Source organism: Mytilus galloprovincialis, chromosome 5 (genome assembly GCF_965363235.1).
Source record: "Mytilus galloprovincialis chromosome 5, xbMytGall1.hap1.1, whole genome shotgun sequence".
NCBI lineage: Eukaryota > Metazoa > Mollusca > Bivalvia > Mytilida > Mytilidae > Mytilus > Mytilus galloprovincialis.
In genome coordinates, this window is record NC_134842.1 from 24,927,643 (window position 1) to 26,081,075 (window position 1,153,433).

General features: G+C 32.2%; 28 protein-coding genes and 14 long non-coding RNA genes across 65 annotated transcripts; 16 read left to right on the plus strand and 26 right to left on the minus strand.

Moving 5' to 3' along the window:
• Nucleotides 1-112,784: 112,784 nt before the first annotated feature.
• LOC143075462 (uncharacterized) lies at nt 112,785-113,969 on the plus strand. The gene is made up of 2 exons (XR_012978321.1): nt 112,785-112,907; nt 113,607-113,969. It is a non-coding gene; the product is annotated as an uncharacterized LOC143075462 (long non-coding RNA).
• Nucleotides 113,970-122,512: 8,543 nt separating this feature from the next.
• Nucleotides 122,513-126,224, minus strand: LOC143075461 (collagen alpha-1(VIII) chain-like). 2 transcript variants are annotated; one of them, XM_076250872.1, is made up of 2 exons: nt 125,828-126,224; nt 122,513-122,994 (listed from the first exon to the last, which is right to left on the minus strand). In XM_076250872.1, the coding sequence occupies exons 1-2, from the start codon at nt 126,207-126,209 to the stop codon at nt 122,546-122,548; spliced, it is 831 nt and encodes a 276-aa protein (XP_076106987.1). In that variant the 5' UTR covers nt 126,210-126,224; the 3' UTR covers nt 122,513-122,545. The 2 variants fall into 2 exon arrangements, with proteins under 2 accessions (XP_076106987.1, XP_076106988.1); XM_076250873.1 differs by having other exon boundaries at nt 122,513-123,006; nt 125,828-126,197.
• Nucleotides 126,225-131,230: 5,006 nt separating this feature from the next.
• On the minus strand, nt 131,231-138,120 carry LOC143077035 (cerebellin-3-like). Its single transcript, XM_076252922.1, has 2 exons — nt 137,922-138,120; nt 131,231-131,685 (listed from the first exon to the last, which is right to left on the minus strand). The coding sequence occupies exons 1-2, from the start codon at nt 138,118-138,120 to the stop codon at nt 131,231-131,233; spliced, it is 654 nt and encodes a 217-aa protein (XP_076109037.1).
• A 1,522-nt stretch (nt 138,121-139,642) lies between these two features.
• On the minus strand, nt 139,643-147,933 carry LOC143077036 (putative amine oxidase [copper-containing]). The gene is made up of 4 exons (XM_076252923.1): nt 147,929-147,933; nt 142,931-143,259; nt 141,477-142,477; nt 139,643-140,028 (listed from the first exon to the last, which is right to left on the minus strand). Exons 1-4 carry the CDS (start codon nt 147,931-147,933, stop codon nt 139,669-139,671), a joined length of 1,695 nt encoding a protein of 564 aa, XP_076109038.1. The 3' UTR covers nt 139,643-139,668.
• Nucleotides 147,934-156,462: 8,529 nt separating this feature from the next.
• On the minus strand, nt 156,463-158,977 carry LOC143075463 (uncharacterized). The gene is made up of 2 exons (XR_012978322.1): nt 157,047-158,977; nt 156,463-156,794 (listed from the first exon to the last, which is right to left on the minus strand). It is a non-coding gene; the product is annotated as an uncharacterized LOC143075463 (long non-coding RNA).
• An 11,686-nt stretch (nt 158,978-170,663) lies between these two features.
• Nucleotides 170,664-191,605, plus strand: LOC143075464 (fructosamine-3-kinase-like). 4 transcript variants are annotated; one of them, XM_076250875.1, is made up of 9 exons: nt 170,664-170,769; nt 171,495-171,662; nt 183,409-183,492; nt 184,170-184,270; nt 186,881-187,040; nt 187,182-187,232; nt 187,658-187,799; nt 190,424-190,598; nt 191,309-191,604. In XM_076250875.1, exons 2-9 carry the CDS (start codon nt 171,507-171,509, stop codon nt 191,382-191,384), a joined length of 945 nt encoding a protein of 314 aa, XP_076106990.1. In that variant the 5' UTR covers nt 170,664-170,769; nt 171,495-171,506; the 3' UTR covers nt 191,385-191,604. The 4 variants fall into 4 exon arrangements, with proteins under 4 accessions (XP_076106990.1, XP_076106991.1, XP_076106992.1 ...); XM_076250876.1 differs by having other exon boundaries at nt 170,746-170,854; nt 191,309-191,605; XM_076250877.1 differs by having other exon boundaries at nt 170,746-170,822; nt 191,309-191,605.
• Nucleotides 191,606-195,768: 4,163 nt separating this feature from the next.
• LOC143075465 (small integral membrane protein 14-like) lies at nt 195,769-206,034 on the minus strand. Its single transcript, XM_076250879.1, has 5 exons — nt 205,922-206,034; nt 201,672-201,745; nt 197,088-197,136; nt 196,391-196,536; nt 195,769-195,904 (listed from the first exon to the last, which is right to left on the minus strand). Exons 2-5 carry the CDS (start codon nt 201,738-201,740, stop codon nt 195,866-195,868), a joined length of 303 nt encoding a protein of 100 aa, XP_076106994.1. The 5' UTR covers nt 201,741-201,745; nt 205,922-206,034; the 3' UTR covers nt 195,769-195,865.
• Nucleotides 206,035-211,229: 5,195 nt separating this feature from the next.
• LOC143075466 (toll-like receptor 2) lies at nt 211,230-213,519 on the minus strand. The gene has a single exon (XM_076250880.1). The coding sequence runs from the start codon at nt 213,499-213,501 to the stop codon at nt 211,363-211,365; it is 2,139 nt and encodes a 712-aa protein (XP_076106995.1). The 5' UTR covers nt 213,502-213,519; the 3' UTR covers nt 211,230-211,362.
• A 2,509-nt stretch (nt 213,520-216,028) lies between these two features.
• LOC143075472 (bleomycin hydrolase-like) lies at nt 216,029-247,721 on the minus strand. The gene is made up of 11 exons (XM_076250888.1): nt 247,580-247,721; nt 229,914-230,068; nt 229,193-229,342; nt 228,280-228,510; nt 226,862-226,954; nt 222,610-222,765; nt 221,371-221,529; nt 220,083-220,150; nt 219,371-219,491; nt 218,600-218,666; nt 216,029-216,960 (listed from the first exon to the last, which is right to left on the minus strand). Exons 1-11 carry the CDS (start codon nt 247,593-247,595, stop codon nt 216,812-216,814), a joined length of 1,365 nt encoding a protein of 454 aa, XP_076107003.1. The 5' UTR covers nt 247,596-247,721; the 3' UTR covers nt 216,029-216,811.
• Nucleotides 233,968-659,140, plus strand: LOC143075473 (uncharacterized). 2 transcript variants are annotated; one of them, XR_012978326.1, is made up of 4 exons: nt 233,968-234,374; nt 239,239-239,318; nt 239,875-242,941; nt 658,682-659,140. It is a non-coding gene; the product is annotated as an uncharacterized LOC143075473 (long non-coding RNA). The 2 variants fall into 2 exon arrangements; XR_012978325.1 differs by lacking the exon at nt 658,682-659,140 and having other exon boundaries at nt 233,974-234,374; nt 239,875-245,710.
• LOC143075470 (uncharacterized) lies at nt 235,758-247,130 on the minus strand. Its single transcript, XM_076250885.1, has 4 exons — nt 247,002-247,130; nt 240,625-240,730; nt 239,807-240,089; nt 235,758-238,930 (listed from the first exon to the last, which is right to left on the minus strand). Exons 1-4 carry the CDS (start codon nt 247,038-247,040, stop codon nt 237,673-237,675), a joined length of 1,686 nt encoding a protein of 561 aa, XP_076107000.1. The 5' UTR covers nt 247,041-247,130; the 3' UTR covers nt 235,758-237,672.
• Nucleotides 247,870-301,076, plus strand: LOC143075471 (inactive peptidyl-prolyl cis-trans isomerase FKBP6-like). Of its 2 annotated transcripts, none has more exons than XM_076250886.1 (14): nt 247,870-247,991; nt 274,061-274,160; nt 279,538-279,750; nt 280,580-280,669; nt 282,103-282,234; nt 284,270-284,340; nt 285,537-285,596; nt 286,565-286,624; nt 288,845-289,042; nt 289,906-290,015; nt 290,589-290,668; nt 297,006-297,099; nt 297,994-298,120; nt 298,734-301,076. In XM_076250886.1, exons 1-14 carry the CDS (start codon nt 247,980-247,982, stop codon nt 298,788-298,790), a joined length of 1,404 nt encoding a protein of 467 aa, XP_076107001.1. In that variant the 5' UTR covers nt 247,870-247,979; the 3' UTR covers nt 298,791-301,076. The 2 variants fall into 2 exon arrangements, with proteins under 2 accessions (XP_076107001.1, XP_076107002.1); XM_076250887.1 differs by lacking the exon at nt 247,870-247,991 and adding an exon at nt 273,447-273,578.
• Nucleotides 254,271-260,177, plus strand: LOC143075467 (uncharacterized). Its single transcript, XM_076250882.1, has 8 exons — nt 254,271-254,397; nt 254,997-255,047; nt 255,624-255,721; nt 256,033-256,134; nt 256,727-257,005; nt 257,593-257,662; nt 257,994-258,036; nt 258,462-260,177. The coding sequence occupies exons 2-8, from the start codon at nt 255,018-255,020 to the stop codon at nt 258,761-258,763; spliced, it is 924 nt and encodes a 307-aa protein (XP_076106997.1). The 5' UTR covers nt 254,271-254,397; nt 254,997-255,017; the 3' UTR covers nt 258,764-260,177.
• Nucleotides 307,361-322,936, plus strand: LOC143076878 (uncharacterized). The gene is made up of 5 exons (XM_076252766.1): nt 307,361-308,303; nt 313,460-314,243; nt 320,440-320,554; nt 321,749-322,054; nt 322,787-322,936. Exons 1-5 carry the CDS (start codon nt 307,382-307,384, stop codon nt 322,934-322,936), a joined length of 2,277 nt encoding a protein of 758 aa, XP_076108881.1. The 5' UTR covers nt 307,361-307,381.
• Nucleotides 336,095-340,925, minus strand: LOC143074412 (uncharacterized). The gene is made up of 4 exons (XR_012977841.1): nt 340,855-340,925; nt 339,250-339,321; nt 338,137-338,211; nt 336,095-336,181 (listed from the first exon to the last, which is right to left on the minus strand). It is a non-coding gene; the product is annotated as an uncharacterized LOC143074412 (long non-coding RNA).
• Nucleotides 342,759-346,650, minus strand: LOC143074413 (uncharacterized). The gene is made up of 3 exons (XR_012977842.1): nt 346,548-346,650; nt 343,793-343,864; nt 342,759-342,830 (listed from the first exon to the last, which is right to left on the minus strand). It is a non-coding gene; the product is annotated as an uncharacterized LOC143074413 (long non-coding RNA).
• Nucleotides 405,588-409,928, minus strand: LOC143074414 (uncharacterized). The gene is made up of 3 exons (XR_012977843.1): nt 409,857-409,928; nt 406,926-406,997; nt 405,588-405,659 (listed from the first exon to the last, which is right to left on the minus strand). It is a non-coding gene; the product is annotated as an uncharacterized LOC143074414 (long non-coding RNA).
• On the minus strand, nt 448,953-501,815 carry LOC143074416 (uncharacterized). Of its 2 annotated transcripts, none has more exons than XR_012977845.1 (5): nt 501,751-501,815; nt 500,717-500,788; nt 498,999-499,070; nt 450,145-450,216; nt 448,953-449,027 (listed from the first exon to the last, which is right to left on the minus strand). It is a non-coding gene; the product is annotated as an uncharacterized LOC143074416 (long non-coding RNA). The 2 variants fall into 2 exon arrangements; XR_012977846.1 differs by lacking the exons at nt 498,999-499,070; nt 500,717-500,788; nt 501,751-501,815 and adding exons at nt 453,382-453,453; nt 455,504-455,575; nt 456,483-456,554.
• LOC143076880 (uncharacterized) lies at nt 459,221-466,917 on the minus strand. Its single transcript, XM_076252768.1, has 5 exons — nt 466,847-466,917; nt 463,903-463,974; nt 462,571-462,642; nt 461,897-461,968; nt 459,221-459,296 (listed from the first exon to the last, which is right to left on the minus strand). Exons 1-5 carry the CDS (start codon nt 466,915-466,917, stop codon nt 459,221-459,223), a joined length of 363 nt encoding a protein of 120 aa, XP_076108883.1.
• Nucleotides 482,788-484,824, minus strand: LOC143074415 (uncharacterized). Its single transcript, XR_012977844.1, has 2 exons — nt 484,579-484,824; nt 482,788-482,946 (listed from the first exon to the last, which is right to left on the minus strand). It is a non-coding gene; the product is annotated as an uncharacterized LOC143074415 (long non-coding RNA).
• LOC143075468 (uncharacterized) lies at nt 538,622-542,319 on the minus strand. Of its 2 annotated transcripts, none has more exons than XR_012978323.1 (3): nt 542,186-542,319; nt 541,065-541,278; nt 538,622-539,301 (listed from the first exon to the last, which is right to left on the minus strand). It is a non-coding gene; the product is annotated as an uncharacterized LOC143075468 (long non-coding RNA). The 2 variants fall into 2 exon arrangements; XR_012978324.1 differs by lacking the exon at nt 542,186-542,319 and adding an exon at nt 541,900-542,144.
• LOC143076883 (uncharacterized) lies at nt 577,229-594,474 on the plus strand. Its single transcript, XM_076252770.1, has 6 exons — nt 577,229-577,827; nt 582,316-582,455; nt 583,803-583,899; nt 590,801-590,965; nt 591,496-591,582; nt 594,422-594,474. Exons 1-6 carry the CDS (start codon nt 577,248-577,250, stop codon nt 594,472-594,474), a joined length of 1,122 nt encoding a protein of 373 aa, XP_076108885.1. The 5' UTR covers nt 577,229-577,247.
• Nucleotides 633,807-655,719, plus strand: LOC143075469 (beta-1,3-galactosyl-O-glycosyl-glycoprotein beta-1,6-N-acetylglucosaminyltransferase 3-like). 2 transcript variants are annotated; one of them, XM_076250883.1, is made up of 2 exons: nt 633,807-633,887; nt 653,804-655,719. In XM_076250883.1, the coding sequence occupies exon 2, from the start codon at nt 654,054-654,056 to the stop codon at nt 655,584-655,586; it is 1,533 nt and encodes a 510-aa protein (XP_076106998.1). In that variant the 5' UTR covers nt 633,807-633,887; nt 653,804-654,053; the 3' UTR covers nt 655,587-655,719. The 2 variants fall into 2 exon arrangements, with proteins under 2 accessions (XP_076106998.1, XP_076106999.1); XM_076250884.1 differs by lacking the exon at nt 633,807-633,887 and adding an exon at nt 648,571-648,668.
• Nucleotides 659,141-681,710: 22,570 nt separating the features above from the next.
• LOC143075474 (beta-1,3-galactosyltransferase 1-like) lies at nt 681,711-689,689 on the plus strand. 6 transcript variants are annotated; one of them, XM_076250891.1, is made up of 2 exons: nt 681,711-682,100; nt 688,107-689,689. In XM_076250891.1, the coding sequence occupies exon 2, from the start codon at nt 688,126-688,128 to the stop codon at nt 689,215-689,217; it is 1,092 nt and encodes a 363-aa protein (XP_076107006.1). In that variant the 5' UTR covers nt 681,711-682,100; nt 688,107-688,125; the 3' UTR covers nt 689,218-689,689. The 6 variants fall into 6 exon arrangements, with proteins under 6 accessions (XP_076107006.1, XP_076107008.1, XP_076107007.1 ...); XM_076250893.1 differs by having other exon boundaries at nt 681,711-682,000; XM_076250892.1 differs by lacking the exon at nt 681,711-682,100 and adding an exon at nt 682,350-682,427.
• A 20,868-nt stretch (nt 689,690-710,557) lies between these two features.
• On the minus strand, nt 710,558-720,257 carry LOC143075486 (uncharacterized). The gene is made up of 4 exons (XM_076250919.1): nt 720,122-720,257; nt 714,850-715,523; nt 713,907-714,058; nt 710,558-713,295 (listed from the first exon to the last, which is right to left on the minus strand). The coding sequence occupies exons 1-4, from the start codon at nt 720,188-720,190 to the stop codon at nt 713,132-713,134; spliced, it is 1,059 nt and encodes a 352-aa protein (XP_076107034.1). The 5' UTR covers nt 720,191-720,257; the 3' UTR covers nt 710,558-713,131.
• Nucleotides 710,558-1,102,471, minus strand: LOC143075489 (uncharacterized). The gene is made up of 2 exons (XR_012978330.1): nt 1,100,190-1,102,471; nt 710,558-711,650 (listed from the first exon to the last, which is right to left on the minus strand). It is a non-coding gene; the product is annotated as an uncharacterized LOC143075489 (long non-coding RNA).
• On the plus strand, nt 720,294-736,243 carry LOC143075485 (uncharacterized). The gene is made up of 10 exons (XM_076250918.1): nt 720,294-720,312; nt 722,152-722,392; nt 723,572-723,675; nt 724,085-724,230; nt 725,806-725,921; nt 727,862-728,009; nt 728,929-729,077; nt 730,509-730,640; nt 731,171-731,408; nt 732,396-736,243. The coding sequence occupies exons 2-10, from the start codon at nt 722,155-722,157 to the stop codon at nt 732,529-732,531; spliced, it is 1,407 nt and encodes a 468-aa protein (XP_076107033.1). The 5' UTR covers nt 720,294-720,312; nt 722,152-722,154; the 3' UTR covers nt 732,532-736,243.
• On the minus strand, nt 737,283-741,081 carry LOC143075484 (sedoheptulokinase-like). The gene is made up of 5 exons (XM_076250917.1): nt 741,039-741,081; nt 739,575-740,287; nt 739,200-739,375; nt 738,234-738,434; nt 737,283-737,813 (listed from the first exon to the last, which is right to left on the minus strand). Exons 2-5 carry the CDS (start codon nt 740,234-740,236, stop codon nt 737,401-737,403), a joined length of 1,452 nt encoding a protein of 483 aa, XP_076107032.1. The 5' UTR covers nt 740,237-740,287; nt 741,039-741,081; the 3' UTR covers nt 737,283-737,400.
• LOC143075475 (uncharacterized) lies at nt 745,321-748,812 on the minus strand. Its single transcript, XR_012978327.1, has 2 exons — nt 748,587-748,812; nt 745,321-745,864 (listed from the first exon to the last, which is right to left on the minus strand). It is a non-coding gene; the product is annotated as an uncharacterized LOC143075475 (long non-coding RNA).
• LOC143075476 (RING-type E3 ubiquitin-protein ligase PPIL2-like) lies at nt 752,690-757,340 on the minus strand. The gene has a single exon (XM_076250898.1). The coding sequence runs from the start codon at nt 757,298-757,300 to the stop codon at nt 755,747-755,749; it is 1,554 nt and encodes a 517-aa protein (XP_076107013.1). The 5' UTR covers nt 757,301-757,340; the 3' UTR covers nt 752,690-755,746.
• Nucleotides 769,875-781,880, plus strand: LOC143075477 (caspase-3-like). The gene is made up of 7 exons (XM_076250899.1): nt 769,875-769,957; nt 772,704-772,816; nt 775,265-775,345; nt 778,112-778,401; nt 779,039-779,256; nt 780,533-780,653; nt 781,642-781,880. Exons 2-7 carry the CDS (start codon nt 772,722-772,724, stop codon nt 781,836-781,838), a joined length of 1,002 nt encoding a protein of 333 aa, XP_076107014.1. The 5' UTR covers nt 769,875-769,957; nt 772,704-772,721; the 3' UTR covers nt 781,839-781,880.
• On the plus strand, nt 792,067-810,928 carry LOC143075478 (uncharacterized). 2 transcript variants are annotated; one of them, XM_076250900.1, is made up of 7 exons: nt 792,067-792,226; nt 795,145-795,254; nt 795,898-795,984; nt 799,330-799,619; nt 801,396-801,610; nt 805,011-805,143; nt 809,696-810,928. In XM_076250900.1, exons 2-7 carry the CDS (start codon nt 795,229-795,231, stop codon nt 809,893-809,895), a joined length of 951 nt encoding a protein of 316 aa, XP_076107015.1. In that variant the 5' UTR covers nt 792,067-792,226; nt 795,145-795,228; the 3' UTR covers nt 809,896-810,928. The 2 variants fall into 2 exon arrangements, with proteins under 2 accessions (XP_076107015.1, XP_076107016.1); XM_076250901.1 differs by lacking the exon at nt 792,067-792,226 and adding an exon at nt 793,376-793,628.
• LOC143075479 (caspase-3-like) lies at nt 817,804-829,339 on the minus strand. Of its 7 annotated transcripts, XM_076250902.1 has the most exons (8): nt 828,695-828,812; nt 827,276-827,445; nt 826,391-826,519; nt 825,966-826,025; nt 824,656-824,939; nt 823,388-823,605; nt 819,433-819,553; nt 817,804-818,754 (listed from the first exon to the last, which is right to left on the minus strand). In XM_076250902.1, the coding sequence occupies exons 2-8, from the start codon at nt 827,398-827,400 to the stop codon at nt 818,570-818,572; spliced, it is 1,122 nt and encodes a 373-aa protein (XP_076107017.1). In that variant the 5' UTR covers nt 827,401-827,445; nt 828,695-828,812; the 3' UTR covers nt 817,804-818,569. The 7 variants fall into 7 exon arrangements, with proteins under 7 accessions (XP_076107017.1, XP_076107023.1, XP_076107021.1 ...); XM_076250908.1 differs by lacking the exons at nt 827,276-827,445; nt 828,695-828,812 and adding an exon at nt 829,219-829,339 and having other exon boundaries at nt 826,391-826,504; XM_076250906.1 differs by lacking the exons at nt 827,276-827,445; nt 828,695-828,812 and adding an exon at nt 829,219-829,318.
• On the plus strand, nt 870,890-876,207 carry LOC143074417 (perlucin-like protein). Its single transcript, XM_076249885.1, has 5 exons — nt 870,890-870,993; nt 871,542-871,627; nt 872,847-872,928; nt 874,260-874,473; nt 875,988-876,207. Exons 1-5 carry the CDS (start codon nt 870,954-870,956, stop codon nt 876,115-876,117), a joined length of 552 nt encoding a protein of 183 aa, XP_076106000.1. The 5' UTR covers nt 870,890-870,953; the 3' UTR covers nt 876,118-876,207.
• LOC143075480 (uncharacterized) lies at nt 988,667-990,986 on the minus strand. Its single transcript, XM_076250910.1, has one exon. The coding sequence runs from the start codon at nt 990,983-990,985 to the stop codon at nt 989,150-989,152; it is 1,836 nt and encodes a 611-aa protein (XP_076107025.1). The 5' UTR covers nt 990,986; the 3' UTR covers nt 988,667-989,149.
• LOC143075487 (uncharacterized) lies at nt 1,002,416-1,008,284 on the minus strand. Its single transcript, XR_012978328.1, has 3 exons — nt 1,008,115-1,008,284; nt 1,006,458-1,006,523; nt 1,002,416-1,005,046 (listed from the first exon to the last, which is right to left on the minus strand). It is a non-coding gene; the product is annotated as an uncharacterized LOC143075487 (long non-coding RNA).
• LOC143075481 (uncharacterized) lies at nt 1,012,916-1,017,519 on the minus strand. 3 transcript variants are annotated; one of them, XM_076250912.1, is made up of 4 exons: nt 1,017,386-1,017,405; nt 1,016,822-1,016,912; nt 1,016,143-1,016,210; nt 1,012,916-1,015,456 (listed from the first exon to the last, which is right to left on the minus strand). In XM_076250912.1, exons 3-4 carry the CDS (start codon nt 1,016,143-1,016,145, stop codon nt 1,013,717-1,013,719), a joined length of 1,743 nt encoding a protein of 580 aa, XP_076107027.1. In that variant the 5' UTR covers nt 1,016,146-1,016,210; nt 1,016,822-1,016,912; nt 1,017,386-1,017,405; the 3' UTR covers nt 1,012,916-1,013,716. The 3 variants fall into 3 exon arrangements, with proteins under 3 accessions (XP_076107027.1, XP_076107026.1, XP_076107028.1); XM_076250911.1 differs by lacking the exon at nt 1,016,822-1,016,912 and having other exon boundaries at nt 1,017,386-1,017,519; XM_076250913.1 differs by lacking the exons at nt 1,016,143-1,016,210; nt 1,016,822-1,016,912 and having other exon boundaries at nt 1,017,386-1,017,514.
• Nucleotides 1,025,722-1,030,791, plus strand: LOC143075482 (acid sphingomyelinase-like phosphodiesterase 3b). Its single transcript, XM_076250914.1, has 6 exons — nt 1,025,722-1,025,859; nt 1,026,411-1,026,603; nt 1,027,145-1,027,389; nt 1,028,671-1,028,840; nt 1,029,548-1,029,722; nt 1,030,288-1,030,791. Exons 1-6 carry the CDS (start codon nt 1,025,796-1,025,798, stop codon nt 1,030,764-1,030,766), a joined length of 1,326 nt encoding a protein of 441 aa, XP_076107029.1. The 5' UTR covers nt 1,025,722-1,025,795; the 3' UTR covers nt 1,030,767-1,030,791.
• LOC143075488 (uncharacterized) lies at nt 1,056,316-1,062,124 on the minus strand. The gene is made up of 2 exons (XR_012978329.1): nt 1,061,995-1,062,124; nt 1,056,316-1,056,797 (listed from the first exon to the last, which is right to left on the minus strand). It is a non-coding gene; the product is annotated as an uncharacterized LOC143075488 (long non-coding RNA).
• LOC143075483 (stromelysin-1-like) lies at nt 1,062,193-1,087,986 on the plus strand. Its single transcript, XM_076250915.1, has 9 exons — nt 1,062,193-1,062,594; nt 1,069,355-1,069,617; nt 1,075,403-1,075,584; nt 1,076,100-1,076,198; nt 1,078,308-1,078,466; nt 1,078,865-1,079,061; nt 1,080,718-1,080,862; nt 1,081,814-1,082,086; nt 1,083,372-1,087,986. Exons 1-9 carry the CDS (start codon nt 1,062,349-1,062,351, stop codon nt 1,083,611-1,083,613), a joined length of 1,806 nt encoding a protein of 601 aa, XP_076107030.1. The 5' UTR covers nt 1,062,193-1,062,348; the 3' UTR covers nt 1,083,614-1,087,986.
• A 3,448-nt stretch (nt 1,102,472-1,105,919) lies between the features above and the next one.
• On the plus strand, nt 1,105,920-1,108,422 carry LOC143074418 (uncharacterized). The gene is made up of 2 exons (XR_012977847.1): nt 1,105,920-1,106,016; nt 1,108,253-1,108,422. It is a non-coding gene; the product is annotated as an uncharacterized LOC143074418 (long non-coding RNA).
• A 4,695-nt stretch (nt 1,108,423-1,113,117) lies between these two features.
• Nucleotides 1,113,118-1,124,407, minus strand: LOC143075490 (short-chain specific acyl-CoA dehydrogenase, mitochondrial-like). Its single transcript, XM_076250920.1, has 12 exons — nt 1,124,328-1,124,407; nt 1,123,113-1,123,258; nt 1,122,059-1,122,208; nt 1,121,005-1,121,116; nt 1,120,331-1,120,446; nt 1,119,880-1,119,915; nt 1,119,016-1,119,186; nt 1,118,312-1,118,368; nt 1,117,116-1,117,196; nt 1,115,981-1,116,076; nt 1,113,903-1,113,959; nt 1,113,118-1,113,317 (listed from the first exon to the last, which is right to left on the minus strand). Exons 1-12 carry the CDS (start codon nt 1,124,383-1,124,385, stop codon nt 1,113,162-1,113,164), a joined length of 1,236 nt encoding a protein of 411 aa, XP_076107035.1. The 5' UTR covers nt 1,124,386-1,124,407; the 3' UTR covers nt 1,113,118-1,113,161.
• Nucleotides 1,124,408-1,153,433: the final 29,026 nt, after the last annotated feature.

Here is a 1,153,433-nt window from a genome sequence, read left to right on the forward strand (position 1 = left end):
GCATCTTTCGTCTTATCTCGGTGATGACTCTTTCTTCAAAATGGAATTCCTAGCTCTTAACGGTTCAATCATATAAAGGACCAAAAAATAGAACACATTGAAGGATTTTCCGGTAATTACTTATTTGTGCACACAATTTGAATAAAGAGAATGAAAGATATTATAATATTGACAGGAAAGATAGATTATGTATTTAATGTAACACAAGTTCCATTTAAGACGAATTTCATTTTTCATTGGAATCTAATAAATATGCTGACATTAGGGAAAAATGTATCAAAACAATATTATTGGAGACCCCCATCTACTTATAAATTGATACAATTATTATCTGTACAAAATATTAAATATTAAACAATCTTGATAAATACTTAAAATTAACTGAGAAACATTAGCTGAGAAACTACGCTGCTTACTTAAACATTTCTATGATTTTCATACTCTGCGCTATACTCAAAATTGTATTGTATAAGAGTGATTTAATGTAATTAAATGTAGTTAACATCTTAGGCCGTGTTCCCATTGACCTAAACTCGGTGTTCACTGGTGGTAAGCGGATGGTCGTAACTAAAAGTTACGACCATCCGGAGATGGGAGACAACTCTAGGGATAAGTTTTTCTTTTCCGATTTTCGTGCAGTAAAAGGTTCATTGGAACCAAACCGCTTGTGTCATATACACTTATCGTGAGTGCGTTGATATTGAAACCAAATTTGATAGATAAAATCATTCCAATTATCGTAAAATAGTCATTCAAAAATTCGAGCATGATGGTCGTAACTTTAAATGTGGGATGGTCGTAACTTCAACTATTATTATAGTATTTTTGATGATGGTCGTAACCGACACAAGATGGTCGTAACTTTGAAAGATGACCGTAACTTGAGAATTTAGACAAACTTTTATTTATGTATTTTAAAAGTAAAAGTAATATACTCAGTTGTCATATATGATTTGCTGCAAACAATATCCTTTGTTACTCAGATAATGGTATGCAGAAATTAAGGAAATTAAGCTAGAGAATTATTAAACATACACAGTTCTAATGTATTCCAGTGAAAACTAATCAACTCGCATTAAGCCAAAAAGTATGTTTGGGTTGTGTTTTAATATATTTTTTTACTGTACGTTAAGACATTAAATTAAAAAATGCACGTGTATTCCGTCATATTTGTTTTTTATTTTATTTTATTTACGACTTTTTTTTTATCTGCAATCATGTCGGCAGATGAAATTATTAAACGTACAATTCTGAACAATTATCTTTAACTTTTAATCAGCTCTTGCAGTTCTTATAAACTATTGGCCTTCAAATATTCGGCTTTTAGTCGTTCATGAGGAAATTAAATCCACAAATGAGACTTCGGAGTCCTGCAGGGTTGAGTTCAATATCATAGCAGCTACGTAGTGCTACGTAGATTTTGACTATTGAATGTGTAGCTATAGACTAGTTGCTACATATATATTGATAGCAGCTACGTAGCCGCTACGATATTGAATTCAACCCTGGATCTTTTAACGTGTTATCTTTTTTTTTTATCGATTTACATAACGATTATATATTGCGGTTTATCATATACTTAGACTAAATAACATATGATTTTTACCGTATGATAATAGCATTAAATTAAAGTATTTTCCATATTTTTCGAATTGGTGCTCAGCGGGCTGATATGAAAAGTTTATCACATGCTTCGATTGTTATCACATGCCTTTCCGTAACGTTATCACATGGCATTCCGGTGATACTCGGCAAATTCCGGAAAATACACCTCAATGCTACGTTTTCAGTGAAAAACATTACAAAGTAGTGTACAAACCAATTATTTGAATACTGGAAAGTATATTGTGTAAAATAATTAAATTAAATAAAAAAAAATTAAAAAAAATTAAATAAATGCATTTTTTAAGTTTTTCAGAAACATAATTTAGAAAGTTACTTTAAAAAAGTTGACTTTTCCAAACAATTTTCATTATGTATATTGTTGAATTATTTTTTTTGTCGATTCGTCCATAATAAAATGTGTGGTTTTTTTTTCTGTTGAGGCATATGATAGAAAGATTTCATATTGAATGTATCAAATTTTGGGTCCTACGTCAGTGAACTTTTTACTCTTTCAACATCTTTTCGGGAACCACGTAGAATGATCAATATATGAATCTGTTATTTTTCTCTACTGTTGAAGCATATGATAAAAAGATCATAACATGTCATTTTTCATATCGCATGTATTATCAGCCCTCGGTCAATATCAGCCCTCGAGCCATGCGGCTCTTGGGCTGATATTGAACCTAGGGCTGATAATACATGCGATATGAAAAATGCCATGTAATAATCTGATAATATCATTGATATTAGTTCTAAGTATTGGTACGGAAAGAAAACTGAATCCATGGTGCCGCAATGAACATTGTATTAACCTCGAAAGTAGGACTATTGTTGATATAAATTTTACACTACTACACGCGCTTAATTTAAGAGTAAAATAAAAAAAAAAACTAGTTTGTAGCCAGGCATAAGCTTGTAGCCAGGATACTATTACAAGGACTTAGGTAGAACTAAGTACTGCGGCAACTATCACATACAAACCCCGGTATGCAGGTTAAAAATTATATGTATGTTATATGTTCATATTGTATGAATGACTACAAGCTACTCATGGACTTCGTCATTGGACATAACTGTGCACCTTATTATCAGCTTGATTTCACCAAACAACAATATGACTTCTAAAAATCCAGGCTAAAAATAAAGCGTAGGTACGGACCGGCGGGTATGGTATAGTCTCGATAACAACCTTCATAACCTATCAATATTTTTAGCTTATTGACTCCTTACTAATGCTCTTTCGACTTAATGCACCAATCTTAAATTGTAGATTTATAAAAAAAAAACCTAGTAGGTACATCCTCAAAAAGTATCTTTTCAATAGATGCAAAATCTAAAGAAGAAAAAAACAATAACAGGAAACTGTTATTTCATGTGATGTCCATTTTATTAAAAACATGTTCTTGGATTAATTTGCACTTCTCATAAGTGCAAATTGGAACCACACTTTTTTTTGTCGTAGAATCATCAAATTTGGCAATAATGTACCTCTGGGGATAAATAACACAATACAAAAAAAAAATTGGTGTGGCTCGCCCGGTTCGGCAACTGGAGTGAAAATAGTGACAAAATCCTGTAGGATATTTTTTTTTCTCCCATAGGATTTTTAAAAATCCTACAGGATTTTGAGAAATCCTATAGGATAAAGTCATAATCCCATAGGATATTTTTTATATCCTACAGGATATTTAAATCCTAAGGGATCCCTTAGGAGAATAAAAATATCCTATAGGATATAGTTTCGCCCTTAGGATTAAAAAAAATCCCTTAGGAAAAATAAAAGCATTTCCTATAGGATATTTTTTATCCTACAGGATATTAGTCTAATAAAATAATCCCATGGGATTAAAAATATCCGATAGGATTAATAAATATCCTAAGGGATTTCATAACAGAAAAAATATCCTGTGGGATAAAAAAGAATCCTAAGGGTAATAAATAAATCCTAAGGGTAATAAATAAATCCTAAGGGAGATTAAAAATCCTATGGGAGATCAAAGCAACTCATAAGGGAGAAAAAAATCCTATGGGAGAAAGAAATATCCTATAGGAGAAATAAATATCCTATAGGAGAAACAAATATCATATGGGAGAATGAAATATCTTAGAGAAAAATCTATTTGTGAACTCAACCAAAGAACAGAGAATAGTTTTATATGTTTTTGTAGTAGGTAAGGATATTATTTTATTGGAGCAGACCAAATATTCCCAGATATTATTGTTTAAGAATTGTTAATTTTTCTACCAATGACACAAATTACCGATAAGTGTACTTCAAACATGGAGCTTGCATTGAGTTACTGCTACTGGTCCGTTTGTTATTTTATGTTTACTATTGCCATTTGCGTAGTTTCTTCTGTTACCTATTTCTACATTTGACTCTGGCTTCTTTTAAATCGAGTTTTCTCTTGTTTAATGCATTGTGGTTGTTTATTCCTCATTTGCTAAAGGAATAGGGGCCGGTTGAGATATCAAAAGTCATGAGTATACATCCATCGCCTGTCTCAAAGCAGAAACCTTTATCCTTTGGTAATCTCATGTGCTTTTTTTCAATTTAAGTTCAAAAGTGCATTTTAGTGTTTAGTGTAGCAACCATTTCTCTGAACTATTATTCATTATTGTTTAGTGACCAAAAGAGGCCCGCCTCCATGTGCGGAATTTTCTTTCTGCATAGAGGACTCATCATTTTGAACTCATCAGAGTTCCTGTACTCAACCGACTTGTTGGGTACTGAGACATGACTGTGACACCATCTGAACAAAAACTGTGAATAAAATCAGAAGCAATTTTAAAACAACACATGGTGTTGGGGCTAAGAATACCACCAGCTTTTCATTGAAAGTAATGACAAGACAGAAACATGCGTCCAACGGGTATATCCAATACACTACAATTACTTAAACAACTTTGAAAATCGTACATAAGTGTTTTTTATTTTTTTATCTAGTATAGCTTGCTTTCCGTGAAGATATTTTTATTGTGGAGATGCCTGGATAGATTTGCCAGTAACCATACTTCTTCTATTGTGTCCTCAATATGCATGTAGTATTTGCAACTGAACATTTACATTAACTTTCACCAATAAATTCTTCAACAAAATTGATAATAACTGAAATTTTATGGAACTAAACACTAGATGTAACTAAAGACAGTATTGTTCACCTAGGTCTATGTGCATCTCTGACAACAGACACATCAACACGTTAGGCTAGAATATCACGGTACGTCTAAACACTGCTAAGGACTCCTTAGTGCACTAAGGACTATACAATGCCACTAAGGACTAGAAGGAGTGCTGTTGTGTGTATTATTTTTACATATTATGTTAGAGATTGATATTTCATGCATAAATTTCAAATTTTATAGAAAAATAATCATAAATAAACAAGATATTCAACATTATTTAGGCACGTGCCCGTTTTTCTTTAATATGCCGAAAATCAATGAACCGTTTGACACGTGCCAAATGACAAAACAATTCATTAAACAATCATAATCTTTTTATTTTAGGTAATAAACAATTGTATCTAAAAAAATGTATGCTTAATATTTATAATTAAATGTGTTGTTCTTATGAAAAATGATTACAGAACAAATAATTTTGTTTTTGTTTTACTTCTTTCCCGACAACGTTATTTGCCACAGGTGCACGACTTTGATGTGCGCCTACTAAATGACTAATAAGTTAGAGTGTGGTCAGCTTGTTATGTAAGAGATATGAAGACAAAATAAATATATATATTGATAAGTGTTTTATTTTAATTTCGACAAAGATGCGTGTATATATACAAATGGTTTCACTAAAACAATACGATGGAATTGAGAGAGAGAAAATTATGTGTCGTTCTTGGGGTTTATCCAAACCACTAGTTTTCAACCAGCTTGATATTTGTTTACAAAGGCTTCATACGGTACTTATTTGTTTGTATATTTCGACATTTTATTATTCTTCTAAAAGTAAAAGAAGTTAAAAAAATCATTTCCCGATTTTAAGTCAGATTAAGTTTCATTTTCAAATATATAAAAGAGACAAATGTTTTAAAAATGTTCCACAGTTTTTAGTACAGTATTCACGAATTTTTTTCAGTATGTGTAAATTTAGAGCTAAAGATATAATTCTGACAGAGAAAGAGAATGCTTCGTATGAATGCCTTGAAAATATGCCTTTACCACATGATGTGTAAATAATTATTTTTTGTAAAGCAATATAATCAGAATATTTAAACCTAAATATATCACGCGAAAAAAAGAAAAAGCCGACAGAAATATTTTCAACTATAATTTCTTTAAATCTACTTTTCTTAAAGAAGAACAAGTATCACAGGCACTTGTCTCAGAAAAGGTATATAGGAATTTTTTTTCTGAGACAAATGCCTGTGGCAAGTATGTCAGAAGGAAATCCGATTTGTATTGTTTTTAACAAATTGTCTGCTTAACATATCGTACGAAATAATTTATGAAATAATGACTATGTGCTATGCGCTTTACTCACTGTTGAAGGCCCGAAATATATTACTCAAACGGGTCATATATGAACTTAGTGTGTTGCATGTAGTAAAAATGCATTATCTTATTGGTTTCGTTTTGTCCAGTTATACATTTCTTAAAATGTCTTCATATATGAAAATAAATTTTGAACAGTGCACCATAAGAAACAAACTAAAGTGTTCCAGCTCCAAACCAGTCTATTGTTCAAACGCATGTCCGTCGTCGCCTGTCACCACATTAAAGCACGCTTGCAAGAAAAAATAAACAGAATAGAGATACGGGTACAAAACACATTATAGATAATGTGTCCGACCACCTGAAAAATAAAATTGGTTCAAGAGACAAAGAACGCTACGAAATATTAGATTAATTTTTCGGTACTACCGGGCTTATCACAGCCCAATAACAAGATGAATTTAATGAAAACGCAAGAAGCATCTGCCGGTTATCCAAACTTCAACACGTACTTTAAAAAAAATATATATAAATGTGAATTAAATATCTATAAAAATTTGTATTTCAGTCACTTTTTAATATGAACATCAAATAAAAATCCGACATTAGATATATTTCTCTGGTGACAAATTTATTATTTACAAGAAATATACACTTGAGAAAATACTTCTTCATTCAGATTTTTTTGTTAATAAAATTTCAACAACAATTCATTTATTAGTATCCAACTTTACCAAAAGGATTCCCGTGTAATCAATTAATATGTAATTTGACACGTGTCAAACGGTTCATGGATTTTCGGCATATCAAAGAAAAACAGGCACGTGTCTAAATAATGTTGAATATCTCCTTAATTTATTATTATTTTTCTATAAAATTTGAAATTTATGCATTAAATATCAATTTCTACCGTAATATGAAAAGAAATTGCATGTAACAGCTCTCCATCTAGTTCTTAGTGGCATGTTATCAGTCCTTAGTGCACTAAGGACTCCTTAGCAGTGTTTAGACACACCCAGAATATCATTCGTAACTAAAACTTTAAAAAAAAATCATTATTGCTGATAATTTCAGAGATTAAAAGGACAAATCATTTTGCTTTTGTTTTATTTCTCTTCCTATAAATATTTTCGTGTGCATGGCTTTGATGGGCGCCAACTCTTAAATTAGAATATGGTGAGCTTGTTAAAATGTTTATACATGTATTAAAAAGTTTTATCAAGAAAATGTAATAGAAATGTCGACAATAACAAACTGAGATATTCTATGCTGAAAATAGATATAAATATAATTAGTGGTATGAGTGCTAATATTACAGTTGATTTGGCAAAGGAGAAAAATGTTCGTATCCATCAAAAATTTTAAAACTTTACACACTCTGTGTTCTCTTTGATTTTATTTTTTTTATAAAAACCTATCTCCATTTCCAAGTTGTGGTCCCTTACGCGGAATTTTGTTGAAATTTGAAGACTATTAAAAATTTAATAGGTCAAAGAATAGCCTTCAACATTTGAGGCTTTTTATAGCCAAGGCTGCGTTTAGTTTAAACATATTTTATTTAAAAATTGAATAGGTCAAAGAACAGGATCCTTGGAAATTAGAAAATTTGCAATTAGAGGCCGCAAGAATAGTAACAGGTCTACTAATATTTACAAAACCCGAAACTTTATATTCTGAGGTTGCCTGGGAATCTCTTTTTGAAAGAATAAGGATGTAGTCGTAATTGCGTGTCGATATCTTGTCAATCGTACTGTTGTTTTATTCGACTAACTAACTTTATACGGAAAATTTTTGCATTTTTTTAAATTACCATGGTCTGTTGTTTTTAAACTGTTAATATTGGAATTAAGTAAAGAGTCAAAGTTGAAATCATGAATAAGTGTTCCGTGAAAATTGTTTTCGAAAATATAATTTGTTCATAATTCTTTTAAGTAATAAACTTTTTTCAAATAAATTCTGATCTTCCCTCATCTGATCACCAGCATGGCTTAAGGTATTACTTCCAAAGGTATTGTAAGGGGTGTGAGGTGACACTTCCAGGTATTCAAGCGATTTCCTGTCGGACTTGCAAGTTCATGCATCGTTTCACTTCTGCAGGTAATATTCAGTGTACACGGCCGATAACTTATAACTTTCCATTTTGAACTATCAGATGTATAATATACAACTCTGTCTTACTTGTCATAACTAAACTCATACGCTTGTTTATAAATAACATTTCTGGTGTAAAATAAAAATATAAATAATACCCAAAAAATAAGATTTGATGAAATTACAATCTATTTAAATATTTTTTCCAAGGTTGACTTTGGGAAAATGTAATTATATACTCGATGTCAATAGTGAAGGACAGATTGGAACATACCAGAAATATTGATTTAAAAAAATGTACGCACTTGTCGATGATTCGTCTATACGACTGGGTAGAAAGTTACGGAACTATAGCACAATTTAAAATATATACATGTATACATTAAACATATTAAGAAAAAAACATATATTTTGAATAAATTGGGGTAAAAGTTTTGTAAATAGACTAGTCCACGTATGCCAACAGTATGTAATCATCGAATGTCGATAGACTATTGTATACCAAAAGAAGAAGACGAAGAAGAAGAAGAAGAGAACCAATTTGATTTAGATACAGGTTGATGTTTAACTTGCTTTGGTTCATCGAAGTTGTGGACATAGTAAAATCACGGATTTATATTGACGTTACGCACGGTATTGGTGCCACTTAGCGTTACACGACGTTCCTAATAAAACAACGATTTTGACGTTGTTCCAAAAAATGTACGCACTTGTCGACGATTCGTTTATACGACTGGGTAGAAAGTTACGGAACAAGACTGAAAAATACGGAACAAGACGGAACAAGACTGAAAGTTATAGAACAAGACGGAACAAGACTGAAAAAGTTTCAAACGTTGACCTCATATTTTACTCATGTAAAAATGCCGCTTAAAGTACAGAGAATTTCGATGTTGCTTCTTTATATGTTTTTATTTTTTTCAAGCGGGTGCAAATGCAAAATTCCATTTAATTAAAATAATTTTTAATATTTGAAAAGAATTGTCTGCAACAGTAACACAAAATAACAATTTGATGTCTTGTAAAATGATTTAAATATATAAAAAAGATGTGGTATGATTGCCAATGAGACCACATTTCACAAGAGACCAAATTGTCACAAAAATAAACAACTATAGGTCACTGTACGGCCTTCAACAATGAGCAAAGTCCATACCGCATAGTCTGTTTTACAAGGCCCCGAAATGACAATGTAAAACAATTCAGTCGAGAAAACTAACTGCCTCATTCATGTTACAAAATGAACGAAAAAGTCTGTTTTGTATATTTTTTTACTTTTTTTTTTTTTATCTTCGAAATGTTTTAAAACTTTCAAATGTGAGGCTCTTATTTTATCAACACTTTAATTCTTGGACTATTATACTAACGTTAATATAATAGTCCCAGAATTTTATTTTTTATTTTTCTTAAACAGTGACTTATATATTGTAGGCAAATAATTAAGAAAATTCAGGTTATCAAGGAATTTTCACATTTTGTACATAAATCAGGCCGTTAGTTTTCTCGTTTGAATTGTTTTTACATTTATCATTTCGGGTCTTTTATAAATGACTACAAGGTTAGGGTTTTGCTCATTGTTGATTGCATATAGAAATAAGATTGTTATGTATGCCACTGGACGAACACTAATTGTGAATATTTTTAAAGTTCCAAATTAATTACGGGATTTATTTTCTTTCTCGATATTCAATAACAGAAAAAAAAAAATTGCTTGTCCGCTAAATAGGGATTTTCTTGTTAAACATCGTTAAAAAGATGTGTGTCTAAGGTGAACGCCACAATAACCCTGTAATACTAGTACGAGAGTATAGCATGTAAACATTCCTTCTTAATGATATGGTTGTTTTGGAAATCTTTTCTTACAACTCATGTCGGCGCTAACATGTCCTTTAGTAGTTATTTTTTTTTTCCAAAAGTCCAATTTCACGTTTCCGCATTTTCGTGCATTACTTTTCCGAAATAAGTAGCGGCGTTTTTACGTTTCCGCAAATTGGTATTACTTTTCCAGAAAAAAGAAATTACTATTCCGGAAAAAATTTAATTAAGGTATACCTGTTGATTGAAATAATAAAAAATAAATATTTATTAAGTTAAAGGTCATCATAACAAAGTCTACAGTAGTACATATACATTCACCGTTTACTAGTTTTGTATTTTGGTCAAGAAAGAAGTCCATCTTTTCCTTTTCATATTTCTGAACGTTTTTTTTTTTAAAGTTAGAGTTATCATCTTTATGCAAAATTGAATGATTTCGTATACTAGTAGTATTACGTTTTCTGTGTCTCTTAGATTTTTTAAGAATACATTTTCGAATGCTTAAACATGATAAAGAAAGCACGTCAACTGTTGGACTCGTGAAAATATTTTTCAACTTTTTAAAGCTTCATCTGTGCATGGAAGTATTATATTGACTACTTCCATGATCTGTGTGATCGAAATTGTCGAAAGATTCTTATGACAATTTTAATAAAAAGTGATGCAAGTACAAGGGACCAGACGATATGATATAATGGGCACTAGGGAATGAATTATAGAAGTAAACTATTTCAAAATAAATAATTCAATATTTTATATTAATAACATCTTTAAGAATTACAAAATTTAATGTTTTATCGACACATGCCACGTTCAATATTGATTGCAATCTGTGTAATCGATTGAAATTCATGATCATTCAACCATGGACCGCTAATCACGCACGTGTGTACAAACAGTTTGACTATGAATATGTTTTTTCGGCGACTGTTTTTTCGTCATGTGTTTGGTATTTCAATTGGTTTATAAAACAAATTATGGATATCAATAGGTCAATCGGGAAAAAAAATATTCCATTTATCATAAAAAGCTTCACAAGTTCCAAGAAATGGTTTGACACGAAATAAAGATATGTATCTGCTTTTAAGCTATTCTATAAAATATATATGTTCCAGACCATATGAGTATTTGGACCGTACGCGTACGGTCCGGACCGTATACGTATACTCGTACGGTCCGACCATACGCGTACGGTCGGACCGTATGAGTATACGCGTACGGTCCAGCTAACCAGACATGTTTTGAGATCATATGGGTTAAAAACAAATATTTATCAAAATCTTTATTTTTAGTTATACAAATTGTTATTATTACAAATAGATGGATGAAGTGAATAAGCGAACAATTGACATTAAATATTTGTTTAATTGTATATCTGAATCCTATTTTGTTACTCTGGCCCAAGGTGACACTAGTCTTGCTACCACAAGGAACGTCATTTTTTTTTACATTAACATGTTTTGTTCATGCATGTTCCTTTGCATATGCATGTTTTTGTAAAGTTCCTAAATATTCTATGACAATTATCCTCCCACATTTAATATGTTTACTTCCGATAACTTCAATTTCAATGAGCATACTGGGCTGCAATTAATGAATTACTGACATGCTAAATACAGATTAAATAAGCGTGTTTTTTTTAAATAGTTAAAATATTAAGTTTTTATTTCAATTATTATTGAAGTTTTTATATTAATTTGAGATATAAGTTATGTTGATCTGTTATATACATTTGTATCTAATAAACTTGACCAACTTCTTAATATTAGTCAGACCGTACGCGTACGGTCCGACCGTATACGTTTTTTGAAAAAGTACGCATACGGTCCAGACCGTACGCGTACGGTCCAAATACTCATACGGTCTGGAACATATATATTATAACGTTACTTAAAACTGCGAAAAAAAACCTGAACCATTTGTCGATAAAAAACGGACGAACGAAATTGTAAAAAATATATATTATCTTTAAATTTTTTTAGTATATTTATTCTAGTTTATAAATCAAAGGTTGATCACCAGCAGTATGTGTGCCTTACTAGTTTATAATGTCGTGGACTGTGATGTATGCTGCCAATTCGAGACGTATTTGCTAACGGTTCATTAAAAAAGAGGGTCAGGATGGGGTCGATGAATAGTGAATAATGGGTTAAAAGTGCCGAATAAAGGAAAATAAATAATGACTACAGAAACATAGAGAAAAAGATAAGAAATAGAGAATGACGAAGTGCTTATATATATATAAAGAACACAGAAAAAGACTGAACAATTATAGAATTAAGGACCCCCGTACAGGTCCTCATACAATTGACACATCTTATTTTCACACCTAGCAGTTTCTTGGTATATACACATAGTGGTCAGCGTACATCTGCAATGTTCAATTAGGTGTGAAATTTTAATCTGGTAATTGAGATTAAATATAAAAGATGAATATAATGATTATTTCATTATAGTGCCGCAAATTGGTCTTACAGTTAAAACAAAGATCGATAGCCAGCCTTCATAAAATTACGAGACACTAAATTTACAATAAAATTAATTAAAATATATACAATTATGAATTAGTTACAACAAGGATTTGTATAAGATAAATACGTTTATTGCAATAAGCACAATTATGCTATAGCACATTTAAATTACAACATTATCATGTGTAAGCAACATGAAATTTATATTAATACATAGGTATACAAAACTGCAGAGAACATAATTAACAATATGAACATTTTGTTAATGAAAAAGACAATTAGATTCATATATATAACTAAGTTAATATGAAAGTTCTGAGTTTCCAACTTTCACGCAAAAAACACATCAAATTGTAAATAACAGTTTTTGTTTGAACTTGTAGTAGTGAATACAGTTTGTTGATATTTGGCCATGTATGATAATGTTTTGAGAAGTATTTAAGTCTATACTGTCTATATGCTGGACAAACCATAATAAAATGATATTCGTTCTCTATACATTGCATAGTACAACATTTACAAATTCTATCCTCCCTTCGTTGTTTTATGTAACGACCAGTTTCCATATTTAGTTTTAATACACCAAATCTTAATAAAGACAACATTTTAACATTGATATTTTTCAATATATATTGTTCCATCTTAAAACCTGTTTTTATCACTTTGTACAATATTAATTTTTCAGAGCTCTCTACAGACTCACGCCAGCTCTGATAAAATTGATCTAACAGACGTTCATTCAAAATATCAAAGTTTACATTAACATTCTCTTGTGCATACCATAAATAATTAAATCCAAGTTGAAAAAGTAAATTACGAACATTTGTGGCCCAATTTTCTTTACCACTATTACAGTCAGCAACTAGAACTTGATATATTTCATATACAATATCTGGTTTCTTGTTTATAATATTAACCCAGTATTTCAACAACTTTTGTTTCCTAGTAACATACATAGGTAAATGACCAAGATCGCCAATAATACAACAGACAGGCGTGTTTTTGGGTACTTTTAAAACAAATCTACAAAATTTATTATGTACAGTTTCGATTTCTTTTGCATGATGAAAACCCCATACTTCAGAGGCGTAGTTTAAAATAGACATAACTAGACTGTCAAACATAGCACATTGCTGTTCTGGTGAAATATAAGTAGATCTTAATGAGTTTAACAATGCTGCAAGCGCTCTACTTCCCTGTCCCGCTAGACGTTTTTGAGTTTGTTGAAATTTACCGTTGTAATGTAGAAGAACTCCAAGGTATACATAGTGATCGACTACTTTTAGTTCCGTATTGTCATAATGCCATGAATGGTTTACTTTTTGCCATCCTTTACGAAAAACTACAACTTCTGTTTTATCCTTATTAACCCCAATTTTCCATTTTGTACAGTAGACGAATAATTTATCTAAAAGAAACTGTAGAGCTTCCGGTGTTTTTCCAAATAGCACAGTGTCATCAGCGAATAACAACAAATATATCAAATATCCATTAAGGCTTATGTAATCACTACTTCTATTATCATTCATACGTAGATCATCAGCAATGTCATTTATAAAAAATATGAAAAGTAGAGGAGACAAGGGTTCACCTTGTTTTACACCAATATTATTACAAAAAACATCTGAAAGTAATCCATCGCATTTAACGCGAATGTTCACAGTTGCATATACTGACTGCACCATGGAAACAAACTTGCTACTAATTCCACTATTGAAAAGCTTATACCAAAGTATGCGACGGTCGACATTGTCAAAAGCTTTACAAAAGTCCACGAATGCTGAATACAGTTTTTCCTTTTGCGACAAGGTTGTTGATATTATTCCATGAAGAATAAAAACAGCGTCGACAGTTGATTTTTGGCGACGAAATCCAAATTGGTTTGCTAAAAGAATCTCATTATCTTCGGCCCAACAAAGTAAACGATTATTCAAAATTGAAGTAAAGATCTTTGAAAATACACTAATCAATATAATTGGCCTATAGTTATTAGGGTTTGTAAGATCCCCTTTCTTTGGTATAGGTATAGCAATTCCTTCTATCCAATTATCGGGGTATATACTAAATTCAAAAAGTTTATTAAACAAAACTGTTAAAAATGTTGAAAAAAGTTGAGAATCTAATAAAAACATTTCTCCACTGATTTCATCTGTTCCTGTACTTTTACCACGCTTTAGTTTTTTAATAGCAGATTCAATTTCAGATTCAGTAAATTCGTTATCTAAATCGTCTATGTGAAGATCTTCCGAACGAATGTTGTCTATTAACGTTTTAACTTCTTCTGATAAATCACCAGGTTCCGCACCAAGAAAGTTTTTAAAATGTTCAAAAATGTCTTTTGCATCGGCCGCGCATCTAGATCGACCCTTAGGTCTAACTTTTGACCAGAATTCTCTAGGATTCACTTTAGCCAATCGACTTAGCTCCTGTCCACGTACACGTTTATATCGTGTTTTCGCTTTTCGTTTAACTTTGTTGTATTCGTTTCTTGTTGACACGTATAATTGTCTATTGGGATTGCTTGGGTAGCGCTGAAAACGGTTCCGTGCTTGGTGAAATTCACTTCTAAACAGTTTACATGAGTGATCGAACCAATCATTTGTACTAAGTTTATGTTTACTTAAATGTTTTTTAACAGATGTTTTACCAAAAACATTAAGCGCGCATTTAAATATAACATCGGTGATCACATTTACGGCGTTGTTCGCACTTTCATTGTCATTTATGTTGTTTACTAGTTCCAACAGATCAGTTTGTTTCTCCCGTAATGCTTGCGTGTAATCGCTAACTTTCTCATTATCCCACTTTATATATGTATAATGGTTTGAAGAATGTTCCTCATTATACGTTCGATTAGTCTGAATTTCATAAAATAAAGGCGAATGGTCAGAAAATTCATTATGTTCCAGAACTTTAAAATTCTCAACCAATTTATAATCACATGGACAAGTTAACAGATAATCATTCACACTTCTTCCGTTTGAAGTACAAAATGTAAATTGACCAGCCAGATCGTTTCGTAGTCTACCATTACATATAGTTAAACCCGTGTTATGACACATTTGGACAAGCTTTCGACCAAACTTATTTACTGTTGTATCCTTTGAACATCTTGGAGGAGTAATGGGATTTTCATCATGCACTACACTACTAACATATCTATCTAAATTATCAAAACCTAGCCAATCATCTAGTAACCCAACTCTACTATTAAAATCACCACAAACAAGTATACTTCCTTTTTCTCTATACTCAAAAACAATATTTTCTATTAATTCAAAAAAGTCACAGTCATTTACATTATAATATGAGGACTTCTCATGGGGTATGTACACAAAACATATGTAAATATCAGTATCATTATGAAAAAAATCCTTTTTTAACTTTATCAATAAAATACCATTTTCAATTTCCTTGACTATTTCAATACCTTTCATAATATATGGTTTACAGTAAAAACATATTCCACCCTCGTTTCTGACCCCTATATTATTACATCTACCAAATGACGATAGATTTTCAAAATTATTTAAGTGTGGCTTATTACTGCCCTTTAACCATGATTCACAAAGAAATAATAAATCATAATCATTAACAAAATTTAAAAAGTCATTGTCATCGATACAAGAAATAATACCATGAATGTTCCAACTTAAACACTTGATATTTCGAGAACGCTCTCTGCGTGTATCCTATGGACCAACATATTCTTTACCTGCTACGAACAGTTTGTCTCTCACAAAATATGCCTTAATATTGTTTTCTTTAAGTGCTCTAAGTTTCGGCAGTAGATTTTTTCTTCTTTTCAAAATTTCAACTGGCAATTGTTCGGATATACCAAAATTCGTGTCTTTAAGATTAACAGCGCTTTTACGGACTTCTTGTTTCTGAAAATAGTTTGAAAACTTCACCAATAACGGGCGGATTCTGTCCCCCTCTTTTCCAATTCTGGAAGCATTTTTTATGTTTATTTTCCTCTCATTTTCTACTATATTCAAATTTTCTTTGAAAAAAATATGCAAGTTATTAACACAGTCTTCACCTTCCACCTCAGGTATATTATAAAAAACAAGATTGTTTTTCATTTCTTTCATCTGTATGTCAATCATAAGTTCTTCTTTCATTTTAACGCTTTCGTCCTTCACCTTTTTTCTAGTCAGGTCCATTTCGTTCTTTTGTTCAGATATTTGTTTATTGAAACGTTTTACATTTTCTGATTGTGAATTGATTTGATCATTTACTTCTTTGATTTTAGTGTCAAGTTCTAATATTTTTTTTCTCTGATCATCGAAGCAATCACTGAAATGTTGAGTAGCATGTTCAACCTCCCCCAATCTCTGACTTAAAATCTGTGTTTCATATTCAACTTTAGTCACTTTACTATTCATATTATTCACAATGGATTCAATGTTGTCAAGTTTATTCAGCCTACTGTCAATGTTTTCCATTTTCAAAAATAAATCGTCAACCCACGGAGGTTTCTGTGCCATACTAGTTGGTGACATTCGTTGCATAGTTGACTGATAGAATGAGTTTGGAGTTGAACAATATTGCGGTTGAATTTGTTGCATTGTTTGTGATGGGGCGACATATTGTAACTGCTGGTTCATCGGGTAAAACAAGCTATGATCTTGCACCATTTGCGATGAATGTGGATGACCAGTGTTTTGTTTGTTTACATCTGACATAACGGGTGTGTTGGGTGTACTCGATTTGTTCAATTTACCTTCAATGTTACTTTCAATGTTTTTCACTTCATTACTCTTACTTTTTGGCTTTTTGGTTTTCTCCTTGTCGTCTTTTTAATGTCCGATTCACTTAATGTATTATCACTGCTCACATTTTTACGTTTTCCGCTCATATTAGTTCATAGTTCTTAAATTTACATTGGATCTTTCACAAACACCTCTGTCCGCCATGTCGCTTACACACACATCTTTATCAATGAAATCCAGGATTTGTTTAGTAAATCTTTGATGAAATTAAAATAATATCCACATTTGATATAAGCAGAGACATATAATACATATGTATTATATGTCCCTGATATAAGTAACAAAATAAACGAATAAAATCTTATTAAAATGCTAATATTCTGATGATGGATATTATAATAAAATTGTCAATTGAAATTATCTTTGCAAAAGAAAATAAAGGTATATAAACTTGAGATTTTATTTGAAACACATCACAGTAACCTTTATGTAAGAAACAAATATGCACAAAGAAAGACAAAAATAATACTGAAGATATATTGTTTGTAAATCATAATTTCATAAAAACTGTTTTCTTCTAATAAAAAAACTATTTATTGTACGAGCTAAAAACTTTTGTTTGTATTTACAGTTCATATGAGCAATACATCTTTTCTCTGTGTTCATTCTGTCAAAGTTAATATGTTCACGTGATGTTTTAAAAAGTTCATATCGGAAGTCTGTATATAAAAGACAGACCATTAAAACATGTATTTCGTTTTCCACACAGTTCGAACTACAAAATTTACAAAGTCTATCATTAAATGGTATCTGCGGTATGGAATATCGTTCCGTCTTAACGGCTAGCAAAGTTATGATTTCGCAGAAAAAAATATGAAGATGTTAAATAAAATTATTTAAACCTTTCTCACAGACTTTTTCCCAACGTGTACACTTTGATTACATTTTTGTGACTTTCGTCCTACTTATAAAAACATGTGCACTAAGAACAAAATTGTACACTAATGACCTGATGGAAAGATACTATCACAACGGATATGGCATCTAGCAAAAGACTTTGTAAAAAATCATAAAATCAAATTTTATAATTATGTCATTTTTAATTAGAAAGTTATCTAATATTTTCTCGACACGTGCTTCAATCGGTTGATTGCCACCTTTAGTGTAATCAGTAGAAATTCATGTTCTCTCAACCCTGTCCCGTTTATAATCCGCTTGTATATACCGATTTTAACATGTATATGGTATTTCAAATTGTTCTCTTGGTTTTTTTTCGTTTGTTTGTTTCTGCCGTGTTTATTCTGTCTGGTAAATTTTTTACTTCTAAGGTAATAGCGTCTTCTCAAATATTTTCAGTTTTTGGAAATGTTTATCCTTTTTTTTTTTTTTTTTTAAATACAAATAATTGTAAACACTTCACGGAAAGGTGAGGTTTAATACTTGGTTGCTTAACGTCCAGTGGCCTATACTTCACTTTTTTTTCTGATGTCAGAAACCATGCCTCACCGCAAGGTTTTTAAAAGGATAGAACACAGGCAAATGCAAAAAGATTCTAATGACTATCTTTGCTGCCTAGGTCTCTATATAATGATTTATGTTTTATGGGATACTAAACTCCTGTTCTACAAAAACAAATATATTCAGTTTAAGTGAGGTTTTAGTCTGATCTAAGTTCTGATGTGATTTACTGAGAATGTTTCGCTTATTTATAAGAGGCAGTACCAAACATGTTTATCTTTAACATGTGGTCAGGTTAAATACATATAGGGTTAAACACTTTCCTCGACAAGTTTAGGAGAGGAACATATTTAGGGTACGAACTTGTTTACAAATGCATTACAAGTATAGATATGTGTAATTTGATGTTCAGGCCCCGGCTAAACACATTTTTAGACTGTAAATATGACTTATTTATTTCTTACAGCTACTTCAATTTCAACGTTTGTGGATAGGTGTTTCATTGACAGCCATACCACATCTCCTTTTGCTTATTTTTGTTGTATATATTTTTTTTTCATTTTCCTTGTCTTTTAAAAAATATTCCATTATAAATTTTATTTGATGCCGAAAATAAGAATACGAAGAGTTATTTGTTAAATGCTATAACTAAGCGAAGTAAAACAACCATTAATAATTGTGTATAAGAGCATCATATATATTTATAAAAAAAAATCAAATACAAGCAGACATACCATTTGTGACACCAATTTCATTTATTTCCAAATCTTAAAATCTTATATTTCCACAGTTGTCCAGTTCTTTAGCGTCTCTTAATAATGACAGAACGGGCTTTAGAGTTATATGATTAAGTTAACTAAGGCCGTGTTCACACCAAACGCCGTGTAGAGTAAACATGTTTACAATTAGTTTAGTGTAGTGTACACTGGTTTCACATTACATTTGTTCACATCTATACACCTTGTTTAGCTACCTGTACATAAGATGTGTTCCCACTTGTAAACTATATGTCATTTAAATGTTCATTACGTAGAACTGAATTCAAAATTTTTGGACAATTTTTCTAGCGGTTGGGGAATAACCATTTGTCTTCAAAAGGGGGTGGGGTGGAAATGGAAATATTCCGTTCCCCAATTTGATAAAAAAAAAAAGTGGTCATACACATGATAATTTTTTTTTTATTCTGAATCAAGAGTTTCCCCATACATTATAGTGTTAAATATTGAAAAAAAAAGTATTTGATCACCAGCATCGAAAAAAAAGGAATAAAAACGTACGCGCGAAACAAAATCTGACTCAGATAAAAAAAAAATAACCCTCCCCCTTTTTTTAAGTTAAGTGGTTGCTACTTTATGAAAGCCATTTTTATTATTTGTAGTAGTTTGAATATACTAGAGATGTCTCGATTACGCATTAGAAAACGTTAGCTGCAGCAGCGTGCTTACAGCCGAAAAAAAGGATTGAGATATTAGGGATCACTACATTTTTATCTTTTCTGTTTGTTTCAAATGGTATTTCTTCTCCAAGTAGTATTTGGAAAAGGAATAGGGTAACGTTTTTTTAAATTTATTCTAAGTGTTATTTAATGGATCTGAGATACTAGACAAACGTATCATTTACCTCACACTTTTTTTAGTCATGCATTTATACGTGAATCGTTGTTTGAGTAAAGACCAGTGGCGAATATTTCTGTGTACGCCAAGTCGATTCGGGAAGACCTTTTCAAATGAATTAGGCAGCAACTATTTACTTCATTTTTTGGGGAGGGGAAAGGGGAGCGGGGGGAGGGGGGTAGGGGGCGTGGGCTATTGAATTTTTTCAGGACAAATTTTGGTGACAAGTTGAAATCAATTTTAGCATTATATATAGTGGCAGCTGAGGGTGAAAAAAAAATAAAAATTCAGGGCCAAAAATTGAAAACATTTTTGGTTTCCAAAACAAAATCCATAGCTCACCACCCCCACCCCCTTGCCTTTATGTTTTATACTCAACTATAATAGCCCCCCCCCCCCCCCCCCCCGAAAAATCAATTGGTTGCTGCCTTATGGGTTCGGCAATGATGCTGCTTTGAGTCTTGATAAAGAACGTTAATTTTTTTTAACAAAAAAAAATCTGTAAAATTTAGACAATAATTTCTGTAAAGAACTATGTACTAATAATTATCAAAAATATCAATTTTACTCAAAAATAGTTTCCTCCTTAAATATATATACACGGTTAAACTAATGTCCTAAATGCCTAGTTTTGTGTACACTTAACCTACACAAGGCCTACATTGACTATCGACTGTGTGTAGATAAAACATGATTTAAACTACATGTAAACATTGAGTTTTATCAATGGGAACGCAATTGTGTTTAGTTTACGTGTGAGTTACACTAACACAACACCGAATTTAGGTCAATGTGAACACGGCCTAAATTATTTAGTTCTCCCATGCACATTGTGAATTATATTTCTTACATCACTGCTTATTACATTATACAATAAAATGGTATTCATCTTCAATTGTTGAATAAATATGAATTGTTAAAAAAAAAGCATTGACATCAGTTTTAAAGTTATCGTTCATAGAAGACAGTTATGATTTATATTCTCTTTTAAAAACGTAATATAGTATTTACCCCTTGGAGTTTTTCTATATTACTTCTGTAATCGAATTTGAAGAACCCCACGGACGCCACATACTCTCATATGTCTCTCAAGGTATAATGATAGTCTGTAAACTCTAGTGTTGTAAATAAGGAAATGAAATCGCAAAAGCTTTATTTCTCACTTTGTATCTCAAAATTGGCTTCTTTAAATAAACAAAGAAGCTTACATAGCAATTTCCTTAGAAACAAAATAAAACAAAGGCAAAGTAAACACAAAAATTTTGAATTGTGGTTCCATTTTGCAGGCTTTCCCTGAATCGTTTATTCCTTCTATAGTTCCTGAGTGGAATAAACCTGATACAAAACATTGCAGTGTCAACTCTATATCTAAATTTGAGAAAGAATTGAAAACAAAAACCAATATCTTTTGGTAGGAAATTAAATATTAATTTTTAACGCAATTGCGATGCTCCGCTTTATTCTAAAACTATGAAATTTTTCCAGCTTATATTACAAATGACCTGTTTTGCAAATGTGTGTCAGATATTGTGGATCGGTACGTCTAAATAACAACACAGGACTTCCTGTACGAATAGGGACATAAAAAGTATACCCAAGGCAAGTTATAGATATAGGAAGATGTGGTGTGAGTGTGAGATATAGGAAGATGTGGTATAGATATGCATTCGGCACTTTATTTATTTCAAAAAATATTCGTGTATTGAAAAATTTGTGTAAATTAATTAGAAATATCAATATAGACGTATGTTCTCCAGGTTGATCCCCAATCTCTCATTCTTGTTGCTCGTTTTGTGCAAACTTGTCATGCGCAAAATCTGTATGTTATTATATGTAAAAATATCGTTCCTTGTACCATTAAACTTGGTTTTATAAGAAATAAAGAATCTTGATAGAAAATTTAATTTTTGATCTTATACTTTTTGTTTTGATAAAATCAATTCAATATTTGAGAAGCTATTTACAAAAAACGTTAAATACACTTTTCGTTTTGTTTCAACTTTATAATGAAACTCGTCCTCAATTTCACCTAATTTTACATAAAGTATATATAATAAATAAAATGTTCTCTTTAACTATTTTGCCATCTACCAATTTCAATAGACATTTTTTTAATTGTGTTCAAAGTTCTAAATCTACAAAAGAATAACTATTTTTGTAACATTGAATACCAAAGAAAGCTTCGCAAGTTAAACTGTTTTTTGGCATAATTGTTTTTATTCCCCCTTTTCTGAAACTCCTGATAGAATAGAACATCACAAAACAGCTTACACATGCACATTTGTTTAAAAAAATATTTTTCGCCATTAAAACTCATTCTTGTCCCGTATGACATTTCCTGAACGAGTGAAAATCTGAAATAATTATTTTATTAAGCTTATATCTTTATTGCGGTAGCCTATTATTGAAAAAGGGTATAATTTTAAATTTCATGAAGTAAGATTCATACCACCAGAGACATTCAATATACTAGTAAACAAAAGAAACGACACAAGGCAATACATTAATCATATAAAATAAAATTAGATACAAAAGCTTTGCTCATTGTGGGAAGCCGTAAGGTGAACTACATGTATAGTTGTTAATTTCTATGTCATTCGTCTCTTTGGCAATCATACCACATCTTCTTTTTTTTATATAAATTTGCGTTCATCAGCTTCATGTGGACCTTGGTGGAAAGCAATAGTTTGAAGTTGTCTCATTCACAATCGAACCACATCTACTTTTTATTCTGTCCAAAACCGGGAATGATAGCTGCAATAGGCAACGATTAAAAAACAACAGCATAAAGCATCGTAGTGGCCATCTTAGTCTGTTAACTAATTTTCACGTTGGTAGGAATAGGGGGGGGGGCTTTACTTTTTCAGCAAGGTTAAGTCGAAAGTCGAGCTGATGAAGTCAAGAGTGGACAATATTTCTGTGCTCAAGTCTACCCTTTGGGTTCGAAAAAAGGGATTAAGAGTAAATATTGATGAGACAACAACCCAACAACGCAGACAATCAAGATATTGAAAGGTTTTTTTACAGTCTTTTGGGTTTTTTTTTTTATTATAGAGAGATCCCTATACACCTTATCAAGCCAAACAAAAACGTTCCATGCATAAATAAAGTAAGGAGCTAATTTCATATTACCTGCCATTAAAAATATCACAAAAGGCACATACATATTTTGTGAAAAGTTTAACCATACCATTTTTATAATATCAATTCGTGGAAATCAAACCAAGTACATGAAATAGAAATCAGTACAAGGAAAATACTTCTCTATTTATTAACGATTTAGTAGATATATAATGAACGTTGAATATGCCTTATATCCAGACCTGTCCAGAGACAAATTCAAGTTCCAAATGTTATACTGAATATGAACCCTGTTCTAGACTGATAGTGTCGAGAAAGATTTTTAACGTGCTAGTTCACAAGGTAACACTCCGCATTTGGACATCATTTAGCCACTCGAGCATACCAGTCTTTTTTTACAGATATATCATGTAATGGCGGAGAGGTGTAATTAAATTATTAATTCCACTTGCTTAGCGGAGGAACAGCAATTTTAAATGTTGACGTATTTGGATTGACCAGGCCGGGATTTGAACCCATGATTTCCCGCACTAAGTGCAAAAACATAACCAAGAGAAATCTGAAATATAGTATCATACCAAAAAAACTAAAGTGCTATAAATAATCCAATCTAAAAGAACTCTCCCTTTTATTTAAGCCATCAAAATGCATTTAACCAGTTGATATTATTAAAAACTGTACTTGAAAAACGATGGTCGATTTAAGCATAGATTTCATGCACGGAAGACTTCTGCACATTTGGTACTCTTGCATAATTAATTGAGGCAGCTCTGTTTTTTATTCAATATATCCTCATTTTGCATTACCATTCCAAGTTCCATGTCCATTCTCTCAGTCGACCTTTTATATTTGCTATGAAAAGCCTACCTATTGTGTTCTCGTTATGAACATACATGTAATATTTGCCACAGGACGTAAAACAAACAACATTTATTAAACAGACTCATTAATAATTAATATCATGAAAACCATATACGAAGGCAAGATTTGCACAATCCTATAAAGAAATATTTCCATGTATCCGTTTCGATAATTATTGAAACTATAACGACCCTTTTCAGGGTTGCGTTCAATATCGTAGCAGCTACGTAGTGCGACGTAAATTTATGACTATTGAACGAGAAGCTAGCTTAGCTGCTATTAATATCTATGTAGCAGCTAGGCTAGCCACCCGTTCAAAAGTCATAAATCTACATAGCTCTATATAGCCGATAAGATATTGAACACAACCCAAGGTCGTGTTCAATATCGTAGCGGTTACGTAGATGGGTCGAGTTCAATATCGTAGCAGCTACGAAGTGCTACGTAGATTTTGACTATTGAATGTGTAGCTATAGACTAGTTGTTACATAAATATTGATAGCAGCTACGTAGCCGCTACGTAGCTGCTACGATATTGAACCCAACCCTTGGACGCGTTCAATATCGTAGCAGCTACGTAGTGCTACGTAGATATTGACTATTGAACGTGTAGCTATAGACTAGTTATTACTTAGATTTTGATAGCAGCTACATAGTCGCTACGTAGCTGCTACGATATTGAACTGATCCCTGGTATCAATATCTATGTAGCAGCTAGGCTAAATACAAAGGTTGAGTTCAATATCGTAGTAGCTACGTAGTGATCAATATCTATGTAGCAACAATTGTTAACGTTTGTAAGATACCAACAAAACTGACGAATCCATCTTAGATGACAAAACGTATCAAAATTTAATCCTATGGGAGAAAAAATAATCCTATAGGACAAAGTTAATCCTAAGGGAAAACAAAATATCTTACAGGACAAAATTTATCCTAAGGGAGAGAAAAAAATCCGGTAGGAGAAAAAAATATCCCATGGGAGAAAAAACATCCCACAGGACAAAATAAATCCCTTAGGAGAAAAAAATATCCTAAGGGACATTAGTTTCTGTCAAAAAGTCTTTCATGATAATCCTATAGGATAAAAAAAATCCTATCGGATTTAACACTTTTTTTGAAAATCCTACAGGATTTTAAATCCCATAGGATATTAATTTAATCCCATAGGAGATAAATTTTCCTATAGGATAAATAAATCCGATAGGATTTATATATCCCATAGGATATTTAAAATATCCTACGGGATTATGACTTTATCCTATAGGATTTCTCAAAATCCTGTAGGATTTTTAAAAATCCTATGGGAGAAAAAAATATCCTGCAGGATTTTGTCACTGTTTTCGCTCTAGTTGCCGAACCGGGCGAGCCATATCAAATTTATTTTTGTATTGTGTTATTTATCCCCAGAGGTACATTATTGCCAAATTTGATGATTCTACGACAAAAAAAAAGTGTGGTTCCAATTTGCACTTATGAGAAGTGCAAATTAATCCAAGAACATGTTTAAAAATGGCTTTTGTTAAAATCATTTATTTTGTAATTAAACAATGATTTGATACATTTCGTGCTTTTTATTTCTAACTAAGAATTATCATAACCAGAGCTGTATTTCTTGTTTTAAAACGAATTCTCCACTTTTTTAGAAATTTACATTGTTAATGAATTTAACCGCTTACATTAATTCAACTATTTGCCTCTTGGTTAATTTTATACATTATATTTTCATTATATATGACTGTTCATTTCGTTTTGTATTGTTTCGTTCGATTCGTTCGATTCGTTCCAATTTCCTTCCGTTTCGCACTTTACAGGCACCTCTCTCTTCAACCCTTTTAAAGTCCCTTTGATAAACTTTACAGGACACGTTATTAAAGTTTGTTATAGAATTTTTGAAAAACCATGTTATCCGAAAAAAATTACATTAATGTAAACATTCATGACATGTGTCAATTCTATCCCAAGTTAGTCAATTAAAACAGAAAAAGACGTAGAAATATCTGATTTTTTGGTATTTGAGCAAGTGTAATATCATTTGTTCCCCGGACTAATGTTATACTGACCAGAAACTTTAAAAAAAAAAATTACGACACTACAAACAAAAAGTCAATAATTTGCATGAGTTCTACAGTTTTAAAGAAAGTAAGACAACATTTAAATATGAGGGAAAATACAAAAATTATGTTATCTTGTGTTTTAGAAATTGAAATTTTAGTTAAGTTAAGTAAATTTAAGCTAAGTTAAGTTATTGTTAAATAATTTATTATTATATAAATCAACCGTCCATGCACGGTATTCGAACCGTTGCCCGGTTTGATTGCATTGATATCAGCATCGGAAGCGAGAGCCTTATCCCCACTGATATCGGAGTTAACATTGACAATTGGCAAATCAAAACATTTAAACTGTACTCTGAAAATGATTGAAATATATGAAATAATTCATTAAAAATCTTAATAAAATTAAAGGGGGCTCAGCACTTAAAGGTGCGTATAGCTCACAGCTTTAGGATATAAGGTAAAATAAATGTCTTCTACCAATAAGTATGCACACATTTTAGAATTTCGTAAATTTTTCGGTTTTGTACCTTGTCGCATGGACTGGCTCATATTATTCATATAACAAAAGACACGTTTAAAACTCTTGACCCTCCTTGTTTGGTCCAAAACATTTTATTTAAAAATTTGGAATTTTAAATCAAACTTTAATCAAAATTCCCCAAAAACTAATATTTGAAAACTTTTTAAAATTTTGAATTGATAAGTGTTACACGGATTGAAGTTGATTTATTTTACGTTGTATGTAAAAATAAAAAAATAATCTTCAGAAATACATCATATAAGATATACATATAAAAAAAGACACGTTTAATATATCAAAGGTACCAGGATTATAATTTAGTACGCCAGACGCGCGTTTCGTCTACATAAGACTCATCAGTGACGCTCATATCAAAATATTTATAAAGCCAAACAAGTACAAAGTTGAAGAGCAACTCTTGACTTGCCTTATTCGGTCGTTTTTAAAACAGAGTTACGACCATCACAAATTTACGTTACGACCATCCTCAACATTTTTGTTTTTATAGTTACGACCATCATGCTCGAATTTTTGAATGACTATTTTACGAAAATTGAAATGTTTTAATGCATCAAATTTGGTTTCAATATCACCGAACTGCCGAATAGTATATATGAGACAAGCGGTTTGGCTCAAATGCACCTTTTACTGCACGAAAATCGGAAAAGAAAAACTTATACCTAGAGTTGTCTCCCATCTCCGGATGGTCGTAATTTTTAGTTACGACCATCCGCTTACCACCAGTGGGTGTTGTGTAAGTGTAACTCACACGTAAACTAAACAAAATTACGTTCCCATTGATAAAACTCAATGTTTACATGTAGTGTAAATCATGTTTTGTCTACATGCAGTCGATACTCGATGTAGGCCTTGTGTAGATTCAGTGTACATAAAACTAGGCATTTAAAACATTAGTTTCACCGTGCATATTTAAAGAAGAAACGATTTTTGAATAAAATTGATATTTATAGCAATTATTATAATAACAGTTCTTTACAGAAATATTTGTCTAAACTTGATATATTTATTTGTTTTGTTTAGAAATAAAACTTAACGTAGCTTTATTAAGCCCTTATCAAGACTCAAAGCAGCATCATTGCCGAACACATAATTCATTTGAAAATTAAGGTATTTCCGAATAAACTTGACTTAATACACAGAAATATTTGCCACGGGTCTTTACTCAAACAACGATTCACTCATAAATGCATTACTTAGGGACGACATCAAAAGTTCAATGAAGGATAAAAAACTTAATTCAAATAGTTTTTTCACTGACCCCCCTACCCCCCTATTAACTTAATTTGGGAAAAATTGATTGACCCATATGGATATATGTAAAAATCAATGTCGGATAACCAAATCTTGCAGCAGTTCAACCCCCCACCCCCAAACTATTTGAATTAAGTTTTTTTATCTTACATTGATCTTTTGATGTCGTCCCTTAAAAAGTGTGAGGTAAATGTATTGTTTGTGCAGTATCTCGGATCCGTGAAATTACACTTAAAAAGTAAAAAAAAAAAAAACCATACCCCCCCCCCCCCCAAACCCCCTTTGCCAAATACTTCTTGGAGAAGAGTACCATTTGAACAAACAGAAAAGATAGAAATCTAGTGATCCCTAATATATCAATCCTTCTTCTTCGTCTGTAAGCACGCTGTTGCAGCCTACGTTTTCTAATGCTTAATCGAGACATCTTTAGTATCCTTAAACTACTGCAAATCATCAAAATGGCTTTCATAAAGAAGCAACCACTTAACTTCAAAAAAGGGGGGTATTTTTTTTATTTATCTGAGTCAGAATTATTTCCGCGCAAACGTTTTACGGGTTTGTTTGTTTTTTTGTTTTTTTTTATTTGATGCTGGTAATCAAATTTTTTTTTCTTCAACATTTAACACTACTAGAACACACCCGTGATATCACGGGGCAGTGACTGAATTCAAGTATATAACTATGCGCAAGCCTTATTTTAGTATTAGTATTGTCATCTGATAAAGTCATGCCGATTATAAGATACACAGTTTTTCTCTGCTTTCAAGTCTTTCTGTTTGAACCCGTCGAACTGAAACAATATTATTAATTATTTGGAAAACAAAAGGTCATGGAATGGAGTATTTTTTAATCAAAAGTATTGTCCTATATAAGTTATAAATAAAGTTGAATTCATTGCTTCGCTGTTTTACGTCATGCCCACTAATAAATTGAAAACTGTACCTATACGCCTTATTTTTAGTCCAGATTTTTAGTATTCGTATTGTTATCTTAGAAAGTCTTACGGATTAAAATACTACAATAGGTAACAATTTGACAATTTAGTAGTGTCAACCCTGTGGTTATGACCCGTGTATATAGCATATTGATCCTGAATACAACGTTTGGTGGTGCGCCTGTCAGATGCGGAACGTACAGATAAGGTAATAGGTAACAGGTGAATATACTATTGGTATCGGTAGCGGACTCGACCCGGAACTTCTTAATTATTGGCAATATTAATTACGTGGAAAACAAAAGGGCCTGGAGTGGTGTAATTTTTAATCTACACCTTTGTACTATATTAGTTATATATAAAGTTGAATTCTGTGATTCGTCGTTTTTACGTGATGACGGCTGACAAATTGGACCTCGTAATATGTGTGGGGAAACTCTTGATTCAGAATATTTTTTTATCATCTATAGAACCAGAATTGTTTTCTTTATCCAATTGGGGTTTGGAATATTTCCATCCCCCCTATTCAGAGTCAAATGGTCGTTCCGTTACTGCTAGAAAAGTTGTCCGAAAACTTTTCATTCGATTCTACGTAATGGAACATGACATAGAGTTTACAAGTGTGAACGAATCTTATGTACAGGTAATTAAACAAGGTGTATAGATGTGAACAAATTTAATGTGAAACCAATGGCCAGTACGTTAAACTAAATGTAAACAAGTTTACTGTACATGGAGTTTGGTGTGTACACGGCCTTATTGTTATATGTCTGTTTAGGTGATATGGTGCATGTTTAATTAGACATGTTACGAAAAGGTATATTCACGTCGCTGAGGGATTGACAAATTACACTTTAAATGTGGGGACTGTGTCAAAACACAAAAACGATTAACTGTGTATGCATTGAATATTATCTAAAAACTGCATTGATCCTTTTGAGGCAATTCCGTATGGAACGAATATTCAATAACAGAAATATAAGAAATAAATGAATAGACCTTGCAAATAATCTAAGTATTATAATCTGTTTTATACCTACTCGTGAATATATATGTAACGGTCATTTTTATATAGTTATGAAAGGAAACAAAGGAGTGTATGTATTTTGATCCAGTTGTTTGCCACCTAAATTTTTATATAACGGGGTATGTTTATTTTAAAACACCTAAATCCCGATTATTATACAATTTCATCTTGAAACATGTTGCATTATAGTTTTAGAAAATTTACTCCCGGTCAAATTGCTTCCAAGGCATGTATTTCCTTCCAACTTTGTCTTAATGTAAACAGTTTCAGCTCAATTTGTTTTTTCTTAATAAGGGGATTATGATAGATTGATTGTTGGTTTCTTAGCATCCAGTGGCAAATATTTCATGCATGTTCAAAACGATAAGAAGTTTGTGATACAAGAAATGTTAGGCGTAATTGGACATAGTATACACGAGCATATCCCAGGACGACAACATAAACTTTCTCCAACCAACCGTCAAATGATGATAATTTTGTGGTTGAGAAGCTATCTTTGCTATGTAATGCTGTCTTTACTCTTTGACGTTTTTGTTCATGCTGTCAGTGCACAAATAAATGCCTTGATTCCAATTCTTTGGAAAATATATGCCCCCAATATTTATTGGCTAACCGAAGAAAGTTGGCGCCAACTTCGCGATGGGTCACACAGTGGCAAACATTACCCACAGCGTTAGCTGCAATCGACAGAACCTATCATGCCATTTGCAGATCACAGAAAGAGCCCCAAGAACAAATACTCCGGTCACAGACACATACATTGCATTCATACAAAAGTGATTGTGGATAACAGAAATCATATATGATTTCTTCGAAGTGTTTTACTAGGACACCAAATAATGCCCAACATAATAATCTATTGCCTTTTTATTGTACAAGAATTTTGTTTTCGCCCCTCGTTGTCCCATACAGACGCCATCAACAAAGAGCTAAACCACGAGCAGAAAGAAGAAAATGTAAAAAAAAAAAAATTTGAGTATATCAGAGTAGCGGGTATATTAAAAGTCGAACACGTTATACGGCGCTTGGAGATACTCAAGAGAGAAAAAACAGACCGTAGAGCTGTGTGCGGGATTAGTGGAGCGACAGATTAAACTTGTTAAGGATCTGTAATACAACAATAGAAACTACTATCTAAATGGCTTACTATATGTATATATTATCAATATAGAATAGAATAAACTTGTAAAACTCGCAGTCCCCCCTTTTCTAATCAACCCACTCCTGCACGTGTACACCTTTCATGTCTTGTGATGGCCAGCAATGATATCACAAAAGCAATTGTCATATATGATGTTACATAATGATGTTCTAGATAAATTCATCATTATACAAAACATCTATACGTTTGTTCATATCTTCCAACCTTTTATTAGTTGAAGATTGTTCATTTCTCATGTCAGTAAGCATATTAATAATCACATTATTATTGCTATCTGATGTACTAGCCGACACCTCGTGTCCCTTGTTTACCAGAGTCTTTCCTTTAGCGTCCTTGTTATTAACCTTTGGACCGCTACCTGTACTACTTTTACTGACAATAGGTTTTGAGCATTTTCTTTTAGCGGGACCTTTAGCGGGACCTTTACCCTTCCCTTCATATGCTATTTCATCTTCGTCCAACCTTAATAAGTCATCTTCAAAAGAAGCTTTAGGAGTTTTATCTCCTTTCTCCTTATGCAGCATGGCGTCCGCCATCTTTGTCAAGTAATAAAATAATCTCGTTTCACAAACGAAATAATTATAAGATTTTTACTTGCGTAAAAAATCTTTTTATAAAGACATATACTTTTATACAATATAAATAAAATATATGTACAAGTCAATCACATTGACTTAATATATCTTTAAAGAAATCTTAGTTAGAGGTTGCGCATCGAGACAAACCACGTCCGCTCAATAGCAAAGTTAGCAACACATTGAGGTTGCAGTTGCGCAGTACTATCTCATCTAATACCGGAAGTGTTATGACGTAATAGAATGTGATTTGAATTAACCAAGACGCACAGGATTTAAAATTTACCTGTTTAAATCTATAATCAATGTTTTGACACTATCCCCAAATTTAAAGTCTAATTTGTCAACCTCAGCGTCGAGAATATACCTTTTCGTAACATGTCTAATAATTTGACAAACTTTAAAACTGTATATAATCCTATAAGCTGTACTTGCTTTTGAATAAAGTATTATTATTCATCTTGATGAGTACAAAAAAGAAGGCCCAGGCTATTATTTATTAAAAAGGATGTCAAAGTCACTTACTGCATATACATTTTTATTCCGTAGTGGTGGGTGTGTATGTCCTTGGATGTCTTTTTGCAACTGTTGTAATGGGTTTTCAACAGATTTGTCGTAGCTCTGACTTATAAGTTTTGAAAGGGTTTGCTTTTACTCATAATTTCAATAAAAAAAAATTCAAATATGTATACATGTCTCCTATAATAGATAAATAGATAATGACAATAGATGTTACCAGCGACAGTCATAATATAGAAGAAGGGATTAAAGGGATCATCGTTCCATGAGATTTTAGAAGCATGGACTTCCGTCCTATTGTGGTGTCGGACTATTTGACTCACTATCTAATAGGGTTTCGGACTATTGTGGATGTTAGACTAGTAGACTATCAGAATAAAGCTGCTCACCCTGTTTGAATTATTGTAATTTGTATATGTACTTTAACAGTTCCAAATGTATATCCTTTGAATAAAGTAATTTGGCGGGTTTAGCATTGATCACCAGATTAACGTATTCTAGTTCTTTTTGTTCCAATCTATTTTCATAGATGGCCACCAGGAGCTATTCTTGAATCTGATAAGCCTGAGAAGGTTGCGTACCTATATATTTCGAAATTGCTTACGACGGCTATCTTGGAAGTTTGATTTTGCTGTGCTTCGTTCAAGGGACAAGTATTTGGAACGGTTACAGAACATGTACGATCACAGTAATTGGAACTAAAAGAAATCTCTGAAGGCCATCAAATTAGAAATACATAATACAATAGATCGCCAAGATAAAGAAATCACGTAATATCGCCTTTCAAAGATTTAGGACACCCAAAGACGAATATAGAGCAATATTCAATATGCTCATTGAAAAAAATCATGAAAAATCGTTTCCGATTTGTGCATTTTTTAAAGTAAATGTTCATATTTTAGGCATTATAGAAGACTTGAAACTTTTTTTTTACTGTATTTTAAAAAAATACAAAGAATCCACAATCAATAACAGGAAATAATTTTAAAAATTGGACTGTCACAAACCGCAGCTTACTACCTCCTCCGTTGTATTCGTACTAAAGTTGATTTGATCTGACCCTAGCTAAACACATTACCTTGCATAATGTATTATAGTTCATGGTGAACCTCTTTTTACAGACCTTTATTACCATTCATGTATCTCTAATAAAATGTCCTTCATGTACAAGATATTGTTATTAGAAATGAACCGTTATGAAAAAGCGTTACCAAATTAAGTGTCTCGTGCAACAAATGTAGTTAAAGGCAACCTAAATTTTGTATGAATCTTCGTAATTCCGTTATTATCTGAGACAATGGATTAGTGGGAAACCAACATATCGGTTTGGGAGACCGAGATAACAGATTAGTTATCAGAGAGAACAGATTAGTAAACTGATAAAACAGATTGTTATATCATGATAACAGATTATAAATCCGAGATGACTGATTGTTTCTTCTAGATAATGAATTGAGAAACCGAGACAATGGATTAGTTATTCAAAATCACGAATGATTAAATCATGTGAATTGAAATAACTGATTGGGAAACTGATATAACGGACGGTTGGGAAACCCAGATCAGAGATAAGTTTTATTTTGTAAACGTTTCTTAATGGCTTCCATATCAATTAGAGTAGGATTAAACGAGAGAAACATTTATGATCCGAAATAAAGATAGCAGGAAAATATATTATACAAAAAACGGACGAAGTTTAAAACGTTAGCTACTGTCCGTTATTTGTATTATTTGGTATTCAAATACACCACCAGTTCGACATTTCAACTTTTTTGTAAAACACAAATTTCGTTAGTATAAAATAAATTCTGAAAAAAATCCTGACATTGATAGTCATATTCAAAATTATAGATCATGAAGAAAAATAAGTGAAGTAAGAAATCTTTTTTGACTCTTACAGATCATCGTTAATTACCGTTGTCTTTACATTTGGGTCCTTAGAATCTTAGTACAAAGATTAAGATTCTAAGTTTATCAACCCTTATAATTAATTAAACAGAAACAAAAATACTGTTTTGGAAACATGACCCCATTAGAAAGCCATAACAGACATTTTCAAATCGTTTATATATATGTTAAGAAAATGACTCTATAATCTAAAAATAATCCGAGTAACATCTTATCTTTGCCATTTACTGAGGACTTACAGAATAACTCTGGTAAAAAAGCCTTCTTTAGGATGTAAAAATCAAAATTAAAAACAATCTTGCACTTAAAATTGATTCTAAAAGTCAAAAGAACATTGATTAAGGAACAAATAAAAGAGCTTACATATTGACAGGTTATGGGGCTCCTTGTCGTGATATTTAATCATTTAAGGTGGTACCTAACACTACAGGGAGAAACAAAAATTCAACTGTTCATCAACTCCTAGAAATATATAATTGCATATTAAACTCCTTGGAAAAAAAAGGTATAAACTGTTTTGTATTTTGTGACTTCTCTAAAGCTTTCGACAAAGTTTGGCATAGGGGTCTTATATGTAAAATGAAAGCGTATGGTGTTGACGGAAACGTATTGAATTGGTTTCAGGGTTATCTACACGACAGAAAACAGAGAGTAGTATTAAATAACTCGTCTTCTTCCTTCTGTAATGTCTCAGCTGGTGTTCCCCAGGGATCAGTTCTGGGCCCTCTTCTCTTTGTCTTATATATTAATGATATTGCTGATAAGCTTACTTCACTGTGTCGGCTATTTGCTGACGACACATCATTCAATTATTCTGGTAACGACGGAGAACAGATTAAATCTGTTATCGATCGCGACTTGAAAGAGCTGGATGTTTGGTCTTCTAAATGGCTTATGTCATTTAACCCAGATAAAACCGAAATTATGATATTTTCAAATATTGAGACTCCAGACCTTAGCTTTTCCTTAAATGGTAAAAATATACCTTTAAGTACATCTCATAAGCACCTGGGAGTTAATTTCAGTAGTGACGCAAAATGGAACAATCATATTGAAAGTATCATTACAAGTGTAAAGAAACACTTAAATGTTCTACGTAAACTTAAATACCGATTATCTCGAAATAATTTAGAAAAACTATACTTAGTTTTTATTTCGACCCATTTTTGAATATGCCACGGAAGTGTGGGATAATTGTGGAATAGGCTACTCACATAAATTAGAAAATTTGCAATCAGAGGCCGCAAGAATAGTAACAGGTCTACCAATATTTACAAAAACTGAAACTTTATATTCTGAGGTTGGCTGGGAATCTCTTTTTGAAAGAAGAAGGAGAAGAAAATTACAGATGTTTTATAACATGAACCAAAAGCATGCACCAGAATATTTATGTAATCTTGTACTCCCTTGTGTACAAAGTACAACCAACTACCCGTTGCGAAATGGTCATGATATTATTGTTCCATTTTGTAGACTTTCCCTTACTACTGAATCGTTTATTCCCTCTACTATACGTGAATGGAATAAACTTGATCCAAAAATTCGCAGTGTCGACTCTATTTCTAAATTTAAGAAAGAATTAAAAAACGATAGTCTATTATGTAAAATTGAAACGTTTTATTTGTACGGCCCAAGGAAATTAAATATAATCTTAACGCAATTGCGATGTTCCGCTTCATTCTTAAACAATGACCTATTTAGAGCTAATATTATAAATGATCCTTCTTGCCATTGTGGGTCCGATATTGAGGATGTCTACCATTACTTCTTCGTTTGCCCAAAATACACATTATGTAGAAAAACCTTATTCCATAACCTTAACTGGCTATCTGAAAACTTTGTTTTAGATACAAAACTATTAATTTGCGGACACTTGGAACTTTCGAACGAACAAAATATTCAAATTTTCAAACATGTTCAAAATTTCATAAAAAGGTCAAACAGATTTCCTATACCTTGATAGAGCGTTATTATTACTGACAAGGAACGTCATCATTGTTATCAATTCACAAGTCATCGTCACAGAATTATACGACTTTTCAAACTTTCTTTTTCTCTTTTTACTTTCTATCCTCTTTGTTCACCTATCAAAGCTAGTATTATATTGCATAAATTGTTTGTTTTATATGCATGTCCATTATATTATACTATTATTGTAACTTTATATTGTATTATGGAGAAGACTTCATAAGTATGATTTACTTGTGTCTAATCCATTTTGCTTTAATTCAGCAAATAAAATATGTTTAAACTAAATCTACAAAATCCAATCATGTACACGACATATAATACATGTATATTCATACATGTATATTTATATATTGGGAATTTATTTTTGTTTCCAAACAGAATTATAAGGTTATGTATAAGTTCACTGCACAAGTGTAAATTGTCTTCCTAAAGACCAGCAAAAATAAATGGCACAAGTTCACGTAGTCACAAAAAAATTCGTATAATTTACGTTATCGAACAAAAAATCAGAAATACGGAATATTATATGTGAATGGTTAGGAAATCCGTTTCCCCTACATGTTTCAAAAGTCAAAGAAAATTGTTTTCCCTGATACAAACGTTTTAAGAACCAGCTTTGTGTAACCTATAGACAAATTTGACTGGATATAAGGAACTGTTAATATGTTTACTCTGATTTGAAATTATCTTTTAGAACTTTTTTTAGTAATTGAGAAAAGAGGGACGAAAGATACCAAAGGGACAGTCAAACTCATAAATCTAAAACAAACTGACAACGCCATGGCTAAAAATGAAAAAAAACAACAGAAAAACAATAGTACACATGACACAACATAGAAAACTAAAGAATACACAACACAAACCTATGTTGTTTATGGGTAATAGGTGAAATGTTGCATGATCCCTCAAAATGACAGCAAGCGCAGTTTTCCGGACGATTTTCATTTGTACAGTGCTAAAAACTGTCAGGTCCTAGCCATGGTATATTTTGGAGAATTTTTTTTTACTGATTTTTACTGAATAAATGGTTGGTACAAATTTTTTGAAATTTTTATATTTTTGTTAAAGGGTCAAAGTTAATACTTTGTCAAATTTTTAGGAAAATTGAACGAGCCAAATTAATTTTAGTTCAGGTGTTGGGTACCACCTTAAAAATGGCAGAAAAGGCTGACTCGCACTTTAAATTTACTTTATATATGCAATGGTATTATTTGAGTCTCAAATCGAAAGAAAACAAAATTTTAATGTAGAATCTGCTTAAATCTCGGAAATTGAACTTTTATGAGCTATTGAACTCTTACAGGAAAAGGAAAAAAGGGTGTTATGTGGCAAAATACTTTACCCTGTATCTTAAGAAAAAAAAACAATGAATCCGAACATCTGATAAAAAAATTCTAAACCTGAAAGGGCTACATCATCAAGTATGTCTTACCATGAAGAGAACGGATATCTAAAAAAAAACATGTATGTGAAGGACTCCATCAATTTTTATTTGTTTTTAACATTTACATGGCATTGCATCCATTGCTATACAATTTAAGAACATGCAAACATTTTGTACAACCTCTTTTAGATCTTTAAGTCTTCCTTAAAATATATAATTTATTCAATTTGACTACTGTCGAACTTTATATATCCTAATTAAACAAGTTGTACATGTATCTCTTTCAGAAGAAACATGGGGACCACAAAGTGTAATCTCGTTGGAAACGGAATGTGTTTCCTTTGTGACACCTCTCACATATGTTACCTAACTGGAAATTTAAAAAAATGACTTTTGAAGAAAAAATAAAAGGAATTGGTGCGATGTTGGGTTTTTTTTTCGTGTTTCGGCTAAATATATTTTTACCACGACCTAGTGTTGTAAGTGCCACATCCCCTACACGTTAAAACCCGTAACCGAACGAACGGGCATTCCTGATAGAGTAATATTTTGAATGACCCCACTGAGTTGTACATATAACAAGCTAAGAAAAGTTTTGCGTAGAATTAGGAATAAATATTTGAAACACTGTTTTAGAAAGCTTTCAATGTTTAATCCAGGACAAACATATTGGACACTGTTTATAAAGACATACAGGATAAAATAAGAAACACGTACTATATATAACATGAGACAATGCTACAGGACTAGTTCCGGAAAGTGACATTCAGGTACAAAAAAAAAAATGTAACAGATAAACAAATTTGCCGGAAATCGTTTGAGCACCTTAAATATAAATTTGAGGACAATCGCTCGTATAAAGGTGCCTATAAGCTCGGTTGGTTATGTATCTACCAATGAAGTGAGTAAATCCCGTCATACGTACAATCACATACAAAACCAGTCGATTCTTAGAAAAGAAAGTTACTCGTTATTTGTGAAAAATTTGGTATGATACTAGTATACGTTGTAGACATATTTCAATATAAAGGTTTGATTGTACCTCATTGAATTCGCCATCGTGCATTTGCCTTAGTGTATAGACGTTAAGCACGTTATTGCGTCAATACCGTGAAATCAAACAGTACACACTAATTAACAGCTTTTTATATCAAAACAGTTAAGCTATATAAAATTTATATCAATAGATGAGACAGGTAATTACTATTCCGAAAAAATCAAAAGATAGTTTTATAATAATTTACAAAAGTCTAAAATAAGGACAAACATATTGACAAAACGTAAAAAACATGCGTGTCAGACGTAACAGACTATAGGCATAATAACTTTTACAGGGGTGTTTGTTCTCTTCGAAACAGTGTTAATTCCGCGAAATTTCGTATGAATGATATGTTTCATATATAAAGTATTACAACATAACTAAATATGCGTTGACGTAACTGCCAAAGCTATTTTTTGACAAAAATAAATAGTTTTTACCATGGTCAGATTTAGGAAAATGAAAAAGTATCAAAATGTATAGGTTTTTAAAATATAAAATTATATAAAATTTCATTTTTATAAACTATGCTCACAAAAGAAATTAGATAGGACATGTTAAAACCGAATTTACACAGCACTCACACCACAAATAAAAATGCAACGGCTTCTGGCAAATGTCTTCAATTAAACTATCATTTGCGACGTTATTTATTAAAAATTTCAATTTGTTGCATGCAAAATAGTTTTTTTCCGTAATTGTACTTTAACTCTACAAAACAGCATACTTTTTAATAATTTGCGTAGTCAAAACGACTTCGTTTTCATACAAATCCAATGTCTAACAAGTTTGTCCACTTATTTTATATAGACTTTTATCTTACCAAAATACATAAAACGTTATTTATTAAAAATTTCAATTTGTTGCATGCAAAATAGTGCTTTTCCGTAATTGTACTTTAACTCTACAAAACAGCATACTTTTTAATAATTTGCGTAGTCAAAACGACTTCGTTTTCATACAAATCCAATGTCTAGCAAGTTTGTCCAATTATTTTATATAGACTTTTATCTTACCAAAATACATAAATTGTGTCGTTATTTCCGGTGGGAAATATTTCATGCATATTCAGTGCAACCAAACATGCATTTAGAAGTATCTATATTGATAAGCAAAAAAAAAAAACAACTTGATTGCCAACGAAATAGAAAAAATATCCTCAATAATCGGCGTAAAACGTTAAATTTTGACGTTACCAATTGAGACGCAATATCGTGCGTAACGTCATTGTATACGGTACCCCAAATCGTAAGAAGTCTTATGGTGCTCTAATAGTGTATTGGTCGTATACTATTTCCTTTCCAGCACCTGTTTTCTCATTTCGGATTTTCAATGTGTCTCCGATGATATTCAAGATTAAATTAGTTTTTGCAATTACTGTATTAGATGGAAAATCGTGTACTCTTAAAGCCAATTTGTTGTCCACGTAAATAACTATTCGTTCAGCATTGTAATCTTTAGCGTATTCGAAAACTGAGGTCCTCAGGTGTTGTAGAATAAGTGCCTGCACACAACGTTTCGATTCACACATGCTCTGTACGAGTGTATGAATGTGCTCGGCAGCCTACAAATTAAATTAAATTATTATATTATTCATGTAAAATGATTTGCTTTTACATTCGATTAAGTTGACGATGTGCTGTGTACAGTAGTTTTCAAAGAGAACATCTCATTTTTACAATACTAATAATTTTGTTTTTGTTTCTTCTTTTTTTGAGGGGGGATACAAAACACTACTTGAAATCAAATTAAAAAAACAACACATACGTTTTAACTCGGCTGACTACTAAAGTAAAAAACGTTAAAATTCTAGTTCGAAGTTGACCTAGGTAGTATATCATTGATAAACCATCTTTATTGGGTGGCTTACATGTAGGTATGTTCGTTCAATATTATTAGTTACATAGTGTGCTAGTGACCCATATATACCGTATTACGTCACTAGCACACTATGTAACGAATTTATCTTACCGACTATCTTAACGTGTGAAATTAAGACTAGTGATTCTCAAAACGAGCAAGTCTTCAATACTGTTAGCACTAAGAAAATACTTCCATTAATCCTACAAAAACAGATGCCAACAATAACGATTGTAAGGTTTAAATGTGTTTTATGAATTTGTTTCAATCTGAATCATCAATTTCTTCGTCTGTTGGAACTTTTAAGATTTTTTCTCAGTACCGTTTTGTTTTTTACAAAGGGACAAACCGTGTATTAAATAAGCCCCGCCCCCTTCTTACCTAATAAGGAATATAAAGGGACGTAACTCCACTACTAACCGTGTATGAGATAAACCCCGCCTCCCTACTAACCTAATATCAAATATACACGGTTTGCACGCGGACGCTTTTAACCAATCATATTCCTGGAAATGTATAGGAGGTAAGATAAACTATTATACAAATGCACCAAAACAAATAAGAACAAATGACAATCTATAAATCAATACAGAAATAATAACTAAACATGTAATATGAAAGTGTCGCCATTGATTATTTTATGGACATAATTATTATCGACATCATCAGGGCGCCTCGATTGCCAATTGGTCTGAGTTTAGTCGAACTACTGTATCACTAGCCTGTCAAAAACTGAGGTTGTGAGTTGGAATCCTGCACGGGGCAGGTGCACTGGACTCCAATCTTACTTGACTAAGATTGTAAATTTCCTACCGAAGATCTGGACACTCCATTAATAGAAAAACCAAAGACTGGACCGTTAAACGTGATGGGGTCTGTAAAATTTACGAAGGAATGATTTCAACTTCACTGCTTGACAATCTGGGTTTCATAGCTTCCTTATGAGCAGCAAAAATCTATCAAGGAAATCATGATAGAAAATACAAGCCCTATAATATTGTATCAACTGTGAGATATAAACTCCGTATGCAGGCACTTCTTGAATATTGCTACATAGAATTGTAAATTTCACAATTAGGAAATTGAAATAATCTCTTTTAATGTAAATTTTCAAAATCCATTAACAGGTTAATGCGATAGTGATATCGTGGTCCTAGAAACTCATAAGAATAAACTATATTTTCCCCTCGTTTTCGTCTGTCCGTCTCTCATTTTATAAGCCTATAATAGAGTGCCCTTTGTCCAAAAAGTCGTCTAGTTAACGAGCTTAAGTTTACGGATAACTCACGGCTAACATACCCGTAGCCAGGGGGGGTTCGGGGGGTTCGGACGAACCCCCCCCCCCCCCCCCCCCCCCCCTTGAAAACTATTAAGCACTGTTAAAGTCGATGTTCTGTTCGAATTGTGACTGTTAAAGTCGAGTTTGTGAGTCAAACGAACCCCCCTTTGGAAATTCCTGGCTACGGGCCTGGCTAACTTTTGTTTGCAAATTATAGAAAAATCATTATATTTGAAGAAAACAAATTAATTGTCGTAGTAAGTTCCCACGATTTTCTAAATTTCATGTTTTTACAGGGTACCCCCAGATCCCGTATTGTACGGGATATCATCCCGTATTGTACGGGATATCTTTAACATGAAAAATAAAGTTACGCTCTTTGTAGGTGGTTAGAATAGTTCTTATACTATAGTTTATACATTAAATATATGATATATATAACAAAATTGGAAAGTATTTAAATGGTTTTGCTATAACTATTTCTGCATTGAAGTAAGAATAAAATTTTACCCTAAATTAACCACATTTTCAGCGAAAGCAAAATTATGACGTGTATCATCACGATAATTTTTGCTCTGATTAAAGCAATAAGACGCGGTTCATGTGTGTGCCAAATTTCATGTGTGAAATAAAAGCAGTTTTGAAGAAATAAGCTATTTAAAACACAAATTAAGTCAACATTTTGGCATTGATAAAACACGGATTTTCCCGTGACATAATCATTTTGTTGCTTACACTATAAGGTCATTAATAAGGACAGTTGACACTCATTACATTTCTCATTTTGCTTGTGTGGATGATTTATTTGTTTTGAATTGCCAGTTAACTTTGTAAATTATTATTTTCTTCGGACGAATATGTTTGGTTTCTGTTTTTCGATACTTAAACCATTTTGTTGAATAGATATCCTGTTATAATTGTAGTATTATAACCAAATCGGTCGGTTTAAGCTTTGACCTCTGATACGAATTTTAGAAAATCGTGACCACTGTAGACAACGACGACATCAATATTTCGATGAGGCTTGTTCTCCTCTTTCCAATGATGTCAAATACAGCCGTGTGTTATTCCGTTAACCAAAATCGATAAAATTTGTTGACTGGGCACCCTACTATTAATTGGTTCCCCCTCTATATGTTTGTGAACACAGGTGTTATTTCAATAGTAGAATTGTAGAGTAAAAGATGGGCGAAAGATACCAGAGGGACAGTCAAACGCATAGATCGAAAATAAACTGACAATGTCATGGGTAAAAATGAAAAAGACAAACAGACAAATAATAGTACACATGACACAACATAGAAAACTAAAGACTGAGCAACAAGAACCCCGTCAAAAACCTTAGGATGATCTTAAGTGCTCCGGAAGGGTAAGCAGATCCTGCTCCACATGTGGCACCTGTCGTGTTGCTAATGTTATTACAAACCCGGTAAATAGTCTAATTCGGTAGGTCACATTCAAGAAAAGGGAAGGGGATTGTAGTTACAACGTAAGGAACATATCCGATATCATCTGTGAAACGGTTATTCCATAACGGTCAACCAACTCGTGATGGCGTCCCTAAAAATTTTTGAAGGGGATGATTTTAACTTTACCATTTGGAACTTTGGGTTTAATAGCTTCCTTGTGAGAAGCAATCCTCTATCAAGTAAATCATGATAGGAAATACAAGCACGGGAATATCGTATCAATTGGGAGATATATACTCCGTATGCAGGCGCTGCTGGCATGTTGCTACTTAGAAATGGAAAGTTCACAATTGGGAAGCTGAATTCATCTCTTTTGTCGTAAAGTTTTGTTTTGAACGGACCCTCATTGTCAATTTCTAGATGTAAGTAAAGATATGAGGCCGACTTAACTGTTTCTGTTGTATCCTTTATCTCTAGTTCGATGGGATAGATGCGTTCATCATAGTCGCCAAATTTAGAATTATTTAGTGAAAGAATATCATCTATATAGCGGAAAGTAAAGTTGAGGGATATTGCTAACTTTTTATCTTTCTTCCTAAGACGTTCCTGTAAAATTGCTCATTCATTAACCAATAAAATAAACACAAACTACTAACCTCGATCGCTTGCACATCCAACACGGCACTTCTAATTCTTTCGTCACAACTAATAAAGCAAAAATAAAAACAGTTGTTAATGTAAATTACCACAGTACGTTTTGGAGAGCCTTGGGGTCCCAAGGAATAACTGGACCAGTAAGACAAAGATTAGTATGAAAAGTTGGGAGACAGGACGAGGACGCTTCTGGTTTGGTATGGAGGAAGAAAGAAGAGCAGTGGAAGAGCTAGCTGGTTCCTGGCTGATCAACTCAGTCGGCGCACCACCTGGAGAAAAAGATTGTCTTTAACAGCGCCGACACATTCGAGGAGAGTGGATCCACCTGATTATTGAACCAGCTGAGCAGCGGAAACACTGCATTTAAGGTATTTTGATACACTGTTAAATTAACATTAAAAACGTTAAAACGGTTGTACTATTAAAGGATAACAGAAATATACTATAGAATTAAACATGTGTTACTATAGGATTTTGATATTTTAACTAAGCCGATTAAATCACGAATTGAATAAAGGTCCGAAAACTTTTTTGTGAAAATTGTCAGCAGCGCAGTTTAGACATCAACAACATTTAAAATGTTTTTAATCCTATAGTTTATTTTTGTATACCTTAATTCACATTCGAAACACAAGAAATTTTTTATCAACATATTGTTCTCTTGTTCAGTACTATCAACCGTAAAAATCCCAGTTATTATAATGTAACTAGGTAATGAGCCGTCATATTGACTTGCTGAAATCAATAAATGTTCGATCGATACAATAAAAGAGAAATCAAAACAGCATATACCTTTACGTATAATTATAGAATACGAATTGGAAGCGTAGAGGTAACAGTATAATCTGCAGCTTGTGAGTTTTCATTTGTATGACGTCATGTCTTTCCAGGACGTTGATTATTGCGCTAAGAACTAGGCCCAAAATTCCCAAAATTGGATCACTAGGTAGAAGAATTCGAGTTTTGGTCATAAAAAGTCTCTAATTAAACATTTAGAATAAGCTCTGGATTATAAAAAAGCTGATTACTGATTGGTCACCTCTTCTACAGGTCACCAATCAAAACCCACGATTCGTGTAGATTTTTTATCGTGTTAGGAATTCTGGCCCGCGAAAGTAGGAGAGATCTTTTACGGGGAGGGACTGAAATATTTGGGTTATTGAACCGACTACTTTAACTAATTCAGAAAAAAAAACGCTTCGATGAGCCATGCTACCTTTAAGAAGAGATAACATATCATGACTCATACATACTGATATGAAAATGACAATCAGGTTCTTAACTTGTGTAAAGCACTTAAAAATTTGGCGTGGTAAAAGTATTAATTCACTATTTTACCTCCCCATGTACCTTGCGTAAATGGAATAAAACATTCAGGGGACGATGGAGAGTCATGTTACTATTGGAAAACTAAATAAATATTTGTCAATTAGTCAGCGAAAAGCAAATAACTTTAAAAGCGGTTTTGTGGATTTAGATAAAAATATTTTCGTAACGGTTTTACGATATGAATAACATTACGATGGATGGCATATAATAGGAAACGTTCATGTAACGATTCGGGGCAATGAGCTTGAACATTATACTTCTAGTAGAAATCATAAAGGTTATCAGTTGTCTTCTCACATTTCACAGTAACATGCCTGCTAGTTAAATAGGTTTCTTATAGCTCATGCATAACACTTTATAATATGGAAAAACATTCAATACGAATGAAATGAACCACACATACTAATATTCATTTACATACTAAGAAATAATGCTGAACCAGCTTTTAAAATTGAGAATGGAAACGGTGAATGCGTCAAAGTGACAACGATCCGACTCAAGTCAAAATCAACCAATGGGTCTTTGACAAAGCAGGAAAATTCCGCGTCCGGCAGCGGGCTTCGGCTTGTCCCTAAACAATTATGTATACACGTTCAGTGAAAATGGACATAAAACTAAACTCCCAAAAGATATAAATAAACCAACATTTAAAAAAGTATGTAAGACTAACAAAGGCCAGAGGTTCTTGACTTTGGACAGGCGCAGAAATTAATGCAGCGACGTTAATATAAAAAAGAAGATGTGGTTTGATTGCCAATGAGACAACTATTCACAAGAGACCAAAATGACACAGACATTAACAACTATAGGTCACCGTACGGCCTTCAACAATGAGCAAAGCCCATATCGCATAGTCAGCTATAAAAGGCCCCGATAAGACAATGTAAAACAATTCAAACGAGAAAACTAACGGCCTTATTTATGTAAAAAAATGAACGAAAAACAAATATGTAACACATAAACAAACGACAACCACTGAATATACAGGCTCCTGACATGTTATGTGTGATCTCGACCCTCCCCTTTACCTCTAGCCAATGTAGAAAAGCAAACACATAGCACTACGCACAGTAAAACTCAGTTAAAAAGAAGTCCAAGTCTAATTTTAGAATTGGTAACAGAAGAAACTAAAAAAACATAATTTAACATAGGACTACGATCAGTTACTGACATGCCATTTTTTAACGTAGTTAAAGTAAACAAAAATACCGATTTGACTGTTCAATAACTCGAACTTTGTTATGAGAGTAAACTCCAAACATAATAAACGTACTAATAAAATAACTGATGGTCATCATTCATTCTTTTCTTGCAGTTGTGGTCTGTTATCTATTTCTTGAATGAAGAGATATTTATCGTTCCACACTACAAGGAGTATCGAACAAAAAAGTGATACGACAAATGGGTTAATTTAATCGGCTTATCCTGCATCAACAGACTATATTACGGCAATTTCATTTGTTATTTAGTAGGGTCAATATAACTTTCAAAGGTTAAGACGATGAATATTTTTATCCATGGCAGAGGAGATATGTGATTTTTTCACTAATTTATATTAAAAAAATAAATCAAATTTTTCAGCTCACATTGTTCTTTTTGTCCAAATTTATTGCATTCTGAAGCGTAAAAAAGTCTTAAAATGTCTGATGAAAAAAGTTTGACGCCGGAACAAGACATATGACGTCATACTAGAATGTGCAAAAGACTATATAAGTGATTTGAGGAAATTTTTATTTGACACAATGAGAAATAGGTTTAATTACTCGTTTGTATTGGATATCGCTTTATAACAACTGTTGTTGCTTAATTTGAATAGTAACTATTAACTCGACTAATGCTCGTTCATTATAATTTTGAAATAAGATAACTCGAGTTAATATCAAGCAAAATTCAATAAATACTCGTTAATCTTATAATTAACTACATATTACGTCTAACGGGATGACAGTATATCATTTATTAAATATTAATTTGTTTTTTTTTTATTCATTTTAGACACTTACAGTTTTTGTTGCATGTTACGTTTTTCTACAGTTGCATTGAGGTGTTCTTCAAAACATATCAATCTCTCAACAGAGGCTTCTAATTGATTTCTGTGTAGGAAAATAAAATCATGAACATTAAATAAAGTACAATAAAGAGTTAAAGCCAACCAGTTATCACTTATGTTATATACTAGTATGAACAATAAAATGCGAGCTTCATTTCGTAGCTATATCATTGTCAGTCAGACTTTACGATATAAAAATCCAGCATTGGCAGGTTTCTTAATTGGATAAAATACGTGAACATACAGCTTGGAGAAAATAGACAATAAATATATCAGTCGGTTGGCGTTAATTTAATGATAAAATTTAAAGCATGTAACACTAAACTTGGTGTGACCACGTTTTCTCCACATCTACTTAATAATTCCGAATGGGATGAGTTTTGTAACGGTGAACGAATGACGGCATGTTTTAGGTCAATGAGCTAGAACATCATAGAAAAACTCACTAAGTTTATTAATGTTCCATTCACATGTCATGTAAACAAGATAGCTACAAAAAATCAGTTAACTGAACTGTTCATATACAATGTATAATTCCCGCATTATAGTTTAAAGGAAGTAAACAGTGCGATGTGAATAAAATTAAACCGTCATTTAAATAAATCCTCTATTCTAATATTTTTTTGCATAAGTTGATACTGATATAATTTTGAGGACAATTTTATGTACATGTGCTTCTTTAAATTGTCCTCAGGTCAGGAATATATCGATTTTACTTTTAAAATACTGTAAAAGTACTTTTATTGGTTGGGTACCAATTTTCGTGGTTTTAATGGATGACTTTATCCACGAACTAAAGTGTACAACAAAATATAACAACTGTTGTCAACAACAAGACATGGAAAGATCCCCATGTAGGTTTGACTACATGGATATGGGCATGCCATATAATATAGAGAATACTTTGACTATCGACATATGCACCGTGCATGTAGTATTATACCCATTTAATCTTTAAAAAGCCTAAACTGTACGATTTTTAATATATAAGTTCTAATGAAAAATTATTTTGAACACTGAAAGTAAGATTTCCTGTGATGATATGCTATATGATGAAGTGTTCATTTTATAACCTCCTTATCCCACGACGGGTGACAAATGTGGAGCACGATCTGCTTACCCTTCCGGAGCATCTGAGATCACCGCCAGTTTTTGGTGGGGTTCGTGTTGCTGTACCCCTATTTGTGATACCTTTACCTATTGTGTCTGTTTGTTTTGTTCACACATCGTTGTCAATATAATGGAATTTGATGCTGCTGTCATACAAGTGAGAGGTTTATCTAGCTTCAAAAGCAGGTTTAATCCACCTTGTTTTACATAAGAAAATGCCTGTACCAAGTCGGGAATATGACAGTTGTTATCCATTCGTTTGATGTGTTTGAGCTTTTGATTTTGCAATTTGACTATGTACTTTTCGTTTTGAATTTTCATCTGAGTTCAGTATTTTTATGAACTTACACTTTCTCATACGCAAAATAATAATTTCATATTGGGCATGCTTTTGCACGATTTGAATTATTTTTACAATTCAAGGTACATGTATAGTATTGTTTATGTACAGTTTTCTATGAGTGACATGTTTACGACTCAAATAACACCTTTGATTGTCTTTAATTTGTTGATCACTCGATCTCAAGTTAATAAGTGTCATCCCTTCTGATTACAATTGTGCAACAATTCAATTGTTTACTTTGCAATTTCCTTCCATCAAGACAATTTGTATGCATAGTAATCAGCTTATCTCCGAACGCACTCATTTTATTTTAAATTTGTTGACTGTTGTCAGTTTTTAAGATGAACAAGTGAGTGAAAATGAACACCCTATTTTGCAATGTCCACAAATCATTATAACATAACATAATAGTATGGTTATTATATCTAATCTTCGTTTCTGATGGCTTCAATTTTTCACTCAATTTGTTTTTTCTTCAGAAAACTACAATTCACGAATTTAAAACACACAAACATGTAACGTTTGGTCATACCACAAAAATAAAGTACTTTAACTTAATCATGATAGTAAACTTCAAATCAACAAAACATGCATAAAAAACTCGGATCAAATTCAACGTTAATTATCATAAAATAATTCTTTATCTGCATCTAAGGTCTAGTGTTACAGTTTAACAAACTTTTACTTTTCTATTTCTGTCTTTATTTTATACACTTACATACTTGTATGGAGGTTTTCTTCAAAACATCTCATCCATGTAAAAGAAGCCTCTAGTTGATTTCTGTGTAGGAAAATAAAATTATTACATTAAAGAAAATACAATAAAAAGTTAACCACAATTATCCTCATGTATGTGATAGCTGCAGAATGTAGTGCGAGACGAAATACACCAAGTGATAGAATTTGAAATACTAAAACGTACGGGATTATATATTTTCATTACGGCTTTCTCTTGGCATTCAAATGTCACTTTCGGTCAATGGCATCTTAGCACTTGAATTGCACCTTCTGATGAACGTTATTGCAATAAATCTGCTGTGCGCATGCTTTATATTTTGTCTACCAAATTCACGTCACATCAACTACACCTATCGTTGCTCCAAACCAACATACATTTAAAAAAAAATAGGGTGCAGTCAGGTGAGATTAAAAAAAAATCTGAACTTTCAAAATGGTACTGGAAACCAGAAGAGCATTAGGTTAGAAACAAATAAGCTTAAAATATTGATAGGTCATGAATTTCCCTTTCGAGATATTTGATTTTTTAAACATTGCGGGAAAAAGCTGACTCGGATTTTTACCTTACATTTAGCAAATCGTAAGAAAAGAAATCTAAAATCTGCTAAAAATATTTAATGACCTTATGTGAATCATTGAAGTCGTTTGTAAAAAGTAAAATTGGTGAAATGGGGCAAATATTGAACCCTGTATCGTAGGAAAAAAACCAAGGAAGCCGAATATCTGAACAAAGTTCCTAAACCTGAAATGACTACATCCTTAAGTATGTTCTTCCATGAAGGCAAATCATATTTTCAAAAAACATGTATGTGATGGACTCCATCAATTTTCTATGAAAACTTTTATTATCCTACAAGTATATTCTTTACATCATATCATTTTGATATACCGGTATCTTTTCAACGGTAAACTTAATTTACTTGTCGCGTCTAAAGAAATATCTTTTTGATGCATGCGTGCATTCTTTTAAGGTAGCACAATACAAAGATTTTATAACTCCAACTCCCAAGTTTTAAAATGCTGTAACTTTCTTAATAATGCTTGAAAATTTATAAAAGTGGTAGATTTGGATAGCTAACAGATTACTCTTTCAAATAAATGCAATGTTAGTATTATGCAACAATTATGTAACCAATTATAATGTTAACTGTGTCTAAAATATTTTTCACCAAATTTCCACTTTCAAATGAAATTAGCTTCTGCAGAGGTATCCCTAGAGGGTTGATTTTATTATATGTTGTTCCTATAGCCATTATCTACAAAAGGGTGTCTCAGATTTCAGATAGAATGTATAGAACAAATTTTACACCTAATTGAACATTATCTTCTTTTATGTGGTTAGGATGTTTACACTAATTAGAGATTTATGAGAGAATGGAACACCATAGAGACAATCTGAGACACCCTTTTGAAGCCCATGATGTGTTGATTAAGATTCCGTTAAAATTTTCCGTATAGTTTAAGAGATGATAGAGCTAAATTCATTCAAGTGAACTTACCCAGATTTTGCCACTAATTACATAATAATTGATTACATAATGATTGCATAATAAAAATATTGCATTCATTTAAAAGATTAATCTTTTATCTATCTATATATACCTCTTTTATTATTTTCTATGCATTCATAAGAAAGTTACAGCATTTCAAAGGTTAGTGATTGGAAGTAAAAAAATCTTTGTATTGTGCTACCTTAATCGGCATTATGTTTATAACTTACAATCTATTCTGCAAATTATTGATTTCTTGTTTCAATTCCGCATGTTCTTTATACACCTGATGACTGACAAATTCTGTTGGTTTATTCCTTATACGTGAACTGCAAAGATAAAAAGTGTTATGTAGTTGAAAACGTTTTTTTGTTGTTCAAATTTAACTGCATTGTGTGTCCATACAACACCACGTCCTGCATGATAGCGCTTTTATACTTCCACAGTCATGCAATTATTATTTGTATTTTGACTTTTGTGCAAATTACACAATTTGCACAAAAAGTGTTTGTACAAATATGTTTTCTTGAATTCACTTATAACATCTACAATAATTTATAGTTTGGATCTTGTTATAAAAATAGCATTGATGCAAACCAAAGATTTTTATTCAATGGCCACACAATAAACCTTTTTGTTTTTTACAAAATACAAAAATATTTCTGTAGCATGTGTTTAAACATGTGAGTGAGTTATGACATCGGGAAATGAACAACATCGTTTGCATTTTACATTTACTTTTGCTCCCCCTTTTGCATTTACATGAAAGAAAACCCTGACCACCAGATTTTTCAAGCTTTTTATCTGCTTTACGTATCGAAAGTCGAAGTTTAGAAACCGTTACTGCGAATAACGATGTGTCTTTAACAGCTTCAATTTGATTCTCGACAAATATCCTGTTACAATTTCTACAGCAGTTCCAATGCAGTACCCAAATTCTTCAGTTTCAATGATTGCACGTAAGATATTTCGAGGATCGGGCAAATTCTAATCATTTTTGTTTCGTTTTCATGGTTAGATATTCGGCTTGGGTCTGTTGGCCAGTCAGCAAACAGTTCCTTTTGCGTATGATTGGCGTTTCAACGTCAGTGTCATCCTAATTGTCACTGGGGCAATTAAACATCTATTATATTTTTAAAATTGTCACTAGGGTCATTTTTTATAATTCTATTTGAATTATCACTGGGGCCAATTTCTATAATACTATCAGAATTGTCACTGAGGGTATGTCAAGGACGTCTCGTCTTTTTTCGAAAACAAAGTTCATCGGAAGGTACCAAGACCTTGTTGATAAATATTCCGTATCAACTTCACAAATAATACAGGATGTTCTTGAAGTATAGATTCTGCGTCCTGACGTTGTTTATAATCTTAACTACGTGTTATATTGTTCTTATATTTGTCTTTGTTTAATTATGAATATTACTTTTACTGTTTGGTCTGTTTTATGCGATATCCATTTGACGTGGCTCAGTACTAATACATCCCGTCAATGTGTTTGTATTATCTTTCATTTTTGCTGGTGTGTTTTGTATATGCGACTTTTTGTGTTTCTTTGTTTCTTATAATGTGACTCTGTTCTTTTAAAGATCCCGGCATTATGTTATTGTTCTATTATATGTCATTATGTTATTGTTCTGTTATAAATTTGATAATACTTTGAACGACAAACAACAAAATTATTTCATTCACGTAGTAGTATTAACCATATATGGATTCTTAAAATTTCAAAAGAACTGTTAGATAATTTTTAATCTCGGTCTGTATCTGTAACTAGTTCTAACATAACTTTTGATTTTATAACCCTGCATACCACCATTCTCCATGTGAAATTATAATTGTTTTGAATAGACATTGAACGACAAAATTTCTTTTTTGTGACGTTTGCATTTTCTGACGCCCAACACGCGAAACAAGGAATGTGTTTTTTAATTTGATAGATGATTTCTGTGTTTTTTGTATATGTTTGTTTGTCTTGAGATTGTAAAACAGTGATGACTGCTGTAACCTTATTTTGATTATTTTACCGATTATGTCTGTCTTGTTCACGCATCGTTGTAAAAATAACGGAAATTGATGCGACTGTCATAAAAATGAGAGGTTTAGCGCTATAAAACCAGGTTCAATCCACCATTTTCTACATTTGAAAATACCTGTACCAAGTCAGGAATATGACAGTTGTTGTCCATTCGTTTGATGTGTTTTATCCTTTGATTTTGTCATTTGATTAGGGACTTTCCGTTTTGAATTTTCCTCGGAGTTCAGTATTTTTGTGATTTTACTTTTTTCTATATTAATATCAGAGTTGTCACTGAGGAAAAATTTCAATTATATTATCAGAATTGTCACTTGGGAAATAATTCTATTATATAATGTCCTGTACCAAGAAAGGAATATGGCAATGTTATCAAATAGTCCGTTTCTATGTATGTTGGTGTTTGTTTTTGTAGCAGTTCAGTGTTTCTGTTGTTCCGTTGTTTTCCTCTTACAGTTGATGTGTTTCCCTCAGTTTTGGTTTGTGACCCGGATTTGTTTCAGATTAATGACTATATTGAACAGCAGTATACTACTATTGCCTGTATTCATACTATCAGAATTGTCACTGAGGCCAATTTTTATCATTCTATCAGAATTGTCACTTGGGCCAATTTCTGTTTTACTATCAGAATTAATTGGCATGCATGTTTCAATTACATTTCTTGTCTCCATCTAGGTATTTTCGTATTTTATAAATAAGGTTTATTATGTGGCCATTGAATTGTTCTACAGTTTGTATCAATGCTTTTTATAACAAAATTCATACTATCAATTATTGTACAAGTTATTTGTTAATTTAAGTCGAACTGTGTACAAATTGTTATTTGTACAGGCAAAATACAAATATAATTTGAACAGTTTGTTTGTACAAATCATAATTTGAACAAAGTAATTACTTCACACAACATGTATGTATCATATAACAGAGAAAACTGGTGTGAGTGTATAATATATACGTAAAAAGCAATAAAAGTATTCATTAAGTCTATATGAACTATTCCTGAAAAAAAAATAAGACTATTTTATAGGATTAAACACATTTTTTCTAGAGGTTATTGATGTGTAAACCGGGGCGATTAACTAACAAACTGAATAAAAGTCCGATTTTATGTTGAGTTTGTGAGTAAGAGCCCCGGTTTACACATCAATAACCTCTAGAAAAAATGTGTTTAATCCTTATAATTCTTCAGCCAAACATTTTTTTTGTTGATGGCTACTATATATATTTACAATCAAAAGCACAATGGCAAGTCGTAACTAAGGAGTACGCCGCCATCTTGACTTTCTAAAAACCATAAATGTCCGATAAATACAACGGAATCTTAAATGAAATAGCACCTACCTCAAAAACTTCATTTTAATTAAATAATATCCGAATTTGAAGCGTACACGTAACGAAATAATCTTTCCCTTGAAAATTTCCATTCGTATGACGTCGTGTTTTGCCATGACGTAAATTCGCCAAATCCTTCATGAAATTTCGCGGAGTTTTATTAAATTTATTTTTTGTACATTTTCGAAGCTTTAGTGCAATACATTTATTTCTTTTTTTTTGTCATATATGCACTAGAATAGTCACAACTGTTATGCAATTGTTTTTTAATCTCAATTTGCTGAAAATCCCGGGATCACTGCAAGCTTGTGTATCGCGCATGAATAGATTACAAAAGTAGTTTCGGAAACATGGTTTATCGAAGTGTAAACTTAGAGAAAAATTCTAATTGACCAATCTAATTCAAGTATTTATAGATATGCAAATCATATAAGAATTATTTACCATTGACACCAAATATTTCTTTTTTTTCAATGAATATATTATATTAGGTATTGAAGAACTAAGATCGGAGTATGTAAGTTTATATTATTTATGTAGACAAAAGAATTTATTTACACTATCTTTCTGTTAACTCTCCATTTTTTCGTATTAAGATTTCATAGCGCTTCTTATAAGGTATATGTCTTCCAGTTGATACGATATTCCAGAGCTCGTGTTTGTCATCTCATGAAGTCCTTGATTAAGGGTTGTTAATGTAAATACAGCTATAGAACGAATGAAAGAAATGAACCAATTCCTTCCAAAGTTTTATGGACGCCCTCATAATTTACATGACCTTTTAATATTGAATATATGTCATAGATAACTAAAGATATATTCACTATTTGCCGTAGGAACAATACTGTTCTTATTTCCGATATTGTGACATTGCCGAATTTTTTTATTTGCAACGAGTCACCAGAAGAGCAACTGTTCATCCTTCCAGCTCACATGAATGTATTTTAATTCATATATTTTGTTAATGTTGTTCAATCTTTAACTTTCTGTGCAGAGTTGTTATTATGTCTATTGTTGTCCTTTATTCGATATTTTGGTGTCCACAGTATTGTCTGATTTTCTCCAATGTTAGGTTTTTGATTACCCCGAAGGTATCTTTCTTCTTTTTTTTTTTTTTTTTGCACTAGGGTCGTGACACTTCTTGGTACACAAAAAGGTATTAATTAAATACCAAACTAGAAGGAAAATTTCAAAAAAGCGAAGTCCATAAAACCTAACAAAATCAAACGTTACACTATATCAACCAACAGAGCAAATGGAAAACAACTGTCATGTTCCTGACTTGTTAATAACAAGTTGTTACAGGCGTTTTATGCAGTAATTGGTTGCTTAAACCTGGTTTTATAACTTTTAAACCTCCCATTCTTAAGTCAGTTGTCTATAGTTCCGTTATATTGACAATATTGGGTGAGCAATCCAAGCTGATTTAATTGATAAATGTGACAATAATTGGGATACAGTAGCCAAAACTATGTAAAAATACATCACAGACATACAAAATAACTAACAAAATTTCAATAAATATACAAATGATTCTGACAACGACACCACCAAAATAAGTTGTTGTAGTTGATAGTACATAACAATATATCAAATATATCTGACAAAGACGCCGACAAAAACAGTTTTTGTATTTAAACAAGAATGTGTCAAAAATACACGGATGCCCAACTCGCACTATCATTTTCTATTTTCAGTGGACCGTGAAATTGGGGCAAAAGTCTAATTTGGCATTAAAATTAGAAAGATCATATCATAGGGAACATGACTTTTACCAAAAACTTTAACCTGAAGCGGGACAGACGGACGAACGAACGAACAGAAGGACGAACGGACGGGTGAACGAACGGACACACAGACCGGAAATCATAATGCCCTTAGGTAGGGCATGAAGATAGTACATACAGTATATAAAACATAATGCCATACTAGTATATACTTTCCCGAAAAACAAATTTAGTAAAGAATGCATACGAGGGCCTAATGATTCGACTTGAACATCTGGACCAAGCTGCATCAGATGGATGTACAAATACAATGCCACATCAAGAGTTATACGTCTAAAAGGATCATAATAGTACACATATAAATAAATGGAAAACAATAAAGTAAATTAGATACACAAATTCATTACAGACCGGTGTCCTAGCACTCCCGTGGTGTTGGATTGGGGATTTATCCTTGGTGGTGGGTTTTACATGTTAGTGACACATTTTCATTAATCCTATTGGGGAGTGTTCATCGATACCACTGTACCATCGTAGATTTCGAGAGTGGCTCCTAATAACGGAGGTATCAATCCGAACAAACCGTCTTTATTTGTGTATAGTACGCACTTGTTTTACCCCAAAAAGCGGTTAGTATAGGAGGTGCGTTTTATACACAACTATAGACAGGGTTTTTATTATTTATTTTTTTTATCTTTTTTTCTATTAATAGTGTTTTTTTTCTTCAGTATTGTATATGTTCAAGACGTTTTTTATTGCATTTCTTTTTTTGTAATTTAAAAAGACAAGGAGTTTATTTTCCTACTTTATTGAAACACAACTTCTGGTGTGACATCCTGCATAAGTGCGCTTAAAATGTAATGAAGGATTAAATATGGGTGTGTAGCAATTGAATTATCATGTCAACTTTTGATAGGTGTTCAAGGTAATAACATCAGGCAGTGCTCTAAACCAACATGAACAATGAAAAGAAAATATCGGATTAAAGGGTCATTAAATTTTAAATACTAATCAACTTTGAAAATGTTTTAGTTCTACTTTCTTTTTTTCCCTAACCTTGTAATTATCTTTTTTTATATAATATTTGTGCAACAGATTGGACAAGCTAAGACAAACATCGATTTCAAAAGGAATCTTTAATTTTTTAACTTTACTTTTTAAATTAATAAATGATAATAACATGACAAAAGCCCTTCCATTAAATTATTTGTGATTTCAAATTTATTTGATTGAACAATCATTCTTATTATTTTTATCTTTCAATAGACTTAAATGAAGATCAAATACATGGTTTAATTGTTTCCTATGAAAGTCTATTTTACAGTAAACTAGAATTAAAAAAAATACTTTTTTTTTTTTAATTTGAATTTTCTTTTTTACACTTTATTTTATTCTTTTGCATGTTTTTTTTTAATTTTTTCATTTTATTTACTTTACTTTTTTCATTTCATTTTTTCTTCTACTTTTTGCATTTGATCTAAAAAAAAATATTATTTTCACGATTTTATAGAGTTGAAAAGGGGTATCATGTATTATACACAACTGCATACTATACACGGCTAAAAACAGGGGTACCTTACCTAGAATCAATAATCCAAAATGTCAGGCGTTGTAACGGTTTATTCGAGCTGCAACTACAACAAAAATATTATAAAGTATATACGAATAGTTCTTTCGATGTATTATAAAATTGCTCATATGATAATACTTACTGTTTTTCATCTTTCATTTCATTATGCTCCTGAAAGAAAGGGAAATTCGTAAAAATAAAATAGAAAAAAAATATATATATTCCACCATTGGTGCTGCCTTTTTTTTTAAAGGAAGCTCACATACGATAAGTCTCTATTGAATAGTTGGATGGATTGTCTAATCAGAAAAGATCAAAGACAACAACTAACATTGCAATTTCTAACCCGCATTCTATGGAAGTTACATATTAGGCAAATACATGTTCCATATCGGTAGTTACATTGGAATGCTCTGTCAAACATTGTTGAGCGTCAATGTTAAGGTATACAGTTTTGAAAATTGATAGCTTAAACAATCTAAATTATACGTTAAAAGGCGTTCCTTTTCTCTCCTTGTCAATTTTACAGCCCGTAACAGAGAAGTGATCGAATTGATGTTTCTTTACCGTCAAAATTAGCTACGTTATCGACAAACTTAATTGAGTAATGATCGAACTATTGGTACTTTAACGTTAAAAATATTGACAATGCTGACAAACTTTCATGTGTCGATAATCAAGTTTATTACCGATAATATTGAAAATAAGTCTAATAATATGAAACATATGTTTCCTTTACAATTTTACCCAAAACTAAAAGAAATATACTGGTAAACAATTAAAAGGGTGCTTGATAGGAATGAAGTCCTTTATTTTTTCGGACTGCAATGTGTACCGTATGTGTGATGGATTTGAATTCAATCAATAACTTTGAAAGGTTTTCTCATATGTATACACAAAAGGGAGGACTGGTATTTGTACTTCTGTTAGAATATGTCTTCGTCCGTTTCACATGACAAACTTTTTTTCTAGTACAGTTTAAACGGGAAAATTTTGTTGAGAATTTTTTTTAATATGACAAAATAACGAGCAAAACTATTTCTTGCACACAGAGAATATTTTTTTTAGTAAAAGTCAGTAAAAAAAAATTCTCCAAAATATACCATGGCCAGGACCTGACAGTTTGTAGCAGTGTACAAATGAAAATCAACTGGAAAACTGCGCTTGCTGTCATTTTGAGGGATCATGCAATATTTCACCTATTACCCATAAACAACATTGGTTCTCAATTACTAAAAAAAGTTCTAAAAGATAATTTCAAATCAGAGTAAACATATTAACTTCCTTATATCCAGTCGAATTTGTCTATTAGTTACACAAAACTGGTTCTTAAAACGTTTGTATCAGGGAAAACATTTTTCTTTGACTTTTAAAACATGTATGGGAAACGGATTTCCTAACCATTCACATATAATATTCCGTATTTCTGATTTTTTGTTCGATAACGTAAATTATACGACTTTTTTTATGACTACGTGAACTTGTGCAAATTATTTTTGCTGGTCTTTAGGAAGACAATTTACAATTGTGCAGTGAACGGAGGCAATTATACATAACCTTATAATTCTGTTTGGAAACAAAAATAAATTCCCAATATATAAATATACATGTATGAATATACATGTATTATATGTCGTGTACATGATTGGATTTTGTAGATATAACTACCGCACAGAAAAAGTATCATGGATTTCGAGGCTTTCATATTCAAGGTTTTGAATTCTACCCTTGTTGAAAACCTGTGGAGACCTCTACAGTTCCTTAAAACATCAATTATTTTTTTTTGTAAATTGAGTGTCGTCTCCCTGAACATGCTAACACTTAAGTCATATCTTTTCATTTTCATATTTTTTTCCTGTTTGTCTCTGTTGTCTTGATTGTTGGAACGATTAGTGGTATCTAACAATATTTATGGAAGCTTTCTGAGAATTATGAATATTTCTTCTCTGTCAGATATGGATTATTACCAATGATAAAATGAAATGCCGTACATCATATCTTATAGAGGTTTAAATTTCAAATATTCGTCAATTATTTAACTTAAGATATAGAACAATTTTGCTTCAACATTTCAAATGTTAAAGGGTACATTTGTATTTTCTACTTCGATTTGAAGGAAATTTATTTCAGTTTTTTCTGTGACAAAATAAACAGATAGGTATGAAAAAGAAAAGATATGGGGTATTTTGTATCACACGAAAGAAAAACTATTACAGTGTTGAATCCCATAAATATTCACAGTGCAAGCAGTATATAATATCTACATTGAGCATATGTTCGATTGAATAATGGTTTCCTCGTAACAAATGATAGAAATGTCGGAGATCCCGTATTTGATCCTTTACCGTTAAAATGAAAATGCCAATGACAGAGGTTGATTATAAAAAATGTTTTACTGTGTTAAAAAAACTTCGACTTAAACAATGTACACTTACATGTTGGACATGAAATATTTTGTCGATGAAGAAAATTAAATTATGTCACTTCTGAAATAAGTTTGTGGATAACGTAACTTATTCTGACGGTAAAGAAACGCGAATTCGATCACTACTGTGTTACGGACTGTATATAGATTCTACCTTTGCAACTATCACGATACAACAAACTCGACTATCATGAGACATTTATGTTGCTCTTAAGTTGGTATATCAAATATAAATTCGTTACTGTACTTATATTTATAACTATGTACTTACCGATGAATACTGCTGTCCATGCCTGACTGAACAGGCTCGTCTTCGTGTATAATGATCATCGTATATGATGCTCAACATATCACTTTTCTTTAAAATCTAGTAAAATACAAATTAATAAGTAAACGTTTTGTTGAAACCTCTTTTAGAAACCACAAGTTCAGGCCCAGTCAGAAAGAAAATTATTTATTATTGTATTATAACAAGGCATTTTTAAAGCGCATTCTATTACACTACAATTGCTCTTAGCTCTTTACACGTTAAAGAAATATCCACAAATTCGTACATACACGAAACGAATCAAAGTAAACAATACGTTTAAAAGCATAAAATACAAGAAGTGGTAACATATTTTCATCAAATTAGTACCTATGCATAGCTGTAACTTTGTCAATAAGTCAAATGAAAGCTTACAGACTTGAAATCACTGACCAATGTTGAAAGTTTCTTTTTAGCAAAATAAAGAAAGAAATTATGATAGGAGGGCCCTATTGTTCAGATCAGAATACTTGTTTTTGTACTATTTAATTCCCAGGAACTAGTGCTCTCTAATGAAGAACAAGTCATGATCAGGATAACTTAAAGTATAATGTTGACATCAAATAACTGCCACTTTATTTGAATTTAAGACAAAGTCGCCATAAATGCTTTAAATTTCAGAATTTAACATTGAAAGCAATTGGGCTATGAATTAAGAGTTTATCTTTTAATTATTTTAACATACATGTACATTAATATCTATCATTGCTAAACATTACTTTATCATTCAAATACAAATATTACATACTTATTAAGTAAATGTATTGCATCTGACATCTTGCATTGGTAGCTTGAACACGTATTTTCACGTTACTAAAATATCTGCATTAACTATTTGAGCCATGGCAGCTACATTGGTTGGTTGATTGGCGGGGGAAATTAAGGCCCATTCATTTCACATTTGGTTTTGAATTGATCTTTTGCTTTCACAGAAACAACTACTAAATGACAGCCAGACCGATAATGGTTAACTTTTTATACATTGTGGCTAGGATGGAGAGTTGGCTCATTGGCACTCATACCACATCTTCTCATTTATATTAATTTTGAAAACTAGCCGGGCGGGGCGGGAATATAAAAGAAGGGCGAAAGATACCAGAGGGACACTCAAACTTATAGATCGAAAATAAACTGACAACGTCATGGCTAATAAAGAAAAAGACAAACAGACAAATGATAGTACTCAAGACACAACATATAAAACTTAAGACTAAGCAACACGAACCCAACAAAACCTGGGGTGATCTCAGGTGCTCCGGGAGGGTAAGAAAATCCTGCTTCCACATGTGGCACCCGTCGTGTTGCTCATGTTATTACACATCCGATAAATAGTCTAATTCTGAAGGTCACATTCGTATAACTTAAAGATTCAGGGAACCCATGAAAACGTAATCAAATTGAAATCTCATACATGTACTAACTTCAGGTGTATGTGTAATTACCTTTCGATCGTGGAGCCTTTGCACAAGGTCAGCAGCATGAATTGATAACTGGTTTCTGTCAGTTTTGTTCTCTTTGATCTTAGAATCCACTACATGATAAAAAATGTCGAGTTCTTCTCTCACATAAAATAAATTCACTTCGACGTTGTGTGGACTTGGTTTTGTAGATTTGGGTCTTATTTTAACTTCTGTATTATTCGTGTGATTTGCTGTACGCTTTTGTGAATTCATGATGTTGTCTATATAGTTGTCTTCTTATATTTAACCACTTCTAAAAATCAATTTAATTAAAAAAATGCATAAAATTGTATCATGAATTTCAACATAATGTTTAGGTTAATTAAAAGGTCCTCGCCGCGATAGATTACCTGATTACTGTGTGCTGATGTAGCATAACGCAATCATCAATTACTCAATCAACATAACCCCATGCCATGCTCAATTGCTTATCGCCAGTCAGTAACCTATCAGCGGTTGTCTATAGATATTCTTTTTTTTTGGGGGGGGGGAGGGGACAATAAGAGAATCTGGTATTGATGGCAGATTATGGCTAGTCACCCTCCGTTAAATATTTTTTAGACTCTTGCCGATTTAGAGTTTGACATATTGCATATTTTTTTTTCTATTTTTGAAGACTTATATTGACTGGTCTTCATCTACTTTTTTTTACGACAGAACCGAGATTCCTACATGTAAAAGCTTGTTCGCGTTCAAAAAAGGAATTAGTGAAACATTTCTTATTAACTTTTGACATAATTAGAATAAGGTAATTAAATGATATAAAATGCAATATGTTGTGACTTCTGGGGAAATTTTACTCTTCTATAATTGTTTTTTTTGCAGACATTAAATGGTAACTGCTTTTTTACAATTCAATGAAGAAAAGACTAAGCAAAATTGCACTGCATTGTTTTTTTGTTTTTTTTTGGATTTGAAACATGTGTATTAAACGTGGAGCGGTATAAAAGATAGATGGTCTGAACTACTACTTGTAGCAAGGAGATAATGTCAATGTGCGTCATAACGTTACGAGTCGGGGGGAAAGGTGGGACCTCCACTCCAAGTGGTCTTACTTCGAGGCTCGTTTGTGTTACAGTGAAATCTATGGTCATTTTGTCTATTAGCCTCAAATATGTGTCCTTTTCTAAAATATATGTCCTGTGATGTCATGACGGTAAAATATTTGACTTTTTGTTTATTCCAATATGTGTCCGTTTTATAAGGTAGAATTTCAATCATGTGAAGACGCTTGGGACAGGCAATCATTATAAAAAAGAAGATATCATGTGGTATGATTGCCAATGAGACAACTCTCCAAATGACACAGAAATTAACAACTATAGGTCACCGTACTTGGGACTGGCATATACATATAGAACGTGGCGGGATTAAACATGTCGAAAGACCGGTAAACAAACATACATAAAAGAGACTAAACAAAACAGCTAATTCGTTTAAGAACAACTTCCTGTAAGGGAGATCCGGTAATTTACAGAAGAAGAAGAAGTACGATAACTAAAGGCCACTTTTTAGGGCCTTTGAATTCGAAAATTAAAAGTATTATTAATCTTTCAAATCCCATCAATAATATTTACATAAGATATTAGTCGGACATCAGTTGTTTTAATTGTGTGTTAAATATTGGCATTACGGCTTCAAACTTCTTACATTTATAGCAAAACGAAAAATTAACTGCCAAAATATACAGTTTGAGATCTTGTCATTAATATTCAGATATGAGCATGAGTTTTACCCAGAAAAATCTTTGCTACAAATTGAGTTTTATAAAGATGTTAGAGTATGTAAAATATATGTTCAGTAAAGCTCTTGTTTATATATATATATTGACCAAAAACTATGCATAAAATGGCAAATTACGACATGACACAACAAACTCCAAGGAAATTATCGGGATACAATATAAGATTAAGAACATGTGGTATGATTGCCAATGAGACAACTCTTCCCATGAGATCAAATGACAAAGAAATTAAAACAATTATAGGTAGGGACTCTGTTTGAACGTCACGTTAAAAAAACTATATCTGCCGCAATGCATTTTTTGCATTTGCAACGTTTTTGTGACTGCAAATAAAACAACTTTTCCCTCACTGTTTAAAAAAAATAAAAATAGCTTGAGAAACTACGGTATCTGCGCTTTTAATTTCAGTAATAATCTTATATTTCAACGTGTACATAAGCTTGCAGCAAAACTTTGAACTATGATAAGAGTTGCCGTAAACGTCAATTTTCAGCTATCGAGACAGACAAATGCAAACCCTTTCCGTTCCTCGCGCTATTTATAGAAAGGTAAACAGGGGTCTCATTGGGGGGTTCCGATCCCGGATCCCGCTTACTGTTTTGTCGGATTCCCGTATCCCGCTTACACTATGTAACAAAGACAATTCTCATTTTTTTGTCATTTCCTGGGTCCCGCAAGACCTCATTTCCCGTTTTCACGACACAATAATTTGACTTTCACGTGTCACGCTTACAAAATAAAGGCAACAGTAGTATACCGCTGTTCAAAACTCATAAATCTATGGACAAAAAACAAAATTGGGGTAACAAACTAAAACTGAGAGAAACGCATTAAATATAAGAGGAGAACAACGACACAACTGTTACATTAAAACGGACTAAGCATTAGACAAAATCCGATGAGAATAACAAATATAACATCAAAACAAAATACATAAATTTGGGATAGAAAAGTACCGTGACACGTCTTATAGTAATGTGAATTCACACTCAAATATAAGAGAAAACAAACGACACAACGGAAACACAACGTTAAAATGTTACACACACAGAAACGAACTATAATATAACAATGGCCATTTTCCTGACTTGGTACAGGAAATTTTTAAAGATAAAAATGGTGGGTTGAACTTGGTTTTGTGGCATGCCAAACCTCGCACTTTTATGGCAATGTTAAATATAACATTGAAATGACAACATAAAATTACAGGACTACAATACAAATAAATAGGAGAACGTATTAGACAAAGAAACACATGATTAATAGATAACAAAAGGCATCAGGTTTAAAATTCAATATGCCAAAAACGCGCCTCGTCCACACAAGACTCACCAGTGACGCCCAGATATAAAAGATCGAAAGTGAAACTAGAGGCTCTAAAGAGCCTGTGTCGCTCACCTTGGTCTATGTGAATATTAAACAAAGGACGCAGATGGATTCATGACAAAATTGTGTTTTGGGGATGGTGATGTGTTTGTAAATCTTACTTTACTGAACATTCTTGCTGCTTACAATTATCTCTATCTATAATGAACTTGGCCCAGTAGTTTCAGAGAAGATTTTTGTAAAAGATAACTAAGATTTACGAAAAATGGTTCAAAATTGACTATAAAGGGCAATAACTCCTAAAGGGGTCAACTGACTTATTTGTAAATCTTACTTTGCTGAACATTATTGCTGTTTACAGTTCATCTCTATATATATCTATAATAATATTCAAGATAATAACCAAAAACAGCAAAATTTCCTTAAAATTACCAATTCAGGGGCAGCAACCCAACAACAGGTCGTCCGATTCATCTGAAAATTTCAGGGCAGATAGATCTTGACCTGATAAACCATTTTTCCCCAATGTCAGATTTGCTCTAAATGCTTTGGTTTTTGAGTTATAAGTCAAAAACTGAATTTTACCCCTATGTTCTATTTTTAGCCGTGGTGGCCATCTTGGTTGGTTGACCGGGTCACACCACACATTTTTTTAACTAGATACCCTAATGATGATTGTGGCCAGTTTGGTTTAATTTGGCCCAGTGGTTTCAGAGGAGAAGATTTTTGGAATAGATTACTAAGATTTACGAAAAATGGTTAAAAATTGACTATAAAGGGAAATAACTCCTAAAGGGGTCAACAGACCATTTCAGTCATGTTGACTTATTTGTAAATCTTATAATTACTTTGCTGAACATTATTGCTGTTTACAGTTTATCTCTATCTATAATAATATTCAAGATAAATAACCAAAAACAGCAAAATTTCCTTAAAATTACCAATTCAGGGGCAGCAACCCATCAACAGGTTGTCCGATTCATCTGTAAATTTCAGGGCAGATAGATCTTGACCTGATAATCAATTTTACTTCATGTCAGATTTGCTCTAAATGCTTTGGTTTTTGAGTTATAAGCCAAAAACTGAATTTTACCCCTATGTTCTATTTATAGCTGTGGCGGCCATCTTGGTTGGTTGGCAGGGTCACGCCACACATTTTTTTAAACTAGATACCCCAATTGTGATTGTGGCCAAGTTTGGTTTAATTTGGCCCAGTAGTTTCAGAGAAGAAGATTTTTGTAAAAGATTACTAAGATTTACGAAAAATGGTTAAAAATTGACTATAAAGGGCAATAACTCCTAAAGGGGTCAACTGACCATTTCAGTCATGCTGACTTATTTGTAAATCTTACTTTGCTGAACATTATTGCTGTTTACAGTTTATCTCTACTAAGTATCTATAATAATATTCAAGATAATAACCAAAAACAGCAAAATTTCCTTAAAATTACCAATTCAGGGGCAGCAACCCATCGACGGGTTGTCCGATTCATCTGAAAATTGCAGGGCAGATTGATCTTGACCTGATAAACAATTTTACCCCATGTCAGATTTGCTCTAAATGCTTTGGTTTTTGAGTTATAGGCCAAAAACTGCATTTTACCCCTATGTTCTATTTTTAGCCATGGCGGCCATCTTGGTTGGTTGGCCGGGTCACGCCACACATTTTTTAAACTAGATACCCCAATGATGATTGTGGCCAAGTTTGGTTTAATTTGGCCCAGTAGTTTCAGAGGAGAAGATTTTTGTAAAAGTTAACGACGACGGACGACGACGACGGACGACGGACGACGGACGCAAAGTGATGGGAAAAGCTCACTTGGCCCTTCGGGCCAGGTGAGCTAAAAAAGTATAAAGGTTGTACAGCACTGATGATCAAAAGTTGAAAAAGGTTGTGTCAATTTATGCTATATGCAAACAGTAAATTTTATCAAATGAATATAAAAGATATACATAATGAAACTGAATTATTAACTAATTACAGAAAACAAAACCCGAATACATAATGCAAAGACCAACACAGAAAAATAGACACACCCGACTTAGTCCACATGGTGACCCAGGCCTCAACGCAAAAAATCATAAAAATGACGTCACATACGAAGTGGTGAAAAGGCACAAAAATTACGTCACATTTGAATTTCTGAAACATCACAAAAATGACTTCACATTTGAAATAAAATTGAGAATGGAAATGGGGAATGTGTCAAAGAGACAACAACCTGACCAAATAAAAAACAACAGCAGAGGGTCACCAACAGGTCTTCAATGTAGCGAGAAATTACCGAAAAACTATATCTCAAAATCGGCAACCCGCGTCACGCTTAGACCCCAATAGAGCTTTCTTACAAATTGACGAAAGGTACGTACGCTGGACGATCATACGTAAGACTCGTTTTAGGGATCCTTTATTTTGACACATTAAATTTTAAATTAAAGCCATGGAACTATTACTCTACATGCATCGACACTTATTAAATAAGATTTTTCTTGAGATATATAGGATTTCGGGACGTTTGAAAGGCGGCTACAGGCTACAATACAATACCACCAGGTGGAAAGAGATAACTCTTTAAAATATCCTAAATACAGGGTAGTCAGAAGAAAAAAATGCCCCTCAAAACAAAACAAAAAATGTGTTTCAACCCCCCTTCCCCCACTCTTCAAAATAACATTACCTTTTTTAACATTTAAGATATTACAAAATCTGTTTTTTCTAGATTTATTTCACATACCTTTTTCAAAACATTGAAGCATCATTGTTTTGCAAATCTCGAAATTCCACGTTGACAATTTACTGATAGTGTACTATAAAAATTTTAAAAAATGTGAATCTTGCCGTTAAATTTAGACTTATGTACGTACTTCAATAACGCCATTTAAATTTTAATCGTGAAACTCGTGCTTAAACTATTCCCGCGAAAATGTGTGTACTCGTGGTTTACGTAAGTAACGTATCGGACGTACATTGTAAGTGTATTAGACTCTATTTTTCTTTGTTTTCTTATATTAAAAGCGTGTATTACTTTCGATATGCTTATTTTTGAAAGATAAATTCGATTTAGAAAAGCATTCTCTTTTACCGGAAAAAACAAAAGACTCTAAATTGTTATTGTGGAAATGAAATACGCGCTCCCTTTACGTTCGTTCGTACCTTTCGTCAATTTGTAAGAAAGCTCTTATGAGACCCACTAAACAGACAACAAAAATTCACACACAAATGCAGAAATAAACCAGGAATCTAATTTTGTAAGTATCTCGTGTAAAAGTGTAGAAGAAGGTAGGAAATTATTGATATTAACCACATTTTTTTAGTTTTTTAGCCAAAAAAAGTGTTATTTCTAAAAATAACCGGAGGATCCATACTTTTCCAAAATTTAGAATATTTTCTCCGTAAAATCATGTCGGATATGTGTTGATCTGTAAGTTCTGCATGTATGGATAAGGCGCGATCCTGGTAAAGATGGTATGTTTCGTCTAAGAAAAGGAGGATAAAAATAGCCGTGAACGTTCACGGCGTTACACACAAGCTAGTCCAAATAATTATGACGTCTGGCAAGGCTATTTTATTTTTTTTTCTGGGACGCCTTCCTACAACCGTCGTAGGAAGGCGTCCCAGAAAAAAAATTAAAATAGCCTTGCCAGAACCGTCGTAGGAAGGCGTCCCAGAAAAAAATTAAAATAGCCTTGCCAGACGTCATAATTATTTGGACTACACATGCACACGAAATATTTTCTCATTGGATTCAGTTCAGATCTGATCATAAACAATAAAATCGGCGCTCCGTAGACAAATGGTAGAAGTGTTTTCCTAGTTTACAAGTTTGATATCGGTGTTTAACAATTATTTTTATTTGATATTGTGTTTCAATTTCATCGTCAAACAAGAATAAGACTATAGTAATTTACTCTTCACACTGATTATCACTCGAGGATAATATTATCGAAAGAATTTCTGTTGTTTTGTAATTTAGATATGGGTTAATTCCCTTTCCAGGTAAAACTATTTGAGGCACTATGCAGGATAATAAATAAAAAAAGCTTCATTCAGAGTCGTCAGGACAAATAAGCTATATAGTTCCATATATCTTTTAACTGACATTATATGATACCCTATGAACTGCATTATGTAATTCAAATGACAGAAGGATGTAATATTTATATTATTTGCTAGGCAAATCAGAGAAAATTATATAAGTATGTAAATTGTCAAATAACAATTAAGTAGTATTTTTTTTATTATTTTTTTCTTGTTTGTAATTGATATGTACTTAAGGGCCCTTTAATTATTAATAGAATGATTTTATTTGTAGTTCAAAAAATATTATTTATAAAAAAGAAGATGTGGTATGGTTGCCAAAGAGACAACTCTCCACAGTGAATTAAGAGACAAAATGACACAGAAATTAACAACTATAGGTCACTGTACAGCCCTCAACAATGAGCAAAGCCCATACCGCATAGTAAGCTATAAAAGTCCCCGAAATGACAATGTAGTTTAAACAATTCAAACAATAAAACTATAACGACCTAATTAATGTACAAAAAACGAACAAAAACAAACATGTAACACATAAACAAACGACAACCACTGAATTACAGGCTCCTGACTTGGGACAGGCACATACATACAGAATGTGGCGGGGTTAAATGGCACAGAAATTAACAACTATAGTATAGGTCACCATACGGCCTTCAAAACTGAGCAAGCTTTTTTGAGCGAATTAACAAAATTTAAAAAAAAAATGGATCAAAATAATCGATCATATGAATTTTGGTGATAACAATATTAATTCATAGCTTTAGTGTGTTTAAAAAGTTATATATAAGAATTTGATAGCAGTGACCAATCCCTACATTAATAAGTCAAAAGTGTTCATGGTCAACTGCATTTTTGTATGCATAAATTTGGCATTAGGTAAAAAGGAAGCATCATGTTTTATTCGTATATATAGTATTTGATCTACTTTTTATGTATTCTTTATTTCATCATAATACATAAATAAATATTACAGTCACGATTAAATATGTCGAAATAAACTTCTTGATATTAAAGGAGTAGGTCCGGTAAGGGCCGATTTTGGCCTCAAATTTCAGGTTCATCTAACGAAATATTTTGGACACTTTTTAAACACTTAAGTGTCTATTTCAATTGATTCAATTAGTTTTTGTGAAAGATTTTAACTGATTAAGTCATAAAAACGCTCCGATTCAAACTTAAATATGAAAAATCTATCAAATATGCAATAAATCGTCATTTTTCAGATGGTTTTTGTCAAAAATGAAAGTGGCCGCATCCGTGTTCATCCTTAACCTTTATACATGTTATGTATTATCATCAAATACAACTTACATTTCAATATTATGAATGAACAAGAATGCGGCCACTTTCATTTAAGACGGAAACCGTCTAAAATTTAACTAAATTGCTAAAATTGTGAAGATTTAAGTAATTTAGCATGACTTAATGATGTTAGTACCCGATAAATGTGCATTGTATTGTCAAAAACAACCCATATTTGTGTAGCAGAAGCATTCCACATTCCAATAAATAGCTTAAAGATTACATTTTCACAATTTTGTAAAACTGCTATATTTTTTGGGCCAAAAAGGGGTCTTACTGAACCTACTCCTTTATACTAAACTGTTTAAAATTATACATTAACACGAAAAGCAAAACTCTAGTGCAATCATAAAGAACTTTCAAAAGCAGACATAATGCATAAATAAAAAGTACACATAGAATCAACATGACAAAACATAACTTACTAGTATCTGTATCACCTACGAATATGTAGAAAACCAAAATCACGTTACATGTAAGATGATCCTACTATGATATATAATAAACTTCGTAAATAATCTAATTGCCTGCAGTACAAATATTAAAATTTCTGATCTACGAATGACTAAACAAGTTTGTGCAGTAGACGAATCCGGGTTAAAATTAATATATCATATTGCATTGTTAAAAGATTGGCGGATTGGTTTTATTTTGAGTTGTTTTACTAGCTACTTACAGTTTGGTTGAATTGAAATGATACATGTAAAAAAAATGAATACAACTTAATAGCAATGTCAAACAATAAAATTACACTTAAAACTGGAATGAGTCCATAATGTGGACATACATCTACCAATAGCATGATTACCAGAGATAAAAATTTTCATTATTGAAAAATAAAAAAACAAATATTTTACTCCGAATTTTCTTTAAAAATGTGCAATTTTGATAAATTTTAACAACTTAAGAGAATAATAAACTTTTGATACACGTAAGTAACTAATTTATAATTCAGATGATTTCCTGTCATTTTCAATAAACCGTACGAGAAAAAGTGAAGAGATACAAAATAATAGGAGGAGTTATCTAAAGGGAAAATACGTAATGACTGAAAAATAGTTTCTGCGGTCTGCACATAGTGCCTTTGCCAAAATCTGTCAATGCAATAAACGAATGTTTTATAGTAATTCAAAACACACAATATCTACAGTCACGTGCGTATTGCCAAAATCGAAGCAAAAGATTAGAGTTTTTGCATGTACTTCTGATATTGATATGTGAATTATATTCGGAACACAATTAAAACAAAAGCTCACACCTGATTGTAAGTTCTTAGTACAATTTGGGTACAATTAAAAATAGTGAAGGTTATGTGTAAAGCGACATTTTTTAGCTCTAAAAGACTTTTCATTGAACAGGGCTTCTGCTTATTTATTCTAATATTTTTACATCAAACATAGAAAGTATACATATCTATTTTTTTTATTACATCCGGTTAAAATAAAATTGTTAGTATATACATGTTTCCATCATAGGTACAAAAGGAAACAATTTGCCAAATTTATGTAATTTAGATTTCAGATAAGTTTCGTGTTTACTAGACGATGTGGCCTAAATATGTCAGATCTATGACTATAGTTCTCACTATTGAACTATTTGAAGTCAACATTAAAAGTACTAATGATTTTACATATTCTATTTGATGAAATAAAAAAGAACGTACGTAAAATTTGTGGGACAATCGGGAATATGTTTGTGGAACAATTGGGAAGTTTAAATGTGAGACAATTGGGAATTGTTTTGATGGTGGTTAATTTGTTTTTATAGTGTGTAGCCAGTTAATTACAGTTTACTGATTAATGTAGCTTAAAACACCAAGACATGCCATAAATGCATCAACAAACCCTTGCCATGTTTTGTTTGGATTACAAATGTTAAAAAAAGTAAATTATTTTTCAAGAAACGAGAGAAATATTGCAAAATATAGTTTAACTATATCCATACTTTCAATTATGATTTAACCAAATTAGTAATCTCAGCCAATTTACAGTAATGTCTTTATCATTAACGATTTCAATTTAATGAGATACATTTAAACCATTTAAAAGGGAAAACTATTATCCCTTTGTGAATGAAAATGTTATTTTGACAAAAGTAACAATACATTTTTAAGTAGAAAGTGTGAGACGTTTTATGTGCATCCTTTTATGGCTTGCTGTTCGGTATGGGTCAAGGCTCCATGTTGAATGCCGTACTTTGAATCATAATGGTTTACTTTTTACAAATTGTGACTTGGATGGAGAGTTGTCTTATTGGAACTCATACCACATCTTCTTATATCTATTCTTTACTTGTTTTGGTAAATATGAAAAGAAAGAACAAGAATGCAAAATTGGTTTTCATTATAAAACGAAGTAAAAATTAATCATGAACAAAACTTAAATCTATAAACTATTTGGACATAATCTTTCTATGTATTGAATATGAAAAAACACGTTGGTTTGATCATTCGTACATACTATAGAGGGAACATTCTATGCATTGAAACGTGCGTCTGGCGCAAATACAAAATTTCAATCCTGACAATGGGCAAAAACCAATACCACATTGAACATAAGCGACAAAGGCCCCGAAATTAAAAATGTAAAAGAGTTTTAACGAGAATCTTAACGGCCTGATTTAAGTACAAAACCATAAACGAAAAACAAATATGATATGCAGAAAGAAAAAAAACGACAAGCACTAAACTACAGGCTCCTGACTTCGGACAGGCACACACACAATGTTGCGTGGTTAAACATGTTTGCTGGCGCCAATCCCTCCCCGTTACGTGGGCTAGTGGTGTAACATTACGAGATAAGAACAAACTATAAAAATGTCGTAAGGGTTCCATGGAACCCAGTGTCCCGCCTACTACTGCTGTTGTCTATGTTTTCAGTGTTAATGGGGAATGCACATAATAAATTTACTGATCCAGGATGGTTTATGAATCTAATAAATGTTTTAAAGACTTGAACTGCAGACTGCATGCAATGTTAAGTGGAAGAAAAACTAAATCCATTTATAAGTAATATACTGAAAAACAGTAAATATTTTTTTGTACAAAATTTCCTTCTAGATACTATACTTTGATCATAAACAAGATTCTGTCCAAGTTTGATACAACTCCAGGATAATTTAAGAAAGTTATTAAAATTTCAAAAAAATTAACCATCGAGTGAATATTTGTGGACGCCGCCGACGACGGAATGAAGGATCGCTATGTCTCGCTTTTGCGACAAAAGCCGCAGGCCCGAAAAAAAACAGTTGAAAAGACCACATCCAGTATTTGCCTGTCCCAAGTCAGAAACCTGTAATTCAGTGGTTATCGTTTGTTACAGTGTTACATATTTGTTTTTCGTTTGTTATTTTGTACATAAATCAGGCCTTCAGTTTTCTCGTTTGAATTGTTTTACATTTCGACAGTTAAATTTTAAACATTTGAAACGCTCGGCGAGCCTCGCGTTTTATATTTGAAAATTTAACTGTCTCGAGTGGATAAAAATATCGTTTTATACTCGATGCAGTGGTAGAATCAATATATATTCAATTAATAATCAGAAATTATTAGTTTATGACAAAAGATCCCCCCCCCCCCCCCCCATGAACTTTATGAAATCTAATGAAAATAACGGTACTTTTTAATACTGCTCTTTTTCTAAAAGTTATAGCGGCCTCTGTACGATACAAGAGCTCACAACTCAAAACAATTTCAAAACGTCAGTGTTCTCAATAAATGTCGATGGCGCAATAAACATGCATTGAAAGACACAAAATCTAGGGTTACAAGTATATCACGAAATTGCAGAACTTAAAGATCAATGATTTCTAATTAAAAATACTTATTATTTGAATGTTAATGAAACAATACACACATTCACCACATCTTCTTATTTTTATATTTTTTTTATATTAAGATAACCATGGGAATTATGTATTTTAAAATAAGTGAGATATAATGGTAAATATACGTTACCTTTGTTGTTAATAAAATTGAGAATGGAAATGGGGAATGTGTCAAAGAGACAACTACCCGACCAAAGAACAGACAACAGCCGAAGGCACCAGTGGGTCTTCAATGCAGCGAAAAACTTCCGCACCCGGAGTCATGCTTCAGCTGGCCCCTAAACAAAAATGTATACTAGTTCAGTGATAACGGACGTCAAAATGAGGAGTTCACTCCGAAATATACACAAGAAACTAAAATTAAAAATCATACTTTTTATACGACCCCAACAAATTTTTGGGATCGTGTAATTGTATGATGTCGTCGTCTGCGTCGTCGTCGTCCGAAGACACATTGGTTTCCGGAAAATAACTTTTGTTAAAGTGAATAGATCTTCAGAAGGTTCAATAACACAAAAGACAGGTTGGGATTGATTTTGGGGACGAAGGTCCCAACCGATTAGGAATTAGGGCCCCAAAAGGGGCCAAAAACAAGCATTTTTCTAGTTTCAGGAAAATAACTTGTGTAGAAGTATTTCAATTACTCTGAAATTATACCGCAATATACAAAACCACAAGTAGAAGGTTTGGATTCATTTTACGGGTTATGGGGCCAAAGTTTAGGAATTAAGGGCCAAAAAGGGGTCAAACAAGCATTTTTCTAGTTTCAAGACAATAACTTGTGTGTAATTGTATGGGTCTCTCTGAAATTGTACCACAATGTACCATATAACAAAGGGGAGGCTGGGATTAAGTTTTGGGTTAATTGCCCAAAATATGTAGGAATTAGGGGCCAAAAAAGGGCCAAAAAGAAGCATGTTTCTAGTTTCCAAACAATCATGACAATAACTTGTGTTTAAGTGTATGGATCTCTCTTAAATTGTATTACAAGGTTCAACACTACAAAGGAAAGCATGGGATTGAGTTTAAGGGTTATTGCTCCAAGGGGGTTTCAAAAAGTTGGGTGTGTGGGGGGGGGGGGGTTTAGCATTTTTTGAAGGACTTTCTTTTTTTTTCAAAATTTTTCAAATTTCGAATTTTGAAAAGTTTCAAGAAATGTCCAATTGCACAGTATTGCATGTATTGTGCAATAAATTTGTTAGATCTTTGACCACATTAATTATGTGAGAAAAACCTATATTATGTCAAAAATTTTATCACAATCCAAATTCAGACAGAATAAAGCTTGAATATTGTGACCAAATTTGCCCCAACTGTTCAGGGTTCAACCACTGCATGGGGTCGTATAAAGTTGCGCCCTGCAGAGCACCTGGTTGTTAATTAAGATTGTTTCAAAATTTGAAAAATAAGAGTCGTGCAAATTTGTCATATTACCAACGCTAACCAAATGCATACTACTTTTTAATCCTTCCAGCATTAGATTGGTTTTGACCGATCATTCATTTAATTGATTTGAAATTTTAACACTTATTCACATTTTCAAAGCGGATTTTTTTTCATAGATTGTCCCATTCTAATTGCTGTCAGACACTAACTGCTATAACTTCACATCAATAATACATTTAAAACATGTAAAAGGCCACCTGCAGCAAAAAGAATGCTCATTTTAAAGTAAAATTTATATATGATTGCTTGTATCTGAAGGATTAATAACATTGAGAAATCAACATACTATTTAAAAATAAAAATATCAAATTTGCTTTAGAAAAAAATATCAAATTTTAATCTACAAGTACACGGCCGACACTCGGCTAACCGAGAGATTGGTCAGTTAATCTATATTGAGTATGCGGCTATATGGGCGATTGGTCTGTTAATCGGGTTGGCTATACGTCTGTTAAGAGTAAAACGCACAATTTAATGTTAAACTCTATCAAATATGCAGATTTTTAGGATATTATAAGAATCAAATCAAAAAAAGAAAAGTGTCTGACAAAATGATATCTATCATAGAACATTTTCCACCTTTAAAAACATTTCATAGTATGCGCAGTGTTCAGTAAAAGTAAAAGGCGTCCCGCAAGTATGTAGTATTTATGATTACACGCATAGCAAATTTTTTAATAAAAGGCGAAACAAACAATTTTAGATATCATTTAAAAGATACAAAATACTACTTTGGTTCTTAAATATAAATTGACATTACTAAATATTTCATAATTGTAATATAACGTGAGTAACACCACGTTTTAGTGAAAATTATGGGAATAAAGTCTGTTAATGGGTTGGACAATTGAAATTGTGTCAGTTAAGAGTTATTTAGCCACGAAAATAGTTTTTCTACCTTTATATTTTCCCATTGAAAAAGTTAAGAATGAGATGTTCTTGAGTTAAAAAAATGATAATACGGTGCATCACTATCCTTCCAGTAAAAGCATTTTTATTTTGACTTTCTTTGCATTTTATTGAAGAGTGTGTCACTTCAATATAGCGTGATCTGGGTTGGCCGCTGGAATATGCATGAATTTATTATTAACAATTTCAATCAGCCTTAATTTTTGTGTCTGCTCAAAGTAACATGCTCTCAAATGCGACTGAACGTGTCTTTCTAATACAACACAGGGTACATATTATACAATTATTGTCTTTTGATGAGGTAAATATGGGGTATTATTGACTTTTGAAAAACTGATATTCACTGAGGCCGACGGCATAAGTGAATATCAGTTTTTCAAAAGTCAATAAAACCCCATATTTACCGAAACAAAAGACAGTAATTGTTTTATTCCATATTCCGAGAAAAGAAAATGTATTTAATGACAAACATATAAAAAAAACACATTTTACACGAAACATTTTACCATAACGTTGCATGTAAAAGCGCGTGACGTTTAGCGCGGTGAATAACACTTTCTCAGGTGAATATGCTTTTTTATTCAATATCCAATTCATATAGAGAAACCTACTAAAATAATTCCAATATGGAATAAAACGTGTTATCGTTCTCATATGCACATGCTATTTGTCACTGGACGTTTAATCCTAATTCGTCAGCATCATCTTTTCTTCTATTACTTAATCATCTGTGGTTTACAACTCATTCTAAAGAAGTAAATGGAAAGGAGCGAATGCAGCTACATTTGGTTGTATTAAGTTTTAATTCATTTTATTCCATTTGGTTCCTTTTCTACATATGTGCAGAGGAGAACTGCAGTTGTCCACATGTAAACTTCAAGCATTTGTCACCAATATGAGTACATCGCAATCCGTTACTGTTTCAACACCCAGGGGGGGGGTCATGTCTTTATTCTTAAACAATTATTGTTTTTTCTCTTTTTTTAGCAATCCATCACTCTCTACTGTCCTTATCTTTTATTTATATTCTGTATCTCCATCCAGATTCTCGTGTATACCATGATGGTCCGGATTGGGGGTGTTGTTTATTTCTGTATTCTTTAAATTGTTATGTTACTTTTCTCTACATTTTATTTATCTTACTCATTATTCTTTCTCTATGCTTTATATTAAGCCATCCAATATATTTTACTTACTGATGTTTAGTTACATTACGACGTTAATCTCTGATTTATATAATGGTTACCAATGTACATGACAAATTGGTGTCATGCATGACAATTAAACAGAATCCACATGATATATATAGGCGACCATTCTCGGATAAAATCAATTTTACTTTAATTTAACACTTTTTGAAACCATTTTTATCAATTTTCAATATCCATTGCCTAAATTGTTAATTGTTCATGTGCTTTGTTTCCATATATTTTATATTCCATTGCTCATGTTTTGTTTCCGTATATATTTTATGTTCCATTGCTCAAGTGTTGTTTCCGTATATTTTAGCCGCTCGTCTTGAGCCTACCAAATTAACACACAATAAAGTAATAAAATTACACTTTTATTGTCATTCATAACTCTTAACAGACCAATTAACAGACCGGGTTTTATACATCCGACCCATTAACAGACCAGGTTTTAAATCAAGATTGATTTATGTCACCAAAATACAGATTTTCGTGCAGATTTTTCACACAATGATATCAATTTGGTTAACACACCTAATGCCTGTCTTTTTTCGATGTTCAAAATATTGCATGCAAGTAAATTCAACTCAAGTGTCATTTTGTGTACATTTTGTGTGTGTAAAATGTGTATACATTTATTGATGAGTAACTTGCCTTTTCATTTTATAGATCGTATATAGAAGCTAGAAAAATAATAATTACACCACTGGATTCAGTACATTGAATAGTTTTGTTAGACATAAATATTTTTTATGATAAACATATATTTAAAAGGTTATATAATGAAACATGCTGAGTTTTCAATGATTTTCTCGATAACACCTGATTAACAGACTTTAGCCAACCCGATTAACAGACCAACCGCCGATATAGCCGCATACTCAATATAGATTAACCGACCAATCTCTCGGTTAGCCGAGTGTCGGCCGTGAAGTAGTTTCTTTATTTTTCAAACAGGATATGTAAACTCATTAGGTAATTCAATGTCGATTAAAGAAACATAATATTAACTAATTTGTTTACATATCCTGTTTAACAATGTTTGAAGAATATTGAAAGTATTTAATTGCGAATGTTGGGGGTAAACATTAAGTTATATATATTGCATTGCTATATAATTATATTCAAGGAGCTTACTTGTTTGAAGAATAAAGATCATTATATTTGTAGATATTTTTTCTATAGGACATTCTTTGAACAAATTATAAAGTGAAAATATTGACTAATTTATACGGATGTTGTCAAGCCATAACATGAAATATAAATTGCAAAGAAACCTGTTGCTTTTGCATTTCATATAGAATCCTCATGTCCTGGTGACAAAACTGTGACAGAACGGTATAAATACGCACTTTATGTTTTCTGTGAAAAACCACGTATGGGGTATATCCCAGTCTTTAAACAGGTCGAAAAAAGGGAACTAACATTTACAATACATTCAATTTGGAGATTTATATGCAACCCTTGCATCAACGTGGATTGTTTGATAACATGTACGATGACCTATAGTTGTTAATGTCTGTGTCATTTTGGTCTCTTGTGAAGAGTTGTCTCATTGCAAGCATACCACATGTTCTATTTTATAATAAATACAATTTTACTTAATATATCAGAATAGTCAAAATAATCTCTAAAACCGGGACTTTTACATTAAATTTATATATTACCAACTGAAATATATTACTATTCAATAAAAGTTATATAGTAGCTTTCAATAATTATTATAAGAATATTAAATGTGTATACTTGTTTGGCTGGAATATTAGCCTTATGATTATTTAATGAACGTCGATCATCAGATTCCGTGCCATATGAAAATTGTATTTGACGGGTTTTGGGGGTCTTGTACTTGAGACACATTGAAACCAATCGTTGATGAACAGCTGCTCTTGCATTAAAAATTAACTCTGGGGCAGAATTGTTGGGACCACTGAAAACTACGAGAGCTCTCGGATCAATGAAAAATGAAAAAAAAATGTGTATGTATTACGTTGAAAATAAAACATATACCAGATACTCATATGCGTATACCAGAAACGTTACAGGTATTTTCTAATCTAAGATATCTGGTATTCATCTATTAAATTTTACTAGTTTAGACCAATTGCTACCAATGATTGACAGGAAATAAAAGTGTTCAATTTCGGTATGTTTAAAAAGCTCAACAAATCCAAAAATCATATCAGTATTAGTTTGATTTAAATGATCCATTATTTAAATGATTTGATGTTTCAAATTTTAAATGCAAGGACTGAAATTTAACGAATAAAATTGTAACAAAACGCTATTCGAGAAGATGGCCGCTAACCTATCAAAAGCATGTATATTTAAAATAACTGGATTTGATTTATAAATACATTAAATAACAATATTTTAAAATTTTGAATTGAATTTTCTTCTTATGTTTTCCTAGCCATTTCAATTTCTGAAAAAGTGTTTCTGCCATTTCTGCACACAAATAGTGCATTTAAAAGGACACCTTCAGTATAAACAACACTTCCCTTTTACAGTCAAATTGGATCTAATTTTAAATGATTCTGTACAATATATATACAGTATGTGCATATACATGATATTTAGTGATATTTAATCATTTACATATCCTGCTTCTTTGTTTTATATCAAATTCTCTGAAAAGATTTTTTTTCGAGTGATAGGAAATTGAAACCAAGTTTTGAAATTGGTTTCAAGCCACACGATGACATATGGATACAAAGAAAACTGTTAATTTCAATAAGGCAGCCTCGTATTTCAATTTTGAATTAATATATGTTTATCAAATATGTCTTCGACCATGTTAATTTTTAAACCCATATTCATACACGTTTGATATTTTAATGAGAAAATGCATGCATTGTAGTATAAATAGCAATATCATAAAACTTGATAAACATTAAATGTGTACAGTACGCTGAAAATTGTATCAGTAAAAGATATTTCAAAGTTAATTATACAAACAAAACAAAGTAGTGTACGATATATGATACTTTGTCTGACGTTAAACCGCCGGCCACTGTACATGTGAAATAATCGGTTTTACATTGAGAACGGATTTTTAAAAAGAAGATCTGTACTTTTCCCGGCCAGAATTACCTTTAACTGAACAACCCATATTTTAGTCCGTACTTGCATCTCATATATTCCAATGAACATGAAATTAAGGATACTTCTGATACAAGAACGACTGCTTCATACCTTGATTTTTTTCCTCAATATTGACACAGAAGGACAACTTCACACTAAAATCTATGACAAACGGGATGATTTCAACTTCCCAATTATTAATTTCTCATTTCTCAGCAGTAACATACCCTCTCAATTGATACGTTATGCACGTGCAAGTTCACACAAAACTAACTTCGTTTATAGGGGTATGCTCCTTACGCAGACATTGCTCCAACAGAGTTATGAGGAGGAAAGATTAAAAATGACACTCCGTAAAGTTTACGGACACCATCACGAATTGGTTGATCTATACCATGTGTCTGTGTCTAAACTAACTAAATTAAATGACATTTTACCACGTGTTAGATTGTGGTTTAACATCTATGTCGTCTGTCTGCTAAATACTGAACTTGACCTATTCCCGAATATGACTGTTATACCAAGTGTGAATTTGTATTGCTATACGATCGCGCGACGTGTCTCAGTATTTTGTACATCCGACATCCAACATTCATGTACTTATTTTTTTATGTTTATTTTATGGTTTAGGATGAATAATGTGCTTTGCCTTATCCTTTGTTGTCCACATAATTATAAAATTGCCTTTTAATACCATCATTATCATATTCTCAAATATGACTGTTAAACCGAGTTTGACTTTGGAATGCTATACGAAATGTCTCGGTATTTTGTACGTCCATCATTCATGTGTTCATTTTTGATGTTTCTATTATGTTTTCGGTTGAATAATTTGTTATGTCTTACGATTGTAGTCCAAATAATCATAAAATTGCCTTTCGATAACATCATTATCATGAATATTCTGTGGACAAGTATTGTGAAAATAATTGTATAAAGTTCTAGATTGCATGTTAGTTACATGTACGTAAGTGCGTCACTGTTTTTGATATCTTGTGGTGTTATGTTCGTTAATATTCTACGTTTTGAATGTTTTGTCGACAATTATATTATTTGTTTGTGCTTTTTTCTGTTATGAATGTTCTTGCCTGTGTTTATGCTGTATTACTGTCACATAGTGTTTTAGCGATATTTCTTAACATTGTCATAAAGCGGGAGGTTTGACATGCCATTAAAAACAAAGGTTCAACCCACCATTTTCCAATTCAGGAATATGGCAGTTGTTATCAAATAGTTCGTGTCTATGTGTGTCGGCGATTGTTTGTTTTGCACTTCGGTGTTCCTGTTGTTTCTTTGTTTTCTTCTTATAGTGGAAGTGTTTCTCTCGGTTTTGGTTTGTAACCCGGATTTGTTTTCTCTCAATCGATTTATGAATTGAACACTGGTATACTACTGTTGCCTTTATTTAACTTCTTGAATTATTCAAAATTCTGTGATATTAATGAGCATTTGAAAGTAAGTTTATGTTATATCAATTGAACGTTTGGATCATTGAAGTCAGCTTAAGTAAAACATTTTCTATAACATCGAACTTGATGTACTGATAACTTAAATCTTGTAAACATCTTGACTAAAATGAGGAAAACGACAATTAGGATCAGTTTAAAATAAAAACGATGATTTCAGCCTATCCAATTATGAACTTTCTATTTCTCTGCAGCAACAAGTAAAATCACAAAAATACTGAACTCCGAGGAAAATTAAAAAAGGAAAGACCTTAATCAAATGGCAATATCAAAAGCTCAAACACATCAAACGAATTGATAGCAACTGTCATATTCCTGACTTGTTTTAGATGGAATGTGTTCGTTGTTGTTCTGCAGTTTGCATGTTGCGTCGACTATTATACTATTTGTTTGTGCGTTTCTCTGTGTTGAATTTTCTTGCGTGTGTGTGTTCTGTATTTCTGTCACGTAGTGTTGTCATTTTAGCAATATTTTTTAACATTGTCATAAAGCGGGAGGTTTGGCTAGTCATTAAACCAAGTTCAATAAACCATATTTTCTTAAATGTCCTGTACCAAGTCAAGAATTCGGCAGTTGTTATCAAATAGGTAATTTCTATGTATGTTGGCGTTAGTTTTTTGTTGCACTTCAGTGTTCCTGTTGTTCCTTTGTTTTCCTCTTATAGCTGCTGTGTTTCCCTCGGTTTTAGTTTGTAATCCGGATTTGTTTTCTTTGAATCGATTTATGACTTTTGAACACCGGTCTACTTCTGTTGCCTTTATTTACATACTGGATCCGCTCCTTGGAATAAGATATGTATTACACGTCCAGCAGGAACCTCGACTCTTCTAATGTCTAAATGTCTGTGTCATTTTGGTCTTTTGTGAATAGTTGTCTCATTGGAAATCATGCCACATCTTCTTTTTTATATCTTCTAGAGTACCAGACTCCCCCCGTCTTTAGTTCTTATTTGTGGTGTCCAAAACTTCAAAACATATATATATTTGTATTCACATCGTTAGTTTGCCTCACAAAATAATATCACATATAGTTTAAGTCCTCTGGAGTTCTCACCAGAAAGGTGACTCAATTTCAAGGTTATTGGACTGTAATAAACAAATACTGCATTTGTAAAAGATGATTAAACAAATTATTTATTTAATGTAACAATTGAAGTTTATATTTTTCTGGTAAACGAGAGATAACCCATTTTGAAACATGCTAAATCGTCTATAAGAAACGCATTATGATAACAATTATATTCTTGTTCACCTCTTTACTTACATGAAGTATATCTTATATCATGTAGGTTGTATCGCTTATTAGAGATTTCCAATTAAATGACAATACTCGACATAACCAGCCTATCTGACCGTATCTTGACCTACTAAAGTGAAGGACGGCAGAGGGGACTATAGACTGCATGAGTTTTGGGCTCGTTGAATATACATACTTGATTGGGATAGATGTTATTTAAAAATTAGCACAAACTGCTACTTTACATATTTGTTATTAAATTATGGGTGATTTCTTAGACAACAACCTTTTAAGGGAATATTAAGTTCAGTTACCGGTAATCAAATGCACCGATCATTATACTTCATCATTTCACATGACCCATATATTTATCTCTAAGACGATGAATTTTTAAAGCTACCAGATCATAATTAAGTTTGGAAAAATAAAAATAATGGAATCTGAAACGAGATGATATTCTCAACTTTTTATTTGAAAGTTATAATTTTAAACAACAGTTTCAAACACTTCGAACAGTAAAAGGTGTACACGACTTGCTTCTTCTTCTTTTATTTAATTTCAAGACTGAAAGGTAAAATTCAGATCCTTGATGCATCTATCTTTCTGATAGTACTTTGTCACTTTTCAGTAGAATTTTATCAAATTGAATTTATGAGGACGTATCTTCTGGAACAAATATGATTACACTTTCCTGAATCATTTTTTTTTATCATGTCTTTAATTATATGATGCATGGATTATAAGAAGAGCCTGTACAAACGTATGCGCAATTCAACGTCATTGCTCTTAACTTGTTTTTCTAAAATGTTTATCGTTTATTTTTTACAAAAACGTATGTATGAAAAACGGACATGAAAGGGATATTTGCTTAAAGTTTTGTTACGTGGGATGATTATTTTAGTTTAACGATCAACTTATGATAGCAAAGGAAGATCATATTTACTGGTCTGTGCATCCATCTGTTCTTCCGTTCTGTTCTTAATACAAGACATTTAAAATTAAATACCAAATAAAAGTTTGAGCCAGATTAAGTGGTTCACTGAACATGGAAATATGATCATGCGAAAAGGCACGGTGTCTTAAGGCCAATCATTCTTGTTGCAAATGTTTTGATTAATACACGTACATGTATAATTATGTATCTTCCATATTCAAATTTGTCTCCTTTGTCGCACGCTCGCTTTGACAGTATTAAACTCCTCAAAGGAGATCGGGGGATATATTCATTATTGGTCTTGTTCCGATCGGCAGTTTAACCTTTGCAAAAGTTGAGAGTCCGTTTTATTGTGCGGTATGTACAAGTACGCAGTCCCGTACGGTCAGAGTGGGGACGTTTAATCAGATGCATCTTGCAGAGAGAATGTCTAGCTCTCTGCACTTTAATCATGCATTAAATATTTGCCACTAGACGTTAAGCAACCAATTATCAATCATTCGACAGTATCGTAACTTCAATTTTATTTCTGTCGAGGCAAATGATCTGAAAGCCTTGCTTGGTTTAGAACGTCAATGCAAATAGGAAGTGGGAGGTTAATTGAAAATTCGAATCGAAAAATATGTGTATGTGATCATACTTTTGATAGGTTACACACTGGTAAAATGATCCTGTCTATAAAAAATCCAGATATGTGCAATATCATCCCAAAATAACATTTCTAGTACGAATTAAATAAATAAATGTTAATGAAACTGCTGTTTAAAGGTTTATATCTCTGTATTCAGGTCCTGATCAAAACAAAAATAATTGACATGATTTTAATAAAATGTGTGGCCTCCTCTATAATGCTTTTGTACAAATTTGTGGATACTTAGTTTAAGATCCACAATGTCTTTTACTTTTTTACGTTTATATTTTGTCAAAAGGTATGGATAGTAATAATTGGTTGAACTTTGAAGTCTTGCTGATATATTCCAAGTTAGAAGAGTACTACATGAAATGTAGGTATGCCAAGTGTCTGTTGAAAACTTTGTCCATCATAAGTACCAAGTTCACGCGTCATATCAGTTTCACGGTTATGACCTCTTGTTTGAATCAGTTTTTTGCGAGGTAAACTTTGTCTTTTACTTTAACAGATATTTGCATCTACCTTGTTAATTTTATGAAGTTTTCAATACGTTAATAATGAGAAATGAGTAGGTAAAGAGTAAAGCAGTCAACGTTTTGAACAGTCCTCACTATATACGTTACACTATGTTCTACATGTTATATAATTCTCTTTATCGGTAATTTGTGCTTTTTTCCTTTGATGTGTACTCCCTGATAATGCCAGGATCAGTGGACTGGTCGTGATATAAAAATGATTGGATCAGTTTGCAATTGACATGCGTGAGTGTACCGCGTAAGGATCTACTTTCCCCTTTGATTCATAAAATGCTTCTGCAAAAAGTATAACTATGACTATGACCCTTGTAGCCTTAATGGGACAAAATGGTTATGATAACCATTATATACAATGACCCGTTGGTTTTAGATGCAGGCTAAGTCGTTCAATGACTTCTTGTCTCTTTCACGGTCTTGACAAACTTAATATTTAAGAAGTTAACCTGTGTTAGGAGTTCCTACTGCTAATCAAAAAATCTTCACCAGAATGTTCAGATTACATTTTTGTTTGACATTTTTTTCCATATCAGCACAACTTTTAATTGTTGATATTAAACTTACTAGGTTAAATTTCAACCTGAATAATTTGTACTTCATATCTATGTAATTTGGTTTTCATTTCCGTTGTTTATTAGCACACGCCGATTAAACTATCAGAAAACCCGAGAAGGACATTATAGGATTAAAGGCTATAAAGAGGTAGCTCATCTGCTTTAGAAGGTGTTCTGTACGAGTTTTAAAGGAACTATGACTTCTAGTTTTTTAACAAGATTTCTTCGGACAGAAAGTCAAAATATATAAATTGAAATATTTAATGTTGTCAAATACAAAATTAAGATGTAAGAAGATCTATTGACAAACAGAGAATCCAGGCAATATAAAGAGACAAAGGAAACAAATAAAAAAATTCTAAACGATAAATTCGTCGATTAGAAAAATAAATTTAACATCCATTAAAATTTTCATTGAGCAAGATAACGCGATTGTATGCTGAAAGAAAGATAACTCTGATGTAATTAAAGTATAAGTTTTATACAAATTTTTACCTTTAAATGTATGTAATAACCAAAATGTTTTGAAATTTAAAGAATTGATGAGTACATCAGATTTATTTACACTTACTGGAATAGCAAAAGTGTTATTAAAACCTTTTAATACATGTGCTTAATCATGTTACTATAATTTGTACTTCCTGTCAAAAACCTGTATTAATTATATATACTATTATTGCACCTTTGTTTACCATGTTGTTCTAATGTAAATATGTTCACCCTTTTAATGTTTGTTAAAAAATGTTGTACTTATATACCCCATGTGGGGGCTTTAGTGAAATAAAATATCTTATGTCTTACAAAGTATAAAAAGTATAATGTTATGTATAAAGTCGATTCAATCTTTTAATGTCGCTTGGTCCTAAACAATTTTTTCTCACATATTGTCACTAAACTAGAACGTAACTAAAGGATGACAAATTGTAGGATATTTTTTTCCCGGTAAAATTGCTTTACACTAATGTATTCCACTGACGTAATTCAAATCATGATCATGTTGTTTGTAACTATTTCAAAGAGACGACTTTACTAAAACGATCATGGTCCCTTTGCTCTAACTCTTTCGTAGAAGCAGCAAAACTTTCAATGGGAACAATGCTTAGAAAAACACGGCATGGACAACCGTTTCAAGTGGTAGATACATACTCTATTCGCAGACGTTACAGGAAGTTTTTTTTCGTCTTTTGCAATTGTCTTGTTTTCAATGGTTGTGCGATACAGCAACACCAACCAAATAGATTAACATTTCAGTTAACTGTATAAAAGAATATATAATACCTTGTTAATTATTGCACCACAAATAGGGTCCACCACACTGACGGTTAAAATCTATTTTCCACTTCAAGAAATGTCAAAAACTGGACCATTCTATGTATACCTTATGATTATGCCATCAAAGTATAGATTACGCAAATTTGTAATGCGGACCAAATAATTGTCACTATTTAAGGAAAGTGTGATATGTCGTTTTCAAATGCTCAATTATTCATTGCTTTATTTTAAGATAATCCATGTTCGTAACTGTACTATCATGTTTTTAAGGTTTGTTGTCGTATGTGTCTCGGTATAGCTTCTGTAAGTAAAAGACAATTACTGAACAACAAGTTGATATAAATAAATTTGGTGTTTTTGTTGTCTTCTAGATTGGTTATAGGTATTACTTATATTTTCAATGTTGTCAATTTTCATGGCGACACACCCACTCTGACGTTGTGTATTCATACGCCAACAAGTGTGTACGTTGCTATTGCTAATATAAATAATATAAAAAGTTCTTTGAGCCTTATCTTTGATAGAAATTTATTTATAATGAATTGCAATAATTTATTTTGAATATGTTGAACCATAAAATTAATTTTTGACTCTTCACATTTAACATAATCAATGAGATCAAAAATAAATTTAACACTATTTATGATATGTTTGTTCGAAGAAATTTAAAGGATTTGCCTTCAACAGAAACTTTTAGAATTAAACCCAACAGTTAACAGGCGAAGATGTAAAAGACATAATCTGTTATTAAAAGATTTACCTACTCGGGACAAAAAAAACTCATTATCTCATATGTATATATTTCTTAATTTTTGCAGTACTTCCTTAGTTATTACTTTTAAGACTAGACCGATTTGATATTAATGAGAAATGTAACTTTATCTAATAGGACACAAACAAAAACAAGTAACCAAACATTTAAACACATTATGTTCAGAAACATAGTCAATAAAGGCAACAGTAGTATACCGCTGTTTGCAATTCATAAATCGATTGAGAAAAAAAAACAAAAACCGGGTTAAAATTACAACTGAGGAAAACACAAGTATAAGAGAATTAAGACACAACAGAAACACAACACTAAAATGTAACACACACAGAAACGAACTTTAATATAACAGTGGCCATTTTCCTGACTTGGCACAGGACATTTTAAGAAAAAAATGGTGGGTTGAACATGGTTTTGTTGCTAGCCAAACCGCCGGATTTTATGGCAATGTTAAGTATAACACTAAAATGAGAACATTAAATGACAGAACTACAATACAAATAAATGGAAGAACGGATAGGACAGATAAATACACAAAAAAAACAAATAACGAACACTCAAAGAAACAAACTTTACGATAACAATTGCCATTTTCCTGACTTAGTACAGGACATTTTTTCAGATAAAAATTGTGAGATGAACCTGGTTTTGTGGCTAGCCAAACCTCCCGCCTTTAAGGTATTTAATACAAAAATATTCCCACAAAATTAATGACAATACAATCTAATATCCTTTGTAAATTATAAAATCATATTATATTGGAATCACACAGCATTTATGCTTTTTCGGTTTAATACTTTGCATTTACCCAACAACATTAGATAGTGTCACTGTGCGTTTCCTAATTAACGTCATTTTCTGTTACACTTAATTGTAGCAATATCTGACGTTGCGTAAAAGGCGACTACACTACTAAGAATTATATCACATGTTTACTGTACATTTCTACCCTCTTGTAAATCAGTACTGAAAGGTTACGTGATAAAAGTGTACTGTTCTACTTTTAAAAAATTCAATACTGTAGTTTTATTACTGTATAATTGGATTTTACCAGATAAAAAAGGAAGTCTTTTTAAACTGTACATTACAAATATGAAAAGAAAAGAAGAATTTAGCTGCCAAAATCAAAGTCTTAACTTTTTTATTCGAGCGTCACTGATGAGTCTTTTGTAGACAACATGCGCGTATGACGCAAATATAAAATGTCAATCCTAGTAGCAATGATGATTTTATTTATAACACTGGATCGATGACACTGCTGGTGGAGGTTTTACTCCCCGAGGGTATCACTAGCCCAGTAGTCAGCACTTATGTGCTGACATAAATTATCATTGGTATGGTCATAATTTATTAACTGTTTAGAAATATTCAGGCTTTTTTTACCTCAGAAAAAAGTAAAATCACAAAAATACTGAATTCAGAGGAAAATTAAAAAAGGAAAGTCCTTAATCAAATGACAACATTGACAGTTCAAACATATCAAACGAATGGATAGCAACTGTCATATTCCTGACTTGGTACAGGCATTTTCGTATGTAGAAATGGTGGATTAACCTGGTTTTAAAGGTATTCTAATCTCTCACTTGTATGACAGTCGCATCAAATTCCATTATACACTCTAAAAATTGTGTTTAGAGCCTAAACACTTTCCTAAACACATTTATGAAATCGATTTTTGACATGTTTTAAATCTAAACATGTTTAATATTTAAGGTGCTAACAGCCTAAACGTGTCAAGCTTTAAAGTGCTTAGACTGTAAACATGTTTAACTGTAAAGTGTTAAGACCAGAAACGTGATTAGCTGAAAAGTGCTTAGACTGTTGACATATTTAGCTGTGAAGTGTTTTATCTGGAAACACGTTTATCTGTGAAGTGTTTTATCTGGAAACACGTTTATCTGTGAAGTGTTTTGAATGTAAACATGTTTAAAACCATAAAGGGTCATGACGAAACATATTTATCATTTTAGTGCGGGAAGCCGTTACTTCATTCGACCTAATTTAACTAGTTTTCCGGATTTCTAGACTGCCAAACTCTTATGATAGATCTCAAGATAACAGGTTTCCATACCTAGCTTTAAAAACAAAATTACAACATGTAAAACAAAGGAATCTATTTTATCATTTATTTCTAGTTAATCAAAGAACACAATCAAACAAAAATTCATAACAAGATACATGTACAGAATATTGTCAATGAACTCTCCTACTTCTTAATCCCTTCCAACAAAATAATTTGAAACTGTCATATTTTCTTTTTATTGGACTGAACTTCTCCTTTCGTAGTACCCAACTGCTGGTCACTGGCCTGGAATATAGAAAAACATTGATAAGCAACTTACTAAGTAGAAGAAATTTTAAAATATAAGTATAAGAACTACATCACCAAAAAGTAAAAGCAGGATTTGTGATCCAGATAACTATGTTTAGACCAAAGTACATGTATTATAAAAGCATAAATTTACTGAGTGATGTATCAATCGTTATATACTCTTTAATATATAACTATACTTTGTTCAAATATATATTGGCATTTTAAAAATGAAATACACTTCTGATTTTTACCTGGCAACATATTTGTCACTGTTCTTATCTCCTCTTGTAGCTTGTCAAGACAGATGATGATTTCCTCTGCACTTTTCTATCAATCTAAAATTAAATAACACATGCAAATAAAATTATAAGAAAAGCAAAACCTCTTGTATCTATTGAATTAAACAAGCATACTTCTTATATTTTGAAGTGCTGATTCTCCATCTCGGAAGTGCACATGAAAACAATGAACTCGAAATGGCGCTGGATTTGCAAATGATGCACGTCATCCTGGTGAGAATCTGTAGATTCCGCTACCATTCCTGTTACATTATATAATCTGTCGAGGAGTGCCGAACAAAAGTTATCCTCAAAAACTCCTTTTCCAAGCACATTAATTAAATATAAGCGAAAACTTGCATGAGGGACGTCTACTATCACTCATTCTTCCTGAGAACAACTAGAGAGTGGAACAAACTCCTAGAATCAGTAGAGGAGTCCGGATCACTAGAGGACTTCAGGGCCAGATTGAACACCATCCCCTGGACCCAACCACATCTTAAATAGACAGCAGGAGAACCAGTGTATATAGTTGTAATTTAGCATATTTTATTGTAAATATCATCCAGTTTTTCCTGAACTTTTACTTTTGGCCAGAGAGGAGTATCCTCCTGTCTGTTTGAGATGCGCCAGAGTCAATTACACTTTAATAGAGTTAAACTCGTAACAGGGAAGAAGGAGAAGAAGAGATCATTTAACAACTCTTAATATCTTTACACAATATAGTTTGAACACTTAAAGCTCCTTCAAGCTATCCAAGGTTTCGTGAAATGGTAACCCCACCCCCTTTTTTCTCCTGCAGTGGCCATACGGTAGTGTACTTGTAAATAATGCTTATAATTGTCAATAATCATTTACAATTGGCAGTAAAAATTAAAAGACAGTATAATCATAACTCCTTACCTTTCTGAAACAGCCAAGTTACGGTCATTTATGGTCAGCAGTAAACAGCGTGGCCTTTGACTTCGTGTTCTTTGTTTTGTCCTCCCGCTCAAAAATTATCTCGTGATATGAATGCCGTCTTCGGCCTAAATGTGTTGTAATTCTAAACGCGTTTAGGAAAGTTTCTAAATATTGAAAGTGCATAGAATCTAAACACGTTTAGATTCATATACTTGACAAAGTAGTTAAACATGTTTAGCACAGCAACACGTTTATTGCGAAGTGCTAAGAGCCAAAACATGTTTATAGCGAAGTGCTGAGAGCGAAAACATGTTTATTTTCTATGTTTAGATATTACACACTTTCCTTAGCACATAATTCTTAGAACACGTTTAAATTCTAAGCACAATTTGTACAGTGTATAGGGAAAAGATTACCGTAGCTGTATTTGGCTAAAATTTTAGGAATTTTCGGTCCTCTATGCTCTTCAACTTGGTACTTTATTTTACCTTTATAACACTTTTCGATTCGAGCGTCGCTAGTAAGTCTTTTTTAGACGAAACGCGCGTCTGGTGCAAATATAAACTCTAAATCCTGGTATTTATGATAATACCGGTATATTCTTTGTTCATTTGCAGTAACCCAAATAGTTGCTTTATAAATAATATAGTTTCACAGTAAACAAATTTAAAGCTGTTTGATGATATCACTTTTTATTAGAATCTTGCACATATTGCCCTTTTAACAGTAGATGTATTGTGAACACGATCAAAGTTTGTACAAATAATAAAAAAATTATAATTTGTTTAGGGTTTAAGTACAAATTATATATCACCAAGTGATAACAGTTTATCTTCTAAAATGTATAAGTTTAGTGTCTTCAAATCAAATTCATAAACTTCAACCTAATATTAATTCAATGCTATTCATTTTGTGTTCAAACTAGAAATAAGGATACCTGAATAGTTTAAATAACATGTATTATTAAATGCATGCTTTCAAATGTAATTATAAAATAATATCAAAAAGGATTGTAAATTAAACTGGATACAATTTGTTTTAAAATGAGAACTTGAAAATCGTAGTGTCATCGTATCGTGAAACACATGCAAAATTGAGATCGAAGATAAGACATCTAATTAGGTGACCTAAAGCTAGAACGAACAATGCGATAAGTTGGGAAGAGCTTCGAGAACACGACTTATGACACCACCCCAGATCATTTAATTACCATTAGTATATTAGTATATATTGATGATGTTCATTCCATCAACAATCCAAACTTTTCTGATTAGGTTTCTATTATACCCCACAGAACTAGAAATTAAAGAAACAATTGAAACAGCTTCCCCTGTCTTATTTTTAAACTTATGTATCGAATTTGACATACGCGATTCACACTGTGTATCATCGCCACCAGAAATTGGGTACTAACAAAGCGGAGAGAAATAGAAAAAAAAGTAAACAAGTTAAGGAATTCATTCAATTTAAAACATTTCCACTCATTTGATGAGGGCCAGTCTTACTTGTATTAATTATATAATTTTAATTGGCACACTATCACATTAAAATTGACTAAGAAATATTATACATAATAATCTTGAAAATGTACTACAATGAGAATTTGGACGAATACACTCCTTCTCACTACCCTCTATCTACTCCTTTAGGTTTAAAACAAACAGCCTTAGCAACAGTCTTTCATTATTTTTTTCCCCTGTAAATAAAAAGATTGATTGAATTTGGTGAAACTAAAAAAGAAATGCAATCTTATATTCAAAGAGAAACAGGAAAAATAATTCGAAACTCAATTCACGATTTATTTCTCCTAAATTCAATGAAAACAAAGTATTTCAGTCTTAACTTTTCTTTTTACAAATTAATCATTTCAGAAATTTAAAAAAAATAAACAATGTATTTAACCCAGCACATACTTTATGTGTCTGTCTGAAGTCTTGATCCTGTAGGTCGGTGGTTGTCGTTGGTTCATCTCTATCATATTTGTTGTTTTTCATAAACTGTTTTGTTGTGAGTTAGGCCGCTAGTGTTCTTGTTGAATCCTTCCACCTTTTTCATGTCGGGGCTTTTTATAGCTGACTAAAAGGTACGAGTTTTCGTTTTTGAAGGCCGTACAAGAGCATATAATTGCTTACATACACTGTATTTGATCCTGATGGATAGTTTTCTTATAAATTGCTATCATACCGCATCTCCACTGTTTATATTTAAAAGAAACCCAGCACCAACAAAAGATGAATGGTCGTTTTTTTTTTATTGAACTTACAAAATTTCACCCTAACAACAAATAAGACAACAGTCATAATAACGATATATGAATGTATTTAGGATAATATGGTTGAAAAAACCTTTTTGTACAAAGTCGAATAGCGGTACGCAACAACGACTTCTAAACGGAATTAACGGCATATATTATATATTATTTGATATGTAGTTTATTTTGTATATACTTGTAAGCCTGTAAAGCTTTGATATCGACGAAATCGTCACTTGATATTATCTAAACATAGATTAATTTCAGCTTAAAATTACAATATATTGCAAGACGCCGTATAGAAAAAAAGTTGTTATTTTGCAATTCGCCGTGCAGACGTTACGCACGATATTGCGTCTCAAATGGTAACGTCAAATTTTTACGTTTTACGGCGATTACTGATTATTGGGGATAGTTTTTTATTTCGCTTGTAATTTTTGTTTTGCACATCAATATGGATACTTCTTAATGTTTGGTTGCACTAAATATACATGAAATATTTCCCACTGGAAGTCACGTAAGTAATAAACAACAAAATACATCGTATTTGGGTTATTCATATAAGTCTATATGAAAAGAGAAGATATATACAATATGATAAGTGTCAATGAGACAACTCTCTACCAGAGACCAATTGACATAAATCGTAATAAAATGCAATGTTCATTTAGATCCAAAAAGGAAGAAGATTTCTTTTGCTTTAATTTAAAAAGTGTTTTCGGGAATTAAAAGTTAAACGGGTCTTGCTTATAAAATTCACTTTACTTTCTTTAATAACGGAACAATAAGATTAAGAAATGAAACGATTATCAGAAAATAGGTTAATTATATTAATCTCATATGTTTACAAGCTTTGTAAGATATGGAGAGGTATAAAGCCACGCTTCAGACCCAATTGTATTTTCACTTTCAAGTTCTATACATATGAATCTTATTGCACAAAAATAAAAAAAAAATCACAGTTATGCGCTTCCCTAATTTGAAAAATTAGATTTTTTATCCTCTCGTAAAACACAACTTTTTCACAACTGAAGAGCCTCATCTAAACGAACTTCCCAAGTAATCGGATTTTTTTTATACTTTGTGGTCTTGTTGATAGTATTTGACTATCAAGAAAATTATATCTGAGGAAATATATACAGATGATCCACCATAAATAGCGTCCCGAATTGACAACGTTGAAAACGTATGAAAATCGTCAAGTGGACAAACTTGCAAGACATTTCATTTCATTTAAAACCTAGTCGTTTTGACTACTAAAATTAACAAAAAGTATGTAGCTGTTCTGTATAGTTTAAGTACAATTACGGAAAAGCACTATTTAGCATGCAACAAATCTAAATTTTCAATAAATAACGTCGCAAATGACAGTTTATTTGTTCAAAGCGGCGAAATCCGACATTGGACATCTTGCAAGACATTTGCCAGAAGCCGTTGCATTTTTATATGTAATGTGAGTGCCGCAAAAATTTGATTTTGATATGGTCTATCTATGTACTTTTGTGAGCATAATTTCAAAACAAAATCTCATATAAACCTATATTTTAAAACCTATGAATTTTGATAACTTAACATATTCCTAAATCTGACCATAATGAACACTATTTGTTTTTGCCAAACAAATGGCCTTGGTCGTTACAGGAACGCATATTCAGTAATATTGTAATACTTTATATATAAAGCATTTCATTCATTCGAATTTTCGTGGATATAACACTGTTTTGAAGAACACAAACACCCCTTCTAAAGTTATTATGCGTATAGTCTGTTACGTCTGACACGCATATTTTTGACGTTTTGTCAATATGTTGTCCTTATTTTAGACTAATGTAAAATATGTTATTCAAATTGTAGTTTTTTTCGGAATAGTATGTACCTGTCATGTCTATTGATATAAATTTCATATACCTTAACTGTAATGATTTTATAGAAAAAGCTGTGTATTATTATGTACTGGTTGATTACATGGTATTGACGCAATAACGTGCTTAACGTCACAACGTCCTGTAATTCGCCGTACAATAAACAAACAATGTTTTTGTTCATATTCTTTATTAAACATTTTTTTTTGGCAACAAATTTTAGTAAATATATGATGCCACACTATAATAATTTAAAAACGTGTAAGGAAAAATAATGAAAAACATTTGAATATCTTGACGATAGGGCGACAGAGGACGATCGACCTCAAATTTTCCGGTACTAAGTGGCAAGTTTTGGAGTATTTCACAAAATCTTGTCTTAATTTGGTACTTATCGGACTAATAATTTAAAGAATTATACATCAGAAAATCATTTCTTAAGCGGCACCCTCATCAAATGGGTGGAAATACTTTAAATTGAATGAATTCTTAACTTGTTTACTTTTTTTCTATTTCCCTCCGCTTCGTTAGTACCCAATTTCCGGTGGCGATGATACACAGTGATTCAGTACCAGAATCTACGAGACGATTTAAATTTGAAATTATCTTTTTCGCAACCTTAGTAGAAATATATCACCTTCACCTGCATATTGGAAATACATTTCCCAAATTATTCGGTAATCATAATGTAAGCTTACCGCTGCTACTTAGACTTTGTAAAACTTCACAAGTGTCTCAGCAAAAAAAGTTGACGAACCAGGAGTATGTCAAAGAACTTTTTTTTCTAAAATATAGTTGATCTGAAGGTACCGTATCAACTTCCCAAATAATACATGCTGGTCTTGAAGTATAGGTTCTAGGTACTGACGTTATTTATCATTTCAATAATAACGTGTTATAATATTCTTTTATTAGTCTTTGTGAATATTACTTTTAACATAATATCCATTTGACGTGGTTTGGAACTTAAAAATCCCGTTATTGTGTTCTTGTGCTATGGTAAATTTTCATATTCTTGTCGTTCATTGGTAATGTGTTTTGTTTATATGTCTTTTTTTGTGTTTCTTTGTTGACATATTTGTTTTGTTTAGAATTATATCACAACTTTAATTGCTGTATCCCTATATTTGATATTTGTAACTATTATGTCTGTTTGTTTTGATCACACATCGTTGTCAATATAATGAATTTTGATGCGACTCCTCTTAAGGGTCTTAAGTGTGTCTATACCGTTAGTCTATGCATAATGTCAATACCATCATTTTGATGATAAAACAATGGAACTACTACGCCTTATCGCGAAAATATTAATAGATAGAGGGAGTATGTACACATAAAAGATTCAATCAAAATCGAAAGTCGTTTCAAACAAACCATCAAAGTCATAGCAAAAGACGAAAAACGACGAGAATTTGTTTTTCCGTTGAAACAACGAAAAATCACGGGAAAAAACACTATTTAATGACTTTTCATATAAAAATCTGTTCTCCCCTGAAAACAATAAGAAGCCACTAATCAATAGATCCTAGAATAAGGTAAAATAAGTAGTCAAAACGAAGTAGATCCATCAGAATCACGATATATAACGTGCACCTCTTTTATAGCAAGCGACCGATAACAGCACACAGCAATCCTTTTGTATAAAATTGGTGTGCATGTTTGAATGGGAACAAAAGCTTTACTTACTTCGTTTTACGACTTACTGTATACGTGACTGGTACAATTCTTCGTATATAAAAGTCAGAAGAAGTTCAGGATAAAATATCATCAAAATCCGTTAATATGCAGCTAGATTAAAACATTCGAAGAAAACCACATGCTAAATTAAAAAAGGAATAATATTCTGAGATAAATTTAATAAACGGATGTTCAACTAAATGAAACAAAAAAAAAAAATAAACAACACAAGACGAACGGGTCACAAAAAGTCCAAAAGGAGTGAGACAGTTGCTTTCGAAAGAGCTATCGTCTACTGCAATATGAATGCCTGTTATGAATGCAAAAACCACCATGCAAATCCACTATCATCAACATACAACACTTAAAATCATTATTGTCACACAATGACACAATTGTCTTCCATAAAAATCGCTCAACATGAACACAAGCTAAGGACCTTGTTGAAATTGGTAAATAAATAAAATTTTGACTGGAAATTATTTTTTCATTTCTTTTTCAAGGATCATAAGTTTTTTTTTTATTTCAGAGTTTTAAGCCTCTGAAACTGTAAAAAAATACAGTTCTTTTACAGGTTTTAAAAAACAAGGAATCCATTACGACCATGTATATTGCGAAAACCATAGTTCAGCACACCATTTTAAAAGGAATGATTGAATTTTTAAATGGTTTTAATCCGTGTAGTTACCGAAGTATTCTTCGTATTGCTTCTGTTATCTTAGTTTTTGAAAGAAACAGGGCCTCGATGACTAACTGGTCTAAGTAGTAAAAAACTGTATCACTAGTCTTTAAACTCTTAGGTTGTGATTTCGAATACGGCACGTGACAGATTGTTTGTTTTCGATCTAAATGATAATCAGTGTTTCTGTCTGCCGATGGTCGTTGGTTCTCTACTATTTCCTGCATCTATTTGAACTGTCGGGCAGAAATAAACAAATAAAGCTGAATGTGGTGTTAAACACCAATCAAAATCATTCATTTATAGAAATAACTTTATTTTTCACACTCAATCAGTTAACACACTGTTTTCATAATTTTTCTAGATACACTATTTTAGCTCGTGTTCATTTAGCTTATATTAGTTTTTATTTTCGAACTATTTCATATGCAACTATTTAGATAATTATAGTTCAACATCAACCCGTGAAATATATAAAAATGGTTGTTTGTTCAAAGTTTTGTCGTTTTAAGTTAAAAAAAAAAAAAAAAACCAACACAATAGCTTCAATCATAAGTGCCCACTTTATTACAAATTAAAGCTCTGCTATTTTCCATCCCGCAAATGAACTTTTTAAGTTAACGTCGCTATACACGTCCCCATGTGGTTGATAAGTGGAACTGGATCTAACAAAAACGATATCTCCAACGTTCATATCAATGACAGCTATTGGAGTTGTAGCACTAAACGTGTCAGTTCTCATCTGTGTATAACTCTGAGCAATTACTTCACTGTTCCTGAAGATATTTACTGCCATGCTGCCGCCTCGACTTGGGAAGAGAGTGAAAGTGAAAACGTATATTCCACTTGTTGGAGCTGTAAATGTCCCCGAATGTTTGTTATAACCGGTTCCAACGTTTAAGATCACATGATCAAATACTATTGGATGGTGCTTTCCAATATTTTGTTCGCTTGTTGACAGCTGCACATAAAATGCTACAGAGGAAGGTAGTACAGGTACAGAATCTGTTAGTAGTCGGCTGACTGAAATTAAAATAACATTTTGATAGATCTCAACAAACATCAAAAAGGAAATATGAAGCAATCTAAATACGCATCAATACTCGGAATGAGATATTTTTCTAAAGTTAATACAAAACAAAAATAAAGAGAAGTGGTATGATTGCCAATGAGACAACTATCCACCGAAGTTCAGTGGAAGTGGATCCAAGTAGTTATATAGTAGTGAATCGTAGTGAACTACAGGCTCCTCACTTGGGACATGCACATACATAATATGGCGGGGTTAAACATGCTTGTGGGTGCTCCACTCTCCCCTAATCTAGGGAAGTGGTGCTACAGAAAAAAACATAGAATAAAGAACACAAAACAACTGAAAAAGGGCTTTAAACTCATCAGATCGATAGAAGCAGAAACCATTTATTAACAAAACAGACCGGACGTGGTAGGGTATTTATGTATTCCAAAGAGTACCCATGCATAGTTACTGACAGCTAGTTCAAAGTTAAAGCAAACAAATGAAAAAATCATGTATCTAATTGGACTAAAATATATATGTGGATATATACATATATCGGTACACATATAAACATCCATTGAATTTAATGCAGTGAGAGAAACACATGACCTTGTGCAACGCCAAAGTATAGGTTTCGACAAATTGTAGTTCCATGAAAGTTCATATGTGTATAACAATACTATTTAGTATGGTTTTAGTCTACTGAAATCGGAATCAATATATACAATCCGAAACGTCACTACAGAAACGGAAATAGCGAAAGAGTTGGGATATATAAACACCGTGAGACGGTACCGTCAGCGTTCCCCCAAAAAAGTAAAATTAGCAATAGGGAAGGAAAATTGTCTTCTGTAGAAAATGTGTGTGTAGAGTTTTTCCTTTAAAAAATGAAATAAGTAAATCTATGAAAGTAAGGTTATTGCTGTTAATGTTTGATTTATTCAAAGTAATTTCCTTTTGGGTAAATTCAGCAGTACATTTAGATAATTCTATTTGATGAAGCATGTGTAAGAGGAATAAGCAGTCAGTTAATTTGATACGTTCTTTCACTTGCAATCTTAGCCTTACTGTGTTTGCGATGTTATGTGTAAGTATTCTTCTTTTTCTCATTTGATTGATTATCCACACATTTGTTTTGTAATTATGCTTTAATAATTCAATTTAGGATGTAACGCGTCTTCTGATTGGCTGACGTCATCAACGTTTTTTCATGATTTACGCCGGTTTAAAAAGGAATTTAGAATCAAATTATAAGAAATAACTGTAAAATTTTGTCAGTCTATTCGAAACAACATAAATAATGTGGTGCACACTGTTGAATAACCCGATACGCGCGTTATTCAGTGTGCACCACATTTTTGTATGTTATTTCTCCATAGACAGTTGTTCCTTAAATACAGAACGTCTATTCGACCTCTATGCAGAAAGGTTGAGGGACGAAATCATACTGAAGTGAAGGGAGACGGTTTGAAACAGAAGTACCGAGACACTGTTAAATGCAAAAGATTCGTGAGAAGGTTTCTTGAAGAAGTTACGGTTTTATGCAGAAGTTTCTAGGGATGGTTTTAAAGTTACTTAGACTTTAAAGTAGGGATGTAATCTAGGTAAAGATTTACGAATCGAATTCTTTTTTATTTTTTTCTTAAAATGGCAACAAAATTCCAACAAGAAACTGATTAGTCGAGTATCATTTTGGTAATCAGTATCCGGTACTACAGAGCGATACTCGAATACTAGAGTACTCGTTGACATCCCTACTTTAAACAAATATTTTACATTTTAAGGTCGAGATGAAATTGTAATTTAAGAATAAATCGAATAATTTGAATTTAATCATTAAAAACATATATCTTGTTGGACTCGAGATCCTCTTCCTGTCGACTTGTCTGTTTATTTGTTTTGAACATATTTCAAAAAAGGAGATTTCATGACGAATGAATACATTTTAGATCTAAGATTTGAATATATACATTCATTCCGAAAACAATGCTGTTCAAAAGTCATAAATCGATTGAGAGAAAAACAGCTCCAGGTTACAAATTTAAACCGAGGGAAACATATCAACTATAAGATGAAAACACTTGGACAACAGAAACTCCAAAGTTCAACAAAACAAACGCCAATATACATAGAAACGGACTATTTGATAATAAAATTGAGAATGGAAATGGGGAATGTGTCAAAGAGACAACAACCCGACCAAATAAAAAACAACAGCAGAGGGTCACTAACAGGTCTTCAATGTAGCGAGAAATTCCCGCACCCGGAGGCGTCCTTCAGCTGGCCCCTAAACAAATATATACTAGTCCAGTGATAATGAACGCCATACTAATTTCCAAATTATACACAAGAAACTAAAATTAAAATAATACAAGACTAACAAAGGCCAGAGGCTCCTGACTTGGGACAGGCGCAAAAATGCGGCGAGGTTAAACATGTTTGTGGGATCTCAACCCTCCCCCTATACCTCTAACCAATGTAGAAAAGCAAACGCATAACAATACCTGCCATATTCTTGACTTGATACAGGGTATTTTAAGAAACACTTTGTGGGTTGAACCTTGTTTTATGACTAGGAAAATCTCCTTATAAGGCAATTTTAAAAACAATATTGCTAAAAGAAATCACTCAGTGATAGGGATACATTACAAACAAACCCAAGAACAGTCAGTACAGAAAAAAGCATAAATAAATTATATAATAGTATATTAGTAACGTGTCAACCACAGAATAACAACGAACATCTTTCATTAACGAGAGCACAGGACTCCACAAAAAGTGCCATATTGAGAGATTATCATTTATCATTTATTTTCATTTATTTGATAAAAGGAAATCAAAAACAAAGCACGCGAAAAAAAGACAACACCATGATCATATTGTTATTGTTATCAAAAACAACATGAACAGCCCTCAGAAACGAACAATCACAGCGTCTAAATGTATGCATAACTTACCCCTAGGTTTGTCATCTAAATTATTGTCAATACCAGTATATCCTTTGGCATCTTGTGGAGAATCGGTCACATTTAAGTCCACTTTACCTCCGTTTTTAGTTTCCAAATTATTTTTGTTAGTTTGAAAAGCACCAATTTGAATTTCTTTATTATGTTTATTCACTTCCTGCAAATTTGTGACCATTTCGTTCAGTCTGTTTATTTCTATTTGCTGAATTTTAACCGTTCCTCTCAGACCTGCTATTTCAATCCCTTGAGCTTCAATTGTTTTCTCAATGAGAAGAATTTTGGAATGTACATCGCTGTTTTCTGAAATCGCAAACACACATGTCACGAAAACCTGTGCAAATATTAAGCAGAGGACGTTCAAATCCATGATGTCTATATCAATCGAATTCTACACAATATCTAGACGATAAAAATATTATCTTTGACATAGTTATGAACATTATATAACAATGGTTTAGCGTTATCTTTTAAAATCATACTTCTAATTCACAATCAATTTGTCTTTGTGTACTACATTGTACGAAGAAATAACAAATCAGAATACCAAAATTGACCGATTTGTAGAACAGAACTTAACAAATGATGAACTAGTTCGTTTTTTCATTTGGATGCCCCATGAAATGTTCAACCAATTAACTCCAAAAATGATTTTAATCTACTGGGTTTTCATTTCATGGAATAATTGAAAAAAAAACCAGAAAAAGGCGATTATTTTCTCACGATATTTTCTTCTATATCTTAAGGTATAAGCCACAAAATCTTGTCGCTTTGATTTTGCCATTTGACTAGGGACTTTCCGTTTTGAATTTTCCTCGCAGTTCAGTATTTTTGTAGTTTTACTTTTTCGCTAGTAACTTTACACACAAACAAATCATATCGATTCAACCAATTTGTTATGGTGAGAGTCAAGAATGCTGATATTAATCGTTCTTCTTCATGACTCTGTTAAGATAGTTTCATGTGATTACATCCTAAAAAAGCACATAACTGTATGAAGATGGAGACTATCTCTCTGTACAATTGTTTGAAAAAAAAGAAAATTCGATTAATAGTTAACATTTAATTTATTGACCTTGAATAGCTATAATCACAGATAGACACCATCTTTATCTCGGAAATGTTATAGAGCGCAGAACTATGACTTTGTTGAACACTCGCAAAAAGAGTGTATGGATAGAATGTTGTCTGTGCACGATTTTTGCGTCAGTAATTTCAATATGCAACACAGATTAAATTTGTTTCAAATATCAAGTAATCTAGGATCAAATGCAATTCAATTAATGAAAACATGCATATTTCAAATAAAAACTAGAAGTCCAACAGATCATATTTTTTATAGTGAATAGTTGTGGTTGCAAAATGACTCTTGGTCCGCATAATGATCATCATTTTTTCAAAAATACTATCTTCATCGTAGGAAGAGTTCGGTTTTTCCGAATTTACCAGCTCACACATAATACTTTTTTTAATAATTTTATTTGGAAAGATTGAAATTCCTTTTTTTTAATGTATACCAGCTTTGGTAAGTGTTTGGTATGACTGTAAATTTTGACTTCTGTTCTCGTACTATGAACAACAAAATTATTTATTTTGTAAAAAATATTATCGTACTCCATGACTTTATACCTTAAAACAAAATTATTTGTATTTACCTGTGTACCGTATTTTATTTGGCGGTATTTTGTCCAAGGTTATGATATTATTTAACATCTCACCCCTTATTTTATTATTATCATTTTGTATTTACATTGTGTCATAGATCACATTTATTCGTGTATGCTCACTTTTGTTAATAGGTCTTTTGATTGAGTCAAGCCATTTCAATTAATATTTCATAGTGTGTCTTTCTATGTTGTGATGTAACAGTATTGTTTTCGGTAAAGGGTGAAGGTTGGTATCCATTAAAACGTTTTAACCCACTTCATTTGTTTGCACTTGTCCCTAGTCCGGAACCTGATGTTCAGTGTTTTTCTACCAGAAAATATACTGAAGGTGATATTATCGAAATGCTGGACTTTTTGATCGACACTATATTTGATGAGTTAGGAGGATTGATATTTCAACAGACAGTCGGTAATCCAGTGGTTTACTATTTACGTCGTCTGGTCTTGTAAGTACTACACGTGACCTATTCCTGAATATGACTTTTTTGCTGAGTGTGAGGTCGTATTGCTATAAGACGTGATTCTGTATTTGTTTATCCAGCGTTCATGTTTTTAGTTCTGATGTTTATTTGTAATTCTGATCGAATATTGTTTTAAGTCTTATCGTTTGTAGTTGTTATTGATTTTTTTTTCATAACCTATCCGTTTGTTAAAGTAAAGACAACCAATCACCCAGATTTTAGTTTTAAGCAACTAGGTGCACATGATTTATTTGTTTTACACAGATTTATTTGGAAAATAGGCCGACATAGTAAAATAATAAAGTTTGTGGCACAATTACTTACAATTCTATATCAATACTTTTGTAAATGTTACCAAGATACAACAAATAATATAATTACAACCTTAATCTTGATTATCATTTTTTTTAAATTTATCTGTGACGTCACTTTTTGTGGCGTTGATACATTCGTGTGTCATAGTTCGTAATTCTATTACAAGTGTGCTATTTTGTGTACTGTCCTAAATTAGTTTTAAGCATCTTTTGTTATTTTGTGGTTCATATATCGAAATGTACTATTGTATTATCTATTTGTGTGTTTTTCTGTCCTGAGAGTTCTGCATTTATTTGTGTTGCATTTCTGTTATGTAATAAAATTGAAAATTGAAATAGGGAATGTATCAAAGAGAAAACAACCCGACCAAAGAGCAGGTGAAGGCAGCAAATGGGTCTTCAATGCAGCGAGAAACTCCCGCACACGGAGACGTTCTTTAGCTGGCCCCTAAACAAAAATGTTTACAAGTTCATGGAAAATGCACGTCATATTAAACTCCGAAATAAACATAAGAAACAAAAATTAAAAATCATACAAGACTAACAAAGGCCAGTAAAACTCAAAAAATGTCCGCGTCCGATGTCAGTATAGGTAACGAAGGAAACTTAACAAAATGACAATGATACATTAATTAACAAAGGACTACTAGCAGTTACTGACATGCCAGCTCAAGACCTCAATTAAACTGATTGAAAGATTATGTCTTCATCATATGAATATCAAGCTCAATCCCTCCCGTTAAGGGTTAAGTATTATACCATCATAAAATATGAGAAGAACATACATAACCCGTATTATGCCAATAACTGGTTTTAGAATAATTGTGTTTATTTCCGATGCAAAGACCCTATAAGTGAATCAATATTGAAGCCAAACTATGCAATCAGGTAAAAATGTTAACAAAACTTTACGACCAAAGAGATGATTTAAGCTGTCCAATTGTGAACTTTCCATTTCTAAGTAGCAACCTTCCAGCAGCACCTGCATACGGGGTATATAGCTCCCAATTGATACGATATTCCCGTGCTTTCATTTCCTATCATGATTTTCTTGATAGAGAGTTGCTGCTCACAAGGAAGTAAGAATTCCAAATGGTGAAGCTGAAATCATCCTTCCGTAAATTTTACGGACGCCATCAAGAGTTGGTTGACCATTATGGAATAACCGTTTCACAAATGATATCGGATATGTTCCTTACGTCGTTACTACAATCCCCTTCACTTTCACGAATGTGACCTACCGAATTAGACTATTTACCGGATTTGGTATAAATAAAGCAACACGACGGTTGCCACATGTGTAGCAGGATCTGCTTACCCTTCCGGAACACCTGAGACCACCCCGAGTATTTGTTGGGATTCGTATTGCTTATTCTTTAGTTTTATATGTTGTGTCATGTGTTCTATTGTTTGTCTGTTTGTCTTCTTTCATTTTTAACTACGCGTTGTCAGTTTATTTTCGATTTATGAGTTTGACTGTCCCTCTGGTATCTTTCGTCCCCCTTTGTTATTTAGCGGTATATTTAACAATGCCATAAAGCGCGAGGTTTTACTAGTCAAAAACCAGGTTCAACCCACTATTTGTGTTCAATGGGACCAAGTCAAAATTATCGAAGTTGTGATCTTAAACTTCGTTTCTATGTATGTTGCATTCGTCATTGGTCTTTTGTTGCACTATAGTGTTTTTGTTGTTTCGTTGTTTTCATCTTGTAGTTAAGTCTGTAAACCGAATTTGTTTCGTTTCAATCGACTTATGACTTTTGAACAGCGGTATACTACTGTTGCCTTTATTTGTCATCTGTTGACGTGGTTCATAAGTGTTTCTCGTTTTTTTTAATATATATTAGACCGTTGTTTTCATGTTTGAATGATTTTACACTTTTTAATTTGGGGGCCCTAAATAGCTTGCTAAAGACCGTACTTTGAACTATAATGATTAATTTTTACAACTTGGGGTGACTTGACATTGGCCATCATACCCCGTCTTCTTATATCTATCAAAGAAATGATTATGCAATATCAACTAGTGAAATATGAGTTAATCGTTTGTAGTATAAAAAAGAACCATAAAGCCGTAAGCATTTTTTACTTCTTTATAAAAGAAAATCACGAGCCTGCTATTTTCCATCCAGCAAATGAACTTTTTACGTTAACATCGCTATATACCCCATTTGATGGATTAGTGGAACTGGTTCTAACAAATGCAGTATCTCCAACATTAATATCAATTACAGCTACAGGGGTTGTTGCACTAAACATGTCATTTCTCATCTGTGTATAAATCTGTGAAATCACTTCACTATTCTTGAATGTATTCACTGACATGGCGCCACCTCGATTTGGAAAGAGCGTGAAGGTAAACATATATATTCCCCATTACCCAGAGCAGTTTCATGCGAATATTAGTAATCAAAGGTACCATAATTATTATATAGTACGCCAGACAAAAGCGTTTCGTCTACATAAGACTCATCAGTGACGCTCATATCAAAATATTTTTAAAGCAAAACAAGTACAAAGTTGAATAGCTTTGATGATCCAAAATTCCAAAAAAGTTGTGCCAAATACAGCCAATATAATCTATCCCTGGGATAAGAAAATCCTTAGTTTTTCGAAAAATTGAAAGTTTTGTAAAATTTATAAAAATGACCACATTTTTGATATTCTTGTCAACACCGAAGTGTTGACTACTGGGCTGCTGATACCCTCGGGGACGAAACGTCCACCAAACAAGTACAAAGTTGAAAACATTGATGATTCAAAATTGAAAAAACGTTGTGCCAAATACGGGTAAGGTAATCTATATAATCTATAATACCACATTTGAATCATCATAATCACAAAAAGACGTTGTCTTTATCTTGTTTATCTTTAAGTGTCCACAACATCAATACAAGGACTTTGTTAAACACTCTCAAATGTGTGCACGGATAGGAATTGTATGTACAAGACTTTATTCTTCATTTTTTTAATATGCAAAAAAGTATATAATGTTTCAAATATCAGCTTAAAATCGTAATAACACTTTGACGTTTAAACAACAGCAATTTAGGAACTTGTAGCGTGCATGGATTGAATATGCATTTTTAATTATTTATTTTTTTACCATATGCAACAAGACTAAATCTGTTTCAAATATCACCTACGCAATCGTCAAATGCAGTTCTTTTAATGACAACATGTATGTATTGTTATGCGTTTACTTTTCTACATTGGTTAGAGGTATAGGGGGAGGGTTGAGATCTCACAAACATGTTTAACCCCGCCGCATTTTTGCGCCTGTCCCAAGTCAGGAGCCTCTGGCCTTTGTTAGTCTTGTATTATTTTAATTTTAGTTTCTTGTGTACAATTTGGAAATTAGTATGGCGTTCATTATCACTGGACTAGTATATATTTGTTTAGGGGCCAGCTGAGGGACGCCTCCGGGTGCGGGAATTCCTCGCTAAATTGAAGACCTGTTGGTGACCCTCTGCTGTTGTTTTTTGTTTGGTAGGGTTGTTGTCTCTTTGGCACATTCCCCATTTCCATTCTCAATTTTATTCAAATTACAATTTTCAACAGATCATATTTGCAAATGAATGATTGTGGTTTCAAAATGACTCTGAATCCTTTAAATGACCTAAGCATCGTTTTTTTCCCTTTATCATAGGAAGTGTCTAATTTTTCCTAATCTCCGGCATTCAAACTTTTTTTTAAATTATGTTTTTATTATAAGATTTTGATTCGTGTTAATATAGTCCGAATACATATCCGATTTTTAAAATTTGCATATCTAATGCAACTTTGAAGAAAATGCATTACCAAACCTCGAACAAAGACAGCTAACTCGTTCATATTTTCAAGGAAAAAGGAAGTAACAAATAAGGTCTATTCTATTGTAACTACTTTTACATAAACATTACAAGTCTGCTATTTTCCATCCAGCAAAGGAACTTTTTACGTTAACATCACTAAAAACATCTCCATGTGGTTGATAAGTGGAACTGGTTCTAACATGAGCGATATCTCCAACATTCATATCAACGACAGGTACTGGTGTTGTTGCACTAAACATACCAGATCCCATCTCTGTATAAACCTGAGCAATAACTTCACTGTTCTTGAAAATATTCACTGCCATCCAGCTACCTCGATTTGGATAGAGAGTGAAGGTGAAAACGTATATTCCACTTTTAGGAGCTGTAAAAGTCCCCGAATGTTTGTTATATCCATTACCAACATTTAAGTTCACATGATCAAATACTATTGGATGGTGCTTTCCCACATTTGTTTCACTTGTAGTAAGCTGGGCGTAAAATGCAACAGAAGAGGATTGTACAGGAACATTTTCTGTCAAAAGTCGGCTTACTGAAAATAAATAGATACAGAAAATGAATACTCAGTGTTTAAAAAGTAAATAATATACATCAGTCTTATGCGTCTTACTTTCTTATCCCTTTGTTGCATGATTTATGACTTTCGAACAGCGGTATACTATTGCTGCCTTTATTTTGCACCCAATTACTCGCAGGCAAAATTTTGATTTCAATATATGCAGTCTACCCCGGGGTATTGATTGTAACGATGCCACTTGGTTTTTTAGTTAACGTTTTTATCGGAATTTAATTAGTTTTAAAAGTCTGAATTGATATCTTGACAAAAACATTATGAATACATGACAAAAAATTAGAATATTAAACACGGCGCTGTTTTGTCGTTATATAACTTGAATAAAGGTCTATTACTTATATAAAATGTCTACTTTATTCGGGTTTTTTTTTCAAGAACAAAAGTGCTCTCGAAGTGACTACAAATATTAGATTTACCTCTTGGTTGTTCCTCCTCAATCTCATCATCATGTTCTGAGTCCCCTAGCGACAAACTTTGGACATATAATTCAGGCTCACTTCCGTTGTCATATGATGTGCTGTCATGTATTGTCTGGACAGATCCAATATTAATTTCTTTGTTTACTGTTTGCAGATTTGTTATGATAGCATTGAGTCTTTCAATTTCTGTTTGCTGATTCTTAACCGTGTCTTTTAAATGAGAGATTTCAATACCTTGCTCTTTCATCGTTTTGTGAATTTGTAAAATTTCAGAATATAGATCGATATTTTCCGATTTGGCTATAGCTAAAATTACAAATGCTTCTGCAAACAGTAAAACTAAAACGTTTGTAGCCATATTGTATGTTGTGATGGAAAATTTCACACACACTGTTTCCTGATAAGGAAAATTCGTGACATTGTCGAACGTGTTATCGAATCATCAACAGGCTAGATTTTATTGTAGAATCTTTATAGTTTTTTTCTTTGGAAACATTTGATATGAATTAACAAGAGTGTCTACTTCTAGCAGTGCTATCAAAAAAAAAAGGAAACACGCTGAAAAAAAATTGAATATGATGCAAATATTTATGCATATTCAGGTATTTTAAAATATGAATTAATTTATCATTTCATATACATTTATGTAGAAAAGAAATGTTTTGTAACACATGTATTTCAGAGAAAAAAAACTATTTCTGAAGAAAATCACCTATTATATGATTTTATTTCACCCACAGTGGTTTGGATATCAGACTATTAAAGTCTAAAACTTCACTCTTGCACTTTCTGTTATATAATCAGATTTGTATAATGTGTTTCCAGAAGTACGTTTTTCCAAAAGAAACAATTGGTTGCACCTAACAGAAAATAAAGAAAAACAGCAACGACTAAGACCTATCTTGACTTCCTAAAAGAAAATATGTGGTGGGATTGAACCAGTTTTTGAAATGGCAGCTGTTACCTATTTGCCTGTCAAAACAGTATATTGTAAAACTACAACACACTGGCGAAACCCTTTGCAACCAATTGCAAAAAGCGAACGCTGACTTTGAAAGGGAAATTAAAAACAAAAATTAGACAAAGCACTCCAAACGGGTTTCAATAAGTTTGATTATGAAATCAAACTCGACAGTATCTATGTTTTAGAGCTCGATAAGTATTCACAATTTTCAGATCAACGACAGAAAGTAACATTTGTATGTTTTAAGTGAGTCCATCACGCCCAAAGCTGGGAGTATCATGAGAATATATACAATGTAGGTAAATTGGGAGACGAGTATAATGTTTACCGATTTTGGGAGATGAGTCTAATGTTTACAGATTTTGGAGACGAGGCTAATATTTACCGATTTGGGAGTTTACATATTGTTTCCAAATTTTCTCATGTAAGATTTAATTTGTGTATATTTATTCAACAGTCTTTAAAATCTAAACACTGATTTCAATCCACCTATTCAGAAAATTATTACACAACATCAACTCGTAAAATAAGAACGTTAAGTTGTTTAATTTGTTGTATCAAGTAAATAAACATAAGGCTTTAAATATTTGTGATCTTTAAAAACAATTACAAATCTGCTATTTTCCATCCAGCAAATGAACTTTTGACGTTAACATTACTAAATACATCCCCGTGCGGTTGATAAGTGGACCTTGTTCTCACAAAAGCGATATCTCCAACATTCATATCAATGACAGCAACTGGGGTTGATGCACTGAAAATGCCAGTTTTCATCTCTGTATAAACCTGAGCAATTACTTCACTGTTCTTGAAAATATTCACTGCCATGCTGCCGCCTCGATTCGGATAGAGAGTGAAGGTGAAAACGTAGATTCCACTTTTAGGAGCTGTAAATGTCCCAGAATGTTTGTTATATCCATTACAAACATTTAAGGTCACATGATCAAAGTCTATTAGATGATGCTTTCCCACATTTGTTTTCACTTGTAGTAAGCTGGGCGTAAAATACAACTGAGGAAGATTGTACAGGACCATTTTCTGTCAAAAGTCGTCTTACAGAAAATTTATTAAAGTAATGTATTAATTACGAATATACACAAGAAAAAGAACAAAACTCACACATAAAAACAGTCCTGACACACTGTCACATCTAACATATAGCTAGTCAACAAAAGGAACGATACAAGGCAATATAATTTCCATATATGATGATAAAAAATACACTGTACCAAGGTCAATGATTGACGAATTAGTCTGACATATCAAAGTTTATAAAAAAGTGTTAATTTCACAACTATTGATTTATGACAAACACGAAAAACATCCCAGGAATTTATGATATTTCAAAAATCGTAATTTCACCACATTATTTTTTTTAAATCGATATTAGAACTTACAACTTTAAACTTAAACATGGTCTACTGAAAATTTTGAATGCGTCTGCAGATATTTGAAAACTGAATTGTCACCTTCAACATTAAGTAGATGTGTGCCAATGAGACAACTCTCCATCCAAATCATAATTTATTAAAATAAACCATTATAAGTGAAGATACGGTCTTCAACACGGAGCCTTGAATCACACCAAACAGCAAGCTATCAAGGACCCCCCAAACGTGCTTTTGAAAAACCATGCAAACGGAAAATCCAACCGTCTAATTTATATAAAAAAAACAAGAATGTGTCCCCAGTGCACGAATGCCCCACTCGCACTATCAATTTCTATGTTCAGTGGACCGTGTAATTGGGATAAAAACTCTAATTTGGCATTAAAATTATATAGATCATATCATAAGGAACATGTGTACTAAGTAACATATAAACAATTGTTCACAAAACACAACACAGAAAACTAAAGACAGGTGGTCCAGAGGTGTAAGCAACTCCAGATCCACATGTTGCAGCCATCGTGTTGCTTTTGTTATTTCAAACCCGTATATGATTTTTATGTAAAAAATTCCAAACGTCTTAATTTAAGTTAATTGTTTTTATTTCTGTGCACCATAGGAGTAACGAACATGTTCTCCTATGATCATTATTTCCCGAAAGTTTCATTTAAATGATGTCACTAAGTTTGAAGTTCGCGGTTACATCGAAATTATATCGGGTTCCAAATCTATGAATTGTTATAGCGGGATTTTCAAAGGTTGTGATTAAATGACGAAAATTTTAGAAATAGCAATTAACAGTTTAAGACAAAGCGATGTGTTTTTGTTTTATAACTTGAACATTGTTAAGTTACAAACACAAATCTCTTCTCATAATGTTTTGTTTTTTTGGAGCGAATACAAATATTAGATTTACCTCTTGGTTTTTCCTTCTCAATCTCATCATGATGTCCTTCGTCCCCTGCTGGCAAACTTTTCACATGTTTTTCCGGTTTACTTCCGTTATTATATAACATGCTATCATGATCAGTTTGGATAGCTCTAACATTCATTTCTTTGTTTACTGTTTGCAGATGTGTTATGATAGCATTAAGTCTTTCCATTTCTGTTTGCTGATTCTTAACCGTGTCTTTTAAATGAGATATTTCAATTCCTTGCGCTTTCATTTCAATTCCTTGCGCTTTCATTACAATTCCTTGCGAGTTCATCGTTTTGTGAATTTGCAAAATTTCAGAATATAAATCGATATTTTCCGATTTGGTTAAAGCTACATTACAGTGCGTGAACCGGTGACAAAGTATTATCGCCCCTGTAAACAGGGGGCTCTTCTGACTAGAGGTAATCGGTAAAGAACAGCGGAAAATGGTGTACATTGTTTACGAGCTTGAAATGAGCTAACACAGACGAACTGAGACGTGTCAACGTAATGTGAATATGATAATGCACCAGGTAAATTATTAATTGTTAAGTTTATCACATCATCGTATCTTCATATGATAGGTAAATAAGTGAATTTTCGATTTTAAGTGTTGTCAGGGTTCAAACCTGGAATCATGCCAACCTTTCATTATTTTTTTTAATACTAACCTATAGTCGGAACATCTTGATTTTCTCCCAATTTGTAAAGTTAATTATGCTGCTTGACATATATTTTTTTTGGGAAAAAAAATTGATATGTAGTCAAATGTGCAAATGTGGCAGTTTTTAATATTTGTTGCTATGTGAAATAAAGGGAAGTAAATTAAAGTAAAAGAAGGCGCGCTTTTTCAAATAGTAAACAATTTAATTCAGATGCATAGTATTTTGTCAAATGATAAAGAATATCGTAGAAATTCATCTAATTTATAAAAGATATACAACATGACATACTGAAATCTGAAAAGGGGTAAAACCACCATACCTTGAACAAATTCAGTTAAAAAAAGGGGGTGGTGTGGTAAAATGCTACGAAATTTAGATTTTATTTATTTTTTGTCGACAGCCAAAAGATTATTTGACATGTAACTAACTACTTTTTCAATTTCATTGTAAAGTAAAATTGGCTTTTTTTGGGGTCTCTGTTTATTGTGGTCTGATGTTTTCAGGTTCTCTTTGGATTGCCAAATAATATTATAATCATCTAATTGAATGTTCAAATTATTTTTGCAGCGATGGTGTGTATGGAAGGAAGACTGTCATAAAACCCAACAGTTCCGGATGGCCCTTTAAATAATTGCTTAACATCAATAGCGATGTAAGATTCAAGTGTTTGATTTAGCACAAGTTTAGCCAGGTTTTCCTTGTAATTGTGGCAGAAAAACCACTAGACAGTGTCATGCATTGAAAGGATATCAAACGGATATTTTATGGAATGATTCTCGTACATATAAAATCATATGCATAGGAATGTGGAGCTAGTGTCTATCATGCAGCAATTTTTAATTTCCAATATAAACTCTGAAAAGACAAGAGCATAGAAATGTATACCAATGAGAAACATTCTTTGTGAATAAAATCATTCCAAAACTTAAATGTGTCATTAGTTTTGCATTATTTATCAGTAGAGATAATCAGATTCCAGTAAGATTGTCCAACTGATGGTTTTTGTTTGTAATCGTTTTTGTAAATCTTAGTTGTTTTGACAGTCCGGGCTGTGCATGTTGCCCGGCTGACCCTTTCAGTGTGAGACAATATTTTGTTTATGATAAACAAAATCACTGATTCAAGACTGGAGCGGACCCCTTTTAGGCAGTTAGTGCGAATCCTTTAGGTTTAAACCATTACATGCAATACGGGGGGAGGGGGAAGATTTTTTTTTACCGAGTCAAACATTTTTCCTAATTATAATACATTGAGATTTAATATATACTTTGCTATATGTAGTGTGTATATTAAAGTATTGCCAACAAAATTCATCAAATTTGGGATCATAATATTGTTTAAGAAAAACCCTTACCCCCTCTTCATCATAAAAGTTCATAATCTTCTGTAGCACACGTGCATGGTTAATTCGGATCACATATTTTCTATTCCGATGTTATAAGAATTCGAAGGTTCATATCATTTACAATATCATTCAAAAAATTTCTGGGATTTTTTTTTACTATCAACGTTGAACCTCGAGGTTACATTGTAGTAAAAATAAATCCAATAAAAACGTTGAATGTAAATGATATGCACCTTTAAATCTTATATTGTAGGACTCATGTTGTTCAAACATAATGTGTTGATCAATCATGTTATGATGATTTTGATAAACTTCACATTAGGTAATCTTTCACGTATATTGATTACATTATATCGAGTTGTCCCAACGATATACTTGTCGGTGTGCTTGATCATACGAATTTACCGACATTGATATAGACAAAATGACACAACTTTGAAAAATTCTTGTGACGAAACTACATTTCGGAACACGTTAAAAATTGGATACCCAGAAAGCTACATTATTAAGGTTTGATATATATTTTTTTCAAAAAAAAAAGAAAAATATGCAGTCAAATCTGGCAGTTTTTTACACACCCCTATGTTGAACAATAGGTTGTTCAATTAACAGCATGTTTGGCAATTAGAAAATCATATATTAACACATTTAGCTTTAACATATACTTAATTTATAGTGGTTGTATAAAAGTTATATAATGGTTTTGTGTTTTAAGAGATATTCATCCCTATGCATATCGGGTTTTATGCGTAAATTGTCTCTCCTGTTCTTAGACCTTTTCTATCTCTTTCATAAGAAGAGTGACTTTTCTATTGTTCTAGTGTCACTGGAAATCCCACTGCATTAACAAGTGCTTTTTCAAACAGTAAATATAGGACATGTGTAGCCATATTTAATGTGTTGATTGAGCATATAAAATCCACACAAATGTACACTGTTTCCCTGATAAGGATAATTCGTGACATTGTCGTACTTATTATATAATCATTAACAGGCCAGAGTTTGTAAATACGATTGATGTGGTTCATAAGTGTTTCTCGTTTTTTATATAGATTGGACAGTTGGTTTTCCAGTTTAAATGGTTTTACACTAAAATTTGTAGGGTCTTTAAAGCTTGCTGTTCAGTGTGAGCCAATGATCCGTGTTGAAGACCGTACCTTGACCTATAGTGGTTTAATTTTATAAATTGTGACTTGGATGGAGGGTTGTCGCATTGGCACTCATACCACATATTGCTATATCTATGGTTTCAACAAATATGTACAAGTTATTTTATTCTATTTTTTTTTACCATATGCAACAAAGAATAAATCGGTTTTAAATATCAGCTTATCACTCGTCAAATGCAGTTCTTTTTTCATGACACCACGTATGTTTCAAATAACAATTTTCAACAGATGATATTTGGAAATGAATGATTGTGGTTTTAAAATTACTCTGAATCCGTATGATTACCAAAACATACCTTTGTGTTTACTGTTTCCATTTTCATAGGAAGAGTCCAGTGTAGACGAAACGCGCGTTTGGCGTAATATAGTGTTTCCTTTTTCATAGGAGGTGTCTTATAACTCCTGATTCTCTGGATTACACACTGTGTCAAATTACGTTTTTTTTTAATTCTAATTAGTGTTCATATAGTCCGAATTTTTATCCGATTTTTTATTTTTTTATTTCTAATACAACTATGAAGAACACTATAATGCAACACACACCCGTGAAAAAGGAAAGCTAAGTCATGCATATTTTCTAGTTAAATAGAAATAAGAAATAAGACCTATTTTGTTGTTACTACTTTTACATAAAAATTACAAGTCTGCTACTTTCCATCCGGCAAATGAGCTTTTCACGTTGTTGTCACTATATACATCCTTTAGTGTTTGATAAGTGGAGCTAGTTCTAACAAAGGCGATATCTCCAACGTTTATATCAATGACAGTTCCTGGGGTTGTTCCACTAAACGTGTCAGTTCTCATCCCTGTAAAACTCCGAGAAATAGCCTCGCTTTTCTTAAAGAAACTCATTACCATTTTTCAACCTCGATAAGGGAAGAGAAGAAAACGGAAAACAGAAAATTCCACTTTTAGGGGCTGTTAATGTCCTCAAATGTTTGTTATAACCGTTTCTAACGTTTAAGATCACATGGTCAAATACCATTGGATGATGCTCTCCGATATTCTGTTCGCTTATTCACAGTGTAGATACTATTCTGTACGCTATCCGGAAGTCGCGATTTTCGAAGCGATGATTTCCAATTGGCTAACAGGACGGTTTTGCCTACGGTGACTTTTCTCAACATTTGTTTACTCCTATATCTATAAAGTGCTTTGAACATCTTAAAGGTATGCATATCATCATAAATAGGAGTCACTGTAACAAAAACATGCATTAGAATATAAAATATACGTGTGCATCACACCAACTTGATAGAAAAAAGTGAAATCGATGGACAATTTTGCTCTCGTAGTACAAAGCAAATTATCTTTTATTGCAAATATTTGCATCATTTTACAGTTAACTATATACTGTTTCAATATTCCTATCGTATTTAGGTAGAATATTCGTATTTCCCATAAAAAAATATGTTTTCCTTGAGGATCCAAAAATAAATTACTGTACGATCAGTCTAAAACTGACTGTATTCTAGAAGCGATTTCAGATTTTTTGACTGTATGACCAGTCGTGATTTTGAAGAAAAAAACAACGGCAATTTAAAGGTATATACGTGTCTATGTGATATTATGATTTGTCCAGGGAACTATAACGTGTAATTTCTTTCACCAGACAATACAAATATATTTCTGATGATTTATGTAGACGGCAAAAAAAGATGTATTTTTGTTCCGTCAGTCTTATTTAAAATCAAATGCCTAAAAAGCAATACATGATTCGCATGTGGACCTTGTAATAGTGTATCGTTGCAGTTATCTGTTTAGCTATTACATTTTTAATAATTGGTTTAGGAGGTGTTGGAAATACCTAATGAGTGCCCCCATATAATGCAACGTTAAAGTCCGTATCTTATTTAAAGTTTAGAAAAGTTACGTATAGTAAATGGGTACCACCCAATAAGGTAGTGGAGAAGTCCTTATCACGGAAAGAGAACAGTGATTTTTCGAAAAATCCAAATGAGAGGTGCACAATTGAATTAAATGATAAAGATTCTGAAAAGATTCATTACGTTATGACAAGTGTCTGAAGGAAGTTGTGGATATAAAATAGGTACGCCCAATATAAGACTTTGGCAAAGTCCGTTTTTTAGATATAGAAACATCAAAAATATGTTTACCAAAAATTCGAAATAGAAGGTCCATAATGAATTAATTCATTTAAAATGGAGCAATTTCAGAAAACTTTCATAATTGGTTTAGGAGGTAATGGAAATACCTGATGGGTGCCCCCATATAATGTAATGTTAAAGTGCGTATCATATATAAAGAAACCCATAAAAGATTTTTAGCAAAATTCTAAATAGACGGTGCACAATACAGTAAATGATAAGGAATCCGAGAAAGATTAATTAATAGTTATATCAGTGACGGATCAAAAAGAGGGGATCCGGCGGTTTGAAACCCTTTTTTAACTACCAATACATTTGTATGGGAACATATATTTGGAATCCCCTTTTCTCCTAGATTGGACCCATTTCCATTTAAAATGGCTGGAACCCCCAATGTATATTAAGTGGTTTATGAGGAGATGCGCTTACAAATCGACGAAACATATTGTACCGGTCCAATTGGCAAACGCCGGGAAAGACGGACTTCATTATCACTATAAACCCCCGCTTTACAAAGTGGTGTACAATTGAGTGTCAAAGAGATAGCTCTGCATCCAAAACAAAGTGAAGGAACTGTGATCAATTATAGGCTACAGGACGGCCTCGAATGTGTCTAAATACAAGCATTTTTATATAATAATTAAATCTGTGTGTTTTTGCAAATTTAAGTATAACGGAGGACATTTCTGAAACTTATATATACAACAAACCTTCCTCTTATTTTAGCAACATTTAAACATCCTTACACTTAATGTAGCAAGTCGAGTACACCTTATCAAGCTAAAACATGTTTCATAAGTTTTCAGGATGTGAATTTATTGAAATATATTTGTGTTATTTAGAAAAATGCCACCTTCTAATCTATCGTAAATAACTTTGAAATCACCACTAGAATACAGTGAAATAAAGACTGATCATACAGTTTCAAAATATACAAGCGAGACTGATCGTACAGTGAGAAATTCAAACAAGTGTAATTTTCTTATTTTTGGCTTCAAGGATCTGGTTGAAACTTTTACCACAACTTGAAATATACTTCATTGAGTTAAGTAAGTCTGGTTTTTACGTTAATTTGAACACTAAGAGAGTAAAAAGATTGCGTATAGGGTAACCGACTGATTTTCCTAAGTGATGCACTTGAAAATCTCTTGATTAAGGCAAAGATACGAATAAAGAATGTGCTGAATTTAACTCTAACCCATTTGAGAATATCGATGTCAGTTGAATTAATCATTAAGCAATGTACAGATGATCAACTTACCGTTTAATTCAGTATATCCATCAAATTTAAAATGTGATCCTAAAAGTTCTCGCTTCGAAAATCGCGACTTCCGGATAGCGTACAGAATAGTATCTACACTGTGTTATTGAAAGCTTGGCATAAAATGCGACAGAGGAAGGTTGTACAGGTATCGGTTCTGTGAGTAATCGGCTTAATGAAATTGTAAAGACGACCTTAACAGTCAGATAAATCGTCTAATTCATGTTAAATTTGTAACCTTTTAGAATAAGTGTATGTAAAGGATTGAGAAGTTTAATATGATTTTATATTTATTTCTGGGCTTTGGCAAACAACATCACCGTAAAAATAAAGATGTGTTTTGTCCCAGAGAGTATCATCATCCCATTATTCGCTTTTGACATGAATAACAATTATATTGTGTTTTTTTTTTATAAATTAACTGATTACAAACGTATGAATTATTTGAACTACTGAGGATTCCTATGGTTAGATTATCTAAGCAGTATTTGGCACAACCTTTTGGAATATTTGGTACTCAATGCTCTTCATCTTTATCCTTTTTTTATCTTTCTAACTATTTTGATTTTTGTGTCACAGATGAGTCTCATGCGTCTGGCGTATCAAATTATTAGCCTGGTGCCTTTGATAACTAATTATTCCGTTCGAAAAATAATATTTACAGATACATCAAAACTCGCCAACAAAATCTTTATGTCTGTGGAAGAATTTATTCAAGGTTTAGAGTAATTTGTTAACGAAATGCACGAATTAATAATTTTCCAGTAATATATAGATTATCTAAAACGTCATTACAGATCCGAGTTATCGAACGAGTTTGAATGTATAAACAACCTACAAATGTGTCAAACCATAGTCATACAAAATCGTCCCTTCTTTCGTAAATCTTTTGAAGAGGCGGGAAGATGCAGAAGATTCGAGAAATGATTTCTTAAAGATCAGTTGAGACACGATTTCATGGTCATGTTTATGAATTTACTGGTTGCAAAAGTATGAATTATTCTAAATACTAAGAATTTTCTTATCCAAGGCAGATAACCTTAGCCTAAGTTTGGCACAATGTTTTTCGAATTTTGGATCACCAATGCTCTTCGTCTTTGTTTTTTTGTTCTTTACTATTTTGACATGAGCGTCGCTGATGAGTTTGACGTATTATATTTTAAGTCTAGTACCTTAGATAACTTTTAGCATGTCGAAATGTTCTATTATATTGTTTATTTGTATATTTTTCTGTCCTGAATGTTCTTCTATTTATTTTTACTGTAGTCCTGTTTATATTTAACATTGCCATAAAAGCGCTAACCACAAAACCATATTCAACTCACCAGTTTTTCTTAAAAATGGCCTGTACCAAGTAAAGAAAATGACATTTGTCATCTTATAGTTCGTTTCTGTGTGTGTTGCATTTTCGTTTGGTTTTTTGTTGCACTACAGGGTTTCTTTTGTTTAGTTGTTTTCCTCTGATAGTTTATGTATTTCCCTCAGTCTTAGTATGAAACCCGGATTTGTTACCTCTTCATCGATTTATGACTTTCGAACAGCGGTATGCTACGGTTGCCTTTTTTCATGCAGAAGTGTGGTTCAGTAGTGAATTGACGTTTTATAGATATTTGATATTCTTAGGGTCAAGACGGAATTGTAATTGCAAAATAAAACTCGAATCTATTTGAAAAAAAAAATCTTTTCGAACTGGAGTTCCTCATTTTCGCCTGTATCTTTGTTTGTATGAACATATTTCAACAAGGGATATCATTACGATTGAAAATATCTAGGGTTTGCATCTAAAATGTCATTACGATAAAGAAATAATTATCTTTCAAGAGAAAATGATGTATGTGTTCAACGTATCCTGCTGTTGGAATTTGAAATAAAGTAAGTACAAGTAAGGCAAAGACTATTTTACTATTATTACTATCTTTATTTTACATCCCAGCTGTTTTAGATTAGACGAAAACCCGTCTACAATTCATAAAATCGAGTTTAGAACGCCACACAACCATATAGTATACTTTATATATTACTATATGATGTATCCCCTTTATGACCCCCGAACACGATGAGTAGATATCAAACAATGTCAACTCGCCCCATTTGCCAATCGGCCCACACTATATCGCCTTTTTGTGCTGACATGAATTATCATTGATATGGTTATATTTATAAATTAACTGTTTACAAAATTTTAAATGTTTGAAATACTAAGGCTTTTCTACCTCAGGAATAGATTACCTTAGCTGGATTTGGCAAAACTTTTAGGAATTTTGGTCTTCAATGCTCTTCAACTTCGTACTTTATTTGGCCTTTTTAACTTTTTTGGATTCGAGCGTAACTGATGAGGCTTTTGTAGACGAAACGCGCGTCTGGCGTATGTACAAAATTTAGTCCTGGTATCTATGATGAGTTTATTCGCCACTTTATAGAAAAATCGCCCCACTCTTGTTTACCGACTCTTCCCACTTTTGAGAAAGTGTAAAATCAAATTGAACAATTAGTCTGACAACTCACTTATTAACGAAAAAGGTTTAAACCCAACTGAATAAAGGTCTGCCAACTCGCCCCAATTATAAAAAGATCTTGCTTCCTTTAAGTATGTTAAATTACTGTTAGATCGTATTCAGTCATCCTGGTGTAGTGGTATGTGTCGTGGCTTGATATTCTTAAGGTCTTGAGTTCGAATCCATGCATATATACTGGATTTTTTCTACGTGAGTCTTTTCCGTATAATTAATTATAAGTTTTATAGTGGATTTGACATTCCCGCCAAAATGTTACAGAACAAAGGAAAGCATGCATAACAAAGAAACTCAAACTGGAGTGATCTGGTAGGGGTGCTCAGATCATCCCTGTTAGAACCAAGGAGCTGGGATGTAATTGTAATAAATTGTTTGTAATTATACTGGCCTTTAGGGCGTCCTTGATTGACAATATAAATATTGTATTGTATTGTATTGTAATATTGTATATGAAAATATTTTCTTTTTATTTGTTAACCTTAACATACAAGATTATATTACGTAAGTCGTTTTAATCACACAAAGACACCCTCTGTATCTTGGATGTTACTTCGATCGCAATACAAGACACTTGTTGAATACTATCAAAATGAGTATGGATAGAAATTTGTATGTACACAATTTTTTCTTCATTTTTTCAATATGCAACAAAGATTGCTTCAAATATCAGTTTATCAAAGGTCAAATGCAGTTCGTTTGATGAAAACAAGTATATTTCAAATATCATAGTTCAACAGATCATTTGTTAAATGAATGATTGGGGTTTCAAAATGACTTTTAATCTGAAGCATCAAATTTTTGATAATGTTTTCTTCAAAATGACTACTAATCCGTATAGTGACCGAAGCATCATTTTTTTAATCGTTTTCTTTATCATAGGAAGTGTCTTATCTTTGAGGATTCACCAGCTAACACACTACACTGTTTTATTTTGTAAGATTTCAATTCCAGTCAATATCCGTTTTTATTGAAATAAAACTATTTCTAATGCATTTATGAAGATAATGAGTATACAACATCAACTCGTTAAATATGAAAGCTAACTTGTTTGTAGTTTCAAGTAAAAAAACATAAAGCTTTAAGCATTTGTGACTACTTTATAAGAAAAAATCACGAGTCTGCTATTTTCCATCCAGCAAATGAAGTTTTGACGTTAACATCACTAAATACATCCCCATGTGGTTGATGAATGGAACTGGTTCTAACAAATGCAGTATCTCCAACATTCATATCAACGACAGCTACTGGGGTTGTTCCACTTAACGTGTCAGTTCTCATCTCTGTATAAACCTGAGCAATTACTTCACTGTTCTTGAAAATATTCACTGCCATGTTGCTACCTCGATTCAGAAAGAGAGTGAAGGTGAAAACATATATTCCGCTTACAGGTGCAGTGAAAGCCCCCGTATGTTTGTTATATCCATAACCAACATTCAAGGTCACGTGATCAAATACTATTGGATGATGCTTTCCAACATTTGCTTCTCTTGAAGTAAGCTGGGCATAAAATGCAACGGCGGAAGGTTGTACAGGTACATCGGTTGTTAGAAGTCGACTTACTGAAAATAAATCTAAAATATGTGATAATTACCAATATATGAAAGAAAAGCAACACGATTAACGGAAAAAAGTCTCGACAAACTTGAATATACATTAACGGACGCATTAAAAGGGGCTTGTCATTGCAAGATAGAATTTTATTTTTGTTCCGATCTGTCTGTTTTATGGGTGTAATTCAACTGATAGAAACAAATCGGGATATAGTTAACTGGGCTGATAGCTATTTGCTTACATGCAACGACTCTTTACGGCAATAAATACTAAAACTACAAAAATACTGAACTCCGAGGAAAATTCAAAACGAAAAGTCCCTAATCAAATGGCAAATTCAAATGACAAAACACATCAAACGAAAGAACAGCAACTGTCATATTCCTGACATAGTACATGAATGTTTTTAATGTAGAAAATGGTGTATTGAACCTGGTTTTGCGAAAATTTAGCTCTAATTTACTGCACAGGAGAAACATTAACGAGTTTACTCTACGCAAGTAATAATAAATGGACGACTGTTAATCTATTATGGTCTATAAATGTGGATGCCACATCCCATAATTAGGAATTTTATTATCCAGTAGGAAAACTTCTAAAAAGTATATCCCTTCCAAATAGAAATATTTAAATGTTTAAAACTCTTTAAAGGATGCTATCAACGTCCAAGAAAACGTTGTAATGAAATTTATTCTATTTATTTTAGAGAAAATAACAAAAGTTTGATGTTACTCATTTTCTAGTTGAAGTTGCTAAGAAAGGGCTATGAATCAATCAAATTATGAAAATCAAGAAATTTTACGGTCGCCATCATGAGCTGATTGGCAATTATGACAAAAGTGTGTCAGGAATCATATCTGATATTCTTCCTCAGTCATAATAACCTTCTATCATTACCGAACTGAACAAATAAATAAAACGACGGGTGCCGTATACGGTTCAGGAAATGCTTACCCTTCCGGAGCACCTGATTTCACTTCCAGTTTTTAGCGGAGTTCGTGTTGTTTCTTATTATTTATAACTGTTGATGTAAATGTCCTTTGATTTTTTTGAGTCTTTGTTTACTCCTTGGTTTTTATTGTTATTGTCTTTCTAGATATTGTTGCAATGAGAGAAATAAACCGTCCTAATATCAATTCGTTTTTGTTATAGTTGTATATCATTAGATTTGAACGTAAATGATCAATTTTTATAAATGTTAAAGAAGATAACATTAAAATAGACTACTATTCGTAAATTTGCAAAATTCAAAAGGAAGTTATCGATTATTTATATTTAATCAAGAATACAGACCACGTGATAAAATAAAAATGACTTAATATTATAGCTATTCAGGAAAATTTTAAAACATTTTCACGAATATTCATCTTATTTCCTGTTAAACCTAATGGAGGTTTATTGAGTACATTTATGCAAGAAAGTGTGCAGCTACAGCCAAAATGTTCGAAAGTACAGTTACATTGAAGCTTTTTGACAATCAGTTAATTTAATTTCTTCTCAGCTATAGCATTTAATGTGGACTCAGCATGGTTCGAATAAAAAAGTGCGTCCAGCTATTCGACGGGGCATATTATTTTCTAAATTGTCTAAATGATATCCACTAACATACATAAAGCACCGCTGGATGAAATGTAGTGGCCAGGCAAGCAAGTTGAACTTGGATTTACCCCTATATAAATATATGGCAGTCAAAGGAACTGTGAGGTCAACAACCATTAGTTTACAGGATGATTTGTTTTAGCTTTCGCTAATTTAGGGACTTTCCGTTTTGAATTTTCCTCGGAGTTCAGTATGTTTGTGATTTTCCTTTTTTTAAATATATTTTAGATATAGATGATAAATCTTCAGTATTTAAAATGTTAAATTTATTATCCCCGTGTTGCACCCAATAACCCGCAAACAGAATTTTAATTTCGATTAATGCATTCTTCCCCAGAGTATTGATTCTTAGTAGCGCTGTCACTTAGATTTTTTAGTTGACGTTTTCATTGGAATTCAATTGGGTTTAAAATTATGAATTGATATCGCGCAAAAACAATATGAATAAATGACAAAAAATAAGAATATAAGACACAGCGCTGTTTCGATGTTTATATACATTTAATATTGTTCAATTACTAACAAGAAATCTCTGCTCTATGAGGATTATGTGTTCACTACATGACAGCCCATGGATGGTGTAAAAGAGTGACGAAAGATATAAGAGGGACAGTCACACTCATAAATCCACAATAAACTGACAACGCCATGGCTAAAAATGAAAAGGACAAACAGACAAACAATCGTACACATAACACATTATAGAAAACTAAAGAATAAACAACACGAACCCCACCAAAAACTAGGGGTGATCTCAGGTGCTCCGGAAGGGTTAGCAGATCCTGCTCCATATGGGGCACCCGTCGTGTAAACTTCCCGAAATTAACGTGTATGTTGTAATGGTGTAAGGCATATGGTGCTATTGTAGAAGGTATATAATTCTATGGCGTATGAGGGTAAAGGGAATGGTGTAATGGTGTAACGTGCGATCGGGAATGGTGTGAATGAATGGTGCACGTCATTTTAAACTATACAAAATATATACAAAACTGATTTTTAATTGATTACATTAATTTACAGTATTGTGATCAAAATTATTTCTTTAAAATAAATAAACAATTTTGTAGTCGCATGCTTTCTTTAAAATTAAATTGCGTGATGGTGTAATGTGTAAGGTGTGTGGTGCGAATGTGTAACGTGTATGGCATTATGTTGTACGGTGAATTTGATTATGTAATGGTGTATTGTGTAAGTGGGAAGTTTACACCATCCAAGAACTTTGACTACATATATTAGGTTTACCTCTTGGTTTATCCTCCTCAATCTCATCAGGATGTCCTTCGTCCCCTTGTGGCAAATTTTGCACATGTAGTTCAGGCTTACTTCCGTTGTCAAATAACATGCTGTCATGATCAGTTTGGATAGCTCCAACATTAATTTCTGTGTTTGCAGTTTGCAGATTTGTTATAATAGCATTTAGTCTTTCAATTTCTGTTTGCTGATTCTTAACCGTGTCTTTTAAATGAGATATTTTAATTCCTTGCGCTTTAATTTCAATTCCTTGGATTTTCATCGTTTTGTGAATTTTCAAAATTTCAGAATATAGATCGATATTTTCTGATTTGGCTAAAGCTACAATAACAAATGCTACTGCAAACAGTAAAACTAGGACATGTGTAGCCATATTGTATATGTTGTTTGATAATATAATCTACACACACTGTTTCCCTGATAAGGGAAATCCGTGGCATTGTCGTACTTATTATCTAATAATCAATAGACCAGAGTTAAATGCAGAATGGTTATAGTTTCGATACAAATTGACAAGTTTTTCTTCTGATAATAACGCTACGGTAAAAAAAAAAACGAAATACGTCGCATAAACCTTAATATGAAGCAAATATTTATGCATATTCAGGTCTTTAATATAATGATTTGAATATTTCATATGCATTCATGTAGTAAAGGTCCCTTGTGAATTAAATTTTAAATGTATAAAACTTCACTCTTTAGATTTCTGTTGTGATACATTCGTATTAAATTTGTAGAGATTGTTCTCAGAATTCCTTATATCAGAAAGATGTGATAGTTGCACCTAAAACAATTAAGAGAAAGAACATCGAAGAAAACATGTTTAAGATATGTTGACTTGTCATACATGCCATACGACCAAAATATAGGGACATTTAACCGTTGTTTTGTGCGCACAACACTCAGCTGTTAGCCTGTCTATATCATACGTCGTCAAACTTCAACACGCAATAAAAACCCGTACAACCAATTCACCGTTTCAACTTCTAATTTATTCTGGGTTTTATTTTCAAAAGCATACAGTTTAACGGTTTTATTATTTTAAAACGTCCTTTTCAATGGAATTTCAATCAATGACGTAACACTCTTTTCATTTTGGGAAACGAACAACGAGAATACCTGTAGTCCTTTAGATCCCCCCCCCAAAAAAACCGAATTGCGATAGGACAAACACTGAAAAGTAGTAAAATTAAAACCTAAGATACAGCGTTTTAGTAAATGCTGGTCCTAATAATAATGGTTTATTTTTTTAAATTGTTATTTGGATGGAGAGTTGTCTCATTGGCACTCACACCACCTCTTCCTATATCTAAAATCAAAAACAACACTTCAAACAGGATTAAGTTAAAATTGTCAATATCTATGTTTGAGAGTTCGGATATTAACATTAAATGTTCAGACCACCAACAGTAAGTAACATGTTTATATAATAAGTGAGTCCTTCATATCTAAAACTGTTGAAAGGAAATTTCTCGAATTTGATTATTTTATTTTTATTCCTTTAAGTTATATAACTGTAAGAAAATTTGTAATTTATTCGAAAGGACTTGTTGTGTGTAATCGACTTTATGTTTACACTATACTGACCTCATATACAATAGTGTGCTCCTTTGCCATTAACTGCTCCAATGAAATTTTACGGAGTTAAGATTACAAAATGACATTCCGTCATTTTATTTACACCATCACAAATTGATTGGTCTATACGATGTGTCTGTGTCAAAACTAACTAATGACATTTTTACCACGTCTTAGATTGTATTTTGAAGTCTATGTCGTTCGTCTGCTAAGCACCGCACGAGACTTATTTCCGAGTATATTTGTTATAATTTGTATAACTGTACAACATGATTCGGTATTTTGTACATCCAACTTTCATTTATTTATTTTTGATGTTTTTGTTAAGGTTATGGTTTCGGTTGAATAATGTTTTATGTGGTATCGTTTGTTGTCAAAATAACATTTATTCGGGCGTCATTGACGATGTTGTTTTGAAGGCGAAAGGAGTGTCTGGCTCAAATACAAAATGTCAATGGTAGTATATATTATGAGTTTACTTTCAAAGTTCATGAATTTTTCAAAGCTTTAATGACGCCATCATTATTTTGTTGCCCTGTATTGAATATCAGTAAATGACATGTTAAGTGTTGGTGTGATATGTTCTGAATAATACAGAATGTAAGACAACCGGGAAATTTTTTGTGACAAAGAACAACAAATTAAGTATTTCTCGCTGCATTGAAGACCTATTGTGGTTTTTTTCTATGGTCGGGATGTTGTCTCTTTGACACATTCCCCAGTTCCATTCTCAATTTTATTTCTATTTGTGAATATCTCAGCTTTGATTGACGTATCTGTTGGAAAACCGTCCGTTTTCTTATTTTCTTATTTCCCCTAGTATCCTATAATACTAACGTTTCAGAAAACCCACTGATTGTTTTCTTGTCGTTAATTAACATTAATTGCTTACCTTTTACCATAATGCCTGAATGAAAAGATTAATTTTAAATGATGAAATTGACATGCTCAAAAGCAAAGATATCAAAAGGATGAACAAACCTCATTAATCAAAGCGGGATCAACATACAAAATGAAAACGACGAAAAGAAAAACAACAAATTACATTAAAAAAAAAGACTAAGCAACATTAACCCTGCAAAATCCAAAGTGATCTTAGGTGCTCCAGAAAAAAAATAGCAAAATGATGACGACACAGGGCAAGAAAGGTAAGTAGATGATGATTATAGCTTGGACTGTTTAATGCATGCACTTATAATTAAAACATTACTAAATAAATGATGACTTAGTCTAGTAATTCTAGTAATTAAGTTTGCATACACGTTCAATTGTTCAACCAATTCATTCCCACAAATTATTTTAAGTTACAAGTTTTATATTCATATCTAAAAAAAATGAGTATATTCTACCTTGTTTATTTTTAAGATCTCAGAAGCATGCCGCTAGTGATTGAAGACAAAACATATGAATTGCCGATTTCAGTCATTCTGTTAATGCAGTTTCATGCGAAAACATCGAAAAAAAGGACAAATTTGTATGAAAATTGAGACCACCTTTCATTCTCCATTTTTTTCTATATGCAATAAAGTTTAAATATGTTTCAAATATGAGCTTATCAAGCGTCAAATACAACTCTTTATCTGAAAACATGGATGTTTCAAATAACATAGATCAGCAGATCAGTTTAGAAATAATTGAGGAGTCTTAATACATACAAGATTGACCGAAGCATCACACTATCGATAGTGTTTCTTTATTCTGTTTATCGTAGGAAGAGTCATATTTTACTTGCTCATCAGTTTACATTGTTATTTTATTCTATTTTGTAAGATTGTATATCGTGTATTTTAGTATAAATTCGTTTTTTAAAACATATTTGTAATGCCAGCGTCACACTGTCCCGATTTTTACGCCGATGGCAACACGATTATGGAAATTTTCAAAATCGGGACTGCTCGTATCCAGATCGGGCTATTCGTAGTGCCATCTTTAACCATCGTAGAACCATTGGCCACTTTTTCTAGCCTTCGAGGACATGTTAAAAAATCCCCGAAGGTGCGTCCGATGTTGAGGGTTCGTATTGAGTTCGTATCACCATCCTCACCATCGTAATGTCACCGGGAATGCATCTTTGAACATCGTATTGCATTCGTGTTTCCATCGTTTCCATCGGGCAGCTTTGACATTACGATGTCTACACGAATGAATCACGAAGCTACCCGAAGGTCTTAAGATGGCAACACGACTTCGCGAAGACCTCGTAATCCCGTCATGTTGCCTTCGAATAAAAGAACGAAGGCGACAAGATGGAACTACGACGGCAATAAATCCAGCTAAATGTAAGTGAATGTTCGCGCTAATGTCATGCGCGATATGCACTGGTCAGTCTAATACGACAGTTAAGAAAGACGTTCACAAAACATGGAGCTCATATTATATGATTCTATGAGAACAAAAAAGGCGACAGCGTTGTTTCTATTAATTCAAATGGAACAAGAAGAGCAGCTATTACAGGCTCAGGATTTACTTTTACACGTAAAATATTATTTTTTGTCAATTTTTCATATCAAGTAACATAATGAAAATCATAAACGCGCCTCATACACCAACACTGCAGGTACACGTATATAGGGAAACCAACTTTTTCTTCATTATTCTGATTTTGTATGTCTCGTCTGAGTTGTTGTCACACGAATGTTTACTCCATAACCATTGATGTCATATTTTGCCGCATTTGTTGCTTTACCCACATCCTTCCTTTTGTCTATATTATTATGATATTCTCCTGGAAAGTGCTCTTTTATAAAAAAAAAAAAAGGGGATCAACGAACCCATTACCTTACCTTTAAGATAGATCAGTAAACATGGACATAATCATGGGTGATTATTCAGACTAGTGCACACATTTTACAGTTCAAACAAGGCAATGCCGAGCGTGGCATCCCCTCGTATGTAACATATTGGGGACAAATATGGACACTATATTTGTATATGACACATGCAGAAAATGGTAAGTTGAATATGCATATTTGATACATAAACTATTTTTTAGAAATCAACCAAAACAATCAGTAACTGGAAATACCTTTAATGTTGTCTTAAGAACCAGCAGGTAAAAAAATGAGCAACCAATTTCCTGTGTATTATGCTATTTCAAGGAGAAAAAACAAGTCCATCTGCATGACCTTCACCTTTGGCCTTGAACGTAAAAAATGTCAGATTATTACAAGCAGGAACAATATACCAAATGTGGTTAAAATCTTTTGAAGCATATTGGTTTTAGAGTGTCCACAAGGGTGATATTGCCTTGTATTACAACTGCCACTGTGACCTTGACCTTTGAACTTTAAAGTCAATAGCGCTTACGATATTCTTAACAAGTAACACCATACCAAGTTTTGAGCATTTTGGTTCTAGAGTACACGACGTCTTCTAGACATCGTATGGACATCGCGACATCATCGTAATCCATCGTGTAGCCTTCGTAATCCATCGTGTAGCCTTCGTAATCCTTCGTGTAGCCTTCGTGATCTATCGTGTAAGCTTCGGCTGAGATATGAAGAAAAAATAGCCGTCTTCGTTTAACCGTCGCATGTGCATCTTTTGCTATCGTATATACTTCGTTATTCATCGTACTTGCTTCGGTCACTTTTTGGTATTTTAACGAGATCGGGACCAACTTCGTACGAACTTACAATTTTCGCATTCGGGTGTCCATCGTATATAAAAATCGGGACAGTGTGACGCGGGCATAATGCAACTTTGAAGATAAAGATTACACAACATAAAACGTTGAAATAAGAAAGATAATTTGATCATATTTTCAAGTTAAACACCAATAAAGCTCCATTGTGTTGTGAAAACTTTATGCAAATATCAATTTGCAACAGCTATTTTCCATCCAGCAAATGAACTTTTGACGTTAACATCACTAAGTACATCCCCATGTGGATGGTGGATGGAACTGGTTCTAACAAATGCAGCATCTCCAACATTCATATCAACGACAGCTACTGGGGTTGTTCCACTGAGCATGCCAGATGTCATCTCTATAAAACTCTGAGAAATTACTTCACTGTTCTTGAAGATATTCACTGCTATGGAGCTATATCGATTTGGATAGAGAGTGAAGGTGAAAACATATATTCCACTTACAGGGGCGATAAAAGTTCCCGAATATTTGTTATATCCTTTACCAATATTTAAAATCACGTGATCAAATACTATTGGATGATGCATTCCAACATTTGTTTCTATTGTAGTTAGCTGGGCATAAAAAGCAACGGTTGAAGGTTGTACAAATATATCTGCCTGTGGTATAAGTCGGATAACTGAAAATGAATTAAAATGTTGTACTAATTACCGATATACAAAAGATAAGCAGCACGTCTCACGCATAAAATCACTTCCAACACATTGAATATAACTTTACGGACGCTTTAAAAAGGACTTGCCATACAAACAAGAATACTATAAAAAAGAAAAAAATAACGATCTCTCTGTTTCCCGGATATTATTCAACTGAACGACACATATCGGGAAATATTCACCTGAACTGAGGAATTTTTCATTTACAAGAATTTTCTCTTTTTCTGCAATTCATAAAAAATTACACTCTTATTTACTGCAAAGGAATAACATTAACGAGTTCGTCTATGATAGATGAACGAACAGTTTACTCTACTCCGTCAAATGTAAATGGACGTCTGTTAATCTATTATGGTCTTTAAATGTGGACGCCACATCCCATAAAGCTGACTAGGATTTTAACATAGTAGGAAAACTTATGATCAAAGTATTTTCCATCAAGATTTCAATACATTGTATTTAAATGGTTAAAACTCTTTAAGGATTCTATCAACTTTCAAGAAAACGTTATAATGAAATTTATTTATTTTATTAAAAATAACAGAAAATGATAATAATTGCTAATAAATTTTCTGATTATTGTTGTTTTTCGATGTTTTTTTCAAACGTTCCTATCTCATTTTTTTCATTGATGTAAATCATAAGACCACCGAACATGTACGTAACTGATAAACAAAACATGCAAGTAAGAGAAAACAACATCAGAATAGAATGCTATTTGTAATTTTGGAAGTTTCAAACTGAGGTTATAGAGTAGGTATATCTAATCGAAAACAAAGAACATGTGTTATAATCAAAATAACTTAATCTTAGTTATTTATGGAAACGTCAAAACAATTGACGAATACTCTTCTCATTTTGTATTGAATCTATTGAAGGTATATCAAGTACAGTTATCCAAGGAGATAATATACAGCCACCGCAAAAACATGAGTACTTCTTAGATATAGTTTTCAATATGGCAGGGATAGGAATACGATAACGTGTCCAGTTATTCGAGGGTGTAAATAAATAAATATAAGAAGATTTGGTATGAGTGCAAATGAGACAACTCTCCATCCGAGTCACAATTTATAAAAGTGAACCATTATAGGTCAAAGTACGGTCTTCATAACGTACCCTAGGCTATCAACAAACAGAAAGCGATTAAATGCTCCAAAATTACTAGTGTAAAACTATTCAAACGAGAAAACATACGGTCTTATCTATAGAAAACGAGAAACGAACCACATCTACAAACTACAACTACTGAACATCACATTCCAGACTAAGGACAGTTGCAAACAATTGCAGCAGGTTTAAAAGTTTTAATGGTACACCTTTATCTGAAACAATAGTGTTACATCACAATATAGAAAGTCACATAGTTGATATACGTATTCAACATTTTAAAGAACATTTTACTCTTTTAGGTGTAATACCACCAAACCATGGTACGTCACATTCGGTTGTATACGAAAATAGGTAGTAAAAAATATTCCCTTGAATTTGACAGTTGTAGGTAATTAATCCTACATTTTATTGCAGTAAAAGATTTCTGTGTCATAAACATATGTCTTGTGTATTTCAAAGCACCATTATTTTTTCATTTGGGATTTCTATAGAATATTTTGTAATCTTGAGGTTACATGGTGACTAAACCTTGTACACACTAGAACACACCCGCGAAATCGCGGGTATATACAGCTTGTAGACTGTTGTAGGATGATTTTTTGTAAAAGATATTATGTATGGAGAATTTCATAAAATATATCAAAAGCCCTCTCTCTTTTTCCAAAGTCCGATATTTGTTTCCTTTCTGTTAAATTCAATTATTTCGTGTGTCTGGCCTCAGACCACAATTATTCTTCTCCTTTGCTACAATGCTTCTTTTGGTAAAAGTCAAATCAAATTAACAATTTGCACCGTTTTAAACATGAAATAAATGTAACTGCTTCTATATAGACCATTATTAGTCTAATAAAATATGCTTCTAGGACAATCCATCAGTGTTTTCTTTTTCTTTTGAGAGCCTTATTAACATGCCAATGGTAGGATATGAATCATGTATAAATGACTAAGGCTAATTTGAGGGGTGGTCGGACGGGTCATGATCCCGAAATCCCGGGCTAAAAAACATGAAATCCCGAGATGTAGAATTTAAAGAAATGCATATCTCGAAATCCAGAAATAGAAAAATATATTCCCGGATCCCGCAAGGATCAATCCCCAAATCCCGAGCTTAAAAACACCCGATCCCGACGCCCCGAAAAAGGTCCTGTCTATACTTCTAATCTCTACCTTACTTTCACTATTTTCCCTTTCAACAATAAATTGTTATGCCCCATTTATGGGCTTTATGTTTTCTAGTCTGTTCGTTCGTTCGTTCGTCCGTCCGTTTCTGTCCCGCTTCAGGTTAAAGTTTTTGGTCGAGGTAGTTTTAGATGAAGTTGAGCATGTTTTACTTATTTTAATATATATTCAAGTGGTATGACCCCTTAAATAGTAAAAATTTCAAAGAAAACAGTAGACAGAATCAGGGCCGACTTTCTATACTAACATACTGACATACTAAGATAAAAAGTCCCTGACAGAATACAGACAGTCTCTATATATTAAAGTAGTATAATTGTAGTTTACATGTAGATAAACGCGAAAAATAATTGTCTTCTCTAAGGAGGTATAATAGTTGTGGTTCTTGCGATCTAAACACCATTAAGTACTATGAAACGCGAACAATAATTGTCCTCTCTAAGGAGATATAATAGTTGTGATTCTTGCGATCTAAACACCATGATATTGAGAACGCTCTGAATGGCTTATTTTTTTCTCCATTTTTGTTATCCATCATACGATTGGTTGTACTTGTGTCAAATGTTTTACTTATTTTAATATATATACAACTGGTTTGACCCCTTAAATAGTAAACATTTCAAAGAAAACAGTAGACAGAATACAGAGAGTCTCTATATATTAAAGTAGTAAAATCGTAGTTTGCATGTAGATAAACGCGAAAAATAATTGTCCTCTATAAGGAGGTATAATAGTAGTGGTTCTTGCGATCTAAACACCATGATATGGAGAACGCTCTGATTGGATTATTTATTTTTCATTTTTTGTTATCTATCATACGATTGGTTGTATTTGTGCATCTTTAAAACCGGAAGTCTTGTCTATGACTAAAAGTCAGTCCGATGATGGAATCATATCCGGACTCCCTTTTTGTCGTTTTTCTCCCAAAATAACTCAATCTGAATAATCATAAGAATGGATGACAAATGCGACTATGCATGTTACCTATAGGACACAGAGGCATGATGATTGATTTATTGTGGAAGGAAGAGAAGCGACATCCAAAATGAGGTCTTCTCGTTTAATAGTATAGATATAAAATAAGGGGAGAAATTTGATTGGTTAATTTCCAGTGATGGTTATTTTCTTATATGCAATGAAATGTTATGTGAATTTTTTTTCTATAGTACTGGACAGGATAAAACTTTACTCATGCCAAGTATTTCTTTATTTGAAACAAAGATTTAACAAAGACTAAAAGGGGAAAATCAATAGTGGTATTACGCCTAACAATAACCACAAGAAACCTATTTCTCGTATCAAACATAAACTAACAGAACTAGCCAAGGAATTTGTTTTTGTCCCGGCCGATAAAGCTGCTAATAAGATTATTATTGTTTGATGTAAATTTTACATTGAGGTTCTGAAAAAGGAAATCACCAATTCACCAACATATCAACTGACTCCGTTTTCAGAAAACGACATTTGTAACAAACGTAAACTTTTACCTACCGCTTTACAAGCAGAACCAAATACAATGAAAGTCCCTACTATGTATTGGCTTCCAAAGCTACACAAGACACCTTACAAAAATATATTTATTTCATCTTCACGCCATTGTTCCACTACTAAATTGTCTATTCTTCTTACCAGTACACTTGGTACAATCAAAAACCTGATAATAAATTGTTCAAATAAGGCCTTCGAAAATAGTGGAATTAATTACTTTTGGAGTGTTAAGAACTCGTTGGAAGTACTTGATAGATTGTATGCTTATATTGGTGATTTTGAATTTGTTCAAAGTTTTGATTTGTCTACCCTATATACCACATTGCCTCACATTCTCATTAAAAAAAATTCACACACCTTATTAAATGGGCATTTAAAAAGTCAGAATGTGAATATATACGTTCAAACTCTTTTAGGTCATTTTAGAAGCAATAAACAAAAGAACTATGTCAATTGGACATGCTTTGATACTATATCTGTCCTTGAATTTTTACTAGATAACATTTTTGTTCGCTTTGGAGATTCCGTATATCGTCAGGTTATCGGAATTCCAATGGGGACTAACTGTGCACCACTTATTGCGGACCTTTTTTGTATTGCTATGAGTTACAATTTATGACAAAAATCATCAAAGACCCATCGAAACAACATCTGATACACAAATTTAATAATACTTTTAGATATTTGGATGATATTTTGGCTCTCAATAATGACGACTTCGGTATGTATACTAAAGAAATTTATCCTGTTGAACTTAAATTAAATAAAGCTAATACTAACAATGATCACTGCCCTTTCCTCGATCTTGATGTCTATATCATTAACTGAAAGCTTTATACTAAAACTTGTAATAAAAGAGATGATTTTTCATTTCCTATCGTTAATTATCCATTTTTATAGGGTGACGTTCCCTTGTCACCATCTTACGGTGTTTATATATCTCAACTTGTACGATTCGTTCGTGTATGCAACAACATTAACTAAATTTTATCATCGGTATAAGGACATCATTTGTAAATAAAGCTCATCATGCAGACTTCTTATACGTACAGGTATTTCACATCCAATCTTTTATGGAAATATTCTTATAAAGCGCAAACATGTCAGTATTCACCTCAGAAGCTAACAAAACCTTTAAATAGACTTATTAAGAAGGGATATAGTTACGATACTGTTGTCAGGTCATTAAAGATTGCATATTTTGGCGTTATTATTGATTTACTTTTCTACATTGGCTAGAGGTATAGGGGAGGGTTGAGATCTCATAAACATGTTTAACCCCGCCGCATTTTTGCCCCTGTCCCAAGTCAGGAGCCTCTGGCCTTTGTTAGTTTTATATTATTTTTAATTTTAGTTTCTTGGGTACAGTTTTGAGTTTAGTATGACGTTCATAATCACTGAACTAGTATATAGCTGAAGGACGCCTCTGGGTGCGGGAATTTCTCGCTGCATTGAAGACCTGTTGGTGACCTTCTGTTGTTGTCTGTTCTATGGTCGGGTTATTGTCTCTTTGACGAATTCCCCATTTCCATTCTCAATTTTACTCTATAAGATATAAATTGAAATGGATTAACTCAACCAAAAGTTGTAGCAACACAAATAAACATACACTGAGCGAATAAATTTGATCTATGATACAATGTAAATAATGTAAAGTTAATAAAAATAAGGGATGAAAACTTAATGTAAAAGTATAACACAGCTTTGAAATGTTAAACAACTTCATAAAAACATCAACTGTGAAAATATTCCGCCATTTGCAATAAAATTATACAATAAATTATAGGTAAATGAAAATAAAGGTATACTTCTTTTTCTTCTGTCTGTATAACCTACCGTTTATGAACACCAAGATATGTCTTGTCTATCAATAAAACGATTCTAAAACTTGGTATATGTGGGGTGAATATTAACAATAAAACTATAAAATTGGTGCTCGACAAAACTTCGTGTTCTTAATGTACAGGTGCCGGAAGTTAGATGTATAAAAGGAGAAAGGAAATAATTCCCTTTTAAATTGACCTGCCCTCAATGCTATTTACTTATTTATAGCATTAATAAAGGACATTGCCTGTTCAAACGGGCAAGTTGAAATTGGGTTAGGCTTGCCCAATATAAAATATATCGCAAACCAAAGAAATGTAGGGCCGACACCCATTATTTCAAAGAAATGGTGAGTTATTTGCACTTTCGCTAGTTCAAAGTTCACTTTAAATAGAGAACATAAATCTTTAGTATCTCAACTGTTTGATCATTCTAATTGATATTGTTATGAGTGTCATTTGAACTTTGAGTCATGCATTCTTTCCCGGGGTATTTATTTTAACGCTTTAACTTAGTTTTTAGTTTCTACTCTACATGTGGGTTTTTTTTTCAAGAACAAAAATAATGACGAGGTGACTACAAATATTACATTTACCTCTTGGTCTTTCTTTCTCAATTTCATCATGATGTCCTTCGTCCCCTAATTGCACACTTTCAGGTTTACTTCCGTTGTCATATGTATTGCTGTTATGATCAGTCTGGATAGCTCCAACATACATGTCTGTGTTTACTGTTTGCAGATTTGTTATAATAGCATTTAGTCTTTCAATTTCTGTTTGCTGCTTCTTAACCATTTCTTTTAAATGAGAGATTTCATACCCTTGCGCTTTCATTTCAATTCCTTGCGCTTTCATGGTTTTGTAAATTTGTAAAATTTCAGAATAAAGATCGACCTTTTCTGATTTGGCTAAAGCTACAATCACAAATGCTTCTGCAAACAGTATAACTTTGACCCTAGTAGCCATATTGTATAAGTTGATTGTTATGTAATCCACACACACTGTAAGCTTGATAAGGAACATTTGTGACATTGTCGTACTTATTATATAATATTCAACTAGCCAGAGTTAACTGCCGAATTGTTATACTTTCTTCTTTGGTAGTATTCGATATAACTTAACTAGAGTGTTACTGCTTACAACGTTATGCTAAAAACCAAAACACGCCACAAAAACCTGAATATGATGCAAATATTTATGTATATTCAGCTATTAATATAATTATTTGAATATTTCATATACATTTATGTACTATATATATTGATAAGTAACACATGTAGCACCTGATATCAACCCCAGTTTTTGGTGGGGTTCGTGTTGCTTAGTCTTTATTTTTTTTTTTCATGTTGTGTCTTGTGTACTATCAACTGATTTCTCTGTTTGTGTTTTTAATTTTTAGCCATGACGTTGTAAGTTTATTTACGATCTATGAGTTTGACTGTCTCTTTGGTATCTTTCGCCGTTTTGCCAATGTGTTTACTTTATCGTGTTTCATGGATGACTAGTGTGTGGTAATTGTTTTAAGTCATGGTGTTGTATATTTATGTAGCTATCATCGATCGTTTTTAAAATGCCTATTTGTATCTTCTTCCTTATTTAGACAAAAAATACTGGTGTCTGGTATTTGTTTTAATAATTGAGCAGTGTGTATACGTATTTCTTTTTGCTTTTTTACTTGCTCTTGTGTATCGTCTTCATTATCAAGACTGCATTTTTGGGGTGTTTAATTTTGTTTGTTACATTTCATATCTAAGGACTGAATATTTATATTTGGTTAATAAAAAGGACGAACGGAAATATGCCTTACCAAATCTTCCAATTGAAAATATTCAAGCGTGTATATTAAACTTTACTATTCACAATATATCCATATGCTAAATATCACACAATACTGAAGTGTGTGGTGTTAACGTTTATTTGCCAAACATATGCTGATGAACGTTTCGTCCCCGATGGTATCACAAGACCAGTAGTCAGCACTTTGATGTTGCCATAACATTAATTCTATGGTCATTTTTATAAATTAACTGTTTGCAAAAGTACGTATCATTCGACCTACTAAGGATTTTCTTATCCATGGCATAGATTGCTTTAGCCGTATTTGTCACAGCTTTTGGGAATTTTGGCCTCAGTGCTCATCAACTTTATCATGTTTATACTTGTTTGTCTTTCTAGCAATTTTGATCTGAGCGTCACTGATGAGTCTTAAGTAGCCGAAACACGCGTGTGGCGTATCAAAATATAAGCACGGTACCTTTGATAACTATTAATTTTCCATGTAATCTTTGTTTTATTACAACATGTTAATTTGTTTATATGTCAATACAGATTATTATGTATTAATTATTGCCAACGAAATTCCTGGAAAACATGTGATTTTACTCTATTATTTTTCTCAGAATCCAAACATTCCACAACAAGGCAAGGATTTCTCTTCATCAATTGTTCATAGTTATATTTCGGTGGTATACAATTAATGTCATCAACTACACCGTAACGTTCTACTTTTAACGACTTCGTTTTGCCTTCGATGTCTATCGGGTCTATTCTTATTGCGTTACGAGATGCCATAGCTGGATTCTCATCAAAGTAATTGAATGGTAGCAAGAAAAAGCTGAGACTTTCACCCGTAGTATGAGTGACTGGTAGGTCTTCTTTAACTGGTATATGGTAAAATCCCATTGTTAGCCATGCTACGATGTCCTGTAAATTATAACATTATCTTCATAATTAAGGTTATACATTGGATGACTTTCATTTATCTTAAACTTTACATTTGTTTAAATCAGAATATATCTATGAATTTTGCAATATTTTGATCAACTTTTAAAATCTGATTGCTAAATTGTGCTTTGTTTATTTTGTATTCGTTAATTTAATTTGGATAAATCATGAAAATAGAGTCCACGCTTCGTTTACACCTCTTACAACCTTAATCTGAGTTCTTCTAAAACAACTATAAAAAAGTTTGTGTCATACAAGTCTGATGTAAAATAGGTGAATATAAAACCAGGTTTAATCCGCCGTTTTCTACAAAAGGAAATGCATCTTCCAACATGTCCAAGTCAGGAATACGACAATTCTTTTCTATCAACTTTGTGTGTTTGAGCTTTTAATTTTGAAATTTGATAAAGGACTTTACGTTTTGAATTTTCCATGTAGTATTTTTGTCTTTTCCCATTTTAGTAAGTAATATAGATGAACATTATCAAAAAGGTTGCAAAATGAGAAAATCACATAATAAACATTTAAGAAAATTGGTTTTTTTTCTTTTCTGTCAAACATTTTCAGTCTACCTATGAAAATAATGTTTAACATGTGACTCATTCTGGTCAAATCAAATCCGTTTAAATATAGCTTTGATAAATATTTAATAAAATGTATAAGATCATGATGAGCAGAAGTACAGTCGCGTGCTGTGACGTATATACGGGTCACTTATCATAAACAAGTTTGACTTTTTGTCACATTAGAAATGTTGGTTTAAATATACAAAATATTGATATCAACATATAACTGTTTCGTTTATTCGGCGTTCAACATGCCATGATAAGACAAATATAACATATAACTTGGTCATTGTTATACTGCAGAGCAATACAATTAATGACATTACCTACACCGTAATGTTCATCAATCACCGACTTCGTTTTTTCATCGTCAATAAGGTCACCTTATTTGAATAACCAGGCCAAGCCAATTTACGTTGATTTCTTTAAAAGTTTACACGACATGTTGATATTTTGCTATTATTATAGTTCACGTTAAAATGCCATATTTCGATTGGCTAATACGAGTGTTTTCTCCGGGTAACAATCTGCTCTATCACCCTTTCAGATATGTGCTATTTTTATATTATACTATTCGCATTATTTTAATATGACCAATTAAAATGTATTCATTGTCAATGAAATCCTAATACGAATTGCGGTTTTGTTATTGTCTTATTAGTAAAATTATAGCTAATTCTTCAGTTTTTTTTGGGAAAATATTAATCATTTGTTTTCGCCTAAAAAGAGACATCACTTATTTCTCTAAAACTTGTACATTTGATTTCATTACCCAAAACGTATGACGAAAAATATTGAACATTAAAAATAAAGAAACGACATGTGGTCTTTCATTTTTATAAACAATTAACGATCGTTTACCTTGTCAACAATATTTTCATCATCGTCAATAAAATCCTGAAATCTTACTATAGGCTCGTCTGGCTTATTAGTTTGGTAAATGGAACTGCTTCCCGGCTCATTATCCTTTCTTCTGGTAACAGCAACTTGATAGCGTGACCAGGTAATTCCTGGTTCGTACCTTGTTCCTGGCGGGTATATATTATATGTCATACCTTTATTCACTATTCTATAACCGGGTGTGTTGCCGAATTTATCTTTTATATAATTATTTGATATCACAAGGTTTTTAGGTTGCTTAAAGTTGTGTTTATATGCTGCCTCCTTCTCAGTTTCCTTCAATTTTCGTGCAAATTTCAATTGTTGAATATTTGAATCTGAATATGTATATGAAGGACTTGAAACGGCATCATTTTCAATATCAATAGTTTCAAATCTGTTGTATTTTCCTTTTATGTCCATGTCTACTTTGAAATGAAATAAATGTTGATGAATCAAGCCCATTAAATGTTTACTTATTTCAAAACCGTATGGATTTTTACGTCCATGATATGCTGCTATTATTACACCTGAAACAGTGACCTTAACCTCTATTCCACCAGTGGGATAAAATATAAAATCTATAATGTAATCATAGTTGAAGACGGTGATGATAGTTCGGACAGTTAATACGACACTAACCATACCCTCGTAAAATCTATGAGACGAAGTCGAAGAATACCCATGATGACGTCTTAATGGAAGTCCCGTGTTAAGTTCAAAAACACAGAACGCTCGCGAATTATAAACTGGAATTTCGGAGCTTCCGTCTAAAAAGTATGTACTCATATATGTTGCATCATTTGGACAGTCAACCCCATGCATTAAATATTTTGCTCTCAAGCCCAGCAAAAATCTTGAATCGAAAAACCTAAAATTTTGTTCCGTTGGTTTGTATCCAGAATAAAAAGAGGCTAATTCTTGTAGACTTATTTCATATACTATACGCTGACCTTGGAATCTTATATCAAATAATCGTGGTCCTGTAATTATTGACATACCTATATCAAATTCCCAAAACATGTACGTTACTTTCCTTCCTCTGATGTTGTATCTTTTTCCATCAGGAGAAATTTGTGAAGGATTACGTAATGGATTCGAAAAGGGTGGTTTTCCCCTTCGTTTCATAGTAAGTGGAATATTCATCGATTCTCTTGGAAAAGGTATTTTATTAAAAAAGAGTTTATTTCTTCTGTAAAAATTTCTCACTTTGTTCCATGTTTCAAAAATTCTTCCATAAAACCAAATTTTCAAGATCTTAAAATTTTCAAAACGGGTTTCTACATAAACTTCAAAATCTATTGGTCTTAAAATGCTATATTCAAAGTTTTGATAAAAAGTGTACCAATAAAAACGTTTTTCGTCCAACTTTGTAATCGGAACTTGAACACTGATTGCCACATCTATACATTTATTATGACAGTTAATAAATGTACCGCCGTATAAATCATGAAGTGCCTTCCCGAATTCTTTGTTTATTCTTTCCTTCAGTTTTTGGGAAATATTTTCAATAGATGTAATCGGTCTTTGAAAGAATGGAATTGGTTGTGGTCGATAAGGAACCAGTCGATAACCGTTAGGAAACGGAAGTGGTCCAACAACTATTTCAAGAACATTTGGTTTAGAATCTCCTCCTCTGATTAAGATCACGTGAGCTTCTCTTGGTGGTTTTGTAAATCCATTATCTATATAATTCAACACTGCCTCTTTGGGTGGCAAATAAAGTTCTGCTAAGTAAATGTAATTACTCCTGATTGTCGCATTACTGAATTTTGTAAGATTAAGTTCTTTATTTGAGTACAAATAGTAAAGTAGACCCTTCATTTCTTTCCTAGTGAGGTCGTTGAAAACAGATGGATAATTCAGCTCATTCGTATTAATTCTACCATATGGATGCTTATTATTTCTTCCACATATTCCTACAGATTTGTTTCCTGAAAAAATAATATTATAACCAGATGCAATCATGAGTATTCGTATTTGAAGAATTCAACATTGACATGATTTTAGTAAACAATCTACCAGTATATTTTATCACAATCATCTGCAAGATAAATTGCAAATATAAACCATAAGTATATTCTGTACCAAAAGGCAATGAATTCGAACAAATCATGTCAAAACTTGCTCGACAATCTACCACAAAACTTATGATAATTCAATATGAATTAAAGGGACACACACAAATATATACAATTTGGCATAATCTAATAGCTAAAAAGAGTCAAAAAATACGATGGACTTAATTTCCATTCTCAATTTTATTAGATATTATCGATTAACAGATGACAAAAAGTACATACAAGAGAAGTTATCGCAAGAACAAATATGGTCATATTAAACGTTTAACAGAACAAATTGATGGTGTATGAATGATCACCAATTAGACAATGTTAGACAACTATATACCAGAATCCAAATAATGTTAATGGACGCAACTGGTAGTACACTAACATGCAGTGTTGTAAAAAACAAGAGAATCAAAGAAGCCAGATTATTTAATTTCACTTTCAGATATATTGATGATGTTCATTCGTATTAATTCTACCATATGGATGCTTACTATTTCTTCCACAGATTCCTACAGATTTGTTTCCTGTAAAAAAATATACTTATATTATAACGGGTGCAATCATGAAATATTAGCAATTGACAATTCCAACATTAAAACAATTTTAGAAAACGATTTATAGTTTTTGTTTCAAATTAATGTACAAGAGAAAATGTATACAAATAATATCAACGATTATTAACATGATTTAACATTCGAATGCAATATGTTTATTTATAATTATGGTAATAGTAACGTCATTACATTGCGTGTGTAACTATATATCATCAGAAGCATGTTGATCAACGCCACTTCACTATCCTATTCAATAAATGGCGGAAACGTTTTATGAGTGTTGTAAGCTTTGGTACCCAGATAGAACCATAGACCTACTGCAAAATAAACTGGCATATGTATGCAGAATTCAAGTCACACGTTCTGTACAAATTAAACAATACCTTACAAACTCGACCACTAATGTCACTGGCATTATGAAATTTGAAAAAAAACATGGTCACTTTATAAATAACAACAAAAACATTTGTTGTTCTTCTTAAAGTGAATAAAGTGGACTTTCCAATAACAAATGATGCTTTCGTAAGATCGATAAATTGTAAAATGATATGTGTATTTCAATACACTTACCATAATGCTATGGCGATATATATGTTTAAAAGGACAATTCATTTAAGAAAGAGTAAAAACTAATTCTTCGTACCTCATAACTTGTTTATGATAATTTTCATCATGTCTTTAACAGAGGTTTGTACTGGATACCCTACATATTTTTTTCATAATCTGATGGATAAAAAGGGTAAAATAATCACGATGGACTTTAATATTACCGATTAACAGATGGTAAAAAGTACACAGCGGAGAAGTAATCGCCAGAAAAAATATAGTCGTATAAAAAAAAAAATTACAAAAAGAAAATAAGAGATGCGGTATGATTGCTCACCAATGGGCAACTATATACCAGAATCCAATTATTATAGATGGAAGCACCTGGTAGTACACTAAAGTGCGGTGTTACATATTTAGACAAAAGAGAAGAGACAACAAATTGACATGATATGATTTATAAATGTGCTGCAAAAAATCAAAATACAAACGTTCGGAAAACAAAAGCAAATACTCGACTTGAATAATTTCTAATATGCTTTAAAAAAAAATCACTGAAACCCGAACAACCGGAAATTACTGCAGGATGAAGGTCTCTCTATAACGGGATTGAGCCGTCAGAATATCTTTTTTCTTTATTTGTGTTTTGACATGGAAATGCTTTATGTAGGTAGATTTATCATGCAATTTTAAAACCTCCAGTTAACCTTTTTGCACCTGACGCGATCAATTTTACATAAACACCTCTTTAAAGATAAAACAATAAATTGTTACGCTATGTTAAGTCTTTCAATTTACATGATTAATTATCATATTTATTAACTGCGATAAGTGTATTACTGTTTGATAGTTCGTTTGCATTCAATTAAAAATTGTCCGGTATATGTTCAGACTGTGCTTCAGTTAGTATTTACCTGTACAAAACAACAAAATTATGATTTACGTGAAAGCTACTGAACAGTAATTGATTGACTGCCACCTTATTTCTGAACAGTGCTGAATTTACTACATATGAATATCTCAATTATAACCTTATCTCTAAATTCCAGACGAATTTGGGTTCAAACTTTACAGAGGATGATAAAATCAACGTTATTTTTAAATAGTTTAATACATTTTCCAGTGTTACTATAACTACATTACGTAACTGCATCGTAAGATTGATATTTAATCATATGATACTCACTTCTCAATAATACAGGTTTAATGTAAAGCTGTGGTTTTAAACACTTTCCGTCATTCCTCTTACTAGGCTAGAAAATAACACACATGCATTATTGCTTTAATCTGTGTCACGTCATATCAGTTGCTGATATTGGAGTAAAAGTGAAGCATTAAATTCATACATGCGTATTTTCTCTCTTACAGTTACGTAAAATTTGTTACGGATTTAAAGATAAATGTATGTAAAATGAAAGTATATTTTCATTATATTTTTGGAAAAAAACTAAAGACATATATTTGAAGTTTTATATCCTTTTTTTAAAAGTCATTTATGATATACAGTCAACTACAACAGATTTTTGTTTGATTCTTTGTTATAGTTTTTGTACATTTGAATTTTGAATTCAATGGTTTTTTTTTTATAAAAATGAGGAGATGTTTGATAGATTGCCAAGGAGACAACTGTTGAAACGAAAACAAGTGGAAAATTTTATGGTCTTTCCGTATCTTATTTACATTTGAGTTTTGAATTGGTGTTAATGCTTTACTTATGATATCAAAAATGTAACTGTTTCTTTGAATAAAATTACGACTAGATATGTTGATGTTTTCTTTCCGAATTACATTTTGCCATTAATATGAATTTTACCTTGCTTCTATATGTACGTCCATAAACTGTTTTTCTTTGATAAGCCTCTGATATCTCAATTAATAACACACAAAGTACAATAAACGACCAACCATTACCATTTGGTGGTCTGAAATAAACGATTGCGACGAAGTTTTTGTTTGTGTGAAGAAAGTATAAACACGTGTATATCTAAATTAGAGCATTTAATTATAATTCCATATCTTGAAGGAATATACATAAACTTTGGCAGCAAAATAGGTCAGTAAGTGGTTGATTTTCAGACAATATACATCTTTTACTAAATTACTTAAAAAGGGATATGTCGACTTCTAAACATTTCATACATGAAAAGAATTGCACATATTTGTGGCGAAGCAATATTTGCATGAGGAGAACGGTTTTTTTTCAAAATGTGCAAGGGAACTTATTGTCTTGCTTGACACAAAGTACAAAATAAGCATTTCATGCTTACATTTCTAGAAAATATCAATAAATGTTACCTACAATTAGTATCTATACAAAATCTTATAAGTTTAATCTAACCATGTCTCCGATGTTTAAAAGTCATAAATCGATTGGGAGTAAACAAATTCGGTTTCAAACTAAAACCGAGGGAAACACAACAACTTTAGAGGAATGCAAAGGAAAAACAGAAACACCGAAGTGCAACAAAAGCAAACGCAAATGCAAGATACATAGAAAAAAGTAAAATCACAAAACACGACCTATTTGATAACAACTGTCATACTCTTGACTTAGTACAAGACATTTGAAGAAAAAAATTGTGTGTTAAACCTTGTGTTATAACCCTCATAATAACTGAAGTCATTGGTGAAGATTTACAAAAGTCATTGTTGGAAATTTACTAAAGTCATTGTTGGAAATTTACTAAAGTCATTGTTGGAAATTTTCGTCCCCGTTTTGCATTATACATATTACAAAATTGTTTAATCATAGTATGTCATTCAGAAAATGCATGTACAAAGTCGTAAAATATGTTTTCCATTTATTTCGCTGTTTTATAAAGTTTCAATTTTGATTTTTGTCAGTTTTCATGGATTCCCCCTTGTTGAATATACTTTGGAGTTTGGTATTTATTTTTTTTTACTTTTGTTTTGCTTTAAATTTAAGTGAAGAATTTCTGACTGGTATTATGCATATTAATAAGCCATTATTACTCAAAACAAGTTTAATAAGGGGAGGGAGTGGTTGTTAATGAAGGTAACAGCAGATTACAGATGTTAAAATCTCGTTAAACGTTTGTCATGTTTGTGAAGAAACTATTCAAAGGGGCAAAAAATGGTGAGCCATTTTAATACTGAAAACTGTGAATAGATTGAGGTCGCAAGTCCATATCTCAATAATCCGTAAGAACAAGGATTAAAATCAATTTTACTTTAGCTAGTTTTCTAGTTTCAAATATTAATATAATTATCTTATGACTAACCTTAAAATTTTTTAACTTACCTCATTGTGTTGTATACGATAACTCTCTAGTTATAATAAGAAATTTGTATGTGAAAATATATATTATTTTTTATTTATATCTATATACTGAAAAAAATAAACAACTCGTACAAATAAGATGGATTGACTTCATTAAATTGATTTACCATACCGAAGTCCTAACAAGACAGTATTGATTTACACAAGGACGGATACGCTCTATTTAATGAGATTACATAAGCACATGAATTAATTGCAATAGAAACCTAATTGTATGAAAAAGAGGGACGAAAGATACCAGAGGGACAGTCAAACTCATAGAATGATAATAAACTATGAACTATACGAAGAAGATATTTAATGTTTTTCGCCGTTGAATAAAATTCAAACTGGGCAATCACTTCACAGTCAGGTGAAAGATGCATTTTACAGATACATCCTTTATTCTTAGATCCCTCGACGAGTTCAAGCTGCAGATAGAAATATGTACTAATACAGTAAAGCTTGGTTTGTAGCTGTCCTTATACATCTTAACAACCCACAATTGAATCATTAATTCATTAAATTTAGGTGATGAAAAGAACAGAAACCAATATTCAATATCATAACTTAAATGTATATAAAATATTTTTATAATTACATGTAACATTTCGTTAAGAGTCCGGTTTTTACCTTAACATTACTATGTGGTTACGATTAAAACTCAGTTTATATTTAGATTTCCGACAAGATGGCTGCAAGTACAAATGAAGATACAAAAACCAACAAAAAGCATATGAGTATGCTTTTGTTCAGCGAATATATTCAACCAATAATATCAGATATTTATCTTTTTGTTACCAAGTTTAAAACAAATCTTAGCTGATACAAACCACTGAAAAGATAATTTGAAAGACTTATCATCTTTTTTTTTTGGTAATTCACAGTACGAATGTTGTCACTATCAAATCAGGAGTTGCTTCCGTATCCAGAGTTGACCGTGTTAAAGGTCGGGTTTGTGCTGCCCAGACATTAGTTTGATGAGGTCTACTTGTTGTTTTTAAAAAAATAATTAGAAGGCGTGGTATAATTGCCAATTAAACAGCTATCCATCAGAGAACACATGCCATAGAAGTTAAAAATTAGTACTGCCTTCAATAATGACTAAAATCCATACAGCTTTGTAAGACATGACAAATGTAAACAATTTAATCGAAACAAATAACATGGACGGAATGTCAGGAACAAACTAGATCTTTTCACATTGATTTCCGTTATTCAGCTGAAAGCATGCATATTAACAGCTTCTAAAGGTGTGGAAATGTTCAACAGGCGTGATCATTCTATGTAATAAACTCATTTTGACTTACAAATCAAATTCAAGAATAAATGTTCACAACCATTTCTCCTATACAAAATGCATTTTTTTTCCAGATACATCTAGTTATTTAACAGTAATGTATGCATGGGAAAGTTTCAAAAATACACTTTGTAATCAACATAATAAAAATGTCTTTTTGTGTAGAATTCTATTCACATTCATCTCCTTTCGATGTAAATTGGTTTGTTTTGAAAAAAAAACTTTGACACGACATGATGTAAAACATATACGTTTTTGCATACGAACTTTTATTTTATGACGTCTTACCGATTTTTATATAACTAGAAGGTTGAAAAAAAGTGAATGTCTTTTTGTGTAGAAATCTATCCGCATTCATCTCAACCTACATGGTTTGTTTTGATAAAAAAAAACTTTGACACGATATGATGAAACACATATACATTTTTGCATACGAATTTTTATTTTATGATGATCTTAACGTCTTACCGATTTTTATATAACTAGAATGGTTGGAAAAAGAATGTCAAAACTATGATTTATTACATATAATAAACATTGTTTATATCTATGTTTAACAAGTAACTTAAGTTAAGGACATTCACGTCATTTTGGTGCACTATTTCGGTATCTCAGTCCAGAAGATAATATCTATATAAAAGTAACGAACCATTTAATTCTAGGGAAAATATAAGGGGGGGTCCTTAAATAATATTCTGAACCCCAGTTTCATGATGAAAAAAAATATTTTTTTGTCAAGCAGATGAGAGGAGATGACAAAAAAAAATGTTTTGAATCAAAATTTAAAAATAATTCAATTGATAGAGTCGAAAAAAAATAAAAATGGTCGCGTTTTGATGACTCAGACGAAAACACCATACCCCCCCCCCCCCCCCCCACACACACACATAGACACGTTTCAAGTTAAATTATACCTAAACACCAATGCGATAGAAGAATACAATCGAGCATCAACCGGTTCATAAATATCAAGAAAACTCCGTTGCTGACATTTATTTGCAAATTAATAGTTTTTTTTTCTTACATAATATGAGCTATTAATGTATGATTTACATTTTGCATCAAAATCGGGGTTTTAGATTAATATGCATTTAAAAAGTTAGGTCTGAAATCGTATTTCAGAACAGACAGCATAGAACTGTACAACACTGAGGTTGTGAGTTCCAATCCCGCAAGATGCATATGAACTCGATTTTGATCTTAATTGACTGTGACTGTCAGTTTTCCGAACGAAGATCGATGGTTCCCCTAAACATCCCAGATTCGTCTATCAAAATAAACGATCGAACAATCGTATTGAAAGTGGCATTTAACACCAATCAACCAATCAACCTCTGACTGTTAATGACGTACTTATGCTGAATCCATTTGATGTTGAATATGTACTAATTAATATTTTAGTCATAGATGCATGATTTTGTATTAGTTAATATTGGGTTTGAAATTTCTGTCAGATATTGTGAGTACTTTTTGTCTTTTTGTTGCGGGATGTAAAGATACGCTGCCATGACGTCTTTGGTTTCGTTAGATGTTTTCTACTTTGTATCGTTCTGTTGATAACTGATTTTCATAGTATAATCTCATGTTGTACTGTTAAACCACTGTCGCAGATTAGGGGAGGGTTTCAGACCATTTTTCGAGTAATTGGTATCAACTTTTATTTGCCAATATAAAAGAGATAAGCTGTGTCTGTCATGGTTAAAATGTGAATAAAAAGTACTTTTTTGTAATTGAACTGTATTATATGCAAAAAAAGTACCTGAAAACTCCAAGGTACATGTACATTTAAAAAAAGTCCATCAAGATTACAATATCTCTTGTACGATTTTGAAAACAAGATCAGGCTAATAACAAGGCTGCCCTCGCACCAGCAAAGATGAAAGGGGTTAATATAAGATGTTTCCCAATCCACATTTGGTTTATCCTGGTCTCATGGTTATCTAAAACTTCAACTTGTATACCGGTGTACGGATAACATGAAACTATATATAGAAAGGTATACAGAAAACGGCGGTTTTATCCAAATTCCACTGTTTGTGAAGTAAAAAAAAAACATAAGTTGAAGAATAAATGGTAAAATAGATATTCGTACATTGTAGAAAAACATAAAATTCATTTACACTTGTTACAAAATAGTTGGAGTAACCTCTGCGTATTTTTGTGCTACGTAAATCGCTATATTAAGATTGAGAACAACCTAAGACAATGTAATTATTTCAAAATTACATATGAGTGAAATTGTCATTATGTACCTTGAGAGATTTGTGTATTTACTTAAGTTGACATAAAAAAAACTTATAGCATAACGTTTTTTGACAGCATGTAGTTTTTAATTGTATTTATACATAGTATAGTAGAACATATATTCGTAAATATGGGTAGGAATCTGTTCTTGTTAATGTCCTGAAATTTGTAGTTGAAATATGGAAAAAAATATATTACAAAAATACCGAAATTCAAAGGAAATTCAAACAGGATGGTCCCTTCTAGTTTGGCAAAATCAAAAGGTCTAACACATTTAACGAAGGAAAAACAACTGTCACATTCCTGGCTTTGTACAAGCATTTCTTAATAAAGAAAATGGTGGAATTAATCTGGCTTAATAGCTAGCTAAACCTCTAATTTAATCATATTGATAACAAGGTGTTAGCAAAATAAACAGACGTTATGGGTAAAGACGTCAACAATTTGAGTACAGCAGTCAAAATTATAATATAAATCTTTATAAAAAAAATAACTGTTTCAACAAAGACACACATAATACGCTATAGGCAAAGTACACATACAAAAATGAAAGACAAGAATTCAAATTTGACAATAAAAAAACACAATTGCGGGATGTATATATAAGTACCGGTCAACGTGATAACTATATGCAGTCAAACCTGTGTAATCCGACCGGCTATGGAACTATGAAAAAGGGCTCGTTTGGACAGTTGGTCTGTTTATTCCAATTTCCGATTTGTCATTAAGTTAATGAATCGTGACGTCAGATATTTTGCATGTAAAAGTTCTGTTTCGTGGTAAATTGTAAACCGATATATACAAATACTGTAATAATCTATTTATTAAAAGTTTTGTCATGATTTGTGTGAAAATATTGTATCATGAACACTACAAGCTTGCCTTGTCTTTTCACCATCTAACTTAACTTTATCGTTGTTTTGTTTTTTCGTATTCATTTGCAATTGACATTTCAGTATTTGGTTATCCCCTGAATTCCACCTAAAAATATTTTAACCTTGGTTTTCGTATCCTCAGTTGTCAAATCGACCTCGGAAATAAACTCATCGGAGACAACAGGATTTAAACTTTGTATTTACGCTAGACGCGCAGTTTGTCTACAAAAGATTCATCAGTGGCGGTCAAATAAAAATGAATAAAAAAATGCAAAATAAAGTACGAAGTATCAGTGTCAGAGTCATCAGTTTAACTTTCAATTTCAGTCTATTGAATGTATTTACATCAGTGTCCTCGTGTTGCTTGAAATGTTTAACAAGGGTTTTGTTTTACTTCCATCGTTTAATTCCTGCGTAAAGATAGCAAATTTAAAATCAAAAAAATTATCATACAAAATTTGAACGTGATCGAAACATTGTTGTACGTTGTACGATTCCCTTACACTCGACTAGGAATTGTCGTCATCTGGATGTTCTTCATTATTAGGGTCATTTGTTTTGAGATTCATAAGAGGGAATTCCGCATTTCGAAACACGATGTAAATTTCTTTCTCCGCAAGATAAAAAATTTATCATAGTTTCAACGTAAATTCTATCCGTGATAAATTCTGTATTTCTTTTAGTTTCTTTTATTAAAAACTAAATAACGATACAAAAATAAATCTCACTTCTGTAATTTCACGGTTAAAACACCTTGCTAATTGATTTCCCTGGAAAACCATCTTGTATAAACAATAATGTTTTGATTGTATATCGATCAAAACTGTTATCATGTTTTAATTAGGCGTTTTAATTTTCAGGATGTTTTGTCATGACGTTTATACACCTAAATATATCGTGATATTTTGTAGAATGTAATAAAAGTTATCAGTGCTTTACAAATAGGGTAGAATGTGTTTTTGTTTGATAGCTATTTGTTTGTAATCCCTCCGTCATTTAGTTAGCAAGCAAGCTGCATTTCGTATGGTGCGTCGATGCCTATCAGACGCACTTATTGTTGAAAAGAATCATTGTTCTGTTCAAGGAGAGCATATATATCATGTGTCGAACAGTCAATTTCATGAATGTGATCTACCGAATTAGACTATTTACCGGATTTGTAATAAAATTAGCAACACGACGTGTGCCACATGTGGAGCAGGATCTGCTTACCCTTCCGGAGCACCTGAGATCAACCCTAGTTTTTGGTAGAGGTCGTGTTACTTATTCTTTAATTTTCTGTGTTATGTCATGTGTGCTATTGTTTGTCTGTTTGTCTTTTTCATTTTTAGCCATGGCGTTTTCAGTTTATTCTCGATCTATGAGTTTGACTGTCCCTCTGGTATCTTTCGTCCCTCTTTTACATGTCAGAACTGTTATTTCTGGCTTGTTGTTGTATGAATCTGATTCACTGCATTTGTCCTCAGAAATTGTGTCAATGAGGACGGAGGTCAAGTTAAAGTAAATGGGCTTTGTCACAGATTCTGATTAAAGTTTAACTCGTTAAACATAAACTGACATTCAAACAATGAATGCATGTTTATCTTTTATGTTCAGTATTACTGATTGATTCTTTAAAAAAAGAGGTAAACAATTGTATAGAAAGCCCATAATATTTGCGAATTTTCTTAAAAATAAATATAAAACTTATGTTTTTGATACATACATTTCCGTTTTAATGCTCATAATAGTGTCGAAGACTTCGTTTTACATTAACCTATATCTTACCAAGTTGGAAGTTGTTGGTTTTAAGACAAATATAAAAACATTTTTCACCGATTTTAAGCTTTTTGTACAATTGTTCAACTATTTTCAAAGATATTCAATCAGTAATATTTCTCTTACTAAAAGAGACAAATGCATTATTTTTTCGATTTTCAATAAAGGTTCAATGAGCCAAAGCTGTTTGTCACTATTTACCATATTCTGTGATATAAAATTGAGAAAGGAAATGGGGAATGTGTCAAAGCGACAACAACCCGACCATAGAGCAGACAACAGCCGAAGGCCAGCATTGGGTCTTCAATGTAGCGAGAAACTCACGCACCCTTAGCGTCCTTCAGCTGGCCCCTAAAAAATGTGTATACTAGTACAGTGATAATGGACGTCATACTAAACTCCGAATTATACACAAGAAACTAAAATTAAAAATCATACAAGACTAGCAAAGGCCAGAGGCTCCTGACTTGGGAGAGGTGCAAAATTGCGGAGAGGTTAAACATGTTTATGAGATCTCAACCCTCCCCCTATACCCCTAGCCAATGTACAAAGGTAAACGCATAACAATACACACATTACAATTCGGTTCAAGAGAAGTCCGAGTCCGATGTCAGAAGATGTAACAAAAGAAAATAGATAAAATGACAATAATACATAAATAATAACAGACTACTAGCAGTTAACTGACATGCCAGCTCCAGACCTCAATAAAACTGATTGAAAGATTATGTCTTCATCATATGAAAATCATGCACAATCCCTCCCGTTAGGGGTTTAGTATCATACTATCATAAAATATATGAGAAGAACATAACCCATGTCATGCCAACGACTGTTTTTTAAATAAATGTGTTTAGTTCCGATGCAAAGACCCTACAAGTGAATCAATATTAAAGCCAAAATATGCAATCGTTAATGACCTGACAATAGTATCGTAACTTTATCCCTTCTTAATAAGTCTGTTTAAAGGTTTTATACTTTTGAGGTGAATACTGACATGTTTGTGCTTTGTAAAGAATATTACCATAAAAGATTGGATTTGAAATACCTGAACGTATAAGATGTCTGCATGTTGGGTTATATTTACGAATGATTTCCTTATACCGATGATAAAATTTAGTGAATGTGTTGACTAGTTTGTGATATCGAAAACCCTGGTGTAATAATTTTTCAGTAATACATAATTTTTGCTCGCTAAAATATAGACTATTAACTGTTTCCGTACCTTAAACGTACTTATCGGAAGAAAAAATCATAGCAGTTACCTTTTTCGTTCTTTATTTGTATTAGGTTTATTTATAGAACTACCATGAATGTGTGTATCTCGGTTTGTGTCTGCCCCTCGTGCGACAGACTCATTATGTGCCTCTTAATTCTAATGCATGTGTTCCTTGTGTTTGGATTTTGAATAACCAATAACTCTCTTTAAGCTAGATATGTCTGCCAATGTCTAGACATACCTTTGTGTCGATTCTGCTTGTCAGTGACTTTGCATGACCTTTTGATGAAGTATATAGAAGTAGCTATTCCGCATTATTGCAAAACAAGTTGATGAAAATCCTTTTTAAGGAATGCTTTTCAGACTGCGCTAGTCAGTTGTTTGATGAAAACATATGCACGTGAAACATGAATCTTTCATTTTGATTGACATAGCGAATTGAAACTTCATGTTCCAAGCAGATATAGAAATGAGTTTTTGAGTGCAGTTTACTATGTGAAATAGTCCTTTATCAGAGGGTTTTTATTTTATATTCTTCTCTACTACATGACAAGCTGTAATTGGTAATCTTTTTGGAATAAAGGGTTCCTCGTTGCTCTTAAATTCGACCTGTTAAACGCCGAGCGTTGCAAATGAGTCTTAAGTAGACCAAACGTGCTCATGACGTGCAATTGAAATTTTGGTATACTAGTATGGGATGATTTTATTATCTGTATTAAGTGTTATGTAGACTGTTATTTTTTTCCCTGTCATTTTATTTTCTTGTAGTAGCCATTATCTTGTCTGAGTCTAATTGACTTATAAGATCTAATTGTCTTTTTCGTATTTTACTTCTACGTTTTGCATATTATTTTTTAATAATGACGTTCACTTTCACATATGAACACAATACTGTGGATTCATTATTATTCGTGGGATACCAATGTTTGTGGATTTCGTGGGTAAAGGTGTACCACAAAATTAATTTGTTCAACGAATGACAAATTTTTCTAAAGGCTTGTATGAAGACGTCGGTGAAACACGAAATTAAATGTCCACGAACATTCAAGTTTTCCATCATCCACGAAAATTGGTATCCACGAAAAGAAATGAATCAACAGTACGTGTCGTTTGAAAAAAATATGTTTTTATTTATTTATTTGGCTACAAACATTGCACTACAAGACATGGATCGTCCATAATCACCTTGTCATTGTAATTCTTTGGAGGTATACATGAACAAGCGTTTGCTTTTCGTACACCATAGCGTTCAACCTTCACTGACTTTGTTTCACCTTTAACATCTATAGGGTCAATTCTAATTGCATTTCGAGATGACATTGCTGGATTTTCATCAAAATAATTAAATGGTAGTAAGAAAAAGCTTTGTACTGTTCCAGGTGTATGCGTCATTGGTAGGTCTTCTTTTGTAGGAATATGATAAAACCCCATTGTAATCCATGCCACGATGTCCTGTGAAAAGAAAGTTATAGTCATAATTATAGTCATCTTTAGCACAAATATGTAATCTTCATAATTGTCCAAATTTATTAATATTTTTTCTGTTGAAAGTATTTGTTAATCAATTAATTGTAAAAAAAGTGCTTATAGCGAATTTAAAAAAGTAATTTTATATTAAAAAAAAAACCAAAAAAAAATTAAAAAAAACCCAACTGTGTCTTAAAATACTGAGCATGTTTAAATTACTTTTTATGTGATTTTTACCTGATCAACAATGTTTTCATCGTCGTCTATGAAATCCTGAAACCTTACTATAGGTTGTTCTGGATTGGTGTGCTGGTAGATAGAACTGCTTACCGGTTCGCTTTCTTTTCGTTTGGTTATAGCAACTTGATAGTTTGACCAACTGATTCCTAGTTCGTTTCCCGTTCCTGGCGGTCGTATATTATGTGTCAATCCTGTATTCAATATCCTATATCCGGGTGTGTTGCCGAATCTATCTTTTATATCATTGTTTGATATCACTAGAAGTTTGGGTTGCTGAAAGTTGTGTTTATATGCTGCCTGCTTCTCAGTAGCCTTCAATTTTCTTGCAAATTTAATTTGATGAATTTTTGAATTTGGGTTTTCATTACTAGCAACGACATCATTTTCAATATCAAGAGTTTCAAATCTGTTATTCCTTCCTTTTATATCCATGTCAACTTTAAAGTGATATAAATGTTGATGAATTAGACCCATTAAATTTTCACTGATTTCAAAACTGTACGGATTTTGTCCTCCATGATATGTTGCTATTATAACGCCCGAAGCACTGACCTTCACTTCTATTCCACCAGTCTGGTAAAACACATAATCTATAATGTAGTCATAGTTACCAGCAGTTATAATGGTTCGGACAGTTAAAACGACGCTAACCATTCCCTCGTAAAATCTGTGGGAGGACTCCGAGTGGTGACGTCTCAGCGGCATTGCAGTGTTAAGTTCGAATACACAAAATGAACGTGCATTATAAATTGGGATGTCTGACCCTCTGTCTATAAAGTATGAACCGATGTATGTTGCATCAATGGGACAGTCTACGCCAGGTTCTAAATACTTTGATTGCAAGCCTAGCAATAGTCTAACATCAAAGAAATTAAAGTAATGTTCCATTGGTTTATATCCTGAATAAAACGATGTTAACTCTTGTATACTAATTTCATATGCTATACGTTGACCTTTGAATTGTATATCAAAAAGACGTGGTCCAGTAAATATTGACATACTTATATCAAATTTCCAAAACATGTATTTCACTTGTCTCCCCTTGATGTTGTACCGTTTTCCATCTGGTGAAATCTGTGACGGGTTTCGTAATGGTTTAGAGAACGGTGGTTGTCCCCTTCTTCGCATACTTAATGAAATATTATCAGATTCTTCAGGGAAACGTATTTTCTTAATTCTTTGTTTATTACGCATGTAAAAATCTCTCACTTGCTTCCAATTTTGAAAAAGTCTTCCATTAAACCAAATTTTTAAGATTTTGAACATTTTAAAATTGATTTCTACATATACCGAAAAATCAACTGGTCTCAAAAGTTTATGTTCCGAGTTTTGATTAAAACTGTACCAGGCAAAGCTTTTTTCATCATTCTTTGATATCGGAACTTCAGCAAAAAGACCCACATCTAAGCATGTTTTCCCACAGTTGATCAGGTTACCTCCGTATAATTCATAAAGTGGTCTTCCGAATTCTTTGTCTATGTATTCTTTCAGATTTTGAGAAATGCTTTCAATTGATGTAAAAGGTCTTTGAAAAAATGGTATTGGTTGTCGTCGATACGGATACAGTCGGTGCCCGTTAGGAAACGGAAGTGGTCCAACAACTATTTCAAGAACATTTGGTTTAGGATCTCCACCTCTTATTAAGACAACATGAGCCTCTCGTGGTGGTTTACTATAACCATCATCTATATAGTTCAACACTGCTGCTTTAGATGGCATAAACATTTCTGCTAGGTAAAGATAGTTACTCCTTATAGTCGCATTTCTAAATCTGGTGAGATTTAGTTCTTTACTTGAATACAAATAGTCAAGTAACCCTTTCATTTCTTTCCTTGTGAGGTCACTAAATACAGATGGATACCTTAGTTCATTCGTGTTAATTCTACCATAAGGGTTCTCACTATTTCTTCCACAGACTCCAATAGATTTATTTGCTGAAAAAATAGTACTTATAATAAGTAAATAGTTATCAAAGGTACTAGGATTAAAAGAGGGACAAAAGATACCAGAGGGACAGTCAAACTCATAAATCTAAAATTAAACTGACAACGCCATGGCTAAAAATGAAGAAGACAAACAGACAAACAATAGTACACATGACACAACATAGAAAACTAAAGAATAAACAACACGAAAACCACCAAAAACTAGGGGTGATCTCAGGTGCTCCGGAAGGGAAAGCAGATCTTCACAGACGTCACCGCTACTTTGCTAACATTTTCTTATGACAATTACAAGGAATGAATTTTAAACAAACCATGTAAACTATATTTAAAGGTTGTCAATGTTATAATTTCAAAAGGGTAAGAACGACATTTTACAAATAGAAGGGCAAATATCTTGATTGTTATCTTACTTTTAGTCATAGATTTTTTTTCTGTATCAAGTTTGGCTTCAGAGGAGGTTATCCAGCCTGACTAAGAAATGTTCGTCAAGTCTGCAATATACAGGTGACAAAAAAAATGTAAAGACTAAAGTGATTCAAAATCGAAATTCCTTAGACTTTGTAGAATCGAAAAAGCTATGATAAATTAAACTTTCCGTAAACCTAAATGTTGAATTGATTTTTTTTAAATTATCACAACGTTTTTATATACGATTGTGAACTGATTTCGTCTATTCACGAACACTGAATAAAATAACTCAAAAGTATGTGGTCAGTTCCTAGAAAGACCATGACAATTTGTGATTGTGTTGCACACTTATAATCATAATTTTGAGACCTATACATATAATTACTTCCAAACTACAGGCTTTGTGTTGGCTCATATGACGCCTACATACCATCATATCTATAACAAAAACAGGAGTAAATAATCTCTATGAAATAAATCCTGATGATGTTGCTTATAGTTACATAATACATATGCATGATTATGTAAGATCGGCTATACTTACTATTTATAAACATAGATGAAGACACTATGTTTGCACAATTTTCTCTATTCGTCGTCCCAGCCTAGAAGGTACATATATATGTATTATTAGTCATTTATGGTCGAGGTAGAATCAATCAATGGTGCATTATGCAATTAAAATATACAACAATAAAATATAAAACAAGTATTTACTCCAAAACTTTCACAATTAAATTTTATAAGATGACATGGAAGAAAAGAGATTTGGAGTATACGTCAATGATTTAGCTCTAAAACGACGCAAACACATAGACATTCAGAGGTCAACAGACGGCATTGAGCAACAGAGCTCAACAGACGACATTGAGCAACAGAGGTCAACATACGACATTGAGCAACAGAGGTCAACATACGGCATTGAGCAACAGAGGTCAACAGACGACATTGAGCAACAGAGGTCAACAGACGACATTGAGCAACAGAGGGCAACAGACGACATTGAGCAACAGAGGGCAACAGACGACATTGAGCAACAGAGGTCAACAGACGACATTGAGCAACAGAGGTCAACAGACGGCATTGAGCAACAGAGGTCAACAAACGACATTGAGCAACAAACAAGTTTCAGTATATTGTGCTCAAACTTATATTCACCTTACCAGGACATTTAACTGAAGCTGCTAGAAATTTAAGTTTTTGACATCAAGATATCTGTTGGTCTTGTTATTGATGTCTCTTTTATGCATAAACTAAATTTCTGCATATATTAAAAGTACCTTCACTATACTTCACAAATTATTATCCTATTTTATCAGATCTATATTTGGACTCGCGTGCTCCGTCGAATAAGCATAAAGAAATCAGAGATACATATTTAAGTTAGATTCATTATATAATAGGAAATCAGTATAACTTCGTCATGTTTTGAGGGTAGGGTTAACTTCTTTTGATTTCAATTGAAAATACTTACGTTGGTTTGCACAGTACGACTGTACACATTTTTTCTTCTTCGTTTAGCCTCAGAATTCTCACTCAGAAGGCAAAACAGTACTATAATTGACCAAACACCAATACCATTAATTTGTCTGCAATAAACAGTTACATTGACCTTAACAGTTAGTTTATGACTGTTCTGATTATATCTCTTTGTTAGTGTTATTATTTATTGTCTTAATTCCATAAGATTATTCACAAAATAAGCAATAAATAAGTCAAAAAGCACCAATAAGCGGTGTCTAATAATGTTTGTTGACAAAAAAGTTAGATTACAGATCTGTAAGACGACTTTTGAGATTCTAATGCAATTATTTTGTATCCATGGTTCTGATTGGATGACAGTAAGCGTAAAATTCTCTATCTCCTTGTCTGTCAGTTGGAAAGCAAGTCCTTGGAAACGTCCGTTGTCGTCAAGCTTTATCAGCAACAATAGCAGGGGGAATTAATTAGGTGGCGCTACAGTCGTCCGTAACGTCAAAAAGTCCGCCAAATCAATCGGCCAAAAGATTGACGTTTAAAGTACGTGACTCTATTGTTGCTGATAAACTTGGGGTCAAACCGTGACCTGCTTTCCAACTGTGTAACTAAGGAATTTTATTACATCCTGAAGCGGCACAGAATCCAGAAAACGCCCGGTGTTTATGTTTGACGCCGGAAGCATACCAATGACGTCACCTAGTGTAGGGACCAAAGAAGATAACATCTTTTCGCGGAATTTTCTTTAATGAACGTTTAAAAGACTGAAATAATGATTGAAATTCAATTATGAACTCGATTTTATTACTACATTAAAATATGTAGTACAAAAAGCCACCTTTTTAAAAATCTTATGAAATCCTTGTTTAAAAGAGGGACGAACGATAACAGAGGGACAGTCAAACTTATAAATCGAAAATAAATTGACAACGCCTGGCTAAAAATGAAAGAAGACAAACAGACAAACAATAGAACACATGACACCACGTAGAAATTTAAAGAATAAGCAACACGAACCTCCCAAATATTAGGGGTGATTTCAGGTGCTCCGGAAGGGTAAGCAGATCCTGCTCCACATGTGGCACCAGTCGTGTTACTTATGTTATTACAAATCCGGTAAATAGTCTATCACTTAGGTAGCACTCCACAGTTAGAAAATAAAATTAAAAATGAGCCACAAAATGTTTTATCATCTCCTATTCCTGGATTTCTAATACATTAACCTAACTGTTTGTGTTGTACATGTGCATATGTATGTAATCAGTATATTCCATAGATTTTATTTTCAAAAGTTAAAAGAGTGAAAATAAATTCCTTTTATGTGTATCCATGGCAACATTCTGCATTTATTTACTATAAAATATTGCAAAAAGGGGGGTGGATATGTCACATATCCCCCCAAAATTTGGATCAAACTAGAATGTCAATGCCTTTGAGTAATACCTTTTTAGAAACTGTTTTCATAAATCTTCCTAATGATCAAATAAAAAATGGGTGTCTTTCGCCTCATTTTTTCGTAAAATCCAATCACAAAGTTCGTGCGATAAAAAGTTGGAAAAAAACATTACAATAATTGTCGGACCAATGTATGGTAGGGACATGCAAATACGGACTGTCATACAGAAAACAGCCTATATTACATACATTACATACTCTTGATGTTCATATAAACCCAATACAAAGGCTATTTTAATACTCAGCTATCCAAAAATGAATTTTATTGCACACTAGCTCTCATATTTGAAAAATCCACAGGGGCCAAAATGCGAAACTACACACCTAACTGTGGAGTGCTACCTTAACTATTATACATATTTGTTTAGTGGTCAGCTGAAGGACGCCTCCGGGTATAGGAATTTCTCGCTGCATTTAAAACCTGTTGGTGACCTTCTGCTGTTGTCTGCTCTATGGTCGGGCTGTTGTTTCTTTGACACATTCCCCATTTCCATTCTCAATTTTAATTCGGCAGGTCACATTTATGAAAGGGAAGGGGGTTGTAGTTACGACGTAAGAAACATATCCGATATAATTTGTGAAACGGTGATTCCATAACGGTCAACCAACTCGTGGTGGCGTCCGTAAAATTTACGATGGGGTGATTTCAACTTCACCATTTGGAACTCTTGGTTTAATAGCTACCTTGTGAGCAGCAACCCTCTATCAAGAAAATCATGATAGGAAATGCAAGCACGGGAATATCGTATAAATCGGGAGATATATATCCCGTATTTATAAAGATTACAATATTAAATTATTGAAACCCAAGAGATAAGCATTAAACTGATTTGATACGACTTTAAAGAAATCAAATTGCCTCAATTGAACAATAACGATGCAAATGGCGGCCGCATGAATTCCACTTTTGCATTTTTGAAACATATGGTTAAACTTTGATCAGTTAAAATAAGGAGCACATGAGATCGCCGTCGGTTCGTTTTGCTAAGTCTTTAATTTCTATGTTGAATTTGTATACTTTTGTTGTCTTTTGGTCTTTTTCTTCTTTTTTTTTTGCCATGGTGTTGTCCGTTTCATTTTCAACCGGATTTTTGTGACATAAATGTCGGTTATTGATTTGGGGATGTACGGCGGGCGGGCGGGCGGGCGGCAATCAAATGTTGTCCGTGCATTAACTCATGAACCGTTCAACCAAAGCTTTTAAAATTTTAATATGTTATTACTGACAACTATACGAAGGTCAAGTTCAATAATGGCGATTTTGACTTTTACCGTTCAGGAGTTATGGTTCTTGAAAGATTAAAAAATGGAGTTTCCAGTCGTGTCCGTGCATTTACGCATGAACTGTTCTATCAAAGCTTCCCAAATTTTAATATGTTGTTACTAATGACAGAATGGAGGTCAAGTTCAATAATGACGAATTTGACTTCTACCGTTCAGGAGTTATGGTTCTTGAAAGATTGAAAAATGGAGTTTCCAGTCGTGTCCGTGCATTTATGCATGAACTGTTCTACCAAAGCTTTTGAAATTTTAATATGTTGTTACTGATGATAAAATAGAGGTCAAGTTCAATAATGACGATTTTGACTTTTATCGTTCAGGAGTTATGGTTCTTGAAAGATCGTAAAATGGCGTTTCCATTCACGTTGTTGCATTTATAGCTCATGAACCATTCAATCTAAGCTTTTCAAATTTTAATATGTTGATACTGATGACAAAATGGAGGTCAAATTTGATATTGACGATTTTCACTTTCACCATTCATCAGTAATGGCTCTTGTGATATTGCCAGGACACAAATAAATGTTAATAAATCCGGTTTGCTGTCGTTGTGACAGCCTCTTGTTTACTTATGAGTTTCAATGATCTTTTGGTATATATATTGCCTCTCTTTTAAAATGTAAATATAATGTTTGTAACTCCATAAATGCTCACGCAACACCGAAGTACTGTCAAAAAAGTCCTTTTGACAGAAAAAGTTGAACATCTTTTAAAAACGAAGCCTCAAGGACACATAGAAATGTGTTTAGTTTCTAGTTTGAAATATTTTACGACTTTTAAAAGTTTTACCTCATGATGTTATTCCAAAAACTCCATCAAAAACTCCATCTGTTATATACAATCTTTATACATAGATATATCGTTGTTCGTATTTATAGTAACGAAACATGATAAATAGATATTATGAAAAATAATTAAACAGTTTCCAAGAAAATTGCACATTTCTTTTTTTTTCAGAATTTTTTTTAACATAACGACCAGAATAAATTATAATGAATAGCTACAAAATCATTCACCACAAAAATATGATATGATTTATTTTGCAGCAATATTTTGAAGTAGGCATATCATATTCAAAATTCTCCCAATAATTTTTTCTATTGAATGAGAGGGACTTAACGTGTAAAAAGTAACATCACAAAAACATTAACTCCTAGGAATGTTCAAATAGAAAGTCCCTAATCAAATGGCAAATTCAAGTGCGCAAATACTGAATCATTTAACAAATTTTATATAAGTCATTTTATGCTTAAATAGATCAGTGTCACCAATAACAGGTGAAATTCTAGCCCGCTAAAAAAAAGTTGGGGCATTCCACAGGGATGTTCATTAAGTTCTAAACTGTTCTTATAAGCTGTGAAAATTTAACAGGTGGAATAAGGAAACACGATGCATATCAAAAGAGTTGAAATTCTAATTAGAAAACTCATAGTTCCAAATTCTAATATGACGTACTAATATCGTTAACCAGTTTAACCACAATATATCTACTTTTAGCGCAAACGCAGTATTACACAAAAACGACTGTTCCGCTGTTACGACCAACTTATTTATACTGCCAGATATTCTCAATTTTCGACTTCAAAATCCCCAGTTTACGATAGAAAATCAAAACAAAACATCGAACCGAATTTATATTTTATACACTAGCAAATTATACAAAATTGTGTTTTACCCTAAAATCAAAGTAACTGTTACTCTTTCCAATAATATAATGGAAACATTCATAAAAAAAAGGTTAGCCAATATAAATTCGGTTCGACCTTCTGTTTTGATTTTCTAGTGTTAAATAATTTATAAAGTTTTTGATATAAATCTTACCTCATGATGTTATAAAACACAAGTTCTAAACTATCTTATGCATCATACAATTGTTTTATTTTATATTAACAAAATGACAAATGGTGTTAATGATTGATTGCTGTAGTGTTAAACGTCCAGCGCCGAAATAAATGCATATTCGGAGCAATAACATGTTTATGTAATATGAATACCAACCTTGCTAGGTATTTGACCGACACGCTTAGTCTGATTTTTTTGCTAGGTATTTGACCGACACGCTGAGTCTGATTTTTTTGCTAAGTATTTGACCGACACGCTGAGTCTGATTTTTTTGCTAAGTATTTGACCGACACGCTAAGTGATTTTTTTGCTAAGTATTTGACCGACACGCTGAGTCTGATTTTTTAATAGTGTTTTTTCACAAACTGTCAGCTTGAACACATGCTACATGGAGAAGACGCATTATTCTGACACATAGCCGACCTGTCTTTGCTCCTAATCCTTAATGTCGAGTGCCAAGCGAAAAAGTAGAAAATATCAATTTAAATCTTAGGTTTGATCTGCTCGAGTTTTATACCCACCGCTTCCTGCACTCGATGCGAACGCGCTACCAAGAGACCACCAACACGGTAAAATGATAAATGTTGTGTACAATTAAGATGGATTGGCTTCATGAATATTCACATACATACTAAATTTTCTACTTTAAAATCGTATCACAACATTGAAATTAACTGACATAAACACAAAGTTACATGTTAGTCTAAACGCCATATAATTAAATGTCGAGTTGACCCGAAGACCTCCACTTGCCATATATAAGCGATATAGACATAAATTTTATTTTTTTATTTATGTTTTATTTCTTTGTGTTTTAACACCATTTTAGACTATTTCGTTGCGGCCAGTTTTTATTAGTGGAGGAAGGCGGAGTGCCCGGAGAAAACCACCGACCTTCGATAGGAAAACTGACAATCCTACTGCTAGTCAATTATGATTGGAGTCGAGTGCACCCGCAAGAGCGGGGTTCGAACTTACAACCTCAGTAATAACTGGATAGTGATAACAGTAGTAACTTCTTTGACAACTTGGCCACCGAGGCCCTCAAAACATAAAGAAAGATATAAATAGATAGCAGACTCGTGCATTTGGATTTTTCTAGGTCTGTTTAATTTAATATTAAAGATTAAAAATATATGTTAATCATCGTTTTTACCTGTATAAGAAGGATTTGTTTGTGGATTGAATCAGACAATCAAATGATTTACCATTGTTTCACTTTCAATATTGACATTATTTTTCTTCGGATAATTGAACACTCACAATGCATGCTATATCCATCTCTAGCCAAGGGGTTAAATCGAAGTTCGCATGAATACAGATTCTATGAGGTGCTTGCAAGTGAATAATTCATCATCAATGTTTCTTAGCTTATTTTGACAAAATGAACTATACTGGCTACTAAAAGCGATATATTAAAAACTATTTTACTTTCATTAAAATGATTGAACAAAAAATATATATATATTTTATATTTTTATATATCTCCGACGTAGCTAGTGCCCCTTTAATTATAAAAAAGAAGATGTGGTATGATTGCCAATGAGAGAACCAAAATGACACAGACATTAACAACTATAGGTCACCGTACGGCCTTCAACAACGAGCAAAGCCCATACCGCATAGTCAGCTATAAAAGGCCCCGATATGACAATGTTAAACAATTCAAACGAGAAACCTAACGGCGTTATTTATATATTAAAAAAAAATGAACGAAAAACAAATATGCAACACATAAACAAACGACAACCTCTGAATTACAGGCTCCTGACTTGGAACAGGCACATACCAAATAATGTGGCGGGGTTAAACATGTAAGCGGGATCCCAACCCTCCCCCTAACCTTTGACAGTGGTATAACAGTACAACATAAGAGCGAACTATAAAAATCAATTGAAAAAGGCTAAACTAATCAGATGGACAAAAATACAATTGGACGTGGCCGGGTACTTGTACATCCCAACAACAAAAAGACACTAGGAACAGATCTGAGAGTACTCGCAGTTATCTGACAGCTAGTTCAAAGCCACTAACAACTAATAAAAAAATCATGCATCTAAGAATGTATTTACAGTTTAAGTACTAATTTTTACATAAAATACTCATAAATCCCGAAATGTACGGAAGCGTATTAGCGCCGCACATTTTTTTTTTTTTTATTTTTCTTCCTAGATATAACCTTTGCGTTCAACGCAAACCTTTGCGATATAACCTTTGCGTTAAACGCAAACATTTGCGTTTAACGCAAACCTTTTGCGTTATAACGCAAACCTTTGCGATATAACGCAAACCTTTGCGTTATAACGCAAACATTTGTTTTATCTTATTTCTTATTTAAGATTCAAAGGAAACAGTAGTTATTAATGGAGGAGGCTGTACATATTAAAATTTATCACTTTTGTAGTCATTGTAAAGTAAAATGCTTGAATAATTAGATCATATCAATGACTAATAATGAGCAGAATAATATAAGAAGATGTGGTATGAGCGCGAATAAGAAAACTCTCCATCTAAGTCACTATTCGTAAAAGTAAACCATCGTAGGCCGAATTACGATCTTCAACACGGAGCATTGGCTCGCACTGAACAACAAACTATAAAGGTCCCCAAAAACGATATCCATGTTACTACTTTTATATATATTACAAAGAAAATTGAGTATATTGAGGTTATTTCTAAGAAAAAAATCAACCATGCTAATATAGCTATAACCGAATATAAATATACTTCCAAAGTAATCTCTCGTTTGAGAACTGTGTAAAGTAGGTTAGATTCAAACAAGCTACCCTTTGGCAATAAATGTATAGAATGAAGATGTTTTATTAATAAAATTATGTTCTCTCTATTCAAATTGCTACCCAAGCATCTTAAAAATACTTCATTATATTGAAATGAAAATTCAATGACTTTCTATCAAAGAATCTTGATCATATTCTGAGATTTAAAAAAAATGTTTCCTTATTAATAATTCATTTTAAAGCAGAAAGATCATTTTGTCAATTTGACTACGAGGTTTTACAATTGTATGACATTATTTTTGATCTTTCAATTTAAATATGACTATATACTAAACTATATCTATTTTCTTGTTAAATTATATACTTTTCTGATGCACAAATCAGTCTTAATATATGTATAATTGCACTTCAAGTATTCCATTATTCCTATGCATATTTATTATAATGATTTGGCCTTGTATGTATTTTTCTTTTTTTATCTGCTAGTAAATCACATCCGAATTGAATGACAGACGGACATACATGTACAAAACTTAATGAATAATTGAAATCAAAATATTTGCGTTTGCGTTATATCGCAAATGTTTGCGTTGTAACGCAAAGGTTTGCGTTATATCGCATTATTACATTGGTTGCAATGAATTACATTGATTTCACAGTTAGATAAAAACCGATAATTTCACATGTGAAATAAACGTGGTTATTTCACTCTCTGACGTCATACAACAATAGGCGTTGTGAAGACGTCGATAACGTCGGATCAAAACAAATTGTCAATGCGTAGGAAAAAGATATAGTTCCTTACATTTTCTACATTAATTTCATAAAAAAAGCCATTTGCCAATGTAATAAAAAGAATAACTAAGCGCCGTATTTGAATATAAAAAATTAGACAACTTGTGACCGAACGCCGCTATGGATTAAACTCGTGCTGCGCACTCGTTTAATCCATGCGTCGTTCGGTCACGCGTTGTCTTATTTTTGATATTCAAATACGGCGATTAGTTATACTATAATAAAAGGTTTGTGTTGTACTGGTGTAACGCAAAGGTTTGCGTTATAACGCAAACATAGGAAGAAAAATTAAAAAAAAAATGTGTGGCGCTAATACGCCTCCGTACTTATGTTTTAAACTATCGACTTTTAATTATCGTTACTTAAGTTAACCCTGTAATGACATAAATTTGTTTTTTAAACAAATGTTAAGGTTTTCAAAATCGAGGGGTGTCTCGATTGATCAAACGAAAGACTGACCGATAGGCGCAAATGAAAGCTTTGTTTCTGTTCAAATGAAGAAAAAAAAAGGAGATATCTCTAAAATTGACGCTAATAACAAATGCCCCAACTCTCGTATTCACTTGTAGATTATCTTTGAAAACCTGGACGCATTATGTCATCGTGATTAAGCCATCGATTATTCATATTTTTATGGCTTAATTAAAGGTGGTGTAGATTTTCTAAAGACAAACATGCATTTTGTCAAGTTCGAGTAAAAACAAACCACATATGTATGAATAGGCCTATACATTATTTGTATTTACAAGAACAAGAATTTCTTCAATCAATGTTGTTTTATTTTAATTTCTGTATTCTACATACATGACATAGTGACTACATATGACATTGTATGATACCAACTTTAATCCTCAAATAAAAAAAACTTACAACAAAGAGCATGAGAACACCATAGTCAATTCATAAATGATTTTTAAAAAGCAGAAAAAAATATCGTATTTGTATTCATATGATTTAAATACATTTTTAATGGTCATTCATAAAATAGAAATGACTGATTTTGAGACACCGTCAAGTTTTTTATGACAAACATGTTAATTTAATTTTTCGTGTCCAAATATAATTTGACATTTTTCAGTTGACCAATGAAACATTAACCCTCTTGCTGCCGACCGTTTTTCAAGGTTGCATTTCATCAATCTCCGTACAGCGCTCGTTTCCTTTCCGTATACTTAGTACACTACAATACAATGACATATTTAGTGTAGTGATACGTAGTAAGTACGGAACGGATGTGAGCTCTGCGCCGGAGATTGGCATTTCATATGCCGGAAAATACGACAGCTCAACGTCTGTGACGTAACATGCCAAACAACGACGTCATTCGATATATGACGTCACGACAAAATGACCATTACATTTGGGACCAATTGGAGAAAAACATAACCCTGTTTATTCTTCTGTATTTTAATTGAAAGAGATACAGCATTGATAAGAAGCTTGCATAAATTTATCCATGGACATATGTGTCCCTCCGGCACTGCCGGTTTGGACATATGTGTCCCTCCGGCAGCAAGAGGGTTAATCACTAATCGTATGTGCATAACGCCCCTCTCTACCCCCAACCTCCTATTCCACTTTAAAAAAAAAGTTCGTACGATTTAATTGCCGACTTAAAACTTTTAACTTTTACCCGGAAAGAATATCCGATACTGCGTTAAAATTACATATTTCCCGCTATTTTGGTTTTCGGTTCTTTTTGGATTTATCATTGATTTAACAGCTGTTTTCAGATTAGGCCCCAAAACAATCAACAACATTGTCATTGTAGGATGCAAGGTTAATATGTCACTTGTGCTACATAAAACTAAAAGCAATCAACAGATTAAGAAGTATACACTACTAGAACACATCCACAACATTGGTGATTTGCAATTGAATTGAGTCAATTTCAATTTATCACTGTTTATCTGTTTATATTAACAGATTAATTTATATGTCTATTTCAGATAAACTGTTTTCACATAAACTTGCAACAGGCTGTTTAACTGTCTGCTACGAGAAGAGCTGAATAACAGCAGGGAGTCCATTTTAATTGTCTCAAAGTAAATGAGTTGGACAGTTTTCTCTGTTTTCAATGCCAGTAGCTTATTAATTTCTGAAACCTGTGTTCTTTCTTAGGTAATTAGTAAGATACAAATCCTTGGTTTCTTACTATCTGAATTTGTCATGTAAATACACTGAAATATTGAATGGTTTGAACTTGTACATATAAGCCCTGTCTACAGTCATGACAGTATAGTAGCTAGAGGGTCGACTCCATCCTGACTTGGCTTTCTTCTCTGTTAGTCCATCCACCTGTTTGTTTGTTCGTTAGTATATATATATATCTAGCTTCAGGTTTACTTATGTGTTTTCGTAAGGTAGTTGACGATGAAGTATTAGAAATACTATATAGCAATCTTAAATGTTTATTTTACTCAGTCTAACTAACTCGATAAGTTTATGAATTGAACTGTCATCAACTTGAACTGTAAATTAAAACCGCTATTGTATATTTACAGATCTGAACTGTTATGTCTGACAAAGAACTTAAGGGGGTTATAGAACAAGAACTACAAACCAAAGTAAATATCCAGGGCAGTCATGGTGGTGGATGTATTAATGAAGCAGTTACCATAACAACAGATAATGGAGACAGGATATTTGTTAAAATAAATAAAAAGTCAGAGGTAACTTATTTGAAATTTTGAATTCCTAGCTATTATTATCATTATTATGTGATATAGATCCTGTGCATTATTATGATAAAAAATACTATCTTCTTTAACGCCAGTTTATCACATGTCTATTGGATACAACTGTTGTGTACTATTTTCCTACCAACCATCAATGAATTGTATTAATAGGAATTCAAATACAAATTTCGTTACATCACGAAATATAATTTTTATTACATCATGCATCTACTTTATCTGCTAATTAGATAAGGCCAATTAAAATTAATTGATAAATTTTCATCCCCGCCCGCCCCTCCATGCCCTCTTAAATCGTCCCACCCCGATTTTTTTTATTTTGCAAAATTTACGATTTCCGGATTTTGTTCATTTTGTACCGGTGTCATATGGTATTTTGAACCCCATGGTAAAATGACCCCGGGGTCAAAATACCGCTATGGTAAATTGAACCCCCCCATGGTAAATTGAACCCCCCCTGTATGGAAAATTGAACCCCCATGGTAAATTGAACCCCCCTGTTTTTTTAATTCTAGATGATTAATAAAACATTTAACATTATATAAAAGCTAATCAAATATTAAAAATCATTAATACAAGAAGGGGAGGTCAATTTTCAATGATTGGTTAAAAGAAAAATATTTGCTTGGTATAAGTGCTCTGAAGTCTTAACCAACAAAATTTCAATCAAAAAACTTCTGAAAGCATTATAACTAGACCATGTAGCTTGGACACTTTAATTTTTTGAAATTTGTAATATTTATATAGAATGGTAGACTTAAGTTTTGATTCTCCATGGTAAAAAAAGGGGGAGGGGGTCAAATTACCATGGCTCAGTTAATCTAAAAAGTAAAATTTTCAAAACATCTTTTCAAGCTACTAAAATAAATACAAACTTCTTATTGGAGTATAATAAATATGGAAAGGAGCTAGATATTTTAGCATTAAAGGTCTTTAGATGTATAGTAGGGGGCTCAATATACCATGGTAGGGGGGTCAAAATAACATGCCATGGCAAAGTAAAATTTTCGAAACATCTTTTCCAGCATGGTAAATACATTCAAACTACTATTTGGAGTATTATAACTATGTCAAGGAGTTAAAATAGATTGAATTTTTGAAATTCAAGGTCTTCAGTAGGGGGTTCAATATACTGCAGGGGGGTCAAAATACCATGGCTAAGTAAAATTTTCAAAATATCTTTTCCAGCATATTTAATACATACAAACTACTTATTGGGGTATTATAACTATGTTAAGGAGTTAGAATAGCTAGAATTTTTTTAATTTAAGGTCTATATATAGTAGGGGGTTCAATATACCGCAGGGGGGTCAAAATACCATGGCAAAGTAAAATTTTCAAAATATCTTTTCCAGCATATTTAATACATACAAACTACGTATTGGAGTATAATAACTATGTAAAGAAGCTAGAATAGATTGAGTTTTTGAAATTCAAGGTCTATAGTAGGGGGTTCAATGTACCGCAGGGGGGTCAAAATACCATGGCAAAGTAAAATTTTCAAAATATCTTTTCCAGCATTTCTAATACACACAAACTACTTATTGGAGTATTATAACTATGTTGAGGAGCTAGAATAGATTAAATTTTTGTGAAATTCATGGTCTATAGTAGGGGGTTCAATATACCCCAGGGGGGTCAAAATACCATGGCTAAGTAAAATTTTCAAAATATCTTTTCCAGTATGTTTAATACATACAAACTATTTATTTGGGTATTATAACTATGTTAAGGAGTTAGAATAGCTAGAATTTTTGAAATTCAAGGTCTATAGTAGGGGGTTCAATATACCGCAGGGGGGTCAAAATACCATGGCTAAGTAAAATTTTCAAAATATCTTTTCCAGTATGTTAAATACATACAAACTACTTATTGGAGTATTATAACTATGTAAAGGAGTTAGAATAGATTGAATTTTTGAAATTCAAGGTCTTGAGTAGGGGGTTCAATATACCGCAGGGGGGTCAAAACCATGGCAAAGTAAAATTTTAAAAATATCTTTTCCAGCATATTTAATACATACAAACTACGTATTGGAGTATAATAACTATGTAAAGAAGCTAGAATAGATTGAGTTTTTGAAATTCAAGGTCTATAGTAGGGGGTTCAATATACCGCAGGGGGGTCAAAATACCATGGCAAAGTAAAATTTTCAAAATATCTTTTCCAGCATTTCTAATACACACAAACTACTTATTGGAGTATTATAACTATGTTGAGGAGCTAGAATAGATTAAATTTTTGTGAAATTCATGGTCTATAGTAGGGGGTTCAATATACCCCAGGGGGGTCAAAATACCATGGCTAAGTAAAATTTTCAAAATATCTTTTCCAGTATGTTTAATACATACAAACTATTTATTTGGGTATTATAACTATGTTAAGGAGTTAGAATAGCTAGAATTTTTGAAATTCAAGGTCTATAGTAGGGGGTTCAATATACCGCAGGGGGGTCAAAATACCATGGCTAAGTAAAATTTTCAAAATATCTTTTCCAGTATGTTAAATACATACAAACTACTTATTGGAGTATTATAACTATGTAAAGGAGTTAGAATAGATTGAATTTTTGAAATTCAAGGTCTTGAGTAGGGGGTTCAATATACCGCAGGGGGGTCAAAACCATGGCAAAGTAAAATTTTAAAAATATCTTTTCCAGCATATTTAATACATACAAACTACGTATTGGAGTATAATAACTATGTAAAGAAGCTAGAATAGATTGAGTTTTTGAAATTCAAGGTCTATAGTAGGGGGTTCAATATACCGCAGGGGGGTCAAAATACCATGGCAAAGTAAAATTTTCAAAATATCTTTTCCAGCATTTCTAATACACATAAACTACTTATTGGAGTATTATAACTATGTTGAGGAGCTAGAATAGATTAAATTTTTGTGAAATTCATGGTCTATAGTAGGGGGTTCAATATACCGCAGGGGGGTCAAAATACTTTGGCTAAGTAAAATTTTCAAAATATCTTTTCCAGTATGTTTAATACATACAAACTATTTATTTGGGTATTATAACTATGATAAGGAGTTAGAATAGCTAGAATTTTTGAAATTCAAGGTCTATGGTAGGGGGTTCAATATACCGCAGGGGGGTCAAAATACCATGGCTAAGTAAAATTTTCAAAATATCTTTTCCAGTATGTTAAATACATACAAACTACTTATTGGAGTATTATAACTATGTAAAGGAGTTAGAATAGATTGAATTTTTGAAATTCAAGGTCTTGAGTAGGGGGTTCAATATACCGCAGGGGGGTCAAAATACCATGGCGAAGTGAAATTTTCAAAATATCTTTTCCAGTATGTTTAATTCATACAAACTACTTATTGGAGTATTGCAACTATGTTAAGGAGTTAGAATAGCTAGAATTTTTGAAATTCAAGGTCTTGAGTAGGGGGTTCAATATACCGCAGGGGGTCAAAATACCATGGCTAAGTAAAATTTTCAAAATATCTTTTCCAGTATGTTTAATACATACAAACTACTTATTGGAGTATTATAACTATGTTAAGGAGTTAGAATAGATTGCATTTTTTAAATTAAAGGTCTATAGTAGGGGGTTCAATATACCGCAGGGGGGCAAAATACCATGGCTAAGTAAAATTTTAAAATATCTTTTCCAGTATGTTAAATACATACAAACTACTAATTGAAATAGTGTTACTATGTTAAGGAGTCAGAATAGATTGAATTTTTCAAATTCAAGGTCTTGAGTAGGGGGTTCAATATACCGCAGGGGGGTCAAAATACCATGGCTAAGTAAATTTTCAAAATATCTTTTCCAGTATGTTAAATACATACAAACTACTTATTGGAGTATTATAACTATGTTAAGGAGTTAGAATAGATTGAATTTTTGAAATTCAAGGTCTATAGTAGGGGGTTCAATATACCGCAGGGGGGTCAAAATACCATGGCTAAGAAAAATTTTCAAAATATCTTTTCCAGTATGTTAAATACATACAAACTACTTATTGGAGTATTATAACTATGTTAAGGAGTTAGAAAAGATTGAATTTTTGAAATTCAAGGTCTTGAGTAGGGGGTTCAATATACCGAGGGGGGCAAAATACCATGGCTAAGTAAAATTTTAAAATATCTTTTCCAGTATGTTAAATACATACAAACTACTAATTGAAATATTGTAACTATGTTAAGGAGTTAGAATAGATTGAATTTTTGAAATTCAAGGTCTTGAGTAGGGGGTTCAATATACCGCAGGGGGGTCAAAATACCATGGCTAAGTAAAATTTTCAAAATATCTTTTCCAGTATGATAAATACATACAAACTACTTATTGGAGTATTATAACTATGTTAAGGAGTTAGAAAAGATTGAATTTTTGAAATTCAAGGTCTTGAGTAGGGGGTTCAGTATACCGCAGGGGGGTCAAAATACCATGGCTAAGTAAAATTTTCAAAATATCTTTTCCAGTATGTTAACTCCATACAAACTACTAATTGAAATATTATAACTATGTTAAGGAGTTAGAATAGCTAGAATTTTTGAAATTCAAGGTTTTTGGTAGGGGGTTCAATATACCGCAGGGGGTCAAAATACCATGGCTAAGTAAAATTTTCAAAATATCTTTTCCAGCATATTTAATACATACAAACTACTTATTGGAGTTCAATTACTATGTTGTGCATTAAGAATAGCTGGAATTTTTAAAATTGAAGGTCTATGGTAGGGGGTTTGTATGTATTAAACATGTCTGAAAAGAAATTTTGAAAATTTTACCTTGCCATCTTATTTTGACCCCCTGCGGTATATTGAACCCCTACAATAGACCTTGAATTTCAGATATTCTAGCTAATTCTAACTCCTTAACATAGTTATAATACTCCAATAAGTAGTTTGTATGTATTTAACATACTGGAAAAGATATTTTGAAAATTTTACTAAGCCATGGTATTTTGACCCCCCTGTGGTATATTGAACCCCCTACTATAGACCTTGAATTTCAAAAATTCTAGCTATTCTAACTCCTTAACATAGTTATAATACTCCAATTAGTAGTTTGTATGTATTAATTATGCTGGAAAAGATATTTTGAAAATTTTACTTTGCCATGGTATTTTGACCCCTCTGCGGTATATTGAACCCCCTACTATAGACCTTGAATTTCAAAAATTCTAGCTATTCTAACTCCTTAACATAGTTATAATAACCCAATAAGTAGTTTGTATGTATTAAATATGCTGGAAAAGATATTTTGAAAATTTTACTAAGCCATGGTATTTTGACCCCCCTGCGGTATATTGAACCCCCTACTATAGACCTTGAATTTCAAAAATTCAATCTATTCTAGCTCCTTAACATAGTTATAATAATCCACTAAGTAGTTTGTATGTATTAGATATGCTGGAAAAGATATTTTGAAAATTTTACTTTGCCAAGGTATTTTGACCCCCCTGCGGTATATTGAACCCCCTACTATAGACCTTGAATTTCAAAAATTCAATCTATTCTAGCTCCTTAACCTAGTTATTGTACCCAAATAAGTAGTTTGTATGTATTAAATATGCTGGAAAAGATATTTTCCAAATTTTACTTAGCCATGGTATTTTGACCCCCCTGCGGTATATTGAACCCCCTACTATAGACCTTGAATTTCAAAAATACTAGCTATTCTAACTCCTTAATATAGTTATAATACTCCAATTAGTAGTTTGTATGTATTAGATATGCTGGAAAAGATATTTTGAAAATTTTACTTTGCCATGGTATTTCGACCCCTCTGCACTATATTGAACCCCCTACTATAGACCTTGAATTTCAAAAATTCTAGCTATTCTAACTCCTTAACATAGTTATAATAACCCAATAAGTAGTTTGTATGTATTAAATATGCTGGAAAATATATTTTGAAAATTTTACTTTGACATGGTATTTTGACCCCCCTGCGGTATATTGAACCCCCTACTATAGACCTTGAATTTCAAACATTCAATCTATTCTAACTCCTTTACATAGTTATAATAATCCAATAAGTAGTTTGTATGTATTAGATATGCTGGAAAATATATTTTGAAAATTTTACTTAGCCATGGTATTTTGACCCCCCTGCGGTATATTGAACCCCCTACTATAGACCTTGAATTTCAAAAATTCAATCTATTCTAGCTCCTTAACATAGTTATAATACTCCAATAAGTAGTTTGTATGTATTAGATATGCTGGAAAAGATATTTTAAAAATTTTACTTTGCCATGGTATTTTGACCCCCTGCGGTATAATGAACCCCCTACTATAGACCTTGAATTTCAAAAATTCAATCTATTCTAGCTCCTTAACCTAGTTATAGTACCCAAATAAGTAGTTTGTATCTATTAAATATGCTGGAAAAGATATTTTGAAAATTTTACTTTGCCATGGTATTTTGACCCCCCTGCGGTATATTGAACCCCCTACTATAGACCTTGAATTTCAAAAATTCAATTTATTCTAGCTCCTTAACCTAGTTATTGTACCCAAATAAGTAGTTTGTATGTATTAAATATGCTGGAAAAGATATTTTCCAAATTTTACTTAGCCATGGTATTTTGACCCCCCTGCAGTATATTGAACCCCCTACTATAGACCTTGAATTTCAAAAATTCTAGCTATTCTAACTCCTTAATATAGTTATAATACTCCAATTAGTAGTTTGTATGTATTAGATATGCTGGAAAAGATATTTTGAAAATTTTAATTTGCCATGGTATTTCGACCCCTCTGCGGTATATTGAACCCCCTACTATAGACCTTGAATTTCAAAAATTCTAGCTATTCTAACTCCTTAACATAGTTATAATAACCCAATAAGTAGTTTGTATGTATTAAATATGCTGGAAAAGATATTTTGAAAATTTTACTTTGACATGGTATTTTGACCCCCCTGCGGTATATTGAACCCCCTACTATAGACCTTGAATTTCAAAAATTCAATCTATTCTAACTCCTTTACATAGTTATAATAATCCAATAAGTAGTTTGTATGTATTAGATATGCTGGAAAATATATTTTGAAAATTTTACTTAGCCATGGTATTTTGACCCCCCTGCGGTATATTGAACCCCCTACTATAGACCTTGAATTTCAAAAATTCTATCTATTCTAGCTCCTTAACATAGTTATAATACTCCAATAAGTAGTTTGTATGTATTAGATATGCTGGAAAAGATATTTTAAAAATTTTACTTTGCCATGGTATTTTGACCCCCTGCGGTATAATGAACCCCCTACTATAGACCTTGAATTTCAAAAATTCAATCTATTCTAGCTCCTTAACCTAGTTATAGTACCCAAATAAGTAGTTTGTATCTATTAAATATGCTGGAAAAGATATTTTGAAAATTTTACTTTGCCATGGTATTTTGACCCCCCCTGCGGTATATTAAACCCCCTACTATAGACCTTGAATTTCAAAAATTCAATCTATTCTAGCTCCTTAACCTAGTTATTGTACCCAAATAAGTAGTTTGTATGTATTAAATATGCTGGAAAAGATATTTTCCAAATTTTACTTAGCCATGGTATTTTGACCCCCCTGTGGTATATTGAACCCCCTACTATAGACCTTGAATTTCAAAAATTCTAGCTATTCTAACTCCTTAATATAGTTATAATACTCCAATTAGTAGTTTGTATGTATTAGATATGCTGGAAAAGATATTTTGAAAATTTTACTTTGCCATGGTATTTCGACCCCTCTGCGGTATATTGAACCCCCTACTATAGACCTTGAATTTCAAAAATTCTAGCTATTCTAACTCCTTAACAAAGTTATAATACTCCAATAAGTAGTTTGTATGTATTAAATATGCTGGAAAATATATTTTGAAAATTTTACTTTGACATGGTATTTTGACCCCCCTGCGGTATATTGAACCCCCTACTATAGACCTTGAATTTCAAAAATTCAATCTATTCTAACTCCTTTACATAGTTATAATAATCCAATAAGTAGTTTGTATGTATTAGATATGCTGGAAAATATATTTTGAAAATTTTACTTAGCCATGGTATTTTGACCCCCCTGCGGTATATTGAACCCCCTACTATAGACCTTGAATTTCAAAAATTCAATCTATTCTAGCTCCTTAACATAGTTATAATACTCCAATAAGTAGTTTGTATGTATTAGATATGCTGGAAAAGATATTTTAAAAATTTTACTTTGCCATGGTATTTTGACCCCCTGCGGTATAATGAACCCCCTACTATAGACCTTGAATTTCAAAAATTCAATCTATTCTAGCTCCTTAACCTAGTTATAGTACCCAAATAAGTAGTTTGTATCTATTAAATATGCTGAAAAAAATATTTTGAAAATTTTACTTTGCCATGGTATTTTGACCCCCCTGCGGTATATTGAACCCCCTACTATAGACCTTGAATTTCAAAAATTCAATCTATTCTAGCTCCTTAACCTAGTTATTGTACCCAAATAAGTAGTTTGTATGTATTAAATATGCTGGAAAAGATATTTTCCAAATTTTACTGAGCCATGGTATTTTGACCCCCCTGCGGTATATTGAACCCCCTACTATAGACCTTGAATTTCAAAAATTCTAGCTATTCTAACTCCTTAATATAGTTATAATACTCCAATTAGTAGTTTGTATGTATTAGATATGCTGGAAAAGATATTTTGAAAATTTTACTTTGCCATGGTATTTCGACCCCTCTGCGGTATATTGAACCCCCAACTATAGACCTTGAATTTCAAAAATTCTAGCTATTCTAACTCCTTAACATAGTTATAATAACCCAATAAGTAGTTTGTATGTATTAAATATGCTGGAAAATATATTTTGAAAATTTTACTTTGACATGGTATTTTGACCCCCCTGCGGTATATTGAACCCCCTACTATAGACCTTGAATTTCAAAAATTCAATCTATTCTAACTCCTTTACATAGTTATAATAATCCAATAAGTAGTTTGTATGTATTAGATATGCTGGAAAATATATTTTGAAAATTTTACTTAGCCATGGTATTTTGACCCCCCTGCAGTATATTGAACCCCCTACTATAGACCTTGAATTTCAAAAATTCAATCTATTCTAGCTCCTTAACATAGTTATAATACTCCAATAAGTAGTTTGTATGTATTAGATATGCTGGAAAAGATATTTTAAAAATTTTACTTTGCCATGGTATTTTGACCCCCCTGCGGTATATTGAACCCCCTACTAATTAGACCTTGATTTTCAAAAATTCTAGCTATTCTAACTCCTTAACATAGTTTTAATACCCCAATAAGTAGTTTGTATGTATTAAATATGCTGGAAAATATATTTTGAAAATTTTACTTAGCCATGGTATTTTGACCCCCCTGCGGTATATTGAACACCCTACTATAGACCTTGAATTTCAAAAATTCCAGCTATTCTAACTCCTTAATGTAGTTATAATAATCCAATAAGTAGTTTGTATGTATTAGATATGCTGGAAAAGATATTTTGAAAATTTTACTTTGCCATGGTATTTTGACCCCCCTGCAGTATATTGAACCCCCTACTATAGACCTTGAATTTCAAAAACTCAATCTATTCTAGCTTCTTTACATAGTTATTATACTCCAATACGTAGTTTGTATGTATTTAATATGCTGGAAAAGATATTTTGAAAATTTTACTTAGCCATGGTATTTTGACCCCCTGCGGTATATTGAACCCCCTACTATAGACCTTGATTTTCAAAAATTCTAGCTATTCTAACTCCTTAACATAGTTTTAATACCCCAATAAGTAGTTTGTATGTATTAAATATGCTGGAAAATATATTTTGAAAATTTTACTTAGCCATGGTATTTTGACCCCCCTGCGGTATATTGAACCCCCTACCATAGACCTCAAATTAAAAAAAATTATAGCCAATAATTTGTAAATTAAATTATCTGCAATATTATTTATCAAAAACAGGGGGGTTCAATATACCGCAAGGGGGTTCAAAATACCATATGTGAAAAATGACCCCGGGGTCAAAATACCATGCGGTATAATGACCCCGGGGTCATTTTACCGCATGGTAATTTGACCCCGGGTTCAATTTTTTGGGGGTTCAAAATACCATATGACACCGGTAACCGTCAATAATTTCATTTCATTCGAACTTCCTGTTTAGAAAATTTCGGTTTTCATATTTCTTGTTTCGAGTACTTTAAAACGAATATGTTGACAAAATCTGCTGCTCAATGATGACAGTTTCGTCTACGGAGAATATAGAAAGATTACCAGAAGGGCATGAAAAATCGGGTTACGAGTATTAAATACGCTGTGTCAAACGCAAATTGCAGTATGTCACAAATTGGAAATTTCTTTCATCAGAAAATTGTGGATTTATTTAATAATACATTGACTTTGTGTAAGCAAATTTGGGCTGTGAATGATTTCCAAAGTGCAAGAATTGTGGAACAAATTGGTAGAAAAAAAAGAGTTCAAAAAGTCGGCAAACATACACATTGTGTACTAGAAAACCCTTAGATTTACCTATGGCTATTGTTTTTGTTTAAAAACACAAAATACCATTTATAATGTAATTATATATGCGTCACTTCTTGCAAAACTTGAGAATCTTAAAAGCGCCAACTTTACTATTCCTGGCAACACTTGTTTGAGTGTTCATTTCATTCATAATACTTGTGCTGCATACCATTGCATTTGCATAAGTTTATGGGGACTACAAACCATCGCTTAGAGAGCAAAATAAATTTGGAGTTGGTAGTAAAATGAATAGAGAATTTCTCCATGGTTTTACTGTTTGCTGAAAATATGTTTCTAAAGTAGCAATTGCATGTAGAACAGTCCGCGTTGCAAATCAGAGATGTTTATTCAAGAATTATGTATGATTCTTTATACACGTTTAAACATTTACATGGTATAAGCTAAATTTTGTAATTATAACACTTGCATATATATGAAGTTCACGCCACAAGAAGGTTTCAAATTGAATAAAATTTAAAAAATAAAATCCTCCCACCCGCCCCATTTTTTCAAAACTTTGGATGAAAATCTACTAATTAATTTTAGTTGGCCTAACTGTCTAGTTATTGTACCATCAGTTATGGTATATACAGTGTAACCTGCCTAATCCGACACCTGAGTATTCTAACATCCTTCTTTAACCGACACATTTTTATGGTCCCAAAATATACCTATCCTTTTAGAACAAACCTGAGTATTCTGACACCCTGCTTAATCTGAATTTTTTTTTCTGGTCCACCAGTGTGTCAGATTAGGAAAGTTACAATGTATGTCATAGGAACTAAACTTTGTTACTAAAAACTTTTACAGCAGATTTCAGTCAGTATGTAGCTAATGGTAATATCTTTGGTTAGCTTGCTTGTTAGCTGAACCGTGAAGTCATTGTTAGGTAAGGTAAACTTCCTTCCTTTAATAGTAGACTAGCCCAACAGATAAAAAATATATCTCTCTGTAGGACTAAGCTACTTTAAAAGGAGGGTAGTATACCTTACCTTACAATGACTTCACGGTTCAGCTAACAAGCAAGCTAACCAAAGATATTACCATTAGCTACATACTGACTGAAATCTACTGTAATATAAGTATAAAAAAAGTCTTTTTTCTCATAAATCCAAAATGAAAAAAAAAAATCAGGCCAAAAAAAAGTTGAAACTTAGATCCATGAAAAAGAAATAAAGAAATAGTTGGAAAATCTATTTTTTATGCTCCCTAATTTGACTTTTTATCTTGTAGGCAAGAGCCATGTTTGATGGAGAGTTAATAAGTTTAGATGTTCTACATGCAATGGATGTTGTCAGAGTGCCAAAGCCAATCAAAGTAATATTTATTGACAGTATATTTAAACAATTATGTATCAAGGTTTAAGTAAATGAGTATCACAATGACCTTCAATGGATACTTTGTAGTAATCACTTTGGGTTTATATGAGGGTTTATAAGTCATACGTGCAGTAACTCCTTTTATTGAAAGTTTTCAATTTTATTGGAATCAAAAGGTCAAAACATCTTTCTGTGTCATACAGAAATTCAAGTAACTTGCTTTAGAAAATGTCCATAATTTAATAATTGAATAAGGAAAATAAATTCAATAAAATTGAGAATGGAAATGGGGAATGTGCCAAAGAGACAACAACCCGACCATAGAAAAAAACAACAGCAGAAGGTCACCAACAGGTCTTCAATGTAGCGAGAAATTCCTGCACCCGGAGGCGTCCTTCAACTGGCCCCTAAACAAATATATACTAGTTCAGTAATAATGAACGCCATACTAATTTCCAAATTGTACACAAGAAACTAAAATTAAAATAATACAAGACTAACAAAGGCCAGAGGCTCCTGACTTGGGACAGGCGCAAAAATGCGGCAGGGTTAAACATGTTTGTGAGATCTCAACCCTCCCCCTTATCAAACATTGATAATGCATTATTTCTTTTTTTGTATCTTTCCCACAAACATTTATGCAGTTTATAGAAAATCAACACATACTGATTACAGGTGATTGATTTACCTAGTGGTGGAGCTGCATTTCTTATGGAATGTTTAGAAATTCATGGAATGTCAAAATATTCAGCTAAACTGGGTGAACAATTAGCCAGGTATATTTTATTAATTTCCCAAGTCAAACTGAACTGCTATTGTTAGCTGTTTTTTAGCTGTTATTTGCCAGTTCTTAATATTTTTAGCAGTCCTTTACTGTTCTAAGCATTCAATCTAATAGCAGTTTGAAAAACTGCCACATTTCACCATTTCTTAGCATTCGGCTTAGCATTCGTCTTAGCATTCATCTTAGCATTCGACTTAGCATTCGTCTTAGCATTCATCTTAGCATTCCTCTTAGCAGTCAGGACAACAGTTATGACAGCAGTTTGATAGCAGTTGACCTATTAATCTTTGTTATAAAAATGCTTGGATCTGGCTATGTTTTCAGCTTGAAGTTAAACATTTATTTGAAGATAATTTGATCATTTTCAAATGTGCATTTTGGCTCCATGTTGTGTGGAAATACTTGCTAGTGAAAAACTGTATTTTTGTCATTTATAAGCTTAATTTTGGATGAATTGAATACTTTTACACACCTGCAGTACAGTAAGTTGAAAGTTACAGTTAATGCTTGTGTATATTCTGACATAACTTTGTTGGGGGAAACAGAAATCATACAGAAAGCCCACAAAAAGGGGGGATAGTTGTTTACTTAAATAGAATATCTGATGTTGACAGGATTGTATTAGAATACTAGCATATATATAATATACTTACAGTTCAAGATGTTATTTGAAAAAAATAGATATGATTATTTTAATCTATTATTTTGTTAAAAAAACAAATCTAATCATATTCGAGAGTTGAAAAAAGGGGGAGGGAATTCATAGGTAAACCTATACTGCAAATAGCTGATTGGTTAAAATTGTCCAAACAATCAATTTAATGAAATTAATTTATAATATATAATTTTACTTTAGTTTGTTTCAGAAAAAAGAAACATAATATATATTACATGTATCAAGAATTTATTTGTTTAAAATTTCAAAAGAGAAAGAGGATATCACTGTTGACTTTTGGTCCACATTTAATAGAATAAAAACAGTACATTTGGCATGTTTGGTAATAAAATAATGATAACAATGAAATAACTTCTTATTTGAAAATCACTTAGTCAATAGCTCTTAAATAAGTTGCTTTTTTAAAAGTTTTGATAATTAAAGTGCATTTTTAATTGTTACTATATCATTACAGCCACTTATATAATTAATAAAGGGTCTAAGACCAGCTAAAGTAAGTGCTACTCTTTTTTTTTTTTACATTTCCTTAAAATTAAGTCTGTTATTAGATTGTATAGTTACTGCTCTAATTACAAATATAAGTTTAAGTACAACTTTTTGAAATTTCACATAAGACTTACAGTAAAATATTAGAATTTTAATAATTTTTGCTTTCATATCTTGTACACTGTATATTGATTACCAGTATTCATGTGTCGCCTTTGTATTACTATTGCAACTTTTGGCAGATCTGATAGCATTCCACAGCAGTTATTAACAGTTTATAAAACCATATTAGGATGTAAAACTTAGCAGTTGGCATGAATATTCATTATTGACAGCTGTTATTATAGCAGTTCTCATGAATATTCATTATTTGATAGCTGTTATTATAGCAGTTCTCATGAATATTCAGATCTCATTTAAATTTTTCGTTAAAAATAACTGCCAAAGAACTGTGAAGGCTAAATAAACTGCTAAGAAACAGCTATGGAATGCTATAGGAATGCCTTTATGCAAATTAATCATTGCCTTATATTTGGTAACTGTGAATGCTAATAAACTGCCAAATAACTGCTGTCAAGTGGGAACTGTGAATGCTAACTAACTGCTAAAGAACTGCAGTTCACTTTGACTTGGGAATACCACCAATCTACAAGGATCTAATTGGTTTTCAAATCCATTCACAGAGTGGGTTTTGAATTGCAGTGCTCTTTGGCATCTTTTTTTTTTATTAAGCCATGCTGGATCTATGTGATCACCCTGGTTTAAATGGAAAAGTTTGCAAAATTCTCCATCTTTTGGCAATGGAACAGAATTTTTACAGTGAGATTTTGGAAATGAAGATAACAAATAAACTGTTGGAATAATGGTCATAAAAAATGTCAAACTAGCTAGAAAAATATGAAAACTACCGGTAACATTAAATGTGGTAGACTTATAACGAAAAAAAAATCTTAATAAGACAACTATGGGACATGCACCTCAAAACAAATAAACAAAGGGAGACAATGAAAATAACATTGAAATAATACTGAGAATGGAAACAGGTAATGTGTCAAAGAGACAACAACCTGATCAAACAGCCAAACGCTACCAATCGTTCGTCAACACAGCATGAAAATTCTGCACCCCAAGACGTGAAGTTGCAAATATAGGAGTGCATTACAAAACACATGATGCAGTATGAGCAAAAACCTAAATGAATAACAATAACTAAACGAGGGCTACTTAACTGATAAAAGGACTTGAATTTTTGCAGTTAACATTTTTATACAGCAGTGGTCACATGCTAGTCCTATGGTTCTGCAGAATCAATTCTGATCTTTTTTTAAATATACACATAATGCTTTCTGTTTTTCACAGACAGTGATACTGATTGTAGTACAATGTATTATAAATATAAAAAGTTGATTTCGATGTACAGGGATAATGTTTTATTTTAAGGTTACATTTACTGAATGCAGAATTGGCAGAAAAAGCAAAAAATGAGGAGAAATTTGTTGGTCGAAGTCACTACTATAAATATGTTGATAAATTTGGATTTTATACAGATACATGTTGTGGCTTTTTGAAACAAGACAATACTTGGAAAGATACATGGCTAGTAAGTATTAATAATAGATTCTTACATTGAGACCAGTGAATTATCAGATTTATCTAATCGAGATAGTTAGATTATCAATTTTAAAGTCCAAGCATTGAATCCATGAGTAACATTATCATGATTTTTATTTTTATTTCCCAGGAGTTATATGCAAGGAAGATAGATTTACAAATGGAATTGTTGAATAAGAATGTAAGTAAAGATAATAGTATAATAGTATCATGAGTATACTACAGTTTTCTCAATTTGATAACATATCGCTTATATATAATTAGTAGCTTATTTCCTATTCATTTAATGTAAAAGAACATTTGTTATTTGCATACCCCGGAAAGTGTCATTTCAGTTAAATGCATATAAAAAAAATACTAAGTTCACAATATTTTAAATTCAGAACATTGTAAAAAATTTGGTACATTATATCACATTAATATTTCATAGTCCTGAAGCTGTATTGAATTGGCCACTGGACATCAAACAGCCATCTGCAATCATGCCTCATTTAATTTAAGTCTTGAGAAACATAGAAAATGATGATGTAAGTGGGGCATGCCTATAGTGTCAGCCTGTACAATGAACACATTCGTTTTACTTATATATTTATATGTTTGTTTCAGTATAGAAATAAAGAAGCCAGAGAACTGTGGTCACAGCTAGTACCCAAACTACCCAATTTTTTTGAAGGATTGGAAATAAAACCAGCATTATTACATGGTGATCTGTGGGGAGGAAATGTAGGAGAAACATCTACAGAACCAGGTTAGTATTTAGAAATCAGGGGTTTGTGTTGTTTATTCTTTAGTTTTCTATATTGTGTCATGTGTACTATTGTTTTTCTGTTTGTCTTTTTCATTTTTAGCCATGGTGTTGTCAGTTTGTTTTAGATTTATGAGTTTGACTGTCCCTTTGGTATCTTTCATCCCTCTTTTAATATAATTGTGATGATATTTTGTTATTAACTCAAAGTTTTCTTTTTACAAATTGACTGATATTCTAAAAAAAACTTCTTACTTTTAAAAAAGAAAAATGGCAATATTAAAATGAACACAAGTACAAGGATGTAAGCAACTAAATGTCATTGTATGACCTTCAACAATGAGAACACCCCAACTGTTCAGTAAGCTAAAACAAAACAGCACCAGCATTACAAATGAAAAACAATTGAAAAGAGAAAAACGATGGCCTACTTTATACTTAAAATTAAAAAATAAACTGTTTAGTTATTCTTTTTCCCTGAGGTAAAATGCTGGTTAATGTCTAATATCTTGAAAACCATAATAGGGCTTAAATTAAAATATTGTTTGTTTGCCCTTTACCGACCGACCCTATCGGTCTCACTAATTAGCGACAACAAGAATTTTAGCGACAACAAGCGTCAACAAGCGACAAGAAGCGACAACAAGAATTATTTTAGCGACAACAAGCGACAAGAAACTATTTAGCGACAAGAAAACATTTTTTTTTAATTAAAATTAATTATTGCAATAAATATTAAAAGAATATGCAAAAGAAAATAATTTTAGCGACAAGAAAGTTAAAATTGATAGAAAAAAATGAAACATTATTTACATAATATTTTATCATCTATTATGAATAACAGCCAGTATTACGTTTAATTATTGTATTATGAGATTACTTTCTTTGTGTTTTAGAGCATATTATTTATCTTATAACTTGTTTTTTAAAACTCTGTTCGTGCAATATATATTAAGCTCGCAAAATGAATTATTTGTGCATCATTGTCCTGAAAATATTGACACAAATTGTAAAATACAAAGAACTGAAATCAACTGAACAGGAGGAAAAGAAAATTGAAATGTGAATGTTCACAATCTCTTTCTTCCTCACAAATGTTTCATTTCTTCGACGGTCTATCAATATATATATATAATAAAACATTTTAATTAGACATATCTGCTCATATATTTAAAAAAAAACATTAAATACAAATTTCTAATAATCTAATAAAAAAAAAATGTTTTCTTGTCGCTAAATAGTCTTCTTGTCGCTTGTTGTCGCTAAAATAATTCTTGTTGTCGCTTCTTGTCGCTTGTTGACGCTTGTTGTCGCTTCTTGACGCTTGTTGTCGCTAATTAGTGAGACCCGACCCTATCAATTCGTTCCGCCTGAAAATCTTTTATTTGTATTTACCAGCAAGATTTTATTTTATTTTATTTTTTCGTTCCTACCAAAAATCTTATATTTGTATTTCCCGCTCAAAACTTTTTTACCGGAATCCTCGGGTTTTATCTTTACGTATAAGGTCCAGTCCGTTTGGTATCACCTGAGCGTTTGACATGAACACTTGCATTTGAAGTTTCAAAGCATTTGTTTGAAATCGATGTTGAACGCTTTCTGAAATCATGATATGAAGTACGTTACTCTGTACCTTTAAACTTAAAGAGCAGGGTTCATTTACAAAAAAGTTCGTTTGATACAAAAGTATTTACGTGTGTACAAACTAATTTGTAAACGGACGTTGTATTCTATGTAGGGATGGCCTTTTGTGATCCGCATATCAGAATGATTATGTTAACGATGCCGCTAAATTATTTATATCTGACATGAACCAAAAGTGACAAAACCCTGTAAAGTGGAGAATATCTGGCAGTAAAATCGCCAAGTTTTCCATACAGATCATTTATAAATGTGATGCAAAATACGTGACAATTGAGTTTTAAGTCTTATAGCATTTTTATTGGAGAAAAAGGCACACACGAAATTTGTAACACTCTAGGGACTTTTTCTACTAGTAATTTATGTCTGCCCGGACATTATCTTACCAGTACAAATTTATCTCTTATATATTTTTTTTTCAAAACTAATAGTCCCAGCGGAAAACTTATTTGCAAAAACAAACGGATAAAAAAATGACATTATGCAGATTTTGTATCTATAAAATAAAATATTTTACCTACCTGCCTACCCATGACAAATAATATACCGAGCCAAGTTATTTTTTGGGGGAAAAAAATAAAATATTTTACCTACCTGTAACCTACCCTGTTTCAAAACATAGGGTCGGAAAAGGGCAAACAAACAATATTTTAATTTAGGCCTAGATATAAAAAAACCTGATGGGAATTAAATACTCCGACTGTCAAGATCTGTATCTTCTGCTCTCCTTGACATTGTTTTCATGATTCATTGATGTATTAAATTTTACTGATGCCTCACTGAGTAGTTTGATGATAATCTCAAGGACTTTGAACATATAATTCAAGCATTATTGTGAGGACATAACAATTTAACAGAAATTGTCCATAGGAGACTTGTTATGAAACATGCATGAAATATTTGCCACTTGATTTAAAGCAAAGAATATTAATCAATAAGACATCCAAACATATGTTTGTCTCTTTATTAATCTTTTTATTTTGTAGTAATCTTTGATCCAGCCAGTTATTATGGTCATTCAGAATTTGATTTGTCTATATCAAAGATGTTTGGAGGTTTTAGTTCATCCTTCTTTGACAGTTATCACAAGTTAATCCCCCAAGCAGAAGGATTTAGAAAGAGAGTTGATCTGTACAAATTGTTCCATTATTTAAATCATTGGTAAGTTTAAGTTATCAGAATTGAACTAAATATATATATTGGGTATACAAAACATTATATAAATAACACATAGCTGAGAGGGTGATAGAGCTGATTTTAACCACGAGAAAACATTGTCAACTGCGGCAAGCAGTGGAATTTTATCTTGAAGTATTTTCTTTGACGTCATGTACATAACAATGTTATGGGTATTTGAAAAATCAACAAAAGTGAAGCAAGTCGTGTTATTTTTTTTTTAATTTTTAGTCAAATAATAAAATCTAAGCCAAAACGTAGAACATTGCCTTAAATTCTTAATTTAAATTCCATTTATTGTCCATAAAATTATCATTTTTTGATTGGTCTGCATGAGAGGTTTAAAAAATTGTCTCTTGCTTAGCATCTGATTGAGTAAATTATCTCCCTCATATTAGCCAATCAAAATCTGGCATTTGAACGTGAAGTATGATAAATAGTTTTAACTCTCATGTTTGGAAACATATCTGAAAGACTAGATTTAATGATTTTTGGCAGGAAATATTATTTTATATGCAAGATAAAGAGAAATTGTAAAAAGAAAAAGCAATTAAAATGTATAATTAAGTCAACATGGACCAATTTTCAATAAAATCTGTATAGGAGTTATTATTCTTGAAAGTCTAATTTGCATTTTTTTTTTTCTTTAACAAACTAAAATAGATAGTGGTAAATTCTATTTATTTTTGTTTCAGGAACCATTTTGGAAGTGGTTATGAAGGATCCAGCTTATCAACATTAAGAACAGTGCTTCAATATGTTTACCCCTGAATCAGTGGTGAAAAGCCATCAACTTATTACATTAAGCTTGCCATAGGTGCTTTTTTTTTAAATTTGTTATGCAAAATAAGCTGGCTCTACAAGTGTGATAGATTCAAAAATATTGAGATGAGATATATATGTTGAATATCAAATAAGATGATTTTATATCTGCATTTAAACTGATGATCTTTTACATTTGAAATTTGTACCACTTGAAGTTTATTGTTTTATTTATTTATACTAATTTGGGTTAGCAAATATCAGCTCTAACCAGAAGCAAATGCTTACCATGAGACATATCAATAGTTAGAATAGGCAGGTCAAGAATATTGCAGGGTTAAACATGTTTGTTAGAGCTTAACTCTCCCCTTATCTGGGACAGTGGTGTAACAACTTAAATAAGAACATACTCAAATGGTACCAATCTACTATCTGAGAGCTAGTTCAAAGCCAATACATGTACCAACTAATTGATATATGATATATATCATGGTTTCCCAAAATTGTGGCTTGTTTTCAATAAACATGTAAATTATTGTATTTACTTAGAAGAATTAATTTCAATTAACACAGTGTAAAATTATTCTTTTTATAGCTTTATGAAATTAGCTTTTTTTGTTTTTATATATATCTGAAACATTGTTATTAACTGTTAAACTATTTAGCTTCATATTGTTTTAATTATATTTATATGCAATTGTATTTTTTACATTAAAATAAATGTGACATGATTGATGTTTGTAATTTCTTTAATCAAGGAAGCTATTAAACCAAAAGTTCCAAATGGTGAAGTTACAATCATCACTTCGTAAATTTTATGGATGCCATCACGTGATGGTTGCCTGTTATTGAATATCTGTTTCACAGAAAATATCGGATATGTTTCTTATGTCCTGACTACAATCCTGTTCTTTTTCATGAATGTGACCTACAGAATTAAACTATTTACCGGGTTTCTAATAAAGTGAGAAACATAAGTGACACTTGTGGAGCAGGATCTGCTTACCCTTCTGGAGCACCTGAGATCACATCCCATTTTTGGTGAGGTTCATGTTGCTAAATCTTTAGTTTTCTATGTTGTAACTTGTGAATTATTGTTTGTCTGTCTTTTTCTTTTTTGGGCCATGGTGTTTTCAGTATGTTTCGATCTATGAGTTTGAATATCCCTCAGATATCTTTCACACCACGTTAAGTAAAATTTGAACACTTGATTATGCAATATTAAAAAAGAAAATGTGGTATGATTCCCAATGAGAATACTATCCACAAGAGACCAAAAATGACATAGACATTAAACAACTATAGGTCACTGTACGGCCTTCAACAATGAGCAAAGCATACCTCATAGCTATAAAAGGCCCCGGAATTGAAAACTGTGAAAAACTAACAGCCTGCTGATATTCATAAATATTAGGTTTCAATACCAATACTAAAAGTACGGGATAAAATATGGTGTGGGTACTTTAATTCAGTCACAGACCCGAAGGTTTGTTCTAGTTCCATTAGTTCAATTAAATAAAAACAAATATATATTTTTTTCCCACATCCATTTTATTGATGACATGAGAATCAGAAATCTATAATATCACAGAGTATGAAAATATTATGGAAAAAATATACATTCCAAACATCACCATCTTTTCTATTTATTCTCTTAAAACAATTCCTGTGCAGCTGTCTACAACTTAACATATTAAAATAACATCCAAACTTCAACAGGGACTAATTAATTTTCTTGCAACTAGTCAGTTAAATCTAATGTAGAGCTTCTGGCAATCAACAAATTTCACCTGTGAAATTTTTCTTTAAACATTTATATTTTAAACAGCTCTTCAACAGATTGAAGCAGACTAAGTAACATTAGAAATTAGTTATCCCTTCATGAATTTAGTTGTTATTCTACTGTATACATTGTCACAAAGAACATAATCCAATGTCTTCTCAATAGCATACAAAGGATGGCAGCTAAAAACCTCTTTTATGTGCTTATTTCTTCAATTTTGCTTTTGGAAAGAGATATCCAGACAAATTCATAGTTTGCTGTATGCCCATCAAAATACACTTACAATAATTACTTTCAAGGGTTGATGTTTTATGCTTTACACCACATTAGCCAAAAAAATACTATATCAGGCAAAGTACTTTCAAAGGGAGGTAATCTGACCCTTTTATGATGAACTCTCTATAAAGTCAAAATAAACAAAAATGCAAAATTTGTGTACTTTGACCCACTTCCGTTGTTACTAGCATTTAACAATTAAAATAACAATGACAATATTATAGGGTTATACATTAAGGGTATTCTAATAAAACACAAGGTTTCCAGAAAAAAAAACTTAAAAAAAAGAGAATCTTACAATTTACATAAGATGGGTCACTTAAAATTTCATTTTTCACAGTGAAAGCTGGTGATTGTGAGTGATTCAAATTCAAATTACTAATTTGTGTATTTGAGATTTTATATGGCAGGGTTTTAACAAGTAAATCTAAAATATACACCAATAGCATTGTATCACTGTTTCCACTAGACATCAGCAAGGTTTACTTGTGTGAACTGTAAAAGCTTGCCATGTACTGTTTTTGCCTATTGAGTGAACTTTTGATATAGCAGTTTATCAGAGTCTACTCTTCACTTTACAAGTTTTAATGAAAAACCCTTAAAGTTTTTCTCTATTATGTCAAAGACGTTCAATGGATGGTTTACCATGAATGTAATGTATAAGCTTTAAACTAAAATAGCAACAATGTAATAAAACAATGATTCAACATAAACCAATATAAATCGTGAAATCATGATACAATGGCAAAGAATAACAAATAATAATGGAAAAAAAGTTATACTTATATATTTAGCAGTTCTAAATGTTTTTACAAGGGTAATATATTTTAACATTACAAAAAGATTGGATGCTTTAACAGAAATACATGACTAGATAATTAATTTTGAAATTCTTCGAATTCTGTCGATTTTTCTGTTGTAGACAAGTACTAATTTAAACTAGCAGTACAAAATGCATAACACAACATTTGAAAAACAAAATTACCATAATTATATTCAAAAAATAATTCTGCCTTATTCATTTTCATAATTTTAACAAAAACTTATGATTGAATTTTGCTACAAGAAAAACTTGAAAGACAAATGTTTCTAAAATGACAACATCAAACATAAAAGAAATACACTTTATGATAAAAGCCCTCATGGATGAACAACCACAAATGCATAGGAAAAATAAAATAACAAGCAACAATAACAAATATAATACTTTGTTACAATATCTTAATTTGAATGAACAACTTCACTAAATGGTCACTCTAAAGACAAACTGTGGACTTACACAAAGCACTGGTTGATACCCACAGTTATTGTGAAATTGGTGGATAGTTTTCCACTAAAAAATACGCAATTAAAATATATACCAGGTTTATTGATCCAAAACCAAGTAGGGCTCTGAATACCTAGGGGCAATCAATGAAAAGTTTTAAGCAATGGAAAAGTAAATTCTGGATCTGATTCCCAGTGGAATTATTCTCTGCTTAAATCAGATCCACATTTTACTCCCTTATGTTGCAAATATTTCACTAATTGCTCCTTGGGATTCACATGTCTCCACAGAATTAGACTCAGGGTAACCGGTTTGAGATAATGAACAACAATCTCAATATCATTACTAATTAAAACAAAGTATTACATGTACAATGATATAACAACAATATCAACAAAAAGATTCCTAAGGCTAAGGTTATTTAGACATTTAGTTGTGTTAGTCTCGGTTTATAAATAAATGATGACAAATACAGGTCTTCTGGGTAATAACTCTGCATAAAAGAAAATCCCTGTCTGTCTTAATGGGAAATAGAAATGAGACACAAAATATGAGTTTAAACTAAGGTAGATGTATGGTATAGGTCTATGAAACAGCAAACCCAACAAAAAGACATTAAGAGGTGTACCCTTAGTTTATTTATATTTTTGAGAAAAGGTTTTGATACCTTTATAAGAGTCACTATGTTTAGAAAATTTTTCCAGTTATCAAATACTTAATAAAAGCTCCAGCACTTTTCATGCTTTGGATTTGTTTCTATATTTAGATACAGGAATTACAACAAGCTATAATGGTAACAGTTATAAAATAAGATATTGTTTATTTTGTGCAGTATTTAAAAGTGATTGGCACAGAATGCACTAGACATGCTAGATATTTAAGTCAAAAATAGATCACATAATTATATATAAATATTTATGAACTTAATCTTCTTCATATCCTGCTTTGGTTATTCTGGTTAAGCTTTATCTTTTTATTTATAAGTTAACCTGTTTATATCAAAAAAGAATTTAAAAGAGTTAATATATAAAAACTAACAGTCTTGAGGAAAAAAAGTCAAGATTAGCTTTCATAATATAAGTAGAAAATTTTAATATTGTATTCCGTGATCACAGTAGAATGTCCTTTGCACTGGTCCGTGGAGATTTTATGATCCTTGACTATCTATGAAACTGATGGGCCTGGAGGAGGAGGGCTAGAGTCCTGAAATAGAAATCAACAATAAATCTGATTATATTGTATTATGACTGATCTTTTAACATGTTTAAGAAACATATGAAGGAAAACAAAAACCTCAAGTCTGTACGAGATGGTCATGGTATCTCTGAAAAGGATCAGTGAAGTAAAAGTTTGCAATTTGGACTTTTTTACAGGGTACATTGTTAGCATTTTGTTTGATCTTTTTTTGTGTTTTTTTTTAATCGGGATATTATTTATATAAATTTTTGATACATCATACAGGTAATTGTAATTGGACAAGTAGAAATTAAAAACAGCAATAATAAGACCTCAACCGTTCTTTTTCATGTGTTGTAAGCAACTTTTAGACGGTCATGAATTGATATAAATTGTTCTTTCTTTTTTATGCTTTTTAAAAGTGAAATCAGGCTTTTTATGGCACGATTGATATTTTTTTTTGAAGAAACTTGAGACTTTCTGGTTTATATATAATGATATTTGATAACTTACGTTATTCCTCTCTGGTTTCATATCACCCGTCTGCCTGAGACTTCTGGGACGGAGGAGATATAAAGCTGTAGCCACAACCATCCATCCCATCATCATTAACATCATTGTACTGAACCCTCCATCAGGGGCACTGTCTGCTCCTGGCACTACAAGATAGAAATAGGATGAGGTATAATTACTAATGAGACAGCTATCTATTGGAAATCAAATGATATGGAAGTGAGCAACTATAGGACAATACATGTAATTGAGGCAACAAAAAATACCAATACAAATAACAATTAATCTTTGTTCTAAAAAAAAATGGACAAGAAAACTGTATTACAGTTTTGTGTAAGTGCTAAGGACTTTACATTAAATCAGATTGAGAAGGTTAGGACAGAATTTTTTATTTTCAGGTGAGGGTTATTATTCTCTCATACATCATTTTCGTGGAAAAGTCCTTATGATTTAAAATTTATCCATTATTTATCTATAATTCATAAATCATTTTAGTTTTATTAGCAGTATAAGTAAAGTATTTGACAAATACAATTATTAAATAGTTTTATTCAAAACTTATAATCAATGAATTACATATTTAGATAAATACAGTAAATATGCCTGACCAATTCAAGTACCAGGTTTGTATAACAATTTTTTTCTTTCCCTTCTACAGATGTATCACCTGTATCAGTCAGTACATGTATCTACTTACATTCCGTCACACATTCATTATCTGTACAGTAGGACTGTGTGTTTCTTAACTGAAAAATACAAGAAGTGTTAAGAAACTGAAATTGACAAGAATTTAATAAATAATTATGTAAAAATACATCTAAGGAATGACCGTAATATTTTTTCTGTCTATGAAGAAATAACATAAAAAATTTGGTGCACACTGAATAAGGCACGTAGCGGGTTATTAAACAGTATGACCATTTTTTATGTTATTTCGAATAGACAGAAAAAATATTACAGTTATTTCTTATAATTTAATTCTAAATTCCATTTTAAACCATAAAAAAACATGAAAAAATGCTGATGACATCATGGTCACATGACTAACTTATGTCTATGGGCTGATAACAAAATAACGTCAGCCAATCAGAAGACATGTTACATCCAAAATTAAATTATATTTGGATCATATACATTGTAAACTACATGCAATGTACATGTATCTCAGTTTAGAGTGCCCAATTACGGTAGAAAAAAAAAAAAAAAAAACAAATCGGGAAAATTTCCCGAATTTTTCATTGTACTAATGAACTCAAAATCGTTAACTTTTTTTTATGTCATGTTTTGAAATCCTGGACCGGCGCAGAAATCTACAATGTACTTCCTTTTTCCGGTCTCGTTTGAATGAAACTTTTAGTATTTAATATATATTTATCGGTCTAGTATAAAATAGGAAGGAACGCAATACCAATTTCATTTTTAATAATTGTTTGATATGAAATAAACGTTACCTGATGAAAGCGTTTCTTTGTTTACATTGAACATGACGTCATACCTAAAATAACGTCACAACTAAAATCCCTAACAACAGAACCAAAATCGGAAACGTTACGGTATTTCCGTTTCTTTTAATTTAAACATGTTTGAATTGAAACCAGGTGCTCCGCAGGGCGCAGCTTTATACGACCGCAGAGGTCGAACCCTGAACAGTTGGGGCAAGTATGGACAAAACATTCAAGCATGATAGAGCTCTGAATTTGGATTGTGATCAAATTTTTGACATTACATGGTTTTTTTTACACAAAACAAATGCCAAGATTTTACAAATCAATTAAAGATTTCTTCTTCAAACTTTTTAAATCTAAAATTAAATAGTTGACACAGCATAGGTTTCTGACACAGAATGAATGTGGTCTAATGAACTTAAAAGGTTTTTTTTGCCTTTGAGCAAATCACTATGCTGTTGAATATTAATCCTCTCAAAAAAATGTTTGAAGAAATTTTCTTTTTATTTATGAAATCTGAAATGAGAAAAATTTAACCCCCCCCCTTTTTTTTCACATCCCCGTTTCCCTTTTTCAAAACTGATATCAATTCAAATTTCTAATGGAGTTTGCAACAATAACTACTCATTTAAATACATCATAAAATATTAAGATGTAAAAAAACTGCTTGTTATCACTGAATGGTAAAGATTATTTAAATTTATCAGTTGGTAGTAAAAATTGTATATACATTGTATATTGTATATAACAAAGATTTAAGTTGATTCTGGACAAAGAAAGATAACTCCAATTAAAAAATATTCTTGCTATTGCACAATATTGTGCAATAGGATATTTCTTGCTTACAATTCTGGACAAAGAAAGATAACTCTAATTAAAAAAAAATTTGCTATTTCACAATATTGTGCAATTAGATATTTCTTGCCATTGCACAATACTGTGCAATTGAAAAGACTTGCTATTGCACAATACTTAATATAATAATTTTAGATCCTGATTTGGACCAACTTGAAAACTGGGCCCATAATCAAAAATCTAAGTACATGTTTAGATTCAGCATATCAAAGAGGCCCAAGAATTCAATTTTTGTTAAAATCAAACTTAGTTTAATTTTGGACCCTTTGGACTTTAATGTAGAATTTGAAATTTGAAAACAGGACCAAAAATGAAGAATCTACATACACGGTTAGATTTGGCATATCAAAGAACCCCAAGGATTTAATTTTTGATGAAATCAAACAAAGTTTAATTTTGGACCCTTTGGACCTTAATGTAGACCAATTTGAAAACTGGACCAAAAAACTTCAATAATCAAGAATCTAAGTACATTTTTAGATTCAACATATCAAAGAACCCAACCGATTCATTTTTTGTCAAAATCAAACTAAGTTTAATTTTGGACCCTTTGGACCTTAATGTAGACCAATTTGAAAACGGGACCAAAAGTTGAGAATCTACATATACAGTTAGATTCGGCATATCAAAGAACCCCAATTATTCAATTTTGATGAAATCAAACAAAGTTTAATTTTGGACCCTTTGGGCCCCTTTTTCCTAAACTGTTGGGACCAAAACTCCCAAAATCAATACCAACCTTCCTTTTATGGTCATAAGCCTTGTGTTTAAATTTCATAGATTTGTATTTACTTATACTAACATTATAGTGCGAAAACCAAGAAAAATGCTTATTTGGGTCCCTTTTTGGCCCTTAATTCCTAAACAGTTGGGTTCTAAACTCCCAAAATCAATACCAACCTTCCTTTTGTGGTCATAAACATTGTGTTTAAATTTCATAGATTTCTATTTACTTAACCTAAGGTTATTGTGCAAAAACCAAGAAAAATGCTTATTTGGGCCCTTTATTGGCCCCTTATTCCTAAACTATTGAAACCAAAACTCCCAAAATCAATCCCAATCTTTCTTTTGTGGTCATAAACCTTGTGTCAAAATTTCATAGATTTCTATTAACTTAAACTAAAGTTATGGTGCGAAAACCAAGAAAATGCTTATTTGGGCCCTTTTTGGCCCCTTATTCCTAAAATGTTGGGACCAAAACTCCCAAAATCAATACCAACCTTCCTTTTATGGTCATAAACCTTGTGTTAAAATTTCATAGATTTCTATTCAGTTTTACTAAAGTTAGAGTGCGAAAACTAAAAGTATTCGGACGCCGGACGACGACGACGACGACGACGACGACGACGACGACGACGACGACGACGACGCCGACGCCAACGTGATAGCAATATACGACGAAAATTTTTTCAAAATTTGCGGTCGTATAATAAAAACTAATTTATACAAACTTCGTCCCCATTCACAGGTTATGCCTGCCTCATATTATTTGAAAACAAGTTTATAACTTGGTTTGCTGTAGAAATGCTGTATACATGGCATTCTTTGATACATCATTTTTAAAATTTCCATCATGTCCATTAAATGAATATTCTAACAAATTATATTTTCTGAATGTCTATTATTTAATTTAATATGTTATTTTGTATTATTCATGTTATTTGTCTAAACACTTGACTTTGATCTGCTGTTTCGAACTTTTACATGTATATTGTATAAAACTCATTAATCACTATGAAACATATGCCATTTTGTATACATATATGTATGCACTTCAAACCAAAGGTGTTATTAAATTATTACTATTGATTATTATATTACGTTTAACTATGAGTATCATATTAACAAAATGCTATAGTTATTCATATTTATATTTATTGCCATGACTGTAAATATTTATACGAATTGATTGCCTATATTCCTAATTTTTTTACTGGAATAAGCATGGTAAGACAACAAGTGACAATTACCATCTTAAGCACATAACATTGCAGTCATTCATGTAAATCTGTATTTATTTTTTCAAAATGAAATTGTTTGTAGTATTGGTTTAATCAATTTACAAGTATAAAGGTTATAATACATTGCAAAAAGGCAAATTTGAACATCTTGTATAATGTATGTAATAATATTATATGTTCAACTTGTTTTAACAATAACAAGTGAAACTGCGAGCTACTGCTCACTGATGATACCCCCGCCGCAAGTGGATAATATTAATAGTGTAAAAATATGCAAGTGTTCGGTAAACAGGAAGTTGTCGAGTGATGAATCTGAAAACGCATCACACGGTATAGCTGACTTATATAAATCCTGAAACCAAATTTCAGAAATCCTTGTATTGTAGTTCCTGAGAAAAATGTGACGAAAATTTTCAACTTGGCTATCATGTGTAAAATCATACAAGTGTTCTGTAAACAGGAAGTTGTCAAGTGATCAATCTGAAAACGCATCACACGGTATAGCTGACTTAGATAAACCCTGAAACCAAATTTCAGAAATCCTTGTATTGTAGTTCCTGAAACATATTCATGGGACGGACGGACTGACTGACGGAAGGACAGACAGAGGTAAAACAGTATACCCCCCCTTTTTTAAAGCGGGATATAAAAAGTCAAATTTTAATATCTCTTGTACATGTTGTATAATGTACAAATATTTGCTAAAATCATGATATTTTTTTTTAATTTAAATAATTAGTTTAATAATTCAAACTGTAAAAAGACAACATTCTGTTTAGGACAAGGAACTTCTTTTATTGTGGTAAACATGTAAAGGATTTGCCTTGACGTAACCAGGATCCTGCGGTCTTTTCATAATTATGGATTTAAGATGTTTTAAAACCACGAAGACAGCTGCAGCATACTTAAGTATCCATTCTGATAACCCTACCAGCATGTACAGCCATAACATTTTGGTTCACTTTTTATTTTTTAATTTCAATTTTGTTATATAATATACATGTAAATTAATGTACAAACCATATTTATGAGTCTTTGCATGGCATTCTCATGGTTCCATATACACTCACAGGGATCAAAGTCAGCCATCTTATCTGTAATTAAATGATACAATCATTATTTAAATTAGAACATAACATATTGTGTTCAAAAACTATTCTAGCGGCTATTTATATGTATCAGTGTGTATGGCAAAAAAATCAAAGAGAATCGGACATTAAGAACTGGGGACACTGTTCTGTTACAATGTTACTAATCTTTTGTGTGTTTTTTTGTTGTTGTTGTTCATTCATCGATATCAAACATGCCAAACTTTACATTATTTTTAACCTCTAAAATATTACAAACTTCCTTTTCTAGTCTACACTGTACACGTACATGATGTTAATATGATTTCCAATTTTAAATCTATAAATAATTTAGTGATAATGAAATCAATACCATGATTTATAAAACTAGTTTTAGTTAAGCAATTTTATAATTTTAAGTAAAATTGTGAAATTTGCTATTAGATTTGCATTTTTCAATATATTATGATTAGTACTAATCCTTACATGCCTTATCATGCTTATTGGCTATTGAAAAATGAAAGTTAATAAACAATTTATCAGGAAGAAATTTTAAAATTTCAAAGCAGGATTTTTTAATCACATTTCTATTGTCATGATCACAAAGCAGTAAATATATTGAATAACACTAAAAGATTAAGTTCAACTAAAACATCAATCCTCCATGTCCTCATTTTTTTTCCGATAAACTTTTGAAAACAGCATACTATTAGAACAATACTTCTTTCTCTGCCTTACACGTTTCTCTTTCCATTAGAAGCCTTTGTATATATTGATTCCAGCTGGGTGATGATGATGATATTTGTATTGGATTTGACTTTATTGTTTATTTATGAATTCTTTATGAGAATGTTCATATTTTAGGTTTAATTATATTGCAAGGATCATACATATATACTATATTTTCCTGAATTATTGATTGAAAAATTGCTTCTATTTAAAAACAAGTTGAAATAGAGGTACAAATGTAATACATTGTATCAAAATAAAACAAGAACTAAATTACAGAAATCGCTTAAATTTAACAATTATTTAGTTTGTGTACAGCTTATTTGAAAACAATAATAAACTAGATGTGTCAAAGCGACCCGAATGGCCCTGTCCCAAAAAGTTGAAAAATCTGCAATTTCAATATAAACACATGTGGACACAAACATGATGGAAGTCTCACATATAAAAAATCAGCTCAAAATTTGGAGGGGAATAGAGAAAAAATCCATATAACTGTGATTTTCAATAATTTATCAAAGTCCAAAGCCCATAATTTCGGCAAAAATTAAAGAACCTTAGTGAGCACGCTCACATACCCCACGTCCCCACATTGTCATTGGAGAAATTAATTAAGTATAAGAAAAAAAAATTGTATAAGAAAAAATATTGAATAATAATTTCCTGTCAATATACATAGTATGTCCTTATTATCTACAAAGTTTCATGAAATTCTGTTGTGTGGTTTGAGAGGAGTTGCGATGACAAACTGTTGCAGTAGTACATTAAAGTAAATAAGTTCAAAGGGGCGTAACTCCTAGAAAAAAAATTGAATCGCAATTTCCCGTCGATATGCACAACTACATAGTATGTCCTTATTATCTGAAAAGGTTTCGTGAAATTCTGTTTTGTGGTTTGAGAGGAGTTGCGATGACAAACTGTTGCAGTAGTACATTAAAGTAAATAAGTTCAAAGGGGCGTAACTCCTAGAAAAAAAATTGAATCGCAATTTCCCGTCGATATGCACAACTACATAGTATGTCCTTATTATCTGAAAAGGTTTCGTGAAATTCTGTTTTGTGGTTTGAGAGGAGTTGCGATGACAAACTGTTGCAGTAGTACATTAAAGTAAATAAGTTCAAAGGGGCGTAACTCCTAGAAAAAAAATTAAATCGCAATTTCCCGTCGATATGCACAACTACATAGTATGTCCTTATTATCTGAAAAGGTTTCGTGAAATTCTGTTGTGTGGTTTGAGAGGAGTTGCGATGACAAACTGTTGCAGTAGTACATTAAAGTAAATAAGTTCAAAGGGGCGTAACTCCTAGAAAAAAAATTGAATCGCAATTTCCCGTCGATATGCACAACTACATAGTATGTCCTTATTATCTGAAAAGGTTTCGTGAAATTCTGTTTTGTGGTTTGAGAGGAGTTGCGATGACAAACTGTTGCAGTAGTACATTAAAGTAAATAAGTTCAAAGGGGCGTAACTCCTAGAAAAAAAATTGAATCGCAATTTCCCGTCGATATGCACAACTACATAGTATGTCCTTATTATCTGAAAAGGTTTCGTGAAATTCTGTTGTGTGGTTTGAGAGGAGTTGCGATGACAAGAAACAGGACTGACGGACTGACGGACGGACGGACGGACAGACTGACGGACGGACTGACGGGTCAAAAACATTATACCCTGCGCAACTTCGTTGCGTGGGGTATAATTAGTGGAGCAGAACGAAACTTAAACTTGATCTGTAACTCATCATGGTTAACTCACATATCAAAAATCAGACCAATATCTGAAAGCGTTTAGAAAAAAAGTCCCTATACATGTAGTATAACTGTGATTTTCAACAATTTCTCAAAGTCCAAAGCCCGTAATTTCAACAAAAATTAGTGGAGCGGAACGAAACTTAACCTTGATCTGTAACTTATCATAATAGTTACTTCACATACCAAAATTCAGCCCCATATCTGAAGGGGTTTAGAAAAAAAGTCTGTATAACTGTGATTTTCAACAACTTCTCAAAGTCCAAAGCTCGTAATTTCGGCAAAAATTAGTGGAGCAGAACGAAACTTAAACTTGATCTGTAACTCATCATGGTTAACTCACATACCAAAAATCAGCCCAATATCTGAAGGCATTTAGAAAAAAACTCTGTATAATGGTTTGTTGCGGAATGACGGAATTTCGGACAAGGGTAAAATTATATGGCATTGACAACTTTGTTGCGGGGCCATAAAAATATAGGTCACCGATGAGTTAAAAAAGATATTTCAATTTTAATGCCAAAAAATGGCATTTTTTGCACAAAAAGGGAGATAATTTGAAGCTTTTTCAATGATATAAACATTATGATATAAAACTTTGAAAAATATTTACCTTGACCCTCTGAAATTTTTTTAATTTTTTTAAATAACTTGAACCAAATACTTTCTCAGAAAAAATAGGTTGGATACATGATGAATATATATTATACAGTTTAATTAACAAACACTAAATTTTGATCATTGACAAGCTTATTATTTTCTTAACGCTACATCGTGATTAAAACATATAGCTGATTTTACAGAGTTATCTCCCTGTAGTGTTAGGTACAAAGTGTTTTACAAAACAAGTACAAAACTTTTGGTAGTTGATGCTGCAAATAATCAATACGGGTTCATGACTTCTGCCTTCCAACTGAGTTTAAGTCCTACACAATTTCCAAAATTGCAAGAAACTAAGTGGGAACCCAAAGGAGAGCTTGTGACCATTCTTGACTAAGGGGGAGCAATGTAGGCTTGGCATCAGAATTGTTACAAATGACAATTAATGAAAATATAATGTTATTCTACATGTTGTATAACATGTACACTGTCACTGTGACTGTATATTGAAATAAATAAAATAAGCAATATATCGATCAGCCTAGTCATGGAAATGTAGGAATGACATGTTTTCAATCAGGCCACGCCGTAGACGCGGGATTTGGCGTGGTGAAATTTCCTCCGGTGAAATTTCCTCCAGCATTTAAATTTTCATCCAATTGCAAGGAGATCCCTGTCTACATAATTACTGGAATCTGACACAGTGGTTCCTGTAAAATTTTGACGTCATAATACAAAATACCTGATGACTTAATGGAAAAGTGATTAGTTCAAGCAGTACAGATTATCAAAAAGTGATAAGGTGTATTACCAAACAAACAAGTGCCCTGTCCAAGATTGGCAAGAATCTGACACTCAATATAAACAAGATCTCAAATCAGTGACGACTAGGTTGAAGTCCGCTTTTAATGTTTTTATTTCTGGAAATCAAAGTGAATTCTCAATTTTTGTAATGCAGACAGATACATGTACGTGGTCTGACTATGTAACAGTTGGTAAACAAACACTATTTCATCATCGCAACTTTCAGTTTAGATCTGGTAAATAAATTTGACATGCAAAATGATTTTTAAACTGTGGATACACTACGAAAGTTGCATAGGACCTATTTTAAGCAAAAATACGTACATTTCTACTGTAACAGTTGAATTTTTGAAAAGGGAAGAGGTTCTAGCCTGCCAGATGATACTGCCAAAGGTGTTTACTTGTCAACTTCCGGTTATACCAAAACAAAAGACACGTCAGTTTAGAACAAATCCCCGGATGAAAAAAAGTTTAGCAGCGCGAATTTTCAAAAGAAAGAAAATATCTGTAAGGCATTTGATTATGATAAAGTCTTTTTAAAGAGGCAATAAATCATGTTTAAACGAACCAAAATAATTGATAAGAACAATAAAATCCTTTTTGTATCATGTAAAGATTTACCACATAGAGTGGGGTGCTCATGTTCGCCATATCTTTCCATGGTTTCTACAGTTTATGTTCAGGTCTATATGTTTTTGAAGTATACTGATATTTCTACACGAAGATAACTTCAAATGCAAAATATTCTTAAGCTTGAAAACTTGTTTGTTTGAAAATAATCATCTGAAAAATTAGATTAAAGGGTGTTTGAAATTGCCTGATGTTTTGTCTATGGGGGACACATATTCGCCATTTTTATACATCCTCTTAAATCCAAATAAGTGCAGCTTTAAATAATATTTTTTAAATCAATTTCATTATAGACGGCAATAGCAGACATTTCATTGGTGTACAAAACTAAAATTTCGGGCGCTCACTCAAAGAATTACTAAGAAATACTTCTTTGAAATCGGGTTTTTTATTCAGGAAATTGGCTGAAAATCGTTGTCCATTTTTCGGTTCTATGCAGTAAGTGACGCAATTTTGTTGTAGTTTAAAATTAAAAGTAATCATATTTGTTATAAAAAATTAATTCACCGGCATATTTCTTTCATTTCAGCCATCCTTTGAAGTTTTTACACCTGAAAATCATAAAACGGCGAAATTGTGTCCCCGGCGAATATGTGCACCCCACTCTACTGGTTTTACCAACTATTTTCAATCACACTGTTCCGTGACAGGGCAATGGATGTGACTTTAATGGTTTAGCGTCACCATCACTAACGATCTGACATGGAATTCACATATGAATAACATCACAAATAAAGCAAACAAATGCATAACTGAGATAATTTAAAAGAAATGTAAAAAACCAACAGCATAAAAACAAAAGAACTTGCCTACACTAAAGGCAACATTAGTATACCGCTGTTCAAAAGTCATATATATATGAGGGGAGGACAGGGGTAAGGGAGAAAGGGAGAAAGGGGGTAGGAGAAAGGAGAAAAGGGGATGGAGAAAGGAGAGGAAGGCTGGGAGAAAGGAGAAAAAGTTGGAGAAAGGAGAAAAAATAAAATATCTCCCCTTTTAAATTTTTTTCTAATATTTCAAGAAAAAATATCTCAAAAGGAAATGTTTTATTCTAATGGGAGAAAGGAGAAAGGGGGTAGGACAAAGGTGAAGAGGGGTGGGAGAAGGGAGAAGGGTACCCCCGTCCCCCCTTCATATATAGAATAACCATGCATACATTGTCTCGAAATATCAATGTTATTTGTACAAGGCTTAGAAACAGGTAGAATTGATTGATATTTTGAGACAATGTATGGTTATTCTTTATATGCTGCAACTCTTATAACTGTTTTAAATGAAGCTTTCGGTGGCCGGGTGTTACCTTTCCACGTCAGTTTTAATCTAGCGTCGTACTACAGTACATTATATATAAGGCATGGGCATCCAAACAACATTTTCCAAAAGACCAAAAAGGTGAAAAGGTATATTTAAACAAAACGCATTTGACTAACATGCAGGTCGAACAACTGATGTTCTTTAACCCTGCTGACTGCCATTGGCGATTGCCAAATAAAATTGATCACGAGATGTAACAAAATGGATCTTAATATATATATACATATATATATTTATAACAAGTCAAAAAGGGTACAACATCACCATTAAATAACTATAAAATGAACACATATAGATATTTCGGATAACAGATATCCTTCTTCAATAATAGCACGATGTCAAATGAATCATGTCAATAAAATTAATTCAAACTGAGAAACTTTTTCTAAATCTTGAAATTTATACAATTTAAGTGAACACCACAGACGCTGATAAAATTTTTAAATTTCCAAACACGGCGCAAAGATTACAAAGATATGCCAAATGAAAATAGTTATTTTCGATGTGAACTGGCACAACTTTAAATTTGACAGTTTAGATGTTATAACTGCATTGAGGGCAGTCCTCAAACAAAAAAATCAAACATGTCCTAACCGATCCAAGTTTGTATAATATTCAAACTTGACAACGGTAGGGCAACCTAACTCATTTACTGTACTTTGACCATAAGGTTGAAATACTCCAGACCTCTGATTGCATGGTCCAAAATTCTAACGGGACTGGAAACACTGATGAATTTCGATGTCTATTTGTAGCAGTAAAGACTCAACTTAAAGTTGCATGTACAGTATACTATTGTGTGATTTTATTCTTTTGAATCGAAGCGCTCTAGGTGTAGGTAAATATTTGCAGTTCCCATAAAATAAAGTATTAAATTGACGTAAAAAACGGAGCAAACAAAATTAGTGACATGCTTAAACAATTTACAATAACGTATTTAGATAGTTTTGGATGAATTTAAATGATGATTTACTTAAATATCTCATATGTATAAAAAAAAATCGCTTATACCACATTTTAGCATTTTTTTCTGAGAATGGATACTAGTACATTTTTGGACTTGTTATGTACATTACACACACAAAGAACAAGATTTTTTTTAATGCGACAAAACGTTACATGTAACTGTTAGAAAAAATACATTGTGGTCTCGGGCTAGAACATCAACTCCTATGAAGAGTTTATTATTAAGGCAATGTTGATTTATTTGTAGCTCTTGTCGACCAGGTGATCATATTTCATATTTTCAATTTCACTCTTTTAAGTTTCTAAAAAAAACAAGTAGGACTAAAATTGTCATAAAAGAGTAATTTCTCTCTAGAGGTTGACTAAAACATTTTGTCATTTTATCTTATTTACAAATATGATTATATATCTTTGCCTGCTGCTCATTTTGGTGTGTACATTTTCTGTCTATAAAATATAGTTTTCTTGATGAAAAAACTTATAAAAATAGGTTAAAATCATTATTCAAGGGCAATAGTTCCAATGAAAAGTTTACTGTCATTTTTATCAGTTACACTTTCCCTTTTAGAATAGTTATCAAGATAAAAGTCAACACTGTCATAAACAGTTGTAACAATGCATTAAAGGTAATAATTCGTATCAGGAGTCGTCTAACAGCTAAGTAAAAAATGGTTAAAATTGTTAAATTAACCAAAAGATTTTTTTTTACCCCGATGCTAAATATTATTTGGTAGAAAGTTAAATAACAAAAATACCGAACTCCGAAGAAAATTAAAAACGGAAAGTCAATTATCAAATGGCAAAATCAGAAGCTCAAACAAAAAGAATGGATAAACAACTGTCAAATGACTTGGTACTATGTCGTTGTGGAGTCTTTTGTAGATGAAACGCTCTTTTGGCCTACAAAGTACTTGTAATACTGTTGATTACACAAATCACTTATCTTGCTATTTTGTCATCATCAACATAGCGAAACAATGCAGTTATAAAGGGTAATTCCAGCTTTTTTAAAATATTTTTTCTTCTTCTATATGAAGTGGGAGGGGGGGGGGGGGGGGGTGTTCTTATGGGATTGTTTACTAAAAACAAACGAAACAAATATGTTGTCATTCACGAAATATGTATTATGTCAGTTACAGAGAATTTTTAGTTTGAAACCGAGTTTTATTTTTCAAAATGTATGAGTTATCCGTCCACAAATGGACATATTGGTAACTCTTGTAGTTAGAACACTTGTGTTAAGGTTAGAAAAGTCTTTGATTTTTAGAATATCAACATGTGATTCACACATACTGCCCCATAGAGTAGAAAGTTTCACAAAACTCCATAAGCCTGGCTTTAATTGCTGATAAAATTGAAGGTAATAATGAAGGTTGCGTGCAGCATTTGGAAAAACCAAAAATATATATTTGAGTGTAAGGACACTTATGCAATCTAGGTGCCTAATACAGTGAGGGATTTCACGTTTCATCTTTGGTTGAATTTTCCTATGAACATGGTAAAGACCTATGACTTTTCAGGATTTCCTCTTATGTAAGTGTCGTGAGGATATATTTTGTTGAGTTTCAAAGAGAATTAAATTACTCAATTCCATTATCAAGTAGATTATGTAATGTCATTTACAGACAAATACAATGATGTGCTGGGCTTTACATGCGGGGTCACAACAAATGTGTTTTCGTAGAACATGTGCATATCAATATTTACGTCTTTAAAGACCGATGAAGTATTCATTAAACCTTTCCCTTTCACAATTGTAATTTGTATCATGCAACAACATGAGAGCCTTAAATCATTAAGAAGGAGCATATATATGTCTTATTTTTTTTGTATTTATTCCATTACATCGTATAAACATCTAAAGAGTCGATCGTTATTTTCGAATTGTTTCCAATAGATTGTTTTTTTAAGTTCAAGATATATACAGAGCGTTTGTAAAACAAATTTTGCAGAGAAATGTTTCGATCCGTACTTTATTATTATATGAATAAGGAACTTGCACTTGATCGAATACACTTGAAATCTTCACTATGGAAATCCTGGAATAAGTGTTTCTAATTAAAATACAAGTGGTAATTGTTTATATGTATAAGAGATGATAGGTAGTGACTGATCTTTAATGTATGGAGGTGCTTTCAAATGTAATGATTAATGAAGAAGGATATTGCCAAAGTTGATGGCATCGCGACCTTTAATTTGTTGACAAAAAGGGTTTTAGGAAAACTCTTATCTTCGTATCAGGAACTAAATAACACTATGTTCTCCTGGTATTTTTTCTTTAACTATAAAAGAAATTCCTATATAAGAACAGTTGTCGAATGAATTAATATTCAACCTAAGATGTGGTGATTACAACACATTAACTGTTCATGAAGCCCCCGACAATAAAACTGAAAATGGAAACAGGGAATGTGGTAAAGATACAACAACCAAACCAAAGAGATAAAAACAACCCAAAGCCACCAATGGGTTTTCAACACAGCGAAAAATCGAGCGCATGGAGGCGGGATTTCAGCTGTCCCCTAAACAAAATATGTACTAGTTCAGATAAAATGGATTGTTTTTGCCACGATGTTGTCAGCAATGTTTTACTTGCAAGTTTTGATCATCCCCTGGGTATCTTTTCTTTGCTTTTTTTAACGATGAATAGTTACAAATTGGGTAATTATTATAGTTTACGTAGTCCAATATATAAGGATGTCAACAACGACAAAATCGCATTAACTTTTATTTTTGTGTAAAGCTACAAATGTACAATAATGATTGAAAAAAAAAGTTTCAACTAGAGTTCACATAAACTCAAACATGTTCTATTCTAAAAACAAATTGCTTTGTTAGCGTCATTTATAGCTGTCTCACAAAATGGCCGCTGGTGGTAACATCAAAGACTTGTTAATACCATTAATTATTGCATTCCAAAACATACGTTCACCTACACCTTTTGTAAATATTAAATGTGGAGTTGTGTTTAGAAGTGTTCTGAGTCCACTTGTCATGTGTTTTGAGTCAATTTGGTGATACATTATTAAAACTAATGCATTCGTGCCATGATGACGTCTTCTTTCTAGGGCCAAGTTTACTTCCCATTGACACCATTCACTTTTGGCGAAATCATTGGACATAACAACGATAATTTTCCAACTTTTGTTCATAAATTTCTCAATATTATTTATGATTGGTTCTCCAACTTCGAAATCTCGGTGGTGGATACAAATCTTCAATCCTTTGTCCTCCAATCTTTTTATCAAGTCATCATGAACCCATTGTCGATCGGAATCGCAATATACGACAAAAGCGTCAAAATCGAAATCGTCGCATGACGTTAGTTTCAAATAACCTTTATTGATACGGTGATGAACACGGGCAAAATAAAGTAAATTCTTCAAGTTGATGTGACATCTATACAATATTAGCGCTAAGAAAAACACAAATATCAAAACTGAGCAAACAGCAATTATAATAATGGATGTAAAATAACTAATTTCACATTCTGCGTCAGTTGGTCTATAACTCGAAAGTGACGAATGTCTTAGATTCTCCGGATATGCACAAGAGTAATATGTAGGCCAATTTGGCATCTTTTTGGTAATGTTGGTTGATCGCAACCTATCTAAAAACCATCTTTGATCACATGTACACCAAAAAGGATTGTTTGAAATTTCAAATTTTTCGAGTTTATTTAACAACATTGTTGGAAATGACGTCCTGTTTATAATGTGAATTTGATTTCCATCCAAATGCAATATTCGTAAGTTCGTCATATTTTTAAATGTTGATGGATCCCATCTTGCTATTTTGTTGCCAATAAGAAATAACTTTTGCAAATAAGGCATACTTTGAAATAGTCCTTCAGGTATCGTTGCAATTCCCGTAGTTGCAATGTTTAATGTTCTTAACTGTTTCAACGGATAAAACATCGCAAGAGTATGTTGCTGTTTATGAGGCAAGTAATTGTTACTCAAATCCAATTTTTCCAAATTGTATGTGTTAACAAAAAGGCCCCGGAAATAATTCAAATCGTTGACGTGATCAAAGCGAAAACCGTTATGGCTTAGTTCTAAAGTGCGGAGGGAAGAACTGTTAAAAGTCTTTTGTCGAATATTTTTCATTCGTGGAATATGAGTAATAGATAATCTAATCAGACCGGGCAAAAGAGAAAAACTATTTTTCTTCAGCTCTTTCATTCTATTTCCGTCGAGAATTAAACTTTGAAGACTAATTAAGCATTTAAATGATGATGGCAAGATAAGTCTTATTGCATTGTCTGCAAGTATTAGTTTTTTTAACTCCGGAGTCAGACTATGTTTGCCTGAATCGTCACAAAAATTTGGTATTTCGAAGATATTATTACCGGTCAAGTCGATTGATTCCACCTTTATCCTTCCGTCTACCTTGAAATATGCTACAGAGCACTCTACGCAAAAAAACTTTTTCAATCCAATAAGTGGTTTAAATATTGAAGCATTCAGTATCTCAAAATGATTTTCATTTAGGGATAATACGGACAACTTAGCTCCACTTAAATCATTAAGTAAATTACCCGGTAATGAAGTCCAACGGTTACTCTCTAAAATCAATTCGTTGAAGAATGATACGTTCAAACTACCCAATGATGATTTAAAATTTAATACATCTAACTGACTTTCAAATGAAACTTCAAAAGTCTGCAAATATCTAAGATCTGAAAACGCATCGTTTGATATCGCCTGAATAGTATTGTTCATCTTAAATGCTAATCGAATGATTTTGTTCGATGATATATTTTGAAACGTTTGTCTTTTGATATATGGTAAATAACTTAATCTGATTTCCAAAGCCAATACAGATTCCTTTAAACTAGGAATATAATGTAATTTTCTGCATTTTGCGACACTATTCATTTTATAGTATTGGCATGTGTTGTCAACCTTTCGATAATTGTCATAGCTTTCTGTACGAAGGATGAATATATTACATACATAAAAGAACATCAGAGCAAATCTCTTCATATCCATCACTAAAAAACAAAACAGTTGTGCAACGATCACTTTATCACAGTTATATGATTGTAGTGATTATATTTCCTTATTGTGATGCATGTTTTCAAGTTTGTAATTGATTATAATTAACAATATATGTTCGATTCCGGTCACATTTATTGTTTAAATGTTCAAATAAATTATTGAGGCCAAAAGGATATCAAGAACAATAACACCAATTGTTCGGCTTTTTTTTATCGTGTGTGTTCCCTTTATTTCAAGGGCATGCATATTATCAATAAAATATTATTATTATTATTTTTATTATATTGTCAAATTGAAGTTTTGCTTAATCTACTGCGGATATATTCTTTCGACCGGTTTACCGCGATCTGATTTATCCTTTCAATGAGCCCAAACATCATTTTCTTTTATTAAAAGAAACAGCTAGTATGCCGTAACATCAGTTAAATCTGATGCTTCAAATGTTTTAAAAAGTTACTGACTGGAACAATAGAAGACTGAGATAGAAGATTGTACTAATATCCGCGAGAGGTTGTACATTGCATTAATATTCGTATATCAATTAATTCCTGTAAACATATTCGGCAGCTATTATTCCCAAAATTGTAATTTTTGAATCAATTGGTATCGACACTACCACTCGATTTCAGCAACAAAAAGGTATGTCAACCATAAAAGATAAACGAAAGATACAAGAAGGGACAATTCAAATTTGTAATTCAAAAATAAACTCACAAACCAATGATTAAAAAAGAAGAAAACAAACATACAAGCAACAGTACACAAAACACAATATAGAAAACTTTAAAATGAGGAACACGATTCTCAACATAAACTCACTTTTGGGGGAAAGGGGACGGGATAGTTGATACAATTGGACATATCTGTTGTCATCTGTGAAACAGATAATCCATAACGGTCAACCAACTAGTGATGGCGTCTGTAAAATTTACGAAAGGATGATTTCAACTTCACCACTGCTTTGCAAAATCACGTGAGTTAAGCTTTTTCAGCTTATTTTTTTTTGTCGGTTCATTCGTTGTACTGTTACACTGCTCTCCAAGGTTAGGGGGTGGGTTGGTGTTTTAAACATGTTTACTCCTGCAACATTCTTTAAAGAAAACAATGTCCCTCATCTTAACTTTTTCCCTGACGAAACTAGTAAACTCTTAATTTCATCCACAATGTTTTTCAATATAAATGTGACAGCTTACACTATAAATTTATTACTTTGGGTATTTGGTTAATAGTGAAAAAAACGGTAAAACAAGCATGCTTTGCAGACGAGCAACTGATCAGTATACTAGAGTTTGTTGTTGTTGAATTTAGAGGTAGACTTTTTCTAACAAATTGTCGGCATCCTATGGGAAGGAACTGTGCGCCTCTCCTTATTTCTATGATTTGGTGTTCCTTCAGACACATGTCAAAAACAAGAAAATCAAAGAAGCTGATCATTTAGTTTCATATTTAGATATATTGATGAACTTCTTCCAATAAAAAATCTAAAATTTTCTGATCGACTGGGTTCCATAAATGTATCCTCCAGAACGAGAAATTTAAGATATAACAGGCACAGTATCCTCTGCCTCATTTTTAGACTTGATACCTTGAATTTGACATAACATGAGTTTAATTTTGAAATAATAAATTTTCCATACCTTAGCAGCAAAAAAATAACATCACCTGCATATGGTATATACAATTCCCAACTTATTTGGTATTCAAGAGCTTGCAGTTGCTACTCAGACTTTATGAAGCGTCACCAGTATCTGAGCAAAAAGTTGATGAGCCAAGGATATGCCAAAAACATCTGATCCTTTTTATAAAAATGTTCATTTTAAGATACCAGGACTTTGTTGATAAATATTCTGTATCAATTAACAAAAAATACAAGCTGTTTTGAAGTATAGATTCTATGTACTGATGTTGATAATAATCTTAAGTAGGTATCCCATTGTTTTTGTCCTTACTAGTATATATTTTTAACCTTTCCTGTTAAGTTCATTTTTGATTATATACATATGACGTGGCTCGGTACTTATACATCCTGCCATTGTGTTATGGTCAATTTTGAATTCTTGTCTTTCATTTTTGCTTATGTTCTTAGTCTATACGCCATTTTGTGATTCTTAATTAAAACAGTTATTTGTCGTATAAGTGATTAAGATTATATTATAACATTGACAGCTGTACCCAAATGTTTGACGTTTCTACATTTAATGTCTGTTTTTTTTGCTCACATATAGTAAGAATTCAATATTAATGTGACTGTCATACAAGTGAGAGGTTTGGCCAGCTATAAAACCATGTTTAATCCACCATTTTCTACATAAGGCGATGCCTGTCAGGAATACAACAATTGTTTTTCATTTCCATAGATGTGTTTGAGCTTTTGACTCTGCCATTTTAAAGACGACTTTCCGTTTTGAATTTTTGCTTGCAGTTCGGTATTTTTGTTATTTCACTTTTCACTTATTGCATTTGAAGCTGGTATAATAGAGGATAAGAGAATGTGTTTCTGCAATCTAAATAAAACATCTTTGAAGAGAACACTGATTGTCTAATTTATTATATGTTTAAGCCATGTTTTACAGAGTATTATATCAAATGCTGAAAAAAATGTCCCTATTACTATTTAAACTTCAACCAATTATGCAACACAGTATGTGTGTTTGTCATTTTCAAATAAATTAATTATTTTAATCACAAGTACACCCATATATATAATTTATCAAAATTGCACTACCATTAATTGTATGTGTAACATATATACATTGTATATAAATAATTTAAGTTATTCATACAAAACAGTTACAGTAGCAGCTTGTAATTGATCTTCCAAAATCAGAAATAAAATTTTGTATATCACATTATAAGAATTCCAATTTTTTAGCACTTGGATATAGTAATAAATGTTCTCCTCCATTATAAAACTCTGAATATAATTACACCCTGAGCATATCTAAATAAATATCACAACACCAGCATACTCTGACCTCATGACTAGGATTCAGTAGTTCTCAATTATACTATTGTGTTATGGAAATACATTTAAAAGTAAATGTTGATAGATTATTTGAATATATATTTTCTCACAAAAACCCTTTCCTAAACAAAAGTAATTTTAAAGTGAATAGCTGATTTATCAGAGAAGAGTCAATCATTAAGATAACAAAAAATTTAAGAACTGTGGTCCTCTTGAAATTTTCTTGGAAAGTTCATTGTGAAAATGAGACAGTACAAATTCATCATTCATTAGAGTAAAAGAAGTCTACAACACTATTTACTACTGGAATATTATCATCTAAATGTTAATGTATCATTAAGCTAGTGCTCCCATGGGATCCCAGGCAGGTAGAACAACTGGTGTTTGTTTAAGTACGTCTAGCATATCTGATGTTAGATATTTCTTATCTACCACAACTTCATAGACAAACTCAGAGAACCAGTTATCTGACATTGCTATGTAGCCTGAAAAACAGAAAAACAAGATTATTATAAACAAACAAACTTAAAAAGTGGTTAAAAGGTTATATAATTTGTTTGTAAAGAAATAGTTAATTAACACTCACTAGACATAAAAGGTAAAATACCAATTCTTCAAAAGACAGAACAATAAAAGAGAGAAATATAGATTCCTACACTGCAACAAGTGTATTACGATATTTCTCCACTCGTTAAATAACTAAAATTTAACTGTCGAGAGTGGAAAAATATCGTAATACACAAGTTATAGTGTCGGAATCTGTTTCTCTAATGATTTTTATCCTTCTTTTTCAAAGATTTTCAGAAACCTGTGTTCTTAATATGCAACGACATCAGGCATTGCCGCCTTTTTTCATGGCGTCACAATAGGAAAATTCAGAAGAAAACAAAACATTTACATAATCAAATTCCGACTAATCATTTGCTGAGAACAGATTTTTCTCGCACCGGTCAGGAAAGGTGAAAATAGCACAAAAATTAGAGAAAATGGTGGCTCAAACAACATAGTGAAGAGCTGTCCAGTTCACATACAATGTCATAACTGTTTGACTTTGAAGCAGTATACAAATTATTGTAATTATTGTAATGGTAAACTGTTATGTCTGTTAAAATATTATTTTTTTTTAAATTCAAATGTAAAGGTGTTCATTCAATTGCTTTAATACTAGGAATATGCATATCTATTGTCTTCATGAAAACATTTAAACTTGGTATACCCATTATAAATTCTTGTCTCTAACAGCTCAAATGATGACTTGTATGATTCTGATTATTATTGACAGATTATTTCTTAGGGTAAATAAGTATTTTTCATTCATTTTAATTGAAGGAAATGTGGCTACAAAGCATAATGATTATAAAAACAAGAATGTGTCCCTAGTACACAGATGCCTCATCCGCAATATCATTTTCTATGGGCAGTGGACGTGAAAATGTGTTGGGATGTATAAGTACCCGGCCACGTCCACTTGTATTTTTGTCCATCTGATGAGTTAAGCCTTTTTCAACTGATTTTTATAGTTCGTTCTTATATTGTACTGTTACACCACTGTCCCAGGTTAGGGGGAGGGTTGGGATCCCGCTAACATGTTTAACCCCGCAACATTATTTATGTATGTGCCTGTCCCAAGTCAGGAGCCTGTAATTCAGTGGTTGTCGTTTGTTTATGTGTTACATATTTGTTTTTCGTTAATTTTTTTACAAAAATAAGGCCATTAGTTTTCTCGTTTGATTTGTTTTACATTGTCATATCGGGGCCTTTTATAGCTGACTATGCAGTATGGGCTTTGCTCATTGTTGAAGGCCGTAGGGTGACCTATAGTTGTTAATGTCTGTGTTATTTTGGTCTTTTGTGGATAGTTGTCTCATTGGCAATCATACCACATCTTCTTTTTTATATAATCTCTATTTTGGCTTTAAAAATAGAAAGATAATATCATAGGGAACATGTTTACTAAGTTTCAAGTTGATTGGACTTCAACTTTATTAAAAACTACCTTGACCAAAAACTTTAACCTGAAGCAGGACAGACGGTCAAACGGATGAACGAATGAACAAACAGATGCACAGACCAGAAAACATAATGCCCATAAATGGGGCATAAAAATATGACAACACACTGTACCTTTATCTCCATCAGTATCACCCCAGGAATTTTCTACTCTCCACCTGGTAGCTTTGCTATCGGAACCCTGCAAAACATAAAGATGACTTAGATTCTAAATTATATTTTACGCTAATAGCTGGCAAATCATTTATATATACATGTATGTCCATATATAGAGTTCATCCTAAGATTTCAGTAAAACATACAATTGGCCTTTGGCTGTTATCTGCTCTATGGTCGGGTTGTTGTCTCTTTGACAAATTCCCCATTTCCATTCTCAATTTAATTATCCTACAGAATTTCATAAAGGAGTAAAATCATATTTAAGATTAATTCAAATGAATATGAATTTAAAATATCCACTTATTGACCTCAGATTTTATAACCCTTTGTTCTTATATGACAAATTTATATTGGTTTCAATAATAACATTTGCCAGAAGTAGGTCCTATATTCTGTGTTTAAGGGGAAAACAATTTCCAATCGTTGAACTCATAAAAATGGTAATCTAAAATAAACATTACTAATGTCTTTAATCAAATTAACCTTTGGGGATAACATTTTCCCAAAATGAGCTTTCTTGCTATTCAAATTATGTAGTTTTTTGCACATACTGCTTGGCCAATTGCATAGTTTTTGAGCAAATACATTGGAAAAATTTTACTAGCTATAAAAAAAAATCATAGAAAGGTGACTCAACAAAAAATATTGCTTTCTGCTGTCTGCTTGGCATTTTATATTTATGTTAGATATAGAAAAATCTTAATTTAGCTAGAAAATATATCAAACCTCTTCAACTTGTGCAGCAGTAAGGGTCATTGCATGAGTCATCAAAGATTCTCCATAGATCAGTCTGTCTGCTTTAGACATGCCTAGCATGTTGGTACCAAAAACTAAGTCTAAATCTAATCTGTAATAAAAAGTTAATTCTCCTTATTTCATGTTATTTAGAAATACTTTATAATAAATCATTGAAGGGTATCTGTTTCATTCATAATCATTGTCATGCAGTATAATTCAAGAAATTAGTTTTCTCTACTGAATTGTATCACGTTTTCTGAAAGGATAAAACCACTTGTTCAAGGCTTCATATGATAATTGATGCGTATTGTTGTGTGTTTGTTTTTTCTATATTGGCTAGAGATATAGGTGGAGGTTTGAGATCTCAAAAAACACATTTAACCAACTGTATTTTTTTGCGCCAGTCCCAAGTCAGGAGCCTCTGGCCGTTGTTAGTCTTGTATGATTTTTAATGAAATTTTTTGAGTATATTTCGGATGTTAGTATGAAGTCCATTATCCCTGAAATAGCATACATTTTGTTCAGGGGCCAGCTGAAGCAGGCCTCTGGGTATGGGAGTTTTCCGCTGCATTGAAGACCCATTGGTTCCCTTTGGCTGTTGTCTGCTCTTTGGTCGAGTTGTTGTCTCTTTGGCATATTTCCCATTTCTATTCTCAATTTTAACTTCAAGCATTTCTTAAGTTATTGAAATTCAACTTACACATCTAAATCTAGTAAGCCTGCTTGTCTATAAAAGCATTTACCTACATCACATCCAAACCATACAGCCTACAAATAACAATAAAAGAAAATTCAGTTGTAAATTTTACTTTTGGAACTATTACCATGTTACGGTTGAAACATTTATGAAAATTAGAAAACTGCGAGCTACTGCTCACTGATGATACCCCCGCCGCAAGTGGATAATATTAATAGTGTAAAAATGTGCAAGTGTTCCGTAAACAGGAAGTTGTCGAGTGATGAATCTGAAAACGCATCACACGGTATAGCTGATTTATATAAATCCTGAAACCAAATTTCAGAAATCCTTGTATTGTAGTTCCTGAGAAAAATGTGACGAAAATTTTCAACTTGGCTATCATGTGTAAAATCATACAAGTGTTCAGTAAACAGGAAGTTGTCAAGTGATCAATCTGAAAACGCATCACACAGTATAGCTGACTTAGATAAACTCTGAAACCAAATTTCAGAAATCCTTGTATTGTAGTTCCTGAGAAAAATGCGACGAAAAATATTCATGGGACGGACGGACTGACTGAAGGACAGACAGAGGTAAAACAGTATACCCCCCTTTTTTAAAGCAGGGGTATAATTAAACTGATTATTAACAAAAATACAAATGTAATTCAGTATATATGCACGTAAAATATGCAATTTTGACAACTGTTGTACTTTTCATGTGCAAATATCTTTTTCATGTGTCTTCTGATTGTTTGCATCCTCCTTTCTATCTTATTGATGTAAATTTCATATCTTCTTTTTTCTTATCTACATTCAAATATAAATAATGCCATATAAGTGAGTCTACTAAATCAATAAGTATTTTGTTTTCATAAAATTTTGTTTACCTTACTTTATTTCATATTTCAAAATTGTAAAAATGTTATAACATATTCCATCATATTCATTTAATGTTAAATCCAAGCATAAAAAGAAAAGAAAAAAATCTAAAGGTGCATAAGAATCCTGCATTGAAAAGTTGATACAGTTATAGACTCCAAAGATCAGAATGTATGGATACTGATAAGCACAACATTATACAAACAACCCTGATAAACATGATAAATGTTTTATACATTTCTGTTAAAGTTATATTTATGAATTAAAGGAATCTATTTATGCATAAATTTGCATTTATACAATATTTCATTAAAAACCATCAACACAGTAGTTCTTTGATAATATTATAATTTTCGATAATGAATGGCTACATTAAACAGGACCAAATCAACTATATAGTTTGAATATTTATTTAACACATAAAATACCTCATCATCTTTGAGAGAAGCTATAGTGACCTTCTTTAAAACTTCAATTGGTTGATTAATATATAGTACTGGTCGTCCACCAGTCATATTTCCTAGGTAGTCTACTGTATACAGTTTGCCGTAGGAATGGTTTGGACGAGGATCATTCACTAGACACACCTAGCAACAAATAATAATGTTAATTCAAAAATGATATACATTTGAACATTATTTCACCTACTATTTACATACTTTACACAGGCAAAAGGAGAAGGTTCACGAAGGGTTAAAATTGGCCCTGATTTTTTTATGTTTTTTAAATCGGGCCAACAAATTAAAAATTTCACATAGAAATACTTGTGATAATACTATTAAGACAAAAATAAACATAATTAGTATTAAAAGGTCAATTTTGGTACTTTTTTCCCATAATTTTAATTGTTTTTGGCATAATTAACCTTGGCCTCCATCTACGATCCATAAAGTTTTTATATTGATGAAATCTATATCAAAATTGGAATCTTTTGGTTACAACACATTTTGGATTGTAGGTGGCGGCCAAGGTGTTTTTAAAGCTTTTAGGTCTGAAAAATGCACAAAATCATCATATTTTGACAAAATGTCCCAAATGGGCTTACTTTGGAGAGTATTATGTACTTTTATGAAAAGAACTGATATATTTAGCATTTAGACTTTTGAAGTAGACCCATTTACGAACCAAATTGAGACCTTTTTGGTGTTTTATGATAAGTTGATATTTAAGGCCATTTTGTGCCATAAGTGAACCTTGTCCTTTGCTTCCTTGAATTTCAAATGAATCTCGCATGAAATTCACGTGAAATTTGTGTGAGATTATCCTCAAACAAGCTTTAATAAACATTTTAATGTGAATTTCACTTTAATAAAAAAAATGATATATTGCATGATTTTAAATTATTTTAATTGAATTACTTTATTTTGACAATTTATGACAACTTAATATGTGATTTTCATGTGAAATTCATATGAACAAACTTAAATTGTGATTTTCATATGAAATTCATATGAACAAACTTAATATGTGATTTTCATATGAAATTCATATGAACAAACTTAATATGTGATTTTCATATGAAATTCATATGAACAAACTTAATATGTGATTTTCATATGAAATTCATATGAGTTTCACACAAGATTCATGAAAACTCACAGGAACTGATCACACACAGCCAAATGGACAATGCACATAGAGTAAATACATTACAGTAGAACCTTTACCTTATCCTCCATATTATAGATTGGTTTGATGTATTGTCGGTAGAAATCGACTGGTTTGATTGGTCCAATTTTGAAATAATTCTTTTCTAAGTCATAGAATTCCCAGGTGAAGGTCTCTAATGGTGTCCCTAAACATGTGGCTGCTATTCTGTATATCTGCAAACATATATATATATATATAAAATTGAGAATGGAAATGGGGAATGTGTCAAAGAGACAACAACCCGACCAAATAAAAAACAACAGCAGAGGGTCACCAACAGGTCTTCAATGTAGCGAGAAATTCCCGCACTCGGAGGCGTCCTTCAGCTGGCCCCTAAACAAATATATACTAGTCCAGTGATAATGAACACCATACTAATTTCCAAATTGTACACAAGAAACTAAAATTAAAATAATACAAGACTAACAAAGGCCATAGGCTCCTGACTTGGGACAGGCGCAAAAATGCGGCGGGGTTAAACATGTTTGTGAGATCTCAACCCTCCCCCTATACCTCTAACCAATGTAGTAAAGTAAACTCATAACAATACGCACATTTAAATTCAGTTCAAGAGAAATCCGAGTCAGATGTCAGAAGATGTAACCAAAGAAAATAAACAAAATGACAATAATACATAAATAACAACAGACTACTAGCAGTTAACTGACATGCCAGCTCCAGACTTCAATTAAACTGACTGAAAGATTATGATTTCATCATATGAACATCAGGCACAATCCTTCCCGTTAGGGGTTTAGTATCATACCATCATAACATATATGAGAAGAACATAACCCGTGTCATGCCAACAACTGTTTTTAGAATAAATGTGTTTAGTTCCGATACAAAGACCTTATCAGTGACTCAATATTAACGCCAAAATATGCAATCTTTAATGACTTGACAACAGTATCGTAATTATATCCCTTCTTAATAAGTCTATTCAAAGGTTTTGTAAGTTTCTGAGGTGAATACTGACACCTTTGTGCTTTATAAAGAATATTACCATAAAAAATTGGATGTGAAATACCTGAACGTATTAGAAGTCTGCATGTTGAGCTATATTTACGAATGATGTCTTTATACCGATGATAAAATTTAGTAAATGTTTTGACTAGTTTGTGATATCGAAAACCCTGGTGTAATAATTTTTCAGTAATACATAAATTTCTCTCGTTAAAATCGAAAACATTGTTACATACACGAGCGAATCGTACAAGTTGAGATATATAAACACCGTAAGATGGTGACAAGGGAACGTCACCATCTAAAAACGGATAATTAACGATAGGAAATGAAAAATCATCCCTTTTATCATAAATTTTAGTATTCAGCTTTCCATTAGTGATATAGATATCAAGATCGAGAAAAGGGCAGTGGTCATTGTTAGTATTAGCTTTATTTAAAGTAAGTTCAACAGGATAAATTTCATTAATATACATACTGAAGTCGTCATTATTGAGAGCCAAAATATCATCCAAATATCTAAAAGTATTATTAAATTTGTTTATCAGATGTTGTTTCGATGGGTCTTTGCTTATTTTTGTCATAAATTGTAACTCATAACAATACAAAAACAGGTCCGCAATAAGTGGTGCACAGTTAGTCCCCATTGGAATTCCGATAATCTGACGATATACGGAATCTCCAAAGCGAACAAAAATGTTATCTAGTAAAAATTCAAGGGCATATATAGTATCAAAGCATGTCCAATTAACATAGTTTTTTTGTTTATTGATACTAAAAAATGACCTAAAAGAGTTTGAACATATATATTCACATTTTGATTTTTTGAATGCCCATTTAATTAGGTGTGTGAATTTTTTCTTAATGAGAATGTGAGGCAATGTGGTATACAGGGTAGAAAAATCAAAACTTTGAACAGATTCAAAATCACCAATATAAGCATGCAATTTATCAAGTACTTCCAACGAGTTCTTGACACTCCAAAAGTAATTTATTCCACTATTTTCGAAGGCCTTATTTGAACAATTTATTATAAGGTTTTTAATTGTACCAAGTGTGCTGGTAAGAAGAATAGACAATTTAGTAGTTGAACAATGGCTTGAAGACGAAATAAATCTGTATTTGTAAGGGGTTTTGTGTAGCTTCAGAAGCCAATACATAGTTGGGACTTTCATTGTATTTGGCTCTGCTTGTAAAGCGGTGGCTAAAAGTTTATGTTTGTTACAGATTTCGTTTTCTGAAAATGGAGTCAGTTGGAATGTTGGCGAATTGGTGATTTCCTTTTTCAAAACCTCAATGTAAAATTTACGTCAAACAATAATAATATTATTAGCAGCTTTATCTGCCGGGACAAAAACAAATTCCTTGGCTAGTTCTTTTAGTTTATGTTTGATACGAGAAATAGGTTTATTGTGGTTATTGTTTATAGTAAAATGTTCTTTAAAATGTTGAATACGTACATCAACTATCTTTATATCATATCGCGTAGCAAAACAAATATTAATTTATTTTTGTTTTAGTTCAATGTTAATGGATTACTATAAGGGATTTTAATCACTTAACTAACTATAGCTGTTAGGCCAGAACTTCATGCATTATATTCAAAATTAAACATATTATTTTCAAAAAATATATTTCTATATGATCAAAAATAGAAGGTAAAACTCTACTAATTCTTTTACCTGGGTTGCGTTCAATATCGTAGCAGCTACATAGTGCTACATAGATTTTGACTGTTGAACATGTAGTTATAGACTAGCTGCTACATAGATATTGATAGCAGCTACATAGCCTCTACGATATTGAACTCAGCCCCGTTCAGCTCTCTCTTACCTATTCAATCATTCCATGTTTTTTTTTTATGTATCAGCTCTCTCATTCTGTTTTTTCTTTTTTGTTCTTTCATCTGCTGTCATTTTTTGTGTGTTTTTTTATTTAACAGCTGTCTCATTCCTATTCCATTATATTGGGAATTTCTTCTATACCTTAACTGTTCAATAATTGTGTTTTTTCTCATTACTGTGGATTTATCCATTTTTGTGGATATCTTACGGTGTTTATATATCTCAACTTGTACGATTCGCTCGTGTATGTAACAATGTTTTCGATTTTAACGAGAGAAATTTATGTATTACTGAAAAATTATTACACCAGGGTTTTCGATATCACAAACTAGTCAAAACATTTACTAAATTTTATCATCGGTATAAAGACATCATTCGTAAATATAGCTCAACATGCAGACTTCTAATACGTTCAGGTATTTCACATCCAATTTTTTATGGTAATATTCTTTATAAAGCACAAAGGTGTCAGTATTCACCTCAGAAACTTACAAAACCTTTGAATAGACTTATTAAGAAGGGATATAATTACGATACTGTTGTCAAGTCATTAAAGATTGCATATTTTGGCGTTAATATTGAGTCACTGATAAGGTCTTTGCGTCGGAACTAAACACATTTATTCTAAAAACAGTTGTTGGCATGACACGGGTTATGTTCTTCTCATATATGTTATGATGGTATGATACTAAACCCCTAACGGGAAGGATTGTGCCTGATGTTCATATGATGAAATCATAATCTTTCAGTCAGTTTAATTGAAGTCTGGAGCTGGCATGTCAGTTAACTGCTAGTAGTCTGTTGTTATTTATGTATTATTGTCATTTTGTTTATTTTCTTTGGTTACATCTTCTGACATCAGACTCGGATTTCTCTTGAACTGAATTTAAATGTGCGTATTGTTATGAGTTTACTTTACTACATTGGTTAGAGGTATAGGGGGAGGGTTGAGATCTCACAAACATGTTTAACCCCGCCGCATTTTTGCGCCTGTCCCAAGTCAGGAGCCTCTGGCCTTTGTTAGTCTTGTATTATTTTAATTTTAGTTTCTTGTGTACAATTTGGAAATTAGTATGGCGTTTATTATCACTGGACTAGTATATATTTGTTTAGGGGCCAGCTGAAGGACGCCTCCGGGTGCGGGAATTTCTCGCTACATTGAAGACCTGTTGGTGACCCTCTGCTGTTGTTGTTTTTTATTTGGTCGGGTTGTTGTCTCTTTGACACATTCCCCATTTCCATTCTCAATTTTATCAATTTTCTTGAGTTTGGGAAACACTTTCATTTCTGTTGATTTTCGATTTTGTGCTTTATCCATTTTCTGTATATCAATCCTATAGTAAATTTGTAATCCGTTGGTCATTTGAATTCAATGTTCATCTGTACTCACGTGCACAAAATCCACGAAAATTTGTAGCCAACGAATACCAAGGAATTGACAGTATCATCTCTGTCTTACCTGTTCCATCATCCTGGTTTTTTCTGCTTGTACCTTTGCTTCTGATGCCCCATCTTTAACCATAGTTTGTAGACAGTTACAGAACTCTCTCATCTATAATATTACAAGGAAATACTTGCGTCAGAAATATACAATTCATTACAAAATAATAAATAAAATAAATAAACTGCTGACACATAGATATGTCTTGCAAGAATACAATGAACATGTTATTTTGATAGTAAAAATTCAAAAGTTGAAATTAACATAGCAATATTTCAACATGTAAATTATGCAAAATATTCAAAAGCAATGAACCATTACTGCAGGTACAGGGCCAAATAATTTCTGTTTACAACTGCATACCAAATATCATTGACTCATCATAAGTGGTGCCCCTTAAACTGACTTGAGGAGGCTCGAGGGTACAAAAAATTTAGTAAACATTTGAACATTTTTTTTTTTCATTACAAATTTTAATTATTAAATTATTAGTTGTTACTCTATGATATATATGGCTCAACAATTAACTGAAAAATCAATTCGTTTAGGCCCCAGATGACTTTTAAAATGTTTATATCATTGAAAAAGCTCCAAATTATCTCCCTTTGGTGAAAAATGCATTTTTTTTGCATTAAAATTGAAATATCTTTTTCAACTTATCGTTGACCTATATTTTTATTATTATTTTCAAATAAGCTAAAATGAAACTATTATTTAAACAGAAAAAGAGTAAATTAACAAAAATGAATGCTTCTATCCAAGGCAAATTGTGAGCTTAAATGAACGTTGACCAATTGAACCCATATTTTTATTTTATTTTTCTATTAATTATAGGATAAAGTTTATGTAGAGAAAAAATAGTGAAATCCTATATTTAAATTTTTTTTTAATACAAATTTAATACATCACAACTAAGTGGGCAAGTTAAAAAAATCAAGTTTTTTTTCTACTAGCAAAAGTTGTGTAAGTAAATTGCTTGCAGAATTTAGTTTGTTAACATCGTTTGGTGGAAACAACTGATTAATTTATATCAGCAGTTACTGAAAATAAAGAATTTTTGCAAAGTTTTTATTATTGTGATGGGAATGGTTTTGCAAAAAATAAATACTAATATTAATAATTTTGATAGCATTGTTGTAGTAACAATTCCTGAAGTTGCAATAATTAGTCACCCATTTCTGTACATTGCTCAAGAATAAGAATTTATACATGCAAAATCTAAATTCACAAATATACCAAACTCTTGAGAAAATTTCAAAACAGAAAGTCCCTTATCAAATGGCATAATAAAAAGCGCACAACACATCAAAGGAATGGATAACAAATGTCATATTCCTGACTTGGTACAGGCATTTTCTACATTTACAGCAATCATTTTGAAAACAACCCAAATAATGTAAAATGTCAGTATTAATACACAATCCAACACAACTTACTTTATTATTAATGAGCCTGTTGAACTTGACAGAAGCTTCAGCACTCTGTGCATCAGGACAGCAGGTTTTGGGTACGATACCATACTTCTCTATCAGATTTATCATCATATCCCACTGGCCTCCATCTTCAGCAGGGTTAAATAATAGGTGGTGAACCAAACGGCCCTCAGCTGTCTCCCCTTTACCAGCACACTGTACGTAACACTGCAGATTGTAGTTAGCTCTCTCAACCTTCAAGTAATAATTTTTAACGGATATTTAGTGACTAACAATATTTGAAAAATTTAAACTGCAAAATGTCTTTCTTAATTTCAAATATTATGTCTGTTGAAGGAATAAAATGAAACAACAACAAGTATTATCAATGATTTTATAAACTGATAAACAGGTGTCCAAATTTTTAGACATGTACCATCTTGTGTATTTGGCAACTAAGCCCACTGTGCATTTGTGCCTTAATTTGTGGTGCAAGAATTTTAAAGTTTTATCATTATATAATCCACATGCCTGATATGCATTCAAATGTTACTTGACACAAACCTAATGTATCTATAAACATCAAATTGGAAGTTCTACAACTATAATTCTGACACTAACATGACTAAACTTATGAATAACAACTTCACGGAAGACAACAGGTTTGTTTTTTTTTAACTGGACTCAATCCAAGCCCCTTAATTCAAATTTCTTGATAATTAATTCAGACATTTATAAAATGTTCAGAATACACACACAAATAAAAATGTTTCGTCTTTCAAAATCAGGACAATTTCTTTCAATAACTTGAACATGATTTTACATATCTTTACATTTTTGGCCCAGTATTTTTCAAGTTGTAGTTATTTAAATGTATTTGCAATACAAGAAAATCTATAAAGTGAAATAAATCTACAGGTTTTACAACATAGATTACCTTGTCCCAGAAGAAGAGGTAATTCTGGCTAAACTCAAGATTTTCAACTTTAAACTGGCTCATACATTTGCTTCTTATAACATTTAAACAGGCAAATATCCAACATCTTCCTGAGCTCTTCTGGTTGGTCATTGGCTTGCCCTCAGATACCTGCAAAAGAAATATATATACTGTGGAAATTGAAGGTTCATACACAAAAGTTTTCTATTTATAACCCTATCCATAAAAGCAATTCAAATGACATTTTTAGTTTAATTCCAACAGAACTCTGTATACCACTGTATTCCATTTGATATTCCATTTAGCAAACAAAGTGCAACATCCTTGGCTTAAATAAATGGGGAATGGGTCCATGGGACACAGATGATGCCCCCACTTGCATATACTTTTATAAAGGGACATAACTCAAGAACTGTAAAAGTGACGCTACCAAAATTCAAACTTGGTCTATGTTAAGCATTGCGTATAAGCATGATAAGTTTCATTAAATTTGGTTGATGCAAACTAAAGTAAGAGTATGGAAACAAAAAATTCAGCAGTTTTTCCATTTGTAAAGGGGCATAACTCTAGAATTTTATATATGTATGTTATGCATGTTGAAGACCGTATTTTTTACCTATAATGTTTCACTTTTAAAAAATTGTGACTTGGATGGAGAGTTCTCATTTGCACTCATACAACATTTTTTAATATTTCTATTTATACTTTTATACATGTATACCTTGCAGTTGTATACATGAGGGGTGGTATGTATAACATCTGGATTTTTACACACATCCCATAAATCTTGTTTAGAGCATACATTCCTGGCAAGTCTATTTTTCGGATCAGACAGAAATGACTGCTTGTACTGCTTTACAGCCTCATTCTGAATACCTGAAAATTAGCAAATTACACAAAGTATTAAAAGAGCTATTTAGCATAAACATTCATACAACAATCATGACAATTTGAGAATTTAAATATGTTAAACAATCTTATTACATGTACAGTCATGACAATAAAAGATGTTTTTGTTAATAATGACCAGTCCAGGTTAGTGAAGTCTTGTATGGTTGTAACCACTCTGAATGCACTTACACTAGTACATGTATGAAAAAGTTTGTTTGGTGTACATGGTGTAGCTTAACTACAAATTTACTTACATTATATCATTAATTGTAACTATTGTCAAGATTGTAAGTCTGGAATCATAATACAATGTATATCATTTAAATCATTTATATAATATTTACATACATTTGTAACATGATGTATATTTTTACCCATTATTCTCTTCTGTTCAGTATTTACTGCTGGATATGAAGCAACTAAAAATCAATCAATATTTTTAGTTGATCCCATCCACATTCAGATATAAAACCGTATTTCTTAAATCTGAAATTGTTTATAAAGCATTGGTACCACTAACTATCTTGGAAAATATTTGTACTGGTCTGGATTAATTTACAACATTTACAATGTCCAGTGGCAAATATTTCATGTTTGTTCAGGACATTCCCTTGACTTTGAATCAAACACAGCTAAAGAAGGAGGATAAAGTACATTTTATGGTAGTTAGAAAAGATACATTGTACACAGAACTTAAAATGCACATGATGCTAGTTAGACAAAAATAAAATGATAAATAATCATGATAATGAAAATATCAGTATGAAAACGTTAGATAGTGAATATATAACGCGGAGGCATATATTATAGGAATACACATGATGCATGTTTGTAATGACTGATACTGACAGTTTTGACAACAATACTAAAAGAAGGCTTTTTAACATGTTTAATATGTTGAATTTACATATTTTTTACTTGTTTTTCATCATTGTTCATCTATAAATTCAAATGAAGGTTATAACTAACTTTCGACATGTATGTAATCAAATCAAACAATAGATACATGTGCATGCCAACTCATCAAAACAATAAATATCAAATAAATGTTTTCTTACCAAAAACTGTTTAAGATCATAAGAAAAAGATGCCAAATATTTTTGAAAACATGTACATGTAAATGTGTGCCGCAGTGGCGGATCCAGGGGGGGGTTCCGGGGGTGCGCACCCCCCCTTTATTTTTGCCGATCAATGCATTTGTATCGGGACATATGTTTTGCACCCCCCCTTTGCCCTGGGTGCCCTGGGTTAGCACCCCCCCTTTCGAAAATTCCTGCATCCGCCCCTGTGCCGCTCACTGAAATCACTGTTAGGGTATTTGCCCTCATAGATGTATTCACACTTTTGTGTATATTTTTTTGTAGTCCAAGTAATTATGAAGTCTGGCAAGGCTATTTCATTTTTTTCTTGGTGTGCCAAAACGAAAAAAATAGCCTTTCCAGACGTAATAATGATTTGGACTAAAAAAAAATTGGCAGTGTCTGCACGTACTTGCATGCGGTATGAATAGTCAAAATGCTGTCCGTAGGCTATGCGTACCCGTATCAGGTTTCATGATAAAATGGCATCTGATCGGGAATGAAACGTGAAATATTTGCGGAACTTGTGGCAATTAGTAAATAAATTGATTTTGAAAAAATACTCAGAAGTTTTATAAATATCTATAAATAGGTAATTGAACAGTTTTTCTCAGTTAATAATAAATATTCTTAAAATGGAAAAGAGTGATATATACATGTGGGGAAGACATTTCAAAGTTACACATGTATCATGAATTGAAACAATAATTTGTTCAAAATAGGGACTTTCTAGTCTATTAGTATAGAAAGTCCCTGTTCAAAACTATAGCTATCAGTCGATTAGTTTTATAAAATTGTATACAAGAAACTCAGAGTCAATTGCAGAAGACCTCGAATTAAAGTTTAAAAGAATTTTTTTCCCTGTAGTCACGGTGGCAAAAAAATCCAAATAAATTCAACAGGAAAGGCCTAATACAAGGATAGTAAACCATTCATGATATAAAGGATATGTCTACTTTCAGTACTTTTCAAATGGAATGTCCTTTCCACTTTAAACTTGGCGTGACAAAAGATGGACAAAAATTGGTTTAATTTGACATTTTTATTTTCTTCTTTTATTTTTATATAGACATCCAAGCTTTAATTTTAGTAGTTTAAGATGTTTTAAAATCTTAGTTTCTGTTTTACATTTTACTAAAAGACTATTTTTAAATCTCATATCAAAAGTTTAATTCTTTAAAATTGCATTTACATTTTACATGTTATATGATAGCATGCATGAATAGTATTAATTTTTATCATGTTTTTTCTACTACAGGGACTGTACAGTTTCATTTTCCATCAGTGTGCATTTAATTTCAATGGTTATTATGTCATTATCTAATAAATACAATTTGAAAATATTATTTTTCATACTCCCCGGTCGTTTTACACAAAATCCCCATATTATCAATAATTTCCTTTATATTTCACATTATCGTCATATGTTTTTGTATGATCCATATTTCATCGTTTTCAATTTCACACGCATATATTGTTTTCTATATTTGGAAAAACAACAACACTATAACTTAACATCTTTAAAACATATATTAAAAGTTGTTTTAAAAGACGCTAGAACAAATTTAATAAAACTGACCAGATAAGCCTTTTTTATTTAATGCCAAAAGAAATACCACATTAGAATATATGTTGAGCAATATTCTGAGGGGTTACATGAAGTATAGCTATATTGTCTGCCTGCCCGACATCGGATCTTCAAGACATATATGACTGTCATGTGTTTTTTAAATCATTTTTATTACAAACAAGCGTTAAAATTATCATGGTTCTTATATAACATGGCTGTCATGGCTGTTCAAAATCCATTTATTCAATACTTTATTGACAATTATTTTTATACATCCTTGATCATTGTTGATACACGGATATGAAAACTGTCTTGTTTTAAAAAAAAATAATGTCCTTTGTAGAAACCAAGTGTCAATCGAAAATAAATAAAAATGTAACAATTTCAGCACACAAAACACCAACCTAAAACTATTTACTATTCATTTCTAGTACTGAAAAGTATTGAATAACCTTTATTATTATTCAAGCCATCACCAGAACCACGACTTTTGAAAAAACTAAGTTCTGGATTATATAGTCATTTCCTGTCCATGAACTGAGCCATTTTTTAATTCATACCAAAACATATGACGCCGTATTTTTTACATATATAAAAAAAAATGGGGGCTTTGAATATATTGTGATTTTACCACAGGTTGGTCCTTTATGCAAAATATTTTACCCTGAGCGATGGCAATTCTTTGAAGCACATAAGAAAATCGCAAAGTAAATGGAAACGGTTAAAAATTGTAGTATTAAGCCTTGGCAAAAAAACTAGATACATTGTACCTAAATTCATTCGATAGGAAATGCTTTTCAAATTTGAGTAAACACCTGAATAAAAACTCAACAGTGAAAAACGTAAGCAGTGAAAATTGTTATTAGAACGAAACACATCACATGATGATACATTTCCAATCTGATGGCATTTTATTATAAAAGCGGATGTGGGTACGCATAGCCTACGCATTGCAATTTTACTATTCATACCCGCATGAGGGTACGCGTAGCCTACGCATCACAATTTGACTATTTGTACCCACATGCAGGTATTCGTAGCCTACGCATAGCAATTTGACTATTTGTACCAACATTTGAGAACGCTCAGACACTGCCTTTTCTTTTTTTGTATTTTCACAGGAATCAGAAGTTCTATCAATTAAATTCTGTAAACAACTAATAAAGTCGACTATCAATAGAGGTTCTACGAGAAGCTCTATTGATCAGTTGCTAGTCGACTTTATTATATATAGTCGCCGTCACGTAAAATTGGCACCATGATTTTTGTCGAAATTTTTAAAAATATTAGTCGCATTCACTCGAGACGATGTTTTTCAAATAGCGGAATAAAAATCCATTCCAAATATCCACTACTGTCCTACCTTTTATTGTGTTTGCACTGTATAATCCTGACCTTCACATTTTTCAAGATTATTTACATGTCCAATCCGCCATCTTCGTTTCTATGAGGATCCTCTATTTACATAACATTCGTTACTTTCCGGCAATTTCCGTGTCATTGATGTGATACAGTTTCGCGCGCTTTTTACATGTAAACAATAACACGAGTTGTGTAATCGACTAGACAGATATGTTACCTGAATATGACCCGGAGAATGGACAGAATCGTGTTTAACACGACGAAAGAATAAAATATAAAGGTAATGTATTAGAAAACAAACAGAAAAAAAGCCTTGAAATTGCAGTAGGAGTCGGAATGGGAAGGGGTTGAAAAGTAGGATAATCTGGGAAAATGGCAATTTTACTGATTTTCATTTTAAAAAAAATAATGAAATATGCACAGAAAAAATTGATGATACCTGTGTGAAATATCTGTTGAGCTGTTTTCTGGTTAAAAAAAACCCAGAAATTGATTGTATAAATGGAGCCTTCAAGTTCATGAAAATAGTAGATGATACAGAAACAATAGAAACACACATCATGTTTCATTATATCTTGTTAACATCAATTTGTGTAAGGGAGCTACCATTTGATTTTTATGGGGGGGGGGGGGGGGGGCTAGGATAAAATTTGAGTTTTGAGTAAATAAAAACCTGGATGGCACACTTGCAAAAAAAGAAGTCAGGACGACAATTTAGGTTAAAAAAAAAGGCAGGACCGAACAGAGTGAAAAATAAAAAGGCAGGATAGAGATAACAGCTAAAAAAAAATGCAGGACAAAATTTTTCAAACCTAGCCACACGACACTTTTTAGAATTTGTAGAATCATTAATATAATGTTGTTTATATATATATGCGATGTTAAGCAGCAGTTTATGGACAGTACACGTTCTGTTGTGATATAGTACCGACAACAAGCTGTTACATGCCCCGCTGCTTAAGTTACCAGTTTTTCAAAAAGTGGCTTAATCATATATCGGAACGGCACAATAATGCAAACAGATGACATGCAAGATAGTCGAAGAGATTTACAACAGACATTCACACCTGTGTGTCATTATACTGCATTGTCAGTTACAAATGTATAAAAGGCCCTGACATGAGAAAGTGTAAAACATGCAAACGATAAATCTATGGACCTTATTAATGTACAAACCAACAAACACAAAACACATATATCTTATACATGTACCTGTAATTTATGAGCCTTGAAGTTAGGGAATTCAAATATAAAAACAAGCATTTCGGAGAGTACTGCATGGCCATCATGCAAATACATTGTCCCCTACGTATACTGGTTAAGAATTCATTGTTCTGAAACATAATTCTGACTTGACCTATAACTTGTCATGGTGTAAACTATATACATGTATCAAATATAAAGTTAATATATTCCAGCATGGCGAAGATAAATGTGGAAAAATGATTATTTAATTTTATAAGTCCAAGGACCATAACTCTGCACACATTCATCAGACTGGAATATATATCAAACTTATTCTGTAACTTGCCATGATTAACATGATTAAATTATATACCAAATATAAAATCAATATTTTCAAGCATGAAGAAAAAAGTGTGGAAAACTGATTTGCCTGACTGACGGAAGGACAGACAGACACAGGCTGAGTGCAAAACTAAGTCCCCTTCGATTTCCTTGGAAGGGAACTAATTATTCTACTCTATACAGCAACAAAATAACTCACTAAGTTCCATGATACTCTTGACTTTGAGGATACACAAAGATAATAAAGTAGGGTGGTTGATTTGATATGCTGTACGTGCATGTTTTTTTGGCCATTTCTGTTGCAAATGTATAAAACGTACTCAGCTTACAACTTTGATGACTGAATACTGAATGTGGTCATCTTATAATGCTGATTTCAAGAGTTGCCTGTAATTGACATATTGTCATTTGTTGTTGGGATGTACAAGTACCAGATCATGTCCACTTGTATTTTTGTCCATCTGATGAATTGGGCCTTTTTCAACTGCTTTTCATAGTTTATTCCTATGTTGTCCTGGTATACCACTGACTGTCCCAGGTTAGGGGGGATCCCGCTTACAAGTTTAACCCCGCCACATTATGTATGTATGTGCTTGTCCCAAGTCGGATTAGTTCAGTACATTTTTTTTTTTTACATTTTGTAGTTGTCGTTTGTTTATGCGTTACATATTTGTTTTTCTTTTATTTTTTGTAATTTTTACTTAAATTAGGCTGTTAGTTTTCTCTTTGAAATGTTTATCATCGTCATTTCAGGGCCGACCATGCTGTATGGGCTTTGTTCATTGTTGAAGTCTGTATGGTGACCTATTGTTATCAATTTCTGTGTCATTTTGGTCTCTTGTGAAGAGTTGTCTCATTTGGAATCATACCACATCTTCCTTTTTTATATATTGTTACGCCATCCATATATTTTTATATTGTTAAAAGACTGAATGTTAACTTTTTAAAGCAGACTTGAGAGTAAAGCTAACACCAATCAATTTTTGATATTCTTTATGTTGAGTTTCTGTTTCATTCATATACATATATATATATATATATATGTAATATATATTATATATATATATTACATCAACTACATGATAAAATGTGCATGTGCTTTTTTATACATTGATATTGGAGAACAGATGTAACAACATGAACATTAACAACTTAACCAACATTAAACATTAAAATTCAATAACATTTTATAAACACAGTTAAAAATAGATATCTTTAACATAAACATGATAATGAACTGCATGTATTTACAAAATGTACAATCAGAATAAATATATATCACAGTTGTTGGAACTAAATATCACAGTTGTTGGAATTAACGGTATATCACAGTTGTTGGAATTAACGGTATATCACAGTTGTTAAAAATAATATATATCACATGTTGAAACTATCACAAATGTTGATTTAATGAATAATACAGGATGGGTTAATAGCAATCACTCAACTAACTGTCCAGAAACTGTTATCAAAGAATCAGTAACTGAAGATTAAACAAAGGTATGTTGAGAAAGGCATCCTGATCTGTAAAGAAATGCAGACAGTTCCCATGTACAAAGCTGTATCAGTTCTGAAACTGCCAGTAAAATAGTTGCATGTACATGTACCAACACTTTCTTTAAAATAAATGATTGGAAACAACTTTTTGACAGTAAATAAGTTTTAAAGTGCAAGTGTAGGGAGGAAACATTTTTTTGCGGTAATTCAAATTAAAAATATTCTATTTTCCCACTGTCCACAACTAATCACAGATCAACTAAGGCAGTTATAGCCATCCAGTTTTTATTTTTTTTAAATTTTAATTGATGGCATTTTTTTTAGTTTTAAAAAATTTCCAGTATTATAGATACATGAGATAGGAAATCACTTTTATAGAAAAGATGGGAGTTTTTCTGTTTATCATATTTCTTACCATGCTTTGAATATTAAATTTTTTTTTACATTGCTATAAGTACAATGTATGTTTGAATAACCTACATTTAAAAATATCTTTAATAAATAAAAATTATGGGGTGTTCATGTTACTATTTTACTGGCATGAAAGAAAGACATCACTGTTCCATCTCTTCCAGTGGCGAATTCAGTGGTTCACTGAGGTTCCGGTGATTAAAAATGGAGAAGCAGCGAAGGCAGACATTCTTCGCAAGAGCAGGTTTTGTGCAACACCTGTTGTGTACCCACTGATCACAAGCATCACACTGAAACCAGGATATATACTTGTCCTTTTGAATAGGCTTGGGTGGTTCAATGCTACCACAGGTATTGCACAAAATCTCATCAGCATCATTGATGGTATCAGAGACGGTGTCCTCAAAGTCATTGTCATTTTCAACGTCATCCCCCTCCTCCTCCCCCTCTGAAAACATGTAAGGAATTGTCCTTTGGCTGTCTTGGCTGTCATCGTCCGTCATGTCAATCACCACTGGATTGACGTCTTCGTCTCTGATGCCATCAAGTTTCCTGAGCTTTTCCTCAAACTCCCTTTCCACGTGAGTCTCAAATTTAGCCCAGCGCTCCGCATCGATATGGGACTTGGCCTCCTCAAAAAGCTTGATAATGTCTTTTTTCTTGCAACTAGAATTAAATCTAGCTACATAGCCTTTCAAGTAAGACCAAACCATTTCGATGGGATTGAGCTCACAATGATAAGGAGGTGTGCGTAAAATCTCATGGCCATTAGCTGATGCAAGGTCATCTATTATATACCTAGGTTGAGGCTTTTTTTGCTTCACTAAATCAAGCAGCTCGGCCTTTTTCATTTTCTTATCATACTGTACAATGTTCTTCTCCAGCCATGCCGAGATCTCTGACTTGTTGCTGTTAGTGTTTGGTACCCTTGAGTCAGGATCTAAGTGGCTGTGATACGGAGCATTGTCCATTATGATTACAGACCGAGGAGGCAGTTTAGGGAGAAGTGTATCTCTGAACCACTCTGTAAAGTGCTCCTTATTCATCTCGTCATGATAATCAGAGCTGTTAGTTTTCGACTCAAATATAAGACCACATCCGGGGATTAGGCCTTGTTGAGAGGAGCCAACATCTAAGATTATCAATCTAGTACCCTTGCCAGAAGGTACTTTCCGATGGGTACCTTTACAGTGTGGCTCAAAGACAGACATGGACGTGCTGGGAACATCCAGCCAGTCACCCTTTACTACATGATTAGTGTTCAACCAAGTCTCATCCAGATATACAATATGACGCCCTTGCTGCCTAAACTTACGTATCTTACGAAGATATGCCATTCTCAAGAGAACGATGTCCTCCCTCTCCGACACAAATCTTCGGCTTGACGCATTCTTGTAGAACCTGAAAAAAATAATCATATAAATATAAACATTCACAAAATTTGCATAACATTTAAGGGTTACACTAAAACATACATGTAACATGGGGCGCACAGAACATACTTTTAAATCTCAAGTAAAGATGGGTGTCAATAATATTCTATATATTTGTCAGTTTAAGAGGTTACCACATTCTGATAGAGACTTCTGCAGGTTTATGTTTAAATGGAACATATTACAATTTTTAAGTGATTAATGCATTAGATTTTATTTCACATATGTTTAATAATTTGTAGCTATAAATTTTAATATTGCTTTATTTATTTTCAGAAAATTTTGCTGATGACTACAGAGCAAATAAATATTTCCAAGATGATGTCTTTCAATACTAAAATGTGTATTTAATGCAGGTAAATATTTCATTACTTCAAGTTATATAAGTGTTTCAAATTTTGGAATCAACGATTTTTATGTTGTTCGTGTTGTATTTAGACACCTCTAACAAGAAATTTGTTTGCATGCTCATGTACAGAAATAGAGGTTTTTATGCAACGCAACCATAGGTTTGAATTAGGCTGTCAGTTTTCACGTTTGAATTGTTTTACAACAATTGTGATGTTGTGATGAGCCTTTTATAGCTGAGTATGGGCTTTGCTCATTGATGAAGGCCTTACAGTGACCTATAGTTGTTAATTTTTGTGTCATTCTGGTCTTTTGTGGAGAGTTGTCTCTTTGACAATCATACCACATCTTCCTTTTTATATTTGAAAGTTTTTTTTCAATTTAGACTTGTGTGTATATAAAATTTATAATTTAAGCATGTAAAAAGAGAAGATTTAAGATACATGTTCTACTAAACAATGGATTAAGTCCAAACATAATGAATGAAATTAATTACCGAAACCCCAGTAAACGCACTGTTCTCGACACTGTTGACATGGAAACGTCAATGTCTTTCTTTTTCAGAGCTTGCTGCAGACTTGGCATGGTCACTGACTGGGATTTCTTGTGCAGATCATAGATGGTCCTTCTCACCACACCTTTGTCGAAATCATCCAACTTCTGGTTCTTCTTAACAGTTTTCTGGACAGCAGCCTTATGAACTGCCTTCACCACATCCTGCACAGCATCATCACTGGCATCTGTATTGACATATCGCCTTAAAGTTGTTGGTTTAATTCCTGAAATTTCAATTGTCCATGTATTTCTGCATATAACATAAAAATGATAGAAAAAACTTGTATATAATTGTATAGAGTGTATTCAAAGTGATTGGGGGGCATTTATTTATCTTCTTGTTTACATAATTACATAATCATAAAAAAATGTTGTTTGACTTACATAACTTGACAATATATTTCAATTTCTTATCCCCACTTAAAAAAATTATACATTTGCCCCAATTACATTTTCTGAAATTTATCATTTTAATATACACGTAATTCATTTAAAATTGCTATATTCAGTGTAGGTGGGAGGATAGGAATGGAATTTATTTCCAATTGTACACCTGACCCTTGCATCATTTTCATGTTCAATTGTTGATGTGTATTTACAGTGAGCTGTTATACCTGTAGATGTTGCTGTTGATGCCTTGACCTCAAGATCCCAATGATTCAGGTCTCAAACAAAGTTTGTCTGCTTTGAAATCATAATTGTTGATTTTTTTTGCAAATAATTTTATTTCTTAAGATTTTTTTTTTAAGTTAATTTTACCTGTTGCCTTCACTAATCTTTTAATTGGATCCTGTATTGCCCATGGCTTATTTCTCTCCTTTTCTGTTACAAAAAACTTGAAAATTTTCCTCAATAGCTCTTTTGTCTGGAAAAAAAAACAAAACATGTACATATGACCAAAGGGAGGTAATCCATAGTAAGAATGGGATGTGATTTTTCTACTTAAGATTCTTGGTAGTTCCAATTTTCAAAATGCAGATGCTTTGTTAAAAATGACAGTGTACAAAGATTACAATATGTAGTTATGTATATAATGTTTTGTTATTGTGGAATGATTTTTGTATAAATTTTTTTCATTAACCAATTTTTATTTTTTTTTTATAATTGCAAGATACTGACATGTTGTATGGCTTTCTTAATCAACAGTTATCATTTATACATTATTGTTGTATAGTAGAATAATCTATATAGAAGTTTTTGTTCTAATGTAGCTGTGAAATTGATTTAAGGTACTACATGTGTAGAAAAATTTAATTATTACATTGGTTGCAATGAATTACATTGATTTCCCAGTTAGATAAAAACCGATAATTTCACATGTGAAATAAACGTGGTTATTTCACTCTCTGACGTCATACAACAATAGGCGTTGTCAAGACTTCGATAACGTCGGATCAAATTAAATTGTCAATGCGTAGGAAAAAGATATAGTTCCTTACATTTTCTACATTAATTTCATAAAAAAAAAGCCATTTGCCAATGTAATAAAAAGAATAACTAATCGACGTATTTGAATATCAAAAATAAGACAACTTGTGACCGAACGCCGCTATGGATTAAACTTGTGCTGAGCACTCGTTTAATCCATGCATCGTTTGGTCAGGCGTTGTCTTATTTTTGATATTCAAATACGGCGATTAGTTATACTATAAAAAATTTGAAAGATTTCTAATTTGTTTTAAGCACTTCTTGGTAATATTTATATTTTTCTTTTGTTGTAATTTTGTGAGTATATTAATAATTGTATTATTCTGGTAGCTGTTAATACTTTCATTACCATCAGTCATATTAGGCGGTCAGGATAATAACTTGTATTTCAATTGCTCTAAAGTTGACCACAATGTTTAAAACAACAAGTAGAATATTTGGATTCATTTTAGGGGTTATAAGGCCAAAGTTTAGGTATAGAGGGCCAAAAACAAGCATTTTTATAGTTTCCAGACAACAATTTGTGTGTTATGGTATGGATCTCTCTTAAATTGTACCTAAATGTTCTATATAACAAAGGAGAGGCTAAGATGGAGTTTTTGGTTAATTGCTTGAAGTATGTTGGAATTAGGGGCCAAAAAAGGCCCAAAAAGAAGCATGTTGCCAGTGTCCAGACAGTAACTTGTGTTTAACATGTACAAATCTCTCTGAAATTGCAGAGGCGGATTTAGGGAGGGGCCCCCCCTTTTTGGGAAAAAATTTGGTTGCTTATATAGGGAATCACTGAAACGTGACTGGAGTGGGCCCCCTCTTAGGTCAGTCAGTGGGCCCCCACTTATGAAAATTTCTGGATCCGCCACTGAATTGTACTTAACAAGATCCCATACTGCATAGGAAAGGATGGGATTGAGTTTTCAGGTTTTTACTCCAAGACAGTTTCAATAAGTTGGAGGGGGTGGGGGGGGGGGGATCTGCTTATGCCAGTTTTTAAATTTAAACTGATATTGTATGGATTCTTAACACTGCATATTAATAATAGAATGAAATTCAAAACAGTGTAGCTGTGGCCATTGATTGACACATTAAAATCATCCATTGACTGGGACAATTTACGTGAACGTTTGTCTGTAACAACCACTGTTCACGACGTACCTATGATAGACATTTAAACTGTGGGGTCACCAAAGGTTTCTTAACGCCTTTAATTATAAAATAATTCGAAAAATTAATCAGGAATAACCTTTGTGTTTTGATTTATATAATTGATGTAAATCAAAATATCGTGTTATTTCTGATTAATTTTTCGAATAATTTTATTTAGGTGTTGAGAACCTTTGGTGACCCCATAGTTTAAGTGTCTTTAAAAAGTACATAGTGAGCATTGGTCGTTACATACAAACGTTCACCTAAATTGTCCCAGTCAATGGATGATTTTAATGTGTCAATCAATGGCCACAGCTACACTGTTTTGAATTTCATTCTATTAACATAAATGGTTGTAGGTGGGAATCTAGAGCTTGAAACTCCCCTCAAACACTTGAATATAAAGGAGAATAAATGTTGTTTTGTTTTGTTATTTCTTTGGAGAAGTATTCAATTTCTGACTATTGTTGCAGAAACTTGACACAGGGATAGTTATATGGGGGTGGTACTAGCTAATTTCTTAAAAGCTTTATACTTAAGAAGGTAGAATCCCTGGATCTGTCATACTTTGTATATAGAATATAGATGCCTTATGTTATTGAGTTTCAGTATGTCACATGTCCATTGACCTTGACCTCATTTTTATGGTTCAGTGACTGATTGACTACTTGAAAAATATATAGTATTCTTAATTTCTGTCTTAATATGAGTAAAATGATAACTTTGTTTGGTATGTAATTATACCTTATATAACATTGTTAGATTTTGATTGGTTGATAGCCAGTATATTTTTCTCATATATTCTAATATTTTCTTCATTTCAAACGAATTTGCCATTTCGGATATTCCTCTTTTACCCTTACAAGCGTCTTCCCCCAAAAGTTATTAAGAACATTTTTAACTTTATCATATTTACTTAAAGAAACATGGTTAAGCACTATTTAATAATTGAGTTAAACCGAATACTTTTACAACAAAAATGTCAGATATAAAGTGGAAAAAAAGACTACACAAATGAATGATTTAATGATGAAATAACAATGACGTTTAAACATACATGTAGATCCCATGGCATTACAAGAAGACATCACTAACTTGTATATAAGTACATGTATAATTCCTGTGTTACTACAATTTCCCTTCTCTGTACAGACAGTTTCAATCAAAATTTATTCAGTGTAATTAAACAGATATAAAATGTTATCATATACTTAGACTAAATAACATATGATTTTTACCATATGATAATAGCATTAAATTAAAGTATTTTCCATATTTTTCGAATTGGTGCTTAGCGGGCTGATATGAAAAGTTTATCACATGCTTCGATTGTTATCACATGCCTTTCCGTAACGTTATCACATGGCATTCCGGTGATACTCGGCAAATTCCGGAAAATACACCTCAATGCTAGGTTTTCAGTGAAAAACATTACAAAGTAGTGTACAAAACAATTATATGAATACTGGAAAGTATATTGTGTAAAATAATTTAATTTAATTTTAAAACAAAAACAAAATATTAAATAAATGCATTTTTTAAGTTTTTCTGAAACATAATTTAGAAAGTTACTTTAAAAAAGTTGACTTTTCCAAACAATGTTCATTATGTATATTAATTGTTGAATTATTTTTTTTGTCGATTCGTCTATATTAAAATCTGGGTTTTTTTTCTCTGTTGAGGCATATGATGGAAAGATTTCATATTGAATGTATCAAATTTTGGGTCCGACGTCCGTGAACTTTTTATTCTTTCAACTTCTTTTCGGGAACCACGTAGAAGGATCAATATATGAATCTGTTATTTTTCTCTACTGTTGAAGCATATGATAAAAAGAACATAACATGTCATTTTTCATATCGCATGTATTATCAGCCCTCGGTCAATATCAGCCCTCGAGCCATGCGGCTCTTGGGCTGATATTGAACCTAGGGCTGATAATACATGCGATATGAAAAATGCCATGTAATAATCTGATATTATTGAAGGATATTTGATATCTGTTCAAAATTACAGCCTTGGACTTTGATAAATTTTAGAAAATCACAGCTATGCAGAATTTTTCTAAACACTTTCAGATATTGTGCTGATTTTTGGTATGTGAGTTTACCATGACGAGTTGCACATCAAGTTTAGTTTGACTCCCCTGATTTTTGCCAAAGTTAAGAGTTAATGACTTTGAAAATTGTTGAAAATCACACTTATGCAGACTTTTTTTCTATACCCCTTCAGATTTTGAGCTGATTTTTGATATGTGAGACAATATAATGTTTGTGTCCACATGTGTTATTGAAATTGCAGATTTTTCAATTTTTTGAGACAGGGCCATTCGTAATGTTTTGACAAATCTAGTTGTGACATGTATTTTTATTTATATACTGCAGCTGTCCTATTTGAGCAGTCAAATTGCATTGACTGTATATTCATATGTGATATACAGTCACTGACCGTATATCACCTTGTTTATGACGTTGACAATGCGTTTCCGTAGAGTTTTATTTATGACGTCAATAAAACATACAGGTTCGCGGAAATTTTACGTCGTCCGCTTCAAATTAAAAAATGATGGTTTTTACCCTAAATACTTCATTTAGAACACTTATAAGAAATGCAGTATATAAAGAATAACCATACATTGTCTCGAAATATCAATTGGTTATTTGTACTCGGCTCGAAACAGGTAGAAATGCTCGGCACAGCCTCGCTTTCTACCTGTTTCTAAGCCTTGTACAAATAACATTGATACTTCGAGACTATGTATGGTTATTCTATATGTATTCATCTAACGAATTCAGCCTTTTTTTCATGATTTAAAAGTTTGTTCTTATATTGTACTGATACACCTCTGTCCAATGTCAGGGAAGGGTTGGGACCCCACTTTAGTACAAGTTTAACAGTGCCACATTCTGTATGTATGTGCCTGTTATTCAGTGGTTGTTGTTTGTTGCTGTGTAAGATATTTGTTTTTTTCATTGCTTTGTTTCTAAATGGATTAGCAAAAATGATTAGAATTAAGTTTTCTGGTTTGAATTATTTTACAATTGTCATTTCAGAACATTTATGTTTGACTATGGGGTATGGGCTTGGCTCATTGTTGAAGGCAGAACAGTGGCATATAATTGTTAAATTTATATAGTATAACAGATTACTATAATCATGGTAATTTGAATTTAATTGACTTTTTTAAAGGTGACCATGAAGCAAGAATTATTAAAATTAGAGGCCTGTTTCCTATAAATACTATATGAAATTGAATATTAAAATTTAAGAGGTGTGTTATGTTTATTTCTTACAAAGGTATTCCGATTACAAATTTGATGATGAAAAAAAATTGTTAAGCCGAGAAAAAAATTCGGAATCCAGAATGAGATTTCCCAATACCTATAGTTTTCAATTCAGAAAATAATGATTAAAATAATTTGATTGTCACTAAAAAGAATGTTCCTGAAAAGAAATTCTAATGCCAAATAAAAAAGTATGTGTGGTTCCAGTTACATTTGAAAAAAAAGTTTGGGTAGGTAGGTAGGGATTTTTTTTTATTTTATGTTTTTTTTTACATTGAGTCTATGGGAGCAACATTATGACTTTAACAGTGCTTAATGAAAAATGACAATAAAATCTTTAGGGTAGGCTATTTTTAAGCCGAAAAAGTAGGGACAGTAGAGTTACTGAAACCACACATATATTTTTATTTGGCCTAACTAAGACGAAAAACTAACTTTTGAATTGTTTTACATTGTCTTATCGGGCAATTTTATAGCTGACCATACGGTATGGGCTTTGCTCATTGTTGAAGGCCGTACGGTGACCTATAGTTGTTAATGTCTGTGACATTTTGGTCTCTTGTGGACAGTTGTCTCATTGCCAATCATACCACATCTTCTTTTTTATAAATCCCTACTCAGTGTAACCAGAAAAAGTAACTGTTGTGCTTGGTGCAATTGGGCTGTTTTTAGCTCTTTAATCGGGTTGTTGTCTCTTTCAGTTTCACACATTCTCTGTATCATTCCCAATTTTATGACAATTTACTTTTGTGTCATTGATGTTAATGATCTGTGAAGTATGATTTCTCAAGAGGTTGTGGGTTTGTTCTCATTTTGATTTTACTGCATACTTGAAAAATTAAATTTGCAGCTTATAAATTTGATGACATTTTGTCGAACAGCAATAATTTGGACTAATGCTTAGGGTTCAAGACTGGACATTGTATCAGATAAACGTATGTGTATAAGGTAGGTTTAAACATTTCAAGTTCTGATTGATAGACATAGCTATAGGCATAGGTAAAGGAACAGAGATTTCGGAACTTGAGTACTGTCAAGCACTTTTTTGCCAAGTTTTGGCACAAGTTGGAGAAGAAAACCTGCACCATTTGTGCTACTCTACTATGCATTTAAACTCTTATAGTGGTTCAGTTCTATATATATATGGATTGTCGACCTTAGGATACAAGCAAGTGTCTGTGCTATGAAAAGTTCCTTTGCAGATTATTCGTCTGCATTTTTTATTTGTTTTGTGTTTAAATTTCGTTTTTCTTTTTATTTCCTTTGTTTACAAGTATTTACCTGTAGGTTTCTGACTACATTTTTGTTTTTAGGTGGCATTTTTAGTTTGAAATAATTATGGTACGATAAATTCAGTAATATATTATGTTTGCGTAAATGTTCTTCTTTGTTTATGGTCGTCTATCGTCTGCTATAAAATATTTCTCTTGACTTACCTTAAAATTGATGAAAAGATCCGAGTGGCTCCGAGAAATATGCAAATTAACTGTACGTGAAACTCCACAGCAACACTTCCGGTAATAACAATGTCGGATTCCACCATTGAAAATGATCTTGGATAATGTGAAGGTCAGGATTATACAGTGCAAACACAATAAAAGGTAGGACAGTAGTGGATATTTGGAATGGATTTTTATTCCGCTATTTGAAAAACATCGTCTCGAGTGAATGCGACTAATATTTTAAAAAATTTCGACAAAAATCATGGTGCCAATTTTACGTGACGGCGACTAATATATAATATTATTTACAGAACGAAAATTTTTGCTGAATTTGCTCTAAACAGTTTATTTTATTGAAAAGAAATGGTCGAATCAATGTTTCTAATAGATGTTTTCTTTTAAATTCGAGTGTATTACCTGGAACGCTACTCATTTTTCACTTTTTGCAATATGTCCTGTCACTTAGTAGACGCTTCTGTCACTTTGGTACTTGGGCAGATTGTGATTTTTAGTCGCCCAAACACCACAAAGCAAAATGGGCATAAAACGAAAATGTCTTACTAACCATTTAAATATTTTTCCATGTACATAAATTATAACCAGATTTTAAATGTTTGAAATAATTTTTCTAAAAGAGTGGGTTCACAATCCTATAACTTTTATAAAGCAGTACGTTTCTTGTCATGTCTGTTTTTTTGGTAATCAGCCACACCTCTATTTTCATTTTGAGATTGCTTGTCGACAATTTTTCAGTTTGCTATTTACAGCTTAAAGGCTTTGATATCATTGACTTAAGAAAGACAGCTTTGAGAATACAATGAACCCAAATGTAAGAATCAAATGGTCAATGCTTTACCTCACAATTTTCATAAAGAGTAATGACTAAAGCTAAAAAGCTAAAACATGTGCTGATGAGGTTTCATTAATTTCTGTCTCCACAGGGGGTCTCATTGGGGGGGGTTCCAATTCCGGATCCCGCTTACTGTTTTGTCAGATTCCCGTATCCCGCTTACACTATGTACGTAAGCAATTCTAATTTTTTTGTCATTTCCCGGGTCCCGCAAGACCTCATTTCCTGTTTTCACGACACAATAATTTGACTTTCACGTTTCACGCTTACGAAAAATCGTCAATCCCGCGTCACGCTTAGACCCCAATGAGACCCACTCCACAGGCACAGGATCTTGAGACTGTTAGAGCCTGTTGGAACCACTACTTTTCTAGATATCTTTTTTAATTTCAATTAGTTTAATTCTTTTTCTGTTTTTCATAAGTATAAGTAACCAGAATTTACTGGATTTTGCCTTTGATCATCTATAATATTAAACGAGAAGTGTTGCTTCTTCTCCTTCCACAATATATCAATCATCATGCCTCTGTTTTCTGTAGGTAACATGCATAGTTGCGTTTGTCATCCATTCTTATGATTATTTAGATTGAGTTATTTTGGGAGAAAAAAACCCGGATATTGTTTCCGTCATCAATCTGATTTTTGTCATATATCTTTCGGTTTTAAACATGAACTAGAACAACCAATTGTATGATAGATAACAAAAGTGAAAAATGAATAAGCCAATTAGAGCGTTCTCCATATCATGGTTATTAGATCGCAAGAACCACAACTATTATACCTCCTTAGAGACAATTATTTTTCGTGCTTATTCACATGTAAAGACAGTGATGCCTATGAAAAGTTGCGTATAAAATTTATTAAAGAAATCTTGGGAGTACACTGTAAGCAGTCAGACACATACAAGTCTAAACATGTTTTGACTCAAACAAGTCAAAAAGTGTAAAAATCGTAAAGTCAAGTTTTGACTTGTTCACGTCGTTTTCCGTTTTGTGGTATATTTTCATAAACCGTGTTTTTTTTTAATTTACTGCCTTATGATGCGACCTACGATCACACGGTTTTTTACGGGACTTCATACTACCTGACGCCATTGTTAGAAAAGAACTGAAACGTGAAAGTCAGTGAGTACAGTATTGATTTTTATCATTTTAGGGGCAAAAGTAGGGTTATTTAGGCACGTTTTTGAACTGATCCACAGTTGTTCCCCGATTTTTTAGGTTGCTAAACACATTTTTTACAAATGAAGGGATATCAAGTAAACAATATTTTGTCAGTGCTATCAAGGCGCGTGACTTCTAAATTGGTACGCATGCCTTTTGAAGTGACCTACCCGAAAACAACATTCGACTTCTATAGGTCAATAAGGCCAGAATTTTTTAATTTGTTGGTTTACGGATCCACCGACCCGATTTTGCCGATTCCTAGAATAAAAATAAAATTGACTTTTCATGCTTTTTCATTCCCGCCGACCCAAACAAATACATTATCCCTGAAAAATAATTAAATGATTCTTTTTTTATGAAATGAAATGCATGAATCACTAACAAAATTGATAACACTCTCTGTTGTGAAAAAATAAAACTTCCAGTTTACGTTTCTAAAAATAGACAAATCAATTATAACTGACCTTGAAATGTCGTTTACGCAAATAATTTTGCGGAACGAAATCTGTGTTTAAAACCCATTACACAATAAGTTCGTTTCCCTTATTTGTCATCAGTCTGTAAGATGCATAATCTCATAGAAATAGACTTGTCCAAATGTGGACAGGTGGAAAGCACCTTGGAAGTAAAAGTTCTGAATATCAACAAGTCATTTAGAATTTTCTTGTTTCATGGATAATAAAAAAAAAAATATCGTCCATTTGGATAAAAAACGGGAATGCATGACACTAGATTATAAACCCGATATTCTCGTTTTTTCCGTGGACGAGTCTATTACGTTTTTGACACGTGTGTTGAAACTTATTTTCGTACGACGTTTTTTACATTTTTTTCTTTATCAGTTTTCGTTTTTGAAGATCATTTCTCACCAAGTTTTCTGGAATTGATTAAGAGCTACGCGAATTTGTTTTTCTTGTTTGTGAAAAGACGATTTAATTTCGTCTTTGTCTGTGAACACCCCCCTTTTTTACGGCAAATCATTAGACAATGTCATGCGATATTTATGACAGCTGAGCAAGAATATTTCATCGAACTAACATTTGAAATGATGACAAAATAGCATAAAAAACATTTTGTTAGAATGGTGAAATGTATATTTATTTTGCATTTTTTTTCTGTCTTGAAAGATTTTTTTTTTTCTTTTTTTTCCCGACCGACCGACCGTACTTTTTCATGGGGAAAATCCGTAAACCAACAAATTAAAAAACCGTGGCCTAAGTGTTGTCTCTGTTATTTATTTGTAATTTCGGGAGACAACTCGTGATGTCTTCGGCAATTATATTGTTATTACCCGTATTACCGTATATTTTCTGAAACAAATTCCAAACGATACTGTGTGTTATGATAAACATTAAATAATGCAATGTTTGAGAATTATGATTTTTTTCTTCTTGATAGAAAGAAGGGAGGGAGTTTATTTTCTAAAATTGTCAAATGAATATAACTTGAAAACTAAAAGTGATAAACACACACAATCTTCAGAAATTATCACATAACAATAAAACAAATCAATTGAGAGTGAGTCCATGGGAGTCATCCCCACCCCCTTGAATTTGATAATATATGCTTTTATCTTGTAAACGGTCCAGATCCCCACCCCTTAACTATATATTTTCTTGAATGGGACGACAAATCAAATTCAAAGAAATTATAGGGAAATCCCTGGGGGGTCACCACAACCTGTTTTCGATTTGAGAATATGATATTATCCTATAAACGGACCAGATCCCCACCCCTAAACCATATATATTCTTGTAGCGGACAATTAAACATATCAAATCAAATAAAAAGGAAGTCTCTTGGGGGTCACCCCCACCCTGTTCAATTTGAAAATCTGATATTAACTTGTTAAAGGTCCTGATCCCCACCCCTAAACCATACATTTTATTTTAGGGGACAATACAACAAATGGAATGAATTAAAAGGGAAGACCGTAGGGGGTCATCCCACCCCCTCTTGTTTGAGAACTTGTTAACAGTTCAGATCTCCACCCCTAAACCATATATATTCTTGAATGGGATGATTAAACAAATCAAATGAAATTAAATTAAAGATTTTTCTAAATTAGCCCTGACAAAGAGGATTCATCTTTTAAAAACTGAATTTTTAGGCCTTCCAGTTCTACCTGAGCATTGCAGTTTTCGTCATCCAGTTGCAGTCACCCCATCTGAAAAACAGAAGTTTCAAAGCACCAATAGCATGACAGTTAAACAACTGCAGCACGAAATTGAAAAACTTTTAGACCGGATTGAAGATAAATTTCAGTTAGATTATCATAAGGAATTGTATCAGCAGGAAGTTAAAACAAAAAGGAAAGCAAAGCTGGTACATTTCTTAAATAAGCTCAAGGTTGTAATGGATGCCCAAGAAACCCATAGTATGGATCTTGCCACATTACTTGCTGAATAGGTACCTTTGACTTTATAAAGCATGACCCTATTATAAAATTCTTGTGCATGTATTTTAATGCTTGAATACATTGTACCGATGGTACCTATGCATGTTCTATTTATAACTAATAACTGTTTGCCATATTGAATTATACTCCTATTGACCATCATGATCATGATCATGCATATAATGAACAGAGTTCACGATCACCGCCTGGTTTTAAAAAAAACAAACATATATCATATCTACTTAACATATGCTTAACTTGTCCTTATAAATATAAACATGTACTGTATTTGACCCAATAACCACCCCATGCATTGCATTTTCTAGAATGGAGTGTTTCAGAACATTGAAACATTGCATTTTCTAACATGGAGTGTTTCAGAACATTGAAACATTGCATTTTCTAGAATGGAGTGTTTCACAACATTGAAACTCCCAAGTCAGAGTGTCTGCTTTTAAACTAGTACTGTGGCAAATGAAAAATCACATGAATTTCAATCTTTTCAATTATTTTTTTCCCTTAAACTTGAAGCTACAGCAATCTAAAGTAAAAAAAAATCTATTTTGAAAATGACAGGTTAAATGTGCAATTTATGAAAAAAATGTGTTTAAAAGGGGGGGGTGTATTAGGCCAAAAACAGTACTAAAAAACATTGTACTTAACTATATTTTCTGTGTTGGACATGCCATTATAACATGTGTGTTGATTAAAATATGATTTTTCTTTGTTTTAGAAATTGACCTCATCAGCATGGACATATTTTGCATGCTTGTGATTGTGTTGATGATATGTGTGCTTATTTGTATAATGGAGAGGAGGTGCAAACTCAATTTAGAGACACGAGCATATCTTCAGAGAAAATGCCGTATTAAATTGAGAGCAAGGTATTTGTAGAACAAGAAGAAAAAAAAACATGTAGCAAATTTGGCCAAATCATCATGACTTAAACTATATGATATAAAGTCTTAAAATTAAACCCAACAGTGTTTGAATAAGATACATGTATTATCAGTCTAAAGTTAAGACAACATTCAAACAAACAAGGGTGTTGGATGAGAAACCTTTTTTTATATGTGTGTGCATGCAAAACAAATTTCTTGCATAGGTGCATGTTGTTTGAGCATATGCATGATACATGATATGCATGTAAGTTTAAAATGAAAATCTTGATTAATTTATCATGCATGTTTTGAATTTCTAAACCATGTTAACTGTTATGACAAAGGAACATTTTTTACAGCTTTTTATGGCTAAATTTCAGTGATATATAGTGTATTTCTTATCATTATGCCAAAAAAGTTGACATAGAAATAAAATTTCTAACTCATAAGCCAGAGACAAACTGATAAAACCATTGGAAAACCAAGACAGGCAATGTTTCTCCATAAGTTACCCAACCAAATACTTGAAATACATAAAATGATGAATTAAGATTCATCATAGCAAGTACATGCCAACTTTGTTAAATAAAATGTGAAAAAAATTCACTTACCATGCCTACCTGCAGAACCAAGGGTATTGATTTGTAAACTTATACATGTAATAAATGTAATGTCATAATAAAAAAGAAAAAGAATATTCATTGTGATCTTTGAAAATTATAGCAAATTTAAATGATGTTGCCCTTCTAAAACTTAAATATATTTTGAAGTTAATACACAGCTTCTAATACATATTGATACTTGTATATCTTCTTGTAGCTACAGAGGACAACAGCACTAATTATAATGACGTAAGAACTGTACATAGAAAACTGAAACCAGGAACTTTGAAAACATACATAAATTTAGAGGAGGAAAGGAACTGTAGAATTAAAGCATTAAAGAAATCTAAAAGTAGGGTGATGAACAAGCTGAAACAACTAGCTGTGAAACTTGAAAGGGAACAAACCTATGAACCTTTGGACACTTTATTTTTAATTAGGAAAAAAGGGTAAAAAATCATGCAATCGTATGGATATGGGGAATTGAAAAGCAGATTCATGGAGGGATTGCCATTGACCGATGAGGTACCATATGGCAAGAGGAGGAAGAAGCCAGCAATGCCAGTGGTCCAGAAAGATGCTGTAATAGAGCTCCTTACACCAGGAAAGGACAACTTCAGTTTTGGTGTAGGGAGCGGCAGGACACTGGCTGAGCAACAAAAAAGCCAACTGGAGAACCTCCAAATTGCCATTAATTCTCCGGATGTCAATGTGTAAGTATCATTCAGAGATTTATACAACTAAAGTCCACTCAAACTGAAAACAAATCTGCTTATCAGATATTATTTCTATTTATTTGTGATCAAATATAGTAACTTATTATTAAGCCCAGTAAGTTCAGAGTATAAGATTTTTCTACATGTTAAAATATGATAGTTACTTATTATTAAGCCCAGTAAGTTCAGAGTATAAGATTTTTCTACATGTTAAAATATGATAGTTACTTATTATTAAGCCCAGTAAGTTCAGAGTATAAGATTTGTTTACATGTTAAGATATGACATCAGATGCCAAGTGATGAGATAATAAATAATTATATTTTACTCCACCAAACATGCCAAAAGAATACTTTTACGAAGTTTGTTGAATACATTGCAGTATCAAATGTTCTGATAAGAGTTTGTTTTATTGGCATGAATGTGATTTATATTTTTCCAGACAAGTCCTCCATGAATCACCATCCCCCCATCAACCACAACAGATTGAACCACCACAACAGATTGAACAACAACAGACACAACAGATTGAACCACAACAGCATGAACATGATGAACAGCATTTAGCACAGCAAAGAAAAACAGCCAGGAAAAGGCTGTACGAAGAATCTTTTAAACAGAGGTAAAAACTCTCATAAAAACATCTCTTTAGGTGTAAAACCATTAATTCAGAGCCCCTTTGCTTTCTATGTTAAACTCAAGTTAATTTTGAGTATTTATGGCTGCTTTGTATTAGGCTTGAATGATGTAGCAGTCATTTCACATGTTTCATGTCAAAACTATAACTTATCCTGACTTGTGCTGAAAAATTCGACATACATTTAATTAATGTGCCAATAAGTGTTTCTTTACCTTTAAAATAAGGACTAAATGTAGAAATATCTAAGGATTTTAAATTGATAAGTTGTACATAATAAAATAAGCTGAAATTATTGATAGGATATATAGCTCCTTTTCACATTTCAAGATGTTGAATTTTAAAAAATGTCAGAAAATGCTGACTCAGACTTTAACCTTATATATTAATAATACATGGTGATGGGTATCAGAGTAACTTTTCACATTATAATTCTCAATTACAATTGTCTGGGTGGCGGGTTCTGACAAAAACTGCCTTCCAATCCCCCGGCCCACCCCAAATACATTTTTCTCTGGAAAAGCCCTAATGTAATAAGTACATGAATGTTGGGGTCTGAATTAAATTAAGATTTTACTTTGTAGGAAACCAACCACTAAAGCTATATGTATCCCTTCCAGGACGCTACCAACCAGGTAACATATCTCTATATCACTAGAAACATTACATTTATACAACAATTACGCAATCTACATTATAAGGAAGGCAATTAAAAAAGAAAAAGATAAGCAAAAAAGTGAAAGAGTCAATGTGCATTCATATTTGGTCTACTAAAAGTATATTACTTTTATCATGTTTATCATATAATATTATCAAAATATCTAAAAGCAGATGACGTCATGTAATGAATATCAGGATATTGTAAAACGTTTTGAAACAAAAGATATCTGTGATAATTTATTTGAAGTCAAATCTTCAAATACATTATAATGTCATTAAGTTGTCAAACAAGCAAAAAAGTAAATTAAATAACAAATAAATTGTTGATATTGTCAAGAGACAGTATGATATCTAATATAAGGTTCAACAATTCTTGTGTAAAAATTCTTTTCAGAAACTTAAAGACACAACTCAAAACTTGAATGTTTCATGAGTTTGAAAATTTGAAAACAAAACATTACTTGAACCTGCCACTATTTAATTTCTGCATTGTTCTGTTGCCAAAAATTATCATAATTTAGAAATTTCATATACATTAAATTTATTTACAGGGGTGCTTCTCGTGGCGGCCACAAGTCAGAAAGGGTAAAATCGGAAGAGGTAATGGAAGAGGAGGAAAGGGACGAGGTGGTAGAAAGAAGGGCACTTAGTAAGCACATAATATCTTCTTAAATTTATATAATACATTCTTACACTGAAACTCGTCTAAAAAAAAACCATGGTAACTTTTGTCACCTATGAATTAAAGATGTATTTAGTGGAAATTATAAAAAATGGAGGATTTGAAATTCATACTTGAAATCAGTAATACACTAGAGTCCAAACATCTGGCAAATAATTACAAAACCTTAACTTTAAACATCCTTAAGACATTTCACTTGAATGGTTTATTAAGTTGTATTATGTTTTCATCAATTCATTTTAAATGACCAAAATTATACAATTTCTTATTTTTTACAGCATCCAAAGTAGCAGTACTGAGAGTAGCATGAGTAGTGAAAGGGACAATGATAAGACCACTATAAGCAGTCATGACAGTGACCATAGTCCTGTTATAAACAAGTATGTAGCAGTATTTGGCTTCAGTTTCATGAGATATATGTGTAATATACACCTGCTTTTAAAAAAAGGGGGGTTGTAAACTGTTTTACCTCTGTCTATCCATCTATCTGTCGTTCCGTCAGTCCGTTCTTCCCATGAACATGATGAATATTTTTGTCACATTTTTCTCAAGAACTACAATACATGGATTGCTGAAATTTGGTTTCAGGGCTCATATAAGTCTGCTTTACCGTTTGATGTATTTTCAGATTCATTACAAGTCAACTTCCTGTTTACCAAACACTTGTATGATTTTACTCATGATAGTTGAAAATGTTCGTACCATTTTTCTCGGGAACTAATTAAAAGGTTGCAAATATCCACTCCTACAAGTCGATAAGTTATCAAAATTGGTTAACTTCAAGACCCAAACATATTTATGAAAAGGTCATGCATCTAAATCTTATAACTAGTTTCAGTGGAACTGCAACAACTATTTTCGACTTCTGTAATAGATCTTTTTTGTCTTCATGGTCTTTAACATGTCAAATTTTAACATGATGTTCTTTAATATTTGTCACAAGTTATGAATGTAACTGTTTTCTCTTGTCAGAGTTAACAGACAAAAGGATAAGAAAGCAAAAGATCAAGAGATGGTAGAGACAGAAAAACATCAAGAGAAAGAGAAGGAGGAGAAAGCAAAAGATCAAGAGATGGTAGAGAAAGAAAAAGATCAAGAGAAAGAGAAGGAGGAGAAAGAAAAAGACCAAGAGAAAGAGAAGGAGGAGAAAGAAAAAGACCAAGAGAAAGTAGAAAAAGATGTTACTGAAGAGAAAGCTATTTTGCAAGAAGAAGAAGAAACACATTACGAAGAAGTTCTACCTGATGACAGGTTTGTGACAAATATGAAGAAAATAAATATTAATAATCAATGAGATAAAACTTTCAGTAACATGAACATATTTTATATTTGAACAATTAGGTGAAAACGATATTCAATAAGCAAAAATAATGAACTCAAAGAAAAGTTTTAATTGGAAATAAAATTGAGAAAGGAAATGGTGAATATGTCAAAGTCTGCATTATTCAAATGAAACAAAATAGAATGATTAAACACATCAATGTATGGAAAGCAACTGACATATTCTTTATTTTGTACAGACATTTCTTTGCTCATAATGGTGGATTAAACCTAGCCAAATCTTTTAGTTGACAAAAGTCTAGTAGCACACAATTATATTAGCAGATTGTAGGCCAAACAAACAAAAAATATAATTATAAATGACATTACAACCAAAATTGAACTTAACAGTAAGGATAAGAAATATACAGACAACTTAAACAACACTATTACAGGTACAATTTCGAATATATTTTTACATCACATTCTCAATTTTCAAGAAGTGATAAAACAAAAACCACTTATTTGTCTCACCAATAAACTTGAGAAATTTGTTTAACTTTATTTTATTTTTTTAGCTTTTCATATGCCGCTACACTTACAGAAGAATTGGGAAATCCCATTGTTCAGGATCTTTTGCAGCTGAAGGTAATAAATCTACTAAAATTTTCGCTGTATAATGCTTATATCAACAGATTAAACTTTTTTCTACTCCTCTGGCGATGAAGTTGAAGGGGACTTTGGGTTTGCACTCTGTCCATCTGTCAATCCAACAGATCAGTTTTTCACACTTCTTTTCTTCATGTTTGAAGATATGGATTTGATATTTAATGTATCATTTTATCATGAAACCTCTATGGTGTTCCAAAAAAGGACTTTGACTAAAAAATGAACACACTATGTATGTCAATTACATAATTTTATTTTATCCTTCCAAGAAAGGAAAAATTGACTTTTATTGTTTTGCTTTCTTTTTTAGATGAATACTGAGGAAGGAATTTTGGAATTTGACATGAGTAAAGGTAAGGAAAACTAGACAATAACCAACAACAGACATGCTGAACCAAAACAATGTAAATTATTATAATATCATATTAATTATACAATAGTACTTGTATAATGACACAAAATTAGAACTTATACTACAAAATGGTAAATGTTCTATCCATTAATTTGATTAAGTTTTCTTGATGCACACCAGTGTCGTAAAAAAGAGATATATACATCATACTTTTAATCATCAAAAGTCTTTGAAAGTGTAGAAGATAATAAAATTTTGTTTATCATATTCTGAATTTAATTACATATAGTTTGTTTGTGGTAGTAGGAGGACCAGACATTTGTATACTGTGAATTATTTTATTTTGGTAAAAAAATAGTCATTTTTTCTAGCCTTTTAGGGTTAGCATAGTCAACATATATTTATAATTATTCAATTACTTTTCAGAAGATGATATCAAAATTGGGCACTATGTGGCTGTGGCCTATGAGAGCGAATGGTTCGCTGGCCTTGTTACAGAAAAGTTGAATGACACCTTCAAGATAAACTTTCTAAAAAAAATTTCAACAGGAAATGACTACAAATGGCCATCAAAGGAGGACACATCTTGTGTGAGAAGAGAATTTATATTCGATACAAACGTAGAATTAACTACAAAAGACTCATATGGCCGGATTTGGCACATCAAACAATATAAAGAAATTCAGGAAAAATTTCTTTCTTTTTGCCAAAATTTTTTTATTGATTGATGTCCCTACATGTTACTGACTAAGAGATTTGAAGGCTTATGGAAGTACTTATGCATAAAGATTTACTTATTATGTAAAAAATTATCCCTTTCTCAATATGTTATCAAGTGTATACATTATAAATTTTTTAAAAGCACAACAAAATTCTGATCTCAAACAATGATTTAATATAATTAACTTTTAGAAATAACTGTAATATTTTTTCTGTCTATTCAAAATAAAATAAATAATCAATAGTGTATGAAAGAATGAACTATAGCTGATAGTGATTAGCATGATCTGACCTCCATAAGCCTTGAAATTTCAACACAAGTCAAATATTACAACTTTTATTCAGAAATGTACTTTAATGTATATGTTCATGCTGTTGTTGTTCAGGTGTTACAAGGTTCAATGTCAACACAAGTCAAATGTTACAATTGTTATTCCGAAATGTACTTTAATGTATATATGTTCATGCTGTTGTTGTTCAAGTGTTACAAGGTTCAATGTCAACACAAGTCAAATGTTACAATTGTTATTCCGAAATGTACTTTAATGTATATGTTCATGCTGTTGTTGTTCAAGTGTTACTAGGTTCAATGTCAACACAAGTCAAATGTTACAACTTTTATTCAGAAATGTACTTTAATGTATATGTTCATGCTGTTGTTGTTCAAGTATTGCAACAATGAACACAGTTTTCCAATTTCAAGTCTTTCTCTTCATCATGTTTATGCTTAAAACCTGGAAATTTCATTGAAGTGCTGGTTAAATATTTTATGTTAGTGCTTCACCTTCAGAACAACACTTTAGTGCTTTTTAACATTGAATATAACATTTAGTGCTAATATAATTGGAATAATCTGTAATGCATATCACAGGACTACAAAGCTACATACTGGTTCTTTGTTTTATTTTAGATATTTTTTAAGTAATGCCTTTATTAAACAGAATTAAGATTTGATGTTTTGTCTAAGACTTTTTTAAATTACTTTGACACAATTTGACTGAATTTTTTTGTTAACATATTTTTATACTCAGGTTTTTGTCATTTGTCAGTACTTGTATTCATGATATTATGATTTTGTCTTTGTTGATGTCTATTTTATTTTATAGTTTCTGATCCAAAACCTTGCTCAACTGTTTCATGTATTTCATGTATCATATTTGTCATTTAGCTGTTTGATTATGTATGTCATTTAAAATACTTGTTCTTCCTGGTTTCAGTTTTCTTTTGAAAATGTATATAAATATTATGAAAGTTTTTATTTTATGCATGTTATGTAGTTTATTTTAGCAGTGTTAGATTACTGCATTGTAATATAATTTGTTTTCATCAAGTTATTTAAACAGGTCAAATGTGGTCAGTCTGTTGCACTCAAAATAAAAAAAGTCAAGAGTTTATTTTAACTTTGAAAATCCATTATTAATCATACATGTCAAGTGACATGATATTCGCGTGTAATACACGCCTTTTCAACTGTTTACACGCGAGGATTTTGTCACATGGCGTGCACACGCTTTTTACCACTTTACACGGGATTACACGCTTTTTCGTTCTTTTCATTTTTTGGCCGTTAGTGATATCGCTATTCTCGGGTTTTTTCCTTATTCGGCGATAAATACCGAAAAATTCGAAGTAATTGTTTGGCTGCCGTAAATTTGTTTATTTTTCTATATGAATAAACAGTAAAAGGTAAGTAGTTTGTGATTAGTTTTAACGATTTTGTGACTTTCTTTCAAATTCACTCTATAGGGGAAATGTGCACAGAAAGAGGGGGTACTTATAAAGTGAGAAACGGAATCGAAACGAAACGAAACGAAATACAACGAAACGCAACGAAATACAACGAAACGAAACGAAATATAACGAAACGAAACGAAATGAAAAAATGAAGAAACGAAACGAAACGAAATGGACGAAATAGGCCTATATATAATATATCTTTTACATTGTTATAGGAGGTTAGGATTTTGATTTTAAAAAGGTAATTAATTTTTTTTTTATTCCAAGTTCCGAGTCCAAGTTAAGGGGGCTACCATTTGATTTTTTTTTGGGGGGGGGGAGAGGGAGAGGGCTATGATGAAATTAAAAAAAATCCTGCAGGACAGGGATTTGAGTATAAAAAAGGCAAGACAGGATTGTTTAGTAAAAAAGAAGGCAGGATGAGCAACGGGATAAATTTATATAAAAAAGGCAGGACAGAGATTACAACTAAATAAAATGCAGGACAAAAAATGTCATCCTAGCCCATAAAAATCAAATGGTATCTCCCTAAGTTTGAATTGGCCAAGTTGTATTTGACAAGAAATTAAAAATGTGAAATGCTAACGGCTGACGAGTAGCCATTACGAAAACTAAATTGAACTGAAAAAGAGATCTGAGGTGAACGTCCTGTGTTTGAACCTCCCGTTTTACCAAACATGAATTTGAATGAAGATATAAATTTGGAATGTTTTTCTCCTGGGTTGGAGACCCCTTCAATCTTTTGAAAATGACTGGATCCGCTGCTGACGTCGATGAGAAAGAAAATCAACATACCTAGATGGTCAGAAAGAGTCCACCATGTTTTAAGTGATTAACAAATATCTACATCGTGTTGCAAGCTGATTATCTCAATATAGATATATTGAAACATCTTACTGACAGCAATTCGGACTTGTGTGTAGGTTAAATCAATATCTTTGGTTAAGTTGCTTTCAAACTGAACCATGAAATCATTACTTTTGAGTGTAGTTACTTTTGAAAGTAGTTTAGTCCGACATATAGACAAAGTTCTGTTCATCAGACTAGACTACTCTAAAGGGCGGGTGGATTCGTTTGAATTGTTTTACATTTATCATTTCGGGCTTTTTATAGCTGACTATGCGGTATGGTCTTTGCTCATTGTTGAAGGCCGTACGGTGACCTTTAGTTGTTAATAACTGTGTCATTTGGTCTCTCATTGGCAATCTCACCACATCTCTTTTGTATGTACAAAATCATTCCTTTCCCTGAAATCTAGTAGAACAATTGCTTAAAGTATCTCTGAAACAAACTCAGTGACATGACAAAAATTGGACTTTGACCAATGAACCATGAAAATATGGTCAAGGTCAGATGACATTTTTTAAACGGCAATTTTCATCTTATTAGCATCATATAAACCAAATTATTGATAAAGTACACCCCTTATAATGAACTATAGAAATGGGGTCCAAGTCAGATGATACCTGTAAGTTGAATACACCAAATATAGTGCACCTACTGCTTAAAATATAGGCGATATGGATTTGACCACGAAAACTTAACACTGTCCGACGTGCATGCAGATTTTACAAGATACTTAATTGTGTATATTTTGTATGCACCTGTCCTGGATTATTCAGGAGCCTGTTGTTCATGTGGTTGTTGTAGTTCATATGTGTTTTCTGTTTCTCGTTTTGTATATATTATATTGTGTCGCGTATCATACATATTTTGGAGTGTTGTCTTTGTTTAAATCGCGTCTTTTTCATAGAGTTAATATTTTATAGCGTCTTTTTATGTTATAATGTTTAACTTCTGTCTCAGGTTAGGTTGAAGGTTGGTGAGCCTGTTAAACTGTTTAAACCAGATGCATATTCAATACTACTGTCAGGAACCTGTTGTTCAGTGGTTGGTGTGATTCATAGGTGTTTCTCGTTTTCTATATTTTGATTTACTTGTTTAAAGTTTGTATTCAATGGCAATTTTGGGGACTTTATATATAGCTTGCTGTTTAGTGTTAGCAAAGACTCTGTGTTCAAGTCGATACTCATTGAACTGTTAACTTAAAATGCATTGCGACTTGGATAGAGAGTTGTCTCATTGGCACTCAAACCACATCTTAATTATAGCGTTGGTTTCCTTAAACGTTTAAATAGTTTTACATTGGTCATTTTTTACCCTTTATATCTTGTTCGGTGATTGTTCATGAGTTCGTATTGAAAGGCCGTACTCTAACCTATAATTGCTAAGTTAAACTACACTGTGGCTTGTATGGAGTTGTCTCATTCGCACTCATACAACATTTTCTTATTTATACTACAAAAATGTGAACCTTTTTTCATGAAAATGAGGCCCAAGACATTTTTCAGGCGACAGACGGAAAGTTCGTAACACGAGGCATCTATATACAAAGTATGAAGCATCTATGTCTTTTTACTTTTGAAAAATTAAACAAATCGCATGCAAGACAAAAACTATGATAAATTTTAACCTGTTATCAATTAAATTTTGCGATGACAAATTTTGATGTACAAGATGTGCAAATTGCGTCGATTTGCGACTCGTCAGTTGTGCTCAAGATCTACAATGTTGAAAAATAAAATTATAATCCCAAACTTTGAAGAGGATAGTCAAAAATGACAAAATTACCACAAAAGATAAAGCCTAACCCATCTGAGTACTGATCTATGTGGATGTCTTATTGAATACTTTACATTCTAAGGACTCAACAATACAGAAACAGAATATTGAACACGAACACAAAAAATACGGCCACATCTGTTTTTATTGGTTTTTGTTATTATTGTGCTGTTTTATTGACGTTTTTATCCACGTCTCGTTTATTCATTTGTTTTTGATTAAACCTTAAACATATCAATCAGAACTGATGCTCGGGAATATGAGAATATAATATGTTTGCATGGGCATCCATCGTACCAATATACATGTATATGTTCAATGACATCTGATTTACCACAGTCTCAGTTATATTATCACTTCTTTTTAAAATGAAGTCGAGTCAATAAATGGTCATTATAAAATACTTTTATTAGGATAATCTTTAATAATACTCAAATCTGTTTGGTTAAACAAAGTTATTCTCTGCACATTCAACAAACTAAGTTAAAAGGCAAAACCATTTTGGAGACCATATACTTTTGATTTAACATAAGGGTCAGATTCATTTCGTTGTATTTCGTTTCTTTATTTTCCATTTCGTTTCGTTTCGTTTCTTCATTTTTTTCATTTCGTTTCGTTTCGTTATATTTCGTTGCGTTTCGTTGTATTTCGTTTCGTTTCGTTATATTTCGTTTCGTTTTGTTTCGATTCCGTTTCTCACTTTATAAGTACCCCAGAAAGAGGTCACTTTCAGGGCCTGTACCGTCGTCTAAAGTGCCGATTGTTAAGCCAAAACGATGTGTACGGCAAGATTCAAGATTTATAAATTATATTTTGGAGTTCGAGTTTAAATGATCGAGTGACAAGTAACGCATAATTTGTGCATTCTATGTTGCAATGATAAAAAAAAACAATACATGTGAGAGGAGAAATACAATGTGGCTATTTGAATAAGCATTAAACATGTTTATCTAACGGAAATCAAATTTATAAAACATTTTTCTTTTTCAATTTCAGTTTCAGTTTCAAAATCTAGCCAACACGGCAACATATTTCTACAGGCCATGGGGATAAAAAATATCACAGAACTGTTGGATCAGCTCTCATAGTACCAGCTTTCTTCTGATAAACTACCCAGTTTTAACCAGGCAATAGCAATGGGAGCAATGGCAGAGATAATAGATGACATTTTACATTGCCAAATTTTACATTGCCAAAATAAACAACCATTATGACATTCTTTCAAATCTTGATGAAGCTAATTCAGTCAAATATCAATTCCTACTGTGGGAGAGCCTTTTCAATTACAAAGAAATTGACACTGAATTCTGATCAGAACTTGACTATGTTACATTTGTATTGTGTGCTGTTATCAAATAAATGTAACTAAACTTGAAACTGGCAGTTGTTTTGAATATGTGCCTAGTGGTGGTGCTTTAAAAGCAACATAACAGACCACTGTTTAATACAATAAAAGTTCACAGTAGAATATATATTGTTTTTTTATATTCACAAATTTGTATGAACAAGTCCGCATCTACGTCACGCGTTTTCACACGCTTTTTAACATATCATGTCATGACATGATTTCCCATTGTCAGAGGTTGACATGTATGTTATAAATAAGAAATAAGTGAAAATTGAGTTATCTACATATATTCCAAAAATTAAAACGAAAGACATGAAAAGAGTAGAAAATATAAAAAACCTTATTCAATCAAGTGTTTTCATCCAGTTAATGAAACACAAACATGGCAAATAGACCTATTAAAACAAGTCTTAATATTTCTGGACAATGCCAAGGAATCCCACTTTTTCCTTTGTTTTTCTTTTGATTTTATTGAAACATAAAAATAAATTTATATTAATCATCCTTTTGATTCGGAAAAAAATATGGAAATTTATGAGCACTGACTGACTGACTAATTTTTGTTTGTATTGTATTCCATCTGTTACAGATAACACAAGGTAGCACTGCAGTCAGACTTTTATGACTTCAACAAACAGACTATAACATTTATTTCTCCTAAACCACTTCATGGAATTTTATATTCTTTATTTCATTTATTGTTCGTTCTTAGTCTGTTGATAATTGTAGGGTTGGTATGATCAATTAAAGATACAGTTCATATACTACCAACAAAAAGTGGTCTACTGAGTTCGATAAAAACAGCACATTGCATTTTGGAAGGTGGCAAAAGTTAGATTTTATACATTTCATTGACCATGCACAAGCTATAAAACTGGGTCTCATATTTTTTGGGTATACATGATATATACCACCAATTAGAAGATGTATTTATTCAAGTGCTTGGTGCTGTTAAAAAAATTATACATCCCCTGGTGATTTGTCTAGAATAAGGATTGTGGCTGGTGTAAGGTTAAAATACATATTATTTTCCCTTAGTAGGAACATTTGTTGTATTAAAATGTCATTATTTATTTACTCCCTGTTATATCATCATAATGAATTAAGGATATTTACAACATGCACAAATAGAGAAATACTTTAAAAAGTAATGTGTTAAATAAAATCACTAAAATTTGTCTGTAGTGCTACCTTAACAAGGTTACTATAACTTGTTAAAATATGTTTAGACTAGTATAATGCATAATTGTTCTGATTCTTTATCAAGATTTTTATGCCCCATTTATGGGCATTATGTTTTCTGGTCTGTGCGTCCGTTCGTCCGTCCGTGCGTCTGTCCGTTCGTCTGTTCGTTGGTCCGTCTGTCCCGCCTCAGGTTAAAGTTTTTGGTGGTTATTTAACTACCTGAAAAAAAATTTAGGGCAAAAAACAACCAGGTAAAATCTACAGGTAGTTAAATGACCACCTATTGATAATCTCTCACAAAACCTATTGTACAGTTTAAATGGACAAATTGTGTTGACAATTTTTTATCCAGGTAACACTGTAGGTATTATAATACCCCAAAGGTGATCGGTTAGGCACAGTAAATAAATGCACACAATAATTTCTGAATTAACCATTAACAGTAAACAGATCTGCCAACTTTTATGATTTATTTGGGATGACCCCCATGAGAACAGTCATACATCCATGCACAAGAAAGTGAAAATTTCATATCTTCTCTCAATTATAAAAGGGTAAAGAAGGGCTATAAATCTGTCATTTCATACTGATAAGGCGACTGATAATATTACTTAACAAACAGATGCTTTAAACAAAAAAGTGTTAAACTTTCAAAGTTTAACAATTTGCACAGGGACCTGTGGGGTTGACCCCCCTTTTTTCCCTTTTTTTTTTTTAATATTTTAGAAATATTCTTTGATGTTGTTTATTCTGACTTTCAAGATCTATTTGAAAATTAATTATTTTTATATATGGTTTTAAAATATTCTATTCTTGCAATTTATTGAAAAAATTAAATTTTGTAAAAAAAATCAAAATCACATATATAATGAAAAAAAAAAATTTCTTGATTGGTATTGTGTATTATTATCACATCTTGCAAAAATTGTCACCTTTAAATTGAGAGAGAAACCATGTGGTATCTGTGAACTAACATATAATATAATTGATGTGACAGTTTAATTTGAAAATATGGTGTTTTCTTAGTGGTGTAGGAGATAAGTTCAATTTTTATTCAACATCATTTTGATGCAAATTCTTGGGCTTAGATCGTAGACTGAGAAGGTGTTAAATTTTGAAATTCAGTATTATAATAAATTATAATAAGCTAAGCAACTCATAACAGGTATTCAAGTAAGTTAAAGGGGTATTTAAGCACAGATATATATGCATAATATACATTGTACTTAAACAGGTTATAACAGCCTATTATCATTGATTATTTAAAGTTGGAATTAATTAAATTTATTTAAAAAAATTATAATTATATAACTGTGCTTAAATACCCCCTTGAACATGTTTAACTTACTTGTTGGTCCATTGTTTTTTTTAAATATTTTTATTTTTTAAAATTTCGCATTTTACATTGCATGTATTGGTTTAATCATGTTTTTTTTTTATATTAATATTAAAGTTATTAATATTAAAATTAAGGGTAGCAATCTTACAACACCAGTTAACTTAATTTTTTTTTTCTTCAAAATTCATATTTTAATAAGTTTCAATTGTTAATGATTACGAGGCTGATAAATGTGCTTCAGGACATTTTAGACACATTTATAGAAATTATTTGTTTTGAAATGTAAATAGACTTTCACTAAGAACTTCATCTTAATCCTTTCTTCACAATTAAGCACAGGTATATACGTATGTATCATCCATGCAAGGGGGGATTCATGTATGTTTCAGGATTCTTTTATAATCTTTTGTTGTGACACCTCAAATCATACAATCTCATCATTCCAGATAAATAATTGCCAATAAGGGAGCTACTATTTGATTTTTATGGGGGGGCTAGGATGAAAAATTTTGTCCTGCATTTTTTTTTAGTTGTAATCTCAGTCCTGCTTTTTTATTTTTCACTCTATTCGGTCCTGCCTTTTTTTTTATTAGTTTATCCTGACTTTTTTTTTGCAAAGTGTCTCATCCTGCCTTTTTTTTAACTCAAAACTCCTGTCCTGCCTATTTTTTTCAAATTTCATCCTAGCCCCCCCCCCCCCCCCCCCATAAAAATCAAATGGTAGCTCCCTAATGTTCTTATGTCATGTATGTCAATTAAATATATACTTACATGTTATTGATAAATATTTCAGCCAGAGGGTACTTGATCTGGACACTAATGACAATAGGTTATCTTAATAACCTGTTGATATTAAAGTAATCTCAGTTTTATAGCTATAAATACGTTACCATCATAAATTCTGAGTGTAACCCCAATTGCGTCATAGGTCAGATGGAAAATCCCAACTAAAAATAAACGTACTCTCACTGGTCCGGACATATACCCCTGTTTGCCCATATTCTACCATTCAATTTCCATCTGCGACATCGGTCACACGTGCACATCAAGTTTTACAGATTCAACAGAGAAGTGTTTAGTTTTTTGAATAGCTTAATTGCTTTTCATATATATTGTGTATTTTATTGGAAATATATTCCCTTGTTTTGTTTAAATTTCTAAACAAATTATTTGTGTTTTTGACTAAAGTAAAATTTATTATGGACTTTAATTTGAATAGTCCGTATGTAAGTATTCCTGGTTCGGACTATCTCTTAGATGGGTCACTACCTTTAAGTCCCCCCCAAACTACCAGTACATTGACCGGAGTTTCGACAACGGTGTCTGGTATTGCTACCTATCCGACCCTTTCACAAGGTTCGGCCATGCATTTTGGGGGGGTACCTACGTCAACTTCGGTGACTCATACTTTATCTAGGTCTGTTAATTCAGCGGGTACTATTAGTTCTGTCCCAGGTACAGCTATGGGCTTGAACTTGCCAGGTTCTAGACCCCCATTATCCTATTGTGGGTATATGCTTCCCAACACGGGCACACAACCTTTACCCTCATGGTCTCAGCCACCTTGGCCACAGTCTTACCCTTATGGTGGGTTTATGCCAAACCAACCTGGTTTTTGGCCTTATAGGGACAATTTCTATGGTCCCCCTTCTGGGGTAGCTACTGCACCACCTTTAGCTCCTGCTCTACCCGTAGCAGTATCTTTGACTTCTGCAGTAGCTCCTTCTACCACCGTACCTGACTCTCAAGCTTCTAGTTCTTCTCATGGTACTCAGGTTTCTGATCATGCATCACCTTTGGATGGTTTACAGAAGTTACTTTTAGACTTTGGTGAGTCTTTCAAGGCTGAATTTAGTACTCTATCCAGTCGTATGACTCTACTGGAAAATAGAGTTTCTTCTCATCAACCTTCTCCAGCTAAGTCTGTAGAATGTGATGAGAGGGAGGATGACGAGCTTTCTGTTTCCCCTGGGAGTCATGAAAGGGCTTTCCTCACTGATGAGGATGTTGAAAGTTCTTCTTCTCCCAAGGTATCGAAGACGGCCCCTGAGCCTTCTTCTAAGTCAGCTCAACAACCTCCCACCAAGGAGACTGAGGATCCTCCTTCCTTGAAGGATCTTAGGGATAAGGTGTATACCTTGATGAGGGATGAAGCACATATCCCTTTTCTCTCTCCTTCCAAGCCGAAGAAACCTTCTTCAACTTTTGAAGCTTCCTGTGGTATTTCTCAGGATACTGTGACTTCTCACAATTCTTTTCCTGAATCTGGCCATATGACTTTTGCTTTACAATTTATTAATGAAGGTATCGCTAATTCTGCTAGTGAAAAGGTTGCTAATAACAATATCTCAGGATTTGGAATGTCATCCTTTTCTGATCAGGTTAAGTACAAGGATTTTGATATCTTTGATTCTTCACTGGGTAGACTTGTTCCCAGTTGTGACAAATCTATGTCATCTTTATTGGGAAAAAAGCCAGTAGATGGTCTTCGTCTCACTCAACCTGTTTGGTCAAAGACTGAGAATCTCCTTCGTAGTGCTTCTCAAGTTCTTGGCACAGCCGAACATTTTCTAGCTGCAACCGGACATTTGCTTAACAGCGAAGATTCGGTTGTTCCAGCAGAAGTACGATCCTTCTTACTTCAACTGGATAAAGCTTTAGGTTCATCTCAGTTGCTTTTAATGGGTTCTATTGCTAATTGCACCCTATCTAAAAGAGCAGAGTTTCTTGAAAACATTTCTATCGCTGAGCCTTTGAAAGATTCTTTACTGAAATCTCCACTCTCTGACAAGATGTTTGGTTTACCCTTACAGCGGGTTCAAGAGGAACTCAGCAAAAACCCTCCTCCAGTTAAAGTTAGTGTACAAGTTACTAATGGCAAGAGGTCGGTTAATGCTACATCTAGTTCTAATAGTACTTCTGCTTCAGGTGGTCCTCCTTCTTCTGCTAAGAAAAGGAAGAATAACTACGGCAAACCGCAGAACAAACCCAATAACTCAGGAAAAAGCTCAGGTAAGCCTTCTGGTGGTTTTAAGGGTTCCAAGAAACCTGGGTCTAGTACCTAGGTTCTTGCCCCCTCGTACGTTATTGACAGCTTCCCCAGGGGAAAATTTACAACAAGTTCCTCAAAAATCAATACCAGTAGGGGGGAGGTTAAGTTTTTTCCTAAATCAGTGGAAGAAAATTACCTCAGACTGTTATGTGCTGTCAATAATTCGAGGGGGATTAACACTTCAGTTCAAGAACCCACCTCCTCTATCTGCAGTTCCAATAAGTTTGTCTCATACACAAGACCCAGTCAAGTGTCAACTTCTATCAGTAGAAGTGGACACTATGTTACAAAAAGCTGCAATAGAGGAGGTGTCGATCTTAACTCTGTCTCCGGGATTTTATTCCCGTCTTTTTCTGGTTCCAAAGAAGACTGGAGGAATGAGGCCAGTCATAGACCTATCTATTCTGAACAAATTTCTTATTGTTCCCCACTTCAAAATGGAAACAAACAGATCCATCAGGGCTTCAATCCTTCCAGGAATGTGGACTACTTCTCTGGATCTTTCAGACGCGTATTTCCACATTCCCATTTCCAAAACTTACAGGAAATACCTTCGCTTCGTTTGGAACAACAAAGTTTTCCAGTTCAAGGCTCTCCCTTTTGGCCTGTCTACAGCCCCTTTGGCTTTTACCAAAATCATGCAGGCAGCTATAGCTCACCTACATTCCCTGTCTATTCAGATTCATTCCTATCTGGACGATTCCCTTCTCAAGGAATTTTGCCCAATCAAATTGAGGGTTCAGACAGACTTGGTCATCAATTGTTTTCTGTCCCTAGGCTTCCTTATCGCTTGGAAAAAGTCAGAGATAATTCCGTCTCAAGACTTTGTTTTCCTGGGAGAACATTTCCTAACAAGTGTAGGCCTAGTCCTCCCACCAGAGGAGAAATTTACAAAACTATGTCAGAAAATACATTTATTCCTGACGGTTCAATCAGTCACAGCACGTCAATTCTTGCAACTTCTGGGTCTATTGAACTCTCTGGCAGATGTAATTCCATTGGGACGACTTCACATTCGTCCGCTTCAGTTTTATCTGCACAAGTTATGGATTGCAGCTTCACAAGAATGGGAAGCATTGATTCCAATCACTCAGCCTTTATTTCCACACCTTCAATGGTGGTTAGTACGGGAAAATGTAATGAGGGGCCTATGTCTGTCCCCTCAAGTTCCCAGTCTAACATTATTCACAGATGCCTCCACCCTCGGTTGGGGAGCATATCTGGAGGGGCTTACAATCTCGGGAGTCTGGAGTCCAGATCTTTTGGAAGAGCATATCAATGTATTGGAAATGAAAGCAGTTCTGTTTGCACTGAATCATTTCCAAATGTCTCTAAAGAATCAGTCTGTCATTCTGGCCACGGACAACACAACAGTTGTAGCTTATCTCAAGAATCAGGGAGGAACTCATTCACCTTCTCTTTATCAGATAGCCAGAGACATTCTCCTTCTGTGTTTTCAACTCCAGGTTCATCTAGTGGTGAGACATATTGCGGGGCACCTCAATATTCTAGCCGACACTCTATCCAGATCCCTTGCTCCAGTAAACACGGAGTGGGAACTACTTCAAGTAGTTTTCAAAGCTGTGACTCTTCATTGGGGGTCACCTCAGATAGATCTGTTTGCGACCAGTCTCAATCACAAACTTCTAACATTTGTGTCTCCGGTTCCAGATCCAAAATCTTTTGCGGTAGACGCAATGAGCCTATCTTGGAAAGGAATGTTCGGGTATGCCTTCCCTCCTTTCAGGTTTCTCTCCCCAGTACTTCAGAAAATAGCAGGGGAAAATTGCAAGATCATAGTTATTGCTCCAGCATGGCCAAAACAGTCTTGGTTTCCAGACCTTCTGCGCCTATCATGTGCTTGTCCTCTGGTTCTACCTCTGAGACCAGACCTTCTGTCTCAAATCAAGGGCAAGGTTCTTTATCAAAATCCAGAAAAACTTCATCTACACGCCTGGCTTCTCTCAGGGTTAGCCTCAGAAAGAGAGGTTTTTCTGAAGGAGCAACCAAGCATCTCACAAAGTCTGTCAGAGACTCCACTAGCATTGTCTATGATGCAAAATGGTCAATCTTCTCAGATTGGTGTAGTGAGCGGGAAATTGATCCTTTCCAAGTCACTGTACAACAATTAGCAGACTTTCTAGTTTTTCTTTTTGAATCCAAAGGATTATGTCCCTCTACTATTAAGGGATATAGATCAGCTATCTCAAGAACTATTCATATTTCTGGTGGCCCAGATTTTGGAATCAATGAGCATATTTCTCTTTTGGTTCGTAGTTTTAGTCTTGATAGACCAAGACAAAAAACTTTAGTTCCTAAGTGGGACCTTGGACTAGTTTTATCCTTTTTAAAACTTCCTCCTTTTGAACCAGCAGAAACAATAGATTTAAGGTTTCTTTCCTATAAATGCTGTTTTCTTTTAGCTTTGGCTTCTGGACGGAGAAGGAGTGAAATCCATGCCTTCTCTATTTCTGATGCTTGCCTTCGATTTAACAGGGATAAATCTTCTGTTACTCTTTTAACGGATCCTGCTTTTTTGGCAAAGAATCAGATTCCAGATAAGGGTGCAGAACCAGTTGTGATTCCTGCACTCCCTAGCGATTCTATTTCTGTACTTTTATGTCCAGTAAGAATCCTATCTATTTATCTGGAAAGAACGTGTAGTTTACGTTCTGTTTCTAACTCAAGACTCTTTATTCCTATTAAAAAAGGAATCTCAGATCTTTCTGTTAAAACTATTTCTACTTGGATATGCAAATGCATATCTTTAGCTTATGGTTCTTCTAAGGCAGAACTTTTAAATAGTTTTAATGTTAAAGCTCATGATGTTAGGGGTATCTCTACATCCTGGGCTCTGTTTAACAGTGCATCTTTAGAAGAGGTACTGTCTGCAGGTTTCTGGAGAAATGAGAACTCTTTTATATCTCACTACCTCCAATCTATGGCTACTTTTGCCGAAAGTTTATACTCTCTTGGACCTATAGTTTCAGCACAAAGATTGAACTTTCCTCCTGTTTCTTCTGTTACAGGGGATTCAGCTTTACGTTAGATTCTGTTACTCAGAATTTATGATGGTAACGTATTTATAGCTATAAAATATTCAAATTTTAAAGTAAATTTGGATTTTATTAGATAAATACTTACCATCATAAATTATAGGTCCCACCCACCTCCCCTTCATCCCCTTTCCTTATGTTTCTGTCTTGAGGAAATTGAATGGAAGAATATGGGCAAACAGGGGTATATGTCCGGACCAGTGAGAGTACGTTTATTTTTAGTTGGGATTTTCCATCTGACCTATGACGCAATTGGGGTTACACTCAGAATTTATGATGGTAAGTATTTATCTAATAAAATCCAAATTTACTTTAAAATTTGAATATTTTAGTTCCCATCAATTTATTGATATATATATATATTAGCAGTTAAAGGTCATAGCAGAATTGTCAGTCTACATTCACAGATTTTGTTCATTTTTGACTTGTTTAGTGGACTTTTAGAGTAATTACTTCTTATTATTAGAGGATCATGGTTTTCGGGGTATGTGGAGTTTTAAATTATTTTCACATTTCTTATTGGAAACATTTGCTTGAATGCATTTCACAATTACATGTAACAGGCTTTTTTTTAAACTTGGAATAATTTTTAATTTTGGAATTTGCATATAATTTCTTGTGCTTGAGATTACTTTACTATAAACAGAGTGTATATATATTATTGTATGAACAATACAACTACCCAAAATACTGTAAATCCTTAAACATGTTAAACAATAATTGATTATTTTGAAATCACCATCATTATCAATTCACAGGCTTAAAGTCTCTTTTAAAAAGCTGTCTGGTTCATTTTGTAGTCAGCCAGGATGTACATGATGTAATTAAATTTCGAAATGCTAACTTATAAAGGAGAGAATCTTGTTATTTAATTGAAATTTGAAATTCAGGTACATTTAATTATGTGTAAAAAAAGATGGATTTATTTATTTCTATTTTGATAATTATTTTTACATTGATTTTCAGATGAGTGACGAAGCAACAGTTTGCCTGAAGGAAAAGGATATTCAGAAGTTACGAGAGTCAGAAGGAGGTGTAGAGTTTGAAGTGGATGAATACCAAAACGGTAACTTACAAATATATAATATACAAATGTAGTTCTTAATAAATATCGTGTAGTTCTTAATAAATATCTTACATGATTCTAAATATTAATGTAGAGATAAAACATGTAAAAAGGATACTGTTTACAATTCCTGTTAAGATTCCAAGTGTTTCATTTACTCTCATATAGTAAGTTACGTGCTTGTAATAACTTAAGCCTTGTTGTTACAGCTTAGTTTGCCCTTAAAAGCCTTGTCTCATTGATTTACCATGGTTGATCAAAATTGTATTAATGGAATTAGAAAATTAATTATCAAGGTAATATATTTAGTTATTGCGCAAAGTTTTAAGAATTCCCAAGTGGTCATTAAAAATAAAAATATTTATGATACATTTCACTGATAATAAACATATGTTATTACAGATTCTAATATGACGTTCTTCTTTAGCTTTGGGTACAAAGCCATGTTCTAATTCGAATAGAACATGGGCTGCACGTGATTGACGTCACAATTGAAATTGCAATGTCAGATGAATTTTGAAGGACTTTGAACAAAGCCAGAGATCAAAATGGACATTTTTGTTGGTTTTGCTCGCTACGAAATTAAATAAAAACATTCTAAAAGTAAGTTTAAATGTTTCTGTTCTTTTTTATTGATAAACTGTTGATTTTTCTATAACGTTTTTGTTCATCAAATCAAAATGGCGACATTTCAAGCGTCTACTATAGGTCCGCTTCGAAGTACAAAAGTTCAAAATATTCCTATTAGAACTGGGTAGGCATTATATTTGTAAACATTTAATACCTCGCTAACGCTCGGTATTAAGATATTAACAAATTTAATGCCTACCCATGTTAAAATGAGCATAGAGCATGGCATGAAAGAATTATTTCTTAATTAAGGAAAAAAGGAGTAGACAACTCATGAAAGTGTCTGTAATAACACATGCATGTTATTTTTCTCTGATAACTTATTTAAGGTGAGAGGTACGTAAATGAACGCCTCTGGCGGAAAACGGGAAAATCGGCGTTTGTTGCTATGGGAGTTATCTCCCGTACACCAGAATAAATATTTTCAAGATGTCAGAATATATTCCGCTTCGTCGGAATAATCGGTCAATATGGTGGAAGAGTATTGAATGCATCTCATCAAAATATAGCTAAAATTGAAGAATGTAAAATGAAATATCTTGTAACAGTTAAACAGTGCTTTCCTCCCATGAAAATGAAAGAAACTTGGCATGTCGTGATGGCCGAAGAGCGACTGAGTTGGGTTTACTAATACTAGCTGGCCAACTTAAAGCTTGCATTCAAATTATGTTTCTACAAATCTGTTTAAAGTACAAAGAATGGGTCTCGGAACTATTTTGTTTATACCTTGGAGAAACTGTCCATACATGAACTTACAATACGACGGTAATCGGCAAAGACTGATGACTTAAAAAATTGGGAATGTTGTCGTTGATATGTGACGTACAAAATGTATAGTAAATATCATAAACTCTGACAGAAATAAATTAAAGCTTACACTATATATTGTCATTTTATTTATTGAAATTCCATAGCAAACTTTGTCACGGACTTTAATACATTCAGTCATTTGCATTCAATATGTTCAAGAAATAAATTTTCCCAAACTGACAACTGTCAACGTGAATGAAAACTGCTAGGACGTATTCAATCCTTGACACACACAAAAAAGAGGTTAATACTAATTATTTTAAATTTGATATTCCTGTTTTAACTGATATAACCATTTTCTAAAATAAATATAAACATAAATCTTTCTTTACAGTGCTTTCTTTCACGTCCGCAATATGGTCTATAAATAGAATTTGAAAATGAAAGTACTTGTGCTATTTTAAAACAAATAATTTATAGTAAAACAAATATTGAAAGCAAAAGAGTTAAATTGCTTTCTGTGTGACATGAAATTTTTAAAATATAATTTCGGAGTTACTGCAGACGGGTAAGCAAGAGAGAGTGATAATAAACTTGAACGATAATCCAAATGTGTAATGACCTGTAATGGTGATGGGGCAAGTTCCGCATGAACAAACGGGAACTGTCTTTCAAAATGAACGAAAATTTAAAGAAATGAATACACTTTTCAGTCAATATGTAATGAATTGAAAGGAACATTGTGAATTACAAGCTTCCTGCATTAAAAAGCGGCAAGGGAAAAATATAGATCCGCTGATTGAAAATTACGGCTTTACCTCCACTTCAAAAATAAAATAATTAGCAAAGTATATATTATACTGAAGATGTAGAAATTTCTGCTAGCACCAATCAATTTATTTTAAATTGCGCAAAATTTCGGAAATACATTTATTTCGATTTCAGTTGATACTGTTTATATACATGTGCAAATGCTGCTTTAAAAATTTAGAATAAGAGTTTTTACTTTTGCTTTACGTATTTCTTCTCAATTTCGCAAAACTTGCAAAAAAAATCTAAAGTACGAACAGGAATATAATTGTTGGCATAAATTACGAGGTCCATAATGCTGTTGGCGATTTCCAATCTCTGCAACATCCAATGCATACGTTAAAATCCCTCGAAGACGGTTCTTCAAAATCACACACAGCTAGCTTTTCTATTCAGTACACTGTTAGCTTGATCATTACAGCTCACAAAATGAAGACTGGATACATTTATCTGAACGCCATATAAAGTGTGTTCAAAGTCTATGTTGAACAATTTAAAACAACACATAGCTGAGTGGGGGATGGAGCAGATTTGTATCCCGAGAAATTATTTTCAACCGCGGCGAAGCCGAATAACCAAAAAAAAAAGATAATTAATTTGGAATTTATATACATTTGTTTTTACATTTTACATCTATGCACTGTCCGCACTATAATAATGGAACAAAACCAACGATGGAGAAAAAAGTAGGAATAATATGCAACAAACTTTGAAATATTCTTTTTGTTGGTCTTTTGCCTATATTTTACATTTATCCCACATCTCCTTTCGTGTCATATTTAACACACTACTTAAGTTTGCAAATGACCAGTACTATTTGGATCGAAGTATGTGTTCATGTTTATATATATCACGGTAATGTTCTCGTGTCATTGAACCATAATTTTATATGTTTTATATGCATGACCTCCTGCAACTATCGGAGGATTAAAAGTTAAATATTGTGCACACGCCGTAGAGGAGGGGACATTACTTTTAACACTTGTTTGTCTGTCCGTCCGTCGTACCGTCCAAAATTGGTTTCGGTTCTCTAACTTTAGTTTGCCTCAACCAAATGTTAGAAGACTTATACACAATACTGATTACCAAAAAAAAAAAGAATCACAGATCTAGTTTAAATTTTGATGGTGTCACTTTTAAAGTTTTTTTTTAGAAATATCACTCTATAGCATCATATGCAAGCGGGCGCATCATTTGTGTCCCATGGACACATTTCCCCATTTATTTACCATTGTTGGTCCTTTGGCTGTTTTTCGTTTTTTTCACATGACATTGTCAGACATGTTTTCGGCTTATAAGTTTCAATTTCCCGTTGCGCGGTATATTTCGCCTCCACTGATATTGTGAAGTAGAAAAGTTGTGGTCATATATGTGAACATTGAATGTATATCGTCACTCGGAAAATCTATTTTAATGATAGATCTTTTATCGTTTCTGTTTAATAAGTTTATAAACATATGTCCTTAAACATTGTGTTTTTAATTATTCCAGAAATACGTTATAATTACTTAGGACCTCGTATAATCACTGAAAAAACAATAATAGGTTATCAATCCCTTTTCCAGGCAGGATAATATGCTCTATAGCGCATTTAAATAGCAAAACAAACTATAATGAGGCAGTCGCTGTCTTTACAATTCTGCTGAAATAGCCTTGACGTTGCGTAATCCTTTCGGCGACGTCATGATTTTTCTCTCTTTTCCCGTCAACAACACCCTTTCAACGGCTTTTATATGAAAAAGGAGTTCAGTAACCCCATGAAAATTATATATCAAAAGAAAGGAAAATAATACCTCAAAAACATTTGATTTTTATAGAAAAATCGTAGGATTGGTTTAAACTGCAGAATAAATAAAGATTGAAATTTCTTATTTTTGGTTCAAATTTGACGTAAAGTTTATGTACTTTATGTTGTTTCATTACCATTTTCAAATGCCTGGAACTGGGAAATTAGATCGGTGACCAACTTAATTTTTTCGATTTTTCATTATCTTTTGATAAGTTCTACGTGCATACAATTTCTTTTAAAAATCCCAGATCAAGCCATTTACGTACCTGTTACCTTAAGTTAGACCCTTGACTGTCAGTGTGACCCATTTCGTAAAAATCTGGTGATCACAATACGCATGGATGTCCTTAAAATAAACTATTATCTGAATTTACATGTTAAACACGTGCTCAATTCCCGTTCTTTTTTGTTGATTTTTTGTCGATTGTTGACAAACAGGTGACAATCGTTAAAATTCAGCTTCAAAACACGAACTTTAATTACCTGCCATATTTTCACAACAACACTGTCCGATTGGAAAAAAAATTGACGATTACATGTATACGAAATTTCACGAAAAAAATTATAAATTCGTGCACAGAAGACTAAGTTTATGATGCTTGTATGTATTGGTTCAAGAATTAGAAGAACATAATTTTTCACCGGTCACTCGTTTCTTAGACTTTAAGCAATAATAAAAACAAAAATGCAAATTTCATAATTGCAGTTTGTCTTTTTGGTTCCAACCTACTAACATAACTTATATACTTAAAACTCACTTATACAATTCTGGAAAAATTGAATGTAAAATTAATCAGATTATTTAATTAAAAAAGTGTGTTTTTAAAAATAAACACACTTTTTTCACATTTGCTATACACTACATTGATGATTGTGTTGAACTAAATACAGAACATGACAGAAAGGAAAATACAAACCCTGCTGTAAAACAAATTATATATTTAAGTCAGATTTAGGAATTTTGAAATCACAATTTTGAGTTTGAAATCAGATTTTGGTGAGTCACTAAATGTACACAAAGTGTTATATCATACTGTGAGTGACATTATTTGTAGTGTAAAGGGTGTATATGGATGTGCTGATTATCAGGTTGTCTGCATATTGCTATCATAAAATATCAGCTGCTAAACACAGTAAAGAAGCTTTTTGTCGAGTGATCGTAACAAATAGTTTTAAAAGGCTTCATATTGTGCCAAGCAGTTGATATTTTACGATATCAATATGTACAGAAAAACGGACAATCAATTTATCGGGTTGTATTTGCCCATTTTGCATGATAGAAACTAATGATTTCTTTAAAACAGGAAATATTGTTATTACATTTTAAAACCTCAATAGTAAAGACCATTATCAGTAAAGTTTAACCTTCAAAAGTATGCATTGACATTTTCACTACAGGTGATGAGGAAGAAGAAGAAGCATTCCCACCAGAGGACATTCTGAACAATGTCTATATACCTGATGAAGAGGATGAAGATGATGATGATGAGTTATCTCCCTTTCAAAAGTTGGCAAAGAAAATGGAGGATATTTCTGGTGATGGGGGAGTTAAAAAGAGAGTTTTACACCCAGGAGGAGGAAGTATAGTCCCTGAAGGAGCAATTGTTAGGGGTAAGAAATATTGAAATCTTTATTTTAGACTTTTTAATTATTTGTATAATTGCAAATTCAACAATTTTCCATAAGAAACAGAAAGGGTAAGTATGCTATCAACAAGTATTCACTGTACAGTACTCAACAATAAGGAAAAGTCATAACACAAAATCTGACTGGATAGATGAAATATGAAACAATTTAAAAGAGAAAATTAACGGCTTGATTTATGCTAAAGCTTTAACTGAAAAATGAAAATGGCACACAGCAACAAATGAGAGGACATTGGTGTAACAGCATACCATTCAACACTTGTTCACATTATAAAAATAAGTTTGAAAATGCTTGAATTGTCAAATTGTTACTAACTATGCCAAGTACTTTTGGAAGAAATAATTTGCTTTTAATGAATTGGATGTACTTATAAACAATTTGGTTTATCATGTTTATTTTGGCATGAATAAAGATTTTCACAATATAATTAGTGAATTTCTAGGGTTAAACATGCTCACAAGGTTTTATGTTTCCGTTTTTTATGTCCTATTTATGGGCATTATGTGTTCTGGTCTGTGCGTCTGTCCGTTTGTCTGTCTGTCCATTCGTCGGTTTGTCCCTCTTCAGGTTAAAGTTTTTGGATGAGGTAGTTTTTGATGAAGTTGAAGTCCAATCAACTTGAAACTTAGTACACATGTTCCCTATCGTAATCATTATCAAAAATCATATATTATGTATATATGTTTTATCTGTTTGATTTACTATAAGCAGTGTTGGGCTGGACATTTGTCTCAACAATTTTGAATAATCTCAAATCAAACATTATAACCAAGAGATTCTAACTTTATTTCAGTTCATTATAATGCCTTCCTGGAGTATGCTGATGAGCCATATGATTCGACAAGGTTGAGGAATGCACCAGAAAGATACAAACTTGGACAAAGTAAGATACTTGATAACACTTATCATTTGCTTATGTTGTATAATTTCTGTGACTACATCCTTCAATAATTTGTGCGATAGATAATTCAGCTGATCTGTAAAAGTTTCATCTCCATGCCTTACTGTGTGACAACGCTAGACAAAAACTGGGGACGATAGGTAACACCCGGCCATGGAAAACTTCATTTTTGTAGAGCCTATGTGGTGGAGTGGTCTAGCACGTAGGTCATAGTGCATATATGTACTATGATTTTTGCTTTGTTAAAATTGTAATTGATTTAAAAATTATGGCACTGTTTTTCTATTCTGATGATTAACAGAAAGAGTTAATGCAATAGAGCTTAAAAATGAATTGAGAGATTAACTCCATGATCCTGGTGCATAATGTCATGTCAAACAAAACATGAGACAATACATTTAAGGAATGACTGTAATATTTTTTCTGTTTATGAAGAAATAACATAAAAAATGTGGTGCACACTGAATAACGTGCGTAGTGGGTTATTTAACAATTTTTTCATAGTGTTTGGAATTTTTAAAATCAGACCATGATATTGGATAAAGTTGTTGGTTTGTAATTTTTCTAGAAATTGCTCAAATATACAAACAGTCATATTTTCATTTGCCACCGTAGATATAATATGGGAAATCATCCATAGAAGAAAAGTTCAAATTTTACAAAATTTCACAGACAGAAATCTCAGTATTAGATTTTTCAACAGAAAAGCATAGTAAACATCCTTCTAGGAAGAATATTAACATCTTTTAGAAATCTTAATCAGATTTTCTTTCTGAAGATGTAAAACCCTTTCACCCCCATACTGTATACTAGTCTATAAAGTCTACTAGTAACAACTGCTTCTAGTCAACACTGGGACAGCGGTGTTATAGTGTAACATAAGAACAAACTATATGAATAAGTTGAAAAGGGCTTATATCATCAGATCAAATCAAACAGAAATACACAGATCAGACTTAATTGGCAGGGTACTTACACATCCCAACAACAAAAATACACTAAGTAAAGATCTGAGAGTACTCACAGTTACTGACAGCTAATCAATATCAACTAATGAAATAATCAATGTTGATGATGCTTGTCAGACTGAAATATCAACCATTACACATCCAACATCTTATGGATTAAGTGTAAAGATGTAAATTTTTATTGTGATTTTCTCGCTGTATTGAAGGCCCATTTGTGGCCTTCAGCTGTTTTCTGCTCTTTGTTTTGGTTGTCCTTTTAACACATTCCCCATTTCCATTCTTAATTTTGATAACAGTCAGAGAAAAAAATGACCTTACACAATGCCAATGTACAGGTATCAACAGATTGTAGAGCCGTGGATGAATTATTTTTTGATTTAACTATGAACCTAAATAAACTTTAGGTGAATTATTTGTGAGTTAAGATGAAATTTTATTGTATTATAGATCAGCTACTTCCAGGATTAGAGATTTGCATTAGAACCATGAAGAAGGGAGAATTAGCACAACTGCTGGTTTCACCAGACTATGCATATGGTAAACTTGGTGTAGAACCCAGAATTCCTGGAAATTCAACAGGTAATGTGATATAGACATGAGTTCTCAAAATCTTTTTATCTCTGGTGGTCCCTGAAAACATTTACTGGTCCTCACTACTATGTCTATTGTGAAATACTAAAATTGTGTCTGTCATTTGCAAAAAGTTATGGTCAAAGCCTTTGAACAACCACTTTTTGAGTACTCTGACAGATGCATATTCATGTATATCATGTATATAGCATGGAATACTGAGAATTGAATGAACACTTATTTGATGTATAAAGATGATTTTTTTTTAGATTTCACCACTACAACAAGTGTGTTGCAATATTCTCCCTCTAGACAGTTAAATTTTAATATTTAAGTGTGAGTATTGCTGAGCTTTTAAGATAATTATAATTTCCACAATTGAGAGTTGAGAAATATTGTAAAATACGAGTTATTGTGTTAGAATCTTTTTAACAATTTTTATATCTTCCTTTTCGAAGATTTTTCAGAAAGTTGTGTTCTTTATACTTGAAGTCATCAGGCACGGTCATCTTTTTTCATGACGTCACAGTAGAAAATTTCAGAAGAAAGCAAGAAAATTTGAAGTTATAATTTAGTTTGACCAATTATTTGCTGGGAATAAATATTTCACTAGTGAGGAGACATATTTTTCTCACACCAATCAAGAAATGTGAAAATGGCAATAAAATTAGAGAAGTGATATTGAGCTTTAGTAAAAGTGAATAATTTTGTGCAGAAAACAATACATTAGTCATCAGAAATGCTCTAGAACAATGCATTCTCTTACCCTCGTGTGGCAAGGTGGCTCCAGAACAATGCATTCTCTTACCCTCGTGTGGCAAGGTGGCTCCAGAACGATGCATTCTCTTACCCTCGTGTGGCAGGGTGGCTCCAGAACAATGCATTCTCTTACCCTCCTGTGGCAGGGTGGCTCCAGAACAATGCATTCTCTTACCCTCGTGTGGCAGGGTGGCTCCAGAACAATGCATTCTCTTACCCTCGTGTGGCAAGGTGGCTCCAGAACAATGCATTCTCTTACCCTCGTGTGGCAAGGTGGCTCCAGAACAATGCATTCTCTTACCCTCGTGTGGCAAGGTGGCTCCAGAACAATGCATTCTCTTACCCTCGTGTGGCAGGGTGGCTCCAGAACAATGCATTCTCTTACCCTCGTGTGGCAGAGTGGCTCCAGAACAATGCATTCTCTTACCCTCGTGTGGCAGGGTGGCTCCAGAACAATGCATTCTCTTACCCTCGTGTGGCAGGGTGGCTCCAGAACAATGCATTCTCTTACCCTCGTGTGGGAGGGTGGCTCCAGAACAATGCATTCTCTTACCCTTGTGTGGCAAGGTGGCTCCAGAACAATGCATTCTCTTACCCTCGTGTGGCAGGGTGGCTCCAGAACAATGCATTCTCTTACCCTCGTGTGGCAAGGTGGCTCCAGAACAATGCATTCTCTTACCCTCGTGTGGCAGGGTGGCTCCAGAACAATGCATTCTCCTACCCTCGTGTGGCAGGGTGGCTCCAGAACAATGCATTCTCTTACCCTCATGTGGCAGGGTGGCTCCAGAACATTGCATTCTCTTACCCTCGTGTGGCTCCAGAACAATGCATTCTCTTACCCTCGTGTGGTAAGGTGTGTTTGACTCAATTTAAGGTTGACAAGGATTCACAGTTTTCTTGTTGAATGTAGGTACGGCAGCTATCTTCACTAATAAAAAAACAACCACTTGATATGACCAAAGTAGCAGAACAAACAAAAAGTGGCATTAAAGAAAAAGACAAGCACAAATTCCTATATAATTTTGAATGAGGCATGATTCACAGTCACTGCAGAAAATGTAGTTGATTGTAAAATACCATAGCAACACAATGAAGTTGGCAAAATTTATTTTTTAGTACAATCACAAAACATGTTAACTTTGAAACTGTAACCAATTTACAAGGCTTATTTTGCTACTTATTCAAAAGGTTATATATGATGTTTCATTTCTTGTGAACGACAACACTGACATGTTATTTTACCATTTTTTACCTGTATTGTTTACACATTTGTTGTTATTTTTAGTGATGTTCAAGTTGGAGCTGATGAATTTCGTTGAGCATGCAGGTATAGAAGATTATGACATGATGGCAAAGGTAGGATAGTCTTTAAAAGATGTAACATGTTGTTGGTTGTAGATTAATCTTTATTTTAATCTAGGTGGATCCTATATAGAGTAATCTGTTTTAAAATACAGAAAACATTTCTAATAAAAAATAGGATCAGTGTGTTAACAGTTAAAGCACCTTCTTTATTTTTTGTCTCATCTTGATGAAGTCAAAAAGGGAGACATATGGATGGTTTTTCCAGCGTCGGCGTTGGCATCAACACTGTATTAGTTTGTGTTTAGGTCTAGTTTACGGTGGTAGGGCAATGATATTTGGTATGCAGTTGTATAAGCATGAGCACATCTCATTTCCATGGAGATTATTTGGCCATGCCCCCTCAGTCATGGTCTATTGAATTCGAAACTTTTGCTTAGTTTATATGTATTAGTATGTGATTAGATAAACTGCTAATGTTAAGTCAGTGATATTTGGTATGGAAGTTATTAGCATTTGCAAGTCTTATTTCCATGGAGATTATTAAGCCCCAACCCCTCATCATGGTTCATTAACTTTGAAACTTTTACATTGTTTACAAGTTAATGTTTGTGTTCATTTTTTGTTTGTGTTGAGGGCTCACTGTGACTTTGAAATGGAGAACTGCAATAAAAACACTGTTCCTATAAATTTGGTTGAGGTTTTTGTCAATTTTGCAAAATAATTTTATCATGTTAATGTTATAAATAGATCCACCATATACTTAATTCTATGATATTTTAGACATATACTGAAAATTAAGATTTTGTCACAATCAAACCATCTAACTTTTACATCAGCTCAATATAGAACTATGGTAAGTTGGTTTGCACTGATAAGGTACATGTGAACCTTCTCTACAATAAACGTATTTACACTTTTGGTATTTAGCTGTATCTTGCCTCAGAATGACCTTAGATCGACTCCGAATCACCTTTTGACGTCAAGCAACAATCACTTTTAAATTGTGACGTCAAATATATTAAATTATGATGTCAAAGTTTACGGGAACCTGTGTGATTTTACGTAATGGCGGACAAATTTGCATACAAGTGTAAATACGTCTATTGGATACTTGATCTTGAGGCATTTTAACCAAACTTCTAAGTTAAATTTATCTTTAGAATCTTAGGATATGCAACTAATATAGGATTCTTGATGATCATGACAATATACCACTGAAATAAAAATTCTATGTTTGTTTGTTGCAGGAAGAGAGGGATAAGATAGAATTCTCAGACATTCTAAAGTTTGTTGAGGTTGAAAGACAGGTAAGGAAATGTGGCACTCTAGCAGAAGACACTTATATACATAAGTTTGTTCATGGGTTTCATTGAATATTTCATGAGGAGAAAACAATTTGATTTGATATAAACTTTAAAACCAATTACTGCATTAATTGATATATCATTTTTTTTAAATCTCTTGAATAAAGTAGCTTAGGTTTTAAATTTAAATGTATCTACCAAAATTAAGATATGCATGCTTATTTATTTAGGTTTTATTATTTTGTTCAGTTGTTCACTGTAGCATAAATCATAAATCTACTGTTTGTTATATTTATGTTGGGGCTTTTTGTAAGTTATGATGTAAAATCTTCAATTCTCTATTCTTTAATATTTCTCTCTATATTTCTCTATTCTCGATTTAGAATAATAATGTTTTTCATTAGAAAGGTTTTCAGTCATTGACTCATACTATTCATGATCCAGCTAAATTTAAGGTAAAATTTCTTTCTTATTCTCTATTATCTATTTTAATTACAAATTTTCTTTATTCTTTATACTTTGGTCCTTTTATCTCTGTTTTGTAAAGCCTGTGGGAACCTTTAATAATGCATTTATATTTGTTAAAAGGAAATTTGAATAGAAGCTGTAGCATGTTCAGTTAGATTATTCTCTGTACCTACAAAACAAATCTCATATAAAATTGCTTCTCTGTATTTCTAAGCAGCAATGTATTAAAGTTTTATAATGTTTTATGTATGGTAATTAAATTTTTATTCAAAACAAAGGATTACTGTGGATTCATTATTATTTGTTGGATACCAACCACGAAATTAAATGTTCAACGAATGAAAAATGTTCTAAAGGCTTATATAAAGACTTCGGCAAAACCATGAAAATAAATGTCCACACATATGCCAGTTTTCCTTCATCCACAAAAATTGGTGCCCACAAAAATAAACGAATCCACAGTAGTATGAATATCAGCCAATTATATCAAATTTTCATTTCAGCTTGGATTACAAGTGTATAAAGAACGGGCATTCCATAAGGCCTTTGGCCATTATAAAAAGGTACAGTATTTTTATACCCCACCTACGATAGTAGAGGGGCATTATGTTTTCTGGTCTGTACGCCTGTTTGTCCGTCCCTTTGTCCGTACCTCCCTTCGTCCCGCTTCAGGTTTTCAGGTTAAAGTTTTTGGTTTAGGTAGTTTTTGATGAATTTGAATTCCAATCAACTTGAAACTTAGTACACATGTTCCTTATGATATGATCTTTCTAATTAAAATGCCAAATTAAGAGTTTTGACCCCAATTTCACGGTCCACTGAACATGGAAAATGATAGTGCGAGTTGGGCATCCGTGTACTGGGGACACATTCTTGTTTCATTTATTATTTACAGTGAAAGTGTTGTTTCAGATATATTTGATATTTAATTCTGTATACATATTTGTTAAAAGAGGATTGACAACAGCCAGGGGCTATGTGTATGGGTCTCCTCTGATATATAAGCTTTTAAGATTTTGTAAATTGTGTCGGTTTCATTTAACATTTCTAATAAATATCATATTAACATGCTCTACAAGCTAGGCAGGAAGAAGTCTCAAGAAGCCCAGACTTCTGACATTATTAAATTCTTTCCTCACATATCGGACTCATGTCTGATATTTTGAAATGTTTTTGAAATGGACCATCTTTTGAATTGAATATACTCCATTTTGCCCATGCAATTACATTCAGAAAATACTTTATTTAAGCAGTTATAACAAATCCATGTATGCCTGATGAGTCCAGTACACCAATCAGTAGTTGTTTTTCATGAATGAGTAATAATTACACCAGTTGAAACAGATCAATCTGTGTTCACAAGGTCATTAAATACGGCGCGGGACGTTTGCACTTTTTCATAGGACATTTGTGCTTTTTATTTTGGACACTTGCGCTTTAAATCATAGGACATTTGCACTTTTTAAAAAAGGACATTTCCGCTTTTTACATAGGACTTTTGCGCTTTTGCAATATTTGATTGTTATGACTACCCTCCCCTTTTATCAGGGCTTGTGACCGGCAGGTTTAACCTTGAAGAGTTAAAGTCATATTGTTCTTTATGATAAAAAGTTAAAAAAAAGATAGTTTCATACATGTAGCACATTTCAAAGCACTTTGATATATGTTTTAAAGTATATATAAAGCTAAAAGTAAACATTCTAAAGACATAAAAACAGGTAAAGTCATCACATGTTGGTTAAGCTTGATAACAGAAGCCCAAGGAGTGAACAAATTTAGCTATTGTTATCTGTTCAGACTGGTATTTCGCCCTCATTTCAAATAAATAATCAAGTTTCTCTTTCTCAATTCTTCACTAGGGTGCTGTTCATCAATATAACGAATCTTAATGTAATTCACCGACTGATTGTCAATGATACTCTTCAAAACGATAAAAATAAAGCAGGATGAGTCGAGTACAACTGTTCAATATAGTGGGCATTGAAGGTTTCTGGTCCATTTGTTGTACTAATAACAAATATAAGTTAAATTCATTAACGTGATGATTACTTCTCATTAAAATTACAGGTAGACGACTATAGGTAAAAAGCGCAAATGTCTGGTCAAATTAATACAGGTGAATCAAAATTAAAAGCGCAAATGTCCATAGTATTTGAAGCGCAAATGTCCTATCGTTTTACAGGTAAAAAAGCGCAAACATCCTGTGCCCATTAAATAATCAGTTCTTACTTTGATGTAATAACAATAGCATTGTGATACAGGAAATGTACTGGAAAGTGCTAATATTCAAAAGTTTTATATGTGAATAAAGTTTTGCTAATTCCATATGTCTTGACATTGTTGCTCTGTGATAGGTTCTCTGCATAAACTTTCCAAAAAAAACATTGACGACATAAACATTTTACCTATATTTTTAGGCAGCAATGATGCTTGAAAATAAGAACATTTTACCTATATTGTTAGACAGCAATGATGCTGAAAAAAAGAACATTTTACCTATATTTTGAGGCAGCCATGATGCTTGAAAATAAGAACATTTCACCAATATTGTTAGGCAGCAATGATGCTGAAAAAAAGAACATTTTACATTTATTGTAAGGCAGCAATGATGCTTGAAAATAAGAACATTTCACCAATATTGTTAGGCAGCAATGATGCTGGAAAATAAGAACATTTAACCTATATTGTTAGACAGCAATGATGCTGGAAAATAAGTTCATTTTACCTTAAATGTTAGGCAGCAATGATGCTGGTAAATAAGAACAGTTTGCCTCTTTTTGTAGGCAGCAATGATGCTAGAATCCAGGCATGTAAAAGATGAGGAGGAGGAGAAAGTTCACAGGGGGAAGTTGTTTACTCTGTATTCTAACATGGCTGTGTGTGCTTCAAAACAAAATAAATTCAACCTAGTGATGACATACTGCAACAAGGGGAGAGAAATAGAACCAAACAATGTTAAACTCCTCTTCCTTCAAGGAAAGGTTAGTAAAGAAACAAGGGGAGATAAATAGAACCAAATAATGTTAAACTTCTCTTCCTTCAAGGAAAGGTTAGTAAAGAAACAAGGGGAGATAAATAGAACCAAATAATGTTAAACTTCTCTTCCTTCAAGGAAAGGTTAGTAAAGCAACAAGGGGAGAGACATAGAACCAAATAATGTTAAACTTCTCTTCCTTCAAGGAAAGGTTAGTGAAGGTAGCATGTAAAGTCAAGCAACAGTGAATTTCAAAGCAAGAACTTGAACCAAATAAAGGTGCAAAATTTGAACAAAAAGAACAATTTATTTCTCATTTGCCATTTACAATAAGTAAGCTTCAGCGTGTAATGGGCATATGTTGTAACCCTATATATTTATACCCTCACTCTGAAGGGGAGTCTTAGGGGACAGTCAACCTGATAACTATGAAAGATGAGGGCTAAGGACTTAACGTGTCAGGCTTCAAAAGGTCATTTTCCGCTACAGTAAGTGACAAATTGGTTAAATTTTACTGTGATTGGTCAAAATATTCTTATCATGATTTTAATTTTAGAAAAAGTTTGACATGAATTGGATTAAATTAGTTGATTTTTATTGTCTGCAAGAAAGTGTTCATCTTATGATCATGCACCAAAAATAACCTACTGTAAATGTCATAATAAAATTGGCAATAATTTTTACCAGTATTTGTCATGACGGTACCCCTATCATGACCCTCAAACATAATTGCTAAAAAAAGGGGGGAATAAGACAGTGATAAAAAGATGGTTAGGTAACCTCTGGTGTGTTTCTCCATTTTATTGTTTTGTTAGGCAACTTTTGCATTGACATGTACCAATGAATCTACTTTATTGAAATTACTTTCAGGCACACAGAAGGAGCTCCCACTTTGAAGTAGCACGAGACATGTTGAAGAGGGCCCAGAGAATGAACCCAAATAACACAGAAATAAACAAAGAGCTCCAGGAATTGGACAAGTAATAAGCATAACCAAATGAATAAGTCGATTGTTATTGCTTACATGAGTTTTTTCAGAAATTAAAAGAAAAATACATGATTTTGATGAATAAGAAGTAATATTAATTCTGTTTGAAAAATAAAATTCGACTTACATACATAATGTACCGATATATCATTGTATATATAAAAAAACTAGGTTCTGTGTTAAATCAATAGGCAATGGTTAATGGTTGCTCAATCAAAAATTACACTCATGGGGGTGAGAGGGGGAGGGGGTTTGCTTGAAAGGAGATTTTTAAGACTTTGACCATCCATAAAATACAATCTTTTCATTTTGCATATTATGATACTTACAAAATTTTTAGGAATATGCAGTAGAATAGATACCACAAATATGATTTGTCCTATATATGTCAAACTTCTTGTATATGAAGACATCAGCAAAACTGTAATAAATTTCATCAAAGTCAGCTAGTAAGGACTATAGTAAAAAAAAAAATAATGCATAAAAATAAATTGTGATAAAAGTAGTTAATTAAGTTAGATAGATTTGAATTGCTTGTTTAAAATAGAAAATTTACATTTTTTAGAGATATCAAAAAGTTTAGTTTGGTAGAAAAGGACATGTACCAAAAGATGTTCTCTAAACCTACAGGACAGTCAGCTGAAGGTCAGTCACTTAGCTATGATACACAGAAACTGTCTAAAGTACACAAAAACTGTCTACAGTACACAGAAACTGTCTACAGTACACAGAAACTATCTAAAGTACACAGAAACTGTCTAAAGTACACAGAAACTGTCTAAAGTACACAGTGAATCACAAGAAAAGACAATGAATTCATATCCCAGTCATTTTGTACGAAGAGAAACTTTTCTCATCTGCAAGTTGCATTGATAGTCATTGATCAGAAATGCACTTCAGCGTCACACTTTTACACATCAGCTGGACCATTATGGTTAGAACTCCTATATCACTTGGAAGTTCTATATATATGTTTTCCTTTTGCAGATATTTTCAAATCGTCAAGCATTACCAGTAACATGAATTGGAAAACACTTTTAAACATGTCATGCATGTGCATGCACCATAAAATAACAGAATGCTGACAGGAATGTACCATTAAAAAGCAATCATCAACACATCAAATAAAACAGTTTGGCCGTATCTTAAATTTTAACACTGATATAGAAATGAAGTGAATTGTTCATTCAGTTTTGTCTAAGAAATTGATTCATCTTCATTTGTTGTATTCTATTAAACACGTTCTCATCTAAAATTAGAAATTCTCATTAACGGTAATTTGTCAAAATTCGTACTCAAATAGGTCGAATTATTGCTCATTAGACAAACTTATGCAAAAAAGAGAAAAATAAAAGAAAAAACACATTTTTCTTTTATCAAGCACTTGGAAATCGTGAATCTGGTATATTTAACACCTGGTGTATGCTAAACTGAATTGTAATAAATTAACTTGCATTTCTCAGGCCTGTATGCCAGCATACGTACCTGGTGTATGCTAATGTCTACATTTAATTAATACATTGTATTTCTCAGGTATGTATGCTAGCATACGAACCTGGTGTATGCAGAACGGCAAATATTGAATCAGATGTTGTATTTCACAGGTCTGTATGATAGCATACGAACCTGGGTGTTTAAAAAAATCCTTTACGTCAGTATAGTTGTGGTTTTACTTTATTACCGATTTCGATTTTTTTTTAAAACTAAAAGCCTACCACTGACCTATTTTCTCCCGATAGGTAACGTGTTAAACAGAAAAGCGTTAATTTGCAAGGCAAACCGGTAAAGCGTTTACTGTTGTAAATCTATAAATGAAAACCAATTCTCAAGTTCCATGACTTTGATCGCTGTATTGTCATGACAGTTATCTGTTTTGTTTGCAAATTAAAATTACGGAAAAGTGAGGCGATGTACAAGGTTCCAAGTTCGAAGTTGTTGATAAAATTTTAAATGACGTCAGGGACCTTCTGATATATTTATGGTAAGTAAACCTTATAGCTGTTTTTGTACATTTTTCACGATTTCATTTAAGATCATTTAACACCCTCATTTTTAGAAGTCGGCTTGAACATGTACACATGTAAGATTATTGATTATACGTTTTTCTTGTTTTCTCAAGAGGTTTGTCCACTTCAATCAATTTCATGCTAGACGTTGTGGTGGCAAAATTTACTGCTGTTTTTAAATCAAATGCCCCCGCCCGCCCCCCCCCCCCCCCCCCCCAAAAAAAAAAAAAACAAAACAAAAAAACTTGCAAGACGTCATAAGCTATTTTGACTAATCCCTCTTTAAAGTATTTAAACAAAAAAATGAATGGGAAATATGATTATGTGTTACTGTGCATCCATAGTGATGTCTCCTTACATTAGTTACAGAGGTAGAATCTAAGGGGGTGCTATGCCAGTGCTTTGTGGGAAAACTTTAGTTGATTTATTGAGGGAAACAGTACTGAAGCGTCCATCTCTAAGGAAGTCATGCAGTGCCCTTTTTTTTTTAAGATACTTCAGATACTTAGTTGTTACAAAGCCCCTTAGAGTGGGGTGCTCATTTTCGCCATATCTTTCCATGTTTTCTTCAGTTTATGTTCAGGTCTTTTTGTTTTTGAAGTGAACTGATATTTCTATATGAAGATAACTTCAAATGCAAATTATTCTTAGCTTGAAAACGTGTTTGTTTTGAGAAATATCATCTGAAAAGTGTGATTAAAGGGTGTTTGAAATTTCCTGATTTTTTGTCAATGGGGGACACATATTCGCCGTTTTTACACATCTGTTTAAAACTAAATAACTGCAGCTTTAAACAATATTTATCAAATAAATATCATTATAGATGAATAGCAGACATTTGAAAGGTGTAAATAACTGAATGTAGGGCACTCAGTCAAAGAATTACTAAGAAATATAAGGAACCCTAATTAGTTTATATAAACTTTAAAATCAGTAATTGTGATAATGTAACGCTAAACGGGTCTTTGTTCTGTGTATTTTGGACAGTCATTATTTTGGATATATGACTATGTATCTGGGATCTAATCCTTCTTGCCCGTTTACATAAGGAAATAGCTATTTTCACCATATATATATACATATATGCTCACTACCGTCTTATATACTACTGACGAAGTCTGTTTAATGTTCACATGTTTAATCATATAAAAGTACATGTTTATATGATATATTTAAAAGGTTCACAGCCCAGGTTCACAGTTATAAATTCCAATACAAAACGTTACTTAGTTCCAACTCTATAAAACAACATGTTACTTCATTATAATCTATATCGCAACTTAATTGTTACTTCAAGCTACTACACCAATATAAGTGACCAATGCAAAAAGTTTCTTACAAAATCGTGCTATGAACCGCTGTCCTTAAATTAGATTAAACCTTGCTTTGATAAACGTCCAAATGTTATTGCATTTCTACTGTGCAACTCATGTACCGTATAAACTGTCACATTTAATAATCAAGATGAAAGATCATTCTACAGATTAAGTATATTGACCATCAAATCTTTGATGTAGTTGACCACGCCACATCTATGTTAAATTTGTGAAGTGTATAATATTCACTCGCATATATATGTATATAATATGTAGTTTCCATTTCTCGTTTCAGCATTTTTCAAACATTGGCTATACCTTTCATGTAACTATTTATGTGTTGCTTATGAATTTAATTGTAACACTTCTTAGTGACTGGATAGGTTAAACCAATGCCTTCCTAGAAAACTATGACACCAATGAACAACACCAGACTTTTTGCTGTTCCTGCTAATAATGTATGCATGGCTTCACTAGAAAAGGCATCAATTCTTTGGCTTTCCTGGTTGTAGGATTTGTTTTTAGAACTCCAGTGTATACACAATTGTTACCATAGTATATAGTTGGTTGACCGTTATGGAATAACCGTTTCACAGATGATATCGGATATGTTTCTTACGTCGTAACAACAATCCCCTTCCCTTTTTATGAATGTGACTTACCGAATAAAGCTAGTTACCAGGTTTGTAAAAACATGAGCAACCCGACGGTGCCACTGTTGGACATGTGGAGCAGTATCTGCTTACCCTTCTGGAGCACCTGAGATCATCCCCAGTTTTTGGTTAGGGTTCGTGTTGCTCAGACTTTCTTTGTTTTCTATGCTGGCTCTTGTGTACTTTAATTTGTATATTTCATGCCATGGTGTTGTCAGTTTATTTTCGATTTATGAGTTTGACTGTTCCTCTGGTATCTTTCGCCCCTCTTGAAATCTATAACTTAGAGAATGATGAAAAATTATAGTTTTGCAATTTAAAATATGAATTAAATATAAGGCTGGTTAGAATGTGAACCATTCAGCTTGCTAAATATCTAATAAGTGCCACCAAATATGCAGACATTTAAGACTGGAGGCAAACCATACACAATTACACAAGCTTACTGAACACCAGCTTGGTTTGACAATAATAGAATGTACTAGAACACACCCGTGATATCGCGGGTCCGTGACTGAATTAAAGTATATAACTATGCGCAAGCCTTATCTTAGTATTAGTACTGTGATCTGATAAAGTCATGCCGATTATAAGATACACAATTTTCTCTGCTTTCAAGTCTTTCTGTTTGAACCCGTCGAACTGGAACTTATCAATTATTGGTAATATTAAATATTTGGAAAACAAAAGGTCCTGGAATGGAGTATTTTTTAATCAACAGCATTGTCCTATATTAGTTATAAATAAAGTTGAATTCTTTGATTCGCTGTTTTACGTCATGCCCGCTAACAAATTGAAACTTATTTTTAGTCCAGATTTTTAGTATTCGTATTGTTATCTTAGAAAGTCTTACGGATTAAAATACTACAATAGGTAACAATTTGACAATTTAGTAGTGTCAACCCTGTGATTATATCCCGTTTATATAGCATATTAATCCTGAATACACCGTTTGGTGGTGCGCCTGTCAGATGCGGAACGTACAGATAAGGTAATAGGTAACAGGTGATTATACTATTGGTATCGGTATCGGACTCGACCCGGAACTTCCTAATTATTGGCGATATTAATTACGTGAAAAACAAAAGGGCCTGGAGTGGTGTAATTTTTAATCTACACCTTTGTACTATATTAGTTGTATATAAAGTTGAATTCTTTGATTCGTCGTTTTTACGTGATGACGGCTGACAAATTGGACCTCGTAATTTTAGTATTATAGATGTAAAACTGCAATTCAATAAAACATAGATTGATATACAAGCAATTAAAGCTTGTATGTATCCATGTAAGAAAAATAAATTTTCACCGTACACCAGTGTTGTATGCAAGAATACCGTGAACTGAAAATGTCAAATGTGCAAACTTTTATGTTCCAATGTGCATAGGATTATATGTTGGTATGCCGACAATCAAACCCATGAATTCCATTGTTTTACAAGAGTTTATTGAAAAGCGGGTTGGTATACAGGAATAAACCACTGAGTGTTGCAGTTAAGAATTAAGAGCTTTCTTCCAAATTCAAATGAAGTTGAAGGCTATACATAAGTAATTCCTTACATCCATGTAATTCGACCTTTGATGGAGATGCATTTCTTTCACAATCATACACATCTCCTTATTTTTTAAGGGAGGTATGCAAACATAAGTAAATAAGAAATGTTAATACTCAGTGAATGCTTAGCATTCAGGCATACAGACTTGCCAATACAAACATGAATCCAGAATAAAATTTTAGAATCCATGCAAGTATACAAGTACCTAGCAGAAAAAAGCCAAAATAAATAACAATTTCGGTCTACATATCCCAGGTTCGTATGCAGGCATACATACCTTAACTATGCCAAAATAATTATATTGAAGGTTCTAAATACACCAGATTTGTATGCAGGAATACAGACCTGACAAATACTTATATACGCAGAAAGTGAGAGTTTACTTAACATACACCAGGTCGGTATGCTAGCATACAGACCTGACAAATACTAGTATATGCATCGAGTGAGAGTTTAACATACATCAGGTCGGTATGCTAGGATACAGACCTGACAAATACTAGGATGTACATAGAGTGAGAGTTTAGCATTAACCAGGTCGGTATGCTAGCATACAGACCTGACAAATACTAGTATATGCAAAGAGTGAGAGTAGAGCATTAACCAGGTCGGTATGCTAGCATACAGACCTGACAAATACTAGTATATGCATAGAGTGAGAGTTTAGCATTAACCAGGTCGGTATGCTGGCATACAGACCTGACAAATTCTAGTATACACATAGAGTGAGGTTTTAGCATACACCAGGTTAGTATGCAGGCATACAGACCTGACAAATACAAGTAAGAGAAAAAAGACTTAATTTAGCATACATTTCATTGAAACATCTGAAATAAAGATGGGTAAATGCTATGGTATGTATATATTTAAAAAATGACATAAAAGTATAACAAAAATGCAGAATGAGTATCTTTTTAAGGTTTATTTACTTGCACTATTTCCTTGGTGTTAAAATAGTTCATTCTAGCATCCTATGAAAAAGATTTATGATAAAATAATGAAATTTTGGATTCGCATTTACGAAGAAAGATCACAAATCTTGCCAAAAGATGACAAACAAATATTATTAATGCTATACAGTGACTTTTTAACGCGAAATATATCAATCATCCCAAATGGTGTAGCCTTTTCACACAAAAATGAGTTAAGTGGCATATGAGAATTTCTAATTTTAGATGAGAACGTGTTATTAACTCTTTAGAGCCTTTAGGTTAATGTTAAAGACTCTTGGTTTCCTCTAAATGTCAATTTACTATATCTAGTATTGTTTTGTTGCTGATTCATTGAATTCTGCCAACATCAGGTTTTATTTTCAGAAATTTTCGCAACATCACACATTTTCTTAGGTTGCAACTGCAATATATATTTTTCACTCTTATTCTTTTTAAAGAAGATTATATTTTAGAATTGATTCATTAAGATGAAGTACATTTTGAAATATTATACAATTTTAGAAAAAGAGAAGGAGAACTTGAAAGCAAAGAAGAAGTTAGAGAAAAATTTGAATGTTACAGATGATTTTCAGAAGATGGTTGAAGAAAAACTACTGTAAGTTTCATCTTAAATGTTATTATTGCATCACTTTATAATCTGGAGAAAAAGTTTATGAGATATTGTGTGTCTTAAGGTGATACCCAACACCTTCACTAAAATTAATTTGGATCGTTTGATTTTAATAAAATTTTGACAAAGTATTTACTGTGACCCTTTTTCAAAAATATGAAAATTTAAAAAAAATTGAACTAACCATTTTATCAGAAAAATTACACAGATTATATAGCAGTTTGACAAACACCAGTTTTGATCATTGAGAAGCTTGATATTCCCTTAACAACACAACGTAATTAAAATGTTAAGCCTATTTTACAGAGTTATCTCCCTGTAGTGTTAGGTACCACCTTAAAAGAATTATTTATCATAATTTGCATACCTGTAGTAACTGTTAAGTACAATTTACAGAGACCTATCAAGTGTTAAAACACATTCATTATATCCATTGTTTAACTGTCAGTATGTCTATCCTCCTGTCTGTGCGTAATGTCCCATGCAATTTTCAGGTCATTTTTCTCAGAAAATAGAAAACATTTTCCTGAAATTTGTTCTACCGCATTAGGTCAGCATGTTCTGTAGTGTGATATGGTTTCACTTTACTACAAATCAAAGCTTCCTAAATTTTGAATGTATGGATCTTAATACAGACTATTTCAGGAAATTAAAAAGCATTCAAAGTAGTAACACTATTTATGTTGTTTGTGTAAGTATTAAAGACAGTTCCTTTACTTTTTGTGTGTGTGTTTTTTTGTTGTTGTTGTTTCTGCTTTGCATGCATTGACTATGTGTCATGAATAGATACCCTGTATCCTTTGTTTTTCTATTAGAATTCAGAATTTTACTTTTTTACTTTTTGCAACTTCTCTGGTATACATTTTTTTTTTATCGTAGTGAGTTCATTAAAGATGATCTGCAAGATGACATGCCATTCCCAGCCTTCAACTTGTCAGTTGGGGAGATAGCATGTATTATGGAAAAATGTGAGAATCTTGGTTTAATCGCTAAACAGATTGGTTCAGTAAGTATAAACATATTGGTGCTATAAGTTAATTTATTCAAAAAACAAATACAAATTTGAAAGATGATGCAATTTTAAATTCTGTCAAATATAATATTGTTGTTTTACATGTGCTTAGTTGCTAAAATATTTCAATGATATTAAGAATGGAAAAAATGAGTTTGTCACAAAGACCAGAACAAGACCAAAGAGCCAAAAACAGCCCAAGGCCTCCACATGTCTTCAACACATCGAGGAAAATTCCATACCATGTGTCAGTGCTTAGCTGACCCTAAACAAAAATTTGTAATAGTTTAGTGTAAATGGACGTCACACTAAACTCCAAAACATAAATGAACTAAAATTAAAAATGAATATGGCCTTCAACAATGAGCAAAACCCATACTGCATAGTACGCATTCATTCTATCAACTGCACCTTTTGTAATTCATTTCCAATCATTGAAAAATATTTATAAAATCATTCTGTTCAAGTGTCTACCAGAAATACTTTTTGAGAGAGAGAAAAACCATACAGTAGGACATGGGTGAATTAGAAAATATAGTAAATTCCCTGCTGCGTACCTAGGTATGGAAATGAAAATGGCTTTAATCATGTGATGTATATATTATAGGGTCAAAATTACAGACTTAAGATAACAAAGATAAAGAAAGAGGAAACAGCAAAGTGAATTAACTAGTCATGTGATTACACATGTTTGAATGTTAATGTCCAGTTACCATTATATTCAATGTGATTGTTGAATGACTGTTATGTGTAAAATAATATGAGTTACTTCAAAAAGGGAAAAACCCAATAGTGAATTTACCATGCAGTATTAATCAAACTGTAGTAGAAGTATAGTGTATAAATGAGATTAAAAAAAGGTGTCGCAGTATGTGATGGAGTGAAATGAAGAATGCAGAAACAGAATAATGATACAAACTTGATTCATCATTAAAGGCTGTTCCATAAAATATGATGTCCCCCCAAGGGATGGCACTTATTTTAATCACCACCACCCATAGAAATAAAAGTAGATTAGAACAAGACTCCCTTTGCATTTTGCTATTTCAAATACAACTACCCATATTAAATTTTTAAAAATTGCCTTCCCTGGGGGGACATAGTATTTTCTGCAACAGCCTTAAGAAGAATTGACTGTAAACATTATGAAAAAATATTGTAAAGCTACTCAATGTATACTTAAAAGCAATAGTTAAATGAAAAAATTACAGAAACAGAATAGAGAATGTTATTTCCTGTATGACATAGCGTACTGTAACTATTGGCAGACAGGACAGACGCTAATATATGTTCACCTGAGATTTAACGGTTGTTTAATGTTCTCTGACTGAAATACAGTCTTTTTTGTATTTTTGTTGTCATGGTTTTTATAATTGATAATTTCAACAAATTTTAGTCACAGTTTATGAAAGTTATGATTAACCGATAACTGAATTTTGTATTTTTAGAAATTCAAGGATGCAATGTACAGTTTTGTACTTGTGTTTTATAAACTAATTTCTAAAATGTTTAAGCAAGTATAAGCTTTCTTCTGTCAATTTTAGTTCTAAATTTGTAAGACATGGTTTTCATACTTTAGAATAAATTTAATTTCTAATGATTTGCATCATTTACCAATTTTTAAGTACAAAACATTCAATTTTCATCAACCCGTCCACTTTTATGTAAATATGTATATTGTATATAGAATCATTTTTGAAATGAAAAACTTATAAAAATGAAAGTAGTTTATAATTTCAAAGAAACTGTATTAAGTTGGATATTTTACTAGGCAAGTAAAATTTCTAATCCTATTTTTATTATTGTACATGTATGTTCATAGTATTTTTTCAAACAACATGAAAGTTAATTGGAATAAATGTCTTTTATGTTTTGATTTTACAATTTTAAAAAGGAAATGTAAGAAGTTTTGATAAATATGAAGTAAACTTCTTTTTTCTCAAAATAATTGAGCATGCTTGTGTATTGCTATGAGGCTTCTGTATTTTATACTAAAATATCAGACCTGTAGTTTAAGGATTGACAGTGAACACCATTTTAAGCATGATTGCACAAACAGTTCAGATCTGTCACTAGAGGAATGATCATGTTTGCCCAGAGAAGAGGAATCATTTTTTTGTGCAATGAACTCATTTTATAGTTTTCAAAGTAGAACCTGTGAACTTTTTCAATTAACATTTCCATTTTTAATGATTTTGCTTCATTTATTTCAAATCTATTAAAATAAAGTTCTCTTTTTGAAAATCTAAATGTATATCTTTCATCACTAATATAAAAAAAATATTACCTTTTTATGTACCGTACCAAATAATAGTGTCACTTATATTTTAAAATTAAAAACCACAAGTAATTTTGAGTCTTTAACCAATTGAAGAGAGACATATGTGACATGATACCCCCATTTACTGTGTTCCTAACATTACTTTTGTAATTCACATGTTATATAATGCACCAATGTATTACTTCTATAGCGTAGCCTCACTTTATAAACCACATGTTTAATTAAGCACCAATGTATGATACATATAGCAGAAATAGTGTTTAAAATTTTTGTAAATATACAAATACTGGAAGTTTTCTATACCATTTGAGGTATTTTCAAATATCCAATTTTGAGATGAACTTTAGAAACAATTTACCTTGATTCACTGGTACTTTGTGAATATTTAAAAAAAGTTCTGATATAGTATTTCTTTGATTAATAACATTTAAATTTATATCACAAGTTATATCAGTTTCTTATTTTTTTGTGTACAACCATTTTCTTTCAAACTTTACAGTAACTGTACTGAGAATGTTTATGACATTTTACTAGCTGTTATAGTGTATATTTTCAAGTCTCATGGGCAAAAGTAGCTGCTTATAAATCAGGGATGTTTTTATTTTTTTTGTGTTTTTGAATTTTTTTTCATAACCTTTTATAGTTTTTTCTATAAATGATAAAACCAGATTCCAATGTTTGTTTTTAATTTGCCTGATTGTGATATCTCCTAAGTAAATTGATATTTATGCCCCATTTATAATGCCCCATATATCGGCATTATGTTTTCTTGTCTGTGCTTCCGTTTCGTTCAACCGTTTGTCCGTTTGTCCATTTTTTCTTTCCTCTGTGCCACTTCAAGTTAAAGTTTTTGGTCGAGGTAGTTTTTGATAAAAATGAAGTCTAATCAACTTAAAACTTGGTACACATGTTCCCTATGTTATGATCTTTCAATTTTTATTGCCAAATTAGAGATTTTACTCCATTTTCACAGTCCACTGAACATAGAAAATAATAGTGCGGATGGGGCATCCATGTACTATGGACACATTCTTGTTTGTTTACAATTTGATGGGTATTTTTGATTCCTGAGACAACAAGAATTGTTTATAATGTAAATGATTGTCACAGCAGGGGCATAAACTAGCTAATTAAAAGCTTTATATTTTAGAAGGATCTTTCATACTTTGTATCTTTGTCTTATGTAACCATGTTTCCATCTGTCATATGGCCATCCTCTTTAATCAATAGGTCAACTGTATTTGGTGTATGGAATCATTGTAGGGTGTATATGTTTGTCTCACAGGTATCATCTGTCCTTGAACTCATTTTTATGGTTCATTGGTTAATGTTAAGTTTTAATGAGTAAGTTTGCTTCTTTGATACTATATATGCAATAGGTCAACTATATTAAAAGCATGTAATGATTGTAAGGAGTACATAAATGTCTGGCAGGATTCATTTGGCTTTGGCCTTATTTTCATGGTTCATTTATCAATGTTAAGTTTTCCTGGTTTAATTTGTTTCTTCTGTGTGCAAAAGGTCAACCATATTTAAAGCATATTGGTGTAATGGAATGATGGTAAGATGAACATGTATTTCCAGTTTAATTTACCTGACCTCGACCTCATTTTCTTGGATCATGTTAAGTTTAATTTATGTAATAGCTGTAGTATAGCTTTATATTGAGGACTATCAATATGATACCAATGGTTATGAAAGAAGGTGAGACATTTCAGTGTATGTTCTAGTGTTCTTATTTCATATTAATTTCAAATTTTATTTTCATTTTTATGCCCCACCTACGATAGTAAAGGAGCATTATGTTTTCTGGTCTGTTCGTCCCTTTGTCTGTCCATCTGTTCGTTGTACCGTACGTCCGTTCGTCCGTCTCGCTTCAGGTTAAAGTTTATGGTCAAGGTATTTTTTGATGAAGTTGAAGTCCAATCAACTTGAAACTTAGTACACATGTTCCTTATGATATGATCCTTCTAATTTTAATGCCAAATAAGAGTTTTGATCCCAATTTCACGGTCCACTGAACATAGAAAATGATAGTGTGAGTGGGGCATCCATGTACTGGGGACACATTCTTGTTTGGTATAAGATTAAAGCAAGTTATAGATTTTGCATGTAGGTAGGAGAAATCTCAGATGAATTTATCCTTGAAGCCCTCAGTAGTGATGCTTTTGGTTCCGGTAATTTGTTCTAATCTTTTATTGTTTGCCATATATACATGACTTTACCTGTCTTTGTATGAGAATTTGTTAAAATGTCAACATCTATAAGTCATTGACTTTTATTTTTTTAAATCTAGTGATGTTGTAAAACAAATAAAGTTAAAATATCTTCCTCAGTAACAATTTACAAAAAAATGTACTACAGTGCAACAACATTTGATATTTGAATTCTTAATAGATTCTGACAATAATATTGTAGATGAACTTGTTTAAATGTTTTTAACTGCACTTGTTCTATTTGAGCAGTCAAAGTGTTGACTATATTTCTATGTCGTATACAGACTGACCTGATATCACTTTTCGTCATGAATATTCAATAGTAGAGCTGAAAGTATACTAGTATTTAAATATTCATGACGACCTCTTCAAGACTCATCATTGTAAAGTTGATATGTCAAGTCAATGCACTATTATTGACAATATATATATATATGTTCTACTGGTATTGCATATGTCTTATTGATGTTACAGGTTTATTCTCCCTCTGACAATCAACTTACTTGACACCCAAGAGGTCAGTTGAAGTCATATGAAGTAACATGTGATTGTTCATCAATATTTGCCATATGGATCTGGAAGTTGAAGGATTTTTATAAAGTAAAACCACAAAAATACTGAACTTCTAGGAAAATTCAAACGGATAGTCCCTATTCAAATGGCAAATCAAAAGTTCAAACTCATTACTTCAAGCAAATGGATGACAACTGTCGTATCCCTGGCTTGATACATGCATTTTCTTGTCTTACAGCTAGCCAAAAACAAAACCCTTAATTGCATCACAGTTGCATCAAATTCCACTAAGTTGAAAACGGTGTGTGATCAAAACAAACAGACAGAACAAGTAAACATGTCTAAAATAGGGGTACAGCACTTATCAGTATGTTAAAATCGAAATCCCTTTAAAAACAAGTAAATAAATTTTAGATAACAAAGAAGCACACAGACAAAGCACACAAGCAAAAATAAAAGACACGAATATAAAATTTTACAATAGCACAAGGTATTAGTCTATGATGAGGTCCGTTTAAGGAGAATCACTAGTGGTAGGTGTGCAGATGCATAAGCATTGACACATCTCAATTCTAGAGAAATTATTTGGCTTCTCTCACTTAGTCATGGTCCTTCGACTTCGTTGCATAAAAGGTTGTCATTATACCCATGTTATTTTTTTTTCTATGCCGGTAAATTTTCCCTTGGGAATATGGTCCACAGTAAATAATCCTTACAGGTCTACAGTGTGTGTAATTTGTATGCTAATAGATATTATTGCTCAGTTCCAGATTTACAACATAGTACACTGATATAAGAGGGGGTCATCCTTGAAAAATCATTAGCATCAGGTAACTGAATTGATGGTTACCAGTTCCACCTTTATTTAATTTCCATGTTCACTTACTTCCATAAGTTTATTTCTATGTTTATGATTATATTATCCACAAGAGTCCATATAAATTCTCAGATTAAACAAAATAATAGAAGTTAGATATTTACCTATACATCAGTTCAGAAAATAATAACCCTTCAACATTATACTGTGGCACATCAATGTTTATAAAGAATTGTTTGACAATCATAACTCACATAGGAACCAGCTTTAATCTTTTTTGTGCTGTCTTATTCCTGAATTCATAACAAACTAATTTTATACAGGAGCCTCACAGGACGAAGTAAAAGAAGCTATCATTGTTCGTTAATTTCACACTTTGCTTAAATACAGGTAGGCGATTTCCTTTTACTAAATAATTAAGTTTCGTGATTATGTAAAACGCATCTATCCAATCAAATTCTACATAGAGAAACCACTCTGAAATCTGCTTCACATCTTGACCTATATTCTTAAATTTGATATGTAGGTAGGTTGCAAACAAAACTTTATGACAAAAGGGATAATTTGAGCGTCCCAATTATGATTATTTATATGTAGCAACATTCCAACAACGCGCCTGCATATGTTGTTGACGATAGTAAGTCAGTAATAGTCTTTTGAAAACACCGTTAATTTTGACCTGAAGGACATTAAGGTAACTTCTAATGAACAAAGACCGCGAACAGGTCTTAACTGACCGCAAGCCAAGTGTCCGAACAGTATGTAATTTCCACAGTGGATAGTCTGAAAATTGAACGAAAGACCGAAAATTACATAATAATTTATTTTTGATCTGTTTAGAACATTTCTGGTCAAAGTTACCATTGCTGCAGACCGAAATGCATCCAATAGTGATATGGGTCATTTTCAAAAAATGTCGAATTTTGAAATTGAAAAAATTATTAAAAGTTACTTTTTCAAACAACCCTCTACATAAGCAAATCAAAACAAACAGTACTTTAAGAACAACATATTAAAAGATGCAATCTTAATGATGTCATACAAAAATATGTTGAAACATTTTTTGATCGGTGGTACATTATTTTGTCTATCCTGTTACCATTTTCAAAAGAAATTTTGGGTTATTAAGAAAAGGTTTAGATAAAATGTTAAGCTTGTTTTACGTAGACAATTAGATGGTTTTCAAGAGAATAAACTTCTATATATATTCATTCTGTAATATAATAGATTATTTGCCAATTTAACAGGTTGTACTGAAAAATGCCTCTAAAAATTGGTTTTCAAAGGTTGTAAAAATTACCACCAGTAATGCAAGTCTAAGATAGCAATTTATATTGTTCGGCATTTTTTCACCCTTTCAAATAAACCCAACATCAAGTAAATCCCTCATAAGTTAGTTTACTTTTCTCTATATTTCATTGGTAACAGGAATGTACGTTTCTGATATATTACTATATAAAAGTCTATCCTGTTACCTTTTTGTCTATCCTGTTACCGATATCAGTATTAATTGCACCTGCGAATGCTTAATTGGGAAGATTAATACGTTATAACCTTAAGATGACTTCAAACAACGAAATATTTCATTCGTTTTGCACCTATATGTTAAGATAAAAAAATTAACGACGTTTTTGTCTACAATTGTCTATCCTGTTACTGTAACCATAGCAACCATAGTAACAGGATAGACATAACAGGATAGACAAATTTCTTCGTTTTTGATTGCTGTTGTGAAATAACTACTCCCTTTGGTGAAGTGATTATGTTTTTCTATTGTGAATTTGGTTTCCAACACGTTATTGCACTTTTTACAAGTATACTGTTGGTGTATTTAATCAAAATTGGTGGTAACAGCATAGACATGAAAAAAAGTACGCTATATTTTTTTCACTAAATGTCTTGAAATTTCTTTTCTCTACACTTTCGTTCAAGAAACGAGGCGTTTTAAATGTAAAGATTACTTTGCACTTTTGAGATCAACACTGACTGATTCAATATTCATAGGGAGAATAATTTCACGGCTGATTTAAGTAGCGGTAACAGGAAAGACATGAACCTCCTGTACGCAGATTCAATTTAGTTTGTAGATAATATGTTACATACAATGATAAAGAAGCTACGATTTTTCGTTAGAGTAATATTAAACGTTCTTAAAAAGTCCCTTTTGCAGATATCAAGGCGATCAGAAAATCGCAAAAAAATCATTTGAAATGTGTTTTTCTGACACTGTACGCAGACAAATACCCCCCAAATGGGTCTTAAATGCAGTTTAATCTTATCAAAATAGATGTAAGGTGTGTTTAATATTAATGTTCTGAATCACAAATCCGACAAGCTTTCATTTAAACCATTACAACTGAAATTTCCATTAGAAATAAAAAAGTTAGCATGGGTGTACTGAAAATTCGACATTTTTTGAAAACGACCCATATGGTCTTGAAAATAAGGTCAATATCATGTATAATTTCATAATATATAGGTATAGGTATGTTAGAAGGATCGTAACTGTCTTTTTCTCGTTAAAAAGCATTATGATACTAGTATTCTAAAACTTAAAAGCCATTTGTCAAACCAAGGATTTGTATAGTAAGGCTATACAAATCCTTGATAAAACTTATACCTGACAATATGGGGAAAATAAATTCAATATTTCTCTTTATCAGCACGTTATCAGTTTAAAGAAGTATTTAAAATATCAGCTACATTTATGTTTTTCAATTTATACAGTATCGATTGTATTACAATTCTAAATCAAATTATTTCAAACAGTAGTAAAACTTAATTTTACGTGTCACGGTCTCCTTTTTTGAGAAAATCTAAGTTTGTTCCTTTGAAATTGATAGTCCAATGTAAAAGATGTGCATTTTTATTGGATGAATTAGACATGAAAGACTTCATTTAACTTATTCAAAAATTAGTTTCTTACCTGAAATATTGATTACCTAATAGGAAACATTCCCTAAATAAATTTAAAAAAATGATTGGAATGTAACATTTAATCTACAGACGTGTAAAGCTAGTACCTGTTGTCAATTATTTCTAGTGTTTATAACATTAAAATGAGAGAGACGTAAACAGGGACATGTACTAAGTGTCGATCACTTAGATGTTTATCAACTCTTTTCTAATGGGAATCGAATCGAATAATAAAATACTGTTAAAATACTGCAGGTTTCTTTACGGATTTTGAATATAACCTATGTTGTTTAAATTTATACATATACACGGTTTGTGCTCTATTAATACCAAGTGATAAAAGTATTTGAAGTTAAAAATACAAAATCAATACTGTGTGCACGAAAGACCGGCCCTTTGATATTGATATCAGTCGATTTGTCTTTCTACGTAACTCTTTATCATGTTTACATAGGTGGTAGATCTTTATAAACGAATTTATTGGTGTTTTTGTATGCTGAGTGACTTTAAGAATGGCAGACACAGAAGACATCGTAAATGAGGACAAACTTTACAATTACTTATCAGTTCTTCTTGGGTTGCGATATATTGTTTATGGCTTACAAGATTTTGTAACGGAGAAACTTCGATTTAAGCATATGGAAATTAGTCAGAAATGTACACTGGGACGTTGTCAATCTAACATGCCTAACTGTAGTAGAAAGTTTGGTAAATCTTTTGTCAAATGGTGCGATACTTGTAAACACTGGAAATTAGAGTTGCACCGCCTGAATAGATACTCGACACACTGGGATAACATTAAATGGAATAAAATTGACAGCATTGACTTTCCACAGTCGTTTGAAGAAATGGGTAAAGTTTTTGTTAAAGACTTGTATCCATTTAGACGCGGTGTGTTGAAGGACTTTAGCGCTTTACTGTCTCTAATTAGAAATGCGATCTTATTTAATATTAATAGCCAAACAATAGACGAAATGTTGCGAATTCGTAATTCATATTGTGCACATAACTATTCTGCTGAGCTACATGAACAAGATAAGAATATTTGCCTGGACGTTTTCATACGATTTTTGAAGATACCAGAAATAAATTTCACAAAAAGTGGAAAGAATGCTTTGCATTGCATCGAGACTCTTCGGCTATGTCCAGGACTACCCAATAATATTCTCCAAACACAAGAAGGACGTCTTGCCCTTATTGACATCTGTAATGAAATTCATAATGGTAGCATTGATCGAAATATAATATATTTAGAAGGTAAATTGGAGGAAAGATTACAACAAGTGACAGGTCTTCTAAATAAGAATAAAAAACATTTTTCTTGTCTTCGCCCGTCACCAAAAACATTGAAGCTGCTGTTCATGCCAGTGTATTTTTTCATATGTTTATCTTATTGGTATGTTTCCAATCCATCAGTAAAAGAGAGTCCTAAAGGTATGTAGGAGGAGTTGATAATGTAGAAATGTGGAAGTCAATATAAGAATAGTGTATGCGTCATTCATATTTTATTGAAACTGGTTTAAATTAGAGTTGTCAAATCATACAGTTTTCCCTAACCGGTTACTCGAATAATCGTTCGACCGATTAAACGGTTAACCGTTAGTGAAAGTTGGTGTTTGACGGGCTTATCTGTTGCAACCTTCAAATGTAAGTTTTTATAATACGTTGAATTTTGTCCTTTGGCATTATAAGGCTTGGCTGTGAGGGTTCCTGGCGAAGTCTGTATTTAATAATACAATACTGCGTAACTACTATGGCGTTTGTTATAACTTCAGATTGAAAAATTTAAACTTCTTGATCTCGTCGAATAGAAAATTTCTGAAAACTCGAAGCATCAAGTATACATTGATTACATATTCGTTTATTAGCATTTAGCAATTTTGAAGGTTGCATTTCGTATTTATAAAGTATGACAAAGCCTTGCACGATGTGGAGGTTGCACACAAAGATGTAGGTGTACGCAATATTAGATTAAAAATAAAATAGTGAAGGAAATCGTGAAATTAATCGGAAATATGTCGACAAAAGCTTATGTTTGTAATGTTCATGGAACCCGACTTAAAACAATTTTTTCTATTATATTCAATACAAGATAACTGATTTCACATTACTATAAAAAATACTTTTACGAATTATGTTTACTTAAGAACTGTCCCAAACTGTCGTTTTATTGTATCCTTGAATTCAATTTTATTATTAATATTATACAGGCCATAATTCTGTTCTGAAAAAGTACTAGATAGATTGCAAAAGCAATAATACTAGGTAAAAGAAATTTCTGTAAAGAGACTATATTTTGGCTTTAACGTCATAAATTACGATTGTCTGTGTAAATCTCCTTTCGACATAGCTTATACATGTAATTCATATGGTCTCAATTGCAGTAATCTCATTTTTTTTCCTTATAGCATATTTAAACAACTACCTAACTTAAATTTGCTTATTACCATCAGAGGGCCCACTATGTTTTCGTTCATGAAAATAATTAAAGAGACTTATCAAATTTCTTAAGTAATCTAAATACAGTAGATGTTCGCGCACATGTCTTTATTCTTATCTGACTACTACTGATACAACTGTTACGACACTCGTTAGTGATAAAGTTCGTATATCAAAAACATTTCCGAGATAAAATATAAAGCACCATTTTTTATTTGATGTTTCTCTAAATAATTTTGAAACTTTAGGTTACATGATTACAAATGCTATTTACCGGATTTGTTCGTGTTGTTTATTCTTTAGTTTTCTATGTTGTGTCATGTGTACTATTGTTTGTCTGTTTGTCCTTTTCATTTTTAGCCATGGAGTTGTCAGTTTATTTTCGATTTATGAGTTAGACTGTCCCTCTGGTATCTTTCATCCCTCTTTTGTAAAATGGAAAAAAAGTATGAACATTTAATTTTAACCATATCCTATACTTCCACCATTCATTTGTCAAATGGAATAGTTCTTCTGAAAAGAATCAAAACGCTTATGTTTGCTTTCTGAGAAATAGCGCTGTGAATTAAACGATTGAGGTAGTATATAATTTAGTTTTTCTGTTGAACAGCGTCATTCAAGGTGAATATATTGAATAATGTTCAGTCTTAATATGTTTGTTATCACCGAATTTACATGTCATATGATTTTATCATCTATTTCGTGCCCATTATAAGACAACAACAGCACTTTTGGCGTATGAAAATGATAACAAGTAAACAGAGTTCATTTACATAAACAGTAGCGATTTTAATAGAAAAAAATCAAAATAGAATCACTAAATTATGCATTATTCATTAATCACTAGAACACACCCGCGAAATCGCGGGCATATACAGCTTGTTAACTGTTGTAGGATGATTTTTTGTAAAAGATAGTATGACCGGAGAATTTCATATAAGGTATCAAAAAGCCCTCTCCCTTTTTTTCCAAAGTCCGTTATGTGTTTCCTTTCTGTTAAATTCAATTATTTTTCGTGTTTCTGGCCTTATACCACAATCATTCTTCCCCTTTGCTACAATGCATTTTTTGGTAAAAGTCAAATTAAATTAAAAAAAATTTGCACCGCTTCAAACATGAAATAAATGAAACTGCTTATAGACCATTATTATTTTCAACAATACATTGTTATGCCCCATTCATGGGAACTATGTTTTGTAGTCTGTTCGTCCGTCCGTCTGTGCCGCTTCAGGTTAAAGTTTTTGTCGAGGTAGTTGTTGATGAAGTTGAAGTCCAACCAACTCGAAACTTCGTAAATATGTTCCCTATTTCAATGCCAAATTAGAGATTTTACCCCTTTTCACGGTCCAATAATCATAGTAAATGATAGTGCCGATGTGGCATCCGTATACTTTGGACACATTCTTGTTTCCACATGTTTTACTTATTTCAATATATATGCAACTGGTATGACCCCTTAGATGTATACTATGGACACATTCTTGTTTCCACATGTTTTACTTATTTCAATACATGTTTTACTTATTTCAATACATGTTTTACTTATTTCAATATATATGCAACTGGTATGACCCCTTAGATGTATACTATGGACACATTCTTGTTTCCACATGTTTTACTTATTTCAATATATATGCAACTGGTATGACCCCTTAGATGTATACTATGGACACATTCTTGTTTCCACATGTTTTACTTATTTCAATATATATGCAACTGGTATGACCCCTTAGATGTATACTATGGACACATTCTTGTTTCCACATGTTTTACTTATTTCAATATATATGCAACTGGTATGACCCCTTAGATGTATACTATGGACACATTCTTGTTTCCACATGTTTTACTTATTTCAATATATATGCAACTGGTATATATGACCCCTTAGATAGTAAATATTTCAGAAAAAAGTAGACATAATACAGAGAGTCTATGTATATTATAGTAGAATAATCGTAGTTTACTGGTGGATAAACGCGAAAACATAATTGTCCTAAGGAGGTATAATAGTTGTGATTCTTGCGATTTAAAAACCATGATATGGAGAACGCTCTGATTGGCTTATTTATTTTTCATTTTTGTAATCTATCATACGATTTGTTGTTCATGTGCATGTTTAAAACCGGAAGTCTTATCTATGACTAAAAGTCAGTCTGATAACGGACACTATATCCGGACACCTATTTTGTCGTTTTTCTCCCAAAATCACTTAATCTAAATAATCATAAGAATGGATGACAAATGCGACTATGCATGTTACCTAAAGAACACAGATGCACGATGATTCATTTATTGTTGAAGGAAGAGAAGCGACACACAAAATGAGGTCTTCTAGTTTAATAGTATAGATAATATAGGCTATGCCTGTGTCATGCCTGGGTCGTTGCTTACACTTGGGACAACATATTGTGAATGACAAAAATGATTGTGTTTATTTTCACACGGCCTGGGTCGTTGCTTACACTTGGGACAACGAAAATGGCTTGCATGAATCTTAAATAAAACATGATAATATAGGCTATGCCTGTGTCGCTATTTACGTGACGATAAGTGATTGACAAAAATGATTGTGTTTATTTTCACACGGCCTGGGTCGTTGCTTACACTTGGGACAACATAAAATTGAGAATGGAAATGGGGAATGTGCCAAAGAGACAACAACCCGACCATAGAAAAAAACAACAGCAGAAGGTCACCAACAGGTCTTCAATGTAGCGAGAAATTCCTGCACCCGGAGGCGTCCTTCAACATATAACGATTGTGAATGACAAAAATGATTGTGTGTGTTTATTTTCACACGGCCTGGGTCGTTGCTTACACTTGGGACAACGTAAATTGCTTGCATGAATCTTAAATAAAACATGATAATATAGGCTATGCCTGTGTCGTTATTTACGTGACGATAAGTGAATGACAAAAATGATTTTGTTTATTTTCACACGGCCTGGGTCGTTGCTTACAGTTGGGACAACTTTCTTATATAACGATTCAGGCAATGAATCTTAAATAAAACATGATAATATAGGATATGTAATGTAAATTTACCAAACTTCTGGAAATATAAACGGAAGAGGAAGTTGTCTATGAATAAAAGCCGGGGTGATGACGGACACATATCCGGACTTCTTTTTTTCCGTTTTTCTCCCAAAATAACCGAAACTGAATAATCATAAGAATGGATGACAAATGCGACTATGCATGGTGCCTATAGGACATACAGTCACAATGATCAATTTATTATGGAAGGAGGAGAAGCGACACCCAAAATGAGGTCTTCTCGTTTAATAGTATAGATTTCATTTTGGTTGTATGATTGAAATAACAAGTTCGATTTGGAACCCTTACTTAAAAATAGCAAAAAGGTTTCATCATCTTTGATTCGGACTGGGACGCAAAAATTAAAACATAAAAATACCGGTCTCAGGTGTCAAAAAGCAAACGCTCATATACATCAAAGGAATGGGTAACCACTGTCATATTCCTGACTTGGGACAGACATTTTTTATGTAGAACTATGAAATTATGAAATGTTAAAAATGAAAATAAAAAGTATCCAGTTCATTTGATTTATTTTTATGCAACGTATGTTTTAAATTGATTAAATCATTTTTAAATACTCCCATGAAAAAATCCGCTTTCAAACGAAATGAAATATATTTAAATTCTCCTTAGCGCTGTTCATCCGAATTTACAGTATTTCTATTCTAAAATCAGTAGGGTATAAACAAGACAAACACAGAAATAGGATTAGTTGCTTGCAGTAACATTTTTTTTATCTTGCGATATAATATTTCATTTGCCTTTATTGTACATATTTCTTCGATTCAAACAACATATAAATACCTTTTATATACATATCATTAACTGTTTATATACAAATGTCACCAACTTCGATTCAACGTATCTGCGAGCACCTTCGATTCTTATACATTTAAATGCCAAACTTAAACACATACCATCAAACTTTATTAATAGTACGTACTGCTGCAGAACCAGTATCATAACTTGTTATTCTATTTCCCATCTATATATAATTACTAAAAATAGCAAACGAAAACAAAAACCCTATTTCAAACGAAATGAAATATAAATGTGCTTTCTTTTTGCATGGAAATTTAATGTCATATTCAACCGTTTCTTAATTTCAGGGTGTTTAAGCATGCAATTCAGAAATGATTGGAATATTGATAGTTTAGTTGATTTTAACTTTTACGTTGAAAATCTACACAACCAGAGTACAGTCAGCAGGGATTGGTTATTTGATAAAATTTATGAAGAACTTGCGACATCTGAAAAAGGTATTATTCTTACAGCTGAAATGGGTTATGGAAAATCATCGATAGTTTCAAATATGGTTTGTGCCGATAAGTCCTCAGATTGGTATGGTATACGAAAGAATGTTTTAGCATATCATTTCTGCAGATATGACTCAATTCGGTCCACAAATGCAGGACATTTTATTCTTAATATTGCTAGTGCAATTGTTGACAGATATCCCGAGCTGGGAAATTCAATTCTGTCCGATGATTCTGCAAGTGACATATTGTTTGGATTAAGATGTTCAGAGGACCCAATACCGTGTCTGGAAAAAGCAATCCTCAATCCATTGCAAAATAAATGGAAAAACTACCAGTTCTTAATTGTAATTGATGCCTTAGATGAATGCGATAGTGCTGACAAAAACAATATTTTACAATTGCTTTTTAAACAAATAGACAATTTTCCTCAAAATGTCAAGTTTATACTTACTTCAAGAAATATTGAACAGGTTTTGAGCAAATTCAAAGGTTTAAATGGTATTGAATTAAGCAGTTTTAGAAACGAAAATGAAAATGACGTTACAGAATATATTAGAAAAAATATTCGTCTTACACATCAACAAATGAATCTCCTCACAAAGATTTCTAGAGGAAATTTCCTCCATGTTAAACTGTATTTGCAATCTTGTAACAAATCTGGAAACTACGACTTCAAAAATATTCCATCTTCTTTGGAAAACATTTATCAGATGAATTTGGAAAGAGCGTTTGATATTGAACCTAGATTATTTGAGGAATTAATGCCAATATTTGAGGTTTTGTGTACAATGACCAAGCCTATGACAGAGGAACAAATTTTTGAAGTTGCAAACATTTCGCCAGCAAACAGAAGAAAGACAGAACGCGTGATTGGAAATGAACTTGGACATTTTCTCATTTTTAGTGATGGAAACTTATCCTTTTTACACAAATCTATTGCTGATTTTCTTACGTGTAAGTCGAGAAAACACTTACGATTTTATGTAAATAAGGAAAATGGACATACATTATTTGGTGCATATTTTTTTAAATCACCTAATATTTCTGAATCTGATACAGTTGACTTTGTTTATCATGTAGCAATGTCCGGAAATGACGAATGGAAGAATGTGTTAATAGACAACTATGCCAAACACATGTTAAGTGGCACAAAACTAACATTTTATTTGCAACAAGTTGTAAGGGATTTCAATTCATATACAACTACAAATCTTTTGTTGAAAATGACCAATATGAAGCATATAAATGATAAAGACGAAAGAAATATGTCAGCCGCTTTTATAGCTGCATCCAATGGGAATGAGCATGCACTGCGGTGCTTGTTAGATAATGGAGCTGATCCATATTCCAAGGTATATTTTTCTTATAAGATGAACCCCATATTTGTGAAAGATATAGTACATAAATGCAAATATATTCATTTCTGTGGGTATACCATACTCCATATTGCAAGTCAAAATGGACATATTCGAATTGTGCAAATGTTGACTGAACATTATTTCGAATTAATGTTTATAAGAAATGATATGGATCTTACTGCATTTGAATTAGCGGTCGAAAACGGGCACACTGACATTGCAGCATATATGCTTCTTAAAGAAAAATCGTTGGCAAGTTTACTTTCATTGTATCATGCAGCTGATAATGGACATTCAAATATAATAAAACTGTTGCTTCAGTATGGTGTGAAGGATATATGTTTAGTTTGTAGTGGTACTTTTAACTGGATTCCAAACTCTCATGGTAGAAGGCAGCAAGATCATAGAATCGTAGTGGTTTATGCAAATCTAACCATAGAAAAAAATTACAGTTTTGATGACAACTGGTATTCGATAACATGTGATACTTCATTAAATGTTGCAGTAAGGAATGGTCATGCCAAAAAAGTAGAATTGTTATTAGCTATAAAAAAACACATGGAATTGTACTGCGTATCATGGAAAAACACCTATATTTATTATGACTGCAGTGCAGTATAATCAAACGAATATATTCAGACATTTGCTCAAATTTAAATTTGATTTAACGACAAAATGTAGAAATGAGTTGTACTCAAATGAGCACGATATGCACCGTATGGGTAGTTCAGAACAAATGCGTTTATCACGAGAAAGCTGCGCGGAAGGCATCTCAATAATACATTTATTAGTAGTGCACTGGAATTATGAAATGCTTTTTCTACTTAAATCGAATGTTCTGGTAAACTGGGAAGAAAAAGACGATGACGAATCAACGCCGTTACATTATGCATTTTGTTACAGCAATTATATGTTCATATTTATTGCGATCGAACTAAATTTGAATTTTACAGCCTGATCTAAAAATTGTTCCACACCATTTCAGTCTGCTGCATTATGTAAATCATTAACTCTGAAAGAATTTATGTTGTTAGATACAAAATATAAACTCACTATTCCTGACGTGAAAGACAACAATGGCCTAAGCATTCTTCAATATGGTTCACTCTTAACATACAATTATGACCTTGACTACAATGAATGTGGTATGAATATTCGAGGAGATTTTTCCACTATATTCATGTAGCTTTAGAGTCAAAGCATAATCTTTTGAAAATCGAAATATACGGGAGGAACTTTCTACACTATTCAGCGAAAAACGGGAACTATTTTTCATTAAATATGATATTAAATAGTAAGTTATCACAGGAGGAAATAAAAATTCTTCTTTATCAAAAAGATATTTTTAGACAAACGCCAGTGGATGAGCTTTTTACTTCTATGCCTAATCGAGAGATGTTTGAACCATTTAAACTACCGATAAACTGTAAAATTTCCTCAATTTTCTATACCACTTGCGAAACAAATTTACCTAAATTATGACACCTCATGAAACATTCTTTCATATATTGACCGTATATCTAAAGAAAGAAAAGTTACTTAATCATTGGAATATAACAAATTATCTTATAGTATCAATGCACAAGAGACGACTGTATCCCTTACTTATTTTGAAAGTGTATGCAGAAGACGAATTTCAGAACGCACTTTTGATGATTCCGGAAATACATATCTCAATTGCCGAAATCGATGGCCCATATATTGTTGAAATCGTACTTAATTGTAAAAATGCAATGCAGTGTAATGAGAATGTAAGTCCAGTGCATAAAATTATACAAAATGACCGAGGAAAATTCTGGTGGTATTCTGATAAAAACTTTCTTAGCTTCTTCGATAATTTTTCAGCTAGAAACCTTGATATTTGTGTTGATAATGAAGGTTACAATGTACTGCAAAGGGCTGCAATGGGTGGAAATATGGTAGCTGTTCAGTACCTAATAGATAAAGGTATGAATGTTACGGTTTTGTCAAGAAATGGTGACAATTTGTTGTATTTAGCCATTGTTAGAACTCCTGTTTCAAAATACAGTTTCGTCCCTTTATACTACCACAACAGTACACGTGTCTATATTCGGCAATATATTTTGGCAACTGAAAATGTAACGCAAGATTATATGATACAAGATCAAGAGAACGGTACCGTTGATTTTGCAGATACATTAGACTACATTTTGAATGTTCTATCTAATTTATTAAACACACAATTGGCAATGCTAAGGAACCATGTGTGTCCATCACGCAAAGAAAAGTTAGGATTAATTCATCTTGCAGCGTCAAAAGGTTTTCTTCAATTTCTGAAGACATGTAAACACCTATTTGGAATCAGTATTTTGACCTGTCGAGATTCTAATAACATAACCCCATATTTCCTGGCACATATATATAATCAAGATCATGTAACAAAATGGATGGACAGTCTTAGAGTACAAATGGTTTTACCGTCACCGGAAGTTGAAAGTTTTTTACTTTATAATATCGTTGACAACTATAAGATCCGTAAGCGATTACATTGGTCATGTAGATTGCATTACAGTTATAAATATATACAAGTGTTCAGACTTGTTTATAAAAGATGTTCAGAAAACGATGAACAGTACGTTGTCCTAAAAAAATCCGTACCTCTCACAAATGTGGAGGCATTATTTGATACTGTCAATTATGAATATGAACCATCTTCTGAAAGGCGAATCCAAAACTTATTTACAGAACTTTAAATCATGTTTAAAACAGTTTGACATAACTTGTTCGAACAAAGTATCAATTTTGCTAATAGGTATGAAAAATTATTAACAATTGTTAAAATACTTTGAAAGACGCCTAAGGTATACAGTTGCATTTGGACTAAACGATCAAATACCAATTTTTCAGAATTTATTTAAAAGCCGCAGTATTCGACCAAATTATTTCGAGTCACTCTCCTTTTTTGTGTTATTTGAGGACCAGTACAGATATTTGGAATTACTTTCTGTAAGAAGTGACATTCATTCATTGTGGATAGACAGTTGTGTTGACAAGGTAAAAACAAATGGTGTTGATTTAAAAACAATATCTCGAGCTTTCTATGAAGAATTGTCACGAGATGTGGTTTTAAATATTTCAAAAATGGTACAGACCTTCCAAAAAGACCTACATGATAATATTTTATATAGAAAATCATTCCGTCGAAAATGATGCACAACAAAATGTATACTCACGATTTAGTTGAAAATGACACTAACATTTACCTTGCAATGTTATGTTCTTCTTGAAATGATATTTTGACCCTAAAAACTTTCAAACATTGCTTGCACAGTGGCTACCAAATGTAACTCATAAACCAAGTCTGGAATATGGCATTTTTATCTACAGCCCTTTTCTATGTTTGGTTGTGTTTGCTTTTGTTGCAGTTCAGTGTTTCTGTTGTTTCGGTGCTTTCATCTTACAGTTGTTGTATTTCCCTTGGGTTTAGGTTAGGATTTGTTTATACATTGGGTCGATTAGTTTTGAAAGTAATTGCTTATATTCAATTACAATTACACAATCCTCAATTGAATAACACATTCCATTTCACTTTCCAATTACTTGCAAATGTAATTAATTACTTCAGTTATTTTTTAAATGATTTTTTAGATAAAATATTGAAGACATGCATATATCCTATGATATGTACATCAGTATAATACAGTGCTTTAGAGTAATGAAAAAAAAAAATCTTTTGCGAGCGACCTTTTTAAATTTTAGCCAGTGTCAAAGACGAATAATAGTTATAAATCAGGTGGTGTGTGTTACAGAAAAAAAACCATCTATACATCTGAATCGCACATAATACTTGGCTTTCAGGAATAGTTAAAACTACAGGTCTGGTGTGATTAAATGCTAAAAATGATAAAAAGCTTTATTCAATATTTTGAAAATATTAAATTTTGTTGTAATAATTACCTATTGAAATTTCATACTTTAATGTATTGTAATGAAAATAATACAAAAGGAAGCCCTAATTTTTATATTTTGAAAAGATTGTTAATTTTATGAAAAGTATTTTCTTAAAGAAATTTTTAATTTACATGATTGAGAAAGCCTTACTTTTTTAAATATACTTTAGTTTTAATCACAATTTATTGGTTTAGAAAACATGTACTTATTGAATATTTATCTCTTTCTAATTGTCTTTTAAAAACCTTTTTATAAAACAACATAACTGCTGTAAAACAGTAAAATTATAGTTTACAATAAAACAAATAGCCAGAGTTTATATGTGTGATCATGTTAATCAATGTCCAACACTATCTACATATATATGAAAATACAGGTAGGTATTACCAAGCTAGTTAGTGTATAAGACAGTGACTATCCAATGGTTTCGTTTATCAGATTATGATATGTTTCTATAATCTTTATTTTTCTTCTTTATTTTTGTGTGTTTTCATTAAAAATAAAGCATCCCCCAGTGTTTTGCAATTACATAGAGTATATTGTGTAGGCTTTGCTCTTCAGCTAACATCATGAAGTAAAGGTCGTGACTTATCATCATTTTTTTGTTGTTGAAAATTCAAGTTCAATCTTTCTGATTCAACATTCAAATGTAATTGCGTTGTTATTGAAATGTTATTGTCAATTACAGACAATATTTCCTATGTAATTCATCACTTTCAATTACTTGTAATTGAAAAATGCTCAATTACACTTTACATTCAATTGCTTGAGAAATTGTTATTAATTGCAGTGAAATACAATTACATGTTTCAATTTCCCTATGTCTGATAATGCAATTTATCACCAAACTGGGTAGATGCCACTTATTGAGCGTGACCATGTTGATCTTCACCCCCTTTCGGAGCAGCTGATTTTCCCCCTGTTTTAGGGTAGGTATTGAACAATCTTCAGTTTTCTTTGAAGGGTTTTCGTCGTATTCCTTTTCGGTACGGTCTGTTTTTTCTGTTATTTTTTGTCTTTTTGGTATCATTTGCCTCATTGATGTTTGCATAGTATATCAGCACTCATTTCATCAAGGCATTAGACATCAGGGGCCGGTTGTTCAACTTGTCGTTAACTTAACGGTAGCGTTAGCCTTAACGTGTCGTTAAAAAGTTTATCGTGGCGTTACTTAACGGAAGGTTAAAAAGCTGTTGTTCAAGTTGATTTAACGGTAGCGTTAGCTAACGTGACCGTTAACAAATCTTAACCTGTCGTTAAATTTTAACTATGGTTTAGAGGCTATTTTAGTTACCCATAATTCAGATTTTCTGAACTTCCCCCATAAACAAATATGGCCGACTTGCCTTCTGCTAGTGCATGCAATCAGTCTAATGTTAAGAAAACAAGGGAAAGAAAGCCAAATTTTTCGGAAACAGAGATAAATCTTCTCCAAGATGAGGTAGAAAAAAATTATGCAGTCATTAATGACAAATTTGGAAGTTCTTTGACAAATAAAAGAAAAACAGCAGTCTGGGGAAGAATTTCAATGATGGTGTCTTCTCTTGGTGTTGCCCATAGGTCAGCCAAGGAGTGTAAAGATAAATGGGGCAACACCAAGAAAGAGGCAAAGAAGATCTTTTCTGTCAACAAGAGAGACCAGGGGAAAACAGGTGGTGGACCACAGGCTAAGCCAGTGAGTGTGGCAGTGAACAGAACCATAGATCTGTGCAAGGACTCTGCTTCCTTCAAGGGCATAGGAGGTGTAGAAAGCTGCATCACTGGTATGTAATATTTTGTCTTATCAATTTAAAGTTTCTGTAGATCTTTCTCTGGAAATTTCTAAACAGTTGTGCTTTTAATATGCCCTAGTTGAAGGAACAATATCGATGTAGAGGCAAAAATTGATGTCCGCCGATATCACTATGGACCCAAATTATCGTTGAAAACTGTTGAAATAAAGTTTTTCCTTGTTCATGTGCTAAATTGTCACCCAAATACTTTCTATACAAGGATATGTTCATAGTTATTCATATTTTTGAAAGGTATTTAACCAATATTTATTTCTTAAATGATCAAATCGTCTGCATCGCCTTCGATGTTTATGCACTTAAATGTACTAAATAATGACCTTGCCCTCACAATCAGTGACAATGTAAACATTACAAATTCCGCATGTTATGAAATATAATTATACCTTTATGAAACGTTATTCAATCTTATTTGCGTTTTCCCTGTCAATATGCGAATAAAGAAAAGGTTTTAACCCTATCATTTCTTGTGAATCTACATCACTGTCCCATGCTGATATGCGAGAATTCTGAACAGGTGCTCTCCTCAATTTGTTAATGGCGCTCAATTAAAATATGTTATCTCGGCCCGAATGAATATCGTACCATAGAAATGTTCGTCCCTATATCCTGTCTTTGCTAGAATTTTACAACTTAAAAAAACCCAACTACAATACGAAGTTTATCCTGATTAACACGTTCTTACAAGATGTTTTAAAGGGAATAAACCTGAATGTTTACCTCTATGTATTATGAGGGTTATCAAAAGTTAAAAAAAAAAATAATACTAATATACAACCTGTCGCCCTCTGGCATGGCGTGACAATATCTCAACTACATTTCACTTCATATGTGATGTCCCCTCATATAACTATTGTTCAAACCAATTGATAAAATATCAAATATATATAATAAATAGAAAAAGTAGTTTAAAAAAATGAAAATATGTAAGAATAATATTTGCGACACAAACAAAAAAGGGGGGTCTACTCAAAAACGTATGATGATCTATGATCTAATTTTTAAAAGGTTTACCCCCCTATCGATTTTTTGAAACTGAAACTTTTGCGTATTAATTGGCTTACAACATTAAATTTAAGAGCTATTTTGTCTTTGTTTTAGCTGGTGCAACTGAGGCTAGATTGTCTGAAGATGATTCTGAAATGGCCTGTACAGGGTCCCAGGATTTATTTCAGTCAGCTATGGAATGCCAATCTGAGTCCTCACTACAACCTCCAACACCTCCTTCACCTCAGTCGCCATCAGTTCTCTCAGGGTTTATTGGTAACCGGGCAGTACCAATTGTGGTAAACCTACCTGTGAACAATGAATCCCGTGCCGTCCCTACAGCTGCTACAGTGACAAAGAAGAGAAAAGCCACAGCAGGAGATGTTCATGAGCTTCAGGTGAATATATAACAGTGAACCATGTCCGGTAGTATAATGTGTCCTTAGTACTTTGTTGGCAATACATGTATAGCTCTTTTTTGAATATATGTACTGGTAGTAATATTAAACATTGATTGTTAAATTATACTTTCATTAACATCAAGGGACAAATGTTTCATTCATATTCAGGACAATTTTCCAATTTATATACTGTCTACACATATACAATTTAGTGCACTCCCACAGAGTGTCACACTGGGATCGAAGACTTACATTCACCCTGTTTGTCCGCTCCTCCCAATTAACCGAACAAATTCAGATTTGGTCAGCAGATGAGTTATGACATGTGAGCACTTTCATATTAGTCAGATGTTGCTTGATGCTGATACATGAACGCTGAGTATCCTTTTAAATAAGTCTTTTTAATTGACACAGACAAAGTAATGTTCTCTAAAATGGCGTCCAAGCAAACAATCAAAAAGAAGATTACCAATGGATACCTTTATTGCAAAATACGACCTTTCTATACATATTTTTGGAGTATTTGGCCCTTTCCTCTAAATGAAGTTTCGAAATTTTTTGTCACATGGTTACAATATCCCACATCTATATATACCATTTTTCTATGTTGATCGGTTTTCTTGAAATACATTGTAGTCATTCAGCTGTACAGGAGTAATTATCTTACAAATTAGTCATGTACAATTGTTGATTAATTCATATCATTAATATTTCTGTTTTTTTCAACAGGTTGTGTATTTTAGGGGTGAAATTGAAAAACAGAAGAAGGAGATGAAAAAGCTGGACTTGCAAATAGAACTGCTGGAGAGAATCAAGGCAAATGAATACCAGCCAATGTCGCTGTCACAGTGTCTAGAGGCTCTTGGTACTACCAACTAATATTATTTGTTATCTTCTCATGTTATATTGATTAAAAGTTATTTTCAAAAGAGAAAAAAAATGATTACAATGTATATATTTCCCATTATTATACATGTTGTATATTTGAATGAATTAGAATCCCGCTAACATGTTTAACCCTGCCACATTATTTATGTATGTGCCTGTCCCAAGTCAGGAGCCTGTAATTCAGTGGTTGTCATTTGTTTATGTGTTACATATTTGTTTTTCGTTCATTTTTTACATAAATGAGGCCGTTAGTTTTCTCGTTTGAATTGTTTTCCATTGTCTTATTGGGGCCTTTTATAGCTGACTATGCGGTATGGGCTTTGCTCATTGTTGGAGGCCGTACGGTGATCTATAGTTGTTAATGTTTGTGTCATTTTGGTTTTATGTGGATAGTTGTCTGATTGGCAATCATACCACATCTTCTTTTTTATATAAAGGAGGTCTTAACTATTAACCTCAACGATCTACATGTATATAACAGTTATCAATAAAACTTCCCGAAATTATTGAACAACACAGAACAGAATCAAGCACCTGTTTTTATATCATGTTGAACTTGGTAGGGAAAATGTTCGCCAATTTCTTTTCTGAATATCGAATACGTTTGTAATTGAAGTGGTGTGTAAAATGGGAACCAAATAGTTCTGACAAAAAAAATAGAAACTGTAATTGATCTGAGACATGAAAAGCATCTTAAGTCTGCCTGTGTCACTTGTGTAAAGAGTTTGACTTCATGAGCAATAATTGAATCTTTTACTTTAAAACGTAAACACTTATCGAATAAAGTTTCAATGTTATTAAATATGGTAACAAGAAAATGCTTAAATCAAACTATTTTGCACTTTGGTGAATAGTTGTTTCACTGACAAACACCCCATGTCTCCTTATTTTGAACATCATCAAAATAAAACATTGTTACCATTAAGACCATGGTGTAATAAAACTGGTCTTCAATAAATTAGGATCATGTGTCTATGAAAAAGTAAGAAAGCATATTAAAGTGTTAATAATATGTATTTCATTGGTTAAAAAATAATCTGGCAACATGTTCTCTCGTGTTTCTTCCATCTTGCACTCCTAGAAAGGCTGGAACTTGCACGGGCTGATCAAGTCGAACACCAGCACCGTCGTCATTCACCAACGGTTCATTTCTGGACAAGGCGATGTTATGCAACACTGCACATGCACCAAAAATTCTGCATACTTTTTCTGGTTTCATTCGGACCTTAAATATGAAAAAGTATATGCTCATTTCAGTTTCAAGTTATTAGAGCAACTAGTAGTAAATGAAAAGGTGTCAGGCATGCAGAAATAGTTATCCTTTTTTATATGTCTTGACATATAGATAATATGCAAAAGTCATTTAAAATACCTTTATTCAATGTTTTGACATTATAGTTCATTCTTTGCACTTAGATAACTGTTCTAGAAAATTGATGGCGGTGATACCAAATGCATGTTCAAAATTCTAAATTGAAGACAAATTTACAACACTAGACAAAGATCCTTAAGGACAGCCTTTTGTTGATCAAGGCGGGCCTTTTTTCCAAATTTATATATTCGGGTTGCTGTCTCACTGACGTTTAACAAACATCTCTCAGTCATTTTTGTGTAACCATTTCATGGATTTTGTTCTTTATTTATGTATGAATTGCAATGTCAAATCTGTATTTAATATAAATATACCTCAGAATGAAGGACATGAAACCGTCTTTTCAAAATACCAAAAGTCCTCTCTATAACGGATCTAGTACTGGCATGGCATCCGTTGAACCTTTGCTGGTGTCTCTCTGTTGGATTGGCATATGGAGTAAGCAGGTAAGGGCGACAAGCATATCCACTGTCCCCAAGAATAACACCATCTATCAATCCCCTGTGATTTGTCTGGAGGTGATTAGACAAAGTTGATGTGTTGAATATGTGGGAGTCGTGAGTGGAGCCTGGCCAGTTTGCAAATATATTGGTAAACCTGCCTGTAAATATAAATTCAGTGTTTTAAAAAAAAGAAAAAAGACAATTTAAAAAATATAGCAGATTGTTTAATTATGCAAGTACATTAGGAACTTATCATTATTTATCTGGGAGGGGGCTTGTCAAAAGACAGGGGGGGGGGGGTAATTGTTTTCCTGTATGTGGAATAGGGGGGTTCAAATTTTATTGTAAATTCAAACAGAGGTAAATAATGATAAGTCCCCAATATTTTTTGCACAAAGAAATAAGTAGTTTGAACATCATTTATCATGGTACCGGTTTTATTTATTTTAAGATCCCTTTCAGTTAATTTATAACTCTCATTCCCTCAAAATCTGTATTTTTTAGTCTAAAAAAACAAATATTTGGCATGTTAATATTTTGACATGTTTAATAGTAGGGGGGGGGGGTCACATTTTTTTAAATGTTTTTTTTCCGGGGGGATCAAATAAAAATAGTGAAATATTATGGGGGGGGATCATGAAAATTTTATATGTTTGAATTCAAAATTACCAGCCCCCTCCCAGGTAAATAATGATAATTAAGTCCCTAATAACGCACCTGCTAAAAAAGAAGTCACACAAAGTACCACACAGTTATTCCTCAACAAACTTCATTACTGACATTTTTTTAAAACAAGAAAATTCGGATATAAACAAACATAAAGCTATTACTATATGATTAAAAAAAGAGAATTTGAAATCACAAAGAGTGAAAGAAATCAGTGCAAATCACACGGTATCATAGACAAGTCATATTAATTTAACTAGAGTTATGCCGCTTTGTACCGTGATTTGAAGTTCTTTGTCATATACTGCAAATAAAAAATACAATGTTGCACAGCTAAAAGGTCCCACAAATTGAAGAGTAGTTCATGTTTTACCTTTCTGTGTTGACAAGATGAATAAAATGGAAACCTTAAATCTTTTTCAAGTGTTATAAAGACCAGACTAAATGTAATCGAGCCTCCGAAATTTGGGTCGAAACAGAAGGACCCAGTTGTCTCTATTGATAATGTCAAGGTAATTTTAAAGGGAGAGAACAATTTAAAAAGATGAACAACGACGAAACAGGGAATGACAAAATACAGATTAAAATACCTTCAAAATCACAGACAGCTTGCACATTTATGCTGTGGTACCCCTTTCTGTTTACATAGGATGGTTCATCATCTGATGGTGCCTGTATTCTCACATGTGTGCAGTCAATGCACCCCAAAACATTCGGAAAGTTGCTTTGCCTGTAAAACCCACATTTTATCCTGTTGATCGAATCCACATCTGTAGGCCAACTCACAAAATCGTCCTTAATGTCAATCAAGGCATCTGTCACATCATTTACAACACGAGAAACTGTTCCTTTGTCATACCCCAGTGTATCTCCAATAACTTGCAAGAATGAGCCGGATGCATAGAAACGCAGTGCAATACATACTTGCTGTTCAACAGTCAGTGCTGTTGCTTTATTAGTTGGCCTCCTGAGTCTGTCTTGTAGAAGATTACAAAGGTAAGCAATTGAGTCCTTGCCAAATCTATACCTCCTTCTAAGTTCATCATCATTTAAATTTGTTAAATGTGAAATAGTTCCTCTAAAAACTCTGTCCTTTCTGGGTCTCAGTGGTGGCATTAACAAAGCAGCCATTTTCTAATTATACCTTGGTTAAATGGTTTAACGCTGCTACCTACCATCGTTAAATTTCACCCAAGTTAAGAACATTATAACGGAGCGTTAAAACTAACTATGAGATGAACAACAGGATTAACGAGACGTTAAATTTTAACGATACGTTAGCAAAATTTAACGGAGCGTTAGTGCTAACGACAAGTTGAACAACCGGCCCCAGGGATAATATCCTAAACCGACAGTTACACTGGAAAATATGCAACAAGCATCCATTTGACAGGGTTGTATGATATCAAATATTGAAATATTTCATCTTATAGAATGGAATATATATATCCAACTTTCTCCAGCATAGTTGACCGTGGATATATTTGGCTATCATTTTAATTCATGTTCGTCATAAAGCTCCCCAAATAACTCGGTTCTTATATATCATTGCCTTGCAAATATTCGGTTTTAAGAGTTCCTGATGAAAGTAAATACAGAGAGCGGTTCAGACGCATGCAGTTAAATCAGTGATGATATCATTTTACAGAATATTGTCGAAATATGCTGCTGGCGGACATTCTGTCCTCGAGGATTGCTTTGAATTGGTTAAATCAGATATTTTCCGTAAGGTATTCATCGGAACACACTAACTAAGTTCTACATGGTTACACGTAACTACAAAGGAACTTAGCAACCCGGAAGACGTGCTAATCAGTATCTTCTTTCTATTGTTGTCTATCGTAGTTATCTAGTGTATATAATGGATAATATAATGACCTCCATGAAAAATAAAATCAGCAGCAAAAAGGTTTCCTCTTAGCAGATACTTGACACCGACCTAGTTATAATAGACGGTTATAACAGAAATGCCGAACTCTTGTCATTCATATAAATTGATTTATATCTTTTTTATTCTCAACAAAATACATGCAATTTTGAGAACTCAGTTAAAAGAAAAACCTATCGGGTTCGTAATAACATGATCAACACGACGGGTGCCACATGGATCAGGATCTGCTTACCATTATGACGGACCTGAGATCACCCCCAGTTGTTGGTGGGGTTCGTGTTGCTAAGTCTTTAGTTTCATATGTTGTGTCCTGTGTCATATTTACATGTAGCATATACTGGTTGCTTTTTTTTACAATATTATATAATAACTCAAAACCAAGATGTCATCCTATGCTTTTATTGCTGTTGAAGGGTTTAAGACATCATCGTCAAAGAACTTTTTTTCGTCAATAATTTTTCTTTTAAAAACATCTTTAACAAACATGAATAAGGTTTTATCCGACAGGCATACCGCACTTTGACCTATATTGGTTTACTTCTATAAATTGTGACATTGATGCAATGCATTTGGATGCGTCTTTATCCACTATCGTCTAAACGGATATTCATTTGAAATAGTTGTTATATACATGTATGAGACACACTTATAATAAATTTATACAAGGGAACATAAAAGGAGGATCAAAGAGACAGCAATCTGTCAACATATTCAAAGGTTTTGTCTACACTGTTGCATTATATCAAAACAATGAACGCTTCAAAATATTAAATGCGTCATGAAAATGTACGTGGATAACGATTCCTCTGACGATTCAGTAACAGTTGCTGATGCAATTCTGAACTACCATCATCGGTACGTGATTAATTATATGTTCATGAATTGGTGCAAAAACATTTACAAAACAATTTTAAATGAAAATAGTGGAATCAATTACTTTTGGAGTGTCAAAAATTCGTTTGAAGTAATTGATAAATTACATGCTCTATGATAATTTCGAATCTGTTCAAAATTTTGGTTTTCTACCCAATAAACCACTTTTGTCTCATATTCTTATTTAATTATTAGATCAATTTTAATAACTTAACAATTAATCCACCAATCCAGAGGTTTTCACATGGTCGTCAACTATAACTAACAGTACTTTCTTAAAAATGTGTTTGTATCTCGTTATGTTTTACCTTTCCTTTTGATACTTAGATTTTCTGTCTTATCCCCAGACAATGCTTTACAATTTTACACAATAGTCGTTCCATTTTCAAAACTTCAACCATAATTACACTAGATCGCAAATAAAATATGTAGATGCAAAGCCTAGGCATAAATGGACTGAAACAGTAGTTTTCGTGTTTTCTTATCTCAAAACTTCCTTAAAAATATGCAAATCAAGGAAAAATAAAAACTTTGTTATAAGTATATGAATTTATATAACAACAACGAAATTGCAAATGTCTTTAATTTGTTTTAGTTGTACATAGTTTTGTTGATAATTTCCAGTAAATGATCGTTCGGTCATCATAGCCATTGAAACAGCTCACATCAATATGTTATCCAACTATGACGGCTTGTAGAACACAAATATAAATAAGAATTGTAGCTGAAACAAAATATAAATATTCAATTATGAAGAATGATATTATAATAACTGAATACCTGGTGCAAACAAAATGGATAAAATAAATACACAGTATGCTAAATAAAACCGTATCTTCATCTCAATGTGTCTATTTTTATGTGATGTTTATGTATACTTTTTTGTACCACATGTATGATTATTAGAACCTTATAAACTATTTATACTGTTATATAGTTTCATTCATGAATGATTTTGTTAACTGATAAATCGGACAGTAACGTGTTGTAGTGTTTTGTAACTATGTGTTTATTGTAGTGTGCATAGCCTCCCTACTATTCTCAGTTGTCCAAGGCTTCTCGTCCAATCATGTAATGACACAACAATTTAGCAATTTTACTTCCAGTGTCGAGTGAAAAGTTACAGGAATCGTTTACATCCTTAAACTTTACATGTACCTGTTCGGACATATAAAACCTTTGTGAAAGCAAATGATTATAGTCCAAGGAATTGTTTAAATCTTCATGCTTTACATGTACCTGTATCGGACGTATACAATCTTTGTGACGGATTAGAGATCATAGTCCAAAGTGTATTATCTCCCGTCTAATAAAAGATCAACTGAAAACGGAATGGTCAATTTCAAATGCAGTGAACGTTTGTTTGATTGGACCAAAGTGGTCTACATAGTTGAATTACTATACCAAAGGCTGGTCAATACTGTGGCTATGAACTCAAATGCCTCAAGTGGCAGGTGTTCTCGACTCCATTTTCAGTTGACTTGGATTGTCAGTTTTCCTATCGAAGGTCGGTTGTTCTCTCAGCTTCCTTTACCAATAAAAACTGACCGTCACAAAATAGCAAACGAGTGATGAAAGTGGTTTTTAAACTCCAATCAATCAAGCAACCAATGATAGGACCTATTCTTAACATATTTTCGTATTAAGATTTTCCGTTCATGTAGATATCTTTTCCTCACATAGCTCTCACGTGTTAAGGTACTTACACATCGACGGCTTTCAACGGTTTTTGGTATGAGCGTTCCTGATGAAAGTAACCTCAGAAACCGCACGGACTCTAAAAAATTATCCTTTCTTTCATTTCTTTTCAATAAAGTTGTCTTAGGTATATGACCTAAACTTTGAAAAATCAATGCAACGTTTTTGTCGACCATTTTCATAAATACATTCTTAGCTGCTCAATAACCCCGATGACATAAAATATTTTTATCAAGAATTCTTAAAAAAACATTCATGAATGAAACTGCTGATCAAAAAGACAGTTATGATTCCAAAAGTTATTTCCCATATTAGTCAAGGTCTATCTCCCTCAGGAAAAGCATGCCTTATGTGCCTAGGTCGGAAGTCTGCAATTGTTTTAATTTTTTTATGAATAAGCTAACATATTGTTACACGCCTCTGGAAAACTACAGATTTTTCAACCCTTTAAACTGCTCACAGCAATTTCTGCTCTCTTTATTCATAAAAGTGTATAGACTTAACCCTACATTTTATTATTCAAAACCAAAATAATACTTATCCCTTACTCCTCATCTTCAAAGCCGAACTTATAGAGTAATATGGCAAATCTGTTTCCAACTGTTGACCTGCAGACTGATAAGTTGAGGTAGGTACAGTCACACTAGGTGTTTTCTGCAAAATCAGAGATGAACTTGTCGAAGTACTCTTGGTTTCAACAGGCCGGATGAGTGTCCATAAAGGACATGTACAATTAGGCTGAGGCGTATACCCAATAGATACAAATTCTCCATATGTATCTAAAAGAATGAATTAAGACTAATTATTAAATTTTTATTTCATACAATTTGAATATTTTAAATTTTAAAGTACTTTTGTCGATTTATACATGCATGTGTTTCGAAGGCCTATATTTTGTATCTGCATGGTTTCACGTCAAATTATCCTAGAATAACGTATATGAAATGTTTTCACACTTAAACTGCTACGCACAATGACATTTTTTTCCAGATTATTCCTTATTACGCAAATTCATGTTGTACACGTAATATGCACAAAGTACTTAAGATCTAAAAATAACTCTCCTTTTTTTTTACCAAGATGCCTGATTTTTTTATTATTGGCTCTGAACTAGCTGTCAGTAACTGCAAGTACTCTCACATTTGTACTCAGTGTTTTTTGTTGTTGTGAGAATGTATAATTACCCTGCCACGTCCGTTCTGTGTTTTTGTTAGATGCATTTCTGCTTTGTATCGATATGATGAGTTAAGTACTTTTGAACTGATTTTTAAAGTTTGTTCATATATTGCACTGTTACACCACTGTCCTACGTAAGGAGAGGATTGGCGGCTTCAAGCTAGCTTAACCCCGCCACACGTATACTCTGCATAAAAAAAACCGCATAATGGATTTGTAAGAATTTCAATATTTGTATTTTGAATGGAAATTTGACAATTTCTTATAAAGGTATTCTCTCAAAACGTGTTTGATTGAGAAGAGGACAGTACATTCCTACGATATTGAAGAATAACAGTCACTTGATCACAATTATAGTTACTTCCAGTGCCATTACAGTTAGTATCGTGTATGACCACCTCTCGCTGCTAAGACTGCTACGCATCTCATCAGCATGGATGCTATCAATGTTTTAATGTTGTTGCGAGGATTTACTCGCCATTGCTGTTGCAACATTTGTCGGAGCTGATCAAGGGTCTGAGACAGGGGCCGATGTTGGCGCAAACGTTTATCCAGCTGGTCCCACAAATACTCAATAGGATTCAAGTCCGGTAATTTGGAAGGCCAAGGAAGCACATCGTAGGTATTCTGCTCAAGGGAGTCAATTGTTAAAAGCACATTGTGAGGCCTAGCATTGTCCTGCTGGAATAACTCACTCTGTCGGTCAAGAACATACACAAGGTGAGGCTAGAGCATTTTTTCTCTTTTCGTACCTTTTAGCCGTTCAATTACTCGGAACATGTAACAATTCAGTTTTACCGTCATTAGAAATCGCTTCCCACAATTTGAAACTTCCTCCAACGAAGCTGTCTACTTCATGAACACACGAGGAAGCAAATCGTTCATTTACGCACCGGTAGACACGAGTTCTTCTATCATGTTTTTGAAGCATAAAGCGGGACTTATCCCTGAATATGATTTTGTGAAAGTTGCGGAATGTCCACCCTCTCAATCTGTTGCACCATCGGACTCGGCATCAAAACGGGTCCAAAATACGGCCTCCTGGGTCTATCTAACGCCATGTTGTCGCAGTCGGTTACTGACTTTGAAAGCTGATTTTTGCTGGTATCCCAATTGCACTGGTTGTTCCGGCAACGGTTTGATTCCATAGATGGAATACCGGATGTTGCAATATTACCAAGGAGTCGTTAGGCGAGATCGTCCACTCCGATGTCGTCTTTAGTACAGTCTGCTAGAATATGTTCCAAAGTTGCGATATTGTGCTCTGATTAACATTTTTAGTTCTTGCTACTTCACGTTGGACACTCCGGCCTTGAGACAGCCGATGACGATATTTCGATAAGCAGGATCCAACCTTGGCACTGCAACGTTTTGCCCTTTTGATGAATTAAATCTTCAAACTTGGTAATTATATGCGCATAAGTGTAACAGTTAAAATGACCACAAATTTCTCGCGAAAAAGATCATATGCACTTTTGGCGAGACACAACTTTCCTGTGACAGAGAGCCACATCAAAAGAATGTTAATTTAAGTAGATAACGCACTTGTAAAAATTCGAAGATGCACTTGACTGTTTCATTTTACCATTTGATATATATGTATTGCAATTTGAAAAATTCATCTGAGCTATGTGTTTTATTTTAAACAGTATTTTTTACCAAGTTATATGGTTCTCAACTGACCCCCTACGGATCCATAGAGGATTTTATTCACCCTCTTTGGATCCGTAAGGGTCAGTAGTTAACCGTATAACGAATTTATCACACGCTGGACTTTTTCTGCTGCGTTTTGTTGAAAAACAAACAATGAAACGCAACAACATTAGTGGAAGACGTTAACACGTCATGAACTCCCTATGAAATCTACTAACCCCCTACGGTCTCATAAGGGGTCACCACGTGACGGCGCTAAACCAATCACAACGTGATATGTTACCAGCAGTGCGATAAAATTATGTGCTTGTCTTAAGTCAGGAGCCTGTAATTGAGTGGTGGTTGTTGATTGTTTCTGTTTTGCATCTATTGCTTTGTATTAAGTGTTCTTGTGTTGTGCTGTTCCACCACTGTCCCAGGTTAGGGACGGGTTTATCGCCATCTAACTAGTGTAAAACCGCCACATTCTGTATGTGCATGTCCAAAGCCAAGAGCCTGTAATTTAGTGGTTGTCGTTTGTTGCTATATATAAAATTTGTTTTTCGTCCAAAATTTTTGTACATATATCAGGCTGTTAGTTTTCTCGTGTGAATTGTTTTGCATTTGTCATTTATAGATGACTATGCGGAATGGGTTTTGCTCATTGCTGAAAGCTGTACTATGACGTTTATGTCATTGTGTCTCTAGTGGAGAGTTGTCTCATTGCAAATTATATCACATCTTCTTATTTTGATATTACAAAAATAGTTTACTCTAGATGTCCTTCGTTGCTTTCTTATGAGCATGTTAGGTAATGGGTTCTCAATATATTCTTTGATTTTTGTTTTCCTTATTTTTTGGTTATAGAAACAATGTCTTAAAGCCTTTAACACTGCTCCCAGTTAAACATTATACATATATGTATATCCGTTTAACAATAGAATACTAGAATAATGCAATCATATATGAAACACAATAGATTATTTTTTTTGTGAATAAACATGTATTGCTTAGACAATATTTAGACACCTATGCCTGATCAAAGCCAGGAATCTCGTCAGCTATTTCTTATGCTATTCTTATTTAAATTTTTATTTGTTATTCGGAGATCTTGGTATTTATAGGTGGTTTTCGGTTAATTTATGGACAATTGTCAAAGTCTCCAGACGATTTAAAGCTTAATATTGTAAAGTCAACTTGCCATAGTTGCTAAATATCTAGGCTTATTTGATTCGAATGGTTACTGTCACATCAAACCACATGCCTCAACTTCAACAATGTATGTTCTGGACATGTGTCTGACCCTTGTAGATCCATGACTTGTATGTTTTGTTTCAATTTGAAGTTTACCGTATGTGGGTCCTTTTTCTAAAGTATAGCGCACGGTATTTTGCCAAATTCTGGCTTTAAGACATATATGGTAAAAAAAGAAGAAGCAGTTTGATGATTCATATTTTATGGGTTAATACTTTGAAAAAAGAAAAACGTGTCACATAGGTGAGGAAATTGAAAAGTTTGATTTTTAAACGACTTAAATCGTATATGAATAGAGTTATTGCTTTGATAATTATTTTAGTTCATAGAGTCATTGGACCTAGGTCTTAATTATCATTTAAGAGGCACCTGAGTTCATTCTTAGCTTTTGGTGGAGTTCATGTTACTGATCAGTCTTTAGTTTTCTCTTTTGTATTTTGTGTACTGTTGTTTGTCTGTGTGTTATTTTTCTTTTTAGCCATGGCGTTTTCAGATTATTTTCGACTTATAAGTTTAAATGTCCCTTTGGTATATTTTTCGCCTCTATTTTAGAACATGTTAATCATTAAACCAATTTTATGATTAAAAGGAAGCTAATGAAAACTGGCTTGTAGATGTCAAAATTTGAGATTCTGTTATCTTGATACTAGTAATTGATTTATAATTTGGCGGGAAATGATCTCTTTAAAGTTTTACATTTAACATCAAAATTTTTACACATTTAACATTGGCACCTTTTTTTTATTCCAAAAACTATATAAAAAAAAACAAGTGTTTTATAAGATTTTCAAATAGGCTTCCTAAACTATATATTTCGGGACCTTTTATAGCTGACTATGCTGTATTGGCTTTGCTCATTGTTGAAGGGCGTACGGTGACCTATAGTTGTTAATTTCTGTTTCATTTGATCTCTTGTGGAGATTTGTTTCAAAGGCAATCATACCATATCTTCTCATTTTATACGTTATAAAGTTCTGAAGAGAAAATTAGGGGTAAGCGTGCAAACATTGTATTGGCACTATATTGATAATATTGATAAGAGTAGAGTCCGAATCAAGTCGAGAACAAGAGAAGCGAACATCCTTAAATTTAAACTCTACATTTTGTTGCTAGATTCATACGTGACGCAAACAAGTCATCGTGCCTATAAAATATCACACAAGAACCGCAAAACAAGTAACCAACTTTTCGTTGCTAGTTAGACAGTTTAAGTTCCAGTAATAGATTCAAAGTTAAATTTAGTTACTCTTTCAACGAGACTTGGATTTGGAGATCTCTGACAACACAGGCGAAAGATATCAAGGGACATTTATAAATAAGCTGACAATGCCATGGCTTAACAATAAAAAGACCAACCGACAAACAACAATACACCAACCACAACATAGAAAACAAAAGACTGAGCAACACGAACCCCACCAAAAAATTGGGATGCTATCAGGTGCTCCGGAAGGGTAACATATCCTGCTCCACATGTGGCACCCGTCGTGTTGCTCATGTTAGTACAACAATGTTTCCAACATTATTTTCTATTATACAATTTTCAAGGAAAACTGTGAATTTCTGAAGATCACTGCAAGACTTGTGGTTGGTAATTATAAATTAATGAAACGTATGGAGTTTATTACTGTTATATTTCTATCTATGTATGATTATTATAGAATACCTTTTTCTCTGTCATATACACAACCTCTAACTATGTGTTAACATAATACATTTCCGGATTACAATAATATTTATTTGAAGGTATCTTTGATGAGTTGCTTTAATGAAATCATTTAAAAAAATGTTAGCACGATCAACACTTTAAACCTCAGTTAAATTACAAAAGAAGCATTCCTTTCTCATAGTTACATTTCTATGCTAATAAGATCATGACAAAAGATTTTATCGTTTTTTTCTCTTATTTACATGTGCACTTTTGTGGAAACACGTGTCATCACAAATCTAACATTTCATTTTGATATGAAGGTTAATTTTTGATTGATTTTTGTTAGCCAATCAAACTAACAGATTCTCGTGAAACATACATGTAATATAATTTATATATATATAACTTGATACTTAGCATAGTCATAATACCTGGACAGGGCACCGCACCCATCTCGACATCCAGACGTACCATGGTAGAACGACAAGAAAATGTTGTTACATATTTATGTAGGTAGTCTTTAACCGTATGCCATAATGTCAAATTTAAACAATAACACTGAACACATCCCTGGCAATTTCTGTTTGTAGAAAAAACAGTAATTTTTTAAAGTAATAAATGAGTTATAGTTGCAATAAAATTAAGTTTTCAACCCTCCAAAACAAAAATTAACATTATAAAGATTTCAGATGAACAACATCTTTTTATGAACTGTTCACTTGCTTTGTCTATTTACGAAATTTTGCGCTTACAAATCGGGATGTTAAGCTACCAAAAATAAATCAATAGTCTTTTGCGAATAGTGATTTTGTGTCTAGATTTGATATAGTATATCCTTCATATCATCTTGCATGGTTTAAAGTTGTCTGTTGAGTGTTTTTGGTTGACGAAAGTTTTGTCTCAATCTTACCCTACGAAAGGATTTTCATGTTTCTTTGTTTGCTTTACTGTTAGTTTCGAATTGAATTATCCACAATCCTTTTGTTGTTTGGACTGAATTCTGTATCAAAATTTAACCATATTAAACTTCAACTTGAAACGAAAAAGTTCAAAGATAATTTGGCTTTTCATTGTATTTACCCTTTTGAGTTTTGTGCGCAAATATGGCAGTTTTTTTCATTTGTACTGTTGTCTGTTACAGACATTTGATTATATGGACTGCCCTTTTTTCAATTTGCCTCAGAGTTCAGTATTTTTGTAATACTTTATTCCTGTATCTTTTTGTCAGACAAACATAGGTCTCGATTTTTCTTCGTTCAGAAATGTTCCAGGAACATGTGTCTTGTTCAACGTAATTGATTTCCTATATTTACGTAACCCAAATTACTAACGTTATACTAGTAAACAAAATGGTATAATTAGTGTTTTCTTAATGTTTAATGTTTACTACTACCATAAACCAATATGTCTTCGCGACAGTTTTACTTTTGCAACTTTAACAAATTTGTTTACATTTTATCTTCCCTTGAAAAAAAAATGCTAAAAAAACTAATCAGAAAATTGCGAAGTGTACAGTATCTTATCGGCGCTGGGATTCCATAATGTCGTATATGACTTTTCGGCTAAAAATACTTTTTGACACCAATTTTCTGGGCGGGAGGAAATCTTTCGTATTACAAAATAGCATACAGTTAAACCAATCAAAACGTTTGAAAGAAGACATATTACAAAATTACCAATGTCAGTTGTTTATAAAATAAAGTTTGCTTCCAAAATGTTGTATGAAAACTTGAAAATCGTTGTATAATGGCTTTGGGAATAAAATAATTGTACATTTCTTTAATTCTGTGAAAATAAATTATATTCTCGGATAATCCAAAAATGTAAATTTTTTTATTTCACTGCTATTTACCAAAATGTTCAAGTTCATATATGACATTGTGGAAGCATGCATTTTGTCAGAATTTTCAAGGCCTGTTTGTGAGATATTTTTTTCTTGAATTTTATTTGTAATTTACAACGTTTTTGAAGCCCAGCGACGTTATGTATGTTCAAGACGGTGAAAAATACAATACATAAGAAAGTTCTGCTTAAGGTGGACCAGAATGAACAGTAAGAAGGTTAAACAGACATTTAAAATAAGGCATGTTTGTTTAATGCCACGACCAACACAATTGATGCCACATTTTGAACAGAATTTGTTTACCCTTTAAATATATATAAACCAGTATACATTATAATGTGTCATATATTTTAGTATCGATTGTAGCATGAAGTTTTAGTTGTTGAGTAAGTGCTCAATTGAATAGTCCTGTGAACTGTACCAATCGTGTCCTATCCTGATTGTGACATATTTAATGATGTGGATTCGCATAACGGGTGATGCAGTCATAAAACAGGATACGCTTATCATGGTGACGCAGCCGGTCACTCTCCTATTGTAGGATTTTCTAAGTTTTTGATTTTATAATGATTTGTAACAGCTTAATAGATAGGTTTGTGATATTTAAACATCAGTAAACAAATGTTGCCTCCCGAGAGAGAGATATGAAGATCGAGATCGAGAGAAATATGAGAAATTGTATTTTTACTCACAGTTTAATCAATGGATTCAAGAGTTTGTTCATAAGATCCGTTGGTATACTGCTAATTGGATTATGTGACAAGTTACTGAAATAAAATGATGAATGATATTTTGTTAATTTGATTTGGAGGAGTTTGTAATTAGTAAAACATTTGAATGAGTGGTTCACCTGTACCCACAAAATCCACAAAAAAATGGTATCCCGTGAATAATTATTAATCCATATTATTGTTGTTTTGTTAGTAATTGCGCTGAATGAATGGTACATTAGAATTTGCTTCGTTTTTGATAAGTAATAATGTTATTTCTGAATGACCAAACTCGAAGCATGTATAAATTACAAACAAAAGAGAAATGTGTAACTCATCATCACGAATTACTGTTATAATGAGATCCTTCTTATGTTACTACGACATTTCAATGTTTACTGGCATTTCAAGACAGTAACCAAGGATATGATTGAGTGAAAGGAAATTTAAAGTGGAACATGTAATGTAGATATCGATATAAAAGTGGTACGTGTATGCATCCTTATATTTTTTATGATAATTGTTTTGTTGCATAAAGAAAATTACCAGAGAAAACTTTGCACATTTTGACCCGTCTCTTTTGGAAATCAGCAGACAACACAACTTTACACAAATATTTATTCAAAACATTTACACGTAGTTACATAGTAACATAGTACCACCCATTGTCGATCACTTATGTCAATTCACGTGCACAATACGATTGTTGTTGGCAGTGTATCTTTCGGCTAATGAAATGGGACGTTACAAAATATAGCTGTGTAGTACGCAGGGATTTAATCAATGAATTACAAAACGCTAAACCTAGTTGCATTTCACTACTCTTTGGAAAGCAGGACGTGCATAGCAAATGGTTTCTATTTGCCAACGTGAATATCATTAAATTATCATCCAATCTTCGAACAAACATAGACCAACTAGGAGCAAGGTTTCAAATCATCCTGGTGCTTTCTATGCAACCTGGTTTCACAAGGTTTATTATATTTACCTGATATTCATTTACTTCGGTAAATTATGTTACATTTGATTCTTATTGTAATTGACAAAAAAGTAAGTGTTATCCCAAATAACTTAAAAATCATATAGTTTACTTACATTTCCTCAAGAAACGTATTTTTGTCGAAAAACCCATCTGGAATTGACGTGATCCGGTTGTTGTCCAGGAATCTAGAAATATAAACAATATGGTATGAATATTCACTTAGTTCCGCACTTCAGAATGCGACAAAATAAATGATGCATCAATTCATCAATTATTACGAGAATAGAATGTGCAACCATAGACATCAACGGCAATGAAAACTGCATTGTTAATTCACATTTTATTCAGTCTAATATTTCAAACTATTCTATGTAAGTTTGCATTAAACAATCAACATCATGCATTCTGTAGAATTCGGGAACTGGAAACATTATTATTAAATTAATTAACTTATAAAATGGTAAAAATTCTTTGTATTCCCTTCAGCAGCTCGGTGAATATGATGGATATTTTCAATTTTAAACCTCGGTGAATACGCAAACTTACATGGTCAAAGCCATTATACATACCCTTATCCTTATAACGTTTCCCTAAATTACTTGCAGATATTATTTGGGTTCCAGTCCATTAAAGACTTTCTGACTATCAAGACAATACTCCTCATCATAAATAAATGAAAACTAAAATCAAAGATTATATAAAAAAGAAGATATGGTAGGATTGCCAATGAGACAACTCTTCACAAGAGACCAAATGACACAGACATTAACAACTATAGATCACCGTAAGGCCTTCAACAATCAGTATGCAACAATCATATCATTTACATGTAACACACTTATAGCCAACAAAAAAAATCAGCTTTTTCGGTTCTTATAACATGCGTTTAAGTATTTGGCTTTCAGCATTCTTGAAAGTAAATCCAGAAAAGCACTTCCTTTGCATTGATTTTAACTGGCGTTATTGAGCTGATGATACCTTCGAGGACTGATAGTCCGAAGCGGTTTTCATCTGGAAGACACAAAGCCGAATTTTTAAAAGCCAAAGATTTAGAAGAACCCAAACAGTTGAAGCGCTACATTACAAAAAAGACATTAAAACAAAAGCAAAATTCATCGAAGGTCAACCTTGACCGCGGAAGTTGAAACCTTTGTTTCATTATAGTTTTTAAATATATAAACGGCAAACCTTTGATGAATTTGGCTATATTTTAATATAATTTTATATATATGTTGTGTACATGTTATAATTATGTACAGGTTCAATTGTTATTTAGAAAAAGATAATAACTTGTACAAATCATTATAAACCTTGGCCTATTTGACCCCTATAAACAAATAATACAAATAATTTATGACTTAGACCGAAAGGGATAAACTTTCAACATAGGTGTACTTTTTTGTAGTACAAATATATGAGCAAAATTTCTAGAAAAGTCAAAACTATTAATATAATTGTAACTATATTGTTGAACAAATTCAAGCAATGAATATCGTCATACTGCCTCTGTAATGTCTTCCCTATCATCACAGGCTGATTAACCATGTAAAAAAAAATTAAGGTAACAAACTAACTGGAATCTTACGACCGAGAGATTCGACAGGGTAAGTGTCTCTTGCTATGCATCAATTAATTCTGAAATTAGTTCTTTACATGCATTTTACACATCGTCATTTATTGTATTACATTATTATAAGTTATGGATATATGTAACTTACAATTTCTTCAATTTACTATTTCTAGATAGTAAATTCTCAGGTAAACGGTCTATGCGATTGGCAGACAATTCTCTACAAAAAACATAATTATTATATTCAAAATAGGAAATGATGCACAGGCAGAGTTAAAACATAGTATGATGTGATTAACATTGATATTTTGAAGGCGAATACTTTTGTTTACATCTGAGGTTTAACAACTGATGAAATATTTATATGTTGGTAGCAAAGTGATGGCATATGACTATACCAAAATTAATCTCTGCTTTGCGGAAAATAGCTATCAGGTTCCCAAGGAAAATATGATTGACAATGTTATGTTTACGGAAAGACATTTTCAGACCTTTGGTAGCAATCTTAGAAATCTAATAACACAAATCTCACATTTATTCGTACTTTAGCGCGAATAAATAGACAAAACGTTAAAGGTCCAATATCTTTAAACAACTCTAAATACACCTATTTTTAAATCAATGTATCTTTATAAATTTCAGCTAGTCCATTTCAGCCTGTTTAGTGGGATGGTCTTTTTTACCACCTTTTATATCTTGATCTTGGTTGATAAACTTATATTATAAAAGATAATGGTAGATTTGTCTGCAATCATTCATATTAGCAAGATTAATGTCGCTTATACACATCGCTCATGTTAGTTGTTATATTTCGGACACAAATTCAAGCTCTAATTGCCCTAAGCTGAAGTTGAAACAATTCAATAATGAATACCCCTTTTCAGTATGAAAAGAACTAATAAAATATGAATAATAAAAATAAATAAGGGAATAATGAGAAAATGCGGGATCATTGACAATCATACTACATGAATTTATAAACTATGTAATTGGCGGCAAAACAAATATTAAGGTGAAGCACAGAGAACATGCAAATTAATATGAATAATAAAACAAATTAGGAAAAAAGTGGAAACGGAATCATTCCCACTCATTCTACAAGTATTTCTATACTATGCACTTAGCGGCAAAACAAATATTAAGGTTAAAGACAGAGAAAACATTGTCCAAAGGAAAAGGCGAGAAGACAAAAAGACGAAATTGTACGCAACATTAGGCAAAAATTTAAAGATTACCCAACACAAACCCACTTAATCAAGCTAATGTATGACCTCTGTTCAAAAGGTCATAGGTTATCAATTCCTGATCCATTAATTATACATTTTATGCTATTACTGATATTATCCGGTGACCGCTCTATTACAGACATTACCAATAACCGTTAATTTTATACATTTCATTCGCCCGAAGGTCTGTTTTCGATTTTAAGACATGCTCTTCTTAGTAGTAATATTTTTGAAAATCCTAATATATTACCACTAGCATATATACGGGGCGCCCAATGGGACTTTTGTGGTTTATTTAACTGTCAAGAGTGGATAAATATCGTATTGCACGATCTTAGGTGGTAGAATCTGTTTCTCTAATGAAGTTTAGACGATGTGCAGAAAATCATAATTCTTCTTTTGGAATAATCTACAAAAAGATGTGTTCTTTCTATGTGACGTCATCAGACATGGTTGTTTTTTTAATGACGCCACAATGGGAATTTCAGAGGAAAAACAGAAAATTAGACGTCATAATCGAATTTTGACCAATGCCAATGGCAAACTGTGATCAAACGAACCACACGTGGATTAAATCAAAATAATCAACAGGTCAGAGAAAGTATAAATCGAGTAAGAATTAGAGAAATCAAGAATTTGTATAGTCTTACTATACATATCCTTGGAGAAATGTATATCAAAATATCAATAAACTGCCTTGTTGTAGCTGATTCTATATATATTAAATTCCTATAGAATTTATGATCACGCGTGTAATGCATACCAGTACAAATGACACTTTAAAATAAATGACCAATTTATGACTGCTACACTTATATCAACTTACAAAATATTTAAATCCTCATTTTGGTGCAGTAATGTTTCTGGTACACTCTCAATTTCGTTGTTATTGATGTATCTGCAAAATATAAATTCGTCAATTATTATCAAAGCTGTTTTTTTTATGTCGTGTGAAATTTGTGTTTATGAATAATTACATATATAGTCAAAAACGAGATAAAGGAGCTACCATTTGATTTTTAGAGGGCATCTGTGCTAGGATGAAATTTGAGAAAAGGCAGGACAGGAGTTTTGAGTAAAAAACAGGCAGGATGAGCAACTTAGCAAAAAAAGGAGGATGACAATTTATGTAAAAAAAAAGTCAGAATAAACTAATAAAAAAAGCAGGTCCGAAAAAAGTGAAAATAAAAAGGAAGAACAAAGATTACAACTATAAAAAAGATACAGGACATTTTCCTCCTAGCACCCCCCCCCCCCTAAAATCAGATGGTAGCTCACTAATGTATGTTGATCGATAATTGCTTACAATAGTTTTGCACTACTTTTTAATTTTTTAATAGTCTTTTTATTGTTAATATTTTCTCTTTTTAGTTTCAAAATGAATATTTAACTAATAAAGTTTCATTCGAAACGCTTTTCTAGATTATCCTCACCAGGAACGCTTAGACGTAAACAACTGAAAGTCAATCATACAAATGATGCATAAATAGACAGAAATAGTTTGGGCTATATGACCAAAACGGACAGAAAAAGTTGACAAATTTATCTTTGACCAATCAGCCTGAATGAGTCAAAAATTAAACTTTAGTTTAAAATAATTTCCAGATTTTTAAATTGGTTCCTGATGAAGGTAACTACAGAAAAGCACTTTGGGCTCATGTGTTGTTTTCACTTTTAACAATACATTTTTTTCTCAATCAAGACAATGTGGTCCCTACGAACATAAAAAACAGTGTGTCAGAACCAAAATACTGAATACTGAGCTTATAGTTCACCTTCACAGTGGTGTTGGTCCAGTGCTGGAAAATGCAAATTACAGTTACAATGAGTTATGAAATAGATAACACACGTTTAACTCACATCTTTGTTAATTTTCCATTGTTTGAAAATAAATCTCCAGGTAAATGCCGTATTTGATTTTCAGCAAATGATCTGAAGATATAAAATATTAAAAAAGATTGGGTACAATTGCCAATGAGACAACTATCCATCATAGTTCAAATGAAGTGGATGTCAGCAATTATATGCAACCACACGGTCTGCAACAATGAGGGAAAAAAAACATACTCTATAATCGACTATTGTAGGCCCCAGGATTAAAAAAAATGTGAACTTGAACAATTTAATCGAGAAAACGCTTGGCCTTATTTATAACAAAACAGTTTACGAAAAATGAATATGGCAGACATAAACCAACGACAACCACTGTTCTACAGTCTCTTGATTTTGGACAGGCATAAGAAACGTGCCAGGGTTAAACATGTTTTTGAGCGCGTGACCCTACACCAAATCTCGGTCAGTGGCGTAACAGCACAGTCAACATAAATACAAACTGTTAAAATTAGCATAAATTGGCTCAACTAAAGCAATCGTTTCGAAGAACAAAAACAACTTGTAACATATAAAATACAGACATAAAGCATCGAATATTTAAATATTTTATTATATTTAATGAATGGCTATTATCTATTTTGAATTTATTGAACCATAAAACTAATTTTTGACTCTTCACATTGAATAATCCGCAAAGCGGATTATGTAAAATGTGAAGAGTCAAAAATTAGTTTTATGGTTCAATAAAATCAAAATAAATTATTGCCATTCATTATAAATAAATTTCTATCAAAAATAAGGCTCAAAGAACGTTTTATATTATTTATATTAACAATAACAACGTACACACATGTTGGCGTATGAATACACAACGTCAGAGTGGGCGTGTCGCCATTAAAATTGACAACATTGAAAATAAAACTAATAATTTTAACCAATAAGAAGACAATAAAAACACCAAATTTATTTATATGATGATAATCTTTAATAATAAATTATTTCGAAGGACCAATTAGTTTACTTGGATCGTATATAAATTTAAAGGCTTCATAAACAAAATCATCGTAATAAGAAAGAAGTGATATCCCGTATTTTTATAAGAACTCTACAGGTTACAAACTTTCTTACCAAATCTTTCTTTCTTTAAAAAATTTTGAAAAGGTTTTTTTAATTTGTGGTTAAGAAATCCCTGACAAAATAATTTATACATGTATTACGTTCCTTGGAATATCAAACATGACTAAAGACATGGGCGAAGCGAACAAGTTGTGAAATATACACACCGATAAGGGGCTAAAGGATCATAACCACCCAAAAAGGGAGAATAACAATCTGAAAAGAAAAATCATCTCTGACTTAAAGAAGTTAATTTTTCAAACATTCTGTCTGAGCAGAGTGTATTTTTATTTTTATATATATTACCCCAGACATCATTCTTAGAAATCTTGCATGTTATGGTAAGCAAATGTTTCTGCATACTTTTGAAAACCGTCCGACTAAGATAATGTATTGCTGTTTAGGACGTCCCGTAACTAACATTATATTTTAGACATTTGCAACCGTGCAGAAATGTTTACATTTTATGTTTGATGTTCACTAACAAAAGTCCTTTCAAATGTTACTTTCTGAATAGTTCCTTAAAGTTATCAAACAAATATTGTTTTTGTATTCATAATTTTTTTTTTTAAATGACTCATCCGCATTTCTACCTTACAAAAGTTACAGCTGTGTTTGATTACCCAGGGACTAGAATGTATTACAAATTGGTTCCCTGCTCGACTATTAGATTGGGTCAGGATGCCAGGTTAATTTTAAATGACATTTGGAAGCTTATCGTATACAAGAATCATATTAGAAATGATGTCATACTAACACCTTCATATAATTGAACTTGAAACGACAGTCGAAAGATACCAAAAAGGAGCATTCAAACTCAAAATAAAATTCAAAGGTCGAGAACAAACTCACAATACTATATGGCAAAACAAAACCGACGAAAAGACAAACAACAGTATGCAAAACACAATATGCACGATTAAGGTGGCTCTGGACTATTCGACTGCGCATAATTTCACGCATGAGTCACAAAAGTATTTGTCGTAAATTCGATATAATTTGTTTTTGAAATATTTTGATTGATTAGAAATGTTGAATCATTGTAGTTATGTGACTTATAGAATATTTTCGTTATTATCCGTATTTGTTAAAAGGAAAAATGACATTTCACCCATTTTCACCATTTTCCCGGCAAAATTTGGGTTTTGAGGCAAAATATTTTTTTTCCTTATCGGTGACCTATGTTTTTTATTAGATCATTCTTTGAAGCTATATTTAAGCTTTTTAAATTACAGTTTTGGACCAAGTGTCATAGAACTTTTTTTGAGATTCTGATAAAATATGTCAACAAATCTTTTTTTCCTATCATTTCATTGAAAAATGGTCCCTTTTACATACCTGTTTAAAGGTAAAATTTTGAGCTTAAACGGATCGTGACCCTCTATTTTTTTTCGATCAATTTGATTCACTTTCTGTAAAGAATAAAATAACAAAAAATACGTCATTTCTGATAGAAACTTCGAATAGGCCCGAGCCACTTTAAATTACACGATAACAAAACATACGGTAGAATAATAAAGTGTTTGTTTTGCAAGACAATTTCTTTTTAAGTATGGATAGTCAGTAGGACACCAGCAATTGTAAAACAAAACAAAATATAAGTTTGAATAGATAAAAAATGGGATATTTTTTTTACAGATATTAATAGTACAATTTTTTAACTTACACTTCACGGAGAAGGTTGTTGTTGTCAAGAAAACCAATTGGAATATGCACAATCCGGTTTTGAGAAAGTAATCTGTAAATATCCAATCACAGTTGATATTTCTTTAAACGAAAAATAAAGACGTTCACATGTATCACAATACCGTCATCAGCTCAGTATTTACTGCTTTGGTACTGATTTGATTAGTAAAATACCTCTCTTAAGCTCGTACATAACACTACAGGGAGATAACTCTGTAAAAACTAGCTGAACGTTGCTTAGTAAGGAAATATTAAGCTTCTCAATGATCAAAATTTGTGTTTGTTAAACTGCTATATATCAAATGAAATTTTTCCGATAGAGTGTGTGGTGTCAAAGTAACTATTTTGTAAAAATTGTATGAAAATTAAACGAGCCGAATTAACTTCACTCCAGATGTTTGATACCACCTTAAATTATCTGTTGACAAAGTATTAAGAAAGTAATGTTCCAACGCTCTCATGCAATGCTAGCCTGATAATTTTATATAATTGGCTGTTCTTTTTTGTCCCTGTTGGTCAAACAACTTTTTGCAAATTTATGTTCAATAAATATCGGGCTTTCCAAGTTTTGGAATTGAGCGTTCCTAATGAAGGTAAACCCAGAAAAGAGCCTCGAACGCCTGTTTCTAACAAGTGTTGTTTTCAAATTTGATCATATCGTATTAATACCTATATTGTTTGTAGTAATTATTTTTTTCATCTCCTTTATAGTTAAGTGTTAACTCATTTATCCATTTTTATCTTATTTTTGTCAGTAGGTATCAAGATACGTATTTTTCATTATCACTTGGTGAAATGAAATTTTGTTGAACGGTTTCATTTATTACTATTGGTTATGACTTTCTCATACAAAGACGGTATTCACATATTTTTCATTATATTATTATATTGTGTGGTGTATCATGCAAATGTAGAATGTTTACAGATTGTAACATAATTACTTTTGTGTTTACACTATCATTGGCTGGATTCTGTTTCCGGTCTAACGGTTTACGCGGATAATACATTCAACTAATACAAAATACTGATCATCCAGGACTCGAGCACGGGACCTCTGTGTTACAAGGAAGCGTTTTGAACGACTGAGCTAAAGAAGTACTCATGTAGCTCAACCGCTTACGGCTGACTAGTACCTTTTAATGAAAGTGAAGAAATCCCGTCACACTTCCCTCACCTCAAGAGTCATCATACTATTGTGACTCTCATACACATTTCCTAACAAGAAATCCTCTATAACCACCGTGTGTTTTCCATTTAGGCGCCAAATGTAACAGGACTAATCTAACATTCAAGTAAAAGTAACGTTTTCTGGATAACTTTTTAGTTAATGTTAGCGCAGCCATAATATAACCAAACTGAATAAAGGCAACAGTAGTATACCGCTGTTCAAAAGTCATAAATCGGTTGAGAGAAAACAAATCCGGGTTACAAACTGAAACCGATGGAAACGAATTAACTATAAGAGGAAAACAACGAAACAACAGAACACTGAAGTGCAACAAAAACAAACGACAATGTCATATACATAGGAACGAACTATAGAAAACAACTGCCATATTTCTGACTTGGTACAGAACATTTTAAGAAAAAAGGTGGATTGAACCCGGTTTTGTGGCTAGCAAACCTCTACGCTTTATAAGATAAAGATAAGATAAAGATATTTTATTTCCTAATCATAGGGCTCATAACAAGCATGTAATTACATAAAGTAAAAATAAAAAGCCTTTCTCTCCCACTCGCATACACTCACACATACAACTATCGTTCTGATAGTATCGTTTATGACAATGTTAAATATACCGCTAAAATGATAACATTACATGACGGGAACACAGCACAAAAAAATGCAAGAGCATCCAAGACAGAGAAATACATAAGTAAATAATATAATAGTACATTTCAACATGTTAACCACAGAATAACAACGAATAACTATAATTAATTGAGGACAGTACACAAAAACAGCTTAACGCAGGTTTTATGTACTGTTTATGTTATACGAAGACCAGTTCTGCCCTTCTAGTCTTCGTATTTTATATACAGTACACACACCCTTGGTGTATTTCTACAAAATTGAAATTTGACTTTTTGTTTAAAAAAAAAAACAATTTTGCTGAACATCTTTGTGTACAGGTATTATAACAAAAAGTGAGATATAGGTTAATATACTATTGATTTATTTTTAATATAAAAAAATCAATTTTTGTATGCCTCTGTCTAAGGCAACGGAGACATTATTTGTTACCCTTAACTTTCCTATGTTCTGTCCGTCCGTCTGTCCCGTTTTCATTCCCGCACTCTAACTAAAGTTTTCTTTATCCAAATTTATGAAACTCATACACAATGCTTAGAACCAAAACTAGCAGACAGGATTCGAATTTTGGCAGTGAGTCACTTACCATTCCAGAGTTATGTCCCTTTTAAACTTTTTAAATATGCAAAGCTTGAGTGGTGGGCATTCGTGTCCCCAGACACATTCTTCTTTTATTGTTATACCATGTTTTTGATTGGGAGAGTTGGTAGGGAGGGTGGTTGTCTTTAAAAACTCAGTTGTTGTTAAAAAAAATACAAATTTTGAATAACCTTATTTGTTCAACGTTCGAGGTTTTCAGTCGACAGTTTATATCAAAAGATGTAATATAATCAACTTACAGTTTGGATAACTTTTCATTTTTAGCGACCAATTCCGGTGGCAAATATTCTATTTGATTGCCCATAAGTCCTCTGAAATGAAATGTGTTGAGTGTTTAAAATTATTTGAAAATAAAAAAAGGTATAAAAAAACCAAATATTTTAATTTCTCATAAATAGCTACGCAATTTACAAACTGTATGATGACACACAACATTCCACAATTAAAGTATAACGTGCCTATCATAACGTGCATAATAAAATTATGTAAAACAAAAAGAACATCACCAGTAATCTAAATCAAAAGCGAGTCTGACTAGAACGTTCGTATGTCGGTTTTTGAAGTGAAATATTTGGATCGCCGTTAGACAAACAAATGCAAAAGGAATTTGCTACACATTTTTCTATTAGGCAAATACAGAGGTCAAAGGTTCGAACACGATCATATACCAAAATGATGCCAACTATTGATCCGACTTGAACAAATGGTGTTTCAATGTTCACGTTTATCTACAATTGTCACTATTCGTGATAGCTGCAATCTGATATGGACTGTATTTCAATATGTAATAGTCTAGCACTGTAGGTCTTTCAGAGATTAAAGTTGACACTAGGTACAAACGATATAAAAAACCTTGCTAAGATATCGAATTCAGGCCATGAATCACACAATAATATAAATGATTTACTTACAATACTTCCAGGTTAGAACTGCTATGAAATGTGCTGTTTGGTATACAGTCAATTTTGTTATAATTGATGAACCTGTAAATAGGAAGTAATTTTTATTCAATACTTAAATTACTTTATAGATCTGAAATTCTTTTTCATAATTAAAACATTTACAATGTTTTTCATAGATTATCTTACTTTGATATTCATCAACGAATATTGTTTTTATACCAGTAAGGGACACCAAGACATACTTGACCTATTTGCATGCGAATGTAATCCTATTATATTGAGAGTATGTTTTTCAATACAAAATCGCTCGTCTCCTCCGGGACTCAAACCCGGGACCTCTGTGTTACTCGGCAGCGCGTTAAGTTCTTCTTATCTCGACCGTGTACGGCTGACTAAGTATCTGCTAATGAAGGGAAGCAGTCACACTCCCCCCCCACTTCAAGAATCATCATATCATATATTATGACTCTCACAACACATACCCTAGCTAGAATTCCTCTTTGAATACCGAGGGTTTTTGTTTAATTGGGTGCCAAATGAGTTTTATTTTGCCCTGGTATATTCCTTGATCCTACAAAAATGTTGACGTCATAAAACAAAATATCTGATGCCACAATGGAAAAGTGATTGTTGTTGACGTCAAAAGTTCAAGCGGCCGGGTCAGCCGGAATTAGCGATAAGGTGTATTGTTTTTATTATTTCCGAATTGGTTTAAATGTATATTATGTTATTATGCTAATATTATTATAGTAATTTGTATCCACACAACCTCTATTAGATATTATTTTAATTTTTATGAACTAACACTTATTCAAATTTCTACCAGAATCATCCAATAATTAGCAGGAAAATTACATGTTTTATATAACCATGGCTCTGAGTGCTGATTCAATGCTGATAAGAAAAATTAAATCCTCGTTTATATTTACATGTTTTTTTTTATAGACATATTGAATTTCTATCTAGTAGGGAATTTGGTTATGAGTGTTTTTTTTCAGCTCATGTACTGATAATAACAACAAAATGTATATCTTCGTTTATTTTTTCGAGTAAATTTAGACAGGTACTAAAATGTGATATTCTTTTAATTAGGGAATTGTTATGACTGTTTTTCTCTCTGTACCGATGATAACAAGACAATGTAAATCTTTACACATTTTTTCGTGTACATTCCGTGTGCCTCGAACTTATGGTGTTATTTCTATTTAGTTGTAGTCGGTTTTTATCCATCACCCTTCCATTGATAACTCTACTTTTTTAGTAAAAACATATTTTTTTTTACTTATATATATTGATCACAACTACTTTAACAATACCAGTTGGTATTCTTTACTGCACAATTACTCACAAGTATTTCAGTTGAGAATTCTTTTCAAAGGTATCTGGATCCACAGTTGTAATCTGATTATAACTAACAGATCTACAAAATACACGACCAACTGTTTGAAATGAGGTACCCTTTCTTTATTTGTACTAGATATACGGACAGTTTATAAACAGCACACTTCACACATTTTGTCAGAGATTATTGACTTTTTTACTGAACCATTTAGCCAGTATATATGCTAAATGCAAAACCAAAGAATTTGTATGTCAAAGTAAACACTCATCATTTACCTCTTGAATAAAAATGTGTTAAATGATGTTACTTTTTCGGTTTAAAAATTGTTTTTTGGTTTAAACTGTTTTTTTTTCTTTTCAAAACTACGAAAAATAACAAGTATTTTAGAGACTGGTCATTTACCTGAAAGGAAACCTTGTTTTTTTCATATTATTATTTTTTAAGTCCCCCTCCTTGAAGAATAAAAAACATAAATTAAGACCTCTCTTCCCAACCATAAAAGTTTCAACCCCAACTCTCAAATATTTGTCAATACTTTTATTTTTTACATAAAAAATACATGCATACAGCTTTTACTTACATAGTGATTAAGCAATATGATATTGTGTCAGTAGTAGATTAGTAATTTGGATTACAGGCAGATCCTGAATCAATAGAAAAGGTGGGGCGTAATTTTCGACATTGGTATATGCAAAGAGTAGTCATTTATTACTTGATTCAATTTTAGCACATTGTTCTTATTCTTGTCTAAAGAAACTAGTATTGTTTACTTATCTAGAGTTATACCTCGTCTCTCAAATTTAAATATATACCAGCTTTAATAAGTGTTTAGTGTGACTATAAGTTTTCACTTATATTTCTCGTAATATGAACAACAAAATTATTTATTTTGTATAAAATATTTTCGTTCTCCAATTATACTGTCTTACAACAAAATTATTTTCTTTTACCTGTGTACATTATTCTATTTGGCGGGAAGGTTATTTGTTCAAAGTAATGGTCGACTTTCTGAAATTATTTTAACAACTCACAGCGGTATACTACTGTTGTCTTTATTAGTCACCCCTTATTTTATTTGTTTTGACTGAAATAAATACTCAGATATTCGGGATCCCCTAGTTTTATCCATAAAGTGCCACGAAAATGTTTTACTTAGTAACCGCAACTTTTCTTTTCATTGTTTCTTTGTACATATAGTTTAAAAAGCCATTTAAAAAAAAATATATTAGGAATGTTTGGTCCGCAATGGTTTTCAACTTCGTACTTTATTTGGTCTTTTTAACTTTGCTTTATTCGAGCGTCACTGATGAGTCTTTTGTAAACGAAACGTGCGTCTGACGCAAATACAAAATTTTAATTAAGTATATCTCAAAAACAAGGACACGGACCTATATTTGTTTCTGCTTTTTAAGTTCCTTTATTTATAAACTATAAATTTATAACATACTTTTAAAAAGCTTATTATTCTGAAACAGAACATCGAACATCCTTAAACTAATGCCATCTTTATGCTCAGTTATGGATTCTACCATTAATCATGGAGGAAATATTTTATTTTTGCATTTTCGATATTAATTATACGACATAAAATGTTCACTTAGTAATAGGATGAAGTAATAAAATTAACGTAAGAACTAAGTTATTGTAGATAATGATTCACAAGAATCTTACTTATAAAACACGATGCTTCACATAGAGCCAACAGGATACACTTTTAGAAAATGCGCTTTTAGCGATTTGTCCAGTTCCTATTTGGATACGTTTTCAGATTTCATGTTATATTTCTAGTTAACAACTTATAATATTTTTCTTTCTTTCCAACCAATTCCTATGGGTGAAGGTTGCCTACTCCATCAGAACTTAAAAAGATCTAATGTGTTATTTGAAATTTACATTCAGATTCCACTAAGTAGAGTGCTGCAACAAGTGTGTTATGATATTTCTCTACTCGAGAGTTCAGTTTCAATATTAAAAGCGCAGGGCTGGCCGAGCTGTTTAAATAATTCAAATTTAACTGTTGAGAGTGGAGAAATGTCGTAATACACTAGTTATGATGATGGAATCTGTTTCTCTAATGATTTTTATCCTTCCCTTTATGCTCGGAGTTCAGTATTTTTGTGATTTTACTTTTTCTAAGATTTGCAAAAAGTTGTGTTCTTTCTTTTTAGCGTCATCAGACATCGCCTTTCTCATGACGTAAGTCACACTAGGAAATTCAGAAGAAACCAAGAAAATTTGACGTCATAATTAAATTTCGGCCAATCATTTGCCGAGAACTGATAGTTCACTAGTGAGGAGAAATATTTCTCTCACACCGATCAAGAAATGTGAAAATAGCACAAAAATTAGAGAATATGGTTTTCTCTACTGCTTTGAGTATATATTCACATCCAATTTTTTATGGAAATATTCTTTATAAAGCACAAAGGTGTCAGTATTCACCTCAGAAACTTACAAAACCTTTGAATAGACTTATTAAGAAGGGATATAATTACGATACTGTTGTCAAGTCATTAAAGATTGCATATTTTGGCGTTATTATTGAGTCACTGATAAGGTCTTTGCATCGGAACTAAACACATTTATTCTAAAAAGAGTTATTGGCATGACACGGGTTATGTTCTTCTCATATATGTTATGATGGTATGATACTAAACCCCTAACGGGAAGGATTGTGCCTGATGTTCATATGATGAAATCATAATCTGTCAGTCAGTTTAATTGAAGTCTGGAGCTGGCATGTCAGTTAACTGCTAGTAGTCTGTTGTTATTTATGTTTTATTGTCATTTTGTTTATTTTCTTTGGTTACATCTTCTGACATCAGACTCGGACTTCTCTTGAACTGAATTTTAATGTGCGTATTGTTATGCGTTTACTTTTCTACATTGGTTAGAGGTATAGGGGGAAGGTTGAGATCTCACAAACATGTTTAACCCCGCCGCATTTTTGCGCCTGTCCCAAGTCAGGAGCCTCTGGCCTTTGGTAGTCTTGTATTATTTTAATTTTAGTTTCTTGTGTACAATTTGGAAATTAGTATGGCGTTCATTATCACTGGACTAGTATATATTTGTTTAGGGGCCAGCTGAGGGACGCCTCCGGGTGCGGGAATTTCTCGCTACATTGAAGACCTGTTGGTGACCCTCTGCTGTTGTTTTTTATTTGGTCGGGTTGTTGTCTCTTTGACACATTCCCCATTTCCATTCTCAATTTTAATCATTGGTTCCAATGCTAAATGTATCACAATAAAACTGTGCCGTTATGCAATCAACAATCAATATATTTCAACACATTTGCAATTTTTATTTCAGAAACACCTACTTTAACATATTGTTTTAACAGGTGCTTTGATGGTATAAGCCTTTTTGTGTTATTACTTAATAATAATACATATTAAAAATATGTTCTGTAATTTATTTAAAACTACATGTACTTACAATCGCTTCAGATTAGTTATATTTTTGAAATCGCTGCTTGATAAATATCCAATCAGGTTATGCTGTAGCATGCTGAATAAAAAAAAATATACCTGTTTTTTTGCTCAATTTATGTTACCTGATAATGGAAATGACAATTTTATCAATTCCAATTTGTATATGTAACTATAATGAAAGAAGCACGTGATAGATTACGTGCGTCTGAGGAGCTTTGTTTTTACATGTTTTATTTACCTTCACCGGGAATGCTAAACTCTAAACATTTTAAAGCCAGAGATGTGTAAATAGGCTAAAATTTTAGGAGCTTCATATCCAAAAATTATATAAAAATAATTGCCAAATTCATTTAAAGTCAATTTTGTCTTAGAAATTGACGGTTTAATTTCTAAACAATTTTGTTATTCATGAACGGGGAATCTGAATTAAATCAGTACATGTTTCAAATCATGACACTACGACATACTGAATATTTAGCTGATGATAAAATATATAAACAATAGGATTCCCCTTTTTTCATTCAGGTAGACGGCATTGTGTATATATTTTGCGCTTGTCTTATTTCAGGTGTTTGCAAAACTATATAATATACGATCACTTATCGCGGTAGCCCATGTTTTGGCTTTATTTTGTTTTCAATTAGCGGTAATACACAAATTAGTATGGTAGCGATTCATATCATATGGATTTAAGATTTTTAATACAGAAGCTTTAATATTTGAATATTGACGCCATGCAGTAGCTATATCAGTTTCTTATATACCCTGCGAGTTAACTAATGCAAGGGAATGTGAACTATCCCTCTAATGGTGTTAGTCTTATAAACAATAAAAAAAGCTAACCTCGCCAAGCTTTTCTCCTGTTTCGAATAGATTACAAATATTTGTAATGTTTTCTGTACTGTAAGCTTTTAGTTTTCACCCCGCAATTAGATAGAGATTATTTAATATCAAGTTTTGTATTTTTTATAGAAATACAAAACAAAAAGCATGTACGTGAAAAGTAAAATCACAAAAATACTGAACTTAGAGGAAAATCAATTCGGAAAGTCCATAATCACATGGCAAAATCAAATAACAAAACGCATCAAAAACGAATGGACAAGAACCGTCATATTCCTGACTTGGTACAGGCATTTCCAAATGTAGAAAAATAGTGGATTAAACCTGGTTTTATAGCGCTAACCCTCTCACTTTGATGACAGTCTCATCAAATTCCGTTATATTTACATTGATGCGTTAACTAAACAGACACAATAAATAAAATAGTCAAATATGGGTACATCAGTCATCATCGTATAACAATTTTAAAAGGAACAATTTAACAGAACACAAAAACATCTATCTACAAACACATTGATTGATTTGTGTGTCTGACGTCAGAAAATTTTATACGTCACATAGATTTGTCGTTCAATGTGCATACAAACAATTTTAAAATTTACATAGGCAATATAGCATATAGTTAGCATATAGGATTAAAAAATCAAAAGTATGTAAGAATAAATTTCAGAAATAGACCGAGATTGAAAATAGTCCTAAAGTTATATATAGAATTTATAAGAATCCACAAATAGTTAATTCCACTACGCGATTGAATGATTTTGACGTTTATGGTTCAACGTATTTTGTAATTCATTATAGAAATATATCATAATGACATAAAATAGAACAATATCTTACTGGCGGGATTTTTTAAAGTACAGAGTCACGTTATAAGAACCAAAGAAATACAAAAGTGGCATATACAAAACACGCCACCAAAAAAAGAAAGACAATATAAATACATTGACGATGTGTATAAGTACAGAGCCACGTCAAACGGATATCACATAAAACCATTCAACAGTAAAAGTAATATTAATAATAAATCAAAGACAAATGAAAGGACTATAAAACACGTTAACAAGATGATAAACAACATCAGTACGCAGAATCTATACATCAAGACCATCGTGTATTATTTGTGAAGTTGATACGGAACATTTTTCAGCAAGGTCTTGGTACCTTCCGATGAACTTTTAAATCAAAGGGCGAGACGTTCTTTGGCATACCTCTGGATCATCAACTTTCTACTCAGACACTGATGACGTTTTACAAAGTCTGAGTAGTAGCTGCAAGCTCTTGAATATCGAATAAGTTGGGAAATATATATCCCATATGCAGGTGAAGTTGGTATATTGCTACTAAGGTGGGGAAAATTTATAATTTCAAAATTAAAATCGTCTCGTTTGTCATAGATTCTGGTACTGAGATGACTGTATAAGGGCACTAAAGTGGCATGTGACGTACATTGTAATTTGAATGATGTCGTTAGCTCAAAATTAAAGCAGGATACACGAGGAATATTATTACAAATAACGCATACTAACATGGCTGATTGCCGTAATTTGTGTTTATTTTTATCATTAACAAATGTGATATTTCACATGTTGCAGATATTTATTTCTTACATCTTTTGTGTATTGACTGGGAATCCATCGTTCACCTCTGTCCAATTTAGCATCTTACAGTCATAAATATATCCATCTATTTCATCTGTGCACGTGCAGTTAACTAAACCGTCCTTAACACCCCCACATGAATAACTGGCTCTCACCAAGAGTAACACAGATACCAACGTTAGCATCATACATGTATTGACTGCTTTAAAAATACCACAAAAGACGAAAATTAGTTATTACATAATATTTAAAATGAAAATGCTCCTCCCTACCTTTGAAAGTCAATGTCCCTTTTAATTCATACTATTAATGACTAACCCTTGATAAATGGTGAATTGATGATATTATTATACCTTCTTGCAGAAAACTAGTATGGCCATCAATTATACAACAATAAAATACTAAAATTTTTTATCTATACTTAAATAAGGTTCAGGAAAAAATATCAATAGTTTAACTGAAAACTTTTGCAGATTTAAAAGACACTATTTGTCCTAAGTACTTTTTCATTGGGTCTAGAACCTCATCATTTTATTTATTCAGCTTTATTCTATCTGACTCATTGTTTTCGAGCGCCATGATAGGATTCAAATCGTGATCAATGCCTTTTTAATTGTATTACATAGAAAGCGTTTTTATATCAATTACTTAATTTGATAATAAATCCTGTATCGTGACAGTCCACATCATCTTTTGGGTAGTTATATACTATGTATATTAGTTGACATTAACGCATGTGTATCATATGGTTCTTTTTCACTTCCGGCTCTTAATTGCCATCAGTTATTGTTCAATCTGGTTTTCTAACGACCTATTCTTAGATCTAGAGTTGTTGACTTGTGCAAATATAAACAAAATTGAAAAAATGTAAGGATGTTCTTATCACAAGCATAAAACCCCAGCCGTATTTGGCATAACCTTTTTCAACTTTTGATCCTCAGTGCTGTACAACATTGTACTTTTTTTTTACTTTCGAACTTTTATATCTGGTCGTCACTGGTAAGTCTTGTGGACGAGGCGCGTTTTTGGCGTATTGAATTTTAAACCTGATGCCTTTTGTTATCTATTATTCATGTGTTTCTTTGCATAATACGTTCTCCTATTTGTTTGTATTTTAGTCCTGTAATATTATGTTGTCATTTTAATGTTATATTTAACATTGCCATTAAAGTGCGAGGTTTGGCATGCCACAAAACCAGGTTCAACCAACCTTTTTGTCCTTTAACAATGTCCTGTACCAAGTAAGGAATATGGCCATTGTTATATTATAGTTCGTTTCTGTGTGTATTAAATTTTAACGTTGTGTTTCCGTTGTGTCGTTTATTTTCTCTTATTTGTTTGTGTAAATTCACATTACTATGAGACGTGTCACAGTACTTATCTATCCCAAATTCATGTATTTGGTTTTGATGTTATATTTGTTATTCTCATAGGATTTTGTCTAGTGCTTAGTCCGTTTCTGTGTGTGTTACATTTTAATGTTGTGTCGTTGTTCTACTCTAATATTTAATGCGTTTTCCTCAGTTTTAGTTTTTTGTCCATGGATTTATGAGTTTTGAACAGCGGTATACTACTGTTGCCTTTATTCATCGCATACTTCTTAAATGATACTTTGTACAGAAAAAACATGGATTTTGATTTGATGGAAGATGTTTAGTATCCTCTTTTTCAAATAGATACATTTTTCGTGAGTAGACTGGTCACGTCTTATGGTAGTTCGAGGGCTTGACATATACACACCCGTGTCTGTTTATAAAGATCGTGTTTTTTTCGGTGCTGTTTGACGATGTAAAGCGGCACTCAAAGCGCCGCTTCTGTGTACCTTTTGATTTGGCATGCGCGTACAGTGATTTTGTGTTGTGAATTGATACACCATATCTATCAGTGACCATTTGTTTCCATTACATTAAAAAATATGTTTTCTTGCTCTGTGTATATCATTAAATGTTTTCCTGTTCTTGAGGTGAATACCTTTATATAATTATACATCTTTGACGTATTCATTTTTGTATTTATTTATTTTATGTGTGCTGTGTTATTTTCTCGCTTCCGGTTAGAAAATGCCTGTACCAAGTCAGGAATATGACAGTTGTTGTCCATTCGTTTGATGTGTTTTATCATTTGATTTTGCCATTTCATTAGGGATTTTCCGTTTTGTTTCCTCGGAGCTCAGTATTTTTGTGATTTTACTTTTTAGATTGTTTATTGATATTGTTTCGCAGTCTACATAAATTGTGTATCCTATTTATACTTTATCGCCTAACATATACTTAATGTGCTCCATTGTTGTGTTTACGGGTATTGTTTCTGTAATTTATAGTATAATTGTTTGAAATGTAATGATAAAATTATTAAGATTTCTCTGCCTGATATATTTTATAATTTGTTAATATGTTCAATACACAGATGAGTCGTGATAAGCATTCACAATCCATTCAAACAAATGCTAGAAGCTGTCTTGAACTTTCAGTGAGGTCTCAGTTTTGCCCCATTTTTAAAAATTGATTCGACTTGAGATGAAGAACAGTAATAAAAGAGCATTTTATTGTTTTTTTATCAAGTGCGTTCAATGCTTCTATATCATGTATTAATACACAATATCCTTTCTTTTTCATTGGTTAATATATGTATCATAATTTGGAAGGATTCTGTTTTATTGACGTCTCCCTTCATCTCCGTTTGGATACCGCCTCTGTAGTCTCTCGGTAAGGTGTTCGTCTCAATTGCGGGAGGTCGTGGGTTTGAACCCCGGCCGGGTCAAACTGAACACTTGAAAATTGGTATTTGCTGCTTCTCCACCAAGCACACGGCATAAATGAGTAAGAGCATAGACTGCATGGTAAGCTCGGAGATAGAACAATGTGTCCGGGTAAGGTGACATGCCTTCCTGTGGACTGTTACCTTGTGAGCTAGCACGTTAAAAATCCGTCTTAGCGTGTCGGTCTAGCACAAAGCAGGGTAAATATTCATATTATATTTACCTGCTCTCGACCTAAATGTGCATATTAATTTGCCACAGGACGTTAGGCAGCCATCCATCATCATTATCATCATCATCTCCATTCATTCTCATTTTCTTGTTAAAGTATAAATCTCATAATCTCGTATAGACTAATATTCGAACAATTGTTTGTATCGATTGTGTAACCTCAGCTTAATCCTAAAATGTTTTCACAGTATTTCTGTATATCATATAACAGACCATTACTGGTCATTTAAATGCATTCCAATTACATTTTATACAATTTGAAAACATTTTGGAATTCATTTGAATCAATGAGATAAAGATGACAAATTAACGGTCTGAAATTAAATTATTAATTTGCAGAATCATTGGCAATCATAAAATAACAAAAATACCGAACTCCGAGGAATATTCAAAACAGAAAGTTCCTAATCAAAGGGCAAATTCAAAAACTCAAACACATCAAACGAATGGATAACAACTGTCATATTCCTGACTTGGTACAGGCATCTAAATCTGGTTTTATAGCTAGCTAAACCTTTTACTGGTATGACAGTCGCATAAAATTCCATTTTATTGACAACGATGTGTGAACAAAACAAACAGAAATAATAGGTAAATTTTTTTGTGTAATAATCTTAATATCTATTAAACAAACAAATATGTTAACAAAGAAACACAAAAAGGAATATAGACACGCACATAAGTAAAAATGAAAAACAAGAATACAAAAAAATCACCATAGCGCAACAACACAATGACGGGATGTATAAGTACTGAAACACGTGAAATGGATATTACATAAAAAAGGATTAAACAGTAAAAGTAATATTCAGAGAGACAAATAAAAGAATACTATAACACGTTAACAAGATGTAAAACAACGACACAGTAATCTATACTTCAAGACCATCGTGTATTATTTGTGAAGTTGATACGGAATATTTATCAACAAGGTCTTGGAACCTTCCGATGAACTTTAAAAAAAAAAGGGATGAGACGTTCTTAGACATATATCATATATTCTTGTACTGAGATAACCGGGTATGTTAAATTCGAGATAAAAGTCTAAAAATGAGGCAGATGAAGCCGTGTCTGTTTTATTTCAATATCTACTTCTGGAGGATATATTAATAGAACCCAATCAGAAAAGTTTTGATTGTTAATTGAAAAAACATCATCATTATATTTAAATGTGAAATTAAATGATCTGGCTTCTTTTGATCTTTTTGTTTTTGAAAATATTTCGTGAATAGTTAACATTTTTTGTTTGTTTCTGTAACAATATTCAATAGTAGCGCATACGATGATATTGTCGGATTATGGTTTTACTTTAGTGGTAAGTATTAGTGACAGGTCAGAGCAACGAAAACCTGCTAATGAGATGTACAAATGAACTCTAAACTGCTAGTAACAAATGGAATCCGTCAGTATTGATGTTTTTTTTCAAAATAACACATATTCATCCCTTGTCCAATGTTATAGTAATCAAATCTTTATAATGTATTTTATTAATTTAAACACACAAAATGAAAACTTAATTAATTGGATATATTTACATTTACAATGTATGTTTAGTCTGATATTCATGTATATATGTTCCGGACCATATAAGTATAATATACTCTTGTAGTTATTAACCGCCCGGATAATATGAGTACTTAGACCATATAGGTATTGTAAGTATATAGAACGACGTGTATTTATTCATCGTGTGACTATGTACTTGTTCATATCTAGAACTTTTTATTTTCTTTCAGTTAAGGCCAAATGTGTGGTGCTTATTAATGAAATAAAAGATAATGGGAAAATTATGTTCTAATAAATGCAATAAGAGATTAAAAACCAATTCTTCAGAGAACAATTGAAGGTCTTTCCACCTCGATAATAAGAATGAAATTAAAAAAAAAACGATGTTAGAAAATATCACTCCTTGTTGATGTCATTTGGTTCTTCAAATTTATATAAAAAAATATGATTAATAGGTTTATGCAGAAGACTTAATTGTTTTATTTTGAACAGAAAATAATTTTTAGCAAAGGTCAAAATCAAGAACGTCAAATTGACCTTTGACCTTGACCTTAATTTCAAGGTCATTGATCTCAAATCAAAATACCCCAGGTCAATCATTGGTATGGTTGTGGAGAAATACTGATTTCAAATACATAAGGGTAGAAAACTCCTATATGGGTTAACCAAAACACTTTGACTGAAATAGGTTGAAGTTGCGCCTTATTGTAAACAGTTATTTGGCAAACACATCATATCATTCACTGTCACAGTTTCTGTGGAATAACGATAACAAACCAAATTCAAAATTTAGAACATGACCTTGACCTTTGACCTTAGCCTCAATTTCCTTCAAATGGACCAAGGACTTCATAACAAAAGACTGTAGGCCTCTACGACTTATAACGTATGAATTTATCCAACAAATCGCCTATCAAAGGGAAATAACTCCCATAAGATATCTTCCGATCACTCAAGTCAAAATAAACCAAATCATTCTCAAGAAAAGACGAACAAATTGGTGCAAACAGTTTGCTAAAATCTTTTTCGGTTTTAGAGATATAGCGATAAGAAGAAAAAGGGGACGCGGGGAGATAACTCCTATAAGAATACGTGTTCGGTCACACAGGGTGAGTTTTGAAACCCCCATTACTGTTCAACATCATTGGCCAAAAAACCAATTCGATATGTTACAAAATAGCATCTCAGACGGCAGAAAAAAAAATAATCAGAAAGAAAAACAAAAGGTCTTTCCACATTTTTTTGAGCTAATCAATAAAATAAAAGATAACTGTTTTTGTTATAAAGACAATCTGAGTTACTTACGTTGATGCGTGAGTTTGGATTTCATTTGAAAATAACTGATAAATAATTTCCTTATCGTCGACTTCAACCACTACATACATGAAACTGTTTTAGATCATTGTAAACCGATTCTGGTGAGATTTAAAACTTGTGAAAACGTTGCCTTTAATGTGTTTACTGTCTATCACTACAAAAAACGATTAATTATACTATTTTGGTGTCATTTATATTACTTTAGGAGTATAGACACCCTTCATAGGCGCGGACACACCCATCATGAACAGGGGTGAAACCTTCAGATAATATTAAAAAAATATAAAGGGGTGTTCCTTCTTCCAGAAAAAAAACCTGGATCTGCTATTGCTGCACAAGATATGCACAAAGATAACAACTACAGAGGATTTTGGGATATAACATTTCAACATATCAAGCAAGATCTGGACATGCTCCTGATATTTTTTTTAAAAAGTTGAATGTCAGAAAATACCTGTATACAATATTCGAATTCTAGATATAATTATGTTCAAAACATATACTACAGTAAAAATACATTACTTGACAATTTTATTTATAGATCGTTTGTATAAAAATAATCGGTATTTCATACCTTGTATAGACAAGGCACCGCCGATCAATTGGAAACCAAAATAATAGCATCAGAATGTAACATGCAATCATACAGTTTCTGCTACAAATTTAAAATTTATCTGACTAAAACGATCTCAAAATTATAAGGAACTACCAATGGTTTCCTTTTTTATAAGTCTGTGAATCTTGTTTGTATATTTTATGGAATAGGTTTGCCGTTGATGACTGATCTCTAATAATCTCTGTTAATTAAAAACACGCCTCACCAGATTCTGAAGATTTACAGCTAGGCTTATTTTGGATACAATTGCTTATCGTTAAAGACCCCGTGTTGACCTCTAGAAGTTTGTGTTGTTTGTTTAGTTCAGTTGATGTCTTATTGACCTAAACCAATAGCCTTTCAGTCATGTATGTTGTAAATAAATCAAATGAAAATAACAAAAGAATTGAATACTATCCACTATCAATATAACAGATTTTGTAATTCGTTATTACGCATTAAATTCGTTATAACGAATTGTATAATTGGTTATAACAGATTATATTCGTGATAACAAATTGTGTAATTAGTTATAATTACAGTTTTTTTTGTAATTTGTGATTTCGGATTATACATGTTATAATTCATGATCACAGATTTTTAACTCACCTGACCCACAGGGTTAAAAGTGAGCTTGTCTCCTCACTTTGCGCCCGTCGCTGTTCATTAATTTTTACAATACCGATTTAGTTTTAACGATTTCTTTTTGCAAAATTAGCAAAAGGGATTGGACACTTAATTAGGGATATTGTTTTTTTTATTCACTACTTTCTATTTAAAGTATTTTAAACCGCGGCGATTTTCTTCGGGTATATCGCCTAGTAATATATTTTACACATAGACAACATAAGTAGTTTCGCCAACATGCTTTATCGAATTGTAAAACCTAGGAAATAAATCTAACAGACCAATCGCATTCAAGTATCTGTTGAGATGCTAATAATTCAAGAATTATTTGATAATGGCCGGCGAAAACCTTACAAGAGTGCATGTAAATCATAATCAAACGACAGATATAAAGAAGAAGAAAAAGAACATAATGTGCAAAAGTAGATTAGGTTAGCCTGAAGTGAAGTGAAGTGATAGAAATAAATAAGGGTATCTATAAAGAATTGTGCGATGACCAACATGGCCAAAATAAGACACAATGGTAGAACAGGATCAATTGCAGCTCTCAGCCATGTGGAATTTTGTGTATAAAAAAAATTGTAAAAAAAAACGTCAATGAAGGGAAAATGTTCCTATAAATAGTAATCTAACAATTTTTATGTAAAAAGACAGTACATAAATCTTGGGATTCTAAGCAATTATCTATCTATACCGGTTTTCAAATTAAAATTAAAAAAAAATCAATTTTACCAATGTGTTCTATCTAAGGCCGTATCTTTGTTTTTAAGCTGGCGGACTTATATTCGATTTTTCCCACTCCTTATATCTTGTGTTTGTTTTTAATTCACATGCATTCCGATTATGTTTCATCATTATCAAATAATTGTTATATTATTAGCATATAAAAAAATACTTGAATGAGATTGTTTTTTTAGATTCCCCCCCCCCCCCCCCATAGGTTTACACTTCGATAAACCTTTTTGTCGAAACTACTTTATTTGCCTCTGTGTAAATGTATCCATGCGCTCAAAAAAGACTTGAAGGCCGTACTTTGACCTATAAAGGTTTACTTTTACAAATTTTGACTTGGATGGAGAGTTGTCTCATTGGCACTCATACCACATCTTCTTATATCTATTTAAATAAAAACAAGAGACTATCAGAGAGACAGCAAACCGGATTTTCCTGCAGAGGTTGAACCATGAACAGTTGAGCAAGTATGGACACAACATTTAAGCTTAAAACAGCTCTGAATTTGGATTGTGATTGAATAATTTAAAAATAATTCATATATTATGGTCTATTAATGCCTGATGACGTCACATATAAAGCACACAAGTTTCTGAAAATCTTTGAAAAAGAAGGAAAACAGATTCCTACACTATAACTCGTGTATTACGATATTTCTCCACTCTCGACAGTTAAGTTTTAGTTATTTAAAGAGCTCGGCAAGCCTCGCGCTTTAAATAATAAAATTTAATTGTCTCGAGTGGAGAAATATCGTAATACACTTGTTGCAGTGTAGGAATCTGTTTCTCTTATGATTTTTATCCTTCTTTTTCAAGGATTTTCAGAAACTTGTGTGCCGCTTTATATGTGACTTCATCAGGCATTGTCGCCTTTTTTCATGACGTCACAATAGGAAAATTCAGAAGAAAACAAAACATTTAGACGTCATAATCAAATTTCGACTGATCATTTGCCGAGAACAGATTTTTCACTAGTGAGGAGAAATATTTGTCTCTCACCGGTCAGGAAATGTAAAAATAGCACAAAAATTAGAGAATGTGCATTCTTGTGTTTCTTTACTTAGCTTGTTTGTTGACATACTTTAAAAACGGTGTAAGCCTACTATCAAGCCTCTCTTTGTTATCGAGCTATACACAATGTACATTGTAGGAATCATATTCATCAGCAATATCATTTCTGAAGCAACATATTAACTGATTTATTAGAAATAGCAATTGAGATGGTTTGACAATTAGAGTTAGGACTAATGACATAATATGACTGTGTCCCCCATGCAGCTCTCATTCATTGGTTTAGTTATATATGCTTTTCTGCACTGCCGAAGATTTTTTAGGTGTCAAGAATGGGAAATAAATTAACACCTGCATAAAGATGTACCTTTGTAAAAATCTATTTATTTAATTCAAATAAAATGACTTTAATTACTTGAATAGATTGCCAAACTAAATTTAGCTTCGATTTAGGCTGTAACAGTTATTGACTACATTTAATTTAAACGCAGCAAATTTAATTATTTTTACAAGACGATTATTCAGTATTGTAGTCAATTTTACAGATGAGTGTTACAATTGAATACTTCCCCCTAAAGAGATATGTTTGAAAGGCAATTAGTAAAGGTAAAATACGAAGTTTTCACAACATAAAAAAAAAATCTGGATTTAGTTCAAAATGTTGTCTATATAATTAATGCCGTTGCATTTACAAATTTATAAAACACATGTGAATAAGAATTTAAAATACATATGTAAATATTGAACATTATTGTTAAACCAAACATAATGTCCCTTTGGACTTGACATAATTCAGAGTATTTCCAACAATAACAACAATGCTTAATTCTCTAAATAACGAAATGAAAAATAAAACAAAATTACAGAGAACGACATGCAAAATAGACATACAAATAGCTCATATACATCCATTTTATTTGAAAAATTGGTGGGTAGTAGTAGTCTTGATCTTTGTCAATCTTACCACATCTCCTTATTATTACATAGCATGAGAGAGATGAGCTACCATTTGTGTAGAAAGCAGTGGCGTATCCAGGGGGAGGTCCGGGGGTTGGAACCCCCCTTTGTTTGGATGATCAATGCATTTGAATGGGGACATGTAGTTGGAACCCCCTTTGTCCTGGGTTTGGACCCCCCTTTTTAAAATGGCTGGATCCGCCCCTGAGTAAGGGATACGATATGAAAACATCATGGCTCGCTTATCATTTTGATTAGTTTATACTGCTTTTTTGACGAGAATTGGAACAAAAACATAACAAGAGCACAGAGGCCATGTAAAACCTGTGGAGTCCCAGATGATAAATCACATTTCCTTTTGTATTGTGACAATTACATAGCATTGCGTACAACTTTATTTGCTTATTTATTTGTTTGAAAGAAAATGTACTATTATTTTAACATACTATTGCGTCTAGTAGACTAAAACAGATTATAAACCCCACCCCTAACTTGACTTGTTTGTCACATAGGAGTCATCATTGAGCATTCTTTAGAACTAGTGAGCGTGCAAAAAACAGCGTGATATTTTTTCTCTATATATGCATGTTTACTAGCAAAGTGAAACTCGACTAGAGCGCTCTATAGTCGGATTTCTCCTTGAAAGTAAACATGCATATTTAGAGTAAATATAAAAAAAGAAGATGAGGTATGATCGCCAATGAGACAACTGTCCACAAGAAAACCAAAATGACACAGAAATTAACCGTACGGCCTTTAACAATGAACAAAGCCCATACCGCTTGGTCAGCTATAAAAGGCCCCGAAATGCCAAAGTAAAACAATTCAAACGAGAAAACTAACGGCCTTATTTAAATAAAAAAATGAAAAATCGGTTGACTGGTAAATATATAGTACAAACAAGTGATATATATTGAAAAATCTAGAATTTATGATAATAAGGGGGAGGGACGGTCGGGGTTCATACCAGGATCATGTCATCAAGCACATACATGTATGCGTAAGTTACTAGTAATAAATACTTACAAGAAATGCTTACATATCTTCCTCAATGATTGCGGAATACAAGATTACGTACGCATTATTAAAACTAGTTATTCAAATGTTTGTAAATGTTTACAATGTTTTAATTATAATATCACGGTGCATATCTATACATGCAAATTAAAAAGAACAAACGATTTTGTAATTATAATACGAAGATAAACGTATTCAAATATAAAATTTACAATTAAAAATGGATATAATCGAGTATATATACTGCAAAAATTAAACTAATACATCTATTATACAAAGTAATACTATTAAACATCGACAAAATCGAGTGAAGTCAACGTATATTATTGCATATTTGTAAATCTAGATAAAATCATTTCGAAAATGTGTTTTTAAAATTAGATCTGTCTTACCCTTGTGACTGACTGTTGGTGTTTATTATTTTCAGTTCGGTGCGTATCGATCTGCATGGTATAACTCTGCATGTTAATATGGAAAGTCATCCTGGCTTGACATTGATAACACTTAAAATGTAAACTACCGGTCATGCCAGGTGAGGTGAGCGTCAGAATACAACCTGTCCGAATATAACATGAAAAATGTCGCTTTTAAAAGAATAAAAGTAGAGCCTACCAAAGAGGTACAATCACAAAAAATACTGAACTCCGAAGAAAATTCAAGCGGAAAGAACCTAATAATAGCAAAATCAAAAGCTCAAACACAGCAATTGAAAGAACAACAACTGTCATATTCTTGGTACAGGCATTTTCTTATGTAGAAAATGGTGGATTGAACCTTGCAACACCGAATATCTCTGTTATTTATATTAAGTCTTGCAAACAATACGCTATTGTACATATCTGTCATCATATACATGTTTATGGAAATAAATTACAAAACAACTATTACCAATCGATGAATTAATATTCAAATTAATTCTATTTCCTCATCATTAGAGAGGTTATATGTTGGAATGCGCATTTGGTGTATTACGAAATGCTTAATATTAACACTTTCAAGAGTCGATACCTCTGCTGAGGACAATTTTTTCCAGAGGGTATCACCACCCACTAGCTCAGTAATTTGGTACTGGCATGATATAAAATTGAGAATGGGAATGGGTAAAGCTAGGTTCACACTGCCGATCAGACCAACTCGATCAATCTCGATCAAGAAAAATTAAGCGATCGGTAAACTGGTCTGTGTCAATCGACAAGAATGTTCGGGGTGGTCGACCTTAGTCGTCGTCGATCTGACTTTCTACCCGAGAGTTTTTGACATGTCAAAAACATTCGAGTAAGGATCAAGAAGCCAGTCACTCGAGAAGAGGTCGAGAATTCGTCGAGTAGCGGTCGAATTCATCGGGAAAGGATCATGTAGAGATCGAGTTTGGTCGGAATACAAATAGTTTACCGATCAGTACTCGATCATTTCGATCTTTACTCGACTAATATCCGATGATTTCCCGATCAACGACAGCCTGTACGATATGTGATCAAGATGAACTCGACCAATGCCTGATGGCTGCATGATAATTGCGACTTCTATATTTTTCTCATCCGAGACCAACTCGACCAATACCCGATCTCTACGCGACCACATTCGACCACTCTTCGATCTCTACTCGGCCATATTCGAGTATACATGACTGCTACACGATTCTCTAAAAATGTGCGCAGCTTTGATTAACTCTCATACCTTTGGTTCTGCAAGAAAATATATTGTCACTATCATTTTTAACTGTACACAAATTCCTTCCTGTACAGTACGCGTCTGTAATTTTGCAAAGAGGTGTAAAATTTTAAAAGAGAGAATACAGATACCAAAGGAACAATCAAACTCAAAGGTCAAACCGACACAGTCATAGCAAAAACGAAAGCCGACGACATTACACACAGAAGTGAACATAACACAACATAAAAAATAAAAGCATATGCAACACGAAACCCAATAAAACCTGAGATGATCTCAGGTATTTCGGAAGGGAAGAAGATTCTGCATTTTTGCCCAAGAGGATTTTTCAAAATATGAAAGTACTTGTGCATTACAATTCATTATTAGACAGCTGATGACTAATTTACCCTTCAAAAATAAAAAAAGAAGATGTGGTATGATTGCCAATGAGACAACTGTCCACAAGAGACCAAAATGACATAGACATTAACAACTATAGGTCATCGTACGGCCTTCAACAATGAGCAAAGCCCATACCGCATATTCAGCTATAAAAGTCCCCGATAAAACAATGTAAAACAATTCAAACGAGAAAACTAACGGCCTTATTTATATAAAAAAAGAACGAAAAACAAATATGTAACACATAAACAAACGACAACCACTGAATTACAGGCTCCTTCAAAGTTTGTTTTTAAGAACACCAATATTATACTTTAGCTGTTTAATGGGCTATTTTTGTTTGACTGTCCGTATTTTCCGTATGTCCTGATATTTTTGTAGTATAAAAATAAGAAAAGAAAAGGTGGTATAATTGCCAAAGAGACAACTCTCCACAGGACACCAAACGACACAGAAATTAGCAACTATATGCCACCGTACGGTCGAATGTATACAAACACTTTTTGCATATGCTTTTTGATACAATTTTATTAAACAAATGAGACAAAAGACAAATTATTTATGACATTCTATTGCTGTTTAGTGTTATATACTCCAAAATACTTTGATGAATCAAGGATTAATTAGGTATAGTAAGATACCCTTTTGGTGCAACTAAGTTGGAATACCCTGAATAATCCCCCATGTAGTTTAATTTTGATTTATTTTTAATAAACGTTTAAGTACTTGTTTTTCACTTGGAATATAAGTCGAAGTTACTGAGAAACAGCATTTAGTTTTTTGTCGTTCGCAAAACTGCCAGTAAAATTTGCTTTACTAAATAAAATAGGTGTTTTGTAGGCAGTTTTAAAATGTGACCATGTGCCTCTTTTGGACCCCACAATTCATCTTTTGGGTTTGTGTGGCTAAAACAAAGGTGGGTGCTTTCGTTTAACCTTATTCATTTTTTAGGACATCCAAAAAATAATCAAATTTGAGTGTTGAATTTTATAATTTTTTATCAAAAATAAATATTTGTGTTAACTCCTTCCGGAAAAGAAAAAAAATGTTTATATCTATATTATGCATATTAATGATTTCTATAGAAAATGGACACATGATAGATACATTTTTTTTTATTATTCCTGGAATAGATAATAATTTTCTTTTAATCATTGAGAAATATTTATTTTGTGTTAAAATAATTTACTTCATGATTTTGATGAAGTAAATCCATTTTAATTCATCTTTTTTGTTCATCAAAATGATGATTTTCATTTTCATCTATGAACAAACTTATTAAATTGTAGTGGCATGGTCGGTCAAATGATAAGTTGTATGGCTAATTACAGGTACAGCAGTAATTTTTTATTTGACAGTTGCGTGTACTCTGGGGTGTGGAATACCTTAATTTTTGGAGGAACATCCTGTCCATGTGTAATTCTTAATATATATTCTAACAGATGACATTACACAAATTTTTCTTCTGTTAAATAAATGATTTGTATATCATCATAATTTGCTATTTATGTAAACCACATTTTGGTACAAAAATTATTTACCATATAAACATAGAATATTATGAAATATGTCTACAGTATGATTCGTTTTAATCATTTAATTTATAAGATTTAGGAATCAAAATTTGTAATTATTTAAAAACCTTATTTTAAATTGTTTTATATTAGCACATCCACATTTAAATCATTTTATACATTAGATTTCATAGCCATATTTACATTTGTAAAAATATTTATATACCCAAATTTATAATTATTTTACGTGCCAAATTATTTTTGTTATGAGACGTAACTTGAAACAACAGTATATTATATAAAGAGAAATAAAGATTAAAGTTATATCATGAATATTGGTCATGATTTATAAAACTCATAACTGTCAAGTAAATTTAAGACACAATTCGAAATGTTCAGAATATGTTAAGCAATATTGAGAAAAATAAGAATGTCGAGAACATGTCGAGAAATTTTAAGACAGTATTCCAATGTTAAGACCAAATTCAGAATATAAAGAATATGTCAAGTAAATTTCATACTAATTTGATATAAATGAGAATTTGTCAAGAAAAGTTAAGACACAAGCCATACTTTTGGAGAATGTCGAGTAAAAGTTCATGCAAATTAAGACAAAAACTGGTCTTTTCAGACTTTTAGACTTTTGTAGTGAATGCTTCAGACCTGAAAAGTTAAAATCAGACATCCTAAAAACTTTGACACGCAAATCACACGTAGTCGTTCATTTCAAAATTCAATGCATTTGGCAATGTCAAGTGACCGTCTTTATTTTCGATCTCTTTAAAGTTAATCAACTCCTGGTATGAAAAAGAAATCGAATGACTGATTTTAAATACCAACAATTGTATTTAAACATATTCATTTACGTTTTACGTTCTAAAATTAACCTGTTATTATAATAATATACGAAAGAGATTTACATTTAACAAATATTAAGTCAATTACGTGTGCATGACGGGTATGGTTTTGTAAATAGATCTAGGTCAACATCAAACCGGTCGAATTTGTGAAGGCCCAATGTGTGTTATTACTCTGTAAATCGTGATTAACGAAGCTATTTCGAACTTAATCTGATTCGAATTGACATTTGAAATGGCACATATTGGAGAAATAGTAAATAAGGAAAAACTAGACAACTATATATCGGTTCTTCTTGGTTTAAGATTTATGGTAAATGGATTACAAAATTTTGTGAAGAGTAGACTTGACCTAAAGAAATTGGAAATCCAACAGAAATGTACAACTGGATTTTGTCAACTAAACTGTAGTAGAAAGTTTGGTAAATCTTTCATCAAATGGTGTGAAACTTGTAAATACTGGAAATCAGAGTTACAGCCTCTAAATAGTTATTCGACACACTGGGATCAAATTAAATGGAATAAAATCGACAGCATAGATTTCCCACAGTCGATTGAAGAAATTGCAAACGTTTTCGTCAGAGACTTTCATGCAGTTCGGCAAGGAGTGTTGAGTGACTTTAATGCTTTGATGTCGCTCATTAGAAACTCAACATTATTTAACATTAGCATTACAGAAATAGACGATATTTTACGAATTCGTAACTCTTATTGTGCTCACAACTATTCAGCCGAACTGCACGAACCAGAAAGGAATATTTGTTTAAACGTATTCGTACAATTTCTAAAAAATCCAGAGATAAATTGCACTGAGAGTGGAAAGGACGCGTTGCATTGCATCGAGATTCTTCGGTTGTCAAACGGATTACCCGAACGTTTTCTCCAACAGCCAGAAGGACGTCTTGTACTTTTTGACGTCCTAAATGAACTTCATAATGATGAAATGGATCAAGCTATTACAGTTTCAGATGGAACATTGGAGAAAAGGTTACAAGAAATAACGAGAATTCTGAAAAAGAGGAGAAGATATACTCTTTATCTTGGAATGTCACCAAAAACAATGAAGCTGATTGTAAGACAATTAGTATTTTTCATTTGTATGACTTATTGGTATTTTACTAATTTATCATCGAAAGAGAGAACTGAAGGTATGTAGTAGAATTGAAAAAAAAATATGAAGCAACATTAAACGATCACTTTTTTTAAAATAAATAAATGAAAGAAAGGGTTTCTGGCTAAAAACAAAAAAAGTACTGAAAAAAGTAAAAGCACAAAAATGCAATACAAACACCTCAGACACATCAAACTAATGGATCGCAACTGTCATATTCCTGATTCGGTAAAATGATATAGTTTAAGAATTTTGTAGGTGTCTGTATAGAAAATTAAAACAAAATCATAAATACAATGATTTGAATTAAGATTGAAACAACGTAATGCATTGACTCAGTTATAAAAACTTTCCACGGATTTTTGAGTCTTTGTTTCAAAATCTCTAACAAATTCGTTACATTTTATTTCAAAAGTATATTATTTGGAACAGCGGTATACAACTGTTATTTATTATTTATTACTGATGACTATCTTTTGGTTGTTTTATAAACTATGGAGTTCACTTATTGTCGAATTCTCTTATTCCATATATCAGACAACCCAATTAATCTCGTTTCTTTGTTGCATTTGAAAATAAATGCTCCTATCTAGTTTTTTTTACTGTAATTTCAGGGTGTTTAAGCATGCGATTTAAAGACGACTGGAATCTTGATAGCTTCGTTGATTTCAACTTTTATGTTGAAAATCTACACAACCAAAGTATTGTGAGTAGAAGATGGTTGATTAGTAAAATACTGGAAGAACTGGCGACATCTGAAAAGGGTATAATTCTTACTGCAAAAATGGGATATGGAAAATCATCGATTGTATCAAATATCGTTTGCGCTGAACATACCTCAGATTGGTTTGCCATACGAAAACATGTTTTAGCATATCACTTCTGCCGATATGACTCAATCCGATCAAAAAACCCTGCTTATCTCATTCGTAATATTGCTAGTGCAATTGTCAACCGTTATCCAGAGCTAGGCAATTTAATTTTGTCTGATGATATTGCACATGGAATTTTGTATGGATTAAGGTGTGAAATAGATCCTATATCGTGCTTAGAAATAGCGATCCTGAACCCTTTGCGTAATAAATGGAAAAATTACCAATTTGTTATTGTAATTGATGCCTTAGACGAATGTACCAGTGGAAACAAACATGATATTTTACAGTTGCTTTTCACAGAGCTAGATAGTTTTCCACCAAACATAAAGTTTATATTTACTTCAAGAAATATTGAAGAAGTCGTGAGCAAATTTAAATACATGAATTCAATTCAATTGGATACGTTTATCAACGCAAATATAAATGATACCGCACAATACATTCGACAAACAAGTCTTCTAACAGAGGCACAAATTCAACTCCTGACAAGTGTTGCTAAAGGAAATTTCCTCCACGTTAAGTACTATCTTCAATCCTGTCAAAAATTTAATGACTGCGATTTTACATATATGCCATCTTCATTGGAAAAAAATTATCGGATGAATTTTGAGAGAGCTTTTGAGGGTAAATATAGTCTATATGAAAAATTGAGACCAATAGTTGAGGTTTTATGTACTATGACCAAACCAATGACGGAGGATGAAATTTTTGAAGTTGCAAACATTTCATCAGAAAATAGAAGAAATATGGAACGCGTGATTGGTAATGAGCTTGGGCATTTTCTCGTATATACAAGTGGCTATATGTCATTTTTACACAAGTCTATTGCTGATTTTCTGACATGCATATCGGGAAAACATTTATGGTTTTATGTTCATAGGGAGCATGGACACAAATTGTTTGGAGCATATCTTTTAAAATCATTCAATATTACTAAAACTGATATAGTGGAAGTTGTTTATCATGTAGCCATGTCAGAGAATCTCGATCTGCAGAGTATATTAGTACTGAAATATGAGCAACAAATTCAAAAAGATACAAAACTACATATTTCATATAATTCTCAAAAACATGACGAAGCAGTCAAATATTTCAATTACTATTACTCTATACATATCTTTTTTAATAAAAGGCGCAGAAGAGACATGGATTCAGGCATACGACTGAAACATGTCGGTCGCTTTTATAAGCGCCGAAAATGACAATGACTATGTACCCAATGACTGAAGTTTGTTTTCTTTGAGTGAAAAGTTACGAATATAGCAATTGTATTTACTTTAATTTGTGCGTGAAATGCAAAATATAAAAATATATTTAGCTTGAATTTGTTCCTTGTGGATGACCGATAAATCAGAATAAAACTTGATACTTTATGAACGCATTATCACAAAAAATCAGATCATTATGTTACGAAGTTATCTTCTGTCATATGTCTTTTGTACAGGATCTCATTTTAATGGTTCAGCGACTGCCTGAAATGTTTTTTTTTGTCATGTAAATTGCTCACGTATGAATGAAAGGACTCCTATATTTTCTATATGGTTGCATTGCAACGTTTACATATTTTTCACGACAGGGTTCACCTGACCCAAGCCTCATTTTGGTAGTCAAATTTATTATCTCAGATACTATGAACAATAGTTCAACTTTATTTGGGTTTATAATTGGGGTCACCATATTAAGTGTGATTGACTGTACATATCTATCAGTCTATCAGGTTTCATATGACATTGAACTTATTTTCAATGTCCATTGGTCAAAGTTTTTTTCAGTTTATTATCATGAGCAAGTACATCAAGCAATACGGTCGGACTTTCATTAGCTTAATCAGACTCTGAGGTGGGTATTACGACAAGAAAACCTTATATACCGCAAAATCAAATTACAAAGCTTTGCAGGATTTTCATATTCTTTTTTTTGTCTATCACACTAAAGTGGCTTTTTCTTTTCTGATAGAATCTGGTTTTAATTTGTAACGTGAAATATAACTGACAACCGAACGTGACCTATTGCCGTTTGCGAAGTGTGAATTAGCATTACTCTAAGACATGTATCGGTAATTGTTATCCAGCGTTCATATATGTAGGTATAAAGGTGTCTAACCGTTTGTCGTTGTTATGTTTTTCTCTATTCGTATTCAAATTAAAGGAAACATCAACAGCCAGTTCATTTGTTTGATTTATGTATAAAGCAACTATGTGCACAATATTTATTTGTTTTACAGTTTGATTAGGAGGAAATGCCGATATAGTTAGATAGTGTAGTAAGTTGCACACTTACTAATATAATTCTATATCAATATTCTTGTATTTTTTATAAAATACATCAAATAAAATAATTATAAACCTTTTTTTCGATTTATTCAATTTTTAGACTGTTTACCTGGCACGTCAATTTTTGTGGCATTGATACATTCGCGTGATACACAATTCGTAATTCTATTATGCTGTTTTTGTGTATTGACTTAAATTAATTTTAGGTATTCGTTGTTATTCTGTGATTATCATATCGAAATGTACTAAGTGTTTTTGTTTTATTTGTACTGTATTCCTGTCATGTCATCAATTAAGAAGTATATTTAACATTGCCATAAACCGCGAGGTTTGGCTAGCCACAAACACAGGATCAACCCACCATTTTTCTTAAAATGTCCTGTATTTAGGCAGGAATATTGCAGTTGCTATCCAATATTTCGTATCTATATATGTTTCATTCTCGTTTGGTTTTTGTTGCACTTCAATATTCTGTTGATTAATACCTCTTAAAGTGGACGTGTTTCCTTCGGTTTTAGTTTGTATTTATCCGGATTTGTTTTCTCTCAATCGATTTAAGGCTTTTTGAACAGCGGTATACTACTGTGCCTGTGATGATTTGTTCAATATACAGATGAGTCGTGGTCATGATCGACAATCCACTCAAATCGGTGCTAGGAGCTGTCTTGAGCTTTCAGTGAGGTGAAAGTTTTGCTCTTTTTTAAGAATGGAATCGACTAGAGATGACGAGCAGTAATCAAAGAGCTGTTTATTGTTTTTTTCATCATGCGAGTTAATCGCATTTAGTATCATGTATTGATACACATTTACCTCTCTCTTCCATTGATTATTATATATGTTTGATGCGGGAGTTTTATTGATTTATTGACGTCACCCCTAATCTTAATTCGTTATCATTTATGGATCAACCAATGACTTAAAAAAGGGAGTTTGGTTTTAACCTTAAAACATCCTATATAAAATGTTTGCAAACAAATTTGTGTGGCCCAAATGAAAAAACATACCACCGTTCATCCCACATTTTGAAGTTAAATGGTTTCTTCTTTATCTAGTAAAAGTAGAAATCTCATTATCTCGTATTAACTCATATTCCAACAGTTGTATGTATCGATCTTTTACACCTCAGCTTGATTCTAAAATTGATTTCACAGTATTTCTGTTTATCATATAAAAGTCGTATTTATGACATTACTGGTAATTTAAATGCTTTATAATTACATTTTAGACAATATGAGCACATTTTGGAATTTATTTGAATCACTGAGATAACGATTACAAATTAACGGTCTGAAATCAAATTAGAAAAATCGTCATTTTTTTTATTAACTCGCAGAACCAGTTTCTCATATGCAATCATAAAAAGTAAAATAACAAAAATACCGAACTCCGAGGATAAATCAAATCAGAAAGTTCCTAATCAAAGGGCTAATTCAAAAACTCAAACACATTAAACGAATGAATAACAATTGTTATTTTCCTGACTTGGTACAGGCAATTTTAAATGTAGAAAATGGTGGATTAAACCTTGTTTTACATGTTTTATAGCGCTTAATCTCTCACTTTGTTGACAGTCTCATTAAATTCCGTTATATTTACAAGGATGCGTGAACTAAATAGACATAATAGATAAAATAGTCCAAATATGGGTAAATATGGGTACAGCAGCAGTCATCATCGTGTAACAATTTCAAAAGGAACAACTTAACAGAACACAAAAACATCTATCTACAAACACATTCCTTGATTTGCGTGTCAGACGTAAGAAAATTTTATACGTCACATATTTTTGTCGTTCAATGTTTATACAAACAATTTTAAAATTTCACATGAACAATGGTAGCTTACAGGGTTAAAAAATAAAAAGTATGTTAGAATAAAATTCAGAAATAGACCGAGATTTAAAAGAGTCCAAAAGTATATAGAATTTATAAGAATCATCATCAATATATTTAACTGTGAAAATAAATGTTCTGGCTTCTTTGATCTTCTTGTTTTGGAAAATATTTCGTCAATAGTTAACATTGATATTTTGTTTCTATCACAATGTTTACGACTAGGGGATACGATGATATTGGCGGATTATGGTAAAACTTAGATGGCAAGTATAAGAGACAGACCAGAACAACGATAATATGATAATGAGATGTAAAAAATGAACTCTCAACTGCTAGTAACAAATTGGATCAGTCAGTAGTGATCTTTTTCTCTCAAAATAATAAATATTCATCTATTGTCTAATGTTAAAGTAATCAAAACTTTATAAGTTATTTTTTTAATTTAAAAAAAAAAATTACAACTTAAATAATTGGATATATTTACAAATATAGTTCATCTTTAGCCTGATATTCTTGTAAATATGTTCCGGAACATATGCGTTTTTACTCTCGTTGTCATTAATCATCCTGATAATATGAGTACTTAGACCGTATAGATATTGTAAAAGAGGGACGAAAGATACCAAAGGGACAGTCAAACTCATAAATCTAAAACAAACTGACAACGCCATGGCTAAAAATGAAAAAGACAAACAGAAAAACTATAGTACACATGACACAACATAGAAAACTAAAGAATAAACAACACGAACCCCACCAAAAACTAAGGGCGATCTCAGGTGCTCCGGAAGGGTAAGCAGATCCTGCTCCACATGTGGCACCCGTCGTGTTGCTTATGTGATTACAAATCCGGTAAATAGTCTAATTCGGTAGGTCACATTCATGAAAGGGAAGGGGATTGTAGTTACGACGTAAGGAACATATCCGAAATCATTTGTGAAACGGTTATTCCATAACGGTCAACCAACTCGTGATGGCGTCCGTAAAATTTACGAAGGGATGATTTCAACTTTACCATTTGGAACTCTTGGTTTAATAGCTTCCTTGTGAGCAGTAACCCTCTATCAAGAAAATCATGATAGGAAATGCAAGCACGGGAATATCGTATCAATTGGGAGATATATACCCCGTATGCAGGTGCTGCTGGAATGTTGCTACTTAGAAATGGAAAGTTCACAATTGGAAAGCTGAAATCATCTCTTTTGTCGTGAAGTTTTGTTTTCAACCGACCCTCATTGTCAATTTCATGATGTTTCAGTGCTGCCTCACAGGGAGGTAACCTGACTAAACTTGCATCTTTACTGGTGGCAAGCTTGAGGTGCATTGGATAATTACTATGATGGAATGGTTTTAAAGAGATATTTGTGATAATAAAGCTTTGAAATTAACTCAAGCAAGGGCTTCATTTTGGCAATTTTACCGAAACTCTAAAAACACACCGAAATAGTCGTGCGTTTCCTTCAAAGTCTTGTACTTGTAGACAGTTTTTTTACCTACTCCAAACAGAGACAGTTATGTCGCATCCGGTTAGTGCATGTATAGCAGGCAATAGTTTACAAATTGTTGGGGAAAGACAGACACATAGTTAGTGAATGGGGGGGGGGGCTAATGTTCCTCACATGTACCCACAACTCGCTCGTATGTGTCATATATTAATAGAAGTGAACGCACAGAACAATCACATCTGTATTAGAGGTCCGTATAATTGTTCCTCCACTATTTCCCATTTCTCTAAACAGGGTTTCAAAGTTTAAGACATCGAGTATTGACCTCCTCTTGAGTGCTTAACAAATTACGACAGCCATTAATAAAATTAACGGTACTAATTTTCTTGCACCAGATGCGCATTTCGACAACACATGTCTCTTCAGTGATGCTCGTGGCCAAAATATTTGAAATCCAAAGCTTATATAAAAGATGCAGAGCTATAATCCAAAAGGTCCAAAAAGTATAGCCAAATCCGTGAAAGGAATCAGAGCTTTGCATGAGGGAGATACATTCCTTAATTTATAATAATTTCTAATATTTTGTATCAGCAAATTTTAATAACACAAAAAAATCCGTATGTTCATGCCAGTACCGAAGTACTGGCTACTGGGCTGGTGATACCCTCGGGGACTTATAGTCCACCAGCAGAGGCATCGACCCAGTGGTAGTAATAAAATTAACGGCACCAACAGTGCTGGTATAATTTGACAATTTCGGAATTTACAAACGTTCTGGTTATGCAAAGCTCACATCAGGTGGAATCATAGGGGATTTGTGAAAGTTTTGTAGTAAGGAATAATCTGATACACTTTAATAGAAGCTATAGTCTTTGTGCGGTTTACGACTTGATAGAGTTGTTCATGACGTAGCGGTCAAAAACATCTGCTACTGTTTCCGCTATAGAAATTCGTTGGGACATATTTTTTAATAGTCAGCTGCAATGTCACCAAATGTTTTAAGTTACCGTTCTAAACATCAATACATTGATCCAATGCCTTACCAACTGTAAGTTATGAGTGATGGTACAAAGGAAGGTACGGAAAGTGCTCGAGGAACTTCAGATTCTAATTACTTCAACAAATAAGACTTACATGGTTTTCTCATGGTGCCGTCATCTTGAAAAAGGGAAATTGGAATAGGACCTACAGGGTGCGACAGCACATGTTCTATGATACATCACCTCTATATTTTGCCAAAATCAGTGCACTTCTAAATACAAGTTATGGATGAATGTGACCTAAAAGTATTTCCCCCGATTTATATTTGAGGTTTGTTTTTGTGGTCATGTTTTCAACGTTTTTAGTTTTGACTTTAATATTGGACTATAAAAACTCCTTGAAGGACCTATAGAAAGTGAACTAGTGATACAATGTTCAATCCTTCCTCTACAGCTGTGAGCAAAGAATCTCGAATATCTCTTGTAGCATGCCTTTTCTAGAAGAGATATTGATAAGACATGGAGGATGGGATTCAACATCAAAGGGATCAGTCATGGATAATTCAGATGGATCACAATAGCAATAACATGTTCTTCGTCTCTCTTCATTGCTGTTGGTCTTGTTTCCTCTTGTGAATTTGCATTATTTGCAGCAATTCCAGCCATTTTCAGCGTTACACGACTAAGAGGTTCTAGGAAATGTCTTGTAAGGGTCACATCCCAGTATTTGAATGTAAGTGATACTGCCCTCATTGCTTATATGTATTTATAAGAGGCTGTATATGTGCTTCGAATAGCTTCGTCATATGATCGTTATGACTTGTGTTTGGCTTGAATTGCTTAATACGTGCTTCTGAGATAAATGAATATAATATTATTGATTAATAAAGGTATGAAATATCATATAAATATTAATTAATGTACATTTTGCGTTAAAAATGATGAAATTGAATTGAAACGTACTCTATTCAATGCAAAATATTGGTAGTGTCATTTCTTTACATAAACTTTTTAATAACGGATTAATTTTGCTAAACTTTATTTGGAATCGTTAAATAAGGTGTAACAACAATTTTGTAATAACAGAAATCACCACACGGACGTTATTTTACAATGTAGACCTTAAAATTTTTCTAAGTCGATTTTTCGTTTAAGTTAACTTACGTACTTCAAAGCCCATTTTACAAAAATTGCACCGTACGATTTTTTGACGACAAGTCAAAATGTTAAGTTTAATATTTGATCTACCAATACTGTGATTTATAGCCGTATAGTCCGAATGACGATTAAACTCCTTAAATAAGCGACTTTTCTTTACTCGGTCACCGTACTATAGGTATTACCAAGCTAGTTAAGGTATAAGACAGTGACTATCCAATGGTTTCGTTTATCAAATAATGGTATGTTTCTATAATCTTTATTTTTTTCCTTTACAATTACAGAGTATACTGTGTAGGCTTTGCTCTTCAGCTAACATCATGAACTAAAGGTCGTGGCTTATCATCATTTTTTGTTGTTGAAAATTCAAGATCAATCTTTCTGATCCAACATTCAAATGTAATTGCGTTCTAAGACTTATTGAAATGTTATTGTCAATTACAGACAATATTTGCTATGTTATTCATCACTTTCAATTACTTGTAATTGAAAAAATGCTCAATTACACTTTACATTCAATTACTTGAGAAATTGTTATTAATTGCAGTGAAATACAATTACATATTTCAATTTCCCCATGTCTGAAAATGCAATTTATCACCAAAATGGGTAGATGCCACTTATTGAGCGTGACCATGTTGATCTCCACCCCCTTTCGGAGCAGCTGATTTTCCCCCCTGTTTTAGGGTAGTTATTGATAAATCTTCAGTTTTCTTTGAAGGGTTTTCGTCGTATTCCTTTTCGGTACTGTCTGTTTTTTCTGTTATTTTTTGTCTTTTTGATATCATAGTATATCAGCACTCATTTCATCAAGGCATTAGACATCAGGGATAAAATCCTAAACCGACAGTTACACTGGAAAATATGCAACAATCATCCATTTGACAGGGTTGTATGATATCAAATATTGAAATATTTCTTCTAATAGAATGGAATATATATATCCAACTTTCTGCAGCAAAGTTGACCGTAGATATATTTGGATTTCATTTTAAGTTTATTTTCGTCATAAAGCACCCCAAATAACTCGGTTCTTATATATCATTGCCTTGTAAATATTCGGTTTTAAGAGTTCCTGATGAAAGTCAATACAGAGAGCGGTTCAGACGCATGCAGTTTAATCAGTGATGTTATCATTTTACAGAATATCGTCGAATATGCTGCTGGCGGACATTCTGTCCTCGACGATTGCTTTGAATTGGTTAAATCAGATATTTTCCGTAAGATATTCATCGGAACACACTAACTGAGTTCTACATGGTAACACGTAACTATAAAGGAACTAAGCAACACGGAAGACGTGCTAATCAGTATCTTCTTTATATTGTTGTCTATCGTAGTTATCAAGGGTATATAATGGATAATATAATGACCTCCATAAAAAATAAAATCAGCAGTAAAAGGGTTTCATCTTAGCAGATACTTGACACCGACCTAGTTATAATAGACCGTTATAACAGAAATGCCGAACTCTTGTCATTCATATAAATTGATTGTCTTTTTTTATTCTAACAAAAATACATGCAATTTTGAGAACTCAGTTAAAAGAAACACCTGTTGGGTTTGTAATAACATGATCAACAGGACGGGTGCCACATATGAATCAGAATATGCTTACCCTTATGACGCACCTGAGATCACCCCCAGTTGTTGGTGGGGTTCGTGTTGCTAAGTCTTTAGTTTTATATGTTGTGTCCTGTGTCATGTTTACATGTAGCATATACTGGTTGCTTTTTTTTACAATATTATATAATAACTTAAAACCAAGATGTCATCCTATGCTTTTATTGCTGTTGAAGAGTTTAAGACATCATCGCCAAAGAACTTTTTTTCGTCAATAATTTTTCCTTCAAAATTATTTTAACAAATATGAATAAGGTTTTATCCGACAGGCATACCGCACTTTGACCTATAATGGTTTACTTTTATAAATTGTGACATTGATGCAATGCATTTGGATGCGTCTTTATCTACTATCGTCTAAACGGATATTCATTTGAAAGAGTTGTTATTTACATGTATGAGACACACTTATAATAAACTTATACAGGAGAAAATAAAAGGAGGATCAAAGAGACAGGAGTCTGTCAACATACTCAAAGGTTTTGTCTACACTGTTGTATTATATCAAGACAATGAATGCTTCAAAATATTAAATACGTCATGAAAATGTACGTGGATAACGATTCCTCTGACGATTCAGTAACAGTTGCTGATGCAGTTCTGAACTACCATCATCGGTACGTGATTGATTATGAGCATTGCATATGTTCATGAGTTGGTGCAAAAACATTTACATAACAATTTTAAATGAAAATAAAGGAATCGATACTTTTGGAGTGTCAAAATTTCGTTGGAAGTAATTGATAAATTGCATGCTCTATGATAATTTCAAATCTGTTCAAAATTTTGGTTTTCTACCCCATAAACCACTTGTGTCTCCTAATCTTATTAAATTAGTCCAACAATCCTGAGGTTTTTACATGGTCGTCAACTATGATTAACATTACTTTCTTAAGAACGTGTTTGTATATCTCTATGTTTTACTTTTTCTTTTGATTCTGATATTTTCTGTCTTTTCCCCAGAAAATGCTTTACAATTTTACACAGTAGTCGTACCATTTTCTAAACGTCAACCATAACTACACTAGATCTCAAATAAAATATTTAGATGCAAAGCTTTGGCATAAATGGACTGAAACAGTAGTTTTCAGGTTTTCTAATCTCAAAACTTCCTTAAGAATATGCAAATCAAGGAAAAATAAAAACTTTGTTATAAGTATATGAATTTATATAACAACAACGAAATTGCAAATGTCTTTAATTTGTTTTAGTTGTACATAGTTTTGTTGATAATTTCCAGTAAATGATCGTTCGGTCATCATAGCCATTGTAACAGCTCCCATCAATATGTTATCCAACTATGACGGCTTGTAGAACACAAATATAAATAAGAATTGTAGCTGAAACAAAATATAAATATTCAATTGTGAAGAATGATATTATAATAATTATAACTGAATACCTGGTGCAAACAAAATGGATAAAGTAAATACACTGTATGCTAAATAAAGCCATGTCTTCATCTCAATGTGTCTATTTTTATGTGGTGATTATGTATACTTTTTTATACCACATGTATGCTTATTAGTACCTTATAAACTATTTATACTGTTATATAGTTTCAAATATTTTATTGTTTAAAATGGCAAATACTGTTTTATGAATTTAGACTAAGTACGTGTATGCCATTCCGTCCTATATACACAACTTACAGTTGTGTATAAATGAAAATAATTTGACCAGTGCTAGCTATGATAATTATCATGAATTAATTTTTAAACTGCTACATCTGACAGTAACGTGTTTTAGTGTTTGGAACTATGAGTTTATTGTAGTGTGCATAACCTGTCCACTATTCTCAGTTGTCTACGGCTGAAAACGTGTTTTAGTCCAATCATGTAATGAATGATAACAATTAAACAATTGGACTTTCTGTGTCGAGTGAAAAAATTCAAGAATTGTTTACATCTTCATTCTTACATATACCTGTTCGGACGTTTAAAACCGTTGTGACAGGCAAGAGATTAAAGTCCCAGGATGTCTTTTGATCTTCATGCTTTACGTGTACCTGTATCGGACGTATACAACCTTTGTGACGGATTAGAGATTATAGTCCAAAGTGAATTGTCTCCCACTTATCAAAAACTAAAATGGTCAAGTTCAAATGCAGTGAACGTTTGTTTGATAAGACCAAAGTGGTCTAAACAGTCGAACCACTATACCAGAGGCTGGTCAACACTGTGGTTGTGAGCTCAAATGTCGCACGTGGCAGGTGTGCTTGATTCCGATCTTAATTGACTTGAATTTTCAGTTTTCCTACCGAAGGTCGGTGGTTCTCTCTGGTTCCTCCACGTGAGAAATAGCAAACAAGTGTTGAAAGTGATGCTAACTCCAATCACTCAAGCAACCAATGCTAGGACCGATACTTCAATATTTTCGTATTTAGAATATCCGTTCATGTAGATCTCTTTTTCTCACATAGCTCTTACGTGTTTAGGTACTTATACATCGATGGCTTTCAACGTTTCTTTTGGTATGAGCGTTCCTGATGAAAGTAAACCCAGAAAAACGCACGGGACTCCATTTCATTTCTTTTCAATTAAGTAGTCTTAGGTATATGACCAAAACTATGAAATATCAATGGAACGTTTTTGGCGATCATTTTCACAAATACATTCCAAGCTTCTTAATAACCCCGATGATATGAACTACATGTAGTTTTCACACAACTTCTTAAAAAGCATTCATGAAACTGCTTATTACAAACACAGTCATGATTCCAAAAGTTATTTCCTATATTAGTCAAGGTCTATCTCCCTAAGGAAAAGCATGTCTAATGTGCCTCGGTCGGAAGTCTGTAATTGTTTTTATTTTATGTTTATGACAAGCTGACATATTGTTACACGCCACTATAAAACTACAGATTTTTCAACCCTTTAAAACTGCTCTAAGCAACTTTTGCTCTCTTTATTCCTAAAAGTGTTTCGACTTAACCCTACATTTTATTTTTCAAAACCGAAAAAATACTTTACCCTTACCTCTCATTTTCAAAGCCGAACTTATAGAGTAGTCGGTTTCCAAATTTTGACCTGTAGACTGATAAGTCGAGGTAGGTACAGTCACACTTGGTGTTTTCTGCAAAATCGGAGATGAACTTGTCGAAGTACTCTTGGTTTCAATAGTCGGGATGAGTGTCAATAGAAGACAGTTACAATTAGGCTGAGGCGTATACCCAATAGATACAAATTCTCCATAAGTATCTAAAAGAATGCATTTAGACTAATTATTAAAATTTGATTTCATACAATTGAATATTTCAACTTAAAAGTACTTTTGTTGATTTATACATGCATGTGCTTCAAAAGCCTATAGTTTGTTTTATTCACACTAGTATCTGCATGGTTTCACGTCAAATAATCCTAACAAATAACGTATATGTAATTGTATCACACTTTATACTGCTACGCACAATGACAATTTTTTCCAGATTATTCCTTATAATGAAAATTCATGTTGTACAAGTAATATCCACAAAGTACTAAAGATCTAAAAATAACTTTCTTTTTTACCGAGATGCATGATTTTTTTATTAGTTGTTTTTGGGTTTGAACTAGCTGTCAGTAACTGCAAGTACTCTCACATTTGTACTAGGTGCCTTTTGTTGTTGTTGTGGGAATGTATAATTACCCTGCCACGTCCGTTCTGCGTTTTTGTTAGATGTATATCTACTTTGTATCGATCTGATGATGAGTTAAGCCCTTTTCAACTGATTTTTAAAGTGTGTTCTTATGTTGTACTGTTACACCACTCTCCCACGCTAGGAGATGGTTGGCGCCATCAAACAAGCTTAACACCGCCCCACGTATAATCTGCTTGAATAGAAACGCACAATGGATTTTAAAGAATTTTAATACATGTATCTTTAAAGGAAATTTTATAATTTCTTATAAAGGTATTCACTCAAATTTGTATGTTATAAAGTTCTGAGGAGAAAAGTAGGGGTAAGCGGGCAACCATCTTATTGGCACTTTGTTCATAAAATTAGAAGCGTCTGAATGAGGTCGAGAACAGGAAAAGCGACAATCCTTAAATCTAAACTCTACATTTTGTTTCTAAATTCATACGTGACGTTAACTGGTCATCGTACCTATACAATGTCACACAATAACCACCAGACAAGTAATCCACTTTTCGTTGCTTTTTAGACAGTTTAAATTCAAGTTAAAGGTTCAAAGTTTTATTTTAATTACTCTTTCAACAAAACAAGACAGGCGAAAGATACTAAGGGACATTGATGAATAAGCTGACAATGCCATGACTAAAAAATAAAATGACCAACAGACAAACAACATTTCATAAACCACAACATAGAAAACAAAAGACTGAGCAACACGAACACCAACACAAACTGGGGATCATCTCAGGTGCTCTGGAAGGGTAAGCAGATCCTGCTTCACATGTGGCAACCATCGTGTTGCTCAGGTAAGTACAACAGTGTTTCAAACATTAGTTTTTGTAAGACAATTTTCAAGGAAAACTGTGAATTCCTGAAGATCACTGCAAGACTTGTGGTTGTTAATTTAAAATTAATGAAACGTTTTGAGTTAGCATTTATTACTGTCATATTTCTTTTTTGGTATGATTATTATTTTTCTCTGTCATATAAACAACCTCCAACTATGTGTACAATAGTATATATTTGAAGGCATCTTTGATGAGTTGCTTTAAGACAAAGTATTTAAGAAATGATTACTTCCGTATAATTACCGCGCTTCATTCAAAACATGTTTGCACGATCAACACTTTTACATCCCAATTAAGTTACAAACGATGCATTCATTTCTCATAATTCATTTCTATGCTAATAAGATCATGAAAAAAGTTTTTAACAATTTTTCTTTTATTTACATGTGAACTTTTGTGGAAATACGTGTCACAAATGTAACATTTCATTTTGATATGAGGGTTAATTTTTGAATGAGGTGGGATATATAATGGTGTCAAAGGTTGTATGCTCAATAATTGGTGGATTTCTGAAACCTATAGCATTTTTCGTGGTATTAGACAAGGGTGTCCCTTGAGTTCGATTATTTTTGTTATAGCTGTAGAGATTCTGGCATGTAGAATAAGACAAGATACAGGTATTAAAGGATTTCAAATCAAACTTGATTCTAAAACACATAGTCTTAAAATTGCACAACTTGCAGATGATACTACACTTTTTCTAAAATCAAAACAAGAAATAAGCCTGGCATTAAATTTATTTGAAGAACTTGGAACTTTTTCTGGTCTAAAACTTAATAAATCAAAAACTGAAGGAATATGGCTAGGTAAATCAAAACATTCTAAAGATAAATATGAAAACATTAGTTGGAATAAAAGCCCCATTAAAAGTTTAGGTGTATATTTTGGAACTAATAAAGATGAATGCAATAAATTAAACACAGAAAATATTTTTGATGAAGTCAGAAAAAGCAATTTCAAATTGGAAGAAAAGAAAGCTTACAATGATTGGACGAATAACAGTAATAACACAATTAGTTATACCAAACATAACCTTTTTAGCATCAGTAACCAATTTATCGAGAGACTTTCTAACACAATTTAAAAAACTAATATTTAACTGTATATGGCAAAACAAAAATAAGAAAATAAAGAGATCTACTCTATGTAATGATTATCAGGAAGGAGGTTTAAAAATGATTGATATAGATAGTTATATAACATAAATTTATATATATTGGGTTAAAAGGTAAACAACAAAAGAATTTTCAAATTGGAAGGTTATACCTTTATATTACTTTAACAAATTTGGAGCTAACTTCGCTCTATTTAACACGAACCCTGAAAATATATATGACATACCAAATTTTAAAAAATCGATGCCAGAATTTTATTTAGAAATATTAAAAAATTGGTTTAAAGTACATAATAGTTCCAAGTTAGCAAGGGGTTAAATTTCAAAAGTGTAAGACAGCAATTTATGTGGAATAATCAATCAGTTAAATTAATGGTAAAAGTCTTGTTTTTTTCAAACTGGATAGAAAGCGATATTTTTTTTAATTTTATTTAAATGATATCATAGATAAACAAGGTAATATCTCCCAAAAAAGTAATCTTAAATAAATTAAAAGAGAAATCAAACTGGATAGCAGAACTTTCTAAACTAAAATCTGCAATCAAAAAGGAATGGAAAATCATGTTAAAATCAAATCAATTAATTTCAACTAAAGTTCAAATAGACAGATATCTTTACTTAGAAGCAAAAAACAAAGCCAAATCAATTTGCATTAAAAAATTAAAAGCTAAAGATATATATAATTATATCAAAGGTATAGAAAGTGACACACCTATTGGCTTTATACAATGGAAAAAATATTCAATCTAAATTCCTCAAATCATATACATGATATATTAAACTTTACATTTCATCAGTTAAATAATAACAAATTAAAAATGTTTAGGTGGAAATTGATCAATTATATATTACCATGTAAGCAACTGCTTTATCAATGGAAAATAATGAAGGATAATCAATGTCATATATGTCACCAAGTAGACAATTATAATAACTTTTTTAAAGAGTGTGATTTGTTACAAGTATTTTGGATTAAAGTTGGGTTACTACTAGATAAAATAAAAATAGGTACATATATTTTATAAATGCAAAATTTAATATATTGGATACAAAATCCATGCCAGTTCATATTTTCATATTAATGTGTTGTTAACAATTGTTTTATTTGCTATTCACAAAAGTAATTATACATCAGAGTTAAAGCACAAGTACATAGATGTATATAGTGTTTTTAAATTAGAATTCTTAGAATGGTATGAAAATAGTATACTCTTAAAAAAAATGTAGTAAATGTTTGAAAGATACATTTAAATATATCTAATTAACCGCAATGTAATTCAATAGGAGAGGTGTGCAAGTACTCATGGTTGAGTAGTTGTGTGACAGGGAGTGTGTGTGTGCATGTTTTGTGACATAGTTTTTGTGTAGGTATATGTGTGTGATTCTGTTTATGTGAAAGTTGAAAAATTATACTCGTAGAGCAATATTATGTTTTTCATTTATGTTTTATGTATACTGTTTCTCTGTTTACACGAAACGATTGGCAATACTTTATACAAAGTACCAACAAAAACTCATTCTTTATCATTGTTTTTGATCAGGTTAACTAACCTTCAGAAGGTCATTAATGATTGATATATACTCATATAATGCTTCAAGTTTTCAGTATTCTGTAGCGCGGACAAGTTATCGTTAAAGAAAACAAAACAGTTATTTCCTTAAATTTAAAACTTACCAAATAAGTTAAGGATATTCAAACATACAAAAATTAATAAAATACACGTGTTCGAGATACATAATAAACATTTATATCACGTAATATAAAATTAGAATAAGTAGGAAAACGTAAACAGAGAGAACGTATGTTTTCCGGATTTGTTGCTATGCAAATTTTGTAAACTATATATAGATTGTAGTATTCTATTAACCACTTTTGAAACTTATAATAAGTTTATCTTGTGAATCCCCTGGTTCATTTGATAATTCACACACAGGGATAAACCTATTTGGGATAGTTGTACCTTTTAGGATATTTGTTAACAACCAATTGTGCAATAAACTTAATAATTATTAAAAAAAACCATTTTGAATGGCGCGGGATTTTAATTAGCCAATCAAACTAACGAATATTCGTGAAACATACATGTTTCTATGTTGTGATATTACACTGTTGTTTCAGATAAGGGTGAATAATGGTACCTATTAAAACGTTTAAACCTGCTGCATTTGTTTGCACCTGTCCTAAGCCAGGAACCTGATGTTCAGTGGTTGTAGCTTGTCGATTTTATTCATAAGTGTTTCTCGTTTTTTATATAGACTAGACCGTTTGTTTTCCGTTTGAATGTTTTACACTAGTCATTGTTGGGGCCTTTTATAGCTTGCTGTTCGGTGTGATCCAAGGTCCTGTGTTAAAGACCGTACTTTGACCTATAATGGTTTACTTTTATAAATTGTGATTTGGATGGACAATTGTTTCGTTGGCACTCAAACCACATCTTCTTATATCTATGTAATATCATTCATATATGAGCCAGTCCATGCGAAAAGGTACAAAAACGAAAATTTTACGAAATTCTAAAAAGTGTGCATAATTATTGGTAGTAGTATTGTGATTTATAAAACACATTTACTTTTCCTCATATCCTTAAGCTGTGAGCTACACGCACCTGCAAGTGTTGAGACCCCCCTTAAGTTTTATCAAGAGTTATAATGAAATATTTCATATATTTCAATCATTTTCAAAGTACAGTTTAAATGGCTTGATTTGCCAATTGATAACGTTAACCCCGGTAGCAGTGGGGATAAGGCTCTCGCTTACGATGTTGATATCAATGCAATCAGACCGGGCAACGGTTCGTATCCCGTGCAACGACGGTTGAAGTATATACTATTAAATAACTTAACTTAACTTAACTTAAATTTCAATTTCTAAAACACTAGAGGTCATAGTTTTTGTATTTTCCCTCATGTTTTATTGTTGTCTTACTTTCCTTAAACCAGTAAAACGGAAGAAAATTATTGACTTTTGTCTCTAGTGTCGTAAATTTTAAGTTCCCGGCTTCCAGTCATAAAACTTTCGAGCATGATTTTTGTAATCAGACTCGAAAATCAACCAATCAAATTACTGGATTTCATGTTTCGAGCATGATTTTTGTGCTCCAAACACTGAGCAAAGTTTTATGCCTTCAACCCCTGGTCGGTATAGCATTAGTCCGGGAAACAAATGATTTTACACTTGCTCAAATACCAAAAATTCAGATATTTCTACATCTTTTGCTGTTTTAATTGACAAATTCGGGATAGAATTGACAATCTTATGAATGTTTACATTAATGTATTTTTTTCGGATAAAATCGTCTTTCAAAAATATTATTACAAACTTAGGCAACGTGTCCTGTAAAGTTTGTCAAAAGGAATTTTTGTACCTTTTCGCATGGACTGGCTCATATATAACTTGATACTGGTGACAACTTATAAATGATGTTTTAGGATAGTCATAATACCTTGACAGGGCTTCGCAACCATCTCGACATCCAGGCGTACCATGGTAGAACGACAAGTAAAGATAGTTACATATTTATGTAGGTAGTCTTTAACCGTATGCCATAATCTTAACGCTAAACAATCACATTGAACACAGCCCTCGCAATTTCTGTTTGTAAAAAAGAAAAGTAATATTTAAAAAGAAACAAATGAGTTATTTAGTTAAATATTAAAATTAAGTTTTCAACCCTCCGAAACAAAAATTAACATTATAAAGATTTCAGATAAACAACATCTTTTTATGAACTGTTTACTTGCTTTGGCTATTCAAGAAATTTTACGTTTACAAATCGGGATGTTCAACTAACTAAAATAAATCAATAGTCCTTTGCGAATAGTGATTTTGTGTCTAGATTTGATATATTATATCCTTCATATCATCTTGCATGGTTTAAAGTTTGCTGTTGAGTGTTTTTGGTTGACAAAATCTTACCCTACGAAAGGTTTTTCATGCATCTTTGTTTGCTTTACTGCTCGTTTCGAATTGAATTATTCACAATCCTTTTGTTGTTTGGACTGAATTTTGTATCAAAATGTAACTGTATTAAACTTCAACTTGAAACCAAAAAGTTCAAAGATAATGTGGCTTTTCTATGTATTTACCCTTTCGATTTTTGTGCGCAAATATGGCAGTTGTTTTTCATTTGAAGAAATACAATACATAAGAAAGTTCTGCTAAAGGTGGACCAGAATGAACAGTAAGAAGGTTTAACAGAGCTTTAAAAAAGGCATGTTTGTTTAATGCCACGACCAACACGATTGCTGCCACATTTTGAACAAAATGTGTTTACCCTTTAAATATATATAAACCAGTATACATTATAATGTGTCATATATTTTAGTATCGATTGTAGCATGAAGTTTTAGTTGTTGAGTAAGTGCTCAATTGAATAGTCCTGTGAACTGTACTAATAGTGTCCTATCCCGATTGTGACATATTTAATGATGTGGATTCGCATAACGGGTGATGCAGTCATAAAACAGGAGACGCTTATCACGGTTACACAGCCTGTCTCTCTCCTATTGTAGGATTTCCTTAGTTTTTGATTTTATAATGATGTGTAACAGCTTAATAGATAGGTTTGTGATATTTAAACATCAGTAAACAAATGTTGCCTCCCGAGAGAGAGAGATATGAAGATCGAGATCGAGAGAAATATGAAAAATTGTATTTTTACTCACAGTTTAATCAATGGATTCAAGAGGTTGTTCATAAGATTCGTTGGTATACTGCTAATTGGATTATGGGACAAGTTACTGAAATAAAATGATGAATGATATTTTGTTAATTTGATTTGAAGGAGTTTGTAATTAGCAGAACATTTGAATGAGTGGTTCACCTGTACCCACAAAATCCACAAAAAATGATATCCCATGAACAATTATTAATCCATAGTGTTGTTGTTTTGTTAGTAATTGCGGTGAATGAATGGTACATTAGAATTTGCTTCGTTTGTGATAAGTAATAATGTTATTTCTAAATGACTAAACTCGAAGCATGTATAGATTACAAAAAAAAGAGAAATATGTAACTCATTATAACAAATTACTGTTATAATGAGATTTTTCATATGTTACTACGACATTTCACATTTTACTGGCATGTCAAGACAATAACCCAGGATATGATTGTATCCCCTCAGAGTGAAAGGAAATACAAAGTGGAACCTGCATATATCGATATAAAAGTGGTACGTGTATGTATCCTTATACTTTTTAAGATAATTGTTTTGTTGCATAAAAAAAATTACCAGAGAAAACTTCACACATTTCGCAACTATAAACAAATATTTATTCAAAACATTTAAACGTAGTTACATAGTACCACCCATTGTCGATCACTTATGTCAATTTACGTGCACAATACGATTGTTGTTGGCATTGTATTTGTCGGCGAATGAAATGGGACGTTACAAACTATAGCTGTGTAGTACGCAAGGATTTAATCAATGAATTACAAAACGCTAAACCTGGTTGCATTTCACTTCTCTTTTACCAAGTTTATGAAAATGTTATTGATGAATCAGGTGTTCTAAAATTGGAAAGCAGGACGTGCATAACAAATGGCTTCTCTATGCCAACGTGAATAACATTAAATTATTATCCAATCGTCGAACAAACATAGACCAACTAGGAGCAAGGTTTCAAATCATCCTGGTGCTTTCTATGTAACCTGGTTTCACAAGGCTTATTATATTTACCTAATATTCATTTACTACGGTAAATTATGTTACATTTGATTCTTAATGAACTTGCAAAAAAAAGTCAGTGTTATCCCAAATAACTTAACAATCATATAGTTAACTTACATTTCCTCAAGAAACGTATTTTTGTCGAAAAACCCATCTGGAATTGACGTGATCCGGTTGTTGTCCAGGAATCTAGAAATATGAACTGTATTGTATGAATATTCAACTTAGTTCCGCACTTCAGAATGCGACAAAATAAATGATGCATCAATTCATCAATTATTACGAGAATAGGACTAACAAACAGATGTGCAACCATAGACATCAACAGCAATGAAAACTGCATTGTTAATTCAAATTTCATTTAGTCTAATATTTCAAACAATTCTATGTAAGTTTGCATTAAAAAATCAACATCATGCACTCTGTAGAATTCGGGAACTGGAAACATTGTAATTACATTACAATTCTATAAAAATGCTTTGTAGTTCCTCTTGCTGCTCGGTGAATAAGAAGGGTTTAAAAACATCTAAACCTTGGTGAATACGCAACCATACATGGTCATAGTCATTATACATACCATTATCTTTATTATGTTTCCCTAAATGATATGCTGATAATATTTGGATTCCAACCCATTACATACTCTCAGACAATTTAGACAATACTCCTCATCATAAATAAATGAAAACTAAAATCAAAGATTATATAAAAAAGAAGATGTGGTAGGATTGCCAATGAGATAACTCTTCACAAGAGACCAAATGGCACAGACATTAACAACTATAGATCACCGTAAGGCCTTCGACAATCAGTCTGTAACAATCATATCATTTACATGTAACACACTTATAGCCAACAAAAAAAATCAGCTTTTTCGGTTCTTATAACATGCGTTCAAGTATTCGGCTTTCAGCATTCTTGAAAGTAAATCCAGAAAAGCACTTCCTTTGCATTGATTTTAACTGGCGTTATTGCGCAGATGATACCTTCGAGGACTGATAGTCCGAAGCGGTTTTCTGAATTGACTTTCATCAGGAAGGCTCAAAGCCGAATTTTTAAAAGCCAAAGATTTATAAGAACCCAAACAGTTGAAGCGCTACATTACAAAAAAGACATTAAAACAAAAGCAAAATTCATCGAAGGTCAACCTTGACCGCGGAAGTTGAAACCTTTGTTTCATTATAGTTTTTAAATATATAAACGGCAAACCTTTGATGAATGAATTTGGCTATATTTTAATATAATTTTATATATATGTTGTGTACATGTTATAATTATGTACAGGTTCAATTGTTATTTAGAAAAAGATAATAACTTGTACAAATCATTATAAACCTTGGCCTATTTGACCCCTATAAACAAATAATACAAATAATTTATGACTTAGACCGAAAGGGTTAAACTTTCAACATAGGTGTACTTTTTTGTATTACAAATATATGAGCAAAATTTCTAGAAAAGTCAAAACTATTAACATAATTGTAACTATATTGTTGAATAAATTCAAGCAATGAATATCGTCATACTGCCTCTGTAATGTCTTCCCTATCATCACAGGCTGATTTACCATGTAAAAAAATTAAGGTAACAAACTAACTGGAATCTTACGACCGAGAGATTCGACAGGGTAAGTGTCTCTTGCTATGCATCAATTAATTCTGAAATTAGTTCTTTACATGCATTTTACACATCCTCATTTATTGTATTACATTATTATAAGTTATGGATATATGTAACTTACAATTTCTTCAATTTACTATTTCTAGATAGTAAATTCTCGGGTAAACGGTCTATGCGATTGGCAGACAATTCTCTACAAAAAACATGTTATATTCAAAATAGGAAATGATGCACAGGCAGAGTTAAAACATAGTACGATGTGATTAACATTGATATTTTGAAGGCGAATACTTTTGTTTACATCTGAGGTTTAACAACTGATGAAATATTTATATGTTGGTAGCAAAGTGATGGCATATGACTATACCAAAATTAATCTTTGCTTTGCGGAAAATAGCTATCAGGTTCCCAAGGAAAAAATGATTGACAATGTTATGTTTACGGAAAGACATTTTCAGACCTTTGGTAGCAATCTTAGAAATCTAATAACACAAATCTCACATTTATTCGTACTTTAGCGCGAATAAATAGACAAAACGTTAAAGGTCCAATATCTTTAAACAACTCTAAATACACCTATTTTTAAATCAATGTATCTTTATAAATTTCAGCTAGTCCATTTCAGCCTGTTTAGTGGGATGGTCTTTTTTACCACCTTTTATATCTTGATCTTGGTTGATAAACTTATATTATAAAAGATAATGGTAGATTTGTCTGCAATCATTCATATTAGCAAGATTAATGTCGCTTATACACATCGCTCATGTTAGTTGTTATATTTCGGACACAAATTCAAGCTCTAATTGCCCTAAGCTGAAGTTGAAACAATTCAATAATGAATACCCCTTTTCAGTATGAAAAGAACTAATAAAATATGAATAATAAAAATAAATAGAATAATGAGAAAATGCGGGATCATTGACAATCATACTACATGAATTTATAAACTATGTAATTGGCGGCAAAACAAATATTAAGGTGAAGCACAGAGAACATGCAAATTAATATGAATAATAAAACAAATTAGGAAAAAAGTGGAAACGGAATCATTCCCACTCATACTACAAGTATTTCTATACTATGCACTTAGCGGCAAAACAAATATTAAGGTTAAAGACAGAGAAAACATTGTCCAAAGGAAAAGGCGAGAAGACAAAAAGACGAAATTGTACGCAACATTAGGCAAAAATTTAAAGATTACCCAACACAAACCCACTTAATCAACCTAATGTATGACCTCTGTTCAAAAGGTCATCGGTTATCAATTCCTGATCCATTAATTATACATTTTATGCTATTACTGATATTATCCGGTGACCGCTCTATTACAGACATCACCAATAACCGTTAATTTTATACATTTCATTCGCCCGAAGGTCTGTTTTCGATTTTAAGACATGCTCTTCTTAGTAGTAATATTTTTGAAAATCCTAATATATTACCACTAGCATATATACAATGGGACTTTTTGTGGCTTATTTAACTGTCAAGAGTGGATAAATATCGTATTGCACGATCTTAGGTGGTAGAATCTGTTTCTCTAATGAAGTTTAGACGATGTGCAGAAAATCATAATTCTTCTTTTGGAATAATCTACAAAAAGATGTGTTCTTTCTATGTGACGTCATCAGACATGGTTGTTTTTTTAATGACGCCACAATGGGAATTTCAGAGGAAAAACAGAAAATTAGACGTCATAATCGAATTTTGACCAATGCCAATGGCAAACTGTGATCAAACGAACCACACGTGGATTAAATCAAAATAATCAACAGGTCAGAGAAAGTATAAATCGAGTAAGAATTAGAGAAATCAAGAATTTGTATAGTCTTACTATACATATCCTTGGAGAAATGTATATCAAAATATCAATAAACTGCCTTGTTGTAGCTGATTCTATATATATTAAATTCCTATAGAATTAATGATCACGCGTGTAATGCATACCAGTACAAATGACACTTTAAAATAAATGACCAATTTATGACTGCTACACTTATATCAACTTACAAAATATTTAAATCCTCATTTTGGTGCAGTAATGTTTCTGGTACACTCTCAATTTCGTTGTTATTGATGTATCTGCAAAATATAAATTCGTCAATTATTATCAAAGCTGTTTTTTTTATGTCGTGTGAAATTTGTGTTTATGAATAATTACATATATAGTCAAAAACGAGATAAAGGAGCTACCATTTGATTTTTAGAGGGCATCTGTGCTAGGATGAAATTTGAGAAAAGGCAGGACAGGAGTTTTGAGTAAAAAACAGGCAGGATGAGCAACTTAGCAAAAAAAGGAGGATGACAATTTATGTAAAAAAAAGTCAGAATAAACTAATAAAAAAGGCAGGTCCGAAAAAAGTGAAAATAAAAAGGAAGAACAAAGATTAAAACTATAAAAAAGATACAGTACATTTTCCTCCTAGCACCCCCCTAAAATCAGATGGTAGCTCACTAATGTATGTTGATCAATAATTGCTTACAATAGTTTTGCACTACTTTTTAATTTTTTAATAGTCTTTTTATTTTTAATATTTTCTCTTTTTAGTTTCAAAATGAATATTTAACTAATAAAGTTTCATTCGAAACGCTTTTCTAGATTATCCTCACCAGGAACGCTTAGACGTAAACAACTGAAAGTCAATCATACAAATGATGCATAAATAGACAGAAATAGTTTGGGCTATATGACCAAAACGGACAGAAAAAGTTGACAAATTTATCTTTGACCAATCAGCCTGAATGAGTCAAAAATTAAACTTTAGTTTAAAATAATTTCCAGATTTTTAAATTTGTTCCTGATGAAGGTAACTACAGAAAAGCACTTTGGGCTCATGTGTTGTTTTTACTTTTAACAATACATTTTTTTCTCAATCAAGACAATGTGGTCCCTACGAACATAAAAAAACAGTGTGTCAGAACCAAAGTACTGAATACTGAGCTTATAGTTCACCTTCACAGTGGTGTTGGTCCAGTGCTGGAAAATGCAAATTACAGTTACAATGAGTTATGAAATAGATAACACACGTTTAACTCACATCTCTGTTAATTTTCCATTGTTTGAAAATAAATCTCCAGGTAAATGCCGTATTTGATTTTCAGCAAATGATCTGAAGATATAAAATATTAAAAAAGATTGGGTACAATTGCCAATGAGACAACTATCCATCATAGTTCAAATGAAGTGGATGTCAGCAATTATATGCAACCACACGGTCTGCAACAATGAGAAAAAAAAACCATACTCTATAGTCGACTATTGTAGGCCCCAGGATTAAAAAAAATGTGAACTTGAACAATTTAATCGAGAAAACGCTTGGCCTTATTTATAACAAAACAGTTTACGAAAAATGAATATGGCAGACATAAACCAACGACAACCACTGTTCTACAGTCTCTTGATTTTGGACAGGCATAAGAAACGTGCCAGGGTTAAACATGTTTTTGAGCGAGTGACCCTACACCAAATCTCGGACAGTGGCGTAACAGCACAGTCAACATAAATACAAACTGTTAAAATTAGCATAAATTGGCTCAACTAAAGCAATCGTTTCGAAGAACAAAAACAACTTGTAACATATAAATTACAGACACAAAGCATCGAATATTTAAATATTTTACTATATTTAATGAATGGCTATTTTCTATTTTGAATTTATTGAACCATAAAACTAATTTTTGACTCTTCACATTGAATAATCCGCGAAGCGGATTATGTAAAATGTGAAGAGTCAAAAATTAGTTTTATGGTTCAATAAAATCAAAATAAATTATTGCCATTCATTATAAATAAATTTCTATCAAAAATAAGGCTCAAAGAACGTTTTATATTATTTATATTACCAATAACAACGTACACACATGTTGGCGTATGAATACACAACGTAAGAGTGGGTGTGTCGCCATTAAAATTGACAACATTGAAAATAAAACTAATAATTTTAACCAATAAGAAGACAATAAAAACACCAAATTTATTTATATGATGATAATCTTTAATAATAAATTATTTCGAAGGGCCAATTAGTTTACTTGGATCGTATATAAATTTAAAGGCTTCATAAACAAAATCATCGTAATAAGAAAGAAGTGATATCCCGTATTTTTATAAGAACTCTACAGGTTACAAACTTTCTTACCAAATCTTTCTTTCTTTAAATAATTTTGAAAAGGTTTTTTTAATTTGTGGTTAAGAAATCCCTGACAAAATAATTTATACATGTATTACGTTCCTTGGAATATCAAACATGACTAAAGACATGGACGAAGCGAACAAGTTGTGAAATATACACACCGATAAGGAGCTAAAGGATCATAACCACCCAAAAAGGGAGAAGTAACAATCTGAAAAGAAAAATCATCTCTGACTTAAAGAAGTTAATTTTTCAAACATTCTGTCTGAGCAGAGTGTATTTTTATTTTTATATATATTACCCAGACATCATTCTTAGAAATCTTGCATGTTATGGTAAGCAAATGTTTCTGCATACTTTTGAAAACCGTCCGACTAAGATAATGTATTGCTGTTTAGGACGTCCCGTAACTAACATTATATTTTAGACATTTGCAACCGTGAAGAAATATTTACATTTTATGTTTGATGTTCACTAACAAAAGTCCTTTCAAATGTTACTTTCTGAATAGTTCCTTAAAGTTATCAAACAAATATTGTATTTGTATTCATAATTTTTTTTTTAAATGACTCATCCGCATTTCTACCTTACAAAAGTTACAGCTGTGTTTGATTACCCAGGGACTAGAATGTATTACAAATTGGTTCCCTGCTCGACTATTAGATTGGGTCAGGATGCCAGATTAATTTTCAATGACATTTGGAAGCTTATCGTATACAAGAATCATATTAGAAATGATGTCATACTAACACCTTCATATAATTGAACTTGAAACGACAGTCGAAAGATACCAAAAAGGAGCATTCAAACTCAAAATAAAATTCGAAGGTCGAGAACAAACTCACAATACTATATGGCAAAACAAAACCGACGAAAAGACAAACAACAGTATGCAAAACACAATATGCACGATTAAGGTGGCTCTGGACTATTCGACTGTGCATAATTTCACGCATGAGTCGCAAAAGTATTTGTCGTAAATTCGATATAATTTGTTTTTGAAATATTTTGATTGATTAGAAATGTTGAATCATTGTAGTTATGTGACTTATAGAATATTTTCGTTATTATCCGTATTTGTTAAAAGGAAAAATGACATTTCACCCATTTTCACCATTTTCCCGTCAAAATTTGGGTTTTGAGGCAAAATATTTTTTTTCCTTATCGGTGACCTATGTTTTCTATTAGATCATTCTTTGAAGCTATATTTAAGCTTTTTAAATTACAGTTTTGGACCAAGTGTCATAGAACTTTTTTTGAGATTCTGATAAAATATGTCAACAAATCTATTTTTCCTATCATTTCATTGAAAAATGGTCCCTTTTACATACCTGTTTAAAAGTTAAAATTTTGAGCTTAAATGGATCGTGACCCTCTATTTTTTTTCGATTAATTTGATTCACTTTCTGTAAAGAATAAAATAACAAAAAATACGTCATTTCTGATAGAAACTTCGAATAGGCCCGAGCCACTTTAAATTACACGATAAGAAAACATACGGTAGAATGATAAAGTGTTTGTTTTGCAAGACAATTTCTTTGTAAGTATGGATAGTCAGTAGGACACCAGCAATTGTAAAACAAAACAAAATATAAGTTTGAATAGATAAAAAGTGGGATATTTTTTTTACAGATATTAATAGTACAATTTTTTAACTTACACTTCACGGAGAAGGTTGTTGTTGTCAAGAAAACCAATTGGAATATGCACAATCCGGTTTTGAGAAAGTAATCTGTAAATATCCAATCACAGTTGATATTTTTTTAAACGAAAAATAAAGACGTTCACATGTATCACAATACCGTCATCAGCTCAGTATTTACTGCTTTGGTACTGATTTGATTAGTAAAATACCTCTCTTAAGCTCGTACATAACACTACAGGGAGATAACTCTGTAAAAACTAGCTGAACGTTTCTTAGTAAGGAAATATTAAGCTTCTCAATGATCAAAATTTGTGTTTGTTAAACTGCTATATATCAAATGAAATTTTTCCGATAGAGTGTGTGGTGTCAAAGTAACTATTTTGTAAAAATTGTATGAAAATTAAACGAGCCGAATTAACTTCACTCCAGACGTTTGATACCACCTTAAATTATCTGTTGACAAAGTATTAAGAAAGTAATTTTCCAACGCTCTCATGCAATGCTAGCCTGATAATTTTATATAATTGGCTGTTCTTTTTTGTCCCTGTTGGTCAAACAACTTTTTGCAAATTTATGTTCAATAAATATCGGGCTTTCCAAGTTTTGGAATTGAGCGTTCCTAATGAAGGTAAACCCAGAAAAGAGCCTCGAACGCCTGTTTCTAACAAGTGTTGTTTTCAAATTTGATCATATCGTATTAATACCTATTGTTTGTAGGAATTATTTTTTTCATCTCCTTTATAGTTAAGTGTTAACTCATTTATCCATTTTTATCTTTTTTTTTGTCAGTAGGTATCAAGATACGTATTTTTCATTATCACTTGGTGAAATGAAATTTTGTTGAACGGTTTCATTTATTACTATTGGTTATGACTTTCCCATACAAAGACGGTATTCACATATTTTTCATTATATTATTATATTGTGTGGTGTATCATGCAAATGTAGAATGTTTACAGATAGTTTGTAACATAATTACTTTTGTGTTTACACTATCATTGGCTGGATTCTGTTTCCGGTCTAACGGTTTACGCGGATAATACATTCAACTAATACAAAATACTGATCATCCAGGACTCGAGCACGGGACCTCTGTGTTACAAGGAAGCGTTTTGAACGACTGAGCTAAAGTAGTACTCATGTAGCTCAACCGCTTACGGCTGACTAGTACCTTTTAATGAAAGTGAAGAAATCCCGTCACACTTCCCTCACCTCAAGAGTCATCATACTATTGTGACTCTCATACACATTTCCTAACAAGAAATCCTCTATAACCACCGTATTTTTTCCAGTTAGGCGCCAAATGTAACAGGACTAATCTAACATTCAAGTAAAAGTAACGTTTTCTGGATAACTTTTTAGTTAATGTTAGCGCAGCCATAATATAACCAGACTGAATAAAGGCAACAGTAGTATACCGCTGTTCAAAAGTCATAAATCGATTGAGAGAAAACAAATCCGGGTTACAAACTGAAACCGATGGAAACGAATTAACTATAAGAGGAAAACAACGAAACAACAGCACTCTGAAGTGCAACAAAAACAAACGACAATGTCATATACATAGGAACGAACTATAGAAAACAACTGCCATATTTCTGACTTGGTACAGGACATTTTAAGAAAAATGGTGGATTGAACCCGGTTTTGTGGCTAGCAAACCTCTACGCTTTATAAGATAAAGATAAGATGAAGATATTTTATTTCCTAATCATAGGGCTAATAACAAGCATGTAATTACATAAAGTAAAAATAAAAAGCCTTTCTCTCCCACTCGCATACACTCACACATACAACTATCGTTCTGATAGTATCGTTTATGACAATGTTAAATATACCGCTAAAATGATAACATTACATGACGGGAACACAGCACAAAAAAATGCAAGAGCATCCAAGACAGAGAAATACATAAGTAAATAATATAATAGTACATTTCAACATGTTAACCACAGAATAACAACGAATAACTATAATTAATTGAGGACAGTACACAAAAACAGCTTAACGCAGGTTTTATGTACTGTTTATGTTATACGAAGACCAGTTCTGCCCTTCTAGTCTTCGTATTTTATATACAGTACATACACCCGTGGTGTATTTCTACAAAATTGAAATTTGACTTTTTGTTTTAAAAAAAACAATTTTGCTGAACATCTTTGTGTACAGGTATTATAACAAAAAGTGAGATATTGGTTAATATACTATTGATTTATTTTTAATATAAAAAAATCAATTTTTGTATGCCTCTGTCTAAGGCAACGGAGACATTATTTGTTACCCTTAACTTTCCTATGTTCTGTCCGTCCGTCTGTCCCGTTTTCATTCCCTCACTCTAACTAAAGTTTTCTTTATCCAAATTTATGAAACTCATACACAATGCTTAGAACCAAAACTAGCAGACAGGATTCGAATTTTGGCAGGGAGTCACTTACCATTCCAGAGTTATGTCCCTTTTAAACTTTTTAAATATGCAAAGCTTGAGTGAGGGCATTCGTGTCCCCATACACATTCTTCTTTTATTGTTATACCATGTTTTTGATTGGGAGAGTTGGTAGGGAGGGTGGTTGTCTTTAAAAACTCAGTTGTTGTTAAAAAAAATACAAATTTTGAATAACCTTATTTGTTCAACGTTCGAGGTTTTCAGTCGACAGTTTATATCAAAAGATGTAATATAATCAACTTACAGTTTGGATAACTTTTCATTTTTAGCGACCAATTCCGGTGGCAAATGTTGTATTTGATTGCCCATAAGTCCTCTGAAATGAAATGTGTTGAGTGTTTAAAATTACTTAAAAATTAAAAAAGGTATAAAAAAACAAAATATTTTAATTTCTCATAAATAGCTACGCAATTTACAAACTGTATGATGACACACAACATTCCACAATTAAAGTTTAACGTGCCTATCATAACGTGCATAATAAAATTATGTAAAACAAAAAAGAACATCACCAGTAATCTAAATCAAAAGCGAGTCTGACTAGAACGTTCGTATGTCGGTTTTTGAAGTGAAATATTTGGATCGCCGTTAGACAAACAAATGCAAAAGGAATTTGCTACACATTTTTCTATTAGGCAAATACAAAGGTCAAAGGTTCGAACACGATCATATACCAAAATGATGCCAACTATTGATCCGACTTGAACAAATGGTGTTTCAATGTTCACGTTTATCTACAATTGTCACTATTCGTGATAGCTGCAATCTGATATGGACTGTATTTCAATATGTAATAGTCTAGCACTGTAGGTCTTTCAGAGATTAAAGTTGACACTAGGTACAAACGATATAAAAAAACCTTGCTAAGATATCGAATTCAGGCCATGAATCACACAATAATATAAATGATTTACTTACAATACTTCCAGGTTAGAACTGCTATGAAATGTGCTGTTTGGTATACAGTCAATTTTGTTATAATTGATGAACCTGTAAATAGGAAGTAATTTTTATTCAATACTTAAATTACTTTATAGATCTGAAATTCTTTTTCATAATTAAAACATTTCCAATGTTTTTCATAGATTATCTTACTTTGATATTCATCAACGAATATTGTTTTTATACCAGTAAGGGACACCAAGACATACTTGACCTATTTGCATGCGAATGTAATCCTATTATATTGAGAGTATGTTTTTCAATACAAAATCGCTCGTCTCCTCCGGGACTCAAACCCGGGACCTCTGTGTTACTCGGCAGCGCGTTAAGTTCTTCTTATCTCGACCGTGTACGGCTGACTAAGTATCTGCTAATGAAGGGAAGCAGTCACACTCCCCCCACTTCAAGAATCATCATATCATATATTATGACTCTCACAACACATACCCTAGCTAGAATTCCTCTTTGACTACCGAGGGTTTTTGTTTAATTGGGTGCCAAATGAGTTTTATTTTGCCCTGGTATATTCCTTGATCCTACAAAAATGTTGACGTCATAAAACAAAATATCTGATGCCACAATGGAAAAGTGATTGTTGTTGACGTCAAAAGTTCAAGCGGCCGGGTCAGCCGGGATTAGCGATAAGTTGTATTGTTTTTATTATTTCCGAATTGGTTTAAATGTAAATTATGTTATTATGCTAATATTATTATAGTAATTTGTATCAACACAACCTCTATTAGATATTCTTTTAATTTTTATGAACTAACACTTATTCAAATTTCTACCAGAATCATCCAATAATTAGCAGGAAAATTACATGTTTTATATAACCATGGCTCTGAGTGCTGATTCAATGCTGATAAGAAAAATTAAATCCTCGTTTATATTTACATGTTTTTTTTATAGACAAATTTAATTTCTATCTAGTAGGGAATTTGGTTATGAGTGGTTTTTTTCAGCTCATGTACTGATAATAACAACAAAATGTATATCTTCGTTTATTTTTTCGGGTAAATTTAGACAGGTACTAAAATGTGATATTCTTTTAATTAGGGAATTGTTATGACTGTTTTTCCCTCTGTATACCGATGATAACAAGACAATGTAAATCTTTACAAATTTTTTCGTGTACATTCCGTGTGCCTCGAACTTATGGTGTTATTTCTATTTAGTTGTAGTCGGTTTTTATCCATCACCCTTCCATTGATAACTCTACTTTTTGAGTAAAAACATATTTTTTTTTACTTATATATATTGATCACAACTACTTTAACAATACCAGTTGGTATTCTTTACTGCACAATTACTCACAAGTATTTCAGTTGAGAATTCTTTTCAAAGGTATCTGGATCCACAGTTGTAATCTGATTATAACTAACAGATCTACAAAATACACGACCAACTGTTTGAAATGAGGTACCCTTTCTTTATTTGTACTAGATATACGGACAGTTTATAAACAGCACACTTCACACATTTTGTCAGAGATAATTGACTTTTTAACTGAACCATTTAGCCAGTATATATGCTAAATGGAAAACCAAAGAATTTGTATGTCAAAGTAAACACTCATCATTTACCTCTTGAATAAAAATGTGTTAAATAATGTTACTTTTTCGGTTTAAAAATTGCTTTTTGGTTTAACTGTTTTTTTTTCTTTTCAAAACTACGAAAAATAACAAGTATTTTAGAGACTGGTCATTTACCTGAAAGGAAACCTTATTTTTCATATTATTATTTTTTAAGTCCCCCTCCTTGAAGAATAAAAAAAACCCATAAATTAAGACCTCTCTTCCCAACCATGAAAGTTTCAACCTCAACTCTCAAATATTTGTCTATACTTTTATTTTTTACATAAAAAAAACATGCATACAGCTTTTACTTACATTGTGATTAAGCAATATGATATTGTGTCAGTAGTAGATTAGTAATTTGGATTACAGGCAGATCCTGAATCAATAGAAAAGGTGGGGCGTAATTTTCGACATTGGTATATGCAAAGAGTAGCGAAACGAAAAAAACAAAATCCGTCGATATTTTTCTCAAAATCATATAAATCATGAGAATACGATTTGATTTCTTGTGATCACAGTGGGAGTACGCCATTTTCACCCCTGTATCTGCCATTGTCAAGTGGGGAAGTTGAAGGTGATGTGAGGGAACAATATTTTGGATATGGCTGTTATGGTCTCATTGTCATTTATTACTTGATTCAATTTTAGCACATTGTTCTTATTCTTGTCTAAAGAAACTAGTATTGTTTACTTATTTAGAGTTATACCTCGTCTCTCTAATTTAAATATATACCAGCTTTAATAAGTGTTTAGTGTGACTATAAATTTTCACTTATATTTCTCGTAATATGAACAACAAAATTATTTATTTTGTATAAACTATTTCCGTTCTCCAATTATACTGTCTTACAACAAAATTATTTTCTTTTACCTGTGTACATTATTCTATTTGGCGGGAAGGTTATTTGTTCAAAGTAATGGTTGACTTTCTGAAATTATTTTAACAACTCACAGCGGTATACTATGTTGTCTTTATTATTCACCCCTTATTTTATTGATTTTGTATTTACATTGTGTCATAGATTAAATGTATTCGTTCAGTATATGCTCACTAGTATTAACATGTCTTTTGATTGAGTTAAAAATGCTCTTATATCTATTGGCTCCCAGATATGAGATTAAAGATGTTCGCTACTCTTGTTTTGACTGAAATAAATTCTCAGATATTTTGGATCCCCCAGTTTTATCCATAAAGTGCCAAGAAAATGTTTTATTTGGTAACCGCAACTTTTCTTTTCATTGTTTTTTTGTACATATAGTTTAAAAAGCCATTTAACAATTTTTTTTTTAGGAATGTTTGGTCCGCAATGGTCTTTAATTTCGTACTTTATTTGGTCTTTTTAACTTTGCTTTATTCGAGCGTCACTGATGAGTCTTTTGTAAACGAAACGCGTGTCTGACGCAAATACAAAATTTTAATTAAGTATATCTCAAAAACAAGGACACGGACCTATAATTGTTTCTGCTTTTTAAGTTCCTTTATTTATAAACTATAAATTTATAACATACTTTTAAAAAGCTTATTATTCTGAAACAGAACATCGAACATTTTTAAACTAATGCCATCTTTATGCTCAGTTATGGATTCTACCATTAATCATGCAGGAAATATTTTATTTTTGCATTTTCGATATTAATTATACGACATAAAATGTTCACTTAGTAATAGGATGAAGTAATAAAATTAACGTAAGAACTAAGTTATTGTAGATAATGATTCACAAGAGTCTTACTTATAAAACACGATGATTCACATAGAGCCAAACAGGATACACTTTTAGAAAATGCGCTTTTAGCGATTTGTCCAGTTCCTATTTGGATACGTTTTCAGATTTCATGTTATATTTCTAGTTAACAACTTATAATATTTTTCTTTCTTTCCAACCAATTCCTATGGGTGAAGGTTGCCTACTCCATCAGAACTTAAAAAGATCTAATGTGTTATTTGAAATTTACATTCAGATTCCACTAAGTAGAGTGCTGCAACAAGTGTGTTATGATATTTCTCTACTCGAGAGTTCAATTTCAATATTAAAAGCGCGGGGCTGGCCGAGCTGTTTAAATAATTCAAATTTAACTGTTGAGAGTGGAGAAATGTCGTAATACACTAGTTATAATGATGGAATCTGTTTCTCTAATGATTTTTATCCTTCCCTTTATGCTCGGAGTTCAGTATTTTTGTGATTTTACTTTTTCTAAGATTTGCAAAAAGTTGTGTTCTTTCTATTTAGCGTCATCAAACATCGCCTTTCTCATGACGTAAGTCACACTAGGAAATTCAGAAGAAACCAAGAAAATTTGACGTCATAATTAAATTTCGGCCAATCATTTGCCGAGAACTGATAGTTCACTAGTGAGGAGAAATATTTCTCTCACACCGATCAAGAAATGTGAAAATAGCACAAAAATTAGAGAATATGATTTTCTCTACTGCTTTGAGTAGATAATCATTGGTTCCAATGCCAAATGTATCACAATAAAACTGTGCCGTTATGCAATCAACAATCAATATATTTCAACACATTTGCAATTTTTATTTCAGAAACACCTACTTTAACATATTGTTTTAACAGGTGCTTTGATGGTATAAGCCTTTTTGTGTTATTACTTAATAATAATACATATCAAAAATATGTTCTGTAATTTATTTAAAACTACATGTACTTACAATCGCCTCAGATTAGTTATATTTTTGAAATCGCTGCTTGATAAATATCCAATCAGGTTATGCTGTAGCATGCTGAATAAAAAAAAAATATACCTGTTTTTTTGCTCAATTTATTTTACCTGATAATGGAAATGACAATGTTATCAATTCCAATTTGCATATGTAACTATAATGAAATAAGCACGTGATAGATAACGTGCGTCTGAAGAGCTTTGTTTTTACATGTTGTATTTCCCTTCACCGGGAATGCTAAACTCTAAACATTTTAAAGCCAGAGATGTGTAAATAGGCTAAAATTTTAGGAGCTTCGTATCCAAAAATGATATAAAAATAATTGCCAAATTCATTTAAAGTCAATTTTGCCGTAGAAATTGACGGTTTAATTTCTAAACAATTTTGTTATTCATGAACGGGGAATCTGAATTAAATCAGTACATGTTTCAAATCATGACACTACGACATACTGAATATTTAGCTGATGATAAAATATATAAACAATAGGATTCCCCTTTTTTCATTCAGGTAGACGGCATTGTGTATATATTTTGTGCTGGTCTTATTTCAGGTGTTTGCCAAACTATATAATTTACGATCACTTATCGCGGTAGCCCATGTTTTGGCTTTATTTTGTTTTCAATTAGCGGTAAAACACAAATTAGTATGGTAGCGATTCATATCATATGGATTTAAGATTTTTAATACAGAAGATTTAATATTTGAAGATTGACGCCATGCAGTAGCTATATCAGTTTCTTATATACCCTGCGAGTTAACTAATGCAAGGGAATGTGAACTATCCCTCTAATGGTGTTATGTCTTATAAACAATAAGAAAAGCTAACCTCGCCAAGCTTTTCTCCTGTTTCGAATAGATTACAAATAATTGTAATGTTTTCTGTACTGTAAGCGTTTAGTTTTCACCCCGCAATTAGATAGAGATTATTTAATATCAAGTTTTGTATTTTTTATAGAAATACAAAACAAAAAGCATGTACGTGAAAAGTAAAATCACAAAAATACTGAACTTAGAGAAAAATCAATTCGGAAAGTCCATAATCGCATGGCAAAATCAAATAACAAAACGCATCAAAAACGAATGGACAAGAACCGTCGTATTCCTGACTTGGTACAGGCATTTTCAAATGTAGAAAAAATAGTGGATTAAACCTGGTTTATAGCGCTAACCCGCTCACTTTGATGACAGTCTCATCAAATTCCGTTATATTTACATTGATGCGTTAACTAAACAGATACAATAAATAAAATAGTCAAAATATGGGTACATCAGTCATCATCGTATAACAATTTTAAAAGGAACAATTTAACAGAACACAAAAACATCTATCTACAAACACATTCATTGATTTGTGTGTCTGACGTTAGAAAATTGTATACGTCACATAGATTTGTCGTTCAATGTGCATACAAACACTTTTAAAATTTACATAGGCAATATAGCATATAGTTAGCATATAGGATTAAAAAATCAAAAATATGTAAGAATAAATTTCAGAAATAGACCGAGATTGAAAATAGTCCTAAAGTTATATATAGAATTTATAAGAATCCACAAATAGTTAATTCCACTACGCGATTGAATGATTTTGACGTTTATGGTTCAACGTATTTTGTAATTCATTATAGAAATATATCATAATGACATAAAATAGATCAATATCTTACTGGCGGGATTTTTTAAAGTACAGAGTCACGTTATAAGAACCAAAGAAATACAAAAGTGGCATATACAAAACAAGCCACCAAAAAAAGAAAGACAATATAAATACATTGACGATGTGTATAAGTACAGAGCCACGTCAAACGGATATCACATAAAACCATTCAACAGTAAAAGTAATATTAATAATAAATCAAAGACAAATGAAAGGACTATAAAATACGTTAACAAGATGATAAACAACATCAGTACGCAGAATCTATACATCAAGACCATCGTGTATTATTAGTGAAGTTGATACGGAACATTTTTCAGCAAGGTCTTGGTACCTTCCGATGAACTTTAAAAAAAAAAAGGGCGAGACGTTCTTTGGCATACCTCTGGATCATCAACTTTCTACTCAGACACTGATGACGTTTTACAAAGTCTGAGTAGGAGCTGCAAGCTGTTGAATATCGAATAAGTTGGGAAATATATATCCCATATGCAGGTGAAGTTGGTATATTGCTACTAAGGTGGGGAAAATTTATAATTTCAAAATTAAAATCGTCTCGTTTGTCATAGATTCTGGTACTGAGATGACTGTGTAAGGGCACTAAAGTGGCATGTGACGTACATTGTAATTTGAATGATATCGTTAGCTCAAAATTAAAGCAGGATACACGAGGAATATTATTACAAATAACGCATACTAACATGGCTGATTGCCGTAATTTGTGTTTATTTTTATCATTAACAAATGTGATATTTTCACATGTTGCAGATATTTATTTCTTACATCTTTTGTGTATTGACTGGGAATCCATCGTTCACCTCTGTCCAATTTAGCATCTTACAGTCATAAATATATCCATCTATTTCATCTGTGCACGTGCAGTTAACTAAACCGTCCTTAACACCCCCACATGAATAACTGGCTCTCACCAAGAGTAACACCGATACCAACGTTAGCATCATATATGTATTGACTGCTTTAAAAATACCACAAAAGACAAAAATTAGTTATTACATAATATTTAAAATGAAAATGCTCCTCCCTACATTTGAAAGTCAATGTCCCTTTTAATTCATACTATTAATGACTAACCCTTGATAAATGGTGAATTGATGATATTATTATACCTTCTTGCAGAAAACTAGTATGGCCATCAATTATACAACAATGAAATACTAAATTTTTTTATCTATACTTAAATAAGGTTCAGGAAAAAATATCGATAGTTTAACTGAAAACTTTTGCAGATTTAAAAGACACTATTTGTCCTAAGTACTTTTTCATTGGGTCTAGAACCTCATCATTTTATTTATTCAGCTTTATTCTATCTGACTCATTGTTTTCGAGCGCCATGATAGGATTCAAATCGTGATCAATGCCTTTTTAATTGTATTACATAGAAAGCGTTTTTATATCAATTACTTAATTTGATAATAAATCCTGTATCGTGACAGTCCACATCATCTTTTGGGTAGTTATATACTATGTATATTAGTTGACATTAACGCATGTGTATCATATGGTTCTTTTTCACTTCCGGCTCTTAATTGACATCAGTTATTGTTCAATCTGGTTTTCTAACGACCTATTCTTAGATCTAGAGTTGTTGACTTGTGCAAATATAAACAAAATTGAAAAAATGTAAGGATGTTCTTATCACAAGCATAAAACCCCAGCCGTATTTGGCATAACCTTTTTCAACTTTTGATCCTCAGTGCTGTACAACATTGTACTTTTTTTGACTTTCGAACTTTTATATCTTGTCGTCACTGGTAAGTCTTGTGGACGAGGCGCGTTTTTGGCGTATTGAATTTTAAACCTGATGCCTTTTGTTCTCTATTATTCATGTGTTTCTTTGCATAATACGTTCTCCAATTTATTTGTATTTTAGTCCTGTAATATGATGTTGTCATTTTAATGTTATATTTAACATTGCCATTAAAGTGCAAGGTTTGGCATGCCACAAAACCAGGTTCAACCCACCTTTTTGTCCTTTAACAATGTCCTGTACCAAGTAAGGAATATGGCCATTGTTATATTATAGTTCGTTTCTGTGTGTATTAAATTTTAACGTTGTGTTTCCGTTGTGTCGTTTATTTTCTCTTATTTTTTGTGTAAATTCACATTACTATGAGACGTGTCACAGTACTTATCTATCCCAAATTCATGTATTTGGTTTTGATGTTATATTTGTTATTCTCATAGGATTTTGTCTAGTGCGTAGTCCGTTTCTGTGTGTGCTACATTTTAATGTTGTGTCGTTGTTCTACTCTAATATTTAATGCGTTTCCTCAGTTTTAGTTTTTTGTCCATGGATTTATGAGTTTTGAACAGCGGTATACTACTGTTGCCTTTATTCATCGCATACTTCTTGATACTTTGTACAGAAAAAACATGGATTTTGATTTGATGGAAGATGTTTAGTATCCTCTTTTTCAAATAGATACATTTTTCGTGAGTAGACTGGTCACGTCTTATGGTAGTTCGAGGGCTTGACATATATACACACCCGTGTCTGTTTATAAAGATCGTGTTTTTTTTCGGTGATGTTTGACGATGTAAAGCGGCACTCAAAGCGCCGCGTCTGTGTACCTTTTGATTTGGCATGCGCGTACAGTGATTTTGTGTTGTGAATTGATACACCATATCTATCAGTGACCATTTGTTTCCATTACATTAAAAAATATGTTTTCTTGCTCTGTGTATATCATTAAATGTTTTCCTGTTCTTGAGGTGAATACCTTTATATAATTATACATCTTTGACGTATTCATTTTTGTATTAATTTATTTTATGTGTGCTGTGTTATTTTCTCGCTTCCGGTTAGAAAATGCCTGTACCAAGTCAGGAATATGACAGTTGTTGTCCATTCGTTTGATGTGTTTTATCATTTGATTTTGCCATTTCATTAGGGATTTTCCGTTTTGTTTCCTCGGAGCTCAGTATTTTTGTGATTTTACTTTTTAGATTGTTTATTGATATTGTTTCGCAGTCTACATGAATTGTGTATCCTATTTATACTTTATCGCCTAACATATACTTAATGTGCTCCATTGTTGTGTTTACGGGTATTGTTTCTGTAATTTATAGTATAATTGTTTGAAATGTAATGATAAAATTATTAAGATTTATCTGCCTGATATATTTTATAATTTGTTAATATGTTCAATACACAGATGAGTCGTGATCAGCATTCACAATCCATTCAAACCAATGCTAGAAGCTGTCTTGAACTTTCAGTGAGGTCTCAGTTTTGCCCCATTTTTAAAAAATGATTCGACTTGAGATGAAGAACAGTAATAAAAGAGCATTTTATTGTTTTTTTATCAAGTGCGTTCAATGCTTCTATATCATGTATTAATACACAATATCCTTTCTTTTTCATTGGTTAATATATGTATCATAATTTGGAAGGATTCTGTTTTATTGACGTCTCCCTTCACATCCGTTTGGATACCGCCTCTGTAGTCTCTCGGTAACGTGTTCGTCTCAATTGCGGGAGGTCGTGGGTTTGAACCCCGGCCGGGTCAAACTGAAGACTTGAAAATTGGTATTTGCTGCTTCTCCGCCAAGCACACGGCATAAATGAGTAAGAGCATAGACTGCATGGTAAGCTCGGAGATAGAATAATGTGTCCGGGTAAGGTGACATGCCTTCCTGTGGACTGTTACCTTGTGAGCTAGCACGTTAAAAATCCGGCTTAGCGTGTCTGTCTAGCACAAAGCAAAGTAAATATTCATATTATATTAACCTGCTCTCGACCTACAGTTGGGTGCAGACCAAGCATTACATGTAGACGGGCCGAAAAAGTTAACGCGGCGTTTACTCGCGTGCACTTCAGGTAAACGCCGCGTTAACTGTGCGTTAACTCCGAAATTTCAGTAGACATAAAAAGTAAACGGGCGTTTACTTTCGCGTTTACCTTCGCGTTAACGCAAAATCGGCGTGTTTTCTAATTTTGTAAAGAGTAAACGTAAGTTTACTTTCGCGTGCACTTCCGCGTTAACGTGAAAAGGGCGCTTCTTCTAATTTAGACAAAAGTAAACGCACGTTTACTGTTTTTAGTAAACGCGCGTTAACGCAAAATGTCTTTGTAACCTCGAAACACTTAATGACCTTAAATATCCAAGGATAAAGTACAGCAAATGACCAGCTGTTCATTTTCGATTGACATATTGAGGATTACAGTTAATTAATACTGTTATTACACCTCTTTATTAATTGAAATTAATAATAATGAATTTCTTTTTTCTGCAAACATAAACAATTCAAGCATGTCTTTTAATCTTAATCAAATAATTAAAGCCACCATAATAAATTCATCAACAAAATCCAGTAGTTTTCACATCTTCGACTGTCTGAATAAGGTTGACTCGTATGATAAAATTATTTGACCTCATTAACCGAAACTGACCATAGTTGCCCTTCTTCAAGTAAATCTATATAGCTGCACAGTAAATCAATTATATTTATAGATCAGGCGGAACTGTATAATACAAATAACAGCAATATTGGAAAAAAATGACAAAAAGGTTCTCATCAATTTATAGTGCCAGACTTTCAGCATGTCCTCTTGATATTGAAAATATTGAATCGTATAATATACGAAGTTTACATACTTTAGACTGACTCGTATAACAAAAATATTTGTCCGCCTCAACTAAAACTGTTATATTTGCAATTTATTATGTAAATTTAAATAGCCGCATAGTTAATCAGTTATATTTTTATATCAGAATGGGTTTTATAATACAAATAACAACACTATGTAAAAACAAATGACTTAAAGTTTTGGTTTGATCAACTAATAGTGCCAGCATGTCCTATTTTTGTTCAAAAATATTGAATCCTAAACAAATATCAGATGTGTTCATACCTCAGACTGACTCGTATAACAAAATCATTCGTCCGCATCAACCAAAACTGACCATATTTGCACTTAATTATGTAAATCTTAGTAGCTGCATAGTAAAATCAGTTATATTTTATTTCAGGATGGGTTGTATAATACAAATAACAGCAATATTGGAAATAAATGACTTAAAATTTTGTTTCGCATCAATTTATAGTGTTAGCATGTCCTATTTTTATTCAAACTATTGAATTGTAAACAAATATCAGAAGTTTTTTATACCTCAGACTGACTCGTATAACAAAATTATTTGTCTGCGTCCACAAAAACTGACCATTTTTGCATTTATTATTAAAATCTTGATAGCAGCATAGTAATTCAGTTATATTTTTATATCAGCATTGGTTGTATAATGAAATCACAGCAATATTGGAAAAAAATGACTAAAAATTTTGGTTCGCATCAATTTATAGTGCCAGCTTGTCCTATTTTTATTCAAAATATTGAATCGTAAACAGATATCAGAAGTTTTCATACCTCAGACTGACTCGTATAACAAAATTATTCGTCGACGTCAACCAAAACTAACAATATTTGCAATTTATTATGTAAATCTAAATAGCCACATAGTAAATCAATGATGTGTTTATATCAGCATGGGTTGTATAATACAAATAACAGCAATATTGGAAAAAAAAATATTCAAAATTTTGATTGGCATCAATTTATAAAAACACGAAATCCCGAGGTCCCGAGTTTAAATAAATCTAAATCCCGGCATCCAGAAATTCGTAAAATACTTCCAGGATCTCGAAATGGTCAATCCCTAAATATTTTATTGATGTTCGAATCGAACATATTTTTTGTACGTCCTAAATATCATTTATCATCGTTTTTGATAAGTGTGTCTAAATTGAAGATATAGTACAAAGTACAAAAGTCATAATTATACCACACTATTAATATCCAATGCAATACACTGTACAATTGCGTTTCAACATTTTTCCGAACAGGAGCTGAAATCATGAAAATCCATGTGAATTACAATTAAAATAATTTATTAAATGCATCAAGCTAGGAATTCGAAGAGACGTTTAAAAATGGGGAACGAAGCAACGTAAACGATGATGTTTATATCCCATCATATACAAATATTTTCCCGATGAGTTGGATAACCTTTCTGTCGGTCTCGATATTTGTACATGTAACTTTTGAAAAGAACATCTGCTAATCAGTAAAGTTATAGGAACTATTTTTAAAAAAATTAATAAAATTAATATTTCGAATTAAAATTAAGTGTTTTTGAATTGTTCTGGTTTTAAACACATAAATATACGTTGAATATTAAGATAAAAGTCGTTTTAATAAAATAAATGTTCAAATGAACATGAAGTTTATTTCTTAATTGACACAATCAGTTAAAGCGAAAAGTAAACGCATGTTTACTTCCAAGTGCATGTAAAAATACATTAATGAAATCTGTAATAAACGTCCGTTTACTTTTAAATGCACGTAAAAATAAATTTGTGAAATCTGAAGTAAACGCCCGTTTACTACTGACTAAACGGACACAGAGTAAACGCCCGTTTACTCGGCTAGACATTAGAAATTTCCATTTCGACCGCGTTAACTTAATTGTAGTAAACGCGCGTTTACTAGTAAACGCGAAAACTGAAGTTAACTAACGAAATATGTGCACGCGGCGTTAACTTACGTTTACTTTATGTAATGCTTGGTCTGCACCCAACTGTAAATGTGCATATTAATTTGCCACAGGACGTTAGGCAGCCATCCATCATCATTATCATCATCATCTCCATCCGGGTAAGGTGACATGCCTTCCTGTGGACTATTACCTTGTGAGCTAGTACGTTAACAATCCGGCTTAGCGTGTCTGTCTAGCACAAAGCAGGCTAAATATTCATATTATATTAACCTGCTCTCGACCTGAATGTGCATATTAATTTGCCAAAGGATGTTAGGCAGTTATCCATCATCATTATCATCAGCATCTCCATTCGTTCTCATTTCTTGTTAAAGTATAAATCTCATAATCTCGTATAGACTAATATTCGAACAATTGTTTGTATCGATTGTTTATACCTCAGCTTAATCCTAAAATGTTTTCACAGTATTTCTGTATATCATATAACAGACCAATACTGGTCATTTAAATGCATTCCAATTACATTTTAAACAATTTGAAAACATTTTGAAATTCATTTGAATCAATGAGATAACGATGACATATTAACGGTCTGAAATCAAATTAGAAAAATCGTCTTTTTTTTTTTTTTATTAATTTGCAGAACCAGTTTCTCATTGGCAATCATAAAATAACAAAAATACCGAACTCCGAGGAAAATTCAAAACAGAAAGTTCCTAATCAAAGGGCGAATTCAAAAACTCAAACACATCAAACGAATGGATAACAACTGTCATATTCCTGACTTGGTACAGGCATTTTAAACCTGGTTTTATAGCTAGCTAAACCTCTTACTGGTATGACAGTCGCATAAAATTCCATTTTATTGACAACGATGTGTGAACAAAACAAACAGAAATAATAGGTAAAAAAGGCAACATTGTGTAATAATATTAATATCTATTAAACAAACAAATATGTTAACAAAGAAACACAAAAAGGAATATAGACACGCACATAAGAAAAATGAAAAACAAGAATACACAAAAATCACCATAGCGCAACAAAACAATGACGGAATGTATAAGTACTGAAACACGTGAAATGGATATTACCAAAAAATGGATTAAACAGTAAAAGTAATATTCAGAGAGACAAATAAAAGAATACTACAACACGTTAACAAGATGTTAAACAACGACACAGTAATCTATACTTCAATCCATCGTGTATTTTTTGTGAAGTTGATATGGAATATTTATCAACAAAGTCTTGGAACCTTCCGATGAACTTTAAAAAAAAGAAGGGATGAGACGTTCTTTGACCGGAAAAATAAAGATAGCACATTTTTTTTCATTACTAGTCCCAAGTCATGAGTCTGTAATTCAGTGGTTGTCGGTCGATCATGTCTATCACATATGTTTTTCATAAACTACATTCTTATAAATTATGCCGTTAGTTTTCATGTTAATTTTACATTTTTTTTTATGTCGGGGCATTCTTTAGCTGACTTTACAGTAAAGGCTTTTCTCATTATTTGGCTGATTCCTGCTCCTAACGAGTTTTCGATAACTCCATAGTATCTATCCATTTTTGCACATAAACTAAAGTTTTTAATAGCTAATAATGCACAAAAAAACTTTAACATGCAGAATGTTTTTTTAAGCCAATTTTACAATTCGGGTCAGTAAATTAGTTGTCACTGTAGACTTATTTACCAACGTAGACTTTTTCGTTGTTTAATTAATTTGTTTTTAAAGAAGTAAGAAAACCAAAGCAAGCATCAAGTTCAAGACTTAGTATATATGTGTCCCTCCAAATCTAAAAGAGCATTTGTTTTAAATATTTATTTATTGTTGGGCACAAGAACTAAAACCAATTTTCTAACAGTTTTGTTTGTATTGCTTTTAATGATCATTTGTTGATGTTGGTTTATTTTCACTTCTGTTTCATACTATGATTCTTTTTTTTTTTATCTTTTCAATAAAGGTGTCATACCACCAATTAAAGGCCCTATCTGTTCAACCAAATTTTGCAATTTTCACAGCTTTCGAAATATTTTTCCTTAAGTTTAACTTCATAGAAACCAGCTATATCCTGAATTGTACATGTATCCGCTTTCTACATGCCAATTTTCACCATACCTTTAAAGCCTTCTAACAAAATAACTGACCTTCAAACAGAGGTACTCCAAAAATAACCCCTGGTTTTCTGGAAATCTTAAATTAGTATACTATGGAGCGCATTAATCCTCATTTTTTAATGCAAACTCTTAGACAAGTAAATTTTGGCTCAAAATGGTCTAGATATATTTCTCTTTCACCAAAAGTTTCATTTCTGCCAATTTGTTGGTTAGTTTAAGTAAACAAGGACATCAAAAGCACTATTTTGTGTCAGAGTAGGGCTTCTTTTTGTTAATTCTAAAATTTGATAGCGCTATCATGCCGTCAAATCAATTACGACGTCGAATGACGTCAAATAAAATATGACTTAATGATGACGTTTTATGGAAAAGATAGGTAAAAAGAAAACAACAACAAAAATAATAACCACATGATGAATAAAATATATAAAATGATTCAATAATTCAAAGAAAGGTGGGTTTTTTCAGAAATATTACGAAAGGAAAAAAATAATCTTTTTTTTTTTACACAAACCAGCAGTTAGCCAGGGGAGCCAGCCTCGCGCTTTAAATAATAAAATTTAACTGTCTCGAGTGGAGAAATATCGTTATACACTTGTTGCAGTGTAGGAATCTGTTTCTCTTATGATTTTTATCCTTCTTTTTCAAAGATTTTCAGAAACTTGTGTGCTTTATATGAGACGTCATCAGGCATTGTCGCCTTTTTTCATGACGTCACAATTGGAAAATTCAGAAGAAAACAAAACATTTAGACGTCATAATCAAATTTCGACTAATTATTTGCCGAGAACAGATTTTTCACTTGTGAGGAGAAATATTTGTCTCACACCGGTCAGGAAATGTGAAAATAGCACAAAAATTAGAGAATGTGCGTTCTTGTGTTTCTTTACTTAGCTTGTTTGTTGACATACTTTAAAAACGGTGTAAGTCCTACTATCAAGCCTCTCTTTGTGATCGAGCTATAAACAATGTACATTGTAGGAATCATATTTCATCAGCAGTATCATTTCTGAAGCAACATATTAACTGATTTATTAGAAATAGCAATTGAGATGGTTTGACAATTAGAGTTAGGACTAATGACATAATATGACTGTGTCCCCCATGCAGCTCTCATTCATTGGTTTAGTTATATATGCTTTTCTGCACTGCCGAAGATTTTTTAGGTGTCAAGAATGGGAAATAAATTAACACCTGCATAAAGATGTAAAGTTGTAAAAAATATATTTATTTAATTCAAATAAAATGACTTTAATTACTTGAATAGATTGCCAAACAAAATTTAGCTTCGATTTAGGCTGTAACAGTTATTGACTACATTTGATTTAAACGCAGCAAATTTAATTATTTTTACAATACGATTATTCAGTATTGTAGTCATTTTTACAGATGAGTGTTACAATTGAATACTTCCCCCTAAAGAGATATGTTTGAAAGGCAATTAGTAAATGTAAAATACGAAGTTTTCACAACATAAAAAAAAATCTTGATTTAGTTCAAAATGTTGTCTATATAATTAATGCCGTTGAATTTACAAATTTATAAAACACATGTGAATAAGAATTTAAAATACATATGTAAATATTGAACATTATTGTTAAACCAAACATAATGTCCCTTTGGACTTGACATAATTCAGAGTATTTCCAACAATAACAACATTGCTTTATTCTCTAAATAACGAAATGAAAACAAAAACTAAGTTACAGAAAACGACATGCAAAATAGACATACAAATAGCTCATATACATCCATTTTATTTGAAAAATTGGTGGGTAGTAGTCTTGATCTTTGGCAATCTTACCACATCTCTTTATTATTACATAGCATGAGAGAGATGAGCTACCATTTGTGTAGAAAGCAGTGGCGTATCCAGGGGGAGGTCCGGGGGTTAGAACCCCCCTTTGTTTGGATGATCAATGCATTTGAATGGGGACATGTAGTTGGAACCTTCCTTTATCCTGGATTTGGACCCCCTTTTTAAAATGGCTGGATCCGCCCCTGAGTAAGGGATACGATATGAAAACATCATGGCTCGCTTATCATTTTGATTAGTTTATACTGCTTTTTTGGCGAGAATTGGAACAAAAACATAACAAGAGCACAGAGGCAATGTAAAACCTGTGGAGTCCCAGATGATAAATCACATTTCCTTTTGTATTGTGACAATTACATAGCATTGCGTACAACTGTATTTGCTTATTTATTTGTTTGAAAGAAAATGTACTATTATTTTAACATACTGCTGCGTCTAGTAGACTAAAACAGATTATAAACCCCACCCCTAATTTGACTTGTTTGTCACATAGGAGTAATCATCGAGCATTCTTTAGAACTATTGAGTGTGCAAAAAACAGCGTCATATTTTTTCTCTAAATATGCATGTTTACTAGCAAAGTGAAACTCGACTAGAGCGCTCTATAGTCGGGTTTCTCCTTGAAAGTAAACATGCATATTTAGAGTAAATATAAAAAAGAAGATGCGGTATGATTGCCAATGAGACAACTGTCCACAAGAAAACCAAAATGACACAGAAATTAACCCTACGGCCTTCAACAATGAACAAAGCCCATACCGATTGGTCAGCTATAAAAGGCCCCGAAATGCCAAAGTAAAACTATTCAAACGAGAAAACTAACGGACTTATTTAAATAAAAAAATGAAAAATCGGTTTATTGGTATATATAGTACAAATAAGTGATATATATAGCAAAATCTAGAATTGATGATAATAAGGGGGAGGGACGGTCGGGGTTCATACCAGGATCATGTCATCAAGCACATATGCGTAAGTTACTAGTAATAAATACTTACAAGAAATGCTTAAATGTCTTCCTCAATGATTGCGGAATACAAGATTACGTACGCATTATTAAAACTAGTTATTCAAATGTTTGTAAATGTTTAAAAGGTTTTAATTATAATATCACGGTGCATATCTATACATGCAAATTAAAAAGAACAAACGATTTTGTAATTATAATACGAAGATAAACGTACACAAATATAAAACTTACAATTAAAAATGGATATAATCGAGTATATATACTGCAAAAATTAAACTAATACATCTATTATACAAAGTAATACTATTAAAAATCGACAAAATCGAGTGACGTCAACGTATTTTATTGCATATTTGTAAATCTAGATAAAATTATTAGATCTGTTTTACCTTTGTGACTGACTGTTGGTGTTTATTATTTTCAGTTCGGTGCGTATCGATCTGCATGGTATAACTCTGCATGTAAATATGGCAAAGTCATCCTGGCTTGACATTGATAGCACTTAAAAGGTGAACTACCGTTCATGCCAGGTGAGGTGAGCGTCAGAATACAACCTGTCCGAATATAACATGAAAAATGACGCTTTTAAAAGAATAAAAGTAGAGCCTACCAAAGAGGTACAATCACAAAAAATACTGAACTCCGAAGAAAATTCAAGCGGAAAGAACCTAATAATAGCAAAATCAAAAGCTCAAACACAGCAATTGAAAGAACAACAACTGTCATATTCTTGGTACAGGCATTTTCTTATGTAGAAAATGGTGGATTTAACCTTGCAACACCGAATATCTCTGTTATTTATATTAAGTCTTGCAAACAATACGCTATTGTACATATCTGTCATCATATACATGTTTATGGAAATAAATTACAAAACAACTATTACCAATCGATGAATTAATATTCAAATTAGTTTTATTTCCTCATCATTAGAGAGGTTATATGTCGGAATGCGCATTTGGTGTATTACGAAATGCTTAATATTAACACTTTCAAGAGTCGATACCTCTGCTGAGGACAATTTTTTCCAGTGGGTATCACAACCCACTAGCTCAGTAATTTGGTACTGGCATGATATAAAATTGAGAATGGGAATGGGTAAAGCTAGGTTCACACTGCCGATCAGACCAACTCGATCAATCTCGATCAAGAAAAATTAAGCGATCGGGAAACTGGTCTGTGTCAATCGACAACTTCGGAATGTTCGGGGTTGTCGACCTTAGTCGTCGTCGATCCGACTTTCTACCCGAGAGTTTTTGACATGTCAAAAACATTCGAGTAAGGATCGAGAAGCCAGTCACTCGAGAAGAGGTCGAGAATTCGTCGAGTAGCGGTCGAATTCATCGGGAAAGGATCATGTAGAGATCGAGTTTGGTCGGAATACAAATAGTTTACCGATCAGTACTCGATCATTTCGATCTTTACTCGACTAATATCCGATGATTTCCCGATCAACGACAGCCTGTACGATATGTGATCAAGATGAACTCGACCAATGCCTGATGGCTGCATGATCATTGCGACTTCTATATTTTTCACATCCGAGACCAACTCGACCAATACCCGATCTCTACGCGACCACATTCGACCACTCTTCGATCTCTACTCGGCCATATTCGAGTATACATGACTGCTACACGATTCTCTAAAAATGTGTGCAGCTCTGATTAACTCTCATACCTTTGGTTCTGCAAGAAAATATATTGTCACTATCATTTTTAACTGTACACAAATTCCTTCCTGTACAGTACGCGTCTGTAATTTTGCAAAGAGGTGTAAAATTTTAAAAGAGAGAATACATATACCAACGGATCAATCAAACTCAAAGGTCAAACCGACACAGTCATAGCAAAAACGAAAGCCGATGAGATTACACACAGAAGTGAACATAACACAACATAAAAAAATAAAAGCAATATGCAAATCAAGAAAAAATAAAAACTTTGTTATAAGTATATGAATTTATATAACAACAACGGAATTGCAAATGTCTTTAATTTGTTTTAGTTGTACATAATTTTGTTGATAATTTCCAGTAAATGATCGTTCGGTCATCATATCCATTTAAACAGCTCACATCAATATGTTATCCAACTATGACGGCTTGTAGAACACAAATATGAATAAGAATTGTAGCTGAAACAAAATATAAATATTCAATTATGAAGAATGATATTATAATAACTGAATACATTTTACCTGGTGCAAACAAAATGGATAAAGTAAATACACAGTATGCTAAATAAAGCCGTATCTTCATCTCAATGTGTCTATTTTTATGTACTTTTTTTGTATCACATGTATGCTTATTAGTACCTTATAAACTATTTATACTGTTATATAGTTTACACATATTTTATTGTTTAAAATTGCAAATACTGTTTTATGAATATAGAATAAGTACGTGTATGCCATTCCGTACTATATACACAACTTACAATTGTGTATAAATGAAAATAATTTGACCAGTGCTAGCTATGATAATTATCATGAATTAATTTTTTCATAACAGTAACGTGTTTAAGTGTTTGGAACTATGCGTTTATTGTAGTGTGCATAACCTGTCCACTATTCTCGGTTGTCTACGGCTGAAAACGTGTTTTAGTCCAATCATGTAATGAATGATAACAATTAAACAATTGGACTTTCTGTGTCGAGTAAAAAAATTCAAGAATTGTTTACATCTTCATTCTTACATATACCTGTTCGGACGTTTAAAACCGTTGTGACAGGCAAGAGATTAAAGTCCCAGGATGTATTTTGATCTCCATGCTTTACATGTACCTGTATCGGACGTATACAACCTTTGTGACGGATTAGAGATTATAGTCCAAAGTGAATTGTCTCCCACTTATCAAAAAATAAAACGGTCAAGTTCAAATGTAGTGAACGTTTGTTTGATAAGACCAAAGTGGTCTAAACAGTCGAACCACTATACCAGAGGCTGGTCAACACTGTGGTTGTGAGCTCAAATGTCGCACGTGGCAGGTGTGCTTGATTCCGATCTTAATTGACTTGAATTGTCAGTTTTCCTACCGAAGGTCGGTGATTCTCTCCGCTTCCTCCACGTGAGAAATAGCAAACAAGTGTTGAAAGTGATGCTAACTCTAATCAATCAAGCAACCAATGATGGAACCGATACTTAAATATTTTCGTATTTAGAATATTCGTTCATGTATATCTCTTTTTCTCACCTAGATCTTACGTGTTAAGGTACTTATACATCGATGGCTTTCAACGTTTTTTTCGGTATGAGATTCCTGATGAAAGTAAACCCAGAAAAACATTTATCAATTTTTTTCATTTCTTTTCAATAAAATACGGTTAGGTATATGACCAAAACTATGAAATATCAATGGAACGTTTTGGCGAACATTTTCCGATGATATGAACTAGTTTTCACACAACTTCTTAAAAAGCATTCATGAAACTGCTTATCACAAACACAGTAATGATTCCAAAAGTTATTTCCTATATTAGTCAAGGTCTATCTCCCTAAGGAAAAGCATGTCTAATGTACCTCAGTCGGAAGTCTCTAATTGTTTTTATTTTATGTTTATGACAAGATGACACATTGTTACACGCCACTATAAAACTACAGGTTTTTCAACCCTTTAAAACTGCTCCAAGCAACTGCTGCTTTCTTTATTCCTAAAAGTGTTTCGACTTAACCCTACATTTTTTTTTTCAAAACCGAAATTATACTTTACCCTCACCTCTCATTTTCAAAGCCGAACTTTTAGAGTAGTTTGCCAAGTCGGTTTCCAAATTTTGACCTGTAGACTGATAAGTCGAGGTAGGTACAGTCACACTTGGTGTTTTCTGCAAAATCGGAGATGAACTTGTCGAAGTACTCTTGGTTTCAACAGTCGGGATGAGTGTCAATAGAAGACAGTTACAATTAGGCTGAGGCGTATATCCAATAGATACAAATTCTCCATAAGTATCTAAAAGAATGCATTAAGACTAATTATTAAAATTTGATTTCATACAATTGAATATTTCAACTTAAAAGTACTTTTGTTGATTTATACATTCATGTGCTTCAACAGCCTATATTTTGTTTTATTCACACTTGTATCTGCATGGTTTCACGTCAAATAATCCTAACAAATAACGTATATGTAATTGTATCACACTTTATACTGCTACGCACAATGACAATTTTTTCCAGATTATTCCTTATAATGAAAATTCATGTTGTACAAGTAATATCCACAAAGTACTTTTACCATGGCAACCACTCGTATTTTCCCACTCATATTTATTTTTTGAGCAGTATTCAGTAACTGCTTCTTTTAGGCCATTTATAGATAAAATCTGAAATCCTCATAAATCACATGTATATGGCACCCTGCCTGGTTCTTACAAAGAGCTGTACTTAAGATCTAAAAATAACTTTCTTTTTTACCGAGATGCATGATTTTTTTATTAGTTGTTATTGGTTTTGAACTAGCTGTCAGTAACTGCAAGTACTCTCACATTTGTACTAGGTGCCTTTTGTTGTTGTTGTGGGAATGTATAATTACCCTGCCACGTCCGTTCTGCGTTTTTGTTAGATGTATATCTACTTTGTATCGATCTGATGATGAGTTAAGCCCTTTTCAACTGATTTTTAAAGTGTGTTCTTATGTTGTACTGTTACACCACTCTCCCATGTTAAGAGATGGTTGGCGCCTTCAAACAAGCTTAACACCGCCCCACGTATAATCTGCTTGAATAGAAACGCACAATGGATTTTAAAGAATTTTAATACATGTATCTTTAAAGGAAATTTTATAATTTCTTATAAAGGTATTCACTCAAATTTGTATGTTATAAAGTTCTGAGGAGAAAAGTAGGGGTAAGCGGACAACCATCTTATTGGCACTTTGTTCATAAAATTAGAAGCGTCTGAATGAGGTCGAGAACAAGAAAAGCGAACATCCTTAAATCTAAACTCTACATTTTGTTTCTAAATTCATACGTGACGTTAACTGGTCATCGTACCTATACAATGTCACACAAGAACCATAACACAAGTAATCCACTTTTCGTTGCTTTTTAGACAGTTTAAATTGAAGTAATAGGTTCAAAGTTTTATTTTAGTTACTCTTTCAACAAAACAAGACAGGCGAAAGATACTAAGGGACATTGATGAATAAGCTGACAATGCCATGACTAAACAATAAAATGACCAACAGACAAACAACAGTACATAAACCACAAAATAGAAAACAAAAGACTGAGCAACACGAACACCAACAAAAACTGGGGATCATCTCAGGTGCTCTGGAAGGGTAAGCACAACAGTTTCAAACATTAGTTTTTGTAAGACAATTTTCAAGGAAAACTGTGAATTCCTGACGATCACTGCAAGACTTGTGGTTGTTAATTTAAAATTAATGAAACGTTTTGAGATATCATTTATTACTGTTATATTTCTTGTTTGGTATGATTATTATATGATTTGAGGAATTTAGATTGAATATTTTTTTCCATTTTATAAAGCCAATAGGTGTGTCACTTTATATATCTTTAGCTTTTAATTCTTTAATGCAAATTGATTTGGCTTTGTATTTTGCTGTTAAGTAAAGCTTTTTGTCTATTTGAACTTTAGTTGAAATTGATTGATTTGATTTTAACATGATTTTCCATTCCTTTTTGATTGCAGATTTTAGTTTAGAAAGTTCTGCTATCCAGTTTGATTTCTCTTTCAATTTATTTAAGATAACTTGTTACGGAGATATTACCTTGTTTATCTATGATATCATTAATAACAAAAAATGTCACTTTCTATCCAATTTGGAAAAACAAGACTTTTACCATTTAATTTAACTGATTGATTACCCCACATAAATTGCTGTCTTACACTTTTGAAATTTAACCCCTTGCTTATCTTGGAACTATTATGTACTTTATACCAACTTTTTGATATTTCTACATAAAATTCTGGCATAGATTTTTTTAAATTTGGTATGTCGTATATATTTTCAGGGTTCATGTTTAATAGAGCGAAGTTAGCTCCAAATTTGTTAACGTAATATAAAGGTATAACCTTCCAATTTGAAAATTCTTGTGTTGTTAACCTTTTAACCCAATATATATGAATTGATGTTATATAACTATCTATATCAATCATTTTTAAACCTCCTTCCTGATAATCATTAAATAGAGTAGATCTCTTGATTTTCTCATTTTTGTTTTGCCATATATAGTTAAATATTAGTTTTTTAAATTGTGTTAGAAAGTCTCTCGATAAATTGGTTACTAATGCTAAAAAGGTTATGTTTGGTATAATTGATGTTATATTAATATGTTGTTAACAATTGTTTTATTTGCTATTTACAAAAGTAATTATGCATCAGAATTAAAACACAAGTACATAGATGTATACAGTGTTTTTAAATTAGAATTCTTAGAATGATATGAAAATAGTATACTCTTAGAAAGAAAATGTAGTAAATTTTTTAAAGATACATTTAAATATATCTAATTAACCGCAATGTAATTCAATAGGAGGTGTGTGCAAGTAATCATGGTTGAGTAGTTGTGTGACAGGGAGTGTGTGTGTGCAAGTTTTGTGACCTAGGTTTTGTGTAGGTATATGTGTGTGTCTCTGTTTATGTGAAAGTTGAAAAATTATACTCGTAGAGCAATATTATGTTTTTCATTTATGTTTTATGTATACCGTATCTGTGTTTACACGAAACGATTGGCAATACTGTATACCAACAAAAACTCATTCTTTATCCATGTTTGTGATCAGGTTAACTTACCATCAGAAGATCATTAATGATTGATATATACTCATATAATACTTCAAGTTTTCAGTATTCTGTAGCGCGGACAAGTTATCATTAAAGAAAACAAAACAGTTATTTCGTTAAATCTAAAACTTACCAAATAAGTTAAAAATATTCCAACATACAAAAATGAATAAAATACACGTGTTCGAGATACACAATAAACATTTATACCACGTGATATACAATTAAAATAAGTAGAAAAACATGAGAGATAACGTATGTTTTCAGGATTTGTTGCTATGCAAATTTCGTAAACTAGATATATATTGTAATATTCTATTAACCACTTTTGAAACTTATAATAAGTTTATCTTATGTATCCTCTGATTCATTTGATAATTCACACACAGGGATAAACCTATTTGGGATAGTTGTACCTTTTAGGGTATTTGTTAACAACCAATTGTGCAATAAACTGAAGAATTATAAAAAAAACATTTTTTGAATGACGCGGGATTTTAATTAGCCAATCAAACTAACAAATATTCGTGAAACATACATGTTTTTATGTTGTGATGTTACACTGTTGTTTCAGATAAGGGTGAAGAATGGTACCTTTTAAAACGTTTAAACCTGCTGCATTTGTTTGCACCTGTCCTAAGACAGGAACCTGATGTTCAGTGGTTGTCGCTTGTCGAGCTTATTCATAAGTGTTTCGAGTTTTTTATATAGATTAGACTGTTTGTTTTCCCTTTGAATGTTTTACACTAGTCATTGTTGGGGCCTTTTATAACTTGCTGTTCGGTGTGATCCAAGGTCCCGTGTTAAAGACCGTACTTTGACCTATAATGGTTTACTTTTACAAACTGTGATTTAGATGGACAGTTGTTTCGTTGGCACTCATACCACATCTTCTTATATCTATGTAATATAATTAATATATATAACTTGGTACTGGTGACAACTTATAAATGATGTTTTAGGATAGTCATAATACCTGGACAGAGTTTCGCACCCATCTCGACATCCAGGCGTACCATGGTAGAACGACAAGTAAAGATAGTTACATATTTATGTAGGTAGTCTTTAACCGTATTCCATAATCTTAACGTTAAACAATCACATTGAAAACAGCCCTCGCAATTTCTGTTTGTAAAAAAGAAAAGTAATATTTATAAAGTAATAAATGAGTTATTTAGTTAAATAATAAAATTAAGTTTTCAACCCTCCGAAACAAAAATTAACATTATAAAGATTTCAGATGAACAACATCTTTTTATGAACTGTTCACTTGCTTTGGCTATTCAAGAAATTTCGCGCTTACAAATCGGGATGTTAAGCTAACTAAAATAAATCAATATTCCTTTGCGAATATTGATTTTGTGTCTAGATTTGATAGTAAATCCTTCATATCATCTTGCATGGTTTAAAGTTTTCTGTTGAGTGTTTTTGGTTGACGAAAGTTTTGTCTCAATCTTACCCTACGAAAGGTTTTTCATGCATCTTTGTTTGCTTTACTGCTCGTTTCGAATTGAATTATCCACAATCCTTTTGTTGTTTGGACTGAATTCTGTATCAAAATTTAACTATATTAAACTTCAACTTGAAACGAAAAAGTTCAAAGATAATGTGGCTTTTCTATGTATTTACCCTTTCGATTTTTTTGCGCAAATATTGCAGTTGTTTTTCATTTGTTCTGTTGACTGATAACGTATGATTATATGGACTTCCCCTTTTTCAATTTGCCTCAGAGTTCAGTAACTTTGTAATACTTTATTTGTGTATCTTTTTGTCAGAAAAACATAGGACTCGATTTTACTTCGTTCAGAAACGTTCCAGGAACATGTGTCTTGTTCACCGTAATTGATTTCCTATATTTACGAAACCCATGTTACTCCCGTTATACTAGTAAACAAAATGGTATAATTAGTGTTTTCTTAATGTTTAATGTTTATAACTACTTATAAGCAGTAAGTTCTGCTTAAGGTGGACCAGAATGAACAGTAAGAAGGTTTAACAGACATTTAAAATAAGGCATGTTTGTTTAATGCTACGACTAACACGATTGCTGCCACATTTTGAACAAAATTTGTTTACCTTTTAAATATATATAAACCAGTATACATTATAATGTGTCATATATTTTAGTATCGATTGTAGCATGAAGTTTTAGTTGTTGAGTAAGTGCTCAATTGAATAGTCCTGTGAACTGTACTAATCGTGTCCTATCCCGATTGTGACATATTTAATGATGTGGATTCGCATAACGGGTGATGCAGTCATAAAACAGGAGACGCTTATCACGGTTACGCAACCGGTCTCTCTCCTATTGTAGGATTTCCTTAGTTTTTGATTTTATAATGATGTGTAACAGCTTAATATATACACTAGTAACCCGAATTTAACTTGAACGGACAAAAACGTGTTAACGCTATTTAAATGAGATTGATCGTTATTTGATAAAGATTGACAAAAATTAAAAATTATATTTAATTCATATCAATTCATATCAATTCATTTTAACGCCAGTCAAATAGATTTCTCTGCGGTGAATCAATTGAAATCAAGTTGCTGGTTAGTTGCGTTAAACTAATAGGCCACGCCCCCGTTAAACTATTTCAAACATGCATTAATTCGTTTTAAACATGGTTTTACAGGTAAATCACCCAAGCAAAACGACCTCGATGTATTTATCGTTTTTTGTTTCAAACTTTAAATGCGTATAGTCTTATTAAAGTCACATGCTTCACAATTTAAAACGTTGAAACGAATGAATAATACACGTATCATGTTCATATGTAAGGAATTAAAATAAAAACATTAAAATATATATGCACACGCGGTTTAAAAATGCAAAACTTGTGAATCTGTTGAAAAAAAAAATAGTTAAATATATAACATGATGGTTTTCTATATTGTACTCGTATTCAAATGTAGACACGGAAAACTATGTACACAAAAATTATTTATTGTGTACATAATTTAAATCGATGTATTTCATATTTTCGGCATTGACTGTAAAAAGTGCTTAAGTCCTTTATGAGTAAAATACAGAATTAAAAATAACTCTACCTTTTTTTATATTTCTTTATTTTAGAGGTAAGCTTCTGGCCAAGTGTCACTGATTCTGTCGCAAATCATTTACTTCAATAACCAATCAATTGTATTCTGAAAGAAGTTGATTTGTTTTCTGTACGAATACATGAAATATTTCTCACTGAACGTTATGTTTGCAATCGATGTTCAAATACAAATCTACAGTATCTATATGAAAGAGACTTAATAATATATTTTTTTTATTATTATTCTACACATGCATATTTGAAGGATCGAAATAATCAGTTCTACAAATGGGTGTTATTTTTAAAGACTTGAAACTTTACAATTATCAAGTGAATCCATGAAATTTTTATCGACGCACCAAACTTTCATCGTGCATAGCTCATTTTCCGATTTAACGATCTTCTTACTTGTTCATTGCATTCTAAAATTAAAATCCTTCACAAATTGCAAAAACTTGTATTCTCCGGCTAGACTGCGCAAAAGATAAATCTTGCTTTGTTTGTGTATACACAATGTTTTGAAGGCCGATATCCAGTTTGGCTAAAAAAGAATTAATTTGCACCACAAGTTAATTACGCGAATTCTTTTTTTGCACAACTTTATCATAAAAACTGCAACATTCATTAGCGCCGATAAAACAATCATTTAATTGCGCAAATATTATAGACTTCTTTTCAAATGTTTCTTCTTAGTGCACTGAGGAGGTCCTTTTAGGTATTTTCATGTAGGTACAGAAATCGCAAACTGAAAGGGCCTCCTTAGTGAACTTAGACTGACAAAAAAAGTGCACTATGGACCTGATGGAAAGATAGAATTGACACAAAAAAAACATAGCATACGGAAGGAGAAGTACATAATTTTGAATTTTAGTAATTAATTATAAAGTTATTCAACAGTTGAAGTAGGTATTCTAATGTTACATGTACGTGTAAATAGGTTAATAGTTTCGAGATAAATAGGACACAATTAATAAAATTGAGAATGGAAATGGGGAATGTGTCAAGTTTCATTTATTGGCGCAATACATATAATAAAAAAAAGAGATGAGCGCGATTCAAAACTTTACAATATGACAAGTTACACCTAACCGTTTTGACAAATCAGTAAATTCTTCGCCCGGGGATATACACCTGCCAGTAATCTACCTTCAGTAACTTTACAATACCCAGCCGTGTCATTTCCGTATATTGTACATGTAGATAGCAAGTGTGATACATGTATATACACCAGAAATACCCATTCAAGTGATTTTTAATTTCAGAAGAACTCCATATCGGGTACATAAACATAAAATTACAATAGTATGAAAAAATGTATTAATAAGTTCAAATGTTGTTTTGGTAAATGCACCTAGGTATGTATTTGTAAACTTATGTTAATTCGTTATTTCATGTCTCTTTCTTTTTTTTTTTGCTTCAATTAATTTTTTGTATCTTATAGACTTATTCGTAAATCGAAAAAACTCACAAATCTGAATATAATCATATGGCAATGAACATGTTGAATGATTTCTCTAACTCAAAACTAGTTATACATGTACATGTAGATGCCTCTGAAATTATATTTTTCTCGTTGGGTTGCTTGTTCATTAATTGACGTTTACGATATATTCTAATGTTCAGTATTTGTGAAAACCGCTCATTTATCAATTTTACAAGAAATATTATAATACTTGTAAGTCATGAACATTGAAGTTTAACTTTCTATCATTTTTTCGTATACGCACAAACATACAATAAAATGAAACACTTTAAATCGGTTTAAATTATGCAATGCATTTTGAAAATATAGTTTTGAAAAACCGGATATTTTTGATTCATACTTTTTCTATCCCTTTTCTTAAAAATTAGGACACGTGTCACTGGTTAATATAGAATACAATTAACGGTACCAATTTTCTTGTACTAGATGCGCATTTCGAAAATACATGTCTCTTCAGTGATGATCGAGGCCAAAATATATGAAATCAAAAGCAAATTTAATATAAAAGACGAAGAGCTATAATCCAAAAGGTCCAAAAGTATAGCCAAATTCGTGACAGGAATACTAGTGAACCATGAATAATCCCAAACAACAAATTTGTGATTCAATTTGGTTTGTCACACTTGCTTATATTATCAATATTATGTATTGTTTTCGGCTGAGACGACTACATGTATAAAATTTATAGTAGCCTCAGTTTTCGGCAATATTGAAACAAATTGGATATCCTTTGAATTGCTTCTTAAGTTATTTTAATATATAAACTGAGCCAAAAAAGTTTAGCAACAAAATTGTGAAATTTTGTTTTATTACAAAATTATAAAATTTAAACATATAACTTTAATAACACAAAAATGGAATTATGATATGTCAGAAGCAACATGAATGTTTATCACTCACATTAATTAGGATTTTCTTTGTATGGAGCGCGGGAGGGTCAAAATGCTTAAATGAGTATAGTGTTTCTCAAAATCAATTTCTCAGCCATGCCCTTAGTGCACCAATGAAGGATTGACAGGAACACCAGCAACTTCCCTTAGTCAATGCAGTACTTTTTAGCCGAAAAAAACTTGTCACGTGTTGACGTAAAGCGAAGGAAGCGCTCCTCCCTTGACGATAGTTTTTTCTTGTCTACGAGATATCGACCTATCCTATGCAGTTGTAATTTGTCGATATCTGTTTGTTAGTCTCTGAACTGTTGCCTAGTGCACATTAAATCGAGCCATGATGTCAACAACCCTCATTCCGGCATCAACCGTTTCAAGACCTTTCTGACTGTCATTTTCGGGGTGGCCTGGTTGACGTCCCAAGCAAAATTTCAACGGTGTTTGCGTTTTTCTTACCAATGGTGTGTTTCTGAACGTTAGTGAAAAAGAATTTTTTAATATCGTTTTAAAATAACAGGTACAGAAGGTAAAACATCATTGACACGTGCAAAGCTGAAATGGCGCGAAATCAATCAGCAGTAAAAAAGTACGACTGTTACAGGTAAAACTAAGGATTATATCAATGATGTTTAAATATTTTTTTCCAAAAACAACAAAAAAAAAATTATAAAAAAAAAGTGTTGCTAAACCTTTTTGGCTCAGTATATATACGGAAAAACAAGGTGGATATTTAATCATCGGCTCTCGTGAAGTTTTCTTGTAGGTTAAAAGAAGGGGACAGTATACCTCTAAGTAATAAAACTTTAAGATTTGTATTCTTTAAATTGTATAACGTCTTAGTCTGGCTTTCTCTTCAATTTTTAGATTATATTCAGAATCACGTTTTTATGCCAGATCTTTTATCATTTGTTAAATCAAAGACATGTAGTAGATGTATTTTTTTTTTAGACCAAAAAAACTATCATACGGTATTCCACATGTACGGTGAATTAAATTATTGACAAGCATACCATATCTTCTTATATTCATTCGTTATTTGATGAAGATCTTCAACAAGCCTTAAAGGGATAATTCGCGATTTTTCACTTTAAATAAATGATTTTGAAAATGAACTTTACACTTTTTAATTCTAAATAATTATGTTTATCCAGAGACATATAATTGTATTATATGTCTCTGGAACAAGCATGTGCATACAATAATGCATGTATGTATACGCATGAGTTTCTCGCTACATTAAAGACCCGTAATTTAGGCCTTCTATTGTGACAGATATTTGACATACAAATTTTCATGTCCAGTATTGTGACAGATATTTGACATACAAATTTTCATGTCCAGTTTTTAGTTCAAGTAAACTTCACGTTGGTCAAACTAACTTTATTTGGTCAAATAACTTTCTGATAGAACAAATACTACTTAAATCTTTGTTTGAAAGTAAAAGATGAACAAACAAGTCATAAACTTCGGACAATGGTTGACATGGTCAACTTACGTCAATAATTTAACTTTGATAAACTATAGGGCACAAACTAGTACCAAAGTCATTAAGTGATTGCTATATAAGTAGAAATTCTGCTTTGAGACGTCAAAGTTTGAATTTTGAAACTTATAGGTGTCAGTCGATCCCGGCCTGCCTCTACATCGGCAACTACGCCCGGCCTGTCTCTACAGCGACAGCAATGCCATACACCATCATAGGCATTGTTCCCAGCTAGTTTCCCCACTAAGATGTTCCCAGCTAGTTTCCCCCATCATGGATAGATTCAAAGATTAACTCTCACAGATGTAGTTCGTCTGTCGAGTCCAAAAGAACATCAAGCAGACCATGTTTCAGTACCCGAATATTCAACCTAATAAAATTATAAGTATAATTTTGTTATAATACTTGGTGGAGGCCCGTTAATAAATGTTGGACGCCAAACATCGACACCTATCATAACAGCATGCCAGAAACTAAGACAGTGTTTCGACAATTCAAACCGGAATATTTACAGTTGAACATTATTTTTGTACTGTTCGGACTATTTAATTCTATATATTTCCAGTAAATGATTTATTTGTGAATAATCAGAATACACCATTGAACAATGACACAAGCTGAATATCAAAGAACTGTTACATATTATTATAAAAGAAGAACTTTTATCAACATCAGTGACATTAATATTAAATTTATATTGTTGTGTATTTTCATTGTAAACATATATTTTCAAGAAACTGTGAGTACATAAAAAGCTTATTTCTAAAATATAAATTTTTAATTTAAAATTTTCAGCTATGAAACAAAATGTTCATTTTCATTTCACAAATCTTATTGCGTTTCATGTCTTAAAATTTTAAGAAAAACTTTACTAAAAGACTGTTTTAATAAGTTATAAAATTATGCTTTTCATAAAGTGTTGTAAAATTTTATTCATTTAAATCATCCATTGAATAATTTTTCAGAATGATGTTAATTAGAACTGAATGTTTGTATTTCAAACGCATGTCAATATTAATATTTGCAATCAGTCGTCTTTAAGATTAGGTTCACTTCATTAAGGGTTACATAACGTAAATATCCTTGTTTGTGAGTTACCTATTAGGAACAAGTTAGTCAAATTCTTGTTGCCGTTTACTGTACATTTTGGAAAATCTAATACCGGTACAGAGTTATAATAATTCAATATATACATATATAGGCAAGCATAATGCTCAGGCTACCTGAATAGCAGGGACGCCACAATTAATAGATATAATGGGTTACCTCACAAGAAGGAACGCCATACACAATATGCGCATGGGTCACCTCAGGAGCAGGGACGCCACAATCAATTGACAAAATGGGTTACCTCAAGAGTAGGAACGCCATCAAAATGATAAGACAGTAACTTAGAGACTGATAAAAGCAAAATCAAATTCTGTTTAAGATTATTCAAGTTTTTCATAATTCATATATTTTTGCAACATTTTGTTTAAACACTTTGCATATATTTCTAATTACATTTCATCAACTGTAAAAATTAACGTTCATTTGTAAGCATGTGAGTAACAAACTTTAAAGAACAACGATTTATAATTAATACTTAATAGAATTTTATCATCATAACATCAATTAAATTATAAAACAAATAAAAGATAAAAACACCAATTAAATAGTATGATTAAGGAATCTAAATAATGAAAAAAAAAGAAAGAGAGAAAAAAAAAAAAAATACTAAAATTAAGTTCAAGTTTTTTCCCCGTTTAAAATAAAAAAGTAAATACTGTATGTTTATGCATCCATTGGTTTTTCATCATTTAATTGCTTGTCTTCTATATTGTTTTGAGGTTTAAATATGGATATTGATTATTTACTTACACTAATAATTAAAAGTTATAAATCCATTTTCAAATTAATATAGTAAACATAAAAATACACAATTTCTTTAAAATTTTCTTTATTATTTATTTTATTTTGGAGTCCAAAATTTCTAAGGAGAGTGATGTATTGTGACAGATATTTGACATACAAATTTTCATGTCCAGTTTTTAGTTCAAGTAAACTTCACGTTGGTCAAACTAACTTTATTTGGTCAAATAACTTTCTGATAGAACAAATACTACTTAAATCTTTGTTTGAAAGTAAAAGATGAACAAACAAGTCATAAACTTCGGACAATGGTTGACATGGTCAACTTACGTCAATAATTTAACTTTGATAAACTATAGGGCACAAACTAGTACCAAAGTCATTAAGTGATTGCTATATAAGTAGAAATTCTGCTTTGAGACGTCAAAGTTTGAATTTTGAAACTTATAGGTGTCAGTCGATCCCGGCCTGCCTCTACATCGGCAACTACGCCCGGCCTGTCTCTACAGCGACAGCAATGCCATACACCATCATAGGCATTGTTCCCAGCTAGTTTCCCCACTAAGATGTTCCCAGCTAGTTTCCCCCATCATGGAAAGATTCCAAGACCAACCCTCACAGAGTCATTCGTCTGTTGAGAGTTTGGGTCTTTAAAGAACAACTAATACTGCAGACCAACATACTACATAAAACAACGATACGAATTCTACACAATAATTGTTATAATACTTCCTCTTTTGTCTGCTCTATAGTCGGGTTTTTGTCTCTTTTACACATTCCTCATTTTCATTCTCAATTTTTGTAATATACAACGGTATATTGTTCCTGTATCAAATACCATGTACATGTACATATATGAGGCTATGAAAGTAAGTTTACAGAAATAAAGATGATAGTGGAATAAGCACTTTAAATTACAGAATAAAGAGATTAAAATATAAAGAATAGATTAAATGATTCATGATTGCTTAACGCCCAGTTACAAATATTACACTCTACCCCTCCATCTTTTTGTCCATCCTATTTAAAATGATTCTTATAGGAAGGTCTGAATTGGGGGGGGGGGGGGGGGGGGGGCTGTTTTTCTGTAAACATTTAATTTTCACCCCTTTTTTTCTAATCTTCAAAAAATAAGTCTATTCTTTAAAAGTAATTTTTTACGCATTATTCTCTAATTTTTCCCCAGTTTTCTTTAATCTTTAAAAAAAAAGTAAAAATCATTCTTTTAAATGAATGAGAACGGTGATTTCCAAACAACAGCAAGGCTTTCATTTGTTACTCAACAATGACGTGTTGGTGTGTATTGTTCTGCATGATTTAAGTGCTAGTTCTATGAAGTAACAAGTCCAAGTTTTCATCAGTTCTTTCCAGTGATTTTGACTACACATAAGAAGATGCCAATGAGACAACTCTTCGAAGAGACCAAATTACACAGAAATTAACAACTATAGGTCACTGTACGGCATGCAACAATGTGCTAAAGCCAACCGCATAGTCAGATATAAACAGGGGCGGATTCAGGCTTTTTGAAAGAGGGGCTGTAGTTTTGAAACGAGGGGAGCGAGGCGAAATTTTTTTTTGCCCCTTTTTAGGACTTAAAACATAAAATAAGTGAAATATGCACTTTTTAAACGGTTCCTGGCGTGTGGCATGCATATTTTGTAGTTGCTGGTAAGGTGTAAGGGTTGGACATTTTAGATGCTGCATCTTCCTATTAATTCACGAAGTCTAGTCTGATTAATCATTTTAAAAAAAAGTCCAAGCAAAAGGGGAGGTGTACGCCCTCTACGCCCCCTCTGGATCCGCCACTGAATTTAAAGCCCGAGTAGAAGTATCGGAAACCAGTTCATATTGACTGAATCCTATAGTCTGTTACCACGAAACCAAAAAAGGTTTACCAAGTTTGTTTTCACTTTTATCATATTTTTACAATGATAACTTTGATAATTCTCTTTAAATTTTAAGAAGAGAAAATTCTGTTACCAGATAATGTTTAGCATTTTCTTTTATTAATCATTCAATAAAATTCAGGTATCTTTTAGCGTTTTCTTTTATTGATCATCCAATGTTCATTATATTTTTAGACCACGCATTTCTCTAATCTTTATTTTTTATGCCCATTATTCTCTAATCTTCATTTTTCAGGGGCATTATTCTCTAATCATTGAACCCCATCCAAACCCTCTTTTTTTATTATGTTGTACATGTACTGTTATACCACTGATCGAGACTAGGGTGAGATTAGGGAGCCCGCTAACAATTTTAACCTCGCCACATTATTTATGTATGCGCCTGTCCCAAGTCAGGAGCCTGCAATTCAGTAGTTGTCGTTTCTTTATGTTTTACATATTTATTTTTCATTCATTTTTTTTTGTTATATAAATAAGGCGGTTCGTTTTCTTGTTTGAATTGTTTTTACATTGTCATATCAGGGCCTTTTATAGCTGACCATGCGGTATGGGCATTACTCATTGTTGAAGGCCGTACGGTGATCTATATTTGTTAATGTCTCTGTCATTTTGGTCTCTTGTGGACTGTTGTCTAATTGGAAATCATACCACATCTTCTTTTTTATATTCCTGTCCTTTTAAAATGCTCATTATAGACATATAATAATACATTAGGCTTAACATTTCAATTTATAAATATCAAATAGCGAAAAAATTATATATTTATTCAATAACGACAATGTTGCTGCAATAGATGCCAAAAACATCAACAATATTTTATTGAAAAGAAACGGCATTTTATTTCACTTGTTCTTAAATAAAAAGATGTTTCATTTCATTTGTTATATACGGACACTGTAAATTTTGAATGTAAATGATTAAAAATTTGTTTATATTTATATATTGTGTCTTATACGCGTCTCATTTATCTTTTTAAAGATTGATGCACACAATGCAAATGTTTAAATGTTTTGTTTAGTTCTGTGATTCTCATTTTATGTTTGTATGTGGTGAGACTTTAAAAAATAATAATAATGATAAAATATTGAATCTAAAAATATTCAGAAACTATTAACTTTTCTTAAATTTATACTTGAGTCAGACAATTAAAACCAGCAGTGTCAAACATGTTTAACACTCAGCGGGCATTCGATATCATTGACATACTATATAGCACTAATCGCAATATGTATACATGTACATATATTTTGGGCATCTTATCAGTAATCTCTCTATTGAAGATGTTGAAATATATGTATTATAATTATTCGCTTATTAGGCAAATTCATATTCTACAAAGATATTTTCAATCATTTTAGTTTTGATAAATACCATTACAAATAACTTATTTTGTCTAGTTTCCTGTGTGAGGATATTTGATTGATAAAATTCAATAAACAATTTAAGGTTGTCGGGTAAATGTGGATTACGGATTAAGATGTTAGATGTCAAACTTGAATTAACAAACTAAGGTGAATTTAACCCGAATATGTAGTTTCTCTTCAACAGTGTTTTAATTCCAATTTCCTTATTTTCATTTAAACTAAATTAATTAGAATGAAAGAATTAAAGATTCGAAACTAAAGATAGTCACAATTAAAAATATGTATTTTGAAAAAAAGACAAAAACCGCCAGATCATATCTGATTTAAGTCCAGGGTCCGTATATGCATCTTCTGACTTCAGACTCAGACTTCTCTTGAACTGAATCTTAATGTGCGTATTGTTATGCGTTTACTTTTCTACATTGGCTAGAGGTATAGGGGGAGGTTGAGATCATAAACATGTTTGCGCCTGTTCCAAGTCAGGAGTCTCTGGCCTTTGTTAGTCTTGTATTATTTTAATTTTGGTTTCTTGTGTACAATTTGAAAATTAGTATGGCGTTCATTATTACTGGACTATATATATTTATATATAGTATATATTTGTTAAGGAGCCAACTGAAGGACGCCTCCGGGTGCGGGAATTTCTCGCTACATTGAAGACCTGTTGGTGACCTTCTGCTCAGTGTTGGTTTTTTTCTTTGGTCGGGTTGTTGTCTCTTTGACACATTCCTCATTTTCCATTCTCAATTTTACAATGGTACGTAAATTAAGATTTTATTCGAAAAGACGGATTTTTCTACATGTTCTACATGTACCAAAAAAAATGTACAACTATTGAATATTGTAAATGTTTAATGATGATACATGTCCAGATCTAGATCGAACTGCTTTGCTTCGTCGAAAGTACGAATATAGAAAAATCACAGATTTATATTACAACTAGAAAGTCCTCGAACAGTTGAAGAAATCATCAGAATTTGTATATTGTTAGTTATTTTGTACATGTATAACTATAATGCGAACCCGAAGTTGTGAAATCGCAGCTAAGCGTACTTTGGAAAAGCGACGGTTCTATGAAAACCTATTGTCAAGTTCAAGTTCTGTTTCGACATCATTGTAATATATGTCACTGAACGTTAAAATTCAATCCTTTATTTCGTCTTCGTCTTCGTCAAATAGTGCTGTTGGTTTCTTTTTATTACGCATTATTACATACTAGTATACATGAATACACCACAAGTTATTCCTATGTAATCTCATTTAGATATTTAGTAGTTTAAACATATTTCATTGTTCTAAACAAATGGATTAGAAATTTAGTGCATGCAAAGTAAATTTTAAAGATGACAATGATTGCAATATCTGTGTGAATCTACTTCTCAATCACGCTTCATAAAGATATTACAGAATATTCAAGATTTACAACTTTTCGTGAATATGATTGCCAATGGAATAAACCATGCAGCAGATTTCAAAATAACCATATTAATTTGTGTCTGAATTATAACAACTGAAACTGTAATTCTGCTGTAGTGCACCTTTAGAACTTGTATTTCAGATAATTTGACCACGTGACAAGAAATTATACAATAAACATTGGTCACGCACGATAGGTTCTGATGTAAGACACGTACCGTTACAATACCCAGTTTACACGCATCAGCGCACACAGGTTTCTCGAATGGGGCAGTTGATTGGAGGAAAGTTACCAAAAACCACGCCTACCTTTACCTATTATCCAATCAAACGCCTTTGACATAAACATAAATAATACATGAGTAATATTACAGAGATTTTGAAAAAAGTTGAGACTCTAAATTCTAACTTAAAATTATAAATTTATGCTCGTAATGCATTTTCGGAATTTACAATAAATGTTATACATACTTTCACCTATCTAGTGAGGAAAAAATAGAAATTAAAAAAAATTGCAATTTACAACTATTTCGAATTATAGTGCACAGCAAGGACGTATATTTGTTTTCCGTCCTTGTGCACAGTTTGTGATAAATGGGTGTCAAAATGTATTAAACAGAAACCCAAAGACCAGTTTCAAGAAGAATTCTTTGCTTTTATGCAGAATCGCATAAAACATAATGCTGTCATATTTTCAAAAAGAATTATCAATTAGAAAACTCCTTTTTACATTTCTAAATTCATATATTACGCAGATATAGATGTTGTAGTTGCCGATTGAGTCCAGAAGGTGTCAGGATTTACACAGAGAAGACAGAATATGTCGTCTCTGTGACACAAACAACATTGATGATGAGTACCATTACATTATGAATTGTAGAACATATAAACTATAGAAAAAGAAGGAAATGTTTAAGGAACTACTGTTAGTCAAACCCTTATATCTTTAAAGCTGATCAACAGTTAAACTCATCAAATATTGTAATATTAGAAAAACTATGTAAAAGTTATAAATGTGAAAGTCAGTCCTCCAAGCTAATTTAATTGTATCGTTTACACATGCATGTACTAATTTTACCTTATAGTTGATAACTAGTAATTGAAGTTTTATGAGAAATAAAGTATTCGTATTCCTTTAAACATGTAAACCATAAATTGCAGTACACGAAGACAGCCTACGGGTAAAGTACAAGTGAATATATCACAAAAAGATTATATTTAATCCTCATCCGTACGCGTCCTTGTAAATGCCGAAAACTCTGGATTTTCTTTGAAAATTACCTGAGAGGTTATAAAAGATCTAGAAAAGACCAAAAATGAATTGAAATAAAAGATTTTTGTGTAGACGAGTTACAACATTGCATAAGCATGATTAGGAAATTTGAACAAAAAAAGTTCGTGCTCATCTTTGTAGTGGCGAAAAACACGCATATCGAGTTACGTAGACGAAAAAGAATAATTACATTCATAATAATTATGATGTAAATTCACGAAATTAAAAGGTTATAATTAGAAAACAATCTAAAACACGATTCGTCATTCCCCATGTATAATTATAGATTAAAACAAAATTATAATTTTAATTCTGAAATTCAAAAGGCATGTTTCTGATACGTGACAGTTCAGCGAACACTATTACATGAAATGCACGATGATATTGACCGAAAACAAAGGTGAAAGATTCAAATTGTAAAATCATTCGCTGAACGGTAGAATTTCTATCAATCATTCAACGATATAAAAAGACTTTTGAGTGTAAAAGTATGATAGAAATACTTTTAATTTATTGAAATGCCTGTTATATTGTTCCAGTCATTGGTTACTAGTGCATGATTGTCAGTCCATTTCGATATTTCATAGCACTTTTACAAATTCTGAAAAAAAAGAAAAGAAAAAACTAATATTCCCATGGGAAAAATATATCTTCCCATGAGAAGAAAATTGTCCCGCAAAGTGTTCAACTCCCACAAAAGGGAATCTAACCAACTAAGAAATGCATAATCATCTGTAGATTGATTTTTATATATGAAACGATGTGTATTGATTTTACTTGGTTCAATGTTCAGTGGCAAGTATTTTATATATGCGCAGGTCCTGAGACAGATAATCAAATTATCAGATTGCGGGATGACGGACAGGAAGACTCCAAACGTAACAGTGTGAACTAGCTGTCAGAAACTTAAGAACTCTCGTTGAAGACCCTCTAGCGACTATAAAGATGAACAGGAATAAAAACGCTGACCATTGATAATTTGTATTTTTGTTAAGCTCTGACTTTGTGTTCGATTAGGTCCCGTGTATGTTTACCCCATATTCCTTTATTTTCTATAAAGGCGTCTGTCTTGACAGTAAGTTGACACGACTTAATCATGTTAATACTAGTTAAACCCTTAAATGTAAGACACCAGATGGAAATACTCAAAAAGGAGAGCCAGTTTGGTTCTCTTTAATGTTAGAGTTCAAATCTTCATGAAGAAACGACTATATGTTTTCTGTATTCAGCATAGAATAATATCTTCTAAACTATATTTTTTCGCACAATGTCTGGATATTGGTGGACATGCATTATTGCGAAACCAGACATTTACAAATGAAAATTAACACTTAGACTATAGACATTTAGTAGGGAAGTAAATGAACAAAAGACAAGTAATTCAGAAACATAAAATTGAGAATGGAAATAGGGAATGCATGGATAACGCAAAATTAAGCAGGGGCGACATCGGAGTAATGGGAGTTTGCTTCTTGCAAGACATTCGCCGTGAAAACAATTTGATATGAAGACAAGCCTTTGTACTGTGACTTTGTTTTAAAATTTCAAACATGAGGCTGTTACGGCCCTGGTCAATGTTTTTAAGCAATACATAGTTTCCTTTCATTTTGTTGTTGGCTTTCTGAAATAAATGTTTACATATTATAGACTATCATGATCCTTTTTTTTCAATTTTAGTTAAACACTATGTCTGATTTGCTTTTTCAGAAACTTTAGCATGTTTAAATGTCTTTTTCTTTTTCTTCATCTTTTTGAAACCCTAGTTTTGTATTACCACTGACCAGTTCAGTAAAAAAACAGCTGCTTCATGTTTGTATAAATGTGTTTGTAACCTTTCTAACATGCTATTATTTTCCGTTATTTTTTATTCCGTGTCTATAGATAGTCTTGATCGGAGAGTCAAGATTTATTTTGTCTGTTGGTTGCTTGGCTAGCGTAAGCTAATCGATTTACCTCACATTTTGAAGTTGGATGGAGATTGTTTTTAAATAAATGCCGTACCTTTGTACTTTGGTTTCCTGTCGGTTTTTTCTCAATTTTAAATTGGGAAGTTTTATCATTTGTTTTGCATGATTATTAATTTTGACTTGCAAATGAACAATTAATAAATCTAGTCCCATGTGTGCTAGCGAAATGTCTTTAGTGTAATCTCGGAGTGTAATTTTTATTTCAACTTTTACGTTTGCTTCAGCACAACCTAAAACACGAAAACTTTCATTTTCTTGTAAGAATGAGATTCGTTACTTCAAACAAAAATCGCTTTTATCTTTTTTTTTTTTTTTGCAGTAAAAGACCGGTTTCTTAAAAAAAACTTTCATACAATCTACTAAACGAAGTATAAGCTTCGGGAAGGTCAAGGATTATAACATATTTTTCGTAATTTTGCAAAAATCGAAAATTTACGGTAATTTATGGTCGAATTGAAGCTTAATACCTACCAAAAAATCTCAATGAGCGAAAAGACTTTCATTTTAGTCATCTCTGGTGTATTTATAATGGCTTGGTTTGAAGCGAGAACAGACGAACTATGCTTACTAGTGTTGCATAAAAAAACATGAGGATATGGTTTGTCCTTTATGAATCTATATTGCAAATTTGACTCATATAAGGATAATGTTTGTCTCATAGAAAAATCGGTAGTTTTAACAGATAATTTATTTTTCGATTTTTATCGGATATAGTAGTTATTTGGAAAAATACAAACCGTATAATTAATTATTAAAGTTTCGTATGCATCATAAATCAACCGGCTCCGGCAACTTTTGACTTGTTCTAATATCAATAGTAATGATTTTCAGCGGAGAAAAAGATAGATATTTTGGTCGTGGTTGAAAGAATCGTAAAAGTGTTATTTTTCTAAATTCTGTTTGTTTAATCGGACAAAGTAGAGTCTTAATTTGATTTTTTTTTGCCGAACTGGACTCTATAATGTGTATTGAATTGAAAGTTTGCAAACGTTCCGACCAATGAAATTCATTTTAATATGTAACGCGAACTTCAACGAGAGCACCTAGATGAAATATTTTATCTATACTACAATCAGTTTTAACTTAGAAATTTCCGCTCAAATATATAGGAAATAAAATTATATGAAAACAACAATGCAGAATGTTTCTTTTCCATTTTTTTTTAACAATGTTTATGTTCATTTCAATTTGGTAAGTAGACTTATATTTAATGCCCAAAACGTAAATATATGTTCTCTTTTAAAACATTAAAAAACGTGAGAGTATGCCGATAAATAGCCAGTCTAGGTCGTTAAACTTAAATCAACTTACCCATCGTTATCGCAGACTAAAATTTATCTCATATATATATGTTCATTTATGACAAGTACGTCAGGGTGCATGACAGCACAATAATCTTTTTACAGAATGGTAAGAACAATATTTTTGTTTGATATTTGCTTCTCTTCCACAATTAACGCCCGATTTGGCCAGTGACCGGTATTACAATTTAACAAAGTTTTAAAAGTTCAGTGGGCTGCTACTTCATTTATAATTTTGGGTATGACTTTCTGTTTATCATATTCAACATACGTCAACATTGTCTTCATCAATTTTATTATTCAATTCATCAAAACCTTGTTTTTCATTACAAGCTTTTCCGTATATCAATATACGGCAAGAGAATGAATATTTGTTGCTTACCGGAAATATAAGATACATCGATTTAAATTATGTACACAATAAATAATTGCTGTGTAGTTTCCATGTCTTCATTTGATTTACGAGTACAATATAGTAAACATAAAAAGAGAAAAGAGAAACGGTAAATATACAGGAATACATAAAGTTTCGTAAATAGTTGCAAAGGACCACATGTTACTTACATGCCATGAGGTTTCATAGCATTCAGAAATTTTTGAAACGCACATATATATGTGCGATAAAGATCTAGTGCATTTGAGCAAATTAAATTTATGTTATCCATCTAACTATTTTATTTTCAACAGATTCCCTAGTTTGACATTTTTAAACCACGCGTGCATATATATTTTAATGTTTTTATTTAAATGCCTTATATATGAAAATGTCACGTGTATTATACGTTCGTTTAATTAAATTGTGGAGCATGTGACTTAATAAGACTACGCATTTAAAGTTTGAAACAAAAAACGATAGATACATCGAGGTCGTTTTGCTTGGGTGATTTACCTGTAAAAAGCTCGGGTCTCATCCATGTTTAAAACGAATTAATGGATGTTTGAAATAGTTTAACGGGGGCGTGGCCTATTAGTTTAACGCAACTAACCAGCAACTTGATTTCAATTGATTCACCGCAGAGAAATCTATTTGACTGGCGTTAAAATGAATTGATATGAATTGATATGAATTAAATATAATTTTTAATTTTTGTCAATCTTTATCAATAAACGATCAATCTCATTTAAATAGCGTTAACACGTTTTTGTCCGTTCAAGTTAAATTCGGGTTACTAGTGATAGGTTTGTGATATTTAAACATCAGTAAACAAATGTTGCCTCCCGAGAGAGAGATATGAAGATCGAGAGAAAAATAAAAAATTGTATTTTTACTCACAGTTTAATCAATGGATTCAAGAGTTTGTTCATAAGATTCGTTGGTATACTGCTAATTGGATTATGTGACAAGTTACTGAAATAAAATGATGAATGATATTTTGTTAATTTGATTTGGAGGAGTCGGTAATTAGTAAAACATTTGAATGAGTGGTTCACATATAGCCACAAAATCCACAAAAAAATGATATCCCATGAACAATTATTAATCCATAGTATTGTTGTTTTGTTAGTTATTGCGGTGAATGAATGATACATTAGAATTTGCTTCGTTTGTGATAAGGAATAATGTTATGTCTGAATGACCAAACTAGAAGCATGTATAGATTCATCATCATCATCATCATCATCATCATCATCATCATCATCATCATCATCATCATCACGAAATACTGTTAAAATGAGATCCTTCTTACGTACTACGACATTTCAAGTTTTACTGGCATGTCAAGACAATAACCCAGTATAATCCGATATGATTGTATCCCCTCAGAGTGAAAGTAAATTAAAAGTGGAACATGTAATGTAGATATCGATATAAAAGTGGTACGGGTATGGATCCTTATATTTTTTTATGATTATTGTTTTGTTGCATAAAGAAAATTACCAGAGATAACTTTGCACATTTTGACCCGTCTCTTTGGAAATCAGCAGACAACACAACTTTACACAAATATTTATTCAAAACATTTACACGTAGATACATAGTACCACCCATTGTTGATCACTTATGTCAATTCACGTGCACAATACGATTGTTGTTGGCATTGTATCTTTCGGCTAATGAAATGGGACGTTACAAACTATAGCTGTGTAGTACGCAAGGATTTAATCAATGAATTACAAAACGCCAAACCTGGTTGCATTTCACTACTCTTTAACCAAGTTTATGAAAATGTTATTGATGAATCAGGTGTTCTAAAATTAGAAACCAGGACGTGCATAGCAAATGGTTTCTATTTGCCAACGTGAATATCATTAAATTATCATCCAATCTTCGAACAAACATAGACCAACTAGGAGCAAGGTTTCAAATCATCCTGGTGCTTTGTATGTAACCTGGTATCCCAAGGTTTATTATATTTACCTAATATTCATTTACTACGGTAAATTATGTTAAATTTTATTCTTAATGTACTTGAAAAAAAGTCAGTGTTATCCCAAATAACTTAAAAATCATATAGTTAACTTACATTTCCTCAAGAAACGTATTTTTGTCGAAAAACCCATCTGGAATTGACGTGATCCGGTTGTTGTCCAGGAATCTAGAAATATCAACTGTATTGTATGAATATTCAACTTAGTTCCGCACTTCAGAATGCGACAAAATAATTGATGCATCAATTCATCAATTATTACGAGAATAGGACTGACAAACAGATGTGCGACCATCAACAGCAATGAAAACTGTATTGTTAATTCACATTTTATTCAGTCTAATATTTCAAACAATTCTATGTGAGTTTGCATTAAAAAAAATCAACATCATGCACTCTGTAGAATTCGGAAACTGGAAACATTGTAATTACATTACTTATTAAATTCTATAAAAATGCTTTGTAGTTCCTCTTGCTGCTCGGTGAATAAGAAGGATTTAAAAAAATCTAAACCTTTGTGAATACGCAACCATACATGTTCATAGATATAGGAAGATGTGGTGTGAGTGCCAATGAGACAACTCTCCATACAAATAACAATTTAAAAAGTAAACCATTATAGGTTAAAGTACGGCCTTCAACACGGAGCCTTAGCTCACACCGAACAACAAGCTATAAAGGGCCCCAAAATTACTAGTGTAAAACCATTCAAACGGGAAAACCAACGGTCTAATCTATATTAACAAAACGAGAAACGAGAAACACGTATATATTACATAAACAAACATACCCTTATCTTTATAATGTTTCCCTAAATGATATGCTGATAATGTTTGGGTTCCAACCCATTACATAGTCTCAGAATATTTAGACAATACTCCTCATCATAAATAAATGAAAACTAAAATCAAAGATTATATAAAAGAGAAGATGTGGTAGGATTGCCAATGAAACAACTCTTCACAAGAGACCAAATGACACAGACATTAACAACTATAGATCATCGTAAAGCCCTCAACAATCAGTCTGTAACAATCATATCATTTAGATGTAACACACTTATAGCCAACAACAAAAAATCAGCTTTTTCGGTTCTTATAACATGCGTTCAAGTATTCGGCTTTCAGCATTCTTGAAAGTAAATCAAGAAAAGCACTTCCTTTGCATTGATTTTAACTAGACACTATGTGTTATTGACCAGATGATACCTTCGAGGACTGATAGTCCGAAGCGGTTTTCTGAATTGACTTTCATCCGGAAGGCTCAAAGCCGAATTTTTAAAAGCCAAAGATTTATAAGAACCCAAACAGTTGAAGCGCTACATTACAAAAAAGACATTAAAACAATAGAAAAATTCATCAAAGGTCAACTTTGACCGAGGACGTTGAAAACTTTGTTTCATTATAGTTTTTAAATTAATAACGGTAAACCTTTGATGAATTTGGCTATATTTTTATATAATTAAGTCTCCCAAATAAAGTTTGGAGACTTATTGTTTTTGCTCAGTTCTTATTATTTTTATTCTTCTTCTTCTTTTTCTTTTTCTTCCGCCACATTAAAAATGAACTTGTCCGCAGCGTTTCTCCAAAACCCCTGGTCAGATTAACTTAGCATTCATAGAATGTTAGACTAATATGTCTAGGTGAGCCATCGATATTTCGATTGTGCATTGGGGTATATTAAGGGGTATTTTGGGGGCAGAAATAAGGGAGGGGTTTACTATATAGAACCCTATGGGATTTTATTTTCTAAAATTTTCAAATGAATATAACTTGAATACTGTTAGTGATAGATACATGTAGTCTTCAGAAATGATTAAAGGACAATAAAACAAATCAAATGAAATATAGGGGGAGTCCCTGAGGGATCATCCCCACCCCCTTCAATTTGAAAATATGCTTTTATCTTGTAAACGGTCCAGATCCCCACCCTTTAACCTCATATATTCTTGAATGGGACGATAAAACAAATCAAATGAAATTAAAGGGAAGTCCCCGGGGGTCCTCCCCACCCCGTTCAATTTGAAAATGTGCTATTATCTTGTAAACGCTCCAGATCCCTACCCCGAAACCATATATATTCTTGATGGGGACAATAAAACAAATAAAATGAAATAAAAGGGAAGTCCTGAGGGGGGTCACCCCACCCCCTCTTGTTTGAAAACTTGTAAACGGTGAATATCCCAACCCCATAACCATATGTATTCTTGTAGGGGACAATAAAACAAATGAATGATATAAAAGGGAAGTCCCGAGGGGGTCACCCCAACCCCTCTTGTTTGAAAACTTGTAAACGGTCAACAACCCCACCCCGAAACCATATATAATCTTGTATGGGACAACAAGGCTAATCAAATGAAATTAAAGGGAAGTTCCTGGGGGTCGCCCCCACCCTGTGCAATTTGAGAATGTGCTATTATCTTGTAAACGGTCCAGATCCCCACCCCTAAACCATATATATTCTGGTAGGGGACAATAAAACAAAAGAAATGATATAAAAGGGAAGTCCCGAGGGGGTCATCCCAGCCCTTCTTGTTTGAAAACTTGTAAACGGTCCAGATCCCCACCCCTAAACCATATATATTCTTGTATGGGACAATAAAACAAATCAAATGAAATGTAGGTAAAGTCCCTGGGGGTCATCACCACCCTCTTCTGTTTGAATACTTGTAAATAGTGGAGATCCCCACTCGTAAGCCATATATATTCTTGTATGGGACAAAAATCAAATCAAATGAACATGAGACCATATGAATGGCGAGTTATGGGAGCTTTGTTTGGGAGACTTCGTAACAGCATCCTGTTACAATTACTTCTTGTTATATATATATATATGTCGTGTACATATGCATGTAATTATTATGTACAGGTTATTACTGTTCAATTTTATTGAGAAAAAGATAATAACTTGTACAAATCATTATTTTACCTTGGCCTATTTGATCCCTTTAAACAAATAATACAAATAATTTATGACTAGACCGAAAAGGATAAACTTTCAACATAGGTGTACTTTTTGTATTACAAATATATGAGCAAAATTTCAAGAAGTCAAAACTATTAATATAATTGTAACTATATTGTTGAACAAATTCAAGCAATGAATATCGTCAATACTGCTTCTGTAATGTCTTCCCTATCATCACAGGCTGGTTAACCATGTAAAAAAATTAAGGTAACAAACTAACGGGAATCTTACGACCGAGAGATTCGACAGGGTAAGCGTCTCTTGCTATGCATCAATCAATTCTGAAACTATTTCTTTACATGCATTTTACACATCTTCATTTATTGTAAGTTACATTATTATAAGTTATGGATATATGTGACTTACAATTTCTTCAATTTACTATTTCTAGATAGTAAATTCTCGGGTAAACGGTCTATGCGATTGTCAGACAATTCTCTACAAAAAAACATGTTTTAATTCAAAATAGGAAATGATGCACAGGCAGAGTTAAAACATAGTACGATGTGGTTAACATTGATATTTTGAAGGCGAATATTTTTGTTTACATCTGAGGTTTAACAACTGATGAAATATTTATATGTTGGTAGCAAAGTGATGGCATATGACTATACCAAAATTAATCTCTGCTTTGCGGAAAATAGCTATCAGGTTCCCAAGGAAAAAACGATTGACAATGTTATGTTTACGGAAAGACATTTTCAGACCTTTGGTAGCAATCTTAGAAATCTAACAGCACAAATCTCACATTTATTCGTATTTTAGCGCGAATAAATAGACAAAACGTGTGTGTTTAAGGTCCAATATCTTTCAACAACTCTAAATACACCTATTTTTAAATCATGTATCTTTATCAATTTCAGCTAGTCTATTTCAGCCTGTTTAGTGGGATGGTCTTTTTTACCATCTTTTATATCTTGATCTTGGTTGATAAACTTATATTATAAAAGATAATGGTAGATTTGTCTGCAATCATTCATATTAGCAAGGTTAATGTCGCTTATACACATCGCTCATGTTAGTTGTTATATTTCGGACACAAATTCAAGCTCTAATTGCCCTAAGCTGAAGTTGAAACAATTCAATAATGAATACCCCTTTTCAGTATGAAAAGAACTAATAAAATATGAATAATAAAAATAGATAAGGGAATAATGAGAAAATGTGGGATCATTGACAATCATACTACATGAATTTATAAACTATGTAATTGGCGGCAAAACAAATATTAAGGTGAAGCACAGAGAACATGCAAATTAATATGAATAATAAAACAAATTAGGAAAAAAGTGGAAACGGAATCATTCCCAATCATACTACAAGTATTTCTATACTATGCACTTAGCGGTAAAACAAATATTAAGGTTAAAGACAGAGAAAACATTGTCCAAAGGAAAAGGCGAGAAGACAAAAAGACGAAATTGTACGCAACATTAGGCAAACATTTAAAGATTACCCAACACAAACCCACTAAATCAAGCTAATGTATGACCTCTGTTCAAAAGGTCATCGGTTATCAATTCCTGATCCATTAATTATACATTTTATGCTATTACTGATATTATTCGGTGACCGCTCTTTTACAGACATCACCAATAACCGTTAATTTTATACATTTCATTCGCCCGAAGGTCTGTTTTCGATTTTCAGACATGCTCTTCTTAGTAGTAATATTTTTGAAAATCCTAATATATTACCACAGACTAGCATATATACGGGGCGCCCAATGGGACTCTTGTGGTTTATCTAACTGTTGAGAGTGGATAAATATCGTATTGCACGATATTAGGTGGTAGAAGCTGTTTCTCTAATGAAGTTTAGACGATGTGCAGAAAATTATAATTCTTCTTTTGGAATAATCTACAAAAAGATGTGTTCTTTCTATGTGATGTCATCAGACATGGTTGCTTTTTTTAATGACGCCACATGTACAATGGAAATTGCAGAGGAAAAACAGAAAATTAGACCTCATAATCGAATTTTGACCAATGCCAATGGCAAACTGTGATCAAACGAACCACACGTGGATTAAATCAAAATAATCAACAGGTCAGAAAAGTATAAATCGAGTAAGAGTTAGAGAAATCAAGAATTTGTATAGTCTTACTACACATATCCTTGGAGAAATGTATATCAAAATATCAATAAACTGCCTTGTTGTAGCTGATCCTATATTATCAAATTCCTATGGAATTAATGATCACGCGTGTAATATTTTGTTTATATAGATTAGACCGTTGGTTTTCCCGTTTGAATGGTTTTACACTAGTAATTTTGGGGCCCTTTATAGCTTGTTGTTCGGTGTGAGCTAAGGCTCCGTGTTGAAGGCCGTACTTTAACCTATAATGGTTTACTTTTTAAATTGTTATTTGTATGGAGAGTTGTCTCATTGGCACTCACACCACATCTTCCTATATCTATATAACAGTACAAATGATACTTTAAAATAAATGACCAATATATGACTGCTACACTGATATCAACTTACAAAATATTTAAATCATCATTTTGGTGCAGTAATGTTTCTGGTATACTCTCAATTTCGTTGTTATTGATGTATCTGCAAAATATCAATTCGTCAATTATTATCAAAGCTGTTTTTTTATGTCGTGTGAAATTTGTGTTTATGAATAATTACATATATAGTCAAAAACGAGATAAAGGAGCTACCATTTGATTTTTAGAGGGCATCTGTGCTAGGAACTTAGCAAAAAAACAAAAACCAGGAGGATGACAATTTATGTTAAAAAAAATCAGAATAAACTAATAAAAAAGGCAGGTCCGAAAAGAGTGAAAATTAAAAGGCAGAACAAAGATTACAACTATAAAAAAAGATACAGGACATTTTCCTCCAAGCACCCCCCCCCCTAAAATCAGATGGTAGCTCACTAATGTATGTTGATCGATAATTGCGTACAATAGTTTTTCATTACTTTTATGCAACTTTTAATTTTTTAATAGTCTTTTTATTGTTAATATTTTCTCTTTTTAGTTTCAAAATGAATATTTAACTTATAAATTTCTAGATTATCCTCACCAGGAACGCTTAGACGTAAACAACTGAAAGTCAATCATACAAATAATGCATAAATAGACAGAAACAGTTTGGGCTATATGACCAAAACGGACAGAAAAAGTTGACAAATTTATCTTTGACCAATCAGCCTGAATGAGTCAAAAATTAAACTTTAGTTTAAAATAATTTCCAGATTTTTAAATTGGTTCCTGATGAAGGTAACTACAGAAAAGCACTTTGGCCTAATGTGTTGTTTTCACTTTTAACAATACATTTTTTTCTCAATCAAGACAATGTGGTCCCTACGAACATAAAAAAAAACAGTGTGTCAGAACCAAAATACTGAATACTGAGCTTATAGTTCACCTTCACAGTGGTGTTGGTCCAGTGCTGGAAAATGCAAATTACAGTTACAATGAGTTATGAAATAGATAACACACGTTTAACTCACATCTTTGTTAATTTTCCATTGTTTGAAAATAAATCTCCAGGTAAATGCCGTATTTGATTTTCAGCAAATGATCTGAAGATATAAAATATTAAAAAAGATTGGGTACAATTGCCAATGAGACAACTATCCATCATAGTTCAAATGAAGTGGATGTCAGCAATTATATGCAACCACACGGTCTGCAACAATGAGAAAAAAAAAACATACTCTATAGTCGACTATTGTAGGCCCCAGGATTAAAAAAAATGTGAACTTGAACAATTAAATCGAGAAAACGCTTGGCCTTATTTATAACAAAACAGTTTACGAAAAATGAATATGGCAGACATAAACCAACGACAACCACTGTTCTACAGTCTCTTGATTTTGGACAGGCATAAGAAACGTGCCAGAGTTAAACATGTTTTTGAGCGCGTGACCCTACACCAAATCTCGGACAGTGGCGTAACAGCACAGTCAACATAAATACAAACTGTTAAAATTAGCATAAATTGGCTCATTTAAAGCAATCGTTTCGAAGAACAAAAACAACTTGTAACATATAAAAGACAGACGCAAAGCATCGAATATTTAAATATTTTACTATATTTAATGAATGGCTATTATCTATTTTGAATTTATTGAACCATAAAACTAATTTTTGACTCTTCACATTGAATAATCCGCGAAGCGGATTATGTAAAATGTGAAGATTCAAAAATTAGTTTTATGGTTCAATAAAATCAAAATAAATTATTGCCATTCATTATAAATAAATTTCTATCAAAAATAAGGCTCAAAGAACGTTTTATATTATTTATATTAACAATAACAACGTACACACATATTGGCGTATGAATACACAACGTCAGAGTGGGCGTGTCGCCATTAAAATTGACAACATTGAAAATAAAACTAATAATTTTAACCAATAAGAAGACAATAAAAACACCAAATTTATTTATATGATGATAATCTTTAAAAATAAATTATTTCGAAGGACCAATTAGTTTACTTGGATCGTATATCAATTTAAAGGCTTCATAAACAAAATCATCGTAATAAGAAAGAAGTGATATCCCGTATTTTTATAAGAACTCTACAGGTTACAAACTTTCTTACCAAATCTTTCTTTCTTTAAATAATTTTGAAAAGGTTTTTTTAATTTGTGGTTAAGAAATCCCTGACAAAATAATTTATACATGTATTACGTTCCTTGGAATATCAAACATGACTAAAGACATGGGCGAAGCGAACAAGTTGTGAAATATACACACCGATAAGGGGCTAAAGGATCATAACCACCCAAAAAGGGAGAAGTAACAATCTGAAAAGAAAAATCATCTCTGACTTAAAGAAGTTAATTTTTCAAACATTCTGTCTAAGCAGAGTGTATTTTTATTTTTATATATATTACCCAGACATCATTCTTAGAAATCTTGCATGTTATGGTAAGCAAATGTTTCTGCATACGTTTGAAAACCGTCCGACTAAGATAATGTATTGCTGTTTAGGACGTCCCGTAACTAACATTATATTTTAAACATTTGCAACCGTGAAGAAATGTTTACATTTTATGTTTGATGTTCACTAACAAAAGTCCTTTCAAATGTTACTTTCTGAATAGTTCCTTAAAGTTATCAAACAAATATTGTATTTGTATTCATAATTTTTTTTTTAAATGACTCTACATTACAAAAGTTACAGCTGTGTTTGATTACCCAGGGACTAGAATGTATTACAAATTGGTTTCCTGCTCGAATATTAGATTGGGTCAGGATGCCAGGTTAATTTTAAATGACATTTGGAAGCTTATCGTATACAAGAATCATATTAGAAATGATGTCATACTAACACCTTCATATAATTGAACTTGAAACGACAGTCGAAAGATACCAAAAAGGAGCATTCAAACTCAAAATAAAATTCAAAGGTCGAGAACAAACTCACAATACTATATGGCAAAACAAAACCGACGAAAAAACAAACAACAGTATGCAAAACACAATATGCACGATTAAGGTGGCTCTGGACTATTCGACTGCGCATAATTTCACGTATGAGTCACAAAAGTATTTGTCGTAAATTCGATATAATTTGTTTTTGAAATATTTTGATTGATTAGAAATGTTGAATCATTGTAGTTATGTGACTTATAGAATATTTTCGTTATTATCCGTATTTGTTAAAAGGAAAAATGACATTTCATCCATTTTCACCATTTTCCCGTCAAAATTTGGGTTTTGAGGCAAAATATTTTTTTTCCTTATCGGTGACCTATGTTTTCTATTAGATCATTCTTTGAAGCTATATTTAAGCTTTTTAAATTACAGTTTTGGACCAAGTGTCATAGAACTTTTTTTGAGATTCTGATAAAATATGTCAACAAATCTATTTTTCCTATCATTTCATTGAAAAATGGTCCCTTTTACATACCTGTTTAAAAGTAAAATTTTGAGCTTAAATGGATCGTGACCCTCTATTTTTTTTGATCAATTTGATTCACTTTCTGTAAAGAATAAAATAACAAAAAATACGTCATTTCTGATAGAAACTTCGAATAGGCCCGAGCCACTTTAAATTACACGATAACAAAACATACGGTAGAATAATAAAGTGTTTGTTTTGCAAGACAATTTCTTTGTAAGTATGGATAGTCAGTAGGACACCAGCAATTGTAAAACAAAACAAAATATAAGTTTGAATAGATAAAAAATGGGATATTTTTTTTACAGATATTAATAGTACAATTTTTTAACTTACACTTCACGGAGAAGGTTGTTGTTTTCAAGAAAACCAATTGGAATATGCACAATCCGGTTTTGAGAAAGTAATCTGTAAATATCCAATCACAGTTGATATTTCTTTAAACGAAAAATAAAGACGTTCACATGTATCACAATACCGTCATCAGCTCAGTATTTACTGCTTTGGTACTGATTTGATTATTAAAATACCTCTCTTAAGCTCGTACATAACACTACAGGGAGATAACTCTGTAAAAACTAGCTGAACGTTTCTTAGTAAGGAAATATTAAGCTTCTCAATGATCAAAATTTGTGTTTGTTAAATTGCTATATATCAAATGAAATTTTTCCGATAGAGTGTGTGGTGTCAAAGTAACTATTTTGTAAAAATTGTATGAAAATTAAACGAGCCGAATTAACTTCACTCCAGATGTTTGATACCACCTTAAATTATCTGTTGACAAAGTATTAAGAAAGTAATGTTCCAACGCTCTCATGCAATGCTAGCCTGATAATTTTATATAATTGGCTGTTCTTTTTTGTCCCTGTTGGTCAAACAACTTTTTGCAAATTTATGTTCAATAAATATCGGGCTTTCCAAGTTTTGGAATTGAGCGTTCCTAATGAAGGTAAACCCAGAAAAGAGCCTCGAACGCCTGTTTCTAACAAGTGTTGTTTTCAAATTTGATCATATCGTATTAATACCTATATTGTTTGTAGTAATTATTTTTTTCATCTCCTTTATAGTTAAGTGTTAACTCATTTATCCATTTTTATCTTTTTTTTGTCAGTAGGTATCAAGATACGTATTTTTCATTATCACTTGGTGAAATGAAATTTTGTTGAACGGTTTCATTTATTACTATTGGTTATGACTTTCTCATACAAAGACGGTATTCACATATTTTTCATTATATTATTATATTGTGTGGTGTATCATGCAAATGTAGAATGTTTACAGATAGTTTGTAACATAATTACTTTTGTGTTTACACTATCATTGGCTGGATTCTGTTTCCGGTCTAACGGTTTACGCGGATAATGCATTCAACTAATACAAAATACTGATCATCCAGGACTCGAGCACGGGACCTCTGTGTTACAAGGAAGCGTTTTGAACGACTGAGCTAAAGAAGTACTCATGTAGCTCAACCGCTTACGGCTGACTAGTACCTTTTAATGAAAGTGAAGAAATCCCGTCACACTTCCCTCACCTCAAGAGTCATCATACTATTGTGACTCTCATACACATTTCCTAACAAGATATCCTCTATAACCACCGTGTGTTTTCCAGTTAGGCGCCACATGTAACAGGACTAATCTAACATTCAAGTAAAAGTAACGTTTTCTGGATAACTTTTTAGTTAATGTTAGCGCAGCCATAATATAACCAAACTGAATAAAGGCAACAGTAGTATACCGCTGTTCAAAAGTCATAAATCGATTGAGAGAAAACAAATCCGGGTTACAAACTGAAACCGATGGAAACGAATTAACTATAAGAGGAAAACAACGAAACAACAGAACACTGAAGTGCAACAAAAACAAACGACAATGGCATATACATAGGAACGAACTATAGAAAACAACTGCCATATTTCTGACTTGGTACAGGACATTTTAAGAAAAATGGTGGATTGAACCCGGTTTTGTGGCTAGCAAACCTCTACGCTTTATAAGATAAAGATAAGATAAAGATATTTTATTTCCTAATCATAGGGCTCATAACAAGCATGTAATTACATAAAGTAAAAATAAAAAGCCTTTCTCTCCCACTCGCATACACTCACACATACAACTATCGTTCTGATAGTATCGTTTATGACAATGTTAAATATACCGCTAAAATAATAACATTACATGACGGGAACACAGCACAAAAAAATGCAAGAGCATCCAAGACAGAGAAATACATAAGTAAATAATATAATAGTACATTTCAACATGTTAACCACAGAATAACAACGAATAACTAATTAATTGAGGACAGTACACAAAAACAGCTTAACGCAGGTTTTATGTACTGTTTATGTTATACGAAGACCAGTTCTGCCCTTCTAGTCTTCGTATTTTATATACAGTACATACACCCTTGGTGTATTTCTACAAAATTGAAATTTGACTTTTTGTTTTAAAAAAAAACAATTTTGCTGAACATCTTTGTGTACAGGTATTATAACAAAAAGTGAGATATAGGTTAATATACTATTGATTTATTTTTAATATAAAAAAATCAATTTTTGTATGCCTCTGTCTAAGGCAACGGAGACATTATTTGTTACCCTTAACTTTCCTATGTTCTGTCCGTCCGTCTGTCCCGTTTTCATTCCCGCACTCTAACTAAAGTTTTCTTTATCCAAATTTATGAAACTCATACACAATGCTTAGAACCAAAAGTAGCAGACAGGATTCGAATTTTGGCAGTGAGTCACTTACCATTCCAGAGTTATGTCCCTTTTAAACTTTTTAAATATACAAAGCTTGAGTGAGGACATTCGTGTCCCCAGACACATTCTTCTTTTATTGTTATACCATGTTTTTGATTGGGAGAGTTGGTAGGGAGGGTGGTTGTCTTTAAAAACTCAGTTGCTGTTAAAAAAAATAAAAATTTTGAATAACCTTATTTGTTCAACGTTCGAGGTTTTCAGTCGACAGTTTATATCAAAAGATGTAATATAATCAACTTACAGTTTGGATAACTTTTCATTTTTAGCGACCAATTCCGGTGGCAAATGTTCTATTTGATTGCCCATAAGTCCTCTGAAATGAAATGTGTTGAGTGTTTAAAATTACTTAAAAATTAAAAAAGGTATAAAAAAACAAAATATTTTAATTTCTCATAAATAGCTACGCAATTTACAAACTGTATGATGACACACAACATTCCACAATTAAAGTATAACGTGCCTATCATAACGTGCATAATAAAATTATGTAAAACAAAAAGAACATCACCAGTAATCTAAATCAAAAGCGAGTCTGACTAGAACGTTCGTATGTCGGTTTTTGAAGTGAAATATTTGGATCGCCGTTAGACAAACAAATGCAAAAGGAATTTGCTACACATTTTTCTATTAGGCAAATACAAAGGTCAAAGGTTCGAACACGATCATATACCAAAATGATGCCAACTATTCATCCGACTTGAACAAATGGTGTTTCAATGTTCACGTTTATCTACAATTGTCACTATTCGTGATAGCTGCAATCTGATATGGACTGTATTTCAATATGTAATAGTCTAGCACTGTAGGTCTTTCAGAGATTAAAGTTGACACTAGGTACAAACGATATAAAAAAAACCTTGCTAAGATATCGAATTCAGGCCATGAATCACACAATAATATAAATGATTTACTTACAATACTTCCAGGTTAGAACTGCTATGAAATGTGCTGTTTGGTATACAGTCAATTTTGTTATAATTGATGAACCTGTAAATAGGAAGTAATTTTTATTCAATACTTAAATTACTTTATAGATCTGAAATTCTTTTTCATAATTAAAACATTTCCAATGTTTTTCATAGATTATCTTACTTTGATATTCATCAACGAATATTGTTTTTATACCAGTAAGGGACACCAAGACATACTTGACCTATTTGCATGCGAATGTAATCCTATTATATTGAGAGTATGTTTTTCAATACAAAATCGCTCGTCTCCTCCGGGACTCAAACCCGGGACCTCTGTGTTACTCGGCAGTGCGTTAAGTTCTTCTTATCTCGACCGTGTACGGCTGACTAAGTATCTGCTAATGAAGGAAAGCAGTCACACTCCCCCCACTTCAAGAATCATCATATCATATATTATGACTCTCACAACACATACCCTAGCTAGAATTCCTCTTTAACTACCGAGGGTTTTTGTTTAATTGGGTGCCAAATGAGTTTTATTTTGCCCTGGTATATTCCTTGATCCTACAAAAATGTTGACGTCATAAAACAAAATATCTGATGCCACAATGGAAAAGTGATTGTTGTTGACGTCAAAAGTTCAAGCGGCCGGGTCAGCCGGGATTAGCGATAAGTTGTATTGTTTTTATTATTTCCGAATTGGTTTAAATGTATATTATGTTATTATGCTAATATTATTATAGTATTTTGTATCTACACAACCTCTATTAGATTATTTTAATTTTTATGAACTAACACTTATTCAAATTTCTACCAGAATCATCCAATAATTAGCAGGAAAATTACATGTTTTATATAACCATGGCTCTGAGTGCTGATTCAATGCTGATAAGAAAAATTAAATCCTCGTTTATATTTACATGTTTTTTTTATAGAAATATTGAATTTCTATCTAGTAGGGAATTTGGTTATGAGTGTTTTTTTTGCAGCTCATGTACTGATACAACAAAATGTAAATCTTTGTTTATTTTTTCGGTGTAAATTTAGACAGATACTAAAATGTGATATTCTTTTAATTAGGGAATTGTTATGACTGTTTTTCCCTCTGTACCGATGATAACAAGACAATGTAAATCTTTACACATTTTTTCGTGTACATTCCGTATGCCTCGAACTTATGGTGTTATTTCTATTTAGTTGTAGTCGGTTTTTATCCATCACCCTTCCATTGATAACTCTACTTTTTGAGTAGAAACATGTTTTTATTTACTTGTATATATTGATCACAACTACTTTAACAATACCAGTTGGTATTCTTTACTGCACAATTACTCACAAGTATTTCAGTTGAGAATTCTTTTCAAAGGTATCTGGATCCACAGTTGTAATCTGATTATAACTAACAGATCTATAAAATAAACGACCAACTGTTTGAAATGAGGTACCGTTTCTTTATTTGTACTATATATACGGACAGTTTATAAACAGCACACTTCACACATTTTGTCAGAGATTATTGACTTTTTAACTGAACCATTTAGCCAATATATATGCTAAATGCAGAACCAAAGAATTTTTATGTCAAAGTAAACTCATCATTTACCTCTTGAATAAAAATGTGTTTAATGATGTTAATTTTTCGGTTTAAAAATGTTTTTTTTTGGTTTAAACTGGTTTTTTTTTCTCTTCAAAACTACGAAAAATAACAAGTATTTTAGGGACTGGTCATTTACCTGAAGGGAAACCTTGTTTTTATCATATTATTATTTTTTAAAGTCCCCCTCCTTGAAGAATAAAAAAACATAAATTAAGACATCTCTTCCCAACCATGAAAGTTTCAACCCCAACTCTCAAATATTTGTCAATACTTTTATTTTTTACATAAAAAATACATGCATACAGCTTTTACTTACATTGTGATTAATCAATATGATATTGCGTCAGTAGTAGATTAGTAATTTAGATTACAGGCAGATCCTGAATCAATAGAAAAGGTGGGGCGTAATTTTCGACATTGGTATATGCAAAGAGTAGCGAAACGAAAAAAAAAAAAAAAAATCCGTCGATATTTTTCTCAAAATCATATAAATCATGAGAATACGATTTAATTTCTTGTGATCACAGTGGGAGTACGCCATTTTCACCCCTGTATCTGCCATTGTCAAGTGGGGAAGTTGAAGGTGATGTGAGGGAACAATATTTTGGATATGGCTGTTATGGTCTCATTGTCATTTATTACTTGATTCAATTTTAGCACATTGTTCTTATTCTTGTCTAAAGAAACTAGTATTGTTTACTTATTTAGAGTTATACCTCGTCTCTCTAATTTAAATATATACCAGCTTTAATAAGTGTTTAGTGTGACTATAAATTTTCACTTATATTTCTCGTAATATGAACAAAAAAATTATTTATTTTGTATAAACTATTTCCGTTCTCCAATTATACTGTCTTACAACAAAATTATTTTCTTTTACCTGTGTACATTATTCTATTTGGCGGGAAGGTTATTTGTTCAAAGTAATGGTTGACTTTCTGAAATTATTTTAACAACTCACAGCGGTATACTACTGTTGTCTTTATTATTCACCCCTTATTTTATTGATTTTGTATTTACATTGTGTCATAGATTAAATGTATTCGTTCAGTATATGCTCACTAGTATTAACATGTCTTTTGATTGAGTTAAAAATGCTCTTATATCTATTGGCTCCCAGATATGAGATTAAAGATGTTCGCTAATCTTGTTTTGACTGAAATAAATTCTCAGATATTTGGGATCCCCCAGTTTTATCCATAAAGTGCCAAGAAAATGTTTTACTTGGTAACCGCAACTTTTCTTTTCATTGTTTTTTGTACATATATTTTAAAAAGCCATTTAAAAATATTTTTTTTTAGGAATGTTTGGTCCGCAATGGTATTCAATTTCGTACTTTATTTGGTCTTTTTAACTTTGCTTTATTCGAGCGTCACTGATGAGTCTTTAATTTGTAAACAAAACGCGTGTCTGACGCAAATACAAAATTTTAATTAAGTATGTCTCAAAAACAAGGACACGGACCTATAATTGTTTCTGCTTTTTAAGTTTCTTTATTTATAAACTATAAATTTATAACATACTTTTAAAAAGATTATTATTCTGAAACAGAACATCGAACATTTTTAAACTAATGCCATCTTTATGCTCAGTTATGGATTCTACCATTAATCATGCAGGATATATTTTATTTTTGCATTTTCGATATTAATTATACGACATAAAATGTTCACTTAGTAATAGGATGAAGTAATAAAATTAACGTAAGAACTAAGTTATTGTAGATAATGATTCACAAGAGTCTTACTTATAAAACACGATGATTCACATAGAGCCAAACAGGATACACTTTTAGAAAATGCGCTTTTAGCGATTTGTCCAGTTCCTATTTGGATACGTTTTCAGATTTCATGTTATATTTCTAGTTAACAACTTATAATATTTTTCTTTCTTTCCAACCAATTCCTATGGGTGAAGGTTGCCTACTCCATCAGAACTTAAAAAGATCTAATGTGTTATTTGAAATTTACATTCAGATTCCACTAAGTAGAGTGCTGCAACAAGTGTGTTATGATATTTCTCTACTCGAGAGTTCAATTTCAATATTAAAAGCGCGGGGCTGGCCGAGCTGTTTAAATAAATCAAATTTAACTGTTGAGAGTTGAGAAATGTCGTTATACACTAGTTATAATGATGGAATCTGTTTCTCTAAGGATTTTTTATCCTTCCCTTTATGCTCGGAGTTCAGTATTTTTGTGATTTTACTTTTTCTAAGATTTGCAAAACGTTGTGTTCTTTCTATTTAGCGTCATCAGACATCGCGTTTTTCATGACGTAAGTCACACTAGGAAATTCAGAAGAAACCAAGAAAATTTGACGTCATAATTAAATTTCGGCCAATCATTTGCCGAGAACTGATAGTTCACTAATGAGGAGAAATATTTCTCTCACACCGATCAAGAAATGTGAAAATAGCACAAAAATTAGAGAACATGATTTTCTCTACTGCTTTGATTAGATAATCATTGGTTCCAATGCTAAATGTATCACAATAAAACTGTGCCGTTATGCAATCAACAATCAATATATTTCAACACATTTGCAATTTTTATTTCAGAAACACCTACTTAAACATATTGTTTTAACAGGTTCTTTGATGGTATAAGCCTTTTTGTGTTATTACTTAATAATAATACATATTAAAAATATGTTCTGTAATTTATTTAAAACTACATGTACTTACAATCGCCTCAGATTAGTTATATTTTTGAAATCGCTGCTTGATAAATATCCAATCAGGTTATGCTGTAGCATGCTGAATAAAAAAAAAATATACCTGTTTTTTTGCTCAATTTATTTTACCTGATAATGGAAATGACAATGTTATCAATACCAATTTGCATATGTAACTATAATGAAATAAGCACGTGATAGATAACGTGCGTCTGAAGAGCTTTGTTTTTACATGTTTTATTTACCTTCACCGGGAATTTTAAACTCTAAACATTTTAAAGCCAAAGATGTGTAAATAGGCTAAAATTTTAGGAGCTTCGTATCCAAAAATGCTATAAAAATAATTGCCAAATTCATTTAAGTCAATTTTGCCTTAGAAATTGACGGTTTAATTTCTAAACAATTTTGTTATTCATGAACGGGGAATCTGAATTAAATCAGTACATGTTTCAAATCATGACACTACGACATACTGAATATTTAGCTGATGATAAAATATATAAACAATAGGATTCCCCTTTTTTCATTCAGGTAGACGGCATTGTGTATATATTTTGCGCTTGTCTTATTTCAGGTGTTTGCCAAACTATATAATTTACGATCACTTATCGCGGTAGCCCATGTTTTGACTTTATTTTGTTTTCAATTAGCGGTAATACACAAATTAGTATGGTAGCGATTCATATCATATGGATTTAAGATTTTTAATACAGAAGATTTAATATTTGAAGATTGACGCCTTGCAGTAGCTGTATCAGTTTCTTATATACCCTACGAGTTAACTAATGCAAGGGAATGTGAACTATCCCTCTAATGGTGTTAGTCTTATAAACAATAAGAAAAGCTAACCTAGCCAAGCTTTTCTGCTGTTTCGAATAGATTACAAATAATTGTAATGTTTTCTGTACTGTAAGCGTTTAGTTTTCACCCCGCAATTAGAAATAGAAATACAAAACAAAAAGCATGTACGTGAAAAGTAAAATCACAAAAATACTGAACTTAGAGGAAAATCAATTCGGAAAGTCCATAATCACATGGCAAAATCAAATAACAAAACGCATCAAAAACGAGTGGACAAGAACCGTCATATTCCTAACTTGGTACAGGCGTTTTCAAATGTAAAAAAAATAGTGGATTAAACCTGGTTTTATAGCGCTAACCCGCTCACTTTGATGACAGTCTCATCAAATTCCGTTATATTTACATTGATGCGTTAACTAAACAGATACAATAAATAAAATAGTCAAAATATGGGTACATCAGTCATCATCGTATAAGAATTTTAAAAGGAACAATTTAACAGAACACAAAAACATCTATCTACAAACACATTCATTGATTTGTGTGTCTGACGTCAGAAAATTGTATACGTCACATAGATTTGTCGTTCAATGTGCATACAAACAATTTTAAAATTTACATAGGCAATATAGCATATAGTTAGCATATAGTATTAAAAAATCAAAAATATGTAAGAATTAATTTCAGAAATAGACCGAGATTGAAAATAGTCCTAAAGTTATATATAGAATTTATAAGAATCCACAAATAGTTAATTCCACTACGCGATTGAATGATTTTGACGTTTATGGTTCAACGTATTTTGTAATTCATTATAGAAATATATCATAATGACATAAAATAGAACAATATCTTACTGGCGGGATTTTTTAAAGTACAGAGTCACGTTATAAGAACCAAAGAAATACAAAAGTGGCATATACAAAACACGCCACCAAAAAAAGAAAGACAATATAAATACATTGACGATGTGTATAAGTACAGAGCCACGTCAAACGGATATTACATAAAACCATTCAACAGTAAAAGTAATATTAATAATAAATCAAAGACAAATGAAAGGACTATAAAACACGTTAACAAGATGATAAACAACATCAGTACGCAGAATCTATAAATCAAGACCATCGTGTATTATTTGTGAAGTTGATACGGTACATTTTTCAGCAAGGTCTTGGTACCTTCCGATGAACTTTTAAAAAAAAGGGCGAGACGTTCTTTGGCATACCTCTGGATCATCAACTTTCTACTCAGACACTGATGACGTTTTACAAAGTCTGAGTAGGAGCTGCAAGCTCTTGAATATCGAATAAGTTGGGAAATATATATCCCATATGCAGGTGAAGTTGGTATATTGCTACTAAGGTGGGGAAAATTTATAATTTCAAAATTAAAATCGTCTCGTTTGTCATAGATTCTGGTACTGAGATGACTGTGTAAGGGCACTAAAGTGGCATGTGACGTACATTGTAATTTGAATGATATCGTTAGCTCAAAATTAAAGCAGGATACACGAGGAATATTATTACAAATAACGCATACTAACATGGCTGATTGCCGTAATTTGTGTTTATTTTTATCATTAACAAATGTGATATTTTCACATGTTGCAGATATTTATTTCTTACATCTTTTGTGTATTGACTGGGAATCCATCGTTCACCTCTGTCCAATTTAGCATCTTACAGTCATAAATATATCCATCTATTTCATCTGTGCACGTGCAGTTAACTAAACCGTCCTTAACACCCCCACATGAATAACTGGCTCTCACCAAGAGTAACACCGATACCAACGTTAGCATCATACATGTATTGACTGCTTTAAAAATACCACAAAAGACGAAAATTAGTTATTACATAATATTTAAAATGAAAATGCTCCTCCCTACCTTTGAAAGTCAATGTCCCTTTTAATTCATACTATTAATGACTAACCCTTGATAAATGGTGAATTGATGATATTATTATACCTTCTTGCAGAAAACTAGTATGGCCATCAATTATACAACAATAAAATACTAAAAAAATTTATCTATACTTAAATAAGGTTCAGGAAAAAATATCAATAGTTTAACATGTTTAACTGAAAACTTTTGCAGATTTAAAAGACACTATTTGTCCTAAGTACTTTTTCATTGGGTCTAGAACCTCATCATTTTATTTATTCAGCTTTATTCTATCTGACTCATTGTTTTCGAGCGCCATGATAGGATTCAAATCATGATCAATGCCTTTTTAATTGTATTACATAGAAAGCGTTTTTATATCAATTACTTAATTTGATAATAAATCCTGTATCGTGACAGTCCACATCATCTTTTGGGTAGTTATATACTATGTATATTAGTTGACATTAACGCATGTGTATCATATGGTTCTTTTTCACTTCCGGCTCTTAATTGACATCAGTTATTGTTCAATCTGGTTTTCTAACGACCTATTCTTAGATCTAGAGTTGTTGACAATATAAACAAAATTGAAAAAAATGTAAGGATGTTCTTATCACAAGCATAAAACCCCAGCCGTATTTGGCATAACCTTTTTCAACTTTTGATCCTCAGTGCTGTACAACATTGTACTTTTTTTGACTTTCGAACTTTTATATCTGGTCGTCACTGGTAAGTCTTGTGGACGAGGCGCGTTTTTGGCGTATTGAATTTTAAACCTGATGCCTTTTGTTATCTATTATTCATGTGTTTCTTTGCATAATACGTTCTCCTATTTATTTGTATTTTAGTCCTGTAATATTATGTTGTCATTTTAATGTTATATTTAACATTGCCATTAAAGTGCGAGGTTTGGCATGCCACAAAACCAGGTTCAACCCACCTTTTTGTCCTTTAACAATGTCCTATACCAAGTAAGGAATATGGCCATTGTTATATTATAGTTCGTTTCTGTGTGTATTAAATTTTAACGTTGTGTTCCGTTGTGTCGTTTATTTTCTCTTATTTTTTTGTGTAAATTCACATTACTATGAGACGTGTCACAGTACTTATCTATCCCAAATTCATGTATTTGGTTTTGATGTTATATTTGTTATTCTCATAGGATTTTATCTAGTGCTTAGTCCGTTTCTGTGTGTGTTACATTTTAATGTTGTGTCGTTGTTCTACTCTAATATTTAATGCGTTTTCCTCAGTTTTAGTTTTTTGTCCATGGATTTATGAGTTTTGAACAGCGGTATACTACTGCTGCCTTTATTCATCGCATACTTCTTAAATGATACTTTGTACAGAAAAAACATGGATTTTGATTTGATGGAAGATGTTTAGTATCCTCTTTTCAAATAGAACATTTTTCGTGAGTAGACTGGTCACGTCTTATGGTAGTTCGAGGGCTTGACATATACACACCCGTGTCTGTTTATAATGATCGTGTTTTTTTCGGTGCTGTTTGACGATGTAAAGCGGCACTCAAAGCGCCGCTTCTGTGTACCTTTTGATTTGGCATGCGCGTACAGTGATTTTGTGTTGTGAATTGATACACCATATCTATCAGTGACCATTTGTTTCCATTACATTAAAAAATATGTTTTCTTGCTCTGTGTATATCATTAAATGTTTTCCTGTTCTTGAGGTGAATACCTTTATATAATTATACATCTTTGACGTATTCATTTTTGTATTAATTTATTTTATGTGTGCTGTGTTATTTTCTCGCTTCCGGTTAGAAAATGCCTGTACCAAGTCAGGAATATGACAGTTGTTGTCCATTCGTTTGATGTGTTTTATCATTTGATTTTGCCATTTCATTAGGGATTTTCCGTTTTGTTTCCTCGGAGCTCAGTATTTTTGTGATTTTACTTTTTAGATTGTTTATTGATATTGTTTCGCAGTCTACATGAATTGTGTATCCTATTTATACTTTATCGCCTAACATATACTTAATGTGCTCCATTGTTGTGTTTACGGGTATTGTTTCTGTAATTTATAGAATAACTGTTTGAAATGTAATGATAAAATTATTAAGAATTTTCTGCCTGATATATTTTATAATTTGTTAATATGTTCAATACACAGATGAGTCGTGATTAGCATTCACAATCCATTCAAACCAATGCTAGAAGCTGTCTTGAACTTTCAGTGAGGTCTCAGTTTTGCCCCATTTTTAAAAATTGATTCGACTTGAGATGAAGAACAGTAATAAAAGAGCATTTTATTGTTTTTTTTTATCAAGTGCGTTCAATGTTTCTATATCATGTATTAATACACAATATCCTTTCTTTTTCATTGGTGAATATATGTATCATAATTTGGAAGGATTCTGTTTTATTGACGTCTCCCTTCATCTCCGTTTGGATACCGCCTCTGTAGTCTCTCGGTAACGTGTTCGTCTCAATTGCGGGAGGTCGTGGGTTTGAACCCCGGCCGGGTCAAACTGAAGACTTGAAAATTGGTATTTGCTGCTTCTCCGCCAAGCACACGGCATAAATGAGTAAGAGCATAGACTGCATGGTAAGCTCGGAGATAGAATAATGTGTCCGGGTAAGGTGACATGCCTTCCTGTGGACTGTTACCTTGTGAGCTAGCACGTTAACAATCCGGCTTAGCGTGTCTGTCTAGCACAAAGCAGGCTAAATATTCATATTATATTAACCTGCTCTCGACCTAAATGTGCATATTAATTTGCCACAGGACGTAAGGCAGCCATCCATCATCATTATCATCATCATCTCCACTCGTTCTCATTTTCTTGTTAAAGTATAAATCTCATAATCTCGTATAGATTAATACATGTATTCGAACAATTGTTTGTATCGATTGTTTATACCTCAGCTTAATCCTAAAATGTTTTCACAGTATTTCTGTATATCATATAACAGACCATTACTGGTCATTTAAATGCATTCCAATTACATTTGATACAATTTGAAAACATTTTGGAATTCATTTGAATCAATGAGATAAAGATGACAAATTAACGGTCTGAAATTAAATTATTAATTTGCAGAACCATTGGCAATCATAAAATAACAAAAATACCGAACTCCGAGGAATATTCAAAACAGAAAGTTCCTAATCAAAGGGCAAATTCAAAAACTCAAACACATTAAACGAATGGATAACAACTGTCATATTCCTGACTTGGTACAGGCATTTTAAATCTGGTTTTATATATAGCTAGCTAAACCTTTTACTGGTATGACAGTCGCATAAAATTCCATTTTATTGACAACGATGTGTGAACAAAACAAACAGAAATAATAGGTAAATTTGTTTGTGTAATAATCTTAATATCTATTAAACAAACAAATATGTTAACAAAGAAACACAAAAAGGAATATAGACACGCACATAAGTAAAAATGAAAAACAAGAATACAAAATAATCACCATAGCGCAACAACACAATGACGGTATGTATAAGTACTGAAACACGTGAAATGGATATCACATAAAAAAGGATTAAACAGTAAAAGTAATATTCAGAAGACAAATAAAAGAATACTATAACACGTTAACAAGATGTAAAACAACGACACAGTAATCTATACTTCAAGACCATCGTGTATTATTTGTGAAGTTGATACGGAATATTTATCAACAAGGTCTTGGAACCTTCCGATGAACTTTAAAAAAAAGGGACGAGACGTTCTTTGACATATATCATATATTCTTGTACTGAGATAACCGGGTATGTTAAATTCGAGATAAAAGTCTAAAAATGAGGCAGATGAAGCCGTGTCTGTTTTATTTCAATATCTACTTCTGGAGGATATATTAATAGAACCCAATCAGAAAAGTTTTGATTGTTAATTGAAAAATCATCATCATTATATTTAAATGTGAAATTAAATGATCTGGCTTCTTTTGATCTTTTTGTTTTTGAAAATATTTCGTGAATAGTTAACATTTTTTGTTTGTTTCTGTAACAATATTCAATAGTAGCGCATACGATGATATTGTCGGATTATGGTTTTACTTTAGTGGTAAGTATTAGTGACAGGTCAGAGCAACGAAAACCTGCTAATGAGATGTACAAATGAACTCTAAACTGCTAGTAACAAATGGAATCCGTCAGTATTGATATTTTGTTCAAAATAACACATATTCATCCCTTGTCCAATGTTATAGTAATCAAATCTTAATAATGTATTTTATTAATTTAAACACACAAAATGAAAACTTAATTAATTGGATATATTTACATTTACAATGTATGTTTAGTCTGATATTCATGTATATATGTTCCGGACCATATGAGTATAATATACTCTTGTAGTTATTAACCGTCCGGATAATATGAGTACTTAGACCATATCGGTATTGTAAGTATATAGAACGACGTGTATTTATTCATCGTGTGACTATGTACTTGTTTATATCTAGAACTTTTTATTTTCTTTCAGTTAAGGCCAAATGTGTGTTGCTTATTAATGAAATAAAAGATAATGGGAAAACCAATTCTTCAGAGAACAATTGAAGGTCTTTCCAGCTCGATAATAAGAATGAAATTTAAAAAAAACGATGTTAGAAAATATCACTCCTTGTTGATGTCATTTGGTTCTTCAAATTTATATACAAAAATATGATTAATAGGTATATGCAGAAGACTTAATTGTTTTTTGAACAGAAAATAATTTTTAGCAAAGGTCAAAATCAAGAACGTCAAATTGACCTTTGACCTTGACCTTAATTTCAAGGTCATTGATCTCAAATCAAAAGACCCCAGGTCAATCATTGGTATGGTTGTGGAGAAATACTGATTTCAAATACATAAGGGGAGAAAACTCCTATATGGGTTAACCAAAACACTTTGACTGAAATAGGTTGAAGTTGCGCCTTATTGTAAACAGTTATTTGGCAAACATATCATATCATTTACTGTCACAGTTTCAGTGGAATAACGATAACAAACCAAATTCAAAATTTAGAACATGACCTTGACCTTTGACCTTAGCCTCAATTTCCTTCAAATGGAACAAGGACTTCATACGACTCTACGACTTATAACGTATGAATTTATCCAACAAATCGCCTATCTTAAATTTTCAAAGGGAAATAACTCCCATAAGATGTCTTCCGATCACTCAAGTCAAAATAAACCAAATCATTCTCAAGAAAAGACGAACAAATTGGTGCAAACAGTTTGCTAAAATCTTTTTCGGTTTTAGAGATATAGCGATAACAAGAAAAAGGGGACGCGGGGAGATAACTCCTATAAGAATACGTGTTCGGTTTTGAAACCCCCATTACTGTTCAACATCATTGGCCAAAAAACCAATTCGATATGTTACAAAATAGCATCTCAGACGGCAGAAAAAAAAAAGGTCTTTCCACATTTTTGTGAGCTAATCAATAAAATAAAAGATAACTGTTTTTGTTATAAAGACAATCTGAGTTACTTACGTTGATGCGTGAGTTTGGATTTCATTTGAAAATAACTGATAAATAATTTCCTTATCGTCGACTTCAACCACTACATACATGAAACTGTTTTAGATCATTGTAAACCGATTCTGGTGAGATTTAAAACTTGTGAAAACGTTGCCTTTAATGTGTTTACTGTCTATCACTACAAAAAACGATTAATTATATTATTTTGGTGTCAGTAATATTACTTTAGGAGTATAGACACCCTTCATAGGCGCGGACACATCCATCATGAACAGGGGTGAAACCTTCAGATAATATTAAAAAAATATAAAGGGGTGTTCCTTCATCCAGAATAAAAACCTGGATCTGCTAATGCTGCACAAGATATGCACAAAGATAACATCTACAGAGGATTTTGGGATATAACATTTCAACATATCAAGCAAGATCTGGACATGCTCCTGATATTTTTTTAAAAAGTTGAATGTCAGAAAATACCTGTATACAATATTCGAATTCTAGATATAATTAAAAACCAATTGTTCAGAGAACAATTGAAGGTCTTTCCATTGAAAACAATGTATTTTAATATGAAAGTTGTAAAATTAAGTTTAAATTGTCATTTCAATCGTCAACTGATAGGTTATTGTACGCTGATTCCAGAAATATATGGTTTCTATACAATATTTTTTTAAATAAGGGAGATAATTTGTTACTTCCGGTTTGAAAAATGTTACTTCCGATAATATTTGAATATTTAATTGACACTGATTCCAAAATGATCTGGTTCTATATACTTTTTTTATTAATAAAGTACAAAAAATAGCTACTTCCGGTTTACACAAGGTCACTTCCGGTATTTTTTTTCAAGGTTAAATGGTTTGATACCTTTTGCCAAAAGTCTCATGGCTATATCATGTATACATATGAGCTGAAAGCAAAGGTCAAAAACTAGAACGTCAAATTAATCTATGACCTTGAGATCAATTTCAAGGTCATGAACCAAGGACCTCAAATCAAAAGACCATAGGTCTTAATAATATTTGGTTAATCAGTTATATCACCAAACGCGTATTTTTAGATACAAGAGGGGAGAAAACTCACTTTTACGTTTAACGTACTCTTGCAATCAAAATTTATGTGTTACGACATGTCGCAAATAACAATTTAGAAAAAATAATATGTCGATATCCTATACGGTTTCTGGAAATTAGTGGAAATAAGCCAAATTAAAAAATTAGAATATGACCTTGACCTTTGACCTTGACCTAATTTTTATTTTTTTGGACCAAGGACCTCAAATCAAAAGATCCTTGGTCTCTAACACTTATGGTTTTCAAGATAGAAATGCATATCACTTATATCAAATGCATAAGGGGAAATAACTCTCATATGGAGCGTTCATATCACTTCGGTCAAAATAGGACAAATCATGCGAAGGATATAACGAGCAATTTTGTAAAATAAATTTGTCATAATATTTTACGGTTGCGAAGGAGATGCGCTAACAAGGAAAACAGTGTTTGGGGAGATAACTCCTACAAAGAAAAGTATTCGTTTACGCAGGGTAAATTTCAAAAGCGCATAAACTGTTTGATATCACATACCAAATATCTAAGCGACATATTGCGAAACAAATGTTTATCGCAAGAAGAAAATTAGGCGGAAGAAAAAAAAAAAAAAAAAATAATCAGAAGAAAAACAATAGGTCTTTCCACAGAAAAGTGGAAAGACCTAATTATGTTTAAAACATATACTACAGTAAAAATACATTACTTGACAATTTTATTTATAGATCGTTTGTATAAAAATAATCGGTATTTCATACCTTGTATAGACAAGGCACCGCCGATCAATTGGAAACCAAAATAATAGCATCAGAATGTAACATGCAATCATACAGTTTCTGCTACAAATTTAAAATTTATCTGACTAAAACGATCTCAAAATTATAAGGAACTTCGCCAATGGTTTCCTTTTTTATAAGTCTGTGAATCTTGTTTGTATATTTTAAGGAATAGGTTTGCCGTTGATGACTGATCTCTAATAATCTCTGTTAATTAAAAGCACGCCTCACCAGATTCTGAAGATTTACAGCTAGGCTTATTTTGGATACAATTGCTTATCGTTAAAGACCCCGTGTTGACCTCTAGAAGTTTGTGTTGTTTGTTAAGTTCAGTTGATGTCTTATTGACCTAAACCAATAGCCTTTCAGTCATGTATGTTGTAAATAAATCAAATGAAAATAACAAAAGAATTGAATACTATCCACTATCGTTATAACAGATTTTGTAATTCGTTATTACGCATTAAATTCGTTATCACAATTTTTTGTAATTTGTGATAACGAATTAAAATCGTTATAACGAATTGTATAATTGGTTATAACAGATTATATTCGTGATAACAAATTGTGTAATTAGTTATAATTACAGTTTTTTTTTTGTAATTTGTGATTTCGGATTATACATGTTATAATTCATGATAACAGATTTTTAGCTCACCTGACCCACAGGGTTAAAAGTGAGCTTGTCTCCTCACTTTGCGCCCGTCGCTGTTCATTAATTTTTACAATACCGATTTAGTTTTAACGATTTCTATTTGCAAAATTAGCAAAAGGGATTGGACACTTAATTAGGGATATTGTTTTTTTTTATTCACTACTTTCTATTTAAAGTATTTTAAACCGCGGCGATTTTCTTCGGGTATATCGCCTAGTAATATATTTTACACATAGACAACATAAGTAGTTTCGCCAACATGCTTTATCGAATTGTAAAACCTAGGAAATAAATCTAACAGACCAATCGCATTCAAGTATCTGTTGAGATGCTAATAATTCAAGAATTATTTGATAATGGCCGGCGAAAACCTTACAAGAGTGCGTGCAAATCATAATCAAACGACAGATATAAAGAAGAAAAAAAAGAACATAATGTGCAAAAGTAGATTAGGTTAGCCTGAAGTGAAGTGAAGTGATAGAAATAAATAAGGGTATCTATAAAGAATTGTGCGATGAGCCCGCCTGCGGAACAGCATGACCAACATGGCCAAAATAAGACACAATGGTAGAACAGGATCAATTGCAGCTCTCAGCCATGTGGAATTTTGTGTATAAAAAAAATTGTAAAAAAAAAACGTCAATGAAGGAAAAATATCCTATAAATAGTAATCTTACAATTTTTATGTAAAAAGACAGTACATAAATCTTGGGATTCTAAGCAATTATCTATCTATACCGGTTTTCAAATTAAAATTAAAAAAAACAATTTTACCAATGTGTTCTATCTAAGGCCGTATCGGCAATGTTTTTAAGCTGGCGGACTTATATTCGATTTTTCCCCCTCCTTATATCTTGTGTTTGTTTTTAATTCACATGCATTCCGATTATGTTTCATCATTATCAAATAATTGTTATATTATTAGCATATAAAAAAATACTTGAATGAGATTGTTTTTTTAGATTCCCCCCCCCCCCCTAGGTTTACACTTCGATAAACCTTTTTGTCGAAACTACTTTATTTGCCTCTGTGTAAATGTATCCATGCGCTCAAAAAAGACTTGAAGGCCGTACTTTGACCTATAAAGGTTTACTTTTACAAATTTTGACTTGGATGGAGAGTTGTCTCATTGGCACTCATACCACATCTTCTTATATCTATTTAAATAAAAACAAGAGACTGTCAGAGAGACAGCAAACCGGATTTTCCTGCAGAGGTTGAACCATGAACAGTTGAGCAAGTATGGACACAACATTTAAGCTTAAAACAGCTCTGAATTTGGATTGTGATTGAATAATTTAAAAATAATTCATATATTATGGTCTATTAATGCCTGATGACGTCACATATAAAGCACACAAGTTTCGGAAAGTCTTTGAAAAAGAAGGAGAAACAGATTCCTACACTATAACTCGTGTATTACGATATTTCTCCACTCTCGACAGTTAAGTTTTAGTTATTTAAAGAGCTCGGCAAGCCTCGCGCTTTAAATAATAAAATTTAATTGTCTCGAGTGGAGAAATATCGTAATACACTTGTTGCAGTGTAGGAATCTGTTTCTCTTATGATTTTTATCCTTCTTTTTCAAGGATTTTCAGAAACTTGTGTGCCGCTTTATATGTGACGTCATCAGGCATTGTCGCCTTTTTTCATGACGTCACAATAGGAAAATTCAGAAGAAAACAAAACATTTAGACGTCGTAATCAAATTTCGACTAATCATTTGCCGAGAACAGATTTTTCACTAGTGAGGAGAAATATTTGTCTCTCACCGGTCAGGAAATGTAAAAATAGCACAAAAATTAGAGAATGTGCATTCTTGTGTTTCTTTACTTAGCTTGTTTGTTGACATACTTTAAAAACGGTGTAAGCCTACTATCAAGCCTCTCTTTGTTATCGAGCTATACACAATGTACATTGTAGGAATCATATTCATCAGCAATATCATTTCTGAAGCAACATATTAACTGATTTATTAGAAATAGCAATTGAGATGGTTTGACAATTAGAGTTAGGACTAATGACATAATATGAATGTGTCCCCCATGCAGCTCTCATTCATTGGTTTAGTTATATATGCTTTTCTGCACTGCCGAAGATTTTTTAGGTGTCAAGAATGGGAAATAAATTAACACCTGCATAAAGATGTACCTTTGTAAAATATATTTATTTAATTCAAATAAAATGACTTTAATTACTTGAATAGATTGCCAAACTAAATTTAGCTTCGATTTAGGCTGTAACAGTTATTGACTACATTTGATTTAAACGCAGCAAATTTAATTATTTTTACAAGACGATTATTCAGTATTGTAGTCAATTTTACAGATGAGTGTTACAATTGAATACTTCCCCCTAAAGAGCTATGTTTGAAAGGCAATTAGTAAAGGTAAAATACGAAGTTTTCACAACATAAAAAAAATCTGGATTTAGTTCAAAATGTTGTCTATATAATTAATGCCGTTGCATTTACAAGTTTATAAAACACATGTGAATAAGAATTTAAAATACATATGTAAATATTGAACATTATTGTTAAACCAAACATAATGTCCCTTTGGACTTGACATAATTCAGAGTATTTCCAACAATAACAACAATGCTTTATTCTCTAAATAACGAAATGAAAAAACAAAAAAAAGTTACAGAGAACGACATGCAAAATAGACATACAAATAGCTCATATACATCCATTTTATTTGAAAAATTGGTGGGTAGTAGTAGTCTTGATCTTTGTCAATCTTACCACATCTCCTTATTATTACATAGCATGAGAGAGATGAGCTACCATTTGTGTAGAAAGCAGTGGCGTATCCAGGGGGAGGTCCGGGGGTTGGAACCCCCCTTTGTTTGGATGATCAATGCATTTGAATGGGGACATGTAGTTGGAACCCCCCTTTGTCCTGGGTCTGGACCCCCCTTTTTAAAATGGCTGGATCCGCCCCTGAGTAAGGGATACGATATGAAAACGTCATGGCTCGCTTATCATTTTGATTAGTTTTTACTGCTTTTTTGACGAGAATTGGAACAAAAACATAATAAGCGGCCTTTAACAATGAACAAAGCCCATACCGCTTGGTCAGCTATAAAAGGCCCCGAAATGCCAAAGTAAAACAATTCAAACGAGAAAACTAACGGCCTTATTTAAATAAAAAAAATGAAAAATCGGTTGACTGGTATATATATAGTACAAATAAGTGATATATATTGAAAAATCTAGAATTTATGATAATAAGGGGGAGGGACGGTCGGGGTTCATACCAAGATCATGTCATCAAGCACATACATGTATGCGTAAGTTACTAGTAATAAATACTTACAAGAAATGCTTACATATCTTCCTCAATGATTGTGGAATACAAGATTACGTACGCATTATTAAAACTAGTTATTCAAATGTTTGTAAATGTTTAAAATGTTTTAATTATAATATCACGGTGCATATCTATACATGCAAATTAAAAAGAACAAACGATTTTGTAATTATAATACGAAGATAAACGTACACAAATATAAAACTTATAATTAAAAATGGATATAATCGAGTATATATACTGCAAAAATTAAACTAATACATCTATTATACAAAGTAATACTATTAAAAATCGACAAAATCGAGTGAAGTCAACGTATATTATTGCATATTTGTAAATCTAGATAAAATTATTAGATCTGTCTTACCTTTGTGACTGACTGTTGGTGTTTATTATTTTCAGTTCGGTGCGTATCGATCTGCATGGTATAACTTTGCATGTTTTAATATGGCAAAGTCATCCTGGCTTGACATTGATAGCACTTAAATGGTAAACTACCGGTCATGCCAGGTGAGGTGAGCGTCAGAATACAACCTGTCCGAATATAACATGAAAAATGTCGCTTTTAAAAGAATAAAGGTAGAGCCTACCAAAGAGGTACAATCACAAAAAATACTGAACTCCGAAGAAAATTCAAGCGGAAAGAACCTAATAATAGCAAAATCAAAAGCTCAAACACAGCAATTGAAAGAACAACAACTGTCATATTCTTGGTACAGGCATTTTCTTATGTAGAAAATGGTGGATTGAACCTTGCAACACCGAATATCTCTGTTATTTATATTAAGTCTTGCAAACAATACGCTATTGTACATATCTGTCATCATATACATGTTTATGGAAATAAATTACAAAACAACTATTACCAATCGATGAATTAATATTCAAATTAATTTTATTTCCTCATCATTAGAGAGGTTATATGTCGGAATGCGCATTTGGTGTATTACGAAATGCTTAATATTAACACTTTCAAGAGTCGATACCTCTGCTGAGGACAATTTTTTCCAGAGGGTATCACCACCCACTAGCTCAGTAATTTGGTACTGGCATGATATAAAATTGAGAATGGCAATGGGTAAAGCTAGGTACACACTGCCGATCAGACCAACTCGATCAATCTCAAACAAGAAAAATTAAGCGATCGGGAAACTGGTCTTTGTCAATCGACAACTTCGAAATGTTCGGGGTGGTCGACCTTAGTCGTCGTCGATCCGACTTTCTACCCAAGAGTTTTTGACATGTCAAAAACATTCGAGTAAGGATCGAGAAGCCAGTCACTCGAGTAGCGGACGAATTCATCGGGAAAGGATCATGTAGAGATCGAGTTTGGTCGGAGTACAAATAGTTTACCGATCAGTACTCGATCATTTCGATCTTTACTCGACTAATATCCTATGATTTCTCGATCAACGACAGCCTGTACGATATGTGATCAAGTTGAACATGATCATTGCGACTTCTATATTTTTCTCATCCGAGACCAACTCGACCAATACCCGATCTCTACGCGACCACATTCGACCACTCTTCGATCTCTACTCGGCCATATTCGAGTATACATGACTGCTACACGATTCTCTAAAAATGTGTGCAGCTCTGATTAACTATCATACCTTTGGTTCTGCAAGAAAATATATTGTCACTATCATTTTTAACTGTACACAAATTCCTTCCTTACTTTAACCTATAATGGTTTACTTTTTAAATTGTTATTTGTATGGAGAGTTGTCTCATTGGCACTCACACCACATCTTCCTATATCTACAAATTCCTTCCTGTACAGTACGCGTCTGTAATTTTGCAAAGAGGTGTAAAATTTTAAAAGAGAGAATACAGATACCAAAGGAACAATCAAACTCAAAGGTCAAACCGACACAGTCAAAACAAAAACGAAAGCCGACCAGATTACACACAGAAGTGAACATAACACAACATAAAAAAATAAAAGCAATATGCAAATCAAGGAAAAATAAAAACTTTGTTATAAGTATATGAATTTATATAACAACAACTGAATTGCAAATGTCTTTAATTTGTTTTAGTTGTACATAGTTTTGTTGATAATTTCCAGTAAATGATCGTTCGGTCATCATATCCATTGAAACAGCTCACATCAATATGTTATCCAACTATGACGGCTTGTAGAACACAAATATGAATAAGAATTGTAGCTGAAACAAAATATAAATATTCAATTATGAATAATGATATTATAATAACTGAGTACCTGGTGCAAACAAAATGGATAAAGTAAATACACAGTATGCTAAATAAAGCCGTATCTTCATCTCAATGTGTCTATTTTTATGTGGTGATTATGTATACTTTTTTTGTACCACATGTATGCTTATTAGTACCTTATAAACTATTTATACTGTTATATAGTTTACACATATTTTATTGTTTAAAATGGCAAATACTGTTTTATGAATATAGACTAAGTACGTGTATGACATTCCGTACTATATACACAACTTACAGTTGTGTATAAATGAAAATAATTTGACCAGTGCTAGCTATGATAATTATCATGAATGAATTTTTTCATAACAGTAACGTGTTTAAGTGTTTGGAACTATGCGTTTATTGTAGTGTGCATAACCTGTCCACTATTCTCAGTTGTCTACGGCTGAAAACGTGTTTTAGTCCAATCATGTAATGAATGATAACAATTAAACAATTGGACTTTCTGTGTCGAGTGAAAAAAATCAAGAATTGTTTACATCTTCATTCTTACATATACCTGTTCGGACGTTTAAAACCGTTGTGACAGGCAAGAGATTAAAGTCCCAGGATGTCTTTTGATCTTCATGCTTTACGTGTACCTGTATCGGACGTATACAACCTTTGTGACGGATTAGAGATTATAGTCAAAAGTGAATTATCTCCCACTTATCAAAAAATAAAATGGTCAAGTTCAAATGCAGTGAACGTTTGTTTGATAAGACCAAAGTGGTCTAAACAGTCGAACCACTATACCAGAGGCTGGTCAACACTGTGGTTGTGAGCTCAAATGTCGCACGTGGCAGGTGTGTTTGATTCCGATCTTAATTGACTTGAATTTTCAGTTTTCCTACCGAAGGTCGGTGGTTCTCTCTGGTTCCTCCACGTGAGAAATAGCAAACAAGTGTTGAAAGTGATGCTAACTTCAATCACTCAAGCAACCAATGCTAGGACCGATACTTAAATATTTTCGTATTTAGAATATCCGTTCATGTAGATCTCTTTTTCTCACATAGCTCTTACGTGTTTAAGTTCTTATACATCGATGGCTTTCAACGTGTCTTTTGGTATGAGCGTTCCTGATGAAAGTAAACCCAGAAAAACGCACGGGACTCCACACATTTATCATTTTTTTCATTTCTTTTCAATTAAGTAGTCTTAGGTATATAACCAAAACTTTGAAATATCAATGGAACGTTTTTGTCGATTATTTTTACAAATACATTCTAAGCTTCTTAATAACCACGATGATATAAACTAGTTTTCACACAACTTCTTAAAAAGTATTCATGAAACTGCTTATTACAAACATAGTAATGATTCCAAAAGTTATTTCCTATATTAGTCAAGGTCTATCTCCCTAAGGAAAAGCATGCCTAATGTGCCTCGGTCGGAAGTCTGTAATTGTTTTTATTTTATGTTTATGACAAGCTGACATATTGTTACACGCCACTATAAAACTACAAATTTTTAACCCTTTAAAACTGCTCTAAGCAATTTCTGCTTTCTTTATTCCTAAAAGTGTTTCGACTTAACCCTACATTTTATTTTTCAAAACAGAAATAATACTTTACCCTTACCTCTCATTTTCAAAGCCGAACTTATAGAGTAGTTTGCCAAATCGGTTTCCAAATTTTGACCTGTAGACTGATAAGTCGAGGTAGGTACAGTCACACTTGGTGTTTTCTGCAAAATCGGAGATGAACTTGTCGAAGTAGTCTTGGTTTCAACAGTCGGGATGAGTGTCAATAGAAGACAGTTACAATTAGGCTGAGGCGTATACCCAATAGATACAAATTCTCCATAAGTATCTAAAAGAATGCATTAAGACTAATTATTAAAATTTGATTTCATACAATTGAATATTTCAACTTAAAAGTACTTTTGTTGATTTATACATGCATGTGCTTCAAAAGCCTATATTTTGTTTTATTCACACTTGTATCTGCATGGTTTCACGTCAAATAATCCTAACAAATAACGTATATGTAATTGTATCACACTTTATACTGCTACGCACAATGACAATTTTTTCCAGATTATTCCTTATAATGAAAATTCATGTTGTACAAGTAATATCCACAAAGTACTAAAGATCTAAAAATAACTTTCTTTTTTACCGAGATGCATGATTTTTTTATTAGTTGTTTTTGGTTTTGAACTAGCTGTCAGTAACTGCAAGTACTCTCACATTTGTACTAGGTGCCTTTTGTTGTTGTTGTGGGAATGTATAATTACCCTGCCACGTCCGTTCTGCGTTTTTGTTAGATGTATATCTACTTTGTATCGATCTGATGATGAGTTAAGCCCTTTTCAACTGATTTTTAAAGTGTGTTCTTATGTTGTACTGTTACACCACTCTCCCACGCTAGGAGATGGTTGGCGCCATCAAACAAGCTTAACACCGCCCCACGTATAATCTGCTTGAATAGAAACGCACAATGGATTTTGAAGAATTTTAATACATGTATCTTTAAAGGAAATTTTATAATTTCTTATAAAGGTATTCACTCAAATGTGTATGTTATAAAGTTATGAGGAGAAAAGTAGGGGTAAGCGGGCAACCATCTTATTGGCACTTTGTTCATAAAATTAGAAGCGTCTGAATGAGGTCGAGAACAAGAAAAGCGACAATCCTTAAATCTAAACTCTACATTTTGTTTCTAAATTCATACGTGACGTTAACTGGTCATCGTACCTATACAATGTCACACAATAACCACCAGACGAGTAATCCACTTTTCGTTGCTTTTTAGACAGTTTAAATTCAAGTTAAAGGTTCAAATTTTTATTTTAATTACTCTTTCAACAAAACAAGACAGGCGAAAGATACTAAGGGACATTGATGAATAAGCTGACAATGCCATGACTAAAAAATAAAATGACCAACAGACAAACAACATTTCATAAACCACAACATAGAAAACAAAAGACTGAGCAACACGAACACCAACAAAATCTGGGGATCATCTCAGGTGCTCTGGAAGGGTAAGCAGATCCTGCTTCACATGTGGCAACCATCGTGTTGCTCAGGTAAGTACAACAGTGTTTCAAACATTAGTTTTTGTAAGACAATTTTCAAGGAAAACTGTGAATTCCTGAAGATCACTGCGGTTGTTAATTTAAAATTAATGAAACGTTTTGAGTTATCATTTATTACTGTTATATTTCTTGTTTGTTATGATTATTATATGATTTGAGGAATTTAGATTGAATATATTTTTCCATTTTATAAAGCCAATAGGTGTGTCACTTTATATACCTTTTATATAATTATATATATCTTTAGCTTTTAATTCTTTAATGCAAATTGATTTGGCTTTGTATTTTGCTTCTAAGTAAAGATTTCTGTCTATTTGAACTTTAGTTGAAATTGATTGATTTGATTTTAACATGATTTTCCATTCCTTTTTTATTGCAAATTTTAGTTTAGAAAGTTCTGCTATCCAGTCTGATTTCTTTTTCAATTTATTTAAGATTACTTGTTACGGAGATATTACCTTGTTTATCTATGATATCATTAATAAAAAAAAAAAACTTTCTATCTAGTTTGGAAAAACAAGACTTTTACCATTTAATTTAACTGATTGATTACCCCACATAAATTGCTGTCTTACACTTTTGAAATTTAACCCCATGCTTATCTTGGAACTATTATGTACTTTATACCAACTTTTTGATATTTCTAAATAAAATTCTGGCATAGATTTTTTAAAATTTGGTATGTCGTATATATTTTCAGGGTTCATGTTAAATAGAGCGAAGTTAGCTCCAAATTTGTTTACGTAATATAAATTCAGTTACCCTCCCTAACAAATAAGCTTATTTAAGTACAATGTCAGCCATATTGGATTTTAACCGAAAGTGGGGTTTCTGAAGACATCTAATCTATTTAATTTATCCAAAAGTAGTAAAAAACAAAGGTCTGTACCAAATATTATGATAGTAGCATGATAATAACACATTTTTACACGCTAGCCTTCGATATTGGGCTGATTTAAGTATGACGTCCGCCATTTTGGATTTTACCGGAAGTGAGACATTTTTTTCAAATGCCTCCCTATCTGAAATAAAAGAGTAATAGTTGAGGAAGGTATATGCCAAATTTCATGCTTGTAACAGGATATGCACAATTCGTCTGAAATATGCTTGTAGCCGCCGGACTAAAAGGTATAACCTTCCAATTCGAAAATTCTTCTGTTGTTAACCTTTTAACCCAATATATATGAATTGATGTTATACAACTATCTATATCTATCATTTTTAAAACTCCTTCCTGATAATCATTAAATAGAGTAGATCTCTTGATTTTCTCATTTGTGTTTTGCCATATATAGTTAAATATTAGTGTTTTAAATTGTATTAGAAAGTCTCTCGATAAATTGGTTACTAATGCTAAAAAGGTTATGTTTGGTATAATTGATGTTATATTAAGATGTTGTTAACAATTGTTTTATTTGCTATTTACAAAAGTAATTATGCATCAGAGTAAAAACACAAGTACATAGATGTATAAAGAGTTCTTAAATTAGAATTCTTAGAATGGTATGAAAATAGTATACTCTTCGAAAGAAAATGTAGTAAATTTTTTAAAGATACATTTAAATATATCTAATTAACCGCAATGTAATTCAATAGGAGGTGTGTGCAAGTAATCACGGTTGAGTAGTTGTGTGACAGGGAGTGTGTGTGTGCATGTTTTGTGACCTAGTTTTTGTGTAGGTATATGTGTGTGTATCTGTTTATGATAAAGTTGAAAAATTATACTCGTAGAGCAATATTATGTTTTTCATTTATGTTTTATGTTTTATGTATACTGTATCTCTGTTTACACGAAACGATTGGCAATACTGTATACCAACAAAAACTCATTCTTTATCCATGTTTTTGATCAGGTTAACTTACCATCAGAAGATCATTAATGATTGATATATACTCATATAATGCTTCAAGTTTTCAGTATTCTGTAGAGCGGACAAGTTATCATTAAAGAAAACAAAACAGTTATTTCGTTAAATCTAAAACTTACCAAATAAGTTAAGAATATTCCAACATACAAAAATGAGTAAATTACACGTGTTCGAGATACACAATAAACATTTATACCACGTGATATACAATTAAAATAAGTGGGAAAACATAAACAGAGAGAACGTATGTTTTCAGGATTTGTTGCTATGCAAATTTCGTAAACTATATATAGATTGTAATATTCTATTAACCACTTTTGAAACTTATAATAAGTTTATCTTGTGAATCCCCTGGTTCATTTGATAATTCACACACAGGGATAAACCTATTTGGGATAGTTGTACCTTTTAGGGTATTTGTTAACAACCAATTGTGCAATATACTGAAGAATTATAAAAAAAAACATGTTTTGAATGACGCGGGATTTTAATTAGCCAATCAAACTAACGAATATTCGTGAAACATACATGTTTCTATGTTGTGATGTTACAATGTTGTTTCAGATAAGGATGAAGAATGGTACCTTTTAAAACGTTTAAACCTGCTGCATTTGTTTCCACCTGTCCTAAGCCAGGAACCTGATGTTCAGTGGTTGTCGCTTGTCGAGGTTATTCATAAGTGTTTCGAGTTTTTTATATAGATTAGACTGTTTGTTTTCCTTTTGAATGTTTTACACTAGTCATTGTTGGGGCCTTTTATAGCTTGCTGTTCGGTGTGATCCAAGGTCCCGTGTTAAAGACCGTACTTTGACCTATAATGGTTTACTTTTACAAACTGTGATTTGGATGGATAGTTGTTTCGTTGGCACCCATACCACATCTTCTTATATATCTATATAATATAATTCACATATATAACTTGATACTGGTGAAAACTTATAAATGATGTTTTAGGATAGTTATAATACCTGGACAGAGTTTCGCACCCATCTCGACATCCAGGCGTACCATGGTAGAACGACAAGTAAAGATAGTGACATATTTATGTAGGTAGTCTTTAACCGTTTGCCATAATCTTAACGTTAAACAATCACATTGAACACAGCCCTCGCAATTTCTGTTTGTAAAAAAGAAAAGTAATATTTATAAAGTAATAAATGAGTTATTTAGTTAAATAATAAAATTAAGTTTTCAACCCTCCGAAACAAAAATTAACATTATAAAGATTTCAGATGAACAACATCTTTTTAGGAACTGTTCACTTGCTTTGGCTATTCAAGAAATTTTGCGCTTACAAATCGGGATGTTAAGCTAACTAAAATAAATCAATAGTCCTTTGCGAATAGTGATTTTGTGTCTAGATTTTATAGTATATCCTTCATATCATCTTGCATGGTTTAAAGTTTTCTGTTGAGTGTTTTTGGTTGACGAAAGTTTTGTCTCAATCTTACCCTACGAAAGGTTTTCCATGCATCTTTATTTGCTTTTCTGCTCGTTTCGAATTGAACTATCCACAATCCTTTTGTTGTTTGGACTGAATTCTGTATCAAAATTTAACTATATTAAACTTCAACTTGAAACGAAAAAGTTCAAAGATAATGTGGCTTTTCTATGTATTTACCCTTTCGATTTTTGTGCGCAAATATGGCAGTTGTTTTTCATTTGTTCTGTTGACTGATAACGTATGATTATATGGACTTCCCCTTTTTCAATTTGCCTCAGAGTGCAGTAACTTTGTAATACTTTATTCCTGTATCTTTTTGTCAGAAAAACATAGGACTCGATTTTACTTCGTTCAGAAACGTTCGAGGAACATGTGTCTTGTTCACCATAATTGATTTCCTATATTTACGTAACCCATGTTACTCCCGTTATACTAGTAAACAAAATGGTATAATTAGTGTTTTCTTAATGTTTAATGTTTATAACTACAATAAACCAATCTATCTTCGTGACAGTTTTACTTTTGTTAACTTTTATCTTCCCTTGAATAAATGCAAAAAAAATAATCAGAAAATTGCGAAAATAAATCGCCGCGAAGTGTACAGTATCTTATGTATGTTCAAGACGGTGGAAAATTAAGAAATACAATACATAAGAAAGTTCTGCTTAAGGTGAACCAGAATGAACAGTAAGAAGGTTTAACAGAGCTTTAAAATAAGGCATGTTTGTTTAATGCCACGACCAACACGATTGCTGCCACATTTTGAACAAAATTTGTTTACCCTTTAAATATATATAAACCAGTATACATAATAATGTGTCATATATTTTAGTATCGATTGTAGCATGAAGTTTTAGTTGTTGAGTAAGTGCTCAATTGAATAGTCCTGTGAACTGTACCAATCGTGTCCTATCCCGATTGTGACATATTTAATGATGTGGATTCGCATAACGGGTGATGCAGTCATAACACAGGAGACGCTTATTATGGTGACGCAGCCGGTCACTTTCCTATTGTAGGATTTCCTTAGTTTTTGTTTTTATAATGATGTGTAACAGCAGTAAACAAAGGTTGCCTCCCGAGAGAGAGATATGAAGATCGAGATCGAGAGAAATATGAAAAATTGTATTTTTACTCACAGTTTAATCAATGGATTCAAGAGTTTGTTCATAAGATTCGTTGGTATACTGCTAATTGGATTATGTGACAAGTTACTGAAATAAAATGATGAATGATATTTTGTTAATTTGATTTGAAGGAGTTTGTAATTAGCAGAACATTTGAATGAGTGGTTCATCTGTACCCACAAAATCCACAAAAAATGGTATCACATGAATAATTATTAATCCATAGTATTGTTGTTTTGTTAGTAATTGCGGAGAATGAATGATACATTAGAATTTGCTTCGTTTGTGATAAGTAATAATGTTATGACTGAATGACCAAACTCGAAGCATGTATAGATTCATCATCATCATCACGAAATACTGTTAAAATGAGATCCTTCTTACGTACTACGACATTTCAAGTTTTACTGGCATGTCAAGACAATAACCCAGGATATGATTGTATCCCCTCAGAGTGAAAGGAAATTAAAAGTGGAACATGTAATGTAGATATCGATATAAAAGTGGTACGTGTATGTATCCTTATATTTTTTTATGATTATTGTTTTGTTGCATAAAGAAAATTACCAGAGATAACTTTGCACATTTTGACCCGTCTCTTTGGAAATCAGCAGACAACACAATTTTACACAAATATTTATTCAAAACATTTACAAGTAGATACATAGTACCACCCATTGTTGATCGTTTATGTCAATTCATGTGTACAATACGATTGTTGTTGGCATTGTATCTTTCGGCTAATGAAATGGGACGTTACAAAATATACCTGTGTAGTACGCAAGGATTTAATTAATGAATTACAAAACGCTAAACCTGGTTGCATTTCACTACTCTTCGGAAAGTAGGACACGCATAACAAATAGCTTCTATTTGCCAACGTGAATATCATTAAATTATTATCCAATCGTCAAACAAACATAGACCAACTAGGAGCAAAGTTTCAAATCATCCTGGTGCTTTGTATGTAACCTGGTTTCACAAGGTTTATTATATTTACCTAATATTCATGTTACATTTGATTCTTATTGTAATTGACAAAAAGTAAGTGTTATCCCAAATAACTTCAAAATTATATAGTTAACTTACATTTCTTCAAGAAATGTATTTTTGTCGAAAAACCCATCTGGAATTGACGTGATCCGGTTGTTGTCGAGGAATCTAGAAATATCAACAGTATTGTATGAATATGCGACAAAATAAATGATGCATCAATTCATCAATTATTACGAGAATAGGACTGACAAACAGATGTGCAACCATAGACATCAACAGCAATGAAAACTGTATTGTTTTAAATTCACATCTTATTCAGTCTAATATTTCAAACAATTCTATGTAAGTTTGCCTTAAACATGTTAAAAAAAATCAACATCGTGCACTCTGTAGAACTCGGGAACTGGAAACATTGTAATTACATTTACTTATTAAATTCTATAAAAATGCTTTGTAGTTCTTCTTGCTGCTCGGTGAATAAGAAGGATTTTAAAAAATCTAAACCTTGGTGAATACGCAACCATACATGGTCATAGTCATTATACATACCCTTATCTTTATTATGTTTCCCTAAATGATATGCTGATAATATTTGGGTTCCAACCTATTATTACTCTCAGACTATTTAGACAATACTCCTCATCATAGATAAATGAAAACTAAAATCAAAGATTATATAAAGAAGAAGACGTGGTAGGATTGCCAATGAGATAATTCTTCACAAGAGACCAAATGGCACAGACATTAACAACTATAGATCACCGTAAGGCCTTCAATAATCAGTCTGTATCAATCATATCATTTACATGCAACACACTTAAAGCCAACAAAATAATTCAGCTTTTGCGGTTCTTATAACATATGTTCAAGTATTCGGCTTTCAACATTCTTGAAAGTAAATCAAGAAAAGCACTTCCTTTGCATGGATTTTAACTGGCGTTTTTGAGCTGATGATACCTTCGAGGACTGATAGTCCAAAAGCGTTTTTCTGAATTGACTTTCATCCGGAAGGCTCAAAGCCGAATTTTTACAAGCCAAACATTTTTAAGAACCGAACAAGTTGAAGCGCTACATTACAAAAAAGACCTTTTAAAAACAATATAAAATTTATCGAAGGTCAACGTTGACCGAGGACGTTGAAACCTTTGTCTCATTATAGTTTTTAAATTTATAACGGTAAACCTTTGATGAATTTGGCTATATTTGTATATAATTTTACATATATATATATATATTTCACAGTAGATGAATCGCACTTGCTTGCCCTACCTCCGAAACAAATATATTGTTGTCACCGCAGACAAAATTCCAAACAGAATATGTTTGATAAATGGATTACATATTGACATATCATTTGAAAACCCCACCAGTACACCGACGACCCTAACGAAGCAGGAAGTCCTGACCTATTGTGAGAGAGATTTATGATCAATTAGAATATTAATTAAAACTGAAGAACTAGATCTTTGAGAAAACAACCAATGGTTCGTACAAAATTTCACTTAGACGCGGACCATCAAGATTTTGAATTATTTTATTGACAACATATTTGTAAAATTCAGAGCACGCGTATTTATAACAGACTATTCACATGTCTATGAGAACAGCTCTGTCTCTCTTCTTGTTGACTTGTTTGTTTATCCTTATGAGGCAGATTTCAAAGAGGTGCGTTGGAAGAAAAGAAAAACAAAGCTGGTGATGTTATTATTCTCATGTTAAGCTATACAGGCGATGTCCTTTCACTATGGAATTTAAAATTGTGTGACTATGCTGACGGTAACTGTTAAATAAACTTAAAATATAATATGACAGCATTCCAGCGCAGTCTGCTTTATATCATTACTGACGTACATTACAAAGTTACAATGAGGGTTAGTTGAAAACTTTACGAAAAAAAGATTACAAATCTATTTGCAAAGTTTTCCTTTCTGGGTAACATCATTCCAAGAGCGCTTACATATGAATTACAAATGTACTAGCTGATATTTTACTATAGGATAAGTGTTTTGATTTTAAACATATTTTATTCCTTTAGATATGAAAAGGATTGAGCAACAGGCACAGCCTATAAAAGCTCTCTCCATATTACATGTACAAGGTATGAATCAAATGTTGACAAATGTATTTAAAATAATACAATATAGTAAAAAATGCATGCTACTTATGAGCACACACAAGCAAATATATATTTACAGTGTTAATTACTAAATGTAAAGTATATTTAAGTATGTAGGCAATTTATCCTAATTTATTCAAGTACCTCGAGGCATGTATTATAAGTCATTAGAAATATATATATATAAGGTTTGAAAAGAGGGTCAAAAGATACCAAAGGGACAGTCAAACTCATAAATCTAAAACAAACTGACAACGCCATGGCTAAAAATGAAAAAGACATACAGAAAAACAATAGTACACATGACACAACATAGAAAACTAAAGAATAAACAAAGTGAAAGAGACACTTAGCTTACTTAGTGGAAAAAAAATGAATTGTTGACGGAAAAAGGAAAGAAATGAAAAAATAAATACATAAGGAAATAAATAAATAAATAAATAATTTAATAAATACATAAATAAATAACAATAAACACTAAATAAATACATTAATAAATAACTATAAACACTAAATAAAACAAAAATTAAGAAAATTTCAAACAAAACGGTGAGTGTCACTGATATATGTTTGAACAGATTTAAAAACAGCAATATTCATATTATATGAAAATAATCTGTTTCCAAAAAGTAATCAATCAATATCTATTTCAATATTATCAACAATGAGGTAAATAGAATCCAGTAAAATCTATCTAACATCATTTTACTTAGGGCAAATAAAAAAGAAAAGATTAATATCCTCAACAGGGTGATTACAATGTGCACAAATAGTGTTTTCTGATAAGAACTGATTAAACAAGTGAGATTTTAGTATGCTAGCATTATTTCTGAGTTGACAATGACTTATTTTTATGTTTCCTTATCCCACAATTGAAAGGTTTTAATATTTCCTCAGTTTTATAAAACTTGTCCAATCCATTTCTAAATATACACAAACTTAGGGAATTTTCTTTATTTAAAGGAAGACTAATCTAAAGTCTTATGGTGGAAGGAATGAAACTATTAAAGTAAAAGCTAAGTTTAGTAGAAGAAGGGTGAAAAGTATTATTTTCATTCCTTGAAGTATGAGGGGTTTGACTAGAAAATATGGCTGGACTAACTCATAAAAGTATTCAGATGTCATTCCATTTAATATTTTATAAAACATAATAAGCTTATGTTTATTTCGTCTTTTCTCCAGAGTTTCAAATTCTAATTCAATATAAAGTTTTTGTCTAGAGGAATTTCGTCGTAGTCCAGTAATTATTCTAGCAGCTTCTATTTGAATATTGGCAAGAAGCTCAGACTCGTGCTGTGAGCAATTTCCCCAAACAACGTTACCATACTCTAACAAAGGTCTAATAAAATCATAATAAACACATATAAGTGAATTCCTGTCTAATAAATGTTTAACTTGTCGAATAAAATTGGGAAAGGAAATGGGGAATGTGTCAAAGCTACAACAACCCGACCATAGAGCAGACAACAGCCGAAGGCCACCAATGGGTCTCCCGCACCCGGAGGCATCCTTCAGCTGGCCCCTTAAAAAATATGTATACTAGTTCAGTGATAATGGACGTAATACAAAACTCCGAATTATACACAAGAAACTAAAATTAAAAATCATACAAGACTAACAAAGGCCAGAGGCTCCTGACATGGAACAGGCGCAAAATTGCGGCGGGGTTAAACATGTTTATAAGATCTCAACCCTTCCCCATACATTTAGCCAATGTAGAAAAGAAAACGCCTAACAAAATTAAAATTCAGTTCAAGAGAAGTCCGAGTCCGATGTCAAAAGATGAAAAAATAAACAAAATGACAATAATACACAAATAACAACAGACTACTAGCAGTTAACTGACATCCCAGCTCCAGACCTCAATTTAACTCATTGAAAGATTATGTTTTCATCATATGAATGTCAGGCAAAATACATCCCGTTTGGGGTTCAGTATCATACTATCATAAAATACATAAGAAGAACATAACCCGTGTCATGCCAACAACTGTTTCTTTTTAAATAAATGTGTTTAGTTCCGATGCAAAGACCCTATAAGTGAATCAATATTAAAGCCAAAATATGCAATCTTAAATGACCTGCCAACAGTATCGTAACTATACTCCTTCGTATAAGTCTGTTTAAAGGTTTTGTAAGCTTTTGCGGTGAATACTGACATTTTTGTGTTTTGTAACGATTATTCCCATAAAAGATTGGATGTGAAATACCTGAACGTATAAGATGTCTGCATGTTGAGTTATATTTACGAATTATTTCCTTATACCGATGATAAAATTTAGTAAATGTTGTGACTAGTTTGTGATATCGAAAACCCTGGTGTAATAATTTTTCAGTAATACACAAGTTTCTCTCGCTTATATCTAATACGTTGTTACATATACGAGCGAATCGTACAAGTTGAGATATATAATTACCATAAGATGGTGACAAGGGAACATCACCATCTAAAATATAATTAACTGTAGGAAATGAAAAATCATCTCTTTTATCATAAATATTTGTATTAAGCTTCCCGTTAATGATATAGATATCAGGATCGGGGAAAGGGCAGTGGTCATTGCTAGTATTAGCTTTATTTAAAGTAAGTTCAACAGGATAAATTTCTTTAGTATACATACTGAAGTCGTCATTATTGAGAGCCAATATATTATCCAAATATCAAAACGTATTGTTAAATGTTGTATCAAATGTTGTTTCGATGGGTCTTTGCTAGTTTTAATCATAAATTGTAACTCATAACAATACAAAAACAGGTCCGCAATTAATGGTGCACAGTTAGTCCCCATTGGAATTCCAATAACTTGACGATATACAGAATCTCCAAAACGAACAAAAATGTTATCAAGTAAAAATTCAAGCGCAGACATAATATCAAAGCATGACCACTTGACATAGTTCTTTTGTTTATTGAGTCTAAAAAATCACCTAAAAGAGTTTGAACATATGTACTCATGTTCTGACTTTTCAAATGCCCAGTTAATTAGGGATGTGAATTTTTTCTTAATAAGAATATGAGGCAAAATGGTATATAGGGTAGAAAAATAAAAACTTTGAACAGATTCAAAATCACCAATATATGCATGCAATTTATCAAGTACTTTCAATGAGTTTTTGACACTCCAAAAGTAATTATTTCAACTATTTTCAAAGGCCTTATTTCAACAATGATTATCAGGTTTTTTTTATTGTACCAAGTGTACTAGTAAGTAGAATAGACAATTAAGTAGTGGAACAATGGCTTGAAAATGAAATAAATCTATATTTGTAAGGTTTTTTGTGTAGCTTCGGAAGCCTGTACATAGTTGGGGACTTTCATTGTATTTGGTTCTGCTTGTAAAGACGTACACTACAAACTCCTCAGAGTCTGAATTTTTGATGTCTGAATTTTTATATAATAATTTTTATTTTTACATATTGTAAAATTAAATTCTTTCATTTCACAGCAATAAATCAAACTACCTAATTAACTTGAATTTTGTAAGATCAATATTTAATTTAGTTAGATGGGCTGATTTACACCAGTCAAAACTAAACTTGAAGGTCAAGACTAGTCGAGACAGGTCGAGACTGGTTGAGACTGAGTCGAGACTAGTCGAGACAGGTCGAGACTAGTCAAGACAGGTCGAGACCATTTCAGACTACACAAAGATAATCAAGTACTGAATCAGACTAATTAAGTAAAGTCGAGACCTAGTCGAGTACACTTAAGTACAGTTAAGTACAGTCGAGACAATGTCGAGACTAGTCGAGTAAAATATGTGCTCGATTTTACTGGTCGAGCACAAAAACTGGTCAATTCAGACTCAGAGTTTGTAGTGGTAGCTAAAAGTTTGTGTTTGTTACAGATGTCGTTTACTGAAAATGAAGTCATTTGGAATGTTGGTGAATTTATGACTTCCTTTTGCAGAACCTCAATATAAAATTTACGTCAAACAATAATGATATTATTAGCAGCTTGTAGTCGGGACAAAAACAAATTCCTTGGCTAGTGTTTTTAGTTTATTTTTGATACGCGAAATAAAATAGGGTTTTTATGGTTGTTGTTAAGAGTAAAATGTTCTTTAAAATGTTGTATATAAATATCAACTATCTTCATTACTGAATTAAAACAAGAGTCCAAAGATTTTTTGTCAGCTTGTTCACGTTTTACTCATTTCAAACAGTAAGTACGGAGTGAGTCGTGGGTGATATTACGACACTCAATCCAATTAATAATTGACGGGGGACGATATTTAGGTCCTTTACCGAGGAATGATATTAACTCTCGGTCACAAACGATGTTAGGGTCTCCTGTTATGACAATGGAAATGGGGCCATAAGTGTATTAGGAATTACTGCAATTACATGACATAGGTGTATTTTCACTGATATATTAAAATACGAAGCACAGATAAACGAGAACGTGTTTTTTTAATAAATATTATCAATATGTGTGTTCCAAGAAGCAAATCAAGAGGTCTCATCTGCAAAAAGTTTAACATCATTAACAATGTCCTTTACTATATCAGTTATATAAATGAGAAATAGAAAGGGTCACAAAACTTATCCCTGAGGGACACCTGCATGTAGGTTTAGTGTTTTCTATCGTGATAGAAAGTTACTGCTGATAATTGTTTCCAATAGAAAAGTTGAAATAATTCATTCAACTGTTTTACGGACGCAATTATGATTAAAGTGACAGTTAAATAATATATATAGCACAGTTGTTCACGAATTTGTTCCAATTGTCGTAAACACAGTATACTCTTATTGTTCCTCGATTCGGACATTTAAAAATGCACCTTATCACCGTATTACTACTTGCCATATATTAAACGATGGATACCCATTTGTATTTTTTAAAACAAAAAGAACGATTGAAGTTAAAAAGTGGACATTTTAATAATTAAGTAAAAGACAAATTACATATAGGTACAATAGAGGACGGATTTGTGGTTACGACAACTGGAAAATATAAATGGGTATTTATGATACAGATATTTCATATCGGTCACACAAGTCATGATGGTGTGCGTTAAAATTTCGAAGGAAGGACTAACATTTTACCACTTGAAACCCTAGGTAAACAGCTTACCCTATCAAAGTAAATCATGATGGGGAATGCTAACTCAGTAACAGCTTTTCAACTGAGAAATATAATTGTAACTATATCATGTATATTGTTGAAAAAATTCAAGCAATGAAAATCGTCAATACTGCCTCTGCAATGTCTTCCCTATCATCACAGGCTGATTAACCATGTAAAACAATTAAGGTAACAAACTAACAAATGAAGGAATCTTACGACAGAGAAAAAGTCTCTTGCTATGCTTCAATTAATTCTGAAATTATTTCTTAACATGCATTTTACACATCCTCATTTATTGTATTACATTGTTATAAGTTATAGATATATGTAACTTACAATTTCCTCAATTTACTATTTTGAGATAGTAAATTCTCGGGTAAACGGTCTATGCGATTGTCAGACAATTCTCTACAAAAACAAAATGTTTTAATTCACAATAGGAAATGATGCACAGGCAGAGTTAAAACATAGTACGATGTGATTAACATTGATATTTTGAAGGCGAATACCTTTGTTTACATCTGAGGTTTAACTCCTGATGGAATATTTATATGTTGGTAGCAAAGTGATGGCATATGACTATTTCAAAATTAAACTCTTTTTTGCGAAAAATAGCTATAAGGTTCCCAAGGAAAAGAAATGATTGACAATGTTATGTTTACGGAAAGACACTGTCAGTCAGACCTTTTGCAGCAATCTTAGAAATCTAACAGCACAAATCTCACATTTATTCGTATTTTAGCGTGAATAAGTATTAAGGTCTGATATCTTTAAACACCTGTCATTACAAAATTCAATTTTGTGTCACAAAAGTCAATTTTGTCAACACAAAAAATAAACACAAAATTGAATTTTGTCTACAATAACGAATTTTGTCATTCATTGCAAAATTCAATTTTGTGTAGACAAAATTGACTTTTGTAACAAAAATGATTTTTGTGACACAGTTTTGTATTCAAATAAGTCAACAGAATCCAAACTAAACTATTAAATTTGCACACAATCTTCAAATTTGGTAACAAAAGTAAATTCTGGTTTAACTAACTTTTGTCCACTGAAAGATATATTTGTATGACAAAATTTTAATTTGTAGTATGCTACAAATTTTGTTAAACTGAACTCATTTTTGTTGAACAAAACTCACTTTTGTCCGTACAAATTGAATTTCGAGTACAAAACAACAAGAGTCCCATTCGGCGCCCCATAATACAAGCATGAAAAATGATCATAAGCGAGCACGGTTTCGACTTTCAGAAAAAGAAGAGTAATTAAACGTTGTTACTCTGCTTCTGGTTTTTGTCAACTATCAACTACATGTATGTACTTTATTATTTGAATTATTACAACATAAAAATTATGCTATATTTTCTATGTCAACACGGAGAGGTTGTGAGTTTGAATCTCACATGGACGGGGTAAGTGCACTATACTCCAATCTTAATTGACTACGATTGCCAGTTTTCCTGGCAAGATCGGTGGTTCTCTCCGGCCACCTCCACAAACTGACCGTCAAGAAATAACATAGTAATTGTGAAAGTGGCGTTAAACACCAACGAATCAATCAATATATTATTTACTTACTAAGATGAGTATAACTTACATATGTATATACATATAGATTCTACCACTGCACCAAGTGTGATACGATATTTAACTGTCGAGAGTGGATAAATATCGTATTGCACGATATTTGGTGGTAGAATCGGTGGTAGTGACGTCATCAGGCATGGTTGTTTTTTTGTCATGACGCCACAATGGGAATTTCAGAGGAAAGAAAGAAAATTAGACGTCATAATCAAATTTTGACTAATGGCAAACTGTGATCAAACGAACCACACGTTGATTAAATCAAAATAATCAACAGGTCAGAGAAAGTATGAATCGAGTAAGAATTAGAGAAATGTATATAAAAAATTAACAAACTGCCTTGTTGTACCTGATCCTACATTATCAAATTCCTATGGAATAATGATCACGTGTGATATGCAAAAAAGTCCAAATGACACTTTAAAATAAATGACCAATATATGACTGCTACACTGATATCAACTTACAAAATAATTAAAACATCATTTTTGTACAGTAATGTTTCTGGTATACTCTCAATTTCGTTGTTATTGATGTATCTGCAAAATACAAATTCGTCAATTATTAATAAAGCTGTTTTTTATGTCGTGTGAAATTTGTGTTTATGAATAATTACATATAGTCCCAAACGAGGTAAAGGAGCTACCATTTGATTTTTAGAGGGCGTGTGTGCTATGATGAAATTTGAGAAAAGGCAGGACAAGATCTAGAGTTTTGAGTAAAAAAACAGGCAGGATGAGCAACTTCATAAAACCCAGGAGGATGACAATTTATGTAAAAAAGTCAGAATAAACTAATAAAAAAGGCAGGTTCGAAAAGAGTGAAAATTAAAAGGCAGAGCAAAGATTACAACTATATCAAAAGATACAGGATATTTTCCACCTAGCACCTAGCACCTCCCTAAAAATCAAATGGTAGCTCCCTAATGTATGTTGATCGATAATTACTTAAATTAGTTCACTACTTTTATGCAACTTTTAATTTTTTATAGTCTTTTTATTGTTAATATTTTCTCTTTTTAGTTTCAAAATGAATATTTAACTTGTAAAGTTTCATTCGAAACGCTTTTCTAGATTATCCTCACCAGGAACGCTTAGACGTAAACAATTGAAAGTCAATCATACAGATGATGCATAAATAGACAGAAACGGTTTGGGCTATATGACTAAAATGGACAGAAAAAGTTGTCAAATTTATTTATGACCAATCAGCCTGAATGAGTTAAAAATTAAACCTTAGTTAAAAATAATTTTCAGATTTTTAAATTGGTTCCTGATGAAGGTAACTACAGAAAAGCACTTTGGACGCATGTGTTGTTTTCACTTTTAACAATACATTTTTATCTCAAACAAGACAATTTGGTCCATACGAACATAAAAGACAGTGTGTCAGAACTGAAATACTGACTACTTAGCTGATAGATCACCATCACAGTGGTGTTGGACCAGTGCTGGAAAATACAAATTACAGTTATGAAATAGATAACACACGTTTAACTCACATCTTGGTTAATTTTCCATTGTTTGAAAATAAGTCATCAGGTAAATGCCGTATTTGATTTTCAGCAAATGATCTGAAGATATAAAATATTAAAAAAGATTGGGTACAATTGCCAATGAGACAACTATCCATCATAGTTCAAATGAAGTGGATGTAAGCAATTATATGCAACCACACGGTCTGCAACAATGAGAAAAAAAAAACATACTCTATAGTCGACTATTGTAGGCCCCAGGATTAAAAAAAAATGTGAACTTGAACAATTTAATCGAGAAAACGCTTGGCCTTATTTATAACAAAACAGTTTACAAAAAATTAATATGGCAGACATAAACCAACGACAACCACTGTTCTACAGTCTCTTGATTTTGGACAGGCATAAGAAACGTGCCAGGGTTAAACATGTTTTTGAGCGCGTGACCCTACACCAAATCACGGACAGTGGCGTAACAGCACAACATAAAAACAAACTGTAAAAATTAGCATAAATTGGCTCAATTAAAAAAATCGTTTCGAAGAACAAAAACAACTTCTAACATATAAAAATACAGACACAAAGCATCAAATACTTAAATATTTTACTATATATGATGATAATCTTTAATAATATATTATTTCGAAGGACCAATTAGTTTACTTGGATCGTATATAAATTTAAAGGCTTCATAAACAAAATCATCGTAAAAAGAAGGAAGTGATATCCCGTATTTTTATAAGAACTCTACAGGTTACAGATAAACTTTCTTACTAAATCTTTTTATCTTTAAATAATTTGGAAAAGTCATGCTGTCAGTATCAAGGATCATCATCAATTTCACGGTTCAGTGAAGCTTCAATAAATAAATCATATACAGTTTAGATTAAGAAACGTACCGTATTCCGGTATGAAATTGTACTCTGTAGAACTGCTGTTATGTACGTAATAAATACAACTAACTTTATAGATATTCTTATTGAATATTTTTCCCTAAATATTTAATGACTAATTTAAGGGATACTTAATCGAAGCTGTAGATTGTGTAAACTGTTAACAGCAAAAGTGCAATAAAACTTTTGGTTTTTAAGGCAAAATATTTTTTTTCCTTATCGGTGACCTATGTTTTCTATTTGCTCATTCTTTGAAGCTATATTTAAGCTTTTTAAATTACAGTTTTGGACCAAGTGTCACAGAACTTTTTTTGAGATTCTGATAAAATATGTCAACATCTCTATTTCTTTGAAGAATGGTCCCTTTTACATACCTGTTTAAAAGTAAAATTTTGAACTTTAATGGTTCGTGACCCTCTATTTTTTTCGATCAATTTGATTGACTTTGAATGACACGATACCAAAACATACGGTAGAATAATAAAGTATTTGTTTTGCAAGACAATTTCTTTGTAAGTATTTCACTCTAATTCTTGATAGTGTCTTCAAACCAGTAAATTAAATAATTAGGATACGCGTCAGTAGGACAAAGCAATTGTAAAACAAAACAAAATATAAGTTTGAATAGATAAAAAATGGGATATTTTCTTTACAGATATTAATAGTACAATTTTTTAACTTACACTTCTCGAAGAAGGTGGTTGTTGTCAAGAAAACAAATTGAAATATGCACAATCCGGTTTTGAGAAAGTAATCTGTAAATATCCAATCACAGTTGATATTTCTTTAAACGAAAAGTAAAGACGTTCACATGTATCACAATACCGTCATCAGCTCAGTAATTACTACTTTGGTACTGATTTGATTAGTAAAATACCTCTCTTAAGCTGGTACATAACACTACAGGGAGATAACTCTGTAAAAACTAGCTGTACGTTTCTTAGTAAGGAAATCTCAATGATCAAAACTTGTGTTTGTTTAACTGCTATAAATCCAATGAAATTTTTCCGATAGAGTGTGTGGTGTCAAAGTAACTATTTTGTCAAAATTGTATGAAAATTAAACGAGCCGAATTAACTTCACTCCAGATGTTTGGTACCACCTTAAATTATTTGTTGACAAATTATTAAGAAAGTAATGTTCCAAAGCTCTCATGCAATGCTAGCCTGATAATTTTATATAATTGGCTGTTCTTTTTTGTCCCTGTCGGTCAAACAACTTTTCGCAAATTTATGTTCTATAAATACCGGACTTTCCAAGTTTTAGAATTGAGCGTTCCTAATGAAGGTAAATCCAGAAAAGAGCCTCGAACGCCTGTTTCTTCCTCTTCAACTTTGTACTTGTTTGGCTTTATAAATATTTTGATTTGAGCGTCACTAATGAGTCTTATGTACACGAAACGCGCGTCTGGCGTACTAAATTATAATCCTGGTACCTTTGATAACTATCTAACCAGTGTTGTTTTCAAATTTGATCATATCGTATTAATACCTATATTGTTTGTAGTAATTATTTTTTTCATCTACTTTTAAGTGTTAACTCATTTATCCATTCTTTATCTTTTTTTTTGTCAGTAGGTATCAAGTTACGTATTTTTCATTATCACTTGGTGAAATGCCTGCCTACCTTCCCACTGTCTCAACCTTTGGGTAGGGTTTAGGCAAACCAAAATATTTTTAAGTGTGGCCTGACTTGTACCTTTTAATGAAAGTGAAGCAATCTCGTCACACTTCCCTCACCTCAAGAGTCATCATACTATTGTGACTCTCATACCCATTCCCTAACAATAAATCCTCTATAACCACCGTGTGTTTTCCAGTTAGGCGCCAAATGTAACAGGACTAATCTAACATTCAAGTAAAAGTAACGTTATCTGGATAACTAATTAGTTAATGTTAGCGCAGCCATGAAATAACCAAACTAAATAAAGGCAACAGTAGTATACCGCTGTTCAAAAGTCATGAATCGATTGAGAGAAAACAGATCCGGGTTACAAACTGAAACCGATGGAAACGCATTAACTATAAGAGGAAAACAACGAAACAACAGAACACTGAAGTGAAACAAAAAACAAACGACAATGTCTCATACATAGAAACGAACTATAGAAAACAACTATCATATTTCTGACTTGGTACAGGACATTTTAAGAAAAAAATGGTGGATTGAACCTGGTTTTGTGGCTAGCAAACCTCTACGCTTTATGACAATGTTAAATATAACGCTAAAATGACATTGTTAAATATACCGCTAAAATGACAACATTACATGACGGGAACACAGCACACAAAAAATGCAAGAGCATCCAAGAGAGAGAAATACATAAATGAATAATATAATAGTACATTTCGACATGTTAACCACAGAATAACAACGAATAACCATAACTAATTGAGGACAGTACACAAAAACAGCTTAAGGTGGTATGGGTGTCTTTCGCCATCTTGGATTGTAAAAAACAGAGAATCTAAGATCCATATTTTCTATCAACTTAGTAAATTTGATATAGGAATGCAGTTATTTAATGTGAATTTCATTTAAAAGTACAAATTTATAAGAATGTAACTTTTATTATATTAATAATTTTTAAAATGTTGATTATATTTAGTTGTTTCAAAATATTTTCAAATTGGCATTTTAAGGGGAAGTAACTCTAAAACAGTGCATTTTCTGAAGGAATATACATGGAATTTTCCTATTTTGTCTTTAAGCCGGAAAAAACGTACGGTGACCCTAACTTTTCATTTGATATTCTCAAAGCATTGTCTGAAAGCTATCTTTTCCTCATTTATTTTACAATTCTATCATTTTGTTATGTTTCTATTCACAAAATTCCTGTATAATCCATACAAAATGTGTCATTTTATCACAACCTGTAACTTGAGAAAATGCGCGGTGACCTATCATTTTTATAATATTTTTGAACATGTATCAATAGATATTACATGTTGGCAAAGTATGAACAAATTCTATCATTTTTATTTTAGACTCCCATACCACCTTAACGCAGGTTTTATGTACTGTTAATGTTATACGAAAACCAGTTCTGCCCTTCTAGTCTTCGTATTTTATCTACAGTACATAAACACTTGGTGTATTTTTACAAAATTGAAATTTGACTTTTTGTTTAAAACATAAGATTTTGCTAGACATCTTTGTTTACAGGTATTATAACAAAAAGTGAGATATAGGTGAATATACTATTGATTTATTTTTAATATAAAAAAAAATCGATTTGTGTATGCCTCTGTCGAAGGCAACGGAGACATTATTTGTGACCCTTAACTTTCCTATGTTCTGTCCGTCCGTCTGTCCCGTTTTCATTCCCGCACTCTAACTTAAGTTTTCTTTATCAAAATTTATGAAACTCATACACAAGGCTTAGAACCAAAACTAGCAGACAGCGTTCGAATTTGGACAGTGAGTCACTTACCATTCTAGAGTTATGTCCCTTTTAATCTTTTTAAAATTGCAAAGCTTGAGTGCATTCGTGTCCCCAGACACATTCTTCTTTTATTGTTATACCATTGTTTTTGATTGGGAGAGTTGGGAGGGAGGGTGGTTGTCTTTGAAAACTCAGCTGTTGTTAAAAATAATTACAAATTTTGAAAAACCTTATTTGTTCAACGTTCGAGGTTTTCAGTCGATAGTTTATATCAAAAGACGTAATACTTACAGTTTGGATAACTTTTCATTTTTAGCGACCAATTCCGGTGGCAAATGTTCTATTTGATTGCCCATAAGTTCTCTGAAATGAAATGTGTTTAGTGTTTAAAATTACTTAAAAATGAAAAAAATGGTATAAACAAACAAAATATTTTTATTTCTCATAAATAGCTACGCAATTTACAAACTGTATGATGACACACAACATTCCACAATTAAAGTATAGCGTGCCTATCATAACGTGCAGAACAAAATCCTGTAAAAAAAAAGAACATCACCAGTAATCTAAATCAAAAGCGAGTCTGACTAAGACGTTCATATGTCGGTTTTAGAAGTGAAATATTTGGATCGCCGTTAGACAAACAAATGCAAAAGGAATTTGCTACGCATTTTTCTATTAGGCAAACACAAAGGTCAAAGGTTCGAACACGATCAGATACCAAAATGATGCCAACTTTTGATCCGATTTTTAATATGGTGTTTCATTGTTCTATTTTTTCTACAATTGTCACTATTATTTATAGTTGCAATCTGATATGGACTGTATTTCAATATGTAATAGTCTAGCACTTTCAGAGATTAAAGTTGACACTAGGTACAAACGATATAAAAAACCTTGCTGTGATATCGAATTCAGGCCATGAATCACACAATAATATAAATGATTTACTTACAATACTTCCAGGTTAGGATTGCTATGAAATGTGCTGTTTGGTATACCGTAAATTTTGTTATAATTGATGTACCTGTAAATAGAAAATATTTTTTAATCAATACTTAAATTACTTTATAGATCTGAAATATTTTTTCATAATTCATAAAATTTCCAATGTTTTTCATAGAATATCTTACTTTGATATTTATCAACGAATATTGTTTTTATACCAGTAAGGTACACCAAGACATACTTGACCTATTTGCATGCAAATGTAACCGGGAAGCATGATTTTCATTATAAAATCGCTTGTCCCCTCCGGGACTCGAACCCGGGGCCTATGTGTTACTAGGTAGCGCGTTAAGTTCTTCTTGGCTCGACAGCTTACGGCTGACTAAGTATCTGCTAATGAAGGGAGGCAGTCACACTCCCCCACTTCAAGAGTCATCATGTAATATTATGACTCTCACAACACATACCCTATCTAGAATTCCTCTTAAACTACCGTGGGTTTTTGTTTAATTGGATGCCAAATGTTTTTTTATTTTGCCCGGGTATATTCCTTGATCCTACAAGTAATTGTTTTTATTATTTCCGAATTGGTATAAATGTACAATGTATATTATGTTATTATGCTAACATTATTATTGTGATTTGTATCAACACAACCTGTATTAGATACTATTTCAACTTTTATGAACTAACACATATTCAAATTTCTACCAGAATCATTCAATGATTAGCAGAAAAATTCCATGTTTATATAACCATGGCTCTGAGTGCTGATTCAATGCTGATAAGAAGAAAATTTAAATCCTCGTTTATATTTACATGTTTATCTAGACATATTGAATTTCTATCTAGTAGGGAATTAGGTTATGAGTGGGTCTTTTTTTAGTTCATGTACTGATGATAACAAGAAAATGTAAATCTTCGTTTTTTTTTCGGGTAAATTTAGACAGATACTAAAATGTGATATTCTTTTAATTAGGGAATTGTTATGACTGTTTTCCCTCTGTACCGATGATAACAAGACAATGTAAATCTTTAAACATTTTTTTTTGTACATTCCGTGTGCCTCGAACTGATGGTGTTATTTCTATTTAGTTGCAGTCGGTTTTTATCCATCACCTTCCTTTGATAACTACTTTTTGGGTAGAAACATAATTTTTTTTACTTATATGTATTGATCACAACTACTTTAACAATACCAGTTGGTATTCTTTACTGCACAATTACTCACAAGTATTTCAGTTGAGAATTCTTTTCAAAGGTATCTGGATCCACTGTTGTAATCTGATTATAACTGACAGATCTATAAAAATACATGACCAAATGCAACTGTTAAACGCAGTACATTCCAACTTTAATATTATTGAAATGAGGTACCCTTCTACATTTGTACTCATCCTTTACCTCTTGAAAAAAAATGTGTTTAATGATGTTCATTTTTCTGTTTAAAAATAACATTTTTGTTTAAACTTTGGTTTTTCTCCCTTAAAAACTACGAAAAATAACAAGTATTTTAAGGACTGGTCATTTACCTGAAAGGAAACCTTTTTTTTCAAATTATTATTTTTTAAGTCTCTCACCTTGAAGAATAAAAAAACATAAATTAAGACCTCTCTTCCCAACCATGAAAATTTCAACCCCAACTCTCAAATATTTGTCAATACTGTTATTTTTTACATAAAGAATACATGCATAAAGCTTTTACTTACATTGTGATTAACTAATATGATATTGTGTCAGTAGTAGATAAGTAATTTAGATTACAGGTAGATCCTGAATTAATAGAAAAGGTGGGGCGTAATTCTTTACATTGGTATATTCAAAGAGTAGCGAAACGAAAAAAAAAATCCATCGATGTTTTTTCTCAAAATCATATAAATCAAGAGAATACGATTTTATTTCACAGGGGGAGTACGCAATTTACACCCCTTTATATGCCATTGTCAAGTGGGGATGTTGAAGGTGATGTGAGGGAACACTATTTTGGATATGGCTGTTATGGTCTCATTGTCATTTATTACTTGATTCAATTTTAGCACATTGTTCTTCTTCTTGTCTAAAGAATCTAGTATTGTTTACTTATTTAGGATTATATCTCGTCTCTCTATTTTAAATATATAACAGCTTTGATAAGTGTTGAGTATGTCTATAAATTTTGTATTTACATTGTGTCATAGATCAAATGTATTCGTTCAGTGTATGTTCACTAGTATTAACTTGTCTTTTGATTGAGTTAAGCCATTTCAATTGATAATTTATAGTGTGTCTTTCTATGTTGTGATTTTACACTATTGTTTCGGGTAAGAGTGAGTGTTAGTACCTATTAAAACGTTTAAACCCGCTGCATTTGTTTGCACCTGTCCTAAGTCAGGAACCTGATGTTTAGTAGTTGTCGTTTGTTGATGTGGTTCATAAGTGCTTCTCGTTTTTTATATAAATTAGACCGTTGGTTTTCCCGTTTGAATGGTTGTACACTAGTCATTTTTGGGACCCTGTATAGCTTGCTGTTCGGTGTGAGCAAAGGCTCTGTGTTGACGACCGTATTTTGACCTATTATGTTATATCTAGTAAATAAGAATTTCCCGGAAAAAAAACATGTTGAAACTAAGGATTTTGGATCTTAATAATTGAACCAAGCGGAGCGATGCTAAATAAATTGATGTCTTTCGTACAATTTTTTTGGTTTTGTTTTTATTATAAGGGGTGTTTGTAGCTTAAGACTACATCCCCAGGTGAAAATAAAACAAATTCAAGCAAAGACATGAAGTTAAAAATGCTCTTATATCTAATGGCTCCCAGATATGATATTACAGATGTTCGCTACTCTTGTTTTAACTGAAATAAATTCTCAGATTTTCGGGATCCCCTAGTTTTATCCATAAAGTGCAAGGAAAATGTTTTAATTGGTAACCCCAACTTTTCTTTTCATTATGTTTTGTACATATAGTTTAAAAAGCCATTTGAAAAAAAAAAAGTATTAAATGCTTGCTATTTTTTCATAGATTTTAAAAGAAAAAAGGTGCAAATGTTAAATGTATGAAGAGATTACCTTAGCTGTATTTGGCAAAACATTTAGGAATGTTTGGTCCGCAATGGTCTTCAACTTCGTACTTTTTTTGGTCTTTTAACTTTGTTTTATTCGAGCGTCACTGATGAGTCTTTTGTAAACGAAACGCACGTCTGACGCAAATACTTAATTTCAGTCCTGGTATATATGACTAGTTTATTTCCCGCCAAATTTCAATTAAGTATATCTCAAGAACAAGGACACGGACCTTTCATTTTTTCTGCTTTTGAAGTTCCTTTATTTATAAACTATGAATTTATAACATACTTTTAAAAAGCTTATTATTCCGAAACAGAACATCGAACATTCTTATCTATATGCTCAGTCACGAATTCTACCATTAATCATGCAGGAAATATTTTTGTTCTGCATTTTCGATATGAATTATACGAGATAAAATGTTCACTTAGTAATAGGATGAAATAATAAAATTAACCTAAGAACTAAGTTATTGTAGATAATGATTCACTAGAGTCTTACTGAAAAAACACGATGCTTCACATAGAGCCAAACTATTTTCACTTTTAGAAGATGCGCTTTTAGCGATTTGTCCAGTTCTTATTTGGATACGTTTTCAGATTTCATGTTATATTTCTAGTTAACAACTTATAATATTTTCTTTCTTTCCAACCAATTCCTATGGGTGAAGATTGCCTACTCCATCAGAACTTAAAAAGATCTAATGTGTTATTTGTAATTTACATTAAGATTCCACTATCTTCAGAGTATAAACTCATCATAGATACCAGGACTAAATTTTGTATATACGCCAGACGCGCGTTTCGTCTACAAAAAAGTAATTAGTGACGCTCGAATCGCTAGAGTGCTGCAAACAGTGTGTTACGATATTTCCCTACTCGAGATAGTTCAATTTCAATATTAAAAGCGCGGGGCTGGCCGGGCTGTTTAAATAATTCAAATTTAACTGTTGAGAGTGGAGAAATGTCTTAATACACGAGTTATAACGATGGAATCTGTTTATCTAATGATTTTTATCTTTCCTTTTATGCTCGGAGTTCAGTATTTTTGTGATTTTAATTTTTCTAAGATTTGCAAAAAGTTGTGTTCTTTCTATTTGGCGTCATCAGACATGGTCGCCTTTTTCATGGCGTAAGTTACACTAGGAAATTCAGAAGAAACCAAGAAAATTTGACGTCATAATTAAATTTCGGCCAATCATTTGCCGAGAACGGATAGTTCACTAGTGAGGAGAAATATTTCTCTCACTCCGATCAAGAAATGTGAAAATAACACAAAAATTATAGTCGCCGTCAGCTGAAATTCGTAGCGGTTATCGGTAAAAATAATCTAAACTATCAATCGCGTTCACTTGAGATACAGTTTTTCAGATTCCATTCATAAATCGCCAAAAGAAAAACCACTACTGACCTACAGTACTTGCAACCTTAGGCGTTACTGTTTGACGTGAACTTGACTGATCGGTGAATGATCGGTGACGGATGTTTGACTGATCGATGAGTGATCGGTGATCGGTGACCCATAGGATCCGTCAGATAAGTCAAATAACCTATGTGAGAGTTACCCTGACAACTGTCACCGACCGATCAGTAAATTAAATTTATGCACGGATCGGACGGATACGTATATATTTAAAATTCGTATGTAAACCGAACTCCACAGTGTTTACAATCGATGAACGCGGACCTCTACGAAGACACCTTAATTTACACGTTATAATTTGTAATAAAATTAGTTGCAATACAAAAGTAAAAAATAGTTTAACAGAATAAGATGCTTAGAGCGTTAAATTGTTTGTGTTGATTAATATTTTCGTATTAAATATTATAAACATCAGAGACATATAATACATAATTGCATTATATGACTCTGTTAACATGAACTTATTTCTACGAAAATGGTTATTGTTGACCGCCATTGGATTTTGGAACTTTTAATAGTTTCGAATAGGTTGTTTTTTTCATGAAATTAAAAGAATGTCAAAAAAATGATATTTAAAGTTTGTTCCCATTGTTTAGAATTACCAAAATTAATATTCTTTTTATCAAATATTGTACTATTTTATTTGCAATCAGTTATTTTTACCATCTTGAGACAAGACTTCTAATTAGAATTGACATATAATGAGAATTAAAATACTTAACTTTTATTTTTGTGGAAAAAGAATGCAGTTATTGATTTATTTTGATGCAAATTATTAACTGTCATATGGTTTCAGTACTTTTTGTACATCAGGATTGGCTGTTCTTCATAAAACATGCTTACTTTAAGGAAACAGATATTGAATTTTTGTACGCGTTACATAAAATGCAAATATTGTTTCATTTTACTGAAAATTATTGACTGCCATTGGATTTTGTACTTTTTATAGTTTAGAATAGTTTTTTTGTTCATAAATTTAAAGGAATGTCAGAGAAATCATACTAAAAGTTTGTTCGCATTGTTTAAAATATTCAAAATTATTCTTCTTTTTATCAAAAATGATACTATTTTATTTGAAATCTGAGTTATTTTTACCATCTTGATACAAGTCTTCTAATCAGAATTCAGATATAATGTGAATTAAAATACTTAAACTTTTATTTTTGTGGAATAAGAATGTAGTTATTGATTTATTTTGATGTATATAATTAACTGTCATCTGATTTCAGTACTTTTTGTACATAATGATTGGCTGTTCTTCATAAAATAATCTTACTTTAAGGAAAAAGATATTAAATTTGTGTACGCGTTGCCTAAAATGCAAATATTTCTTCATTTTACTGAAAATTATTGACCGCCATTGGATTTTTGTACTTTTTAGAGTTGAGAATAGTTTTTTTTCATAAAATTAAAATTATATCAGAAAAATCATACTAAAATTTTGTTCGCATTGTTTAAAATAATCAAAATTATTCTTCTTTTTATCAAAAATGATACTATTTTATTTGAAATCAGTTATTTTTACCATCTTGAGACAAGTCTTCTAATTAGAATTGAGATAAAATGAGAATTAAAATACTTAAACTTTTATTTTTTTGGAATAAGAATGCAGTTATTGATTTATTTTGATACAAATTATTAACCGTCATATGATTTCAGTACTTTTTGTACATCAGGATTGGCTGTTCTTCATAAAACATGCTTACTTCAAGGAAAAAGATATTAAATTTTTGTACGCGTTACCTAAAATGCAAATATTGTTTCATTTTACTGAAAATTATTGACCGCCATTGGATTTTGTACTTTTTATAGTTTAAAATAGGTTTTTTGTTCATGAAATTAAAGGAATGTCAGAGAAATCATACTAAAATTTTGTTCGCATTGTTTAAAATAATCAAAATTATTCTTCTTTTTATCAAAAATGATACTTTTTTATTTGAAATCAGTTATTTTTACCATCTTGAGATAAATCTTCTTATCAGAATTCAAATAAAATGAGAATTAAAATACTTAAACTTTTATTTTTGTGGAATAAGAATGTTATTATTGATTTATTTTGATACAAGTTATTAACCGTCATATGATTTCAGTATTTTTTGTACATCAGGATTGGCTGTTCTTCATAAAATATGCTTACTTCAAGGTAAAAGATTTTAAATTTTTGTACGCGTTACCTAAAATGCAAATATTTCTTCATTTTACTGAAAATTATTCACCGACATTGGACTTTGTACTTTTTATAGTTTAAAATAGCTTTTTTTCATAAATTTAAAATTATATCAGAAAAATCATACAAAAATTTTGTTCGCATTGTTTAAAATAATGAAAATCATTCTTCTTTTTATCAAAAATGATACTATTTTATTTGAAATCAGTTACTTTTACCATCTTGAGACAAGTCTTCTAATTCGAATTGAGATAAAATGAGAATTAAAATACTTAAACTTTTAATTTTGTGGAATAAGAATGCAGTTATTGATTTATTTTGATACAAGTTATTAACCGTCATATGATTTCAGTACTTTTTGTACATCAGGATTGGTTGTTCTTCATAAAATATGCTTACTTTTAGGACAAACATATAAAATTTTTGTACTCGTTTCCTAAAATGCAAATATTGTTTCATTTTACTGAAAATTATTGACTGCCATTGGATTTTTATACTTTTTATAGTTTAAAATAGTTTTTTTTCATAAAATTAAAATAATATCAGAAAAATCATACTAAAATTTTGTTCGCATTGTTTAAAATAATCAAAATTATTCTTCTTTTTATCAAAAATGATACTATTTTATTTGAAATCAGTTATTTTTACCATCTTGAGACAAGTCTTCTAATTAGAATTGAGATAAAATGAGAATTAAAATACTTAAACTTTTATTTTTGTGGAATAAGAATGCAGTTATTGATTTATTTTGATACAAATTATTAACCGTCATATGATTTCAGTACTTTTTGTACATCAGGATTGGCTGTTCTTCATAAAATATGCTTACTTCAAGGAAAAAGATATTAAATTTTTGTACGCGTTACCTAAAATGCAAATATTTCTTCATTTTACTGAAAATTATTGACCGCCATTGGACTTTGTACTTTTTATAGTTTAGAATAGGTTTTTTGTCCATAAAATTAAAGGAATGTCAGAGAAATCATACTAAATTTTGTTCGCATTGTTTAAAATAATCAAAATTATTCTTCTTTTTATCAAAAATGAAACTTTTTTATTTGAAATCAGTTATTTTTACCATCTTGAGATAAATCTTCTTATCAGAATTCAAATAAAATGAGAATTCAAATACTTAAACTTTTATTTTTGTGGAATACATTGATTTATTTTGATACAAATTATTAACCGTCATATGATTTCAGTACTTTTTGTACATCAGGATTGGTTGTTCTTCATAAAATATGCTTACTTTTAGGAAAAAGATATAAAATTTTTGTACTCGTTTCCTAAAATGCAAATATTGTTTCATTTTACTGAAAATTATTGACTGCCATTGGATTTTTATACTTTTTATAGTAGAGAATAGTTTTTTTTCATAAAATTAAAATAATATCAGAAAAATCATACTAAAATTTTGTTCGCATTGTTTAAAATAATCAAAATTATTCTTCTTTTTATCAAAAATGATACTATTTTATTTGAAATCAGTTATTTTTACCATCTTGAGACAAGTCTTCTAATTAGAATTGAGATAAAATGAGAATTAAAATACTTAAACTTTTATTTTTGTGGAATAAGAATGCAGTTATTGATTTATTTTGATACAAATTATTAACCGTCATATGATTTCAGTACTTTTTGTACATCAGGATTGGCTGTTCTTCATAAAATATGCTTACTTCAAGGAAAAAGATATTAAATTTTTGTACGCGTTACCTAAAATGCAAATATCGTTTCATTTTACTGAAAATTATTGACCGCCATTGGATTTTGTACTTTTTATAGTTTAGAATAGGTTTTTTGTTCATAAAATTAAAGGAATGTCAGAGAAATCATACTAAATTTTGTTCGCATTGTTTAAAATAATCAAAATTATTCTTCTTTTTATCAAAAATGATACTTTTTTATTTGAAATCAGTTATTTTTACCATCTTGAGATAAATCTTCTTATCAGAATTCAAATAAAATGAGAATTAAAATACTTAAACTTTTATTTTTGTGGAATAAGAATGTTATTATTGATTTATTTTGATACAAGTTATTAACCGTCATATGATTTCAGTACTTTTTGTACATCAGGATTGGCTGTTCTTCATAAAATATGCTTACTTCAAGGAAAAAGATATTAAATTTTTGTACACGTTACCTAAAATGCAAATATTTCTTCATTTTACTGAAAATTATTCACCGCCATTGGACTTTGTACTTTTTATAGTTTAAAATAGCTTTTTTTCATAAATTTAAAATTATATCAGAAAAATCATACAAAAATTTTGTTCGCATTGTTTAAAATAATGAAAATTATTCTTCTTTTTATCAAAAATGATACTATTTTATTTGAAATCAGTTACTTTTACCATCTTGAGACAAGTCTTCTAATTAGAATTGAGATAAAATGAGAATTAAAATACTTAAACTTTTATTTTTGTGGAATAAGAATGCAGTTATTGATTTATTTTGATACAAGTTATTAACCGTCATATGATTTCAGTACTTTTTGTACATCAGGATTGGCTGTTCTTCATAAAACATGCTTACTTCAAGGAAAAAGATATTAAATTTTTGTACGCGTTACCTAAAATGCAAATATTGTTTCATTTTACTGAAAATTATTGACCGCCATTGGATTTTGTACTTTTTATAGTTTAAAATAGGTTTTTTGTTCATAAAATTAAAGGAATGTCAGAGAAATCATACTAAAATTTTGTTCGCATTGTTTAAAATAATCAAAATTATTCTTCTTTTTATCAAAAATGATACTATTTTATTTGAAATCAGTTATTTTTACCATCTTGAGATAAATCTTCTTATCAGAATTCAAATAAAATGAGAATTAAAATACTTAAACTTTTATTTTTGTGGAATAAGAATGTTATTATTGATTTATTTTGATACAAGTTATTAACCGTCATATGATTTCAGTACTTTTTGTACATCAGGATTGGCTGTTCTTCATAAAACATGCTTACTTCAAGGAAAAAGATATTATACTTTTGTATACATTACCTAAAATGCAAATATTTCTTCATTTTACTGAAAATTATTGACCGCCATTGGATTTTGTACTTTTTATAGTTTAAAATATTTTTTTTGTTCATAAAATTAAAGGAATGTCAGAGAAATCATACTAAAATTTTGTTCGCATTTTTTAAAATAATCAAAATTATTCTTCTTTTTATCAAAAATGATACTATTTTATTTGAAATCAGTTATTTTTACCATCTTGAGACAAGTCTTCTAATTAGAATTCAGATATAATGAGAATTAAAATACTTAAACTTTTATTTTTGTGGAATAAGAATGCAGTTATAGATTTATTTTGATACAAATTATTAACCGTCATATAATTTCAGTACTTTTTGTAAATCAGGATTGGCTATTCTTCATAAAATATGCTTACTTTTAGGAAAAAGATATAAAATTTTTGTACGCAATTCCTAAAATGCAAATATTGTTTCATTTTACTGAAAATTATTGACCGCCATTGAATTTTTGTACTTTTTATAGTTTAAAATAGTTTTTTTTCATAAATTTAAAATGATATCAGAAAAATCATACTAAAATTTTGTTTGCATTGTTTAAAATAATCAAAATTATTCTTCTTTTTATCAAAAATGATACTATTTTATTTGAAATCAGTAATTTTTTCCCTTCTTGAGACAAGTCTTCTAATTCAAATTGAGATAAAATGAGAATTAAAATACTTAAACTTTTATTTTTGGGGAATAAGAATGCAGTTATTGATTTATTTTGATACAAATTATTAACCGTCATATGATTTCAGTACTTTTTGTACATCAGGATTGGCTGTTCTTCATAAAACATGCTTACTTCAAGGAAAAAGATATTAAATTTTTGTACACGTTACCTAAAATGCAAATATTTCTTCATTTTACTGAAAATTATTGACCGCCATTGGATTTTGTACTTTTTATAGTTTAAAATAGTTTTTTTGTTCATAAAATTAAAGGAATGTCAGAGAAATCATACTAAAATTTTGTTCGCATTGTTTAAAATAATCAAAATTATTCTTCTTTTTATTAAAAATGATACTATTTTATTTGAAATCAGTTATTTTTACCATCTTGAGACAAGTCTTCTTATTAGAATTGAGATATAATGAGAATTAAAATACTTAAACTTTTATTTTTGCTGAATAAGAATGTAGTTATTGATTTATTTTGATACAAATTATTAACCGTCATATGATTTCAGTACTTTTTGTACATCAGGATTGGCTGTTCTTCATAACACATGCTTACTTTAAGGAAAAAGATATTAAATTTTTGTACGCGTTACCTAAAATGCAAATATTTCTTCATTTTACTGAAAATTATTGACCGCCATTGGATTTTGTACTTTTTATAGTTTAAAATAGTTTTTTTGTTCATAAAATTAAAGGAATGTCAGAGAAATCATACTAAAATTTTATTGGCATTGTTTAAAATGACCAAAATTATTCTTCTTTTTATTAAAGATGATACTATTTTATTTGAAATCAGTTATTTTACCATCTTAAGTCTGCTAATTAGAATTGAGATGTAATGAGACTTAAAATACTTTAAAAAAATGATTGCATTACTTTTTGTCCATCAGTTCTTCATAAATTATGTTTACTTTAAGGAAAGAGATATTATTTTTTGTACGTGTTGGCAAAAATGCAAATATTTCTTCTCATATTGGAAAATATTGTAATTTCAATTGCAATCAGTTGTTATAAATGATTTTCATATGTTTTTTGTAGAAAATGTGAATTATTCAAGAATAAATCTGCTTATTTCTTTCTTTTTAAGGAATATATTTATGTTTACTACCATTGGATTTTTGTACTTTTATTGTTTAGGAGTAGTTATCTTTTTTATTAAAAAAAGACGATCAGAAAAATATAATGTAATGTTGTTTGCATTGTTTAAAATTATTTCTATTTCTTGTTAAAAAATATAGCAGCTATTTTTGTAATTTTTTATTTTAAATGCTTCGATTGGGACGAGAATATAGAAAGTCCGTGATTATGATAAGGTTGTTTTTGAGAATTTTATGATGATAAGGATACAAAAATTTAAAATATCGAAAAAAATAGACTACATTTTTCAATAACTGATTCTTTCATTTTGTTTTTCCCGAGAATATTTGGAAAATAATAAAATAAAAATCGCGATGTAGACACCGTTTTAGAACTCGCCGGTTTTGAAAATATATAACTTAAATAAAACGAAAAAGACCATTCTTCAATGATGATATTTTAATTTAGGTTTTATCTGTACATTTCTTTTCATTTCAATTCATAAAACTTTGCTAAATAATTAATAAACAAAATGTATCATTGAACGTTCGATTTTCCAGAGTCGCCATTTTAATTAAATTAAACGAAACTAAGATTCCGTAATTTGTATTAGTTTATCATGTGACGTATTAAAGTTCAATCCGTCATCAAGGTCGATCGGTACTATCCGTCCGATCAGTCCGATCAGTCAATTACTTTAACTATAAGTCTGACGGATTGCTGACGTGAGTTTGACGCGAACTTGACTGATCGGTGACTGATCGATGACCGCTGACTGATCGCTGAAATAGTAACGCCTAAGGTTGCAAGTACTGTACCTTTTAAGTGATTGTACTGTGATAATCCTGACCTTCACATTTCCAAGACGATTTTGAATGGTGGAATCCATCATTGTTTTTACCGGAAGTGTTTCCGTGGAGTTCAATTTCATAAAATTTGCATAAAGCGCGGGAAACCTTATCACATCAATGAAAAGAACATTTCAGGAAACTGGTAAGTGACGAATGTCATATGTAAACAAATGATCCTCATAGAAACGGAGATGGCGGAATTACAATGGAAAACATTCTGGAAAATGTGAAGGTCAGGATTATTACAGTATGATCACTTAAAAGGTAGGTCAGTAGTGGTTTTTCTTGCGATTTATGAATGGAATGTGAAAAACTATATCTCGAGTGAACGCGATTGACAGTTTAGATTATTTTTACCAATAACCGCTACGAATTTCAGCTGACGGCGACTATAGAGAATATGATTTTTTTCTGCTGCTTTGATTCTATAATTATGGTCCAATGCTTAATGTATCACAATAAAACTGTGCCGTTACGCAATCAACAATCAATATATTTCAACACATTTGCAATTTTTATTTCAGAAACACCTACTTTAAAATATTGTTTTCACAGGTGATTTGATGGTATAAGCCTTTTTGTGTTGATATGCGTGACTTATTTCTTAATAATAATACATATTAAAAATATGTTTTGTAATTTATTTAAAACTGCATGTACTCACAATCGCCTCAGATCAGTTATATTTTTGAAATCACTGCTTGATAAATATTCAATCAGGTTATGCTGCAGCATGCTGAATAAAAAAATGTACCTGTTTCATTGCTCAATTTATATTTTGATAACGTTATCAAATCCAATTTGTATATATGTAACCATAATGAAATAAACACGTGATAAATTATGTGGGTCTGAAGAGCTTTTTTACATGTTTTATTTACCTTCATCAGGAATGCTAAATTTTAAACATTTCAAAGCCAGAGATGTCTAAATAGGCTAAAATTTTAGGAGATTCGTATCCAAAAATGATATAACAATAATAGCCAAATTCATTAAAAGTCAATTTTGCCTTAGAAATTGACGGTTTAATTTCTAAACAATTTTGTTATTCATGAACGGGGAATTTGAATTAAATCAGTACATGTTTTAAATCATGCCACTACGACATACTGAATATTTAGCTGATGATAAAATATATAAACAAAAGGATTTCCACTTTTTAATTCAGGTAGACGGCATTGTGTATATATGTGTTGCTTGTCTTATTTCATGTGTTTGCCAAACTATATAATAAATGATCACTTATCGCGGTAGCCCATGTTTTGGCTTTATTTTGTTTTCGATTAGCGGTAATACACAGATTAGTATGGTAGCGTTGCATAACATATGGATTTAAGATTTTTAATACAGAACCTTTAATATTTGAAGATTGACGCCATGCAGTAGCTATATCAGTTTCTTATATAAACTAATGCAAGGGAATGTGAACTTTCTCTCTAATGGTGTAGTCTTATAAACAATAAGAAAAGCTAACCTCGCCAAGCTTTTCTCCTGTTTCGAAGAGAATACAAGTAATTGTAATGTTTTCGGTACTGTAAGCTTTTAGTTTTCATCCCGCAATTAGATAGAAATTATTTAATATCCAGTTTTGTATTTTTTGATAGAAATACCAAAAAAAAGCATGTACGTGAAAAGGGCACTACAGCGGTATGTGACGTACATTGTTATTTGAATGATATCGTTAGCTCAAAATTAAAGCAGGATACAGGAGGAATATTTGTACAAATATCGCATAGTAACATGGCTGATTGCAGTAATTTGTGTTTATTTTTATCATTAACAAATCTGGTATTTTCACATTTTGCAGATATTTATTTCTTACATCTTTTGTGTATCGACTGGAAATCCATCGTTCACCTCTGTCCAATTTAGCGTCTTACAGTCATAAATATATCCATCTAATGCATCTGTGCACGTGCAGTTAACTAAAATTTCCTTTACACACCCACAGGAATAACTGGCTCTCACCAACAGTAAAACCAATACCAACGTTAGCAACATACGTGTATTGACTGCTTCAAAAATACCTCAAACGACGAAAATTAGTTATTACATAATATTCAAAATGAAAATGCTCCTGCCTATCTTGAAGAGTTAATGTCCCTTTTAATTCAAACTATTACTGACTAACCCTTAATGAGAAATGGTAATGATACCATTTAGTGTAACAGAAAAATAACGTTAAATTAGAAACGCGTACTTTCAAGTTTTTCCTGCTTTCCTTGCTGGGTAAATGCAAAATGTAACACACAAGTAGAAATGCCGAGAGATTCCATTCCAGTATGATTTTATAATTTACATAGGATATTAAATTTTACTTCTAGTAATTATGTGTATTTTTTGGGTGAATATTGCTGCATTATATAAACAACCCAAGTATGATTTTATTCAAGGAGTGGAACAAGAGACAATCAAATGGCTTATAGTTATGACACTGAAGTTTTCTTAACTTTTTGATCGTCTTATAGATGTGTATTTTTGTAATATGTACATCATTTCGTTTTGCTAAAAGTAGGACATGTAGATTGCGTGGAGGAAGGAACCCGTGAATGCAGTTCATGTCGTCCCATATTACGCTTGTGGCGACGTCAAATATTGTTAACGAACAACCTTGCAAGACATTTTCATTAATCTTTACTTTTTATAGATAACCCTGTAATCTTTATACAATTTGGTGTAACAGCTTCAACTTTTAAAGTACTTTCTATTGGTATAGTAACCAAAGCCAAAATATAATCTGCACGAAATCAAATCACTGTTTTTTTGGCCGTAAAAGTTATATGTAGGCATGAAAGATCAACTCGGACATTTCCGCAAGACATCATCATCATCATCATCATCATCATCATCATCATCATCATCATCATCATCATCATCATCATCATCATCATCATCATCATCATCATCATCATCATCATCATCATCATCATCATCATCATCATCATCATCATCATCATCATCATCATCATCATCATCATCATCATCATCATCATCATCATCATCATCATCATCATCAAAAAGTGGCATGGTTTGTGAAACAGCTGTATTAACAAGTGCAACTTTAACGGTCTAAATTAAACTAAGAAAACCGTCTATTTCTTGTCAATTTGCAGAACCAGTTTCTCATTGGCAATCATGAAATATTTCCTGAATACTTAACATTCATAGCACAATATTTACGAATAGCGCATACGATGATGTTGGCAGATTATTAGTATTAGAGACAGATAAGTACAACGAGAACATGCCAATGAGATGTAAAAATGAACTCTAAACTGCTAGTAACAAACGGAATCTGTCAGTATTGATATTTTTCAAAATTAAACAATGTCATCCCTTTTCTAATGATATAGTAATCATATCCATTTTTTAATTTAAAAAAAAACAACCTTAAATTAATTGGAAATATTTACAATTGCAATGTATGTTTAGCCTTATATTCATGAATATAGAATCGTTTTCATAACTGTGTAGACCAGAGCATTTTATGGCGGGCTCTAATTTCCCATTGACTGGATTGAATTAGGTGAACAATGATCTGTAACGCCCACTTATCACGTGGCACATTTTATAGACATTTAAACTGTTGGGTTAGCAAAGGTTTTCAACGCCTAAATTTAATAATTCAAAAAACTAGTACAGGAATAACCTTTTTGTTTTGATTAATATTGACTACTTAAACGTTCTTAACTTGCGTTTTTGTTAGGTTTTGATAAATATTTGTTTTTAATATCGCACGTTCTTTAAAAATAAAAATAATTCTTTACTTGCTTTAAAAGTTACAATAAAATTAACGGTACCAATTTTCTTGCACCAGATGCGCATTTCGACAATACATGTCTCTTCAGTGATGCTCGTGGCCAAAATATTTGAAATCCAAAGCTTATATAAAAGATGAAGAGCTATAATCAAAAAGGTCCAAAAAAGTATAGCCAAATCCGTGAAAGGAATCAGAGCTTTGCATGAGGGAGATACATTCCTTAATTTATAATAATTTCTATCATTTTGTAACAGTAAATGTTAATAACACAAAAAAAATCCGTATTTTCCTGCCAGTACCGAAGTACTGGCTACTGGGGTGGTGATACCCTCGGGGACTAATAGTCCACCAGCAGAGGCATCGACCCAGTGGTAGTTATAAAATATATGTGTTGGCTATTATCTTTTTCGGACTAAAGTTTAACCCGTTGTGGTTGTCTATTTTTTTCATTTAGTATCTTTTAAAATTATCTTGGGTAAAATTTTATTTTAGAAGGAATGCATGATCATTTTTCAGTAGTTGTGCCATGATTACAAAACATTGACAATAAAATTAAAAAAACGGGCAACATTTATTCTTCAACAATAAAATACGTTACAAGAAAATAAGTTGTGTAAGTAAAAGACCCAAATTCGTGAGATGCAAGAATGAAATATCGACGAGTGCTTCAATTTAGTTTATCACACACTATCTTTGGTCAAAGAGACAAAAAAAGTATTACACACACGCGTAACAGTTTTCCCTCTTTACATAAAAGCATCATACAACATGTACAAACAGAAAAGTCGTTTAATTAATTAGGTATACATATAGATATATACATTACTAAACCCCTAACGGGAAGGATTGTGCCTGATGTTCATATGATGAAATAAGAATCTTTCAGTAAGTTTAGTTGAAGTCTGGAGCTGGCATGTCAGTTAACTGCTAGTAGTCTGTTGTTATTTATGTATTATTGTCATTTTGTTTATTTTCTTTGGTTACATCTTCTGACATCAGACTCGGATTTCTCTTGAACTGAATTTTAATGTGCGTATTGTTATGCGTTTACTACATTGGTTAGAGGTATAGGGGGAGGGTTGAGATCTCACAAACATGTTTAACCCCGCCACATTTTTGCGCCTGTCCCAAGTCAGGAGCCTCTGGCCTTTGTTAGTCTTGTATTATTTTAATTTTAGTTTCTTGTGTACAATTTGGAAATTAGTATGGCGTTCATTATCACTGGACTAGTATATATTTGTTTAGGGGCCAGCTGAAGGACGCCTCCGTGTGCGGGAATTTCTCACCTGTTGGTGACCCTCTGCTGTTGTCTTTTATTTGGGCGGGTTGTTGTCTCTTTGACACATTCCCCATTTCCATTCTCAATTTTATAAATAGAAGCAATTGAGTTGTGTTGTACTGGAATGTTCAAAGCAAACTAATAATATGAGTTTTCTGTATGACTGAATGATTCAAACGATGATCCATGTGAAACATATCCAGTTAAAAAAAACATCGTCCGGATCTTTTCACAAACAAATATTATGCATTGAATTGGTAGGTTACGAGTTCTTTAATGATCACAACGTGGGAGCATTTTTTTTTCTTAAGATATTTTGTGAATACACCCCATCGACTTTTTTTTTATAATGAAAACCCAGTGGTGTACATGTATTTTTCGATTATTTAATGATATTAGATCTGAAAATTTATTATTCTCTAAAATGAAAATGTTGTGTGTGCTGATATAAAGAATATTTAAAAAAATTCATTTAAAGTTTTGAGAAAAGAGTTTTATTTTATGCATCGAAATATGTAACGAGTGATTATTTAAATTCCCACTGGAAGGCATCTGATAGACTGAGTGAGCATAGAACCATTGTTATCGATAGCTGATGACAAACAAGTTAAATAAAATTCTTTTCGTTATAAGGCTTAACGAATACCGTTATGCGTAGTAATTTGCACGGGTGGATTCACCCGTGCATACCTAAGCGGGAATTAATTCATTCGACGGTTTGCATTCAATCAGTCTACACGTTTAATTCAATTGCTGTTAAGCCTGTTTGACTTTTATTTTGTTTTTTTGTTTAAAAAACACTTGTTGTTCTATAGGTACTGTCTTTCACGCGTATATTAAGATTATTCTTATAGACTTGTACAATTCAATAGATGCACATGTATACTGTCCAAAGTTACAGTATTTAATCAATTTCTCTTTTCATTCATTTAAATGTAGTTGCGAATTGTTTCTAATTTTTGTAATTATATTTTGTAGATTGTTCAGGCTGTTGATCATACTTCTAGTGAAGAGAATGTGATAAGGACCGTTTCTGGCATAACACCTGCCATTCTAATTTTTTTCCCACATGTTATTATGTTACGAATGTATTATTAAAAGACTGGATGCTGCAAACCTACATCCCATAGTATATTTGTGTTTTGTGTTATTAAGCCTTGTATAGAAAAGAAATGCTTTATGTTCGGTTGAACCCGTGCAAAAGAACATAAAGGTACAGATAAATGATTCAGTATTATTACCAACAAAAGTATTACGGTTGTCCAACTGTTATGGGAATGATTCTATGTTCCGGACCATATGAGTATATTATATACTCGTTTAGTTATCAACCGCCCGAATAGTTGAGTACTTAGACAAATACACTCAACATCAATTACAACTTTATTTTGAATTAGGATTAAACAATCTGATTATGTAGTAGCCCTTTTGTGGTTTATACAACGTTGTCTTTTATTCATGAGCATCCCCACTCTTCAACACTTTGTACATTTGATACCAATGACCGTTTGTCCAGCCTTTTTAAATTGATGACAACCGTATTTGGAACCGTTCAACGTCATATGGGGACACTTTACATTGATTCAAAATCAAATCTATTAAGTTTAAAATAACTTTCAGTAGGAACTCCAAATAAACTACTTTTTCCATTTCATTTCAAAACAAGCAATGCATTTTCAAGACATTTAGACAAACATTTTTTTTTAAATGCATCCTCTTCCAATAAAAGGAAAAAATCTCAAATACTATGAGTGTCAAAGATATTCTGGAGTCCTTTTACGAAATCCATTGATTTCATTTAAAAAGACAGAAGAGTGATCAGTAGTTGTATGACTATATATGTCATATATGATTCTCTTTTGCATTTCACACACTATTCTTCAATGTTAACCTTTACTAAAAACTCACGATGTCGGCTTTTATGAACAAAAATGTGAGAGACAAAAAAAAAAACAATGTCCTCTGTATTTATTTTTTAACTTGCAAGCTAATTTAAATATCTAAAATTTTGCATCGCTAACCAAATTTAATTATCATGGTGAATCGGCAATAATTATATGCACTTTCGAACTTATTCTTTAAATAAAGAAAGTCTGTGGTGTAATTAACATAGAGATTAATACATGGCCTTTTCCATATCAGCCTGGGTATCATCCCGAGACCCCCATATCAGCCCGAGACGGACGTTAGCTTTTAATTCGTATTAACAAAAACGTATTTCTAATGCGAATTGACTAATTCGAATTAGTTAATTCGAATCAATTCGAATTAAAAAAGAAGAGTGTGTGAACGCGATAAGCGAATTCGATTCGTATTCGATTTGAATTCAATTCGAATTAAATGTCCGTGTGAACGAGGCATAATTTAGTGGTTGTCATTCGTTGCTGTGTATCATATTTGTTACTCGTTTGTTGTTTTGTGCATAGTTTAGGCTTTTGTTTTTTCGTTTGGAATGCTTTACATTTTCTAATGTCTGGGTTTTTATGGTTTGCTTATTGCGGTATGGGTTTTGCTTATTAATGAAGGCCATACGATGACCTATAGTTGCTATAACATCTACGTTTTTTCTTATGGATATTTTTACGATGAATTCAAACGATATGAACCTACGAAGTCTTATATTTTAGGACTAGGGGTGGAGTGAAATTTTGTTATAAAACAATAAAATATACATAATTGAGTTTGAATCAAGTTGAAATGACAGCAAATTTCTACATAGATAATATTTTTATTCAAATGATAAAAACATTGTACCTCGAACCCTTTAATTATCTTAAATCATCATTTCTCTGAAGACCCTACATTGTTTAAGTCGTTGTGACTTTATCTACCAGCAATATATGTCCACAAAACAAAGCTTCGGGTACACGAGAAGACATTCATACTTCAAGGCGGTTCACATTTTCTTTATTCTGAGCTAGAGCTAGTTTCACTACAAAAGTCAAAAAGTCTGAAAAGACCAGTTTTTGTCTGAATTTGCATGAATTTTTACTTGACATTCTTAATTTGTCTGCATAATTTAAAAAAATTCTTGACATAGTATTAGTTTATCTAAAAAGGTTCTTGATTTTTCTTGACAAGTGTCTTGACAGTCTTAACATTGTCTTAAAATTTCTCGACACTTCCTGTATCATCTGATAAGAGTCTTGATTAGTCTCGACCAATTCTTGACTGTCTTAAATTTGTCTCGATCTGTCTTGACATATTCTTGACATTCTTAATAATGTCTGAATATGTCTTGACATATTCTTGACATTCTAAATAATGTCTGAATATGTCTTGACACATTCTTGGCAGTATTAAATATGTCTTGACACTATCTCAACAGTATAAATTTCACCTAAACAGTTTATGAAATCTTTTGGGTTTGTGTGGCTAAAAAAAGAGGAGGGGGCTTTTGAGTTGGTCAAAGAATTTGTTCTCATCTTGATTCAAACTCTATTTTTTTAGAACAACCCAAAAACATTTTTTATTCATATTTGGGTGTTGAATTTTATAATTTTTTATCAACAAAAATTTGTGATAACTCCTTCCTGAAAAGAAAAAAAATGTTTAGATCTATATTATGTATGTATATTTGAGACCAATGAAATCATTGATTAAAAGTTATAAAATTCAACACTCAAATTTGAATAAAAAATAGAAATCATTGATGGGACTCATTATGAATACTTTTTTATTATTATTCCTGGAGTAGATAATAATTTTCTTTTAATCTTTGGAATGTTTATGGAAAGTCAACTGAGAAGTTGTATGGCTGATTACAGGTAAATCACTAATTTCTATTTGACAGTTGCGTGTATTCTGGGGTGTGTTATGCCTTAATTTCATGGGGAACATCCTGTTCATGTATAATACTTAATATATATTCCAACAGATGCCATTCCACAAATTTATATATTGGTCATGATTTGTAAAACTCAGATCTGTCAAGTTAATTTAAGACACAATTCAAAATGTTCAGAATATGTCAAGCCAAACTGAGAAAGAATAAGAATGTCGAGAATATGTCGAGAAATTTCAAGACAGTATTCAAAAATCAAGAATTTGTCAAGAAATTTTAAGACTATATTCAGAATGTCAAGAATATGTCGAGTAAATTTCATACAAATTTGATATAAATGAGAATTTGTCAAGAAAAATTAAGACACGAGTCATACTTTTGGAGAATGTCAAGTAAAAGTTCATGCAAATCAAGACAAAAACTGGTCTTTTCAGACTTTTTGACTTTTGTAGTGTTTCGACCTGGGCGTCTTATTTTTAAAATAACTCGTTGATGAACTTATCACTAAACAGTACTTGCAAAATCCTCGTTCCCGTGAAAATTAAGAGTTGTTTAAATTTCAAATTTCATCAAGGTCTCTTCTGTAGAACTGTCTGACGGGCTTCAAAGTCGACAGGATAAGAAGTCAATTTATTCAGGTTAAATTAAGTTCTGTGGTACAATAGATAGCATTATCATCCCTTTAACGTAAGACAGTCCGTGCGTGATCCATGACATACGATATTTTATTTATGCATTTCATTGACTATTTTCTAGCAAAATCCAGACTATACTATATCAATTAACGTGTCTGAAAACTAATTAGTGTATGACTTTAATCTCCTAAAATTTGAATAAACTGAACTCTTGAACAGATCTTTTCGGGACGTCGGGTTGGGCCTATACTGTTTTGTGAATTCGGGGTTTACACTTGTTGGGACTCTGGAATCAATGATTAATTTTTCGGGATTTCGGTATTCAGATTTTGTTTATTTTCTCTCGGAAATTCGGGGTGACACCCCTCTTACCTACTCCTCTCTCACTCTCATCAGCAGGCACTGTTGAGGAAAAAAGGAAAATCCTCCTGTATGAGAATTCGAATTTGTTAAATACTTGTATATCTTATAAAATCACAAAACCTGGGACCTGCAGATTTTTTGAATTTCTTTATGTGGAATGTCTACAAAAAGGGGGCGTATACGACTTCCCAAACTTAATCTACAATTCATGTTCGAATTCAAATTAGGGAACTATATTATTACATGTCTAGATGTTATACGAAATGTAAATTAATATGTGTAATAACAATGATAATTGTAATGATTTTATGGTTCTGGTCCCGCCTGGAATTAAATGTATGTGACTTATATAAAATGAAGAAATAATGTATGTGTAGCTCTATAATAATAACATCTGTCTGAACTTTTAATATTTCATTTCAATGTATAAAAAATGTTTTTCTGTTACAAATCACGATGTATAATTGTTTTATGTGTACATGTCATGCTGCCCATCAAGGGCCCTTGATTGGAATAATAGATATTTATATTCTTATTCTTATTCTTGCTCGTTATTCAACACTTTTAATACTGAAACAACCAGAGATATCAATATTTTTTTTCAAATATCGAATACAGGTTCCCAACTAAATGTCTGAATATATCTTGAATATTTTCCTTTGTATTGACAGCTACCTGAAGGTTGTCCATAGTAGCTTGTTATCCTGGCCTACTGCTCTACAATAGACGAAGTATTGGACATTCAACTATTGATGCTATTTTTGTTTTACATGGTATAATTGTACATATTCTTCAACAAAAAACTAAACTATACTGCGCTTTCGTTTACTTTCGAAAATTGTTCGATAAATTAAGCAGGAGAATTTTGATTTATAAATTACTTCGCAGTGGAGTCAGCAGTTAATTTGTGGCCATAATTAAATCAATTTATACGTCTGTGCGTCTTCGAGAAAGATCTGGTGGACTTCTTTCTGATGCCCTTGACAATTTGTTAGGAGTGAAACAAGGCAAACCTTTATCTCCTTTATTATTCCTCTATTTTATTAACGATATTATTGAAGATATAACTGTTACAGATAATGAAGATGTAGTGAACCTGAACGGTCTTTTAAATTATTTGATACTTTTTGCAGACGACACTGTCTTATTTGCCAAATCTGCCAAACTTCTTCAACAGCTACTTGACAAACTATCCAAATACTGTAGAAAATGGAACATAGAAGTTAACACTGATAAAACTAACATAGTTGTGTTTAGAAATGGATGGCAGTCTGGTCTGTAAACAATCATTTCATGTATAATAATCAAGAACTTCAAATCGTAAATTCATACGTTTACCTTGGAATGTTGCTGCACTTTAACGGGAAATTCTTACACACGCAAAAGCGACTATCCTAACAAGGATCAAGAGCTCTCTCATCACTCTTAAAATGTTTAGATAATATTTACATTTCTACAAAGCAACAATGTCTTCTGTATGACAGTATGGTTGGATCGGTACTGAACTATTCTTCCGAAATATGGGGTTTTCACCGTGCCAACGACATAGAGATTATTCATAACCGTTTTTGTAGGTTTGTTTTAAAGTTAGGTAAACGTGCTCCTATTAGTTTTCTTTGTGGCGAGCTTGGTCATCTACCTATGTATGTTTTGAGAAAACAATTAATCTTAAAATATTGGTTACGTATTGTTATATATGAACAAGCTTTTGTATATGATGTATATTAAATTTTGCATGACGATGCAAATCATGGTAAAATTAATTGGGCATCTGATGTGCATGATTTTTTATTTAGTCTTGGAATGAACCATATTTAGATTGATCAGAATAATATTGATATATCGTTTGATGTTATAAAGACACGCATTAAAGACCAATATCTACAAAAATGGTCAGCAGATATATGTGACTGTGAGAAATTATGTGTGAATAGAAGTATAAAGTTTGATTTTTGTCTTGAGAATTATTTTAGCTACATTAATAATATTAACATTCTTACAAAACTACGAAGTGGTACATTGAAACTTAATGTTGAAGTTGGTCGCTTCTCTGATATACCAAGAGAAATGCGTCTTTGTGTATGTTGTAATATGCAATGTGTTGAGATAAATTCCATTTTGTATTGGTATGTCCAGCATATAGGGCAATTAGAATATTGTTTTTGCCATGCTATTATTGTTCATGGCCTACTATTTTTAAACTATCTTGTTTGTTGAAAGCTAATTCTAGATCTCTTACAATTAAGCTCTGTAACTATTTGAAGAGTGCATTGAAAGCTAGATATGATATTATTGGTTAGCTACAACATGTATGTTATTATTTTATTGTTCTATGTTACCAGTCTTTTGTCAAATTATAATGTATATATTATGTATTGCCATAGCATGTTATATTATATGCTTTTGCAAATAAATTATTCATTCATTCTTTCTATTAGTTTGGGTCAGGACGTCAGGCTAAGGTCATATGACCTCAGTTTAATATAGGCGTTGCAATCCATCATTTATTTTCAAATCAACTGTACTTTATGGTAAAGATTGGCGTACGTACGGGCGCTGAATGGGACTCTTGTGATTTTGTACTCGAAATTCAATTTTGTACGGACAAAAGTGAGTTTTGTTCAACAAAAATGAGTTCAGTTTAACAAAATGTGTAGAATACTAAAATAATACAAAATTATCTTTTAGTGGACAAAAGTTACTTTTGTCATGACAAAATTCATTTTTGTAACACAGACTTTACTTTTGTTACCTAATTTGAAAATTGGGCAACAAACGTCAATTTTGTAGGCAAATTTGTTTAGTTTGGATTCTGTGAACTAATTTGCATACAAAATCGACTTTTGTGAGACAAAATTGACTTTTGTGAGACAAAATTGACAAAATTGTCTCACAAAATTTAATTTTGTCTCTGAAAAGTAAATTTTGTCTCACACAATTGACTTTCGTTTTTTAATTTCCATATCAGATAACAAAAGTCAATTGTGTATGCAAATAAGTTTATATTTGCATACCTTTTTGACAAAATTGACTTTTGTCATGACTAAAATGAATTGTGTCTACAAAAATGAATTTTGTCTACAAAAGTGAATTTTGTCATCACAAAATTGAAGTTTTCATAAAACAAGTCTGTATCACATAGTTTTGTAAGACAAAAATGATTTTGTTATGACAGAATTGAATTTTGTATAAAACCACAAGAGTCCTATTCGGCGCCCCGTAGTACGAGTGTAGTCGAAACAATGTAATTTTTATGACATTGTAATAGTGTTAGGACACAGTTACATCAACATCAAAAGGTAATGTACTTCATTGTGGGGAAGTCGCGGACTACTGGTTCAAAATAAAATTGATTTCGACAAGTTGCTTTGTAACCGCTGTCATAATGTTGGATGTAGACATTGAAAGTATTTAGAATGACGTGTATTTATTCATCGCGTTAATGTGTACATGTTCATCCCAAAATGTCAAAATATGATTTATGACTACATCTAGATTTTTTTTATTTTCTTTCAGTTAAGGTTAAATGTGAGCTTATTAATGAAATAAAAGATGATGGAAAAATTATGTTCTAATATAATGGAAAAATTCTGAGCCAATCAATAAAATAAAATCTTACTGATTTTTTTATAAAGAAAATCTGAGTTACTTACGTTCATGAGTGAGTTTGAGTTTCATTTGAAAATAACTGATAAATAATTTTCTTATCGTCGACTTCAACCACTACATACATGAAACTGTTTTAGATCAGATCATTGTAAACCGATTCTGGTGAGATTCAAAACTTGTGAAAACGTTGCCTTCAATGTGTTTACTGTCTATCACTACAAAAGCAATTGATCATATTTCTTTGGGGTCAGACACCGTTCACAGGCGCGGATCCAGCCATCATGAAAAGGGTAGTTTCCACCATGAAGCGGTCAGATAATTCTTATATTATTAGCATGTCAACAAATATTTGAAATTGATTGGTCTGTTAGATTTTCTTTCCTAGGTTTTACAATTCGATTAACCATGTTGGCGAAACTACTTATGTTGCCTCTGTGTAAAATATATTAATGGGCGATAAACACGCAGGAAATCGCCAGTCTAAAATACTTTAGATAGAAAATAATGAATAAAAATGTATCGGTTACGAATTTTGAGTATTTAACACATCGCAAAGCGATGGGGGCATTAAGTCAAGCCCTTGTCTGTCAGTCCAGTCCATCCGTCGCTTACGTTCCCAAAATAGGTTTCAGTTCTTTAACTTTATAGTTTTCCTCAACGAAATGTTAAACATTTATACACTATGATTATTACCAAAAAAACACAGATCAAATTTGAAAATGAATTGCGTCACTTTCACCGTTCTTGAGTTATGCCCTTTATTAACGAACATGGTGCTAAATCTGTCTGTCCGTTCTCTACATTTAGTTTGCCTCAACCAAATGTTATTAAATATGTTAAACTACTGTGTTTATTTACACGAAACACATTTAAGTTGGAAATTGGGTGGCATCCCTTTTACCGTTTTTGAGTTATACCCTTTTATAAAATCCAAAAACAATATCCCTCATTAAGAGTCAAATCACTTTTGCTAATTTTACAAATAAAATTCGTTAAAACTAAATTGGTTGTAGCCAAGTTTGTTTAACTGAAGTGAAGAAGTTTTAAAAAAATGAACAGCAACGGTCGCAAACTGAGGAGACAAGCTCACTTAACCTTGTGGATCAGGTTAGCCAAAAATCTGGGATAATGAATTTTAATCCGAAATCACAAATTACAAAAAAAACTGTGATAACTAATTCCACAATTTGCAATCACGTTATAACCAATTATACAATTCGTTATAACGATTTTAATTCGTTATCACAAATTACAAAAAAATGTGATCACAAATTGAATTCGTAATAACGAATTACAAAATCTGTTTTAACGATTTTCACCAATTCTTTACCACAAATGTAATTTTTTATAACGAATTATACAATTCTTGATAACGATTTGAATTCGTAATTTCGAATTCAAATTATATTTTTGGAAGGTCCTAAATGGACTTCCGTAGTACGATGCAACAGTCAATGCCCGAAGTTGTCTTATTAAGATCATCATTGTACTTGTATCTTCAGAAAAAAAGCAAGGACTAATTCTATTTTCGTGAATAATAAGTGAAAAAATGTAAAGAAGCTTACAGGAACTTTGTATTATAACATGTTCAAATTCTTGGTTCTTCCCGTTCGTTTAAAAAAATAGTACCCCACAAAAAATACGGAAAAAAGCATAGACACATACATATATAAAAGAAAATGAATCCCGTCATTTTTCCATTTGTCTTGATTGGTATTTTAAGCCATCTTCAGTATTGATGTGCTATTTCGTAGCGGTCAGTTTTCATTTTTTTTTAAGGAAGCCGCAGATTGCCCGGAGGGAACAACCTACTTTCGTAGGGGAAACTGACAATGCTAGTCAGTTAAGATTTAAGAGTCGAGCACACCTGCCACGTGCAGAATTCTAACTCCGCGGTGTTGACTAGCTAGTAAAACAGTAGTTCGACTACTTTTTCTTAGCTCTTGAACTACTTAGATAACTCGGCCACCGATGCCCTTATTTGGATTGCAGACTAGAGTCAATTTGAAGATGGGTCTAAATTTTTCAACCTGAGCATGTCGTATTTAAAACAAATATCACAATCAAAGACTATTATGGAATCTTGAAATGTTACCATTATCATGAGCATGTGCTTAGTGTGTTTCCTGTCGATCACGCTTGTTTTCGGTTAATGTTTTGACATTTACCACGCAGTTGTTTTTTCGTTAATTATCCTTTACATTTTGTCATATCAGGGACTTTTATAGTTGAATTCATCAGTACGAGTTTTGCTCATTGTTAAAGGGTATACGATTACCTATAGTTGGTTTACACCGATTCAGGTGGACCCTGTTGAAGAGTTGTCTTATTCGCAATCATACCAAATCTCCTTATTTTATATATATTACTTCAAGGGGTTAACACTAAATAGTTCTACACCGTATCGATACTGTTTGGGGTTGAACATGGTCATGTCCATGATTTTCGCAGATTGTTTGAAGGGAATTTGATGTTTTTACTGTTTTGCATTTAAGGAAGAATATGTCTTTTACTAGTTAAGCTTTTAAATGGCTTTCATTTATTGGATTGGTCACAATCATTTATTGGATTGGTCACAAAGATGTTCAACTCCGCCACATTCTTTTAGAACTTGCCTAAAGCCAGTTGGAACCTGTATCCGTTGTCCACGTTCGTTGCTGTCTGCTTTGATATATGTGTGTTGTTTCATTATTGTTGCAATAAAATCAGGTCAATAGAATTATTTTCAATTGTTTCACATTACATTATGTTGGGCCCTTCGTAGTTTACTATTCGTGATTGGTTTTGCTCATTGTCACAGGCAGTACCGTTATTTTTAATAGTTTACATCAATATCGTTGGCCGATACGTGATTGTCTATTTGACTGGCAAACATATCACATATCCGCATTTCGTTATGGATAAAACAGCAGCTTTCAATTTAGAAAGAAGAGTCAGTTCATTTTGATTATAGAGCTCTTTTCAACATATTTACACAACCTTGGCTTTCAAACATTTAGGTTGGAGTGTTCCTAATTGATGTCAATCAAGAAAATCCCCGCAGACGCACTTAATTGATTTTCTTATACTAGTTTTCCTCAAGAGCATTTGCTGATTTTTATACACAAATAATATCAAAGGAAGCCCATACATGATATTGGTTTTGTTGTTGCCAAGAATTAACAATATATGTCAAAGAAAGAAATCTACAGAAATTTTACAAAAAACTACTGCCGCTAGGATTTGACAGACAACTGACAGTTATTACTCACTTTTTGAATTGGTAATGGATGTGATGTGGTGAAACCTTAGCTTGTGTTGTTCCCTTTATTATTTCAAATGGTTTTCTCACTGCGAACTTAAGTAAGTAGATCGCGCTGAAGTACGTCCATTATTCAATTTTCATTATTTAAAATTCAATAATGAATAATGAAATAGTGCATTAATCATTAATCAACGTTAAGTGATGAATAATGTTTTATTTCATTAATTATTCAAGTTGAAAAGTGAATCATGAAATAAAATCGAATATTTTTTTACTTTGACACTTTATGCCTTTTTTCTGATTTCGTCATTTTGGTGTTATTTAACAAATATTTAAAAGTGATATAAGAAAAAAAATCAAAACCCTCTTTGAGATGTTTATCTTCATTTATTTATTTAGTTTCGAAGGATAAACTATTGGATTTCCCTTAAAAAATCCTAGGTTTCATGTATGGACGACCTGAATATAAAAAAATATATGAAAATTAAAATACTATACATTGTTTTTTTTTATATTTTCACTAGCCTTTGAAATGTTGCTATCAATAGTCAATCGTTTAAGTAGTGGAATGGAATCACAACGAGATGTCATGTTTTCGAGGTACCATTTTGTTCAACAAATGTCGACATGTGAAGAAAAAAAAATCGTGCATTTTCATTTTTCTATTGTTTATCAAATCTTGAAGGTAACCAAGGATAAATATTATATTCTATGAGACTGTGTTCATTTATTTCTAATTTTGATAATATAAGTTATATGGTTCGCTACTGACCCCCTACGGATCCATAGAGGGTTAGTAAAATCCATAGGGGGTGAGGCCGGAGGTCGAAATGCCTATGGATGTTATTTACCCTCTATGGTCCGTAAGGGGTCAGTAGTTAAACGTATAACCAATTCATCGCACGCTGGACTTTTTCTGTTGTGTTTGTTGAAAAATAAACAATGAAGCACAACAACATTAAAAGATGACGTCACCATTAACAGTAGACGTGACGTCATATAATGAATACGATCATAATAAAAGATTCGATGTATGTAAAAGCAAAGAATTATTTTAAACAGATTTTTTTTAAATCCACAAAAACAACAGAGAATGTCACAAATTCTTATGTGTAAAAGCAAATAATACTGTTTTCGCAGATGACGATGGCTATATTCGTATCATCATAAACAAAATCCTGTTCTTTTTTCTTCGAATGTGACCTACCGATTTCAACTTTTCACTGGGTTTGGATCCTCAATGCTCTTCAACTTTGTAGTAGTTTGGCTTTATTAATATTTTGATATGAGAGGCACTGATGAGTCTTATATAGACGAAACGCGAGTCTGGCGTACTAATTATAATCCTGGTACCTTTGATAAATATTTGTACTTAAATAATGAAAACGACACTGCCATATTTGGAGTAGGATTTGTGGTTCGCGTCTATAGTATTTCTTTGTTGAGCTTTTTGTACTGTTCTTTGTTTTTTCGCTGTGTTTTATATTTTGCAATCACATCATCAATTTATTTACGAACAACCCTTTGTTTTTTTCCCACTCTTTTATTGGTAAATAGTCATTTTGAAACCAGGTTTGATCTTTGTTTGTGCTATATTTGTTTTTATTATATTAATTATACTGTGGGTTTGATAGAATTTCTTTTGCATGTTCTAATAAATATTTATGTCGGTGCTTTGCTTTTGCGCCAATTGGCATTTCATTTGCGCCAAAAGAATGCTTCATTTGCGTCACAAACCATATTTCATTTGCGCCAAAATAAAACATTTCATTTGCGTCAATAATACAGGTAAATACAGGTAAAAAGTATATATTTGTTTTCAAATGAGACTTTTCTTAATAACTTTAAAACACAATTTCTGATTGCATAAAACATATGCCTCCGAAATCAGTCATTGTAACCATGTAACCATAAAAAAAAACCCACTATACACGGATATGTTCTTCAAAATAAGAGAGTTTTCATGATAATTCTGATAGTTCTGTTATAGATTAGTTGACCATAAAACTTAAAAGAAAGCAATATACACAGGAGTAAAAACAAAGGTTTGTTCTGAAACAATACTTGTAAACAACGGCTCAGATGTACTGATGTACACTGGATAACATATATGGGTGGTCATAAAAAATACAAACCTATTAATACTTTGTAAAAACAAGAAGACGTGGTTTGATTTTCAATGAGTCTTCAAAAATAAGAAAAACCCATACCGTATAGTCGGCTTGAAACAGTCCCAACATGACAAATATGGAGCAATCCAATTGAGAAAAATAACGGCCTGTTTGTCTCAAAATTAACAATGTCCATCTAGACACCTCAAATATATGATCACTATATAGTTATAAACCTAATCGACACTCAGTTTTATGTTAGAAATGAGTATGAACTTACTCAGTTACCTAGGGGAAAGGAATACTCCAATAAAATCGTATTCACGATGTAGCAATGCATATTTAAAACTTTTCACCTATATGATACCTGTAAAATGGCGCAAATGAAATATTACCTTGTGTCGCAAATAAAAGATTGGATTATTAAACAATTGCGCAAAATCAATGCTCTCATTTATGTATGAGACCTCATTATGTGTAATCTAAGGATGATTTAATGTTGACATATCTTTACATAATGCCGTTTATGAATCAGAAACATCTTACTCTTCGTTGTACACCCTGTTTTAGTAGGGTCCGCTTTAGGAGAGTGTCACGCTCTCATTAAGAAAAATACTATTTTATTTTATTTGTTTAATTAATATTATATCTAGGCCATATATTACAAACCGTAGACAAGAAAATATAAAATGGATAATTGCTGATGTGCAGTTTTACCATGTCATTATATTTTAAAAAGGGAGTAGTGGAATCAAATACTAGACAAGGTTAACAAATCTCAACTGTATGCATTTCAATTGTAAAAGATAAAATAAGGTGACAATTGTTCACATATAAGTAACGACATGTACCAGCCATGCGAATTCCGATTCATTAAAAACGCAAAATATGGAATCGGACGCAACCGGTAAATTTGTAAACTATATAGACACTGACATTCACATAACTATTGAAACCAGTCATGTGTTGCCATTTGAAGCATAGTAACATATGATAAAAGGCACAGGATGAAAATACATTCGACAGACTTTAATCGTAGAATTGATTGAAAATGAAGATACAAACTGATTACGTTAGCCAAAATTTTGGTATAATCAAATGTGATTTATAATAACAGCAAACATTTTTTTATGAATGAGAGAGATTATACATCAGATGTAGAAATGGTGAATTATTCTAGCACTCTTTTTTTTGTATTGGGTCAATAGTCAATTTCCTAGATTGAAATCTTAAGGATTATTTTCCTTTGTATCCATTAGAACTTGAAAGAATTCCAGCACGTTCGTACTCTCCTTCATCTGAAAATATACAATGTATACTGAATACAAAAAAAAACAATCAAAATATATAATCTGGACTCAACATGTAATACACGTAGGACACAGTTCTGTTATAATTTACGTGACCATTCAATCTAAAAGATGTATGTTCTAAACAAATGCCTATACCAAGTTAGGAATGTGAAAGTTGTTATTCATTTGTTTGATGTGATTGATCTTTTGGTTTGGTCATTTGATTACGGAATTTCAGTAGTGAAATTTACTTGGAGTTCGGTATTTGTGTTAAATACCTTTTACCTTTTGAATTTACACATCCTAAATTTTAATGCAATTCATACATTAGGATAGGTCCATTTACAAAACAATTTAAAAATTGCACTGTTTATGACATTAATTAGAATTCAATTGTGATTCTTTTTTTACTGTCTGCATTCATCATAATACTTTATAATGTTTATAGTGTATTTTTAAGAGCCTTTAAGCATAGCAACTGATTATATATTAGGGGAGGGAATTAGGGTCCACTAACTATGAAATCAATGGCAGTGGTGTCCCGCTATTAGGTTAATATTTCAAGCTTGAATCTATATGATAAGGATAAGAAATTGAAATGAATATATGAAAATGTTGTTGATTATCTTTAATAAAACTAAACGAAAAATATACGACGGAATATTTATTATGTATAACATTTCAAATTTCAGAGCATGGAAGGGTACCGGGTTTCTCTTTTACCCATTCCCTTCTCCAAATAATAGGAGTGACCCCGAGTATAAAATGATAGAGGACCATCACAGATTATATTCAGCTTTCAATATCTGCTCATAATACCTTTTTTGCTGTTGTCTGTAGTACCAAATATTATTGTGGTACAAGGTACATTTTTTTAATTGATTTACATTAAGAAGCATAATATTAAAAAAAGTTACCAGTACTTTATCTGTATACATGTATACCCTTATTATTGACAGCAGTAGGGCTAAACGTATTTGACCGTACTCATCCGGCATATACAAACAATTTGTTATTCCAATTTTTGTTACTGCGTTACATATTGCCATTTATTATATGAAATAAATGATAGTTAAGTGATAACGTTATTTGGAAAATGTCTGTATTAATGGTCTTCAAACGATCCGCGAGCAACTTGAAGCTTTGCAAAAAAATATGTGTGCTAGACATTTTTTTTTAACTATTGTGTTGATTGAAAGTTTAATTCACTATCTATGATGTGGTTGCCGTTTATTGAAGTGGTTTATACGTGCTGCTTTTTAAAATAAATTAGGTCGTTGGTTTTTCTATATATAGGCCTATTATAGCTTGCTGTTCGGTGTGAGCAAAGGCGTTGTGTTGAAGAACGTACTTTGACCTATAATGGTTTACTTTTATGAATTGTGACTTTGATGGAGAGTTGTCTCATTAGCACTTATACCACACCTTTCTATATCTTTGACAATTAGCAGTACAGTTTTTTTTTTCTCAATAATTGATTTGTTTGTATTTGTAAAAGGGCGAATAAGATACCAAAGGGTCAAATACAAATCGTGCGTCTAAAATAACTAGAAAACACCATGTTAAAAAGAGAAAAAAAGATTTAGTGATGATCACCAAAGAGTCCAAAAAGCACTACATGCAAATAACACTTAACATTAGGTCTTCAAATAAACCTGTTTCGTTCGCTCTGACACTAAGGAATAGGAAGACAAAGTGAAAGACTTGCATTCATTCAAGAAAACATACATCAACGTTCAGAACATGAACCAAAATAATAAAATAACTACCCATTTTTCATTTGTTCCACGTCTAACACATCTGCATCTATTCTTTGGTCTTCTTCCATAGTTAATGCAAAGACCTCCAGATTTATAGCATCCATAATCAGCACATCCTCCCCATCCAATACTGGCACATCCTACTCCTTCCACCATATGGTTTCCAACATGTTCCAATACAATAATGGTCATCAATACAAACAGGAATGATTTCATTGTAACTCTGTGAACATAAACACTAAAATCAGGGATTTTAAATGATTGTTTGAAAGAAAATAACAATGAGTGGACATATACTCAATCAACAATTTCATTCAATAGAAGGGAATAAATATATATAAAATGATAAGAAACTGTTCCTCAGCTTGATATGATATGAAGATCTTTAACAACGGTATATGGTGGCGTATTTTGATACCTGATAAAAAGGTATATAAGACAACATTTCAAACCTAAAATGATTCCTTTGGTGTCTCAAATGTATTTTTTATGAACATGAAATAATGTATCAAAATTGTTTAACATAATTGTCTAGCCCTTCATGGTGTTGTGATACACATAAATGAATAGCAGTAAGACTTATTCATAATAAATGTTTTCGGAAATCCTTTGGTTAACTTTTAGAATTAAACACATTCAGTTGATAACATGGATATCTTTCTATTTGTTCTATAGTATTGTTTTTTACCTGATGTTGCAAAAGGAGATATACATTATCTTTAAAAATGTAGAATTTGTCTAGTACGTTTAATTTTTACAACTTTGTTACATTTAACTGTATGAGCCCATGATTCAATTTACTGGAATATAATTACTGAATATTTAGTAAGTATAATGTAATCACGTGAGGACGCGGTATATCGATGTTAGATCATTCCGACGGCCGATGATCTTACACTGACAAAGTCCTAGTGAGATACTTTTTTACATCCGTGTTCTTCTTTACTTTTTAAAATAAAACATTTACGCTTCACAAAATCTTATTCAGAATGCTATATAATAATCATAATACAATTTCGATAAAAGCTTAGTTCGTCTGTTTGTGCGATGATGAAATTAACATACAAAAATAAGGATCAAATTTAAAAAAATGATGTTTAATCATTTAATGATGTTAAAAAAAAACTCACCTTAGATCTTTATATGTGAAACGATTATGTTACGATACCGCTAAGCAATAGTCATCCCGGCAATGACACAATACCTTTCCTGTTTACTTGTAATTTGTCGGTGATTATACCATCCCTCGGACAAAACTGGTCGGATGAAGTTATTAGTAATACATCCTTTAGACGACACATTTACAACTAGTTATTATACAATCTGACCTTCAAGGAGACACTTTTTACAACGTGTACAATGCATATGGGATATAATTAACACTAAATATCATTCAAAAATCAATTAACTTTTCAGACAAAAAGAATATATATATTATGTTATCTAAATTAAAAATCAAATTGTTGGGAACAATCGTTAAGTAGTGGAATTAAATAAGCACGAGATGTCATGCGTTTGTGGTACTATCTTGTTAAACACATGTCGACATGTGAAAATTAAAAATAAGGCTCGTGCATTTTCATTGCTTTAATTATCACCCCGTATAATCCCGATACAGATGAAACCGGACGTTGACGCGTTCGATCGAACACACCGTGCACCACTGAGTTCAGACAGTAAAGAATTAATACTTTTAAAGAAAATCCAATATCTATTCTTCGGATTTTTTGCTCCAATATTTTCTTTGCCATTATACTCATTACTTACTAAAAGGTTTTTCAAATATGTGACATTTTTATATACAAACTTCAAAAAAAGCACGACGATATCGATGACAAATCGTGCTTGGTATTTTTAAATATTCAAAACTTAATATTTCTCGTGTCTCATAGTTTTTAAAACAAACATTTTTGAAAATTTCATAATTTAAATTAACAAACTTATAAAGATTGTAGGTTTATGTTGTATCTAGAAACAGAAAAATACACGTTTTAAAGTGTCTTAATTTTCATGTCGTGTACGCTTCGTTGTCATAACAAATTTTTTTTTACTGTATGCTTCGTTGCGACAATATTGCATTTGTCAATTAAGTTTGCATGTATTAAATATGCTTTGATATGATTTTAACCAATATACTGTACATGTTTAAAAAAATTATTTACCACCAGAACATGCTGACAGCAACCCACAATATCCGTTGTATTGTTGAAACACGCTTTATTTTGTACATGTACAAAAAATACTTATGTATACGAAAGTGTAAATTGGTAGAAAATACAATAACTCTACAGATGCAAATAAGGCTGAGTATACAGATACAAACGTACGATTTCTAATGATAGCATTTTTAAAAGTGTTTACCATACGACATTCAATATACGGTTAGGGGAGGGTTGGGTGCCCGCTAATAGGTTTAATCTCGCGCCATATTCTGTATGTGCCTCTCCGAAGCAAGGAGCGTGTAATTCAGTGGTTATTAATTTTTTTTTTTTTACTTTTTTGTGAATAAATTAGGCCGTTAGTTTTCTCGTTTGAATTGTTTTACATTTGTCATTTCGATGTGTTTAATAGGTAACTATGCGGTTTGGGCTTTGCTCATTGTTGAAGGCCGTATAGTGACCTATAGTTGTTAATGTTTGTGTCGTTTGGTCTCCTGTAAAGAGTTATCTCAATACCACATCTTCTTTTTTATATAGACAGCAATCAAAAACAATCAATGGATTATAGGCTTTTGACCTGAATCTCAGAGTTTGGTCCAAGGGGTCGTTGATTACAATAGAGTTACATTATGGCTACAGAATATGTGTATACAATGAACATGTGATAAGTAAATTTACAGTTTTATTTATGTGGAGATATAAAGATGAAGAGATAATTCTGAATATTAACTGGTTTGCTTTCTTCGATTATGTTTTTATTTTTATTTTTAAGTTATAAAGATTATGCTTAATTTCCTCGACCATTACAGTCTCTCTACTGTGGTGCCAAAATCTAACTGCTTGGTCATTTTGGTTATCATAAGCACCTTAAAGTCTATACCCACCCATATGCATTTCATCCAAATTGTAGCTTATTTCGGAGAAGACCAAAGGGACCATAATTATATTCCCCAGTTACCCTTGGAGTCATCGGTAAATTAAGTGGTTGAGCAAAGCATCAATCATCTAACTTACCTTAGACATTTGCTTTGTTTTTTCTTTCACGTCTTAATAGTTGTCAATAAAAAAAGAAAGTTGATATTGAACAATTGCTGGACCCCTTTATTTGTTAATGACATGCCTACATAATGGCTGATTGTTGTTTGCTTAACGTTCACTTGCAAATACATACTACATGTAGGTCCTGGAAGGAGGCCCTCCGGAATTACGTTAGGAAAATTTGGACTGCCACTGGATAAAATGAGATATATAAGGACACATATGTTGCCTTGAAAATGGCCATTTATGGACCCCTCATAAAGTATTTGCAGCGGTTCGCACAGTGTAGTTAGTGTGGGGTTCTCTCAACAGGAGCCATTGGATCTTATAATCCAATTCGGACTAGACGTGACTGCGTACTTTTATATCCCACACAGCTAAAAGGGTGATCAACTTTGGCCAGGTTTTACTGCCGGTCGGAAAAAGGCCAAAGTGACCATATCTACTAATATATTTCTCAGTCACACTTTACCAAATTCTTTCATATATAAAACAAAATTTGCCTTCAATGTAGAAAGTTTTGCTGTACCTGTTTAATCAAAACATCACTTAACATTATTACAATATATGCACATTTTTGAGAACTCATAAGATCATACATTCTTTCCATACTGTTTACTTATATTTGGCATTGCACAAGTCCATGCGTTTTATTACGATTTAATCTAAATCCGTTTGATATTTACTGACTGAGACATTAGTGACATGATTTACCTCTTAGTTGTAATTCGCTATGAAATAACTATCAGTTAGTACAAATACTCCTTTGTCGATAATTTTTGTAAATTGTGTTTGTGCCTTGTACCGACATTTTGAGTTGAGCCAATTGCAACTGTGCAGTTTTTTTTTCATGTTGTGCTGTTACACCAGTAATATTTTTGTTCCTTAATAAATAATTCTAAAGTTATAAGTATATAACCGTTACTTTTCTCGTTTTAAATTTTTCACATTTTTTTTTATATCGGGGCCTTTTATAGCCGACTTCACGGTATAGGTTTTCCTCATTGTTGAAAGTTGTACATTGGACTATAATAATTGCTTTATACACCCACTTCATTTAAACTTCAGTGAAAAGTTGTCTCACTGGCCATCACAGCACAACTACAAAGTTTTATATTTAAAAAAAACTAATCAAAAGACAAAAACGGTTGGAATGCCATCTAAGGCATTCAGCAAACTAAATTCGCTGCGTTCGTCTAGGCTAATTTGAACCAACATCGGCATTTGAAAGAGCCTCAAATTATGAAAAAGTAAGAGTCATTAAAGTTTTATTGGCTGTACTATACTTTTTGAATCTTTATTTCTTCTGGGATATATTTATTTACAGTTTACTTCATCTGGAATAACGTTGAAAATCCCAATTTTGAATAAAAACATTCATATCAGATGTGCGCTGGTTAAAACTACTTTGACTAAGTTAATAATAAAATATTTACAATAAAATACAGAAAAAGGGTCGCCGATGCCATCTTAAATACCGTAAGAAGAAAGTGATTTGTGACGGTTTTTGTTAACGAACTGTACAATGATTATTTAAAAACGCACAACGAACTCGATACATTGGGTGAAACGAACAATACAGTAAGAGAAAACTTATTTAGTATGATATTGCGTTTATTGTAAGTTCTAGATAACATTTTAAGTCACGTAGTAATTCAACATATAGTTATTTATTATTGCTTCAGGTATTAATACGCAAAGGTGTATGTACGAAAAGATATTCAACATTGTTTATCTCATAAAACGTATGAAATTGCACCATGTCTGTGCGTTTTGCATCTAGAAATTCTATCAAACGTGCTATGCAATATCTAAAACTTACATCAACTGTATGATTTAATAAATAAACTCACATTGCCATATTTATATATACTCAAATAAGTTCTAGAGAGGCATTCGAAATTGTTGTCATCTGAAATGTTGTCCTGATTATCGCTTCGAACGCGTCAACGTCCGGATTCGTTTGTATCGGGGTTATACGGGGTGATTATTATCAAATTTTTTTGTTAAAGGCAACAGTGGTAATACCAATTAATCGATTGAGAAAAAAGTCCAAGTTACAGACTTACACTGCGGAAAACCGAGGATCAATACTCTAAACTATTACACTGGGTCCATATATTTTTATAATTTTTAATTTTGAAAACATTGTATACATCAATCATATCTTGTCAATTTACTAATAGAATTATACAAATCGACAACTGTAATAATGTATACTAAAATTCACAGAGCAGCCGCTGGGTCTACAACTACAAACAGAAATCATGAGAAACATAACCATGTGACAATGCATGAGTTATTATTGGAAACATACCGCGAGTCGTTTTGATTATCTTTTGGGATCGTGCTCGATAAATCAATCATTATTTTCGAGAAAGGTGTTTTCTTTTGGGCATTTGATTGAAATTGAGGCTGATTAAATAAGATTTTTATTTCTTTATGTTTTATATTTTCGATTTGAGATTTAAAAACGATAAATCAAAGTATTTTGTTTTAAAATGAGTACGATCATAATTCATTAATCGATGTATTTAAAAAGATTTGAATTATATCATATAGAAATATGTTTTAAAACCCACGATAACAGCCTCAACTGGAGCAAATGAGGCGTGTTAGACAACTTATACTGTATGGATATATTCTAATTGTCGTATTCGAAATCCCATCTTCTTTTTCATTGAATGTGTCCGTCTGATTTTGTCTTGTCGACGGGTTTATATCTAATTGAGCAACACTACGGCTGCCACATGCGGAGTAGGATCTGCTTATTCCTTGAAAAAAATCTGAGATTTACCCCAATTTTTAATGGAGCTCGTGTCTGTAGTTTTCAATGTTGTGTTTTAGTACTGTTGGTTGTCATGTCGTTGTTTTCATATTTCGCAATGACGTTTAGACAAACAAAATGTAAAACGGATAATGCTGATGTTCAGTTTGTCCATTTCATTTTTTAATTTCTTAAGTATGTACTTCCCCTGCACTATTTCATTTGATTTAATTCATAGTTGTTCCTATATTACATTCCCCAGTACCTTACACCTCCTCTACCCTTTTCACGAAAATGACCAACCGAAAAAGACTATTTTCCGGATTTGTAATAATATGAGCAACACGACGGGTGCCATAGCAATTGTATATATTTTAATCGAAAGAGGTAAATGAAGGTGACAGTTGTTTACATGTTTGCATGCAAGCATAATACTAGCTATGTGAATTCACACGAAAACTCTTGGATAGAACACAACCGGTAAAATTACACTTCATTCGACTATACTGGTATCTTAGGTCCGATTTTGCAAAAGCTCAAAAGTGATTTGGGACACCGTCACAGCGTATCGGTAAACTTACTCAGTCATCAAAGTAACCATCATGAGATTGTTTCCATATTGATAACGTAATAACTGTATCGTTTGAAATTCCCAGTATAGACTTTTTGTTGAGTGAGTGCAACGAACAAGTTCATATTATGTCGAGCAGTTGTGTTTTACAATATAGCAATATGCAGACAACCAGATATTCGATTTTTTGGGTTGAATTTGTGTCCAGTGCATGATAGCAACAAGTACATTCATTGTGGTGGCCAATTGGCGGAGGAAGCCGCAGTAACCATAGAAAACACCGACATTTGCAAGATAACTGAAAATATAATCCAGGGTAACAGGACATCAATTAATCGGAGAGTAAATTAAAGAATTTATCACCATACATCTTTTGTAAAAAAGGTTGCATTTGTTCAATATGAATTCTTCTAAAATAAATCAGCCAAAACAAAACACTTTTGTCTTCATTTCCAATAATCAGAGAACAGGCTACGTTAAATTGAAAGATGTAGTCATTTTTACAATTGAGAACAGGTAACATAGTTAAAACATATTTATTTACAGTGGATTGGAAAACAAGTTTTGCAACTCATATTAATCCCTTTCCACTTTGCAGGTTCGAGTGCTGCCTTGTAGCGGCATTAGCCTACTCTTTTTCGAAATCTACAAGGAGGTGTTTAACGTGCAAGAGATATGACTCTCTCTTAACACGGGTCAGCCATTTATCGTCCCCTTCCGACGGACTATCATCGTGTCCTCAAGACCATACTCGCAAATTTTTGCAATAGACTCGATGCGATAAAGAGCTGATACAAGTTATATAGACACTTTAGTGTTGTTAAAGACATGTTCTTGTTGAGTTACCTTTTTGTCTTGTTTCGTTAATGTATATCGAACATCTTATTAAATTCTGTTTAATCAATGCAATTGGAATTTTGGAAGAGGTATTATTCTTTCGGCGGAAATGGGTTATGGAAAATCATCGATTGTTTCAAATATAGTTTGTGCTGAACAGACCTCAGCGTGGTATGCTATAAAACAAAAGGTGTTGACATATCACTTCTGCAGATATGACTCAATTAGTTCTACTAAACCTGCATTTTTTATTCGTCATATAGCTAGTGCCATTGTCAACAGATATCCAGAGTTAGGCAATTTCATCTTGTCTGACGATATTGCAAATGAGATGTTGTATGGGCTAAGATGTTCAGAAGACCCCATTTCATGTTTAGAAATTCTAATTCTCAAGCCTTTGTGAAATAGGTGGAACAATTATCAGTTCGTAATTATAATTGATGCCTTGGATGAATGTACCAGTGGAGACAACAATGATATTTTGCAGCTTCTGTTTAAACATTATTTCCCACCGAACATCAAGTTTATAATTACATCAAGACATATTGAGCAGGTTTTGAGCAAATTCAAAGATTTTAATGTCATTCAATTAAGCACTTTCAACATTGAAAATAAAAATGATATTATACAATACATCAGACGAACAAGTGGTCTTACAGAATCGGAAATAAATCTCCTGACACAAGTTTCTAGAGGGAATTTCCTCTTTATGAAGCTTTACTTACACTCATGTAAACAGTCTAATAACTGTGATTTTCAAAACATACCAGATTCATATTTTTGAAGTTGCAAACATTTCATCAGAAAATAGAAGAAAGATTGAAAGTATGATTGGCAATGAACTTGGACATTTTCTCAATTTTACGGAAGGATATTTGTACTTTTTACACAAATCCATTGTCGATTTTCTAACATTTAGCTCGCGAAAGCATGAGCGTTTTTTTTGTTCATAAGGAAACAGGGCACGCATTAATTGGAACATATCTGTTGAAATTAAAAATTTCTGAAATTGATATAGCAGACGCTGTTTATCATGTAGCAATGTCCAAAAATGACGAGCTGCAGAGCATATTACTACTAACCTAACTAATCTAACTCTCTTTCATCTTGTAACAATATTAAAACATTTGACTTTTCTACTCTTTACACAAGTATTCCACATTCCAAACTAAAAGACAAATTGAAAGAGTTGGTATTACTTTGCTTCATAAAAAAGAATGGCCAACGTAGATACAAGTATCTTGTAATAGGGAGGGATAAATCATGCTTTGTTCAGAATTGCTCTGATTCAAACAAAAAATTCTCTGAAACCGATATTATCAAGATGCTTGATTTCTTGATTGACAACATATTTGTAACGTTCGGAGGACGTGTTTTTCAACAGACTGTCGGCATCCCAATGGGAAATAATTGTGCCCCTCTACTTGCCGACTTGTTTCTTTATTATTATGAGGCTGGCTTCATGCAGGAACTTCTTAGGAAGAAAGATTAGAAGTTAACAATATCCTTTAACTCTACTTTCCGCTATATAGATGACGTTCTTTCACTAAACAATTCAAAATTTGGTGACTATGTGGAACGCATCTATCCCATCGAATTGGAGATAAAGGATACTACAGATACAGTTAAGTCGGCTTCATATCTTGACTTACATCTAGAAATTGACAATGAGGGTCGGTTGAAAACAAAACTTTACGACAAAAGAGATGATTTCAGCTTTCCAATTGTGAACTTTCCATTTCTAAGTAGCAACATTCCAGCAGCACCTGCATACGGGGTATATATATCCCAATTGATACGATATTCCCATGCTTGCATTTCCTATCATGATTTTCTTGATAGAGGGTTACTGCTCACAAGGAAGCTATTAAACCAAGAGTTCTAAATGGTGAAGTTGAAATTATCCCTTCTTAAATTTTACGGACGCCATCACGAGTTGGTTGACAGTTATGGAATAACCGTTTCACAAATGATATCGGATATGTTCCTTACGTCGTAACTACAATCCCCTTCCCTTTCATGAATGTGACCTACCGAATTAGACTATTTACCGGATTTGTAATCACATAAGCAACACGACGGGTGCCACATGTGGAGCAGGATCTGCTTACCCTTCCGGAGCACCTGAGATCACCCTTAGTTTTTGGTGGGGTTCGTGTTGTTTATTCTTTAGTTTTCTATGTTGTGTCATGTGTACTATTGTTTTTCTGTTTGTCTTTTTTCATTTTTAGCCATGGCGTTGTCAGTTTGTTTTAGATTTATGAGTTTGACTGTCCCTTTGTATCTTTCGTCCCTCTTCTATAGTCAACAAGTTAAGAAAGATACGAAATTAAATATTTTATCATATTTCCACAAAGCAATAAGGGATTTTAATTCATACGATACAACAAATCTCTTTTTAGTTATGATAACCAATAATATTATAAATGATACAAATGACAGACACATGTCAGCCGCTTTTATAGCCGCATCTCATGGGAATGAACATGCTCTAAAGTGCTTGTTGGATAATGGATCTGATCCATATTTCAAAGTTACATTTCCATTTATAATTAGTAAAGACCAACGGTTACTGACAGATTTGGTTCATGGATGCAAGTACATTTATTTTTGTGGGTATAATATTCTACATATCGCAAGTCAAAATGGACACTTTCAGATCGTAAAAATGTTGGTTGAACGGTTTCAAGACTTACTTTTTCAAAGAAATGCTATGAATCTAACTGCTTTTGATTTAGCAGTCGAAAATGGTCACATTAAAAATGCAAAATATTTGTTTGACAGAAGTAAGTCGTTTGCAAACGTACTTGCATTGCACCATGCAGCCCAAAACGGACATCTACATATAGTGGACCTGTTGTTGCAGTATGGGCTGAAGGATACTTGTTTACAATGCAATGACTCCCTTAACTGTGTTGCAAGCTCACATGGTAGACAACAGCAACATAAAGATTTCGTATATTCTAATTCAACTAATTCGGAATATTATAGTTTTTATGACGATTGGTATTTGATAACTTGTGATACAGCACTAAATGCTGCCGTAAGAAATGGTCATTTGAAAGTTGTAGAATTGCTATTGAATGAAACTACAAACTCGTTGAAATGTACTACTTTTGATGGCAAAAATCCTATAATGACTGTGGTGTAATATAGCCAAACTGCTATTTTTAGACATTTGGTAAATTTAAACGTTAACATGGTTAATTTATCCTCAAAATGTACAAAAGAATTGAACCCAAATATTCGATTGCACCATCTGAGTGTATTAGAACAAGACCGCTTAAAACTGGAAAGTTGCACGGATGGCATATCAATAATTCATTTACTGGCAGTGCACTGGAACTATGATATATTTGTCTTGCTTAATTCACACGGTCCAATACATTTTGAAGAAAGAGACCAGCATCAATAAACACCATTACATTATGCATTTTGTCGAGGTAGTTCCGGAAATAGCTGACATTTTTCAATCTTACGGCATACATGTTTTCAAACGTGTTCTCACTGATAAAAGTGCTGCCATATCTAACGGATAAACATATTTCATTGCATAAAATTCTCAAACATGTTAAATTAAACAACGTCTATTCAAGAAAGTAACCTAGATAACTGTAGCATTGTAGTATTTAACACACTATACAAATCGTATTGGAATGAAAAGAAAAGTTCATAAATGACAACATGAGTGTTACAGAATTTATAACTAGAAATAGTAGAAATAAGTGAGACCGAACCATTGGCAGATCTTCTGAACTAAAAGCTGTTGTTGTTTCTCACAATTATCAAAGCAGCTTATGTGTGGTTTCAATTAAAAATATCTGAAATAATGATAATGCTGTTCTACATTTGTATGTCATTGTGGAGGTCATGACAGTGTTGTTTTTCGATATATATATATTATTGTATGAATTGTCTTATGTCTTGTTATTATCAGAAATTCTATTTTTTACACTAATACATTCAAAACTGCATAAATACAGCCGCAAATGTTTCATTTGATATCTAAAGGTTTGCAAAATAAAGGTCATAAAGGTTTATGTAATAGTTATGCACCGAGGAATAGGTGTGTCTGAAAATAAGCCGGAGTTTACAGGAATATTAAATGAAAAAGAACTAATATTAAAACATGATTAATAGGATTTTTTCAATGAAACCCCACTAGTAAACTTACTTTGACAATCTTCATTTACACAGTGTACAAGCGGACAGTGACACAAAACGGAAGTTGCTGATCTGTCCGACGGCGATCGGCTCGTTGTTTTTCAAAAAAATATAGAATATCAACACAAAGTGTCCCATAATGGATTGTTCAGCAGCTCAAGGTAAGTGAATAACTACAATGATGTATTTTTGACCATTTAAAGCTTATTTTATGCTTTTAGCATCAACCGTCTTTTTAAAATAACTCCTGATCATGAAGAGGGGTCAAAATTTTGCGATTTTTCGAGTCATAAATCTTAACAAAACTCCGAAAATTCAAACATTTTCAAGATTTTTAATCGATACATAGTTGAATAATCATATTCCGCATACACACACAAAAGTTTGGTTCATTTTTTTTTATTATATTGTCACAATTGAATCTTTTCTATTCAAAGTGTACTGTCCGCCTCGTTGCCACCGTATGTTTTCATTTTCCATATATAATCATAGACAGTATCTGTGTTGAATAAAGTTTAAATGTGGATAAATTGCATGTTTCAATCTTACTTTTGCTTAAGATATCGATCATGAATATGACCAACGAATCGGACAGTATGAAAACATACGGTGGCAACGAGGCGGACAGTACACTTTGAATAGAAAAGATTCAATTGTGACAATATAATAAAAAAAAATGAACCAAACTTTTGTGTGTGTATGCGGAATATGATTATTCAACTATGTATCGATTAAAAATCTTGAAAATGTTTGAATTTTCGGAGTTTTGTTAAGATTTATGACTCGAAAAATCGCAAAATTTTGACCCCTCTTCATGATCAGGAGTTATTTTAAAAAGACGGTTGATGCTAAAAGCATAAAATAAGCTTTAAATGGTCAAAAATACATCATTGTAGTTATTCACTTACCTTGAGCTGCTGAACAATCCATTATGGGACACTTTGTGTTGATATTCTATATTTTTTTGAAAAACAACGAGCCGATCGCCGTCGGACAGATCAGCAACTTCCGTTTTGTGTCACTGTCCGCTTGTACACTGTGATTTAAACTTTGACAAATGCGTAGATCTTAAATTGACGTTTTGCATATTACCGTTAAATCCATGCGCTAATATGGATCAGCAGCTCACGGTTATCCGTAACATGCATTCCTATAACAAAAAAACATCATGATCCTTGTATGCAGTGCGCAATATAGACGGGTATATGACGAATTACATTTTGAGTCCGGCGTTGGATTATGCAAAAGAGACTGAATTACACAATATTTATTACCCAAAGTACTTACATGTATCAGTTTAACAGTTTAATAAAGTAAATTTATTTTACATGTCAAGATTTTATTAAAAAAAAATGCCCCCTTCTGCTCATCTTTAAAAAATCATATTCAAACATACTGAGGGATAGGTGTGTCTGGATTATCGTGTTAAGCACAACGTTTTGGAATTTTAGGTCATCGGTGCTCTTCACCTTTGTACTTTTTTCGGCTTTCTTTACTATTTCGATCTGGGCTTCGCTGATGGGTCTTATGTAGACGAAGCGTGCGTATGCTGTATTTTATTGTAGACCTGGTACCTTTGATAACAATTAGCATGTCGAAATGTCCTATTGTAATGTTTATTTTTGTATTTATCTGTCCTTAATGTTCTTGCATTTATTTGTACTGTAGTCCTTTCATGTTATGTTATCATTTTAGTGTTATATTTAACAATGTCATTAAAGCGAGAGGTTTGGCTAGCCCTAAAACCAGGTTCAACCCACCATTTGTAATTCAAATGTCCTGTAACAATGCAAGTCCGGAAAATGACAGTTGTTATCTTATAATTCGGTTCTGTGTGTGTTGCATTGTCGTTTTGGTCTTTAGTTGCCTTTCAGTGTTTATGTTGTTTCGTTGTTCTCTGATAGTTGATGTGTTTACCTCAGTTTTGGTTTGTTACCCGGATTTCCTTTCTTTCAATCGATTTTTGACTTTCGAACAGCGGTATACTTCTGTTGTCCTTATTTAGAAGCCGACGACTGAACACGCTTTACATGTAAAAATACAGATTGCCTAGGCTACGAGAAACTCCATAGTTTTGGGGCAAACCAAAAAGGGGTGTCCGCGGGTTTGAACCCCTTTTTTACGATCAATGCTTTTGAATAGGGAAATATGGCTTGACACCCCCCCCCCCTTGATGTAGGTTGGCAACACCTTTTAAAAATGGCTTGATCCGCCCTAGGGTGCCATCATTGGTCTTTACCAATCCAGAGATTAAAACTCATTTAATTAATATAACTTGGTTCAAAATGAAAACTACATAAATTATTATTCACGTGACAGTTCATTACATGTATGTTCTTTACAACATTGCCTAATGGTATGAAAATTGAAGCTTACATCATTTTTAAACAGAGTAAAAACAAAGACTTTGGGATCGCATGATCGAGTCCGGAGCTTCGATAGGGTAACCTATGCATTCATCAGCCGCCATTGCAACGATAATGTTTGAAATTTAACCTTGAAATTGCCGTGATGAAAATGATTTAACCGATTTTATTTTTACAATCAGAATCATAATTTTGAAAGGATAAAAAGTCTTAGATAACACATGGTTCACCTGTCTGCTGAAGATGGCAAAAATACCAAACTCCAAAGAAAATTTAAATCCGGAATTCCATTATCAAATGACTAAATCAAAAGTTCAAACACAACAAAATTCGGACTTGGTACAGGTATTTCCTTATGCAGAAAACGTTGGATTAAACCTGGTAATATAGCTATCTAATCCCCTTACTTGTATGATAGTCAAATAGAATTCCAGTAGATTGACAACTATGTTTGAGGATTTCAAGAGGACATAATAGTAAATTGAGAAATATAGGGGTACACCAGTCAACATTGTGTTTTGAACAAATATATCAACAACAAAAAATAAAATAAAAAGGACACATTAACAAAGCACAAAGCGAAAACGAAAGACAAGAATACAAATAAATACCACAACACAACTACTCATTGGCGGGATGCATGCATTTTTTTTTATTTATTTACGTTTTTATTATTGTCTGTTTCAACTGTTATTCATGAAAGCGATATAGTTGGTCATACATTGCATTAAAGTAACTGTTATCAATACAGTCATATATTTAATACAGTTCTCGAAAGATGTGAAGAAGCATCATGTTGTGTTGAGAGGCCCTCCTTTTTTTCTGCTTTAACAGGAACACTGATTGTTGCAATTTATAGTTATGCATTCAGGAGGTATGATAAGGCCATTTCTAAGTGTAAATATTTACTAACTATAAATAACTCTTTTAGTGAATTGAATTCAATGTCTCACAGTCATAAATAACAGAGTATATAGTCAATTCTCGTGTATTTTTCATATAATTCGCCGAAAGGTTGAATTATTTCTTTACAAATTCCGAACAACAGGCTTTCATGAAAGCACCAATCTTTACATTTCAGTAAAAATTTCTAGTGTTACAACAACTAAAGACAAAAAAGGATGTTAGATACAAAATGAGAAAAAATCATAACATATATCATAAAGTAAGTATCATCGTCAGATCGATGTCCTAATCTCCAAAAACAATTCTCTGTAAAATCGTCTCATAATCATACGTTGGACACAGATATGTTGTTAGATGATATTTGGACATTCATTAGAATCCTTAGAATTCTTTGATAAACATGCGTCTAGATCTGGTATTGTAGATAAGTTGTTATATACAATCTGGCGGCTGACTTTATCTCGAAGTAATGATCGTGTATATTTTTCTTCAAATTTGTAGACAATTAATTTCGACATGACACATTACTGAATTTCAAATATACATCAGCCTTTTCTATACTGTAAAATCCCATTTATCCACATAAGGTGTGATGTCTAATTCAAGATTTGAGCCAAGTTCCTTATACGTTTCCCTCAGTTTTAGTTTGTTACCCCGATTTTGTTTTTGTCCATGGATTTATGAGTTTGAACAGCGGTATACTACTGTTGCCTTTATTTAAACCCCATTTAGTTAAGACACGTTCATTTGTGATTTCTACTGAAACTAAGGCCAGTTCGGTTAATTTTGCTGAACAAAACACTCATTCGCATGATATTTATTGTTTTTATAGCGATTCACGCTTACCTAGTTTCAAAACTACACCTGAAAGGAATCAACTTTGATTGCCATCTTTTACCTTTTCTACCCCTAAGGGAAAGGTTTTCTTTGTCGGGTTATTCAGGTTTTTTTTCTTTTTGAATAACGTTCAACTTCCTTTTTCGATTTGACCTACTAACTGTTTTGATCTGAACACCGCTGATGAGTCCGACATATTGCACCTACGATATACACCTGATTTTTTTTTAATTATTTATTATTATTAAATTTTCATTCCAAGCTTGGGTAGTAAGATGTAGAATATCACAGCTGTAATTCATTCGTTTTACTTGTTTGAGTTTTTGATTTTTCCATTTGAATCCAATTTAAATTTTCCTCGGACTTCGGTATTTTTGCTATTTTACTTTTTACTCGGATTGAACCGACGTCCGAGTGACTTCAACGAGTTTTTCTAGTGTGATTTTTCTTAAGCTTTGAGTGAATATTATGAAACAAAACTACTTTTAGATTAGACGCGACACAAACACTTGAACTAAATATGCAAGATAGCACAATTGATGTCATTCTACAAAAAAATCAACGACTTCTACTATATCTGCATCCTGCGAGATTATAGTAATCGCAAATCAGGTAAAACAATTTAGCGTTTAATTGAAACGAGTGAAATTTGATTGCCACATAATCGTTTTTTGACGAGTATATGTTATCGTTTTTCAATAAATTACAGATATAAAATTAACCAAATCCTTCCCTTTTATTCATACTTTCTGGTACTTCCTAGACGTTTTAAATGTTGTAATCGAATACGCCGGATCAATGTAATAGGACGAACTTTTGACAAATGCAAGGATATTATGCATCATTTATGATTTACACATATTTAGTCGAACAAACACTACACAATCAACCGGATATTTTACTACAATTATATCAAATGAATTCTAAAAATAAAACAATATGACTGATTTGCAAATTTTATTACTGCAAATATCTTTTTAATCAGGAAGTATTTCCAACGCTTGTAATATATAAACTCACGTCAAAAACTTAATTCATCATTTGAGTAAACACATAATGACAGAGGATCTTCACGGTGAAGATTTTCATAATATAATATGAATATAATAACATATCACAATTTCACTTAGACTAAAACGAGGTTTGTAGTATAATTGCAGCTTACAACGTTTATTTCATGAGACTTGACTACAGTTACTTGTACTCTCTTCTAACTTTTCATAATTATATGAGTAAAAGATATTGTACATTACACCTGTTTGAAAAGATTAATTAGATCCTTACATTTAAAAGATGTTTTGAATAAACCCATGCCATAACATAAACAATAGTTTTAACCACCTTGTAAATATGAATTTGCATTGTCTACGGGAAAAAAACAAAGTAAAGTTGATACCCTAAATTTATCAAATGGTCATGTGATTGCCAATTTAGTCCGTTTTTGGGGTAAAAACACAAGTTTCACAGTTTGTTTACATTGAGTTTGGATTGAAACTTTGATATCGTACGAGGGTCTGCCATTGCCTTTTCAAAAATGGATATTTAAAATTACCGAAAAATGTGAATAGGGTAAGAATATTAAAATATGCGCATTAATGATTAAGATACAGAAGTTCTTAGGGCAAGACTTTGCTTAAAACAACATTCCTTTGACCAATGTGCATATATAGAATATGATAAGAAAACACCCCATTGACAATTCTTATAACAGGGATGAAAACAGCGTGACATGATTTTTATAATATTTTCATATATTTATAAATGTCTAAAATTTGTTAATGATATGTGTGCACCTGAAATGAAAATAACATAAACAATTGCTGTTGATATCATATTGAGCCCCAAACAATTATATAAATATTTTGATAACAATGTGACCGGAAATAAAAACTAATGTTTTCATCTAATTAACAATGAAGCGAAATTATAAACTTTGATAAGGAAATATTAACACTGCTTTTATATATTTGTCATAATGTTATCGTTGCATAAGTAATTTGTTATTTTGAAGTGAAGGATATGAAGATGTTTGTTCTTAATGTGTTTTATGTTTGCATTGGATATATGTGTGTGTATCTTACTGAAAGCTATGAAAAGTGTCCAAAAGTTGCCATTAAGTGCAACTATGTTTATAATAACAAAGTGACATGTAGAAATCTGCATTATATTCCAATCATAAAAGGATTTGTTTTGACTCTGGAACTAAGATGTTGTTATTTACCGCATATTACGAGACAGACCTTTCAAAACATTTCATCAAACAAAATCATTCACTTGGCATTTAAGAAATATAATTCTGTACAGACAATAACAACTGATGCGTTTAAAGATCTGAAATATTTGCAAATATTAGAAATTTCATGGGAAAAACAATTTGATGTTTTACATTTCAAATCATCATTGAAAAGTTTAAACGTATCACTATTGAAAGAATTGTATTTTGAACGTAACAATTGGAACTCACTACGGGAGAGTTTGTTTGCCAACTTAGCCGGATTTAAATTGTCAATTATGTCATTAAGTGAAAATAATTTTGAAATATTTAATGCCTCCATATTTACACCCATATCTGGATTGAGGACGTTCGTTTGCAGAAAATGCTCTATTACAGATGTAAATGCTAACGGGTTGAAGACAGTGAAAGCAATTGACTTGACTAGTAATAATATTATTAAAATACCAAATTTTTGTGATGCAACAGAAAAGCATAGTCTCGCACCAGTGTTGAAAGATTTGACACTTTCAGAAAATGCAATTAGATTCATATTACCAATTTCATTTAAATGCTTACAAAGTCTCGAAACTTTATTTCTCGATGGTAACATAATGACAGAGTTGACGACAAATGGATTTTCTATGTTGTCAAGTCTGATTAGATTATCTATTAACTATATTCCACGACTTAAAAAAATTCGAATGAAGGCTTTTAATAATACGTCGCTTCGCATTTTACAATTTAGACAAAATGGTTTTCGATTCGATAACGAAAATTCATACCATTTCCGGGATCTGTTTATTAACACAACAAACTTGCGAAAACTGGATTTAAGTAAAAATTACTTGCCTCATAAAAAACAGCATTTACTGCGGATTCTTTCCCCGTTGAAAAAGTTGCACCAATTACATATGGAAACTACTGGACTAGCAGAAATTCCAGAAGGACTATTACAAAACATGCCTTTTTTACAAGAATTAATTCTAATTGGCAACAAAATAGCTCGATGGAATCCATCAACATTTGCAAATATGACCAGTTTACGAAACTTGCATTTGGATGGAAATTTAATTAACATTATAAACAAAACATCATTTCCAACAATGTTGTTAAATAAAATCGAAGTATTTGAAATTTCAAACAATCCGTTTTGGTGTACATGTGATCAAAGATGGTTTTTGGACACGTTGCGGTCAACCAATATTACGAAAAAGATACGTAACTGGCCTAAATTTTACTCTTGTGCATATCCTAAGAATTTAAAGAACTCGTTACTTGATAGTTATAGACCAACGGAGGCAGAATGCGGAATCAATTATTTTACATCCATTATTATAATATCTGTTTGCTCAGTTTTAATGTTTGTATTTTTCTTAGCGCTAATATTGTATAGATGTCACATCAACTTGAAAAATTTGCTTTATTTTGCCCGTGTTCATCACCGTATTAAAAACGGTTATTTAAAACTATCGTCCTGCGACGATTTCGAATTTGACGCTTTTGTCGTTTATTGTGAATCTGATCGACAGTGGGTACATAATGAATTGATAAAAAGATTGGAAGATAATGAACTGAAAATTTGTATCCACCATCGAGATTTCCAAATTGGAGAACCAATTATAAATAATATTGAGAAATTCATGAACAAAAGTTGGAAAATTATCGTTGTTATGTCCAATGATTTTGCAAAAAGTGAATGGTGTCTATGGGAAGTGAACTTAGCCCTAGAGCGAAGACGTCGCCAAGGCAAGGATGCGTTAGTTTTAATAATGTATCGTCACATTGACTCTAATCACATGACAAGTGAACTAAGAACTCTTCTAAACACAACTCCACATTTAATATTTACAGAGGGTTTCGGTGAACATATGTTCTGGAACGCTGTCGTAAACGGTATTAATAAGTCTTTGATGTTACCACCAACGGCCATTTTATGAAATAGCTAAAAGTGTTATTTGAATATTAATATTTCAAATCGACTATTGTATGTTTTATATCAATTTTAGTTAACACTTTCTGCTTTTTATTTTTATTATAGCTTTACATAATGAATTTTTTGTGATTTTTGCGTTGTTAATATTAATATATATATATATAGTATTATAATTATTTAAAGTTGTTTAAATGTTCAGTGCTAAATTTTCAACTGGAAAAAATATCTATGCGTCGAAAATATGTATGAGTATCTTTGATGAGTTTATTTTCCCAAGATCGTGGTTAACGTGACGTCACGATACTGAAATCCGTGGTCTTTTTTCAACTTTATATCTGTCTTACCTCATGTCTGTAATACTATACTATCTGTGGTTGTATTTGTCAAAGCGTTACAATCGACATGGACACAGAACCAACAAAGAAAAAAGAAAAAGATACAAACTTCAGATCGTAGAATAATCAAAATATTTGTTTTACCGTTTTACCGTCAATGCCGCCGAAACCTTTTTTAACGCACCTCTCTTTCTCTAGAAAAAATGTTTTTGCTTTAATAAAAAGTAGAATCACAAAAATATTGAACTCTTAGGAAAATAGAAAAAGAAAAGTTCCTAATCAATTGGCAACATTAAAAGCTCAAACACATCAAACGAACGGGTAACAACTGGTATATTCATGATGTGGAACAGGCATTTTCTTTTGTAGAAACTTGGAATTAAACTGATTAAAAAGCTACATGTAACTTAACTTCGCACTTTTATGAAAGCTGCATTAAATTCCATCATATTGACAAACGATCTGTGGACAACACAAATGTCAAAAAGAAGGTTACAACAGTCAGCAGTGTGTTATAATCTTAATCACTATAAACACAAACACATATGTAACAAAGAAGTACAAAAAGGCATATAGACCAATTATTTAGCGAACATTAAAGACAAGAGTACACGAATTTACCATAGTACAATAACACAATAACGGAATGTATAAGTACAGAGCCACGTCATATATGTATCAAAGAAAGTTGGTTTTTTTTTGGATAATTTGTTCTAACATTTCTATTTCGTTAACTATATCAACAAATTCAATGAATTGAAAAATGAAAAAAAATGGATTAAAAAGCTAAAAAGGTGAGAGAATGTAAACTCATGTTAACCTAATAATGCAACACGCATCTACTAAATGCGACTATGATATTTGTATTGAGTCTTTCACACAAATATTTCCTTAATGACCCTTTGATCATTTGACGTCCACCAATAGGAGAACTGGATATGTTACCATACGCTGGCACTTCATTCATTTGTATACAGAGATAATGCAAAACCACAAAATTAAATATGCAGATAAATGAAATTTTTCAACAATCCACGAAAATTGATACCAACGAAAATAATGAATCCACAGTATTCATAAAGTAAAATCACAAAATTACTGAACTCCCAGGAAATTCAAAACGGAAAGTCCCTAATCAAATGGCAAACTCAAAAGCGAAAACACATCAGTCGAATGGATTACAATTTTGACTTTGTACACGTATTTTCCTATGTAGAAAATGGTGGTTTGAACAAAGTATTATAGCTAGCTAAACGTCTCACTTGTATAAAACAAAGTATTATAGCTAGCTAAACGTCTCACTTGTATAACAGTCGAATCACATTGCATTACATTGACAACGATGCATGAACAAAGCAAACAGATATAATAGGTAAAAATGTCAATAAAACAGCAGACAACAATATCTATAATCCTCATCACTAAACAAATAAACATCATACAAACGTGTAACAAGAAAGCACAAAATGGCTTACAGAACAAGCATATTACTAAAAATTAAAGACAAGAGTACACAAATTTAATATAGTATGATAACATAATAAAGGGATGTATATGTGCAGAGCAACGTTATTTAAATACCGAAGAATCATAAAAAAGCATATATATGGAAAGCCGGAACTGTCTTATAGTGTAAATATTTAATGTGTTTTGTCTCTTTGCATTTACGCCATGTCATTTCTTCCTAATTTTATGTGCAGGAGCCTTTATTTTCTGACACTGCACCTGTGTTATGAATTCATTGTTAGGTCAAAAAATCGTATGATATGTAATTGATAAACTTTTTTGTTTGCAATAGGCATTACATTATGCTGTAACTGCTATATATTATGTGCATACCTCTAAGCTTTATGATCAACCACCTTTACATTCTTTCACATTTTCTCTATGTTGTGTCTATTCTTCCTATAAGAAAGTCCGGTAATAACTGTGTCTTGCACAAATGTGATTGTTATGCCGAATTTTCTAAACGTTTTCTTTTGACACATCTTTGTTCTATGATGTTATAGTCTAACGGCTTTATATTGTGTTGATATATATGTATCTCCAGTGAAAAACATAATACATCGTGGTATAGTTCATATGTGTTTTGCCGAACAATTGCCGAATACATTATGTTCAAACACCTAATACATAATGTGCAAACACTTATAACGTTATGTGCAAACACCCTTTACGCTATGTGCAAATATACAGTCGACTCTCGTTATCTCGAAGTAAGCCGGACCAGAAAATTATTTCGAGATACACGTAGTTCGACTCAAACAAAAACCGGAAGTTTGACAGAACAAGGGACACAACTCTTGCTTGGTTTGGTAAAGCTAAAATAAATCCGGGTGAATATGGGAAGGGGATTTATAATCTGGTATCAGATCGACGTATTTATATGTCATGGTCTTTCATTATTATAATAACATCATTTTTACTTATTCAATTGTTTCAGTTACAATTGTTCCCTACGGCTTGTATCCGAGAGAGTAATTTCCAATCGACAGTTTCGTTATTCAGGTTGTTTATAGTTGACAAAATTTTTATTCTCGGTTACAAAAGATTTTAGAAAATATTGATTTCTCTTCATTTTGTTTTATCTCACTCTTTCTTTTCGAAAGAAAATACAACAAGATTAAAGACGCCGATGGAGTATGTTTGAGCTGATCATCAACGGAAGTCATAATCCTTACTTTATACACACCAAAGCTTATTAGTGTAAATTACAATTAATTGTTTTGTAAACAATTTGAATACTTTTTCATGAACATTAACAATGTAGGACTTATCATTTATAAAAATTCTATAAAAGATAGTCTTAGGTAAACACTCGTGGAAATAGCAAGTCATATTTCAATACAGTGGTATGTGACTGGAAATTTAATTACACGTGTATTGTCAGATTAACTCTTCAATCCATTTAAATGCCGGAGGTCATGTTTTGATATACGGTGTATTAGTTCGAGATAAATAATAAAGTTTGAATGCTTTTGATAACCTAGGGATCGTACATTTAGTTCGACTCAACCAAAATTTCGACTCATCCAATTTCGACTCATCAGGAGTCGAATTACATATATTTATATGGTACAAAGTTCGGGACCACGTGAAAACTTCGACTCATCCGAAATTTCGAGTCAACCGAGTTCGAGGCAATATTTAACGGAAGCTGTCAAAACAAGTTGAATGTATATTTTAGAATGATGACATATTGATCCAAAAGATTTACTAATTCGTGGCCACGATTAACATGTCCATGGTCACGACTTACCTGTCCGTGGCTTCATGAAACCAAATTTAGATATTTGTATAGAGATGTATATATGCGAGTTTTGGCAGGAATGGCTATGTTGACGTATGTGTGTTCGGTATATATATACAACTCGTCTAAACATCAACCAAACAATGTTAGATCTGTAAATTTGCGAAAGCAAATTTTCTGTTTTTCACTCGCCGGGATTCGAACCCATGCTAAAAAGATATCGTGACACCAAATCGCCTGCACCGTAACCAGCGCGCTTGACCACACGACCACCTGGGCCGGTTACAGTGCAGGCGATTTGGTGTCACGATATCCCAGTAACAAGGGTCCGAATCCTGGCGAGGGACAACAAAAAAATTGCAAAAGCAATTTTACAGATCTAACATTGTTGACTTGATGTTTAGACGAGTTGTATATATATGATGTACATATCCATGTATCACCATCACTGCTGGTGATCCGATGGATTAATCTGTTGTAGAGTTGTCACTGGTTTAGACGTACTTATAAATATAATTATTTTCTGTGACTGTATCTTGCTATAATTTGTAGGATCCTTTACTATAGATAATTGAGCAGATCTGAAACAATAATAAATCCATGCCTTATATATTATATACTGTATTACGACGCTAGATTAAAACTGACGAGGAAAGGTAACACCCGGCCACCGAAAGCTTTATTATTGTGAAGCCAATGTGGTCGTGTGGTCTAGCGCACCGGATAGAGTGCAGGCAATTTGATGTCACGATATCTCAGTAGTATAGGTTCGAATCCCGGCGAGGGAAGAACAAAAACTTTGCGAAAACAAATTTACAGATCTAACATTGTTGGTTTGATGTTTAGACAAGTTGTATATATATATTAATATATTGATCATCTCCAGGCAACATCTTTCTAACTCGTGACCAAGACTTTAGAAGTAAGTCGTGGCAACGGACAAGTAAGTGGTGGCCACGGACAAGTAAGTCGTGGCCACGGACAAGTAAGTCGTGGCCACGGACAAGTAATTAGTTGCCACGGACAAGTAAATCGTGGCCACGGACAATAAAGTTGTGACAACGGACAAGTAATTCGTGACCACGACAAGTACGTCGTGGCTACGGACAAGTAATTCGTGGCCACGGACAAATAAGTCATGGCCACGGACAAGTACGTCGTGTCACGGACAAATAAGTCAAGGCCATGGCAAGTAAGTCGTAGCAACTAATTGGTAAGTCGTTGCCTCGAATTAGTAAATCTAGGTCACCGACAAGTAAGTCGTGGCCAATGACAAATAAGTCGTGGCCACGGACAAATAAGTCGTGGTCAAGGACAAGTTATTGGTGGCAACGGAAAAGTAATTAGTGGCCACGGACATGTAAATCTTGACTACGGACAAATAAGACGGCCACGACTTAAGTGGCCCCATACAACATTATTTTACAAATAATTCTGATTTATATCAGATAATTAAATTATTGAATGTATCTTGTATTTATATTTAACCCCTTTTTATGCACCACTTATGGGCATTAAGTTTTCTACATGTGCCTCCGTTCGTTCGTTCGTTTGTCCGTCCGTCCGTTCCTTTTTTTCCCGTCTGTCCCGTTTCAGTTTAAAGTGTTTGATCAAGGTAGTTTTTGGTGAAGTTGAAGTCCAATCAACCTCAAACTTAGTACACATGATCCTTATGCTATGATCTTTATCTAATGTAATGCCCAAAAAAAAAAAGTTTATTTCAATTTCACGGTTCATTGAACATAGAAAATGATAGTGCGAAGTGGACATCGGTGAACTATGGACACATTCTTGTTTATATAATGTTAGTTTTAAGTTACAAATAATCTATCAATGTTTACACGTTTTTTTTAAACAATAACTAATATTGAATATCTATTAGTTGATATTTCATATTTTTATGCTCCTCAGGGGCATTAACAAACAATACATATTGGTTCTGATGAACAAAAAAACAAAACAAACAAAAGTCTTTGACTTAATTATTGTAGCATTACCTGTTCAAAGTATGAAAGCAGATGATGTGATGTATTTTCATGTACTATAATTAACATGTATCGTGCTATTTTAAAACACGATTTTACAAAAATTTACGGGAATATGACCCAATCTCTTTTTCCTAAATCTCTGTTAGTTGTTAAAAAGTTGTAAATTGAAGGGGACGGGCCATCTGACCCCCCCCCCCCCCGAGATCCCCAGGACAGCCACCCGTCTCAACAGGCTTTGTCAGCGACAGAGGATATAGTAAGTTTTATGAACATTATTCAGAATTATATACACGACTGTAATATGCAAAACAAACAAATATAAAATATAAAACATTTTGCAGGATTCCTTAGCTGCTACATGAATTGTGCGAGACGTCATTGCATTTATAGCATCATAGTATTTTCAATAATGATACACAATGTACAGTGCATCATAAACCTATTTGGCTGGCTAAAAATTACTTGTATATATGAATGTAATTGTTTGTTATTATTCAGGTTGCACATTAATATTATAATATTCATTCATTCATTCATTCATTCATAAAGCATTAAACTGGTACCCGTTTCTCGCTAAAACAGCCTACATGGGGTAATAACAAACCATTTTGACACCTGTTATATTTCTAGTTCAAGGTTGAAGTCGGGGGGACAAGGAGAACTTTGAACTAGCGAGTACTTTAATCTCAGATCTGTACTTGGTGAGTATTTTTCGTGGAGACGTACAAGTTCCCGGTCTCGTCCACTCTATGTTTTTGTAAGATATATTTCTATATGTATTCAAGTCATGAGTCAAGTCTTTTTCCACTTATTTTTATATTTTTTGTTTTTATGTTGTACTGTTACACCACTTTTCCATGTTAAGGACAGGGTTTGGCTCCCATAAAATTGTTACAACCCGAGACATGCTGTGTGTACCTGTCCCAAGTCAGGAATCCGTAATTCAGTGGTTGTCGTTTGTTGTTGTGTTACTTATTTGCTTTCAGTTTGGTTCATAAATAAGGCCGCTATTTTTTTTTTAGCTTTGCTCTTTGGCGAAGGCCGTACATTGACCTATCAATTTTAATTTCTGCGTCATTTGGTCTCTTGTAAACGTAATCGGTGTTTGCACATAACATAATTGATGTTGCACATAACGAAATAGATGTTTGGACATTATGTTATATGCATTTGAACATAACGTAACAGGTGTTTGCACATAATGTAATAGATATTTGCACATAACGTAATAGGTGTTTGCACATAATGAAATAGGTTTTATGCATAACGTAATATGTTTTTGCACATAAAGTTATAGGTGTTTGCATAAAATGTATCAGTTGTTTGCACTTAACGTTATAAGTGTTTGTACATAATGTATAAGGTGTTGGGACATAATGTAAAAGTCAATTGCACATAATGTAAAAGGCATTTGCACATAACGTAATGAATGCTAACAGAGAGTATCAATTGTTCGGCAAAACACATGTGAACTATACCATAATGTATTATGTGTTTCACTGGAGATACATATGTATAAACACAACATAAATGCGTAAGACTATAATTTCATGAGGTTTTCATAGAATAAAAATGTATCAAAAGAAAATGTTTAGAACATTCGGCATAACAATCACATTTGTGACAGGACGCAGTAATTACCTGACTTTCTTATAGGAAGAATAGACACAACATAAAAAAAATGTGAAAGAATGTAAAGGTGATTGATCATAAAGCTTAGAGGTATGCACATAATATATAGTACTTACAGCATAATGTAATGCCTATTGCACACAACAAAGGTTATCAATAACATATTATACGATTGTATGACCTAACAATGAATTCATTTGACATAACACAGGGGTGCAGTTTCAGAAAATAGAGGATCCTGCACATATTAACACAAAACACTTTAAATATTTACACTATAAGACAGTTCCGGCGTTCCATACATATAGACAAAGTACACAGCTAAAATGAAAAACAAGAATACGAGAACATTAAAACATTAATGACAGAATGTACATGTACAAGTTTCTTAAGACCAATAAAAACAAAAAAATATGTATATGTGATTCTAATTAGTTGTTACTGATTTAGAAATATTACATGTGGATTGAACTCAGATTTGTTCTGTTAGGAAAGGAGGACGCTATTCCATGTTTCAAGTCTTTTTTTTTAAATAACTACTTTGTTATAACGGAACAATTGACCAGTAATGTGTTCTTCGTTTATTCTATGAATGAGAGATTGTGTATATCAACCCGTCATCAGACAACAAATAACTTAACTGTGTAAGCTATTAACTTGTTTCTTTCCCTTGATTTAAGTTTATTTAGATATGAGTATTCCTTTTTCGCACTCGATTTGACTACTTTTTACAACTGTATTACAATGTATTATCGATGCCATTTTATCACCATTATGACTAACAGAAAGTTAAAGAGACAAACAAAAAAGGAAATTTCCGTACGAATGCCCATCTGTAGCCACTGACAAAGACCCAGATGTGTAGTAAGGCGAATTCAATCAAGCATATAAAATGCGAGGGGATCGATGATTTCGATGACTCTGTTTTCTATAAAGGTTTTAAGTTGCTTCCTTGAAGATATCCAGTGTAAAATAATTTGACTCACGCTCCATAGTACACACTTTTTAACGTTCTGTAAACGTGACATTATATGTGAAGTTAACCGTCTTCCAACTAATGCTGCCGTAAGTTGTGGTATATTCAACTTGAAGTGGTGCCACTCGATTTTTAGCCATGACAAAGTTAGATTCTTCCCCCTTTTACTAAGTACGCACGAGCGCCGTACGCTTCTGCACTTGGATCGGTGAATACATGTAAGGTAGGTTCATCGGTAGTGTCCTTATCTTCAAAGTAACGTCTCGAAAATTCAATCTCTGTGCATTTTTTCAAGTCTTAATCGATATAATGCAACTGTGGTCTAATTTCATCAGTTATCTGTTCGTCCCACCCTAGTTTCTGTGTCCATAAATCCTGCAATAGTATCTTGCCACGCACTGTAACTAGGCTTAGAATTCCAAGAGGGTCGTAGATTTTTGACGATCTTCAGAGTATTTCTCGTTTCGTGATTTGATAATCTGGTAGCATAGACAATGGTTTGAATCCAAAACTAACACGGTCATCCTTGGTGTTCCATCGTAATCATAAAACTTTAATACAGTTATCCCCATCGTTAACGTTTTGAGATGTAGCTAAATCGTTAAGTGCTGTACAATTCGATGCCAATGAGCGTGAGTTGAATCCTCCTTCGGTCATCAGTGCTTTTGACTCTTCATAAAACTTCAATAGTTCAGTTGTGTTGTCGAAGCCTGCAATTATGTTGTCTACGTATAATCCATATAGATGTGTTTCAGATGTGTGACTAGACTGTTCACGTAAATGCTTTAATAAGGTCGCATTCAATATAAAAGGTGAACATGTTGCGCCGAATATGATAGCTTTAGAGCGGTAAGTAATCAACTCTGATGTAGGGTCTGTTGAGTCCTTTAGCCAGAAAAATCTCTTCATATCTCTGTCTTTCTCGTCTAACGTAATTTGAAGAAACGCCTTCTCTATATCGGTGACAACATCATTTCTATTTTCTCTAAATCGCATCAAAAGTGTTGATATGTCATTTAAGATCGGGGGTTCTATGCGCAAACAATCATTCAGACTAGGCGTGTCGTTTGATCGACAACAGCTACAGTCATAAACAATACGGATGGGGGTCGTCGCTGAATTTTTCTTGACTGAATGGGGAGTGACATAATGCGCATGTTTTGTGCTTGTTGTTGGGTTGTCTATGCGTTCAATAAAACCTCTCTTTTCCTGGTCGTTTATAATCTCACCATATTTTCTAAGTAAAAACGGATCGTTGCTGAGTCTTCGTACTACATTTTCTGTTCTTCGTCTAGCTATGTCGATGTTGGACGGAAGTTGTTTATGGTCGTCTTTCCATGGCAGTTTTGCTGTGTATTTACAAATATTGGCTTCGTACGATATATTTGTAGATATGAAGTTTTCCAAATATTCTGCGTTTGATTTCTCCTTATTCTGAGGCGTTATTCCTAATGACTCGATTTTCCATAAGTTTTCTAAATCATCTTCTTTATGTCCAATTAAAATGTTCATCATTGAAGTAGTTCCTTCTGTTGATCTCTGTGTCGAGCCGGATAGAAAATAACCTTTTCCTGACTTTACTGCAGTTGGATCGTTGCCTCGTATTATCTTATCTTCAATGAAATCCCAATAATGGTCAGCGCCTATCAATAAATTTACGGAGAACAGGTCATGTCCTGTAAGCGGGTGTGCCAATTTTAATCCGCGCAAGTATGGTAAGTTAGTTGTCTCGGTAGAATGTATCCGTATTGGTGACGCTATTTCAGGAACAATGAGTATATTTAGCTGTATGCGGCTTCCGTCTTCCGTTAGTACAAATATGTCAGCGGTTTTCAAATGGCGTACTGATTCTTTACCTCCTCCAAATTAAGAAATAGATATGGCTTCTGTTCCTTTTGGTTTAAGTTCTAGTTGCTCCGCTATACTATCTGTAATGAACTAGCGCTGAGTCCCTTCATCGAACAGTATGTTTGCGTCCATACTGACTTGCGCGTTCGAGTGTTCCTTAGCTATCGCGGTCTTGAGAAGTACTTGTGAATATGTGGTACAGTACATTGCAAATGCGGTTTTGGCTATATCTTGCTGTACTGATGAAGCGGGTATATTATCATTATTGTTGTAATTCGGAATACTGTTGCTAGAAAACGAAGACTGACTTGTATTTAAACAAAAACTGGTATGATGTTTTCGTCCACATTGTTTACAAGTTCCTTTAGACTTACTTACAATCTGTAATTCTGTGGTTCCCAAGACAACTAAAACAAGCTTTCGTTGGTTTAAGGATGTCTAGACGGGCTTTTTGGTCAACAATTTTCATACATGTATTAGGGCTATGAGACTCACCGCAATAAATACATGTTTTCCGCTACCTCACTTTTCTGTGGCTTTCTGTTGTTGTTGTTATTTTTTTGCGTCAGTTTTAGCAAGGTATACTGTGCTATGCAATGTTTCATCTGATTCTAGATTAACTCTTTGTTCGGTTTCTAATATACTTATCTCTTTAAATAAGTGTTGTCTGAGTTCATCAAGCGACCACTGTTTTAAACCATGTTCACGGGTAATATTATCCTTAATTCTACTAGGTAATTTGTTGAGCATAATAGGTATAAGTAATGTACCATATGATTCCTGACTTTGACCGAGTGATTCTTATGAGCGTTTCTGACTTGTTATAAAATCTGCGGCATGATTGTACTGTACTATCGGGTGCGGGTAGATCTAACAAAGTCTGCATGTACGTGTGCGGTTTTTTTTTAGTCTGTCCAAATCGCTGGTGTAATTAATCTATTGCTTTACTGTACTTTAAATTTGTAAGTGTAAAACCCGAAACTGTAGTCAAAGCCGTGTTTTAAAGTAGCGATTTTAAATAGTTGAATTTCTGGGCGTCTGATAATGAGGGATTACTATGAATTGCTGTGTCGTAACATTCCCAGACTGCTTGTCAATTAAGAATGTTGCCGTCGAATTTAGAAAGTTCTAACTTTGGTAATTTGTGAAATTGGTTGTTGCTGTTTGACAGATGAGGAGAGTACATGAGTTGCATGAATTGAACGATGCTGTTTGGTTTCTATTGACATCAAAACTCTGAGCTAAAGGGTTAAGTGAACTATCTGTTACTTTGAGTGAATAGCTAGTACGGGCGGTTGGTTCTAGAAATTCACGCATCTTGTGTATTTTCGTCTCTAAAGTTATAGTATACTCATCTGAATCAGAAATCTCCGCTTCAAGTTCCTCTTCCGATAAAATGAGTATTCAAGTCTGACAAATATCTGTGCTTATCAATGATCAAATCCAAAATGGTTGAAAGTTCATCTCTGTCATATTCTTCGTTATATTTCACATCGTCAAATCTCCGCAAAACCTTGTGCAAATGGTGTTTCTATAATAAAACACGTCGTAATTCAGAAGAAAACTGTCATTTTATTTGTTTCTATTAACTTTTAAAATTTGTGTTACTATAATAAACATTACGGTAAGCATATACCGCCTTCTTTAACAAAGAGCTTCGATTCTTGAGAATCTAAATCTGTCAATGGTAATGCTGAGAAAAGTCAAAAAGGACTATTTTCCCGCCAAACTTTCAATGGTTAATATCTCGAAAACAAACTCATCGACCAATATTTTTTTTTTTGGCTCTTTTGGTTATTTTAATACTTCCCTATCAATATATACTAGTGTTATAAAAAGCTTATCATTTTAAAATTGAGAAGCGACCTTCTTTAACTATCTTTTAAGAGCAAATATGAAATACAGACCGTATAAATACAACTCGATCAAATTAGTAAAATAAATTCATAATGGAAATATAATTGATGGATTTAATCAGTAATATGTCGACAATTTGAAAATCGTGTCTAAATTCTTTTTTTATCAAACACCTTTCAGATAACTGTATTAAAAAGTTAAAACTAGTATTTTGACTTCTAAATAATGTCTAAAATAATGTTACATATAGGTAGATTTATCTAATTATAGAACAAGGAACATGGAAGTGAATTTAATTATTAATTATCCGTTTTTAGATGGTGACGTTCCCTTGTCACCATCTTACGGTGTTTATATATCTCAACTTGTACGATTCGCTCGTGCATGTAATAATGTTTTAGATTTTAACGAAAGAAATTTATGTATTACTGAAAAATTATCACACCAGGGTTTTCGATATCACAAACTAGTCAAAACATTTACTAAATTTTATCATCGGTATAAAGACATCATTCGTAAATATAGCTCAACCTGCAGACTTCTAATACGTTCAGGTATTTCACATCCAATTTTTTATGGAAATATTCTTTATAAAGCACGAAGGTGTCAGTATTCACCTCAGAAACTTACAAAACCTTTGAATAGACTTATTAAGAAGGGATATAATTACGATACTGTTGTCAAGTCATTAAAGATTGCATATTTTGGCGTTAATATTGAGTCACTGATAAGGTCTTTGCATCGGAACTAAACACATTTATTCTAAAAACAGTTTTTGGCATGACACGGGTTATGTTCTTCTCATATATGTTATGATGGTATGATACTAAACCCCTAACGGGAAGGATTGTGCCTGATGTTCATATGATGAAATCATAATCTTTCAGTCAGTTTAATTGAAGTCTGGAGCTGGCATGTCAGTTAATTGCTAGTAGTCTGTTGTTATTTATGTATTATTGTCATTTTGTTTATTTTCTTTGGTTATATCTTCCGACATCAGACTCGGACTTCTCTTGAACTGAATTTTAATGTGCGTATTGTTATGCGTTTACCTTTCTACATTGGCTAGAGGTATAGGGGGAGGGTTGAGATCTCACAAACATGTTTAACCCCGACGCATTTTTGCGCCTGTCCCAAGTCAGGAGCCTCTGGCCTTTGTTAGTCTTGTATCATTTTAATTTTAGTTTCTTGTGTACAATTTGGAAATTAGTATGGCGTTCATTATCACTGGACTAGTATATATTTGAATAGGGGCCAGCTGAAGGACGCCTCCGGGTGCGGGAATTTCTCGCTACATTGAAGACCTGTTGGTGACCCTCTGCTGTTGTTTTTTATTTGGTCGGGTTGTTGTCTCTTTGACACATTCCCCATTTCCATTCTCAATTTTATTAAACATTTCCAAAAAAAAAGTTAAATGAACACACATTTAGTGAAATTTTAATTTGCCGATGACAAAATCGAAAGTTGTGGCAATATAAACTATATTCAAATATCTTATAACAAAACTGGTAAGATATCCTTTACTAATACGTTTATTTGAAGGTTTTGTGAGCTTACACGGATCACATCATGATTTCCGCGCTTTAAATACAATGTTACCGTAAAATTAAGGATATGAAATACCGCTTTTAATACGTTTTTTATGTGCACAGATACATTTACTAATTTAATCTTCGTATCTATGAAAGAATTTAATTAAATGTTTAAGTAATTTAATATAATAAAACATCTGACTCAGTTATTGACCAGTTATGCATTGATAACGTTCGTTAAAAGTTTCGACATCTATACACACACAACGACATAACGCACTAGTTGGGATATATAAACAACGTTCAGTGGAGCCAAAGGAACATCGCCTTCTAAGAAAGGGAAAAGTAACAATACAGAATGACGACGCAAACAGTTTCATCAAAAAATAAATCAGACAAAGAAACTCTTAAGACATACCGTAAAGTGTGAGTAACTTAATTTGATATGCAGGCTACACGCTAGTCAATGTCAAACATCTACCGTAAAGTGTGACTAACTTAATTTGATATGCAGGCTACACGCTAGTCAATGTCAAACATCTACCGTAAAGTGTGAGTAACTTAATTTGATATGCACGCTACACACTAGTCAATGTCAAACATCTACCGTAAAGTGTGAGTAACTTAATTTGATATGCAGGCTACACGCTAGTCAATGTCAAACATCTACCGTAAAGTGTGAGTAACTTTATTTAATATGCAGGCTACACACTAGTCAATGTCAAACATCTACCGTAAAGTGTGATTAACTTAATTTGATATGCAGGCTACACGCTAGTCAATGTCAAACATCTACCGTAAAGTGTGATTAACTTAATTTGATATGCAGGCTACACGCTAGTCAATGTCAAACATCTACCGTAAAGTGTGAGTAACTTAATTTGATATGCAGGCTACACGCTAGTCAATGTCAAACATCTACCGTAAAGTGTGAGTAACTTAATTTAATATGCAGGCTACACACTAGTCAATGTCAAACATCTACCGTAAAGTGTGAGTAACTTAATTTGATATGCACGCTACACGCTAGTCGATGTCAAACATCTACCGTACAGTGTGAGTAACTTAATTTGATATGCACGCTACACGCTAGTCAATGTCAAACATCTACCGTAAAGTGTGAGTAACTTAATTTGATATGCACGCTACACACTAGTCGATGTCAAACTTCTTCAATGTAAGTTGAGCACATGGACCAACATGATTATTCAAATCATGGAATAAAGAAATAATTGAAATGTCATGTTACAGAAAGAGTCATGGAATCAACCGATTTACAAAGTATGTACTGCAATTTCATTTTGAATAGGTTTACTTAATGTGGTACCTAAAATCTTCACTAAAATCTATTTGGCTTGTTTAATTTTCAATTATTGTTTGACAAAATGTTTACTTTGTCCATGTAACAAAAATATAAAAAATTAAATAACTTGAACTACACAAATTATCGGAAAATTTTCGATGGACAAATAGCCGTTTGACTTACACCAATTTTGATCATTGAAAAGCAAAATGTTTCCGGAACAACAGAACGTAATTAAAACGTTCTGCTGAATTTTACAGTTATCTCCATGTGATGCTATGTATCAACTTGATCAATTATTGCATTACATACCACGAAAAGGTTTATGTTTATTCATAATGATTACATGTGTACTTCTACTCATTAATTATAGCTGCACAATATGAGCCAAAATTAGAAATGTATACATTCCCCATTTCCATTCTCAATTTTATATATTTCAAAATGTTCAAACTACCACAAAAAGGAAGCCATAAACATTCTTACATAGCACATGAAACACCGTCATAACGTTTTGCTAACCATTCCGATCATAGTAAACTTTAAAAAAATATTTTTCACAAAGAAGTATTATTGTATAAGTGTGTTATAGTATTGCACATATTTATTTGTGTCAATTTTTAAAGAATAACAAAAATTTGATGCCAGATATTTTTTTGGCGTTGATCTTTTAACACAACGTCACAGAAAAAACTCTATGAATAAAGCTATTTCAATTTTCAAAGTTTGTCACATTACATTTAGCTATAGTCGAAAAGTCAATATTTTCTTTACTCTTCATAGGGATTTTTTTTAAATAACGAAACACTTAATCTCTTTGGTTTTTTCAATATGTGTTTGCATAGTTGTTTACTCGTATTGATGTTTATGTATATAAGTGGGGTGAAAGATACCAGAGGGACAATCAAACTCATGGATTGAAAAAAACTGACAACGCCATGGCTAAAAAAGAAAAAAAAACAAACAGACAAATAATACCGTATATCTGGTTATTTTCGCAGGGTATACATTTTCGCTTATTTTCGCAGATAGAATGAAATCGCCGAAATAAATTCCGCCAATTTAAAAGGACACATGCAAAGGTATTGATTAAAGTTTTGAATCTGCCAAAATAATAACCGCCAAAATTTTTCCGTATACCTTTTTCAATGAAAATAGCGAAATTTTGCACCCGCGAAAATAACCCGTTATACGGTAGTACACAACACACAACATAGAAACATAAGAACTTAGCCACATGAACCCCACCAAAAACTGGGGACGATCTCAAATGCTCCAGAAAGGTATATAATATATATATATATATATTATTTTATATTTTGAGTTATTCAGAAGGACCTACGGAGATGAGTTTTGTAACAACACATGTTACCCTCCTTAAATAAAGTAGGTTGTATTTTTATCATAATCTTTTTATTCCAAACATTCACGAAAGAGGAGAGGGAAATTTAAATAAATAGTTTATTCTTCCGACTCATAATTACGATGAAACATAAACATTATTCGAATCATCTAAAACTGTGAAAGTAAACATTCTATTGAAAAAGCCAGCTGGCTTTAATTAAGCTATGATACACGAAGAACAAGGTAATTGGAATACTTACAAAAATATTTGAGAAGATATGTAAGTATAAAAATGAAAAAGTGGTAGTGCTATTATAACAGTCACACACGCTACATGCAATATAACCAAGAAGAAATAATAATGTTAACAATTTTGATTTATGGATTCACATTGTGTGTGCTGGTATCATCGGACACACCAAATTCTAGTGATGATGTGGAGGTTCAGTTACTTGATAATCAAAATGCTCCATTAGTAGCGACCCTTGACATGTCAAAAGCAAACAAACGTGTTAAGCAGTTCGTAAGTGATACAATTGAAGCAAAAATGAAAAATATAGAAGACACTGTGAAATCTAAGCAGTTTGTAAGTGATGCACTTGAAGAAAAAATTAAAACTATAGAAGACACTGTGAAATCTAAGCAGTTTGTAAGTGATGCACTTGAAGAAAAAATTAAAACTATAGAAGACACTGTGAAATCTAAGCAGTTTGTAAGTGATGCACTTGAAGCAAAAATGAAAACTATAGAAGACACTGTGAAATCTAAGCAGTTTTTAAGTAATGCAGTTGAAGCAAAAATGAAAGATCTGGAAGTGAATTTGCAATCACAAATGGCTTATTTTGAAAGAAATTTGACCGATCAGCTAACTGAATATATTAATGAACTAGCTGGCAAGATAGATGGAGAAAATGGTAAGATTTACAAATTTATTGATGAGGTTCTTTTCCTACAGGTTTTTCAATTGCATTTGTTTTTAAATTGATCGACATTCACTGGACACAACAATCCTAATCATATATATATATGACACACTTAGAGCAAGATCTGCTTACCCTTCCGGAACACCTGAGATCACACCCAGAGTATTGTGGGGTTCGTTTGCTTAGTCTTTAATTTCTATGTTTTGTCTTTGTACTATTATTTGTCTGTCCAAACATTAGGAATCAGAATGGTTAATACATTAACACTAAAATATTTAACATACAGTCCTTGCAATCAAATCCAAGTATCTTGCAGACTTCTTTACCAGTGTAAAGTATAATGTATAAAGGTAAATCATAAGTAGATAATTTTTGAGACAGAATTTTCTTATTCTTTGCAAAAATAATGATTTTACTATGCTATTTTCAAAAATATATTAAAAAGTATAAGTCTCCGTGCTATTTTTAAAGCTATGAGTCGTAAAAAATTGCCTAAATTTGGTAAGATTATTCATGAAAGAACACATTTGCGCGCCTAAAAAAATCTATAAGATAGAATTTTGAAACAATTTGTGAGAAGATAGGTTTTACAATATGTTTAAAGAAACTAAACAGAAAAATTGATGTCACCGAGTTTGTTCTTGATACAAGTAAAATTGATATTTTTTTTTACTAGAAGAGTTATCTCTACTTAAATTGCTCGTTAACGAAAAAATGATTCGAATAACAAAAACAATATTTTCGTTTAGATATTTTGAATAATACAACAAATCACCAAGTTTTCTTTATATTAAACAGTGTAACCATTAAATTGCAAATCGGTCTCCAATTTTGCAGATTTTGGTTAATAACTAGACCTGTTCCAAGGTTTAACGAACAGTCTATTTATACAATATTAAAAACATAACATTTTTATGGCAGTGGCTCCGATTTGAAAAATATTTTTTTAAGGAAACTTTTTATGCACAATTAGGATAGATGTCCTTTTTGTTCGTCCTGTCATACTGGACATTCAATTTTGCTTAAAGTACACTGCACTCATTTAATTAGGCATGCACTCTGTTTTTGTTAGATGTATGATATTTGTATCCATCTGATGAGTTAAGCCTTTTTCAACTGTTTTTATAGTTCGTATGAATTGTTTTACATTGCCTTTGTCATTTCGGGGCATTTTATATGTGACTATTCGGTATGGGCTTTGCATATTGCTGAAGGCCGTACGGTGACCTATAGTTGTTAATTTCTGTGTCATTTCTTCTTCTTCATGTTCTTCCAAGAAAGGAACCGAATTCATACTGAATGTGTATGGTCCCGCGAAAACTTAGCGCATTGCTAGGCAAGGCAGCAAGTCCTCTCAGAATTATATACATTTAAAACGTTCGCCAAATTACTATTAAAATTATATGCACTCTATGCTGTTCACTGCCTTCCAGAGCCTGCTTTCAAAGCAGCTCTGAAACCCTCCATCTAGTCGGCTGATGTTGTTTTAGCTGGAAGTTGATTCCAATCCCTGATCGTCTTTGGGAAGAATGACTGTTCATAGGTGTCAGTTTTTGTTCTTTCTTGGTAAAAGCGGCCTATACCTCTGGTCCGGCTGTCATTGGGTATTAGATATTGTTGTCTATCTATATCAATAAGCCCATGCTGGATTTTAAATAGCATACATAGTCTGTTGGTTTTTTCTACGTTCTTCAGGCTTTCCCATTGTAATTTAACCATGTGTGTTACATAGCCAGGTGTTCGGTCTGAGTAGTTATTATGAACAAATCTTGCTGCTCTTTCCTGAACTTGTTGCAATGATTTAATCTTTTTTTGGCTCGATGGATCCCAAACTGTGCAGGCATATTCCACTGAAGGTATATATTTTTTTGTCTCTTGTGGAGAGTTCTCTCATTGCAATCATACCACATCTTATTATTTTTATACATACGTTAATTTCTGTTGAAATTGAAAGTTCGAAAATGTAAAACAACAGATTTGATATTAAACAAACTTGATTTTTAAATGATACGCCGGTTTTGGAATACGTTGAAACGTGAAACGTGAAACGAGTTCAATCATGATTATCAAATTCATGAAAATTCGTGAAAACCAGACAAAACTTTAATTATAATCTATAGTCTATGGTGCAATAAAATATTATAAGATAAATAAAAAAATATTTTACGCATGGATGCATAGAAATCTAGCTATTGACAGCATTTATTTTATGAATTTTGAATACTGCAATATATATATCTGCAAATTTTGCAAAAGTGCAAAAAAAAAAAGAACCATGTGCTATGTTCAAGTATTGTTGATCTGCAGTGGGAGCACCTTTCCGGTGCCAGACAAAAAATCACCAAAAAACAAGGCACTGGTTTTGTAACGCTCGTAAAGTAGTTTGAGGTTGTTGGGTGTTACTTTAAGTTTCAGAACTACTAGGATTTTTTTTTAAATTTTAATCAGAATGTCGATTTTTTTATATGGGTTCGTATGCTTCGTTCATGTGTATTATATATTGTTTTTAAAGAATGATTTTTTTTACACTTCCATTCAAAAAAAAGTACTAGTATCAATTCTAATATTTTACATTTTAAAAATGTTTTAAAAAGACTTGTTTTCGGAGACTGTATAGAATATCAATTTTAATATACACATTTTGTATAAATGTTTAAAGTCTTAAGAAGACATAGTTCCATAAAGATTTCTTATTGAAGTGCATGTTTCTATATTTTTTGTCTATTCTTAATTTCTATACTTCTATGTTTATCATAATTAAGACCGGCAAAATAGCAAAACTCGCTTTAAAAATATCATTCATGATATCGACTATGTGTTAGCAACAACTTTTCAAAAAGCCCCGTTTTACATGACAATCATATGGTTTAAATTGTTTATCTATATCCGCCCGAGATAAACTAAAGAGAATTGATTATGTAGTGTCACCGTTGTATGATATACTGTTTTGGCAATAATGCCATTACGCCAGCATGTTTCTGGAAATTATTTTCAATCGCCAAAGATGATATTTCTGCACATAAACTTCCTCAAAGTTCTTAACAGCTTCGAGGACTTGAAGGCCCTTGTTCCTTCTTTATCAAACATGTCGATTTGGTTATTTGCAAGCATTCTTTCAAATTTCGTTCTCAATTTTCTCCCATAAATTTCAAACACTGGGTCTCGAAATTTTCACAACATTTATTATTTTGCTTTATTAAACATAAACATAAACACAAAAACAGATGACACTTAACGACTTCACAGGTAAACGGGAAAGCGGCGGGCGTCCTAATAAACACCGAATATTGAAGTGTACCATATAATATGACTTTGCCCCAGTTTATCCAAATCTCGCATATTCTCGCATGGATTTTAATTCAACGCTTGACCCACTCAGAATTCTAGGTCGCAAACAAGCTTTCCCTGAACTAGAGTATAACATTTTGAAAAAATCTTCTTTATAATTAGGGGGTCACCGTTCGGCCTTAAACAATGAGCAAATCCCGTCTTGAACAGTAAACTATTAAAGGCACCCAAATGAAAATGAGAAATATAACGGCTTAATTAATGTATAAAAATGAACGTGAAACAAATATGTTATCCAGTAACAATCCACAACCACTGCATTAAATGCTCCTGATTTCGAATATATACATGGATGCAGCATGTGGGGAGATTAAACATGTTAACGGGATCCCAACAATCTCCTAAAACATGTCTGTGAGCGTGTAACCTTTAATTAACCTGGGGTAATTTAATCGGAAAAGTGATGTACCAACACAACATAAGAAATGGTTGGAAATTGTTTAACTCGCTAGACTTATCATGCTACTAGATAGAATTCGTTTCTAGCTTAGGACGAGTATGTTTTTGTAAGAAAATATATTTCCGGTCCGCAAAATGTTTAACTGACACAGGAGAGGACTAATAAATGTAGAACAAAAATTATATTACAATAAGTATTTCATATTAATTTTGGTAACACAAATTATCTGATTTATCGAATGTATGAAGCAAGTCCTAATATAAATTTAATTTGAATTACCGTTTTGACTGGTTTGTTAAGTATTGTGTAGACGAATCGCTCGTCTGACGTCCAAAGTTCAATACTTGTATTTATCATGGGATTAATGTTAAACTGTAAGTTTTTGTATTTAATGAAACCCGAAGTTTGATTTCTTAAAAAAGCGTCAGATTTTGAGCTGTGCATTTGAACATTTTAGTATAGGTTTTTAAATACATATAAATGACATATTATCATAACCTGGATCACTCTGCGATGAAATCAAATATTAAAGTAAATATTAATGATACTGAAATTCTGACAACTGTATACCCGATGTAATCCTAGATTTAATTTTACAGGGCTACTTTCGTTACACGTCTATATCGACAGTGCTATTTTTTTCCAACTTTTAACATTTATTATAATATAGTTTGGGGGTTAGTAAATATAATTCTAATAAAAAAAAAGTACATATGTGTTTATTTCCACAGAGAAGTCCATCAAACGTCCTCTTGACTGTAAAGATGTGAAAACAAAAAAAGGAAACGGAATCTACAAGATATATCCAAATCATTCAGAATTTGGATTTGACGTCTACTGTGATTATGAGATTGACAACGGCGGCTGGACGGTAATTAATCTTGTTGAGAGTTTATTCGAGTTCACTCAACATATACATTTATGACACTTAAAGCTATTCCGAAATTGATACGGATGTTAAAATAACCACTAGATATATATTTTAAGTAATAAACTGATACAATTTAACTAATTTCTGAAAGCAACAAACGAGGAAAGGAGATAGTTTTCAAAGTAACATCAATTAGCGTTTGTTTGTATGTATGATACATGGAATTATTTAGCGTTTATTTGTTATGAAATGAATAGAACAACTTTTTTTAAAAGAAATAGAAACGATTTTTATCCTCCTAACCAACTTATATAAACACTTCAATTATTGTGTGTATGCTATCGCTACTTTATTTATTGTGCGTCTTGCTACATAATTATGTAATTTTTGATGTATAATAAATTGTTATCATTTTGTTTCACAATACGTGTGCCTTTGTTGTAATACATTGTACTGTCTTGTTTAATAAGAGCGCGTCATCCTTAACATTCAGCTCATTTGCCAATTCTCATTTTGACATGATAACACGATTAGGAAGAAGGGTTACTATGTATGTCATGAGTGGCAGAGCGGAGCGGCAAGAATATGTCACAATTTCAAGATTCATAAAAAAAGTTCGAAAATTTCAGATGAATTATATGACACGGTTTCATATTATATTATAAATTTTCAAACAACTGTCAGATGTGAAAGTTTGTTTTACAAATGTACTTTAATCCAGAATCGCAAATGCATTAGAATTTTGTCAAATATTTTTATTTCTCCATTGAATATCAAAATCATGATCGCTGTCCACATTATGATATATAAAAAAAAACCATCTAAATACGTACACGTGTCTCGTGTTAAAGACACAGTGGATAAATATAAAAGGATGAAAATTTGACAAAAAGTTGACTTTTTTGTTAACTTGCAACACTGTTTTGTTTTTTTTTATTTTTTCGGAAGTTGATTCTACATTACAAATTCTAGTAGGTAAATTAAAACATTTAACAAGATTAGCCGTCGAATGAATGAAATCATTGTTGTAAATTTATTCAGTGAGCATACAAAGTAGCAATTACTCAAAGCTGTGTGCACCCTTTGTATTATGTTCCCTTTGATAACAGAAATCGCATAACGCAAATTACATCTATTAGATGCATATTGCAAAATTCATTATTAAAGTGGCAAAAACACTAGTTTTCACCAAATCAAATTATGCTTCTTCAATCTGCCCTATCTTACTTACAGTTTCATTCCACTGAGAACAGTTTTAATACACGCATTTTCTCAAGTATATATATTTATCTACATAACATTAAAAAGACAATTTTAATGTTTATTTTTTATGAAATGTTTTGTCAGGTGTTTCAGAGAAGAATAAACGGGAAGACAGATTTTTACAGAGGATGGGAAGCCTATGAAAATGGATTTGGAGATCTAGAGGCGGAATTTTGGTTAGGTAGATATGTTTTAAAACTTATAATATTAGTCATGTCAAATCATTATCCTCCAAAAATTAGTGATTGAATTTCGGTGTGCCGGAGACGAAGCTGTCCATGAATTACATAAACTTAATTAAAATTTTATTTACTAGTGTAAATTAAGCTTGAATCCTAAGCAAGAAGTAACGACATATTAAGATCTCATAATCTCTTGTTGTTTTTTTAATAAAATGTTCTCATTCAATGTTGATTATTCAAATAATCCGTCGAAAGGTTAAGCATGTCGTCCTCTCTTTCGAATGTCACCAGTATTTCTTTCGGTATAATGTGTCTAATGTTAATACAGTATTTGCCCATTACAGGTATTTCCTTATGATTGTAGTTTAAATGTATGTTTGATTTGCTTGCTTTATTCGTAAAATTGTTTATTCAAAAATAATTATATTGCTTAAACAAATCATAAAAACAAAGGAACCCAGCCAACCACACATTCGAACTAAAAGCGTTATGAACAATGATGAACATAGCTCTAATGACTTTTTATGAGTATGGGATGTACATTAAGACCAAATCCGAAAAACTTTGATTTTTTGGTGACATGGTGTGGCTCACCTGTGCAAGATGTATCTATTTAATGATCACGTGTCATAGGAAATAATACATTATATCCAACAAACAGATCTGAATGTGTACAATTTACTTGAGAATATAGAATTGACTGTATTAGCTTTACATGCCGACCTTGACTAAAAAAGTATGCATATATAATCAATCCTTATGACTGCATACATTTTGATTTAGAGTAGGTTGAATCAAGACATTATATAATAAAAATTAACCAATTGTATTGTGTGAAAAGGTTTCTGTAGACATTCATAAAATATTTTGTATCTTCTTGTTTGAAGAGTAATTCAGGGAAAGTTACTCCTGCTTATTAAGATTTGAGAATTATCTTTTCCTGAGAGAACGATTAAGTATTTATTAAAAAAAAAGAAAGAGCACTCATGTTAATATCAATATTCTATTTGAAACAATACAAATAACAAGAATTTTGAAATATACACCTCCAATTAACTTGGTATCTTGATTTATCAATGGTTGAACACATATTAAAATAAATCAGTTTAGCCATATCGGGGAAAGTATGGATCGTAAATACTTTAAGCTTACAAAACACGATTTAATTGTACTCCCAATACACAAGGAATGTCACACTTTTCGTTGATAGGTTATTGACAAAGCTTTTATACATTTTTCTAAATATAATTATTACATATGTCATAACCATACTTAGTCATGACAACAAGCATAATTTCCTTTTTTAATCTCTAAAAGCGATATACATTTAATTAATTCTCACGAAAATCAACCAAAAGATCCAAATTATGCAATATCAAAACGTTATGTAATTTTATTATCTTGCTTTAATTTAAAATAATTAGACGAACAACAGAAGCCATGATTTGTTTTCCTCTGCTTATTTCCTCTGGAAATTGCCACAGGGGTTTGAGAACTGTGAAAGGTGGGCAAATAATGCAGTTCACTGTTAATTACAATCGTTATATTATGAGGGTGACAAGTCTTGCTAGAAGTCGTATAGAAAGACTTAAAACATAACAACTGGACTGATAATTGACTTTAATGCTAGTTCCTTTGATCTGCTACAGGTGATCTGAGCAAAATCACCCCTACGAAGTCACCCTAGCCTGAGTTTCATTGTTCTGCAATCTTTCATTTGTTAGGTTATATTTTGGTGAGAATATCAAATGCACAATAAAGCTTAGATGTATTTATCCTTAAAGGACTTACTATCAAAATGCATGTTAATAAATCCAGTGTTTGTGCTGGAAATAGACCTCAAGACCTTAAGCACATCAACCCACAAATCATAGCCCTACACCAATTCGACTGGATATAAACTATTTGTAAGTTTAATATATTTAAACTTAATGTCCTGAGGTCATAAAGGGTTTATGCTAATATATAACGTGTATTATATAGTTGTGTGGCGTTTTTTTCTCTAATCTAGGGATGTTCAATAGTTATACCATTCGGACTTCATGTATCAATGTAAGATTATCCTCTGTCCTCTAGCCTTTTTGGTGATCTTACACTGACACACCGCATCCTCATTGGATTACTTTTACATAATTAATTGTTGTAATTAAATCTAATCTTAACCAGTTCGTTAAGTTGCGCTCTGTGTACTTTTAAGTATTCACTCAAACCTGATTGCAACATAATAGAAAGATAGAAAAAAAACAATAATACCCCTTATCATCATAGTACCTATATACACAACAACAGCACATTTTCACGTTTTCCAGTCCTTATCAAATGTCAACATGAAATAAACTCACTAAAAATGTACTCACTTGTTTAACTTACCTTGCTGATAAATTTTTCATGAATTTTTTCATAAAAATTGATGATAAGAAATTCACGGAATTCCTATAGCAAATTGATCCTGACTTAAATTTTCTAAATTGAATTGTTGCATAATTCTCATGTATGGGCCTTTTGAAGCCGACTAAATGGTATGCGTTTGTCATATTGTTGAACGCATTACGGTTGCCTATAAGCTATAATAGCTTGCATCCACGTATTTGCAACTCTGGTTTTCTTATTGACAGCCATACCATATCTCCTTATTAGCTCACCTGGCCTTAAACAGGCCTATTATTTTGAAAATTGTTATAAAGAGAAAAATCTGTCAAGGTCAAACATGTTCAAAATGTTAAGCTCTACCAATTGTTCATCAACTTCAAAACTATCTGACGAATTATTTCCCTTAAATGACAAATTTTACTATTTTTGTTAATTTTTGCCTATTATCTTGAAACTATAAAATGCAAATATATGACAAGTTCTACTAATACGTCTGCAAAGTTTGGTCTACTTCTCATAAAAGTAATAAGTCTTTGAGGACGATTTTTAAAAATTATTTGCTTTTTTGCTTAAGTTCTTAAAAATGATAATAGATAGATAAAAACTTAAATAAGCATAAACTGTTTCAAAAGACTAGAGTCAAAACTTCTAATGTGTCACTTTCAGAAATCTTCGATCATTTTAGAACTTTGGTCACAAATGATGGTATTAATCTGACAGTCGATACTCCAGAGACCGTTTCCGACACAACATATGATGAACTTGATAAAATTATTACACAAGATGAAATTCTGAAGTGGATTTCTAACCTTAAACGTGATAAAAATCATAGAATTGATGGTACATTTAACGAGTTGTTCATTGAATTTAAGGATATTCTGCTACCATTCCTAGAGGAAATATTCAATACGATATAAGCAATCAGAACATTTTCCGAAATCTTGGGCACTCGCAGTGTTAATTCCTGTTTAAAGAAAAAGTCAACTCGTCCGATCCAGCGAACTATCGTGGAATCAGTTTATTTGCACCTGTCCTAAGTCGGGAATCTGATGTACAGTAGTTGTCGTTTGTTTATGTAATTTATACGTGTTTCTCGGTTCTCGTTTTTTTAAATTTTATATAGATTAGACCGTTGGTTTTCCCATTTGAATGGTTTTACACTAGTAATTTTGGGGCCCTTTATAGCTTGTTGTTCGGTGTGAGCCAAGGCTCCGTGTTGAAGGCCGTACATTGACCAATAATGGTTTACTTCTTTTAAACTGTTATTTGGATGGAGAGTTGTCTCATTGGCACTCACACCACATCTTCCTATATCTAGTCAGTAATTTAGCGAAACTGTTTACATCTATTATAAATTCAAGACTAATAAAGTGGTCTGAGAATAATGATATTATTGCAGATGCGCAATTTGGATTTCGCCCGCGTAGCAGCACTGTTGATGCAATTTATTCTTTGTTGACACTCGTTCAGAAAGCACTTATCAAGAAAAAACGTTTATATTGCTGTTTCGTTGATTACAAACAGGCATTTGACTCCGTAACCAGACTTAACTTATGGTCGAAACCGTCAAGAACTGGTTTAAAAGGCAAATTACTGTCTGTTTTAAAATCAATGTATTCTACAGTAAAAGTATATGTGTAAGTTGATGGTTTTTATTCTGAGTAGTTTACATGTTCAGTTGGTCTCATGCAAGGGGAAGGTTTTTCTCCTATACTTTTTTCGTTATATGTGAATGACCTTGAAATGGAATTTCTACGTAATAGTAATATACCATATGAAGTGCAAAATTTGTCATTATTTTTACTTATGTATGCTGATGATATTAGTTTATTTTCTGATTCCGTTATAGGCTTGCAAGATATGTTAGACACATTAGTATTATATACTTGTAAATGAGGGTTGACTGTAAATATTGCCAAAACAAAAATTATGGTATTTAGAAACGGAGGTTTTGTAAAGACGAAGAAATTAGGTATTATGCTGGCAATGCTATTGACATAGTGGATAAATATTGTTACCTTGGTGTACTGTTAAATTTTAACGGTTAATTTGTTAAAGCTCAAAAACATTTAGCTGAGCAAAGTAGAAAAGCTCTTTTTTGGTTAAAGTCGAAGGTTTCATCATTGTATTTGAATGTTTTTACATATTTGAATTTATTTGATACTTACATTAGCAGTCTTTTATGTTATGGTTGTGAAATATGGGGCTTTCATAAAGCTCCAAATATTGAAAAAATACAACTTGATTTTTGCAAAAACATATTAGGTGCCAAACAATGTGCAACAAATGTTATGGTTTATTTTGAATTGGGTAGATATCCGTTGATATATTTTAGAATGTACAAAATAGTGAAGTACTGGTTAAAATTTTTATCCACAAGCAAACTGAATTCTTAAAAACTGCTATAGGGAACAACTGTATAATTTCTGTAATATTAGAAGCAGTTGGATTTATCAACTACAACAATTATTATTTAATTTAGGTTTAAATGAGATCTGTCATAACCAAGACAATTTGATTATTGATACAAATTTATTATTATTTGTAAAAATAAGGATATATGATCAAGCAAAACAGACTTTGAATGATCAACTGAACGTTTCATTTAAGTGTTATTTATATAAATATATTGTCAATAATGTATGTTTACAGAATTATTTAACTAAACATATGAAATTTATAATGTATTTACCTCACCTTAGCCTGTCTTCTCATCATTTGTTTGTTGAAGTAGTCCGTTATCATGGATCAAATAGGATAGATAGAAAGTGTACTCTTTGTACTTTTAATATCACTGAAGATGAAGTCCATTTTGTTTTACAATGTGAATGCTATAGAGACTTAAGGAGACAGTTTAATAAACCTTATTATTATAGACGTCCATCGTCATTCAAATTAGTGCAACTTCTCAGCACTGAAAATGTTAAAGATTTGCGTAAATAGTGTAAATTCTTGTTTAATGCACTTAATCATAGAACCGACCTGTTATTGGTCAATACTTGATATTTATTTGCTTCTCTGATGTATTATGTCATGTTGTGTTATAGAAATGTGTTTGTATTTATTGCACTGATAAGCATAATGTGCTTAAAGTAATAAAGAATTAAATTGAATTGTTTGTCTTTTTTTATACTGCAATCAGGTGTTGATTGAATAATCAAACCAAATTATGTAATCCTTTTGGAACATTAAGCGGTACTAAACGAACAGATTACCAAACAAAAGTTAATTATGGTAAATCATCAGTCCAGTGGTTATGTTTGTAGTTTTTCGATACGACTACTAGCAAGACTTGTCACACTAATTATAAAAGGACTGTAATATAAAATCAAATTAAAGTAATTCACGTATATCATGTATTTAATTTCATGTAAAGCTATATGCATGTACTATGAAATGTAGAGGGCAAAATACTAAATTTCTATTGGACGAGATTGAGTGAGTATGTTCTAAAATTAATATCGTGCGTATCCAATGACTTAAAACACAAATCTATTCACGTTCTGATTGAAGTAAATATTTTACTGTTAATAAATAATGCTTTTAGTGAGTAAATGGTCAGAATGGTCTTTAATGTTGCCTTGGGATTATACGGTACAATACGGGGGAAATGAAAAGAAAACTATTTCAATTTGAAATAAAATTCTTTAAAACGATATAACTGAAGTTTCGTTCTTTATAATTAAGGTGTATTTTAAGTTAGTTCCCCTGCATTATATCCTAGTTATTTGGACTTTCTATATAACAGAATAAACAAATTTCGATATCAAATTAACGTGAGTCTATGTTAACAAATTGTCAGCGGACTAAGTTGAATCGAATTTACATATCAATACGCATTTTATTTGGAGTTTGATGAAAATTTTTATATTTCAAATTCTTATCTCAGGAAATAATTCATATTCATCACATTCATTTTCTTCAGTGGTATTGTGATGTTTAGATACAACTGTCGCTGTTAATATCTGCTAAAATGATTTAAACTGTTAATTTTTAAACAGACTGTAATGAAGATTTAAATGAGTCTCTTGTCGTCTTTTTACATATCACTGTTGTTATCTTGGTGATTTTGACCCATTTTGCTAGATACGCAACACTAATTACAAAAAACGAAAGAAATTTGTTTACAAAAGATACAAAAATTAAGATAAAAAAATATTTCTTTTATTATGACTTGTTTTAGTATTCATCTACTACATTCTGGGATCCACCTATTAAAAAGTTGAATATCCAATTTCTACCAGAATATATTGGAATTCTCAATTGTTCTGGATTTTAAACAGTATCAATTGGAATTCTTATTTGTACTATTAGACATTGATGAGAATTTTTGTGAAACTATATGTAAACATTTTTGTTCTAGTAATCACAATCACTGTTTTCGGACAGTTAGTCATATTAATATTTTGACATGCCTTTTAAAACTTATTAAAACGGTTGTAGATTGGCCTGACAGTTATACTTTTTATTCATGATGAACTATTTTTATGTCATTTAATACATTGAGAATAACACTCACCTACTTTTCAGGTAACCGAAAGATAAATCAATTGACATCGCAAGGAAAATATGAACTTAGAGTTGATATGTCAGATTTCAATGGGAATAAATTGTTCGCGAAATATTCATCGTTCTTAGTTGGAAATGTAACAACCAAGTATAAACTGAAAGTTGGTGGCTATAGCGGGAATGCCGGTGAGTGAGCCAGTAAATTAAAACTCAGATATGTTTATATTTCTTCAATTTTTATTAGTACCTGCTTTGTGGATTAGGGAAAATCATTGGCAAGTGGAAACGTTTACCTCCTGTATATAGGGAAAGCAATACATAACCTAATGATGAACTCAAAACTGTTATGACAGCAAAAACATATTTATATGATACTCATAATACACTTATCTTAAGTTATGTTTTTTGCTATATTGATAAAATAAAAAAAATATAACATCGACAAACACACATTCCTTTTGATTAACATTACGCCATTGTTTAAGTACTTTCGATGCATTTATGATTTGGCTTTATATTCAATACACGACAGACTTATATGAATACATTTATAAAGACTGTAAAACTGCTTTGGCCTAAATAAATTGAGAGGAAATTGAAACATTTTTTTTTATTAAATAGTATGAGAAAGTTTTTCCCGAAAAAAACACACTATCAAGATTTTGCCATTTATTTAGTGCGTAGCTCTGATATTTATTTTCATTTTTTTTTTATAGGAGATAGTATGACGTATAACGATGGGATGAGTTTTAGTGCAAATGACAGAGATAATGATCTTTTGTCAGCTCATTGTGCGCATGCTGGTTATCGATACGGCGCCTGGTGGTACAAGCGTTGCACATATGCCAATTTAAATGGAAAGTATTTTAAAGGAGGCAAGATTGACTCAAATGGTATTTATTGGTATAATTGGAAGAGTACACATTATTCTATGAAATCGACGGTTATGATGTTAAGGAAATTGGATTAACTGCAGAATAAAACATCAAAATGATTTTCTTGGTCCGTTCTTTAATGTAGATACTTTGATCATAATTTATTTTGTGTCGCTCATTTTATTTTCTAGACTGGAATTGTTTTTGCTTTCACTTCTTTATTGGAACATGCAAAATGTTCGCGAAATATCTGCCATTGAGCACCAATAAATCGATTTTGAATGAACTTTGTTTGTCAATATATTTTAATATCTTCATCACTATTACAGCTCTGTTTACAGAAACATGCAATTATCACGCTAAATAAAACTTCATACAATGAACTTAAAAAAAGGCCACACAAGGACAAGGAATCCGAGCATTAGGGAGATACATTCCTTAATTAATTGGAATGCATTTCGAAATTTTATAAAAGCAAATTCAAATAAAACGATATCCGTCTTCCAATGTCAGTTCTGAAGTACTAACTACTGGATTAGTGAATACACAGGTGAAAGGTAAAACCTCAATTATAGATCGTGTTAATCAATGTTTACGATACTAATCAAAATATCTTGTCTCACTTTTTAGGTTTTCACAGTTCATGATCATTTTGCTACGTTGAAGGGAGTAAGATAGATTGTAGTGTTCAACTATGGTTACGCTCATGTACTTCTAACGAAATAGTTTATAACAGTATGTTAATTACCCGTAAAATCATATTCCAATCATTTTCATCTGTACACATAATCCCTTGATTAACATATTTATTGTAACATAATAGGGCGGCAAATTCAGTCGACCATTTGACAAATGACTTTCCGTTTTGTATTTTCCATGGAGCTCGATATTTTATTACCTTTATTCGAGGGATACAGAACCCCTTTCCTAATAATATCTTCTCAAAATAGAAACGAATGAGTTCCGTTGTATTTGAAGAATTTATTAAAATTAGTGTTGAAAATCTAAGTAATTGACAAAGATTTAAGCGATCAGTGTAGTGTTATAGCTTGAACTTCATTGTAAAAAAAATGAAATTTTATTTGACAAGGATTAGATTTTGGCGAATCATAAGTCTTTTATTGCTTCAATGACCATTACATTTAATAAAAAATCGGAGGACTTACCTTGCTTCCTTTTTATACCAAAGCTTTACAAAATTTAGGAAACAACGGTACAATGCCGGATCATCTGGATGTTCGACGAAAGAATTATCTATTAGATTGACAAAAAAGTGTGTCCGCAGCGAAAGATTGTCTTCATTTTATAAAGTGACCTGAATTCTATATTTTGCTTTTTTTTAAAGCAAATTGTAAATTTTGGTTACATGTGATAGGGCCATCCTTTGAGGATATGATCAGGTGGTCGAAACTCCCTATTTTTACGATCGATGATTTTAAAAGGGGACATATGGTTGAGTCTCTCTTGTAAAAATGGCTTGATCTGCCCCTGGTTCCATCATTTGCATTCTACAATCAAAAACATTGATATTTTTTATATGTGTAAGATAATGTTTAAATGAATACTTATGGAACGCCACAGCTGTCTTATGTGGAACTCTGATATTACTTTCTGTTGTTCTATCATTACTTAATAATAGTTTGTCTTTATTTGATATGGTTTTGACATTACGTAGTGATGTTTAAATATAACTCAATATGAATAGTCATTACTAAGTGATATTTCGATATTACACGATATGATTTCGTATTGACTTGATATAGTTTTGTCATTACTCAATATGGTTTTGTCATTACTCGGTGTGGTTTCACCATTATTTAATATGGTTGTGTCATAAGTCAATGTGGTTTTGCCATTACTTGATGTGTATGTGACTTAACGCAATGTAGTTGTTTCATTACATGATGTGGTTTTGTTATTTCGTAATGATGATTTGTCTATACTTTATATGGTTTTAACATTACGTAATGATGTTTCAAAATTTGACCATTTTACACTACTTGGTGTGTTTGTTTCATTATTTGATGTGGTCTTGTCATTCTTTGATGTGGTCCTGTCATTCTTTGATGTGGTTATCCCATTACTTGATGAGGTAAAACCACGTGACAAATTCGGAAAAACCTGTACTTTTTTAGATAAATTTCTATATTGTATGTGCCTTGAATGCGTTTGGCCATCCATCTAATTAGTGTTCAAATTAAAGTTCGGGTTACTGTTTGAGTTAAACTTTTAGTTAGTTTTAGAATTCAAGTCAATACATACTTATAATTAAAGTTCTAGTTAGCATTGAGTTTCGAGTTGGACTTCGAGTTCGAGTCACATTTAAAGGCAGAGTTCTAGTTACAACTTTGAACTTGAGTTACTTCTTAAGGTTGAGTTTGAGTAGGATTCGAATTTAAGTCTAATTTTTTTAATTAAGATTTCGAGCTGAAATTCGAGCTTTTTTATATGTCTTTTTGAGTTCATGATTAAATTTTCTATCGCCGGGAACAAGGGCTTTTGCTCGGGCTTCCGAAAAGAGGGCTCCGGGATATGCGTACTAAATAAACAATGTTTCAATATACAAAACGCAACATAGGAGTTGAAATAAAGTTAGATGTGGTGTGATTGCCAATGAGACAACTATCCACCAGAGTTTTACTTAAATGCAGTGGATGTAAGAAAGCATATATCGGCAACCGTACAGCCTTTAACACTCCGTATACATGGTATAGTCAGCTACAAAAGGCCACCATGCACAATGTGAAAAAAATCTATTTTTTAACAGAGTTCAATATGTCGTTTGTTAAATGTGCTTTAGATGGGTATCGCCAAAGTTAAAAATCAAAAATTATAATAAATTTGTAAAAAAAGTCCACGGAACGCTGTGTCTCGTCTGATATTGCTGCTTTCAGTGTAAAAGCGTTATGTTGATGAGCTGTACATTCATCGGTCAAAAAATATTAAAAAAAAAAATTCTGTAGATGCTTTTTCTAGATATTGAAGAAAAACTCCTATACAAGTTTTAAAACACTTCATGGAGGTAATAAATTTATCAGGTCAAAACAGTTTAATTCGGTTTTATTTTACTAAAACAAAACTGTATGGTTTTCAACAATGAGCAAAACCCATACCCCATAGTAAGCTATAAAAGGTCCCGAAATGACGCCACTTTTGATGACGTTGTTGTGTCTCACTGCCGCTACATTTATGTCGCAGGCTCGTCACAAATCAAAAGACTAATACGTTTTCGTTAAAAAAAATGAACTCACACTTAAGTGACAGTAAAATCGGAGGAGGGGTGATCGGACTAAGCGACAAAGCATCAATACTATAAAATAAAAATTCTCTAAAAAAAAATAATGATCATTTGAACATAAATACGAATATCAATCTTTTTACCTTTAATCAATTGAATTCTCTGATCTACCTCGCACTTATTGAAAAATAAACTTTTTGGAATATCTGTTTCACATGTGACGGCGAACATGTTCTTTCATCTTTTACTCGAATGTGAACTTCCAAATAAGACCACATCACTCGGTTTGTAATTTCGCAAATAACACGCCGGATTTCACACGTTGAGCAGAATCTCCTTACCTTTCTAGGGAACCCGAGATCACCCCGCTGGATTTAAATTACCCAATCATACCGATCTATTGAGTCAGTCAATTGAAATGTTTTTAAAGCCAACGCAACTTTACAGCAACTGAAAGTTGGGGGCATAGTGTTTAACATTTGTCCGTCCGTCTTACCGTCCCATTATGGGTATATACATGTAGTTATTCCGCATAACTCCTCCAACAGTTTGAATCCTAGGAATTTTTCTCCTTACTGTCTATTTATACATTGATGTTGAAGGTGTGCTGTATGTGGTCAGGGTTTATTTTTTATTAATATGTGCTCTTCGGGAGAAAGTTGAACTTTGTTATTTTTGGGAAATTTTCTTGCATAAGTAGGGCGTTTCCAGATAACTCCTCCTACAAATTTTATGCTAGGAATTTATCACTCTGCTAGCTGTTTGTACATGTATTGATGGTGTGCATGTGGTCAGGGTTTTTTTCTTTTCATTATTTTTCCTCTTATGGGAGAAAAATAATGAACTTTGTCCTTTTTGGGGTACAAGCGGTTCAATGAGTGGAGTGCGGGGGCATCGATTTGTCTAGTTTACATTTTTTTTCTCGTGTTGTGCTGTTACACTACTGTTACAGTTGTTCGATGTTCTCTCACATACATGTTAAACTCCGCCACGTGCACTTTCTTTATGTACCTGACCCAAGTCAGGAGCATTAAGTTCAATTTTTGTCGTTGTATACATATGTGTCATATTTGTTTTTTTGTAAAATAGACCGTTAGTTTTTTCGTTTGAATTTTTTTCACATAGTGCATGGTGGCCTGTTTCTAGTTGACTATACGGATTTTTGAAGGCTGTACGGTTGCCGATATATGATTTCTTACATCCACTGCATTTAAACTCTGGTGGATAGTTCTCTCATTGGCAATCACACCACATCTAACTTTATTTTAACTCCTATGTTGCGTTTTGTATATTGAACATTGTTTATTTAGTACGCATATCCCGGAGCCCTCTTTTCGGAAGCCCAAACAAAAGCCCTTGTTCCGCGATAGAAAATTTAATTACGAACTCAAAAAGGCATATAAAATAGCTCGAATTTCAACTCCAAATCTTAATAATTCCTAAATGAGACTTAAATTCGAATCCAACTCAAACTCTACCTCAAGAAGTGACTCAAATTAAAAGTTGTAACTAGAACTCTGCCTTTAAATGTGACTCAAACTAGAAGTCCAATTCGAAAATCAATTCTAACTAGAAGTTTAATTATAAGTATGACTTTCAATCGAAAACTCACTCTAAGTTTAACTTAAACAGTAACCCGAACTTTAGTTTGAATCCTATTTAGATGGATGGCCTAATGCATTAAAGGCACAGTCATACACTGACATAGAAATCTATCTAAAAATAGAACAGGTTTTTCCGAATTGTTCACGTGGTTTTACCTCATCAAGTAATGGGATAACCACATCAAAGAATGACAGGACCACATCGAAGAATGACAATACCACATCAAATAATGAAACAAGCACATCAAGTAGTGTAAAATGATCAAATTTTGAAACATCATTACGTAAAGTTAAAACCATATAAAGAATAGACGAATCATCATTTCGAAATAACGAAATCACATCATGTAATGAAACAATTACATTACGTCAAGTCAAATACACATCAAGTAATGTTAAAACCACATTGACTAATGACACAACCATATTAAATAATGGTGAAACCACATCGAGTAATGACAAAACCATATTGAGTAATGACAAAACTACATCAAGTCAATACGAAACCATATCGTGTAATATCGAAACATCATTAAGTAATAAGTAATAACTATTCAATATTGAGTTATATTAGAGATTTCCAATAAAATGACTTTACTCGACATAACCGACCTAACTCAACGTATTTCGTCCTACTGCATTGAAGCATGACGGAGTGGAGCATACACTTAATGCATGTTTTGCCCTTTGAACACGCATTGTTTGCTGGAATATACCGTCAGTAAAAATCAACCCCAACTTATTTTTTTACTCTTTAATTATTTTGTAATTAAACTTTGAATGATTTTATTGACACAAATAATATGATGGAACAAGTAAATTAGCAACTTGTAATCAAACACACCCATCATTTCTTGTCATTTCACTTGACCCATATTTTAGTTCTTCTCAAATTATGAATTTTAAAAACTACCAAGACGAAAGTTAGCATGCAAATATTAAAATAACGAATTCCGAAGCGAGAAGGTTGCCTTTTTATTGTTTTAAAAAGATTTAACGTTTTAAGTAGATTCCAACACACCCGAATGTAAAAGGTGTACTCGACTTTTAAAACAAAATAATATTTTTCTATAATTTAATTGAAGATAATTTGATATGGGCAGAAATTCATATTTTTCAAAAGTACTTTTTCGTCTTTACCTATACCAAATTACGAGGCGAGGTTTTTGTTTAAGTATACCTAGACTTGCATCCGAGGATACAGGGGTAGAGGGCGTACTCCCCCTTTTCGATCGCACAATAAGTTTTAAAATCCATATCATTTTTAGCGTATAATTGTCCAAATTGTTTTTTTGCATCGCTCCGCTCGTCAGTATAAATTCAATTATAGAAAACTACACCACGGTGGGTATGGTTGTCCTGCGAGAGAATGTTCTGTGCTGGTGATTCGGTCCTGACGGGTGCTGGTGATCAATGAAAAAATGTAAACAAAGACGAAAATGATGATTTTTGACGTTTTCACTCATTAAAAATTGAAAAAAACAGTTGAGATTTTTCAATTTTGTTTCTTATGGGTTCATATGTAAAGCATTAAAAAGTTGACCCTCTAAACTGTTTCAGTAAGCGTAACACAAAAATGCTCATTTTCAGAAAATCTCGAACTGAAAAAATAAAACAAAAATGCTCATAGAGTCCGCTTTCTATACCGCAATCCACACGACAAAACTATTTTGTGAAAAAACATTGCAATTTATTAAAATTTAGCATTTTTTCAATTTATTCATGTCCTGATACTGTGCTGGTGGGTCCTGTCATTGTGCTGGTGGGTCCTGATACGGTGCTGGTGATTTTGGATAAGAAGATGCTCATATTTGAAACAAATGTTACAAAATCAATAAAATTGGGCAGATAATTATTGTCAATAGGATCTATGACTCCTATTTTAGCTCTTGTGCATCCATTTGGCTGTTTAATATGTGTTTTCAAATGATCGTTACTTATATTACACAATTACATAACAGGGCAACCTCTTTCGTCCAATATCAGATAACAATATATACTATCTGAAATAAAAATAGTTTTATTAAGATATTAAATGCCCCTTACATTGATGCTTCAACAATGATCAAAGCCCATGCTGCATAGACATGTTTGTTAGCGCTCCGCATACCCTCCCCACTTACTCAACCCCCCCCCCCCCCCCATTTCCTCCTTCATTGTTACAGTGGTGTAGCAACACAACAATTTATCACAAAAATAATAACACAAAGACACACATTATTGAACAACAAATGCTCACAGGTACTGAAAGTTAGTTCAAAGCCGCATTTTCAACTAATAGATAAAACATGTTCTCATATGCAAAAATCCCAATCGTGTCGATTAAAAAAGTCTCAAAACTTAAGTTCACATTTTAATGTTTGATTAAGCAGAACTTTAATTAAAAGTGTGCAGTGAATCTTGTGCTCACAAAAGTTATTGTCATAATTATGTTTACATAAGATTTATAAAGGAATTAAGAAAGTACCAAGAAATATTTTACAGTTCAATTTAATGATCATGAATGGAAGGAACTGGTACGGAAGTTTACATAGGACAAAAAGAAATTGATAGTATTTTTTGGCGAAAGACTTAAACGCTTCTTTGCATTATATAGTAAAACTCTTCTTTAAAAGCATGCAAAAAATTGACTTGCTTGCTATGTTTGCTCCAAGGATATTTTCAAACAATAGGTAGGCGGAGTTTCAATACATACTGGGATTTGATTGGACAAATACAAACTGACAGGAATTGAAGTTAATGTTTATTGTCCACACAAATTCTAGTATATAGTAAACATACTACTTACCTGTCGTTTACAACCATCCAAACAATCATAGCAAGCAATCTAAACAAGGTTTGCTTTGCATGTATTTATAGAAGAGCTGTAAATTCTAAAAAAAAAAATCTTGTTGTCGTAGACGGTTAAATCCTCAACAAAATATCATTAACTTTGTTGGAACGAATAAAGGTTTTAAATCAAATTTTCGTGGACTTTTTAGCTTCCACCCTGACGAGGCATGTTAGCTGTTCGTATGCTGTTGCACCTGACGCACCGAAACTTTCACATTTCCTTCTTCTTTTCTGAAATATTTTACCCAGCTCATACTTGACAGGATTGTTATTCTAGTAAAAGGTGTAACCAATGAATTGAACACAAGTTAAAAATTCCACAATACTATATAATTCATTTTATGTGTCAATTTGTTCGAAAAAAATCGAAAAGAAGAGAGTTTTTTAATGTCATGGTTATCTGTCGCTATCTAGATATATGCTTCATAGGCGGATCCAGGGGGGGGCTGGCGGGCCCGCCCCCCCCCCCCCCTTTCGTGGGAAAAATTTGGTTGATTATATAGGGAATCATTGAAGCATGACTGGAGCGACCCCCCCCCCCCCCCCCTTTAGGTCAGTCAGCGGGCCCGCCCTTAGGAAAAGTTCTGGATCCGCCACTGCGCTTAGCATTTATTTCAGATGACATGGACTCCTCACCCAGGTGACCCTGCTGCCTTTCATATCTTTATCCGTATACAATTATTTTAAAATAGATAACCAAAGGCTGCAACTCGTATTTTTGTATTTAAATGATTCGTTGTAACGAGAATATTTGTGGTGAATGGAAACTGTGAGGATCAAAATCTTAAATTGCTTATAAATGTTGCTGGACCCAGTTTCGTTATCTGATCTGAATTTTCTAAAATGTGCAAGGTAGATAGACATTTTGATTTTTTTTTACTCGGTAAGTTTGCCCCTATCGCTTGAACTTTTGCAATATTACAGCCAATTTCAATGAGTGTGTAGACAAAGGGATTACTTTGGTTATCTTGCTTGCTGAACAGAAAAGTCATTGTAAGTTATGTAAACTACCCTACTTTAAGACTAGACTAGTCCGACAAATGACACATCTTTCTGTCTGTAGGACCAGGCTACTTCGAAAGGAGGGTACTTTACCTTACCTAAAAATGACCTCACGGTTTAGCTAACAAGCTATTTTGGAATTTTGAAATGAAAAAGCTAAGAAATCTTAGTTTTGTTAGTGTGTACTAGGTTTTCGAAAAAAAAATACCTGATAACCCTTCAGACAAAAAAAAATGTTGAAAATATCTTACAGATACAGCAAGTGATTCTTAATAGCTATAAGATACATTTTTGTCGAGCCTTCGACTTTAGTCGAAAAAGCGAGACTAAGCGATCCTACATTCCGTCGTCGTTGGCGTCGTCGTCGTCGTCGTCGGCGGCGGCGTCCACAAATATTCACTCTGTGGTTAAAGTTTTTGAAATTTTAATAACTTTCTTAAACTATACTGAATTTCTACCAAACTTGGACAGAAGCTTGTTTATGATCATAAGAAAGTATCCAGAAGTAAATTTTGTAAAAATAAAAATTCCATTTTTTCCGTATTTTACTTATAAATGGACTTAGTTTTTCTGCGAGGAAACATTACATTCACTCTGTGATTAAAGTTTTAAAAATTTTAATAACTTTCATAAACTATCCTTGATTTGTACCAAACTTGGACAGAAGCTTGTTTATGATCATAAGATAGTATCAAGAAGAATATTTTGTAAAAATAAATTTCCACTTTTCCGTATTTAACTTATAAATGGACTTAGTTTTTCTGCGAGGAAACATTACATTCACTCTGTGGTTAAAGTTTTTGAAATTTTAATAACTTTCTTAAACTCAATCTTATTAAAATTAGTTCTCATCACTTGCTCCTCGATTTTTTATATGTCGCCGTGTGAGTTAAAGTTTTTAAAATTTTTATAATGTTCTTAAACTATCCTGGATTTCTACCAAACTTAGACAGAAGCTTGTTTCTGATCATAAGATATTATTCAGAAGTAAATTTTGTAAAAAAAAAAATTCACTTTTTCCGTATTTTACTTACCAATGGACTTAGTTTTTCTTCCAGTTAACATTAAATACAGTCTGCAGTTAAAGTTTATAAAACATTTATTACATTCATAAACTATCCTGGATTTTTTACCAAACTTGGAAGCTTCTTTCAATCAAAAGACAGTATCGAGAGGGAAATTTTTATTGATGTTTTTCCTCATTTTGTTGAGTCTGCGATTAACAGCAAAAGTAGGCGAGACACTGGGTTCCGCGAAACCCTTACGAATTTTTCTTTTAAAATACAACTTTTAAATCTTACGGGAAACTATTCCAACCTTAAAACTTTCACTGTAATCTCGCTTTAACTTATCCCCCACCCCCCCCCCCCCCCCCACCCCCCGAAAAAAACACCAAAACAAGCAAACCCGCAATACTATTGTCTTTCTTATAGTCAGCACTAATTGTTCACAAACAAATGTGTTTAAAGCTGCTAAAGACATATGATTCAAACGCCCAGTAAGTCCTTTGTTCTATATTTTTGCTCTCCATTTTTATGCAAAACCTTTTACATTTTTATTTTATCGGTTATTGTTGAAGGTCGTACGATGGCGTATGGTTGTTAACACATACTTTCTTTGGTATCTTACGGAAATTTTTCCATTGACTACAAACATACCACATCATCTGCATTATATAAGTATTGTATAAATTACAACGTATTTTGATAATCTTGCAAAATGATCGTAATCCCGAAAATCGTTAACATATTTTCTTATCTTAAAAGGGACAAGAAGGGTTCCATCAACAGGCCAATAAATAAAATTACAGTTAATTTAAAAAAAAAAAATTAAAAAAATAGGTGTATTTTTTCTCTCATAATAACAGTAAACAGATTCACAACAATGTCAATTTCAAGAAAGCAGACAACAGTTAATTAGTCAATAACAATGCAGCATCAATGATCTTGAATATATGCTTCTTTTAACTAAAATACAAAGGCACAGAACCAGGACATTGGAGCACAGTACCAGGACCGTTTTTCTTATCACCAGCACAGCGTCAGGACAATTCCGTTTAACGAACTTGTACGACTTTTGCAATATAATATTGTTGTAATATACTTTGCATAGTACTTATGACGCATCAGAGAAAAATTAAGCAACAAAACAGTCGTTTTATTGCCGTTCTGATACAATGTAAACAAACCCACCAGCACAGAATCAGGACCCACCAGCACCTGACAGGACCAAATCACCAGCACAGTACGTTCTCTCGCAGGACAACCATACCCACCGTGTACACCCTCTTTCAAATATCTTGGATCCGGTCATGATCACAAATTGTGTTGCACGAAAAATAAAACTTAAATGATTGTCGTTTGACTTTGATAAATACCTTTCAAAAACAACAATGTCTGAACATTAGGCATCTCGCATGTGATTTAAAAGTTTAAGACAACTTACTGAATTGGATTTTTTCCCGTGATTTAGTAGCTCACTGAACACAGACATGTGATACTGACGTGTAATCTAATGGACATATGGGCACTACATAAAATCTGCTAAACAGTTATGACCACTAATGGTCCTACAGATACTCTGTACTTTTGACATGACAAAAGGTCTCGCTTTTCTAGACTGTCTATGAATGTTTTATTCTTAATTTGTGATGTACAAAAAAACAAGGTGTAGTATGATCGCCAATGAGACAACTCTTCACAAGAGACCAAATGACACAGAAATTTAAACAACTATAGTCCAACGAAGGGCTTTCAACAATGAGAAAAGTCCATACAGCATAGTCAGCTATAAGAGGCCACAAAATGACAAATGTAAAACAACTAAAACTAACAGCCAAATTAATGTTAAAAAAAATCAACGAAAACTCAACAACAAACGATAAGCACTGAATTAAAGGTTCCTGACTTGGGACAGTCACATCCGTACTAGGACAATGGTGTAACAGTACGACATAGTTGATCAATATTATAAACGGGATAATTATTCTTTATTTATTAGTTGTAGTTGTTTTTAAAATAGTGTTCAGCAGCTGTGGATACTATCATTTCGGTACATGAGCTGATATGGAAATACTAGAAATGGCTAGCTGTTTTTATGCTTCGTTTCAGTCTTACGAGTCATTCCCTTTCTATCTGTTTTAATTGTGACATGATCATTTGATAAACGATCTCCATTGGCTTTAACTTGGATATTTATAAAAACTATGTATCATAGAGATGCATGCGTAAAATAAGTTCTCGACATAATCTGGCTAAAATATTAGATACGAATTAAGCCTCACATTATACGTACGACGAAGAAGCCTACAGCTATATATAATACATGTACTTACGACGAAGATTAAGCCTCAAGCTATAGTACTTATGATGATAATGATACTGATGTATGTCTTATATCCAGCGACAAATATTACATATCTATTGAGGATGATGAAAATTAATTATAATGATAAATACATATACCTTTTGAAACATGCCCGACAATTAAGAGTCGCATTTTCATATGCTAGGTAACAAGAGAGCGTAACCACTATAAAGACACACTAGTCTTTTTACGAGTAAACCAATACCTGCTCTTGCTCGTGAATGAATCATGCTTGGTGGAGAAGCCGAAAAATAGTCTTAAAGTCATTCGATCAGGGGTCCAACAAAATAATTGAATTTGTATTCGAGGCTAGCCTGCTACCAGTCAATCCCATATATACAAGTATATAATTATGAATATAGAATGTGTTTTTTTTTCAGTCCTGTAACACCTTCACTGGTGATCCTGTCATTGGATCTGTCGCATAGTTGTCACTTTTATATATATATATATATACCTCCAAAGCGGGACAAAAATTGAAACTTAAAATTTTCGCTAACTCAATCAATATATGCGATAGCTTTAAAATCTACTTCTTATCGGATGAATACGAGTAAAAAGAAAATTCCCGTAAAGACTGAAGTGACATTATAGTTGTCTCAAAAATTTAACAACTATGTAAATAGACATTCTCATCCACTTTTAATCAGAAATACTTGGCCTGGGTACAGGATATTTTTAGCCAATTACTATGTACTATGATAAGTTGATAGTTTACTATCCACAGTGGTCAATGCAGATTATTAGTCATCACTTGCTAATCAAGTACAACTTCCAAATTACAATCTATATAACGAATTGGTGTACACATTTATTTACACACATTATTATCAACTACAATTGTCTTTTTTTAATGTTCGTTGACTTTCATTTGAAAGAAAAGTATATGTCAACTATTAAAATTAAAAGAAGTACATGACCTGTATTAATGGGTTTTTTTTTTAAATATTCACTTCCCGTTGACGTACGTTTTCCCTGTTGATTTCTTTTTAGAAGATTGTAAATTGAGGAGATTAAGTGCAGAAGAAAAGAACGTTTAAAATGATACTTAATACAGTATGATGCAATCCCAGTTATCAAATTTAACAGAGACACGTTCTGATTAACATTTTGAGTTCATTTTTTTCTGAAATTACAACAAAATCTATATAAATTAATACCCACGGAAATTAAATATTATAAAACATTAAAAATCGAAAAGAAGAATCTATCTGATAACGACAAACAAAATCAATACAAATATCAAATAATAAAAGGTTCATTAAATTTTGCAAAGATAAGTATATCTGAAAATCAAAGTCATTGTCAAAACCATGAAAGACAACTCAAATGAATCGTATGATACGTAAAGATACGTATATATATATACGTGGTCTTATGACAATGAAGTTTAGGCGGGAATCTCAATAATCACGTGATATATAAAAATCATGATTTCTTTCGTTTTTCATCATCTTAGAAATATTTGATATTGATAAAATTTATTATGAATGGATTTCATAGTTTAGGAATGCTTAGTTAAAACTTGAGTAACGCATTTAACAAAATTAATTGGTTAGCAATAACCGGTCCCGTTACGTGCGTACGTCGAGTTAGGTACGTATGTCATTTTATTGGAAATCTCTAATATTAAAACATCATTAAGTAATGTCAAAACCATATCAAATAAAGACAAACTATTATTAAGTAATGATAAAACAACATAAAGTAATATCAGAGAACCACATAAGACAGCTGTGGCGTTCCATAAATACTATATGTTTTGATGTATAATTCGTATAAAGTTCTTTGCATGTGTGTTCTTTAAGACATTGCCAATTGGGATCAAATTTTAGCATCTAGCAAAGGAGTGTTTTAAATATTTTTGTATTCAAAATATATGTTAAATTTTTTCGTAGCTATTGGAGTAACCTGAAATAAGTTTTTTGATATGCCATTTAACAATTTGTAGTGAACACTATAAGTAATTTCTTCTGTTCATGGTATTAAGAAATATCTTCTATTGTTTTGAATAACAATGGACTTTCGGATGTAGATGCCCAGAAACCCCACTCGTCATACCCTGAGGTCAAATTACATTGTAATTCGTAACAATAAATCTAATCAATTTACACTTGTTTTAGAAATAGAAACAATGACGTATAATAAAATAAAACTGGATCGATTTAGTCCTAAACACTCGAGCTCAATCGGACACTAAATCACTGTGTTATCAAACAAATTGTTAAAGTAAATGAAAATGAAAATACACCTGATTAACAAATGTTATAAATTTCATTACCCGTTTTCAACAGGAAACATATCAATGTTTTTATCATAGACTCACGAAGACGTATTTTATCATTTTATTGAACATACAATTGACGAGGGTCTTCACGATGACCTTTTTAGCTCACCTGGCCCGAAGGGCCAAGTGAGCTTTTCCCATCACTTTGCGTCCGGCGTCCGGCGTCCTGCGTCCGTCGTCGTCCGTCGTCGTCCTGCGTCCGTCGTCGTTAACTTTTACAAAAATCTTCTCCTCTGAAACTACTAAGCCAAATTTAATCAAACTTGGCCACAATCATCATTGGGGTATCTAGTTTAAAAATGTGTCCGGTGACCCCGCCAACCAACCAAGATGGCCGCCATGGCTAAAAATAGAACATAGGGGTAAAATGCAGTTTTTGGCTTATAACTCAAAAACCAAAGCATTTAGAGCAAATCTGACATGGGGTAAAATTGTTTATCAGGTCAAGATCTATCTGCCCAGAAATTTTCAGATGAATCGGACAACCCGTTGATGGGTTGCTGCCCCTGAATTGGTAATTTTATGGAAATTTTGCTGTTTTTGGTTATTATCTTGAATATTATTATAGATAGAGATAAACTGTAAACAGCAATAATGTTCAGCAAAGTAAGATTTACAAATAAGTCAACATGACCGAAATGGTCAGTTGACCCCTTAAGGAGTTATTGCCCTTTATAGTCAATTTTTAACCATTTTTCGTAAATCTTAGTAATCTTTTACAAAAATCTTCTCCTCTGAAACTACTGGGCTAAATTAATCCAAACTTGGCCACAATCATCTTTGGGGTATGTAGTTCAAAAAATGTGTCCGGTGACCCGGCCATCCAACCAAGATGGCTGCCACCGCTAAATATAGGACATAGGGGTAAAATGCAGTTTTTGGCTTATAACTCAAAAATCAAAGCATTTAGAGCAAATCTGACATGGGGTAAAATTGTTTATCAGGTCAAGATCTATCTGCCCAGAAATTTTCAGATGAATCGGACAACCCGTTGATGGGTTGCTGCCCCTGAATTGGTAATTTTATGGAAATTTTGCTGTTTTTGGTTATTATCTTGAATATTATTATAGATAGAGATAAACTGTAAACAGCAATAATGTTCAGCAAAGTTAGATTTACAAATAAGTCAAACATGACCGAAATGGTCAGTTGACCCCTTAAGGAGTTATTGCCCTTTATAATCAATTTTTAACCATTTTTCGTAAATCTTAGTGATCTTTTACAAAAATCTTCTCTGAAACTACTGGGCTAAATTAATCCAAACTTGGCCACAATCATCTTTGGGGTATGTAGTTCAAAAAATGTGTCCGGTGACCCGGCCATCCAACCAAGATGGCTGCCACCGCTAAATATAGGACATAGGGGTAAAATGCAGTTTTTGGCTTATAACTCAAAAACCAAAGCATTTAGAGCAAATCTGACAGGGGTAAAATTGTTTATCAGGTCAAGATCTATCTGCCCAGAAATTTTCAGATGAATCGGACAACCCGTTGATGGGTTGCTGCCCCTGAATTGGTAATTTTATGGAAATTTTGCTGTTTTTGGTTATTATCTTGAATATTATTATAGATAGAGATAAACTGTAAACAGCAATAATGTTCAGCAAAGTTAGATTTACAAATAAGTCAAACATGACCGAAATGGTCAGTTGACCCCTTAAGGAGTTATTGCCCTTTATAATCAATTTTTAACCATTTTTCGTAAATCTTAGTGATCTTTTACAAAAATCTTCTCTGAAACTACTGGGCTAAATTAATCCAAACTTGGCCACAATCATCTTTGGGGTATGTAGTTCAAAAAATGTGTCCGGTGACCCGGCCATCCAACCAAGATGGCTGCCATGGCTAAATATAGGACATAGGGGTAAAATGCAGTTTTTGGCTTATAACTCAAAAATCAAAGCATTTAGAGCAAATCTGACGGAGTGAAATTGTTTATCATGTCAAGATCTATCTGCCCTGAAATTTTCAGATGGATCCGACAACCGGTTGTTGGGTTGCTGCCCCATAATTGGTAATTTTAAGAAAATTTTGACGTTTTTTGTTATTATCTTGAATATTATTATAGATAGAGATAAACTGTAAACAGCAATAATGTACAGCAAAGTAAGACCTAAAGATAAGTCAAACATGACAAAAATGGTCAGTTGCCCCCTAAGGAGTTATTGTCCTTTATAGTCAATTTTTAACAATTTTCATAAAATTTGTAAATTTTTACTAACATTTTCCACTGAAACTACTGGGCCAAGATCATTATAGATAGAGATAATTGTAAGGAGCAAGAATGTTCAGTAAAGTAAGATGTACAAACACATCACCATCACCTAAACACAATTTTGTCATGAATCCATCTGCTTCCTTTGTTTAATATTCACATATACCAAGGTGAGCGACACAGGCTCTTTAGAGCCTCTAGTTGTGTTGTATTCATACTAATAACATGAAATATAATTCCTCGATGACTTCTAGTATTCTAAAACCTACCTAGAACCTTCAAATTATCAATCATTGAATACAACGAACAGTACTTTCTCTATCCGTTTCTGTTGATATAAGAACAGTATAAATAGCATGTCAACCTTACTAAAAGGATACACCAGATCTATACATTTTGAAAATGCATCTTTTTGATAAATCCATGTCCACATTTTATTAAAAAAAATTTAACATCTCCTCTACCATAGTTTACATTAAATAAAAACAGTATGTTTATATCAAGAAAGCTAGTTGCACAATTTTTTTATTGAGCATACTCGTAAATTGTAAGATTTTCAAATGAATAAAATGCGTAAAAATAACAAATACAATTTTATAGAAAATATGTGCCATTATTATTTTTACATAAAAGTGGACACTGTTTGCAACATAGTTAAAAAAAAAAATATGGTAGCTTAAAATTGCATATATGGGTATTCCCTTAAAGGACACTCGTAAACTGTTTTACAAAATAATTATGCAAACATGGAAGAGGTTGCTTCTTGGGACAAGGCTCACATACTTTAATTTATATGTTGTTCATCATTTTACATTTCCTGGCCAAAATTGTAAACTATACAAATGACTGAAAAATATTTCATAAATGAATGACTAAATTATTGGTTGTTGTCTGATAAACGTCTAACGACACTAACAATGACAGAGCAGTTCTGGAGGTAAGATATTTGACCAATGTTCTGAAGTCAGATAACACTGAGATAACACTATCAGAAAAAACACTCAATTTCATTATCAGGAAATAGAACGAAATGCATGTTGAAATATAAGCCATCATTTATATTGATTTTAATGTCTATTGGTCCTCAATAATTAATTTCAACATTAAAAAAATGTGACCAGAAATGAAAGTGAATCTTTAACAATTCCTCATTGCGTTTAAATAAGGAAACATGAACACTACATTCTGACATTTGTCATAAAGTGATCGTTGCACAACTGTTTTGTTTTTGTATCGGCTCCTTTAAATGATGGATATGAAGAGGATTTTACTTGTTTTATTTTATATATGTAATGAATTCATCTTTCGTACAGAAAGCTATAACATTTATCGAAAAGGTGTCATCATGTGCCAGTACTACAAAAAGAATAGTGTTGCAAAATGCAGAAAATTACATTATATTCCTATTTTAAAACAATCTATAACGAATTTGGAATTAAGATTATGCGATTTACCAAATATCAGGCGACAAACGTTTCAAAATATTTCATCGTACAAAATCATTCGATTAGCATTTACGTTGAATAATTCTATTCAGTCGATATCAACCGACGCATTTTCAGATCTTCGATATTTGCAGACATTGGAAGTTTTATATGAAAGACAGTTAGATGTATTTCATCTCAAATCATCACTAGGAAGTTTGAACGTAACATTATTCAGCGAATTGATTTTAGAAAGTAATGGATGGACTTCACTTCCGGATAATTTGCTTGATAACTTGGGTGGCGTTACATTGTCAGTATTGTCCTTAAATGGAAATGATATTACGATAATGAACGCTTCAATATTTAGCCCAATATTTGGATTGAAGAAATTTATTTGCATTGGATGCGCTATGGAATATTTCAAGGCAAACGGGTTACAGAACGTAGAATCAATTGACTTGACAGGTAATAATATCTTTGAAATACCAAATTTTTGTGACGATTCCGGACAAAACAGTCTGGCTCCTGTGTTAAAAAGACTGATACTTAAAGACAATGCAATTAGACTTATTAATCCATCTTCATTTAAATGTTTAAAAAGTCTTCGAAGTTTAATTCTCGACGGAAATAGAATGAAAGACCTTCTAAAAAATAGTTTTTCTATCTTGCCCAGTCTGATGAGATTATCTATTAATAATATTCCACAATTGATTTTTAGACAAAAGGCTTTTAGCAGTACTTCCCTTCGCAGTCTGCAACTAAGCCAAAATGGGTTTCGTTTTGATAAGATCGATGATTTGAATTATTTCCGTGGCATATTCACAAACACATACAATTTGGAAAAATTGGATTTAAGTAAAAATTACTTACCTCATAAACCGCGATATACATTTGCAATGTTTTCCCCGTTGAAACATATACGAACATTAAATATCGCAACTACTGGAATTGCAACGATCCCTGAAGGACTATTTCAAAATATGCCTTTTTTGCAAAAGTTAACTCTTATTGGCAACAAAATAGCAACATGGAACCCATCAACATTTAAAAATATGACAAACTTACGAAATTTGCATTTGGATGGAAATATAATTCACATTATAAACAAGACGTCATTTCCAACAGTGTTGTTGAATAAACTGAAAACAATTGGTATTTCAAGCAATCCATTTTGGTGTACATGTGATCAAAGATGGTTTCTAGACATATTGCGGTCAACCAACATTACTAAGAAGATGCCAAATTGGCCTAAATATTATTCTTGTGCATATCCGGATAATCTTAGGCATTCTATGCTTTCGAGGTATAGACCAACTGACGCAGAATGTGAAATTGTTTATTTTACATCCATTATCATAATAGCTGTTTGCTCTGTTTTAATATTTGTATTTTTCTTAGCGCTTATATTGTATAGATGTCACGTTAATATAAAGAATTTACTTTATTTTGCCCGTGTTCATCACCGCATTAAAAAAGGTTATTTGAAACTAACGTCATGCGACGATTTCGATTTTGACGCTTTTGTCGTATATTGCGATTCCGATCGACAATGGGTTCATGATGACTTGATAAAAAGATTGGAGGACAAAGGATTGAAAATATGTTTTCACCATCGAGATTTCGAAGTTGGAGAACCAATCATAAATAATATTGAGAAATTTATGAACAAAAGTTGGAAAATTATCGTTGTTATGTCCAATGATTTCGCCAAAAGTGAATGGTGTCAATGGGAAGTGAACTTAGCTCTAGAGCGAAGACGTCGCCAAGGCACAGATGCGTTAGCGTTAATAATGTATCGTCAGATTGACTCAAAACATATGACAAGTGGACTCAGAACACTTTTGAACACAACTCCACATTTAATATTTACAGAAGGTTTAGGTGAACGTATGTTTTGGAATGCTCTCGTTAACGGTATCAATAAGTCTATGATGTTACCACCAACAGCTATGTTATGAAAATGCTAAAAGTGTTATTTGAATATTAATATTGCAAATCGAACGAGTTTGAGTTTTACACCAAATTTAGTTAACTTTCACTATTTTTTTTTGTTTGGAGCTTTACAGAAACAAAATAGTTATTGTGACGTTTGCGTTGTTGATATCTTTTAGTATAGAATAACCGTCATAATTATATTAAACTTGCAGATTTCCGTCGTTAAAATATGAAACGTAACATATCACAAATATTTTCAAAATTCGTCAGTCGATAATCCTAAATAACGCGGTAGTTAATTCAAGAAGAAGAACGAGGAAATAAACAAGTCCACAAACACTCCAAAGAAAACTAAAGAAAACACAAATCCAACGGATGAAGAAATACCAAAAATCAGGTCCGGCTTTACGTATGAAATCCGTTTTGTTTCTTCTATTAAATATTTGGATGGCCCAAAAGCGGTGATTAAAAGCGGCGTCAAAATCACATAAAAATCAAAAATATTTTTATTTATTTTGATGATTTATATTAAGTGATTGATTAACCATGTGAAAGTATGATATGCGTCGTTACCAAATATCACCCATTCGGTATCTTCTAACGTCTTTTCTTATGATTTTTTAAAGTTAAAACATGTAAACTTCTGGCCTCTGGCCTTTGTTAGTCTTGTATTATTTTAATTTTAGTTTCTTGTGTACAATTTGGAAATTAGTATGGCGTTCATTATCACTGGACTAGTATATATTTGTTTAGGGGCCAGCTGAAGGACGCCTCCGGGTGCGGGAATTTCTCGCTACATTGAAGACCTGTTGGTGACCCTCTGCTGTTGTTTTTTATTCGGTCGGGTCGTTGTCTCTTTGACACATTCCCCATTTCCATTCTCAATTTTATTAAGGTCATATTAGGGCAAGATTTTCACAAATTTAAAAGTCAGGTGTAACATAAACACAAAAACACAACGAATATAAAATATTACTTTTGCTTACTTTTCATACTCAAATTTACACTCTTGATTTCCAAGTTTTAAGATTCAACAATACCAAAATATTTTATTAACCTTTATATTGAGATATACATACATAACTCTCTGGGATTGAAAATACACTTTATTTTTTAGATGATGATGACGACGATGTCACGACACTCAATTGATTATACATCCTGTCTTTGTACTATGGTACATTTGTGTATTATTGTCTCTAATTTTTGCAAATATGCTTGGTTTATATGACATTTTGTGCTTCTATGTTACATATATGGTTTTTTAGTGATAAAGATTATAACACAATGTTGGCTGCGGTATTTTTGACATGTTTACCTATTATATCTGTTTGTTCACGACTGTCATACAAGTGTTTAGCTAGCTTTATAACCAGGTTCAAATCACCATGTTCAACATAATAAAATGCCTGTACCACGTCAGGAATATGACAGTTCATATTCATTCGTTTGATGTGTTTGAGCTTTTCATTTTGTCATTTGATTAGGGACTTCCGAAGTGAATTTTCCTCGGAGATTAGTATTTTTGTGATTTGACTTTTTTTTAGTGTTATAATTAACGTAAAAAAAAGTGATCTTAATATAATCAAAATATTGTTTTACCGTTTGACCTTGAAGGCTTCCAATACCATCTAACGAACATCTAATCATTGAAAAAACGTTTCTATAAATGTGTTTATATTTGGATAATTTGTTTTCACATATTACCTTCCAATATTACACCATTTCACCGAATTAAAAATCTGATTCTTTTTGAGAGATAAAAAGATTTTTTAAAAGGCTATTAAAAATGAGAAATTGTAAACTCATATTTACATAATGTAACACGGGTGTACCTAATTCGAATATAATAGTTGTAATGTTTTTTAATACAAATATGTCCTCGATAGCACATTTATCAACACATAGGATCATTTGATTACATTAAACCATAAGATATGTTACCATACACGGGCACTAAACTCAAACTTCCGTCTTCCTCTTACAGTTTCAATCAGTATGCAGTGGTTACAACATTTTTTGACTCATTGTTCTTTCATATAAATGATACGCTTACGGGTTTAAAAGTGTCAAAGGCCAAAACTGCAATAAACACAAAGTAATAGGAATGGGATCATAAAAAATGATAATTGATCTTACATCCAAGCTCATTTGTTTTGATGATCTGAGCCGGATCAACCCTACCAGACCACTCTAGCTTGAATTTCTTTCTTCTGCATGCTTTCCTTTGTTCTGTAACATTTTGGCGGGAATCACACATCCACAATAAAAGTTAGAACTACGAAAAAGACTTACTATTAAAATGTATGTAGATAAAATCGATTCGAACGCAAGACTTTAGAAAATAAACCCATAGTACATACCCCTACACCATAACAACTGGATGCTAGCTGACTAATAATTGAATAGATATTTAAACATTGTGTCCAGGGCTCATAAAGGGTGTTAACTGTATAGTAATATATAAAGTATATTATAATGACTGTGTGGTGTTCTTAACTAGATTTTATCAAGCGTAAATTATTTTTGTCGACTCTAGAACAGCTTTGATGTAAAAATAGGTATCCCATTCAGACTTGTTTTGTCAGGGTATGATCACCATCTTGCCATCGGGATGACCTTATACTGACACACTGCATCTTCATGGAATATTTATTACGGTATATTGATTGTTTAAAAAATGAGGTTGTCATTTAAACATCAAGTCAATAAAAAATGTGATCTACATCAAAACTAATTCTTGCAATTGAATTTCTTAAATGACGTTTAAGGTTGTTTCATTATTTTATAGGGTTGCTAGGTAGAATTACAAAATCGCAATTTGTGTTGAATGTAGCATTTAACAACAATCAGCCAATAACTATCTTATATGTCCCTATTTAGGTTGTGAGTTCAAACCCCCGCGCGCAGCAGGTGCGTTAGACGTGTATCTTAATTGACTACGATTGACAGGTTTCCTGCCAATGTTTTGTGCTCTTCTTTTCGTACAACGGTTTCCTTTACTAATAAAACTGTCCACTACTCTATAGCCTCCAGTGAGGAAAGTTGTATTGAACAATATTTTTTCGGTAGTACCAGAAAGTTGTTCAATTAGAAAATCTAGGCTCACGTTTCTCTATAAGCCAATAAGCCGAGCGCATGTCTATCTGCAAAAACTACCCTACAACCCTAAAAGGATGCAGTAAAATCGTTTCTTTCAAAACTTCTCTTACAAGTTGAAATAGGTTTCAATTATCATAACCACAAGTTCTAAAGTCGATATTGCTTTTATACTTAAAAACAGATGTTTTACTCTTCCGGGAACATACGATCACTGACGGATTTTTTTGAGGTTCGTATTGCTCATACATTGGTGATTTTTTTCTATATTGTGTATTGACTGTTTGTCTTTTCGTCGCTTTTCTTTTTTTATATCAATAGCGTTAACAATTTTTAAGTTTGAATATCTCTTTGGTATTGTCCAATTCTAATGATCAGCAATAGAAATAAAAGATATTTGAATATAAAAAACATGATGAAGGAGATAATTATTTTAAGTAAATATCAACCCCTGATAGATAACATATAAGTTTAAAATAGCAAACAATAAACTTACGTAGCCACCGAATGTTCCATAATTTTATAAATTCACATACAGTTTGTGGTTCAAATAAAGCTCCCATTCACTTACGGGCCCTTTCTTGATTTAGTTATATCGCAGGTGATAAACAAATGCATATTAAAGGACAGAAAGGTAAACGTACGATAATGCAAATGCATATTCCTTAAAGCATTCGTTATTACAAGATACCAGTATCTGCAAAATATATTAAATCATTTAAAAAATATATATCTGAATTCAGCTTTTTAATTTGTTTCCTAAGTTGACTATTCCACAGTATGTATGCTTCCAGTTACCTTAAACAAAATATATCATCATCTTAAAATAATCACTAAAACAATGCTTTCACTAGAAATTTCCTTTTATGATATATGTTGACTGTTTAACTTCTTCCAAAAATATGTGCACTTATTCTTTTTGGACAGGTTAGAGATAGTTAATATAACACGTTGAAAACATAAACAGAGATTTAAATAGATAGCGAACTCGTACAATTGGATTTATCTAGGTCCGTTTAATTTCCTATTATAGGTTAAAACAATATGTTAATAATCGATGTTACCTGTATAAGATTGACTTTTTGTAGATTGAATCAATCAATCAAATGGTTTATCTTGTTTCACTTTCAATGTTGACATTCTTTACCTTTAACTACTTGAGATGCAATTGATGTTCACAATCATTAGGGTTTAAATAAGTTTCATAAGCAATGTTTCTTTAAAATTGAGAATGGAAATGGGGGAATGTGCCAAAGGGACAACAACCCGACCATAGAAACAAACAACAGCAGAAGGTCACCAACAGGTCTTCATTGTAGCGAGACATTCCCGCACCCGGAGGCGTCCTTCAGCTGGCCCCTAAACAAATATATACTAGTTCAGTGATAATGAACGCCATACTAATTTCCAAATTGTACACAAGAAGCTAAAATTGAAATAATACAAGAAAAACAAAGGCCAGAGGCTCCTGACTTGAGACAGGCGCAAAAATGCGGCGGGGTTAAACATGTTTATGAGATCTCAACCCTCCCCCTATACCTCTAGCCAATGTAGAAAAGTAAACGCATAACAATACGCACATTAAAATTCAGTTCAAGAGAAGTCCGAGTCTGATGTCAGAAGATGTAACCAAAGAAAATAAACAAAAATTTATGACAATAATACATAAATAACAACAGACTACTAGCAGTTAACTGACATGCCAGTTCCAGACTTCTATTAAACTGACTGAAAGATTATGATTTCATCATATGAACATCAGGCACAATCCTTCCCGTTAGAGGTTTAGTATCATACCATCATAACATATATGAGAAGAACCTAACCCGTGTCATGCCAACAACTGGTTTTTGGATAAATGTGTTTAGGCTCGATGCAAAGACCCTATAAGTGAATCAATATTAACGCCAAAATATGCAATCTTTAATGACCTGACAACAGTATCGTAACTATATCCCTTCTTAATAAGTCTATTCAAAGGTTTTGTTAGTTTTTGAGGTGAATACTGACACCTTTGTGCTTTATAAAGAATATTTCCATAAAAAATTGGATGTGAAATACCTGAACGTATAAGAAGTCTGCATGTTGAGCTATATTTACGAATGATGTCCTTATACCGATGATAAAATTTAGTAAATGTTTTGACTAGTTTGTGATATCGAAAACCCTGGTGTAATAATTGTTCAGTAATACATAAATTTCTCTCGTTAAAATCTAAAACATTGTTACAAACACGAGCGAATCGTACAAGTTGAGATATTAAACACCGTAGGATGGTGACAAGGGAACGTCACCATCTAAAAATGGCTTATTTTGACAAATGGGAACCAAAATGGCTGCTAAAAGTATTTTTTTACTAAATAGTATCTTTATTGCACTTTTCTTTGCTGTAACGACAAATTACTCGACCTACAGTAGTTGGCCAAGAATCCCTGTGAATGAATAACCAGGGAATATATATTAAGTGAATTCATATTGATAAGTAGATAGTTCGTTTTACAATTCATAGTTATTACAAACATTTTTTCCAAAATATATTGTCATATGATTACGGAATGTGTACAGATTTGTACGGTTTTGTTTCTAAAGATTAGAACTGTGTGATCATTAACCTTAACCTTTTGTAGAAAACCGTTAAAGCTGCTTGGTCAGTTTATGCGTTCTATTGACTGTTCTCCCAAACAGCTTAAACGTTTGTTAGATATTGTAAGTGGTAAATCTCGACATTCTAATTGAACATTCATTTGATTAATTATGCATAAATGAGTTTGGAGACAAATTCTGTACATTCGTTTTCATTTTATTACCACGTGTTCACAGATACATTATGAAATTCTATTAAATTTTTCTGTACATGAAAGTAGTTTATATCTAGCTATTCATGATCATATGTATCTTTTTACGTCATTTAAAGATTTGCTGTTTTTAGTATTAGTAAATTTGTTAATTTCGAATGTGTTTAAAAAATCTATTCTGAAAACTGTATAAGCAAATATACCTGTTGTTTATATTTTGATATATTAGTACTTTTATGACTTGTATATATATTTAGATAGTTCAGAAAAGATTTATATCGTGATACATAAGATCATGTATGTTATAGCCCAGTACTAAAGTCTTTAAATTAAATATATGTGACTAAATCTTGATTTTGCTTACAAGTGCATATACTTTCTTCTAAAATTCATGAAAGTATTGACATTTAAGAAAAAAGTGTTCGTAATCTTCGGTCAAATTACACAGGACACCAATACTTGTATTTGTATGTTCCATTGGTGTAGTTATTGTTTACAGGGGAGGTTATAATGGAGTAATTTCCATCTTAACATTTTATATTCGTTATTTATTGAATTAGACAAAATAAATTGTAGCATGTTACTTATTGGAGTGATTGATTCTAGTTTGATAATGTTTTTCTATTTAGAGAACCCTACGGGTCTCTTATCATTCTTGTTATTTAAATGGGAAATATGTCTTTAGATAACATATTTTCATTTAGTTCTGTTGGGTTTTTTTGTAAAAAGTCAAGGACAGGTTTAAATTTGTTTTTTGCAAACGTTTTCACATATTTATCAGATCTTAATGTATTAAGCCATTGTTTTGGAATAGAGTTTTTGCCCTTTATCATCAATGATATCGTTGATAAAAATGATACTGTCAAATTAAAGTAAACTAAACATTTTCCTTTACATTTTATATTTTTGTAACCCCACAACATTTGCTGCCTAATATTTTGTACAGTTTGTGACTGATATGATACTTGTTGGTGTATTATTTGCCTTGTATCAGCTCTTTAATATGTTCAAGTAAAAAAGAGGGTAATGTATTACTCAAATTAGGTAATGAATTTATGTTGTCTGGCATCATATGAAACATAAGGTTGTTTTTACCAAACTTGTTAAAATAATATGTTGGAATGACTTTCCAATTTGCATATACCTCCTATTTTAGATTTATTTAGTTTTGATCCAGAAAGTGTAAAAATATTTCTATTAGGTTCAATGCAGGACGAATCACCTTTTTAGAAATGAGGAGGAGGGTTGTGTCATAAGCCAATTGGGAAATATTTAGACAATGTGTTTTTTTCGTCAAGCTCAATTTGAACCCCTTCAATGTGAGAATCTTGTCTTACTCTACAGGCCCGGATTTCAACTGATATTACAAAAATAAGAGAACTTAACGGACATCTTTGTTTTATTACACGGTGAAGACTGTAGGTTTCTGAGATCCATCCGTTATTAGAAAAGTACCCTTTAGTATCATTATATTAAACTTTAACCCATTTTAAGAAGGAATGTGATACTCTAAATTTTAATAGGGATTTGTACATTAAGGGCCACTCTGAAGATTCCAAGGCTTTGAAAAAGTCGATGAAAAATAAAACTCCATCTTTATTAATTTTTCTAAGTAGTCTTTTATATCTTGAATCTGGCGAATGTAAAAACCTATGTACATTTGATAAAATGATTGGTCTGTAGTTATCTAATGATAATGGATAAAAAAAATTATATAGAAAGGAAATAACACGTTATTTTTTGGAGATTTGTTATTTCTTCTTTTTCGTCACATTGATTAAATACTTTTACTGCAGATTCCTTAAGGTATGACCAAAAGTACGGTAAATATCTACACTTAGACAATCTAGTCCAGGGAAGTTATTTAGTTTCATATTTAATATAGCAATTGTACATTCTTTTAATGTTAGATTGCCTTGCCGCCCAACAGTTCACTATCATTATTGGATAGTAAGTGATCTATCTTTGTTTCTTTAATATATTTTTTTTTTTTATTTCGGAAGGGTCTTGGGTGTGGTTCAGAATTTCTATTTTTTTTTTAAATACTCAGGATTTTCTCATCCCAGGCATAGATTACTTTAGCCGTATTTGGTACAACGTTATGGAATTTTGGGTCTTCAATGCTCTTCAACTTTCTACTTGTTTGGCTTTATAACTATTTTGATCTGAGCGTCATTGATGAGTCTTATGTAGACGAAACGCGCGTCTGGCGTATCAAATTATAAGCCTGGTACCTTTGATAACTATTAACACACTACTAAGTCGATGCCACTGCTGGTTGAGTTTTGTTCCCGAGGGAATCGGCAGCCCAGTAGTCAAGATTCGGTGTTGACATGAAAATTAATTATATGGTCATTCTTATAAATTTTCAGTTTACAAAAGCCGGAATTTTTTGAAATACTAAGGATTTTCTTATCACATGCATAAATTACCTTGGCCGTGTTTGGCACAACTTTATAGGGATTTTGGATCCTCAATGCTCTTCAACTTTGTATTTGTTTGGCTTTATAAATATTTTGAGCTGAGCGTCACTGATGATTCTTATGTAGACGAAACACGTGTCTGGTGTATTAAATTAAAAACCTTGTATCTTTGTACTTTTATACAAATTTTGGTATTACTTTTTTCCAGGAATAAGAATATCAGATGCGTCTGTAACCAGGCATGGGGCGAATTACATTGCAATGTAGTGCTTTATATTACAATTACTTTGACAAAACCATGCATTAAATTACTATTACAATTACATACATTTATCAAAGTAAAGCATTATATTACAATTACTTTTGCAAAGTAATGCATTGAATTACACATTACTTTTCTGAAAAAAAATCAAACTTTTTGAGAAAAAAAACAAGAAGTCACAAAAGATGCTTGCATATGCAATAATTGTTCCGTATACATATAAAAATTTAAGTATCAAGTTAAAAGTCTATTCAGTACGACTATTACATTTTAATATTATTAGGGTTTCAAGGTATTATACATCTGTAACTATATAACCTTGATCATTTTTAAGGGCAAAAATAATTGTTTTTAGTTTGTCTTGATTTTTCACTACCCAAAAAGTATTTTGTATTTTCCCCCCTTTTTCTGCCCATCTGACTCGAGATCTAATTTTTGCACCTCTAGTTTTCTTGATATATAAATAAATATTATAAATTGTTCTGTACATTATCTATTTCTATTTTTAATTTTTCTGAATTACTTGATTTTTCATATAAAATTTTCAACTTGTTTTCTAATTTTTTTATTTCATTTTAACTTTCAGCAGCCTTTTTTTGTAATTTGCAATGGTTACCTCCCTTACTTCAGTTTTGAAATTTTTTATTTTACTATTTCACTTTCATTAATGATTGAACAAAAAAAATCATATTTTCTTTTTTTTTTCTATATCTCGTAACAAATATCTGTTTAAAAGACATGATCCGATTGTAAAATAACTTTATAACGTCAACTGACCTTACTGTATCAACTTTTCTGATTATATTATCCTGTTCATTTGTCAAAAATATTTACATATTTTTTAGAGACTTGCATAATTTTACTATTTTATCACTATTTGGTGCCAACTAATGATATCATATATCCTTCTTTTTCATTGGCCCTTACACTGACATAACTTCCGCTAATTGAGTACAAAACTGATAAACCATAACATTTTCCGATCGTGTTGTCATGAAATGAAGTTAGCTATAAGACAAACCAAGAAAACAGTTTATACGATGAAAAGACTCTAAGAATTTACTGCGAAAAAAAAGTTGTAAAAAACAATATAGTAAAACAATTTCAGACTGTATGTCGTTAGATGTCTGATAGCTTGTTTACAAAGTAACAAGGAAACGGGCACAAATGCAAGTAGCGAAGATGAACAAAATTACTCTTCCAGAGCATTCCCAAAACAATTTGATGGTTTACACATTTACTGTAATGACGTTAACAGTAAATATATAATGACCATTCTCTAGCCAAACAAAAAGGATAACAGCAGACTTTATTTGTACATGTTGTATACTGTACAGATAAAGCTAACAATTATTCATAGTCATGATTGTTGTACAAGAGTTGGCAAATTTGCGGAATGGTCAAAGAAATTTATTTTTTCATTCATAAGTTATGAGAATCTTTAATTGAAAATTAATTTTAAGTATATAATTATCTCGATTTCTTGATTTTTTAATCACAAATTTATATTTTAAAATTTGCAAGACACATTAATCTTTCGTTCAATGGGACAAGAACACTTTATCTGTATGAAACAAATAATGACTGTTAGACATTGATTATCATTACAAGCTCAAGGAATTTCAAATAATTTGTAAGAAAACAATAAAAACTCTTCATGATTATTTGACAGAAAATATAATTATATATTCCGACGTAATCCCATTTAATTATAACTTTTTTACCCCGACATTGCAAAGTCGGACATATTTTCAGTCTCATCTGATTTTAAATGTCAAGATATTTCTGACATATAAAAGATATCACATTGACATAAGGTGAAAAGCATTCGATGCTGCATGACCTATTTTGATAGCCATGATCACAATCATTTGAACATCAATATAGAATTTATATTAAAATCATTTTAAGTTGTCTTACATTTTTGAATTAGATGAAAATGTTTTAAAATTGGCCTTTGAAAAACGACGATTTATTTTCTTTCCTTGAATAAAATATCATTGACAAATGTAAGTTGCTAGTTTAACGAAAACAATACGGTCGGAATCTTTACAAAATTAACAAATTAAACTAATATCAGAAGATTAGCAGAACTTACCCGTGTGAAGCACCGGAGATTTTCCCCTGTTGTTTAGACGCGGACCTGGATGAAGACCCTAAAACTAATTTGAGGAAGATAGTTGATATAGATATAGTAAGATGTGGTGTGAGTGCCAATGAGACAACTCTCCATCCAAATAACAATTTAAAAAAGTAAACCATTATAGGTCAATGTACGGCCTTTAACACGGAGCATTGGCTCACACCGAACAACAAGCTATAAAGAGCCCCAAAATTACTAGTGTAAAACCATTCAAACGGGAAAACCAACGGTCTAATCTATATAAAAAACTAGAAACGAGAAACACGTATAAATTACATAAATAAACGACAACTACTGTACATCATATTTCTGACCATGTTAAAGAGAGGCGAAATAAACCAAAGAGACAATCAAATTCAAAGTTGAATATACACCGATAACGTCATGCCAAACAAAGAAAAAAAAACTACAAACAAGAATACAAAAAACACCACATGTAGCTATGAGGTTCTTTCTACACATATGAATGTATTTTTTGACAAAGGTTAGTTATATCATAATTTGTTATTCTAATATTGTAGTATAACCGAAAAAGCAAAACCTGACGTACAGAACACGAATGTTGGTATTTCCAATACAATTATTTTTCTCAGTCAATGTTTCTTTAATCTTCAGAGAGGCCAATATTAAGGATTTCAATCGAGTTAAGTTCATTTATTCAAAATCATTCATCAGATAAAATGACATATAGATAACAGATAAATGACAGTAAAATTAATAAGAAGGGAATGCTTCAATACCAATCTTTTGACCTTATTTGCGTATGATCAAATTTCTACAATTTGACAAATGTAACACTCACATATTATCTGAACTTGCAGACGAAACTGTTTTATGTTATTTGTGTTATCACTCACATTTAAGACAATTTTTGATGCTCTTGAAATTTTCAAACATTGTCTCCCTCAATTGCTGACCCATTAATAAGTAAGCAATGAAATTACAAGAGAATCCAATGAGAACGCTCAACATTTCATATGGAAACAGTAAATTAAAGGCATTGAACACTATATCTATGTTTTCAAAGTATTCATAGTCAAAACCAAAACTAAAGGTTAAAATTGTTATAACTTCTGATAAAATGCATATAGCACAGATAAGAACAATTATGAACGCTGATCTACGATTTCGTCTTTGTATTTCTTGACTCTCAACCGATTTAAGATTTTAACTTAAAAGCGTTAGTTTGCACGCAATGTAGAATGAACATACAGTCATAACGATAAAAGCAAAAATGTATGATACAAACATAATAAGATATGTGTAGTTTATGATTTCTAATAAATCATCACGTGATTCATCTAAGCACAATATACCATCAATATTTGAAGACAAAGGTACATCAGCAATGATCAATGGTAACTTCAAAACTAATGCAAATACAAACATTGCAATAGAGATGCACCAGCTGGTCTTATTTGTTAGGTATATTTTACTCCATATTGGAAACATCAATGATAAAACTTTTTGGATACACAATGCTGCAGTATTATAAATTGATGTCATGTATAAGATATGACCAAAATCTAAACTTCCCTTGCTTAACACGTGGGTTAAATATTCATAGCTATCCCATTGCCATGAATTATAATAAGGAAAGAAACTTATCTGACGACCATAAAATAAATGGGCTATTGTCCTAGGTGTACTTGAAAAAACTGCAGTAAGCATGTCTGTCAAAGCAATTGCAGATAACATAATTATCATCGGAGATCGGTTTTTCTTCTGAAGAAAGATTCTCAAAACAAAAGTATTTACGACAACTATTATAGCTGAAAGTACAGACGCCGCATACGTCACTGCCTTTGGTGCAATTAGAATATACCCAATTTCGTACTGTTCCCCAAAGCATTCAATACGGAAATCTAAACATTTGTGTTTCCGATAAAATTCATTTATATTTGATGGACTTACAAGGAAGTTGCCATATTCTACATCGAAGAAGCCGTATAAACCAACAAAGTCAATGAAATTGTCTAAACATGCATCATCTTCAAAACTAAACATTATCTTTGCTTCCTTTCGTGATGCCACACCCGTTTTTGACAGGCTCTTATCTTGGTACATATCAACTTGGAAAATAGTTTGGTTGTTTAATGCAATCCATCTCATACAATCTGTAACGTTCTTCAGAAAGTAACGTATGTCCTCGTTAGTTATACGGTTATTTCCATGAATGGATACAACCTGTCTGAAGTCTTCAACACATTGTTTGTTGATAAATGTTATATCAATGTCGTCAAAGAATGGAATGATGTCGGTGTCAACAAATGTGATGTTGTGTGTAGCATTTACACCATAGAATAATTTTGAGATGTGTAAATTAGTCTGACATTTCCTATTTCTCAAAATGTCATATATTTTTGTGAAATCTATGTCTATACCGGAACAATTCCTGTCAATGGTATTAACTATATACACATCATTCGTATGGTAAAGGACAAACTCTAGTCCAGTGTTTCCGAGGAGATGTATGGTTATATCTTCTGCATATACGGTGACTTCGCCAATATGTTCCACAGGAAAAGAAACGATTTCAGGAGAAGAAAGTTTTCTGATTCGGCTATAGACAAAAAACTCAACATACAAATTATTCGATAACACATGACTGACCTTTTGTGCAACTTATTTTGTGCAACATTCCAACCAATATATATACCAGTTCATTAGAAATGACAAGTGTCTAGGGTATTTGAATGAAATCATTTTAAAGCTATCAAACACAATTTATAACAGAATTGAGAATACTTAAATTTGACATACAATATGCATAAGTGATTTGAAACATATATTGTATATATTTGATGAGTTTTAATATCTTTAAAATGATTGCCTTTGCATGCAGGGTTCCGTGATAAAATCAGCAATTACTAAAGTCGTTTAATTGTTTTCTTTCTACTGTGAGTTTCACTTCCTTTTTCAAAAATATAAATTATAAACTGTTTAGATCTTCAGTAGAAGCTGCTGATACGTATTTAACATTTAAGTCTACGAGTATACGTCCATAGCTAGCTGCTTTCTTTAACTTTTATTAATCTTTTTGCAATTAATTTGTAGTAATATCTAATTATTCTCTATTCTGCAAACCCTATTTAGACTTTCTTAATCAGAAGACGCTGATGAATTATTTTTTTTTAAGTTTGATTTTTTTGATGGTATTTGCATAGTAGACAACATGTGATTGTGGACTTTCCAATTTGATTTTCCTCTGAGTTTGGTATTTTTGTGATTTTACTTTTCACTCTTCAGAGAATACATGCTAAAGGATAAAAATGTGAACGCCAGACACGCATTAAGCATGTTTAGTGTATAAATAAAGTCATTGGTGGTATTCATAAAGCCAAATAAAATAAGACGAATCGCATTCAGGGGGTAACTATCCCGAAAGGTGTTGCCAAATACAGCTAAATTGATCTATTCTTTGGATTACAAAAATGATATTTAGCCCAATTGAAGGCTTTGTAGACAGTTTGAATATCAATATGACAATATCTATGATAATTCGTGTTGTCACAAAAGTCCTGACCAAAGGACATTATTAAGTCAATTTATTTCAATAGTGAACGTTTAATTGCGACTGCCATACAAGTAAGAGTTTTCGCTACCTTTATAACCAATTTTAATCCACCGTTTTCTACATAAGAAGTTGCATGTACCAATTCAGGAGTGTTACAAATATTATTCATTCTTTTCATGTGTTTGAGCTATAAATACAAACACGTCACAAAAGTTGCTAAAGCTCTGATTCCTTTCACGGATTTGGCTATACTTTTTGGATCTTTTGGATTATAGCTGTTCATCTTTTATATAAGCTTTGGATTTCAAATATTTTGGCCACGGGCATCACTGAAGAGACATGTATTGTCGAAATGCATCTGGTGCAAGAATATTGGTACCGTTAATTTTATTACTAATGATTATACATAATCCCTTATTCTACTAATTCCCTGTAACACACACATATATATACAATAATTGGACATACTACAAAATAATGGTAAAATAAAAAAAAGATTAATAAAATTTAAAGCAAGCTATTGACGTTTACTTGTGGACTTGAATGAAACATCATGTTAAACACGTATTATAATGCAACGTTTGGATAATTTAAAATTAGGGAACGATGGGTAGGGTCAGAAATTTTATCTGTCCTCGGATCCCTAAAGATACAAGTCGGTATATTATGAATTCACTCACATTTAGATAAATATAATAATTTATCAATTTTATGACACTTTTTTTTTGTAATGATTTCTTATACTTCCAATAACCTAAAAAAAAGTAGCAAAGTTAAGAAACAAGACTGTCTAACTATTCTTCGGTAAATACTTTATATCAAATAAGGAATATGACAATTGTTTTCCAGTCGACATTTAGTCGGGAGTTTAGTTTTGTCAGGTTTTCTAGACCTCGACCTTTTTACTTTGAAATTCAGGATTTTAAAAATACTTTTTTATTGGGTTGTAACTGAAAATAGGGACTTTGGGACCTATAGATATTAAGAAGTGTTTAAATATTTAAATTTAATAACTAAAAGTAGAAAACATTTGTTCGTGAATTACATTTTTTCAAATAAGTCATAATGTTTTGCAAGATCGTGGTCGTGATTTGTCACACACATTACTGTAAATCAAATTAAGTTCGCGAAATTACAGCTCAGCCCTTTCCAGCTGACTTTGAAGCGATTTTCCCCCTCGCTTTTTAAATTTTCTCGATATATTTATATGTACATGATGTAAGTGGTACAAATTTTATATATTCGCGACGATTTGAGTTTGCGTTTTTTTTTTTATTTGCGAAAGTCGCAAAACTAAAATGCTCGCAATCATTCATTTTGCTTCGTGGAAACAAACTATTATTTTGCTTAGCTTCTGTATCAAGGTTTCTAACGATTCCAGCTGTTTTCTCTCTCATGTCTGTTTATACCTTAAGTTATTACATGATACATTATATATGTATTTTACCTTGTATACCATATTCAATTCATCTTCATCTCTGTATGCATAATCCTTTGCATCACTGTTTTATTATACAGATTTAAAATAACACAACAGGGCGTGAAATGTATTCGACAATAATATTAGCTTCGACAACGAATCATGACCGAGGTTTAAATGAAGTGACATACAATTTGACCTTCGCTATTTCTTAAAAGGTATATGATTTACTGTTGGTTGTCAGTTGTTTTATGTTTTACGCTTTTTTCTTTACTGAAATTGATACAATGAATTGGTTTTGACGTCAGAATGATGTTAAATATTACATCATCATTCTAAGTATAGATTGAATAACATGAAGCTCTAGAGTGCAAGATAATTATATATTTGGGTTGCCTTTGATTTAATGCAAGAAACAGGAGAAATTTGAGGTGTCTTCTAAAATATATGTTTCTGTAGATTGTACATAAGCTCATCATAGATATCGGGATTGAAATTTTATATTAACGCCAGACGCGCGTTTCGTCTACAACAGACTCTTCAGTGACGCTAGAATAAAAAAAAGTTGAAAGGCCAAATAGAGTACGAAGTTTAAAGAGCATTGAGAACCACAAATTCCTAAAAATTTGGCCAAATACATTTAAGGTAATCTATTCCTGAGGTAGAAAAGCCTTTAAGTTAGTATTTTGTTAACAGTTAATTTATGATTATTATTTTAGATCTCACCACATCCATGATTCATCTGCATTTTTAAATAACCTAATATCGTAAGTTGATGAATTATGTAATGTTTCCCTTTTAAATTGTTTGGAGTTCTAGATTTAATTCTAGATCGTTGATGGTTGTCGTAAAATTATTTCGCAGCGTATGTTAAGGATGTTCGCTTGTCATGTTTTTGAATTTTTGTCATATTTCGGAATCCTCTGGTTTTATCAGTTTGAATGCATTAAAAACGTTTGCCCATTGACCCCTATTTTTCTTTTTGTAAATCTTATACATGTATAATTATAAGCCATCTGTAAAAGTTTTATAAAATCTTTGATATTTTTTAATAGTTTTGGAGACCTTAAACTTGTCAATGATAAAGCTATGAAAAATCAAGAAAGATCAATTTCCCGCCAAAATTTTAATAGCTAATATCACGAAAACTAGCACATTGACCTATATATATTTTTTTTGCTAATTTGGTTCCTCCAATATCGCCTATCAATATATACTAGTGTTATGAAAAGCTTGTTATTTTGATACTGAGTAGCAAACCACCTCAACATTGAACGACTTATTAGATCATGACATATTGTATCGAAACCATACTATTGTATAGAACTGGTTGTAACCGTTAAGATGTCTACTTATGTCGCCAGTTCCATTGACGACAGGTACGGTACGCCACATTCTCTTAAATTATAAAAGTTGTTTTGTCAATTGAATAAAAAAAATTGCAATTTTAACTAAGTTTAATTTTTCCTCTTTTTATTCTTTCTTTTTTCTCTTTTCGGTCCAGTTAACATAATGATGAAAAAAATGTTAAAATCCTGTAACTTATTTGATCACATGCTTATTTATCACATTTTAACAATAAACTTTTGTACTTGTATTTATATGACAAATATTTTCGATTAAGGTGTTTTATGTTTTAATATAGACATCCATCTATCAGGGATGTTCGGGTCATTATATGTTAGCTTTAACAAACACAACGTGACTACAAGGTTATATGTTTGGCAGCACACGAGGATCATAGACGATTGAGTACATTGTTCTTTTGTAAATATATCATTTGCTATCCTTTTTAATATTATAGTTGTTATTGTCTGTAACAAATTTGTTTTGTGTTTTGTAGATATCAAATTTGCTGTTATTTTCAATATTACAGCATTTATTGTCCTTTGATTGTGATGAGGATTTGAGGTAAATAAATTTGAGGCTTTCAGAAAAACAGAAATTGAAAAATAAATTTTCTATATTAAATAGCAAAGGATATGGAGTCTCCATTCATGACACAAAATCAGTGCATGCACAGCAAAAACAAACACACATTAAATAAAAGGAACAACGATTTATTACTGTTCTTCATCTCAAAGTTACAATAAGGCCTTTAACACGAAGCAAAAATAAAGTTATTATATCATATTCATCGTGTTATTTAAGCAACATATATATAACTACCAGTCAGTCAGTCATTCAAACCAACGGGGATTTTTTCTCTATTATCCATTGAATTCAATCAGTTTCATTTCCATTTGATTTTTAAAAACAATTACTGTAAAAATACTTAATACTTGACATGCTAACCATTCATAAACAAAATTAAGAAAACATTAAATACCTGTCAATGTAACATAACAATGGTTTTTAACTATTCTAAAAGGCTACCTCATAATGTTTTATCGTTTAGTTGAAATCTTGATACATAAACACAAACCGGCTATCATGATTATATACAAAATATTTGATACGTTTGAAGGACTGGTTTTTCAACAAACAATTCAGGCACATTCCCCTGAGAAGTAATTATGTCCATCTTCTTGCCGACTTAATTCTTTATTCATATGGGCCGAACTTCATACAGGAACCTATTAAGAAGAATGACATTAGTTTGCAGTTTCCCTTAATTTTGATATGTAGTTGATGTTCTCTCACTTAACAATTGAAAATTAAATAACTATGTTCAACGCATCTATTCAATTGAAATTTAGAAAAACGATACAAAAAAATTGAACACAACACGTTTTATAATTGCTTAGCTCCAACGCGCTTTTCTGGATTTACTTTCATCGGGAACGCTCAAAGCCAAACATTGGAAATCCGAAGATGTATAAGTACCAAAACCGTTGAGGAACTATATGTCAAAAATACCAAAAATAAATAGCCAAATTCATTTAAAGCCAACTTTGTATAAGAGTAAACTCGAAAAGTTAGAGGTTGAAAATATTGAACAGTACTTTTCCGTAAACTGATGTTCATGATGAACTTATCTTTCATATGCATAAACCTGATTCCATTTCGGGATTTTTGTTTTTTTTTTATTTTGACCGTTTTACTTTATAAGCTAATCAACGTTTGTTGTATGTTTTTGACTTTCTCAAAATGCCTTGGCATCGAGCATAACTGCAAACATTTAAGACTTAAATTGTCGAAATGTGAATATGGTGCAGTTAAATTAATACTTTTATATTTAATAATATTGATTTGATTTTTGTGCATGTCTGTGATTAATTTTCCTTATACCTTAGAATAATGTGGTATCTGTCAATATGTATATGCCTCTCACTTTCTCATGTTTACGATTATACAAAAGAAATATCCTACTGCGCATGTTACTTTGAGTCTTCCTGGGTCTTCATTTTGATCTTTCCAAAGTTGTGTTTGCGCTTTTTAAAGTATTTTCTTATTAGTTATGAAGCAATTAAGGACATTTAAGTTCTTAAACTGTAATATTCTGCTAATAATAACTCCGTTTCCAAGGAAAAAATCGGTTGCTATGGTGATAAAACTAAAGAAAGTCACACTCATTTTTCTATTTAATTTGGTAAAGTTGTATCCAAACTTAATAACTACAGTGCTAACTATGCTGTACACATTTTCACTTTCTACAAAAAAACATTCGAGAACATTTAACAATTTTGCAAAAATTAGAAAAGTTGAAAATATGCATTTTTGGGCATTTTTTTTTTTAATATACAAATTTTGTTGGCATGCAATTTTAACTAAAATGAAGCTAAAACCAAGTTTTATCAATGTAATATGTGAAAACTAATGTAAAAAGTTTGATTCTATTCATATTCATGATCTGATTTTTTTTTATTTTTACCTTCACTTGTTTTTTTGTTTTTTTTTCATTTATGAAATTTAAACATCAATAAACTAATGCAGCCTTTAATTTAGTTTGAATAGAGTATGGTTGCGATGCAAAAGCGACGTTTAATAGAATACAGATACAGAAATTATCTCGGAACTTCGAAAACCTGAACAAAAACTGTAAGTATACCAATTCAGTCTTTCATGGCCCAATCAAAGATTTCCATGCTTTAGCGTTTCATTCAACATCGAAAAATATTTTGATGTTGTACTCAATAATACCTTACTTATAAAATCGTGCATGCACCTTACGAAGAATTTTTTTGAAAATAATGACAATTAAATTTTTTTTTATGAAAGGTATCAATTTCTTTGTTTTTATGATGTTTTGATTGAGTAAACAGTATGCTAAGATTACTTTAATAAGGAATTTATTTTGTTTTTCAACTAATTTATGATTGTTTAGGAAAACAAGCTAGATGTATCATTTAACTACGCATAGTTGTAGAATTAAGCAGGCATGAGCGGATTAAAAAAAAAGATTGAAAAATGTCTTTGATTTATTCTTCTAAACGAATGAACATTATATGTTGTACACTTTTAATGTTGAATATAAAGGAAAAGGTGAATGGCCATAGTTATGATTAATTGATTGATTGATTGAGTGATTGATTGTTGGTGTTTAACGCCACAATAAAAAAACGCTTCTTGGCAATTCCGTGGTGGTAATTTTCATGAGGGGACGAAGCCGGAGTGCTCGGAGAAAACCAACGAACTTCGATAGGAAACAAACAAGCGTAGTCAAAAAATTGTTAAATATTGGTTGCATTTAATTAAGGACCAACCAAATATTGTGTATGATGTATATAAAGTTTTATGTATTGATGCTACTAATGGCAAAAAAAATTGGGCATCCAATGTAAGAGACCTTTTGTTTAGTTTAGGTTTGAATTATATATGGATTAACCAGGATCAGATAAATGTGTCATTTGACCTTATTAAATCACGTATCAACGATCAATATTATCAAAGCTGGTATGCTAATATTAATGCTTGTGAAAAACTGTCTATCTATAAATGTTTCAAACTAGATTTTTGTTTGGAGAAATATTTACAATATGATTTTAATACCAGTATACTTACAAAACTACGTAGTGGAAGCTTGAAAATATATTTAGAAACAGGTCGCTATGACAATATTCCTAGAGACAATCGTATTTGTAGATGTTGTAAAATGAATAATATTGAAGATGAATATCCTTTTGTGTTGATTTGTTCTGCATATAGAACACTTAGATGTAATTTTTTGCCAAAGTATTATTGTTCATGGCCAAATACACGAAAGCTAATTTTTCTGTTACAAGCTGGGTCAAAAAGCTTAACTAAAAATCTATGTAATTATCTTAAAGCTGCATGGAAACTAAGATTGCAAATTATCAGTTAATATATTATTTATATTATTATAAGTTATCTCTGCATTATTTAATTTGTTTAATTGTTCTCTGTATTCTGTCATATTTGTCATATATGTATATATGTATTATGCTAAAGCAATGTTGTTGCTAATGCAATAAAGATTCATTCATTCATTCATTCAATTGATATTTGAGTCGAGTACACCCGCACAAGAAGATCTCAAACTCGTAACCTCAGTGTTGATTGGCTAGTGATAACAGTAGTAGAAATACTTAGACCACCTGGCAACCGAGGCACCTCTTATAGCTATGAAATTAAAAAAAGAACTATTTTCCACACATATACTTACTAAAGTACTTTCTAAAAAAATCTTGTATTCCGTTGAAACTCACACGGAGTTGACTGTCTTAATAGTTATCAAAGGTACCAGGATTATGATTTAGGACGCCAGACCCGCGTTTCGTCTTCATAAGTTTCATCAGTGACGCTCATATCAAAATATTTATAAAGCCAAACAAGTACAAAGTTGAAGAGCATTGAGGATCCAAAATTCCAAAAAGTTGTGCCAAATACGGCTAAAGAAAATTCGTTATTCTTCTTTTTATATTTGTTACGCATGTTTTTATATAATGCAGAAAACAAATCGAAGACCTAAAAAATAAAGAAATTGATACCTTTCATAAAAAAAAATTTAATTGTCATTATTTTCAAAACATTTCTTCGTATGGGGCATGCACGATTTTATAAGTAAGGTAAAATGTATGACCCTTTTTATTCTGATACCGAAAAGCAATAGAGACATTGATAATCTCATTATATTGATAAAAAAAACAGACAACAGAGGTTTCTCGAAAATTAAAACTCTAAAGTCATGAAAATAATATCCAAACAAGAGTAAATTAACTTGCAAAACGGTCAAACGTTTATTCAAAATTAAAAGTTGTATTTGCACAATTCTGAATTTTGTATCGGTTAAATGATGCTCTGCATAAAAATGTTGGTGTCTAATTATAAAGGTTATGGGTGAAATCTTGAAATAATTGTTAAGAAACTAATCCTCGTTTCAATAATAAATTGAAATATAACAGATGTTACAAAATGTGGTCATATTTACTTTATAAAACTAAAACATCTGAATTACGTTTTTGCTGTAAAAGTTACCTTTACGTACCAAGAAGGTAATAAATAACTAAAACAAAACCCAGCCTTTGAATAAGTACTTGTTCTGCCTAATGAGGTGTAATGACATATTCCTTCACCATTTGTTATATGAATTTTAAGAATTATTTTCTATTTGACTACCGGCAGTTTTGTCTCCTTCGTTATGAGATCACTCAGGTGTGACCGAATATTTATAACTATACATAAATAACTATATAAGTAAAATATGAGAGGACGATTGGCCACAAATTAAGTCGAAAATATATATTGTGAATTGTTTAACAGGTCAAGGTATGTTTACATAATTGGTTGTTTGATCGTATTAATAGTGACTTACTAAAAAGTTTAAAATAATATTATTTGTCTAAAATTATCGATTTTATGTATGTTTTTATATATAATGCAGATAACAAATCGAAGACCTAAATATAATGATATTGGTCACTGCACGTAATCATAATGGTAACTGCAAGATTTTGGTGAAGAAATAAATTCCAAAATAAGTTCTTATTTCTCAACTTATTTAAATAAAATGTTTTTTGCTGTCAAAAGCATGAAAATAATTTAAAAAACAACAAATCTTAATTTATGTCATTTATAATTTATTTTATGATATATTATGAAAATATTATCCCAAAGAGTATGTGGCGTACACTAAAGAAAAATGCAACATTAGAGCTCTAACAGTAATGGTTTTAGTCAAATACCTCACTTGTATTCCTGAAAATTGGAAAATACCAAGTCTTAAAAAAAAATTAATTTTATAAATTACTGTTATAAGACTAAACTACAGATTATTGAACGATTAGTTGAATAAAAAAAGGTTTGTTAGTATGAACAAACTCCTTATTGTGATTTATCAGTGAAATGCACAATATATAACTTCTTCGTTATGATATCTATTTAGTCTGTCCTCTTGTACAAAAAAAAGAGTACGTTATAAGCAAGATTGCATTTGATAAAGAGATTTTGTTGTAAAACCCGAATAGTTACTTTCTACATTAAACATATATCCATGTTCATCGTAAAACTATTTTTGTAGAGAACTTGATAATGTTATTATGTATGTTTGTTTACATGAATAATGTAAGGAATTACGAGATCGATAGTACACTAAATCAATTTTATGTATATACATAAGTATAACAAGATATAGATGTCACTTTGATAATTTGGAGGGATAAAAATGTATGTATAGATATTTATTTTCGATTGACACACCGTTTTCGTTATTTTTTGTGGGGAAGGGTAGTAGAGAAATGAAGAGGATTGAGACATTGTTGATAATACATATTTTTTTATGTTCTTTTTTTTTTTTAATCAAAAAATTTAATTATCCATTGTCCATTATTTATGATAATATTCACTCTGCATGATCAAACTTATGTAAGTTGTGATATCTATTACGATAAAATTTCTGGGGAGAGATATAGTTAATTTATATTTAGTGTCGTCTAATTTTTGCTGTAAAGGAAAATTGGGTCATATTTTACTTTATATAACATTAAAAAAAAAAAAAAATTCATGAAAGTAACTTTTCTTGATCACGTGATCATGGGAAATTCGATGCTTTGGGATGGATTAAACAGAAGGCAAAATAAGTCCCAGTTTGATAGCAGTTCTTATTGGACAACCTATTTATATGCATTTGTGTCGTTAAATGATTAACATTCGTGGATTTTCTCGTGTTCGTAATATTTGTGGTGTGTGGGTATTTTTCCTGTGGATTTTGCTTTTATGCACGGGGTACCGTTAGTTCGATAGTTTCCTTCAATTGTTTTACATTTTGTATTTTTAATGAGTGTAAAATATCAATTATCCAACATTCCTACGAGTGACAAAACGGTAAATGAAATTTGTTTTGAAAAGCAACAAAAAAAAAGTTTAGAAGCATTGTAAAACAGGGACAAAAGATACCAGAGGACAGTCAAACTCATAAATCGAAAATAAACTGACAATGCCATGGCTAAAAATGAAAAAGACAAACAAACAAACAAACAATAGTACACACAACACAACATAGAAAACTAAAAAATGAGCAACACGAACCCCACCAAAATCTAGGGGTGATCCCAGGTGCTCCGGAAGGGTAAGCAGATCCTGCTCCACATGTGGCACCCGTCGTGTTGCTTATGTAATAACAAATCCGGTAAATAGTCTAATTCGATAGGTCACATTATTTAGTTTTGTAAATATTTGAAGACAATTATACGTTGTTCTTAGTGTGTGTTGTTTCAAATTGTGCTTGCTTAACAATCAAAGCAGTTTCTTGTTTTAAAACGAAGAAAAGTGTTTATTTGCAGTTATTGTTGTTGTTGTACAAAAATGAATTAGTATCGACATACTACTTGTGAAGGGTGAATGAAATGAGGTGATGTAAACAAAACGTTTGTTAATTGCTGCTGGACATTAATTTGCGTCTCATATCATTACCTTTATCCATAAGTGATACAAGTTATTTTACCATTAAAAATGGAATGCCATAAAAATAAATCATTATGTTATTTTACTACGAAAATGTATGTACAAAACATAATACAATTATTTAAATGTAAACGGAAATGTTGCTGTACTATTGTTTAACAGAAAAACAACTTAAACTGTTTGAAATAAGGACTGTTAGTATTCAGTGATGATGTATGGAGAAATTTATTTGATATTTGCTGTTGAAAATGTGCAAATCAATTAGTAATACAAATGACTGGTTAACGTTAAATGCTAAAACAAATCCACCAAAAATGGTCATGTTAAATAAAAAAAGAAGAAAATAAGTAAAAAAATATTACATTGGAAAATGATTTAAACCAAACAAGAATTACGAATATCACAGGGGTTCATGCGTTCTAATATACATTAATTTATATAAAATCATGATATCGTTAAAAAAAACATTGTATTTCGAATTTTACCTCATCGATAAGATTCTTTTAAGGTAGTTCAGGTGCATACCGCCATCTTGATTGTACAATCACAGTAAATAATCGGTCTAGTTCTTTGCCCAAATCTGCAAATTTGGAGACAGATTTGCAATTTATTGCTTACACTGTTTTTTTTATATAAAGTGAACATAAATATTCATTGCATTATCAAAAAAGTAATAAAATATACCAAATGTATGTGCTTTTAGAATATCGTTTTTTTTAATAAGCCATCTAAGGTGAGTTAACTCTTATAGTACCAAATTCTTATCGAACATATCGGGACATTTTCATTTTTTACTTGTAGCAAGAAAAAAAAGTTCGGTGACCTTATGTTTTCTCTCTATTTTCTTAAAATATACTATAAAACCTATCTTCTCATATTTTATTTCAAAATTCTGTCTCATAGATTTCTTTTTATGCACAAATTTTTTTTTCATGAACAATGTAAGCAAATTTTGACAATTTTGAACGAGTCGTACCTTAAAAAAAAGCGCGGTGACCCATACTTTTTAGAAAGCATGATACAATTTTCATTTTGGCAAAGTATAAAATATTCTATCATTTTTTTCTATACCCCTGAACTACCATAGAAAGCTTAAAAAAGAAATATGGTTATTCAGTTAACAGTCGTCTTGATGAAGCTTAGCTTGGCCAGGAACGGAGAACAATGTTTTTTTCTCAAATATTGTTGAATCCAAATTTGAGATGCATTACTTAAAGTGTGATCTCAAGCTTTATTGATTGTGTCCATTTGCCCATTTTCACATTTTGACTTAGTCTAGATTCGAATGATGAGTAATTCGTGTGTACCAGGAGATGTAACCCTGTCCTGTATTACTCCGGGGTTTTGTTTTTTATTTCGAGCGATTCCTCCAACGTTTTCTCATTTAATTTACCGTAAACTACTGTTTCCTTTAATTTTGTTCTTGGAATAGAGTATTCATATGAGTGGTGTAGCCTGAAAAGAAAAGTAAATATTGACTTATTTTTATATTTTTTTTTGTTATTCATATCATTTTGTCAATTCATAAAAGACACAGCTAAATTAATCAGTCGGGAGTGATATTTGACCTCACAAGAAGCCTAAACATACGGTCTTATCCTGCCACATTGCAATATCAGATTTCCATTCAATCTAGAGTGAAATAATAATCACTTGCTTTAGTTGTGCGATATTTTATACATGCATGTGTTCCTTAAACTAACGGTCTACTGGAGACAATGCCCTGTCACAATGCAATTACAGCTTTCCATTCAATCTAGAGTGTAGTAATGATCACTTGATTTAGTTGTGCGATACGTTATACATGCATGTGTCCCTTAAATAATTATTTCTCATTAATTTTTAACAGTACATTGTAATCATTGAAAGTGATTCAGACTGCTTTAAGACAATGTATTATATCTACAAATAAAGAAGCTCACTTTTCTATCTGATGTATTAGTGAACATCTTAATTGTAACGAAGCATAAACTAACATTTCCTTAAAGCTAAAGAATTAACAAGTTTATTCTTTAGCAGAATAATTACATATTAAATATGTGTAGATGCCAATAGCATTATATGATCTTAATTTTTTTTCGTATGATTTATTATGATATTAACATGCAATTACAAAATTGATGTGTTTTAAATTTGGGATATCTCAATATTAAAAAATTTAATCAAGAATTTGAAAAAAAAGAAAATCTACGTTTTCAAATCAAGCTTATTGATATATATTTTTAAAGTCAAACAGATCATATTTTGGGGCCCTTTATATCTTACTGGTATGTGTGAACCAAGATCGTACTTTGGCCTATAACGGTTTTTCTTTTACAAATTGTGACATGGATGGAGAGTTGTCTCATTGGCACTCATATCATATCTCGGGTTTTTTTTTAAATCCTTCAAAAGTTATGGTTCTTAGTTTTGTTTAAGTCTTTGAATAAGGTGTTATGAATTTGCTGCTTCTGTATTCGCATTGATATATATTTGAGGTCAGATCGTTGTATTGGCCGCGACATAGAAACGTGTATGTTTATAAATGTGTTTATATTACTACCACTTGACGAATTTATCTGGTTGATTGTTATATTCTCGTCCAAGTATGGGGTTCTACGTCGGTCTATACTTTTAATAAATTTTCATAAACTTTTATTTGAACTTTTGTTTGTATATACGAGTCAGAAATACAATGAATACCTAAGGGAGTTACCATTTGATTTTTAGGGGTGGGGGGGGGGGGGGGGCTAGGATGAAACATTAGGTCCTGCATTTTTTTTAGTTGTAATCTCTGTCCTGCCTTATATTATGTTTCACTCTATTCGGTCCTGCCTTTTTTTTTTATTAGTTTATCCTGACTTTTTTTTACCTAAATTGTCATCATGACTTTTTTTTGCACCTGTCTCATCCTGCCCTTTTTTTACTCAAAACTCCTGTCCTGCCTATCAAATGGTAGCTCCCTAAACTGAGATATTTGATATTCTCCTGGGGAAAAATCTTCAGAATGTAAATATATGCATGGTTTTTGTTTAAGAATTTCCTTTTAATTCTTTCCATAAAATCATGTAATCTCAAAGCATTTTCTTTTTGATTGGTATCATAATTTTTCCAGCAATTGCTATTTGAATATCTACGTTTTGCGGCGTACAAGATTCGTGTGTTGTAAATTTTTTAATCCACCATTGTCTACATAAGAAAATGTCTGTACAAAGTCAGGAATATGACATTTGTATTTGAGTTTTTGATTTTGCCATTTGATTACGGTTTTCTGTTTTGAATTTTCCTCGGAGCTCAGTGTTTTGGTTTTTTTACTTTTTACAGTTTGTCTAATAACAAACAATAGGAACACTTTATTCTAAGTTGTTGTTGTTTAAATTCCAACAGCGAATTCTTGATTTTTATCAAAAATTTTAAAGTTCGTAACGTACTTATCTAATGTGACAGTTTAATTTACTTGCCTATTCCGACACTATGCAAATCATAACTGACATATTTGTAATGATAACCCTGTTGGCATATAAAAGGAGATAATATTCTTATTTTAATTCAATTTTAATATCCCGAAGTTGTAAAAATTAATGCTATTTTGATCAAAAGTGTGATATTAAATTTTATTGTTTTACCTACGTGTCAAAATTACACTTAAATTCTGTACATCTTCATTTCAATTGCATATCTTGATACCGTATCTAACTATACTGTAGTGAACAAATAAAAAGGAAGTCTTTCATAGTAAATATTCAAAAAATTTAGTGGCGATTGTACATTTTATTAAATGCTATAAAATTAGGTATAAATCAAACAACACCTGATATATTTTCTGCAAATACAGCATTTGTCTGGATTAACCTTCGTCAGGAACTCACAAACCATCAAATACCATGTATAAATACGTAGAACGTAGAGAAACGATATAACAAACCAGAACCAAGCCAAATTCATATAATGTCAGTTTTGTCTGATAAAGCTAAAACTTTAGTTTCTATGCAATCAATGAATGACATTTTGTGTATTTTGGAAATTTTGCATTTTTTGCAGAGAGTGATACAAAAGTAAATTTGATAAGACATTCTCAATTGATCGTACCCATTCTTCGTAATTTAACTCCCAGTACCGTTTAAACCTTTTATCAAGTCAGTATATATGTACTGGAAACATTCACCGTTACGTTCAAACATTTGAAGATATATGTGTCTTATGTCTCATCGGAGCCTCTAGTTTGTTGATAGCTCTTCTACTTTGTAGAAGAGAAGGTTTCTTAAAAAGGAAAGCAAAATGCTTCCTTAAAAATATCGAACTCCAGCAAACTATAAATAACAACCATTTTGACGCAGCCATTTATGTCTTAAACACATCTCTTTTCTTCTTAATAATTTACACACTTTGTTATGGTTTCTTTGTACTCCGGCCATACATTATTATGGAAAACATAACTACGTTACAACGACAAACAAAATATTTCATGTACCGGGTCAACTAAGATGACAAAAACTATAAAAAGACTGCCTTATATAAGTTTATATCGTGTCTTTGATCAAAGACAAAGGATGCCGTTTGAACGTTCATCGTTTCATAAAACAAGATGTTTGATAAATCGGTCAATGGTATCCATAAGGTAACTACTATCACTTCTAACGGACTACATAAAAGTCATATTTACTATAAAAGGCAAAAAGTCACAAATTAAACACAATTTGTAAGATAGCAATTAGCTTTTTCTACTTTCAAGACTATCTATATTATTTTATCTGATTATTGTATAGAAATAGGTTGTTTGCAGTTTACCAAGTACACAAATTGTCACTTTCAAAAACAGGGTTGATATGCATAAATATCCCCTTTTACTTAAGTAGATTTATGTATATCAGCCCAAATACGTGTTAGCAAAAAAGAAACATAACAATTTTGTATATGCTTTTCTTTTCTTCATAAAAAGGATTTAAATTTCGATAGGATGTTACAAACAGAACACCTTTGTGATTTCCAATTCAGTGCTAAAATCGAAACCTATATAATCTAAACTGTGGAATACTTGTAGAAGTCAAATAACTACGTTCATGTAAGAGATCACAGATTTAGTTTTAAACCAATAATATTTTAAAAAGGAATAAACAATAACTCCATGGTATATTTAAAAGGCGTAAGTTCGATAAGTTACTAAAATGGCCACTATTTCTAACTAAAGTTTAAAACCAGGATGAAATGACAAAAAAAATCAATCATAACTTATAGTTCCGTAGACGTCCGGTTTATACAGGTTTTACAAAATTAAACATTGTCATAAATCTCGAGGTTTGCTTAGCCACAAAACAAGTTTCAACCCACCATTTTTTTCTTAAAATCTCCTGTACCGAGTCAGGAATATGGCAGTTGTTATCTAATAGTTCGTTTCCACGTATGTTACATTGTCATTTGTTTTTGTTGCTGTTCAGTGTTTCTGTTGTTTCGTTGTTTTCCTCTTATAGTTGATGTGTTTCCCTCGATTTTAGTTTGTATCCCGTTTTTGTTTTTTCTCAATCGATTTATGACTTTTGAACAGTGGTATGTTACTGTTGTCTTTATTTATACAATGACAACTTTCTTTATAATGCTTGAAAATTTATAAATTTTTTTAAAGTGGTATTTATGGATAGCTAACAGATTACCTTTTCAAATTAATACAATGTATATGTTAGTATTATACAACAATTATGTAATCACTTATAATGGTAACTGTGTCTACCAAATTTTACAAGAATATTTCACTTTCAATTGAAATTAGCTTCTTCATGGATACCCCGAGAGGGTTGGTTTTGTTACATGTTGTTTCTAGAGCCATTATCTACAAAAGGGTGTCTCAGATTTTGGATAGAATGTATAGATCAAATTTTACACTTAATCAAACATTGTCTACTTGTATGTGATAAGGATGTTCACACTAATTACAGATTTATGAGAGAACGAATACGATAGCGAAATTTGAAACACCCTTTTGCAGCTCCTGCTGTGTTGATTAAGATTTCGTTAAAATTTCCTGTATAGTATAGAGATGAAAGAGCTTAATTAATTCAAGTAAACTGACCAAGATTTTGCCATTTATTGCATAATAATTGATTACATAATGATTGCATAACAAAAATATTGCATTCATTTAAAAGGTTAATCTTTTATCTATCTATAAATACCTCTTTTATCAATTTATATGCTGTTTTAAGAAAGTGACAGCATTTTAAAGGTTGAAGATTGGAAGTTAAAAAATCTTTGTATTGTGCTACCTTAAACCCATGACTTCCTACAAAAAAGGATGGAGGTTACCTTCCCAAAGGATTATCCTCAAATATTTCCGTCTGTTACTTATCATCAATCTGTTACCAATAAAACTCAGGACTAACTCAACTCAAATCGTGTGCTTATATATTGCGTCAGGGATGTGACAACAAAATCAATCTTTATTTAAATAAAAACGGTGTGTTATTTATATTTCTCTTCATTTTTTGATGAAATAAGTTTCTCTAAAAGTTACCAAATTTTCAAAGTATGTCTTTTAAAATCTGTATGAATTTTTAATAATTTTGATAATATTACTGTTATTCATCATATACTTCAGCATTTATCGAAATAAATTCTTTTGATATATTTTAAAATCATTAACACAATTAAGTACTGGACCGTTAAAGCCCAAACTGACAAAAACTTAATGCTGGCACCTTATCGGTTTTATTTTAACTGAATACATCTTTATCTGTATAAGTACCAATAATAGAAATCAATGGAGATGATCGCAATCTCGTCATCAACACATTTTTTATTTAAATTGACAAAATATTATATCAATTATTCTAAATGATATACTTTTTTTGCGTGTTCACTAATAACCACTTGTGTTTATAAACGTTTTTTAGTAAATAGATCAAGCAGAGGAAAGTCGTTTTTCAACTCAAAATAGAACAATAATACTATGATAAATAAGGCGTACCAATCTATCCCATCTTTTTGATTGAAACTGTTTGTCTTAAAGCTTCTTGTAAATCTTTATATACGTTCAAATATTGCGCATTACCCAAAATAATTTGTACATCCTGACCTTGGCTTTGATCACAGTCACGACTAATCTATATGAAAAGGATTGGTAAATTGTATTCTGATATTAATCATAAACATAACATATTATTTTAACGTTTGTGATTTTCCTTTTTCAATGAGTAAATAATTCGATCAATTATGGCCTTCGGCAATTCCCTACCACTTAAAACGACCAAAGGATGGTTGTGTTTTCTTTAAACAATATGTAGTCACTTATTTGTGAGTACCAGCCGCTTTCCGCGCTTTAGGTAAAACGAATTATAAAAGGAACTGATACATGTACAAATACATAAGAAAATGCTTGTACCAAGTCAGGAATATTTTTAAGATTGGATCTTTATGTTTTCGACCGCCTTGTTCGTCCTATTTAGTACCAAATAGTCGTGGGTTAGACCCCTGGTCAGTTCAAACTGAACTCAGCTAAGCACATGTCATTTACAATTGGGGATGAAGTCCACTCGGACTAGGTGTAGAATAATGAGCCTGGGTAATGTAACAGTCACGACTAATCTATATGAAAAGGATTGGTAAATTGTATTCTGATATTAATCATAAACATAACATATTATTTTAACGTTTGTGATTTTCCTTTTTCAATGAGTAAATAATTGGTTTAGTCACGTTTCTCCAACATTTGATAATTAGACTAAAACAACATAAGGGATAAGGGGTCCTCATAAGGACTGGCATTGTGATACTTGTAATTCAACTATATCAGGTCTTAACTAAAATATTGTAAAAAGGGATATTGTTTAAAAATATTTATATCAAAACATTAACAAACCATATATTTTTGGTCGAGTATAACAAGAAACGGTTACGTAATTATTTTCATCCGCCGTATTTGATTTACAAAATTTAAAAGGTTATTCAACAAAAAAAATCTTTAAATAAACAAGGGAAATTCTAATCAAACTGAAAATTTCATAAAAAATTATGAAGAAATAATCTCAAAATTATTTTTTTTTAAATAATTTTTTTTATTAAAAGTAACACGAAAAATCGAAATTAGTAATGTATTCTATTACTTGATATATTTTTGTATTTGTGTTACATGTAGATGTTAAAATCTAAACCGATGCAAAACAGCCAAGTTTTATTTATGTAAAAAGTCACCAAAAGCGATTGTCTTCTAGTGCGAAGAACCGTATATCTACCTAGTCGTTCTGTCTGTATATCACTAGAGCCGAAGCCAGTTTACGTGGTATGCTGTCTTAGCAGATGAAATAGTCAGTCGTATATCTGTCCACTTTTTCTACGAAAACGGAGCTGATACAAATTGGGTACATCACGTCGCGTCGTGATCTATATAGTGTTTAACTGTGGGAACTGGCTTGGTGAATATTGTGCACTACTAGTATTTTCGATTTGTTACTTGAGCTGTGGACAATTAATGCAAGTTGACTAAGAATTTTGAATAAAGTCTCAAGATAAGGGGGAGTGTTGGAGCCTGTAATTCGGTGGTTGTCGTTGCTGTGTAATATATTCGTTTTTCGTTCATTATATTGTACATAAATTAGGCCGTTAGTTTTCTCGTTTGAATTGTTAAACATTTGTTTTCTCGGGTCCTTTTAAGGCTGACTATGCGGTATGACTTTGATCATTGTTGAAGGCCGTACGGTGATCTATATTTGTTAATGTTTGTGTCATTTGGTCTCTTGTGAATAGTTGTCTCATTGGCAATCATACCACATCTTCTTTTTTATGTATAATTGTTAACTTCTGTTTCATTTTGTCTCTTGTAGAGAGTTGTCTCATTGTCTATCATACCATGCACATCTTCTTTTTTTTATATAAAATAAAAAAATACATCACTGTGTTAGACTATATGGACTTTTACAATTTTGGGAGACTATTAAAAAATATATATATATCTTTAAAAAATATATACCTTTTTAAGAATATTTTGGTCAAGAACAGGTGAATTACAGGTAGATATCAAGATCCAGTCCTTAAGAGGGCACAGGACGTTTGCGCTTTTTTACCTGTAAAACGATAGGACATTTGCGCTTCAAATACTATGGATATTTGCGCTTTTAATTTTGATTCACCTGTATTAAATTCACCAGACATTTGCGCTTTTTACCTATAGTCGACTACCTGTAATCTTAATGAGAAGTAAATCATTACATAAATAAATTTAACTTATATTTGTCATTAGTTAGTTCACATTTACACAGTGAACATGGATTTTAAAGTTATAGTGACTAGTAAAGAAAAAAAATATATAGATATATATATAAAAAAAGCGCAAATGTCCTATGTAAAAAGCGGAAATGTCCATTTTTAAAAAGCGCAAATGTCCTATGTTTTGAAGCGCAAGTGTCCACAAAAAAAGCGCAAATGTCCTATGAAAAAGCGCAAACGTCCCGTGCCGCCTTAAAAGGACCCCATAATCCCTAATGTTGTTTTAGTCTAATTACCAAATGTTGGAGAAACGTGACCACACCCTTAAGAGGACCCCATAATCCCTAATGTTGTTTTAGTCTAATTACCAAATGTTGGAGAAACGTGACCAAACCAAAATAATTCGATCAATTATGGCCTTCGGCAATTCCCTACCACTTAAAACGACCAAAGGATGGTTGTGTTTTCTTTAAACAATATGTAGTCACTTATTTGTGAGTACCAGCCGCTTTCCGCGCTTTAGGTAAAACGAATTATACAAGGAACTGATACATGTGCAAATACATAAGAAAATGCTTGTACCAAGTCAGGAATATTTTTAAGATTGGATCTTTATGTTTTCGACCGCCTTGTTCGTCCTATTTAGTACCAAATAGTCGTGGGTTAGATCCCTGGTCAGTTCAAACTGAACTCAGCTAAGTACATGTCATTTACAATTGGGGATGAAGTCCACTCGGACTAGGTGTAGAATAATGAGCCTGGGTAATGTAACAGTCACGACTAATCTATATGAAAAGGATTGGTAAATTGTATTCTGATATTAATCATAAACATAACATATTATTTTAACGTTTGTGATTTTCCTTTTTCAATGAGTAAATAATTCGATCAATTATGGCCTTCGGCAATTCCCTACCACTTAAAACGACCAAAGGATGGTTGTGTTTTCTTTAAACAATATGTAGTCACTTATTTGTGAGTACCAGCCGCTTTCCGCGCTTTAGGTAAAACGAATTATACAAGGAACTGATACATGTACAAATACATAAGAAAATGCTTGTACCAAGTCAGGAATATTTTTAAGATTGGATCTTTATGTTTTCGACCGCCTTGTTCGTCCTATTTAGTACCAAATAGTCGTGGGTTAGATCCCTGGTCAGTTCAAACTGAACTCAGCTAAGCACATGTCATTTACAATTGGGGATGAAGTCCACTCGGACTAGGTGTAGAATAATGAGCCTGGGTAATGTTACATTTCTCAGGCAGACTTACACGTTGTTTTCTGGCACATTGATATTGTGTCTTCAGAGTACAAATCAGGATTATGATTTCTATCACATTAACATGTTCTTGTCCTGATTTGCATCTTATATTTGTTACTGGACTTTAAAACCAGTCCAAACATGCATTATTAATATCTAACCTATCAAAATACAGCAAAATACAGTGGCGATCGTTATTAACTAATAAAATGGAGATCTTGATAAATTTATTATATGTAAAGGTCTGTAAATCAATTACTTGACATTTGTTATATAATGAGAAATTAGCAGTAGATGCCCTCAGGTCATGATGTGTATCAGTACGACATGTATATCAAAGAAGATTTAAAGATATAATATATTTACTATATCAGATTTCTAATTGGGAAAATCACTGATGTTTCAAATTAATTGATTTTAAAATCTGCAAATCGGTCAAGTATTTGTTCATCAGATAAATCATCCAATTTACGAAATAAAACCAAATCTAAAATTATACATTATCTTAAACCCCTACAATATATTTCTTCATTGGTAGCTATGTATGTATCATACATGTATATTGTTCAATAATTAAGCAAATTATTGAAACATAATTTATGTAATAATCAAAAAACATTATAATTATTATCACATAAAAACAAGTAACAATTTTGTGACCTTGACATTTGTGTTTGTAATGCTTTTATCTGCATATCCAGTAGTTTTTCCAATCCAAAATAATATAATATCGTTTTAAAAAGTTGCAGTCTTATGTCATCAGTTCAAACGAGGCAGCTGGTAACGTTCTTTTTTATCCGTTGTCAGAAGATTGGCTAGTGCCGTAAAGCAAGAGTCGAACTAGTTCTAATGATTGGCTTCGTTTGTATGAAAAATTGACATAGAAATTAACAATAATTTTAGGTCATCGTACGGTCTTCAACAATAAGCAAAGCCAATACCGCACAGTCAGCTATAGAAGGCCCCGAAATGACAATGTAAAACAATTCAAACAAGAAAACTAACGGCCTAATTTATGTACAAAAATTGAACGAAAAACAAATATGTAACAAATAAACAAACAACAACCACTGCAATTACAGGCTGCTGACTTGGGACAGGCACAAACATAGAGAATATGGCGTGGTTCCTTAAAACTTCTTTTATCCAATTTAAACGCAGAGACAGCAATGATTATTTGTACCTGATACTTAAAGAATAAAAATAAAACTTGATGGTGTTCTACATACATGTACGTCAAAAATACGCTATAAATAAGTACGCCTTTCCCAAACTACATGTAGGTATGATATTTATTTAGTACTAGCAATAGTAAATCAATTACTAATAGATTGTTGTACTAGTATAAATCAGGGCTACTTGTCTCAGGGGCTTGATGGGGAACATTGATATAATATCTGTAAATTGAAATTTTAGTCTTACAATCATATTCATCAAGATAACTCCGTAACAATTAAAATGAACTTTAACCTTCAAGGACACTTAATTGACCATTTGATTTCTTGAATTTACTCTTGTTTATGTATATGTATATTTAAAATTTTAAGATATAATCTTGTTTCTCAGATTCCAATGCACAATCATGGCTATTATATGTTGTAAGATCACAAAATTACCCTAATTAAAGATTAAAGGTCAATTTTACGTACTATTGAACCATGCTAAAACCGCAATTTTTTACCGATTACATTTTCTATAAACCCACCCATTTATGGTCAGAATAGAAAACGAAAGACTAAAAAATGTCCGATTCGATCGTTTTAACAGATAAAAATCAAAATTATGTCCAGTCAAATTGTATCTCCGGGCAGACATTTTTTTCCGATGTCCTTGTTATAACCTTCTAGTGTATTGAAATGAAATGTACCGGACATGTAGATTTAAATGATACAAGCTTTGAACATTTAGTTTTATATCCTTGAATCGCATTTTATGTTAATTTCCGCTAGGTTTAACATTAGAATAAAATTGAATGTAAATGTCACCAAAAGTTGTATATAAAAAATATTTAAATTAATTATGGTGTATATAAAATGTTACCGAAACATCTTTTATTTTGTAAAATGCTATGTAAAATGAACCAACAGCGTTGTTCCTACTTAAAAACTATTAATATATGTAATGTGATTGATAGAAATGATGCATCTTGGTATATGGAGGCATGAACGAAAAATATCTTTAAGAAAAACATCCATGATTAGAACGAACATTAAAAGTGAGTATCAAAAATAGGTTCTTTAGAATTATTCAATAAAAAAATGGAATATTCTCGAAATAAACGCGAGATTATAGGTACATATCGCAGTCTGAAACAATTAAAACTCATTTATATTTATAAATTGATTCTTAATGTCCATTGGCAAATGCTTCTTGAATGTTCACGAATTAATAATGGAAAATGTATGTTGGACACAAGTTGTTTTCGTAATTTCAAACATTTTTACAATTTACGTTAGGCCGTAAGTTAGTTTTCACAATTAAATTATTTCAAAGTTTTCATATCGGGGCCTTTTTTAGCCGACCGTACGGTGTGGGTTTTTCTCATTGTTGAAGGCCGTACGGTTGACTTTAATTGCGCATGCGTACATCCACTTCATTTGAACTTCAGTGGATAGTTGTCTCATTGGCATTTTTTTATATAAGTAATCTGCACATACCATCATATTACATATTACATCTTCTGTAGTTTTTATCATTATTTATTGAACTTTAATCTGGTAAGTTATTATTTCATATCTTTGTTTTTTGCAAATAAACGTCCTCAACATTTTATTCATAATTAACCAGCAATTCTCTTGTTGACGTCGCGTACGGTGTTGGTGATAATACGGGGTTTGCTTTCCAGTTCGCCTTTATTGCATTTGTTAGAAGTTTCGGAATTGATAACTATATAAATGTATACATCAAAATGTGCGTAATTAAAAGTAGAAATGGAATATGCCTTAAAATCAATATTTTTATTCATTTTTTACTCGAATGATCCCTAATACATTTGTAACACTGATTTTGAGCGTGTAGACAAGTAACACCGCGACATATGATCAGCGTTGCATTGAAGTTATTCTTGTCATTTTTAAAATATATTAAAAAAAAGTTGTACTCCTAGCAAGAGTAGTCTTTGGTGTAAATGGTGTATGTTTTATTTATGACGTCATCGTTAACTGGACCCGTCTGACCAGGACGAAAAGTTCACTTTGTTTTGTGGTCAAGCCGAAAATAGAAAAAAAATATGGATAGGGGTGAAGTTAAGACTGATTTTAAAAGGTAATTCAAATAGATTATTCCGAAAATGATATATCTTTTTATTCCGTATATAATAAGGAAAAAAAATAAAAAGTTTTGTTACCACATTTCAAAAGATCGTGGCAGAATTAATGATTTTTTTGAAATTTGCATTTCTGTCACAAAACCCAAATCTGGCATATTGTTTGGAGCTCTTTAAAATTCGAACGATTGTTGCAGATCCAAACCACAATTTACATATCCACCCTTCCTGTGTCAAAATTATACAATACATATACAACTTTCTATGTCTTCAATTAGTAAGTATTGTTTAAATTAAGTCCTGAATTGTTCATTTTATTAAATCCGTTGAAATGTCACACTCGCCGTTTTCTGACGTTTTGGCGTATTTGTTATGTGTCTTATGGAAAGTAATAGGCAGTTGCAGTCTTTTCTACGATATGAAATTTTATTCAAACGTGAAAACATTTTTTTTAAGTGTATGAAAAAAAAATGTGTCCAAGTTTTAAGAGAAAATATTGAAAAAAAAATAAACGCGATCTTTTTGTTTTTGTCTAGTCAAAATGTCACAAAACGCCGTTTTTTACATTTTTGTTACAAGTATGATAAGTCTTATTAAACAGTTTTGGACGGGGAAAATTTGAAATTACAAGAACACAAAAAAAACTATATAACATTAAAATTTACTGTTCAGGGATTTTTTTGAACCCATTTTCGATCACATGTCGGAAGTATTAACGACACAGTCAGCGACTACTTTTGTCTAGTCATAATGTCACACCATGCTTTTTTATTTGTTTTGACGTTACGTTCTGTAAAACGTGACATGTACTGCCTAACGTCGCAAATTACGGAAGCCTTTACGTGCCATGCTAACTAACTATTTCCAATTTGATATACCGAATTATGAATTTGATATAGCGAATTATGAATTTGATATAGCGAATTATGAATTTGATATAACAGATAATGAATTTGATATAACAAATTTTCAATTTGATATAACCGATTATCAATTTGGTATAACAATTTATCAATTTGATATAACAAATTATCAATTTGATATAACAAATTATCAATTTGATATAACAAATTATCAATTTGATATAACAAATTATCAATTTGATATAACAAATTATCAATTAGAAATAACAAATTGTCAATTTGATATAACAAATTGTCAATTTCTCTACCAATAGTATGATTTAATTATAATAATGAGATTGATTGAAACATTGCGTAACCCAAATTGGCGCATTTTTTGTGTATTGATTCATTGTTTATCTAACGTCCAGCGACAAATATGTCATTGAATGCTTATTCAAAACTTTCTTAACAGGTTTAATGTTTCTGAAACACTCGCCCTCCCCTTTTATGTTTTATTTGAGGCAGTTTGGGTGACTAGTTTGAACGTTCTCTATTCAGTACATGGGACCTAGTGTCTTAGAACGAACGATTATAATAGAAAAAGGATCAATTTATATTGCACATTTTCAAATCAGAAATAATGGATAGTGTGTTTCTAGGGACATAGGAACATGCAAGGATAAAAAATGCTTCCCCTTCCTCAAAATCCCGCTGGCATGTTTCTTTATCAATTTCGATGGGCACATACAAGGATTAATGAAACATCCTTAAGTTCATCCTTGCATTTTTCTTTATATATTTGGTTCAATATTTATTTTGTTTGCACACTTTTTATTAAAAACAAAGACCCATGCGCGAGATCTAGAAGAGAAGACACATGCACAATCAGTGCAAAAGGGATCTGATATATCAAATTTATAATTTTTTATTTCAAATTAACATGATTTGTTATATCAAACTGATAATCTGTTATATTACAATTTATTTGTTATATCAAATTGAAAAAAGTAAAATTGCATGCATGGCCCTCAAAGACTTCTGTAGCAAATATCTTATCATGCAAAACCATAACTTTTTTATAATTTTTTTTTGGATACAATATCTTAACAGATATTTATCGAATCTAATTAACATAAGTATCTGTATCTGTTTCGGCGGAGGAAATTTTAGCGCATTGGTAGAACATTTTAGAGAAAAAAGTGTAACGTTTTAGCGCCAAAGTAAATCCCATTTTAGCCCAAGATTTTTAACCCATTCGAGCGAAAAAGGAAATGATCAATGCCTATTTTAGAGCAATGCTTTAATCCATTTTATGATAAATGATTAATGATCAATATTTTTTTTAAATAGAAGCAAGACAGCACAATTTAAAACATATCATGTCCATTAAAATATACCAATAAAATTTTAAAATCAAATTTTAAAAGTCCGTTCTAGCCTGGAAATTATCAAAAGCGGATAAAAGAAAAAGCCCTTGACACCATTTGCGAGTATGATGGTACTGTGAAACAATGATAGTCCGTCGGAAGATAAATGACTGACCCGTGTTAAGAGAGAGCAATATCTCTTGCACGTAAAAGTCACCCTTTTAGATTTCGAAAAGAGCAGGCTAAGGCTACAAGGAAGCACTCGCACCCTCAAAGTGGAAACGAATTAATATAAGTTGTAATAATTTGTTTCCCAATCCACTATAAATAAATATGTTTAAAATAAAAGAAAAAGCAGCAGAAAAGACAGTGGTTTAAACTTTTTTTTTTAAATATTCTGTTTCAATCAAAAGAATGAGAAAATATCTTTGCTCCAAAGGGATACTAATTGAAATGAATATTATTTTTCTGTTTTAATTTAACTGTACTTAAAAAAAATATGTGCCGCTTTTGCATTTCGGTTCTATACGTAGCAAATCAAGCAAACCGCTCATATAAATTATGCTGTATGATTGAGCTGCACGAAATGAAAAAAGTACGACGTTATTTATACAATGCATGAAAAATAACGTCAAACTAACGTTACTAAAACTAACACCAACACCGTACGCGACGTCCAACGGTTTATATATCCCCATGGAATTATTTGGGCACATAAATACGAATGGGATGATTCCGATTTTAATATGTTAAATATTTCTTTTTAGTTCTTTTATTTTTCTTTCCTTCTTTTCTATGGTTAACAACTTATTTGCGTAATCCTGAATCTATTTTTCAAGTTAAATAAAATAACGGGAGAGGTATAATTTCAGTCTGCATAAAATCACGCAAGGGTGTTTCCCTTGTCAAGTCAATATAACTCTCTCCATGGGAATTTAAAATATTCCTTTTAGAATATTTGGTTATCCTTAGCTGAGCGCATTTCATAAAGGATTGACTGAGTCTAGAAGTTTTAGATTTAATACGTCCATCTTCTTCGTTGTTTAATTTGAAGAAATACGTGTTAAATTCCTATATATATGTTTACTATGACATAACAAAATAGCCGAGCAAGAGGGCTATAGATTTGTTATAGTGTTATTTCCAACCACATCAAGTATTATTACAAACCGTACTTAATTTATAACCTTTTTGAGATGAATTTGTTGTACGTATATATCCTGGATTTTGACGTCGTCATTTTACGTTATTCTTTTTTTTAAAACAACGCCTGAGAGATATGAACGACATACTGATAATACATTAATTTATTTTGTTTATTGTGATTTGATGTATGTGTTGCTCTCCACCAATTGCAATTTGCTCTATCTAATATAATTGTTCAACTGGTCAGATATTTTAACCAACTGCTATAGAAATCGCTGTCAAGTCATTAAAGAAGAAGGTTATACAATAAAGCATACTAAGTCTTACAATCTGTCATTAGACTTTCATTCGACTTCATTGCTTTTTTGTCTATTAGACAATGCCCTTAAATGATGTAACATTACTAACACTTGAAACATATTAGTTTCGATGATGTAAATCGTGAGCGCATTCATTCATAATTTCCGAGTTTATTTTTGTACTTGGTTACACCTACCTACTTCATTCATTCATGCAAATTGTTTACAAACACAAATAAATATGTTCGTGTGTTTACTATGATATTTTAGGGAATATCCCTAGGGAGGAGAGTGGATAAAAAAAACTGTCAAAGGAACCTCGTCAGTCAATAAAGTTAATGGTAGTTTTATGTTGTTAAAATTAACTTGTATGGTTTATAGCCTGTACCAATGTAAATAGCTTTATTACGATATTATCTTTTCCACAGGCTGTATCTTAGAATCAATGAAATACACGGATGACCAAAATAATAAAGAAGTATGAAAGTTGACTGAGAAAAATAACAAAGGATATATTCTGTATGAGAAGACGTGTATAACTGGCTGTTCAGAAAAAAAGGCGAAAACATCGCATCCGAGTGTAGTGAAGTGACATTACTAAAAGCTAAATGTTAAAGGTAGACATGGACTTTGGAGAGATTTTCGTATAACTTGTGATGGGACTACTGCACATCAGCAATGCCGCTACGAAATTGGTGTATTACCACTTGTTGTATACAAATAGTTTCATTCGTAACCTTTCTTGGTTTATGGACAAATACTGGAAGACAAGTTCTTTTGGTTGAGGATAATCCAACATCACCTGAAAATGTAATTTTAGCGCCAAAAATTGACAATTTGTATAGAGACAATCCAGCACCATGTACTGAGGTCCGAACTGGAAATGAAAATCGATTAACGGACAGCTGTCTCCCCATAAAAGGAATCGGTACTAGTTGCGCTGCATACTTTATGGGCAATAAACCAGTCACGCCTTTAATTAGTCGTAAAGCTACAGGAAAGTGTCGACTATACAACTTAGTATCAAACTGTTCGTTACTCAAATTAGTCCATGGATATGAAACTTTTCCAGTATCGCAAGAGGAAAGAGCCTATCCGCTGGCTTTTGCTATAAAATTTCATCGCCTTCCAGAACAAGCTGAGCGTCTTCTTCGAACGATTTATCGCTCCCACAATGTGTATTGTATTTACATAGATGGTAAGGCTCCAAAGCTCCTCATGGAACTGATGACGAGTATTAGTAAATGCATACCAAATGTACATGTTGTGCAAAATCCAATTAATGTGGTATATGCAAGCTCTTCGCATATGCAAACTGACTTTCAGTGTATGAAAATAGTTTCTAAATCGAATGTAAAATGGAAATACTACATTAATTTAACTGGACAGGAATTTCCATTAAAGTCAAATTTGGAAATGGTAAAAATTCTTCAAGCATTGAACGGTGCTAATGATATCGAGTCATATAGTCTGCCGGTATTTTTAAAATGGAGGTACGAAAAGGTTCATAAAATAGTCGCTCATAAATTAGTTGATTCTTTAAAGGAAAAAGAGCCATTCAAATATAAAATGCAAATGAGTAAAGGTAGTGCGTACGGTGCTTTTACCAGAGAGTTCGTCAATTTCATACTTTCTGATGACGTTGTGCAGGACTATATTAGCTGGCTCAATGATACATATTCACCGGAAGAGAATATATGGGCTACAGTAAATACACTACCGTGGGCCCCAGGTGGCTACATGTCGGAGGTTCGCCATCGCTACGGAACGTTCTTATCCAGAGCAATAATATGGGAAGGAGATAGGGTCAAATGCTCTGGAAAATTTTTGAGAGGTGTGTGTGTTTTCAGTAGAAATGACTTACCATGGCTTGTTGGTCAGAGACAGTTATTTGCCAACAAGTTTGATGAATATCAGGACAAGGTTGTCTTAGATTGTTTGGAGTCTTTGGTCAGAAATAAGACATATCATCCTGCTGTTCACCTTCAAGACTGGTACCATTATCACAATCTTCCTCACAGTAAATTTTATGCAGCGATATCAAATATGCAAAAAGATCCAGAGTTTTTATCTCGTCAAAAAACCGTCTGGCTAGAAAATCAAAGGAACCAGAAAAATTACACTCTTTTTGAAAGAAATATACAAAATGAAGCAGGACTGGATATGGCTGGAAGCTCTATCAATGTGTATCAGATATACGGTAAAAAGTGAATATTTTATTCACAGACATTTATTTCAAGATATAAAACGCTAAATTGTGCCAAATTAAACAAAACAATGCTGTAAATTCGGAGAGAATAATTCATCCATATGAATATGTAAATAAAATAATATTATTAATTTAGTTTGTAAGTGTATTAGAAAATTACATTGTGTTGATCATTGTTTGCGTTCAAATTAAATAATAATTTCTCCAAATCCGTATTAATTTTTGCATAATATGTTTTGTCATGTTTGTTGCATTATATTTATCTATAAAGTGAATACGACCATGAACAGAATAAAACTTTCGATAGCAATATGTATTAGTCTACGAGAGATTCTGTTCACACCCATATTCGTGCAATAACCCTATTATTTCAACAGTGCGTTAATTATGGCACAATCTCCGCATTTTATACCAATAATGTAACTTTGAAGCGATATTGAATTGCACGCAACACTTGTGAATATTCCACATTCTAGTTCAATTCTTTTTGGATTATGACGTTGCTATAAAATGTTAAATTTATTTTTGGCTATGAGGTCATTATTTGCATGGGACAGTGTCCCTTTGTTTTTTATACTTTACCTGTCTTTGTTGAATGAAATTTAATTCAATTTTCAATTATTGAAAAAGCAAACAGATTTTATACAGCAATAACGACAAGTAATAACATATATTCAAAAATTATGAGACATATTATGAAAGAAAACCATGTTAAGTCCATAAAAATACTAAATGAGTATATCTATCGCACCTATTGAATTGAATATTACGTTAATCCAGATATGAATTTTGTAGTTGTGCTTCATACATAATTACATTGATTTATAATTAATAAAATCGAAACTTAAATGTTGAAGGTAAATAAGGGGGCGAAGATATCAAGTGATATTCAAAACTCATATGTCGAAGAGAAACTGGTACCGTCATGGGAAAAACCTCAAAATGATGAAAAGGAAAGTCTGCAAAAGAGCACAAAAAAACTAAAGAATAATCAACATACTAAAAGAGATAAATTCAATTTTTCTAGTAATACAAAATATAAAAAGAACATTCGTATAGAATATATGTCTTCTGGTTAAAACGAGATTCCAGTAGAGCATGATCTTTTTACTCTCCCTGAGCACATAAGATCAACATCAGATTTTGGTGACAGGGTTTGTTTTACTCATTCTTAAGTTTTCTAAGTTGTGTTTTGTGTACTGTTGGGTGTCTGTTTGTCTTTTTCTTTTTTAACCATGGTGTTATCAGTTTATTTTCGACTGATGATTTTGAATGTCACATTGATATTCTCCTCGAACGAATGATTGTAAATTTAAATAAGTATTATATTTTAAAGTTTTGTCCATTTGTCGTAGCCCAAGTGTCGTTCTCTTTTGATTGTTGATGACTTATTGCGTGACTTTAGCATCTTATGATCAGTAACACGATGGTTGGAAATACAGTAGCATGATCTGTTCATTCTTCCGTATTTCGCAATAGATTGTTTGTAGTGCTCGCGTCACGGAAGATACTAGATATAGAAAATAGTAGATTAAATTTAGTTTTATAGCTGGCTAAACCTCTCACTTGTATGACAGTCGCATATAATTCCATTATATTGACATTGAACGATGTGTGAACAAAACAAACAGACATAATAGGTAAAAATGTCAAAATAGGGGAACAGCAGTCAATATTGTGTTATAATCTTAATCATTATTAAAAAAAAATCATTTAGACAAAGCACATTAGCAAAAACGATGGACAAAATACAAAATTTTACCATCACATAATAACACAATGAGGGGTTGTATAAGTACCGAGCCAGGTCTAATGAATATTACCAAAAGTAGACTAAGCAGAAAAAGTAACAATTTACAAAGACAAATAAATTGATTTAAAGAACACTTTGACACGTAATAAAGATGATAAACAACGTCATTACCTAGAATAACTTCTTCAAGACCATCGTGATTTATATGTGAAGTTGATATATTTATCAACAAGTTCTTGGTATCTTCCGACGAACTGTAGAAGCTCATAAAGTGATGGTCATTTATTATCTTGGTTTATTACAGAGGCAGTAAGCTTGGTTTTCCTTGTGAGGTACTTTTCTGAAGAAGGATATTTGTAAATAAAACAGCAACGCAACAAATCATAAAGACAATCAAGTTGAAATCGAAAAGAAATCAAAACACATTTTAAAAGATGTAAAAATATACAATGTGGCTGACATGACCCAGTCAAATGAACATGTGACACGATTAAAACTAGTGTTTTATTCAGGTGTCAAAAAATTATTGAATGATACACTGTTAACATCATTTGATGATGGTTAAATACTAAATAAATATCTTTAAGAAAATGTGTGCTTTTTATCATTAAATAATTTAATTTTGAATTCAAGATGTCTTCTGATTGACTGAAATTTCTCGTCTATCAGCTCAGATACATGATTCGTCATGTGACCCAATCTCATTTAAAATGAGCTGTTGGTTTTCGCTACGATACACATCTTACTTACTTACTTATCCTCTTCATCCCCAGTGGGACATAAGGCCACAACAAACTGCCTCCACTTCTCTCTGTCCTTGGCTTGGCTGTACTGGGCTTGGCCCAGGTGTAACCCATTGCTTCTAATTCTGCTGTAACAGTTCTTCGCCAGGTGATTCTAGGTCTCCCTGGTTTCCTTTTTCCTGGTGGTGTCCAATATAGAGCTGTTTTAGGTGTGCGGTGTTGTGGCATTCTCAGTACATGGCCTAACCATCTTAATCTTCGTTGTTTAATTTCTGCTGTTATGCTCTTAGCATTACATTTCTCCAAAAGGGCTCTTGTTGCTTATCTTATTTGGCCAGAATATTCTGTTGATCTTTCTTAGGCAGCTTGTATGGAATGCATCTATTACTTTTTGAAGGTCACTAACCAGAACACGCCAAGTTTCTGAACCATACAGTAGGACAGATTTAACATTGCTGTTGTAAATTCGCAGTTAGGTCCTTAAACTGTACTGGTTGGACTTCCAGATTGTATGAAGTCTTGCAAATGTTGCACGTGCCTTAGATAGTCTTGCCTTTATATCCTTCCCTGTTCCATTATCTTTGCTTATGATGCTTCCAAGGTACTGTGGATTCATTTTTATTCGTGGTATACCAATTTTCGTTGGTTTCGTGGGTCACAGCGAACCACGAATTTAAGAATTCAACGAAGAATAATCCCGAGAAATGTGTATGGAGTCGGATGTTTATTTCCGGTTATGTTATGCAGTTCTAGTATAGTGTTGACTAGCGATAAACATTGTAACATAACACGTTTTTTTTATTGAAAGAAGATACAAGTATTTTGATTAAATCTATAATAAATATATCGAATATCAGTGATAATTTACTTTTTAAAATTGATTAAAACTGTTCATGGAAAATAACTGCAAGTTGTTAATTACCGTGTCATAGTTTGGTTTACCAGTGATTAAAAATCAATAGGATTAAGTACGGGGATATTGCCCGTAGGTAATATTGTTTATGACAGGAACATTTATTTTCACACCTTATACTTATATCACTGTTTATTATATCGTGATTAGGGAAATGAGCTTTCAATCATAAAGTTTTGAATGCCTTATAGAATTCAGACAAGAATTTATAAATTGTAAAACAAACAAATAATTAGTTGTCTCTCTCCATTATTGTAATCGAAGTTATCAATGAACACTTTAACCTAGAATGACCAAGCGAGGATTTTGACAATTCAAAACTTTTTCCATGAATTCCTTCTTTTTTGTTTTGTTTTATTATTGATCAAACCAAGGAGGTTATATGATCACATAAATCAAAAAGAAATCCACGAATTACGTATCTAATTTTTTGTTGTTGTAATCAGCGATCCACGAATTTACGTATACCACGAAACGTCTTTGTTTCTCTATCCACGAAAATTGATACCCACGAAAATAAATGAATCCACAGTAAGTGAAATCTTCAACACTGTCCACTGGCAGATCATTGATTGTTATTGGTGTTGTATTTCTGGTATTTTTTGACATTACCTTGGTCTTCTTGGCATTGACATTCAGACCAGTTTGCTTTGCATAGTTGTTAAGTATGTTGGTCTTCTCTTGGAGGTGTTCACTTGTTGATAATATGGCAATGTCATCAGCAAAATCAAGGTCTTCTAGCTGGTTAAACATGGTCCACTGGATACCCCTTTTCTTGTCTGATGTTGTATGTCTTTGTATCCAGTCAATGGCCAATAAAAATAGGATTGGTGACATAATACATTCCTGTCTTACACCAGATTTAACTTCAAATGAGTCTGAGATAGAGCTATCAAGGATGACACTGCATTCAAAGCTGTTGTAGAAGGCTTTTATTAGTATCAACAATTTTGGTGGAATTCCATATGATTTCACAATTTTCCAAAGAGTTTCTCTATGTATACTGTCAAAAGCCTTTTTGAAGTCAATGAAATTAATGAAGAGTGGTGTGTTCCATTCAATGCATTGCTCAATGATGTTCCTCAGAGTGAAAATTTTCGTCTATGCATCCTCTGCCTCTTCTAAAGCCAGCTTGTTCTTCTCTAAGCTTTTCATCCACAATTTTATCAATTCTTTTTAGAAGAATTTTGCAAAATACCTTACTAGGGACAGAAAGTAATGTAATCCCTCTCCAGTTGTCACAGTTGCGTAGATTGCCTTTCTTTGGTAATTTCACAATCAGGCCTTTGCTCCAGTCTGATGGAATGTCCCCTTCTTTCCAGATGACAAGGAAAAGATTGTGGAGTACTTTGGATGATGTATCTCAGTCTGCCTTTAACATCTCTGCGTGATTGGAATCAATGCCTGGTGTCTTACCTGTCTTCAATGATTTAATGGCATTTCTTACTTCTTCTTTAGTTGGTGGTTCTGTGTTGATGTTTAAATCATCTTCTGATGGTTCAGGGGTAGCTATGATATCAGGCTCAGGGCAGTTTAATACCTCTTTGAAATGTTGGACCCACCTTTCTGCTTGTTCCCTTTCTGTTTTCAATGCTTTGCCATTTTTGCCGTTTACATGTGCTGTCTGTGCATTTGATGTTCCACAGAGTTGTTTGGTGATTTTGTAAACTGTACTCAACTCTCCAAGAATGGCTGCCTTTTCTGCTTCTTTTGCTAGGTCCTCCAGATATTGTCTTTTATCTTTTCTAGCACTTCTTTTAACTTCTTTGTCTTTTGCTCTGTATGTTACTTGTAGTTGATCTTGTAACCTTTTGGACTTTGCATTCACTGATTTCTGTTTTATAGCCTTTCTTTCTTCAATTTTTTGCCAGGTTTCCGATGTTAACCAGTCCTTGTTCTTTTTTGTTTTGTGACCAACTGTCTTTTCTGCCGTTTTTACACTTCTCTTGTACACTACCTTCTCCATCATCAGAGTTTTCTAGCACACTAAACCGATTTTTCAATTCTAAGCAAAAAGCTTTCTTGACATTTGGTGACTTCAACCTTGCTGTGTCTAGCCTCTTTCTATTCTGGTTTTCAGTAGGTGCCTTTCTTAGTTTTAATTTGATGGTAGCTTTCAGTAGATAGTGATCACAATTTACATCTGCACCCCTCAGTACTCGTACATCTCTTAATGATCTACGCCACTTGTTGCTCACCAGTATATGGTCAATCTGGTTAACTGTTCTTCCATCAGGTGATTTCCATGTTAGTTTATGGATGTTTTTATGTGGAAAGATGGTCCCTCCTATTACCAGTTTATTACAAAGACAAAGATCGATAGCACGTTCGCCATTCTCATTTTTCACCCCGCAACCATGCCTGCCCGTGACATTTTCAGAATCAGTGTTGTCCGATCCTACTTTTGCATTTATATCTCCCATTATTACCAGCATGTCGTGTTGAGGTACTTTGGAAATGGCAGTCTGCAGTTGTTCGTAAAAATCATCCTTGGTCTCATCTTCGGCATCATTTGTTGGTGCGTAACACTGTATGATAGAAAGTTTACAGTAGTCAGAGTTAAATCTTGCTGTTACTAACCTTTCACTGATTGGTTCCCATTCTAGTAGTGTTTTTGCCTTTTCTTTGCATATGATTATTGCTACACCATTAATATGTCTGTCAGTGTTTCCAGAGTGAAGGATGATGTTTCCACTATTTGTTCTCGTCTTTCCTGAGCCAGTCCAACGACATTCGCTCACACCAAGAATGTCCAACCTGTAGTGCTGCATTTCCTTGATGACCTGTGCAGTCTTTGATGTTTCATACATGGTTCGAACATTCCAGGCTCCTATATGTATTTGTACTTTAGGCCCTAGAAGACTCGTATTCATTTTCCTAGTTTCTACAATAGGGCTTTCACTAGGAGAAGTCATTCCGCTGTGGTTTGAGTCCCCCATTGAACCTATAACAGAGGGTAATCTAATATCATTTGTTGTGGTTTCTGTAACTGTAATAGTTTCTACAAGATGGAGGAGTTAGCCCCATGCCCAACACTCCAACCTGGAGGGCCAGGGAATTTGTGTTCAAGGTTTTCATCCTCTAGAAGGGCTGCTGTCCTGAGCTAATGAATCCATTCTATCCAGGTTTGTTTTCGAAGTTTACCATCTCCTAGATGAGTTGCCTTACTGGGCTACGACTCTCATCTAACCGCCTACTTACCCATAGCTGGGACAAGGTTGATGTGTGCTAGGGCATGTCCACACACCGGTGGGCCTACACACTGCATCTATAGGGCCCTTGCTGCTCCGAGATCTCCTGCAGTTTAGCCTGAGGTACTAGACCCCAGTTTACGTGTACTGTCGCGGGGAGGCACTGCAGGAGTCTTGGTAGTGTAGAGGCTATGTACTGGCAGGAAAGACTTACACACTCGGCTTTCTTTTCACACAACAAGTATGCTAGCCACCGGTAGTTAACAAATCATTAATTGCAACCACACTTGACGCATATCACTACCCTGTGGCATAAACCACTAGCACACGATACACATCATTGCATCATAACATCGGATTTTAAAGAGATTGTCATGTGAACGTGATGTTATCAACGTTTTTCATGATTTACTCCTTAAAAATTAAATTTATAATTAAATCATAAAGAATGACTGTTATCTTTTTTCTTTCTATCCGAAATAACATTAACGATTTGCTGCACACTTTTAAATAACTCGCTACGCGGGTTATCCAGTGTGCACCATATTTTTTTTGTGTTATTCCTTCATAGACAGAATACATATTACAGTTATTCCTTACAAAAAAAAATAGATGCTTTAAATTAATACAATATGTTTTACAACATTAAAGTATCACTGTGCGAAAAATATAGCAGATTAGTACAAAGCAAACATTTGCCAAAAGTACAAATTATTGAATGTCCAGTTTCGTAATGATGGACGCCTTCAAACGATTTGGAGAATAAAGGAGTAAGTTCGGTAAGGGCCATATTTGGCCCCGATAATAAAGTTCAATGTTACAAGACCAAAAATGTTTTAGGTTGACTTAAAGACATGTGAGAAAGTTAAATAGAACTATTTTTTTCAAAGTTTAATTCTAACACATTGATTTTTACATCCCAAAAAGGTCAAATTAAGGACAAGGAAACATAGAGCGCAGGCGACGACAAACTAAATATTCAAATAAGACATGTGAAATATCTTCACAAACATTATTCTAAATAAGATCTTTGATGTCGACGTATGCGCTGTATGTTTCCTGTCCAATAATATATGGTAATTTACCCATTTTCATTGATTTTTCGTGGAAAATCAATATGAGTACATCTTGTGACGTCATAATAAAACGCAGGAACGTAAATTTCCAACAAAATGACTTATTTCCTATCTAGTTATTGTAACAGCTATCATTTATAGCGGTATTGGTAAAAAAAAATCCTAATTTGAAATTAACGCTAAAAAGGGGGCCTTTTTAGCATTTAAGGACCTTACCGAACCTATTCCTTTCATTCTTGAAATCATAGCTAATCAAAATCTGTATCACCTAAATACGATTAAAAAATTGTTGTTTTCGACAACAGAAGAATAATTAGCATTTTACTTAGCTGTAACTTTTTGCTATAAAAAATCACTGCAGTTGACACACACACACATACACTTGTGAAGCGATTCAACTTTGTACTATGAATTATTATACACCATATGCAGGTAAAGTATAGGTATATTGTTTATGTAATAAGAAAATTCACTATTTGGAAAATCAAAACAACGCTTTTATCGTATAAATACTCGATAAACATTTAACTGGACTTTTAGAAGATGTAAGTTCAGGATCGAAGCGGGTAGTTATTTTCCATGGAGATCTTTTATAATATTCTCAAAATCTGAACTCTGAACGACTTGTCCAAACAATTACGTCGTCTTTGCGACGTAGTCAAAAAAATAGAGCTGTACTTGCCAAAACTTTTAGGAAATTCTGGTCCTCAATGCTCTACAACTTCGTACTTTATATGGTTGTTTTAACTTTTTTTTATTCAAGCGTCACTAATGAGTCTTATGATAACCGAACGCGCGTCTGCTGTATCTGTATGAGTATGCCTTTTATGTATTCAACATTTAAAGCAGCTTTTCAATTCCCTCTAATCTCATATTTTAAAACGGTTTTGTGCTCTTGATATGGTTTTGGCAGAGATTTGTCATTATCTCTTATAAATACTGAGCTATTGGTTTAATCAGTAATTTTGCTAGCTTTTCCTTTGCTGTCCTTAATTAGGTGGCCGTTACTTTAAGGGGGTGCTATTCCTATGTTGTTTTTTGTCTTGTTGTCTTGATTTTACATATTTCCAGAAGGGTTTTGTTGTTTTCTAGCCCTCCAGGATGGTGGTGTTTATATAGTTCTATTCAGCTTCCCTGATTTGCCTCTAACATTCTTTTTGAAAATGTCTATAGTTGGTCCAGTTGTTAATTTTCTTTGCCTGTTGGTATAGCCTTGTTTTCATTTTAAACATTTTTCTGATTTTGTAATCTATCTAAGACAGACGGATGATATTTGATGGCATATGGTTGTCAATGTTTGAATAATAGTTATCAAAGGTACCAGGATTATAATTTAGTACGCTAGACGCGCGTTTCGTCTACATAAGACTCATCAGTGACGCTCATATCAAAATATTTATAAAGCCAAACAAGTACAAAGTTGAAGAGCATTGAGGATCCAAAATTCCAAAAAGTTGTGACAAATACGGCTAAGGTAATCTATGCCTGGAATAAGAAAATCCTTAGTTTTTCGAAAATTTCAAAGTTTGGTAAACAGGAAATTTATAAAAAATGACCACATTATTGTTATTCATGTCAACACCGAAGTGTTGACTACTGGGCTGGTGATACCCTCGGGGACGAAACGTCCACCAGCAGTGGCATAGACCCAGTGGTGTAAATAGTTATCAAAGGTACCATAAAAGTCTTTCTTGAAAATGCCCCATAATTCTTGTACGGTGGCAACTGTATGGTACATGTTAGTGATGTTGGTTGGAAGTATAGTCAGGTCTTTATGCACATTTTGTATATATAGTATTTGCGTGGCTTCTTACTCTGATGATGTGGTTTTGTGTCACAGTCTGTTACAATCATATCGTGGTCAAATATTCCTGGAGCTTTTATAGATGTTTTGATAAGTGATGGGTTTGTAGTCAGCACTATGTTCAGTAGTTTGTTCCCTCACGTTGGTGTATCATGTATCTGTATCTCAAGTGTGATATGATCACTTCTATTAAGGCTCTTTGAATTTTCTTGTCTTATGCATTTTGATGTGCATTGTTTTTCTGTTTATGTCTGGGCTGGTGAAATCTCCAGTAAGTATGATGGTTTGATTTTTGTTTGAAATCTGGTCTAATCATTTATCTAATTATTTTATGTTTGCCATGTTTCGATGGGCCATATAGAATGAACCTATTCTAAGATATTTTTTGCCTTTTAGTTTTATCTTTACCCATTCGACAAATGTTCGATCTCACATTTTATTACAAACTCTGGTTTTTCAATATCGATGATATCGTTTTGTACTAGGATGAAACGCAGCAGCCCAGTGTACCTCGATCATTTCTTTAAGCTTCACTAGATTTAATTGAATCTAAATTGGGTTTTTATCGGGTTGTTCTCCTTTCAGGCACAGATGATGTCAGTTTTGCTTTACTGCAGTGGTCTTATCCTTGATGCTTCTACAATTAAGTGTATGGATTCTTAAGTTTTGTTTCTTTGGTATGTTGAGTACGTTGCTGCTGTTTGTTCTGTTCTTGATTTTGCTACTTTTCGGTGTGTTATTATTCATGGAGTTATTTCCTTTTGGACTGCTTGCTTTTAGTAGACTAAATGCATTTGACATGATTGATTCAAATGTGTTCAATGTTGTTGGATAAAGCATCATAATAGCTTGACGTTTTCAATTCGTAACTGTGAAAAGTGAAGGTTGAAACGTTGATGGTTTCACATTTACAACATAGCCATTGTACATTAGATCTTTGCAGAAGGTCGTTATCTGCAGAACATAATTATAAACATGTTCTGTGATGACAGATATTACAGTCGTCACACCATATAGTACGGCGGCTTTGTGAATAATTGTGCACATCGTGCTACAAGCATGAAATTTGGCATAGACCTTCCTCGACTATTTCTCTTTTATTTCAGATAGGGAGGCATTTGAAAAAAATAACTCACTTCCGGTAAAATCCAAAATGGCGGATATCATACTTAAATTAGCCCAATATCGAAGGCTAGTATGTGAAAAGGTGTTATTAACATGCTTCTAGGTGTCACACCACCAATTACTCCCTCAAATTTAGAACGTATGTGAAAGTAGGCCTACTCGGACAAAAAATAGTGCATTTGATGTCATTGTTTACTTAAATACCCAACAAATTTGCAGAAATGAAACTTTTGGGGAAAGAGAAATATATTAAGACCATTTTGAGCCCAAATTTACTTGTCTATGAATTGACATTAAAAATTGAGGATTAATGCGCTCCATAGTATACTAATTTAAGATTTCAAGAAAACCAGGGGTTATTTTTAGTGGTACATCCATTCGGAAGGTCTCTTCTTTCTTATATGGCTTTAAAGGTCTGCTGAAAATTGGCCTGAAGAAAGGTGATACCTGTACAATTCAGGACATACCTGGTTTGTAAGAGGTTAAACTTAAGATAAAAAATTTAGAAAGCTATGAAAATTGCAAAATTTGGTTGAACAGATAGGGACTTTTAATTGGTGGTCTGACACCTTTAAGCAAAATGCGGTGAAACATCAAAATCAGAAAATAATTGTTTTTTTTTGTCTTAACTGATCATTTGAGATAATAGTAGCCACATTTCAATCTTTTTGGGGGCAAAATGTCACATATTGCAAATTTAGAGCCTAAAACTTGAGTTTGTGCTATTTTTAGCTTTTCCCACCCTGACAATATGCTTTTATATAAAAAAATGTCCTACATAATGTTATAAATGCACAGAAAGTTATTCTGTGGTGTTAAACATTGAAACATAGGTTGTCCAAACAAATTTTGTCATGCAGATTTAATGAAATTATTAGATTTTTACCCCTTATATCATTGCATCATAATATGTACTTCCCAGATAGCATAGCCTAATGTAAACACTGCAGAAACTCACAAAAGTACCATTTATTATTCCAAATGAAATTTTTATATCTTAAATTTTATTAACTGATGTAAATAAACACAGTTAAATGTCCATGACTGCACTTTTGATCAATTTGTAGTACTTTACTGACACCAGATGAAAAAAAGGGGGGGTCAATATTCCTTGACACTTCAATACCTTGGATTTTTTACTAAATTCATTGCAAAAATTGTGGAAAGTCTTTAAAGTAGTAGAACAAACAAGAAAAATCAGCAAAAACTGATCTTGATATTGAAAGTTTATGTTCCTGTAGCCCAAAATGAAATTTTCAAGTATTTTCTATCAAAGTCATACATTAAAGTCAGTTTAAATTGAGCTGTGAAATTTTTAATATAAGTCGCATAATGCTCAGATAGGCTGTTTTTAACTACAAATTGGCTAAGGATTAAGAATAAAGCAAAATAAAAGATTTCTAATCAACTTTTTTGTCTCTTTAAGCAAAATGCGGTGAAACATCAAAATCAGAAAATAATTGTTTTTTTTTTTTGTCTTAACTGATCATTTGAGATAATAGTAGCCACATTTCAATCTTTTTGGGAGCAAAATGTCACATATTGCAAATTTAGAGACTAAAACTTGAGTTTGTGCTATTTTTAGCTTTTCCCACCCTGACAATATGCTTTTATATAAAAAATGTCCTAATTAATGTTATAAATGCACAGAAAGTTATTCTGTGGTGTTAAGCATTGAAACATAGGTTGTTTACTACCCCCAAACAAATTTTGTCATGCAGATTTAATGAAATTATTAGATTTTTACCCCTTATATCATTGCGTCATAATATGTACTTGGCAGATAGCATAGCCTAATGTCAACACTGCAGAAACTCACAAAAGTACCATTTATTATTCCAAATGAAATTTTTATATCTTAAATTTTATTAACTGATGTAAATAAACACAGTTAAATGACCATGACTGCACTTTTGATCAATTTGTAGTACTTTACTGACACCAGATGAAAAAAAGGGGGGGGGGTCAATATTCCTTGACACTTCAATACCTTGGATTTTTTACTAAATTCATTGCAAAAATTGTGGAAAGTCTTTAAAGTAGTAGAACAAACAAGGAAAAATCAGCAAAAACTGATCTTGATATTGAAAGTTTATGTTCCTGTAGCCCAAAATGAAATTTTCAAGTATTTTCTATCAAAGTCATACATTACAGTCAGTTTAAATTGAGCTGTGAAATTTTTAATATAAGTCGCATAATGCTCAGATAGGCTGTTTTTAACTACAAATTGGCTAAGGATTAAGAATAAAGCAAAATAAAAGATTTCTAATCAACTTTTTTGTCTCTTTAGGTGTCACACCACCAATTACTCCCTCAAATTTAGAATGTATGTGAAAGTAGGCCTACTCGGACAAAAAATAGTGCATTTGATGTCATTGTTTACTTAAACTACCCGACAAATTTGCAGAAATGAAACTTTTGGGGAAAGAGAAATATATTAAGACCATTTTGAGCCCAAATGTACTTGTCTGTGAGTTGACATTAAAAATTGAGGATTAATGCGCTCCATAGTATACTAATTTAAGATTTCAAGAAAACCAGGGGTTATTTTTAGTGGTACATCCATTCGGAAGGTCTCTTCTTTCTTATATGGCTTTAAAGGTCTGCTGAAAATTGGCCTGAAGAAAGGTGATACCTGTACAATTCAGGACATACCTGGTTTGTAAGAGGTTAAACTTAAGATAAGAAATTTAGAAAGCTATGAAAATTGCAAAATTTGGTTGAACAGATAGGGACTTTTAATTGGTGGTCTGACACCTTTAAGCAAAATGCGGTGAAACATAAAAATCAGAAAATAATTGTTTTTTTTTTTGTCTTAACTGATCATTTGAGATAATAGTAGCCACATTTCAATCTTTTTGGGGGCAAAATGTCACATATTGCAAATTTAGAGCCTAAAACTTGAGTTTGTGCTATTTTTAGCTTTTCCCACCCTGACAATATGCTTTTATATAAAAAAAAATGTCCTAAATAATGTTATAAATGCACAGAAAGTTATTCTGTGGTGTTAAACATTGAAACATAGGTTGTTTACTAGCCCAAACAAATTTTGTCATGCAGATTTAATGAAATTATTAGATTTTTACCCCTTATATCATTGCGTCATAATATGTACTTGGCAGATAGCATAGCCTAATGTAAACACTGCAGAAACTCACAAAAGTACCATTTATTATTCCAAATGAAATTTTTATATCTTAAATTTTATTAACTGATGTAAATAAACACAGTTAAATGACCATGACTGCACTTTTGATCAATTTGTAGTACTTTACTGACACCAGATGAAAAAAAGGGGGGGTCAATATTCCTTGACACTTCAATACCTTGGATTTTTTACTAAATTCATTGCAAAAATTGTGGAAAGTCTTTAAAGTAGTAGAACAAACAAGGAAAAATCAGCAAAAACTGATCTTGATATTGAAAGTTTATGTTCCTGTAGCCCAAAATGAAATTTTCAAGTATTTTCTATCAAAGTCATACATTACAGTCAGTTTAAATTGAGCTATGAAATTTTTAATATAAGTCGCATAATGCTCAGATAGGCTGTTTTTAACTACAAATTGGTTAAGGATTAAGAATAAAACAAAATAAAAGATTTCTAATCAACTTTTTTGTCTCTTTAGGTGTCACACCACCAATTACTCCCTCAAATTTAGAACGTATGTGAAAGTAGGCCTACTTGGACAAAAAATAGTGCATTTGATGTCATTGTTTACTTAAACTACCCGACAAATTTGCAGAAATGAAACTTTTGGGGAAAGAGAAATATATTAAGACCATTTTGAGCCCAAATGTACTTGTCTGTGAGTTGACATTAAAAATTGAGGATTAATGCGCTCCATAGTATACTAATTTAATATTTCAAGAAAACCAGGGGTTATTTTTAATGATACATCCATTCGGAAGGTCTCTTCTTTCTTATATGGCTTTAAAGGTCTGCTGAAAATTGGCCTGAAGAAAGGTGATACCTGTACAATTCAGGACATACCTGGTTTGTAAGAGGTTAAACTTAAGATAAAAAATTTAGAAAGCTATGAAAATTGCAAAATTTGGTTGAACAGATAGGGACTTTTAATTGGTGGTCTGACACCTTCTATCATAATATTTGGTACAAACCTTTGTTTTGTTCTAGTTTTGGATAATTGATACAGATTAGATGTCTTCAACAACCCTACTTCCGGTAAAATCTAACATGGCGGACATAGTACTAAAATAAGCTTATTTTTAGGAAGGGTAATTGAAACAAAAGTGTTTTAAAGTATTGCTACTATCATTATATTGTGCAGGAACCTTTCTTTGGTGCTTTTCATGGATACAATGTATAAAACATATGTCTTTAAAACCCTTACTTCCGGTGATATTCAATATGGCGGACATAGAAATATTGATAATTTTTCATTTAAATGTAAAGAAAATGTGTTTTTTTTTTTTAGCTTGTCATTTCACTTTTGGCTTTAAGTCATCCTCAAAACTACTAATTCTCTTCAGCTTTGTATGTTTTTAAAAATACAAAGTTAACACTTCCGGTAAAAATAAAACCAATATGGCGTAAATCACAAAGATGAGCCCACAATCCATATCTTCGATGTGGAGTTTTTGGATAGATTGATTAAAACAAAATAAAATCACTGAAGTTCTTAAACATCTTAAGAATGACTAATTTATGGCCCCAAATATATGTTTATTTACAATCGGAGAGCTTATTTTCCAAATGTACAAAGATCGTGGTAACTAGTGTTTCTTACATCTATAATGTACAAGCTCCTGATAAGATGAAGAGGTATCACAAATAGTTGTCCAAAAGGGTTCCCATGGATCATATTTTTCCCTTCGCCATTCATAAGCGTCTGGACTAGTTAGCATAGGAACCAATACCAAACTTGTTACTCATTCGCACCCGCCATGGTATATTGCACGTTTTACTTGCTGAAAAAAGACTAGACCGAGTCGTGGGAATAGCCTCAATAAGTATTTCCTCTTCTAAAAACACATGTTTTCTGGCTTCGTTAACCCCATCTGATAAGTTTGTTCGATCTTACAACAAAACCACGTATCGTTCTATCAATGACATTGTCAAATCCATATCTGGTGATGTTGGCTGATCAATCATCATTCTGAATGATAGAGTTACATCTTCAAACACCATCCATGTCACCAACGAAGTTCCTTTTCCAGCAAACGTGTAATCTCTCAATGCCTAGTGTATTTGAAAGGTCATGGATAGATAAGTGTCAGCCTCTTCATGTGAACATGGTGCTAAGCTTGAAACATCATCATGTGGTAGATAACACAGAACATCCTGAGCAACTGTTACTACAACTATCTTTTCCTCAAAATCTATTGAGCAAGCTGTTGCGAATGAAAACTTAAAATTTCTTTCTTATTGTCGTCATTTCTCAGAAAACTTTGCTAATTTTGAGGATTTTGTTTTGACTCTGGATTCTTCTGTGTATTCCCTTTTTCCTAAATGTAGCTCTTGCTTCTTATAACAAATGCTCAGGATTACCAAATTACTGAGGTTTAACTGTAAGATCACACAAACTTATCAGATGGGGTTAACATGGTTAACGAATCAAGAAAATGAATAACTATTTGCGCAAAAAGGGAAGACTAATTGAGGGTATTCCCTCACCTTGGTCTAGTCTTTTCCAGCATGTAAAACGTGCAATATACATAGGCAAGAGTTTAGGGGGACGAGCTTGGAATTGGCTCTAATGCTACCCAGTTTAGGCGCTAATGGATGGCAAAGGGACAAAGAGGATCACTTTTAAATAACTCTTTCTAAGGCCTCATCATTTTGTCAGAAGCTTGTACATTATGGATGTACTGGAAAATGCGGTGCAATGCCAAAAAATGCTACATCCTTAGCATCAGAAACAAAAGCCATAAAACCTACAGTTTTAATGGACACATACTACAAGTCAAGCATAACCCGTACCTAGGCCTACAAATTTCGGAAGACCTCAAATGGACCATCCACATATTAAGCGTGGCAAAGAAAACAAATTCAACACTAGGCTTTCAAAGAAGAAACTTGAAAAACTGCCCACAAGATTGCAAAAAACAGCTTACATCTAGCCCGTCAGATCAACGATGGAATATGGAGCCATAGTACGGGACCCCTACACGGTAACAAACATGAACAAGCTACAAAGGATACAATGTCAAGGGGCAAGATTTATCACTATAGATTACAAGTCAAAAGAGGACGGGTGTGTCTCCAATATGCTTTTCCAACTGGAACTGCAAGACGAACAAGCTAGAAGTTGATATTTATGTACAAAGTGGTTTAGGGGCTGATTCCCGCTATTGAACCAGACGAATTTCTCAAAAAAGCACATCCTAAGAAAAACATAACTGCCAAGAAGTTCGAAGAATAGAGAGGGTCAAATCTGCTCTTACACCTCGTCAATAAATCGGCGGCGCTCTCTCAAACCGTCATATTAAAGCCAGAATTTGTTTCGACAAAGTATTCATACAGATACAGATACAGATACAGAGGATGTCGCAGTCGTTGTAAATGTGGGAAATCGGGTCTCCCGTGCACTGCTTAGTATGCACGTGGTGGCGACTGTGAATAAACATGTATTTTAAACCAAATAGTAGTAATGTGAAAAATGTTTAAGTACTTTAGTAATTTTGTTTTGTTTTAATCAATTTATATAAAACTCTTAATCAAAGACATGGATTGAGGAATCATTTTTTGAAATTTACGCCGTATTGGTTTTTTTACCGGAAGTGTTATCTAAAAATTTACTACAGAATAAAATTAGTGGTTTTGAGGATAACTAGAAGCCAAAAGTTTAATGACAAGCAAAAAAAAACAACAATAAAAAACATTTTCTCTACATTTTGAAAAAAGTTGAATATTAAAATAGAAAATTGATATTTCTATGTCCGCCATTTTGGATATTACCGGAAGTAAGGTTTTTAAAGAGATATGGCTTATACATTGTATCCATGAGAAGCACAAAAGAAAGGTTCCTGCACAATGTAATGATAGTAGCAATACATTAAAACACATTTCAACTACCCTCCCTAAAAATAAGTTTATTCTAGAACTATGTCCGCCATGTTGGATTTTACCGGAAGTAAGGTTTTTGAAGACATCTTATCTATATCATATATCCAAAAGTAGTATATAACAAAGGTTGGTACCCAATATTATGTTAGTAGCATGATATTAACACCTTTTTCACATACTAGCCTTCGATATTGGGCTGATTTAAGTATGATGTCCGCCATTTTGAATTTTACCGGAAGTGAGTTATTTATTTTAAATGCCTCCCTATCTGAAATAAAAGAGTAATAGTTGAGGAAGGTATATGCCAAATTTCATACTTGTAGCAGGATATGTACAATTCGTCTGAAATATGCTTGTAGCCGCCGGACTAATACTCCTTCGCAGTTCCATGTGACTGGATGTTCACAAAATCCACATGGATAGATACTTTGTTGTTTTTTTCTTGGTCCAGGGTTTGGTTCTATATACCCGGCAAGTAGGAGAACTAGTATAACCATTGAATGATTCTTATTCGTCTTAACAGGTAATGTCATTTGTTTACGGCCTGCTGATGGCCATTTGTTATTTAGAAGGTTTGTCAGTAAGTGACGATGGTCTCATGATTTTACATTTGAGATGGATTTTTCAATGTCACTGCTATAATTGGAGTAAATATTTTCTTCTTGTATAATGTTCTGTTAGTCTCAAGCTAATGTTGGGTTACTGTTGAAGTCCTCGTTTTAGCACGGCTTAAACTGTGCTGACTGAAACGCCACAGCAGCAAATGTTAAGTTATGCTTGCTCAGTGATCTTCGCCAATACGTTGTCTAGGTGGATTCCATCCACGTCAAGGTTGTAGTTATATTGTGTCCTGGTTGTGGCTGTTCTATGGTCTCCTTTTTTATTTAGATTTTGTCTGTAAATCGTATGAAAATTTTGAAAAGTGGCTGTCTATGCTGGTATTTAGTTCTTTGATTTTGTAGTTTAGCCTGATGACTTGTTATGCAATTATATTGTCCTGTTCTTTAAATTCGGCAGATTGCGGAAGATTGAGTATACTGGTGTTTCAAGTATTGTTATTTTGCTGTTATCGTATTGTCGGACTAATTTAATAATCTTATTGTAGTATTCTATCCAATGATTTATAGTTTCATCAGTGTAGATGTTGATTGAAATATATTTCTCCGTGGTCGGAAGTGCCTAGCCATACATATATATCTATGTAGTAAATAATTCTCCAGTTTTGATATTTAGGATTGATTGTAGCCTGTCAACTATCTATTTGAGCGCCACTCTTGCACCACCAGATAATTTCTTTTTCTACTGCGTTGGGTCTGTTTACATGTGTTTTGCGCCAATTTCCTTTGAGTTTACCTAGCGACGCGTGGTATAGAAAAAAATACCATTGTGATAAATATTTTGACGTCAGTTGACATAAATGAAAAAGTTCGCAAAACTGTTGCATTGTCTTTAGAAACTAAACAATGTGACGTCATATGTATACTAACGATGTCAAATATAAACACTAAACGTATTTGTACCTTTCGTACGCTTCAGAATGGTTTCAACGTTGACAAAAAGAAGATGTTGAGTTACCCCTTCAAAATAATTGTTAATAAAAGCTAATTAATGTAATGCACCATAATTATTTGTTACGATTTCGTGATAGAACAAACATATCATGGCGTATGAAAATTTTCGCTCACAGTTAAAGTTCAAGTTATGTGACTATTAAATTAACACTTTTAAATTGGTAGCAATGATGAGTATTAATATTTTAAAGTGTTTTGGTCTGAAAAATGTTCAAATGCAATTTATATTCGTCGCGGTTTGAAAACACCTGCTACTACTTTTCGCATGCGCTCTCTTTCGACTGGCGTACTAACATATATCAACCCTCGTATCTATGATGTGTTAATTTATATTATCGTCGGTTGAAACAAAACATGTCAACATTTGTGTGGCCTCCGTGGCCGAGTGGTCTAAGTACTGGTAGTCACAACAGAACCACTAGCACTCCCAGATCCTCCATCAATGAAAACACGAAATAGCACAATAATATTCAAATCAATTAACAGCTCACAATCTGCTTTCGTCACCTGTCATGCGAATAATAAATGTATTACAATGCACAGTGATATAAAAAATATCTCATTCTCTTCATGCTATTTTTTTTTGTTGTTTTTTTTTTTTTTGTTGTTGTTGTCATGAATGAATCATACATCATATCCTATTTTATAAACAAAAAATTGAGTAATGTTTGATTAAAACTTATCTATAAAACTGTGCCAAAATTAAAATAAGGAAATATGGTATGATTACAAATGAAAAAAAAGAGACATTCAAACTCGAAAAATAAACTTACAACTCTATGGGTAAATAAAGGCAATAGTAGTATACCGCTGTTCAAAATTCATAAATGGATTGAGAAAAAAACAAATCCGGGTTACAAACTAAAACTGAGGGAAACACATAAAATATAAAAGGAGAACTACGATACAACAGAAACACAACACTAAAATGTAACACACACAGAAACGAACTATAATATGACAATGGCCATTTTCCTGACTTGGTACAGGACATTTTAAGAAACAAATGGTTGGTTGAACCTGGTTTGTTTTGTTACTAGCCGAATCTCCCGCTTTTGTGTATCTTGTCTTGGGGAGAAATAAATCCAACTCTGTAAAGAATCGCTCTGATTCAAACAAAACATTCTCTGAAACTGACATTATCAAGATGTTTGATTTCTTGATTGACAACATATTTCTTACGGTTAGAGGACGTGTTTGTCAACAGACTCTTGGAATTTCAGTGGGAACCAATTGTACCCCTCTTCTTGCAGACTTGTTTTTTTTTTTTTATTATTTTGAGGTTGACTTCATACAGGAATTGCTTAGTAAGAAAGATAAGAAGTTAGCAATATCCTTTAACTTAACGTTCCATTATATAGATAATGTTCTATCACTAAATAATACAAAATTTGGTGACTATTCTGACTGACTGGTGATATTCCCGGGCTTGTTTTTCATATCATGATTTCCTTGATAGAGGATTGCTGCTCTACTAAACCAAGAGTTCCAAATGGTGAAGTTGAAATCATCCCTTCGTAATATTTTACGGACGCCATCACGAGTTGGTTGACCGTTATGGAATAAACGTTTCACAGATAGATGATATCGGATATGTTCCTTATGTCGTAACTACAATACCCTTCCCTTTTCACTAATGTGACCTACCGAATAAGAGTATTTACCGAATTTGTAATAAACATAATCAACACGACGGGTGCCACATGTGGAGCAGGATCTGCTTACCCTTCCGGAGCACCTGAGATCACCCCCAGTTTTTGGTGGGGTTCGTGTTGGTCAGTCTTTAGTTTTCTATGTTGTGTCTTCTGTACTATTATTTGTCTGTTTGTCTTTTTATTTTTAGCCATGGCGTTGTCAGTTTATTTTCAATCTATGAGTTTGACTTTCCCTCTGGTATCTTTCGTCCCTCGTTTATGTCAATGTTAAATATAACATTAAAATGAAAACATTACATGACAGGACTACAATACAAAAGACAAACAAACAACAGTGCACAAAGCACAAAATATAAAACCAACTACTGAGCAACATGCACTAAATACTGTTGGTGGTCTCAGGTGCTCCGATAGGGTAGGCTTACTGCTCTATATGACAACTATCCACACGAATTCAAAAAACGAATATATCGTTTACCCTGATGTTATCATAGGGTTAGCAAATGATCACCGAACTGCAGAAATATTTCCAAATGGGTACAACGAAAATGTTTTTCGCAAGGACAGAAACAAAACCGGGGGAGGCGTATTCATTGCAGTCCATAATATATTCACTTCTTCCGCAGTCGACAACATTGAAATTGATCGTGAACTACAATGGACAGAAATAAAAACAGAGACCAAATCTGTCATAAGTTGTTCCTACTACCGTCCACGAAATGAAAGCATAGACGCACTGCATAATCTCAAAACATCAGTGCTAAATGTGAGTGAAAACAGCAAAGATAAACATGTTACACTCGCAGGAGATTTCAATCGTCCTCATATTGACTGGAATAACAACACAGTAACATCCCGGAAATCACAAGTAAAACATCACCAAGAACTTATTGAATTCATTGAAGAATTTGGCATGGAACAACTACAACTAAAACCAAGCCGGGAAACAACATCCTTGACTTATTTCTTACAAACCCTCAAAGTCTTTTAAGGTCATGTAACACACTACCTAGAATATCAGATCACAACATGATTGTTCTTGATACAGATTTAAAACCACAATATAATAATCCAAAACCAAGAGAAATATAGAGCAGCTAGATTTGTTTTTAAAGACTATAGACGTACTAGTAGTGTCACCTCCATGATGAAGGTCCTTGGATGGAAACATCTTGTGGAAAGAAGACAAGAACAACGACTGGTACTACTGTACAAAATAGTGAACAACCTGGTAGCCATCCCTACTGAACATCACATAGAATTTAATACATGACTGTCTAGAACTTAAAACGTCAAACAAATAAAACTTTTATCAGCAAATACTGACATTTACAAACATTCATTTGTTTCCACAAACTGTCATCGATTGGAACTTACTACCAAATACTGCTGTGAACTGTAAAACTGTGGAAAGATTTAAGGCAGTCATATCGCGCGACTAGTTACATCAGTGGCGCGCACACACTTCCTGGATAAATTTTACTCAGTATTTCGAGTTCATTTCCAGCATTATACAGATACAGATACAGATACTCTCCAGCTGTTAAATCTACCATCCAATCATTTTGAAGATATAGTACGTGATGCAAATGACTTCAACATTTTATACTCGGTCAATTACGACAAAAATACAGTAACAATGATGTTTAATGTCAGCACAAAACCGCTTCATACTTTTCTGGTGATGCCCTAACTGAACTCAAAATCGTTGTTTCTTACTACTCGCAGAAATCTCTTAATACTTTTTTCTTCCGGTTACGTTTGTCATGAGACTTTCCGTAAAATAGGACCAAAATCGACACGTTACGGTATTTCCGGTTCTTTTTTCAGCGTTTTTAAACATGTTAGAATTAAAAACAGTAATTGATACGAACTTCGTCTCCTTTCTTAGGTAACACCTGCCTCCGATAAAAACAAAATACGTGTTTCTGAGGGGTATATAAAGTAGTAAACAAATGTAATGTTAACATCAATATCGATCTGTTGAGTAAATTTTTTTCTCAGCATATGTTCCTGTTTAGAAAACATCATTCCACGGAAATTACATGCTTAAAAAAGGTTTGCAGTTTTTACGCTACAAAAACCATGTTTATGCTTCAACATGATTAACATCTATGTCACAGTGTTCTAAATATTGAAATTTATTATTAAAAAAAAGGAACTGTTTGAGTAAGAACAACTCATTAAATAAATTCATTTAGAGAATCTACATTCCCAAAATGACTCTGAGGAAACTAGCCGTTATAGCATATAAATAAGTCTATCGTTGGATTCAGTGAAAACCGGAAATCATCTCCGGTCCGCAGTTCGTTTAAAAAATTCGATGATTTAATGAAAACTAGACGACGATGTTTTTCACCTTTTTTAATTTTTAACTATGAGCTTACCTACCATGCCTACGGCCCACTAAAATATTTGAACTGCATCAACATTTATATTCACGGAATGTCTGGTATAAAAATGATCGTGGGCCGTAGGTACGCTCATAGTATAAAATGCAGAAAAAAAAATTGAAACTGCCATTTTTCTGCCCTTTTCGCGAATCTTGCTGTGTTAACAAAAGAGCAATAATAACATGACCTCATAACAACAGCGGAAGTTAAAAAATGGAATGGACGTCAACAATTATAGGTCTTCGACAGACAATGACAGAGAGAAAACCCCATATCTAATTTTTAATTGGTTCTAAAAGGCTTCGGTATGAGAAATATGAAACAATTCAATTTAGAAAACTAACGTATAACATAACAATTTACGGAAAACAGACACATATAGAATATGGCGGGGGCAAAAATATGTAAAGGCGTCAACAATTACCTTTAGTTACCTGCTCAAGACAATGATGCAACAGCACACTACTATGATAACAAATGCGATCCATTAATGAAAAGGACAAAGAGAGACAACTCAACTGTGATAGTCTTTGGCAGAGTAACAAAGAAACAAATAGCCAGTAAAAGTCGTTTCACTTCTGCCTCTAGAAACTGTTCAACATCCCATCTTTCGGTGATTAAACTAGTTACTATCAAAGAACTTAGCATTTACTTTAGTAATTTAATATATGAACTTTTGTAATTTAGTATATGAACTTTTGTAATTTAGTATATGAACTTTTGTAATTTAGTATATGAACTTTTGTAATTTAGTATATGAACTTTTGTAATTAGATATACCAAATATGTGTATATCTATTGAAAAAATTGGTCAAGATTTTGACTAATTGGTTGTAACTTTATCCCACTTTTATTGAAATCTACATCGTCACTACCAAAAGGACCTTAACATTTGTGTCACAGCGGTCACCTCGGAAAAGTTGATGAGAGTACTATCAAAACTCGCAGTCCTAATTGATACTAAGATCGCTGTCAAATTGTTAAGTATAACCCACGGGTGGGTTGGAGATACACTCTTAGCAGCATAGTAACTTTCTTCTTTAGCGTTGGTAAGTTTTCTCGTAAATGAAACTTAAGATAGATTGGATGGCAGGTCCATCATTTCTTATGCGTTGAGCCCTTTTTTTTTCTATTCTATTTGGCCCCTTATTTTGCACTTTTTACCATTCGTTTAAACATATTTGTTTATAGTGAATTGGGAAACAAGTTTTTCAACTTATATTAATCCCTTTCCACTTTGCGGGTGCGATTGCTGCCTTGTAGCGGCACTAGCCTGCTCTTTTTCGAAATCCGGCTACAAGGTGTCTTTAACGTGCAAGAGATATGGCTCTCTTTTAACAAGGGTCAGCCATTTATCGTCCCTTTCCGACGGACTGTCATCGTTTCCTCAAGACCATACCCCCCCCCCCTTGACCCTTATAAAAATGCCATTGCAAAGTGACGTGTTGTCCGTTGGATTTATCCTTTTTCAAATTTTAACATCTAACTGGTGAGATGCAAAATTTTGATACGCTGACGAAAACATTGTATTTTCTTATTTCCATTGCACGCAGTGAAACAGGAATTAATTGAATTATTTTGGGCGGGAAAATTATATATATATATAAAGATAGATACATGTAGTTGTATATACGGTCATTTCTAGCCCTGCTCTATAGTTGAGTGAACATGAAAAAAAAATCTAACATGTACGGAAATGAATAAAAATGATTTGTTTATATATATAAGTGTGTGGCATTAACGTTAAAAAAAATTGTTATAGATATCATATAAGGTCGTATGGCTATACAAACGTAATCGAATTTGTTTATTAATCTGACTAATTTCTGTCTTCAAATTATTTTGATCTATTTTCATACAGCCGCAGTCTTTGACTGATAGGATATTTTTGCATTTAAATGTCTTTTGAACCTTCTTATGTCAAATGAGGTTCAAAACTTGGAGTTTCGCCTGGCATTGACAAAAGGACACAGGTTTCTAAAATAAGTTTTTTCCTGGTCGGCCACGAAACAATTAGATATAAGTAGAAGATATTAGAAGTCATTATGATTGCCACAGTTTAATGTGTATTGATGTGACATGTTTATGCATATTTATAGGATAAAATCGGCAGCTCGGAAAATAAACAAATTAGCAAACTAGTCGAAAAACATACGTTTGTGTTTATTTGTCTTTGTGGTAAAAGTTGTGTTATATCGAGAACATGAGTTGAGGCGAAGACTGTAAAGAAGGACCTATTTAATTTCTTGGAGCAAGCGTTTAGTTCTGGGTTTCTTTTTTATTTGATTTGTAGAAGAAGAAAAAATATTAAATTTTTTGTATTATATATGTGTTTATCATTATTTAAAAAAAACCCATCGTATATGTTATATTAAGCCGGTTTACAGGAATGACAATGGGTATTTTATCCTTAAGTTAATTCTCTATTTTGTAAACTCAATCCTAAATTTCCTGCATGTATTGCCTTATTTTGTTATCGTCCTGTATACACATGAAATATTTGATCCTGGACGTTATGAAAACACTCATCAATCTCAATTATATTTTAGACATTTATATGATCATATACCAGATCGCTTTGAAGTGTTTATCAATTAAAACTTATCTACAATAAATTATTAATGTCTTTCGAATTTACAGATTAGCTATAATAACAGATAGTCGGTAAAGCGGGAAGACTAAAAACGTACGTTATTGATTTTTTTGTATATATATGTATAAAAAAAAAAAAAAAAACTTTAAGTTTTTCATGCATATTCATTTACTCTTCATCTTATTTACAATCATTTATCAAAACACTTGTAACAACTTCCGCACAGTATTTAACTTATTTTTAAGTACGCGTAATGTACATGTCAATATCAGCTAGAAGAAATGCAGAAATTGTCACACTGATATGTTGTTGAATAGCGATTATTTGTAAATTCAAGGAAATTGTAATTGAGATATTATACGATAATTGATAATTTTAGAAATACGATATATATTTACTGATCTTAGAAATTTAATGTACGTTCGACGTCTGTAAGAGGCTCTCGAAATCTGTGAGATGAGTGTGTGTCGTGTCGTTATCTCTAGTTAGTACAAATATAGGACTGATAAAACTTTTCTACTAACGAAATAGGAGACTTAAAAATGTCGATAGCGTAGTGTTGATAAACGAAGGTACGTACAAAGATAAAAGTGTATTTATAAATGTAAATGTGTTGGTGTCTAAAAGGAAGGATGAATGTGTGGATTGTTTTATCATTCAATATGCAAACCAGTGAGTCAATTCTAAATATATTAAATTCCTATTTCACTATATTTAAAACAAATTACGATAATACACATGTTAAATCGTCCTCCATCAAAAAAGTCAACGTTTTATATTAACCAAGTTTTATAGTTGTATTTATACTGCCCCTCGGCCATATTTGAAATAAATTGTTTTGTACTTTACAACTGAATAAGACAATGGTATCCCTTTATACATGTACAACTTTTACACCACGACAACAAAACACATTTGAATGGCGGAGGTGAGATAGGAAATGATAGCTAGTAACGTGATACATATTAAGTACTTATAAAGTTTAAAATTGAATACGAGGTATGTCAAAATTTTAATATAACATATGTATTTTATAAATAACTTTGGTGTTTGGTGTTCTGAGGGGGAAATTCGTTACAAGTCACTCCCCACAATCAAACAAACGAACAAATAGGTAATTTCCGGTTAATTTTCCAATCATTTGCCAATTGACCTTTTAATCCAATCTGGACGCTTTTATCAGTAAACATCAATAATGTCAAATCAGAATTGCTTAAGTTTTATCGTGAATTTGATTAACATTGTTTTACATTTGTTTCGTTTATCCATGTTAATTTACTACGTGTTTTTCGTAAATAAAGTGTTCTCAATCTCATTTTCTGTTAACATATAGCACTATTATTTTGACAGTGTTTGAGGGTTGTCTTTTAAATAGCACACCTTTGAATTCCTTTTTTTTTTTTTGAGATGCTTGACATTACATTGAAAAATGGGCCAATACATAAGCAAGCAAAATAAACAAAAACGTTCTTTACTAGTAACCATTTTCAGGCTACATTTTTCTAAAAGCTTTCCCTTTCAAAGGCTTGAAAATCACTATACATGGATATACAGCGATGATGTATGCCCTCGATTTCGCACACCAATGCATAGTTGAATATTTGTGAGTAACGAATCAAACATACAAGTCAAAAACATGTCCAATAACGTATAAAAAAGAAGATGTGGTATAATTGCCAATGAGACAACTCTCCACAGGAGACCAAAATGACACAGACATTAACAACTATAGGTTACCGTACGGTCTTCAACTGTGAGCAAAGCCCATACCGCATAGTCAGCTATAAAAGGCCCCGAAATGACAATGTAAAACAATTCAAACAAGAAACCATTTTTCCTTGACATATGCAACTGCAAAAAAGGCTTCTTGTTTTTTATCACGTGTTATATAAAATTAATTATGATATTGGACAACTATATAATAGTAATTTTATGGACAGATTGTAAGGTGTAAATATAAGGTAGACAGGTCACAGTTTACCCGACCTTGACCTCATGTTTACTTTATTTGTTGTATTGAACGATTATCACGTGAACATGTTCTTCTGATCGGATGAACATGATTAACATGATTATGATCTAATGTTCACAGGTCATTGATTAAATGTTAAACTTTTGTGGCACCTGTAGAAACTTTTTGATCTCAAATTCAATTTTGATCAGTAATTAAGCAGGTGAGACATTTTAGCGTTTGCTCTCTTGATTTGTTCGTTTACGTTTCGATTCCCTTTATTTTTGTTTTAACTATGTGAAAGTGAAATCTATCTATATTTCCCTGTCACTTATGCTTTTACTTTTTGTCGAGCCTTCGACTTTTGTCGAAAAAGCGAGACATAGTGATCCAACATTCCGTCGTCGTCCACAAATATTCACTCTGTGGTTAAAGTTTTTGAAAATTCAATAACTTTCTTAAACTATCATTAATTTCTATTAAACTTTGACAGAAGCTTGTTTATGATCATATACTTTTACTTTTGTCGTAAAAGCGAGACATAGCGATCCTACATCCCGTCGTCGGCAGCGTCCACAAATATTCACCATCTCTAGTTAAAAGTTTTGTGAAATTTTAACAACTTTCTTTAACTTATATCCTTGATTTCTACCAAACTTGAACAGAAGCTTGTTTGTGATCATAAGATATTAATTATCCAGTAGTAAATTTTGTAAAAAAAACAATCTGGTTTTTTTTTTCGCGTATTTTAGTTGTAAATGGACTTAGTTTTTCTGCCAGGAAACATAACATTCACTCTGTGGTTAAAGTTATTAAACTTTTAATAACTTTCTTAAAGTATCCTCGATTTGTACCAAACAAGAATAGAAGCTTGTTTATGATCAAATTAAAGATAGTATTTAGATGGAAATTTTGTTAAAACTTTGTACCTGTTCATCCGTGCATTACTTATAAATGGACTTCGTTTTTCTTCTAGCTAACATTATATACAGTCTGCAGTTAAAGTTTTTAAAACATTAAAAGATTCATTAATTATCCTGGATTTTTTAATAAACTTGGACAGAAGCTTCTTACAATCAAAATATAGTATCGAGAGCAATATTTTTTCCCTCATTGTTGTTGAGCCTGCGATTAACAACAAAAGTAGGCGAGACACTGGGTTCCGATAAACCCTTACAATTTTTTAAATGAATATAACACGTTCCAAGTTTGATGTAGTTATGCCGAAAAAAGTATTAGCATTTGTTGTGTATTGTACCAGATTGCATATATATCCGCTTTCCGTTTCAAATAACATTTTAATCCCATGCACACGACTCGGGACACATATTGATTATTCCGCAATAAACTACAGAATTATTGATTCCACTGTTGACATTGACATGTTGTTCAAGTGAAATATTATTCATCACAAAGGTAAGGTTATTTTTGAAAATGATTCCGTTACCTATTTAGAAATGCTGATATTCTAACCAGGATGTGAAATCTTTTGTCAGATTTTTTTCCGGACATTTGCAGATCTGTACTTTTGATAAATACATTACACAGACAAAAGTCTATTTCAGTATGGTACTGTACTTTATGGCTGATAAATATATTTGATAGAGAATATACTAAGGGGAAAACCCATGTTCGTGGAGGGAAAAAAATCCCAGTGAGTCGCTAACAAGCGACCTATTTGTATCTTGACCACGTTGACCACAATCAACCAGAGTGGCACCTTCTTGATTCTATGTGGCACTGTCATTTGGTTTATAAATGGCTGTGAATTCACAGGAATATACCTTATTGTATAGTATACTGGTAAGACCAATATTTTAAAGATTTGTTTAATTAATGGTGACCAGAGGATGATATTTCAATTGTCAATTATGGAAAGGAATTTTCGTCGAATAAACATGTAGTACACTACAATTGATTGGGGATGGCTCTGTAAAAAAGACTATTTAAGCTCTGGAGCTGTACACTTCACTTGGTTATTTGTGAAATTGTGTGCTGGTGTGCTGTCTCAATGGCGTATTCTACATCTTCATTCATCAAAGAATAACATCTGGGTTAAGTTATTTTTTTCATTTATATTTATTTTTTGTTTTATTTCAACATAATTTTCGACTTGATCAAAGCTAAAGATAACCTATCTGGCTTTTATACTTCAGCACTTAACTTTGATGGTCATTCAAATTAGAGAACCTAAGTATTTTCGTACAACAACCCATTTCTAACTTTATGTAATAAAAAACACAAATGTTTTAAGGGACCTCGGTGGACATTTGGTCAAAGGTGTTTCTTTTCATTGATTCCTAGCATGGGTGTGTGTTAGACCTTCATCCGTAACGAGGAACTCGATCAGCTTAATTGACAACGATTGTCACTTATCCAGTCGAAACTATGTTGTTCTTCCTGGGTACCCAAGCTTCCTTCGCCGATATCAAACATATTGATACCAAAGGTGGATTTAGCGGGCAGGCCGTGCCCCCGCCCCCTTGTGCTAAAAATAAAAATAATAAGGTTGATTATATAGGGAATCACTCAAGTATGACTGGAGCGGGCCTATTCTTTGGCAGTATGTGGGTCCCCCTTTTAATAATTTCTGGACTGGCCACTGGATACAGCCAAACTAGCTGAAAAGAGCGTCATGCACCCAACAGCCGAACAAAGGAATTGGACGTTTCAAGATCTTTTAAGAAACTATACTTCCTGATAAAGTGCGAGTCAAGGTACTGATACATCACGTAGAATATCACAAGGTTGATTTTTAAACGAAATATTGTGTTGCTATACAAAATGACACTTTAAAATCAGTTTTTCAATCACTTACAACCTGAAAAGATTCTCTTTTTCTAATTCACGTCACTCAGTACTATGTACATTTACTTGACTTACACAGAACTCTTTATCAATCTATAATACCTGTATTAGGCTACCTGCCGTTCCCACAGACATTTGTATTAGAATGTTAGCATTGAAATTAAAAGAATGGACAAAGAGGACAATGTACGCGAGACAGTTATATACTTACATAATTTCTTTAATCTTTGAACTTTTTGCATAAAAAAAAATCCTTGAAAGACATTTTTGTGTATCCTGAATGTATGTGGGTCTTTTTATCAAAGGATGACAAATCTATTTTTTTCAAGTTATAACTTAAAAGGGAAACATTTGTCCGATTATCCGGTAACTTTCAGGTGTCATACCACCAATTAAAAGTCCCTATCTGAGGGTTTGGATGGGGTTAAATGATTAAAGAATAATGCCCTTAAAAAATGAAGATTAGAGAATAATGAGCCAAAAAATAGAAGATTAGAGAATAAAAGGGTTAATTTTTGGAAGATTAGAGAAAAAAGGGGTTAATTTTTTAAAGATTAGAGAAAATTGGGGTGAAAATTAAATGTTTACAGAATAACAGACCCCCCCCCCATCCATACCCTCCTATCTGTTCAACCAAATTTTGCAATTTTCACAGCTTTCTAAATATTTTACCTTAAGTTTAACTTCATAGAAACTAGGTATATCCTGAATCGTACAGGTGTCACCTTTCTGCATGCCAATTTTCAACATACATTCAAAATCATATAAGAAAGCAGAGAGCTTCCGAAAGGAGGTACCACTAAAAATAACCCCTGGTTTTCTGGAAATCTTAAATTAGTATACTATGGAGCGCATTAATCCTCAATTTTTAATGCAAACTCATAGACAGGTAAATCTTGGCTCAAAATGGTCTTAATATATTTCTCTTTCAACAAAACTTTCATTTCTGCAAATTTGTTGGTTAGTTTAGGTGAACAATGACATCAAATGCACTATTTTTTGTTCGAGTAGGCCTACTTTCACCAGATTCATTTATTTGGGTTTTTATGCCTCAACTACGAAAGTAGAGGGGCATTATGTTTTCTTGTTTGTGCGTCCGTCCGTCCGTCTGTAAATGTTTTGGTCAATGTAGTTTTTGATGAAGTTGGAGTCCAATCAATTTGAAACTTAGTACACGTGTTTCCTATGATATGATCTTTCTAATGTTATAGCCAAATTAAGAGTTTTGACCCAATTTCACGGTCCACTGAACATAGAACATAATAGTGCGAGTGAGGCATCCGTGTACTATGAACACATTCTTGTTTTAGTATAGTTTCCACCAAAGATCTCGAGGAATTACTTGTTCGGATAAATGTTAATTCTTTTAAATATTCTGTGAATGAATCAACCAAATTGAACAATGATTTATGATTTAAAGTAAGGCCTTCCATTATGTATCAACTTCTTGATATTTTAGTCTACCATTATTCGCTATTCTTTAGTTTTATGGTTGATTAATTTGTTCATTTGAAACATTATTCTTTACCATGTGTAATATGTAAATCCCCTTTATACCCTCTAATATACGTGAGTGTCGTTACATGGTGATGTTATTTTACGATTGTTGGTTTAATGTGAAATATTTATGATCATCATTTGTCAACAGTGTTTTGAGTTCCATTCAACATGAAGCAGAATAGTTGAGAATATCCCCGTTTTTGTGAAGGGTTCGTGTTCCTTGTCCTTGAAATAAATGCGTTTTGTAGACCGTTGTTTGTCTTATCGTCAGTTCTCGCTTAATTCTTTCAGTTTGCCACGTTTTTGTCTTTCTTTGACTCAATAGTTTTTATTTCCGATTTAGTATGCTACCCCTTTTATTAACAAGATATGCTATCTTAAGACTTGAACTAACGCTGCTTACTTTCTTTCTTTTCCAGATGAGTCAAATTTATCCTGATGGACCAAGACATACCACATTCCCATAAGCAGAGTTGCTGGACGAACTTCCGGAAGTTATTTATAGTTCTACTTTTGTCGTGTTGTTTCTTTTTATTTTTCTGGAATATAAACATCCCGTACACAGTTAGTATGACTGGTGGCGATATATTCGTAAATAATGTATCTATGAACAATATTACCGGATTAGTTTACTTAAAAAAGATATATAACACACTCGTACTAACTACACCGTCGCCACACATAAATCCTCATGACTTTGGATATATCATTTTAGAAAAAGACATATGTCAAACAAACAATAAGTCTGTGTTTCTAGCCGTAATAGCTTGTGTTGCTCCGTCAAATTTTAGACAACGAATGACAATTCGGGAAACTTGGGGATCTGTTGCAAAGACGAACAGAGAAATAGCATTAGTATTTATGCTTGGAAAGACATCAAATTCAAGTATCCAACAGGAAATACTAAATGAAAGCAATTTTTATCATGACATTATTCAAGAGGATTTTGTAGATTCTTATAGAAATTTGTCATATAAATCCGTCGCCATGTTGAAATGGTCATATACACATTGCCCGTCTGCTAAATATGTGCTAAAAGCTGATGACGATATGTTTGTTAATTTAGAATATTTATTAAACGTTTTAAAACACAAACGTTTAAAAGATACTGTGATAGGGATGCAAATAACAGGCGCAAGACCAATTCAGGAGAAGAGTTCAAAATGGTACACACCGAAAGAATTATTCAACGGAACTGTGTATCCGCCATATTGTAGTGGAACTACATATGTGATATCAGGTGATTCAGTTGAAAAGTTGTACAATGCGAGTTTAGATACGCCTTATTTTTGGTTAGAGGATATTTTTATCACTGGAATATGTAGAACAAAGGCAAATGTTAAAATAAGTAACGACTATGGTTTTACTTATGATAAACCAACAGCTTCGGGGTGCGTTTTTAGAAGTCGAATAACTGGACATCGATATAACGAGAATGAAATAAGAAAAATATGGAAAGAATTAAAGGATAGTTCAATATCATGTACTCCTAGTCATGTCAATACTAAAGCTGTATTGACAAAGAGTTAAAAAAGACCTGTTATATTTACTTTATAATAATTTTTATTTACAATGATATTGAAGCAATATGTCAGATTTTTAGGCGTCAACCACTTATATAGGAAGAAATTTTAAATCCTTAAGATATATATTTATACATTTTTATATTTGTCTAATATTTTTTTTTTTTTTTTTTTGTTACTCATACAAAAATACTTCGTTTTTCTTTTGTACAAAGGCTGATTATTTTATCTTTTCGATTATAAATAAAGTTCATTATGTCTCCTAATTGTATACCCTACCTGTTTAATTTGTTTTTACGAGTTTTATGACAACTTCAGGAATGTACTAGTCAGCAAATGTTCACAAGCTATTTTTAAGTTAAACGACAACATATCGTATAATTACATAATTGAATAAGTTGCACAAAAGCTAAATTAAAGCTTTCTATACGATCTATAACGTTAAAAAATAATAAAGGAGCCAGCTGTTACACTCGTTTCAATCTATTGTCAATTCATTGTTGGGGACTTAGTATATTATAAATGTTAAATGTTACAAATTATTGATATTTATGAGACTTTTATAGATTATCAAAAAGAGTCATGTGATGCTAAATGAAGAGGTGATTTAATGAGTAAAGATATCCAAACTTTTATTCGCTACTCTTTATATGCTGAATAAAAAAAATATATTATTTTGGTTCCTTCAAAGATTAAAATAGAAAAAAAAATATCATTTTGGTTCCTTCAAAGATTAAAATAGAACTGAATTCCCATCAACATACCAACATTTAATATACAGTAGAGTGCCTTCCTGTGCTTCAGGTTTATGCTCTTATAATATACCTGTGAGCCTTTGGTCTTTGTTAGTCTTATATGATTTTAATTTTAATTTGTTCATTTCTATATTTCGGAATTCAGTAATTTTACTGAATTCCGAAATATAGAAATGAACAAATTAAAAACAGTGGCGTAGCTTGCATGTATGCTCAGATGCTGAAGCATCCACATCATTTTGACAGGAAAAAATTTATAAATAAAGATATGTTCGCAGCAGTTAAACTCGGAGGTATCCGTATGTAACAGGGGTTAGGATATGAGGATAACATCCAATTATTTCCGATGAAGTATGCGTGGTCTTTTATTAAGGATAATTTAGTTCATGTAATAAAACAAGATGGATAAATCGCAGAAAAGTGTTCTCGATTTTTTTTCGTAACACGATTACGTCGTCGGCTACGGCAAGTGCAGAGGACGATGCACAGATCCTCGGACATGTTTCTTTTGAAATTGAGCCTAGCGGAGCGATGGCTTCTACAACTGACTAGCAACATAACTGACAACTAAACCACCATATCCTGATATCGTTTCCGGTGACATGAAAGACGACATGAAAAAACTAATCTATTATAGAGTGTGATCATTCCTAGGCTTATCAGTAAATTCCAGTTTCTATCTAGGTCCACATATTAATTTTATTTTCAATAAAAGTACAAAGTTCATATGTCCCCTGCATTGCACATATTGTATGTAACCAAGGAACAAGGGCAATAACTAATGAAAAATAATGTTTTTCCTTTTCCTTTTATTTTTAATGGAGAAATAAAAGCTTCAGAGAAAATGCAATGGGATTTCCGTTATAATTCATATTTCAAAAGGTCAAAGCTTAGGACTTGTTTTCGAAATTGTCATTGCTGATGATATAAAAATCTGGCAAGAATTGTACACATGAAAGTGCAAACAAGACCGGATGGACGGACACCAGGAATTCGATGATGTCCCCTGCGACGCGTTAATGGGATCATTTCATTTCCTATATTCCGAAGTGCCGCTGTGATGGGGCCGTTCTTTGAGAAATGCTAGGAAAGGGTATCACTTCAGTTCCTTTATACAGAAGTGCCGCTGTGATGGTGCCATTTATGAGATGTCAAATATAAGATTGGTGGGAACTTTTACATCAAATAAATAAATTGTGAATTATACTCAATTTCGAGAATTTCGACAAAACATTAAAATTTTGTTTGAAATAATTAAATGAATTGGTGGGTATTTTGAAATTAAACAAAAATCTAACCAGTGTCGGATTCTAGGGACATGTGCTTTCAGGAACAATGTCTGAAAAAAAGTATATTTTTCTGCATAAAATAGTCCAAAAAAATTTCGCCTCGATCCGCTCGGCGAAGGCACCCACATCATTTCAACCCTGGCTACGCCACTGAGTATGATGTCCATTTAGCACTGAACTAGTACACATTGTTGTTTAGGGACCAGTTGAAGCACGCCTCCGGTTGCGGGATTTTCTCGCTGTGTTGAAGACCTATTGGTGCCTTTCGGTTGGTTTCCGCTTTTTGGTCTTATGACCCGTCAATACTTATAGTATTACTACACGACTTACAAAAATCGTATATATATATATAACGCATTAACACGGAAAACGGAGACAGCTGTGTCACAAGATCATTATATAATTATATAATAAGGAAGTAAACCAAGGAAATTATTTAATTCATTATCTCTAAGTATTACTTCAGAAATTTAAACGTGATACTAGAAAATTACAAATAACCAAATTCACTAAATACTATCTTTTTTCACAAAATAGTTCAGTCTCTTATACAGGAATGTACTTAACGTTTACTTACCCATATAAAACTTGCCGATTACTTCTCATAATCATCTTAGCTTGACCACGGGTTTTACATGAGGCACGGGTTGCAGAGGCGGATTAAGAGGTGGGGGCCTGCCCCCCCCCCCTTTTTGGGAAAAAAATTGGTTGCTTATATAGGGAATCACTGAAGCGTGACTGAAGCGGGCCCCCTCTTAGGTCAGTCAGTGGGCCCCTACTTATGAAAATTTCTGTATCCGCCACTGGGTTGTTCAATCTTTATTTTTCTGTGTAGTGTGTTATAGACAGTAGATTGTCTTTTCTTCGGGGTTTTTTACCACAATGTTGTCTGTTTTTATTCGGCTTATGATTTCTGATTGCCTCCAACCTCTGTGTCAGTTCCATCCTTTTTAATCATATATTAAGCATCTGAAAGGTGGGCAGTTGTCAAAAGAGAATAACCGTGTAGTATCCTGAAATATCATCCAATCAATGGTCAAAAAGTAAATTATTCTCAATCAAACCCCAATGGTGACTATTTTAGTACAGAATAAGGATATATGATATGATTGCCAGTGAGACAAATATACACCAGAGTATAAACAACGAAAATGTAAGCAATTAAATGTCACTGTATGGCTTCAACAATGAAAAAGAAACATATGGTATAGTCAGTTATAAGACTGAATTAAAGGTACTTGTCTTAGGAAAGGCACATTAAAAATGTGATGCTGTTAAACATGTTACGAAGCTTCGAAATTTTCAATCAAATATTTTAAAGTATAAATAACATACAACGTTCAATATATGGACAAATAGCTGTATGAATAACAGAAACCAATACATATGATTGACGATACCAACACTACGTTTTTGTAAGAAGAAAATGGTGTTACTCGATTTTCTTTCAAATGTAATGCATTAATCCGAAGTTCCAATTGCTAGTTTACCCGGAGAACAAAGTCAGACATATTTTCAATGATTGAGAGGAGATGTAAAAAAATACGTATTTGACAAAGACTGAATAAATGTGTATGTAAGGATTGTAGTAGATTGAATGCAGACATGACACAAAAACACGGATCCATTTACATTAACCATCTGGCCAAAAAGTAAAATTCAAATTAACAGTACTATTGCAATTTTATTGTCAAATGAGAAACTTTACCTAATGTACGATATCAAGGCCTCAGGAAGTATAAACTTGTGTTTATCTAAATAAATTAATTGGACCAATTTTACTGTACTCGATGCGCATTTTACCAATTCACGTCTGTATACGACTTGGCCGTTTGATCGACTAAACATTTGTTGTGTTTGGTGGATTGAAAATACAACAGACAGTCGTATTTCAATTGCATGGTACTAATGTGTAATCGCTACTGACTGAAGTCTATGAAGCAGATTTCATTAAAAAAAACTTCTCAAAAACAAAATAAAAATATCTTGCATAGTTCTTCTTATTCCACGTGACGATCGTTCAGTTTTATTTATTATGTCCTGTCACCAAATAGCCCATACGACAATTATTGCTCGCATCTCATACATCTCGATCTCAGTGACATGATATTAAGCTAAAGGGTTTTACCAAAACTAGAAGGTCTGCTTAATATCTTGGATGTTTTACTTGATAATGACATAGATGAACGACTACAAACTTAAATCATTGACAAACAACCAAATTTCAAATGTATGTAGTAACATACCTGCTGACCCATCATATAACGTTTATGCATATCTCAATTGACAAGTTACGCTCGTGCCTTTAACAATGAAGACTTTATTAGTAGGAGTATGCGTCTTACAAAAGCACTTTCTAAAAGAGGTTTGAGGATGAACGACTGAAATCGACATAACATACGTTTGATGGTCACCATCGTGAATTCACCGACCGATAGTATACGGTATTTTTAATCAATTTATTCTTTTCCTGACCTGTTGATTATTCCTATTTAATCAACGTGTAGTTCGTTTGATCTCAGTTTGACATTGATCAAAATTTGATTGTGACGTATAAATGTTTTGCTTTCCTCTGAAATTCCCATTGTGACGTTATGAGAAAAGGCGACCATGCCGGATGACGTCACATAGAAAGAACAATTCCTTTTGTAGATTATCATGGTAAAGAATGATTTTTATTGTATGCATATCGTCTAAATTTATCAGAGAAAAATATTTCACAACCAAATATCGTGCAATATCGTATCACAATTGATGCAGTGGTATACAATATGGTATCAGACTTGATGCAGTGGTAAAATATCTGTCTCAACTCACTTACGACATGCTTTTGCAGTATTAGATCTTTGGATATCGAAAGAATCATCTAAGGTCTTATTTCCAAATTAGACATATAAATGAGTGTGGATTTGCACACAATGTGATGAGATCTAAACATCGGTTAATAGCTGTTTAGTCATATTAGATATTAAATATATGGTATTATATTTTTTAAATATAAATCAGTTCGGATCATGTCTGAATGATTGTAATACTATTAGGGTCTCTTTTGTGTTTCTCTAATCGATAAATCGAAAGGCAATACTTTAATATCAAAGAATGGTTTCAAAAGAGGGACGAAAGATGCCAAAGGGACAGTCAAACTCATAAATCTAAAGCAAACTGACAACGCCATGGCTAAAAATGAAAAAGACAAACAAACAACAGCACACACGACACAACATAGAAAACTAAAGAATAAACAGCACGAACCCCACCAAAAAACTAGGGGTGATCTCAGGTGCTCCGGAAGGGTAAGCAGATCCTGCTCCACATGCGGCACCAGTTACTCATTTTGAAGATCACACAACAAATGATTATTCATCTGAAATAGATACATAAAACATCATATCACAACGTTCATAAGGCAAGGGGGGAATCTACGTCATCACGCAGGGTGCCGGCGATTGAAATTGGACCACCATCTTGTCGCTTCAAGGTAAGAATTTTACTTATTATGCCAGTTATATGAGGGTTATGATTATACATAATAGTCCATCAAAGACTATATAAAGTAGGAAAATAAATGAGCCATTGCTCAATATTATTGGTTATCTCAATTTTGCAAACACTTCGATACTAGTTTTAGGAATTAGGTCAAACATGCAGGATATCGGCAAAAATTTCATAACAACATCTTGATTATCAAAAACCGCCTACTTTATCAACAAATGAACATGTCCGAATTCTTTATTGTACTCGAGAAAATACTTGTTACTCACAAATATCCGTCATTATGGTCGAAAAACGTCTTTTAAAAATTTTTTTAAAATTTTGTATATACGCCAGACGCGCGTTTCGTCTACACAAGACTCATCAGTGACGCTCGAATCCAAAAAGGTTAAAAGGCCAAGTTGAAGAGCATTGAGGATCAAAATTCCTAAAAGATTTGCCAAATACAGCTAAGGTAATCTATCTAAAACACACCAAACGAAAGTATAACAACTGACATACTCCTGATTTGGTACCGGCATTTTCTTGTGAACAAAATGGTAGATTAAACCTGGTTTTATAGCTAGGTATTTCACTTGTATGACAACGATGTGTGAACAAAACAAGCATACATAAAAGGTAAAAATATCAAAAATAGGGGTACAACAATGCAATATAATCTTAAATACTTTTAAAAAAAATGTAATAAAGAAGCACAAAAAGGCATATACATGATATAGACAAAGCAAATTAACAAAATTGAAAGACAAGATTACAAAAAATAACAATAACACCATAACCCAATTTAAAAACAAATTGCTCATACGTCCGATCAGAATGGGGATGTTTAATTACATAACAGTTATTGAAAAACTGGTCATTATCGTGATATATGGACTGCCCAGAGGACAGTAGTATGGACTGATACAGCTATAATAACTGAGCCAAAGGCGAGGTCATTATTGCTGTCGCAGTCAATACCACCGTCATACGGGATGTCCATATATCACGATAATGACCAGTTTTTCAATAACTATTATGTTTATTTCATTGAGAAACTATGTTTTAAAAAGAATTCATAAAAATTCAAATTATTGAAAGTAACCTTGAGATAATGTACGATTTCTTTAGGAAAGAGTGAAGACCGGTCACAGTTTTAGATATCTATATAAGTCACTTCAATATTTGAAATACAAAATAAAGTTTAATATAATTTCATCAGTAGCAAAACGGTCATTAGAGTTGTCTGCACTAGCAGACGTGTCTTTCATTTTCCTAACTGTAAACTGCAAACATTGCGTTTTATTACGGAACGTCACTCAAACAGACAAATCTCGCACTACCGGTCATTATCATTTAAAAGCATTTTAACGACCGGTTTTCCTGTCCGTTTTGTTCTGTTAATGACCGATGGAACTTATTGCTGAAGAATAATAAAGAATGTCATGTGGCCTCTTTTTATCCAATAAGATAAGCTTATTCTTAACCGATATAAAATAATGTGTTTTAGTGTCTATAGTTTTGTATATTGCTAAGGACAATTCCCACCCCAAATTCATATTATTGTTTTTCAAGCAAACATCATTCCTAGCATTTCATTTTGCAGAAACTTCCTATTGTATATATAGTTAATAGTCTTTCCATAATATGCAGATTGCAGTTAGTCCGAAATATGTTCAGTCAATTACATTACACAACAGGTAGACGACCAAATCAATAAGTATAACGATGAAAGGAATGCTCATCGTTTTACAACAAAAGTATATGCTTACATTTTTATAGAGGTTTATAAATAAAGGCAACAGTAGCATACCTTGAAAACAATTCCGGGTTACAAACTAAACCCGAGGGAACTATAAGACGAAAACAACGACAAAACAGATACACTGAAGTGCAACAAAAGTCACGATTTAATGCAACATACATAGAAACGAACTATTAAATAACAACTGCCAAATTCCTGACTTGGTACAGGACATGTTTATAATATATATTTTTTCATTTACATACCGTTTCCAGTAACCTGTTATTCAATAAGTGCTACCAAGTTTCAAATATAGGTTACTTTATAATTGTTATATGAATAATATGTAATGTATCATACAAATGTTTATGACAGCAATTTAAGAAATTAAAAAAGAGGAAGATAATGACATACTAAATCCAGTTTGTTTTACCGGTTTTATCAATTAAAATGCGTCTGAATTCAGTAACATAATCTTAAAGTTGTCAAACCCTACTGGAAATGAAGATTCATGTGCTAAAATATTATTTAATAACTTTACACATTTTAATAAAATTCTAATGTTTTAACCCTTAATGTTGTTATTAAAGTCCATTAAAGGCATTTTGAAGACAAATTGCAAATTTTACCCGTATATTTTTTGAAAATATTTGTATTAAATGACAACTCTAACCCAAATGAATAACTAAACATAAATATGGGGGGGCTATATCCTTCTCATAAAATAGAGAATGAAAGTGAAAATGTGTCAAAGAAACAACAACCCGACCAAAGAGCGTAAAACAGCCGAAGCAACTAATATATAATTGGTCTTCAATATAGCAAGAAAATCCAACACCCGGATCGTGCTTCAGCTGGACCCTAAACAAAAATGTGCACTAGTTCAGTGATAAATGACGTCATACTACACTAATGTTAGAATAGGCAACAAAAGAAACTAAACACAATGACAATGATACATATAATATAAACAAAGGACTACTAGCAGTTACTGACATATGAGTTCCAGACCTCAATTAAACTGATTGAAAGATTATGTCTTCATTTTATGAATATCAAGCACAATCTCTCCCGTTAGGGGTTTAATAGCATACCATCATATAATAAATAAGAAGATTATAACCCGTATCATTACAACAACTAGTTTTAGAATAAAAGTGTATATTTCCTACGCAAAGACCCTATAAGTATTAAATATTAAAGCCGAAATATGCTATTTTAATGACATGACTACAGTATCGTAACTTTATCCATTCTTACATTACTATAAGACGTGTCACGGTACTTTTCTATCCCAAATTCATGTATTTGGTTTTGATGTTATATTTGTTATTCTCATCGGATTTTCTAATGCTCCGTTTCTGTGTGTGTTACATGTTAATGTTGTGTCGTTGTTCTCCTCTTATATTTAATGCGTGTCCCTCAGTTTTAGTGTGTTACCCCGATTTTGTTTTTTGTCTATCGATTTAGGAGTTTTGAACAGCGGTATACTACTGTTCCCTTTATTTATCCATTCTTACAAAAGAGAAAACTCAATAAAAAGCACAAAATATACAACTTTTGAAATTGAAGGCTCAACAGAGACTGAAATGACCACAAAACAAAATAATATCATATCCAACTATAGCAGTTAACACGTGTACAAATTGTGTTAATATTCGTTGTACATTGAGGGGGCAAAATTCAAAATATGTGTAATTTTTATAATACCTTAGTTTTCGTTGCTTAAAGAAGTGCAGCAAAACTGAGATCTATACTGGTAAAATAAATGTATTTATTCTTAAACCAGGTTTAATTCCCCATTTTCTACATAAGAAAATGCCTGTACCAAATTAGGATTATTACTGTTGTCATCCGTTCGTTTGATGTGTTTCAGCTTTTGATTTGCGATTTGAATTGGGTCTTTTCGTCTTGAATTTTGTTTGGAGTTCGGTATTTTTTGTTAATTTACGTTTTACTACATGGCAATCGTTTTCTTTCTTACAGTTTTACTCACTACAATTTGTATCAAAATAAAAAGTTGATTGCATTTTGCATAGTTGTTACAAATCTGTGAAAAGGAACATAATAGTAATTTTTTCTAGTAGTTGTGCATTTTTGTCTGCTATCTATTGGCACTTTTATGATATTCCTTTGAGTACGTAACATTGTTTGTTCAGCTACGACAACAACTTTTAGTAGTTAGCTCTTCTCTATTGACATTAAGTTTGATATATGAGAACACAACCGGTCTTAAAGTTTTTACATCATTCAAAACACTGTTTCGTCTATCTCCAACGCAACAACATTTGAGTATACTATTATATAGATATTTCAGTACTACACCAGAAACTCCACAAAACAATTTACGACAAAAGGGATGACTTTCTATCTCGATTGTTAGTTTTCACTTTCTTCAAGATGATTTTTTTTGGGGGGGATCGTCTGATGGTGTAAATAAATTCCAACTCGTTCACATTGCTGACGTTTTGGATTTCAATCAGCGTTAACCATGTATTACTTTAAAATTATTAAGGTAGGGAATTCGTTTCACAAATACTTAAAACCTTTATTAAATTCTTTCATCGATACAACAATTTTGTCTGCAAGCTATATACTTTAATTAGTTGTACTTTCACGGTACTCCAATCTGTCGTAACTTACAGTGTGACATTGCACAAGGTCGTGTTTTTCTCCGACTGTTCAATAAATCCATTGGCTGTTAGTAATGTACTGTTCGATTGATATTTTAGTCTTAGATACATAATTTGTTTGATAATTTATTATTGACTTAGAACTATCTCTACGATTTGTACTTAAAAAAATTTAGTTATTGGAATATATGTGTTTTTGTTAGGAGAATTTCAATTGAATCCATCTAATGAGTTAGATCTTTTAACTGATTTCTATAGTTTGTTCTTATGTTGTACTGTAACACCAGTGTCTTAGGTTATTGGGAGGGTTAAGCGCTCACAAACATGTTTCACCAAGCCACATTCTGTATGTACCTGTCCTACGCCATGTGCCTGTAGTTCGGTGATTATCGTTGGTTCATCTCTGTCATATATGTTTTTCTTAAATATATTTGTTATAAATTATGCCGTTAGTTTTCGCAATTGAATTGTTCAATATTTTTATATTGGGGCCTTTTATAACCGACCAAACGGTATTGGTTTTCTTATTTTTTTAAAGGCCGTATGGTTGCCTATTATTGCTCACAACTACTTCCTAAAACTTTGGTAAATAGTTGTCTCATTGGCAAACATTCCACATCTCTTTTATTTTATTCATATTAGTCCAGTCGATTTGTGAAACAATTGCTCAGATTGTGGTAAAAGCATAAAATTTTGCAGAGTGTTAGATGAGGTCGTAACTAACATTTATAGCTATGAACCCAATTCAGAAAATCAAAATGGCGGCTCTGGGCGGCCATTTTGAAATCATGTCCCAAAAATATTTTTTTTTTTATTAAATATATGAAAAATATATTACTTTACCAATTTTGATAAACTTTCGTATAACTTATGACAAAGAATATCAACTGAGGACTATTGAAGTATTTGGTGGCCATCTTGAATGGTGGCCATTTTGGAAACGTAAATTTCAAATACATCAGTATTCGCTATCCTAAATTGTTTTTTGAATTAATACTAAGTTTTATATGCATTAACAACTACTTTTTCTTATCATTTATTTATATGACTGTTGCTATTCATATAGGATATATTCACCAAGTGCTCAAATAAGGCATGCATATGTTAACAAATAAATGTATTTAAAAATACGCGTAAATTCTTTTAATTGCAGTTTAGCATGTAGGGCTAAGTTACTTTTTTACCACCAAAAAATGCGTATATATAATAAAAGTTATGACCACTGTATGTTGAAAAGGAATAATACGTATTTATTAAGTCAATGGAGCTGAAAAAATAATAAATAGACTGGAAAGAATTCCGAAACGCCAAGAGAGAACACATGAGGATTTACAATGCCAATCAAATACAAAAAGAGCAGACATAGACATTTGAGCTGGTAATCAGTCATTTTTGTAAGCATACAACTGTTCCAAGTTGAGGAAGGCCATGTAATGGGAGAAACACTCCAGAATCACAAGACAAAAGGTACTTATCATGTCAAATCAAATCTTAAGATCAAAACATATTTTGTCAGGAAAAAAGTCTAAGATGAGTCATGGATTGAAAATACCAGTAAAATAACCAGCCACAGTTGTGATGAATTAACAAGAACAATATGATTGCAGGATTTGTTTTCTTTCATTGTGATGAGGTGTCTGACTATCATCATTAAGCCTCGACAATTATGATCGACATTAGAGTATGTGACTGTCACTTGAACTACTAACCATTGTTCTTTTAGCAAGACTCAGTGCTGGAGATTAATATTTCAGGAGCAGATATCATGCTAAATGTTTGTTAAAACTGCACGACAGGGCTATTAGACAGAATTCGAGACACAGAAAAAAAAGTCAAGAATCTGTTATCCATGGAATGGGGCTGCCAAATTGATAGACAACAGTGACGGCTTACACTCTGGAACAGATATTGTTTTAATATTTGAAATTGATGATATTGGTAAATTGTACAGTAAACGTTCTTAGTAAATATGAGTTGTCATGGAATGAATGATTAATACAACACTTCTGAAAAATTGAATACTAGCTGCCATAGATGATATGCAAGCACACATGAAAGGTTGCGTCTTTCTCCGGATTCTCAACAAATATGTTGGGGAAGTTCTGAAACAGGCCATGTCTTTTAGTCGTGATGATGAAGGCCTCTTCATAGTCAAGGTAACTAGAATAGTTTTTTAAGAGTTAAGCTTGTTACTATAAAAAGGTTTAAAGGACATTCAATGTAGGCTTTCCAATGAATCAGTTCCACAATCTTAAAGACATCTTACTCTCTATCTGAGGACTGATAAGTTGCAGTTGTATCTTTTCAACGACGAGTTGCACAATTGAACTATTATAGCTGAGAAATGGTAAGTCTTGTCTGCCACTCAACGATATTTCTGGACTGTGTCTTGATGTTTGGCCATTCTTACTAAGGAAACTTATGTCTGTTGAAGTGATTCGTGTCAACAGCTGTTATTGAGTGTCCCTGTAAAGTTATTTATAGTATCAAGCATATATATTTTGCCTGCTATGGCTATGGTGATGCCTTCATTTTTACACTTTTATTATTAGGTCTTTATCAGAGCTTCACGATTACATTTGTTAAAAATCAAGGGCACTAATTTATCTTGCTTGTATGCTTATAGATATCCTATGACAGCTACATTCCAATTTTGTTAACTGCGTTGTATCAGTTCTTCTTTCCATGATAACTCCAAGATCTTCTAGGCGTGATCTGCAAGCTTGGAGATTGGTACAATACTTCTTCCTGACCGTGTGCCATCAATGTATTTCATTATTTAGGAAAGCACAACTCCAAGGATAAAAGATTCCTGAATTTCTTTTTGTGTCTTTAATTCTGCCTATTTGCTAAGTTGTCAAGTTTCATCAATCATTAAGCATGATACTAGTGATTTGACATCTCCAGCTCTTACTTTGGCTAAGGGAATATGTCTTGTAGTACAAGTGCACAGTCGTGTCCTATTTTTGTCGATTTGAAATGTCGATGTATCATGGAGATCTTCAGATACATCTCCACAGAAAAAATACATTGCAGTCATTGTTCTTTTTGATCCAGTTCCACTTTACAGTGTCTGTTTACTTATTGTTTCCTTTCAATTGGCAACTTATCTTTATGTTTTCCATTTTGCTGATGAAATATTTTGAGGTCTGAAAATTTGTTTGACATGATTTGTGCCATTTTGCCTTGTGATTCTGGAGTGCTTCTGCAGTTCCATAGCCCTCATTCAACTGTTTCGAATTGAGCGAAAGGAAAACCAATTCAAGACCCAACATCTTCGTATGCTTGCTTCAAAAGAGTGATTGCCAGCTCAAATGTCTATGACTGTTCTGTTTGTATCTGCTTGGGATTGCAAACCCTTACATGTCCTTTCTTGCCGTTTCACACATTCCTTCCAGTCTAATTGTCCATTGTGTTTTTCTTATATCTAGTTCCAGTGTTTTCGAAATCTACAATTTTGATCTTTTCCAAAAAAGAAACTTTTGGTCATAAATTATATGATATATATACGTAATTTCTGTTTTAAAAAGTTACTTAGGCAAACGTGTAAGTAACAGACATTTTGATACTGATATCTTAATTTTGTAATCATGTGCATGCCTTATCTGACCTCTTTGTGAATATCCAATATAAAGTAGTAAAAAAAAGTATGAATGCAAACAGTGAATTAATAAGATTAGCGAATAATTATATATTGGAAATTCATGTTTTCAAAATGGCCATCATGCAAGATGGCTAACAAAAAATCAATATATATGAAGTCCTCAGATGACAGTCCTTGTCAATTGTGATGAATATACCACATGACTATATCCTGCAGCAAGCGCTTAACTTATAAGTCAAAGTGAACACGGTTACTAAGGAAATGCAAATGTGTAAAGGCAGTATTAAGTTGTTCTACTCTATGTTGATGTGGAGGACAATGTGATAGAATATTTTAAACAGAGTGTGGTTTGACAAAACATGTACATGTACATTTCATTTATTGTTAGATATTTTTAACATCAATTGAGAACATTTGAGCAGTTGATGTTCTTATAACATTACTTGTATGATATAAAATTCATTATGTCTGCAATCAAGGTTTTTGAAAGTCGTTTCAAATGAACAATATCAACAAAACGAATTATCCAGTAATCAGCCATTTACTATAAACGACAGGTATACAAATATTTTCTTGCTTTATTTCTTCGTATAAGATAAAATTCTCCTGTTATTCTATGTCGAACAAGCAGTTGCATGAATATTGCTTTCAGAGTAATAGTTCATTTTATGATCCTCTTCGTGTCTGCGTTCTAATGCTTTTGTACACAAAACAGAAGAAAACTCGGGGGAGGGGGAAAGGCTAGCTTTTTGTCCTGTTTATATAGCTCAAACAAATGCATTTGTATATATCTTCCACAATGCATTTTTTTTATTATATCGAATAATGACTACATATTTTGGCTTAAAAGAAAATACAAAATTCAAGATGGGCGCCATCAATATGGGTAATATTTCCAAAACTTTTGTTCTACAAGACAATTTGATTCAGCACTGTTATTCTATCAACCAGATTTCATGTCAATATCTTCTATAATATCATTTTCATGATTTTCTATTATTAATCTATTGAGATCAAACAATTTTAAAATGGCCGCCACTTCCGCCAATTTCGATTTTCAGATTGAGTCCATAGCTTAAAATGTTGTCCATCAGATATGCTACTACTATGCCAAATTTCATGCTTTTACTACAATCTGAGCAATTTTGTCAAAAATCTGCACAAATCGACTGGACTATATAGACTTATGCAGCTTAGGGTAGCACAATACAAAGATTTTTTCACTCCCAATCAGACAACTTTAAACTGATGTAATTCATTTCATCCTTCATTATATTTTATAAATGAGGTACCATAGAAAGAAGAAAGATAAATCTTTTAAATTGTGATAATTTTATTATGACATAATTATTACATAATTAATTGTTATGTAATTAGTTGCTATATTGTGATGTCCACACTTGAATGAATTTAGCGTCTTTGTTCTTCATAGCATCCCAAAATATTTCATAGATTCTTGTACAACACAGCTTGACCTCCAAAACCGTGTCTCAGATTTCCAAAAACATAAATAGAACAAATTTTATACCCAATTGAATTTAGTGATCTCTTATGAATTGATGTTGCAAACTTCATTGAAGATTTATGAGAGAATGAAATACAATAAAAATTAGGAAAAATCTGAGACACGGTTTTGGAGGTCAAACTGTGTTGTGCAAGAATCTATAAAATATTTTGGGGTGCTATAAATAACAAAGATGCTAAATTCATTCAAGTATAGACATCACAATTTAGCAACTAATTACATAACAATTAATTATGTAATAATTATGTCATAATGAAATTATCACAATTTGAAAGATTAATCCTTCCTTTTTCTTTTGGTACCTCATTTATAAAATTTAAAGAAGGATGAGTTGAATTACATCAGTTTAAAGATGTCGTCTGATTAAGGATGAAAAATCTTTGTATTGTGCTACCTTAAGCATAAAATTCTGAAATCTTTGGTTTTTAACCCTCTTTAATCTTGGAATTGACTTGCAACAGGTCATAAAAAATGAAATAGCATGTGTTTTCGATGATTTTTTCCCGATAGCATTAAGTAACGCGATAATTGTAATAAATCTGCGTTTGAAGATTTCTGAAATTCTGTCCGCCTACTACGATTTTTAAAATAAATTGCAAAATGCTAGAGTCTTATAAGAAGTCTTTGCTGTTCAGAGTTTCCTTCTATATAATAAAGTTTTAAAGGTATTAAATAACCTCTAATCTCTCAAAAAAAATCTTCAGCAGTAAGGTGCATGCATTATTAACTCAAAACTGATTAAGTACAATTAAGCAATCGATGAATATGGATGGTTCAGAACATTTTCCCATCACTCGAACTTTGTGCATCTATTACCGTTCTTAAGATAGAAGATAATTATGCCTACGTTAGCAGCATAAATACAATGAGACACTTACCCTGTTATCTCATACGTTCTTGTCCCTTTATGAGTCAATGCAACTTTCTCACATTGTGTTTGTACTTTCTCAATTAGTTGATGATATTAAACATGAGTAAACTGTCGTTCTTGTGTTCTTTTTTTACCATGGTGATCTTGCTTATTGATAGAGTATATCAAAATCAACAAATTTGCATCTTGGTTTATAAGTCACTCTTTCTGTCAAATGAGCTTACTGCAAAAAGAAAAATATTGAAATTAATGGAGTCTATTGAAATGACTTATCATTGATATAATTACATTTATAAATTAACTGTTTACAAAATATTGAATTTTTGAAATACTAAGGCTTTTCTACCTCAGGCATAGATTACCTAAGCTGAATTTGGCAAAACTTTTAGGAATTTTGGTCCTCAATGCTCTTCAACTTCATACTTTATTTGGCCTTTTTAAATTTTTTGGATTCGAGCGTCACTGATGAGTCTTTTGTAGACGAAACGCGCGTCTGGCGTATATACAAAATTTAGTCCTGATATCTATGATGAGTTTATAGACAATTTTAATTATGCTGACTTATTTGTAAACTCTCTTTCTGGTTATGTGATTTCTTAAGCTATTTTCTCTCTTAGTTTTATATTATTTCATGATAGCTATAATACACAAAATGGAAAACAAAACTCGTATAACATACCAGACCAATTGTGTAGTTCACCATATCTAAATTTCGTCTTAATAATAACCAAACAAGGCAATTCATCATATAAGGAATAGAATCAGTTTTGTTTTCTAATTTGTGAATACTTTTTCTATGTATTTTAGTTATCAAAGTAATGGCTGATACACAAAAAAAGTACATACTCATGCAAGACACCAAACCAATAAAGTGTTACGCCTTATGCGAACATTGTCAACACAAGACTCATCACTTAAATAAAGTTGATAACTCTATTGACTAGCTTAACGGCACATGTTGCTGGTCAAAGTTTCTCTCTATTTAAGGAGGCTCGAGGGTATAACAATTTCAGAAAAAAATTAAACATTTGTTTTTCATTACAAATTTTATTTATTACCTTTTGTAGTTGTTACTTTATCATATGGTACAAAAAACATTGAAAACAATTAATTCGTGTTGGCCCCAGATGACTTTTAAAATGTAAACATCATTGAAAAAGTTCCAAATTATCTCCCTTTGGTGGAAAAATGCCAGTTTTTGGCTTTAAAATTGGAATATCTCTTTTAACTCATCGGTGACCTATATTTTTTAATATAATTTCGATATATACTGTACTTAAACTAAATTATTGTAAAATTTGAGCGAATTCTGTAATAAATTTCTTTTTTTATTTTCGATATTACCTTTATTTCTCCTATTAGTTCAACAGAAATAAACCACTTTTACAAAGATGTATGCTTCTTTCGAAGGCAGATTGTGAGCGCAAATGAACGGTGACCCCATTTTTTTATTTTATTTTTCTATTAACTATAAGATAAAGTTCATTTATAGAAAAATATAGAGAAATCCTATATAAATGATTTAGACCCGCGAACCCCCTTAATACACTTTTAAGAAAATACATAGTAAAATAACACACTAACAAAGTGTGAAATATGTCGTTACAGGATAGTCGGTTTAGGCTGGGACTTTTATATATAAGTCCTAGAATCAGTGATATCGTATTTTTAGGTTGCTAGTATTCGTTTTGGGGTCATTTTTGCCTGTTACAATTTGCTTCTAGCAATTAACATGAATATAGTTTTCAAGAGACTGACCAAAGAAACAAAAAGGTCAAACATGTTTTTCAATGGCTATAACTCCAATGAGAATAAAATTGGGACAGGGGCAAAAATGCTGTTGGGTTCAACATAATGTGAGATCTCTACCATCCCCTATACCGCTAGCCAATATAAAATAAACAAACACACAGTATGCACAGTAAAACTCATTTAAAAGAAGTCAGAGTCCGATGTCAGAATAAAAACAAAAGTAACTAAGCATAATGACAATGAAACATAAATGAACAAAGGACTACTAGCAGTAACTGACATGCCAGCTTTAGACATCATTAAACTGATAGAAAGATTATGTCTTCGTCATATGAAAATCAAGTACAATCCTTCCCTTTGGGGTTTAGTATCATATCATCATAAAATATATGAGAAGAACATAAACTGTATCATGTCAACAACTGGTTCAAGAATAAATGTGTTTATTTCCGATGGAAAGACTCTATGAGTGAATCAATATTAATACCAAAATATGCAATTCGTAATGACTTGACAACAGTATCGTAACTGTATCCTTTCCGAATATTACAGTCTGTTTAAAGGTTTGGTAAGATTTTGAGGTGAATGCCGACATGTTTGTGCTTTGTAAAAATATTACCATAAATGGTCAATTCTCGATTGTGATCGTTGATTTTATCTAACTGGTCAGTTTAACTATGGACTAAGTATCTCCTCATAAAAAAGTCCCCCCCCCACAAAAAATGCAAAATAGGGTAGCAATCGGGGACAATAACTGCTATAAGGAGATAACTCACGATTTAAGTCATGCAGACCTATTTCTAGATCTTGTCTAGCTGATCATGTTGGTTGCTTGGGAGTTCTCTTCACTAATAGCATGTATACTAGAAGTATCAAGGTTAAAGCCAAAAACGCAGAGATTTTAAATTGTCATCTCGGGGCAATAAACTATTTTACGAGATGGCTAAAAAAATACATGTATACCAATTGACTATAATTAGATCGTGTCTTGCTTTTCATTTTTGATTGATTAATGTGTTTTTATATACATCTATTTTAGTTTCAGAGATAGTTGTTGCCACAATTGCATAATATTTGTGAAATTCTTTTGAATGGTAATCTCTTACATATTTTCAAAAAATCATCCTTACCCATAGGTTGTCCATTGGTTTAACCTTCAGCAGCTATGTTTAATAATGGATCAAATCCCTTTTAAAATTTACATACTAGATTCCCTTAGAAACAATCAGGTAAAAAGTGCTTAACATCCAGCCAAGTAGTTATACAGGAGCTTTTTCAAATAGTTAAAAACAGACACTGATGATGCCAAATTTATATCAAAGGTACCAAGCTTCTAATTTGATACTCCAGACTTATCAGTGATGCCCACATCAAAATAGTAAGAAAGCCATTCAAGTATGAAGTTTGCGTGCATTTAGGACCTAAAATTCCAAAAGGTTGTGCAAAATACGGCTAAGTTATTATATGACTGGGATCGGAAAATCCTTAGTATTTCGAATAATTAACGCAAACAATAAATTTATAAAAATGCAAGACCATATAATTGATATTCATGTAAACACCGAAGTGCGGACTACTGGGTTGGTGATACCCTCGGGCACGGAATCTCAACCAGTAGTGGCATCGACCAAGCGTGTGGTAAATAGTTATCAAAGGTATCAGGCTTATAATTTGACTCTGGTTTCGTTTACATAAGTCTCATCAGTGACGCTTAGATCAAAATAGTTAGAAAGCCAAAACAAGCATAAAGTTTAAGAGAATTGAGGAATCAAAATTCCAAAAAGTTGTACTAAATACGGCTAAGGTAATATATGCCTGGGATGAAAAAGTCTTAAGTACTTCGAACAAGTCATACTTTTTTAAACTGTAAATTGATAAAATTGACTATATAACTGATATGTATGTCAACACCGAAGTGATACAAGGCCGGTGATACCCTCTGGTTCAACACGTCCAAAAGCAGTGGTGTAAATACTTATCAAAGGTACCAGACTAATCAGACTAATCACAAAGTTTGTACTTACATGAGCAAAACCAGAGAGACCACAAGAGTATCAGGATCGTTTAACCATTCGGGAACAATTAATATCACCCCTGATGTTTTGATCCGTTCGAGTTACTCAGTCTGTGGTTTTCTATGTCGTGTTTTGTATACTGTTATTTAGTATATTATTCTCAAAACCAAACGTTATTGGTACATGAAATCCATTAACAATTTCGATCATGATGACATATATTTATCATATTTTTCAACATACCAACCTGCACCCAAAGTAATTGAAAATTAAATAAGATATCAGTCCAGTTTAGTATTATGCCAGAACTTGCAGATTTATCTTTTGCTGAACATTTCTACAAATGCAAATAGATGGAAATTTATAATCAGAACTTGCTTGAACTTTTCAAAATTATACTACAAAGTAAACTTGGAAATTCACCAGATGGGGTAATGTTTACAAACCTAATCCTCAACTATATCCTTTTTTTTCGATATTTTTCGACATCTATTTGACGTCACTTTTTTGCGTCGATCTAATCGGGTGACATACAAAGCGTGGTTCGGCTGTACAGTTTGATGTGCTGACCTAGGTTGTTTCACGTGTTCGTTTTTATTCTGTAGTTAGTCACCACTTCGGTGTCGACATGTATATTAATTATACGGTCATTTTTTTTTTATAAATTTGCAAAAGTATGAATTATTCTAAATACTAAGGATTTTTTATCCCAGGCAGATAACCTTAACCGTATTTGGCACATCGTTTTGGGATTTCGGGTCATCAATGCTCCTCATCTTTGATTTGTTTTCTTTACTATTTTGACCTGAGCGTCACTGGTGGGTTTTATGTAGATGAAACACTTGTCTGAAGTATTAAATTATTAGCCTGGTGTCTTTAATAACTATTAGCTTGTCGTAATGTTCTATTGTATTGTTTATTTGTGTATTTTTCTGTCCTGTATTATTTTCCATTTATTTGTATTGTAGTCCTGTCATGTATTGTTGTAATTTTTGTGTTATATTTAACGTTGCCATAAAAACAAGAAGTTTAGCTAGCCACAAATCCAGGTTCAACCCACCATTTTTTCTTAAAATGTCCTGTACCAAGTCAGGAAAGTGGAAATTGTTATCTTATAGTTCGTTTTTGTGTGTGTGTTGCATTGTCGTTTGGTTTTTTGTTGCACTTTAATGTTTCTGTTGTTTCATTGTTTTCCTTTTATATTTGATGTGTTTTCCTCAGTTTTAGTTTGGTTTTTCTCAATCGATTTGTGACTTTTGAACAGCGGTATACTACTGTTGCCTTTATTTGGCTTATGTCAAGATCAAAGTAAATGTGCTAAAATACCTCCTTCACCCTCACCAATTGAATAGTTGGTAGGGATTGCAATATTTATGTAAATAGCATAATGACAAATTTAAACCAATGCAAAAGTTTCTCTTTACAGCAGTACACAATCAGCTTAGCATTAACTATAACTTTAGTTTCACCATATGGCCATCATAATGAAGAAAAACCCAATCCAAATATCTAGTTTTCCATGCTTAAAGTCTTGCTGCAAAATTGCTTATATATTCAATAGAGACAATAATTTTGTTTGGAAATCAAGTCTTATTAAACAGAAAGAAATAATAACTTCTAAAATGTTGGCTGGCTAAAATCTTTGTTCCATTCTACTTTGACAGTGGACACATAAAACAACAATAGAGCACTATTTGCATAAATATATTCTTCAACAAAATATACATTTCTTTGGTCAATTCTATCTTGACTGTATATATATATAACAGTTTATCATATAACTTAATAATTTATACATATAACTAAATAATCAATAAACTACAAATATGTACATTAACAAAATGAATGATACAAAACATTATTAAAACCCACTAGATTTTAACCTTCAAGAAACTTGATATTATTTCAATAATAGAATAAGGATACATGATTTTCAATATCATGACAATATCTACCAGAATTTTAATAATGTGGAAATAGTCAATAATAGATCTCTGTAAGATATTTTTTCTGTAGTCAAAAGCAACAAAATACTTTTAAACCTTGAAATATTCTGAATTATCTGCATTACAGTTTTATATTTACATTATAAATACATTACTGTGGATTCATATATTTTCGTGTGTACAAAATTTCGTGGATCATGGAAAAATTTCGTGGATCATGGAAAACTTGCATGTTCCTGGATATTCAATTTCGTAGTTTAGCCGAAATCTGCATATAAGTAGAAAATTTTGATTATGGCTGAACATTTTATATAGTGGTTCACCTGTACCCACAAAAGTTACGAAAATTGATATTCTACAGATACTTATGAATCCACAGTATGTTTTAATTACATGACATTTTGTATTTGATATTTGATAGAAGAACATGAAATCCTTCTCTGACATTTTTGTTTTACATAATTATGAAAAGAGGCCTCTCTATAGAGTGCATAAAAATATTGCTGTAAAAAAAAAGGTTTACAATTACAATTTTTTAATATACATCAACATGTATATACAAAAACAATGAAAACATCTATTCATGGAATATTTTAATTCCTGTCTGACTTTTCCGAAAACTAAAAGAACAGATTTTTGGCACATTGAATTGATTGACAGTTTTCTTGTCATTGTTAATTTCACATGATTTGAAAGAAGAAAAACAGTTTAAATGCTGAGTTTGTGAACAATATTTTTTAAAACAATTTAAGTATGAAAATTGAAGACTATGCTATACATTATATGTATTACATTGGCCGAACAACAATATAAAACTTATGATCCTGAGACACAACTAAAAAATCATAAAAGATGAACCCTCTTTCTCCACTGCAAATGATGCTGTCAGTTTACTTGTGTTATATATATGGTTGTAAAAAAACTAAGTCCACTTATAAGTAAATTACAGGAAATAACAAAAACAAACATTTTTTTCAGATGCTACATCTTATTCTTGAAGAAGCTCATCTTAATTTCAAAGAAAAAGGACACCCGTTGCTCGGTCAAATACAGAAAAATGAAGAAAAAATCTAAAATGTGGATTCAGATTATTCAAATAAAATAATGTGTTTTCAAAATGTTGCTGTGGATCCTTTCTTTTGACCATAATAAACTTAAAGCTCTGTAGAAATTTAATAAAATTTAATCATGTGTTAATGAAGGTTTGAGAAATTATTAATGTCTAACTTTGACTTTACCTACTTTGTATTTCTTTATGTGCCTGTCCCCAAAAAGTAGTAAAATAACAAAAATAACCGAACACCAAGGTATATTCAAAACTGAAAGTCCCTTATCAAATGGCAAAACCAAAAGCTCAAACACATCATAGGAATTCCTGGAAGACAACTGTACTACTGTGGATTCATCATTGTTAAAAATGCAAGTTTTCCACTATCCATGAAAATTGATACCCACGAAAATAAATGAATCCACAGTATTTATTTCATATATTTCCTAACAAGTGTAGTAATTGGTGGATTAAACCTGGTTGCATATCTTGTCCCAAGTCAAAGTATGTAATGCAATGGTTGTTGTTAATTCATGTCTGTCATATGTCTTAACTGTAAATTGTATTGTCATGAATTAGGCTTTTTGTTTTCCTTGTTTACATTGCTTCACAATTTTCATGTCAGGCCTTTTACAACTGACTATATAGTATAGGGTTTTCCTTCTTGTTGGAAGTAGCAGTGACCTATAATTGCTTATATCTCCATCATTTGAACTCTAGTGGATTGTTGTCTCATTGATAATCAGACCACATCTCCTTATTTTAATAACAATTAATAATGAAGTGTCAGTCCTGAATTCAAATATCACTGAAAGCTTGATGATATTCCAGAAAGCTTAGGGGGTATTCCAAATATATAAAGGGGTGTTTCAGATACTACTATTAAGTGTGGCAAGAAGACACATTAAAAATTGTCATCCCAAGAAATAGAGAATTAATCCATTTTATGCATTGTGAATAAAAAAAAGAACCATCAGTAAGCAGTGAAGCACATATATGTTTATTTTTAAAATAGCACCATTTTAAATAGGACAGGCTTGGTGGCTGAATGCATGATAGTTTTCATTATTTTAGGGAATTCCTTAGAATTCCTAGAAATTTTATGTATTATCTTATAAATTAAGATAAGAGCTCAAAGGCAAACTGAAAAAAAAGGTATCATATGTTTGTTAATCTTAATATAATATATTTGTCAATAGAATAATTCTTTGACCCCTCTTAAAACATGAAATTGCTTAAAAAGCTGACATATTAAAACATGAAATTGCTTAAAAAGCTGACATATCAGTTTGATCAAAAAGATCTTCTTCACTACCATTATTACTAGATAACAAGGCTTCAGCTTCAGATTCAGCTTTTTGTTTTACATGCTTTCTTCTACTCTTTAAATACTTAAACCATGCCAGAAATCTTGCTTTACGCCTAACCACATCTGTAAAATATAAAAACTCAATTTTAAAACAATTACAAGCTTAAGTACTTCTTGAATTGTAATTTTCAATGCCAATTAATCTTTTTAGGTGACTGAACAACACACTGATTCAATGAAGAATGTAGCACACAAGTGAATATTTTTTTCAGTTTTTCAGTTCAAATTTGAAGTTGTAGATCAGTTATTAGTTTTACTGTATTGATTTTTATGATGTTTATTGTAAATAAATTTGAAAGAACAACATCATTTGGTATGCCTTCTTACTTTCTTTAGATGCATTGTCATTAAAAAATGTCCGGATCTTGAGACCACTAATTGATGTACAACTACAAATTAGTGAAAATATAAGCATGTTTCCAACTCCTTGAAAGGCAACGTTAACCTTAGATGAATTTGTCTATTAGTTTTAGGTTTTTATGGACTTACATTGAATTACAGCTCCTGAATTACCTCAATTTCTTGCATTGGCTTTAAAAATTCTTGCTTTTCAGCATTCTAATCTAGATAAATCTAGAAAAGGGCTACTGATGCACTCAACTTATAAAGTATTCTTTTTATTATCATACATCAAACTAATAATTTTTAATAACTAAACACATGTGATAAAATACCTTTAACAAACTCTGGTTTGAGATTATGTGTAACTACTGGATCAATGTATTCTGTGTGTTTGTTCTTACACATCCCACAGTACCAAACACCTACTAACACTAAAGTTACAAGAAATACCACACATACCAGGGCCCACTGAGGGTCTTTAGAGCTGCAATAAAAATGTAAAATTAAATTTTTTTTTATATTCATTTTTTTCTTTGTTTTACTGCATTGCTTTAAATTATAATTTTTTTCCACAAAAAACAAATTTTTCAAAACAATTTATAAACAAAGAATCAAATTCCCTTTAAAGAAAGAAACTCTTTATTTTGATTAAAGGAAAACCAAGTGTTTTATTCTTCTAAATGCCATATGTTTGGTATCTATACAAAAGTTACAAATTTAAGTATTAAAAGTCCATGATCTCCCACTAGCAAAAGAACATGTTAAAAAGAGATCATCACATTGGTTCATTTATGAATTGTTTTGTTTCATTAAAATACTTGAATGTATGTTTTAGAATTTAACTCATACTCTGTTTCCTCACTGATTAAATAATATGGTGGCATCCAGATTAAATTGTTCGGTTGTATTGTCTTATATGGAGATAGTATTATCAAAAATACTTACTTAGAAGGATAGGATTAAGATTGTTGACCACTGTCAGTTGTGACTTTAGGTCTGTCATTGTCAGTTGTGACTTTAGGTCTGTCATATATGAAAAGTTTGTTGCATTTTTACAACTACAAATTCAAAGATTCTTTAAATTTAGTAGCAAGCTTGATGTGAGCATGCAATTCTGTGTGATACAGTCATTCATACCTCATCATCTTACTGCTTTTCAAAATGTATAACCATAACAAGGCATACATTCGCAGTTAGTGAGCAATAGGTAGAAGGTTAATTTTGTTGATTTTACATTTCTTTTCTAAAGCTAAGTTACAACAATATATCACTTACTATTCCATCTGTAAAATAGCCTCCCAGTCTGCCATTCCAGGAATAGTTGAGTTCTCTGTATCATTCAGACCTCTTTTTGAAACATGCAAATTATCATCTGTAGTAACTTCTGTAGTAATGTTGAATCTTATTTCTTTCTTTTTGATATGAAGGTTTTTCTTCTTAATACTGGTATCTTTCCCATTATCAGTAGCTTGTCTTTTGACTTTTTTCTTTTGATGATTTTTCCGTTTTTTCATTTGATTATAAATTTCAAAATATTTATCAAATTTAAAATTATTTAATTTATTTATATTACATACGCCTTTACTCAACTGTGGCATATCATGAAAATGCTGAACACAAAGAGAACAAATTTTTGTATAAATTTTTTTTAAACTATCATTATCATGATTATGAAGATGTGTACAACAGTTATCATACACATTTTGATTTGTTCTTTGTGTTCTCTTTCTAAGTATATTGCACATCATTATTATCTGTGTTAAATGTAATTGAGCTTGTGTTTCAATGCTAATAAAGGGCCATTTTGTCTTCATGGTCTTCTGATGATATTCCATTCTAAATGTTTTATCTCTACTCTTGGTTGGTGTATCTTGTACATTTTCTCCATAATGAGATTTTACAAAAGAATCAATGGTGGCATGTGACCTGTCTGTTAGAGCTGTTTGACACTGTAAAATATATAAATATAAAATGATATAGTTGGTACTCAATTTATTAGATTTATTAATAATGGTTTGCAGATTATCAATATAAACATTCTATTTCTATCATGTTTATACATGTATATATATATCATGTATATGACATGTATGAAGATGTTATAGATGATGGCATCAGAAAAAATGTTTTTTTCAATAGGTCATGCAGGAAGAAGAATGATGTTTTTCATCTAGGATAATCCTGATCAATACTATTTTCCAATAAAATGAAACTAGAAGCAATATCAAACATGTCAAACATGTCAAATAGTTTTTTTTCAATATTGAACATGCATGCATCAACCCGAGACACCAATATTACCCCAAGAGCTCTGCTTGAGATATTAGATTATATTGGTTGATTGCAGATACAGTGTGTGTAATTGAAAAGCCATGTACCTCAATTAGAGGTCGGTAATTTAAAACGTATCAACCGTATCATATGCGGTGACGTATACGCATCTGCAGATATACCAAAAATATTATGTGATCCCGAGCTTTAGACTATTATACGTTGTGCAATAGACAACTTTCGAGTTCGATGCATTTCCGTCAAAAACTCTGGTTTTAGTGAACGTCATTTGTGCGTTTAGGGGCGTCGTCACTTCCGTTTCAATGTTGAGCGAGTGGTTGGAAAATTATAATTCTATATTGTACGAATTATTCAGCAAATTAAATTCTCAAAATTGATAATCAGCACTGCTGTCATTAGGGAATTGTCATTAAGTACCTACAGAACAACCATTATTTCTAGTTTATCCTGCACAATGACGATCACTAAGACGTTTGATGAACGTAAACAGTGCAGGGATACAGGCGATCCCCTCTATCTGGTAAATGACGTCATAAAGGCGCGCATAATTGACGAGTTTTTGCCGGTGACGGATGAACTCGAAAGTGGTCTATTAGAACCTGTTCAAAACATAAAAATTTCAATATCAGTTGAGATGATCGTATTTTGCCAAAAAAGGGGTTTCAACGACTTCTGCATATTCTCAAAAAGGAGCGAATGTGGGGCAGTGACACAAATATCGTACAAAATCCTTTTTACAAAACACGTAAAAATATTTCAAGATCTTACCTGAATAAACACCAAAACATCAAATGTACTACTAATATATACACCATTTTATGTGCATATAAGGAAAGGAACTACAATGTATGAATAGTTTACATTTGCGATTTTATCAATAAATAAGTAATAGATCATACATTGTCTCCTTATGTAAAATAAATACATTTGGAAGAAAAATGATGATCATTGGCAATGTTTACTGCATTAGTGCTTTACCGAATATTTACAGTATCCCAAATTTGTTGACAGTAAAATTGATTAGTGTTGACAAGCACGATTTTTACGAACATTGATGTTTTATCAATATACAAGGTCTTAATTTTTGATTTGATATCACCGTGGATAAATTATTCTTACAGGACATCATGGATGAATTTAATATAAGTATGAATTACATTCAGAAATTATTATGATGCTTTATTTAGTGAGAAAAATGCATCAGGGGTTTTCCCCACATATACAATGAAACTATCAGTTATTATGATCAAGGTCGGTAATTTGAAATGATTTATTAAAGTTTTACATTTGTTATGTTTCTGTTCGACGTCTGTTACAAACTAGAGGCTCTCAAGAGCCTGTGTCGCTCACCTTGGTTTATGTGCATATTACCAATGGACACAGATAAACTCATGACAAAATGGTGTTTTTGTGATGGTGATGTGTTTGTAGATCTTTCTTTACTGAACATTCTTGTTGCTACAAATATTTCTCTCTATAATGAACTTGGCCCAGTAATTACAGTGGAAAATATTTCCTGAAAACATGTTGTTAACAATTGACTATAAAGGGCAATAACTCCTTAAGCATGTTAAGGGATCAATTGAAAATTTTGGTCATGTTGACTTATTTGTAGATCTTATTTTGCTGAACATTATTACTGTTTACAGTTTATCTCTATCTATAATAAGAAGATAATAACCAAAATCTGCAAAATTTCCTTAAACTTACTAATTCGGGGGCAGCAACCCAACAACAGGTTGTCTGATTTGTCTGAAAATTTCAGGGCAGATAGATCTTGACCTGATAAACAATTTTACTCAATCAGATTGATTTGCTCTAAATGCTTTGGTGTCAGAGATATAAGCCAAAATGAAAATCTACATTTCCCCTCTATGTTCTATTTTTAGCCATGGCAGCCATCTTGGTTGGTTGGACGGGTCACACCACACAATTCTTAAACTAAATACCCAAATAATGATTGTGACCAAGTTTGGTTAAATTTGGCCCAGGAGTTTCAGAGGAGAAGATTTTTGTAAAAGATTACAAAAATTTACGAAAAATTGGTCAAAATGGACAATAAAGGGCAATAACTCCTTAAGGGGTCAACTGATAATTTTGGTCATGTTGACTTATTTGTAGATCTTACTTTGCTGCATTATTGCTGTTTACAGTTTATCTCTATCTATAATAAAATTCAAGATAATAACCAAAAACTGCAAAATTTCCTTAAAATTACTAATCAGGGGCAGCAACCCAACAACCAGTTGTCCGATCCATCTGAAAATTTCAGGGCAGATAGATCTTGACCTGATAAACAATTAAATTCTGTCAGATTTGCTCTAAATGCTTTGGTTTTTGAGTTATAAGTCAAAAACTGCATTTTACCCTATGTTCTATTTTTAGCCGTGGCAGCCATCTTGGTTGAATGGCCAGGTCACCGGACACATTTTTTAAACTAGATACCCCAAAGATGATTGTTGCCAAGTTTGGTTAAATTTGGCCCAGTAGTTTCAGAGGAGAAGATTTTTGTAAAAGATTACTAAGATTTACGAAAAATGGTTAAAAATTGACTATAAAGGGCAATTAATCCTAAAGGGGTCAACTGACCATTCCAGTCATGTTGACTTATTTGTAAATCTTACTTTGCTGAACATTATTGCTGTTTGCAGTTTATCTTTATCTATAATAATATTCAAGATAATAACCAAAAACAGCAAAATTTCCTTAAAATTACCAATTCAAGGGCAGCAACCCAACAACAGGTTGTCCGATTCATCTGAAAATTTCAGGGCAGATAGATCTTGACCTGATAATCAATTTTCCCCTCATGTCAGATTTGCTCTAAATGCTTTGGTTTTTTGAGTTATAAGCCAAAAACTGCATTTTACCCCTGTGTTCTATTTTTAGCCATGGCTGCCATCTTGGTTTGATGGCCAGGTCATCGGACACATTTTTTTTTAAACTAGATACCCCAAGGATGATTGTGGCCAAGTTTGCTTAAATTTGGCCCAGTAGTTTCAGAGGAGAAAATTTTTGTAAAAGTTTACGGACGACGGACGACAGACGACGGACGACGGACGCCAAGTGATGAGAAAAGCTCACTTGACCTTTCAGGTCAGGTGAGCTAAAAATAGTAGCATTAGAAATTAATCTCTTGCCCATCTGCATTATTGAAAGTATAGATAAAATTAAAGCTCAGGATCACATACTGCTTTTTGGTATATTTGCATATGCGTATACGTCAATGTATATGATACGGTTAATTGATACTTCTTTAAATGACCGACCTCTAGTAGAACTAATCAAGAAGTTTTTTTCACGAAAACATGACATTAAACATGTACATTTGTACATTATAAGGGGTTTTATAAAGCATTTGTAGCCAAGACTGATATTGATTATTTGATGTCATTAATATTAAGGGTTTAATTGTTTAACCCTATGCAATCATGACTGATAGTGATACACAGTATGCATGCTATGTAATAAATAGCATGAATAGAGTAGTCTAGGGAATACCATAAGGCATTTTCTATATCACATCAGTATCATACTGACTATTTTCCAAAAATAACGGTAACAATAAATTTTTTAAAACCTCTGACGAATCACAATAGAATATCTCGACAAATCACAGTGAAATTTTAACCAATAGTTGTCAGTTCCGGGATACGGATTTTAGTTAAATCTGTCATATGTGACTCCCTTTACCATGTTTTATACTGCACAAAATATTTGGGAAATTCATGCAGTTGTACAGGAATCAAGATTATCATATGCACTTACGGAACATAAACTATTTTTATACTACCCTACAGAAAGACGATTATAAAAGTCCTGGAAACTTTTAATAAAGCAGGGATACAGGCGCACCTTTTATCTGGTAAATGACATCATCTAGGCATGCAAAACTTACGATCTTTTCAAGTAAAAGACATTATCCCAGAAATGACATATTTGACGCTAATGGTAGCCGAAAATGACAGTTTGACGCCTGACGTTGTCATTCCTACCCTCAAGTATGTCAAGTATAGACCTTTCTAAGAGCCAACTAGGAGTTTCCATTGTTGAAGGCTGTATGATGGCCTATAATTACTTAAATTACTTTTGAACTGTGATGGACACTTGTCTTTACTGGCAATCATACCACATCTCCCTGATATAGTTAATAAATTACTTGTACTTTTTCAGTTTTTGCTAATTTTGGAAGGATAATACACAGGTCACGACAGGTGGAATATTATAGCTAACTAAAGCTTCTAAACAAACTTACAAAGGGACTATAAATATACCATATCAAAATCAAATATTTAGCATAGATGGGTAAAAAGGTTAAAAACATGTTTTTGACATCATCATTTTTCTTCTTCTTCGGAACAAGTTCTCTCCCGGATACCTTTTTCGGATTTGTTTTTTTTTTTATATTTTTGACAAGAGGAGATAACTTGTTTGCTTGACGAAAATGTAAACAACTGAAAATTTGGAAATACCCATTAACAAGTATTGTTTTTTAGATTAATTAGATGTATAACATATGTAAATTCTTATAATGAACTGTTTGTAGTAGGTAGTTTTCAGTCACGTGTGTAAATTATACTGGATTTAGCATACCTGCTAACTTTTCAAAATGCCCATGGGGGTCTTACGTGAAAGATGGTTCTTATACATTTGTAGTCCTACAAAACCTCCAAGGGGCCTTCAAATATATTCTAATTTGGTTTTTTTTCTTCGTGCTTGAACAAGCTCATAGCCATTGTTAAATTAATTGTTTTCTTTAAAATAGTGGACAAAATTACTCTTACAAAATTTCCACTTGGGAGCCTCCATGGGGGAAATCCCCCGCAAATAGTGACAGTTGGCGGTATGATTTAGGTACATTTTATACCAGGATATGAAGGAAAAGAGCAATAAATTGAATAATTTGCACACATATAAAAATTTAGATAATACATGTACATGAAATCTCCCATTCAGGCTAAACAAAATCCAACAATTTAAATGTAGAAATAATATAAGGAAGGTCTCACCTGTGATAGGGGATGAAGTCATCTAGCCTTTAGAAACTTTACGATAATCATCTATGTCCTGTTAACAGGGGTTACTTTCATACAACGTGTTAGAACTGCCATACATGTACATGTTTTTGTTTCTCGTGCAGCCGTGAAAAAGGTTCATTAATCACTGTGTTTCATGAAATCTGTAAATAGATCAGCATGCAAGAAATTTTTAATTATTTGTTCATCATGATATGGCAATTTTATTTCACATTCTTTTGTGCAGGTACCCCCTCCCCACTTTATGCCCCTATGTTAATAGCTGCTGCAGTGCAGCTGTGGAACTGCACATGTAGGACTTGGTATGGTAGTTATGATATTTTTTGACAATCTGTGGAATATAGACTTCAAGGTGTCAAAAATAACAGTTTTGCAGCAGATTTATAATTATCTATAAATATATACAATGTACATGATGTACAATGTATATAAACATTTATTATTAAAGTTTCCAGCATGATTTCTGGTGAAAACATAAATGAATTATAGAAAAGTATCAGACGTTAGTCCTATTGTTATGAATTAATATATGACATCATTTTCAATTTAAAGAAAGAAATGCTACATGTACATGTATCTTCAGGCACTGTTGCATTTATTTCTCATTTTAAGGTTACATACAAATGTATAATTATATAGTTTATTAAAAAAGTTCTAAATAATTTAACCTATAAAAATACAATGAATATATTACAATAAAATATTGTGTTTACACTAAGGTGTGATGAGTACAAAAATGATCTCAAGTCAACTGGTCTTGATTCCATCTAAGTAAACAGTCAATAATGTACGTTTTTGATTGAGTTAAGCCTGCCAATTGATATTTTATCGTGTGTTCTTCTATGTTGTGATGTTATGCTATTGTTTCAGAAAAAGGGAGAAGGTTTGGATCCATTAAAACGTTTAATCCCGCTGCAAATGTTTGCACCTGTCCTAAGTCAGGAATCTGATGTACAGTAGTTGTCGTTTGTTTATGTAATTTATACGTGTTTCTCGTTTCTCGTTTTTTTATTTCATATAGATTAGACCGTTGGTTTTCCCGTTTGAATGGTTTTACACTAGTAACTTTGGGGCCCTTTATAACTTTTTGTTCGGTGTGAGCCAAGGCTCCATGTTGAAGGCCGTACATTGACCTATAATGGTTTACTTTTTTTAAATTGTTATTTGATGGAGAGTTGTCTCATTGGCACTCACACCAGATCTTCCTATATCTAGTTAATCAGTAATTTGATTATGTTTTCTGTTATAGGAAATGGGTGCTGGAGCTAGTAAGAAAAAGGACAAGGAACCAAAAACTCCATCAAGACTAGCACCAACTGGAGGTCAAAACAGGTCAAGAGCATCATCATTAACCCCATCAACAGGAACCAATGCAGCTAGACCAAGATCTAGGTCCAGATCTCCAGGCATAAATCCTGCTAAACTAGAGACGAAAGATTTAATGATCAGTTATAGCCATGCTGATAAAGAATTCATGAATAAACTAAAAGGTAACATTTATGCATACATCATGTACATGAACACGTACATTGTACATGTTTATAAATGTAGAACTGTAGAATTAATTTCACCAATTAAAAGCCATGAATAGCAAACAGGAATATGATGAGTTTGTAGGAAGGCAACAAAGCACAGAAGTGAAGTGACATAGTGGGAACTTTCAAATATCAAATGCTGCCGAAATTTATACGGTCAGGATGAACCCGATCAAAATCTTTAAAAAAAAAAATTCACAAGAAACAACTGAAAAAATAAATATTATTGATAATCATGATAATAGACTGCAAAAATTAGAACACAGTGACTGCTTTGTAAAAAAGATTTTTTTTTTTATCTAAAATATAATAGTAAGCTTAGTTTTAAAGTTTTTATGACCCTGTATATATGTATATGTTCATCATTAACTTTTTTTTTATATAACAACAGTTTTATAGAGTTTTGTGTTTTAGCCTGCAAACATTCATTTTTGAAAGCAAAAATATATGATAGTTCTTTCTCATCTCCACCCATGGCAGATTGAGACAGAATGGAGGCATCTTTGCTAGCCAAGGGTTATGATCCACTCCCCTCCTCTCCACCCTTGGCGGATTAAGAAAAAAAAATATGATCCATGAGCCTGAGGTAATAATTTTCATTGGTTGCAGTTGTAACTGGCTTCATCCAATCAAAAACATCTATAACATGATCACATGTAAATCTAATGGAAAATGTAGAAAAACAATTACCACGTGCTGATTGTGCAACAATTTTTATCCCCCAACACTCAAAGACGATATTGAGTAAAATTTTAAATGTTCTTAATCAAACAATAAAAGTTCCTTTAAATTTGCATGTTTCTTGCACAAATGTTGGAATATCAAGGTATATTTTTGTTTACTGAATCAACAAGTTTGTATACTCTAGACGCTACTGTGTTTTCACCTCCACACTGAAGAGAGTTCAAGTGCAACCATTGGTCAAAAATAATGTATTTGGAATGGGTGTGACTTTAATCAACCGATAGATGGCGCAACATTGATATCACAAATGTTGGCTTAATCTGCCAAGGATGAAGAGGAGGAGAGAAGATCGAAACCCTTGGCTAATGAAGATGGAATGTGGGATCCATGGTCTAAGACTTAGAAGAATAACTTGAAAAATAAAAGTAATGTAAACAATTTATTTTACAGACAATTTAGAATTGAATGGGATAACAGTATGGGTAGATGTCATAGGATTGACAGCTGGAGTAGATTTTCTACAGAAGATTGGACAAGCCATTCTAGATGCAAAGGTACAAACTAACTTGATACATACACCTGTTATGAGGGAATATAAGGATTTATATATTATTAATTATTATTTCAAAGACCAATTTGAATTATTATGGTGGTATGGGAGTCGAAAATAAAAATGATAGAATTTGTTCATACTTTGCCAAAACGTAGTACAAATGTATATACATGTATTGATATTATGTTAAACAATATAATAAAAATGTGCATTTAAACCATTGCTTACAAGTTGGAAAAGTCTTGATAGTCCTTGATTAAACTGTTTTGTGTGATTTCCCATCAAATGTATTCAGAATAAAATATGATTACCCAGACTAAGTTTTCATTTTCAAACCCCTATTTTGCCTTGTTATCATGGTTATTTGTATTTTCAAACGTAATTTTTTTTATCTTTTTTATTTTTTTCAGCTTTTTATAACTTTACTGAGCTCAAATTCTGTCAAATCAAAATACTGTCAAGATGAAGTAGCTTTAGCCTACATTTCCCAGAAGGCCTTATTTCCAGTTGCCATAGAATCAAGGGAGACTATTCAAGAGCATATGGACACAGGAATGTAAGTTGAAAAGCATGCCCTCTACCATACATGTACCTGCCAACTTTCAAAATGCCCATGGGTATTTTACGTGCAAGAGGACTCTTGTAGTCCCAAAAAAACTTCAAGGGGGCCTTCAAATGCATTTTAATGTTGTTTGCTGGCTTCTTCATACTTTTAATCGCCTAAAGCATTTATAACATGAACTGTTATGTTTTGTCATGTGGACAAAATTGCTCTTTCAAAATATCCATTTGGGAGCTTTCATGGGGGAAATCCCCCATAAATAGTGACAGTTGGCAGGTATGCTCTACTGAATTATCTGTTTTTGAATCAGTGAGGTTTCCTTTATAATAACAACTGCTATTGTTTGTTTTGTTGAATTGAAAGTGTTATTGATTGACTGTTATGAATTTTGATTAATATTTATAAGCAAAATATTACCACGACTTTTGCAAATATACAAATAACACAAATATATAAAAATGGTGGCTTTTATGAAAAAATAGGATCTTTTGTTAAAAAATACATCATAAAATTAAAATTAGAAACAATTTGTAAAGGATTACAGCAAAGTCAACTAGAAAGAAGTAAACGCAAAATATATTATGTTTCTGGAAGTTGGTGTACATTAAATGAAACTCTGTTCAAGAAATTCTGTTAAATTTTTCCCTCATTTAAGTAAAAAACGTAAGTATACTATTTTGGCAGGGAATATGCTATATATTTCTTGAAACTGAATTAAATCATGAATAATTATCATGTGTAACAATATTCAGAGCTATGCTTTTTATGATCAATAATGATTTTCATTACCACATGTAAATTTGGCCCTTAGATTTAAGACAATTTTCACAATTCGCATACAACTTTCAGTATTCCTGTATTAAAATTCTCTAAACTATACATTATTGTAGGGATTGATGAAAGGAAGCGTTTAGCCTTCTTGTTGATTGTTTCAGAATAACAGAACTTTAGTAAAAAAAAATATATATTAACCACAAACTCCATCATTCCTGGATTAATTTCCTGTAATCTTATTATTATTATCGGGATTGATGAAAGGTTTTGTGTCCTTTAACTTCTTTTTAATTTCCAGTTGATTGCTCCCAAGTTATGTGACGTTTATTGTCAGACTTTAGTAAACATTTCACATTTACTGTCAGACATTAGTAAAAAATTCAAATTTATTGTCAGACTTTAGTAAAAATTTCACATTATTGTTAGATTTTAGTAAATATTTCACATTTACTGTCAGACTTTAGTAAAAATTTCACATTTATTGTTAGAGGTTTGTAAATATTTCACATTTATTGTCAGACTTTAGTAAAAATCTCACATTTATTGTCAGACTTTAGTAAAAGTTTCACATTTATTGTCAGACTTTATTAAAAATTCCACATTTACACTTGATTTTGCTTTAATAGATTGCTTAGTGTAAACTTTACATAAATGTTGGAATTGGCAAACATAAAAGATTTTTAATTTAAAAAAGTATCCTCAGCCTGCATGGCCTGTTTTTTTGTTTTTGGTTAAATACCTTCAAAACATCTATTTTATTGTAATGTTTAACAGTTTTGCTATTTTTTCCCACAGGAAATTACAAACAGCCAGCATTGAATGGAGTATGTTTGTAGACCCTGATAATTTTACCGGTGATTTTCAAAAACTTCTGTCAAAACTCAAGCTAGAACTTAAAGACCAAGGTGAAGGTATGCAAAATATAACAAAACAAAAGAATGGACACACAGAAATATTTCACCTGTTCAATTGATTTAAATCTGAACAACATGTAAAAGTTGGCAAGGTCAAGGACTCCATTATCACTGAACTAGTATAGATTTTTGTTTAGGGGCTAGTGTGTTAAAGACCCATTGGTGGCCTTTGGTTGTTTTTCATCTTTGTCAGATTGTTGCCTCTTTGAGACATTCCCCGTTTTCATTTTCAATTTTACAAGTATCAAGTTAATTTAGTTTACAAGCATATAGATGTTAACTTATATTAGATTTATTAAAAAATCAATTCTGACCTAAGTACAAAAATATTATACATGTAGCTGCACTCATGACCATAACATAAAGTAAATACATATTGACTGACAAGTAATTTTGAATACTAACATCCAAATGTACATAACATTATACAGAATGCTTTTCTTGCAACTGGTCATTTCAAGAACTTAATCTAAGTACATGTATCTATAATACTAAAATAACAAGGTCAAATTTGTCAGCCGTCATGGGGTAAAAACGACAAATCAAATTCAACTTTATATATATAGTTTATATAGGACAATGGTATTGATTAAAAATTACACCACTCCAGACCCTTTTGTTTTCCACATAATTAATATTGCCAATAAATAACAAGTTCCGGTTCGAATCCGATACCAATACCAATAGTATATTCACCTGTTACCTATTACCTTATCTGTACATTCCACATCTGACAGGCGTACCACCAAAGGGTGTATTTAGGATTTTGCTATATACACGGGTCATAATCACAGGGTTGACACTACTAAATTCAATCATTGTCAAATTGTTCCCTATTGTAGTATTTTAACAGTAAGACTTTCTAAGATGACCATACGAAATACTAAAATTCTGGACTTAAAATAAGGCGTATATGTACAGTTTTCAATTTGTTAGCCGGCATAATGTAAAACAGAGAATCAAAGAATTCAACTTTATTTATAACTAATATAGGACTATGCTGTTGATTAAAAAATACTCCATTTCAGGACCTTTTGTTTTCCAAATAATTAATATTACCAATAATTGATAAGTTCCAGGGAGACGGGTGCAAACAGAAAGATTTTGAAAGCAGATAAAACTGTGCATCTTATAATCGGCATGACTTTATCAGATGACAATACCAATACTAGATAAAGGCTTAAGCATAGTTATATACTTTAATTCAGTCACGCCCAATAAATTTGTTTTAACATGTCTGCTTCAAATTTGAATTGACCAGTAGCAAAGAAAATTGGGGCAACGGGGAATACTGACTTTGAATATAAACAATATAAACACAAAAACTATAGTTTATGATTAATTCCACATAGACATTTGGTTTAGGCACAGTGTCATGTCAGCTGGGCAGAGGTTCTTATTTACGAATCCATAGAATATAATTGATACCATTTGTCTATATATTATCCTTTCTGAGAAACATAATAGTTGTTGACTATGTTAATATGTAAAATAGGTCAAGGAATATTTAACTGATTTCTAATTGGAAAAGAAAAGAAAACACCAAATATCAAAATAAAATACATGACTTAAACCATATGCAATACATATTTTGTATAATAACTTGCAGAACATGTGGACAAATTTAATACCAGCGCTAATCATCTGCATACCCGAGGTATCCACTTTATGGACTCTTACCGTACTACAGACTCACCAGGCGTTGGTTCACTTTCGTTTGTAATTAAATTTAGTAATTGTTCATTTTTAATTAAGATTCATATGTATAATGTTTGTTGTTAACTATAGGTATGTCACTGTTACCATATAGATAGATTTGTCGGGTAAAAAAAGTAATAAACAAAAGATATTTTTACACATCTTATTTTTTTTTTATATTAGACTGTTTTATCAGAAAAAAATAATATATTTCATTTTTTATAAATACATCATTTTAGAGAAGAATAGCAAAAAGAGGTTAAAGAAACAGCAGAATTCATTTTCTAATTCTCTGAAACAAGAGAAACCAGATAAACATTTGGTAGAGAACCCATACAAGTACTGGTCAGATTTGTACAAAGATGCTGAAATGATACCATGGCAAAGGTTTGTATACCTATTACACGAGAGAGTCAAGTGAAAAATGGGGGTATATAAGTTAAAAAGGAAATAATGTATTACTCAGACATATGTTTTACCTATAAATTTTGTCAGAAATTTATAATTTAGATATGTATATGAGTAAAGGAGAGATGGAGGTGAGAATCAAGAAGAAGAATTGAACATAGTTAAGGATTTTCTTGAAGTGGATGTGTGGCAGGAGGATATTGGGCCTAAATTCAAATATTGTTTGTTTCCCCAATCCCGACCCTGCCAAGCCAGGTGTGGGTAGGTAGGTAGGGAAATAATTTTATTTTTCCAAAAAGCTTGACATTATCGGACGATCCAGCAAGCCTGAAAATCCAAAATGAATAAAATAATATTTCACTTAGTTTTGACAATAAAATTTTATGAGTAGCACCAATTTTGCAGGGTCGGTCGGGATTGGGGAAACAAACAATATTTTATTTTAGGCCTTGAATACTGCGGATTCATTATTATTTATTGTACACCAATTTTTGTGGATTTTGTGGTTATCTGGGAACCACAAATTACAATGTGCAACGAATTACAAATGATGTAAAGAAATGTATGCAGACTTTTGCCAAACCACGAATTTAAATATCCACAAAAATGAAAATTTTCCTCAATCCACAAAAATTGATACTCACAAAAATTATTCCAAAATATGAATATCTTGGCCAGGAAAGAACTGAATACAAATAACCTTGTATAAGACAGGATGTAAATGACATTCTACAATACTAAATGCAGGAATCAATCCTGTACAAAACTGCAAATTCAATTTATCAAAATCTACAGCAAAAAAAAAGCATGCAACAGTTAAAAATGAAAAGTCAACCAGGGAAAAAAAATCCTTCTGCCAAGTGGTACAATCATTGTATGTTAAACTACCTACTTACAGATTTATAACAGACTTCACAAGAATTTTCCAATCAAAGATGGATGCTTTATTTACTGGAGAAGACAAAGAATGGTTAATGGCCAATCTATACAGTGAAATGGAAGATGAAGATGAAGAAGATGAAATGTTACTCAAAGAAAACTTCATTAGTAAATATTTTCCTGAGTCATAATATAAAAAATAAAGATGAAACATTCTGGCTTTTTCCTGAACTGTTTTTCTTGAAAAACTTAACCTTTTTATCCTATTTTTGAAATTAATTAACCTTTTCAGCTAATTTTTTATCAAAGGACATTTTTTTATGTAATTAAACCTTTATCAGTTTCAAGCTCTTATCCATGACAATTCTAATGCTTCAAAAGTGGAATCTGTAGATTCATTAATTATAATTATTTGGATACCAAATTTTATGGGTTTTGCCGGTACAGGTTAACCAGGATTTCATTTGTTGGAACAAATTACAAATTTTCTTAAGGCTTTTTGTATTTCATTTATTGGAAAAACTAATAGATCAAATATCAAAGAAAATACAACTTTATCTCAATCAATAAAATAAACATAAAACGGTTTTTAAATTTTTCTAAATATTTTTAGACTTTAAGGGGGTAGACCTTGGTTCAGGGAGATAACTCTTTAAATCAGTCATGTGTTTGTAAAAGTCAAGTTTCGTCAATAAATTTTAAGCATTTACCTGAAACAGATTGGAAATAATCTATGTATCCAAGAAGCTTAGAACATATTTATGAAAATGGCTGACACAAACGTACTGATGATTTTAAGAGTTATTTCCCTTAACCTAAGTCTACCTCCTTAAATGGAGATGCATTATGATTAATCAGAATTGTATACAGTTTTTTTTATCCATATCCAAACCACTTAAGAGAATTTATGTTTATATATATTTGTGCATCTATCAATTGTTGAAAGGCAGATGATACTTTGTAAAGTAAACTCAATTTTCAGTGAAATGGTTTTTATGATTTTAATTTACTTTTTCAATATATATTTGAAACAGCATCAAGCCAACCACCTGCCATTAATTTAGAATATATTTTATTCACAGACATTTTATTAATTGACCCAAGTGTGCAATTTTTTTTATTTGGTATAAGTCTTTAGTGTAATGTGTCTGTGTTAGTATAGCAATAATAAAAACTCGCATTCTAATAACTGAAATATGGACCATTATGCACTTTTTCGAAATCTGAATAATAAAACTTGCATTTTAGTCTATTCTTGAAAAATGGCAACAATAAATGCACACACTATTTTCTAAATTTACAGTATACAATGCTTCTCATGATTAAAAAAAAAAATCAAATTTATGTTTAAATTCATCATGGGGTAAAAATAGAAGTTCATTTTCTCTTTTCTTGGTTGACCTTTGTTAAATTTATACAGGTTATTACTTTAATACTTTTATTATTTTATTTTAATAATTAAACATGTGTATCATTAAAGAAACATGTGTATCATTAATTAAACATGTGTATCATTAAAGAAACATGTGTTCTTATGACATAATGAAAAGAAACTTCACAGAATAGATGCATATCATTTGAAATTACTATTACTTTCAGACTTTTGTAAAGTAGATGAAGAAATACAGCCATTATGGCCCAGAGTTGAAGATCATACCAGAGAACTGTATGCAATGAGAGAGGTATTTGATATGGATTCCTCTGTCAGACTTGAAGCTATTCAAAATTTAGGTATGTTTGAATAAATTTAAATTAAAAATTTCAATTCTCATCTTGAGCATCAAACTTAAAGTAAAATACTACAATAAAACACAACAAACCGAATGACACAAAAAGCAAAGGAGATCAGTAGGTCTTCATGTCATCCTTAAAAACAGAAAAGTTTACTATGATGAGTTACAGATACAGATTATGTTTGGTTCTGTTGTGCTGATTTTTGCTGAAATTATTGGTTTTGGACTTTTTTTCTGAATCTTTTCACATATTGAACTGATTTCTAGTATGTAAGTTTACTCTGATGAGTAACAGATTGAGTTTATGTGTGCTCTGCTTTGCTGATGTGTGCCGAAATTACAGGCTATGGAAAAAAAAAATGTGAAATTAACAATTATGCATACTTTCATTCTTGAATTTCCTCTCTGAAAATGGCTTCAAGCTATTACTGCAAGCTGCGCCATTCCTGTAGTTCAGACATATTTAGCTTTTCATTAATATTGGCTCTTTCATGTAGTTATTATGATGTTTATATTTTTTGTTGATAGGAAAATTCCAAAGCACTACTGTGATTAATGCCTTAAGAGACTTGCTTAGAAGTACATCCTCAAATGTCCGTGCTGTAGCAGCTGTTTCATTGGTTAAAACCGGTGACAAAGATCCATCAACAGTCGACAATTTGATGAAATGTCTGAATGATAAGGATCGTTTAGTAAGGGAGGCAGGATGCTTGGCGTTAGGTCAGCTTCATGCCAAAAAAGCAGTACCTAAACTTTTACATTTATGGTAAATATATATTGTATTGTTCATATGGTTTTTGTATATGACAGAGAAATTTTCGACATTCTGAAAGTATTTGTTATAATTATAGATTTTTACAAGACAATGCTAAAAACTTTAAACTCAATAGTTGGTTTACCAATATTCCAGATTTAAAATAAAAAGTTTACCAAACTCATGAGTAGTTTTTTCAAATATTAACATGGGAGATAACTCTATTAGCCTAAGCTGTGTTTTCATCGATTATAACAAAATTTTGTTGTTCAGGCAACTCTGCAGTATTAATAGTTTCGGCAGCTGTTCATTTTGTATATGTTGCATATGTTCATGCTCTTATTGGTGATAAACAACTTGCCCTCATTTCAAAACTTTTACGTTCTTATTAGTTAGTATGTATAGACAATTTTCTCACATAAGTTTATATGAAAAGAAAACGGTAAAGACATGTTTGTTTTGTACAGCAATTTCTTAATATTTAAAAAAATAAATGTCTATCGGACATTGAAAATCTCATAGAATAAAAATATCCTCAACAGAGGGCACATTATTTGCTCTTTTTTTTAAAGGACAAAATTAAATGTTTAGTATTGATTATTCTCCATTGTTAAAAAAAACCTGGCCATTTGAGATCCTTTTTTTTAAATTATTTATTTTTTAATTTAACTGTCAAAAGTGGAGAGATATTGTATTGCACAAGAAGGGTGGTGCAATCTGTTACCCTAATGATTTAACCTTTTTTTCAACTGATATGGCAAACAATATCTTGTTATTATTGTGATAAGACATAGTGTCCTGTTTTGAATTTGTGATACCACATTGTGGAAATTTAGGGAAAACAAGAAAATTGAGATTATAGTTGAATTTTGACAAATAATTCAAACTGAGATCAAGTGAATCACACATAATTATAAAAAGAAAAAAATCATACATTTGGTAAGAATAAAAACAATGCAATGTTTCTTACATTTATTTGATTCATATGTATATTTTCAGGAGAAATGATTTTATTTCCCATGTGCGAGAAGCTGCTCAGGCATCCCTGGAACAGATAGGTGGTAAAGAGGTGGAGGAAGCCATGCACATTACAAAGGTCTTAGCTGAAGAAATAAGAATGTTGACAGCTGAATAAAACATAACAAAGGTCTTAGCTGAAGAAATAAACATGTCGACAGCCAAATAAAAAATAAATTTGTACTAGTAGTCACAGATATAATTTATAGTCTCAGGCCTTGCAGGGATATATATTTTTTTTATTATATGTGCATCTGATTTAATTATCTAATAATTTGAAACTATTAGATTTTTGTTCTAAATGTAAAACATGATAAATTTACACCTAATATATATTACTATTTGCTTTGGTTAGCATGCACTTGTAGCCTGTGTTAGGTTGTCTGATTTATAAATGAGTTATGTCCCCTGCATTGCACACCTGGATGAGTTCACTTTTCTGTAATGTGACTTAATTATGGTGAAGACCACACTTGTGTGTTTTAACTGAACAGTTAAGCTAAGCTTGTTAAGTGAAATTTTACAGTGATTAAATTATTTTGGCAGATCATGCAGAAAAAAATAATAACTTTTATAACCCAAATACAATGTAGTTCATCCGATATATTTTACATAAATATGCCAGCAATCCACTTGTAGAGGGTACAGAATTATTAAAGTTAAGGATGTATTTGATAAAAGCATATCACATACTAAGACTTTTTCTGTATACATATTTTTCTTCTTACACTATGAAGACACCCCTTTTACATATTTAAGCAAATAAAAATATGTTTAAACTAAACTAGACAGATTAAATCATGTATTTTAAATTTTGTTTAAAGAAGAAAAATTACATGCAATGGCCATATTGGTGCTTATATTATCAAAATTTATATTCTTACCAATTGCTGTTAAATGCTATTTGTAATTAATGATTCTTCTGATAGTGGCATTATTTTAAATATCAATGTAAAAAGGTTGTATTCAGTTTACTTTTTTGTTCACACTGTGGTAACATACTAATGGATAATTTGCATAATGTTATTTTGATTAGAATTTAATCAGTTTTTAAATCTTAGATGAATTTTTCTCATTTGCAATGCATTAAAATTAGAATAACAGTAGTGTCTTTAAACAAATTTGCATGTCAGCATAAAATAAACAAATATACATGTAAAGGAGGAGGTTCGATAAGGTCCTAAAATGGCCCTCTTTTTTACCTTAAATTTCAAATAACGATTTATTGACCAATATCACAATGAATCAAAGCTAATACATTGACTAGATAGGAAAAGAGTCTTTTTGTTGAAAATTTACGTTTCTGCGTTCTACTGATGACGTCACAAACTGTACTCATTTCTATTTCCATGAAAAATCAATGAAAATTGGCAAGTTTTGCATTGATCATTGGACAGGAAACATAGAGCGCATACGTCGACAAAAAAGATCTTTGAACACAATGTTTGTAATGACATTTTGCATGTTAACTTGAATATTTAGTTTGTCGACACCTGCGCTCTATGTTTCCTGATCCTACATTTGGTTGAAATCTAACCAATTTTGTCAAATTTCATCAAAATCTCTTATATAACTCATTTTGGATGTAAAAATCAATGCTTTAGAATAAAACTTTGACACAAAGAGTTGTTTTACTTTCTCACATATTTCTTCTTGTACCATTCAATTTTATAATCGGGGCCAAATATGATCCTTACCGAACTTACTCCTTTACATGTCAGCATAGATAAAAATTTTAGACCACGTTTGTCAGTGAGGAAAGGCTAGTGGGAGCAGTTTTTGATAGTAAAACAATTTTGTTTTATAGGCTCTGCTTTAAAGTAAACTATTATATATGTTTATTTGTATGTAGTGTTTGTTAATTTTGTTAATTATCTGCGATATTGTTGTTTATTGAAACAGATCTGTTTTTATTCATTATATATTTTTGTACCTCAGATGGAAACTTGCAAATAATTGCTCATTGAATATGCTTTTTTTTTTGCATACTGTGGATTCATTAATTTTCGTGGGTACCAATTTTCATGGATTATGGAAAACTTGCATATTTGTGGATATTGAATTTCGTGGTTTACCTGTACCCATGAAATCCACGAAAATTGGTATCCAACGAATAATAATGAATCTACAGTAACAAATTTTGAATTTTTGTCAGTCATATTGAAATTGCCATTTTTTATTGATTTATTTATTTCATATACCTCAGGTATTTTATATCAATATATTTTTCTTTATTTTTGTAGTATTTTTTTTTGCTGTATTTGTATATTCATCTGTTTGGGTGAAGAAGTAGCTGTTTAAAATGGACATTTTAGTTGAAAAAAAGGTTTCAGTGCCTGTTAACTGTTGAAAAAATAAGAAAAATGCATTTTACTACTGTTTTTTATGAAATTTCTGAACTTTTTCTAGTAAATGTAGATTATAAAACTCTGGTTATAACATGTTAGGTTAATAGTTTATTTTAAGTTTTATTCCAATCTTAATTAAATAGGCTGGTCAGTTTTCTGCAGTAGCTATTTTCCACAAATCATAGCAATTTAAACAACAGCATGTAACTTGCAACTGATTTCCACCAAATTAACTCACTAGTTAAGGAATAACAGTACTGTAGTGGAAGAGTTGCCACCGTCAATTGTAGATTTGACGGTCGCAAATGCAGTTTTACTGGCAACGCGTAGCGGAGACAGTAAAACGGAGATTTGCAACCGTCAAATCAAAATTGACGGTGACAACTCTTCCACTACAGTACTGTTATTCCGATTCTAATGCATTATAAAAAGAAAAAATACGATAAAACTTGAAAAAAATGTCTAAATTTGACAAATAGAAAAAAATCCGCGAAACTTCATGAATGATTTTGGCACAAAGACGTCATGGCTAAACGTGACATCATACAAATGAAAACTTACAAACTGGAGGTTATTATGTTACCTGTACGCTTCAGATTCGGATAAAATTACATTAAAACAGCGAATTCGAGGTAGGTGTTGTTTTATTTTCCATTACATTCGAACATTTGTTGATTCAATCTATTCAAAATGGCGGGTCCCTCCTTAGTTACGCCTGGTCAACTGTGTATTTGACGGCAACTTTTAGCCAATGAAAAAAATTGTAACATCCAAATTGCATTAGAATACTTATTATCTTGAATTTCCTTGGGGAAAAAGCGTGTACTGATTGTACATAACTATGGATTGCATAACTTATTTATGGTAACAATGATTTGTGGAAAGCAACATACTAAAATGATTTTGATGACACAAGCCTGGAATTCCTCAGGAATTGGCAATCCTACTAGTGTGAGACAAAAACTTTGGATTCATTTATTTTCATGGATTAAGGAAAACTTGCATGTCCTTGAAATTTAATTTCTTTGTTTTTCCGAAGTCTGTGTACAATCCTATAGAAACTATGTCATTCGTTGAACGTTTCATTTCGTGGTTCACTTGTACACATGAAATCTGTGAAAATAGGTATCCAATGCATAATAATGAATGCACAGTACTGGAAATTTCATTATGATTATGAATTATGAATGAAATCTGATTTTTGATACCACATTTCACTTGATTTTTATGTGTCAGTTAATCGATGTATTTTGTATATAACAGATAATGGTTCAACAGTGATATTTAGTATGAAATTATAGATTTTTTTCACATATAGGTACAGTCACTCTGTCTTACAAAGGCATCATTGTCTTTTACACTAGGTGGACACACTGTCATATAATTTGTTATTTATATAGTTATTAAGACTGATTTATTTACAGTTTTACAGTTTATTTTGTAATAAAAAACAATTGGTCATAATAAAATAGTTTGCTTTCATTGGTTTTTATTTTCAATAATGCACTTATGAAATCCCTTATTTGGAATGTTCCATGTTATGAGTAACATATTTGATATGTTACTTTTTTTTAAATTGAGATGTTCCAGTTTATTTTTTTATGGTCCCGCAACGAAGTTGTTGGTGCCATATAGTTTTTTCCATTGTCCGAAATTCCGAAATTCGGATATTCCGAAATTTCGTCATTCCGTCATTCTGTCATTCCGCAACAAACCATTATACAGAGTTTTTTTCTAAACGCCTTCAGATATTGGGTTGATTTTTGATATGTGAGTTAACCATGATGAGTTACAGATCAAGTATAAGTTTTGTTTTGCTTCGCTAATTTTTTCTGAAAATACAGGCTTTTGACTTTGATAAATTATTGAAAATCATAGTTATACAGATTTTTTTTCTATACCCCTCCAGATTTTGAGCTGATTTTTGATATGTGAGACTACCATCATGTTTGTGTCCACATGTGTTATTGAAATTGCAGATTTTTCAACTTTTTGGGACTGGGCCATTCATGTCGCTTTGACACATCTAGTTTGTACTTGATATTTTTGTGCTTTTTGTACCTGATATGTTCCAGTTTATTTTTTTGTACTTCATATTTTTGTGCTTTTTGTACCTGACTTTTTGACATGTTCCTGGTTTTGTATTTTTTTTTTAATATGTTCATTTATTTTTGTACTTGGCTTTATAAATGTGACTTCTTGAAATATTGTAGAAAACAAAAATCAAATTTGATGTTTCCATCTGACCTTGTATTTACAAGATGTATTTACAAGATGTGAAGAAAAGGAGATGTGGGTTATAGGTCAATGAGACAGTAACCAAAATGATTAAAAGGCATCTATGAATGATCCACCTGCTGTGGCTTAGTATTTTCTCAAACTAACATCAAACTGGATGTCAATGCAAACACCTTAATTCCTTAGTTTGGTGCTGGCCATTTTTTTTCAGAAACTACAGTTGAGAGCAGACATAACTTGTGATAGCACTGGTTAAAGTTCAATAAGAAAATGATATCGCGTCTCCAGTACTGATTATATTTTGTTTTATATTGCACTTGACTAAATAAAATAGAAAAAAATATAACATTGGTAATGCATACAATGAAATAATTGTTTCACATTTAAGAACACTTCATTTATCATTTCTGTTCTCTGCAGTACTTCAATGCATACATGGCAGCACCAGTTGCAGAGTCACAACTATTGCCAAATTCTACTTTCAACTTCCCATAATGCTTTAATACTTCCTGTCTCATGACCTCATTTCTTGAAAGCAAGGATCCTGACCCAATCAACTTGTTTATTCCATTTTTCTCCAAAAATGAAACAGGCATCATATTTGACACATTATCTAATAGGCCACAACATACGGATCTAAATAAAGTTCCTAGATCAAGATTGTCAGCACTGATACCAGTGACAGAAGCTTCTACCTGAGGGTTATGTCTTTCTCCAAAAAGTGTGGGCGTGACTTTCAAAGTTTCTGAATTTGTTTTATTGATAGAAAGGTCTATTAGAGTGTTCCATACTTTATCATCTTCTATATTACAACCTGCAATAACAAACAAGTTTTTATATAAGCCTTAAATAATAAATTATAGCGGTAAACAATGGACCAATTCAGAAATTAAAACTTGGGCCCTATAGTGAGTAAAGTACATTATGCATTCTCCATGTCCTCTATGGAAAATTTTTAAAAATACACAATCATTCACTTCTGTTTTCTCTTTAAACAACTGTACACTAGAAATATAACTGATGTAGGTGTTGGAATTCTTCATAGTTTTGGCATCAATCTTACAAGCACTGTCATAAATTCAATTGAAACTAGATTAATTATAAAGAATATGAATTCCATTTAATTTTTAAACAACTGGTTTACATGATAAGAAAGAATGAGTTCTACTAGCAGTCAATGATTTCAGACAGATTTTCTACCTATTGTCACTTCAAAATATGACTTATATCATACCAAAACATTTCATCCATCCTTGAAGCATGGAAACAAAACTAGCCAATACATTTCCACCATTCAGACTTGCAGCTATTGCTAAGTAACTGTCTTCAAAGTATGGAAAGTACTGTACTGGGCATTTGCTGTCTGCTGTCAAGGGAAGTAACTCCTCATTTCTAACAGGAAAAGCAAGTTGACATGATGTACTGATATTTATTACTGAAAATACACAAAGATACAAAAGTTATAATAAATAACAATATATTGGATGTGGTAAAATTGCCACCACATATGCAGCCTAATAAAAAGACTTTGTGAAAGTCTCAAATCATTTGTTATATAAAGTAAGAAATGTAGAGGAGAAAAGCTTTGGTTTAAAGGAGTAGATTCGATAAGGCCCTAAAATGGCCCCTTTTTTAGCTTAAATTTCAAATTATGATTTATTGACCAATATCACAATGAATCATAGTTAATACAGTGACTAGATAGGAAATAAGACTTTTGTTGAAAATTTACTTACCTGCATTTTTTTTTCATGACGTCACAAATAGTACTCATTTTGATTTTCCACAAAAAAATCAATGAAAATGGGTAAAATTCCATTGATTATTGGACAGGAAACATAGAGCTCAAATGTCAACAAAAAAGATCTTTAAAATAATGTTTGTAAAGACATTTTACATGTCTAACTTGAATATTTAGTTTGTTGACCCCTGCGCTCTATGTTTCCTGGTCCTAAATTTGGTTGAAATCCGCCCTATTTTGTCAAATTTACCCATGTATTTAAAGTGGAAAATGGTGTAGCTTCTAGTATGGTTTAGGTCATACCACTTATGAGGCTTTCAGTTATAGAAAGAACATTTAATTGTGCATTCATGATCCTGGGCTTCATCAAAAATCAAAACATACCACTACTTTTCACAGAATTAAGCTACTCCTGTGAATTATAACTTGAGTCAATAGACTACAAACATGTTAACCAACCTGCATCTTGTTGTGACTTAAAAACAGAATACACAGCACACTGTACATCACCAAGAGCTGCTAGAACAGTTACACCTGGACTGATACCACACCAATCATGTTGTAAAGTGCCTGCTTTATGTCCAGGACAGACAACATACGGTAACAAATCTACATGCAATCCACACTCTGTCAACCTATTAAAATACATTTATAATTTACAGTTTGTTCTATTCTTTAAGGGTCTTGATGGTATCATGGGTATATAGAGAATAATAGGCAAAAGGAAGAAAAAAGGCTTAAAAAAGAATAGAGAAATATTGATAAAAATTACTGTACCGTGTTAAAAAAAAAAATAGGATAGAAATAGACATCTCAATTGAAGTATATACCCACTGTGAAAAGTTCCAAGACATTTCCCTGGTGTTGAAATATCCCCAACTTGCTGCCAACTGTACTGATGTTATTGGTTTATCCAATCCACACAACCCTGCAACCAAGAAATCCATAACTGTACCACTGTTTACAAATCTACACAGAAAGTCTGGGCAATGCTTACTCAACCATAACATTGTGGCACATCCATATCCTGTTGACAGTGGTAGGTGAGAGTCAGGTTTTGGAAGCGATGACAAAAATTCTGAAGAACATCTCTGGTCTTGCCATGTATACAAATTGCTAGTTTCTTTGCTAGAGTTGTCTCCCTCTAAATTTCTAGAAAAATCTCCCTCTATATCATCAAAGAGTGTGTCAAACTTTTGTTTTACTGCTTTTTCTGACCACAACATTACACCATGCATTTGTCCAGTAATGCATATTGTATTGATCAACTGTTTTTGTGCAGCTGGAATTGATTCTAAGCATTGTTTTAATGTTTTTAAGATAATAATTGGATCTTGTTCTGAGCCTTTTGTTCCTATATCACTTTGGATATCTGCATGACTAGGTTTTGATATTGAGTGTAATATTTCCATATTATCTCCCCCAATTAAGCATGTCTTCACTGATGTAGTTCCAAGATCTATGCCCAGGCATAGCTTATTTTCTTTACAATCCATATTGTCATCAAAATGTCTAAACTTATAATATATGACTTTTTTGTATGAAATCTGAAAAAAAAAAATAAAGCATATAAGTATAAATTGAAGCTTCATAACATATTAGTTTGGAAACGACCATTTCACTTTAAAAATTCTATTTATTAATATTAAAAAATAATATTTAATATTAAAAAATAATATTTAATATTAAAAAATAATATTTAATATTAACAAATGATTTGTTAATATTAATAAAAAGGGAATAAATTCCACAACGGCTTGCAATAAAGGAAAAGGTTGTTTTTAATATATCTGTATTTTCTTGTCATGCTTGAACATGCTTTAAAACATTTTTTCTTCATAATTCAGCAATTAATTTTCACCATGAGCATAGTCTATAAAACAATCATGAATACTCTTGGTTTATATATAAGTCTATTAAAAGAATTTCATTCTTTTTTATTAATACATTATATATATATATATATATATATATATATAATTGTGTTTATGCTAATAAATATTGTCTATTGTCTATACTATATATAATCCAATTTATAAAAGAAATCACATTTAAAATGGTAATCACTTTTAAAGTGAGAAATTTAGCAATCATAGATTATCGAGATTATCTCCCATTTTATTCGGTGCAATTTTTAATAACACGCCCATCTCGAGTCCTGAGACTTGCAAACGGGGTTAAAGTATTATTATTAGTTATCATTTTCATGATTGAACCATTTGTCATATGTTCGCAATAATGTGATTTGACACACTTTATGAACACAATGACTTTTAACATGAAATAACTGAAAATTACCTTTTAAATTATCTCCCTGTTCTATTACGATAAGACGTCCTTTACCAAGGAGTAGATAAGGCGCCAGATTTTGAAATTATGTACAAAATAAAATCACAGAAATATTGAACTTCGAGGAAAATTCAAAACGGAAAAACCCTAATCAAATGGCAAAATCAAATGATGAAACACATCAAACGAATGGACAACAACTGTCACATTCCTTATGTAGAAAATGGAGCATTGTCTTTTTGAACCTTGTTTTATAGCTAGCTAAACGCCAGAGGCTCTTACTTGTATGATAGTCGCAGCAAACTCAATTATATTGGCAACGATGTGTGAACAAAACAAACAAACATACTTTAGTAATATGTCAAATTGTTAAATATACAGCAGTTAACATTGTTTTATACTCTTTATACTTGTTTTACGCAAAGTTTGACATCAAGTTGTCTTTTAACTGGATCACTGATTACTCAAATCATATATATATATATATATATATATATATATATATAGCAGATGTAGTCCAATAACATGGCGACAATGCGATTCCCAAAATACTCGGCCGGTTAACATGCATTTCAACTCTTATAAATTGCTGCGAAATGGTTATTCACATTTGTTTTTTTTTTTAATTGCAAATGTAGTGTGTTTGTAACTGTTGTCCAGGGGCGGACCCAGGATTTTGGAAAGGGGGGCGATGTTTTTGGCGAGCGGAGCGAGGCGTAAATTTTTTTAATCTTTTTTACGCTAAAAAACATTAAAAAAAGTGTAATATAAAAAAAAGAAGATGTGGTATGATTGCCAATGCGACAACTCTCCACAAGAGCCCAAAATGACACCGCAAATATCAACTATAGGTCACCTTACGGCCTGCAATAATGAACAAAGCCTAAAACGTAATATGCACTTTTTAAACGGTCCCTGGCGTGGGGCATGTATATTTTATAGTTGCTGTAAAGTGTAAGGGTTGGATATTTTTTATGCTTTGTCTATCATAAAATGATAGCATGGATCCAAAGCTATATGTACTGATATATTTGATGTGGGACTTGTCAGTAAAAAATAGACATAGAAAATTCTCGCCGGTTTGTTGTAAGTTAATTTAACAAAACCTCACATATTTCTTGATGTACACAAGATGTAAGCCGAGCTATTTGAGGAAATTTACAATACGACCGACAAGAGTTGAAAAAGACAAACAAGCAATGTTTATCCAAATGTTTGGTTGATATGTTTCACCCAACAAAATTAAGGAAGTGAGGGGTTCCAAATCAAACCAACGGCTACGAAAGAGTCTGAAATGACAACGAATTTATGAATGACGGTCGACAAATGGACACATAAAGGCTACACCCAGCAGGCAGGTTGCAGTCTGGTCTTGAAAAAAGTATTCAATATATCAGTTCGGCGAAACAAACATTCCGGTCAGACATGTAATTTGTAAACCCTGGTCACTAAAAAATGGACAAGATTATTGTTTTCAATCCAAATACGGCCAGAATTTTTGTTTAAGGCAAAACTCAGAGTCAATTTTTGTTTCCAAATATCTCCAACTGCCTCGAGCTCCTCAAATCAAATGGTTCGAATCTTAGACTTTAAATCAATCTAGGGCTTATACTGACTGGGGATCATTATTCAGCCATGTTATTTTAAAATAGGCTGGGGCGTTTGGGGTCAAACATGTTTTCGTAGGTAAATGATATTGATGTACATGTAGAACTTTTTTTCATGAGAGTGTAATAGTCTATAGAGAATATCACTTTCTGTTTGGTGGAATAAAGAAAAAGAATTCAATTTGTTCATGCTCAATTCTGTGTCGCATTGAAGGTGTCATGATTGTCATCCTCAGCCTAAGCAATGTGTTACTGTAATTTAAATTTCAAAATGACTGAGTGACGTTTTTTCGACGCACTGGTCAACTCCACCATAGCTAATAACATGACTTTGACAATCAGTAAATACCAGCGAAAAATAGCTTTATAAGTAAAGAATTGTCGCATAAAAATTAAATACACGGGAAATGGCAAAGTTCACGAAGTCTAGTCTAATTATTCATTTTACAAAAAAAAAGTCCAAGCAAAGGGGGGCGTACGCCCTCTACGCCCCCTCTGGATCCGCCACTACCATGATTATTTTGTCGGTCTCTCTTCGACTAGAATAAAAGTTTATATTGCTGGTATATTCCGCTTACTTTGTAATAGACATCGTACTTGAAATTGAAATAAGGTAGACCAGTATATACATGATCGTTTAAATAACAAGATTGAAGAAATTGCCTGCCTGAGTGAAATGTCTTTTTTTTTGTATTGTTGTTGGGTTTTTTTTTTTTTTTGCGGTGAAGGTCGCTTCTTGTCTTTACCATTCTGTACGGACATTTGTTTATAATTTTGATTAATTGAATTACATGTTATTAATTAAATGGCTTAGATATGTTACAATTGTCGTAACCACAATCCCGTCCTTGTTTCTTCGAATGAGAGCTACCACATTAGACTTACTACTTTATCTGATCTTATATGAGCACCACTACGGGTGTCACATGTGGTGCATGATCTCCTTACCGTTCTGGAGCACCTGAGATACTTGCGGTTTTAGGGTTGGGTTTGTGTTGCAGTCTTCAGTTTTCTTTTTGTGTTTGTGTATACATTGTTGTTTTGGTCTTTTTCTGTGTTGCCATGTTGTTTTCAATGGTTTTTTTTACTTATGAGTTTGGTATTGATCATTTGGTAACTTTCAAATATATGTTCCAACTGTGGACCTGGATTTGAACGAGACTTACATTTATAATCATCCAGATTTATGGAAGCTTCCCAAAAATATAAATTGCAATTACTTCTATCATCATTTAATATGATACAGCTTACCGTTCCGTTTATTTGAAAAGACTTTTACACTGAGGAGAGTCAAACGGGACACCATACCTGCATCATCATAATTAAATCCTGCTTTATATAGAAGATACGTACAACTGCATGATAATGCACTGTATGCAATAGGCATGATATAGGATCCAGAATCAAGCAACAGTGCTTATTGTAATTGGACTTCAATATAAACGATGACGTAAAACAATATGGTTACTTGAATTCTATATCATTTCTGTTATGTTCTGGTATTATTGCGGGATCGTGACACAATTAAAATACCGTACCTCTTTTCACACTCATATTAATTTTATTTCCATTATAAAGTTTTCATCGGCTTACAATATCTTTCAGGTAAAAATTGTCCTCGACTTCTCAATTGGTTTGCTATCGGAATGTTTAACCTTAAGCAGCTTGATGGGTGCCAGCGTGGAGCGGAAATCGGAATGTTTAACCTTAAGCAGCTTGATGTGTGCCAGCGTGGAGCGGAAATCGTCTACTACTGCAGAACCTTATTTTGTCTTTAGCTAGTTTTATTGGGGTGCATTTTTGTACTTGATATCCGTGAGTTGTGAAATTCTCCCCCCCCCCTCCTAAATAAAAAAAAATGTGTAAAGAAGCAAAAACCCGAAACCGAAAATGATGGATGGACATTAGACTAATGAAAAATCATCAGGGTGAATATAGCAAACTACCTTAAGGGTGGAGAGCTATATTGAAGGCTGTGACCTTTGACCTGCAAGAATGAGAAGGACGACACACACACACCGTGAGGTAAATCTCCTCATTTAGTATATATGTAGTTTATAAATATTCGGCTTTTAGAGCTTCTGATCGATGAAGGTAAAACCAAAAAAGCGCTACGGATGCATGAAATTTAGAATCTGTTGCTTTCATTATGTTTTAATAGCATAATAGGTATTCAGGCAAATGAAATAGGCTCTTCGGTGTTTGTTTGCGTTTAAGGCATTCGAGTCGGTGACATAAAAACCGTAGTTGTATTCATCAGTCGAACGATTGCTCATATTAACCTTACTTCTATTGTTCCTGGAAGTGATACTTAACCATGCTAATGTTTGTTACTTATAATATCAGTTTGAAATTCAGGATTCTTTCCTAAAATCAAATATTTGATAATAGCTGATAGTCACACTATGTATTCTTTATGGTCGGCATTTAGATATAAGAAGATGGGGTATGAGTACCATTGAAACAACTCTTCATCAAAGTCACAATTAGTAAAAGTACATCATTATAGGTCAAACGTATGGTCTTCAACACGGAGCATTGGCTCATACCGTGCAGCAAGCTATAAAGGGCCCCCAAAATGACTAGTGTGAAACCATTCAAACGGAAAACCAAAGTTTCTGCTTGAATGGAGAATTTGGAAAACTATGTTTCACAGTGGTTGATAAATTTAAATTAATAAATAATGTCGTCCTTTCGATTTTATTTTAACGAAGGTATACAAAATGAGACATCATAAAAATTCGCAATCGTCCGATGAATGATAACTGCAATCGTGGCTTTCCTCGGGTGAATCATACACCCTTTTTAATCCATCCTTGGTAGATGATGGAACGGAATCGGCCGAGCTATGACGATTGATGATTATTGATGACTTCAACTTTTAGGAGTCGTCTGCTTCCCGTTTGTTTTTCTTGTTTTCGTCCTCTCTATCCCTGTCGTCCTCTTTGTCGGTATCGTCCGATTTGTCACTATCGTCCGATTTGTCACTATCGTCTGAAATATCTATGTAATTGTTAATCACAGTAGGTAAAGGTGGCAATGAATTTTTACCCAAAAACATTTTATATGTCACAACACCAAAACCAAATCCAATCACAAATACAAAGGTATATCCAAGATAACTTGGTTTGTCATTAGAGCTGCCACCAGCTGTCGACGTTCCTCTGTTTACGATATCGGTTATGTTTCTAATAATATCTAACGTAGTTTGAATCATAATTCATCAATCTAAAATATAAATGAACGAACAGTTATCAGTGTATATAAAGTGCGAATCCAGCTAGTTCATTTTCACTATCATATGCGAGTATGTCTATTGTAGAATAAAGCATCATGGGGAAACTGTATTTGTTAACGTTTCGAAAATACCAAAATAATTGATTTGAAAATAAGTTTCAACATATTGTCATTGTGATAAGTCTTTTTGATGTACAAAAACAGCATTAAAGTTCAAATAAGTGTTATAAAAGCAACATAATATAGCATATCGATTATTGAAATAGATCCATTTTAACTATTGGTGCGATGAATTATCACTATTAGTGCAATCATTTCTGATCGATGTAGAATTTTCGAAGATGCGAGGAATTTTTGTTGTAGATTAATGTGATAAATAGACTTGCAACAAATGAAAAAAAACTTAATTGATGACTTTAGTATTTATGATATTTTCAAATTAAAATACAAACTCCTCATTCATTCTTCATCAAATGTATATAGCTTTTCAAACTTGTAACAAAAACGCTTCTCAAAATGTCATATTGTATTCTTAAAAATTCTTAAAACGTTTGTGGGATACTTGTTTAGACATATTTTGAATTTCCCAATTTACAACATTTGGATCATAACATCTCCCTATTTTCATCTAGGATGAAATAAATTCAATTTGTTTTTATTACATTTACAAGCAAACATGTCTCTCCTTAGTCTTCTTCTTTTACTTATCATATTAAATTTAGGTTGAAAGTCTTTGACATCAACCAAAATGAGGTCACACGAACTTTGCCGGGCGGACATGTACATATTACAATCAATTAATGAACCATAAAATGAGCCATGATCAACTGACAAAGGAGATATATATATATGACGGAAGGAAAATTCGTAACATACGTTCTTGGTTGTATGCACACATGTCTGCTACCTTTTTAAATATGTAAAACTTTATAAGTAAATGACAACCGTCTCCACCGTCGAATTAGACAAAACTAGAGGCTGTCAAAAGCCCGTGCGTTCTGACTCATCTATATATCTACTGTTGTTTTGGAAATCATGTAAAATAAGGTTAAAATCATATGAAAAAGTATAAGATATCCTAATAATGATTGAGGCAAAGTTTGGTTTTATATGAACCAGTATACTATAGTTAGAGATTTTTTAAAAAATGTTGACAAAATTACCAATAAATTGCAGTAAATTACTTTAAAGGACAATTACTCGAATAAGATGATAATTGAAGATTTCGGTAATGTTGACTTATTTGTAGAACTTTCTTTGTTTGATATTTTTGTAATTTAAAGTATATCTCGATCTACATGATCTATAATTATATTCAAGATAATTAACAAAAAATGCAAAAGACTGCGGTCATGAAAGTCTCCCAAAACCGAACACCAATCGAAAAGCCGCAATATAAATATGCTGAAAGAGACGAATTAATAATTGTTTAAAGACAACTTACTGGATAATTTGAAAAATTATGACATCTACCATGTCTACGGTTATGATGTTTACCTTCAAATTGACGTGTAATTTTCATTTTCCCTAAATGTATATACCTACTCTAATAGTGGAGGCTTGACCGCAATCACGTTGTCCGTCTAACTATTTGACGAACACATATCAGACACAATGTTCTGAAAATCTATTTAACAGAACGGCGTAATACTTTGATAGCAGCTTGACAAAGTGGTGTGAAGGAACGTGTGGGTACTTTTCGGATCAGATACTCACTTTTGTTCCTCGTCGATACTTGGAATTTTTCAATGATTTGAATATACTTTCAAAAATTGACTTTTTAGATCTTTCAGCTACGCCAACTTCCTGCTTGTTGGTACTTGGAGTTTCAAGCGGGGATATTTCAAGTACCTATAGTTGTTTTCAACGTCCATTTTTGTTAAATTTCAACCGTGCTAGAATGTGATGACACATCGTGAATATTGGAAAATAAAAACAGATATTTCAAGGCATGTTTGTTTTATAACTAATCTGATGATATAATTCGTCATGTTTCTGTTTTCGTCACGTACACCTATTTTAGTTCTCGTTTCTGAACTTTGCATGCTATCTTCAATAATTTAAATTCGTTTTTAGTGTTTCTCAAAATTCATGTATCTTCAGAATTGTAATTGTGATTATCTTGTCTTTCCTTTTACTGTAATATATGGTTTCTTTCGTTAATGAAATTCAAGTTCTGATTCAGAAATGTTTCACAATTGAAAGTCTCGAAAACCTACCCCCTCCCATATATTCAAATGCACACTGAAAAGTGTATGAACAATTATATCGATATACAGAGATCTGTGTATACATGTCATATGATTGTCAATCAGACAACTACTTGTATACACCAGTAACAAAGCATATGAAGTGGATTCACCGTACAAATTAAACGATCATAATGATTTTGTTATGAAGCTATTTTATATTTTGCTGACGTACGATGGTCGATTATTTTGATGATTTGTCTATACATGTATAATGTATATAGATAATACTATAGTTTTGTTAAAATAAAAACATGTTTATAGAATATAAAAGTAAACTGACAAGTAAATTACCTGCATGTATGACTATTTTCAAGTGTATCCTGTATATTTTATATTTTGCTGACGATGGTCGATTATTTTGTTGATTTGTCTATACATGTATAATGTATAGATAATAATATACTTTTGTTAAAATAGAAACATGTTTATAGAATATAAAAGTAAACTGACAAGTAAATTACCTGCATGTATGACTATTTACAAGTGTATCATGTGTATCCTGTATCTCTACACATTTATTTATACATCTATATTTAACTTCCTTTACGCGGAAAAGGAAATATGAGATGATTGTTATCTGTCTCGATCGTCTAAATTATGTAATAGAGAAAGGATATGTTGGGAAGACACTTATATAATATGAGTTATCAAACAAACAGCACAATGATATTAGTCAGAAAAGTCATATATTAGAGAGGACAATTCAGTGGCGGATCCAGAACTTTTCCTAAAATTGTTAAAAATTGACTATGAAGGGCAATAACTCCTTAAGGGGTCAACCGACCATTTTGGTCATGTTGACTTATTTGTAGATCTTACTTTGCCAAACATTATTACTGTTTATAGTTTATCTCTATTTATAACAGTATTCAAGATAATAACCAAAAAACGGCAAAATGTCCCTTAAAATTACCAAATTTTAAGGGGTAGCAACTCAACAACCGATTGTCTGATTCATCTGAAAATTTTAGGGCAGATAAATCTTGACTTGATAAACAATTTAACCATGTCAGATTTGCTCTAAATGCTTTGGTTTCAGAGTTATGCCAAAATCTACATTTTACCCCTATGTTCTATTTTTAGCAATGGTGGCCATCTTGGTTGGTTGGCCGGGTCACCGGACGCATTTTTTAAACTAGATACCCCAATGATGATTGTGGCCAAGTTTGGTTAAATTTGGCCCAGTAGTTTCAGAGGAGAAGATTTTTGTAAAAGTTAACGACGACGGACGCCAAGTGATGAGAAAAGCTTACTTGGCCCTTTGGACCAGATGAGCTGAAAAGTTTATGAATACTAACATTTTGTTTTTTAGATTTTCTTTATAAATAATATTTTTCAAAATGATACACAGTACTTGAATTTTACCCCCTATGTTATATTATAAGCCTTGGGCCATTCTGGTAGGCCATACAATAAGGCAGCCGATCAGAAGGATTATTGTTGTCAAGTTTGGTTCTATTTGACACAATAATTTCATAGCAGAAGATTGCTGTAAAAGTATATGGATGCCAAGTGATGACAAAAGCTAACGTGTTTTGTTGGTCAGGTGTGATAACAAAAAAAATGACTGCTATATATGGTCATGGCAATATTGTTGCTTAAACTTGTGTTCAACACCAAACATTATTTTCTGTCAGGCCAGTAATCTAACATTGAGATTGCGGATCGAATGATGCTTTTTTGGTTTAACATGTTTAAGTCCAGTTGTCATATATAATAAAGTGCAACCTGATACAACATAATAATGTAAATATGAAACATAGTTTATGTCAGCCAGCCTTCATAGACTTGGGATGCACTCACTGTACTTCTTAAGACTTAGTTCTCATAGTTATCTGTTATAAATATCAAATATCAATTTAAATGTACAATAAATAAGAAGTTATTTTTTTCGCATTAATGTTTGTGTTCTAATATATAGAAATGTTAGTGATACATGTTGACACTATATTAACACCGGCACTAAGTAAAAATTGTAATATCCCCATATCAGACATGTTATAAAAATTACAGTTATATCTCTTTTCATCTATATTTTGAAGTGCACCATGCAGGGACTTGTATATTAATGTTTGTACTGTACTATTTATATAGTTACCATTCATTACAATTAGGTTATGTTACGTCATCTACCGAAGAATTCTATTCAACCCAGCATTTTATTTGTATTAAACTTGAGGACTGAGATCTTTCATATTGTAGGCCCCATGGTAAAGCATGGTAACTAACGTCAACGTTTAGATGAAAATTTACGATAAAAGTGTGCACAGTTTGTGTGTGAGTGTGTGATTTTTTTGTTGTGTTTTTAATGGGAGAGTGTACAGTTAACTATATATAATACATGTTGTTCTGACAGTGGTTGTATTTTGTTGCTGTATAATACATGTATTAAAATAATTTCTTTCTGACATTATTTGGACATAAGTCAGGCTTAAGTTTTCTAGATTGGATTGTTATACATTAGTCATTTTGGGGCTTGCTATATACGCATTTTTTAAATTCTGTACGGTGACATATATTAGCAATTTTTTTTTTTTTTCATTTTGGTCTCCTGTAAACTTGGTCTCATTGGCTATCATTCCATAATTATCCTATTTTTAAATGTATATATTTCACCAATTTTATTGAAAGAAATAAATTATTTGACACAGCATCTCGCATATTTCGGCATACTAGCCTAAGCGGTTGCAGTTCTATCCCTGGTCGGTTCAAACTAACAACTTAAGTATTAGTATTTGCTGCTAAGCACACATGTTTTAGTAGTAAGTGCAAAAACTTATCAGATTAAGAGTCCAAAGAATGTTGCCTGGTATGGAGAACATGTCTTCCTGTCGACTGTTATCTAGTGAGCTAAAAGGTACATAAATCTGGCTCAGGATGTCTGTCTAGTACACAGCAGGGTTTATACCCTGATTTCATCCTAAATATGCATCTAATTTGCCTCCGAATTTTAAACATTCGTCCATCATCTTACTATGATACGTAGTATGTTACTGCAACAACACAAACATGAAAAGACATCATTGAAATTGGAGCCTTCTTTGTTGGCCCCGCTGTCAATAATGTGTGGTAAAAATTTGTATCAAGACATTGGCTTGTCATCTGAAGCTAAGTTTTTGACCGTGACCTTTGACCTAGAAAGTTGTACATACATTATGACACACCATATGGTGTTGGTTAATATACATGTCAAGTATAAACTTTGAAATCATAACGGTTCTCCAGATATAGATTAGGCAAGTTCTTTACCATAGGACATGGGGTTATCAACTCAAACCATAGTTTTTGACTTTGACCTTTGACCGAAGAAGTTGCACATACATTATGACAAATACCTCCGGAGTTGATTAATATACATATGAAGAATAAAAGATTGTCTAGATGAAGAGAGGACATAATCCTCACCATCGATAGGACTTGGGGTTGCCAACTGAAATTTAAGTTTTTGACCTTGATCTTTGAAAGATGAATTTTACATACATCATAACACGTGACCCTCTGGACGCCTCCGGGTGCGGGAATTTCTCAATACATGTAAGACCTGTTGGTGACCTTCTGCTGTTGTTTTCTCTATGGTCGGGTTGTTGTCTCTTTGACACATTCCCCATTTCCATTCTCAATGTTATGTCAAGTATAAACTAGGAAATCAAAAAGGTTCTCAAGATATAGAACGGACACTATCTTTACAAAAGGACATGGGGTTGTCAACTAAAACTTGTTTTTGACCTTGACCTTTGACCAAGGAAGTTGCACATATATTATGATACACGCTCTGGTGTTAGTTAATATACATGTCAAGTATAAACTTTGAAATCAATGGTTCTAAAGATATAGAGCACCATAGGACATGGGATTGTCAACTGAAACTAAAGTTTTTACCTTGACTTTTGATCTAGAAAGTTGCACTTATATGAAGACACACCCTCTGGTGTTAGTTAATATACATGTCAAGTATAAACTTTGAAATCAAAAAGGTTCTCAAGATATAGAGCACCATAGGACATGGGGTTGTCAACTGAAACTAAAGTTTTTACCTTGACTTTTGATCTACAAAGTTGCACATACATGAAGACACACCCTCTGGTGTTAGTTAATATACATGTCAAGTATAAACTTTGAAATCAATGGTTCTAAAGATATAGAGCACCATAGGACATGGGGTTGTCAACTGAAACTTAAGTTTTTTACCTTGACTTTTGACCTAGGAAGTTGCACATACATGAAGACACACCCTCTGGTGTTTGTTAATATACATGTCAAGAATAAACTTTAAAATCAAAAAGGTTCTCAAGATGTATAGCAGACACTTTCTTAACCATAGGACATGGCCGTTGTCAACTGAAACAAAAGTTTTTTACCTTTAACATTGACCTAAGAAGTTGTTCAAACATTATGACACACCCTCTGGTGTTACATGTAGTTTAAAAATCTACGTGTCAAGTCTAAAGCATGAAAAAATAGTGATTCTCTAGATATAGAGTGAGCAGACACAATTTATAGTGGACAGATGTAAAGACTGATCACTATAGGGTCACTGGGCAGGGCCCTTATAAACAATATCATCTAATTTTACTATGATTTAATTCAGAGATAGAATTTAAAATGTGAAAATACTATATAGTCAATCTAGGTAATTATGGATACAAAAAGTCAACAACTCTCAGATATGTCATTTTCAAAAGAAGATTTCATCATGATAATAGACAATGGATTTAAAAAATCATAAAAACAAATAAGAAACCCAACTAGATGTACACGAATGAATGAATGAATGAATGAAAGGAAAAATGAAGGTGCTGTTTACTTATATGTATAAAGATGTATAAACAGAACATTGTTTTTTCATCAGATTTTTACTGTTAAATACCAGAAATGCCATAAGTTGTATCAGAAAAAAGAAAAAAAATATTTATAAAACAAGAATGTGTCCTCAGTACACGAATGCCCCACTCGCACTATCATTTTCCATGTTCAGTGGACCGTGAAATTTGGGTAAAAACTCTAATTTGGCATTAAAATTAGAAAGATCATATCATAGGGAACATGTGTACTAAGTTTGAAGTCGATTGGACTTCAACTTCATCAAAAACTACCTTGACCAAAAACTTTAACCTGGAGCGGGACAGACGGACGAACAGACAGACAGACAGACGGACGGACGGACGAACGAACGGACGCACAGACCAGAAAACATAATGCCCCTCTACTATCGTAGGTGGGGCATAAAAATTACCATGGTTTTTAAAATATTAAAGGAAGCTGGAGGGGACAAAAATTTCATCAAAATTTTAAATATTTTTTTCATTTCGAATTTTATTCATTTCACTATTAAATGTTAATTTATCATGGTTATAGTATGGTTGTAAATAAACCAAAAAAATCAATTCTGTTTGGTCCCAGATGACATTAAAAATGTTTATATCATTGAAAAAGCTACAAATTATCTCCCTTTGGTTCAAAAATGCATAAAAATTGAAATCTCTTTTTCAATTCATTGGTGTCATATTTCAAATGAGCTATGACTAAAAAATTGTAAAATTTTAGCACTTTCTGTACTTTAGTTTTTGTTTTATATCAATATTTACCTCTATTTCTTCTATTAGTTCATAAGAAAAAAGTACCTTAACAAAAATGCATGATTCTTTTGAAAGCAGATTATGGGCACTCACACCACATCTTCCTATATCTATTTAATAAACGGTGAACCCATTTTTATTTTATTTTTCTATTAAGTATATGATAAATTTCATTTATAGAAAAGAAAAAAAAAGGGGATTTATACCCACTAGCCCCCTTAAATACTGTTAAATGAAATCAAGAGTTTCGGTAATCAGGAAATAATTAGGTTTCTTCAAAATGTATGTAATGATAAGGGGAATCTTGCTGAGCACTGTGACAAATTTTAAATAATAAATGAAAATGCATCAAAAATATACATATATGATCCAAACAAATATACATCACTCTTTCACCTCAAATAATGGCAATGATACAATCACTTAGACACAAAATCCAAGTTTTTCTATCAACAATCACTGAATGATTTTTTTTATTTTGTCATGTTTATATATTAATTAATTAAGGATTTAAAATAATTGTAAAAAATGTGCATATAGGAATTACAAATGGATAGTATACCATGGTATATACATGTATGCATTCATTGGTGCAATATTTTCTTTTACATTAACATAACCAGAAAACTTATTTCTTATGACTTTAACAATAGAAGTATGTAATATATATATATATTTGATTATGGAAAAATTCCCATGGCACACTGTTAAAGTTAATATAATCATGATAATAAAAAGAGATCAATAATTAGTAAAGCAAATTACCAAAAATAAATGTCATTTAGTTGCAAATTTACCAAATGTGTATTTGGAGACCAAAGGGAACTTTAAAATCACTTAAATCAGTGATTACTGATATTTACAAATCTTTAAACATGTTAAAATAATTGATTATAAAATCACTTTATTAATTTAAGTCACGCCTCTTACTTATACACTAGATACATGTATTTCATGAAAGCATATTTTCTAAATTTATTTAATTTGTGCATTAAATTAAAACATGTAAAAACAATCATTTATGAAAAAAAATTTTATTATAATACATGACACATGAACATGACGAAATTGTAAATACAGAGTCCAATAACTGTGTAAACATGTATCTACAAGTTAAGAGTGACCAAACCTATATTTCAGCGGATTCATTTATTTTCGTGAGTATCAATTTTCGTGAGTATCAATTTTCGTGGCTTGCTGAAAACTGGAATTTGTGGATATTTGATTTCGTGGTTTTGCCAATCTCTGTATACAAAGCCTATTGAAATATTATGTTGTTCGTTGAACATTTGTATATTATATAAAGCCTATTGAAATATGTTGTTCATTGAACAATTGAATTCGTAGTTCATCTCTACCCATGAAAATTGCTATACAAGGAATAATAATGAATCCAAAGTTGTTTTTTTTAGTAAAGAAATACTAAAATTTAGATGAGCATGCATACATGTATGGGAATGAAAAAATTAAAATACATGTTACATGAACAAAATTGTATGTGCCATTCATGCCATTAAAACTTGTGTCTGATTTATAATAATAATCAACATTTTAACGTAGTTTAATTGCATTTTTTATTTTAAAGCCCCCATTTTTTTTAATTCAAAATGCAGAATGGCAGAATTAAAATGTTAGTTAATATTCATGATATTGATGAAATTTAAGTTTTTAAGATTTTATCATGTTCATGATGTTTATTGAACATATTGAATTTGAGTCTTCAACATGTAATTTTCTTTTTATTATAGTTTCTACTTTTATGACTTTTGGATTACTTGCCTCAGATCAACTTAAAGTTACAAAATTATATCTGAGAAAGGGGACTTGAACAGTTCAGATGTCATCTATGACATGTATGATTAAATGGCATAATGATAAAATATCTTTAATTTATGTGACAAAATATCTTCATATTTTTATGAAACTTGGTATACATATACATATACATACATGTACATTGTGATTTCATTTTCACCTGGTAACTTTCAGCATGAACATGAAAATAAGGTTAAAATTAGTCAATTATAACATACAATTATATATTTTTACCAGTTACTAAAGTTTCCTAATTTCCCTGGTACAAATTTAGCTTTCTTTTTTTCAGTCTCTGATGGCTCATCGCCTCCTGGTCTTTTCAAACTAGTATCACTCCCAGCTGAATTGATGTACTTCCCAACACCTGATTTGTAAACTGTAGGGGTACCTTCAGCTGCAACCTTCCTCTTCCTTTCTTTTTCTAGCTTTTCCTTTTCTTCTTTTGCCTTCTGTAGATCTTCTTCCCTTTCTTTTTGAAGTTGTTCATCTGCTTCTTCATATGGATCTACAAACACTGTACAATCTTCGATTATTATGTCTTCCTTTGGTTTATCTTTCTTATCTGTCTCAATGAGTTCTACGGCATCTAATGAACCTATTCCACCTACAACTCTACCAAATACTGAGTGTTTTCCATCTAAATGATGAGCTGACCTGAAAGTGATGAAGAACTGAGATTTGTTTGTGTTTGGTCCAGAGTTTGCCATGCTTAAAATTCCTCGGCCGGTGTGTTGTAAATTTGGTTTAAATTCATCTTTGAAAGTTCCACCCCATATTGATTCCCCGCCAAGGCCTGTACCAGTTGGGTCTCCTCCTTGTAGCACGAAATTTCTTATTGAGCGATGAAACTTTGAACCTTTGTAGTACCCATTTTTACAATGTTTCAAAAAGTTCTCACATGTTTTTGGGACCATATCACAATAAAGTTCAATATTCAGTGGACCATAATTAGTGTCAAGTTTGACGTATCCTTTCTTTTTCACTCTTTCATAACGCAGTATATCTTCATCAATAAGAGCCGTTTCATGTTCTGTGACGGGATTCATTGCTGTTGAGGTAAATGATGCTGCAACTTGACCAGTAGAATAATGAGCTGCATTGAACTTATCTGCTTTGGCCATTGAAGCTTCCTCCTTTACTGGAGCTTTGTAAGTTTTTTCAAGCTCATCAAGGACAGATTGAGTCATGGTGCTTGCAGATCTGATCTTTGACTTTGAATCAGCTTTGTCTTCATTTGTAACCTTTAAATTATGTTTAAAATGGTAAAAATTGGCAAAATTGCATTTTTCCACATCTGTGGGGTCCTGAATGTTTATGATGTCAGCCTTTGAAAACGGCTCATCTGATAAAAGGTCTTTCAAGTGATTTGGCTTGAGATTAAGTTTAGCCACTGCGTTTTTGCTAAACACGTTACCTGTTGTTTTAATAGCCACGATGCTAGAGTTCTGATTAAAAACCTGAAACGTAACTGGGCAGTGAAATTTATCATCTTTGTTTTTATAAAAGTTCAAATGGATCAGATCTTTTGCTGTCATCTTTTCTCCGTTTACCGGATTCACGCCGTACTTTTTCAGAAACGGAACAATGTTCATGATATCGAAAATGACGCCGTCTTTGGTGCATAGTGGATCTTGAAAAGGTTGGAACGATAAGCTACAACAGTAGAAAGGTAAACGTCTAAATTCTGCAGATTTCTGAAGCTGACCTTTATATCCTCCGAATTCTGTTCTCCATTCAGTAGATGTAAGATACAACTTATCTTTCTGATGTTGTTTTTTGCCCATTTTGCTTGGTCGGAAGTTGCTGTATCATGATAAAGAAAAGAGTGCACTGACGGGAAAGGGAATGCGCGAAGTTCCGATACCCACATAGTCGGAAGCAAGCCTCCTGTAAAATCGTCCCATTTTTCAACATGTCGCCCCATTTTTTTCACCAGGTCGTCCCACTTTATGAATTTATAGATATAAAAGTATTTCCCGTTAAATATACTCCTTCCAACTCTCCCCATTTTATAAATCAAGATGTAAAATGATAAAGGTCCGCCAACTCGCTACTGTAACGTAACGGTACCCAAATTGCACCGAGTACCCAAATTGCACCTATTTAACTAAAATAGCAGCGGACATCTAACAAGATTTCCTATAGAGACTAAACATTTTGTATTTTTATGATTTGATACTATGCACATCTTTCGAAATAGGTAAATATATTTAGATATGCACAAAACGTTCACAACAGTATTTATCACTAGATGAAGTGTTTACAGGGGCGGATGCAGGAATTTTCGAAAGGGGGGGTGCTAACCCAGGGCAAAAGGGGGGGGGGGTGCAGGGGGGTGCAAAACATATGTCCCGATACAAATGCATTGATCGGCAAAAATAAAGGGGGGGGGTGCGCACCCCCGGAACCCCCCCCCCCCCCCCCCCTGGATCCGCCACTGGTGTTTACTGAAAAAGCAAATTGAACTGAAACGTCGCCATGCCGTCATCAAAATGTCAACTTTTTAAAATGATGAAATACAATATGTTACAAGTATCCATTTAAAAAAAAATGAAATTAAGCATGGACTAATATCCAATTGTTTAAAATATTTGAAGAAATTAAACAAAAGCTCTGTTATTAGACTTTTTACGATGCGAATTTAAGCATGGATGCAATTTGGGTATACTTCTCATTTCAGAATCATATCATTGATGGTTTGGAGGTCAGTTTAGACCATTTTTTCTATGATTCAATATGGATTAAACATCAAATTGGTGTTTCAATATAATAAAGAAGGATACGGCTAGAAATTAAACACAGAATGGACATTTTTGTCTTTATCATAAAAAAACGTAGATGAAAAAACTGTCAAAAGAGGTGTAATTTGGGTACCGTCACGTTACACTTAAATGAAAACTTATATATCCAGAATAAACAAAAAACAAACGAAATTTAATATGATATTTTTTTTTATTAAAATGATGTAATTTTGTCAGTTTCACTTCTTAAAATATAATTGCAGATACATTATTTATGACTGTCACATTTATTATTATGTAATTTACCTATTTATTGGAGATGGAGAATAACTTTATTTTTGCAAGCTAAATTATTTGCAAAATAATTGCCAAAAAAAATCTGTTCATTGTTTCATAATCCGATATATTTGCATAACAATTTAAAGTGAAATAGTGAAATAATCACTGATTCTATTTTAACAGCCAGTATGGTTCAATTTTGTCAAAATAAGATAAGAAAAATAGATGGTGAATTCTTCACTTGCAATAATTCGACCTCATTGAATCCGTAGAAATGAATAACGCATGCACTGTCCGTGTTCAGTTATTTAAAGGAAATGAATGTCAACATTGAAAGTGAAACAAAGATAAATTAGTTAATTATATGGTGTCTAGACTTAAAAAAAAATACGAAACGATGCTACATATATTCAGTATCGATCCCATGCCCTGTATGTTTTGGATTTAGACTTCTTAATATTTGGATAAATGTTTTACCTTGTTATAAATCGAATTTAAGCCAAATTAGTGAACATGACTTTGACAGCTATAGTGCCCCTTTAAAGATTTCTATTTAACAGCAATTTATTTTTAACGGATTGGTTTCTTTTGTCTTGAATTTAGAATAATTAAACATTAACGAGAAATTTATTTAAGGGCTTGGTATCAAAATTAAGAAAAGAAAAGAATTAAAAAAAACACCCAAGATGCATTTATAAGGTTTGCAGAAGTATTCATTTAATTCATAAGTGGGACGACAATTTCATCTAGATTTTTCGATTTTTTACAAGTGTTGCGAGTAGTCAACCCTTTTTCATTAGTGGGGCGAGTTGGTAAACAAGACGAGTGGGGCGATTTGGTGTTTGACTATTTGCCAGTGCATGGGACAAGTTGTCATGGATTCGGTTGACTCTAGAACTTTAAATCAACAATAAAGCTAGTTTTCCACGAGGTACCTCAAACAATAAATTAAAAATTTATATCATGATAGAAATAGAACCATTTACGGAACCTTGCGGGTTTTAAATTTTATACAATGATTGCAATGATTTGTTTATGACAACGAAATTTCACATTGAAATGTTACACTGTAGAATCCTCGAGATAGAATCCAGGATTTGTAACTTAGCAATTCCATTCTAAACAAATCCTTGAAAGAATAAATACAAAATATACACTTTAAATGAGCGTCTGAATGAGATAAACAGAAAAGAGAAGAAAGGGCAAAAAATGTAAAGAAAAGATATATAATAGATCTACAACTTAAATATCAACAGCTCAGTGGCGGATCCAGGGGGGGGGGGTTCCGGGGGTGCGCAACCCCCTTTATTTTTGCCGATCAATGCATTTGTATCGGGACATATGTTTTGCACCCCCCCTTTGCCCTGGGTGCCCTGGGTTAGCACCCCCACTTTCGAAAATTCCTGCATCCGCCCCTGCAGCTTTATATCTACACAATGTTATCAGTGTAATGAAAGAGTTCACTTCATCAAAAAAATAAAAACATTCAGAAAAATACAGAATAACAAACAAACTTACCACAAAATTTTTAAACAATTTATCAAAAAAGGACAAAAAAGGGGTCAAAATCCAAAATGTCGATTGGAAAACTCTGCCGGTCATTTATCAATACATTTATACAATGTCTTTTAAAAATCGTTTAAAACTTAGTTATTTCCTATTACACAGAAATCAGAGCTCTGCACAGAAATGTAACAAGATATATAAAGGGAAAAAGCTAGATATCTTATATACTTTTGTGGATAAATAAGGTTAGCAAGATATCTTATATACATTAGTAGATATATAAATATTACAAGATATCAGTCGAGCTTATTAAGAATTTGTTTAACAGACTATTCTTTGTTGTGATGTTATGCTATTGTTTCAGAAAAAGGGAGAAGGTTTGGATCCATTAAAACGTTTAATCCCGCTGCAAATGTTTGCACCTGTCCTAAGTCAGGAATCTGATGTACAGTAGTTGCGTTTGTTTATGTAATATATACGTGTTTCTCGTTTCTCGTTTTGTTTATATAGATTAGACCGTTGGTTTTCCCGTTTGAATGGTTTTACACTAGTAATTTTGGGGCCCTTTATAGCTTGTTGTTCGGTGTGAGCCAAGGCTCCGTGTTGAAGGCCGTACTTTAACCTATAATGGTTTACTTTTTAAATTGTTATTTGTATGGAGAGTTGTCTCATTGGCACTCACACCACATCTTCCTATATCTATTTTATCTTTTATAAAATTGAGAATGGAAATGGGGAATGTGCCAAAGAGACAACAACCCAACCATAGAAAAAAAACAACAGCAGAAGGTCACCAACAGGTCTTCAATGTAGAGAGAAATTTCCGCACCCGGAGGCGTCAAGATGGTGTGTTATGATGTATACGTACAACTTCATCTTTCAAAGGTCAAGGTCAAAAACTTAAATTTCAGTTGGCAACCCCCAAGTCCTATCGATGGTGAGGATTATGTCCTCTCTTCATCTAGACAATCTTTTATTCTTCACATGTATATTAATCAACTCCGGAGGTATTTGCCATAATGTATGTGCAACTTCTTCGGTCAAAGGTCAAAGTCAAAAACTTGTGATAATGAACGCCTTACTAATTTCCAAATTGTACACAAGAAACTAAAATTAAAATAATACAAGACTAACAAAGGCCAGAGGCTCCTGACTTGGGACAGGCTCAAAAATGCGGCGGGGTTAAACATGTTTATGAGATCTCAACCCTCCCCCTATACCTCTAGCCAATGTAGAAAATTAAACGCATAACAATACGCACATTAAAATTCAGTTCAAGAGAAGTCCGAGTCTGATGTCAGAAGATGTAACCAAAGAAAATAAACAAAATGACAATAATACATAAATAATAACAGACAACTAGCAGTTAACTGACATGCCAGCTCCAGACTTCAATTAAACTGACTGAAAGATTATGATTTCATCATATGAACATCAGGCACAATCCTTCCCGTTAGGGGTTTAGTATCATACCATCATAACATATATGAGAAGAACATAACCCGTGTCATGCCAACAACTGGTTTTTGAATAAATGTGTTTAGTTCCGATGCATGCAAAGACCCTATAAGTGAATCAATATTAACGCCAAAATATGCAACAGTATCGTAACTATATATCCCTTCTTAATAAGTCTATTCAAAGATTTTGTTAGTTTTTGAGGTGAATACTGACACCTTTGTGCTTTATAAAAAATATTTCCATAAAAAAGTTGGATGTGAAATACCTGAACGTATAAGAAGTCTGCATGTTGAGCTATATTTACGAATGATGTCCTTATACCGATGATAAAATTTAGTAAATGTTTTGACTAGTTTGTGATATCGAAAACCCTGGTGTAATAATTTTTCAGTAATACATAAATTTCTCTGTTAAAATCTAAAACATTGTTACATACACGAGCGAATCGTACAAGTTGAGATTTATAAAGTTACACCGTAAGATGACTAATTCTACTTCTACTTCTACTACTACTATACAACACGTTGAAGTTTACGTCACTTGTACTGCGCATTGCTTTGTGAAGATATATATACAGTGAAATATAACAAATTTGTGATAGTAAACAAAAAACAAAACAAAAATTTACATAGTGGTAGTGCATATTTTTAATTTATTATTTTTAAATATTAAGATAAAACTATTTACACATGATGAATTTACGGGCTGTAGGTGTAGTTTGAGACGGCTACTTTGAACGACTTTATGGAGTCGCTCATCACAATACTCAGGAGAAGGCTGTTCCAGATTTTAATTGTGCGTGGGAAAAATGATTGTTGTCTTATTTGTGTTCGGCAGGATGGAATTTGGTATGAGATTGTGTGCATGTTCCTGGACTGTCTGAGCGGTTGAATTAATCTATAGCAATGAGGTGATATGAAATTTTATAGAACATGACCAGGCGTGCATCGGTTCTTTTGTGTGCCAGGTCTCTCCATTTTAAATGATCTAGCATGTCACTAACGCTTGAGGTGTTTCTGTGTCGGTTAGTGGCATATCTAGCAGCCCTTCTTTGTACTTTTTCTATCTTGTTAATATCCTCAGTAAAGTAAGGGTCCCAAACTGAACAGGCATATTCTAGCGATGGTCTGACTAAAGATTTATATGCCTGTTCCTTTACTGAGGTGGAACTGATGTTAAGATTCCTTCGAAGAAAACCTAGTGTGCTGTTGGCTTTATTACAGATGTTGTTTATGTGACTGTGCCATTTCAAGTCTGATTGAATTGTCACACCTAGGTATTTTGCCTTATCGACATGTTCAAGAATGTGGCCATGTAAAGTGTAATTATATACGAATGGATTTTTATTTCGGCTGATGGACATGACGTTACACTTGTCAGGATGGAAAGCCATTTTCCATGTATTTTCCCAAATGCCTAGTGTGTTGAGGTCTTTTTGAAGGGTTTCGCAATCACTGTTTGATTTTATTACCAGATATGCAATGGTGTCGTCTGCAAATAGGCGTATGGTGGAATTTAGCCCAACTGGTATGTCGTTTATGTAAAATAAAAACAGATTTGGGCCCAGAATAGATCCTTGAGGCACACCGGACTTTACAGTCTCACCCTCTAGGATAACTGCTTGGGTACGACATGATAAGGCAGAGGCAGCAACCATTTGATTTTCGGGGGGGGGGGGGGGCTATGGTTTTTTTTTCTTCGGCGAAAAACAATCTATTTTTTTGGCGACAAGATGAAAACAATTTTTTTCTTTCAATTTTAGCATTACAAAAAAAACCATAGCCCCCCCCCCCCCCAGAAAATCAAATGGTTGCTGCCTAAGAAGCCCTGTATCCATGCATTTGTTTTCCCCTGTATCCCATAGTAATTTAATTTGTGTGTTAACAAGTTATGACTGACTTTATCAAAAGCTTCAAATGGAGAAATCCATTATAAGTACATCTGTTTTTTTTTTAGTTTTCCATATTTTTAGTGACATCATCTACAAATTCCAAAAGTTGCGTTTCACAAGATCTGTTTTTTCGAAAGCCGTGTTGTAGGGGATACAGGATGTTATGTTTGTCTGCGTATGTCATGATTGCGCTTACTACAACATGTTCCATAAGTTTACAACATATGCATGTCAAAGAAATGGGTCTATAATTCTCTGGATTATATTTGGAACCTTTCTTGTAGATGGGTGAAACATGATTTTTTATATATAAGGCATAGTATTGGTGAAATTTCATGTGCTTACTCCCCAAGGAGACGTGGCTAAAGTTCGTCTGGTCCACTTGCCTTGGATGGGTTTAAATTTAGAAGAAGTTTTAAGATACCTTGGATGGTGATATTTAGGGAGCTACCATTTGATTTTTATGGGGGGGGCTAGGATGAAATTTGAAAAAAATAGGCAGGACAGGAATTTTTAGTAAAAAAAAAGGCATGATGAGACACTTGCAAAAAAAAAGTCAGGATGACAATTTAGGTAAAAAAAAGTCAGGATAAACTAAAAAAAAAAAAAGGCAGGACCGAATAGAGTGAAAAATAAAAAGGCAGGACAGAGATTACAACTAAAAAAAAATGCAGGACAAAAATTTTCATCCTAGCCCCCGCTAAAAATCAAATGGTAGCTCCCTTATGTCGGGCATGGTAGGGTAAGCTGTTTTCTGTTGCATGTATTGATTGCTTTCAAATTCAGTAGCAGTGATTTTTTTTTGGTTCTGAGAAAACTGATTGAAACTGCCTGTTGAGTGCATCAGATTTTTGTTTGGTGTCAGTTATAAGTTTCCCATTCTGCTTAAGTGATGTTATTCCACTGTAGTCAGTTTTCTTGCTTTTAATATAAGACCAAAATTTTTTCATGTTGGAAAATTTGTTTTCATCTGCATGCGCGTAGCTACGTTTACGTCAAAACGCCCGGGCGTACACTTGAATTTTGAAAATAAAACAAATAATTATCATAGAATAAGAAAAACTGGTCAAAAGCACATCAGCCTTGTGCTTCTTTTTTCAATGGATTGTAATTTTGAACAAAAAAGGAATAAATTTACTGAAATAGATCATTTAATATATTTATTCGAATCTTTTGTAAAAGTCTGAATCTACTATGAATTCCAGGGGCGGATTTAGGCGGGGGCGTGGCGGGCGTGCCCCCCCCCCCCCTAAAATTTGCAAAGCATGGGTTGACTTCAACATATTTAAGTATCAGAAGTGACCATTCAATCTTTTTTAACATTCAAAGTATATAAAGGGTACTTATAAAGTGAGAAACGGAATCGAAACGAAACGAAACGAAATATAACGAAACGAAACGAAATACAACGAAACGCAACGAAATACAACGAAACGAAACGAAATATAACGAAACGAAACGAAATGTAAAAATGAAGAAACGAAACCCTCTTCAAAAGCATCAAATATATTGCCCCTCCCCAGCCCTTTTAGTTCAACAAAAGAAATTTTCCTCAATCATAATACAAATACTTCAAAATAAAACTATTATATAGAAAAGATATTTTCAAATTCAATTATACAAATGTCATGCATAAAGAAGTCTTTTCAACGACCCTGTAATTGGGCAGGTCCATGATTTCAATACGGGTGGTGTAAAAGGGATTGAATTTGCCGTGCAGAAAGAGTCACGAACACAAATATTTAAATGGTGACGCCCCTCACAAGAAAAAATGATCTCCCCTTTCTTAAGTTTCTCGGATTTACCGAGTTTAATAAGACCGGTCGGTTAAAATGCTTTGTAAGTACTTATATTCGAAAAAAATTAGTAGGACAGGAACTTGTTTTTCCCCAATAGTACCGACCGTGCAAGGGCTTTATAGCCAGTCAAGGTCGTTAAAAACTCCCGTAGTAGCCAATAGTTATCCATTTCTGATATAAAGGCCAAAAGATTTTTTTCAACGGCTTTTTATAGTTCGTTCCTATATTGGACGGTCTTCAACAATGAGCAAAGCCCGTACCGTATAGTCAGCTATAAAATGCCCCGAAATGACAAATGTAAAACCATTCAAACGAGAAAACTAACGGCCTAATTAATATACAAAAAATTAACGAAAAAAAACCAAATATGTAACACAGCAACAAACGGCAACCACTGAATTACAGGCTCCTGACTTGGGACAGACACATACATATACACATACATGCATACTGTGGCGGGGTAAACATGTTAGCGGGATCCCAACCCTCCTCTAACGTGGGACAGTGATCGATGTAACAGTAAAATATAGGAACGAACTATAAAAATCAATTGAAAAGGGCTTAACTCATCAAATGGATACAAATAGAAATACATAGACAAAAACCAGAGTGGAATCGTTTTCGAAATTCTTGCACAAAACAGGGTAAAACATTCATATCTTATTATATTATAAATGTTCTTGTCCTGAATATTTATTTAACTTGCCACTGGACGTTAAAGACCATTTATATACATTAACCCTCAAACCCCTAAAATACTCTTAAAATAAATCATTTTTTTATTCACAATTTATTATGACCTGGGCTATTGAAATATTTTGCCATTATGGTCTATAAAGATATCAGATATCAGCTGGTTAGCTACTAAAAATTGCAATGACTCAACATCAAAATGTTTTTAAGTTCTGTTTCCTTAACTACTAACACTGTCGAAATAAAATGTACATGTATAAGGGTACTTACATTTTCTTTTCCTTCTCAGTGGGCTCCATTTTGCGTAATAACGGTTGAATAAAAAATATTCCTTTTATATATACCCGGCTGGAGCCCGTGCAACATCTGGTGCTGAATGCGTTTTAGAAAACTTCAAAGACCTTTAATTTTTTTTCTCACGCTCACAACTTACCCATATATAAACTCAGGCATGATAAAGGGAGCCGACAGGATGAAAGACAATGCCTTTAAAAGGTATTTTTGGAACATCAAAGTGTTATATTGTACGTCAAGAACGGGTAGCACGTCCACACGGGGTTGTAGAAAAGTATGCAGTCTTTCAATAAACAATAAATTAATTTACAATCCTCAATTAAGAGATCAAAGGAGTTTTTCTTTTCATCTTACATACTGTTTTAGCGTGGTTGTAACAATGATAACTACATCAACAGCACCACACAATTGCATAACATAAGGGTCAGATTCATTTCGTTGTATTTCGTTTCTTCATTTTTTCATTTCGTTTCGTTTCGTTATATTTCGTTTCGTTTCGTTGTATTTCGTTACGTTTCGTTGTATTTCGTTTCGTTTCGTTTCGTTTCGATTCCGTTTCTCACTTTATAAGTACCCGTATATAAAACAGTCAGTTTAACAGAATCAACGTGATTACTAATCAACTGACCTACCCTTTATTAAAGTTCTATAAATAACTTCAAAGGAAGGTGTCAAACGCGGAGCTGCGTTTGATGACAAATATAATACGTTTTTAGCAGTTAAAGTAAAAACAAATGTTACATTGTATTTGCGGTTTTTATAATCAATTTGTTTGATAATCGAAGTTCCAAAACATCCCTTACTCACTTTCACAATTTCATCATGACACGGTCAAGAAAACAGTGAGATTCTTTTATAATATCCCGGCGTAATGAAAGATAGAAATACTGTTTCAAGCGAAAGGTTAGTTTATTAATTTGTTTCTCTGTGTCTATATTTATTTCTAACTTGCAACCTAAATATTTAGCCGAATTCTGTACCGTATTACTGTATGCTTGGGATCCCAAGAAAATAAATATAAATGCGTATATGCATCTCATTCTGAATTTAGTTGTTTGTGGCGAACACAGTGAAGTCTGGCACGACCTCCGAAAATCAAAAAAGTAAAAAACAGATAGTATGAAAGGACAATTAAAAATCGCTGGTAAAAGTAGAAATTTTCGTTTGAAAAATATATTGGACAGGTGAGCAATTGTGATCTGTCTCGTCTCACTTTGCGTCCGTCTGTCCGCCCGTCTATTTGTAGATTGTTGTCAGGTGTAGATTAAGGCGGTTTCAGCTTGAAACTTTAATTTCTCGCTAATTTTACCACACAATAGTTCGAGATATCTACATTTCACCCCTTTAGAAGAATATTTCAATAGTTTTACCTAAAAAAACCTCCAAAAATTTTTCGCCTCGCTCCGCTCGGCGAAATTAAAACTTTGCGCCCCCCTAACTGGAAATCCTGGATCCGCCCCTGAATTCTACGTACTTTTCTTATATTTAAAGCAATTAACTATCTGCTCAGATTCGATATGGTGTTTGTATTTTTGTCGAACCTGTGATTTATGTCCCAAAAGCGAGACAAAGCGGCGTTAATATTTAGGTTCCGAATGTGGATAAAGTCTTTTGAATGACTATCCGTGAAATTTTACGAAAGTTGGACAGAAACTGTTTATGATCAAAAGAGTATTCAGAGCAATATAATAATGCAATTATATCTTTAATTTTCCCGCATTTTAAGGACAAAATGTATTTCTTTCTGCAATTAATAAGTGGTCGCAGTTTGGGCTTACATTTTTGTTATTTCTCAATTACATTAACTACTTGTCGAACCTTCATCGAATTTTATGAAAATGCCGAAGAAACTTTTTCTATGACTAATGTCTAAAGCTAACATTTTGAAAGCATTTGTTTTCGTTCATTTTTCCGTTCTTTTCTGATAGACAGATAGCCTGACTCTTCTTTACGCAATTATTTGTTTTACATGCTCAATTTATAAACCTTCAGTCCTGGTATCTATGATGAGTTTATTTACAACCACTGGGTCGATGCCACTGCTGGTGGAGATTTATTTCCCCGAGGGTATCACAAGCCCAGTAGTGAGCACTTTTTACGAATTGTCATTGATAGGGTTATATTTATAAATTTACCGTTTACAAATTTTTGAATTTGTTGAAATACTAAGGCTTTTCTACCTTAGGCATAGATTACCTTAGCTGTATTTGGCAAAACTTTTAGGAATTTTGGTCCTAAATGCTCTTCAACTTCGTACTTTATTTGGCCTTTTTAACTTTTTTGGATTCGAACGTCACTGATGAGTCTTTTGTAGACAAACGCTCGTCTGGCGTATATACTAAATTTAGTCCTGGTATCTATGATGAGTTTATTCATAGATTGTGAAATATTCCAGATCAAGAAAAAATATCAAAAGATTTTTTTTTAAATCCCTTTAAAGGAAATAATGATAAATTGATTAACTTTTTGTGGGAAGAAATCCTAGGTGTTCCAGATTTTTTTTTATATTGCACCTCTTAGAAATATTTTTTTTTTCGTGTTCATTAAACGGTGCTTTTGTCGATTGTATGCTCACTCACGGCACCCTTTAAACTTATTTATAAGTAATATTGGTTTGGGCGTTTTCTCTAAAACCAATGACCATTAGGCTAGCTTCCAGTTTAACACGATGAATAAGTTAACATATTACAAAATTTAACCAAAACTAATAAACCATTTAGATTCAAAAGTATGTCGCTATCAATGATTTTTTACTGACAGGAATCATTATGGTACATTCTCGATAGCTTTCCCTTTCGAACCCACTACCAGCATGTTCTTTAACATTGAGCGGTTGGTACCCCTAATATTCCTCGCCAAGGTTCGGGCGTACACGTAAAAATGACCCAGCTACGCCACTGATCTGGTTTTGGTGTTACAATATTTTCAATGTATTGCCAGTATGATTGGCTGAGTTGTTTTTGTACCTGATGTTTAATTTGCTTATACTTGTTTCTCATGTTGTCATTTCAAGACTTTTTCATCTTTTTATAAAGTCTGTCTCTCTTTTTCATTAATTTTCTTGTTTCAAATGTTACCCATGGGGTTTTATTTTTTGTAGTTAGCTTTTTGTGTGGAATATGCTCACTGACTAGTTCATTGAGTTTTGTTTTGAATTCTAGCCACAGTTCATCAACAGTATGTGTATCAACCTTTTTCTGTATGGTATACGTATGTTGTAAGTTGATTACTTCTTTTTTCATTGTTTCCGCCAGTTTGCCTTGTTGTAAATCGGCACTATAAACTATAAATGTCGGTTTGAAGTGTACTTTACAAATCCTTTGTTACAATATCTATTATAAAGTTGATAAAATATCTTATAAAGTTAGTAGATGTCTTATCAAGTATAAAACTATGATTGAGTCGGCCTGAATTCATTTTAAAAGTATTTAACTGTACTGAGATATAGCATTAACTTAAAATTCCGAAAAAAAATAAATATATAAAATATTCAAGATATCTTATATACTTTTACAAGATATCTGATTATCCCTTTAAGATGATATCTTGAAATTAAATAAACAGTGATAAATTCAAATTAATTTAAAAAAAAGTACTTAAAATACCTCGCAGTATAATGCGGAAAACAATCATCACTGGTAGGATTTTCGATTCTTTATTTTATTGTACGCTACTGTTACCCTAGCTAAAAAAGCCAAGAATAAGGAAAGAGAACATCAGTGGATAGAAAAGAAACCAGTATTTCGAGGAAATATTCTCGATTTTCATGCAAGAGGAGTAAGACTGCTTAAACAATTTGTCATAATCACAAAGGTTATCTTTTATTGTATAAATAGACACTAATATGTCATAATTAGCACCTGAAGTAATACTTTCACAATCCCGCATCTCTATTTATTTGTTTCAACTTTCACTTTATCCTAAAGTCATATGAAACCTCAAATCAGGAACATATATAATATGAGGCAGGCATTACCTGTGAATACACCTTCTCGCTAATCCCGGCTGACCCGGCTGCTTGAACTTTTGACGCATACAACAACCACTTATCCATTGTGGAGTCAGATATTTTGTTTTATGACGTCAAAATTTTACGGGAACCTGTGTGATTTCCAGTAATGGCGGACAAATAGCGATAAGGTGTATGGGGACAGAGTCTGTATGAATTTTTTTTTTTATAACTTACATATTTGTTAAAAAAAAGAAACGGAAATACCGTAACGTTTCCGATTTTGGTTCTGTTGTTAGGGATTTTACTTGTGACGTTATTTTTAAAAGTTATGAGGTCATGTTCAATGTAAACAAAGTCCCCATGTTAGATATACTGTTCCCAGCTCAAATTAAAAAAAAAATGATGCTTATGTTTTTTATAACTAAATGGATAGTTTTCATTATAAAACTTATGTACATATACTTTTTTTTCTGAAGAAAATTCTTTGATTTGTCCACTTTTGAAAAGAGTTTACTTTTTTTAATTGCTTGCTTCCAGGAAGCAATTGCTCGACTCATTTTCCTTTTCAGTATGCAAGTGGCTCTTCTCGTAAAAATCAGGTGATCACACTTTGCATGTATCTGTCATCATGGTCATTGAAATAAACTATTATTTGATTGTACATGATATACAGGTGTTCAATATCCATGCTTCTTTGTTGATTGTTTACTATATTAAAGGTGACGATCGGTAAACTATGGCTTCAAAATACGACAATTAATCAGCTGCCATATTTTCAATTCACAACATACACAACAGACACTTCTAGAGAAAAAAAATTGACGATTATACGATATGTTTGCGTAAAAAAAGATAAAATAGTGCACAGAAGACTAAGTTTATGATATATACATGCATTGATTCAAGAATTGGATAAACATTATTTTTCACCAATCACTTGTTTCATATGACTTTAATATCAAGGACAAGGATTTGTAAAGTAAAATGTAAGACTAAAACTAAACAAATCTGTGTCCTTATTAATTGATATTACCAGGTTTTTCAATAGGATATTCTTGCTTTTGACTCTTTTATGATCAAGTGCAATAAAGGGGGTTGGGTTGGGTTGACAATCGTGAACATAAAGTGGCAGCTGAGATGCTGAGGGTGAAACAAACAATTTTTTTTTCTCTGGGTCAAAAAACAATTTTTTTTTTTCAAAAAAAAATCCATATCTGCATTATATATTATGAGGACTCATCCGTACCAGCAGTGTTTATCAAATTATGTCGATAAACATAATAATGATAAAGCTTCAGATATTAGAAGTTCAATGAATCACATGTACAGTCGCTTGAAATTTAGTGATTAAAATATGAAAAAAATAAACAATATACATGATATATACATCTCTATTTCATGTATTTTTTTTATTTTTTTATTTTATTATCACTAATGTTCAAGTGACTGTGAATGAATGTTACTGTTAGTGTCAATAGAATGGCTGTTGTGATCACAAAATGAATCTCTCTCATGCTTTCTGAATTGGTTGCAATGTTAAAAATGAACTTATTTTCTAATAGACTTTCACTGACTTAATGCTGTAAATGATGATTTTTTTTTTAGATAACTGACAAAAAAAATCTGGAAAAATTTGCCAGAGTTGGTGAAACAATTTGAAAAAGATTTCCACACAATTGTGTTAGATTTTTCAGTTTTCAATATACAATTTATTAATACAATGTAAAGTAATTATGAATGGACATCATTGTAATTGAAGCTACAGCTAAATGGGAGAATAATTAATATAAGTTCTTGCTTCAGGATATCTATGAGGGAGGATTTTAAAGTCATGATGCTCTTTAGTTACATATCAAACTTTTAATCTGTGTGTATTTTGACGGGAATCATGTTCATGATGTCATGGATGTTAATAGTATACATTTTGTACTTTGTATTATTTTTTCCCTAACTGGCTAAGGGGCATGAGGGGTGTGGGAGTCCTCTGAACATGCATGAAACCTCAAACCCATTTCAGCCTGTTTATACGTTTGTTGTCTGAAAGATCAACAAAATTTTCATATTTTTACTGTACTTAAATATTTTTTTTAAAGATTGCTCACAGAATACAAACAGGACAAACAGGACAAAATGCCTAAAAAAATCAATGTAAATCTGAAATCAAGAGGACTAGTCAGAAGATTTCCCAATAATCATTTTCAAAATGTTTTATGTACATGTATGTGTGCTTTCATGTGATAATTTCTATTTTACTATATTCAAATAATACTTAATGCCAGTAGAATCACACCACATTAAACTAAGCAAGCCACTAAGGCATGTAAGGCTTTGTCTATCATGTCTATAGACAAATGATAGATATGTTATCAATCTGAAATAATTTTAAATTTTTTATTAGATGTCCAACAAATCAGGAAAACTTTATACATTTTTTTTAATGGAGATTGCAAAATAAATGTTTGCATAATGATAAACAAATTGGTAGATGCATGTTTGATTCCACTAGGTTATCACTGTATCATGTGTATGTATAACATGTATAAACAATATGATTTTCGTTTTTAATTTCAGAAAAGAGACAGAACTATCATGAGTGATAATCAGGATGAACCTCAGAGAGGAGACAGTGAGGTCATGGAGGTAGATGCTAAGGTTGGAGATAGTCAGATGGATGGGAAAGGAGGGTTTGTATATATATATAATCAAGTAATATACTATATGTATCTCCCTTAGTCATGCAAAGCTCTGATTCCTTTCACGGATTTGGCTATACTTTTTGGATCTTTTGGATTATAGCTCTTCATCTTTTATATAAGCTTTGGATTTCAAATATTTTGGCCACGAGCATCACTGAAGAGACATGTATTGTCGAAATGCGCATCTGGTGCAAGAAAATTGATACCGTTAATTTTATTATATATGAATAAACCTATAAACATGATAAAGGGCCTCAAAATGACTAGTGTGAAACATTTAACAAGAAATCCAATGGTGGAATCTATATAAAAAACAAGAAACACTTTTTAATCACTGCAATAAATGAAAACCAAACAACAAACTCCTTAACACATGTACAACAGCCTTCACACTTAACTTTTGAGTCCACAAGCCCAAAGCTGATTTTTTTTGAAAATTTTGGTTAGATTCTGTTAACTTGTAGAGAAGAATTTTACAAGCCCGAAAAGAATTTTACAAGCCCGAAAAGAAATTTTTCAAGCTCGAAAAGCAATTTTTCAAGCCAATGCCGTAGGACTTGTGGTTAGGGATGAAGACTGATACAATGTACATGTATTATTGTTAAAATTCCATCTCTTGTACATTTTGTAAGACTTATCTTCAAAATTAAACTGATCAAATTTGTAATAAGCATGAGCAACAAGACAGGTGACACATGTACATGTAGAACAAGATGTACTTATAACCCTTTAAGACTTACTTTTAAAAATAAAGAAGATATAAGTCCCGGAATATATAACGAAAATTCTTGGACTTATTTCAACCATGTAATACCAGAAAGGTGTACAGTTCTTTGGGAAAGTTTCTTCAAAATAAAAATATGTGCCCTTTTGTACTAAGAAGTGGTTTTTACAACAAAACAAAAGTTTTTATCACTAGAAATTGATCCCTCATTTAAGGTGTAATCATTACATTGAAGGGTTACTCTCATTCGAGGGGTTGTTCCCAACCTTTTGAATAGATTTCTTCACAACAACAGTTTTCTTTTCTAGACCACTAAATGAAAAAGTTGAGAAGCAAAACTATGCTTGAAACATGTGTGTCACTGAAACGACTTTAAAGTACCCACTCAAATCAATTATCTATATCAAAGTCAAAGGATAAAGTTTTAAATCAGAGATTTTTCTTGCTTTTGAACATTTTTCGTCATGATAACAGTTTTCTTTTCTGAACTATTATTATAAGAAGGAGAGGAGACGTCAAAATTTTACTTCAAACACGTGCATCACAAAGTGATTAATAAATCCTCTATGTGACATGTGATGGACGCCATTTAACCAAATCATTCTATCAAACAATAAAATCAACACCCTTATTAATTAGTCTTTTGTTGTCGATAGCTATAAAATGCAATCAGCTGATTATTGATTTTCTATCAAAATCTTAACGAGTTCAAGGTGAATACCGAGTATTGTCCGATCAGGTAAAGTCCAAGAAACCAGAAAAAAGTAAATAAACAAGATGGTTGAAAATAAATCGTTATATATATTTCTTTTGCCAAATTCTTTCGCCAATGATGAATTTTAATCGCCACAATTATTATTTTTTCGCAAATTGCGAAAATGGCGACCGCCAGCGGTAACCCTGCTTTAAGTGCACATAAGATCACTCATGATATTTTGTGGGTTTTATGTTTATGATGTTGCTCAGTCTCTTTATTGTGTAGTGTTTTGTAGACTGATGTTGCTCAGTCTCTTTATTGTGTAGTGTTTTGTAGACTAATGTCATTTTAATTTTTGGTCTTGATATTGCCAGTTATTAATCAACTTTGCAATTTTTGTTTCCTTTGTTATCTCAGGCCTATTTGTTGCAAGGTCATATCACATTATTTGAAATATCTCAACTCACATGAAAATTCTGATATGACTTTTATGAGTGATTACTAGTCAAATTGAGAAAAACCATCAAGACCTTGAATGATGTACTGCGTGATATATGGTAAAATGGTGGCGTTGATGATTTACTTTTTACTCTTAAATGGTAAAAGTCATCCAGAATCCTGATTATGCATGAAATAATAGCCACTGGAATTTTGCAATCAACAATCAATCATTAAATAGAAAAGTGACGTTATGAGCTCACAACATTTATCTTACACAATCATTAGGTTGCTGTTGTTACGGATAAAAATCTAGACTTAGAACTTGTCATTTCAAAAAAATATATTAAACAAGATCAAAACGAAATTAAAAGTAGCACTGGCATCAGTAGATTACCCTTTGGACATGTTGGAAAGTAAAAAAAAAATTTAAAAAATTCTTGATTATGATTGTCAAACTGTAGTCAAACAATCCCCTTTATCATGTTTATATATATTTACATTGTCAATTTTTTTATTTTTAAAGTGTAGAAGACACACCAGTATATATATATGCTATACCTTTTTTGCATTACAGTTATGACCAAGCTGATGCTGCAGGTTTATATCAAGAAGATCCATCTTCTCAAGGGAGACAGCAACCAGCTTTTAAAGATTTGTAAGTCAGATTTGTATACACACATTCCCCATGTCCATTCTCTATTCTGAAGTTAATCCTTCTTGTTCAATTATCTACAAAAAGATGCATTACTTCTATAACATTATCAGGCATGGTAATCTATTTGGTGAAATTCAGAGGAAAGCAAGAAAATTGACCTCATAACTGAATTTTGACCAATGAAGAACTTAGATCAAATGAACCACATGTTGATTAAATAGATATAATCAAAAGGTAAAGAAAAAGAAAATAAGTTAAGAAATGGGGAAAGAAAGATATTCAGTGATTGACCAAACAACACATTAAAAATACTTAACCATCCTTTTCTCACCAGTAACTTTTGTTTTTGTCTCCCTCTACAAAAGTTGTGGTCAGCAAAACCATGACGCCATAGGTGTCTCTTTTTCATGTTGTGTTGTGGCCCCGGTGGCTGATGCGTCAACAATTGTAAAATTTTCTGATTAAGTCTTTTTGATAACTTCATTTGATTGATCAATGATATTTTCAATAGAGTTGTAATACTATCAGTACTTATCAGTTCAAATCACTACTTTTTCAAGGCCCTGCCCCTATTTCATGGTCTAGTGACTTTGAATTATTTAGCAATTAACAATGTTAGTAAATATAAAAAAGCAGATGTGGTATGATTGCTAATGAGACAACTGTCCACAGGAGACCATAATGACACAGACATTAACAACTATAGGTCACTGTACGGCCTTCAACAATGAGCAAAGCCCATACTGCATAGTCAGCTATAAAACATGTAAAAGGCCCCAATATGACAATGTAAAACAATTCAAACGAGAAAACTAACAGCCTTATTTATATAAAAAAATGTTTATACTTGACATGTATATAAACCAACACCAAAGAGTGTGTCATAATTTATGTGCAACTTCCTAGGTCAAAGGTCAAGGTCAAAAACTTTGGTTTCAGTTGACAACCCCATGTCCTATGGTAAAGATCGTGTCCGCTCTATATCTTGAGAACCGTTATCATTTCAAAGTTTATACTTGACATGTTTATAAACCAACACCAAAGGGTGTGTCATAATTTATTTACAACTTCCTAGGTCAAAGGTCAAGGTCAAAAACTTTGATTTCAGTTGACAAACCCATGTCCTATGGTAAAGGTACAATTTTTTAATGCACATTATTCACAGCGGGGCCCACAGAGATGGCTCCAATCTCAATGATATCTAGTTAGCAATGTTGCTGTACATCAAATTGTCTTTTTTATGCCCCACCTACGATAGTAGAGGGGCATTATGTTTTCTGGTCTGTGCGTCCAATCGTCCGTTCGTTCGTCCGTTCGTTCGTCCGTTCGTCCGTCTGTCCCGCTTCAGGTTAAAGTTTTTGGTCGAGGTAGTTTTTGATGAAGTTGAAGTCCAATTGACTTCAAACTTGGTACACATGTTCCCTATGATATGATCTTTCTAATTTTAATGCCAAATTAGAGATTTTACCCCAATTTCACGGTCCACTGAACATAGAAAATGAAAGTGCATGTTTCAGGTTAAAGTTTTTCAGGTTAAAGTTTTTGGTCAAGGTAGTTTTTGATGAAGTTGAAGTCCAATCAACTTGAAACTTAGTACACATGTTCCTTATGATATGATCTTTCTAATTTTAAAGCCAAATTAAACTTTTGACCCCAATTTCACGGTCCACTGAACATAGAAAATGAAAGTGCATGTTTCAGGTTAAAGTTTTTCAGGTTAAAGTTTTTGGTCAAGGTAGTTTTTGATGAAGTTGAAGTCCAATCAACTTGAAACTTAGTACACATGTTCCTTATGATATGATCTTTCTAATTTTAAAGCCAAATTAAACTTTTGACCCCAATTTCACGGTCCACTGAACATAGAAAATGAAAGTGCATGTTTCAGGTTAAAGTTTTTCAGGTTAAAGTTTTTGGTCAAGGTAGTTTTTGATGAAGTTGAAGTCCAATCAACTTGAAACTTAGTACACATGTTCCTTATGATATGATCTTTCTAATTTTAAAGCCAAATTAAACTTTTGACCCCAATTTCACGGTCCACTGAACATAGAAAATGAAAGTGCATGTTTCAGGTTAAAGTTTTTCAGGTTAAAGTTTTTGGTCAAGGTAGTTTTTGATGAAGTTGAAGTCCAATCAACTTGAAACTTAGTACACATGTTCCTTATGATATGATCTTTCTAATTTTAAAGCCAAATTAAACTTTTGACCCCAATTTCACGGTCCACTGAACATAGAAAATGAAAGTGCATGTTTCAGGTTAAAGTTTTTCAGGTTAAAGTTTTTGGTCAAGGTAGTTTTTGATGAAGTTGAAGTCCAATCAACTTGAAACTTAGTACACATGTTCCTTATGATATGATCTTTCTAATTTTAAAGCCAAATTAAACTTTTGACCCCAATTTCACGGTCCACTGAACATAGAAAATGAAAGTGCATGTTTCAGGTTAAAGTTTTTCAGGTTAAAGTTTTTGGTCAAGGTAGTTTTTGATGAAGTTGAAGTCCAATCAACTTGAAACTTAGTACACATGTTCCCTATGATATTATCTTTCTAATTTTAATGCCTAATTATATTTTTTATCCAATTTCATGGTCCATTGAACATGGAAAATGATAGTGTGAGTGGGGCATCCGTGTACTTTAAACACATTCTTGTTTTCTTCAAATTTTCTAGCGATAGTCGAGACAACAGTTTATCTATACATGTAGTATAATACAGTAAATGCTTTACATTTTGTATATGTAGGAATCTAATCATCAGTTTATTATTTTTAGAAAAATACACGTAATCACAGAGATTGCAGATATTAGAGATGATGAATTTAATTCACAAACCTATAAAACTTGTGAAAATGTTGGGAAAGCTGTTATTGTTAGTAATTTTATGGATGGTTATGTACGAAGGGATAAAAGAGACTTGGATATCAGGCCGTTTGCCAAGAGTGATTGTGAGAAGCTAGAGGGAGCACTAAGAAAGATTGGATTTGAACCTTTGGACAAAAATCAAGGCAGTATGGTATACAAAAACCTGACAAAAAGTCAGTTTGAAGCCCTATACAGTAGAGGTAATATGATAGATATATCATAAGATTATAGAATATCTATTCTCTTAAAGCTGCATTTTAGCATATTTTTAAAGGGAAAATATGAATTAAATATCATATAAATTGGGATGGAAAGCACTTCACATTATATTTAATGAATGATGATTATATTTACATAGTGTCCCTAAGAAAATGAATTACAATAAACATTTTGTGGTCATACAGAATAGAAAAGACCTATCCTCCCAACACCCTTGTCTCTATTTGTTCTATATCTGAAACAGTTTTAACCACATTTTCAGTAAATGCAAAGTCTATGTATTGACATTATGCACATTGGAAACATTTATAAACCTAATTTATCAGCACCCAAACTAAGAAAAAAAGCAAAAAAATGTTAGCTCACCTAGCCAGAATGAAGCTATATATATACAAGACGGGGTGCAGACGAACCACAAATCTAGATTTTCAATGAAGTACAAATTATCTATTTATAGGGTTGTAGGCTTACTCTGGCAAAACAATGAAGTAAATAAAATCCACAAAAATGAAAAATAAAATATATTGTCAATATATAAATATCACAATCCATGTAAACTTATACACAAGAAAAGAAATGAATTCTTGGTAATCTATTTCAATTTTCTTTGACTATTAGTTGCCAAGGAGATCAACTACAGACCTAAAGGAGCAGCAGGATATACATCTGTTCTGTTTTTTGTCATGTCGTATGGGAGATCAGGACTAATAAGATGTCATAGAGAACCAGGAGAAAAGGGAGACCATCCATTTGTAGAACAAAAACACCTGCAGGAAGCCTTCCAACCACAAAATAATCATTCACTGGCCTTGAAACCAAAGTTATTTATTATCCAGGTTTGTAAAAGTTTTATGATTACATCATTGAGTTGACAAAAGAGAACTGACAAAAATCAAGTAGCTATCTTATCAATATTGCATTTCATTGCTTCTGTACTAATCAATGTACAAAAAATACAAATACTGTGGAATCATTATTATTGTTGAATACCAATTTTCATGTAATTAAGGGTTTAGGAATAAGAATAAGATTAAGAATTTTATTAGTCTAAAATCCAAAAAATAGGATTGTTATTAAAATACGAAACAAAAACAAAAACAAACAGACAGGCATATTAATTACAAAACGATAGACATTAAACACTACAAACATGAAGCATTGAAAAAAAAAATATAGATTGATACACAAAATTAAATGTTCAATAAATGACAAATTTAGTTTACTATAGTCTTGTATGCAGACTTCCCCAAAACAACAAAATTAGATTTCCACGAACATATATTAAGTTTTTCCTTAATACAAGAAAATTGGTACTCACAAAAATAAATGAATCAACAGTAAAGCAAGATACATCAATTCAGACAGAATAATTTCAAAGGAATAACTCAGTAATGACATGTCTCAATTGGAAATAGGGTAACATATATAAAAGTATGTAGTATACATTGCTTTTGAAAACCATGTGACACCAATTGCTAAATAAACTAATGTCCATGTGTAAGTATTTACAAAAAATCCTCTTTGTAATAGTTTGGTCATTTGATTCCAACAAAATAAACAAATATTGTATTTGCCAACCATGTAGTCTAGAATAAATGTAAAAATAACAATTATCATGATTATGAATAAACGTATTTACACTTGTGGTATTTAGCTGAATCTTGCCCCCGAATGACCTTAGATCTACTCCGAATCACCTTTTGACATCAAGCAATAATCAGTTTTAAATTGTGACGTCAAATAATTTAAATTATGATGTCAAAGTTTACGGGAACCTGTGTGATTTTACGTAATGGCGGACAAATTTGCATAAAAGTGTAAATACGTCTATAGTTTCAAACATATTAAAAAGATAAGTTATTTTATGTGGATTCGTTTTGATTTAATTGCTTCACATTTTATAGCAAATAGGACACACTAAACAAATCTGTATACCAGTAAATATGTAACAAATGATTTGTTTCCAGAAAATTGACTAAAATGTGAAAACAATATTATATGTATTTACATGTTGATAGATATAGATTCATGGACATTCAATCATTCAAAAGGGACTGACAACAAGCATTATTTTGACTTCAAACTTTAAACATGAGGTTCTCTTTTATTCAGACTATTCCTGAAGCCACATCTGAGGCAGATGCAATAGGTGGTACTGAAGTAACAACCACCAAAAGGATACCAAGAGAGGCAGATTTCTTAACATATGCCTGTGATCAATATTGTATAAAAGGTGGGTGGTATGTGTATAGATATTAGAAGGTGTGGTTTGAGTGCCAACAGGACAACTCACTATCCAAGTCTCAATTTGTAAAAGTAAACCATTATAGGTCAAAGTACGGTCTTCAACAGGGAGCCTAAGTTCACACAGAATAGCAAGCTATAAAGAACCTCAAAAATGTCTACTAAGTGTTAAACAATTTAAACAGGAAAAACAACGGTCTTATCTATATTAGAAAAATAAGAAACAAGATTCTCATAAACCACATCAACAAAGACAACCACTGAACATCAGGTTCCTAGTAGATGTGTTCAAATTTTAGTACTCTTCATTTTTATTATTTTCGTTAAAAAAGTAACAAAAAAAAAATTAAGATGTGCATTTTAGGAGGTGTCAGTGGCACACACAATTTGTTTAAGTTTGCAATAAGTCAGTTAAAGAGAGAACCACTAATGGTAAGTCAATGATGTTTTGTACACATTTGTATTAGCATTTGCACATATCGTTTCCATAAAGATTATTTGGTGCATCCTCAGTCATGGTCTATTGACTAGGTAACTAGAACTAGGGCTAGGTAACTAGCTTGGTTTACATGTTGAAGTTTGTAATTACCTGTTTTAGGGGAACCACTTATGAAAGATCAACAAAGTATATAAGTGTATTTGGATTGATACATTTTATTTCTACTGAGATTTGTTGGCCCTGTATTTAATCATTTTTATTGACATTTATGCATGTAAAAAGTATTGCCATTTTAATTTTCAACACTTGCATATTGCTATTAAATTACAATTACATACAGGCTAGTCATGTTTGTTCAACAGTTTATTTGTGCAAATTAGACTGTAGACCTGAATAGCACATCATGAGAAGGCAGATCCATTTAATTTTAAGATTGATATTCCTTTCATTGAAAATTCGTCAATGTAATTGTGCTTTTGTTTTAAAAGAGATGGCTGCATATATTATTTGACTAATTATTCACAATGCTATTTTTCAGATAACAATGTCTTTATTGACTCGGTAGTGCATGTTTTAAACAATCTAGCCAAGGAGAAAGAGGAGAACAAGCCTGCCATGGAGATACAGAAAGTTTTAATAAGAATGAACAAACAGTACAAAGACACTAGAGCAAACAAAAGTTGGAAACTGCCCTGTGTTACATCTTCTCTTACAAAGCAGTTGATTCTGTTTTGATTTTTACATAAAGGGACAAATTTCTAACAATGGAAACAAAAAGCCCTCCTGAAGGAAAAAACAAATCACCATTTAAAAAAAAATCATTGGTGTGTACTAATTTGACCAATTTTCTCTGTATTTTAAAAAATGAAAAACAATTTTGTTTAATCATTTATAATGATATTTTGCATAATATGCTATTGCACAATAATATGAAGTTTTTATTGAGAAGTACTGGGTCCCAGGTATATACAAGTATTAAAGTGTATGTCATATCCATAAGATTATAAGATTCAAGAAATGTGAATGCCATCCATGTTAAAATAAAATCTTTATTTGGAAACCTTGAGGTGATTAGGACATTTCTTTATACTGGATTTCATTATTAATTTACTGCTAATGTGGTTTTATATTGGTACATGTATCATGCACTATAGATGTTTGAAAGTTGACATATTTTGTATGCATTTGTCTGGAATATTATTGCTACTCAGAAATTATAGAAAACAATTTTATAAGAGTATTGACAAATTACCAGCAATTATTTTTCTATGATTTTTTGTTGAGTTATGATGATATGGATTGCTAAATTCTTTCAGGTTACATGTTTTGGATAGGCATGTGTTTGAGAAACATATCTTACTTAAATATGTAAATGAGGTATCACAGAAATGTAATTTTTATCTTTTGTACTTGTATGTGAAAGGTACAGCTGTAATGGGATTGTCAATCTGCCCAATAGTTCATATCAAATTGTCATAGAAAGATTTATATATTTTTTTTACATAATTATTTAAATTGACTTTTAATGGATTTTAGCAGAGCCATATGAGATATTGGTATCAATAATTAGTGTCCCCATTAAACATGTTAATAAGCATTTTCATTATTCATTGTAAGCTTATTCCAACATAGCCAAAAGTGATGTACCAATTTAATACATATATATATAGAAGATTGAAATGATTTATTTCTCAAATTTTTGTGCTATTTTCACATTTCCTGACCGGTGTGAGAAAAAATATTTCTCATCACTAGTAAAACATCTGTTCTCGTCAAATGATTCATTGGTTGAAGATCAATTGTGACGTTAAATTTTCTTCTGAATTTTCTTATTGTGACGTCATGAAAAAAGGAGACCATGCCTGATGACGTCACATCAAAAGTGCACAACTTTCCTCAAATCTTTGAAAAGGAAGGATGAAATCATAAGAAAAACAGATTCCACCACTGTAACTCGTGTATTATGATATTTCTCCACTCTCAACAGTTAAATTTTAATTATTTAAAAAGCTTGGCAAGCCTCCCACTTTAAATATTAAAATTTAACTGTCGAGAGTGGAAAAATATCGTAATACACTTGTTGCAGTTGTGGAAGCTATATTTCTATTGACCATATCTTGATTATAGTTTGTAAATTATTTTGTTTTTTTCAACCAACATTGTCACTAAGGTTTTTATAATATTATAACAGGGTAAAATAAAAATAACAACCTATACTGTTAATTCGTTAATTACTGTGTACATTGATTATTTTGTTTTTTAAAGAATGGATTAATCATTGCAATTTCAGGGAAATCTCCTTATAGATATACATCACTCATTTGTTAATTTGCAATAATTTCTGAATTTACATCTTTTATTGCACTCATCTATTTCCAGTTGTAATTTTAAAATTGTTTAATTTGATTAGGAAAAGGTTGCTGTGTTATTTCTTCATGTTTATTATTCACAGACCATATGCTCTAGCATGGAGTCAAGGTCGTTAAACACCTCTCTTGTTGTAGAGTTCATTGAAAATTGAAAAAAAAAGATGATTTGTATAGATGTTGATTTATTTGTTCTAAATATGATCATAATGCTAAACTTGAGAAGCTCACTACAAATGTATACTTTATTTTTACTTATGTTTGAAGGTTGAAATTACCTATTGACTGGTGCAGGCTTAATATGATAACCTATATATTGATTTTATACTAAATAATCTAATGGGAAAAATCTAATTAATATATTGATATCATTGTTATTGATTAACACATTGTGAGTTGATTTTTTTTACCATATATAGTTATTAAACAGAAAACATTTATAAACATAGTGCTACTTTTCTCAAACACTTACATGCAGTTGTCAGATCAAAAGCATCCTTGGTTACATTTTCTGTCAAAATTCCTGAAATTAGAATGTTTTTAAATGAGACAGTATTTTTATGCCCCCACAATAACAGAGAGGAAATCAAGTATTATCCTTGTTTGTCTGTTGATTTCCGTTCTGTACCTTTAGTTTGCCTCTGACAGCCAAATTTCATAAAATTCATACACAATGCTTTTTACCAAAAACTGTTTGTTCATAACATTATATGTAAGTGAGGGAGGCATCATCTGTGTCCCATGGATACAAGCCCCATCAAATTTTTAAAATAGATCTGCATTGATGTTGATTTTTTGCACATATATATAGATACTTATGTCTGGGGTTGATGTTTTAAACTAGCCTGGCCTTAAAACCACATGAGCTAATGCATCCCTTTGAATCTATTGTCCTTCTGTTGAAACAAAAATCTTCTGCTTTGAAACTGCTGGGCTAATATAACTACACTTTACATGACTGTTTAATGCATCAAGTAAGAAAAATTGCATCAAGGGATTTGATCCCTTGACAACCATAGCCTCTGTTTACAAAAGTAGAACATGAGGTTTAACTACAAATTTGGACTCAAAAGCTTGAGTAGTGAGAGAAAATGTCAATCGAGTAAAATTAATCAGCAGGTTGATGTCTATCTCTGGTGGAAATTTCAGAAACACTATTATATTACATAGGAAAACCTTCTTTGAGAGATGATTGTCCCTGATATGTCCATTTTCAGCAAATGTCGTAAAGTTTTTGGCTTACACTTCATAAATCAAAGCAGATTAAACAAAAAATTGGCAGGTCATCATGACAAGTTTTATCTCCTTAGGTATTAAATAAAAATTGACAAAAATAGTTTTGTTGTTATTCCCTTAAATTTCCTTTTTAGCTCACCTGGCCCAAAGGGCCAAGTGAGCTTTTCCCATCACTTTGCGTCCGGCGTCCGTCGTCGTCCGTCGTCGTTAACTTTTACAAAAATCTTCTCCTCTGAAACTACTGAGCCAAATTTAATCAAACTTGGCCACAATCATCATTGGGGTATCTAGTTTAAAAAATGTGTCCGGTGACCCCGCCAACCAACCAAGATGGCCGCCATGGCTAAAAATAGAACATAGGGGTAAAATGCAGTTTTTGGCTTATAACTCAAAAACCAAAGCATTAAGAGCAAATCTGACATGGGGTAAAATTGTTTATCAGGTCAAGATCTATCTGCCCAGAAATTTTCAGATGAATCGGACAACCCGTTGATGGGTTGCTGCCCCTGAATTGGTAATTTTATGGAAATTTTGCTGTTTTTGGTTATTATCTTGAATATTATTATACAGATAGAGATAAACTGTAAACAGCAATAATGTTCAGCAAAGTAAGATTTACAAATAAGTCAACATGACCGAAATGGTCAGTTGACCCCTTAAGGAGTTATTGCCCTTTATAGTCAATTTTTAACCATTTTTCGTAAATCTTAGTAATCTTTTACAAAAATCTTCTCCTCTGAAACTACTGGGCTAAATTAATCCAAACTTGGCCACAATCATCTTTGGGGTATGTAGTTTAAAAAATGTGTCCGGTGACCCGGCCATCCAACCAAGATGGCTGCCACGGCTAAATATAGGACATAGGGGTAAAATGCAGTTTTTGGCTTATAACTCAAAAATCAAAGCATTTAGAGCAAATCTGACGGAGTGAAATTGTTTATCATGTCAAGATCTATCTGCCCTGAAATTTTCAGATGGATTCGACAACCGGTTGTTGGGTTACTGCCCCATAATTGGTAATTTTAAGAAAATTTTGACGTTTTTTGTTATTATCTTGAATATTATTATAGATAGAGATAAACTGTAAACAGCAATAATGTACAGCAAAGTAAGACCTAAAGATAAGTCAAACATGACAAAAATGGTCAGTTGACCCCCTAAGGAGTTATTGTCCTTTATAGTCAATTTTTAACAATTTTCATAAAATTTGTAAATTTTTACTAACATTTTCCACTGAAACTACTGGGCCAAGATCATTATAGATAGAGATAATTGTAAGGAGCAAGAATGTTCAGTAAAGTAAGATGTACAAACACATCACCATCACCTAAACACAATTTTGTCATGAATCCATCTGCTTCCTTTGTTTAATATTCACATATACCAAGGTGAGCGACACAGGTTCTTTAGAGCCTCTAGTTTGGCAAATATCGGTGTGTTTTATGATCTTCAAACTATTATAGATTGAGAGGAATCTCCAAAAGTAAAAATTACCAGAAATAAGATCTGCTGTAACAAATAAGTTAGAATGACAAAATTGTACATTTACAATGATTAACCCCTTATTGGAGTATTTGCTGATGTAGGATGACTTGTACTATATTTTTTACAGGAACTAGAGCAGATAGAGTGTTTTAAAAGTAAAAATGTTTAGCAAAATTCGACCAAATCGTCAATTGAATCATAACGGGAGTTAATGGCTATGCAAGACGAATTGTACACATTTTTTTGTTGTTAATTGTTGAGACTATAAAGGACAGAGTGAGATTTTATTATACAAAAATGTTCAGCAAAAAAAGGTTTTCTAAGATGTCAACTTGGCTGTAATAGTCAATTGCTCCCTTGCAAGAGTTTAATGCTCTAAGCTACTATTGTTTTCAAAAACTTTTAATAGATTATTATAGTAAATGTGTACAGTACAGCAAAATGATAATAGTTATCAAAGGTACCAGGATTATAATTTATAAAATATGCAAGAAACACATATTTGTAAAGCCAAACAAGTAAAAAGTTGGAAGAGAATTGAGGACTTAAAATTCCAAAAAGTTGTGCCAAATACGACTAAGGTAATCTAATCATTGGATAAGAAAATTCTTAGTTTTGACAACAGGAAATTTATTAAAATTAAAAAAAAACACATTTGATATGAGGAGTCAGTCTTAGATATTTGGGAGAAAAAAATTGACTCTGATTTTTGCCTTAAACAAGTTCTGGCCAGAACTGGATTAAAAAACAGTAATCTTGTCCATTTTTTTGCTATTAGAATGTTACGGCCAGAAATTGCCTTTAAATTGTAGCCAACAAAAGACACAAATCAATAATAAAATTTAACAATATTTAATATACAAAAGTTTACAAAAGGTATTACACAAATATTACTGTTAACTTAACTGTCAAAATATGAGTCCAATCAGTTATCTTTATCTGTATCCGGAAATCTTTCGGAATCCAATTTGAATATTACGTTCACTACTAATGTCACAATCCAGTATGATGTTGTTTGTAGAATAAAAGTGTCAATCCAAATGCTGTGAATACTAATGTCTATCAATGTCTATGTCCAAGTTTTAATTATGAGAGTTTAACTTTAGTGTCTGTATATATAGTGTTGTCAATGGAAAATTCTAGAACACTCTATAATGGAACATTGTGGAAAATCCTGGAAAGTTACAACGGAAGTTTCTGGAATAACGTAGAAGTTTAAATTACGCATCTTTTATAAGGATCATTCTAGAAAGTTCCAATCATTCTGTGATTGTTCCAGTGATTCCTAAACTGCACAATTATAAGATTATTTGGTAAACAACTATCAGGCCATACAACACAAATTAGGCCAACATAAATAAACATAATAATTACAATATCATAACAAGAAACAAAAATTTCCAACAGAATTATTTAACATTAAATGAGCATGGTAAACAAAAATGGGCGTATTTTTATGCCCCACCTACGATAGTAGAGGGGCATTATATTTTCTGGTCTGTGCGTGCGTCCGTCCGTTCGTTCGTCCGTCTGTCCCGCTTCAGGTTATAGTTTTTGGTCTAGGTAGTTTTTGATGAAGTTGAAGTCCAATCAACTTCAAACTTGGTACACATGTTCCCTATGATATGATCTTTCTAATTTTAATGCCAAATTAGAGATTTTACCCCAATTTCACGGTCCACTGAACATAGAAAATGATAGTGCTAGTGGGGCATTCGTGTACTGAGGACACATTCTTGTTTGTGGCTGTGTTTGCATGTCTGACCAGAATGTCTGTTTCGCCAAACTGATATATTGAATACATTTTTTTAAGACCAGACTGCAACCTGCCTGCTGGGTGTGGCCTTTCTGTCTCCATTTGTCGACCGTCATTCATAAATTCGTTGTCATAAGACTCATTCGTAGCCTTTGGTTGATTTGGAACCCCTCACTTCCCTTAATTTTTGTTGGATGAAACAAATCAACCAAACATTGGGATAAAAATTGCTTGATTGTCTTTTTAACACTTGTAGTATTGTAAATTTCGTCGAATAGCCAGTCGTATATGTTGTTTACAACAAGATTTCTGTGAGGTTATGATAACTTAACTTACAACATTTACAAACCGGGGGAAATTTCCTTGTCTATTTTTTACTGACAAGTCCCACATCAAAATCAGTACATTATATAGCTTTGGATCCGTACTATCATTTTATGAAAGACAATTAATAGGGAGAATACAGGATCGAAAATGTCCAACCCTTAATTATGCTTTACAGCAACTACAAAATAAGCATGCCCCACGACAAGAACCATTTGAAAATTGCATGTTACACTTATTTTATGTTTTTAGCTTCGCTCGGCAATCATTAAAAACTTCGCCCCCCTTTCCAAATCCTGGATCCGCCCCCTGGTGTCAGTCCTTAATATGCTTTTAGTAGACAAGATGGGAGGTTTCCTTTCAGTCATCCTAATACTCTACACGATTTGTTGCATAGACTCCTCTGTGTCGGCCATAGGGGATGTTTACTCTAAGATATATAGTAGTAATCAAATAATAATAAATTGGTAATAAAAATTGGAGTTTGATATCTGGAGAGTATGTTGAAATGATGTTTTTTTCTACTTCCAAATCAATGTCGACATGTAAGAATCTCATACCCTAAATAAACGCCCAAATATTTCTCTGTAGCACACATAGTCGTTTATGAACAGCCTTATTTCCGATGTTACTTGTTCTGCTTCATGTCGGTCATGTGGACAAGGAATTGGAATGGTCCGAGAACCGTTCATTAATTACGTAATGATAGTACTGTTAAAGTTTCAGACTAAACTCGAATCGCTACCACACACTGAGATATTGTAGATAGAAATGCGTTAATCCAAATCAAGATGTTTTGTCAGCGCACCATAGTTGTGAAGTTTACATTGTAATAGCTCGTGCAGTACGGTGTCGAATCCTTTTTCAAAAATCTAAAATAATTATATCAGTTTGTTTCCTGATGCCCAATGACAGTATTAGTTGTCCAGTCGTGTGTAACACGTTATTAATTTTGTTTTTTTTCTTCTGAATGTAAATATGTTGTCGGCTATTTAGGATGTTGTGATTTTGAAAGTGCTGCAATAGGTTCGAGCAAATGCCATGTTCCAGTAATTTGCAAGTGATACATGTTAGAGGAACTGGTCTGTAATTACTCGGGATGGTTCTGTCGTTCTTTTTGAATACACATGGCATATATTTGTACTTTTCTATTCATCTGCCAGTGGATGTTGGTTCTTCTGTTGATGGATTGTTTGAGAAAGTCAGACATTTCCTCTGATATGTAACTAGGTGCCTATTCTTTCTGTAGTCAGTCTGGAGTGTTAACCATCATATTTTGAAACGCATTAACGTTTTCAAGTATCTTCTCCATTCTTTTGGTTGTTACTGTTATGTTTCTCATTTTGTCTACACAAGGAGTTTTGTATAAAATGGATACATATTCTGTCTTGTTAGGGGGAGGGTTGGGATCCCGCTAACATGTTTAACCCCGCCACATTATTTATGTATGTGTCTGTCCCAAGTCAGGAGCCTGTAATTCAGTGGTTGTCGTTTGTTTATGTGTTACATATTTGTTTTGCGTTCATTTTTTTTACATAAATAAGGCCGTTAGTTTTCTCGTTTGAATTGTTTTACATTGTCTTATCGGGGCCTTTTATAGCTGACTATGCGGTATGGGCTTTGCTCATTGTTGAAGGCCGTACGGTGACCTATAGTTGTTAATGTCTGTGTCATTTTGGTCTTTTGTGGATAGTTGTCTCATTGGCAATCATACCACATCTTCATAACTAACGGAACGACCATTTAACTTCAAAACAGTATTGGGGTCACGACATATACAAATATTCTGAATCTGGATATTCCCCATACATTCAAGTTTTAAATTTTGAAGAAAAATAATAATCTGATTTTTTGTGTCGAAAAAAAAAAGATAGCGGTATGCGGGAAAAGATTACTGACTCTAACAAAACGCCAAAACCTCTTGAAGCTAAATGGTAATCCTATTTGAGCTGATGATCATATATTTTCATGTTCATTCGATCATTTTAATTATTTGAAACATATCAAAGATACCAGACTTATAATTTATAAGCATGGCATGCGTTTCTTATACATGTAGATACATTCAAGACTCATCAGTGACGCTCGTATCAAAACACAGGTATACGGCTAAATCAAGTACTAATTAAGTTTAAAAGCATTAAAAAACGAAAATTCCAAACGTTTTGCCAAATTAAACTAAGGCAAACTAACCATAGGGCAGAACAAAACTAAGTACGTGTTCCTAAAAAGTCAACATTTATCATAGTAAATTTACGGGAAATAAACAATGTCATATATAGATATAGAAAGATGTGGTATGACTATGAGTTCCATTATGAGAAAACTCTCCCTCCAAGTAACAATGTATAAAAGTAAACCATTATAGGTCAAGATACGGCCTTCAACACGGAGTCGTGGCTCACACCGAACAACAAGCTATAAAGGGCCCCAAAAATTACTAGTGTAAAACCATTCAGACTGGAAAACCAGGGTCTAATTTATATAAAAACGAGAAACACGAATGAACTACATAAACGACGACAACTAATATACTGTACATCAGATTCCTGACTTAAACATTTGCAGCGGGATTAAACGTTCATGTCAACACACACGTGCTGACATAGTTGAAAGCCGTATGGTGACCTATAGTTGTTAATTTCTGTGTCATTTTGGTCTCTTGTGGAGAGTTGTCTCATTGGAAATCATACCACATCTTCTTTTTTTTTTTTTTTTTTTATAGTGACTGGATTGCGATCAAAGGTATACATCGATAATGTATTGTGTTTTGAGACCATGCAATTAGTCCCCCATCCCCATTTTTATTTGCACCAATTACGCCGATGCCTTAAAGTGGCATAATCTACGAGATGTAAAACATTTAGATAATTATGTTTTTTTCTCAATCATAATCGGCATTAATAAAAGTGAAATATTGAAAAATTAATTTGCTTTGAGCGGCCAGTTTGATTCAATTTGGCAAAATAAATTTTGAAATATTGCTGATGGAATATTCCGAATTGAAGCCAGAGTTGAAATTGAATTACGCAAGCATTATGCGTGTTCCGCTATTGAACGAAAAAGAAATGCCGCAACATCGATTCAAGTGAAACAACATCAATATAATTTTTTATTTGGTAAATCATTTGATTCACAGCTTCGATCCACATTACGTCATTCTTATACAGGTTAAATTATTGATCAAACAGACCTAGAAAATCACCAAATTGCTCGAGTTGGCTATCTATATGTACCTATATTTATGTTCATTTCAGGTTATACGAGTCAGACCGTCGGCATTCACCTCGATAGTGATTTAGATTGCGTCTAGACTAAAATCAGAGACATATAATACACTCGAAATGATGATATATATTTTTCATGCCAAGAAATTGCCTCCGTTGAAATTCTGCAAACACCCCATAGAGCAAATTACATGGATGATTAATATTGACCATTTGGTATATGGCCGTGTTCTAAGCGACACGTACATGAAGGTCATAAATTAGTTTCTTAAATGAAATCAAATCTTTAGCTACTAATGGCTGCCGTAGGGGGTCGACCGGAATTTTTAGCGATGATTTCTTGGCATGGATTCATTTTGTGAGCCCCCATGCATTGTAAATTGTTTTTTTTAGACTTTTTATAATTTGGATTGATAGGTTACCTAAGAATTTGAGTAACATAGGTGAGCATGAATTTGACAGCTAATATGCCCCTTGATATAAAAAAGAAGTATTCGTAAACTTGTAGTTCCGTAAACAATTGTAAAGATACGGAAATTTGGCATTACCGATAGCGACTCCTAATTTATAATGTTATAACTGGTATTAGGTTTTTCCAAACATGACAGAAGGAGGAGAGCGAACTTTTTAAAGCAACCAGTAATATTGAATTTCGAGTAATACAATTTTTCGATTTTCTTAGATAGGGAGACGGGAGCAGTATCATTCTTCACAACATCAGTGTCTCAGGTACTTTAAAGAAACATTTAAACATTTTTTATAAACTTTCCATGTTTGATATTTCTATAAAAATAATTCTCTCTTGGTTTTCCTACTTTACTTTCACTTTAGCAATACAAATGTGAAAGTGAAAGTAAACTGTGTCTAATGGAAAAACCGAAGAATTATGAAATAATAACTGTTCGTCTTGAGCATGAATTAATATTTGAATAAGTATACATCCTTCTTTGCTTAAGTAAATACATGAAATAGAGAGACAAGCAGTATTCACGGTTTATACCAGACTGTTTTTTTGGGTTGTTGACATGTTTTTTTCTTTTACATTTTCCCTGCTTCCTTTCTCTTTTGTTATCAACACTTCCTCACAGCTTGAAGAATCCTTACTGTAATTTACATGGTGTTGTCAATTAACTCTTTTTCAAATCTCCTGGCAATTAACTTCAGGAAATTGTAAACAGGACAATTTCGGAAAAAAAAGGCAGTGGCTATTTGACCGGCACCGGCAAAATAGCAAATTTGCTATTTAGCCGGCTCTGATTAAATTATATCTTACTGGAATTAAAATGGAAGAATAATAATTAAATATCAAAATTTTATAAGTAAAAACTTTTGTTACTGATACTCCGATATCAACACTTAAACTTTTAACTATTAAATTAAATATATTCTATGTGTTCTATCATATGTACACCAAAAAGAGTAAGGAAAATGTCTCAAATATAAAAAAAGAAGATGTGGTATGATTGCCAATGAGACAACTCTCCACAAGAGACCAAAATGACAGAGACATTAACAACTATATGTCACTGTACGGCCTTCAACAATGAGCAAAGCCCATACCGCGTAGTCAGCTTTAAAAGGCCCCGATATGACAATGTAAAACAATTCAAACGAGAAAACTAACGGCCTTATTTATATAAAAAAAATGAAGAAAACAAATATGTAACACACGACAACCACTGAATTACAGGCTCCTGACTTGGGACAGGCACATACATAAATAATGTGGCGGGGTTAAACATGTAAGCGGGATCCCAACCCTCCCCCTAACCTGGGACAGTGGTATAACAGTACAACATAAGAACGAACTATAAAAATCAAAGCACAAAATACAGGGAGACAAAATAACTGTTACAGCAAATTGCAAATCTTGCATCCGAAGCTACTGGTGGTGAATATCAACAGAGATTAGATGTTATTCAGAGCGAGAGTGGAGTGTTCATAGCTGCTAAAAGTGAACTCATAACAACAGAGATTAATATAAAAACTGATTGTGAGATAGTCTGGGCAACACTTACTGTTCAAGGCAGCTACCCAATTTACATAGGTTCCTACTACAGAAGACCTTCAAGGAAAACCGATATGATAGAGGAACTGGAGAAGTCAATCGAACAAATGACATTAACTTGAGGTATTGTTTTACATTGTCATTTCGGGGCATTTTATAGCTGACTATGTGGTATGGGTTTTGTTCATTGTTGAAGGTCGTACGTTTACCTATAATTGTTAATTTCTGTGTCATTTTGGTCTCTTGTGGAGAGTTGTCTCATTGGCAATCATACCACATCTTCTTTTTTATATATACCTATCTACATATGTAACATATGCACACATGATGCAGATTCAAAGGAAACCAGTGTAATGTGTAGTTCTTCCAAAGGGCTGGGGCAAAAAATTTGTTTTGTAACAATTGCAAATGTTAAATCATTTGTCCATTTGAAATTCATATCAAAAGACTTTTAATATTGGCTGTCATGTCTGATTTATGAATGTAGTTTTACATACTACTTTTTTAATCACATGGCAGGATATTAAACCATAGATTTTACAAAGATTTGAAAATCATCTTTTTTATAAATAATTTAGAAAAAATATATTTAATACGATAACTTTATTTGCAAAACAGACAAAAACCAATTTAGGTTATGGCAAATACAAAACAAACATGATCAAACATAATGAAAACTCGACAATATTATAATAGATATATGATAAAAACAGTTATTGTTCTCCTTTTCTCAGTTCTAATGACTCTTTAATAAAAGAAACAACTGCTTTTACATCATTTGGTGTTGATGGATTTAGTATAATAATGTACATACGAAGTGTGTTTTCATGCTTTTTATTAATATTTTAAAGTTATAAATTATTTATTTATGAACATCTTCAATTTTTTATCTTTTATTGTACTGTATATTTAATGCTTGATATTGTGATAAAATGATTATAAATTATTAATAAGCTTTTATATTATCTACTAATCACATCAATGAACAGTTTTATTCAGTGCCGGTCAAATAGCAAATTTGCTATTTTGCCAGTGCCGGTCAAATAGCCACTGCCAAAAAAAAACATGTATCTATACAAAAAAAATATGTTGTTGTTTATATAATTAGAAACATGTCATACAAATAAAACTGATGGTGCTGATTTATTGAAATACCCACAGCTACATATGGATATACATGATATATGGGCGCTAAACATCATAATTTTTTTGTCATGGATGAGACTACACAGCTACACATTAGATGGTGCATACTGCATATACAAATGATATATATTCATAAAGAGAACAGAATAAAATTTGAAAATACACTATTTATCATGTTTATACACTATATTTAAGGTGGTACCTAACACTACAGGGAGATAACTCTGTAAAATCAGCTGAACGTTTTAATTACCTTGCGTTGTTAAGGGAATATTAAGCTTCTCAATGATCAAAATTAGTGTTTGTCAAACTGCTATGTAACCAGTGTAATTTTTCTGATAAAATGGTTGGTTCAAATTTTTTGAAATTTTTATATTTTTGTCAAAGGGTCAAAGTAAATACTTTGTCAAAATTTTATGAAAATTAAACGAGCCAATTGAATTTTAGTGAAGGTGTTAGGTACCACCTTAATAGATTGTTATTTGAATTTCAGAAAAGGGATAGAAGAACGAGTGGGAAACAGGAAGAAACTACAAGAGAAAGAGAGGAGGTAGATACACAAGGTGGGGATAATCAAATGGACTCCAAACATACCAAAGGAGGGTTTGTATATATAATCAATAATCATGATAATAAGATAATCATCATCATGATCATAATATATACTAAAATAATGTAAATAATTATTAATTTCTCTTCAAGTTGTAAAAAAGAAACATGAGTGGGAACACTACAAGCAATGAAAAGTTAACAATTTTGTAATCACTGTGCCAATTCTGATAATATTTATAATAATGATGCTCATGATCTGTTGGATTTAAGAAATACTGTCATGACTGTGCACTATATTAGCATGTATATATATACAAAGATTAGGTATGTCAGATTGCCAATGAGACATCTATCCACAACACACCTAATGATATAGAAATAATAGGTCACTGTTCTGCCTTCAACAATGAACAAAGCACATACCAAATCAAAGGCCCTGAAATGACAAATATAAAAAAATGTAATCAGCCTAATTTATGTACAAAATAATGAATGATAAACCGATGAATAACAGACTCCTGACTTTTAGGTTGACAGGTGAGCCTTTGCTGTAAATATAAAAAAAAAATCACCTGTCATGTCTAAAAGTATACCATTTTTTTTGATGTGCAGATAAAATATAGTCTATATTTAATGTAAAATTAAACTTTAGTAAATGTATAAATATCATCTTATACCCATTTTCTACTTGCAGTTATGACCAAGCTGATACTCAAGGTCGTCAAGAAGATCCATCTTCTAAAAAGATACAGCAACAAGATTTGAAACAATCTCAAAATGAGTAAGTCAGATGAACAGCAACACAGAAAAATGAAATAAAAAGTTTCTGAATTTAAATGTTTCACAGTGAGATGTGTCAATTTTTTATACCCCCTGATATAGTGTAGGGAACATTAAGTTTTACCCTTATCTACCTGAATGTCTGTCTGTCCATCCATACTTCTCTAAGTTAGTTTCAGTTCTTTTAGTTTGCCTCAACCAAACTTATACAGAATGTTTATAACCATAAAATGAAGATTAAGTATGATTTTTAGTGGTGTCTTTTTAACCGTTCCAGAGTTATGCCCGTTTACAAATGGAAATATTGCTGAATTCAATTTTGTTTCCGTTCTCCAACTTAATTTACTTCAATCAAATGTTATGAAACTTTTATACAATGCTGATACAAATCAAGTTTGAGTTTTGGTGGGGTCACTTTTACTGTTCTAGAGATATTTGGCTTACAAATGGAAAAAAAAATGCTTAACTTTTTGTTTCAGTTCTCTAAATTAAGTTTGCCTCATCCAAAGGTTATGAAACTAATGCACAATACTCATAACTACAAAACTCAGATCAAGTACCACTTTGGTTGGTGTCACTTTAACAGCTCTTCAGTTATGTCCCTTTATAACTTTAAATGAAAGGCAAGAGAGGGCATCATCTGTGTCCCAATTTTTAAAGTTGTAAATAGAAGACCATCAAACATCCAATATGCAAGTAAATATTTTTTTCAGGTCTGCATGTTTTGACAACAAGTGTAGTGTCTTTAGGACAAATTCTGCATAAATTTAAATAATTACATTAGATGTATGTTTTATTACAATATATTATTCTGATTGGCTACACTGCAATCTCGCGTTATTCCTTAATCAACTTCATTACACAATTAAATTTATCTTTCATGATGACACAAGGTCCCACAATAAAGTGCACAGGTAAATTAAATAAAAACTTGACAAAAATCGTGTTTTCATTATCCTAGCTAAAAAATGTAATTTTAAGTATTGAATGCTTCTTTTTGTAATTTCATACGGTTGTAAAAGTGTCAGGGGCGGATCCAGAACCTTGATGTCTGGGGGGGCACCATGAAACCAAAATTTTAGATTTTTTAGAGATGTATATACGGTATATGCGAGTGTGAGTGTTTTGTTTTTTGGTTGTTGTTTTTTAAAAGGGGGGAAGGTCAGATCATCGTTTCTATATCTCTATATTTTTAGATTTTTTTTTATTGTTTTTACTATTTCACTTTATACTTTCTTTTCCTGCCAATTGATCTGTTATTATATTTGTCCTCAACATGCATCAAATCTTTGCCACTGGACGTTATTAACAACATACAATCAATCAATATTTTCTTCATCACCTCTATATTTTTTTGGCCTTGCTTCCAGACTTACTTTTTTGTACATTATTCTAATATCTGTAAAACACCTTCATATCCTTACAAATGGTGACCTTTTTTAGCCTCATACATGTACATGGCAATTGAAACAATAAAAATAAACAAATATAACTGTATGCTCGGGCATTTAAAGAAATGATTAAGTCCCAGATTCAGTTACAAAATAGATCTTAGGAAAATAATTTAGCATTTTATTAATGATTATTTTATAAGAAAATGTCAATTCATCATGTTTTTCCTAGACCGGTGAAAAAAAGAGGGTTTGACAAATTGTCGATTTCCCTTGAAAATAAGAGGGAAGTAAATAGGACATTCCATTCCATTTAAAAAAACAAACGTGTATGGTATTAAAAAATAAATGATTTGATTTGTTGCTGAATAAATTCACAAAAAGACCGTTTTGAAGAGAGAAAAAACATAAATTCTAAATAAAATGGTAATGTGAGTACTGTATTTTGGAATGGAGAGAAACTAAGAACCTAAATATAGATGTATACCAACATTATCGACATAAACATATAATTTGTATACCTATTCTTTAAAAACACAGATTGGTAATCGATTTTAATCTTTATTGTATTATAAACCAATAAAAATTCGTACTATTCCAATCAACATGTAAATGTATTTTCCATAATTTAAGCTTGCAAAGAGAAATTAAAAACACACAAAGGTGTCAATATTTACACACCCATCGATAAGTTGTCATAAATCACGCATGTGGACGCTGGAATTAATTAACGGCCAGTATAAGAAGTCAAATCAAGCTGTGATTCATTTCCGCTCTAGATATTAAGAAGATTCAGTAGCAATAAAATTATGTTAAAAATTTTTTTTGGTGACCTGAACTGGGGGGGCACATGCCCCCTGTGCCCCCCCGGTAAATCCGCCACTGAGTGTTGACCATGTGCACATTTTTAGAATGAAGCACTTCCGCGCTTCATACAAAATGTACTTCGATCAACGTTTTTACATCCCTATGAAGTTACAAAAAGAAGCATTCAGTTTTTAAATATGAGAGTATAAAACATGCAGTTATGTGGTACTTGGATTCACAGGAGGTGATGTTACAATGACATTTTTAGTCAATACTACATGTTCAATTTTATGTTTAAATTGAAAATGAAAGTAAATTATAAATTAGAGTCAGTGTTTTCCTGTTCTGTAGCTGTTTACGATGTGATTGATGTCTATTCAATATATGTCTGTGTTCAGATATTCACAATGTAGTTTTCTAGTGCTGATCGACGTTATAAGGAAAATGAAAACAAATGATAAATTGTCAGCCTCATTTCCCAAATAGATAACATCTATTGTTGCTTGTATTAAAAAGTCTATACACAATCAAATATATTTGTTGAAAACAAATGGACTTGATATGTAAAGTCTAATCAAACACAAAAAAGTGTTTGTTATACAGAAAATCTTGTTTAAAATCTTGTCAGCTTGATCTGTCTACTAGTGTAAGACTATCCAGAAAAACAAATGACTTTTCACCATAAAGTTATGTTAAAATGCATGTTATATTTTGTAATATTTTATGTAACTATTTTTTCTAAAATAGTTGACAATACACCTTATCGCTATTTCTGGCTGACCTGCGAATCTGTCCCGCTTGAACTATTGATGTCATACAACAATCACTTTTCCATTGTGGCATCAGATATTTTGTATTATGACGTCAAGATTTTACGGGAACCTCTATGATTTCCAGTAATGGCTGACAAATAGAGATAAGGTGTATGGTTGAGAAGGTCAGAGGACCTATTTTGATAAGCTTATATCAAGTATTACCATGATTTTCTATATGGAAGGGTCTATAAATACATGTACAATTAAAGGTAAGGAAATTATTTATTTTATATTTCTAACCAACCCCTTTTGATTCTTTGATTTTTTTTTTATCTTTCATCCTTTTACCAAATTATTATTTTTTAAACTTGACACATTATTTTAATATTTTAGTAAAACTCCTTCTGTAAAAGACATAAAAGTTATGAGAGAGGAAGAATTTAATTCACCAAGGTATAACACATGTGGAAATATTGGCAAAGCAGTGATTGTAAGCAACTTTATGGAGGGATGGAAGGCAGGAACGGGAGATCACTTGGTAGCAAGGTCATATGCCAAGAAGGATTGTGAAGTGCTAGAAAAATCACTTAAAAGTCTAGGATTTAAACCTTTAGATGAAAATGAAGGCAAAATGGTGTACAAAAACCTGACAAAAAGCCAGTTTAAAGACTTATACAAAAAAGGTAAGATAATAGTATGATTTTTTGGCAAACTTCAGATTTAATCATGGAAAGACACAAATGGTACCTGAAGTGGGCTATTAAAAATAAGAGACAACATCATAAGAAAAAAAGAAAACTACAAAAGACACCAGTAGCAAAACACTACACACATACACTCAATAAAATTGGGATGAACTCCTGAGGTTTCTCCATAAGTGGAATAAGCTCTTGTTTCATTGGTGGAATAAGATCCTGATTCATCAGTGGAATAAGCTCCTGCTCATTACTGGAACAAGCTCCTGCTCTTACAGTGGACTAAGCTCCTCCATTAGGGGACTTAGCTGTTGCTCCATTAGTAGACCTAGCTCATGCTCCATCAGTGGAATAGGGTCCTGCTTCATCAGTGGAATAAGCTGCAGATCCAATAGTGAAATAAGCTTATGCTCCAAAGTGGAATAAGCTCATGCTCTAAAGTGAAATAAGCTTATGCTCTAAATTGGAATAAGCTCATGCTCCTAAGTGGAATAAGCTGCAGATCCAATAGTGAAATAAGCTCTCTAAAGTGGAATAAGCTCATGCTCCCTTAGTGGACTAATCTCATGATCCAGTCTCTGTGGTGAACTTAGCTCCTACTTTATTAGTTGAATAAGCTCCTGCTCCATTAATTGAAGAATATCATTCTCTAATAGTTGCACAAACTATCTTATTTGTCATGTTCTATGCAATTAAAAAATGGTGATAAGATGTATCAGTAATGCTAATCAAAATTAAAATTTTTACTGCTAGGAGAAAAGAAATTTGAGATTTGAACCAAATATTTTATCATTTGTATGTTACATGCAAAAGTTAGTTTATTCTTGTAAAAAGAATGAAATTGAGAAAGGAAATGGGGAATGTGTCAAAGCGACAACAACCCGACCATAGAGCAGACAACAGCCGAAGGCCACCAATGGGTCTTCAATGTAGCGGGAATTCCCACACCTGTATGTGTCCTTCAGCTGGCCCCTAAAAATATGTATACTAGTACAGTGATAATGGACGTCATACTAATCTCCGAATTGTACACAAGAAACTAAAATTAAAAATCATAAGACTAACAAAGGCCAGAGGCTCCTGACTTGGGACAGGCGCAAAATTGCGGCAGGGTTAGACATGTTTATTAGATCTCAACCCTCCCCCTATACCTCTAGCCAATGTAGAAAAGTAAACGCATAACAATACGCACATTAAAATTCAGTTCAAGAGAACTCTGAGTCCGATGTCAAAAGATGTAACAAAAGAAAATAAATAAAATGACAATAATACATAAATAACAACAGACTACTAGCAGTTTACTGACATGCCAGCTCCAGACCTCAATTAAACTGATTGAAAGATTATGTCTTCATCATATGAATACTAGTACAGTGATAATGGACGTCATACTATACTCCGAATTATACACAAGAAACTAAAATTAAAAATCATACAAGACTAACAAAGAAATATGTTTTGTTTTTAAAAATATTAACTCTCATTTTACACTTTGATAAAATTTATTTTCATATTATTATGTAGCATCTTGCAGAAATGATAATATAAAATCTCCCATTTTATCCATTGAACAACAGACTCATAATAAATAACAGTTTTTAAATAAGAGAGATTACTTAAAATCAACTCACCATAGTCTTAAAATAAGATGCAAGAATATTTTCACTGAACAAAGCAACTGAAGTTACTGAACATGCTACATTTTACCTAATTTTATGGGTTTTTTTTCTAATATCCTATCTTTGATTTTTTTATCACTATTAGCTGCAACGGAAATCAACTACAGACCTAAAGTGGGTGAAGGTTATACTTGTGTTCTGTTTTTTGTCATGTCATATGGAAAACCAGGACTGATACAGTGTCATAAAGAAGGTAAAGAAATAAAGCATCCATATGTAGAACAAAAAGACCTACAAGAAGCTTTCCAACCACAGCATAATCCTTCACTGGCCTTGAAACCAAAATTCTTCATAATTCAGGTTTGTACAACTTTTGGTTCAACTAGGTCATACAGTGACCTACATGCATAGCTGTTAATTTCTGTGTCATTTAGTCACATGTGGAGAGTTGTCTCATTGGCAATCATACCACTTTTTTATATATGCAAGGCCATTTAAGCTTTTACCATGATTTATTGTCTAACATGTTATTATTTAAAACTTTTCACATTTTTAGCTCACCTGGCCCGTCGTCGTCCGTCGTCGTCCATCGTTGTTAACTTTTACAAAAATCTTCTTCTCTGAAACTACTGAGCCAAATTAAACCAAAGCCACAATCATCATAAGGGTATCTAGTTTAAAAAATGTGTCCGGTGACCTGGCCAACCAACCAAGATGGCCACCATGGCTAAAAATAGAACATAGGGGTAAAATGCAGTTTTTGGCTTATAACTCAAAAACCAAAGCATTTAGAGCAAATCAGACTGGGTTAAATTGTTAATCAAGTCAAGATCTATCTGCCCTGAAATTTTCAGACGAATTGGACATTCTGTTGTTGGGTTGCTGCCCCTGAATTGGTAATTTTAAGGAAATTTTGTTGTTTTTGGTTATTATCTGGAATATTGTTATAGATAGAGATAAACTGTAAACAGCAATAATGTTCAGCAAAGCAAGATTTACAAATAAGTCAACACGACCGAAATGGTCAGTTGACTCCTTTAGGAGTTATTGCCCTTTATAGTCAATTTTCAACCATTTTTTCTTAATCTTAGTAATCTTTTACAAAAATCATCTCCTCTGAAACTACTGAGCCAAATTAAACCAAACTTGGCCACAATCATCCTTGGGGTATCTTGTTTAAAACATGTGTCTGATGACCCTGCCATCCAACCAAGATGGCCGCCATGGCTAAAAATAGAACATAGGGGTAAAATGCAGTTTTTGGCTTATAACTCAAAAACCAAAGCATTTAGAGCAAATGTTACATGGGGGTAAAATTGTTTATCAGGTCAAGATCTTCTGCCCTGAAATTTTCAGATGAATCAGACAACCCGTTGTTGGGTTCCTGCCCCTGAATTGGTAATTTTAAGGAAATTTTGCTGTTTTTGGTTATTTTCTTAAATATTATTATAGATATAGATAAACTGTAAACAGCAATAATGTTCAGCAAAGTAAGATTTACAAATAAGTCAACACGACCGAAAAGGTCAGTGGACCCCTTTAGGAGTTATTACCCTTTATAGTCAATTTTTAACCATTTTTCGTAAATTTTAGTAATCTTTTACAAACATTGTCTCCTCTGAAACTACTGGGCCAAATTAATCCAAACTTGGCCATAATCATCTTTTGGGTATTTAATTTAAAAAATGTAACCGGTGACCAGGCCATCCAACCAAGATGGCTGCCACGGCTAAAAATAGAACATAGGGGTAAAATGCAGTTTTTGGCTTATAACTCAAAAACCAAAGCATTTAGAGCAAATGTTACATGGGGGTAAATTGTGTATCAGGTCAAGATCTTCTGCCCATAAATTTTCAGATGAATCAGAAAAGCTGTTGTTGGGTTGCTGCACCTGAATTGGTAATTTTAAGGAAATTTTGCTGTTTTTGGTTATTTTCTTAAATATTATTATAGATATAGATAAACTGTAAACAGCAATAATGTTCAGCAAAGTAAGATTTACAAATAAGTCAACATGACCGAAATGGTCAGTGGACCCCTTTAGGAGTTATTACCCTTTATAGTCAATTTTTAACCATTTTTAGTAATCTTTTACAAACACCATCTCCTCTGAAACTACTGGGCCAAATTAATCCAAACTTGGCCACAATCATCTTTTGGGTTCTAGTTTTAAAAATGGGTCTGGTGACCTGGCCATCCAACCAAGATGGCCACAATGGCTAAAAATAGAACATAGGTGTTAAATGCAGATTTTGGCTTATAACTCAAAAACCAAAGCATTTAGAGCAAATCTGACGGGGTTAAATTGCTTATCAGGTCAAGATCTATTTGTCCTGAAATTTTCAGATGGATCGGACAACCTGTTCTTAGGTTGCTGCCCCTGAATTGGTAATTTTAAGGAGATTTTGCTGGTTTTTGTTATTATCTTGAATATTATTATAGATTGAGATAAACTGTATACAGCAATAATGTACATCAAAGTAAGACCTTAAAATAAGTCAACATGACCAAAATGGTCAATTGACTCCCTAAGGAGTTATTGTCCTTTATAGTCAATTTTTAACAATTTTCATAAAATTTGTAAATTTTTACTAACATTTTCCACTGAAACTACTGGGCCAAGTTCATTATAGATAGAGATAATTGTAAGCAGCAAAAATGTTCAGTAAAGTAAGATGTACAAACACATCACCATCACCAAAACACAATTTTGTCATGAATCCATATGCGTCCTTTCTTTAATATTCACATAGATCAAGGTGAGCGACACAGGCTCTTTGGAACCTCTAGTTCAAAATGATAATGAAGTTTACCTTATTGTTGCTGTGCTAATTGCCGTAAAGCAACCAACAATCAATCAATCAATCCTTACGGATCCTAGTATAAATTTTAGCTGGGAATTTAGCAAAAATAACTGCTGTTGCTAAAAATAGAAAATAAGGGTAAAATTCAAGTCCTTTGGCTTATATATCTCAAAAACTAAAGCAGTTGAAGAGAACAAATGACAGAGTTAAAACAATGAGCAGGTCAAGGTCTATCAGTCAGGGAATATTCAGATAAGTTTTCTCAAGCTTTTCTGTTATTGACTAAACTCTAATAATAGAGAAATAGTAAACAGCAAAAACATTCAACAAAATATGATCTACAAATACATCAACATGGCAAACATTGTTAGTCTTTGCCTGTTATCTTGAATGGTATAATATATGTTTAGATAATGTGAACTGCAAAAATCATCTGCAAAACCAGATCTACATGAATGCAAAACATGATGCCGTCATGGAAATAATTGGATGCCACCTAGTAGAGGGAAAAGGTTTAAATGATGATTTTTGAATGTCTTCTTTCTAATTACAAATTTTGCAGAACTATTGTGAAAAGATTTGAAGAAATATCTTCTGTGAAAAGATGATGAAGAATTACTATTTTTAATGGAACCCTCATGGTGAATGTGCATGAACATTCAACTTAAAAACTATAGGTGTTTCTTGTTACTTGTATTTTATATAGAATATCCTGTTGGTTTTCCTGTTTGATTGTTTAACACTGGACATTTTGGGGCTCTTTATCATGTTTATAGCTTGCTTTTGAGTATGTGCTAAGGCTCAGTGTTGAAGACAGTGCTTTGATCTATAACTGTTAACTTTTTATACTTTGTGACTTGGAATAAGTGTTGTTTAATTGGCATTCCTACCACCTCTTCTTATGTATATAATACTTTGAATTTGATGCAATGTTGAGGATTTTTCCTTTACATCAGACTATTCCTGAACCAGATAATAAAAGTGACGATGTAAGTTCAGAAGAGGAAGAAGAACCGGTAAAAACCACAAGAAGAATTCCAAGAGAGGCAGATTTTTTGACTTATGCAAGCGATGACTACTGTATACAAGGTGGGTATGTCAAGATAAAGGGGTCCATTACAAGGTTGGTATGTCCAGATAAAGTGGTCCAGTACAAGGTGAGTATGTCAGGATAAAGTGGTCCATTACAAGGTGGGTATGTTAAGATAAAGTGGTCCATTACAAGTCGGGTATGTCAAAATAAAGTGGTCCATTACAAGGTGGGTATGTCAAGATAAAGTGGTCCATTACAAGGTGGGTATGTCAAGATAAAGTGGTCCATTACAAGATAGGTATGTCAAGATAAAGTGGTCCATTACAAGGTGTCTATGTCAAGATAAAGTGGCCATGGTCCATTACAAGGTGAGTATGTCAAGATAAAGTGGTCCATTACAAGAATGGTTTGTCAAGATAAAGTGGTCCATTACAAGGCGGGTATGTCAAGATAAAGTTGTCCATTACAAGGTTGGTATGTCCAGATAAAGTGGTCCAGTACAAGGCGGGTATGTCAAGATAAAGTGGTCCATTACAAGAATGGTTTGTCAAGATAAAGTGGTCCATTACAAGGCGGGTATGTCAAGATAAAGTTGTCCATTACAAGGTTGGTATGTCCAGATAAAGTGGTCCAGTACAAGGTGAGTATGTCAGGATAAAGTGGTCCATTACAAGGTGGGTATGTTAAGATAAAGTGGTCCATTACAAGTCGGGTATGTCAAAATAAAGTGGTCCATTACAAGGTGGGTATGTCAAGATAAAGTGGTCCATTACAAGGTGGGTATGTCAAGATAAAGTGGTCCATTACAAGGTGGGTATGTCAAGATAAAGTGGTACATTACAAGGTGGGTATGTCAAGATAAAATGGTACATTACTTAAATTTGCATTTACAATATGATACTGAAATGAAAAGATTTAACAAAAACAAATTGACAAGGAAAGAAATGATTTTACAAAAGGGAATATTCACAATTTTTTAATTATCATCTTAATATGTTTATAATAACATTTAAAATTATTGCTATTTTACAACATTTTCCTTTGATCTGAAAACTATCTGATAATTTCCTTTCTCAGTACAGTACAGTGATATGAAAAATTATTGCATGAAACTAAGGGCATACATTCTGGTTGTCAATGAAATTAACAATGTTGTCATAGGTAAAATAGCGATAAACAGATTATCATTGGTCATTTAAACTTGATTACTATTCTCTCACTTTAGCTGTACCGGCTAAAGCGAGAAAATCAATCTTGTTAAGATAACCAACAATAATCTATAAATATGTATGCATTAAGTTTTTCCTTGTAAACGCTAAAAAAAAAGATGATTAAAATCATTTATTTCATAAATGAGAACTCACCAGTCAGTTGTGATGTTGTTTTAATGACTGTGCCATGCATGTTATAAGTGGAATTAATTTCATTCAAGTATATTTGATACCATTTTCTAATGAGACTTATATGCACCAGAGTTCAAATGGTGTTTATTTAAGCAGAGTAAAGTCCTGTACAGTGACCTTTTGAATTGCAACAATGACAAATACCCAATCTGTATATTCAGGGTTAAGGTGGTACCCAACACTTTCACTAAAATTAATTTGGCTCGTTTAATTTTCATAAAATTTTGTCTAAGTATTTACTTTGATAGTACTTTAACAAAAATATAAAAATTAAAATACATTTGAACCAACCGTTTTGTCAGAAAAATTACACTGGTTATATAGCAATTTGACAAACACTAATTTTGATCATTGAGAAGCTTAATATTCCTTTTACAACACAACATAATTAAAACGTTTAGCTGATTTTACAGAGTTATCTCCCTGTAGTGTTAGGTACCACCTTAAGGGCTATAAAAATTTATGTGGGAGAGTAATGTAAGGAACTTTCAAAATACCCCTACAACCAAGAACAATTTGTTATATAATTTTGCATAAAGGTAATAGACACATACTGAAAAAAGACCCATGACCCACATTCAATATTTAAACTTCTCTTTCTACATTCCCACATAAACTTGAATGAAATACTCTTAAAAGATTCAGAAATGAGCCACAAGGATATCAATTTGTCCATTAAATTGATAGTTGTATTTAAAAAAATATGTTTGTATCACTTGTTCACAGTGTAGATACTATTCTGTACGCTATCCGGAAGTCGCGATTTTCGAAGCGAGAACTTTTTGAATCACATTTTAAATTTGATGGGTATACTGAATTAAACGGTAAGTTGGTCATCTGTACATTGCTTAATGATTAATTCAGCCGACATCGATATTCTCAAATGGTTTAGAATTAAATTCCACACATTCATTATTCGTATCTTTGCCTTAATCAAGAGATGTTCAAGTGCATCACTAAGAAAAATCAGTCGGCGAATCTAAAAACAATCTTTTTACCCTCTTAGTGTACAAATTAACGTAAAAACCAGACATAATTAACCAAATGAAGTATATTTCAAGTGGTGGTAAAAGTTTCAACCAGATCTTTGAAGCCAGAAATAAGAAAATTACACTTGTTTGAATTTCTCACTGTACGATCAGTCTCGCTTGTATATTTTAAAACTGTATGATCAGTCTTTATGTCACTGTATTCTAGTGGTGATTTCAAAGCTATTTACGATACATTAGAAGGTGCCATTTTTCTAAATAACACATATATATTTCAATACATTCACATCCTGAAAGCTTATGAAACATTTTTTAGCTTAATAGGGTGTACTCGACTTACTACATTAAGTATAAGGATGTTTAAATGTTGCTAAAATAAGAGGAAGGTTTGATGTATACTAGTATATAAGTTTCAGAAATGTCCTCCGTTATACTTAGAATTGTACAAACACACAGATTTAGTTGTTATATAAAAATGCATGTATTTACACACATTTGAGGCCGTACTGTAGCCTATAATTGATCCCAGTTCCTTCACTTTGTTTAAGATGTAGAGCTGTCTCTTTGACACTCAATTGTACACCACTTTGTCAAGCGGGGGGTTATAGTGATAAAGAAGTCCGTCTTTCCGTTCGTCCGTTGGACCGGTACAATATGTGTCGCCGGTTTTGTAAGCGCATCTCCTCATAAACGACTTTATATACATTGGGGGTTCCGGCCATTTTTAAATGGAGAGGTGTCCAATCCAGGAGAAAAGGGGATTTCAAATATATGTTCCCATACAAATGCATTGATAGTTGAAAAAAGGGGTTTCAAACTGCCAGATCCCCTTTTTTTTGACTCCGTCATTGATATAACTATTAATTAATCTTATTCGGATTCATAAATGATAATGACTGAATTGTGCACCGTCTATTTCGAATTTTAGTAAAAATCTTTTATGGGGTTACTTTATATAAGATACGGACTTGAACATTGCATTATATGGGGGCACCCATCAGGTATTTCCAACACCTCCTAAACCAATCATTAAAGTTTTCTGAAATTGCTCCATTTTTACTGGATTAATGCATTATGGACCTTCTATTTCTGTAAACTTACCAAAATTATATCACATGAATTAACCCCCTACGCAAAGCTGTCTTTATCCATTTTTTGTTATTTTAAAAGAGACAAGCTTGATTTATGTTATCCTCAATTGGTCAACGGAGGACGGTGTAAATAATCTTTAAAAATCAGTATGTAATAGCTATAAACAGATAACTGTAACGATACACTATTACAAAGTTCACAAGCGAATCATGTATTACGTTTTAGGCATTTGATTTTAAATAAGACTGATGGAACAAAAATACAATTATTTTGCCATCTAAAAAATTCATCAGAAATATATTTGTATTGTCTGATGAAAGTAATTACACGTTATAGTTCCCTTGATAGTTCATAATATCACATATACACGTATATACCTTTAAATTGCTGTTGTTTTTTCTTCAAAATCACGACTGGTCATACAGTCAAAAAATCTGAAATCGCTTCTAGAATACAGTCAGTTCTAGACTGATCGTACAGTAATTTATTTTGGGATCCTCAAGGAAAACATATTTTTTATGGGAAATACGAATATTCTACTTACATACGAAAAGAATATTGAACAGTATATATTTAACTGTAAATTGATGCAAATATTTGCAATAAAAGATTATTTGCTTTGTACTACGAGAGCAAAATTGTCCATCGATTTAACTTTTTTCTACCAAGTTGATGTGATGCACACGTATATTTTATATTCTAATGCATGTTTTTGTTACAGTAACTCATATTTATGATGCTATATATACCTTGAAGATGTTCAAAGCACTTTGTAGATATAGGAGTGAACAAATGATGAGAAAAGTTACCGTAGGCAAAACCGTCCTGTTAGCCAGTTGGAAATCATCGCTTCGAAAATCGCGACTTCCGGATAGCGTACAGAATAGTATCTACACTGTGTTGTTTAGTAGAATGAAACTTTACTTTTCATGAATATAATTTCTAATGTATATTTATTTTGAATGAATATCATATATTTAAAAAAAATAATTGCAGAACTTCTGTTTGATAAAAAATAGATAAAACATGATCTTTCATTAGTAGATAGTCTTCAACTTTATAATGCTTCTTGTAAAGATATAGAACAGTATATGATATAAATATGATTATCTATTGTTTTAAAGGGGGAGACAATGATTTTATCAAAGCTGTCGTAGAAGTTTTAAATAGTCTAGCCGAAGATAAGAAGAAGAATGAGACTGCCATGGAGATTCAGAGAGTTTTGATAAGAATCAACAAAACATTTAAAGAAATAAGACAAAATAATAGGATTAGAATACCATGTGTTACTTCTTCACTAACAAAGCAGCTGATTTTATTTTGAATTCAACACTTGAGTCAGGCTATTATTTCAATTTGGAATTATTTTTAATTATAGAATTTGCAGAATTTCTTGTGCCTGAATGTTTTTATAAATTCCATGTTTATTCTTTATTTTTCTGTTCTGTGCAGCGGCAAAAATTTTCTATTACAAGGAAGAATGCATATTTTCAACAGAATGCACTGTGAAGCACACAACTCAATAGACCAATTTCGAGTTCATCCGTCACTGGAAAAAACTCGTCATTTATACACGCCTTTATGATGTCATTTACCAGATAGAGGGGGTCGCCTGTATCCCTGCACTATTTACGTTCATCAAGCATCTTAATGATCGTCATTGTGCAGGATAAACTAGAAATAATGGTTGTTCTGTAGATACTTGATGACAATTCCCTAATGACAGCAATGCTGATTGTCAATTTTGAGAATTCAATTTGCCGAATAATTCGTACAATATAGAATTATAGTTTTCCAACCACTCGCTCAAAATTGGAATGGAAGTGACGAGTCCCCTTACACGCACAAATGACATTCACTAAAACCAGAGTTTTTGACGGAAATGCATCGAACTCGAAAGTTGTCTATTAATATTAATCTATACAAAATACATTATATGGAAAGTGTAATGCAATGCTGTAAATTCAGAATTATTGGGTGCATTTATTATTGCGATTTTGCCATTTTAAAATTAAATGTGATTTTATTTTTTGCTATATGGGGGAAAATCCTTTTCCCAACATTTACCCTCATGTATATTTTCACAAGATATTATTTACATATTGGAAATATAAGAATTTTGTATTATCTGTGGTGTCTCAAATTTGAATTGAAAATCTTCCTTTATATATTTTATTTACTTAATTTGTTTCATTATGAATCATCATATAATATATCACTTGAAGCATTATTTTCTATGGTTTGAAAATGAAAAGACTGAATATTTCAGAAGTACAGTCTCTCAGATCACTCCTTTCATGTAGTTAGTACCTAGGGTATATTAGGTTGGTGTTTTAAGTCAATAAATTTAAAAAATGTTTTGCTTTCCCCAAAGCCTTCCATAAATAAGACATAAATAAGATAGTGCCCTTTTATTTCTGAGGTATAAATTAAAAATATACATATATATATATATGTGTCATTAATCTGGAGCTGGAGGTAAACATGTTCTTTTCCTTTCACATTAAAGATCATTAAATTATTATTCTTCTCTATTGCTACATGTCAACATGTACTTTGCAATACCAGCTGTTAAAGGGTACCCTGATTTCCCAAGAAATACGAGAAAAATGTAATATTTCAAAAACAAACTCATATATCCCAAGAACAAGATTTTTAGTGGCGTTATAGGTGTTGTACTGCTTAAGGTAGCACAATACAAAGATTTTTCATCCCAAATCAGACATCTTTAAACTGATGTAATTCCACCCATCTTTCTTTAAATTTTATAAATGAGGTACCAAAAGAAAGAAGAAGGATTAATCTTTCAAATTGTGATAATTTCATTATGACATATTTATTACATCATTAATTGTTATGTAATTATTTGCCATATTGTGATGTGTATACTTGAATGAATTTAGCTTCTTTGTTATTCATAGCATTCAAAAATATTTTATAGATTCTTACACAACACAGTTTGACCTCCAAAACTGTGTCTCAGATTTTTCCTTTTGTATTTCATTCTCTCATAAATCTTCAATGAAGTTTGCAACATCAATTCATAAGAGATCACTAAATTCAATTGGGTATAAAATTTGTTCTATTGATGTTTTTGGAAATCTGAGACACAGTTTTGGAGGTCAAGCTGTGTTGTACAAGAATATATAAAATATTTTGGGATGCTATGCAGAACAAAGAAGCTAAATTCGTTCAAGTGTGGACATCACAATATAGCAACTAGTTACATGATAATTAATTATGTCATTATGAAATTATCACAATTTGAAAGATTAATCTTTCTTCTTTCTTTTGGTACCTCATTTATAAAATACAAAGAAGGATGAAATGAATTACATCAGTTTAAAGTTGTCTGATTGGGAGTGACAAAATCTTTGTATTGTGCTACCTTAAACTAGTGTAAGCATATAATAATAAGGTTTAGGGCGTTCATATTTTATAAAAGTACACACAATCTTTAGAAAATCGATTTTTATACAGATTGCTTGTACTTTTACTGACTGATAGGACCAAATGAAATTTCTAATTACTTTTTTATTTCTCAGGATATTTCTCTGAAATTTGAAATATAATCAGATTAGACCATTGTTTACATAAATATATGAATAATATAACAAAATTGTCAAAGATGTCCGTCTGTCCGTCCGTCCGTCGTCCACACTTCGGACAATAACTCAAAAACGCTTTCACCAATTTCCATGAAACTTAAGTGAATTGTTTATATCTATTGACGTAAGCTCCCTTTCGTTTTTTTTAATTTCAGATTTTAAGTTTTGGATTAATGGGGCTTTATTCATAAAAAAGGGGGGATTTTCAACACTTCGGACAATAACTCAAAAAGGCTTTCACCAATGTCCATGAAACTTTGGTGAATTGTTTATATCTATTAATGTAAGCTCCCTTTCAATTTTTATAAATTTCAGATTTTAAGTTTTGGATTTATGGGGCTTTATTCATAAAAAAAAGGGGGATTTTCAACACTTCGGACAATAACTCAAAAAGGCTTTCACCAATGTCCATGAAACTTTGGTGAATTGTTTATATCTATTAATGTAAGCTCCCTTTCAATTTTTATAAATTTCAGATTTTAAGTTTTGGATTTATGGGGCTTTATTCATAAAAAAAAGGGGGATTTTCAACACTTCGGACAATAACTCAAAAAGGCTTTCACCAATGTCCATGAAACTTTGGTGAATTGTTTATATCTATTGATGTAAGCTCCCTTTCAATTTTTATAAATTTCAGATTTTACATTTCCGTGTTATGAATTTTTATGCTTAAAAAAGGGGGGATTTTCCAATTTTGGGACAATAACTAACACTTTCACAAAATTTTATGCAATTTTGATAAATTGTTTATATCTATTGACATAAGCTCCCTTTCCATTTTTATAAATTTTAGATTTTACGTTTTCTTAAGTAATGAATTTTTATACTTAAAAAAGGGGGATTTTATGAAACTTTGGTGAATATATTAATGTAACATCCCTTTTGATTTGTATATATATTTCTAGTTGATCATATAAATTCATTTAAAGCATAAAAGACGAGTTAAAAGAGCAACGGGCGTATCATGCGCTAAAGCGCAGCCCTTTATTGATTATTGTCTTAAATATTATTATAGATAGAGATAAACTGTAAACAGCAATAATGTTCAACAAAGTAAGATCTACAAATAGGTCAACATGGCCAAAATAGTCAGTTGACCCCTTATATAAGGAGTTATTGCCCTTTATAGTAATTTTTTACCAATTTTTTGTAAATTTTTGTTATGGTCTGTTTTAAACTTAGCCACAATCATTATTGGGGTATCTAGTTTTAAAAATGTGTCCGGTGAACTGATCAACTGACCAAGATGGCCACCATGGCTAAAAATAGAACATATGGGTAAAATGTAGATTTTTGCTTATAATCCTGAAACCAAATCATTTAGAGCAAATCAGACCGAGGTTAATTTTTTATCAAGTCAAGGTCTATCTGTCGTGAAATTTTCAGATGAATTGGACATTCAGTTGTTGGGTGGCTCCCCTGAATTGGTATTTTTTAAGGAAGTTTTGCCGTTTTTGGTTATTATCTTGAATATTATTATAGATAGAGATAAACTGTAAAAAGCAATAATTTTAAGCAAAGTAAGATCTACAAATAAGTCAACCTGATCAAAATGGTCAGTTGACCCCTTAAGGAGTTATTGCCCTTTATAGTAATTTTTTATCAATTTTTCGTAATTTTTTGTAATCTTTTACAAAAATATTCTCTGAAACTACTGAGCCAAATTTAACCAAACTTGGCCACAATCATCAGTTGAACCCTTTAGGAGTTATTGCCCTTTACAGTAAGTTTTTGTAAGTTTTAACAAAATATTTTTCAGTGTAGCTAATGGGCCAAGTTCATTATAGACAGAGATAATTGAAAGTAGCAAGAATGTTCAGTAAAGTACAATCTACAAACACATCGCCATCACAAACAACGAGCGACACAGTCTCTTGTTTTTTGTCTGCTGTTTTTGCAATATTTGCTCCAGTGGAAATATTATTCCAGAACTTTGTAGTATTTCTGGATGGTAGGGGTAACAGTTCTCCTGTTTTTTTATACAGCACCCGATTTTAAACAATGTATGATTCTATACAACGTACGATTTTATACAATATATAATTTTATACATTGCATGATTTTACAGTCTTGTCATGTTGTCATCAGTTGTTTTTTAACATGATTTTTTGAATTGCTTTAAAACAGTATCTCTAAATGTTTTATCATTGTGTATAACATGCTATACAAAATGCAGTCATATGTAATGAGTAAATGGATTGCTTGTTCTATATTTTTTTTTATACACTTTTAACTAATTTTGATAATATATTAAATTATAGACAGTGAATTTAATTCATGTTTTGAAAACAAACCCCTCCCAAAATTTCAATTGTAAAGGTATTATTGATTAAAGAATTGTGTATTTCAGATAGATAATTAATATTAATGTAATAATTCTTTGCTATAGTTCTGACAGTTAACATATAAACTGAGTCAGATAGAAGTTGTCCATATGTATGATATGTGCACATGTACATGTATACGACTTTGATTAATTTGGAAAATTCAAATTCGAAATAAAAGATAATTTTTGGCGGTTTTGTATGGTTCTTATAACAACTAAATTTTCAACAATTTTTTTTTCAAACAGTTACAAACTTTCCGAATAGATTTGATTCAACCTGAATAAGGTTAACAGATGTATTGTCCAGTGGCGGATCCAGAACTTTTCCTAGGGGGAGGGGGCAACTGACTGACCTAAGGGGGAGGGGCACTCCAGTCATGCATCAGTGATTCCCTATATAATAAACCAAATTTTTTTCACAAAAGGGGTGGGGGCGGGCCCCCAAAGCCCCCCCCCCCAGGATCCGCCTATGAATTGTTATTTATATATATTACTTGTAGGACAATTTCTGTCTGACACAACTCATATCATGTGGAATTTTGTTCCTAAACAAAGCATTGCTAAGGACATAGAAATACTGGCGTCCCGTTGTCCTGTCTTGTGAAAGATGGAAGGACACCAGGGGGCATTCAAACTCATAGTCAAAAATAAACTGACAATTTAAACCATTGCTAAAAAAAAAGACTACAGACTAAAAAAGAAAAGGATTAACAGACAATCAACAGAACACAGATAGTCACACAACATAGAAAACTATAGACTGAGCAACACGACCCCACAAAAACTTGGGATGATCTACAAAGAAATGGACAGGTCACAATTTGGAAGCTGAAATCATTTCTTTTGTTGTAAGGGTTTGATTTACCAACCCCTTTTGTAAATTTCTAGATGTAAGGCAAAATATGAGGTAGGCTAAAATGTATCTGTTGTATCCGTTATCTCAAATTCGTGGCATAGAATAAAAGTAAAATAATAGATGCATAAAGTGAATATGGTAAAAGAATTTTGGCCCCTTTTTTCCTGAACTGTTAGTCACAACTTCCAATGTCAATTCCAATATATCCATTTTGGTATGGAACCTTGTGTCAATATTTGTATTATAAACAGGTATTTAGTTAACACAGCTTCAAAAAGGAAAGATTTTTTTTAATTGTACTGAATTTCAGTAAGTTTATAGTTAGGACAAGTATTTTTTTGTTGATTATTTTTCCATGTATTTATTTTTCTGTACCATTCGTGTTTACACTGTTTTTATTCAAAGGGGAACCCCATTGATCATGTTACTAGTTAATGTCTTAAACATGTTGTGATATCTGTGCTTTATATAGTCATAAACTTGGTCAGTGGTTTGTCCTTTGGTACATATTAAATCTTTATATCTGATTTTGGTTATTTGATGCAAAATCCAGATCTCTTATAGTATATAATAAATTAATTAACAACTGAATAGTTGTCTGCTGTTGTAGAGCTCAAGATGTCAAGGTACATTTGTTTCACCTTCCAGAAAAAACTGAAAACTTTATTATAAATATTGCCATGATATCTGTTTGTATTGTGGCAATTATTCTGTACCCTTTATTTTGTTAGAAACAAATATTGCAATATTTGCTCCAGTGGAAATGTTATTTCAGAATTTGCATTTTTTTTCTGGATGATGGAGTAACAGTCTTCCTTTCTTTTTATACAAATCATGATTGTACAGTCTAATCATGTTGTCATCAGTTGTTTGTTTACATGATTTTGCGATTTACTTTTCATTTAAACAATATTTTCTGATTACTCTCCAACTTCGTACTCTATTTGGCCTTTTAAACATTTTTTTATTCCAGCATCACTGCTGAGTCTTTTGTTGACGAAACGCGCGTCTGGCGTAAATATAAAATTTTGATCCTGGTATCTATGCCAAATGAGTTTATTTACCATGATCACAAAATATAAATCAAAATCATTAAAATTAATTGGATTTGTATAATATTCTTTCAACCGAGTCAGAAAACCGATCAAAAACAATGGTCTTAGTTGTTCATGTGATTCTTCCAGTATTCTTTCAATATCAATCGCAGTCTAATAAATAAAATAACAAACATATTGAACTTCGAGGAAAATTCAATCGGAAAGTACCTTATCACATGGCAAAATCAAATAATAAAACACATCGAAAACGAATGGACAACAACTGTCATATTCCTGACTTGGTACAGGCATTGTCAAATGTAGAAAATGGTGGATTGAACCTGGTTTTATATTGATAAACCTCTCCCTTGTACGACAGTCTCATTAAACTCCGTTATATTTACAACGATTTGTGAAGTAAATAGACATAATAATCTTCCTTTATCTGTAATAAATAAAATAGTCAAAATATGGATACAACAGTCATCACTGTGTTACAATTTTAAAAGAAACTTTTCAAGCATGCACTCAGCTCAAATACTCGAGTCCTATGTAGACAAAAGGATCACCTAGCATACACAAAAAAGTGACATACCTAAGAACTTACAATTAAACAAATGTAATCCTTATACAGGATTATTTTCATGCATTATGCAAGTGTTGTAGGTGTTAACATATTAGTTACTATGTAACCAATGATTTACCAGTCAAAAAGATTATTGATCCTATTTGAACTTCAACAAAACATGATAGATGAACTAATCTTCACAGACATTTTTTTTTTACAAAATCTTATAATTAGATTCTTTAAATTGTTGTTTGATATGACGTTCGTTCTTTTAAAAATACAAGTATTGATTGCATGAGATCAATATATAGGGGAAATAGTATACTTTTTATTGACATTTTTTGTTTATAATGTTGCAGTATTCAAATAATTTTTGTTCTTTTGACATAATTTTTATACGACAATACTGCTATGTCTACGTATGTGAACTGTGTAAGACTAAACATACTTTTCTCCAAATTTTAATTGTTTCCTATCACAAAGCATGAATGTACAGTTACACCTGTTTAAAGACAGAGTTACATCAAACTAAGCATAATTAATCAGGACTATATATAGAACAAATCATGGTATATGGTAGAACAATATTATCCTAACCAATTTGTTTATATAAAAGACAAGTATACAAGCAAAGCAGTATTTCATAGTGTGATATGCTTGACCAACCTACATTGTATTTGCTGTTGCAAATATGATGTTAAACCTTTTGGCCTCCTAAGATCTAACGATATTGAAAGTTGAAAAAACAAAATATTTAAGAGAATCCAAAGATTTAATAGCAAAATTTTGATAACTTCTAGATTATAAACTGAATACATGCTTAACAAATAATAAGAATAACAATAAACAATCTTTATTTCAATACAGAGAACTCAAAGTACACACACCTTTCTCCCTTGAGACCATCACATACTTTTCACAATATATATATATATATATATATATATATATATATATATATATATATATATATATCACACAGCAACGTACATAACCAAGGTAACATTATAAATTTTATAAAACAAATTGTTAATACTAAATACCTTTATTTAATTTTTTCGAATTATCCCCCCTAAAAAATAGAATTCTCGAATTAGAAACATTTAAATTTACATGTGTCGCATTGCTTCTGAAAGCTTATTCCATGAACAAAAAAATGATGACGTTGGAAAAAAAAACTCTTTTCTAAACGTTTCATCTAATACCAAATCTGAATTATGTTCAATTTCAATTGCAAGCTATGTTTATCTTATATATCGACAGAATATAGATTTTTGAGAAAAGCCAAATGTTTTTATTTAAAGCACAATTTGAAGTTACGTTGTACATCAAAAAGAAACCTTGATTAAACGCCCCTTTTTGGACATTAGAAAAAATGTAAGATAACAAACTTCAAAACCCATCTGAAATGTTTCTGCAATTTATCAACATTTTGGATCTATATATATAATGAATAATTTGAAATCTTTCTTCTATCCTTCCAAATCAAACTATTGTATTCCTGTTAAGAATCAAATAAAGTTCAAACTTGTATGTTCCATGAGAAAATCTTGTTCAATTTGTGACAACGTTTCACTTAATGTTTTTTCTGTGCACTTGGAATTTAAACCAGGAACAGCTGCTTGGTTAGAGAAGAAGTTACACATGGTATTTTCTTAGTTTCTTTGTTTCTATATTCTTTATACTTTTTGTTCATTCTTATAAGAACTCTTTGAATCTCTAAGGCAGACTCTTCTTTATCCTCCAAAACGTCAACTATAGCTTTGATGAAGTAATTGCCATGATCAGCTGTAATTTGAATATATACTTATTTGAATATCCTTCTCTTAGCTTCTTACTAAAGCAAATTTAGAGTATATAAAAGAGAACGATAGAATAGCAGAATTAAATGTAATAGTCGCAAAGAAAGTTACTTATACAATGACGAATTAATAAGAAGCAAGGGTTACCCCATCAAGTAAACAGATGTAGTTTGTCATTCTTTGTTGAATTAAAAACGTTGCATCCAAAATGAAAATAGGTGATGCTCCTGATATTTATTTTTGTTACCCTATGTTGCTGATGTTGTAATTGTCTCGATCAAATAAACACCTTTCCTTTATTCAACACAACAATTGTGTCACATTAATAATCAACTCATCATAGATACCAGGACTTAATTATTAAACCATTGTTGAAAAGATCTCAAGTTATGACATACTCATAATCAAGTAATTGCTTACATCCACTTCATTTTAACTTATGTCGATTGTTGTCTTATTGTCAATCATACAACATATACTTATTTTAATATTGACAATACTGTTTGGGGTAAATAAGGTTGAACCAACTCTCTTCCGACATTTGATCTAGGTATTTCTAGATCGAACATTTCGATTCTGTCAACCAGACATTTTTGTTGTCTGCTGTTCATTTTCAAAAAAGCTTCAAACATATAACTAGAAGATTACTAAGCACCACACTCACCATTTATACAATATTCATCACTTGTGTATGTCAAAAAATCTGCTTCTCTTGGTATCCTTTTTGTTTCTGTTTTCTTTCCAGCACCTGGTGAATCACTGGAATCTTCAGCTTCTGGAATAGTCTAATTTAAAAGATAAAAAAAACCCGATTATGTCATAATCAGAGCAATGAGGTCACTCAGTTTAATAACTATGTCATTAGTTGGCTGACCAATGAGAAATGAGAAAAAAACTCATTTTTAAAAGATACCAGGCCAACAATTTTGTCTATACCATGCGCATAAATGCCTTATATGGCAAAATAAATGTACATGTATGTGTTATTGATTGTCATGTTTTTATCACAAGCAGAAAACCCTAGCCGTATTGGGAACAACCTTTTTCAACTTTTGATCCTCAGTGCTGTACAACTTTGTACTTTTTTTGACTTTCGAACTTTTATATCTGGGCGTCACTGGTAAGTCTTGTGTGAACGAGACGCGTTTTTGGCGTATTGAATTTTAAACCTGATTCCTTTTGTTATCTATTATTCATGTGTTTCTTTGCCTAATACGTTCTCCTAGTTACAATGTATTTGTATTTTTGTCCTGTAATATTATGTTGTCATTTTAATGTTATATTTAACATTGCCATTAAAGTGCGAGGTTTGGCATGCCACAAAACCAGGTTCAACCCACCATTTTTTTCTTTAAAAATGTCCTTTACCAAGTCAGGAAAATGGACAATGTTATATCATAGTACGTTTCTGTGTGTGTAGTATTTTTACGTTGTGTTTCCGTTGTGTCGTTTGTTTTCTCTTATATTTGAGTGTGAATTCATATTACTATAAGACGTGTCACGGTACCAAATTCATGTATTTGGTTTTGATGTTATATATGTTATATTTGTTATTCTCATCGAATTTTGGCTAATGGTTAGTCCGTTTCTGTGTGTGTTACATTTTAATGTTGTGTCGTTGTTCTCTTATATTTAACTAGAACGCACCCGCGAAATCGTGGGCATTCAGAGCGTAGTTTAGAGTATGTAAAGTGTTGTTGGAAGAATTTTGTAAAATATTGAATGACTGGAGAATTTCAACAAAAGTATCATAAGTCATAGGTTATTGGGGACAGGAAAATGTATTTTTTTATCCCTCCTCTTTTATTTCCAAAATTCCCAATTTTTGGTTTTCTAACAATTTCAATATGAACATATATTTAGTATGATATGGACATTTAAGTAAGGAGCCTGTAATTCAGTGGTTGTCGTTTGTTTATGTATTACATATTTGTTTTTCGTTCATTTTTTGTACATAAATAAGGCCGCTAGTTTTCTGGTTTGAATTGTTTTACATTGTCAGTTCGGGGCCTTTAAAGCTGAGTATGCGGTATGGGCTTTGCTCGTTGTTGAAGGTCGTACGGTGACCTATAGTTGTTAATTTCTGTGTCATATTGGTCTCTTGTGGAGAGTTGTCTCAACACGGCAATCATACCACATCTTTTTTTTTGTAATCAATTTTGTAAAAGTTTTAATGACTGGAGTATTTCAGAAAAGGTATCAAAAGTTCACATGAATATTTTTAGCGCTTATCTGTATATTATGAACATTCATTACTATATAAGTATAGTGTATTTACTTTCAATTCTAAGTTTACTTATCGATCCATGGTGGTCATTGATATAGTATACAGACCCTCTCTATTTAATAAATTCTGTGACCGCCGTGGATACTAAACTTGAAAATGAAAGCAGATAGAATTCTGAAAATATTCTTTATTCTTTGTATAAGTACATGTATGTTCAAAGTATACAGAAAAACGCAAACCGAGAGTCTAATCTGACTAAAAAATTTCGTCCAATGACGGGACAATATCCGGATGCCTTTTTTCTCGTTTTTCTCCCAAAATAACTCAATCTTAATAATCATATGAATGGATGACAAATGCGACTATGCACTGTACCTATAGAACACAGAGGTGTGTTGATTAATTTATTGTGGAAAGAAGAGAAGCGACACACAAAATGAGGTCTTCTCGTTTGATAGTATAGATGCGTTTCCCTCACTTTTAGTTTGTTACCCCGATTTTGTTTTCTGACCATAGATTTACGAGTTTTGAACAGCGGTATACTACTGGTGCCTTTATTTACCTTTCTTGCAATCAATTTTGTTTTAAAGCCGCAAATAATTTGTTTTCATTTCGTTTTTCAAGGCATTCTTGAATGAAATTCTGGCAAATTAGGTTTTATGTGCAAGCTGAAATCACATATATAATATACACACTAGTATCATTTACTTTAAGTCACATTAACAATTATTCTTGTCGGCTTTGGTTTGAATAAGATGAACAGATAAAAGGGTAGAGATGATCAAAACAATAATTTGCTGACACAATGATTTGTGCAATTGTTTTATAGTACAATGCAAATGTTGATATTTGAATGGTAACAATTATAACGTCTTAAGAATGCAAACTTTTCAAAGACTTCATCTTTCTTTGATGCGACTGTCATACAAGTGAGAGGTTTAGCGCTATAAAACCAAGTTCAATACACCGTTTCTCTAAAATGCTCACCCTTCCGGAGCACCTGATTTCACTCCCGGATTTTAGTGGAGTTCGTGTTGTTTCTTATTTATTATTTATAACTGTTGATGTAAATGTCCTTTGGTTTTTTGAGTCTTTGTTTACTCCTTGGTTTTGATTGTTATTGTCTTCTACATATGAAAATGCCTGTACCAAGTTAAGAATATGACAGTTGTTGTCCATTCGTGTGATGTGTTTTATCATTTGATCTTGCCATTTGACTTTCCGTTATGAATTTTCCTCGGAGTTCAGTATTTTTGTGATTTTACCTTTTTCTTTAGCAAGGTCAAATAATCTCTATGAAAATAAGATTTGATAAAGACAATACGGGTTGCACTTTGTAAATACATCTGTTTCCCAAACCAATAGAGATCTAAAATATTCATAGAACATTAATTCTGTTTACATACTGGTTCCCAGTTATGCTCTCTGTGTTCCATCTCATAGAGACATATCTTGGGAATGTTTCCAGTAAATATGTTTACATTGAAATCTGAGGTAACCCATCATTCGAGGTAGGGGTAGTTAAGAAAATTTGTGTTAATTTAAACCCTGAAATGTTCAGGGCATATAAACGTTAAAAATATGCCGCACAACCCTATATTTTGACCTTTGAAAAAAACTGTAGGTCATATGAACTTTCAATTCTAGGATAAGATTTTATTTTAAAACTTAGTAAAAGTGGTACAGTTTTAGCCGTTAAAGGAGTTCCTATGGGAATTTGCATTGTCAATATTTACAGAAATGCAACCTACAACTGCCTATCTACTATAATTGATATTCGATAAGTGATATCCCTTGAAGCTAGAGCTAATTATCACAAACTTGAAATTTCACGATATGCAAGAGTCTTAATTAAATGAATCATGACTGAGGGGGCAGTGTTACATAACATTCATGAATAAATGATTTGCAAATCCTATAACAGTTCGGACCAAATTTTTCGCTTAGTCAAATCAAATATTCAATAAAAATATACCTGCGTGTGCTGTCTTAGAGCTAAAAGGGGTCGAGATTTTAGACATTTACTGGAAATGTCGGTTTCTTGGGCAATTCCATCGCTTGAGAAGACGTATTTTAACTTATTTGATTCAAAATATAAATACAAGCGGATTGTTTTGTAAAAACATCTGGAAATTGATCTTAGCATAAGTGGTTTTATTTAGTTCGTGTAACAATTCTTTAGAAAATAGATAGATAATGGGATGCTCAACCCCTGGAGGTTTATTCCTCTTTTAAAAATATACGGGTATAACTAGTCAACATGATGAAAGCCAGTTTGAGGTTTTGTGAAACATGAGGAATAATGGAGGTAGGGACAGACAGAGAGATGTTTCTTTATGTCCATAATACATTTCATTTGAGACTTGATAAAAAAAGAAACACCCATGCATACCTGTATTATAAATAATTTTGGTTTCAATGCCAGTGAAGGGTTATTTTGTGGTTGGAAGGCTTCCTGTAGGTCTTTTTGTTCTACAAATGGATGGTCTCCCTTTTCTCCTGGTTCTGCATGACACTGTATCAATCCTGATCTTCCATATGACATTACAATAAACAGTACACATGTGTATCCTTCGTCCCCTTTAGGTCTGTAGTTGGTTTCTTTTGCAACTGAAATTAATCCAAACATTAGATCAGGTTATTCATTTTCACGCCCCACGATAGTTTTTTTATAGCTTAAAATATAAGTCGCATCGAACGTTTTATGGTGTGAATTGTTTGAATTTGTCATTACAAGGTTCGTTATAGCTAGCTATGAAGCATGGATATTTTTTACGATTGAATGCCCTACGGTTGCCTATGATGGCATGGTGTCTGATAAATATTTTTCAGATATGCAATCATACCACATGAACTTATTATCTAAAGACAATAGTATTTTGCATTTGTAGTTGGTAAGCATAGTTAATTGCATATGTAACAGCTGGTAGGTAACATAAGGAAGCATTTTAGATATTCCAATATGGGTTCTGTAACCCCTTTCTAAGGTCAACATGTGTAATAGGTTTTAATCAGTATATTATTTTGAATCTGATGCCTCATAAAAATACATTTTACTGATTATTACTTCAACCACCTTAACTAACATAAAACACCCCTATATGTCTTACAGACATCAGTGTAACTATGCTACTTTAACTGATCTTCCTTTTAGTTTTTTAGGTCTCTTTAAAGCTTTGTTAGATTAAGATATTACTTAATCAATGCCCATCTATCAATACTATGGCAATGTCCAATGATAAATGTTCAAAACAAAATGAACAGATACAACTGATCACGTTATTCCATCTTTAAAATGGTTTGTACTTGACAAGCACACCGAGTTGGAAACTATCTAGTTACTCCTATAAGCAGGTGTTTTTATGACAAACACAGCATTTAGTCATGAGGGATTAATCGTAATAGTTTTAGAATGAAATTATAATTTAATTAGTAGCTCATTTATTATCACAACTAGCTTCTTAACAACGTTAGTCAAGTGGGATATTATGGCCATGTTGTCTAAGTAGTACTTTACAGTGATAACTAACTCTGAGGCTGTGAGCTGCTTTTTAATCCTGTGCATTTTTACCGAACGCCAAAAGAGCATTAGCTGTGATGAACTTTCATTAATTATAAAATATTTAAGATTTAGTTGTTTGATGTTATTGATCATGTTACCTTTATTGTACAGTACTGTAAACACTTTTTTGGTTAGGTTTTTGTACACCATTTTACTATCTTTTCCGTCCCATGGTTCAAATCCAAGTTCTGTCAAGGCCTTTTCTAGCAAATCACAATCCTTCTCGGCATAACGCCTTATCCCTAATCTCCGTTCTTCGGTATAGCCCTCCATAAAGTTGCTAACAATTACTGCTTTCCCAACGTTTTTACATTTCCTATATGTTGATGAATCAAATTCTGCAGCTGTTATATCTTCAATGTTTGTGACTGATGGAGTAACTCTACAAATTATACTACTCTCGTAATTTCTATTTTTATTCTTATATATTTTCAAATGGTAAATGAAATTGTAAAAGCCTTTTTATACAAAAAACAATATTTCTATGGCGCAAGTTGTGCTAACAAATGAACAAAACATAATGTCTACAGATAAAGGGATGTGGTATGATTGCAACTGAGCATGACGAAACAACTATCAATCAGTCCATAGGACTTTAGGTCACCTTTTTTTATTGGTTTGCTATAGTAATGACACATACTGAACCTTTAACTTTATTTGTATTTAAAATGTATTTTTACTTTTTTCCTATACTAATTATGATTGACCCATTGCTAATAATGTCTCATAATTGACCTAAACATAGAACCTTACTGTAGACCAATAGACCATGAAAACCGTATGGCTTTCAAAACGAACAAAATCTTTGACCTATGGCAATTTGTAAAGCGATATCCTACCAGACAGACGTTTTGTATGATAGCACATAAGGGACATTTTCTGAAAGAGTTTTCAAAATTTTAAATTGTTCCAATATAATGTCAAATGTCTTAAATTCTCTAATCTTTACAAAAGTAAACCTGTGACATTCAACTTTGGAATGTTCAAAATTGTTTGCGTAACCATTGTGATTTGTGAACCGAGTGACATCTGCTATAGTTGTAACGACAATTCTAGTTATCACCGGGATTTTTTTTTAAACAAAAGACAAAAAAATCCAGATTAATTATTGTGAATGCAGGAATGTGTGTCAATAAAATAATGCTATCCCAAAATAAAGATATTAGTGTTTTTGTATTATAAAATAAATCGCAAAAATGTCAGTACAGTATTCAAACATGAAATTACAAAAGCTAATATTTTCTTATCTGCTCAAAATATTGTACGTGTTCTATGCTGTGTGAGGTTTAGTAACATTAAAAAATTTCATCACATAAAACATATGTGAAATATCTAATTGTTATTTACTTCACTTCCCTTTTAACTATATTTGTTACTTATTTTCTTATTATCTGGTTATTTGACTTACTTCTCTTCTGATGGCATTATTTGATCATCTTCCGCATGAGAAGTATCAGCTTGGTCATAACTGTAAAATATTGTTTTACCGGCTTTTTTGTTGAAAATTGTTATCATAGGCCATAATGTAACAATACAGGTGAGTTTATGCTTAACGTACAGTGGAAAGACACAAGGATCAACAAATAAACGTGAAAGGATAGCCGGAATATATTTTTTTTGTATAGCGTTTTATGCGACCGTCATACTAGTAAGAGGTTTAGCTAGCTATTAAACAAGGTTTAATCCACGTTTTTCTACATACGAAAATGCCCGTTCGCAGTCAGGAATATGATAGTTGTTATCCATTCGTTTGATATGTTTGAGCTTTTGAGTTCGGTATTTTTGTTATTTTACATTGTATACGATCTTTAAATATTCATTATATTTACAAACCCTCCTTTGGTACGCTTGGAGTTGTCCATTTGACTTCCAACACCTCGTGCATCTACCTCCTCAGGGCCTCTTTTAGTTTCATCCGGTTTTTCACTCATACTGTTTATACTTTTTCTTAAAATATAAATTCTATCAAAAACAATAATTATTTTTTTGCAGTCATTTTCGTCTCTGAAGGTTTTTTAAACAACACATAAATAAGATTCGTCATTTGAGAACAATTGCGCCAATACATGTTACAAAGAATGGATGACAATAGTATTGCCGTCAGTCTTTGTTTTAAATTACATGCACGCAGATTATACTTATATGTCTGTACTGCTTGTATTTCATGAGAAACACAACACTCTAAGGCACGAAAGGCTACGATATATAAGGCTACGACACAGAAGGCTAAGGCACAAATGGCAAAGATTCTCACCACATCAATTCCCATTAGAGACTATGTGGTCCGTTTGTATATCCTTTACTTGGAATTTTATGTTTTAATCGCCGTGCACCATAATAAAGTGGACTGAACATTTTTATAATTTGGATAATTTACCATAATAGAATATATGTCTGATGTTCATTTAACAAGCTCACCATTGCTTGTGTGATTTTGCTATATATTGTAAAGACTCTTATTTTTCTTGCTTGACTTGACAAACACTATATACTTATTTTGGCCTTAGTAGTTAGAAAACAAAGAGCATGCTGTTATTTTCTATCTTTTGTTTTAACATGTACAAATGGAACCCTTAGGTCTGGCGCAAATTTAAATTTCAATCCTGGTATCTATGATAAGTTAATTTCCTTACAATCCACTTATAATGAGAGATACTGTGTTCAACTTTTTATTAGACAGAATTGACAATCCTATGTTCTACTTTTAGTTAAACAAACCTGTGTATATCTTCTGATTTAACACTGCTTATGTTAGAAATACCAGAATATAAAGTAGACCTGGGTGTTGGCTGATCCTTGTTATTCAGAACGAATTTTCTTAGTAAGAACAGGTTGGCCGTCATCTTGTTTGAAGCTTGACTCTGCAGGTGTTTTAGATGAGTGCTTTCCTTTTTTATATCACAACACATTGTCCATTACAAAGCCAACATAGTTTTAGCATATTGTATTTTGTGGTCAATAATTTTCTTTGAAGAGTCAGGTATTGAGCAAGTATGAACATTATTTAAAAAAAATAAGTCCTAAACGTAAATCCTTTGTTTATTAAGCATTTAAATGTGATAACGTACTGAAGAATACATGTAAACATCTTATCCATGTAAGAACCTGATTTAGCAAACTATATTTTAAGAAAGAACGTTGCATAGAGAACACATACATCGTAAAAAGAATTTCAGAAAACTTCTTTATTTTTAATGGTTCATCTGTCGCTCATGACAGCCTATTAATTTGCATTTGAATTTCATGGAATCTAAATCTATTTTATTTAGTTTGCAAGAAATGAAAGTTTTTGATTTTGAAAACCTTACCTTACAGCTAATACCCCTTTGACATTCTTAACTAACTGTTTACTTGTTGATGAGACTCTCATCATGTAATCATAGTCGGTTTCGGTTTCGGTATCGATATCGACAAATGGTGAACATGTCTATTAATATCAACTTAAGTCGATTGGGTACAATCATCCCACAGAAACCATGGTAACATAAAAATGTTATAAATAGAGTTGTATAAATGGGATATAAATTTTCAGTGCCACAATGTTGTTGTTGTTTTGTTTTCTTTTCTTTTAGACATTATCATTATATTGAAAAGCATTCGGTTAGGTTCAAAGTATCAGGTTTTGGCTAGCACTTCTTTTCCAGAATATAAAAATTGGCAGAAACGGTATCTTCCAATCGATTATAGTTAACTAACAATCAGGTATTCAGAAAGGTTACTCACCAGTAGTTGTTGCTTTTTGTATAATAATGTGCACATATTTACACTTTGTAATTGTCATGCTGGTCGACTCTCAAGTCTGGTAACTTTAAATTGAATAAACAAATGCATGTTTCACATGTTTAAATCACTGCTATATTGATACCCCAAACGGAATATTGAATGGCAGTACGGCAGATCATTTCGTTATTCAGAGCACCCCTCGAGAAATACGAGGCCGTTACAGATGAATATGTTTACATCCCCTATCGGGACATTGCGTCACGGACGTATGTTCGACAATCCCTACCCTACACAAAAAAAAACTAGTTTATTTAATACATCATGTACTGTTTACCATTGTAGTCCTGTAAATTCCAGTTATTTCATCGTTTTGTATACATGTCATTGTTATTATTACTGTTGATATTCACATACCTTTGGTGATGTTTAAAAAGTAATGTTTTAAGTTCACCTTTCTCTGCAAATCACCGTTCTAATGTATTGACATTCCCAGTATCCCGTGATAGAATCGAAACAGGGTCCTTCATTACAACAGTCATTGGTCTTAATCATTAGACCATGAACCCACACATAATTCACATATGTGTGATTTTCCAAAAATGTTTAGTTATAACCGTGAGCATATTAGTGATCTGTCTCAAATTAACCCGTGTTTGTCTCATATTTAACCTTATTGTTTTATCAACTTAAACAGTATTTGTAAAGTTACTCAAATAGATATTGTATTGTATCAAAATAAACATGCATAATTCAAAAGCTTTTTCTACGGCTCAGTCTAGTTTAAAAACTTTGATTAGTTGACAGTTAAAAGTGAAACTAAACTGATTTTTCAGAATACCTGATGATTTAATAAAAATGGACAAATAATCTAGCGCAGATAAACATTTCATAAAATCTTTTCGATATTATGACACTTTAATTGTTTAAATCAACCTAACCTTTGATATTGTGAAAATCAATTCTTTTTCACTGTTCTTCCTATACCAAGAAAAATGATACTACAAACGTATATATTCTGAAACCAAAAGACTGGTTTCCACAGCAAATATCATGCTTTTGTGCAGAAGGATAATAGTTCCGATATAAGGTGACCAGATATCATTTCTTTAAATAGTACTATTTTGCTTAGTAAATGTAGTAATTATGGTAATATTATGATTTAAAAAAAAACGCATAATTTTACTTCCTATTTGCCTCGATATATGTACCTTTGAATACATAAACGTATATAATTGTGACACTGTTAAATCTATTGGCAAAACTGAGTGTTTTTACTGTGAATTAAAGAAAACTTATCCCTTCATAGCACATGTTGAACATGTTTTGATTATAAAGATGTTTGCGTCAAACAATTGTGATGATAATATTTATGTATTTAAGTGAAACTTCATTTGAACTGCCTAATATTCTGAATGACCATTTAACCTTAAATGCCCAAACAGAAATTTAGTAAACATTTTTTTTGTATGAGACTTGATTTATACAAATAAAATTAAATACACAAATCGGCTAAAGTATAAACCCAAAATCATTCATACCTTCTAATCTATTTTTGCATTAACAGTTGACATTGTTAAGATAGTTTTAAAAATGAATGATTTGTGTCATCTTTACAATGAAAGTGAATTAGGTACTTTTTATAAAACATGTAGAAAATTACTTCTAATTGTTAAATCTGCCTGTCTAAACAGAGATTATATTAGGTTATGTATAGTTATGTATAGTGAGAGTACTCCTATTTTGACCCTTGTGTGACTAAATGAGATATCTTATAAACTATATTAAATATTTCATAATGGAATATCTTATATAAGATATCATAAAAATCCCCTCCCCCTGTATTAGTTTGTTTCTCGTATTTGTTTTTGCATATTCGATTTAAGACTTTCGAACAGCGGTATACTACTATTGTTTTTAAATTGTATATAGTCTAAAAGATCTTAAGATGTTTTAGTGTGCACATCTGATGCACGTCACCTTTTGAATAGCTAATTTCACAATAACTTTAAAACCTTTCCTCAGCTATAATCGATAAAATGCATGTCTATAATTCAGAAAGGGGTTTTATTGAAGACTCATCAATATAAAGTTCTTTGTATGGGCACTTAATATAAATTTTATTAATTAATGTATCTTATACAGCGAAGGAAGATCCTTTTCTGAATCGTTGGTAAGCATTACAATGGAATTTAGAAACAGATATAAACAATAACAAATATTCACATTATTCTTTAAAGAAAAATGTGCAAAAAATTTAAAATACCGATAACACTTCGGGTTCATGATTCATGAACAAAAGATTATATAATATAGCCAAAGAAGAACTCCATCAAAGTATCATATTTTACATGAATTTTAAGAAAATCAACCAAAAACTGACAAAAAAGGACTCATTATTGCGGAGTAATCTCCCTTTCAAATGTTTATTTCCATAAGAAATAAAAAATGCAAAATCGCAAAAAAGTTAGATTTGATGGGACTTTTTTTCTGTGTATATTTGGGGCTTAATGCTATAGATTAGATATAAAACATTTCCTATTGCAATTAGTTTCAGGTTTAAACATAATTTTACTGGACTACAAGTAGTTCCACTAGTCTAGCGAAGTAATAAGCTAGATGTCGGCGTCTCAAAATCGAAGAACCGGGTGATGTGCATTTGTGGTGATTTTACTACGACAACATTCAAAACTATCATTTATCAGGTATTATGAGATCTTGGAATATCTGTTTGTACCAGTAATGACAGTGATATTGTTCTTGATAAATAAAAACACATTTACAAAAATACAGTTATGAAATTAATAGTGTCCTACATCTTGTCGCGGCTTAAACAATCATCTGGCCTGGACTTGTTTAAACACAAAAAGTTGTATATGATCGTTTGTACTTTTGCAGAGTACTTAGTAGTCTGATAGAAAATTGTTTAGTGATAATTCTTCAGACAACACCACTTTTTCCCAATCAATGATTTTTTGTGTACATGAACTCATGTGAAGATACTTTATAAAAAAGTAGCTGTGGTATTATTAACAATGACACAACTCTCCATTAGAGATAAAATGACATAGAAGTTAACAACTATAGGTCACTGTGCGGTCTGAAACAATGACCAAAAACCCATACTTCATAGTCAGCTGTAAAAGGTCATGAAATGACAAATGTGAATCAATTCAAACGAGAAAAGTAACTACAACAAGTATGCGAGACAAATTGAAAGACATTATACATTGATTGAAATAAAACATCAGTGCAAATCATACAAGTAACCTTAATATACCTTTAATAATTTACAAAAAATATAAATATTTTTTCTTAAAAAGAAACCATATAAAAGTACAATCCTCTTCACAAATCAGTCATGATTCTATACATGCTATATGAAGCCATTGAAGAATAACGCAATGTCATTTTAGCTCTTTAAAACCGACTATTGACTATCAACATACCGTCCTTACATGTCAGTTGTATTTAAAACAAAAGTGACTTCTAGCTATTTTAAAAGCATATTTTAATGTTCAGTTCTGCCTTTTGTCAACTTAAAAATATAGTCTGGTTTTTGCAGGGGGAATTTTCTAAATTTAAAAGAACTAACACTTAACATATATATATTCAAACGAGATACAGAAGATACCATACTAACAATCATAGATAACATTTAAAGTTGTGCATAAACAAGATCAACAGGTAAAAATTGTCGTCAAATGGCATTAAGGTGGTATGGGTGTCTTTCGCCATCTTGGATTGTAAAAAACAGAGAATCTAAGGTCAAAATCTTCAATCAAATTATCAAAATATGATGCAAAAAATGCAGATAACTAATGTGAATTTGTATTTAAAAGAACAAAGTTATAAGTTTATAACTATTAATACTGTTACAAGTTTATGCTATTGTTGGCTTTAAAATAAACATTTTAAGGGGAGCTAACTCTGAAATAGGTGCATTTTCTGAAGGAATGTACATGGAAATTTGCTATTTTGTATTTTTGCCGGAAAAAAAACGCGCGGTGACCTTATCTTTTCTTTTGACATTCTCAAAGTTTTTCCTAAAAGCTATCTTCTCGTATTTCATTTTACAATTCTTTCATTTGATTTAGCTTCTTATCACATAATGAGTTTTTGTCTGTATAATTCATACAAAATGTGTCATATTGTCACATTTTGTGGCTTGAGAAAATGCGCGGGGATCTACTATCTTTATTATATTTTTGAACAAAAATTAATACATTCTACGTTTTGGCAAAGTATGAACTATTCTATTATTTTTAATTTAGACTCTCATATCACCTTTTAGTTGGTACGAAGGAAACTATAAATCCTTTTGCAACATGCCATAGCTGTCCTGTGTTTTGTTTTGTCGCGGTGGGTGTTCGTGGTTTTGCCGACTTATGGATTTCCACTACCCCTCTGGTATCGCCGTTTTTCAAAGATGGTATGTTGCAAGCATATATAAATCTTCAATAGCATGACTTTTTGTCTAGTGATACTGGTTTGCTGACAAGGCTCTCATCTATGAACTTACCACTACCTTACTGCTGTTTCCTATCGATTTTGTCTTGTATTACTACATGTATTGCAGTTGTGTTGTTGAAATATAATCATGAATTGATTATCATCTCAACTATGCCCTCTTAAATATTCACATTTTTAATTTGAACTCTTTTTTTTTGTCTTTTATTTCTACAATTGTGTGTTTGATTTTTTTTTATATATATTTCACAAAAATGAAACAAATTATCAGATAATGGTGAATGGTACAGAAACAGATAAATCGTTCCCTAATTGATGCAGATTTGACGTGTTCCTTAAACAACACGTTTTCATAAGTATTTTAATAATTGATTATTAAACTATGAAATGGAAGGTTGTAACTAGAAAGTTGACACCTTTTAACATTAATAAGTATTTATTCGTCACAATGTGCTATGTCTTCTTTAGTGTGTATAATCACCCGCTATATTGGTGCACCTCAAAAATGGGTAAATATTCATTCATGAAATGTATAGTCAAATTAGGGGTGAATCTTATCAATAAATATTTACATTATAAAAAAATCAATGTTAACATTTGCATATTGGACTAAGAAATTATGTACACCCTTGATGTCTCGGAGTTAATATTAAAGTTCTGAGTTCATAGACACTGTTCAGTATTAATAATCAATATTCTGAGTTTATAATTACTGATCTTCCACAATGGAGGGAGAAGTACAGTTTTCTTGTATAATCCTCTATTTCAATGAGAGTCTTTTCACTACATGATAATATATTCTAAATATATAACTAACACTCCTGAGTCCAGAATCAATTGTGTTAATAGACAAATGTCACCAACTAGCATCTTCCATTAACACGCATTTGAATAATTATGCTGTTTATTATTAATTTTAATTCCTCTATATATGTCTTTTTGTATTTAAATAGAGCGTTGAAATGAAATTTACTATATCCTCATTTTCGCATTGGCAGAGTGGACAAATAGCGCTGACTTCATATTGGTTAAATTTACTTGTGTTGGACTGAAGTACTTCTGTTTCAGCGATTATACGAGCTTTTATTCCACCAAGACGAACATCTTTAATATTACTATCAATTGATGATAAAAGTTTATGGACAGTTCCAATCTTCAAACTTGATAAATCACAGAAAGACAAAGTAGACTTGCTTGATTTACATTCTTTTCCCAGGATAATTTACACGACGGATTTGTTACCATTTTAGCAGCACTAGGAAGATCATATTGAACTAGAAGTTTGTCTATGTAGGTAAACCAACTGTCTGAAGTTTCTGATTTTGTTGATATTTGTCTTTTAAGTATTTGATTTAAAGTTAAATTTTCTCTACGAATAATACAACCTAAAAGATTCAATTGTCTAATATGGATCTCAGCCCTGGCAGGTCTGACAACAAGAAGGAAATAGGTAATGCCTTTAACGGATCTATTTGGTAAACTCTGGATTTTACGCAGGAAATCAATGTATAATTTTTCCAGAGCATCAAAGTGATATTGCTTTAAAACAAATGTCTCTAAACAATACAGAAGTCTTGGAAGATGTTACAAAAAGCTTCATGCATGTGGTCGGTGGTAAACCATTCGATCCATGAAAACCAGTACCGGTGAGACTAAAAGAGTTCTACTCGCACAAGAAATACAGTCTTCTATGTTTATTGTCACCTAATTTTTTACTGATCTAATCATACCCAAATGGGTGGTAGTTTTTGACACTGAGACTTCTTTGTCACCCAATATCCAATCTACAGTTGATCGTTTCGGTGGTATTTTTACAAGTATGGTACTCTTCTCTGGATGTATAACATATTTTTCACGGTTTGAATATGAATTAGTTACATTGAACATCAATTGAAGATCTGAAGCAGAATTTGCTACAAGAGCAATATCTTCAGCAACAGTAGGACATCCAATATAGGTTGTTCCAATATGCGTTCCAAGACTATTACGTTCTAATGTTTTTAGATGGTCATTTACAAAATGACACCTTGACGCACCCCTTTTTTAAAAGGAAAACTATCACTAAGACAACCACTCCACTTTACCTTTGAGGTTAAATTTGTATACAAAATGTCTATAACTTTCCATATTTTACCACAGATTCCATTTAAAAATAGTTTACATTTTAGCGACGGATGAAGGGCGACATTAAATGCTCTTTGAGAGTCTAGAAACGCTATAAATAATGGAAGGGTTAATTCCTTTGCTTCTACGATACATTCATTGATAAATAGAGCAGCTACATTTAGTAATTTTGATTTATTTTTGGTAATGATGACTGGTCAAAAGGTAACCAAAATTCTGTTCTGATTAGTATAACATGTTCAAATACTTTTCCTATAGTGTATGGCACCGTTATGCCTCTATAACTTCCAAAATCGGCAGCATTATCCCTTTTTTGATGACGGGTGTTATGATTCCTGATAAAAATTGTAATGGTATATAGCAATGTTCAATAATGGCATTAAAAAGCACAAACAGTACATTGAAAATAGTAGAAATTACGTTCATCAATGATTGGGTGATTCACAGTTGGTTTGCCACATTCGATCCAATGTTTGTGAATTAAATTGCCTTTAGCAAGTTATTGTCTTAAAGCTGGACTAGCCTTCAATTTTTGTCCCTTAAGTCGAATTTTCGTACACGGTACAGGTTTTTTAGCTGCTGCAATTATGTAACAATTCAGTTGGTCAATAAATGTCTTAACTTGATCTGGTCTTTTAATGATTGGTAGCTGTGAAATAGACAGAGTGCTTTGATATAACTCAATATCACAATCATTCCATAAAAATCGCCTTCTTTCAGGAGGTTTATCTGTTTTTGCTTGAGTAAAACTTACAATTGTTTTTATTTTGCCTACAACTGGTACATGACTAGATGTATTTGTTGGATGTTGCTGACATGTCTCAAGTTTTAGAAGAATATCGTCCGTCTGACTGAAGATGTGGTCAATCTGGGATGATCCTATTCAATGCTGATACGTTGGTGTGATTCATATGTTAAAAAGAGTTTATGTTTGTCTGTAAAAGATCTAAAACGTCTATCTGTTATGTCGAGAGAGTAACATTGTTGCATTCATATCACCTGCGAGAATAATTTGGTGTGATTCGCAATACTTATGAATGATGATTTCAACCAAGTAAAAGCTATCTTGATACTTAAGGGGGTTCGCGGGTCTAAATCATTTATATAGGTTTTCTCTATATTTTTCTATAAATGAACTTTATCTTATAGTTAATAGAAAAATAAAATAAAAAAGTGGGGTCTCCGTTCATTTGCGCTCACAATCTGCCTTCGAAAGAAGCAGACATCTTTGTAAAAGTGTTTTTTTTTCTGTTGACCTAATAGGAGAAATAAAGATAATATCGAAATAAAAAAAGAAATTTATTTCAGAAATCGCTCAAATTTTACAATTATTTAGTTTAAGTACAGCATATATCGAAATTATATTAAAAAATATAGGTCACCGATGAGTTAAAATTGCATTTTTCCACCAAAGGGAGATAATTTGGAAGTTTTTCAATGATGTTTACATTTTAAAAGTCATCTGGGGCCAACACGAATTAATTGTTTTGAATGTTTTTTGTACCATATGATAAAGTAACAACTACAAAAGGTAATTAATAAAATTTGTAATGAAAAACAAATGCTTAATTTTTTTCTGAAATTTTTATACCCTCGAGCCTCCTTAACAGCTGTATCAGCGTATCCAGATGTAGAAAGGTAGCAATTTATCAGACATATACTTTTTGGAGAGCAATTAATTTCTACGGCAATAATACGTTCATCACCGTCATTTAAAGTTTTCACATAGCTATCAAATTTGGAATTCCAGCCCATAAGAACTCCACCATTACCACGTGAACGCACAGAGTGTACTTTCGGGAAGTTACAGTCACTTGGTCTTATAGTATAATTGAAGTGTTCAAGAAATTTCGAGGCCTTTTGTTGTTCATATTACCACAACCAGTGCTCTTGTAAACAGATACAATCGTTAAAAGGTAAAGTTTCTCCAAATAAGAAGCATTACCACGAAGGCCTTCTTTATTAAAAGTCAAAAGTTTAAAATGATCAACTACGTCACTCGATTGCACGGTTACTTCTCCCGTATGTCCGACTCTGTCATTCCTTTGTCTAGAAAAGGATCTGAACATTGAATATACATGAATTTGGTTTCATTAGATGGTAACACTAAATTGTCAATGATTTTGGTTTCATTAGATGGTACTACTTTATTTTCAATGATTTTGGTTTCACTTTATTGTTATATGCAGTTGTAGTCTACACTATGAATGTTGTTGTCAGGCTTGCTATTTAGCGATTTTGTTGATGAATATGACAAGTCATCCCTTTTGTTTTGACCGTGTATTCTTGAGACTGATTCACGGTAAGAAGGTGGATAAGTTCTCTTTGCATGTAATGGACCTCTACGAATGTTGTAGTTAGTCTTTGCATTACGAAAGTTAAGATGAGAATGATGACCAGTGGCTGGTTTCGTTGTTGGATGAGAATTTCTTTGATGAAGAGATTGAATTGAGTCCATATGGTACTTGGTTTTTAGGTTGGGCAATGTTATACGAGAGATGAGAGTTATTTAGCGGATAAGCAAGAGTAAAAGCATTGTGACCAGGATGAGCAAAGTCAATTGCTTATTGATAAATCTGGTTGCCGGAATATGTTGAGGATGTAGTTGCATATGCATATTCGGGACATGTCTAATAGGAGCAGTAAAGCTATTTCCCTGTTGTGAGTATGTATGTGGATGTACAGGTACATGTTGAAAATGAGTTTGTGTAGGAAAAGATGGATTGTACGGATTATATGCTGTTTGGAATGGAACATTGGAGTTGTTCGTCATAGTATTCTGAAGATTATCGATTTTTGCGTTCAGATTTGAAAAGGCAATCATATGTTGATAGTCCATGCGAGTAGCAAGCTTCTTTTCTATGTTGTCTATGTTTTACTTATATCCAAAGATGGGAGGTCCATTTGTGTTGTGATTGTTCATAAAATTTTGTGTTTGCGTACTTGTATACTCATTACTTGGTTTAGCAGCTTTTAACAAATGTATAGTTCGTTTCTGTGTGTGTAACATTTTAACGTTGTGTCGTTTGTTTTCTCTTATATTTGAGTGTGAATTTACATTACTATAAGACGTGTCACGGTACTTTTCTATCCCAAATTCATGTATTTGGTTTTGATGTTATATTTTTTATTCTCATCGAATTTTGTCTAATGCTTAGTCTGTTTCTGTGTGTGTTACATTTTAATGTTGTGTCGTTGTTCTCTTTTTATATGTAATGCGTTTCCCTCAGTTTTAGTTTTTTACCCCAATTTTGTTTTATGTCCATGGATTTACGAGTTTTAAAAAGCAGTATACTACTATTGCCTTTATTTCTCCTGATTATTTATTTTCTGCTCAAGTTCTATGATAAAAGATCTTAGATTTTCATTCTCTACCATTCATTTTTTTGGAGTTCGTTTTTTTTTTTGCTTTTACTTTGTGATAAGATAGATGAGATTGCACCTGATGATACGGAGGTTGTAGTTGTTGTAGATTGTATTTGATGCAGAGTCGAAGTCAAACATACAGTACTAAAATTTGAACTTGTTGTTGTTGGAATAACACATGGAACAAGTTAGCAACTGATAGAGATGACGTAAGAGTACTAGTACTAGGAGTTGCGGTTAAGCTTATGTTTACTGAAGACGGTACAAAAGGTATCTGTTTATCTGTTGATACACACAAAGAATCAACAGTACTTGAAATATTCATATGTAACAGGTCATTGCAACATAACGGGCACGTGAATGGTGCTATGGCTTGGATTTAATTGGTTAATTGGATCGTCATTTGCAATGTCAATGCAAATCGGACATCGGGATGTTGTCTCTATCTGTTATATATTAACTGGAAAGAGTCTGTCTATCACACCTTTTATCATTGCGTTTCACAGAGATAGTTTCCATCTTAGAGTTAATAATCATACCTTTAACGCTATTATTGATGATATCAATATTATCTGAATGTTTATGTAGGTATTCCAGAATTGGAGTAAACATGCTGTCTACAAAGTATCAAACTTTATTGCCATTAGTCATAATTGAAGATGTAGAGTTGTAAGATTGACAGTGAATTTGGGTTGTTTATTTGTAGAATAACTACTTTCCATTGACTTTGTTAAGGTAACTTTGATTGTCTGAAAAACTATCATGTTTACTTGGTCTACATTGTTATGAATAGAAAAGACTGGAGACGGAGAGTCTGAACATGAAATTGACTCAAGTTTATCATGTAGTTGTACTTTCAATAGTTCATATGCCGCAGTACTAAGTTCGCTTCTAAAGTTATTGTTTGACTTCATGGCAAAAGTTACCATATTTCTATCACAAGAATCTTCTTTCTTATTCATTGCTTTTTCTGGGCCCATAACATATGGTTTAATTTTAATGTTGATATCAGTAGGCTGGATATAATTGTAAATTGACTGTTTAGAAAACAATTGCTTTTTCAAAATACTAATGCTTTTTTATCCTAGGAATAGATTACCTGAGCTTCATTTGGCAAAGGTTTTAGGAGTTTTTGTTCCTCAATACTCTTCACCTTCGTACTTCATTTGGCTTTTTCAAAAAAAAATTTAACTTGTTTTTATTCGAGCGTCACTGTTGAGTCTTTTGTAGACTAAACGTGTGTCTCGCGCAAATGCAAAACCTTGTTATATGTTTACTACAGATAAGTATAAAATTAATCATTAAAAAGGTGTAAAACTATTGAAGACTCGTCATTTTAGGTATTGGTTATCATATTTTAGGTCATACACACCTACTCAAACACGCTGAAAATATTAGTGCAAACGACCTGCCTCAACATCTTCTATATCTAACAGGCATTTGCTGTTTCCTTGTTATAAAATATGAAGACTGTAAAGTATCTTCGCTAGAACACTTCCGGAGACATATTTATATATATATTGACATATTGTATAGACACGTGTATTTGTTGTAAATTTGTTTTTGGCCCAGAGCTGTGTTTCTGCTATATGCGTCATTTTAAACATGTCTTATTGAAATTGACCCTGAATCTATTTTTTTCATATAGTAATGTGTCCGATATTAAAAACAAAACATGTGCAACACTGTAATTTGCATTAGAAAGATTTTCAGAATTTTACCAAAATTATAGAATTTAATAAACTAACAATTACATTGATTACATGTTAATTTTTGTGTAGTATGTTTAAAATGTTAAGTCCATAGTTAACAATTTCACTACCGCAAATTGTATAGTATAGAGAATTAAAGTGACGTACGTCAACAAACCAATAACCTAATCAACAAGTAATACACTTCAATGAAGGCAAAAAATTCCCAAGGAGGTTAGCTACAGTTGGCGACTAAACATGCTAAACAAAAAAATATTAACTAGTTTAAGGTTGAAGACCCATTAAATTTGAAAAAAATATAAATGAACCAAAAGTTTGAAAAAAGACCAACAAGACAATTTGCAAGAAAGCAATACAAAGGGGATGGTTACATTTATGAGAGTAAATTTTATTTTTTTTACTAATTGTTTTTTGCCACCTAAGGGCTGTCGTATGACCTTCAACATGATCAAAACCGACAATGCATAGCGATATATAAACGGCCCCGAAATAACAAATATTTTACTAGTCAAATAAGACAACATACAGACTGGATTCTGTAAAATATTTTCAAAAATAACAATCAAGTAAGATATACAGCAACAGATGACAATCACTGAATAAAAGGCTCATCATATTTGACATACAGACACAGACTGTGGTGAAATTAATCTTTTTTGTCATTGCACTAACCATTTCATAAACTGGAACGCTGCCTTAACAGCACAACAAAAGAACGCACTACATATATCTGTTCAGATTCGCTTTACTTATCAAAGTAAGTTTCACAAACACAAAACATTTAGTCTTTTGTTTACTTGTTATGTAGACTGTTGCTAGTTTGAGGGCCTCTTTACGTGTATGTTCCTTGTGTCGTAACTACAATATCCTTCCCTTTTCACGATTGTGACCTATCAAATTATACTTTTTACAGGATTCGATATAACATAAACAACACGACGGGTGTTACATGTGGAGCAGGATATGCTTACCCTTTAGGAGCACAATTTTTTGGTAGGGTTCATATTGCTTAGTCTTAAGTTTTCTAGTTTTGTCTTCTGTACTATTACATGTATTATTTGTCGTTGTATTTTTATTTTAAGCCATGGCGTTGTCAGTTTATTTTTAATCTACGAGTTAAACTGTCTCTCTAGTATCTTTCGATTATAAGTTTGATTGTCACAGTCCTTTTTTATATCATCTGCCTGTGGTTTAATTTAACGAATTATTTTTTTAATAAAACAAATATATGTCAGATCAGCAAAACATATCTCCCCAAAAACCTTATTGAAATAATTGGGGAAAACAAATGTTCAAAACCTGCTAAATTCAGTAAATCAAGAGTAAAATCATCAATTAAATACATGCAATAGTGCAAATGTACTATTTATACAAGAGAATCGTGCCTAAATATGTAACGAAAACATTTATAACAGCAGCAAATGCAGGTTATTGACCTATATATGTTGTATATTGTCAATTAAACAACGCCCACACTGGAATAGTTATCAAAGTACCAGGATTACAATTTTGTACGCCAGATGCGCGTTTCGTCTACATAAGACTCATCAGTGACGCTCATATCAAAATATTTATAAAGCCAAACAAGTACAAAGTTGAAGAGTATTTAGGATCCAAAATTCCAAAAAGTTGTGCCAAATACGGCTAAGGTAATCTATTCCTGGGATAAGAAAATCCTTAGTTTTTCGAAAAATTCAGTTTTGTAAACGGGAAATTTATAAAAATGACCACAATATTGATATTTATGTCAACACCGAAGTGTTGACTACTGGGCTGGTAATACGATGTTAAACACAATAAAGTTCTTAAAAAGTGGTTGTAATTTTTTTTTGATTTTGGAGAGAAATACATGTTTTTGCAATATTTTTAAACAGGTACTTTCATTGACGAATAAAGTTTTTTTAATGTTTACTATGGATAAGTATTTGTCTTATTAAAGAGATGTTAAGCTATGTATTAATTACAAAATTGGATAGATAATTGGATTTCATGTGAACATTATGAAGATTCATGTTGTCTGCTCTATGGTCGGGATGTTGTCGCTTTGACACATTCCCCATTTCCTTTCTCAATTTTATTAGATATCCAACAAACGAAAAGAAATATATGAAATATAATGTGTATATTTACTATTAATCGAGCAGCAACTAAAAATATAAAACAAATCTTATATTTGATATGATCCTTTCATTTATAAATGAGAAAAACACGAAATTACAGGTACTAATTAAGTTACATTATACAATGCATTTACAAAGACAGCTACTGCAGGGTCCAGAATATTTTAGAAGAAGCGAATTTTCCCTCTAGGTTAGACAGTATTATTATGTATTGCGATGTACATATTTAAGAAATAGAAAAATCTGAATTTTGAAGTATTTGATAATTGTACTTGTAAACCTGTGTAAACCCGATGCATTTGTTTACACCTGTTTTAAGTCAGGAACCTGTTGATCAGTGTTCATCTTATTGGTGTGGGTGATACGTTTTTCGCGTGTTTTAAATAGATTAGATCGTTGGTTTGCCTGTTTGTATGGTTTGATACTAGTCATTTGTGTTCGGTGTGAGCCAAGGCCATATTTTGACATAAAATGGTTATCGTTTACAAATTGTGACTTAGATAGAGAGTTGTGTCAATGACACTCATACCACATATTCTTAAATCTATGTAAAATTGCAAAAAATACGAAAATGCAAATGATACTGATTATCTGCATTACTGTTGGTTATAATTTTGTTAAAGTTTTTGATGATCAGTGATTGTGATACCTTACGGATGTATTCTTCTGACGTTTCAGTCTCGTTCAGTCTCGTTGAAATCTTGTTCTTGAATTATTTCCAAAACATGTGATTCAAGTGGAAAATATCAATGAATTTTAAAAATATTATAATCAAACATAACTCTGTGAAAAAAATTGTGTATTTACAATGAATGGTTTTTGAGTAATCCAGTTTTCAAATTTTACGACTAATCAAGTCAGTATTTTTACCCAAATTTTTAGAAAATGGTTGAGGGATACAAAAAATGCTTTTATAAGTATCCCCATATATCATTTTGGTCTTTTCAAATTTCTTAGATATGTATTTTTTCAATCATTTATAACAAAAAAGTTGAAATAATATGGATTTTATTCTTCAAGCTGAGAAAAATGACAAAAATACAAAATTGACAACATGGTAAATTTTACACAAAAAAGCGTCAAAATATGATAAAACTTTCGTATATTAACACCTACCTATATTTTTGTTAAGTAAAATTTATTCAGATTGGTCCACTTCATCTTTATAGAAAGTATGAAAAAAAGTTTAATTGTGGAACTGTGATTTTTTCACGATAATAGCCCCAAAATAGGTAAAAATCGATGAAAAATGGGAAAATCATAAAATTGGGCATTTTCAAAGGTCCGTAGCAAAAATAGAAGTGCACCACCATATGATTTTTTCTTCACCAATTATTTTGTTACAGTCTTACAAACCCAAAAATCAGGTTAAGAAAAAAAGTTTAATTCAAGAAATTTTTGGCTCCTCAGAGGTGTACATCCTTAAGTAACACAATACATGTTATGTTTGCAGAGAAGTCAAGGGAAAGTAATTATGTTGTCCAATATCATGTAAAAGGTTAATTGCTTATATTAAAAAATCTGATGTTCATCCTGACTTTAATTTAAAGTTATTGAACATAGTTGCAAAACATTAATACTTGCTCCGTTGCTCGGTCGTAATTCAAAGGATGTCAACCACATGATTTTACAATCAATGCAAGATTTAAGAAAATGTATAAAAACTAAGATTATATTTTTAAAGGTAAAATTTATCTTTTGTCAATTATTATTTAATCATTACAATATACACTTTTTCTTTGATCTTCATTGAAAGTTGTATCATCTACAACAACAACCCATGTTCAGTGTCATGGAAACAGCCGTGTGTAAAAAAATGAAAAAAATGACAAGAATACCATCATCTCCAAATAATGATCCTCACGCATTTCTATGTTAAGATGAAACATCAAAACTTTCAAGTTCAACGTAACAGTTCCATTAATACGTATCAAGCAGTAATCATTTATTTATAACTTAAAACCATCCTACATTTGTTGTTTTTGTTTTTGAGAATTTAATTGTATACGAAAATTTAGGTTTTCTTTAATAATTTGCATTCACTTCCTGAAAAATAATTACAAGTACGCATAGGTGAATGACATTTATCAAAAAAGTTGGTGATTTGTTTGTACCCAACCAATAAATCTTAATATAACAGACATTTCGAAAAATATTTATCAATACTTGCTGTATTTATTTGTTGCAAGGTTTGTAAAAATTGCAATGGGTAACATCTGTTAAACCAATTCTCTGCAAGGCAAACATAGATCAACAATGAACATAGGTCAAGCGGATGTGAACATAAATGATCATATTAATTTAAAAACATAGACTTTGCACAATGCTAGTTATGATGCTAAAAACATTATTACATATAGAGCCTAGAATATTTTTTAACATGGCCTCCAAATTAAGGATAATGAACATAAGGTACTGGGTTTATCATACCGTACAATTATTGAGATCTAAAAAATATGCAAAAGGTCAGTACATGTTCATGTAGGGTTTCAGCTTTGTTGATCGCGATTTTTATCACAATTGAAACATATGTTCCGAAACCACGGGAAACAATTGCACAAATGCTACAAAACGTTATTTCAATTCTTAACAAAAAACCCTAATATGATAAACAATATACTATTTGATGATTCTAAAAATCTTTTGTTTAAGTGGACATATTTTGTAATATTTGTTTCAGTTTTAAAGCACAATTTTTATTTAGTATATGAGGAAATTTTCAGCTGATCTTCTTTTGCTAGAACAGTTTGGCTGAAAAGTAGATGTTTAAGCTTTTAAAGAAACCCCAGACATTGGTTACTTTAATTAATAAATTTTCTATAAAATGTAACAACTGTTTTGTCAAATATAATCCAACAAATATAAAATTTTCGTTTAGCTTCCAAGACAGCATCAATTGTAACAACAACTTACCACCAATGTGACGAAGTAGTCGTCTATTAAAAATTTAAAGGGGCACAAGATACTGCTTCAGATGCATGGTGTTTTTTCTACATTAAGATATTGCTGTCAACATCAAATAGAAATAAATTATCACTATTTGTAGAAAGCGTAATAAAAGTGTAACAGAGAATATGCGAGCTTTGTACAGTTCTTATTTAGTGGAAATTGTCTTTATTTGTTAGTATTACATTACTTAGCTCCGAACACAATAATTACATTGTTATCAATTGGTACCCTTTTCAATCAGTTGATAGTCCATATCAATTCAACAACTAGCCAGAAATTGTGATCCAATTGGTCTTGTTTAACAATATGTGTGACACGGTTAACGACTTATTTAGATGGACAGTTATTTTTAAGCGAAATTCGGATTTATCTTCTTTTTTTTTATTTTGCTGGTGTCAGATTGTATTTCATTATTCCATTCTTTGCTGTTAAAAGGAGAAATAACTTGCTTAAACCTGATTTAACATGCAGCAACCTAAATTCCCACGTGTATACCAGTTGATAATAATTCTGTTATATTGACAAAATTTGACGAGGAACCTAAGCAGACATTCAAGATTTAAGTGACAATAATTTAAGCCTAGCGGCCAAAATTGTGTAAACCTAGCTAATATAGTCCAAGACGAATCACAACTGTCTAAACAACAATACACCTTATTTAAACAAAGCACTAACAAAAAAATCATTGTTTTTCGTTAGCGGTCACTCGCAAAAGATACAATTAGTTAATATTTCGTTGTTCCCTTCAAAAAAGTTTAATCCATGTCAACACTTAATAAGTATTTAAGTATTTCTCGGACCAGAAGCTTGATTACTCCTTTGAAGTGTAGAATGTCCGTTCAAATATTTATAAGTACTTTTTTATGATAATGATATAAACAATTCTCTACAGATGTATGACATATCAATTTGCATCTTATATAGATAAAGGAAGATGTGGTATGAGTGCCAATGAGACAACTCTCCGTCCAAGTAACAATTTATAAAAGTAAACCATTATAGGTCAAGGTACGGCCTTCAACACGGAGCCTTGGCTCACACCAAACCATTTGTGTTTTCTATTATATAACATCAATATTCGTTTATTTATGGGTTAAGACATTTTAGTCAAATTTTACTATAAAATGTATTAAAGTCATCCTTTAAACATACTCAAATTATATAACCAATAAATATTAGACATTCCAGAACAAGAATTAAAAAATTCCTACTTAATTAATTGCAAATAGTTTTTTCGAAGATTATATAATTCAGAAATAATATTTTCACTGCACTTATTTCACATTTAACATATTGTGTGCGTTTTGATGACGTTATACTTTGAAGGTCAAAAGATAAAACATTTGCTTTTTTCTTCTTCTATAGACTGCTATTATATCACCATTTTGCTGTTGCCCATGAGCAAATGTAGTTTCAATCGCTGAGATACGTTTATCATTTCCTTTGAAAATAGAGTAGCAAATAGTTGAGAACTGTTTGATATGACGCGGAATTAGGGTCATAAACATCGAATTTAGCATATGCTTAAATCATTTTAGCATATGCTAAAGTGATTTTAATATAAGCTTATGACGCGGAATTAGGATCATAAACATCGAATTTAGCATATGCTATATTATAATTCAGCTTATGCTAAAATTTTAGCATAACCTTAATTCATTTTAGCATAAGCTGAATTCAACTTTAATTTTAATATTTAATATTTATGACCTTGATTCCACGCCAACATTTATGTGTAAGCTAAACAATTCAGCATTTGCTAAATTGATTTTAGCTTATACAAAAATGAATTCAGCTTATGCTAAAATGAATTAAGCTCATGCTTAGAGGGTTATAATTGCCTATGTACATTTGCTACTTATAACTATGGACTGAACTGTGCCTATTATTGCTTATAATGTTTTATGTTTCATTACAGATGACCGTGGTCATTGTTCTACATTAAAGACATGTGTGAATAAATAGACATTGTTCTTATTTATGACCACGGCCAGTAATTACTGAAGACCTGTGAGGAACACCACTTATACGACAATGCCTGCAGTACAGTGTCCAATACCTGGATGTGATTATGTCACTGACGATCTTGATGCAGCAATCGTAGCTGTACTCATCACTGTTCATAGTACAACACACGCTCCGGGACCAGTCACAGCAGCGAAAGTAGAAAAAGTGAAAAGACCGGTTATATCAACAGCTGGAACTAGTGAGGAATGGGCATATTTTGAATCACGGTGGTCCGATTATGTTGAAGCAACGAAAATTGCCGGCCGTGACAAGGTAGTTCAGCTTCTAGAATGCTGCGATGAGCAGCTACGCAAGGACCTGACACGATCAGCAGGGGGTAGTCTAACAAACAAACCTGTGCAAGAAGTGTTAGCCGCAATCAAGAAACTTGCTGTTCGGGAAGAGAATACGATGGTGGCCAGAGTCACACTTCATAATATGCGCCAGGACCGTGACGAACCAGTGCGTAGCTTTTGCGCACGTTTGCGAGGACAAGCTGGTGTCTGCAAATTCTTCATACAGTGCCCTACATGTAACACAGATGTGAACTATACAGACACCATTATTCGCGACGTTCTTGCACGAGGCATTTCCGATCCAGAAATTCAACTAGATCTCCTCGGTGACAAAAACCAAGACATGACCCTTGAAGAAGTCACTCAATTCGTTGAAGCAAAATATTCAGGGAAACGTTCTGCATCTAGATTACTTGATTCTCAAACAGTTCAAGCAGCTAGCAGCTCTTATAAAAAGGCAAAACAGACAGCCGTGAGGGACAAAAATGAAGTTTGTACATATTGTGGCAAAAAGGGACACGGCAAAAGTGCACCAGCTCGTCTCCGTAAATCAGATTGCCCTGCATATGGCCATAAGTGTGGATACTGCAACCATGAACACCACTTTGAAAAGGTTTGTAGGAGCAAGGAAAAATCAAAAACTGGTACAGCTACGCATAATACAGACGATTGTGAAGGTGCTGTTTTTGATTCACTGTGTAGCATATCCAGCGATTCATATAAAATAAATGGTAGAACGCTAGCCATAGACCATCATCTTTATGATAATCTGTCAGATACCTGGATCAGCAAGGCATCGCAACCACAACCCTTCGTCAACCTTGTTTTAAGAATATTACCGGAAGATTATGAAGCATTTGGTTTCAACATGACGAAAAGAACAAACACTGTTGCAATTTCTGCCATGGCGGATACAGGATGCCAGAGCTGCCTTGCCGGTATCAAGGTCATCCATCGACTAGGAATAAATCAGACTGAATTAATCCCTGTCAATATGAAAATGCATGCTGCCAACAACAAAGGTATCACGATCCTTGGTGCAACCATACTCCGCATTTCAGGTAGAGATGATCAAGGCAGACATGTCGAAACGAGGCAAATGACGTATGTTACTGACAACTCTGATAAACTATTTATCAGCAGAGAAGCTTGCATTGCTCTTCGAATGATCTCCGACAGCTTTCCAACAATTGGTGAAATTGACGATACGCAACAAACTCTCGGTACTGAGAACTCTCACAACATCACAAACAACATCGGAAGTGTTAACAGCCTAGATACCACCTGTAACTGTCCTCAACGGAAGCTGCCGCCTCCAATGCCAAGGAACTTACCTTATCCAGCAACTGAAGACAACCTCGAAAAAATAAAACAATTTCTCATGAACTATTATAAATCTAGTACCTTCAATACATGTGATCACCAGCCATTGCCACTGATGGATGGACCACCAATGCGATTGATGGTGGATCCCGAAGCTGAACCTGTGGCTCATCACACTCCAGTTCCAGTACCAATCCACTGGAAAGAGGAAGTCAAAGCTGGTCTTGATCAAGACGTACGACTTGGCGTATTGGAACCTGTTCCAGTTGGAGAACCTGTCACATGGTGCCATAGAATGGTCGTTTGTGCCAAGAAAAATGGAAAACCACGTCGCACTGTTGATTTTCAACCCCTTAATGTGCATGCAACACGTGAAACACACCATACGCCTTCACCTTTCCACCAGGCTAGATCAGTACCGAATGGAAAGAGGAAAACAGTTTTTGACGCCTGGAACGGCTATCATAGTGTGCCAATTCCTGAAGAAGATCGCCATCTGACTACCTTCATTACACCCTGGGGCAGATATCGTTACAAGACGGCTCCGCAAGGTTACATAGCTTCAGGCGACGCCTATACAAGACGATATGATGAAATTGTTGCCGACATTCCAAACAAAACCAAATGTGTCGATGACGTCCTCCTATGGGCTGATTCAATTGAGGAAAGCTTTTTTCAAGCTGTACAATGGCTCGATATTTGTGGTCGTCATGGCATCACTCTTAATCCTGAGAAGTTCATATTCGGTCAAGATATTGTAGAATTCGCTGGATTTGAGATCACGTCCAACACTGTCCGTCCTTGCATGAAATACCTTAAAGCGATCCTAGATTTCCCAACACCTAGAAATATTACGGATGTACGATCATGGTTTGGTCTTGTTAATCAAGTGTCCTACGCCTTCAGCATGGCTGATAAGATGCTTCCCTTCAGGCAATTATTGAAACCAGGAACACCATTTTTCTGGGATGAACACATCAACAAACTGTTCGAGGAATCGAAAGCTGCTATCATAAGCGAAATAGAAGAGGGTGTTCGCATCTTTGATAAAAGTAAACCGACATGTCTTGCTACAGATTGGTCAAAAACTGGTATCGGCTTCTGGCTATTTCAGAAACATTGTTCCTGCAAAGGAAGTGAACCATTTTGTTGTAACACAGGATGGCGAATAACTCTTGTCGGGAGTAGATTTACACATCCAGCTGAATCCCGTTATGCGCCAGTAGAAGGCGAAGCGCTAGCCGTTGTCGACGCTTTGGACAAAGCGAGGTATTTTGTACTGGGATGCGACGATCTTATTATAGCTGTTGACCATAAACCACTCCTGAAAATATTCAGTGACAGATCTTTAGAAGACATATCGAATTCACGCCTTCGAAATTTGAAAGAGAAAACACTCAGATATCGTTTCCGGATGATTCATATACCAGGCGTCAAACATCATGCTGCTGACGGTGTGTCACGTCACCCAACTGGGGACCCTGAAAAACTTATTCTCTTAGATGACATAGCAGCCATCAAGAATAGTACAATGTCGTTGCCACCTGCCACATCTTTTTTATCCGACATACATCATACAGATTCAGAATCGGATGCTACTGAAATAGATAACAGTGTCTTCATATCAGCCGTATCCTCGCTTGATTCGCTTGCAGTCAAATCCGTTACTTGGGACAGAGTTCGTACCGCTACAGCAAGTGACGACAATATGAATGAACTTATCAACTTAATTGAGTCTGGTACACCTGAATTTCGACATGAATTTCCTCAACAATTACGGGAATACTTCCAATTCCGTGAACACCTTTACACTATTGATGGTGTTATAATATACAAGGACAGAATCATCATTCCCCCCAGCCTCCGAGATGAAGTGTTGTCTGCTTTACACGCAGCTCACCAAGGAGTAACAGCAATGATTTCTAGAGCAGAGTCATCAGTTTTTTGGCCAGGTATTACCCCTGCTATTACAGCACAAAGAGCCGGATGCAACCATTGTAATCGGATAGCACCTTCTAACCCGAGTGCTCCACCTACACCTCTGATGTCACCAGACTACCCGTTTCAATGCGTTTGTTCTGATTTTTTTTCAATACAAAGGGATTTGTTACCTTGTCATAGTTGACCGATACTCAAACTGGCCAATTGTTGAAAGATCATCAAATGGAGCAGCCGGACTCATAACCTGTCTTCGACGCACATTTGTCACTTTTGGAATTCCTGACGAACTAGCATCTGACGGTGGTCCTGAATTTACCTCTACTGCTACAAAACAGTTTCTTCGTGACTGGGGTGTACACCATCGCCTATCGTCAGTATCTTTCCCTCATAGCAATTGCAGGGCGGAAGTTGGAGTAAAAACTGTTAAACGCATGATTGCTGATAACACTGGTCCTAAAGGTGATCTCGACACGGATGCATTCCAACGGGCCATGCTTCAGTACAGAAATACACCTGACAGAGACACAAAACTTTCCCCTGCAATGTGCGTCTTTGGTCATCCAATCAGGGATTTCATTCCGATTCCACCAGGAAGATATTCTCCTCACAATACTTGGAGGGAAACGTTAGATGCCCGTGAAGAAGCTTTAAGAAACCGCCACATCAAACAGGGCGAACGCTTATCAGAACATACAAAAAGATTACCCCAACTTGCAACTGGCGATTGTGTGCGTATTCAGAACCAAATAGGGCATTACCCACTCAAATGGGACAAAACTGGCATCATCATTGAAGTCCGCCAATTTGATCAATATGCTGTAAAGGTTGATGGCTCTGGAAGAGTAACTTTACGCAACAGGAAGTTTCTCAGGAAGTACGTTCCTGTCAAGGGCATCAAAACAACAAAGACTATACAAGATGACCTTTGTTATAAGAATGTACTTGTCCCGTCATCATTCGACACCAAACAAGTACTTCAACCGACGTCTGATACATTAATTGAAACCCCCAAAGACCCCAAAGATTCTACTCTTGAGAGGCATTATCCACTTGGTCAGGCAACTTCAGACTCCAAGGACAGCTCTACACCAGAATTCACCTATTCACAAGATTTGCCTAGCGAGCAAAAACTTCACATTCTGGAAACGCCCAAGACAGGACTTTCTTCATCCAAAAGTCCTAGAGTTGAAAACACACATCCTGAGCGCCGTCGTTTGGAATTCACAGAAACGCCATTTGAGAACCAAGGAACACAGCCGACCACCAACACTCCTCCGTTGATTATTACTCCGACAGAACTTAATCCACAACGTAAATCTAGTCGTGCTAGTAGACCACCTGCCTGGCATTCAGATTATAGTATGGATTAACAATCATGACATTGACATTTTGAATTTTCGTTTCGCATTTCAACTAACAGAGATTAGTGTGAATATCATCTTAGTCATACTACAGTGTACAAGTATTTGCCACCTTTAATGGAACATTACAGGAACCAAAAACTTAAGGGGAGATAGAGGGTTATAATTGCCTATGTACATTTGCTACTTATAACTATGGACTGAACTGTGCCTATTATTGCTTATAATGTTTTATGTTTCATTACAGATGACCGTGGTCATTGTTCTACATTAAAGACATGTGTGAATAAATAGACATTGTTCTTATTTAATGCTAAAATGAATTAAGCTTATATGACGCGGAATTAGGGTCATAAACATCGAATTTAGCATATGCTTAAATCATTTTGGCATATGCTATATTATAATTTAGCATATGCTAAAATGATTTTAGCATAAGCTAAATTCATTTTAGCTTAAGCTAAATTCATTTTACCATAAGCTGAATTCATTTTTGCATAAGCTAAATTAATATAGCTTATGCTAAAATGGATTTAGCTTATGCTAAAATGAACTCAGCTTATGCTTATTGAATTGTTTTAGCCAATCAAAATCTCGCTTCCTTAACTACTTTAATACTTTGCTCTGGTACAAATAAATAACCTCTTTTCTCAAATAAATAAATGATTTTCTTAATGTAAAAATTGGGGACTATGGCCCTGTGCCATCCCGCTAAATCCGCCTCTGCTACCAATTAAGTCGATTTTGTATAACAATTAAGGTTTCGCATGTTAGAAAATTTATTTCAAATTCTTGACACGTGTTTGTTGTTTAAATAAACTTCTTTTGTATAATTGTTTATACATTGTATTCGATCTTTCAACCCTTAACGATGCTATAGATATACAATGTGTACATTTGTTGCCGATTGCATGAATGAAAATTTCACTAATGTGTGGGGTTAAAAGGTCGAATACAATGTATACATACATTAAAATAGATGACAAGATGAGATTGAAAAAAAATTATATTTTTCAATCTTGATCAATGATTTAGCACTATCAGAAATACAGGTCAATTTCTATTTGCATCACAATCCCATTTGAAGTTTTCGAGTAGTTCTGTTTTTGATCGTTCTTAAATTTTGCCAATCCTGGAGGGGTCATGCTGTGCCACACCACCGGAGACTTCGACCCACCCCATCGTGTTTCAACCATCTGTATATTAATTTCAGATTTCAAAGTCACAATTTACCAAATCAAGTAAAACATAGTGACTAAAGAAAATCTCCAAAAAAGATCATTTAAAAAATTATGCTAAATCGAAATTAGACACCAACCATTTGATTTTCCGGCTGGGGTGAGGGAGTAGAGGGAGCTATGGATCTTTTTGATAAGTTTGATTCTAGCTTTTGGAAGAAAAAAAATGTTTTTTAAGATGAGAAAAAAATGTTTGTTTCAGCCTCAGCATTTTTTATGCTAAAATTGAAAGAAAAATTGCTTTCGTCTTGTCGCCAAAAAAAAAAAAGATTGTTTAAAAAAAAACTCTGTCCGGAATAAATATCCATACCCTTTAAATACCGTCCCCCCCCCCCCCCCAAAAAAAAAAAATCAAATGGTTGCTGCCTTAGTCGCAAAATCACTCGAGAAGAATAAATGATTCCAAGCAAGCCGTGCATGAGAGAATAGCAAAATTGACTTCTCGGCCATTCACGAAAAACTTTGGATCCCGTAGTTTAACTGGGTAAATGGCCAAAAACGTTACTATTATATTGAGAGTAGCAAGAATGTTTCCCTTTGAATCAAACACTGATCAATTGATTTGTTTAAAAACTCTGAATAATGTTGTATTATTTAAAAAAAGATCAAGCACAGTCACTTTTTTCAGAAAAAAATATAACTGATACCTTATTTTTTTCTAACACGAGTGCCTGTGAGGCCAAGTAAATTTTCAGCTCAATTGCATTTGTATTTTTAGATCGAGTGCTGTTTTCAATATATGCATTCCCCTTTTTTAGTGATATAAAAGGGGGGGTGATAAATCGAGTCGAATTCAATTAAATGTACATTTTTTTGTACGTGTGAACGAGGCATTAGACAGTGAATCCTGCTTAGAGCTTACCTATTACCTTCAACATGAAAAAAACTTAAAAACAAACCATATGCAATATAAGATATGGTGAGTTTCCCGTCATTTTATGACTTTCATCTAGACTACTGGGATGTTAACAATTATAGGCAACTATACGGCCTTCAATAATAACAAAAACCCATACCGTATGGTCGGCTATATTTTGTTTTACAAAAAATCAAAAATAAGTCGACAGACATGAACCATCGACAACCACGGAACTATAGCTTCTAACTTGGGACAGGCACATACAAAATATGCATGCAAATAGAGTTAAACATGTTTGTGAGCGTTCAACCCATCCTTGAACTTGTACAGTGGTGTAACAGTACAACATAAGAACAAACTGTAAAATCAATTGGAAATATATTATCTTAAAAGATCGGTACGAAACCACTAAAGAAAACCACACTAACATTATTTTAAGCCAGTAGCTTTAGACACAAAGCATCGAAATAAGAATATGTACAATTACTGAAAGTTTGTCCAAAGCATTTCACTAAGACTGAAATAAATCACGTTCTGTAAGACTCAAGTATCAATCACTACATAACCAACATATTTAGTCATAAACAGTCTGAAGGACGCCTCCGGTGCGGGAATTTCTCGCTCTGCGTTGAAGACCTTTTGGTGACCTTCTGCTACTGTCTGTTCTCTGGTCGAGATGTTTTCTCTTTGACACATTCTCAATTTCCATTCTCAGTTTTATGAGAAACGCAATGGCCTTGTATTCTACAATTCAGGTTTTTAAAAAGTTGTGATCCAAAGGTTTTTGACCATCGGAATTTTGCAATAAAAATAAAAGTTAGGACTAGCAGAGTTTCTTTAAGGCTGACCATCATCTACATATTATATACAAGACAAAAATCGACAAAATTATTGTCTAAGACTATACCTAAAAAATCAAATGGTCCAGGCTTTAAGTCCGACTACTTGAGTAAAATTGAGTTAGGAGAGCAGAAAGAGAAAATGTCACGAACACAGCGATTTTTTCCTACCAATTGATTTTGTTTTTACACTTCATTAATATTGTATAATTACACCAAATGCTAAAAACAGAACACAGTTTCAATGGTCATAAAGGCCCAGGTGATACAACTCATGTTTTGTCCTCACCATAGGTCCAAACTTATGTCTGCCGGGTCTAACATGCCTACCCTAATTTAAAAAAAAAACCTGACAAACATTCCCTTTGGTAAATCATGTTTACCCACTAGGTTCAAATGATAGGTAATGGTCTAAGGTTCAATGGGCCTAAAGGCCAAGGTGGGACATTTCATGGTTTGTCTTCACCATAGCTCCAAAGATAGATATTTTATGGGTTTTCTTCAAAAGGTGGTCCGAACTTGGTTCTAAAGGGTCTAACATGTCTACCTCAAATTTTTTAAAGAGTGTCAAAACTTCCCTTCGTCAATACTTTTTTACCTACTAGGTACATTTTATAGGCAATGGTCAAATGTCTAATGGGCCAAAAGGCCCAGGTGGGACAACTGATGTTTGGTTTTCACCAAAGGTCCGAGTTTAGGTCTAAAGAGTCTAACATTCCTACCCCTAATTTTTAAAAGTCTGTTAAATACATTTGAATCTTATGCAAACTTTGGATTTATAGACATATCTGAAAATAGGCTCCTTTAAGAGTTGGAACTGACGTGTCTTAATTTTCTAATAATCATCGTAAACTTCATTAATGTCATCCAATATAAAAAAAAATCAACAATATTCGACGGCAGTTTTAATTTTCATTTTAATGATTCTTCTACAAAAAATATCTTTAGAAGAGTCCCTAGAGTCGCATGGATATAGCCGGGAACCAATCATTATATTGTTATCCGAGAAACGCAAACACTAAAAATATTTTTTTCTGAAACATCCCTAAACATTCTGGTGACATGTTTTATTGTGAACGAATGGAATATTCTTTTAGTAGTATACAGTAGAGATCACTTCTAATCTCTCTTTAAATCAGTAAGTAACTGTCAAGAGAACTGTTCTGGAATATTAAGTAGTTCTCATGACACCGTTGTGGCACCGTTAAAGTCCACAGTAATAAGTTCTGCTTAAGTCGACACATCTTTTTTTATTTAAAAAAATCCACGTTTTTTGTACCTATACTAGTCACATTTCAATTTATCATGATATTTAAGAAGCGCTTCATTCTGAAAATGTGCGGATGTTCAACGCTTTTACAACCCTATGAAGATACAAACAGAAGCTTCCCATACTTATAATTACATTTTTATCTAGGATCATGCAAACACAAATTTTATCATTTTTTTATTCAAATCACTTGTGCACTTTATTGTGGGACCTCGTGTAATCGTGAAGGATAAGTTTCATTGTGTAATGCAATTGCTTAAGGAATAACACGTGATGTACAGTTAGTCAATCAGAATACCGCTTTTTGAAGACCGTTTTTCGAACATCGTGAAAGATCTGATGATACGAAGACTTAAAATCATTCTTCAATTATTATTATATGATTATTTATATTTGTTATAGGTAAAGAAAAATAGATTTGCATGTCTAACCCGGGTCTCTTTTGTTGGTGAATAGGGATACAATCTTACAATGCCATTGAATCTAAATATCTTATAATACCACACAGACTAGGTGAATTATAGCAGTATCAGTATATTTATCTCACCTTTATAACTTTTAAATACAAATGTAAGATTGTTTTATTTTGTATCAATAATTTTCGTTTTTCATTTTTATGTCCAGTATATTTTTAAAGCGAACGATACGGTGCTTTTTGTCCAGAACTTTTGCTTTTTGTCTATAATTTTTTTTTCGACACTATTGCTTTTTGTCCGTTTTGTTTTTTGTCCGATAATTTTGCTTTTTGTCCGTTGCTTTTTGTCCGTTTTGCTTTTTGTCCGCTGATTTTCTCAACTTTCTCATCCAATTCACAGTTTGTAAAAGTAAACCATTATGGGCAGTCTATATCTTTCGACACCCTATTGGTCCGACACCCAAGTAGTCCGACACGCCATTAATCCGACACCCAAATAGTCCGACGTCCAATAGTTCAATATCTAATAATTCTGAAATCGAGTAGCAAAAAATGTACTTTTTTTATACAAGAAATCTAAATAAACTTTTTAAGGATCATTCTATATCAAGAATAGGACAATTGGGCCTCGTGGGAACAGGAGAATACTGACAATGGCAATCCTATAAATTAAGGACCATAGTCGAACGCCCTTATAAAAACGAGCCGGGTTTAATTCACAGCCTCAATGTTGACATGATATAGTGATTACTGCATGCAAATAAACTCTTTTTGATTACTCGGCAAACGAGGCCTAGGAATTTCTTTAAATAATAAAAAAATTAAAAAGATATGGTATGATTGAGACAAATCTCTACAAGAGAACAAATGACATAAAAGTTAACAATTATAGGTCACCGTATACGTACGGCCCTCAACAATGAGAAAAAAATATACTGCACAGTAAGCTATAAAAGGCTTCGAAATTTAAAATGTCAAAACAATTCAAACGAATCCCAAAGCAAATGCGTCAATAACTTTTTCAATATCAATTTCCCAATGTGTGTATGCATGAATGAAGGACAGAGAAGAAAGTCTTTCTATATTCATTGTAGAGCGGACCCAGTTTTCCACTCTTCTAATGACGCATACACTTCTCTCTGATGTTGCTGTCGTCACTGGCATGTTTCTAGAATCAGACAAATGGAAATGTTTGGAAATAAAACACTTTTTGGCACTGGCAGAGTTTCCGAGTGGATGCTTTTGGGTCTGCTGCTATATCCCACCTAACAATCCATCGTTCAACTTCCTCGCAAATGTGTGCATCATTGTTAACATTAAGGTCATTTATATACGTCTCAAATAATATGCTAACTGCTTCCTAATTATTCCTATTTGGCTCTGTTGATATCAAATACTGGTCATAAAACCGCTCTTCGTTAGACACCAATCTACGTGTAAGTTCTTGTATCAAGTAGTCAAGAAATGGTATAAAAATTGCAGTTTCCAGTACTGACTAGGTGTTGCAGCCGTTACATTAACGCGATGTTGCTGTCTACCGGCATCTTTCGACATGGAAAAGACACAAACAGTATCAGAACGTTTAACAAATATACGATTTCGCGGGTCTGTTCTAGTTATACTAATAAAATCACTATCCTCTGCATATTCCACTATAAAATTGGTTATATATCTAGCAAACTTTAATAAATGGAATTAAATTAAAGCCAAACACTAGCTAGAAACGCTGCTTTAACAAATACAACCATAAAAATAAGTTATTTCTGGTATTGAGCACACAATCCGTCGTTACAAATGAAAACACTATAAATGCTTATTAAAACGCAGTACTTTTTTCTCTTTATTGCCTAAATGCCTAAATGCAAAGTTTGCTATTTATCACACACACAAAAACAACAAAGAGAGAGAGAGAGAGAAAAAAAGAAGGATAGAGAGACAGAGAGACAGATGAATTGGTCAATCGCAATCGGACAGAGTGATGCATCTATTATCTATAACTAGAACAGACCCGCGAAATCGCGGGATATACAGCTTGTGAACAGTTGTAGGATGATTTTTTTGTAAAAGATATTATGTATGGAGAATTTCATAAAAGGTATCAAAAGCCCTCTCCCTTTTTCCAAATTCAGATATTTTTTTCCTTTCTGTTAAATTCAATTATTTTCGTGTTTCTAGCCTCAGACTACAATTATTCTCCTTCTCCTTTGCTACAATGCATCTTTCGGTAAAAGTCAAATTAAATTAAAAATTTGTACCGCTTCAAACATGAAATAAATGTAACTGTTTATATATAGACCATTATAAAATATGCTTCTAGGACAATCCATCAGTGCCTTTTCTTTTGAAAGCCTTATTAACATGCCAATGGTAGGATATGAATCTTGTATACATGACTAAGACCGACAAAGGCTAATTTGAGGGTTGGTCGGAGGGGTCCTCATCCCCAAATCCCGTACTTAAAATCATGAAATTCCGAGATGCAGAATTTAAAGAAATTCATATCCCGAAATCCCGAAATCCAAAAATATATTCCCGGATCCCGTAAGGATCAATCCCAAATTCCGAGCTTACAATCACCCGATCCCGACGTCCCGAAAAGGTCCTCTGTCTAATCTCTACCCAACTTTCATTTTTGCCAGATCACTACTTTCACTTTCAACAATAAATTTTTATGCCCCATTTATGGGCATTACTGATATTTTCTAGTCAGTGCATCCGTGCGTTCGTTCGTTTGTTCGCCCGACCGTCTGTCCCGCTTTAGGTTGAAGTTTTTGGTCGAGGTAGTATTTGGCGAAGTTGAAGTTCAATCAACTCGAAACTTAGTAAATATAGTGCCGATGTGGCATCTGTGTACTATGGACACATTCTTGTTTTCACATGTTTTACGTATTTTAATATATATGCAACTGGTATGACCCCTTAAATAGTAAACATTTCAAAGAAAACAGTAGACAGAATACATAGTCTCTATATATTAAAGTAGTATAACCGTAGTTTACATGTAGATAAACGCGAAAAATAATTGTCCTCTTTAAGGAGGTATAATAGTTGTGGTTTTTTGCGATCTAAACACCATAATATGGAGAACGTTCTGATTGGCTTATTTATTTTTCATTTTTGTTATCTATCATACGATTGGTTGTACTTGTGCATTTTTCAAATCGGAAGTCTTATCTATGTCTAAAAGTCAGTCTGATGACGGAATCAATATCCGGACTCCTTTTTTGTCGTTTTTCTACAAAAATAACTCAATCTGAATAATCATAAGAATGGATGACAAATGCGACTATGCATGTTACCTATAGAACACAGAGGCATGATGATTAATTTATCGTGGAAGGAAGAGAAGCGACACACAAAAAGAAGTCTTCTCACAGAGGCATGATGATTAATTTATCGTGGAAGGAAGAGAAGCGACACACAAAAAGAAGTCTTCTCGTTTAATAGTATAGATATGCAAAGATTTGATATATATATTGAATAATTGATTGAGGACGCAAAAAGCCAAATTGTTATGGCATTATTGATTTTTTTTTACTTATTCTAAATGACCAAAACGACTTGACCATTGAAAACAAACGGGATGTATTTATTTTGTTCAGGGGGATTTTATATATAAGCTTGATATTGACCAGTCAGTCCGAGACCACAATTGTCGTCCCTTGATTTTCGTTGTCCAGTCCCTTGTGTTGACAGTGGGTTACTTGCCAATATTTTTTATACCCCTTCCAAATTTATTTCTCCATGTTTTATGCCTCAAATTGCAAGAAGGGGTGTGTAAAATTACACTGTAAAAAAATTTGGGTTCAGAATTTTAAAGAAAAGTAGTGATTTGGTCCAGCTGAAAAACGTTAAAAATTAGCACTTCGGAAGCTGTCAAAAGATTTCAAGACGCCCTAAACATAAAATTGTCCATATTTTGAGTTAGAGCCGATAGAGTTTTCTATGGAACGCCACAGCTGCCTTATGATAACAATAACCATATCATTAAGGGTAGAGATATATCATGAAGAAAATGTTCTATACTATAACGGCATTTGGCTATAAAACTCTGTCAATTTTCTATATCACTAAGATACGTTTATATACCATAATGGCATTTGACTATAATACTCTGTCAATTTGCTATATCACTAAGGTACATTTATATACTATAACGGCATTTGACTATAATACTCTGTCAATTTGCTATATCACTAAGGTAAATTTATATACTATAACGGCATTTGGCTATAATACTCTGTCAATTTGCTATATCACTAAGGTACATTTATATACTATAACGGCATTTGGCTATAATACTCTGTCAATTTGCTATATCACTAAGATAAATTTATATACTATAAAGACACTTTGATACAACATGGAGTTAGCTTTTCATATTATTCTGTCATTTAACTTTGTTATGAAGATAATATTTCATACTATGAAGAAATCTTTATATAACATGGAGCTACATTTTTATATTTTAATAAACTATTATGTGATATTGCTACGTCATAAAGATACATTTCAAACTATAAAGACATTGTAATGTAGCATAAAGCAATTTTTTCATACTACTTTGTCACCTCAGTATGTTATAACAATACATTTGTATACTATACAATCATCTCGCTATATAGCATGGAACAATTTTTTCATACTATTATGTCATAAACTATCTTATAAACAAATTTTAATATCAAGCTAATAATTCTTATATCACGAGGTGTCATCTATATACCAGTAGACTATTTCATTACGCTATAAGACCATTTCACCATACCATAAGACCATTTCATCATAGTACCATAAGACAAATCTATTAATAGCGGCGAAAATTCCGCGCGAAATTCATCAGCAACATCGATTGTAAAAAAAAAAAAAAAAAAAAGACTGTGAAGGAAATTGTTTTGCGGACCCTAGGAAATCGCTTTCAAGATGAATGAATTTATCGACCTTAGCGATGTGGAGCTGAAAAGACGCGAAAGGCGACACATACAGTAATAAGATAATAAATTCTTTTTTTAAAAAGGATAACTCAAGCCAGGAATTTCGTAACCACAAATTTCTTAAAACTTTTACTAATTTCTTCCTTAGATATAATTCAAGATTTGGTTTTGAAGTTTGGTTGTCCCTTTAGAAAACGTTTTTCAAACGGGATAGAACATCCTCATTTTTACGGATGTTGTTTACCGTGCCATGAAATTTAGAAACGATTCTGGTAAACTTATCGATCCTTTAAATACTAGTAAACTTACCAATTCAACACTGTAATTAGATCAGTAAATATTGTTTTTTTATTGGTATTAATAATGATTTTGTTATCAGTAAATTAAAAGCAAACTAAATATTTCTATAATGTTATATACATATACACATTCATGGATCTACAATCTGTCGATACCTGTATCATTGTATCATGGCATTGTACAAGGTTATGTTTCTCTGACTGTGTATGACGTCTTTACACCGGCTAAATCCATTGGATGTTGGATGTTTACTGATTGACAATTCAGTCTAAGATGCATAATTTTTTTTATTAGTTGTTACTGACTTTGACCTAGCTGTCAGTAACTACGAGTACTCTCAGATCTGTGCCTAGCGTCTTTTTGTTGTTGGGATGTACAAGTACCCGGCCACGTCTACTTGTATTTGTATTTTGTATTTCTATTTCTTCAATCCATCTAATGAGTTAAGCCTTTTTCAACTGATTTTTATAATTCGTTCTTATATTGTAGTGAATTGTACTGTTATACCACTGTCCAAGGTAAGGTGAAGGTTGAGATCCCGCTAACATGTTTAACCGTGCCATATTCTTTATGTATGTTTCTGTCCCAAGTCAGGGGCCCGTATCTTAGTAGTTGTCGCTTGTTTATGTGTTACATCTTTATTTTTCGTTCTTTTTTTATACATCAACTGGGCCGTTAGTTTTCTCGTTTGAATTGTTTTACATTGTCATTTTGACCATTTCTGCGTTTTTATAGCTGACTATGCGGTATGGGATTTGCTCATTGTTGAAGGACGTACGGTGACCTATAATTTCTGTGTTATTTGGTCTCTAGTAGAAAGTTGTCTCATTGACAATCACACCACATCTCCGACTTCTTTATATCAGATAGTTACAATAAGCGAATCTTCCTTGAGGCCCTCACATACAAGTTACAATACAATCAAACTCAGATATTTACACATAGTTAATTTACAGGTTGATATCCCTTAAAAATAAACAAATTAAACTAGGCTCTCAAGAGCCTGTGTCGCTCACCTTGGTCTATGTGGATATTAACAATGGACACAGATAAATTCATGACAAAATGGTGTTTTGGTGATGGTAATGGGTTTGTAGATCTTTCTTTACTGAACATTCTTGTTGCTACAATTATCTCTTTCTATAATGAACTTGGCCCAGTAATTACAGTAAAAAATATTTCCTAAAAATTTACAAAAATTAAAAATTTATGAAAATTGTCAACAATTGACTATAAAGGGCAATAACTCCTTAAGGGGTCAATTGACAATTTTGGATATGTTGACTTATTTGTAGATCTTATTTTGCTGAACATTATTGCTGTTTACAATTTATCTCTATCTATAATAATATTCAAGATAATAACCAAAATCTGCAAAATTTCCTTAAAATGACTAATTCGGGGACAGCAACCCAACAACAGGTTGTCCGATTTGTCTGACAATTTCAGGGCAGATAGATCTTGACCTGATAAACAATTTAAACCCCATGTTAGATTTGCTCTAAATGCTTTGGTTTCAGAGATATTAGCCAAAATCTACATTTCACCCTTATGTTCTATTTTTAGCCATGGCGGCCATCTTGGTTCGTTGGCCGGGTCACGCCACACATTTTTTAAACAAGGTACCCCAATAATGATTGTGGCCAAGTTTGGTTAAATTTGGCCCAGTAGTTTCAGAGGAGAAGATTTTTGTAAAAGATTACAAAAATTTACGAAAAATTGGTCAAAATTGACTATAAAGGACAATAACTCCTTAGGGGGTCAACTGATAATTTTGGTTATGTTGACTTATTTGTAGATCTTACTTTGCTGAACATTATTGCTGTTTACGTTTTATCTCTTTCTATAATAATATTCAAGATAATAACCAAAATCTGCAAAATTTCCTTCAAATTACTTATTTCGGGACAGCAACCCAACAACCGGTTGTCCGATTCATTTGTAAGTTTCAGAGCAGATAGATTTTCACTTGATGAACAATCTTACCTCATGTCAGATTTGCTCTAAATGCTTTGGTTTCAGAGATATAAGCCAAAATCTACATTTCACCCCAATGTTCTATTTTTAGCCATGGCGGCCATCTTGTTTGGTTGGCCGGGTCACGCCACATGTTATTTAATCTAGATACCCCAAAGATGATTATGACCAAGTTTGGATAATTTGGCCCAGTAGTTTCAGAGGAGAAGATTTTTGTAATAGATTACAAAGATTTACGAAAAATGGTTAAAAATTTACTACAAAGGGCAATAACTCCTAAAGGGATCAACTGACCATTTCGGTCATGTTGACTTATTTGTTAATCTTACTTTGCTGAACATTATTGCTGTTTACAGTTTATCTCTATCTATAATAATATTCAAGATAATAGCCCAAAAACAGTATAATTTCCTTAAAATTGCCAATTCCAGGGCAGCAACCCAACAACGGGTTGTCCGATTCGTCTGAAAATTTCAGGGCAGATAGATCTTGACCTGATAAACAATTTTACCCCATGTCAGATTGCTCTAAATGCTTTGGTTTCAGAGTTATAAGCCAAAAACTACATTTTACCCCTATGTTCTATTTTTAGCCATGGCGGCCATCTAGGTTGGTTGGCCGGGTCACGCCACACATTTTTTAAACTAGATACTCCAATGATGATTGTGGCCAAGTTTGGTTTAATTTGGCCTAGTAGTTTCAGAGGAGAAGTTTTTTGTAAAAGCTAACGACGACGGACGACGACGAACGACGACGACGGACGCAAAGTGATGAGAAAAGCTCACTAAATCTGAATATCATGCAAGCTTAAAACAAAAAGATGGCCTATATTCTTTTCCCCAAATTGAACATGAAAGCAAAATTCGCGTATGCGAAAGTGTGACTTTTTTCCATGTTGTTTTGGTTTCATATAAGGTGTGTTGAAAAATTGACTACCAAAGTGACAAGAGGGAAAACTTGAGGACAGCCATGAACACCCAGATTTTTGGCTATGAAAAAAACTTTTTATTGAACAAGAAATGACATTTATTTTTTAATCTTATATATTTCTGATATTTTCGCCTACCTCTTCTGTTGTTCCGGTCGCTGTTACATTTTCTCTAATGTTAATGGATTTGTGCTGTTACCAGAAAAAAAATTAATAATCAACTTGGAATGTTACTTATTATATACGTGTCAGTGCAGTTAAGCAGGGAGAGCATGTCTGATATGTGTAGGAAAAATGTGTACTGGAAGGATGAAATGTCGTCTTTGCAGACTGTTTTTTGTGCACTTGAATCGTATAAAATCCAACTAAGCATGTATGCCTTGTATGAAACATGCTCATATTCAAACCATCATAACTTTCTCCTGTTCCGATATGAATGTAATATTTGTTACTGAACCTTAAACACTAGCTCGTCATTTTCATCCATTTTTTTTTCAATTAACAATCCAGTCTAAAACTTTAAATTCAACGGGATATAGTATATATATATAGGAAGATGTGGTGTTAGTGCCAATGATACAACCCTTCAACACGGAGACTTGGCTCACACTGAACAACAAGCTATAAAGGACCCCAAAATTACTAGTGTAAACCATTCAAACGGGAAAACCAACGTTCTAATCTATATACATGTAATCTATATTAAAAATAAATGATATTTCTCATCGATGTTTATTATTATATATTTGATTAATTTTTATTTTGTTTCGTTTATTTCGGTTACTTTCGTTCGTTTATATTTCGTTTCAACCTTTACAGTTTCCCGATAGTAGCGTTCCTGTCTGATGTTGGTGTGGGGATTATCGTTAGGTTTGGGTTCATAAATCAAAGATTAACACCTGAACACTTCTTTTTTAAAACTACTTCAAATAATAAAATATCGAAACATAAATGCCTCCGGGTGCGGGAGTTTCTCGCTGCATTGAAGACCCATTAGTTGCTTTCGGCTGTTGTCTGCTCTATGGTCGGGTTGTTGTCTCTGACACATTCCCTATTTTCAATCTCAATTTTATTTCAGTTGAAAAAGGTTACATTTTTTCAGCTAAATAATATGTGAAAAGGTAGATTATATACGAAATACATGTACATATATATGATATGACACACAAAAAAAGTTCCCATTACTTGTTACTTAAAAAGCCCGGTATTTTTTTTTCACAGTCGAAATTGTATGGCTATGTTTCTATCCACATATAGTCCCTCTTCGACACTTTGATAGTCATTTTTTTAACACACCAGATGAAACCAACCAAAATGTAAAAAGGTTACACTTTCACATACCCAAATGTTTAAAACCATGATTATACGGAAAGGGTAGCGTACATGAACCCCAGCGGCACCCCTTATCAATTGAGTATTAAAGTGCACCCCACCCCCTTTCTTGCCCGACGATGTCTTTGTAAAACGCTAGGAAAATTTGTTAAATGTAGATAGAAAAGTAAAATTTAATCGACTTTCAGCATTGATATGTTAACTTCATTTTACAGATCACTATGATTTTAACAATAATGCCATTTCAAACATCTACCGATCTGGACTATCTCTCAGCTTTTAGCTAATAATAATGTTTAAGAATACGGCTAAATTATCATGGGTACAGGGAAAATTGATACAAGTTACGGATTACACATTTTTCGCCGTACCTTTCAACATGATTTGTAAACAAATGCTTTAAGTAAACTATCTAAAAAAAACAGGTTGCTTTCATAATAGTTAAAATTTGGCGAAAAGAATGTAAGCCTGCATCTTTTTGTTTTAAGCTTGTATGTTATTTAGTTTTTGTTTGTTCATTTTTCAGGGGTACCAACCTATATGCGTTGTCTTTTGTGTCGCCCTAAGTCTTTTCAACCCACCCCCCCCCCCCCCCTTCCAGTCTTCATTGTATGAATTATTATCTTCATAACAAAGTGAAATGTCAGAATAATATGAAACGCTAACTCCATGTCGTATCAAAGTGTCTTTATAGTATATAAATTTATCTTAGTGATATAGCAAATTGACAGAGTATTATAGTCAAATGCCTTTATAGTATATAAATGTACCTAAGTGATATAGCAAATTGACAGAGTATTATAGTCAAATGCCGTTATAGTATATAAATGTACCTTAGTGATATAGCAAATTGAAAGAGTATTATAGCCAAATGCCGTTATAGTATATAAATGTACCTTAGTGATATAGCAAATTGACAGAGTATTATAGTCAAATGCCTGTACAGTATATAAATGTACCTTAGTGATATAGCAAATTGACAGAGTATTATAGTCAAATGTCGTTATAGTATATAAATTTACCTTATTGCTATAGCAAATTGACAGAGTATTATAGTCAAATGCCGTTATAGTATATAAATGTACCTTAGTGATATAGCAAATTAACAGAGTATTATAGCCAAATGCCGTTATAGTATATAAATGTATCTTAGTGATATAGCAAATTGACAGAGTATTATAGTCAAATGCCTTTAAAGTATATAAATGTACCTTAGTGATATAGCAAATTGACAGAGTATTATAGCCAAATGCCGCTTTGGAATATAGATGTACCTTAGTGATATAGAAAATTGACAGAGTATTATAGTCAAATGCCGTTATAGTATATAAATGTACCTTAGTGATATAGAAAATTGACAGAGTATTATAGTCAAATGCCGTTATAGTATATACATGTACCTTAGTGATACAGCAAATTGACAGAGTACTATAGCCAAATGCCGTTATAGTATAGAACATTTTCTTCGTGATATATCTCTTCCCTTAATGATATGGTTATTATTATCATAAGGCAGCTGTGTCGTTCCATAGTTTTCTATAATTTTGATATAATTTGTCCCAAAAGTAGTACAACACACTGTAAAAATTTCATTGAAAAAGCGAAGGTGGGATTTTTTTAATTTTCATTTATGTATAATAATAAAAGAAATGCACTACGAATTAATTGTGGTCTCGGACTAGTCGTTTGGTCAAGTTGGCATACTTTTATGAAAGTTATCTCACATTTACCCTTTTATCCATTAATGGGTTATGTGTATATGCGGACTGCAGTCCGTAATTGAATTGTATTTCAATTTGATATATTCTCTTGATTAATTGTTACTATATATATAGATGCACATGTGTTGTGAAAAATAAAACCAGGGGCGGATCCAGGATTTTGGAAAGGGGGACAAGTTTTTAAAGAACGGCAAACGGAGCGAGAAAAAAACAGTTTGGGACCTTTTTTGGGGGCTAAAAAACACAAAATAAGTGTAACATGCAATTTTTAAACGGTTCCTGTCATTGGGCATGTTTATTTTGTAGTTACTGGAAAGCGTAAGGGTTGGACATTTTCGATCATGTATTCTCCCTATTAAGTGTCTTTCATAAAATGATAGCATGGATCCAAAGCTATGTACTGATAAATTCAATGTGGGTCTTCTCAGTTAAACATAGACAAGAAGAATTTTCGCCGGTTTGTACGTGTTGTAAATTAATTTTACAATTTATGAATGACGGTCGACAAATGGAGACAGAAAGTCCACACCCAGCAAGCAGGTTGCAGTCTGGTCTTGAAAAAAGTATTCAACATACCAGTTCGGCGAAACAGACATTCCGGTCAGACATGCAAACCCCGGCTACAAAAAAATACGCCCGTATTTATTCATCATGTTCGTTTAATGCTTAATAATTTTGTTAGAAATGTTTGTTTCTAATAGCAAAAAAGTGGACAAAACTATTGTTTTCAGTCAACTTCCGGACAGAACTTGTTTGAGCAAAAATCAGAGTCATTTGTTTTCTCTCAAATATCTAAGACTGCCTCCTTAAATCAAATGGTTCGTACCTTAGACTTTAAATCTATTTAGAGCTTATACAGACTTTGGCTCATTATTCGGCTATGTTATTTTAAAATAGGCTGGGCGTTTTGGGTTAAACATGTTTTCGTAGGTAAATAATATTTCTATGGAACTTTTTTTTCTCATGAGAGTGTAATAGTCTATAGAGTATTACTTTCTGTTTGGTGGAATAGTGAAATAGAAGTTAATACGTTCTTTCTCAATCCTTTTTCGATTTGAAAGTGATTTACTTTAGTCACTATGTTTTACTTGATTTTGGTACATTGTTATTTTGAAATCTGAAATTAATATATAGATGGTCGAAACCCGGTGGGGTGGGTCGAGGTCCCCGGAGGTTTGGCACTGACCCCTTCTGTTACAGGTAAAAAGGATTGGCAAAAATTAAGAACTATCAAAAACAGAACTTCTCAAAAGCTACAAATGGGAGTGTGCTGCAAATAGAAATTGACCTGTATTTCTGATAGTGCTAAATTATTGAACAAGATTTATAAAAAATCATTTGTTCTAAGGGACGACATCAAAAGTTCAATGTAGGATAAAAAACATAATTCAAATAGTTTTTTCACTGACCCCCCCCCCCCCCCCACCACCCCCCCCCTCAGTAACTTAACTTGGGAAAAATTGATTTACCTATATGGATATATGTAAAATCGATTTTGGATTAACAAAACTTGCAGCAATGTTGACCCCCCCTCCCCCCAAACTATTTGATATAAGTTTTTTATCCTACATCGATCTTTTGATGTCGTCCCTAATCTCAACTTGTCATCTATTTTAATGTATGTATACATTGTATTCGACCTTTTAACCCCACACAGTAGTGAAATTTTCATTCATGCAATCGGCAACAAATGTACACATTGCATATCTATAGCACCGTCCGTTAAGGGTTAAAAGGTCGAATACAATGTATACACAATTACACACATAATTTTATTTTAACAACAAACACGTGTCAAAAATTTGAAAATTTTCCAACATGTGAGACCTAAATTTTTATACAAAATCGGCTTAATTGGTAGCAGAGACTGATTAAGTGGGATGACAGAGGGCCATAGTCCCCAATTTTTATATATGTATTTACATTAAGAAAAACATTTATTAATTTGAGAAAGTGGTTATTTATTGATACCCGAGAAAAGTATAAAAGTAGTTAAGAAAACGAGATTTTGATTGGATAAAACAATTAATTAAGCATAAGCTGAATTCATTTTAGTATAAGCTAAAATCATTTTAGCATAAGCTAAATTCATTTAAGCATAAGCTAAAATCATTTTAGCATAAGGTAAATTCATTAAGTATATGCTAAAATAAACTTTAATTTTAATATGTATGACCTTGATTCCGCGCCAACATTTATGTATGAGCTAAACAATTCAGCATATGCTAAATTGATTTAGCTTATGCAAAAATGAATTCAGCATATGCTAAAATGAATTTAGCTTAAGCTAGATTATGCATACCTGTAAAAATAACTTACCTAGAGCAATACACATAGCTGCTAGAACAATGAAATACATTTTTGGAAAAACATTAAATTATGCATACAGAACCCTCCATTTTTGGAAAAACATTAAATTATGCATACAGAACCCTCCACCCCCCCCCCCCCCAAAAAGTAAGTATGTTTGTTTGATTATAAAATCATTTTAGCATATGCTAAATTATAATATAGCATATGCTAAAATGATTTAAGGTTATGCTAAATTCGATGTTTATGACCCTAATTCCGCGTCATATAAGACCCACTAGTGACGCTGGAATCAGAAGGAGTTAAAATGCAAAATTAAGTACGACGTTGAGGAGCATTCAGGAACAAAGATTTCGAAACATTTTGCCAAGTACAGCTAAGGTTATATATTCCTGTGGTATAACAGCCTTAGTATTTCAAAAATTTAAAGTTTCAAGTCGATCTGTAAAAATGAAATAAAATCAACCACCTCGAAGGTTTTAATTAAGTTACGATTCAATACTAGAAATATCAAATTATACACGAGAAACTGTCAGAAAAGGTAAGCATGTTTGTTAATGTTCAAGATTTACAGGTATGCATTTACAATATTAGACGGATAGAATATAACAAAAATCAATTTATTCAATAAACACCCCCCCCCTCCAAAAAAAATAAAATAAAATAAAAACATACGAAAAGTATCCCATGTATATTAGAAGGAAATTGGAAACGGAGCTCCTGTTATGTTATCACGAACATATAGTAATATGATAGAACATGAAGTAAAGGTCAGACTGTCGATTTTACACTTTAATAGTATGCAGCATTATTAAGTGAACGAACATCACATTTGTTTACACAACCGGTTTTAGCAGTCATTTTGAAAATTTGTTTTTCCAAAAATGTATTTCATTGTTCTAGCAGCTATGTGTATTGCTCTAGGTAAGTTGAATTATTACATATGTTACAATGAAACCAGTCAATTCCTAAACAAATGATAATTTGTGAAGAATTTGTCGATGACATTGCATCAACCTTTGAGAATGAATAAACATAGTTATAGTTCTTTTTGTGTTTACAATTTCCTCCAATTAACAAGTTTTTGGAAAATGTAATTAAAATAAAAACACATCTAATCCATCTACAATATACGTCTCATTGACGAAGAATACTTAAAATAAACTGTGTATTATGCGTTATCATAAACTAGTGTGTTATTCTGTTACACATAGATTATTTTTCTATATTTTCATTCTTGTATTGATTATAAGCTCTTAAACTAAAGAATTTCAACTGCATGTTTTAATGTAAAACTGCATAATTCTTGGTAAGCACCGTTACTTTTTGTTGTTCGATCATCAATTCTACCGAAAACTTACATAAACGTCACTTTGTATCTGCTGGACAGTTGCCTTATTGGAAACCATATAACATTTTCTTTTGCTTAAGTACAAAAAACATCATGTACTATTCGAACAATTCAACTTCAGCACACTGTATGGAGATAAATTGGAAGACGTATAAAGGAATGGAATATGCTTTGGTAACAACTCAAATGACATGGATCGAAGCACAGGTAAGTAAAGATACAATTTGCCTTACAAAAAAATAATGGTTCTGGGTAGTATTTTCCAATGAATATTTCAATTAGCCGTTTCAGAATCTAAAGAATCATGGGTAATTTCATTGTTCGTACCCCAAAATGAAAATACCACCACGTCATTGGTTAAATTTCCATTGTTTATGACATTTTTAACCAATCAGGACGTTGTGGTGTACACTTTTGAAAATATTACCCAGGATGCATTAGATTCTGAAACGGCGAATTCGATGTGATTGATTAAAAGTGTCATAAACATGTAATTTCCATCAATGTCGTGAAGCTAAGTTATCTGTGTACAAAAACTGAAATTGTGTATAGATCCTGAAATGGCGAATTACAATACATGATTTGTAAGGACTTTTATTTTAGTGTTTGAAAAAGGGAAGTCATACTTTATAAAACAAATCAAATATACTACGAACGTTTTGCACGCCTAACGTGCGTTTCGTCTACAATAAACTCATCATAGATACCAGGATTAAATTTCGTTTTTACGCCAGACGCGGGTTTCGTCTACAAAAGACTCATTAGTGACACTGGAATCAAAAAAAGTTAAAAAAGCCAAATCAAGTACGAAGTTATAGAGCATTGATGACCAAACGTTTTGCCTAAGGTTATCTGTTCCTGAGGTAGAAAGCCTTAGTTTTTTTTTAAATTCAAATTTTTGTAAACATTTAATTTGACCCATCAGTAAAGCTCAAACAAAAATGTAATGAAGCCCCAAAGAAGGACTATGTCGAAGATCATTGACGACCAAAAATTTTCAAAAGTCAAATTAAAAAATTGCTCTTCTTGTTATCATTATAAGATTTTTCTGACTAATCTTATAAAATGATAAGTTAAGCAAAAAGTACATTATTGTTTTGTTGTTATTTTATTATTAGAAGAATATATCACCAATTTATTCATACTTAGATAACTATAATTTCATTGACAAACTTTTCATCAGATATATTGGTAGATGATATCAATAAAAAGATGACTAACTCCTCCATTTTGAAATGCAGTTTCTGAGTTAATTTATAACATTCTATCAAACTAAAAACAATACACAAAAAAGATCAAACGGAAATTAACCAAAAAGTATGCTTTTAACAAACAAAAACAATACAAAAAAAAAACACACACATACACAAAAAAAGACGAAAATACATAACAAAATCATAGTTTAACGCGTGTTGATATGTTTTAGCGATATTGTTCCCAGTATGGAGGTGTATTAGCTCAGCCAGAAAATTCAGATATCAACAAATATCTTAAGTCCCTAACTGACAGTAAGTTTTTATATCTTCATATTTTCAAATTGTTTTCCATAATTGTCTGTACTAGGATACTTATCTAAAATAGACATGCTATATATTAGAAAACATTATTTATTTGCTTGTTTCGATCGACTTTGTCATCATTTTCAGTAACTGCATGTTTTCTAATCGATATTTGGTGTTTTTTGCATTTGTGTTAATTGTTGCCCGTGCTACATGTCTATCAAATGAAAATATTAATTTCCAACTGATTACTAAAGTTTTTGTCTTATGCTGTACTCTAACATTCCTGTAGATTACAGGTGGATTGCATACTCAAAACACATTTAACCCCTACATATTCAATGTGCCCATGTCCTAGTACCAAGTCTATCAGTAAAAGGTTTACTGATTTTCGTTGGTCGTATTTGTTTTCCAATTATATACTTTGAATTCGCCTTTTTAGAATTTAATGCGTTCTTGGTAATATTTTCAAAAACGTACACCAAAACGTTGTGATTGATTTAAAATTTCTAAACAATGGAAATTCAACCAATGCCGTGACGTTATTTTCATTTTGGTTTACGAACAATGCGATTACCCATAGTCAGTGGCGGATCCAGGGGGGGTTCCGGGGGTGCGCACCCCCCCTTTATTTTTGCCGATCAATGCATTTGTATCGGGACATATGTTTTGCACCCCCCCCTTTGCCCTGGGTGCCCTGGGTTAGCACCCCCCCTTTCGAAAATTCCTGCATCCGCCCCTGCATAGTCCTTAAGATTTCGAAAAGGCGAATACCTCAGCCTGCTTTCAATTTTTGTTATCTTGAATTTAATCACAATTTGTAATGTCTAGGCCATTAATATCAAACTATATGGCATAGGTTTTTCTCATTGTTGAAGACCATACAATTACAAAGAGTTGTTTAAAAGAACAACCGAATTAAGACTCTGTTGGATAACCGTCTCATTGGCAACCATATTAATTAGTTATCAAAGGTACTAGGATTATAATTTAATACGCCAGACACGCGTTTCGTCTACATAAGAATTATCAATGACGCTCAGATCAAAATATGTACAAAGTTGAAGAGCATTGAGGACCCAAAATTCCGAAAATTTGTGCAAAATACGGCCAAGGTAATCTATTAAATCATATCAAATGTTTTTATACCAATTGGTATTTTAAACTGGAACCATTCACACAACATAATCATGTAGAAAACTTGAAATAGAGCAGAACGATTATCTTGAAAATGTAATAAAAATAAAATAAATAAATTAAATGTAATATATATATTTTAAAGAGATAAACAATCCAGAAGACATAATTTTTATTGCACTTATCATCATTTTGGATTTTAGAGAAAACTTGGCTGTGGATTGGTGCAAGCAATCTACCCGACAAGAAGACATGGGAGTGGCATAACCCACTTAAAGCGATTACGTTTACAGACTGGCAAAGTAGTCAACCTAATGCTTATTCTACTGAAAATTGTATGCTATACTGGAAATCGAGTGAAGGTTACAAATGGGGCGACTACTATTGTAATAGGAAATATGGATTTATATGTCAAAGGTACATGTAGAACTATTAAAAAAGTTGAAAGACAATTATGTTTTAAGTGTATTACTGTAATAGATAAAAATGCTTTACGACTTTCATTTTACTTTCTATTTGATAAAATACGATATTAAATTACCCTGAAATCGATATATAGGAGGAACCTAATACTATAATTACATAAATCAATAGACATTAAAGGGGCACTATCTACGAGATATATAAAAAATCTAAAGTATGATTTTTTTGGTTCAATCATGAATGAAAGAAAAATAGTGAAATAATAAGTCACTTTAAGCAGCTAAAATGGTTCAATTTTGTCAAATTCAGCTAATAAAAATTATTCACTTGCAATTCCTGTATTCATGTGAACTCCAATTTAACCCCGTAGAAAGAGATGGAATAACGCATGCATTGTCCGTGAACGGTTATTTAAAGGAAAAGAATGTCAACATTGAAAGTGAAACAAATGTCAATAATTCGATTGACTGATTCGATCCTCAAAAAATCTTTCTTATTTAGGAATAAAACGACGATAAACATAATTGTTTAATATATAATACAAAATTTAGTAGACCTATAAAAATCTAACTGCACGAGTTGCTTAATCTATTTATATCTTTGTTGATGTTTACATCGCTTATATGGTCATAGAAGATCAACTCGAAATTTAATTAAATTACGTCATTGCTAAAATTCACACGAAACGAAGCTAAATCTTATTGAGACCATGGCCTGTAAATTGTTTATTTTTTTACTTTGATAGTGTTTGGAAAAATATTTTACATTCAATTTGTTATAAATAAAACATGAGAATTTGAGTCAAATTGGTGATCATAAATTTGACAGATAGTGCGTCTTTAAGGATATACTTAGGTAAAAAAGAAATCATGAGAAACTTTGAATAGGAGGAACATCAGTTTAGAACAAAACAAGCTTGAAACAATGAAAGGTAATGACATTCCTTTTCGAGATATTTATTGTTTGTATTAATGGCGGGAATAGACTGACTCGGAATTTTGGCCTTATATTTGCATTTGTATCATTTGGGTCTCAAAACGAAGAAAATAAAAATGAAATAAAAAATTTGCGTTAATTCAAATATAGAAAAGAACCCTTGTAAAGTTATTGAAGTCTTATATGAGCAGAAAAATGAGTGTTATGGCAAATATGTACCCTGTTTTAAAGGATAACAACCGTAAGAGTCCGAACATCGGAACCAAATGTGTAACCTGACCTAAGTACATTCTCAATATAAGTAAAAAAATGTGGTTAGTTTGAATAACTTTTAAAGCTTACTCAGATTTGGTCATTTTCTATTTCTATAGAGCTTTTATCATAATTTGATTTTCCAATGTTAAAGATGTTTGGGATTTTGTGAGTTTACAGAGACATGGTTTAACTCGAAAAAATTTATTTAGTAGGAACTTATATGAATCGAGGATTTAATATGTTTGCACATAGTTATTCACCAGTTTAGAAAATATGCAAATGAATTAACTAATAAAAAATCTTTAATGTCTTTGTAGAAAGGACAGCAACTGCAATGGCAAGAAGCCAACACATGGCAACGAATGTGAGGACAAGAAGCCAACACATGGCAACGAATGTGAAGACAAGAGACCATCAAATCAAAAATGCATGACAATCTGTCTTTAAATTAAAAGTTATCATTCAAAGATAATGTCTTCAGTCTCTTTACATTTTGTTTTATTTTGCACATGCATTGTATAACTTTTTACTTTTAACTCGACAGTTGTTTTGCAACTTTAAACATCAATTACCGATCCTTCGTCATCTTTGGAATTATAATCTTTGACATGTTTGATGCTATTTTGAATAAAAGAGATTCATTCATCCCTGAAAAACATGTTGACGTATTTGTACTTTAGAAAATTGTGATTTGTACACAGTCTATGTGTTTATAAGACCTTTTTCTAAACGGTACACGTCGACAGAAGGAATAACGTTCTACTTTATTAATGGATGAACATAATTTTTTTCAATGGTGTAATAGCTCGATGGAAGTTTATGTGTAGCGTTTTGTATATTGTAATATTAATCTTTTCGTCGTATTTTGTCTTTTGGAATTTCTTTCTCGACCTCTCTTCGATCTACGAGTTATCATTCTCCTTTTTCGCATCTTTTATCTCTTTTTGTGACCAGATATAATGTGTTTCGTATTCATTGCTCCTATTTAAAGTGTTTAACAGCAAACAATTCTACAAGTTATCTCAGCATAGACCCTAAAAACATGCGGCATAAAAATTTTAAGTGCACATGCTGAAATGTCTAACCTGGTTTATTGATCACTGAATATATGTTGATAGTCATAAATATAAATTTTTCCTACTAGTATCAAATGCATTTCAAATGATCCACGAAAATTACGCAAAGGTAAGATGAACCAAGTCGGGAATACATTTGCACCATACAATCATTCGATACACAAAATATAGTGACCTATTGCTTATAGTTTTACGAAACAAACATAATTCAGTGGTTGTCGTTTGTTAAATTGCGTTAAATATCGGGCCTCTTATAGCTGAGTTTGCAGTATGGGCTTTGTTCATTGTTGAAGGCCGTAGTTGTTAATTTTTGTGTCATTTTGACTTTTGTGGAGAGTTGTCTCATTGGCAATCACACAACAACTTCTTTATTATATTAACAAGGGAAATGTAGGTAAAATACCACCAAATCGTAGTACGTCACATGCAGTTGCATACAAAAAGTGGTATAAAAACATGCAGTCAAATGCTAATTGTATTTTTGTCTGTAGTACTTGTCAGGAAAAAACTTAAGTCATGCAAAGTATTTCATTTTTTGAGACAAAAATTTCTTCTCTTGAAAAGCAACATTTAAGGTCATACGATACAGTTTTGATCCCGTATTTACAAGTTGATGAAAAAATTACATATAGGCCATGCTTTACCTGATTAAATCAAATATGTATTAAGAAATATACCTTCATGTGCTACTTTTTGAGTTAACTGAGGTCAAAATTTTGCATACTTGCTTAAAATCCGGATTTGTGCCCGTATTTTTACTTTCGAAAGAAAGACATAACTTTTGTGTTTTAAAAGATAAACACAAATTGTTCTCTATTAAATAATTTGTAATTTCTTTATTTTATAAGTGTTCTAAAAATTATGCATTTTTTGTTCAGAAATAACTCATATTTATCAAAGTGTCATGAATTTGAGATTAAAAAAACGTTATCTTTTGCTGTATATTAATGAAAATTTAAAAAAATGCACTATTTACAGTTTTATAAAATTTTGTCCATATAATCTCTCTGCAAAATGAAACAAAATGTCGTTTTAAAAATTGGTGGTCGATGCACTCGTTTTCAAATTAAACCAGTTTGAATGATAAAAATCAGTCGAAAAATGCATCTTTTCCCGATATGTCACAGTTTGACTCGCGAAAAATAACATTTTACGTTAGTAACATCATTACCTCCCCTGTAACTGTATCGTATGCCCTTAAACAAAGACAAATAAGAAAATCAATGGTGTGTTACACCTTAAACATTAACCAATGAACCATGAAAACGAGGTCAATATCAGATGAACCATGCCAGATCGACAAGTTCACATTATAGTTAATATGTGAATTTCGTTTTGATTATAGTACAAATTATCTAAGAAGCAAACTTAACCATAAACATTAAACATTGACCAATAAACCATGACAATGAGGTCCAGATCAGTTTATACCTGCCAGACAGACATATACTACTGTCAATTATTACATACATCAAAGGTTGTTGCCATATTACTTATAGTTTATGGAAAACATACCAAAACACAAAAACTTCACACAGAACAACTACAAGTGACAATGAGGTCAAGGTCATATAAAACATGCTAGTCTGACATGCACATCGTAAAGTTGGTCCATACACCAAATGTAGTTGACTGACGGCATATAGTATAAAAAAGAAAAACTTAAATTTAACCACTGAACTATGAAAACAAGTTCAAGGTCAGATAACAACTCCCAATTGATTTACTGTCCGAACGTATTTTAATGAATCCTCTTTTCTTACAAGAGATTAGTACGATAATGGTTTTATCAGTCTAAGCAAGTAATACAATTATTCAACTACTAGTATGACCAGAAGTCGTGTGCTAGCTAGCATTGAATGAAGTTTTCACATAGATTTTAAAAGAGTGTGAAAAAGCATTGAAACATATAATGTACACAGTAAACACAAATTTGCAATCGCTGATAATATAAATAAATAAATGGATTATGATCCTAGTAATATAATTTTCTTAGAAGCCTTTAAGGTCCGCGATATAAAATTACATTTTTTTATTTGATTTGCAATTGTGTATCATTCCCGAAAGATTATCTCAGCTATGTTATGCAAAACTTTTTTGAATTTTTGGGCACTTTTTCTCTCTAACTTTGTATTTTATTTGCCTTTTGATCTTTTTTTATTCGAGCGTCACTGATAGGTCTTTTGTCGACGAAATACGTGTTTTGCGTACAAAACAGTATCTTGGAATCTTTGATCAGTGTATGTAAATCTACTGGTTCGTTGACATCCAGCCCTCGCTTCGATTATAACACAAGATTTTAATCCTGGTATCTATGATGGGCGTACAATGTCTTTACCTCTGATAGTTTTACTCCCGTATATATTTTTTCAAGTGTGCTTTTGACACGTCGTGATAAATAAAGAAAGAGGCGGAATATATGTGTTTTTTACGCTGTTCAACTAAACGTAACAACAAAAATAAAAAATAAAAAAACTAACTCATTACAAAAAGAATGAACCGAAATGAAAAGAAATACCTTTTTGTAAGAACATCAAACTAAACACTCAATTGAACAGCAAACCAATTTTTAAATATCGTTTGGAATTTTTTTTTTTATTAATTTTCGATTTGGTATTTTTCCTTCGTTCATTCGGGACAAGTATTTAAAAAAAGAGAAAAGTCCAAGTTTGTAGTTATCATGGTTAGTGTTTGTGTCGGTTTAAAATAGAATGACTGAAGAGAATAAAAAGGAGAAACAAAAATGGGTCTGCTAGTAACTCTCCATAATTTAGTTCACGCATCATTGTAAATATAACGGAGCTTTACTAGACTGTCCTCAACGTGAGAGGGTTAGCGCTATAAAACCAGGTATAATCCACAATTTTCTACATTTGAAAATGTTTATACCAAGTCAGGAATATGACAGTTCTTGTCCATTCGTTTTTGATGTGTTTTGTTATTTAATTTTGCCATTTGATTAGGGACTTTCTGAATTTACTTTCCTCTGAATTCGGTATTTTTGGGATTTTCCTTTTTTTGGGGGGATAAGTTTCAAGCATGTTATACTACCAGAAAATGTCATGGTATAAGATTTCCTATGTCTCATGTTTAGATATTGATCAAACGTTTGACTTCAGTTTAAAAAAATCTAAAGTATGGAAAATGTAGAAAACTAAAGAATCTTAAATTCGATATAACAATAAGAGCAGAATATGTAATTTCTAACTAAAGACAATTTTCAAAGGAACTAATGTAGGCATCGTACGTAACTTATGGTCACTTAAAGGTCTTAGAATAAAGAAAAACCCATACTGTATGATAAGTATAAATTAAAGAACCCCAATATTGGAAATGTTAACAGAAGCAAACAGAAAAAACAACGGTAAAAAATGTTTAACCTAAAAGAAATATGACAAACGGCGATATCTTTTATCCATTCGTTTGAAGTGTTTGAGATTTTTGATTTTGCCAGCAAATTAGGGAATTTCCGTTTTGAAGTTCCTCGGAGTTCAGTGTTTTTGGGGTTTCACTTTATACGTCGACCTTTGCAATTGTGGCCAAGAGTTGGGAAAAGGAAATACAAAATGTGGCGGGGTTAAACCTGCAGCCGGGTCGTAACAGCACAAGATTTGAACACACACACACATATAAGCAAGAATATATTGTTACGGCCAGAAATCGCCTTTAAATTGTAGCCAACAAAAAACACAAATCAATAGTAAAATTTAACAATATTTATTATACAAAAGTTTACAAGAAGTATTACACAAATATTACTGTCAACTTAACTGTCAAAATATGATTCCAATCTTTTATCTTTATCTGTATCTGGATATCTTTCGGAATCCAATCTGAATATTACGTTCACTACTACGGTCACAATCCAGTATGATGTTGCTTGTAGAATAAAAATGTCAATCCAAATGCTATGGATATTAATGTCTATCGATGTCTAAGTCTAAGTCTAAGTCTAAGTCCAAGTCCAAGAGTGTTTAACTTGAGTGTCTGTATATATATATATATATATATATATATATATATATAATTGTCACGGAAAATTCTAGAACAGTCTATAATGGAACATCCTAGAAAGTTACAACGGAAGTTTCTAGTAAAATGTAGAAGTTTATATAACGCATCTTTTATTAGGATCATTCTGGAAAGTTCCAATCATTCTGTAATTGTTCCAGTGATTTCTAAACTGCACAGTTCTAAGATTATTCTGTAAAGAACTATCAGGCCACACAACACAAATCAGGCCAACATAAATAAATACAATAATTAAAATATCATTTATATAACATAATTACAATATCATAACACCTCCCCCCTTAAAAGAAGTTTTAGTGTAACAAACACTTATCATGAGTAATATGAACAAATATACATAGTATATACAAAGTGTTTTAATAAGCTCTAGATAAAGCATCAGCTATTACATTATCTTTACCCTTAATATGTTTTACAATTACATCATATTCCTGTAACAATAAACTCCACCTAGTCAACCTCTGATTCTTGTTTCTCATTTTATGTATGAAGGTGAGAGGATTATGATCAGTACAAACAAGAATAGGATATACAGTGGGATTCAAATATACATCAAAATGTTGAAGTGCTGACAACATTGCAAAACACTCTTTTTTTCAATAGTTGAATAATTTTTCTGATGTTTATCTAATTTCTTGGAAAAATATGATATAGGCTTCTCAACATTATCATCTGTCTCTTGATATAAAACAGCTCCAATTCCTACATCGCTTGCATCAACGGCAAGTTTAAATTGTTTTTCAAAGTCTGGAGTAATCAGAACCGGACTATTAATTAAAAGTGATTTGCTATTTTCAAAAGCGTTTTGACAATTTTCACTCCAGATAAATTTAGAATCTTTTTCGTAAAAGATGAGTCAATGGTTGAACCACAGTAGCAAAATTTGAACAAAATTTTCTGTAAAATCCAATCATGCCTAAATATCTCATAAGTTGTTTTCTATTTGTAGGAGGAGGAAATTTGGAAATAGCTTCCATTTTAGTCATAATAGGTTTCACTTGACCTTGGCCAACTGTATGCCCTAAATAATCAACAGTGGCCTGACAAAATTGACTTTTACCAAGATTAACAGTCAAATTTGATTGTGACAATCTATCAAAAGTATCATACAAATGTGTTAAATGCTGTTCCCAGCTATCACTGCATACAATTAGATCATCAATATAAGCATAACAACAGTTTAAATCTTTTATAACATTATTGATCATTCTTTGAAATGTGGCTGGTGCACTTTTCATGCCAAACGGCATTACAGTATATTGAAATAAGCCATCTGGTGTAACAAAAGCTGATATTTCACGAGCTCTCTGTGTCAGTGGAACTTGCCAATAACCTTTCAACAAATCAAATTTGCTCACAAATTTTGCTTGACCAATGTTGTCAATACAATCGTCTATCCTTGGAATCTGATAGGAATCAGATTTTGAGACTGAATTTACTTTTCTGAAATCAGTCACGAAACGAAAGGTTTTATCTGGTTTTGGCACAAGGAGACAAGGAGAGCTCCATTCACTGTTACTCGGCTCAATAATATCATTGTCAAGCATATATTTAATTTCTTTTCTCACAGCTTCAAGTTTGAGTGGATTAAGCCGATAAGGATGTTGCTTAATTGGAGAAGCATCTCCTACATCAACATCATGACAAGCAGCAGTGGTTTTGTTTGGCACATCTGGAAAAAGATTTTTAAAAGAAAATACCAAAGTTTTTATTTCTTCTCTACGATCAAAAGACAGATGTGCAAGTTTTGAGTCTAAATTTGACATTTCTGAATTTTTCAATCTAACTGTCTCTTCCAAAGTTTTAGAACTAAAAGGTGGTTCAATTACATCTGGTTTGTCATGATTGTTCTCAAATTTAACCATGCCTAAAGTGGCAACTGGTTTACTCTCACATTCCTTAGTACGCTCAAAATATGCCAGTGGTTTTAACATATTAATATGACACACTCCACGGTGGGTATGGTTGTCCTGCGAGAGAACGTTCTGTGCTGGTGATTTGGTCCTGTCAGGTGCTGGTTGGTCCTGATTCTGTGCTGGTGGGTTTGTTTACATTGTATCAGAACGGCAATAAAACGACTGTTTTGTTGCTTAATTTTTCTTTGATGCGTCATAAGTACCATGAAAAGTATATTACAACAATATTATATTGCAAAAGTCGTGCAAGTTCGTTAAACGGAATTGTCCTGACGCTGTGCTGGTGATAAGAAAAACGGTCCTGGTTCTGTGCTCCTATGTCCTGGTTCTGTGCCTTTATATTTTAGTTAAAAGTGGCATATATTCAAGATCATTGATGCTGTATTGTTATTGACTAATTAACTGTTGTCTGCTTTCTTGAAATTGACATTGTTGTGAATCTGTTTACTGTTATTATGAGAGAAAAAATACCCCTATTTTTAAATTTTTTTTTTAAATTAACTGTAATCTTATTTATTGGCCTGTTAATGGAACCCTCCTTGCCCCCTTTTAAGATAAGAACATATGTTTACGATTTTCGGGATTACGATCATTTTGCAAGATCACCAAAATACGTTGTAATTTTTACAATACTTATATAAAGTAGATAAAGTGTATGTTTGTTGTCAATAGACAAATTTCCATAAGAAACCAAAGGAAGTATGTGTTAACAACCATACGTCATCGTACGACCTTCAACAATAACCCATAAAATAAAAATGTAAAAGGTTTTGCATAAAAATGGAGAGCAAAAATATAGATTTATATGCGGTATGGGCTTTGCTCATTGTTGAAGGCCGTACGGTGACCTATAGTTGTTAATGTATGTGTCATTATGGTCTTTTGTGGATAGATGTCTCATTTGCAATCATACCACATCTTCTTTTTTATAAAACAAGACAAATCTACACAAAAAAAAAACTGGCTTAATTTCAACTGGTTATCAACCCGAATCGCTATAAGATCATATATAAGCTCACCTGTGTCGAGGGGTCGTGTGAGGTTCATGTATTGTCTTGGTGTCCGCAATTACAAAAAGATCTTTTCTGAAATTACTTGACCAAATGTTACCAAATGATTTACCTAGGAAAAACAATATTCATCAACAAACATGACCACTGTCTGTTAAAATGTATTCGAATTTTTAGTTACAGCCGATTCCATTGAGTATGTAGGCAAAGGTAATATCTTTGGTTAGCTTGCTTGTTAGCTAAACCGTGAAGTCATTGTTAGGTAAGGTATACTACCCTCCTTTCGAAGTAGCCTGGTCCTACAGACAGAAAGATATGTCATTTGTCGGACTAGTCTACTCTTAAAGTAGGGTAGTTTACATAACCTAACAATGACTTTTCTGTTCAGCAAGGAAGATAACCAAAGATATTCCCTTTGTCTATACACTCATTGAAATCGGCTTTAATATTGCAAAAGTTCAAGCAATTAGGGCAAAACTTACCGAGTAAAAAAAATCAAAAGGCTGATGTCTATCTACCTTGCACATTTCAGAAAATTCAGATCAGATAACGAAACTGGGTCCAGCAACATTTATAAGCAATTTAAGATTTTGACCCCACAGTTTCCATTCACCACAAATATTCTCATTACAACGAATCATTTTAAATACAAAAATACCAGTTGCAGCCTTTTGTTTATTTATTAATATATGTATACGGATAAAGTTATGAAAGGCAGCAGGGTCACCAAGGTGAGGAGTCCATGTCATCTGAAATAAATGCTAAGCATAGATCTAGAAAGCGACAGATAGTCATGACATTAAAAAAACTCTCTTCTTTTCGACTTTTTTCGAACAAACTGACACATAAAATGGATTATATAGTATTGTGGAATTTTTAACTTGTGTTCAATTCATTGGTTACACCTTTTACTAGGATACAATCCTGTCAAGTATGAGCTGGGTAAAATATTTCAGAAAAGAAGATGGAAATGTGGAAGTTTCCGTGCGTCAGGTGCAACAACATACGAACAGCTAACATGCCTCGTCAGGGTGGAAGCTAAAAAGTCCACGAAAATTTGATTTGAAACCTTCATTCGTTCCAACAAAGTTATTGAGATTTTGTTGAGGATTTAACCATCTACGACAACAAGAATTTTTTTTTAGGTAAGTAGTCTGTTTACTATATACTAGAATTTGTTTGGACAATAAACATTAACTTCAATTCCTGTCAGTTAGTATTTGTCCAATCAAATCCCAGTATTTATTGAAACTCCACCTACCTATTGTTTGAAAACATCCAAGCAAACAAGTCAATCAAAGTTTTTTTTGCATGCTTTTATAGAAGAGCTGTACTATATAATGCAAATAAGCGTTTAAGTCTTTCGCCAAAAAATACTATCAATTTCTTTTTGTCCTATGTAAATTTCCGTACCATTTCCTTCCATTCATGATCATTAAATTGAACTGTAAAATATTTCTTGGTACCTTCTTAATTCCTTTATAAGTCTTATGTAAACATAATTATGACAATAACTGTTGTGAGCACAAGATTCACTGCACACTTTTAAAGTTCTGCTTCATCAAACATTAAAATGTGAACTTAAGTTTTGAGACTTTTTTAATCGACACGATTGGGATTTTTGTATATGAGAACATGATTTATCTATTAGTTGAAAATGCGGCTTTGAACTACCTTTCAGTACCTGCGAGCATTCGTTGGTCAATAATGTGTGTCTTTATTATTATTTTATGTGATAAATTGTTGTGTTGGTACACCACTGTAACAATGAAGGAGGAAATGAGAAGGGTTGGTTGGGTGGAAGTGGGGAGGGGTATGCAAAGAGCTAACAAACATGTCTATGCGGCATGGGCTTTGATCATTGTTGAAGCATCAATGTCAGGGGCATTTAATATCTTAATAAAACTATTCTTATTTTAGATACTATATATTGTTATCTGATACTGGACGAAAGGTGTTGCCCTTTTATGTAATTGTGTAATACAAGTTACGATCATTTGAAAACACATATTAAACAGCCAAATGGATGCACAAGAGCTAAAATAGGCGTCATAGATCCTATTGACAACAATTATCTGCCCAATTTTATTGATTTTGTAACATTTGTTTCAAATATGACCAACTTCTTATCCAAAATCACCAGCACCGTATCAAGACCCACCAGCACAATGACAGGACCCACCAGCACAGTATCAGGACATGAATAAATTGAGAAAATGCTAAATTTTAATAAATTGCAGTTTTTTTCACAAAATAGTTTTGTCGTGTGGATTGCGGTATAGAAAGCGGACTCTATGAGCATTTTTGTTTTATTTTTTCAGTTCTAGATTTTCTGAAAATGAGCATTTTTGTGTTACGCTTACTGAAACAGTTTAGAGGGTCAACTTTTTAATGGTTTATATATGAACCCATAAGAAACAAAATTGAAAAATCTCAACTGTTTTCTTCCATTTTTTATGAGTGAAAGCGTCAAAAATCATCATTTTCGTCTTTGTTTACATTTTTTTATTGATCACCAGCACCCGTCAGGACCGAATCACCAGCACAGAACGTTCTCTCGCAGGACAACCATACCCACCGTGCACTCTGTTTTGTTTACGCCGACCTGGAGTTTTTACAATATAATTCAAATCATTGATTTTACTCTCTATTGTATAAGGACCACAATATTTAGCCTGTAAAGGATGTCCAGGGACTGTCAAAAATACAAGTACCTTATCAGCAGGCTCAAAAACTCTATCCCTGGCATCTTTATCATACCAAATTTTCATCTTGTTCTGTACATTTTTTAAGTTTTTCTGAGCAATTTGACAAGCAGTATACAATTTTTCTTTAAATCTAGATACATAGTCTAAAAGATTCAAGTCAGTATGTTCAGTAAGCCACTTTTCCTTAATCAATTTTAACGGTCCCCTTACAGTATGGCCAAATACCAACTCAAAGGGACTAAATCCAAGGGATTCTTGAACAGCCTCTCGGACCGCAAAAAGTAGAAAGTGAACTCCATCATCCCAGTCTCTGTCAAATTGAAGACAAAAAGTTCTCATCATGTTCTTCAATGTTTGATGAAAACGTTCTAAGGCACCTTGAGATTCTGGATGGTACGCACTTGATCTATACTGAGCAATCCCTAACTGGTACACGACTTGCTGAAATAAACCTGACATGAAATTTGATCCCTGGTCGGACTGTATAGACTTAGGAAGTCCTACTAATGTGAAAAATTTGATGAGTGCTTTGACAATAGTAGGTGTCTTGATATTTCCTAGCGGAATAGCCTCAGGAAAGCGAGTGGATGTACACATGATTGTCAATAAATACGCATTTCCAGTTTTGGTCCTTGGTAAAGGTCCAACGCAGTCAATTAGAACTCTGCTAAAAGGTTCGTCAAAGGCTGGAATAGGCAGAAGTGGTGCTGGTGGTATTTTCTGGTTAGACTTACCAACAACCTGGCATATATGACAGGATTTGCAGTATTCTGCAACATCATTTCTAAGTCTTGGCCAGTAGAAATGCTGCAAGATCTTAAGACAAGTCATCCTTATACCTAAGTGTCCAGCCAAGAAGGGTGTCATGGGCAAGACCAATATTTTCTTGCCTATAAACTTTAGGCACCACCACTTGGTATACCACTCTCCATTCCTCCTCTGGGGTAGCATCAGGAGGCCTCCACTTCCTCATTAAAATGCCGTCTTGAGAGAAATAACATTCAGCCACTTTGTCTGCTTCCTCCTGTGGTTGAGCCCTCTTGCGGAGCTGAAGAACCGCAGGGTCTTTATTTTGTTCTTCCAAAAGGTTCTTTCTGTTTAATAAATGACTGTTTACGTCTGGCCATGGCATAATTACATTCTTGTTAACATTAGGTGGTCTTATTATGGCCTTTTCTGAGCTACCAGGACCTTCAATGTCGGCTAGGAAAGTGTCAGAAAGGTCCATGTAATCAAACAGATTTTCTTGCAAATCCTCATCTTGTTGATTTCTAGCCATCGCCCTAGTGACAACACAAGCTGAATACAATTCAGCATCATCTTCAGGTAATTTAACATCCACCACCAGTTCACTGGTAACAATTGGTTCAGCAACCACTTTGTTCCTAGCTAGATCATTCCCTAGCAATAATGTAACACCCTCAACAGGGAGGTTAGGACGAACACCCACAATAACTGGTCCAGTTATCAAATCTGACTTCAGATAAATACGATGGAGAGGAACATCTTTACAACCTAACTCTACACCTTGTAAAAAAACGGAGGCACCAACAGAAGTCTTCTCGGACAAAGGCAACACACCTTCTAACAATAAAGACTGAGAAGCTCCAGTGTCTCGTAAAATATTAATAGGCTGAAGAGTAGAATCATCAACAATAGAAACAAACCCATCAGACATAAAGGGTTTATATTTCTCCATGTAATCACAAAAACTGGACTTAAAAGCCTGACTCGCAGGACATTCCAACGTACTGGTAATATAAGGTGTCGTACAAGCACTGGACTTCGGCTTATTATCTCATTCATTCTTCTTCTGGAGTCTAAAACAATCAGCCATCAGGTGACCATTTTTCTTACAATAAGCACAAATCAGTGACTTCTTCTCAAAAGTATCAAATTTTGGACTAGACATATTATAACTGGACTGACTCTTATTCTGTGCAACAGGCTTACTATCAGTACGCTCAGTGCTTTGATTTTTGTAATTTCCACTTGAAGTATTAACATTTTGACCCTTGAAACTTCTTTTATGTGAAAGGGTATAATTATCTGAAATTACAGCTGCATCATGTATTGTCCCAACAGTTTTGTCGTCTAAATGTGTTTTTAAGTCTAAATGAACACATTGTTTGAACTCTTCTAATAACATCAATTGTCTTAGGTTATCAAAATTGTTATCTGTTTTCTTTGAAGTAAGCCATTTATCAAATAAATCTTCTTTTTCCCGAGCAAATTCCACATAGGTTTGCAAATCAAACTTTTTATAAGATCTAAATTTCTGTCTATATGCTTCTGGTACTAGCTCATAAGCTTTCAAAACTTCCTGTTTCACCGTGTCATAATTGGAATTTTTTTCTGATGGAAGTGCGGAGTATATTTCAGCGGCCTTACCCTCAAAAACACTTTGTAGCATTGTAGTCCAATATGGCTTTGGCCAATTCAAATTATGAGCAATTTTCTCAAACTGTGGAAAATATTTATCGACTGTTTTTTCACAAAATCTGGGAACCAAACGCATATTTTTTGCTGCATCAAAATATTCTGATTTTGACTGGACTTTAGTGTTGCTTTCTTCTTTGACCATTTCAAGTTTTAGTTTCTCCATCTCTAGTCTTTCCCTCATTTCAAGCTCTGCCTGTTTTAACTTTAATTCATCTTGTTTTAATTTAAGTTCATCTTCTTTTCTTATCTCCAGTTCTTTTAATTTGAGTTCATGTTTTAATTCAAGCTGTTTTAATTTTTTCGACCTTAAGTTCAAGAGCCTCTTCACCTAAAATTTCTGCGTCAACTAATTTGTCTATTACCAAATTTTTTATAATTTGTTTTCTCATAGATACTTTAAAATCTAATTTCAGATGTTTAGCAAGCAACACTAATTACTCTTTCTTTAAATTATCAAACCCCTCCAGGTCTGGCGTTTTCAAAAATTTACCGGCATCAAATGCCATTTTGTAGAATTTTGTTGGCTAGTTATAATAAAAATTACTAGACAAATTTTGAATAAGATATTTTCAGGATCCCGGACGAGCCCCCAATTTCTGTTACGGCCAGAAATCGCCTTTAACTTGTAGCCAACAAAAAACACAAATCAATAGTAAAATTTAACAATATTTATTATACAAAAGTTCATCATCATGGTCAATGTTTGTGTCGGTTTAAAATAGAATGACTGAAGAGAATAAAAAGGAGAAACAAAAATGGGTCTGCTAGTAACTCTCCATAATTTAGTTCACGCATCATTGTAAATATAACGGAGTTTTACTAGACTGTCCTCAACGTGAGAGGGTTAGCGCTATAAAACCAGGTATAATCCACCATTTTCTACATTTGAAAATGTTTTTACCAAGTCAGGGATATGACAGTTCTTGTCCATTCGTTTTTGATGTGTTTTGTTATTTAATTTTGCTTAGTGACTTTCCGAATTTACTTTCCTCTGAATTCAGTATTTTTGTGATTTTCCTTTTTTTTTGGGATAAGTTTCAAGCATGTTATACTACCAGAAAATGTCATGGTATAAGATTTCCTATGTCTCATGTTTAGATATTGATCAAACGTTTGACTTCAGTTTAAAAAAATCTAAAGTATGGAAAATGTAGAAAACTAAAGAATCTTAAATTCGATATAACAATAAGAGCAGAATATGTAATTTCTAACTAAAGACAATTTTCAAAGGAACTAATGTAGGCATCGTACGTAACTTATGGTCACTTAAAGGTCTTAGAATAAAGAAAAACCCATACTGTATGATAAGTATAAATTAAAGAACCCCAATATGGGAAATGTTAACAGAATCAAACAAAAAAACAACGGTAAAAAATGTTTAACATAAAAGAAATATGACAAACGGCGATATCTGTTATCCATTCGTTTGAAGTGTTTGAGATTTTTGATTTTGCCAGCAAATTAGGGAATTTCCGTTTTGAAGTTCCTTGGAGTTCAGCGTTTTTGGGGTTTCACTTTATACGTCGACCTTTGCAATTGTGGCCAAGAGTTGGGAAAATGAAATACAAAATGTGGCGGGGTTTAACCTGCAGCCGGGTCGTTACAGCACAAGATTTGAACACACACACATATAAGCAAGAATATATTTACATTATTTCGATTGTTTCAATAATAAACAATTATTTTGAAAACTTTAGCATCACAGATTAACCTGTCTCTTTGGCAAAATAAATACGATATTTTACGAAAAACAATTAAATACATGATTTGATTATGAATATATTGCAAATAGCATATAACAAACAGGTTCATTTCGCATAGAAAGAACCTCCATGTCTAGACTAAAACTTTAAATATTTATTTGATTATCTAAATTTAAAAAGGTCACCATAGTAATTGATTATTTCAAAAGTCTTAAACGATCTAAATGACTAAGAAACGGGAATATAAATTATGTATTACTTAAAGAACATAAACAAATATAAATTAAGATCCACGTATCTTCAGGGAAATCATGTTTTACTGTCTCATTATTTGTTAAGACTGTCTAACAAAGATTTAACAATGTTTGAATATAACATTCCCATACCATGCAGAAGTTTCTAGATTTCAGCAGTAAAATAATTTACGTCAAACGTTTTGTCTATACTTTAAAAAAATCTAAACAACAATGTGTCGTCAGAGAAATAAATGATTTTATTATCTCATATGTCTTAAAAATGTATTAAAAAGCGTCTTACACAGTTTGAAAATAATATTCGCTATAATATTACCATGCAGGAATTTCAAGTTTTCCAATACTCTGAAGATGTTATTAAATTTTACAGAATATAGAAGCTTCCTCCTGTTTCACAATTACTCAATATTGGTTGTGTAAAGATGGATCTTTTAGTCTTACTTGCATGACTGTTCTAGTATATGTTTTTGGCATTGAACCAGCTGTCAGTAACTTAAAGTACTGTGAGGTCTGTACAAAGTGATTTATCTACATAATTAATACAAATGCTTGTACCAAGCCAGGAATATGAGAGTTGTTTTCCATTCGTTTCTTGTGTTCGTCATTTGCTTACGGCCTTTCCGCTTAAAATTTTCATCGGACTTCAATATTTTTGTTATTTTACTTTTTTTGTTTGGATGTATAAATACACTGTCAAATTCGGTCTGTGTTTTTGCTTTGCATACATATAATGTGTAAAGCCGGTTTCAACTGCTTTTAATGTTTTTTTTTATTTTGTTCTGTTACATCACTATTTCAGATTTTGGGGAAGGGTTTATTGCTGGTAAACTTGTAAAACACATCCACATTCTATGTGTGCCGTTCCCAAGTCAGGTGCCTGTAATTAGGTGGTTGTCGATTGTAAGTGTTTCAAAAGACTATTTAACTTTTCATTATGGAATGGAGAAAAAGTGTATTGCACGAAATTAGTAGGTCGAATTTGTTTCTCTGGTGATTAATGGACGATATGCAAATAAAGTGATTTTTCTTCTTTAAAAAAGATCATCAAAAATATCTTACATGTACGACATCAGGCATTGTCGCCTTTTTCTTGATGTCACAAAAAGAAATGCAGAGGAAACATGGCAAGCTTACATAATAAATGAAAAACTCAGATGAAACAAACCACAAGTCGATAGACAAATATGTAACAGGTCAGCAAAAGAACAAATCGGATAATAATTGTGGAAATTGGATGTTAAGGGTATAAGAAGGTGTCTCTCTCAGCAGTGATGTCACATTCTACCAACAGAAGTGTATACAATATTATGAAATACCAATAAAGACGAACTCGGTACTTTGTAGTATGCTTATATGCAAATTAAACATTCTGTTTTTATATTTACATTCGTAAATGAGTATATCAAAATTTGAAAAATTCCTATTTTTAACTTTGATGTTCAAGGCATAATTACAATATTTACTTAAAAACTTAATTATCTAAAATGTAAAATCACAAAGACCTTTCGTTATAACTCAGAAAAACTCGTATTGTGTCAAAATTATTTTGTAGAAAAAAAAAGGCAATGTTAGCTAAAACAATAACTTATATTCCCAAAGGAAAATTCAAAACTGAAAGCCCTTAATCAAATGGCAAAATCAAAATCTCAAACACATCAAACGAATGGAATACAACTGTCATATTCCTGACTTGGCACAGGAATTTTCTGATGTAGAAAATGGTGGATTGTACCTAGTTTCATGGCTGACTTAAACTCTCACCTATATGACAGTCGCATCAAATTCCATTACATTGGCAACGATGACATCATTCCTCACAATCTAATATATTGCAATTGAACAATATTTTCTATTGTCAAATCGACGGCAGCTTTATTTATTTGTTTTCATCTGAGGATATACTATAAACAGTAAGATCCAGTCAGAAAAATACATGTAAGTCATCATTTTGGCTGATTTATGTTTTAATTACTTTTTAGGATTTAAAGAAAAAGCAAGATCCATTAGTTTATGTAATTATTTCTTACTCTGATACAACTCTATTTTTTTTATTCCACAGGACAAGAGATATATACCAGTTTTCATCTATATTATATATATATATATATATACTTTTAGATATTGATCGAAATTTTGACGTCAATACAAAATAACTCAGAACTGCCGAATATGTAGATAAACACAATTCACATATATGTTTAACACAGGCTCGTCATTCATTTTTCATTCAAGAGATTCTGAAACTGATCACACAATTTTCCTGTGAGTGTAAAACATGAATCTGACATTAATATTTTTCATATGTATTTTTCTTTCTTATTTCAAATGTTTATTTTCTGGGCATAGCCACGTTTTATCATAATATTCATATCACACGTTAACTAAAATTGAGGGTGGTGGAAGTGTCAAATGAATATTTAGTATCGTGATTCCCAATGTTAAGAGTAAACGTAGTTTATAGGTAATTCAATTGTCGCCTTGAGTGTTTCGATTACATTTTTTGAGCGATTTCTTTTTTCTTATATTTCGCAAAAAAATATTCATAGAATAAAATCTGTATTGCTTCAGTACAACACTGTTTTAGAATACACAAGCAATCATAGTTTAACATACCTTTCGGTAAAATTTCATAAAATATCAAACAAATTTACAAATATCTTGTCAATGTAGGACGGGATTAAGAGTATACTCCATTTAATACTAGACAATGAGGTTTCATTTGAAAATAATCATCTTGTATAGTACAACAACTTGTTATATAACACTTAAATATAGTATATAATGACTCAAGCACCTCCTAGAGAAGTTAGCAATATCTTTTAACTTTACGTTCCGCTATATAGAGGATGTTCTCTCACTAAATGATACAAAATTTGGTGACTATGCTGAACAAATCTATCCCATCAAACTGGAGATAAAGATACTTCAGATACAGTTAAGTCTGCCTCATATCTTGACTAACATCTAGAAATTGACACTGAGGGTTTGTTGAAATAAAACTTTACGACAAAAGAGATGATTGAAGCTTCCCAATTGTGAACTTTCTATTTCTATGTAGCAACATTTCAACTTAAGTTTTCTATGTTGTGTCTTCTGTACTATTATTAAAAATTGAGAAAGGAAATGGGAATGTGTCAAAGCGACAACAACCTGACCATAGAGCAGACAACAGCAAAAAGCCACCAATGATATATGAGAAGAACATAACCCGTGTCATGCCAACAACTGTTTTTTTTTAAATAAATGTGTTTAGTTCCGATTCAAAGACCCTATAAGTGAATCAATATTAAAGCCAAAATATGCAATCTTTAATGACCTGACAACAGTATCGTAACTATATCCCTCCTTAATAAGTCTGTTTAAAGGTTTTGTAAGCTTTTGATGTGAATACTGACATTTTTGTGCTTTGTAAAAAATATTACCATAAAAGATTGGATGTGAAATACCTAAACATATAAGATGTCTTCATGTTGAGTTATATTTACGAATTATTTCCTTATACCAAAATAAAATTTAGTAAATGTTTTGGCTAGTTTGTGATATTGAAAACCCTGATGTAATATTTTTTCAGTAATACATCAATTACCGCTAAAGTCTTATACGGTGTTACATACACGAGCGAATCGTACAAGAGATATATGAGATGGTGACAAGGGAACGTCACAATCTAAAAATGGATAATTACCGATAGGAAATGAAAAATCATCTTTTTTATCATACATTTTAGTATTAAGCTTCCAGTTAATGATATAGATATCAAGATCGAGGAAATGGCACTGGTCATAATAAAAGGTATTATGGTTTGTTTGATTGTCTTTTTTAAGCCACGGCGTTGTCAGTTTATTTTCAATCTATGAGTTTGACTGTCTCTCTATTATGTTTCGCCCCTCTTTTATGAGACTTCCATGTATACTGTAGGAAAAGACAAAATTTTATTTCTCAATTTCTTAAAGAACAGAATAAAACATAATGATGGCTTACCATTTCATTCAGTAAAATTCATAAAGTTTTCAAGCCTATTAAAAGCAATATTAATTGTTACAGATCTTATTTCAAAATCACTAAACATCATCAACAACCCTAGCAAGGTATAGAACTTTTGCTTGAATCGGCAATCTTTAAGATATAAAAAAAAATGTTTATTAATTTGCACTGATGTTTGCGTTCTATTCTTGTAATATTAAATCCAAAATCTATGTTTGAGTTTAAATCGACAAAAAATGTATATGGTTAGAATAACTTTTTAATACATGACGTTATCAAACCATATAAAGGTATTTCTATAAAGCTGTTTTGTACAAGAAAACCAGGTTATTGTAGAAACCTGTTGTATTTGGATTCAAACGGAAATCTAAGACATAATTAAAAAAAAAAAATGCTTGATTGAAACCTTACATATCTCGCAGTACATTATGCCTTAATGCATTCCTTAATTCCAACATATAAGGCTTCTGGATCAATAGAATAAAAAAAGGATATGTTTAAGGATGGATAAATAAACATATTAGATAAAAAGAATACAATATATACAATAAAGTGCAACGAGTGTCAATTGAGAAAAAACAGATGATTTCAGCTTTAAATTGTGAACTTTCAATTATATGTAGCATCATTTCAGCAGCGTCTGCTTATGGATATATATTTAAAATGTGCCAAGATATTCAATAGGTTGCAATTTTTATCATGAAAAAGCGATCGAACATAAAGTTTTAAGAAGTTCATTTGAAGAATTTTACGAAGCCATCACGATCTGGTTGATCGTATAAAACATCTGTTTCACTAATGAATGACAAACATGTTTTAACTGTCATAACCGCAATCCCGTCTTTTTTCCCTCGATTGTGACCTACCGAATGAGACTTATCGTGTTTGAACGAATACGTGCAACGTGACAGTAGTCACACGTGGAGCAGGATCGGATACCCTCCTAGAGTACATGAGATCCCCATCGGTGTCGTGTGGGGTTCATTTTGCTAGGTCGTTAGCTTTATTTGTGGTGTGTCATGTACTGTGGTCTTTAGTCGACATTCAAATTGTTTATGCCAAACCATTGCCAGTTTTTGTCGACTTATGTTTTTTGAAGTTTTTGTGTATCTTTTGCTTCTCGTTTTTAAAAAGCGTACATTTTTTTATCGATTAATTTTTTTGAAAGCTACGGTTTATAACTGACTAATAATATTACTTTAATAATTTCATGAAATGCTATATGTTCGAATCGTACTCTTCATCTGAACTATGTTTATTTTAAGAGAAAAAAAGATTGAAATTTAATTTCACTAATCTTTGTATCTTCAATGTAAAAGAACAATATTGGCATTCGACATTTTTCATATGATAGGTTTTATAGTGTTAATGGTAGGCAGACTGATAATGGTTACTCTTGAGATACAGTTAATACATAATTTCTTTTTATTTAAACAGCTTAATACTTGTTTTTAACCCATAGCTAACTTTATAACAGTACTTTAATAAATGTTGAATATTTTTGTAAATATAACAATTAAGGTGGTACCCAACACCTTGACTAAAATTTATTTGGCTCGTTCAATTTTCATAAAATTTTGACAAATTATTTACTTTGACCCTTTGACAAAAATATAAATATTAAAAAAAAATTGAACCAACCAATTTATCAGAAGAAATAAACGGGTTATATAGCAGTTTGACAAACACTAATTTTAATCATTGAGAAGCTTAATATTCCCTTAACAACACAACGTGATTAAAACGTTTAGCTGATTTTACAGAGTTATCTCTGTATTGTTAGGTACCACCTTACGTTAAAGTCGTGTCTCAATTTCCTATCAAGTTATGCAACCTCCTATATCATGGTCACACATGGTTTTACAGATGTTGGTGCTAAAAGTGGTGTTGCAAAAAAAATATTTTCTAGCAGTGTAATGTGTTCCGTTCCTTATTTTGTTTTTAAGCTCTTCATTTTTTCAATAGGTCTTGCATATTTCAAATGTTTTGGATCGGTCATCACTGAAAAGACATTTATCGTCAAAATGCGCATCTAATGTAGAAAAAACTTGCAACGATAATGTTATTTGATACGTCATTCAATTATAAAAAAATGTATCACACCTTTTTTTCATGAGTTTTATCACAGACAGAGTGGATTCAGCTCTGTGTCTATGTTACCTGTAAAACAAACCCAAAACGGCAACATTACCCACATTTCGTTAACTATAACAACATATCTATAAAAATAAAATAACGAGGTCCAATTTGTTGTCGTAAAAATATCGAATACAAGATTTAACTTTATTTATTACTAATATAGGACAACGTTGTTGATTAAATATGTATAGATTATCGGGTTTTCTACACACTGATATTTTACGATATCTATACGAAGAAACCTCGATTATCTGTTTATCGTTCTTTTACTTGTCTTTTCCCTCTTCCTAAGACAGTTTTACGCTTGGTGAAAGCAAGCTTGATAACGTCACCTCTCGCATTGTGACATCGCTGATAACTTCTCCCCTCACATTGTGACGTCGCTGATATTGCCTGATCTCGTTTTGAAGCCTTGATACGAGAATTACGGAGCGACAGCGTAGGGTGATATAGGCGTAGGGAAGGACGATAATACATCATATTAGGCCCTTTTATTTTCCAAATAATTAATATTACCAATAATTAATAAGTTCCAGGTCTATATATGTTATGATGGTATGATACTTAACTCTTAACGGCAGGGATTGTTCTTGATTTTCATATGTTGAAAACAAAATAGCTCAATCAGATTTATTGAGGTCTGGAGCTGGCATTTCAGTCATCGCTGGCAGTCCTTTGTTGATTTATTCATCATTGTCATTTTGCCTAGTTTCATTGATAACCTATGCTGATTTCGGACTCGGAATTGTTTTAAATTGAGTTTTAAAGTTCGTATTGCTATGTATTTCTTAATTCTAGATTAGCTAGATATATAGAGGAGAGATGCGATCCCACAAAACATGACTAATCCCGACACTTATTTGCACTTGTCCGTAGCCAGGGGCCTTTGCCAGTCTTGTATTTTTTTTAAATTTCAGTTCAATTATATGTTTTGGAGTTTAGAATGACGTCCATTTTCACTGCACTCGTGCACATTTTAATTAAGGGTCTAGCTGTGGACCACCTCTGAGAGAGGAATTTTTTGATGCTTTGAAAACTCATGGCTGTTATCTGCTCTTTATTCGGGTTAATATTTCTTTGACAAATCTCGATTTACATTCTCAATTTTTTTTTATACTAGTTGATCGTTAATTTTAAAGTAAAACTGATAGTTTTATCTTTTACTTATAGAGGAACGTACATGGCAAGTTTTATTTATTACACTTTCAGGATGCTTTATTGGTACTGCTGTAACTTACAGACTGTATAACATCGTATAGTTAATTGTTGAAGATAAGATATCAAGTGGACTTAGTGGGGTGATCAAATTTCCAATAAACAATGTTTTTTCACTGAAATGATGTATATGCACTTTCAAGAAGACAGTGCTTTAGTACTGACATGATTCGAGTGCACATTTTCTTTTATTTTTCTTTGATAAAAAAGGAATGTAATTAGAAAAAGATGGACGAAAGATACCAAAGGGACAGTCAAACTCATAAATCTAAAACAAACTGACAACGCCATGGCTAAAAATGAAAAAGACAAACAGAAAAACAATAGTACACATGACACAACATAGAAAACTAAAGAATAAACAACACGAACCCCACCAAAAACTAGGGGTGATCTCAGGTGCTCCGGAAGGGTAAGCAGATCCTGCTCCACATGTGGCACCCGTCGTGTTGCTTATGTGATTACAAATCCGGTAAATAATCTAATTCGGTAGGTTCCAGTGTATTCAGACAAAGTATAAAATTTGGCTATTATTATCATATCGGTTACAATGTTGTTGTTCGAATCAATCTGATCTTTTTACAAAAATAGGATTTTTAAGAACTGAAAACAAGACTTCTTTAATTTATTATTCCGATCATGAAATCTAATTAAGGAATGACTGTATTATTTTTTATGTCTATGAAGAAATAACATAAAAAATATGGTGCACACCGATTAACGGGCGGAGCAGGTTATTCAACAGGGTGCAAAACATTTTTTATGTTATTTCGAATAGACTGACAAAATATTACAGTTATTTCTTATAATTTAATTCTATATTCTATTTGAAACCTGCTTAGATCATGAAAAACCGTTGATGACGTCATGGTCAATGACAAAATTGTGTCTATGATATGATAAACGAAATGACATCATCCAATCAGAAGACGAGTTACATCCAAAATTTTATTATTGCGTGTAAATGAATTTTTTTAGAGGTCACTTGAATTCATTTTTTTTAACATCAGATTGACACAATTGTTTTTGTTTAATTGAAAAAAAATGTTTCGAAATTCAATTTTATCTCGCAAAAAGACAGATTTAAGGTTATCAAGTCCTGCTCAAGTTTAGACTCAGAACCTTGGAATTCACAGAATAATTGCACATATATAGTATTTGTTCACCGGCTATATTTCAATCTGTTTGAACATGTCACACTTGGAAGATTTTGTATTTCTCATGTATAATGTATAACAGATGATAACAATGTTTGTTGGAAACCAGAATTTTTAGACTGTACATAAAGTTAGCACTGTGTAGTTGTTTTCAAGATATGCTCTCATATAACCAAATACATTGGAATATTTGGTGAAGACTATTCTCCCTAGTGTATAAATCATTAGCTGTCAAATTCAAATTAGTTTAATTGATTCAAATTCTTAAATTTGATTTAACATATACTAAAATGTTATTCAGAACTAGAAAAGTTTTTATGTTATGTAGAAGAAAGATTTATGATATGCATGGATTGTGGACCCATTTGGCATCCAATTTATATTTTGTAATGTGTAATACCAACATGCATAGCAAATGCGTGAAGTCAGTGATCAGTGAAAGTACAAACTCTTTTCAAAAATAGACATATGTAATACCAATAGTTAAACCGTGGAAATAGATGTTATAATGATGGTATTCTGTAATTAATCTTTTATATTTATTAATTTAGAAATAACTAATATTCATCGGAATTCAGTACACATATCGATTTTATAAATCATAATCAGGTTTTCATTGCTGAGTAAAACATCGTTTTTCAAACACAATCTCTTAGATTTGATGTTAAAAAGCAAACAATAGTTTATTAATTGTTTTCTATAGGTTCTGAATGAATGAAAAATGTAATAATGTAATCTGAAAGTGTTTTTTTGTGATCATCAAATTCTGATTGTCATCTCAGTGATGAGCAAACATAGCTGTTCAGAAAATTGTTGGAAACTGTATATTCCGGAGCGTATTATCAGCTCAGTCGTTGGTGCTTTGGTAGTAACTTGATTTATAACGTATTTTAGTTATTAAATTTAAGTTAACAAATTGCTTATATAAGCTTTTTCTATTAAACGGAAAACAATTATTATATACTAACGAAATACAACAAGTAAAATAGTCTGAGAAAAACAACATGACTTTCCGCGATGCAAAATTGTACATTTCTACAAATACAGTTATATAAGCAATTATTTGTGAGCGCTTAACTCTCACCAGACCTGGTATAGTGGTATAACAGCTCCTCATCAGAACAAACTATAAAAATGACATATTAGATGACATATTAGTAAAAGCAGTTACTGAAAGCTTTTGAATGTCAATCACAACTAATAAAATAATCATGTTCTAATAGACTCCAATGTCAGTATATTTATTTATTTTACTACTGAAATTTGATGCGACGGTCATACAACTGAGATTATCAAGATCGCATTTCAATTAACGAGCTACATAAACAAATGACATTCTTAGAGTGCATTTCGTTCTATCACAAACGATGCAAACGGCTAACTGCGCACATGCTTAGAACATTTGTGTTTAACAAACAATTGCAAAGTTTACATAAACCTTGAAAAACTATGCACACGTCTACAATATGTCTCTCATCGCTTCAAACTTAAATATATTAAAATTATTCGGGTCCAGGACCAGTCAAGTATATCTTATTATCATTACAATCCTTCGTAATTCTTAATGTGCATACTTTTAAAGTACTGTATTTGGTACACTCAGCGAATGATGCATTCATTTTCTTGTGGAAAAACATTTTTATGCCCCACCTACGATAGTAGAGGGGCATTATGTTTTCTGGTCTGTGCGTCCGTTCGTTCGTCCGTTCGTTCGTTCGTTCGTTCGTCCGTCTGTCCCGCTTCAGGTTAAAGTTTTTGGTCGAGGTAGTTTTTGATGAAGTTGAAGTCCAATCGACTTCAAACTTGGTACACATGTTCCCTATGATATGATCTTTCTAATTTTAATGCCAAATTAGAGATTTTACCCCAATTTCACGGTCCACTGAACATAAAAAATGATAGTGCGAGTGGGGCATTCGTGTACTGAGGACACATTCTTGTTTAGCATTTATTTTCATATTCTTCAAGACACTTATACTTGCATGCTTGTAGTATGATAATTGTGTGTGCATTTTAATACTAGGAATACATATCTGGTCTGTGTTGCCAATAATAAAAGAGGTGTTTCAGTTATTGTCATGTAGACAGAGGCTATCTTCATCAGGTATCCCTAGTACCTTCATCGTAATATTTTAGAATGGTTCTAATTTGGTTTTACTTATTGGGATACATCTGTTTACCACCAACATGTGCATGCACTGTTGAAAGTTTAAGCAGGGTCAGTAAATACTGATTTATCGATTTATTTGTTTCTACTCATGTAGCATTTAGCAAATGATAACAAACCCAATACAACGTTTACACTCTCAAAAAAGGATTCGATGCGTTTGTCAAATATGTGTATATAAGACATAATTCAGTTAAATACGTTTTTAAGTAATGTGAACATGACAAATATAACAGTTTTACTAGGATTTTAAAACAAGTAAATCTAACTGTAACTAATAACTCTGCTAACCCCTTTTTTGGGTCGTTTTTCATTAAAATATACTGGGAGTTTCTTTAAGCATATACAATCACACTTGTGTTCATATGAAGGTTGTTGATTAGTTTAATTGAATTGATATGTATTACAGATTAACATTATGATATTATTTTTATGCTTATTTGAACCACTTACAAAACAAAAATAAACAAATCAATCGAGATAAATAGTTATCAGGATTATAATTTAATACGTCAGACTCACGTTTCGTCTACATAAGAATCATCAGTGACGCTCAGATCAAAATAGTTATAAAGCGAAACAAGTATAAAGTTGAAGAGCATTGAGGACCCAAAATTCCAAAAAAGTTGTGCCAAATACAGCTAATGTAACCTATTCCTGGGATAAGAAAATCCTTAGTTTTTCGTAAAATGCATAGTTTTGTAAACAGGAAATTTATAAAAATGACCAATAATTGATATTCATGTCAACAACGAAGTGGCCAGAAGGCTGGTGATACCCTCGGGGACAAAACGCTAACCAGCAGTGGCGTCGACCCAGTGGTGAAAATAGTAATCATCAAAGGTACCAGGATAATAATATAATACGCCAAAAATAGTATATTGTATTAATCGTAAATGGAGTATAAATGACATCAAGCCATATCAAATCGTCATAAACCAGGAAACGTCATTGAGTAAATATTGACAGAATATAGCTAGAAGGCAGATTTGTCAGCGTTTTGAATTTATAGCGGATTTGCCTATTTTATTTTCCTGTTGATTAATTTATAACAGGAAAAAATGTCATTTAACGTTACCCAAGAATCAAAATATTTCATAATAGCAGTAAGTTTTTCATTTAATGTTTACCACTAATGTGAACACCACAACAAGTCATGAAGACATTAAAGAGGGCCGTTAAGGAGGCAAATACACGTCACCACTACATGATATCTTATGTTTTCGAAAGTCGGTTTAATGGCCTATAGATGTTTACAATTGTCTTTTGAACTAAGCTGGATAGTGCTTTCTTGGCAATCATACCACATCTTCTTATTTTATATTTGGGCATAGCAATGTTACATGAGCCAGGTAGTCAAATTTCCGTTGTTGTGTTAATCGTTAATAGTTGGATTTTAGTAACTTTTAATACATTTGAACAAAGCATATAACAACATTTTAGAAATACAAACTGTCCTGTGACCCAATCGTTCAAACACTCTAAAACAAACAAAAAGTTTTAATGTAACAATGTTTTAGTTTGTAACCCGGATTTGTTTTTTTCTATCGATTTATGAATTTCGAACGGCGTTAAACTACTGTTGCATTTATTGAAAGCGCTGGTATAACTTTGATTCATTAAAAAGAAAAGCGAACATAGATACAAGTATCTTGTCTTGGAGAGGGACAAATCCTACTTTGCAAAGAATCACTCTGATTTAAACCAAAAAATCTCTGAAACTGACATTATGAAGATGCTTGATTTCTTGATTGACAGCATATTTCTTTACGTTTAGAGTACGTGTTTTTTTCAACCGACTTTCAGAATTCCAGTGTGAACCAATTGTGCCCTCTTCTTGTCGACTTGTTTTTTTTTTTTATTATTATGAAGCTGACTTCATAAAGGAACTTCTTTGGAAGAAAGATAAGAAGCTAGAAATGTCCTTTTACTTTACGTTGCGCTAAATAATACAAAATTTGATGACTATGTTGAACGAATCTATCCCATCGAACTAGAGATTAAGGATACTACATATACAGTAAAATCTGCCTCATATCTAGAATTACATATATAAATTGACAATGAGGGTTGGTTAAAAACAAATCTTTACCACAAAAGAGATGATTTCAGCTTCCCAATTGTGAACGTTCCATTTCTATGTAGCAACATTCCAGTAGCGCCTGCATACGAAGTATATATCTCCCAATTGATAATCCCAGGTTTGTGTTTCCTATTATGTTTTCTCTGATAGAGGATTGCCGCTCACAAGGAAGATAATTAACCAAGAGTCCCGAATTGTGAAGTTTAAATAATTCCTTCGTCAATTTTACGGAAGCCATCACGAGTTGGTTGACCGTTCGTTTCACAGATGATATCAGATATGTTCCTTATGTCGTAACTACAATGCCCTTCCCGTTTCACGAATTTAACCGAAATAGACTATTTACCTGATTTGTAATAACATAAGCAACACGACGGGTGCCATATGTGTAGCAGGATCCGCATACCCTTCCGGTGCACCTGAGATCACCTCCAAGTTATTGGTGGGGTTCGTGTTGTTTATATATTTTTAGTTTTCTATGTTGTGTCTTCTGTATTAATATTTTCCTTTTTAATTTAAGCCATGACGTTGTCAGTTCATTTTCAATCTATGTGTGTGATTGTCCCTCTGGTTTATTTCGTCTCTCTTTAAATGCATAACAAAACAAATAAACGCATCAAAGCTTTGACAGGTTGTTAAAAAATGAAATGGAATAAAACAATTTGAAATTTCACGAATTACTTGGCATGCCAAAAACATGATTTTATTCGATGAAAAACGTTTTTGCTTAATGATTTTGTCAGGTAAAGTTAATATCAATGCTGAAAGGTCATGACACTCCTTTACAAGAAATCTTATTTAAAAAGACATGACTGGATTTTCCCCTTATATCAAACATTTACATTATTTGGGTCTCAAATCGTAAGAGGTGAAATCTAGAATGTACTCTAATTTTGGTAATTATCTTTTGTGAGCTGTTGAAGTATTTTATGAAAAGAAAGACGGGTGATATGGGATACATTGTTTTACCATCATCAATCGTAGGAATAATTAAGATAACCAAACTATCCGAACACCAAAAACATTCAAAACTTAAAACCATACTCAAATGGCAAAATCAAAAGACCTAACACACCAAACGAATGGATAACAATCGTAATATTGCTGAGTAGGTACAGTCATTTTCTTTTATAGCAATGTAGGAAAGGACCTGTTTTAAAGCTAGCTACAACTGCTTACTTGTATGCAAGTTGCATAACATTTTATTATATTGAAAACAATGTGTGAACAAAGCAAACAGATATAACAGCTACTAATGGATAATAAAGTGATACAGCAATCAGCATAGAACATACTTAATCACTATAAAAACCAAGAAGAACATCTTAACCTTAAATGACTGCATTATTTTGGTATTTATATAAGTTGTACGGATCACATTCAGATACTTTCTCATTAAAATAGAATTAATAAAGTAGATGTTATTTCATGACCGATCTAATTGCATGTATTGCACATTTATGGGTCTCCAGTAGACAATCTGGTTGCGGGTTCATTCGATAAAACGATCAATTTGACGACAAATATAAGTAGATTTAAACTAATTGTGAGTCAGGAAGTCAAATTTCCGTTGTTATGTTAATCGTTAATAGTTGGATTTTAGTAACTTAAAATACATTTGAACAAAGCATATAACAACATTTTAGAAATAATTGACAATAATAGAAATTATACAAAGATCTCCAAAAAAAGAAAATTATGGGGGAAAAAATACCCATTAACGCAAAATTCCTTAGCGAAATAACAATACGTTGTCAATACAAACTGTCCTGTGACCCAACCGTTCAAACACTCTAAAAACAAAAAAAAAGTTTAAATGTAACAATGATAAAAAAAAAAAAAATACATGATATAGATTTTTTCTAATGAGCCTTTTAAAACGGATCATTTGTTTATTGGAAATTTTGATATGAGTATATATAGTAAACAAAAGCATGACAAAATTCTCGAGATTTATTTATTTTGCGTAGACTTATTTATGTAGATATCAATAATTATTACAGTATACTAATATGGAAATCCTCTTTTAGTTTGGAATAGGAAATACTTGTAGTCCTGTCATGTAACGTTGTCAATTTAATATTAATTTAACGTTGACATAAAAGCGGGAGGTTTGGCATGCCACAAAACCAGGTTCAACCTACCATTTTTTTCTTAAAATTTCCTGTACCAAGTCAGGAAAATGGCCATTGTTATATCTTACTTCGTTTCTGTGTGTGTTACATTTTAATGTTGTGTTTCTATTGTGTCGTAGTTCTCCCCTTATATTTGATGTGTTTCCTTCAGTCTTAGTTTGTAACCCGGATTTTGTTTTTTTTTTCTATCGATTTATGAATTTCGAACGGCGGTAAACTACTGTTGCCTTTATTGAAAGAGCTGGTTTAACTTTATTTCATTAAAAAGAATGGCGAACGTAGATACAAGTATCTTGTCTTGAAGAGGGACAAATCCTACTTTGCAAAGAATCACTCTGATTCAAACCAAAAAATCTCTGAAACTGACATTATGAAGATGCTTGATTTCTTGATTGACAGCATATTTCTTTACGTTTGGAGGACGTGATTTTTCAACAGACTTTCGGAATTCCAATGTGAACCAATTGTTCCCTCTTCTCCTCATCTTGTTTTTTTATTATTATGAAGCTGACTTCATAAAGGAACTTCTTATGAAGAAAGATAAGAAGCTAGAAATGTCCTTTTACTTTACGTTGCGCTAAATAATACAAAATTTGATGACTATGTTGAACGAATCAATCTATCCCATCGAACTAGAGATTAAGGATACTACATATACAGTAAAGTCTACCTCATATCTTGACTTGCATCTAGAAATTGACAATGAGGGTTGGTTTAAAACAAATCTTTACGACAAAAAAGATGATTTCAGCTTCCCAATTGTGAACGTTCCATTTCTATGTAGCAACATTCCAGCAGCGCCTGCATACGAAGTATATATCTCCCAATTGATTATCCCGGGCTTGTGTTTCCTATCATGATTTCCCTGATAGAGGATTGCTGCTCACAAGGAAGCTAATTAACCAAGAGTCCCAAATGGTGAAGTTTAAATAATTCCTTCGTAAATTTTACGGAAGCCATCACGAGTTGGTTGACCGTTCGTTTTTCAGATGATATCAGATATGTTCCTTATGTCGTAACTACAATACCCTTCCTGTGTCACGAATTTGACCGAAATAGACTATTTACCTGATATGTAATAACATAAGCAACATGACGGGTGCCACATGTGAAGCTGGATCCGCATACCCTTCCGGAGCACCGTAGATCACCCCAAGTTATAAGTGGGATTCGTGTTGCTTATTGTTTAGTTTTCTATGTTGTGTCTCCTTTTTACTTTTAGCCATGACATTGTCAGTTCATTTTCAATCTATGTGTGTGATTGTCCTTTGGTATCTTTTGTCTCTCTTTGAATGCATAACAAAACAAGTCAATGCATCGAAGCTTTGACAATGTGTTTAAAAACATTAAATGGAATAAAAACAATTTGAAATTTCACGAATCATCTTGGCATGCCAAAAACATGATTTTTTTCGATGAAAAACTTTTTTGCTTAATGATTTTGTCAGGTGAAGTTAATATCAATGCTGAAAGGTCATGACACTCCTTTACAAGATATCTTATTTAAAAAGACATGACTGGATTTTCCTCTTATATCAAACATTGACATTATTTGGGTCTCAAATCGTAAGAGGTGAAATTTAGAATGTACTCCAATTTTGGTAATTATCTTTTGTGAGCTATTGAAGTCGTTTATGAAAAGAAAGACGGGTGATCTGGAATACATTATTTTACCATCAATCGTAGGAAAAATTAAGATAACCAAACTATCCGAACTCCAACAAACATTCAAAACTTAAAGTCCATACTCAAATGGCAAAATCAAAAGAACAAACAAATCAAACGATTGGATAACAATCGTAATATTGATGAGTTGGTACAGTCATTTTCTTTTGTAGAAATGTTGGAAAGGACATGTTCTAAAGCTAGCCAAAAACGCTTACTTGTATGCAAGTTGCATAGCATGTTATTATATTGAAAACAATGTGTGAGGAAAACAAACAGATATAACAGCTACTAATGGCAAATGAAGTGATACAGCAATCAGCATAGTATAATATACTAAATCACTATAAAGCCAAGTAGTTCATTATCAGATAAAATTCCTTAACCTTAAATGACTGCATTATTTTGGTATTTATATAAGTTGTACGGATCAAATTCAGATACTTTCTCATTAAAATAAAATTAATGAAGTAGATGCTATTTCATGACCGATCCTGCATGCATTGCACATTTATTGGTCTCCAATAGACAATATGGTAGCTTGTTCATTCGATGTAACATGTAAACTATGCATTTGACGACAAATATAACCATGTATAAGACGATTGAAACTAATTGTGAATGCAAATGTTGAACATAAGACTATTTAAGAAATAATTCGTGCAAGTCATGATAAATTTGTTGTTGGTATAACATTGCCTTTGACATTTTTCATTTTTCTTTAACTCTACCTTATGTTAGGAAAATAATTCGAGAAAAAAGAACCGTGCCAAACTGTCGAACAAATTGAAAGCTTGCATGCATGTAATTGACTAAAAATAATGGCGATAATTCATTGTACTAGATATTTATCTTTTATACCAATAATATAGCAAAGATAGTAGTTACTATGTATTTATCTAATTGTTCTTTCTTTATGAGCTGTTGGTAGTATACTGTTGGTGATTAAAAAATGATAACACATATAATAGAATGTCTAAAAGAGGGACAAAGGTTTCCAGAGGGAAAAGCAAACTTATAAATCGACAATAAACAGACAACGCCATGGCTAAAAATTAAAAGGACAAACAGACGAACAGTAGTACACATAACACAACATAGAAAACTGAAGAATGAACAACACGAACCCTATCAAAAACTAGGGGTGATCTCAGGTGGTCCGGAAGTGTAAGCAGATCCTGTTCCACATGTGGCACCCGTCGTGTTGCTTATGAAATAACAAATCCGGTAAATAGTCTAATTCGGTAGGTCACATTTATGAAAGGGAAGAGGACTGTAGTTACGACGTAAGAAACTTATCCGATATCATTTGTGAAACGGTTATTCCATAACAATCAACCAACTCGTGATGGCATCCGAAAAATTTACGAAGAGATGATTTTAACTTCACCATTTGGAACTCTTGATTTAGTAGCTTCCTTGTAAGCAACAACCCTCTATCAAGAAAATCATAATAGGAAATGCAAGCACGGGAACATCGTATCAATTGGGAGATATATACACCGTATGCAGGTGCTGCTGGAATGTTGCTACTTATAAATGGAAAGTTCATAATTGGAAAGCTGAAATCATCTCTTTTGTCGAAAAGTTTTGTTTTCAATTGACCCTCATTGTCAATTTCTAGATGAAAGTCAAGATATGAGGCCGACTTAACTGTATCTGTTGTTTCTTTTATCTCTAGTTTGATGGGATAAATGCGTTCCACATAGTCACCAAATTGTGAATTATTTAGTGAATAATATATACTATATAGCGGAAAGTAGAGTTAAAGGATAATGGTAGCTTCTTATCTTTCTTTCTAAGATGATCCTGTATGAAGTCAGCCTTATAATAATAAAGAAACAAGTCGGCAAGAAGAGGGACACAATTCTTCCCATTGGAATGCCGATAGTCTGTTGCAAACGTGTCCTCCGAACGTAACAAATATGTTGCCAATCAAGAATTCAAGCATCTAGATAATGTCAGTTTCAGAGAATTTTTTGTTTGAATCAGAGTGATTCTTTACAAAGAAGGATTTATCCCTTCCTAAGACAAGATACTTGTATCTTCGTTGGCCATTCTGGAACAAAGCAATACCAACTCTTTCAATTTGTCTTTTAGTTTGGAATGTAGAATACTTGTATAAAGTGTAGAAAAGTCAAATAATAATACTATTACAGGATGAAAGAGAGTTAGATTGTATGTACTTTAAAATATCTTTGGAATTTTTAAGTATCCACGTCTGATTTAGCCACCTCTAGAATAGGCAGTTTTACAACGACTTTGAAGTCCGTCTTGGATGGTTTTCATCCCGTCTAACATGGTTTTCATTTATAAAAAAGAAGATGTGATATGATTGCCAATGAGACAACTATCCACAAAAGACCAAAATGACACAGACATTGACAACTATAGGTCACCGTACGGCCTTCAACAAGGAGCAAAGCCCATACCGCATAGTGAGCTATAAAAGGCTCCGATAAGACAATGTAAAACAATTCAAACGAGAAAACTAACGGCCTTATTTATGTAAACAAATGAACGAAAAACAAATATGTAACACATAAACAAACGACAACCACTGAATTACAGGCTCTTGACTTGGGACAGGCACATACATAAATAATGTGGCGGGGTTAAACATGTTAGCGGGATCCCAACCCTCCCCCTAACCTGGGACAGTGGTATAACAGTACAACATAAGAACGAACTATAAAAATCAGTTGAAAAAGGCTTAACTCATCAGATGGACAAAAATACAAGTGGACGTGGCCCGGTACTTATACATCCCGACACAAAAAGACACAATGAACAAATCTGAGAGTACTCGCATTTGTACATTTGTACTTGCACTGCGCATCACGGTTGTTACCACTGTATGATTAGGATGTTTGTATCTAAAACCATTCACGCTGTTAGTTTATTGTTGTTCAATACTTTGTTTACATTGTTGTGTTTTGTGGACTGTTGTTTGTGTTTGAGGACCCCCCCCCCCCCCAAATGACGTTGCTTTTTACGACTTGTAATTCTTGACTGCACCATTATTGTCACTACTCCCTTTCTTGATATACATATTCATCAAAACATTCACATTTAAAAAAAAAAATATAAGCAAAGATTCCTTTATTGCGAATGACACATAATTCCATATTGTCTTATATTTTCCCGCAGCATTCCCCGCAGCAGAATTTTTCATTATTGAAATCCGCACAACACGTGTCAGGAACCTTGAGCCTTAAATTTTGATAAGAAAAGATTTTTTTCTTCAGAAACCATAACAAAGCAATTACAAAGGTGAAAAGGAGCGCCCATGAAATTTAAACATGAAGGATGTCCCTCTCAACAAATCTTATTAATTTATGATCCTTAAAGATTCTGGGTCTCATTTTGACAGTAAAGTACAATCTTCAGGCGTACGTATTGATTAGTTTTAAACAGTGTTGCAGTGTCGTTTGTCGGTGTTTCCAATCTTAGACAGATATTACATAATTTTAGTAATATACTTTTGAAAGACATTTACAAAAATAAAAAGTAAGAATTTTCTGCCTTTCTAATTATGTCAAGTCCATTGTGCACAACATATGGTACCTCACGTTCTGGCATATATCTGTACTTTAATACTTTATAACCAAAAATAGAACACAAAGAATTAACATTGAAGACAGAATTGAAGAAAATGAATGGAACATGGTAAAAGTGAAAACATACAAAATTTATCAAAAAGGTAATGAATGCACCTTATCATAAAAATGTTCAGTATGTTGTTGGTTATATTTCCTTTTTGCGAGAGATTATTACTTGACAAAATGCTCTGACTTGTCAGCTCTATAATATTAACCTATTAGATACCAGGATTAAATTTTGTCTTTACGCCAGACGTGCTTTCCGTCTACAAATATAAAAGATTAATTAGTGATGCTCGAAACCCAGAAAGTTAAAACTGTCAAAATAAAGTACGAAGTTGAAGTACCAAAATTCCTAATTTTTTTGCCAAATTCAGCTAAGGTATCTATCTATATTTTTTGTAAATAGTTAATTTATAAATATGATCATATCAATGATAATTTAGGTCAGCACAGAAGTGTTGACTAATGGGCTAGTGATACCCTAGGTGAATTAAACTCATACAGCAGTGGCATCGACCCAGTACTTGTAAATATACTCATCATCTATACCATGATGAAATTTCGTGTTCACGCCAAACGCGCGTGTCGTCCACAAAAGACCCATCTAATTGACGCTCGAATTAAAAAAAATTATATAAAGGTAAAATAAAGTTGAAGAGGATAGAGGACCAAAATTACGAAATATTTTTGCCAAATACAGCTAAGCTTATATTTTCCTGTAAAATGTAGTTATGTTCTGTCGAATTCTGTTTGACTGACTAGAAAATAATGAACACAAATAATTGAAAACTTAGATACAATTACCTTAACTTATTTCACTCGGGTACGCCTTTTTCACAAAGAAACAACTACCCACGTCTCATTGTCGAGCAAAATATTGTGTATTTTCTCTCCTATCTCCATGAACTCGACAGAAATACTGGATTTGATACAATTACGGTAGGGCAAGGCAAACTCCATTGATGCTGAAAATTGGAACGTGTATATTTAAATCGTAATACTAAAAATAAACAGGGGAAAATTTAAAAAGATAAATCACAAAAATACTGAACTTCGAGGAAAATAGAAAGTCCCTTATCAAATGGCGAGATCAAAAGATCATACTTATGAAACCAATAGACAACAGGTTTCATATTTTGAACTTTGTACTGGCATTTTCCTAAATAATTCATAGTAAAAAAGTAATTTCACTGAATTCATTGTTCTGTTAAAACAGCAGCAGTTGTCTTTTCAATCGAGATTTTGTTTGGCTGTAAATGTAAAAATGATTGTAAGATTTTAGAGCATACCAAATAAAGATATTTTTCTCTTTCGAAATAGATATAGGCAACAGTAGTATACCGCTGTTTGAAACTCATAAATCGAAAGGAAAACAAATCCGGGTTACAAACTAAAACTGAGGGGAGCGAATTAAATATAAGAGAAGAACAACGACACAACAGAAACACGGCATTAAAATGTAACACACACAGAAACGAATTGAGTATTAGACAAAATCCGATGAGAATAACAAATATAACATCAAAACTAAATACATGAATTTGGGATAGAAAAGTACCGTGACACGTCTTATAGCAATGCGAATTCAACATAAAAAATAAACTTTTTATGAAGTGTTTAGTTAGGAAACAAAATGTTCAGATCATATAAAACAAGTATAACAATGTTGTAACGACGTCTGTATATCGTAATTAATGGCATGTTCGTGCTATGAAACTAGCAGTATGATTATTTGTGCCATTCTGATTTCCATAAAAACAAAATGTGACATTTAAGTTACGTATTATAGAAGACATTTTCATGTCTCACAGACTGAGGTGGTTATTTTTATTTTTTAAATGATGATCAAATGAGAATAAAAAATGTTGGGATCTTTATCCAATCATTTTTTTTTCAAGTTTATCCTGATTTTAAATCATCAAAAAAAGATAGATTACTAAAGTTAAGGTACAAATCTAAACGAAGAGGTGTATAATGCCCCAAAGAATCAACAATTTGATTACTGAAACAAACATAAAAATAAAATAGCAAACTTAAAATAAACAAGACAAATGATTATACAAAAAGAAGATGTGGTATGATTGCCAATGAGACAACTATCCACAAAAGACCAAAATGACACAGACATTAACAACAATAGGTCACCGTACGGCCTTCAACAATGACCAAAGCCCATACCGCATAGTCAGCTATAAAACGCCCCGATAAGACAATGTAAAACAATTCAAACGAGAAAACTAACGGCCTTATTTATGTAAAAAAACTGAGGGAAAAACAAATATGTAACACATAAACAAACGACAACCACTGATCTGTTTATTCTTTATTACTGACGTCAGTTAATTTTTTTTTAAATAAGTATATGTATTCTTTTAAGCAAAATCCTAACCGAATAAAAATATTTGATTTTGTAAATAATATTTTATAGTTGTTAGAGGGGAAAAAGCATTTAAGAATTATAACATAATGATATATTTGTTAATATAACGGACGTGATTTAATTGGTATAGTTATTTCTTTCGGTTTAGTTTTAACATATTTTATTTGCTTACATAAACAAAAAGGATGAGACTTTTTTAAGTTTACTTCCTTTGATAGGAAAACTGACGATCCTAGCCAATTAAAATAGGAGTCATGTGCACACTCCCGGGAGGTGTTCGCAGTATTAGAACTACTAAGGCCAGTTGACAACTGAAACCCCCATATTGCGTATTAACTAGAGACATAATGTAAAATAAATGAAATTGTTTTTGGAATGAAATTACAAATGATTCCCTATTATAAATAAAAATGAATAAATGATGACAAATATAACAAATGTAGGCTTCTATCGAAATGATAAGTCTTAAACTTTATTCTAATCATATTTTGCATATTTTAATCTGCATGACTTAAACATTAATAACAAACTGTTCATGACTAAAACAAAGGGTATATGATATTAGAAATAAGTAGATAATAGCTGTAAAAGTTATCGTAGTGGTACGTATTATCTGACAAAATGTTTGATATTTAATTTCTGCACGAACGTGTATTTGCTTCTATTTTTAGTTTTAATTTCGCAATCTTTTAAGGGTAATTTTATTATCTATTGTGTAATTCCTCAAAAGTATTTAGCAACAACAATATATTTTGGACGCATTAAGTTAGGAATGTTTTGATTTACACAGTTATACAGCTGCCTACATATGTCTGCCTTCCATATTTAATATGTTATTGCTAATGGGTCTTTTCTAAAAAAAAATTGCTTTATTAATATAAGTACATGTAGGCAGAGTTCCATTTGCATTCATTTACTTAAAACCCACCAAAGTACAAAAATGGTCCTTTATGGTTTTGTCGTGTTAATACATTGTTATTTTAGTGATTAATTATATTTTTGCTCTTTTTTTTTTAGTCATTTTCCCTTTTCACAAAGCCATGATAGTGAGTTTAAAATATTAGTCATACATAAATTGTTGAAATTCGAGAATTAGAGGATTGTCTATATTAATGTTACATTGTTGCTATTATTTATAGTTTCCTTAAAGATTTCAAGAAAGATTTTACCTTCTTAAACCTTTGATATTTGATTTACTAAACTATCTGATAATGGTAAATTTATAAAGAACTATGAAACAAATGTTGAATGACAGATCCTCAAATTGTCTAGTTATCTAATTCCTTTTTGTGAAGCTGATACTTTTTCGTCTTTTGAATATTGTAAACTACTATTTAATTTAATATTGGCATAACAATTCTTCTGATTGGCTTAGATTTTGTTCTATCAGTTCATGTTCATGATTTTCTATTCATGTTCATGATTTTCTCATGTGACCTTGACGCTGTCAACGCCTTTTTCATGATTTGCTGCTTAAAATAGACTTTTAAATTGAATTAGAATGATTGACTGTAATATTTTTTCTATAAACTCGAAATAACATAAAAATGTGATGCAAACTTGAAAACACTCTCACCACGTTGGTAATAATACGTGTACCCCATTTTTAATGTTTTTTTCGTTATAAACAGGAAAAATCATTATTACCGTCATTCCTTAAGTCTAGAAAAAAAAACCCGGTTCTAGTGTACTAGGTCTATTTTTACCCACGTCAGGAAGGTCACACATGACGACAGTTAGGTCATACATGGAAACAATTAGAGACAATGGTAGATCGTATCGCGATAAAGACGAATATTTTTTCAAATAAGCTCCTTAAATGCAAAGGTGTAAGATAATCTTATCACACTTTTGATATGCTTCCGATAAGATAATATTAATTATATTAGACAAATTGTGAAGCAAGCATTTAATGGTAATATTTGCAGGTTTTGCTCACTCTATAAATTTAATAACTAGATTTTTTGATTTAGAGAAATGCATGGATAAGGAGTCCCGCTTTGTTTCGTCAATAATTTGTCTTAATATTTTAAAGGAAAATGAAATACATGTAGAAAAATTTAGACAAACATACTGATATAAATACAATGAAGAAGGAATTTATATTTGCTTCATATGGCATGAATTTAATCAAGATCGTAAACGTTTTATCGAACCTAAACATGTACTAATTTAGAACTAAGTGGACACCACAAGTCTATTTACATTGGTGATAAAAGAGTAGATTCAATAAGACCCCGTTTTGGCCCCAAAATAAAACAGTTTTACAAAATTGTTAAAATGTAAAAGTTATTTGTTGGAAAGAGGAATGGTTCTGCTACATAAATATGGGCTGTTTTTTTTTACAATACAATGCACATATCTCGGGTACTTGCATCATTTACTCATGCTTAATAACTGAAATCTTCACAATTTTAGCATTTTAGATAAATGTTTGACGGTTTTCGTCTTAAATGAAAGTGGCCACATTTGTGTTCATCCTTTATATTAAATGTAAGTTGTATTTGATGATAGTACATAACATATATAAAGGTTAAGGATGAACACGGAAGCGGCCACTTTTATTTTAGACAAAAACGATCTGAAAAGTAAAAGTTTTGGCATATTTGATAGATTTTTCATATTTAAGCTTGAATCAGAGCGTTTTTAATGACTAAATTAATAACAAATCTTTTACACGAACTAATTGAATCAACTGGAATAGACACTTAGGTGTTTAAAATATGTCCAAAATCTTTCGTCAGATGAACTTAAATTTTGAGGCCATAATCGGCCCATACCAGACCTACTCTTTTGATTTGGTTAGAGGCTTTTATATGTCTAAATTGTTAACAGGGTAAACATTTGTTAAAGGAACGTAGCAAGGGATGTATATGAATTGTTGACAATTGTTTCTCTAATCTAACATTTTGTAGCATAAAATGGTTGAAATTCGGACAAATGTGTAACATTCAGTGATTGCATCTTTGAATTAAACAATAAGATATGTCAAGACATATATAATTAATTTAATGACATTTTTAAAAATAGTTTGTTGGAGAACATTAAGAACTATGAATGCGCTTAATATGTATTTATTATATTATGCAATAAGATTACCAGATTGAGCACTGTCATGTCAGTTTGTAAATGAGTTCTTTCAAGCGATAGATGAGTATTTTTTCGCAGGAAATACACACTTAGAAATCGGAGGATAAACATTGTCGAAACAAATAAGTTTAAGTGCTAAGGTATTAACCATTCAATCTATTTTAGCGAAAAACCGAAATGGTCAACGTAAAATTAAATAACAATGGGGATATGTAAACTCGTGCATAAGTAGAAAATATTTGAAAATGCTATAACAAACAAAAAAGGAAACGTCCAAATGACAAAAAAACGTACACAGAACACAAAATTAACACAAATGAGCAACACGGTCACCAGCAAAAACTTGGAATGATGTTATGTGCTCTGGAAAGATTAGCAGATCACATGACACCCGTTGTGTCACTCGAATGAGATTTGTTCGTACAAATATCAAAATATAAAGGATCGCACAATATCTGTTGGGTGTTCGTTTTTTATCTGACCATAAGAATCACCAAGTTCGTAAACGTTCGATCGGTCATGTAAATTGTCTAATTCTGAAACTAAATTTGGTGAACAATTTAAAAATTGAAACTGTTTTATATCAAGGAATATACAAGATTGTTATTCGTTAAAGCAACAACGAAATCGAGTAAAAAGCACAACAAATAACAATGAAAGCAGCAGTGATGCAATTCACATCAATTTTTCGCAATAATGCAGTGTACATTTACAATTAGAACAGCTGTATACGACTAACTTTCGCAAGCAGGCAAACACAAATAATACATGCTTTAGACAATGTTCTTTCTTAGAAAGTAATGGGGTCAATGAAAACATATTACTCAGTAGGATTACCAAGGCGGAATGATAATCTAAAACTTATGAATATTTTGCCTTTGGCTTTAAGTAGTTGCGCTTATGTAACGTTGTGTTCATGCTAATTGTAATTTCCCTCTTTGTTATGTGTTATGACGTTCCATCTCTGACGTATTTAAAAACGTTGAGGTTCACTGCAAGTCTTGTTGTCTGTTTAGTTTAATGATTCAAATATAATCCTAATCAAGTATTGGCGGGCGAATAAATAATTAGTTTAAACATATTTATTTATCGTGGATTGGGAAACAAGTTTTGAAACTTATATTAATCCCTTTCCACTTTGAGGGTGTTAGTGCTGCCTTGTAGCGGCATTAGCCTACTCTTTTTCGAAATCTACAAGGGTGTCTTTAACGTGCAAGAGATATGACTCTCTCTTAACACGGGTCAGCCATTTATCGTCCCCTTCCGACGGACTATCATTGTTTCCTCAAGACCATACTCGCAGATTATGTCAAGGGAGAGCCGAAAATTGAGTTCCTGAAATTGTCATCCCAAACGGGAATCGAACCAGGAAACTTTGTGTTAGTAGTCCGATGCACTAACCACTACACAACGTCTCTCTAGTAAAAATGAACAATAATTCTTCGTAAATTGCACACCCGACTTAATATACAATTATTTGATTTGAACAAAAACATTTTTCTAAATCAAATAACTTTCAGTTTTAGTATTGTGGATCTCTGGTTAATGTAATTTGCAGTTTTATAATCCTTTTTATCAATTAGAAATTTCAAAGGCATCAACTTTTTTTTTCTTGTTTTGTTTTTGTACATGTAACGATGATTCGTATCAACTTGACATCAAATAACATAATGTAAAATGAATGATAAATTAACTGAATTTGACATATGATACATATATGATATTAATTCTAAATGAATGTTAGATTTTATCAAAATCATAATTGTACAGAGTTATATGATTCATATATTTAATAATTAATTTCTTTACTCACTTACGGTGAATTTGCGTTAATGGTTTTCTGTATAATTATTTGAAGGTCTATTTTGTTATATATTGTGTATTTCCTTAAAGCAGTTTTCCAATTTTCCAATAAAAAATATGCTTTGTTTGCATAAAGTAAAGACGTTTGTGATTTATACACTTACACAGCTCTCTACGTCTATCCTTCATATGTTCTATAGAACTGCCACTGGGCTTTCTTGAAACAATTTCTCAAATCATTAGTGCAAATGTAGGCAGACTTACGTTTGTATTCATTCACTCAAAACATATCAAACTCACTATATAAATTGTCCTTTTATGGTTTTATTGTATTGCTTAGTTGTTATTTCATTAATGTAAATTTTCTTATTAGTATATGAGTCATTTTTCTTTTTCTCAGAGCCATACTAAATTTAGATTGTTATCCATATTGAACATTTTAACAGGAAGGATTAGAGGTCTGCTTATTATACTACATTGGCGATACCTATAAGTGTATATTGTCCGAGCGCACAGGCTGTTATTATTTAATCAAAGGAACAATCGACCTTTACGAATCATATCTCTAAATATTCTACGCCCAAAAATAAGTTACCCCCGTTTATCTGTTTATATTGATATCAAATAGATTTCTTTTATTTGTGAATACATTTCAAAAGTTATTATTATTATCCTAGTGATTTCAAACAAAAATGCACTAAACACGCGTTACAAATAATCTTTCCCATTTTTCTCGATTGTTACGTTACCGTTTAGGACTAATCATCAGAGGTGTTTATTGATGTAAATAAGAAAATGCATAATTTCAAATGTAATTATTAAATACGAACAGAAACAATGTAAATTTAAACTGGAAAACCATTTTTTGTTTGGAATTATAATTAAGTTTAAAGCGTCATCGTTTCGTCAAACACGACGTTAAAAGTTTAAAATCATGCATCATTTCTTTATATACGGTACGTTTCATTTCATGATCATCTTCAATCAAAATAAAAAAGAAAAACCGAAATCCATCTCGTTTGTTTAGTAGGGTTTGTGTTTGTATTTATGTTTTGTTATTGGCTCTTATCTCTTCATCTTAATTGCTTGTGTTATGTATGCAAACATTTAAGGGATGCTCATTTAGAAAATTAAGAATAGTTCTATGGTTTTAAAAACGAAAGAAAATATTAAAAGAAAATGTTGAAACATACTAAAAGAAACGACATGGTAACGATAAGTCCAGCCTTCCAAATGAAAAAAAAAACAATCATTTAGTAGAACAGAAGTACTGCATTCCTATTGATAAACAAAAATCAAATAAGATATCAAATATAATCACCTAATGAGAGGGACATCAGGAAAATTATAGTTTTACATTCGTGACATTGCTTGATAAAGTCAACTGTTTCATATCTGTCCAGGTTTCGTGCATCAATCATTATTCTTTGTAAAGAATTAGCTACATCAATCACTGATCCGTCAATTAAATATTATTTCTGTGTTGTATAGCTTCAACCATAGCTTCTGTAGAACTAAAAAATGACATTGATATCATTTAACAACGTTTATTTACAATATTCCCAAACGATATGACTTTTGTGTAAATTGCTAAGATAACAAACACTGGTTACTTTGATAACTTTTTACACCTTTGGGTCAATGCCACTACATCCCCGAGGATATCACCAGCCCAAATGTCAGCATTTCGGTGTAGACATGAAAATATATAAGGTATTTTTTTTTTTTATAAATTTACTGTTTAGCAAAAGTATGAATTATTCGACATACTAAGGATTTTCTAACACAGACATAGATTACCCCAACCGTATTTGGAATTGTGGGTCCTCACTGCTCTTCATCTTTGTAGTTGTAATGTCTATTAAACTATTATGTTTTTAGCACTGATGAGTTTGATGTAGACGAAACAGTCTTCTGGCGTATCAAATTATTAGCCTGGTACCTTTGTTAACTATAATTAAGTATGGCATATAGCAACACATACATAGGTTCTTAACTAGGAACATGAACCCAATTTATCTACTCACATTTATGTCCAAATGCTATAGTTTCGTTTTCTTTTTTGTCACATATATCAACGATTTTCAAGTATAATCTAAACACACTATAATTATTTTCACAACTTAAATAAATAAATCAAAAACATTTTTTTTTTATATATAATTTAGAAAATTAGTGGGTATGAATTACAATTTCATAAAGAAAAGAATGCAAACATATATTCCACATCAAACTAAAAAACAAAATCCGATTTATTTACGCTCCCTTTGTCACCCTAACACACCCAAACAAAGAGTACTACATAGTTATATAGGTCACAATTTTGTCATAGAGTTTCCAAATTTAGGTGCAGGCATTTCCTTACATCATTTATGATAAAGTAAATTGTAATTTCAGGAAAACTGAGACATTTTATTTTTATTATCAGTGCATCTACTGAGTCGTATATTTAGTTTATTATATATGTTAAGTTTAAAAAATGAATGAAATGAAATTGTATACGGATAATCTTGATTTAAATAACAAAATTGAAGGTGCGTTTTGTATTATTCTAAATCAATTAACAGTACGACGACGAATAATAGGGAATTTGATCCTTTATTACAACTAGCACTTTCTAATACTGTCATACAAGGACATACAAAAGCCTGCAGCTATGTTTGTAAATTAGTAAGATAAACAATCAGTTCAATCAGAGGATAGGATTTCTTTTCATACAGATGCAATATAGTATTGACATTGACAATCAGGAATGTGCCAACTCAGGTTCAGGCTGTACCATATTCTTGTCTTTCTGATTGATCCAAAGACGCTTCAATGTAACTGAAAACCCGTATCACTTTTCAGAAACTGTAATATATACCATATTAGAAGTATTTTGTTAAGAAGGGGTCTTCAAATTGCACTTTATAGTTGAATCGAGAATGTTGTTTATTTTCTAGTTCACTTTAAAATTGAGAATGGAAATTGGGAATGTGCCAAAGAGACAACAACCCGACCATAGATCAGACAACAGCAGAAGGTCACCAACAGGTCTTCAATGCAACGAGAAATTCTCGCACCCAGGGGCGTCCTTCAGCTGGCCCCTAAACAAATATATACTGGTTCAGTGATAATGAACACCATACTAAACTCCAAATTGTACACAAGAAACTAAAAGTTAAAATGATACAAGACTAACAAAGGCCAGAGGCTCCTGACTTGGGACAGGCGCAAACATGCGGCCGGGTTAAACATGTTTGTGAGATCTCAACCCTCCCCCTATACCTCTAGCCAATGCAGAAAAGTAAACGCATAACAATACACACATTAAAATTCAGTTCAAGAGAAGTCCGAGTCTGATGTCAGAAGATGTAACCAAAGAAAATAAACAAAATGACAATAATACATAAATAACATCAGACTACTAGTAGTTAACTGACATGCCAGCCTCGGACCTCAACTAAACTGATTGAAAAATTATGTCTTCATCATATGAATATTAGGCACAATCCTCCCCGTGAGGGGTTTAGTATCATACCATCATAACATATATGAGAAGAACATAACCCGTGTCATGCCAACAACTGGTTTATTAAGAATAAATGTGTTTAGTTCCGATGCAAAGACCCTATAAGTGAATCAATTCGAACGCCAAAATATGCAATCTTTAATGACCTGACAACAGTATCGTAACTATATCCTTTCTTAATAAGTCTATTTAAAGGTTTTGTTAGCTTCTGAGGTGAATACTGACATTTCTGTGCTTTATAAAGAATATTTCAATAAAATATTGGATGTGAAATACCTGAACGTATAAGAAGTCTGCATGTTGAGCTATATTTACGAATGATGTCCTTATACCGATGATAAAATTTAATAAATGTTTTGACTAGTTTGTGATATCGAAAACCCTGGTGTAATAATTTTTCAGTAAAACATAAATTTCTCTCGCTAAAATCTAGAACATTGTTACATACATGAGCGAATCGTACAAGTTGAGAGATATATAAACTCCGTAAGATGGTGACAAGGGAACGTCACCATCTAAAAATGGTATCACAATTACCTGGTTTTCAAATATCTGAGTTTGAGCGTTTCTATTGAAGGTCAATTTAGACATTTGTGTGGATGGACCACCTCAACCAAGTGTTATTTCCATTTAATTTTCAACAGTTAAATCTATTCTTTCTATTATTTAAACATTGAAGATTTTCATGAAATATGTCCCAAAAGTCAATATTAACTACTTTGATCAACATTTCGGCCCTGCAAATCACTGAAAAGACGAAATGGAAACCTGGTGTAAAATCAATTTTATTTCATATATGTTATCAATTATAACTTGTTTGATACTGATAATGTTGGTCTGGTAGTCGGCTCGGCTATCAATCAACATCACAAAACCACTGAACGCCGAGGAAAACTCAAAACGGAAAGTCCCTAATGAAATCTCAAAATCAAATGATAAAACACATCAAACGAATGGACAACAACTTTAAAATTCCTGACTTGTTACAGGCATTTTTAAATGTAGGAAAGGGTGGATTGAGCCTAGTTTGATAGCGCTAACTCACCAACAAAGTACCGTCATGCAAATATTGTTCTATTCTAATTTACCGTTTCAAGATTTCCAAATCACGTGCACATCTAAAGGTTTCTCCTGAATGAACAGTGATGGTGTTTGTTCGGGTCAATCTTTATTTTTGATAACTGTTAACCTTTTACTCTCCAACTTTTGTAGACAATGTTGGACTTGAATACGTTAGTCTTGAACATCAGTAAAGACATTTATTCAAAACACAGTTATTGGCATGACACGGATTATGTTCTTCTCATATATGTTATGATGGTATGATACCCTAACAGGAGGATTGTGCCTGATATTCATATGATGAAGACATAATCTTTCAATCAGTTTAATTGAAGTCTGGAGCTAGCATGTCAGTTAACTGCTAGTAGTCTGTTGTAATATATGTATTATTGTATGCATTTTGTTCATATTCTTTTGTTACATCTTCTGAAATCAGACTTGGACTTCACTTGAACTGAATTTTAATGTGCGTGCGTATTGTTATGTGTTTCCTTTTCTACATTGGTTAGAGGTATAGGGGAAGGTTGAGATCTCATAAACATGTTTAACCCCGCCGCAATGTTGCGCCTGTCCAAAGTCAGGAGCCTTTTGCCTTTGTTAGTCCTGTAATATTTTCAATTTTAGTTTCTTGTGTATAATTTGGAGTTAAGTATGGGGTTCATTATCACTGAACTAGTATATATTTTTGTGTATGAGTCAGCCCCGGGTCCGTGAATTTTTGTTGAATTGAGGACCTATTGGTGACCTTCTGCTGTTGTTTGTTCTATGGTCGGGTTGTTGTCTCTTTTTCACATTCCACATTTCCATTCTCAATTTTATTTTCGAAATGTGCGTCTTATTCAATAACATTGGTGTCGTTAAGAATATGGCATTATTACAATAACTACAAACACTGAACTTTTTGTTTGGCTTTTAAATTATCATTCCAACATTTAATTTTGAATAGGCATTTTCAAATGTAGAAAATGTTTGATTAAACCTTGTTTTATAGCGCTAAACCTTTCACTTTGTTGACCTTCTCATCAAATTCCGTTATTTTTACAATGATTCGTGAACTTAACAAACATACTAAATAAAATAGTCAAACTATGGGTACAACAGTCATCATCGTGTAACAATTTTAAAAGAAACAATTTAACCGAACACAAAAACATCTATCTACAAACACATTCATTGATTCGCGTGTCGGACGTCAGAAATTGTATACGTCACATATTTTTTGTCGTTCAATGTTTATACAAACAAGTTTAAAATTTCACATGGGCAATGTTAGCATACAGGGTTAAAAATCAAAAGTATGTCAAAATAAATTTCACAAATAGACCGAGATTTAAAATAGTCCAAAAGTTATATAGAAATTATAAGAGTTAAACGGGTTTCTGCTCCAATCATGATATAACTTTTTATTACCTAATAAAGAGTATGTTATTGTTTTATTATCATTTCTATATTATATGCTTTTTTCTGTCATTTGTTGTTCCATGGACTATTGCACTGGAAATTATCGTTCTATTGCATCTGTGTGCAGTCTTTTGTACTGACCTGTTATGGCCTCTAATTCTGAAATCTGATTAGTTGACAGGTATTCATATTGTCCAGTCAAATTGTATGTATAAGGTATTAGAACATTTATTGAATGTGTAACAGTGCAATAGATCAACATATATTTCATAGTTACATATTAAATAACTGTATAATATTAGTCGAGTGAGTAAATTTTACAAGTCTGGCATCCACGGAAAAACCTTGTCACGGGTAAATTCAAATATAGGCATACCGTTTGGATAAAAACATGTGATATAAATGAGGACATTTGATCCAATATAAACAAGCCCGTTTTCTCGAATATAATAAAATTCAAGGACACTTCCTTAAGCTATGTAGAAAATAAGCTAGACAATTTAATACGATTACTTATTACTTGAATTTTTGTTTTTTTTTTGACATTCATTCATAATATAATATAGATATGAAAGAATCTGAGTGAATAAATTATGGTGCACAATTTGTTCTTAACGATGTTTAAGAAAATTCAACTATTTTTCAAATAGAAGAAACACGTGTCACTCCAATAAATTCAGCATTAGTCATAGGACTTGATAATTCAATGTCGCGATCATTCACCATTTCAAAACAGCAATAATGCAATAGACCCCTTTTGCATCGTTGCTACTCCGGATTGCTCCGAGGTTTACAATCACCCGGAAGTTAGTCGAAATCGAGGCTTAGGGTGTAAAAACAGCTACAATAATAATCAACAAAATACTGCATTTTCGACTGTTTAAACGCACAGAATCAGGACAAAACATAATTTCTCAGCGACTTTAGTTACTTTCAGCATTGTCTGGTAAGTTTATTTATTGGAAATAATTATAAAATCAACACGGTGAATGAAAAATAGTTCTTGCATTCATTTATTTACATTTCGGCAGTACAATGCGTGTGTTTGTGAAAAAGAAAGAGATTCAAATTAGGTTCAGATTTAACCACATAATGAAAATAAATCATGATTTTAAAGTCTGAATATGTGTAAAATACTTGTCGTTTATGTTTGACTACTGATATTTTTTGCATAAACTGTTTATTTGACACTAAGTAAAAAGGGGGGTGTATCAACTCAAATCATCATGTGCAGGATGTTTTGTCCTTCTGACACATCTTACTTGCTGATTAAACTAAAGGTTTTTTGATAAACTTATTATTTATAGTTTAACAGAGCACTTGCAGTTGATATTTTAAATGAAAAATGTGAAATAAATGCACCTTGCTTGTCTATTAACATTTGTTATAACAATTAAGAATAAACATTTTTATTGTAGATCAAACATGGCTACATAAGTCACAAAAAGATCAAGGGGAAAGCAGTGTAGTGTTTATGGATGTTTTAATTTTGCTTTTCTACAAAATGGTGTGCCATCAGGAATTCATTTGTTCCATATTCAAAAAGCTGCTCTTTCTGACAAGCATAAAAGAGACCGGTGGTGTAGTCTTATTAAGAGGCATGATGGACGAGATGGTTTTTCATTAAATGATAACACTGTTGTTTGTCAAAATCACTTCAGAAGTGAAGATATCACTATCTCACTTGCAAGAAAGAAATGGTCTTTGAAGCCTGGTGTGGAGCCAACAGTATTTGATTGGGCTAATTTTAAGTCCAAGAGGAAATCTCCAAAAAAAGATTACCTTTTGAATTGATGACACCAACTACATGTAATACAGATTCTGGAGATGATCATGACGTCCAATCTGAAACCCTTCACTGGTGTGAGCCAATCAAAGACGATGATAATATAATTAAGATATATAATAAAGTTAGTAGTATCTGTAATATAAGCAGATGATATATTCATGTAGGATGTGAGTCAAGGCACCATGCTTAAGGCAGTATTTTTACCAGTTACTAATAATTGTTGCTGCATACATCATGTACATTACATATAATTCTACTAAAAGGACATGAATTTAACTTGCATTTTTTTTTTGAGGGGGGCAACCAATCCACTCATACTGTTCACAGAGCCTGTAATTTTATTAAAATGTTTTTTTCAGCTTGATTCAAAGAAGGAAGGTGAAAACTTGTATTTGAATACAAAATCCACACAGACAGAATGGTTGGATGATCAAAGTGAATTTACAGTCCCTCCTGCTGAACACAATTATAGTTTTACAATGAATATGTTGGAGAAAATTTTGACTACTCGTAATATTCAAGAAACTGCTAAACTATTAAAATAAAAAATTGAGTCTCTTAATGAGAAATTGGAAATTGCATCCAAAAATATGTATGATTTGCAGGAGCAACTAGAATACTTTGAGAAAAAAAGATTCAGTTTGGAAAAAATAAAAGATGACTATGATGCAATGCATTTTATACTGGTTTTCCTAACTATGGAACATTTATGGCTTGTTTTGAATATCTAGAACCCAAGGCATAAAGACTTCAGTTTTGGAGAGGACAAAATGACACAACTGACGATTATAAACATTATCAAACCCAAGGTGGGCGACCTGGTCCTAGAAGAAAAATGACTCTACGAGATGAATTTGTTATGACGCTCATTCGTCTTAAAGTAGGATTATTTGTGAGAGACCTTGCTGAACGATTTGAAGTATCACAAAGTCAGTTTTCAAAAATATTCACAACTTGGATAAATTTTTTAAACGTTGAATTGCCATTGATATTTCCATACCCTAGTCAAGAAAAGGTGTTAAATACAATGCTAAAATAATTTAACTTGTACCCTTCTACTAGGATTATCATAGACTGTACAGAAGTGTTTGTGGAAATCCCTTCGTCAATGCTTGCACAATCACAGACGTAGTCTAATTATAAACACCATAAAACGTATTAAGTTTTAGTGGGTGTTAGTCCGACTGGTAATGTTACTTTTGTTTCTGAATTTTGGGGTGGAAGAGTTTCAGACAAAGAAATTACCAAACAAAGTGGCTTACTTGATTTATTTCAACCAGGAGACAATGTTATGGCAGACAGGGGATTTGAGATTGCTGACATTTTGCCTGAAGTTGTTACTTTAAACATTCCACCATTTAAAGGGACAAACAAACAGTTATCTGCTCAAGCTGTTGAAGACACAATGAGCATAGCGTCTGTGAGAATCCATGTAGAGAGGGCCATTGGCCGAATTAAAAACTACCATATATTGGATGGTGTTTTACCTCTAAGTTTAAGCCATGTTGCAAGTCAGATATTTAGAGTTGTGTCATTTTTAACAGGGTTTTCACCGCAACTTGTTCCGCCTAAATTTGACACTGATATTGATGATGAACAAAAAGACGAAAATTAGGAACTTGTATCCAGTTATATTTTTCATTCATTGTGTAAATATAAAGTACAAACATGTGCTTGTACAAAATGTAAAGATAAAGGCCATTGTACATGTTGTATACAAATTTAATGTTAAATATTCATATCAATTGATTGACAATACATTTTTTTAATGTTTTCCATCTTGTTTGGCTGATCAATTGAAGTGTGTGCTTTACTCTTCTTGTTAAAAGCTCTGGAACTAATGCCCACTTGTAGAATAAGTCAAGTTTTGGTAAACAATCCTGAAACCATGTTTCTGAATCAAAAGCAATGCGCTGTACAAACAGCTCTTTTTCTGTCCAAACCGCACAACAAAGTCTACCCATTTCAAATTAGCGACATACATCTGACCTTGAACTTGATAAAAGTAATTAGCATTTTTTTTTCAAAGTAATAGTTCCATTCTGAGATTTGGTCAAATAAAAAGAAGTATCTGAACATACACCATCTAAACTCATGTTAACTTTACAGATTGGACACTTCACTTCTAGACCTCCATTTTGTACGTCACTAGAAGGATCACATACCATGCCATCTAAACTAGCCCCAAATCCAGGTCTGTCCTTGCTTAGAATAGTACCTACTGATTGAACAATCACATCTATACCTTGAGACTTTTTATATTGTATATATGCTTCAATGACAAAAGACTCATTTTCTTTTCCACATGTTAATGCCAAACTGTATGGTTCACTATAAAACATAGTTTTTAACAACCCATCTGAATTTTTTGAACATTTAATAATGCGACCAAAGTTTGAAGTAGTTGTCTTGAATTGATGTAGTTTTTCCAAAATTTATTTTCAGATTGACCTCGTGTAATCTTTTCTGTATGATTAAATACGCAATCACTAATTTTTTCATTTTCAATTACAGATGTCACAAATTTATCAATGAAGTTCTCATCTACTTCCATTTTGTCATCAATTTCCTTATTTTCTGTTATTAATTAATTTTAAAGTCATCATTGTTATCTGATTTAGCATGAACTGTATCACTTATTGTACATGTATATGTAGCATTTACTGATGTTTCAAGGGCAACATCTACACTCTCGATATGGTCAAAATAATCCGGTTCATCATGACAGGTAGGAGGATCATGGTGTAAGAAAAATGATGAGTTTGGAGCATGTTCTTCAAGGTCACTGTAAAGTTTACTTTAAGCAAATGTGCTAAGAGTACGGTCCTGAGGTGCTCGTGGGTCATAAAGGTTCACAGTTAGTCTTTCTGATGTTGATTTACCAAATTGAACCTTTTTAACTTTAATTTCTTTCAGAGGTTTTGGTTTCACAGCTAAATTTCTTGGTACAATCCATCCATTTAGTGTTGATGTACAGGATACCCTCTCAGTTCTTTGATGTAATCCTTTTTCATGAAAGTCATTCAATACAAAAAGCAAACCTCCTAAATGGTTGCATTTTCAGGCTCCTTTTATACCTAGCCTGAAACAATACAAATAAAAACCATTGATACATACATGTATTTCATGTCGAAAAAAAGGTATATATTCACTGATGTCTGGTATAAATGTTCATACATAAGCATACATATACATGAACATGAACATGTTGATTGAATACTGGAGCACTTTTTTAAGTAGTTTTTTTTTGTTTTGTTTTTAAATGTATTGAACATGTCCAATCAAGGTAGAAAAGTTGGGATATTTCAGGATTTTTTTGGTTGGGCAAGTTATGTTTGAATCTATAAATGTAGCTAAGTCATACTTCATGTATGTACGTGCAAAATATATTTGAATGATTTTCTTGTTACTTGCAAGAAATTTAATATGTTCACCAGAAGCAAAACGACTACTCATATGGACCATACATTTTTTGTATTAGGGGACCGTGAACCATTTACTCCGAATGAGGAGCAGATTTATATTATCATTCCTAATTAAAATCGGCCGTAAATTTGAAATAATATATTGAATAATTTTCTTAACCCTCCTTTTTTAAAGTGAAATTGTTATTCTCTTATTTACAAGACCTTCTTTAACAATTTATTTATTGTTTATGACAAAAGATCTTAACTAGTGTAAGTATAAATACATGTTTACTGCCAGTGTAAAAAAATAGGTACAGCAAATTGAAAAATGTACTACTGAAGAAACAAAGTAAAACACACATTACATACATATAGCTTTACAATCACAATGTTTAAACTTGTTGGAAACAGAAATTATTCAAAAAAGGGCATTTGAGAGGAGTCTTATTTTATTTATGTCTATTGAACATACCCTGCAGGACATTCACATGCTCCATATAAAACATCACCATTATCTTTGCAGACCACAATAATTCTGTACATCTCATGTTTCATTGACACCACAACTTTGGATTTTACCCATACTTTTCAAAATCCCCGAGCAATTTCATAGGTTTTAATATGTCCTTCTTTAAAAAACTGATACGATTTCATTTTGTTGTGGCTCACTCCTTTCATGACTCCCTCTTCATATTTTTGTGTTCGCACAACCAATACTCGTACAGTTGGTGAAAGTTAAGGGGAGGAAACATTCGTAAGTCTGTTTCCCACTGTCTGCCTTTTACTGTCAAATTTAGTTCATTAAAACCAAATTTCCTAAATGTTTCTAACTGAAGAAATGGGTCTACAGCAGTGGTACCGACGGCGTTTTAATTCACACTTTTGTCACTGATTCCTGAGCTAGAAGTATCATCTTTTCTTTCGTCAATAACGGGATTTAATGCATAACAGCGGGCTACTTATATTTGTTTGTTGCCTGTAACATTTTGTTTATTTTCTTTTAAAATTTCTCAAAATTTCAAGCAAGTCATAGCCCATAATTTATCGAGAGAATAGTTCAGCGTTTTGTTTACGTTTGATGCCATTGTTTTCAATGCAGCCGGAAGCGATCGATACACCCTCAGCCTCATTATCGATTGATAAGAAGATTCTATAATTAGTCTTATCTAAAGAGTATGGGATCGTGAAAGTCGCCTATTTCCTTCGTCTCTTTTGTTCATATAGTCACTATATTATGTTGTTAGAATTTTTTTTAATGGTTGGTGGATTGAAAGGCAAAAAAAAAAAAAAAATACACAGTTGTCATCACTTTATCGATAGAATAGATTTCATTTAAATAACCGTGTTACCAGTTAGATCAATAAATGATGACATTTGTACCCAGTAACTGGTTTAACTATGTTTTTTTTTCTTTTGTCAACTATTTTGCTATCAAACGTTATGATCTGAGCATTGATAACGTCCGAAATTGCATATTTTCGTTTAAATGTAGCTATATTAAATTAAGGAGATGTGGTATGATTGCCAATTAGACAACTCTCAATCAAAGTACAAATAAAGAAGATGTAAGCAATTATTGGCAGTCGTAGTGCATTCATCAATGAAAAAAAAAACAAACATTGAATTTTGATACCTGTATTTGATTCAAATATTGTTTATAGCTTAACGGTAAAAATTTCAATGTTGCGATCTTGCAGTACTATCAAAATGTGTTTTGATAATTTCTAATATCAACAAAAATAAAAGATTTAACATAACGGTCAATTTCGGAAATACTTTTGTTGAAATCCGTCAATTTTATACACTTTACCACACCATGCCCATACAAAGTTGAAACATTCAAGATATCTAATTCACGGTTATTTCCTTGAAGTGACTCGGTACTTTGACATACACCATACACCATGCATTGCTTTTAGCGTTTAATATGAAGATTCAGAGGTGCTATTCGGATGCATGTGGATTTATAGTGTTGTTTTCGTATTGTTAACCTTTGTATGTATATTTTACTTAGTTTAAACTTTCTCGTGGAAGTGGTGTAACACCACTAAGTCGGACCGTCAGAAAGCACATACCAGAAAGTAGTACATATTTAACACAGAACAGTTCCTACACATGAGTGTAACTTTCTAAATATGTAAATTATTTATGTATTTTTGGTATCAAATGAATGCTGAGTGACTGTTGATCATTGTAGAACAGCTTTTGACTGATAATTTTAGATATTTAAAAAACTGCACTAAATTTTAAAAAGGGTGAACATTTTGCCTGTTTGTAAGATCTGACGTACCTGTTTTAGTAGTTCTGAAGTTCCAGGAATAATTTTTTTCTGATATGTCATTAAAGGCATGTTGATTTTTTCAGTACTAGAAACCATAAAGTGTAGCTTTGACATGCAATGAATTTCACTTTAGTTGGATTTAAAATGAAAGAGATGTGTCTGCTTGAATTGAGGAATTAAACATAAAAACGGGGCAATAAATTGGTGGTGTACTTCCAAGTGTAAACTCTTATGGCATGATACTTTAAACATTGCAGGAACTATCAACTACATTTTTTGTAGTCGAAATTTTTTTTAGATTATTTAGTCATTTGTTTTGTATGTTTGTGATAAAGGTTAACCTAGTTTTGGCTAAGGGATTCTAAGTATTGTCACATTAACAAATTGTATATGTTTGTGTTCTTCACCCAACTTTGAAAATTTAATAGAGTGTAACACAATAGTCGTTAAGTAGAGATTAAGAAAGGTATAAAACATCACACCATTTTCAATTAAAGTTCCTGTATCAAATCAGTAATATGACCGTTGTTTTCCAGTTAGTAAATTAGTAAAACATTTGATATCGTTAAGTGTTATGGACCTTCCATCATTGTAACTTTATAAGATTTAGAATCTAAATTTTAAATCAGTTATCGGTTGTGCGTTATACTACTTCGTCAGTTATTAATAATATTTTGTTTTTAGTTGGATTATCGGTCTTCGCAAGTGATTGGTCTATCCATCACCCTCCCTTTGACGACACCATTTGGCAATAGCAGACGCTCTTTTTAGACACAAAATATATCTGCCGCAAACCCGCTTAATCAACATTTTAATTTGTTAGAATGCAATTCCTGCTGTTCGGTGTAAAACATCACTCCGTGTTGGAAGCTGTTCAAAAGTTCTTATGTCGAGACTGTCATTCCACGACAAATAGATGAATCCTGACCAAGAAGTGGACATATACAGAAATAGAAAGGATAACTTAGAAGTGATCAATTAGGGATTTTATAACTTTCAAACATGTAGAATTAGTTGCAGTTTTGAATTTATAATTGATATCGCTAACTTCTTTTTTCCAGGGTTAGTCGTTTGATATAGTGCAGATTTCGCTGCGCTTAAAAAACATATTTGCTGTTTACAGACTTATGTAATTCGTATGGTAGCATTAGCCTCTGATTTCCAGGGTAAATAGATTGTCTTGAAATTTCCCTTTTCATATATGATCTGCCACCTCAAACATAGTCATACAACATTTTCAAAGAAACATATGCATTTCTATCAGTGACTTTTATTTCATATTGCAAATTGCATTTCTTATAATAGTACATAGTACATATATCATGTTTGTTAATAAATGCTGGGGCCATTTCCTGCCAACTCTTATTTTGTTATTTTTTAATGAGCATCAAATGTAATTAAGTTTAATCACTTTTTTAAGTTTTTAGCGTGATTGCGAATTGAAATAAAATATATTGCATTATGAAAACTGATACAAGCGTTGGATCTTTCTAACTTTCTCATTTAAACAATTGTCTAAGCATTAGATAGAATTAACAATCCGACAAGGCATATGTGGCATATCTTCATGATGGTTTTATGAGCTGGACACCTGTCTGAAGACTCATGTTGATCCCTAGATATATCAGGTTTGTTTCTGTTTTGATTGGTTGTTGAATCACTGATAAATATGATAAATAAATTACCCTATTTCTACGTTCATATTTGTCTAATATAAACCGACTTGAACAACATCGTACTGTCTACAAGGACAGTGGAAGACCAGAGGCAAGTAATTACCTATAGTATGTTCATAAATAGGCTAGACAGACAATTAATGTTGTGTTCCTTAAATAAGTTCATTAAGATTCCTTTGTAAGGAAGTGTTATTGAAATCAACCTTGACATTGACATTAATCATTAGCTTGTCAATGACTTGAGAAATGTCGCTAAATAAAAAAAAAATGATAGACAAATTTTCATAAAGACTATTTTAAATTTGAATTAATACGTTTTTGTTAAAAAAAAATCATCACATTACATATACAGATTATTGACGACGTACCACAGAACATTATCACATACTTGAAAATAGAGTATCTATAAATATGTATGTTCCGGACCATATGAATAATAAGACCATACGCAACTTGATTGACGAGATGTGTACCCCGTTAAACAACTGTCGCCTTAATTACGAAATGCAGTGTTCGAAACGAACGGTACATTGTTTAAACTTGGTGGTAGAGCTGTGACTTTAAATTAACCATTTACAATCCAATAAAAACAGTCCCTTAATTGTAACGCAAATCTGATGTGAATAAAAGCAAATGCTACAATATTCCATCAAACGCTAAAGAAATCATTCTTTTGCTGGTGATACACGAACATGATGTTACTACATGAAGTTAACATTCATCCGGTTTGACGTATAGTAAATTTATTAACCAAACATAATTGTCGATTCCGTTGTGTATTTCAAGCAATGAACTATTTGTGGTATCCTTTATATGAAATTCAATGTGTTAGATATGATAACTATAGTCATCAAATGTTGAAGTGGATAAACAATTTTCATACATACACTGTTGTACTTGTTTTTCTCTTAATTCACATTCTTTTCTTCTAAAATTCGAAATTAATATTAAAAAGCAAAATTGATTCATTCAAAGTAAACTCTCGACATTCGGTGTGTCCGAATCACTGTTTTGAATTTTCTTCCTCCTGATGTTAAAAAATCATGAATACGAGAGGTAACGACCAAAACGGATTTATGACAAAGGCAAAATTCGTCTGATATCAGATGAAATCTAAATATATCAATTTATTATCTTAAAATTAAGGAACTCATGTAATAGATCATGTCAGTATAGAAGCACAGACTACTAAAACTAAGCTAGACATAATAAATTTGATAGGATAATATAACATTTATAGCACATTTAGTAATTTCTTTTGTTATTTGTACGTTAACACGAAGGTTTACAACAACCCATCACTGCCACCAAAAGTCAATATAAAATTCCCAATGGTATCAATGTTATCAATGTTAATTTTGTTTCGCCCTTTTTGCATTCATACTTTGTTTGTTCTCAAATAAAGTACATTGCTAAACTGAGATATCAGGTCAGGTATATCTATTACATTGTAATTCTAGAATTAATAACATATCTGTATCCAATACAGCATTGAACAATTTTCTCCAAAGAATTTAATATTAACTAGATACGGTGTGTTAAAGTGTTCTACGCTAAATATAAGACAGTTCTGATATGTTTTTCAAATATGAATACAACATGTAACCATGTTGAACTATTTAAGTTTATTATCAAGTAATCTTATTAACGATGGATCATTGAGCAACAATTAACAGTTAAAAAACCGAAATAGAATGTATAATATTTCACAGTTTAATAATAATAATAATGCATTACCTCAAAAATCAATGCATACGACAACTAAACAATTCTAAGTTTTTAAATTACTTAATAAATATCTTTCATACTAATGAACTTATGTGATAATAAAATTAACACTGTACACAGCTGCGTATATTCCATATGCATTATGAAAGTGCTTCATTCCTGGTTTTTTCGGGGTTCGTGTTGCTCAATCGTGAGTTTTCTGTGAATTGCATGTTTCGTTAATAGTTTTTATTTTGTCGTTTCTTTTTCGTGCCCTAATGGGGTAAAAAAAAAGATGTTTGGTGCGATGAAATTTGAGGTCAAATCCAAACCCTTGTCAGGCAAGAGCAGATCTATATTAAAGGGTAATACACGCCGTCAAACATCAGGAAACATTCGTTTGGATGATCGTTATGGTGATCATGTCTAATACATCGGAGTATTCAATCATCTTTTCTATAGGCATCCAAAGAAAAATGACACAACCTTGAAATTCAAGGTATTAGACGATTGTTGGTCATCCAGTGTAGGACATTAGACAATACCTCCCGAAATATTATACGATTGTTGGTCATCCAGTGTAGGACATTAGACAATACCTCCCGAAATATTAGACGATTGTCGGTCATCCAGTGTAGGACATTAGACAATACCTCCCGAAATATTAGACGATTGTCGGTCATCCAGTGTAGGACATTAGACAATACCTCCCGAAATATAAGACGATTGTTGGTCATCCAGTGTAGGACATTAGACAATACCTCCCGAAATATTAGACGATTGTCGGTCATCCAGTGTAGGACATTAGACAATACCTCCCGAAATATTAGACGATTGTCGGTCATCCAGTGTAGGACATTAGACAATAACTCCCGAAATATTAGACGATTGTCGGTCATCCAGTGTAGGACATTAGACAATACCTCCCGAAATATTAGACGATTGTTGGTCATCCAGTGTAGGACATTAGACAATACCTCCCGAAATATTAGACGATTGTCGGTCATCCAGTGTAGGACATTAGACAATACCTCCCGAAATATTAGACGATTGTCGGTCATCCAGTGTAGGACATTAGACAATACCTCCCGAAATATTAGACGATTGTTGGTCATCCAGTGTAGGACATTAGACAATACCTCCCGAAATATTAGACGATTGTCGGTCATCCAGTGTAGGACATTAGACAATACCTCCCGAAATATTAGACGATTGTCGGTCATCCAGTGTAGGACATTAGACAATACCTCCCGAAATATTAGACGATTGTCGGTCATCCAGTGTAGGACATTAGACAATACCTCCCGAAATATTAGACGATTGTCGGTCATCCAGTGTAGGACATTAGACAATAACTCCCGAAATATTAGACGATTGTCGGTCATCCAGTGTAGGACATTAGACAATACCTCCCGAAATATTAGACGATTGTCGGTCATCCAGTGTAGGACATTAGACAATACCTCCCGAAATATTAGACGATTGTCGGTCATCCAGTGTAGGACATTAGACAATACCTCCCGAAATATTAGACGATTGTCGAGTGTAGGACATTAGACAATACCTCCCGAAATATTAGACGATTGTCGGTCATCCAGTGTAGGATATTAGACAATACCTCCCGAAAGTTTTAGAATGAAACTTTATAACTGGCATAAAACATTAAAAAGACGACGTTTAATCAAACTAGCAACCTAGTTGTTTATCTTAGAATGACGTTTTAATGTGTGAACCTGATTTGGAGATGTTTCAGCTGAAGGGGAAGATCTTTTATCGTGTTGTTAGAGAATTATATTTAAAGAAGGCTTATGGAACAGACAGTTGAGAGTAACTCTGAATGTTGCTATGCTAGTGCTACTTTGAATATGAACCTATATACGAAATGGAACAGTTGCTTGACGAAGATTATGTATTATCCATTCATATATTTTATCATTTTTGTAATAGAAGTATATAGTTGAATAGTAACGTTCAACCCCAGATTAGATGAATCCTCTCAAATTAGAATTTCTCAAGTCCACCATTGGAATTCAGGAATCGTAATTTATCTTAGATGATTTTTCGAGGAAGGCAAACTTTTTTCACAGGTCATATCGAGTCTGCTTCTTAGAAAAAAACGTGTCTGCAATCAATACAAAAAAGGTTAATTATTTTTCCACAATATTGAATATACTTAATTGACCTATAGTAAACAATATAATCAAACTTAGTTGTCTTTAAAATTAACAGAAAATAAAAATTAATATGCATGTGCTTAAGATTCAGAAACACTATATGTATTATGTCGCTCTTAGCAAAATGACCTACTAATGCATGAAAGCCGAATATAATATAAACACACGTATAAGCACCTTATCATTATCTAAAAGGCATGTTGAAAAATAAGGATAATTAGTCTGGTGTTTCTTCCTTTTTCCTCAATAGTAAGTACAGATTATGAACTAAACAAACGTAGTTCGATTTTGTTTCCTTGTTGATATCTCTATTTAATTTAACTGATCGACATGACAAAAACACAGATTTAAGTGAAAATATTTAGACAACGACAAACTGTCTTGGAACAAAATTGTCTTTTATGATAAATTCTTAGATCCTTGTCTTTCATGCCTGAAGGAAATGAAAAAGTAATAGCATGCTTCTTCCATTCATTGTATAAGTACCATGAGTTCTGCAAATCCAGCATTTGTAATTATAAAACAAACATAACTATATAACTGGTCCACTGCCAATTGCACTTATTTATAACTTGCAGTCATACATGTATTCTGTAATACAATTCATTTTCGCATATTTTTATTTAATTTGCATTACGCCCCTTCTAATCGACTTTGCAACAACTATTATCGGGATCTTCTTTACTGACCAACTTTAGAAACGCAACAATAGATTATTCTTTATAAATTTTTGAATGCATGCGTCACCGTCAAAAGCAATGACTGCCTGTACCAAAAGCCACAATGATTGTCTGAAAGGTAAGCTAATTCTGTTCGCCATGTTTTGGGTTCTGTTTTACACCTTCTAATTGTGCCTTTGTACCATCCATTACAGACAATACAATGGGTTTTGGCAATTATTGGAAACTTTAGGGCTTGAAATATTTCTCTTCCATCGATTCTTTGGCAGTTCATTTATGGTAAACATTTATGGCATGAATCTGTGCAAAACGGCATTCGACAATTTGATGGGCAATTGACGTTGAGGTCGAAAATATGTCTCGCAAATGACGTTGTGTTATCAAATTCAATTGACGTTGTATTGTCGTTGATCTGGTCTTTGATGGTCAGCAACAAATCCCGTGTACCTGTATTGTCGTCGGAAGGACAGTAAGACGAGTTTCTGAAATCAATATGTATGTTTGCTGTACGTTCACGTTTTTCTGTTTGCAGTATTCTAATAGGCTGATTCAGTTTTTTGTTCCAGTCTATTATTACTGTTTTATTACAGTCTTGGCAATTTGTAGATGCAACATTTTTAACTGATTTAAGTGTTGCCAAGGATTGAAAGAACTGTTTCACGAAATAAAAAAAAACTGAAAAATATTTTATGGGTTCCAAATTTCGGTTTAAGAATCTCGTGCAGCTTTAAAATTCCGGTATGTCAAAAAAACACAGGTAAGACAGATGTTGATTTTTCTAAAGAGAAAGAAGTATGGTAAGCATAAATAGTAGTTGTATGAGAATCAAACATGATTTGGTAAGAAAAATCAACAAAATAAGCGTTGCGTTTTTAAAGTCAGTCAGTATATTTTTTCAAAAAACAAATCATATGAGGGAGGTAGAAGTTTAAATTATTCACTTATATGTATACTCGCATGATTTTTCTTTGAAATGTTTTTAAATTCGGTATTTGAATATTTACTGCAAATCTCCAGACCCCTCGGTATGTTGAACTGGCGGCCTATTGTCAAATTGTTCATTCATTTCATTGGAAAAAAACAATCACTAAATGTCTGCCTGCTATGCTTTTAGTCATAAAACTTCAAACAGGTACCAGTAACAAAAATACTGATTAAATCATTTGATTAAATTATTTCAAATAACAAGTTGATATGTTCCTCTATTTATAATGGATTTTCTCTGATAACTTGAAATTTAAAAAAAAATTGTGTGTGATGTTTACTTGACCGTATTTGGGGTTGTGGATGCAAGAGCAATGCTATCTTTATAACCCGAAATTTACCCTTTAATATGTTTCACAATTTAAATTACCTTCTTTTTTCACACACAATAACGAAGAAATATTTTACAGTTTATTTGCTCCCTAACTCAAAGAACGTTTATCAGCAATCATGAAGATTTTGTATGCATTTATACCAAACAGGATTTCTACAAACTAAACATAGAAAGAAATATTATGTATATCATCTTTTCCGTTGACATCCCTTTCTGCATTGTCTTTTTTATGCATTAACCTTGAAAAATCAAGAAACACTGGTAAACAAACTAGCAAGGTCGCATTCTGTTAATTCAGCAAAACTCTGGTCAAACTATGTCTTCTTCATTAAAACTATTCCATATGTGATTACAATTAATGATAATGAAAATTTCTATGATATAATTATATATGTTTCTAGTTCCTTTTTAATTCTAGATATTTCTAGCACACCTCGAAATTTTCCATAGAAAGAGGTTCATATCTAAACCTAAAAAAACTACATTGTATGTACCTAATATTTATTATGTAATTTTCCATACATATTTTCTTCGTTTGTTTTAACTTGTGAAATATGTTCTGAGCATTTGTATGCAATTGGACCCACGCAACACATAACAGCTGTGAACACGTTTCTAGAATTTGCCCACAGCATGGATATTAGAACAGTAGTATACGCGAAATATTCGTTGACGGATTCAATTGGCTTTCTCAAATTTATTACATATTACGTTAATATATTATCAATAAATTTGGATTAATGAGATAACACAATTCTACTTTTTCTATTATGTATTGTCTTTGCTCAATTCGCCAACCTCCACAGTTTTGTAGGGTATAAATAAGTTAAAGAATGAATTACTTAGTTGTGATTAAAGGTAGTGTATGCAAAGGAAATATCAAGAATGAAAAAGGTAAGTTATTAAACACTCGATATTCTCCTAATTAGTTATATTTTCTAGAGAAAATACTGCATAAAACTGTTCACTGTTGTTTAATTTTTCAGATTAAAATCGTACAGCAGTGTGACAAAAGATGTCGGGATAATATTCATGTTTTATTATTCTAACTCAAATAATTTTTAAGTTTAACATAATTTTAATTTATTATTATTTTGAATGCACACACAAAGAATAATAACATTGAGATTTGTTCAATGCAAATTCTGACAGTAATAAGTGTTAAATAATATCTTACCTAATTATGTCAGTTTTGAAATAAATAAAATCTTCGATTGCTTAATAATTGAATATCCCAAGAAAAACGCTAATCATAATTATGATATAAAAATAATGAAATGCGGTTTTAGAGGTAATAGTGGGACAGCTGCAACACAGAGTATAATAGATGTCACTGATAACGGAAATACGCTAAACACCTATAGTATTCCATGAAATGACAAGTGTAATATATATTAACCAAGAAAACTGAGGAATTAATTAAGGAAAAAAAACTATTTAAAGAATGTGACAATGTCAAAAACGGTTCTGAACGTCTATCTTCTACTAAAAGGTTTGACTCATCAGATTGAATCAAAGCAAAAACAACAATTAAAAATAAGAATAAAACCATTAAATATCGATCTAGGAGTACAAAAAATAGTTCCAAGATAAGTGTTTCTAACTAATAAATCCGTGTTTATATATAATATCGATTAGTAAAGTAAGACTATCAAACACAACATTTAAAATATCTTTCATATTATACTAGCCATTTCCTTTTGAGTCTATCAAATGAAAACTATCGAAGCTTTCGGTAAACTGTTTGTTTCGTGATTCAGCAAAAAGTTGGCTTGATCTATTTTGTCTACTTGTGTGTTTTTCCCTGAAAGTTTCATGTAAATGTCGCACTGATGCTTTAACAACAAATACAATTGAGAATATTAAAATGGCGAATGTATCAAAGAGACAGCAACCCGACCAAGGATTAACAACAAAGTCGAAGGACACCAATGGTTCCTCAACACATCGAAAAAATCCCGCAAACGGAGGCGTACTTCAAATAGTCATAAGCAAACAAATGTACTAGTTTTTCGGTTATTTTTTTATTTAACATAAGGCCGTTTGTTTTCTCGTTTGAATTGTTTTACGTTGTTTTATCGGGGCCTTTTATAGCTGACTATGCGGTATGGGCTGTGCTCGTTGTTGAAGGCCGTACGGTGACCTATAGTTGTTAATGTCTGTGTCATTTTGGTCTCTTGTGGACAGTTGTCGTATAGGCAATCATACCACATCTTATTTTTTATAGTATAGTAAAAAACAATAGACGACATACGTAGCTATTTAACATATAAATGAATTAAAATTAAAATAATTTCGAGACTAACAAAGGCTAGAGTCTCATGACTTGGCACCGGCAACACAATGAGGCAGGGTTAAAACGTGTTTTGTGAAATCGCAACCCTCCGGCTATACCTCTAGTCAATATATGCATGTTGCTATGTTTGTATGCTATGGAGCAAATGAGTAAATATGCATTATTCGTAAGTGTATTGAATATCTTTCAACTATTGAGATATGTCTTAATGAAATCATAACACCGAATGTTTGAATGTAACGTTCTTTGAAACAACAAACAAGAAACTACCGATATAAACTTAGTTTACATCATGTAAGTATTATTTAGTAGACGAAACAAGAAAAATAACAAATTAATTTATTTCAGCTTAGATCCATTAATCTTATACTAATTAAATTTGAAAAGGATGTAAATAGATTATTTGGCAGTTAAAGCTGATTAAACAAAATAGTGCTGCTATTTATATCAATAAGGAATTTAAAATAATGATACCTTATTTGCGTCATTTTCACTTTACTGGAAAAGCTCAATTAGCCTTGAGCAAAAATACGTCACTTTGTTAGAATATTGTTTTTAAACTGATGATTTACACTGAAATTAATGAACTTGAGACACTAGACAGTTATCTATATCTGCTTTGCTTAAGCACAAATACGGAAGTTCATAGGAGTTTATTATAAACATAATGAGAAAATCACAACGATTACAGTGTGTACTTTTTCACAATATTACCTGAAATGCATTAGTTGCTAAAAGAACAAAGTTAGAGTTAAACTTAAATAATGAAATAGACCGACACTTACACTCATTACCATTTGATATATAGACATTGGGGTGCTGTATATAAAATTATGCCTCTTACTATATTGGACTTCTCGTCAAATAATATTGCGTGTGATGAATACATTTTAAGACACGATTGCCATGGTAACGTACCCGATCGCACTCATGTTTGGTGTTAATCTGCGTCTCTTAATTTGTGTTCATTACCTTGGTCTGTCGTTACGTTGTCAATTTACGTGAATTGAACATCTTTCAACAAGTCTCGTTTTAATTGATATATTATTTGTTAATTTATTCCATGATACAAATTGTGCGATATATCAAAGTTTATTTGCATCAAATTATATATATAAATATCAATGAATCTATTTTATAGAAAAGTATATAACATATATTTCAAATTCTATTTCAAATTTGAAAAATTCAATGATTTTTTTCATAGCTTTTCAGAGGCATCTTGTTGGTTGTAAGTTGCAAATTTCTTCTGTAATTTATCAGTAACTAATTGACTTTTTAATAATAAATGACAGTAAAAATTACAAGTCAATCAGACTAATGTCTTAGATATCCGTTCGGGAAATACTTAACCTTTGTAATCCTGTAAGCCTGAGGGAAAACATCCTGCATGTGACGGTTCTTGACAAATTTACAAGTACCCTTCATACCAACTCAACGTTTAATATATCAACTTTGGATTTACGGTCTGGTATGTCAGTTCTAACATGATGTAATGAGAATATTTTGAGGATTAACATCTAAGAGAAGACCAATATGCTATAACTGATATTAGTTTTTGATATATTTTAAAGAAAGAAATTCTTACATTCTATCAATTAACATAAGTGTAGGCGACAGTAATTTACCGATGTTGAAATCTTCAATAATCAACTATTCAAGGTAACGAATAGAAATGAGATTTTTTATCTGATGAGTCTGCAAATAAAGTCTGTCTTAATGTCATTCAGCTTTGATTAAAACGAAAAAACTATTTAATCCCTTTGTAGCTTTAATTTATATCATGACTCAATCGGAGGTACAAATGAAAATGGCTGTTTATCGTGTGTGCCAAATGCATACGTTTTCACCATTTCTTTATTGGTCCAAATTGATCAAACAAAATCTAGATTGATAAAATGAAAAAAAAATGAAGAATGATTGCCAAATCTCAAAACTAAAACCTCACCTTTGGAAATATTCTTAATGTAGTTGATGGTGTCTGGTTATCGAAGCCGAATACAGAGTTTTTCGGCCCTTTCTCCGATCCCGCTCCGAAATTACTATTACGGCGAAGTTGTTGTTTTTTTTAGGAGAGAGTTTTAATCATATTTTGAAGGCCTCCGCCAACGAGAGCCAATTCTTTATTTTCTTTATCAGAAAATTCCATTTGAATGCTATCTTTACCACCATTCTTTTCTGTGGCTCACGTTGGCGGAGGCCTTTAAAAACGAAGAATTTCAATCCAAAAATCAACATTTTGCTATATTTTGACTTAATTAGAGAACTTTAAGCAACCCAAAATCAGGTTTCTGCTTCACCAAAAACTAAAATCCACATGAGCTACTAAAGAACAGATATATGCAAATTATTTCCGATAAAAATTTTGTTTATTTTATAAAAATAAAAATTTGACAAAAATGGGGGCCAAATACGGCCCTTAGTGTACCTTGTCCTTTGTCATTGCTATACAAATGAGCTTATAAAACTGTCCCAGATACGGATTGCTGCACCAAGCCACTAATATAAACTGCAAAGTATGATACACTTGTAAGCATTGGAATAACTTTATATGTAATACACCATTCTTTAAATGTTTTGAAATAAATGCTTAAATGGATGATTAATATACACACAATCAACATATTCGATAAATTTGTGTATCAATTTTCCATTTTTTTTTTTAGATTCTGATAGGATTAGTACTGCTTATGATAATGATTTGCTGTACGAATGGAAATACGGTGACATTTCTGAAAAAGTTATCAAAGAATTTTACGAAAGAACAAAGTTATGATAAAAGATCTGAAAGTTTAGAGGAAAGACCGTGTGATTGCGAAACCCGAGTCGAATGGACAGACCTAGGGGAAAATGTTTACCCTAGACATTTAAGAGAAACTAAATGTATATCAACACATTGCTGGTTTGGCCATAGCAGATGCAATCCAATATTATATACCGTCAAAGTTCTAACTAATAATCCTTTGCCATTTGTAGATCCAATGTTACCAGAAGGACTTCGGTCGGATTGGACATTTGTGGATAAAACAGTTTCAGTTGGTTGCCTATGCAGTCGGTGATGTGAACAATAAAGAATTTAGGAAAATAAGCCTTGGCTGTTATTTACAGGCGCAAATGAAAATGATCTTATATATTTTTGGATAGCACAGGGTTTATAATGTCTAGTCTTTCGAATTAATTGCTCATATTAGTGGTGATTTGCAGTTGAAACAATCAATTGACTTGCATGAAGACAAACAAAGAACGTTATATGCATTAATCAAGAATGACTTCAGAAAAATATTTAATGTGTGAAAACTAGTTACCTTTCTCAAATATGTTTTATCTTTTCAATTGTATCGTTTGAAATTCAATTCCTTAATTTGAATGATTTACAAAAAAAATATTGAAGACGACATTCAAATTAGTATAGAAAAACATAAATAATGTAAAAAAATCTTTGCAACTGTATATCAAATAAAATGGCCGATACCGATCGAGATAATCTGCTTTATCTGTGATATTTTTATACATTGTATATGTGATGAAGTGTATATTTATTTTGCTATGGTGCATTTTCACCTCACTTGTAAATAATAAATAAGAAAGATATACATGTATAACAACTTTTAATTCTTCCGTTCTACATTTTACTTTTAGTTTGCTGTTCAATTACACTTAGTGAAAATTTTATTATGGAAATACAAGTGCACTCTTAGAATAAATTTTAGTATTTTATATATTGTTGTCGATTCTTCATTGTGTTATTTATTGGCATTCCATTTCGTTCATTTAGCTTCATGTAAGATGCATGCATTCCGGTTTGAGTCATTTTTGAATTATTCCTTGATATATTCCTGCTTATTTAAAAATTCATTCAATAAATAGAAATGAAATGTGTCTGTCAATACAGAAGATGCATATGTGTTTTCTTTTTTTATTTGATTTCTCTCTAATAAACAACTTACAACATAACTTGTATGTTCTCTTATTCAAGAAAAGGGTATCAAGACACTATTGCACTGTCTTTCAATTCTTCACCCATTTAGATTGGAGTTTATTCACTTGATGTTTTCGTCCTCTCTGATTTGTTTAGACACAAACTAAAAGTACTAATCAATGACCTGGCATTTAATATTGAGAATAGTACCTTACTGATACTTTTGACATGATTTCAAACTTTGCCATATCCTCTATTGTGTGTTTTTGTCTACCTCGTGTTGTATGCAGAGCAGAATTTAAGAAACCAAGACATGCCAGTTACCTCTAAAACAAAATACGATGATTATGACACTCAAGTTCTGTACATTGGTTAAACAAACAAAACAGACATAAAGACAAAAATAGTCAAAATTATTTATTGATATAGTTAATGTGATTACGACAAACTTACTGTTAAATGCCCATGATGACTCTTTGTACTTTGACTTTCAAATTGGCATGAAATTATAACATTGAAAAACATATTCGCTTTTGCTTACCCTAGTATTTCACAACGCGTAAACTATTCATGTTTAGTATTGTGCAGTTTTAACAAAAGAAACTGTTTGTAGATATAAGAAGACATGGTATAAGTGCCAATTAGACAACTTTTTATACAAGTAACAATTTGTAAAAGTAAACCATTATGGACGAAAGTATGGTCTTCCACACGGAGACTTGGCTCACACCGAACAGCAAGCTATAAAGGACCTAAAATTGACTAGGGTAAAACCATTTAAACAGGACCATTAAGATGTATTCAACAATTTAAAACAATCTAGCCCTGCTGGCTAACATTTCGTACTGTTTAATATAACAGAAGTTACAAATACCTTTTACATTTGATATCAATTTAGTTTTCCGATATTAATTTTTCAAAGTCCGCACAAACTAAGTATAAAAATTAAACCTTATAAAAATAGACATTTAACCTTTAACGAATTCTAAAATACATAGAATGTCGTTTAGTTGATTTACTACAGGTGATATGTTAATGTAAAGCTTCATGTCTTGAGGCAGTCGCTATTTACAACACATCTGTTTTCCTCTTTAAGCATGACACGGCAAACAACACGGGTGTATTAATTTATGAGATTGTATGCTGAAAAATAAATACATTTTGTTGATTTTTTGTTGTAAAACGAACAAGCGATTATCCGGAACAGGTTTGAAATAACGTATTTTAGAATTTTATAGGCTATCGCAAGTTGCCAGAAGCGTGTTACTAGTAATTCAGTTGTCTGTTATGATATGTCTTTATTCTTTTTGAGAAGTTATAGGCTTCATAGTCAGTATTTTCTCTTAAATTATGTAAGCTCTTCCTGAGTATACATAATCAGGTCACACCGTCGGTTGAATTAACTGACTCACGTGACATATAATTGTTATGCTATACTATGTTTTTCATTATACACATAATACCCTTCGTTTTAAACATTTATTCTGTAAAGAACCAAATCAAAGACTGACATATCTGACAATCTTTTTTGAAGATTTATATGAATTACAGTTTCATACACAATCAATTAGACATTTTGGAATGCCCTGTTATTTCCGGGTGTTGAGCACTAGTATAACAAAAATCAAAGATGATTCAAGTCGGATCACGTTTTAACGCCAAACGTTCGTTTTGTTCACAAAAGACATATCAGTGACGCTTGAATCATCAAATTGAAAAGGTCAAATACAGATTCAAGTTGAAAAGCATAGCGTACCTAACATTCCGAAAGTTTTTCCAAATGCAAGGAATTGTATCCTTCTTAAAGAGAGACAAAAGATACCAAAAGGACATTCTAATGCTACAACGTTTGTAACGTTCATTTTGATTGGATAACGTCACTTGTTTACATGGCATCAATTGACAATTCATGCTATGGGACGTACGCGCAAGCGCAGACGGCATATGACAGATTTTAAATACATGTTTTAACGTTGTTTTCTGTCAGTTTCATTAGAATGGAGATAACAATATTGTATTTTAAGCTCCGACGGCATCAATTGGGGATTTGATGGTTGCAAATACCCGTTTACTGTCTCCGCTAACGCGTCGCCAGTAAACTTAATTTGCGACCATCAAATCCCCAATTGATGCCGTCGGAGCTTAAAATACAATACAGTTATCTCCTAATTCTAACTCATAAGTTGAAAATAAACTGACAACGCCATGACTTAAAAAGAGAAAAGACAAACAGACTATAGTACACAAAACAAAACATAGAAAACTACAAAAAGGAACAAAAGTTTTCTGTGTAGTGTTTGGTAGATTTCATTGTGATTAATCAGAATTTTCAAAATTTTAACTGCTCGGAGTGATTAATCGCCTGTTTTATTATGTTACGCATGTTACGCATAACACTCTTAATTAACAAGAATAACAATCATAGTCAATGCAAAAATCAATCTAAACAAAAAAAAAAAAAAAATTTAAAGAATAAACCATAGATCCAATCATTCATGAATAAACAAAGGAATAATAATAATAAAAAAACACACACACACCTTTAGTTTCGTAACAGAAGACTTTCAAATATTAGGAATGTACCGTTTGTTCCAGATTTCTAGTTTGCCTCTGATTTTGGAGTTCATCTTATCTTAACTTTGAATATGACTCGATTGATAAAAAATATATGTTCCCAAAGTTTAAAAGATTTTACGGTCAATAGTTTGGTTGCATATATTATTCACAAATAAAGGCAATAGTGTTATACCGATGTTCGAAATTCATGAGAAAAAATAAATCCGGGTTACAAATTAAAACTGAGGGATAATAGGAGAACAACGACACAACAGAAACACAACACTAAAATGTAACACACACAGAAACAAACTATAATATAACAATTGCCATTTTCCTGACTTGGTACAGGACATTTTAAGACAAAAAATTGTGGGTTAAACCTGGTTTTGTGGCATGTCAAAACTGGCACTTTTATTGCAATGATAAATATAACACTGAAATGACACCATTCCATGACAGTAATACAGTACACATTAATTCAAGAACATTCAGGACAGAAAACTACGTAAATAAACAATACAATAAATACATTACGACAACAAAACAACAGAAACACTGAAGTGAACAAAAAACAAACGACAATGCAACGCACACAGAAACAAAATATAAAATTACAATTGCCACTTTTCTGACTTGGTACAGGACATTTAAAAAAAACAATGTCTGAAGCATAAATCGCATTATTTTTATAGAATTGCAATGCCATCGAAGGATGAACCTAAGAAATATTAATGTTAACCCCTGCAAACAAACTAAACCAAATAGAAAAAAAAAACACAAAATACAAAAGAAAAAAACACATTGTTTCGGGTTGCTTTCTGTTCTGTGGACGGATTGTTGTCTATTTGACACATTCTCTATTTCCATTCTCAATTTTATTCAATTTCAAGATCTATCATAAACGATGCGAAATTAGTATCAATTTGATGTTGTGGTATTTCAGACAATAATTTTTTACCATTAAATCAGCATATAGAAAATTATCGTGCTGGTATTGGTTTTGGTATATTTAATGTACTCCTGTTCAAAAGCAATGTTAAAAACATATATCCATGATTGTCTAGTTCATATATAAAATGTTGCAGACTGTAAAAGAACCTTAAAAGAAAGAACTTTCTTTCATTTAATGATAAAACTAGCATTTTTAAGAACCTATAATTAATTATTATAATTCTGGTACCTTTGATAACTATTGAAACCGAAATAAAGTATCTTAATTAGTTTCTTCAACAGTTAAATAACAAGAAAACGGAAATTCCTTATTCAAAATTTTATATAAAAAAAATCAACTTAATCAAAAATTGAAAGAACTATCATTTTTCTAACTTGTTACGGGCGTTTCTTTATGAAAACAATGGTGGATTAAACATGGTTTCAAATCTAGCTAAACCTTTGACTTGAATGAAAGTTGCATAGAATTACGTTGTATTCAGAACAATGTGTGAGCAAAGCAACTTCAAAAACAAAACAATTCCAATTAAAGATTATGTCAGTAAAAAATAGTATACTATTAAAGCATGAAAATTTATTTAAAGATTTCAATTGAAAAATAAAACTATATTATGAAAACAAATATATAGATATTCAATGTCAAGAATGAAGGACATTGCCTTAAAGCTACATACTTGTGATTGTTGTATGTTTATATATAGAATACAGTTTTCAATGAAAATAAATTGCATTATTTTTTTTTATTAATAAACAGGCACATCGAATTTATGTCTAATGCTGTTTATGTTTTTTACCCAATGTTTTTGATTATTTGCTTATCTGATAAAAGAAACGGTTTAAACGATAAGACCCATGCAGATTAAATTTCAATTAATCAAAGTTATAACAGGCAGCTTTTGAAGTCTTTTTAGATATCTATTATTTAAAGGGACATGAGCTTAGAGACATAAAAGATAGAACATTTTTTTAATGTCATTCATTAAAAGTAAAATAGTAAAACAATACTTCGCTTTTTGCAACCATTTCAGTTCAATGTTGTCAAAATAAGCAAATACGTATCAGTGTAGTATTCTTCACCTGAAAGTGAATAATTCCAACTCAATGAATTCATGTGACCTTTAATTTAAACCATTACTTAGAGGTTGATTAATCCTTTTTTAGTCGTGTTTAACCATTTAGAGAAGATAATGGTAACATAGAAAGTACAACAAATGATCAGCCATTTCCTTGACGGAATAGTCCAAATAAATCTTTCATATACAGGTGAAAACAATGACAAAACTTATTTTTTAACCTATAATATGATATCAAGCAAACCTAGACAAATCCCTGTGCCCGTCATTATCGGGAAATGTAACCGTCGACAATCCTCCGAGGTCATTTCAATTGTGAACTACATGCAGTCTAAACTAAAATTCACACACACCAATGGTATATCTTATCGAGTCCATGCATTGTTAATTTGTTATTTCAGAATTATTACGATTTTTATACTCGTTTTGGTATGCTATCAATCACATATTAGAATTTGGATCATATCGGTGAACATGAGTTTGACTGACAGCCTTTGCGACCTTTTCAAAACATTTTATGTGTCTAGGCACTCTACCTGTTTTGTTAACCTTAGTTTTATCAGGTAAGCTCGTACTACGAAATTTAGCAGATGAAATAAAGGTTCAACTTGCCTATAAGAGTTTCAATCTATGGTTTTAAAACCATAACATAATATCAAGAACTAGATTTTAACAAGGCAAAAGTTATGCAGCATTGAAGCACTAGTTATTAGGCGGATGTTGTTCTCGTGGCTTGATATTCCTGTAGCATTTGTTTCTATCAATTGTACCAATTAAAATAGGTTTCTTGAACAATGTCGTTAGGTGGAGTAACTTATAGCTAAGTAAGCAAACCAAATTTAACTTTAAAAGAGTATCAATACTGTACTACTTTAAACAGTAAAACAATTTATTCAATCACATAAATGCAGTTGGGAATAAAATCAACTATACAATAATGAAATTTACGTGTTTTTACTCATTCAATCTATTCTATTCTAGATCAGAAGTACTAAATATATTATACTCCTTAAAATAGGGGGAAACAATGTTTGGTTATAACAAGCACATCGGTGTGCGCCATGGCTCCGTGTTAAAGGCTGTACCTTGACATATAGAGGTTTACTTTTATGAATTTTTATTTGGATGGAGTGTTGTCTCATTGGTACTCATACCACATCTTCCTATATCTACATATTAATAATCCCATAGAGAAAGAAATATGAACACAATTGGATTATCAATACTAACTTCGATTTTTGCGGCAATCAAAATCATTAATTATTCATACACGGTAATAACTTGAATGCACCATGTGCGTATTTCGACAAGTAATATTTTTTCAGAGAGTCTTGGAGTCAAAAGATTTGAATATTAAAAAAACTAAATAAAAATAAACATTACATAAATTAGACAAGATTGAAAATAAAATATTGAATGGAAATGCAAAAAGAAGACTCATGAAGTAGAAAAAATCAAATGTTCAATTAAACATTGGACTCCATCGAATTTCAATGAAAAGTCCTCTTTAACTTTAAAAGATTAATATATGTGTATATAGATTCGAACGGAATTATGTGAATATATTTAGGCAACTCCGAAAATTGCTATTAATGATTCTTTATTATAAATGATTTCATGGATCAGTATCAAATAGTTGCATTTTATCGATAACCTAACAACTTGAATAAATATAGGACATATAGGTACCATCAATCACGCTTCTTTAATAAAACACTTAAAAAACTATTTGTAACAAGGTTACAATTCTCAATTCTTCTTTGGAGGTCGGGGGTGACATGTTAAACTTACCAATACATATATACAATGTCTGGAGCTTTTATTGGTCAAATACTGATTGTTAGCAACAGCAGTACCAACCCAGTGGTAGTAAAAATGATATGATTGGATCTCAGTTTAAAAAACGTCTTAATACTTAAGTGGCTATCTAAACATTGTATCGTGAGAACGAAATATTTCATTTCCGACGAAAACATAGGTCATTAATTTTTAATGAGATCGAAAGATTACTTATGAAAAAGGGATAACTTTTCCCGGAGCTGCAAGTTGACCTCCGGATTTTCGTAGTGATCTGTGCATTCTGTATGATGTTTACTGGATATCTCTCCCATTGTGGGCTTTGATGATTAACAATTATATATATTACGGGAATATGATCTATTAACACTGCAATTTAAATTTTGATTATTCCTTCTTACAGGCAGTACACCACTAATGTATGGTCCCACTGCTTTCTATGTTAAATTCCTCCGTTTCAATCAGGCACATCTCTTTTGTTTTAAGTTCAAATAAAGTGGCAATCATTGCATTAACATACATACCTTTAATGGCATATAATACAGAACTGGTTCCCGGAACTTCGCATGTACCAAAACAGGTACTTCAGATCTGACAAACAGACTGTTTTTTAAATTTGGTACATTTTTTTTTAAAATTCAAAATTAAAAGTCCAAAAGTGTTCTTCAATGATCACCAGTCCTTCATCTTTCTGAAACCAAATATACCTAAATATCCTACATATTTTGAAAGTTACACTCGTGCGTAGGAACTACTTTGTGTTAAATATGTACTACTTTCTGGTATGTCCTTTCTGGCCGGGCCTGAATTAGTGGTGTTACACCTTGTGTTCCTCTAGCGATAAAAAAACACGAAATAAAAAGAACATAATATTTCGTTACAAATAAAAGCCTTTTAAATACATGTATTTTTTTGTTAGTTTCTTCATTCAAATCAGCTTATTTGAACATGATTGTAAACTTTGCGTCGTAATTCTGGGTAGCACATGCACTATATTAACCTAGATGGAGAGCATACTTAAAGAAAAGTTGGAAACGAAAAACGGTGTCTGGTAGTTGCAGTTGCATACTGTATATCAAGACCTCATAAATATTTCTCTTTTTTCTTGCATATCTTTCGGCTGGAATAATTATGATGGTATATATCAATCCCTGTTTTAATGATAAAACTATTTTACATTTTTGAATAATTGATTTAAACGGTATTTTCCAGACAGGATCTCAGATTTAAATGTTTCTCAATGAATGAAACTATACATTATTGCACTGTTGCACTTTAAGTTTCATTATATCATTCATAAAAATGGTTCTGAAAGCAGATTATTAATGTCTTGTTGATCCAACAGTCATATTACTATTCCAAATTTCGAATGATTTAAATGATCGTATTGCCTTCAACGAAAGATTGTTGCTCAAACAATATTGAAAGTTGTAAAGGGCAAACATGTTAATGAACTATTAAATGTCGTAATATGTAAATGATCACATCACTTTTTAAAATTATAGCAGTGCATGAACACTCAAAGTGACACTCCAGTCTAAAGGACATTTCTTAATCCACCAATTCAACACTTTAGAACTTGATATGCAAATGAAAAGATGTAAAAGTTTCAAGAAAAAAGGTAATCATGTATTAAGTGTTTTTTGGTGGTCATCGACCTTAATATATCTTTGATATATTGTCCTATGGACCTTGCAATCAAACTTTACTATAACAATATATTTCGATAATATCTATTGTTGTATATATATGTTTATCATATACTTAGACTAAATAACATATAAATTTTACCGTATGATAATAGCATTATATGACGTAAATTCCATATTTTTCGAATTGGTGCTTAGCGGGCTGATATGAAAAGTTTATCACATGCTTTGGTTGTTATCACATGCCTTTCCGTAACGTTATCACATGGCATTCCGGTAATACTCGGCCAATTCCGGAAAATACACCTCAATGCTACGTTTTCAGTGTAAAAAACAATATTTGAATACTTGAGAGTATATTGTGTAAAATAATTAGAAAAAAACAAAAAACAAAAAACGAAACAAAAAATTATTAAAATAATGTATTTTTAAAAAAGTTTCAAACATAATTTAGAAAGTTGCTTAAAAAAAGTTGACTTTTCCAAACATTGTTCATTATGTATATTGTTGAATTATTTATTTTTTCGATTCGTCTATTAAAATATTTTTCTTCTCTGTTGAGGCATATGATAGAAAGATTTCATATCAAATGAACTAATTTAGGAGTCCGACGTCCGTGAACTTTTTCTCAATTGATACGATATTCCCGTGTTTCCATTTCCTATCATGATTTTCTTGATAGAGGGTTGCTGCTCACAAGGAAGCTATTAAACCAAGAGTTCCAAATGGTGAAGTTAAAATCGTCCCTTCGTAAATTTACGGACGCCATCACGAGTTGGTTGACAGTTATGGATTAACCGTTTCACAAATGATATCGGATATGTTCCTTACGTCGTAACTACAATCCCCTTCCCTTTCATGAATGTGACCTACCGAATTAGACTATTTACCGGATTTGTTATCACATAAGCAACACGACGGGTGCCGCATGTGGAGCAGGATCTGTTTACACTTCCGGAGCACCTGAGATCACCCCTACTTTTTTTGGTGAGGTTCGTGTTGTTGATTCTTTAGTTTTCTATGTTGCGTCGTGTGTGATGTTGTTTATTTGTCTTTTTCATTTTTAGTCATGGCGTTGTCAGTTTGTTTTAGAGTTATGAGTTTGACTGTCCCTTTGGTATCTTTCGTCCCTCTTTCACTTTTTGAACTTCTATTTGGTAACCACGTAAAAGGATCAATTACGATTCTAGCGGTTATTATTCTCCATTGTTGAAGCATATGATAAAAAGATCATAACATGTCATTTTTCATATCGCATGTATTATCAGCCCTCGAGCCATGCGGCTCTTGGGCTGATTTTGAAAATAGGGCTGATAATACATGCGATATGAAAAATGCCATGTAATAATCTGATATTATGATGTTTGTCCATTAAAGTCATATAAAACTATAAATTTAAAAGGAAAATTGAACATGCTTTATATATGTTTTGCTCTTAGAAAAGTGAACGTTAACTCTTGTTTGATAAAAGCAAATTCTTAAAATTATCAAAATCTTGAAAAATGTACCAAGATTGAATTATTGACTTTCCAGATAATAATCCGCCGATATTTTATCGTATGCACTGACCTTAATTAGGAGACCTCTTCTGATAACTTCGGCAACCGTTCAGGGTAAGTGCTAGAGGAAATTCATGATAATAGAAGGTTAACATACGTGCTCTTTCGGGTAAATATAAATAATAGTTTCTTAAAGAACAAATTTAATATAACAAATCATAAAACAAGCGTTAAGGTTTAGTTTAATTAACAAATGCGAACGCATGGAAAATATAAAAAAAACAAATATTCTCTTGTAGGGAACGAGCTTTGTTTTCATTGTCAATCAATGTTACGATCCTGAAGACTTCAGGAAAAAACTTAAAAGTTAATATCCTTTATTGCACTTTTATTTGATTTAATGATCATAGAGACGAGGAAAGCATGATCTGCACGGAGGCAAATGCTTCGGTTTTGGCATATAATATATGTGACAATCTGTTCATATATATTAATTAACTTTTGTTCAAACTATGTTTGAAATATCATCGGTTAAAGATCAGCTAAAATAATTTAATTTGATACCCTTTTTATTTATCTGCATTGTCAGCATTTTTAATGCTTTGGCTATCCAAAATGAGGGCTGAAAATAACTAAGTTAAGGTTATTAAAAAACTGGTTTTGGATGCCAGTAAATAATATATTTTTTTGTTCAATGAAATATTGAATGTCTTTGGGAAAATGCTGGAAGTCAAGCGTTACTTAAATTCTACGTAAGACTGATTGTTTTCACCTTTTTCATTCAAAGAGAATCAAATAATTTACATTTTGAGACAGCTATTAACCATCAAATTTGAACTGAATTCAACATTTGAAATATTTGAAATGTGATCAATTAGAAATATATGCAATTTCTTTTACGAAAAACATAAATAAAATTAGCTATACAGTAAGAAATAGTAAACAGCTATAGGCTAGTGTATCTCTTTAAGGATAACAGATATGTATATATATCATTACAGTCTTACTATTGTATTAAAATTCCTGAACTAACCTTCATGTTATGGTACAAATAGTATCAATCAACTCTATGTCACCTAGGCATTAGATTGATTCGGTATGAGAAAAAATCAAGATAGCTGCAATATTTTTTTTAAGAAAAGGTTGCTTTTTTATGTGATTAAAGCACATAAATCTCAATGTCAAACACTAAAATTTTAATGTTCCGTCCTTTTAATTCCAATGTCTTTATTCATCCAAATTTAGATATGAACGAGGAAGTTGATTTCCAGTCTACTATTTAATTATTTTAAAACTGTTTTTTAACAATTCTAACTTAAGATTCAAATGATTTTTTTTTCGTATTATGACATATTTAATAAATGATTATATTTTTAAGTCGTTTTTAAACAGCTGAACCTGAAATTTTGTAAAGTTTACACCAATACCTTATATTGTCAATTGTAAAAGTAAGCATGTAACATGTTCTAATAAATCACAGCAAAATGTTTATGAAACATTCGAGAGTTTCTTAGAACTACGATTGTTTAAATGCTATCAACACTTATCATATGAAATGATATTCAGCTTTTATACTTTTTGGTGGTGTTTTGTGCATTGTTTTTTGCTATGGCGATGTCAGTTTATTTTCGACTTAAGGTAGAATGTCCTTCTAGTATCTTTCAGCTCTCTTAGTATGTATACATTTTGTACTTCTGGGGAGCGAAACTCCCGAAAAAAAAACAATTAATAAATCCTATAAGTGTGATCATACTAATGCTCGATGTGGATTTATTGATATTTTGATTGATAAGTAAATGTACCAGTAGTACATGAATACCGCTATTCAATAGTCAAAAAATCGATTCAATTGAAAATGATTTGGGTTCCTTTTTTCGTAATCATTCATTTACTGCCACGCCTGTGAACTCATAGCTTAACGTCATATCGACCCATTAGACTGCATTGCACTTCTGTATAAGCAGAGTATGTCTGTATTACTGATAAAGTTGAAACATGATATCTAAGCTAATGTAAAACTATTTGAGCACACGTTCTTAAAGTGATCAATCTTTGTATTGTTTCTGAACAGTGTATATGTTCACATTTTTTGTCATGTTTTTTATTAAACATTTTTTATTAGATATGGTATAATAGCCAATGAGACAGAGTCTAAATAATTTGATTTTTAGCAATTACAGGTTGTTATTTCATTAATGTTGCGTATGTTGTTATTGTAGATATATTGGTATGGCCTTCATCAATATACAAACACACTTAATCTTTGACAGTAATAAAATAAAATAATGAAAAATGATTAAAGGTGAAATATTTTAAAGGAAAACATAGATGGTGTGATTTATGCTTAAGCAATTTACAAAATGCATAAGCCAGTCGACCACAACTACTAATTTACATTTTCCTGATTTTATGTGGCCATATACAGAATGTGGCGAGGCTCACATGATTTTTGTAGCTAAATTCCCCTATTTACTGTGGAAACTCGCGTAGCTTCGAAAGAACAAACTGTAAAACCAGTTAGAAATGGACAAACAAAATGTAATTATAGTACTTTACGTGTACAGATTTCGAAGATCTTATTTCTTAAGGTTGGGCAACTGCTCAATTAGGGGAAAGGGTCAATATTTCTAGTTTGACACTTCCAATATTTCTTATTTTCGATTGATGAGTTTGACTGTCACTCTGGTATCTTTCGTCCCTCTTCCATATGTATTGATTGTTACCGAAAACAAAACATTATAATTCCTTGAACATAGTTCTAAGCAACTTATAACTATCAAAAGAAAGTTAACGTTCATGACAGCATCAATCGCAGAGTGAAATCGAATAATGTAGGAAGCACATTCATCTATGTCGAAGAAAAAGAATAACATTATTAACTCCATGCTCTACTACTGAATCTCAAAGATGATTTAGCAAAGACATGATTCGACTCGTTTCCTATGAAAACCATCATTGTAAAGACAATATTCTTTCAATATCAATATGGTTACTCCCTGAGATGATTATCATTGTAAACCAGTTCTATAGATTAGGAGAATCAATGTCCAATATCCCTTTGTACTTTTCAAGCAGAACATTACATAGAAATATTTCTTTCAATGTCATTTTGTAACACGTGTTAAAACTGTTGTGTGTCTTTATTTTCGTTGATATGCCCTTTTTCTTATCATTCATGTCATTTGAGTGTTGGCATGCTTGTTCGGTTTTGTTTAACTTCACAGCGTATTTTTATCTACTTAGCATATTAATATGCTGGTAGAAGGTCGTACATATTACTGTATACCGCCAGTCTGTCTGTCCTCTATCCAACGGACGATAAAACTAGAAAATGTTTTTATGAGATTTGATAATTTTTTTTCTGAAACTTGTATGGAATATTCATATTAGTGGAAGAAAGAATTCTTTCCGAATTTGTCCGATGTCTTTCATAGCTAGGTTAAATTATCTTTGAACAAAAAACTGTTTTGTATACTTGAATGGCTAGTTTTAAAATAAAATATGTGCAAATAGATTTTCTTAAATCATTTATGTTATCAAAATCTTTACAACTCAACTGATTTATTTTCACCCCGTACTCTGATTCGCCGGTAGGAATTCGTATGCCATGAACGGAACCATGAAACATTACATAAGGACCTCGACAAACGCATGTACAAACACGTGATGAAAAAAGGTATAAATGTCCATGACAATATTAGGATAGATTTGTTCAAATATGTTCAAGGATAGAGGTGTCAAAATACAATTCAAACACAGAGTTGTATGTAAGTTTAGATTTGTTCAAGTTCAAGGATAGAACTGTTTTTTTTTCAGAACTTTTGTGTTCTAATGATATCAGTTTACAGATCTACAAATATCATGATGATGTTCTATGGTTGATTTTTAGAAAAAATAGATATGATATCAGTTAAAACGTTCAACACTTTATAATACACAATTTAAATCATAACTTCAATTTTTCCTGGACATAAAGAGGTTGTAAATTTTAAGCAAATTAAATGTTATATATATTAACCATCTTAGTATCAGTATGTCAATTTATCTATGTAACATGAAAATGTTATAGGAAAATAAAAATGTTAATCAAAGGCAAGAAAGTCGTCCGTCTTTGCTGAGTAGGAATGGTTCCCTGTTGGTATCATAAGATTCTGTTAGCGTTTTTAGCCCTCTGGTGAAATATGACTGCCATCAACAGCCGGAAAACCACTACAAAAATTTAATTGTCTAACAGTTTCAAAAACAGAATGATTTGACATTTTTAAATAACTGTTATTTTCAATACTTATTTCATCAAACTTAATTGTCTTTCCTTGTGCAATTATAAACCATTGACCGTTGGATTCAAATTTAATTTCAATCATGAATCTGTTGCCATTTATGATTTCCTTTGTGAAATAACCAAGAAATATTTTATCTGGGAGTCTTGATATTACAAAAAAAGTCATTTGGCACAATAGAAACTATGTTTTTAAATTCTAAAGTATTTGTTTTGGACAGTGTACGCCATGACAGTCCATAATAAGCCTGAGTAGTCTTGCTCCAGTCATCTTTACACCTTTTTTTTCTTTTTTGTGACATCCCTGAATATTTGTACAATACAATTTCCAATAGCTGCACTGGACACTGGTAAGCAGTATTTTTTCTTAATTTCATGAAGATCAACATAATTACTAGTATCACTGCATTTTTCTATGTTATCAATTAACCAAGAGTGTAGCTTTGTTTGATCAGAAGACATCTGATTAAACACTTTTTCACAAAAACAAAGTTTTATGTTTATAACCTTGTTTTTTTGATTTGTAAAAGTCCGCCATAAATACTTTATTCGAATATCTCTTACCTTTTTTGATAGATAGAACCTATCTGTAAAACTGGTAAACAAAAACAGGCAAGCAGTTTAGTCAAACGGAGTTATGGAACATAGTGAAAGACCACGCAGATGGTGCTGTATTTTCACTTCCGTGAATCGAGGTTCAAATGGACGACAATTGCAGAACAAAATAAGTAAAGCAAGACACAAAACCATCGCAGATCACCATGTGAGCTATTTAAACGTCAAGAAAAATATCTCAGGAATCTAAAAATGTACTTTTCATGTAAAGTAAGTTAGTTTTTATATGATTTTGTTATCGATTTCCTGACCTGATCCTCCAAAGTGAAAGTAGGTCATTCATCGAATGTAATTACCTTCTTTTTTTTCACTTTGGGCTCGTATGGATAGTAAAACAGGTATTGTAATCGACTAGTAATGGATTGTTGAGACTTGATATATGTCTATACATTGTAGAAAATTGTAAATATATAAAATAGACACCAAACAATTTGTTTTAATGAGGTCCAAAAAAGGGGGATCCATGCCCCAAATACCTTTGGATTTTTCTAGGAGTTAAGTATTTTTTTCTTATTTTACTTTTTACTTCTACAAACTTTAATAAGTCTAAATCTTTGTTTATGTTTTGTGATGTTTGTGTATGATATATGTGTACAACCATGGAAGTATTATATTGACTACTTCAATGATACAAAAAACGACAGTGTAAAGTAAATTACTGCTGAGGTTGTTTTCAAGTACGGCAAGAATTTATTTTTTCTGTTTTATCTTATGATTGTAGTATCTGTCATTTGTATTGACTGTATGTGTTTTTCAACTGCTAGAGATAAGTACATATCAATACATCGTTATATATATATATATATATATATATATATATGGTATTTATTTGTCTCTTCTTTGATATTTTACTTATTTTAAGGATATTGATTTCATTATAGATCTTAGTAGGAAGCAAGTTCTGCAATTTCGTTTTATGTGAAACGTAGTAAAAGTATATTAGTGAATATTTAGGTCGAGTTAAAGGTTATTGGTTTGTTTCATCAGATAAGCATGAAACAAATATAGAGTAAATGCACACGATTAGCTCGTCTAAACATAAAATTAAAGTCAAAATATGTAACAGATGCTAGATCAGAAGATACAAAAAGAACCAACAAAATTTGAAAGCATTTTTTTTTCATTTAGACAAACTCTTATCCTCATGCTTTAAGCGAATTGTGTCAAACATTGATTTAACCAGTTTAAAATTATAATCCTTCTAGCAATAAAAAAAAATAGAAATGGACGTATGTGTGACATGAATTACCCTTAATATGCTCATGATATTTGTTATACTGCTAACAAAGCTTTTTATGAATGTTCTACCCATGTAAAAGATTGTCTTCACTGTATTCAGCAATATTTTTTCGGAATGTTGGGTCCTCAAAACTTTTCAACATCGCACTTTATTAGTTATAAGACAATAGTATGTATATACATAATATAAAAAAGACGATGTTGTATGATTGCCAATGAGACAACTCTCCACAAGAGACCCAAATGACACAGAAATTAACAACTATAGGTCACCTTATGGCCTTCAAGAATTAGCAATGCCCATACTGCATAGTCAGCTATAAAAGGCCCCGAAATGACAATGTAAAACAATTCAAACGAGAAAACGGCCTTATTTATGTACAAAAAATGAACAAAAAAACAAATATGTTATACAAAAACAAACGACAACCACTGATTTATAGGCTCCTGACCGTTAAGACCGTTCTTTGTTCCCCATTTGAATCATGTTTTAAGCTCAGTTGAAAGATCGACTTCACCATCTCATAAAACAGAGCTTTTTCTATAAAAAAAAAAAAGGCAATCGTAAATACAAATTTCTTGTTTTGGGTTACAATAATTCATATTTTGTGAAGAATCACACTGAAGCTTCCAAAAAATATACTGAAGATGATATTATCAAAATTCTGAACTTTTTCATCGACAATATATTTGTTGAGTTTGGAGGATTTATATTTCAACAGACAGTCGGTATTCCAATGGGTACTAATTGTACACCCCTGCTTGCCGATATACTTTTGTACTCGTATGAAGCAGAATTCATCCAGAACCTTCTAAAAGACAAAAAGAAAAAGCGCCTTGCAAAATTCTTTATTTTACTTTCCGATATATTGATGATGTTCTATCATTGAATAACCAATATTTCAGCCAATACTTACATCTCATATATCCCAGCGAACTTGAAATTAAGGATACTACTGATACTAGAAGAACTGCTTCATACCTTGATCTTTTCCTCTATATTGACGCAGATGGACGACTTCACACGAAAATCTATAATAAACCGCGGGACGATTTCAACTTTCCAATTATCAATTTCCCATTTCAGTAACAAACCCTCTGCCCCTTCGTATGGTGTTTACATATCACAATTGATACGTTATTCTCGTGCTTGTTCACACTATACGGACTTCATATACAGGAGTGTGCTCCTTACACATAAACTGCTCCAACAAAGTTATGAGGAGGACAGATTAAATTTGACACTCCGTAAATTTTATAGACACCATCACGAATCGGTTGATCCATAGGATGTTTCTTTGACCAAACTTAGCTAAGGACATTTTAACCGCATGGTAGATTGTGGTTTGTCATTACGGCGTCTAATCTTTTAATAACGGAATGTTACTTATTCCCGATTGTGACTGGTTTGCTGAGTGTGAACTCGCATTATTATAAGACGTGTTACGGTACTTATCTATCCCAAATTCATGTATTTAGTTTGATGTTCTATTTGTAATTCTCATCGGATTTTGTCACATGTGTTGACGTCTTTTCTATTATATTCATGTGTTATGGTAAAGAAAATTAATCACCGCCTTCATTTATTAGATTTGACTTTGTTCAACGTAATCTGTACGATGTGTTACGTTTGAAGTTAGATTCAAAACAAACCGGACAAAACTATATAATACATAGTTAATTGATACCTCTGTTTGCTATTAATTAGTATTGCAATGTGCATTGTTATTAATTGTAATATCAGTATTTCGTTCAAATATAATCTTAAATCAATCATAATTCTATCTTAATTTTGAGATATAGTTTTAGTCATTCAAATGTGACGACATTTGTGTGCCGTTTCAGAATTTCAGATATGACGTAATTTTGGTGCCTTTTCCCCACTTTGTATGTGACGTCACTTTTTTCACTTTTCGCGTTGAGGCCTTGACTAAGTAGGGGGTCGTTTTTTTGTGTTGGTTTTCGTAATGTATCCGGGTTTTGTTTTCTGTAATAAGTTAATACTTCAGTTTTATCATGTATATCTTTTATACTCATTTGATAAAATTTACTGTTTGCAATAGCATAAATTGTTCTAAATAATAAGGATGTTTTTATCCTAAGTATAAAACCCTAGCCGTATTTGGCACAACCTTTTTGAACTTTTGATCCTCAGTACTGTACAACCTTGTACCTTTTTTTTACTTTCGAACTTTTATATCTGGGCGCCACGGTTGAGTCTTGTATAGACGAGGCGCGTTTCTGGCTTATTGAATTTTAAACCTGGTGCCTTTTGTTAGCTATTATTCACTAGTTTCTTTGTCTAATGTGTTCTCCTATTTATTTTGTATTGTAGTCCTGTAATATTATGTTGTCATTGTAATGTTATATTTAACATTGCCATTAAAGTGCGAGGTTTGGCATGCCACAACACCAGATTCAACCCACCATTTTTTTCTTTAAAATGTCAGGAATATGGCCATTGTTATATTATAGTTCGTTTCTGTGTGTGTTGCATTGTTACGCTGTGTTTCCGTTGTGTCGTTTGATTTCTCTTATATTTGAGTAGGAATTCACATTACTATAAAACGTGTCACGGTACTTTTCTATCCCAAATTCATGTATTTGGTTTTGATGTTATATTTGTTATTCTCATCGGATTTTGTCTAATGCTTAGTCCGTTCCTATGTGTGTGTTACATTTTAATGTTGTGTAGTTGTTCGACTCTTGTATTTCATGTGTTTCCCTCAGTTTTAGATTGTTACCCCGAATTTTTTTTGTCCATAGATTTACGAGTTTTGAACAGAGGAATACTACTGTTGCCTTGTTTTATGCCGAAGCATGTGTTTAAGCTTATTGTACGGTATGTGGTCTTCTCATTGTTGAAATTGCACATGTTGTCATTTCATTGGTACAGATGATAATAGTACAATTGAGTACTTACAATTCTTCCACATGTTATACATTTTATTTGTGTTGTTTAAATGTATTTTCTTTGACATTTATTCTATTTTAAGGAAAACATGGTAGGAAGCAGACTTTACAATTTCGTGTTATGTTAGTCATCAAAGTATATGGGTGTAACTCGAGAAAGGTTCTTTTTTTCTCTCTGAAATTGACATTAAAATATATAGCCAGGTGACAAATAAAGAACACATATACGTAATATGTTTATCTGCTGTAGAATTAAAATTTCGAATATACTGGAATATATATCAGATGGTAGATTGGATGACACTTAAACAACAATCAGTTCTCATGTCGGACCCTTTTATAGCTTACTACATGCTGGTTTTTTTTTTTTTTTTTTTGTTGTCGAAAATTCGTACAATGACCTTCATTGTTTATACTTACGTCATTTGAACTAAAATGGAGAGCTTCAGATTGGACATCATACTATACATCTCTTTATTTGTATATACCAGATTGGCAGTCAAACTCGTAGATTGAAAATAAACTGACAACACCATGACTAAAAAAGAAAATAAGACAAACAGACAAATATTAGTACACAAAACACAACATAGAAAACTAAAGACTAAGCAACTTGAACCCCATCAAATATCGAGGGGGATCTCAAGTGCTCTGGAAGGGTAAGCAGATTCTGATCCACACGTGGCACCCCGTATATATATATATATACAACTCGTCTAAACATTAACCCAACAATGTTAAAACATTTTGTTCTTCCCTCGCCGGGATTCGAACCCATGCAATTTAGATATCGTGACACCAAATCGCCTGCACTGTAGCCGTCCAGCTAGACCACACGACCACCTAAGCTTCATAAAAATGAAGCTTTTGGTGGCCGGGTGTTACCTTTCCACGTCAGTTTTTTTCTAGCGTCGTAATGTAGTACATGATCTATAAGGCATGGAGATGTTATTTTTACAGATCAGCTAAATTATCTATAGTAAAGGATCCCACAAATTAATGTAAGATACAGTCACAGAAAAAAAATTATATTTATAAGTACGTCTGAGCCAGTGACAACTCTACAACAGATTTATCCATCGGGTCACCAGCAGTGATGGTGATACATGGCTGTGTACATGAACTATATATATAACAATGGCAGGGAAAAACCCGTTCCGTTTGTCATGAATAAGTGATTTTTTTTTTTTTATTTTGTATATTAAAAACTTTCAACACATGTTATACTATGGTGGCATTTACGAAGTCGAGGTGATATTTTACAGCTCTTGATGCATAGTTTATATTTAGAACGACTAAACAGCAGTGAATATTTACTATATCAAGAAGAAAAAATACTATTAATATTGCTTTCGTGCTGCATTTGTTCTTCGAGCAGTCTTTGAATATGTAGTAGATATATCTGTTTCCCATATGATTTGTTCTATTTGTATGTAATACCACTTTTATTACAAAATAAATTGACTTGTATTTAGGATGCAGTTTTCTCTTTACATTGTGTTGTACTGTTGGTAGGGACACTTAACTGTCCCTGTGGAATATTTCGTCCCTCTTTTAAGGTACAAAAGATTATTTACAATTGGATAATTTCTACAATATGTTAAAGTATCAGTCCCAAGGCATACAAGGGTAAATGTTTGTGATGTTTTTCATATGCTTTTTAGTTCAGGAAGTTAGTGTTAAAGTTTGAACATCGGTTGTCAAAGTTTTATACGACAATAATTTATGTAGAGAATGAAAAAAGTTTGATATGTAACTGGTTGTATTTAACAGCATCTTCTTTGAAAAATTGAAAACAACACGTTTAGTAATTTCATGCGTCCGACGCGCTTTTCTGAGTTTACCTTCATCAGGAACGCTCAAAGCCAAACATTTTAAATCCGAGGATGTATAAATACCGAAACCGTTGAAGAGCTATTTGTCAAAAATACCTAAATTTAATAGACAAAATCATCTAAAGTCAACATGGCCTGAGGGAGTTGAAAACAAAGTTTCTTAATAAATTCAAAATTTATAAACGGACAATTTTAGAAAGGTTTGTTTGATCATGTCATTACCGAAGTACTGACTACTGAGCTGACGATACCCTCGAGAGCTAATAATCCACCAGCAGAGGTATCGACACAGTGGTATGAAAAATTGAAAACAACACGTCTAATAATTTCATGCGTCCGAAGCGCTTTTCTGGATTTACCTTCATCAGGAACGCACAAAGCTAAACACTTGAAATCCGAGGATGTATAAGTACCGACACCGATGAAGATCTATATGTAAACAAAACTAAAATAAATATTCATCCTATGTCTATATATAGCTAAGCTTAAGGCTGTTAAGGACAGCTTTGTTAAATGCAAACTTAATGGCTCTTTCGTTTTCGTCTCAATGTAACATTGATGCTAGAATATTTCAATAATTTTATTCGTTGTACAATTTCATTTACGTTGGTAGAAAAATAAAACGGTTCTGACTATTTTGATTTGAGCGTCACTGACGAGTCTTATGTAGACAAAACGCGCGTCTGGCTTATCAAATTATATTCTTGGTACCTTTGATAACTATTCGTATTTTGTTTCAAGCTATATAAGATTACTGTAAAACCAAATTATCCATATGGTTTTTTTCTTAGAACGATAGCTCATCTTTCTACTGTGTTGTAGAAACATTAGGCTGACATAAAGTAAAAAAGATAATTAATCATCAGAAAATCCGACAAAACCATGATCCAAAGAAATATGATGGATAACAAATAACAAACAATAGACAAATGAAGATGTATATACTACACAGACAACCTAAGTCTGAGTAGCACTTATCCTATAAAATCTTATTTCTTATGAGAAGTAGTGCGACAGCTATAAACAACATTTAAAAATGCCGCAAACAGTAATATAGGAGGGGATGATTACTTCAAAGGTGGATTATATCCATGGTCAGGTTATCTATTCTCTTATAAACTACATATTTTATCTATTGTGGACATGTCTTCTCTAAAAAAGTGGGAAAATAGTTAAATAACCTATGTGTTAACCATCAGATCATTCATCTTTATAGAAACCTTAAAAGCCTTATTTGAACTACGTGTACCCTCTACTATTATTGTTGCATTTTCTCAATAGTGTTTGGTGCACAAAAGTGATATGGTTATATCATAAGTCTATGCGTCTAATGTAATGATGGCGTTTTACATTTAACATGTTTAATAAGACATCAGGAATTACAACTTTTATCAGAAGTCTTGATAATGTGTGAGCTTCGAACATCGGTAGTGCATTTATAAAAATTCATAAAATGTTTTCACTTCAAAGCTTGCCTTTCTTCTTCCCACCACTCCTTTACATGAGGTTTATCGATAATTTACTACATAACTTATGACTGAATATGTCAGGAACTTCACAGTTTTCTTACTCGTTTGAAGCGCTTGTTTCTTTTGAATTCTCGAAATTAAAATTTTACATTTCTTACAACCATGTGAATATCTATCAGTCTCGATTTTGCATTTATTTGAAAGTCATTAGCTGAAAGTGAGTTGAAAATTCTTTGATTGAAACAAAACATAACTCTAGCAAAGGAACCAGGACAATGTGTATCTGCATTATAATGTTCGTGTCAATTGCAAGTCGTTTCCTTTGGTGTTGCAATCTCCATTCAGACCAATCATATTCACTATACTAATGCAGAATTGTAATGACTTGTATATGAAGCTATAATGTATAACCTTTAAAAGTGAAAAAAGACAACATAAAAACTGTAAACTAAAATATGTTTTTTTTTCCCCAAATAGTTATAAAACTGGAATAATGAAATGATAGCTTGCTTTTTTAATTAAAGGTTTCAAAATTGTGTCAAATAAGCTAACAAAACGTAGCTGGTGTCTATTTGGTTTGCAAATGACAATTCGACTGAAATTGAATCTGTATTCATGCGACCCTTTATTATTTATTTTTACTAGAGATGGGTTGCCCATGTGCTTTAACATGCACAGTGATTTAATATATGTGGAGAAGGATGTACTTTTATTTCCGGGGCACCTGAGATCACCACTGGTTTGATGTGGAATTCGTGTAGCTCAGTCTTTGATTTTGTATGGTGTGTTATTGTGCTGTAGTTTATGTCTTCTGCTTTCTTTATGAAGCAATGGCGTTTTTCAGTTTATGGTCGACCAATGAGTTTGAATGTCCCTTCGGTACCTCTTGCCTCTTTCTTATATTCGTTCGAAGAAATGAAATAGATCATTAACACATAATATGAGGAAATATTTGACAAGAACAAACGGAAGCCAACTTTTAAAAAGTTAAGTTGCTTAGAAAGAAACTAATCGGCTTACAATATACATAGCTAAAATGAAGTGAACAAGAAGTTTGAATTTTTTTTGAGCACACATTTGCACTGGACAACTTGAAATGTTGATACGATAAAAAAAAACGTGATATAAAAAAGATGACATAGACCATGTTGAAAATAAATATTTAAATCCTTGTAAAGCAGCTGCACATTGATCTTATAATTTCCTCGAATCATAGTTGATATTGTTGATCTTATAGGTAATTATCTAGAACCATGTTTGATATTGTTGATTTGTAGTTATCAAATGTACCAGGATTATAATTTAACTAGCCAGAAGCGCGTCGACATAAGACTCAGATCAAAACAGTTATAAGGCAAAACAAGTACAAAGTTGAAGAGCATTGAAAACCAAAAATTCCAAATTGTGTGCAAATACGGCTAAGGTCATCTATTCCTAGGATAAGAAAATCTTCAGTTTCTCGAGAAATTCAAAGTTTTGTTACAGGAAATTTATAAAAATGACCAAATAATTGATATTCATGTCAGCAGCGAAGTGCTGACTACTGGATTGGTGATACCCTCGGGGACAAATTAATTGATCATCAAGAACCATATTTGATGACATCGATTAGATACTTACAAATGTAACTAGAGCTGTATTTGATGTGACATTAAGATACATGTTCAATTCAAGGACAACCTATTAATGGCAACGAAGGTCTAGCTTTACTTTCATATTTGATTTTTCAGTAATGACAATTACTATAATTTATTTTTTTCTAATTCCTGTCTAACAATTTTTTCCGGTCATGGTCAATGAATATTTGTTTTCAGAAAGCATTTGGTTAAGTATCATACAAAATACGACCTTTATGTTCAAGCTGTTTCATTTTTAACATTTACTCTAGCTTTAAAAGCCTTCCTATATTTTAAAGCGTTATCCATTTATTTTTGTTTCTTGTGCAAAATGTATTAGAAAAATTAAGATAGCACTGGCCTATTTTTAATTCGTTTACTTCATTGTTTTTTTAATAGCTCAAAAATGCTGAAATTGTATGTCTGTAATTATTTTTTTCTGGCCAAAAGTATAGTGAAGTAGTTAACTTCCATCTTTAATCTTACATCATGTGTTCTTTGTTTTATATTCTGTGAAATAGTTCTAATACAATTATTAACGACAATACCTAATCCATGTTAAATTCAGACGCCTACATGAATGGACGACATTTATAAACATTTACTCTAGTTTAGATAATATTTGATATAAGGTTCTAGTTTCAGTGTTAGAGCTACTGGTGGTATAATGGATAGAGTACATAAACTACGGAACACTATCAAAGGTTAATATGCCGTTTTTATATAATTTGTACTTTTACGTGTTGATGATGTATCAGTCGTTGTCTAGTTTCAAAGCAGCCACAATTTGTCTGGAATAATAACCATTCATATTTTTCTATTAATGTTAACTTATTGCGTCTCATTTGACATTTTAACTTTGTCTGAGGTAATTAATATCTATTAAGAAAACCTTGATAGGAAGCTGTTGTCATATTGGAATTATAATATTTATTGTCAAAGTAAATGGATCAAGGTCGAGAAATAAATAAGACTTGTGTTAGTCTAGCGATTTGTGCCTTGTTTTAAATTTTGATTTTTCATATCGTTTCATTTTGAGATAGAGTACATGTAAGCTCAGCTTTGATATGATGCTAGAGAAACAACAGACTAAAATTGTTAACACTGAATTCATTTCCTTTGAACCTTGGTAGATATTTGTCTCTTTGTGATTAATACCACATCTTGACATAATTTCATAGAAATTGATCCAATATCCACCCATTTAGGTGCGAATCATATCTTTGGCCTTACATTGATACTGTGCTATGTACGCAATGTTTCGGGTTATTTCGGAAATGTCTTTTTATTCCAGGGAAACCTTCATCAGAAACCACCCGTATTGTTTTTGTTTTGATTTGTTTAGTTTTGATTCTTAATTTATTTCTTTTTTATTACTATTTTACTTTAATTTATTTCTTTTTTTTATTTTCTTTTAAATATTTTAAACAGTTTCTGAATTGTGTTTCTAATAATTCCACTTTTTTATTTGTTTTTTGGTTTTTTTTATGTTTTTATGTTTTTTCTTCTTTTTTAAGCTCACCTGGCCGAAAGGCCAAGTGAGTTTTTCTCATGTCCGGCGTCCGTCGTCGTCCGTCGTCGTCGTCGTCGTCCTGCGTTAACTTTTACAAAAATCTTCTCCTCTGAAACTACTGGGCCAAATTTAACCAAACTTGGCCACAATCATCATTGGGGTATCTAGTTTTAAAAATGTGTCCGGTGCCCCGCCCAACCAACCAAGATGGCTGCCATGGCTAAAGATAGAACATAGGGGTAAAATGCAGTTTTTGGCTTATAACTCAAAGCATTAAGAGCAAATCTGACAGGGGTAATATTGTTCATCAGGTCAAGATCTATCTGCCCTGAAATTTTCAGATGAATCCGACATTTCGTTGTTGGGTTGCTGCCCCTGAAATGGTAATTTTAAGGAAATTTTGCTGTTTTTGGTTATTATCTTGAATATTATTATAGATAGAGGTAAACTGTAAACAGCAATAATGTTCAGCAAAGTAAGATCTACAAATAAGTCAACATGACCAAAATGGTCAGTTGACCACTTTAGGAGTTATTGCCCTTTATAGTCAATTTTTAACCATTTTTCGTAAATCTTAGTAATCTTTTAGAAAAATCTTCTCCTCTGAAACTACTAGGCCAAATTTAACCAAACTTAGCCATAATCATCATTGGGGTATTTAGTTAAAAAAATTTGTCCGGTAACTCGGCCAACAAACCAAGATGGCCGCCATGGCTAAAAATAGAACATGGGGGGAAAATGCAGTTTTTGGCTTATAACTCAAAAACCAAAGCATAAAGAGCAAATCTGACAGGAAGTAAAATTGTTGATCAGGTCACGATCTATCTGCCCTGGAATTTTCAGATGAATCGGATAATCGGTTGTTAGGTTGCTGCCCCTGAATTGGTAATTTTGAGGAAATTTTGCTGTTTTTTTGTTATTATCTTGAATATTATTATAGATAGAGATAAACTGTAAACAGCAATAATGTACAGCAAAGTAAGAACTAAAAATAAGTCAGTATGACCAAAATAGTCAATTGACCCCTAAGGAGTTATTGCCCTTCATAGTCAATTGTTAACAATTTTCTTAAAATTTGAAGATTTTCAATAACATTTTCCACAGAAAGTACTGTTATAGATAGAGATAATTGTAAGCAGCAAGAATGTTTAGTAAAGTAAGATCTACAAACACATCACCATCACCAAAACACAATTTTGTCATGAATCCATCTGTGTCCATTGTTTAATATTCACATAGACCAAGGTGAGCGACACAGGCTCTTTAGAGCCTCAAGTTTTAACTTTTTCAACCAATGTTGAATTAATTAATTATGCGTTTCAGAGTACGAATTTTTCCTCAGAAGAATATCAGTTTACATGTTTTGTTTACATGATGGTCATGTATTAGTTCTGCACAGTTAAATTTTTAATAGGAACTGTGAGGTTTACATAAATTATTTTATAGCTCGTTTAACTAATTCACAAATGTGTCTGTTTCTTTTGAAACCTATTGATAGGTTTTTATGGAATTTAGCACCTATTGTCGAATCTGTTTTAATAAGATGCCAGTATTTCCTGAATACTTTTTGAAGTTTTTATGCTTGAGGATGATCATTTGTAATGAATGATACATTGTATTTATTTTCAACTTTGCTCTTTTTCTTTAATTTAATTTGTCTGTCTTGGAATTTGATTTTTGATAGAATTTGTTCAACCAATTTCCGTTTATATCCTCTTACTAACAGTTTTTCAATAAAGAGATTTTTTTCTAGTTTGAAATTCCCTTTCATTGTTGGTGTTTTTAAGTATACAAATGCCTTCGCCTGTAATAAAAGATTTAAAGTTTGAGATGGGATGGTTTGAGTTTTTATGAAGATATTGGAATTTTTCGGTTTTCTTTGTAAAACATTTCAGGTCTAAAACACCAGTATTTTTGAAGCATTCGCCCTTGAAGATTTCAAGGTCTAGAAATTTTATGGACTGTTTACTGCATTCATAAGTGAGCTTTAGCAGGTCATGTTGTTTATGTGCATTTTCAAACATAAAGTCAATTTCAGACTCTTTTGCTTTCACCATTAGAAGTCCATCATCTCTCATTCTTTTATGAAAAATATTTTTTCAGAGATTGGAGAGTTTTAAGGATTGAGTTTATGTGATTGTAAATAGCAATGTCACATATTTCAGGGGAAGCTGTTGCTCCCATTGATGCTCCAATGATTTGGCGATATGAATTTCCATGAAAGGTAAATTCATTATTGGAAAGGATGAGTTTTGTTATTTCAATCAAAATTTTTTTGGTAGGTTTTGTTATAGAATATTCAATTTTGTCATGTTCATCAAGCGCTTTTTGTAATGCTTCTGTGATTTCTTCAAACCTAAGATTGGTATATAGTGAAGTTATATCATATGTAACAAGTAGTACATTATCATCAAATGTACAGTTTTCAATATTTCTGATTAAGTCACCTGTATCAAAAATGTATGTTTTTTTTTTCACTAAGGGAAGTAAGAAATAATCTAAGTATCTCCCTAAACTTTCAAGAGGTCCATTACACTGTGATATTATTGGTCTACCAGGGACATTTATAGTTTTTATTTGATTGTTCAAACAGTATCAATGTAAGGCCAGAGATATGATTCGCACCTAAATGGGTGGATATTGGATCAATTTCTATGAAATCCAGCATTTTCTACATAAAACAATTCCTGTACCAACTCAGGAATATGACAGTTCTCGTTCATTCATATGATGTGTTTCAGCTTTTGATTTTGCCAATTGATTAGAGACTTCTCTCTTTGAAATGTCCCCAGACGTATTTTACTTTTTTCATGATAAGTTATAGTAAGTAATAAGTCGCAGTCGAAAGTGTCACAATCGATGAGAACCAGATAAAAATCATCTGTTCTATTATAAGGCATTAATTTATTTTTCTGTTGTATACATGTATGTTTGACATAATGTCCATTCAGTTAGACATATTAATGATTTTATGGATTACATTTTTTTAGATGCATTAAAAGCTGGGTTTTTTTTAAATTACGTATACATGTCCCCATTTGTGTTGTTTCCTATGTATAGTTATGTGCACAAAAGATATCTATTTATCTATGTTTAGATATTAAAGGCGATTAAAAAACTGTTTTATCTATTTTTCAGACTTCTTGATCATTTATAGGATAATTTCGAATGCCACATGATGCCATTCTGGTTTTGAATTTCGCACTTTTATTCTATACTGACTCTTCTAACCTTAAAATTAATTCAGCCTTTCCAACTTGACATAGGTGAGTTCAAACTAGACAATTCAAAGTTTCTACGCACCGGAAAAAATCCACATGAAATGCGTTATCATTTTGTTTATGTGGTAAGACTCAAGAAAAGGAATTTGTAAAAATCTGTTCCTGTATAGATATTTATCACTTGCATGATTTTTTTACAAAATTATTTTAATTACATTAACACTATAAATTGTACTTCCCTAGACATTCTTGTGATCCTCGAGTACGTAATAATATAACTGTACAATGAGATGATGCCCTTAAATATTAAGAAGTATAAAGAAGCTAACTTTTCAACTACCTCAGGTAAAGCTGCCATTAGAAATATTGGTTATTATATTTTGCCGTGTAGCTCATTAACTGTTTTTGCTCTTCTCCATTTCTTTGATTTCAAATATTTGGCTTTAATCGTTTGTGATGGAAATAAATCTAGAAAATAACATATTATTTTCATTTGTTTTAATCTTCTGATTTTAAGGAAGGTATTAACATTGATTATTATCATCATGATTTTATGAAAATACCCCAGAACTGGATACTTGACAAATATGCACCTTTAATTTACTGATCCTAAAAAAATGGTTTCATGATAAAATAATAATATTTAAAGATATTTGCTTGTCAGGTTTTGGAATTTTTGTCAGATTTTCGGAATCCTGTGGTTTCATCTATTTAAAACAAATTTACCATTGACCCCCCATTTTTCTTTTTATAAAACTTTTACATGTATAATGATAAGCCATCTGTGTAAGTCTTATATAAACTTTTGATCATCACGACATTCACTAATTCGAGTAATCTTTTTAAAAACACATGACGGAATTCCATTATATATATTATAATATATATTTATAAAGACTGTGCTAAAGAGAAAACCATATCAGGGAGTAATTTACTTATGAGCATACTTTTCTGCACAGCGAGCATTCTTTGACTATCTATTGTCTTCCTCTGTTTTCCCAATAAAGATGTTGTTCTTTTTCTGTAATTCCACTTTACTTTTAGAATTGTAAATTCGTCACTTATAGGTGGTGCAGTTTTGTTGTTTTCATTTTGTTATTCCACTGGTTGAGATTTTTATATATTTATTGCGTACACACAAACTAAAGATCAAATCGTACCTTGAAAAAAATTCACTTTGCTGAGAAAAATGTCAACTTGGATCTTACAAAGGTTTAAGGTTTGTAAATGTTCATTCAACAGATGTTACTACATTAGTGTTTCTTAATGAGTTTGATATATGCGTTGTAGTTTTACAGCATGAGTGTTGAAGGTATATCATCGATTGTCTAAAATTGATTCAACCACAATTTGTCTACATTAGGAAATATTCAGCATCTTCATTTGTGCTATTTAATCATTTGTCTACGGTTATTAATAATAATTAAGGAACTCTGGATAGAAAGACAACTTTGTAATTACGTTATAGTTGAAATAATTGAAATGAGATATACTCAACTTGTATTTTATGCTAGAAAGTTGCAATTGTGTTATTTTTATTGTCAAAATAAGTGTAAGTGTAAGAAATAAATAAGATTAATTTGGCTTTTAAAGTCTGTCTTTTGTTTCATATTAATATGGAAAATCCATCAAACAAAAATTTAATATGTTGACATTGCAAGCTTATATGACTTTAACATTAACACCCTTCTAGGTAATAATAAAGATTGTTTTTTATAGCATTTATCATTTTATCTTTTATTTAATTGACATTTTGTCTAGGGCGTGCATATTTTTCCAAGATCTATATTTGTATTTCAAACGGGAATAATAGTGATACATGCAAATGAATACGAATATTCCTAAAACACTTTATTGATAGAATAAAATTAGGGTAAAACAAATAATTCACCAGATGACGTGAACCGGCAAAATATTAAAGCTTAAGCGATATCTAACCCATGGACCCTATTGAATGCTCAACAGGTGCACTGACACTTTTACAAAAGAACTGATTCGCGATCCGTATTTATCCTTTGACTAAAAGCCGTTATTCGGTTGAATTGGTATCATTCAATTTCATTTGAATGTAAACAAATATGATTCAAATATGTTGACTTATTTTGGTCGGTTTATATAAGATTTATGAGTGTCTATAAAGTTTCGTTTTCTTATAATGTAAACTCGATTTTGAAATTTTGTTAAAGCAACATCAGATTGATGGTACCACAAATGATAAACAGTATACAGAACAACAAAAACTGCATATCACATAACCAATACAATTTGGGGTGAAATGAAGTGCTTCGTGGATGTAATAAGTCCCTTCTAAATATATAAATGACAATACTTCAGGTATAAAGCTCAACTGGTGTAGGCATATAAAAAAGAAGATGTGGTATGATTGCCAATGAGACAACTATCCACAAAAGACCAAAATGACACAGACATTAACAACTATAGGTCACCGTACGGCCTTCAACAATGAGCAAAGCCCATACCGCATAGTGAGCTATAAAAGGCCCGATAAGACAATGTAAAACAATTCAAACGAGAAAACTAACGGCCTTATTTATGTAAAAAAAATGAACGAAAAACAAATATGTAACACATAAACAAACGACAACCACTGAATTACAGGCTCCTGACTTGGGACAGGCACATACATAAATAATGTGGCGGGGTTAAACATGTTAGCAGGATCCCAACCCTCCCCCTAACCTGGGACAGTGGTATAACAGTACAACATAAGAACGAACTATAAAAATCAGTTGAAAAAGGCTTAACTCATCAGATTGACAAAAATACAAGTGAACGTGGCCCGGTACTTATACATCCCGACACATAAAGACACAATGAACAGATCTGAGAGTACTCGCAGTTATCTGACAGCTAGTTCAAAGCCACTAACAACTAATAAAAAAATCATGCAACTAAGACTATGTATACATCAAGAAAGTGTAGAAAGTTTAATAAAATGTTGATTCATTAAGACAAACCGTATGAAGACGAAACGCGCGTTTAGCGTATCAAATTATAATCCTGGTACCTATTTCAGTTAAATTGTTGGATTACTAAAACGTTTTTTTATGATGAATTTATGGCTCTATTGGAATTACGTATATTTCTATGAACGACGGTTGTTGCATTTTCTGCTCAGTTTTTGTGTGCATAACAGCTGATATAATATGTCTAGACTTGTAAGGCGAGGAAATAAACTTCGTTTTCTCATTTAAAAACATTGCAGGAATATACAATCTAATTATATCTGACTTTTTGATTATTAATGGACTAATAATGAAAGACCAGAAGGGACATGCTGTAGATAAAACTTTTAACATCCACGTTTAGATTTCTACAATCCAACTTGACATTTCTTTCTTATAACCGAGACAGATATTTCTCATTGCAAAATTCATAAGTAATAACAACGACATATTGAAAGTATATAACGATTCCTGATATTATATATTGTTTTCTATGGAGCTTTTGTACGTTTAACGTTTTAGAATATGTCAAATCAGATAAGAAGTTTACAAAATTCGGGGTACATAAATTTGACAGCTATACCCTTTTAAAAGAAAATTCTATTAACAAATATAAGTAACCTTTTAAAACGATATGTTGCTTAGAAAAAACTGTTCGACGTGGGATGAATAGATTTACAGTAGACAGTTTTAGCTGGAACAGTTCTAACAAAGAACTGATTTGGACAGTTTTACCTATAATTGATTCTGACAGTTCTATTCTAGAACAGTTTTAGACAGTTCTATCTAGAACAGACCAACTCTTTGGTCGGTTCTACTTCTAGAACAGTTCTACGACTAGAACAGTTCTACGATTATAACTGATTTGTTCAGTTCTACGGCTGGAATTGATTTATAAGTTTTAAGAAATCTTTGTCTTAAATATAAGGCCGTGGCTATTTTCCCGGCTCCGGCAAAATAGCCTTCTTGTCGCTAATTTGCCAGCTTCGGCACAATAGGTGATTTATACAGAGGTTTTGCTATTTTACGGTCTATTTCAGATTTTTAATTACGACAACATGTTTAACCCGCCACTTTCTATATGTATGTGCCTGTCCCAAGTCATGAGCCTGCAATTCACTGGTTGTCTTTTTTTATGTGTTACATATTTGTTTTTCGTTCGTTTTTTTTAACATTGATTAGGCTGTTAGTTCTCGATTGAATTGTTTTCATGCCAAGAAATTGCCTCCGTTGAAGTTCTGCAAATACCCATGGAGCAAATTACATGAATGATTAATATTGACCAGTTTGGTATATTGCCGTATCTGAAGGTCATACATTACTTTGTTAAATGAAATCAAATCTTTAACTACTAATGGGCGCGTAGGAGGTCGACCGGAATTTTTAGCGAGGATTTCTTTTCAGGATGACTTGTATAACACAATTATTTAACCTCATTTACCAAATGTAATAACTTGTTTCCCGATCAACCAAAATAAATATGCTTAAACTAAAACTGACCATATTAGCACTTCATCATGTAAATCTATATATATGTAGCCGCACAGTAATACAGTTATATTTTAGGCAAGGATGGATTGTATGATATAAATGATAGCAATATTGGAAAGCAATGATTACAACATTTTATTTGAATCAGTGTATAGTGCCAGCATGTCCTCTTTTCATTCAAAATATTGAATCGTGAACAAATATCAGTAGTTTTCATACCTCAGACTGACTCGTTAAACACAATTTTTTGACCGCATCAACCAAAATTGACCACATCTGCTCTTATTTTGTTTGTAAATCTTATAGTCGCGTAGTAAATCAGTAATATTTGTATGTAAGGATGGATTGTATAATACAAATGTCAGCAATACTGGAACACAATGACTACAAAATTATGCTGGCATCAATACATAGTGCAAGCAATATCCTTTTTTTATTCAAAATATTGAATCGTTAACAAATGTCAGTAGTTTTGATATCGCAGACTGACTAATGTAACAAAATTATGTGTCCGCATCAACCAAAACGAACCATCTTTGCACTTCATAATGTAAATCTTATAAGCCGCATAGTAAATCACTTATATTTTTTATATCAGAAGGGATTGTAAAATACAAATGACAGCAATATTGGAAAACAATGACTACATAATTTTATTTGCATCAATTTATAGTACCAGCATGTCCTCTTTTCATTCAAAATATTGGATCGTAAACAAATATCAGTAGTTTTCATACCTCAGACTGACTCGTTAAACAAAGTATTTTAACAGCATTAACCAAAAACTGGCCATAATTGCTCTTTTTTATGAAATCTTTATAGCTGTACAGTAATTTAGCTATAATTCAAGGTCAAGAGAGACTGTAATATACAAATTACAGCAATACTGGTACTGGGACACAATGACTACAAACAAATTTCAATTTAGAGTACCAGCATGTCTCTTCTTATTCAAAAAATTGAATCGTAAACAAATTTCAGTAGATTTCATACCTCTAACTGACTTGTATAACATGATTAGTTGTCCGCATCAACCAAAACTGACCATATTGCATTTAAGGGCATACGATACAGTTACCGCGGAGGTAATGACGTTGCTAATGTAAATTGTTATTTTTGCGACGTCAAACTATGACTTATCGGGAAAAGATTCAGTTATTGAATGTTATTATCATTCAAACTTATTTAACTTGAACAGGAGTTCATGGACCCCTCTTTTTTAAAATGCTATTTGGTTTGATTACGTAAGAAGATTATGTGTGCCAATTTTCATGAAAACAAAACTTGTGCAATTTTTTTAATTTTGATAAATATACAGCAAATAATGTCGGGTTTTTTTTTCTCAATTCATGACCATTGATAAATATGAGTTATTTCTGAATGAAAAATGCATAAATGTTTAGTATACTTACAAAATACAGAAATTACAAATTATTTAACAAAAAACAATTTGTGTTTATCTTTTAAAACAAAAAAAGTAATGTCTTTCTTTCGAAAAAGAAAATACGGTCACAAATCCGAATTTTGAGCAAATATACAAAATTTCTACCTCTTTTTACTGAAAAAAGTAGCACATGAAGGTATATTTTTTTATTAAATATTTGATTTAATCAGGCAAAAAGAAGTCTATATGGAATTTTTTTTATCAAAATGTAAATACAATGTACGGGATCAAAACTGTATCGTTTGCCATTAAATCTTATTAGCCAAATAGTATATCACTTATATGTTTATATCTGGATAGATTGTATATAACAATTGACAGCAATGTTGGAAACACAATGACTGCAAAAAAATTATCCCATCAATTTTTAGTACCAGCATGTCCTCTTTTTATTCAAAATATTGAATCGTAAACAAAGTTCAGTAGTTTTGATTTTTCAGACTGACTCGTTTAACAAAGTTATTTGACCACATCAACCGAAAACTGTAACATATTTACACTCGGTTAACACAAATATTGGACCACAACTACTACCATGACTACAGCATTTTGTCCATATCTTTTAAGAGTGCCATTATGTCCTCTCTGTATCCATAAAAATGAACTGTTAGTGGTGCGTGGCAAAACTATTTAACGGCATCATCCAAAACTCACATAACTGATTCGTATATTTTAAAATAATAGGTACATGTATGCGAAGTTCCCTTCTTCGAATAACTTACTGTTAATATATTTTGTAGAATGATTGATATTGTTAGTAGCCTAACGTCCGGGGCCAAATATTTCATTCTTGTTCAGATCGAGTGTATTTTTTCGGACGTCCCAGACTCCCAGATATCATTTCTATTCGTTATGGATAAGTTTGTCTGGACTGACGAGATGGTACACATGAACATACTTGACATACTTATACAACATGCATTTCATTAGTATCCCTATATATACACTGTACAATTTTCGTTTGAACATTTGGCAAAACAAAATCTCAAATCATGAAATTCAATGTAAATCCAAGGCAAACAATGTAAATTACGATTTAAATTCCATGTATTAAATGCATAGAGTTATATTTAGGAAGAGACTGTTAAAAACGGAGAACGAAGCAACGTAAATAATAATGTTTATATCCAATCATATGAAATATTTTTCCGATGTGTTGGGTAAACTTTTTATCCGCGCCGAATTTTGTACTGGACAAATAAATATAGAGAATCTGCTACACAGTAAAGTTATTTTTCTAAATTCTAAGATGCCCTTACTGCAGTGATGTCATTTAGAACTGTTGTACTATTCTGACAGGTTTTGTCAGTTCTGCTGACACTTCTACGGTTAAAACTGATTTAGTCAGTTCTACTGACAGTTCTACGGATAGAACTGATTTGGATAGTTCTACCTAGAACAGTTTATGGGAACGAATTGTGCCCCTCATCTTGTCGAATTGTTTCTTTATTATTATGAAGCTGACTTCATACAGGAACTTCTTATGAAGAAAGATAAGAAGTTAGCAATATCCTTTAACTCTACTTTCCACTATAAAGATGATGTTCTTTCACTAAATAATTCAAAATTTGGTGACTATGTCGAACGCATCTACCCATTGAACTAGAGGTAAAGTATACACCAGATACAGTTAAGTCGGCCTTATATCTTGACTTACATCTAGAAATTGACAATGAGGGTCGATTGAAAACTTTACGACAAAAGAGATGATTTCAGCTTTCCAATTGTAAACTTTCCATTTCTAAGTAGCAACATTCTAGCAGCACCTGTATACGGTGTATGTATCTATCAATTGATACGATATTCCTGTGCTTGCATTTCCTATTATGATTTTCTTGATAGAGGGTTGTTGCGCACAAGGAATCTATTAAATCAAGAGTTCCAGATGGTAAAGTTGAAATAATCTCTTCGTAAATTTGACAGACGCCATCACGAGTTGGTTGACTGTTATAGAATAACCGTTTCACAAATGATATCGGATATGTTCCTTACGTCGTAACTACAATCCCCTTCCCTTTCATAAATGTGACCTACCCAATTAGAATATTTACCGGATTTCACATCTCATAAGCAACACGACGGGTGCCACATGTGGAGCAGCATCTGCTTACCCTTCCGGAGCACCTGAGATCACCCCTAGATTTTGGTGGGACTCTTGTTTATTCTTTAGTTTTCTATGTTGTGTCGTGTGTACTATTGTTTGTCTGTTTGTCCTTTTCATTTTAAGCCATGGCGTTGTCAGTTTATTTTCTACTATTAATGCGTTTGACTGTCCCTCTGGTATCTTTCGTCCCTCTTTTAAGACAACTCTACTATAGAACTGATCCTGACATTTGATCAGTTCTACCTAGAACTGATTCGGACATTTCTACTTAGAACACTTCAGGGTAGAACTGTTCTAGGACAGTTTAAAACAGTTCTATGAAAGATTATTCTGACAGTTAAAATGAGAGGTAAGAAGTGATCTCCACTGTATCCTTGACGTTCGAATAAAAAAAAACTTCGAACGTGCTGAGCATTGAGGACCCCAAAAGGTTTAAAACTCATGACAAAGAAAAATGTCAACAAAAAAGTCAAAAAACAATATACAGAGTAAGCAGGTCTTAATATTACGTTGGGATATAACATGTGACCATTAACACTTGCACAAATGCATAGTTATTATCATTGAACTATCACAAGTGGTTCAATATAAACTGGCCTTATTATACATTATTTTAGTTTTTGACACAACCAATGCAAAAGGATATCTTTGACTTCAAACTATCTGTTTCCATGGTTATTCTTACGCGATTTTCTGAACTTTTATACCATTGTATCGATAGCACTGCTGCTGAACAAGGAGTTTCCGAGATATTACCCACTGATAGTTATTGTTTCCAATTTTTCATTGCTTAGTATTAATACCAGAGAGAGATCCACTCGCTCCGTTTTCAGGTGCGTCAAGCATGACGATGTGTTCATTTAACAGATTGATTTTTAATAAAACTACTTTTCTATTTTTATCATTTTCAAAACAAATTAAGTGCTTGACTTCCAAACCATTGAGTGTACAATTAGCTGATAATAGTTATAGTTCAAGACATAGTGCGCGCACAGAAACTAGTGTCATACTAAAAATGCACCTGAACTGAACAGCATATATGTATACTTTTAATTTAGCATTTAGTCAAAATAACCAAAAGGTTTCAGAAAAAAAAACAACATAGCAGCTTTAATGAAATTGCTAATTAATCATCATACAACACATCAAAATCTGAAAATAGACATTAAGATATAAATTCGTATCCAATTCTAATATTTATAAGATGTTTTTTTTTTTCATTTTGGTTGAAAATGCATTTCCTCTAAAATGGTCTATAAAGGAAACATATTACTAGAATTAAGTGTAAATACATCTTGCTAGTTTTACAGTTTTATTCCTACTAATTGTATGTAGGTGTAACTATTTGAAATGAGTTCTTATTCATTTTCATTACAAAGTCTCTTGGATGAAATTTAGTATTAACAGCTTAAGTTCGTGACATTTAGTCTAGAATTACCGGCTGAAGGTCTATGTTTAGATGTACGATTGTCATGTTTAGTAGACATTTGATATTATAAAAAGTATATAAAGTACCTGAACAGTTTTAATTATTGTGCAATATATAACACTGTACTTTTGGTAATTCAGATCACAAAGTGAGCGTTCCTGCAAAACATTTATATAATCAATTGGCATCTGAATATTGTGAAGTATATAGTTGGTTTGACTACAGTGGAGTTCAGAACTAGTGTACTCCGTTTTTTTTTTTTTGGTGACTTAAGGGAGGAGAATGTCCTAATCAATATGGTTCTAGAATATCCTTTGATATATGTATTGATTAGAAAAAAAACCATTCTTTTACGAGCTGAAGTTCCCACAATCTTTTCTAGAAATCTTTGACGACAACAATAAGACCACTGTCTTCTACTGTAACAGAACTCTGCATTCTAGGGGAGGGTGGGCGTCTTCAGAAATGTTTAACCCTACCACCTGCTTGTATGTCTGTCCCAAGTCAGCAGCCTGCAGTTCAGTGGTTCTCATTTGTTCATTTCTGTCATATTTAGTTTTCGTAAATTGTTTTGTTATCTGGTAGTTTACTCTATTGACCGAATGGTTTCATATTTGTCCTGTCTGGGCCTTTTAAAGCCAACTATTACGTATTTGTGTGTCTCTCTTTAAGTCGTACGGTTGCCTATAATTGCTTACAACCACTTCATGTCATGTCTCTTCGGCAATTATACCACATCTTCTTTTTTTTTATTCAGGATAGAAAAACTTCTCTACCTTCAATCGAATGAGATATATAATTATCGGAAACAGAGTCATATTCTTCCATATTAAAATAAAAATAACAGAAATAATTTGTTGGTTTGTTATTGTGATGATTTACGATGTAAGTATATATATCTTATTTCCTAATCACATTGAATGTTGATCTACTTATTGATTTGTTCAACAATTTTGTATAGTCAGCTATTTTGCCGTTCAACTTTGTTTATCTTGGATCATGTGTTTGTCTATTGTCCTTTCATTCCTAATATTCATTTTAGGTGAGTAAAAAGCGCTGGATTTTATATAATCTGAAATAAGTGTTCTATAATTCTTTGACAATTCGTACCTTTCTGTACGCATTGTTTAAAAAACAAATTTAGTCAACGTGTGGTTGCCGGTGATATCAGAAGATAATTGGAAGAGGTTAAGGGTCGAAACCTAAATCAGGTCACTGAATGAAGCAAAATATGCTAATCAAATTGACAACTTTATGAAATGTGGAAAGCACTCGAAGGGGATTTTTATTTAACAAAAAATAAAAAAATATTTTTTAATCATCAAACAAACCGTTTCTTACAACTGTACTCGTGGATTATCGGATTTATCCAATGACGATAGTTAAACTATAGATTTTTACGACAACGCCAGGGTTCGGACTTTTGATAATTCAACTATTTGTATTAATTCGATAATCCACTTGTATCAATGTAAGAATCTATATGCATCGATCCACTGCTAGTTTTAAATCGAGGAACAGTATTGTTTTATCATAATAGTTTCATATCTCCACTTGGTTAATGAAGAAACAATTTACAAAATGTATGAATATGATCTTTTACTTAAACGCGCGTAATATGATTTTTTTGGGAATCATTACAAAATCCGATTGCAATTAAAGATACGATTTGCAGTAGAAAGAGGTTATCACATTACATCACAGCCCATCAAATTTAAATCCATAATAATTTTTTTTCAAAAAATCGGTTACAAAAACAAAATCTGTTTTTTAAACAAATATGGCTATATTGATTTTATTGAATAAATATTTAAAAAAAAATTTTAATGAAATGTTTCTTAGTTATTAAGATAAGAAAATATGTTATTACAATAGCGACAGCTCTCTACAAGAGAACACATAATGCAGAATTTAACTACTTCCCAGTAAGGTACGAAAGGCCCAAAATAACACATATTAAACAAATTCAAGCTAGAAAACCAACAGCCCTTCCAGTTAATCATAAACACAAACGACACAAATGCACAATACTGAGAGTACTAGCATCCACCAAAAAGTAATTCAAAAGTTAACATAAAATCAACAAAAATATACGTGCATTAAGACTTAAATATCAATCCGCACACTGCCATATATATAATTGATACGATATTCCCGGGCCTGTAATTTCTATCATAATTTCCTTGATAGAGTGTTGCTGCTCAAAAGGAAGCTATTAAACTAAGAGTTATAAATGGTGAAGTTGAAAGCATGTCTTCTTAAATTTCATCGAAGCCATCAGGAGTTGGTTGACAGTTATGGAATATTCGTTTCACAGATGATATTGGATATGCTCCTTATGTCATAACTACAATTCTGTTCCCTTTTCAAGAATGTGACATACCGACATGGACTATTTACCAGATTTGTAATAACACGATGGGTGTCACATGTAGAGCAGGATCTGCTTGCCCTTCCGGAGCACCTGAGAGTACCCCAAGTTTTTGGTATGATTCGTGTTGCTTAGCCTTCATTCTTTTATGTTGTCACTTAGGTACTATTATTTGTCTGTTTGTGTTTATCTTTTTTTAGCCATGGCATTGTCAGTTCATTTTCGATCTATGAGTTTGAATATCCCTCTGATATCTTTCGCCCCTCTTTTCCAGCAGCTAATGTATTTTGTGTAAAACTTATCGACTTCGTCAGCGAATTAGACATGTCCCAGATGCATCAAATAAGGGTACAAGAACGACATTTCATAACTCTTCGATTATAACTTCAAAAAGAAGGCAGCTTTTCCTTTGCAAATCTCATGGAATACAAATACCTTTTCTTATTCTTATATTTTGTCACCTTAAAGTTAACTAGGCTTTTTGTTTTGACACAAGTATTTTTCGACAATTATATATCATTCTTGTAAATGTTTTAATACTTTATTTCAATTATTTGTATTGGTAACAAAATCTTTGTCTATGGTTATGTATCTAATCAAGAAAGTAAGTATTATGATGGGTCTAATGCGGTGGTGAGTATATTACGAGCTAGACGGGAAAATATTAGAGATATCATTGTGTCACAGTATTGCATCTTTGTATATGAGTATCATCTACCAGTAATGTGCTATGTTCGTGTAGAGCAGACTGAGTCATCAGATATTTTACTCAGGAAAAATTTAAATAATCGAAATTTTTACCTTATAAACTGTTTTAAATATAAAAACATTATAGTACCACTCATTTAGTACGATAACAAAAAAACATTTAGTATCATAACCATTTCGTACCATGACTATTTCGTATCATATGGGATATGATAATGTATACCATTTCGTATCATATGGGATATTATAATGTATACCATTTCGAATCATATAGATATTTATAATGTATACATTTTCGTTCCATCTGTATGAATATATTGTTTACCATTTATATCATAAAATTAAATTCCATACTAATACTCCCATGCTTTTTCGAATATATAAATGGCTTTATAAATATTTTGATATGAGCGTCACTGATGAGTCTTATATAGACGAAACGCGCGTCTGGCGTACTAAATTATAATCCTGGTACCTTTGATAGCTATTTCATGCACCCAGTACGATATCGTAGAGTTAAATTTTGATATGGTACGAAATAATATAACTTTTATTTATATGGAACTACCTACCATTCTACATACTATAACATTATATTGTTGTCAAATTGTTTTGCGTCTTCTGTATGTTAGACGAAAGTCGACTATTTAAAGTCCCCAAACAATTTATTTCATTTAATGAAAAATTTCTACAAGTTTAATTTGTTTTGATTTATACATCATGAAGTCTTTTGTTGTTCAATACGTTATAAAATGCGACCGCACTCAGCCGCCAATTTAATAAATGTGGAATAGTATGACATCCAAATCAACTGGTTACATACCGTATAGCGGGTTGATTTCGCGGGTGTAACATTTCGCGATTTTCATTGAATAAGGTATACAAAATATTTTTACGGTTATTTTTTCGGCAGATTCAAAACTTTTATCAATACCTAGTTTTTGGTAGGGTTCATGTTGCTTATTCTTTAGTTTTCTATGATGTTTCATGTGTACTATTGTTTGTCTTTTTGTCTTTTTCATTTTTAGCCATGGCGTTGTCAGTTTATTTCGATTTATGAGTTTGACTGTCCCTCTGGTGAATGTGCACTTTTAAAATGGCGGAATTTATTAAAGCGATTTTGTTCTATCCGCAAAAAAAAAACATACAAAAATTTACTCCCCGCAAAAATTTGATATCAGAAACTGAGAAATCTTTGATGTGGTACATCTACTTTTACTTTTGTTTTGATAGTATTGTTGTAATCTATTGACCATTATACCGATATTATATATATTTTTTGTATTTTAATTGATTGGTTGTTTTTAGGGGACAATAATGTTTCTTGCTTGACTATGTGGTATGGGCTTTGCTCATTGTTGAAGGCCGTACGGTGACCTATAGTTGTTAATTTTTGTGTTATTTTGGTTTCTTGTGGACAGTTGTCTCATTGGCAATCATACCACATCTTCCTTTTTATATTGATGCTTTTCTCGTGATATTGATTGAGATTGATAAGGCGAGGATTCAATGCTTTAAAATGTGTCGTGAGACCTGGATAGTGATTTTTATTATTCATATTAATTATGGAAATTGAAACATATAATAATCCTATAAAATAAGTAAGATATGACTTCTTAGTAATTTTATTTAATTCTTAGGAATGTAACTCATCAGTATCATTGGCCTTTTAAACTTTTTTTGATTCGAGAGTCACTGATGAGTCTTTTGTAGACGAAACGCGCGTCTGGCGTATATACAAAATTTAGTCCTGGTATCTATGATGAGTTTATTTACAACCACTGGGTCGATGCCACTGCTGGTGGAGATTTATTTCCCCGAGGGTATCACCAGCCCAGTAGTTAGCACTTTTTGTGCTGACATGAATTATCATTGATATGGTTATATTTATAAATTAACTGTTTACAAAATTTTGAATTTTTGAAATACTAAGGCTTTTCTACCTCAGGCATAGATAACCTAAGCTGGATTTGGCAAAACTTTTAGGAATTTTGGTACTTAATGCTCTTCAACTTTGTACTTTATTTGGCCTTTTAAACTTTTTTGGATTCGAGCGTCACTGATGAGTCTTTTGTAGACGAAACGCGCGTCTGGCGTATATACAAAATGTAGTCCTGGTATCTATGATGAGTTTATTACAACCACTGGATCCATAACAGTGCTGGTGGAGATTTATTTCCCATAGGGTATCCCCAGCCCAGTAGTTAGCACTTTGTGTGCTGACATGAATTATCATTGATATGGTTATATTTATAAATTAACTGTTTACAAAATTTTGAATTTTTGAAATATTAAGGCTTTTCTACCTCAGGCATAGATTAACTAAGCTGGATTTGGCAAAACTTTTAGGAATTTTGGTACTCAATGCTCTTCAACTTCGTACTTTATTAGGCCTTTTTAACTTTTTTGGATTCGAGCGTCACTGATGAGTCTTTTGTAGACGAAACGCGCGTCTGGCGTTTATACAAAATTTAGTCCTGGTATCTATGATGAGTTTATTTGCAACATGTGATAATTAATGAAATTAATATAAAAAATATACCAAGGACAATGTGCAGGTTGATTGGCTTAAATAAAGGTACTAACAGGTATATCTTCATTAGTTTCAAAGTTACATAAAGTATTTTAAAGTATAGTAATTATTAAAATATTTCATTTCAGTTTTTGTTATTTATTTCTATGATCGTGTGTTATTGTATTTTGTATATGCTTACATCGTGTGCCATATTTACATGCGACAAAGTGTTTTTACTTAAGGAATGCAATGCTAAGCTATATCACAGAATTAGATATAGAAAGGTAGATGACTGATTAATTGTAACATTGAATGGGGCCCTGTCGTATAATAACATATTCATACCTTCTTAAGAAATTAAAAAGGCTAAATGTAATTCATAAATTGATAAACATTACGTATATCTCATAACCAAAATAATACAAAACAACGTCAAGCTCACTTAAAACGAAAAGAAGAAAGTACCGTGGAAAACGCCTTTGCCTTTAAGTCTTTTAGTGCCTTTTTCTTCTCATTCTTTGAGGAAAAGCTTGTTGTGGTATATATAGTAGCCTGTACCAAGAGATCATTGAGGCTACATTGCTGCTGTGTGGTGTCTGGTCTTACAAACGGAATATCTGTTTCCTCCTCAATAACCATATATAACGTATTCCCAATAGCTTGTGTGAGTTTAGAATCGTCACTGGTGGTTGCTTTCTGCAAATCGGACATCAAGCTGATTATTGTGTCACTTTGTTTTTCATTGAACGGATTATTCATCCGTGTTTTTATTTCTTCCATTTCTTTCATAGATATCTCTTCTTCTTGTTTTGAGTTTTTACATTCTTTATTCATATGGAAATACACTCGGAGAGCTGCTTCTGGGGTTTCAATAATGTCTGTGATCTTCCCTTTGATTTCATTGGCTTCTGTCTCAGTACTATGAGCTATTAGATTGCTCTCTAGGAAATAGTGCTTGAGATATCTTTTGTCTAAGCACTCTATCATGTAGGATAAAACACTTACAAGGGCTAATAATATTGTAGAATGACGATCAAAGAGAGCAGGATCGATTTGTCCACACTGATGGTAAAAGGCAGTTTTCCAGTGAAACGTGGTTAGTACTGAAACATAATGTTTAAGGTATCCTTGCTGGAGGGATTTAAGAAGTAGGAAACATAATCTTTGTTCAGAACTAAGGTTTGAAGCTAGGATAATTTCGGCTTGATTGAAGCCGAGACAAAAATCGACGTCGGCAGAAGGGTTGACAATTGCCGGTTTAGCTACAACGTACACCTCCGACTGGAAGATTTTTTCCACAGCTTCCGCACTCGGCCACAGAACTTTGTCGCTGGTAAGTATCCGAACTCGCCATTCTTCCAGACATTTCAGTTTTCCCTCAAGAGGAAATGCAGCGATGAAATCATTGCTGGATTTATAATTAAATTTAATCCGGAATACATTTTTGCCAGATGAATCCTCAATGTAATGTCTGTCGTTTGCCTCTGTGCCCTTTGGATGAAAAGACGTCAGCTTGGCTACATCGTGTACTGCATTATCAGAATTGACTGCCTCTATTAAACCAGCGAAGGTTTGATACATGGCAGTACCAGACTTGTTGTGTGGTTTTATTTCAGCAAGTACGGTTAGAAGGTTGTTAAGAAGAGATTTCATACTTGGAGATAAATCACTTAAATCCATTACCGATTGGAAATATTTTTTCGTAGCTCTAATGTCTGTATCCTGGTTTCTTATATATATTTCTTCATTAGCTCCCCCAACCATCTGGAAGCCAACATAATGTTCTTCGCACATGCCAGGTTTAGCGTCACGGTTGATGCCGACACGATTATAATGTAACCCCTTAGAAACAAGTGGCACTGTAAATACCTGCAACAGACCGCACATTATTTTAAAAGCCTCTCTATCGACTTCTTTTAGAATACGACTGTGGATGTATTTCCCGTTTACCAAATTGTGGGTAAACGAATGTTTAAATTTGTCACCTCTGACGTGAACAAAACAAGGTAGATCCTCTCTATGTTCTAAAGCATCTACGGGTATGGAAACCCCTGATATAATCAGGTAGTCAAAGTCGCCTTCGTTCATGTTTGACCGCAGCCTCGTTTTTTCTGCCGTGCTCCCCACTACCATACACCACTCTTTGCCAAAATGAGAAGCAAATTTTGTAATATATTTGCAGTACCTGCTTTGCCGTGCATCATTCGGTACTTGTTTGCTTTGGTCCTCTAACATTTTGAAGAAGTTCTGGACAGACCAGTTTTCATTCTGCATGTTACTCTAAAAAATACAATTAAGATATCTAATGGATAGAAAAATAAATTTGAAATAATCAGGATTGACAATCTTCTCCTTTTTATATGTGACACAACATGAATTTTCTTCGTCATTTTCATTTTCATTTTTATTTCCTATCGGTTATATTCCATAAAAATGCCTTTCGATATCATCTTTGTCATGAAAATTGTTGGGAGGAGTATTGTGGAAAATGTGTTTTCTTCTTAGAATTGATGTGTTCCCCTCGGTTTTACTTTGTAATCAGATTTTTTTTTATTCTCAATCGGTTTATGGTTTTTAGTACCGGTAAAAAGTAAAATCACAAAAATACTGCGGAAAAATCAAAAAGATAAGTCCCTAATCAAATGGCAAAATCAAAAGCTCAAAGACATCAAACGAATGAATATCAACTGTCATTTTCCTTTCACGGTACGTGCATTTTCTTATATAAAAAATGGTGGATTAAACCTGTTTTTAAAACCTCTCACTTGTATGACAGTCGCATCAAATACTATTATTTTGACAATAATATGTGAACAAAACAAGTAGACATTATGGGTAAATATGTCAAAAATAATTTTAATCATTATAAAAACAAACAAATATTGAATAAAGAAGCACAAAATGACATATAGACCAAGGACATAAGCAAAAACAACTGTTGCCTTTTTGTATATGTTTTTGTTATGTATGGTCGATATTAACCGTCTTATCGTTATGTATGGTTGATATTAACCGTCTTATCGTTATGTATGGTTGATATTAACCGTCTTATCGTTATGTATGGTTGATATTAACCGTCTTATCGTTATGTATGGTTGATATTAACCGTCTTATCGTTATGTATGGTTGATATTAACTGTATTATCGTTATGTATGGTTGATATTAACCGTATTATCGTTATGTATGGTTGATATTAACCATCTTATCGTTATGTATGGTTGATATTAACCGTCTTATCGTTATGTATGGTTGATATTAACTGTATTATTGTTATGTATGGTTGATATTATAGTATTAATGAATGGGTGTTTTCATAATGGCCCTGTTATATGTCCAAGGTCTGTTATAATGGTCGAGGAAGTCTGTAATGGCCCGAGGCAACGCCGAGGGCCATTACAGACATCCGAGGCCATAATTACTGACCGAGGACATATAACAGAGCCATTATAAAAACACCCATTTCTTAATACATTTATTAACCAACTGAATAAAAGTGTATGTGTTAATATACCAAATATCCAAGATATTAAGTTGACAGAAGTTATATGTTGAAAAAACAGGAGGAACAGTGATCCCTATATATGGTTCTTTGATGTTGGTTGGTGGTTACTAAATTAAATAAAATACAAAAAAGTATTATACTCTTTTGGTTGATATTAACTGTATTATCGTTATGTATGGTTGATATTAACCATCTTATCGTTATGTATGGTTGATATTAACCATCTTATCGTTATGTATGGTTGATATTAACCATCTTATCGTTATGTATGGTTGATATTAACCATCTTATCGTTATGTATGGTTGATATTAACCATCTTATCGTTATGTATGGTTGATATTAACCATCTTATCGTTATGTATGGTTGATATTAACCATCTTATCGTTATGTATGGTTGATATTAACCGTATTATCCTTATGTATGGTTGATATTAACTGTGTTATCGTTATGTATGGTTGATATTAACCATCTTATCGTTATGTATGGTTGATGTTAACCGTATTATCGTTATGTATGGTTGATATTAACCGTCTTATCGTTATGTATGGTTGATATTAACCGTATTATCGTTATGTATGGTTGATATTAACTGTATTATCGTTATGTATGGTTGATATTAACCGTATTATCGTTATGTATGGTTGGTTTTCACCGTATTATCGTTATATATGGTTTATATTAACCGTATTATCATTATGTATGGTTGATATTAACCGTCTTATCGTTATGTAGCCGTATTATCGTTATGTATGGTTTATATTAACCGTATTATCGTTATGTATGGTTGATATTAACCGTATTATCGTTATGTATGGTTGATATTAACCGTCTTATCGTTATGTATGGTTGATATTAACCGTATTATCGTTATGTATGGTTGATTTTCACCGTATTATCGTTATGTATGGTTGATATTCACCGTCTTATCGTTATGTATGGTTGATATTAACCATCTTATCGTTATGTATGGTTGATATTAACTGTATTATCGTTATGTATGGTTGATATTAACCGTATTATCGTTATGTATGGTTGATATTAACCGTCTTATCGTTATGTATGGTTGATATTAACCGTCTTATCGTTATGTATGGTTGATATTAACCGTCTTATCGTTATGTATGGTTGATATTAACCGTATTATCGTTATGTATGGTTGATATTAACCGTCTTATCGTTATGTATGGTTGATATTAACCGTCTTATCGTTATGTATGGTTGATATTAACCGTCTTATCGTTATGTATGGTTGATATTAACCGTCTTATCGTTATGTATGGTTGATATTAACCGTATTATCGTTATGTATGGTTGGTTTTCACCGTATTATCGTTATATATGGTTTATATTAACCGTATTATCATTATGTATGGTTGATATTAACCATATTATCGTTATGTATGGTTGATTTTCACCGTATTATCGTTATGTATGGTCGATGTGAACCTGCCTTCCGTTGTCTATGGTCGATATGAACCTTTCTATCTCTATCATGGTAACCCTTTCTTACTGTCTGAAAGATTTTATAACAGATCTTTTGTATGCTGTAAATATTACAAAAAGTTTACTTCCGAGACGGTTTTTTAAATTCCTTCAAATCCTCGATAAATAAAGGCAATAGTAGTATACTGCGGTTCAATAATCATAAATCAATATAACCGAAACGACTCCGGATGGCAACCAAAAACAGAGGGAAATTTACAACTATAAGAGGAAACAAATAACTAAAAACAAAATCAATTAAGGAAAATGAACAACAGAAATATGGAACTGCTACAAAAACAAACGCCAATATACATAGACACGTAAAAGTGAGAATCAGTAGTGTTGCAATGTCAATTATTTAACAAATTCTTCGCTGGAAAAACTGAAGTCTGGCTTTCAGCATGACATTAAATTTTAGAAGCGGATAGAATAATGATAAGAATAACAAAAAAACTCCCAGGAAAATTGAACACGGAAAGTTACTTATCAAATGGCAAAATCAAAAGCTCAGAGATATCAAACGAATGGTAGTCACAGTTCTTGAACTTCATTAACACCCTTACTGAACCACTAGCGTACAAAATAGATTATTCTCATAAGAAAGATGTTCATTACATGCTGATTCCAAGTCCATGTAACATATATAAAAACCCGTCAGTAAGAATTATTATATGATGTCAGAGAAAATATTTAAGATGGTCATGAAACTCATGTCAGTAACGAATATAATCGGGATATCATATATAGGTGCGCATTTTTTGTATTGTAGAAGAATGTCAGGCACCATCAAAGAATTAAGGGAGCATCGGCGGCAGAATGATCTGATAAGTTCTTATTCAGCGATCACAAGCGATCATTAGCCTGTTAATACTTAGGTCGTGGAAGGTAATCACTATAAAAAAAACAAATATGTCAACAAAGAAAAGCAAAAAGGCAAATAGACAAATCACATAAGCAAAAACCAAATTTAGGAATACAAAAATCTACCATAACACAAAAGCACAATGACACAATGTATAGGTACCGAGTCACGTCAGACATAACGCTGGTTCATCAACTTTTTGCTCTGACACTGGTGACAATAAACAAAAAATTAATAACAGCAGCAACCTCATGCATACCGAATACGCTTGGAAATGCCTATCCCATATGCAGGTGCAGTTTGTATTTTGCCACTATGGTGGGAGGAAATTGATCATTTCAAAATTAAAAGTGTCTTGTTAGTCATAGATTTTGGTACTGAGATGACTGCGTATGTCAATTTGGAGGTAACAGCCTTATAATTTGACAGATTGAAAGCAGAATGATCGATACCTATTAGAATAAGATTGCACACAGTGAAATATATCGCCTTCTTTACTGACAATTGCTTTCATGGTGATAGTCCTAAATATAAGAGAGGGACGAAAGATACCAAAGGGACAGTGAAACTCATAAATCAAAAACAAACTGACAACGCCATGGCTAAAAATAAATATAAGGCTTCACTACCAGTAACATATAAATTTAACATGATCCACGAAAATGAGGTCAAGCTCAGATGATACTTGCCAGACAGACAATATACACCTTACAATCCTTCCATACATCAAATATAGTTGATATATTGCTAATACTTTAATAAAAACAGACCATATTAGAAAATCTTTACACTGAGAAATGAACCGTGAAAATGAAGTCAAGGTTAAATAAAACCTACAAGACTGACATGTACATCATACAATATTTCCATACACCTAATATCGTTGATCGATTGAATATAGTATAAGAAAAGGAAAAAAAAAACTCAAAAACTTACCTTTGACCACTGAACCATGAAAATGAGGTCAAGGACAAACGACACCTACCAGTCGGACATGTACACCTGACAATCATTCAATATACCAAATATATTAGAACTATTGTTATTCGAGGTCAAGTGACGGGCATCAGGTTCGCAATACTAAATATAGTTATATTTTTTTCAAGTAGTCCCTGAACCATGAAAATCAGCCAAAAGGACAATGGACATATGACAGACCGAAACCTTGTAATATAACACATTTATATACAAAGTATGAAGCATCCAGATCGTTTAGCTTCTAAAATATAAAGCTTTAAAAGAAGTAAGCTAACGCTGCCACCGCCGGATGACTATCCCTTTGTCGAGCTTTCTGCGAAAAAAAGTCGTAGACGTCACAAAAGCTTCATGTCTTAAATGATCAGCTATTTTCTACAGTTACACTGTCATAAAGTTAAGATGATAATATCTATGTACTTACCATAATTTTTGACAGCCGTCGTATTTATTGGAAAGTTTAAGTTATCCGAAAAGCTGCAAAACTAATCACATGTATCTGTATGAATCACGATCTATTTTTATCGAAATTTTAAGTATTGAAACTTTTCAAAAAATTTAATACGTTGAAACAAAGATAAATGTGACCTTTATTTTATTGTATCTGGACCTCCATAATTTGAGATTAAGGTCCAGTGACAATGACTGGCAGTCAAAGACTGACCATGAATAATCTCTATATGAAGTTATACAATTCATAGTATCTCGGTAAAAGTGACAAAAAGTATTTAAGTAATTGTCAATTATTTGACAGAACTTATAAATACAAGGAAGTATCGCTTCCGCAATACTCAAAACTTCAGGATAGTTTTATCATTTTGTATAACATATTTATAAATGTATTAATAACAAAGTAAACATTGAATATATGTTACTACCTGTCATGATAAGGTCTTCAATCTAAATAAATATCTGTAATAAAATATTTACAATAAAGGACATTAGGTATCAAACCAAAACACAATACAATACATGCACAAAACACAATACAATACATGCACAAAACACAATACAGTACATGCACAAAACACAATACAGTACATGCACAAAACACAATACAGTACATGCACAAAACACAATACAATACATGCACAAAACACAAAACAAAAACAAAAGAAAAAGCAATTGTATTACTGTTTTCTATCTATAAGTCACAGTAAAACCTTCAGCAAGGAAAAACATAAATGTCAGCTTACTGCAAGTTTAAGAGGCCATAGCACCGTTTGTTGATACTAGCGCTGGAAGAAAACTAACATATTTCTTTCATGAATTTGTACTGGTGAAAAGATGAAACTCACTTTTATTAGATAAAGTCATCTATATTCACCCTTACAGTGGATTTTAGTTAGTAATCTGTAATTTGTGAGAGAACTTCTCGAAAAAAACAATGTTTCGACAAGACAAACTAATTTTTTAACAAACTTTATTTTCTGTGCACGTGCAAAACCAGGTTTCATCCACCAATGTCTACATAAGAAAATGACTGTACCAAGTTAGGAATATGACAGTTGTTATCCATTCGTTTGATAAGTTTGAGCTTTTGATTTTGTCATTTGATTTGGGACTTTTTTCATTTTTTTTTGTAATTTTTTCTTTTTTTTTATTTAAACATCTTTTTTTCTATTACATTGACGAAAAAGAAATTTTCATTTGCAATTTAAATTTCAATCTCCTAATATTTAATTGAAGCAAACTAATTTGTTGTTTTTGTTTTCACTCTTCCAACTTAAATTTTTTTTCTCTAGAAATATAGATTGAAAAGTAAAATCACAAAAATACTAAACTCCGAGGAAAATTCAAAACGGAAAGTCCCTAATCAATTGGCAAAATCAAGAATAAAACACATCAAACGAATGGACAACAACTGTCATATTCCTGACTAGGTACAGGCATTTTCAAACAAATGTAGAAACTTGTTGATTGAACCTGGTTTTATTGCGCTAAACCTCTAGCTTTTATGACAGTTGCATCAAATTCCGTTATTTTTACAACGATGCGTGAACAAAACAGATATAATTGGTAAAATAGTCAAAACATGGTTACAGCAGTCATCACTGTTTTTGGACAATAGTCCCAATACGATCTGCTTTGTCGATACTTATTAATATAACAGTGTATCTAACATGATCATTCTTTATCTATAATCATATAGCCCTAAAAGTAAAGGTGATATTTATCATGTTTATGTTCTTACCATATTTTTTGACAGACTTCTTATTAAACTCAAAGCGAAAGTTGTTATCAAAGCTGCATTACAGGTTACAATACACCATTCGATTGTATGTGCGCAGCCATTTTATGAGCATAACATGGTATTCAGAATTAAGAGTATGACTAATCCTGATTGGTTGATAAGTGCGCCCGTATTTTTTTTATTATTAGAGACTTCGTGCATTCTGCATGATATGATAGGCCAAACAAATTATTTTCCTAAGCCCTAACGGCAATGAGACGTCTTTTCAACGCTAGGACGAGACACGTATTTCAGGTGCAAAATTTATAGGCATGGGAGACAAGACCATAAAAAACTGTCCGAATAACTTTTCTGTAATTCTAGCAAAGTTTCATTAAAAAAAATCAACTTTCTAAAGTCTGTATCTCAAAAAAGGCTATCATTGTCGCTTATGGGAACATTAATTGTTTATTTCAATCTACAAATGTATCAAATCTGTACTAAATGACGATCTATTTTTAGTATTCGAACTTTTACAAAACTTACTACGTTGAAACAGATATATGTATCTGATTGCAGATATTAGGAAGGGGTTACATAAAGGAAACAAAACTTGTAATTCACAGGTCCATTCATAATTTATCTGTAATCCGATGATCGTATCAAATTTTCAAATTATGATCATATGTATATATGGACGTAAACACACAAAATATGTTTACCTAGAAGAACCACTTAAGATTCACTTAACTGGGATTTTTTAAGCAGATGTCAGAAAGATGTAAAATATTGGCCATGTAAATTAAGACAGTAATTTGGGAACCCTTTATCAAATTTGTGTGTACTGCATTATTAAATGATTAAATGAAAGTCTTTAAGATAATAAAATGGTTGAATCTAACCATCTGGTAGGCAAAGGTAAACAACTCTAGCATGTACTGAAAACGAAACTAACATTGCAGTTTCCAATATAACAAACGAAAAGGTAAACCCTTATATTTTATGAAAACAATAAAGTTTCAGCTGCCACAGTTACCGTTCAACAAAGTTACTGATCCAAATTTGTACTTTCGTGAAATTTCCAATCGTATGTTTTTTAGGAAACTGGTATTTTCGTTGTTTTCTAATGATAGGAAAATATCAAAATAGTTTATGTTGTCCTTTGTTTGTTTGTTTGGTTTTTTATTTTATTTATAAATTTTTTGTTCGTCAAGAAGCACAGACCAACACAGACACATCTGGTCACATTAAATTCCTAACTTAAATTGTTCACGGAGTCCTAGTTGATGCGTCCGTGTAATATGTGTATTTGTAGTCGTAAAAATAAAACTCTCCTTATATTATTCGGTTCATGTATATTCATCCCTTACATTACATGGATAAATAGAATACCGGTTTTAAATGATAATGCCTTTTTGCACTGTAAAAAAAACAGTAGTATAGGTGGAACGGTAGTATTTCCTGACCCATAAGTATTGATGCTAGTATTTTTAAAATTTTTACCACATTCCAACACTGCCCAAAATTCTACTTACACAGTAAACTGGGTTTTTTTTTGGCCCCGCAACGAAGTTGTCGGTGCCATATAGTCTAAACCTTGTCCGAAATTCCGTCATTCCGAAATTCCGTCATTCCGTCATCCGCAACAAACCATTATACGGTGTTTTATTCTAAACGGCCTCAGTTATTGGGCTGGTTTTTGGTTTGTGAGTTAACCATGATGAGTTACTGATCAAGTTTAAGTTTCGTTCCGCTCCGCTAATTTGTGCTGAAATTACGGGCTTTCAAATTGGACTTTAATAAATTGTTGAAAATCACAATTATACGGAGTTTTTTTTTCTAAACGCCTTCAAATATTGGGCTAATTTTTGGTTCGTGAGTTAACCATGATGAGTTACCGATCAAGTTTAAGTTTTGTTCCTCTCCAATAATTTTTGACAAAATTAAGGGTTTACAACTTTGAAAATTGTTGAAAATCACAGTTATACGGACTTTTTTTCTAAACGCTTTCAGATATTGGGCTGATTTTTGATATGTGAGGTAACGATTATGAGATACAGGTCAAGTTTAAGTTTTGTTACGCTTAGCTAATTTTTGCCGAAATTACGGGCTTTGGACTGTGATAAATTGTTGAAATAACAGTTATACAGACTTTTTTTCTAAACGCTTTCAGATATTGGGCTGATTTTTGGTATGTGAGTTACTCATGATGAGTTACAGATCAAGTTTAAGTTTTGTTCCTCTCCATTAATTTTTGCCAATTAAGGGTTTACAACTTTGAAAATTGTTGAAAATCTCAGTTATACAGACTTTTTTTCTATAGGCCTCCACATTTTGAGCTGAGTTTTGTTAACAGTTATACAGACTTTTTTTCTATAGGCCTCCACATTTTGAGCTGAGTTTTGTTAACAGTTAATTTATAATTATGAACATATCAATGTGAGACTACCATCATGTTTGTGTCCACATGTGTTATTGAAATTGCAGATTTTTCAACTTTTTGGGACGGGGCTATTCGTGTCGCTTTGACACATCTAGTTCTTTTATTTTGCTACCTTTAAAAACTGAGGCCACTATTGCTTTTATGTCTTTTATCATGCATTGAATACAATTTTTTTTTTAAATCTCAAATACCTATATGTAAAATTATTGCATATTTTCTACATCTGATTCATCCCTCAGTTTGGGAAAGTATGTTCAGTTAATACTGTATTTTTTGTCCAATCACACTGTTCAGATACATTGACTTAAGTACAGTACACAAAGGAGAGGCGTAAGATATCAGAGGAACACTTAAACTCATAAATCGAAAATAAACTGACAACGCCAAAGAGCAACCTAAATTTCGGAATGCAAATACTACAGTGCTACCTATACCGGTGTTCAAAAGTCATAACTCGATTAAGAGAAAACAGGTCCGGGTTACAAACTAAAACTGCGGGAAACACATCAACTATAACAGGGAAACAAGGAACAACATGATCACTGTAGTGAACAAACGGAAACGCCAACTTACAGAGAAATGAGCCACTAGTATTGGATAACATCTTCCTGTTTCTTGACTTGGTACAGGACATTTTAAGGAAACATGGTCGATTGATCATGGTTTAATGGCTATCAAAACCTCCAAAATAGTGAGGCGCATAACACTAAGTGTACCGCTTCATATTTGCATTTCTGGAAAGTAACAATTACCAGGAAACCCTATTCACATAATATATTGTGCATTGCATTGCATATGATGTATGTTTGATATTAATTGACAGTGTGATTTATCTGCTCTAAATAATAGCAACAGCAGTATATATACCACTGTTCAAAAGTCATAAACAGGTCCTATCACTTTTCAGAATCCGACCCTAGTCCGAAAACGAGTAAAAGGTAGACTGAGATTATTTCAAAGTTATACATTGAGTTTTGTTCTGTAACAATATGAACAACAAGGAGTAGCAAGGCAAGAAACAGTCGTTTTGATTCTTTCTGTCCTTTCCATTTCTACTGTATCATTTTTAAGTACAATATTGTTCCCTTTTGAAGTTGTCAATAACAAATTACAAAGGCTGCGAAATAAATAGCTGAAACTTTAATGATCTTAAGTTTGACTGTCCCTCTTCGCCCCTCTTTTAAACTTGTAGAACTGTCTATATATCTGGTTCTCTATCCAGTTTTCTTATTGTATAATTTTAAGATTTAAAAAAAACTTGAAAGGAAGACATTTATGATGATTGGAAAACATGCTGATTGAGTATTCAAAATGATTTACATAATTTATGATTTATTTTGTTCTCTCAATCAAAACTCAAATATTTCTTACCAGAAAGATGAACACAATCCCAATTTTTTATAGACTCCTACTGTCTACGAACTCAGATTTTTCATGTATGTCATTAAAACTAGTAGATACGATAAGTATAATATATATTTTAAAGTTGTTATTTGCTTTGAACTAGCTGTAAGTAAAAGCAAGTGCTCTTTGGGTTGTACTAAGTGTGCTTTTTTGTGGGGATATATTAATACCCTGCCACTGTCACGTCCGGTATGTGTTTGTATTATATGTCTTTCTTCTCTGCATCGAGCCGATGAATGACACCTTTCAGGTGATTATTATCATTTGTTTTATGTAGTACTGTTACATCATTATCACAGGTTAAGGCTAGGGGGAGGGGGTAGGCACCAACAAACTAGTTGAACCCGGCCATATTATATATATGCGTCTGTCCCAAGTCAAGATCCTGTAACTGAGTGGTCGTTAATTAGTCTTTTTGTTTGGTTTGTTTTACATTTGTAATTTCGCGGTTATGCGATATGGGATCAGCTCATTGTTCAATGCTGTACTGTGACATATAGCTTCTTTGGCATATGGTTGCTGGTGGAGATTGACCATTGACAATATTACTACATATTCTATTTTTATATTTAATCTTTGGTGAATTCTTGAAGGGATTTTGAATGATCTTTGTGACAAGAAATAGAAGACGCGTCAGTTTGACTTACAAAACATGATGGAACAGAAATTCACAAAACCAGATTTCACCACAAACCATTTTTTTTCAAAATTGCCACCTCAAGCAAACTGAACAAAAAACAATATCGCGAAATAAGCTTTTAAATGTTGTATAACAAATATAACAAGCTTTATTTGATAATACTAAGGTTACTAGTACATGTATCTAAAATAATTCATATACGATATCAAAAGAAAATAAACTGAAACCTTTTTAATAAATAAACATAACAAAACTACAATAAAAGATTTTGCAAAAAAATTAATATCAATATATAGGTAGTATCAATGGTATAAAAATTAGAGCCGATCAATGCCTAACGTATAATGCCCTTTACCTTAGATAAGTAAGTATTATAAGCGTATCTCAGTGTTTCTATTATAATGTAAGAAATGTACCACTTCACAATTCTTCACAATTTCTCCCAAATAATTATTAAATTCGTAAGAGCAAGATCAATACATACACAGAATTGATTTAATTTCTACACTCAATTGACAAAATTTATACATGGAGTGAACACACTTAACAAAATCATTATAGTCACTGAACAAAATTCCTACACTCACTTAACAAGATGCGTTCACTCACCTAACAATATCCCTAAACACAATAAGAAAAAATCAACACGGTATACACTCACTTAACATAATGTCGGCACTCACTTAAATCGGTCTCTCTGGTCATCTATCAAGATCCATACATTCACTAGATTTAAATAGATCCATACACTGACTTCAAAATCTAACAGTCGTTAAAAAAATCGAAGCAAAGGAAAAATGCATGCTTTTAATGCTGTGCTACGCCACCGAGTCAACATTATAAGGGTTAGTTGACTGATTAATTAAACCTTTGAAAGTGGATGAGTCGAACAAATACATATGACAATCTTCTTGAATGTTAAAAGTCAATTATTTTTCTATAACGATACAGTATATTTGATAGCTGAAAAATAATAAACAAATATCACGGTCACTTAGAACGAAATTCAGAAAGGAATGTAGCAAACGCCTTTGCTTTTAATTCTTCTGCTGCCTTTTTATTCTCTTTCTGTGAGCGAAAGTTTGTTGTTAAATATCTAGAGCCCTGTGCCATGAGGTCGTCTATGCTATCATGCTCCTGTGAGGTATTGGGTCTAACAAATGGAATATCTGTTTCCTCCTTAATAACCATATATAACGTATCCACAATAGCTTTTGTAAGTTTAGAACCTTTGCTGGTTTCCACTTTCTGTAAATCTGTCATCATGCTAATTATATTGTCAGCTGGTTTTTTATTTGAAGGATCATTTCTTCTTTTCTTCATTTCTTCCATTTCTTTTAATGATATCTCTTCTTCTTGTTTTGACCTTTCGCATTCTTTATTCGTATCGAAATACACTTGGAGAGCCGCTTCTGGATCTTCAATAATTTCTTTAATATTCTGTCGGATTTCATTGGCTTCTTTCTCAGTAATATGAGCTATTAAATTGCTCTCTAGGAAATAGTGCTTGAGATACCTTTTCTCCAAGCACTCTATCATGTAGGACAACACACTTTCAAGGGCTAATAATATTGTTGAATGGCGGTCAAAGAGAACAGGATCGATTTGTCCACATTGGTAGTAAAATGCAGTTTTCCAGTGAAAAGTGGTAAGAACTGACGAATAACGTTTAAGGTAACCTTTTTGGAGGGCTTTTAAAAGTAGAACACATAGTCTTTGGTCAGAACTAAGACTAGAGGCTAAGATAAGTTCCGCCTGATTGAAGCCTAGACAAAAATCGATATCAGCAGAAGGGTTGACAATTGCCGGCTTAGCTACAATGTACACCTCCGACTGACATATCCGTTCGACTGTTTCTGAGCTTGGCCACAATACGTTGTTGCTAGTCAGTATCCGAACTCTCCATTCTTCAAGACATTTCAGTTTTCCCTCAAGAGGAAATGCCGCAATAAAATCTTTGCTTGACTTGTAGTTGAATTTAACTCGGAATACTTTTTTGCCGGACGAATCTTCAATGTAATGTCTGTCGTTTTCCCCTATACTCTGTTTGCTTCTTTTCAGTTGAGCAGATGTCGATTTGGCGATTGCAGAATCAGAGGTGGCTGCTTCGATCAACCCACCAAATGTTTGACCTATCGCGGTACTAGAATCGTCGTTTGGATATGTTTCAGCAAGAATACCAAGTATGTTGGTAAGGAGAGATATCATACTGGGAGATAAATCACTTGAGGTCATTACCGATTGAAAATAATTGTTCGTCGCCCTCATGTCTGTTTCCGGTTGTCTCATGTATAGATTATCGGCATCTTTATCAACCAACTGGAAGCCAACGTAGTGTTCCTTACACATGCCAGGTTTAGCCTCACGGTTGAAGTCAACATCATGAGAATGGTTACCCGAAGAATCAAATGGCATTGTAAAGACCTGAAACAGACCCCTCATTATTTTAAAGGCTTCGCCGTCAACTTCCTTTAGAATACGACTGTTCAGATATTTCCCGTCTACCAAACTGTGAGAAAATGAATGTTGAATTTTGTCACCTCTGACGTGAACAAAACAAGGTAGATCCTCTCTGTGTTCCAAAGCGTCTACGGGTATTGATATTCCTGATATGATTAGATAATCGAAGTCTCCTTCATTTATGTTTGACCGCAGTCTGGTTCCTTCAACCGTGCTTCCCGCCACCATACACCGCTCTTTCCCGAAATGAGAGGCAAATTTAGTAATGTAACTGCAGTATCGGAACTGTCTCGCATCGTTTGTCACTTGTTTGCAGTGTTCTTCTAACGTTTTGTAGAAGTACTGCAGCTTTCTCTGGAGGTACACATAGGCACTCTGCATATTTCTCTATAACAAAAAAAGAGATATATATCTTTCAATTGTAAGAAAATATTACAAAGGTAAGAAATATAGGCAATAGTAGTATACCGCTGATCGAAATTTATAGATCGATAGTGAAAAAACAAATCTGGGTTACAAACTAAAGGAAACGTATCAAATATAAGAGAACTACGACACAACAGAAACACAACACAAAAATTTAACACACACAAAAGCGAACTATACTGTAACAATGGACATTTTCCTGACTTGGTACAGGACATTTTATGAAAAAATGGTGGGTTGAACCTGGTTTTGTGGCATGCTAAACCTCCCGCTTTAATGGTAATGTTAATTATAACATTAAAAAAATAACATTACACGTCAGGGCTACAATAAATAAATGGGAGAAAATATAGGACAGAGAAGCACACGAATAATAGCCATCAAAAGGTACCAGTTTAAAAAAAATATATACGCCAGACGTGTTGTACGTCTACACGAAGCTATGCTCAGATAAAAAAAATTGGAAACCAAACAAGTACAAAGTTGAAGATCGTCGAGGACCAAAAGTTCCAAACGGTTGTGACCAATACAGCCAGGATTATCCGCCTGGGACAAAAACATCATTATTACCAAGAATTATGCACAGTTTTACAAACAGTAAATCTTATAAAATGACTATATAATAGATATACATGATTAAACTGAAGTTGTGACTAGTTATAGAATAAAAACGAATACATTACAAAATCACAGCCGTGTTAACCAAAGCCATTGCAACGCCCAAAGTGACGTCACATTTGAATTTCTAAAACGTGTTCCGAACATTAAGGAAGAATTTGGATAAAATTCAAGACTAGATTTGTATGACATATCTAACTTATATTGATAACAGTGAAAATTATAATACTAATAATATCTAATTGTAGTAGTAATTAGATAATTAATTGTATTATCTAGCTTTGTCGGTGTTTCTTGTGATCAAGATAAAGGTAAATCCAGAAAAACGTCGGACGCATGAAATTACGAAACGTGTTGTTCTCAATTTTTCAATTTGAAATATTCATGATAGAGGTTCTTTTAAGACATAATCAGAAAGTATTTGATTTTGTCCAAGTGATTGATTAATTGTGGGGATGACACCACCTTCAGCACTCATGGCTAAATCATGATGACCAGTTTGTATCCGTAGAAGACCCCGGAATGTCCAGAGAGAACCATCGACTTTCAGTAGGAAAACTGCCAATAGTGAAAGCAAAGACCAATGACAACAGCCAAGAGCGAGGTTCGAAATTATAACCTAAGAGTTAAAATACTTTTGCATACTGCATATAAACTAAGACCCGTGAGACTAATATATCAAATGAAGAATATCAGGGTTAACATCAATGTGACAGTATCCCAACGACACTAAACACTCTAGAGGTAAACATACCTGATTTTCAGATTCCTCCATTTTTTCTTTAATCGACCCGTGTGGTTAACAGGGTATACAGAAAAACTGCAAATAAAAAGGTTCTCAGCTCTATAATATCGATATATCAGACAGTAATTACAAAGTTGAAAGTCAAACAATACTCATTGAATGGAGCATGTGTATACGATAAATTGCCACAATACAAATATTTCGAACTAACTTCACAAATAATAAATGAGGGTCTTGTTGAATAATTGGCATTTTCCTGCAAGATGCCAATTATTGTACAAGTAACAAGTATACAAATAAATTTTTGCTATATTTGTACTTGTACAAATAAAATCTACTGTTACTCCACTTCCATCACGTCCATGTTGAGCAAGAGGTTATATGAATATTTCTGTTTCATAAGCAGTTCATTTTGGGGTCATCTGCGCGGTACGCGTTTAAACTAAGTCGATGTCTTTGAGAAATTAGAGACAATGATTAAGATTTTAATAAATAAATTATCAAGTATGGTGAGTAATTTCAGGATAAACTCAATATGTGTACATCTTATCATCTTTTACATCCTCGACCATTAGTGTTTGCAATTAATGCCACTTTAAGCACCTTTGCCTTAATCGTGACAGTCACATTTTTTTTGTAAAGGCAGTTTTATTAAACCAAAACCAGAATTGAATCCACCTGTCAGTTAATTAGTTAACTTTGATTGTCAGTTTGTTTTCAATGCAAAGGTCTGTGGTTCTCTCCTGGAAGTCTAACTGTCTCTACCTGAAACGTGACAGCCACGAATAAGGCGAGATTGCTTAAAGTGGCATTAGTAATAGACATTAATGGTCGATCATTCAATCAATTAAACTTAAATATTAGAAATAACATAATGATATTTAACTTCCTATTTTTTTTCATAATGGGATAAGGGAGACAAATCGAGCATTCTTTGAAAACAAAACTGACATTCCAATTTTCAAAACTTAAAAACAAATTGAAACACTCAATTTTAACCAGAATAGTTTTAGATGGTCTTTATAACATATTATGTTTTCTCTTCTTTTCTTCTTTTCTTATGAAAGATGCAGTAAATACCCACATTCTGGTCTCTATCCATACTTATTTAACGAGTTCTAGTTTTTCTTCTTGAAAATTATATTCATATATTGATTTTATGTAGTCTTAAAATAACATATGACGTTGTCTGCGAAATGCCTCAGAAAATGTAATAATATCATAATAGTGTGGCCTCGTTCACTATTTTAATGTAGGAAATACAACTATAATGCGAAAGAACACGTACGATATGCTACTACGTGATCTATAAATTGTCAATCTTTTTAAATAAAACTGAAAGATACATCTGTGTTTATCCTAGCGTGAAACGAAAATGGTTATATTTATCGAACTGGAAGGTATGTAAAGGATGATATCGTTTATGAGCGCATTGATTTGATCGCATGGATACGTAAAGAATTTATCATTTGTTGTTGGAAATGTTTTTTTCACAAGTTCATCAATAATAAAAAAAAATTAAAAAAATCAATTATACGCAGGAAAAAGACTTGTGTCTTGATAAACAATGTTGTATTTTCATTTTGATTTTATTTTTTCTTCAGAAAAAGAGGATTTGTTCAAAGTAATCTAGAATCACACAATTTACACAAATAAAAAAACATACCCACAAAAGATGAATGATCGGTCCCTTTATACCTTTACAGACTTAAATTAATCCCTCGTTTTAAACTCAATATAGGCAGTCCCGAATACCATGAATACAAAGGTGTCATTATTCATTTGTGCACCATCCTCCTTGACAAATTAAAAGTATTGGGAAAACCCACCTTACACGTCACCTGTGATCTATTTTTAGCCTTTAACTGCTAATAACTTACTACGTAGTAAATAACAAGTACAAATGTACTGAGGTCACAAAATAGGTCTATAAATATCAACTCAGAAGACAATAACTACAAATCTATTCTGTAATCCGAATACTGTAATGTTTTACCATAATGAACTTATGGACAAAAACAAATCATAACAAAATCGGATTCCAACGTTTCCAATATCACAAAATAAGGTTGATATATTTACAAAAAAAAATCATCTTGTAGCTTTGGTAGCAAAACAGTAATACTTACTATATATAACTGGTCTCCTTCTTTCTTTTGTCAAAAAAAAAATCGCTTGTTTATTGTTAGTTCTACTTTCGGTTGTCCCTTTCATTGAAGTCAAAGGATATGAAAATATTTAATTTATGTTCAACTTGCTTGTTTTAAGGAAAGAAGCACTAGCTGTTCAAAAACGAAAGTAAACGTACTATATACAACTATCTAATTTTCTATAGATATCAATCTGATTTTCTAAATATTCAATCTTACAATTTTAAATATAATTTTCAAATTTATATGTTACACTATATATCCTAGTGGTGATTTTTTTTTAATTCTAATCAAGAAACGTGTTAAAATGAAACTTATGAAATTAGTTTATGTATATTTATCCTGTGTATCGCTTGAATAAATCTATTATAACAGAATAACGATTTTAAAAATTCAGCTCTTTTCTAAATCAATAAAGGTCAAAAGCTTAAGGTGAGATTTACCCCACAAAAATAAATCTGATACTTAAATTAATATAAATGTGTGTACCAATACTTACCAATAGTACACCTTGACAATCGTTATAAATATTTCAGATCAAAAGTTGCTGAACATCTTAAAAGCAAAAGTTACTGGAAAATCCGCTTCAGTAATTGAGATCATTGCATAGTATATATGTTTGGATATATTGTATAATACGATCCATATTGATTTATATGCTCTAAATGGTAATTTTATAATAAAAACATATGAATTTGATATTGGTATTCAATCACGTTCACAATGATCTATTTTTATAGTGTTTAGATTTTAAGAATGATTTTATTTAGGATAAATAGGGGAAAAAATATAAAAGGTTTACGAGAGATTAAAAAATCAGATTCCAATCAAGATAGAAAATGAAAATTAGAACTCCAAAGTAGGACTAGTGGACTTAAACCGTATGAGAGAAAAATAGTCTTAGATATGAACTTTAATGATTGTTTTCCGACGGTTTGCGCTATAGACATGATAAAAAATATTAGATTTTAACTTTGATGAATGGTTTTGCAACGGCATTTTTTTTTTGGTATTATTTTTTAGTATACGTAATTGCAATCAATTATAACTGGTTGTACTATGTAAGTCAAAATTGATAGCCGTCAAATAAACAAAGTAGCTTGGTACCAGTGGACTTAAACCGTATGAGAGAAAAATAGTCTTAGATATGAACTTTCATGATTGTTTTCCGACGGTTTGCGCTATAGACATGATAAAAAATATTATATTTTAACTTTGATGAATGGTTTTGCAACGGCTATATTTTTTGTATTATTTTTTAGTATACGTAATTGCAATCAATTATAACTGGTTGTACTATGTAAGTCAAAATTGATAGCCGTCAAATAAACACTATATTTTTTAAAAGAAAACATAACAGTAAGACAATGTGGTATGAATGCCAATGAGACAATTATCCAGAACTGTTCAAATAAGTAGATAAAAGTTATAGACTACCATATAGTCTTAAAAAAAACACATGTCGTATAGTCATCTGCTGATCATGAAGGCCCCGACATGATGTGTGAAAAAAAATCAAACGAGAAAATTAAAGGCCTTAAACATACAATTACAATTCACGAGAAACAAATATGACACTAGAGCAGTGGTGTAACAGGACAACATAAGAACTAACTGTAAAAAGCAGTTGCAGGAACAAAAAGCAACTAAATAAACATAAAACCAATAGACACAAAGGACCGATAATCTCTGCTACTGTAAAAACTATCAAATAAATTAGAATTTAGATTAAAAGTCTTGATCATTACACATCGTATTGATTAAATGTAAAGACACCATTAACAGTTCCGGAGCACATGAGATCACCCCAAGTCTTTATTTTAGTTCGAGATGCTTAGACGTTAGTTTTCTATACTGTTTTGTGTGTACTATTGTTTGTCTGTTTGACTTTTTCTCCTTGTTATACGCCTGTCAAATTTTGATTGGACGTATCATGGTATATACAAATGTCCGGTGTCCGTCCGTCTGTCCGGTGTAAACATGTCGCACCGTAACTTGAGAACGACTTATCCAAATTTCATGAAACTTAATATAGTTGTTTCTTATGATGGTCAAATGATTTGTATACTTTTTGATGAAAATAAAATTAAAACTTTTTGAGTTACGGCACTTTGTAACTAAAACAGGGGTGTGTTTTTTTCACATGTCGCATTGTATCTCAAAAACGATTTTTGATTATTGCTTAAAACTTTACACACTTCTTAGTTATATTAATCTTAAGATCTGTATACTTTTTGGTGATGATTCAAAATTTCATTTTTGAGTTATTGAGTATTTTGTAAAAAAGGGGGAGTTTTTTTTACATGTCGCGCCGTATCTCAAAAATGATTTATGGTTATTGCTTAAAACTTTACACACTTCTTTGTTATATCAATCTTAAGATCTGTATACTTTTTAGTGATGATTCAAAATTTAATTTTTAAGTTATTGAGGTTGCAGTCTTGTAATTGACTGCTCCATAGGCTTACATGCTAAACAGCTGATCTTTGAAAATAAAACAATAATAGAAAAAAAAAATCATGTTCATATCATGTATGTACTAATGTGAAATTGTGGTTTAATCGAGAAAAAAATTGGGTTATGCGACGAAGAATAAAAAGTTACGTAACCTGAAGTCAAAACATTTTTTTTCTACTTTCTGTTTGCTATTTTTACTAGGCCTCACCACTTCCAGTAAACATGATATCCTTCCACTTTCCTGGATTGATATCCCGAAAAAAAGCAAGATTTTTTTAAATCTATGTATATGTTTCAATTCAGCATAAACCTATAATCACCCAAAAAAATTGAGTCCAGAAAAAATTCAGAAAAAAATGAACTATTTTGTTTCCCTCAATGTTTTGAAACTGGAAACTGGAGTTGTAATACAAGACTGGTACCTTGAGTATTTTATAAAAAAGGAGGAGGTTTTTTTTTACATCGCCGTATCTCAAAAACAATTTATGATTATTGCTTAAAACTTTACACACTTCTTTGTTATATTAATCTAAAGATCTGTATACTTTTTGGTTTTGATTCAAAATTTTATTTGACTGATATTTAGTTTTTTGTAAAAAAAAAAAAAAAGCGGGGGGTCACATGTCTCGCTGTATCTCAAAAACAATATATGGTTATTGCTTGAAACTTTCTCAGTAGCCATAGGCGGATCCAGGCTGGGGGCGGGCCCCTCTTTCTTGGGAAAAATTTGGTTGATTATATAGGGAATCATTGAAGCATGACTGGAGCGCCCCCTTAGGTCAGTCAGCTCCCCCCTCCTATGATTATTGCATTAAACTTCCACACCAGACGTCGGGCGTATCCTGCGCTCATGGCGTAGCTGTTTATTATTAAACCATGGCGTTTTCAGTTTATTTTCGATTTTTCAGTTTTAATATCCCTCTGTTATCTTCCGCCCTTCTCTTAGAGAACTCTAGCAATAACTACAATTTGTACATCGGTGGATTTTTGAAAGGAATATTGTATGTCCTAAATATGACTGTCAATTTTAGTGACATTTCCTATCATGATTTTCTTGATAGAGGATAGCGGCTCACGTGAAAGCTATTAAACCAAGAGTTCCAAAAGGGGAAGTTGAAATTCTCCCTTCGTAAATTTTACGGACGCCACCATGAGTTGGTTGGCCGTTATGGAATAACTGCTTCACAGATGATTTCGGATATATTCCTTACGTCGTAGCTATAATCCCCTTCCCTTTCATGAATGTGACCTACCGAATGAGACTATTTACCGGATTTTTTATAACATGAGCAACACGACGGATGACACATGTGGAGCAGGATCTGCTTACCCTTCCAGAGCACTTGAGATCACCCCCAGATTTTGTCGGGGTTCGTTTTGCTTATTCCTTAGTTTTCTATGTTATGCCATGTGTACTATTGTTTGTCTGTTTGTCTTTTTTTTCATTTTTAGCCATGGCGTTGTCTGTTTATTTTCGATTTATCAGTTTAACCGTCCCTCTGGTATCTTTCATCACTCTTTTAAATTTCCCGCCAATTATCGCGATGAGAAACCTTCGATCATCGGAAAAATCATTCATCGATGAGCAAACTTTTGAATATGGTAGGAATTTTCATGAATTTTTTATGATGATAATTATCAGTCGGTATTATCTCTTTTTCGTTAATTATCCTTGATAATTTATATATATTATTTGAAGACAATGGCTTACATAAACTGTTGAATGTCGTGTGACGATCTCCAGATGTTTCTACATTCGAATTGTTCAGATCAATTCCAGTATTTTTTTGGTGGATTTCTAAGTATGAAAAGGATATTCGTACAAAAAAAGAAGGATAAGTGTAATATCAAAAATAGGTATACACAGACAGGCTATTTATTTGTAAAACTGACACACACTAAATATACAATGAAATTTCACAAAACGTTTATGGTAAATTACATTTGTAAAAAAACATAAAATATAAAAAAAGTTGAATATAAAATAAATTATATATTCGAGTATAGGGATTAAAGTAAACTACAATTACTTCCAAACTATTTAAAACAAAAGGTACCGAAAAGGGAAAACAAAATTGTGATATAAATGATTAGGTTAATCTAGGTACATATTTGTCAAATTAACCCGTTTAGCGAACTTAATTTAAAACGAAATACCACAATAAAGATATTATATCATTGTCAATTGCGGGAAACAATACCCTTTCTATGACATCATCGTTCATTATTAAAATATGAGTACCTTACTGGTTTCATATCTTAACTAGATAAATATATAGTTTTACAAAATCATTTCAATATCACAAATTGCAAATAAACAAGGAAAATACAAGAGCATTTAAGGTCGCAAGAGAATACTTGTACTTGCATTCAACAAAAGAAAAGCAACAAAACAGTGCTATCATTTCAGATTTTGTGCTTCAATTCAAACTCAGTAGTCCAAAATGAAGACAATAACAATAACAGGCTATACATCTAACATGTTTTACATACGATTAAACTACAAATAAAAAAAAGAAACCAACTATTTACATTCACTTACAATCATACACGATAGACAAGCGCTTTGAGTGCCATGAGTTCCATCTAAGAGTCATATAAACATAATAAAGGTAAGTCGACCTTTAACTGCAGTAGAGACAGCATCTAGCACGTTTACCATCACTTTAAACCAAAAATTGAACCAAGTGCGGAAAACCCAGCAGCCCTGACCTTATCTAGGGCCTTCTTCTCTTCCTCTCGCGTGTTATATTTTGTTGCCTTATGTATGACACCTTTTTTTATGAAGTCCATCGGGTTCTTTGGGGTATCTGGTCGTTTTAATGGAATATCTGTCTCCTCCTCAATTACCATAAATAAGGTATCAAAAATAGCTTTTGTGAGTTTAGAACCGTCACTGGCTTCTTTCTGCAAATCTGACATCATGGTTATTACTTTTGGTATTCTTATTGCAGTATCAAATTTACATTTCTTCAATTCTTCCATTTCTTTCATAGAAATCTCTTCTTCTTGTTTTGAACTTTCGCATTCTTTATTCATATCGAAATACACTTTGAGCGCTGCTTCTGGGTCTACTTTAATTTCTTTAATCTTCTCTCGGATTTCTTTGGCTTCTGTTTCAGTTATATGGGCTATTAAATTGCTCTCTATGAAATAATGCTTCAGATATTTTCTCTCCAAGCAATCTATCATGTAGGACAATACATTTTCAAGGGCAATCAATATAGTCGAATAACGATCAAAGAAACCTGGATCAATTTGTTCGCATTTGTGGTAAAAGGCAGTTTTCCAGTGAAAAGTTGTAAGTATTGAAGAGTACTTTTTAAGATAACCTTTCTGAAGAGCTTTAAGAAGCAGGACACACAATCTTTGATCAGAGCTGAGACCAGAAGCTAAGATCATTTCAGCTTGGTTGAACCCGAGGCAAAAGTCAATACCGGTACATGGGTCAACAATTGCCGGCTTGGCTACAACGTACACCTCCGACTGACAGATTTTATCAACAGCATCGGAGCTCGGCCAAAATACTTTGTCGCTATTCAGAATTCTACATTTCCATTCTTCCAGACATTTAAGCTTTCCATCAATAGGGAATGCAGCAATAAAATCTTTGCTTGATTTGTAGTTGAATTTAACCCGGCATACTTTTTCGTTTGGTGTATCGTCAGTGGTACGTCTTTCGTTTGCCTCAGTGTCCTGTTTTCTTCTTTTCGGCTGAGAACACTCCGGATCGCCGTCTGAGGCAACTATTAACCCTACAAGGATCTGTCCTATTGTTGTACTAAATATGTCGTTTTGTGTTGTCTCACCAAGCATCTTGAGAAGGTCGGTAAGGCGAGATCTCATACTGGGAGTTAAATCATCACCAACTACCTCGAAGCCAGCATAATGTTCTGTACACATGCCAGGTTTAGCTTCACGGTTGAATTCGGCGTGAAGAGTTTGTCTCCCCTTGGTAACACGTGGTATAGTAAGGACATGGAATAGACCTCTCATTATTTTAAAAGCATCTCTGTCGACCTCCTTTAGAATACGACTGGGCAGGTATTTCCCATCTACCAAATTGTGAGAAAATGAATGCTGAATTTTGTCACCTCTTATGTGGACAAAACACGGTAGATCCTCTCTATGTTCCAACGCGTCTACGGGTATGGATACTCCTGATATAATCAGGTAATCAAAATCTCCCTCATTTATGTTTGACCGCAGTCTGGTTCCTTCTGTAGTGCTCCCAACCACCATACATTTTTCCTTACCGAAATGAGATGCAAAGTTTGTGATGTATTTGCAGTATCGGCGCTGTCTGACATCGTTCGGAACATCTTTGTTTTGATCCTCTAACGTTTTATAAAAGGACTCTCGCTGTTTCGAGACATCCTTATTATCACTCAGCATATTACTCTGAAAAGATAAACGGAAAAGTTCGTAAATTTTGTGCGCTTTTGTGACGTCTTTATCAGATAGAGGGGATCGCCTGTATTCCTTTTTTCCAAAATGTATCGATCAAGTGTCTTTGTGATCGTCATTATGCAGTATTAACTAGAAATAATATTTTTTGTAAGTACTACATCACTATTCCCTAATGATTCAGTTCTGATTATCAATTATAAGAATTTAGTTTGCATAGCATTATCATGTTTTCAACCAACGCTTAACGCGGGAACGCAAGTGACCACGCCCTTAAACGCACGAATGGTGTTCACTAAAACCAGAGTTTTTGACGGAAATGCAACGAACTCAAAAGTTGTCTATTCAAAATACAATACACATCAATTAAGATATTTTCTTAGCACAATGTAAATTAAGAAGGTGGTTTGGTAACCCGAAAAATAGGATTCAACATTTCTTTATTATAGAGGACACGTGTGTACCGCATTACTAAAGAGTTTATAGAAAAGGTTTGAAAACTTTCAACAAATTTAACCATCTGATCGGGGAACAACTCATGCATGCAACGAAAAGGAAACTAACTTTCCAATCTTAGATATAACAAAATGAAAGTGAAACACTTATATTGAATGAGAATAATAATATTTCAGCTAGAAGCTATAATAGTTTAAAAACAGGTAGATTTCTGACAAAATTACCATTCTTTTTTTCACTTTGAATTCTTGAAATGTTTTCCTCGTATGTCTTCAGAACACTTCTGGTCTCACTGTAGTCAAAAGAAAAGGGAAAAATGAATATTAAAAATATTTAATTTGTCCTTTAATTATAAGGAATTTTCCTATCATGTAAATAATGATCTATTTTTAGCGTTTTAAAAACCTGAAGATTGACGTTATATTTATATTTAAGTCGCATTATAGGTTACATAAAATGTGAAAGACTTTAAAAAACGTTGTAACAGATACATATACATGTAAGTATGTGTGTATAATATATATCATGTCTCAAATTATGAAAAAAGAGATAGACGTTACAAAAGCGGAACACAAGTCGGAATTCAAAATTACATACACATCTATTAATTTTCTAAGTAGAAAGAAGTAAAATGTTAGCAATGTAAATTAAGACGGTGTTCTGGTAACCGACTTTACCTTACTTTATTATAGGGATGTGTACTATCTTATCAAAATATGAATGAAAGATAATACAAATTGTTTGGATGCTTTCAACATATTAAACCATTTCACAGGTAAAGGGAAACAACTCAAAATGATACTCACATTCCAGTTTTAATTTAACACACTTATATTTAATGTAAAAAATTGAAAACAACACGTTTAATAATTTCATGCGTCCGAAGAGCTTTTCTGAATTTACCTTCATCAGGAACGCTCAAAGCCAAACATTTGAAATCCGAAGATGTATAAGTACCGAAACCGTTGTCAGAAGAGCTATATGTCAAAAATACCTAAAATAAATAGCCAAATTCATTTAAAGCCAACTTTGCCTGAGAATAATAATGTTTCTGCTAGAAACTATTCAAAACAGTTAACTTTCGACATTGACGAAACTACTGGAGTCGATTTCACAAAAAAACTTACGACTAAGATTGAATTAAGTATACTGAATTGTTTATGACTTACGATTAATCTTAGTCGTAAGTTTTTTTGTAAAATCGACTTTTTTGTGAAAAATTTCCTCGAATACAAATATTTTTGTTGTCCCTTTGGTTGTTTTTTATTTATTTTTTTATTTTTTTTGTAAAGTAGCAAAGATCACAAAATTTTAAAAATGCAATGATCTGATCGAAAAAAAATCAAAACTTATCTTATCCTACATCCAATAGAAAAAAACAAAAACATATATATTTGTTTGTTTGTTTAATCTAAATGAAAAAAATAAAGACGTTTATTATGACCATATATAACATTCCGTACTTACCATAGACCTTCAATCTGCTATTTTCAAATCGAAAGCTACTGAGTAAAGCACTTTACATTTAAGAGATCCCCTGGACATGCGTTGTATCGTAAAAGCAATAGTTATTGGGAATTCCACATTCCTTCATTACATGTGTTATATTTTGGGATTCGGATATTCTTTTAAATGCTCTAAATACGTTCTTTAATTATAAGGAATTTTCCTATAATGTAAATAATGATCTATTTTTAGTGTTTTTAAAAACCTGAATATTGACGTTATATTTATAAATAGCAAAGAACTTATAGAGGATTACAAAAGTTTTAAAAACGGATTCCAATCTAGAGGGCAAATGCAAATTAGGGTATTAAAGTCGCTTGGTACCTGTGGACTTGAACTGCATGAAAATGTTGATTGAACCTCAAAAGATAGTTTTAGCTACGGTTTACGGTTTTCAAATATAGAATTTCACTTTGATTAATGATTCATTGCTATAAATATTGTTCCTTTCTATAAGTAAAATATGACCTGCACGTATTTCTCCGTCCTCCTAAGTCTTTTCAAAATATACATATTTTTATGTACTTAGTAGGTAATGTTTAATAATGATAAATTCCTTTATTGTGTAACGAGAAGACCTAAGACAAATAGTTTGAGGTCATTCATAAGTTTTACGATATATTTTTATGCCCCACCTACGATAGTAGAGGGGCATTATGTTTTCTGGTCTGTGCGTCCGTCCGTCCGTTCGTTCGTCCGTCCGTCTGTCCGTTCGTTCGTCCGTCCGTCTGTCCCGCTTCAGGTTAAAGTTTTTGGTCAAGGTAGTTTTTGATGAAGTTTAAGTCCAATCGACTTCAAACTTAGTACGCATGTCCCCTATGATATGATCTTTCTAATTTTAATGCCAAATTAGAGTTTTTAACCCAATTTCACGGTCCACTGAACATGGAAAATGATAGTGCGAGTGGGGCATTCGTGTACTGAGGACACATTCTTGTTTCTATTCTTCTAAATAAAAATTGATCTAGTAAGAAAGACAACTACTACTGTTAATAGAAAACAATCAGATCGATACACAGTGTTCAACAATACTACCTCTATATACATTCTAGTTTGATCCCGGAGTACTCTTTGGTGTCTCGTTGACTTGAGCCAAACATCATACTGTTTCGATTGTACCAATAAGTAACTTCTCATTACAGATTTAGTTTATTAAAAGCCAAGACAATCACAAAAGGTTCCATGGAAATAATTGCAAGACAACATCAAAAGATATTATTGCTTTGTATGAGATTGTGAGTGAAAACTATCGAAGTGCGAAAAGAATTTTTTTTTCAACACAAAGTATATTCAGTAATCATCAGCTATTACATTGGAATTGTCTCCCTTTTCCCGACAAAGACTAAGCAAAACTTGATTTTACGTACATATTTTGTTGTACTGAATTATTGAAACGTCTTGGAATTTGGGTTTCAAACGTACAATTCGTGATATTTGTAAAAATTGCAACAAACTTTTCTACGACGTCTGATTGAGTGTTCTGGAGAAAGACAATTGTTTTCTAAAAAAAAATAAGATCAATTATTTGTAGTTTTTTGACAGTTCGATGCCATATACTTTTTCGGGGCTCTATAAAGTATCACAAATCACTTTCCTTCTTGAAATTGTTATAAAGAAATCACTTGTAGATATATGTTAACACTAGAAAAGTTTTTTTAGTTTAGCGTACAATTTTTGTCGGGAAAGGAAGAAATCATCATTTATAAAGATCAAAACACCAAAATCTTCTTAAATCTTTAATTGTAAAATACAAATCGTCAGTTGAATGTGGAAAAACTATGCTTGTAGGTTCAATATTATAAGATAATTTGAATTTTTAAACTCTAATTATTTTTCGTTTAACCCATTTATGACTATTGAACATCGGTATAGTACTGTTGTTTTTAGTTGAAAATTTGTAACTAAACTCATCATAGAAACCAGGATTGAAAATTTTTATTTGGGCCAGACGCGCAGTTCGTCTACAAAAGACTCATCAGTGACGCTCGAATGTAAAAAAGTTCAAAATGCCAGATAAATTACGACGTTGAAGAGCATGCATTGAGGACCCAAAATTCCTAAAAGTTTTGCCAAATACAGCTAAGTTAATCTGTTTTCTCTGTATTTTTTGTTCCGATCTGATTAGTTTTGCCACTTTCTATGTACTTTTTGTTCCGATCTGATTAGTTTTGCCATTTTCTGTGTACTTTTTGTTCCGATCTGAATAGTTTTGCCATTTTCTGTGTATGTTTTGTTCCGATCTGATTAGTTTTGCCATTTTCTGTGTATGTTTTGTTCCGATCTGATTAGTGTTGCCTTTTGCAACTGATTTATAGTGTTAGTTAACGTTCTTATGTTACAGTGTTACACCATAGTCCTAGGTTAGAAGAGGGTTTGACACCCGAAAATATCGCATAGTACTTTTAGTTTATTTAGGAAATTAAAAGGAATATGATGGTGATCTTAACTTAGTAAACTTCCGCCTCTTTTTTACTTCTAATATATTTATATACGTTCAAGAAAATATTCCGTTTAATCTTGCGTAAAAAACCCTTATCGTTACCTAGATATCAGAAGTTATTGTATAAAAAAGCGAAATCTATGTTATGACGTGTGAGCCTTATTTTTTAGTTCTATTTTTTTTTATCAAAGCAAGAAAACTTATTGGTTGAAAAAAACAAGTAAGGAGTAAATAAAAAATAAACCTCATAGTTTTGTTACAGTAAAACTAAAAACTTCAACACGGGTTTTTTTAACCATGAAGAGATCTATACATATTTTGGGAAAATCAGATTAAAAATAAAACACATTTAATAATACAAACTATAACACAACCGTTTTATGAACTGTCAAAAATCAAACAGATGCTTAATTCGTTTGATTCCACTAATATGAAATTTACAAAACTTTATATGGGTACTAAACATCTGGATACGTCTATGCATCTTAAAAGTAAAATAACAAAAATACAGAACTCCGCGGAAAATTCTAAACGGAAAATCTCTAAGCAAATGGCAAAATCAAAAGCGGATAATTGGCATAGTTTCATTTGCAATCCGGCATACCACATCTTCTTATTTCCATATAGATAACTTTTTATTTAAAAAAAACGCAAACGGATTTGAGTAAAACCATTATAGGAATACAATTTTCGCCTTTAGACAAAACCGGCAATTTTTGGCTGCATATTATGATCTTATCTAGTTGAAAAAAAATTATCGGTGATTTATCCTTAAAAATTGGTACAAATGTGTCATTTTCAAAAATAAACCACACTATACTTCATTAATCCAGACATAGATTGGTTGGTCAAATCATCATATAGTATTTGCAATCAAGCGTATGCATATTGAAAAAAGCACAAAAAATAGAAACATTAGGAAAACCACTTACAAAATGGTGCATTAACGAAAGAAATATTAATTAACACTAATCAAGGTTCGTCTTTCCTATAACTCATTCAATACTCTTCAAATCGAGCTATATTCTTGGTGATTCGTTATTTGCTGAAAGTTCCCTTCCATGTTAATCATTGTTCATGCTACCGATGTTGAAAGTTATTTACAATGTTCTTTTGATAACCAGTGACCCGTTTGACCTTTCACAGCAACAAGCAGTAGTGAATTATAGCCAACAAGATGAATCATAAGAAAAGTCTTTAATTTCCTCTCAAAAGTGCCAAAAATATATCAATACTACCAAAGATATCATCTTTTTGTACAACGATGAAAAATAATTCTTTCGGAAAGAAATGAATTTCCTAATTGAGATTGGGATTGTCATGGCGAAGTAAATACACACATCAAATTTGTCCAATTTCATTGGACGTTTCGGCGTCAAAGAAAAAGATCGTCCATCATGTTTTATAGATATTTTGATCAATATTTCGTTTGATATGTGCAGAGTCAGATTTTATTATGTTCTTTAAACAGGCTATAGATTTATCACTGTCTTTCTCCGGGGTAATGATGTCAAAAGCAATTTTCTGTTTTGGTTTTGGTCAATACCAGATATCTTATCATGATTTCATTTCTTTGATGGATACATTTTAGTTAAATTAAGACAAGTATTGCATCTTTTCTATTTTGCTCGACTGTTTTGTGCATTTTCTGTCCACAATTGTCAGTTATCCCATCTCATGGAAGCTAAGCCAGAAAAGCATAAACTGGTCGATGCATTCCGTCTTCCTTCTTTTTTTTCGTGTTGTTGTTCAAAACTGTTACACATTATCCTAGACATGTTCATTCTATAAAGATCTATAAAAAGTTTCATGTTACGATGTTTGAAATGTAATTGTTTCCTTTCCTGCTTTTATTCGCCATGTAAAGTTAGCAGCTTTGTATGTTGTATTTCTCTCAGCTGTTCCTTAAGTTCATGTTTCGAGCAGCAACTTGTTAATGTTCTAGTCATAATATTCAAAGAAAAAATCCTTTACATTGTTTGATGTACAGATGAAATAAGAAATTGTAATATTAAATTAACTTGACCACATTATATGGAGGACAATGGTATAGCTAGTACACATATATATGCAATTTTGATAATATCTTCTATAAAACAAAATGCTTCGAAATGTGTTCATTAAAACTTTTATTGCGGTGAAGTACGTCCATTATTTATTTTTCATTATTCAAAATTCAATAATTAATAATTAAATAGTTCATTATTCACTATTCAATGTAAAGTGATGAATAATGAAAAGTGAAATAGTTTATGTTTCATTATTCAAGTTGAAGCGGTGAATAGTGAAATAAAAATTGAAAAAAAATGACTGTGACACTATAGCTATATCCCGTATTTCTAGATTTGTATTTTTGGTGTTATCTAACAAATATTCAAATACATATCTGAAAAAACCGAGCTGAAGTACGTCCATTATTCATAGTTCATTATTTAAAATTCAATAATGAATAATGAAATAGTTCACTATTCACTATTCAATGTTTAAAAAATGAATATTGAATAATGAAATAGTTTATGTTTTATTATAGTTCCTTGTTTCGGAGGATAAACTAGTGGGTTTTCCTAACTATATTAAACAGAAATTCCTTGGTTCAATGTATGGACGACCTAAATATCAAAACATATATATCAAAATTAAAATATTCTACGTGGTCTTATTTTCAATTTTCACTGGACCTTTGCTATTCTTCATCCTTTAATTATAGATATAACAAGTCGATTGTGCAGCAATGACCATTAGAGGAGTTACGGAGGACCTAAATGCCAAAATATGCGTGAATATTAGAAATAGCCCATTTTGAATAATGAAATGGATATTTTGAATAATGGAATGGATTGCTGCGACCCTTTAGCCCCAAATTATAGATATACCTTATACCTCATTCGAAAGCTTATTAAGAGAGGAAGAAAAGGTATATAGTCAATATGTTCCGCAACGAATATTAGAGGAGTAACAAAGGACCTTAATATCGAAATATGCTTGAACATTAAGAAATACCTTATTTTGAATAATGGAATGGACAGCTGTAATCATTATTCAAAATATCCATTTCGTTATTCAAAATTGGCTATTTCTTAATTTTCACGCGTATTTTGGCATTTAGGTCCTCCGTAACCCCTCTAATGGCCATTGCTGCACAACCAACTTGTTCTTTATCTATAATGTTTATCTATCAGAGAATGGAGAATAGCAAAATGATAAAAGACAACGTACAGTATTTTAATATTTATATCTATGTTTTTGTATTCAGGTCGTTAATGCATTTAAGCAAGGATTTTTTGTTGAAATAGTTCGGAAAATCCACTAGTTTATCCTCCGAAACTAAATCAATATATAAAATTAAAGATTTAAAGAGAAATACGGGATATAGCTATAGTGTCAGTCAATTTTTGAATTTTTATTTCAATATTCACCGCTTCAACTTGAATAGTGAAACATAAACTATTTCATTATTCTTTATTCATCACTTAAGGTGGCTCGTGGGTACAAAAATTTCAGCAAATTTAATTTTTCATTACACATTTTATCTACTACACTATTAGTTATTACTTTATGATATGGTACAAAAATCAACCCAAAAAACCGATTCGGTTTGGCCCCAGATGACTTTTTAAATGTTTATATCATTGAAAAAGGTCCAAATTATCTCCCTTTGGTGCAAAAATGCCATTTTTTGGCATTCAATTTGAAATATCTTTTTTAACTCATCGGTGACCTATATTTTTTATTATTGTTATCAAATAAACTGTACATAAACTAAATAATTGTAAAATTTAAGCGATTTCTGTAATTAGGTTATTTTTTTATTTCGATATTACCTCTATTTCTCCTATTAGCTCAACAGAATACAAGAGGCTGTCACAACGACAGCAAACCGGATTTATTTACATTTATTTGTGTCCTGGCAATATCAGATGATATCATTACTAATGAATGGTGAAAGTGAAAATCATCAATATCAAATTTGACCTCTATTTTGTCATCAGTATCAACATTTTGAAATAATAATATTTGAAAAGCTTAGATTGAATGGTTCATGAGCAAATGCAACAACGTGAATGGAAACGCCATTTTACGATCTTTCAAGAACCATAACTCCTGAACAGTAAAAGTCAAAATCGTCATTATGGACCTTGACCTCTATTTTGTCATCAGTAACAACATATTAAAATTTCAAAAGCTTTGGTTGAATGGTTCATGAGAAAATGCACGGACACGACAGGAAACACCATTTTTCAATCTTTCAAGAACCATAACTCCTGAACGGTAAAAGTCAAAATCGTCATTATTGAACTTGACCTCCATTTTGTCATCAGTAACAGCATATTAAAATTTCGGAAGCTTTGGTAGAACAGTTCATGCATAAATGCACGGACACGACTGGAAACTCCATTTTTCAATCTTTCAAGAACCATAACTCCTGAACGGTAAAAGTCAAAATCGTCATTATTAAACTTGACCTCCATTCTGTCATCAGTAACAACATATTAAAATTTGGGAAGCTTTGGTAGAACAGTTCATGAGTAAATGCACGGACACGACTGAAAACTCCATTTTTCAATCTTTCAAGAACCATAACTCCTGAACGGTAAAAGTCAAAATCGCAATTATTGAACTTTACCTTCGTATAGTTGTCAGTAATAACATATTAAAATTTTAAAAGCTTTGGTTGAACGGTTCATGAGTTAATGCACGGACAACATTTGATTGCCGCCCGCCCGCCCGGCCGCCCGCCGTACATCCCCAAATCAATAGCCGACATTTTTGTCACAAAAATCCGGTTAAAAAGGACATTAACCAAAATGTATGCTTCTTCCAGAGGCTGATTGTGAACTTAAATGAACGGTGACCCTATTTTTTTATTTCATTTTTCTTTTAAGTATATGATAAAGTTCATTTACAAAAAAATGTAGGGAAATCCTATATTAGAAAAAAAAATTGATTTATACCCAGGAGCCCCCTTAAAACATTGAATTGAATTTTGAAAAATGAAAAATGAATAATGGACGTACTTCAGCGCGGTAAAACTTTTTGGGGAAATTTATTTTGTGTCGTTGCTCGGCTTTTGTATTTGCTTTACCACACATCTTTCTTTATTCATACTGTTTATAGCATTTAAATTGTTGGTTCATTTTATCTATTACATTTTGATTTTACATAAATGTACTCTCATCGTGGAACTAACTAAGATGTTTATAATATAGATCATTCAATCATTTAAAGTTACTATAAACATTGAAGACAAGTTGGATACATAAATTGCGATATTTTTAGACATTAGTTATAACTGTTTTATTTGATTTGTTCTTTAACCTACACAAATGGTTACAGAACTTGTTTCCCCTTCCAGTCACTATACTTACAGAAAATGGCACCAGTAAGCGAAAGAAACCAATGTTATGGCTGCAAAAGAAAAAAGACCAACAGACAAACAATAGTACACAAAACACAACATAGAAAACTTAAAACTTAGCAATAATTTTGTGATTTTCGCTGTCCATATAGTTTTTTTTTACATTGTTATCTATTTGTCAATAGGATATCCCCTGTAAAACCCTATTAACTATTGCTATTATCTAGGAGTACCCGGATTTCATCGTGTGTCTTGACTATCAAATTATCCAATCAAATTGTAAGAATAACAGGAACATCTCACTTCCGGATACTAGTAATGTACATCAAACTTGTAAAATCAGTCTTTAATAAGAATAGATAAAAACAATCATAGAACAAATAAAAGAGTTACATGCTAGCATTTATTCAAATGGTCATATTTTTTTTGATAAATGATATTTATTGTGTGTGGCACCCGAAAGTGTTTCTAATTTTTCGTAGTAAGTGCGTTCCGTGCAGTTTATTTTACAGATACCTTATCTATCTATATTACCTTGTAAAGATCGAACCAGATTACACAGAACGACAACCATAATGGCGACAGTTTATCTTGTTGTCACTATTATATTATACACTAGCTTTGTTTATGCCGATGATGGTAAGTAGTTTAAGTACTACTTCAAATTTAGTTCATGTTTAACTTGTAACAGTTGCTTTCGACTTGACTCACTAATATTCTGGCCTGCATTTCACATGTTAAACAGTATCAGTTGCACCCATGCAACGTAACTCACTATGCATCTTCTTTCGTCGTGTTTCACTAGGGATCTTGTCTGTGTTTCACATGTTCATGAGAAGCAGTTGCATTCGTCGTGACTAACTTGGGATCTGACCTGCATTTCACAGGTACCGCCAAATTTGATCATTTTAGTCATTCACAGTTCAGTATATCTTTTTAATCATACGATATTTTTTTATTGCAGGCCATGTATATGTTGTGAATAGTAAACCAGAAGACATGTGAATGCTGAACAGAACTGTCTCTCTTTTTAGTGACCTGCTTAATTTTTTTCTTAATCCGATAGGGTTTTTTCAAGTATTGACATGTTACTGATATATACCATTATGTCCTGCAACAATTTGCCTTATGAAAATGTCTAAATATTTATATTTATTCATAAATTTTAAACAACCATTGCTTATTTTTAGGTTGGTTCTGGCACGTGACAGATTTTCATTACGACCCTACATACCTTGATGTAGCATTGTCGTGTAATAGGAATGCATCAGAACGAGGCGAGTTCGGAGATAGCTGGTGTGATTCTCCATGGAAACTGGTAACAAGCAGTATTGAGGCAATGCGAGATAAAGAACCAAATGTTGACTTTATTATATGGACAGGGTAAATTATGTTTTATCACTTACTAAGAGTGACACCAGCAAAATTTCCAAAGTGTATATGTATCTTTGTTTGCCCTTTTTTTATGGAAATTGTATGAATTTCTTATTGAGGTAATTTGGGTGTTGTTTTCTTTTTTGGGGGGAAGAGGGATACTTGATCGGCCCGATAGCAAAAATATGCTGTCAACAAATTAATTTCCTTTAGTCATCTTAATTTATTATTGCAATCATTTTGCGATTATCTAGTCAATCAACCAATCAATTAATCTATTGTGAAAGCAAATCTTAAGGTTTTTTCCAGGTGTACACACAATTGTTCTTAGAAATGCATTTGAACGCATTTTTATTTTCAAAAAAATGAAAACCCCTTGTTTAGCCAACACAATAAAATTACATGAACAAGCGTTGTCTCGCTAGTAAAAGAACACCACACATTCAAGACAAACGTTGCTGATAATGTCATAAACACAAATATTATTCATTACATCCGAGGGAATTGCATTTTCTTTAAATAATTTATATGATGTTTCTTTCCTTTCTAGTGATAGTACACCACATATAAAAGACAACGTAGCTAGTCATGACATGTACAGAGATATCGTTCGTAACATCACACGAGAATTGAAATCGAAGTTCAATTCTACTCCAGTATATCCTGTCTTTGGGAATCACGATTATTATCCCGCCCATCAGTTCCCGCCAAATAACAATTTGATGTACAATGAGATCTATGAAGGCTGGAAAGACTGGATAAATGACGATGGACAGAAAACAAACTTCCAGAAAGGTATTCGAATTTTAGTTCATTCTGGATATATAAACTTTTATTGTCTTTCTGATTCTTTCTTATTAGTTTATTTTATTTGGTGCTAAACTGAAGATTTATTTTTATGCCCCACCTACGATAGTAGAGGTGCATTAGGTTTTCTGGTCTGTGCGTCCGTCCGTCCGTCCGTCGTACCGTTCGTCTGTTCGTCCGTTCGTCCCGCTTCAGGTTAATGATTTTGGTCAAGATAGTTTTAGATAATTTGGAGTTCAATCAACTTTAAACTTAGTACACATGTTCCCCATGATATGATCGTTTTAATTTTAATGCCAAATTAAAGTTTTGACCCCAATTTCACGGTCTACTGAACATAGAAAATGATAGTGCGAAGTTCAGGTTAAAGTTTTTGGTCAAGCTAGTTTTTGGTGAAGTTGTAGTCCAATCAACTTGAAACTTAGTACACATATTCCCTATGATATGATGCCAAATTGAAGTGTGAATCCCAATTTTACGATCCACTGAACATGAAAAATTATATTGCTAGTGGGGCATCCGTGTACTATGGACACATTCTTGTTTATTGTATTAGAACATGATTTGACATCTTACCATTTGAGCAAATCAAATACAATGTAAACTAGTACATTTTATTGTTTAACTTCATACTTCGACGAAATGCAGAAATACCAAATGATTTTTTTGTTGAAAGGTGTAAAATTCAAACATCGAGAAAATAAATAACATCCGCCAAAAATGTAGTACCATGGCCCCAACTTGAATAGAGATTGGACTCTTGTTCTGTTTAAGTGTATCTCAAAAAATAAAATGGTTTTCCCGTAAACGTTATTCGTTCTCAAATCATCACATTCACTATATATACATCAAGTTTCAGAAAACGGTTTTACTTTTCGCAATTAAATACAGAAACACAGGGTAATTTTTGATTTTCTATGTTTACCATTCTAAAACAAATTACTACGTTTTACGTTTAAACTAGCAACAGCAAAACCAAATAATGTCTGAATGGATAGAACCTTTATAAAATGTATAACTTGGCTTACTTGAATTTATTTTCGAAAATATCTGTAAAAAAATATGTTGGTTGTAAATTTAAAGCAATCTCGAATATTTGCTATACTAGTTGTAGTAAGAACTTTTTGAATTGATTGACGTTTTGAGGTAACAAAAATCATTACAATCGCTTGGTAATATATATAAAAAAAAACAATGTCGTTGTTAATCGTTTTTTCTTTAATTTACATAACTCTTACGGCAAATTATTTGCATATTTTATGTGTTTAGGAGCATATTATACTGTAAAGATATCAACAGGGCTCCGAATAATGTCTCTGAATACCAATCTATACTACAGATCAGATAAGATATCCCGGTTGTACAGGTATTCAGACCCAGCAGACCAGTTCCAATGGATGGCTGAAACTCTAGAACATGCTAAAAATAACAGTGAACGGGTACCTGTTCTTTATAACAAAATTTAGAATGAAAATGGGGAATGTGTCAAAGAGACAACAACCCGACCTAAGAGCAAAAAATAAAACAACCGAAGGCCGTGTCTTCGTCATAGCGTGAAAGTCACACACACGAAGGCATGCTTCAGCTGGCCTTTAAAAAAATGCAACTTTACCTAAATCCACGAAATTGGTACCCACGAAAATAAATGAATCCACAGTAGATGAACTTAAATTAAAAATTATGTAAACTAACAAAGACCAGAGGCTTGATAAGTATATATTGAGAATAAAATAACATGAAATCGTAAGAGGTTCGAAAGTTTATGCATTTTAATGTTGTCTTACCACACTTATTCATACAAACAGGAACATATCATAACATAAGGGATAATGCTGTCTTTTTTGTGTGAATTGTTATTTTTGTTTAAATAATTATTCTAAAGTGAATTCAATTTTGCTATCATGTAGATCTTATTGGAAAATAGTATTCACAAGAACAAGAAACGCACAATGGATAGTCTTAAAATGTTGTAAAATAAAATTTAAGTAATCTCTGTATAATATAAGTGTGTGTGTGTGTGCAGTATAGTACTCCAACTTTTCAGTTTTCTTGTTTACTTGACAAAACATTTAGTATTTATTAGCGTTAATCCGAAGTTATCTTGCTAATAAAAAGTGTCATATTTAAAAAGTTCTCTCTTTTTAAGGTGATAATAATGTCACATGTACCACCAGGAGTTATAGCGACAGAAAAGGCAACATGGATGTACCCACAGTTTAACCATCGCTTCAATGAAATCATACTGGAGTATTCAGACATTATTTCAGGTTTATATTTCGGACATGAACATATGGATAATTTCCGGATATCTTACAAATCTGGTACGTATCACAACGAGCTGTTTTGTTTTTTTAGGCAAATAATGTTTACGACTGTAATAAAAAAAAAACATTATATACAAGTCTTCACAATAACAAGACTAGAACAAGAATATTGGAAAATCTCAAAATTTTATTTAATCACCCCCTCTCCCATCATTTTTTAATGAATACAACCTATTTTTCAATCTGGTTTTTTTTTCAAGAGATTTAGCATCAAAATATTCATTAATCAGAAAACATGTCCATCAACAATGAATGGTCAATGCCTCACAATTATAGGTTACTGTATTGTATAATAATCTAACAATGGCTAAAAAACGCAACACGCATACAACATTCGAATTTGGGTTGTGAGTCATTTACCGTTCTAGAGTTATGCTCTTTTTGAACTGAAAGAATTACAAAGCTTGAACTAGGGAATTTGTATCCTCAAACACAATCTTTTTTTGTAACGTTATTTTATTAAAAAATTGAATTAAAATAGCTCATTTATTGTTTATATTCATATAATTATAGTTTTGACGAGGTCAAGTACTTTTAGTATTGTTTACTGTTTATCCCGTAGGTTCGCCAGTTGTAGTACATTTATGTGCTCCTTCGGTTACTCCATGGACGTACATCCCGGGAGGACAAGGCGATGGAGAACCAACCAGAAATCCTGGCATTAGGCTGGTCCGATATGATAGAATGACTGGTCAGCCACAAGAAGTTAGACAGTACCATCTTGACTTTAAATTGAGTAATGTAAATAAAGTAGCCAACTGGACGCTAGAATACAGCATGCCTGCAGATTATCAGATGAAAGACTTAACACCAAGTTCTTTTCATGGTCTTCTAGAAAGAATGAAATCAAAGGGTAGCGCAGAATTCACAGACTATGCCATGCGACGTTATGTTGGAGGTGCTTCTAACGATAGGAGAGTTACGCATTGCTCTTCTCAAGCTTGTAAAAAACCTTTCATATGTAGTATTGGTAACGTAGACCTGGCCGAATTTGAGTTCTGTGATAGTGATGGATCCAGTAGAAGCCCTGCCTTCGGTTGAAAATTGTAATAAATTGTTAAATATATTCTGTTATAATCATATCATATAGTAAAAAAAATATGATCGATTCGATATGTTTGAGTCATATTGGTCTACTATTAAAGATTTGTTAAATTTCATTACGTTAAAATTAAGAATAGAAAAGATGAACAAGCAATAAATATAAAATTGCTTACAACGTAACTGTTTGCACAACAGAGTTTCATCTAACTATATGAAATAATATTAAAAAAAAATATCTTTACAAGAAACTCTTTCCACAACAACTGCAACTGAAACTATCATTATTTACAACATATGTTTTGTCTAAAATCTGCTATAAGTATTTCTAGCAGTTAACCCCGAATTTTCTCTGATTTATAGATTTTTTCACGTTAAAATTGCTATATAGGATTTCTCTAATCTACTCTTATCCCATGTTCTTCAACTTCAGTATTTTTTTTCAAATCAAAATGAATAAAATGTATTGAACCACTTTCAACTGAAATAAAACATAAATGATTTCGTACGTTGCAATATTAATGAAAAGTGCTGTACTTTCTAACGTATACAAGATAGGTGTATCATATGCATGTATATGCACTACAAAAATAACAGTTTTGCCATTTACATAAGATGTCAAAGATTGGATTAACACTTTGTCCAACAGGATGAATACGTCCTGTTATTTTTTCTTGTGTTTGTCTTTTGGAAAAGTTGTGTTGATGGCATGTTTTTAAAAGTTTCTGTATAACTTTTTTATATAAATTATTCTCGGAACGAAAAAGAGCTTGTGATATTAAATAGAAAAATGTCTATTGTTTAAGGCAGTAGACTTAAGAGTATGTATTGGTAATTTGTCTTGTTTGTCTGTGTATTTTACTCTCAACCTGCATCTCCTTTTATTATAAGTATCTCCATGTCAAATGTTTATACAGTAGCAAGTGTCATGACTCTGGGGAAAATGACAACCCATGTGCGGATCCAGGATTTTAAAAATGGGATTCGGGCACTGACAAACCAATGTGTGTTCTGTAATATTGTTAAAACTCTGCGCATTTCTCTTATATAAAGCTCTATAATGATCGTGTAGGCCAACCGTACATCATAAATCCGCCTCTGCAATCGGTTTCTGATTTTGGATATAAAAGACAGTAGATTTATGAGAGCGAATTGTCTCTTGTTTCTGTTTCTAGATAACTGCATTCTTGCAAATTATATTTTTCTAAAAAGCGTTTTAATACATGCTATCTGGCTTGTTTATTTTCGAAGGAGTCTTATCTAAGCGTTTGGTGTGTGTTTTGTATTTTTGGTGATTTGTCTTATTCTGTTATTGTAGTTTACAGATGCTGAAATATATTTTTTTAAAAGAAACGTTTAAAATGTTTGTTCTATCATCAAACTTTAAAAAAAAAGAAATAAAGACGAGCCTCACGTATCTTTAAAAGTGGTTCCACACATTTAAATCAGAACAATACATGGTCGATAAAGCTCTATCAATATTAACATTCGCCTATTTTTTTTTAATTCTTTATTGTGCAAAAACGGTTCTCATTGTGTAGTTTATACAAACCATTAATCATCAACATTTTCTTTCATACATCATGATAACTTTTTCCCTAGATATTGTTTTTTTAACTTTATGAAATTAAATAACATGTTTACTGTTAGACCGTATCAGTCAAAGATCCTTTTGAAAAGATTTAATATTTAAAAACTTTTGTGTAAATTGTATGCAAATAAATATATTCCGGATACATTTTAAGTATTACACCAAGCACTCTCTACAACAACTGCATCTGAAACTATCAATATTTACAACATATATTTTGTCTAAACTAATATATCTCGTAACTTCGAATTTTCTCTAATTTATTATATACAATTTGTCACGTTAAATTTGCTACTCATGATTTGTCTAATAGTGTGTTTAAGTATCGTGTTTTTTAATCAAAATAAATAAAATACAAATGAAAACTGATAAATAATCATTAAACATAAATATTAAGGAAATGGTTTGTACTTTCTAACGTATCTAATAAAAACCGTAGCCTGTAGTGTGCATGTATATGTACACAAAAATAGTTGTTTGTCTCTTTCATCAGATGTCAAAGATTGGTTGAGACTTATTAGTCCAGCAGTATAAGTATTTCCTACCATGCTTTGTTTGTTTATTTGTTTTTTTTTTTTTTTTTTTTATTTGAAGAAATTGTGTTGATGGAAGAAGTTTTTGTATTATTTTTCATATAATTTGTTGTGCTCGGAACAAAAAATGTTTGTCTTTTTTGTTTATATAGACTTCAAAATCATTTTTCGTTATTTGTCTTGTTTACTCTTTGTATCTTTTACCAGGTGCGAATTTAGGGTTTTGAAAAAAAGAGGTTGGAATATTGGCAAACCAATGTTTGGAGTGAAAATTGTAAAACGTATATATATGCATTTATCATATATATAGCTCTTTTTGAAGGGTCTGGACCCCTGTACCGTACAAATCCGCCACTGCAAGCTGCTACTGATTTCGGATGAAAGACAGCAGATTTATGAGAGTGAATTGCCTTTAGAATGTTGAAACACCGAAGAGCTGCGTCAATCAAAAAGCTATTGATGGCGACATAGCAATTGTGAAATAGTAATGACACTTCAAAAATAGTTTGTTTTTACGAATGTTATCGTATATAAACTTATTTGCATACAAGTTTGACTTTTGTGACACAAAATTGACTTTTGTGTTAAATTTTCACTTCTGTTAAACAAAACTCAATTTTGTCTACACAAAAAAAAAACACACAAAATTGAATTTTGTCATGACAAAATGAATTTTGTCTACAAAAATGAATTTTGTCTACAAAAATGAATTTTGTCTACAAAATTGAATTTTGTGTCACATAAGTCAATTTTGTCAACACAAAAATAAACATAAAAATGAATTTTGTCTACAGAAATGAATTCTGTCATTACAAAATTGACAATTTTGTCACAAAATTAATTTTGTCTACAAAATTGAATTTTGTCATTACAAAATTGAATTTTGTCATTACAAAATCCAATTTTGTGTCACAAAGTCAATTTTGTGTCACAAAAGTCATTTTTGTGTCACAAAAGTCTATTTTGTGTCACAAAAGTCTATTTTGTGTCACAAAAGTCTATTTTGTGTCACAAAAGTCAATTTTGTCAACACAAAAATAAACACGAAACTGAATTTTGTCATGACAAAAATGAGTTTTGTCTACAAAAATGATTTTTTGTCTACAAAATTGAATTTTGTCATTACATTTTTGTGTAGACAAAATTGACTTTTGTGACAAAAATGACTTTTGTGACAAAAATGACTTTTGTGGCACAACATGGACTGTTGTGTTAAATTTTCACTTCCGTTTAACAAAACTCTATTTTGTCTACACAAAAATAAACACAAAATTGAATGTTGTGATACAATATGAGTTTTGTATGCAAACTAAAGTTAAGTCTGTGTTACAAAAATGAATTTTGTCATGACAAAAATAACTTTTGTCCACTGAAAGATAATTTTGTATGACAAAATTTTAAATTTGTAGTATACTACAAATTTAGTTAAACTGAACTCATTTTTGTTGAACAAAACTCACTTTTGTCCGTACAAAATTGAGTATCGAGTACAAAACTGCAAGAGTCCCATTCGGCGCCCCGTATCAGTCATTCTTGAAAACTGCTTTTTGGAAAACCATAACTTGGTAAAAAAAAATGTTTCCATGCTATTTAGACTATATATTGTTCGTTATTGTTTGCTTTTATTTGTAAGGTGTTTTTTTTTCGGAGGAGTCGGGATTTTATGAATGCTGTGATCTGTCTCACTGTTCAGTATTTTTGGTGGTTCCTTTTACTTTTGTTTATTTTGCAGATGTTAGAAAACATTTATAAAGGAAAAGTTTAAAATTGATATGTTCTATCATCAATATTAAAAAAGACACCATAAAAGAAATTAAGACGTGCCTCACTTATCTTTAAAAGTGGTTCCACACATTTAAATCAGAACAATACATGATCAATAAAGCTCCATCAATACATTAACTTTCGAAAACGTTTACATAATTTTTTAATTTTATATTGTGCAAAAAAAAATGGTTTTCGTTGTTTTTCTAATATTCAAACAAACCATTAATCATCAACATTTCCTTTCCTTCAACATGATAACTTTTTCCCTAAATGTTGATAATTGAAATACAATTGCTCTTACTTTATCTAACAAATCCAGAGGGTTCCTTTGTGTGCTATTATCTTACATGTAAAGCAATGCAAACTTTTCCCACTGGTTGAATATTGCATGAAGCCAATTATCAAATCTGGATAGCTAATCTAACAAACACAAAAGAAATGTTATTTGATTTTACAACTTGTCATTTTGTCGATAAATAGATGCCCATGTTCTGATTTGATCAAAGCTTTGCAGTGCTTGGTATTTTTAATGATAAGCACGCTACAGAATGTATTTGAGCTACGCATTGGTGATGGGGAGAGAGACGAGCTTCATTTGGGATGAAAGAAGCATTCTAAGAGATGTCATCCAAAAGGTTAGTTACATTGTCACTATTTTCATTGGATATCGAAATAAAAAGCTTTACATGTTTTATGTAGTAATGTATATTAAATGTAAATATATATAATTTGTGTCTGGTATAGATTATTATATATATTCAATATAGATAATAGGCACACATAAATAAAAAAAAATATAACAGTAACTCATATTGTTTTTCATGATAATAATGCGAGGTTTCTATCTAAAAAAAAACAATTTGATATCAAATATTTAATTCATTTATCTTTTTTACTTATATCTTAAAATTAATTTTCTGATATTTTTTATCACTATAAAAACCGAAACACCTAGCCATAAGATACTATGAAAGGAAACTCATTTATCAAACTTGAGGTAACGATCACATTTCAGATAAAAAAAATTTAGATAAACATGAATTTTATCAAAAACAATTAAAATAAAGTCTTTATTTTAATCAATGGGTCTGAGTGCTTTTACTTATATTTATTAATAAAATGATTTTAAGCGATAGAAATATCGTACAATCAAATTTTCCAAAGTGTTTTATTCTGTTTGCCTTTTGTATCAATTGACTTATAATTTTGAACAACTACGCAGATTGATAAAAGTGTTTATTAAGAAAAACATTTAGCAAACCATGATATCTCGTTTAGTGAAAGTATACGGTATACGCCTTCTATAATAACTTTCAGTACTGATTCTTATTTTTAAAAAAATCCTTCATAATCACGTGTATTACCTTTATATTTATAATTTAAAATGAGTGTATGAATGTTTCGTTATGTTGCCTCTCAATATAATGGTGCATGTGCACAAATATTCAAGTATAACTTAAGTATAAATTTAGAATGATTTAGATAGCTGCATTCTATAAAAAACAATATTTAGTTAAAAAATAAAAAGCATTTCCTTATTAAAGTGTTTTATAAATAATAAATTGACCACACAAATTGCATTAGCAGTATTTCCAGAGATGTAAATCATAATGCAATATTTTAACTATATGTTATGCTATGAATATGCAAGAGTTTGCATTGATCTGTTTTATAAATTGAAAAAATGTTACACATTTTTTACTTCTGAGATTAACGAAATGCCTTTGCAAAACACATTAGTCAAATCCAAATAAGTCTTTTCTGGTATCGTTTACAATATTAGATCAGTATTAAAAATTATTGGTTTATTTAAAAAATATTGCAAAAAAGTGTCAAAAAGAGAAGAAAATAAAAACAACATGTAGCAATTACTTAAATTTCTACATTCAACAACATGATACTAATACATTCCGTGAAAAAGGATGACTGAAATTGTTTGAAATAATATTAGGGATAGGGACCTTTGCGAAACGACCAATGTAACAAAAAAACTGTACGAAGTATATTATAAAAAGAATATTTATACCGAAGGAATCACTTAATCTAACACGATTTCAAATTATCGAGAGATAAAAAAAAACCAAAATGTAACTAGTATGTTGAAAAATGATAACAAATGTTCACGTGGTTGGTAAAATTTCTCCTTCAAGTCACAGTGCAGATCTATTTATTGGATATTTAAAAAAAGTCATTGAACGCACTGCATACTTTGTTTTCTCAATAGGTGTGAGCCTCGAAGTATTATATTGACTTTTGACTTTCCGCTTTTACTCCCCTGGTGTAAGTTATTCTGAAAAGTAAATCATTCTGTTTAGTTCAGAAAGGCTTATATACCTTACTTAAAAATGAGAGGTCGGTTTCAGAGATTAAATTGCATTCATAGAGTTAATGTACCATTTTTGTGTTGTACTATAGTTTTGACCCAAATCGGATTGAGTTCGTATCTGGAACTCAACAAACGTGTGTCTATTTTGAGAAAATGACTGACAAATAACCCTGTACACATATGAAATCATGTAACTGTTACATCAATTGTTTTTGATATCGTTGAGGACATTCGCTAGTCATGTTTTAGAATTTTTCATATCTCCAGAATCCTCTGGTTTTATTATTTTGAATCCAATAAAATATTGATCTTTATTCTTTTCATAAAACTTTTATATTCGATAAGAAGCCAACTGTAAACATCTTTGTAATTATCTAATTTGTTTTGAAAAATAAAACTAGTTAATTATGAAGCTAGGGAAAATGAAGAAAAACTTTATCCCGCCTTACTTGCAATAGCTTATATCTAAAACCATGCACAAGGACCTACAATGTGTTTGTGCTCTTTTGGTTCCTTGAGTTATTCACTACCAATATTAAACAGTGCCATTAAAAAAACTAAAATGCATGTCAACTTGTTTACAACTTTTATGAGCTTTTACTTGGAATTCGAGAAGTTGAACAACGTATGTTCATGGAAGTATGATGTCAATATAATACTTTCATGATATGTTCAAGACTTCAAACAGTGTGTCTTTGCTTTCAGATCTTTGCTGATTTAACCATGGAAATATTATACAATAACTAGCTTAGGAAAAGGATTTTTTTTATATTTGACGTCGAATGTCACTGTATAAACATTCATTGTCGAAAATACGCATCTGGTGTCGTCAGTGTATACTGTTTGTGTTATTATAAGTATTGCCAACGATAAAGCAAATTAGTGCGTAAAACAATCTTTATTTGATTCACAAAACTAAAATAATTAAAGCATCACATCTTTTTTTCAATTCTGCTTTTTAAAACTCAACCAAATTAAGCATGCATAAAATCCTTTTTCACTAAGTTCATAAAACTGAAGCAACTTAGTGGATAAAAATATGTGTTTAATCAATTCTCAAATAGATTTTGTATGATGCATCATACTTTGTTTATAGAAAGTCGAACTATATACTAAGCTGTCTTATCTAAATATTTGTAACATCTAAAATGTTCGCAGAAAAACAAATATACCCTCTGCGCACATTATTCAATTGTTTGCAAACAGATTTGTTTGGTTTTGTACATTGTATAAAGATTAGTACCGTTTTAACCCTTCAGCGTTTTTTTTTTGTTTTTTTTTTTTTTTGAATTTATTCAATTGTCAGCAAACAGAATTATTTGGTTTTGTACATTGTATAAAGATTAGTACCGTTTTAACCCTTCAGAGTTTTATTTTTACATTTTTGCCATAAAGTTTATAAAACAGCAGCTTACACCGTTTACTAAGCTGTTTTATCAGTTTGTTTTGACTGGTTCCCCGTCTTACTCATTATTTTACAGTAAATCACCCATTAATGAGCTGTATTGATTATGACACATTCAAAGAATATATGAAGGCTAAACTGTCCCTTTAACTTTCCCTTGAAAACATTGAATCCCCAATACACCTGATTTACATAAGTCATTAAATGTCAGAAACAGAATTATCGGTTCCTATGTTACTTGTATAGTCTTGTCATTTATAACTGATATAGATTGAATAATGTGCGCAGAGGGTATCTTTGTTTTCCTACGAACATTTTTAATGTTACATTTTTTTTTGTTGGTTTTATAACATGATTTGGTTCTAGTTGCGATATTTGAAATTGAAATAGATGGATAGAAACTGGATTCAAGCCGTGTAAGTATACTTTTTTCTAGATATAAGCGAATGAAAATATTAAGGCCAATTGCAAGTTTTGTGTGTGATACGAGGAGTTAATGGTAAAAAATGAAAGTTCGTCACTTAACTGATGATCGCTAGGAAGTAAATATAGTTAAAATAACAAAAATTGTTGTGTCTTGTGAGGACTCTAGTAAGAAAGTTTTGAAATTGAGAACAAAATCGCAACTAGTTTTATAATACAGTTGTTAAACCGCAATCGCACGTACCGACCATTAATCTGTCAAATGGTTTTCGAATATTTGGCATTGAAAAAAACCCAATTGAACACGAAATTAACATTAATAAGCAGCAAACAGATTTATTTTGATCTTTTGAAAATGAAGTAGCTCGATTTCTTCATAATTCATTTTGTTTTGTTTTTTGCTTCGATAGCAAACCACCAAAATCAAATGATATAGAAATCGTATGTACCGGCATTACTGAAATGAAATGAAGATTATTTTTTACTAATATATACTTATATCGAATATGTTCCTTTCGTCGTTACTACAATCCCATTCCCTTTCATGAACGTAACCTACCGAATTAAACTATTTACCAAATTTGTTATCACATTAGCAACACGACGGTTGCCACATGTGGAGCAGTATCTGCTTACCCTTACAGGGCAACTGAGATCACCCCTAGTTTTTGGTGGGGTTCGTGTTGTTTATTCTTTAGTTTTCTATGTTGTGTCATGTGTACTATTGTTTGTCTGTTTGTCTTTTCATTTCTAACCATGTCGTTGTCAGTTTATTTTCGATTTATGAGTTTGTCTGTCCCTCTGGCATCTTTCGTCCCTTTTTTATTTTACCTTTCAATTCTAATTCTGATATTACTACAACACAATACGACGACCTATATATTTCCTATTTTTTTATTAATGCATGAATATAAAAAAAAAATGTTCCCAATTGTCAGTGACTTTCCCCCGATGCGAGGATTGACTAATGTCCGAATATAATATGCACTATACATAAGTTTGTAGAACCTGGGGATTGTATAATCTAAGACATGATTAACGCAGAATTAATAAGTACACACATTATCATAATTCAACTGTTCTCGTGAATTTTTTTATTCTATGCCTTCTTTTCTTTTCTTTTCTGTTTTTTTTTTTTTGTTTTTTTTTTTTTGTTTTTTTTTTTTTGCGATAGCATTTAAGAGTTACACAAAAACAATAGTCATTAAAGGTACCAGGATTATAATTAAGTACCGAGCGTTTCGTTTACATAAGACTCATCAGTGACGCTCATATCAAAATATTTATAAAACTAAACAAGTGCAAAGTTAAAAAAAATTGAAAACAACACGTTTAACAATTTATTGCGACGCGCTTTTTTGGATTTACCTTCATCAGGAACGCTCAAAGCCAAACATTTGAAATCCGAAGATGTATAAGTACCGAAACCGTTGAAGAGCTATATGTCAAACATACATAAAATAAATAGCCAAATTCATCTAAAGCCAACTTTGCCTGAGGGAATTGAAACCTTGGTTTCTTAATACTTTCAAAATTAATAAACGGACAATTTTAGTAAAGCTTGTTAAATCATGTCAGTACCGGAGTACTGACTACTGAGCTGATGATACCCTCGGGGACTGACAGTCCACCAGCAGAGGTATCGACCCAGTGATGTAAAAAATTGAAAACAACACGTTTAATAAGTTATTGCGTCCGAAGCGCTTTTCTGGATTAACCTTCATCAGGAACGCTCAAAGCCAAACATTTGAAATCCGAAGATGTATCAGTACCGAAATCGTTGAGGAGCTATATGTAAAAAAAATACCTAAAATAAATAGCCAAATTCATCTAAAGCCAACTTTGCTTGAGGGAGTTTATCAAAATTTATAAACGGACAATTTTAGTAAAGTGCATTGAGGATCAATATCTATTTTCAAACAAGTACCAGATGTGGTTTTTACTTTATTACTATTTATTAGAATACCGAATTTTTATATGAAAACATTTTTTTATGAAATATTATTAGGAAAAGCAAGAATTTGTAGTCATTTCTTGGGGAAAGATAGAGCTATTTTTATATTCATATAGGTTATATGCGATACTACCTAAATTTGTTTTGCAATTTCTAGTGTCTTGAATTTTCATTCTTTTCTTGATTAGATTTTCATTTTGCTTTATCGCCCACTGAATGGTTTGTAAAAGTGTGTTTATTTTGCATGTCATGGCCTTTTCTTTTCATATAGCCAAAATTAATATACGGTAAAGGGTTTTCACATGTTGTAGGCCTTACGATGACATATGATTTCTTTTATTTCATTTTAACTCTGGTGGCTAGTTGTCTCGTTTGCAATGATGCCACAATTTTCACGTTTTTATATTACAGTATAATGTTTGCAATATAACTTTCCGTATAAAACAGATCAATTGTCAATTTTATCAAAATTTGTTTTTAACATTTTATTACACATGGTTTGGTTTCATCATTTTGCTGTGCGTCCATCTAGTATAGATAGAATGAGATGTGGTACAAGAGTCAATGAGAGAACGCTCCATCCAAGTCATAATGTGTAAAAAAAAATATACACTTGTTTGTCATTTGCTTACAGTTTATTATCAAATAGATATCACAAAAAAAGGATTAACAGTAATATTAAAAGATACAAATAAAAGAATATTATACCACGTTACTAAGATGATAAACAACGTCAATACGCGGAATCTTTACTTCAAGACCATCGTGTATTATTTGTGAAGTTGATGCGGGATATTAATCAACAAGGGCTTGGTACCTTCCGATATTTTTTTTAGAAAAGGGACGAGATATTCTTTGACATACCCATGGTTCATCAACTTTCTGCTCAGACACTGGTGACGTTTTATAAAGTCTGAGTAGGAGTTACAAGCTCTTGAATACCGAATAAATTGGGAAATTTTTATCTGATATGCAGGTGAAGTTGGTATATTGCTACTAAGGTGCGGAAAATTTATCATTCTAATATAAAAGAGGGACGAAAGATACCAAAGGGACAGTCAAACTCACAAATCTAAAACAAACTGACCACGCCATGGCTAAAAATGAAAAAGATAAACAATCAATAGTACAAATGACACAACATATAAAAATCATCTCGTTTGTCATAAAGTCTAGTACTGAGATATGTCAAATTCGAGATATAAGTCGAAAAATGAAACAGAGGAAGCTGCGTCTGTTGTTTCTTTAATTTCTAGTTCTTGGGGATATATTAATGGAACCCAATCAGAAACGTTCGGATTGTTAACGGAAAGAATATCATCAATATATCTGAAAGTGGAATCAAATAACATGGCTGCTTTGATCTTCTTGTTTTTGACAAGTGTCTGAAGGAACTCCGAGTCATTAAAAATTTATCCTTTTGTTTTAATTTTTTTTTATCAAAATTAGGACAAATTAACACGCCTTGAATTGATAATAGACTTCAGCTTAATCATACTTTTACACGAATTAATATATAAAAGTCTTTTTAAACTCTCGAATCGTTTCACTCAAATTAAATACAGAATGTGCCAAAATCGTTTATTAGTAACATTTTATAGAAATACGAAAATTTAAATGTATTTAGAAATTTTATGTTGTTTATTGGAAAAACGCTTGAAGGTGCAGTGAAGCACCTGATATTTCCGTGTGTTTGTAAGTCCAATATTAAACAAACATGTAGGACAAATAGTAAACAATAACATTATATATATGGATGCAGATGTGGTTACTGTCAGGAAGAGGAACGACAACTGCTGACGGAAACTACTGACAAATGATCACGTTGTATTTAATACGTAGATTGGGGTGGTCTTCTAGATTATTGTCTACTTGAAGGTTATTAAGGTTTGTAACACTGATGACACTATTGACAGTATCCGATAGTTTTTATTACTAATCCAGTCCTTTTCCTATACGTAAGAAGTTATTTATACTCACTTTGACAAGTTCAAGGTTGTTAACCTTTAAACACAAGCTAAATAAATATAAAATACTCTGATAAAACAAACCACATAATTTATCAAATTTATGTTATTTTCTTGTTGTTACGTTATGGGTTTCTATAATTTATCAAATTTATGTTATTTTCTTGTTGTTACGTTATGGGTTTCTATCAACAGTCACCACGAAAGATACCCGACTTAAAGCATATAGACTACCATTATGAACAAATGAACAAAATAGTCAGAGCTTGAGCGTTCATGTGAAGACAAATCAAGAAAAGTGTATCGGACGCACGTAATTTGCTTAGTATTATTCTCATTCATAGACGAGGTGACACATGTTTTCTGTGTTGGATGTAGAATAACAAAAATACCGATTTTTTTATAGCTGGCTACAAACGTTGTGTTTCCGTTGTGTTGTTTACTTTCTCTTATTTTTGAGTGTGAATTCACATTACTATAAGAGATCATAAGACGTGTCACGGTACTTATCTATCCCAAATTCATGTATTTGGTTTTGATGTTATATATGTTATTCTCATAGGATTTTGACTAATTCTTAGTCCGTTTCTGTGTGTGTGTGTGTATGTTACATTTTAATGTTGTGTCGTTGTTTCCTCTTATATTTAATGCGTTTCCCTCAGTTTTAGTTTGTTACCCCGATTTTGTTTTTTGTCCATGGATTTATGAGTTTTGAACAGCGGTATACTACTGTTGCCTTTATTTATAAACCTCTTACTTGTATGACAGCCGCATAAATGCCCTGTTTCAAGTCAGAAATATGGCAGTTGTTATCAAATAATCTGATTCTAGGTATGTTGATGTTTGTTTTGTTGTAGTTCAGTTTTTCTGTTGTTCTGGGTTTTTTTTTTTCTCTCTTATAGTTCCCTCGGTTTTAGTTTGTAACCGCTTAATCGATAATAACTGTTGAACACCGGTATATATAGATTCCTAAACTGCAACAAGTGTATTACGATATTTCCCCACTCGAGACAGTTAAGTTTTATTATTTAAAGCGCGAGGCTTGCCGAGCTTTTCAAATAATTAAAATTTAACTGTCGAGAATGGAGAAATATCGTAATACACGAGTTATAGTGTCGGAATCTGTTTCTCTGATGATTTTTATCATTCTTTTTCGAAGATTTTCAGAAACGTGTGTTCTTTATATGCGACGTCATCAGGCAAGGTCGCCTTTTTTCATGACGTCACAATAGGAATATTCAGAAGAAAACAAAACATTTTGACGTCATAATCAAATTTCGACTAATCATTTGCCGAGAACAGACTTTTCACTAGTGAGGAGAAATATGTTTCTCACACCGGTCAGGAAATGTGAAAATAGCACAAAAATTAGAGAAACTACTGTTGACATTTTTTCCGCCTGTTCTCTATTTCGGTCGGTTTTGTAGACTTACAAGATAAATGCACTGCTTTCTGTTTCTCATCCAGAGTATTTTTGACATATCTTTACCTCGTGCAAATAACAATAAAAATAATATACAAATGCAATGTGTTCGTTTTAAACCCGTAGATAAATGTTGATGATACAATTGAATGGTGTATCAATACTATAAATCATTTTACATTGTTTATGTCCTTATCCAACAAGTTCAGATTCAGACCATCAAGCTTGTCACTTTCCCAAAACCAAGCAAATGATATAACGTCCCTTTTTCGACGCATATATTTTTGCGTATTAATACAAACAAATCAAGTGGACACATTTCTACCTCATCACAAGCGTTGTTAGAACAGAGAAGTCTATATATACTTATGACAGTAAACATATCCCCCGGGAAACCCTTGAGGTCAGTTTAAGAAAGACAAAAATATATATTGTAAGGTTTTAAACGAAACTATCTACAAATGTATTTTTGACACTCATACTTCATCTTCTTATTTATATGAACCTACCAAAAAAAAATCTAGGAAATGCAAGATGTTGCAGCAAAAATCGTTGAAACACATGGTAATAATATTTTTTCTGACAATGAATATTCAGGGTTTTTTTTCTGATTTCGTGTATCACCTGAATGGTGTTTTCTTCTTATTTCTATTAACATGTAACTGTTATATATGAAAGTAAGGTTTCACAAGTATTTTACAATCAAAGTTACTCCATTCCCTTGAGATACCACAATTACTGTACGTCGAACTATAGTTACCATATTAGTCGTTTAAACTGGCTGAATTTGTTTAAAAAGTTAAGTACATATTGTACAGTGTTTGGTATGTGTTGATGTAGTTCTTATATTGATTAGACCAATGGTTTCCACGTATGCTCATTTTTATAAATTTCCTGTTACAAATCTTTGATTTTTTTTTAAACTTAGGATTTTCTTTTCCCAGGACCGAATATATTACCTCAGACGTATTGGCACAACTTTTGGGAATTGTGGGTCATTAATGCTCTTCAAGTTTGTACTTGTTTGGCTTTATAACTTGTTTGATCTCAGCGTCACATATAAGTCTTAAGAAGACGAAACGCGCAGCTGGCGTTTTAAATTATAATCCTGGTACTTTTGATAACTATTGAAATGTTTTAAAAAAGTCATTTTTTGGTTCTTTTATAGCTTGCTGTTCGGTGTGAGCCAAGACTCCGTGTTGCCGGCCGTACTTTGAACTATACATATTTACTTTTTACACATTGTGATTGGATGGGGAGTTTTCTCATACCTCATATTCTTATTTATATTGGTCTATCTTTAAGAGGTTAGTGCATCACAAATGATAAAAGACTTACGATATATACATGTACTACATGTTGTTTTACCTAAAGTGAATCGCAACAATTTCCCTGTTATCACGACCACCAAGTTATGACGATTACTTCATTCTGGTTATATCATGTTTTGTAGTAGTAGGCATTTGTCTTCGATTCATAAGATTTGATATTCTTTTGGTATCTTCCTACTCTCATTTGATTCACTTTTTATTAAAGTTTTTTTTTCGTTATCATATCCCTGCTTTGTTTTCAAAAGTGTGCATCAAGTATATCAAATTTAAAAGAATGTATTGACAATTGTACCTACTATGTCTGTTTTGTTCACACATCGTTGTAAATATAATGGAATTTGATAAAACTGTTATACAAGTGAGAGTTTTAGCGCTTGAAAACCGGAATCAATCCACCATTTTCTACATTTGAAAATGCCTGAACCAAGTCGGGAATATGACGGTTGTTGTCCATTCGTTTGGTGTGTTTTATCAGTTGATTTGCCATTTGATTAGTGACTGTCTGTTTTGAATTTTCCTCGGAGGTCAGTATTTTTGTGATTTTACTTTTCACTCAGTGGTAAACATTATAGTCTTTTTTTTCTTGTTCTTAACGTGTTGAATTTTTTTTTACCACATTTCACGCACGGCCAGATTCTACATGATATATTTTTCAGAGAAAAAATGCCACGGTCTTTTTGTGCTTCTAGATTGTAATAATCAGCTGATTTCAAACAACACTTTTCTCTCAAACTTAATTGTCATAGTTTAACGTTTATTAACTGATTAAAGGCAAGTTGTTGTTTGAATAAAAAAAAGTCTTTGAAAAGTTCTCTAATACATTGTTTAAATATTTTGTTTTAGATCAATATGTTTGAATGAAGATTGTTTTTATTTTAATTCTCTAATAATTATTTCTTGTAGATAACAGGAAGACAGACATCGTCAAAAGACATGCGGAAAATCTTGATGAGGGATTCGTATAGCCCTGTAGAGCCAGGATGACCAGTTGAACGGCAAACGTCGTAGGTTCGTATTCGTCTATGTTTGATATTGATACATAACTGATTATATCTGCAAACTGTGAATATTAAGCTTTGACTTCGAGTTTCAGGGCGCATCATCAGATACAATTTTGATTTCGCAACCAAACATCACTGGAAGGAGTTAGGCCATAAGTTGTATCTAAACGACGTTGGATTTTTTTTCAAATTTAAACATTTTCTTGAAAAAAAAACTACTTCGATTTTTAAGACCACCCGCCCTCACAAAATGTATTCAAATGTAATTTAGATATTTAAAATGATACTATGGTAGGTAAAATATGGGTTAAATATATTAACCAGTCAGTGACTGTGTTGACCTTTGTGGATAATATAAATGGCCTTTTGATTATTTACTTATGGAAGACACGAAATGATGGTTTTGACTGTACTGACCTCCGAGATTATATAAAAAGTGAACTCACAAAAATATTGAATTCCAAAGAAAATTCAAAACGGAAAGTCCATTATCAAATGGCAACACCAAAAGCTCAAACACACCGAACGAATGGATAACAACTGTCATACTCCTGACTTAGTACAGGATATATTTTAAATGGTGGATTAAAGATGTATGGTTTTATTCGGTGAACCTATGTCAGACGAGATGGTTGTATCAGAAAATCAGTGAGAAGAACATCTTGAATAATTTATACGAGGTTTTGCTAGCTATGAAACCAGGTTAAATCAACCATTTTCTACTGAGAAAATTCATGTAACAAGGCAGGAATCTGACAGTTGTTTTCCATTCGTTTCATCTGGTTGGGCTTATAATTTTGCCCTTTGATAATAACATTAACGGTACCAATTTTCCTGCACCAGATGCGCATTTCGACAATACATGTCTCTTCAGTGATGCTCATGGCCACAATATTTGAAATCCAAAGCTTATATAAAAGATGAAGAGCTATTATCCAAAAGGTCCAAAAAGTATAGCCAAATCCGTTAAAGGAATCAGAGCTATGCATGAGGGAGATACATTCCTTCATTTATAATAATTTCTAACATTTGTTACAGCAATTTTAATAACACAAAACATCCATATGTTCATGCCAGTACCGAAGTACTGGCTACTGGGCTGGTGATACCCTTGGGGACTAACAGTCCACCAGCAGAGGCATCGACCCAGTGGTAGTAATAACATTAACGGTACCAATTTTCCTGCACCAGGCGCATAAAAGACTTTTGATTTTTTTTGTTATTTTACTTTATATATGGGTGTTCAGTATGAAAATGATTGCTTATTTTTTTTCCTATTTAAATGTTCAGTTAAATTGGTCTAAGCATGGTATACAAAAGAACAACCTAGTTCCCGGAAATTCAATACTACTGTTCCATCTCAAATTGTCATCTTGGGCATAGACTATCATTCTGATAGTGAACACACCAAGCATTGTTCCGACATTTTCAAAAATGTGAAAAATGTATCTTCAATCATAAACGTAGATTTGATTTTGAGAAGGGAAAGTTGTTGGAAAAGATTTTGAATAGACGATTAATAGACGATTTTGTCAATCAATCATTTTTGGATGCATGGTTCCAGAATTAAGTGGTCAACATTTTGATGGAAGGCAACAAAAATAAATAACAGTTGCTGAAACAACTCGCTCAGGACAGAAATACTTTAAAAGGACCCCAGACCTTATAAAAAGGAAAATCACAAAAATACTATACTCCGAGGAAAATTCAAAACGGAAAGTCCTTAATCAAATGACAAAATCAAATGATAAAATTTGCACTTATTAAAGTAGAAACCTACGTCATTTAAAAATACTTCATTTAGAGATAGGCCAGTACCATGTCATCCGACGTAAACAACTTAAACACTTTCAGGAGGATGGACATTTCTTATGTTTGATGTGTAAATATAAGTAGAAAAACTTTAGACAAAACACATTATTCGTCAGTTGCCCACTTCCTTTACATATGCAGATTATATAACCACAAATAAAATATGTTCAATTATTAATTGCTCTCTGACCTCAAGTCAAATATAACTTTGATCATCTTAATTGTATTCTAAACCCAAACTTCTAATTTTAAGCATTCACTCCTTTTAAGATCGAACCTGTTTCGTACAGGATGTGAATCATACTGACGTGCAGCTGACGATGCAGATATAAAATAAGATATAATTCTTACTCCAATAAGTTGATTGCTTAAACTTGATTTCGGAACTGTGGTTTTTGTTATAGCAAATTATCTATAACGATATTTATTTGGCAAAACATCATAAGAAGAAAATCTAATATGCCATAAATAAAGTCTAATTTGTAGCGATGATCAATATCAACCGAGAGCTTGATCGTATTCATCTTTATGTTTATTTGACGTTGTTAACTTGCCTCAATACAGATTTATTTACAATGGTTATTTACCCAGACCAATTTCAGATATGAAATGGACATAGTTATATCTAATATCGGCTCTATAACGTAAAAATGACAATAAGATAAATTGCTAGACTAGTATTAGTTACTTTTCCAAATACCCTATCACCATATTCTATAGTATATCTGTTCATTTGATGTAATTAAAACTTTTGGTGTATTGATTGCTTGTTCATCTGTACAGGTCTTCAGCACAGTAGAGATTCTGACCGATTGACATTGTATTTACTAATGGGACATTTGATTCATATATGATTTGGTGATGTTCCATTAAAGAAAATGTCAACGAGAGTAAAAAAAAATCCAACAAGCCTTGAAAAATTCAATTCTAAAGAACTCTAACACTGTTTGTTATTTCTTCATTTAAAAGAAATGATACAAATTAACCTTTGCATTCTGCAGGAAATTCTTAACATTTCGTATCAATTTAAAAAAAAAATAAGTAATGAGTACATTTCCAGAATGCTGAATATACCCATACTGTAAAAATGAATTATCTGTGGATATATTTCAGCAAAAAAGTACATATGTTCAACTTGTATTGCATTTGATAATTTTGATGAAGGGTTGTCGCATTAGCAATCATATCACATCTTCTAATTTTTCATAGATTGCAGTTTTTGTGTTTGTCCCAATATTTCGAAATAAGGGGTTTTGGATTGCTCTTTAAAGTTCGTATGTGATTTGACATGCCAACTATTTTGATTTTAACGCCACTGATAATTCTTAGTTAGACGAAACTTATAAGCTGGTATATTTGAGCTTTAAAAGAAGATATCTTAGTTTCTTCATTTATATGAGTACATTTCCAGAATGCCAATTATATCCATACTGTGAAAACGAATTAAATGTGGATATATTTCAGCAAAAAGGTTAGGCTAGTATATTGTACGAACTTGTTTATCAGAAAAATGATAAAAGTCTTATTTTTCAGGTGTGGATATGTTTATATCTTTTTTAAATTAAAATAAACAATACGTAATTCTCTTTTTCCGCTTTCGTTAACCTCAAGTCAAGTAGTAGTGTCTAAGGACTATGTGTCGATTTAGAATTCAACAAATTGTATTATGAATTATACACGCATTTTGTTCTTTCTAGGTCTATGAATATTGGGTAATATTGTCCCTCGTAGAACCATTTTCATAAATATAGTCTAAGCTTCTTTGTTACATATACTATTCAGTGGCGTAGCCAGGGTTGAAATGATGTGGATGCCTTCGTCGAGCGGAGCGAGGCGAAATTTTTTTAAAACTATTTTATGCAGATTTTTTCCCCCCCAGACATTGTTCTGTAAGCACATGTACTCCCCTAGAATCCGACACTGGTTAGATTTTTGTTTGATTTCAAAATACCAACCAATTCATATAATTATATTTCAAACAAAATTTTAATGTTTTCTCAAAATTCTCGAAATTGAATGTAATTCATAATTTATTTATTTGATGTAAAAGTTTCCCACCAATTTTATATTGCATCACAGCGGCACTTCTGTATAAAGGAACTGAAGTGTTTCCCTTTCCTAACCCGAATAATTCAGTCGTTATATTCCGTTGATCTACGAAGGCTACATTAACTCTTGTGGGAGAAAATCGGACACAGAAAGGGCTTGAATTATTCGAGTTACCCCTTTTCTAGCATTTCTCAAAAACGGCCCCATCACAGCGGCACTTCGGAATACAGGAACTGAAGTGATTCCATTAACGCGTCGCAGGGGACATTATTTCTCCATTAAAAATAAAAGGAAGACGGAAAACATTATTTTTTATTAGTTATTGCCCTTGTTCCTTGGTTACATAAAATATGTGCAATACAGGGGACATAGTAACTTTGTTCTTTTATTGAAAATAAAATTAATATGTGGACCTAGATAGAAACTGGAATTTACTGATAAGCCTGGGAATGATCACACTCTATTACAGATTAGTTTTTTGTCCACGTCGTCTTTCATGTCACTGGAAACGATATCAGGATATGGTGGTTTAGTTGTCAGTTATGTTGTTAGTCAGTTGTAGAAGCCATCGCTCCACTAGGCTCGATTTCAGATGAAACATGTCCGAGGATCTGTGCATCGTCCTCTGCACTTGCCGTAGCAAAAAAAAATCGAGAACACTTTTCTGGGATTTATCCATCTTGTTTTATTACATGAATTAAATTATCCTTAATAAAAGACCAAGCATACTTCTTCGGAAATAATTGGATGTTATCCTCATATCCTTACCCTTGTTACATACGGATACCTCCAAGTTTAACTGCTGCGAACATATCTTTATTTATAATTTTTTGCCTGTCAAAATGATGTGGATGCTTGAGCATCTGAGCATACATGCAAGCTACGCCACTGCTATTTCCAATTTGTATCAGGTAAAGGCTTGAAATACATTGATGAAAGTTGACTTTTACAAAAGCATCACAGTTTAAAGAGTTATCTCCCTGAACCAAGGTCTACCACATATGGTGTTCCAACTTATTTGAGCGTCACTGATATGTCTTCTTGAGACTCGTTCAAAACCAAATCATAAACCAGTTTCAAAATCTAAAATTTATATCAGTGTTTATAACTAAAATCATTATATAGACGTTATTTAGTTTTGTTAGCAACAAGCAGAGACATACCATATATACTAAACTAAAATAATTTAATTTAAGATGTAACGCGTCTTCTGATTGGATGACGTTATTTTGTTATGAGCCCATAGACATAATTTAGTCATGTGACCGTAACGTCATCAACGTTTTTTCATGGTTTTCTACGTTTTAAAATGGAATATAGAATTAAATTATAAGAAATGACTGTAATATTTTTTCTGTCTATTCGAAATAACATAAAAAATGTGGTGAACACTGTTAAATAACCCGCTACGCGCGTTATTCAGTGTGCACCAATTTTTTTATGTTATTTCTTCATAGACAGAAAAAATATTACAGTCATTCCTTAAATATTATATTTCTCGGCATGAAGTCCTAACATACTTGCTCATGTTTATTCACTCTCTATGGTATATCAGTTAAAATGTATAGAATTCCCCATGTAAATTGCATTATCGTTCCCCTCTACTTCTATGATAAAAGCATTCAATTAAACTTAATAAATGTTAGGTCTGTTTTATAAAAAGACAAGAAAGGTGTGTCCAGCTTAACACCTTACTTTTATTTTGCTAATAATACATTACTGTACATGAGCACATTTTTCAGATGCAGAACATTCCCATACTATGATAATGAATTATATGTGGGTACATTTCAGCAAAAAGGTTCGGCTAGTGTATTGTACGAACTTATTGATCAGAAAATTAATAGGAAGTTTAATTTTCAGGTGTGGATTTGTGTATACCTTACTTGAAATAAAAGTAAAAAAAAAACGATGTGTAATTCGGTCTTTTTTCCGCTTTACCGTCAAGTAGTAGTGTGTAGGGACTTATATGTCGATCTTGTATTACAGCAAAACGTATTATGAATTATACATTCAGTTTGTTCTTTCTGGGTTAGAAAAAATCAGGACTTGTCAAATCGACAGCTTTATGTTTTTTGGCATGATTGAATCCTTGTAATCTGTGGAGATTATGAATAGCTGTCATTAATATTCGTTGTAATTTGAATATTGTAAAATGCTTGATTAAAAGACATAATTGCACACTGTTTAATATGCGGGTTTTATTGTTATGATAAAAATTAATTATAACCGAAATCATATAAATTCAAATTCTGAAATATCAACAGTTCTTATGCCGTGTATGAGTCATGTAATCGATGGGTCGATTACGGACAAGACATGAAGGATGGACGGACAAATTGTCAAAACTACCGAATCTAATACTCTGCGTAGTAATTTGTACAAATTGGATTAATAAAGTATCCAAACTCACTCGATTGTTAAGAATTGATGTCATAAGTCAATATCACAATGATGTATTGGCTTAGAAAACGTCATTTCCATTTATGTAATCATCTGGGATCTAAAAGCTCGTCTAAATGAGCATAAACGGTATCATTCATTTCTGGTGATCTTCTATTAGGTTTCTAACATTTCTAAATTGCTACTTGCTTAAAAATGCCAATACACAATTATATAATTAGATAGATCGACGTGGTTTGTACCGTTTCATCATGACTTGTTGCACAGAAGTTTGATAGATGGTAAATCAATATCATAGAGGTAGGGGTGAAACCAATTTGCACAAATATCACATGAAACAGACAGCTACTAAATATTGATGTTTTCTCTCTGAGGAGTTGAGTACAATGATTGATATCTAAAACATATAGTAGGGATGTATGACTAATACTTTCCCTAAGCATTTATTTCATATCAATGTCTGGAAAGAAACTTTACTTCTTTTCGTACTTTGTCTGACAAAACTAAGATATGTTCCTAACCGAACTGGTTAATGCTTTTGTGTGATTTTTCTTATCTGGTCATTTTGCAATTTTAACAACTTTTAGTTTTCATCGACGATACTATCATATGGTTTGGCTAGCTTTTTTATAACTTTCAAAAACTGCAGATAGTTTGATAATGAGTATCAAATGCTGCATACAAGTGCAAAAGTCATTATATATATTGGTGTTATAACTTTATGTTTCTATTTATTTATGTAAGTATATGTTTTTAGCTTCGTATCATGCAGAAAACTATAGTTTCATATAAACACAACAGCTAAAGTTTCTTAAATTTCAGACAGATGAATAATCACGCACATCGAATCAGGCAGGCAAATAACCACAGAAATGTACACAATAAATAAAATTATTTTATGGAAGCATCTGTTAATTGTATTTAAATATATTTGCAGGTTCACGCATTTTTTTTTTAACATTAACCATATAAAAAAACAGGGAAATATAATGTTAATGAGAGTTGAAAAGTCACGCATACTTTTAACATCTGAATTGCACTGCCGCATTAATAGAAACATCCGAATGAAGTACAACACAATAAAAATTGCGTTTTTTAAAGTTATCATTAACATATCATTCGTCATAAATTTTTTAGCATCGAGATATTTTAGAAAAATAGAACAATCAAAACATTTTTTTTTAAAGCCATGAGTCTGTAATTCAGTGTTTGGCGCTTGTTGCTGTGTTTAGCATATTTATTTAGTTCATTATTTAGTACACAAATCAGGCCGTAAGTCTTCTCTTTTAACTTGTTTTACTTTTTTGCGGGGCCTTTTATGGCGGACTATGCAGTATGGATTTTATTCATTGTTGAAGGCCGTACAAAGACCTATATAGTTGTTAATTTATGTAGCATTTGGTCTCGTACGGAGAGTTGTCTCATTGGCAATCATACCACAAACCTCGTTATTTTTATTTTTAAAGAAGTCTGAAAATCCAAACTGCATTATTTGTAAAGGAAGACTAGTCTGCACCCAAAAGAATACGCCATAAATTCAAGTATTTATTACTTCGGAACTGACACATTCAAAGCATTGTATCTAAGATTATTATCCAATTTGCAAAACATTTTGGTAAAGCTTTTAGGCAGTTAATGTTAAGGATGTATTCTTCTGACTTTTCAGTCTCGTTCAGTCTCGTTCAGTCTCTTTGAAATCTCGTTCTTGAATTATTTCCAAAACATGTAATACAAGTAGAAAATATCAATGAATTTTAAAAATATTATAATCAAACATAACTCTGTGAAAAAATTGTGGATTTACAATGAACGGTTTTGGAGTAATCCAGTTTTCAAATTTTTCGACCAATCAAGTCAGTATTTTTAGCCAAAATTTTGAGAAAATGGGTGAGGGATACAAAAAGTGATTTTACAAGAATCATGTACATCCCATATCATTTTGGTCTTTTCAAATTTCTTAAATATGTATTTTTGCAATCATTTTTTACCAAAAAGTTGAAATAATATGCATTTTGTTTTTAGTACTGAGAAAAATCACAAAAATAAAAAATTGACTGCATGGTAAATTTTACACAAAAAAGCGTCAAAATATGATAAAACTTTCTTATATTAACACCTACCTATAGTTTTTTTAAGTAAAATTTATTCAGATTGGTCCACTTCATCTTTAGAGAAAGTATGACAAAAAGTTTAATTGTGGAACTGTGATTTTTTTCACAATAATAGCCCCAAAATAGGTAAAAATCAATGAAAAATGGGAAAATCATCAAATTTGGGCAATTTCAAAGGTCTGTAGCAAAAAAAGAAGTGCACCACCATATGATTATTTCTTCGCCAATTATTTTGTTACAGTCTTATAAACCCAAAAATCAAGTTAAAAAAAAAGTTTAATTCTAGAAATTTTTGGCTCCTGAGAGGTGTACATCCTTAAATGTCTATCCAGTACAAATGTATTTCAATGTTTGAAAAAAATAGAAAGTAGAAAAAAAGAAGAAAAAAATCATGAAAGTTAAATCAAAGACAACTTTAGGATGTTTATGTAGGAATCGACACGACTATTTTTAATCTAGACTACAGTGTTTCTTTTAATAATAGTATATATTTTATTTGGGGAACTTATAGTGTTGATGACAGACCGTTGAAAGTCTGTTCAAATCACACGTATCTTTTCAGACCTGTAGAATTACTTCGGATATTTGTATCGTTGGGTAACTGTCTAATTGACATATACCCTACAGTTCTCTTTTAAATACTCGATGTTAGTAGAAACAAAATCAAACTGCACCTATATAGACTCTATATATGATGTGTTCAAGAAAATCATTCTTTTGAGGTGTAACAAACTATTTTCTTCTGACATTTACACTGATCAATTCTGTTGCACAGATTGAATCGGTTATTGATGTCTCTGTAGTTTTTGACAGTCTTCTAAGAAACAAGACGCCAGTTCGGCATAACTTGTGTATCATATAACAGCATTTGAATATGGAAAGTTTTAAAATGTCAGACTCCATTTAAGTATTGGATAGAAGACAAATGTGTATAGGGAAAACTATTATTGATTATGCTAATCAGCATCAATAAATTAATAATCTCTAAGACCTCCTCTTTGGTTTGTCATTCAGGCATTTATAAGCAAGAATATCCCTGGGTCAATCAATTTGAAGATATAACTTCATTGTGATTTTAGTCTTTGAACAAATCATTCTTAATATAAGAATTTTGTAAACTATTGTTAAAATAACCTTATGAATATGAGTGCTCTAATTCATAGTTCATAATATTTATAGGGGCCTCTTTCAAAATTTAGACTTCCGCAAGACTTCGTCAGACATCATTTCAACAAATAATGTTAGTTATTTGTTTCTACGTATATTATAGAAATTGATGTTTTATACCGCAAAAACCATCAAGATAATATGTATAAATTCAGCATTGCGCGTCATTTTCCTTCTCGTGTTTTTATCATTAGTTCATTCTCTTTCATATATTGCGGGTTATTTTATGTGTTATTTATTAGTTAATAAAACGTTTGAACAATACTTATTAATAACGAAACTCATATGAAACAAATAAACTTGTAATTATAAAAGGCAAGAGTAGGAAAGTAAAACCACGAAACTTTCTTTCGGAAGAAGATTAGCAGCGCCAAAGACCTTTTTATACAATTCTGACAAATTCTGACAGTTCATAATCCGTTTTGAAACATCTTCTCAAGGAAAAATAAAGTTGTTCAGTTATAAATTCCATCTGCCTTTTGGCTGATATTTCATATACGAGTCTGGACTGATAATGGATAGGAGACGGTAAGCATGCAATTTCAAAGCATACTTCCTGTATACTTATTAATGTGTTCTCTCCTAGGTCATTTTTCTCTTTTTTGTTTCTCAGAAGGACCAATCTTGATTTTGCTGTAAGTTGTCATCTCTTGTGTAATGTCCATCTTTGAATATCTCAAGCGAAGACCAAGACGAAGAACACTTTCATTATGAGAGTCTTTCTGATATTTCATAAGGTTTAAGCTTCACGTATTGCCACCAAATATTCTTTAAAATTATAAGAAATAATAGTTAGCAAAGCTATAAAATTTATTTTTCAAAAATATATATATACGGGACAAAACATTTATTCGTTAATCCTGACCCCCTACAAATAAAGTTGTATTGCATGTACGACCAGAAAGCCTATAAAAACAGATACTCATCCGAAAAAAAGTATTGCTCGGTTTCTAATTTGTTTTTCATACAATCTAGACGTGACTGCGTATTTATACATCCCTCACACGAAGACGACCTGTCTCTTGTGGCAGCATGCATGTATCTGTGTTGAAGGGGAAAATCTGTATACATTTTCTAACGATCTTATGGATTTGAAGTTGGCTAATATAACTTTTAAAAATGCCCAGATTTGCTTCCTCAAGTACTCAAAAACAGGACAATTAATTCTGACTTATTCCCATGTATTTGTATCACATACAATGTCGGCATTTGTGGAATTTGGATATGAAATACTACACTAAGTGTAATCTATAATTATATATGCTTAAAAGGTAAACACTTTTACATATATCTGTCAATTTAAAGTGTTATTCATTCGTAAACACAGCTGTTGAACACATTTTTGTAAAAAAATATCAACTTTTATGCAGATTTTTTTTAAATTTTCCATTGAAAGTTCAATGATGAAGATCAATCCAGGAAATCGCCTCGGACACACGACACTTATAATATGAGGTGTCATATATAAGATGTGGTATGAATGCCAAAGAGACAACTCTCCGTCCAAGCAAGAAGGTCATATAACCTCCTTGATCCAAGAGACAATAAATGTAAAAAGTAAACTATTATAGGTCAAAGTATGGCCTTCAACCGAGACTGGCAGAACCTTTGCCCACAGCAAACGTCACTATAAATGGTCCCAAAATTACTAGTGTAAAACAATTTAAGCAGGAAAACCAACAGTATAATCTATAAAAAAAAAAACGAGAAACGAGAAACACTCACTCACTTACGGACCTCATCATGTTTAATGTAAACAAATCAATCGTTTTATTAAATATTCAGAAAGGTTGCCTTGATTTGAACTGTAGACATGAAACTGCATGTAGCGCACGAAATGCTAGGTTTAATGACATTCGTAATCTTCTTATAATTATTAGCTGCATCCCATTACATAGACCACCGACACCCTCAGTGTTTGCTCGGGTTCATGTTGATCAGTCATAAGTTTCCTGGTTTAAAGTTATTTCTATTCTACAGTGTTTGTATTTTCGTCGTTTTATTTTTGACCATGATTTCTTCTACTTATCTTTCTGTGTAGTCATTTCTATTTGTTTCTTTTTGTTATCATTTTTACTACGATTTTCTACAGTTTTTGATATATCTATTGTTAAATACAAATAACGTACAAATATTTCGTCGATTCCTATTCTTTTATTTCAAGTTTATCGTTGTATTTCTGTATGTTAATAAGTCTGAACAGCTTATATGTGCCTGTCCCAAGTCAGGAGCCTGTAATTCAGTGGTAGTCGTTTGTGTATGTGTTACATATTTGTTTAACGTTCGTTTTCTCGTTTGAATTGTTTTTCATTGTCATTTCGGGGCAATTTACAGCTGACTGTACGGTATGGGCTATGCTCATTATTGAAGGCCGTACAGGGACCCACAGTTGTCAATTTCTGTGTCATTTTGGTCTCTTGTGGAGAATTGTCTCATTGGCAATCATATCACATCTTTTTTTTATAATTATATACTTACAAAGCTGAAATAGTATCCACTAAACGTGGTGCTAAAATGTTTATGCAGTTCAAATAACAATTAACACTCACAGCAATTGTACTATAGAGGTAAATTCAGTAAAAGTCTCCCATTGACTTTAATGCTAATCTATGTATGGAAATAAATTTATACCTGATTTACCTTTAGAAATTAGAAACTTTCATATATCATTCATTAAAGTACAAATGTAGCCCTATCTTTTGCAACAATAAAAACATAGGGTCATGCGGCATTTTTGGGCATTCACATGGCCTTGTTTACAAACAATGTAGATTCGCACTGAATTCCTATACTGACCCCCATTACTTTTCAACCCTATAGGGAAAAAAATAGTACATTCAGCATTTAATTTTATTTTTTTTCAACTCTAGTTTTGATCCATCTACCAAAAAATGTTTATTACAAACATTATCTACCAACCAGAAGAGCACATGACTTCAGTTTTGTACAGAAAGCTCTCCGCCTAAATGGGCGGTCCCTGACGACGTCTATTTATTTACTGAATTTACCCCTATAGTATTAATATCAGAAATACCAGTATTCTTAGGTGATCATACACAGATAACTCTGTCGACCAAGAATCATAAAAAGGGGGATAATGCAAAAAAAATAGTGAAGAAAATTTAACTGGTGAAGGCGAACCCAAGTTTGCCATTATGTGTCAAAAATAATAATTTTTGTTGTGTTTTAATTGTTAAAAGGAAAACTTAAACAGGAACTTGTTTTTTCCTGAAATTTAGTGAAATTTTAACTTTAAAGTTCAGAGTTATACCTTCGTTCCAAATAGTCTTCACCTAACAATACTTCACAAAATGTCACATGCGCTTCCCATTGACATAGAAAGTACTTATCCGCTGTAAATCTAGCCTAATTTCTGATGGTCTTGTTAACAAAAGGAAGCGGAGACCTAAGTTAAGCCTAATGTTAACCTGAGCCATGTATATATAATTACCAGTGTTTTGACCTGTCGTACCACAAAGTTCTAATAATAAGTTTATATAAAGGAAATAATTAACTAAGACTTAAAGGGTTCATTGGATGTCAAGCAGTGTAGGAATGTGGTACGGTGCTCTCTAGGATGCTCTCAGCTACTTCATCTTAAGTTTACATCCTTTATAGGCCATTTCCTAACGTTTTCAGGTGAACGCAATTCGCATGCTGACCAAACGGTTGTTTATTTTTCTGAATCATAAAACAGGTGACTTAAAAAAAATCCGATGATGAGCCGACAACAAACTTTGAACAGGTTACTGTCCGAAAGTGAAGGGGATGAGGGAAAAACAAACAAAAAAGAATTCACAAACCGATAAATTAATTGGTGACTTCTTAACACAAACCATGTAGTATCGATACACTGTGTATTACATCAATGCACTGAGCAGAGATACTGACACAAGCCATAAATAATAAAATCACATTTGAAACCACTATTTGATGGATACTAATTTCAATACTGAGTTTACATGTCATATATTAAACTATAAGTATAAAGATTTTAAATATTGGGAAATTTCTTTTTCCGACGACTTATTTTCTTTGGACTTTTAAATTATCTTTTTCCGTGGCCTTTTTTACACATTCGTTTTAGTCAATAGTACAAGTAGCAGGATAAAAAAAAGTTCGTTTAATTTAAACAGTTTTATTACATTGAAACTTTGAATTAACTTCTCATATTTGAAAATTGAATACAAGCAAGTAGCTTTATAAGCGCCGGCAGCTGTATCCTGTTTCATATTGATGCAAAATTTTATATAGTGTTTCAAAGCTTTAGCTAGGAAGTCTATTAAGGCTAAAGCAAAGTTTACAACTCGTGCTATTTCTTTAAATAGACAACGAACTCGCGACGAATTCAAGCGTTTCTCGTATTTTTCTTTGTCGCAAAAATATTGATGAAAAGATAAAAGGCATTTTTAATTATTTATAATATTTTAACCGTTAAAACAGTTACACTCCAGTGATTCTTGTCTCTCGTACAAGATGTTGTATTGTCACCATATGGCTTTTTATGTGATGATTAACATGTCCATTTTATCGATTAATAACTGTTTTAAAATTATGAAAATTACAGAAAAAAGAAATTATATTCTGATTCCCTGATTTTTAATGGCCGTTTACAATGAAAACGAAGCGTCCGACCGGAGTACAAATAAAATATATTTTTGTAATACAAGGTGTTGAATGTCTAATGACTATTCAAGGTGTATAAATTCGCACCTGGTTTTTTTATGAAGTATGAATCAGTAAATATAGAATAACAACATATGATATGGATACAGATGTTATTTTTATTGACAAATATTTAAATAAGAAAATGATGTGGTATGTTTTACTTACATACAAGTCATATTACAAAATAAGAACCATGTTGTCCTTTTTACATGAATACACAAAAAGTACGAGATGTAGAGTAAAAATAACAAGTGTATTATTTTGTCTTTTATGTTTATTTTATACTTTTAAATTAACTGATGCGACGTACGTTCAATAGCCTTTTTGTTCATGTTTAAATTCAAATTAAAACTTTATTGTCAGATAAATCAACTTATACGATTTGTGACCTCAAAAGTTTGTGACTAAACCGTATATCTGATTTTCCAATAAAAATAAATGGAAGTAATTCAGGTATTCATTTTAAATAAGCATTTACTGACCTCAACGGGGTTGTAAGAGGAAGATGTAAACGCATTTTGGTACTTTTCGAGTTTCACCCGTAATCAAAAGACCGCACACGACAGTTTATTGGTACTTTATAAAGGTAAATACTGTATATAGGTAACGATGTTTAATTTGTGGTTGAGAAACAATCCCGTTTAAATGGCTTTGGGGAAGAAAATAGAGTTAATCATCGGAAATAAATTATAGGTGTGTTAAAATTATGTAAAAGTATCTAACAGTCGATCTGAATAAAGATGAACTAGTAATTTGATTATGCCGAATTGGATAAGCATCACCAGTAACTAAGGAAACGAAAGTCCAAATAGTAATATAATTATTATTGAATTGCTTCAATAAAAATTCTTTCAGATATTTATCTATTACGAAAAGAACAATTGAGATCTATCATAATCGATTTCATTTTGTTATTAAACGTTACAATGTATGTACCGTGCAGCAGACGACTATAGCTATTTATCGTCTGTTGTTCGCGTGGCAGTTTCTGTTGAAGATGTTGTGTTTTGATTACAATGAATGACTCATGCTACGTCAGACGATGGCATTAAAAGAAGATTAAAAAAATATTTGATGTGTGAATTAACTTGTACATGTGCTTTTTAGTGTAACTGTTGTGTGTGCATGGAGTATTTTATATATTAATCTATACTCTTTCAAAAATCAATTTCTGTACAGGATAAAAACGGCGCGTCAGTTTCCGGATAATGTTGACTAGTATGGTTCTTGTGTAAACAAACAAAAGATGACACTGAGGAGTGATGACACTATTTAATAAACAAAACAATATACTTACTTCGAATTAACATCTGTGTGAAAGGGGGCTGACTCCGGAAACCTTCTTTATTGTTCTTCCTCTGACAATAAACTTATCAGAGTGTGGTACAGGAAATAATGTTTTCTCATTGGTTAATTATTAATACAAGCATAACATAACTACAGATGTGTATAGAGCATCTTCAAAAAAGATAAACAATAATTTCTAGGATTAGAGTAATCAGTTTAATAAAATCGGGGTCAGTAGGTAATAAAACACCCGCAGAGAAACGTTCGTAAACCAGATAAAACGGATTTACGCTTTATTACATTAATTCAACATCTGAATTTCATAGGGATTGGAAGTGTGCTATCTATATGTGATATAATTAAAATGAACTTGTTGGATTGTCTGTGTTCTTACCATTCCGTTCGGACTAAACGTGTTTTAAGTCCAATTTCTGTGACTTCAGGGACCAAATCTCATAGTACAGGTTGTGTATATTCTTCGTCCAAGATGTATATTTCATGCAGTAATTTATTTAGTGTGACTATAGTGATATGTGTGATATTGTGTAGTTTATTTCCATGTTTGACGGGTTCTCCTACAAAACAAGATCAGGCATCTACACAAGCATTGGTAAGATTATTTATATATGATAAATATGTACAGGGCAGGGGCATGACATATTGTTACATCTACTCAGTATACCTAGATACAAGGTTATTACATATCAAGGAATAATTGTTGATAATCTCGATTATTTTCATTCTATCTTTCTCAAATTTAAGCCATATGATAATTTTATTATATGTCTCTGTAAACATAGTATATAATTTTTGGGTAATAGACATTGGAATATTTGATAGATATTTTACGGAATACGAGATATTAGCTATTTCATCCATCTAAAGAAGGATCATGCATGTATTTTATTCGTAATTAGTATCTGTTTATGTCGGATGTAGATTCTTTAAAACTTACATTGAAAGCAATTGTCTTTTATCTCAATACCACTTAATGTTTTTTTTTTTCCATATTCTTAACCTCGTTCAATGTGTATTACAAATCATTCAAAATATATCAATTTCTTTAATATGCTTTCAAAACGATGGTAGAATTGGTATTCATGTATTATGATTATGATTTTAAAAGTTTATCAAATATATACAAATAAACTAAAATGTACCTAAATTTATGCATTTTATGAAGGTTTCTTCCACTTGTAGCCCTATAAGCAAACCAAATATAGAAAGGCCGCACTTCGGCCTATAATATTTAACTTTTATATTTGGAGTTTCATTTGCACTCATACCTCATTATCTTATTCCTATGTACATGTATACACAATTTAGGTAAATCTGAAATTCGTGTATTTTACGTATCAAATATATCATGAGGTAAAGACGTTCTTCCTATTACCTATTTTTCATATTCAAGAAAAAAACAACTTGGCATTACTATAAAAGCAAACATTATAACCAGATGTTTCCTACAATTATTTTTATGTGTAATGAGTTTTACAATTCTTCATAGTGAACGTTTCATTGAATCGTGCCAAAGATGAAACAGGCCGTAAAAACATATGGTGCACCTGATAAAATACTGCATGTCAAACTAATGGAAGGTGTCTGTTAGTAAGACATGTAAGAAAGATAGTTTTAATTTCGATCATTTTTAGGCATATTTTTAAATTGTATGTATTTCGCCGATCCTCAATATACACAGGTTGCAGTTGTCAAGTCAATCCAATAATACATGTTATATGACTAATTATGCAAAATTCATATTTTAATTTTTCAATTTTTCAATTTTTTAATTGGTTTGAGTCATTTTAAATTCGAGGAACTATAAGTTTTCAGTTATCTTACAAGTACATGTTATGCTGTTGACGGAAGAATTTTTACTTCCTATTTTCATGATTCATCAAACTGATGGATAGACAAGATAGATCAAAATATATAAAAAAAAAAACTTGTTTAACTTAAAAGAAGTCAAAAGACAAAATTAAAACTCTAAAGTAGATAAATGTTATGATAGTCTATGCAAAATTGTCAAATATTTACTTTTAATTCGTGATGAGTATTGAATATCAACGTGATCAAGTGTAGATTTCATGTAAATGACATTACGTATTGGAGCCAGGTGAGAAGATGATAATGTAAATATTAATCCATGTCACAGGTGTGACAACAATCTTACAAGACATGTCAATCATAAATATTTAATTCTAAGGTTCAATAACACCGTTCGTACCTTCATCCCATAAAAGTAATTTAATGTAAAGATAAAACGATCTATTTGCATCTTTGCATTATTTACCTGTGTGCATATCGCCTTTAAGTGATAACTGATTCATGCAATCGATTTAACAATGAGCGTAATTTTTAGGTATACTTTTCACTTCTTGCAACTTTTCTCTGCGGTGAGAGTTTAAAATATCAAAGGTGACCTTGCACGGAAATACATTTATAACGATGAAGAATGCAGTCTTCACAAAAAAAGGTGTGACAAGACTTGTCTAGAACACCAGCATGTTCATGTTGTTTCTATAGATTAAAAATTCCATAATATATACGTAACTGGTATAGATTTGAAAAATGTCACTCCTTGCCTTCTCATCAATTATTAAAGTATAAATAAAATGCACTAGGAAGTCGTAATTGATGCACAATGATGCAGCTGAATACTGACTCAGTCGCATCATCCTCTGATAAATAGATTCGTTTTAAATCGGTCAGGAAACTTGCATCATAGCTACATGTATACTGAGATGTCTCTGATGATCCAGAGTTGAATCTGATATTCTCTCCAGTCTCATTTTAATTTAAAAATTCACGCGATGAAAGATTAACAAGCAAACCACATTGTCATATGATTTCAGGCTTGGTGGTTGCAAAATCAATTTTTAACCACCCTGAATAATGAGTTTTTATTGACTAAGTTCTATCTGATGGGCTCTGAATCACACCATATTTGTCTTTGATTTGGTGAGTGAAAACTAACACTGAATATTCTGTCTTATAATGATACCCTCAGGATGGGCAATGTCCAATAATGAAGACAAATGACCAAGATAAGCACTATTTCTTAACTCTAGAATATTAAATGTCGGTATTTTGCCTCGGAAATACTAGTTTTAAACCTTTCAAGCTTAACTTTACTTTAAAAAGAGTGTCTTTTCAATTCTCCTTATTTTTTTCTGTGTATAACCATGATTACTCAAGAAAATAGAAATAATATTTCACTTTTAATCTAAAATATAATTGGTGATTTGGATCTTGGAATGATTTTTAATGATTTTTAATTTATTTTTTCATCATTGAAATTCCAATTTACATTTACGTAATATTCCGCAGATATCAATCTGCAACATGTGCAATATGCATATCTATTATATGTTATGTAATCGTGTCTAATGCAATGTCAACTAGATACACTATGTGCATATAGGATACACCTACCTAATACCCTCTCTGATGTCCCTCCCGCCACTAAATTTATTTGAATTCTTGCATATCTTGCATTAAGTTCTACACCTGCCACAGTGTGTCTGATACATGTGATATAAACAAAATAAGCTTAAAAACTTGTGTGGAGGAAAACTATAATATGCATATAAATCAGCAATGAAACCGACCCAGAGGAAAGAAATTAGAAAAACATTTTTCAAAATGGTTGGGATGGCTCTCCTTTTAAACCATTAGTTTTACCTGGGTTCTTCCTATGTCTGACATGTCTGAGGAGCAACACAATCATCAGATACAGCTATATAAATGATATAGATACAAATGCAATAGAAATATTTCAAGACATGTGAGTCCGTTTGGTAGCCCTTCTTTTTCGACCTTCTGCGTATTAATTTGTTTATCTTATCCTATGATGCACCAGACATCAAGTGGACACAAGTTATATAAACCACAGACTGACACATAAATAAAACAACGGAAGCGATTACTTAAAGTTCAAAAGTTTATTTATGATTTTAAGGGATTAATGTATATATCCATTAATGGACATATTGATACCATATTAAAGCTATCCTCTAGCAGATACGAAGTAATCATTTCGGTTTAAGGGTGTGCTTCGATAGAAAATGTTATAAAACCATGTAAAAAGTGGCATGTTTTATCGAAATATTCTCCAACTAAAATCCACGAATGCAAAAACACAAACATGTGCTCAAAACCACGAAAATACGATAATTGATTCCAACGAATAAAGGAACTTTCTATGTTATTGGTCTCTTGTGGAGAATTGTCTCATTGGCAATCATACATGTACCACATCGTTTTATTTATATTTCACAGTATATTAAGAAGACTTTGTAGTATTCAGTTTCCCACAGTTTCATAATAATTGGATTTTGTCATAGTTGAAGGGAAACTTATATCTTTGAGGAATTTACGTAAAATCATATACATTTTAAAAGTAAATTGTACTCATTGTTGAAGGCCGTGCGGTGAAACAAAAAAGATAATACCAGCGAATAAAATAACTTTCTATGTTATTGGTCTCTTATGAAGAGTTGTTTCATTGACAATCATACCACATCTTCGTTTTTATATTAACATTGTTTTTGGTTATCAGAACTGCATTTACAGGTTTCATGGATTTCTGTGAATTTAACAGTTCCAGCTGTAAGCTTCGACGACACGTGACCCAATAAAATGTTTAAACTATAGGCTGTTGTTCAATTTAGGTTGTGTAACATTTTTTATCTCACCTCCATGATCTTTGCAGAAGGGTGAACAGCACATGGGGACTTTTTTCATACCCTGTAGATGTTTTTATTCCATTTTCGTCCATAATTTTTAATCATTTTCCCCTCAAGTGCTAATATTGCATCATCTGTATTCAGAGAAGACTTAAAATGTATGAAAATTGTATTTTTAAGGCCTCTAACCCAATTTTACCACACCAGATGGAATATCAAATGTCAAAGAGGTCATAAACGTGTTTTCTAGGCAGAATTCGTCATGGCACTCAGTTGCAGTGTATGATTCACTTTGAGGGTAAATTCGAACTTAAAATTCCGTTTATAATGGTCCATAATGATCTTACCTGAAAGATTGTTAATAAAATCAACAAAACTTTTATTAAAATTACTGAAGATTAAGAATACATGTTTATATTGCTGCAGGTTACTAGTACACTATACGACTTTTTCAGATGGGTAAACACAATTTGTTGAATAATTAGCGACAAACGCACAGTGCCGTATGTAATAAATTACATAAAATGTGGCTAAAAATGCATGCAACATATCCTTGGCAACCGTAAAAATATACATACTGTACCGTAAATATTATGCTAAAAAGATTCTTTGAAACATAAAGTTATCATTTTTGGGGTTATTTTGCAATTCCAGAGATTTCAATATTAACGTTATTTGCACTTTTTACGCTCTCACCATGCTCACTTACATGTAGGGTATTAATAATTCAATAACAATTAAAATATAAGAATACTGTTTTATTGAAATTATAAATCTAGTAAAATTCTTTGAAATTAAGGAATGTATCTCGCTCGCGAGCTCTCTCGTGCTTATTCTTGACTATTACCGGGGTTTAGCTATATTTTGGTTTCTTTTTTATTTGTTTTATTGTCAACGTTAGTTTAAATTTCGGATTCATTTTTAATTTGGCCTCACTTTCCACTAAAGAGACTTGATTTGTATAAATATATATATATATATATATATTTCATTCATTATATTCCTACTATAAAAAACAACTTTGGACACACAAATAAAACCCGAAAACGAACTTCAATCACTTTCCATAATAGAAAATACAAGTACCAGTACACATGGTACAGCATGTATACTGTACATAGAATGTACATATCAGATGCGGGGTAAGGCTTTTTGGATAGTGAAAGTCTATACATGCATTAATTGAATATATAGCTCTCTAATGGGTACCCGGGCCACATGACTTCAAACTAAATCCACCCCTGCATGTATTTGAAGAATTGTCACTCTGGTCACTGCGTGAACGATGGGGATTAATAGTACATCCGCCAACTTGGAAAGTATATAAAAAAGTTCAATTGCTTTATCCCCATCCTGACGTGCACATCTTTAATTTGTATATCAATGTAGATCCCCATATTATGAAAAAGTTCACAATTATGATTGATTAAAAGAAACAGATGTTGTGCATGGCTTGTAGGAGTATTTGTAATGAATGATATAAATAGATAATAAGACAATAATTAGAAACAAATAATTCTGTCTTGAAGCCGACAGCATATATAACATACACGTTTTGTCAAGTTGTGTGTTTATATAAGACGTACATATATTTGAAGCAACTGCCAGACTCGGAAGTGACTGTACATAGCGTTCGGAACATGCATTAGCGAAAGTTCATTAAAATAAGAAACACTACAGAGAATATTATCGAATGATGGATAAATATCTGCTAAATGTCTTATGGCAAATATTTAAAACATATCTAGCTCAGAAAGCTAAGGGCTTTTGGGCGGTTAGTTGTAAAGACATGTTGTATGTGAACATAAACACAACTGCCCTGGCTTTAGTATTCAACGCATTGTTTAATGAACACATGGTATCTTCTACATGAACCTCTCTTTTGTAACGTCTTGGAATATATCATTGAAAAGATTCATCAATGCAGATTTTCATTTTTATCAAATGCTACACGTATAAGATGCATTAAATGTTTCCCTATTACCAATTTAATAAAATATGAACAGTAAAAAATCATTAATGATGGTATCAAGATGCTTACGGTATTTGATTTTTTTCTCAAATGTATGTTTAATTAGCATTTGGTCTTAAGTTCAATACTAGTTATTGAAAGCCAATAGAATTTCAATGGTTAGTTAAAAACAAACATATTTGGTACTGATTCATCATATCTAACACTGAGACATAGGAGCCGGTAAGGAAGGTGGGCAAATGTCCCAACTTTCAAAACGTATTGAACAACTATCCCCCTCCATTTTTGTTTGTAAGAAAATTACTGATCTAAAAAAATGTAAATGAAAGAGGAGATTCAGTCTGACCATGGAAGTAATATTACTTCCATGGTCTGACTATCTTTTGGATTATAAGACTATAGAATAGTTTGTTGTTTTTGCTCGTCACTAACAGAACGTCCCTCCAATCTTTTCAGTCTACTCTTTAAGAACTTTATATAATTTTGAAAAGTACACTATACTCTTACATCTAGTGTATATTCCTTAACGTTGCAAAGGGCACGTTTCCAGCTGCAGGGTGTGTAGCAATTTGTCATCGATATACACATGCATCAATACATTTGTAAACCATCTTACCTTACATTAATAGACTCAAAATTGTAAAATAATCGAACCAGTTTCCCTTGAGTTCTTATAAAAGATTTGACAAACGCCGTTTTTGATTTTGCAGGATTATTTTAGCCGGTTTGGGTATTTAGAAGGTCCATCTAGTGAAACGGGTAACCTCATGGACCCAGCAGAATTCCCAAAAGCCATCAGGAACTTCCAGAAATTCGCCAATATTCCCGAGACTGGTGTTCTAGACCAACGTACCAAAGAACAGATTCTGAAACCTCGTTGTGGCAACAAAGATACTGTTGGAGACTCAGAAGAACGCATGCGTCGTTACGTATTGGCACCTTCAAAGTGGGACAAAAAAGATCTTACGTATAGGTAAGTCTTAATCTAATAGGTAAAATTCTGTTACAGTCCGGATGCGGTTTTGGCTGTTATTTATCTCTAGACAGATTGGTCGAATTAAAAAAACGATTCTTTAAAACAGAAATTGAAATGTAAAATCAGCAAAATTAATTTTAGTTCGCGAAGATGGATCTATTTACTGAAATAATTCTAGCAAAACTTTTTCGAGTAAAAATCTTAAATTAATTTCTAAACTTAGCACTCTCTCCTAAATGGTACATTTTACTAGTGTATGAACCCCTAAAAAAAACGAGCTAAAGGCAATAATGTAAAAGGAGGAGAAAAAAAACACAAAAAGAACCAATCTTCTTTGTATGATAAAGGTAATATTGTATACTATGCACTGCTTACATACATTGATAATAGATTTTTTTGTGTTGAGAGAGACCTTGATAATACCATAGATGTATACATCAATGTTAATAGAGTTAGGATGAAAAATACCAACTAGTATATACATCTAATTATAAAACTTACATATATATCATTTCAATATGAAAAGGACCGCTTCCCTTTCATATTTTAATTACCTACTTGTTACAAAGTTTACCCTTAAGATTTGAAATGGTGAAGCATACAATCCTTGAGAAAGCGAAGTGCACTTTGTAGATTTCCCGTCATTGATAATCATAAGATAGTTAGGCAGGAGGGATAAGCCGAGTGATTTTATCCTTCAATATTTATATCGGAAAAATCATCAAGTTGATAAACGCACTTTCATCATATCTTGCAAGAATATGAGATAACATCATATACCAATTATCTCTGGTACTCAGTATGCCAAAAGCTGACCGCGTTAGATGAAGAACCCCTGTTGAGCACCTCAATCACTAACATGTGGAAGGACATTCACTTCTTAGTGTGAGAAGATTTGGGAAAATAGCATCAGTTAAGCCAATCAAAATTCATGTTATACCACGGTTCCACGTGCATGGTAAAATCATATGTCTTATGACATCTAATATTTCACTTCCACACTACTTTGAGAACAGTCGTGATTTGCGAGTTGGGGCCGCCATCTTGCTTTTAGGTTTCAGCAGCAGAAGATGTCACGTTCTAGGCGGGATTTATCATCAACCGATTGTTGCTACTGTACCCTTGTTCATCATGTTGTCATGTAGATAAGAAACATCACAACCTGCATGAATGAGGGCATACGGCAATGACTGACAACAATAGCTGACCATCTACTGACAAATGGAATAACTCTGGAGTGACCGGCGTCTTTTACGGACTTTTTATACGTATTTGATTAGAATCTTATGTGGAAGTAGAATAGCTAAGTTATGTTGTTTGTAGAAATTTTCTTTGATTTATTAGCGATACTTTTTAGTTTCTTTTAGTGGAGTTTATAATGCGTAGTTCTTTGTTTCTTTTCTGTCGTGCACGTGTTTTAATAATGTATGTGTTATTAAAAACTGGCAGGATACTGCGATTTGTCGTTCTCTTAAATTACAAAATTTACAGACGACAATACCTCATTCTGTGTCATTTTCGTAACAAGTTGAAAAGTGTGTCACAAGAGCAAAAACTTTACTTAAAATATTTTTTAAGTCCCGTTTTGAGCCCCAACACTCGACCTAGCTTCTGTATAAATAAATATAGAAAACATCTGGAACTAATGAGTATTAGAACTGTTGAAGACTAATGTTTCTGGGGTCACATGGGGATTTAGTTTACATAAAGGTGCGATTTGCCATAATTTTCATGGGAAAAGACTTTCGTATATAAGTTTTGTTTTTTATTTGTATAAAATGAACCAACATATATATATACTTGTGGGGGTTTTATTTGGACAAAAAAAGGCGCACACACACACATTGTGGAAACCACTGATGATTCAAAAATAAATTTGTTTCCAAAGTTATCGTGTAAGTGACTCTTTCACAAAGTGATACATTTCATACTAATCGTCATTATACATATATGCTTCATGTCGAATACCTTCTGCATTTGATTAGCAGTCTCGAAATGTGTCTAGCATCTAAGTGAAAATTATTGTTGCAGCAATAAAGTTGTATAATTTCATTAGGACAGAATTGGATGAAACCCTGATACCGGTTTTATGTTTCCGTGTTTTAGCATGTTTTCTATATTATCTGTGTTTTCCAGTAATCACTAACGCTCCATGGAATATTGTCAATCTAGCAAAAAAAGTAATTTTCGAATAAACCTCTCCATAAAAGTATTGATTTTCTTGAAGTTATCATATTTTATTCTTGTATTCAATTTAGATTGTTCGAAAATCTATAAGAAAAGAAATTAGTTCAGTACTTTTATTAAATCTTTTTTTACATAACAAAAGCCAAGCCTGACACTGGTGTGAAATATGTCTTTTGTATCTTTTGGTCTATTTATCAATAACAGTGATTTCCTTTTACTTTTAAATGAACTTAACTTGTTGCAACCACTTTATTTTCAAAGGCGTTTTTTCTTCATTTCAAATTGTTTGAATATTGATCATGTAAAAATGCAGAAAGGCTACACGTGTAATATATGGTATGATCGCTCATCGTTCAGAGTATTCAAATACAAGGGTTGGATTTGTCGTCGTTACAAAAACAAAGCAGTATCCACTGCAATAAGCTTAAAACGAAAAATTATCATTTAAATCAAGTAGTTATTGCATAGTTCAATGAATCCAGCCTTCTGTAGTGTTGCGAACTAGTTGGTTACCGAATCTCGTTTTTTGCTTTGAATGTATGGCACGGTACATGTTGTCTGATTTGATTTATATACATGTTGATTTTTCTGCTCAAAGAGGGTTTTTTATGAGTTATATCAGTAAATAATATATTGATTTTAAGGTAATCTAAATGGGTGAATAAAACTAGCTGATCTTTGACGCTCAAGCAGTTTTAATTTTTGAGATACAATATCAATGACATATTCAATTTTCGCTAATCAGCAAACGGAAAGGCGTTACCCCTACTTTGTCTCTTGCCATTACAGTGGCGATCGGAATTCATTATACTACAGCTAACGATAACCTTTCATTTCAGTAGTTGATATAAAACATGAATAAATGTTCATAAGTGGCTTCCTTTACGAAGTCCACCTTACATATATAGGCCAACTCTGGTTCTGTTTGTTGTTTCATGTTGATTTTTGTTTGATGTTTCTTTTTTTTCATGGGTATTATATGTTCTCGTATCAAGTAATTTTTATTGGTTATTTCAATTTTTGTCTTTTCACGATTAAAAGTGGATGATCTTATATAAAGCCTAGAAAACGGATTTAAATGTCATTCCTTACCTGTTCAGTGGCGGATCCAGGGGAGGGTTCCGGTGTTGGAACCCCCTTTTTATCAATGCATTTGAATGGGAACATAAAGTTCGAACACCCCCACCCCCCCCCCTTTTGTCCTGGGTTGGAGCCCCTTTTAAAATGGCTGGAGCCGCCCCTGCTGTTATACTGGTCAGCTTAGAGACAAAGGGAAGCATTTTGCTCAAAATTGAGAAGCTTGCTATCTCTCCTGTTGTTAATCTACTTAGTATGTAATATAACAGTTGTCAAAGATAATAATGATTACCCCCATGTGTAAGTTATAACTGGGCATTTTATGAGGAGAAGCATCATGTGTAATATGTACATAGTTTGCAAAAGTAAAATTGTGATTGATACATGGTCACGCTGTATTTCACTAAGCAATAGTTATGCATTTTCATGCAATGTGGCTCTCCTCGAAAGAAAACAGATTTCACACGTATTTATAGATAAAACTTTCAATAGAGGTCGTTCCAAAACCTATTATCTGGTGGAGGGACATTATAAACGTCTGAAAGATATTTGGCGCCCGTCAAACCGGAAACAAACATTCAAGAAATAGGAACCCTTTAGATTATTTCAAACATTTACTATATAGCGACAGTTCTTGTTTAAACACGTGGCTTGCTTTAACGTCTGCGTTCTCTCCTTTTTATAGAATGGAGAATTATTTCGAGAAATTGTCAATTCCAAAAATTAAACAGTCATCAACAATTTAATTAAAGTGCTTAGTTAAAATCTTTTAAAAAATTATATATTAATTTGAATGAGGAAATATTGTAAAGTGGAGGAAGAAGAATAAGTGAAGAGGTTTTGTGAATAAAGCTCCAGCTGGAGGCTGGATAAATATACACATGTTAGAAAAATACGTAGCTTGTACAATTTAAGTGGTCTCTTAACCATCAAAAAGTGCGACATGATATCACTAAGACATTTTCTACACATGTAGTAGTGATTCATACATTGCCGTGAAGCAAAATTGGTAATGCGTCCTACCTGTTACACGAAAAGTAGATCAAATATCATTTTACTATTAGTTATATGTTTCATGTTAAGCGTTTTAACATCTTTATATAATTGTGCATGTTTGAATTTTACATGTATATAATTCTGTAATTTATTGTAGTTAATTAGATTTAGTTGAGAATTTATTCGATAGTTGTAAAACATTTGACTACACTGTATGTGGTATATAACTAAATGTCTTTGTGTAAACCGAAAATATCTTTTAAAACTTTTCACTGAACGCACAGTTATTACAGTGCATATAGACTTGTCTGCACTATACAAATATTTTGTCAAAAAGTCACGAACCAGCGTTTGTCTATTTTTCATATTAACAAACGAAAAAGTTTTTTTTTTCTTCTTCCAAAATGTTTATGATCATATAAACGCTTTCATGTCAAAATAACTTTTGAACACATTTTTATCAAATTCTATGAGATTAGTTATTTTATTCTCAGTCCAAGCATTTGAAAATAAAGATTTAAAAGTGAAAGGCAGTCTTCACGCCGAGTGGCAGCCCAGGCAGCCCAGGCTAGTAAAATTGCTCTCGGGCCTGTAAAAATCATATCTACAGGCCAACAGAATCTAACTAAAAATTTTCAAAAATTGAGCTCCGGGCCTGTAGATTTAAAAGTTCATCGTGAAGACTGGAAAGGTGTGCCAGTCTCAAGCTAGGAACCTCATCAATGGATGTGCAACGTCATATCTAATGCTATTTTTTTTTATTTTTTTTATTTTGAGATTTTGAATGATTCTACTATAACTGATTAATACACTTCTACTATAACTGATTAATACACAAGTTTCCCAGCTGAAGACTGTTTGTTTCTCCCTAGATGTTTTGTTATTGATGTCGCTTGATGTCCGTTTCGTTAACGTCTTCTCCATGCATCGGTGCACGTTTTCTTTAATTCAAACTTCAAATTGTCCTGCCAAAACAGATGCCATGCAAACTAATATATTTGACCACACTTGATCGTAGAACCATTATATAAGTGAATGATAGATCAGAGGCCAATACAGCAGATCGTTACCTTGAGAAATAACATTGTCACTCAGCCGAGTCAAAGCCGAGGTTGACACATGTTTTCCCGTGAGATGCAACGATTCGCTCCATTTCCCTCTAGCTATATTTCTTATCAGATTTATTAAACTGAATGTTATGTAATTATTGTCTTTTTAACTACTGATATTTATTTTGCTAGCTTGTTATTAGTAACATGTACATCAGTTGCTACCCGTTGAGCAATCTATGAAATACCAAACTACCTTTAAATCAACCAATGAAAAACTATATTGAATCAAACAAAATATCACATGTTTTTGCCATGTTATTGTTTATAAGCTTCTTCACATCAACAGTATCACAAAATTCATTCAAAAACATAAACATTTTTTAAATCGGTGAGGCTGTGTTTAGATTTTCAGATTTTCCCCTATTTTGTTTCATTTTGTCACAGTTACATAACAACTCTCTCTTTTTCAGAATCACAAACTACACTCCTGATTTACCTCAAAGTACAGTAAGACGTGCAATAACCGAAGCTTTCAAGGTATGGGAAGGTGTAACAGACCTTCGGTTCACAGAAGTTGGAGGTGGAGATGCTGATATCATTATACAGTTCGCCAGACTATATCATCAAGATGGTTATCCTTTCGATGGCAAAGGTATGCGATTGAATAGATTTCACCACATTAGGGCCCTAGGAGGGCATATAGCTTATAAAACATATCATTATAAACGATAACATATGCAAGCAATCTAGACAATAGATGATCAATAGATGTAACATGAATATCATGAAAATACAATTATAAAGTAGGGAATTTCCCTTTAAGCATCGATTCCTGGTAGTTTCTGCCTATTCTTCGCACTATTTTTTGGGGGGTAAATTTTCCATAATAGAAAATAATAAAATACCATGAACAGCATGGAAACAAATGGATCTAATTTGATAATTTTGCAGAAATAAGCACACTGAAAGGAATTGCACGACTCTGATACCTCTTTAACATTGATATATTGTGACATTTTTATCAAGCGACACATTGAAAACAAGACCAGTTCGAGATAACATACAGTCATATCGGTGCTATCTCATAAAGAAAAAAAACTTGTCACTTATTTTTAAGAATCTTTTAACATTTCTTGCGTGTATAACTAAAACTTATTTTATTTGCAGGTTTAGTTTTAGCCCATGCCTTCTTCCCAGGGACAGATAAAGGCGGTGACACCCATTTTGATGATGACGAAACCTGGACTTTCAACTCCGATTCTGATGGTATCTATACTTATTTTTCTATACTTATACAATTGTTGATGTACAGCTATATCATCGTAGAGAAGTTGAAAAACAAACGTAAAACAAATTAAATTGAGAGTAAAATACTGAATTCAAAAATGCATAATGACCCATAGTTGTTAATTTGTGTCATTTTGGTCTCTTGTTGAGAGTTGTCTCATTGGCAATCATACCACATCTTCTTTTTTATATAAAAATAAAAGATGTGTTATGATTGCAAATGACATAAGTTTTCAACAAGGACTCATAAAGTTCAAATGAAGTGGATGTCATATGCTATCATAAGCAACCGTACGGCCTTCGACAATGTTTTTCGGCTGTGAATTCCAAGCATGTTGCAAATCCCTGAGAATGTTTGAAGATCCAGTGCATTAAATAAACATGTGTTGATTAATTTTGATCAACTGCTAGAAAATCGGTAAACACATAAATAGTTTTTGTGTATGGCAATCCTAATTACTAACCGCTGGTCCCACAAGTTAGAAATGACATCATATGATCAAATAACTGCATTAGTAAATTGACAAATGTATCAATAAATGCCATGTTCATTAAGTCCTTAGTTATTGATGAAAAAATGAAATATTTAACTTCAATGTTTTTCTCTGGTATGTACAATTGCAAAACTGAACGGAAATCAATAGTAACATCTGGTTACCGAGACAGACACCTTGATTTTATATATGTACCTGGCGAAATAGGTTATCGTACAACCAGGAACTGGCACTAATTCATCAATTGTAGGAAGTGCGTTAGCATTGCTTTGTCTTAATTGAAATGACAGATTAGAATTAAGAAACAAAGGTCTTTAGAAAAACAAAGTTCTTTGATGAAAATCTGTTGATTATCGACTGGCTGTATTTGATACAGATAAAATCGTATCCAGATAGAATCCTTTGTCTAGATGAGTAATGTGTAGTGTATAATTTAGTCATCACTTATGATTAACCTTAACAGATCATAAGTCAAAAGTAATAATTAAAAGAAAGCAAGTTTGAAACCAATAAAACTACGGTTAATTCTTTATTAACACCAGTATGAGGTACATTTGGGTTAAGAAGAAAAATAAATCAAATTTTTGTTTTCACATTTGGATTTTACATTTATTGTTAGTTAAAATGATGAAAACTTTATTGTACAAATACATGGTGAAATAATATCCCTTCTTTAAAGATTTTCTACATGAAATTGAGAATGGAAATTCTACATGCCTATACGTAACTGAAAATATCTTAAAAAATGTACGAACTAGCTGTCCGTAAACTGCGAGTATACTCTCATATCTGCACCTCGTGGTTTTTTGTTGTTGTTGTTGGGATGTACAAATACCCGTCCACGTCCACTTGTATTTTTATCCATCTGATGAGTTAAGCCTTTTTCAACTGATTTTATAGTTCGTTCTTATGTTGTACCATAGATGTAATATGAAAGCATGGGTATTACATCTATGGTTGTACTGTTATACCACTGTCCCAGGTTAGGGGGAGGGTTAGGATCCCGCTAACATGATTAACCCCGCCACATTCTGTATGTTTGTGCCTGTCCCAAGTCAGGAGCCTGTAATTCAGTAGTTGTCGTTTGACTGTTTATGTGTTACATATTTGTTTTTCCTTCATTTTATGTACATAAATGAGGCCGTTAGTTTTCTCGTTTGAATTGTTTTACATTGTCATTTCGGGGCCTTTTATAGCCGACTATGCGGTATGGACTTTGCTATTGTGGAAGGCCGTACGGTGACCTATAGCTGTTAATCTCTGTGTCATTTTGGTCTCTCATGGAGAGTTATCTCATTGGCAATCATACCATCTTCTTATATAGTAAACCCGAATTCATTTAAAAAATATTGCCAGAAGAATAACTACTGCATCACAACAGTTTGTCGTCTCATTTGAAATAATAGTAAATTGCCTATACTTACTGTACATACACTCATCATTGAAGTAATATCGTGTGTATTGTATTGCATTCACAGACTAATATTGAGTAGACTTGTGCATGGTTTCCTGTATGTTTTCTTTTTCGTCTCTTTTCATTATACTTTCAATGGTATTCAATGTAATACTAAAATGGTCCCATTTTTAATTTTAGGAGTGGACTTGTTTATGGTAGCAGCGCACGAGTTCGGTCATGCCTTAGGTCTCAGCCATAGCAACCAGCCTGGAGCCCTCATGTATCCATGGTACCAAGGTTACATTCCAAACTTCCGACTTCCACATGACGATATACAAGGGATTCAGACTCTTTATGGTAAGTACACCTACATATTATAGAGTTAAATCCCGAATCTTTGACTTCCAAATGACAAATGACTCAATCGTTAAAGATTAAAATTGAAAGTTTATGCTGCCTATAAGACAGAAAGTAATTATATCATCGCAAAAACGTTTCTTGGTTTTCTGGTGAACATGACAAATATAGTGAGTATACTTACGAATTGATAATTTTACTCTTATGTCCAATCATAGGATTATTTAAAGTAGATTTTTTAGCTGTTTAGGCATTTTCGTATTCTGTGGTTTCAAATTTGTTTTTTTAGGACTAAGATTTAACATTGTAAACAAAACCTCATGACTAACTGATTGAAACTGAAAACGTTAATACGAATTTGATCTTTACTTTCATTTGATACATTATTTAATTCACAGGTGGTAAATCTGGCGGCTATAGACCCCCAACAAAAGACAGACCCGTCACTCCTCGCTATCAGCCTCAACCATCAACACCTAGACCACGTCAAACAACAAGGAGACCACGCGTTGATGGGACCACTATTAACCCTTGTGAACATGCGTTTGAAGCAATTGCTGTTCTTCGTCAAGAAGTTTTCTTATTCATGGGTCAGGTATGTTGTGTTAATGTTATAGTGGAGGATCCAATGGGATGGGGTGAAACCGAGAGTGAAACCTCTTATTTGACATTCAATTCATTTGAATAGGGATCTATAGTTGGACCCCCGATACACATGCACACATACACACATCTTTTGTGTTATGTTTATAAAGGTAAATCTCAGCTGAAATGCCATGGGTTTTCTATAATTTGAATATTTATCTTCATACTGATTTTAATGTACATTTGAATATCGATAACTTGAAAAATCTTGAAATTCTTATGAAACACAATTTAATATGATGAAAGAACAAAGTCTTCTATAAATATGATATGTTGTGCAACTATCACTGGCCAAAAGAACAGAAAACATAAACGAAAAACAGAACAAATATTATCGTGTTAGATACAGCTATACTACATGTAGCCTAATATAATATCTCCAAGTTAAACATACACAGTATCATAATTAAGAGACCTTAAACTTGTTGACATTTGCAGTTTTATAGGTGACTGTTGGCGTATGTTACTTTATAGGTGCTTATCTCGACGTTTTTAGACCTAAATTTAGTGTTCCCATTAATGAATGTTATTACTATATAAAACTTAAGTCTATAGTATCGTGGATAAAGCTATCCATACACATTGTTTTATATGATGAAGTTGGCGCTTAGGTAAAAGTTTTATCATTGACAAAACCTTGAAGATAAGTATAGGTTGATCATATACCTTTTTACTGTAGGGATGTCAAAAGATCTGAAATTTAATACTCGGATACTCGGTCATAATACTCGAGTACTCGCAAACTAAAAACTAAAAACTCAGTGAGTTTTTAGTTTTTAGTTTCAGAAAGGGCAAATGATTAGCATCGTTGCTTTGTACTATTTAAAAGAAAAAACATAAATTAAAATTTGATTGAAATCTAGACGTACGTATCTTAATCCTTCTAAAATCAATGATAAAAAAAAATATGCCCCACCTGACGCTTACGAAAGATGCTTGTTGGTTGTCTAAAAGTGTGCAGTTTTCCTGTATGTGTTTTGTGGGACATGTCATCTTCTCTAGCCAATGGTTACAATTCATTCCCATTCTATCCTGGAGGAGAGGAGGGACATGGGAATGGATTGTAACCCTAGGAAAGCGAAGATGCGGTTTTGTGGGAATGTTCGGTTCCTGTGTTATTGTTTAACATGCAAAATTTCTTTAATTTGTATCAAAATCCGTACAAAAGTTTTTTTAATTTACTTTATTTACCCTCGCACGGTCAGTTTGTCTACATTGACTGGCTAAACAGCCCTCGCAAGGTCAGTTTGTCTACATTGACTGGCTAAACAGCCCTCGCAAGGTCAGTTTGTCTACATTGACTGGCTAAACAGCCCTCGCAAGGTCAGTTTGTCTACATTGACTGGCTAAACAGCCCTCGCAAGGTCAGTTTGTCTACATTGACTGGCTAAACAGCCCTCGCAAGCTTAAGGTCAGTTTGTCTACATTGACTGGCTAAACAGCCCTCGCAAGGTCAGTTTGTCTACATTGACTGGCTAAACAGCCCTCGCAAGGTCAGTTTGTCTACATTGACTGGCTAAACAGCCCTCGCAAGGTCAGTTCACGTTCAGTACATGCATTTTTGAAAGTATATTTAGGTGGTTCAACTATTGCATTCTGTTTACAGACATTTTGGCGGTTAGACTCACGAGGTATTATCCAAGGCAAGCCAACAGAGATTCACTCCTTCTGGTATGGTTTCCCTGACACAGCTGATCATGTTGACGCAGTTTTTGAGCGGAAGAGCGACGGGAGGATTCTATTTTTCTTAGGTATAATATACATGTTATATACAGTAATTTGATTGACAGGATTTCCTATACATGAAGACATAAGTTTGACATCTGGCGCGTAGATATAATAAGGGCCGCATTATCTCAAGGTTAATTTTGTAAAGAGGTATCTTATAATAAATTGGTTAATACCACTTTAAAAGTTTTGATGAAAAGAATATGTTCTGGCAAATTCAAAGATAACTTTCTGTAAATTACAGCAATTAATGCATATGAACCCTTATTCTTAACCAGTAATTTTAAATAGAATCGTTGTACCATTTTTAAACCGCCACCTTGTTTTAAGGCACCGTGACGATTCCAATAGCAAAATCAAAAATATTTCATGAAACCTCACGTTATCGTACTGATTTCATATTTCATACATATTGTATTTATTGTTTAATTTATTGGGTAATAACTTGAATATATATTAGTATAAAATACAGAAGTTAGAAATCTGTAACACAAAAAATATGAGTTCATTTAAACAACACCCATTTCAAGATAACATACAGATGGAACACTCGGACTGGAAAGACATGTAAAGTTCCGGTGTATGTAGTCCAGCTGCTGAGGTCAATATATTGATCACTCAAATATGGTAAAAGCATGAAATTTTGCACAGCGTTAGTTTTAATGATTAAAAGTATTTTTGAATATGGAATCATAAAAAAAAATCCTTCATGACCGCCAAATTCAAAATGGCCGCATATAGTTTAGAGTCTGTTCTATTTGTCCCTTTATGGTAAAAGCATGAAGCTTTTGCTAATGAGCATGAAGTCAAAATACTAACTGAACTAAGAAAATCAAAACATTTGTGATGAACTATTCTGGAATTTTTTGAAAAAAATAATGACTATGATCTGCAAGTTAGTACTGACAATTGTCAATTTATACTGTGGTTTAGTAATTTCCTAGTCTCAAAACATGCGTCCATTTACCTTTCAGGCGACAAGTTTTGGACTTTCAATGGAAACAGTCTTATACCAGGCCATCCTAAGACCGGCATACCCCTCACAGAACTAGGCCTCCCGGCAGACGTAAAAAAGATCGATGCTGTTTTTGTTTGGGGTTTCAACAACAGGACCTATATTATTAGTGGCGACATGTATTGGAAGCTCAACGAGAAGAACGACTTTATAGAACCAGACTACCCACGTGACATGAGCATCTGGCGGAAGGTTCCGGTTCCATTGGATTCCGCGTTTAAATATTGGGATGGTAAGTCCTTCTATCATTTTTTAGTAGAAATAACAGGGTCGGTAAATTAAATGTACTTGCCACTGGTTTAGAAGATTTGTATCAACCAGTATATAAATAAGAGTATATCAATAATGCAAGTACTCACAATGGTTTGCGAGTAAATGAAATAAAAAAAACAACTTATAACTGTGTTTTCGAGGAGGATAATACTGCTTTGTTTAATAGATTTAAAAAAAAAGGTAATCTAATTGTTCTCTATTAAATGGATTTTACAGTTAACTTGAATCAAACTATAATTGGTTGGTTTTATTGTTTATAAATGATAACAAACATTGAGACAAAGAATATCATTTTGAACAAACCAGTTGGTTATAATTTTCTATTATGATCGAACAGCTATCTTTATATATGTTAAAATCAATAAAAGTTGTAAAAGTGTGTGTTTCAAATTAAGCCCTTTAAGTTGAGCAGCTATATAAATAGTCTGATGCATGTTAAAATTTGACAAGATTAATGTACATCGATATGATTATAAGCTAGGGCTAAACCTTAAAACCAATGTTATGTTGAACAGGAAGGACATAAAATAAGCCATACATTTGTTTTAGACATACTTTTTATATAAATTTCTCTGTAGACATCTTTCTTAGGTTTCATTCTTTGAAGTTAATCGATGATATCGTTTAGTTTATCTTAGGAAATGATTGATATATAAACAGACATGTAGAAAAACGCTGATCTTCCTAGGTGTTTAGAAATATTTATAAGCAAAAAATCTTAATTACAGAAAAGTGTATTGATAAGATTTAACAATGAAGATTATTATCACCAGATTGTTGCAAATTTTAAACGTGAGAAGCTTGTGAATCCCTCCCCATCCCAACCCGGTTTGTCATGCTGTCTCGTCATTTGTGTGATATTGTGCATGGACAAATGATAGAAATTGTTCTTGGTATTGATGTCGTCTTCTCTTGGTAGTGGGTATTGTTAATCATTGATAACGGATACACCATCCGATCCCCTTGAAAAAAAAAAAAAAAAAAAAGTTCACATCGAATTCGAAGTGAAGATTAGCCATTGACTGTCAACTTCAAATCGTCGTGACCCATCCCCCTAAAAAGAAAACAAACATCGGAGATTTCCTAGCCTGGTGTGTAATGTCCGTATGGTTTTGGCTTGTAATATCAGATTACACCTTTGGTATCCTCATGTTTTTTAAATGAACCTTGGATTAATTTTCACATTGGTTTTGGATGCTATTAAATGTTATTTTTTCAGTCAAAGATGTCATTTTCTCTTTCAGGAAAAACGTATTTTTTCAAAGGACAATTTTATTACCAGTTCAACGACAAGAAGATGCGAGTGCAGAAAGGTTATCCAAAGTTGATTAAGAAACATTGGTTGGGTTGTGACACTTATGACAAAAACTCTTACAAGTCAGTAGAATCCATAAAATCGCCAGGCGAAAGTGGTAGTGCCAGTGTATTCCCATCATTAACAATAATTTTAACACTTATTTTGTCTGTAAGTTCATTCTACCATTAATGTTTGTTATAATTATAAACTTAGTGCTATTGAAAAAATATGAACAACATGACTATGCTTGGTCAACATGCATTTGGCCGTTTCAGAATGTAAAGCATCATGGGTAATTTCATTGTTCGTACCCCAAAATGAAAAAAACTTCACGTCATTGGTTGAATTTTCCTTCATATTTAACCAATCACGACGACGTTTTGGTGTACATTACACAGGATGCATTAGATTCTGAAACGGCGATTTGGTTAATGGTGCTATATATTGATTTATTCATGCTATTCTTTGCATATTTTTTTTGCAAAGGAGATAGATACTCGAACGAGTGGTTTGTTTGGTGTATTGTGGATATCAGATCAAGTATGATACCGGTGATTTGTGTATTAGAATGGAAGTGTATGTTATCAAAAAGGTTCCCCCTTTTAAAATCAAAATACTGTGATGTAGACTCATAGTTTATTGGCATTATGTATGATAAAGCAAACTCCCACCTGGAGAGGGTAAAACTCGGTTATGGTTCATGATTAGATTATAAAGAAATGCTCGGCAAGTCTCGATTGGATACAATTTGTTTTCAAGCGAATAATGTAGTAGAATCTATCAAGTCTAATCAATTTAGCAATGTTTTAGCAAAATATTAGTCATTGTACATCTTGATGAGGTTTACAAAGTATATGTATTACAGTATAAATCTCAATTATGTTAACTGCAAAATTATATTTCCAAAGGCATTTCTAAACGTACTAACATTGGCCAAAATCTAGGTCAGTAGAATCCAATTACTATTTTAGTATCATTTTTGGTCATCATGCACTTAGTTATAAATTGAGTTAGTTATAAACGAGTTTTACCATATTTTGCCTGTAATTTGCTTATTATTTATAATTTGTAATGTATGAAAGTAATGCAAGTGGTGTTTGTATTTGGGACTATTTATGTTACGTGGTTAATAATTGTATGCTTCCGAGTGTGGATGGATGCCAAGGCAAATTGGTGCACATATTTATATATAAGACATTTACTATCAATCATGGTATTGGTTAAGACTAATTTATCTCATTGTAATGTGAACTTTGCATGTTACAGACCAATTGCCACAGACATTTTCCCTATCTAGACATAATATGAATAATAAATTGACCAGGTTCATGTCTAATCATATATTATATGGTATAACATTTATAATAATCGATACAGATATTTATTGCTGTATCATATTCTTAAAAGGTTACAGTAATAAACATTAGATAAGTATCCTGATAAACATTTCAAAACTGTCTTTTTAAAAGGTCCCATAAACTAAAAAACAATAGTTTTCATGAATTAAAAATTTGACATATATCACCTTACAACCAATTTAGTAATTAACGTGTCTGTCGTAAAAATATTATAAAAATAACAGAAATAACCATGATTGGAGGCGAAAAAATCATCATGCAACAGTTGAATCTGATAAACAAACTCTTAAAAAATAATCGTTTGATAAGATCAGCGTTTTCATATCATTTGACATCTATATCTGAAGTCATGTCATTATTACAAAAGAGAAAAGACTAATGTTACTTCGAGGGAAATTATGACATAATGTCATTATTGCAGAATTCTCGGAATTGACTCAAATCTAATACCTTCAAAAAATATTTATGAATATTGACCGTTCTATGATTCTTCTATGTTAATTTTTATTTTGGGTTGCTGTCTCGTAATACCCAATGTGTATGCCCTACGTCTCTTTTTTTCATAAATAATTAAGATAATCAAAGTTTTGTTTTATCTATTGAACATATAATTGAATCATGATACTCTTGAACATTTTGTGATAGATATTCTCCCCCTGTGTTTTATATGTTATCAAATCACTTATATCAATATGATCAATGTACTTGGGGGAATAAACTAAACTGGTAATATTCAGTTTTTATCAATATCGATAAACCAAGCAGAAAATATCGGCATCTTAATTACTTTGTACAAATCGATACTATCCCACAAAAGTATTAAAAAGTCAGATAATATAAAATTGTATTATGTTTGAGGGGGGTCATGTTTTTTATAATGTTAAACATAGAAAGAGATTAAATTTTTTTTTTTTTCCTTTAGATTAGTTCGAATACTCTTTTAAAGTGAATATCTTGAAATTAAATCGAATTTCCTGACATTATATTTTTTTACTCAGAAACAGTCACTAACTTGTATACGATTTACTAAGAATTATGATATAGTCCTTCTATAACGACCGTAAATATCTATATTAAGAGTAACGATGCTTTTAGTGTACATTTGAAGAAATTATTACTTATTTACTCGTTTGCTAAGTGATTTTGATACCGCAATATGACTTTACTGTAATGTGCTATTTAAAAGTAGTAATATGTTAATACATATACTCAACAAGACATTAATACTCGTGCTTAACAATTAAAGATATTGTAAAACGTCTATATCATTCATTTAATTTTCCTTAAAGGAAATCATCTTTTAATTTTCCATATTCATTCATAAAGTACAATGCACTTTTTACAGACACCCAATAATGAATGTGTGATATATATCAGTGTTTAGTGCATTTGATACGTGTTCCTAGTATAACCTTCCATGAAATACTAAAGTTCAAAAAGTTTTTTACAATGTGAACGTGTTGACATGACAGTGTTAACATTCATAGAGAAAACGAGTGAAATAATTGTTTTTGATAAGTCTTGTTGAAATATCAATTAACCAGGGCCAGTTTGAATAAAAATCAAGTTGCCGAAAAAATGTGACTTCCGGTGCAGTTTGAGATCAGAGCAAGGATCAGACATAGTGCCCTCTTAGTTTAAAATCTAAATAACTTTTGTAATTTACATGGAAATCGGGCCCATTTAGATAAAATCCTTTTGAAATAATAACTAGTATACGGATATCCACACAAACCGGTCTTCTTTCTAGTGATTTTTCTAGGTATTTTATGATTTAATCACGAATATCACCTGCCTTGACTGTGCTCCTACCATATCATACATTGTAAATAAGTAAACGATGTATTTTTCTTTATTACAAATAGAGAATCTATACGTGATATTTAGTGTGATGTACCCATGAAGTGCCTGTTGTTGTATAGAATGCTATCACTGCTTGTTGAAAGTGGAACAGTCCAATGTCACCTTCGAAATAAAACATTTTGGGAAAGAAATGCATTAAATTTTGACTGCAGATTGACTCTATTTTACTATCAATACGCATGAAACAAAGACAAAAATTTACAATATATTACCTTGAATTTTCAAACTAAATTCTTTAAATTAATTTTTTCAAAAATAATCTCTATTATTGTAAGTAAAAAACTGTATACCTAGACAGAAGTGCTCGTTACTTTTTACCAGTAACAGTTTCACTTTCATTGTCCAAAACCATCTTTAGTTTAAATACAAATCTCTATACTGAATACATGGAAGTATTATAATACTTTCATTCTTAGATACAAGGACCTGAAACCGTTTCACTTTCAGTGTGTTTAAGTGGTAGCATTGGGAAAGTTAAAAGTTTTCAATATGTGCAATATTTATTAAACCTCATTATTCATTGTTTTTGTCTTGCCATATTTTATTTACATTTATTATGTAGCTGATGTATAATTCTTTTATGATAAGAAAGTCCCATTATTGTTCTGTTGCCATATATTTATATTATATATATGTATAAACGTATTTTTGTGCCAAATGTAATTTTTTTTATTTGTCTTTTAAATCATTTTCAGATAAATTTACAACTTAACAGAAATCCAAACGTATAAGTCATAATACAATTTAACTTAAATACTCATTCATGCAAACTATATACATATATTATATGATTAAACCCATTTCATTGTCGGAGAATGCATGATACATAGAGGATCATAGAGTCATTCCAACATGTCGTTTTATAATAGGATTATAGTCGTTAAGGTTCTCGGCTTTATTTAAAACTCCTGCTGGTTAATTCGACATTAAGTACTCTGTCAATCAATCAATACTTAAAAGATGAATCAAAATAAGATAGTATTCTAGTCACATCTTCTAGGGGATAAAAATAGACACAAAGCATTAAAGAGCAGTATTACGATCACGTGTTATATAAACATCCGGGTAACCTTACGCATTCTGCAAAAACTCAGCAAAACAAATGTTATGACAAATCATCTTTTATGGTTTTATTTCAAACTGTTATTGCATCTTTTATCCAGTTTTAGTATCTGCCGGTTTTATGTCTGAGTTACACATTTTAGTGCTTCCTTTCATTGTGTTCAAAGAGAGCTATAAATGTTTTACACAGTTTTATCATGTTCTGTTTTTATAGCACATTTCACATATTCATGATGTTCTAACTATGTTATACCATGCTAATAAACAAATGAAGACTTATATTGTGTTGGTGTTATAAATGTTTAAAGACCTGAATGGATCTTGAAGAAAGAAAGGGAAAAAAAACAATTGTATTTTTTCATTTAATGAGCATTGTAGGAGTTGGTTGACACTTATCCCCTTAAATACGTACCATACATACAATTTTATTACGAATACAAGTATCTGTTACACTTTTTTAGTAGTTTATTTACCTTGCTAGCAGCTGTGGTCGATCTAATTTGGAAACTTAATTCACAGAAAGGTGTTGGGATAATGAAAAGCTAAGAATATAAAGTACTTAGGCATTGTTTCACCATACTGCGGCTCTTTTCTGAAGAGTGAAAATACTCATAAATCATGATACACATTTCAGTACAACTTATGATCAACTTTAATCTGACCTTTTGGTAAAAATTGTCGATCAATCGCAGATGCTATCAGTTACTGAAGTTTTACTGAAATTGTCCAATCTAGCTGCAAATAAGCAATGTATTTGTGTCACTTTTCCTTAAAATTATGAACTTTATATTGGCTTTTTTTCATCAGTGTTCATATTTTTGACAGAAACGAAAATAGATTATGATTGCTTCTAAGAAATAAATGCTTGCTTTATAAGGAGGAGCAACTAACAGTATTTAGGTTTTTAAAATGTAAGGAACATTAAATTCATCTGCTTTGTTTTTCCCCAAATCATTGTTAAGTGCTTTCTGGTATTTTATTCTACAATTGTGGTATTTATAATTTCCTATACATGTCAAATGATGTGATTTTCCGTCTAGTTCTAACAAATACAAGAATTTTGCACAACCTGTAGCTGGGAACAAAGTCTGACTTTTTGACAATATTTGTAAGGAAGGAAGAAAAATCTCTCTTATATATTTTTTTCTCTCATAATAACTTATGAGAGGGATTACATGGGGGGCTAATTTCTCAAATGTAGCTTTTTTTTATATGTTGTCCCACTTCCCATTTCCCCCTTCCTTTGCCAAGATCCCATGCACTTTTAATGACCCATATATCCAACATCCCACTTTAATACCCTCCATATAGCACATCCCAAACGCGTGTCATCCCTCATTCTTCGAAAGGTACATTGGTGACCTTTGGAAAGACTAACTGTCTTGTCCTTACAATTTATAACCTTTTTTAGTCGCAGTTAAAAGTATCAACTCCTGTTCAAGGTTCACCAAAATTTCTGTCATACCAATTAGAAGTACTCTTGATTTGTATACCTGTCGTTAAAATAAATGACGTATTTGCCACTGAACATTAAGCACCAAAGAATCAATTAATCTCACCCATGTGTTTCCTCAATTACTCACATATCCATTAGTTAACCTCTACCTTACTTTTCGGAAGGATACCTTGATGACCTTTTGAAAGACAAACTGTCTTTCCCTGATCATTTATAGCCTCTTTTGAAAGACAAACTGTCTTTCCCTGATCATTAATAGCCTCTTTTGAAAGACAAACTGTCTTTCCCTGATCATTAATAGCCTCTTTTGAAAGACAAACTGTCTTTCCCTGATCATTTATAGCATCTTTTGTTTTGTAGAAGTTCAGAATATCTATAGAATGTCTACTAGTATCAACTCCTGTTCGAGGTTCACCAAATATTTCGTTCATACCAATTAGAAGTGCTCTTAATTTGTATACTTGTCGTGAATATGACTGAAATATTCGCCACTGGATATTTAGAACCAAAGAATCAATTAATCTAACTACTGTACAAAAATATAATTATATTAAGGCGTCATAACCATCTTATGTTATACACATGTATATGCGGTCATATCACTTAAAACTTGTTAGCCATTCATTATGATATGAACTTTCAAACATAATAATAACAAATTAGGGTTTCACAACAGTGTGAAATGAGTACATTCTCGTGATAAACTTTGGATTTTAGGTAGTTTATAATGAGGTTATTGTCATATCAACTTGAAGCTTATTAGAGTACATATCCTAATTACGATGTGAACTTTCTTACATGTTTGTCTAATTAATATTTTGGTCCAGAGAGGGGAACAGTGTCAAAAGGACACATATTCTCGTTTAAAAAGTCCAATATAAACATAGAAAATATCCTTTTACTAGTAAGTATACTGATTGATCGAGTGTTCTTCACATATAGTCCAGCAACAAAAAAATCATCCATGTTCATGAAGAGAAAAAAAGGAAGAAAGGTAGGCTGGCAAAGTGTTTCGACCGTAATGAAGGAAAGGGAATTTGGACTGAAAATGATGGTATACTGAATTGGATTTCGGAACAAATGTTACAAATGTTGCAAGGAAGATTAAAAAGTTGTTGCAAGTGTTTTCTAATCGTACAGGGAGAGGGAAGGAGATTGACACTATTTCTATATATATATGGCATCGAATTAAATGACCGAATAATTCGAATTCCGGTCGTGTCTGCGTATTTATACATCCCGAACAACCAACGGGTGCTGCATCCGAGGTAGTCATGCAACTCAGATGGTGAAGCCGGGACAAATTATGATACACTCCAGATTTTCAAAAGAAGACCTATAAGTTAATTGATACGTTTACAAGTAAACAATTAAGAATGGAAATCAGGAATATGTCAAAGAGACAGCAACCCGGCCAAAGAGCAGACACCAACCGAAGACAACTAATTGGTTTTGAACGCAGCGAGAAAATCCCGCACCCGGAGGTGGTCCTCAGCTCAATGTGTTATGTATTATACTAGTTCAGTATATACGGTGGAAACTATATATATAACAGTAAAAGTTTATATACCTCTCTTTTAATGCATGCATGTTTTGGTTATACAGTCCTGTTGTATTCACCAATCTTTGGCTGTCCCATCTTTTAGCTTGCCTGACTTGTCCTGACGAGGATGAATAAATAATAACGCAACAAAACGGTTCTTAAGTTAAATAAAATGTATCTCAATATAAAACTATATGTGCTATAAACAATGAGCAATAACACAACATAGATATAAATATAAATATATTAAAATCTTTTGAATAACCAGATGAACAATTACTGTAAAAATGTTAGGTCTGTGAAAAATGAAATGTTTTTGTCAAAGTTAACCTGTGTTTGCCATCGTAAGAATATTACTATAACTTCTGTCTTATTGTGGGTTTTTTTTTCTGACGGTTTAAAACGGCGAGGTATCGTAAGTGGAATATACCAGATTTTTCATGACAAAACTATGAAAAAATCATGAATAGCTGACGGATGCCTGAAGGAATAGAATTGCAAATCTTTCCATTGGAGCAGGGAAGATAATATAAATGATTTTTTGTTTTCATATTAACGCTTAGTGACAAATAGTTCATGCATATTAAATGTAAAAAACAATTCAACAATATCTCAAATTAAGGGTTTCCGCACAGTTGGTTGAACAAGATAGATGAAGGGAGGAACATTTAAACTTATACAGTAAAAAGATGGTATGTTACATAGGGACAGAATATTTGACTTGCACGAGACTACCTATGAACACTTCAAATAGTTGTTACAAGGATTTTGTCAGTAACGCCCATAGAGATAGGGCACACATACTACACAAGACATCAAATTAAACTACCACAACCTTTTACAATAACATTCGTGGCTGTGTATTAATACACCAAATACAAGCAAAGATCTAGAGCCCGTAGAGGAGAAAGAACCAAAAGGGATTTTCAACCGCATAAGTCAGTGACAAACAAGACGCACGAATAGGCATCGATTTTGACACCGGAAGGGCGAAGTCATGGTGACCATATTTTCCTACTCAATGCAATACATCCTTATGGTATATTGAATATGTTTTTCTAATAGTAATCTTTGTACATATAAATGATATGGAAGATATTCCTTGTTCGTTTCTGTAAGCAGTTGCAGTATAAACAGTTATCTCTTTCTAAGCGAATGGTTGAAAATGAAATACATAATCTATAAGAAACTTTAATGCTTTCAAACAAAATTTAAGCGTCTTGGGACCATCGCACGAGCCCCATTACATGCACTTTTGAAAGTAAATGTAATTTTGCGATGCACAACTGATTATTCATACAATAGTCATATCACTAATATCAATTATCTCAATTGTTTAACAGACATTATTGATGTGCATTATATATTTAGATAATGTCGTTTTAGAAATATCCATACATTGACAGAAATACCAACCAAATACTGCAAGTTATAACATCAAATATTTGGCAGGACAATATCCATATTATTATACTTTATTTGTTTAATGGAAGAAATGTGATTAACAATTATCTAACACAATTGGTTCTGCATTAAGCAAACAGTTACGTCATAATCTAACGTAGACAGCTGGGAATGGACAATGCTTTAAGATAGGCATGCACCATCTTGATTCAAGTTTAAAATTTGATAATAATCATTCTAAGTTCATTTCAAACATCAAACAAATATTTTAAAATACAAAATTAGGAAATAATGATTCATTCTGTTTAACTAAAGAAGTCAATTTAAATTTTGAATAATGGTTTTTTTTTATTGCCGAATGCTATGACTAGACGAGCAAACCCGGCATATATAGAACTATATATATATATAGGAAGAGGCTTAGAAGATGACGGTAGTGAAAGAGGTTATATATAGTTGTTAATTTTTGTGTCATATGTTCTCTTGTTGAGAGTTGTCTCATTGGCAATTATACCACATCTTCTTTTTTTTATATTTACATGATGATCTGGAAGGGCTCTTCATTTCTGTATTTGTAGGCCATTTTAATCTATTTTTAAATATTTTTGACCTTTATTCTAATTTCTTTAACTTTTATGCCTGTACTTTCTCTATTCTTTATTGAGTTGGTCCAATCCAGACCAACTTAAAATCTCCGTCATCCAGAATGAATGTAAAATTCGGATTTCTCAATTTTAAACCACCTTTTGTCTGAAATTTATTAAAGGGTTCAACTCTTTGTTGTAAAATTGATATTTTCTGTCACATTGCAACCATGCAGGTCACTTTATTATATCTTATGTTGATAAGGAGGTCCGGTTTGGGACGATCAATGAATTTAATTAGTAACATATATGGTTGTAACCCCCCCCCCTTTTTAACCTTGTTTGGGACCACACTTTTGAAAATGGCTGGATCCGCCTGTGTTTTCTGAATTTGATTTGGACGATTTCCTTATGAAAAATATGTGAACTTCTTAAAATTTTAGATATTGATTTTTTTCAGCAAGTTCCCTTGTTATACTGACATCTCACGACGACATATTTTATGCAATAATGGTATAATGCATATTACAATACAATCCTGCATTGTTGACGTAGGACAAGCAATCTTGTGAAATATAACCTTAATAATATTGGCTTTTCATGAATTAGTAAAAATATAGACTGCATTAAGTTGTCAATATTAAGCCTTAAAAAAGCAAACCTGCGTAATACAAACTTATTTTATCTCAAATGCTGAATTTTTAAATGGATTAGTCGATAATGTAATACTTTTTTAAGAACTTTAATAAAATGAGCCCAAAGCGGGGTCTTATCGTGCTTATCCGTTCAAGCTAACAGCTATAAGTATTAAATGCAATATATCATTCTATATGAATGGCTAAAGCAATGATTTGAGACAGTCGCTCGAAACTTAGTACCTGTCATATTAAGTAAACTGCTTCAACATGTCTTTCGTTAGAGTGGCATATATATAGGTGAAGGTCTGAACTATTAAAGATTGTTAGTATATTTTAATGCGTAAAACATGCTTACATTGTCAATTGTAGTGCGTTACGTCTAGGTTTCAGAGTAACATTTTATGATTTTTTTTGGTTCCATTATCGTAAATATGTTGCTTATTTGTTTGTGGCAACTGCTCAAGGCAAAGTTGACATAAATTCGTACAAGCTTTTCATTGCAACATTTACAACCAGATGCTCCGCATTGCGCAGCTTGATACGACCGCAGAGGTCGAACCCTGAAGTTGGTACAAGTATGGACACAACATTCAAGCTTGATACAGCTCTGAATTTGGATTGTGATTAAAAAGTTGACATAGAATAGGTTTCTGACACAGAAAGAATGTATTCTAAGAACTTTAAAAAAATGAAAATGGACATTTACCTATTATGGTCCAATATCTAAAATCTAAATATTAGATTCAGCTTATCAAAGAACCCCAAGAATTCAATTTTTGATGAAATCAAATAAAGTTCAATGTTGGACCCTTTAGAGCTCAATGTGGACCAATTTGATAAGGGGGCCCAACTATCAAAAATCCAAATGCATGGTTAGATTCAGCATATCAAATAACCCCTTATATTCAATTTTTGTTGAGTTTAAACAAAGTTTAATTTTGGACCCCTATTTTGACCAACTTGAAAACTGGGATCATAATCAACTAGAGGCTCTAAAGAGCCTGCGTCACTCACCTTGGTCTATGTGAATATTAAACAATGGACACAGATGGATTCATGACAAAATTGTGTTTTGGTGATGGTGATATGTTTGTAGATCTTACTTTACTAAACATTCTTGCTGCTTACAATTATCTCTATCTATAACAGTACTTTCTGTGGGAAATGTTATTGAAAATCTTCAAATTTAAAGAAAATTGTTAAAAATTGACTATGAAGGGCAATAACTCCTTAGGGGGTCAATTGACTATTTTGGTCATACTGACTTATTTTTAGTTCTTACATTATTGCTGTTTACAGTTTATCTCTATCTATAATAATATTCAAGATAATAACAAAAAAACAGCAAAATTTCCTCAAAATTACCAATTCAGGGGCAGCAACCTAACAACCGATTATCCGATTCATCTGAAAATTCCAGGGCAGATAGATCTTGACATGATGAACAATATTACCTCATGTCAGATTTGCTCTAAATGCTTTGGTTTTTGAGTTATAAGCCAAAAACTGCATTTTACTCCTATGTTCTATTTTTAGCCATGGCTGCCATCTTGGTTGGTTGGGCGGGTCACCGGACACATTTTTTTAAACTAAATACCCCAATGATGATTATGGCCAAGTTTGGTTAAATTTGGCCCAATAGTTTCAGAGAAGATTTTTCTAAAAGCTAAGATTTACGAAAAATGGTTAAAAATTGACTATAAACGGCAATAACTCCTAAAGTGGTCAACTGACCATTTTGGTCATGTTGACTTATTTGTAGATCTCACTTTGCTGAACATTATTGCTGTTTACAGTTTATCTTTATCTATAATAATATTCAAGATAATAACCAAAAACAGCAAAATTTCCTTAAAATTATCATTTCAGTGGCAGCAACACAACAACGAAATGTCCGATTCATCTGAAAATTTCAGGGCAGATAGATCTTGACCTGATGAACAATATTACCTCGGACAGATTTGCTCTAAATGCTTTGGTTTTTGAGTTATAAGCCAAAAACTGCATTTTACCCCTATGTTCTATTTTTAGCCATGGCGGCCATCTAGGTTGATTGGGCAGGTCACCGGACACATTTTTTTAACTAGATACCCCAATGATGATTATTGCCAAGTTTAGTTAAATTTTGCCCAGTAGTTTCAGAGGAGAAGATTTTTCTAAAAGATTACTAAGATTTACGAAAAATGGTTAAAAATTGACTATAAACGGCAATAACTCCTAAAGTGGTCAACTGACCATTTTGGTCATCTGACTTATTTGTAGATCTCACTTTGCTGAACATTATTGCTGTTTACAGTTTATCTCTATCTCTAATAATATTCAAGATAATAACCAAAAACAGCAAAATTTCCTTAAAATTACCATTTCAGGGGCAGCAACCCAACAACGGAATGTCCGATTCATCTGAAAATTTCAGGGCAGATAGATCTTGACCTGATGAACAATTTTACCCCGTCAGATTTGCTCTAAATGCTTTGGTTTTTGAGTTATAAGCCAAAAACTGCATTTTACCCCTATGTTCTATTTTTAGCCATGGCGGCCATCTTGGTTGGTTGGGCGTGGCATCGGACACAATTTTTTAACTAGATACCCCAATGATGATTATGGCCAAGTTTGGTTAAATTTGGCCCAGTAGTTTTAGAGGAGAAGATTTTTCTAAAAGATTACTAAGATTTACGAAAAATGGTTAAAAATTGACTATAAACGGCAATAACTCCTAAAGTGGTCAAGTGACCATTTTGGTCATGTTGACTTATTTGTAGATCTCACTTTGCTGAACATTATTGCTGTTTACAGTTTATCTTTATCTATAATAATATTCAAGATAATAACCAAAAACAGCAAAATTTCCTTAAAATTACCATTTCAGGGGCAGCAACCCAACAACGGAATGTCCAATTCATCTGAAAATTTCAGGGCAGATAGATCTTTTCCTGATGAACAATTTTACCCCAGTCAGATTTGCTCTAAATGCTTTGGTTTTTGAGTTATAAGCCAAAAACTGCATTTTACCCCTATGTTCTATTTTTAGCCATGACGGCCATCTTGGTTGGTTGGGCGTGGCATCGGACACAATTTTTTAACTAGATACCCCAATGATGATTATGGCCAAGTTTGCTTAAATTTGGCCCAGTAGTTTTAGAGGAGAAGAATTTTCTTAAAGATTACTAAGATTTAACAAAAATGGTTAAAAATTGACTATAAAGGGCAATAACTCCTAAAGTGGTCAACTGACCATTTTGGTCATCTTGACTTATTTGTAGATCTTACTTTGCTGAACATTATTGCTGTTTACAGTTTATCTCTATCTATAATAATATTCAAGATAATAACCAAAAACAGCAAAATTTCCTTAAAATTACCATTTCAGGGGCAGCAACCCAACAACGAAATGTCCGAATCATCTGAAAATTTCAGGGCAGATAGATCTTGACCTGATGAACAATTTTACCCCCATGTCAGATTTGCTCTAAATGCTTTGGTTTTTGAGTTATAAGCCAAAAACTGCATTTTACCCCTATGTTCTATTTTTAGCCATGGCGGCCATCTTGGTTGGTTGGGCGTGGCATTGGACACATTTTTTAATTAGATACCCCAATGATGATTATGGCCAAGTTTGGTTAAATTTGGCCCAGTAGTTTCAGAGGAGAAGATTTTTCTAAAAGATTACTAAGATTTACGAAAAATGGTTAAAAATTGACTATAAAGGGCAATAACTCCTGAAGTGGTCAACTGACCATTTTGGTAATGTTGACTTATTTGTAGATCTTACTTTGCTGAACATTATTGCTGCTTACAGTTTATCTTTATCTATAATAATATTCAAGATAATAACCAAAAACAGCAAAATTTCCTTAAAATTACCATTTCAGGGGCAGCAACCCAACAACGAAATGTCTGATTCATCTGAAAATTTCAGGGCAGATAGATCTTTTCCTGATGAACAATATTACCCCCATGACAGATTTGCTCTAAATGCTTTGGTTTTTGAGTTATAAGCCAAAAACTGCATTTTACCCCTATGTTCTATTTTTAGCCATGGCGGCCATCTTGGTTGGTTGGGCGTGGCATCAGACACATTTTTTAAACTAGATACCCCAATGATGATTGTAGCCAAGTTTGGTATGTATGATATAGTATTGGCATTATATACAAATTTCATAGATGTTCTCAACTGCGCTCATACCAAAATCTTCAAAAAATATCAGGAACAGTCGTTGATTTTTGCGAGTGGTTTATTTATGTCTGACAACATCCGGTTTCAGTTGCCAGGGAAGCTGGATAGCATCAAAGTCAACAAACTACCACTGCTGTGATAATATATGATTATAGAATGGTAATTGTGATACTTATTCATGCAAAAACAGAGATATATCATAAATCTCATGTGGGAAATTGCACGGGTTCCATAAAAAGTCCCAAGAAGAAACAAAAGAAATCATAAAATAAATTCACGAAAAAGGAGGCGCATGCGTCAAGTCTAGATCAGCTGTTCTGAGCTCCGAGAAAAAATTCTCGAATTCGTTGTTTAATAGATATTTTTTCACAATTTGAACTGAACAGAACATTTAGAAGTATTTCATCTATTGATTTCATAGCTCAGTCTTACAAAAAAACACATTTTGACTATTTGTAAAATATCAAAGTGTCCTCAAAATTTACCGCCGAAATTGTCACATGATTTGTTGTTTATAATTGTGTTTTTCATTGACTTCCGGTGTAAACAAAAACAGTCCACAGGCTGACCCATCATCATTTTTTGACACCTTGCACTGAAATATCATAGTTGCACACTAACATTGCTCATCATTCCATCATCCGAGCCCTAGGTCAGCAATAGGGACAGAAGATAACTATTCATCGGCCCATAACAATACAGAGCCCAAGTCCTGAGCACCGGTCCAGGTCCATCACATACCGGTAAGTCACTTGTATTACACCATGAACATGTTGACAATTGTTTATTACTTTGTTATCATAGCTACTATATTTATAGAAGAGAAACACCCAAATGTAGTTGCAAATGAGAAAATACCAAAAGTTAACGAGTATTCAATTTTGACCAACGGCATTAACAGTGACACTGCTATGACGCATATGAATACAGTCACCTGTGTAGTTGTTGAGAACCTTCATAATCAGTTTCATTGTAGTTCATCATTCATGTTTGAAATAACATCTAATCTTAAATACCTCCATAACATGCATGTTTGTCTTAGTATTCAGAACACCATATACAAGATGGCAAAGCAAGATCCTAGATGGACAAAATTAAAACCATCTAAAATGCTCTTATTTTTTCTTTTACTCATGATCATGAAGTCTAATGATATCCAGACAAATCCTGGCCCTAGTAATGACAGCACAAAATATTTGTGTGGTACTTGTGATCAGTCAGTAAACTGGGACCACAAAGGCATTGTATGTGAGACATGTGATCAGTGGTTTCATATAAATTGCCAAGGTATCCACTCAAAAAGTTACGAAGATCTAAATGACAGCATGATAAGCTGGCACTGCATTATCTGTGACAAACCTAACTACAGCACGGTACTTTTTGACTTACATAGTATTGATTCACCAAATCCATTTGCAAGTCTTTATATTGGAGACATCAATCAATCAAATCCTCCATCAAGTCCAGATTATCAGAATCAAAACATCAAGCCTCTTCATGCATCTACACCCATACGTAAAAAAACTCGGGTGTCATCCTTTAATAAGCCTTTGAGAGTACTCAATATTAACTTTCAGTCAATCAAAAACAAGCAACACCTAGTAAATAACATCATTGACAGCACAAAGCCTGACATAATATTTGGCACAGAAACTTGGCTAAACCCCAAAATAAAAGATGTAGAAATATTCCCTGACAATTATAAATTGTACAGAAATGACAGAAAGAAAACAGAAACAGACAAAGAAGGGGGTGGTGTTCTTATAGCTATAAAGAAAGAACTTATTAGCTCTGAGGTATATGAACTTGCACCCCCAGACAAAACAGAAATGGTCTGGGCAAAAGTAGACATTGTTGGCTCGAAAACACTGTACCTAAGCTCTTTCTATAATCCAAGAACATCTGATGAAACTAGCCTCAAAAATTTTGACTTGATGATAAGAAATGCCACACAAATAAAAAATTCTACGCTTATTATAGGGGGAGACTTTAATCTCCCAGGTTGGGATTGGAATAACAGATCATTAAAACCAAACACTACTTACCCACACCTTCATTACTTCTTTGGCAACTCACTTGACGACACATGTCTCACACAAATTGTTGATGTCCCTACACGTAAAGACAATATTCTTGATCTGATAATTACAAACTTACCAAACCAAGTACAGCGTGTTGAAGTTATCCCTGGCTTATCTGATCATGATATTGTGTTCGCAGAATTTGCAATAGCTTCATCAAAACTTAAACAAAAGCCAAGAATAATTCCATTATACAAAAAAGCAAACTGGAGCACAATTAAACAAGAAATTAACACCTTATATAAACATCTCTGTGAAAATCAGCAACATCTTTGTGTAAATGAAATGTGGAACTGTTTTAAAACAACAATAACAAAAGCAGTGAAAGATCACATCCCACATAAAACAGCAAAAACAAAGGACGGTCACCCATGGGTCACAATAGAAACAAAAAGACTCATTAGAAAAAGAGATAGACTTTATAAAAAATCAAAAAAATCTGGGAATGCATCACTTGCTAAAAAATACAAAGAGGTTAAACACCAGGTGCAGAAAAGTATACGAAAATCATACTGGGAATACATTGAAAGCATCATATTACCACCACAAGATGAAACAAATTTTGGCACTATGAAAAAAATTTTGGACCTACATTAAACATAAACCAGGTGCTCCGCAAGGCGCAGCTTTATACGACCGCAGAGGTCGAACCCTGAACAGTTGGGGCAAGTATGGACAAAACATTCAAGCGTGATACAGCTCTGAATTTGGATTGTGATCAAATTTTTGACATTACATGGGTTTTTTTACACAAAACAAATGTCAAGATTTTACAAATCAATTAAAGATTTCTTCTTATTTAAATCTAAAATTAAATAGTTGACACAGCATAGGTTTCTGACACAGAATGAATGTGGTCTAATGAACTTAAAAGTTTTTTTTTGCCTTTGAGCAATTCACTATGCTGTTGAATATTAATCCTCTCAAAAAAATGTTTGAAGAAATTTTCTTTTTATTTATGAAATCTGAAATGAGAAAAATTTAACCCCCCCCCCCTTTTTTCACATCCCCGTTTCCCTTTTTCCAAAACTGATATCAATTCAAATTTCTAATGGAGTTTGCAACAATAACTACTCTTTTAAATACATCATAAAATATTAAAATGTAAAATAAAGTGCTTGTTATCACTGAATGGTAAAGATTGGTTGGTAGTAAAAGTGAATATACATTGTTTATTGTATAAAACAATAAAAAAAACTTCATCAGCAACATTTTATATTGGCAAATTTCCAATGAAGTTATTTACATAAAGTTATTGGCAAATAAAAATAGAAAATGACATCATAGTCATGTCTGGCAAATTTCCAACATACATTATCTAAAACATTTTAGATAAGATAAGGAAAAAAAGCTTCATCAGCAACATTTTATATTGGCAAATTTCCAATGAAGTTATTTACATTAAGTTATTGGCAAATAAAAATAGAAAATGACATCATAGTCATGTCTGACAAATTTCCAACATATATTATCAACTACTATTCTATACAAAGAAAGATAACTCCAATTGAAAATTAATTGCTATTGCACAATATTGTGCAATTAGATATTTCTTGCTATTGTGCAATACTGTGCAATTGAAAATTTCTTGCTATTGCACAATACTTGATATGGAATCCTGATTTGGACCAACTTGAAAACTGGGCCCATAATCAAAAATCAAAGTACATATTTAGATAAAGCATATCAAATAAGCCCAAGAATTTAATTTTTGTTAAAATCAAACTTAGTTTAATTTGGACCCTTTGGACCTTAATGTAGACCAATTTGAAAACTGGACCAAAAATTAAGAATCTACATACACAGTTAGATTTGGCATATCAAAGAACCCATTTATTCAATTTTTGAAGAAATCAAACAAAGTTTAATTTTGGACCCCCATTTGGACCAACTTGAAAACTAGGCCAATAATTAAAAATCTAAGTACATTTTTAAATTCAGCATATCAAAGAACCCCAAGGATTCAATTTTTGTTAAAATCAAACTAAGTTTAATTTTGGACCCTTTGGACCTTAATGTAGACCAATTTGAAAACGGGACCAAAAATTAAGAATCTACATACATAGTTAGATTCGGCATATCAAAGAACCCCAATTATTCAATTTTTGATGAAATCACACAAAGTTCAATTTTGGACCCTTTGGGCCCCTTATTCCTAAACTGTTAGGACCAAAACTCCCAAAATCAAACCCAACCTTCCTTTTATGGTCATAAACCTTGTGTTTAAATTTCATAGATTTCTATTTACTTATACTAAAGTTATGGTGCAAAAACCAAAAATAATGCTTAATAGGGCCCCTTTTTGGCCCCTAATTCATAAACTGTTGTGACCTCAACTCCAAAAATCAATCCCAACCTTCCTTTTGTGGTCATAAACCTTGTGCTAAAATTTCATTGATTTCTATTTACTTATACTAAAGTTATTGTGCGAAAACCAAGAATAATGCTTATTTGGGCCCTTTTTTGGCCCTTAATTCCTAAACTGTTGGAACCAAAACCCCCAAAATCAATCCCAACCTTCCTTTTGTGGTCATAAACCTTGTGTCAAAATTTCATAGATTTCTATTCACTTAAACTAAAGTTATAGTGCGAAAACCAAGAAAATGCTTATTTGGGCCCTTTTTGGCCCCTAATTCCTAAAATGTTGGGACCAAAACTCCCAAAATCAATACCAACCTTCCTTTTGTGGTCATAAACCTTGTTTTAAAATTTCATAGATTTCCATTCACTTTTACTAAAGTTAGAGTGCGAAAACTAAAAGTATTCGGACGGCGGACGACGACGACGACGACGACGACGACGACGACGACGACGACGCCGACGCCAACGTGATAGCAATATACGACGAAAAATTTTTCAAATTTTGCGGTCGTATAAAAAACTGATTATAGTGGTATTACTGAAATCAAACAAGATGGCAAACTTCTAACTGATCCACTACAAAAAGCTGGGGCACTTAACGCACAATTCCAGTCTGTATTTACACCAGCATCTAATATTTCTCATACAGAATTTGTCAAACAGTGTAACATGCCACAGAATACTTCTTTTCCACCCATATCAAAATTAATAATAAAAACAGAAGGTATACAAAAACTCTTACATAACTTAAATCCAAACAAAGCAGCAGGACCAGATGAAATTAAACCAAGATTTTTAAAAGAACTTTCACATGAAATTGCACCCATACTCACTATTATCTTTGAGAAGTCAATCAAAACAGGCGTTGTTCCAGATGACTGGAAAACTGCCCATGTCTCTCCTGTATACAAAAAAGGCCAAAAATATAACCCTGAAAACTACCGTCCTATATCACTCACATGTATTTGTTGCAAACTTTTAGAACACATCGTAGTAAAACACATCATGAAACATGCAGATAATCACAACATTTTATATCCCCTACAGCATGGATTTCGCAGAAATCGATCCTGCGAAACACAACTATTAGAATTTATAGACGATGTCTCACTAAACATGGAAAATGGTAAACAAACAGATATTTTGGTCATGGATTTTTCTAAAGCATTCGATAAAGTTTCACATTCTTTTTTAACTAATAAGCTTCATCATTACGGGATACAGGGGGAATTAAATTACTGGATACAAAATTTTCTTAGCAATCGCAAACAGGCAGTAGTTCTAGAGGGGGAAAAATCTGAGTATGTTGCAGTTGAGTCAGGGGTTCCACAGGGGTCAGTTCTTGGACCAAGTCTTTTCTTGTTCTATATTAATGACATTCCATCTGGTCTAACATCTACAGTACGTTTATTTGCAGACGACACAATAGTTTATTTGGCAATAAAATCAAACTCCGATGCATTAACACTACAAAAAGATCTTGACAAACTGGCATCGTGGGAAACTACCTGGAAAATGGCATTCCACCCAGATAAGTGTAATGTAATTTCAGTCACCAGAAATAAAAAACCAATCACATTTAACTACACATTACACAATCATTCTTTAGAACATGTAACAACAGCAAAATATCTGGGGGTCACCATCAGTTCAAACCTTAAATGGGATGTGCATATTAACAACATATGCAAGAAAGCTAATAGCACACTAGGCTTTCTAAAGAGGAACCTGAACATAAGTTCAACATCCATTAAAGAGCAAGCATATAAGTCCCTAGTAAGACCATCACTAGAGTATGCTTGCTCTGTTTGGGATCCATACTTACAACAAGACATAGATAGCATTGAAAAAGTTCAAAGGAGGGCTGCGCGTTTTGTTACCAACAAATACAGAAACACCTCAAGCGTTGGTAACATGTTACAACATCTTGAATGGCGCAGTCTCTCTGACAGAAGAAAAGACTCCAGATTGGTAATGCTCTACAAAATTGAACACGAAAAGGTTGCAATCCCTAAACAAAATAAATTAATTCCACAAAAAAGACAAACAAGACATACAAATTCGAACAGCTTCCAAATTCCATCCTGCAAAACACAGTACAGAAAAGAGTCATATTTTCCAAGAACTATCACCGACTGGAACAAACTACCGGACAACATTGTAAATTGCACTTCAGTCGACTCTTTCAAATCTTCAATTTCAAAGCATCAATATTAACTCAATTACAACATCTTACTTTATTATACAAAACATTTTAAATTTTTAATTTTTCCTATTTTTTAAAAATTGTACATTTTTCCAATCTATGTCTTGTTGTAAGTTTCCTCCTGTGACATAATCTTCAATTTGTTGAAGGCGGTCACTATATGGTAGAATAGAATAGAATAGAGCAGACGTCACATGTCAGCTCACTATATTACAAAGAAGTTATTATAATGAGAGTGGTAAATGTGATAATTGTATGTCAAAAACTGATATATAATACAAAACATAACTTGAGATATGCATAGGTTACAAATACTTCCAAACCAAAGAAGTATAAATTCACAAAAACTCCTGGTCACTGCCGTTCATGCTCAGAGGCTGAATTCAGCATGACGCCAGTGAAGGAACAGACATCATAATTGTTTGAAAGCAAAAAACGTAGTGCCCTAGCAGATCAATTGTTGTTCTGAATGTAACCGTTGTTAATACAACTTGACATCCAGATGGGTTTAAAAAAAAACAATTTGTATGTTTGTACTGAATTCTAAAACTGATTATCTCCCTTCGCAATCAGAATAAAAGTAGTTTTTATAAAATTTTCCTTTCAAATACTTGTTAGAATAACACAACCATAAATCATTTCAGATGGTATTATATAATATATACTAGAAGATTATATGAAGAAAATTCACAATCAATAAAATGCTGCAACAACAAATAACAAATAACAAATTATGTAAATATTGTAAACCTATTGACTTAAAAGAAGGTAGATGTTCGACTATATATACCTACTAAAAGTTATTTTTAGCCTGATTTGAAGTATTGTATTATAGAAAAATGTCCAGAAAGTAACAAATAATTATTATAACTACTTCAATTCTTGATATAAAAATGTCAATGTAAATTGTGCTAATATTTCTAATTTGGCATGGATTAAATGCACATGATGCAACATATATTTACATAAAAAAAATATAATAATTTAAACAGAATTTGATGAATTAAAATTAAAAAAAAAGATCATCCAGGTTGACAAATTCTTCCCAGTTGTATGTTGCAAATTAAAAGGACTTATCATTGTTCCTCAAATTAAAACGGATGGAGTTGGCCTCCAAATTACAATTTAGAAGAGACTAAAAACCAAACAATTTATAGGTCAGGGCCGGTAAAAAGGAAGTTAAACATTTGTGATTCTTAAATATGAAAAAAAGCAAGTTTCTTTTATTTAGGTTCACTTTCTTTCATTGGTTTCTTCAACACTGTTTGAAATATTCAAGATTGTTTTAATAAATAAATCCCTTGTTGTTTTTGATTTTCATAATTAATTTATTTTGTAGATTGTCTCCAAAAAGTTTTGAATGTGAATGTATATGCCATGTACATGTATACAAAATAAGCCATGAAATGAACTAAACAGGAATTTTAGCTGTAAGTATTTGTTCTTCCAAACTTTTGTTAAGTTTGATACTATATTAAAACTTGCAAATATGAATTAGTTCAACATGTGTGGTTCTTAGAAATGAAAAATCAAGTTCCTTTTAATAAGCCTAACTTTCCATCATTGCTTTCCAGTTCAACATGTTAAAAATATTCAATGTTAAAATCATCAATATAAAAAAGAAGATGTGGTATGATTGCCAATGAGAACTAACAGCCTTATTTATGTAAAAAAATGAAGATTATTTTGATAATTAAATCCCTTGTTGCACTTAATTTTCATCTATACTTTATTTATTTTACAAATGTATTTTAAATTGTAGATTGTCTCCAAAAAGTTTTGAAAGTGAATTGATATGCCGTATACAACAAATAAGCCGTGGCATGAATTAAGATATGAATTAAAGATGAATTGTAACTGTAAGTATTTACTAATTTATGTTAAGTTTGAGACTATATTAAAACTTGCAAAAGTCACGGGGGAGGGTTCCGGTGGTTTGATACCCCCCTTTTTTTGGACGGTCAATGCATTTGAATGGGGACATATAGTTGTCCCCCCTTTTTGTCCTGGGTTTGGACACCTCTCCCCTTTTAAAATGGCTGATTCCGCCCCTGTCATCATAATCATAAGAATTTAAAGCACATCATGTGGTCAGGAGCAGTGGGGTCATAATTTGATGGCTAGTGTTGAGTCCGTTGTTGAAGATTTTAGACATGATATCTTAGTCAGACATTTATTGAATTGATAATTAATTTTATCCTTTTTCATAATAAAAAAAAACAGCTCAGAGGCGGATTAAGGGGGGAGGGTCTTTTTTTGGGGGGGAATGGTTGCTTATATAAGGAATCACAGAAGCGGGACTGGAGCCAGCCTCCTCTTAGGCAGACAATAACTTGTGTGTAAGTTTACGTATCTTACTGGAATTGTACCACAAGGTTCCATACTAGAAAAGGAAGGTTGGTATTGATTTTGGGAGTAAAGGTCTTAACTGTTTAGGAATTAGGGACCAAAAACAATATTTTTCTAATCCTTTGAATAAATTGATATATGAAGATGTGGTATGAGTGCTAAAGAGGCAACCCTCAATCCAAGTCACAATTATAAAGGTAAACCATTCTAGGTCAATGTATGGTCTTCAACACAGAGCCTAGCTATGCTCACACTGAACAGCAAGCTATGAAGAGCCCAATAATTAAAAGTGAATATTGCTTCTTTTTGGACCAATTTCAATAGGGTTTAATTTTTGAAATCTTTTGGTTCTTTAATATGCTGAATCTAATCATGCATTAAGTTTTTTGAATTTGGACCCCGTTATTAGATTGGTCCATATTGAGGTCCAAAGGCTCCAAAATTGAACTCTGTTTGATTTCATCAATAATTGAAGCGATAAGGGTTGTTTGATAGCCAAATATATCCATGTATTTAGATTTTTAATTTATGGTCCCTTTTTCAAATTGGTCTACATTAAGGTCCACAAGGTCCAAAATTAAACGTTTTTGATTTTTAACAAAAAATGAATTGTTGGGATTATTTGATATGCAGAATTTTAACATGTATTTAAATTTTTGATTAAGAGCCCAGTTTTTAAGTTGGTCCAAGTTGGGGTACTTCGATTTTCTTAATCTAAACATGTATTATTTTGTTTTTATGTACCTATTCAAGTTGGTCCTCATTGAGGTCCAAAGAGTCAAGAATTAAACTTTGTTTGATTCCATCCAAAATTGAATTAATTACGGTTCTTTCATATGCCAAATCTAACCATGTATTAGGATTTAAAATTTTTGGTCTCTTTTTAAATTGGTCTACATTAAGGTCAAAAAGGTCCAAAATCAAACTTTGTTGATTTTAACACAAACAATAATTCTAAAGGTTCTTTGATATGCAGAATTTAAACCAGTATTTTTATTTTTGAATATGGGCCCAGTTTTTTAATTGGTCCAAATGGGGGTCCAAAACCAAATTTGTTTGATTTTGACAAACATTGAATATATGGGGTTATTTGGTATGCTGAATCTTACCATGAATTGAGATTTTAGTTTTTGGGTCCTGTTATCAAATTGGTCCACATTGAAGTAAAAAAGGGTCCGAAATTAAACTTTGTATGATATCATCTAAAATTGAATCCTTAGGTATACAGTTAGGATACAAATCTTCAACCCTCCATTTTTTTCTACATGCACTATTCATAAATATTCATTACCTGATGTATAGGCCTATCAAAATGATGACAAGCCATAGAGGAATGTTCATTAAGGATGTTAGCTTTTCTTGTGTCTGACTTTTAATCGTATATTCGAATCTGCATGTTTTATCCATGTATATGGTACATGGTATAGTCAATATTTTCTTTTACTGATAACAGTATGATTGATATCTGTTACCGAAATATTTATAAAGAACTGCATTTATTTTTTCCTTGTTTTATGCTATTTGTGTTATTTTGTATACTTTTAAGCGTGTGTATATATATATTTAACATGTAAGAAAATTGATATGAGATAGTAATGGTTTCAATTTATACCTTTTACTAGCACTTTCACAAGTGCTTTCAAAGAACTTCAGATAATGAAATATAACCATAATAATGTTTTTTGTCTGTAATGTGTCAGTATATAATGCTCACAGTATTTCATTTATTTTTTTTCATTTTTCCAGTATTTTACAAGATGACAAAGTCTGTGAATTTCTGCCTTTGTAAGAACTTACTAGTGAGATGTATAGACAGGAAGACATACAGACAAAGACATTTCCCTGTTACTTATAATGTATTATTTAATTACATTTCAATAATAGTATGGATAATTAAAATGATATTTATTTTTAAAGATTTGGTTTTTTTCTTTAGTACCAAATGATAACTGGTAAACAGAGTTCATAGGATGACACAAAACATCTGCTTTAAAAAAAAATGTGTAATGAAACAGAGATAAAATAGTGTTGTCAACAAAAATGATCCCTTGATGAATGAACAGAAAAAAAACTTATTGACATTTACCGAAAAAAATTGACTAAAGGTTTGCAGTTTTATATTGCGAGTTTGATTAATAAAAAATAAACACCTGTGAATTTTCAATAGAAAAAAATGCAGTAAGTGTAATTTTAAAAAAATACAGCCACGATTACCCAACTCATCTGTAAAAAAAACCGACACACAAAGAAAGGCAATGCTAAATAGTTATCAAAGGTACCAGGATTATAATTTAATATGCCAGACGCGCGTTTCGTCTACATAAGACTCATCAGTGACGCTCAGATCAAAACAGTTAATATGCCAAACAAATACAAAGTTGAAGAGCATTGAGGACCCAAAAATTCCTAAAAGTTGTGCCAAATACGGCTAAGGTAATCTACTCCTGGGCGTAAGAAAATCCTTAGTTTTTCGAAAAATTAAAAGTTTTGTAAACAGAAAATTTATAGAAATGACCATGTAATTGATATTCATGTCAACACCGAAGTGCTGACTACTGGGCTGGTGATACCCTCGGGGACGAAACGTCCACCAGCAGTGGCATCGACCCAGTGGTGTAAAACTATGCATATAATACATCTTCCTTTGCAACCAATGCACTTAATGTTAAATCTTGTTATTGTTAAAAAAATAGTATATGCTGAAGAAATCATAAGATACACACATTGTTATGCATTTAGAAAAATACTGAAGCTTATATATATATGTATGAAAACATTCATTGACATATGGAAATCAATCATATATTTTCTATACAAAAATGTAATTTTTTTTTCAAAAAATGGTTACCATGCAAAATTGACAGTGCACGTTAGTTTAAGGTCATAGAACTAATCTGAAACTGATGCATAGGAAACCAAAGCTTGCACGAAGAAAAAGTTTTTTGTTGTCATGCCATGAAAATTATATGTGCAAATACATATTTAATTGCTTGAAATAGTATGGTTGCTATGTGAAATTCATGTTGCTAGGTAGTTTTTCAGCAAAATACCAGTCTGAAACTTATGAATGGAACAAACTAGCTTATTTGTATGAATGATAAGTTGTTAAACACCAAATGTAAGCTATGGATACAATTGCATACTTTAAATGCCTGAAATAGTATGGTTGCTATGGAAAATACACGTTGCTAGGTAGATTTAATGGAAAATACCAATCTTAAAACTATTAATAGAAAATCTAGCCAGTAGGATTTAACTATTTATTTTTGGTTTTGTGATTTTGGTGGTATGTGCAACTACATACTTTATATGCCTAAAATAGTCCGGTTGCTATGCAAAATTCACGTTGCTAGGTAGTTTCTAAGCAAAATTCAAGTCTGAAAGTGATGCATGGAACAAACTAGCTTGTTTGTATTAATACTCTGTTGTTGTCATACACTTAATGTAACTTTTTTGTGCAAATACATACATTTAATGCCTGTAATAGTGTGGTTGCTAAGCAAAATTAACTATATTCTGTAGTTGCTATGCATAATACATTTATTTTCTTTGTTGAAGGAATCAAAAAACCTTAAACAGATTATCATTATAATATAGTTAACATAATAAACCATCAAAAATCATTAAAAAAGAGATTTTTTGACGAAAAACAGACAATGCAAGTTTGATTTTATAAATTGGTTGCTAGGCAACTGATATTCACGGGAACAAATAAAAGTTGGTATTTTTTTAAGTACCTACCCAAGGGCTATTGATGGTATAAATATAAACAGGTTCTGAGAGGGGGCCAAAAATGACTCTTATCATACATCGTCCTTTGGCCCAGTAGTTTCAGAGGAGAAGATTTTTGTAAAAGTTAACGCAGGACGACGATGGACGACGACGATGGACGCCAATTGATGAGAAAAGCTCACTTGGCCTTTCGGTCAGGTGAGCTAAAAATCTAAGTATATGTTTAGATTCAGCATATCAAAGAACTCCAGGAATTCAATTTTTGTTAAAATCAAACTAAGTTTAATTTTGGCCCTTTGGACCTTAATGTAGACCAATTTGAAAACGGGACAAAAAATTAAATACACTGTTAGTTTACTTACCCATTTGGCCCCTAATTTCTAAACTGTTGGGACCAAAACTCCCAAAATCAATCCCAACCATCCTTTAGTGATTTTGAAACTGGTGTTTAAATTTCATAGATTTGTATTTACTTATACTAAAGTTATTGTGCGAAAACCAAGAAAAATGCTTATTTGTGCCCCTTTTTGGCCCCTAATTCCTAAACTGTTGGGACCAAAACCCCCAAAATCAATCCCAACCTTCCTTTGGTGGTTATAATCCTTCTTTTAAAATTTTTATTGATTTCTATTTACTTATACTAAACTAAAATTTTTATCCAGAAATCATCCATCTTCGGACGGCGCCACCGACAACACAGACAACAATGATGATGTGATACCAATATACAACCAAAAAAAAAATATTTTGCGGTCTTATAAAAACAAAATTGTCCAGGCTATGCTCTTTTGAAGTCTTTCTAAAGGTATCCCATAATCCTTACATTACCAATGAGCAATTTACATGTCAATGTCAGATGAACCACGTTTATTAGCGACCCTAACAGATATGAGTTTTTTTCATTGTTGAAGGACGTATGTTGAACAAAAATTGCTTACTACCACTTCATTCAACTCTGGTGGATAGTTGGTCTCTTTAGCAATCATACCACACCTCCTCATTTTTATATCATACACTATAAGCTGCTGATCGACCAAATATGAAGTCGTTCTGTTCATAAATACCTTAGAAAAGTGCGATGGAAATAATGGTTGGTCAACAGATGCAGGAAAAAGACGAGGTGAATGCAACATAGCTCCCCATATACTTTTTCACCAAATATTAGTGAGAATTCATAAACACAATTTTATGTCAATTAGGTCTAATATTGACCATTCCTAAACCTTCTCACCTTTTGGCAAAATCATAGTATGTCCTATCATAGACAGAATTATTCACCAAAACTATGTCCACTTGTTCTTAAGTGACACATTACATAAGTATTTGAACTACCATCCAAAGTCTTTGAAAAACACCAATGCTTGATTAAATGACATATTTTTTCTTATAGTAAAACAGCAAGTATTTTAAGCATGGAAGGTTACAACAAACAAAACTGACAATAAGTAAATTAGGGAGGTCACTAAAAATGGTCTCCATGCAGGTCAAGAAAAGTCCAAGTAATCATTTTTATACACTATAAACCTTGACCTTTGGGGTTAGCCAGAATTAGAAGGAGCAAATTCATATTAATAAACAAAACACTTGATTTTGAAATACCAGCATATTTCTATGTGTAGAGTTAAGCCTTTTTCAACTGATTTTTATAGCTTTGGCGGGGGGATTGGGAACCAGCTAACATGTTCATTAGTGATTATGTGGTATGGGCTTTGCTCATTGTTGAAGGCTGTACGGTGACCTTTAGTTGTTAATTTCTGTGTCATTTGGTCTCTTGTGGAGAGTTGTCTCATTCTTTTTTATATTGCATATTTTTAAGAAATATTTTTATAATATCAATCATAAATTATTATATACTACTATATCAGCCAATCAAATTACATATCTAGAACAGTTAAAAAAAGTCGAAAAGGGAAAAGGATATCACTGAAATTCGAAATTGTTTAAGCATTTGTTTACCTGAAAGTTTGTTGATTCATAAAAGGTGAATATTCCAATCTAATTTTAAATGAATTTTTGTATACTGAAAATATTTGTCATTAGTACAATGTATGTAAAGTATTCAATCTTATAGTAAGAACACTATAAGTATAGTACCCCTCTTCCTATAAAACTACTAATTTATCAATAAAAGAAATCTGTGACAATAACAGGAAGGGAGATAACTTTGAACATATGTGTATATATCAAGGGGAGATCATTTATATGATTGTAAAACAGCAATAATTTTCTCTTTTCTATTGCATACATTTTGATATATAACTGGAGTCTTGGCAATCATGCAATTTAGATTGTGACCTTGACAGGGTATATGACCCTCAATACTCTGTAAACAGATCTGAAGATAAGAATGGCAAGAAATGATAAAATCAGGACACTCCAGTTTAATATATTGTAATTCAGGCATCACCAGGATATGGGCTCATATTCTGTGTAAGTACTCTTAATATAGTATACATGTATATCCCCTTGAGGCTTTCCTTGACAGCTCAAGAGATATAATACACTGACAGGGAATAAGAACATATATAAAGTCTATGCACATTCTGAATGAAAAACAATGTGACTTTAAAAAGCTTCAAGTATTTTTTTTTCTTCTTCTATTTATCATATTTTATTGAAAAGCTTAGCTTCAAGTCAATTAAAAAAACAAAATTTTGTACATGAATTTAATAGTCTATTAAACATCTAATAAAACCTGAATAAGACTCAATTGTTTCACATAATCATCAATTATAATATTAAGTTGATTGTCTGACTAGAGGAAAACAAATATATGGTGTTATAATTATAAACCCTGAACCTTTTGATGAAGAGATATGTTATTGACCAATATTATTTACATCTTGAGTAACAACCATTTTCAATTATTTAAAAAATCATACAAAAATATATTATTTATTCATATCTACATAATAAATAAGCATTACACAGCTTGGTACTCTTTGAGCAGACAACCTGCAATGACTAGTTTTTGTATTTCACTGGTCCCCTCGTATATTTCTGTAATTCTAGCATCTCTATAATATCTCTCAGCTGGCATACTTGACACATATCCCATACCACCTAGGATCTGTATAGCCTACAATACATAAACAACATTTATTACTTCTTTTCATTTGAATTTAATGGAAGTAAGATGGATGTTTTGTATTTGTGTATATACAAAAATTTCCAGACATTACACACACTAGAAATGAGGGGGGTTAGGAGGGGTCCTGATCCCAAAATCCCGGGCTTAAAAACACGAAATCCTGAGGTTCCGAAATTAAATCAAGTAAATCCCTGCATTCCGAAATCTGAAAAAAGAATTCCCCGATCCCGAAAGAGTCAATCCCGAAATCCCTTAAAAAACAGCCGATCCCGGAGTCCCTATAAAGGTCCTATCCCCCCTAGAAATTCTACATGAAAAATCTTTGTTTTTTGTTTTTAGGTATATTATTGTAAGTTGTAAACTATCTGAATCGTAATAAAAAGTATTTTTAGAGTGTCATCAATATAACTTGGAAGTTAATCTTGTTTTTTTGTGTGTCTTTTAAATAATTAACTGTTTGGTTTTAACCGTTTATAGTATAGTTACTTTGCTGATTTCTTTTTTACAAAACATGACAAAAATATTTGTTAGACAGACAGATCACGAGTAGGGTATAATATTTATATAATCTACCTGATGACTACAGAATGTAGCAGCTTCTGATCCAGCTAACTTGGCCATGGCTGCCTCCTACAATATACAAATTCTTACATAATACAATATATTTTATGTAGATAAGCAACCAACACACATGGCATACTGAATGTCAAACATTCATAGATCACTAGGAGGGGGAGGACAGGGGGTACCCTTCTCCCTTCTCCCACCCCTCTTCTCCTTTCTCCTACCCCGTTCTCCTTTCTCCATTAGAATAAAACATCTCCTTTTGAGATATTTTTTCTTGAAATATTAGATCATTTTTTAAAAGGAGAGATATTTTATTTTTTCTCCTTTCTCCAACTTTTTCTCCTTTCTCCCAGCCTTCCTCTCCTTTCTCCTACCCCCTTTCTCCCTGTCTCCCTTACCCCTGTCCTCCCCCTCCACTATAACAACAGAGAAATTTACCATTTTTCCAATTGATAAAAAGAAATCAATCTTAGAAATGAGCAATTGTGGTTGAATCAATAAACCAATTACTTATATATATATAAATCACATTTATTTAATACAGTGATATTTTTCCAGATATTTATACTACAAAATCTAAGTAAGGGCTATCCAGGAACACATGAAAGTAGGGGGCACATTTTTTAAACCTAAACACCAGAAAAAAATATATTTTCCCTGGAATAGCTTTTAAAACATGTCTCAAATTCTCATCATTGTATTGACTTAGAATATATCTATTCTGAACCAACTGTACTGACAATTTCAAACATATAACAGTACTAAATAAGTACATTTGTAAAGAGATATAAAAAGGTTGACATGGTCAAAAAGAAAAGTAATTATAATAGGAAGAGGATGGTAGATATTGTTATACAATCCTATATACATGTCAATAGTGTCAACTTATATTAAACTGATATACTTAGTATAGGACAATTCACAAAACAAAATCAAAATATAGAACATGGCTTCATTATAAGTACATCACTTACGTCATCCTAGATATCAAAGAAATAGATTTTTTAAGGGCTAACCAGGAACACAGGAGAGTGGAAGGTTGGGTGGGGGTGCCTTTTTTAATTATCATTGATATGGTTATATTTATAAATTACCTGTTTACAAATTTTGAATTTTTGAAATACTAAGGCTTGTCTACCGCAGGCATAGATTACCTTAGCTGTGGGGTGCCTTTTTTAAACCTCAACACCCGAAAAAAAGTCTTCAATAAATTTTTCCTGGAATAGCTCTTTTAAAAAACATATCTTGAATTGTCATCATTGTCAATTGATTTAGAATTATATCTATTCAGAACCAACTGTACTTGTACTTAAAATTTCAAACATAAAACAGTACTTTTAAAATAAGTACATTTGTAAAGAGATACCCTATTAAGGTTGACATGGTCACAAAGTAATTATAACAGGAAGAGAATGATAGATACAATCCTATATGCATAAAAGTGTCATCTAATATTAAACTGACATACTTTCAATTTGACAACTTACAGAATAAAATCAAAATATAGAACATGGCCTCAATTATAAGTACACCACTTACGCCATCCTAGATATCAAAGAAATACGAGTTTCAGGGATGATAAAGATTATTGATGGCATTTTAGTTTTCAGGGGCAAATTAAATGCATAATCATGAAAAGAACGAGTAAATATAATGTTAATAAAAATCCTGCTTTGTACTAGACTGCCATGCTGAGCAGGATTTTTTACAGACTAGCTCGCAAGGTAACAGTCCACAGAAAAGCATGTCATCTTACCAAGACACATAATTCTTTCTCCTAACCGACAAGTCTTACTTCTTAATGCAGTGTGCTTAGCAGAGAAGCAGCAAATAACAATTTTAGAGCCTTTGGTTTGACCTTATTGAGGTTTGAACCCATGACTTTGCATACTCAAGCAGTAATGGATCCAAAACTTGTCATAAAGGAAGCCCACTGACTGTCCTAAGATAGGGCCTGTTCCAGTCATGCTTCACTGATTATCTACATAATCAACATTTTTTTCCTACAAAAGGGGTGGTCTGTGCTCCCTGCCGCCATTGGATCTGTTAATGCCAAGGCTACCACGAAACTATCATTGACTTACCTTTGTAAATGGTTTCCCAGCATCTTTCAGTAAGGCAGCTTTGTAATTAAGTAATCTGGCACTCTGTATTCTCATTTCCATATCTGCTAATTTAGACTTAAAAGAGAAATAGGAGATATAATAAAACATCACTACCAGCAAAAAAAGGGCTTTACAAATAGAAGAAACTCTTGTTAAATATTTTATATAGTAACTATATGTCACATTGAAAGTATGTGTGTCAAGGTGTACTTGCCGTATATATTTATAGATTATCGTTGATCATCTCAACGAGATTGATTTTCTCGCTTGAGCCGGGACGGCGAAAGGGAGAAAGGCAATCGAGTAGAGATGATCAATGATAATCTGTTCATCGCTATTTTACCTATGACGACGTTGTCAATTTCGTCTCAATTTCCTTAGCAACGCCACGTGCCTGCTTAGTTTCTAGCAATAATTTTCCATCTCAAGCGAGTAGCATGATATGAAAATTACCACAAAAAAAGTTCAAAGGAAAAATGCACAAAATAGCGATAATTATTATTCTTTTATGATATGTACTTGTTCTTGGCAATAATGAGCCAGTCAAAAGAATGTTCATACAATAACTGAGAACAGACTTACAAGTGGAAATATTACACATAAGTTCTTACAATACATTATCAATGATATAGCTCTAGAAATATATGTTCAAAATTTACAGAGAAACTAAAGCTGTATTACATAAACAAATATTTAAAAATGTTTTAAGAGTTCTATTGCAAGTTGTTTAAAACTGAAAACCAAATTAAATTGAAAGTCACTTTCTGTACCATTCACAGATCTTACAACATGCATGTAGGGTTTTTTTTAAGTTTTTTTTTTTAGAGTTTTGTTATCTCAGAGAAATAGAGAAAGATAATTATAACATAAAACTATAATGGAGTTCTGTTCAAAATGCAAAAAAGTGTTACACATCTAGATTTATAGACTTTAGAATTAATTTTCAGTGAGCCAGTATTAACTTACTCACTTCAGATATCCCAAACTGTAGGACTTGTGCCACAAAGTTCCATACAGCTTTTATGAACAGATAAGAATATTGAATGGAAGAATTTTAAGTAAACACTAATTATCATTAACATAGTACACATTATAAACTTTGTAAATATCATACCTGGACTGTCTGCATTTTTGAAATAGGTTGATTAAAGGCAGTTCTTTTCTGTGCATAGTCGATGGCACATTCTAAAGAAGCCTAAAAAACGTACAAATTATGTCTAAATAAATTATTTCATTGTTAATCAAATATGGTTGACAGAATGTGTTTATGAAAAAAATATGCATTTCCTTTGTACATTATGGCTCACATAGCTAATTCTAGAACAGCTAATACAACAAATAAAAAGATGAAACAGCCAACAAATCCTCCAGAAAAAAAGTAGTACTTTAAAGGATTTGTACAGGAATATTGAGTTATAACAATAGGTATTTGTACTATAACCTAAATAAGAAGGTTCTACAGAATAATGGTAATAGGCTCACCAAAAAAGCTGAAACTATCATGTAGAAACAACCTTTTTACAGCTGACTATTCAGTATTGGTTTTGCCCTATTACCTAGTATTAAAGCCAAAGTACACAACTTATATTTGAATACCATTTATAAATCAACACATTTTTTAAATCTTCATGGATCTAACTCTAGAACAGTTGTTGGACAAATCAAATATAAGCTGCATTAAAATGTGAAAATCATAAGTTGACTATTAAAGAGGCATAACCCCTGAAATTTTGTTGATGTATTTGAAAAAACTACTTTTCACAGTTATATGGTTAAACTGTTAACTATAGTCTCAAATCATTGTACCAATCAATAAAGTAACAATTTGTACAAGTAAAATGTGTACTTTCAACATTTGAATTATTCAAGGGGCTAAATTAGGGGACTTATTACTTAAAACATTTCTTGATTCTATAACTAATAGTATTTTGAAGGAAAAAAATACATTTCAACTAGCCTTTCTAAAAATGTTTTTCTTTCTTTTATATATATTATATATAGTATACACAGTAGATGATACTTAAACTTGATGCTTAATAATATGGTAACAGTCAGAAAATAAGAAATACAAATAAAACACAACATTATTTGCTAAGGGCTATTCCAGACAAAAATGTATGGGTGGGGGGTTAAGGCAGTTTTTGTCAGCACCCGACACCCAGACAATTGTAATTGAGAATTAAAGTGCATTATAGTGTGAAAAGTTGCTCTGATACCCATCACCCATGTATTATTAATACAATGTGCCTTCCAATCCCCCCCTCTACATTTTTTTCTGGAATAGCCCTAACTAAGTTTTCTAACACTTACTTGAGCAATTCCTATACCCTGTGCTGCAATACCTATTCTTCCAGCGTCTAATGTTTGCTGTAAATATTAATCAATCCATTAAATGTAAATAGTAAAAACTGTTCATGCACACAACCTTTTTCTTTATCAAAATCACACAAATGTGAATAGCGATTTCTTTTAAACAAGATTTAAAAAATTAAACATGGAAAATAATTTTAATTTTAAAATTGTGTGGCTCTTTGCTTTGCATATCCAAACTTTTCCAACCTTTACAGAAAGGTACAGCTCACTAATGATATCCCAGCTGTTAGTTTTCTGTGAACAGGGAGATACTAACGTAAAACACATCAAACCTTATAACATGCTCACGTGAAGCTGGATTACAAATTCCTGAAAGACTTAATCTTTTCTCCTGAGAAAAAGCAAAAAAAAATTTATGTAATTTTTTTTATATAAATAAGGCCGTTAGTTTTCTCGTTTGAATTTGTTTACATTGTCATTTCGTGGCCTTTTATAGCTGACTATGCGGTATGGGCTTTGCTCATGGTTGAACTGAATAGACCTATAGTTATTAATTTCTGTGTCATTTTGGTCTCTTGTGGAGAGGTGTCTCATAGGCCATCATACCACATATTCTTCTTTCATATTATGTAAAAATAAATAAGTATTTGGTTAACCATGTTAACAGACATGGCCAATAATGAAGTAAACATAAACCTTACCATTGCAATTTTGAATCCCATGCCAGGTTCTCCTAACAAGAATTCTCTGGGTATTTTACAGTCTTCAAATATGAGATAGCATGTTGAGGTAGCTTTAATCCCTAATTTGTCTTCTTTCACTCCAAGTGATAAACCCTCTGTAGGTTTAGGAACTAAAAAGGCACTTATGCCCTGAAGATAAAAAAGCAGCATATTATTTGTTAACACAATAGTTGATTTAACATTAGTTCAGTATGGTACAAGTGTAAATGCATAAGTTCTTGAATGGAAATCTAAGTAAAAATGTCATTCTGACAATGAATTTGATGGAAAGGCATTGCTTATTCTTAACAAAAAAATTGCCAATTATAACTGCACTTCACAAAGCTTCAGAATTTCACATTGTACTATACTTTATTTTCAAATCACTTTTTTGTCATCTTTATCAATTTCTGTAAGGTTGTTGTCTTACTTTGTCATGCTGTTTTATACTGTAAATTCAGAAATTATTGCAAGGTTTTTATTAATGGGAATAATATGAATGGATGAGGATTGCAAAAATAAGAAATTCATTGTGATATTTGATATCTGGATGCTAATTTTTCAGATATCACAATAAATAATCTTGCATTTATGTCCTTTCTTCAAAAATCGCAACAGATTCTGAATTTACAGTAATACAATTTTGTGTATATTTTTATATTTCAATTATAAATAGGTTTTGACTGACATAATTTGGGTATTCAAACTTTAGTGGTCAGTATTAAAAGTAGAATCAGGCTGATTTATGCAGGAATTTGCAGGAACTAAGACCTCTGAGATGGTGACCAAAGGTAGGTAACTGTTGCTCCAATTGTGTCTTTAATTCTGTTCAGATAAACTTACCTTGTGTTTTTGACTTTTATCTGTTGTAGCAAATACCTAGAAAAATATTCAGCAACAAATATATACATGGCTTCTCAAACATAAAATGACAAGTAAACAGATATTTTTATTTATTAAGTCAGTATATGGAGTCCCAGAAACATTCTAAATTTACATGTTTGGTAGAAAGTTTTTAATGGCCATCAATGATTCAATGAAGTGAATACTTAATTGAAAAAAAAAAAAATTTGTTGTTAGCTTGCTTTCTCATTGTTTTCTAAACAATACAACATCTCATTTATAATTATGCCACAAACAGGTTTATTTTAATTTTGATAGTTCTAATTATTTGTATGCTTCATCATGTTCATGAAAATATATACACACAGATATTCTGAATGTTCAGTATTTTGGTTTTACTTTGACAATTTTCAATATTGAAAGTAAGTATCAAAATTCTTCTTATACATACCACTGAGGCTTCTGCTTCGTATCCATTTGTTATCCAGGCTTTGGTTCCATTTAATACATAGTGATCTCCTTGTAATACTGCTGTAGTTGAAGCAGCACCAGCATCGCTACCATTTCCTGTAATAAGAAAATAATTATCTCCCTTTAATTGTGTAACACAAAGGATGTAGAAAGAATGTATCAACACAATTGAACATCAGATATAAGGAAATGCCATCTCCTTTTTTATAATGTCCAAGCTTAAGTGAACATAGCTTCCAATATGAAATTTATTGAAGTATAATATTGTGATCCCCATTAATTCTATACCAGTGAACTCTTGTAACTAACATTGTATAAACTAATAATTCACTTAAAACCTTTAAAAGTAATTTTCTATTTCAAAAAGCAATACAGTTTGTGCTTAAAAAAACTTTCAAAAGACAGACAGATACATTATAATACATGCTGCTCACAACACGTCAAAATATGACAGAACAGTGCAGGTTATTTCTTCCAGGACTTACCTGTGCTAGAAAATAGAAATTCTTAGAATTTCCCTTTTTTTTCTGTCTGACACTTTTTGTCTTTTATTTAAACAAAATCGTATCCAGAAAAAAATGTGACATGATCATGACATTACACTGCCATATATAACAGCAAATTACAAAATGCATTACATTATTAATTTTGTACCTGGTTCACTCAAGGCAAAACATCCAACTTTATCACCATGCAGAAAGGGTGTCTGGAATAATTCTTTCTGCATTTGGTTAGCATTTTTCTTGATTGGTCCTAAATATAATGACTGAAAAAGACAATGTCAACTTAATTTAAACCACAAAAACACTCTCCACAGGTCAGTGAAATTTACAGACTTTAAAAAAATCCATTTGATAAATCTTTCCTACTGTAGGCCGGATTATATATACATGTATCATTTAAATGGCTCATATGACTGACAGAAACAGATCTTGCAGAATGTAAAAACTGTGTTCGGGAAAATTCTAATAATTATCTGTATGTTGTTGCAGACAGTACACAGACTTCAAAACATTTATTTGTTTATTTGTGTTGATTCCTGTCTCACTGACGAATACCAAATTCATCCATTAATTGATACCCTTAAAAGAAATCCCAAAGAACTTCTAAAAACACATTTTATTTATATACTTTATACCACCAGTATAGTTTACAACCATTTTTAAGATAAAGACAATTAGAACAATTATAGATTAACTCAAAATGTAGTAACTTCATTTGCATTGTACTATGTTTGATTCATTTCTGTTCAAAATTACATAATGATATAGAGTATCCTATAGCAACGTCAACAATAGACAATTATCACATCACATACAAGATACCATATTTTGGTACTTTAGGGACGACATCAAAAGTTCAATGTAGGATAAAATACTTAATTCATTTATTTTTTTCACTGACCCCGCTGCCCCCCTCTTAACTTAATTTTGGAAAAATTGATTGACCAATAAGGATATATATAAAATTGATGTCAATTAAACAAAACTTGCAGCAATTTTGACCCCTCCACCCCCAAACTATTAGAATTAAGTTTTTTATTCTTCATTGATTTTTTTATGTCGTCCCTTAGAGGTCCTAATTTTGTATACTTTGTCCTGAGGATGACGATCTCATTGGCGAAACATGTCATGAATAAAAGACGCAGTTTGCTTAAGTGTTTTTGTCAATGTAGCGGTATTTGAAAAGTTACTAGAATTCTCCTTACATTATTAACACTGACTATACAGCCTGTTGATGCACAACCTCTACTGATTTCCTCTAAAGCTATAGCATAGGCAAGATAATCTAAACCAGTCCCCCCTTCTGACTCAGGAATATCTACACACATAATTCCTAGTTCTCCTAACTTCTTTATCTGAAAAATAAACAAATATCTATGAGACTTGGGTATATCTACAAACATAAAAAGTCATAATTTCAAGTTCTCCTAACTTCTTTATCTGAAAAATAAACAATTATTCATACATTGTATTTCCTCCATCTGGAAGTTCAATGGATATACTACACACAAACTAACAAGATCACTTAGTTTCCCCATCTGAATGTAAAATTATGTAAACAACCTAATTTTTGTGATCAACTTTTTTTTCGAAACTTGAAAAATAATGGCTTTTATTGCGAATATAAATAGTTGTGATTACATAAAAGTTTGATATTTCCTTATTCATGTCCACCCAGTAAATTTCAAAATCATTCTTAATAAAACCCTGTGAAGTGGGCTAGAAAGGGGTAAACACAAAATTAAGTATTCACGAAAATAAATGGGTTTTAATTTATGTACAGTATTATAATGGAATTAGCTACCCTTTTTTTTGTGTAAAACAGGAATTTCTGCATACCTACATTAAATCTTAAGGTTATCACATTGCAGTTCAATTGAAACTCTTACACTGGTGCTGAGTAATTCATTCTCAAAAAGGTGTTTATTAAAGTTTTAGAGACTGAAAATATTAATATTCGGCAGAAACAAGCTTCTAGGACATCTATTATATATTAAAAATTTTATGAACTTGGGTGTGACGGTACACATAAGGTTATTCAATTCATTTCTCTCTCTTATGATTAGTAATTATCAATAATTATCGATGATTATTGTTAATAACTCAAAACATGCAAAAGAAATTCTTTTAAGGACAAAATTAAACAATTTATATATAGTTTAGAACAAAAAAGCAGTTGAAAAGGGGTATGGTTCATAATCTTAAGTTCATACACTAGTTACTAAACAAAGCTAAACACAAGGTAAATAAAACTCAAACCTGCTCCAGTGGGAACTGATGTTCTTTATCTAACTTTCCAGCAATAGGAACTAATTCATTGTCAGCAAAATCTCTACATGTTTTCTGTAACATCTGATGGGTTTCTGGAAGCTCCGCCAGACTAGATAATGGTCGAACTGTTCCATCTAGAAATAAGTATGTGAATCACCAAGTTATTAAACAAATATTAAAGTAAACTGAATTACAATTTACAAACATTATCCCCGGCTTAGTATATTTCTAGGAGTTTGATTGGTTAACGCATGTTGTAAAAAAAACCATAGCCCCTGAGTGTTGCTAACCCATATCCCAGACTTGCCACCCAGTTATTTACATCGGGGAAATTCACATGCGTTTTCCTTAGTTACATGGTAGAACCCTATACCCCGTTAAAAATATGTCAAAATCTCAAATTTAAATAAAAGATATTTAAAAAACGAAAAAAACGTTACTTTCACGTTCAACTTTTTTTCAAATTTCTCTAAAAATCGCCAGATTAAGACTAAGACCGGAGATCAATTCATTATCTATGTTCATATCCGTAGATATGGATATTTTAACACCCTTCAGTACCCTGTACACCCTTTGGATGCACCTCAGGGTGTACTTGGATATTCAGGGTGTTAAAATATCCATATCTATGGATATGAACGTACATGTAGATACATGTACATTAAACTTATAAATATCTCATTCTTATATGGGTCTCATTGGGGTCTAAGCGTGACGCGGGATTGCTGATTTTTTGTAAGCGTGACACGTGAAAGTCAAATTATTGTTCTGTGAAAACGGGAAATGAAGTCTAGCGGGACACAGGATATTACCAAAAAATGAGAATTGCTTACGTACATAGTGTAAGCGGGATACAGGAACCTGACAAAACAGTAAGCGGGATCCCGTATCAGAACCCCCCAATGAGACCCCCTCTTATGTGAAAATCATATCACTGTTCTGATTTTCAGAAAACCTGCAATTTCTTATGAAACTGAAATTTTGAAAATATATTTCATTTGGTATATTGTGGAGAGTTGTCTCCTTGGCAATCATACCACATCAATTTTTTTTATATAACCTCAAAAAACAAATTTTATTTGGAGGAGCAAATCAAAAGATCTCAGGAATTTGATTATGTAGTCGCCTAACAATATTCTTTAAGTGAACAAACTTTGCAATGTACATACTTGCACTTATAATTTGGTAATCATTTTGACTTACAGCTGTTTGTACGCTTTGAAACCCTCGCAAGTCTGCGAAGCAGACATCGGCTTGCCATTTCGGTTTATCTGTGTTTATGTAACTTTTCATAGGAGAGTTACCTCGGTCCAAAGTCCCCTCGCCACCTTTTTAGACAAATATACTTATACTCGTCCCACATATTTGTCGTACCCTTGAATACTATGCATTACATAAATATATATTTAGTAAACAGTTATACAATACCAATGAGCAAAATATCTAATTATATAAGAAACAATTACAACAAATGATAAATCACATAATTAGCAAATCTTACGTTTATATACACACAATTAAACAAGCACCTCCTAGTATTGTTATCACTGAAACCAATTAAAGATTTGTTATACACCACAAACAAATTTCTACAAACAACGCACTTAAACTCATTTAAGTCAATATTCTATTTGAAAGAGCACACTAAATTCGCCAATTCGAACTTTCAAAGTGTTCCAAAAGTTTTGATTTAAATTGCTATAAATTCTACAAAGTGTTTAACAAAATTAATCATTTCGATTGACTTGTATTCAAGAAAACTTAGAGGTATGGACAATTATTTGAACTTATGTCAATACTGAAATGTTTTAAACTCATAAAACGGTCCAAGGACGGATTTAGGCGGGGGCGTGGCGGACGTGGCCCCCCCCCCTAAAATTTGCAAAGCATGGGTTGTCTTCTAACTTATTTGAGTATCAGAAGAGTCCATTCCATCTTTTTTAATTGAAAGTATATGCAACAGTCGACGATCAGTTTAACAAAATCAACGTGATTATCAATCAACTGACCTACGATTTATTTAAGTTCTATATACTTAAAAGGAAGGTGTCAAACGCGGAGCTGCGTTTGGTGACAAATAAAAAAGGTTTGTAGCAGTTATAGTACAAACAATTGTAACATTGTATTTCCGTTTGTAAAATCTAATACTAGTGTTGGTCAGGTGAGCTGTTAACTGTGATCTGTCTCGTCTCACCTTGCTTCCGCCCGTCTATCTGTCAACTCCTCACATTTCCATCGTCTTAACCAAGTTTGTCGGGGCTGGTGTTATGGAATGTTCAAGTAATTCTTAAATGAACTGGTTTTATTTCACATTTTTGAAACCATGTACCATCGGGGACACATTGACGATGTGCAAACAAGGGTTATTTATTTTTGTGATGTTTCTTTTTTTCTTTTTGTCACAACTACCATGCAGCACCATGTCTTGAAAGGATTAGTAGAGATATTTATTACCTGATATTGCTATTTATATAGATCATTTTACAATAAGTGCTGGTGTCTTGATTATAGATTGGTTTGCATAGGAATACAGAATCAAAATAAAATGTTCACATGATCTTCGGATTCTGTTTTTTGAGCTGCAGCTTTATAACTGTAGTTTTATAAACTCATATGAATATCTTAGTGCGTAAGTTAGGGGTGTTAGGAGATTGTTGTAGATTTTTCTAATTTATAGGAGACCTTGCCATCATAACTTGAAGTTCTTCACGGAACAGGAACATTTTGTTTTACATCTGTCCGTCCTTCGTTATAAGTCGGTCACTGGTGATTGTTGAAAGGACGGAATTTAGGCGGTTTCTGCTTGAAACTTTAATTTCTCGCTAATTTTACCTCACAATAGTTTGAAATGCCTACATTGCATCCCTTTAGAAGAATATCTAAATAATTTACCTCAAAATATTTTCACCTCGCTCCGCTCGGCGAACATATAAAACTTTGCGCCCCCCCTAATCTGAAATCCTGAATCCGCCCATGATTAACATGTACAATATAGTGCAGAATTTATTTTATATGTAACCTGTAAAGACTATTTGGTTGTTAATATTTTATATGATCAGTTTTATTAACTTTTTATTTTACACATCAGATGCTGTTTCAGGATTTTGAAAGCGGAAAAGGGGTGGGGATGGACAAAGCCCACAACGTTTAAAGTGGAACAGATAAAAAGTCTGAATTAACAATCAGCGTAGATCGATAATGGCTGCTGGCACCCTGCCCCTATAAATCCGATTCGGCAAATGCTAATGTTAAAATGTTAAAAGATGACGTAACCATAGGTCTCATGATAATCGTATATCAACTGTAATCAACAAATTACACAACGCACTAGTTTTACAATTGGTAAACTTATATGTTTATTCAAATGCAATGGTAAACATAAAATATAATGAAAAATGGGCCTAATACCAAGAGAAAAAAATTACATTATATTTATTACGAGTTTTGTACAGTATCGTTTTTTAATCCTTGATGAGTGCAAAAGTAACAACAGTTTTTTGTCGTCATATCATATTCTCTCGTATTGACATACAATTCAAATTGCAAGGAGACCATAAAAGATATTTACAAAAAAAATGAACTACATTAACAGAGATATTGATTTTATCAATTTGTCTAGTATTCTGAATGACTCTACCGCCCAAAACTTATGTCTCCATTTTTTTTTATCAAATCGAGCCACATTTAATAACTTAATATGCATATACAGTAAAATAAACCCAGTAGAAGTTTAGTTTTAATTAATTAATTTGTAAGTAACATCAGACGTCAGTAAAGAAAAAGATGAACCTGACAAATAAGACTGAAAAACACCATGGCGAAGTTAAGATATGACATCAATGGTCACGTAATTACAGGGGACTTCATTGAAGCTCAAGATTTACATGTTATAATAAACTTTCAGAAAAAGGAAAAAAATATTGTTCTCAGTCAATTATAAATTTGAAAGAGCGATTCGCGTATCACATTTAATTTAGAAATTGATAAAATAAGAATATTTGAATATAACAACTCGCTCACAAACGAAATGACTTTTGTGTAATGATGTTTGTCTTTTTAAATTGGTCCTATATACGAAAATACGAATTAAATAACTTACTAATTATATTCCATCCCATACTTATTATGGATATGCCGAATGCGTGAATTCAAAACCTTACCTGCAACTATGAAACTAGACAGAAAAGAGTCGGAATGGAAATTCACCGGCAGTTCTGACTAAGTTTTAGTACAGCTGATTGGTATCATGCTAAGGAACCGTACAAGTCCTTTAGGAAACATGACTAGGCGTCGCAAAAGAAAAAAAAGCAACCCACCATCTATCAAGAGGCTAAGCTTTTTGCCCACTGTATGCACAAAACAATCATGCCGTTATCATGCCATTGCTGTCTAAGAGCATAAAACTAAGTTATGCGTTAACATCTGCTCTACCATCATGAAAACTAGATTGTTAACCGCATATAAAGCTCAAAACAATCTAGTTTTTGTGTGTAAATCACTTTACAATTACTGCTTAATAAATGAATTAGGTATTGACAATTCACTTAGACACTCAATATATACCCAAAGACGTTTACTGATGAAGAAAGCACGAATAAGAATATATCTGTTCTATATGTCCCTTTGGAATTTCAACAAACGGCGATGAAATGGATCTTCCTTCACTGTATTGTATACCTAAATTACACAAGTGTCATAGGAAACGAAGCTTTATCACTGGATATTCCGAGTGACCAACCTCTGTCCAAATTATTAACTTTTATTTTATCAGCATCCAAAGCCGGGCATCACAATTATTGTGCAACTACATATTATAGAACCGTGCGAATCAGATTTGGACAATAAGATAATCGAAAGATTCTAGACTATTGCAATACTATCATGGAGATATATACTCCGTTTGCAGGGATTTCTGGAAATGTTTACACATATAACTAGAAGTAAGTCAATATATGTATATTTTGTATGAAGTCTGCATAATGTGAGTAAAGGTAAATATATGCAAAAAAGAGCTCAGTTCATTTCCATATGAATGTTGATTGGTAGTCGAAAAACAACTTCTTTAAAAATCTTTAGCAAACGTAGCAAATATGTTATCAATAAATAAAATCAAGCATCCTGACGATGTCAGTTTCAGAAAGTGGTGTGTTTGAATCTATTTTATTTAGTCTGATCTATCAGTTCATAAATTTGCCATAATTCAGGGCATGGGTTTATGTTCATGTTTTATTGTCGATTTCATTGAAATTTTGATAAGATCTTTGAATATTGTCGTTTGCAGTATCCGGGAAAATAATGATTTTAAAGTTTAACAGCTTAATAGATAATGGCAATTTACTTTCTTTTTTTTTTGTGTGTTTGTAATTTGGTGTTTGTTAGCTAGTTGTCGCATTGACAAGCGTATCACATCTCCCTGTTTTTTCAAGTATATTATAACACATCCAAAATACGTAGGTCTATGATATTAATACCACAATATGGCCTTTCTGTGCTGTTGCAGCGTAAAGCAATCACCAATCAATCAATATATAATATAAAAGTAATCATATCACATCTCATTATTTTTTATATTTTTTAAATGCCTTATTTATTGGTTATTCGCCTTGTGATCGTATAAATAGAAAATGAAATTCACAATGAAGATGTGAGATGTGACAACAACTGGACCAAAGAGTAAAAATGCCACCGATGGATATTCAACACAGCAAGAAAATCCCGCACAAGGAGGTGGACTTCAGTTGGGCCTTAAACAAAAATATTAAAGCATTTCAATACTTAAAACATAGCCTAATTATGATATACTATAATTAACATTTTGAATTACGTAAATTAAAGTATTTACAACAAGATCTCTTAAATAACCATATCTATGTTATAATATATCAGTATAATGTGAATTGTTGGTAAAACAAATCATACTTTTTAGTGAAAAAAGGTACACTTGGTTTTGCGTCGAAGATATTTCCTGAAGCACAATGGTTTACTTAAAAGAATCTTGCAATGTATACGAATACGTTTTTTGCACAAGATGTTTAGAACGAAATCGCCCACGTCTGTTCTTAAGCTCATAATTGAGGAATATGTCTGCTTCCTGTTGAGTTATCACTGATGATATTTTAGCTTCGATGTCATTTTGGAAGTTCGAGAAATCGATACATTTGCCAAGTCGGGAAAATGATTTTATGAATTCATCAGATATATCTTTCGTTTCAAGCATGTCGTAATTGATAATTACTATGTTCTTACGCCAGTCACAACGATAGTTTAGCCATGAATATTTTAGCTCGCACTCTAACCAACGTTTAGCTATATCATCATATACCTCACTAAGAATAATCACAATATTTCTGCTTTTTGCCATTGTCTCCCTTATTTCATCTTCCCTTGGAGTGCCGGGTTGACAGTCACGATACGGAAGAAAAACGCTCAGCCTCTTTCCTTTAAGATATGGTAACAGAGTATGTTTAATCCACTTGCGTAGATTTTCATCTTGTTCGTTGCATGATATATATACTCCATACTTAAATGACGGCGAAATCGAGGATTGTCTCAATCGTTTAAAATGTGTCCTAAAAAGTATGTACATGTCTATACGAAAATTGTAGATAATAAAAGTCGAAATTATTATACAACACAAACAAATCCCAAGGATAATGGTGATCCATCGGATGACGACACCATCAGTGTCACATCCTAATAAATCTTTGTCGATATCAAGTATAGATCTTAAACCAGAAGACGTCTGGCACATTATACGAGTATTATTATAACAATCTCCTACAGAAGGGAGCCAATTTTGTAGCCAAATATCACTACACGCACATTTCATTTTAATTGTTCCAAATAAAACATTACATGGACGTAGTCTTTTAAGTGACACAGGAATTTTTGTAATATGATTGTTCGTAAAAGTTATTTTTGATACATTCTGTATAGCAACGAAAACCAAATCAGGAACCACATTTATCTCATTTGAAGCAAAACTGATTTCTTTTGTTTTTAATAAATATGGTCTTTCATCAGATAAGAGGCGTTGGAACTCCACCAGTAAATCAGAGATATTATTTGAAGAAAAGTCAATGACTAAATTGTCATGATCTGGTAAGGTCAAAGGCAGTTTGCGTGAAACCAATGACGAGCGACAATTTATAACCGTCCTGTTTTTGCTAGGTTGATAAAAACAACGACAATGAGGCGGGCATTTTTCTGCAAACGAAATGTTGCATATCAACAGATCTTGCTGACTTACAAATTCACTAACTGCTTTGTTTTTATATTCAGGTGGTGAACCACACTTTATACCATGATGTGCCGATCCTAAAATTTGAAGAGAAATATCCGCTTTATTTGCAACTGGAAAAAATCGACAATCACAAAACCAATTATTAATACGAAAATCGAAACTATAATAATACAATTTTCCTAACAATGTGATATCATGGAATCCGAGTTCAGCGACATTAACGAAATATATAAAATCATTTTTTGTAAAATCAACGTACCCACCGTGTCCTAAATGTATTTCTATATCGCAAATCCAACCCATTACGTTTGTCAATTTATTGATTATATTATTGGAAAAATTTGCAATACAAAAATAGTCATGGTTTTCCCTTACAGTATTGCTAATATCGATATTATCCAACAGATTGTGCGAGACATCAAAATGTAATAGACTGCCATCCATATTAAGAAAAAGTTCTGGCTCGATATATTTCAACTCGTTGTAGGATAAATCTACCACTCTAAGATACTGCATTCCTCTGAATATATCGTTTTTTAAATATGTCACTCGGTTGGCTTTGAGGAGCAGTGTATCTAGTGACATAATACACGACATTGTGTCCAGATTCGAAATGTAGTTGTAGGAAAAATCGACAAATACAAGTTTACTTATATTGCATAAATCTTTTGGTATAGTTGTAATATTACCCGATTGGAAAGTGACACTATATAAATCAACTTCACTTCCGTTCTTATTACTAATAATTGGTGTACCATCCATTAAAAACGAAATTTTAAGCAGTTTAACACTTGTGGAATTAAACATCCAGAATGGCTGCGCAAGACACACGCAACACTCCATGTCCTCCTCAAAGTACGGATGTTCAGCAGTATAAAGACATTCGTCTGGACACACTAAATCGTTTCTCTGTAAAAGTAATGCTAGTTTTGAATTCAAAGTTTGACATTCAGCCGTGTGTAGAAGGAAGTTCAGGAATGGTGAACATAGTAAAAACAAAATAATCATTATTTTTCTGAATCCAGTATTTGCCACTTTTATAATAAAATCATTCCACCAATTAGAAAGTCCCAAGTGTACATGCCTTGAATATGCAACCGTTATGTACTGTATATTCACAGTGAGTTAAAGATTCGTCAGGCAAACCAGGAGTACGATATATGGGTATATTGATAAATTTAGAACTCGTTTCGTAGTTCAAATTATGAAACGCTTTGATCAGATTATGTAAACGTTGAAACCCTTTGTTCATTTAGAAAAAAATATATTTCGATAATATTAAATATTTAGTAACACGTTATCATTTGGTACAATTGAGTGCATCAATGACTTTTAAATCAGTATAATAATACTCCTGGTCATTATATATACATGAATTGACTTTTGTGTTGATAAAATCATATCAATTTAGTTGGAGTTTTAATTTGGATGTCATCCAACACTGTTCTGTATATGAACAAAGATAGTTTAAGGTGGCACGGTAGTATTTGCATTCCAGAATTTAGGTTGCTCTTTTGTGTACCCTAGGTAAATGTATCTAAACAGTGTGATTGGACAAAAAATACAGTATCAACTGAACATACTTTCCCAAACTGAGGGATGAATCAGGTGTAGAAAAATATGAAATAATTTTACATACAGATGAAAATGAATTTTTGAGAATTTTTTTAAATTTTGTATTCACTGCACCATAAAAGACCTAAAATTACTATTGGCCTTAGGTTTCTAAAAATAGCAAAAAAAGTAAACGGTCATGATACATATTCAAATTCATTTCTGAATAGTAAAATGAAAGTACTTCAGTTAAGTGTGAATGTAGATTTTTTTGCAGGTTTAGAAAGTGGTGAAAATTCTAAAAAGGCTATCATTATCCCTATGGGCCAGGAAATACTACCGTGCCACCTTGCACTTCCTGGTTCAAATTGAAAATAAAACTTGGCCGTGTACTTACAGTACGGTCACCATATTTATTTCGGATCCGAACAATATTTCATTAATTTTGAAAGTTAATGAGTGCATTTTGAAATTGAATACTGATAAATTATATTGAACATAATTCAAATCGTTTATAAATTTAGTTAGGAGCTACAATGTACATAAATATGACGAAATGACAATATTAATAACAATAACGGTACCATTTTTTCTGCACCAGATGCGCATTTCGACAATACATGTTAAGCTGATAATAATCACGTGTCTAACAGTAAGTAGATAAGTTAAAAGTTATTTAACCTTAACAGCGCATTGTTCCCCTATATGCGGACAAATCATGAATAATATCTCCGTGTATTTTTATTTCTGTTTTGAATCTTTTACAGTTAACAACTAAAGGTCACCATAAGGCCATGCACAATTAGCAAAACAAATATAATCCTGTTGATTCTGGGATTGTTCAATATAATATATATATATAAGAAAGTGAGGCCACGGAACAAAACAAACCGAATGAGACTATTTAACGAAGATATAAAATAATGAAAAAGGTAGAGGGTGTATCATACTGTAATGGAGTGTATTTTGAAATAGTAACCCAGCAGGCACAAAACGTTGTATCAATGTTGATCCAAAGTCAGTCTTCAACGTTGTTACAACGTTGAAATTTGGGTAGTTTTGAAAGTTGTAATGACGTTGAAATTCTGACGTTGAATCAACGTTGCAGTTTCAACGTTGTATTGACGTTGATAACATGTTGAAATCGGGTCCAGTGACGTTGAAATCAGGTCGGGTTTAGGTTGAAATCAGGTTGGGTTTAGGTTGAAATCAGGTCGAGTTAGGTTGAAATCAAGTCTGGTTTAGGTTGAAATCAGGTCGAGTTAGGTTGTAGTTGGGTCATTTGCAGGTTGGTTGAAGTGATGATTTTGGGGTGTACATTAATCCTAATTGGCATGTGTTCAAATACAATAACAAAATACCTGAATTATGAAATGAAAAAGCCACTTTCAAGTTTTATTTCAATTTAGTGTCCATCAACAGTTCCTTTCTCATTAAGGGACTCCAGAAGAGAATAGTAGACAATAACAATCAGAAACAAAGAAAGAGACAGTTACAATATCAAAATTTTATTTGAAACCAAATATATCAATATTAACAAAGCTTACTTTTCCAGCACATCAAATTTCTCAAAGCAAAGGAAAAAAGAAAAACTTACTACAGCACACTGGTTTGATTCTGGTTGATCAAGTTTTCCAACTTATACAAAATTATGTAAATGCAGCAAATTTGACACAGTGACACAAAATGCCTCCTTTGTTTTATGTGAATACATAGCAGGACCATTAAAAAAAAGATGTTCTCATTTTAAGTTTTTGTAATCCAATATTTCATTTATTTACTTCTTTTTTATTGTCTTTTTTTCATTTTTATTGATACTTGTTGATCTGAAATTTGACTTTTTGAGGGTATACCGTATGTTTTTTTTTTAAATTTATTTTGAAGGCATTTGGAACAAACCATACCATCACCAAGCTGTTTACTCATTCAATCATTTTCTATACACCCGATACAATTGAGTAAACCGGAGAAAAAAAGATGCACCAAATAACGTATTTCTAAATTTCACTGCCTTTGTTTACTGGCACTAAATTAACTATAGAAATAAAAAAAAAGAGGTTTTTAAAATGAAAAATTTATTTTGTTTTAATGATTTATTCTTTTTGCCTAGAAACTCCTTCTGCTCTCTGTGGGGCACTCTTCAAATGTCCTGATCACTGCTCGGATATTTTGGATTCTGGTGTCTCTCTGTGGCAAACTAGAACAGCATCTGAAAGCATGGAAAAGAAATAACATAAAGGAGTAGGGGCATTAAGGCCTGGATTTGGCCCAACAAAAATAAATGTTTGATATCTATTTCAAATTGGCACAGGATGTTTAGAAATGCATATGTTCAAGAAATATAAAAGAAAAAACATAAAGATTTTTACCTGATGACGTCACAATTACGTCATAATATGTTCTATTTTCAAAAAACCGATGAAAAATACAGATTTTATGCAGTTTTACATCTTTATTTCTGTTATGGAAACATCGTGCGCAGGCAAGAAACAACAAAATAATTTAACAGAAGCTTTATTATTACTATTGTCATGATCCCACCAAATATAAAGTTGTTTCTTGGGTGCGCACATACTTTTTCAATCTAAAATATACATAAAATTTGACGAAAAACAAGGAAAATCACGAAATTTTACAAAATATGCAAAATAAATCATGTTTTGTTGCCATGGAAACTTGTTCAATGTCAAATTTGTTTTGTTTCTCTGAGTACCTTGTACTGTAGTACGGTATTCAATTATTAAGAATACATATGATAACTTTTAAATTTGCAGTAATTTTTGGGCCAAATAAGGGCCTTATTTATTGCCCCTACTCCTTTGAATTACATAAATAAAGTTGTGTACTTTTACAAGCCGGAAATGTTATCAAATTCTACCAATTATAAAACAATTATTTCAAATCATAGAAAACAACATGTTCATTTGAAACAATTGTACCAGCTTGCATAATAACAAGACAAAGCATGAATCCTTTAAACCAGATCTGTGTTTTGCAATAACCATAATGTTCATATACAGATCAAAGTTAATTAACCAGTATTTGAAGTCTATGTACCTAACACTGTATACATATGTGCATATACCTCTGTTTTTGAAATGCTTTTTGTTTTTATATTGAAACCAGGTGCTCCGCAGGGCGCAGCTTTATACGACCGCAGAGGTCGAACCCTGAACAGTTGGGGCAAGTATGGACAAAACATTCAAGCGTGATACAGCTCTGAATTTGGATTGTGATCAAATTTTTGACATTACATGGGTTATTTTTACACAAAACAAATGTCAAGATTTTACAAATCAATTAAAGATTTCTTCTTCAAACTTTTTAAATCTAAAATTAAATAGTTGACACAGCATAGGTTTCTGACACAGAATGAATGTGGTCTAATGAACTTAAAAGTTTTTTTTTGCCTTTGAGCAATTCACTATGCTGTTGAATATTAATCCTCTCAAAAAAATGTTTGAAGAAATTTTCTTTTTATTTATGAAATCTGAAATGAGAAAAATTTAAACCCCCCCTTTTTTTTCACATCCCCGTTTCCCTTTCTCCAAAACTGATATCAATTCAAATTTCTAATGGAGTTTGCAACAATAACTACTCTTTTAAATACATCATAAAATATTAAAATGTAAAATAAAGTGCTTGTTATCACTGAATGGTAAAGATTGGTTGGTAGTAAAAGTGAATATACATTGTTTATTGTATAAAACAATAAAAAAAAACTTCATCAGCAACATTTTATATTGGCAAATTTCCAATGAAGTTATTTACATAAAGTTATTGGCAAATAAAAATAGAAAATGACATCATAGTCATGTCTGGCAAATGTCCAACATACATTATCTAAAAACATTTTAGATAAGATAAGGAAAAAAAGCTTCATCAGCAACATTTTATATTGGCAAATTTCCAATGAAGTTATTTACATAAAGTTATTGGCAAATAAAAATAGAAAATGACATCATAGTCATGTCTGGCAAATTTCCAACATATATTATCAACTACTATTCTATACAAAGAAAGATAACTCCAATTGAAAATTAATTGCTATTGCACAATATTGTGCAATTAGATATTTCTTGCTATTGTGCAATACTGTGCAATTGAAAATTTCTTGCTATTGCACAATACTTGATATGGAATCCTGATTTGGACCAACTTGAAAACTGGGCCCATAATCAAAAATCAAAGTACATATTTAGATAAAGCATATCAAATAAGCCCAAGAATTTAATTTTTGTTAAAATCAAACTTAGTTTAATTTTGGACCCTTTGGACCTTAATGTAGACCAATTTGAAAACTGGACCAAAAATTAAGAATCTACATACACAGTTAGATTTGGCATATCAAAGAACCCATTTATTCAATTTTTGATGAAATCAAACAAAGTTTAATTTTGGACCCCCATTTGGACCAACTTGAAAACTAGGCCAATAATTAAAAATCTAAGTACATTTTTAAATTCAGCATATCAAAGAACCCCAAGGATTCAATTTTTGTTAAAATCAAACTAAGTTTAATTTTGGACCCTTTGGACCTTAATGTAGACCAATTTGAAAACGGGACCAAAAATTAAGAATCTACATACATAGTTAGATTCGGCATATCAAAGAACCCCAATTATTCAATTTTTGATGAAATCACACAAAGTTCAATTTTGGACCCTTTGGGCCCCTTATTCCTAAACTGTTAGGACCAAAACTCCAACCTTCCTTTTATGGTCATAAACCTTGTATTTAAATTTCATAGATTTCTATTTACTTATACTAAAGTTATGGTGCAAAAACCAAAAATAATGCTTATTTGGGCCCCTTTTTGGCCCCTAATTCATAAACTGATGTGACCTCAACTCCAAAAATCAATCCCAACCTTCCTTTTGTGGTCATAAACCTTGTGTTAAAATTTCATTGATTTCTATTTACTTATACTAAAGTTATTGTGCGAAAACCAAGAATAATGCTTATTTGGGCCCTTTTTTGGCCCTTAATTTCTAAACTGTTGGAACCAAAACTCCCAAAATCAATCCCAACCTTCCTTTTGTGGTCATAAACCTTGTGTCAAAATTTCATAGATTTCTATTCACTTAAACTAAAGTTATAGTGCGAAAACCAAGAAAATGCATATTTGGGCCCTTTTTGGCCCCTTATTCCTAAAATGTTGGGACCAAAACTCCCAAAATCAATCCCAACCTTCCTTTTGTGGTCATAAACCTTGTGTTAAAATTTCATTGATTTCTATTCACTTTTACTAAAGTTAGAGTGCGAAAACTAAAAGTATTCGGACGACGACGACGACGCCAACGTGATAGCAATATACGACGAAATTTTTTTCAAATTTTGCGGTCGTATAAAAATAATGTGTAATGTAATGCATTACACAGGCAAAGTAATTGTAATGTAATGCATTACATGTGAGAAAAAATGTAATTGTAATTGTAATTGTAATGGAAGAATCACAAAGTAATTGTAATGTAATGCATTACATTGCAATGTAATGGCCCCAGGCCTGGATCAAACTATCAAAGATGAGAGATATATATTTAATGAAAAAATATAAATTATTTAAAGACCAAAACGTGTTTAAGAGCAGACCATTTCTATATGTGTCAGACACACCATATCGAGTTGTATTGGAACGAATGGCTAGTTTTCAATGACACCCCTCCCCCTTTTTCTGATATTACTGACTCTGTGCATGGCTAGATATGTTTTATGTTAGTTTGCTAATTAGAGGATATATGCAATCATGTTTCGACATGAAACTGAATTAGATTCAGTAAGATAAGATCTTCTCATAATTTCTGTGAAGGTAAACATGCAGATAATCTGATAAATAATTTGAATGTGTTTGTTTATATTATGATTCTTCGTTAATTTAACTGTAGAATAGACTTTCGCTAATATCAAGAGGTTTATACAGAAAAGTCTTCTATCTTCTTTATATTCCTTGGACGCAGTTGTTCACTATTTGTTCATCAGTCTGGTGTGATAATTTCTCGAGGATGATTTTCAAAATTTTCTAAATAGATGTTAAAAAGAGGTGCGCGTGCTTGCGTGCGCATCCAAATGTAAATATTCGGAACTCCAGTTGAAAAACCGCGAAAATTTAAAAACTTCTCAATTATTATGATTACATTGTACATCGATGATATTTAAGTTTATATTTTAAATATAATATAAAAAATAATTAAATAAATATACCGAATAATTTCACCTATTTATTTAATTGAATGAAAGCAATTAAAAAAATCGATTTGATTTAAAAAAATATAAACTAAGAATATATCATATTTATACAGATATACATATAATTAAAATAGCATGAACAGGTTTTGAGATCTCCCAAAATATAGATAATTAATAAACCAAAATTAGATCTTCTTAATAATTGGTTAGAATTGATTTTTTTAAAGACACTTAAAAAATAAACACAAAACAAAATTAATTTGAAAAAGCCGATTTGTTATTGGTGATCTCTCCAGAGTCCTGACCACTTGTTCTTGTCCAAAACTCCTTTCCATGCATAAACAATGCAATTCGTTCTACCCCCTTTTTTATGGGAAAAATGATTGATTATATAGGGATCATGGAAGCATGACAGGAGGAAACCCCCTCACGCTTATGGCAGTCAGTGGACCCCCTTATAAGTATTATAAATTCTACACTTATTATCCAATCCTTTATAATACTGCAGCACTGCTCCTTGTTCGATCTGCTCATCCAATATATCTGTACCCTTCAATTTTGACAATAAGATTTTTCTGTCGCGATTGACTGACGTTAACCCAACGTTGAATTAACGTTGTTGTTTAAACGTTGATTTTAACGACGTAAATTCAACGTTGAAACAACGTTGTGAAGTCAACGTTGAATACCATGACGTTAGATCAACGTTGAATTTAGGTCGATCAACGTCACGACCATATTTCAACCAAATTTCAACGTTGTCACAACGTTGAGTGCCCACTGGGAAGTACGTAGAATATAAGCATATACGATAATTATTGTTTTTATCAAAATAATTCAGCTTCCGAAGAACGACTTCATGAAATCGTGAATATTTGTAAAGCCTTGAAGAACACATTTTCAAAAAGCAAAAAGCTAACTTGATACTTTTTGTCTAAATTAACTCGGAACATAAGCGTAGCCAAAATATTGTTTGCTGTTTAATATGGGGACGAAGTCCCCAATAACGGTAACAAAATAAAAAAAAATAAAAAAAATCGGGAAAATTTCCCGAATTTTCATTCAACTAATGAACTCAAAATCGTTAACTTTTTTTTCAGATCTACTTCCTATTCCGGTCTTGTTTGTATGTGACTGAATAAAATGTATATTTATCAACATATCAACAAATATAGGAAGGAATTCAACACCCAATCATTTTTAATAATTGTTTGATAAGAAAAAACGTTACCTGGGTTGAGTTCAATATCGTAGCAGCTACGTAGCGGCTACGTAGCTGCTATCAATATATGCAACAACTAGTATATAGCTACACGTTCAATAGTCAAAATCTACGTAGCACTACGTAGCCGCTACTATATTGAACGCAACCCTGATAACAGCGTTTCTTTGTTTACATTGAATATGACGTAATAACTTAAATAACGCCACAATCAAATCCCTAACAACAGAACCAATATCGGAAACGTTACGGTATTGCCGTTTCTTTTATCAACATGATTGAATTAAAAAAAAATACAGACTTCGTCCCCATTCACAGGTAATGACTGCCTCATATTAGTGAATAGATGAACACAATATACAAAACGACAACGTTTAATTTAAGTCATGGAGTAAAAAAATTATTCTGCAAATAAAATATGGCTAAAATAAATTTGATTGTATGGACAATTAATTCCAAAATCACACCTTGTACTCGGGACGAATTCGAGTTTAATTTATTGTTTAGACACTCCAATTAGATTGAAAAACAATGCACTAGCTACACCTCGGGGGGGGGGGGGGGGGAGGGGGGGGGCGAGAGCTACACGATGTCCTTTGACCTTTGACGCATATAAGTACCTTACATATCCCGTTCTGACACACATTATTCTGTACAAGAAACGCGCTTCTTATGTTGTACTGTTATACAACTTTCCCAGGTTAGGGGAAGGGTTGGGATCCCACCAGCATGTTTAAACCCGTCACATTATGTATGTATGTGCTTGTCCCACGTCAGGAACCTATATTATTCAGTGGTCGTCATTTGTTTATATGTTACATATTTGCTTTCGTTAATTTTTTGTACATAAATAAGACCGTTAGTTTTCTCGTTTGAATTGTTTTACATTGTCATTTCGGGACAGTTTATAACTGACTATGTGGTATGGGATTTGCTCATTGTTAAATGCAGTACGGTGACCTATAGTTCTTAATTTCTTAATGAGAGTAGTCTCATTGGTAATCATACCACATCTTTTTCTTTTATATTCGTACACAATTATAAGCCTGCTATCTTTGATGAGATTTGATTATTATACTTGTTTAAAGATTTCATTCGAATAGATATATTCAAATATAATTTCTTAACTCTTTCTTTTTCAATAACATATAAAGAGTACAGAAAAAAACACTGAAACTGTTTTTAATGCTCAATTGCAGCTAAGAAAACAGCAGTAGTAAAACAATTTTATATAATAACAGTTAAAGATAAATACAGTTTGCAGATGCTGAGAAACATTTTAACCTCATGATTATGAATACAAACAATTATACATCCTAACATCGGCTGCATTGAACTTGAGTCTATTACATATACCAAACTAATCTGCAGGACAGAAAGATGCATAATCAAACCGCGAAAATACACCTTATCGCTATTTGTCCGCCATTACTGAAAATCACACAGGTTCCCGTAAAATTTTGACGTCATAAAACAAAATATCTGACGCCACAATGGAAAAGTGATTGCTGTATGCGTCAAAAGTTCAAGCGGCCGGGTCAGCCGGGATTAGTGATAAGGTGTATGAAAGGATATCATTTTACTTAAAGTGGTGCAAACATACAAGTTCATTAAAAATACCAGTGAGCGTCACTGGTGAGTCTTGTGTGGACGAAACGCGCGTCTGGCGTACTTAATTATAGTCCTGGTACCTTTTGATGACTGTTATAACGAAAAACACAAAATGCGTGTTTCATCTACATGAGTGGTACCTGAATTAAAGAAGAATTAAAAAATATATTGAATCAGTTATCAGAAGTCAGGATAATACAATACCCCTAATATAAACACCGGACTGGTTATTGGTGGTAACTCTAAAGATAATACATGTATACACAATACTATTCATTATTTTTATTTCATTTTCAAATTTATATGAAGTTAACAAGAACGCACCTGAAAAAAAACTACGACTCACACTTTCACTTATTATAAAGCACAGTAATTGCAATCTCACCATTAGTATGCATGCATTCCTATATACACAAGAGAAATATCAACTACTCGCTACATATGTCTTACATAAAGTACAATTGAAAATATATAAAATAATAAATTGCGAATATTTTAATGTAATGGTACCTTCAATAAACATTTGCCTCATTTTTATGTTTGTAATTTTAAATTCATTAGATAGGTATCATTAGGTCTTTCCACTTTTCTGTGGAAAGACCTATTGTTTTTCTTCTGATTATTTTTTTTTTTTTTTTTCTTCCGCCTAATTTTGTTCTTGCGATAAACATTTGTTTCGCAATATGTCGCTTAGATATTTGGTATATGATATCGAACAGTTTATGCGCTTTTGAAATTTACCCTGCGTAAACGAATACTTTTCTTTGTAGGAGTTATCTCCCCAAACACTGTTTTCCTTGTTAGCGCAACTCCTTCGCAACCGTAAAATATTATGACAAATTTATTTTACAAAATTGCTCGTTATATCCTTCGCATGATTTGTCCTTTTTTGACCGAAGTGATATGAACGCTCCATATGAGAGTTATTTCCCCTTATGCATTTGATATAAGTGATATGCATTTCTATCTTGTAAACCATAAGTGCTAGAGACCTAGGATCTTTTGACTTGAGGTCCTTGGTCCAAAAAAATGAAAATTAGGTCAAGGTCAAAGGTCAAGGTCATATTCAAATTTTTGAATTTGGCTTATTCTCTCTTATTTCCTTAAACTGTATAAGATAACGACAAATTATTTTACCTAAATTGTTTGTTGCGACATGTCGTTACACGTAAATTTTGATTGCAAGGGTACGTTGAACGTAAAAGGGAGTTTTCTCCCCTCTTGTATTAAAAAATACGCGTATGGTGATATAACTCATTAACCAACTATAAATAAGACTTATAGTCTTTTGATTTGAGGTCCTTGGTTTGTGACCTTGAAATTGAGGTCAAGGTCATAGGTTAATAGGACGTTCTAGATTTTGACCTTCTCTTTAAATTCATATAAATACATCATAAAGCCATAGGAAGTAATATTATTAACTGATTTTTACTATATCAATATCAAAATAGATCTTTACTAGTGGAAAGACCTTCAATTGTTCTCTGAACAATTGGTTTTTAATTTTAGTCTAGATTGTTTTCCCGTTACACTAGTAGATATATTTCTTAACTCACATCTGGAGATGTAGTTTTAAGACATACTAATTAACAAATTTATAAATAATCAGTCGTCCGTCCTAACAAAATCTTTTTTTATAGATGATAAACAGTTCATCATGTGACAAGATTTTCTGTCAAAAGGACTAACACAAACAATAGGTAACATTATACACATAAACATAGAACAAATGTTCCGTCTGCTTGTGAGTTATAGTTTAAAGCTGTCTACTGGCTTGTGATCTTATAACGAAAAGATCTTGGCTTGGATATCCTTCTGGTAGTTTGAAAAGTCGACACATTTTCCAAGCCTAAAAAATGCTTGTATAAAATCACACGATATTTTGTTCGTTTCAAGGAAATCGTAATTTACAATTACAATATTCTTTCGCCAGTCTATACGGTAATTTATCCATGAGTAACGAAGTTCACACAACCAAATCAGTATGTTTTTGCTTTTCGATATTTTTTCTCTTATTTCATCCATCCGAGGTGTTCTCACTAAATATGTTTCTTTTTCAGAGAGCAGGCGCTGGAACTCTGCTTGTAAATCGGATATACGATTTGAAGAAAAGTAAATAACCAAATTGACAAAGTCTGGTAACACCCAGGGTAGTTTGTGCGAAACCAATGATGACTGGCAATTTACAACGGTTCTGTTTCTGCTTGGTTGATAAAAACAGCGACAATTTTGAGGACATTTGTTTGGCAATTGAATTGCATGTTGCAAATTAACAAGTCCTGCTCTTTAATAAAATCACTTACTAATTTGTTTTTATATTCAGATGGTGACCTTAAGTGAAAGATGTAGAGCCAAAAGTGAACCTCACGGATCAGTTACAACAAGAATGTGTCTCATGTATACGGATGCCCCATCATACTATGTTCATTGAACCGTGAAATAGGATAAAATCTCTGATTTGGCATAAAAGTTAGAAAGATCATATCATAAGGAACATGTTTACTACGTTTCAAGTAGATTGAACTTCAACTTCATCAAAAACTACCTCGACAAAAAATTTTAACCTGAAGAGGGACAGACAGACGGACGAACGAACAAACAAACGGCAGACGAGTGAACGAACGGACGCACAGACCAAAAAACACAATGCTCATAAATGGGAAATAAAAATAGACGGTGTGACATTGCATAAGTGAGACACGAATATCAAAAACCGTATACTATTATATTATACATGCATAAAATGAAACACAGAATTAGAGTTAATTAAGGGTTAGATTTTATTATACATGCATAAAATGAAATAGCTGCGGAACCGTAGCTCATAGGTCCTTATGTTATTTTTTGACTATTTGCGGACCATAGAGCTACGGATTTTTCCTATTTCAAAACGTTCGGAATTGCGACCCAGGTTCAGGTCGCACTTATTTCTCAAAAAAATATTGTTTATAATCCATGCAAAACTTTTCAATATATATAGTTCGTTTCGTTAGATAGTTTTCTTGGATATGACGTACCTATTTATGTTTGAATATTCATTTCCTTAACACTATTATCTATTTATATCCATTTGTATACATTCTCCGCCTATTTTATTCGGCCATATTGAATCTCGTAGTGACGTCACGAGAATCAAGAAAAGATAACTCTTATAGGAAAACACGTGTTGGTTTGTTTACGTTGTCTTTTATTTTATTTTCGTGACTTTTTGAATGAAAGTACGTTTATTTAAGGTTAAATACTAATGGAAATAATAATTCTTTCAAGGTATTTAAATATTTCGAATGAATTAATGTTGTAAAGTCTTGAAAACACTCGATTCTCGCTTAGAAATAAGTAAACAAACCAACACGTGTTTTTCTAAAAGAGTTATCTGTTCTTGTTTTTCATAGGCGTTCCTTACCTCCAACATAGGAGATCGAGGATATTTGAGTTATCTTTTCTTGATTCTCGTGACGTCACTACGAGATTCAATATGGCCGAATAAAATAGGCGGAGAATGTATAGGTGTAACACCACTAATTCGGGCCCGGCCAGAAAGCACATACCAGAAAGTAGTACATATTTAACGCAAAATAGTTCCTACGCATGAGTGTAACTTTCAAAATATGTAGGATATTTAGGTAGTTTTGACATCAAATGAAAGCTGAAGGACTGGTGATCATTGTAGAACACTTTTGGACTTTTAATTTTAAATATTTAAAAAACTGCAGCAAATTTTGAAAAGAGGGTACATTTGGTCTGTTTGTCAGATCTGAAGTACCTGTTTTGGTACATCCGAAGTTCTGGGAACCAGTTCTTTCTTATATGCCATGTAAGGTATGTTGATTTTTTCAGTAGAAGACGCCATAAAGTGTTGCTTTGACATGCAATGATTGCCACTTTATTTGAACTTAAAATGAAAGAGGTGTGCCTGGTTGAAATGAAGGAATTTAACATAGAAAGTAATGGGACCATGAATTAGTGGTGTACTTCCTATACAAATGGATATAGTTAGATAATAGTGTTAAGGAAATGAATATTCAAACATAAATAGGTACGTCATATCCAAGAAAAATATCTAACGAAACGAACTATATATATTGAAAAGTTTTGCATGGATTATAAACAATATTTTTTTGAGAAATAAGTGCGACCTGAACCTGGGTCGCAATTCCGAACGTTTTGAAATAGGAAAAATCCGTAGCTCTATGGTCCGCAAATAGTCAAAAAATAACATAAGGACCTAAGAGCTACGGTTCCGCAGCTAAAAATGAAACACAGAATTAGAGTTAATTAAGGGTTAGACAATTGTATTGACGAAGTCAACATGACCATATTTGTATCCCTTGTCAATTATAAGGGTAATGTAAAAGGCACATAGAAGACAATATATAGTTTGCAACAACAGACAAACGTCTGTAACATATAACAAACTTCAAATTACCCAGACTTCATACTGGTTGGGAATAATGTAGTTCTACCATCATAAACACATAATGCTATAAGGCAATACACCATGGGGAAAACAATGAGGTGTTCTATTTTAATTTGATCCCCTTTTGCAAAATATTAAGGGGAATAATATATTGTACATAAAAGAACTACCCGATGAAGTTTATTCCAGCATTATGGGTCATGCGCACTGAAACATATAGTATTGATGATATTGTTTAACTCCTTTGTAATCAAAGGAAGAATTTACCAAAGGTGAATCCAACTTAACTTCCAGACGAACTGATATCCCCAACCCATTATAATGACCACTAACCAATATTAAGACGATGGATGCCCTAAATAAAGACAACAGTAGTATACCGCTGTTCAAAACTCATAAATCCTTGGACAAAAAACAAAATTGGAGTAACAAACTAAAACTGAGAGAAACGCATTAAATATACGAACAACGACACAACATTAAAATGTAACACACACAGAAACGGACTAAGCATTAGACAAAATCCTATGAGAATAACAAATAAAACATCAAAACCAAATACATGAATTTGGGAAAGATAAGTACCGGGACACGTCTTATAGTAATGAGAATTTACACTCAAAAATAAGAGAAAACAAACGACACAACGGGAACACAACGTTAAAATGTAACACACACAGACAGAAACGAACTATAATATAACAATAGCCATATTCCTGACTTGGTACAGGACATTTTTAAAGGAAAAACTAGTGAGTTGAACCTGGTTTTGTGGCATGCCAAACCTCCCTCTTTAATGACCATATGAAATATAACATTAAAATGACAACACAACATTACAGGACTACAATCTAAATAAATAGTAGAATACAATTGCCAAAGAAACACACGAATAATAGCTAACAAAAGGCAACAAGTGATTATACAAAAGATATACACGATAAAACTAAAGTATTAGCTAATTACAGGAAACAACCGAAATACATTACATTACCCGACAAAATGCAACACAAAAAATAGACACATCCGAATAAGTCAAAACCTCAACGCCAAGTTACGTCATATTTGAAATTGTAAAAAATGACAAAAACATGACGTCACATTTGAATTTGTGAAACAGATCATGAAAAAGTGGAAAATGACTTCACATTAAAGATTATTCGATTACGTTGCTTTCACCACAGAATAGACAGAATCGGATACAATGATTCAGTTTGTTAAAATAAATATAAAACAAGCCATGTGTCTCATTGAAAAAAAAAACTTTTTTGTTGAAATAGTAAACTTCCGTTTCAGACCTCATTCATAGATAAAAAAAAAAAAAAAAAAAGAAGAAGAGGATTTTCGTGTTCTAAGATACACGAGAATACCTACAGGAAAAATGTATGCATGTTAATAATGAGATTAATAATCAATAAAATACACAAATGATTTACAATAAAGTTGATGTCGATTACTTTAAACTTTTGTTTGGTAAACAAGTCCAGAGCTCTTCCTGGTTGATACGTAATACAGCGAATATTATATTGTGCCTGCTTTGTATCAAGTATTAATAAAGATATTGTGTTATGCACATTTTTAAATAAATGATGTATATTTTTATTTACTATCAGCGTCCGTCGTTGTAACAAAATATATATAAAAGATAAAAACTGCACTCCAATGCTGTAAAAGACAAACGAATTTTTGCATTTAATCAGCGAAAAGGGGAATTCCATAAGAACTTACAACGATCCAACGCTATCAATTTACGGAAGAAGTTAAACACAACTGATAAACTCCTGACTTTGTACAGACAAGTTTCATTTCAAACCCTCACATTCAATAGCCATCTCAGTCTGATTTTGAGTTCATAATTGATGAATGTCTGCTTACTAATGTCGTATTAAAGATATCACTTTTGGGTTGATGTCCTTTGTGTAGTTGGAGAAATCAATACATTTGCCTAGTCGAAAAAATGCTTTTATATATTTGTCAGATAAATCCTTGGTTTCCAGTAAGTCGTAATTAATAATCACAATATTCCTACGCCAATCATTACGGTAGTTCAGCCATGCGTATCTCAGTTCTAACGACAACCAAGGCTTTGATATATCATCACATACTTCACTCAAAATGATCACCATATTTCTGCTTTTTGCCATTGTCTCCCTTATTTCATCCTCTCGAGGTGTGCCGGGCTGACAGTCACGATACGGAAGAAAAACGCTAAGCCTCTTATCTTTGAAATAGGATAACAGCGTATATGTAATCCATTTTCGCAGATTTGGATCTTGTTCATTGCATGATATATATACATCATATGCAATTGGTGGGGAATTTGACATTTGTCTAAAAGTAAATAAATATTCTCGCAAAAGTATGTACATTTCTAATCGGAACTGGTTGATTATAAGGGCAGAAACTATTGTACAACATAGACAAATTCCGAGGCAAATTTGTACCCACATGGTGATGCTATCCGCATCGCTACATCCAATTAAATATTTATCGATATCAAGAATAGAAATTAACCCAGCAGATGTATGGCACATTACTCGAGTATTGTTAAAGCAGTGTCCACTTGACGGCAGCCAATTTTGTAACCAAATATCGCTACACCCACAACTTATGTTAACTGTACCAAACAAGACATCACATGGTCGATGGGTTTTGAGTGATTTTGGAATTCTTGTAATAAGATTGTTCATAAAGTTGATCTTTGTTGCATTATTTAAGGCCACAAAAACGATGTCTGGAATATCTTTTACGATATTGGATGCGAAACTAATTTCCTTTGTTCTTATCAAAAATGTCCTTTCTTCAGAGAGCAAGCGTTGGAACTCTACTTGTAAATCAGAAATACGATTTGAGGAAAAGTCAATAACTAAATTGACATAGTCTGGTAACACCAATGGTAATTTATGTGAAATTAAGGACGATCGACAAGTAACAACTGTCCTGTTTCTGCTTGGTTGATAAAAACAGCGACAGTTTGGAGGACATTTATCTGCAAATGAAATGTTGCATATCAACAAGTCTTGCTCCTTTATAAATTCACTAACAAATCTATCTTTATATTCAGGAGGCAAATGACATTTCAAGCCATGATGGGCCGATCCTAAAATTTGATTAGCTATATTTGATTTGTTTAATAACGGAAAGAATCGACAATCACACATCCAGCGATTAAAACGAAAATCGAAGCTATAAAGATACAATTTTCCTAATAGTGTTATGTCATAAAAACCCATTTCAGCGATATCAACAAAGTAGGTAAAATTATTGTAAGTGAAGTCAGTGTATCCACCATGTCCTAAATCTGCATGTATATCACATCTCCAACTCATGACGTTTGTCATATTTCTAAGAACGTTAAAAGAGAAATTTGAAACGCAAAAGTAATCCTGCTTTTCCCAGATTATGTTGCTTATATCAAGAATCTCGAGAAAATAATTCGACACATCAAAAAATGATAAACTTCCATCAACATGAAGGAAAAGTCCTGGCTCTATATTTCTCAACTCATTGTAGGATAAATCTACGACTCTAAGATATCGCATCCCACTAAACACATTGTTTTTCAAATATCTCACTCGGTTTCCCCTAAAAATGAATGTATCTAGTGATTTTATACATGTCATTGCATCAATAACCGAAATATGGTTATATGAGAAATCAATATAAACTAACCCATTGATGTTACACAATTCTGTTGGTATGGTTGAAAGGTTCCCATACTGCAAAGTGACATTGTAGAATTCAACATATGTACCGTTGTTAACAGTAACAAATGGTGTATTATCATGTAAAAACGAAACGCTTATATGTCCTACATTTGAGGTATTCAACATCCAGAATGGCTGCGCTAGACACATACAACATTCCATGTCGTCTCTAAAATAATGATGTTGATGAGTAAATAGACATTCTTCTGGACATAACAAATCATCCCTGTTTAATAGTAATGCTAGTTTTTCATTCAAAGTTTGACTGGCCACTGTTTCCCAGATGATACAACCGACGAGAAGCGCACACACATTATGTAAAACACGTTTCATTATAAAGAAGACTTTATATTATCCGGTTACCTTCATCAAGTAATTGTTGTAAATTAAGGCAACAGTAGTTTACCGATGTACAAAGTTCATATATCGATCAATGAAACAAGGTAACACAAAATAAGTAATGAAATCACATGCACTCTTTAAGTAGCAAAACCTTGTAAATAGTCGAATATCACAATTTTATAACATTTAGGTAAATCCTCTCCAAATTTAATCTTGTTTTATTTGTAAATCTTTTCGACAATATATTTAAATACAGAACAATTCAACCATTCAGTCAATCAGGAAGCATATAAAGGTACTTGTAATTGTATGTTGATTCAACATACAGCAAACAGTTAACGTCGTCGACGTGCATTGGCCTTACGTCGGTCTTCATACATTCATACTTTAATTTGTATTTAATTGATTTAAGAGTGCAAAACAAACCTTAACAAAGATATATGTAGTAGCAAAGAATTGGTATAAATGATTTTACGGCCAGAAGTCCAAATATATACATTATACTTAGATGAAAAGTTGTTTCATTGGCACTCATACCCCCTATATCTATTAAGCGATATTATTAGAATATGTTAAATAGTTCAATAACTCAGTTTGTCCCTCCCATATAGACATGTTCTTTTTTTGTTGCAAAATATAGTTACAGGCATATTTTGTGTCCAGGAATACAGGGACTCGTATGTGTCTTCAGAATATGCAAAGACCTTGTTGATAAATATATCGTATCAATTTCTCATACATGATGGCCTTGGAGTATAGATACTAGCTACTAACGTTGTGTTTTGCATTAATAGCATGTTATGGTGTTCTTTTTATTTGTTTTTGTATATTTTTAACCTTTACTGTATAGACCATTTTTGAAAATATACTTTTTACGTTACTCGGTTTTTATACATTCAGCGATTGTGTTATTGTACTATGGTAATTTTTTTGTATTCTTGTTTTCATTTTTGCTTTTGTACCTTGTCTATAGAGTGTCTATGTACCACTTTGTTTTTCTCCGAGGAAGTAAAGTTATTTGATACTGACTGCTGTACCCAACTTTTGTTTTTTCTATTTTTTCTATTTGTTTTTGCTTATACAAGTGAGAGGTTTAGCTAGCTATAAAACCAGGTTTAACATATGGAAATGACCGTACTAAGTCAAGAATATGACAGTTGTTTTACAGTCGTTAGATGTGTTTGATATTTTGATTTTACCATTTAATAATGGACTTCCGATTTTTTTTTTGCTATTTTCTATTTGCTTAACAGTTATTAACGCTAACGGTTCTACACTCGATACTCAAATTAAAGCATTGTACAGATAATTATTTTCCTAAACTCTTCATGACGTATTCACACTAAACTAATCGAATTTGAACTGGGTGATTAATTTTCTTGGATATATATGATAAATATTTGTTTTAGTTGTTATTTGCATTGCTTTAGTTTTCAGTAACTAGGAGTATTCCCAGATGGATACTTTGTAAGTTAAGTTTTTGTGTTTTGTATCGATCTGATAAGTCAATCCCTTTTCATGATTTTTTTTAAAATAATTTGTTCTTATGCTGTGTTGATACACCACTTTCCCAGGTTAGGGGATGATTGGCTTCTGCAATTTTTTTTTAACCCAGCAACATTTTATATGTGTCCGCCACTATTTGCCTGTTATTCAGTGGTTGTTGATAGCTGTTTTATGCTATATATGTTTATCGTGTGTTATTCTGAACATAAATCTGGCAGTTGGTTTTCCCATTTAAATTGATCAACATTTTGCCATGTCTGAGCATTTTATAACTTGCTGTTTGGTATATATTCTGCTCATTGTTGAAGATCGTACGTTGATATATAGTAACTGACATAGTTTATTTGATATCGGTTGGAAAGGTATCTCTTTGGCAATCACACCATTCCCCTTTATTCTGAACAAACCCTGAACAATCTGAAAAATCACTATTTTAAAAAAACAAATTTTACCACTCGCGTAATACTTCTATGTTGATATGGACATAATTATAAATCAACTCTTTATAAAACTTCGAAAAATTAAGGATTTGCTAACCCATGATTACCTTATCCGTATTTGGAAAAACGTTTTGAAAATTATGGGACCTCTATGCGCATTAATAAATCGATTATAGCATGTATAGATACCAGGATTAAATTTTGTATTCACGCCGACTCACGTTTCGTTTTAAAAAGACTCATCAGTGACGCTCGAATCAAAGTTGAAAAAGGCTAAATAAAGTATGAAGTTGAAGAGCATTGAGGGCCTTATTCCTAAAAGTTTTGCCAAATTAAGCTATGTTAAACTATTTCTGAGGTAGAAAAGCCTTAGTATTTCAAAAATTTTAAAGTTTAAAACTTTGTACATTATTTTATCTTCTTTATGAACTTTGGAAGTAAGAGAAATCAATACATGTGCCAAGAAGAGAAATGCTGGTATGTATTTTTCATATAAATCATTGGTTTCCTGTAAGTCGTAATTAGTAATCACAATATGCTTCTGTCAATCATTACATGTAGTTCAGCCGTGCACATCTCATTTAAAACGATAAGCAAGGCTTTGATATATCATCATATACCTCACTCAATACAATCAATACATTTCTGCTTTTTGCCATTGTCCCTCTAATTTCATCCTACCATGGCGAGACGGGTCGATAGTCACGATGCGGAAGAAAAGCGCGCAGTCTCTTTTCTTTAATATAGGGTAACAGCGTATATGCTCATCTTGTTCTTTGCATGATATATACTCCATATATCAAATGACGGTTATGCCTGCTGAACCCGTATTTTGACAATTTTACCTATTGTCTTTGTTTTGATCACGCATCGGGGTCAATATAATGGAATTTGATGCGACTGTCATACGATTGAGTGTTGTCCATTCGTTTGATGTATTTTATCTTTTGATTTTGCCATTTGATTTAGAACATACCGTTGAATATGACCGTTGTTGTCCATTCGTTTGATATGTTTTATCTTTTGATTTTGCCATTTGATTTAAAACATACCGTTTTGATTTTTTTCTCGGAGTTCAGTACTTTTATGATTTTACTTTTCACCAACTGCTTTGTTAGTTATATTCAGGGGGTGAATCACACTAATACGACGATGTGGCGATCCTAAAATGTGAAGAGATATATCCGGTTTATTTGCAAATGGGAAAACTATTGTATTATAAAAACCCATTTCATCGACATTTACGAATATGTAAAATTATATTCTTAATGTCAACTTACCCACCATGTCCTTAATCTATTTCTTTATCACAAACCCAACCCACTAAGGTTTGTCAATTTATCAATAACATTATTAATGAAATTTGCAATACAAAAATAGTCACGTGTTCAACTTACAGTATTGCTTATATCAATTTTAAAATGTAAAACAATGCAACCGATATTAAGAAAAATTCCTGGTTCGATATTTTTCAACACGTTGTATGATAAATCTACAACTCTAAGATAATGCATTCATATTTATATATCGATTTTCAAATGTGTCATTCGGTTGGCTTTAATGTGCCACTAAACACATAACGTACAATGAACGTTTTGAGGATTGGTTCCTGTAAGGTTATTTCGGACCTTAACGTAACACGAACGTTGTGAGTACGTTAATATGAAACGTTACTATTCAACGTTATAGAAACGTTTCTTTTTAACGTTGTACGGAAGTTTCATTTTGGTTATGTTACAAATAATAAGTTGTAGAAACGTTGATTATTAGTTAGTTTTTAACGTTACTTGACTAACAGTCTTAAAACGTTTTAACATTTTTTAGAAAATTTAATCTCGCATATTCTGGTGAGGTTGACCAGATTTTAGACAAATTTCAAAGATAGTTTCTATGGCAATTAAGGTTATAGGAGTCATATATGTGACAAAATCAAGTGTAGCAGAAATCAAAACGAACACTCTTATGAATAAAAATAAACTTTGAAACCTTTTAACAATTTACAAAAATATATGTTTGGTTATTTTTAAATATTAAAGTCATATTAAACTTCAAATTGAGAAAAAATGATATATATTATATAT

What these genes read in the sequence shown, in the direction of transcription:
- LOC143075477 (XM_076250899.1), top strand. Translation starts at nt 772,722, where the DNA reads ATGAGTGATAATCAGGATGAACCTCAGAGAGGAGACAGTGAGGTCATG. An exon ending in TGAAGCCCTATACAGTAGAG is followed by an intron (nt 778,402 to 779,038) that starts GTAATATGATAG and finishes TTTGACTATTAG; the next exon opens with TTGCCAAGGAGATCAACTAC. An exon ending in TGATCAATATTGTATAAAAG is followed by an intron (nt 780,654 to 781,641) that starts GTGGGTGGTATG and finishes GCTATTTTTCAG; the next exon opens with ATAACAATGTCTTTATTGAC.
- LOC143075470 (XM_076250885.1), bottom strand. Translation starts at nt 247,040, where the DNA reads ATGCCACCTAAAAACAAAAATGTAGTCAGAAACCTACAG. An exon ending in ATGTAGTCAGAAACCTACAG is followed by an intron (nt 240,731 to 247,001) that starts GTAAATACTTGT and finishes TTTTTTTTCCAG; the next exon opens with ACAAAAGAGCTATTGAGGAA. An exon ending in AAGATTAGTGAAGGCAACAG is followed by an intron (nt 240,090 to 240,624) that starts GTAAAATTAACT and finishes TTGAAATTTCAG; the next exon opens with GAATTAAACCAACAACTTTA.
- LOC143076883 (XM_076252770.1), top strand. Translation starts at nt 577,248, where the DNA reads ATGCAATATAACCAAGAAGAAATAATAATGTTAACAATTTTGATTTAT. An exon ending in AGAGGCGGAATTTTGGTTAG is followed by an intron (nt 583,900 to 590,800) that starts GTAGATATGTTT and finishes CCTACTTTTCAG; the next exon opens with GTAACCGAAAGATAAATCAA. An exon ending in TGGCTATAGCGGGAATGCCG is followed by an intron (nt 590,966 to 591,495) that starts GTGAGTGAGCCA and finishes TTTTTTTTATAG; the next exon opens with GAGATAGTATGACGTATAAC.
- LOC143075484 (XM_076250917.1), bottom strand. Translation starts at nt 740,236, where the DNA reads ATGGATTGTAAAGAAAATAAGCTATGCCTGGGCATAGATCTTGGAACT. An exon ending in TAAGTCACAACAAGATGCAG is followed by an intron (nt 738,435 to 739,199) that starts GTTGGTTAACAT and finishes GTGTATTTTCAG; the next exon opens with TAATAAATATCAGTACATCA. An exon ending in AGGATGGATGAAATGTTTTG is followed by an intron (nt 737,814 to 738,233) that starts GTATGATATAAG and finishes TTGTTATTGCAG; the next exon opens with GTTGTAATATAGAAGATGAT.
- LOC143075464 (XM_076250875.1), top strand. Translation starts at nt 171,507, where the DNA reads ATGTCTGACAAAGAACTTAAGGGGGTTATAGAACAAGAACTACAAACC. An exon ending in CTTGGAAAGATACATGGCTA is followed by an intron (nt 187,041 to 187,181) that starts GTAAGTATTAAT and finishes TTTATTTCCCAG; the next exon opens with GAGTTATATGCAAGGAAGAT. An exon ending in TGGAATTGTTGAATAAGAAT is followed by an intron (nt 187,233 to 187,657) that starts GTAAGTAAAGAT and finishes TGTTTGTTTCAG; the next exon opens with TATAGAAATAAAGAAGCCAG.
- LOC143076878 (XM_076252766.1), top strand. Translation starts at nt 307,382, where the DNA reads ATGGCAGACACAGAAGACATCGTAAATGAGGACAAACTTTACAATTAC. An exon ending in AGTAAAAGAGAGTCCTAAAG is followed by an intron (nt 308,304 to 313,459) that starts GTATGTAGGAGG and finishes TCTTAATTTCAG; the next exon opens with GGTGTTTAAGCATGCAATTC. An exon ending in AATTTCCTCCATGTTAAACT is followed by an intron (nt 314,244 to 320,439) that starts GTATTTGCAATC and finishes TGTTGCCCATAG; the next exon opens with GTCAGCCAAGGAGTGTAAAG.
- LOC143075474 (XM_076250891.1), top strand. Translation starts at nt 688,126, where the DNA reads ATGGACCAAGACATACCACATTCCCATAAGCAGAGTTGCTGGACGAAC.
- LOC143075485 (XM_076250918.1), top strand. Translation starts at nt 722,155, where the DNA reads ATGGGTGCTGGAGCTAGTAAGAAAAAGGACAAGGAACCAAAAACTCCA. An exon ending in AAGCCATTCTAGATGCAAAG is followed by an intron (nt 723,676 to 724,084) that starts GTACAAACTAAC and finishes TATTTTTTTCAG; the next exon opens with CTTTTTATAACTTTACTGAG. An exon ending in ACTTAAAGACCAAGGTGAAG is followed by an intron (nt 725,922 to 727,861) that starts GTATGCAAAATA and finishes ACATCATTTTAG; the next exon opens with AGAAGAATAGCAAAAAGAGG.
- LOC143074417 (XM_076249885.1), top strand. Translation starts at nt 870,954, where the DNA reads ATGTATTTCATTGTTCTAGCAGCTATGTGTATTGCTCTAG. An exon ending in TGACATGGATCGAAGCACAG is followed by an intron (nt 871,628 to 872,846) that starts GTAAGTAAAGAT and finishes GATATGTTTTAG; the next exon opens with CGATATTGTTCCCAGTATGG. An exon ending in TATGGATTTATATGTCAAAG is followed by an intron (nt 874,474 to 875,987) that starts GTACATGTAGAA and finishes ATGTCTTTGTAG; the next exon opens with AAAGGACAGCAACTGCAATG.
- LOC143077035 (XM_076252922.1), bottom strand. Translation starts at nt 138,120, where the DNA reads ATGGTTAAGAAGCAGCAAACAGAAATTGAAAGACTAAATGCTATTATA. An exon ending in TGAGAAAGAAAGACCAAGAG is followed by an intron (nt 131,686 to 137,921) that starts GTAAATGTAATA and finishes ATTCATTTTCAG; the next exon opens with TTATCCGACTTATACCACAG.
- LOC143075469 (XM_076250883.1), top strand. Translation starts at nt 654,054, where the DNA reads ATGCCGCTACGAAATTGGTGTATTACCACTTGTTGTATACAAATAGTT.
- LOC143076880 (XM_076252768.1), bottom strand. Translation starts at nt 466,917, where the DNA reads ATGCTACAGCATAACCTGATTGGATATTTATCAAGCAGCGATTTCAAA. An exon ending in AGTTCTAACCTGGAAGTATT is followed by an intron (nt 461,969 to 462,570) that starts GTAAGTAAATCA and finishes ATTTCATTTCAG; the next exon opens with AGGACTTATGGGCAATCAAA. An exon ending in AATGAAAAGTTATCCAAACT is followed by an intron (nt 459,297 to 461,896) that starts GTAAGTTGATTA and finishes GGATATTTACAG; the next exon opens with ATTACTTTCTCAAAACCGGA.
- LOC143075471 (XM_076250886.1), top strand. An exon ending in TTGTTGAGGTTGAAAGACAG is followed by an intron (nt 285,597 to 286,564) that starts GTAAGGAAATGT and finishes TTTTCATTTCAG; the next exon opens with CTTGGATTACAAGTGTATAA. An exon ending in TCCTCTTCCTTCAAGGAAAG is followed by an intron (nt 289,043 to 289,905) that starts GTTAGTAAAGAA and finishes AATTACTTTCAG; the next exon opens with GCACACAGAAGGAGCTCCCA.
- LOC143075472 (XM_076250888.1), bottom strand. An exon ending in ACAGGCTCATTAATAATAAA is followed by an intron (nt 226,955 to 228,279) that starts GTAAGTTGTGTT and finishes GTAATATTATAG; the next exon opens with ATGAGAGAGTTCTGTAACTG. An exon ending in TGATACTGATGGAGATAAAG is followed by an intron (nt 216,961 to 218,599) that starts GTACAGTGTGTT and finishes TCTGTTTTTCAG; the next exon opens with GCTACATAGCAATGTCAGAT.
- LOC143075483 (XM_076250915.1), top strand. Translation starts at nt 1,062,349, where the DNA reads ATGAACTTGTTGGATTGTCTGTGTTCTTACCATTCCGTTCGGACTAAA. An exon ending in AAAAAAGATCTTACGTATAG is followed by an intron (nt 1,069,618 to 1,075,402) that starts GTAAGTCTTAAT and finishes TCTCTTTTTCAG; the next exon opens with AATCACAAACTACACTCCTG. An exon ending in TTATCCTTTCGATGGCAAAG is followed by an intron (nt 1,075,585 to 1,076,099) that starts GTATGCGATTGA and finishes TTTTATTTGCAG; the next exon opens with GTTTAGTTTTAGCCCATGCC.
- LOC143075482 (XM_076250914.1), top strand. Translation starts at nt 1,025,796, where the DNA reads ATGGCGACAGTTTATCTTGTTGTCACTATTATATTATACACTAGCTTT. An exon ending in CTTTGTTTATGCCGATGATG is followed by an intron (nt 1,025,860 to 1,026,410) that starts GTAAGTAGTTTA and finishes GCTTATTTTTAG; the next exon opens with GTTGGTTCTGGCACGTGACA. An exon ending in CTAAAAATAACAGTGAACGG is followed by an intron (nt 1,028,841 to 1,029,547) that starts GTACCTGTTCTT and finishes TCTCTTTTTAAG; the next exon opens with GTGATAATAATGTCACATGT.
- LOC143075476 (XM_076250898.1), bottom strand. Translation starts at nt 757,300, where the DNA reads ATGGGCAAAAAACAACATCAGAAAGATAAGTTGTATCTTACATCTACT.
- LOC143075466 (XM_076250880.1), bottom strand. Translation starts at nt 213,501, where the DNA reads ATGGATATGAAGAGATTTGCTCTGATGTTCTTTTATGTATGTAATATA.
- LOC143075478 (XM_076250900.1), top strand. Translation starts at nt 795,229, where the DNA reads ATGGACTCCAAACATACCAAAGGAGG. An exon ending in TCCAAACATACCAAAGGAGG is followed by an intron (nt 795,255 to 795,897) that starts GTTTGTATATAT and finishes TTCTACTTGCAG; the next exon opens with TTATGACCAAGCTGATACTC. An exon ending in TTGAAACAATCTCAAAATGA is followed by an intron (nt 795,985 to 799,329) that starts GTAAGTCAGATG and finishes TTAATATTTTAG; the next exon opens with TAAAACTCCTTCTGTAAAAG.
- LOC143075479 (XM_076250902.1), bottom strand. Translation starts at nt 827,400, where the DNA reads ATGACGGCCAACCTGTTCTTACTAAGAAAATTCGTTCTGAATAACAAG. An exon ending in TCCAAGCGTACCAAAGGAGG is followed by an intron (nt 826,026 to 826,390) that starts GTTTGTAAATAT and finishes AATATTTTACAG; the next exon opens with TTATGACCAAGCTGATACTT. An exon ending in TGATGAATATTGTATAAATG is followed by an intron (nt 818,755 to 819,432) that starts GTGAGTGTGGTG and finishes TTCAAATTACAG; the next exon opens with CTGATCATGGCAATTACTTC.
- LOC143075467 (XM_076250882.1), top strand. Translation starts at nt 255,018, where the DNA reads ATGTATCCCTTCCAGGACGCTACCAACCAG. An exon ending in CATAGTCCTGTTATAAACAA is followed by an intron (nt 256,135 to 256,726) that starts GTATGTAGCAGT and finishes TTCTCTTGTCAG; the next exon opens with AGTTAACAGACAAAAGGATA. An exon ending in GGAATTTGACATGAGTAAAG is followed by an intron (nt 258,037 to 258,461) that starts GTAAGGAAAACT and finishes ATTACTTTTCAG; the next exon opens with AAGATGATATCAAAATTGGG.
- LOC143075486 (XM_076250919.1), bottom strand. Translation starts at nt 720,190, where the DNA reads ATGTTTTTAACCTTTTTACCCATCTATGCTAAATATTTGATTTTGATA. An exon ending in GCTATTTTACAGATGGAATA is followed by an intron (nt 714,059 to 714,849) that starts GTAAGTGATATA and finishes TTTTTATTGCAG; the next exon opens with CTCTAAAGACCCTCAGTGGG. An exon ending in CAAACCAGAGTTTGTTAAAG is followed by an intron (nt 713,296 to 713,906) that starts GTATTTTATCAC and finishes TATATTTTACAG; the next exon opens with ATGTGGTTAGGCGTAAAGCA.
- LOC143075465 (XM_076250879.1), bottom strand. Translation starts at nt 201,740, where the DNA reads ATGGCTGACTTTGATCCCTGTGAGTGTATATGGAACCATGAGAATGCC. An exon ending in TGCAAAGACTCATAAATATG is followed by an intron (nt 197,137 to 201,671) that starts GTTTGTACATTA and finishes TGTATTTTTCAG; the next exon opens with TTAAGAAACACACAGTCCTA. An exon ending in TGAAACCAGAGAGGAATAAC is followed by an intron (nt 195,905 to 196,390) that starts GTAAGTTATCAA and finishes TTTCTATTTCAG; the next exon opens with GACTCTAGCCCTCCTCCTCC.
- LOC143075461 (XM_076250872.1), bottom strand. Translation starts at nt 126,209, where the DNA reads ATGGCTACACATGTCCTAGTTTTACTGTTTGCAGTAGCATTTGTTATT. An exon ending in TGAGGAGGATAAACCAAGAG is followed by an intron (nt 122,995 to 125,827) that starts GTAAACCTAATA and finishes ATTTATTTTCAG; the next exon opens with TAAGTCGACTTCTAACAACC.
- LOC143077036 (XM_076252923.1), bottom strand. An exon ending in ACTTCATGATTTATACGGCG is followed by an intron (nt 142,478 to 142,930) that starts GTACATTTATTA and finishes CAATAATTACAG; the next exon opens with GACCACGATTATTTGATATA. An exon ending in ATGAAAATATTGTTGACAAG is followed by an intron (nt 140,029 to 141,476) that starts GTAAACGATCGT and finishes TATAATTTACAG; the next exon opens with GACATCGTAGCATGGCTAAC.
- LOC143075490 (XM_076250920.1), bottom strand. Translation starts at nt 1,124,385, where the DNA reads ATGGCAAGCCGATGTCTGCTTCGCAGACTTGCGAGGGTTTCAAAGCGT. An exon ending in TTCAAAGCGTACAAACAGCT is followed by an intron (nt 1,123,259 to 1,124,327) that starts GTAAGTCAAAAT and finishes ACTTATTTCTAG; the next exon opens with ATGGAACAGTTCGACCATTA. An exon ending in ATCAGTTCCCACTGGAGCAG is followed by an intron (nt 1,122,209 to 1,123,112) that starts GTTTGAGTTTTA and finishes TTTATTTTTCAG; the next exon opens with ATAAAGAAGTTAGGAGAACT.
- LOC143075480 (XM_076250910.1), bottom strand. Translation starts at nt 990,985, where the DNA reads ATGCAGAATGAAAACTGGTCTGTCCAGAACTTCTTCAAAATGTTAGAG.